Consider the following 1,089,215-nt stretch of genomic DNA (forward strand, 5'->3'; position numbering starts at 1 on the left):
AGAAGTAACTAAAGTTCCAATCACAAACCCTGAGACCTTCTGTAAACAAAACCACCTGCATGCAGAAAGCATTGCAAACTCATAGAAGTAAAATAATCCACACGAAAATCCAGCGTTGTTGCAGGATTAATTACGTAAGGTAAAACAATGGCCAATTTGTAGTATGGGATACGCTGCCGCAAATGACGTCTCACTTTAAACCCAGTGCTCTTTCTTTTTTTACTTATTGCTTCACCTTTATGGTTAACTCTTTGCACCAGTAATCATTTCCCATAAATTTGGCTTCTTTCTTGCATGTGAATTGAATATATTTTACTTGCATTTTTTTAGACAAAATGATATAACATGGTAATGTATATTTCTATGGATGATATAGATAGGAGTGTATTTGAAATTTGTTTGTAGATTTTATGTAAATTGTATCTTATGTAAATAAAATATATAATGGGCATAAACAGCCATATGCATTGCTGTAAGTCCAATAAACATGATGATGATGATGATCAAAACAAGACAGAAAGTTCGTAAATTTATTGCGGTTGGAAACTTTGACAAGCATCCTAATAACGATTTTTGTTCCGCCAAATATAGTGCACTTCGTAAAATTACTTGGTGACATGGCAAGGCAAGATAAGTGTGAACATTTTCTAGTAATATGCATTGTAACTTTCAATGAGCTTAGAGATTTGTGTACATAATGATATTTTATAACATTGGTTATTTTCTAAAAATAATCATGTGAACAGCAAGGAAGTAGTGCAACTTAGTAATATTGCCTGACTTATCCTTAGAAAAATAACATGCCGAGTTCTATGCGTGCGGGAAAGTCTCCGTGTTCTCCGAGCTTGTTTTCAAAACACCAGCAAGGACAGCCTTTGAAAAGGGGTGAGAAACAGATTCTACTCAATATTTATGTAACGTTCTGTCAGTGGTATCCTGAGAAACCAGTAAATGAAGTGGTTAAGTTGTATCCCAGTGCAGTGGTGTGTCAGTGTCTGCAGTTTTAAGGGTTCTGAAAGAGAGAATGACCGGGAGAGTAACAATGTATGCGGCTGCATATTCGTCTGATGTTTTGAGAGCGGGTTCTCACATTCAGAGGCTCTTATATAAAATGAATAGGTGCGGCGAACTATGAGTGGAACAGAAGATGATTGCGGTCATGAATCAGCTGACGCGGAGTGATACATCGAATCGGTGAGACCGTTTGTTTACAGAAGGTGATTTACACTTTATGTGAACTTGGTTTAAAGAACTACCAATTTATTGAATGCTAAAATAAACTAAACTATAACTGCTACTAGTAATATTATTATTATTAACAACATAATTTAAAATACCGATTATGCATTAATTTTAAAAATGACCCCCCCCCTTGACAAACTTCTGCATATGCCCCTGATTTGTGTCACAATATTTTTGAGGGGGGTGTCCTCGACATCTTCGATTCGATCCCCCTCCCCTAGGAAAAATTCTGACGACGCCCATGTCTTTCACTTAAGTTTTGTGGCGACTGCAAGATGCTAAGAATAAGCACGGATAATTTTTCAATATTATTTTAATGCTGGATCAACGTAAAGCGAATTTTTTAGAGAAAATATCGCGAAAAGTGGGAAAAATAGCACCAATTTTTGCAAATAATAATAATAAAACGACACTTGCTCTGTTAACAAGTTCATATTTGAAAATTAATGGAAATATTTGTAGTGATCCAGTCGTGAGAGCGTCTGGCACGCTGCTACGGATTCGATCCCCGGAGTGGGGGTTTTCAGGTGATATTTTTGTCCAGAAATACATGTAGTGACTTTGGGGTTCACCCAGCGTCTACTGTATGGATACATGAGGAGGGCTGGCTAAGGGCGGTAAGAGAGTGGTGATGATCACATCACCTCTATAGCCGATATTGTGAATGTGTGGGGGCCCTATCTCCATATCCCATCAAAGCATGTTGCAGTGTGCAGGGTAGGAAAAAAATTGCATTACAAATGTGATTATTTTTTACGGAGGAGTTTTTTTTTTTTTGTTTTTAAGTCCAGTTTATACACAGATAGGCTAACCTGGACTGGACCTACAGTTTAAAGTGGGATCGGAACCACTCTGTGCTTCAACCGGGTATGTCCTATCCCTCGTTGTTTACAAGGTGACGTCGTTGCGACTATGGCATCGGGATGGTAGGTACGTATTTTCGAAGGAAACAGGGAGGGGTAAAAATCATGCGTAATGGGGATGATTTTGATTGATTGATTGATTTGGTGTTTTAAGTCCACTTTATGCACAGTGAGGCTAATCGGGACTGGACCTACAGTTTAAAGTGGAATCCGAACTACTATGTGCCTCCACCGGGTATCGAACCTGGACCCCTTGATTAGCGATGGGGATGAAAATTCACCTCCATTGTCAGCGTTGCTTAGTTTTTTATACTTGTAAGTTGTGATCAATGAATAAATAAATATTACTGTAAATTGTTGCTGTTAGATTTATAAATTAATAAAAAGGGACTGTAAAATTATGCTAATATTAATTAATAATTTACCGAATGTATTGTTTCATATATCAACTCATTCAAATACTCGGAACGAACGAGGACCTCAGTTCCAAAATGATTTTTTTTTATTTTAATTCACTATAGTTCATAAAGACAAGCCCCTAGGTTATATCTTCCATCCTTGAATTTTACTGTGTTTATATCAATTTCATATTTCATGTAAATTATAATGCATTATCTAAGTATATCTTTATATTTTGTTTTGTTCGTGGTGGTTCAGATCTGAAACATTGAGTGTAAAGATATTATTTGTACATTGCAATATTTGAAATTTTGTGTTCATGTAGGCAATTCTTGTATTTGATAGTTACGTCTGATATTTTATGTTACTCTTTCAATCATACTTGTATTATTATATTAATATTTTTGTTTATAGTAACTATACTTTCTTTTGTGTACATTTACAATGTACTTTATCAGAACATATGGAACACTGTAATTGGACATTCGCCTGTTGTGTTCAAATAAATAAATAAGTTAACATTCCACATAATAGCTTTTAAAGAACTGATGGTAAAACATTGTAATATTGTTTACATTAACCAGTCATGTCGTATATCATCGTTATCGTGCTTATACGGCGATATGCATAGAGAGAACTCTATATTCGCAACAACTTTCTCCTGGTGGGGGAGAATGGCTTTCATTATCTGAGTTTCACTGCAAATTTATTTTTGTCTCGTCTCACCCATAAGTCACAAATGGTAAAAACTTTAATAGCGTTCAGAAAATGCCAATTCTCCATATCAAATGAAGATAGTTTGAGCCGCTTGCCCCCCCCCCCCCACCCATACCCTTAATCCGCTCGTGTCATCAGATCGTGATGGAATACCGGTATGTAGTAGATAGAAAGACAGGCAGTGTAATTAAAGTTGCAAGATAATAATGATGTACAATTGCCTCTAACTTTGAGACTAACGAAGATAATAATATGAGGGCTCTTTCTTTGTTCACTGTATCACATTTCTCAACATACATAGGCATCGGGAGGGAGGAAAGGTTAAGACCGGTCCGCCAGGGGTCCCGGGTTCGAATCCTGGCCTGGGCATTGGATGTTTGTGAGTGTCCATTCATCAATTTCATCATATCATCACTCATCCCCATCTTCGTAAATGAGCCAAAAGTGGTACAAAAGGGAAGTAAAATAAAGCAAATCTCTCAATCAATCAAAACCTGCCGGCGTTCGTAGCCCCCTGGAAATTGAAGTTGTCATTACAAGTTAGAAAAAGCAGAAAGCTTGCTATTTTTATACATCTAATAACATAAATGAAGTTCAGTTACTAGTTCGTATTTGAACCGAGTAACCCAAGTAAAGAAAATGTGTTAGATTGAAAATTTTGTGTGTAAAATATGGGAACCAGTTCAGGATTTTATATTTACCTCATAAGCCAAGGAACAAATCGTTCCACAGTTTTCCAAATTCAAAAATAAAAAAAATTATTATTATGAGATGTAACACAACATAAATTTAGACTAAATTTCCCCATAACGTTTAAGATACATGGACCACTTGCACCATTCCCCCCAAAGAGTTAATAAATATTATGAAAAGTGATGATAACATAATATTCCAACTAACAAACGAAAGTTCCGAGTGCATATTTGTTGCCTATATTCTACATTAACCGCTTGTCTTATATTGAAACTTTGATAGCATTGAGCAACAATTAAATATACTCGGATCGTTGGAACTTTTTCTTGGGGAGAAGGGGAGCTTTGTTGAAAGAGCAACAAAATTAATAACATCATGAAAGATATGTGATATGTGTGTGTGTGTGTGTATGTATGTATGTAACACATACATACATACATACATACATACATACATACATACATACATATATATATATATATATATATATATATATATATATATATATATGCATGTATGTATGTATGTATGTATATATATACATACATACATACATGCATACACCCCCACACACACATATAATGTGTTTGTGTGTGTGTGTGTGTGTGTGTATGTGTATGTGTGTTTCTTTTTGCCATCGCAGTAAATACAGTTGAGGTAGTCCCTTTTATCGAAGGGATGAGTGACAATTCACGATAATGTCCACCGGAATAAGATAGTCGTGTCAGGCAGGAGTGTAAATTGTAATTTCTACTTTCACTATGACCTTTTTTTCTCAGTTGATATTGTTATCTCATGCTGTGAAAGTAAGAGTTAATAGTGAGAGTCTACATAATCTATAAATGAGTATCCCAGTTGTAATTTTTTGATAGCCACCTATGACGTAGAACAGTTTTCTAATGTATTGGTCTGTCCACATGCAATCACACGCGCGTGCACCCCTAGTGTAAAGTATAGTCAATGACGAGCCCATTTTAATTCAAGTCCTCGGGGTAAAAGTAATAATTATAAGGTAGCACAAGTAAAAACAGTGTCAGTGAGCATAAAGACTTCAATATTATGACGTATTTTTTCGAACACCTGGTTAACGACTAACCTGCATATTACAACCTAAACTATGAAAATGATCTTGATTTTTATTTTGTTTTGACATGTATAACCAGTTGGGAGGAACCAAAAATGTAAGTAGATCTTAATTCAGTAATTTAACTATTGTGAAATTAACGCTATCTTACAATTTTTACTGTGCTTAATGTTATTAGTATTTGGTTGTATTGTTTATTTCGTATAAATGCGTTGAAACGTCTTTAAAAATTGGAAGATTAAAATGTTGTGATACCAGTATTAGTTTGGAATTTATTGCTACATTATGTGAGAGGTAACTATGTTCACAGCACAGTCGGGTGCACAGAATTTTCAAAAAGGAGGGAGGGCTATGTATACTGTTTTTAGTAGTCAGATGTCATTTTTCAATCTTTTCCTACCTTTCACGTTCTTTTTTTTAGGAATACTGGGCCAAAGAGGATGGTTATAATTCCCACCAACCCCTCTTGGGCAGGCCACTGTATGTTAATGCACGCATAAATAATAATGTAAAGAAAGGTTTTGCAGTTCCTCGCATATAAACTAAGAGAAGTAAGATTAAGGGCAGTAGTGTAAATTTCCAATTTTATTATTATTTATTATTATTATTATTATTATTATTATTATTATTATTATTAGAAGGGCTCGGGTGTAAAACATGGTACGTGACATTTCGGTCGTTTTTGAGTTACAAAGTAAAATGTGCCATCCTTAAATTTTCGAGTGAAGTTTCCATGTCATACAATTTACATTGGACTCAGTGAAGCCTTGTGAAATTGGTCAACCCAACATGAAAACAATTTATCTACAGTATAGTTCTTAATGAACTCAGAAATGAGCAAAATGTCACTTACCATGTTTTTCACCCGAACCCTTCAAAAGCTTCATAGAAGCTTTATAAATACCGTTAGGTGCGTGTCAGAGCACTGGTGTACACAGGGGAGACCTGATGGGGCTACAGCCCCTCCAAAAATTTTGAGAAAATCAACATTTCAGATGAAAACAGTAAAGAACTCGGGGAGAAACCAAAGTGGTAAATGAAAACCCACCTTAAAATGACCCCAGATTATCATTTTTGTCTTTGAATAACTTTTATAAAAAGGAGGAAAAAATGATAATTACGAAATATTTTATAGCAGGTAACGTCCATCCCCCTAGACAGTAGCGTATGATGAGTCTAAGAACTATTACACCTGGTTATGGAGGAAGGGAAAAGACTAGCCTCAATCTTGACTTCTTCAAGGAAGTCACGTTGCCATCCCAACGATAGTCAGGTTGCAAACTTGTAAACATTCAGCTTGCCAACTTCTAAGAATTCAGGTTGCCAACTCCTAAGAATTCAGGTTGCCAACTCCTAAGAATTCAGGTTGCCAACACCTAAGAATTCAGGTTGCCAACTTCAGAATCGCCATTATCTTCTTTTTTAAATCAGGTTAATTCATAGTCTCTAATCGACTTTTCTTCAGTATTTTACTTTCTAGGCTTCAGGCTTCACAGATGTGAGGTGAAAGGAGAGATTGAGGTATTAAGTAGGAAGAAATCCAGAGGGCCGGATAGAAACGAGGGATAGGGGGGCCGTACTTTCACAAGCCCCGTCCGGAAAAAAAATCATGCGTACGCTATAACTGAAAATAGCTTCATCTGTCCAACAATCTGTGTGTGGCTCGATGAGTGTCAACAACCTCATTTGCGAAGTAAAAGCTGTAGGGGTAACATGTAACATCGCTCTCGCGTTACAACGTTGCCAAGCGTACGTCTGCTTTTATTGGCTTGTTTGCACAGTGTTTGGGTGTTTCGTGTACTAATTTTTCGTGCTTTGTGTACTATTGTACAACGTTTGTCTAGTAACAGCGCTGATCAATTTTCCTGTTTTCCAGTAAGTTTGGCAGTATGCTGTGTATCCGACGCTCATTTGTTTCGTCCCGCCAACAACTTTCCTTGCCTTGTCACACGGAAATGCCCGATGTCAGTCGAAGAGAGAATTCAACTGATCGCTGATTCGTTGTTTCCCAGCCGCCACCTGGAAGTGCGAGCAGTATAGTGTAGCAGAGTGAAAATTGGTGACCGTGACAGGACATGAGGAATAAGCCTTGCTATTTCATCGAATAATAAGACGAAATTAGCAGTGTTACCAACCTGAATTGCAGAAAAAGGATCCTTCGCAGCGATAGTAAGAAACGAAAGATTCCCGTCGGTTGGAAATAATTAATCAAGTGAGCAATACATAGGCACAAAGTCCCACTCTTGTTCCAACATGGAAAAGATCATGCCTTGGACCTGCTAGGGTTTTAACGCTAGAATATTGTAAAACATACGGAAACTTCTGACAGTGTATGCCACGCGAAAATTTCCGAACAGAAAGGAAAAGTTTCAGACGGATTCACCTCTGCGCAATCCACCTTGGGACACGCTTTGCGATTGACTGTTGCAGGTTTGCTAAGTGAAAAGCAAAATATGATATTTCCCTGTTTTCTGGATAACGAATTTCACGGCAGCTTTCTGAAATATCCAAACTGTGCTTCAAGGATACTGACTGGTTCTGTCTCATCACAGCAACTGGCAGCTATGGTCGAGCAGACTGAGTAATAGACTCGCGATCTCTTCACCGTCGGTTTCGGGTTCGAGTCCTGGCAGTGTTCCTTTATTCGTTTCATAGAAACAAGATTTATGCCCATGCCAAAACATGTTTCCTATATGGGTGATATGAATCTCGAGCATTTGTGAAGGTGAAGTGATTGGCATTACGCTCCGGCACCCCCTCAGGTGCCCATTTACTAGAGTCTGGGTGAAACCCAGACCCGCTCAATGCAGGTGTCACTGTTCGAAAAATTCTTACCTGAATTCATCCACCCAGGGAATCGAACCCGTGTCTCCCTTGTAGCCTACCAAGTCCCTTCCTTGGTATTCATCCTGGGGCCTCCCCGATGGCGCAGTGGTAGCATCGTCGCCTTGTAATCAAGGGGTCCCGGGTTCGATTCCCGGTGGAGGCACATAGTGGTCCGGATCCCACTTTAAACTGTAGGTCCAGTCCCGATTAGCCTTACTGTGCATAAAGTGGACTTAAAACAACAAATCGATCCTTGTATTCATCCAATACAACTACTATTTCTAGCTTAAGATCTACAAAATTTTTCCTTCATGTCATTTCACAATGATTTACCTCAACTAGTTTGCCAAGATACCACCCAATGCTCTCGTATACTGCTTTCTGATAACAAAGTAGATTAGTAATTTAAAGCAAACATGTTTCTTATGCCTCTAACCTTAGTAGGCTACTACGTGTTACAAAGAATTATATGCGTTTCCAGAACACAGTGTAACCACCCTCTGTACATAACTTTATTCTTTTGTCCCCTTCCGTTCCATTAATTTATTCAAGCAAATATAAAAATAACGTAAATGTATTTATTTTTATTTTACGCCCTTACTTGTAATATACACTGGGTTTTAACTGGTCATAAATATAATTTTGGGTCTCTCTGATGGCCTAGTGGTAATGTTATCGCCTTGTACCCAAGGGGACCTGACTTCCATACACGGTGGAGGCACAATTGTTTCGAAACTCGCTTTAAACTGAAGGTGCCATCCCAATTAGTTTATCTATGCTTAAAGTGAGATAAAATAAACTTTGATTTTGAGACCAAAAGAATGAATTTCAATTTTGAAAACCTCTTTACGGAAAATTTGGTGGGAAATTATGAAAGTTCAGTGATACAAAGCAATGAATTATCAATAGAGTTTACAGGATATCTTTCAATTCAATACAAAACTGACTCGGTGCCGGTACGGTAAATTCCCTTGATATTGTTTCTAATTATAATTTAGTTTAATATAATCCATTTTATGTAATAAATTGTAATCAAAGTATCCCGGGTTCGATACCCGGTGGAGGCTCGGATCTCAATTTAAACTGTAAGTCCAGTCACGATTAGACTGACTATCTGTGCATAAAGTGGACTTGAAACTAAAACTTAACGATAGCGTTAAATGGACGATTTCGATCTGTCCACTGAAGTTCTGTGGTTCGATTCCCGGCATAAGCATGGGTGTTCTTTGTGAGTGTCCCTTCATCAATTTCATCATATCAACACTCACTCTCATTTTCCGCCACCGCTATCAAAACTACAAATTCAATCCAATTTAGCATGAAAAAATGAACTTTTTTCAAAAAGTAATGCCAATGGAAGAAGATTGTACATTAAAATAGCTGACAACGATCATTGAAGTCTATTAATTTCAGTGTTACATAGGATCTCTATACATTTCCACCGTGCTCATTTCACGTCAGGCTCTTTAGTGAGAAATTTCGAGAGGCTGCAACACTGCACAGGTGCAATGAGTTTCACGGAGCTGGTGCGCATCCTTGCAGTATCTTGTTTTCCTTTTCCACGCCAACAGCGTGGCTCGCGTTTTACCTTTACCTGCTGTGCGAAAACCCATTCCAGCAATTTTTTACCATCCCTCGAAGGGCCGTAAAGAAGTTTATCGTGTGTGACATACGAGGGACTCCATGCTGTTCCCTTACGCCGATTGCGAAACTGTTCGAAGTTCCTGGGGCGACACCAGCGCTCCTGCAACCGAAGTTTCGGGCTGGTTCGCTGTCGATTTAAACTGTGCGTTCGCTTGCGTTTACTTGGTGTGCGTGTGCGTGCGTCTTCTCCGGCTGGAGCGTTGAAATACGACACGGCATGAGAGTTTCGGAAGAAGGATTCTTGTTGTGATTTGACAAGCACGATGATTGGTATTTCGTCGGCATAGGGTGAGTCATTACAAGCTTGATTGTATCATCTTCATTTTTAAGTACTTAGAGTTGTTATGTTGTTCTGAAGAGACTCGGTCTGATAAAAGAAGGATGGGCGCCTTGGGTGGGCCAAAGTAGGCCACGGGCCCCACCTGTCAGTATTTATTCCCGGTCAAAAAGTAATGGGCAAATATCGTGAAAAAAGTAAAATGAAAGTATGTAATCATTGGAAACCTTTAAGGATAAGACATCAGTATCTGTTTCGCAGCCAACTCTAGTTCATGGAGTTACATATGTTAGTACTTTTCCGTATTTCTCAACACATGATCCTATTAATTAGTTCATAAGTTTAATGTTTTACCATATCATGTTGTGAAATGTTATCGAACCTAAAAATTTAACACATTTTCAATGTAACATTTCAATTTGCGTGTCTTGTTTTTCACTACAATATTTAAGCTTTCTATTACTGAATAATAAATCCTTGTTTGGATCACGTAAAACAGTGTGAATATCAAAATACATGTGGCCCAGATGTACAAGATTTATGCAAGTAGAAAAGCATTTACATATATGTGTACGTATGTGTGTTGCCCTATGGAGGGGCAACTAGGGAGACCCGAGCAAAGGAAAAATAATTGTTGTGTACTTTTTATTTCGAGTCTTGTTGTTTCCACTTAAGCAACTAATCTGTTTTTTCCCGACTTCACGGACAGTTTTGACATGCTTAAAAATATCAGAAATTACTAAAATCATATTCTATACAAAGAACTACATAAAAGTCTCGTCGCGTCCAAATATTTTTTTTAACTCAACAGGTACATACCTAATTACAGAGCCCATATGAAGGATACATAGTGAATACAATTACATATATACAAACATATATATAAAAAATATATTTAAAATTATATATACACACACACACACACACACACACTTTATCACATAATTTCATTAGGAAATCATGTGTTTAAGCTTAGGCCATTGTGTTAATAGTGGCTTTACTGAGGTCCCTTAGGTTCATAGAAAAGATGTCAATGGTCTTATTCTTAATTAGCAATTTATTGTAACTGGTGCACATTCTCCTCAATGGAGATTTATTTTTAATTGCCGATGTAATCTTCTTTATAAGAAAAACTTCATTCTTGAGGCTAGTTTTCGACGACGAGATTCGAAAATTTATCTTGCAGGGTAGATGTTCAGCATCTACTTCGTGATTTATCAACTTCCACAAGAATACTATTTTCTGTAACGTTCTTCTATGGCACTGTTTATGTATAAAATGAAATCATGGAGCGATGTGAATTCACTAGTCAAAATTCAATTGAAAGCAAACAGAAGAGAATTGAGAGAAAACTGGATATTATTAAAAATTCCCACTTTGATACGTAAAATAACAGTTGATATTGAACGTTCACATCGGAAACGAAAAGAAACAATGATTTAGTAACTTGTATTAGCCTTCCATAACTCTTGATTTTAATCGTTAAGATTTTGGTATTATGTAATAATACGAAATATATAAATTAATTGTAGTAATGTTTACTTTGTCATTATGTAGGACAGCTGTACTTCAGACTAAGGAACAAAAACTTTCTGATTGTTTTCAGTCCTTTGAATAGTTTTGGTTACAGGTCCCGCATATAATGTATGTTCTAGGCCGGGCAAGGGCCGCTTAATGCACTGAAGAAGGGTAGCATTTTGAATACCCTTTCTTTGAATTTATTTTACTCTCACACGTGGACTACCATAATTCAGTTCAGCCTTGAATGCTACTTGACACTGGAGCTACGGAAAATGTAAACATAACTAGATACGGGCATTTTTTTAATGACTTTTTACAGTAGAGTGGAATGATTCAGAACAAACTTCTTGCTCTAGAATAGAGTTTCTCAACCTTCAGGTCGCTGCCCGGTACAGGATTCTCTTATGAATTATACCGGACAACAAGAAGTTCCCCTGTTACTGTAATTTGCACAGCAATTTTCATTAACAAATATTTAGACATATTTGTCATCAAGCCTATACATAATCGAACTACATTACTATTGTACCATAATTAATGTATTAACATTTAATTTCAAAGGAACATATTAATTAAAGTATAAAGTTTTAAAAATTAGAAAGGTATTTAGGATTAAAATTGTTGGAATCGGGAAATCAACTTTTAAGAAAAGAATTTGCCGGGTCACGGTCTCGTGAAAGTTTAGAAACACTGATCTAGAAGTATATCATGGTTAATAATTTCGTGTTCCTATATGTCTGTTCTCAATAATAGCAACATCATTTGTAGGATATGTATTACCATGAGGTCAAATATCAGCGTAAGTCAATATTTTCAGATTTATTAAATGTTTTTGTTAATCTCCCCCAAAGTTAGGTCCAAAGTTACGCTGTTAAACCTGGCCTCGGCACGCCCTTGTTGCAGGCTGCAACAACAACAACAACAGTTGTAAACAAACATGTGTTGAATAAGGGAAAAACTGACATGATTTGAACGTAGTATTTGTAATGTGTTTTGTAGATAAAGAACATTAGTTGCAATGCAACGTGAAGAAAATGTGATGTTGATATCGTGTTTCGATGCATGATGACGTTGCATCTAAACAGAAAGATTCTGCACATGCATTGTTTTAAGATGGCATCGGCAAGCTGGTGTTAAGGAAAGTTGCGCTCGTTCAGATGGACGGAGAAAATGGAATGTAGCACTCCAACAAGAAGCCACTTACACTATCCCATTGGCCCGAAACCTAGTTTCCTCGGTGGTGACTCGGCAACTTCAATATTGAATTTATATCTGAGAACGGGATGGCAACATTTTAGATCGAGCTGTAATGGAATTTATCGGCAAAGACTGGCAACACTGCTCCGGAGATCGTAATTAAAGGCCTCTCCTTTCGCAGGTTCATGCACCTGGAGCCTCCAAGACAGTGTTGCCAGCGGTTTAATGCGGCAGGTGTTCACAGGCCTCCCTTTTTTCTTGCACTTGGCTGAACCAGATTGGAAATGTGGGTTAGGCTTCTCGCGACTTGTGGGTCACTGTCTGCCATTCTCTTGTTCTCTATTGCCGTTGCTTACTTTCTATTGTATTATCTCCTCTCTGTCTGCAAGAATGGAGATGATCCAAAACAGATAAACGTTGCTGGCAGCTTACGGGTTGAAGTTATAAGGGGGGAGGCAAGAAGGGGCAATCACAGCCCCCGAGACATTCAAACTAACGGCAAGCTGTCAATGAAATACGGGTATATGAATAGTGCCACCCTTTCTATTACGTTCAAAAAAGAGATAACTTGAAAAGTTAAAATTAACGAAATTGAAACAAACAGCAAAAATAAAAATATCAGAGATTTATATAAAGGTGTAAATGAATTTAAAAAGGGGTGGTTAGAGATAAAAATGGCATTTTTTGGCTGACCCAAGTGATATTTTAAATAGATGGAAGAACTACTTTAATGACCTTTTAAATGTAGGAGATAAATCAGAAGTAAATGAAGTACACACAGCAGAACCTTTAGTCCCAGAACCTAACTTGACTGAAGTTAAAGATGCTATTAAAATTCTAAAGAATAACAAAGCACCTGGCATGGATTTAATACCAGCTGAGTTAATTAAATATGGTGCGAATTCGTTAATATGTCAAATTCATAAATTAATTTGTTTAATATGGAATAAAGAAGAAATCCCTCAACAGTGGAAAGAATCCATAATTGTTCCTGTGTTTAAAAAAGGTGATAAAATGAACTGCAATAATTACCGTGGAATTTCTCTACTCTCAACAACATATAAAATATTATCTAACATTATTTTAGCAAGACTAACCCCATATGCTAATGAAATTATAAGTGATTATCAATGTGGATTTGAACGTAACAGATCAACAACAGATCACATTTTTCACTTCAAACAGACACTTGAGAAAAAGTGGGTAATCAAAATGTCCATCAGCTATTCATTCATTGATTTAAAAAAAAGCGTATGATTCAGTCAAAAGAGCTGAATTATATAATATATTAGTCGACTTTGGAATACCTAAGAAGCTTGTTAATATGATAAAAGTATGCACCAGTGAAACAGAAAGTAAAATTCGTGTGGATATTAATATGTGGGACAAATTTACAATTCATGATGGGTTAAAACAAGGAGATGCATTATCTCCATTGCTCTTTAATTTTGCCTTAGAATATGCTGTTAGGAAGGTAAAAGAAACTAATTTTGCCTTAGAATACGCTGTTAAGGAAGGTAAAAGAAACTAACGAAGGACTAAAATTAAATGGTGTGACTCAGCTGTTAGAATATGCAGATGAGGTAGACTTACTGGGGGATGATGTAAATGCAATTGAGTAAAATGCTAAAATATTTTTCAAACCAGCTAAAGAGATATGTTTGGAAGTTAGCAAAGAGAAAACTAAATATATGCTTACAGGCCGAAACCAAGTGTTAGGTAATAATCAAAATCTAATTATTGATAACAACTCGTTTGAACCAGTTTCCAAATTCAAGTACTTAGGAGTAATACTAACAAATGAAAATGATATTGAAGAGGAAATAAAAAGCATGCTTAATTCAGGAAATGCATGTTACTTTTCTCTTCATAAACTTTTGTCTTCTCGTTTAATATCTAAAAAACTAAAAGTAAAAATATACAAAACAGTAATTTTGCCTGTAATATTATGTGGATGTGAAACTTGGTCCCTTACATTGAAAGAAGAACATAAATTGAGAGTATTTGAAAATAAGATCCATAGGAAAATATTTGGACCTAAAAATGATGAGGAGACAGGTGAGTGGAGAAGGTTACATAATTTAGAACTACATAATTTGTATTCATGTCCAGATATTATTAGAATTATTAAATCGAGAAGACTTAGGTTGGCAGGCCATGTGGCACGAATGGGAGAGGAAAGAAGAGTTTACAGAATTCTTGTTGGGAAACCTGATGGTAAGAGACCAGTAGGAAGACCAAGACGAAGATGGAGGGATAATGTTGAGATGGACCTAAATGAAATTGCTAGGGATGGAAAAGAGTATATAGATCTTGCTCAGGATAGGAAGAGATGGAAGGCCTGTGTTGCTGCAGCCATGACCCTTCGGGTTTAAGAAGGCTAGAGAGTTAGTTTCTTTTACGTTCAAAAAGAGGGCCTCCTCGATGGCGCATTGGTAGCGTAGTTGCCTTGTAATCAAGGGTTCCCGGGTTCGAACCCGGTGGAGGCACATAGTTATTCGGATTCCACTTTAATCTGTAGGTCCAGTCTCGATTAGCCTTACTGTGCATAAGTGGACTTAAACACCAAATAAAAAAAACGTTCTAAAAGATTTTCGCCTCCTCATTCTCTTAACGTCTAAAAATGAAACCCATTTTATATCAAGACCCCTTAAACGAGAAAGTTCTGGCAAAGTCAGTGACAACGATACAAAAAGCACTTCCCCCACGAGAGGGGGTCTCCGTTATCGCACAACACTAAAGCAACCTTGCGTTCTGACGTCAGGCGAGGAATGCCTACGTTGTTGAGTTAGGTCTGTTAGGTTTGGTTCTGTTAGCATATATCCTAAGAGAACTAAACCCAGCTAGCCTAACCTAACAACTTAGTAATTTAGCCTAATAATAAAAGCATTCCCTTTGACCCCAGAACGCAAGGTTGCTCTAGTGTTGTCCAAAGAGTAGCCTAATAATAAAAGCATTCCCTTTGACCCCAGAACACAAGGTTGCTCTAGTGTTGTCCAAAGAGGGAGATCCAAGAGAGGGGCCCATAATTTGGGAGGTGAACCTGAAACCTAGCACACACACCAGACAAATACATAGGTACGGTGTATCCTCCCTGGCACAACACTCGTTTTTAGGGCTGACAACAGTTTTTTTCTCTGGCCGACGCTTGGTCAGTGCATCGAGTCCCACCGGCACTGTTCACTGGACCGCACCCGCTACTACCTCATTTGAATTAGCTCCCCAATTATCCTCACGAATTGATTATTACACCACTCATTACAATAGAAATACAGTAAAACCTCGTTAATCCGGACTATTGAGGGGGATAAGTTGACCGGTTTAACGAAAGTCTGGATTAACTGAAATAACCTAAAAGAACAGTAGAAAGTGAATTAGAACTCCGTTTATAGCAACAAAACACGTTTATTATGGTGTATTTAAAGGGCATAGGCCTAAATACACTATACAGTACAGTAAAATGTAAAGTAATACGGCAATGCAGTGCTTCTATCCACATTTATAACCTTGCATTCTGCTGGGTTTTTCCTTTCTTTTTTTTTGCCTTTTGCCTGTCCGGATTAAGCGAAGTCCAGCTTATCGGGGTCCGGATTAACGAGGTTTTACTGTATACATTAGCTTTTGTTGTGGAATTGCGATGAAAAAATACAAGAATGTTCCACCGCTCCTTTCCTTTCTCGCAAGTCACTTTGCGCGTCGCTTTCTCTTCACCAAAGAGAAATAAATAACATTCTGTACTTGAGTGTTATTTTCCGATAATCGATTTCAATAGCATGTGCTCTGATTGGTCGACAGTCTGCCATGGACCGTTTAGACGTTAACCTAAGCAACATGACGTGTGCTCTGACGTCACTTCCTTTAAGCGTTGAAATCAGTTTGTTGTCCATGGTTTTCATTTGATCGTGTGCGGATAACTTCAATCTCTGGAACTTCTTGAAAGGGGCCAATTATATTCCAGAAATGCAAAGACAATCCCTTCAGGTGCAAATAGCGTGAAGAATTCGAGATTTTATTTATTTATTTATTTTCACAGTGTCTGTAAATTCCGAACTGTCCAGTCCCGAAAATTACCCGACTCAATTGGGAAAATGGCGAGTTTTTGCGTCCCGAATATCGAGATTTCAAAAATTTTTTCCTACCGATCCTGTCTGTTTTCGTCCCGAAAACCCGCACTCTCTTCTTTTTATATTGCTTATTTTATTAATTTTCTCTCGGTGCGTCCATTTCTCTCTCTCTCTTTCTATCCTCCGTGGAGCCCCGGGTTCGAATCCCGCCCTGAGTGTTCTTTGTGAGTGTCCCTTCATTACTTTCATCATATCACCCATTCTCATTGTTGCTATTAGCGGAAAAAAGCGACGCCAAACAATCAAAATCAAACTTCTTTCTATGATCCATAACCTTGACGTCACGCGTTCTTCAATATGCGCCAATTCAGCGCATTTTTTAAACATTTGAACCACACTCTGAGGCCACCCATTTGGTCTTGAATTCCTAAGCCATTGTTGTTTGCAATTGGGTTGCTTTAGCTCCATCAACACCATTCATCATCGTGCTCGACCTTGAGGTGCGTTCATGCGGCGCAAATCGCCGAACAACCGATCCATGTAATATTGATCGGAATTCCAAGTATGACGATGAACTATATGAAAGAAGAAGAAAACATGGGAGGATGTGGTGAAGGAAGGCTTCCGGACGAATGATCGTCGTGATCGACAGAGCAAATCTCAGTCCGTGCCCCGCGGGTTAGGTGTGTCGGGGTCGCAGTTGCAAGGTCTTCCACACATCCAGAAGTTTGTTACGGAGGGATAACACGGCGTGACAAGAATTCAAGGTTGGAAGAACGCTCGGTCACTTTGTGCACCGCCACGCCGTGGAACGGAGATAATGGATATGCGATAATAATTCTTTTCCTTATTTCCGCCACTACCGCGCTCTGTATACAGATCATCAAAGCATGGATAATTTTAATAAATTTGTCCTTTGTGTTCACTGCTTGAGAACGCTGTATGCCTCATTATTTGTGAATCGTTAACAATGACCGACTCGTGCGAAGGCTAGGAATGTTATATTCGGAGGCTTAGGGCTAACATCACAACTCCCATCCCCCTACTCTTGCACTCTGAAAACGTAGTTGCCACCAAAAATGTTGGTAACAGGACACTCCTTTTGGTGTTAATATGTAATTGGAGTTCTTTAGAATCATCTTTGGTGTATTGGTACACCATTTGCTGTCAAACCACACCAAGTATGACCTTTGACGCTCGATTTATCGATTTGGTTTATTCTACTTCTCATTTCTGCCACTTTTGGCCAATTCGCGAAGATGAGGATGAGTGATGATATGATTCAATTGATGAAGGGACACTCACAAAGAACACCCATGCCCAGGTCGGGATTCGAATCAAGGACCTGTAGCGTCGTAGCGCGCTGTCCAAACCACTCTGCATGGAGGTCGGCTAGAGTAGGCAAAATCAAGTGACATTAATTAATTTGTGTGGAGAAAAAATAAAGATTCTTTGTCCGGGATCTTCCAAAACCAAACATTCCGCCCTCGAAACCCGCGGATGAAGCATTCCCTTCCTCTTCATCCATACTGCAATGGTAAATACGTAATAGAAGAAACATAAGTGAATGGAATATCGCAATGATGAGTTGCATTGTCATTGTGTCGAACATGTTGATGTAATCTCCTTTACGCAATTGAATGTTTAGTCATAAACGCTCTGTTCGAGCCCTATGAAGCAATAGCTATTGCGATGGAAATAATCAATGAAGCAACTCACTGTTGTTCCCTTCCCCCATCATCAGGTTTAAAATGTGGTCGGCCTAGGTCAACGTGAAGACCTTTTCCTTGGTTCTCACAATTCGTCCTGTTAAACGTTATTGGTCGATCCCCCCCGGGGTGTAAGGGGTGACCTTCGCTAGTCAACCTCGCTTCACGTAGTACACCCTAGTAACTGCCAACGAGGCGCTAGCGGCTGGACCTGCAGCCAGGATAGATCCTCTGTATAGGAATTGCGTCCACCGCGTGCCGTTCATCTCATCTTATCACTATTAATTGACACCGTCCCGATTAGCCAAAAGTAGAAGAGAAGCGACGTACAATAACCTCATTCAATCTATCAAACTTTATATACCTGTAATTACCGTCAGATCTTAGTGCAACAAAGATTTTCTCAACGTCACTTTAAGAATCAGCACATGTCTTTCTTTCTCCCTGACTTTTGCCAGTTATTTTTATACTGACTTCCACTGGATTGTGCCTGGTAACTACTTACCCTTTTCTTCTAAAAATTTAATTTTTGAAAATACATTTAATACTTCTTTCCGAACAAAATTTTCACACTTTCCTATTTAGAACTCTCTCGATATGTTCAACGCATTTCCACCTCGAGGATTAAGAAATCATTATTTTTTTATTTTTATAAAATAACATATTTCTGTATTTCTGTGTCGTAAAAAATAACTAACGCTTGCTGTAATTCTGGTACACTCCTCTTCTCATAAAGTGGCACATTTTATAAGGTTGGACAGTCTTAAAATGTGCCACTTTTTCTGAAGAGGAGTGTACCAGTAGCGTCGAGAATCACCGGATAAAGACATTGTATAATAAACAGTACACATCACCATATGTATATATAGTAATCCATTCGGTAGAACGTCTGACTGCTACGAGATGGATGTGGGTTCGATTTCCGGGGTGGATCATATCAGGTGGGAATTTGTCAACGTTCTTGTATGGAACGGCTGTGTGGTCCACCCATCCTCTAAGCAATGGGGATGGGTCAACCAATTCAAAAGACGAACGACGAACGACGAACGCGCTCTGGAGCTGTAAACGACCAATTTCACTCCGCAAAACAAGAAACCAGATCTCCGGCGAAGCTACGGTTCAGTGGCGTGCTCAAGGAGCGAGGGTTTGGTGGGGGTCATAACCCCCAAATTGGCTCAGTATTCCTAAACAAATTAAAGTCAATGGCACGAAGAGATGGCAAAATGAGGACTATAAAATAATAATACGTTCCCTTCCCTTCTTTCGAAAATCCTGCGAACGCCACTGCTACGATTCCATGGATTTTAGACCCAACATTTCTGAGACTGTAAGAAATCGTCCCTTTTTGACCCGCGAGACCTAATGGCTGTAGATTTACGTTCAGCTTTTACAAAAGAACAGTGCAACTGAAATCTGAATCTGTGGGATACGCCTGTAGCTTAAAGCGTAAAACAATAAATCCCGCTGAAGACCAAAGTTTACAGAATTGTATCTATACCCGTGTTTGATTTGAACGAAACCTCATTCCCCGTGACACAACAGAATCCATTCGAAATGTCTTCATTCTGTATGATTTGGTTTATTTTCTTTCGCTTTCCTGTCAATTTTGACTAATCTCGATGAGTGATGACATGATGAAATTGATGAAGGGACGTTCACACGGAACACCAATGTTCAGGCCGGGATTCGAACCCTGGACTCCTGGCGTCATATCGCGCTATTCTAACCACTCCGACACGAAGATCGGATCTAACATTTCATTATGAAAGCCGCCTTTAAAATCCACTCTTGGAGGCGAACGGAAAACGATGACGTCACGGTATGGTATACTTGCGTGATGCATATTTGTTTGAAACGCATCGAAGCGCTGGTCTTTCGCTGTTATGCATTTGAAGCATCGGAACGAGTCACAACTCTCGAAGCAGCCAATTAACCAAGCGAGCCGCTGACGTCAACTTAACCCAGAACCAATCGTTAAGCCCCTTGCTCAGGTTCTACACGCCCGCTAGGCTCGCGCAGTCCGCTGGAGATGTTTCGAAAGTAATTCGACTATACAATGCATGTTGAAACATCGTAATTATTTTCAGCGTTTGGGAAATGACAAAATGTCACTTGAAGAGTCGATGTTCATCCGCAACATTCATTTCCATTAAGCACGTGCTTATAAAGCACTATAACAGAGTTTCGACCTTGCTTTCGCTGCGGTAATCTAACTAACTAACTAACTCTCTAGCCTTCTTAAACCCGAAGGTTCATGGCTGCAGCAACACAGGCCTTCCATCTGTCCCTATCTTGTGCAAGATCTATATACTCTTTTCCATCCCTACCGATTTCCCTTAGGTCCATCTTGACGTTGTCCCTCCATCTTCGTCTTGGCCTTCCTACTGGTCTCTTACCATCAGGTTTCGCAACAAGAATCCTGTAAACTCCTCTTTCCTCTCCCATTCGTGCCACATGGCCTGCCCACCTAAGTCTTCTTGATTTAATTATTCTAATAATGTCTGGACATGAATATAAATTATGTAGTTCTAAATTATGTAACCTTCTCCACTCACCTGTCTCCTCATCCCTTTTAGGTCCAAATATTTTCCTAAGGATCCTATTTTCAAATACTCTCAATTTATGTTCCTCTTTCAATGTAAGGGACCAAGTTTCACACCCATATAATACTACAGGCAAAATTACTGTTTTGTATATTTTAACTTTTAGTTTCTTAGATATTAAACGAGAAGACAAAAGTTTATGAAGAGAGAAGTAACATGCATTTCCTGAATTAAGCCTACTTTTTATTTCCTCTTTAATATAATTTTCATTTGTTAATATTACTCCTAAGTATTTGAATTTGGAAACTGTTTCAAACGAGTTGTTATCAATAATTAGATTTTGATTATTATCTAACACTTGGTTTCGGCCTGTAAACATATATTTAGTTTTCTCTTTGTTAACTTCCAAACCTATCTCTTTAGCAGTTTTGAAAAATATTTTAGCATTATTCTTAATTGTATTCACATCATCCCCCAGTAAGTCTACATCATCTGCATATGCTAACAACTGAGTCACACCATTTAATTTTAGTCCTTCTTTAGTTTCGTTTACCTTCCTAACAGCATATTCTAAGGCAAAATTAAAGAGCAATGGAGATAATGCATCTCCTTGTTTTAACCCATCATGAATTGTAAATTTGTCAGACATATTAATACCCACACGAATTTTACTTTCTGTTTCACTGGTGCATATTTTTATCATACTAACAAGCTTCTTAGGTATTCCAAACTCTACTAATATATTATATAATTTATCTCTTTTGACCGAATCATATGCTTTTTTGAAATCAATGAATAGCTGATGGACATTTTGATTATATTCCCACTTTTTTTCAAGTGTCTGTCTGATGTGAAACATTTGATCTGTAGTTGATCTGTTGCGTTTAAATCCACATTGATAATCACCTATAATTTCATTAGCATATGGGGTTAGTCTTGTTAAAAGAATGTTAGATAATATTTTATATGTTGTTGAGAGTAGAGAAATTCCACGGTAATTATTGCAGTTCATTTTATCACCTTTTTTAAACACAGGAACAATTATGGATTCTTTCCACTGTTGAGGGATTTCTTCTTTATTCCATATTAAACAAATTAATTTATGAATTTGACATATTAATGAATTTCCACCATATTTAATTAACTCAGCTGGTATTAAATCAATGCCAGGTGCTTTGTTATTCTTTAGCCTTTTAATAGCATCTTTAACTTCCGTCAAGTTAGGTTCTGGAACTAAAGTTTCTGCTGTGTGGACTTCATTTACTTCTGATTTATCTCCTACATGGACATTTAAAAGGTCATTAAAGTAGTTCTTCCATCTATTTAGAATATCGCTTGGGTCAGCTAGAAAATCACCGTCTTTATCTTTTATCAAGTTTACTTTAGGTTGCCACCCCTTTCTAAACTCATTTACACCTTTATATAAATCTCTGATATTTTTATTTTTGCTGTTTGTTTCAATTTCGTTAATTTTGCTTTTCAAGTAATCTCTTTTTTTACTTCTAAATGTGCGGTTAACTTCTCGCTTTATTCTATTATAATTGTTTAGATTTGTATCATCAGAGTTATTTAACCACCTAAGTCTAGCCTGATTTCTTATTTCTATTAGATTATGACATTCATTATCAAACCATGGCTTACTTTTTCTCGGTTTATGGTATCCTATACTTTCTATAGCTGCTGATTCTATTGCATTACGTATGTGCTCCCAATTCTTATTTACGTCTGTTTCATTTATATTTTCATCATCATTTAAATCCTGCAAAACATCAAATCTATTTGACAGTTTAATTTGGTAATCTTTCTTAATTCTTTCATCAGTAAACTTTCCTGTATCAAATTTTAGAACTTTTAGATTTTGTTGCTTATGATTTATCACTGAGAGTCTTTCTCTTAATTTAGCAATTACTAAATTATGGTCACTGGCACAGTCAGCACCTCTATGTGTACGAACGTCAATTATACTAGTATGCCTTCTCTTATCAATAATAATATGATCTATCTGATTATGAGTTTTACCATCTGGAGAAGACCAGGTATATTTATGGATATCTTTATGTTTAAAAGTGGTACTTTTCACAATTAAATTCTTTGAGGTTGCAAAAGTAATCAATCTTATACCATTATCATTACTTAATTCATGAAGACTTTCTTTACCAATCGTGGGTTTAAATGTCTCTTCTTTGCCAATCTGTGCATTACAGTCACCTAACAGAATTTTCATATCATACTGAGAAAATTTATCAAAGACCTGTTCTAACTCTGTATAAAAATCATCTTTAGTATTATCATCTTTATCTTCCGTTGGTGCATGTATGTTTATTAAAATAATTTTACACCACCTACCCTGTAAAACTGCATATGATATCCTATCATTAATAAATTCTACTGTTTTAAGAGCCGAGATAATTCTATTATTTATGAAAAAGCCTGTTCCAAAATTATGATTTTCAGTACCACCATAGAAAAAAGTATAATTTTTAGTTTTACAATTTCCTTCTCCTGGCCACCTAACTTCCTGGACAGCTACTACATCTAATTTATACTTCACTATCTCATTAACTGTACACTGAAATGCCCCAGGCCGGTAAAGGCTCAGAACATTCCAGGTGCCTAATTTAATATCCTTATTCCTAACGTAGATCTTATCCTTAGTCCAGGGACCTCCCAAAGTAGTCCCCACCCGGAGATCCGAACGGGGGACTATTTTACCTCCGGAATATTTTACCTTGGGAACATCCATGGCCTTATATTGCTGATTCTTGACATGGCTTTTTACAGTGCAGAGTTGTCAGCTCTACGCCTAACCCCCAATATGAATGGAGGAACTACTACAGAAGACAAACACAAACACATTAGAGAGCACAACTACTACACAAGACATACACAAACACATCACAACTATAACACAATATAAACACAAACACACCACAACAACTACACAAGACAAACACAAACAAATTACTACTACGCAAAACAAACATACTAGACAGCACAACTACTACACAAACATACTAGACAGCACCACTGCAACACAAGACACATACATATCCACCACCGATACTACAGAAGACAAATAGAAACACATTAGACAGCATAACTACTACACAAGATAAACACAACCACACTAGACAGCGCAGCTACTACACAAGACAAACCCACATACAAGCACATCACAACTACTACACAAGATAAACACAAACACACTAGACATCACAACTACTACACAAGACAAACCCAAACACACTACAGAGCACAGCTACTGCACAATACACCCGAACACATAACAACCTCTACACAAGAAAAAGCATAAACGCACAACTACTACTACATTTTAGTGCTAGGGAATGACCATTTTCTAATATTCGAAACACATCCTATTTATGCATTGCAAACTCATAGAAGTAAAATAATCCACACGAAAATAATCCACACGAAAATCCAGCGTTGTTACAGGATACATTACGTAAGGTAAAACAATGGCAAATTTGTATAATATGGGTGAAAATTCATCCATCACAGTAACAGTGAATAATAATAATAATAATAGGATTCCGGCTTGGAACCCCGGTGGAGTCACAGTGCAATGGTTCGGATCCCACTTCAACTTTAGGTCCAGTCATTTATGTAAGGGAAAAAAGGTACCAAGGCAAATGGGAGTCCCTTTATGCTGGCTCACTACCTAGACCATTAAGAGAGATATCCCAAATGTAAAATATGCCCGCAAATCATTATCTTGAATGTTTTAGGTACGTTACATGACGATTTCATAAACCTTTATACGTCTGTCACACAAAAAAACCCTGCATGAACAACATACATTCAAATTTAAGCAAGGTTTTTTTTGTAGGAAACAACACTCTTTTGGGAGAAAATGTGTCTTGTTTGCCCCCCCTGGAAAAAATACCTGGTAATCAAGAAGGCAATTTTGCACCGTGAAAAGCAGGTTTACTTCTGTTCGTCTAGAGAGCACGGGATTAATTGACCCAGATGTTTTCATTCTCTAAGGTCAACGAGATTTCCTCTTTCTCTCTCACTGCAGCTTGTCATTGTGCGGCTGAAGGATCGTGTGTCAAAACGTGCTTCGCCATTTTGAAAGCTAGAAATAGGCCAGTGAAAGATTTGCTTCGGATAAAAGTTGTATTTTTGCTTTCGGCGAGATTCGACGCGTACTTCTCCACAGCACGTTCAACGTGGATGAGTTTAAAGAAATTGGTTATTTTTTTCCTCTCTGATGGAATATGTAAGGTGGGCCGGGCCGATTCGATTCGGGATAACGTCTTTGTTTTCCTCAATGATAATAGTTTTTAACCGTTTGATGCAATTATTTTACCATGTAGAACTTGCGATGAATTATACTTGGAATGCTTTGAAGTGAAAGAATACCAGATTTATGCAATTTCGTTAGATAGGGAATAGGATTTTTGATATTTTGCTTGATTAGATTTGATTTGATTTGTTTTGATTTAAGTTATTTAGCGCCGATTTTCCTTCATTTTTGGCTAATCGCGACTATGAGGATGAGTGACGATATGATGAAATTGATGAAGGGACACTCACAATGAAAGAACATCCATTCGCAAGCCGGAATTCGAACCCGGGACCCCTGGCGTTGTGGCGCACTTCGATAACCACTCTGTCAGGGAGGTCGGTTTTAGGCATTGTGTGCCATGCCATGCATGCGTAGTTAATGTAGTCTTAACATAGCACTCTTCGATTGTTCCGTCCCATTGCAACGAAAATGGCCGAGTAGAATTTTATGGAACAAAAAAGTTTTATTTCGGAAATATCTGGGACTAGGTAGAAACACTCAAATGAAGGAATTGTTTGAGAAATAACATAGCTAGGCACTCGTGGTTCTGTATTCGTCAAAATCAAACAATTAGTACCTGGAGTCACTTCCCCCTCCACGCAATCCCGTTCCCTCGCACGTGTTCATTGGTCGAGTCCTCTCGAGTCACTACTTGCGCAGAGACTTGCTTTCGTTCGCTCGCTCCAGAGATCCCTGTGACAGTGTATACCTGCGTTCTACAGATTCTAGTATATTCTCGAGGGGATACACTATAGAATACTGTTGTAACATTTGTTTTAAGGGTTGTTCAAAGACAAAAATGAAAATCCAGAGTCATTTACCATTTATCTTCTTCCCCAAGGCTTTTTACTGCTTTTATATGAAAATTTTCATTTTCTCAAAATTTCGGGAGGAATTGTATTCCCGTCCGCTTCCTACTGCGTGCGCAAGTGCATGTAGATATACCGGGTGTCCCAGAAGTCTTTCCCTGATTACAAACTTTATTCATATCCGTTATATGCAAGGTAGAGATGTGAAAGTGGTGCCAGAAGGTTGGAAAACTAACGAAGTTTATTTGTTGCAGGTTTCAGTAATGTGACTATAGTGTAGCAGTGTCAGTGCCAAGGAATCCGGAATTAATGCTCTTGACATCGGGTGGCATCTTTCCATACAATGTTTCTTGGACTTGACAGGATTTGGGAATGAAAATAAATTCCATTTTTTAAATACCAACTTATTGATGGCAGATAAAGAATTTTGTACAATTGAAAGTTCCTCTGCGTAGTTATTGGTGACCGGGTCTCGTGATACCAGAGGACATGCTGAGCTTTTTCCTGATTTGTGAACATTTCCGGTTTTCTGGGCACTGACACTGCTACACTGCAGCCACATTACTGAAACCTGCAACAAAAAAACTTGGTTAGTTTTCCAACATTTTGGCACCATTTTCACATCTCTACCATGCATATAGCGGATATGAATAAAGTTTGTAATCAGGGAGAGACTTCTGGGACACCCGGTATACCTATATTTAGTTACTTTAATCAAAGTATGGACTTATAATGGCAATTTTCATGAAGCCAGTGGCTCAACTAGCTAAATAAAATTAATTAGGCTCAAATGACATTTAATTGTCATGAAACATTCAAATACAAAATATACATTATATCTTGTTACCAAAACCAAGGATTACAAAATTTTCTTTTAAGGGCTGAAACGTGAATCTTGTGTTGTCCCCAAAGACAGATAGATTTATTTGGACTGAAACTTCGTTCAATATTGCACGAAATAATACGAGTATATTTGTGATAGATTTCACCAGGAAAGCTTGAGCTTTCATTCTCTATTGTAAAGAATGTTAGAATAACAAATGCATTGTCTATTGTCAAGATTCAAAATAAACAGAGAAGAAAACTAACAGAATGCAGATGAACGGAAAACGTTTGGTGTAAGGGAAAATGTAGGATGAATGTGGAATAGACATTGGAAAATGTTTGAAAATATGGAAATTACATGTAAAAATATGTGCGAAAACTGATACATGTAAAAATATGGAAAATAAAAATACAATTTTTGGACCTCATATATTCCAAAGATCCAACATTGATTTTAGGATCATACGAAGATATGTATTTAGATTTACATATAAATCCGTTCCCTGTCCATCAGCATGTTCGTTCATTCTGTTTACCGCAACGTGCAGTTCACGAATTGAAACAAACAAATTAATTGCAGGGTTGTTAAGGTATTTAAAGAAAAATTGAATTCCGGTCCAGGAGAGAAAATCAGCAAGCGTAAATGGGTTCTGGACCGTAAAGTACCTATTTATCTGAAAAGTATTTCAATTCGGTCCAGGAACAATTTTTCCGGATGGATTTAAATACGGTCCTGGAACCTTTTTCCAATGAAACAATAAGCAACTTGGACCGAATTTATGTGTTCCTGGTCCTTTAACAACCCTGATGAATTGTACTTGCGCTCCAGAACAAGTACAGTTTCATTCCCAAAAACACGTTAACAGCGATGGACTGTTATCTTTGCGTCTGAGTGTACGGAACAGGTGAAACCGATACTCGAGGTGCATTTTTGTGGTGTTGTGACCAACGATAATAAGGAAATGTGATTGAATTTGAATATTTCTTCTTCGGTGACTCTTTTCTCACACCTTTGGCTTATATGGCGACTATGAGGGTGAGTGATATTATGGAACTGATCAAGTGACACCCATTCCAACGCCGGGATTTGAACCTGGGAACTTCAGTGGGGAGTTGGAAAGTCGATCACCGAGCCGGCAAAATAGGATAGTGCTTGTGGAATCGCAACAATGCAGTTAATTTTCGACTTAAACACTCTACTGACCCCTGAATTCCCTATTGTCGAATTGGAAATGTGGCAGTTCTGGTAAATGGCACAAGGGCATTTCAGCCGGCCCTGGGACGATTCATTTTTCACCTATGTTGCTGTGCATTGAATACAATTTGTGCTGAAAAGATGGCGGCGATTTGGGAGGGCGTTGGGGGGGCAGTTGCCCCCTACTTTTTGCCACTTTTGCCCCTGCACTATGCTGAACCTTATCTACCAAGAGAAGTAAACTATCCTTGCCCCCTGCCACCAGTTTTGGAACCCAACTCCCGCCACTGCTGCTCATAATCTAATGTTGAAAACATATTTGTTACACCTCACTGCAGCCTCTTCAGTCTCCATACGCGATTCATTACCGTGGGAGAAAGCCAGATCGTCTTTTATTTCTCAGTGGCAGTGGCGCCAACTTCAAATAAATTTTAAGGGGTTTGAGGGACAAAATTTGACGTGAACATAATTTTACATATGTAAACATATATAGCTAATACTTACGCCTCTTGAGCAATTTGGAGCGAGACAGAAAGTGCCTTGCCCCCTAAAGCTTGCGCCTATAACGATTTGATTTGAAAACGATGCATTTAACATTCTTTTACTACACTCTCAGGCGAGTCTCTAGAAAAACTTCCTGATTTCACGTTCAGAAAATATGGTAGCTTCATTATTGTTATCTAATTTCTATTGTGCAGTTAATGTACGGAAGCTTCCGATAAACCCTCCGGAAAAGTGAGCTAAATAGTGATATAGTAAGCAGATATATATAAATATGTTGACAAAAATAAAACAGCTGCAAAAGAACATCAGTAGAGTTGTTGACAAATGAAAGAGTTTCGACCTGTTCACTTTCACAGAAAATCCGGAAACAAGCAGCAGCCTAACAAGGTATTGTTCATCAACCCCCCAGTGGAGTTCCGTTACACAGCGCAAACAAGTAGAGGAATGACCTCAATGTTCGATTGGATGGAGGAGAAAGGCACTTGGTATTTCCGCTGAGGAAAAAAAGTATTCTTCTACGAGTACTGGACACAATGATCGGGCGGCTAACAGAAAAGCTCTGCGTTCAGGCAAAAATCAAATATGCTCGTATTACATATATAATGTGCGAATCGAACCTTTTCTTGCGGAAAGGATGATGTCAGAGGACGTCATACAATACTATATTCATGTGTTGCCGTATTTCTAATTCGATTTTTTACGCCGCTTTTCTACCGTTTCGGTCTATCACGGCGATGTGCATGAATTATGGAACAAGCATATCTTAACCTGCCGTGTTTCTCGTGGGTCCAATACTTAAATAAGAATGCTGTTTTCAAACACGTCATCTGCTGTCTTAGAAATACAAATTGTGGCCAAAACAGTTCATCGCGCTAAACATAAGAAACACAAGAGTGCCGTTTACAATTTGCAATGCACATTCATTACAAAATGTATCCACAACTCGTTTCACGTTGATTCCTGTTTCCATTGAAGCTTAGTCACAGACCAAAAGCACAGATGGTGAAGTCGGAATACTAAACAACTCGTCAGCCACTGCATATAACCAGGGTTCGAACATGGGACCTTTTGCTTTGAAGTATGTTCTGCTCATCTCCGCAACTGAGATCGGCGAATTATTATTGCTATTATTAAAAAATAACAGTAAAACGTACAGTTTTCCTCACATAAATATATTTTCCAAGTATTTATTTGGTTGTTATTGCATTTTGCAACACATATATTAGTCATTGTACATAAAATTTAACTGTCTTATAGAACCCAGTTTTTAAAATTAAGTACCATATATATATATATATATAGGTACGAACTTCCAGAAGGAGTTAATCAGTTCCCCCTCTTTGTGCACAGGTTTTATGCAGGACTGTCGAAACGAAAGGTTCAGTTTTGTTTTTAAGCCCACTTTGTGCATAGATAGATTAATTGCGACTGGAACTAGGATTTAAATGTTGTTAGGTTAACAGGACTCATTGTTACAAGGTGACCGCATTACCACAACTCCATCGGGAGGCCGAAATGTCGAAACAAGAAGCCTTGTATTGGTGTAAAATTTCTCCGCCATATGAACTTTTTCATCTCTGGCACAAATAAATATTTACCCTTCCCTCAGGAACTCTTAGGTTTAGTGAGAGTAAATCCTTTTCACAGCCTCCCTCGTTAATTTGAACCTTGTCTACACGATATACAATTAACAATTAAAACTCATAGAATGGAATTTTTAGTAACTCTTTTACTGTATCAGTCGTTAGGGACTGGAATGCAATTCAATAGGTGTATATTTTAGAGAAGATTTAGAGAGGGTCTTATGTAGTGATGCTATATACTTTTTTTTACCTTGGTTTCGGTTTATTGTCAAATAATTAACACATGTTTAACAAATATTTGTTGCGGCCTGTTATGTATATAGACCTATGCATGAGTGTGTGTACATGTATATATGTCTTATGTATTTCTTTGAATTACAATTTTTTACTGCGGTTGGTTTGATGTGAAAGGTATATGTATGTTCGTTATTTTAAATGTTTATATATGAATCAAATTATGAATGTGTATTATATTATGAACTTTTTGTATGTGGCTGAGTTTAAGGAAAGGCATGAGCGTTAATCTCCGCCACAAAAAATAAGAGGCAAAATAAATAAATATACCCCAATGCAATTTTCAACATCCATTGCAAGGATACGCAGATGAAAATGATGTGTTTGAATTAACAAATCACGTTTGGTTAAGCTTTATTGCAACAGTAAAGAAAATAAATTGGCAGCGTCTACTAACTTTGGTAATTGTGACCAACTTTTCGGTAACCCTACACAAATATGCAAAAGGATTTAGTTTTCATGAGAAATCATCTGCTTTTCGCCAGTTGGCACTTTTTTTATTTGACCTAGAAACAGGGTTGCACAGGGGTCGTAGCATGACACCTCTCCCGAGACAGAGAGATGACTGAGTAATACTCGAATGAATTTGATCTGTCTAATATTTATATATGTATTACTATATTATTGTACTAGCTGATTAGCCGGCGTTGCCGGGTATTCATGTATCCCAATCTTCTATTAGACAGGAAAATTATGAATTCTAACTATAGTGTAAAATGTAACTAATTTTATTTACAGGTATTTAAAAGTATAAGTACAGTAAACAAATTATAAAGTATTTACAAATTCACTATAATATTAATTGAACTCAAAACTTGATTATAAACAACATTTTTAGTTTCATCTCCAGGAGCAAGAATAAATAAATTGAACGGCTTTGGGAGTGTAACTATTAATCTTAGAGACCCCGAAAGCAATGGATTCCACACTATGGAGCATATAGAGTATCTTCATAATCGTTACCTCGCCATTATTGCAAAGGGCAAAGTTCTGCCTTCTGCATTGCACAGTGCCATGAAGGCATGAGGTGAAGATGTAGCTCCACACCTTCTCGATACTGACAGCACTGCAGTTGATGTGATGTGATCAGTACCACGCTTCGGCCACCTTTTTTCTCCAGAGTTGTATCCAGAAGAAGACTTAGGTGGACAGGCCATATGGCACGAATTGGAGAGAAAAGAAGAGTTTACAGGATTCTTGTTAGGAAACCTGATGGTAAGAGACCTGTAGCAAGGCCAAGATGGAGAAGGAGGATAACGTTAAAATGGGCTTAAAGGAAATCGGTAAGAGTTGAAAAGATTGGATTGGTCTTGCCCAGGATGGGGACAGATGGAAGGCTTGTGTTGCTGCAGCCATAAACCTTCGGGTTTAAGAAGGCTAGAGAGTTAGTTATTTATAACCATGTACCCATTAATGAGAGGCCGAGTGACCCCGAGAGTCAGATACGCAGGGGCAGCCCAACTACATTGACAACTTGAAAAACGTCCTTGTACTGGTCAAAACAGTTCCATAAGCCACTCCAATCCATGGCAGCAGTCAACCGTTTCTCGAGCACAATGTATGGAGGTCCAAAACTAAAGAAGCGAAAATGCATTTTACCCTTTCATAGTGGAGTTGTTCTCTAAATTGTAACACCAATAAGATTGAAGATCCCTCTGTAAGCTGAAAAGTTAATTGCTTTGAAAATAAGGCTTACTATCCCCGGCACGTCAAAACTGTAAATTGGCATAGCTTTAATATACGAGTAGTATTCTGGTCTTACCTGACCTCATTGTAAACCACAACCCGACTTGGCAATATTTACAGAATGACGCGTTCAAGGGCAATATTTTGTAATCAAAAACTCGACAAGCTACATGCATTCAAAACATACACAGTGTACTACGTGTTTCCTAAATTATGGCATCTAAAGATACAGCAGTAGTCATATTTCATGAATGTCCATTGAGCTTCATGGCCAAGAAGTTTATGCTGCATGTAAACATGACTTTACGTAATTCAGTGAGAAAATACATTTTCGAAAAGATATAAAGATTAATATTATCTACTTAATAAATAGAAGCCTTGGATCTTGGATAGTGTACTATGATCCAGTCATGCCTAGGGTCGAGTTCAAATACAACTTTATTTATGACTTAGGCAAGCTGTGGGAAGTTCTTTCGTAGATGAAGAGTTTACAATATGTAGTCATCATCATTCATCTAAGTGCGGATTTGTGCATTTTCTCTTCCTTATCAGAAATTCCTTTCATGTTGTTTCGGGCCTGATAACGCACTTTTATAGCGCCTATAAATATATATTTTGATGTTTAGCGCGTATCTTACATAATCTTGCCTAAATTGCTTTTTCTGTATTTTTGCCTTATTAATGTCAACCTCTCTTCCACGTTGCACACCCTTAACTGCATTTTGCAGACTAATGAGGCTCTGGCGACGAGCCGCTAGCGACAGCCTTAGCAACTTGGGCTAGCAAACGAGTAGGGGGCGCACAACTGAAAGTTGCGGGGGAGGGGAGGCGCAGTGCCAGTTAGTTACGCTACTGCATACAGTACGTCAGCGGTAGGATACCCCATTCAACCGTAGGACATCGGAGTGCAATCCGTCAGCGAGAAGAAACTCTCCCATTAGACATTCACAAGCGCATAATTGAGGCCAAGCCGCTCGCCTGCGATGAATAGCCAAGTTCCTTTGTTGTGAAACAACGCCACACGCATAGTATTCAACAAGCGCCACGGTCGTAACGCACGCGGTCACGCACGTATGTATTGTTTTCAAAACACATTGCCAATATTCCCTTTGCGCGCGTGTCGTGAAAAGGTTGGTGGGAATTTTTCCCAGTGTTTTCTTCTCTTACGCTCTATTCTCGCGCTTGTATATTTTTCGCGACCTGAACACACATTTCTGGTATTTGTATTTACGTTATTTTCACCCCACTTTCCCGTTTTTCCGCGCTGAAGAAGAAGGATGAAATTAGGCGTGAGAACAAATGAAACGTCACTAATGCGTGAATTTATATTTTTTGGCCAAACAGAAAGAAATGTTACTTCACAAAATCCACAGAAATAACATTCACGGTACTCTTTGTGACAGAATAGTTTCAGCATACACGACTTCTTGTTGTACCAAACATTTGCGCGCACAGGGCGGAGATGAAGGGGCAACAGCCCCACATATAAACACGCAAGCGACATATTAACCTTGCCCACCTTCCGCTTTGCGACACTTACAGGGGCGGCCGCTACGCCACTGATGTAGCTACTAAAACGAGATTTTTGAACGTCAGCATCTTGCGTCCGTCAAATTATTTCAGGGAGTTTACAAGGGGTACAATTCGAATTAAAGGATTTAGAAGCTATTGTACCCCCTTCCAAGAATATGGAGGATGCAATGCACCCATATACACCTCTTTGTTCCATTGCTGATATGTGCTCTTGTAAAGAACATTGCAAAAATCGAGAATGTGATATTATTGGATATAAACCTTACCTAACAGAGAGTGAATGCAATTCCAAAATAGTATATATTTAAACACACAGTCTGGAACTATGAAAATTCTTCATATATATTTAAACAATAAAATTAAATACAATTAAACGTAGGAAAATGTATTTACCCCATTTTCGAGAATAATTGAAGAACACCCTGTACATACAAACATGTAATCGATCTCACGTAATTGGTTGCTTTGTAAAAGTTCGCTGACTTCTCATCTTTCGCCGTTGGACTTCGGAACGGTTGAGACAACAGAACATTCGAAATAGGACTTAAAAAGATCATCACTCACTTTGTCAGATCATGATTCATCGTCATTGTCGCGATTATCCCAAGATGTAAAAACGAAACGTGATTACGTGGGAAGCTGTTAAAGCAGCCAGTTTCTTTTTCCTATAGAGGCGGTTCCACACTCTTTTGCCCACCGTGCGTGTGTGTGTGTGTGTGTGTGTGTTACAGCATTAAATATGACATTTTTATTGGGAGAGGGATGAAACACTTCCGACAAGAATGAAATTTTATCTTTGTTGTCTTTATTGGGTCTAGAGATGGCAAATCCCCACATCATCACGTTCACCTTCGTTCTTACAACCGTAGTATTACCTTAGTTTAATTATTTGTTGGATCTATAATATTTTTAATTATTTCTCCTAATAGATACTCTTTTTGACTTGTCAGACAAATTTACAAGAAAAAGGGTACACTTTGGATGCATATAACGTACCCATCCACCTACGGTTATACAGATGAACATTACGAGACGCCAACAATAACCAGCGACGAGATAGAAGAACTCAAGAATCAAATCATGTCCACGTAGGATTGACAGTCAGAACTGAGTATTTGTCGCTCTATGAGTGATCTTGTCAAAATTGTTTTAATTTCTGTTACACTCCTTTCTTAAAAGTTTCAGGGGACACAATGTTTCCCTGTTGCCCCCTTTTCTTGTGTCACCGTGTGACTGCTTGCCAGAAATAAATTTCCTCGACATAAACTCTCTGTTGACTGCAGCGTAGTTTGTCAACAGAAGAACAAGTCTGGATTTCACAGCTGTTGCTGTATCACGAAATACCTTAAATCTTTGTGGAATGAATGAAGCCCAGCAGAAAACTGACAAAACTATTTCTGTGGAGTTTGTGTTGAAATCAAAAACCCATTGTTTCCACTCATTCACACAGTTCAACCATAACTGCTTTGGGAAACAGACGTAATTTGCACTGGATGAAATCTTCAAGACAATACTGATTGTTGCAGATAACACGGCTTGTTAGAACCACCTTTATGGGCTTTGAACGTGAGAATTTATTTTCCTTTAGAGTAATCAGGTTTGAGCTTATGTCGAGGCGTCAAATTCATTGCAACATCTTGCAAAGTTTCTAATTATCTGCTCTTAATAGATGGAGAGATAGCTTTATAGAAATTATTTATGATACACAGTACGATAAAATCTGTCTTTGTAAATTGTTTAAGTATAGTCTTTTATCAATTAAAATTTGAAACCGTAGAGCATCCCGTGAGGCTGACGACAAAATGCTTCAGAATTCCAGTTCCCTCTGAAAAGAAGAAATCCTGCGTACGCCAGTGACTTGAGGCCTCGATTCGATGCTACGAACCGTTGAAAATCGCATTTTCTATCCCATATGTATGAAACCCCATTCAATAGCTTTGTGGTTGCCACTGATATTTATTTTTAGTGTCGGATAAGATTCTGAAAGCGAAAATGCTCCATGGAAGCAATATTATGTCAGCAGAGACACTGCCAGAGTGAAATCCTTACGCGTTCCCTTCAGATAATTCATTTATAGGGTTCCCACTGACCTGAAAATCGTTCAAAATGTTTGATCCTGGTTCCTCTGGCTTCGTAAACTTACTCAATTCTAAACAGAGGGTTTGTGAAGGGGGTTGAGGGAGGGAATCAACCCTTCTGTTTTTTTTGCATCTTCCTCCCGGTTGCTAATTTTTGGTGCTGGGGTGATTCTGTATGTGTGTGTGTGTGTGTGTGTGTGTGTTTGTGTGTGTGTGTGTGTGTGTGTGTGTTTGTGTGTGTGTGTGTGTGTGTGTGTGTGTGTGTGTGTGTGTGTGTGTGTATAATGCAACGATGCTGCCGGAGTAATCAGTGGAATTGCCCCCGTCGTGGGCGAATCTCTTAATTTTTGGCTTCAGAGGTTCGGAGTTGTGCAGCCCGGGGAGTTTTGACATTATCATTATGGGGCCCTACTTACGAATTGAGTTTGACATGGCGGAACCTACCTACAGGTTTCTTGTCAACACTTTAATACGTGTAAAATGTCAGCACTATGCCACGAAAACCTAAGTGGAAAACAGCCTGATGTGAAGATGGTCAGTTGCAGATTGGTGTCCTTTAATCCACAACGCTGCATACTATTCGGCAGGGAACTATTTGATGACTGGACAATTAATGAACACGAATGATTTTTCAGTTATGTTTGTTACACAGTTAAGAAATGGTATACTATCAATGGCGCCCGCCGGAGTGGGGCACAGGGGGCACTTGCCCCCCTGAGATTTCTGGAATTAGTTAGTGTAATTCGAGTGGTGAAATTATAGCGATATTTTATAAAAAAAAGTATTGTTTTCTGTGACAGACTGCAAGTTACAGCAACTATTATTATTATTATTATTATTATTAATAATAATATTCATTGCCGGCGATTTGGAGGTGCGTGGTGGGGCAGTTGATCCCCCTCTCTTTGCCACTTTTGCCCCCGCACTATGTTAAACCTTATCTACCAATGGAAAGTAAACTGTCCTTGCCCCTCTCCAGTTTTGGAACCCAATCGCCGGCACTGTTATTAATATTTCAATAGGGTTACATTTAAACTTAATCTATTTACACTGATTACACTAGGGAACAGCCATTTTGTATCCTGTTAGCTAATATGTGTTCTTAACTAATTTCGGCACGGTGATTTCGGATTTCTCACAAATTTTTCTCCATCACGTACCATTTTCTTGATACGCGTGACGTCATATTTGGTGTAATATGGGTAATGCATGCACCGCTGAATTCCGCTTTTCTTGTAATCTGGCAACCCTGCAAACTGTTTGCGTGCCAAATCATCATGTATACCTTCAGTCAGTGGTATGTGAGGTTTATTGTTGCCCTGTTTGCTACAATAAAATATGTTATTACATAGCGTAATAAATAAACATGCAGTTTACAGAGTTTGATTTCTGCAGTGGACTGCGCTGTGATATACTAGTAGTAGTAATAAAAGTTTCAATGACTCTACCCCCCTGAGAGAAAATCCTGCTGGCGCCCTTGTATATATGCTTTCAATTTCATTTTCTCTGAGGGGGATAAAAGCCATCCTTGGCAGGAATAAAAGTAGTTTTTTTACAGGGATATTTTTTTCGGGGTGCATCCCCAACATCCCCCCTCCGTTAATTTGCAAATTGATGTATCCTTCCCGAAAGTTTTTTGTCTGGGTAGGGCAGGGGTTTATCCAGGATTTTTCCCTTGGGGGGGTGTTGGAAAATTTTTGGGGGGGTGTAAGTTTGGGGAAGTTAAGTGCATATTTTTGACCGTTTTAAAAATGTTCGCCCTAATAGAATTTGTTTGGATGTTTCTAGAGATTAACCCCCCCCCCCTCCCTTCGCTTCACGTAACATTTCAGAAGAAAAAAGATGGAAAATAGATTAATGTTAGCATTTCAGTTTAACGTTTCGAGTATTGCTTTCCTTCCGATAATGTTCAGTACTTGATTTAATCAATCGTTAGACAAAACACAAGGGATGACATTAAAAAACACAGAATTTTAACATATTATTACCAGGAATCATTACATGCAATTCTTAAGCTAGTTATAAAGAAATTAGGAACACTTGCGCAATATTTTAACTGTATTTGTATCGTTCTTGCCGTAGGTGTAACTCGGAGTTCAACTTGGGGGTGCCCAATTGAAATATCAGTGAGAATGCATTCCATGGGTGTGCGCGCACTTGCCTGTCTGAAGTAGTAGTAATAAATACAGATATAATATGACTTAAATAAATTATGACACTGCCAGCGAAGCGAGCAAGAAAATTTTTAGAACTATTTCTTTGCAAACTGATTATGCATATTATTAGTTAAACATAGCGACAGTATCCCATGATGTTTACTCTTTACAATCTTGCTTTGCTCGTTCGTTGAAGACTTCAATATGAAATTCCTTGACCGATTTCATTCAAAAGCAATATCAGGTATCTATCAAACGTGCATCGAAACTTCCCTCTATATTTTAACGTCTTCATGGCCATGCTCTAAATATATCGAGTTTCATTACTTTATTTCAGTTTGTGAATCATCGTTTAAACAAAGATTTGAAAACACCAGCAGAATTTGGAACTCACTCGCTACATAGAACTATTAAAATTATACATGCATATTTTCTAACTGTTAGAACAGGAGGGGGCATGTGGTGAGGTAAAGATGACGCCGAACGAGCAGAGCAAGATTGTAAAGATTAAACATCATGGGATACTGTCGCTATGTTTAATTAATAATATGCATGTGCACTATATCCTTACAAAACTTCGGAAAATACGCTTGGCGCTTTTGAGAGTTTATCTTTCAAATACTAAACGAGAGACTCTAGGGAATTAGGAGTCACGTGCCTCTTTGCCTTAAAAGAAAACGAAATAACATGTGCAAATAAACGCATGGCATGTTAACTGCAAAAGGAAGGCAAGGAATTTTCACTTCTAAATTGAGGCAATGCTTTCTTTTCAATCATTTAAAAATCGAATAACATTTATTTCGCTATCCAACACAAAGAGCACAATGAACCAAACAAATTTTCTCTCTCCACGTTTTCCAGCAGGCAGTGGCAAGCGCCGTCGTGCCCTCACTGGTGCGCCTATGGTCAGATATAAATTTGGGACTTAATGTAAATTAAATTTCTTTTATGTTTAATTCCTTACACTCAGGCCCATAGCCAGGAATTCTTTGTAGGGGGGTAGGGGGTAAAGTCAATCCTAGAGGGGGCAAATTTTCAATATATTGTGTCGCATTGGCAGATGTAGCAGGGTACACAGAGGCACTTGACACCTCCCCCAAAAGAGATAAGTAACAGAAAAGGAATGATATCTTGAAACTGCAACGGACAAAAAAAAACTTCGAGCAACATCAAATGGCATTTTCTCGATAATGACCTTTCCAGGTTGGCAAAGAATATAAAGTTTAACATAAATAGGCTAATAGGGACTGTATCTACTTGATATTTAAGGTTGATAATGTTAATAGACGATTAATGGGCGCCTCTGCAGATCTGATTAAGGGAGCCCTTTATAAATCATGCTTCATAATGATTCCCTCTAGTTCCCAGTATGCAAGATTTTCCCGCACAAAGGAATCTAACGAGAATCCAACAACACCATTGTGTTGTGTTATGCAAGAAAAATCGAATTAATTAAATAATAATGGTTCCATATTATCTACACTTTGATGAATTATGTAAAAATTTGTAATACATTTTTTTTTTTTTGTACTTGCTAAAATATGGGTACCTTAGTTTACCACGGACTCTATTTCCTTCATAGGGGGAAGACTCTTGCATCACTACAGACAATGTTTGCCTACTGCTAACGTTAACCATTTTGCAAAATATTGTGTAAATTGTATTGTATGTATTATAAGTTGAAATACATGTTTTGACACCTGACAAACAAATAGGAATACCTTGATTGATCAATGACTTCTTGGATTACAGTGTCTTCATTAATATTTCATATTAAGTTTCATAGAAATAAATTGTTTTAATAGGGAGTAAATAATTTTATGGGGCGCCATGGCATTCTCTTTAACATTCTTTTTCATATAGATCGTTTGGCTCCCAGGGCCGACACCCACCGCTTCATAGCTATGGCTCTGAACTTGGACTATATGAACAGAAGAAATTGCGAGCGAAGCGAGCAAGAAATTTTACGAAATGTATTTTTTATTTGTATAAAATTTGAAATCGAGAGGGGGGCAATTGCCCCTTGCAAGTGCCGCTTGGCCGTCTCGAAGAAAAATGCAAGGAACTCGTAAAAACTAATTCCATCATGAGTATCCAATTGTCCTGCTATTCTTAGATTCTCCTAGTCTTGTTTTTTTACTTCAATGTTTGCGTCCCCTAGAATGGACTACCTTCCAAGGTCGGGAGGGTGCGGGGGGACAATACCCCCTGTCGCCCTGTGGTTGCGGCACTGTTTATGAGTGTCTTCTCATCAATATAACGTCATCATTCATTGTTGCGATTAGCTAAAGTGGCAGAAAAGTAACGTTAAGTAACAAAAATCAAATATCCACTCCCTCTCTCTACCACATGAATCACTATTGCCAAAAAGGGAATCGCCCCCCCCAATCCTAATACGACATTATACTGAATCCCACACACCTTCATAAATCACAAAATCAATAAGTGTCTTTGTTATGTTGCTAGAGCAATTGTAAAGATTAGTGAGAATTCTAGGTGTTCTGTATTTTTCACAGGGGGACAGTTGCCCCTTGCCCCCCTCTAGCTACGGGCCTGCTTGCACTTCGTTTGCTTCCTCTGAAAAGTTGAATAAAATTAAACATGTCATTGTCAGGGAACCGACTAGATACAAAGAGGAAGACAATTTTTACTAAAGCTATATCTTTGCAAACTGACAATAACTTTAATTTAATAGGGTGCCAGTAATTTCACGGGGCACCACGACGTTAACGCTTTTCTATTTTTATCTATTTTGCTTGTTCGGCACCCCATTTGTACTTAGCGTCCAGGCAAGCACCCCATGTGGACCCTCACCCCTTTACAACTCTCTTTCCAATAGTATATCATTTCTTTTACAAAGGTAAGAACTCTTGGAGCCACAAAAATGGTCATCAACTATAGACGTAAATGAATCACTTAGGTTCTTCATGAAATACTTGCCATTTTATATCGAATACTCGGTCAGTAAATTTTATATTGGTACTTTATGAATATCGGTTGGAAGAAATTATACCTACATATAGTGTCACTGATTTTCTACTCACCACTTTCGGTTTCTTTCTGTCTGGTTTTTCATTTTCTCTATCTTCTTCAGACAGTTTTGCAGTAAAGTTTCAGACATTGCTATACACTAAACAGAACGACAACACACGAACGGAGATGCTACACTGAGACTGACCTAAGGCCAAAGGGATTTGACTGTTCTTTTCTCTACCACTCCAAAATCATTCATCTCGCCAAGTTACAGAAAATAGTGTTGTTAACCATAGTAACAGAATTCACTAGAAGGAGTCAAACCTGTATCTTTGAATTTCTTCCCTTACTTTTATCGTACATTTTTCACATGAAAGAATCGAAAGAAAAATGCAACAAAATGTAAATTTCATTGACTCTGGGGTTGAATAATTGAATTTACGAATCTGTAACGTATTTAAGAAATATATAAGGTATTCAAATGCTGAACTGTCAACACTGTGCGCGGAATGTGCTCCCTGGAAGGAGGGCGAGAGGTCAGTTTGACATTTTCCAGATCGCAGTTTCCCTTTCCTAGAGCTGGCCGGAGCCTTGTCAAGGGAGCTGCTGTTTCCAGGAAATGACCATGCTGCACATTCCACCCTCCTTCCCTGATACTTTGGTTTTAGTTGATCGAAAGGTCCATTGGACTACGCTTCCTCAGCTACAAATGATTCCTTTCTGTTAATGTTGAAGTATTGTCATTCTATTGTTGATATAAACATCCATATTTACACCCTCCTGTAGGGGAAGGGGGTGTTCACCAAAATTTGGGAGGGTGTTAAGGGGTGTGGATAAATCACTGATGTAGGGGTATGGAACAGGGATGGCCAGATCCGGATCCTGGCGGATCCGAAATCCGGATCCGGTTGGTTCCGGATCCTAAAATTTTTCGGATCCGGATCCGCGGATCCGAAATTTTCAGATCCGGATCCGGATCCCGGATCCAGAACTTTCGGATCCGGATCCAGAATTTTCGGATCCCGTACTTTTGAATCCGGATCCGGAATTTTCGGATCCGGATCCGTTTGCCATCCCACATGCGCTTCTTTGGAAAGTAAGAATGTGTTTATAACATATTGTTACCTGCTAATATACATATATATATATATATATATATATATATATATATATATATATATAGTGTGTGTGTGCGCGTGCGCGATTTGTAATTAATTAATACACTTACAAGGGAAGTCTAAGTCTCCCCCTCCGATTTCCATGAAACTTGGCAGGTGTATAGAGGCCCCCCTCAAATGTCAAGATGAGGAGAAACTGAAGTGGGGATCTGACCCCGAAACCACGTAAATATGGCATAGGAAGAAACAGGGGGCATAGGGCCTCTCTATACACCTGTCAAATTTCATGAGAATCGGAGGGGGACACAGGGGTCAGATGATCCTCACGTCAATTTGTCCTCATTTTGACATTTGAGGCGGGTTTTGCCCCCAAAAACAGTTTTTTAGCCGAAACAAAAAAAAACAACTTGTATTTCTTCCTTTGGGCCCCTCTATACACCTGCGAAGTTTCATGAAAATCGGAGGGGGACACAGGGGTCAGATCCTTACTTCAATTTGTGCTCATCTTGACATTTGAGTGGATTTTGCCCCTTAAAACAGTTTTTAGCTGAAACAAAAATACGCGTAATTCTTCCTTTGGGCCCCTCTATACACCTGCCACGTTCCATGGAAATCGGAGGGGAACACAGGGGTCAGATCCCCACTTCAATTTGTCCTCATCTTGACATTTGAGATGACGTTGCCCCCTAGAACAAATTTTCTGCCGAAACAAAAAAAAACACGTATTTCTTCATTTGGGCCCGTTTATACACACACCTCCCAAGTTTCATGGAAATCGGAGGGGGACACAGGGGTCAAATCCCCACTTCAATATGTCCTCATCTTGACAATTGAGTGGGTTTCGCCCTTTAAAACCGTTTTTTAGCTGAAACAAAAATTTCTTCCTTTGGGCCCCACTATACACCTGCCAAGTTTCATGGAAATCGGAGGGGGACACATAAGTCAAATACCCACTTAAATCTGTCCTCATATTGACATTTGAGGGTTGCCCCCTAAAACAGTTTTTTAGCCGAAACAAAAAAAAACACGTATTTCTTCATTTGGGCCCTTTTATACACACACCTGCCAAGTATCATGGAAATCGGAGGGGGACACAGGGGTCAGATCCTCACTTCAATTTGTCCTCATCTTGAAATTTGAGGGGGTTTTGTCCCCGCTTAAATAGTTTTTTAGCTGAAACAAAAAAAAAAAAACAACGTATTTCTTCCATTGGGCCCACTATGCACCTGCCAAGTTTTATGGAAATCGGAGGGACATAGGGGTCAGATCCTCACTTCAATTTGTCCTCATCTTGACATTTGAGGGGGTTTTGCCCCCTAAAACAGTTTTTTAGCTGAAACAAAAAAAAACACGTATTTCTTCATTTGGGCCCGTTTATACACACACCTGCCAAGTATCATGGAAATCGGAGGGGACACAGGGGTCAGATCCTTACTTCAATTTGTCCTCATCTTGACATTTGAGGAGGTTTTGCCCCCTAAAACTGTTTTTTAGCTGAAACAAAAAAACACGTATTTCTTCCATTGGGCCTCACTATACACCTGCCAAGTTTCATGAAAATCGGAAGGACACAGAGGTCAGATCCTCACTTCAATTTGTCCTCATCTTGACATTTGAGGGGGTTTTGCCCCCTAAAACAGTTTTTTTTAGCTGAAACAAAAAAAATCACGTATTTCTTCATTTGAGCTCGTTTATACACACACCTGCCAAGTATCATGGAAATCGGAGGGGGACACAGGGGTCAGATCCTCACTTCAATTTGTCCTCATCTTGACATTTGAGGGGGTTTTGCCCCCTAAAACAGTTTTTTAGCTGAAACAAAAAAACACGTATTTCTTCCATTGGGCCTCACTATACACCTGCCAAGTTTCATGAAAATCGGAAGGACACAGAGGTCAGATCCTCACTTCAATTTGTCCTCATCTTGACATTTGAGGGGGTTTTGCCCCCTAAAACAGTTTTTTTTAGCTGAAACAAAAAAAATCACGTATTTCTTCATTTGGGCCCGTTTATACACACACCTGCCAAGTATCATGGAAATCGGAGGGGGACACAGGGGTCAGATCCTCACTTCAATTTGTCCTCATCTTGACATTTGAGGGGGTTTTGCCCCCTAAAACAGTTTTTTAGCTGAAACAAAAAAACACGTATTTCTTCCATTGGGCCTCAGTATACACCTGCCAAGTTTCATGGAAATCGGAGGGACACAGGGGTCAGACCCTCACTTCAATTTGTCCTCATCTTGACATTTGAGGTTTTTTTCCTAAAACCGTTTTTTAGCTGAAAAAAAAAACACGTAATTCTTCCTTTGGGCCCCACTATACTGCCAAGTTTCATGGAAATCGGAGGGGAACACTTAGATAACCTCCCTTGTTAGTCTTACACTTTGTAATTATTTAACACTGCATATATTATAATGTTTTATTTTAATTTGTAAAACTGTAACTGTAGAACAATTGTATAATATTTGTATAACATTTCTATCTTGTTATATGTGTTAAAGGTTTCATCCTGGAATGGAATGTCTCATATTTATGTGTGTTTTCATTTCCAATACATTCGAATGAATACATATTCGTTTCAATGGCAATTACAAAATCACCTCTGACATGTGTGCACGAGTGTGTTAGCCGATGCGTAGCAAAGTATTTTTGGAACAACAGTTGAAAAATTTTCTTGTAGGACTAACGAAAAATTTCTTTGTAATCGAAGATCATAATACCTTTTAAGGTGTGGTAATATTATAATGGGATTGAGATACGAAACTCTCGGATCCGGATCCAGATCCGGAACTTTCGGATCCGGATCCAGATCCGAATCTTTCGGACCCGGATGCGAAGTTTTGAGACCCGGATCCGGAACTCTCGGATCCGGATCCAGATCCGAAACTTTCAGACCCGGATCCGGATCCGGAATTTTCGGATCCGGATCCAGATCCGTAACTTTTGGATCCGGATCCGGATCCGTTTGGCCATCCCTAGTATGGAAAAGAGGGAAAGACAAAAACGGAGATAAGGGAAATCTGACAACACACACACACACACACACACACACAGAGAGAGAGAGAGATGGAGACAGGGTAAGAAGCAGTTACATTTCCGTACTGTTCCTTGTTCATGGGCTTACACAAATGAAGAAGACCGAGGCCGTGTAGACAGAAGAATTCATCCTCTCCTCTTCACAAAACTTCCTACTCTGAGTGACGATGACGTTGCTACAATATTGTAAAAATCGCTGAGTTGTCTGAAAACGCGTGTTTACCAAGGAGAAAAGTTATCTCTGTCGGTGCAGGAGTCCCAGCGTTGCAAAGGTAGCAGCCAGCAGGGAAACAAAAGAAGAACGGTTTTATATAACGAACGAAAGGGGGAGCGTCCTAAGTTGCCAGCGACCGGTAAAAAGGGAGCAAATAAAAGGAAAGAGAAGAACTGACGTACGCAAGGACTACAACAGCATTATCGCAAGAGAATGACTTGAAAGCTATGTGGACACGTTAACCTTGGTCATATTTAAATGGCTACTGGACAAACGTTTTTTTTCCTTCGGCGTGGTAACTGCATAGTGGCGTGTCTTGTTACAGTGTTCTTGAAACTCCGTGGCTGAATCACCTTGGAGGCTTAGTGTGTGCGAATTCTTTTTCCTTTCTCTCGCGTGCAGTGTTGTAAAACTAACTACCTTACGCAGCTTGACACAGGCGCTTGCTATTTTTCAGGTGTCGGGTAAAAACTGGGATAAAAATCTGCCGCAACTGTGTCCAGTCTTGCAAGACTGCTCTGCTGTCGTCAAGGGCGTACCCTAGGAGAGAGTTTATAGGGTCGCAGCCAGAGCCGGCCTTAGGGAGGGGCACTCGCCCGAGGGTCTGGCTTCAGGGAACCATGCGACAGTAAAAATACTTTGTGTATGGTTTGTTACGAGTTTAAGGACTCTGCTGCTTCCAATTAACCAACTAATCAGATTTTTTCCTTACTTCATGAATTGTTTTGGCATACTTAAAAATATTCAAAATTACTGAAATCATATTTTACACAAAGTACCACAGTCAAAATATTTCAATCCATAATAGTTCATATGCACTATTCGTTTAATTATAGTGTGAAATCATATTATTATTATTTTTTTTATGAAACAATGTAAAATCAGTACACCGTCAAAATTCAATGAAAAGTAAACAAAAGAGAATTATGATGATAGAGAATGTTATTGGATTAAAAATTGCCACTTTCATAGTTATAATAGTAGTTTGATATCGAACGCACAGAGTTTTGTAAATGAATGTAATGAACGTCACTCCAGTGGCACATCGCAATTGAAAAGAAACACAAATTTAGAAAGTTTTGATTACCTTCCCATAAATTTTGGTTTTAACCTTCAACATGTTCTGCTTGGTGTTCTTCTATTACGAAATATATAAATTAATTCTTTATTAATTGATTGATTGATTTGTTTTATTTTACTTCGCTTCTTGTGCCACTTTTGGCTAATTTGGGAAGATGGAGATGTTTGATGATATCATGAAATTGATGAATGGACACTCGCAAACATCCATGCCCAGGCCGGGATTCGAACCCAGGACCCCTGGCGTCGTAGCGCGGTGTTATTTATTAATTGTAGTAATCTTTATATTGTAATTATACAGGACGCCTGCACTTCAGACTAAGGACCAAATTTCTCTTATTTTTTCAGACAAATTTTGATCATAGGTCCTCGTATATTATATACCCCAGGTCCAGCACCCACCTGGTCGCAGCAGACCCAAAAACAGAAATGAAAACTTAAACTGTATAAAAAAAATTGGCAACATTTACTAAATTTTGTAATTTTGACTAAATGTTTTGGTAACCCTAACAATATGCACGATTACTAAACGAATTTGGTTCTGGTGAGTATTTTTTTTTGTCGCCTATTGAAACAAATAGTTGGTTACGAGAAACTATATTTTGGTTAATCCAAACGAACTTCTGTGGCAATATTGTTCTGAGGTAAAAATATAATAACTAAGTTTTTACGGGAAAGGTTTTCATTGAAATCGTTGCACAAATTTCTGGGGAAAGGTGTATTTAGCCTTGACGCATGCGTTCTCATTGAACCTCATTTTCAGCCATAGCAGAGGGTTAGGACCTGAACCACTTCTGTACGGATATTTTTACTTACAAATTCATATCTTATTTGTGGAACATTAAAGAGCACTGGTGCATAGTGAAAGTATCACGAAAAACATATAAATGATTCCATAAATTTCACTTTATTCATTTGTAACTTATGATTTCAATTCTTGAATATTTACACACGCGCGCATTATTATAAGGTAATATAGCCATTGGAGCATATAGCATACTTGAGTTCTTCTGCATTTGGAAAATAAAATCCCAAACTTTCCGACGGCAGATACTGTTTGAAGGTCTACAAACATATAAGCTTCTGTTAACGCTCTGTAGCGACGAGTGTCTCGAAGGGCGAATTTGTGTTATTGCCAGGAGCGTATATTCTAGGCTAGCTAGGCTATTGGCGAAGCCTGAAGTCTAGAGAATAAAATACAGGAGGAAAATCGATCAGAAATTGTAAATATAATTATTCATACCAGTGAAATGATGACGGTGATTCTGGAGTTGGCAACCTGATTTCCTATGAATTGGCAACCTGATTTCCTATGAGTTGGTAACCTGATTTCCCATGAGTTGGCAACCTGATTTCCCATGAGTTGGCAACCTGATTTCTTATGAGTTGGCAACCTGATTTCTTATGAGTTGGCAACCTGATTTCTTATGAGTTGGCAACCTGATTTCTTATGAGTTGGCAACCTGATTTCTTATGAGTTGGCAACCTGATTTCCTATGAGTTGGCAACCTGATTTCTTATGAGTTGGCAACCTGATTTCTTATGATTTGGCAACCTGATTTCCCATGAGTTGGCAACCTGATTTCTTATGAGTTGGCAACCTGATTTCCCATGAGTTGGCAACCTGATTTCTTATGAGTTGGCAACCTGATTTCCTATGAGTTGGCAACCTGATTTCTTAGGAGTGGTAAACTTATTTCTATTCGTAGCCTAGGATCACGTGACATAGTGAGATAGCCCATATCTTGGACTCAGTAGACGCCACTGGTTGTTGCACTTGCATAAGAGTAACTTGGCGGAGGCAAGGAGGCACTAGCCCCCCAATATCCAAGTTTATTAAAACTTGCATGTTAGAGGTATTTTTCAAAACCTTTTAGAACCTAAAGCACGTGTTCTGCCCCAACCCTCTCAAATTTAAGCCCCACGTTACGCTGCTGTGTGGTTGGAAGGGAATTTTTCGCTTGAATTAAATAACTAAACGCACTGGGCTACCGAGACTCGCATGACATGACAATGTGGCAGAAACACAAACACCTAAATGTACAGTCACCCGCAATAAAAAATGAGACACCTACATCCTGAAAAGTTTTCTTCTCTGCAAGGTGTTATGTGTGTTGTCTAACTCTGACGATAAATGAATTTTTAAAGCAAATTTTCAATGGCAACAACTACGGCTTTTGCTGCAAATTAATGCTCGGCTGCACCTTTGGCAGCGGTAAGGACGAATGTTTTCAAATTAGCCTCTTCATTCCAAAAAACGCTGTGATGTTCCAAAAATATGAAAAATTACATACGCTTAGAATTATTCCTTCTAGAGCATTCACGTGAATTTTCGTGTAGTCTGCTTTCACTGTTATCTAGATATTCTCAATAGTTTCGCGATTACGTAAGTCTATTAAACTATTGATGATATCTAGACAACAGTGAAAGAAAACTACACGAAAATTCACGTCAATACTCTAGAAGGAATTCTAAACGTATGTAATTTTTCATATTTTGGGATAACACAGCGGTTTTTCGGACGGAGAGGAAAATTTGAAAAAAATCGCCCTTATGGCTGCCAAAGCTCCACTCGAGCGAGCCACAGCCGACGCGAGAGAGAGACTGAAGCCATGACAGGTGAAGTGGAGTGGGAAAATTTGATGTTTTGAAAGACGAAATGAATAAAAATTAATTGCATTATTTTGGTATACACCCGCGACTATGCGAACAGGTAAAACCCACTACTGCCTCAAAGTCATTGCAGAGAAGCGTGTAGAAAAAAAGCTTTCTCCCTCGGGTGTTCGACGCGGCTCCAGAAAATCTCGTCTGCGTTGAACCGTTAAAAAGGGTGCGTGTCGCGAACATACTTGGCACAGACAAGGGGGGGGGGGGGCTTAAAAAACTCTTTTTCGCACCAACTTGCGTGCACACACACACCTTCACCTGCCTCCTTATCTTAAGGAAGCAATTAGGGAGTCGACTGTATTATGTAACGGGGCCATGACATCACGGTAAATCACGAGAAAGGAAATTATGTAATGCTTCTCGTCTCTTTGCATGCTTTTTTTCCCTTTCTTAAACACTCCCTATTACTTACAATCAATGTTTGTAGTTGAGTAGGCAGATTTTCTTATTTACCGTTAGAGTGCTTGTTTTGATAACCAAAGAACATCCTGTCCTTGTCTTCTACGTCCATCTACCTAGCCGATCTTCGTGGCGGAGTGGTTAGTACACCGCACTATGACGCCAGGTGTTCCATCCCTTCATCAATTTCGTCATATCATCACTCATCCTCATCTTCGCGATCAACCAAAAATGACAGAAAGGGAAGTAAAATAAACGAAATCAACAATAACAACAAAATCATACATGTGTCAGTAGATGAGGATGCTCGTAGTAAGAAGAACTATGCCTCCTTTTTTCTAGCGTAATTTATTTTTCTCTCCTCAACGTTCATAAAAGATGGACAAAAAAAGAGATGTTATATTCCTTAACTCCTCTTGGAAACTCCATTGGATGTATGCTTCAATATTACCTTCTCAAATGTGAGAAGCGTAGTCTTAATACAGTAAAAATGTGTTCATCCCAATCGCATTTATCCGAGAATTCGGTTTTGCAGAAACTACTTTTAGTAAATTTAAAAAATACGCACTTTTTCGTCCCTATGCATTCATATGTAACTTTATAACATTGAGTACAGTGTCATATTCACTGTGTTTTTTTTTAACGTACAGTGCATGTTTAATATAAATTTTTCCGGATTGTTTATTCGAAACAGAAGGGTCTCATCAAATTCAGATAAGCGAGTTTTTAGTGCCTGTCGTAAATGTTAAATTGTGACATTTTTATGATACTGACTTTTCTCTGTATGCATTCTGTGCGAAAGAAATCAGTGGTGCCAACTTTTGAAAATTAAGTGGGCTGAACTCTGAGATTTGTATAAATTTATGCAATACATGTCATAAACACTTATCCTCCATTACTTTCGTAACAACGATATGACCAGCAATATTGTAAATAGTAGTCTATAGAACAATGGCAAGTATCAAATTCGAAAACTAATAAATAATTATGAACATTAATTAAATTGCGGGCAATCCTATAGGTGTATAATTACCAAACCGTTTGTTTTGTTATACGCGAAAACTTTATTTCTAAATTATAATTACAAGGCAAATTAGCGAGTAAACTCGAGCCCGACAGGTCCATGTAAGTTGGACCCACTGAAAGAAGCTTCCTAAACAAATGTCAACTCTTGGCAAATCTGATGTAAAACTCTCCTACAAGATTCTCTTTAATTGCTTTTTCTTGTCACGAATTCTTTGCATGTTGCAAAGTAAACATGTTGTGTTTGGGTAGTTGAAACTGGTGTATTTAAAACATTGCCTTGCAGTACCCGTTTGTTTCGTATACTGTACACACAAAGGCGAACACGCTTCCTGGCATTGGTTTGCTGTTTTAGCTTTCCACCACGTTCCTGAAAGACGCGGGAAATTCCTTTCGTGTTGCGAGGTAGGATAAAAGTGGTCTAAGCCATCATTTGCTTAAATCAATAGCCTAAGATAGCTTTTCTAGAAACAGAGGCAGAATCCATAGCAGTGGTATGTTAAAGTGGGGAGCCATCCAACTAGATCAATTCCCCGCGAAAAGTCTGTGACTCAAACAAGGAAATATATGAAGAGTTGACACGGAAAAGGATGCATGTGCCAAAAAGTAAATTTTTCAGGAGAAACATCCTTCTCCATGCCAACGACCCTGGAGTTGCATCCGATACCATCTTACGGCATCAGTGAGAACTATATGTATGTACTCGGCACTTCCATCTCTCTCCAGGCCATTGGCATTGGAACATAGATTGTTGTCCATGCAAAGTTGGATTTTTGACCAATTTGGCACTTACATCCATTTCCATGTCAAGGCTTCATATATGTTGTAAAAGTAAAGTGTTCCCCCTGTGCTTTGCACCACGCCATGAATGCGTATAGTGGGTGCGGAGTTAGGGCCCCACAACGCAGAGCCAGAACTGGAGCGCCGACACAAAACTTGGATTTTAAGTACTGATGTATATTGCAACGGTGATTTTTGTATTAACTAACAATAGGATTTGGAGTAAGCTCTATAAAAAATAGGGTTTTGTATCCATTGATATCTTGTTTGCACTTTCTTGATCACGGTTTCACAGCCGAAGGTGGGGGTGATGTGATCAGCACCACAACCCTGACCGCCTTTACCCTCCAGGTAGCCACTTTATATTTGATATTTATTGATATTGATACGAGCCCTTCGGCTGTGCGTATCTTACAATATTGTTACATAAACACCCCGACCTTAAACATGCACCCCATTTATCATACATTCAGAAACATTTATAAACAGAAACATTTGGAAAATAATTACATACTATGTACATATATAAATAACAATGTGGTCCTCTTCTTGCATTTGAGATTGTTCATTTTCACAACACTACATTACACTCTTCACCTATGCTTGAGCCCCTGCTGTTCCGTACCCTTCACTTTCACTGACTCCTTGCAGCAGTTTCCTGCGCTCCCTCCAAACTGCATGAAAATAGGAGCCCAGGGCTTTGATATTTACATTCGTTATACCACTCCTCTCCTCCCTACATATAGCCTGGATGGTCTGCTCAATGCTGTCCCTTGCACTGTCCCCCCATTTGCGTTGTCTGAGGGGTGCCGACCAAACACTCGTGTAGGATGTGAGCCCTCGTCTCCTCTCCGCCGCATAACGTGCAGATGGCACGACCGTCCGGCCCCTCGAGTTTGTGTTGCCTCCACCCCCCTAGCAGGAACCAGGCGAATCCACGTCTTTGCTGGTACGTACACGTATCAATATATCGTTTTCTCCCCCATTCCACCCACACCCCTGGCGGTTGTGCGGCGACGAGCGTTACCTTCTCCCTACATTCTGTCATGATGTCTTGCCTGCTACCGTCCACCAACCTCTCCCTTATGATTTGCAACATCCCAGTTTCGCACCTCCCGCCCCTCACCTCTTCCCACAGTTCCCCCAGACCCATTCTGTACAAGTCGTCCTTAATTCCACTTGCCCAGTGGCGTGCGAACCCTTCCTCAATCTGAACTCGCAGACACTGTTCTTTCAGTGAGTCTCCGGCCCCTTGTTCCAGCTTCATCCAGTACTTGAAACATCTCATCCTCGCTTCGACATCCTCCCTATGTTTTCCCATATCCCTCAGGACGCCACACGTGCTTGCACTCGTGCTGGTTCCCAGTATTTGTTTTAAAAACCGCGCTTGTATCTGATTTGCTACTCGCCCCCCTACCCTCCCCCATAGTTCCGCGCCGTAAAATAGGGTTGCTTTCACCGTTGCTTCATAAATTTGGTCCAGCAATCTCACACTGACTGTAGGGACTTTCCGTTGCAGTCGCATTACCTTGCCCAGCCCATAACAAGCTCTTCCCTTTCTGCCTTCGATGTGCTTTGTCCACTCCCCTGCCATACTCAGCGTGATGCCTAGATAGGTGAAACGTTTGACCCTTTCCAGCTCGGAATCCCCATAGGTCCACCGCTCCTTTGCTGCGAAAACATAACCTTTCTTGAACGCCATTATTTTAGTTTTTCGTGTATTTACCTTCAACTTCCATGTTGTGCAATATTGTTTAAGTCTGTTCAATCCCCGCTGTAACCCCTGTACTTCGTTTGATATTAAAACGAGATCATCCGCATAGAGAAGGATTGGTATCGGTGTCCCGACTATCTCCGGTGTTTCAGCTCCTTCTTCTCCCACGAAGCTAGCAACGTCATTAATAAAAAGAATGAAAAGTAAAGGTGAAAGTATGCATCCCTGCTTGACGCCTACCGTGCTCTCGTGATGCCCAGACACCACCCCCTGCCCACATTTGACACAAAATTTGACCCCTCTGTACATACTCATTAGCGTATTAATCATTCTAGCCGAAACCCCCATGTCCCATAACTTCCCCCACAGCATTTGCCTATTGATAGAGTCAAACGCCTTTTCAAAATCAACAAAACAACAATATAATTTTCCCCTTTTCTCGTTTAACTTGCTTTGGATCAATGTGTTCAGGACAAAAACATTATCTATAGTGCTATAATTGGACCTGAAACCAGCCTGCAGGGGGGTCAGTTTATCAAAAATATCGGCCCATTTTCTCAATCTGTTGTACAGAATACTACAATATACTTTCCCTAACACGGGCAGGAGAGAAATACCTCTGTAATTATTAGTGTCATTTACATCCCCTTTCCCCTTGTAAAGAGGACAAATAACGCTCGTTTTCCATATTTTTGGGAAGGTTCCACTATTGAATATGTTGTTGAGCAGAGACCTTCCCGTTTCTGCCAATCGCTCGTTACAATTCAGCACCTTCACGAGATCTGGTCCGATTCCATCGATACCCGCCGCCTTGCCGGTCTTCAGCGAGCGAACAGCCGCATCATATTCCAGCCTCGACACACTTTCGTCAAGGATTGGAACAAAAGTACCCAGGAACCTGCCCTCGTTTGGAATAGCCCCTGACCCCCCCTCCCCTTCCAGCAGCTTGAGAAAATGATCCTCCCAGCTCCGTGCAGAGATACTGCCTATTGTATACCGACTCCCTTGCAGGTTGCGAATAATCCGCCACAAGTTCCTCGTATCCCGGCCCTGGATGGCCTCCTGAAGAGCCCTCACTTTCCTCTCCCCCCACTGCTCCCTCTCCCTCTCCAAAACTTGCGCGTAACGCCGGCGTTCTTCTAAGTAATTTAATCTAGAATGCTCAGTTTTGCGAGCACGGAATTGCCTTAGAGATCGATCCAATATTCGTTTGTGCATCTTGCATACGTCATTATACCACGTGTCAGCCTTGCTGGGAACTTGTTGACGTGTGTCCCACAACATGTGCCTCGCTGCTCGCATTATGATGTGGTAGTATAAAGAGACCCCTCTTTCCACCTCGCCTTCGCCCAACGCTCTTTCCATTTCCCTCGTAAGCATAACCGCTATATCATCTTGCAACCCTTGTTGGAACCACTCTAGCCCCTCCTCTGAAATCTTATATTGCCTCAGAATCGAGGTTTCCTGTTCTTTCTGCCAAGGAATCGCCACTGCATTAAAATTAACCGTGCGACGCTGGGCGGGCGACGGAGTCGCTTGAACGGGTGGGGAAAATCCCGGTTCTCCCCCACCGGGATGCTGTATTTGATATACTTTACGTCGTTTCTCTGACACGTTTGACTAATCGCGACAATGAAGATGAATGGTGATAGGATGAAATTTATGGAAAGATGAACGAAGACACGCGTGGGCAGGAAGCAGAACACCTGCTATGGGTCTAGTTACGAGTCTCTCCTTAGCTCGCACCTGCAAGACAAGGTTATCATCACTTCTTTCCCATGTATCATGAATAATTACAAGGTACACGCAGTTCTGGTTATTAAGCAGCTCACAGTTATTTAGAATTGTCTTTAAAATCTTTCTAACTGCACTATACTAAGTATTTAAATTTCATGACGATTGGACCACAAGTTTCTTATTTATAGAATTTCAAAGAGAGCAGTTGTTTGTAAAACACGAAAAAAGCAGCGCTTTTGTTCCCACGACGATAAAATATCTGACATAATCGATAAACAAAATGGTTACCATAGCTTGACGCAGAATTCAATAAGCTAAATGTTAGTGAAACTCGATTTTATATAGGTCAACGGGTTAATTTTCAAGAAAAGTCCAAACTCGAGTATCCATAATTTTTAATCCGATAACTAAATCCGGGCATAGGCTAGCTCCCGCAGCAGAATATACGCACTGTATCTTTTGAACTGTCAACGTGACGCAATTGGACATCTGAAGCTCTTCTTCGCCTCGCTTCTGGACAGACCAATGACACATGTCTCGAAAATTAGTGTTCCAACATTCTAGCTGCAGCGGGATAATGCACGCTCTCTGAATACGATTACTCCTCCGCACACAATTAACATCCTACGTGACTCGTGACAGAGGAGGAAGAAACGAGGCGAACTGCGACGCAATAGTAACTCAAGAGTACCACTACCAACATAGCCTACAGTGTGCGACATTTTGTGCTAAGTCAAATCAGTTTCAACCTGGCTACAATAGTAATATTATAAGCGTCGGAATGTGACATTTCATATCCGGTCTAGGAACTTACTCAAACGCCTACTTCGTGCCCTTAATTTTTTAGAAATTAACAACTAAAAGTTTGTCCCCGCCCCCCTTCCTCTCCCCTTTCTCGTAACGTTATAAAATATATTCCACTACCGATGTATTTCTTGAAGTTTTTTTTAACAACGGTACACTTTATTCCTAATATATCTTCCAAAAAGTCGCAATAAATCAACACAGCAGTTTAGAAGTGTAAGGTCGGTCATGTTGATGACGTTATAAACCCAGGAGATACCCAAAATCAAAGTATCATGCCTTATGATTATACCCAACTAGTGTAGAATCCTCTGCATGATACTGGACACGCTATTTTTAGGGGCTAGGATATAAATGTAAAACTCTCATTCTATTTGCAGTTCAAGTGAAACTATACTTCCTGGAATTAATTGTTTGTGTGCTAACAATGTTTCAATCAACATAGCCGATCTGAATAAACGGCAAACTAGTTCATTTAGCGTGGTAAATACAGATTTTGCTTTAGTGGCTGTCAATTTCATATGGAATAACTTGGTCATATAGTATAAGTCAGAGTTTAGCAATGAAACCAAATATTTTTCTTGGAACTTGCTGATGTCTGGATAGGCTATATGTCTCCCAAAAAAATCAACTTAGTTATATTTACCACAAAAAATACAATACACTACAAACTTGTTATTCTAATATGCCTCAAGGCCGTCCCACACACATGTTAAGTATTATGCTTTAATTTTCCAGATTTGCTTACAGTTAATGAAATAACTTGCATTCACTTCTTCATCCATGACCTATTGTCAATGTGTCCTATTGACTTCTATTTCAACACAACCTCAAAGCTTCATTCCACAAAGTACTGGTCATGATTTTCAGGAAAATACGTGATAATTCATTCAAAAATATGATTCTAAAATACACAAATTATTGCAATTACCATAATTAACTGAAATAAATAAATATTATAAACATGGAGACTAGGATTAGAAGTACGTGTCGACAGCCTTAGAAGCGAAACATCAAAACTGAAAACATTGCACAGTTGGAAAATGACATCATGAGCAACCGCCATACAACATGTGAATTCTAACAAACTACGATATTTGACATGGATGAGAAAAGGGTTGTTTGAAAGTAGCATGCGTGCCTCTTTCCCCTAGTTGCACAGACAATAAAATACCAGCTCCTTCCCAAAATGGATTCGTTTGTATGAAAATATCAATGTATCCTTTATTTTGAGTTATACTTTTGCTATGTTGTTCACGTTCGTAAGGGATGAAGAAATTCAAGGAGCTCAGACATAACTTAACACAACTGGTTATAAATTAAAATAATGAAGTAAATATAAGGTCTTTGTCATGTACTTAATCATTATTAACGATACTGACATTAACTTAACGACTGGAGAATAATTCTCCCATTATGCCATTACAAATTCAAAGTTAGTGATTTTGAAAGTACAGACTCATCACCAGAGCAATGAAGCGAACTATAATTGCACTCGAAGCATAAGCAATCTGTAACAACTTCCAAGTTACTTATTATGCATATATACGCACACGAGGACAGGCCGGGAGCGAACGGTGGCTATTAAAAGAAACTTGATTCAACCACAGCCTATAGATATATTACCTCACACGCTCCCGTTCTGGTAAATTACCTTACGCAAAAGACTTGTATAACTTAAAATGACCGATGCGTGTTCGTACCGCAGTAGTTGCTAAGTCATTGCAATCAATCGGGTACAGTACATGCCTCACGGTGCTGCATGATGTGAACGATCCTTGCTTTTTTTATCTTTCTTCTTTTCGTCTTGTAGATTCCCAATTTCTTAAGTTTGGTGCTGGCATTACGTAATCATTCCAAGAAGTGGGTCAGGCAACCACAGAATATAGCTGGAGGTCTCGACGTGTCTGATACTGTGGTTATTCTCTCCCCACTTACAAGAAAAGGATAAAAACATGTAGTATACCGCTCCCGTTCGCGCTTTTTCTTTTTCCAGTCAACTTGTGAATGCAGGTTCATTTCTTGCTCTCTGATTGGCTGATTACGTAGCGCTGTACGTTACGTTAGGTTAGGTTAGATTAGATTAGAAAGCAGCAAATTTGCGCTGAAAATAGGAAATAAGATATTCTCACAATCAGAGCACCGTAACTTTCCAACAGCCAATCAGAGAGCAAGAAATGAACCCGCATTCACAAGTTGACTAGAAACAAAAATTCGCCTCCCGTTCTTTAGCAAAAAAGCACACTTTTATTGATTTAGAATACAACCTCCAGGGTTTTCGTGCGTACTAGAGAGCACAGCAATTATAGTACGACACCACCTTGCTTTCTCACAAGTCAGAAGCGAGTTTCACACTCAACACTGTGCCAAACCAGATTTAATGTTGCATTTTGTCATTGAATAGGGGATTAACGAGCTATAAAATGGAGCATTTTACAGTCGTTTCAATACTGCTGTATTCATCTTTTAATGAACTTGATTTCGATCCGTATCTGTAAAGTCGGTGACAAATGTTACAATAGGGAACTTGTCCAGTGCTACTGTTTTCATTGTTCTTCCTTTTATACCTGTATGTTTGTGAGAGGTCCTGTACTGTTTCCTTGTCTTTTATTTTGTTTCAATTGCAGTCTCACATTGTATAAATCAAAACGAATGAACATGGTGAATAATTTGTCTACTATTGTATTTGCAACAGGGGCGATTTCTCCGTGTAGGAAGTTCAATTGTAATTATTTCGAGTTCTCTACTTTTTAGGAGTTTAATGGGTTATATAAAATTATGAGCGCAATGTACGGTCAATTGACTAGATTAGCTACTGTCAAGAGTTGACTGCTTTCGCACGCAGCAAAGACGATGGTTATGTTACAGGCTTTCTGCCGCTCGCTGAGGAACCTCGGCTGTCATCCTACAGACAGATGGGTGAGGGGGTGGAAGGGGCAGTCAAGGGAAATTCAAAAATGAGTTGTAAAACTGAATGCCTATCCTCGATTTAAAAATAAATCTTTACACCAAATTTTCGCATCAGAAAACCAATCATTTTCTTGTTTGAAAGGCCGACCTCCTTGGCAGAGCTGTTAGCTACAACGTGAGGGGTCCCGGGTTCGAATCCCGTCCTGGATAGCAAATGACACCACTACTTTCCATACGACAGAAAATTGACTTACCTGTATATTGTCCCTTGACCCTTCAAAGCAATCATCAATTTATCTTGTTTGAAAGATATAAGCTGCGAATTCTTCTATACTCTTCCTCCAACCACAGAAAAATATTAAACCAACTTACGAATTAATTTGATGTTAGAATGGAATCGAATGTACGTACGTACCTTCATTTTAAGTAATTCACAAACATTTTGATTCTATAGTGTTCCTTCCTCTTGGTCGAAATTGATGCATATGTGTACATTGAGCGAATACTTTTCTTTCTTTGCAGTAAAGGTGATAGGAAAATGTTATCCAAACATGTGGTGCAATCGTCAATTCAGCTTTTTATTTTTCTTCCCTCTTATGACTCATAATCCAAAAACAACACAAAGCCATAACAATAGTTTGAGCCGAAACAGCCCTTCACCACAAATGTCTTGATATGACTACGTAGCAGCATCTTGGTTTCGTATTCCACGATGTGATGCCTCTTCTCCAATATCTTCGATTAGATTGAAAGTTTCAGGACGTTTGAGACCTTCTGTGGCCCTCGAGTCATTCGCTAGCGCCACCAACGACAGAGGGAGAGAAGTTGCCTTTTCTGTGATGCCAACATCCAAGCGTGAGTCTTTGGTAGGTCCTGTTACACCGCATTCTGTCTTGGTCACTTTGCTGCTTATCTCAACTGCAAGTCTTAATATTTTATACACAATATTGTACAAGACAAAATTGCTACAAAATTGGAAGGAATGTTGTGAAAATGAAATTTATAATGTAGATATTTTTCATAGACGCAAGTTTGGTTTACAAAAATGAAAGGTACAGTGAGGTGCGTAAGTTTTACCAGGCAAATTGTCCATCGCTATTCTCATTGTTTTTTTCTTCCATCTTGTGTACTTTTTAAGAAAAAGAAATGTGTAGGGGGCAGTTGCCCCCCCCCCCCACTTTTCGCCACTTTAGCACTATGCTAAATCTTATATACAAAGGGTACTGTCTTTTCCCCGCTCAGTTTTGGCACCTCCCAACGCCCCCCGGTTTTGTGACCCAATCGCTTCCACTGCCTGCAGAGACTGTCAACTGAACTTTTGGCGTTTCGTTTTAATTCTTAAAACTCGCATTGCACCAAAAAAAATGAATAAATAAACTTGGTTGACACGTTACCTGGTAATATTAATGCATTCCACTCTGCAAGGAATGTGGTGGTTATTAATAAATCACTTAAAATAAAGAATATACCAAACCATAACTGTATGAATATCAGTGTGAAAGACATTTTACGTTCAAGCGTGATAGGTCCTACAACAGGAAAGAGACAGTCTACAAAAGAATTACAAATTATTCAGTTCCTCTTTCACGGTGCTTGGAATCACCGATATATGAGCCTAACTTGAGTGTGTGTACATACATATGTTTGTGTAGAACGAGATAATAGAGCTTGTAGAACTTTTGCAGTGTAGAAGGTGTGATTGTCGTCAATATTGGGGTGTGCTTATAACGAAAATATTGAGGGAAAAGGCCTAAAAAACGGGGTGATATGGATCTGGTATAATAAAGAGTGTCATGAGAAAACTGGACGCCGCTAGGCTTTTGACCTGCGGAGCAAAGTTGTTTTAGAAAATTCATCTTTGTTTGTAGAACCGCGTTGGTCTTCCAAATTTTGAAAAATTACATCTGTTTGGAATTCTTCTTTCAGCATTCGAGTGAATCTTTGTGTGGTTTGTTTTTGCTATTGCCTAGTTATTTGTGATAGAAAGTAGGCCTCACGAAACTTACAGATATCTAGTCAATAGCGAGAGTAATTCGAATGTTCTACAAGGAAATCTAAAAAGATGGATTTGAAATGTCATGGTTATTTCTCGAAATGAAGGCCTCCCCGATGGCGTTGTGGTAGTGTCGTTGCCTTGTAATCAAGGGATCCCGGATTCGAGATCACAGGAGAGCACACAGGAGTTGTACTACGTAGAACTTTTTTCAGCGAAAAAAGTTCTACGTAATAAATTGTTACGTAAGATATCCTGTTAAATTTGCACATCTACTAAAAATCTCAATTTAAGAAAAACATAGCCCGTGTTATTTCCGCAGTGGTGTTTTATCGGTTCAATCCCGCCGTGACATATGTCAGGGTTTACTCTAGGTTTCCTGCAAGCCAGAGTGTCAAACCCGCCGTGTGCACGTGTGTTTATGACGTTGCACCTGCGTTCATCTTCGATCGAATGCGAATATGATTGGGGAACGAATGCAAGAGATCTTACTTGGACAAATGAATAGTTATGATCTTGAAAGAAGACAAGTGAGAGTAGAGTTGAGTCTTGACGAAAGATGACGAGATGGTTTATTTTGTATTTCTGGAAACGTGCGGCGGGTTTTACACTCTGGATTGAAGGTAACATTTCAGTTTCAGTCAGGAAAACCAACCAAGCAAACCCTGACATAATGGCACTGCGGGATTGACACTGCGGAATTAACATACCACAAAAGCGATTGGGTAAATATTCGAATGCAATCTACGATAAAGAGGAATTTCTAGAATCTGTTGGAAGGTAGGTGAGCAACACGGTATTAAGTTGAATTTTATTTTATTTTTGCAGATCTCGGACTGTACAGAAGCTGAGGCTCCGTTACCAGTGGCCATGACTTGGAGGAGACTTCCATCCCGTGCAAGATGAATCTACGACAGAAAGCAGCACATACCATGTAAGTGTTAACGTACAATTCCTTGCATTATTAGAGGAAAATTGGTTATGTATTAGGGTCTAAATATGCAGGATGTCAATATACAACACCGACCAACCTACACAACATGTACAGTCACCGACAATATAAATGAGACACCTAGATCCTGAAATACTGGCTTACCTGCAGTGTTGCCAAACTCTAGGGCCATGAGCCGACTTCAATAGGAACTTTTCAGTAGGACGTTCTTACTGTATATCGCCGTAGAATTAGGCAACGCGCATGCCGCATTGAACGGTATTTTTATTGCTGGCAACTGTATGTAGAAGACACAAAAGTGCGAAATATTTCCTAATAGCTTCTTGCCCGTTGGGTCCTTGGGTCGACGCTACAACTCCTCGAGGAACTGCATGACAAGTAATGTTTATAGTACTTGTTACTGTACATTGGAATGTACGTATTATAATTTTGCCTAAATCAAAATTGCTTTACTTTATGCGACATTTTCAGACCTGGGGACGACTGTTTGATTATTTAAAGATAATTGATTGAATGCCCTGTTTATTCTGCAGAGCCGACATCCGCAGAGGAGTGGTTATAAGGGACGCTATGACGTCAGGGCATCTGGGTTCGAATCCCGACCTGGGCATATGTGTTCTTTGCGCTTGTCCCTTCATCAATTTCATCATATCATCACTCATCCTCATCTTCGCGATTAGCCAAAAGTGGCAGAAAAGTGAAGTAATATAAGCCAAATCAATCAATCAATTTATTGTATAGAAATATATGTTTGTAATTTGCTTTAATAGGTTTTTTGGTCAATACTGCATTCGATAAAGCGACGAGAACGGGACGGGAATGTAGAAATAAGGACGAGACCGGGAAAGGATTCACCCTAAGAAAAATCCCTGTCGCGATTAACGTTAATTAAATCAACCAATCAACATCCACGCGACTTCCTTTCTAAGTCTAGTGTGCTAAACTCTTTTACCCTATACGTTCAACCATGTTCGCCTGATTGTTTTTTTTTGTTGTTGTTTTTTTTTTTACGTTTTTGACCGAGGAGAAGGTCAACCTATATACATCTTGACATGGAAAACAGACAGATCGATTAATTTGCCCTCGCCCCCCCCCCCTCCTCCCCTTCTCTTTCGGCTGGGAAGGTGAGCTTCACGCAATGTTATTAAACAAACCTTTTCCACCTCGGGAGGCAAACATTTTGGTTGTCCCAGTTACCAACAAACAATTACAACCCCCCCCCCCCTCTTCCATTCAATCAATATACTTCCGCCGTGTACGTGTCTGGGAAATAAGCATTTTCATAATTCATGACCCACCAAGGTGAATTTTCGGGCGGCGATGATTTCCCAACCTTCTAAACAGGCGAGAGGGCCCTCCCGACAGTGGATCGCGCCCCGCCTTTTTGGGGTTTCCGGAACAGAGGCTGCTGAATGTTATGCATTGTTCTTTGGATACGCCAGCAGACTCGTTGTTTGAAATGTAACACTTTTTCCCCCTCCATTGTTCGACACCACAACGTTTGCCTAGAGCTCTGTTCCAAATTTGAGTTTCGGCATAGGTATTTCTTTGAGTGCTTTTCATAAATTTTATCATTCATCCTCATCGTCGCGATTATCAAAAAGGCGCGGGAAAACAACGCAGAATAAGAATAATACAAATATAATATCTGAAGAACCGCGGTGGTCTAATCAATGGGGCGTCATATTGCCACGTAGGAGACCCTGGTTCGTTGACATTAGTAGGTGGAATTTGTATCAAGTAGGAATTTTTCCTACAATGTCCCCGCATGGAACAATAAATAGGCACCTGGGGGCCAACTCTGGAGGATAACGGCGGAGCGTGGTGTTCATGACATCACCTCCACACATAGCCGAGATCGTGTATGTGCGGCGCCCAACCTCCACACCCCTGTGTGTCAATGTGCGACAGCTGTATTGTACAATTTTTAGTGATCTTAACTGGACATAATCTAGATAAGAATACATACAGTTATATCTCCATTCTTATCTGTTTATCTGTTATTTTTTATTATTATCTGTGCTATACTTGATTAAGACCGCTTCTGAAATATAATTCCAGATATGTGCCTATTTATAATGTAATAGTGGGAAGTATCGTGGCGTGGACCAAACAGTACGATAGCAGAAATCCTCGTCCGCAACATGTAAAATAGAAGTAAACAGCCTGTCTAGAACTAGACTTATAGTCTCCCGTGACATGCTGGTCAAAACATCTTCATATACAGTCGAGACCTACAATGTGTGGAGCCAAGAAGGTACTAAACTTGACATCTCATCTTTCTATTGGTGAATATCCGTACCAAAGTTCGCGCACATCTTTCTTCGCCTTCCGACCTGCAGGAACTTTCTTTTCCCGAAAGAGGAAGGAAGAAACGTTTTCAATTAATAACTTTTCCCGAAAAAACAGAAACTTGTTTTGGGCACAGATCCAGGACAGTGTTCCCCGTAAACCTCCCCGACAGGGTTTCAGGTTTTTCCGTCCCATGCGTCAGGAAGAAGGTGACAGAGGAGACACAGCTCTGCTTTCTATGAAAAATAATATGAAAGAAAGCAAAACTTCCTGAAATTCTTAACACCGTTGTTCCTCTTAAGTTTTTTTATTTGAATCCGAGCCAATAGAATAGATGGCGACAAAAGGGGGCGATTTTTGAGGCGCCAAAGTCTGTCGCCTGAAGATGCGAACAGCAGTAAATCTAGTATACAGGATACTACGGTGATGAGATTAAAAAATGTGGCTTGTATCTAAAAGGTCCAATGAAAAAATAGTACTTTGTGTTTAATGTATTAACGTATAATTCTATGTATATGGTTGAGTGGAAGAAAAAATAAATTGTCATGGAAATGAGACTGCGATGAATTCAACTCCCCTGGGTGATAATTTTCTTGCCAAAAATTGTTCTAGTTGAGTTGGAAATAGTTTCCAGTCTAAACTAATTTTCATTCAGTCTGGACTTTGGGCACAAAACAGCACTGAGGGGAATTGAATTCCACTGAAGTCTCATTTTCAACAAAATATGAAGGTTTTTTTTTATCCAAGCTACAGATTATCCTTGTGGGCTCGTGTTCGTGGTCTCGTAACTTCGCCTCAGAGCCATTTTTAACTTTGATATTATTATTAGTAGTAGTAGTAGGGGTTCCTGTCTGGATACCCAGTGGGGAGACTGAGAGGTTCAGATCCCACTGTAGGTACAGTCTCTGTTAACCTATCCGTGCATAAAGTGGACTTACAACTCAAGCTCAATTGGCCAGGCTTTCGAGCCATTTATCCAAATTGGTCAGAAACTGGGAAACCGACAAATTCACAAAAATCGTAGAAGTTTCTAAGATTCATAGTATTATAGTAATACTATAAATGGATGACATTTAACTCATTTCCCTGGTGACATTTCCCTGTGATAGAAATAGGACTACGGTGCTACGAAACTGTCACAGATATCTAGACAACAGTGAAAGAAAATACGAAGATTCACTTAGAAACATTCGACATCTTTTTTTTTGCCGTGTGCTGACACAAAAAATGTAAAGACAGAAATTTAGACACAATAGGGGAAATTGTCAAGCAAAGCAGATATTTTGCAGAGATGTTCAGATCGTTTATCTAAACAAAACTAAAGTCGCACAGTGGGATTCATGAGTATTACCGTGCAAATTGTCCATCACCATGTTCGTGCAATTTATTTGACTCAATAAGAGCTTCAAGAAATAAAAGAAAACTCAAAACAAGCTGTTGACAACTTCTGCACCAGCATACATAAAAACCCATCGCTTAAAAACACACAGCATGTAAGAGAAAAATTAATGAAAATAGTCATGGACAATTTGCATGGTAATACTCATGGATCCCACTGTACCAACAAGAATCCGGTCAACGTGCAATTGCAAACTAAAATGGGCAGCTTTGGAGGGTCTCCCTTATCGCACAACGCGCTAGCAACCTTACGTTTTGACGTCACCGCAGACGTTACGCTAAATGCCTTAGTTGTTAGGTCAGGCTTGTTAGGTTTAGTTCTCTTCAGGGTGCGAAATCCTGGGGGGACGGGAGGAATTTCCCCCAACCACCAACAATCTTGGCCTCAAACATCCTCCCCATCAAAAATTTTCGGGGAGAGAGTTTTTATTCCAACAAACAAAAGATAAGCAATTACTTTTAATTTCAAGTATACTTTACTAAGAATATTATCGAAAACATACACAAATTAGTGTAGTTGTGAGTGTTCAATGCCTTTTCTGTCTCAAGAGATCATTAACAAATCTACATCAATACGCACAATATAAGTAAAACAAGAATGCAAAGCAATAATAACTATGAAATCTATTGGCATAAAGCAAAAACTAAAAGAACTTAACATAATAAAACTACTAGTATTTCATAATTTATTAACATCTTTAACCAGTTAGTAAGGGAATTAGTTTGCTACGTTATAATATATCAAAGTAACAAATTATTTTCTCTATGTGTAATTAATAATAATAATACTTATATTTTTAATTTAGTAATTAATTTTTACTTTTAATAACATTATAAATATGTATAACGTTTAATTTATATATATGTTTGTGGGGGAGGGGGTTTGTAGATGAAGATCTTTCTCCCCCCCCACCAGTCTTAAATGATTTCGCACCCTGGTTCTCTTAGCATAAATTATATATTTGCAGTTTATTTAGGCATTTCGCGTCTGACGTCAGAGCATGAAGTAGGTAGCTCGTTGTGCGATAAAAGAGATCCCCTTTTCGGAGTCCCCTTCGCTTGTGCCCGAGTGTCCATTGTGGCCATATTTATAACTCCCCTCTCTTGTTACGAAGAAGGAACACTTTCGTCAGCGAGAAGAGGAAACAAATGACTGTCCACTTTAGTTCGCGAGATGGCCGCGGTCTTTCCCTTCTTGGTACGACTGTACCAATCCTACCATTGGATTTAATTAGTAGGTATGGACATTGAAGAACATGGTATTTGTCATTCCCTTCCACAACGTCCTTGTTTGTGCAGTAATTAGCCCACATGACATCAAAGATAGAAACAAAAAGCCAGAGAAACATCAATAACAATTTTTTTACGCGTGCACCAGACGGCGCGAGCCACAAAAACGACCCAGTCCAGTGCACTTTCACAGTCGGCATTCCCTCCCTATTTTTCAATTTCCTCAGATATCTATACGTTGCATGATATCCGGCGTTCCTGTTAACAAAAATGCACATTCCGCGTCCGCTGGAGAAGTAACTGCCGTTTAATGGGTAATATTATTGGAAATGAAATCTCTATGTACGAGCTACGGCTTGTTTTATTGCGACGGCTGCTGACGTAACGGCCTTCTCCTGAAAGTTAGAGGGGGACGGGGGGAGGAGAACAGCATCACTGACGTAGGTGAAGTAAAAACGGACTTTGATTATCCAGTTGGTTGGCGGGAGGTATTGCTGGGAAGCCTAGCTTGCAGGGAATCGCAAGGAATTCCAAGGACTTTGTTGAGCTGCTTCGTTTCCTTTACCGGCGACGATGCGTAACGTGCGTGCGGCACGTGTGAACATTTATGCATTTTTTTGGTACGGGATGCTTTTGAAGACACCCAAATGTTAATGGCAATGACGTATTTAGGTGGTGGTCCATGAGGTCCGGACCCCCCCCCCCCGGAAGTACTAAAATAATGAGAATATAATTGTTGATCATTTTTTGTACAATCGATGTTTTTAATTTCCTCTGAACTTATTGGAGGGCTAGGATTGCCTGGGATCATGCGGCTTTGAAGGATAGACAGTACCAAAGACTTACACATGCACACTACTATATATAATAAGATGCATAAAATGTTAGCCAGGTGAATCTAACTCCCTTTTTTGTTATTCAATAAATATTCAATTCTTCATCTATTTGACATTCATTTCTTTGCAAATGCACTTGCTTTTATGCAAAACTACTAGATAATGGTTGATTGATTTGTTGTTTTAAGTCCACTTTATACACAGTAAGGCTAATCGAGACTGGACCTACAGTTGAAAGTGGGATCCGAACCACTTGTGTCTCCACCGCTGCGCCATCGGGGAGGCCCTACTAGATAATAAATACGTGCTCTTATATCTCATTTCTTATACCGTCTTTTTTATACCTATTCATGTAATAATATAAATTTACATATTTTAATTAGTATTAATTTATTTCAATATAATTATTTTAATTTAAACATTATTATTATAATTATTATTACTGACACATTATTTCGTACACCCACCCCCGAAATATATTTCTAGATACGTGCCTGGCTACGGGATGGCGAAAATATCCGGAATCTGGAATACGGAAATTTTAAAATCCGGATTACGAAAAATTTATTACTCGAACATCGAAGGATGTTGTCAATTATTATTAATTTGTTATTTGATATGGTTAAGGCCTACAAACTTTTCTTCCACTCAACCTTATACTAAAAATTATACCTTAAACACAGAGTACACACTACCAAATTAAGCTGATCTATACATGGCAGAGATTTCAACATAACGCGCTATACGAAGCTAGAGGTTCGAGGGTCGAACCCTGGTTCCATCATCCATTCGGTTCGTCATTCGTCCATATCGCAACGATTAACGTAAGAAGTAGAAGAGCGACGTAAAATAACGAATACAGTAATAGTAGTAACCATATACATTAGAATTTTGTTGGTGAAAATCGGTGTTTGCAAATGTCGATGTGTAAATTGTCAAAGTTTGAGGATAAAATTGTTCGTATCTTTAAAGGAGAGAAAGTACAGCGTGTCCACAAAAAAACATTCCGTGATTATAAACGACCACAAAATTTTAATTATGTATATTACGAAATTTATACCGATACCATTCGAAAGAATAGCTCAAAGAATTTTAGCGAATGTGTAATTGTTGGCGTTAACTACAACAATAGACGGCATAACAATAAAAGAATGAAAAAAGGGAGAAAATTAGCCAAAAGTAGCAGAAAAACATATTTTAGGATGTAAGAAAAAGTTAATGAGACTAGTCATGGACAATTTGCACGGTAATACTCATGGATCCCACTGTATAATGCTGTATGAATGAGTGTTGCAAAGAAACTTCAAATAATAATAATAAGAAGAAGAAGAAACGTAATGGTGGACAAGAGATAACACACCAAAAGATCTGTCAATTGTTAATGTGTTATTGTAAATGGCATTGTTGTTTAGGTTTGTACAGTGGGATCCATGAGTATTACCGTGCAAATTGTCCATTTCATTAATTTTCTCTTACATCCTAAAATGTGTTGCCAACCATAGGCGCCGACTCCATCCCCCCAATATTAACGATGTGGGGGCAGAGCCCCCCAAATAATTTGCTTAAGAGGATCTAATGTATTACTTTGCTTCTCTTGTAAAGTTTACTCTGAATTGTGCCACATGAATGTAACTTAAAATACACATTTGAAATGTTCTAGATCATCAACGCTGGGTGGCTGAGACCGCTAAACCAACAACTTTGGGGGCGGGCTATGACCAGAGACAGCAAAACACATGAGGGAGGTTAGCTAAGTATCCACCTCCGATTTCCATGAAACGTGGCAGGTGTATAGAGGAACCCAAATGAAGAAATACGTGTTTTTTGTTTCGGCTAAAAAAAACTGGTTTAGGGGGCAAAACTCCCCTCAAATGTCAACATGAGGACAAATTGAAGTGTATAGAGGGGCCCAAAGGAAGAAATATGTGCTTTTTGTTTCGGATAAAAAAAGGTTTAGGGGGCAAAAACACCCTCAAATGTCAAGATGAGGACATATTGAAGTGGGGATCTAACCCCTGTGTCCCCCTCCGATTTCCATGAAACTTGGCAGGTGTATAGAGGGGCCCAAAGAAAGAAATACGTGTTTTTTTTGTTTCTGCTAAAAAACTGTTTAGGGGGCAACCCCCCCCCAATATCAAGATGAGGACAAATTGAAGTGGGATCTGACCCCCGTGTCGTCCTCCGATTTCCATGAAACTTGGCAGGTGTATAGAGGGGACCAAAGGAAGAAATAACGTGTTTTTTTTTGTTTCGGCTAACCACGCTCTGTTACCCTGCTCTGGTCCGTCTATTGTTATGCCCATGCCTATCCGGGAACAACGGTGTCTATAAATTCGGCACAAATCTCTCTACAATTGCACTGCGTTTGGTACCGACAATCCTACAGTTCTGTTTTGTGTGTGTTCCAATTATATGTGCGTGTTCTTCCAATGCCAGATTTACGTGGTTTCGCGGTCAGATCTCCACTTCAGTTTCTTCTCATCTTGACATTTGAGGGGGGGGGGGTTGCCCCTAAAACCGTTTTTGAGCTGAAACAAAAAAAAACCACTTATTTCTTCCTTTGGGCCCCTCTATACACCTGCCAAGTTTCACGGAAATCGGAGCGGGACACTTAGATAACCTCCCTTGTAAGCATATACGAGTAATTATGAGTATTGTTAACAAACACTTTTACTAAAGAGTTTCAAAAGACGATGTGCATGAACTAGGGGAGTGGATGGGACGTTCGGGCTACAAATGGCTCTCACAACATTCAGAACGAGACCGTTGATATATTGGGGAGATCTGTTTTGCGCTCCGTGGTAGCATATAATAAAAGTCGGGAATTTGAACAATTGACATTCGGCATTGGAACTGTGAATGAAAATTTTGATATTTTTGAGGAATTCATGGTCTTTTACGAGATTAGGAACACTGAGGCCAAAACTTAAACAAAGGGAGGGAGTGAGTCATCCATTAATTTATTTCAGTGATCAGAGCGCCCCCCCCAATAATTTTGACAAGTCGGCGCCCCTGTTCCCAACTCATAAGACTGTTTTTTTTTAACAATATTTAGACCTGGGGTGTTGTCGCCACCCCACATACCCACTTAAAGGTTAAAGTTTGTCATGTGGTAACCCTAAAGTCGTTGCCGTATATTCTTTTTAAAATTCTTTGAAATACAGTCTAAATAATGCACAGGATAAGCAATACAAAAGTCTTCTGGCCACTGAAAGAAAAGCAGCAAACTGTTGCTGCGGACACACGCTCTGAGTGATTGACGCAAATCAACTCCCACGCACTTCGAAAAGCCGTAGCACTTCTGCTACCCCGAAAATCTGCAAATGAACCGGTCCTTTCCTTCACACCCGTTCCCCGTCTCCTTCGTTTGGGGGTCTTCTCGTGAGCGGTGAGCTGCACTTCTCCTATTTCTTCAACAATTGAAACTCAGGATAATTCTATTTTTTTGTCTACAATGACCATTGTCAAAAAGTCAGAGTTTGTTTCACATCCACTTTATGCTCAGATAGGTTGATTGGAACTAGTACACTCAGAACCACTGTTGAGAATACTTCTGTAGGGATCGAACCCAGGACCCCTTGATTACAAGGCAATAGCGTTACCACTACGTCGTCGGGAAGGCCCAAAATTTGCATCGCGAACGTCGTGTATGAGAAGGCAATCAATCATGTGCATTGTATGGTCAGAATCCAACTTGGAATGTGTGGTTTACGAGCGTTCTACGATGCAGTACTCGTATAGCGAAGGTCGATATAATTTCCGCCCAACGAACGTCAGATTTCACTCGGCCTCAGCCCGCTGGAAGCTGGGTATGATGTGCATCTCGCTTTCTCCTCATTACGCCCCTCATTCCCAAGTAAACAACTTTCCAGATCGTTTTACTCAGAAATATCTCTTTCCCTATAATCCATTAATTGCGCCGCTTTCTCGTAGCGTTCCAGTTACTAGTAAGCAGGATGTTTGTAGCGGGGAGTTGAAATGTTTTGGCCATTGGAGAATGCTACTACTATACAACGTGTATCATAATAAACAACTTATCAGGTTTATTGTTTAAAAGATACCTGAAACACAACAATGGGGTTTGTTGTATAACAATGAGAAAATCAAGTTTTGTTTTCATGCCAAGACTTATGGAAACACGGTCATTGTGGCGCTGGTGTAGTGTTGAAGAAAATGGCGCCTTTCTCACCAGACCTTTCTCCCAGACCTTACACCCCTAGACTTCTGCATTTGGGGCTATGCCGCAGAATGTGCAATGGCTAAAGGAGAGAATTAGAAACGCCCTTGCTTTGGTGGACGAGGAGTTCTTGGGAAAAGTGTGGCAAGAAATAGAATTTCGATGGGATGTGTGTCGAAATACTTGTGGAAGCCACATTGAACATTTGTAGACGTTTGTGTAGGTATTGGTAGTGTTACTGATTGATATACAGGGTGCGAAATCCTGGGGGGACGGGGGGATTTCCCCCAACAACAATCTTGGCCTCAAGGATTATACTGACTGTGGGTCAACGCGTCAGAGCCTCGTTAGCCTATAAATAGTGGATAAAATGTTTGCGTTTGAGTGCCGTCCAAAAAAGGGGCGATCGGTGCTTACACTCTGAATTGGGATTCGGAAGTTGATGACGTAAACATTTTAATTAATTAAATTATTTTCGATATTAAAATTTGTGCTGAATTTTTTCACAAATAACAAAACAATCACTGTATTTTAAAAGTATTCGAGAAGTTGGCGGTTTGTTTAAACCGCCGAATATAATTGACCAGAAACAAAAGCAATTTAATTTTAATTTTGACTTTGGTAGTTGTACACCTTCTTAGGTTTCTCTTTTCACTCGAGTCAAAATAATATTTTTATATTGAATTTCCGGAGACGCAAATACGACTAAAATGCACACAAAGGGGCAGTTAAGAAACCTCGGGAAGTAATAAAAATGCCATAAAAACTGCAAAAGTATTGAAAAATCACTAAGAAACCTATAAAAGACAAAAAAGACAAAATGAAAACAATGTTTTCTGATTCTAACTCAAGGGACACTGGCTACTATAATGTTCAGAATCGTTTTCAAGCAGTGACAAGCCTAGAGAAAAAAACAACATAAAATGCAGGGAAATATGGCAAAATGAAGGGAAAAATTGACAAAGCCCCTGTTACTAAAATTCTGGGTACGCCACTGTCATCGTGTTCTGCAAAAGAAAATCATCAACATGCGAGCCTTGGTTGTGTAAGATTTAGCGGAATATTTATGATACGAGTGGCAGATGGATAGACTCAAGAGAATTATGGATATATTCAAGCGAATTATGGATAGAATCAAGAGAATTATGGATATATTCAAGATAATTATGATTAGAATAAAGATAATTAAGGATATATTCAAGAGAATTATAGATAGAATCAAGATAATTATGAATTAAATCAAGAGAATTATGAATAGAATCAAGAGAATTATGGATATATTCAAGATAATTATGGATAGAATCAAGATAATTATGGATAGAACAAGAGAATTACGGACATATACAAGAGAATTATGGATAGAATCGAGAAGTATGGATATATTCAAGAGAATTATGGATATATTCAAGATAATTATGGATATATTCAAGAAGATTATGGATATATTCAAGAGGATTATGGACAGAACCAAGATAATTATGGATATATTCAAGAGAATTATGGATAGAATCAAGATAATTATGGATATATTCAAGATAATTATGGATAGAATCAAGATAATTATGGATAGAATCGAGAATTATGGATATATTCAAGATAATTATGGATATATTCAAGAGGATTATGGATATATTCAAGAGGATTATGGACAGAACCAAGAGAATTATGGATATATTCAAGAGAATTATGGATAGAATCAAGATAATTATGGATATATACAAGAGAATTATGGATAGAATCAAGAGAATTATGGATATATTCAAGATAATTATGGATAGAATCAAGATAATTATGGATAGAACAAGAGAATTACGGACATATACAAGAGAATTATGGATAGAATCAAGAGAATTATGGATAGAATCGAGAAGTATGGATATATTCAAGAGAATTATGGATATATTCAAGATAATTATGGATATATTCAAGAGGATTATGGATATATTCAAGAGGATTATGGACAGAACCAAGATAATTATGGATATATTCAAGAGAATTATGGATAGAATCAAGATAATTATGGATATATACAAGAGAATTATGGATAGAATCAAGAGAATTATGGATAGAATCGAGAATTATGGATATATTCAAGATAATTAAGGATATATTCAAGAGGATTATGGATATATTCAAGAGGATTATGGACAGAACCAAGAGAATTATGGATATATTCAAGAGAATTATGGATATATTCAAGAGGATTATGGATATATTCAAGAGGATTATGGACAGAACCAAGAGAATTATGGATATATTCAAGAGAATTATGGATATATTCCGAGAGATTTATGGATATATTCAAGAGAATTATGGATAGAATCAAGAGAATTATGGATAGAATCGAGAATTATGGATATATTCAAGAGAATTATGGATATATTCAAGAGGATTATGGACAGAATCAAGATAATTATGGATATATTCAAGAGAATTATGGATAGAATGAAGATAATTATGGATAGAACAAGAGAATTATGGATAGAATCAAGAGAATTGTGGATAGAATCAAGATAATTATGGATATATTCAAGAGAATTATGGATATATTCAAGAGAATTATGGATAGAATCGAGAATTATGGATATATTCAAGAAAATTATGGATATATTCAAGAGATTTAGGGATATATTCAAGAGAATTATGGATATATTCAAGAGAATTATGGATAGAATCAAGAGAAGTATGGATAGAATCAAGAGAGTGATGGATATATTCAAGAGAATTATGGATATATTCAAGATAATTATGGATATATTCAAGAGAATTATGGATATTATCAAGAGGATTATGACAGAATGAAGAGAATTATGGATATATTTAAGATAATTATGGATATATTCAAGAGGATTATGGATATATTCAAGAGGATTATGGACAGAACCAAGATAATTATGGATATATTCAAGAGAATTATGGATAGAATCAAGATAATTATGGATATATATACAAGAGAATTATGGATAGAATCAAGAGAATTATGGATAGAATCGAGAATTATGGATATATTCAAGATAATTATGGATATATTCAAGAGGATTATGGATATATTCAAGAGGATTATGGATATATTCAAGAGGATTATGGACAGAACCAAGAGAATTATGGATATATTCAAGAGAATTATGGATATATTCAAGAGGATTATGGATATATTCAAGAGCATTATGGACAGAACCAAGAGAATTATGGATATATTCAAGAGAATTATGGATATATTCCGAGAGATTTATGGATATATTCAAGAGAATTATGGAGAGAATCAAGAGAATTATGGATAGAATCGAGAATTATGGATATATTCAAGAGAATTATGGATATATTCAAGAGGATTATGGACAGAATCAAGAGAATTATGGATATATTCAAGAGAATTATGGATAGAATGAAGATAATTATGGATAGAACAAGAGAATTATGGATAGAATCAAGAGAATTATGGATAGAATCAAGAGAATTGTGGATAGAATCAAGATAATTATGGATATATTCAAGAGAATTATGGATATATTCAAGAGAATTATGGATAGAATCGAGAATTATGGATATATTCAAGAGAATTATGGATATATTCAAGAGATTTAGGGATATATTCAAGAGATTTAGGGATATATTCAAGAGAATTATGGATATATTCAAGAGAATTATGGATAGAATCAAGAGAAGTATGGATAGAATCAAGAGAGTAATGGATATATTCAAGAGAATTATGGATATATTCAAGATAATTATGGATATATTCAAGAGAATTATGGATATTTTCAAGAGGATTATGACAGAATGAAGAGAATTATGGATATATTTAAGATAATTATGGATATATTCAAGATAATTATGGATATATTCAAGGTGATTATGGACAGAATCAAGAGAATTATGGATATATTCAAGAGAATTATGGATAGAATCAAGGAGAACAAAGTTGTACATACGCACAAGATAAGTAACGGAGATTGAGGACCAAAAGGAAAAAAGTTTGGTTGTTCATTTTACAGAACAAGGTCCTAATGCAACTTTTACAAAAACGTTCCGATTCTGTGGACTTGCGAGCAGTTTCTGCACTTTAAATCACGCAGAATCCGATTGGAAGGAAGTGGAAAATAATCGAGAGATAGAAGATTAATCCACTTGCACTCGGGGGTAAAAAAAGGGGGAATAAGCATAATGGGGAATCATTTGTGTCTGGGTCCTTCTCGAAAAGTTATTTGTGTCGTGCGGGGGAGAAAAGGGATCCTCCGAGGAATTGAGGCGAGAGGGGGAGGGGAAAGGTCAAATAGAGTTCCACCTCTTTTGTCTAATCGACTTCTCCGCAAGGGGACGTCAAACGCTGTTACATGTGCGTGGGTACGATTCGCACAGGAAAGGAAGTGTACTGCTCCACTCTTCGCTCCCCTCTTTTCTTGGGCGCTGCCAGAATCATCTCCAGTCTTACCCTTCCAGTGTAGCCAACTGGCATTTCTGAATAGTATCCAGATTGTGGTCGCGCCCGCAAACTTTTCTCTTTTTGCCGGTGCTATGCATCTACGACACAAGGGGGCTTCCACGCCGAAGTGACAAGCGACGTTGATCCTTTCAATCTGTAAGAACAATCACTGCAGATGCGCGAACAGAGACCGAAGCAACACTATGCACGCCATTGAGAAAACAGCTGTTCGATCGACACGCAAGAATCGCTGCTTGACGTATCGCTTCTGTTCGAAAGGTTCATTTTACTTCTGAAGGTTGTTTTCCAAGAGGCACGTGTTGCGTATAGCTTCGGTATGGGAACTCTCTAAATCTACGCACAGACTGTGTGATAGACGTAGGAAATGTAATGTATATATGTAACGAACGTGGACTTAGCCATGGTCGTAATCAGTGGCGGCGATTAGAAGGGGAAAGTAATGGTAGTTGCCACCCCAATTTTTGTAACTTTTTGCCCCTGTAAAGTGAGCTCTTAATGTTAAGCCTTGTCTACTAACAAACTGTCCTTACCCTCCCCCCAGTTTTGGCACGCAATCTCGTAATCAAAGGGTTCGATGATCGGTTGAGAACAGTGGCGGCGATTAGAGGGCGATGGGGTCAATTGCCCCTCGCTATTCTAAACCTTATCTACAAAAGGAAATATACTGTTGTTGCCCCCCCCCCCCCAAGTTTTGGTACCTGCCCCTCCGGTTTTGGAACCCAATCGCTGCCACTGGTTGAGATATATTGCACAATGGTTCGAATCGCACTTGAAGCTGTAGGTTCAGCCTCGATCAGCCTGCTGCACCCAGAAGTGGACTTTAAAACACACTTCTAACGTCTTCGCCTTGTAATCAAGAGGTTCCGAGTTCGATACCCGGTGGAGGCACATTCCACAGTGGTTCGGATTCCACTTGTGCATAAAACAGAGGGGGGGAAACTTTTTGACAATGGTCGTTGTAGAAATAAAATAGAATTATCCTGCATTTGAATTGTCCAAGAAATGTGAGAAATACCTTCCGTTTTTCTTTTCAGTTATGAACAATTTTATGCAAAGAATAAAACAATATATATGAGATATTTTCTCGTTTATTAATGAGAGACTACTTTTGTCTCATGGTGGCCACGAAGGTTTCGTCTACATTTTGCCCATTGCCAACAATTGATGATAGAAAATGCGAGAATGTTTTGTTGTAAATGAGTCCACACCATTGGCAAGAAGCAAGTGCAACGCTATGACTGCTGGAGAGTGTTTACACTTGTCCAGGCTTGAGTTAATTTTGCCTACGTAAACTGTATAAGCTTTGATTGATTGATCTATTTTACTTTGCTTCTTGTGCCACTTTTGGCTAATTTGCGAAGGTGGCGATGAGTGATGATATGATGAAATTGATGAAGGGAAACTCAAAGAACACCCATGCCTCGGATTCGAACCCTGGCGTCGTAGCGCGATGTGCTAACCAGTCCGCCACGAGGGCGGCAACTGTATAGAGTAAAGACGCCTAATATGAGGATGGTCCCTAATATGAGATAGCGGCCGATCTCGCATATGTGACGCCACAGGCAATCAATGACTCATCAGAGACATAGCACTTGGCAACTCTGTTAGTCTCTGAGAAAATGTGCTGTGGTCGTTGAACAGTGTAGATGTAGGACGTGTTGGAAGCATTTTGTCAAGGCAGAATATTTTGCAGAGGTGGAAAACATTGCGGGTTTCGCAGGTAAGTAAATTGGGAGACATAAAATCATTGATGTACAGTTAAAGGTAATGAACCAAGCAGTGTGCTGTCAGATTTTGAAGATTCTTGATTGCAAATTTAAATGAAAACATGGCGGTTGTTTATTCGTGTACCTATGCTCCAAATATGAGACAGTGAGTGGTTCCCAATACGAGATATGTCTCATATTAAGGTAGCTTAGGTTTATAATGTCTCAGCACATCGAGATTAAGTGAATGTTCTGATTTAGGCAAAAGTATTTTTATGATGTGTAAAGGACCCGAGACCACCTGAACAACTAGTGTTACTCACTCACCTTAAGCAGACAACCAGTTCTTCCACCAGAAATTGAAGATGCATTGGAGTCATATTGCATAGAAATGGATAAAGATACTTTGGACACTTCATGTGCATGCAGGTGAAGTGACCAGGTGCCAAGACTAGTGTGCTTCATGTATCGTATGAATTGAAATAACCAGTGCTTACTTCAGTGATGACTTACTTGCAAGTGAATGTAGTATCTCATATTAGGACCCCATTTTCTCAAACTTCATTTTTACATAGTTTTGTATTTTGTATCACTATGTTTTTCAAGAACATTCTAGGGCAATTTTAGTTATTGAATTTCAACAACAACATGTCTGGCCATTGTATGCATTTGTCACATTCACATTGTTACATCATTGTTGGCTGTAATTGTCACATAAAAAAATGTGTCTCATATTAGGCGTCTTTACTCTAAGCCATGCAATGCAATCTACCAATAAAAGCGACGGAATTGTAGCAGTAGCCAGGTGGATATGGAAGATGCAAATCACTTAAGCCTGAATCACACGGAACTTTATTTCCAGTAGGAATGCCCTAGTTGGAGCTGGACTGGCTACCCATTTGCTAGTTTTCGCCTCACGATACTTGTTACCGAACTTGTCGATAGTCTTTTGTTCCCGTAAGACATTGCGCAGAGCAGACAATCTCTGTAAAGGTGGAGTACCAATTTGAAGAATGTTGTAGGAGAAATATTGTTTTGTGCTTTTATTAAAAAATAAAGGTATGGACTAGAAATTGGCTCGAAAAAAATATGGTAATCAATGCGTACCGAACAAGCTTTTTAATGAACTCGGGTATGAATATTCATACATGAGATATGCAGGATTCATTCGCAAAAGAAAATAAAAAAAACATTTAATACACTTCACTTGTAATTATAAGGATTTTCATTTTCGGCTAATCATATTTGTCAGGTACACATCTCATCGCTTTGCATATATACCTATATAAGTAAACATTAATGAACTGAACACGAATGCACTGCGAGTCATCTCTTTCCTTTTTTTTATCGAGAAACTAACAAAAACAACCAACACTCGGAAACCACAGACAAGAAACTCTCCTTTGCAAACTCACAGATTATCCTCACATGGCCAAACTCTGCTCTGATTGGCTGTTCCACAGAATCCAGTCGAGGAAAGCCAGTAGCAATTAGATAATGCCCTATTCGTCCAAACCAGTCAAGCAGTCAGCCGTCACATCCGGGCAGGTAGCCAGTTCAGCGCCAACTAACTGGTGATCCAGTTCCGTGTGATTCGGCCTTTAGAGACTTTCATTCTTATTACTTGCTATAATCAGTGGGCAAGCTGGGTTACCTTTAAAAAAATCAGTGAGGTTTATAAGTATATTAACGTTAAGAGGGTTCAATATTGAACATGTCATAAAGGGGAGACACAGTTATGGTGTGTAAAATAAAATGTATGTAGTGCGCACAGCCTACGGCTCGCACAAGGAAAGGGAAATGTAAATAAGTATAATAGAAATACAATATTTCCCAACAAATGGTACTAGAAGTATCACGATGCAGCCCTGTTAATTTATATAATCACAAAGCGCCCCTACTCGCAAAATAACAGTAAATATTTAGTTTTTAAAATTTGATTTAATTATTAATTTGTTATGTGTATATCAAACCAAAACCTAATGGGACACCATGACTCATTTTATTGCATAAGATAATTGTTGGGAGATACATAAGACAAAACTATACTGCCATGCTCCCTTAGTTTTTCTTAAACGTATTCTTCCTGGAATTTATGAGCTGAGATATCTATTAGTGTTATATGTTGACTGTGCGTTACTGTTATACATTGTTGTACATGACGACGACGATAATAACACTAATAAGAAGAAACATCTATTTTACTATTTATTTTACCGCTGAGTGCTAGAAGACAATTGGATTTACTATATTGAGCTGATTGCTTCAGAACTTTTACTATAATTTCTTTCGTGGTAAAGTTGTTCATTCAACATCTTTTAGTACTCAATCACCGTGTAAAAACATGTAAAAATATGCCACATATGAAATAGAAACCCAAGCTTGATATCTTTACAGACGAACAGCTAAAATCAGCTTTGGTCAGCACGTCACGTATTTATTATCTGCAGTGCAAAAAACGCCAATAGCACCAAACCTAACCTACCTAACCTATTCATATATTTATTTCTGCTATTACATGCATACGTCAGTAGGTTAGGCAGGTCAGGTAGTGAGCGCTCTTAGCATTGTTATAGCTGTCGCTAGCCTCTAGTTTTTTACAGCTTAATTTCATTGTGAATCAAAAGAGAATTAAAACAAGTCGTCTAATAAAGCATGTGTTTGTTGGTGATAATAATATGAACTAGGCTGCGAGCCGCATGTATTTTCAGGCACTTGGCAACACTGCGCCGCCTCTCTCACCCAGCCTACAAGCTGTCACGTTAGGAATCGGATACACCCGATCTCGCTTCGGCTGCGGTCGGAACTGCGGACCGGACTAGCGTAAACTCGCCCCAGCAGTCATAGCGCTTTCAGACACGTGCTTGCTGGCAATGTGGTGGGCTCGGGCTGTGTCAGCTGCAGGGGCATCGACAAATTCCTGTGGGCGACAGAATCAAACAGAAAACATTCACAGGACCGACCAGATGGAGTTCTTTCGATGCGAGCAGTGCTGCGGAATATTGTGATCGTTTTGAAATCGAGTGAGAGATAACCAAAGTGCCTTAGTGCTTGTCTTGTTTTCCCGCAGTGAAGTTAACTTTCGGGCCAAGATTTAGGCCTATTTATGAGCGTGGGATCCACTAATGTTTGGCTTCGTCTTCATTTTAATCACTGTTGCCAGTGTTCGGTAAGAGACGTCGTCTGCATAGCGTTCTTTGTGTGGAAATATGTCAGACAAGGTGACCTACAGAATGGAGTGTAGGAAAAAGTTCTCTGCCCAGGTTCTTGTTGCCGTGTTGACAATGGGGTGAGGAGGAGGAATTCAAGAGGGGAAGAGGAAAGCTGGAAGGAGGGGAAGTGCTTCAAAGAGTCCCCCTTTTGGAAGTTTTTTCGTGCCCTGAGGGATGATGTATGAGCCACTGGAAGTTCAAAGGCATAGAAGGTAAACATTTTGTCTTTATTTACTTTGTCAGCAGGACAGAAGTCGAAAGCCTTCTTGTGGGATATGTTTAGTAAGCAGTACTGTAATTTCAAAACAAACCAGTGGCGACGCTAAAAAGAAGGGAGTTAGAGTGGCAATAGCCCCTCCGTACCCCGAGTTTTTAGAAATTGTTTGAATTCATAAAACTGGTTAAACTTCTAAGAGTTTCGTGTACCCCATCTGCCAAATTGGCCCCACTTAAAATATTCCTGGCATAACTACTGAGAATAACAAAATATTGTCTAGTTGCGCCAACTTACACGGGCGGTGGGGCTCGAGCCTAGCCAATCATTTATTACGCGTTTCATAACTATACACTTAAAATTCTCAGAACTTAATTACTGTTCATAATAATTTGTTAGATCTCCAATTTGATACTTGTCAGTAAAGGACGTAATTAGACTTACCAAGTACTAAAAATTAAATAATGAAAATATACTTGTGGAGCATTTTGTTGTATGATCGAGACTATTTCCGCCGACTTGCACGAGGGCAAGGATTAAGTTGGGATTGAAGATTTATGCACATTACTACTTAGACCGATATATATAAAATATTAATCAGGAACTTTACTTTCATTAACTGGATTTAACATCCTTTTTCCTTGTTAAGTAATTTTTTTTTATCTTTGACATCAATTTCCTTGCTAGTACAGTTGTAGTTGTGTTATGGTTATTCTAATGATCTTAACTACGCATAACTAAATAATGAATACGTGCTCTTAAATCTTTCTTTATACCGTCTTTTACCTATTCATGTGATGTGATATTAACAATTAATTAATTTACCTATTTTATTAATAATAGTAGTGCATATTGAGCGTTTCAAAGTAGTACTTAGTAGGTATGGTCTTTTTTTACCAATTGAATATCACTTTTTGACATACTTTGACAATTTTTTGTCGATGTTTTAGCGTTTAGCGATGTTTTAGTACAAATTTTCACCATACTCATTTTTCCCCCACTCGTACTTGGTAGGTATATCATGATGTTACGTGATACAACTTAACCTATCCTTTTTTTACGATTATTTAATTTTTTTACGATCCTAAGTGATATAACTTAACCTATTATTTTTTTTATTTAGGTACTGTTTGAACGTCATTATTTGAGGATCATATTTTGTAGGTATCCTCTTTTTTTATCAATCGAATATCACTTTTTGACATATTTTGACAATTTTTTGTCGATGTTATAGCGTTTAGCGATGTTTTAGTACAAATTTTCATCGCACTTATTTTTTTCCCCACTCGTACTTGGTAGGTATATCACGATGTTACGTGATATAACTTAACCTATCTTTTTTTTTTACGGTTTTTTTAATTTTCTTACGATCCTAAGTGATATAACTTAACCTATCATTTTTTTTATTTACGCACCGAACTAACCTACAAGGGGGACTCCGTTTGTTTTAATATTTCAGTATTATAAGGTTTTCACAAATTTTATATAACCTAAAATGTGTTGGATGTTGATTTTTAGTATGTGGCAATTTTTTATGAATTTAAAACTGCTCCGTGACCCTCTCGTTCTTCACGTCGTAGGCGAAGGACTTCTCTGCAATCAGGATGACGCTGCATAGGGTATCTTCGGGCAGCGCGTCGTGGAACTCGCAAACACCCACTCTACAAAAATTCTACTATATGATCTTTCACTGGCTAAGCTAACCTACAAATAGGAATTGGCAGCACTGACTTATAAACCCACTGGGTCTTCTTGGCATGTTTTTTCATGATGTGTTGCCAGGCTATTGGGCATCTTGGCGTATACAATGTATATATTTTGAGGGGGAGGGGTTATAGCTTTTTATGCTGTACGAATACTAAAAACTTGACAGTGACAACCAACAGAGTAAATAAACCTACATGCAGAAACTGGCAACACTAGTTTCTGACAGTGAATTTGAAATAAAATATTAAACAAAATACATGAGTAAGCACTGTGATTACAAATAATACCAGTGTTATGCCCCCAACTCCAACTGGGCAACTGGGGGAAATAATTGTACAACAATTTGTACCTAATTGTACAATACTTGTACCTAATTGAGAGAGCCTTCTCGTAACTTACTTCATGCACAATTTATATGATTTTACAACTGTGAAAAGAAAGCATATGTGTTCTGTATGTACACATTCATTCTTATTTTTCGAAGTTGAATGGAAGCACGTGTTTTTTACGTTCTCGTAATACTGACCTTGCCCCAGTGATTTTAAATTGCTTCCATCCGGTATTTTTTCTGTGCTATTTCCGCGTGCACGCAACATTCGCTTTCAATAGACAGAAGGAGTTTTAGTATAGCAGGCTCCGAGTTTTACAATTTATTAAATTAAACAATAATTTATGTAAGAATATACTTGTACTTACCGAACACAAAATAATAAAAGCACATGTGAATCTTTGCGTGCGTTCATGTTATATGACGACTGAGTAAAAAATAATGTTGACTCCCCGAAAGATAAAAGTTCCCGGTTCGACATCAGATGCATGCAAATTTTATGTTTTGCTCTCCAAAATCTTGATTTCTATGTTTGTGCTATTTGCCATACAGCAGAGGAGAAGAGGGGAGAGGGCAGGGGAGGGGGTACTATTAGCGCCATCTATTAGCAAACAATAGAAATAAAAAAGTAGGGTCAAACTTTTTCAACACCCAAAAATTTTAAACGTCCTCGTTTAGTAATACGATCAGCAGAAGACGTTTGAAAGAGTACTCTTAGTCGAGAAAGCTAATTGCTAGGGCCCATATATTGCTAAAATGTTCTTTGATTTGCATATTTCTCATACCGCCATATGTTGTTCTAGTTGACTTCTTCCAAAAAATGCTAATTAGCGAGAGTTAATTAAGCAAGGCAAGTAAAAGAAGCAAATAGGACAATATGTGGCGGCGTGGAAATATGTAAAAATTCGACTCGATTCGAATTAAAATTGGAGGATATTTTGCATTTTTTTCCTATAATGTACAAAACATTTACCGTACATAATCTTTTCTATTTACAACAGTATAAAATAAGAGGAGTGTGTGACAATATCCATATTAATTAGGAAGGTATGTTGTATGCTAGGTTAGCTAATTGTGTCTTCACTGTATAGAGGAAAGATGGAAAAAGAGAGCTCTACAAAAACTAACGCTCTTAACAATATTGAACGCCCCGTGAAAATTATATATAAATAAGGCATAAGCGTATTATCTGCTTTCATGTCGGATTTTCCCGACCTGTGAGCTGTAGTGTTTAGGCGACAAGCGACGTGCTCTAATATGATACCGTTGACAATATTGAACGCCCCCGTGAAAATTATATATAAATAAGGCATAAGCGCATTATCTGCTTTCATGTCAGATTTTACCGACCTGTGAGCTGTAGTGTTTAGGCGACAAGCAACGCACTCAAATATTATACCGTTGACAATATTGAACGCCCCCGAGAAAATTATATATAAATAAGGCATAAGCGCATTATCTTCTTTCATGTCAGATTTTACCGACCTGTGAGCTGTAGTGTTTAGGCGACAAGCGCCGCGCTCTAATATTATACCGTTGACAATATTGAACGCCCCCGAGAAAATTATATATAAATAACGCATAAGCGCATTATCTGCTTTCATGTCAGATTTTCCCGACCTGTGAGCTGTAGTGTTTAGGCGACAAGCGACGTGCTCTAATATGATACCGTTGACAATATTGAACGCCCCCGTGAAAATTATATATAAATAAGGCATAAGCGCATTATCTGCTTTCATGTCGGATTTTACCGACCTGTGAGCTGTAGTGTTTAGGCGACAAGCAACGCACTCAAATATTATACCGTTGACAATATTGAACGCCCCCGAGAAAATTATATATAAATAAGGCATAAGCGCATTATCTGCTTTCATGTCAGATTTTACCGACCTGTGAGCTGTAGTGTTTAGGCGACAAGCGCCGCGCTCTAATATTATACCGTTGACAATATTGAACGCCCCGTGAAAATTATATATAAATAAGGCATAAACGTATTATCTGCTTTCATGTCAGATTTTCCCGACCTGTGAGCTGTAGTGTTTAGGCGACAAGCGCCGCGCTCTAATATTATACCGTTGACAATATTGAACGCCCCGTGAAAATTATATATAAATAAGGCATAAACGTATTATCTGCTTTCATGTCAGATTTTCCCGACCTGTGAGCTGTAGTGTTTAGACGACAAGCGCCGTGCTCTAATATGATACCGTTGACAATATTGAACGCCCCCGTGAAAATTATATATAAATAAGGCATAAGCGCATTATCTGCTTTCATGTCAGATTTTACCGACCTGTGAGCTGTAGTGTTTAGGCGACAAGCCACGTGCTCTAATATGATACCGTTGACAATATTGAACGCCCCCGAGAAAATTATATATAAATAAGGCATAAGCGCATTATCTTCTTTCATGTCAGATTTTACCGACCTGTGAGCTGTAGTGTTTAGGCGACAAGCGCCGCGCTCTAATATTATACCGTTGACAATATTGAACGCCCCCGAGAAAATTATATATAAATAAGGCATAAGCGCATTATCTGCTTTCATGTCAGATTTTCCCGACCTGTGAGCTGTAGTGTTTAGGCGACAAGCGACGTGCTCTAATATGATACCGTTGACAATATTGAACGCCCCCGTGAAAATTATATATAAATAAGGCATAAGCGTATTATCTGCTTTCATGTCAGATTTTACCGACCTGTGAGCTGTAGTGTTTAGGCGACAAGCGCCGCGCTCTAATATTATACCGTTGACAATATTGAACGCCCCCGAGAAAATTATATATAAAATAACATACCTGAAAATTATATTCACAGTAGATTTATTTTTTGAGTTTTGTAATTACCCCAAGAAATTCTATATAAAATAACATACCTGAAAATTGTATTTACAGTAGATTGAATTCTTGAGTTTTTGTATTCGCACACAAGAAATTCTATATAAATAACATACCTGAAATTCTATTTACAGTAGATTGAATTTTTGAGTTTTGTAATCACTCCAAGAAATTCTATATAAAATAACATACCTGAAAATTGTGTCGCTATATACTAGACTTTTTGATTTCTGTGATTTTGGAGAAAGCAATGGCATCCACCACCAGTTTCAATCGTAAAAATGATAAAACTGAATGTGTTACTTGTGGGAAGCTAATCTCAAGGAACAATTTATCGGTACACAGGGCAAGATGTAGCGAAACAGGTTCGAGAATTAATCGTTCCTTGCCTTCTAAGCCTTGTGCTCGATGCGGAAAGATGATTAGCATTACAAATTTAAGTAAACATCTTAAAATTTGCAAACCATCGACCAAACAAGGAACATCGAAAAGGAAAATCGATAATTCAGAAACGGAAGCTTCCACTTCCAAACAAGTTAAATTATCTGATGAACGCAAACCAATTAGATCTGCATTCAACCGTCATATTCAGGATTTCTTTTTTACTTCGGAACCAGGCTGCGACATTCTTAGTTTCTTGCGTGAAACAAAAACATCCTTGATAAATATTCTAAAAAATAAATTGGAAAATAATTCCATAAAAGTATACGTTGATCTATTTTCCGAATACGAAAAAGTCGATGGTACAACAAGTATTTTTTATCATCGTACAAAAAACCAGGCTCTTCATTTGGCGGACGTCGAAAATTTGGACGAATTTTATTCTGATCTTTCCAACGAGCTGGTTAACAAACATGACGATTTCGAGGCAGTAGACCCAGTGTCCGGGTACTGGGCCCTCATTTGGCGCTCGAATCATCATTTGGAGCTCAGTGTTGCCAACTCACCCCACGAAAATTTCACCAACTGATATTTTGAAGCTTTTTACGGTGTATGTTAACCTCACAAGCAGTGTTGCCAACTCGGGCGAGGCGTAGCCTTTTATGGTGTATGTTAACCTCACCAGCAGTGTTTTTAACTCGGCGTAGCTTTTCACGGTGTATAATTTTTTAGCTTTTTGTGTGAGTGTACATGTGTTCGGGCGAGGCGTAGCTTTTTACGGTGTATGTTAACTTTACTAGCCTCAGCGTACATGAGAGTTCTGAATTTTTTTTTGAGGCTCGAATCATCATGTGGAGCTAGTCGTAGCTTTTTATGATGTATATTTTGAGGGGCCTAGTGTTGGCGACACTGTGGGTTTTTTTACTGTAGCTTTTATGAGGGGGGTCTATTGCCCTCTGTTTACATCTGGCAACACTACCGTAGTTTGACAGTGTTGTTAACCTACTGGGTTTTTCACTGTAAATTTTCATCAAAGGACCTGAGGGGTCCATGTATTTTTTATGTCTGGCAATACTGTTGGGGGCCTAGTGTTGGCGACACTGTAGGTTTACTGTAGCCTTTTATGAGGGGGGTCTATTGCCTTTTTTTTTATATTTGGCAACTCTATTGGATGTTCCTTTTTTGAGGCTTGGGTTTTGCCAACCCATCCGAAGAAAATTCCACTATATGATCTTTCACTGGCTAAGCTAACCTACAAATAGGAATTGGTAACACCGACGAGTCTTGAATTATTATTTGAGGCTCGTCGGTGTTGCCTACCCACTCTACAAAAATTCTACTATATGATATTTTGAAACTTTTGAATGCAACTTATCGTAATTTTCCAACTGTGGGACCAAATGTTTATATATCGTGATTTTTGTAAACCTCTTTCGGGAACAATGTGTCGCACACACACACGTGCGCGCGCGTGCCTGTATTGTGACGCAAGCAAACAAAAAAAAACTTTGCGTGTCATTACAAAAAAAACTTGAGACCGTATTCTTAAATAACTAACAAAGACAATGAATCTTTTTGGCTTCCGCAAACAGATCAACATGGAGACTGCACCACCAAATTCCAATAACCTCTTATCTTCCGTATTATCTAAACTCAATGGTTTACTGATTGTTCATCTCAACAGCATTTGGACGAAACTGAATGACGATGTGGGCAAGATGTTTTATGTTTTTAATAACAATTTACATTTCTACGAAATTCCGATCGACGGGAAACTTCAAATCACCGTGAATCCGGAAAACGCAGGCGAAATCAAAATTTCTACCGGCAAGAATATTTTTCGAATCAAGCACGACAAGATGCTTTCTAACATTACGTACGATGTGTCTGCAGGAGATTATTTTTACATAGAACTCCTCGGAGATTACGACAAACTTATTCCTCTCTTCGTAGAATTACGAATCGTCTATCCTATTATAAATAACCGTTAACCAAAAATGCCTAACGACATTTTCGGCAACACCAAGCGTGTAGACCACGCAGAAGAGATTCTCATGTTGGACATTCGAGTTAAGAAGTTGAGGACCGATTTGATTGCTTTGCAGGAGACCTTAAACAAAAGTTTAGAGTCGGAAATCGCCACGCTCCAAACGCAATGTCTCGACCCCATTCTGAAAATCGATTCCGAACTGAAAACGCTCATAAAAAATTATGTCGACGTACCTTCTTACGACAACGTTCAAAATATACAGTTGAGCGTGGATTCGCTTCAAAATGATTTGGCCAAATTACAGCAATTTCAATCGAAAAATGAAGATTTGGAAAAATTGAAACTCGAAATCGAAGAACGAACTTCCGCAATAGAAAAGAATTTCTCTGAACTTCAAACCGTCGTGAACGATATAGACGCAGAACGCTTACATGTCGTCGTTTCCAAATTACAAGAAGAATTCACCAGCACGTTGGAAGAAATTAAATCCAAGTTGCAGACTTTGGAAGATACAATGACGAACCTACCATCGTCGGACGAACTGCAGGTCATCGGTAAAAGCGTCGCGAACATAAAAATTCAATTGGAGGCCTATCAAGATTTCGAACACATTCAAACCACCATCGCTACGCTTCAGGCGTCTCTGGAATTGATCAACGAAGAAATTAAAAATATTCACGCTGAAGCGAGAGCGTTGACGAGCATTCAAGACACGTTAAGCACGGTTCAGCATAAAATCGAATATTTAGAAAATTTGAACGTCGAAACGAATCTCGCTCATTTTCATCACGTACTGGACAACATACAGGGTGACTTGGAATCGTTACGGACGAGCGTGCCTTCGAGCGAAGATTTGGAAAAATTGAAAACGGCGGTGACGGCACTATCCGATTCGAGTGACATCAAAAGTTCGTTGAGCGAACTCGAGAGTAAAGTGGCCAATCTCCCCACCTCCAAAGAATTACACGCTTTGAAAAGGAACATATCACTTATGCTGAAACGATTGGAAACGGAAACGGCGAACGTGGAACAGATTCGAGACGAACTTGCTTCCCTGGTGTCGACGCTGCCCACTTCGCAGAGCGTCGCCGACCTTCACACGCAGTTTACAGAGATGCGAATCATCGTGAATGATCTTACCGAGAAGAGCTCGAAATTGAATCAAATCGAGAACCTTCAGAACATTGTCGTCAACATCAGAGATCAAGTTGGAGTGCTGGAATCAACGCAGGAATCGACGCTGGCCTCTTTCGGTGCCAAGTTGCAAGAACTCAACGAAAGCTACAAGCAGTTGAACGTGGAAGTGAAAATCAAACCGTCGTTTTCTACCGTAACGGATACCATAGTCGAGCATTTGCTGCCCATCGAAAATAAACTCGGACAAGTTCACAGTAATCTGCTCGGCGTCGACACTAAATTCGCCAAACTGCATTCTCTGCAAGCCATCGAAATCAACAGCGTACCCAATCAACAGAGAATCTCCACGTTCGTCGAAGGTAACAAACTGTACATGTTGCATCCTTATCATCCGTACTACAAGTTTCTCCTCGATGGCACGATTCAGATAAACGAATTTTCGTACTGGTCTCACGGTAGAAAAGCTAGCGTTCCCACCATGACTTTGATATCGAATCGTGGTGTCCAGAAAGCAGGAAACATTCCTCTGGCACGTTGGAACGAAACGCGCAACATATATGAAATACACGAAGACGAAGATCTCACCGTTTTCGACGTGAGTGCCGGCGATAAGCTGATCATTCAAAACACGAGTGAAGTGCCACCCTCTTTGAATCCCATCACGCTGGTGCTTCTCTTGAAACGTAATCTCTAAACAAAAAAAATGTCTAGGCAGGCCATCGTCGAAGAATTGCATAAACCTGCACGCCGCAACTACGAACGTTTGGCTGTGGTAACCAAGGGCATCGACGACCTCTGGCAAAGTGACCTCGTGGAGATGAGTAGCGGCAATTTGAAAAACGTGCATAAATTGAACAAGGGCAACAAGTACCTCCTCACCGTCATAGACACGTTTTCGAAATTCGCATGGGCTCTACCTTTGAAGGCGAAAACAGGAACGTGCGTCACGGAAGCATTCAAATTAATTTTTCGCGAAAGCGGTGGCAGACGACCACGGTTTCTGCAAACGGACAACGGTAAAGAATTTTACAACGCCGTATTCCAAAAATTTATTCAAAAACATGGCATTCGACATTATTCGAGCTTCAGTCACATCAAAGCCAGCATCGTGGAAAGATTTAATCGAACCTTGAAAACACACATGTGGAAACGATTCACGCTTCGGGGAAATTACAAATGGGTCGACATCCTGCCGGAACTCGTCGACACCTATAATGATACAGCACACAGAACAATAGGCATGAAGCCAGCTGACGTTACCAAATCTGACGAGCAGCGTTTAATTTCTACCGTTTACTGTCCAAAGTACACTCCCACGACAAAAAAAGCTAAATACAAAATTGGAGACCAGGTGAGGATCAGCAAATTCAAACGCACCTTCGAGAAGGGATTCACAAAAAATTGGAGCACGGAACTTTTTACGGTGGTTCGAGTTCTACCTGGAAACCAACACACGTATATAATAAAAGATAGTAGCGGCGAGATTTTGAAAGGAAGATTTTACGAAAAGGAACTCTCTAAAACAAAACACCCCGACACGTACCTCATCGAGAAAGTATTGCGTAGGAAAGGTGACAAACTGTTTGTCAAATGGCTGGGACTTCCGGAAAAGAGTTGGATCGACGCGGACGAAGTGATCTTGTGAGTACGTGGAACGTGGTGAAGCGTCTACCGGATCCGGAAAGTCAAACGAAGAAAAAGAACGGCGAGTTGCTTCCCGACAGCATCCGCTGTCTGATCGTAGGTCCTTCGGGGTGTGGGAAAACGACACTGCTCGTGGACAATTTTCTCCTCGCACCGAATTGGTTAAATTGGAAGAACAGGCACCTGTACGTGTTCTCGAAAAGTTTGGAGCAATCCAAATACCAGCAACTGATGAAACTGTACGATGGTCTGGACATTGCAACATTCGCCTCGGAAATAAAACCACTCGACGATTGTCGTGAAAATTCAGTCGTTGTGTTCGACGACGCCATCCTGGAAAATCAAAATGAAATTCGCAACTTTTTCACGCAAGGTCGTCACAAAGGAATGGATTGTTTTTACCTAGCTCAAACGTTTTCCAAAATTCCAAAACAGTTAGTGCGCGACAACGCCAATTTCATATGTTTGTTTCGTCAAGATCACACCAACCTCAAGCACGCGCACGATGACTACGTAGGCGGAGACATGAACTACAATCAATTTTCGGAAGGCTGCTCTACTTGCTGGAACGGTGACGATTTCGGATTTGTGACGATCGACATGACGAGGAAACCCAACGACGGAAAATACAAAAACAAAATCAACGATTTTCTAAACGTTGCAACGTTGTGAGAAACGACGTATATAAATAACGTCATGACGAAACGAAAAATCGAAGACGAAAATCTCAAGCTTCGCGATTACCTCGCGAAACGCTTCAAAGGTTGGAAATCCGAGAATCGCGGATTCTACGAAGAGAAGAAACGTCAGGATCAACCCGTGATCGATGCCATCAGCAGTCTAGGTAAAGAAATTAAAAGTGTCACGGAACAAAATAAAAATTTGATTAATGAACTCGTACCGCTCGCAGCTAAAAGTTACGCCGTACCCACACCCATTTCGAGCATTCCTTCGACGCCGTTCGAACTGAAGGATGCACCGGCACGACGTCGAGCTATTGGTAGTACGTCTTCGGATAAAATCGAGTTGGGGCCTTTGGCACGAGACTACCTGAGCACGGGGAAATTCGACAAGGATGAAGTGTTCGGATTGTATCCCAGCATGGAAACCAGCGAAGGCGGCGGTGTGGTGTGGAAGATTGGGAAATCGAAGGTGACCTTCGAAGGCAACGACATTAAAGTCAATTTAGGCGACAAGGATAGTTGGAACAGGTATCCGGGTACGGTGGGACTGTGGGAACTCGTCGCCAAAAAGCAGCCGAAAGATTACACCGACGAAGATTACCAAAGTTACAAGGAAATTCTGATCATGACGGATGCCTTGTACCAGAACAACGACGCCTCGCAGAATAGGGTGAAATCGAGCAGCGGCGAGAAGTACAGGAATCTCATCAAACCGATTTGGAACCAGGTCAAAACAGGCAGCGGCGTCAAATGCTACAACACGTTACCCAAAGAATTCGTTTGGGTGGACGACGTTAGGAAACTCGTGGACCGATTGTTGGTGATAGCCGGCGAAGAGAATGCAGGCAACCGTAATTTCTACAACGAGAAGGTTGGCATCGTGGACATGATCAGCACGAAACTTTCCAACTTCATCGTGAACGACGACAAGGGCATAGGTTACCTGATCAAAATCATCAACACGCTGCCTCCGAAATTTTGGAACGTGGCCGAAGGAAAGGGACTCGTGAACGACATCATCAACAAGTTACCTTTCGAGATGCATCTACCTGGCTACCAGTACTGCGGGCCGGGTACCAAACTCGAGAAAAGATTGGAGAGAGGAGACAAGGGTGTGAATCCGTTGGACGCCGCATGCAAAGATCACGACATCGCCTACAACACCACGCAGACGGATCTGGACGCACGTCACGAAGCAGACAGAAAGTTAGAGCACGCAGCTTTCGAAAGGTTCGTGAGTAGAGACGCATCGTTGGGTGAACGGGTCGCCGCACTGGGTACCACCATCGCCATGAACACGAAACAAAAATTGGGGTGGGGTATATAAATAACATACCGTAAAAAAAAACTTGATATATAAATAACACACATCGTAAAAAAATAATCTTCGGTATATATAAATAACACACATCGTGAAAAAAAAGCAATTACATTTCTCTCTAACACTCTGACAACTGAAAAAATGAGCGATCTCCAAGCATTAAAACAAATGCTAAATTTGTCAGTCGAGTATGTAAAAATTCAGGAATTGGAAGTCGACAAACCTTACACGATAACTTCCGGTTCAATCGTTTCTACCCAGTATGGTCCCAAGGTACGCCTGTTGCTCAACGCACAATACAGTCTATTTTTACCAGATCGATACGCTAACATGTTATCCGACGAGAAGCTATCTATTTTAATCGAGAACAAAACTCGAATCGTATACAAGGGGACAAAGGAACTTCTTGGCAAGAAAACGAAGCACGTAATAGAATTTGTGTAACGACTGCGAGGCCTTGAAAATATATAAATAACATACCGTAAAAAAACTACACAAGAAAAAATCTCAGAATATATATATAAATAACATACCGTGAAAATAACACATAGAGCATCAACATGAAGCCCAAGGGTGTCGTGTACCAGATACCATACTCCAATCTTAAAAATCTAGGTGCCCTTGATGGGTTACTCACCAAGAAACAACGCGAGAAGAAACGTTCTTGCTTGTCGAAAGGACACGGAATGAAATTGCTGCTCAGCACACCTCAATTGAAAAGATTGCAGCGTTCGCGGAAACAGCAAAAGGTCGGAGGTTTCATATTCAGCATCCCGGCCATTCTGGCAGCATTGGGGGCCGTTGGAAGTTTGGCCGGCGGTAGTGCCGCCATCGCGAAAACCGTCATCGACTCGAAGAAGAACAAGGCCGAGTTGGAAGAACAGAAACGTCACAACCTGGCCATGGAGAAGAAAAAGGGGAAGGGCGTGATGAGAAAGTTTAAAAAAAAGAAACAGAAGCACTCACCAACCGAGACATTGAATCTCTGATCGGACCGTTACAAATCAAACACTTCAGAGGAGTTTTCATGTCCGACTCGCTACCTTCAAGCGTTAAAAAAAAAGAATGCGGAGTAGTCAACTTGGACGGTCAAGAAAATCCAGGCACGCATTGGATATGTTACCACAAAAACGACAATGATAAAGCATTCGTTTTCGATTCTTTCGGAGGTGTTCCACCTACAAATTTAATTCATTATCTGAAAACGAGCAAAACCTCTATATACTACAACGACGAACGCATTCAAAATTTCGGAGACGTGAACTGCGGTCATCTCTGCCTCTCCGTGCTCGCGTTTCTCTCTAAAATAAATAACCCTACGATCGAGGATTTCCAGAAAGCATTGTGGAACCTCAAACAGCATCACTAGGATGGGCGTGTTCCATCTCACGAGCGAATCTTCAATCTTGAAACTCACGCTGCACGACGACATCGTCTATCCTAAATCCGTGGCTCTGCGTGCATTCTACAGCATGTACCTCATACCTAACGTCACGCAGCACAACAACAAAATTAGCGTCGGAAGCGAACACATCGGCGTCACGCCAGGACAATACAATCTTTCCACTTTGCAAGCTCAGTTACCCAAAGGCACATACCTTTCTCAAAATTCGGTCACTCACAGAGTGGAAATTCTATCCGCGACGGAGACCGTGGACCTGGGCACCATGGGAGAACTTTTAGGTTTCGAGAACGACACCAAACTCGAAGCTGGCATCAAGCACGTGGCAACCAACATTCCTAAGTTCTTGGCCATAGAGACTCTGAACGTACACTGCAACGTGGCCGAAGGTATGATCACGAAATCTTCGGACGGATTGTTAGGAAGTCACAAGCAGACGGGAATCATAGCCACGTTCAAACCAAGTTCCGAGTTCATGGAACCGATCATCTACACGCCCTCTTCGCCGATCTATTTTCCAGTATGTCGCAACCGCATAGACGACATAGAGTTGGTGGTGACGAACGAGAAAGGAGACGTGGTGGATTTCGCAGGTGCCACTACGACGGCCATCGTGGAGATCAACGTATAATAAATAACCATACATGTAAAATGGAGCAAATCGAAAGTTACGAATTGCAATCTTTCCCTCCCAACCGTCGCACGTTCGCCAATCTGAACGAAGCGAACAGGGAGATCGAATACGACGTGGACGTAGGCGACGGGTTCGTTCATCCTCACAGAGCGGACCTCTACCTTCAATTCGACGTGGTGAAGAAAGAAAGCGGAGACGCGTTTCCCGCAGCAGCAAACTTGATACTCGTGGACAACTTCGTGCCTCACCTGTTCTCGCAGGTGGAGGTGAGGAAACACAACACCGTCATCGACAGAATAGATTATCCAGGCATCACGTCGACGGCGGTGGGAACGTTGAAATTATCCAAAACGGATGCAGCGTACTACCAGGCCGGGGGATTCGAAGCCGGGACCAAAATATCGACGAGAAGTCACACGGTGCTCTTTCCCATGCGTCTGCTGCCTGGTTTCTTCTCGGACTACAAGGAGATCATGTGGAAGGGAGGACTGAGGATCACGTTTCGAAGAGCGGCCAACGACAACGACGCACTGATGCGATACGCTACTTTGGGTCCGGACGGCACCACGCCGATAGCCAACACTTTACCCGAAGCAGCCAAGTGCGTCATCCAAAGCATGGAATTGAGAATGCCGGTGGTGGAATACGAAACAAACTACGCCCTCAAGTACAAAGCGGAGATCTTGAAAAGTCCGCAGGTGCCGATTCACTTTCACGGTTACCAGTGCGTGCAGAAAATGGCGTCGGGGAGTCACATGGAATTCGACGTGACGACGCAGTTCAACAACATACAGTTCGACATGCCAGATTTCGTCGTAGTGCTTTTTCAGACCGGACGCGATAACAATCAGGAGAAAGATTCCAGCAAGTTCGACGACTGCAAAATCAAGAACGTTTATCTGAAGAATGGACGCAACGAAGTGTTCCCGCGCGAGAATTACAACCTCGACGTGATCAAAAACGATTACCTCAAACTTTACGAAGCTTACACGGCTTACAAACGCGTGACCGAGGGAAGCGTGGACATGTATTACACGCCCAGCGAATTCAAAGCACGGAGACCCATGACCGTCATCAACACATCTAAGAGGAAGAAGGTTGTGGTCAACGATCGAACCAACATCAAGGTCGTCTGCGAGTTCCACGACGCCTTGCCCGAGGATACTCTGTGCAGTGTCATTCTTATTGCAGAGAAAACATTTGTGTATGACGTCAAGAATGAAAGAGTAACTGAACAGTTTTAAATAAAAAAAAAAAAAATAGCACACAATAAGAAATGTGGAATTTTATATATATAAGTACAAATTGCAATTAGCAGTTTCCAGAAGTTTAATTTTGCTGTGCCATGCATGCATGTAATCGAGGAAGTGGAAGTAAATTAAAATTGTTTTTTTTCGCATTGCCTATTACTTTTTGTTGCACTCTGGGCAGGCCTTACTAGTTTGGAGGCGATAGTGGCCCCACGGAAGTGTATGGACCCCACATTCAAGAATACACCTCTTGTCGTCGTGTGCATCCAGAGCAACTTTCCTGACAATATTAGTTGTAAGTACATGATCGACGCTTTGGATACGATGTTCTTTTTGTAGAATGGGCGATTTTGTTCTGAGGCACTCGAGGTAATCCTCAAACTTGAGGTGCTCCCGAACCACTTGCCTGCTTACACCCTTTGCTTTTTTTGTTACTGAACCCTCAGCCCGGATCGCATAGGCTTTGGCACGAAGTCCAGCAAACTCCACAATCACATCCCCGTTTTTCTCGTCCTTGAGTTTGCCGGGTATTTTTTTGTTCCGGGGCAGAATTCCATACCGGTTTAGCTGGGGATAGCCCGATGTGTCGAAGAGCTTGACAAGAGCTGGAACTTTGGCCATATCACCATACGCATCGGCCGTGCGAACATGGTACACCAAGCTGTCTGTGTCTGTGTAGAGGAGCGAGATATTGTGGTTGTAGTGCGCACGTAGTATGCCGTAATATGTCTCGAACATGCACAACTTGCTCAGATCCAAAACTGCAGCTCCCACATAGATGGGCTTGTTGAGTAGCACCTTGCCCCGGTTCATGTGAATCAGAGACATCTGTTCGTTGTAAATTGTTCGAGACCTGAACAGCGGGCTTGCAACAAGTCGACGACACTGTGTTTTCTTCGTCACCAACCTCACATCAACGCGATTTCGCACATTCTCCATGGTCTTCCCAAATACCGCATTGTTCATTAATTTGAAAAAATCGCGATCAAGTTCCGAAGTGGCATCAGTGCGATGGTTGGTGTTCAGTTCGATGTACGGCTTCAACCATGGAGACTGCCTGAACAAGAGCACGTGGTAAACTGCTTTGACCGAGACCCCTTGCTGCATTAACCACTGGAGGTTCCGGTAGTGTAGCACATAACGCTTTTTGGGCTCCAAGTCCATGACGAGCTTCGGTTGATCCGAGCCAGGTGGGCACTTCAATTCCGGAGCAGGCGAAAGGTCACAGAATGTATCCTGCAGCTTCTCGGGGAAGTCAAGGTCCACCTCGGCAAAAAACCCAAACTCGTCGCACTCTTTTTCGATGTCGAAGTTGGAGGGGTCAGCCCACTCAAACTGTCCTGTTGGGAGTGGCTGCATCATGGAGTGCCCGTAAAGATTATTCACGTCAGTGTACATGATGTAGCTTGATGGTTGGGAGGGGTCGTAACCAGTGGCCATGTGGGGATTGTTGGCGTGTGCGAAGCGTTGCGACACTTGGACCATGCCGCCCCGGATAGCTCTCTCGATGAAAAGCATGATATCAACATCGGAGATAAGTGAAAGTTTAACTTTAGTCAGCAGGAGCATGGCCGACCATGCCAGTCCAGGAAGGCTGTAAAAATATACAGGGTCCAGGTTGTAAATATTTATCGCATTCGCCCGAAACGCCTGGAACACATCGGCAAGAAGCGTCACATCAAGCTTCAGGTATGCATCGTGGTAATCACCGAAAGTTCGGCAACCCAACTTGACCCACATAGACTGAGCATGCTTGTACTCCTCGTCGGTAATACCTGAACCTCTCAGCTGGCTGTAGAACTTATCCTGGGGAGGCAGCAACTCTTCTTCGAACTTGGAAGGGTCTGTGACGTATTCATAGGGGTAGACCCCTTTACGTCTGATGAGTGCGACATCTAAGTTCGGGAAACTTGATGTGGTAATAGCTAGTTGGTCGTCTCTGAGCTTCCCAGCAAGAGCATCGAGGCTTGCCTGGAGGAACCTCAGAGAGTCGAGGAACCGAAGCTCGATGCTGCTGCTTTTTGAGTCGGGGATCGGCACCCACTTGCTGATGCTAATATAACGCTCCTCGTTCTGTGCCAGGACATTGATTCTCGCATTGTCGTACCCTAGATGTGTGACCAAGTGATGGAAATCATATCCCGAGCCATTGTGAAAAAAGACCGGTATGAAGCGCGGGTCCCTGGCTCTCAAGTTACATCTGTTGCACCACGGGCCAATGTAGCTTCCGGTCCCATAATGGTCATGGTGGTGGACCTTTTTGTTATCGTCAGTGAAGACCGAGTTGCAAACAGGACAATTTAGAGCCATTTCGTGCTGATGCTTGTTTTTGGGAGACAGAGGCAGCATGGGCTTGGGGGCCAACAGCACCTTCCCTATCTTGATGGCTTCCTGTTGCATTCTCTCCAGGAAGTGTTTAACCGGGTCGGGACCGCGATACACATAGGGCTCGGAGGCAATATGTTGGTCTCGCCACACCACAACATAGGAGTAACTCGAGGCCTCGTGGATTTGGAAAGGAATGGTAGAGGATGTTTCGGGGTTGGGCTCGCAGTTAGACAGAGGTTGAAGAAAGGCCTCGAAGTCTGCTACAATATAGGCAGGATGCTTCACCATAGCACTGTGCATGCGAAAGCACTCTACTGCACCAGGTTCGGGCAGGATAGTTCGTGCAGGCTCGTTGGTACCACAGTAGAACATGTGGCGAGCTAGCTTCTCAGCAGCAATATTGGGTCCTCTGATGTACCGGTAATTTTGCTGTTCTCGATTATAAAATATAGCCAAGCACCTGCGACACACCTCGACGTGGGTTTTGTCTTTGCTCCGTTGGCTCGAAACAAGCCGAGAGAGGGAACGGATAAGGGTGTAATGGTGATGGGTCTCGTCCTTGATGAGCAGGAGGTTGATTTCTCGTACCTCGTTGTTGTTGCTCACGTTGCTCACCCGGATGGGATGGACCTCATTTTTGTTCTCGGTGAGACCGTAAACATTGATGGCTAATTGCAGGCCCAACAAGTCACGAGCACGAACCTCAAACTTGTGAATATGCGAGACTTCTACAGGGTAGGCAATCCCGGCCATTGCATCCTCCAGTTCCGACTCATACTGCGTGTAGTGGTTAACACGGTACGAGTGGTTTTCCCTAGGTATAGGGTGCAATGCTGCCAGCACCGACCAGAGGAAGCATTTGGTGTCTTTGTTCTGAATATTGAGAACAGCTTTCCTTGCTTCAACCTCGGGTGGCAGGGCAATATAGCTAGACCCTGCCAGTGGCAGGAACTTGCTAAGTGTCAGACAAAGTTCGTGGGGGTCGCCACACAGCGAACCGCCCGAGCCTTTAGCCTGATGCTCCTCGTGCTTTGCCACAAACTCCTCGACAAACTTGTTGTAGATGCTGTCGAGGTCAGTGATATCTGCCTGATGCAGTGTTTTTGCTTTTGTGGCATGGAAGAATTTATATATTTCATCAGACGGTTTCTTATACTTGCAGCATAGCACAGCATAGAATTTAGTGGAGTATGTAGCCAATGCATCGTTGAGGATGGATATTATCTTAGCTCGCTCGCTCTCCAGAAAACTACGCACATCGCAGAAGTTGTCTGATGTTATGTTAAAGTCTTCTAATAAATGCTCAAACGCAATTCGGTCTGCTTTCTTCGCCAGCTTGACGCGTTTGGCAGGTGGCGATGCATCGAGGGAGGTTACTTCTACCTTTCGCTTGGAAGGTTGCGGTAGAGATGTTCCAGTGCTCTTGCAAGTAAGCAGGTGTCGCTTGAAGTTGGCAATAGATTTATTTTTTCCGCACTTAGAGCACAGTTTGGTTGCACATATTCGCTTTCCCGGCACACAAGTACGACAGTGCCTTTGAAAATGTTCACTTGACATAGCAATTTGGCACGTAGGGCAATTTTTTACAGAACGCATAATGCAGAGATTTTTTGGGGGTATGTTATTTAATACCAAATGCTGTGCAATGCAAAATATAATTGCTCACTTTTTTTTAAACTATTTTCTATGATCTTATTTGGGTTTTTTTCGCCAAATTATATGCTTCTAGTCTCCTATACAATACAATATACGTACAATATTGTCAACAGTATTATATTTGAGCAGGTCGCTTGTCGCCTAAACACTACAGCTCACAGGTCGGGAAAATCTGACATGAAAGCAGATGATACGCTTATGCCTTATTTATATGTAATTTTCACGGGGCGTACAATATTGTCAACGATATTATATTTGAGCGCGTCGCTTGTCACCTAAACACTACAGCTCACAGGTCGGGAAAATCTGACATGAAAGCAGATAATACGTTTATGCCTTATTTATATGTAATTTTCACGGGGCGTTCAATATTGTCAACGGTATTATATTTGAGCGCGTCGCTTGTCACCTAAACACTACAGCTCACAGGTCGGGAAAATCTGACATGAAAGCAGATGATACGCTTATGCCTTATTTATATGTAATTTTCACGGGGCGTACAATATTGTCAACGATATTATATTTGAGCGCGTCGCTTGTCACCTAAACACTACAGCTCACAGGTCGGGAAAATCTGACATGAAAGCAGATAATACGCTTATGCCTTATTTATATGTAATTTTCACGGGGCGTTCAATATTGTCAACGGTATTATATTTGAGCGCGTCGCTTGTCACCTAAACACTACAGCTCACAGGTCGGGAAAATCTGACATGAAAGCAGATGATACGCTTATGCCTTATTTATATGTAATTTTCATGGGGCGTACAATATTGTCAACGGTATTATATTTGAGTAGGTTGCTTGTCGCCTAAACACTACAGCTCACAGGTCGGGAAAATCTGACATGAAAGCAGATAATACGCTTATGCCTTATTTATATGTAATTTTCACGGGGCGTACAATATTGTCAACGATATTATATTTGAGCGCGTCGCTTGTCACCTAAACACTACAGCTCACAGGTCGGGAAAATCTGACATGAAAGCAGATGATACGCTTATGCCTTATTTATATGTAATTTTCACGGGGCGTACAATATTGTCAACGGTATTATATTTGAGCGCGTCGCTTGTCGCCTAAACACTACAGCTCACAGGTCGGGAAAATCTGACATGAAAGCAGATAATACGCTTATGCCTTATTTATATGTAATTTTCACGGGGCGTTCAATATTGTCAACGGTATTATATTTGAGCGCGTCGCTTGTCACCTAAACACTACAGCTCACAGGTCGGGAAAATCTGACATGAAAGCAGATGATACGCTTATGCCTTATTTATATGTAATTTTCACGGGGCGTACAATATTGTTAAGAGCGTTAGTTTTTGTAGAGCTCTCTTTTTCCATCTTTCCTCTATACAGTAAAGTTGTAGAAGACACAATTAGCTAACCTAGCATACAACATACCTTCCTAATTAATATGGATATTGTCACACATTCCTCTTATTTTATACTGTTGTAAATGGAAAAGATTATGTACGGTAAATGTTTTGTACATTATAGGGAAAAAATGCAAAATATCCCCCAATTTTAATTCGATCCACCTCTGAATCGAATTTTTACATATTCTCACGCCACCACATATTGTCCTATTTGCTTCTTTTACTTGCCTTGCTTAATTAACTCTCGCTAATTAGCATTTTTTTGGAAGAAGTCAACTAGAACAACATATGGCGGTATGAGAAATATGCAAATCAAAGAACATTTTAGCAATATATGGGCCCTAGCAATTAGCTTCGTCGACTAAGAGTACTCCTTCAAACATCTTCAGCTAGATCGTATTACTACGCGAGGACGTTTAAAATTTTTGGGTGTTGAAAAAGTTTGACCCTACTTTTTATTTCTATTGTTTGCTAATAGATGGCGCTAATAGTACCCCCTCCCCTGCCCTCTCCCCTCTTCTCCTCTGCTGTATGACAAATAGCACAAACATAAAAATCAAGATTTTGGAGAGCAAAACATAAAATTTGCATGCATCTGATATCGAACCGGGAACTTTTATCTTTCGGGGAGTCAACATTATTTTTTTACTCAGTCGTCATATAACATAAACACACGCAAAAATTCACATGTGCTTTTATTATTTTGTGTTCGGTAAGTACAAGTATATTCTTACATAAATTATTGTTTAATTTAATAAATTGTAAACTCGGAGCCTGCTATACTAACACTCCTTCTGTATTTCATTAAACTATTGAAAGCGAATGTTGCGTGCATGCGGAAATAACACAGAAAAAAAAGCGGATGGAAGCAATTTAAAATCACTGGGGCAAGGTCAGTATTACGAGAGCGTAAAAACACGTGCTTCCATTCAACTTCGAAAAATAAGAATGAATGTGTGCATACAGAACACATATGCTTTCTTTTCACAGTTGTAAAAACATATAAATTGTACATGAAGTAAGTTACGGGAAGGCTCTCTCTTTTATGTCTATGTATATGTTGTACAATTAGGTACAAGTTGTTGTACAATTATTTTCCCCAGTTGTCCAGTTGGAGTTGGGGGGCATAACACTAGTACTATTTGTAATTACAGTGCTTACTCATGTATTTTGTTTAATATTTTATTTCAAATTCACTGTCAGAAACTAGTGTTACCTACTCTGTTGGTTGTCACTGTCAAGCTTCCAGTATTCGTACAGCGTAAAAAGCTATAACCCCCCTCTCAAAATATATACATTGTATACGCCAAGATGCTCAATAGCCTAGCAACACATCATGAAAAAACATGCCAAGAGGACCCAGTTGGTTTATAAGTCAGTACCGCCAATTCCTATTTGTAGGTTAGCTTAGCCAGTAAAAGATCATATCGTTACGATATAGTAGAATTTTTGTAGAGTGGGTAGGCAACACCGACGAGCATCAAATAATGATTTCAAGCCTCAAATAATAATTTCGAGCCTCAAAAAAAAAAAAAAACATCCAATAAAATTGCCAAATATAAAAAAAAGGCAATAGACCCCCCTCATAAAAGGCTACAGTAAACCTACAGTGTCGCCAACACTAGGCCCCCAACAGTATTGCCAGACATAAAAAATACATGGACCCCTCAGGTCCTTTGATGAAAATTTACAGTGAAAAACCCAGTAGGTTAACAACACTGTCAAACTACGGTAGTGTTGCCAGATGTAAACAGAGGGCAATAGACCCCCCTCATAAAAGCTACAGTAAAAAAACCCACAGTGTCGCCAACACTAGGCCCCTCAAAATATACATCATAAAAAGCTACGACTAGCTCCACATGATGATTCGAGCCTCAAAAAAAAATTCAGAACTCTCATGTACGCTGAGGCTAGTAAAGTTAACATACACCGTAAAAAGCTACGCCTCGCCCGAACACATGTACACTCACACAAAAAGCTAAAAAATTATACACCGTGAAAAGCTACGCCGAGTTAAAAACACTGCTGGTGAGGTTAACATACACCATAAAAGGCTACGCCTCGCCCGAGTTGGCAACACTGCTTGTGAGGTTAACATACACCGTAAAAAGCTTCAAAATATCAGTTGGTGAAATTTTCGTGGGGTGAGTTGGCAACACTGAGCTCCAAATGATGATTCGAGCGCCAAATGAGGGCCCAGTACCCGGACACTGGGTCTACTCGAGGCTAAAGGGTCGGGATGGTCTCTGTGTGGAAGTCCTCACACGTTAAGCGTTTACGTGAACCGATTCTTGCCTCTTCGCGCTTCCAGCTATGTTCCTCTTCCACCGAACATTCAACACAAGAGGGCTGTGTTAAATATACAGAACAGCGATAACAAGTGTTTTCTCTGGTGTGTGTTGGCGGCACTGCATCCTGTTCATTGGTCAAATAATCCAGAACAGGTTTCTCATTACAAACAATACGAGACCGACTTTCAAAGTGTAATGTCTGGCATCGAATACCCGGTGACATTGTCGGATATAACAAAGTTCGAAAATCGTACAGGAAAACGCATCGCTATTAATGTGTATTCCTTCACGTCAGATAAATATCTCGTGCACCCTGTCAGGATAAGCGATATCGACGATGACGATGCCTGTGTAATAAATCTCCTTCTAATTTCCAACGAGGATGTTCATCACTATACGCTAATTCGTTCACTATCACGTTTGGTCAGAAGTCAATCAACCAAGTATGAACATTGCATCGAAGTTTGCCCGAGATGCCTAACCACGTTCGACGATCGAAAACAACTCGATTATCGAAATTACACCGGACGTCAAATTGCTCTGGAGAAACTTGCCGAACATAAAATTTATTGCGGCGACAACAGACCGGCTAGAATGTTGATGCCCGAAACGAACGAAGTCGAAGAATTCAAAATGCACAAGGCATTGTTGGAACATCCCGCAATCATCGTCGCAGATTTCGAGGCGTTCCTCAAACCACTCTCCTACTGCGAACCGGATCCTGAAATTTCCTCCACAACGCCGTACCAGCTTCATCAACCTAATAGTTTCGGCTATGTTGTTGTGCGACGTGATAAAATAAATGAAGCATATATATACCGCGGGCCAAATGTAATCGAACACTTCCTGGAAAAAATGGTGGAGGAGGTTGAGGTAATTGGTAGCGTACTGCTTACATCAAAACCGATGGCACCTTTAACTGAAAATGAACTTCAAAATTACAATTCCACTGAGGTGTGTCCGGTATGTGATCAAAGTTTCACTGATGAGAACAAAAAAATATTCCACCACGATCATTTCAGCGGAAACTACATAGGTGGAATTTGCAACACGTGCAATCTTAAAATCCAGAAACCTAAATTCATTCCCATATTCTTTCACAACGGAAGCGGATATGATTTTCACCACCTGGTGAGACATCTTGGCTACGATCCGAAACGTATAGGTGTCTTGGCCGAGAATGAAGAACGCTACATTAGTCTCAGCAAGCAAGTGTCGATTCCGGGAACGAAAAATACAATCGAGATGCGCTTCCTGGATTCGTATAGATTTCTCTCTGCAAGTCTGGATGCTTTAGCGAACAAACTCACCGACGATCAATTTAAAATAACTAGAGCTAGTTTTCCCAACGTAGACATAGAACTCGTTAGACGTAAAGGGGTTTATCCTTACGAATATGTTAGTGATGGTTCTAAATTTAACGACGACGCTCTTCCACTTCCAAGAGAATTTTACAGCAGACTCAGAGAGAAAGAAATCGCGGACGAAGAATACCAACACGCGCAACTCATGTGGGAGAAATTAGAATGTACGACACTCGGAGACTACCACGACGCATACTTAAAACTGGACGTGACGATACTCGCGGATGTTTTTCAAGCGTTCAGGAAAACGGCAACGAATATTTATAAATTAGATCCAGCGTATTTCTACAGTCTACCGGGATTAGCGTGGTCGGCAATGTTATTCCAGACAAAGGTCAAGCTGGAACTGATATCGGACGTTGACATGTTGCTATTCATCGAAAGAGGGATACGAGGTGGAATGGTGCAATGCGTACAGAGACATGCGAAAGCTAATAACGTACACATGAAAGAAGATTACGATTCAAATCGAGCATCGAATTACATCTTCTACGCTGACGTTAATAATCTCTACGGACATGCCATGGTTCAGAAACTTCCTTACGGGGGATTCGAATGGTTAGATCCCACTTCGATAGATATTATTCATTTCGACGATAGCGAGTGTGGTTTCTTCGCAGAGGTAGATCTCCAATTCTCCGACCACCTGCACGACACGTTTTCGGATTTACCTCCGACTCCCGAAATCAAATGTCCACCCGACTCGGTTCAAGACAAGCTTTTGTTAACATTGGATCCTAAACAGAGATACGTCGTCCACTACAAGAATCTCCGGTTTTTGATTGGGAAGGGTGTTCAGATAGTGAATGTTAGACGAATACTAAAGTTTAAACATTCCACGTGGTTAAGATCTTACATAGAAACTAACACACAACATAGAACAGCTGCCACTTCCGATTTAGACAAGGACTTCTTTAAATTAATGAACAATGCGGTGTACGGAAAGACCATGGAGAATGTTAGAAAGCACGTAGACGTGAAATTAATTTCCGATAAGAATAAATGTCGGAAGTGGATAGCCGATCCTAGATTCAAGTCGAGAAAAATTTACAACGAGAATTTGGCACTTTTCAATCTACATATAAAATTGATGAAATTCAGAAAACCAATTTACGTTGGCGCAACGGTTCTCGACTTGTCGAAACTTTACATGTTCGAATTTCATTATGACGTGATGAAACCCTTCTACAATGATAAAATATCACTTTTGTACACGGACACCGACAGCTTCATTTACAGCATACAAACACCTAACCTATACGAAGACATAAAAAATCCTTCCATGCTTGAGTATTTCGATACTTCTGCATACCCTCAACCCAACAGATTTGGAATTCCATCCCTCAACAAAAAAGTCCTAGGTAAACTGAAAGATGAATGTAACGGTGATATTATTGTCGAGTTCGCGGGTTTGCGTTCGAAGATGTATGCCATAAAAACAGAGAGTAGTGTCATGAAGAAAGCAAAAGGTGTGGGCAAAAATACGGTGGAGAACAAACTCACCTTCCACGATTACATCGATTGCCTCAAGACCAGGTCGTCGGTTCTAAGAGAAGAACAAAGAATCCAGAGCGTCAACCATATCATCACAACAAACGAAGTTAGGAAGGTAGCATTAGATCCGCACGACGATAAAAGATGTATTTTGTCTTGTGGAATCCACACGTTGCCTTGGGGACACTATCGTTTAGAAAATAGTAAAAATTGTAGGCAATGCAATTGAAAAAAAATGAACTTAAATAACTATAACTAAAATAAAAAAAACTTTGACTGTCTCAAATTATCACATACACAATAAAGAACTAGCAAGGACAATGAATCTCTTTGGTTTCCGAAAGCAAACAATGGAGACTGTACACCGCAAGGCAGATCATGAATTTCTACCTTCCATGTTATCTAAACTCAACGGCCTGTTGATCAATCAATTTTCAAAACGTTGCTCTTCTTGCTGGAACAGTGACGATTTCGGATTCGCGACGATCGACGTGACGAGGAAACCCAACGACGGAAAATACAGAAACAAAATCAACGACTTTCTAAACGTTGCAACGTTGTGAGAATAAATAACCAGCATGCCTATGAATTTGTTCGGTTTCAAAAAACAGATCATTATGGAAACCATACCAGATCATGAAGTCTTACCTTCCGTGTTACCTAAACTCAACGGTCTGTTGATCATTCACCTCAACAGCATTTGGACGAAACTGAATGACGATGTGGGCAAGATGTTTTATGTTTTTAATAACAATTTAGATTTCTACGAAATTCCGATCGACGGGAAACTTCAAATCACCGTGAATCCGGAAAACGCAGGCGAAATCAAAATTTCTACCGGCAAGAACATTTTTCGAATTAAGCACGACAAGATGCTTTCTAACATTACGTACGATGTTTCCGCAGGAGATTACCTGTACGTGGAACTCCTCGGAGATTACGACAAACTTATTCCTCTCTTCGTAGAATTACGAATCGTCTATCCTATTATAAATAACCGTTAACCAAAAATGCCTAACGATATTTTCGGCAACACCAAGCGTGTGGACCACGCAGAAGAGATTCTCATGTTGGACATTCGAGTTAAGAAGTTGAGGACCGATTTGATCGCTTTGCAGGAAACCTTAAACAAAAGTTTAGAGTCGGAAATCGCTACGCTCCAAACGCAATGTCTCGACCCCATTCTGAAAATCGATTCCGAACTGAAAACGCTCATAAAAAATTATGTCGACGTACCTTCTTACGACAACGTTCAAAATATACAGTTGAGCGTGGATTCGCTTCAAAATGATTTGGCCAAATTACAGCAATTTCAATCGAAAAATGAAGATTTGGAAAAATTGAAACTCGAAATCGAAGAACGAACTTCCGCAATAGAAAAGAATTTCTCTGAACTTCAAACCGTCGTGAACGATATTGATGTAGAACGCTTGCATGTCGTTGTTTCCAAATTACAAGAAGAATTCACCAGCACGTTGGAAGAAATTAAATCCAAGTTGCAGACTTTGGAAGATACCATGACGAACCTACCATCGTCGGACGAACTGCAGGTCATCGGTAAAAGCGTCGCGAACATAAAAATTCAATTGGAGGCCTATCGAGATTTCGAACACATTCAAACCACCATCGCTACGCTTCAGGCGTCCTTGGAATTGATCAACGAAGAAATTGAAAATATTCACGCTGAAGCGAGAGCGTTGACGAGCATTCAAGACACGTTGAGCACGGTTCAGCAGAAGATCGAATATTTAGAAAATTTGAACGTCGAAACGAATCTCGCTCATTTTCATCACGTACTCGACAACATACAGGGTGACTTGGAATCGTTACGGACGAGCGTGCCTTCGAGCGAAGATTTGGAAAAATTGAAAACGGCGGTGACGGCACTATCCGATTCGGGCGACATCAAAAGTTCATTGAGCGATCTCGAGAGTAAAGTGGCCAATCTCCCCACCTCCAAAGAATTGCACGTTTTGAAAAGAAACATATCTCGAATGCTGAAACGACTGGAAACGGAAACGGCGAACGTGGAACAGATTCGAGACGAAATTAGTTCGCTGGTGTCGACGCTGCCCACTTCGCAGAGCGTAGCCGACCTTCACACGCAGCTTACAGAGATGCGAAGCATCGTGAACGATCTTACCGAGAAGAGCTCGAAATTGAATCAAGTCGAGAACCTTCAGAGCATCGTCGTCAACATCAGAGATCAAGTTGGAGTGCTGGAATCCACGCAGGAATCGACGCAGGCCTCTTTCGGTGCCAAGTTGCAAGAACTCAACGAAAACTACAAGCAGTTGAACGTGGAAGTGAAAATCAAACCGTCGTTTTCTGCCGTAACGGATACCATAGTCGAGCATTTGCTGCCCATCGAAAATAAACTCGGACAAGTTCACAGTAACCTCGTTAGCGTCGACACTAAATTCGCTAAACTGCATTCTCTGCAAGCCATCGAAATCAACAGCGTACCCAATCAACAAAGAATCTCCACGTTCGTCGAAGGTAACAAACTGTACATGTTGCATCCTTATCATCCGTACTACAAGTTTCTCCTCGATGGCACGATTCAGATAAACGAATTTTCGTACTGGTCTCACGGCAGAAAAGCTAGCGTTCCCACCATGACTTTGATATCGAATCGTGGTGTCCAGAAAGCAGGAAACATTCCTCTGGCACGTTGGAACGAAACGCGCAACATATATGAAATACACGAAGACGAAGATCTCACCGTTTTCGACGTGAGTGCCGGCGATAAGCTGATCATTCAAAACACGAGCGAAGTGCCACCTTCTTTGAATCCTATCACGCTTGTGCTTCTCTTGAAACGTAATCTCTAAACAAAAAATGTCTAGGCAAGCCATCGTCGAAGAATTGCATAAACCTGCACGCCGCAACTACGAACGTTTGGCTGTGGTAACCAAGGGCATCGACGACCTCTGGCAAAGTGACCTCGTGGAGATGAGTAGCGGCAATTTGAAAAACGTACATAAATTGAACAAGGGCAACAAGTACCTCCTCACCGTCATAGACACGTTTTCGAAATTCGCATGGGCTCTACCTTTGAAGGCGAAAACGGGAACGTGCGTCACGGAAGCATTCAAATTAATTTTTCGCAAAAGCGGTGGCAGACGACCACGGTTTCTGCAAACGGACAACGGTAAAGAATTTTACAACGCCGTATTCCAAAAGTTTATTCAAAAACATGGCATTCGACATTATTCGACCTTCAGTCACATCAAAGCCAGCATCGTGGAAAGATTCAATCGAACCTTGAAAACACACATGTGGAAACGATTCACGCTTCGGGGAAATTACAAATGGGTCGACATCCTGCCGGAACTCGTCGACACCTATAATAATACGGTACACAGAACGATAGGCATGAAGCCAGCCGACGTTACCAAGTCCGACGAGCAGCGTTTAATTTCTACAGTTTACTGTCCAAAGTACACACCCACGACAAAAAAAGCTAAATACAAAATTGGAGACCGGGTGAGGATCAGCAAATTCAAACGCACCTTCGAGAAGGGATTCACAAAAAATTGGAGCACGGAACTCTTTACGGTGGTTCGAGTTCTACCTGGAAACCAACACACGTATATAATAAAAGATAGTAGCGACGAGATTTTGAAAGGAAGATTTTACGAAGAGGAACTCTCTAAAACAAAACACCCCGACACGTACCTCATCGAGAAAGTATTGCGTAGGAAAGGTGACAAACTTTTGGTCAAATGGCTGGGACTTCCGGAAAAGAGTTGGATCGACGCGGACGAAGTGATCTTGTGAGTACGTGGAACGTGGTGAAGCGTCTACCGGATCCGGAAAGTCAAACGAGAAAGAAAAAGAACGGCGAGTTGCTTCCCGACAGCATCCGCTGTCTGATCGTAGGTCCTTCGGGGTGTGGGAAAACGACACTGCTCGTGGACAATTTTCTCCTCGCACCGAATTGGTTAGATTGGAAGAACAGGCACCTGTACGTGTTCTCGAAAAGTTTGGAGCAATCCAAATACCAGCAACTGATGAAACTGTACGATGGTCTGGACATTGCAACGTTTGCCTCGGAAATAAAACCACTCGACGATTGTCGTGAAAATTCAGTTGTTGTGTTCGACGACGCCATCCTGGAAAATCAAAATGAAATTCGCAACTTTTTCACGCAAGGTCGTCACAAAGGAATGGATTGTTTTTACCTAGCTCAAACGTTTTCCAAAATTCCAAAACAGTTAGTGCGCGACAACGCCAATTTCATATGTTTGTTTCGTCAAGATCACACCAACCTCAAGCACGCGTACGATGACTACGTAGGCGGAGACATGAACTACAATCAATTTTCGGAAGGCTGCTCTACTTGCTGGAACGGTGACGATTTCGGATTTGTGACGATCGACATGACGAGGAAACCCAACGACGGAAAATACAGAAACAAAATCAACGACTTTCTAAACGTTGCAACGTTGTGAGAAACGACGTATATAAATAACGTCATGACGAAACGAAAAATCGAAGACGAAAATCTCAAGCTTCGCGATTACCTCGCGAAACGCTTCAAAGGTTGGAAATCCGAGAATCGAGGATTCTACGAAGAGAAGAAACGTCAGGATCAACCCGTGATCGATGCCATCAGCAGTCTAGGTAAAGAAATTAAAAGTGTCACGGAACAAAATAAAAATTTGATTAATGAACTCGTACCGCTCGCAGCTAAAAGTTACGCTGTACCCACACCCATTTCGAGCATTCCTTCGACGCCGTTCGAACTGAAGGATGCACCGGCACGACGTCGAGCTATTGGTAGCACGTCCTCGTCTTCGGATAAAATCGAGTTGGGACCTTTGGCACGAGACTACCTGAGCACGGGGAAATTCGACAAGGATGAAGTGTTCGGATTGTATCCCAGCATGGAAACCAGCGAGGGTGGTGGTGTGGTGTGGAAGATTGGGAAATCGAAGGTGACCTTCGAAGGCAACGACATTAAAGTCAATTTAGGCGACAAGGATAGTTGGAACAGGTATCCGGGTACGGTGGGACTGTGGGAACTCGTCGCCAAAAAGCAGCCGAAAGATTACACCGACGAAGATTACCAAAGTTACAAGGAAATTCTGATCATGACGGATGCCTTGTACCAGAACAACGACGCCTCGCAGAATAGGGTGAAATCGAGCAGCGGCGAGAAGTACAGGAATCTCATCAAACCGATTTGGAACCAGGTCAAAACAGGCAGCGGCGTCAAACGCTACAACACGTTACCCAAAGAATTTGTTTGGGTGGACGACGTTAGGAAACTCGTGGATCGATTGTTGGTGATAGCCGGCGAAGAGAATGCAGGTAACCGTAATTTCTACAACGAGAAGGTTGGCATCGTGGACATGATCAGCACGAAACTTTCCAACTTCATCGTGAACGACGACAAGGGCATAGGTTACCTGATCAAAATCATCAACACGCTGCCTCCGAAATTTTGGAACGTGGCCGAAGGAAAGGGACTCGTGAACGACATCATCAACAAGTTACCTTTCGAGATGCATTTACCTGGCTACCAGTACTGCGGACCGGGTACCAAACTCGAGAAAAGATTGGAGAGAGGAGACAAGGGTGTGAATCCGTTGGACGCGGCATGCAAAGATCACGACATCGCCTACAACACCACGCAGACGGATCTGGACGCACGTCACGAAGCAGACAGAAAGTTAGAGCACGCAGCTTTCGAAAGATTCGTGAGTAGAGACGCATCGTTGGGTGAACGGGTCGCCGCACTAGGCACCACCATCGCCATGAACACGAAACAAAAATTGGGGTGGGGTATATAAATAACATGCAGTAAAAAAAAAACTTGATATATAAATAACACACATCGTGAAAAAAAAATAATCTTCGGTATATATAAATAACACACATTGTGAAAACAATTAAATTTCTCTCTAACACTTTGAAATTTTTCTTGATATGACGACCGAAAAAATAAGTGATCTCCAAGCATTAAAACAAATGCTAAATTTGTCAGTCGAGTATGTAAAAATTCAGGAATTGGAAGTCGACAAACCTTACACGATAACTTCCGGTTCAATTGTTTCTACCCAGTATGGTCCCAAGGTACGCCTGTTGCTCAACGCACAATACAGTCTATTTTTACCAGATCGATACGCTAACATGTTATCCGACGAGAAGCTATCTATTTTAATCGAGAATAAAACTCGAATCGTGTACAAGGGGACAAAGGAACTTCTTGGCAAGAAAACGAAGCACGTAATAGAATTTGTGTAACGACAGCGAGGCCTTGAAAATATATAAATAACATACCGTAAAAAACTACACAAGAAAAAATCTCAGAATATATATATAAATAACATACCGTGAAAATAACACATAGAGCATCAACATGAAGCCCAAGGGTGTTGTGTACCAGATACCATACTCCAATCTAAAAAATCTAGGTGCTCTCGATGGGTTACTCACCAAGAAACAACGCGAGAAGAAACGTTCTTGCTTGAGCAAAGGACACGGAATGAAATTGCTGCTCAGCACACCTCAATTGAAAAGATTGCAGCGTTCGCGGAAACAGCAAAAGGTCGGAGGTTTCATATTCAGCATCCCGGCCATCCTGGCAGCATTGGGGGCCGTTGGAAGTTTAGCCGGCGGAAGTGCCGCCATCGCAAAAACCGTCATCGACTCTAAGAAGAACAAGGCGGAATTGGAAGAACAGAAACGTCACAATCTGGCCATGGAGAAGAAGGGGAAGGGCGTGATGAAAAAGTTTAAAAAAAAGAAACAGAAGCACTCACCAACCGAGACATTGAATCTCTGATCGAACCGTTACAAATCAAACACTTCAGAGGAGTTTTCATGTCCGACTCGTTACCTTCAACCGTGAAAAAAAAAGAATGCGGAGTAGTCAACTTGGACGGTCAAGAAAATCCAGGCACGCATTGGATATGTTACCACAAAAATGATGATAAAGCATTCGTTTTCGATTCTTTCGGAGGTGTTCCACCTGCAAATTTAATTCATTATCTGAAAACGAACAAAACCTCCATATACTACAACGACGAACGCATTCAAGATTTCGGAGACGTGAACTGCGGTCATCTCTGCCTCTCCGTGCTCGCGTTTCTCTCTAAAATAAATAACCCTACGATCGAGGATTTCCAGAAAGCATTGTGGAACCTCAAACAGCATCACTAGGATGGGCGTGTTCCATCTCACGAGCAAATCTTCAATCTTGAAACTCACGCTGCACGACGACATCGTCTATCCTAAATCCGTGGCTCTGCGTGCATTCTACAGCATGTACCTCATACCTAACGTCACCCAGCACAACAACAAAATTAGCGTCGGAAGCGAACACATCGTCGTCACGCCAGGCCAATACAATCTTTCCACTTTGCAAGCTCAATTACCCAAAGGCACGTATCTTTCTCAAAATTCGGTCACGCACAGAGTGGAAATCCTATCCGCGACGGAGACCGTGGACCTGGGCACCATGGGAGAACTTTTAGGTTTCGAGAACAACACCAAACTCGAAGCTGGCATCAAGCACGTAGCAACCAACATTCCTAAATTCTTGGCCATAGAAACTCTGAACGTACACTGCAACGTGGCCGAAGGTATGATCACGAAATCCTCGGACGGTTTACTGGGAAGTCACAAGCAGACGGGAATCATAGCCACTTTCAAACCAAGTTCCGAGTTCATGGAACCGATCATCTACACGCCCTCTTCGCCGATCTATTTTCCAGTATGTCGCAACCGCATAGACGACATAGAGTTGGTGGTGACGAACGAGAAAGGAGACGTGGTGGATTTCGCAGGTGCCACTACGACGGCCATCGTGGAGATCAACGTATAATAAATAACCATACATGTAAAATGGAGCAAATCGAAAGTTACGAATTGCAATCTTTCCCTCCCAACCGTCGCACGTTCGCCAATCTGAACGAGGCGAACAGGGAGATCGAATACGACGTGGACGTAGGCGACGGGTTCGTTCATCCTCACAGAGCGGACCTCTACCTTCAATTCGACGTGGTGAAGAAGGAAAGCGGAGACGCGTTTCCCGCAGCAGCAAACTTGATACTCGTGGACAACTTCGTGCCTCACCTGTTCTCGCAGGTGGAGGTGAGGAAACACAACACCGTCATCGACAGAATAGATTATCCAGGCATCACGTCGACGGCGGTGGGAACTTTGAAATTATCCAAAACGGACGCAGCGTACTACCAGGCCGGGGGATTCGAAGCCGGGGCCAAAATATCGACGAGAAGTCACACGGTGCTCTTTCCCATGCGTCTTCTGCCTGGTTTCTTCTCGGACTACAAGGAGATCATGTGGAAGGGTGGACTGAGGGTCACGTTTCGAAGAGCGCCCAACGACAACGACGCACTGATGCGATACGCTACTTTGGGTCCGGACGGCACCACGCCGATAGCCAACACTTTACCCGAAGCAGCAAAATGCATCATCCGGAGCATGGAATTGAGAATGCCGGTGGTGGAATACGAAACAAACTACGCCCTCAAGTACAAAGCGGAGATCTTAAAAAGTCCGCAGGTGTTGATTCACTTTCACGGTTACCAGTGCGTGCAGAAGATGGCGTCGGGAAGTCACATGGAATTCGACGTGACGACGCAGTTCAACAACATACAGTTCGACATGCCAGATTTCGTCGTAGTGCTTTTTCAGACCGGGAGGGACAAGAATCAGGAAAAAGATTCCAGCAAGTTCGACGACTGCAAGATCAAGAACGTTTATCTGAAGAACGGACGCAACGAAGTGTTCCCGCGCGAGAATTACAACCTCGACGTGACCAAAAACGATTACCTCAAACTTTACGAAGCGTTCTCGGCTTACAAACGCGTGACCGAGGGAAGCGTGGACATGTACTACACGCCCAGCGAGTTCAAAGCACGGAGACCCATGACCGTCATCAACACATCTAAGAGAAAGAAAGTTGTGGTCAACGATCGAACCAACATCAAGGTCGTCTGCGAGTTCCACGACGCCTTGCCCGAGGATACCCTATGCAGCGTCATCCTGATTGCAGAGAAGTCCTTCGCCTACGACGTGAAGAACGAGAGGGTCACGGAGCAGTTTTAAATTCATAAAAAATTGCCACATACTAAAAATCAACATCCAACACATTTTAGGTTATATAAAATTTGTGAAAACCTTATAATACTGAAATATTAAAACAAACGGAGTCCCCCTTGTAGGTTAGTTCGGTGCGTAAATAAAAAAAAATGATAGGTTAAGTTATATCACTTAGGATCGTAAGAAAATTAAAAAAACCGTAAAAAAAAAAGATAGGTTAAGTTATATCACGTAACATCGTGATATACCTACCAAGTACGAGTGGGGAAAAAAATAAGTGCGATGAAAATTTGTACTAAAACATCGCTAAACGCTATAACATCGACAAAAAATTGTCAAAATATGTCAAAAAGTGATATTCGATTGATAAAAAAAGAGGATACCTACAAAATATGATCCTCAAATAATGACGTTCAAACAGTACCTAAATAAAAAAAATAATAGGTTAAGTTATATCACTTAGGATCGTAAAAAAATTAAATAATCGTAAAAAAAGGATAGGTTAAGTTGTATCACGTAACATCATGATATACCTACCAAGTACGAGTGGGGGAAAAATGAGTATGGTGAAAATTTGTACTAAAACATCGCTAAACGCTAAAACATCGACAAAAAATTGTCAAAGTATGTCAAAAAGTGATATTCAATTGGTAAAAAAAGACCATACCTACTAAGTACTACTTTGAAACGCTCAATATGCACTACTAATAATTATGAATGGATACATTAATTGTGTTACCGTATTAATTTTAAACATTATTATATTATTACTACTAGTAATAATAATTTATTATTGTTATTTGTGAGACATGTGGTTTGGATCCCTCCCGAAATATATTTCTAGATACTTGTCTGTTCGTCCATTGAAAATGCAAATGTTCTATCTCCAAATTGTAAACAAATCGAGATATTTTGGCTATGGTCTATTTAGGATGTAATTGTTTCACCTCTGCAATCGTCTGATGCCTACATACAACCAATATTGATATATTGAGTGTATTTCTGTTCCATGTGCAGAATTTGGGTCACGAGAGTGCAAACTCCAATAGCCAATGAAATCTTACGACAATTTTCTCAACCAACTACAAACGCCATCCGAGTATGAGATAAACCACTTGCATTCTAACCTCAGTCACTTCTGGGAGCTGCTTAACAATAGTAGCGGTCTTCGGTTCGTACTTTTGTGGTTAACAGACAAACATTTGGAATAGTAGTGGAATGAAAGTAGTTGATTGATTTCCCAAAATATGAATGATATATTTTACTTTGCTACCAAATGACAAATTTATAATGAAATTGTTTTATCTCCATCTCGTTTCCAGAATGCAGTATTATATCTGGAAGACACGTAGAACATTGGCACTCTCAAATCATAGCTGGTGTTGAGTGCAATTGTTCTATATGAAATTTCAATAATTAATTACAGCATAAATATCTAACCAAGCAACTACTTATTTTTAGAGAGGCTTCAATATATCAGCCTTTTCAATGGCAGAAACTTTCAGCACAATCGTGACAAATTTCCAATAAATATATCATGTCAAATTTTAAAGGGCTCTCCTGAAAAAATGAAAAATTGGACATTTGCATTCTCAGTGGACGCTGTATTAATCACATTGTCCGTGGTCATATCGTTATTGCGAAAGTAGGGCTTGTGACATGTGTTATGTGTTGTACAAATTTATTCAACAATGTGAGTGCAGGCCACCCAATGTTTTTCAAAAGTTGTCAACCACAAATTTATTTATGCAGTGGTCACACTAAGTTTCTGGCGGAGCTTGTCGAGTGAGCCACTAAAGATCTTTGCACCGGAAGTTCCGGGTTCGTATCTTAACTGATTTCTTTCAGTGTCCCTCCACCAAGTTAATCTAATCGTCGTGAGTGACACAACAGCGATACAAAATAAAATAAATGCAGATGCCAGGATAAACTTTTGGGACTTGCTTTTTGGTTTCAGGCATATTTTGATTACAAAGTTCAGTCCACAGAATATTATCTACATACATAATTTTATATGCTTTGTGCGCTCGGTGAATTCCTTCAGTTGGGCATGGGTCTTTTTTGCAGAAATCGGCGTAGTATTTTTTATCATTGTTCACGTATTCTTTCAAATGGGAGTCAGTACTGATAATATCTTCTAATACGAAGTACTATTTGATTTTTAGTGTTTATCTAGCCCATTCTACATCGTTCAGCATTTTCTATGTTGGCTCAGAAGATTCTATTGAGGTTCAGTGGATTCAAAAGCAGGGAGTCAGTACGTTCTAATTTCTTTATTTTGATCAATTCCACCAATATACTACGATTCATGCGTGTGTTCTAGTGTGCTTTCTAGCCCATCTTATATCGGTATAAATAGTTGTGGTATATAGTATGATTTGTTTATTGAGAATAGGAGGATGGTGGCGTACGCAGGATTTTATTTCGGAGGGAGCTGAAATTGTAAAGATGGAAATTACGTAGCTGATTTCTTGGGGGGGGGGGGCAGAATACACATCAAAATATTGTTCGTTTTAAAAGTTGTTCAAAGACAAGAATGGTAATCTGTTTTTTCCAGAGTTCTTTGCTGCTTTCTTTAATTTTCTCAAAATTTTGGGAGGGGCTGTAGCCCCATCACCTCCCCCTTGCATACGCCAATGGAGTCATACCGAAAAGAAATCTCAAATTATCTTTCAAGTAGCAGCTGTCGGGAAAGGATAAAATATAGAAGAATTAGTGACAGTCACGAGAAACAAAGATTAATTTAGTTCCCTATGTATCACGAGAATGATTAAAGTACACATGGTAATAATTAGCAGGAAGTTGTTTGTTGTGAAGAAGAGTACAAGGCAGTTCTCGCGTGTCTTCAACTGGAAAAGTAAGATAGTTCTTAAGCTGTCATTACGCAATTCAATTGCAGTTGAAAGAGACCGTTCAAGACCCAACACAATCGTCGAACAACGTTCTTATTAGAAAACTTGAACTGCCCGAAATCGCATTCGTATGCGATCAAAGGAAAATTTGACAACTATTTCACATTGTTCCGAATGACGACGGTTCTTGTGACAAGAAAAAGCAATAACGGAATTCCATGTATACCAGAAACTCGCTTGCCTGCCCGTTGTGTGTGTTGCCTGCGTCGATAAGTGGAATTTATTGGCGAATTTTCAATGGCAACTTTCAACATCGTTGTAGAGTTATGCAACACCCATAACACCTTGCAGGGAACTGAGTATTTCAGAATCTAGGTGTCCCATTTTTATTGTCGTTGGTTGTACATACGGAGGGTACTTTTTTCCAGTAACTGTTACGTGTGATGCACTGAAAATACATCAGTTGAAAAGATCAGACAAGATCACTTCAAAGAAACCACACACGTTTGTGTCATTTGATGCATCTTTGATGCATTTCGAGTTCTGTGTGTGCATTTCACAAGAGGAAAGAAGTTTAATATAGGATTGTTTCAAAGCAGTTCCTCTCGCCTGAATCGCTCCTCGCCAGCAGTTGTCTGGTGCGTAATTGCAGCAATGAGGCTTGCAATCGAGCGACCTTGCCCCACACTATTTACCCACATCTTTCGTGAAACATGTGTTCCGTGCTGGTACTTGGCCCTCAATTAGTGCACGCAAATGCGGTGGATGTAATTCTTGCTTCCGTTGCTGAGCTTCTCGTTAGATCGCTTGCAGCGAAGAACCTACACTTCAGAAGGTTATCCTGGTACATTTCTCGCCACTGAGTGATATGTTGCCAGATGTCACGTGAATGCTTGTACCCACTGAGAAGCGCGCTGGAGACAGCACGTGCTTTCGTCTCTTACCAGTCAGAGCTCTCCGTTCCCTTTGCGAGGGGAATTTGAACACTCGGTTGCCACATTCACAGTGAAGAGAAGGGGAGGAGGGCAACTGACACATAGAGAGCTGGTATTCAACTGACAAGCAGAAGGAATTTGCCTTCTAAGGACCTGAAGAACACATTGATATTATTTGCTTGCCTTTTCGAAGGATTCGTGCAAGAAGCTGCAGACAGGGTGACCATAAAGTCCCACCGCATGGAATGAAATGATAAAAAATTCTCCATGTGCTGTCTTCGAGTATGTTCAGGTGGACCTTGGCAAGCAGTGAATTATCATCATCATCATTGTTTTTAGTCTTTGTGACGTATCTTCACTTCCTATCGGTTTTATTTACCCTTGAAGAAGTACTCCATAGGGGACAGGTCTGGAAGATATGAAACCCACTCTACATTACCGCAGCAACCTACTCTACACTCTGGCTCGAATTTTTAGGTAAATATTTTTTTTCTGCGAGTAGATATGACCTCATAAGTGAGTTACAAATTCCGATCATGGTAACTGGAGCCTATATACCAAATTTTATTTCACATAAAAACACATTTTCTAATTTTTTTATGTAAATACATATTTCTTAATATTCGCTCATAAATGCATAAAATGCATGTTTTATCACAGAAATTCCACATAAAATTTCATATGTACTTCTTTTTTTTTAAAAGATTTCTCAGAAAGAAATCAAAAGTATTTTTTTTTTAGAGTCGCTGTACTTATTTTCGAATCTTAGAGAGGGAAAAATTTCTGTAGACTTAATGGACCAAAGGCACAATTTCTTCGCAGAAAATTCCAGTATGTCATGGCAAAAAAATTCTGGCTTTAAAATTATGTGCAACATTTCAAATGTATTGGAAGGTGAACAGGAAGAAAATAATGGATATTTAAGTGTGAGTGAAATGTCATGCCTTAAGTATGCGAGGTTGATTTCGTGTGACGTGGAACGAACATTTTCGCAGTATAAGGCACTGTTTCAGGACAATCGTCAGTCCTTTGTAATGGACAATTTGAAGATGACAGTTGTGGTGTATTGTAATTCACCATTATTCACCAAAACATGCTAATTTCATCTGGTGAGTAGAGCTGTTTTAAGCAGAAATTGTCATTTTAGCACATAAAAATGCATATTTTCCATGTTTAACTACATAGAATGTAAATATTTTCCATATTTTGAGTACATAAAATATAAATATTTTCCATATTTTGAGCACAAAAAATAAATATTTTTCTGATTTTTAGCACCTAAGAATCCGAGCCCTGCTCATCACCAAGAAAAGTTGCCATTAAGCCATTGGAATTGCAAGCAACAAAAGTTGACAGGGCTATTAAGACCTTATGGCAGTGTGCGAATTAACGGGGGGGGGGGGGGGGGATGTCCGGGATTTCCCCCTCACAGAAAATTTTATCCCTGGCAGGGATGTTTTCACCCCCCTCAAAGAAAAAGGGATTGAAACACATAGTGTACTATTTCTTAACCATGCCAAAATCACAATTGAAAAATTCTTCGTGTCCAGCCATCACAGATTTCCCTGCCAAAAAATATGCAGCCTTGTGGATTGAAAAAATAACACCATTCTGCAACTGTTCAATCTTACTCGGCCGAGACAACAGCAGGCTGTTTTCATGGCACGGTGCTTAGATTTTATTAATTCAGTAAACCCTCGTTAATTCGGACTTCGCTTAATCCGGATAGGCAAAAGGAGAAAAAATAAAAGCAGAATGCAAGGTTTTAAATGTGGCTAGAAGACAAGAGAACTTCCAAAAGAAAAGGCAGTCAACCACTGATGAAATTCTGTTTCCCGCAGACTTTGTACTGTACTGTATAGTGTATTTAGGCCTATGCCCTTTTAATACACCTTAATAAACGTGTTTTGTTGCTATAAACGGAGTTCTAATGCACTTTCTACTTTTCTTTTAGGTTATTTAAGTTAATCCGGACTTTCGTTTAACCTGTCAACTTATCCCCCCATTAATCCGGATTAACGAGGTTTTACTGTATAAGAAACTTGTAGATATGTTAGAGGGACGTTAATTTGAACTTGGCAATAGAAATTCGTCAAATTTACAGTTTTACTAGTTCGATAGCTCTTTTCGTGCATGAATTTAGGTTTTCTTGGAATCTAAATACGAGGGTTGGGGAGTAAGTCGTGGCAACCCAGTAATAATTCGACAATCGAAGGATGTATTAAAAATTTGTTATATACAACTGAAAGAGTATCCAATATGGATATTTTATTTTGTTGGTAGGAATCATGAAAGAAAACCCAAGCAACCTTGCGACATACACATGTAGTAATGTACAAGTTACAAAAGCCTGTCCGACCCTGTGACATATCCAGGGGCGCCGACTTGCCAAAATTATTGGGGGTGGGCTCTGATCACTGAAATAAATTAATGAATGACTCACTCTCTCCCTTTTTTAAGTTTTGGCCTCAGTGTTCGGAATCTCATAAAAGCCCATGAATTCCTCAAAAATATCTTTTTTTTTATTCACAGTTCGAATGCAGAATATTAATTGTCCATGGATGGATATGTCACAAGTTTCGTCAACCATAGGAAAATATTCCCGACTTTTAATATCTGCTACCATGGAGCGCAAAACAGATCTCCCTAATATATCAATGATCTCGTTCTGAATGTCATGGGAGATCCATTTGTAGCCTGAACGTCCCATCCACTACCCTAGTTCATGCACATCGTCTTTCTAAACTTTTTTAGTAAAAATTTTAACAATACTCATAATTACATACTTAGTACATAGTAATAAGTCATGTGTTTTGCTGTCTCTGGTCATAGCCCCCCCCCCCCCCAAAGTTGATGGTTTAGCGGTCTCAGCCCCCAAAGTTGGTCTAGAACATTTCAAATGTGTATTTAAAGTTAAGTTCATGTGGCACAATTCAGAGTAAACTTTACAAGAGAAGCAATATAATACATTAGATCCTCTTAAACAAAATTATTTGGGGGCTCTGCCCCCACATCGTTAACATGGGGGGGCTCGAGCCCCCCCCCCCCCCAAGTCGGCGCCTATGGACATATACATGTGCACATGTTACAAAAACTTGTCTGATTATGACAAACCTTCGAAATAATCTCCCGCATTGACCAGCACGCTGCCACTGCGTGGTACACGATATGCGACCCGCATGGACATTGAAAATGCTGTGCGACGACAGATCACCCGCTTCAGACATGGTGAAGAGGATGGTGCTGCCGATGGTATTCGACGTCCTCCACACTGTTTCTAACTTATATTTAAATGTTATCACTCGATTTAATAACCTAGGGCAGAACCAAGAAGGTACTTAGAACCGAACCGCAATGGTAAAATCTGCATACCCCCAAAATATCTATCTCCCGAAATTAAATTACAAAAAGCTTAATTCGCACAGTGCCTTAAGGTCACCCTGCATTGCTCTGGGTTTCGGAATTCGTAATTGGCTTTTTTCTTTCTATTTTGTGCTCTGGGACATGCAGAGAAGTGGCGTGATTTTTCACATGCCTCAATTTTGAAGAACTATATTGCAGTAGCTTTTTTTGTCGGAAACTTGGCTGGATTCTGTTTAAAACATGAATAATGAGTTATATAAGTAGAATTCTAATTTGAACAAAATAATCTCTTTCTTGACTCTATTGACTTATATAACGGCGAAGGTGAATGACGATCAAATTATAATCATGGAGTGACTCCCACAATAAAGCTTTCGTTCTGTGTGTGAGACACTGTAACAATGCTTAAAACCTTCTTGTTTTACATATAAATCCTTGGTAGAATCAAACGGGTAGGAGATTTCATCCTTTGAAATGATTCTACAATGCGATTATTCTTTCAAAGAACTTTAATTTTTAAATGAAGTTGTATTGCCGTACTTGGTTTGTATGGTGTTAACATGTGATTCTTTTAGAATCCGCAATGAAGGTTATTATTTTTTTTAAGTGTTCCTCTCCTATATTTCCTTGTAATCAAGAGATCCAAAGTTCGTTTCCTGGTGGAGGTACAATCACCGGCAATGAAAATTGGACACCTAGATACTCGTTTCCCTGCAAGGCGTTATGCCTAATTCTACGGCTGATGTAGAGTTAGGCAACACACATAACGCCTTGCACGGAATCTAACCTTTCAGGATCTATGTGTCCCATTTTTATTGCCGTTGACTGTACATTGCTTTGTTGTTGTTAGTACAGTAAAACCTCGTTAATCCGGACTAATGGGGGATAAGTTGACCGGTTTAACGAAAGTCTGGATTAACTGAAATAACCTAAAAGAACAGTAGAAAGTGCATTAAAACTCCGTTTATAGCAACAAAACACGTTTATTATGGTGTATTTAAATGGCATAGGCCTAAATACACTATACAGTACAGCACAAAGTCTGTGGGGAAACAGAATTTCAGCAGTGGTTTACTGTCTTTTGTTTGGGAAGTTCTCTTGTTGACTTCTAGCCAACTTTAAAACCTTGCATTCTGCTTTCTTGCCTTTTTTTAATACCTTTTGCCTGTCCGGATTAAGCGAAGTCCGGCTTATCAGGATCCGAATAAACGAGGTTTTACAGTATTCCACTTTGTCTGTAGAGCTAGTCGCATTTTTGCCTATCTGAGTTTTAAAGAAAAACACTCTCCAAGCTACAGATTTGATTGTCAATGCTCTAACTCCTCTATGTCTCTCACACACGTCATTTTCGCCCCTCTCGCCAAATCGGCCCCTCTGCAGCCAAATACTTTCGTGTGCCGCTCATTGAACATTTTTTTAGTCTTATTGTCCCTGTAGTTGGCAACTATGGCTGCTGTTTGCCCTTTCAAGCAGTAGAGCATGATTTACCACAACTCTATAACCAAACGTTGTAAATCAATCCCCTTTGTGACTTCAGGTGCTAAGTCGCGTAGCAAACATTAAATTTACATTTGACAATTCCGCTGACACTGAATTCCAGTGTGCTAAACATTAAATGCGACGCGTGATGGAAAAGTGTTTCGCTTCATTCAGTTAATGGCTCACGTGTTTCAAGCTTCAAGTTTATTTCCTTTTGTCTAGTAGGAAAGCTGATTGAAACCGAACGATTTTTTCCTCTAGTCGTAAACGAAAGTTTTAATACATGAACACATTGACTACATTGTTCAAGAATAATTTCTTGATTATAATTTTTGGAAGGTTTATCGTGCAGAACGTAGTTCTAGTATTGTGCGTACAGTGTGCGTTAGTTTTTCTATCGAAATTCCTAAATCGGTGATTGATAGGCATTGGTATCTGTTTCGGTTGGGTTTGAGATTTTATTTACCGTTACCGGCTGATACCGGCGTTTTGATCATCCGCAAACATACCGCACGACACTTGCGCAGTGCCTAATTTAGAGATTGCCACAAAATGCGGATAACGGATTTGATAAAGGATTTGTGGAAAATACGTACAGTGAACTATGATTGATTGAGTTGGTGTTTCAAGTCCACTTTATGAACAGTCAGGCTAATCGGGACTGGGCCTACAGTTTAAAGTGGGACCCGAACCACTATGTGCCTCCACCGGATATCGGACCCGGGACCCCTTGATTACAAGGCGACGACGCTACCACTACGCCAAATGGGAGGCCCACAGTATGAAAATGTCAAATAGAAGAACATGCGGATAGCCCGTAAAACGGATTAAACTATAAAACTGTCCGGATAATGCATATATTTGGATATGCAGACATTTCGGATAATCCGAATAATTCGAATTATCCGAATATAGAATATCCATATAATTTGGATAATCAGAATATAGGATATCCGGATAAATCTGATAATCAGAATATAGGATATCCGGATAATCGGAATATAGGTTATCCGGATAATTCTGATAATCAGAATATAGGATATCCGGATAATCGGAATATAGGTTATCCGGATAATTATGATAATCAGAATATAGGATATCCGGATAATTCGGATAATCAGAATATAGGAGATCCGGATAATTCGGATAATCAGAAGATGGGATATCCGGATAATTCGGATAATCAGAATGTAGGATAATTGGGATAATCAGAATCAGTGGCGTATACTAGGTTAAGAACCTGGAATATCGCACCATATCATAGTGTTCGAATGGGCAAAAATTTGCTCTTGGGGGTGTTTTTGTTTTTTTAACTCATTTGCAGTGGCGAAGCGTTGTGTCACTGGAAGGATAGGCACAGGCGTGTGCGTTTGTGTTGTTATGGGTGCGACCTTTTTAACTTTAATCTTTAAAGTTATTTTTGAAATTTTTAACAACATATTCTTGCATCTATCAACGTACCTGACTAGTTACTCTTTGTTGCAACTCGTAAATCGTATTTCTTGATTTTATTGTAAATTGGTGCTTTAGTAGGGGTGGCCAGATCCGGATCCTGGCGGATCCGAAATCCGGATCCGGTTGGTTCCGGATCCTTAGGATCCGGATCCTAAATTTTTTCGGATCTGGATCCAGAACTTTCGGATCCGGATTCAGAACTTTCGGATCCGGATCCAGAATTTTCGGATCCGGATCCAAAACTTTCGGATCCGGTACTTTCAGATCCGGATCAGGTACTTTCGGATCCGGATCCGGTACTTTTGGATCCGGATCCGGAATTTTCGGATCCGGATCCGTTTTGCCATCCCACATGCGCTTCTTTGGAAAGTAAGAATGTGCTTATAACATATTGTTACCTGCTAATATACATATATATATAATGTACATACACACACATATATATATATATAGTGTGTGTGCTCGCGTGCGCGGTTTGTAATTAATTAATACACTTACTTACTAGGGAGGTCTAAGTCTCCCCCTCCGATTTCCATGAAACTTGGCAGGTGTATAGAGCCCCCCCCTCAAATGTCAAGATGAGGAGAAATTGAAGTCCCCGAAACCACGTAAATATGGCATAGGAAGAAACAGGGGGCATACGGCCTCTCTATACACCTGTCAAATTTCATGGGAATCGGAGGGGGACACAGGGGTCAGATGATTCCCACGGCAATTTGTCCTAATCTTGACATTTGAGGCGGGTTTTGCCCCCTAAAACAGTATTTTAGCCGAAACAAAAAAACACGTATTTCTTCCTTTGGGCCCCTCTATACACCTGCGAAGTTTCATGAAAATCGGAGGGGAACACAGGGGTCAGATCCTTACTTCAATTTGTCCTAATCTTGACATTTGAGTGGATTTTGCCCCCTGAAACAGTTTTTAGCTCAAACAAAAAAACACGTAATTCTTCCTTCGGGCCCCTCTATACACCTGCCACGTTTCATGGAAATCGGAGGGGAACTCAGGGGGCAGATCCCCACTTCAATTTGTCCTCATCTTGACATTTGAGAGGAGGTTGCCCTCTAGAACAAATTTTTTTCCGAAACAAAAAAACACGTATTTCTTCTGCCAAGTTTCATGGAAATCTGAGGGGGACACAGGGGTCAGATCCCCACTTCAATTTGTCCTCATCTTGACAATTCAGTGGGTTTCGCCCTGTAAAACCGTTTTTTAGCTGAAACAAAAAAAAAACATGTATTTCTTCCTTTGGGCCCCACTATACACCTGCCAAGTTTCATGGAAATCGGAGGGGGACACACAAATCAAATGCCCACTTAAATTTGTCCTCATATTGACATTTGAGGGGGGTTGCCCCCTAAAATCGTTTTTTAGCCGAAACAAAAAAAACACGTATTTCTTCATTTGGGCCCGTTTATACACACACCTACCAAGTATCATGGAAATCGGAGGGGGACACAGGGGTCCGATCCTCACTTCAATTTGTCCTCATCTTGACATTTGAGGGGGTTGTGCCCCCTAAAACCGTTTTTTAGCTGAAACAAAAAAAGCACTTATTTCTTCCATTGGGCCCCACTATACACCTGCCAAGTTTTATGGAAATGGGAGGGACACAGGGGTCAGATCCTCACTTCAATTTGTCCTCATCTTGACATTTGAGGGGGTTTTGCCCCCTAAAACCGTTTTTTATCTGAAACAAAAAAACACGTATTTCTTCCATTGGGCCCCACTATACAGTATACACCTGCCAAGTTTCATGGAAATCGGAAAGACACAGGGGTCAGATCCTCACTTCAATTTGTCCTCATCTTGACATTTGAGGGGGTTTTGCCCCCTAAAACCGTTTTTTAGCTGAAACAAAAAAAAACACGTATTTCTTCATTTGGGCCCGTTTATACACACACCTGCCAAGTATCATGGAAATCGGAGGGGGACACAGGGTCAGATCCTCACTTCAATTTTTCCTCATCTTGACATTTGAGGGGGTTTTGCCCCCTAAAACCGTTTTTTTGTCTGAAACAAAAAAACACGTATTTCTTCCATTGGGCCCCACTATACAGTATACACCTGCCAAGTTTCATGGAAATCGGAAAGACACAGGGGTCAGATCCTCACTTCAATTTGTCCTCATCTTGACATTTGAGGGGGTTGTGCCCCCTAAAACCGTTTTTTAGCTGAAACAAAAAAAGCACTTATTTCTTCCATTGGGCCCCACTATACACCTGCCAAGTTTTATGGAAATGGGAGGGACACAGGGGTCAGATCCTCACTTCAATTTGTCCTCATCTTGACATTTGAGGGGGTTTTGCCCCCTAAAACCGTTTTTTATCTGAAACAAAAAAACACGTATTTCTTCCATTGGGCCCCACTATACAGTATACACCTGCCAAGTTTCATGGAAATCGGAAAGACACAGGGGTCAGATCCTCACTTCAATTTGTCCTCATCTTGACATTTGAGGGGGTTTTGCCCCCTAAAACCGTTTTTTAGCTGAAACAAAAAAAAACACGTATTTCTTCATTTGGGCCCGTTTATACACACACCTGCCAAGTATCATGGAAATCGGAGGGGGACACAGGGTCAGATCCTCACTTCAATTTTTCCTCATCTTGACATTTGAGGGGGTTTTGCCCCCTAAAACCGTTTTTTTGTCTGAAACAAAAAAACACGTATTTCTTCCATTGGGCCCCACTATACAGTATACACCTGCCAAGTTTCATGGAAATCGGAAAGACACAGGGGTCAGATCCTCACTTCAATTTGTCCTCATCTTGACATTTGAGGGGGTTTTGCCCCCTAAAACCGTTTTTTATCTGAAACAAAAAAACACGTATTTCTTCCATTGGGCCCCACTATACACCTGCCAAGTTTTATGGAAATGGGAGGGACACAGGGGTCAGATCCTCACTTCAATTTGTCCTCATCTTGACATTTGAGGGGGTTTTGCCCCCTAAAACCGTTTTTTAGCTGAAACAAAAAAACACGTATTTCTTCCATTGGGCCCCACTATACAGTATACACCTGCCAAGTTTCATGGAAATCGGAAAGACACAGGGGTCAGATCCTCACTTCAATTTGTCCTCATCTTGACATTTGAGGGGGTTTTGCCCCCTAAAACCGTTTTTTAGCTGAAACAAAAAAAAACACGTATTTCTTCATTTGGGCCCGTTTATACACACACCTGCCAAGTATCATGGAAATCGGAGGGGGACACAGGGTCAGATCCTCACTTCAATTTTTCCTCATCTTGACATTTGAGGGGGTTTTGCCCCCTAAAACCGTTTTTTTGTCTGAAACAAAAAAACACGTATTTCTTCCATTGGGCCCCACTATACAGTATACACCTGCCAAGTTTCATGGAAATCGGAAAGACACAGGGGTCAGATCCTCACTTCAATTTGTCCTCATCTTGACATTTGAGGGGGTTGTGCCCCCTAAAACCGTTTTTTAGCTGAAACAAAAAAAGCACTTATTTCTTCCATTGGGCCCCACTATACACCTGCCAAGTTTTATGGAAATGGGAGGGACACAGGGGTCAGATCCTCACTTCAATTTGTCCTCATCTTGACATTTGAGGGGGTTTTGCCCCCTAAAACCGTTTTTTATCTGAAACAAAAAAACACGTATTTCTTCCATTGGGCCCCACTATACACCTGCCAAGTTTTATGGAAATCGGAAAGACACAGGGGTCAGATCCTCACTTCAATTTGTCCTCATCTTGACATTTGAGGGGGTTTTGCCCCCTAAAACCGTTTTTTAGCTGAAACAAAAAAAAACACGTATTTCTTCATTTGGGCCCGTTTATACACACACCTGCCAAGTATCATGGAAATCGGAGGGGGACACAGGGTCAGATCCTCACTTCAATTTTTCCTCATCTTGACATTTGAGGGGGTTTTGCCCCCTAAAACCGTTTTTTTGTCTGAAACAAAAAAACACGTATTTCTTCCATTGGGCCCCACTATACAGTATACACCTGCCAAGTTTCATGGAAATCGGAAAGACACAGGGGTCAGATCCTCACTTCAATTTGTCCTCATCTTGACATTTGAGGGGGTTGTGCCCCCTAAAACCGTTTTTTAGCTGAAACAAAAAAAGCACTTATTTCTTCCATTGGGCCCCACTATACACCTGCCAAGTTTTATGGAAATGGGAGGGACACAGGGGTCAGATCCTCACTTCAATTTGTCCTCATCTTGACATTTGAGGGGGTTTTGCCCCCTAAAACCGTTTTTTATCTGAAACAAAAAAACACGTATTTCTTCCATTGGGCCCCACTATACAGTATACACCTGCCAAGTTTCATGGAAATCGGAAAGACACAGGGGTCAGATCCTCACTTCAATTTGTCCTCATCTTGACATTTGAGGGGGTTTTGCCCCCTAAAACCGTTTTTTAGCTGAAACAAAAAAAAACACGTATTTCTTCATTTGGGCCCGTTTATACACACACCTGCCAAGTATCATGGAAATCGGAGGGGGACACAGGGTCAGATCCTCACTTCAATTTTTCCTCATCTTGACATTTGAGGGGGTTTTGCCCCCTAAAACCGTTTTTTTGTCTGAAACAAAAAAACACGTATTTCTTCCATTGGGCCCCACTATACAGTATACACCTGCCAAGTTTCATGGAAATCGGAAAGACACAGGGGTCAGATCCTCACTTCAATTTGTCCTCATCTTGACATTTGAGGGGGTTGTGCCCCCTAAAACCGTTTTTTAGCTGAAACAAAAAAAGCACTTATTTCTTCCATTGGGCCCCACTATACACCTGCCAAGTTTTATGGAAATGGGAGGGACACAGGGGTCAGATCCTCACTTCAATTTGTCCTCATCTTGACATTTGAGGGGGTTTTGCCCCCTAAAACCGTTTTTTATCTGAAACAAAAAAACACGTATTTCTTCCATTGGGCCCCACTATACAGTATACACCTGCCAAGTTTCATGGAAATCGGAAAGACACAGGGGTCAGATCCTCACTTCAATTTGTCCTCATCTTGACATTTGAGGGGGTTTTGCCCCCTAAAACCGTTTTTTAGCTGAAACAAAAAAAAACACGTATTTCTTCATTTGGGCCCGTTTATACACACACCTGCCAAGTATCATGGAAATCGGAGGGGGACACAGGGTCAGATCCTCACTTCAATTTTTCCTCATCTTGACATTTGAGGGGGTTTTGCCCCCTAAAACCGTTTTTTTGTCTGAAACAAAAAAACACGTATTTCTTCCATTGGGCCCCACTATACAGTATACACCTGCCAAGTTTCATGGAAATCGGAAAGACACAGGGGTCAGATCCTCACTTCAATTTGTCCTCATCTTGACATTTGAGGGGGTTTTGCCCCCTAAAACAGTTTTTTAGCTGAAACAAAAAAAACACGTAATTCTTCCTTTTGGCCCCACTATACTGCCAAGTTTCATGGAAATCGGAGGGGGACCTTTAGATAACCTCCCTTGTTAGTCTTACACTTTGTAATTATTTAACACTACATATATTATAATGTTTTATTTTAATTTGTAAAACTGTAACTGTAGAACAATTGTATAATTTTTCTATAACATTTCTATCTTGTTATATGTGTTAAAGGTTTCATCCTGGAATGGAATGTCTCACATTTATGTGTGTTTTCATTTCCAATACATTCGAATGAATACATATTCGTTTCAATGGCATTTACAAAATCACTTCGGACATTTGTGCACGAGTGTGTTAGCCGATGCGTAGCAAAGTATTTTAGGAACAACACTTGAAAAAAATTCTTGTAGGACTAAGGTGTGGTAATATTATAATGGGATTGAGATACGAAACTCTTGGATCCGGATCCGGATTTTCGGATCCGGATCCAGATCCGAAACTTTCAGACCCGGATCCGGATCCGCGGATCCGGAACTCTCGGATCCGGATCCAGATCCGGAAATTTCGGATCCGGATCCGCGGATCCGGAACTCTCGGATCCGGATCCAGATCCGGAACTTTCGGATCCGGATCCAGATCCGGAATTTTCGGATCCGGATCCGTTTGGCCATCCCTACTTTAGATGCCATTCGAGTGGCTGTCCTCAATTTTCCGATGCCCCTTCTTTCTTCCTGTGCCCGAAAATAGGCTTTTATGCTTGTTTATGTAGTAACACAAGTCAATATTCCCAATGCTCACAATAATGAAAGCCGGCCCCCGTGGCGGAGTGGTTAACACATCGCGTTACGACGCCAGGGGTCCTGGGTTCGAATCTCGTCATGGGAATGGATATTTGCGAGTGTCCATTCATCAGTTTCATCATATCATCACTCATCCCAATCTTCGGAAATTAGCCAAAAGTGGCACAAAAAGCAAAGTAAAATGAACCAAATCAATCAAAGAACAATACAAAAATAAATGAATGAATAGAAGAAAACAAGATAAAATATAACAGTACAACAAAAACGTAACAAGAGTAAATCGAGAAACTAACGAAAACGCAGAACACTCTGATAGAAATATTTTTTCGCCCTCGGAACAAGTTGTCTTTGCCTTTCTACCCTCGTGCCCGACCCTGTGGCCGAGTGGTTAGCACATCGCGCTGCGACGCCAAGGGTCCCGGGTTCGAATCCCGGTCGGGCTTGGTTGTTTGTGAATGTCCATTCATCGATTTCATCATTTCATCACTCATCCCCATCTTCGCAAATTAGCCAAGAGGCACAAAACGCGAAGTAAAATAAACTAAATCAATCAATCAAACCTTTCTACCCTCGCCTTTCATATCCCCTCGTTCGACACCCCGCGGTGGGCAAAAAACAGATGTGAAGCCCAGTTTGTACCGTCTGAACAGCGTTGCCAACCTCCCAATCAGAAAAAGTGTGCTGATTAAACTCTTAAATTTTGCTAAGTGCAACTAAATTGTGCTCGGATGACTTAGGTCTTAAGTTCATTTTATGAATCTATTTTGGGGGGAGTTATGATGTGAACATGCGTGGGCTTGTTTTATCTGTGACTCCAACTTTGTACCAATTTCCTTCAATAAAATGTTCCTCGTGAGCTAAGTAAGGAAAGATAAAGAAAAGATGAAAAGAAGACTGTGGACCAGCTGTGGCTGGATCGGCATGCTACCTTTTGTTTGAAACAAATAAGATCTGCGATTTTTTTATTTTTTTAAAATATATTCTTCTGAAATTAACTTGTGTGTCTCCCAGGAACGCATGTTTATAGATGATGCTATATTTTAACACTATGCCAAACACAGGGCATGGGTCAACCAACCAACCAACCAACGGGCCTCCCCTGTGGTGCAGTGGTTACGTCGTCACAGGGGAATGGACTGTTTTTACCCTAGGTGCCAATAAAGTTCAAATTGTACTACGTTTAACACAATTATGCTAGAGTTGGCATCACTGCGTGGGGCCGGACTCACTGTGTCAATTTCGGGCGAATGCGCCCCTGAAATTATGCTTTCCCGCATGAATCACATAGAATGTTATGGGACCAGCTGAGGCCCTCGGAGAAGTGGCTCAACATGCGACGATAGAGCCCCTGGCAGTGATGGACATTTGTGGAAATTATCGTAAGGCCTAGAATTTCAGTTTTCTTGTATTAAGGTGTCGTTTAATGAAATTACATGTAATAAAATAATCCGTAATAGCCAAATATATTAGGGTAGGCCGGGCCTCCGGGCCTTTTATGACACTTCGCCACTTCTCATTTGCGGTGGTGGGTTGAAGTGTTGTGACTCTGTGATTAAAAATATATACCTCATAAATAAAACATGGAAATGTACACTGTCAGTAAGGAAAGGATTTCAAGAATTTCATTCTTATTTGCATAAATAAGAGGCCCATATTGTGAATTATTATGTAGGCCTATATACGAGAATAAAAATAAAATTTCAACCTACCTATTTTCACGATTTTAAGTTAGGGTACTCCTTGTTGACGCAGTGGTGACGTCGTTGCCTTGAAACTAAGGGGTCCCGGGTTCGATACATGGTGGTTTAGATACCACTTTAACTGTAGGTCCGATCCCCATTAGCTTATCTGTTCATAAAGTGGACATACAAGAAAAATCCACAACGATTTGGAGCTTATCGTCATTCGTAAGCCGAAAAGACAGTTTGTTTATTATGTCCCTCATTTCAGTTCACTACACAACACACAGCACATATCATTCACAAAATTACAATCCACTCACTACTGTATTCACACGCTGCCTCTAAATAAATTCCACGCACCAAGTCCACTCGACGCGATCTAGACTAGAACTGGTCCTTGTCATTTCGGTAATTTTTAGATGCACTCATAAACCATTCCCGCTCAGCCAACAATTTTCTACTCCCTACTGTATCTCTAGTTGTTTGAAGGTCAACGACCTCTTTTTCAACTCCTCTGCAAGCGATCAATGATGTTCTTGTCCCTGCCATATGATACACTATCCCCTTGCCTGCGATAATTTGGCTTCAAAATTCCCCATTCCTGGGAAGATTACATGCTGGGAAAAATTGATTTGCAACATTGACCCAGACTGTTGAGGAAGTTCAGAGGAAGTTCCCCCGCCATATGCAACCCTGTTCTCTCTCCTGTAACAGTTTGGCTCCACAATTCCCCGATCCTGGGGAAATTACATGCTGGGAAAAATTGGTTTGCATCATTGATCGGGTGATCTTTGTGGTAGCCCTGTCAAGCTTGCCCGTCACCCCCGTGGAGTTGCCCGCCGGTGCTGGGCCAGCCGTCTCGCGAATTCAAAGAAAGCGGGCTATGTTTCCAAACTCCTCACAAAATCAGGTTCATCTTCTTATTGAAATGAACAATTTTATGCACATTTTCTGATAGATATTTTTTCTGTATTTTATTCACCGAGTCTGGGCTTCGCAGATAGCCTAGATAAACCCGAATATACGCCTCTGATCAGAATATAGGATATCCGGATAGAAAATTATCCAATATCCGGGTAATTTTTTTTTCCGGATTTAGCCATTCCTAGTCTAATTACCCTGGAATTTATGAAAAATTCGAAGTTTCCATTGGTTTTGTACAAATTGTATGTGAAAAAAACTGTACATAACCGGTATTCTTATGTTCTGATGTAAGTTTTTTAATATTTTAAAGCAAAGCTCTGGTAAATTGATGCTTATCATTGGAGTGAAATACTTACACACTTATATTAATCAATATTTTAAACCAACTTTTCTTTTAATTTTTTAATCATCGGTATTGGTGGGAATCGGTATGGGTATCGTTCAAAGTGGTATCGACTCAGCCCTGCTGATTGGTTTTAAAATTTTGTTGATAAGGCTCACATGCAAAATGTTATGGTGAGGGGGTGACACAGAAAAGACAATAAGAGGCAGAGTTAAAATGACTAAAGGTACGTTCGTGCTCATGCCGACTTGACGCCAGAGCAATTCAGGTGACCATAAGGTGCAGTTCTACAGGACTTTCTTGCGTATATTAAGTTGATCACTTCTTTATGTAATAAGAGGAACACATATATTATTAAACGAATCAGTTTAATACATATTCAAACGTGTAATATATGACTATGAACTCCTATGTCAGAAGATGTGGGTCACTACTAAATTAATCATAAGTGAATATTTAGTACGGACTTTCTGTGATACGTGAGAGAGTATTTTATTGTTACAGACACCGCAGCAAGAGTCGAACGTAATACTTTGTAGAGTGAAACAGAATTAATTAACAATTTGATGGAACGTTAATTATGTTAACATAGGAAATCACGAGGAATACAAATATAAAATTTTAAGTAATCAAATCTGTATTGAATACTAATTTAGTATAAGTTATCTCTTTTCTATTTAGTTAGTTAAAAAATATAATGTATGCCAACATTATGATTTCATTAGTACTCGTTGAGCATATTGGGATTACAAAGTAAGCATAGTTCGAATGTAGTTACTGCAGTTACTTGCCGTAACGTATTTACTGGGGTGCAAGGGTGTCAATGAAAGTCTGGACTCGGCCAGTGCAATCCACTGTAGGACTTGTGTGCTGTCCATGTATGTTTGTGATTTCATATTATCATCATTCATCTTCGCGATTAGCCAAAAGTGGAAGAAAACTTAGTAAAATAATATTTACTCTTGTGTACAATATTATCTTCATTCACATCACGAGAGTAGATTCTATTCTAACTTCATATTTCGTAAAGCGAAGTGGATCCATATGATTGGACGTATCCGTGCCTCCGTAGTTCAGTGTAGAATAATGGAAGTATACAGACGATTAACTGTCCTTGACAACATACATGGCGTTTCACCCGTCATAAACTCTCGCAATTCCATTTCATTATTTTACACCATCCTGCAAACTCTCTATCCTTCCCAGAGGTTCAAGGGAAGGTTCAGAATTAATAATTCTTCCTCTGTTCACTAGGTTCTTCCTTCAAGGATAACGCTTTATAATATTTAAAGCTCTGTTGTGTCAGACTTGCAAATCGGATGAAGCAGCATTACTCTAACGCGTGAAAGAATCGTGTTAATTGACATCGTGCATTTCCGTCATCAATCGTTAGTGCTGCCCCCACGAGGCAATTGTGACAAGGCCTTACGTGATGGATGTTTTGTGCTAACAAGAACTCGTACTGTTTTGTTAGACCGTTACGTTACTTTAGCTAGTTAGAATCAATTGTAGTCTGTGAAGTGCAAACACACTTCTCGTTGTGTTGACACCTTTGGCTCCTGGCAGTCTTTGGAAGTTGCTTTTTTTCCTCGAGTAACAGTAACTAGTTACTCTTTGAAATTAGTAAAACTCTTTATCTTCAAGTAACTATTAAAGGCGTTTGTTACTTTTACAGTTACTTTTCTTGTGTTTTCTCGTGGAAGTAAACTTCATTTAGTCAGATTTTTCAATATCTTGAACCAAATTTTCGTCTCGATAGAATGGCCAAATTAGTAATTGTTTACGTTATGAGAACAATTGTACTTGTATTACCAAAATCACGACTTCATATGCCCCAGGTGTTTTTCTCTCAAAACACTAGAGGGCATAAGAGTGTAATTTATTTGCATGATAGTCCATTAAAAGTAAATATTTATTTGTAGCTAATATTGCAAATTTGCCTGTTTTTACCCAACTTCCCCCTGTTGTAACTTTGTTATCCATGAAATATCAATCTCTATTTTTTTACATGCACCTCTCATACAGTACTCTTTATGCTGAAATTTCAATTTTTTATTAGGTTCTCCACCAGAGATTGAGGCCCAAATTTTGAAAAAATGAAAAACTAGTATTTTCGAAGAGCTATAACTCAAAGACGAAACTCGTAACAGAGCTCAAATATTTTCTGCTAAAGCTTTGTATTTATACATGTACGTTTCCTCTAAAGAAATGTATAGCTCTGATATTACATTACTTCCCTACTGAAAAATTCCTAAACTTTTATTTTTCTTCAAAATTAAATATCAGGGCTAAATTTCAGCCACTAGCATTAAAGATGTTGAGCCGAGTTATCATAATTATCGATGGACGTCCGGAAGGGGGCCTGGAAAATGAATGTCCCCCTAAAAATTATATATTTCACACATTATTTCATTTCAGTCACAGTAATATATGTTAATTATTATAAATTCATGGAAGAAACGTGATAATTTCAGACTGAAATTTTATTTTTTGATAGGGCATCACTATTATGGGGAAAAACTATATCTCCTTTGCCCCCCCCCCTCAGGAAAAATATTACCTTACTTGTTCCCCTCTGGAAAAAATCCTGCGGACGTCCATGTAATTATCACGACTATCTGCAAAGGCCAAAAATGCCGCCAAGCAAAAATGACCGCCATTTTCAAAAGAAGTAAATATTTAGAAAAATAATGCCTGTTTTGATAGGAGTTAAATAAAAAATAATATTTTTTAAAAAAAAATGGTCGAGCAACCAGTGCTGCTGGACAATTTGGTATGGATTGATCCATAACTGAGTTACTTTTTCAGCAAAGTAACTGAAAATTGAGTTTCTTGTAAAAAAGTAACTTTCCAAAGTCTGATATGCAACCACTGCAAAGTTGTAAGTTGGGTGGGTTTCGTATGTCGGTCACTGAACCGTACCGCTCGCTCCTGCTGCAAGTTCGTTTTCCACACTTTCGAAAACCAGTCACGTGCAGAGGCTATACCCCTCCCTCCTTCCCCCCGCTTCCCAGTTTTTTTCTCCTTTTGCATATGCGGCGCTGAACATTCAATCCCGTGCTACCTCCTGTCTTTGCTTTAATTACCTAGTTCGGTGCATTGCAAACCAGACGACAGGGTGAAGCACTGTGAACTTGCTTTCCTATCTTCTTCTTTTCTCGCCCAACCAGACCATTTGCCCAATCTGTGATTTTGTCCGCGCGTGCTACATTTACCACGAGAAGAGAAGGTTCAAGGACAGTCCAGTATGGTGGAAATAACCGCTTGCAATGAAGAAATCATTTCGGAAGAATTCTGTTCACGGAAATTCCAGACGCAACGGGCAGAAAGTCATTTGCAGTGATAGCCTCTGCTTAGCATTGTTTTCAAGGTAATTTTCGCAGCGTTGATCTCACTTGTGGTTAACTACTGAAGCTGAAGTATATGTTTATTGAAGAAAGCACACTTTCAGCTTAGCAATGCTGAGTTGTATCCTGTACGGTGAGAAAACCAGCCTTGTATTTCCCAGAGCAATAAAAAAATAAATCATCCTTAGATCCACATAAAGCCATGACGTAAATACTCTGCACGGCAGTTGCAATCTTTTGATAAACAATGCTCTCGCTAATTTTTTTAACATAGGGCTAACAGAAAACTAGAATGAAAAACAGAAGTGAGTTGCTAAAAAATAAGGAAATGACTTCCAAATCTTAATGCTGTATGCATCTGTACTTTGAAAAACGTGGACATTTCAAATAAGCTTCATCTATTCCTAGCCTGCCTTGACACAACTAGTACAGGGTCAACGAAGTTGGTAATAAGTTGTGTTTTATACAGCGTATATTGATACACTTGTATTTTGAATTGTATCGAATTATTTCGAAGCAAATTGCCTATTGCTGATTTCATTCACATTCTAGATATCGCTGGTCATTGGCGATTTAGCGCCGGCACAGTAGCACGTGCTCCCCAGAAGCTATGACTAAGTATTATGAAAAGTTATATCCCAACGAACAAAAATAAGTTGGAAGAATATAAAATTGAATTCTTCAGTATCCTTTTCCAGCCTGCCAAACAATACAAAGAAAAAAGTTTAGTAGTATTGAATCAACTTGACATTGAAATGCCCCGGGTTATCTTACAGATAATGTTAATACTACTAATAATATGCCCCATAATTCGAGTCTCGATTATCTGATAATCCTTAAAATCCGAGGTTAAAAAATCCAAGGTTTATTTCCGATAAATGCTTAAGTATTGGATTTGAACGGAAACGGTGATATCAATATCACATATGATATCAATATCAACGGAAACTGTGATATTAATATCACATTGCAAACAGTTATTAATGGTTTCAATGTAATTTGTTGGGGAAAAAAGTTTCGTATTACTTTAGATTCGAACATGCAAACGCAAGTATCAAAGTATTGCTTTAGACAGCACTCACGATTTTGAAACATGGAAAGTTGGTGTGTGATGACAGAATGTAGCTACTGTCATATTCGCACTGACAACTAGGAAGCGCTCTCAATGATCACGTGGCTGCATGTTTTTCGCTAATAAATAACTGCGTTTTTTCAACACATACACAAATACCACGTCGCTTCGGAACATCAAATTTTCATCTTTGTTGCTTTAAGATTACCAACATACGAAGTGGCATGCAATTGAAAAGGTTTTGCAGAAGCCTCAGTTTTATAAATAAGGTTGGATGAAATCAGACAAAAAAAAATCTTCTGTTGGGCTCGAACTCGGGTTGCGCGCATGCTAGTCCGACACGATAACCAACACTCCAAACGAGACAACACGAAACTCTTTCGCAAGTAGTCGACTGAAACGCAAGTTAATTTGCAGATTGCTAATTCCCAAGGTATAACATGCCTAGGCAGATGTGTCTTACATTTTCTGTACCTTTGTTATTTCAGTCGCTTTGGTCTACCCCTAGGTTAATCACGGCAATAATGAGGAATATTTTTTTTAGACAAAGTTAATAAACAGACAAACGGGAATAATCACCCTCGCCAAAAAGCCAGAACTCGAGTCTGGAACCTTCAACGCGAGGTGTGTTTCTTGTTCTAACTAATTCTGTGTGTTTTCGTTAGATTCATGGTATTTCGTGAGTTGATATGAATAAAGTAAATAACTAAGACAAGTGGGTGGAAGGGACTGGAGAATCGTTGCTACGGAACCATTGAAAAGGTATCCATCGCCTAGATAGAGAATCTCTGTATCCCCTTGTGATAGAGAACCTATTAGAAGAATAAAAATACAGTTTAACGAACAAATATGATGTGTATCCTTTCTTCAAAATGCCTAGAAAACAATATTACATACTTCTTCACTAGTAGTAAAGAATAAAAAAATTGTCCTTGGTAGAGATCGAACCTAGACCTCACTGATGAAAGCTCTGTACGCTAACCAACACTCTATCAATAACACCACGTTTTCTTTTTTCCAGTCAGTCTGTTTCCTTCCTCAACACCTGAAGACGAAAATGCATCTTAATTTCTCTCATAATTGTTTCATTGTCTATTAATAGAAACCACGTATGTCAAAAATAGACGCATTCTTTCTGTGAAAAATCCCATGTTTCGCACATCGTGCTTCTCCATTTACTGTTACTTGGACATTCACTTGGAAGTTAAAACTTAGCTTTGTGTGTGTGTTTTCACGTGCATGTGTGTGAGAAGAGTGGTGTGCACGTGTTTTCGATGTTTTTCTGGGTATTATTTTCGTTCAAAGCATTAATATAATTGTAAAATATGGAATTTACTGTAATGCAAGGAGTGAAAATATAAACCCAGTCCGTCAGGTTCGTCCCCAAACAACATTAAATAATGGAACGTAACGTGGACCGAGTATTATTGCATGTCGAGAACACGAGACATTACGATCGACAATCTTCATCTCGTATTTCTCTTTGGCATCACTACTCAATTTACAGAGATGTATACCCGTGACTGGTATACAAGCCGCAGAATTGCAATGCTGTTTGGGTTGTCTAGTCACAAGGCGCTTGGTGGCCAGACATGGATGGCTTGCTTCACTGCTTCTTCAATAGGGTCGTTACAACCCAACTGTGTCCAAGACTGTACACAAGCAGTGATTAAAATGGGCTCGAAAAGAGCCAAAGTGGTCATGAGAAGTACTGACAGTACTTGCAGTGTGTATAAGAATTAAATGTATATAGTCCATTCGTTTACTTCGTTAACGTCGAAGAACTAAAGAATCTGCCGCCACAAATGTGGGTGAGGAGAAACAGCGGGCGAGTTGTCTTCGTCCAATCACACTCAACCTTCAGCCAATGGGCGCTGCTGTCAGTCTGCTCGTCTACTCCACGTAAAGTCCTTGACCCAATGGTTGCAGCTGTCATTCTGCTCGTCTACTCCACGTGGAGTCTCAGTCACATGACTGGGGATACGCTGTTGCTGTACTTGGCAACTTCAATATGGGGACCGTGGAAAGGTGGTTGTGCGCGGAGGGACAAGGTGGCGTAGAGTAGATGTGGAGAGTAGATGTGTGGCAACACTGTGCATTGAATGTGATTGTTGGAGCTGGTGGGCGCGCTCCGTCGACTTCAAAGCCAGACGGTCGTTAACGTAGCTAGCGCGTCGATTTTATCACAATAAATTAAATCTGTCAAATTTCTCTTCATAAAGTGAGTTTATCTGTGTTTCATTTTTTCAGCTAATGAGTCCAATAATTTTGACAATACTGTCTGTGTGTGTGTATAAAATATGCAGCATTACAGCACATGCTGTACCCCTCCAGAGAAAATTTATAGATTCGCCTATGGATTTGCCCCCCCCTCAAAAAGATTATGGGTTCAGGCCTACCCCCCTTTTTTTACACCTATACGCTTATGGCATATGCTGGGGGAAAAGCCATACCTGCTTATGTTGCTGGTGCAGTGGTTCGTTGGCCTTCCGAAACAGTTGTTGCGTCACCCTCGCTGACGAAAGGAGACAAGAAATTGTAGGCAGAAGCAGGTCGGGCTAAATTCTATAAGGTACTTTTGGGTTCACTGCCCTTAGCGGCGAGATGTGCGTAAATGTGTGTTTGCTAGTATTTTATCGAATCTATTAGGCTCGTGCGAGAAATGAAGGTATCATCTTTCGTTGTGAGGCACGATCGAATACATCGAAAGAGATTCCGTTTCGCGGTTGGGATTTTCGAGAAAGCAATATTTACAAAGCACACGTCTGGCAACTGTTCAAAATCTTTCACTGGAACAAGTGGATTAGCATCATTTATCTTCTAGAATGCCATCGGAGGTCTTGGGCTACATCATAGTGTAATCATTCATTTCCATTATTACAACTAAATTAGTTGTCCGGATTAATTTCATTTTAACACGACATATATTCTAATTCGTATAACCTCTCTTCTACTACTAGCCCCCTTCCTCTTCCCTCACTTTCCCAACCCCAACCTTTTCTGCCGTATCTCAGGAACCTTCTGTCCTCCTGATGCTGAGAAAGACTATAGCTTCCGCCACGAAAACAGTCCAGTCAAGGTCGGAGCTTCCCCTTTCCTCCGCCACACCCCTGGCCCTCCAGGGTTGCCACACTTCTTCTAAGCTGCTCGGTCGACACTTCGCGCTTTATGCGTGTGCGGTTGATTTCGTAGGTTGAAATTGTTGCTTTTTGGCAACCCTGTAGGTTGGTGGCGTGACCTTGACTGGACTGTTTTCGTGGCGAGGGCTTTAGAACCCTTCGAAATGTGGTTCTGCAGGAAATGTTGAAGATCAAATGGATAGACAAGAGTAACAAACGAAGATGTTTTGAGAGAATCAATATGAGGGATGTTAAGCCATATCGTGAGACATGAGTGTGTAATGGATATAGGAGTAACTGAAGGAAGAATAGAAGAGGAAAATCACATTAGCAGGCCCAATTCTGAACGGATGTCATTTGCAGAAGACACACAAATGGAGAAATGAAAGGAAGAAAGAAGAAAGTAGAGAAGATGAACATATGAAGTGAGCAGGGAAATTATGAGGGAGTAAAATTTTCCAGTAGCAACAACAACTCGGGATAGAAAATTTAAAAATTTCGTTTTAATAATCAAGCTAAAACTCGAAGCCTTTTAAAGCAAATTTGCCATGAAATGGCAAGTATTATGAACGTTCTACACCCGTTTGCTTTGATGCACATGTAAAACCAGAATCCAGTTAGGCGCGTGGCAACAAAGGATTGTTCCGTTTATTTTCTCAGGAATAATTCCTATGTGCATGACTTGACTGCAGATCTACAGCCCGCGATCAGGTGGCGCAGATTGTAAGTCTGCATCTGAAAGTAATGTGCGTGCTATGATGTTTTGAAAGACATTTCGAACACTGCCAGCAAGTGGAATCCCATGATGCGGTGGTGCTGCAAGCTCTTGGATGATACACTCACTCTTGGCGCCGATTCAAGATCCAGGGGAACCCTATAGGTAAACTGCGTAGCGGTGGCGTCGTCAGATAAAGGTGGACAATTTTCAGGTTTGCTCTGCATCCATGGTTATGGGGCTCTCAAAATTCTCACTAAGGCTCTTACCTTTCTTTCTCTATCTTTTTCTTCCTCTTTTTTACTTTTTCTCTCTCTTCCTTCCTTTATTCGCGCTCTTTCTTGTTTTCCTCTTTTCCTTTCTCTCTGCTTCTTTCTATCCGTTCTCCCTCTTCGTGTATTTTTCTCGTTCCATACTACTTTGTTTCTCTGTTCATTTTCCCCTCTTTCTTTGCCTGTCTCCATCCGTCTCTATCTCTTTCATTCAGTCTCACTCCTTCTCTCTCTTCTCTTTCTTACTCTTGTTTCTCCATCTGTTCTTTCTTCTCGCTCTTTGTCTTTGTTTTCCTCTTCCTATGTTTTCTCTTTATCTAATCCCATCTTCCTTTCTTTATTTACCGTTCTATGCTCTTTTTTCCTCTGTTCTCTTTCATTTCCTTTGTTCATCTGTGCCCCCTTAATTCTGTTTCTTTCTATCTCGCTTTATCATACTGCGTGTGCGCGTAATTATAGCTGTGCTACGAAATGATCTTTAAAATTACTCCTGTGGCTGAGTTTTCCCCCATGTATGGGGGTTGCTTGTTTCCAGAGAGAAATTTGAAAGGAAGAAAAACCAGTAAATATCCTACATTTTGAGCATCGCATAATTTGAAGTATGTTTGAGTATGGTATACATACGAGTAGAGGCACACCACTTCTCGCGACAACTGACAGTTCGCCTGGGATGAGTGGCTGGGAGAGATATTACTTGACACGTCACTCTCGTTGATAGGAGTGAATTCGCCACTGATTACAGTTGTTCGTAATTTGACTACCGAATAAAGCCTCCGAAAAGAATTCTCAGGCGAGGACGTTATTAAGCTGTTCTTTCCCTTCCGTTTAAGCTAACAGTTTTGTTATCCGTAACAGCTCGTTCCCTATGGCCAGCAATAAAATCCGCAGACATGCGACTATCCCTGCATGCAGTACAGTTAGCCGTCACCAAACTGTTGGGTCTGGGAGGGAGCGAAGATCTACTCGAAAGCCGAAAGGAACTTGACTTATGCGGCAACAGCTGTTTCATGCAGTGACGTGGGTAATCTTGAACTGAGCAGTACTTTGGTTCCATTAATTCAGTATTAAGATTGCTTGCTCCTCTGGGTAGACACATTCACGGACCGATTTGCTTGGCTTTTACAAGAGGAAACTGAATTAATGTTACCGAAAGTTATTGTGTAAACTTGTGTAGCTTTGACTGTAAAATAAAAATACAGCCTACAATGCGTTAGGTGCGTTAATATTATAACATTACTCTCAGATTAGGAGGTTCCTTATTTTTAAGTCTGGTGAAGGGAGGGGGTTATACTAAAATACAATTTCAGTTCTATGCTTCTTTGGGAGTATTAATAACAAGTCATCTTTCCAAGCCACTGTCATTTAACATTTTATCTAAATGGAAATATGTAGTGTAGTAAGGAACACACTCTGGACGGCAGCGGAAAGGTGGGTAGAAGTGCTTTGTGGGCGAGGTGCCTCACTGTGACATTGCCTGTTCATTGTATCTTGCAGTTTTTGTGGTCTGGCTGGTCTCCGAGTCCAGTGGCGTGCCCAGGATTTTCGAACAGAAGGGGTTACGTACACTTTTTCTGATATTCAGCCCTCATCTTTTCCTATCTTTGATGTTCTAATAGTGGGCAAAAGAGGGGGGTATAACCCCCCCGTGGGTGGGTACACCACTGTCCGAGTCTATGTGCAATGTGCCTTGCGCTTTTCTGAGTTCTTTACCCGTAGCTTTTCTGATCTGCGAACCACTTGACAAACTATCCCCTACATTGAAAATTGTATCACCTTCTCTATAAGTTTCCATTGGATCTACAGGTACACAAGGAAAAGAACCTTCGGCCAATAGTCTCCACGCATCTTCCCCTCGATCGATTCAACTCGGGCCGTAGGGAAGCATGCTCCACTCTGCCCCTCCCTTCCAAGCGCAGGGCCGATGCACAGGAGTCGTGGGTCTGCGCAGGCTCTTTTGCCTGTGGCTCCACTTATTGCGTTGTCATTGACATTGCTCGTTCGGAAGGTTGTCGCATTTATGACTGTTTCCATGGCTGTCGGCCGAACCTCTGTGGGACTGTGTCGAGCCAGAATTCCGCTTGTTGATGTTAGACAGAGCGCGGTGAATGGTATACTTACGATCTCGTCACCGAAGTTCTTGGGTTCGAGTACCGACCTGGGTATGTGTGCTCTTTCTGATTGTCCCTTCGCCAATTTCATCTAATCATCTTCATTATCGCGACAAGAACATCTCATTTTTTGATTTTAACGCTGTAGCCATAATACTTACTTTTGCAGTATTTATAGAATTCAGTGCGGTGCTGTATTTGACAAAGGATCCAGTGAACAGAAAAAAAATCATTAATCCCAAGCCTGTAATCCCCCTCCGCTTCATACACAATCACACATGATCATCCAACGTGTATGTATACGTACCATGTCTGTAATGCTTGCTAATTAAAAGAATGAACATAAATAACGGCTCCCTTTAAAATTGCATTTTTTTCCCTAAGTCCTTTTCGCGAACAGCCTGCTTATTATTTCCATTACTATTGTTTACAGAACCACTAAAAAATTGTCACGAGCTGGCACTGATTTCATTAAATGACACTCCTATGAAACTGCATGGCGCACACATTTTCTCTCGCTGGTTACACTGTAGACTATGCAAACGATATGCTCTTGTAAATAACATCTGTGTTACGTGTAAACAAAGTGAGTAGATGTAGACTTTCGGTCCACAACACAAGTGGTGTGTTCCAAGCCAGCGTGTCGTCTTGTTTGCAAGCCTCCTCTTCTCTTCTATTCGCCCGCTGTGGAATCTGTGACGTCATAGGTCAGAGGCACCAGAGCATGTGTTACTTGAACCGGTGAACACTCCAAGCGTGATGAATGAGTTCGGCAACCCACCGCAAAGCGCGGAAACAGACTAATTGGATGATAAGGTCTCATCAACGAATGAAAATTATTATTGTATGCTTCGCGATTTTGTTCGATATTAAACGAAGTTGTATTTGGGAATACGGCATTGAAGCACTTTGCCAAGCAGTGGCGTACCCAAGATTTTCCAAAAAGGAGGGGGTTACCTATATATTTTTTTAGTAGTCAGTCCTTATTTTGCCATCTTTTCCTGCCTTTGACTTTTTTTTAGGGATTCTGGACCAAAGGGTGGGGTTATGACACCCAGCAACCCCTCTTTGGGCACGCCAGTGTTGCCAAGAACTTCTGAAGCATTACTTCTTCGAAGAATGGAAATTCTCGCCTTCTAGGTTCGATTTCTGGCATCGACGGTGGCGTAATTAAGGGGGTGGTTGCAGGCTGCAACCCCCATATAAAAAAATAATTATTCGTTAAAAATTACAAAACATGTTTTTAAAAATACACTACAATTTCGAAAATTTTCTGAACTTATATGCAGACACGTTCAACATTTTACATTTGTATCTCGTTTCACAGTCGAATTATTCTTTGTTCCAGACGTTGAAGTGTATGCAGGGGTGGACAAAACTAAAAATAATTTAGACGCCAGCCCCTTTTTCTCAGGATCCAGTTTTCCCCCCCAAGTACGCGCTAAGAAAGCCAAAGCTACACATGCGAGCTTAAAACATTAATTTATTAATTGAATTGGATTAAGATTCGGAGTGGGACTTTCTAGAGAAGGCTATACCGGTAACAGCATGAATAACTATGCAATATATGGCCAACTATACTATATCGCTACAGATTTTAAAATTCACTTAGCAACAGTGCAAACATTTATAATAGTACTATGTTTGATTTTCTGATACAAAAAAAAACACATACTGTACTCGTTATTTTAGAAAAATAGGTAATGAAAACTAATTTGGAATATTTAAAATATTAAAAATTAATGTTGAAATATTTTTAAAAATATTTTTTTGATCACTGAATTTGAAAATTCAGGCGCCATGGCAACCTGGCGCCCTGCATTTTTTTTTTTACCCCTGATTATATATATATGTGTGTGGGTGTGTGAGATTTATCTGTTACCTCCGACATACTATCAAAATAAAGAAGAGGAAGACGTAAAATGAACGTTCACCTGATCCCTGAGTGAATCTAATCGAAGTTTCGACCACAGCGCTTAAAACTTTTTATACCATTTCCCATTTCGATAAAGAATGTTTGATGGCCCTGGCTGTATTGGCAGTATGCAGGCATTATCACGTGTGTAGTTCCGCCGACAGGATTTCGTAGACATGTTTATAGCCTTTAGCATGAGATGAAAGTTTGTGTGTAGGAAAGAGGACACGCGGAGCCACGGAATGTGTGTTAATATGTTCAAGGACTCCTCCTCCCCTCCTTCCTCTATCCTACGACCTTTATTTAAGATGTCGCGTCGCGTCGCATCGCACACGGAAACAAACCACTCATCTTCTTTCCACCAGAGGTCGTAGCAGTTCCGTGTGGGGAGGATTTACCGGAAGTTACCGATTTATGAGCCTCGGTGTTTTTTGTCGCTTCCGGTTTGCTCATGTTGTCGAGGTCGTGGGTTCATCCCCTACGGCGCGGCATCCTGATCAGGCCCATAGCCAGGCAGCTTCCCCTGGCAATGCCATCTGCCCGCCTGGCACTGCCATCAGACCCCACTGACATTAGGTAAAACTATTTTGTATAATTTGTTTCCAGTGAAGAGTGAAAATGTAGACAGCTCACAATTTTAAAGATAAATTCACAGAACATGAACAGCAGCTATTACATTCGCTCATCTTGTTTATGAGCGGAAGTCTAAGTAGCTGCAAATATTTAGATTATCTAGACTTGGTAAGTTCTTTCATGCGGGAGCTTCTTTATCTGTACCTTCACTGTCCCTGTTGCGATCTCCTGTTTAGACAGAAATCTGTGACTTTGATGTCGTCATGCAAATTCCCTTCTCATCTGCATCAAGGTCAACGGCTCTCAAGTTTTGGGAACGAAGGGGAGTTTCATTGCTTCGGCCGGGCGTGAAATGTACTCTAGGCAATGTGATTGAATGTGGATATTGTGCGTTCTTTTGTGTGTGATATACATATCTGTATCATCTGTAGTATTGAGTGTGCAGTGGTCCCCAAACCGTGGCTGGGTTTTAGGGTTTCAGCAAAATGTTACATTATTTTCACTGAAATGATTATATTGTTCCAAATATTTGCTTATTTAGTACTTTTTACATGTAAAATGTTTCTGAATTTGAAAACTGTGTATACATTTTTTAACTAAGGCAAGCAACCTAACCACACTAATTGGGCGTTGCAAGTGCAAGATAGGCCCACATTCTGACTAGGGCGCAGAGGAAAAATCTTGAAACACTTGGGGCGCCGTGAAACGAAAACGTTTCAGAACCTCTACTGTTTCAGTTTCAATCAATTAACACTCCAAGAGATGGTTTAAAAAATGTGTGAAAATGTATTATCTGTATGATATTTATAAATTTTATATAAGTTAATGACTCCCCCACCACACACACACACACACACACACACACACACACACACACACACACACACACATCTTCATTTAATACTTTTAACTTTTTGAAAAATAGGCTTGGTTTACAAAGCCCCCCCTGGAGATCAATTCTAGCTACGGGCCTGATCCTGATATGACTTTCCCCTGGTCTTTGCAGACTTGAGGATGTCTACGAAATGAACACTTGGTCTTCCCTTGATGTTATACTGGTCGCATTTCCAGCCTGCGGCTGGGAAACAGCGAATCGGTGATCAGTTGACTTTTCTTCGAGTGAGGCCGCGTCCGAATCGGCAGCAGATGTCGCCTAGAGCACCGTTCCATCCGGGGAATCGGCCAACTTCCGTTGTCCGAATTGGCAGCTTACGTGGAGTTGGAGGGTAGAGGTGAAAGGTGCGACGGATGCACGCTTGAACTCGCTGTGGCCCTGTGCTTGGCAGTCATATTCCAACTTTCACTTTGTACAGACAACATTTACTGAATACAAAATAAAATGATGTTTGTTTGCCATCTGCCTTCTGCATGCTTACTGTGCGCCTGCGCATCAGAGCGCAGTGAGTGACGTTCGGACTGACACATGGTGGAAAAAATGACAACCGTACTGCAAGGGGACATGTAGATTCGGACGACTTCGACGGCACACGAAAGCAACGGAGAGATCGGGACGGAGCGCTTGCCAATCCGGACACGGCCTGACATCGGCCATTTTCGTGTCCCAAGGCACCGAACGCTCGAAGCAAATGAACGCCGGATATACAGTTGCCACCAAACGAGAGAGTTCTCCGATAACGATATCGTCAGCACGAGCACCGGAAATCAACAGGGGTTAATGCCGGTACAACTGCACAAGTCAATGAATTTCCGAAACGACCACCAACTGACAAAACCAGAAGTACGCTTGGCAACGTTGCTTCGGGAGAGTGAAGTTACCCCTACAGCTTTTACTTCGCAACCGAGTTTATTGACACCCATGAAGCTACCCCCGCATGGATGACTGGGGGACAGAAAGAGCGAGAAATAGTCATGTAGGTCTATCGCCAACTGGAAATGCAACCAGTTATACAAACGTCTGCTCGATCTCGCCTCTGTACCATCTCTATTTGCGACTTAGCTTCTCCGTAATGGTTAGGGCTCATAGGTTCGATCAAGACTGTCACAACACTGATTTTAGAACATAAATACCTGAATGACATCTTGGTTTACGTTTTGTCACACGAGAGATGTACTGAGTAGAAATTTAAGTGCAAGTTTGAGTTTTGTTTTAAGCCTACTTTATACACAGGGAGGCTAATCGGGACTGGATCTACAGTTTTAAGTTACTACTACGCCATCGGAAAGGCCTTAACTTACAATGAAGGTTCGATCAGGCCTCGAATCTCGTGTGGTATAAGGGTTGATCCTTCCCGCAGGTACCCAAATGCGAGCCCCCTTCCACGTAGTACACCGTGGGTTAGATTTTGCAGACTAGCGAGGCTCTGGCGTCTGGACTCGCAGCCAGTATGATCTGTAGGGCGTGTTTTGTCGTCCCTATTTGTGTATGATTGTTTCTTCGTCCATTTCATCGTACCACCATTCTTCGCAATGCATTTATTTATTGACATTTCCAGAACAGCAGATGCCATTTTAAACCTGGAAGATACAATAGTACAACAGTAGACTAGTGTTAAAAAAGACAAAAACAGTATCAAGATTGAGCATTACTTACATATGTATATTTTTTGTAGGTTGGCGATAAGAGACGAATAAAAGCTGAAGATTTGGTTTGATATGTTGTTGAACTGATTCGGTAGCCTATATTGTATGAGTGAGAGTCTGGGAGTTGCAGTGTGGAAAGTTTCCTTGCTCCGTGTGTTATGTCCAGTCACTCTAAGGGAAAGTTCGTGAATTTTCAAAAGTTGCTGAAAAGCGAAGTAAAATAAACTAACTCAATCAATTAATTGAATCAGGTCTTCGGCACACCGCTACTGAGATAACCTGAGTTGCTATGATTTTTCAGTTCCGCTGTTTTACTTGTATGGAAATTGTCTCATCAGTGGCACGGCTTGCCCGCCCGAGTTCGAATCATGGTCGAGCTTGTGTATTCTTTCGCTTAAATTCGTACACCATATCTTGGTGCCTTGTGAGCCATAAATACAATGATTTTGAATTACCAGTCCATGTGGTAGAAAAGCAACGCAAGATAAAAAGTACGAACCAATTTGAGTGTCATCCCAGAGCCGACCTCCGTGGTGGAGTGGTTAGCACAGCGTGCTACGACGCCAGTGGTCCCGGGTTCGAATCCTGGCATGGAGTGTCCCTTTATCAATTTGATCATCTTCGCGATTGTCCAAAACAATGATGAATTGAGGGGGGGGCGGGATGATTTACTTTAATTTAACACTCAATATGCTCACCAAGGCAGAAATTTATTTTATTATAAAACATAAACTAAACGTAACGTTTCAACCTTCTAGCAAGGTCTTCTTCAGACTCTGCACCAAGTACAAATGTAACAAGGTACAAAAACAGGACGATTTATATACGCATTCTGCCCTCCAGACTATTAGAAAGTTGTTCTGGAACATTATAGCAGATGGCTTTCCCTTGTCAACTGTACTTTCACCTAAAAGGCTAAAAATATTTACTTCCATCTAGAATGTGGTTGGACTCTTTATCTCACGCTCTTTTCCCTTCATTTTTCTTCCTTCTCCTCCCCTCTTTCTCTCTTGTCCTTTCCACTCTAACATCTTCTTCCATTCTTTGTTTAACTTCAATCCCCCATTCCAGTTCATTGTGTCTTCTTCACCTTTCTTCTCTATTTCCTTGGCTTCCTTCCATTTTCTCACTAGCATTCTCTTCTCCCTTCCTATCTGCTTAGCCTCATCCCACTCTATGTCATGTCCTGTTTCTCTCGTGTGTTTAAATATCGCATTTCTCTCTCTCTTAAGTCGTACATCATCCCTATGTTGTTTCAACCTGTCTTTCAGCCTCTTTTTCGTTTCTCCTATGTACACACAGTTGACAAGGGAAAGCCACCTGCTATAATGTTTCAGAACAACTTTCTAATAGTCTGGAGGGGAGTTATTTTTGTGTATATATATCGTCCTGTTTTTGTACCTTCTTACATTTGTACTGGGTACAGAGTCTGAAGAAGACCTTGCTAGAAGGTTGAAACGTTACGTTTAGTTTATGTTTTATAATAAAATAAATTACTGCCTTGGTCAGCATATTGAATCTTTCATATCATGGAAACAAGGCTTAATAGTGTTTTAATTTAACGTAGAACATACTTTTTTTTTCGTAGTAGTAAGCATGATTTGGTCCTCTTTATAATGAAAAGTAAACTAATAAACGAATTTAAATTATCGGCCGTTTTGACACAACTGCTAAGTTAAGAAATTTGATTGACCCAGGACCAGCTTGTGTGAAGGTATCAACTGATGGGGAAGGGGAACCCACAGAAAGTTTCGTTGATGATGTCATCCACAGATATGCTGTAGAAAGCCTAGACACCTGTAAATACAGTAAATGTAAATTATTGCATAATGTAATATTTTATTGATTATCATAATACAGAGTTGTCCAAAAGTATTGAGACACCTCAATAAAAGTTGAATGACATACTGTTCCGCAAGACTAACACTGCAGGTTTGTAATGGGGGTGGGGGGAAATGGTATAGGGCATATGACGATGACGGTCGCCAACTTGAATTCAACTTCAAAATTGTAAATTGGAATGGGGTAATATGATATGTCAAATCCGGCTAGAATTTCACGACAAATGCAGTGGTGAAGGTTATTGCGATGTATCTTTAACCAGTAAAAAGTTATGAATGAAATTATTGTACCAATTTGCTCCTTTTCGGGTTGTCAGAAAAAAAGCATTAAAATGGCTCTAACGCGTCAGTAACGCATCGAGATCATACTGACGTCTAGGGAGAGAAGTTCGAATGCCATTACTCATGATTTTGATCACGGATATTCCCGAAGGGTTGAATTTTGTGACTCGTTGTTTTCAACAGAGGACGTGATTCATCCAAAATCCCGTCTCGCAGATAAGTGAGGTGTAGCTACGTGAAGCAAAGGCTGTGAAAACTGTGTAATGTGCAGAGGGAGCTCTGAAATCGGTCCACGCCCATCCATTCTTTCATGCTCTTCTCGGCAGCCCTTTACGAAACACCCCGGGGCTGCTTGTCCGTGATTTCGGGAGACAGGCCTTTACCCCATTCGTTATATTAGAATAATCGATCAGGCGGCCGTTTGGCGTGATAGGCAGTGCCTGATGGTGCCGTGCTCCAGTTAGTGCTTCGCGTGATGACGTACCATTCTGAAAACTCTGCCCCCTTCCCCCTGTTCTTTTTTTTCAGGACTCGTGGAACTGTAGTTAGGCGCTGGGATTGAATTCATAACGCCTTTTGTGGTGTGTGTGTGTGTCAAGGGCGCCCGCAAGGAGGGGGCCAGAGGGGGCACTTTCCCCCCATGACATATTTGGAAAATGGTAATACTGTAGCGTATTTTGTAACAAATAATGCGATTTACAGGCTGTAAGTTACAACAATTAACTGCCATGTCCAACAAAATAATAAGAGAATATTCTTACCAGAGACATTAGAATCATGTTAACTGCCGTGCGGGGTGGGTGGGCTTGGGAATATATCCAGATTCCTCCCGATAAAATCTCGAATTCTACACATTATTTCCCTCTGAAATGATTGTTTTGCGCTCCTGAAATAGCAATTGTTAATTTCAAGAAGTTTCAGACATGTAGAGTGCAAACAAATAGCAAGAATGAACCACTTTTAAAAACGACTCTTTGGAATTTCTCATCTGTTCGGGATGTATGACAGACAATGCACATGCCGTCATATTGAATTACTTTTTTACAGTATCTTTCGGCGCGTAAAAACATGGATCAGGGACCAGATTAAGTGGTCTCCGTTTCATGATGCATCGTTATAAAGTACAAGAAAGAAAAAAACTACGAGCGTTTATAGATGTTTATGGAATGTAAACAAGGCAAATCCAAGTTCTATTTAGAATGGAATCAAGTCTGAACTTGTCAACAATGTCAGAGAATTTTAAATTTAATTTCAATGTCATGATTTTATAAAACAATAACAAATAGCAATAAGTGGTGAAATATAAGCTTCTAAGAATGAAGGGCAAGATGTATAATCTTACTCTGCCCCCCCCCCCCGAGAAAAGAATCCTGCGGGCCCCCTTGGTGTGTGTCAGTGTTTGGAAGTAGCAATTACTCTATTGTAGGAATTCAAACTGCAACAGTGTTACTGCTAATATTTTTAGCTTTAGACTCGGTTATTTTAACATAAATATGCTTGTAAACCGGGGCTGCTCAGGAATACCGAACAGCCTTGGTACTTGATCCTGTAGAATATCTGTACAAGACACCTATAGAGTGAAGACAATTTGTAAAAATCGATCAATAAAGAAAAGAGAAAAGAAGAACAGGAGAACCGACATTCGCGAAAAAGACGTCCTAGTACAGGGTGTTCAAAAAGTTACGCAACCTTAAGAGAAAACATTTATTACATTTTTTTTACTTTAAGTGCTGGAAGTGACTGCAGTTTTGTTCTTCACACAAGTGGACACGACGAACTATGTTGTATGTTGTTGAAAACCCTTTTCAATGTTATCTGTGAGATGTTACCAACGCAGCTACGAATATTGTCTTTCAATTCCGGAATACTGTGCTAAACTGCTGTTGTGGATGTACTCTTGTCACAATGAATATACGCTGTTGCAACGTATAGCTCATTGTTGCTCAGTTATTCAGCATCTATATATGCATCTATATATGTATTTATTTATCGTTATAACGAAACGAGAACAATTCATAAGATTTCCCATAAGGTTGCGTCACTTTTTGAACACGCTGTATTTTTAGGCACCAGGACATATGCGCATACCCTCGAATGTATGCGGGTGGAGGCTGTGCACTGTTCTGGGGTCCCCCCCCCCCGTAACAGTTACTTTTTTGCAATAGAAGTAACATTATCAATAGTTACTTTTTACGGTTATTTTAAGACACTTTAGTTCTTAGCTTGATAATTGTAACGTGGGTAGAAGAGCTTAATTTCGTAACTCTTTGGTACTGTTATAGTAACGTACAATTACTTTTCACTTTTGAAAATGAGTAACTATAACTTAGTTACTTTTAGAAAGTATCTTTCCGAATACTGACACGCTGCTTTCGGGGGCAAATCCCTTATCTAGCAGCCGCCATGTAAAGGCGAAAAAGTAAGGGGTAGAAGCCCTGAAGATGTATTTCTCAGTATCATATTACAACATTTTATACAAAATGTTCAAATCTGAGAAGGAAGTAAAATTTATTACCCCTATACAAGCCGCGGTAGCTCAGTCGTTCGTGCGTCCGACTACCATGCTAGAGACCCGGGTTCAATTCCCGGCGGGGGAGATCCGGGAATTTTCCCACCTGTTCAAGCGGTTCCGGCGCCCACCCAGCGTCGTATAAAGTGTGAACCTGGAGGGTAAAATGGCCAACTGTGCTGTATCTGGAATTTTCTCAATAAATAAATAAATGGTAAAGGTGGCCAGGTCGTGGTGTTGATCTCTCTCTCTCTCTCTCTTCATCCTACCTCTCTGGATACACACATGAGTTCACCGGGCTCGTGCCCCTCTCGAAATCTCGCCAAGTTACATTGCTCTAGAATGAAATTCTTACGACCACAAGAAGTGGAATTTTTTTTATAGATTTTAGGACCCTGAATTTCAAAGTGGCATTAACTTAGTGATTGCCTCATGTTTTCATGTTATGCAAGGAGATTTAAGTGAGACCACACGCAAATGTTGCATTGCATGTCGTACCTTCTTTTCCATAATCGTGAACCACCAAAAAACGTTAATCCTTGCCTAGAAGTGGGATATGCTAAATACGTTTGCGTGTATACTAAAGTCGTGAAATGCCGACCTGCCTTGCGGAGTGGTTAACACAACAAGGCAATGGTGTATCATTGTGCTTGCCCCGTCATTCACTTTATCCGCATCGTCGCGGTTTCCCCAAGAGGTAAAAAAGCAACATAAAATAGCCTAAATGGAAAGAAAGAAGAAAAGATATGATGGCTAAATTTTTTTTTGATATTTCATAAGTCTATGACGTGGAATTTTTAAAAGAAATTAACCTTTTTTTTAATCGAATGTGTTTATTACCAAAATGGACAAGAAAATACAGAAGAAAGGGTTACTGTAGTAAAATATAATATAATATAATATAATATAAATATATATAATATAAAGTTTATAAATCTTTGTCATTCCGAAAGAAAGTCAATACTAGGAATGGACGATATCGGTAATTTAATATCGCGATGTATCGTCAAGAAAATATCGTCATAGACGATACGATATTTTTTACGTATCGTGTTATCGGTGATATATAGTCTTCACGATATACTGTATATCGCCAAATATCGTGACGATATATCGTTGACACGATATATATCGCTAAAATATCGTGACGATATATCACCAACACGATATATATCGCCAAATATCGTGACGATATATCGCCAAAATATCGTCACCATATATCGTCTAGTTGATATCGCCTGGACGATATTTTTTCAATATCCCGATATATCGCCCAACACTAAAGTCGTTTTCACGTTCAGAAGATACAATGGGCTCTTATGGGCAATGCTTTTCTTATGGGAAATACGAGCGCGCTGTTGTGAAATTTCTGGATTTACAAATTTAGCTTAAGTAAAATCGGTACCTGCAGTTTTGCAGGAAATTTTGTAGAGAATACGATGGTGAACACAAAAAACTGGTAACTTGCTTACATAATTTTAGATAAATTAAAAACGCAAATTTTCCGTGAAAACACAATTTTTACATTGTTTTCATTCCTAACGTTGAAACATGCCGTAAAATTGAAGCTTTCATTATGAAAAAAATTGACACTGTTTTTTAATTGTCATAGGTGACGGTGGTACTCAGAATTTATCAATACTTTAAAGCATATTTGCATTAAAAAATATTCAAATAAAGTATGTGGAGATTTTTTATATTCGTGCAGTAGAAAATGTCGTCGCTGGCCATTTTTTGTTCTGTAATTCCAAGTAAAAACTTCCAGCGACAAAGTTGTGGAGAAAATAATGAAATTATTTTTTTAACCACTCAAAGGTTCCCAGAAATATTACTTCCATGCATTTGGAGTTTCTTTTTAACCCGAACCGCGCGCGAAGTAAGGAGACGTTGTCTGGCCATCTTGAGCCGACTCACCGCAGCATTCCGGCTATCATCACAAAGTTTTCCAGTTGTTATTTTATTTCCATTCAGTAAAAATATGAACTTCATGCAGTTTGTTATAATAGAATTGAAATTACTTAAATTTAATAATTGACAATTATTTCCAATGCTGCTGTTGTGAGCAACATTAGTGCTGTCGCAAATACACGTTGTTTTCGTTTACATTACTGTCGACATTAATGCTGAAATGAAGATCACCTTTCAGTTTCCAACCTACACATAAATTCATAGACACCATATTAACCTTTGAAAGGCTTTCCAACACGTGACAAAATATGGGGCTTCAAGATAGAAATATGACATGCCTTGCTTGAGTCATTCGCGTCTTATCAGTTCACGTGGGCCATAACTCATTTGTTTGTTTGGGTTGCAACTTGAATCTAACCCATGTGCCAGGGTCCCCTTACTTGAGTGAGAGATCTGCTTTGGTCTGTTTAGAATTTTTCCCTCTCCCGAAAAAGTGTTTTCAGTTGTGTGAGCTCTCAGTGATTTTTACTTTTTTAAGTGATTTCTGAAGTGTCATATTCGTGCATTACACTCGCGTGTGTAGTGATCGCAATGGATCATAGTAAAAAGGGTAACTGTAACGTTCACAGTATAATATTAATGTTAATAATTACATATAATTATCATTATATATACAAAAGATGTAACACCTTCATTGTGAAGGAAGGTCATCATTTCCCGGCGACATGAGCTAGCGCTGTATTGGCAACACTGTGCGGTTTCTCCATAAGCGCCGTTGTCTCTTCTGAACGTGAAAACGACTCTAGTCGATACTGCTGATTTATTTCAATATTACAATTATCTAGAAAATGTTGCTCAAGCAGTGTTTTCTAAATGTGAAAATCATTCTCAATGCACTTGTTAAACAAATATTATCGAATATATTAATAATAATAATGATCTGGAGGTCGTTCGTTTCGACGGTTTGCCGCATCCGTTCCCATATACCAAAGGAAGAGAACTCGATTATCTTTCATTTTAGTGGGTCAATGCACGGGAGAGAGCGTGCCATCCTCTGGGCACGATGATGTCATTCACGAAGCTCAACCGTGTTCCTGTCGCACCAACGGGTTTTCCCTGCGAAAAGAAACTCTACGCTGAAAGTTTTCTGGTGTAACGTACGCACAATATAATTACTGAGGTAGCATAGTCTCATTATGTGACAGAACAACTATGAATATCTATGAAATCACTGAAGATAAGATAATTGGCAACCTGAAGACTGCTTAGAGGGTTGAATACATATAGGTGGGCCAGTCCTTTTTGTGTGTTCGGAATTTTCATGTGAGATAGGTTGGAAGCATGGGACCAGTGATGTGCCGTACACTATAAGTTTACGTTTACATGCGTTGTCTACACTTAATCTACGCGTAGATTACATTGGGTTGTAGTTTACATAGACTACGTAGACAATCTAAAGTGCATTAAAATTAATTTTCAAGGCTTTCATGAAAGGAAAGTGGCATTTTCAACTATATTGGTTCCTAACGAACTGACAAGAATCCTATTTACAACAAAATGTATCTTTTCTTCTATCATCAACTATGGAAGAAGATAAATCGTATGCAAAAAAACAACAGATGGCAGTCATGAGGAAAAATTAGTATTTTTCCCATAAAACAATAGAATATTTTATGTTTTTTTTTTCCTAGGTGAGAAATTGTTCGAATTTGAAAGGAAGAGCATGAAAAGTTCTCCTCACACATCAGCAACTGATTCGCAGTATAATTTTGTTTTCCTTTCACGGCGCCCTTTGCTAAGTTATCACCACTCGCCATGTTGTTTACATAGATTACGTCATCTACGTGTATAAAATAGTCTACGTGTAGAATGTAGACTATCGTTTTTACGCGTAGACGCACATCACTGCATGGGCGTCGCCAGGAATTTTATAGGAGGGGGCAGGTCTTTCATATGAAATGAAGTTGCAGTGACAGTATAACCAATAATATTATATCGAACCAACTCTCTAGCCTTTTTAAACCCGAAGGTTTATGGCTGCAGCAACACAAGCCTTCCATCTGTTCCTATCCTGGGCAAGATCAATCCAATCTTTTCCATCCTTACAGATTTTCTTTAGATCCATCTCAACGTTATCTTCGTCTTGGCCTCCCTACAGGTCTCATATCAGATTTCCCAACAAGAATCCTGTAAACTCTTCTTTCCTCTCCCATTCGTGCCACATGGCCTGCCCACCTAAGTCTCCTTGATTTAATTATTCTAACAATATCTGGACATTAATACAAATTGTGCAGTTCTAAATTATGTAACCTTCTCCACTCCCCTGTCTCCTCGTCCCTTTTAGTTCCCCGAGGATTTTATTATCAAATATTCTTTATTATATACTACGAACAATTGACTATTGTAAGATCCTTGAGGAAGTTTACTCCACCCACCAGATGCACGAATGTCTGGCACGTTTTTTAAAATATACTTTTCAGATTTCAAACCATTAACCAGAGGTTCATACACAATTTTCCATCAGGGGCGAGGGATGTGTAAGTTCGGTTTGGGGGACGTAATGGTCAATTTAGAGCCAAAATGACCAAAGTTGGGCCTCCTGTGAAAATTGTGTTTGGGGGGTGTTTATTGAGGATATTTTGGGTGTGTGGATAAATCATTGCCATTTTTATAGTGAAGTATACAGGTATTCATTGTAAAAAAATTGAGATGGTGTGAGACCGGTCAGTTTCCGTTGCCATCAAACGACCGGGGGGAAAAAATACGATGAGTAATGTAAATTTAATGATTCCGTTTTTAAAATATATTTGTGGTGCACGCGACTTCAATTTATAATCTTTATGCACGATAAAATGGTCGTTTTTTTTAGTTTTTTTTTTTAGTTGAATCCTGTTTTCGTAAATTAACAGACCGTTAAGTTCTAACAGTAGGATGTTCTAAATTTGATGAAATGATATGATGAAATTGATGAAGGGACACTCACAAAGAACACCCATGCTCAGGATTCGAACCCGGCACCCTTGGCGTCGTAGTGCGCTGTACTAACCATTCCACCACTCCGTAACTACTAACGTAAATTTGGCTGTTTTTGCCTCATTTGTAACTTTGTTATCCATAGAATATCAAACGGAAAAGCTTTTTTTTAATAACCACCGCTCACTGGGTTACTTTGTAAACAGGCATTTATCTAGAAATATGTTTCCGGGGTGGGGGGGGGGTCCGTACCAAGTGTCTCAAAATAATAATATTATTAATAATAATAATAATAATAAAATAATGTTTAAACTAAAATCATTATAATTATATTACATTAATAGTATTAATTAAAATATTCAAATTAATTAATATTAGACCTATATTTTTTATTGCATGAATCTGTAAAAGGACGGTATAAGAATAGTGATATTACAGCACGTATTCATTATCTAGCTCCATATCGCGCTACAACGCCAGGGGTCCCGGGTTCGAATCCTGGCCTGGGTATGGATGCTTGCGAGTGTCTATTCATCATATCATCACTCATCCCCATCTTCGCAAATTAGCCAAAAATGGCACAAGAAGCGAAGTAAAATAAAGCAAATCAAACCAAACCAAACCAAAATCATTATCTAGCTTACAAAAAAAAACTGCTGTCTTAAGGGAATTAGATAAAGAATTTAACATTTATTGAATAAAAAAAGGATGTTAGATCGAGTTGACAAGAAATTAAGTTCCTGGTAATATTTTATAAACGTTACGTTATAAGTAGTAATAAATCTTGCATAAATATTTTTTGTGGTACAGTAATTCAGTCATATGATCACAATATAATCCTTGCCTTTCAATAAGTTTGGCGAAACCTAAAACTTTGGATGTATGTGGGACATTCCATTGTCACGGGTGGACGCCCAAACTACATTTTTGACATTAATGTAATTATTCTACTGACGATTAAGCAACATTTTTCTTAGTTTCTAGGGCCTTACCGATGGCGCAGTGGTAGCGTCGTTGCCTTGTAATCAAGGTCCCCAGGGTTCGATATCCGGTGGAGGCACATAGTGGTTCGGATCCCACTTTAAACTGTAGGTCCAGTCCCGATTATCCTTACTGTGCATAAAGTAGACTTAAAACATCAAATCAACCAACCAACCAATCAAGGGCACTTTGACATGGAATGCCCCCCCATATCTTCCGTCTAAAAAAATTGCACGCCTTTGTCCTTCACCAATAGTTAAATGCCGCAACAAAGCAGAAAATCCTTATGTTCAAAGTAAAATAAATTAAAATACTGACACAAGATGACTTTCATACCGCTTCAACCTTTTTGCGCGTAGATTTTCTCTACTCTACATCAAATTGCAGTACCTCATTCTTAACTTAACACTGGTAAAGAACGTTGAATGTGTGGGTGGGGGGGCCCTTGGGATTTGAACTTTATAGCGTGTTCTCGAAATCAAGGACGGAACTCTCTCTAACAGTATGAATGGGTTCAAATAAAAGCTAACAGACTTAACGGATGCCTTGAGAACGCTCGTGACCCATTTGAGAGAAAAATACTGCGAATGTTAACATCCTTTAGCAACGTCAGCACCTCAATACGGATCACGAATCTGTGACTTATATCCGCATATTGTTGGTTGTACCGTAATGTTCTCGCAGTTACGATATTGCAGAGAAAGGTTGAATTCGTGATGAAACGAAGGATGGAAGTTTATAATCTACTTTTGCTGATTTGAGGACCGTTTGCCTCATTTCACCACCCATGGATGGTCCAACAAGGATGTCTCTCTCTCTTCTAGTCCTTCCATTATTCAGGATCTAATCTCCCCGTAAATTAATATGCAAAACATTGTCGGTGAGCTCTGTGATGCTGCTTGGGCGAATCCACCGTTCCTTGTGTTTCAAATTCAATATAGTATATCGAATCCAATGTTAGCTACCCTACCCGTGTTTCGAAAACGACTGTCGGCTACACCAGGGGTGCCCATTCTCCCCAAGGCCAATGGCGCATTACCCCAGATCATGTCATAATCTCCATAAAGTATTTAATTACGACAGCGTGTCATCCCATTACTGAAAGTCACTTTCTCCTTTACTTTACTTGATCTGCCCCTTAAATTCTTCCTTTTCTTCATCTAACGGATTAAATATGTTTCACCTAGTAGCAAAGCGACTTGGAACCAGCCAAAGTAAATAAATTACTAGGAAATATATCCTGATTCCCCTCTCCCCCATCTCAACGCACATATAGCAGCATGGTGCAAAGGTAGAAAAATATATGAATGTTCAATTTTATTGTATTTTATTTTAAGGGCCCCCAAATTTTTGATGCCGGGGTCCGCACCATTACCCCCCCTCTCCCTGTGTGCACCCCTGGGTTACGATGTTTTGAATAGACTGTCAGCCACCCGCGTCTCGAATCCAATGTTTGCTTCCCATATCCCAAATTAAATGTTGGCATATGCTAAATTACACACAACAGTAGCGATGCATTTCCATTCTTCATCTTTTGTAATTTGAATAAGGGATGGGAATCTATTAGAGACCTTCCTGATAAATTTGCGCAAGTTATTTCGTGCATCTGAGGTATTTGTGCATTTCCTTTGTTGCAGTTACCAAGTGGTAAACGTCCATGCATTCCCAGCATCTATAAACTACATTGATTGATATTAAGTAATCCCACAACTAACATAGTCTTCTCTATTTTGCAGCCGCAGGACGGAGACTATGCCCAAGAGGTTCAGCGCATACAATCTGGTGCTGGTCTTCTCCGTCGGCATTCTCGTGTTCTTCCTCAGCCAGAGGTTATCCAACTCCAATGTAGTGGAGAGGACACCTCATGTAGACATCGGGAGGTCTATTCAGGTAAGAAGCCAAATTCAGACATTATGTAATTTGCATGCTTTCGACCTTCAAGTTGTGTACCAGCAACATTGTTTTGAGCTTTTTCCCTCCCTCAAATGTTGACTTTATTTTAACTGTTATGCGCTTGAAGTGAGTGTGCGTGAATTATTTGATAAAAAGTTTATTGCTGGTAATCATGTTCAGGATCAGGATACGATAAAAGAGTATCAAATTTGCACCCTGTAATGTGCGTGAGGATGTGTGTGTGCGTGTGTATAAAAGTAAGATTGAAAAGTGAAATTGTTCTGTCAAGAAGTTGGTGCAAAGTCTAGTCCTACATTGGATAAAACATATATTGCATAAATTGTTTATTCATAGATTCAGCCAAGATTCGTGATAAGCGGTATAGACTCGTCAAGAATGAGTTAAAGGAATGGACAAAGCTAAACTTATTAATTATTTGATTAGTTAATTAATAAAAATTGAACAGTAGGGAGTGTGTTGGGTGCTTGACTCACCCAATTAATTGCTATCATAAAGGCGCAGGTAGGTATCTAGAAATATATTCAATAACAAAAAAAATATTGTTGGATCCAATTGCCGAAAAGTAAACTTCATGATTAATATTTTTTGCATATTATTATAAGTAGTAGTGTGCATAAATCTTCTTTGGTACTGTCCTATGATCCCAATATAATTCTTACCTTACAATAAGTTCGGTGGAAATAACCATAGACTAAACAACACATGCTAAACAAGTATCGCGAAAACATTCTCTCCAGCTATCGACCAGGTGAGTTGTGGAAATGATTCCAAGTAGTACCCTGAAGATGAGAGTGACGTTAGCTCTCGAGTGACAAATTCGTTATTCATCGCCAGGAAAGCTTCAAGTTCAAGTCTTACTGCTAAACAAGTATATTTTCATTATTTAATTTTAGTACTTCGTAATTCTTTTTGTGTGGGGGGTGGTGGACCCCTCCATAAATATTTCTATGTAAAGGAAATAAAGGGAGGTGGTTACCAGCTTCTAGCAGGGAAATTTCACTGTTCAGAAAAAGCATTTATGCATGCTAAATCTTGAGGAAATTATAAAATCATTGAGCTTTTTTGTAGCTTAGATGTTCTGTTGTTGTTGTATGTGTATGAAAATGCCTATATTTTGTGTAAACTTAGAGCTGGGCCAGCAACGAAGTGGAGGTGAACACCACAGCAGATATTGATGATGTTGTTAACGAGCAGAGAGAGTATATTGCTGAAGAAATGATGGGTTATCCGTACCCTAATGGCCAGTACAACATCAATGCCAGGTAACTTTTGCTAGATTGAAAGTTGATGCGTAATGCATGCATAAACCATAAGCTATGACTTTGACAATTATGTTAATATTATATATACTCAGAAAAATATATGAATAGTTGTATATTATTAATATGTATTGGCTAAAATACAATACCTTGAAGGCTGATATTTTTCCGGTTCTGTAAAAAAGATTAAATAGTATTTTTTATTTATATATTAACATCTTATTTGAAATGGCAGAGCTGTGGCCATACAGAACCTTTTCTTCCACTCAAAAAAAATAGTTTTAGTTTAGCATGTTAGATAAGTGCAATTGTTGTAGTTTTCAAAAGACTTGAAAACATTTCATAGTTCCAGGTTGATTCTTTTTACTTTTCTTCCTCTTAAATGTCAGTAGATATGTGAATATATTTACCGGTGTGGTAATGGAGAATATGAATGCCAATTCTGAGTTTGGAAATAAAAGCACTTATTGTATCTGGGGAAAATATCTCAATTGGAACATGAATGCTTTATTTCCTATAACTAAGATTACGTTTTTTAAGAGAATTTATTGGAGTTTCCCCACACTGGAAAATTTTCAAGTGCCACACTGAAAATTGGTACCTTTGTTTCTGTAAGGAAGAGAAAAATAGCAGCTAGAGAAAGCAAAAGGAGGTTTAGAACAGGAAAGAACTTGGGGTTCAAGGGGTTACTTTCCCGCCAAGATTTTCAGGTTTTATTAAAATGTACAAGTTAGAAGAGTATTTTTGTTAACCTGCTGGAACCTGAGGTAAATGTTCGGCCTCTCCAAAGTTTGGGCCCCAAGTTATGCTCCAGAAGGCTTGCCAGACGTTCTCTTTTTCCGGGACACATCCTGAATTTTAGCTTTGTCTGGCATCTGGGAGAAATTTGAAAAAATCAAAAATGTCTTACATTTTGAGCATGTTTCAATTGAACAAGGAGAAATCAAAGGAAAATATGCAAGTTAGAAGTGTTTGGACTGCGCCCCCAATCTCAGTGAAATTTATTTTGATTCAGACATTGCCAAAAAGAAATAGAAAAAGTGTGTTGTGGTGTTGTGCAAGATCAAAGACTGAATCTATTAATCATATAAGTTTTAGGAACACATTCTGTTGACACTGTTCAATGCCTGAGTGGAATTTCTCATTTTGGAGTTTATACCAATAAATCGTGAATTCTTCATGGTGTTTCTCATTCTTATTCAATATTTTGATTGTAAAACAAGTGGTATACAGATCAAAGTTATTGAAACATAAAGCACCCCAAATGAAACTTCTGGAACCATTTCAAGGTACTTTAAGGACATTATGTTTCATATTATTTCAAGTTGTGTCAATGGCTGAATATTTGTTTGCCATTCCAGGTCATAATGCAAATGTTGAGAGAGTATTTTCATTAATGTCAGTTTTGTACTGGTTTAGTATAATTTCAAACAGTTTGACTGTTCAGAGTTTCATAATGTATAATTTGATTTATCTCAAAATTATGATGAAAAATTGGCTTCTCTGAGAACTACGATTAAAAACAAGTCCAGTAAGAAGTATACTGGTAAGTATTGATTAAAAGTTTGGGAATTTTGTATTTAAGAAAACACTAAAGATCGTTATTATTTTAAAATCTGAAAATGTGTAAATTTTACATTCCTTCATGCTAATAATGTGCATTATTTACTGTGAATAATTTGTCCTACATTTTGACTTAAATACCTAAATATTTGGACGGCATGTCCTGCTTTTCCCTTGTAGTGATCTGGCAACCTTGTGCTCTGGGGAAAGAGGGAATTGAGAGAATATGGAAAAGAATTCAAAAATTCGAAAAAGTGAAAAGTAGGAGGGGGAGGGGGGGGTTAGAGGGATGAGAGCACTCATTCATACTTGTCCACCCAAGTTTATCAGTATTTATCTCCTGCTCAGCCACGGAATGTTTTCTGGCACCTTCTATAGTTTTTGTCATCGTCAAATTGATTCTTTCCTCTGTACTACATTGGTTATTACTAGGACTTGGAAGTTGAGGAAATATCCTTTTTTTCCCTAGTGTCTGAAGACAAGGCCCAACATAATATATGTTCATTTTGGGTCATTGTAGGCCAGAAAAAGCTGGGTTTTATTTGTCCTTTTTTGCCTTTTTCGGCGTTTTTTGGCTTATTGGTCCTTTTTTAGCCTTTTTTTTTAGGTCTTAACGGCTTTTTTTTGCAACTTCGCCTTCTTTCGACTACGTTTTTACTGCCCATTCTCAATTCGAATAATCATCAGATCATCACCATCACCTCTTAAACATCCTTTCTGTAGTAAATAAATAAATAAATAAATATATTTGAACCATCCCTGAAACGAGAGAGAAACATTTTTGGATGACTGAAGCAGATACGGTACAAGGTCCTTTAACCGTAACTTGTCTGGAAGGTTGCGCTGTAAGTGGCAACTTTCTCTTGTTTTGAAGCTTTCAGCACGGTGTATACAACCATATACATTAAATATGTAATTAAAACTGAAGTTATTAATTAATTTGGATCACATTTATCCGTCCTTTTTTCCGTTTTAAGGTCCTTTTTTGATATTTTTAGGTCTTTTTATAGTATTTTTTTGGCAATTTATAGGTCTTCAACTTTCGAGCCCCAGTTATCACTATCAATATTATTACATGTAGACTACTGTATTACACTTTAGTTCAAAATCAGCGACCAAAATTACAAATGATATGAGGAAAATTTCTGATATTTAGATTGAAAAGTGGCATGTATTGATGTTACAGTTGTTGATGCAATGATTCCTTCCACAGCAAACTGGAGGACCTGGTCATGGAGAAAGGAGGGCAGCCAGTGAGGAATGTTATAGTCACAACGTGGAGATCTGGTTCCACTTTTCTAGGAGATGTACTTAATAACCACCCAGGGAATTTTTACCACTACGAGCCTTTACTAGACTACGATATCATGCAGATACGAGGGGAGCCTCTTGCTACACCGTCTTTGAAGGCATTGAGGCAGCTGTTAACATGTAATTACACTGGACTTGGTAAGCATACTTTAAAAAAAGTCATGGAGATTAATAATATGGTGCATGTGAATGGGGAAAAAGAAAATGCAAACATACGAGGGTCCTCCAGAAAATAAGGATGTTTTGGTGTAAAACACAAACGGCAAATGATGCGTGCAAAAAAAATATGGTACAGAAACTACATGCCTCACTCTACTTTTCGCTCACAGTTTTGCCTTGCCCATTCAAGCACTGATGATAGTGTGATACCAGTTTGTTGGTACAGTCATTGTACTCATTTGGCACCAATGTATTCAATCGTGTAGTGACAGCATCTTTGAGAAGGTGTACTGTAATGATTTCTTGAAGAGATCGTGAAATCACAGGAAAAGATTCATGCTAAATGTCTAATATGAAACGTTGGTCATCCTGAATTGCTTCATTGATCTTTGTCTTTAAGGCCTCTGTCACAAACGTGGGTCTTACATGTCTGCACAGTCTTGCTGCTTGGCTCAAACTGAAGGGGAGCAGGTGGAGTGTGCTGTGGGCTACAGTCGAATGTTGCTTCTTTCCAGAAAGCGCTTTGCCACGGTTGATGAACTCACATTGTCCCATTCTCAGTCTCAGTTCACCTAGTGTCTGTGGTAATTGCTTAAAGACGTCTTGCTTTAAAAATTGCCAAGTGAAAATAAGCTTTGTCACTGCACCAAAGGTTTTCCAGCATATTGGATTGTTGTTTGATCAAGTTGGGAAATTCTTTCTTTCTGGCATTTTTGTTTTGCATCATTTGTCAATGCCTGATGAATCTAGATTATAGGGAAACATGTGTAAATTTTGCAAAGTAGACCACTGACAGCACAACAGCGTTGACAGTTGGTTACAGGGGATGTGACCTTGCACATAACTAGTCTCATTAAAATGATTCACATGTTGCCTAATTGATTTTCGACCTGGTGCCCATGCACATTGGTACTAATTGGACTCAATAAACCAGGTGATGGCATTCTTTTTCGTTCAACAGACAATTTACGGTCTGTCATTGTTGCCTTTTCCTGATGGCATCAGCTTGAAACATGTAACAAAAGAATCCTTGTTAAAAAAATTATGGACTATGCTCTTTTGACAACTGTAGTTTTTTTTTAATAAAATTAACTATGATTTTTTCTTATCAAAGTGTTTAATTTGTAACACCCTGTGCAAAAGTTTGCATTTGTTTCTGAAGGTTTGTCTCCAAGTGGCAAGTCTTTCTTGAGGCTTGTCATTTGTCATTTCAGTCCGCAAGCTCCCTACAAGTGAATACAGTTCAGTCGTTATTTAATCTTGCATTATACTAACAATCGACAAAAAATTTGCTTCTTGTAATGAAAAATATGAATATGCATCCAACAGAGCTTTTAACAAATAACCTTAATTCTTTGTTCTTATTAATTAAAGACTTTGCAGTTTCTAACAAGCTTATTGCTGTTGCAGATCATTATTTGAATTATGGCAAGGATCATATCTGGCTGTTCACCCACAACACTCGGTTATGGAATCAGTGCCAAGAACATCCCCACCTGTGTTGGAATCCAGAGTTTTTGACTAAGTTCTGCCGTTTATTTCCATTTCAAAGTATGAAGACTGTGCGATTGCGACTAAAGCTAGCCGAAGAGTTGCTTGATGATCCAAAGTAAGTACAAGCTTAAGCTTATGTGAAAATTATACTTTGAATGTCTTTAACTCAACCTAGTAGTATATCTATCATACCAATATCTATCTATATATCATAGTAAGCAGAAGTGAGTTTTCATGTATTTGTGATCTGGTATAAGTCAGTATGTCCTCCTCCGTGGCTGTGCAGTCTAAGACACCTTGCTTTGGATGGTGGCTGCGGGACTGCATGGGTTCGATCCCGGGTTTGATCCTGGGAATTTTCAGCCTGTGTATAGGACCGGTTGGCAACCCACCATCATGAGGAAATTGGGAAGCTCTGAGTGAGTGAGCGTAATCCGGTCGCGACATCCTACAACGGCTGGAGGTTGGTCAGGCCGAGCACCAGTCCCCCTAATCTGGCTGCAGATCTCCACATCCCCCTGATGGCCCATGTGGGAGGGAGGCCAGCATTCGGTAGGTAAGCCAGGGCCAATATTGGGCTGTAGCGCTATAGGATTACTATATAAGTCAGTATTTATAGGTAATCTTGAAGTAAAATTATTAGTATCTTAACCCATGATTGGTTGTGCTTGTTTGAGTCATGCCATTGGTCGCAGGTGAGCATTCACTCATCTTTGCTTTTAAGGCATATTTCACTTCATTTTATTTTTTTAAAAATTTATTGTTTGTACTTCTTGTGGTCTGTTTATTATTTCCCTTCTTCTTTATTACATTTTTGTTTCAAAATATTTATTTGTTTTCAAACAGAGTAATACATCATCGAACTGAACAGCCCCAGTGCTAACAAGAATTGCATGTTCCTTAAAGCTGCCCTGAAGAACTCTGGGGCAGTTCTATCTGTGTTCCACAAATTTGATATAATATAAAATCACTTAAACACTTTTTGTGTAATCTATTAACATGACAAAAACATATAACAGCATAGAATTATTGACTAAACAATGCACAAATCTAAATAAAAAAAATGTAATGTAATCAGTCGCAGGTGAGTTCTGTACTCACTCTGACAACACTCCTTACACATCAATGGTCTCTTTCATACTGCATCTCTTTAGAATGTAATCAAGTCACTCATGACTAGGGCTAGGATTTTGATGCAAATTCATCTTTTTTTGGTAAGGCAGAAACATTGCATAAGTAGATAGGAACGTGTTTTACACATAAGTGAATAAATTGGGATGCCTTTGTTAGGGCATTTTTTTGCATTTTTGTACCCTTTTTGGAGTAAATGTCATTTTGTAAACTTTTTAAACCGTTTGTCATTTTTCAGCCATTTAAAAGCCATCTTATGCATTTTTCTACATTTTGGTGAAAGAAGGGGCATTTTACATGCAAATTTATCCTTCAAATGTAGCCCTTTGATGGATAGAGGTTCCAGACTCTCGTTTCATTGCCTTCAGCGCAGTTCTGAACACCTGTATTTGAAGAAACAAAGAAATTCTGTGCAGTATTGTTGATACAAGCTGTTGTGTAACAATTCAGCTCAAATAATGAGATTTCCCCTCTATCAGTAAATACATTGTCGCCGAACGGATTATTCTTAAAAAACAAGGGGTACAAAGTTTTGTGCTCTGTATCGGACATTTTGTCAGGGAAACAATTTGCACTCCATGGAATTGAAAGTGACTTAACAACAAGTGATAGTGTTCATTTCAAGTCAAGTTCATTGGAAGTCGAGAGAAGTTTTTTCATGTACAAGGCTCTCTTGTCCGACAACCGACCATCATTCATTATTGAAAATTTGCATATGATTTTCATTGTATACTGCAACTCAGTACTTAAAGTGTAAAAGATGACAAAAAGTGACTTTCTAACATGTACTACCATATGCAATGAACATGTGATAGATACTGTAACGTTAATTTGTAATTTGAATTTCTCTTGGTAGTTTATAAATTTGTTCTACAAATCTTTCAGAATTTTTAGGTCATTTTTCTAAGTTTATAGGGCATTTTCTTGTATGTATTAGGTCATAAATGCATTTTTTATAGGTCATTTTTTGGTAATTTTAAGGTCATCAAAATCCTAGCCCTACTCATGACACACTAAAAGTCAGCTGGAGAGCACCACAACTCAATACTTTAAATACTGTTAAAATGGCACTTAATTGAAATTGAAAGTGAGTGCGGCACTCACCCATGACCAATCCTAAGTTAAATGGTAGATTGTACACCATAACTTCCCTCTCCAGTTTCATTGTACACTTAGAGAAATATAAATATTGGGGCTTCCTCGGTGGCATAGTGGTAACTCTGTTGCCTTGTAATTGAAAGGTTCTGGGTTTGATCCCTGGTGAAGACATATAGTGGTTCAGATTTCACTTCAAACTGTAGGTTCAGTTCCAATTAGCCTATCTGTACATAAAGTGGACTTCATCAATCTTTGATTTGACTTAGAAAAATATAAAAGCGAGGAAGAATGATGAAGTGAAATGAAAACCACATCTATTTGTAGTTGATGTGTTTAGTTGCAGTTGATATCCCTAGGGCCAACTCTGCTTTGAATGATCAAGAAGATGCTTGACCAATGAGAAGTGAATGATTGATTGATTTAACAGTTGGGCTGAAAAGTTCGTAGGCTGACTCATAGATGGCGTTACTAGAATTAAATCCATGTGATGTTTACTTAGTACTAACCTTCAAAAGATACGTGTATAAATTTCACAGCTGCCGGATAATTAGTTCGTGAGATATAGCATTGTGAGTGAAGCAGCTTTTGTTATTGTGAAAAAATGGATAAAAAAGAATTTCATGTGTTAATAAAGCATTGCTTTTTGGCGAAAAAAAATACTGTTGAAGCCAAGGCTTGGCTTGATAAACATTATTCGGACTCTGCACCAGGAAAGTCAACCGTTGAGAAGTGGTTTGCTAAATTTAAACGAGGTGAAATGAGCATCGAAGACGATGCACGCAGTGGACGCCCCAAAGAGGCTGTTACCGACGAAAACATCAAAAACGTCCACAAAATAATTTTAAATGATCGTAAAGTGAAGTTGATCGAGATAGCTGAGACTTTAAAAATATCAAAGGAACGTGTTGGACATATTGTGCATGAATATTTGAACATGCGAAAGCTGTGTGCAAAATGGGTGCCGCTCGTGCTCACAATCGATCAAAAGCAACAACGTTTTGATGATTCGGAGCAATGTTTAGCAATATTCAACCGTAATAAACGCGAATTTTTCCGTCGATATATTACAATGGACGAAACATGGCTCCATAACTACACTCCAGAGTCCAATCGACAGTCAGCCGAGTGGACTGCACGTGCACTCCAAAGCGTGGAAAGACGCAACAGTCGGCTGGCAAGGTTATGGCATCAGTATTCTGGGATGCGCATGGTATTATATTCATCGATTACCTCAAAAAGGGCCAGACCATCAACAGCGATTATTACATAGCGTTGTTGGAGCGTTTAAAGGATGAAATCACGAAAAAACGGCCCCATTTGAAGAAGAAAAAAGTGCTGTTTCATCAAGACAATGCACCGTGTCACAAATCAATGAAAACGATGGCAAAATTATATGAATTAGACTACGAATTGCTTCCCCATCCACCATATTCTCCAGATCTGGCCCCCAGTGACTTTTTCCTGTTTGCAGACCTTAAAAGAATGCTCGCTGGAAAGAAATTTAGCACTGATGAAGAGGTAATCGCCGAAACTGAGGCCTATTTTGAGGCTAAAGAGAAATCGTACTATAAAAATGGCATCGAAAAATTGTATGACCGCTATAATCGTTCTATTGCCCTCGAAGGCAACTATATTGAATAATAAAATCGAATTTTGTCAAAAAAATATTTTTTACTATGTTAGCCTACGAACTTTTCAGCCCAACTGTTAGTTTATTTTACTTCACGTTTTGTGCCTCTTGGCTAATATGCGAAGATGGGGATGACTGATGAAATGATGAAATTGAATTGGACATTCACAAACAACCAAGCCCGAGCTGGATTCGAACCTGGGATCCTTGGCGTCGAAGCGCGATGTGCTAACCACTCAGCCACAGAGTCCGGCGAGAAATGAATGAACAAGAAATTATGATCATAAAAGTGTATAGAGGAAGAAGGCATGACAAAGGAGTGTTATTAAAGAAGAGAACTGATAGGCGCTAAAGACTAATGACTCTTAAGTTACACAAATGACCTGAAAATATTCTGGGCTGTTTTGCAAAGATAAAAATATGTTGTAAATCTTTTTGGTAGTAATATCTATACAAATATTGAAAATAATTCAGAGATTTTCTGTGCTATACTTAAATAATCAGCTAATTTGACCCTGTGGAAGGGCTTTTTTACTATTTCTGTCTATTTACTGCAACAAGGAGATAGAGTGAGGAATTCTTCACATTTGAATGGCTGGGGGGCACAACTTGATAACCCACAATTCGTTCACATTGGATGCAGTTGTTGCACTGTCTCCAGTTACTGTACAGTAGTGAATAAAGTTCCTCCAGTAGCCGCTAATAACCAGAAATGCACAGGAACATCTGGGTAACCCATAAGCCATAAAGTAATAAACAAACTTTCACTTGTTTTTTTGGTTACATACTTTTGTGGATTGTCAAGTTTTACCCCTAAGTAAACTGCTAAAAGAAATTATATTCAAATTTAGGACTGAAATCTGCTTAGGAATCTCAGTGAGGAGGAATTTATCAATAACTGGGGGTTGAAGCTCTTCCAGAAATCCTACAAATATCTAATTTAAATAGTGTATAGTGGTAATTAATTTTCTTTTCTTAGCAGGACTAAACATCTTGTATAATTAGTAGTAATATACCAAGATATTCATCTTGAGGGCTTCTACCGATCCACTTTTTCACCTTTAGATGGCAGTTACTGATAAGGGATGAGCCCCCCCACCTTCAAAATAAAATTCTGGCTGCTGGCCTGGCTGAAATAAATCTGGTTTATTTTAGCTCTTTAGAGAACTGTGCTGTGTGATACCCCTCTCTAAGGTCAAGTATCAAATTGCTGTTTTTGTGTAACACAAAAAAAGGGTCAAATAACCAGAATAGTACAAAGTACAAGTGTAGCATGATGTTTAAAATATCAAATATAAGTTCAGACATTTATGTACAAGAATTAAGAACATTTGCTGGTCTTTGCTATATCTGACGTTTCTCTTCAATTTGTTTCAGACTAAATATCAGAGTCCTTCTTCTTGTGAGGGATCCTAGAGGTACAATGCAATCCAGAAAACACAGAGACTGGTGTCCTGGTAACCCAGATTGTTGGGACGCAGCTCGGTTGTGTGCAGATCTTGTAGCAGACTACAGAGCAGCCGTGCGGTTGAAGTCATTGTACCCCAATCGCTTCAGGTATGGTAGGAATGTATGCTTCTTTTCATTTCTGCATTGCTTTTATCCTTAATTATGCAAGATGATGGTGATTGGTTATTGGTTAATAACTTGTGGGAATGTGGAAAACCTTCTTGATTAACCTTTAAAAGCCAACCTAGCAGCAAGTGACTATGATTCACAACATTTCTCTGAAACATCTCTTGATATTTCTCATTCGTTTCCATTTTTCATCTATATATGTATGGAAGTATGACATACTTGAATTTTAATGAAATACGAGTATTGTAAGATTCTTGAAAGCTTACCTTTTTTAGAAGAAAGAGCCAATTCGAATTTGAAAGCACAGGCTTTTTGAATATGATTATATACACAAAAAAATGAAACCAAGTTTGTTGTAGAGGGTTGATGTTTGACTTATTCCAAGTGGAGTGGTAAGAAGTTTCACAGGAGGTAGAATTTTGACACCAAGTGGAGTTTTCTGCTATACCATGCAGTGCTTGAAGTGAGAGGATTATACCATTTTTATAAAGCCATTTTTTAAGATCTGCAAAATAATCTTTACTGTTCCTGGAAATTTTTTTGTCTTCCAAGCCATTACTTGGGAATAGATAGAAGTTGAAAGGAGCTAAGTCTGGTGAGTAGGCCAGATGTTGGAACAATTCCAACTTCAGATCAAGAATTTTAGTCATGGAAGCTGTTGTCCTGGTGAAGGAGAACTTCCTTTTTTTTTTTAGCAAGAAGCGGTCACTTTTTCTTAACTTTGTCGCTCAAAGTCTGCAATAAATTTGCATACTACTCGCTTGGAAGTCAATCAAAATTATACCCCAATGTGGACCAAAATACTGTGGCCATGACATTTCCTGTAGGTGGTGTTCATTTTGCTTTCTTCGGTGGAGGTTCTCTGTTGGCCAGCCACTGTCTTGACTGTTCCTTTATCTATCACCAGGTACAAATCAGTGCAAAAATTCACTGTACACTTTAAATATTCCGAACACTCTGTGCGTAGATTTTGTGTCCAATGCAGAGATGTCCAGCCTCCAAGAACCTTGTGAGGCTGAGGCCAAGATGGAGCTTGGAAGCCGAGACCATGAAATTCCAGAAGCAGAGATGGAGCTCTGAGGTGGAGGCTGTGTGAGTCTGACATGGAGTTTGAAGGCTGAAGCCATGCAAGCTTTGATCTTGGAGGCTGGACCTCGTGAGGCCGAAGTCAGATGGACATCTCTGGTCTAATGCGAACAAACTATGAGCCAATAAAACTAAACTCTGTGACACAACCACCTTTGAGGGCCAGGGCCTACCAAGTGGCTTTTTGTTGGTGATGTGTGGTCAGCACATACGTAGTTCCATCTCTACTGTTTTTCTAACTTTCGAGACCGGAGTCTGCTATTTCTTCTTTTCAAGTAGCTCCTCAGTTGTCCTCATGATGCTGGGTAAATACTAATTTCTTTGGAACTCTCACAGGAGATTGAATTTGGGACCACTCCCACCAAAGTTGAGATCAGTCACAACATGGCTTTATGGTAGCTCAAACATGGCACCCATTGAGCACAGGCCCGTAGCCAGAAATTCTTAGTAGAGGGGGCGAAGTCAATCCTAGAGGGGGCAAATTTGTAATATATTGTGTTGCATTGGCAGATATAGCAAGGTACAGAGGGGCACTTGCCCCCCTCCTCCAAAAGTGATAAGTAACAGGAAAGGAGTGATATCTTGAAACTCCAACGAACAAGAAAAGGTCGAGTAACATCAAATAACAATATTTCGATAATGACCTATCGGACTACCAAAGAATATAAAAATAAAGTTTAACATAAATAGGCTAATCGGGACTGTATCTACTTTATATTTACAGGTCAATAATATTAATAGACGATTAATATGTACCAATAGCTTTGGGTTTCTCTGCAGAACTGATTAAGGAAGTCCTTTATAAATCGTGCTTCATAATGTTTCCCTCTAGTTTCCAGTATGAAAGATTTTTACGCACAAAGGAATCTAACGAGAATCCAACAACACCATTGTGTTGTGTTATGCAAGAAGAATCGAATTAATTAAATAATAATGGTTACATATTATCTACACTTTGATGAATTGTGTAAAATTTGTAATACATATTTTGTAGGCCTACTTGCTAAAATATTAAAACATGGGTCCCTTAGTCCACCACGGATTATATTTGCTTCAAATGAAAGACTCTTGCGACAATGTTTGCCTACTGGTTACGTCAACCATTTTGCAAAATATTGTGTTGTTGAAATACATGTGCTTGATTGGATTGAGTTGGTGTTTTAAGTCCACTTTGTGCACTAAGGCTAATTGGGACTGGACCTACAGTTTGAAGTGGGATCCGAACAACTATGTGCCTCCAGCGGGTATCGAACCCGGGACCCCTTGATTACAGGGCAATGACGCTACCACTGCGCCATCGGGAAGGCCCTACATGTGTTTGACACCCGACAAACAAATAGGAATCCCTTGATTGATCAATGACTTCTTGGATTACAGTGTCATCATTAATATTTCACATCAATTTTTATAGAGGGAAATGTTGTATCCTCTTTACATTATGAAAAATGCCTTCCTTAATGACTATAATATGAAACCGAACGATACAAGGGGCCTCCTTCGCCTTACCCCTTTTCCGCGGCACAAGGTCTCTGGGCCGCTTATCACCATCACTTTTTGAGCAGAACCGTACAAACTCCAAATATCATTATTTTTTTATGCTGATACTGATTTCTTCCAGTCACAGAATGGCTTACGATATATAAATAAATTAGGAGAATCCACTCCATAGCAGAAAAGTTGACATAATTATTTGTCAAAAAATTAGGTTGTGCCTGAGGTACTTGAACAGATAACATCTGCTACAGACACAATGTAATATTATAAATATAAGAAAATAAATATAATATAATTTGAGAGATTTTCAATCGTATTTATTTCATTGGAGCTTTTTTCTACTTGTCATTTTCTTGAACCTATATTCATAGGGCGCCGCCTGATAACGCCGACAACTTTCACAGTGTGTACAGGACATCAAGACAAGCAACTTTTCTCAGTCACTATTTGCTTGTCTAATTCTTCTTTCAATGTTACAAGAAATCGAAATATGGCATCTTCTGTCCTTAATGCATACAATCCCATTGATAGCTTCGCAGTTGCAAATGTCATTTATTTCTACTGCCGTTTAAAATTCTGAGAGCAATATATAACATGCTATGGAAACGATATCATGCAAACAGTCAGGGTTAAAACTTAATTTTTTCTTTATAAAATGGATAACATAACACACAACTATGTTGCTTATCATATTTGATGCGTTTTGCATAGAGAAATGATTCATAAGATTTGAAATTGATATTTACACTCCATAAGATGCTTAGTGTAACCCGTATCAAACTACAAATTTTATCGCTTTCTAACCGAAATAATAAATGTGAAACACTATCACATTTTCATCGTGTTTGATAAAAATTTGAGCCAGTAAGCTGTCTTACATCTTTCACTAGCCGACTTCCATGGTGGGATGGTTACATAACATGCTACGAAGCCAGGGGTTCCAGGTTCGAGCCTGTGCATGAGTATTCTTTGTGAGCAGAGGCAAAACCGCAATTTTTTATCTGGAGGGGAGAGGGTCAGGTACCGGGGCAAATGTGCCAATAATAATAATAATAGTGGTGGTAGTGGTAGAAATAATAGTAGCATTACAAGACGTTATTATCGTCGTAAATCATGCAAAACGGGTTAGAAGTCGGTGCTAAAGCATTTGTGTTTGAACAAATGATTTGAAATAATTTTTCCAACATATTCAGTTTCATGTTAGCTAATAATGGAAAACATGCACCCAAACTATATTTTTGAAAGACAGAATATGCATGACGAATGTTATTCTTTTTGTACATATGACACGTATAACTTTCATGTACAACATATATTTTACACATATGCAACATGGAGCCACGTAAAATAAGAAAATACATGTGCAACATGTTAACACCAAATTGTGTACGTATTCAAAGTTTTTTTAATATATATATATTATTTATATACATTACATGATAAATGCATCCGGCAAATTGTCTCTCAAGTGTGCGTGCCCTACCTTTGCAAGCGAAGCGAGCAAGAAAATTGTACGAAATGTACTTTTATTTGTATACAATTTGAAATCGAGGGGGCAATTGCCCCTCTGTGCCTCCTGTAAGTGCCCTTAACCGTCTGGAATAAAAATGCAAGAAACACTTGAAAATTAATTTCATTTTGAGTATCCATTTGTCCTGATATCCTTAGATTCTGCTAGTCATGTTTCTTTACTTCAACGTGCCCCTGGCCCCCTGTGGTTGCAGCACTGTTTGTGAGTGTCTCTTCATCAATTTCACGTCATCACTCATTGTCACGATTAGCTAGATTTGGTAGAAAAGCAACGCTAAGTTAAAAAATTAAATATCCACTCCCCCTCTCTATCACATGAATCGCTATTACCAAAACGTAGACTGGGGAAGCAAAAAATTATGCAGTTCAAACTTCATTGCAACACATCCAAGAAAAACATCCAAACACATTAGTCACCTTTAATACAAGACTTCTCAAAATATCACAACTGTTCTAGATTCTTAAAATTGCGAGATCATTTCCCGAAATCTGAATCTGGAAGGTAATTATTCCCCCCAATACTGATACGTTATACGGAATCCCATACACCTTCTTAAATCATAAAATCAATAAATGTCTTTGTTATATTGCTAGAGTAATACGGGATATAATATTGTAAAGAGTAGTGAGAATTCCAGGTAGGAATGTGGTGTGTATTTTCACAGGGGGGGCAGAGCAGGCTCTCATGGGGGGCAGTTGCCCACCCTGCCCCCCTCTAGCTACGGGCCTGATTGAGCACAAAGTTCTTTCATATCCAAATGTTCATGTAAGATGTAAACACATTGTCAAGATCAACACTATATCTGCTATTTCTCTAACCTTCAATTTTCGATCATTTGAAAAGGATTTTCTGGATCTTTTCTGTCATTCCTGAACTTGACATTTCATTTGTGGAACCACTGCTGCATTCATTTTCAGTACTCACTCTACCACATTTAAATTCAGCAACCCAAGACTGAATATGGTTTTAAATGAAGGAAACATTTGCCAAGAACAGATCTAGTTTAGTTTCGGTCTGGGTAGCCATTTTTTCTTTAAAAAGTAAAATTTTATGACAATACAAACCTCCTCTCTGTTCATTTTGTTTGTTTGTTGGTCCTACTTTGAACAGTTAATCATAAACTACACAGTATGCAGAACTATAACTTGAGACAAGCTTGTCTGAAAGATGAAGAAAAATAGCAGTGGAATATTTTTGTATGAAGTGTTGCCATGTGTGTCATTTTCCTCACTTATCAAACAGCCATAGTTATTGCTACCATGTTCAAGTGTTGGTATCATAGGAAATGGTGGCATCATTGGCATCGGTTTAAAGAGGTATCTGCTGAGCACTAACATTAATGTTCATTTATGTGTGAAATCGTATTCAAAAACTATTGGAAAGAGTCTATATAGGGTATGAATACCTCGGAAGCGCCTAGTAATTATTCTATCTTCATCCTCATTTGAATATACAGTCCTTTATGTATTGCAAACACATGGCCATCAAAATAGGCAGCTGGGCAGATTTGCGCTAGTGCCATATATGGGAAAAGCAAAGTGAGACATAAGTCGCTGGTTCCTGCACACTGTGTGGCATTGCCTAGTTCGAGCATCAGACAGGTCTCTCTCCAGGGTATACAGTTGTCATCCCTGACTTTTCAAGCAAATACTGTCAGTTTGTATCACATGGATTACAAAGGCCAATTCTACATCTCTACAATGAGATCTTTTATTCTTTTAAACCTCTGAACTCACAGGGTTGTGCTCCGACATGGCAACAGTGCAAACTTCTGGCACCTGCCTAATTTCATGATGTGCGTTAAGTGAATTCAGTTCAGTTACTAGCTTTGTGACATTTGGCCTGAATACATTGCCAGGAAAATTAAAATCACTATGCAGTTACATAATTTTGGTACTAAATCTAGTAAGCTGTATCCTTTTTTTTTTTTTTTCACTTGAGACACCCTCATCTCTCCCTTTTTCCTAGTAAAGTCCAACAACGAAATTAGGTGGCTAGGTGGAATTGACTGGTTCACTAGGAAAGAGAAGGCATGTAAAATATCAGGATCCTCTGGTTCTCGTACACACCGTGGCAAGTTCAGGTGCAGTGGTGTCTACACGAGCATGAACCCTACAAAGAAAAATAGATTCTTGCCTTCCCTGATCTTTCCAAAAATATTGATGTATATTGCAAGGAGAGACCACGAGATGAGAACATAAAATGCCTTAAACCTCCAACCAAATTCAGTCACGAGCAAGTGGACTGGCACCAGCACAAGTTTGCCAGCTGCCCCATTTCATGTCCCTATGTAGTGGTTATGAACATTGGCAATAGGTCCATCAGTTGTGCACAAGGATAACTAGCAATGAGATATTTTCTTCCAGAAAAAAGGGCACTGCTTAAAGTTAAGTTTTATGACTTGGGCTTGGCTGAATATATTATCATCACTTCATGGAGAGTTAATACTTCTTATTTCCTCTCTGCAAGGATTTTTGTGCTTAAGACAAATATATGTGTCTCGTTACTAAAATTAGCAACCCTAGAGAAGAGTTTAAAAACATATTGAAGGTAAAATTTCAAGTATATTTGTGTCTATAGTGAAAACGCGAATTTTGGGGGAAATAATAACACCGAAAAGTGGAAAAAATAACACCAGTTTTTGAAAAAACTAATGCAATAAAATCAAGGTCCCTAGCCATAGGCAATATAAACTGCTCGCCATTAAAAATGCAACACCCAGAAGGAGTAATCGGAATCGGACGAAATGTGCACCGTGTGTAGAGGAGAGGTGCAGAAGGAAATGATTAGGTGTTCAAGGCCGTCATGCGTCATGTGCGCCTGCCACGCCATCTGGTAAGTGGTACCTGTAGCAGGTCAGAAAGGTGCAGAAGAGCAGTGAAAGTGCATGGTCGTGAGTGTAGTGTGTTAAAATCGGTCAGCAATGCCACGTCGTCGAATACGGCAGCGATTCCAGCAGGTTTCCCAGTTCGATCGCGGCCGAATTGTTGCATACCGTGAATGCGGATTATCTTACCGTGAGATCGGTGCCCGTGTAGGACGGAATGCATCCACAGTGATCCGTGAATGGAACCAGTGGGTCCAGGAAGGCACTGTAGAGCGACGTAGAAGTTCACAATGTCCGTGTCGGATGACGGAACGAGAGGACAGACGTCTGATACGCATGGCCCTTACAGACAGAACGGCCACGTCAACGAGGATTGCGCATGAAGTACGGGATGTTTTACAACGTCCAGTGTCCCCACGAACCATGCTTCGTCGTTTGGCGAACCGGGGAATTTTTTCCCGGCGCCCACTGTTGCGGATTCCTCTGACGTTAGAGCATAGGCGTTTGCGTCTGAGATGGTACCAAGACCGTCGTGCATGGATGGCGGAGTGGAATGCTGTAGTGTTCTCTGATGAATCCCGCTTCTGTATACAACATCATGATGGACATACACGCATGTGGCAGCACCGTGGCACTAGGCTTCATGATGCCTGCATCATGCATCATCACACAGGGCCTTCATTGGGTATCATGGTATTGGGTGCCATCGCCATAGGTGTTCGTTCGCGTCTCGTACGCATTCAAGGGACATTGAACAGCCAACGGTACATCACACAGGTTCTCACCCCTGTTGCTGTCCCATTAATCCATGCACTGCATAATGCCACTTTTCAACAGGATAACGCGCGCCCCCATGTTGCAAGGAATGTCCTCGCATTTATGGAAGCTAACCACGTGCCCCTGCTTCCTTGGCCAGCACGTTCGCCGGCTGGCCCAACTCAGGTTTCCGGCACGTAATGTTGAAGACCTCTGGCACCGTGTGGAAGCCGCTTGGGACGCCATACCGCAAGCAGACATCGATAGACTCATTCTGTCCATGCCTCGCCGTGTTGCAGCAGTTATTGCCGCCCGTGGAGGCTGTACACGCTACTAGCTCCTTGGGGTTATGCAAGCATGTTCTACGTGTCACATGTCACACCACCGAGCTCTAACTGTAATCATTTTCTTATCTTATTATGAACTACATATTTGCCAAGTTTCGTGTTTCTATCTCATTTCCTTCTGGGTGTTGCAATTTTAATGGCGAGCAGTGTATATTCTTTGACTTTGTAATTTGGTATACGATTCTAATGCCCACCCATAACAACACATTTTGTCCATTAATTGTCAGAATATCAAATGCAATAACTCATAAAATGTGTTGTTGTTTTTTTTTTAAAAAAAAATCTGTATGCACTTTGCCTAAATTGTATATCCTTTTGAACACTTGCATTGAGACCTCACAGAGGTCTTTTTTCAAGAGTGTACATATGTTAAAATGAGGCATGTAAGAAGTTGAAATGTTGAGCTAAGGTTAAAGCCAGAGTTAAAGCTGAGAGATCATGTCCTCTGGTGGCTACGACAGTACTGGTGTATCCAAGATGGCTGACATCTGTACTTGATAGAAGATTAAAGCTCTGCATGATGTTGCTATGTAGTATTGAGATCTTTTGGAAATAAACTGCATTTATTATAACCATGGGCGTCGCCAGAAATTTTTGCAGGGAGGTCTGGAAAATGATAAAAGTTGAATAGTAGAGAAATAATAAGTACAGAGCATTCCCTGACATTCACTACGAGACTCTGCGGCAAGCGGCCCGGCATCAGCGCTTGTCTTTCCCGGTGAACGGGTCCGCAACAGTCGCTAGAGTCAGCTATTAAAATTACAGTTTTCATATTGTGTACTAACCTTGACTAGAGAAGGTGTTGAAAATGATGTTCCTCTGCTGCAACACATTCCTGGCATCATCTCCGAAGGAAATTGGCATTTACACGTGCAAGTTCGTCTTGGATTGTCTTTGTATACTTTATTTTTTATATTTCCCCATTTTTCTTTCCACTTTTATTCAGAACTGACCCTGTTACTCTAAACTTTTTTACGAGGTTTAATATAGTGGTCCTATGTGGAACAGGAACACCAGGAAATTTCGTTGCAAAACATCGCCGCACTTCTCCACAATTCCTCTTTCCGAAGTAACACTCGACAGGATAAATCCTTTGTTGTAATGTAAACTTTTGTGGTGCCATATTAAGCCACAATCTTCAACACACGGACACGACACAACACAACTTCTGAGGGAGTATTATACTGGTGTCAGTTTGCAATGTCAAATGAAAGGGAAAGAGAGCGAAGGCAGGGAGAGCGAAAAAAACAGACTGTAGCATGCGACTGTCGCGGATCCTGTTCATCGGGAAAGACAAGAGCTGACGCCGGGCCGCTTGCTGCAGAGTCTCGTAGCGAATGTCAGGGAATGCTCTGTATCATTACCACGGTTATAAATGTTATTGTACAATAACAGATAGTATAAACTAACAAATATAAATTGTATTCAAGATAATAATAATAATAATTATTATTATTATTATATAAAAGGGGAGACTCGATCCACCAAAGGAGTGAATATTAGCACAACTATTTTCCATTATTTCTTTTGAATTTTATGCAGTTAGTATCTGAAATGCATTTTGTTGTTCAAGAAAAGGCTTTAAATGTTAGTGGGGAATTTTTTTCATAAAGTTTGTTGTGTGACCCCTCACTTACAACTGTAGTTTTTAGAGTTTTAAAAACTGTGGAACCATTTGTTCTTTGGATGAAATGGTAGAATATAACCTTGTTCATGTATTTTTCACTCAATGTTTTCCATCCAATGCATTTTTACATTGATTATTATCTTCAAATACTAACTAAATGAACTTTATTTCTGTTCTTAACAATAGAGTAACAAACTTTCGACTTTCTTATATTTTTAAATGAACAATGTTAATTTCCAGGGAGGTCCACCGACCCGTTCGATCCCCCCTCCTGACACCCATGATTATAGCCCTTTTTTCACTTATTCTTGCTGTTTTGCCCCTTTTGCATTACCTTGCATAATTTTTGTGCTTTCTTGTTGATGATCTTTAGGCTTGCTAACATATATCTTTCACAAATTGCATGTTCACTCATTCCTGTTGCTGATCTTTCTGCCTTAATATGTTCTTCTTGTCTATCCATAATATTTAAACAGCTTTCATGTTGCAATAAATGCAGTTTTAGTATTTCATATGTAAAGTTTGGTGTTTCCTCAGGCACTACATCCTCAGTTAATGAAGGCAGTTGGTGGGCCTTTGAACTTAATCGGAAAACATCAAAATCTGCAACGTGGAAATACCAAACTTTACATATGAAATAAACAGCTTTCAATCTGAAAATATGACATGTTGGGGTTTCTCTTTACTATGCTTCTGATTATTTCCTACTGCTAATTTCTACGAATTTTACACAATGAAATAAGTGTATTAATTAATATTTAATCTATTAGTTGTCAAACTTATGTGGATAATATGCCAAAGTTTTCCAAGGTATTTTCTCATCGAGAGAAGGTGGGGAGTCTGTGTGGTGGGTAATAGTGCATTCTCCCCCCCCCCACCCCCTTGAAAAAGTAGTTGTGGGAGATATGAACTTCCTTAGGGAAGTGGCAACATGAGTTCATAGGCAGCATCTTTGCTGTGTAGCTTATGTTTTTCTGTTTTGTGTTTTCATGCATGCATGAGCTAATGAGTCTTAATTTCTCATTGTATGCTCTTGTTTTAACTAGATATGAAATCTATGACCAATGAGCCATTATCACATTATAATAATTAATTATTTACACTAATCTCATACATTTTTCTTACAATTTTATTTCAAAGCTGAGCATACAGAAAGTAACAGAAATATTCCATACACTACTCAATATACACACATAACAAAAGGTGGTTTACATTTTCACATACAAGGCATAGGTGAAGATGACCACAATTTAGAAGATTGTGTCTGGTTTTCAGAGCCCCCAAAGAAATGTGGTTATTAAGTTGGAACAAAAGGTGGCCTTAAATCAGTATTTTCTTATTGTTTTCTATGCACGATTATTCATTTTTCATGTTTTATGTGTACGTGATGGGATGCAGAGTTAAATATCTAGCATTGAGACTTCTGATAAACAACTTCTGCCCTGCCTTGTTATCACACTCCATTACCTAACCATATGCATACAATTACCCTTCTATGCAGGTAACTGTGCACGCTGCAAACCTTTTTTAAAAATTAATATTTCAGGTGGACCATGGGTTCTCTGTTAGGGATATTTCACACTGAAGCAGCAAGTGACATGCGACACTTGCCGCTTGCGAGCAAGCCAAGCCAATCAGCAACATGATTGCACACTGTAGTGGCATGAGAGGCCATACAAGCCTGCATTGGATTGGAAAGCGACACATGTCACCTGTCGCTTTTTCCTTCGGTGTGAATTCTCTTTTCTATATGAGTAATTAACCTTATGTGCCCACAATTTCCCATCTTCTCCCATAATCCGTATGCACTTCAAAAACTGTATATCATTTACTTTCAATGGAATCATTACAACTCATAAGTGTCCATGACTGTACTACTTTCTTAATGTACTTTATTTTTTACTTGCATAATTGCAATGGTTTTATTGATTAATTTATTGCTGAAGCTTCTAAGCCCAGCAACAGGCTAAGTTTGTAGCAATTTTTCACATACATAGATCCAAATGTGCACGCAGAATATAGTTCCACTGCAATACTGCTGATTTTCTCACCGTCTGTGATATTAACAGCTCAGCGGACTGGCACGGGAGATGCTGAAACACCATTCTAGCGTGGATTAATATACATAAAACCTGCTGCAAACTAAACCTGTCGCGGGTTTCAGTTTAATAGAAACTTGAATCTAATTTGATTATTCATCATATATTTTAAATCTCATTGCTACTTTGTCATCTTAGCCGACTGGTTTACTTATTTTACTTATTTGTTTCATTTGGCATGATCTTCTGATGGAAGATTTTGGATTAAAAACAAATGTTTTTCCAATTTCAGAGTTATGCGATATGAGGATTTATCCGTGGAGCCACACATGGGTGTCCAAAATTTATTTAAATTCTTTGGCTTGAATTTTCATCCTTACGTAAAGACTTTTCTCGATACGCACACAAAAGTGAATGTTGGAGGGGTTTCTAGCACATATCGAAATTCCAAATCAGCACCATTCCACTGGCGCCAAGACCTCATGCACAGCGAAGTGCTGAGAATACAAAGCGTGTGTCGAAATGCCATGGACATATGGGGATACAGGAGGGCCCTCAACGCTACTCATCAAAGAGAATTTAATCCTATGGCAAGATATAAGCTAAAGTAGCTGTGATAATGTATGACATTTGGAAGACTTGTTCCTGTAACTTTTTTTTTTTCAAATTTGAAAGAGCTCAAGTTTTGTGCAGTTAATTGTGTGTGTGTGTGTGTTTGTCTGTGTGTATGTGTTAGGGTGTGAATGGTTTGTGTAATTGTTTAAGAACATATGACACTCGTTCAGTATGGATACAAATTATGGTGTGCATGCATGTTGATTCATATGCGACAACATGAAGCCCTCGTTCGTCAATTCCAGTTTGTGGGAAACAAAAGTGAAAGCATGTTGCTACTAATGTTACATGCATTTCCCACCTACCATTGCTACATGAAACATATGGACTTCGTTTTTTAATAAATATCAATTCAGTCTGAAAAAAACACTAAAGTGCCTCGATTATACCACTCCAATTATATCATACTGTGATATTTACAGACACAACTGTACTCCTATATAAGGTAAGAATCAATGATGTCAACACAGATATGTTGTGTGTGTTAGAAAATGAACAAATGTTAGCTTTAAACAAGGCAGCGAATAAAACTGGGGGGAAAGAGTAATAATTGTAAAAAATAATAATAAGAATGCAGTATTCAGTAGTTTGTAAGTCAAATGAAATGTTTTAAAAGACTGTGCTGTTTGTATATAATGTATTATCGAGTTAAGAAGCCATATCAACCATGTAGCATATCACACATGTTTTTTGTAGAGGCATTATTTCATTCTACTCAAACCATGACTTTGTTATTCTGATTATTGCTCTTATGAAACATTCTCAGCCAGTAGAGAATCTAGTGGTATTTATAGACACAGGTTGGACTTTTCATTTTACTGAGAGATTCAGGTTGTTTTTTTTCTCAGCTAACAATGTATAATTTGATTTGAAGCTTCTTACAGTAGGCACAAGTTTTGAAACTTATCAAGAAAGTTTTATTCTGAACAAAATAAAAGCAAGTGGATATGTAATCTCTAAGAAAACAAATAGAAGCCACTTTCACGAATAAGTACAACTTAAAAATTCTCTATGATCACACCTTTGTGTGGTCTAAGACAGAGTATTTATGTGAATAGAAAATAATAAATCCAATATATATGCACACACACACCTGATTATTATAGACATTGTGCCTCTAAGTAAAGACTTAATATTATTGTAGTTTCTTTGTATGAGGAATAGTTTGGTAACTGAAGTAATGCAGGAAATGCCTATTAGCTCTAGATCACGTTAAATTAACGATGACATCTCACCATCAATTGTCATCCATGCATGGATGTCCACAGGATTTTTCCCAGAGAGAGGCAAGCAAAGTATTTTTTTCTCCATAATAGTATTATCCCCTTAAACAACATTGCTTCAATTTGAAGTTATCATGTTCCTGAACTGCCCTTGCAATAATTAACATATATAACTGTGACTGAAATGCAATATGTGTGAAATATGTAATTTTTGTTCCCCCCCCCCCCCCGCCCCTTTCGGACAACCATGCATCCATGTAATTTTTACAGGTGGACAAACTACCTCTCTTCACAATATATTTTCCTAGTAAATTCCTTCCTTCCTTGCCTCTTTGTTTCACATCCTTCCTGACTTTATTTTCCGTATATTTCTTGGTCTTCCTCTTCACGTTTTTGTACATAGACTCAATCAAATCATTTAACCCTCATGATATTTAAAGTAAGTGATTGCTTCCAAAACCTCTAGAATTAATAATAAATTGTCAATTAACAAAAGTTCAACCCTCCCCTAAAGTAAGTTCAATCACCTCCAAACTTCGAAAACTAAATATGTCAATTCACCAGATTAAATAATATTACAAAAATTAAGCAGTTGCCGAAAGAGACAACTTCTAAATCCAACAACAAACCTTCAATGAATCTAGCAGACAAGAGTTAAAAAAAGGTGGTGGGGGCAGGGGGTGTCATACATCTCTACAACAGGCCCGTAGCCAGGTGGGGCTGAGCCCTCCCTGGAATTGCTGTCAACCCCCCCCCCTTTCCCTGGCACTGCCATCAGCCCCCTTGACATTAGGTAAAACTATTTTGTATAATTTGTTTGCAGTGAAGAGTGAAAATGTAGACAGCTCACAACTTAAAGGATAAATCCACAGAACACGAACAGCAGCTATTACATTCACTCATCTTGTTTATGAGCTGAAGTCTAAGTAGCTGCAAGTATTAAAAATTTTTTATACTTTGTAAGTTCTCTCATGAGGGAGCTTCTTTATCTGTACCTTCACTGCCCCTGTTCCGGCCTCCTTTTATACAGAGATCTGAGACTGTCATCATCCAAATTTCCTTCGAATCTGCATCAAAGGTCAAGAGCTCCCCAAGTTTTGGGAACGAAGGAAAGTTTTATTGCTTCGGCCGGGGGTGGAATGTACTGTAGGCACTGTGATTGAATATTGTGCATTTTTGTGAGTGATATAAATATCTGTATCATCTAAAGCAGTATGGAGTGTGTAAAGGATGATTTCAGTACCAGTCAATTAACACTTCAAGAGATGTTTTAAAAGATGTAGAAATATGTAGTATTTGTGTGATATTTATAAATTTTATGTAACGTAATGACCCCTTCCCCCCACACATAATTTACCTTAATTTAATACTGTTAAATTTTTGAAAAATGGAATTGGTTTACAAAGTCTCCCCTAATAACCTGTGAGCCCCCCCCCCCCCCTGGAGATCAATTCTAGCTACGGGCCTGCTCTACAAGAGAAAGTTGTCAAAGCCATGCTGTACCATTTGCTTGCACCAGCAAAGTTTGTTTTTGAACATTTCTTCTTTTGAATATCAGCTTATATGTTCTTCTTCCCACATAATTTCCCCATTAAACATTACTTCAAGGCATCTTTTAGCAGGTAGTTAGTTCCTTAGCCATTTCCCAAGCTAATTTATTTATCATTTCTTGATCACCTCCGGTGTCGCTCTTCTTTCACAAATTCTTTTTCATTCACTCTAAAATACACTTATGGTTCATTTTTCCATCCAGTTTTTGTTCCCATCTATTTCACCACCCATCTGGTAGCTTTGTCAGGCAGTACGTGCCCGACGAAGCTACCAGACAGGTGGCAAAATCAATCGCAAAAAAAAGCTATGCAGAAAAATAAACCAGAAGTTTATTAGAGTGATTTACTTCTCTCTGCGTAACTGCCAAACTGATATCTTTAGATATGATCAAACTGTTGCTAAAGCTGTATCTGTCCATTTCATGTGTTCCATTCTTCACCACAGACACATTTCCACAACTTCTAGCTGCTTTTCTTCACTTCTTCATAGCATCCAGGTTTCACTTCATTTTACATATATATATTGTGTATGTGTGTTTCCAAAATATTTTAATTTATACCAGATGTAAAGTATTGTTACGTTTTTGTAATGTAGATTCCAGTGTATCATAGAAATTGTGCTAGTAACATAACAGCATTACTTCATGGTACAAACGGTGTCCAAAAAATTTACACATGTTTTCTGTTTTTTTTTGTGAGTATTCATTAAAATGAAAAGTTCATATCTCCAATTCTAGGTCATTTCGACATTTCAGAAGAAAATAGGATATTATGCCTTATAGGGTGCACTGCCGTAGTCCGAGTGCCTTTTACGATAGCATGGTGTGCAAGAATAGTGCAGTTAATATCTAAGAATGGATTGTGCAAAAGTTTTTTGCTACAAATATGTTACAATAAGGGTAAATTGTTACTGCTACCTCTTGAGATGTAGTTACAACCTACACTGTTAGTATTGCCACCTTTCAGAAAGAAGACAATACATTTACAGGCAGCAATATTCTTATGCAATGTGCAGGTCTTTACCGTATAGAGTTCTTAATGCCAAGGCATTGGAATGGTTTTGATGAATTTTTGTACACTTGTTATTTACTTGTTCATTGTGGATGTTCAGTGATTGACCATTCTATTGAGTGAGGTAGGACTTTTAACCACTGATCAGTTTAGTAAGTCAGTACTGTCAATCGTAACCAACTGACGCTGCTGAAATGTTTCCACAGTCACCATCTTGCTTGTAACCTTTTGTAAAATGTGTACTGATTTGGTTTAACTTTTCTTCTCTGCCACTTTTGGCTAATCGCAAAGATGAGAATGAGTGACGATTTGGTGATATTTATAAAGGGAAACTCACAATGAACATGTATGCCCAGGCTTGGATTTGAGCTCAGGCCGCCTGTACTGTGCTAACCACTCTGCCATGGAGCTCTGCTCTTGTTTTTTTTTGTTGTTGTAAATAATACACAAACTGACAACAAAACAGTACGTGGTCATGGGGAAGAATAGCTGCTTTTCTGATGCTACTTTGTCCAAAATTTGTCAGATTGAATTTACTGGTTTAAATATATATTAGAGCAACTGTTTAATTCATAGTCTGAAAAACAAAATTCTTAACTTATGACAAGTTGTTAGTGCAGTGAACAGTTTTTTCTTCCTGGATAAAACTTAAAATTGTGATCTTTCTTTATATATTCTGTTTTCATGTTAGTTCAAATGCTGCTGCGAAAAATGCTTAACAGATGAATGTTTGAATTCAGATACTTTGGCTAATATTGGCATTTTTTGTTTGGATTCCTCTTTTTTTGTACATTTTCTACTTTTCTAGTTGTAAATTTTTTATCTGTCTCTTCATGCTAATCATGCCAAACTCAATGGCTGAGTGGTTAGAACAGCATGTTACAATGCGAGTTCATTGCTCAATGTACTCCACTGAGGCAGCAAGGATTCCTTCTCACAGTGCTCAATATATGGCAGCATTTGGCACTTTCTGCAGTTTTCAGTCTTCTGAAGCTTTATCATTTTCTTACTGTATGGCTTTGTTGAACCACTCTCCTGATTGTTGGTGTCTGCAGTTGCAATTGTCCATCTGCCTTTATCACACAGAACTGCACTGAACTGCATGAATAGGAGATAATGGCAACCTTATATTACACTCTCATATGAATTCACCTCAGTTAACTGTTTAGTATGTGATAATTAATTTTTCCACTAAAGTAAATTAACTATAGTTATGTAACCTTACCAACTCATCAAAAGTTTCAATTATTGAGACAGGGCATGACCCCTGTGAAAGCAGAAGAATTAAAATCTACACTTTTCAGTGGTTAAAAGACCATATTATTGATTGCATTCACAGCAATACCAACTGCCTTTAGTCTACAATTAATCTTAATAATTATAAGGATCAATGACAATTTTCTTACAATAATGCAGTCCCTGGTCTTTTTTAATTATGCGTATAATATATAAATAAAAACTTACAGAACATTGTGATGCTTTTCATTTTCTCCATCTTCTACTTTCTCTTTTGTAGTAATATTTAGTGGCATGTAGATTTATGGAAATATTAATTGGGAGTTCTAATATGGAAGCTGTAATATGTGAGTATGCTAGAAGAATGGTACAAAAAATAATATGATGATTGAGGCTCACTTCTAAAGTGGCAAAACTATTGGTACTAATTAAGTTTGGTAATGTACAGTCACTGGCAATAAAAATGGGACACCTAGTTCCCAACATACTCTGTTCCCTGCAAGGCGTTATGTGTGCTGCCTAACTCTACAGGAGTGGTAGAAGTTGCCATTGAAAATTTGCTATTAAAATCCACCTATCTTCTTAATACACTGCTCCACAAAACTCAAGCAACTCTGTAAAACGTGCGATAGGTGAGATGTGGTGCCCATTCAACACTTGTATGAGACATGTACAAACAGAAACAAGCACAGGCAGTGCGAGTACCCTCTATAACGCGTGAGCAGCACCTTATAAACCAAGATTAACAGCTTGTGCCTGCCAGCGCAAACCACAACCTAGTATTGTCCCGGTCCTTAAGCAGTGAAGTGGTGGTTCATGAGTGGGATATCAAGTTTAGACACCTTGAAATTAATCCTAGACACCATTTGAGTGACATTGACTGAGGTCGAATAATTGGACAACTGGAAATGGGTCGGTCCCAAGTGGAAGTGGCATGTGAATTCAATGTGAATAAAAGTGTCGTGTCAAGGTTGTGTCTTCGCTTCCAAAATGGTCCTACTGTCAGTAGACGTCATGGAGGAGGCCATCCGAGGACCACATCAGCAGCTGATGACTGGTTTCTCACAATCACTGCCAGACGTAACCACCAAGAGTCCTGCTCTCAACTGGCAAACGATTTGTTTCAAGCTACGGGATGACGTGTTAGTCGTGAAACTGTTCGTAGGCATCTGAATAAAGCAGGATTGCATGCCAGGAGGCCTGTGCTGTGTGTGCCATTGAAATGGGAGCACAAAGGTGCACGATACACATGGTGTCAGGAACATGTCGAATGGGGAGAAGACCAGTGGGCACTACTAATGTTCTCTGATGAGTCTCGATACAGCCTATCATCTGATTCTAGTCGGATATCTGTGTGTAGAGAGCCAGAAACACGATATCACCCTAACTTCATTGTTGAAAGGCCGTCCTTTGGAGGTTGTTCCATCATGGTGTGGGATGGTATCATGCTGGATAGAAAAACGGACCTCTATATTGTGGAACATGGAACTTTGACGGCACAACGTTATCGGGATGAAATTCTCCATTCACGTGTTCGCATTGAAGTGGACGCGGTGGCTCAGTCGGTAACGTGTCTGACTACCATGCTAAAGGTCCCGGGTTCGATCCCCGGCCGGTTCAAATCCGGGAACTTTTCTAACGATGGAAGCGGCCCCGGCGCCCACCCAGCGTCGAATAACATGGGTACCTGGGGGAAACCCTGGGGGGGTAAAGGCGGTCAGGGGCGTGATGCTGATCACATCACCCCCACTCACGACCGGATCAAGAAAGTGTGGGGCGTTACCCCCACACCCCCTATACGCCTTCATGGCGTGGTGCTATGCACAGGGGAGCACTTTACCTTTTTTACTTTACTTTTACGTGTTCGCAACTTCCATGGAGCATTTGGTCCGGACTTACATTGTATGGATACAATGCACGCCCACACCGTGCACATCTTGTGTCCGATTATCTGGAGACAGAAGACATTGCCCATATTGAATGGCCTGCATACTCACTAGAACTTAATCCAATTGAGTATGTTTGGGATGCTCTTGGGCGAAGAATAGCGGATTGCAATCGGCCAACACGAACAATTCCTGAACTGCAGACAGCCCTCTTAGAGGAATGGCCCCGTCTTCCTCAAGACTTGATAACCACACTGATCCACAGCATGGAGCCCAGATGTCATGCCTGTGTGTCTGTTCTAGGTGGTTACACACCCTATTGACAGCCTGTGCCCTCTCAGATTCCAGCTTTTCATGTAGGGTTATAGTGGCACTGAGCTTTCTGGCCACCCTGTACACTATATCTGCATTGTTGGTGTTCATTTGTGTTGCATTGTTCATCTGTACCTTCCTTATGTTCATTAAACTTGATGAATTAACATTTTCCTTTCATTTAGTCCTACTTCGTTCGAGTTGCTTAAGTTATGTGGAGCAGTGTAAATACATGTGTGTGCAAGCTCATACATACACACACACATGGGGGAGCAGGGAGAAAGTGCAGGATGTAGCATACATTCCCAATAGTGCATATTGGCCTTCCCGATGCCGCAGTGGTAGCGTCGTCGCCTTGTAATCAAGGGGTCCCGGGTTTGATACCCGGTGGAGGCACATAGTGGTTCGGATTCCACTTTAAACTGTAGGTCCAGTCCCGATTAGCCTTACTGTGCATAAAGTGGACTTAAAACACCAAATCAATCAAACCCAATAGTGCATAGAGGGAACCAGCCCCCCTGGCACTGCCGCCAGCCCCCTTGACATTGGGTAAAATTATTTTGTATTCTAATTTGTTTGAGGTGAAGAGTGAAAATGTAGACAGAATATGTTATTTTGTTTCGTTCATCTTGTTTATGAGCAGAAGTCTATGCAGCAGCAAATGTTTAGAAGATTCTCTAGACTTTAGAAAGTTATTTCATAGGGGGTCTTCTTTATCTATACCTTCCCTGCCCCTGTTGTAGCCTCTCGTTTGACAGAAATCTGCAACTTTGGCATCATCCACATTCCTTCCACATCTGCGTCAAATGTCAACAGCTCCCAAGTTTTGGAAATGAAAGGGAGTTTTATTGCTTCGGCCGGGGTGGAATGTACAATAATCACTATGATTGAAGTGAGGAGAAGAGATGTTTTAGAAGATATAGAAAAAAAACTAGTATATGTATGATATTTATAAATTTTATATCTTAAATTAACTTCATGACCCCCGACACACATAATTTACCTCCATTTAATACTGTTGAACTTTTGGAAAATGGACTTGGTTTACAAAGCCCCCCCTCCCATGATAACCTGTGACCTTCCCCCCTGGATATCAGTTCTAGCTACGGGCCTGGAGGCAGCATGAAGACCAGCAAGTGCACTGATGTTCTGCACTGTCACCTTATTATCAAGACGTTCCAGGTTCAATCCCTGGTGGAGGCACCTTACATAGTAGTTAAGATCCCACTTTATAAAATGTAGGTCTTGCCCTGATTAGTCTTATCTGATGCATAAAGTGAACGTAAAACAAATTTTGATAAGGATCCCATATCCACAATGTCGAGATCAGATCCATGGATATTGTGGATATCCCATAGACGTCCTATGGATATTCATTCCTGGATATTCAAAGAATCTCCCATTTTGCACATCCAGGGGATCTTCTGTCCTGGATGCTTATTGTATATGTGGTATTATGTCCACATATTACTAAAAAATTGACATTAATGTTTTGATATTCATTAAGAGTATCTAGTCTCATGTTAATTATGTTAGGACTCAAATTATATGATGCAGTAATAAATTGTAACTTAAAAATATTTCCGAAAGGAATTGCATTGTCTGTAGGGCCAGTGTCGTTTCAGTGAGTCATGCATCCGCACCAGATCAGATAAAACTTTCTTTGCTACGAGGCTTTCTTTGTGCCTCGAACACAATATGCCAGATGCGAGTTTGCATTGAGGATGTTGGTTTGCATTGATTAGCCGTGGTAGTGAAGAATAATCTCTGCATACTCTGCTTATCATTGATATGCATGTGAACACAAAGCATTTTTCGGATGTGTATGTGTGAATTTGTGCACGACAGTGCGTGTGTGTGAGAGAGTGAGTGAATGGGTGAGAGTGAGAGGTAGAGAGAGTGGAATACTTGTTATAAGCATATATGTACCTGAGGTCTTCAATTTGTGTAAATCCAGTCCAGGAATGTTATTTTCGTATCCAAAGTATGTGCAAAAAATATCAGCATAATGCCCAGATTAGGTACAATTTTACTCCAGAATATATCCTTAAGCACAATGAAATAAAAACACCCAGATACTGTCCCTATCACATGAACCCATTTCGAAACGTCCAAAAGTCATCCGTATAATATCCAAAACACATCCAAAAATGATCCACCAAATGTCCAAAACATATCCTTCCTGGATATTATATGGATGTCCCCTGGTCGGATATATGGATATCCATGGAACATCCTATGTATGTCTCCTGGACATTCCAGGACACCCTATGGATACCCAGAATTCCAGCATGAATATCCAGAAGACGTCTCCTGGATATGTGTGTGCTGTCCCAAGTTCGATACTCAGTGGAAGCACATTGCACAATGGTTGAGATTCCACTTCAGTCTATAGGCCCAGTCCTGATTAGTCTCTGACCATAAATTGGACTTTGGCAAACTTTTTTTTCCTTTTTTTTTTTTTTTTTGGCAAGCAGAATGGGTGATCTAAAGGTTGAATATTTTATTGACATCATCCTTGCATAAAGTTGCTCTTGGGTTCGTCCAGCCTCTAATAAATGGATTCCTCGTGGCAACCCTGTGTGGGAGGGAGGTAGGGAGGGGAGGGGGTAAAGTTTACATGATTATAGCACTGATCACATCACCTCCAAAAATTGTGAAGATCGTGAATATGTAGGGTCCTACCTCACATCCCCTCTGTATGCCTTCATGGTATAGTGTAATGAGCGCAGCATAACTTTACCTCTACCTAAAGAGCAATAACAGACACTAAACATTTGCCAGTATATCAAAGTAGTCCATTTATTAAATGTCCTTTCATTCTTTGTCCCTTGTATATGGTTGAAAACGTTAACTCAATAACAGATGCAAAAGTATAAAACAAAAAAGAAGTATTTTTTTCATTGTAGTGTGTCTGAGTTTTTGTGCTAGTTTGTAAGAATGTGATAAATGGTTGTCAGAGAAGAGGCAATTTCTTTGTACTTGACTGTCGTTGAAGGACAGACTCTTATTTGCTTTGCTAAGATTCCAACAAACTCTTCACCACATATTAAGGGAGCCCCATCATCCTGCTGCAAAAGAAAAAAAATGCATTATTTATAATTGCATCCTTAAACTTTTACAGAAATAGCCCTATTTCATCAAGATTTTTTTTTTTTTTGTAATTTACTACATAAACATTTTTCCACAGTTTTGTAATGAAAAGTTGACCCCCAAAAAATTTCATTTTTGATTTTGAAAGGATTTTCATTAAAATTTCTAGTATCATCATGCAACTTACTAGTTTTTCAGTACATACAAGGTTACTGATAAGATTATAAATATATGCCACAAAACATAACCAGACCTTCAGAGTGTGTGATGACAGTATTGTGGCTACAGGAAAGTAAGATAGTGCAGTTGAAAAATCAGTTCTTCAAATTGAAGAGCAATACACAACAATACCAACCAGAGTCACTATTGCCTCAAACTACTTGCCGTTTACATAATTGATAATGCTTTGGAAAATCACTCATTGCTTTACGATACAGGACTACTGAAATGGCACGAATTTCTTCCTCAATTGTTTTTTTCTCAGCATGGCGTCTTGTGTTTTCCAGGCGTAAAGCTTTTTCTTCAAATAACCCCACAGCCAGTGGTCACAGGCTATGAGAGCAGGCTGGCCATTCTGTCGTTCCTCTCCTTCCAAACCACCTTTATGGCAATTTGTGATCCAAAATGTCCCTCACTGCAATGGCATAGTGCAAGTCAGCATTAACAGTTGATGCATCGGTGCTACTACGAGTCCTTCCAGGACATTCCTGGATGTTTTCTTTTCTTTTTGGGATGTTTGCCTTTGTAAGCAGTCATTTTCTCCACTTTTCCACAGTCAGTGGCAACAATGTTACTTTAAAATCACATCTCGCCAGGCTAACGGCCTAACGAACATCATGGCATGCAATTCCCCAAGCTGCAATTTTAACTTGCTGCTGCATGTTCAGTGCCATCTTGGCTAATGACGTAAGCTCAGGCACGTGGCTCTTATCTAATATGAAAAAATGGAGTTTCAAGTTTAATATACCATTCACCATTTCCCTCTACAATATACAGTAACACTACATCATTTACTTCAAACATGTAGCCACATTTCTGACTCACCCTGTATACAATATCTAGAGATTTCTTTCCGGCATGAATTTGTGCCCCACCTTTGTTTATCCAGCTACCCTCCTTTTTTAACAATAAATAGAAATCTATTTAGCACATTAAACTTACTGGACATGGATTCTGCTTGCTAGTTGTTGCTACACATATTTCATCTGAATGGAGTATATGAAGAGGATCATACTTCTCAGCAGAGTCCATGCATTTGTCTGGGTTTACAATACTCACTGCATGCTTCATCAGGCACAGTTGTTCTTCCTCATCAAACTGTAATCATAGATATTTAAATAGAAATTCATGAATAGCAATTCGGAATAAGTTTAAAATTTGGAATGCAGTTTCCAAATTTAAGAGAAGTTTAAATATTATTCCATATTTCAATGGCAATGTGGCAATAATTCAATTTGTATACTAAGCCAGAAAGAAACTTATTCCACATGATGGGATTAGAATGTAATTATGTATACAAATGTATCTTTAACATCCATGAAATTACTTCTGGATGAGAAAAATTACATAATTATTGTTGGCATATATAAAAACATATTAATATACGATAAGTCACACTAAAAGTTTTTAGACACGCGCAAGTAAAACACTGGAGACCAAAAGTATGAATGCTATAATTTTTCAAAGTATTCTCCATGACAGTTGATACACTTGTTCATCCGCTCAAACCAAGTGTGAAAGCACTAGGACCACACATCTGCAGCCTCTTGAATGCACTGAACGAAGGCGGTGACTGCCTCCTCGGGAGTAGGAAATGAAGAACCTCGTAATGTATCCTTGATTTTAGGGAACAGGAAGAAATCACAAGGGGCGAGGTCGGGACTGTAAGGAGGATGAGTCATTTCTTCGATGTTGGAGGCTTTGAAGAATTCAATTGTTCGTACTGCTGTATGGCTGCACGCATTGTCTTGATGCACAATAATGCGACTTCGTGGGCGTTTTTCACGAACTTTCCGTACGATCTGCAGTAAACAAACCATAGTGTACCATTCAGCATTAACGGTCCGACGTCCCTGTAGCAGCACTGATGCAATATGGCCCGTCCGACTGAAGAAAGTGGCAACCATTTGTTTGCCAACACTTCGTCCCTTCCTGACTTTTGTTGGTGGGTCTTCATCCGGGAAGATCCACTGCGTCGACTGTCGTTTGCTCTCGAGTTCATAACAGTACACCCAAGTTTCGTCACCTGTTATGATGTCATACACTGCATTTGATTGTCCTTGGTTAAATTTGTCCAGCATTTTCATGCACCATGTGACCCGTGCCTGCTTTTGCTCCTGAGTAAGATGGTGTGGGATCCATCTGGCACAGAGCTTCCTGACACCAAGGCGGTCATGCAGGATTGTTTGAACCTGACTCATACCAATACCCAGTGTTGCACTAATAACTGCATATGTCACCCGGTTATCCTCCTCTATCATGCGATGCACTCTGTTGACGTTTTCTTGAGAAGTTGCTGTCACAGGACGACCATCACGTAATTCATCACTGAGTTTCTGACGTCCACGTCGAAATTCTAAAAACCAATTAAACACAGTCGCACGGCATGGGGCTTCCCCCTGAAATGCATTTCGGAGCCTTTCATAACATTGCTGCTGCGTTAAACCTGCTCAAAAATCGTAAAAAATCATTGCTCTGAACTGCTCCCGTGTTAAATCCATTTTACTGTACACACACGACAATAATTGTCTAATTTCTGGCACACAACAATTAACAACTATAAATTCTGCAGCATTATCACACTTCACAGACTACTAACTTCAACATATCCTAGAGACAATGTATTGCTGCAATCAGTGTTGCCGCATCTAAAAACTTTTAGTGTCACCCACGTATTTGTTGAAGCAATAAATCGCTTACCACCTGATCCCAGCCTAAAGTAATGCAGATATCATGGGACTTTACTTTGTAATTTTTCCTTGGAAAGTTCACTGGCGCTATATATTCATTAAACTTGAAAGGTTTTGTTACCTGTAAATAGAATAAGAAGGTTAGTATCAAACAATCTTTTTGAGAGAAACCATTTTTCATTGGAAAAATGGCAAAGGTATGTAAATGTATTAATTTACAAATGTGTTCAGTTTTATTTATTGATAATAAATAAATAAATGTATGTATTTCACACAGGCTACAATACAGTTACAATTATATATTATTAAAATTGTACCTCCAAATCATACTTTAATATCTTTTATATTAAAGTGCAAGATATCTAGACATGGTTTCATGAAGAATATATTTATAAACATGTAAGTAGGTTGAATGTAATAAGGACCAAATATATATACACACACAGAGCATTCCCTGACATTCGCTACGAGACTCGGCAGCAAGGGGCCCAGCATCAATGCTTGTCTTTGCCGGTGAAAGGGTCCGCGACAGTCGCTTATATTAAACCTTCTAAAAAAGTTTAGAGTAATAGGGTCAGTTATGAATAAAAGTGGAAAGAAAAATGGGGAAATAAAGTATACAAAGACAATCCGCACACCATCCATGAGTTAAAAGAGAGTATTGTATGAAAAACTGGGAGAATTACAGTAGACAAACTTGCACGTGTAAATGCCAATTTCCTTCGGAGATGCCAGGAATGTGTTGCAGCAGAGGGACATCATTTTCAACACCTTCTGTAGTCAAGGTTAGTACACAATATGAAAATCTAGTTTTAATAGCGGACTCTACCTACTGTCGCTGACCCGTTCACCGGGAAAGACAAGCGCTGATGCCGGGCTGCCGAGTTTCGTAGCGAATGTCAGGGAATGCTCTGTATATATTATAAAATAAGATAAGAAGTTGATATTTTGCGGTGTTCACAGTAGAAGACCAGAATAATGAAGATGGCGTTGGTACAGCAGTGTAGCCAGAAAATTGATAGATAACAGATGTTGACAAGAAACTACTTTTACCAGTGTTTACTGCATAGTTGGTGGTGGGTGAAGTTCAGGAGGGCAAAAAAGGGGCTGTTATTGTGTGGCTAGGTTGAGTCTGGGAGGGGGGTAGAATGGTGTGCATGTCAGATATGTAGGCCCTTTAAGTGGATAATGGCCACATGGGAAAAGTTGGTAATGGTGGTGGTGTGGCTGTTGGCGTGGGTGGCGACAGGGAGGTCGGAGTTTTGTGTTGAAGATCGGTGGTTGATGATTCTGAGGTTCAAGGGGGTTATGTAGAAGTTATCACAGATTTGGCAGATCAGGCCTATGTGAGGTTGGAGGAGTGGCAGGTGCCCTTCTGCTGAAGGATGAACTCGCCAACAGGGGTAAGGATCTGTAGGGTGGGGGAGGTGATGAATATGGGGCAAGTCTTGCACCTGTGTTTGTGTATTTTGGACCAAGACGTTCTTGAGGTGGGAGGATGATGGAAGACGAATATGGGTTTGTCCCGAAAGATATATCTGGGATCAGGATCACTGTGAACGATGAGAAAGAGGAAGTGGAGGGTGTGTTTGATTTTAATAAAGTGAGGGTGGTAGTGAGTGATCAATGCAGGGGGATTGGTTTTGCAAATGTATGTTTTATTTCCAAAACCAACCCCCCTGCATTGATCACTCAATACTCCTCTATTGGGTATCTCATTGTGCCATGTAACCTGCTCTGTTCAGCAGAAACACTAGTACCTGCACTGTTTTATCACCGATTGTGTAAGACTACAAGTCTTGAAGAAGTGAGTTCCCTTGCCAATTTTTCAAACATTTTTAGCAAAAGTAAAACAGCTTTCTGCTTTTTTTTATGTATTATTGTACATGTATGTTGTTGAAAAGTTTTATATCACATCTGAGCTGACCTACATTAGAGTTGTGTCTATAATGCCTAATGCCTATAAATAATAACAAAAATATCAGAGTATGTAAGTGTGTGATAAATGCAACAGTTATGCTGCTCAATATAATGTCAAATTAATTGCTATGGATCAAATTCTTTGTAATATTCTCCTCTGATCTTATTATAGTTATAAGCACGAGTCTCTCTTCAGACATACAGGGTGTTTCTAAAGGTCGTTTACAACGCTTGGGAGGTGATTCCTCACACGAAAACAAGCAAAAAGTCTAAGTTCCATTTTTACGACTGAGGCTTCGTTTCCGAGATAGGAGCCTCGCAAAAGGTGACAAAGTGATCGTCACACCTAACTGGGACGAATATTATAACAGATAGAGAGGCGGTTCCAAGGGAATCATAAAGGAATCGTATGTGCTCAGTCCGGAAGTCACTATGAAAAGTTCACTGCACGCATGCGCAATGGAGTCCTCAAAGGATTTGGGGATTTCCAGCAAGACCAATACATGGAAGGGGTATGTAACGAAGCAAGAAGGACCGTGACAATGAGAAATGAGTTCAAGACAACACATCCCGACCTCAAACATCAAAACATGAGCACCGAACACAAAATCCGAAAAGTTGAGCACGGTTGCATACCCCAGTTACACGCGAGGAATGAACGAATCATGTCATGTGGCATACGAGAGACACATTACTCCACCAGCAGTAGGGAAAGAAAAACACAATATCAGATGATTGCGACAACGTGTATTTTTACACGCGACAACTACGTAATATCCTCCCCCCCCACACACACACAACAAACAACAAATGCTACAATGTCTTACGCGTGTCACTGTACACCAACTGAAGATGTCACTTTCACCACACAAAGGGGGTGGGGAGCAATACCAAAAGTGTTCGCACGCGATCATTGTGACGTAAAAGAGACCAGTTTTGGAAGCGCTGCACACGCAAATCTGGTTCTCGTAGTCTACGTTTGACCTTTATGACTGCTGTTCCCGCGAGAGGAGCTCGAAGGGTTGGTTCTCTCCGGCAGTCGTTCCAGTCGTGTTGCAGGTGCTGGGATATGATCAGCAGTTCGGTCTAGGTTGACATACGCATTGAAGAGTACTAGTATGTTGTATTGAAAGAAGTTGACGTGGTGGAGTGGGCAAGTCAAGTATCGCAACAATTGGTCTGTGGTGTTCGTACGGTGATACGGCCAATTTGTGCAGTGTGCCAGTGTTAAACAAAAACAATACTTTGCAGTTCCAGCTCCCTATTACACAGATGGCTGCGTATACCACCCAGCAGCTAGCAGACATGCATCTCATGTATGGGGAGGCACGTGGTAATAGCCGTGAGGCAAGGCGTCTTTATGAAAACGCTTTCCACATAGACGTTTACCGTCTCACACCTTCTTTCAGGTAGTGGACAGTCGACTGCGTGAAACAGGGCCAGTGTTACCACCGCGGCAAGAAGTTGGAAGACCCCGAAGTGTACGCACACATCAGTTTGCAGAAGATGTGTTAACAGCGGTCGCAGAACATCCTGGCACCAGTACGCGAGTGCTCGCTCGGGCACGAAACACGTCTCATGTGAATGTTTGGCGAGTGTTGTCAGAGGAAGGAATGCACCCTTTTAAATTGCAGAAAGTACAAGAACTGATACCTCGTGACTTTCGCCCTCGTATGGAGTTTTGCCAATGGTTATTGCATCATATGGACACAAACCCTCACTTCGGGGCAAACGTATTGTGGACAGATGAAGCCATTTTAACCAGGATTGATGTCTTCAATAGTAGAAACAGTCATGTATGGGACTTTGACAACCCACATGCACTTTTTGTGGCCCATCACCAGCACAGGTTTTCAGTGAATGTGTGGTGCGGGATAGTACATGATCATTTAATTGGACCATACATTCTCCCTGTTCGCCTGAATGGTCGCACATATCATGCATTTCTTAGTGAGGTTCTGTCTGAACTGTTGGTGACCGTACCTTTGGCACTGCGGCAAGAAATGTGGTACCAACACGATGGTGCACGAGCTCATTTCGATTGTGATGTACGACATTTCTTGCATGACGTGTTTCGAAATAGGTTCATTGGTAGGGATGAGCCTGTGCCTTGGCCACCGAGGTCGCCAGATCTCAACCCTCTCGATTTTTTCTTCTGGGGAGAAATGAAAACCCTCGTATATGACACACCTGTCACATCAGCTGAGGACCTCGTTGCTCGCATCAACGTCGCCGCCGCGACGGTAGCAGATACACCTGGCTTGTTTGCTCGTACTCGACAATCCTTGATTCGTCGCTGTCATCTCTGCGTAGAAGTAAATGGCAGACATTTTGAAAACCGTTTGTGATTATTGCCCTCGGCAAATCTCAGTGAGAACACTCTTGGTATTGCTCCCCACCCCCTTTGTGTGGTGAAAGTGACATCTTCAGTTGGTGTACAGTGACACGGACTGTCTGTGCGTAAGATATTGTAGCATTTGTTGTTTGTTGTGTATGTGTGTGGGGGGGGGATATTACGTAGTTGTCGCGTGTAAAAATACACGTTGTCGCAATCATCTGATATTGTGTTTTTCTTTTCCTCCTCCTGGTGGAGTAATGTGTCTCTCGTATGCCACATGACATGATTCGTTCATTCCTCGCGTGTAACTGGGGTATGCAACCGTGCTCAACTTTTCGGATTTTGTGTTCGGTGCTCATGTTTTGATGTTTGAGGTCGGGATGTGTTGTCTTGAACTCATTTCTCATTGTCACGGTCCTTCTTGCTTCGTTACATACCCCTTCCATGTATTGGTCTTGCTGGAAATCCCCAATTCCTTTGAGGACTCCATTGCGCATGCGTGCAGTGAACTTTTCATAGTGACTTCCGGACTGAGCACATACGATTCCTTTATGATTCCCTTGGAACCGCCTCTCTATCTGTGATAGTATTCGTCCCAGTTAGGTGTGACGTTCACTTTGTCACCTTTTGCGAGGCTCCTATCTCGGAAACGAAGCCTCAGTCGTAAAAATGGAACTTAGACTTTTTGCTTGTTTTCGTGTGAGGAATCACCTCCCAAGCGTTGTAAACGACCTTTAGAAACACCCTGTATATTACAATACATGACAATATATTTCCCTTTTGGTACTTTTTTCAACATACCTTATAAAATGACATGCCTATCGATCTGTGCTGAAATGTTTCATCCACTTTCCTTACGATGTATCCAAGGTTTTTGTTTGGCCCCATCCTTGTTGGACCAGCTATTATGGTGATATCAAATGGCCTACATGCAGACAAAATGACATAATGAGCATTGTAGTGACACTTGATACATAAAGATATTACAAGCTTCCTTGATGAACATGAACTTCGTGGTTTCTACCTGTGGTGCAAAAGGTTCAACTCCTGGTGAATGCTCCAATCTTTATGAGGACATTTAGTGAGCTTAAAGAAATAGTAGTGGACTCTGGTCTAGAATATCGGTGAGAATTAACTCAATGCACTGACAACATGTCACTTGAAGAACTGCTACATTCCCCGCAATTGTGTTAGTGTCTCCTTAACAAAATTATAAAAGTAACTGGAATGATAACATATTACTTTGAAAGGTAACTATCCTGTCACTTTCTGTTAATTTGTGTTAGTACGAGGGTCGTCCAGAAAAAAAGAAATACAAATGACAAATGATGTGTGCAAAAAAAAAAATGGTACAGAAACTACATACCTTACTCTACTGTTCCACATATTTGCCCTACCTATTTATATCATAGCATGATACCAGTTTGTTGATACCATCAAATTGTACCAAGTCACTGCCATTGTTTTCAACCATGTAGTGACAGCATGTATGATGGAGTGGTTAGCACAGAATGTTACGACGTCAGGGGTCCAAGGTTTCATTCTTCTCTCTCTCTCATTGTTGAGATTAGGCGAAAGTGAAAAACAAGACTAAATTAAAATCAAATTGATTCGTGTATGTATGTGAATGTGTGTGGGCATATTTACCCAAGTGATAATGGTGATAATGTAGGGGCAAGCACGTTATTGTCCAAAACTAACACGTTACTTTCAAAAGTAAATAATGCATATTACTTTTAGAAGCAAAGTGGCAGTAACCATAAAGCATTGAGGGACTTACTCAAGTGTGGTCGTTGGATGGCTATGTGACACAGAGTTTAGGTAGGTGAAAATTTGCTCCATGCTCCAAACTAACGTTTTGCTATATTATCTAACATTATGTTGGTGAGTGTGAAAATGTGTACTATAAAGAATAGTTAATCATCTAGTTCAGGTCTTATACAGTACATGTATATTTTAGTTGAGTTATCATGGACTCGTTCCAGAACGTCTGTCAAAGGTGCTGATTTTATTTCTTTGCTCTGTGGTCATACAATCTAGGAGTTTGCTCTGTGTTTTTCTCTATTCTTTGATCTTACCTTCAAATTCATAACCTGAAACTTATGTCTTACATATTTATGCACACACTAGTTTTAATTCTTATCAAGGTAGCTTCGAGATGTGAAATTTGAGAAGGCTGTCTCTATTTCTAAGAAGAAATATGACAGCCATAAGATTACAAGATACAGTTGGAATAATGAATAAAAGTCTGTATTAGATTATATATTAGTAAACAAGGAAGTAAAGAAGAAAATGAACAACATTAAAGTAATACCCAGTGAGAACTTAAACAGTGACCACAGACTACTAGTAGGAGATATGAGATGGAAAATAAAAGATAGAAGGGAGGAACAAGAGAGAAGGATAAGAGTGTGGAAATTGAAGGATAAGATGATAAAAGAGAAATATCAACAAATATTGCAAACAAAAGTGCCAAGAGATGAACCCAAAGGAGTAGAAACAGAATGGATAAGATTAAAACAGAATTAGTAGAGGACAAGCAAGAAAAGAAAGAAGAAAGAAACACCACGGTGGAATGAAAGAACTAGAGAGGCAGTGAAAAACAAAAATGATGCATTTAGAAAATGGTTTTAAGTTAAATCACAAAATGCATGGAAAGAGCATGTGGAAAAGAAGAAAGAGGCAAGGACAGTAGTAAAGGAGGAAAGAAGAAAGTGGATGGAAGAATGGGTCAAAGTGCTAGAAGAATTTGTAGATGGGAACAAGAAAGTATTCTATGGATTAGTTAGAGAAAGAAGAAGATAAAAAGGAGACAGCTGTAAGCTAAGGGATGAAAGGGGAAACGTTGAAGAGGATGAAGAAATAAGGAGAATGTGGAGAAATCATTTTGAGAAATTGTTGAATGTGAAAAAAGAAAATGAACATGAAGAAGTGAAGGAGAAATGAATCTCACATGGAAAGAAGTGGAGGAAGCACTGAAGAGAGGTAGAGCACCTGGAATAGATTAGGTGCCAGTAGAAATAATACTAGGAGCAGGAATGATTGGTGTGCAGTGGCTATACAGAGTGTTGAAAACAGTGTGGCAAGAGAGAGAGAGAAGTGCCAAGAGATTGGACAAAGGGACTAATAGTTCCCATATTCAAGAAAGAGGACAGAAAAGAATGTAAAAACTACACAGGAATAACACTAAATTGCCACTCAGCAAAGGTGTATGAGAAAATATTAGAGAAAAGCATAAGGGAAGTAACAGAGTTGAAAGAGGCAGATCAACAGGAGATCTGATATTCAAAATAAGGCAATTACAGGAAATGCACTACGAGTATGGAAATGATTTGATTATGGCATTCCTAGATATAGAAAGGCATATGATAGCATGGACAGAACAAAGATTTGGAATGCTCTAAGAGAGAAAGGAGTCAAGGAAGAGATAGTGTGTAGAGTGCAGAGCACATACAAGGTCAACCAGAGCTGTGTGAAGACACCAGTGGGAAGAATGGAGTGGTTCAGTATAAGTAATGGACTAAGACAGGGAAGTGCTCTCTTCCCACTGCTCTTCATCATTACAATGGATGCAATTAACGAAGAGGTGGGAAAGGAGAGGAAGAGATGAGATGAGGGCCCTGTTGTTTGCTGATGACTTAGTAATATAGGTGAACAGGGAAGAAGAAGTACAGAGACAGCTTGATAGTTGGAATGGGGAAATCAGAAGAGCAGGAATGAAACTCAGTGCAGAAAAGAGTGAGGTGCTAATAACAACAAGCAACAGAGCCAGAAATGAACCAAGAATAGAGATGGACAAGGAAGAGTTGAGGGTAGTGGAGAGCTTCAAATATCTAGGAAGCATTATTGAGAGAAGTGGAAGAATCAATGGGAAGGTAAACAGAAGAGAACAAATGGGTGATGGACTCTATCAAAGCATTCAAAGATTAATATGGAACAGGGATGAAATGCAAGAAGGTAATATATAACACATACTATGTGCCAATAATAACGTATAGAGCAGAGACTTGTACAATGACAGAGAGAGAGAAAAAAGAGATGCAGTCAGTGGAATGGAAATTTTTAAGGAGTATATTGGGGAAGACTAGAAGGGATAGAATAAGAAATAAGGAGATCTCGCAGACAGTGGGTGTGGTGAAGCTTCAGGACAGTATAGACCAGGCACAGATGAGATAGTTTGGACATATGAAGATCATAGGCGTGCGCAGACCCTCTGATTAGGGGGGGGGGGGGCAAAGTGTGTATGTGTGATATATATAAAACATATTATTTAAATACATTACATAATCAATTCATCCACCCCATAACAAACCAAATGATATAACGTCCCTTTTCCTCCAAATCAAACTGTTATAGCAGGAACTGTCTGAAGTACTTAGTTGTTCTTTCTTGTCCCTCTGGTAATCCACAATGCATTACAAAAAATAAAGAAATTGCGAGTGAAGCGAGCAAGAAAATTTTTTGATCCAAATCTATATAAATTGAAGACAGTATTAATTTAATAGCATGCAAATAATTCCATGGGATTCCATGTTTCTCTCTTTTACATTTTTTCTCATTCAGGTCGTTCAGCGTAGAGGGATAACTATTGCAGCCCCTAGCTACTACTGCTCTGAACTTGACAAAACTGTAAGGAAAGCAGATATTACAAGAGAAAGCGAGCAAGAAAATTTTATGAAATTAATTTCTATTTCTATAAAATTTGAAGTTGAGCGAGCAATTGCCCCTCTCTGCCCACCTGCAGGTGCTCCTGGCTGTCTGGAAGAAATAATGCAAGAAAGACGTGAAAACTAATTCCATCTTCAGTATCCTTTTGTCCTGTTACTCTTAGATTCTGCTAGTCTTACATTCTTTTACTTCAATGTTTGCCCCCTCCCCAGAATTGATTTCCTTCCAAGGTTGGAAGAAGGCAATGCCCCCCCCCCCCCTGACCCCTTGTGGTTGCACAACTGAACCAACCCCCTTCCCCTGTAGTTGCTTCAAACTTTCATTGGCTTGAAAATACTTAATTTTCTTTAAGAGTATAATATCGTTTAATAACAGCAATAAGATTCCTCTACACTAAATTTCTAAGGAAAAGTATAATAATATAGGGGCATGGAACGTCTGGAAGGGGGGCCACCAGGAAAAAATGGAGAGCCTTGACTTCTATGCCGACCCAGCCAGAGGTCGGTGATGGTGGTGATATGTGTCTATGTTTCATTTTAAAAATAGTGCACACCATACTTAATATAGATTAATACATAGGCTATATCAGAATATTACAACTACAATATTTGACCAACACAAGCAAACCAAGACAATATTGAAGTAACTGCTACAGACAGTAAATAGATTTTATACCTCTCAGTCTGGGCCCCACAGATTGAGGATGAGGCAACCCATTTCTTTGTCAATATTACAGCTGCACAATAAGCATCTGATATATTCCCATCAATTAGACGATACACAATGGCCTGGAAGGAAAGAAAAATCCACTAAATATTGTAGTTTTATTTCTAGAAGATTTTTTTTAGATCTATGAGGCCACTATTCAATGTACAAAAGTAAATACAATAAGGAAAATCCACAACAAAACTGTATCTAAGTGATTTGCCCAAAGCTTTGCTTTTGAATGCTGTGTGCTGTTCCCGCACAGGTTAATATATATATTTGTGAAAAGTAATATAAGAAAAGGAAGAAAAATACAGTATTCAGAATGTAGGTAATTCAAATACATGGTAATTGAGCACTGGTTCTTCCTTTACATGAGCAATGATACTAAATTATATCTAAGAAGAAGTTAATCTACTCATACACTGGCTTTTCTTTCGTGGTTATGGATTGGCTGGACCTTTAGCTGACAGAAGCCTGGTGCGTTTAGTTTTCCAAAATCCTGAAAAAAACTTATACGTTTCCAATTCCTTCCAGATCATTCTCGTCAATTTTCATGTGGTTTGATTTCACTGTGTAATTGTTTCGTATCTATGTAAGCTTATAAAACTATTGATAGTATCTAGACAATAGTGCAAGCGAACCACACAAAGATTTATGTGCATGCTCTAGAAGCAATTCTAAGCAGATATAAAATTTCATATTTTGGAATATCGCAGGAATTTTTTGAAAGGAGAGGAATTTTCAAAAACTGCTTCCCTGACATTGGCTAAAGGTTCAGCCAAGCTTTAAGTTTGTATGTGCGGCTACGAGTAAGTTGGTAAAGGTAGATTAAAACTAATGAAGTTAACTTACCATATATGGAAAATCTGTTCTGTGTGTGTGTTCTCCATGAATGACATCCCGTAAATTTTTAGTTGTTTTGCTCTCCATTATTTCATTACCTTTTATTGGAGACACACAGATCCTGCTTGGAACTGAAAATCAATGGGAAAAGTAGCAGCAATTAAGAACTTTAATTTGGCATGTATTGTGGGGATATATTGCCTTAAATTTCTTAAGAAAAGGAGCTATGGATAGAGGAGGAAGGGTGAAGAACGTTGAATAAAATAGTAAGGATCATATTCTCTCTTATGAAATTCTCAGTTTGGGTGCTCTGCATGTAAAATGCATATTTACAGAGAGTTAAAAGTTTCAAAAAATGAACGCACATACCTGCAACAACTAAGGTTTATCAAAATATTTGCTTGATTATTGTACAAGATAACTCATCAAGTTTTACTTACGTGAAATTTTGTGTTTACAATTGGATAGTTATTTCCAATTAATTTCGAAGGCTGGCTGCCTTCATTCAATAAGGGAAACACGAAATTTCATATAGGTAATGTAATACTTAAATCACATTCACTGCAACCATCATGAATGTCATCAATCGAGGTTAATGAAGTTCACTGTAGGTGGCATCGCAAGCTCTCACCAAGGGTTTCCAGCATCTGAGCTCTTATTAGAGCAACTGAATTTTCATATTATGAATTAATTCACATTCCATTGCAGTCCGTCAAATATGAGCAACTGCCAACCCCCGTGTAAGAGTAGTTATCACAGCATGCTTTGTTGCCAGGGATCCTGGGTTCAAATCCCAGTCTGAGAATGGGTGTTATTTGTGAATGTCCCTTCTCTTCTTCTTCAATTTCATCTTACTATCACTCATCTTCATCTTCATGATTAGCCAAAAGTGGCAGAAGCAAAGTCAAACACACCAAATCAATGAATTAAATACAAATAACTGATTGAAATTCTGGTAAACAAAGCACAGACTGAAGACTGAATATTCTGTGTGGTATCCACAGCTTGACTGAGTCGATTGCCATTCTTGTGCCATTTTTTCCTATCGGCTGAACATTAGATTGAGAATATACAGAGAGTGATTCTTGCATTAGATTTTATTTTGTTTGGATACCTTTAGACCAGACACTCTGTGGAAACACTCGATAAAGTTAATTGAAATCAAATTAGTCGCAGATACAAGTGTGTAAAAAAATGTACTTACATTCATCAGCAACACTTACTCCTTCAAAAATAATGCCAATTTCTACCATCAAAATGGTAATTGATTTGATTGTTATCTGTAATCTGAAAAGACAGTTTATTCTCATTAAGTCTGTTAGAAGATTTAATTTAACTATTTAAGTAAAAAAGATGAGTTGGAAACATAAGAAGTAATCTAGAGGTAAAATAATATAAAGTTAATGTGTATGGTAACTTACAAGCTACAAGTAGTATCTAGGCATTCCTGTGATAAAACAAAGACTAGTGTGAAAAAAAATCACACACACTCTCACTTATTCTCCCCCTCTCCCCCCCCCCCCCTAGAATATTGCCATCAAAAGTTAATGAAGTCAAGAATATTTTGAGTGGATCCAGTCATATTCATTATACCCAGAGCTAGAAGTTGGGGAATGCAGGGGGATGCAACTCCCATTTAACAAAATGTTCACCCCTAGCTAAATTAATTTGCATAAGCATCCCCAGTGGCGTGCCCAGGATTTTCGAAAGGGGAAGGGGGTACGTATATTTTTTTGTTAATAGTCAGCCCTCATTTTGCATCTTTCCCTGTCTTTGACGTTCTTTCTTTTAGGAATTCTGGATCAAAGGGGGGTTATGACCCCCACCAATCCCCCCTGGACACACCACTGAGCATCCCCTTAACTATACTATATTATCTCCATATTGATCCATAAAAACATCCTCCAGATAGGAATTTTTACTTTGAATGCTGATTGCTGTCACCCCTACACACAATCCCTGGAATCAGTGGCGGCGATTGGGTTCTAAAATTGGGGGGGAAGGTGCCAAAACTGGGGGCAAAGACAGTTTACTTTCCCTCGTAGATAAAGTTTAGCATGGTGCAGGGGCAAAAGTGGCAAAAAGTGGGGGACAACTGCCCCCTCGTCCCCCTAATCGTCGCCACTGCCCCGAACCTGTAGCAAGGCCACGCATAGCGGCAGAGAAGGGGAGGAGGTGATCGCAGTAGCGTACGCAGGATTTCATCAAGGGGGGTGTTATTTAGAAAACTTTCTGCAAATTCACATTACCATTGTTTTATTATACTTTAATTATTAATAATAATAAATAAATTAATAATTATTATAATTAATTAATTAGTTTAATTACTACTAATAATTACTACTAATGCGGCTGCTATTTATGAAAGAAATAGAACAAAATTACATTTCTTTTGTTTCTTTGTTACAAAATAATTGTCTAGTCAACGGTTGTATATGATAAGTGAGACATTTTAAGTGTGAAGAAAATCCATAAAAACAAGCAAATATATTAAATTTATTGAAATAATGAAAATATGAAACTCATTCAAGGAGCCGCGCTGGTCTAGTCTGACAACTTCTTGGGATATCCGGGTTCGATTTCCGGAATTGGTTGGAATTTATCCAGCCTTGTCTCCGCACCCAGCCTCATAGCAATGGGTACCTGAGAGCAACCCTGGGGGATGAAGGCTGCCGGAGCATGGTGCTGATCACATCACCTGCAAAATAGTTCGAGATCGAGAATCTTTGGGGCCCACCACACCACTACGTGTGCCTTCATGGCAAGGTGCTATATGCACGGAGGAATTTACATTACCTTTACCTATGGATGATGATGATGATGAAGCGCGAGAATACATGTTGCCAAATTCCACTGAGTCTATGTTTTCGTTGAAAAGTAAGTTTATAGACATTCCAACACATTTATCACTTCTAGGTGATTCACAAAGCCCTTCAACATTATTTAATGATGTGGATGTAGACTCAGCATCACTTGAGAGTGCACAAGGCTATGTGAAATCAGTACCGGGAAGAACGTTTGCAATAAGGTCGGCACACTGCGACGAAGCAAGGAATTTTCACAATTCTCGCGAGAGTCACTGCGCGACTTTTTGCAAAAAAAATTTGCAAAATTGAACTTTGCGGCCGCTTAGATTGTGTTTGGAATGTTGTGTTTTTCTTCATGCTGCATGGGAATAATAATTCAAATTATTATTATTATTATTATTGTTATTATTATTATTACTGTCGCAGATCTTTGACTGTGATAAATTAGCCATGTTTAATTTTTTCTACAGCATTTTCCATAATATTTCAAAAGCTCAAGGGGGGGGTTTAAACCCGGTAACCCCCCCCTTGCGTACGCCACTGGGTGATCGAGTGGGCAGAGCGAAGCAGTATTCTCCGCTACGAAAGCTGGTAACTGCAGTTGCAATGAATTCTAACTATAGTGTAAAATTAACTTGGAGTTCAAAGGCATTGGGAGTGTCACTCACTATTCATCCTAGCGACCCCGAAAACTATGGATACCACACTAATATCTGTCGTTCTCAATTATTTTTAGATGTCACCCCTTCCCAACACCACCCCTAGAGGTGCCAAGGGTGTCTTTGAGTTCAACGGCATTGGGAGTGTCACTATTCATCTTACCGACCCCGAGAACTATAGATTCCACACTAACGAAGGTCGTTTTACATGTCACCCCTTCCCACCACCACCCCTATGGGTGTCAGAGGTGTGTTGAAGTGGGACGGCATTGGGAGTGTCACTATTCATCTTAGAGAGCCTGAAGACTATGGATTCCACACTAATATCGGTCGTTTCGATTATTTTTATATGTCACATCCTTCCCACCCCCACCCCAAATGGTGCCAGAGGAGTTAGAGTCCCACACTTTTTTGATCATGGCCGAAGGTGGGGGTGATGTGATCAACACCACGTCCCTGGCATCCTTTACACTCCCTCCAGATACCCACTTTATACGACGCTGGGTGGGCGCTGGAGCATTACCTTCTCAATCTGAAAGCCTCATGGCTTGCTCCGGTCACGTGACTAAGCGTCATCATCTGGAGGCGAGATAGCCGCCATGTTTGATTTGCTTCTTCGGAATCAATGTTGGACCTTTTTAGTGAATATGGAATTGTAATGCAAATTTAAGAACTGTAATCGAGTTTACATAACGTGTAAATATGCTTAAATGTGGAAGAGGTATGGTGTATAAGTCTTGTGAACTAAATTGCAGAGGCAATTACAATGAAAAAGGTAAGGGTAACGTTCACATTTCTTCAAGATGTTAAAAATGAGAAATTTTTAGGGCAATTCCATGTGATTCAGTCACTACGAAAAGATACAAGTTAAGTAACAAATGTTTTATACTAAAAAATAAATAAGATTAATAGTTCATGATGTAAACATTTCATGTGTCCGGAATAGGCATCAAATATATTCGTAAATGTGGACAACATGTCAACATTTTTTTAGAAATATCAAATAATTTACCCTGAATTACAAACGTTGGTTAATATTACGTCTACCAAAGCAATTTGTTAGTGTAAATTTTATGCAAGCATTCGATAAATTATTCATATTATTTACACAAATTTTCAGTTTCAAAATGTGCTTACTGAAAGAAAGCTATACAACGGGGCAAAGTTGATACAAGTGTACATTTATTCTTATTTTATCCCGCTTTATGCGTCTTTATGCTAATCGGAGGCTAATTGAAGATATGTTGTACATTCAAATACAAAGTTGCGATGTGTAACAAGAACTTCGATGAAATATTCGTGTGTAAAACTATCCAAGAATATATTACTTATGTTTCAAATACAAATGTTTTCACACAGAAAGCATTTTGTTACCTAGCTATGTTAATATGAACTACAAATGTATTAACTTTTTAAAACTGTTTCATATGAACTGCTTTTTATTGTCTTTGTGAAGCTTCAATGTTCGTAACTTTGGTTATTAAATCAGTGATAATGTTTGTTGTTTCATAATTTATTAACATTCTTCACGATTTTTTCTAACAAATGTAAAAAAAAAACAGTGTAAGGAAATATTCCAAATGTTTATTTCCCAATTGAACGTTAAAATGGAAATATTAATCTGCTTTTTTCTTCAATGAAACTCTTAAGTTATTGTCACAGATCTTACTAACGACAACGAAAAGATTCAATTTGTTTATTATCTTTCGTTCAATAAAGTCAATAGGATCGAAATTACAATGTGACAAATGATTTAGGTTTAGTCTTTATCACAGAAATGTAACATTGCCCTTGTACCAATTTCTTTCGCTTTTGCTGCAAGAATATAGAAATTAAGGATTTGTATTGAGATTGTATAGCTACACAGAATATCTGTATTAATTGGTTGATTAATTTTGGGTAAACTTAAAGACAATTTAATTGATTAGGTAACTTGGAAAGTTTACGGTCAACCTAACATGTTTTTTGTTTTATTTAATCAATTGATTTTACATACAAAAGTTCATACAAAAGCGGTTACGAGTTTTATTGTAGCTGACCAATATTCCCGATAATATTTTTCAAAGATATACAATGTTTAAATTTTTCCGCCAGGAAGTTTCTAACGGTTTTCAACTCTTTCTTTGTGCTATGGTAGGAATTTTTGTGGTGGCCATAGTGACTTCCTGAATGAAAATTTTGGTGTAAATATTCAATATTATAAATTTTACTTCTAACTATATTCGTCGGGAGGGTAAATGTCAAAATTTAACTTCATAAGAGAAATAAATATACCTTAATTATCTACGATAAAATTACGACAAGGAGTTTATAGCGTTAAGACAATCGCCTCCAGATGATGACGTCTTGACTGAGCGCTGTGGCCTGAACCTCAAGATGGTCTTGGCTGGAGCCGCTTCAACAGGTGGAAAAAAATCTCGGTTCTCCCCCACCGAGGATCAAACCCGGGGTCTCTCGCATGGTAGTCAGGCACACAAACTACTTTTTTTCTTTTTTTAAGGAATACCCCTATGCGGTAGTATCCCCGTTATTCACACATTCTCAATTTTCACGTATGCCAATTTTCTGTTTTGTGTATCTTCATTGGAACAAACTCAAACATCCATGTCCGAAACAATCTAGAATCCTGGACCCCTGACATATAGTGCGTTGTGCTAACCACAACGCCACGGAGGTTGACCTGAGCTGCTGCAACTTTAACATTTGTATTTATCATCATTGTTGTTCTTAAGGAATGTCCATTGGAGTGGGGGCGGGTCTAGAAACTATAGAAAGAATGAAAAAGAGAGATATCACTCACGTAGAATATATTCTAAGAAGGGAGGTTTGTTTCGCATAAAGTGCGTGTCAGAAATAAATAAATTTTGTTGTATAATTTCAAGTGTTTCTGAACCAGAAAATGATAAAAAATATAATGTAGTAGCCTATAATCGTGCGTTACAAATGAAGGTGAAAATGGCATTTTAAACTTACCCCTTCAGTTCTCTCTAAGAGGATTACATAAACAAGCGAAAATGATCGTTAGGGTCTTCCTGATTCGTTAGTTTGCCACTTGAGTGTTGTAAGTCACTGTTGTATCAATAATAATGGTGAGATCTGTCGTATCTGTTATTTCAAGAAAATGAGTTCTCATTTAAATCTTAAACGAATAGCACTTACAAAAATATATTACTTTTTTAAAAAAATATCCAGAAATGCTGAATAATCGTAAATAAGCGAATTCTAACTGGAAATATTTTTACTTTCATTTTTAAATCAACAGGAACTGAGATAAAAGAAATCCCATGGAAACAATTACATTGTTTTCCATTCATATGCGCATTTGCTAGCTCTCGCCTTCTTCAGTTTCGTTCATACTACCAGTATCGTTGAATTCTTTCGTAAAAACACTGAAACATTGCAGTACGTCCCTTTTCAGCTTAATTCGATATTATAGCAAAGGAATGCTGCTTACAGAAGGGGGGAGTTATTGACTGAGGAACACCGCAGAGGAACAAACTACAGAAACTAGACACACTTCACAGCACTCAACTGACAATGGCAAACTGTCAGCAATAGGAAGGAATTTTCCTCCTAGAGGCTTATCTTTCCGCTTCTGGAAAATCCACCCCTCTTCCGAGGTGTGTTGTGTATATCGCTTTGAAATTCAGGTCTACCAAATGAGAGATGAGACATTGGATAACCTTGAAATTCCTGGCACCTGGCTGGAGCCTACCGACTGTACATCGACAAGAACAACTTTCTCTTTTCCTCTTCATCTATTGTTTTCAAGAATTAATGTATCAAAGATGGGCTTCTATATCACAGCAGAAACTAAATTCCAGCTCACTTTGTATCCTAAATCGCCAATAATTTATGACACTTACATAGTGTTGTTAAGTGTTGCAAAGTAACTGTAGAAGTGACTGTTAAACGTTACTTCTATTGTAAAAAAAGTAATTCAGTTACAGTTATAGTTACTCACTTCTAAAAGTAACTAGTTACTGTTACATTTTCTCAAAAAAGGTAACTGTTACTTGTAACTAGTTACTTCCAAACACTGTAATAAACAAATAAAAAGGTAAAGACGAGAATTACGTAGCACAGAAAGATAAAATCAACATAGACGTCATCATACTCTGATGAGTCCCCTCACGCCTCTATGCAGAGGAGAAGCTTATATGTATGTATGTTATAGTTTACCATGAAATGGCAGTGGAGAGCGGCCATTCAGTGTTCTAAAAAGAATTAAAACTACACCCTCAGAAATTCAGCGTCGGATAGCAGACTTTCAAGTTTGGCATTCTTGGCTACCATAATGTCCTGCAACAATTGCTATTTTCTCAAAATGAGGAAACCTAGCCAAACTTGAGATCGATAACTTTTATCTGTAAGCTAATCGGGAGTGAATCTGTCTTTCTACGTGAGATATGCGAATCACCGAATTGTACCACCGCAAGGAATCGAACCCAAAAGCATGGGCGCCCACAGGGAGGGTAAAAGGGAGGGGTCACTTGACCCCCTCCTTGGGATAAAGAGAATTGCATACCTCTCCTCCCTCCCTTTTCTTTGTAACTCTATTGTTTATTTCTTTCCTTGTACGGTATCTTCTTTCTAGCTTTCTATATTCATTTCTCAGTTTTAGCACCTCTTCGTTCAGTATTTATTCCCTCTCTTCTTGATCGTTTCTATTTTTGTGTTTTCGCTTCCATTTTCTGTCGGTTTCTTCTTTATTCTTTCTAGTGAACTTTTGCTATTCACTTATCATCTTCTTCTTCTCTCTCTAGCTTATTTATTTCTCTTTCTCTCTCGTTTCTTTATTTCTTTCTCTCGCTTTCCTACTTCTTTCTCTGCATTTCTGTCGCGTCTTTATTCTCTTCCATCTCTCCTTGTGTTTGCCTCGCTTCTGTATTTCACTTCTATTCTCCCCCTCCCTGCCAACCCTCTCTCTCTCTCTCTCTCTCTCTCTCTCTCTCTCTCTCTCTCTGTGTGTGTGTGTGTGTGTGCGCGCGCGCGTGGCTTCTTTATTTATTTATTTATTTCTCTCTCTCTTACTTGTTTTTCTTCTCTTTTCTTCTCTCTCTCTCTCTCTCTCTCTCTCTCTCTCTCTGCCTGCTCTTTAATTCTTTGCTTTCTCCCATTCTCTACCGCTTCTTCTTTCATCTCTCTTTTTCTGTCTCCCTTAAACACTTTTTTTTCTTATGATGGCATGTATCTTAACAACTTTTTCGTTTTTGACCCCACTTGGAACATTTTCTGAGAGTGGTCAAGTACAGACAGGTGCAGATCCACGGGGAGGGCGATAGGGGCGATCGCCCCTCCCGACTACCAGATTTTTGGATGTACAGGGTTGCTCAAAAAGTCACTTAACACCCCCGGTACAAGGCTACTGCAGCATTCGACATGGAAATGGTGATGATAACCAATCGTTATCAGGCCAAGGGGGAACCACATTGACGCCACCCGCGCGGTCGGCGGCCATCTTGATGTCCGCCATCTTGAATTCAACTTCAGAATTTTAAATGGGAAGAGGGTGATATGATATATCAAATCAGGCTAGAATTTCACGAGAAATGCAATGGTGATGTATCTTTAACCAGTAAAAAGTTATGACTGAATTCTTGTACCAATTTGCTCCTTTTCCAGGTGTTAGAAAAATGCCTTAAAATTTGTTTAGCGCATCGGTAATGCATCGAGATCAAAGTGATGTCTAGGGAGAGAAGTTAGCATGCCATTGTACACGATTTTAATCGGATACATCCACAAAGAGCTGGGCATTATGAATGGTTGTCGCAAACAATTACAGTGTGACGCTTCCATTGAATTAAAAGTCCTTCACAGTGACAAGGCTAATGTTTATGTTCATAAGGAAGTTCATAAACAGAATATGCGACCCTTGTCATCTGATAACTAACTTTGGACAGAAACTGCTTCACAACGTTCCCATAGTGTTCTGTTGTTCCTCCCCATTGAAAAAAAAACTGTAAAAAGTACCTTCTTCCATAAACAAGGATGAAAGATCTGTTGTTACGTTCCTAGTAACTTTCCTCACCCTTTACTCCTATAGCCGGGAGCATTGAAGCTCTAAGGGTCTACGATGAAACCTATCTTCAGGGTAGGTGCAGAACAAATCCTACCAACGTCGTGAAGTTTTTATGAAATGTTTATTTACTGCTTAAATACTTACAGCCAGTGGTTAGGTAATTCATAACTGGAACTTGGAGATCAATTGTTAATAGATAATTTCAAACTTACTGGAAAGGTCAAACTAGGGTGGCCCAAACCTAGGTTTTACAGAAGAGCGGCATACACCTATTCACTTCTTCCTAGACTTGGAGTTATCACCCGAGATTGCCAATTTAGGTTTTACAGAAGAGCGGCTTGCACCTATTCACTTCTTCCTAGATTAGACCGTTCCTCTTTGGCCAGTCTAGGTTTTACAGAAGAGCGGCTTGCACCTATTCACTTCTTCCTAGACTGACACCAGAACAGACCCCCTTACGGACCAAACTCCTTCGTATTTATACCCAAAATTCCAGCCTCGAACACCTGTCTTTAGGTAATTTCTTATTACAATACTCTAAATTACAACAGAAAGATATTTGAAAAATACATAGTTTGGCAATTAATAATTTACAAAGAAAGTTTACATATTCATTTGAATTAACAATGATTTCTTTAACGTTGATAAAATATTACATTTTGGAAATATACAAATTTAAATGTTCCGCCATTATTTATTTACAATTAGGTTAGTTCATCAAACATGGATAATCTTTGATTGGCAAATCTATATTTACATCATAATAAATGCCCGTTGTCTTAAGCGAGCTGTCTTCATTAGATAGTTACAGAAAGGTGAATACATTAGTTCAACACCGCCTTGATTGGCGCGTTCATATTTGCGTCACAACATGTAGTATCACGGACATTAACAATGACTTGAGGTAACACTATATCAAATTTTATTTTAACACGGAATCTCAAAGTTACAAAATAAGTAAGGTCGTAACAGGTTCCCCCCTCTGTAGTTTAAAGGAAAATTTGAGAAACGAAAGTGAAACAAATTTTTCTTTGTCTAAACTCTTTGCCTTTCTTATACATTTTTTATTCTTTTTATTTATATATACCAATTGCGTTTATTATTTTAAATTAAACGATTAGTTCAGTAGAACTAATAATCATATTGTTTCCCACATAATAATGCTTTATCTACGTTTATAACACAACACTAGAAATTATATGGTTAGATTTCAATTAAGTACATTTCTTAAATACAATTTTATATCCAAATTTTAAATAGAACCATTAAATGAACATATCATACAATTCTCAAACGTTATTAGATGAAAGAGAAATATTTGATCACAACTTTTTAAACTCCTTTCTTCTTCTATTATATATATATATATATATATATATATATATATATATATATATATATATATATATGTTCAAATAAACTTTGTTAGTAACCACATCTGAAATCGTTAACACATTTGAGTTAATTAGAAAAAATTATTAAACACAACAGTTTTAGTGATTTAACACACAAAATCCAACATCACAAACCTTTCGAATTATTGAATATAACACAAAAATTATGTTATGAGAAGTTTACAGTAAACAATAAAGCTTCTTCGTTACATGTTCAACTCTTACTACAAAATTAGGACAAATATTTCCATTGAATATCTAATCTTGTTTATGTAATAAGCCTATTCAAAACAATGAGGCTTTAAATATCATACTTTTCAGTTTATCCACATAATAATTATGAATTATTCTTTTCCAAACCTTTGATCTGGTAATTATCTCAAACTTTATCTTTTACATAATAGGAAATTCTAATTCTCTCATTAGTTCTTATTCCTTTCTCAAGACTTAGGCCTCATAACATTTTTTTGACCCTTTTTTTATTTGCGTAGCACAAAAGTAACATCAAATATATACTCATTCTTACAGGCTAGACCATTCAGTATTAGTTAATGACCCTTTAATGTCACTGTACAACAGTAATTTTAGAGATTCTCACATTTCTTGAACATTAGACCATTCTTTATCAAATCTTTACCTTTCTTATAAACGTTTATAATTTAAGCCATTTTTGCTAACGCTATGAGGACTCAGCCTCTTAAATAAAAATTTCTTCCTTTAAATTGTTACAACAATTTCTCTTCTATCCTCGAAGAGTACGGGAATCAACCTTTTCCCCTGGTAGCCTTTCCTTGGCTTACCAATCCATAACGCTTACTCGGCTTATGGAAACATCCTCAGTTCCCTGGGATCTGTTTATAAGGTCTTTCTTTTCATTCAGGTTCTTCACTATTATTAAATTTCTGTTTTTCTAGGTTTCAGTCCTTCTCGGCTCGAGCTCCACTTCTCCAGCAATTCCTTTTTACGTTCGGCTGAACAATTAATTTTTTTAAGGTTGTGGAAATTCTCCTTTCCTAAAACTTCCTTCGTCCAGGGATCCCTTAGCAAGGCCACATTATTCCCGATTTCTACTAGTTCATAGGGACCTAGGAAATATTCGAAAAATTTGGCGATTTCTTTGTTTGGTGCCGAACTCAGTTTACGATTTCTTTTTAACACTAAATCTCCAGTGTTCAAAATATATCCGGTTTGCTCGCCTTTCTTTTTCTGAGTTCAGGGTTTATATGAGGCCAGGAACAATTTGGTTTCCCATTTGATCTTTCCTTCGTCTCCTTCGGGCCATTCTAAATGCTTCAATATATTAGAAGGTACCGAAAAAGGTAAAGTGTTCCCCTGTGCATAGCACCACGCCATGAAGGCGTATAGGGGGTGTGAGGGTAACGCCCCACACTTTCTTGATCCGGTCGTGAGTGGGGGTGATGTGATCAGCATCACGCCCCTGACCGCCTTTACCCCCCAGGGTTTCCCCCAGGTACCCATGTTATTCGACGCTGGGTAGGCGCCGGGGCCGCTTCCACCGTTAGAAAAGTTCCCGGATTTGAACCGGCCGGGGATCGAACCCGGGACCTTGAGCATGGTAGTCAGACGCGTTACCGACTGAGCCACACCGGCTTGTTATAAAATAGTTCAGCTGGGGCGTATCCTGTAGCTTCGGATACCGAATAATTAATCAGCCAGCATACTTTATTTACGTATTTGTGCCAAGAATCATGTTGCTTCGAGCAGAAAGTCCTCAGCAACCTTACGATTTCTTGGTTTACCCTTTCTACGGGATTACTTGCAGGATGATAGGGAGTGGTGAACCACGGAATTATCCCATGTTTCTTCAAGAAATTAGCCCACTTATGGGAAGTAAATTGAGTCCCTCTGTCTGATAAAACATATTTGGGTTTAGGATAATGAGCCATATATCCTTGTTCAAGTTTATTTTTTACTTCTTCAGTTTTAGCAGTCCTTAAAGGGTAAGCTATAGCGTATCGACTGCCTACATCCACCATGGTGAGGATAAAGTTAAAAGTCCCGGATCTAGGTAGCTTTCCCACTATGTCAATAGACAATACTTCATGGGGAAGTTTATTCATAATGCTAAATTGTTGCCTACAGATTCCTTTCCTGTCCGGTTTGTTTCGGGATGTAACCGTACATATTACCACTAATATATATTTTTACTCATTATCTTAAGTATAAGTATATGCATATTCATATTATTTATTTAAGATGCATATTGCTCATATCCCCGTTTAAGGAAACTTTACTTCTCGTGGGAACTAAGCAGATTCTTGTCTCCCAGCTCTGACCTAAATTCCACATCTTCCTTCCAAAAGGGTGAATCTTCTGCCCGCCATCTCCCACCTTTTCAGAACAATAGTAGTGGCTATTTCGGCCCAAACATTCATCACCACCTACCGTGCTTGGCGACAGCCGCTTGCTGATTTTCTGCAAAAATAGATCCCTCTTCTGAGATAACGTTCATCAGGTTGGGTATGTTGGTAGCCGACAGTTTCTGGAACCTTGGCCTGCATGACCCCGTGGTTCAAAAGGAAAGGGCCAATCAGAAACTTGCCCCTTTATGTGGAAGTTTTAGGAAGAATGGAAGCCCGCGAGAGAAGAGAACAACAGTTTGGTGGACAATAAAGAACAGGACAGTATTTGACAAGTGTTCGTAGAGGACAGCTCGTGGAGTTACACGCGCACACATACAGTTCATTGGATGTGCTTTACAAGACTTCGTGCATAACAGTTCGCAGTGCATTAGTTCAGTGCAGCAGTACTCGTACGCTAAGGGATGCTGAGTGTAATCTAAGTTTCCCGCAAGAGACAATGTGTTTGGAATATTGTTACGTCGGCTGAGTGATATTCGAGTTGCCCGGAGGGACTCAATGTGCATTTGAAGTGTTACGCAAATGACTCATCCTGCGATTAGGCCAGACGCGGAAGCAGCAGTGCTCTGAACTACAAGTTGCGACTGTGGGACAAGCCAGTGTGACGGGTTCGCGTCCCGGCTACCGTACGGAAGTGTGCGGGGAACTTTTCCGGTATACCAGGTTAGAGTCCCGCCAGCGGGCACCGCAGGTAAGCGGAGCAGAACTAAATGTGCGCCGTACCCAAAGAGGAGCAGCGAGCAGTGTAAATAAATGTAAATAAAATGTATATAGTGTATACGACGTCTCTCCATAAGAGCCCCTTGATTCTTTCACCGAGATCTGCGGGATTTTGTTGTGTTTTGGTCCCTGCAAACTGAGTCGGCCCCGTTGGTGAGAATTATTGTGTCAGCAATCTTCTCACTCGGCGTGGTCTGGCTACATTGTGGCTTCCAACGGCGAGACGGCAACAATTTGCGTGGCGTCTCGGCTTGGTCGCTTACAAATTGGCTTACCCAACCTGGGGCTCGTTATTCTTTACGCCCTGAAGATCAATATCTCATGCTCAAAAATTTCGAAATTAATTTCTATCTTTTCGAAAAATCTCATTAATGGCTGTTCAGTATACACTTCATAGGAATGGTAAAGGAGGCATTAATCTGCTCACTTCCCACAATTTTGCTCAATTCAAAACTTTTCACTTTGTTATGCTCTGTATATTCGGCTCACGGCTTTCAGGCCAAATCAGAAATTTAGGATACGTAGGTGCGTCGAAACGGTTACTGCTCCTTCAAGGGAAATGGTTATGACATGTTTATGTAATTTTCAGCAGGTTTTAAGAGGATCACATTCTCGCCCCCCCCCCCCAAGTTTCGTAGTTCATGCACTATTCGTTCGCTGTTGTGTTATGTGAGTAATTAATTCACTTTGTTTCAGGTTTCGTTTTCAGTTTTTATTATGACATATGTTATTATTAGTGTATGTTTATTGTCTTGGTTTTGCATATATGTTGTGTGTTTATTTGTGCTGACGCGTGTGAAGTGAATTTTAAATGGTTTTAACCCGTTCTCAAGCAAAGTCTTCATCGATTATTGCAACTATGAATAACGAAGGCGTGATGGAAAATGCTTTTAAGCCAGACGTGTCGAATGAAGCTGTGTCATCGCCAGAGAACGGAGTGCTACGAAGCGTGTCCACATCCACGGACAGCCAGGAGTTTTCCGCCATGTTGGAGGGGCAAGTTAATGGAAATCCGGACGGATTTCAACAGTACTTCGCACAATTAACGCAACTAATAGCAACGCAGAATAATAACATCATGGAGCAAATAGCAGCACAGTCCCAGCATGTGCAACAGCAAATAACGGAGCTTCGAACCAGCATGGAAGTCAATCGCGCCGACATGTGTGAACGGATAGACAGGTGCACTGCCGAACAACAGAAGCAGGCGGAGCGATTCGACATGCTGCTATCCAGATCAAAGGATTCAGAGAAAGATATCGCCGATCTACAGAAGAAAATGGAGGACGTAGAACAGCGTACGACTACATCCGAAGCACAATTGCAGGCCCTAACGGAGGAAGTTCGCACCATCTCGAGCACCGTTGTTGACGATATTACCCCTCGTATCCAAGGACAAATGGCAGAACAGTGTGAAGCGACAGAAAATCGCCTGAATATGAAGATGAGACGCCTGGAAACTGACATGATGTCTTGGAGAAGAGACGTAAATTCATCAATACAGCGCCTTTCGCAAGAAGCAACGACGTCAGAAAATGTAACCGCTGACCGATCGTCCGACCACGCCCCCTCCAACGAGCAAGAAAGTTCCACCGTAAACATGGCAACGCAGCCTCAAGCATGCAGGAATCTCCCAGGCTTGACGGCTCCATCATTCGACGGAAGCCAAGGTGTCCTGGCGGTACACGGCTACCTCAAAGCCCTTGACGATTACCTTCTTCTGCTAGGCGTTCCGGCGCATCTACAAGTGCAAGTGGCGCGTACTACGCTAAAAGCAAGAGCCTTGTGGTGGTTTGAAAGAATTGAGCCGAACATTCGTAATTTCAGTGACTTTAAAACTGCGCTCATGAATGAATATTCTGATAACCAGAAGATGGTGGAGCTAAAGCGGTCGATCTACACATCTCGGTACGACTCAACGACAAAGCTTTCGTACAGTGAGCATGCGCTGGACCAGATTCGGAAGAACAGCATCCTAAAGGAACCACTTTCGGATGAGGAGTTGGTTGCTGTGATATCGAAACAATACAATTCTTTTGTTCAGCGGACGTTAATAGCGGCGAAGCCAGCTTCCATCCAAGAACTGCTTTCAGTCCTGAGGAACCTCACCGAAATAGATCGCTCCAGAATATCGCAGACGGACGCAAGACAAGGCGGGAGACACGTCACGAACATGGCCACTGCGACGGAGGAGCGACCACTACGCTATCCTGCACCTTTCCGTGGACCAGCCCGAGGACGGAGAAACAGGAGAGATCATTTTTCGTCACGCCCGAATTCCCCGTCGGAGCTCGTCGAAGCTGGAGGGGCCGCTGAAAGAGGGACCCACGAGGGAAATTTTAGCAGATTGGCGAACAGATATAACAACAGCAACAGAGGCGCACGAAGTCAAGATGGCCGACGCCCCTACAATCGCCCTGTAAGAGGCGACTCGCATCAAAATGAGCCGGAAAACTAAATTCACTCAGGCTACAAGGCCCCAGTAACTTGAGTGACAACACCCATGAAGCAACATATTCAGAGAACATACCGGAAGTGACGTATAGAGGGCCACCGAAAGTGATGGACATCCCCAGTTGCACACCCGCAGAAGCGAGCGGAAATGGACGAAAGAGAATATCCTTTTCTTGTGACCGGCGTGTGGAAGATGAACGCAACACAGATGAACAGAAGGACGGCTCAAGGCTACAAGAGAACGAAGAGAACGAAGTAAGTGATAGGCAAGAACAAGAGAACGAAGTTTTGCCAGAAGAGGAGGAGAGTGCGGAGACGATCGTAAAGGAAGTGATCGAGTCCCCTCCGGAGCAAAATAACGCGATTTCTCGTCCCGAGCAGTGCGAAAAGGCACTCAGCGTTGAGGTCAATGAACCTGAAGTGGACGGCACGCCTGCAAAGAAGCAGAAGAAAATCTTGCCCGAGATTGTTGTGAGCATCCATGGTTCTCCTTATAAAGTTCTCATAGACTCGGGAAGCACCGCTAACGTTCTCAGCCAAGAATTCTTCGAATATCTCTTGCAAAGAGATCCCGAATTGCCGTTCGTGAAAGTCTCCAACGTTGTTGTACGTTCTGCTACGCCGTCGAAAGATTCAAAAGTGAAACATCAGGCACTTCTGACAATAAAGATCCAAGAAAGAACTGTTTTGTGTCCAGCTCTCGTCGTGAACGGGTTACGTCACCAACTACTTTTGGGTTGTGATTTTCTATTTCAATATCAGGCGCAATTGGATTTCTCGTCGCAAACCATGACGTGTCAAACAGAAGAAGGCGCTGTTACCGTTAACTTTCACTCCAGGGTTGAAACAGAATCGCACAGTCTGTCATTTCTGACCACGCTTGATAACTCCGACACAGAAGTCGTGAGGGTTGTGTCCCCCCAGGGGTCGAGCACCGAGAAAGAGAAAGTGAATCAGATCTTCGCTATCTCGAACAGCCCTTTGGAAAAAGTAACGGCAAATCTGGAGGGTGGATACAGTGTTGCCGATATCCGCGAATGCGTAGGGAAACAAACGCATTTGAACGCGGAGCAACGAGGAAAGTTGTTTCAGCTGTTGATGAAATATCAAATATTATTTTCGGATGCACCAGGAAACGTAAATAATTACGTACACAAAATAAAAATGAAACAGGATAAGCCTTTTGTCATCAAGAATGAATTACATTCCTTTTCAATACAGGAAGGTCGTTGATGAAGAGATCACGAGGATGCTTGAACTCGGAGTGATAAAAAGAGGATGTAGCGAATATATTAGTCCACTCCTTATTGTAAAGAAGAAAGACTTGAAATTACGCATTTGTGCGGATCTAAGAAAATTGAACCTGTTGACTAAGGAAAACATGCAAAAGAGTGCGAAGAAACGCAAAGCGCAGGCTGATAAAAGAGTGCATGAAGTGACTTTTAAGGAAGGAGATCTAGTGTTAGTGAGAGTCAAGTCTAAGAGCAGTGCGCTTGACCGCACAACAGCAAAGCTTTTCCTTATTTTCAAGGGACCCTATGAAATCGAGCGCAAGGTCGCTGAAAACGCCTATCGGCTGAAAACGGTGCCTGAGGGTCTTGAAGCAGGTACTTGGAATGTCGCGAATCAGAAAGGGTACCGTAGGCCGCTCCAGTCGCCTGACGAGGACACCCGACAGGAGAAAGTTTATAGGGACTTCCTCAAGAAATGTAAACAAACACAAGAAAGTGAATGACCTTTTGTTTATATTTATATTGCAAAGATGTTTCTCAGTTTGTGTAATGTTGTAGTTATAATTTAATTTCAGAATATACAATTGTCATTTGTATATATATTTATATTCTCCATCGTTTAGATATTTTAATAATTTAATGTTTGTGATATGTGCATTTGTGATCTTTACATGTACTCACTCGTAAGATTTGTGAATAATTATAAAATAACCACTTTTTAATATGTCCGTTTCATAATATTTTATATTTTAATGTAATATTGATTTCTTTGGGAAATTATTTCGTCGAGTAAACTCCTCATGACTTCCCAGGAGGGGCAGTGTAACCGTACATATTACCACTAATATATATTTTTACTCATTATCTTAAGTATAGGTATATGCATATTCATATTATTTATTTAAGATGCATATTGCTCATATCCCCGTTTAATGAAACTTTACTTCTCGTGGGAACTAAGCAGATTCTTGTCTCCCAGCTCTGACCTAAATTCCACATCTTCCTTCCAAAAGGGTGAATCTTCTGCCCGCCATCTCCCACCTTTTCAGAACAATAGTAGTGGCTATTTCGGCCCAAACATTCATCACCACCTACCGTGCTTGGCGACAGCCGCTTGCTGATTTTCTGCAAAAATAGATCCCTCTTCTGAGATAACGTTCATCAGGTTGGGTATGTTGGTAGCCGACAGTTTCTGGAACCTTGGCCTGCATGACCCCGTGGTTCAAAAGGAAAGGGCCAATCAGAAACTTGCCCCTTTATGTGGAAGTTTTAGGAAGAATGGAAGCCCGCGAGAGAAGAGAACAACAGTTTGGTGGACAATAAAGAACAGGACAGTATTTGACAAGTGTTCGTAGAGGACAGCTCGTGGAGTTACACGCGCACACATACAGTTCATTGGATGTGCTTTACAAGACTTCGTGCATAACAGTTCGCAGTGCATTAGTTCAGTGCAGCAGTACTCGTACGCTAAGGGATGCTGAGTGTAATCTAAGTTTCCCGCAAGAGACAATGTGTTTGGAATATTGTTACGTCGGCTGAGTGATATTCGAGTTGCCCGGAGGGACTCAATGTGCATTTGAAGTGTTACGCAAATGACTCATCCTGCGATTAGGCCAGACGCGGAAGCAGCAGTGCTCTGAACTACAAGTTGCGACTGTGGGACAAGCCAGTGTGACGGGTTCGCGTCCCGGCTACCGTACGGAAGTGTGCGGGGAACTTTTCCGGTATACCAGGTTAGAGTCCCGCCAGCGGGCACCGCAGGTAAGCGGAGCAGAACTAAATGTGCGCCGTACCCAAAGAGGAGCAGCGAGCAGTGTAAATAAATGTAAATAAAATGTATATAGTGTATACGACGTCTCTCCATAAGAGCCCCTTGATTCTTTCACCGAGATCTGCGGGATTTTGTTGTGTTTTGGTCCCTGCAAACTGAGTCGGCCCCGTTGGTGAGAATTATTGTATGTCAGCAATCTTCTCACTCGGCGTGGTCTGGCTACATTGTGGCTTCCAACGGCGAGACGGCAACAATTTGCGTGGCGTCTCGGCTTGGTCGCTTACAGGGAGCATACCAAACATTCCCGCACATATTGCGAAATCTTCTCTTTCATTTTGGGCCAAATGAAATGAAGTCTTAGCCTTTTATACGTTTTGGTGAACCCGAAATGACCAGCCTCGTCGTGCTCGGCAACCATTACCTTAGGAATCAAAACGTCTGGAACTAGTAATCGGTAAGTTCCTCGTCCTTTTTGATCCTTGTAAAACAACAAGCCTTCATGTAGCAGGTAACCGGAATTAGGTTGCAATCGAACGTCTTCAGAGATGCTACGGCACCATTCATCCTGAAGTTGGGCGTTCCGCCACTCTTGCAGTTCTTCTCCTGCTAAACTGGGTGCTCTCGTCAATCCCACTGAGTAAGTGACTTCATTTTCAGGATCGTTATCCACGAAATTTTCAGCTTGAGGATATCTACTTAGGACGTCCGCTATCCCGTTTTGCTTTCCACTAATATGAAAAATGGAGAAGTTAAATTGTTGAAGTTTTAAGGCCCAACGGGTTAACCTAGCACTCCAGTCACGGCTATTCTCTAGCCAGATCAAATTTTTATGGTCAGTATAAACGTAGAACTTGGTGCCATACAAGTAGACTTTGAAATGATCTATTCCGAAAAGTACTGCTAAACATTCTAATTCTTGTACGGTATAGTTTCGTTCATATCCCTTTAGTTTCCGACTGGCATACTGTATAATGGCGATGTTTTCTAAGTCCGGAGTTTGTTCTACTTTCCCTTGGAACAACACCGCTCCTAATCCAGTCAGAGAGGCGTCACATAGCAGGCAGAAAGGCTTGGTGAAATCAGGCTGCTCTAGGGCAGGTACTTGGACTAACTCCTTCTTCAGAATTCGAAAACTAGCTTCATTTTCGTTAGTCCATTCCCATTTGACATTTTTTGCTAATAATTTATCCAAGTTTGCTGTCTTTCGAGATAGATCCTTTACGAACCTTCTTCTCCAGTTTAATAACCCTAAGAACTGTTGAAGATCCTTCTTACTTCGAGGTCTAGGAAATTTTAAGATAGCTTCATCCTTTTTAGGGTCGACTCGAACCCAACTTCCAGATATAATATGGCCAAGGTACTTAATCTCTGCTTTCACCCATTGGCATTTTTTCAGTTTTACTGTAAATCCTTCGGCCTTTAGCTTGGATAAAACCCACTTTATGTGCTGGAAATGATTTTCCAGAGTTTCATCAAAGATCAGCAGGTCATCTATGTAGATGGTTAGGAACTCTTCAGTGTGAGGTTCAAACAAAGATTGCATGGCATGCATAAATACAGCCACTGCGTTCGATAAACCAAAATGCATTCTCGTAAAACACCAGGAACGTCCTTTATATGAGAAAGCTGTATATTCTTGATGTCTGTTGTCTATAGGGATTTGCAGATATCCGGAAGCTAAGTCTAGGCAACTAAAATACTTTTTTCCTCTGAATTTTTGTAAGGCTTCCTGCAAAACTGGTACCGTGTTTTTTGGAGTTATTATCAACTTGTTCAACTTTCGGAAATCAATACATGGTCTCACCGAACCATCAGGTTTATTGACCACCAGCAAGGGGTTTAGATATGGAGACTGACATTGCCGAATTACACCCCACTCCTTCCATCGTTCCAACTCTTCTTCCAACTTCTCTCTTTTAGCCATCGGAATGGGATACGGACTAGAATATACTGGTTCCTGGGACGTCAGAGGTATTGTACATTTAGCATTTTTTGCTAGTCCCGGTTTGCAGAAAAAAAATCTCCTGGTATTCCAATAATAACTGCAACAATTCTTCTCTCCTTTCAAAGTTGAGTATCTCAGGAGAATAGGCTTTCTGTTTTATTTCTTCTTCATTGGCCATCCAGTCATCAATGATTACTTGACTAATACAGTTTTCAAAGTCCGACGTATCTTTTCCCGTCAAAGTATTTCTTACTAATAATTCTTCTTCCACCAGCAGTTCTTCTTTCATTAAATACAGTCTTTGGTTTTTTGTATCTAAATTTGCTTGATATTTCTCCAAAAATGGGTAGCCCATCAATAAGTCAGCATCTAAATTTCGACTTACATAGACCAAATCTTCAAATACACATCCCCCAATTTCAAAGTGAATTCTTCTACATCCTACTATTCTAGAACTTTCTTTTCCAGTAAAATCTCGTAGTTTCACTCCGGGACATTTCTGAAGTTTAAGTCCGGGTAACCTGTCCCGTAACTTAAGCCAAATTTTATATTTCATTATAGTGCATTCACTCCCTGTATCTAAAGTGCACTTAATTTTTAATCCTAAAATTTGGGCGATAATTTCTGGTTTCTTGGACGACAATATTCCCCTATGTTCAGGTTCTTCTATATTTTTCCATTCTTCATTTTCGACTTCTAATTCTAAATGCAATACTTCTAAAATATCTTCGGTGAGGAAATTGTCGGTACTCTCATTTTTCTCCGATGCAGTTTTCCCTTCCGTTGTAAATGAGAGAGCTTCATTTACAACGAGGGTTGGTTTAAATTTTGATTTGGGAGCATTGGACCTTCCCAAGCTGGAGCGACAGGATTTAACTCAGTCGGGACTTCTTCAGTTTGGCAGGAGATATCCTTTGTATTAGAATTTCTATTGAAGTGGTTGTTGGGGAAACGGGATTGATTCCATGGTCGTCTATATGGTTGACTTCTATTGCCGTTGCTATAGAAATTCCGCCCTTGGTAACGCCTCTGGTTTCTATTATTGTTCCTATTAGGATTCTGAGGTGTTCTGGTCGCTCCTTCACTTTCGTTGTTAAATCTAGAAGAAACTATTTGAGTCTGCCTAACTCTGGGTTGAAACTGCCTTCGCTCTTCTATCTTGGGGTTATCTCCCCTACTAATCTCCAGTTGTTCGGAGGCTTCATATCGACTAAGATAATTTGCTAGTTGTTCCATGGTTTTTGGATCTCGAGTCAATACTAGTTGTCGAACTTTCACCGGAAGTTGGCTGATTATCAAATGCAAGACTTCACCTTGATTTACTACTTCCACCAGATTGCAGTAGTTTCCATAGACTTCCCAGCAGTATTCTTCTAACGTTAATCCAAGGGACCTCTGAAATTTCTTATTCCTCAACAGCTGCATTTCTCGTTGTTTAGCCTCTAAAGAAGCATACTGCTTTCGAAATGCATAACAGAACTGATCAAAACTCTTCCACTTCCTTTCATTTGCTATAAACCAGGATTTGGCCTTTCCTGTCATTAAGGAAGGCAAAATTTTCAACCTGTAAAATTCTGAAACTTGCATTATATCTAGATAGGTCTTTAAACTTTCGATGTATCGTTCGGCCGAGACTGAATTTATTTCTCCAGAAAACTTCTCTAAGGCTTTTATATCTGCCAGTCTAAAATTCTGACACTTGGATTTCCTAACTCTGTTGTTAGTCTCTTCTTCCGAAAGGTGATTGAAGAATTCTTGTGACTTCTTCACTTTCTTCGAGCGTCGGCTTCTATTCAACTCCGAACCTTCGTCGGACGTAGCACTAGAGGATGAGAGGTTACTTTTTTCAGTATATCTCCTCTTAGATAAACTAGCGATAGGAGTGGCCAAATTGGCCGAGTGAATCCTCTGACTTTGGTCTACTGAATTAGCACTCAAAGGTAGGCGTTCTAATTTCATGGCTAAAGAATCTATTTCACTAGAAGTTTTGTGAAATTGCCATTGTACTTCCTTTATTTCGTCTTCCATTTCCTTTCTTCTTTGCTGTTTTTCTTCCATCAAGCTCTTGGTAGTTTCAAGCCTTAAACTTTCAAATAAGCTTGTTAATTCAGTTTCTTTTGTCTTCCTCTGACTTTTTTCTTCATTTATTTCTTCCAATAAGGCTTTCTGGGTTGCTTCTATCTGATCGTTCACTTCTTGACTCGTCACATGTTTAAATTCTTCCATTTCGGCCCTCATTCCCTTTTGGCATTCTTCTACAGTTTTTTGTAACTCATTCTTATTGATCTTACACTCTAATCTTACTTCCTCTATTAATTCTCTCATCTTTTTACTATCTTCTTCTCTTTCTTTTCGTCTCTTCTCTTCATCTTCTTGTCTTTCTTTCCGTCTCTTCTCTTCATCTTCTCGTCTTTCTTTCCGTCTCTTCTCTTCATCTTCTTGTCTTTCTTTCCGTCTTTTCTCTTCATCTTCTTGTCTTTCTTTCTGTCTCTTCTCTTCATCTTCTTGTCTTTCTTTCTGTCTCTTCTCTTCATCTTCTTGTCTTTCTTTCTGTCCTTTCTCTTCATCTTCTTGTCTTTCTTTCTGTCTCTTCTCTTCATCTTTTTGTCTCCACGTTTTCAGTAAATCTATCATTTGGTTCGCAGATTCAGATTTGTTTTGACAACCTTGGCATTTAAAACTAGTTCTATCAACATCTTCATTCGTGGCATCCATATTCAAACAACTCAAGTGGAACAAACACTCGCATTCTTGACATTTGACTGTTCCTTCTTCGGACTTGGAGTCATCAGAGCAGCACTTGAAGGTCACCATGGTTAATTTTCTTTGTTCCCCCCTTAAATACCTTTTTGACATGACTAAATACAAATATTTGAGTTTTCACACTTTTAAAATGTAAGTCCTTTATCTTGAAGAATATTTTCAAACTAATGAAGTCTTTAAGTTATTGCTTCTTATAGGAATCTTCTACTCGTTGTTGGTCATATTCTTCGACTGGAGTGGTCAGGATTCTTCAGCTTCTACGGCGCAACTGCAACTTCGATTCTAACGAGGACCTCTTCCATAATAGTAGTCTGGCTGGATTCTTCAATTGTCGAGCCTCTACGTTGTATGCCCAGTATCCAACGTCGGTGGTTGAAGTTCTATACTGTCGTGGCCCTCACGATGGGCGCCAAAAAGGATCTGTTACGTTCCTAGTAACTTTCCTCACCCTTTACTCGTATAGCCGGGAGCATTGAAGCTCTAAGGGTCTACGATGAAACCTATCTTCAGGGTAGGTGCAGAACAAATCCTACCAACGTCGTGAAGTTTTAATGAAATGTTTATTTACTGCTTAAATACTTATAGCCAGTGGTTAGGTAATTCATAACTGGAACTTGGAGATCAATTGTTAATAGATAATTTCAAACTTACTGGAAAGGTCAAACTAGGGTGGCCCAAACCTAGGTTTTACAGAAGAGCGGCATACACCTATTCACTTCTTCCTAGACTTGGAGTTATCACCCGAGATTGCCAATTTAGGTTTTACAGAAGAGCGGCTTGCACCTATTCACTTCTTCCTAAATTGGAACTTATATCCCATTCGGCTAACCTAGGTTTTACAGAAGAGCGGTATACACCTATTCACTTCTTCCTAGATTAGACCGTTCCTCTTTGGCCAGTCTAGGTTTTACAGAAGAGCGGCTTGCACCTATTCACTTCTTCCTAGACTGACACCAGAACAGACCTCCTTACGGACCAAACTCCTTCGTATTTATACCCAAAATTCCAGCCTCGAACACCTGTCTTTAGGTAATTTCTTATTACAATACTCTAAATTACAACAGAAAGATATTTGAAAAATACATAGTTTGGCAATTAATAATTTACAAAGAAAGTTTACATATTCATTTGAATTAACAATGATTTCTTTAACGTTGATAAAATATTACATTTTGGAAATATACAAATTTAAATGTTCCGCCATTATTTAATTACAATTAGGTTAGTTCATCAAACATGGATAATCTTTGATTGGCAAATCTATATTTACATCATAATAAATGCCCGTTGTCTTAAGCGAGCTGTCTTCATTAGATAGTTACAGAAAGGTGAATACATTAGTTCAACAACGCCTTGATTGGCGCGTTCATGTTTGCGTCACAACATGTAGTATCACGGACATTAACAATGACTTGAGGTAACACTATATCAAATTTTCTTTTAACACGGAATCTCAAAGTTACAAAATAAGTAAGGTCGTAACACTGTTTATTTAACAAATCCAAGTAGCCCTAAGCATTTAAGGTTTCCTTTGATGGAAAATTGACTAACCAATCGTGTTCCACACAGCACGCCACACCATTAACTTACCAGCACTAACCATTCAGCTTTGATCTGTCGAAAATGGGTTATCAGATAAAAAGCATTGTGAAGGACTTTTCATTTAATGGAAGCGTCACACTGTAATTGTTCGCGACAACCATTCATAATGCCCAGCTCTTTGTGAATGTATCCGATTAAAATCGTGTGCAATGGCATGCGAACGTCTCTCCCTAGACATCACTTTGATCTCGATGCATTACCGATGCGCTAAACAAATTTTAAGGCATTTTTCTAACACCTCGAAAAGGAGGAAATTGGTACAAGAATTCAGTCATAACGTTTTACTGGTTAAAGATACGTCGAAAAAACCTTCACCATTGCATTTCTCGTGAAATTCTAGCCTGATTTGATATATCATATCACCCTCTTCCCATTTAAAATTCTGAAGTTGAATTCAAGATGGCGGACATCAAGATGGCCGCCGACCGTGCGGGTGGCATCAATGTGGTTCTCCCTTGGCCTGGCAACGATTGGTCATCACCATTTTCATGTTGCGCGCTGCAGTAGCCTTGTACCGGGGGTGTTAAGTGACTTTATGAGCCACTCTGTATTATTATATTATGCCTAATATGTTTGAAGTCTTAAATCCTCTATCCTTTATCAACAAGGTTCAGAGGCTTAACGATATATTTTAATGTTGGATTTAAACCCACTCTATGCTCATCATAGGCTAATTGAAACTGGACCTACAGTTTCAATTTGGATCCTAACAGCAGCCTCCAAAGGGGATCGAACCCGAGACCCCTTGGCAATTGTTTTCTTTGTTTATTCATTTTATTTCTCATCAGTTCGTTTAGTTTGCCGTGGCAATGGGAGGGATTATGATAATGACACAACAATAACCATATATCCCATCTCTGGAACCTTATTTTTCCAAAACAATACTCTAATCTCTAGAACATGGAAGTCAGCTTGGTTCCTGTTCGCAGTACTACGTTGTTTATGTTAAAAAGTGCAAGTGCAGGTTATAATTGATTATAATCAATTATTGATGATATACATATGTTTCTTCATTAATATTCGTCCTACAGGACTACTTCAGTTAGCCAACTTAATGTATAGGGTGTGTGTTACTGAGTTTATGTTTGCGTAGCGCAACTGTAAGTGTTGCAAACGTACCTCAAGTTCTCCAAAAATTAACTTTCCCCCCAATTTTCTAATTTTCTTCTTCTTCTTCTTCTATAAATTGGGCGTGATGGATCCCAAATGTACCTCGTTGGATTCTGTGTTCCATAAGCTTTCCAACGAGGTATCATTTGTGATTCTGGGATAATTAGTAGAGGGGCACAAAGGCCGCCAACATGAAGCTCTGCGATTTCATTCTATACTACCATATACTATACTATAACTGGCATTATTTCGAAATCTGATGGTGCAGGAGAAAACCCAAGTTCAGATTCGTCTTCAGCAGCTCGAAAACTAAAACAAACCCCTTCTTTCATGAAAAAAAAATGTTTAACTGTCGACCAGTGTTATCGGTTAGGTGAAGTTCCCCTGAAATTCGCCCCTCCCAACAACTTCTGGATCCGCACTGCGTCCAGAAGGACAACTTTTATCTTTGTTACCTACCTGAACATGGTCAAGTTTTTTTCCAAGTAATCCTTCCTCGTTTAGTAAAACTTCCGAATGCGTTACAGCGTGCACGAACAGAGAAAGTCTAGAATGCCGATCACTGCAGTCGCGCGTGTTAATAGCATCCGTTCTTTGAGAAAACAATGAACCATAACTGCATTTTAAAGCCTCGGTTAATGGAGACGCACACGTATTCAGTCCTTACATATAGCAGTTAACAAAGGAAAATATGCATTTTCTTGCCTTTATCGCGGTTCACATGAAAACTGTCAGTTTTTCGCGCCACTCTGATTTGATTTTTGTTACCCATTGTAATTTGTTCTACGCAAGATTTATTTTCTATTTCCAAGAAGAGATTGTCTTTTTACATTTATCTAGGGGTGTGCGGGATCCCGAAAAGTCGGGACCGGGAAGGAGAAAAACATTTCCCGCCCCGATCCCGACTTCGGGAAATGAATTACCGACTTTGCGGGATCCCGAACAGTCTGGAAATACCGAATGTTCATTTTTAAAAATTCGTTAATTCTCGACGATTTCTGCATTGTAAATGTCTGGAACTTATCGAAAATTGTTAGTTTTTGTACCAGAAATGCAAAAACAATCACTTAAAGTGAAAATGACGTGTAGAACTCGAGATTTCCTGAGCTTCGGGAAATTTTGAACATTTGCGAATTTTCCCCGTCCCGAATGTCAGGATTTAAAAAATGTCCCATCCCGTCCCGACCCAAAAGAGTCTGTCCCGCACACCCCTATTTATCTTCAAAGAATGAATTTCTCCCTTGTCGAAATAAAATAAACACCTGTAGAGTATCTGAATTTTTGTTATTTCTGCAACTTTTGGCTAATCGCGATGATGAGGATGGGTGATGACATTGATAAATGAAAACTTATGCCCCGGCCGGGATTCGAATCCGGTAAATTCGGTGGCGACATCGAAATTTGACCACTTAAAGCACTCTGCCGACGAGCCAAGGTGGCTGCCTGGGCACCTCCTAATATATCCTCAAAAAATCAAAATGTAGAAACTACCATTAAAATAAAGAAAATAATATTCGACTGGAGGGATAAAGATATGCCACATTTTTGCATGAATTTACTTCAAACAGTAAGGCAGCTTTCAAACTGAAGCGACAAGCGACATGTGGATTTTACATCGAAGCGACAAACGGCACTGAAGCATTCAATCTAAAGCAAACCGTTCATCACGCATGGCAAACAACAGCCAAAGGCAACACGATGGTTATGTTAGGTTAGGCACGGTATTGATAAAACAGCCCGGTCAAAGCGACACGCAAGTGACAGCGACAAGTGCAACTTGTTATGTCGTTTCGGTTCAGTATGTTTAGTTTATTTCTGACGGTTGGTTTCCAAGATACACTTGTCGCTTCAGTCTGAAAGATTCCTTTTGAACCGAATCAATGCGACAAAATGCACGTGTCACTTGGACTGAGCCGTTTTCTTTATCATGCATCGTGTCCTCTCGGCCTGTTGTCTTGCATGCAAGGTGAATGGTGTGCTTTAGGATAAAGGGGCCTGTTTTGAGGTATGAAATATCCGTGTCGTTTGAAAGCGAACCCTGAGTAATCAATGCAAACATTCGAACCTAAGCGACACGACAAGCTGCAAGTGTCACTCGGACTGGCACGTTTTCTCAATACCGTGCATGCTGTCACCTCGGTCCGTTGCTCGGTGGATGCTAGCGTGTGTCTCGTGTCACTTCGGTCTGAAATCTTCCTAAGGGATCTTTCAGTCCGAAGAAACACTGACAAGCGACACGACTGTGTTAAGCTGGGTGCCATTCCTTTCTTCGTTCCGTTAGTATCCACAGGTTTCTTCTCTCCTTGTCCTTCGGAAACCTTTGAATTGATACTTGACTCAATAAATCTGATCCCTATCGAACTATGCAACCATTATGATACACAGCTGTCACCAAGGGCGCCCGCATGGGGTGAGCCAGGGGGCACTTGCGTTCCCTCCCTGTGATATCTCGAAAAAGTTCATGTAATTCAAATATTTTATTACAAATAATATAGTTTTCTGTGAGTTACAGGCTGTAATTGCAGCAAGTAACTACCATGTCCAACAAAATTACGAGAGGACGTTTTCAAAAGACATTGGATTTCATTTGATTTGGTGTTTAAGTCCACTTTATGGACAGTAATGCTAATCGAGACTAGACCTACAGTTTAAAGTGGGATCCGAACCACTATGTGCTTCCACCGGGTATCGAACCCGGGACCCCTTGATTACAAGGCGACGACGCTACCAATTTTCAAAAGAGACACTGCTCCATTTCTTGGAGATACATTATGAACACTGGTAGCAATTTTATAATTCAGCCACTCGGTCAAGGGCGTATCCAGGGGGTGGGTTCAGGGGGTTCAGCATACTTTCCGATGAGACACTTGATGTGGTAGGTATAGAAAATTCTCTCTATGTGCAAGATTTTTGTATTCTGAAAATAACATAAACTAAAAGTTTTTTTTTTTTTTTAGTTTCACACTTGGTAGTGCTATATCAGCTGAAAATATGCCCGGTGACAGGCACGTATCCAGGAATTCTTTTAGGGGGGGATAGAACCTCACAATTGTATGTTTAAGTTAGTGGTGGCAATTGGGTTCCAAAACGAGTGGGGGGGTACAAAGAAAGTTTACTTTATCTTGGTAGACAAGGCTTAGCATTAAGAGGCCATAGTGATAACGGGGAGGCAAAAATATGGGGAGCAACTATCCCCTAAATCGTCGCCACTGTTTAAGGCTGTCATTTTAATCGGAAGGTGAAATTGGAACATTTTTTTACCAATTGACCCCTCTGTTTCCATGCACTAACATTGTGTGTCGGAACCATCTCAGTATGTGAGTATGTCCATTTCTTCTCATCAGGCATCTAAACATCTATGTACCAGAAGTGTTTTTACGAAGCTGTTACACATGCACGGGACAGCGCGAGATTCAAACTGTGGGCCGCGAACTGGGCATAGACAGTTCTCGAATATTTCTCTCTGATTCGAGCCTGAACACCACTAACGTGTCTTGTCCACCCATGTTTGCAACTCTTATAACAGCCGAAACCCACCAAATTGTTCATATTCAGGCCTAAGCACTCGCAAGTGTTCAAAAACTGTCTGTCAGAGCTTCCGCAGTCTTGTCATATTCGCGATTAAAATTATCCGATATGCCATGTGGTAAGATTTTCAGGAACCACTCCACGTAGGACACTTCACTGTGTTGAAGCCGTTCAAAGCATGGGGAACATGCGAAAAAGTAACGTCTACTGTTCAGTTTTTTGCTTTAAATCGTTTTGTGGGTCAGGACAAGTGAAAATCTTACATGTTTTTTCCATCCCGTGGAATCTAAAAATGAAATTTGTAAATAAATTAGGGAAAACAGAACTGATTGACAAGGTTGGCATAACTGAAATGCGGCAAGGAAATTACGAAGAATGTACGAGTTTGTTCACTCTATTTTCCGAAAGATGATTGATTTTATTACCATGAAAGTAAGTTTTAAATTGTTCTTTGTTCAACTTTTTTTATTCGAAAAGGATGTAGTATGTATGTAAATTGGAACAGCTGCAAGTCGATTAAGTGCGAAGATGAAAATAGTTTGAGAATTAATTAGCCTAATGTCTGTAATCGTAAAGGTAAGTCAGAAAAGGGAAATTGACATGCTAATGTTGCTGTTTCATGCAGTAAGTTAATTTTCAGTGAAGACTGAAGACTGAAGATAGCCTCAATGAAATTGTTGTTCTTATTATCCTGTGTTGTTATTAAACCAGCCTGCCTTTTTGGGGAAAAAATTGCAACGACATGTTTACATCTTTCTCCTGCCCAAGCTTTGTAATACAGGTGAATTGGTTTATTTTCAAATCATTTCTGAGAGCCCCAGTTACAACCGAGATGCAGATGAAACAGCGCTGCTTTGAAGAACCAGTGCGTATAATTACATTAGTTTCGTTTTCCGTGTTATTTTTGCCTATCATAATTAAATGCTTCGCTCTCAGCACAGCTTCGCCTTCGTTATAGTTCCTGGAGTTCACATAGCATTCGCAATATTTATAAATGTCGCGTAATTTAAACGTTTCTTCCATCCCAGCAATGACAACACGCTGTTATTACGTACTACTACTGAATGTAAACCAACATTTATTCTACATAGAGCGGCCATATTGGAGGCGACACTAGCGCTCAGGTGGTAATTTTAATCGCGAATATCGGCACGAAACAAAGGAAGTCTTCTAGAATACAGCTGGATCGCGAAACTAATGCACAGCGTAAACCCTTCCGTTCCCAACACATCTAATGTTTTGTCTCCCAATATGATCACATGCTTATTCATTTATATCCACTTATGTGCCCACTGCCCAAGGAGGGTTGGTTGGGTCATAACCCCATTTGACCCAGTATTCCTTAAAAAAGAGCGTCAAAAACAGGAAAAGATGGCAAAATGAGGACTGACCACCAAAAATAGTATGCGTAACCCCTCTCGTATTTCGGACACTTTTTTTAAAATCAACTCACCAGAAGTTTTTATCATTTCGTATTGGAGACTGAAGTAAGATGCGTTATTTCTGCAGGTTTGGATATTAAATATCCTTTAGGGTGCTGTCGCCTGCCTTCGCACCTAACCTTAGCAAATCCCTAATGTTCCATCCTTGCAACTAATCTTCAAGACTTAGGAAGATTTCAGACTGAACGGACACGCGATACTTGTTGTTTGGACTGAGCCAACCAACAGCAACGTTTCACACGGTAGCGACACAAATGGCCGCGCAAACCTACTTTTGACTTGTGAAATCCTCAGGCGACAGGTGAAATCTCCCTTAGTAGGCCACTGTCATCGTCACCTAGAAGTGGTAGCTCTTGTTGACCACAAAAGAAAAAATTCTCCTCAACCAGTGGGAATGCTCCTCAGTTTCCTTCTTTCTTCTTTATTATCTGTGCTTGTTCACTATACAGGCAACATCTTACGATCTGACATATTATACACAGGACATGTACTATGTAGATATTTTAACGAAAAATCAGTCGAAGTCAAGGGTGGCTCGGTGGCTCATAGACACTGACTGCTCACTATTTGACTGTATGAACTGAAGTCTCAATAACCGATTCTGTTAGCCGCGTATTTATATGCTCATTATATTGTAGAATGTTCCGCAGATAAAACGATTCGTAAATATTGCCAGTGGTTCGACTTCTTCTCTTATTCAAGAACGTTCCCTCTCGTGCTTTCCAGAGATTAAAAATTACAACGAATCGCCCTACGTGTGGCGCTATCTTTGTTGTGCAGCTTTCAAATGCTGACAAGTCTCTACATAGTGCTCAAGTTCGCTGCGACAACACCGAAAGCGCAAGAAAAGTGTACATGCCGTATTATCAACAACAGGGTTACAGAACATTCTCCGTTTTGCCTCGATAATTATTTTTGTCCTTAAATTATTCAAATTATTCAAGTAGCCAAAACCCTAATTTTATCTAGTGTAAACTGAAAAATTTCCTGATGGTGGGAGTGCTCGAACCACCTCATCCCCACCTTGGACACGCCTATTAACAATAACAGGGTTATAGAACATTCTCCGTCATTTCTAGATAATTATTTATCTCCTTAGATTATCGTCACATTATTCAAGAAGCCAAAATCCTAAATTTATCTAGTGTAAACAGAAAAAAATCCTGAAAAGGGGGGGCTCGAGCCCCTGATTTCAACATTGGATATGTGCTAATAACAATAAAAGGGATTTCCCATTTTGCCTCGATAATTACTTCTCTCCTTAAATTATATTGTCACATTATTCAAGAAGCAAAAAACCTAATTTCATCTAGTGTAAACTGAAAAATTTATTGGAGGGAGGGCTCGATCCCCCCGTACCCCACCTTGGATAAGTGCTATTATCAATAAGAGGGTTACAGAACATTCTTCGTCTTGCCTCGATAATTATTTATCTCTTTAAATTGAGGACTAAAAGTGGTAAACGTTTTAAGTGACAAAAGCGAAAGTTTTGGGAAATCGCATCGTTCAGCCACAGCACATCAACCCGTACGAACGTTCACACTAGTGCCTTTTTACACGCCCTTTGAACTACTTAGAGGGCTACCAGCCACATTTCACGTTTACCACATTGTAAAGCATGGCACATTTCAGAGTTTAACGTGGAAAACGGTGTTTGAATTCTTGTGGCACTTACAGCGCTTACCAATTTTAGTCTTCAATTATCGTCACATTATTTTATTTCACGCCAAAAGAAACCACAAACCTAATTTTATCTAGTGTAAACCGAAAACCTTTGGGAAGGCTCGAGCCCCCTAAGTCCTCCCTTTGGATACGTGCCTGCCCGGTGAGTTCGTCTTCTTTTTAGAAATAATACATGCAGAGGTGAAATACTAAAAACAAATCTATTGCATTATGTACCAGACAGTAAAAGCAAACTATTGTCAGTGTGTGAAACTCGATTTCTAGAAAACATGATTCACTTCATGTTTTTGTTAAATTTCTCCAACCTTGTCAGTTAAGTGGAGCTGTCCGAGTGAAGTATCCCAAGCAGTCTTGTTCATTCCCAATACATAGGTTCTGATTCTGACTGGCAAGAAATTGGGTATAATTTAACAATACAGGGAATTTCTCCAATTTGTTTGAAATTTCGGATACTTACTAATTTGGGTCTCCTAATCACGAATCTGCACTTAAAATTTGGCGCTCACGTATAGAAATTCCTGAATTATGGCTAGCCCCACGGACCATTGGCGCTAGCCCCACGAACCATTGGCGCGTGGTTAGGTTAGGAAACATAGTTAAAACATTTTAGGGTCGTAGTATAGATCCACCAACTTATTTGAAACCCTGGCCAGAAACAAGTGGCGCTAGTGTCGAATGTTTAGGAGTGGAGCTCGGGAACTCTGGGGCAAGGGAAGGGATGGCAGAAACACGTGTTTTCCCCCTGTGTTGCCAAATCTGGAAGTGGGCGTGTGCCGTGAAAGGTTTGCAAGTAAACAAATATGCAGGCCGAATATTAAGTTTCGTTTCTAGACGTGGTAATTCAAATAACATAGCATAAGAGAGAGGAGGGAGGGGGACACTAAAGTTAAAAACGCCTGCTGTCTCGCAGAAGGATATCAACAATTTAAACACACAAGATTAATATTCTAAATTATGTAAACTATAAAAAAAAATTAAAAAGCATGAATCCAAGTTTCATCAATGTAAACAACAGGCCTCCCTTCGTTGCGGAATCTGTTGATCGCACGAAGATATCTTGCTCTCCAAACCACAATGTTGCTTCGTTCAACCAGAGCTAAGCGAGAGTTTCTACATTTTTTAAATTTAAAGCCTATTTGTTTCATAATTTTCCGTAATGTTTCTCGCCCCCCCTTATAATTAATTTCTTCCTTAGCAATAGCTAAAAGTTTCAATATTGTAGGAACTTCTCTTTTCACTACGTACATTTCATGGACAATTTCTGGTCAGGGGTTTGTAAATCTTTTTTCTCTCTTTTCAGTTTTTTAAGCAATGACTCCGACCGTCCCGTTAGATATACTGCTCTCTTTAGGGGTTGATCGCGAGGATAATTCCACCCGTCTCTTTTCTCTTCTTCACACTTCTCAATGATTCATAGTAGCAAATTTCGCTCACTGCTGTGCACAACTTTCGACACTTTACACTTACTCAAAAACACGTCTACGCACATCAACAACACTCCTCGAATTCTTGAAGAGAGTAAAATTAGCAACACTGTGTCAGCGGAAGTAGGAAGGTCCTTGCCTGACCAGCGCCAGAGAAAACACCGGGGGGTGAAAGAAGGGGTGGGGGAGGACGGTTAGTTCGCATATTTTCCGAGGTTTCAGAAAGCTTGGTGGATCTATAATATCAGGAATATATATATTTCGTTCTCTAAGTATTCGAAACGGAAAATCTTGCGATAAATAATGAGCAATTGTGCATTGTCGGTTGCGATGACTGACCCTCTCATTTTGCAAGTTTGACACGTGAGCGCCAAATTTTAACTTCAGATTCGTGATTAGGAGCCCTAATTTAGTGATTACGCCAAATTTCAAACAAAATGGAAAAATTCCCGGTATTGTAAAATCGCTCCAGAAATTGTTACAAGAATGCCATTTCTAGAATTACAAATATTTTCGTCATACGTAATAAGCGCAAGGCTTGTGCTCATGGCTCTCGCCCTTACGTGACAGTTCTGACGTCATCTGAGTGACCAACAGCCACGAGGAGATCTATTTCAGAGGAATAAACTGTGCCTCCACCCGAGCAAGAAATCATAATAATCTGTGTTTGTCTGTAGTAGTCTGTGGCAAGGATAATTCACAGTCGTGTTTGAAGCATGATATCATTGATATGTATTGACGATTTAATACGTTTGCTAAATTAAATAGAAAGTAAGTAGAACATTCGTAATGAGATGTAGTAGTGAAATAATATTAGTAGCTAATAGTAATATTACATTGAAAGTGATAAGTCATGGGCTTGACTTCAGAATTTGAGACATAAACAGTGGCTGATTCCGATTTTTAGTTTTATTACATAAACAATTTGAGCATAAAAAATTATATTTCTATGTTAGTAGTAAGTGTAGCGTTTTGACATTGTACTGATTCAATATCAAACATTTTAGAGAATCTGTGGGGAAAAAAATATAGTATCTACTACATCAGGAGCATCAACTTTTCAAAAACATTGAATGGTCTCAAAAGCTTGAGTTATAAATTCACTAAAAAATCTCATACATTCTCCCCCTCCACGTATCATGATATTAAGTCATTAAAAAATTTTGATCTCCGGGAAAAGGCAGGACAGGTTTGTTCTCTTAGCATTAAAATAAAGTCCCTAACTGCTTTCTACTACGATTTACTTTACATTAATTCACTATTAGTCTACGATACTTAGTCGCTTGTCAACGGAAAATACATTGTGCAGGGGAAGCGTGCATGCTTGCGTTAGGTAATTTTTAAGTTGTTTCTTTCAACATAACTTTTTTTTTCGAAATCCAAACTGTGCTAATTTCTTTAAGGAAGGTTCAAATTCTGTGTGACATTGATTGCCAAAATTCTACAATAACTAGTCTTCCTGCTACGAGAATTTGAAAAAAATCATAAAACAATCTGAACTGTTACCGTATATGGGGCTGTTTACACCAACAAAAGTAATTACGTGAATCATACAATAACATTGTATTTTATGATATTTTATTATAATCATTGGCAGTGTTGCTGAAGTTAGTGCTAAGAAGTTAATTTAATTAAAAGTGGGTGCAACTACTACTGTCACCAGTTAGTGATATTAGCAGAAAGTGCTGAAGACCAGAAATTACATGATCAGGTGTTGGGAACTAATTGATTTTAATTTCTAACAGCCCTAAACCTGGCCCGCCTAACCTAACAACGAAAGCATTTAGGAACATAATACCCCTTTATACTCACACCATGTGACATATTAGCAGCAGCAGTCCTTTGTACTTACACCATGCGACATATTAGCAGCAGCAGTCCATATGGGAACACCTTGCAGCATATTTCCAACTCAGAAAAAAAAGTACTTGTCGCCTGCATGAAAATAAATGCATGCTAACATAAGCTCCATACACATCAACAACTAAAGAAAGCACACATCCATGTAGCATGCCAGACCAGGTTGTAGATCATGCACATGCACAGTTTAAAAACTGGTAAAAATAGCTCAAATGCTAGCTTTACCACCTGGTGAAGATAGTTACTCTGATAACAATTATAATAATACAAATTATTGGGTGGGCTCAGGCCCCAAGGAACCTTATAAGTTGGTGTCACCATGCTACAGTAACTACACCCAGTTTTTAAGAGAGTAAATTATTTCCTTCCGATTTTCACCTTCAACTGCTAATCGTATTTTATTTCAAATTGTAATGCTCAGTATATAGGACATGTCCAGGAAAGAATAGAATGTGAGGTTTTGTAGCACTAGGGGTTGGATAAATATGCACTAAAAAAAGACAAGATATAACTTGAGATGACCAGACCCCTCTCCGATTTTCTTCATATTTGACATACTAATTGAGGCCTGCTAATGACGAATCTGAAGTTAAAATTTGTCTATATTTCATTGTATGAAATCATGCCTGCCTCCATATTTCCGGTGAACAGGTCAGATCCTGTGTTGAAAACATGTCAGGTAAGAATTGTGCATATGGTCTTTCCTGAAGTAATTGAAGATATGATTATCATGATAATATGAGGAAAGTGTATGTGTAAAATATCACAAATTTTGGTACTAATCTGATATTACCCAGACAGATTTCTTCTTTTTACAGAAGAAACTACTTACGGTAATAAGTTCCTGTAGCATTGTCTAACATCTGGAAGGTGTTTTGTGTGATGTGGGAATGTTTCATAGCGGAAATTCAACCAGACACATAGCCCCATGAACCACGTTTAGGTTACAATAGTTAAAAATTGGTTTCGAAAAAAATATGTGTAGCCCCCCCCCCCACACACACACACCATTCTCATATAGCCCCACAAACCATTTGCGGAAACGTACAATAGTTAAAAATTGGTTTCGAAAAAAATATGTGTAGCCCCCCCCCACACACACACACACCATTCTCATATAGCCCCACAAACCATTTGCGGAAACGTACAATAGTTAAAAATTGGTTTCGAAAAAAATATGTGTAGCCCCCCCCCACACACACACACACCATTCTCATATAGCCCCACAAACCATTTGCGGAAACGTACAATAGTTAAAAGTTGGTTTCGAAAAAAATATGTGTAGCCCCCCCCCCCCCCCACACACACACACACCATTCTCATATAGCCCCACAAACCATTTGCGGAAACGTACGATAGTTAAAAATTGGTTTCGAAAAAAATATGTGTAGCCCCCCCCCCCCCACACACACACACCATTCTCATATAGCCCCACAAACCATTTGCAAAAACGTACGTTCTTCAGTTACAAAAACACTTTTTTTTAAAAACAAAAATTGCAATTACTTTCATCAACAAATAGTGAATGCACCTTCAAGAATGTTCCGCGAAGCAGATGGGTAAGTACGAATGTCAAAAATTCACAAAACGAAAAAGTTATAGGTGTCCGGGGACTATCAGATTTTTACCCAAATTTTTTCACTATCAATACTTCCCATAAACTTTCCTTAACATGCAAGATTATGTTTCCAGACTTCATGTGTATTTCTTCCCAAAAGTTTAGTGTATGATAACATGAAGTTGAATATCATCCATTAAATGTTATGGTCTGTATCAATCCTCTATATCCTCATCAATACCCTTGAGCAAGATGACTTGCCCTAATTACAAGAGTTGAAGGAAGTCTTGTCTATAGATTCATATTTTCTGCATGGTTGGGTAATATAATTTCACAACATAGATAGTGAAAATAATTGCATTTCCATTGTTTGTATTCTACGAATAAAGACTGTTTACAATTAGCAGAGAATGGTGTTTGGTTTGGTGGGGCTTACTTTTGGCTTGGTCTCAAATTACATGGCCATCATCCACCACAGTTCGTAACTGCTCAACATCAATAAAAATACCATCAATTTCTTGCAATAAATGCAAAAGAACTGAATAAAAATATAATACAGGGAGGTTATTTCAGTCGTTTACCGTGACAACGCCGGCCGCTTATTGGCCACTTCATGCAACAGGTCCCGGCAAATTGCGTTACAGGAAGTCCGTAACAGAAACAGCTTGTTTTGTAATGTTTGCACTTTTCACAATTACAGTTGCAGTTACAATTGAAATAAGCACGTACCTTGTCGCAAGGATGCTGCAAAAGGTGCCCTCCCAAATACAAATATTTCTAGCACCTTATTTCTGACATCTAATCTTGGATTAGACATTGCTACTTTATCCTCAGTTGTCGGCAGTGATGCCTACCGTAGGGACACGTCCCTACGCATAGGGACTTTTCACTATATTTCCCCTGCGTAGGGACAGATTTGCCAAATGAGGGAAAACATAGGGACTTTTTTCAATCTTGGAAAATAACATTTTATTGTGCAAAGGTGCAAAGCTTAGTCGCCAGTCAGTCGCACTTTCATCGTTCTCGGTTTGGAATTAGTTTATCTGGATACTTTAGCGAGGAGGAGAAAAAAGAACTAACTATCAAATCTCCATCAGAATTTTGGAACATGTTATCGGTTATCAAGAACTTTCAAGGCAAGTTCTTTTTTGAAAACATATGCACTCTCGCGCAAATAGTGCTAACATTGCCACATTCTAACGTGGAAACGTAAAGAATATTTTCAATGTTAAGTGATACAAAAACAAAAAAGAGAAATAGAATGGGACCAGAATTGTTAAAGACTGCAGGAAATACAGCATCACCAACCAACATCTATCTCTTCACAGCAGCAGCGGCATGTATGACTTCAAATAACATAATCAACAGTAAATGACTCAACGTTATTCATTAGGGGTGTGGGGATCCCAAAAAGTCGGGACCGGGATCGGGAAAAAAATTTCCCGTCCTGATCCCAATTTCGGGAAATGACTTCCTGACTTTTCAGGATCCTGAGCATTTGGGAAATACCGAATGGTCACTTTAAAAAGTCGTTACTTCTCGACATTTTCTGCATTGTATGTTTCTGGAACTTATCGGAAATTTTAAGTTTTTATTCTACAAATGCAAAAACAAACACTTAAAGTGAAAATGATGTGTAGAATTCGAGATTTCCAGGGCTTCGGAAATTTCCCATCCCAAAAGTCGGGAAATTGCAAATTTTTCCCATCCCGAATTTCGGAATTTAAAAAATTCCCAACCCGTCCGGATCCAAAAAATTCTGTCCTGCACACCCGTATTATTCATTAAGGCAAAAATTTACAATGCCGGACCATTCTGTAATTTCTATGCTACGTCTTATACTCACGAAATAGTTAGTCGTGATGATTTATCTCAAGTTAACATGTTGGGGTGAGGTGAAAAAAATGTTCATTAACGTGTAGAAGTTGTAAAATAAGCTTTTCAATTCTCGCAATTATTCTTCGTATACAAGTATGGTAGCCATATTTGTTGATATGAACAATTGACGTTTCCAATCGTTGCCACACTGTTGAATTCATACTTGGAGAGCATGGATCGCGTAAGAATGGCGGAAGAGAACAGTAAAAATGTTGTTAATGTTGTATAGATTTTTAGGTGGAGTGTGCAGGAGGATTGCCATGGGCTAATTAATAAACTTATAGATTTCGGTATATTGCCCAAAGAAAGTGACAGTGACAATTACGATGTAGAAGAATATGTGGACTGATTTGATTAAAGGCAAGTTTGGCAACAGTGCATCGATCGTAAAATTGCAGGATACGAAAATTGCATCTTCGATGATGAACGTTTGCCGTTAAGGTGCTACGAAAATAAGATTTTTTACCGGTTCGTAATCACAATTAGCGCAAAACTATTCACGGATAGCCCCACTGACCATTCTCGGTAAGGTTAGGTTATGTTAGGTTAGGCAAGGCAAACATAGTTAATATTTGGGGTCGAAAAACCCACAAACCATTGACGGATAGCCCCACGAACCATTCACGGTTAGGTTAGGTTAGGTTACGATAGGCAAACATAGTTAAAATTTGGGGCTCTTTTTTAAGTATTGGAAACATAAAATCTTCCAGTAAATGATGAGCAATCACTCAATTTAACTTATTTTACAATTTCTACACGTGACCCCCAAATTTGAACTTCAAATTCGTGATTAGGAGGCCTCAATTAGTGACTATGCGAAATATTACAAAAATCGGTGAGGGTTCCTGTATTGTAAATTCGCTCCTTCATTAATTGTGGAAGCACCGTACAGAAAGATTTGATAAGTAAATGTGTATATTTTATCTTCTGTTTTGCACGCTCATGAGGTAGTGTTTTTTTTTTTTTTTTTTTTTTTTTTTTTTTTTTTTTTTTTTTTTTTTTTTTTTTGTCGCTTTACTTGGCGTAGGGACATTTGGTCAGTTGTAGGGAGATTTTGACTACGTCTTTAGGTACATTGCTGGAAAACGGTTAGCAACACTGTTGGCTACCAGACGTACTGAGTCTACGCTATGTTCTCTTCTGTTTGCGTTTATCAGTACGCATGTTGTTTATGCTGTATTACTGAGTTTATGTGCTATTCAGTGTTAGTGCTTTATTGTGTGTTAATTGTTATTCATTCATTAGTTATGCCGCTAAACAAATACAGTCTTGAACAAAGAGTTTTTATATAAGATAATTACGTGAAAACTAACTCTTGCAGAGAAGTGGTCAGGCAATTACGAGAGACAGGATCTCTTGAACCTAAGAAACGTGTTGTATTGCTGTTGAAGGAGGTCATTTTCAACATCTCTTATAACACAGGATGTTAGTGATCATTATTATTACTTTTAAATATCATTTTATGCTTTCGGTTTGCTTTATGCGCCGGGATGCTGTCTTCTCTTTCTGTCAACTGAGGATAAAGTAGCGATGTCTAATCTAAGATTACATGTCAGAAATAAGGTGCTAGAAATATTTGTATTTGGGAGGACACCTCTTCCAGCATCCTTGCGACAAGGTACGTGCTTATTTCAAGTGCAATTGTAACTGTAATTGTGAAAAGTGGAAATGTTACAAAACAAGCAGTTTCTGTTACGGACTTCCTGTAACGCAATTTGCCGGGACCTGTTGCATGAAGGGCCACTAAGGGGCCGGCACTGTTGCGGTAAACGACTGAAATAACCTCCCGTTAGATACATACAGCAACTTGCCTTACATCACAGGATGCTGATTCAGCAACACTGGGCAAGATTAAACTCAATTCATGTGCACAGCACCACACAGCACTGTATACTTTTCCATGGTGGAGCATACAGGGTTGAGAAATCCCTGAAAACCTAGCCAAAACGTAAAATATAAATTCGTAGAGGAATGTTATTATACATAGGATATGTAAGGGCAAAACAAATGATAATCAAATAATTTAGGACACAAATAATCACAATCCCTCTTGTTTGGATACCAGCATGCAAAGTGCTCAGGTTTTTTTTTTATGCAATGCAGAAATGCAATGAATGAACTAGTACCTTCCTGTGGTAAAAACAAATTTCTGAAACATCAGAATAAAACTACAACACTAGTTAGAAGTCTGTTTAAAAAAAAAAGAATAGGAATTGTCCAGGTTTTCGGGAATATTTATGATATGGGAGAAGAGAGCTTTCATACAGATATTCGGCTCCAAATTTAGTCTATTACAAATTTTGAATGAGTATTTTATGAACATATGAATAAAGATACGTATGTCAGTGACAAAATCTGCCTTATTTCCCTGTTGAGTGTTAAAAGAGATATAAAGTCTACTCGACACACCTGCAGCAATTATGTTGTCATGTGGGTATCCTCGACATTTCTCTTCTGAGCTGATCTTTTACCCTTTCAAGTTGTTCATGTACTCCTAGAGGTATGCGTACCACAGTTTGAGAACCACTGATTTATGCTTTTGCCAACAGTATTCATGCCCTTAAGAAAATCTCCATGTGCATTATTAAGTGTTGTGGTTTAGGAAAAGAACTACATTGTATTGATTCAAATTTATTTTTATTATGCAGGTAATGACCACAGTTAGCACACTTCAAGAGACTTTCCTTTCCACCATGGATGCTAATTTGCTTTTGGATCCAGTGTTGGTTTGATATCCTGCTATCATCTCGCATGAACTTTATCCAGGACATTTGCTGTTACATTTTGTGTGAGGCAAGAAGACATTTGTGTTCAGATTTTTATTGGTCCTCAGTTCATAATGTCAGGAATGGGTGACAAGAGTGATGTTGTACAAGATGGCAGTTACGTTGTCATACAGCGCCAAAATTACATGAAACTTCATAAAGTGAATTCCAAGCATGCAGTGATGCTTGGGAAAGATCAAGTTTTGTTGGATGCTATAATAGGGAAACCCTCATGGACTGCATTCAAGATGGAACCAAAAAACAATTCTAAAAGGACTTACGTGTTGAAAGAGTGTAGTAACATCGAGTATCTGTCAGAGCAGTTGGCAAGTGAAGGTAACAGTGGTGTGGACAACAGAAACATTTTCGATGATGGAAAATCTCAGCTGCTTTCGACGGAAGAAATAGTAGGTTTTAGGGAAAGTGGGATGTCAGGACAGGAAATTGTTGGACAATTAATCGAGAACAGTATGACCTTCAAGAACAAAACAGAGTATGCCCAGCACAAGTACCTGAAGAAGAAGGAGAAGAAGTACTTCCAGTATGTGATTGTCCGCAAACCAAGTGTGAGGTTGATATCAGAAATATATTTTAAGCAGGACCCTGGTAAAGTAATGAACTTACGCATGGATTCGCTATCTCAGTTGCTGTCATTGTGTAATATTCATAGTGGAGGTAACTTCATTGTGTACGAGAGTGGATGCCACGGATTGGCTGTGGCTGCAGTATTGGATGCTGTTGGAACTCATGGAAGGGTCATCCATATTCACCCAGCGAACATTCCGCAGAAACAGGCAGTGTTGGCCATGAATTTCTCAGAACAGCAACGTGACAGGTTGTGCAGTGTTAATGTTTATGGGCTTATAAGGGTGCTTAAAGGGGAAACAGCGGATGCACCTGTTTCGGAGAATCAACAACATGATAGTGATGCTGAAGGTGCAGAGATGGAGAATGTGAACGCTTCTGAAAAGAAGGCTAGTGGCAAGGGTGTTGACTCACTCCTGAGTGAGGAATCTGAAGAAACAAACATCACCATCGGCATGAAGAGGAAGCATCCTGATAGTCCTGAAAATGAAGATGTGAAGAGACCAAGGTGGGAGAAGGAGCTGGAGGAAGCTGTTTCATGCCTATCTACGACAAAAGCTGATGGCTTGCTTATTGTTTCACGTGAGCATCCTGCAAACATCTTACTGGAATTCCTGCCTTACATAGCTCCATCTCGCCCATTTGCAGTGTATTGTAGCGTACGGGAACCTCTCCTAGATCTGTATCTTACATTAAAAGGTCAAGGGAATGTGGTGGGTATGAGAATTACAGAAACGTGGCTGCGTAACTATCAAGTCCTTCCCAGCCGGACTCATCCTGATGTAAGTATGAGTGGAGGTGGTGGGTATATTCTATCAGGTATTCTGGTAGAGAATGGAAGAGGGAAATGTATGAGGGAAGAAAATTATGACTGTAGGTAATGAATACTTCCCTGTAAATAAAGTCAGATTTTTCAGAAATATTTCATAATTTATTGGTACCCTTTTTTCATAACGTCATGTCACATAATATTAATGAATACAATTCAAAATATTATATTCATACTCGGACTATTTTGTGGTACAATTTTTTAATTTTGTTTTCTTTTTGACTTGCACTTACCCTTTTACTACATTTCTTGCAATATCTTTTTACATGCACTGATTGCTGGCTTCCACAACTAAAAAGACAGTCATAATCCTAAATGCATAACTGTTTAAAATAAATATTTAACAATTTTCGTAAACCATCAAGAATTAATAAGCCGCGGTGGTCTAGTTGGTAGGGCATGTGACTGCTAGGTGGGAAGGTTTAAATTTTTCCAGCCTTCTCCCCACAGAAAGCGGCTCCAGACCTCACTCAGTCTCAAATCAATAGGTACCTGAGGCCAACCCTTGTGGTAAAGGTGGCCAGAGTGTGGTGCTGGTCACATCACCATAAAAATGGCACTGTACTATATGCACGGGAACTTTACTTTTTACTTCTTACATCAAGAATTAATGCAAATTGTGGTGTACTTACCAATAGCAGTAAACCACAGAGTATCTAGTGAATTAAGCTGAATCTGTTGAACTTCAGCGCAGATATTTCCGTAAGTTGGTTTTACAAGGAGTAACGACACGTGCTAACAGTTAATTAACACTTTAATCAACGCGACCGACCGCGATGCGATGTACAAGACAACCTTGTTGGAGAGCATTCTCCATAGACTACTCACTACAGAGCAAAAAAGTCAATTTGACCATGTTGGGAGAGTGTGTCTTTTGTACAATGTTCAACACTTCCCCTCAAAAACAACTTTCACAAGCTTCCCTTTATAAAAAAACATTATTACACTTTAACATAGCAATAAGTACACTACTTTTCATTTCCCTCTCCCATTAATCCACATACCTAACTTTTGCTAATGGTTTCATGAGAATGTCTGCTACCTGATTTTCAGCATCAATGTGTTCCACATTTAATATTTTTTCCTGAAACTTTTCTCTTACAAAGTAATAACGCACTGCAATATGTTTTGAGCGTTTATGAAATTCAGGATTTTTTACTAACTTAATAGCACTAGCATTGTCCACCAGCAGTGTGGGCATTCCTGTCAGATGAGATGATCTCATCCAATAGTCTTGTTAGCCATATCACTTCCTTCGCTCCCTCGCTGGCTACCACAAATTCAGCCTCTGTTGTTGATCGACTTCTGCTTCCAGCTCATCCAGGATATCGCTCCGCCTGCAAACATAGAACTCCAGTTGTTGAGTGTCTTGTTGTTGGATCTCCACCATAATCTGCATCACTGAAGGCTTCCAGGATCCCAGGATTATGATTTGGATTGTAGCATATTCCATAAGCAGTGGTTCCTTGTAGATACTTGAAAATTCATTTCACTGCTTGCCAATCAGATACTCTTGGACTGTCCAATGCTTGCGACACTAATCCAACTGCATAGGAGATATCTGGCCTAGTGACTGTAGCCAGATACATCAAGCTGCCAATTGCTTCTCTGTAAGGCACACTAGTGTCTACTAACTGCTGTGTGTTTTCTTCCCCTGCATTTACACTTCCCTTTTCAGCAGGTGTTGACACAGCATTTGCTTCACTCATGCAAAATTTCTCAAGAATTTTCTTTGTATAGTTTTCTTGACATACAAAAATAGAACCATCTTCCTTTTGTGTTATTTGTATGCCCGAGAAACAATCTAATGACCCAACCACAATTTCAAATTCTTCTTTTAGAGTTCCGAGAAAACTGTTGATATCTTCAATATTATTGCCAACAACCAAACCATCATCGACATAGATGGCTACGATCATTTTCTTTCCATTTTTCTTATGAATGAACATACTGGGATCAGCTTTGCTGCATGTAAAAACCATGCTTCGACATGAAATTCACAAATCGTCTATTCCAGCAACGAGGTGCTTGCTTCAGTCCATAAAGACTCCTTTTTAGCTTACACACAGGACCAATCCTGTCATCAAACCCTCCAGGTTGACACATAGATTTCCTCATCAAGTTCACCATAAAGAAAAGCTGTTTTCACATCAAATTGAGCTAACTTCAACCCTTCACAAGCTGCAACACTCAGCACAGTTTGTACGGTATCAAATCGAGCCACTGGACTAAAGGTTTCATCCTAATCAATTCCACTCTTCTGTAGATAACCCTTTGCTACCAGTCTTGCTTTAAATCTGTAGATACTGCCATCTTCTTTGGTCTTTACTTTTAGAACCCACCGATTATCAATAACTTTCTTATTGCTTGGAGGCTCAACTAAAGGGTCTTTCAGTAAGAGTGATACTTTTTAAAATTTGACAAAAAAATAAACCACTCAACGTATCAAAGTAAATTGTGCTTAATTTTGAAGCTTAGACATTGCAGTTTTGTTCTGAACAAAATATCGTTCAAATCTCTACCACTGCTTTGAACACACTGACGCACACGATGGCTCCAATTGTTAATCACTCTGTCCAACATAAGTGGCGTTATGTCTGCGATATCCTGACGAATTTTCGCCTCCAAATGTTCCAAAGTTCATGGCTTGTCAGCATAGACCCGGGCTTTGAAAAGAAAACCCAAAGAAAAAAATCCATGGGTGTTAAATCACACGACCTTGGCGGCCAATTCACACATCCACGTCTTGAGATGATCCGGTCGCCAAACTTCTCCCTTAGCAAATCGAGCGTAGCATCAGCTGTGTGGCACGTAGCGCCATCCTGCTGGAACCACATGTTTTTAATATCTATGGTCTCAGGTTCTGGCCACAGAAATTCGCAAAACATGGATCTGTAGGGGTTGCCATTGACGGTAACGGTTCTTCTCTCATCATCTCGAAAGAAATAAGGTCCAATGATGCCGCCACGCCATAAACCGCACCACACAGTGAGTTTTTCTGAATGCAATGGCACCTCATGGACCATTTGTCGGTTCTTCTCGCTCCAATAACGACAATTTTGCGTATTGAAGAAGCCACTAAGACAAAAATGCGCTTCGTCTGAGAAGATGATTTTTCCACTGAAATCAGGATCAGCTTCCAACTGCTGTACGGCCCAATCAGCGAACTCATGATGCAATCTGTGATCGTTTGGCTTCAACTCTTGAGTCAATACAACTTTGTATGGATGCAGGTCCAAATCCTTTTGCAAGATTCGCCAAGTTGATGTCTCAGATAGCCGCAACTGTTGAGATCGTCTTGAAACTGACACATTCGGCTCTTCCTCAATACTGGCCATTACTGCTGCGATATTGTCCTCACTTCGTGCTTTACGTTGTCTTTTTGGTGGCTTCTGGTCGTGTAGAATGAAATCCCGTTCAAATGTGGCAACAGTGCGGCGTATAGCCTGGATAGAGAAACGGTGATGGCGACCCAATTCTCTGGTGAACAAACGATGAGCACCCATAACTGAGCTGCCACTTTGGTAAAAATTTACAATGCTTTCTAAACGTTCAGGAAGCGTGAGTCGCTGCAAAATGAAACTGCAAATTGTGCTGGATATTTTCACACCTGGAAGCACACAAAAAGTATATTTGAAACTGGAAATTACAATTTTAAAAAGTATCACTCTTAATGAAAGACCCTTCTTAGCCAAAGACTGCATTTCATCTTCCATTGCTAATTTCCACTGCAGCATTTCTTGATGACATGGCATCTTTATATGAGCTCGGTTCTAAGCAATCTACCTGTAACACATAACCATCTTGCCACACTGGTTTCTGCACTCTTTGACCATCTCGCAATTCATAACGTGGTTCACTTCCCCCAGTTACATCTCCTGTGATGCTTCTGTTTCCTGTATCATTGTAGTATGCAGACTCACTCCCAGGGCTATCAGGTTCTTCCACAGTAGATTCATACATTACTGATTTTTCTGGTGAAACAATTTCAAAAGACTTTTACTGGCAAAATTGTTTCTGTGCAAAAAACAACATCACGACTGAGCAGCACATCAGTTTTCTGATTCCAGATGCGGTAACTATCTTTTTCATCACAGTAACCAATCAGAAGACCCTTAATGCTCTTTTTGTCCCATTTCTGTCGCTTTTGCTTTGGTACATGAACAAAACACTCTGTTCCGAACACTAAGTCTTTTCCATACCAAAGTTCATATGGTGTCTTCTTCTCTAAAGTTGTTGGTCTAGTTCTGTTCAGAACATACGTTGCAGTATTCACTGCTTCAGCCCAAAGTTTCACTGGAAGACCTTTTGAATGCAACATCGAGCGTCCAGATTCAACCAATGTTCTGTTCTCACATTCTGCAGCTCCATTCTGTTCAGGTGTATAAGGCATGGTGGTTCTGAAATTGATCCCCTTTTCTTTCAATAAAGCCTTCACTTCTGCATTATGAAATTCCTTCCCACAGTCGGTGAGTAATTCTTTCACTACATGACCTGCAACACTGACTTCAGCTAAAAACTGTTTTAGTCTTGCAGCAACTTCCGATTTTTGTTTCAGAAAAAACGCACGTCGGAATTTCGAGAAATCATCCTTGAATCAAACAAAATACAGTGCACCACCCAATGATTTTTGTTTGCATTGGTCCACACACGTCAGCATGGATTCTTTCACTCGGTTTTTCTGCACGAGTAACCCACTGTCCAAAACTTTTACGATGTTGCTTGCCAACCACACAGCCTTCACAAAACTGATCATCAGTTTTTACATCAATTCCGTGCTGCACTAGAAACTTCCGAACATGTTGCTTACCTTGGTGTACCAACCTTTCATGCTCCAGCTGCAATGTATCGGAAGCTGACACTAAGCACACTTCAGCAGGATGTTTGGGGGGTAATGCACGCATGTGCATTTGGTACAAACCACTTAAAGTAACACTCCTTTATGCATGTACCTTACCATTCCTTTTTAGTAAACACTTTGTGGAGTCTGCACAGAATAGAAAACCTCTTTTTGTAGTGGAGTTCACAGAAAACAAATTCTTACTGATATTTGGCACATACCACAAATCACGAAGATGATTTTTCACCCACCTACCATTGACCAACATTTCCACATTCACTATACCACTGCCATGTGCTAATATGATGGCTTTATTTCCCACCTGTAATTCCTTTGGTGCTGGGAATTTTTGGTACTGTAGAAAGTAGTCCTTCCGGTTAGTCATATGTGAGGTTAGTCATATGTGCTGTGCTTTCAGTATCTGCAATCCAAACTTCCGAAACAGGACAGTTCGATTCAAAGCTCACAAAGGCTCCTCCTTCTGGAACATGCTCACTTCCACTGGTTGAAGATCTATTTAACACCAACTTGCATTGTTTGGCAAAATGGCCTACCTTGTGACATTTAAAACACTTTTTTGCTTTTTCTGGATGTTTCTTGTGTTTCTTCAGATCGTCACTTTTCACCACAAAAGCTCTTGTTGGAAAGTCTAATTTCAATTAGCCTAAGTCGTTCAGTTAGCCTGTCTACAGTACGCTCTTCCACTGGAACTGAATCCCATACACTTTTGATTTCAAAAAATTCACTAGATAAGGTAGACATGATTCGACTCATTAGAAGCAGTTCTGGAACCTGGGACTTCGTGAGACATTCCATTTCGTCATTCATTTCACGAAAATTTATCTGTTGTTTGGACACACATGTTGCAATATCTTCCGCTGAATCTTTGGATTGATTGAAGAACTGCTCTGACAATCGATCCAAACGCTGTGCTGAACTTTGATCATATACTGACATTAGTTTCCTTAGATGTATCACACGTGCTGGTAAGATCCGAATTTGCATCATTTGTGCCATAATGTCTGCCTTCTGGAACGTTTTACACTCTGCTTCGTACTTACGTTGATCTTCCGTAGTACACTCAGCACCAAGTTCCTGTGGAGAAGTACACATGCCATCCACAACTTTTAGGACATCGTGGTGTCGTAACAGCAGCTCCACTTGTAGTTTCCATCTCGGCCAGTTCTTTGCACCTTCCAGCTTGTCTACTGTTGTCTTGAACTCCATCGTCAACAGCAAACGAAACACGAAACAGTGAAAGAACAACGACATTTACTGTTGCACTCCGACAAACTACCAAATTTCACGGTCGCAGTGGGAACGTATCTGGGCCCATAACCTGTTGAACTTCAGCGCAGATATTTCCGTAAGTTGGTTTTACAAGGAGTAACAACACATGCTAACAGTTCATTAACACTTTATTAGTGTCCAATGCTACCGACCTCGATGCGATGTACATTGCTACATTCTTGGTACAAGACAACCTTCTTGGAGAGCATTCTCCACAGACTACTCACTACAGAGCAAAAACAAATGATAAGTCAATTTGACCATGTTGGGAAAGTGTGTCTTTTGTACAGTGTTCAACAGAATCACTGTTTACTATAAAGGCTGTTGTGCTGAGATATTGATCTGTGCACTTAAAGAAATGTAACTAAAAATGAAACTTCACAACATTGAACTCCCAAAGTTTTAATAAAACCTATTATTCAATTCAGCATTCAAAACTATGTCAATTACATCATTATTTTGAAGCCGCTTCCAGTGTAAAATATATTATTAGTGAAGTAAATATCATGTTACACAGTAATGTCGCCAGAACCTACTGGGACTGAACCATCAATCTTCTGCATTTTGGGCAACTATTTTTGCTCCCGTACCATTAGGCTGCATTTGAATGCTTCAATCTTATTCCATTTTTGTTATGTGCAAAGTTTTGATGTACAATTTGTTTTACTGATAATTTAATTTACACTAGAAGTAAATTTGATTCACTGACATTGTTTTAAACTCTGACTTTTGGTGTGAGTGGTCCTGGGTTTGATGCCCAGTAGGAGCCCCAAAATTTTGATGTTCATTTCATTGTCATGAGGCCAATCCATTTGAAAGCAATATCAGCTGACTCCTGTCTCTAAAGCCAGAAAGCAGCATTAACCTCTTCCCTTCGGCAACCTTGAAGAGAAGTGCATTCAAAAAGAAATCATCTGTATACAGACGCAACCGCAAATTCGCTTCATCGTAAATAATGTAAAGAAAATAACTATAAAAAAAAGACTTTCCCAAACATGAAGCTAAGAAAAACAATCTATATATAAACTCTGCCGCAAATAAACATTCCATATTAGGTAAGGTTAAAGGTAAAGTTACCCGTGCATACAACACCATACCATGAGCATATATTTAGGTGATTTGGGGGTAGGTTGCCCCAGGTACCTATTTATTTGAGGCTGTGTATGTAGGGACAAGGTCAGAACAAAGAAAGATTCCACTTTCCTCCCCCTGGCCATCTTCTCTCTCTCTCTCTCTCTCTCTCTCTCTCTCTCTCTCTCTCTCTCTCTCTCTCTCTCTCCAGGAGGGGGGAGGGGGGCAGTTGCCAATAGAGATAGAGCAGCAGCTGCCTAGCCCCACATACCCTTTTCCTGTCTGAGAAAAGAAGAAAGTGGCAGATAGATAGAGATAAAGTATCTATCTCTATCAACACACCTGGCACCCCTAGTAGAGAGAGTAAAGCATACTTCTCTCTCTGTCACCCCCTTCCCATCCATACCTCTATCTGTATCTATCTGTGTTGAAGACAAAAAGAAGCTTGACCTTTCCTTTTTATATATATATTTCGTCCTTCCCTCCTTCCAACGTTAGAACCAGGTATAAAACCCTTGTCTTCCAGACAGCTTACCTACTAGACCACCGCAGCTCTAATTACATGTTGCAAAAAAATATTTTTCAGGAACTGACAGTGTGTCAACAATGCATTGTTTGATTGCCAATAGCCCAGAGACTAATAAAAGCACAAAAGAGTGGTGTCTATAAAAATGACTTGCCACAATACAAGAACACTTAATTTTGAAAAACATCTATATACAGGGTGGTGCAAAATTCCGTTTACAATGCGGAGGAGGGGAATCGCCAAGTGAAATGAAGACGAAAATGTAAATGGAATTTTGTTGAATGACGCACCGTGTCAGAGCTAGAGGATGCCGAAATCGTGTGAAAATGGACTTCACACCTCCATATGCCGACAAATAGTACTCATAAAGAAGATGCGGCACAATGTCCCCAAAGAAAACACACCTGGGCTAGCGAATGATGCACAAATCGCGTGTCAAAAATTAATGCGGCTGGGATTCCCGGGAATACATATGTCCGACGTGGAACGCAGGTATCGAATGGGGGTACAAAGGGAAATGTCGGAGGTCACAGCGCATGAACATTTTGCCAGGAAGTGTCCGAAAAGCAGGCTGCAGAAGGGGATTCCCCAGAGAAGAAGGGGGACACAACATGTGCAAGAGGTGTACTATGATGACACACACGTACACAAGTAGTATCCAAGGCTGTACGTAGAAATGAAATACGTACGTACACGTGAGAGAATGACCAGCACATACTGATATCTGCTCCAAATACTACGACGGAAGACGTAGTAGTACATAAAGCTCCGCTAGAGGCGCTCAGCGGATGCTACCTGTCACGGCCTGCTATCGCTGGTATACGTATGTACAAACAACGCGTCACTGTACGCGACTAGCGATCTGCCTGTTAGTTACGCATGTTGTCACAAGGTGTTCATCCTGAGGCGTGTGGTGAAATTGAGCACTTTGCTAAAGTGACCGTTAGGAAGTACGTAGTGCATACCATCTGTGTTGTCTGTACGGGGTAGACACATGTGTGGAGTGTTCAGTGCTGTAGTCGTGAACGGTACATCACAAGTTAGTTTCGTACGTATTCGTGTGCTCCTTTGTGAGCCTGACAATGGCGACATACACCACCAACGAGCTTGCCGATATGCATCTCGTTTACGGTGAGACACCAAAACAGCCATCATGCAAGGCGTGTGTATCGCAAGCGATTTCCAAATCGGCACCTACCATCACATGTTCTGTTTCAACAGGTGGATGCTTATTTACGTGTAACTGGATCTGTACGACCTAGGGTGTGGGATCGTGGCAGACTGTGCAGTGTCCAATTTGAGGAGGAAGTGTTGGACAGGATACGGAGATGCCAGGTACCAGCACCCGTGCCATTGCCCATGTGCGACACACGCACCATACCAATGTGTTACGCGTGCTGCACCCATACAAAGTACAGAGGGTGCAACACCTGCAGTCGACGGACTTTTCCCTACGCCTTGATTTTTGTCATAGGTATTTGCAACAAATCCTTGCAAACCCCAATTTTCCAAATGCAGTGTTGTGGACCGACGAGGCACTATTCACCAGAGAAGGCATCTTCAGTACCCATAATAGTCACGTGTGGGATGTGCAAAACCCGCATGCAATCATTGAGCATCATTTTCAGCGACGGTTCGCAGTGAATGTGTGGTGTGGCATTGTCGGGGACAACCTGATAGGTCCGTACGTTTTGCCCAATACTTTGTCCGGTGGGAACTATTGTGTGTTCCTACGGGAAGTTCTACCTGAACTGTTGGAAAATGTACCCCTTGCAATTAGGCAAGATGTATGGGATCTACATACGGTGATAGATGGATTGGTTGGCATGAACCTGTTCTGTGTCCACCTCGGTCACCCGACCTACAATGCTAGATTTCTTCTTGTGGGGCGAAATGAAGAGGCTGGTCTACGAAACCCCGGTGGAAAGTGTGGAGGACCTCGTTGCTCGAGTTACCATCGCTGCTGGGATGATCACTGACATGCCCAACGTATTTGAGTATACCAGAGCGTCCCTGCTACGCCGATGCTGTCTGTGTATAGATGTGGCTGGCGGATATTTTCAACAACGTCTGTAATATGTATCGTATGTCATTTCCACAGCCAATAAAGAATACTACTTGTGTACGTGTGTGTCATCATACACCTCTTGCACATGTTGTCTGTGTCCCCTCTTCTCTGGGGAATCCCCTTCTGCAGCCTGCTTTTCGAACACTTCCTGGCGAAATGTTCATGTGCTGTGACCTCCGTCATTTCCCTTTGTACCCCCATTCAATACCTGCGTTCCATGTCGGACATTCATTTTCGACGTGCAATTTGTGCATCATTCGCTAGCCCAGGTGTGTGTTCTTTGGGGATATCGTGCCGTATCTTCTTTATGAGTACTATTTGTCGGCATATGGAGGTGTGAAGTCCATTTTCACACGATTTCGGCATCCTCTAGCTCTGACACGGTGCGTCATTCGACAAAATTCCATTTACATTTCCGTCTTCATTTCACTTGGCGATTCACCTCCTCCGCATTGTAAACGGAATTTTGCACCACCCTGTATAGACGCCCTGCAAGAGAGACCCATTTTTAGTGTGTCTACATATAGCTCCGCCGCAGTTAATGGGATTCGATGCACTGACCATGCATCACACAATGGGCTTTGAGATAGTTTTGGATGCTGAAGCAAATGATATTTTATTCAGAAATTAGTTTAATGCAGTTTACTTGTAAGTAATGAAGTGTGATGAAGTGGTTGTACAAAAATTAAAATACCAAAGCAAGTGCAAGGAAAAAATGTATTAGTTGTACAACTATGTTAGATACAAGTAAATACCTGATTATTCTCGGACTGATACACTGCTGGAAGCAACGTACATACAGGGTCTGTATAAAAGTAATGAGACTTTTTTTTTTTTTGCGGGACTGTATGTTGCAGTGTGCTCACTCCAGGTGGGTTTGATGGAGGGGAAGTAAGCTTCAAAATGCACCTAACGTCAGTCGCCTACGAGCTTCCGTGTGCTTCGTATCGTGGTTTAAGTGGACCCCTGTCTATAGGCTCGGTGAAAGCTTAAAAGTGAACGTGCCATCAAACAGCGCTACACCATTAAATTCTGTGTGGGACTCGGAAAATCGGCTATGGAGACGATGGCCATGATCCAGCAAGTGCTCGGGAGTGAAAGCCTATCAAAAGCTGCTGTTTTGAGATGGCACAAGTGCTTCAAAGACGGTTGATAGAGTGTGGAAGACAAACCTCGCACAGGACGCCCGTCTACAAGCAGAACCGAGGACAATGTGCAACATGTACGTGATGTGACCGGCGGTTATGTGTTCGAATGATTGCAGAACATGTAGGGATTGAAGGAAAGGGTCAACCGAGTGAGGCCAGACATTGCTGCCAATTAAAGGCTGCATCATGACAATGCACCAAGCCACACCTGTTTCGTGGTCAACGACTACCTGGCCCGGAATGGCATCACAACTCTTTCCCAGCCCCGCTACAGTCCCGATCTGGCCCCGGCGGACTTTTTCCTGTTTTCCCGAGTGAAGACAGCCCTCAAATGACACCGCCATGTGACCGTAGCAGAGGTTACAGCGGCTTCGACGCACTGCATGAAGGACATTCCGGAGGAGGCCTTTCAAGCGTGGAAAACTCTTTGGCAGAAGTGTGTCGACGCCAAGGGTCCTATTTTGAAGCATTTGAATTATTTGTAGCGATATCTCCAATACATTTTTTTTTTTTCCGGAATTTGGTCTCATTACTTTTTATACAGACCCTGTACATACAACATGAAAAAACTGAAATTGTACACTGATCTGGAAATTCAAGTTAGGATATAGGAAAGGGAGAACTTGTTAGAATGCTTCCATGTATGAGTCAACTTTTTTTAAAAATGGTTTATCATGTGGCATTTCTTCAGTTCATAATTCATCTTTATTGTCATGATTACTTAAGAGGTAGAAAAACAACAAATGGAAATTAGAAAATGACCTCGAAGTGCCAGAAGTTGAGTAAACCACTGCACTGCAAGTAGACCAATGACAACAGAAAACACTGTTAAGTAATTTACTTCTCTATATCTCATAATTACATCATGTAACTATAAGTTAGAATTCATTGTATTTGTGGGCTACAATGCCAGAGGTTCTGGGTTCAATCCCAGCCTGGGCATGGATGTTTGTGAGTGTCCCTTCATCATATCATCACTCATCCTCATCTTCACGATTAACCAAATGTGGCAGAAAGCGAAATAAACTAAACTAAATCAATCAATAGTAGTTGTGCAATTTTGCCACCACCTAAGCATAAGTTGCAACTACAGCATTTACTACCAGAAACAAAAGAAACTTAGAAGGACATGCAGACTTTTGAAAACTAATATTCTTAGACCATGTGGATTATTGTAAAAAAATTACTACATACCTCATTTTCTTAAGTGAGAGGTGACTTATTTTTCATTACAGCACATGTGTTAGCGACAGCCCATTCCAGAAATTTTATGTTCCAACATATGTACAGTCATGGACACTTAGGATTGTAATGATCCCATTTACATCCAATGAGATTGTTACAACCTAGAAGTGCCAATGATGGTACCGACATTGTCACAATCCCCATAATCCATATGAACAGATTGCAACAGCAGCAGCTGGTAGCTCTCAAGTTAGGTGAAAGGCTAGTAGGAAAAACATGGGGTAATACAGAAAATTAGATCAATAGTTTAGTTTACACATACTTGTTTTAACAATGAAACTCCTATATTTCTTGTATGGACGGTGTTAAAGGTGGAGCTACTGCGGAGCATCTTCACTCATCTGGTCCCCCTCAAACATACAGTTACGCTGACTGTGCTATAGACTTAATATGAAACGGCAAAGTGGAGAATTTTTACAAGGGACAAGGGTGCAAGCTGTGTAACATATGGTTACACAGTTCGATCGGGACCGAAGGACATGTAGAGCAGAAATCTGTGGATACAAGCAGAACGAAGAAAGAATTGGTACCCGGCTCAACAGTCATTTGTACGACTTGTAATTTCTTACAACATATGGATCGTTTATCTGTATATGTGGTTAAAAGTACATCTGTTATAGAGGTTTTAGACCGCAACATGCAACAGCGGGGTATCACACCGAAGTAGGGGTGTGCGGGATCCCCGAAAGTCGGACAGGGGTAGGGTAACAAATTTACCATCACAATCGCGACTTCGGGAAATGACTTCCCGACTTTTCAGGATCCCGAGGGTTCGTTCCTATGGGGTTCCGATCGTTGGAACTGTGTATAATTTAATTTGCTTCTACAGCACCAGTAGTGAAGCACAAGCTCGTCTCCATGTTGTTTACATAAATTGCTACGTGTACGCGGATTACACACACTACTTGCATACCATTGTTCTTCATGCGTTGAAGAAGATCAATATTGCCATGTTAATGCATAGGAAGCAACTCAAGGGCAGAGGAAATAGCAAATTTTCTGTTCTGTCTTTTCGAAAGATTACAACGTGGAGATGCAGCAGTCATTCGCCCCAAGTTCCCTACAGTGTTCCTCAAGTAGCAATGTCCCATTCCTTCCCAAATGGCCACAGCCATGAGAAATTAAGGTAGTCTCCATGGCTAGATATGTCTATGAATTGACTAACTAAAAATATTACAGGTAGAGAAACCTTACCCCCTCAAATCTCACACCCAAAGGGTGGTGTAGGTTTCTGCACAAGAATCAGTTCACCCCTAACAACTTCTAACAACAATGATGGGCAAATGCCTTGAGCAGGAAGCAAAGTGTGAAGTAAATGCCAGAGTGGTGTAGTGGTTTAGGTGAGTGACTGGTATTACGAGGGTGCAAGGATCGTCAAGCCTCCATAAGAGTAGAAATCTTTTTAAACAACTTGGAGCATTCTGTTATTATGCTTTCCAGACTGTTGTGTAGGTCAAGAATCTGTGGGTGACATGACTAATGTAAGTGGCTTAGTGGTGTGGTGGTTAGAAAAGTGGTCAGTGTTCCAAAGGTCCAAGGATCGATCCCAGCTGCGAGTGGAAGAAATTTTCAAGGGCATGGTGGAATTATTTTATTTTATTTGCCATGCCGACAATTGGAAGCGAAAAAATAGACATCGTGGTGCTGTGGTCACGCACTTGCTCCATGTTTGAGAGGTCCAAAAATCGATCCCTGTCGCCACTGAAATAAATTTTTTACACCCATTCTCGAAATTCTTATTTCAATTTCTAGATTGCTGCCTTTCTTGTTTATTTGGTTGGCTTCTGCGGGGACTTGACGATCACAGTAGTCTGATGATTGAAGCAGTTGAATCTCGATGATGATATCAGGTTACTAAAAAAGTTCTCGCCGCTTGGTGGATTCGATACTTGGACCTCTGGAATATGGAGCATGTGTGCTATCCACTGTACTACGCTTTTTTTAATTTCAAGTTGTTTCCCTTGCCACTGGAGGATCACAGTAGTCAGGCTTGTGGTAATAATAGAGTTGGACGGCTCTAGGATTACTGCAAGTCTTTGAAAAGAGGGTTCGTTCCTGCAGGGATCCGATCATTGAAACTGTGTATCATGGACCAGGTGTTGGATAATTTCATTTCGCTTCTACAGTTCCAGTTGTGAAGCACAAACTCGTCTCTATGTTGTTTACGTAGATTGCTACGTGTACGCGGATTACATAGTCTACTTGCATACTATTGTCCTTCATGCGTTAAAGCAGCTTGTTATTGCCATGTTAATGCATAGGAACCAACTCAAGGGCAGAGGAAATAGCAGATTTTCTGTTCTGTCTTTTTGAAATATTACAACGTGGAAATGCAGTTGCAAGTTGCCTACAGTGTTCCTCAAGTAGCAATGTCCCATTCCTTCCCAAATGGCCACAGCCATGAGAAATTAAGGTAGTCTCCATGGCTAGATATGTCTATGAATTGACTAACTAAAAATATTACAGGTAGAGAAACCTTCCCCCCTCAAATCTCACACCCAAAGGGTGGTGTAGGTTTCTGCACAAGAATCAGTTCACCCCTAACAACTTCTAACAACAATGATGGGCAAATGCCTTGAGCAGGAAGCAAAGTGTGAAGTAAATGCCAGAGTGGTGTAGTGGTTTAGGTGAGTGACTGGTATTACGAGGGTGCAAGGATCGTCAAGCCTCCATAAGAGTAGAAATCTTTTTAAACAACTTGGAGCATTCTGTTATTATGCTTTCCAGACTGTTGTGTAGGTCAAGAATCTGTGGGTGACATGACTAATGTAAGTGGCCTAGTGGCGTGGTGGTTAGAAAAGTGGTCAGTGTTCCAAAGGTCCAAGGATCGATCCCAGCTGCGAGTGGAAGAAATTTTCAAGGGCATGGTGGAATTATTTTATTTTATTTTCCATGCCGAATGTTGGATGCAAAAAAATAGACATCGTGGTGCAGTGGTTACGTACTTGCTCTATGTTTGAGAGGTCCAAAGATCGATCCCTGTCGCCACTGAAATAAATATTTTACACCCATTCTCGAAATTCTTATTTCAATGTCTAGATTGCTGCCTTTCTTGTTTATTTGGTTGGCTTCTACAGGGACTTGACGATCACAGTAGTCTGATGATTGAAGCAGTAGAATCTCGAAGATGATGGCAGGTTACTGAAAGAGTTCCCACCGCTTGGTGGATTCAATCCTTGGACCTCTGGAATATGGAACACATGCTCTATCTACTGTGCTACGCTATATTTTAATTTCAAGTTGTTTCCCTTGCTACCTGAGGATCACAGTAGTCAGGCTCTTCAAGTAGCAATGTCCCATTCCTTGCCAAATGACCACAGCCATGAGACATTAAGGTAGTCTTCATCGCTAGATATGTCTATGAATTGACTAACTGAAAATATTGCAGGTAGAGAAACCTTCCCCCCCCCCCCCTCAAACCTCACACACAAAGGGTGGAGAAGGTGTCTGCACAAGAATCAGTTCGCTCCTAACCACTTCTAACAACAACGATGGGCAAATCCCTCAAGCAGGAAGCAAAGCTTGAAGTAAATGCCAGAGTGGTGTGAATTTTGGGAAACAATAACACCGAAAAAGAACGATTTTGGAAAAAAATAAGACAGAAAAATCAAGGACCGTAACGGCTTACTCATCCCCGGGGCCATCACATGGTGGGGCTTTTGCAGTTTATAGATTCAGCACTGCTTAATGGTGATGTAGCATTCAAGACATTTATCCCTGAACATAACTTGATTCATGGTATGTTTCACAAAATCAAATACCATGCGAAAAATCTCTTTGTGACTTTGTCACAGCTTGGTGTTTTAATGTTTTCATAGGAATGCAATTATCACTAACTTCTCAATAAGTTTTATTTTGTATGCCCACATAAAACATATGCATATTTTTTGATGTTATATACTTAATATTTGAGGATATTTGAAAGTAATTGACAACTTTCATTTTTTTTTACTGTTTCACGATAGGTGGGAAGTACTTTATTTCCAATGTTAAATACCACAGACTATATGTAATTTCTTTCTGCCACACAGTTACTTTCCTACCCTTTCATATTTCAGAACCTACTTGATAGATTGCAAAAAAAAAGGGGGGGGGGGGGAAGAAATTCATGACAACTTCTAAAAATACTAGACAGTATTTGGTTGAACAAATTTTATATACACAATCCAAATGCACTCTGACATTCCAGTTGCTGTAAATGATAACAATCTTCTTTAATTCTCAGACACTTATGAATATCCAATGTGACATGAAAATATTATGTTTTCATACAGTTATTCAAATGGAAGCAAAAATCCAGTATGTTCATAAGTATGTCCCTGACAAAGGCTTATTTACCTCCCAAAGGGGACTGACAAATTTCAAATAATGATGATAATAATAATAATTGGAAGAAATCAAGAATTCACTTGCATATTTTTTAATTGGTGGGATTTTCTTTTAACTTGCTATCCAAAGGAATAAGAAATTACACTTTCAAGGAATGAATGTTCTAAGAAATCAAAAGGGGTATTGCTTTGTCACTTTTATCACCTAAAATTGTCATGTATAGCACTGAAGATAAACGGAACTCAATCGGGAGGAGACTATTTAACACAACAGAGTAAAATGGAAGTGAAAAAGCATGTTGTAACAAAACAGGTAAGCTGCGATAAAATTGAAGAGTGGGGAAATGAAGCAACAATAGAAAAATACCAGACAGGGATTCTCCCAGTCACCTTGAACTTGATGGAAGAAGAAGAGTTGAAGAAGAATTCAAAGAATGAAGCAGGCAAGCTGTGATAAAAGCAGCTTACAACTGAGTTTAATAGAGAACTGAACAGACAATGGCACAAGACAGATGTAGCATACAAAATGTGGAGGAACAACTTTAATGGGCAAAAAAAATAATTGAAATGGTACAGAAATAGGACAGGATTCAAAAAAAGCTCTGGCACTGTTTGGCCTCCTGATTGGGCAAGATTTCACCAGAGCTACTAAGGTGGTCACACTAAAGAACCATAGAGGAATTATGTAAATTAACTTGTCATACGCACGAAACTGGAGATATGTCTAAGGACTTAACAACATAATAGTGATGGGATGCAAAATATCAGGAGCAAGAAATATGAGGATAGTGGAACTGGCAGTCTGACATCCCATGCTGCAAAAATACTGGCAAAAAGTACAGGAAATGTTATCACAATATCAGATCAGATTTAGGAGGAGGGGTGGAACAGGATAAGCTGTGCTGGCACTGCTACTCTTCATTGAAAGAAGGATGAGGAAGGACACAGAACTTAACAAGCATTTGACAATGAAAACTGGAACATTATGTTCTCAATTTTAGGGGAGAAAAACAGCAGAAGTCAACTTTTAAGGACAGCAGAATTAGTCACCGCCTATAATGAAACCAAAAAGTTATAATCAAAGTGGGCAAATGAGAAAAGAAAGTGGCAGTAGAGAAATGTGTCAGGCAGGGATGTTCTCCGTCACCATTGATTTTGAATTTATACATCGCGGAAGCCATGAAGAAGTAAAAGAGAAATTGAATGTCCGAGTTAAAGTCCAAGGAAGTGAAATTATACTGCAGGAGGCCTTAGAAAGAGCATTTCGTGGGTTAACAGCAGACGTCGCTCACACACTATTGTCGATACTCTCGTGTTGTCTGCTCCTCAGCCGAACAAACAGGCCGAGGTAGCAAGAGGCAGAGGTCACTCACCCTTCCAGAAGGGTGCAGCGAGCTAGCTATGGCAACCCGGCTCGCTCATTTGCGGACCTGATTGGTTCTCACAGACACACCCCCATACTGTCGTCTGCTGCAAGCCCACGAAGCGATCTTTCTGAGGCCTCATGGAGTATAGTATGCTCCAATTTTGCTGATGACATAGCACTCCTAAGTGAAGATGAAGAAGGTCTTCACAAAATAATAAACAAAAGGAAAGAAGTCCTCCAGAGTGGTTATTACATTAAGAACATGAAGATAATGGTATACAGCAGAAGCTTTATGCTTCTAAGAACAAACATAATGATAAGAGTAGAATGCAATCCAAGAAGTGCAGATGCTGACTTTGAACTACAATAACTATTGATGAAAGATGCAACAAAGAGATCAAAATAGAACAGCATGCACAAACAAGTGCTCCTGCCAGAAGATGCAATTATGTTAGTAACCTTCAGGGACACAGATTTGGTTAGAAGGAAGAGATTTCTAAAGGCATTTGTCTGGAGCACAGCACTGCATGCAACAAAACATGGATGGTGGCTAAAGCTGAAAGGAAAAGGCTGGAAGCCTTCGAAATGTGGTGCTACAGGAGAAGCTTTAAGATCAAATGGTTGGACAGAGAAACAAAGGGATGTTCCTGGGCATGTAGCAAGAGATGCCTGTGGAAACTGATCACATAAAGAAGACATCCTGAGAAATGAAAGAATAATGAAAACTGTAACTGAAGGAAAAATTGATGGGAAAAGCCACACTGGCAGGTTAAAAATGGAGTATATCAAATAAATCACTCAATATGTGAATTGCAAAAGCTTGAAAGAAATGAAGACTTAGAGTAAGAACAGAACAAATTGAGAAATATGACAAATTAAGAACATAATATAAACAAGTTGCACAGCCCTCTTAGGAAATACAAAGGCATGGGAAACTATAGGCCGATCTAATTTCCTGCAGTTTTTGACAATGCGTTGTGTGTTCTGTGCAGGTCTGTTTACAACCTTGCACTTTCACAGTTTCTTTAGGAACCCTTTACACCATTCCTTTGAACTTTAAGATAATGGTTTTAGATGAGAAGATTTTGCCTTGTATACTTCGAAGGGTGATAAATGGCAATATGTACCAATGCCCCCCAAAATTTTAATTCATTCGCTCATTCATTTGGTATGTGTAGTGTGGGTACATCCCAGTGTCAGGCTTGTGCAAGAAAATTGTAGTGAACCAAGTAGTCGTCCCTGTATTCAAAATTAGTGGTGTTCAAGTTCAGGAGATTCAACAAATGCCTGCCTGCTGCTTTCTATTTCAATTAACTGGTCACCACATGAACATATACCACTCCAGAATGATGCAGACACCAAATAAACTACAGGGTGGCACACGAAATGATCCCCCATTTGGTTTTTAACTTTCATCAGATGTGAGATGAGAAATCATGTCTTATGTGTCAACAGCAGTTGCAGTAGTCACTGGAAAAATTGTGTGATGAAATGTGAAACGCAATTCATGATGCTGCCAGTAGGGGGCTAGAGAAGATAACATGGCGGACAAAGGAAGATCTACAATGCAACAGCAATCAGCAACTGTACTTTTTTTGCTAGAACAAAAAGCATTGTTGTGGCCGAGATATATTTTCCTGCACATTTCTACACTTGGTGGGCCCCCTCTAGAAAAACGAGCCACAAACTGCGTGAAAAGTTTCGAATGGAAGGAACAGTATTGGAATCGAAGTTTGATTGTCCCAAACTTGTGTGTTCAACTGAGAACATTGAAGCTGTTCGAGTTGCTATGTTCCAGTAAATCGGCTAGAAAACCAGCAATGCTACTAGCGATATCAAGATGCTCTGTTCAACGGATTCTTAAAAATGATCTCCATATGTATCCATACAAGTTTACCATGGTGTAAAAACTCACAAATGAACACAAACAGCAGAGAATGGCCTATGTTCATTGGGCTGAGGTTAAAAACACAACACTGAACAAAGTTTGGTTTTCTGATGAGGCACACTTCAATTTGGATGGTGTGGTTAATAAACAAAATGTGCACTTTTGGGTAACTGAGAATCCACAAGCGCCTCATGAAAAAGTTAGCAAAGCTTGCAGTGAAATTACGGAACTCATGCTCTATAGGGTAACATTGGTGTTCACTTGACTGAGGTTACCAATAACAACGGTGGTCATATTGAACATGAATTGCAGTAGTACATTTTTTCAAAGTGTAATATTTTATGTGATATATGTTTCACTGAAAGCTTTTTTATAATATAGTTTCTGTCCAAGAACAAAATGGAGGATCTTTTCGTGTGCCACTCTGTATGTGATGCCAAATGAACAAAGTAGATGACTCAGTGTTGCACTTTGTAATCAACTAGACACATGAGTGCTGAGAATCCAAAATTGCAGTGAACTAGATGGTGCTAATGAACAAAGTAGAAAAAAGAGAAGAAAGAAATCTGACATGAGAATTGAAATAATAGGGAGGGGAGGGGTTGAATGGCCCAAAAAAAAAAGTTGAGCAAACTAACCTAAGGGCCAAACACACAAGGGGAAAAAAAAGGGAAAACATGGCCACTTACAAAATACAATAAATAACTAAACGTGTACACATATTTATTAACTGCCTAGAACTCGCTGACCTTAGCTGTCTTTGGTGGAGTTGCTCCATCAACACATTTTTCACTCGAGATTTCATTTTTTCCTGTCTCTTTCACAAAATACTCCTTCAGTTTCTGCACTGCTCTACTCCTATGGGATATTTCATTTTTGTGTTCTTTGGGCAATTCTGCATATGTCTCATCGTAATTGAGAGGCTGGAAGCATGGATCCCAACCAAAATCCCGAGGGCCTCGTGGACTGACAATGTGGCCTTCCGTTATGCCTTGAAAGAGAAGAACTTCATCTTCCGGGTTTCCTGGTGAGTATGCAAAGGTACAGATGGCATATGCTGACTTATCTTCCCATCCTGTCAGCATGCGGTGGAGTCCTTCTGGTCCCAATTTGTCCAGGAACCATTTAATATAAGGACCTGGAAACAAAAACAAATAATTGTAGGCACAATAATTATGAGAGGGGAAGGAAGGGGGAAGTTACCAGTAGGAAGAAATGAGTATATGAGTAAATCAGGGCCAGTGCTGCACGGCAATAGCGATGTGCATTTTTTACGTAAGACAGCTGGTAGCCATGATGCAGTTCTTTTAATAACACATCTTTTACCTTTTTAACCAATTTTCATTCTGCTATTATCTTTAATGTGACTTTCTTGAACAACCCTGAAGAATCTGGCAATGGGTCTGACATGTCAGAATATGAAGACTTGTTAAACCACATGTAAGTGGTGCCATAATTATGAGGCACTGTAGAACTGTTCATATTAACTACACCTATTTCAAATGCTGCCATTATATATGACCGATTGATTTGGTTTATTTTACTTAACTTTTCTGCCACTTTTGGCTAATCGTAAAGGTGAAGATGAACAATGATATGATGCAGTTGATCAAGGAACACACACAAAGACCCCCATGCCAAAGCTGGGATTCGAACCTGTGACCTCCGGCATTGTAGCATGCTGCGCTGCTAACAACTCTGCCACGGAGGTTGGCTCATTATATATGAATCTCATACTCAGTTAGTGCTCCCACATAGCCAAGCAGTTTGGTGCGAGTGATCCTACGTTCGATTCCTGTTGGGAGCCTTCAAAATTTTGGCGTTGAACCAGCATCATGAGGACAATTGGGAAGCTACTTTAAGAAGTGGCAGGCTCCGGTCACGAAAGCCAGAAAAACAGCGGTGATGGGATCCGATGTGCTGACCATGCATCACCCAATGAAAAGCCACTCTGGTAGGCCCTGACCCTTCGAGGGATGTTGCACCACGAAGTTTAGTTTAGTTGTTTTTTTTATTATTATTATTATTTTTAGTCATACTCAGTTATCAGCGAAATTTTGTCAGGGACTTATTGAAAAACATGCTCAAGTCCAATTTGCAATCTCTCCTGAAAAATAACCTTGCACAGCATTGGTCTATTTTCCTTTAATACTAACTGGCTTGTCTAGTAAAAAGGAATATAATCATTGGAATTTTATTAGAGGATGGGGTACAGTTTCACATAGGGTGTATATTTTATTTCTATTCTGTCAAAATGCTGGCAAGCAATGGAAGAAAGGTAAAGTTCCCCATGACATGAAGGCACATTGAGGGGATGTGAGGTAGGACCCCCACACATTCTCGACTCAGCCATTTTGTAGGTGATGTGATCAGCACCATGCTCCGACTGACTTTACCCCCTCCCCCAGGTTGCCCACAGGTACCCATTGATTTGAGGCTGGGTGAGCCCCAGAGCTGCTTTATGTGGGGACAAGGCAGAAAAAATTCTGACCTTAAGTCACTCACCCAAGGAATCGAACCCAGTTCTCCTGCGTGGCAGTGAGATGTTCTATCGACTAGAAGAAAGGAATAGTTAATTCTATGTTGCGGATTTCTCCTCAAGTTGTAGATGAAAACAGATTTCTAGGTCCATTATTCTCTAATAGAGGATGAGAGCCTCTCCCACCAGTTAGCCTCTCGAGATGGAAACTTTTCAGGAGTATAATTTTCAAACATGCCATGAAGTATCAAAAAAATTTAGAAAGAACTAGAATAGAGAGATGAAATCAGTTTTTTATTTTTTTTTTGCCAAAAAGACAGGACTCATAATGGAGGTGAAATTTATACATTTTACTTCCCAATAATGAAAGTTTAAAAAAATAAGAAGAAAACACATGAAATCTTATGACCATACTACGGCCACCACAATAGACGAAAGTGAATGAAAAAGTGTAGTATGTAGCAGTGTTATATTCCTACAACCATGCAAAGTCACATTGAAAATAGGTAGATGCTTCTTGGGGACAAAAATAGCTTCTAGCATCAGTCCTATGGAAGCTATACAGAACAATTTACAGAAAATTTATGTGAATCTTTGTCTGAAGAAAACCCTGTTAGAGGGTGGAAACGTTATGTTTTAGTGTATAATTTTTTCTACCATAAATTTTCCCTTGGTCAGCATTTGATTGTTTTATTAACATGGAAACAAGGCTTAACAGTGTTAACATTTACAGGGAAGCATGGCAAAAAGCCACTCTTCGACCCATTTTGGAAAAAAAAATGGAAGATATGCAAATAATTTTAGAATGTGGTAATTCTGAAAACTCGACTCCCACTGAACTATTTGTGGCACATTGTCAACAAGTTGTTGTCTTTTCTTCTTTTTTGTCATAACTACATGTAAAAGTAAAACATTGGCAAGAAATGGTAGTTGAAGAGTAATACCCCATTCATATGTTACATCTCACAATTTTGCAGGGAAAAATTGACATTTTCAAAATGCGCTTCTTACAAATATTAACAATACATATATTATTTAGTCATTACAGTATGTCATACCTCCATATGTACATGAATAAATGCAAACAGACAGAACTGATATTATCTGTAGTTTTTCAAGAAATGACGTGTTAATTTCTGCCACATTGTGCTGGTTTTGTTTGAAACCGGCAGTTCCAAAATGCATAATTTGATAAATGCAACTCTTCATTAGGCACGTGAGGTACAGGTGTTCCCCATTGATATTCATTGCAAGTTTGCAACACAACACCGTGAACTACATTGCACACGAGTGCTTTTGTGTAGCTGAACATTCATTCTTTTTCTTTGCTCTAAGCACAGTTGTGTGGTTCTGCTGCACTACTAAGCCACGTAATATTGCAATGCCAAAGTCAGTTGCGGTTGTCTTCCATGTGCCTAAATACTTAACAAGAAAAATATCAATGAGTCAAACGACAGAACACACTGCAGATCCTGATGTTATATGGAAGTGGGTTAGTGAGGAAGAGGAGGACACGTAGCTCTATATTAGGGCCAAAAATGAACATGGTACTGCCTTGGTTGCTAAGTATTTAGGCATGTGGCAGGCAACTGTACACCAAGCATGCATATCATGTGATTTTAAAAGAGCAGCAGGAAATTGCAGCTGATTTTAAAAGAAAGACAGAGAAATAACATTTTGAATGTGTGGTCAGTATAATTCACGGTGTATTTCATTCCTTAAAGATAGTTATAGGGTTGGGGGACAGGTGTACACCACATGCCTATGTATGTTACAGAAGATAACACACCTAATGGAGGGTTAATATTTTCTCCCAATGTGCATACTACGATCTATATATTATTTAAACAAAATTTTGGTAACGGTTCTAAATGTTTAATGATTTTTAGCAGGTTTTATAGTAGAATTACAAAGTGCTTTAGAATACTGAAAACTATTGTGGAAGTAAGTTTGAAGTTTGGTGAAACTAATTAGCAGTTAAAAGCTCTACTACATATTAGTTACCGTAGAAATTATACGAGGGTCACTATTTATATTTTGAGCCTAACAATGAAAAAACAGGAATTTGGCATTGAAAACTGCTTTATTGTTTTTCGAAGTATTCTCCTTTATGGTCAATACACTTTTGCATTTGTTCGAACCATTTGTCAAAGCAGTTTTTCCAATCTTCTTGAGACACCTCCATAATATGGTTTTTGAACGCATCAACGGCATCTTCCTCCGACGAAAATCGTTGTCCACGCAATTTATTCTTGACATTCGGGAACAATAAGAAGTCATTGGGTGCCAAATCAGGACTGTATGGCAGATGACCCATCAATTCGATTTTTTGACTGTTCATAAAGTTGGTTGTTAGACGAGATGTGTGACAGCTGGCATTGTCTTGATGAAGAATGATCCTATGGCGTTTGCTTGTTTTCCGTATTTGACGGAAGACCTCTGGCAAACAAATTATTGTGTACCATTCAGAGTTGACCGTTCTACGTTCCTCTAAAGGCACAGTTGCCACATGACCAGTTTTCCCGAAAAAACAGGCGACCATTTGTTTCGATGTACTTCGAGCGCGAACAACTTTTGTTGGATTGGGTTCATCTTGAAACACCCATACAGTCGACTGCTGTTTACGTTCCGGCTCATATGCATATATCCATGATTCGTCACCTGTTACAATCTTATATACGTCTTTTGAAGCACCACGATTGTATTTATTGAGCATCTGTATGCACCAATTGACGCGAGCGTCTTTTTGAGTTTTTGTCAAATCATGTGGGATCCAACGAGAACATACCTTTCTCACAGCTAAATGATCATGTCCAATATATATAAAGCCCCAATCCCACCACTCACTGACATAAATGTTCTCCATGAAGGAAGCCCCGGAGGCGAAAAACGCCCGATTACGACCCCCCATGAAATCGTCCCAAAAGGCCGAGAAAATTCGAAAATCGCTCAATTGGCCCTTCCTTAAGGGTGAAAATGCCCTTTTTTACGTCCCTAGCAACCGTTTCCAAGGCTCTTCTTTCTTGCTCACATTCTTTCCTTCAATTCTTAATTGTCTAGCTACATTATATTTGTCACAGATCACACACAGATGAATCAACACCTGGTTCAAAAATGTGCCTTAAACAAGGGTGACATCTACGTAAGGAGTTTCAGCCCAGAATCAATTACTTACGTATATATTGGTAAACTCAATGCGAAAATGTTATCTACATCGTGGTTCTTTTAACTAAATGTTTAGAGGTATAATAACAAACAATTATTTAGAGTTTTTGCCGTGCTTGTTGTTGTCCATGGAAACGGACGTTGCTAGGGAACTTAAAGAACGTTTATTTTCACCCCCAGAACTACTGTAAGGGAATTATGTTAGACTTTTCGTATTTCAAAACATGAGCGTCGGAATTTATTACGGAGGAGAGGTAGGAATTTAATGGGAACGACGGAAAACAATTATTTTTCTATTACGTTTACAAATGTGAAAATGTCAAAAGACGTAAATATTGTTTTCTCAATTTAATGTCGCTCTTGAATTCGTTTATACAAGAAATCTAACTAACTATCTTGAAACAGTTATTGCTTACTCACTTTATTATTAAGAAAATATACAATTTTGAATATTTTGTAAATTTGTACCATATTAGAGCCCGTACACACACAGAGTTACGTTCAAAACTTTCCAAATAAACGAAACGTATATATTGGTAAACTCAAGGCGAATATATTTACATCGTGGTTGTTTTAATTAAATGTTTAGAGGTATAATAACAAACAATTATTTAGAGCGTTTGCCGTGCTTGTTCTTCACCATGGAAACGGACGTTGCTAAGGAACTTACAGAAAGTTTATTTTCACCCCAAGAACTACTGTAAGGGAATTATGCTAGACTTTTCGAATTTCAAAATACGAGAGTCAGAATTTATTACAGAGGCAAGGTAGGAATTCGAGGAGAATGCCAGAAAGATTGCATTTCCAATTTAGTGTCGCTATTGAATTCGTTTATGCAAAACATCCAACTAATTATCTTGAAACTGTTATTACTTACTCAGTTTATTATTAGGAAAATAGACAATAATATTTTGAATATTTGTACCTTTTTAGAGCCCAAACAGACATAACGTTACTTCCTAAACTTTTTAAATTAGCGAACTTATACACTTGCTTGGCTTCATCCAATAAAACATGCAGACATTTTACCCCATCTATAACATGTTTACGCCCACAACGTGGCCGAAGATCACGCATGCGAGCGTACAAGACGTGGCCAAAGGCCACGTCGAAAGTACGCGAGTAATATTTTATATATGCTGGTGGAACTAATGCCTATGGTTGCCTCAATCTCACAGTATGTCACATGACGATCTTGCAGTATTAGGTTTTGCACAGCATCAATGTTCTCTTGAACAACAACTGATTTTGGCCGACCTTCGCGAATCTCGTCGGTGAGCGAATGGCGGCCACGATTAAATTTGTTATACCAGCGTTTCACAGTGGCAAAGGATGGAGCTTCATCGCCAAATGTGGAAGTAAGTTGATCGATGCACTCTTGTCGTGATAATCCACATCGAAAATCGTAAAAATCATCGCACGAAAATGTTCACGAGTTAATTCCATTTTATTGTTGTCGCGCAATCTCCAAGGCAACATAAACAACACAAATGAAGCTTTTGACAAAACATTTGAAGTACGTTATGGTCAATAATGCCAGGCGATTCCGTGCAAACGTCAAATCGTGCCTAACTTCAATCAGTGTTGCCAAGGCTCAAAATATAAATAGTGACCCTCGTAATGTGAAATGTAGCTTGCGGAAGGAGGCATTCTTGGTTTCTGCTCGTATCAGACACAAATTTTTGTGAATTTTCATGCGAGGCTTGATGGGAAATTAATGCTCAAGACCAGATATTACGAGAATAGGTGTTTAAAACAGTCCTAATTCTGTCCAGCCTATTTTAACAACAAAAGGATTTAGCGATGAAATACCCCTTTGCACCCCATGCATATAAAGTAGATGACAGCAGTAGTCTGTATCCAAGATGGCACTAAATGAATGACTTGTTGCAAACAAGAATCATATAGGAGTATAGGGAAGATAAAAATCGTTCTCCAAAGAACATGCAGTAAGTCATAACTAACACTCTGAAGTATGTGCTAATAGATCAAACTAGAAATCAAACAATAAAAAAAAAATGCCTCTGCACCATGATAAATTGGGAATTAAACAATCGGAACTTGGGCCCAAAATTTCTGTAAGACAAACATTTACATGTAAACTCTAAACACACAAGAATTAGATACCAGGTAAGCCTTTCAAGGCATTGAAGCAAAGGCAAGTATCTTCCACTATCACAGGTCCTTTAACGAGCCGAGCAGCTTCCTTGCACTTCTTCCTGCAGATGTCATCTATTTCACCTTGGTATTCTGGCAAATCGACCTTCCTATTCACTACCTGAAAGCAAAATATTGTGTCGTAAGTTTGAAGGAACTCGTACATTGGCTTAATGTGAGAAGTGGGTTGGAGCTTTGACAAAGTAATTTTGATATGCTCAAGTTGCAAAATATTAATCCTGGAGATATTTGAACCCAAATGTGAACTTCCATTAGCCAATACTCTCGTAAATTAAAAATATTTAACACCTTTTTTTGTGTGTGTTAAATGTTTGTACAGACCAAGACAGTAGTTCATACAAATATCCCAGTGCCAGCCGCTCCTTAGGTGGCAAAGATTTGCTACCACTACATATTTCTGCACTACCATAGATTGATTAAATTTATTTGGTAGAGAATAATAGCTACATATTGCAATCATAAAGGAAATTTCTTCCCGACCATTTTCTGTTGTGTTCTTCTTCAAGATTCGCAAAACCACTTTTTATATATGCAAAAGAATCTAACACAGTTATTTTTAGTGGTTATTATTTTATTTTATCTGCGTATAGAGTGACCAGCCATGTGAGGTTGTGTTGTTGTGGAGCTTGAAAAAGTTCTGGGAAACAAGAACGAAACGGCGCAGATAAAATAAAATAATAACCACTAAAAAATAACTGTGTTAGATTATTTTGCATCACTTCTGTTGTGTCTCTATGTATGGAATGGAAATCTCTGTCTTTCCGCGCATTGGTGCACTCAGCGTCTGACACATTGGAGGTGCCCCTATCATTTTACATGCATTTTGGGTGCTATACCTGCTTTTCCCCCTATCCCAGTGTTTGGACGACCTGTGGTTGCAGGCCAGTTGCAACTACCTCCAGTTGTGAACCTTAGAACTACAGGACCATCTCAGAACGTCGAAACATGCTCGTCTTCTACACAGTACATTTGCATTAGACATTTTATACAACATGAGAGAGCTAAGTAACAACCTACTGAGGTAAAAAAAACGAACATAAAATAAAAACAATAGAAGGTGATGGAAATACCTAGATAAACAATGGGTTGGCTACTTTTGATGTCAAAAAAAGTTTCAAATTGTGCAGCATGGTATGATATGTTCTGAATGCTCTTGGTTGTTTCTTTGCGGAATTAGGTTTGTGTTTGTGTGCAGACCAACAGCTGTTTCTTATTCTTAGATACATTTCTATCACTTTAAAACCTTCTTTATAGCCTTTGAAGGAAGTTGAGTATTGACATTTTTCAAGTTGTGGATTTTCTGCTACTCATTTACAATATCATAATATAATCAAAACTTTCATATCATAGTATAAGGTATGCCCAAATGAAAAGGAGACCTTTGCTGTAGCAGCGCTGTATCTAATCGAAGAAGGTAAATATGTTTGCTGATAGGTGGCACGGTGTTTGTCCCAGTTTGCAGGTGTAGCGAACGGCTTCGCCTGCTGTTTCCTCAGTTGGCGAGAGTTGTTTTGCGTGGACGGGTGCATTATGGATTCCTCCAGATCAGCGCAGAGAGCTGTAATCCAATTTCTTCGTGCAGAAGGCGAGCATGCTTTACAAATTTATCGCAGGATGTTTACGGAGAACAGTGTCTCGCATGTTGCACCATATTCTGTTGGTGTCAGTGTTATATGACTTGCCATGACCCAGGCAAGTGCACATTGTCATCAACCCTGCCACGATTGCTGCTGTGGATTATCTCGTTCGTCAGAATCGTCGCATCACCACACGCGATATTGCTGCTGAACTGTCGATAAGCAAAGGAACTGTGCAAAACATAATCCACAAGAAGATAAGTATATGTCAGCGACGCAGAAGGTGGAGAGAATGGGTGTGTGCTTGACCAATCTTTTGTGGTACGCAGAGCAAGGTACAGATTTCATCGCCAAGGTTGTGGCATGTGATGAGAGTTGGTGTCACAATTTAGACCCTGCTTCCAAACGGATGAGCATGGAGTGGCACCATCCCGACTCCCCAAATCCAAAAAAAGCTCACTCTGTCATGAGGGCCGGAAAAGTGATGCTCAGTTTATTATTCGACGATGAAGGACCTGTACTCATCAACTGGCTGGAATGGGGTGAAACAGTGAATTCCGAACGGTACTGCAACTGTTGAGGCTTAAACAGGCCATCAAAAACAAGCGCAGAGGTAAGCTCTCGAAGAAGGTTTGGAAAGCGTTCCTTTGAAAGGTATTTGAAAACTCTGGCACCTTTTCTTGCCATTGTTTGTAACGAGGTAGTATTTTTCCCAATGTTCTTGATAGGTTCTACTTTCATTTTGAATCTTACGTTTTTTTGCAGATATTGCTCATTTCGATATTTGCACAAACTTTGACAATCAGTCACAGTACAATCCGAGTTGGAACACTGGAAATCACTTTCTTGCGTAGTAAAACAGATTCTATAGTGCCGCAGTTTGTTTCTAAACACAAAGAGTGAAGCCTTCGCATAGTGTGAAGAGAAAGTTATGTCACTTTAGATTCTGATGATCATTATTGACTGCAGAATCAATTCTACCTGTGATATTGTCTTTCTTCACAGAGCTTCCATTCCTTCAGTAAAAATAGAATGTATTTTAATAAAAATACATAAAATTAATGTATTTTGCAAACTGGCTTCGCAGGCCGCCAGTTGGAAACCCCTGGTATAGCTAATGAGTATAAAACGTCTGCAGAAGTAATTAAAATTTGAATGTCTATATTAATTGGTAATACTGTTCGATTATCTACATCTAAAAGTCGGAATGGATTTGTGGTTATCTCATTTGTTGGAGTTATACATGAATCAAACTCTGCTTTTATAAAATCGGAATATTAATAACTTCAGTATCATTGATGCCCAAATGTTTCCATTGTTAGTGAAGGTTGATTAATTTCATCTAATAAATATAATAACCGTAGTGAGGGTAGTGCAATAAAAATTAAAGTGATTGCTGGTATAATTGTTCATGTGGTTTCTCGAGTCTATTCTTCTAGTTAACATAACTCACAGAGTTCTGTTAGTGCACAACGTGCCAGAGGACGAGGGAATAGTGAGTATGGAGTGGCCACCGTGATTACTGGACTTAAATCCCATAAAGAATGTCTGGGATGCACTTGGCAGACGCATTCTAGGTAGGATGGCACCTCCCTCAACTCTTCCAGAGCTGAAATTGTCCAAAGTGAAGAGTGGTGAGGAATCCTCCAAGCTCTCATCGATCACCTCATTGAGTCCATGCCACACAGATGTGCAGTGGTGTTGGCTGTTCGAGATCACACACCATACTAGGGGTGAGTTACTTCTGTGACCATGTCCGTTTCTGAGTTGTTCTATTGGTACACACACTGCTCTATAGTGACGCACATCATGTGAGCATTGGTTCAAGCGGCTGTAGGGTCTTTCTGTTACCTGTACTAATCCATACTCTGCTGTATCTGTTCTCTGAATGTTCTTTTAGTTGCATAAACATCGGCTGTACATGGTTTTCGTCTAGTTCTCTCTGTTCCTCTCTTGATCCAAGAAGAAGGCGGTGGATAGTTATGGCAGGTCAATTATCAGACAAGACGACACTATTTGGCCGAATTATTGTGGCAGTACAGAATCGGAATCTTCAAATGGGCTTTCTCTTAGAACCATTATCATAGGCATTGGAGACATACTTGCAGAAAAATGTTATTTCGCCTGAGGAAATATCTGCAAATTCAGCCATGGCAATTGATGGTATGGCTCTTATTCAGAGAGTAAAATAAGAGGAGTCAAACTTTGGTGAGGTCTATCTACCTCGTCCATTGCTTTCCAGAAGGAAATACTAGTCCAAGAATCGATGTCAGTTTGATACATACAATGAGACATCTATACAGAGAACCAAAAGGATAATCACATGGGAAGAACTCGGGCATCAGTCACAAAATTCCTAAGTTATTTAATGAATAAAACAACTCTAATTGCATTTCTTGTTAAAGAATGTAGGAAACTAGAGCATTTTGTAAATCTTTTGCATAAAACACTTCGCGAACTGTGGAGATAAATGATGGAACATCACATCTGAAGGGAGCCCCAAAGTGCTGAATCTCAATGGTAAACATGAAGAAGAGATGGTAATGTGTTGGTGAATACTGCCGCTGCTAACGAGGGTAATGAAGCGGGAATGAGAGGCTCAGATGACACAGTCGTGTGTATTATGTGTTTGAGATTCCATGAAAGAATCATGGTTAAATTGTCTCTGAAATATAGTGGTAAGATACCCATGTGGGTTCTTGACATTAAGAAAATAGCTTCAATTCTTATTAAAAATGTTTGTCGAGATATGATAAGTTTCCATATGCATCTGCAGGAAAAGAAAAAGTAAGTGCATCCTTCCTGCGAACTGACAAACACAGGAAATAATTTCGCACCCTCGGAGATCAATGGGATCTCACTGAAATAGTAATGAGCAAACTGTAGTTCTCGTGCACACTGTATGCTCCAAAATCTTCCGTACATTGTGTGAATGACATGACATGTCTATTCTGTGCAAAGAAAGGTGAGATAGACATTTATCAACTTGCAAGAAACATGCTTAATGTGTGATTATCAATCCGCTATAAGCAAGAGATGTCTTTTGAATGATCCATATACACCTAGACCAAGTGGGAGAAGGTGAAAGAAAAAAAAAGAAAAGGGAAAAAACACCACACGGAGGAGCAGAGAAGCTGGTAATGGATTGGATAGAATGGCAGCCAGAATCTTAAACTCTGTTAGATCTACTAGCTTGCAACTCATTAGAAACTGTCTCCACAATGGTGCAGTGGTAGCGTCACCGCCTAATAATCAACGGGTCCCAGTTTCGATACTCGGTGGAGGTACATACTGGTTCGGATCCCACTTTAAACTGTAGGTCCAGTCCCAATTAGCTGTGCATAAAGTGGACTTGAAACACCAAATCAATCAACCAACCAATTCATTAGAAACTACAAACTGCGTCTTCTGTCTAAATAACATCAGGTGCACTGACAAGTGCCAACTACCCACATGTGAAAATCAATGAGTGATGACACCTATTCAGAAGATCATGATGATGAATGTAAATAAAAAAAAATGTTTGTGTTAAATTATAACATACATGCATATTTAAGATTTAGCCACTATTATTATTGAAAATTGTAAGTACGAGGGAGGCGCATGTAAAAAAAAAAGGGGCCGATATTTTTTCTGTGCGGGGCTGGCAACACTAATGAAGTTGAGCATGCGCAGGAGCATGCCCTAGTATTCTGTGCTTGCAACAGAGATAGAATCGTCAGAGTGGGGTTGCGTACGTGCGAGTAGCAGTAAGGTGAAATGGCTGCCGTAATACAAAATCCCGCCAAATGTGAAGTGACATCTGTCATACGATTTCTGAAGGCCAAAGGACAGAATGCAGCTGACATCCATCGGGAATTGTGTGCCATTTATGGACCGACAGTGATGAGTGAAGGGAAGGTCAGGCAATGGTGCAGAGAGTTTCGGGAAGGACGTTCAAATGTCCATGACGATGAGCGTAGCGGAAGGCCTAGTGTTCACATGGACGATCTGGTGGAACGCGTTAACAAGAAAGTGCGTTCCAATCGCCGGTTCACAATATCTGAACTCGCCAAAGAGTTTCCAGAAGTGTCTGAGAAAACAGTGCATCGAATTGTGACTGACACCCTGGGGTATCACAAACTGTGTACGAGGTGGGTACCAAAAATGCTGACAGATGCTCACAAAGAGCAAAGAAGGACAGCTGCACTTTTTTTTTGTCCCGCTGGGGAGAGGATGGGGATGAGCTCTTTTCGCACATAGTGACGGGGGATGAAACATGGCTATCGTACGCCACTGGGGAGTCGAAGCAGCAGTCAATGCAATGGCGGCACTCTGGTTCTCCTAAAGCGAAGAAATTCAAACAAACACCATGAGTTCACAAAATCATGGCAACCATGTTTTGGGACCAAAAGGGTGTAATTTTTGTGGAATTCTTGGAACCAGGATGAACAATTACAGCAGAGGTGTATTGTGAAACACTGAATAATCCGCGACGTGCCACCCAAAATCGGCAGAGAGGAATGCTACGCTCTGGAATTTTTCTGATCCATGACAACGTTCGCCCACACACAGCTGTTCTTACTGTTGAAACAATTGAAAGATTTCAATGGGAACTATTCAATCATCCCCCTTACAGCCCCAACCTTTCCCCCAGCAATTTCTTTCTTCTCTTCACCTGAAAAAGTGGCTTGCACCGAAGCGTTTCAACGAGTGACGTGCTCAAGACATCAGTTCTGGACAGGCTGCACTCTGAGGTGGCAAATTTTTATGCAGAGGGTATACGGAAGCTTGTGCCATGCTATCGGAAATGTCTGGAGGTTAATGGTGACTACGTCGAAAAATAGCCAAGGTATGTACTTGTTTATCAATCACAATAAATTTCTTCCCCTATCATTTTCTTGTTTTTTAAAAAATATCGGCCCTTTTTTTTTTTACATGTCCCTCGTAAAACTTATGCATTTAATCTGTCAGTATATAAGCAATATAATAAAGTTTTATTATTATTATAAGGATTATATTAATATTATTACACTTAATAGTCATAATTATTATAAAGTAATATTGAATTTAATAAGTCTGATGAAATTAAATTTATTTATTCAAATATTGTGATCAATTTATATGCTTTTTATAAAAAATATGAAAAACCATTATTTTTTGGCTATTGTTACTAATTCAATAATATTATATAAGAAGCAAAGAGTTATGAGATGCTATAACAAATTTTCCAGTTCCTGACATCCACACCTTGATAAAAAATCATGAGAACCCATCCCCCCCCCCCCCCGAGTGGTACCGATCACCTAAATTTGAGGTCCTGACTCATGGACTAAATATGAATACATTTGCTTCAGCTCATACATATATATATATATATATATATATATATATATATATATATAGTGAGTGATGAGTTCAAGATGTTTTATTCTGGAGGTGATCAACAAGGAAATCGTGGTGTGGGAATAGTGCTAGGACCACGTGTGAAACATAAAGTTATAGCAGTGCGTTATGTAGATGACAGGATTATAATGGTGAAACTTCAAGGAAAGAAGAAAGACTTAGTGTTAATCCAAGTGTATATGCCACATAGTGGGTTGTCAGAAGAAGAAGTGGAGGAAAACTATGAGAAGATAGAGGAATTGATTGAAAAAGAGAGAAAGGGATCGTGCATTATCGTAATGGGTGATTTGAATGCTGTAGTAGGAGAAAGGCAGGATGGAAGTACAGTAGGAAGATATGGATTAGGCGAGAGAAATGAGAGAGGGGAAAGCCTGGTAAATTTCTGTAAAAGAAACTCTCTAATTGTTGGAAACACACTGTTCCAGCAACATAAGAGAAGGAGGTACACCTGGATATGTCCAAGAGATTGTAAAAGATACCAGATAGATTACATACTGGTACAAGAAAGATTTCGAAATTGTTTGAAAAATGCGAAGACATTGCCAGGAGCTGACATTAATTCAGACCACATCTTGCTAATAGGAGAAATCAATCTTACATTGAAGAAGATAACCCAAAACCAGGTGAGCAAGAAACCCCACTTAGAGAAGCTAAGGGAAGAAGACGAAAGACAAAAATTTGCAGAACATTTCCAAGGAAACTATAATAAGTTTAAAGCTAGTTGTAACAATAAGGATGAGATGTGGGATGGAATAAAAAGCTGCTTACAGAAGGCAGTGGATGAAACAATAGGCTACAGGGAAAGGAAAAGTGCAAAGAAACCATGGATTACTGAAAGTATGCTGGAAAAAATGGAGGAACGGAGAAAATGGAAGAATGTAAATACAGAAGAGGGAAGACATAATTACAAGATACTGAATAACCAGCTAAGAAGAGAAACTGACAGGGCAAAAGAACAATGGATGAAACAAAAATGTGAAGAAATTGAAGAACTGGAAAAAAGAGGAAGGTATGACTTGATGTATCGTGAAGTAAACTGCTTGGGCTTCCAAAAGAAGAAATGGAAAACAATGTGGATGATAGAAGACGAGGAAGGATGTGAAATCACAGACAAAAAAGGAATATCGAATGTGTGGGGAAAGTACGTTGAAGAGCTCTACCAGAAAGAGAATCGCCCAGACAGTCTGAATGTAGAAAATGAAGACGACGTGCCTGATGATGAGAAAGGATACTATATCCTGAATGAAGAATTTGAGCAAGCACTCAAAGAAATGAGGAATGGGAAAGCAACGGGCACTGATGAAATTCCTGTTGAACTTATCAAATGCCTGGGAGATGGAAAAAGAGAAATATTGCACTTATGCAATGAAATCTATGAGAAAGGGGATTGGCCACAAGATTTCACGGAGACTGTTTTGGTACCTCTGCAGAAGAAAAGCAATGCCAGAAAATGTTCTGAGTACAGGACAATCAGCTTGATATCTCACTCGGCAAAAATTCTTCTAAGAATTCTAAACAGACGCCTATACTCGAAGGTCAGTGGCGAGTTAGAGGAAGAACAGTTTGGTTTCAGGAAAGGAAGAGGTACAAGGGATGCAATTGGTTTACTGAGGACCATTGGGGAAAGATATTTAGAGAAAGGAAAGGAGGTGTTTGTAGTATTTGTAGACCTGGAGAAAGCCTTTGATAGAGTGAATTGGGTTAAACTTTTAGAAATTCTGAAGAAAATTGGTGTAGATTGGAAAGAGAGAAGACTTCTAAGCAACTTATACATGAATCAACGAGTTAAAGTGAGAACAGGAGACGAAATGACAGAAGGCTGTGAAATTGGAAGAGGAGTACGACAAGGATGCTGCCTATCGCCTACTTTGTTTAATATCTATTTAGAAGATATAGTGAAAACTTGTTTCCGGGCACAGGAGGTGTCAAATTGGGAGGAAGAAGAATAAACTGCATAAGATTTGCTGATGACATGGCATTATTCGCTGAGGATGAAACAACCATAAATAGTATGTTAGAAGAGTTAAACAGCAGCTGTGAGCAGTATGGAATGAAGATTAATGTAAAGAAGACAAAGGCAATGGTTATAGGACGGAAACCAAGGAATATTAATGTGAGAGCAAACAGTGAAAGAATCCAGCAAGTGGATAGTTTCAAGTACCTCGGATGCACTATAAGCAGTGACATGAGCTGCAACCAAGAAGTGAAAATGAGAATCGCAATAGCAAAAGAAGCTTTCAATAGAAGAAAAAATGTTTTTGTGGACCCATGGACATAGGTCTAAGGAAGAGATTAGTGAAATGTTTTGTGTGGAGTGTAGCACTATATGGTGCAGAAACCTGGACGTTGAGAAGAAATGAAGAGAAACGACTTGAAGCTTTTGAAATGTGGACATGGCGAAAAATGGAGCGTGTAAAATGGACAGACAAGGTAAGAAACGAAGCCGTACTGAAAAGAGTTGGTGAGAAAAGATCTATACTGGAGACCATCAAGAAGAGGAAAAGAAACTGGTTAGGACACTGTCTAAGAAGAAACTGCCTGCTAAGAGATGCCTTGGAGGGAATGGTTGAAGGAAGAAAAGTCCGTGGAAGAAAGAGATATCAGCTTATGGATGATATTAAATTAACTGGGTCGTATGCTATTACGAAGCGTAAGGCAGAGAACAGGGAAAGCTGGAGATTGCAGTGAAAAACCTGCCAATTAGGCAGAAAACAATGAATGAATGAATATGTATGTATGTATGTATAACTTTTTTTTTTTACTGCAACCACACACATTCTGAACCACGAGCTGCCACTAAACTATCTCTTTTACTACTATATAGTGGTGATAAGGGAAGAGATAAATAACGCACCTTGTATGGAAATGCTTTTCCTAATATGGCCACAACTTCTTCCAGTTTCTTCACATTACCTGTGACAAATACAATCTGTTTAGCCATTTTCCTCAACGCCTGTTCATCAAGAGCTTAAGCTAATATAGGTGTTCCCTGTAAAGATAAAAGTTCAGTTTGTTGATTATCCTCGTGTTAATGTCCTTGTTATTAATGACCTGAGTGAATAAGTGGGATAATATTTCAAAAATACCAATTTCATTTTCACTTAACCCTCCATCACTAACGATTTAGATTGTTTTATGATTTTTTCAAATTCTAGCAGAAAGACTAATTAACGTAGCATTTTGGAAATTATTGCCACACGAAATTTGAACCTTCCTTGAAGTAATGAGCACTGTTTGGATTTGAAAAAAAAAGTTATTATATTGAAAAATAAAACTTAAAAAGGTACTTTAATATTATACAGACTACCTCATTTGTCTACATTAAATTACATTCCCCTCGCAAACATGTCATTAGGTTAGGTTCCATAAGTGGGAATCGTATTTGGCGGAATATGATTTGGAGGTAGTCCTTATAATACTAAAGTACCCTTAAAAATTACCTTACATGAGCATGCGTGCTCCCCATGGTCAAGGTATTCTCCATTGACAAGGGACAGTCAATATCATTCGTCGACTAGTGGAAATGAATGTAGAAGTAAATCGGAACCTTAGTAGAATGTACTTAGGGACTTTTTTTTAATGTTAAGACTTGGTGTTTTAAGTCCACTTTATGCACAGTAAGGCTAATCGGGACTGGGCCTACGGTTTAAAGTGGGATCCGAACCACTGTGCCATGTGCCTCCACCGGGTATCGAACCCGGGACCCCTTGATTACAAGGCGACGACGCTACCACTGCGCCATCGGGGAGGCCCTTTTAATGTTAAGAGAACCAAACCTGACCTGCCTAACCTAACCATGAAATCATATATTGAACAAATTCTTAAGTAATCGCTAAAACTCCACAGTATGTGTTAACAGACAAAAATCGAAATTGAACCATGTAAAAATTGGGTAAGAATTAAGAATACAGAGAATGTCTACAATTTCGTTAATTTTTGGTATATTAACTAAATTTGGCCTTCCAATAACGATGTGTGATGTGGGAATGTTTCATAGCGGAAATTCAACCATTGACGCATAGCCCCACGAACCATTTCCGGTAAGGTTAGGTTAGGTAGGGTCACAATAGTTAAAATTTGGTTTCGAAAAAAATATGTGTAAGCCCACACACCATTCTCGCATAGCCCCACGAACCATTGACACATAGCCCCACAAACCATTTGCGGAAACGTACGTTCTTTAGTTACAAAAACACTTTTTTTAAAAAAAAATTGATCAAAAAAACGTGAATACACGTTAAAAAATGATCCGCGAAGCAGATAGGTAAGTACAAATGTCAAAAATTGACGAAACTCAGAAGTTATACGTGTCCGAAGGATAGTAAACATTTACCGAAACGATTTACGGAAATGAGTTTCTGTAGCATTTTGAAACTTCATGGGGGTATTTTCTCACCGTAGAATGCTGCACAACAAGAAATAAGCACTTTTGATATTATAAACTTGCATTTTGTGCAAAAGCGACAACATTATGCCATTGTTTCCATTATGTACCTGCAGATGGCGCAAGCGTCAAAAGTCACACGGTCTCGCCAGTGTTTCCAAAAGTGCCTTTTTTTTTTACAAGAACTTTTTTAACTATGCTTACCTAACCTAACCCAACTTAACCTAACCTTGCTGGAAATGGTTCATGGGGTTATCATGAATGGTTTGTGGGGCTATCGTGAATGGTTTTTGGGGCTATCGTGAATGGTTTTTGAGGCTATCCGTCAATGGTTTGTGATGACACAATGAACACGAATGTAGGTATTTTTCAGTTAAGAAGGTTCTTCAACTCCGCTATCTCTATTTTTGCTTCCAGATAATTTTGGATAATGTGACTTCTCCACTGCTTGCGCACCACGCACCACCAAGGTTGGAAACACTGCATACCCACTCCAAATCGACAAAACACAAGCACGACATGCGATGATCCACAGCTGTGCACACCATAGTGTATGTTTCGCAACGGAAGAAAGGAACCAAAAGAATTACTCGTAATGTGAAAAATCGAAGTTATTTTCGTGTAAAGAGCATAATGGCACCATCAACTATGTTCCGCAATACACAATTGGTAAGTACGAACCATCCAAAACACAAAATATCCGATTTTAATGTGTCTCCGATATAACAGACATTTAACCCAAATTTTAACTATGTTTGCCTAACCTAACCACACGTCAAAGGTTCATGGGGCTAGTGCGAATGGTTCCTGGGGCTAGCGTCAATGGTTCGCAATTATTTTGCGGTATAATTTAACAATACAGGGAATTTCTCCTATTTGTTTGAAATTTCGGATACTTACTAATTTGGGTCTCCTAATCACGAATCTGCACTTAAAATTTGGCGCTCATGTATAGAAATTCCTGAATTATGTGGAATTAACACCGGTATGATTGTCAATACACTACTGTGGTAGCCAAGTTTGATGTTGACAAGTGAGGTTCGGTATTCGTTGCATACTTGTTGCTGCGTCTACAGCATTGCCGCATTGTTACTTTCTCATTTGGGGATCATTGATCGTAGCAGAATGGAGGCAGAAAGGTGCCTTGAATTATGAACGGATCGGACTTTGGAATTTTTTAAACTTGCTGGAATTTTGTATAATCTGATAAGCTCGGAGGAGAATGGCGATAGTGACGATGACAGTGTGGAGGGAGAAGATGTTGTGGATTGCGGCTTCGAATAGAGGTAAGTTTGGCAATGGTGCGGTTCCTAGAGTGTTGTACGAATAGTTATACCAATTGCATGTAATCTGTGAATTGCATGGAGCGTTCATTTGCATGTGAGAAAATGGTGTCTTGGTACTTGTTTACTATCCTTCGGACAGATTTCGTACATAGCCCCACGGACCATTTCCGGTAAGGTTAGGTTAGGTAGGGCCACGCATAGGTTACAATAGTTAAAACTTTGTTTCGAAAAAAATATTCGTAGCCCGACACACCATTCTCGCATAGCCCCACGCACCATTGGCACGTGGTTAGGTTAGGCTAGGTTAGGTTAGGAAACATAGTTAAATTTTGGAAGTTTGACACGTGAGCGCCAAATTTTAACTGCAGATTCGTGATTAAGGGGCCAAAAAAAAAAGTTTACTATCCTTCGGACACCTATAACTTCTTAGTTTCATCAATTTTTGACATTCGTACTTACCTATCTGCTTCGCGGAACATTCCGTGAATGGTTTTTGGGGCTATCCATCCCGGAATTGGGATTTTCGTTTGAAATTTTTGAGTCCAAATTTCCCACCGATTCCGGGCTCCGCCCCTGGGGTAATTGACCTACCGCCCCCAACCGCTAACGTGGCCCCGCCTCCGCTCCGCTTTCTCTATAGACTCCCTGTTAAAGGCATGTTAGAAATTAGCCAGAGTCACCTGCACCCAAATGAGCCCCAAACTTTTAAATTTGAAGAAATCCGTTTCCAGGATATGGAAAACTTACACACAAAACACCTTCCCGATGTTAGACAATACAACAGGAACTTATTACGGTAAGTAGTTTCTTCTGTAGAAATGAAGAAATCTGTCCGAAGAATAGTAAACTAGTACCAAAGACGGGAGTGCAGCATTTCGCATCTTGAAATACAACCAATGACTCTGGTGTACAGAATTGTTGTTTAATTACTGGTGAATAAAAAGTAATTTGTATTTTATGTTAAGCATTAACACTGCTACCATTTCAACAGTATTCTAGAAAACTTTTCTCATTTTATATTAATTTATGATAATCTAAAGACGGCATGTTATGTCAGGGTCTGTCAGACCCAGGTATACAAATCATGCAACAAAATATATGTGTGTCGACGAATATGCACTTCTGTTATGGATTTTTTTATGAATAAAAAGTAATTTGTGCTTTACGTTCAGCATTAATATTGTTGTCATATGAGCACTACTCTAGCAAGTTTTATATTGTAGCAATTAAAATACAGTATATAATGAAAGGTGCCTGACCCTGGTATACAAACCCTGAAACAAAAATATAAGTGCAAGAGACAAAGAGTGAAGTATTACACAGATGAAATAATGTTCACGTAAATTCGTTCGTGTTAGTCCGGTGAGAATAATTTCTCCATTCTTTTCTGACACGTACACTGATATTCTGTTCTCAAGTATTCATTAGTTTTCTTCCTACCTCAATCTTATTTTGTGCCTTAAAAGACAGCATTTCATTTTCAAATTCTTTTTCCTCTTTTGTTTGTTTGGCTTTCGACTTGTTACAGCGCTGTAGCCTTGTTTTGGCCAAAAACTTCTTTTTTCCATCTTCATTTAAGGATGTATCCTGGTTGTGGGTATCTTTTTTAGGGTAGTGTCTGCTGCCACGTTCTTTTTCTGCTGGAACCTCAAAAGAGATGCGCGTGGCAGCAAACTCGGTCTTTGATCGTGATTTCATCATGCTATGTATGCAATTACGTCTGTAACACATACTGTAAAGTTGTAGCGATTACTTTCACATAAATGTTACCTAAATGCTCTCGTAGTTAGGTTAGGTTCCGTTAGCATTAAAATAATGGGTGCGTTCCGAAAGTCTTAACGAAACGTTAATCGAACGAAAGTAACTGGCCTCGTGAACATGATGAAACCATTTATTTTACAGACGCTCTAGACGAAAGCGTAGGCGCAGCGTTTTGTTAAATTTTCCACATGGCGTCCAGCGGAAGGCATGTCATTCTGGCAAATAAAAAACTCTGCTTCGAACACTGTTACTAATTTAATCACATTGTAAGAAGAGTTAAGGCACATTTATCTTGTGCATGTTGCTTCATATCGCTCTCTGTTAAAAATATAATACATTTTCCGAACTAGTGCAGTTTGAAGCCATCATGCATGCGTCTTGTCTGCGAGAAGCAGACGATTCTCACCGAACAAACCAGCCTCCTGGTCCGTGCGTACAGCGCCGTACCCGTGCGTTTGGTAAATCTCGTTCTTTCACGAGACGCACGAAATGCGACTTTTGGGACAGCATAATGAACCTCACGAAACGCACGGAAGCACTTATGGGACAGCCAGTTACCATAACTCGTTTAATGCGTTAAACTCGTGCGACTTTCGGAACGGGCCCATTATCGCTAAATGCTTTCTAAAGAAAAAGGTTCTAAATTACGTGTACATTCATTCCCCCTAATCCAGGGTTGGCAAAATTTGTGTTTTTTTAAAAAAGAAGAAAACTTTTTTGTTGTTCTTTAAAACATTCTTTTGTTTTAAATATAGTTTTAAACCTGAGTTTAAAAAAAAACATGTTTTAAACAAAAGAAAGTCAACCTTTTTCCAGTAAATTATAGTTAAAGTCGTTAAAGAAAAAAATACTCATTTTTATGAGTACAGTGGCAACAAGGACAGTTTATTTCCCTTTGGAGATAAGGTTTACCATACTGCAGGGTAGGGGTGTGCGGGCCAGAATTTTTTGGGTCGGGACGGGAAATTCTTTAAATCCCGACATTCGGGACGGGGAAAATTCTTAATTTCACGACAAAGTCGGGAAATTTTCGGGACGGGATGTGTTCGAAATTTCCCAAAGCTCTTGAAATCTCGAATTCTACACGTAATTTCCATCTTAAGTGCTTGTTTTTGCACTTCTGGTACAAAAACTAACAATTTCCGATAAGTTCCAGACATTTACAATGCAGAGAACGTCGAGAATTGACGACGTTTTAAAATGGCCATTCGGTATTTCCCGACTGCTTGGGATCCCGAAAAGTCGGGAAGTCATTTCCGGAAGTCGGAATCGGGACGCGTTAAACTCGCCACTACTGAAGTAGGTTAGGATTCATATTCATCTAAATGTCAAGAAACTAAATATTACAGAATTACTATCCTCGTCCTGGAAAAATCAGGGTGAAATATTTCCTGCTGCCTGAACAGTTTGTATAGCAGAAAACAACCTGCAGTGTCATAATAGATTCTCCAGATCAATTTATCTTTCCAAGTACAAAATTATGTTACCAAAAGTAAGCATCTGGGCTTCATTCAGTTATACAAACCAATGAATCGTATCGCAAAAGAAAAAAAAATCACGTTATGATCAAAATCACGCATTGTGTATTCAGATATTAGTTTCCATTTCCAGCTTCCACCAGTCTCAAACTTACAGCATAGTAATACAGACCGAATGAAAATGGTGATGAATTCGCCTACTGTTTCCTTTGCCGTTGGGTGTACCACAGACTAACTTAGTCTGTGTTTATTCACATCCCTATTAATGAAATTATAGCCCTAAGTTTTATGAATATTTGTGATTTTAAATTTGCACAGAAAAGAATGAATCAAGGGACTACTAATCTTACCAAGGAATTAAATTCAATCTTTGTGTACCTTCTGTTTCTCCTTAGGTGAACATAAAGTCGATACCGGCATTTATTCATACACAAATCCCAAACACTCCATATTGTCTTTTTAAGGAAATATCCAATATCTAGCTGTAAGCACATGTAGATGGATGCGGAGGTAGCACCCCACACATTCTCAATCTCAGCAATTATTGAGGTGATGTAATCAGCACCACGCTCTGGCCATCTTTACTCCCAAAAAAGCAAACCCTCCTTCCCCCGACAGGTACCAATTTATTTTGATGCTGGATGAGTTAAATGAACTTTTATGCAGGGGGCTTAAAAAATGTCAACTTAGGGCCCGTTCCGAAAGTCTTAACGAAACGAACGCATTGAACGAAAATAACGGCTCGTGAATCTGGTGAAACCAGTTACTTTACAGACTGATGGGATGCTTTAGGCGAAAGCGCAGGCGCAACGTTTTGTTTAGAGAAAGTTTCCACATGGCGTCCAGTGGGAGGAATGTCCTTATGACAAAAATAAACTCTACTGCGGATACTGTTAGCTCATTTTAATCACATTCTAAGAAGAGTTAAGGTATAGTCTATGCTCTATGGTTAAGGCATGCTCATCTTGTGCTTGTTGCTTCATATCGCTATCTGTTAAAATTATAATACATTTTCCGAACTAGTGCAGTTTGAATCCATCAAGCACACGCGTTGCCTGCAAGGTGCAAGCAGCAGACGATTCTCACTGAACAAACCAGCCTCCTGGCTCGTGCGTTTGGTGAATCTCGTTCTTGCACGAAACGCACAGAATTCGACTTTTGGGACAGCATTTTGGGCCCGTTCCGAAAGTCGCACGAGTGTAACGCGTTAAACGAGTTATGGTAACTTGGATGTCCCATAAGTGCTTCCGTGCGTTTCGTGAGGTTCATTATGATGCCCCAAAAGTCGCATTCCGTACCTCTCGTGAATGAACGAGATTCGCAACATGCACAAGATGAGTATGCCTTAACTCTTTTTAGAAAGTGATGAACAGTGTCCGCAGTAGAGTTTATTTTTGTCAGAAGGACATTCCTTCCGCTGGACGCCATGTTGAAACGTTCTCTAAATCAAACGCTGCGCCTGCGCTTTCGCCTAGAGTGCATAGCCGTAGTTTTGCCCGTCTGCTTGAGGGGGGGGGGAGGAGGGGGGCTAGCTGGGGCTAACTTTATTCATGCTTTTATCTAGTACAAAAAATCATCCCGGGCATTCTCCTTGGGAGACAGGTGATCCTCACATAATTTCACTACAACTGAGAACAACTTGCGACTAGATTCGTGAAGAAAACTTTCAAGATGAACTTAGAGAGGAGAGAGGGATGAACTTAGTTCGTCTTAATAATCTTATAAATGTTTGAAAAGAGCTCCCCAGAATGCTATTTAGTAGGCTGTAATTAGTGTCCATTCATTTAAACCTCGCATGCGATATTCTTTTTGTACAATACCAATATACTATGCAATGCTTATAATTGGGCGTTAATTGCTTAATCAAGGCCCCTCTGCGGGCGACTTTGTGCTTAATATCTAATCGAACAGAAACCAATTCCATTCTCAGTTTCGTTGGTTCAGATTATAGTCCAGTACCACCTATTGGCAAATCAGAAACCAAATAAGAATGAACAGCAACATATAAGTTTTGCCAACATTTAATGAGGAGCGACGTAAAAAAACCGAAATGTGTATTTTTATATGTAGATACACATGGGACTCTGAAATTAAGTGCACTAAACTGGAACACTTACGGATCTTAAGAAATGTCTATTGAAAGTGAATTAAGGAAACGAAGAATTACGGACTATTACAAAATTGAGAACTTCGCAAGTTATTGAATTATCGCGAATGGTGCGCTATGTAGGCTTAGCCTCTTGTTTACCACCTGTCTTGCCTGTAACCCCGGAGAACCACCTATCTTTTAAAATATACCTTGCCATGTTCGTAGTTTTTACGTCATAATGTCACTATTTTTCGCTGGAATTGCGATTTTCTTCTTTTATATTATTGCTAACACATATATTGCACCGTATGGACTCTTGAACGTCTTCTTCTTCCATAAAAAGGCGGGAAAATGGCGGCTTTCTTTGTGGCGGCTTCCTCTGAAGAAGAAAAGCATTGTGCCCAACAAAGACCGGAATTTTTGTTCCACTACAACAGTACAATTGAACCTCAATTTCGAAATAGTTTGCTGCGATCATTTCCATGTGTATGTTCACAATGTCCTGTACGTTGTTGTCCAGGGGCGGAAGGGGCATTTTTCTTCAGAAATTTTGGAATTTTTCCGGTTCCTCCCCTCCCCCCGCATCCATATATACACTCAATGTGCATAAATGGACATTTCCACTCAATTTTTTTTACAACAATTTTAAAAACTACACCTTGGAAAAATGACCCCTGCAAGTTCTCGCGTTTCTCTGCGTTCAGTTTAAGGCAGAAACGAGACTTCCAAAGTTGCGAGGCTAGCGTTGCGCTGAAAACACGCCGCCGCCATGTTACTACGTCACTCCTTAGGGAGAGCTCGTTTGTCGTCTGCTTCGAGCGTCCAGTTCCGGATGGGTAGCCCACGGTGAGCGAACACGTGCAGAAGTTTTACAAATCTGTACCGATTTAAATAATGGAAGAAGGAGCGATAGGAGAAAGGAAAGCTATGCTTTGTAATGATCATTCTTCTATGAAATATCCGTGCTGCTCACGTGCGAGATAAATGAAAGGGTTCAGCTGCGTGTGTGTTCTCAGGCCATGCCAAAAATATTGCTTATAAAATTGGTTTTTGACCAGACACTCAAAAATATTTTCTAAACTTATATTTATCGATATTTACCGTAACCTATGTAGTGCAAAATAGGAATTTTCACATTCTTCACTTTATTTATAAAGCCTATTTAACTTTCTTTTCCATAAAGCAATTTCAGTTTGTGTTCCATTTTTGTTGTGCAAATTATGATCAAATATTTTTGTGCAGATAAGAGAAAATATACTGAGAAGATTACATTAGTTGCACAGTACATATCTATACTTAGTTTATGTATAATCATTACAAGGAAATAATGTGTATAACCATGGGCGTATTTAAGGGGGAATCAACGGGTCCAACCCCCCTCTTTTTTTTTTTTTTTTTTTTTTTTGGTTCACTAAAATTACCAGTTTCCTTGTTCTATCCGCTTGTTCATAAAAAAAAATTATCCATATCAATAAAAAATTCCTTCGGACTTATTTCATTCTCTTAAATTAGAGACGTATAGGACGGGATACGGATGGGAAGGAAATTTCGTAATTCCACACACCAGATGGGACTGCAGACCAATATCTGCAATTTCCTGATAGTTTCGGAATTTCTGCGATATGAAACTGCATTGAGACTGTCAAATCAGTTATTTTTCCCCCCTCGAATCATATTAAAGAAATTTGGTTCTTAAAAACGTAGTGACACAAGATGAACAGAAAAGTATCAATACTAAGTAGCGTGACTTCCTGACTACAAACACACAACTTTGTCGGGTCCAACATCCCCTCCCCCCATGCTGCCCAACAAGATTCCGGCCAGCAGTGTCCCGGATTTTCACTTACGAAATAAAGCAACCCTAATCATACCAAAAGTTGATCCATCCCCCTCCCCCCCGTGAACTATATATACGTCCATGTGTATAACAATATCCCATACTGAATGGTACGATATAATTATTTTGAATTTTGTACTGCGAAAAATGCCGCCTCATCTCGTTACACCGAACTCATTAATTGGTTGGTTCACAACTTCACCACTAAGGATCTTATCGAGACGAGACATGGCAGCCTTGGTCTCGTTCTCGTTGAGAGTTGTAAATGTCTGTCTCGTGTTTATTTGTAAATGTCTCATTGACAGTCTCGTCTCAATTTATAAACATCCGTCTCGGTTTGGGAGGGCAATTCACGTTCTCGTCTCAAGTCTAGAAAAATATAGAATTAACACGTATGCAAAGGCTTATCATTATAAATACAAAAAAAACTTTATTTTTATTATTTTTATTTTGACTCCTCGTTTCGACGGTACAGCCCTCGAAAACTAAATATTATCCTGCTTATATATGCAAACCAAACTGCAGATTCAGAATTACCAGGAATGAACTGGCGTTGTAATTATTATACACAAAATTCATGATTTATCTGAGGAAGTCGCATGTTCCAGGTTTGACTCTCGACCTGGGCATGCCTGTTTCCTTGTGAGTGACATTTCATTGAACTGGAAATTGTTACATGGGAGGATGTTTGCTCGAGACTTTGGGGACAGCTAGGGGGATGCTTCTATTGTTAATGTTAGTGTTGCTCACGAGACGAGGCATGTTCCATCTCGTCTCATAAAAGGAGATGGGACAAGTGAATGTTTTCGAAATGAGATGGGACAGAAGAAAAAGTTCGTCACTTATCATGGCAGCTTGGGTGATACTTAGATTGTGCAGTTGGTGGTAGTGTGTGTGTGTGGGGGGGGGGGGTGTACTCCTGCATCCCGACTTCGAATACTGCTTGTAGTTATTCATCTTCATTGTAGCAATTAGCCAAAAGTGGGAAGAAATGTGATGTTAGAGATGATACATAATACATTAACCATGCGTTCTCATCGTTGCGGTTAAACAAAATGAACGGAAAAGCGACGTAAAAGTAGGCTAAATACAAAAATTTGCAATATATATATATATATATATATATATATATATATATATATATATATATATATATATATATTATATGAAGAAAACTGTCATTTACTGCAGGAAATTTAAAAACTCACCGTACCTTTTTATACCGTATCACCTCTTATATTGTAGAAATTGGCGTGTAAACCAGTGTGTTCTAAAAGCATTATCTTATAATTTGTGAAGAAAATATTATGACGAAAATAATTGTAATTCCAGAAAAGGCATTCCTATAACATTAAGTTCTTGCCAGTCAGAACTAACCTATGTATTCGCAATGAACAAGGCTGTTCACGAGTTCAACCATTGACTGTTACAAGGTTTGCTTTGTCACCCTAATGGGAAAGCTCTCTACCGAGTGGCTGAATTGTGGTAAATACTACTATACTGCTAGGGCATAATTCATCTCCAAGAAATGGAGCACAGATTTTTACACTGGAAGTTGTAAGATACTTGTTTTACACAGTAACAAGTGAATTTGCTGTCGATTCCGCGACTCATGCTAAGTTGACGGGACGAGCAGAAGCCCCGCCTCCGCGCATTTCTAAGTGATGACGTCAGAAGACCTCCTGTCTGTGGAGAGGACGTTTTCAAATCCGTGACGTAGTAGGTGAATTTCAGCGGTGTTTGAAAGCGTGTTTCTCGAGAACCGAAACAAATATCGCCGAGATATTTTGCACGTCTCATGTTTGTGTCATTATCTGTAAAATGAATGGATTTAAAACGTTTTTCATGTCAAAGTGGAAATGTCCATTGTATATGGTCCGAATCTATGGTATATTCCGCGTATAACGGTACTTGATTCGTCCGTCTAGGGCAATTAGCTTCGAACCAGAGGCGTGGCGTGCATGTAGCCGCTGTTACCGCAGGTAACACCAAAATATAAAGAATTGAAGAACCCGTCTTAAAATATTATTACGTACATAAACTGGTAATATTGTCGTAAAGTAAACATTGCAGACTGACATTTTTTCTGACACCGGCAAAAGCGAAGAGGAGGACTGATCCGGTACCCTCCACAGGCAACATGAGGAAAGGGCCCTGAGCCCACGCAAGAAAGACTTCGCGTTGCGGCAAAGACTGACCGCGGGAGGAGGAGGCGGGTTTTTGGCATGCCTGTTTAGCGCAGTTGCCGGTGATCCTTACCGGAAACATACCAGTGTTGCCATATTCAATTGACAGAAAAGAGCTAAGTCGCCTAATCGGGTCTATCTTACTCTGAAGGTGTCCAGTCACACTGGGGAACGATGGCGCAGTTGTAGCGTCGCCGCCTTATAATCAAGGGATTCCGGGTTCGATACCCGGTGGAGGCACAAGTGGTTCGGATCCAACTTTAAACTGTCCCGATTAGCATTACTGTTCGCGAAGTGGACTTAAATCGCCAAATCAAAATTTTAAAAAATCAAATCACACTGGGGCAAAAGCAAACTACCAAGTGATATTTTGTATTTACACTAAATATCAGCGATTATGAAAGTCCTCTTTGTCCTTCTTCGACATCATGGGCGAGAAGTAGAGGAGAGGGATGGGTATAGTCAACGGGTCCGCTGTCCTTCTAAAAATGTCAATCTAAAATTCTATATTTCACACATATAATATTATTTCGGTTACAGGAATTTGTGATAATTGTTGATAATACTGATTGAGATTGACATACGTTGTCGCAGGAATGCCATAATTTCGGATTGAAGTAATGTTTTTGAGGTGGTAGAACTGTTTTTGGGTGAAAACAATACTTACAAGCATAATTTCCCGATTGTTATCTTAGCACGCTCTGAAGTGTCAGGTGTCGCAGGTTCGAATCCTCAGCAAGAAATGGTTATTTCAATATTCGTTATTTTACTTACATAATTATAAAAATTAATAATTACATACACAAAGAAATAATAATTTTATTTTAATAATTTACCATGCATCCTCATCGTCACGACTATCCTATAAAGCGAAAGCCTTAAAGGTAGCAAAGGACGTAAAATATACGAAATAGTAGTGGTGTCAGAAATGAGATTTCAGTGGATTTAGCGAAACATGGGAGTGGGAGTAGTTAGGAAATAGATGAAGACTACATCTACTCTACATACGTCTTATTTGAAACGAAAAGTTTCGCGATTTGGGCAAATCTGGTTTCAAAAGAACTAAGATGGCAACATTAGTAGAACTGGACTTCTTGCAGGTTCCGAAGGAAATATTGGGGAAGGGCCGATGCTGAGAGGAGAGGGGGCAAGGAGGGTGCTTCACGTGTTACAAAAGTAAACAACTGTTTGTGGGAGGGACTGTGCAGTGGGAGTTTTGTGACTGGTGTCTTTCGTCTTTATGTTGTTTTCGGGCATTGTCAATTAATTAATGAAGCTTGCTCCGAGTTCCGAGGTGGCGGGATCATCCTATCTGGACAGTGTGTGTAATTGTGCGATAGAAGATATTTTGAAGCAATCTTTCGGTTCGTTATTTTGCAGAAAAAATCGAAATTGTGGCGAAAGGGAGGCCAAAGCCTATTTTGAACGATTTAAAAACCAAGTCGTCTGCTGGATAAGACCGACATTTCAATGTTTCGTGGTATAACGACTATCCGTGGTTATGTGGATGTGTGCAGTTGTCGAAACTCTTTTGTTGGCCATGTACTCTATTTTCGGGTGAAAAAAACGTGTCGAATTCAGATGTGGATAACATGGACCATGACCATGACGCACCCAAAAATTCAAATTCAAATGAAAAACTTCTCTTTATGACAGCATCATAGAAGTTTTTTTATTTGATTTGATTGATTTTGCTTCGCTTGTGCCACTTTTGGCTAATTTGCGAAGATGGGAATGAGTGATAAATAGTTTGATAAATAGACATAGCAAACGCCCATGCCCAAGCTAGGTTTCGAACCCGGGATCCCAGCATCATATAACTATTTTCAAAGTCGGATTGATCTGCTCTATAAGTAGCCTTCGATGTTTCTGTAAGTATCAAATTACGTATTATTGTGTCAACAACCAATGTTTGCGATTTCACTTTAGTCCTTATGTCAACATTTTTTTCCCTGATTAATAACTTTACCAAAATCTAGTATTGAATTGCATACGTACCACATTAATATTATATGAACTACTTGGAAGACATTGGGGGGGGGGGGCATGAGGTGGGGAGGCGCCCAAGTCTCCCTTAAATGTCCTACTGATAACCGGTAACACTTTTAAAAATCCACGCCACGCCACTGCTTCGAACCTACAGTGGTTTCAAGGTAACTGTGCATTAGGCTGAATGACTCAGTGGCGTACAGACATATCGTTTTGGAGGTACAAGTCGTGTTATATTGTTCATATCATAATAGTGCAATTATTTTCTTCTTCCAGACATTCCAGCGATCATTTCCATGTGTATTTTGACAATGTCCTGTACTTTGTTGTCCAGGGGCGGAGGGGGAAAGGGGCATTTTTCTTCAGAAATTTTGGAATTTTCCGGTTCCTCCTCCCCCCCATTCCATATATACACTCAATGTGCATAAATTTTATATAGTCCGAATCCATGGTTCATTCCGCGTATATTAGTACTTGATTCGTCTGTCTAGGGCAATTAGCCTCCGATCTACAGTCATCTAAATGAAACTCTGCATTTTGCTAAAAAAATGGCGCGGTCCCGGAGGACCTAAATGGCAAAATGGACTTCGTAATCAAAAGGTTAATGATAAATTCATTTTTTATTAAAATAATTACCATTTGTGCCTGAAAACAAGGTCTGAATGAAACAAAATATAAAGAACATGCACTAATAAATGATGAAGGATGTAGAAATATTATTTAATATTATTAATTATTAATATTATTATTTAATTATCCTGAAAACTAGACTCTTAAATGATGATCGTCGATCAAATAACTTCTATGGCCAAGTGACCTGGCTAAAAGAAAACCGATTATGACATTCAAAGCAGGTTTTATGGGATCAATTTGCCTTTGCATTCTTCAAATTTCTTTCTGAAATTCAATAGTCTAAGCTTGTTTGCTCGACGTCTGACTTTTACTATTAATAAATTCTCTATTAAACGGAATGATCATTCTGTCATCTGTGTTTTAATTTGACAAACAGTATGAGCACATCAAAGAATGGTTTTCCGATAATTTACAATCTCCAAAAGATGATTAACATTTCTTGCTGTACTTCAACCAGCATAAGCATGTGTCCTTCCACGATAATCTTCCTGTGGGTTACTTGAAACAACAAATAAGCTTCTTCTTACCTCGAGAAGAATGAATCTATCCCGCAACTCCAAGAGATATCTGAGATTCCTAGAGCAGCATCCCTAGAAGTGATCCACAAGATTCACCAGTCACCAGCAAGAGAGTTGGACACAACTTTCAACTGCACCGCCTTCATGCAATGAAAAATTCAAATAAACTCGGCACATCTGCATAGGTGACGCGGCGCAACGCACACAAAAGACTTGGAAAAGAGTGATTTCGCCAATGAACTCGGTGATCACCATTTAATAAAACAATTACGCATGATTGAATCGCTTCTACAGGATAGCGACACATTCACGCGACATTTAGGCGTACATCTTTATATGTCCCGCTCCCGCACACAATACAAATCCACAGAAACGAAAGTCACTTCTTTGAGCTCACGCCTTTTGACTATCAAAACTGCTATTCTATTTGTCTCTACAATGACGTCTTCTCTTTTTCACGTTCGAAAAAAACACAATTGTAGGAACTCATTGTTGAAACGCTACATTTATGTAAAGACTGGATAACGATGTTACCTACGCTCCAAGTTGGAAGATCAAAAGAAATGACGGTGATATACCGTACGTTCATTTCGATCTTCAGCCGAGAGATCGGGAGAAGCGTGGCGGGCGGCGCTGGCGGAGATGCCGACATTTGCGGCCTGTAATGCCCGCTTATTTTTATGGACATATGCAGACATTTATATAAATATTGCAAAACGAGCACTAACCTGTGTCATAAGAGTACGGTTTTAATTTTAGTAGCTTAGTGCTGTATGTGCTGATGATTTTGACACGCCCATCTCCTGTGAAACATGGCGTACAGGTTTGTTTGGAGAACGTTCTAACGCTGCACCAATTTCATCGAGTTTTGCTTCGGTTAGAATCCGTCGTTTTTGCTTAGGTGTTTTCAAATTTAACGATACAGTTTCTCGTAATTTTAGGACAAGATGTCTAACCGTATCTCTATATGGAGGTGAAACGCCTGGAAATTTCTGTACAAATTGCCTACACACGTCTCGACACGAGTCTGTTTTCACGTAAGTGTCATACATAAAAATTCTTTGTTCTAACCTGAACCTTGCGGCTGTCATTCCAATCGCCTCACTGACACAACACACATACACAATGCAATAACACAAACAAGTAACGGCAAGTAACCAAGAATAACACTCCTGCTCACAGTACGAAATTAACATGCTCTTTTTTTTACATCTGCTCGCCACTATATTCACAGCTCTGTCTTCATGAAGGAACAAAAAACTCGAGCTCGGAGATTTCAGATTGCAAGGAAGCTCACGAACACCATTGACTTTTAACGGTTTCGTCTGCAGCGTAATCTTGATACAGTGTTGCACATTCGAAACCTCCAAACGATCCCCATCGACACAAAACTCTTTCAAGGATATAAACTTAAGCAGGACGTTACTGGTCAAAACTATGATTAAAATGTTTTATTATCTGTGGCTCTTAACATCGTTTCTAAAGCGTATTTATTTGTGTATATAAGGGCAGAACTTGGATAAATTACAGATGATGAATTATAACACAGGTTAGTGCTCGTTTTGCAATATTTATGTAAACGTCTGCATATGTCCATAAAAGTAAGCGGGCATTATAGGTCGCAAATGTCGGCATCTCCGTCAACGCCGCCCGCCACGCTTCTCCCGATCTCTCGGCTGAAGATCGAAATGAACGCACGGTATTTTCTTTGCAATCTTGTTCGGAACATATGGTCCCCGTAAAGGCACATCAACTTCAACTTTCATTGTATTCTACATAGCATAGCACATCATTTGACATTATTTCCTTATCTGTGACTGCCACACCGCAAGAGTAACACATGAAAGTTTCATAAGAATTATCTAATTTTGTGTGCGGTTTCTCTTTCCTTAATTATTTTATGCATATTTGGGGGGCTAATCGCTGGTTCTGGGGGGCTTAGCCCCCGTAGCCCCTACCTAACTACGCCTATACTAGAGTGTCTTATAAGTCTGTAAAATAACTGGTTTCACCAGATTCACGAGCCCAGTTATTTTCGTTGAATGTGTTAGTTTCGTTAAGACTTTCGGAACGCACCCAACGAATCTCACGAAACGCACGGAAGCACCAAGATTACTACTAACTACGGTCAACCAATCTCCGATAAGAGTGAAACAGGCGTGGGAAGCACTTATGGGACAGTCAGTTAGCGTAATTCGTTTAACGCGTTAAACTCGTGCGACTTTCGGAACGGGTCCAGGTTCACAAGCCCAGTTATAGCCCAACACATATATTTCTGCCGTGCGATGCGCGACACAACTCAAGAAGCAGTGTTGCTAATGGAGCAGATATAAAAATCGCTGCAGTGCGCCGATGCACAGCTGTTACGTACAACAGAGAATTCAGGTCTATCTAACGTTGAGTTTTAAACGTCATGCATTATACCAGGACTAGGATTAATATGTACTAACAAGTGGTTTTGCATGTAGCTACATACACATGGACTAAAAAATTCGCAAAATATGGACTAACACATACGTAAAATTACCAAAAATGCTGCAAAGTAGACTTCTACATAGTGATTCCTTATTTGAGTGATTTCAAACAAAATAAACAATTTATTATTTTCCATTGCATTAATGCACTGGTGGCGTTCTAACTGTTCACTCCAAAAACCCGTCTACACTGGTACGGAACTGGAACGACAGATTTGAGAACTACAGTCGGGACGCGATAGCAACCGGCGTGGAACCACCCACTCTGGTAGCGACGCGCTATTGCCGGATTGACCTCCTTCAGAATTTTCGCGAGCCCATAGAAACACGTGTAGGATTAAACATCTGGTTAAACAGTCAACAACGGGACACTTCCGTTGTTCTCATTCCGACTCTGGTCATATTTGAAGGAACAACGTTAATATGCGGCGAGCTTTTGGCTGAGTGAAGTGAGTTTCTCTTAATATTCAGTCCGATTTCTGTATTGAATACTTTTGTGCGTGAGCGGGCGTTCGTGTGTGTGTTTGTAAGAGTTGTTTGGAGAAATTGTACTGCAATGTCGGAAACAAGAAAGAAAGTAATTGGTACACAGGATCCCACTTCTAACTGTAGGTCCATCCCAGATTAGCCGTAGTGTGCATAAAGTGGACTTTAGAACACCAACTCAATCAATCAATCAATCCACACACAATTTATTTGTTCTTGATAAATTCTTCTCCGTAATACAGTAACTCACTTCTCTGAAATTCTGTTTCAGAGGTAAATTTTTGTAGGTTCCGCAAAATATAATTTAAAAACGTGTTAACGAAACCAAGTTGTACGTAATTTGTTTATACGTAATTTCCAAGAAATACATACGTTCTGAAGCTTCAACAATGTCACAGAAGAATAAATTCCATGTCGTTACATATCAAAGGGTGAGTTTCGAATACAAAAACAATATGCTGGCATAGCTGCGGTATCGAGTTGCGAAAAAGACGAACGTCGGGGTGTGACAAAGGCAAAGAGAGGCGGCATGAAATCAAAGGAGAATGATTTGCCACAGTTGCTCATAAAACAAGACGCATTTTCTTTTGTAGGTAATTGTGATATGATACAACACAAGTAAAAAGATGCAGGTAGCTCATGCTTGCAATGTACCATAATAAAAACACAACAAAGGTTCTTTCAGTGAAGGTTTTCTAAACCACTCCGCCACGGGGACCGACTGTAATTTTTTCTGTTGGATGTTGTGAGATGGATGAATAGGTTGTGCAATGTATTTAAATAATATATTAAAATATATTTAAATATATATATGTTGTATATAATATGTATTAAAGAAACTTTGAATACGTACACAATTTAGTGTCCACACATATCTGCATATATGTGAAACATATCGTGCATGAAAGTTAAACATGTTAATGTAAAAAGAATTAATTATATTTGGAATTCATTTATCAAGCACTTTCTGTCTTTCAAAAATAGTTTCTGACGTGTTGAAAAAATATTTCAGATCGCTTGTTCGAACACAAATGCTTTAGCACCAACTTCTTTCTACCCCTTTTTGCATAATTTACGAGGGTAATAAAGTCTTTGATACTACTACTACTACTACTAATAATAATAATAATAATGTTAGTCCCGGGTTCGAATCTCAGCTTGGGCATGTATGTTTGCGAGTGTTCATTCATTAATTTCATCATATCATCACTCATCCCTATCTTTGTAAATTAGCCAAAAGTGACACAAGAAGCGAAGTAAAATAAAGCAAATCAATAATAATAATAATAATAATGTTATAATAATAACACTATTATTATTAGCTTTATGATTAAAATAATAATAATAATAATTATTATTATTAAAATTATTGTTGGTAAATTTATCCTGGTACTTGCACCCCCAGACAAAAGTTCGCGGTTGCGCCTCTGCTCATGGAGCCACATAATTTATTTATTTGAACAATTCCAAAATTATGAAATATGAACAATTTGTGAAATAAACCTGTTGAAATATGTAAAATTAAGTATATTTTCCTTAAATAGTAAATGTAAGTTTGTATTAAAGTTAGAAATATGAAAAAATATTGACAATAAAATGTCACAGCCGCTGCTCTCTTGCCAAAATTCTTTATTGGGATGCTAACATGTTGACTGGCTTCCTCCTTCATGAACTCGTGCACGTTGTTTAGAATTTCCCGAGCTTGGCTATGCAAGTTTTTTTTATTTTACCTTTGACAGAACTGGAGGCATTATGGAATTTAACGTTCATTAACAAACAGACACTTTCACTTACACACACACAACGTCAAACCGGTCAAATACTTAGTATAAAATAAAAATATGGTGCTTCCAATCCAACAAAACTCACCGTCACTTTACCGGCCTTTCTCCTTCCGTGACAGAAATAGTGCTTTGCTTCATTATTACAGTTGGCAACACTAGTTACTAGCTAGCCAATGAACATGCACTGCATAAAAGAAGCAACCACTGGCTATATTGCCAGATTACCGTCCCTGCCGATCGGTGTGAACCGCGAGCTGGAGCGCTACTCAATTGTTTTCAATTATGTTTGCGCGAGTGTGTCCAGGAATAGAATGACATTATGGCAACAATGGCGAAGGTTGGCGAGCAGCGTAGAACACGTGATGCTAAGAGAGAGGGAGACGAAACGAAAATTGGTATGTGCGCAACGGCAAAGATATGTGTGATGCACTTTTTTTTCCTATCTTAGTTAAATTCGTTCGTTCGTTTCGTTAAGACTTTCGAAACGCAGAAAGTATAATTCATTCATTTCTGGCTTCCGAAAGTGCTTTCTGCTGTGTAAATGCATGTTTGAATATTTTAATTTGATATTTGATCTAAATCACCCTTTCTTAATGCTAGAAATCTGTTCCCTAATGTTTTTGAAGCACTTCAGTGGTTAGGAGGAAACAAACCTACGTTGTTCCAAGCGGCTTCAGATTCAGGAAAAATTTTCGCTTGGTTCATTGTGTTAGGCAAGTCATTGTTGTTATGAAGGATCGGTTGCGTTTCGTTGTTCCAAGCACTTGTGTATACAGTGGGGGAGGGGGGGGGGGGAACTGAGAAGGCTATATACTGTCCTGAATTTTTTGAGAAAATCAAAACTTTCAAATGATTACAGTAGGTGGCATTGCAGCTATTGGCTGAACCTCGCCCGCTTAATAAAGAAAATTTATTATTAGAGGAGAAGGTCTAAATATGGGCGAAGGTTTAAATATGGGTTTTGGAGTTATCAGCGCTCCGGGGTGCTGCAGCCTGGCAGAAGCTATGGGAACTGGTTATCTGTCAGGGACAAAGGTTGCGGAACCAATTCACAAGAGAAAGTGGTGGTTAGTTTCGGCTTTGAACTCATAGAATTGCGACCTCCGAAAACTTTTTGCAGGTATGTTTTAACTCAGCGTTTTCTGAATTGTCATCCGCTTTGTATAGGTTATGATTATTAGCGGTACATCATGGCGTGGTGCTAAGCACAGGGGAGCACTTTACCTTTACATAAAACAAATGTGGGCTTTTATAATGTCATGATTTGTTTGTGAAATATGTACCACAGAGAGCGAAAATAAATTGATGAAGAAAAAGAGCGTGATGGTCTAAATATGGGGTATGACATGAGGTCTAATGCCGAGATCACATCTTCAACAAATACTTGGATGTTTTTCTTAATTTCGATTTTTTCCATTCCGCGTGATTTTCAAAACAACAGATTATGCATAAATATGAATTTTATAATGTTTTAGCGATAAATGACTGTTTTTTGAAATTTTAATTGCTTTTTGTGATATTGCCACTAGTAGCCCATATTTAGACCACAATTTTAAAATACATCATTTTACCATTTTTTGGAAATTGCTTTTTTTTTAAAAAAAATGGAGACCTTCTATACTTTTAGCATGCTATTACATTTAAGTATAGATATGCATTTTAAGAGCAGGTGCTTGATATTTTAATTTTTTTCCTCCGAAAATGACAAAATAAAAAGGGGGGGCCCATATTTAGACCTTTTCCTCTATTATTAAAGAACTCGGGAAGGAGGGGGGGGGGCAAATTGGTAAATGCTAACTACCGTAAAAATGATCTCCGATTATCACTTTTGTCTTTGATTAACTTTTAAAATTCAGGTTAAAAGTGGTAATTGCAAAAAAAAAATCATTGTTATCTTTCCCCATCCAGAAATCAGCTATGTGATACCAACTTTTACAATTCCAGCCCCCTCTGAAGAAAAAATTCTGCGTGCGCTAACGGTACCAAGCGTGTGCGTGTGTGCATGAGGGCGTTCATTGTAAATGCAACAAAGAACATCACCAGCAGCATGCATCTTTGAAAAGTCACAAACTGCAGCTGCCCAGGGGTATTGGTCAGGTTCTAAATTGTTACTGTAGACCATATAGTATGATTTTTAAGGTACATTTCTAAACCTTTAGTGCATATTTTGGTATTTTTTTCTTTACTGCATGACACTCCACCCCCTAGCCCATGACACCTTTTTATTGAATACAGGACTAATATTTTTATGAGGAAAGGACAATGTTTTCATTGCTGTACTGCAAAATATATGCATTTTGTACAAAAGAAAATCAAGATTAATACACTGCAAAGAAAGTGGCTTGTTTCATATGCAAATAACTCTGTATGAAGCAGAGTGGAAAATATGGCCCTCAAACCATATTGTCAAAATATTTCAGCACCTACAAAAAGCTATAGTGGGCTACTTTGTCAGTTCAATAACAGTTATTAAAAGGTCAGGAAAAATATAGAATGTCTTACCTTTAATTAAACTGCAAAACTGGCATCTCATAAAGTTGTTGAGGATCCAAACCAAGTGTCTCGGGAATAATAATAATAATAATGTTTAAATTAAAATAATATTAATTAAAATATATAAATATTACATTATTATTACATGAATAGATAAAAAAATGGTATAAGAATAGATATATAACAGCACATATTTAATATCTAGCTTGTTTAGTTAAGATCGACATAATTTGTATATAAACAAGTGCCCTGGCAAAGAAATTAATGTCAAGTTGAATATTTATTGAATAACAGAAAAGGATGTTAGATCCAGTTGGTGAAATGTAAAGTTGCATATTATTATAAATGGTGTTGTGCAAGCATAAATATTTGCTACTGTCCTTCAAAAGCCATATGATCTCAATATAATCCTTAACTTCCAATAAGTTCGGAGGAAATTAATAACCACTGATTTTACAACAAATGCTAAACGTGTATATTTTTATTATTTAATTTTAGTACTAGGTAAGTCTTTCTGTTGCCTGTCTCCCCCTTGCCTGCTATATGGTACGAGGTGAAACAAGTAGTCAACACAGTGAGTGCCATCTTGAAAAATGAATAAGTTCACTGACAATAAGAAAAATATAATCTTTCCGCCCGAAAACATAATAATTTGATACCAATGATGATATAGTTTCTTCCTTTGTATCAAAAATATCATGCTAAGGTACCAGTCTGCCATTTTGATAATAATGAATTTGAATTTTTGGGTCTGTCAGCACTTAAAGGCTATTTTGCACATGTCATGTTATATGGGGTCCAGTCCCTTACCTTATCCACACCATATATAAGAACACAATTGTGCCATAACTAAAATAACTTAATGTCCTTAGCTAAAACATTAAAACTGACCGGTTAAAAGCAGAGGCTGTAAAGGGGCACTCAGCACTCGCAAGGACAAAATTCAGGACAACACCCTGAATTATACTGGTCATAGTACCAGTTGTCAGAGCCTCGTTAGTCTGCAAAATGCAGTCCAGGGTGTACTATGTGGAAGTGAGGTTGACTTTTGGGCGCCTTAGCAGAAGGTCGCCCCTTACACCCTTTAGTAATAATGGCTACCCAAAATTTTATGTTAATATACGACCTCAATCATGGGTGTCAAGTTTTTGTAGAAGGATATACTTTTTTTTTCTTTGGCCATTGATAAAACGTGATTAATAGAAATAACAACAATAAATAGTACCACGGTTATAATTATTTACAATGATAACTATTATAAACTAATAGAAACAAACCAATTTTATTCCAGATTTATTATTATTATTTGATTTTTGATTTGATTTAGTTTATTTTACTTCGCGTTTTGTGCCTCTTGGCTAATTTGCGAAGATGGGGATGAGTGATGAAAGGATGAAATTGATGAATGGACATTCACAAACAACCAAGCCCGAGCGGGATTCGAACCCATGACCCTTGGCATCGCAGCACAATGTGCTAACCACTCGGCCACAGGGTCTGGCTTATTATTAGTATTATAAATGGGAGACTTTCGTACTCAATACGCCAGATGAATGAATATCCTGTACAACTGTTTTTTCTTTACATTTAATGCAGTAAATGTATTGAAATTCATGATTCTTGTATTTTGTAATTAACTATTACACACTTCATTCAAGCAAAGGCTTTAAAAGTTATGGAGAAATGTTCCTCATAAAGTTTATATTGAGTAACATAAAACTATATTTTTTTTTTCAATTTTTAGAAACTATGGAACCATTTATTCTTTGGATTAGAATAAATTAATTCTTTCCCCCTCCTCCTGACGCCCATGGCCTCAATATAGCAAATCATCAGAAAATATCTGTTAGATCTGGGCCGGTGCCACTTGTCAACTTTTTCATCCCTGACGACTCAGAAAAATTGCACTGTATATATTTTAGTATTCAACTCAGTTGTGAGAGTTGTTAGTTTAGATACCGCCAATGACAAAATTACTAAATCTGTTGACCTTGAACAAGATTTGATCACTTACTCAGCCAAAGCAAATTCAACATGAAATTCAAGTCATGGTACACTACACACACTTCAAACCTCATTTCTTGTATGGGCTGAAATTTCAAGGCAGCAGGTCAATTTTGACAGAAAAAGAGTAAAGTTTTATTTTAGTGCCTATGCTGTTGGTATTGGAATTGGGTGGACAAGAAGGTAGCAATGAGGAAGAAAAAAAACAAGACAAAACTTCATCAACATCCATTATTATATTTTGAAAACTGCATATGTTACAATACATACAGATGCCAATATTAACTTACATGAAGACAAGAAAAAAGTCTGTTGCATGTTTTTTTAAATTTTTTATTCTTGTTTTTAATAAAAAGACAAATCACATTTTGTTTTCTTTAATAATTAACTTAGTTCTTTTTTCTTATGCTTTTGTCCTAGTATTGAGGAGACTCAAGAAACGATGTGACACTCCTCAGTAACATAAACAAAATATTGTTAAACAAGTTACCAGGAAGGACATTAGTTTTTGAGTCTTCCCAATGTAATAGTATGTTAAAGACACTTGTAGAATTTAACCTGGACTCACTTTTTTCAAAATGACGTATACTAGGAAATGCACGAATGCATTTAGATATTTTTAAAATTGTTTTTCTGCATAAAGTTTGGTTAAGAACCACTTCTTTTTAATCATCTTAAGAAAATAATACAATATATAGTTATTATATATAATATATATATATATATTCATTTTAAAGAACAAAATTCGCCAATGACAGTACAAAAATGTTTTTTCTTTGCCAACAGCGTGCACATCAACTTTTAAGAAAAAACAAAAATAACAATGATCTACAATGTAAATTTGACAAAAGGAAAAATACATTTTTTTCTCTTAAATGGATACAATGTGAAACCCTTGTGAGGAGAAATATGAGGTAAACACTCACTGTGGAAAAACGGGGCAATGTTCTTTACTTGATACATTTTCAGTTCTTTTTTATCAGAGCCAAGAAAAAATATATTTATATAGTCTGTTAGGCAGCAGTGCATGTATGGGAGATACAATGACTGGTGCCCTTCTTGGAACACATTGAGCATTATTTTTTTTTTTTTGCAAAAAAAAAATCAACACATTTACACATTTTTTTTTGTTTCTTCGCGTTGGCTCTTAAGCTACATACATTTCCTATGATCCTGGTTCTTGTTTTGCATCGCAAGAGAAATAAATTGACGTGACTGTTGTAGCAATGCAAGGAGAAAATGCACTATTGAATTACTTGCCTGTAAACCAATACTGAATTGGTATTAAAAGAAAAATCCACCAGCAGCTTAGAAACTGCCATATTTTTTAAAACTAAACAAACTTCATAATTTTATTTACCCAATTTATATAGAAACAATAACATTATTTTTACCATACACTGTACAATTAAAAATGATTAAAAAAAGTAATTTATGAAATATAACCATGTTGCAATCAACAAGCCATACAAATGTGAGAAGTTATGAGTAACAAGTAGGGTACTCTTGGAGCACACCTTTCTCGAGTGTCTTGAGGGGGATAGGGAAAATTCAGATTTCTTTTTCATAAAAACCCAAATGTTAAGGCAGTCACAGTCTAGCAACACTGATTCTACTGAGTTCCTTTGTTTTTTCTTATTTTTTTAAATCTACCTATGTCTACATGTACATAGTTGTTCTATTGACCTATAACAGCTTTTTTGTAGATTTTCCTTACAAAAGAAACTGGGATGGTATTTCCACTTTTATTTGTATATTTTTTAACCTCTTATCACTACACTATATAATTTTGGAGAAAACATCTTCAAAAAATTGATTACAGGAGCTTGTCCCTAAATGTTGCCTTTTTTGAAAATCATAAAATGTTTTTTGAAATGCAACAATGACATATATATATCTTATTTATATATATATATTTATATATTTGATGTTTAAAATCGTATACATCTTGGGGATTGCTATCCAGTCTCATAGTATACACTCCTGTACCGGTATATGTTATAAACACCACTTCGTACCTCTTCTTCCTAGCAAACTTTATTACATTCTGTCCCACTTCTACATTGAGAAGAGTTCTTTTGTAACTTGAAGCTTTGTTTTTGCGTAAATGTAATAAACACACACAATTATGAGAAGTTTTAACCAAAATCCCATTGTATGACCCCAACATCTTGCATGATAACTTATTCTTTGTGTATGTTCCTACGTTTTATTTTATAAAAAATAATGATCACACCCAATTACTGGATGCCAGTTTAAAAGAAAATGATCTCTGTGATTTTGTTGACACAAGTTTGCATTTTTAAATCACAAACTAGTCAAGGAAGTATACTCGTGTTATCAAACATATATATGTATTGTTAATATGAACTTGCAGAAGTGGGTCACTATAATGCATCCGTAACCACCCTTAGGTTGAATACCTTGACAACATTACTGTTCATTTTGTGATCAATGTTTCCATCCATAACATACAAAAATAGCCCAAACATCTTAACATCAGTAGATCACAGGGTGCAATACATCCTTTCGGGAAGAAAAAAAAAAATATCAAACATGATATTGATCAAATCACATACTGACAAATATTTCGAATTTGTCATGCCTTAAAAGCAAAAACCTCATCTTACAAATGCCTTGATCACTTTTGTAAAAAATGCTAGTTTGTTTTCACAGACAATAGATCACACTGAATTCATCATGAAGACATTGTGCCTTGGTATACATTTTGTTCTATAAATGTGACAGCATGTAATGTGTTTTAGAGGCTTGGTATTTACACATGTGCTTGCACCCTGCGTCTTTTTAAATTTTTTTGTACCCTGCTGAAAACCTCTTATGATGTTTGAAATGTTAGAAAATGTACTCTTAAAAAAATGCAACAACCAAGAAACAATATACAATCAAGACATACATCAACAAAGGATTTTTTAAGAAAATGATTTACTCAAGAGATGGCGTCTTACATGCTCTAGAACACACACACACACACACACACATTGTTTAAGTGCTTTTCTTTTGTCAGATAATAAACCAACATGTAATAACCTTATCGTCATCTATTAAAGCGATTCACAATTAAACAGATTTATACATATATACCTTTCTACACCCTTTCTTTTCAAGTAAATAGGGATACATCACTGATAAAAATTTCGGTATCATCTACCCTGAGATCTGTTATAAGATGTAGCATGTATATATTTATATAAACTAATGCATATGTATACTATCATGCTGAAAGGGGTTAGGAATGGCTGACCCTAGTCAAAGTCACAACAGCCATTCCAATAACCCTGTAATAGAAAAAAATTGTATACGATTTCACAGCATACGTATTTACATACATACTATATTATACATTATTGTTCTTAGAAATTCCATACAGTACATAGTTTACGCATCTTCTCTACACTGAGGTATGTACATATACACACAGACAAGCTTAGTACCAAACTGTTTTGTTGCAAATATACAGTATTTGTACTCGTATGTATGCCAATTCTGAGATCACACTGAAACTTGCAAGTTCCAAAATTTCACTATACTTTGTCTGTCTGAATACCTGAGTAATTACATTACTATAGCAAATACCACAGGACCAACACTGCAATAATTCATAAAACATTGTTTTTCTTATGAGGCACATATAGAATAAGATTTAAAAATAAATTTAAAAAATCAATGCAGCCGAACATATCACATGTTTCTTTTTGTGAAATAGACTATATATATGGTAATTTCCATCTTACAAAATTCACAGTGCATGCCTGGTTTACTTAATTACCAAACAGCTATGCAAATTAGTGGATTATGTGTGTGTGCGTGTGTGTGTGTGTGTGTTGAACAAATTCTTGAATTGATATAGCATTAACAGGCTAGGCTAAGCAATGGCCTCATTCTTCAGTAGAATTGCAACTGATTCCATGTAAAACACCAATATTTGCTGAGGGAGACCAGAAACTATGCATCACCTGTTGACTGCAAAGACAGAGGAAGCAGAATGAAATGGAAGCAGAAAAAGTGACTTGTTCGTATCCCTTTGACCTACGAGGTTCCTCTTGTTAAATAAGATTGCACACTGCATGTTAACTGCTTTTAACCAGTTGGCAATTCATTCAGAACAATTCGCTAACATGAAGTATCCTTATTTGCTTTGCTACCGTTGTTGCCAATTTAGTGAAAATGAAATTATCCATTGTTTCTTGGAAATAGGCTTTTCTTTGTTCTATTCAATGTGAGCATGAATGAACATTGCACTCCAAATCAAAAGTGGGTTCTCTTTTATTATTATTATTATTATTATTATTAGAATAGGTACAGAAGAAAAGGTAAATTGTCCTTGCTCCCTCAGTTTTGGCACCCAATCGCAGCTATTGCATAGGGGCATCCCCCTAGCTAACACCAAAGCTTAACCAAACACTAGGGTGACCATACATCCCATTCTGATTTGGACAGTCCCGGTTATCATGTCAATATTATTAAAAAAACTACTATTTGTCCCGTTTTATAAAAGTTAGCTTGAAAAACTTAGTATAAATTTGAGACATTTCTGTCATTCCTCAACTTTAGCGTAGGACCAACATCAAAGGTTGATCATCAGGGACCAGAAACACTATGTAAGTCACACCAAGATTATTATATAGGGTTTGTCAATAAGTACCGGCATTGATTTTGTCCGGCCAATGGGAAGGGTTGGAGGGCGCTCTCTGTGGCTGGGATTGGTGTTGTGGGATGTCACATGAGCTAGCAGACCCAGCTCAATTGCCTCCCATCCTTTGGTGTGTAGGTCGCGCCTGAAGTGAAAGTGTCTTTAGTGCTCGTGTCGAGAGTTAAGATGCAGTGAACCATCGAGCAGCGTTGTGCCATCAAATGTTGTGTTAAACTGAACAAATCTGCTATGGAGACTTTTGATATAATCTGTGAGGCTTCCATGAATGAAGCCATGTCCACAACGCATGTTTTTGAGTGGCATAAAAATTTCAAAGATGGCCGGGAAGACGAACAATGCGCTGGACGTCCGACATCGATCCGAAACCCTGAAAATGTGGCCAAAGTGCGAGAACTTCTGAACAGTGATCACCGGTTAAGTGTTCATCTGATAGCACAGGAGTTAAATTTACTGAAATCCACTGTGTATTCAATTGTGACCGGCCAAACATTGTGCACAATACCCTACAGTCTGAATATGGCTCTCGGATCAAAGGGAGCCTGAAAGGACATCGTTTCGGGACGATTGAGGCAGTCGAAGTGGCTTCGATGGGGTGCCTGAACAGCCTGGCGGTTGCCGACTTCCAGGGGGTGTAAAAAAGCGCTGGCAGCGGTGTATTGATGCAGGAGGGTCATATTTTGAAGATATTAACACACTGTACATATATCTTCAATAAATTTCTTTTTATGACTTCAGTCCCGATACTTATTGGACAAACCCTGTAATTAATACAGTCCCTACCAAAAGTTTAAGACCACCAACTTTTTTCATATAAATGAATCCTGACCGAAAGTTTTTGGTACAAATATGGAGTGAAATTTATGGAAGTAATATGGTGTGTGAGGCATATATTGCCGAAAAAAAATATTGGTATAAGTCTTGTAGTTCTTGATATATGAAACTAAAAAATCCAGCATTTTGAACCACAGATGAATGTGTATACACGTAACCGACGTCGTTATGACAGTACTGAATTTTTTCCAGTATTGTGGAACATGAACGAAGGTTTTGGCGCAAAAAAAAAATCCAAAAAAAAATTTCTCGTGTTATATTTTTTTTCTAAAATTCGCAAAATAAAAAAAATACAGCGAAAACTGAGAGGTTTTCAGATAACAATATCTTCCTCAGCGATTGCGCTGGAGTGAACAAATTTTATCATCATTAGTTGAAATGTGTGTCAATAGATGGCGCAGAAAGACATATCTCGAGTAGCAGCATTGTGCAAGTCCAAACCTGTTTTCGTTACCCTTGATAATAAACATGCTGTTTGATGCAATAGGTCTCATTAAAACCTGCGTGGCGAACACAATAAACAAATTCAAGCAGCAAGGTACAGTGGTTGATAAACCACGCTGCGGCCATCCCAATGGCTTGGATTCAAGCGAGGGAAATCCCATTGCTGCCTTGGCCAGCACGAAGTCCGGACCTGAATCCTAGAAAACCTATGGAATACCATTGGTCTTCGTGTAGCCAGACGCCAGCCAAGGAATGTCCAGGAACTTCGTGAACAGATCTCCGAAGTATGGAATGAGATTACGCCTCAAGAATGCCAGAAATTGTTCCGCGGCATGAGAAAACATGTGCAAATGTGCTGGAAACTTAAAGGTGGACCTATTCACTTTTAAAATTTCACACTTCATTCATTTAATTTCAGGAGAAATGTTTGTTTCCAAGTATATTTTCAAAGTTCAGATTTAATGATTTTACAAATTGTACCTTTAGTTGCATCTATTAGTTATAAGTGCATTAATATGCCGTTACACTTTCTTGATCTTGATGTACCTTTCAATAACATTACATAATAATTCCAATTTTGTATTAAAGTGTTTATTTCATGAAAAGCACTCGCATATGTACTTTTTCTGTTTGTCTGAAAAACACATGACAAGGTGGTTTTAAACTTTTGGTAGGGCTGTACCTCTTGACAAGGGAGATCGTATTTAATTTATTGTTTATGGTGTATCATTTATGTGATCCATACTTTTATAAATAATAGCCCATCTGATTTTTCAGGAGGGGATAAACTGATCTCTTTGGGATGTCCCGTTTTCGGATCAAAATATTATGGCCACCCTACCAAACTTTAATCAGAGCTTTAAGTGGAAATGTTACCAAGAAAGAGGGAACAAGTATTTCTGTGCAGTTTAATCCTTTTAAAATATATTTCTCTCGGGACTGTACTATTTAAACTTTCTGTTGTAAACCAAACGTTGAAATTCATGTTACGAAGATATTACGATCTGTCTTCCTGGGTGCGGTTTTCATGCTCTGTCGATAATCAGGTTTAAAAAAAATATCCCGAAGTAATTATGTTGCAACTTTATATTCGATGTTGTTGTCTTTTTTAAAGTAAGTAACCACCCTCGCTCTTGATTTCAAAAAAATATTTACTTCTTGACGAAAAAACATTGTTACAGTGCTGTTCGTGTCGAATGTTTTGTACTACGTCGGCTGCCTAAATAGTAGTGGGCTACATGTTTTTAAGAAACAAATTGTAGTGTAGTTGCTGCAGAGGTTGTCAAATGCTTCATTGTTTTGTTTAGTTCTGTTCAATTCTTGAATTTTGCATTGGATAAAACGAGGTGAATAGACATGGTGAAGAATGATTTGCCTGTTAGTGTTTTGTACTCGACCCCACAATTTAGAAGGAACAGAGCGCCGAAAGAACTGAAATCGATCTTCATTTGTTGCAGCAAATTGAACGCAAAATCTCGCTTATTACGTATTTCTGTTGGCGGTTGGCAAGTTAACAACTTGTAACTGCACAAGCAGATCATATGGTTCCTCGCCGTCAATAACCTGTTTCTTCACCCCCCCCCCCTTGTGCCAACCTGAAAAACCACATTTTCGTACACGGGAAATGACATATGACTTCTTGAAGAAGGGGGAAAACAAAGATTAATAGGAGAAATGCAATGTAAAATACATATTCGGATTGACTTGGAATAACATAGCCGCAATTTATGTTATAATCATTCCCATGTTTTCTTCATTTCAATAAAAACAAAAGCAGCCCTAGGTACTCAACAAAATGCAAATATTCCCCCGGCCTTCTTGAAATATTCTTTCTTATCCTCCGAGTGTTTCTAATTAATTCAAGATCTTGGGAGATTTTTTTCCGAGTAGGGCGAGGGTGGGGGTGGGGGTAGGGAAGACGAAATTCTTGTGTTCCTTCTAAGAAGTAAAGAAAAGAAAGAATGGAGTGAAGTTGAGAGAATGAAAAGGGGGAGGGGGTGAAGGAAAAGGGCGCCAAATTTAGCTTAACAATTTACAGCCATTAAAGCGTTCCGGCTTCACAGCGCTAAATGAAATACAGGGCAATATATTTCCTGGGAGAATGCGGTTCGACATATTTATGGGGGCTCGTCTAATGAAGAGGGAAAACATCGGAGCATGCAAATGTAGCTCGAGGCACTTTTGTGTAACTGAAGTAGAAGGAAGATCATTTTGTCGCGCATTTTTCTCCCCCCGCCCCCTTCACCCTTCCTCCTTGAAAAAAAATCACTTCCATGAACCCCTTCTGCTTCCTTTCATTTTCTTCTTCCCTTAAGGTGAATATTATTAAGACAATACAAAAACAGCAGAAAACTCTTAAGGTTACATGTTTTGTTTCATGAGCTCACCTGTGGTTGTTTTCAAAAGACGCCATCTCTTGTTGCGAAACTAAACTAAAACATATTGAAATAAAAAAAAGTAATTAATTAGCTGTCACTTGCTCATTCCTTGTAAGTTGCTCAACATTCCACGGGATTATCTTCTTGCACTGCGTTTTGAAATGTTTTCTTATGTACGATAGCTTTTGAAATACATGTTTTCTTCATTTTTGCCTTTAAATGTGCAAACGTGGAAAGTAAAAATGGCTGTGCGATGGGTACTAGCGACGGAATAACTACTGATGAAAAATTTGTAATGCATTTACATGAAACATTTAAGAAGGTGATGTGTACGTATACAGACTGACACCTATGTGCCAAATATTTTCTCTCCGATGTCGTAGTCTTGGAGCATAGAGCTGGCCAGAGTTGAGAACACAGAAAAAAGCTTGTGAGATAAGGTTCACGATGAAAATGTAAAATATACTTCTTATTTTCCGGGAAGGCGAAACATTAAACCGAAATCTTTTTGGCTTGTGAAAAGAGTGAAGCCAGCAGAAACAAAATTAAACGCCGTGCCTACCATGAACTCGAAGAATACGAATCGGAGAGAACTGTTAAAATTGGACCTCCGAAGTAAAACTGCACATTTCTCTACAATCACAATTGCTCTTCTGTCCAAACGACGCACTTTTTTTTCCCACTTGATTGTCTTTTTATCCTTTTTTTTTAAACAACTTCTAGAGCAAAGCTCTCTGCAGTCAGAAACCATAAACACACAATTCGCTTTATACATGTATAAAAAAGGGGGGAAAACTTATTAATGTTCGTTTTTTTCTCCCAGCATTTAGGTAAGACAAAAAAGTGTCAATCTGGTATACCAGTATACGATTAATCTTTTTCTTTTAAATTCACTTGCATCATTCCCTTTTTGTGGTAAACACTCGTTGCTTGCATTATCACTACGGAACATCGCCCCCTTTCTTGTGTGACTCAGTACTGCAGCGTCAGTGTGATGTTGATCCAGCCTAAATGAAAGAAAATACTTCCACCTTCCAGCACACCCCTACACAATACCATGCCTTCACCTGCTTCAGCTAGAAATTGAAACATCCCTGCCTGCGCCCTCCTCCTAAAGCTTTGGCCTTTTGGTTGAAGGTTCGTCTTGGCTGTCTTCATCCTGCAGCGGCTGAACAGGTGGAAAGTCGGGTATCTGCTCCCGTGGTGGGTTCCAGGATCCTGACCCCGGCCTGGAGGGGTGCGCCGGAGACGATCCGTGAGACTTAGGGGTGCCCTGGAGGGAACGAGGGATGCAAGTTTTAGCAAGGCATCAACAAGTGATCATCCGACAGGGTTCTGCGGGAAGCAAGAAAACATGAAACGGCATCATACGCCGTCAGCGGGTAAGGCCAATGCCTTCTTACAACAAGGCCCGTGCACTCTCTCTTCGTTTACATGCGACGTCATTATTGGTAGGCCATCAATCGCAACATATCAGCACCCCGGTCAGTTATTATTGGTGTTGTGATTCATAATCTATGAATGATGACGTCGTATATCGACAAAGAGACACTGCACCGACCTCGTTAAGAAAAGGCATTGGTAAGGTCCATCTTGCCCAATCAGCCGTTCGCTACAACTATATTTTTTACACTAGACCTGAAGCCCAAAGTTCAAATGCGAAAGGTTGATCGGGCAACTGGGGCATACCACAGACACCCATAAAGCACAATGATTTCTTTCAACTACACACGAACATTCAATCATTGCATGCACAAAAAATGTATTCCTTTAGCACACACACACACACACAGACACAGGATATTAATGTAAAAACATAGCGAAAAAAATGCAGGCTCGAGCAGAACTCGAAATCTGATGTGTCAGAGAGCATTTATCGCTACATTTGTACACGCCTCACTTAGTACTTGTGCAGTTTGTTTCTCTATACAGCGTATTTGCAGAAGATACAATTTAACCCATAAGTATATGAAAATACGCTGTATAAAACAAATCTTATTTATAAAATTCGTTGACCATCTGCAAACACGCTTGCCACGAGCTCGCCAATTGGCTTTTAAAAGATTGTCCGTTTCACACATAACCAACTTCTAAGGTGCCACTGGGTCTTTATAGGGGTAATATCCAGTCTCTGAATATAGTTATAGTATAAACATTATAACTTATAAGCAATATGTCCCCGCATAAACTTTCACGGCGTATACAATCATTAAGACAGCCAATTTTTCTCAACAAAGTTTATGTTGTAACGCCTCAGTTTGACGCTACGAAATCTGGGGGGGGGGGGTAATTTTATCCTGAATACATGCAACCACGCAGCACAGACTACTACAATTGTCACTAATTGATTGAGTGAGTCAGAGACTGCGCCACATCTGCACTTCGGGGCTCGGAGCTTACTAATTACTAAGAGAGATACGATGCTTGTTTAAATACAAAAAATCATATTTATTTAGGATTATGCTCAGTTACTATTATTATTCCTTCTTGCACATCTCTCTTCACGATTGATTGTACATGTTTTATAGCTATACGGAGCATAATTTTGCCGTATACGCAGTAAAACTACAATGTTAATACTTCTATAATATAATGCAATATGGTATAAGGCAAACATGTACATTGCCTTCAATTAGTTATTGTGCCGGTAGAACGCGAACCGTGTAGCGGCTGGAAGCACCCACTCGCCGGCGGTATTGGATGTACAGTCACTGGCAATAAAAATGGATCCTAGATCCTGAAATACTTGCTTCCTTGCAAGACGTTCTGTGTGTTGCCTAACTCTAAGGCGATAAGTTGATTTGAATAGCAAATTTTGAATGGCAATTTCTACCACCGCCGTCGAGTTAGGCCACACACATAACGCCTTGCATCGAAGCGAGTATTCCATTTTTATTGCCGGCGACTGTACGTATCCCCTCAACTCAAAGAGCATGGAGCATATGGTAGCTTTTCAAGCCGAGGTTTCGTCCAATATCTCCTCGGTAAATACACTGCAATAGAGCTAACTTCGATAAACAACATGTTATCGAGAACAAAACTATGCCCTACATAGTGGTTCGGATTCCACTTTAAACTGTAGGTCCAGTCCCGATTAGCCTTACTGTGCATAAAGTGGACTTCAAACACCAAATCAACCAACCAACCAACCAACCAAAACTATGCCATTGGAAAGTGGCACTGCCTGCTGTAAATGTCAGTATTTGCTTTTATACGGACGGATGTGTCGTGTTGAACAATTTACATTAGCTTCTGTGTAAGTGTACATTGCTAAAGTAATAAGTACCAAACCGATAAGTCTTGATATAATGCCACAGCATAAGTACGGTACACTTCAGAAAAAAAGTGCGATCCTTATGTGAAATCAAACTCGCGCAGAAGATCTAATGCGCGCACATGAAAATTTCTCAAAAGATATTACAAAATGTGTGGTAGTACAAGGACATTTCCAACATCTTTTGTGACAAAAGTTCGTGATCATTTTACATGCAATTCCGAACAATTTTAATTATCTAGCGGCACAGTTTACTGAAAAGGACAGTGATAGATACCGGTATATAAAAAAGAATAATTGCGTAACGAACTTATATGGACGTCTAAACTAAATGAAAGAGAAAAATTACTCGTCACTGCTAATCGATTATTTTTTTAATAAAAACAATACTTATGTTGAAGAAGGAGTGTGCTAGCACCCTCTCGCATCTGCCTGACGCCGCAGATGGAAGTCCAATTTAATATATTCGTAAATTTCATTTAAAAAAATGTGTATTTGACTAGGGGAAGGGTACATTTTTCCCATTTCATGGTATAATTCAACACAATTACAAGGCTCGTGCCACGACCATGTTGATCACTAGTTTTGGGCGATATATCGCGATATTGAAAATTTATCGTCCAGGCGATATCAACTAGACGATATCGTCACGATATTTGTGCGATAGGCCTATATAACGTGTCGGCGATCTTTCGTCACGATATTTGGCGATCTACTGTATATCGTGCCGATATCACGATACGGAAAAAATATCGTATCATCTGTGACGATATTTTCTTGGCGATATCAAATTTCCGATACCGTCAATACCTATCGATTACTCATTACGGAGAGAACAATCGATTCTTGCTTACGTGTACACGTACACGATAAAATCTAGTACAGTCGCCCTCAAATATAAGTGTACCCTACTTGTCCACTAGTCCGAGGAGCGGCGCTCAGCATGCTGGGCGGTGGGGAAGCGTCTGCCGGCATTTAGACCCGCAGTCTTACGCTGGCTTTGGCTCGAGAGGAAGCCGACAGGACGCGTACCTGGTTTCGAGCCAGCACCTGTTTTTCTTTTCTTCCCTAAAAAGAGCTGTTGTCACTTTTACCTTCAGTGTTTAGACATCCATTCATTCACTGCGACATTATGCTCCTGTCTCCACAATGGAGAAAAAAAACAACAGTAACGCAACCTAGCAAAGATAACGCAACCTCAACCTCACGTTAAGAAATCTCTAAAGAAACTGAATTGGTAACATTTCATTTACTCCACGTGGACTTGACAAGAGCTGTCAGTTCCAAAAACGGACGCTATTGGTGGGATATGTTTCAGGGGACGTGATGGGTGGTTGTTTACTACTCTAACAGAGGGAACTGATCTTTCAAAACTTTGAAGTAAATGGCGTTCGAATCACAACTTCAACTTTAACATCAGCTGCCCTGTAGCAACGATGCCAAACCTGATTCTGCCTGTGTGTGTTTGTTCTTAAACAAGTAGTTTTTTCATGACATGCTTTGCGTCCTATCCGCTTACCGTAGCTGTGACAACATTGTCGTGAATCCGATTCAGACAGGTTTCTCCGCGACTAGCATTTGCCCCCCCCCCCCTATATCCCCCTCGTGATACACAAACGATGTCTGCTGGACGCAATTGAGGCAGGCTATCGTTGATTCATTCAGTGCCAGATCTACAAAAATTGACCCCCCTGCAAAATATTACCAAAGGCCCCTCTACCTAACCCCCCTTCTCTCTCTCTCTCTCACACACACACACACACTCACTCACATGTAGAGGGTGATGTGATATATATATATATATGACACTGTTTTCTCACACCTAGAAAATACACTCCTAACTTTTTCCTGATTAAAGATAGGTTGAAGGAACCTTCACCACGGCATTTCTCGTGAAATTCTAGCCTGATTTGAATGTAGTCCGAGTGCCACGCGGGAACCCGGTGTGGGTGATCTAAGGTCGGAGTTTTTCCGGCTTTGTCCCCGTTTAAAGCTGCTCTACGGCCCACTCAGCCTCAAATCAAATAGTACCCGGGGGTAAAGGCGGTCGCAGCGTGGTCCTGATCACATCACCTCCAAGATGGCCGACATCGAAAATATGTGGGACCCTCATACACTAAATGTGCCTTCATGGCACGGTGCTATATGCATAGGGAACTTTAACTTTACATTTTCCTGTTGTATTCGTTTCTGCACCCCTGAGTAACTAAGTTTATTTTTTTACATACGCATATACGAACTCTCTACTATGTCAATGGCTGAGGGCCCCCTAAAGGCTTACTTGTCTCCGGGCACCCCCACGCTGCGGTGGGTAGATCCGGCACTGGATTCATTCCTTTCCAGTCACCAGTAACATACTCAAGCTCGTTCACTTTGTTTCACGCGATATCATGCCAACAGTACAAAACCATCCCGCGTAAAAACCACATGCGGTAAATGCACGTTTATGCCTACTTATTTGGGCAGTTTCCGTGAAGGAGTTGTAATAGTTTAAAAAAAGTAATAAACTTTCAAGGAACCTAACTTTTAAAAATCCGCCTGCAACAGGAAGGTCGTTCCATTAAGTTGAAGAATCAACACAGGGTAATGAACAAATCGCAGAACTTTTGCACGTGTCAGCATCGATATTATATCATTCTCTGGAACCATACAAGTTCAGCGCCTGTAGTTGGTACTGAGAACACCGTGCGTTGCTACTATGGCCGTTATCTCGCTCGGAAGTTGTGAATATTGCATTGAATGCTTCACACTTAGCGTGATGGAAGACTGTGAATAATACATTCGCAACAGGTCACAGAAATAACGGGGGATGTTCTATTATGCTCCTACTCAGTCCTGGCCCTAATGATAAGCTCTCCCAGAATGCTGTGGATATTGACAACTGAGCAAGAAACGCAACGTTGAGACAGTTGATCGTAAATGCTACTGCCGTCTGGTAGCCGCGTTTGAGTTTGTCTACTTTTATAGACGGCAATTTATTTAACGCCCTTCACAAGAATCTAGTTGTCATTCTCTTGTCTACTTACGCACATAAAAAGGCTAATCAGGATAGGACCTACAGTTTAAAGTAGGATCCGAACCACTACGTGCCTCCACCGGGTATCGAACCCGGGACGCCGTATTTGAAGGCGATGACGCCATCGGGGAGGCCTCCCATTTTATTGTTACTAAAATCTGCGACCCTACCACGATGAACATTCTAGCAGATGTGGACTGCGGTTGAAGCTATGTAGGCACACAGCAATGATATCAGATCTGGCACTAGGTGGTTGAAGGAGCCGGGATAAATAATTATAATATGCTCGGGGCATGTAACCACTAACTTTTAGACGAGGTTTTTGGTTCTTTGTCTGATGCATATTGAAAACAGCACTGGCAAATCCAGCCTCCTTCCGATAATTTTGCCAAATTATCTCGAAATATTAACCAGTGTTGCAAGTGGCGCCGCATGCAGGAGAAACCAAAACATAACAGTATCCTAACCACGATTCAGGTTTTCTATCAGAGATTTTCAAAATGCATGTTTTACTCCTAGGGATTTTTCATAAAACAGAACAGACCCTGCGAATACTTTTAAAACCATCACAATTCGACTGAATCTGGTTAAAAATAACAGTTTTCCCCGAAGTTGAGTCAGCCTCAACTATCTCAGTTGTTCACAATAAGAATCGACAAAAAACTGTAAATTACGTGCGTGTCATCGAGCCTGCCACGAGATGGTGCTGCGGTAGCGAACAGCTGATGCAAATGAGAGAAATAATAGCACGAATGGTCTCTTGATGAATTAGTACCAGGGGCCGGAATTAGCCTCACCAGACTGTCCCTGTTTATTCAATTCATGTGCACGTGTATACTACCAGGAAGGAAATGTTTGTTTATCCATTTTATACTCGCCTACATCCAACTGCTGTTTCGCTTTGAATGTTCTGCTGCCTAACTTTAATTCTCTCTTATATATTTAAGAACAAATCAAGAAATGGAACATTCATAACGAAAGTACAGTGTGTCCACAAAGAGTTGGGAGGCACAAGTATTGGTCCGAAAATTGTCCATGACTATTTTCCTACGTGTTTTTGAAGAATGGCTTTTTTATGTATGCTGGTGCAGAAGTTGTCCAGTTTGTTTGGCACTTTGTATAAATTCTTGCATCTCTGATTGAGTAAAATAGAACAAACATGGTGATGGGACAATTTGCTTGGTAATACTTATAGATTACACTCTACTTTCGTTATGAACACTCTATTTCTTGTCTTGTTGGTAAATATATTTAAAAAAAAGCTGGGTTTATTTATACTGTATGGTTGTATTATGTTCTATGAGAACCAAAGGGTTAGCCGTCACATTGCTCTAATCCTGAGGAAGAGATCATAAAGGGATAAACACAATCAAAACAGTTATATCCTACCGAAACTTGAACTCATAACATTCGAAGAAGATATCGTGAGGTTGAAACCTCAAAGCAGCAAAAGAAGCCTGCCCCCCTTGGTATTTTAATATGACTTAAGTAAATGTAACACAGCAGTGGTAGTGTCAAGCGGTTCATTCTCTAGTTTCACAATCAGAAATATATAAATTATATTGCATTTACATCTAGCAATGTCCTTGTGTTACTGCAATATAAACCGCAAGAAAATGAAAAACAAGAGATCCAACACATTTAAAAGATATTCCACAAATCTATGGTATCATGTTGAAAATGGTTACACATGTACCCAGTATACCATGGTAATATGAACAATAACTATATATTTTGCATTATTGTTGTTAATCAGAGGTTTTCCCAAATTTGTATACAAATCTGTCAGTCGTATGAGAAAACATTCAGTCACATACTTGGTGGGAGGCAAAGTTACCTTTTGTTAAAAAAATACTTCGTTTCTTGCCAGAAGGTGCAGGGAAGTGTAAAATAATGTACTCGTTGATACAGATAAATGAATTACTGGTAACTATATAATCATTAAGGGTATTACAGTTGAAGTGGATTATGTCTTCGATTACCCCCCCCCCCCCCTTCCCTCACACAAGGAAGTTTCAGTTTAAAAAGTTTAAAACATTTTTCATGCTATATCCACACATGTGTGTGCATTTCTACAAGTGGGTATACTTATACCTAAAGAAAAATTAAATCTTATTTCCTACTGTGCAATTTTTGAAAAATAATTGTGTTTAAGCACTCACCTGCTTCGGACTTCATTTGCATACATGAAATATTGCCTCAAATGCCTAATTCGATCTTGTGAACATATTCATAGGTTTTCAGTGCCAAAGTGTGTTTCAGGGTACTACAATCATTTTTTTTATATATAAAAGTTCTACTGTGGCTGACTTAAAAAAGTTGGTATCCTGTTGAGTTTTTCCTACAAGCAAATTAAGGGGATACTGGCTCCATTGAATTTACAATATATCTTCAACAAACAAGACATCATCCTCCCCGTTGTTGTTGTTATGTTCCATTTGGCTAGGGTTAGTCTTTAAGGTTGCAAGTTTAGAACCACTTTAGTATGCAGGGGGGGGGGGGAAGGAGCTGCTGGGGCTACATTTCTTCTCAAAATTTTAAGAAAATGAAAATTTTCAGATGAAAGCACTAACAAATTGGGGAAAAACAAAAGTGGCAAACTCAAACTCCCCTTGAAATTACCATTTTTTGTCTTGGAACAACTTTTAAAACGAAGGTTAAAATGGTAATTACAAAATATTAAGTGCATACTAGTGATCAAAATAGTTTGCTAATTGTAGTGATGTATTAATTATATTCTCTCTGAGCGATTACTTAATTTTAGAGAGCTAAAGAACATTTTGTCAAATATTTCTGTGTGTCTAGTATATTTTAATTATTATAATGTGAGGAGATTTTATTAAGTATGGGAAGGTAAGTTAAATTGCACACACACTGTTATAGTATGTTTAGGGTCCTGTTTAACCTCTGTGAATAAGCAGAGGTAAATACGTATTATTTCAAACATACAGGATACAGAATATAGGATTTCTTCAAAATCCTGCTTTGAGAAACCAACAATTAATGTACATATCCAGCATGTTCAAAAAGTGACAACCTTATGGGAAATCTCATAGGTGCTGAATAACCCTGCATTCACAGAAAATTGGCGTTTGGTGTGCCATATCACATAGTCCCATGTTCATTACATTCTTTGAACAGACAGTGACCTCTGAACGATATGTGACAATGGTTAGAGAATTTGTTAACATGTTGTCAGCTGAGAAGTTGGAACACACATGGTTTCAACAGGACAATGCCCCCAACCCCCACAGCTGGGAACACAATGTGTTACTTGGAAGTGTGTTTTCCAGGACGACTGATCTCAGTGGGGTTATGGCCACCGCGATCGAGATTTATCACCTCCAGACTACTTCTTGCGGGGTTATCTTAAGGATTCTGTCTACATTACTCATCCGCACAGTATTTTGGAATTGAAAAACAATATTCGTAGCTGTGTTGGTAGCATCTCACAGATAACAATGAAAATGGTTTTCAAGATAACCCCACAGTCTACATTACTCATCCGCACAGTATTCCGGAATTGAAAAACAATATTCGTAGCTGTGTTGGTAACATATCACAGATAACATTGAAAGGGTTTTCAACAACATGGTTCATCGTGTCCACTTGTGTGAAGAACAAAACGGCAGTCGCTCCCAACACTTAATGTAAAAAATGTAATAAGAAATATTTTCCCATAAGGTTGCATAACTTTTTGAACACCCTGTATAATACTGTTTCTATTCATGCACATATATTTTCAATATTCTGACCACATTACGAAATTAATTCCACTAATGTTTCAAAAACATTAAATTTTGGATGATAGAATTTGGGTTTTCTGTTTTTTATTATGGACAATATTAGAAGTTAATTCATATTATATGCACCTTTTTATTTTTAGTTCCTACTATCGTGTTATTTTCTAAATTTTAGTGTCATTTCTACCCACTTGGGTATTTCCTAGTGTCTTGAAATTCGGGCTTTAGTCATAAATACATCATATTTATGCAGTGTTGTATTTAAAAATATCTACAATGAGGAATGAAGAAATTCTAGTAACTTCTGTTAAGACATCAGGTTGTATCATCCACCTAGGGTTAAAAATCTGTAGACTGAAGGGTGCACACCCTGTGAATTATGTATATGTAATGCAAATGAGAAATAGTAACATTTGAGAGATGTTATATGCCGAATCTTGATATAAAGTATAGAACAGCCATAATGATAACATACAATAAATATAAATCATAACGTGCATATTGGTTACCAAAATATCTCAGATTTGCGAATTTCAACGTTCATACATTTGGTATCCATCTGAGCCTCCTATAAAATAATCTACACAATAAGCGAAGCTTTTGATAACTAAAAATAGCAATTTATTATTGTATAGCTTTCATGCTTTTCATGTACAACATAAAAAGATGCATGCTAATGTACCAGATCTGCATGACAATTTGTGTCTTTAAAACTTTGATGAAAGGTGATTGATCTCAGAGATACAAATTATCACTCCATGCTCGAATGGTTTAAACAATTTTTTATTCACAATATATTTGCTCAATTACACCTGTTTTTACCGACACGGCATCATGGCTAGCCTTCATACATTGACGATAGAGCCATCGCAGATCTGTCAAACAATCAAACAAAAAAGAGACATACACATCTGAACCAACATAACTGCATATCTTACAGCTAATAAAAACAAGTGTTCGATCACGCGTGCCTTATGCAAGTGTAACAACAGAACTATGATACATTATTTTTTTTAATAATAAAAAAAAACAATGAAGCATACAAAGTACTGAAGCAAAGTAAATCTAAGCACATATGGTAGAAAAAAATTCTTGTGCACTGTACAAGCTCCTAAAGTTCAGACAAGAAAAAAAAATGGTTAACTAAAGAGTAAGCATAATGAAAAAATAAAACACTGAGCCAATTTGACAAAGACAATTGAACATTAAAAAAACGATTTTTTAAAAAGAAAACATTGTCATTAACACATGCCACACGTCTACACTTCATTACAATAGTGGTCTAAAGAAATGAAATTACGATTAAGTAAACAACAATTGCAACAATCTTTGCAAATGCAACATACATCAACGTACACTGTGCCTTCGTGAAGTAACATTATGTAAGCCGACCCCAAATTCCTGCATTTCTTTATTATTGAAGCACACTGTCTCTTCCAGCGATAGTTCTTTTCCCGGTGAAATGAAAAGTCGCCGAACGTGAACTGGATTACAGCCGTGGCTACGTGTTGAACTAACTCACGCATGCTCTCACGCACAATGTTTTTCCTCTTTTGTAGACGATAGAAAAGCACTCTGGATGGATGGATGGATCATTATGTGGTATACTTTGTATTATTGCTTCGTAAATGTTTCTTTGCCAATGCAGATACTGCATATCCTGTTTCATTGTTTCACGAGCACTAAATTCTGAACTAACTCCTACAATCTATATATATATATTTTTGTTAAAAATGGGAAATATGAGCTCTTCATTTATATGAGGAGGGAAAGCGTCAAGAACGCAGTGCCATTGTCTATATTTCCTCATAGCACTTCACAGATTCAGGTTAGATTTGCACAGATACTGCAGCCTCGTCCATGTTTTCGAACCAAGGTGGGCATTTGAAAAAAACACTGCAACATAGTACATCAAGCGAGCCAATCATCTACTGCTCGTCTTGAACTATGTTACTATGAGGGAAAAAATGTAATGATAAACTGTGCACACAGTGTAGTAGTGTTGATAGTCACTTGAGTACTTTTCAACTAACACGATGGTCATGTAGAGCCTGATTCATGTGCGAAACCAGAATGCTATGACTGTCAAGGCATAAGTCAGTCACCAAGTACATGCTCAACAGTACAAACACATCTCACTGAAAAGTGCAGTTTTTTGCTTTCATTTTTACTTCCACTCCCCTGTACATTCTGTCTAGGTTTTTGATTTGTACAAAAAAACTGTATATATCACCACTACAGAAGAAAGATGAAGTTGATTTGAGTCCAGGCTTGCATGGCAATATAGTCCTTGGGACTTCCATCTAACGGCAAGACAACAACACTTTCTTTTGTTTCATTTTTTTTGTTCTTTTGTCCTTTTAAAAATTTTACCATACCACAACCACACAACCTAATGAAGAGATCTTCCACATCGTGGCGTTGCAGTAGATACTGGATACGTCACGTCCTTGACATCACTTCCACAAGCCATTGTGAGTTCGCTGCTATGCTTTGGCCTGCCACTCATTGATGCACCTACATAAAATGAAGCCTGGTGAGAATCTTCATCTCAAACATGATGCACGAAAGGGTTAGTACGTATGACCGCCACCCATTAAACTTCTCAACTACAACTAATCATGCAAGCTATGCAAAGGGAGTATTTAGTAAGTAAAACAAGAGAAAAAACAGTTAACAATGCTTCTTGTCAACTAAACATAGTACAGAGATTAAACCTGAGTTACTCAGACTTGTTTATCATATAAGGTTATCACTCTATTTGGTTGCTTGTCTCAGAGTTTTTGTCCGATTACTCGTGTTCTTAGTTAAAGCTTCCATTTCAAAATGGTAATATATTTATAACAAAAAGATACAGCGATGCAACTAAAGTTCATACCATATATTTCGTAAAAGAAAATATTTCATAAAATATAGTATTTCAATGTTTTAGAAGTCATATCATTTTTGTAGAAACTTCATTTCCACATAATTTTCATTAATGCTTGGCGTCACATGGTTGATAATGAATCGCTATTAATTGATATCTTCTTAGCCTTGTTCCTTTCCCTGAGGGAATTTAGAGGTAATCGATCCAATGCCATTCAATCTTTGTATGTCTATCCCAGCAATTTAACTTCTGGCAATCATAGTTAAGATGTATAATTTGACCTCACTGTTGGCTTAACATTTCCATCAAGTTCTACAAACATGCTTGTTTTACAAGTCAAATATTCTGAAATTGATGATCGTATTTCACACACATATTCAGGGCAAAACTGATTTGTACACCTAGTTTTATGTATTTGATACAAGCATGCTCGGGAAAACATTATTTTTTAATGCTATTCCATAGCTTTCATAAACTAATTAATCCTTTCTGCATAACAAGAAACGAGGACCATAGATATGGGTTCACATCCACCACAAAAGGGTTTATTTCTGCGAGTGTGGTTTCGATTCCTTACTAGATCCGTCAAACCTACTGTAAATGCATCAGTTTGAATGTTCTGCTATTTTACGATGCTGTTATCAGATGAGATCGCCAAGCAAGGTAAACTCTGTAACAATAGTTCTTATTTTCACTGATTATTTATTAGAGAGTGCACTGAGTAACAGTGCACTAGACTCTATAGATATTTATGTTTTATACACAAACTATAAATATAACAAAATACATGGACTGAAAAATACCAGGAGTTTGTTTCAGATAAAAAAAAAAATCGGTAGGTAAAAATATCCAGAATAGTGCAAAAATTGCAGCCATGGCTTGAAAATACAATTTTTTCCCCTAAATCTGAGCACTGAAATACGCAGAGCCAGGTTTGGTAAGCACTTTTTTTTTTTTACGGAGACAGAACACACGTGTGTTCGAGAGACTGAATGTATGCATAGTTTCATTTATATCCTCATTTGGAATGAGGCAGTTACGAGACAACAATGAATCACCTTGCTGTTGTATCGACCTGCCGTATGGCTCTGCCTGCATCTCGGACAAAAGAGAAAGAAAAGGAGCCCTCTTGCATCCTCACCTCCTGTGAGGAAATTTTGAGAAATCGAAAGATAACCCTCAAAACTTGACAACTGCCGTGAAAGCTATTGCAGCCGCCGGAAGCAGTATTTTCCAATTCCTCCCGGCCAAGTTCAGCGGTCTCGCAAATCGCGCCGGAGCCCGTATATTTTCCGTCGTCTTGTTTCCAGCCTGACAATCCACCAACATCCCAAGACAAACGACAAAGCAATTCCGCATCTGACGCAGCAGCTATATCGGATCGAAGAAGCACGAGGAAACAAGATACGACGAAAGTCTTCGCTGCAAGATCGTAAGAAGGAGGGGAAGGAAAGCGATCTTGCAGAGGAAGCGGGAAAGGGGAGGAAATATTTGCATGATCTCCTCTTTCTCTCTAGCGGTAATGCGTGTAGGGGGAAACTTGGTGGGCCAACATGCATCACCAGATTTTTCGCAGAGAGGAATCTTCCCTGTTATATATTTCGTCAACGATTTGTCCAGCATCAACATTTCTATTACTATTCATAATTCGAAATGTTCCTTTCCCGTGAGTTAACGTGACGACTGTTTTTGTTCTTGTGAAGTCTCCCTCGTTCTTGTCCCACGCCCACGATACCCCCTCACTTAATAAAATTCGTATCCTGCTTACGTAACCTTGCAATAATACTCCCTCATTCCCTGCCTATTTCAATTTTACAACCGCATTGGAAATCTTCATAAATTCCCTTTACATAGTTACTTTAATTTGTACGCATTATGTATACTCTAGGTTTAACAAAGTTCGAACTTCAGATATGCGGGTGTATAAGACTATGTCTGTGCCGGCCAAAAAGCTTCGTTAAGGTTTTTCCTTGATAACAGCATCGTAGACACAGACCTAACCTTCGTCCACAATGACCCCCACTGACTGTGGGAGAAGTATGGCGAGAAGAGTCAAAAGACAAGCACGCAATGGACAAAAAGTCTGTTGTACACCGCCAGATTGGGTCTCCGGAGACTATGAAATATGTCGGAACTCCATTTGAAGTTACATTCAGAGACAGTAACGGCGAGTTTCATCCATCCTAACTTGTTTTTACCGCGTGCAGGTCAAACTTCAATGCTCCGCCGGACCAGACACACACAACCATGTCATAATTCCAAGCAGGTCCCTTTCAAGATCTTCCTGACATCAGCAGGGGTCCCTCTTGCTTCACGCACACACAAGAACCTCGGTGGAGAATCCTTTCTTTCTTTTTTTGTGGCGTCCGTCAGGGGAGTGAAGTATGGGATTCCGGTCCTTAGATACGAAGGAACAGGTGAGCTGAAGTCCTTTGTGTACGGTCAGCTAGGGTCGAGACGAAGAGATCCCCACGGCACAACTAGTTAATGAGAACCATTAAGGAGGCACACAGGTGAAAGGATCTGCTGAAATGTTTCTGGCTCATTATCTTCGCCTCTTTGGAGACCCATCCAACACCGTCCTCGAATGGAAAGAGCGGGGTGGTTACATTCTCGCCCCCCTCCCTATCTGCTGTCCTTGGAGCGATTCTTCCGAGGCAGGTTCCCAGTCAAATGATTCATAATGGCTTCTGCCTGCCGAAGGTTACACGCGGCCGGCACGTCCAAAAACTAGTATATCGCAGAAGGTGGCTGGCGAGAGAGAGGTGGGTGCGTTATCTCTCCTCCTCCTCGAGCGGCCATTTCGGAAAATGCCTCCATCTTCCCGTTCGCCGCGGCCATATTGCTTGACCACATATTGCTCGACGTTCTCAAGTAATCAGCCGTTGGCCCGAGTTCGGGAAAACCGCCGGAGTCATTACAACAAGTTTCTGCCATCGTGCCGACACTTTACCCCCGGGGATAGCACTCTCGGCTCATTTGCAGCGACGATGAAATTGGTGGAGCTGCCGTGATGAAGGGAACATGGAAAAGTGGGGGGAGAAGGTGTAACGATCGACTTCTGCAACGGAAAATTTTCCTCCGCAGCCAGATAGTTTTCATTTAATTAAAATCCATACTGCACGTCCCGCGGTCTGCTTCAGCTACTGGAATCTCCATGTGTCCTGGACAGGAGGGGCAAAGTTCTGGAAATCTCCACGGGCAGCTTTATGACATCAGCTTCTAAGGCAGCCAATTTTGGGTAACAAATGAACATGAGGAACTGGAAGGAGGAATGAAATACGAACATCCGCTGCCTGGCGCCTTCAACGCTAACACTAAAATGCAACGATTCCGGCGGTCTCCCTCCAGTCGACGAGCACTTTTTACTTCAGTAATGTTTCCTCGCCGCCCTGTAGCCATGCAAAACGTCTTGAAATCAGCTTCCATGTCGGCGTAGGCACCTAGCAGTAATTCCGTCAAAGAATTAGATGTATACAACCACCTGGATTATGCGTAGTCATAGATTTTGGAAAATAAAGGGAGCAGCCCACTCTACCAAATTTTTTTTTTTTTTTTAAATAATGGGTTTAGAGAAATATATGTAAGAAAATCGCAAGTTTTGTTTCTTGGAAGTATGACGCCAAAAAACACAATAGTGATAAAGCTATCATGTATAATCAGGGTGGTATTTGTAGGGGGGTTGAGGGGGAATTCCCCCTCTGGTACTCTGCTTGATAAATTTTATCAATGGGGGAATGTTATATGGCATAAAGTCATTATCTCAGGCTGTCCCTAGACCCCCCCCCCTTGGAAATTTTTTAAATACCACACTGTGTATAACAAAGGAATAGCATACGAATGGATGCTGATATGACCTAAAGTTATACCTTTTCTGCAGTGTCGTTAAGCCACTTCTTTATGGATACTTGCTAGATAAGAACAAAAGTCGTATGTCTTGGAGGATGAACGGTTAATGTCAAAATTTATTTTCGGACAATTTGTGCGCATTCGACGCCTCATTTTCCACTCTAATAAGCATGACCAAACTCTGGAAAAGTAATATCTAGGGCTATTCACACAATCCCGATGCAAACTTCCACAATCAGCAGGGAATGTTGTTAACTTTGTAACTAGCACAAACCATTCATCCTCAGCGTTGCGATTAACCCGATGATAGAACAGGGACGCAACATTAAGGATAGAAATGATCCCATTTCTAGGCTTGATTCAAGGGATGAGCTTACGTATCCGACCGAGTGAGTCCAGCACCCAACATCCTTGGCCGTAGAGACAAAAGGAGACGTGTTACGTTAGCACCGATGGGTGACTTTTTTGGACTCTGTGGAGGCTCATGTATCTATATCTCGGGGAAGTACATAAACGTTAGTGTATATAGTCTCCCTGCGCATTTCGCTAATAAAACAAAAACAAGCAACACACTACAGTGTGGGAAGCATGCATGGGATGCAATGAACGCACAGTAGCTGAAAGAGCAATCCCCCGCTCCTCGGGGGAAGTGAAATTGAACAACCGGAGCCTGCACCGCCGCTCTCTGACGTTGCAGGGCGATGGTAAATGATAGTTTCAGGCCGACACAAAAGATAACTAATCTATCCAGCGACGTTCGCCACGGGACTCCGGCCTGTGCCGTGTCAAGACTCCGGGACCGGATAATTCGTTACCCCGACCGACAGAGTGAGTCGTCAGTTGTCGGAAACAATTAGCACCGCTGCGAGACAAGCACAAAGGACCATGGAGGAAAGAAGAAAGGGGTGGAGGAGGGGGGGGGTGCAAAAAAGAACAAATTAATCGGCACGAGGTGAAGGAAATGCCTTCCTTCACTCAGTTTTCTGAAGTCCTTTAGCTGCTGCTGCCACCTCGCGGGACCTACGACAAGACGGGGAGACTTATTTTATCAGGACGACTCTCATCACTGTCATTCGATGAATAAATTAACCCAAAACTTGGAGCAGTTCCGACTGCAAGAAGGGAATCGGGTGAATTCATTCAATGGATGAACGCGTTTACGCCAGATTCCAGCCCATTGTGCTTATCGCCGTCTCTGTAAACGAGGCATCTTTGACGGAAATACGAACATTGTAGGTGTTGTGTGCACCACTGATTGATTGAAATAAAAATTTTGGGTCCTCACACCTTGGTTGTTTGTCCCTTACCGTAACTAAAATCAACACTTGTCTGTGAGAACTAAAATCTTAGGCTGTAAAGGGGCACCCATGAACAAAACGCAGGACAACGTATGACTCTTGGGTGCCTTCTCAAATGGTCACCCCCGTGCAAGCTGAATCATTGATAAATATACAGGGTGTCTCAAAAGTAATAGCGCAAACTGATACAGGTGAAAGCACACGATAATAGAAGCAAAAAAGTCTCAGTGAACATGGGTCTGCAAACGAGCCGTTTTCGAGATAATCGCGAATGTGTAATTACAAGCCGCCAGTGACTTCAGTGTTTGTAAACGTCGTCCTAGTTGGTAAAATGCTGATAATGTGTGCGAATGTGTGGGTACAAGCCGTCACTGACTTCAGTGTTTGTAAACGTCGTCCTAGTTGGTAAAATGTACTCTTCGTTGCTGAAGGTTCCATTTTCACTATGCAGTCCAGCACAACTGACGTGACTCCACAGTAGGATTAGACTGTACTGATTGTATCCATACAACGTCACCTCCCGGAAATGCTCTGTTTGATTGCAACACCACTTCTCAGAAATGCTCTGTTTTGTAAACAAAGAGCAAACCTCGGACCGCGCAAGGAGTAAAGCACTCTGTGTTTACAAAATGCAATCAATGACGGCTTGTAACCACACATTCGCACACATTATTATCATTTTACCAACTAGGACGACGTTTACAAACAATGAAGTCAGTGGCTGCTTGTAATCACACATTCGCGATTATCTCGAAAAGGGCTCGTTTGCAGACCCATGTTTACCGAGACTTTTTTGCTTCTATTATCGTGTACTTTCACCTGTGTCAGTTTGAGCTATTACTTATGAGACACCCTGTATAGTTCCGTGAGAGCAGTGTGCCATGTTTCATAATGTAAACTTCACTGCACATCACAAAACTGATCTGTGGCAAAACAAAGTAATAGAAAAATTGCCACGATACAAGATTTGGATACATAATCATTACGAAAATGCTGACACTGTCAAAAGACATGCGCATCGCTGAAAATAGAGTTCACGGAATAAGGCTGCAGGATTTAATGAATCTTAAGTCATAGATTTCCATACTCAAACTGTCTACAAGCTCAGTCACAATCATTTAACCTCTTGACCCACCAATTAAACAGGGCGAACAACATAAAATGAAGCAATACACTCACCAAACCCGGTTCCAAACATTCTATATTGTGATGATGTATCTAGCTAGGAAAAATAGTCCACAGGAATAAGGTCTGTGCTCTGCTGTGGACTATGGCCACTTAAAATTTAATATATCACTGCAAATCATGTACGACTGAATCAGTGGCGTGCCAAAGGGGGGGGTGGGGGTCATAACTCCTCCCTTTGGTCAAATATTCCTTTAAAAAAATAACGTCAAAGGCAAGAAAAGATGGCAAAATGAGGGCTGACTACTAACAAAAAGTATACGTAACCTCCCCCCCTTTCAAAAATCCTGGGCACGCCACTGGACTGAATTGGTTAGGATAGCTTAGATTCGGTTATATTACATTCAACGTCATCTTAGTTATTTAAAATTTATCCTTAGGTTGGTTGTCCCTTTTTATCTAGACTAATGCCAAGGGTATGGTACATTATGAAGATAAGTTCAGCGATTTGATTCCATCGTTGTCTACATTTTATGGCCAATCTTGGAGTTATCCGATTTTGGCGGTTTAGCCACCAGGCAACGGAAAATAACTCAGCCAGTCACACTCTCCCCTATACAGAGGAAAGGGAAAAAAAGAGAGGTTGAAAAGACAAAAAACAGTCTGAATTTCCTCGAAATATGTCTCACAGCAATGGAAACAAAGTCTTGTACATAAATCACAACGTATTGCGAATTTCAATTAAACGAGCAGCAACACTCTGGGGAGAGGGGGGGGGGGGGGTGGAGGTTCCTTTGAAGCAAATGAAGCCAGAGCGAGAGAGAGAGGATCATGGCAAGAGAAGAGCTGTCAAGATAGACAAGCCAGTCTCGTCCCTTCCCAGAGGGTTCGAACCACAGATGAAACGAATTTCCGTCTGGTATAAACCACTCTCCCCCGCTAGACACAAATGGCGGTCGGTAATAACATGGCGGGCTCATCGCTTCCTGTTAAGTCAACCCAGGCACATACACACATACACCTTTAATCCATTTGCAACTGCAACAGAAAACATGTCCTCGGGCTACGTGCGATGGAAGATGCCGGGAATGGCTGGCTCTGTGAGAATATCTAGCAATGTGTGCGTATGAGAACATCAAGCAAGAGTCTAGTTCATGAAGCCCCAAATACATAAAGGTTTTGAGGCCGACATTACAAGCAACTGCAAACTTTTCCGATAATTTCTTACACAGTTTTTAATATTTTAAGTTCATTTCACAGCAATAAGGAATTCCATTCTAATTTCAATCTGTGCAATAGAGGAAGCTAAAATAAATGTGGAATATATCAAGTTGATATTAATCCTCTAAGTGGGTATGACGCAGAGGCGTGGCCCGTGTTACCGCAGGTAACAGCAAAATGTAAAGAATTAAAAAGTTGTTTCAATAAAATGACAAAATTGTTAAATACGGTAATGAACACCGTTGCCGTCGAGTAGATATTGCCTAGGACATTTTTTCTGCAGCCGACAGAAGCGAAGAGGGAGGCCGTTCCGCTACCCTGAAGAGGCAACAACGGAGAAGAGGGCGCCAATGCAAGGAAAGAGCGGGAAGGACTTTGGGGCATAGTGTGCTACGGGGTTATCCATATGCCTGTTAAGGACGTCTGTTGCCGTTCAGGCCTACCGGATCAGCCAGTGTTGTCACATCGGTTTGGCAGAAAATAGCTAAATCCCGCCTAAAATAGGAATACCATTTCTGTGAAGCAACTAGAGGTAGACTGCAGAGTCAAGGCTGGATTGAACTACAACTGAGACCAGTTGGGTATTAGACGAAAATATAGTTCGTGATTTGGACAAACCTTGCTCCAAAATACTATACTAAAGTGCAAGCTATCTTGACAGTGACGTCAGCTGGGACCGCACTACAGGTTGATGCGAAACCATTGTATCACTCCGCGCAAAGCATGAAAGATTCTCTCCGTCACAGTTGTGTCTCAGAGTCCGCAGAGAAAGCACACAGGAGGAAGGGAACGTTTTTGTGTACAGCTGATCGAGGGTTGGGTCGGGTGGGAGGTGGGGGGGTAGCAAGGACTGCTCGACTTCTGACACCCTTTCAATGTTGCCAAACTTACATGGACAAAAGGTCAATTGAGTTCGAGTGCGTCTGTTGTGTATGTTGTTTATACCGAAATGAAGGGCAAAACCGTACATAGTGAGAGCCGAGAGGTGATTTCGAATGTTGTTAAATTTTTTGACAACGAAGCGAGAGAAGGATGTTACACGTTTCCGGTAAATGAAACTACAAAGCGTGCGGCGGCTGCAGTTCAAATGTCGGACACTTTCATTAAGAAAATTAGAAAGGAAGGAAATTCAGGGGGGAAATTTACGACACCAGGTAAGCACAGGTCTGCCGAAAAGCGTAGAATTGTTGTAGACGACTTTGACAAGTGTTTGATTAGAAGAACTATTGGTAATTTTTATACGGTTGAACATGAAGTGCTTTCGAAATTAAAGAAAGAAATTAATTTTCGGGGTAGTCGTGAAACTCTTCGCAACATTATTTGTAATGACTTAGGATTATATAGTACTAATACTATATACTAATATATAGTATTATATATTAGTTATATCAACTAATCAAAACCAACAAAAGCCCCCGCAATATCGGGTCGACACTCGTGCAGCAGAAAACGGCCACACCGTACTTCGTCTTCCACCTTATCATTGCGATCTAAAGCCTATTGAGTATGTTTGGGGTATCATAAAGGGTCGTATTGCATCACAAAATGTGGATCGTAATTTGGGCAGAGTACTGGAAGTCGCAAGAGAAGAATTTCAGAACTTTACCAAAGAAGAATGGAAAAGGTCTTGCGAAAAGTAAAGGCGAAACAAGTTAGCGCCTCTGGCCTGGTATACCCAATCGCCGCCACTGTCTCTGAGGATATAATTATAATTATTAATTAAATTGAAGATAAAATCCGTTTCTTAGATGGTAATATTTACTATCGCATAGTAAGAATCACAACCATGACAATAGATTTTATTGTCATTAATTATTTAAATCGGGAATCGTCACGAACGTTATCCATTCTTCTTCAACCACTGACCGCGCCACACTGAACATCGCGTTTTGCGGCAGGTCCGCCAGAATTTCATCTGTCAGAGAACAGCTGTGAGGCATCGTGGCAACAGCGTGCCATTTGAGAGCAGAGGAAGAGGAGGACTTCCCCCAGATTCTGGCCTGCTGCCGTTTACCGCGACAGAAACAAGTGGGGGTGGATTTTAGTTCGCATATTTTCAGTTTTTTTTTTCTTCTTTGCTGAGCAGTATATATAATTTTAACTTTGACTTGTAACAAAATAATCGTGCCGAATACTCTACATTTCAACAAGATTTTAAGTATCTAATATTTTTAACACATTTATATGCTCTGTTTACGCTGTAACGTGTTTTCATTAAGGAACTATATTTTTGTGCTCAAGCCTCGCGAACTTTCCGTTCAAAGGTGCGTTGCCATCTCGTATTCTTTATCCGATTCCGTTCATTTTTTTGTATTTATACATCGTGCTCGTTTTAATTGCTCTTTATTTTACATGATTCCATTCTAAAAGAAACCTCGCATTGCGACATGTTGGACTTCCTTCCCTTGCATTTCAAACTATTGAAATTCTTTCCCTTGTTTGTCTTTTTTCTTAGTGCAGACAGTGAAAGTATCAACGATGGAAGTTTGCAATGCTGGTACTACGTCACTGTCAAGATAGGTTGCACCAGAGTTTAAGTTGGCAACAGTAGTACGTACAGCTGGGCTTCCCTTCCACAAAGGAGCGGAGTTCTGTAGTCTGCTCAGTGCTCACCAAACAAACGTCAAACTGATCCGAGAAAAGTGTGGTGGTTCTTATTCCCCTTCCCACCTCATTGCAAAGAAACAGACAGATGAAGAATTGACAAGAGTCTGCCACTATGCATTGGATTTTCGTGGTAACTGTCTCATGAGTGGTATTCTTTCCAGGAGTGTTTGTGGCAAAATCACTGTGCTGATTGCAAAACAAGAACGAAATGAACAAAATATCTAGCTCGAAGACATGTTTTGTTTACCGAAGGGTAGGGAGGGGGGTGATAACGTCTAGCAGGCATAATTGTCGTACTGATAGCTGGTAACACGTTTGAAAAAGTCACGCCACGCCACTGACGGATATATCCGTTTTCAACATTCTCTGGTTCAGTCCTCCTGCATATGACGAGCTACAGACCGCTTTCTTTTTATATTAAGTTAGTTAACATTTCCGTAATGATGTCACTCTTCAGAAGCTACAGAGTACTTAACTTGTCATAATCACATACAGATGAAGACAGTGATTCCACGTTGGCACTGCCGTCTTTATGGCAGTGGCCCTCTGTTGCCGCGTTTACCTACGAAAGAACTTGCTGTCAACCAGTCAATTAGACCTACCACGCCCCCCTTCTTTGGGCAACAAGCGGTAACATTCCAAACTCTCCTCCCCGAAGCAGCCAGCAGGGAAACAGGATTGGTCTGTCAAAATAACGTTCTGAGCTGTGAATGGACATCAGTTGATATGGTAATTCCACTGTAGCAGTGGCGGCGAAGGGATTCCAAAACTAAATGGAGGTGGGGCAGGTGCCAAAACTTAAGAGGGGGGGGGGAAGGACAGTTGGGGGTTCTATTGCCCCCTACGACGCCCTAATCGCCGCCACTGTTCACATATATGTATTATATAGTATAGACTGTGCTCGGAGCCGAAGTGTGTGCCAATTCAGGGAGTCGTACGAGTGTTTTTTTTTTTTTGATTGAGTGATTGAATTAGGTTCTTTAGGTCGCTCTTCTGTAACTTTTGGCTAATCGCGACTGTGAGGGTGAGTAATGATCATATAATGAACGGACACTCACAAAGAACGCCCAGGCGGAGATTGGAACCCGGTACCCACAGACTTCTTGCAATTTATAACGATGGCTCAAAGCAGCAAAAGGAGTCTTCTATATTGCGCTAGTATACAAGATGCACTTTGAAGAGTGATGAGCAATTGCAATTTTGAAAAGTATGCACTGCGGAAGAGATTTGGCATTTGAAAATTACCCACTTATGGGATTACACTACAGGCATTTAGTACCAGAACGCAAATAAATGATTGCATAGCTGAAGCCGCGTATCTTGCTTACGCATAACATGGAACGACCCAAACATGGCGGTGATGCCCATTTCGATTCAACAAAGCATTAGTTCATGTTACTCGAAGGAAAATTAATAGAACGATGCAACAGAGTCACTCCATCAATTAGTTTGTTGCATGAGAATAGCAGCTAAGATTTGTGTGTCTGAAGTTGACGAATGATGGAAACTTAGGCTTTTCCAGTATAGTTGTTTCTGAACACTAAACCAATGATCACTATTTATAGAGAGTTTGGTCATTTCCTGTAAAAGCTTCTTTATTGATCGCCACAAGTATGTCACTTTGGGCTACAATTACACCATGAATAAATTCTTTCTCGCTGTGTACCTCAATATCGAACGTTTTCTGTATTCCACCCTTGTCATTAACCGACTTGACCATCGATCATATAAATCCATGGGCAAAAACTTCATTTCCTGTGTCCAGTATTTGTGCGCAATTGTTTACCTATTAATGCCACGTGCGTAGGTGCATGTGTGAGCGCACTGAAATAATTCATTTGGCTGATTTAATTTTTAAAATGATTGTGCAAGTTATAACAACCTACAAGAATGGGATTTGAATGCACGAGTACAATGAGTGTAAGATGAAAGGCGTGACAGGATAAACAGGTGCTGGACCAGCATCGGCGGAGGATTAATAATCTAGGGGTGCTGAGGGGGTACGGAATGAAATTTAAGGGGGGGAGGACCCCTTCGCGACCCCCCTACGGACCAGAGTTTGAACCTGAGACCTGTGAATTATGTGTTACGCTGATCTCTCCGCTACTACAGGTGCAAATGACTGTTGAGCTAACGTGCTCAAATAAAAAAATAATAAAAATCAAGAATCGTAATATTTGCAAGAAAAAGTAATTTCATATAAACAGGGCCGAAACATTTAGTAAAATTTATTTGGGGGTTGGTAACATGAATTTTCTCTGTGTTAATGTTGTTTATTACGATGGTGGCCTAGGAAATGTGTTTCCCTTGAAGAATTTGCAGTAAGTGAGTAACGTAGGTAACCGATACTTCAAAGGTATTACCACAATGGCAATTTTGGCGTAACAAAGCTACCATGCAATGAGATAGTTTAGATATATCTTTGGTGGTAGCCCTGTGGATCTAGCAGCACCACTAGTTTTGATTATTGATTTAGTTTATAAGACGTCGCATTTCTTCCACTTTCAGCTAATCGCAACGACGGCGCCACTAGGAACAACACTTATCGAACAATGGGCTGACACCAGAGCAGCAGTGCGACTAATTTGTCCAAGTATAACGGAAGGATTTCCATTCTAATTCCTGCAAAACAGGAGGCTAAGATAGGTGTAATTTATCATATTTAATACTAAACCACAGGCATTTAGTATCAGAACGGAAGTAATGATTGCATACATGAAACCGCGCATCTTGCTTACGCATAACATACAGCCATGGACGTCCGGAAGGAAAATAAGGATAACTAACTAACTCTCTAGCCTTCTTAAACCCGAAGGTTCATGGCTGCAGCAACACAGGCCTTCCACCTGTTCCTATCTTGAGCAAGATCTATATACTATTTTCCATCCCTACCGATTTCCTTTAGGTCTATCTCAACGTTGTCCCTCCATCTTCGTCTTGGCCTTCCTACAGGTCTCTTACCATCAGGTTTCCCAGAATCCTGTAAACTTCTCTTTACTCTCCCATTCGTGCCACATGGCCTGCCCACCTAAGTCTTCTTGATTTAATTATTCTAATAATATCTGGACATGAATACAAATTATGTAATTCTCCACTCACCTGTCTCCTCATCTCTTTTAGGTCCAAATATTTTCCTAAGGATCTTATTTTCAAATACTCTCAATTTATGTTCCTCTTTCAATGTAAGGGACTAAGTTTCACACCCATATAATACTACAGGCAAAATTACTGTTTTGTATATTTAAGGATAAAGTTTGAAAATCGAAACTAAAATTTATTTCAAAATGATAAGTACGTAGTTTCACAAGCAAATCGTTTATAATTTGAAAATTGTGTGATTTTGCTCTCTTGCATCCTGCCACCGCTACTTAGCTACATCTAACTGACGATTGCAATTCTTACAAGAAGACCGACGAAGCAACCGTGCCCATACACAGTGTCTAAATCTTCCCACGTGGATATTTTTCCAGCTTCGCCTTTCCGCCAAGAAAATATATATACTCGGTGAGCCACCGCAATTTACTCAGACTAACGCTGGTCGCAAATCTCGACCGCAACATCTTGTTAATACGCCCTTCCATCGGGACACGGCCACGTAATAAAGGACGAGGCTTTTTCTCATTCTTTCTCGCCGGAGGTCTCTCAGCTGGAAAGACTCCCGCCCTTACGACCAATAAAATGGCAACACTGTTTCGGGATGGCGTTATATGAAGCTCAACAGAGATGAGCAGGGCACGAGATCAGAGTACATGTCAAGAACAAGGATCCTCGCCTGATGGAAGGCTTCGTGAAGGCGAAATTAAAATCCGGAGGGCCTTTTCGACTTATGGGACTCCGGGCAGCGTCAGGTGGCTTTAACGTTAAAACACACTGTGATCCATCTCCAAATGAAAAACAACGGTCATTTCCTCGCTTTATGACCACAATGGCTTTAACACGAGTATCTATTCTTGAAACAAAAACAGGGTAGTTCATCAGTAAACGTAACCTTGGCTTCAAGATTATCAACCTCAATAATATTACAGTACAAACTGCATATCCCGGAACCTCTATAGGAAGGAAACCTGTAAATACGGAAAAAAGTCCCCAGAACGGACCGATTTTATACCTGAAAATGACCTGCTTAAGGCGGAAACCTCCTTAACGCGGAAACGGAACACCAACGAGATGTTTTAATTCTCAGTAAGACGGAAATTTCTTCCATTATTGTTTTCGCTCGCAAGAAAACAATGCAATAATGTAAGTGGAACACGCCTCTGTTGCCATTCGCTTATCGGTAACATTGTCGATATGAAAGAATGCGCTACAATACTCATAGCTGTTACGATTCCGTTTCTTTCTTTCATCTCTTACCCTCTTTCTCCACCTTTCTTTGTCTTTTTCTCCTCTGTTCTTTCGTCATCTTTCTATTTTTCTTGTTATCTCTCTTTTTCTTCACTTTAATCTTCACCTCTCTTATTCCATCTTTCTCTTTCCCTCTACGCACATCGTGCTACGACGCCAGGGGTCCCGGGTTCGAAAAGATGCATAAGTACGTACTATACGTTCTTACAATACTGTAAAAAGTGTACCAACATGTTGTGTAGTTACATAATTGTAATCTCTGCTATGCTTATTGCGACTGTATCGCATTTTTATTCCTGTATGTACATGCATTAGTACTCTACATTATAAGTAATGCGAAATGTAAATCTGTCTTTCCATTATTTCCTGCAGCGCTCTATACTGTATTTAAAGTCAACCCTGTATCAGAAGGAAAACTGTCAAGACGGAAAATTTTGCTCGGAACCATCATGTTCCGGGATAGACAGGTTTTACTGTACACGATAACTCAACATTGAGGACGAACCTGGGTGTACTGGTAATGTCCACTCATTTGGTTCGGTGTAGTAATTCATTTTTATCGTTCATGCAACAAACTGATCTGCGAGTTTCATCGGTGTGTAAAAAAACTGAAACAGGTCATTTTTCCCATTCGTTTATTTGACACGAGCCGCGGTTGTCTAGTCGATAGGGCGTCTGATTGTCACGCAGGAGACTCGGGTTCGATTCCCGGACAAATTATCCCCCACAGAGCCGCTCTAGGGCTCACCCAGCCTTTAATCAGTGGGCACCGTGGAGCAAACTTGTACGGGTAAAGGAGGACGGAGCGTGGTGCTGATCAAATCACCTTCAGTGTGGCCGCGATCGCGTTCGTATCTACAGCAAAATGCGAGAATGCGTCATGCCTGAAGACAAGTAGTAGCCTCAGTTTGTTGTTTTACTGTAAAAAAAAATGTTGACTGGAAATGTTATGCGAAAGTCACGTGATCGTGACACACATCTTCAATAAATATCTTATCGTGTTATTCGACTATTCCCTGCAATAAAGCGAACTTTAATTACTTGTATCTTTACCAAGAAAATGTTTCAGGTTTATGTCTCACTTTTTTTAAAATGTAGAATGGCCCCTGGAGCATTTGGGAGGGCCTCCATCCAAAAATGTTTCTGAAAATGATCAGGGGGGAAAAACAGCAGCTACTGAAATAACTTTCAATGTATCTGTCACATGCACACATTTTTCGTCCTAATGATTTCATAAAATACTGTCCTTGAAACATAGGCGTAACTTGGCGGGGGCAAGGGGGGCACTTACCCTCCAAAATTTTCAGTATTAATGAAATTTCAAGTTAACTTGGAACATGAGGAGCAAAGTAGAAAAGAGTAATGTAATATTTATGATTTCGCAACTATAACAGTTAATTAGCAAATAATCCTGAATGTTATCTCTATGGGATGCAAAACCTTTTGAGTGTGCCCCCCCCCCATGGTAAGTCCTAAGTTTGATTCTGCCCCTTCAAAATTAGGCCCCAAGATACGCCCATGCCTTGAACAAATAATTAGCACAATTTGATTTTATGCACAGTTTTCATTGTTAGACGGGCCTCTTTCTCCGATTATACAAAGACTTGCAGCAGTTCGTAGACATTTGTCTAAAAATAGTTTGTTGCACTGAACGTGTTCTTACATCTCGTTTTCCGTTGTGAAGTTTTCCATTACTGTTTGCTTCTATTCGAACTGAAATTCAAGATAGAACGATGAAACCACGAGCTTCAAGATCTGCATTGTAGATATAACAAAGCAGAGGCGACAATTTAAGATAAATTTGGGGGGTGCAAGATCGGCATAAACAATACTTTATATGCAAATATACATAAAATGTGTCCTTCTACGTGAATTGGGGGTGCAGAAAGTGCCTTGACCCCCCTACCCCCCCTTCCCCAAGGTCGGCGCTGGTTACGTCAATGGTTGCTAAATTTTACACAATTTTGGCGTGTCAGGGAAATAAACAAAAGATGCCAACAAAGTTTTGGAAAAAATGCAAAGGAACATCAAGAGAGCTGGGACTAGCGTTCGGTTTGTGCGCTTTTGTACGGCCGACCACGAACATGACAATACGGACTTCACTTACTGCGAAAAGATGGATGCCTACAACGTCTTTATAAGAGACTGTCCACCATACGAAGACTGCCCATTCAATGCTCCAGCTATATCTTCAGGGGAGGGGGGAGGACACACAATCCCCCTCTCCACCAACCCGTTTCGCCTCACCTCTCGCCCTAAAATAGGGTTTATAAAGTCATTGGACGCCAAAGCAGTCAATAAATCGCAGACCACATAACGGACCTCAAACTCCCAGTTACATTTGGTCACCGAAAGCCCGTGGAGATGCATTGTGATGGCGCCATTTTCGACCCGCAACTCCTATTTCCACGGGTTGTATCATATTTACAGTCGCGCGGGAAAATGTTGGAAAGGGGGGTGGAGGTGGGAGAGAGACGGAAGAAACGAAGGAAGATACCCCACACACAATCCCACGACTCGCTATGCTCAAATCCTGCGGAAAACGTGAAATAAATTCTCGATATAGCTGCCGGGTCAGGCGAGAATGTCGGTCGTTTTCTGCGGATGGGCGAACTCCTATCTCGAGTTTTTCAAGCTAGTGTTGCAAAATCGTGACAGTTTTCCAACGCGTTTTCTTCCGCAACGACACTACCACTTCAAGAATACAGGGTGTCCCAAGAAATATTCACCGATTGTAGTTGTTCATAACTTTGCAGTGTTCGGTTTCTTGCAGATTGTTGAAGCGCATGGTTCAGTGATTATCAGTTCCAACTTCAGCCACTAAGAGTGCTGTTGTTGCCAGTTGTGGAAATGGTGTCCTTGTAAATCAGAAATCCGTGAGTTGAGTCGTGGTGTGGACGACACATTTGTGCTGGAGTTGGACACGTTGCGTGAAAAGACATGTCCCTACGTATCTAGCGGAAAACTAAGTTTTCGTAAGGTGGGTTTCATGTGACGTCAGGATCCGCACAGCCACCATGTTTGCTGCCAATTTTATTTGTCGTTTTCAAGGAAATATCCACCACGTAACGTTCGTTACATCTTCACCAACTGTACGTTTGTTTTAAATCACGAATGTCTGTAGCATCTCCCCGTGCGCTCGCTTGAAGTCCGTATGCTTACAAGCACTGACCTCATCATGACTGCTCGAAGACGCTATTCCAACAGTTTGTAACCTATACCTCTGTACCGAATCTGGTGTATCTCTCTTCATTCAGTAAACACCTATGAGCGGTTACAATCACGGAATTACTTTTGGGACAACTTGTATTGCAGATGCTGTAATACCATTTGTCATGAGCCGCGACTATACCTCTTTTCCAATCTTACGGCGGGCGTTCTACGTATATGCTGGCAAGGGAAGTGGGGAGCGGAAAAGCGAGCAATCCAGCGCGATAAGAAACGCAGCTGCCTGTAGAACGAGGAGCACGTAGTAGTTCCTTCCCTCGACGTCGTAACTCTCGGCGCCACCGCTGTTGTCTGGTTGGCCTGCTGCGTATTCCCCGCTTCCCACTTCCCTTGCCAGCATATAGAGCGCCCGCCGTAAGAGTAGAAAAGACATTTTATATATATATATATATATATAAAATCAAACGATTAAGACATACGCGCTTTATATCGCAATGGCATTCTGACCAGGGTGGGGGTGGGTTTTCTTTGTAAGCTTCAGACGTCGTATCTCGCGGTGACCGTTTAAAATCAATGGTAAATGCTGTTCGCTTAATTCTGGATAATCAGATATTTATTGCTCGAATAGAATGTATTAATTTTTCGACTTCTTCAGACAAAAGTCAATATTTCATTATAATGTCCATCTGTAAGTGGCAATTATAAGCTCGTGCAGTGTGGTTGCATGTATTCAGGATAAAATCCAGTATTTTTCGAGAGTTGGCAGCATCAAAACGAAACGACAAACAAAGAAACGTTATCAAGTAAAGGTGTTTCTCTCAACGTCCATGGTGAGTCGGACCATGATTGATATTTAAATTACGTACTTCAACGCGACTCGAGAACTAGACGGATGTTTATAAAATTGAGCCAAGACCGAGATGTTTACAACTCGAGACTCACAAATTTCTTAACTCGTGTTAACACAATTTATTATCAGTATTGGGATTTTTCTGGGGTTGTGATCGCCGTCTCCGCTGTCCCACCCCAATTTTTCCACGTGAAAGGTTTGAGGGGAGAATATGCTGAGTTCCACGTGACGGGTGGTTGTTTATTCTTGCAACAGAGCGAAATGATATTTCGGAACTTTTTTTTAAAAGACAAGTGGCGTTCGAATCAGGACTCCAACTATGACATAGTTCGAGCCCAGAAACTTGGGTTTCTCACCAAAATCCCTTCCAGACTCCTCCAGGGGCTACATCTCTGAAAGTGTAGTTGGTTTTGTATGGTGTGTCCTGAATCTTTAAGTCACTTTGGTAACCTCAATAAGAAGTGCCTTTTCTGAGACACTACCCCCAGAGTTCCAATTTACAAAACACGTGCAAGGCACATTTTATTCCGAACCGAAGACACGTCCGTTTGCTGTTCTTTAAGGTGCGCGTTATTTTCCCCACTACTACAGACATTCGTGGTTTCAGCCATACTTAATTTCCTGACGTAATTATGGATCGGCAAGGAAACACTTTTCTTTTTGGAGGGAGGAGGGGGGAGGCAACTTCAGCCCTTTCCGTACACCGTGCTTTTCCCTTCTCTTCCGAGAACCTTGTAGGTAGCACGGTTCAATTTGATTACTCAGCAGTGCAGAAGACAAGAATAGCAGTGTGCGTGCGGGACTCTCAACCCTCTGCGTTCTTGCCCGTATCAGTTCGTACCGTGCTGGGGGGGTTGAGGGATGGGGAGAGAGGGGGAGGAGGGGAGATCGTCGGCAAGCGGAAGCAGGAGAATCGGGACGAATACATCAAGTGGGCCAGTTCACGCCAACTTGCAGAAAGAGAAGGAAACCCCATCTGGTGTTCGGCCGACGAAACAAGAATCCAATCATTTCATTCCCCGAGCACATCGATCCGACCGGGGGAGGGGGGAGGATTCGTGAATGGGGGAAGGGGCAGGGGGGTAATCGTTGAAGGTAATCCAGGGTAATCCTTGTTATTAAGTTGGCCATTATCTCAACGGACGCCGGGCCCCTGCTGCACCATGCATTTTAGGTGCTTCATTAAAACAAACACCGTATCCTCACACGACCCCACCCACCCACGGGTACAGGTTGGGTGCTCGGAGTGAGGGAACACGTACCCCCGCCCCGCCTTCATTTGTCAGCTGCATTACTATGGCAACGCCTCCACAAATAGAAGGGGGAAAGAGGGGGGCGAACGAAAAACAATGTCCAGTCGTGGGTAATTGAACGTACAAGGGCAATTACTGAAAAGCCCTTCCTTGGACTTTTCCTTTCACCTGTTACCTTCGTTCTTTTTTCGTTTCGTCAGAAACTGGAAATTATTGTCAAATCGAGAATCACAAATGCGATTTTTTTTTCTGGCAAGTGCAGCACAAGAGGAAAAATGAAGGTTTACCTTAATAGCAATTCTGTGTGTGAAGGCAACAATCGGAGTGCACGTGTGAGAAACAGCAAAATAAATCTTGCACACCTGGGTCAATAACGGACTTCTCTAAAAAATGCAAGTTTTGTTTCGCCACAAAATTTTTCACGTTAAAGAAATCCTCACTGTCCTCAGAATGGAATCAAGAGATCAATTTCTAGAAATCTGGTGGCCTATTATACGGCATCAAAGATAAATCAACAGTCTTATGAATAATATTTTCATATGCTAAAAATAATTTTCCTGTAAATTTTTATACTGCCAAACTCACACATGACAAGTGCATCACAAATACAAATGACAAAGAATACTGTAATTCGAGCACAGAGTACTTGACTTCACAGCATCTTGGATCATAAAGTTCCTGCTTCTTTCTAAGCATATCATCTCAGATAGGAAATCTCCACTGTGAGGAGAAAAATGGACTTTCACTTCTGAGTGCACTCAAATGCAAGCTCACATGTTAAAAAAGAGATATACAACCGGGTCAACCATTGGCCCTACGGTCAACCATTGGCCCTACATGTAAAGAAAAAACAAATCACTCCAATGGACAATGATAGTACGGATTTACATCCTTGCTGTATAAATACTCAACAAAATATAGTGTACAAATCAACATCTTATGGGAAGGAGGAGGATTCATTGATTCAGAAATGTTGCAGATATTTGGTCTTAGTTGCAGGTGCTAATATGCAAAGGTGTAATGAACAACCTCATGCGGCAGGTAAGGTACAGTTCCCCTTGCACTTTGCACCATGCCATGAGACATATAGGATGGATATTCTATCGATTTTGGCTACGTTGAAAGTGATGTGATGTGATCAGCACCATGCTCTCCTTTATCCTCCAAAGGACCCATTTAGTTAATGCTGGGTGAGCTCCAGAGTCACTTTATCCGACCTTTGATCACCCACCCTGGGAATCGAACACAGGTCTCACACATGGCAGAAAGGCACCCCACTGACTACACCACAATGGCTCCGAACAATCTCAAATTAATAAAAATGTATCGAAACAACATTGCTTTCGTCACAAAGTTGATGTATTTTTTTGCACATTTTATGTTCCACCACTATAGGTGTTATACGAAAAGTAAGTGGATCTTTTAAATTCAACAATGAAGCTAGATAGTGTGTGCCAAATATTTTCCTTCCTGCAAGTACTACATTATCTTCTGTTGCATGGACATGCTGTTTAATAATAGGAATGCATACTGCATTTCTAGTATTCATAATTATTGCCAATGCATTGGCTAATGTAATTTTTAAATGTTACTTGTTTTGTTAACAGCTTTGCAAATGTGTAACTTTGCAAAACTGAAATCAAACTTTATGCTACAAATGGGTATAATACAACAATGAAATTCCCTTAACACTGGTGACACAGGCTTGTACATTTTATCACAAATGAGTCCTTTATGTTCTATAAAGAAGCACATTTAAAATGTTCCTGGTATCAATTAGATAACATATTGTATTTCAACTGGACTGCTACAACTCTCCATTCGCTTGCTTGTAATTGTTTAAGTCTCCAAGCCCAAGTCGAGCGTACTGCTCTTATAGTGGCCTGATTGACAGGTGTTGTTGCAACTCCTCAAAATCATCCTTCAGCCTGATAACTAAAACTGTCAAACTAAAGTGCCATTTGAATTTGCATTCAATGCAATTTGATCATTACATATGAACGTGGGCAATTTCACAGTATGCCTAATATCATAGTATCTCGTGAGTTTACTATACGATGGCTTTCTGGAAGCACAAAAATTACCAAAAAATGGCAACATATCTAGAGCATCCGGTTCATGAAAAAAATGCAACACATGCATGGAAAGAAACAACTTCATACATTTGTAAACAATAATTCCATGCATTATTTTATACAAACAAGACTTTTCATTCGAACTTTTGCACTTAATATGTATTTATTCATAATTTTTAATTCCACTGTGACTTTCACTTCATGTTCCATATTTGCTAGTGGTGAACACTAGCTCCGAGTGTCAACTGCTTTGTTTAACTGGCGTAACACTGCTCGGTTGTGACATCATGGAGAGAAACATATCTCAACTCAGTACACTATCTATCATTGCCACTGTAAGCTAATCACGTGAAAACCTCTGATGCAGTCCTCTAAATTCTACCATGATATTCTGCATAATACAAATGATAAGTAACTTGCTTAGCAAAAGAAAACTTGACATTGTTTCCATATTTGAACTGAAATAAATAATTCAATGCCATACACACTCTAACCCATCCCACCTGTTTGGCAAACCCAAGTTTGCATAGTCATAAAGCAAACCACTCGAAAGGAGCAGGTCAATGATGTGTGTGGTTTTATTAGAAACATACATGTAATAAAATCAACACACAGCAGCTATAGGTGTGTGAATCAAATATTTTGCTCTCGGAAGATGCAATCCCTTGAATTTGAATTTGAGTAGAAAATCCATATTCATAAAAAAAATAAAAATCTTCGATTTTTGTAGGGGAATTCAATATATAAATGTTATAGAATAATCATATTGTCTACAGGCACATTCTATAAATCATAACAAGCTGTATAACTATTTTATAGAATGAACCATTAATGGTATTATGCAGATCACCTTTCAGAGGCAATTAGATTAGTTGACAAAAATAGTTGCTTGCATGGAGCCAACATAAATTCAATGAAAATGTAAGGGAATTTTATTATAAGAACTTATGGAACTTGTTCAACAGCACTGCATGCACGCAAATATGTAATGTTTGAATAAGGAAGTGTGACACACAATGCAGTAGACTTTCCCATGGATTGATTGTACTCGTATTAACCCTATTTAACCAACAATAATGGCAAAAAAATAGGAAGCTAAGATCCACCCTGGATTCCAAAGCTCTGGAAGAAGAAAAACTGGCAAAATACTTATAAAGCTGAGTTTGAAAATAGTTAGAATAAATTTCAGTTTCATGACTTGATGATATACTGATATGCAATTGAAATGTTTGAACAACTAAAAAATCAATTCATTTATCAAGAAACTGTAGAATAATAATTCTGATGTACCGACAGAAAGTGCAGATAAGTTATGGAAAAAATGAGTTTTTCTTTTATTTTTTAGGGCTGAGCTGTTAGCACTTTGAACCAATACTGATGCTGTTACTCTCACTGATTACCACCAATACTGATGCTTGAATATTGTAGTACTCCGTTTAAGTGGCACGTGGCATTTTTGTGGAGTCTGTGGAAAACCAAAATGCCGGAAAAGTATCAGCTAGTATATGTAAATAAAATCTAACCGATACTTTCAGATATCGATACCATTAGTATCGGGCAATATAGATACATCAGCATCGGCTCAGCCCTATTTTTTTTCTATGCATTTTGTAGATATGAATGATAACTGACTATGTGTTGGTTGGTTGATTTGGTGTTTTAAGTCGCACTTTATGCACAGTAAGGCTAATCGGGACTGGACCTACAGTTTAAAGTGGAATCCGAACACTATGTGCCTCCACCAGGTATCGAACCCGGTACTCCTTGATTACAAGGCAAAGACGCTACCACCACGCCATCGGGGAGGCCTGACTATGTGTCAGTGGATACCATAGTTACACTGTAATCACTCTTTTTCCAAATATATTTTATGCAATAATACAACTGTGTACACTTGTTTGGAACTTGTAACTTGTTCTCGCGTCATATTTCATAAAGGTATCAAAGAAAAATAGTGGAATGAACAAGCAATGGGCTGACAGTCGAACAGAAGGTATGCCTTACCTGCAACAATATTTTTTTTCACAACTAAAAAGTTACTTCTCCATAGTTCCTATACGTCATATTTATTAACAGAAAGAGAAACTCAAAAACACACAACCTGGTAACCTCAAAACAAGTGTAGGCTTCAAAGTTTGGTGATGGTTCAGAAAATATGCTATCATCAAGATTTATATAACCACATAATTTCTTCTTTGTAGCTGATCAGTGGTGCTTCATTTATTCTTAGTTCTTAGTGGTTAAAAGTCCAAAACTAAGAACACATAATTTCTGAAGGAAACTTTATACAAATGTCAGATAATGATCGACAGCTACGGTATCAGCATTGACTCACATGAATATTAATATTATACTTATGAATTGCCTCATCTGAGGTGGCAAACGATTATTATTGATTATTATAAATTGTTTCTTGATGTGAGAATAATAATCCAAGCATTTGCAAACATTGTTACGATTGTCCATCCATCCAGTTGGCTTTTCAATTCTCAGTGGAACTGTTGTATGAAATACTTATACCTGAAACTACCCCACTATTATTTTAACTCCCAGACAAGAGTCACATTGTATTTCAGAACTTTAAAAAACATAATGTTAGATCACTTGAAGATATTATGAAAATAGAGGCTATATTCTTCTCTCATTCGACATATTTATATTGTAATTTATCTGCACATTGAGAAATATGCTTGAAGTACGAAATACTACAATGAGAGTATCAAAAACAAATGAATAAGGCACATTGTAAAATTTCAACTTGTTCTTCACTACATATTTTGAATAACACTTTGTCCATTTTCCTATTTTCAATACTTTCTGGTAACTAGTCAAATATCTCAATGACATAGTTTGGATACTGGACTTATGTAATTATCCACTTCTCTGTATGTATTAACTATATAAAGTTGAACTCCTTTACATATTTAAAATAATGGAAGTAACATATTTCTTCAGAGCTGAACTGTAAAATTTCCCTTATTTATGTAATGTAATACACACAATCTGCTAAATGAATTTCTAGTTAAAAAATTATGAGCAGCAACCTCAGTAAAAGCACAAGTAAAAAATACTGGGCAATGTGTAACCATATACCATTTACTCTACACTAAACTACAAACCATTCAGTACCGAATATTTTTGTTAGTGTGTGTGCATTCCAAGAAGCTTTCGATGTTAGCAACAATATAAAAGAATATTCTACTTTTAATCTCCTATTCAGCAGATAAGAGCATTCTAATCAATGACAATAGTGGAGCTAGTCAAATTGTCTTAGTAAATAGTTTATCATTACTAGTCTGAATCTAGGCACTCCACAATTATTATAATGAAAAAAGTGGCATTATATATAAATGCATGAAAAATATTATTGTCACTTTCTTTTCTTGTCTATTATAGTCAAATCCGATAAAAGGTCTTGTGCAGAATGATATGTATTGAGCCTGCAGGTGCATATCTGCTGAGTAGGAAAGCCAAAATATATAAAAATTTAATTTGACTCTCACCTGGTGCATGTTCGGATCATATCCCATTGCTGTTCCATCCGTATACGGGGCCTAAAATGCAAAAAAAGGATCATTTAAATCATCTTGCATTTCTGTTCTAGAGTTTAATCTTGTTCATTTGCAATCCAATCTCTTATAGTATCAGTCCATTTTTTCAATTTTCCTTTGAACCAAACACTCTGATATGATTGTATCAGATGTGAACCCCTTTTCTTCAGTCTGTTATCTTGTCTTTTGGTGGGGCAAGAGAGACAAAATATGTAAATTTCTCAGAAACAGATTTAACTACTGCAAACAACCGTATCACTAAAATAAATATAATAATATAAATAAAAGTATATATAGGCAACATAATTTGCAAGAAAATCAACAAGGAAAATAAAAACTACTTCTCCCAAAATTCAGGCTTATAAATGCATGCACATTTACTCTGGTTACTTGATGTAACATTGGTTACACAATAACAACAAAATATAAGTGAACTAAACTTTCTGTCCTCAGCCATATTGAGAGAAGAAAATACTACATGCAAGTGCCTTAATTACTCTCAATCCCTGTGACTATAGCATATTCTCCAGCTTAAAGAGTCTCAAGTTTTTGCTACTCCCTGAAGGCATTCTTAGCCAAGGCTTACAACAAGATCAAAAGCGAAACATGATGTCTACCATCATAGATACCTTCTCTAAAAAGATAAGGTGAGAATATTCGAAATGTAAAAGTGTGTTTGATTTGCATTTTTTTTTTGTTAGTAAAAAGGAGCTGTCTCAAAATTTTCTCAGCAATTATAGGCTACCTTGTATTTTGTAACTGCATTTTACACCTGTTCTTATTTCTTATGTGTTCGTTACCTGGTGGGGGCACATAGTGGTTCGGATCCCACTTTAAACTGTAGGTCCAGTACCGATTAGCCTTACTGTGCATAAAGTGGACTTAAAACACCAACTCAATCAATCAATTATTTCTTATGTGAAGTCTCAGTTCCCATGTTACCGCAATCTTTACATGAGAAAAAAAATTACAACAGTGGCATCCTTAGTCGCTTCAATAGTTCCGACAGTTTGGGGGATGGGGAGTGAAAACTTTACTGTGTGCATCACACACAATAAAATCTGAGACACTAAAGGACATTCCTTTGCACCAATGACGTTCTATTTTTGCTCTGGTATTTTATTCGTCTTTAAAAACCTATGGCAGATTTCTTTGACTCCCACTGCATCAGCATGATGCAAATTTAAGAACTGTTCTTAGCACACAGTAAAGTAAAACTATTTGAAGATGTATGATATTATAATCTTTTAACTGAACAGCGTGTTTTTTTAACTTCTTATATTGCAGAAACAGTTTGTTTCACTACAATGTAGGATTCCTCAAGAATATTTTTCTGATAAATATAAATATTGCCATCTGAAGGTGAAAAATGTAAAAACAAATTCAAATACTAAACTGCTCGACCTACCTGTGACTGTGGGATCGAGGAGGGATTGTAGTCCCCACCATTCATGTTCATATTGTAACCCATGCTGTCCTGGGGAGCTTGTGGTGGTGCTGGGGACATCATTGGAGCTGGCGTTCCTTGGGTTGTTGGCACCATGTTGTATGGCGATGCACCTGATCAACATAAAATGGGCTCAGTACAACCAGAACTTATTCACAAGTAAAACGTATTTGTAATTATGCAATTCTACATGTAAGCAATATACACAGTGTGGTATTTAAGAAATTTCCAGGGGAGGATGGGATTCTACTACTGACTGTCTAGGGACAGCATGATATAATGACTTTATGCCATATAACATTTCCCCCCCATGGATAAAATTTATCAAGCAGAGGGGGGACACAAGTACCCAGAGGGGGGTATCCCCTCATCCCCCCCTACAAATACCACCCTGAATATACAAGAAATGAAACAGGCAAGGAACGTTGAACATGCTACACAACTCCAAAAATGTTAAAAAGGAGCAGTCAGGATTACTGAAAAGTGGGCATGTTTGTGGGTAGTGGCAGAGATGATGAAGTAGCTCAATAAAAGTAGTACGTTACAATCTAAGCTACGTTGCTTTCCTTCTAAAAGTAGCATGTAATTGATAGTTACTTCACCTAAAAGGTAATGCATTACTTTACTTTGAAAGCAAGACAATATAGAGATCTAAAAAAAATCAACTGTAGCATACACAGATGTGTCACAAGTGCACCAAGAAAGTCTTTGATGGAGAAAATTTCAAATGTTGAAACAGTATTTTGAATGCCATAATGGGTAAGGAAATAGAACTAAATAATTATATTAACCTATTTTTCAAGAAACATAAGTTCCAAGGAGGGGTTCTGGCACCCATACCCTCCATCAGTGCACCTATGACAACATGTCATGGACTGTAACAATGCTAGTGGTTTCTAAGGTAAAATTGCAATTTTTCGTTTGCAAGCTAACACATGTAAAGAAATGTGTTACGTTCAAAGTGTAACATGTCACCATTACCATTATTATACAATTTCAGTAATGTGATACTAACAGTTACGAAGAAATTAATGTGTTACTTGGATTGCATTACTCGCAAACTCTGAGTACTGCATAGTTAAAATCAGGACCGAATTCACGGGAGATTGGGGGCTATAGATCCAGGCCTCCACATGAAAAGGGAGGGGAATGGGGAAACTGCTTTGAAAAAGACCACAAATGAAAAAGAAATGAGGTATTTTAAATGTGGTAAAAAAAAAAAACAATCATCTGACATAATTTGGCACAAAAGTTACAACCGATATTTTACATAGGAGGGAGGGAGGCTTATGATGTTGTTAGCTCTAGGCATACTGACCCATATGAAAAGGAGGCAATTCCCTCCTGGGACCCTTGTAATAGTTTGCCCCCTCTTCAACGTGATACTATTCACAACAGGGGTATAGAATCAACATCGATGCAAAATTTTGTAGATAATTGAACATATGTTAACTTTTGACCAGAAATTCGCAATCAAGATGAAAAGTAACAACATTAGAACTATAGTGGAACCAGGACCAAAACAACCTGCGCAGACCCGCGAGTCCTGTGCACCATACCCCCGCGAGTAGGGGAGGGGGAGAGTTGACCATGCTTCCTTATGGCCCGAGGTGGAGGGAAGAAGGGAAAGCTGGGCGGGGACTTCTCGTCCCAAGGTTTTTTTCCTTGTGGTCGATCTATATCAGTTACCTACGGTTTAGCAGATTTTTTTTTCTGAATGGAAGCAAAGTATCTTAATTACCAAACAGATTCAAATACTTAACAACATGCAATTGAAGTTTCCAAATGATAATACCAGGCAAGGACATCCGGAAGGGAGGGCAAGGGTCCCCCTCCTGGAAAATGAATGTCCACCAAAAAAATTATACATTTCACACATAATTTCATTTCAGTCATAGTAATTTCTTAATTATTATAAGGACGTTGAAGGAACATGATAATTTCAGACTGAAGGAGTGGTTTTCTTTTAAGGGACATCACTATTATGGGGAAAATATGCCTCTTTTACCCCTCCTGAAAAAATTTACCTTGCTTGCCCCTCCCTGAAAAAAATCCTGCGGACGTCCATGACACCAGGTGTTTCAGAAATAACTGAGGGGTTACAAAAATGTAATGCTAGTAAAAAATGGAACTTACATTAATAAAACCAGTCCAAAACGAACAAGGAGCGCAAACAGTTTGCGCGTGTATATTTTGTTAAGCCGAGAGTTCACTTTCCTGCCACTAGGGGACACTCGCAGGACTCGCTGTGTTTTGTTCAGATGCAGCTCGCAGCGCATGGTACAGTTTATAGAAGCAGGTAGTCTGTGCAAAAGAAAACCAGATAGTCATCCAACCTCCGAGGAAGACAGGCATCACATGAGGGCATGTTTTATTCACAGCCCACAGAAATCAACCGCAGATAGAGAACTGGACATGTCAAAAACAACAGCGCGGAGGGTTTTCCGAAAGCATTTGTCCTTCAAACCATGTGTGCCGTGTCATCCGTGGAGCACACATTGAACATTGGGTGGAAGAAAACAGAAAACTGTTTGCGTTCATCGTTCGTTCTGGGCTGGTTTCATTAATGCAAGTTCGATATTTTACTTCCAATACTTTTTTGTAACCCCCTCAATTATTTCTGAAACACCCTGTATATTTTGTGAGATACAAGTAAAATATATAAACATGAGGAAATATAAAGCTATGACAAGCAAGAAAATAGTTACCCCATGACCCACATTAATGTTATAAAATATGTAACAACACATCATCAAAACTTCAGATATAAATATTTTCTAAAAAAGTTATTTATACGCAGGCACGTATCCAAGGGGGCTTAGGGGGTTCGAGCCCCCGAAAGTTTTCGGTTTACACTAGATAAAATGAGGTTTCTTGTGAAATGAAATAATGTTTTGAGATGGTGTTTTAAGTCCACTTTATGCACAGTAAGGCTAATTGGGACTGGACCTACAGTTTAAAGTGAGATCCGAACCACTGTGCCATGTGCAATGAAATAATGTGATGATAATTTAAGGAGAGAAATAATTAGCGAGGCAAGACGGAGAATGTTCTATAACCCTGTTATTGTTAATAGCACGTATCCAAGGTGGAATCGGCTCAGGATTTTTTTCAGTTTACACTACATACAATTAGGTTTTGGTCTTTTTGAATAATGTGATGATAATTTGTGAGAAATAATTATCGAGAAAAGATAGGGCGTATCCAAGGTGGGGATCAGGAGGATCGAGGCGCCCCCCCTAAGGAATTTTTTCCGTGTATACTATATAACATTAGGTTTTTATCTTCTTTTAAGGAGATAAATAATTATCCAGGCAATACGGAGAATGTTCTTTAATCCTGTTATTGTTAATAGCACATATCCAAGGTGAGGATCAGGGGCTATAGCCCCCCAGGATTTTTTTCAGTATACACTACGTAAAATTAGGTTTTTGTCTTCTTGAATAATGGAACGATAAGAAATACTGATCACGGCAAGACTGACAATGTTCTATAACCCTGTTGTTGATAATACTGCAGGTAAACTTTTCGGTGTTGTCGCAGCGAACTTGAGCACTATATAGAGACATCGGCATTTGGAAGCTGCACAGCAAAGGTAGCGCCACACGTGGGGCAATTCGTTGTAATTTTTAATGTCTGGAAAGCGAGAGAGGGAACTTTCTTGAATAAGAGAAGGAGTCGATCTACTGGCAATATTTACGAATCGTTTTATCTGCGTAACGTTCTAGAATATAATGAGGATATAAATACGCGCTACAATTTCCGGGTTCCTTAGGTGCTAAGGCAGGCGACACCACCCTAAAGGATAATATCCAAACCTGCAGGAAGAACGCCAAATACGAAATGATAAAAACTTCTGGTGAGTTGATTTTAAAAAAATGTGTCCGAGATATAGAGTGGCGTTCCCAGGATTTTCGGAAAGGAGAGGGGTTACGCATACTATTTTTTGTGGTCAGTCCTCATTTTGCCATCTTTTCCTGTCTTTGACATTCTTTTTTAAAGGAATACTTGGTCAAATGGGATTATGACCCCACCAACCCTCCCCTGGGCACATCACTAGAGATAAATGAGTAAGCATTTGATCATATTGGGAGACGAAACATTAGATGAGTTGGGAACGGAAGGGTTTCCACTGTGCATTAATTGTTTCGCGATCCAGCTGTATTCTAGAAGACTTCCTTTGTTTCGTGCCGATATATGACAAGACTGCGGAAGCTGTGATAGACAATGTTAACACTTGCGACTGGTTAGGCCTGAATATGAACAATTTGGTGGGTTTCGGCTTTTATAAGAGCTGCAAACATGGAAGGACAAGACACATTAGTGGCTCGAATCAGAGAGAAATATTCGAGAACTGTCTGCATCCACTTCGCAGACAGTTTGAATCTCGCGTTGTAGAGTGAATTGTCCATCCCTTGCATGTGCAACAGCTCGTAAAAACACTCAAAGACACCATACATGTTTGATGCCTGATTAGAAGAAATGGACTAACACACATACTGAGATAGTTCCGCCACATAATGTTAATGCATGGAAAGAGAGGAGTCGAGTGGTAAAAAAATGTTCAGATTTCACATTCTGATTAAAATGACAGCCTTAAACAGTGGCGACGATTTAGGAGATAGTAGCTTCCCATTTTTTTGCCTCCACACTATCACACTATGGCCTCTTAATGCTAGCTAAGTCTTGTCTATCAAGAGAAAGTAAAACTTTCCTTGCACCCCCCCCCCCCCCGTTCTATTTTGAAACCCAATTTCCACCACTGGCCTTAAACATATAATTGTGAGGTTCTATCTATCTATACCCCTTAAAGAAATTGTGTGTTCAACCTCCCCCGAACGGAATTCCTGGATACGTGCCTGTTTATACTATGTGTGGGTGTGAAGAGAGCGGAAAATGCAACAACGACAAGCTAAATAAAATAAGGTAGGTACCTTCCCTTTCTAATGATCTCACCGAGTCATCTGTCAAGACGAAAGTTTTCTTGGAAAAACACAATAAATTCTGCGTTTATACTGCAGAAGGTTTAACCTGACAAGCGAGCAAACATGTTCAAACATATTGCAGTACAGGTGCGACCCACGGCTACAGCCTTGCACATATGTAAATCCAGGCCTGGTTTTAATTACACGAAAGCGTTTCTAGCTGTTTTGTGCAATTTTCTATTTGGATATATTCGTAACAGAACCGCAACTGCAATATGATGATCGCTTACAGCCCGACTGCGTTGGTTGGTTGGTTGGTGTCTCCTTTATCGCACAACGCGAGGACAACCTTGCGTTCTGACATCACCGGGAATACTTTCACTGTTGAGCTAAATGCCTAAGTTAGGTTAGGCTTCTTATGTTTAGTTCTCTTAGCATAAATACATTTACAGTGTAAATGTCTGGTGTCAGAACGCAAGTTTGTCTTCGCGTTGGGCGATAAAGGAGACCCGGTTGATTGCGACCATTGCCACATGTGCGCATGCGGCATCTAGACGAGTCCAGTGTGCAAAATAGGGGTGGCAGCTGCAAGTGGAAAGCAGACTGATGAGCAGATTATGTGAAAAACGTGTTTATTCAACTTCGCAAGGGTTGTAACAGCCATTGCAGAAACACGCAGAGAAGCGATCGATAATAAACAATCGGTTGCATAAAAGATATTTAGTGTGTGAACCCCGCAGTAAGGTTGCGTTCATGCTTCTACCTACTCCCCCCTTGGCGTTTAGTTTCGTCCACTTATTTTAGGGGGTCTTGAAGAGCCAAACGTCTATTGGACCTCAAATTGTCAACGCCCGAAGAAACGGACATGGTGATTGAGTTATCGAAACAAGACGTAACAAAACAACGATTCAAAGGAGAAAGACGATGGTGTTCCCAACACAAAAGAAGCGCATATTGCGATTCCTCCCCCTCCCCATTTTGCAACTCTCGTCCCAAGTACTTCCGAGTCCTCGAGCAAGGGGGGGAGGGGGGACTTTATCTTCTCGAAGATTGGAGATGAGGCGAAAAGACGAGAAGAAAACTTTCATAAGGGTTTTTGTCCCAGAAATCAGTCGGTGTATTTTTAATCTCGATAAGGGGGGGAAGAGCAAACCGAAAATACATCTATCAGACTGGTACAGCTCGGCCACCCGGCCAGGCCCCGAAATGGAGTTAATATATCACGAGAGTCTAACGTTGCTCTTGACAGTTTGAATGGCGCTCCGAGGACCAGAAAGTTGGTGCCGTTGCAAAGATGGCGACTGCGGGAAGAGGGGGGGAGGGAGGAGTGGGCGTGTTAGAGGCGTTTGTTGGTTGTTGGGGGGAGGCAGGAGAACGAGAAGAGGGGGAGGTGGAAAAAGGTCACTAGGGGTCAGTTCTCTCGAGTATCAGGATGGGGGTGTGAGGGAGGTGGGTAGATTTCTCCGCGTCCGGTTAAGTTCGCGAAAATAAAACCTCCGCGAAAAAAATCCGAGCGCACTTCTTCCCCCTGCTGAAAATCACAGTGAGCCAGCAGGCCAATTTTCCTTCGTATTTTTCTCCAATATTCGGTGCGAGTTGCATTTCTAGAGGGCTTTTTTCGCTAAAAACAAAAACCCATCCTTCCTCTTCACTTCGTCGGGTGTTGTCCCCTCCCCTACATCGCAAGTCTTCTTGCAGGAACCCCCTTGCCAAAACCCCCCGGAACTACCCTTTCTTCCTCGAAATAACAAGTCTTGCTGTTTTGATTCCGCCCCCATCCTCCTCATCCCCATCCAACTACCGAAAAAAAAAGAGCAGTACAACACGCACACACAAACTTCTCGTCCTCAGACTTTCGAAAGCGCTTTCCAAACAAAAGAACAACGAAACCTAACCTTCCCGCTTTGTTATCATTTCCATTTTTGTCCTTTTTGTTACTTTTCTTTGTTTTGCCTGCTTCAACATGGCTCTTGCAACACGCTAGATTTATGGACAAAGGTTTTAAATTGTTCTTATGCATAGAAATTTTCTCGCTTGGGCGCACGCACCAGAAATGCTCTCTACTGATGTGTAAACACTATAAGTTGACATTCGATACACTTAAGTTCGTCGTCGTAATTTTATTTATTTATTTGTCCCTAACAGAGCATACATAGCTCCAATTACAAGAGACTTATACCAATTCAATTGTTACATTATTTTATGTATAAAAACCAGAAAAAGAAAAGTAGAAAGAAAAGAGAAGAAAAAAGAGAGAATGCGATGTTGGCTCACATCGCCTATTTCTTAGCGATTTCTAGCCAACGATGCCGAGATCTATTATTATGTATGTACGTTCCAACACAATGATACCCTAATCGCCGCCACTGTCCTTCATTATCACTTATTGAACACTGTTGTCCTTTCTGCATATTAAGAGGTTTTGTTCTAGGGGTTGAGTATGCTTCATTGCAGTGCTTTGTTTTCGAGCGTAGCTATATAGTATCCACATGACCGCAGTACAAGGTTCAGAGATTATTGTTGATATGGATATGGGAAATGAGATTCCTACAATTTGAAGTTTGAAGGTTTTATACAGAGTATCGCGATGTGTTTGTCGTCATTGGCGTTGAAGAACAAACGGTACACGCAAGTTGAGGCAAAGGAAGTTTTAGAAAATTCATCTGTAACAATCAATTTGCAAACTGCGGTTAATCGGGATTTGACAATCCCCTCCGAGGCCAATGGCGACAGCGTGTCTATTACTATCCTATTACTGAAAGTCATTTCTTGCCTTTATTGAACATTTTACTTGATCTGTCCCTCCTTAAATTCTTCATTTTCTAATGGGTTGAATATGGTGCACCTAGAAGCCAAAGTGAATTGAAACCAGCGAAAGTAAATGGATTAAGAAGGAAATATTATATACAGTCCGAGGCGACTGTCGTAAAAACGGTCTAATACGAGCGACATGTGCAGATTGTAGTGTCACCTCACTTCGGTACGAAAAGTTGCATTTATCTCTGTCTGAAAACTCTGTCAAAAAAACAGATGACTTCTGGTTATCCAAATTTCAGAAGGGTCTCGACATTCTTTCCAGAATTTCTGCGAAACTTTGCACTCTGCCATTACCAGTCCACTATCCCTATCTAACGACAACCGCAACCCTTCCACCACCGCTCCAGATCTGCCGGCTGGGAAAAGGTCGGTCCTTTCAAAAGTGCCGGAACAATCACTGTTGTTGTCCACGTGGGTTGCTGTGCAAGAGTTCTATCTCAAAAGGGGGACCCATTTCCTCGAGTTTGAGCACAGATCTCATGATCACAAGGTTGAAAATATCGAGCAATCTCCTACAGCATTAGAATACAAAGCAAATCCCCACTTGGAGTGAATTCTGTGTATTCTGATTTCTGACGATAGCACGAAATGATGATTGCACTAGATTCCAAACCCCTGTTTCTCTTTTATTTGTGAGGTAACGAATTTTTTCACCAATTTTCATATTGCAAGAACAACTCGGGGAGAGTGTACTATACTGCTACAATTTGAACAGTATAGATAGGATCATCATCAAGTCGACAGCGAGGACCACATTCAAGCTGTAAAAGGAAATTATCATCTGCTAAGCTATGTTGTCATAACTCTACGAAAACAAGGGTTAATATTAACTTTCCAAATTTGTACAATTTACAGTAAGGTAAAATATTTATTTCTGGAGAATTCTTAAGTCTCCACTCAATTTCAGATGTATTTTAAAACCAGCAATTTCCCTGTGGTATTCCATCCTCAAAACATTAATAATCCTGATCTTCGCATATAACAGAAACGCGAAGTAAAATAAACTAAATCAACCAATCAATCAATTATTGGACAAAGTGTTCTTTCTTCTTCCATTTATATTTGGTTATTTTACGACCCCCATTACTTTTCTATCTCTTGGTTTAATCAGAACGATAATGATGAAGTAGATGATGGGACAGACATAACGATTATCCATGCCTTAACCAGGATCCGAACCTGGCACCTATGGCTTCGTAGAGGCCGGCACAGGGCGTTCTTGTTGTCCCTGGAGAGTCAGAAGGCGACAAAAACTTATGTCCAGAATTATTAGCATTTCTGGTTATTTCACATCGGTTTTTTCACCCCTCTAGTTCAATCGTGGCCATGAGAATGATGAATTAATGAGATACTTAACTAACGTCCATGCCTCATGATTCGAACTTGGGATCGCAAGAATGGCTTAATTTATGAAAGACACAAAATAATAAACAATGAAATGCCTTCCCAAGATTCAAATTCAAACTCTGAGACCCGAAAGTGGAGGGTGGAGGAATTTCCTTTGGTGCCACATCAGAAAATTCTTACATCACATCACCCCACTTATTTTTAAATCTTTATGTACTTTTATAGTGGATCTTGTATTACTGTGATCATATTTGACCTGAATCTGAACCTTTCCAGTATTAAAAATCAACTAACTTCTTTGAAACATTCAAAGTGAGTTATTTAAATTAAGAAAACATATTTAGTTAAGCTTCTTGGTAACCACAATAAATAAATTGGTAGCCTTTACCAATTTTGGTAATGCATACCAAAATTTACGGCAACACTAAACAAATGTGCACAATACCTAAAAAAAAAATCATTGGTTCTGGTAAACAATCATTTGTTGTCGCACATTTAAACGAATGTTTGATTGCCACAAACTTCTTTGCTTATTCCAAAGAAACGTTTTTCTCTGTGTGCACCCTCCGCCAGAAATTGCAAATGGGGAGGGGGGGTGTAGTATCGAGAAAGGAGGAATTCTCCCCTCACGACCTTACGATTACAAGAAAACAATATGTTATTTTATTTCACATTTTGGATGGATTGATTGTTTTAAGTCCATTTTATGCACAGTAAGGCTAATTGGGACTGGAGCTACAGTTTAAAGTGGGATCCGAACCACTATGTGCCTCCACCGGGTATCGAACCCGAACCCATCACCTTTTGGAGATGTAGGCAGGGTTCTTAAAGGTCCAGAAACCGATAAATTCTATTTGGTTCCGGAATAGGACCGGGACCTTTTTTCTCGCACACTTTAAATTCGGTCCAAGTTGCGTGTTGTTTCATTCCGGAAAAAAAGTTCCTGGACCGTATTTCAATTGATCAAAAAAAAGGTCCCTGGACCGAATTGAAATACTTTACAGATAAAAATATTTTCTTACGGTCCACATCCCATTTACACTTGCTGATTTTCTCCCCTGGACCGGAAGTGAATTTATTTAAAATTCTTGAACCTTGAACAACCCTGGGTGCAACTGCAGCATGAGTACCAAGGAGCATAGTCTTATAAAAAGTATGAGAATCAACGGTTGCAACATAAACTTTCATCTGTCTACTTACTGGCGACATCTTTGGGCTTCGACCGAACCGTGGTGCATTTCTTTAAAGAAGACCGAGATGCCTGGAAACGCGGGCCTAATGGACAGAGGATACAAGACGGAGAACGATCGCCGCAGCATCTTTCAGTCGACGTGGATGCTAATAAGATGCGTCGGTTATTCCCAGGCCGAGATGGGGGTCTGAAACACGCAGCATCCTTTGATGGACCTGATGGAATCGGCCACCGTGCACCTTGGCGCTCGTCACTCCTTGTTCCCGGCATTCAAAGCGATGCCTCCTGTCTCCCGCTAACTGATTTATGCAAGCCGAGAACTTGTTAAGGGGTGAGGGGGAGATCGTATGTGGAGCCGACCGAAAAAACCTCACCTGAATCTGCCAGGTAGCGTTCTCCTTTGCTACGCATCATAAGACACCCGGTATTGCTTAGTTCGCCGTCCGAAGACGAGGGTTGCAACGTAATTTATCCATTTTTCCATGCAGTGTGCGAGTTTAGTGAATTACCTTGTTCTGTAGTTGATTTTGTTCTTTATTGTAACTTCAAAAAAAGTTCCACGTAGCTCCGCATCAAATAACACTGAATTACAGTTATAGAAGTTTCTCGGCTTCTACCTTGAAGATGAGATTGACGTTAGCTCTCCAAAGCTTGGAAACTTTTCCAGAATTGACCTGGTCGATAGCTAAAGAGAATTTATTCACTAAAGTATACGTATTTCGACAATCCATACTTATTAGCAGTACACTCGTCACAAATTTGGACTTTTAGATCAATTATAGGAAAATTATCAACTTCCGTAACATCCAAAATGACCGATTGTTTGCTTTATTTTACTTCGCTTCTTGTGCCACTTTTTAGCTAATTTGCGAAGATGGGGACGAGTGATGACATGATGAAATTGATGAATGGACACTCACAAACATCCATGCCCAGGCCAGGATTCGAACCCGGGACCCCTGGCGTCGTAGCGCGGTGTTCCCAAAATGACTTCTAGCGACTAATATCGATGTGAAAGTTATTAGATATAGGTTATCGAAAACTACAAAGATGTACAACTTTATTATGACCAAAGATTCAGTTATTGACATACAAACGTCCCACATACTCAAAGATAGCACACACGTCAAGAACAGGCTTCGAGAGGAATTGTCTAAATTATAGGAGGGTCTGCACAAAGAAACAGTGGAAAAGTATGCCCAACAAGCTATATCAAGTTCTAAGAACGAATGATATGCTCACAAGGTATCACTTTTTCGTGCGACAAATGTTTATATTTTGTTAATTAATGGACTGTTAAAAATAATGTAGTCAAATGGACTAAATTGATACATATTCACATGCTATTTTTCGGAAATTTTAGGGTTTTTGGAATTTTCGAAATTAATTGTATCGTATTCCTAGTTTTATTCTAATTGCACTGTAGTATCGCATTTATATTTGTGAAACGTGAGAAATAAGCAAAACATAAACTGGTCTATGGTGTAAAACTATCGACTTGTCGTGTAATCAACAGTGAGTTGTGAGAAATACTTGTTATGGAACAACACCACAGCAATGCTGCGGTAATGATAGTGACAAGAGACAGACAGTATAACTGCCGATTACGTTAAAGATATTATTTTGTATTTAGTTCTGACTAAATCGCACTAAGAATGCGTTAAAAGCGTTTGTATTTTGTTTTTAAAAGCCTGAGACATTTTTAATTTTGCGTTTTGATGCGGATTTTGTTATTATATGAACAAAATTATTAGTTACACATCATGAAGTTCTTTGCCAGCATTATGGGGAATCCTTGACTGACGGAATCATGGGTATTCGGAAGGGGGTCACGCACCCTCATGGAAAATGAATTTAAACCTAAAAGTATATATTTTACACATATAATTTCATTTTAGTCACAGTAATTTATGTCAATTATTATAAGGGCGTTGCAGGAACATGATAACTTCAAACTGAAAGTGTGTTTTTGAGGGGGCAACTTTATTATGGTGGGAAATATACCTCGTTTGCCTCCCTAGAAAAAATGCCTTCCTTGCCCCTCCATCCTGCGGACGTCCATGGTCCGAATAATTCCTTCGGAGAAATACAATTATTTTGTTTGGACTTATGGTAACATTAGCTACGTTACCTACTTGTGATATGATAGCGAAACTACCATGTGGATTTCTATCCCCAGCACTACACATATTCTTATCCTTTCAGGGAAGCTCCAACGCACACCAGCCAACACAAGCAGGGACAACTTGGTTCTCCCCATCCGCGCCCTTCCCTCCACCCAGCTGCATGACGGCCAGCATCTGTGGCGTGGACACGTATGCATTTCTCCACATTTGCTTTGATGGTGGAAGCGTGGCAGGAAAATTATGGGACGCAGCAGGGATGCGTGTGGTTGTGGTGTGTCCATTTGACGCCGGCTGGAGCTGCGAGAGAGGCAGAGGAAAAGGGAGGAGGGGGGCAACATGTCACTGCAACCACAGCGATATGCTCCGCGCGAGTCTCCGTCAGTTAGCATCATTGCGAAGTTACCCAAGAACGCCTGACAGGGCGAACTCGTTACATCTCTCCCGCCCCTTTTTTCCCCACCTGACTCTGACACTAACTCCAGGAAAGGGAACAGAAATGAAAATCTGAACAGGTCTCCTCTGCGTTTCAGCCAGCGAAGGACGAGCAACGTGCGCCTACATACGAGTTCCACTATCCCGAATGGAACAATAGAAACATTCTAATTCTTCTTGGTTAATTGGTAACATTGTTTGCACCAAAATCCCTCAATCTTTTGTACTAACGTTTACTTTCTTCATCACGAAAATTCCGTTTCGGTACCGCTTTCTGAAAATGAACATACATTTTATCTACATGGAGGGATGTTAGATGTCAATAACGCTGCTTTGCATTCGAAGTTTACAGAAGCATTACACATTTATGTTTATCGAAAATTTTGAATGCCTTCGGCTCTGCTGATCAAGCAACAACAATGGCCCGGACACTGCTTGTCGAACAAAACCCACAGCCTCCGGCACTGCTTAACAAGCATTCTCAAATAATACCCTAACACAATACTCTGGCTCCGGTACTGTGTATGAAACATTCCAGGAATGGTTATCGACGACATACGGACACGGAGGTTATAGAGCTCGGACCTGGTTAAAACTGCAGATTTAACGACTGGGCGTAAATCTAGAAACTGAACTACTGACTGTATGTTGAACCCACAACCTATGAATACAAGGCAATGGAGATACAGATCGTTGTAATATGATAAAACTAACACCATCTGCACTAGAGGCTGTGAATGTGAAGTAATACACTTCCTGCATGACAAAACACGCGAGAAATGGAATCTGACTTTCTCAATAAATATATTTCGTCGAATGTAATTTGGGGTAACTACTGTAGTTACTGTCTTTCGTCAGGCAAATTGGTATGGTGTCGATTGTTGTTTGACATACAAGATTCTGAGGTAGCTAGACAACATATTTCATATTTGCACAGATATGTACTAATTGGAGTGAGGACAAGATATTACAATGTAACTAGAAAAAGTATTAACTCAATATTTTTGCTCAGATTCTTTCATTTAAGATTCATATGCCAATAGTGTATTTCTGGCAGTATCTGTTCAATCATATCCGTTACAATTCTCAACTCAGCACATTGAAATTGGGGATCAGTAAGATGAATCGGGGGGTTTAGTTCAAGGGCGTACTCACTTCCTATACATCTTTGCACTAATTTCTATTTCCCGAGCGAACGTAACAATTTTGGAACAGAAGAACGGAACGAATCTTCTGCTATGTCCGAGGCGAGACGGTGCGTGCTGCCATCGCGCGGCGCTCGCCGCAACCGACTGCATTGTAGCTTCGAACCGCTTGGCAGTAACTGCATTTTTTCCGGCCTAGCAAAAGGGATCAAACGATGAACAAAATTACACGTAGATAATACGTTTTCAAGACTGACAATTGAACCGGATGTACATGTGAAGCGTCTGTCGTATGAGGGAAGGTTTAGACACACACATAGGTCAAGGAACAGCAAAATAAAAATTAAGACGTGGTGGATTTAAAGAGGGAGGAGGTTAAAAAATGATTAAAACGAAGGAAGAGTAAGACTGAAAACAAACTGGGTGAACAGAAGCAAAATGACCGGATAAAATAAAGCCAAAGAGGAAAAAGGAATAAAACTGAAATGGAAAACTGAAGGAAAAAGGAATAAAACTGAAATGGAAAACTGACACGAAACCTAGAAAATAACGCAAAACTGAGGAAAAGAAACATAGTGAGGGCCGACAGTAAAAGAATAGGACAAACGAAAAAGAAATATTAACAATGTACAAATCTGAACTGAGTTGCAAATAGTTTTAAGTCTTCTGCAGAAGTATTATTTGACTATGAAAAAAAAGCAGCCACAAAGCACTAGAAGCCTTTCTTTAGTGCGGAGAAAACGTATATTAGAAAAAAAATCAAGGTGCATGAACACACATACAATATCCTGCGCACGCCATTTAAAACTCCTCGTCATATATCAGTCTTTCCTTAGCTGTTCATAAATCATTCAATCTTTTCACATTGCACGATATCCCTTCTTTCCATTCCAGAAGTAAAGAAAGAAGGGGGGAAAAAAAGGTTGAAACTTTCACGATAGCCAATTTCACCACTGGCGGATACTTCCCAGCGAGCAGTGCAAGCCTAATTTCCATGTTATCACTTTTGAAAAGTCGTCCGCTCGAGATTTATGTTACTAGTGTAGGCCCATGCGTGCGCACGCATGCGCGTACCCCAGAAAGAGTAACAGCGAGGCGATTCAGATCTTTCATCGTGATTGGAGTCGCTGAAGGACTCACGCACAGATTAAGTAAGGGGGGAAGGTAGGCACGGTTCATAAACAAGAATACACCACGTCTCGTCGGTGTTGCCAACTTCGAAAGGTTAATTAAATCTCATGATTTTCTATGTGCACGTACAGAGGTTAGGTGTAGTGGAAGAATGGGAGGGGGGAGGCAAGAACAGCCAAAACAGATGACGGGAAGATACAATGGGAAAACTATATATAACTACTTGAATTGAATTTTAGTTAGTGTTTAATACACCGCAGCTACCATCTCTCTCTAGGTAATCGCAACATTCTTTTTTAAAAAAATATATGCCACGTTTCTGCTTATTTAGGATAATCGCGACAATGAGGATGAATGTTGAAATGATGGCACAGATGGGACAAACACAATGACACATCCATGACGTCACAATACGCTAACCACTCAGTCACGGATACAAGCTAATCGCGACAATGAAAATGGACGACATGGTTAAAAATAAGTGGCAGAACTAATACACAGAAATCGAATCTACGATCTTTAGCTTAGCAAAGAGTTTTTCTTCCTCAAGGTTGTTCGGCGTGAATAGAGGGAAGCTTGATACAGAATGGACGGGAATAAGAAAAGTGAACGAACGCGAATAACGAAACCCCTCAAACTTACAAAATAATATATGAAAAAAGGGAACAAACTGATCAAACGCGAAGAACAAGTTTCTATAAATAATAACATAAAATAGATAGAATGCAACGAAAGCAGCAAAGCGAGACCAACAATAAAGAGAAGCAGGACAATGATTTGTTTGGAGTTTTCTTATTTAACGTCGCTTTTCTGCCTTCCTTTCACAATCGCGACGATGAGGATGAGTGAAGATTGATTGATTTGGTTTATTTTACTTCGATTTTTTTGCTACTTTTCGCTAATCGCGAAGATGAGGATGAGTGATGATATGATGAATTTGATAATGGAACATTTACAAAGCACACACATGCCGGGGTCGAACGGGGACACCTAACGTAGCGCATTGTGCTAACCACTCCGCCACGTAGGTAGGCTAGAAGGACAATGAGAATATATATTGAAGAGAATGGAAGAAGATCGAAAGAGGAAAGAAACAGAACAAGATAGTAACATCAAGAGGAGGGCAAAATAGCACGTAGTTAAAACATGAAAAGAGTACGTAATACGAACTGACTCAATAAAAGAGCCGCGAAAAAAAGCTACGTGGGAAAGAAAATGAGGGAAAGCAAAGGAAGTTGGAACGAGGCAAGAGGAAGAAGGTAAAAAGGAACAACGTTCAAAGAAAACGGTTAAATAAAAGGGATAAAAATTACCCAGTTCGCAACACTTGCCCAGTCTACCTCACGCGTCCGTGCCTGCATCGCCACAAGGTTGGCATGACAATCGGGGCGTAGAAAACACGAACGTGGTTAATTATTTGTCAGTTATAAATATACAACACGCACGCGATGCTGGCCGTAACGTCACACGATGCACATTGCCAACCTGCCTGTCAGCGCTGCTATCTGGATCACGTGACCGTATGCATATCCTAAACGAAGACAAGGATTCATTGCATACACACAGAGAGAGGGGGACGCCATTTAAATATCCCATTTAATCTGGAGTTCAGAGCCTAGCAATAACATTTACAAGGCAGCTTTTCGGTTGTAAACATAACCTGATTACTGTCAAACATTGTAGAGCAGGCATTTTTACAAGATTCTACAAAGTTTGTTCCTCGCACTGTTGGCACAAGGGAGAGTGAGGCAGAATGGTTTCCATTCCCAGTTTCGATTATGAAAACAACATTTTGTAAGCCAAGACTTTAAATGTTTTTGGCTTAGGAAATGAAAATAAACCACTTGCAGACAGAAAAGGCAGGGATGGACCATGACATTTCCAAGACAATATCAGAAATTTCGCAAAATCGGAACGGAGTGAAGAGCAGCGTGTGTGTGACATACTTCAGGGAAATTTCCCAATGAATTCAAAACGATGTAATTACGTAAAATACAAGGGCATCCAATACTATAACAATATGCGTCTCCTTAAGAGAATTATGGGTGTCATTTTTGTGAATGTGTTGATGTCAGTTAGGCGAATTTGCAAATAATGTGTGATTGTGATTTCAGTTTGTTTCAGACTTCTAGTCAGTTTCTAAAAAAAATAAAAAAAAATAGGCATATTATTTCACCTTTATTGAAACTGTATGTTTCATCCTTGCATTGCAAGATCGTCCATTCTGATTTGAAATCTGCAGGCAAAATACTAACTTTTACATTTAGACCACAAAAATTAGCGTAGTATTCGAAAAACTTCCAGTGAATATTGCACATTATCCCCAAAGGCTAAAATACAAAATCAGACAGGGGAAGCAGTATCCAGAGAGAGAATCCTCTTCATCCCCGCCAATTACTCCCACCAAGCTTATAATTTATATTATTATTGTTTGCAAAACCACTAATGTCTTATCACGAACCGCCACTGATAACAAGGTGCAAGGAAGCAGAGTATTTCGAGATTTGTGTGTCTCAGTTTTATTGTTTGGATCACGTCAGCACAAATTAGGATCGGGTTTTGCTAAAATAAATACCAACTGCCACGTGTCTGAAAGTTGATTTCGATACCAATACTTAATAATTGCAGAAATAAATGCTTAGGGCATGAGCTGGTGCAAATTCAATTCGAAAGCTGTTTGGGCAACTATTCGATAAGAACTTCAGTGAGTTGTGCATTGCTTACATTTGCGAAGACAGCAAATTGAGGAAACATTAGGTAGCCAAAATGCTAAATAAAACAAGAAAAAGAAAATAGAAGCGAGAAAGGATTCAAAATGGACAACAAAAGAAAGGAAACTTGTTAAAAATGAAAACTAAAATTAATCAGCATTTTAAGAAACCTCTTATTTTGATAGTAAAAACCGATGGCGCTTACAGTACTAAATAGGGATTCTTTTCTGTTAGAAATATGCAATAAAAGAAAATATAAATAGTCACACAAGCGAATTGATTATCACATCAAAGTACGTGCATCATGAGAATCATAATCCTTATACTGTGTCAAAATGTATTAAATGTTCCGGGATATTAAAAATAATTCAGTTTGAGGATATAATCTCTTATTTGTTCAAAACTCATGTGCAAGTCCACCTAGCAATTTAGGTTTACAAAATTTAAGATTCTAAGCTGTAACGAAAGTGAACAAAAATCTTATGTCGTTACATTTTTCCAACATATTTTATGACAAAACTGTCTATATTTTGTCTAAATTGGTTCTAGGATTCATTGTTTAAATGTTTGAAACAAGTTATATAATAATATTGGGGATTCGGTAACTATTAATATTAATAGAAACTGCAATTGTAGTGACTCAACTTCTTTAGTTCTCAACATTTCAACACAGTTCACATTTTTCTGCCAAAAGCTATAGTTAAATTAATTATTACTGATTATACTTCTGAAAATTCACATGTAACTATTGAAACGGATTTTTATGTATTCTAAACATGACAATCTGCAAATATATCTATGTTTTGTACAAATGACATTCTGTAATTTTGAGGAGGAGGTGTAAAAGATATCGGAATTCCACATGAGCATTGCACTTGACACTTAAAACCCGAACATAAAATTCACACACCTTTTATGACATTGAAAATTTGCAACTCCATGCTTTACCAGTTTGGTGAAGACATTGTCGTTTCCAGGAACCAAAGTTACCACTCTTCCAGAGTCAAGTTGCACTACATAATAATTACTCTAAATTACAACTCACCTTTGCAGAAAACAATAAAAATATAAACACTTTAGCATAGACAGGCACGTTTTCTTCTACAATAGAGACGGACAAGGAGAAAAATTACACAGGAAGAGACGCGATAAAAGAAATGAAGGGGGTAAACGAAACAATTTTGTAAAGAAAATATGACAGAAAGGCGAGAATACATCGACGTTTCATTTAATGAACTTCTCTCTTCTAACTTTGTTGGGAAAGAACTACAAGAAGAGCGAAACGTGTGAATTAAACAGTTGAGTGAAACGTTTACAACTTATGTGGATTCGACCCCAGATCCTCTGGTATTGGTCACCATCAGACTTAACAACATTCAGGCTCATTCGCAACTATACTTAGAACAAACTACAAACTATAAAATTCTCGTTAGAAGAGTGGTTGATGTGTAACAAGCATATTGTTGGATAGATTGTTTAAACACGTTTCAGGCTCAGTTCAAAAGGTCAAACAGAGCGACGAAATATTAGAAGACATAGTGAAGATCAGGAAACATTAGAAAGTATATCCAATCAATGTTTGAGAAATAACTGACATTTCTTGTTTTACAAATAAACTGGCAAGCACAGTGGCACATTGCAAATTTGAAAAAAGACACGAACTGTTGGATAAGATATCTCAAATTATTAGCAAAGACCATGAACCTGAAACAAGGGACGTGCCTGTCTTCTGAAAAGAGAATCACATGACATTACCCCGAGACTTTTGTAGTAAATTGGTCATACCTTGTGTACCGTTCCTACCTGCTGCTTTCTTTGCTGCGTACAAGTTAGCTTCTTCTTGGGCTTTCCCTATATTCTTCTTGTACCTTATTCTCTTGTTTCCAAACCAGTTTGACACCTGGAAAGGAAGAGGAGAACAGAATGAAAAGTGGCCTGGATAATAGATGCACTGCACAAGTACCATACACATTACATATTTAATTTCCTTTCAACGTTTACATTTGAACTATCATTAGCTCTAGTTCCAAAGACAGTCATGATTCGCGAATGCTCTTGTCCCTAACCTATCATATTCTCCCAAGATTGTACCAAACTTGTTAATTTCCCTGAATTAGTTATCTTGGCCGTAGCATAATGGATCGTTTGTTAGCTAGTCGAAATATAAATTCGAATCAAGAAAGTATTTTGTTCACCAAACAGAAAAAGGAAACTGTTCCAAGACGTTCTATACATGTATTTCACCACGATTTTTTTTTCCTCGGAGCAAAGTATACTGTCGGAACAAGAAATCGACTAATGTATTTCAGGTAAATACAATAGTGAATTATTTGACTTCACAGCAAGATTAAATGTAAAACGCCTGTAAAATTGTTTTGCCTGAAATGAAGAATACTTATAACTACTTGAACTTCAATTTTACTAAGTTTAAAATGTGTACATAAAACACATACACGAGATGTAATTGAAAAGTGCAGCACTGATGTAAGTGCTCGTGGAAATGAAACCAAACAAGATGCATTCTGGAATGTGCACGGTAACAAACGTAGCTTTAGAATACAGATAAAAAATCTGTCCATTTCGTCGATGGGTTCAGTTTTCCAGACATAGAGAAGAGTTTACATGTCTTGAGAGTGCAAAAGCACACTGGGATCTACTTCCACATCTTTCATTAAGACTGTAATTCCTATGATTTCTCAAGTGACATTCAAGGATACTGTCTAGAGATTAACGTTAGTTTAGCAACACACGATTTAATTCGCTCACTGGCACAAACAGTGAAGGGCATTGTTAGGAAGAAATGAGCAGAATTAACTACGACTCGGAAGGCGACATTGTACGTCTAACAGTCCTCGTAATGTATTTTATTCATATTACATTCAGAGTGAACATAATATAAGAACAACAATTACGAAGGCCTGATATGGTGGAACTAGACGTGGTGGAATCATGAGAAATTCGTGAAAAGAAATGCCACTAACGAGATAAAAGACAAGTGAAATACGATTCGCAACAAAACGATCATGTGCTTATTGGCCATTGACTATCATGCTTAGATGCTTACTATCTTGGTCAACAATCTGTACGTAGAACACACTGAACGTTACTTTGTGCACTTCTTGAAGCAGATTATGAACAGAGGGGGTCGATGACTATTTTCATTAATTTTTCCCTTACATCCCGTGTGTTTTTAAGCGATGAATTTTTATGTATGCTGGTGAGGAAGTTGTCAACAGCTGGTTTTGATTTTTCCTTTAATTACTGAAGCTCTTATTGGGTCAAATAAAGTGCACGAAACATGGTGATGGACAATTTGCACGGTAATACTCATGGATCCCACTCTACGTGATTAATGAAGCCCGTACAAGTTCGTAATGAAGTTCACTGGTTCCACCTTACCTAATTGCTATTTGGCCAGAATTTCAAAACAACACGGTTATACACACCTAGATGTCAAACACTTTAAGTGTTGTGACTTTCTGATACATGATTAGAAATAACATTTTTTCACAAGCATGAGGCAGTAGTTTCTTAAACGTCTAGTGATTTTTACCCTAGTATCATTCCATTAATTTATTTTCCAATTTTACTTAATGGCGCCACTGGGTTGACCTGGGGAATATCTCCGCAGTACTGCACGGTAAATTTCTGATTGTGTTATTAGATGATGAATATTATTCACGAACTCGTTAATATCTAAAATACCACCAACCCAAAACAAATTTAATGATCGAGACCTCAGAATTAAAAAACAACAACTTCATATTAAAATAATCTGTTATTCTCTCTCTATCACACACACACACACACACACACACAAACTAAATATATTATACTCACAGTTAAATCCAGTCCGCCAGAACGATATGCTTAATAAAGTAAACGCAACATGTACAGTGGGATCCATGAGTATTACCGTGCAAAGTGTCCACCATATTCGTGCTCTTTATTTCACCCAATAAGAGGTTCAAGAATTAAAAGAAAACTCAAAGCAAGCTGTTTACAACTTCTGCACCAGCATATATAAAAATCCATAGCTTAAAAACATAGGATGTAAGAAAAAGAATTAATGAAAATAGTCATGGACAATTTGTACGGTAATACTCATAGATCCCACTGTACATATGGTTTCGAACAATTGGCACAATTTGATTCACCAGTTGTAATTTTTTATACATATATATTTCTCCCCTACTTCTCCAATTACCAGAAAACACATTTCTGTAGTTACAAAGCGAAATACATTTGCCGTTAACCCCATCAGACGGCAAAAGTAGTAGTTCATTTTCTGGCCGGGTAAAATAAATAAGCACAAAAGACATTGTGCATAATATATTACTCTCAACACAATAATTGTTTTGCATCCGATGACATTGTCTTCCAACTAACGAAGAGTTGTGAAGAAAATAGAAAATTAAATTGAAGATGAAAAAGAACAACTCACGACCATTTGAACAGAAGATACTATGACAGTACAGTATTACATAAACTCAAAAGATAGAGAAAATAAAAACATTGCCAATTACAATTGACACGTATTTCCCATATGAACAGAAAAAGACACGCACCTTTCATAAGACATATCTCCGTGGTTAAGTCATTTTATAGTTCCGCAACAGAATACATTATCCCTGTTCATGGCAAGCAGAACGTCATGCAGTTAATAACAAACAACGACAATAGATAATACGGGAAGCCCGTGACATCTATTGGCACGAAATGGAACTACTACGAACTGCACAATACGTTGCACGCAGTGAATATCTTCACTTCAACAAACTTTGATGCGAACAGTAGAAGAAAGAGAGAAGAAAAACGAAGTTGGAAATACCCACAACGTCAATTTGAACAGGTTGTACTTCTGTCTGTGTATTGCAGCGTGCTCTTTACCTGTGACACCGTGATTCCACATTTTCTGGCCAATTCTTCTTTAGCTTCTTCGCTAGGGTAGGGATTACTCAAGTTTGCGTAGAAGTGCTCGTTTAGAATCTCCGTGGCCTGTTTCGTAAAGTTACGCCGTTTCCGTCTGCAAAAGAAGACAAGAAGGTGGCGTTCTTAAAACTGCCATTTCACGAACGAGGCTCTTGTTTTGTTGTGTGATGATTAAAAAGTATTAGCAGCCATGCCACCCACGATGAACCTACGGAGCACAACAACTGGCACGGTGTGATCACGAGGGCTGACACGCACGTATTCCAAAAAAGAACGAACATATCTTTGCTTCTCGGTTCAGAAATCAGTGGAGATAGCATGGGGAGAAAACTGTAATAAACATACAACGCAGGCAACAAGATAATACAGGGGTTTTGCTGGCATATCCAATTACTTGGTAGGTGAAGTCCATGCCACTGTTATTTGCTGAATGTCGTGGAGAGGAAGAAACAAATCTGACAACCAGACAGCATAACCGAAATGGTTACATTCCAAGCTAAACCCTGATAAGTGAGTTATTGAACTGAATATATCAATCGTTAACTTGAGCCCAGCCTATGTAGAATTGTTAGGATTCTGACATTTTACAACTTCAGGAAAAAACTATGTTCACTAGTATAATCGACAATTTGAAATTTAAGTAAGTGCTGAATGCCTACAGATCACATGAAAGTTAATCTACACATAAGAAATAACGAAACATTCAATTCTGCACTGAAATTATAATTGACACTGAATTCATAATCAAACAGAAGAAAATTCGACAGCATCTGAAAGCTATTTGGATTAATTTCATAGCTAGTGAAAAGAAGAATTCCGAAGGCTCAAGAATAATAATCATGGTCAGTTAACCTCATTAATTCAAAAAGAGTCAAACTTTTATCTATTCAAGAATTTGTGACTAAACAATCACACTTCATAATGTTTGTAAGTGTGAATTATTTCGAATACCAGACATGTTCTTTTCAGGAACGTATATTAAAAGTGAAAGAAATGTTGACACTGAACATGCCCAGTACTTAAAGAAGAGTAAAATTTCAGGCTAAAACAAACGGCTGTACATAAAGATAAGTAGACTTAGTTATGCATTTAACTTATTTTCGCATGTGCACCCACCCCAAAAGGGTAAACTAAAAATAGTAAGCCGTTAAGTCCATACATGCCTGTAAGTCTGGTGACCAAATCGTGCCAATTAGGAAACTAAGTGTACGTCGAACTTGGTGGTGCTGGGAACCAAATCTAGAGAAGAGAAATAGAGAGACCAAGCCATTATTCTGCCCGACTCTGTGATTACCTGGGAAACAGTGATGCCGCACTTTCTCGCCAACTCCTCTTTCGCCTCTTCCGAAGGGTATGGGTTACTTAGATGCGAATAGAAGTACTCGTTGAGGATTTCCGAAGCCTGCTTGCTGAAATTACGCCGCTTTCTCCTAGAAGGATAGAGGAAGGCTCTAGAGCTAGACATACACACACAGCGACGTCTATAAGTCGGCAAATCTTAGTTGGACGATAACCTGGACAGATCATTACAATGAACAATTACGGCGAGTCTTTTTACTTCAGATAGTGTAAAATCTTACCAAGACGTAATAGATAGCAAAGAAAATCTGCTACGTTCAGTGGCGGCCATTGGGTTCCAAAACTAGGGGGGGGGGGGTACGTTCCCTTGGTACATAAGGTTTAGCATAGTACGGAGGAAAAGTGGCAAAATGTGGGGGCAATTGCCCCCCTCACCCCTCCTAATCGCCGCCACAGGCTACGTTCAAACTGAAAAATATCTCCACTTCCTTGGTTTGCATTCGAAATAAATTCTTACCAGTTTTGAATCAATTTAAAATGTGAGTTTTTATCTCAGATTTTGAAACATAATAATTCCTGCAAGTAGACCTAATAAGCTTTACTTAAGTTTGAAACAGAAATAATGCAGTTAATATTGAACATATACCGTTTTCAGAAAATCACACGCATTTTTAACAACAATTTCTTGACTTGCGTGACATCTAATAAAAATTCAGTGAGATTTCTATTTGTAAAATATCAATGACAGAGGGGATGATGCTAAAAAAAAATGCAAAAATAACTAACTAAAATATGGAATTCCATTGTTTTTTTTTCTGGGCCTAGGTTAAGAAATCCAACTAAGATAGACCGCGCTACATATGCCGCAATTGAACTCATGCAAAATGCTGGAAAGAAGTTACAACATTCACATATTTATATTTAGAAAAAAACACTTGCATGCAAGTCCGTCATTTAATTACTCTCTCACAATGAGATGGCACATATTTTAAATCATCAAAAATGGCGCCCAGCATGGCGCTACTAATTTCATTTCTGAACATTCTAAACTGCCGCTGAACAGACCTGTGGGTTTAAAACACTGTAACAATAATACAATAGAAATAATTTGTTGAAAACTAGGTACATTAACATACCAACACACACATGTTTTCTACTTTTGTTTTTATGATCAGGAAAATAAGATAAATATATTTATAAGATCCGTCACCAGAACATCCAATCTCTTCCAAAAATTTAATTCAACTTTAACAGTGGGCATTTTACTTTGTGGTTTACTATAAAATAAATACCACTGTTAAGCCATTTGTTGCATTGCGTGACTTTGGGTGGTCACCGAAGTAGGCTACATCTAATTACAACAGCACGGTTCCGGTTTCAACGACTTAGCAAATTATAGACATAGGTGCTAACGTATATGGGTAAAAGGAAGACAAAATAATTGTTGAAGCTACGTTGAAAATACACAACGAAACTTGTATGGATAGGCACATAATTTATACCACTTTAGGCGACGTTTATCTGACAAGCGGCTCCGAGAAATATATAAACACGAAACGAGAAGTAGAACTATTTGGGTGTTTTGAAAGCACTGGTTATAGATTTCTTGTCAAAGAATTGTTATTTCATTGCGCTAGTCAAAATATAGAAATCCCGAGACAGTGAAAACTATTTCACCTCATTCTTTTACTTCGCTTCAATAACTTGCTCCTAAAGCTACTCGAAAGGGGGTTAAAATCCCCACGCTATCCTACTTGGCAGCGCCGCTGCTATTTCCCCCATCAACCACTTCATAATATGGCCGCTTCCTATTCTCCTTCATATTCCACGAATAAAAGTTTCATAAAATTCAGTTTTTATCTTCCGCGAAAAGACTTAAGGGCAAGAGAAGGCCACTGAAATAAGCATAAAACTCGCGACGGTGGAAGGTCGACATTCGAGCACCGAGTATATTAAGCAGAAACGTGGGAAAATGTATCTTTTATCGCGGCACAGAAAACTTGACATATAGATGGCACTGTAGTGCTCTTTCTTCCCTCTCTTCTTTTTTCCCCTCTAGCTCCGCGCTTCCAGAGCAGTCAAAAGCTCCGTACCCGGCAGGAGTCTGTTCCAACAATACCTACATAAAGATTACGGCCAATAAGAGCATCGCAGCGCCATTAGGAATCAATTCCCCCTCACATTGGACGAATAAGCCAGTGTGCCGTGCCGACAGTAAAACGCACATTCCGCCAGCCTGGAATTTCCTAATAAAACCGGGAAAGGATCGATCCACACACACACACGCACGCGAACACTCACACAGAGAGAGGGACGACTCGCTGCGACGGGAACGAAGCCACGCTTCGCCGGTTCTGTTGCTAGCTCGGTGGAGGAATATGGCAAAAGCTGATGTTATCCTCTTTCCAAGGCGAGCAAAGAATAATAATAAAAAAATGACTACGAATACAGAACAGGTGCTGCCATTAAACAGCTGCGGAGGGATTGAAAACTAACGCACAGTCTGGCAATTTTACGACGGCATTTCAAGGTAGATATGTAGTGTTTGGGCAGGAAAGAACGTATTAATATATCAACTTCACGCTCTTCCTCACGCACGTTTATGCAAGACATGCGTAAAATGTAAACACTTCATATTCTTACGATATTACAAAACTATCTGATACAGAAGTTTCATTTTGGGACCAAGTTGTACACCACGAAGTTTATGAAGTGGTAATGAACGTGTTATTTAGAAGAAATTCTAATTTCTTCATGAAATATGGTAATGCGAATTACGTGTGAAAACTTGAAATTCCTAGTCGGTAAGTTTTGAAGGAGAAAATTGCCCACAGTTTATCTAAAGTATTAAGAAGCGAAGTTTTTGCACGGCACTTGCTTATGCCAGAGTCACTGAGTGGAATGGAATGATATAACTTGAACTGTTCGTTATGTTTTTAAAAGATGCTACCCCTGCTTTTTATTTCAATACTTAAACATGCATTGTGTAAAAGAAACCGGGTTGAATATGGTGAAAATTTGGTAAATATATGTAAAAAGTCACAATATTTCTTTCAAAAGTTTCGTAGACGTTGAGACGTGAAAAAACTGGTACACGGTGTTTGCACGAACTGTGGTTAATATAAGCAAAGTTTTATAACTGTGGGTACTTTAACTCACTTGTTTAGGTTTCTAGATGAAGGTGAAGATTAACAAATGATGCAAAGGATAGGCAAGTGTATAACTGGCAAACAAATTACTACATTCCTCCTCGAAAACTTATAGAAATATCTAGCATTCGAAGTTGTAGGTTTGCTAAACTTACGCAATGCCACCGGTGACAAATTGAGGACTAAAAGTGGTAAACGTTGTAAATGCCAAAAGCGAAAGTGTTTGGAAATCGCATCGTTCAGCACATCAACCCGTACGAACGTTCACACTAGTGCCTTTTTACACGCCCTTTGAACTACTTAGAGGGCTACCAGCCACGTTTACCACATTATCAAGCATGGCACATTTCATAGTTTAACGTGGAAAACGGTGTTTGAATTCTTGTGGCACTTACAGCGTTTACCAATTTTAGTCTTCAATTAACAATACAACTTTTCTCGTTATTGTCAATATGTTCACTTCAAATTTAGGACATACCGGTATTTTTATCTTTCGATAAATAACTTTAGGAAGTTTTATATTTTTAAAATGTAAAGCACGCATTCATGTATTTAAAGTTAAGTACAATTTGAAGTAACACGTTGAAATATGCTAGTTTATAGATTTTATACATGTTTTTTACAAAATGTATTTATGTCTCTTTAGAAATTGACCTAGAATGCTAGGTTCTCATAAAAAAATCCATGATTTTTTACATGTGCAAACATATTTGATTTACAAAACATCATCATAAAACTTAATATTGTGTAAAATGGAATTCTTGAATTTAAGGTTTATAAAGGTGCAGATTTGCACTAAAACAAATTTAGAAACGTCGGTGGCACTGTATCATACGGTCCTTATTCCCATCCCCGGGGAGGGGGGGGGGGGAGAGAGGAACAACTGTACAGAATCCGATTATTAAATGGAATAGTATATTAGGTTGTAGAAGAGCGGCCCACAGAGACTTGATTTCATGTTACCATGTAAAATAACTGCAATACTGAGTATCTTTTGCTTTTTACGGTAAAGTTGCCTCCATTTTATCCTAAAGTAATTGTAGTTCTCGTATTTTGAAATGGTAACTTCACTGTTTGCCACGAAACCTCACGAAACTGCTAGAAAGATGAAATGCGATTCCTGGAAATCGACACGCGAGTCGATCTGTTCTTGTCCGTTCATCTGCTCGGTACGTACGAAGTACCAATCCAACTTAATGAAAAACCATGATTCGCCGCCTCCTTTAGGAGACTGGGCATGAGAGATGGGGGACAGAGCAGAAACGTTCTTCCATTGTTCCGCAGCGACTGAGTAAAGTTCCGGCAGCCTCCTCTCGCCCGTTTCCCGGAATCTAATTATTATATAAAAATTTCCATGTATTTTGATGAAAGTTTGGGGGGGTTGCGGGGCGCGGGGAAAGATCCTCCGTGTTGTTATTAATTCCTGGGCCCCGCGAAGTGAAACTGACAAAGTTCATATCTCCAGCGTTTACACGGCGTGTCACTTCTCCTTAGCCCCGTCTTCAAAACTTAATGAATGCTGTTGTTTCCGTCTTTTAAAAGAGTCGCACAGTGATGCAATTTTCCGCGACAGAAACATGCAACCTATAATGAATATGGAACGAAAAGGGAAGACAAGATGGAACTAGGGAGTTCTCTCTCTCTCTCTCTTCGTCTCAAGAGTTAAAAGAAAAAAGAAATAAGGTGGAGTTAAAACAGAGGGAAGGGTGGATAGAATAGTTTCTCCCGACTTTCATGGATGAAGAAACTCTTTGACAGTGTTGCCAAGAGTACTGTAATTATTGTCCTCAGGATCGGATAACAACCCTGAAATTTGAGACACACGTATTCAGTGATGTGCGTCTACGTGTAAACAACGATAATCTACACGTAGACTATTTTATACACGTAGATGACGTAATCTATGTAAACAACATGGCGAAAGGTGATAACTTAGCAAAGGGCGCTGTGGAAGTAAAACAAAATTATATTACGTATCAGTTGGTAACGTGTGAGAAGAACCTTTCATAGTCTTCCTTGCAAATTCGAACAATTTCTCACCTAGGAAAAAACATAAGATAGGAAATATTCCAGTGTTTTATGAGAAGAAAACTACTTTTGCCTCACGACTGCCATCTGTTGCTTTTTTTTGCATACAATTTATCTTCTTTCGTAGTTGATGATAGAAGAGAAGAGAAATTTTGTTGTAAATAGGATTCTTGTCAGTTCATTAGGAACCAATATAGTTGAAAATGTTACTTTCCTTTCATGAAAGCCTTGAAAATTAATTTTAATGCACTTTAGATTGTCTACGTAGTCTATGTAAACTACAACCCAATGTAATCTACGCGTAGATTATGTGTAGACAACGCATGTAGACGTAAACTTATAGTATACGGCACATCACTGTACGTATTTAGCTTCATGATGTCAAGGGCCAAGTACAAGTACAAACTCGATCTCGCTTAAAACGAGAGAAGGACGAGAAGCTACTACAAACTGAGCATGAAATGTAAGTAAAGAAAATTCCATTCTTATCACCCTTTAAACGGTGCAAGAGAGATTTAGTTAATACCTAGACACCAAGAGTTTGCGCATTAATTTGTACACCGGGTGTATTGTTAACGGAAATATATACAATGTATTAATAACAAATATGATACTATATTCTGTTTAGGCTATATCTGGAGCAAGCGAAAGAAAACACGAGGCGGCTCCGCCAATGAACACCTGAGAGGGAACGGGATTGCATGGAGGGGGAAAGTGACTGCAGTTACCAGCCTTCGCAACAGTGTGTACTGCTTCGCTCTGCCTCCCCTTCTCTGCCGCTATACGTGTCCTTGTTCCACAGTTTCCGAATAGGAACGTTGATTCATTCATGATCTTGAATCTAAGAAAGAACCTGAGCCATTTATATTCATCTTTATATACATTTTTTTTGCATTTTTAAAATGAGGAATAGAGTCAAGTATGGACATAAATGGCTAATAAAGTTCTTAGGTCCAAAATGTATGAATGAATGAACAAATACATGTTCCTAATGCCTTATTTATTTTAATCCTCAATAGTAATTATATAAATCGTAACTGTTTACAACAGTTAATGTGTTTCCACGGTCTTGTAAGATTGTTCCAACGTTATCTTTAACAATGCAATGCAATACTCCTTGTTTGCTGGCATAGTCTCCGTTGAGATAATGTTCTACTCATATTTTTTCCAGAAGAAAATGCACCAACTTGGACATCAGTTACAGGAACTTTTGTTTTTCAGAGATGCCGAAAACAACTTCATAAACATCCTCCACAAGTCGCTGGGCACGCCACTGCCACAAGATGCATGCAAGGCAGTGTGAGCGATGCTACAACTTTTCAGAAGCTAGAGAACCTCCAAAGATGAAACCTGGAACTCGGAGAGACAGTTCTTGGAAATCTTGAAAGATTCTCTCTGCATGCCCTTCCGTCCGTTCGACCCGCGAGGCACCTCGCAGGAATCGACTGGCAACTCTGTCCCGCGAGAAACTTTAATAAAAACCGTCTCGCAGAAGGAGGAGGTTCCTGTTAGCAAATATTACGCCCTTTCTTCTCGCAGCGTCGCGGGGGGAGGAACAGGCGGCGTGTTCGGGGAGGCGGAAGGAGTCTGATGCGAATCAGCTGGCGGGCCTTCTCCCCCCAGCCCCCTCCTCATCTTGCGGCAAACTTGGATTTGCGCATCGAAGTGTAAGAAAGCTCCCCTTTCTTCCTTGTTTGCCGCCGTCTCCTGTCCTAGCGAAATCCTGCCGCTCTGTTAGAAGCCTTCCCTCCCCCTCCCCCTTATTACATACTTTGCTAATTTGACTTTCATTATTAAACCTCCCCGCTTGAGTTTTCTTCCCGTTGGTTTCTTTGTTGCCTGGAAGAGGAGAAAATGTGTGCTCGTTACGCTGTGGTATATATCGGGCTGACGACACATCGTTTCGACATTCTCGTGTATGTAGAGGGAATTCCACAATTCTTCTCTCTCGGCGGAGTACTCGCGATCCTCTAGACCCTTCGGCGACAACAGCAATGCTCTGCACCCTTCGGCGACAACAGCAACGCTCTGCACCCTTCGGCGACAACATCAACGCTCTGCACCCTTCGGCGACAACAGAGATCTTCTAGACCCTTCGGAGACAACAGAGATCTTCTAGACCCTTCGGAGACAACATAGATCTTCTAGACCCTTCGGAGACAACATAGATCTTCTAGACCCTTCGGAGACAACAGCGATCTTCTAGACCCTTCGGAGACAACAGCGATCTTCTAGACCCTTCGGCGACAACAGCGATCTTCTAGACCCTTCGGCGACAACAGCGATCTTCTAGACCCTTCGGCGACAACAGCGATCTTCTAGACCCTTCGGCGACAACAGAGATCTTCTAGACCCTTCGGCGACAACAGAGATCTTCTAGACCCTTCGGCGACAACAGAGATCTTCTAGACCCTTCGGCAACAACAACAATCTTCTAGACCCTTTGGTGACAACAGGATTACTCTGCACTCTTCGCCGACACCAGCGATTTCCTCCACCCCTCGGCGACAATTGGCGACACTCAGCAGCTCCCTGCGGTGACTTTCTCTCAATCTTCTAGAACCCTCTGTCCCTGGGTGTCCTCCCAATTTTTCACTTCATTTTATCGTCATCACTCTTTATATGCCAACAAGATGTAATGTGTAAATGAAAAATCGCATAGAGAACAACATGTATACCGTTATGGATATCCTCATTCCTAATTCTGATACCTCCTTTGATCCACGATGTTTATTCCCGCGAGGATGTTTACGAACTGAAAACTGTTACCGTTTCCACATCAGATTTGTACGAGTTGAAAATTAATTATTTCTCTGGTTATTTTTCCAGTTCTCTATTGGGCGAATGAAAAACTTTGCCTGTAAATTCCAGTCCTTCAGTCCCTATCGCCTTCTGGTCTCCCTATCTCTGTAGAAGGTTTTTTACTTTATTTTATATATATTTTTTACGTCATCAGGACGTCTGCACAATCGAGCTCTCCCAAAGCAGCTTGATCGGACTCGTCCAGAATTTTGCTCCGAGTTATGAAGCGAAGCAGAAAACAAAGGGGGTTAAAGCCTTGAATATTTTTCTGCTCTTTTTCCATCATAGTAACTACCCACCCCTTCCTCAACCGTGCTCCCCTGACGCTGCGCTCATTAAATTGTCTTTTTTAAGAGACAGCGCATGTGGCCAGACCAAAGCTTGCTTTTTCATCCTCTCCCTCCCTCCGACATATTCACGAGACAGCATGACCGAAGGAGGGGGAAAACTGAATTCTGAAACAAGTTTCTACAAGGGACCTCTCCCCCCCTTTCCCCCCGCATACGTAGTGCATCGGATGCACTGGCTTCATTCAGCAGTTGGGTGCGTAATATCTTTTTAAGCACTGGGGCGAAGGTTATGGCAGTTTTACTGCCCCGTAAAAGTTCCTGACCGAGGTGTCGTCCCGCATAACAGCACGCGTCCCAGCAGCGGACGATGATTTAAGGCATGCGTGTTGTTCAAAAGCAAGTCTCATATGCTGCCTTGTGCTTTCTCGACCGGCTTCAGGAAACTGAGCCTGCGAGATTTGTTCGGTGTCTTTCGGAGTGGTGGACGCGCCAGTGCGTGGAAACGAAAGCATTTTCGCGCCGAGGAGGGTATGCAACACGCACGACAGGTACGTCGTGCCTAAACTTCCACCGTTTCGCAGGCGGTGGTTTGTCGGGTAAATCGGCGGCAACACGGCTTGGCAGAAGAAACTTTCCATTCGCAGCCTTGGACGTCAAGGAGAGGCAAGGGAGCATCGATGTCGAACATTTTAACTGACTTCTGACATGAACAAAGACACGACGGTGTTGTAAATGTTTGCAGGAAACCACGTTCTCTGTTGCAAATTTCAACAATGCTAAAGTAACACTAGTCGATTTAAAATCACAACCATTTTGACGTGAACTTTCAACTGGCCACTGAAACCTGCAGCAACAACGGGCCGCATCAGTCCGCCAAGGTTTTGTATGTAGCATTTACAAAACCTACAGTTTCTGAGGCATGATCTATAGTGTAAGTAAAATGCAACGTGACAAGTCGCTCAAGAAGCATATACACCCTTCACATGTATATAAAAAAAAAAACCGGCATACCTGACTTGGGCGGCGTTAGCAATGAATTGAATGCAATGTCGTTATAAACAATGGTACTTGCACATACTAAGGCAGCGAGTAGCCCATTTGTCTAAAAGGGAGGTTGGGGGAACAACCATGGAACGTTAACAGCGGAGTACCTAGCTTTTAGCAGAAACCCCGTTCCTCTCCGTGCCACCATTTAATCAGTAGAGACAGGAGTGCTAAAAGGTCACTCCCAACAGGGAAAGGTCCACGTGAGAAAAATTGACATAAACACTGGCCTGCACTTACTTCTGCCCCCGCCATTGTACAACCTGTAAAAAAAGAGGGAGGCGATGTAAAGCTAAACACGCCTGCTAATTGTGAGGGCGCCACGGTACCACTCAATTCAGGCCGAAAAAGCCACTGTCCACGGTACAATTACAACAGTCTTTCTCTCGGGCTAATGATAAACAGTAACCGAAAACACGTCCCCTTGGAGGAGAGGAAAAAGCTCTGCCACTTGTTTCCCATTTTGCACACCGGTCTTCTTTTTTACGTCCCCTTGTACCTATCACGCAGTGATTTTATCCCCGAAGCTGAAAAAAACAGAACCTTTCCGGACCGTCCGCTATAATGTACTTCAATTAGGACACCCTGTTCGCGGTGCTGATCCTATTTGCTTGCGTGTGTTCCTGCGACAAACAAGGATTCGCTGTGACGTAGTGAAGGAAGGTTTCGGTGCGCCGTGGCTTTTCCCCACAGTTTTGTCTGCAAGGGATTTTTTTCTCTCTTTTCGGTAAAACAGCAACATATGCCCACAAAGTCGTGTCATCTCAGTCCTAACACACGCATGGAATTCAGGGCGTTGACAAACTTTAAAGTTCTCGAAAACTAATTTGTTTTAATCCTACATGTATGCAATCAGGTACCACTGATTCAGTGTTGCCCCTGCATGTAGTTTTTCTTCTGGAATCACTGTGTAATGCATTTCCAACAAGCCATGCATATAACACCATACACAGATGCCTTTTTCCCTGTTCGAATTGTTTGCAGCAGCAATAGAATCCGTAATTCTTGTCCAAAGATGCATACCCTAGAGGGGGAATTACAGTATTTGTTTTTCTGTTACACAATACACTGTTCGTCCGCAGCGCACTAACAAATTAGTATATTACCCAAGAGAGCAATTGAATGTCAGCGGCAAACGTGAATCTGTACCGTGAAGTTGCATACATACAGGATGAAAATTTTGTTTTTGTTATCGCAGGAGGGAAAACGTTTCTCACAAAAGTTCTTCACTTTGATGTCTTGTTTGTGCATCCTGTAAAAATATCCTACGAACAGTTTTGCAAGATAATTTCTACAAAAATGAGTCAATAACATAACATGCTATTCCTCACTATTTCTGCATTTTTATTTTACGTCGCTTTCTTTCTTTTTTTAAGGTAACAGCGACGATGAGTATGAAAAATTTAGATGAAATTGATGTGGGGATACTCACGCCAGGACTCGAACCTGGTTTACCCATGTAGCTTACGCATTACTATTTCCAATCCACACAACAAAACACTCCATAAAATCTCTTGCCACTTTCGAACATTTTTAACTTGCTAATAAACCTTAATTTTGACGTATATTATGGATTATGCCCGTTTAAACATCTTGTTTCGCCGACATACTGAACGCAAATATTTATATCTGTGCCTTGTGTGTTACGCGCAAAAGGAAAGGAACATACAAAACGAGGAAACTTCGTACACACCCGCTCCTGCTGCCACCTAGCGACGGACAAGCTGCAACTGACATTCAACATCCGACTTGGTCCAGCGAGCGAGAAGAGCGGGCGGACAGAAGAAAAAAAGAGCTAGAATTTCGCTCGGATTTCTACATCGATGACGTCAGGGAGGAAATACGCTCAACTGACAGGTAGCTCCCCTTAATAAATCCGTACCTCCAGCACTGATGTTCCCCTGTCAGGCGTGACAGCGAGCCAGTCTGCTCTTCGGATCACTAGAGTTATCTCCAGGCGCCAACCGCTTCCCTTCTCTTGGGTCCCGTCCCAATAACATTCAGATTATCTTCCAAATCCCACTCCCCTTCGATAGGAACACGCTAACTGGCGCAGTGAGAATTCACGCTGTACGAAAATACAAATTTCAATGGCTGCGGTACCTGAGCAGACATCGACACCATCTCAAAAGTTTTGTTTTGAACTCAAATAGGCTAATCGGGACTGGATCTGCAGTTTAAAAGGGAGTCGAACCCGAGAGCCTTTAGTTCCAAGCCGACAGCGTTAGCGACCACACAACGTCTGACAGTACGTTCACCACAGCAGTTAATTAACAATATCTTACTAAAGACGCGTGTGTTGTATTGTGAGCGGTCAAAAATAGATGGCGCTCTTTTATCAAACTTTAGCTTTCGAAATAAGAACATAAATGTGTACTAGCAAAGTTCACAAGTATCACAAATAAAGTGGCTCAAATACAAAACTTTCAAAAAGGGATAGTTCTTGTTGCAAATTAACACTCGCACAAATTCCACTTGTCAAACGGTGCATGAATGCTATTAAGTAGAGATCAAATTAATTTACATTTAACAGTATCTACAATTTTTTCACAACGAAATGGCACGACATAACTCGTTCCTTTTCATGCAGAGGACGTTTATATGGAGTTATAGCAGTTGTTACAGACTCAATGTTTGCCCGCAAGTCTTAAAAAAGGGTACGTGGTAACTATTCGTTTGCCACATCGTACAGAAAAGCGTCACACACGGTGAGGTCCGGACCTCGGGCCATTTCCGTAGTTGGAAAGAGTTCCTTGAGCAACGCAGTCCAGATTGCCATTGCCGATGTGTGGAGTTGCACCGTCCTGCTGGAAGACACTCTTCTCGAAATCCAAACCATTGATCTGACATAAGACACCGTAAGTAACAGTTTTATGCAACGCCCGGTTTGCTCGTCTGTCTGTGTGTACTGCCACTAGGTAAACACCGAAGTTAGTAATAAGGTGTGCTTTATACAGCGTATATTGATAAACTTGTAGATTGAATTGTGTCATCTGCAAATATGCTGTATAAAGAAACAAACTGCCGGAGTACTAAGAGGTGAGTGTACATTTATTACTTAATTCTATTGTGTGTATGTGTACACTAAACAATGAACATAATTGTTTTGGGTCTAACGAACGAATACGTAAGAAGCAGGAAGAATTGCACAATCAAGTTAAACACAACGATGTGATTATTTAACGCCTAATCAGCACGAAATACGTTCAGAAAAATAGTTGGAGAACGATGAAAACAAACAAGCATGCCCTGCCCTGAACGCGAACCAATGACAAATGGACCTCCGCGGGGAAACAACAGGTCGGAATGAACGCGAAGCACATGGGAACGATGCTTAGCATCTTTCTTCGCAGACGTATGTTTCCCGGAGACTTCCCTGCGAAGAAGTGCCTAAGGTGCATTTAAAACCCACCCCTTCGCTCCCGCCAACCCCTCCCGCGGCACGGCACGACTCATGAAGATTTGTGTTGCAAACACTTTCATCAAATTTAATTTGAGCCGGGCCCTGACATAGTAATGCAATTACAGAAAGCTTGGCGCTAGTGGGGAGGGAGGTGCCGAGGGGTTGGCTGCGTGAAAAATCCTCGCATTTATCTGGAACGCGCCTTCGAGGGCCATCACACGTCACAGCTCGGCATCCCCGAACGCAGAGCGCAAGAGAAACAGCACGGCAAAGTTTCAACTGCTCAAAGTCGAGTGCTTTAAAAGGGTCCCAAACCGCAAGACATCCTTAATGGGCGCCGCATGTAAGCATCAAACAAAAGGAACTTCCCAAGGAAGAGACGGAGGAAAGGTAATTGAAAAATTAAAGGCAGGTACGGTGTGCTGTGCGTCTTGCTTATGTGGGGGAAACTAGACGCTATGTGGAGAAATGAATTCAGCAACGTTTTCCCGAAACGATCCAACGAAGTCAAAGAAGTATGCCTATGCTAAACCCAAAATAAGGAGACAATCAGCTACAAAGCTTTCTAATGAAATTGGATTTAGTTTACTTAACTTCGTTTTTAGCCCCTTTACTAATCGGGAAGATGAGGATGAATAGTTATAAGCAACGACGTATTTAGCCTCGTTGATTGAATGTTCTTCTAGTCCCGACATAGACCAGATTTCAGCAACACAGAAATCATAGCCAAAACTTCAAACTACTGTGACCGCATTATCAAGGAAGCAATAGCCATTCATGAGGAAAAATATAATCTTAGTCGCGACACGGGGCTCGAACTGGACCAAGCTTGGTTAGCGTTAGTTAACCAGAAGCGTGCATCCAGCAGACGCGCCACCCGATTGGTCCGTCATCTTCACCGCGACCCCCCCCCCCCCCACCAACCTATATGCACCGGGTTGACGTTCAGAACTGCACTTCTACCCTGAAGATGAGAGTGACATTAGCTCTCGAAAGCTTGGAATCTTTTCCACAACTCACCTGGTCGATAGCCCGAGAGAACCGTTTCATCATTCGTCGCCAGGAAAGATTCAAGACTTTCTTCAAACACTGAGAAGTTCATAAAACCAGTCCGGGAACTTTAAATTTCACCACATCAATCTGCCTCCGAAAGTTACTCGAGAGGAAAATTCAAGTATATACAGAGGCAGTTCATAGATGAAAAGGAATGCGAGCTCAAGAGGAGAGAGCACAAAAAAACCCACCCTAGAGTATCCGAATATCTCTTGGTTGGATCTATCTGGTTCATTCACACTGCCTGCAACCTGCTACCGTTCCGACGGCGCAAGGAGACAGGAAAGATGGGATGTTGTTTCTCTTTTCCCCGCCATCATTTATCGCTTCATCACACGACCGGGAGGAGGAGGGAAGCGAGACGAAGAGGCGAAAGAAAAATAAGTACCAGATCGCTGTCAGGCAGCTGGAAGCGTGTCAATCAACGTAGCCAAAATCTCGGGCACCCATCACTCAGCCAGGCTAATTACTCCAGAGACCTTCTTATCAACCGCAGTCAGCTTCATCTGCAGCAAAAGCCCTTTCGATCACACACACACACGCACAACGGGTCATTTCATACGCTTCAAGGCCGGCAACGCGATACAGAAGAGCATTGTGTGTTCCTTCACAACCAGTTCCGTCGAGGGAATAAAGTGTGTTCGCTTTGTGAAGGGAATAACTGTGGGACATAAAACGAAATTTGTCGCAACCACCGCGTTATTACGAGACAGGATTTATACACGTGAAAAATATGTAATCCTATTCCCATCCTGGTCCGCGCCATGGCCGTGTGTCGGGCTTTTTGCTCTGGCTTGGGGCGCGCACTGGTACGAATCTCCTGGGGGAAGCGTAGGAACTTTTCTCCGGAGATTTCGGCCAGTGTATGGGACCGGAGGCCATCCAACATCGTGAGTAAATTTGGGAGTTCCAATTAGTAGCGTAACACGGTCATAGAAAACATACAACAACAATTGGGGGGTTCGTCGTGCTGACCACACTTTACCCCGTAATTGGCACGTGGAACTGGGGTGAGGCAGTCGGTGGATAAGCCTCGACCCTAAAGGGCTGTTGCGCTACGGATTACTGTTATTCCTACCCTACATGATTGATTGAAGCAAAAGTTTCGGGTGCGTCAGCATTTAAGCTATTTGCATTCGTCACATTATACATGGTCTAGCCCCTTACCATAACTCAAATCAACATGTGCCTCCAAGGACTAAAATGTCGTTACTCAGGTTAAAAGCTGAGGGACAAACAGCCCTACAGGGGGATTATACGTATTAGCAGTAGGTCCAGCCGCCAGAGCCTCGTTGGCCTTACCAGAGTGTACTATGTGGAAGTGAGGTTGACCTTTGGATGCCTGCTGCGAAGGCCACTGTCTTATCCTACATACCTTCTAGTCTGCAAGATGTGTGATGATACCCATACGGTTGATTGCTAGGGGTTGCTTTAAAACAAAAAACAACAACTCTTCTTTGTATAAAGATACAAACCTTGCCAAAACCACCAATATATGAATGAAAATATGCTCTCATTTTCTACCACTTTTGGCAAAACGTATTGAAAAAATAATTACATTTTGAAATATGCCTTTTCAATATAACCATGCATCTGCATAGAAATCCACTGCCTAGTTATTTTGAAAGACAAAAGGTTAATACGAGAACAGGTTCAGAAGCCTCACGTTCGAAAATATTACTTACTCTACACTCTGCTGATTTTATACATAGCATCGCCGTCAAAGTTTTTCCACAATCGATGCACATTTCGGCACACGGAACCATTAAACCACATTTCAAATAATGAGTATTAGAAAAACGCGAACCGAGTCAGAGTAAAAGGCATGAACGCCATGCACCCATTCTCCCCATGCTTCAGGCCTCAAGGGTCAAACCACACTCGTTGCATGAAATGAGTTATTTGTGTAATTTTGATTGTCTTGAAACGAGCGTGTTTGACATGCGCAATTTGAGCAGGGGATGATTATCCAGAATTTTCCACTGGGGGGTGGAAGTTACTTTAAAGAGAGTTCAAAGCAAAATGATCTAAATTGAGCCTTTGTGAAAAATTTGCAGGGTTGATAGGGAGTTGATAATTCACAATCAAACAGAATAGCAGCTGAAAATTGCGACTTACACGTGGGGATGACTACAGTTATACTTGACGATGCCTGACAACGTTCTTTGTATTCAAGATAAATAAATTATACATATTGGTTTGGTTACAGACAATAATTTAGTCCAGAATGTATGTGTGGACACCATTTTCATAACAAAGATCGTGGCAAATGCATGTCGAACGGCTTCTTTCAGTTCGTTAGTTTTGTGGTAACGCGGCAACTTGCTGTTTGATATAACTCCACGATGCATTATCACACGATGAAACATCGGGACTTCTGGGGGTAATGGGACTTTTGGCTCACATTTGGCATGCATTTGCCACGATTACTCGCACAATGATGCGTAGAATTTCACACCGTACCTGGAGGCGCATAATTCTCTGTTATGAAAACGATGGTGTCCACACAGACATTCTGGACTAAACTGTTGTCTGTAACCTCCTCAGCTAACATGTCTCGTCTCTTATCATACTCTATTTACTTCAGATCCATACCCTTCCCTCGTCGCAAAATACATAGGGAGTAATGCGACTTTTGGCTCACCCTGTATGCTAAGAATTTATAATGAGACCTAACGTGGTAACGTTTCTTTGAACGCGGAATATTATGAAGGTGAATATGAAAATGAACTCAAAATTAATTCAATCAAATGTAAAACCAAAGAAGATATACCATATTTAACCCCTTTCCGAGAATAGTAGCTAGCCACTCTTAAATATATATATTCTCCGTAGTTTTCCCCTTTACAGCTTGTATGCTAGTTCTTGCATTGACTGGTTTCATCCACAGACTTCAACAAAATGCAAAACTGCCATGATTAATAATCCTGTCCTGTGTAGAGAGAGAAGATCGACGACGTCGGGCAATGTATCACACCTCTATAACGACAAAACATACCATGCTATCTAGTGTTTCCATTCTGTGACCCATTACTGAAAAGTTAGGAGAGAGTGCGTCCCACAATAAGATATGCGTCTGTTGGTAAAGGACAGCGAACAAAACCTGACATCGAATTGGTGTTAAGTGTGTACATTTACAGTTCTGATAAGAAGACCAGGGCCGACTTTCCATCCTTCTTACCCTAACTTCCCCGTCACGGTAGAAATATGCGATGTGAAAAGGCTCGAGCCAATATTTATAGTTATACAGACCATAGGGTGATTGTTGAGGATTGGGGTGCAAGAGCCAATAAGGATGGCCACGGAAACAGCGTTACCAACTGCGTAAACAGGAGCCTGAGTGAGAATCAATCTCGGTGCTTCGGGAGAGCATGTCTTCGTGTTTGCCGGCCGTCGCCTGATGGACTTCCTTGGCAAACACTCGGTGACTGATCACTGCCCTTAGGAGACGTTCTCACCTGCGGCCACGTGCGACAGCGAGTTTGAATGTAAGGTATGTGGAACATTTCGCCTGAATCAGCACTGCTTTATGCTAGACGACTCGTTCAGATATACCAAGAGGACGTCTGTGTTGTTATTTATGGACAGGTTATGCGTATTGTTTCATATGTTCTTAGCAAAGATTTCTTGATATATGCTAGTGCAGGCTCCAAAATGGATATATTTCCCTCGAGACCGAGGACGAGAAAAGCTGCCTCATTCACGAGGCGAATCAAGGCTGTGGCAAGTCTATTCTCGTACTAGTCGCTTTTCTATAACTTTGTGCTAATCGCGACGGTAATTATGAACCACGACTGCGTGAAAATGAACGGACAATCACAAACGAAAACCCATGCCCAAGAGAGGATTCGAAACCGGAATCTTCAGACAGGGAGTCGTCCACCTAGGTGGTAAGCCTTGTTGGGCCTCAGTACAGACCTTAGATAAGCGATCCTATCGCTTTTAAAGCAACAGGTTATTCAGGTAAGCACCATATTTGGAAATCCACATGATGGTTATTAGCCTCCACCCCCCACCAAAAAATGCTACTTTCTTCAGGGTGAAAATTTTAATTTCCTTCTTTCTCTGGTATTTTAAAATAACAGCTGGCGGGATTTTTATACAAATGCAAGGTTTTCTATATTCAGGTAACGTTCTAATCGTGGGTACACAAATTCTATCAATATAATACTTATACTGATTGATTCGACTTAATCGTCTCGAAAGAATTGCAAACATTCACACGTTCTCAACATTGCCCTCCCCTCCCCTGCGAAGTTATTCGAAAGTACAGAGTTTTCCAAAAAGGCAATTTACGGAAACAAGTGCATCAATATAATCCTAATATAATGTAATACAATAAACACCTAGCTATGAAAATGTACATTATGTCAAAGTAAATTGCTTAGTTTGTTTTCTTGGATTTTGCACACTGTTGTTTCCCAGTTATATTTTACTCCACGTCGTGGAATTAATATGTTCAGCAGCAAACAATAATTATTTTCCAGATACTGAAGACAATCTCCACGTTTACAATACACGGGTGAAACGGGAATTTACTTGAATAAGTCACAAATATGGCGAATTATGATTAGTGTGTTATACGTTTACAATGATCTGAAACGGCACATTTACAACAAGTTTATGCATGCATTTACATCCGTATACCGGGTGTCCCAAAAGTAACTTGACCGAGAAATACATATTTGTATTTGAAAACAATACTTGTGTGATTTAATACCACAAGTATTGTTTTCAAATACAAATATTTACTTCTCGGTCAAGCGACTTTTGGAACACCGAGTATATTAACACCAAGTAACAACCATCTACACTCCTGGCCCAAAATAATTACCCATTTCGGAGCGCGGTAATACTGTCTCCACAATGCATTGCGAACGAGGCATGCGCAGTGGTGATATGACGTCAGCAATCTATGAGCGCGGCGATTGGCCGTTGTGGATCAGACTTCGGGAGCGACTCGACTGGAATCCAACGGAAATACACGAAAAGAGATTGGCTGCGTTGAAGCGAACGTGACGGAGCGCGTGTTCAAAACCAAACCCCGACCAACAAAATACATTAGAAGAGGTGATGGCTGAGGAACTCTGTTACCTGGCATCCAGAAACCTGGACCTGAGGATCATGACTGCCTCGCACGTGCTTTGCTTCAGCTGCATCTGGATGGACGAGAACTTCTTGTGGATGATCTGCACCATTCGCTCGATCTCCTTCGGGGTGATGGGCCGCGTCCGGGACTGCTCCCGCAGGAGGTTCATTACGTGGGTCGTGAATTCGTTACACGCCTGCAACACAAGAGGAAAACTCACATGAAATACCAACAAACTATTACTAGTATTATTATTATTATTACTACTACTATTATTATTACTGACAAAATGATGGTGAATATTTGGTAAAATACACCCAAATGAAACATGGAAATGCCTCACTTCTAACGTCTTTGTACCTAGTAGCTATTTTGTTGAAGAGTACAATTTGAAATGTAATGAAAATAAATATATTGCCCTTACGAAACTCTTACGCCTTTATTTATCTGAATAATTGTATTTCTTATTTGACTTCGTGCTGTATTAGGCTGTATATTGTGCTCAGCAGTTGCAAGAAAGTAAAACTACTATGATTATAAAACTAAGCTGGCATTCCTTAACCTGAAGGCGTATTGCGCCAACAACATATCTTCCACGTATCCTTCTGGACAATATCATACTAGTCCTTACCAATTTCCTTATTATCATTACAAAACTATAATATTTGGCCAACACGTTTCTGTTCAATTTTAATAAGGAACAATACTACTTTACAAATGCATAATACTCTACTGAACCTTCTTATAATGAAGAAACGGTGTTCAAAGACCAACTTCCCCGGATGAAAGCCTATAATTTTACACCAATGCAATGCTTTCATTGTAAAATTAATCAAACCCCAAAAGTAAAAATCGAGGGGTGTCAGATCAGGTGAACGACGTGGCCATGCAATGCAATTGGCCCGCCTTGACATATCCATCGACCTGAAAATAACTTGTTGAGAATATCCTGGAACTTGGTGAAGTAGTGAGGTGGTGCGCCATCTTGTTGGAGGTGGATGCGGCCAAAACATACAAAGTGCTCGCTCTTGACCTGTGAAAGAGTCATTTTTAATGGAACTGCCGCTGGCGCTTGCGGAATTCGCTACTATTCCACAACGCTAGTCAAACTTGATGCATTTCCTCACAAAATGACACCACAGTTCGGTTACGATTCCAATAAATTTTTATGCAACGTTGTAAAGTCCTTTTTGGACCACCCTGTATCATTTCGAAACACTTATAAAAGACCTTCACATACTTGATCGTATTTCTAATCTGCAAATCTCTGCATCAATTTTAAACGGCTAAAAAGTATACACACGTAGTGACATATTTTGACAGCCATTCAGGTACAAAAGATCATACGGTGGCCTACAACGGTATGGGTTAAATCTCAAACGTGGGGAGAAGAAGGGATGCGACACGTCGTGGAGAGAAGCACAGAGACGTCCCACGTTGACTTCCCGCGAAGAAGCAGAAGGGCGCCCTCCAGGCCCGCCTTGGTGGTCGCCCGCTCCGCTCTTATTCAGAAGTTGAAGAATACGTCGCTGGAGAAGCGCCTCGGACGCTGAAAGGAGATGAGCACTCTGAGATGGAGGGAGAGAAGTGGCGTTCCCTTTTGAGGGCTTTCAGGGCTCCTGTTTTGTTGGAAAGACGGTGGGCACTCCTGATCCCCCTTCCCCTCACTCTACTACCTTCCTGGAGGCATTTCTCCATCGCAGCGATGCCAACCCTACAAAAATTATTCCACGTTCCTACAGTCAAAGAACTGCCTTAACAATAGTGAATAGTGGCCGCTTCAAGGATTAGCTGCGACGGCCCAGTGTTGCCAACTCGTGAGTAGAGAAGCCTGATTCCATATTGCCTTACTACGATTACACCAAGCTCCTTAACAACTGGTAAGAACGCATTTAGGGGACTTCTATACGCTATCGGGTACGTTTACAAATAGGTAGTGTTGAAATTTGAAGAAGTACTTGCTTTCTTTCCGAAAATGACTTACTGGGTATTGAATGGCGTCTCGCTCTTATCCTGTATACGTTGCATAGTTGTCCGCATTCCATTCCACTCTTTATTATTTTAGCTCGCTCTTCTGCAATTTCAAGCTATTTGTGACGATTTATATAAAATTGACGGATACTCATTGGAACACCAATATGTGGTGACCATATCGCAGAGCACACATTAAACTGTAGGTCCAGTCCCAATTAGCCTACTTGAGCATAAAGTAGGCATATTGTACATTGTTCGCAATGCTATGGTACCTCATCTTTCATCTATTGTATAGTTCACAGGAGTTTCCCCTAACTACCTTACACCTTATTTGGTGCGAGCGGTTCCGGGTTCGACTCCTCTAATTGTCGGTGTTGATCCAGCATTGTGAAGGCAATTGGGGAGCTACTAAAAAGTAACAGTGGCGGTCTCAAAGACAGAAAACAGGGGCGATGAGATTTCAGGCTCTGACCCAATGTTAGGCAGACCCTGACCTCAAAACCAATGCACCACGTTTAACTTGTAACTTCTTTTTCACATGTCAAGGTAGGGGAATGTCGGGACAGTGGTCGGTATCGAGCAATATCAATTCTATCTATTGGACGCACAGGGAAGCATCTGCGGTATACTGCGTTAAGCGTAGGCACGATGAATGAATGTGTTGTTTTCTTCGAGTTTTCGCTTCGTCTAATTAATTTCAAGCGTCTTGTGTTTTATCTAGCCTGTGAGAAAGAGTACTTTGATCTGTAGGATTAAAATATATATTTTCAAAACGGTTCATAGCAGAGGATCCATTCACTTACCGAGTGATTCAGACAGTACCGGGAAAATGTTCGTGTGGGATAACCAAAAAGTAGGTTCTGGTAACAATTGTGAAGAATTACTAAAAAAAAATTGGTTACAAATTACATACTTTAGCAAAGGCTACGAATGGGAGAGGAAAGAAGAGTTTATGTTTAAGAGGCCAAGACGAAGATAACGTTGAGATGGACAAAGGACAACGTTAAGGATGGAAAAGATTGGATTGATCTTGCTCAGGATATGGCTTGTGTTGCTGCACCCATAAACCTTCGGGTTTAAGAAGGCTAGAGAGTTAGTTACTAAAGGCTACCAAATTATTTCATCATGGTTACCAGAAATCTTAACCCAATGTGTTTTGTTAATTCAGACAGATCACGTATTTCAAAGTTTTCTAGGCGAAAAAGACACGCACGCAACTGGCGTTTTTTTCATTCTCCTAAGGGTGGCAACACTGCTCCATTGTGCACGTTCTAAGACGCTGAGCATCATGGCTGGAACGCGGAAGAAAAGATGCAGAAGCAGAGAACGAAACAGGGAATAAAAGAAAGAAGGCTGCAAAAGCCAGCTTTGCTAGAGAAAAGAATAGAGAGAGAGAGAGCGATAGATCGAAAGAAGAAGAAAAAGAGCGACGGAAAAGAGATGTAGTCTGTGCTTTCGTCCGAGTTTCTAAATGGCCCCACCCATAAAGGCCCGGGAGAAGATGAATGGAGTAATACTTCGTCGGGATACTTTGCTATTGATTCCAGAACCGGGGGCTCCTTCCAGCCTTAAGCCCTTAATTGTCTTTAGTGTTGGCGGTAATGCGTGGCCTAAAGGCTTTCCTCTGCGGCCATTTTTGCGGGTCCGCCGGCAAACCCAAATAGGCTTTCTCGCATTATATCTGATGGAGCGCATTAGGGTAAGGCAAAGTCGGAGAGTTTCCGATATTGCCGTAGTCAGATGAACGTCAAAGGGCGCTTCGATCTCGCAGTTAACACTTTCTCGAGTTGTGTTGCGGTTAAACTAACAAGGGGAGTTTAGCAATAGTACTGAAAAGAAGGTGAACGTCTAGCGAGCAATCACGAAGTGCTCTAGCAATGTCGCCACCAGAGAAGTAACGCGTAAAAAACGGCGATGCGAAAACTCTAGCATGTAAAATGTAAACAATAAGTTGGCAATTAATGTAAACGTGTATAAAAAATTCCCTCTAACATCTAAAATCTCAATAAGTCCATAAGTAAAACATAAATGAAAGGAGACCAACCCTGCTTGAGACATTAAAGCAAACAGTAAGTCGTCAATTTACATGACTGTAACTGGGGATAGCTTCTTTTCCAAGTTCGCAAGGCCGAACTTCATCCCTGATATATATTGTCCCAGAATCGTGTAAAAGAACAAATCTTCATTACCATAATAATGATTACCACCTCTAGTTCCGACACATCTGGAAAGTCTATCACTTTCTTGACGTCTAAAATTAAGTAATTTCATAACTCTTCCTCCCCCGAGAGTTATCGTAAACTAACACGGGGAAACTGATCATCGACCTCTAACACTGAGCGATCACCTTACAGATGACAGGTAAAACAAAGGCATCTCGGATGCTCATTCCTTGCTAGGGGCCTGCGCCGGAAAATCCCACGAGGGAACACCAGAAAAGGTATACCCGAAAGATCAGTGAGAATAATCTCCCGCAAGACCAGCGACAGATAAGATACCAACCCTTCTCAAGACCAGAGGAGACACACACCACCACCCTCCACAGGACCAGAGGAGACACACACACCACCCTCCACAGGGCCAGAGGAGAGACACACACACCACCCTCCACAGGGCCAGAGGAGAGACACACACACCACCCTCCACAGGGCCAGAGGAGACACACACACAGCACCCTCCACAGGGCCAGAGGAGAGACACACACCACCCTCCACAGGACCAGAGGAGAGACACACAGCACCCTCCACAGGACCAGAGGAGAGACACACACCACCCCCCACAGGACCAGAGGAGAGACACACACCACCCCCCACAGGACCAGAGGAGAGACACACACCACCCTCCACAGGGCCAGAGGAGATACAGACACCACCCTCCACAGGGCCAGAGGAGATACACACACCACCCTCCACAGGGCCAGAGGAGATACACACACCACCCTCCACAGGACCAGAGGAGACACACACACCACCCTCCACAGGACCAGAGGACACACACATACCACCCTCCACAGGACCAGAGGACACACACACACCACCCTCCACAGGACCAGAGGAGACACACACACCACCCCCCACAGGACCAGAGGAGACACACACCACCACCCTCCACAGGACCAGAGGAGACACACACCACCACCCTCCACAGGACCAGAGGAGAGAGACACACCACCCTCCACAGGACCAGAGGAGAGAGACACACCACCCTCCACAGGACCAGAGGAGAGAGACACACCACCCTCCACAGGACCAGAGGAGACACACACACACCACCCTCCACAGGACCAGAGGAGAGACACACACCACCCTCCACAGGGCCAGAGGAGACACACACAGCACCCTCCACAGGACCAGAGGAGAGACAGACACCACCCACCACAGGACCAGAGGAGAGACAGACACCACCACCCACAGGACCAGAGGAGAGACAGACACCACCCCCACAGGACCAGAGGAGAGACAGACACCACCCCCACAGGACCAGAGGAGAGTCAGACACCACCCCCCACAGAACCAGAGGAGAGACAGACACCACCACCCACAGGACCAGAGGAGAGACAGACACCACCCCCACAGGACCAGAGGAGAGATACACCACCCCCCACAGGACCAGAGGAGAGACAGACACCACCCCCTACAGGACCAGAGGAAAGTCACCACCGTCCACAAGACCAGAGGAAAGTCACCACCGTCCACAAGACTAGAGTCAAGATATAAACCCCACAAGACTAGAAGAAATATATCACCACGCCACAAGACTAGAGACAATATATTGGCTCTTGAAGACCAGTGATGATATCGCCCTCACAAGACCAGAAAGAGTATCGCCAGTACAAGACCAGGCACAGGATACTGCTCCTACATGACGAGAGAGAACATCACTCATACAAGACCAGGCAGAAGGTAATGCCCTTAATGAGTAGAAAGAGTATCGCCCATACCAGAGAAAGTAGCATCCCTAGAAAACCAAAACAATATCTACCACCCCTACGAGACCAGAGAAAGTATCACGAGAAATTTTAACCCTACAAGATCAGAGCAAGCACACGGTAACAACTCGAAATTAATCCTTACAAAAGCGGAGCAATGTAGCTCTGAATGCCACAAAAATTCAGTCCCACAATAGTCAACAGGACGAGTACAGGGAAATCCGAGTACACTACAGTCTGTCGCCGAATGTCGACACGGACATAGGCTCAGTAACCACAGAAAATCTGCCCGTGAGAGATACTGCTTTCCAGTCTTGTTTACGTGGCAGGCAACTAAAATAAAAAGAGAGGAGGGGAGGTAAAACAAGAGAGGGGGGCAACGGTATTGTCTAATTGATTTATTTTTCCAGCGCCTCCCTTTTTATCGGAAGTGACGTAACTGCAGTGCCGCTGCAGCATCAAGTTTCATCATTAATTAATATTCATCCCTTGCAATGAAAGCCGCGCGCAATTTGCGTACATTTCCTTTCCTGTTTGCGGTCCGTTTTCATTTTGTAATAGCCCCCCGCCATCCTCCCTCCCGTGCCATGTATCACCGGCTCAACACCGCTGTTTGTCAACAATGTATGGATGTGCAGGGACAGGCTGGTGTGCTCTCTTTTTTTCTTTCTTTTGGTGCCCCGTGTTTGGGGGCGCGTGACTAATGTGCGTAACCTTTTCTGCGCAAACTTGCATATCTCCCCACTGCAACGCTGGGAAAGGGGCAACATTTTTGCATCATTGCTGTTTACACCAGTGTTTGTCCAAGGGAAAATATTTTGCTTGCTTTTCGCCCTGTGGCGGGCTCATGTTGATCTGGTCGCAAATTATGATTGCAGCTACAGTATGACGTCATTCGCAGCGTCAGGCAACGGAAAGTTCCTACTTGTCTTACTATAGCTCTGGCTTGCTTCCGCAATATCCTGGTCATCATCTTTTTCAGAAGAATGCACAAGTATCTACGTGAGCGTCCAAACAAAATTTTCAAGGAAATGGGGGGAGAGGGGGGTCAAAATCAACAAGTTCTGTTCTGAAGTGGGAATTTAGGTATGTTGACAATCGTGTGACGTCATGTTTATGGGTCATCATGAAAATGATAACGGTTTGGAAGAGAGAGTGAGTGAAAGAAGTGATAAAAAAACAAGCGTGAAAGAAAAATAAATGTGTGAAGGGAGAGGGGAAGAGAAAATCAATGAGAAAACGAGACGAAAACAAAAGTGGTAAAAGAAATAATAAATTGATCGATTGACTGGATTTGGCTATTGTATGTCACTTTCCTGCCACTTTCGCCTAATCGCGACGAAACAAATTATAAATAGACAGGTAATCACATGGTAGAAAGCAAGAAGAAATAGCTTCTAAGGCAAAAAATGAAGGCAAAAATCTGGAAAGAAAAACAAATGCGGAAAGGAAGACACATAAAAAATAAATTCAAGACTAAACAGAAATTTCGAATTTCGAAGGGGGGTGAGATCGTAGACTTTTTTTGATTGATTGATGGATTGATTTAGTTTATTTTACTTCGCGTTTTGTGCCTCTTGGCTAATTTGCGAAGATGGGGATGAGTGATGAAATTGATGAATGGACATTCACAAACAAACAAGCCCGATCAGGATTCGAACCCGGGACCCTTGGCGTCGCAGAGCGATGTGCTAACCACTCGGCCACAGGGTCGGGCATTGAGATCGTAGACGACCACGAGACTATAGATTGGAATATAAGCAAAAATGTGCGATATGCTTGAAATTGCATAACACGAAACTGTATGTACAGTCATGGACGTTTCTGGATTGTAGCAACCCCAATGATATCATTAAGGAACTGTCGGCAATTGTATATAAATAGGCAAGAGGGATGTCCACGAAGTCGAGTGAATCTACTTGAGATACTGTGGGAAGTGGATGTGCGTGGTAAGCCAAAAATGTTGGGTGTGATGATTGGATAGTTTTCCAAAAGGTCGCTCCGGACTTGGAGGCAGTCGCACGCATTATACGAACGTAGTGAATGTGAAACTTGGCATTTTGAAAACAAAAAATTACAATTTCGTATTCAGACAAAGGACGGTCAAATCCAGATCCAGTAATATCCTGGTACCCCGATTTTCGGTTCCCGAGAATAGCCCTGCTTGTTGGAACTTTGAGCGAGTGCTTTCGGAAGCGCCTGGTGCTGTAATCATAGCTCAAATGGTATCAACCAAAAAAAAAAAGAGAAAAGTACACTTTTCCGTCATTAGGATACCAAGCCATTACTCAGACCCTTGTTCCCAGAGCGTATTCAAGCATCCCTCGAGTTAAGGCAGATCGTCACTCAAGCCGAGATGTATTGAGCCGGTACTCGACCCTGGCGGTTCAACCTTCGGGGGGAGGGGGGGGGGTTATGTGGGGGGAGGGTCTCTCGGCAGCAATCTGCCTGCATCCTGCGTTTTATGATCTCGGCGGAGTCAATTAACGGGCAGAAGTTATTTATTGGCCTCCCAAGTTCAACACCTGACGCAACCCTCTTTCCGCCACGCCGGCCGATTAAAAGGAGGCGGCACGGGGGTGTTGAGGGGGGGGGGGGACCTTAACGACACCCCCCTCCCGTTTCTAATCTCTTTTCACGTTCCACAGGTAACCGTGCAGTGTAATCCTTGTGCGGTTTGAATTCGGCGGCGTCAAGTCAGAAGTTCCAATAGAGCTGGGCAAAAAGTTCTTGCAGATTTCACTAAATTATCGATAGGGTACGTTGGCTCGAACAGATCCCTACACTGACTCGGGAATCTGTGGAGCAAGGCCGCGCATAACGGCAGAGAAGGGGAGAAATCGAGTGGGCGGAATTGGTTTATTTTAATTCGCTTTTCTGCCGCTTTTGGCTAATCGCATAGAACACCCATGTACAGGTAGGGATTCGAATCCGGGACCCCTGGCATCGTAGCTTCTGTGCTAACCACTCCGTTGTAAACGGCTGGTAGCTGAAACCAAGCTTTCCCTTCCATGCGTTCATTGGTCGAGCCATGTCGGGCCACTACATGCGCGGAGGACTTTTTTTCTCTTCGCAAGCTCCAGAGCTTCCTGGTATAGAATGTACTTAGTACCATGGTTCAGAACAGTATTTACCCTATTACATATTTTATATCGCGCCGTTCTTCTGCCGATTTTGGCTAGTCGCCACGAAGAGGATGAATGGTGATTATATGAAACTGAAGAAGGGCACTCGAGACAGGTCAGGACTCGAAACTGAATCTCCGTACACCCGACTGTTCAAAGAGCTCAATCACCGAGGGAAAAATTGGTATCGTAGATTGTTACAATGCCAAAGTTCCAGGAATGTGTGCGTTTTATTCCAGCATCACTTTGTACACAGGCAGGCTAATCGGGATTTGACATAGTTTAAACCAAGAATCGAACCCAGGATCCTCCTCGAGATTTGGAAAGCAAACATCAAATAACAATAATAATAAAAAATATGTCTTCAACCAACCAACTGCAACCCTTCGCACAGGAATGAAACGTGTCATTAGGACTGTACCGTTGTCTCAATAACGTGCTACATGTCGTCTCGGTGACTGGTGTCTTACAAATTAGATGGGAAAGTGCAGCAGTCTGTGATCATGTCACTTGACATTTCGGCTTTTCTGTTATTATGTGGAACATTAGAGTTGACGAGCTATATCTTTGCGGGTGGCCTTGGCTACTCCGCGCAGAGTGTGAGAGATACGTTTATGTATTTACAACCTAATCGCAATTTGGGTGGTCGACAGCAAGGACAGAACGCAACGTAATGACGCGCAGCCGGTAGCTCCTCCCCCTTGCTACTGCGCAGCCAGGCTTGGGCAGAGTTCACCCGCAAAGATACAGCTCGTCAACTGTAGTGACAGCGTGAGATGAAGGAACAATTGACGACACAACACAGGCCCCACAGAGGATTATACCGTTTGCGTGTGCAGACGCCAGAGCCTCGTTAGTCTGCAACAATGCAGACCAGGACGTACTACGTAGAAGAGAGATTAACATTTGGGCGTCTTGGGAAACGGCCACCTCTAACATCCCGACACTTATGTCTAAAAGCCTTCTTACAATCTACTGAATTGTATCTCCTTCTAATGCCCGAGATATCAATAACTGACGTCGACTTTCTGAAACTCCGAACTACCAAATCATTACTGAATTTCCGTCGAGAGCTGAAAGTGTCAGATAGCACAGTTATGAATCTCACCTGCCATTAAAAACGAGAAAGGAGTTATCTGGTTTCAACGCCAGGTTACACCCGAAGCAGCTTTATTGAATGGTGAACGGTGATAAGACAGGTACGGGAAGGACCCCTGTTTTACTACACATTTTCTAATTAATGGGTTGTCGCACACGAGAAGAATACCCACTAGTCTTCGGTAAGAGCATGCAATGGAGAGGCTCGATGGGGGGGGATCATGTAACGTTAAGTCTCAAACACACGCCCATCAAAATAAGATTCTGTAGAGAACAAGATACAACAGAAGCATCATTGCACAGATCTACGGGAAACTCGGCCGGATATAGCTAATAAACCAAGTTTTTATCTACTTTTTTTCTCCATTTGAAATCTGCTCCAAGGTGGTAACGACTACACTCGTAGTTTACAACTGCGCAGGAACTGCGAAATAAAAGTGATTTACTAAGATCTCTTCAGTTTAACTGATAGAGAAACTATGCATTTAACATTTAAGACTCAAACATTCTTTATAGTGTTAACTTCATTATCTCGAGTTTGGATTTGAGCCAGCACAGATAGGCTAATCGGGACTGGACCTACAGTTTAAAGTGGGATGTCCAAAGTGGCTTCACTGGGTATCGAACCACCCGGACCATTACGTTACCATTACGCCATGAGCGAGGAACCTCAAAGGTCTTGCAAACAAACAATACATCAACGTACGGCGCTGATTTTTCTGTATCTACTGAACGCTTATTCTTTTATGGCCATTTAATGCTGGGATTGTTTAAGCGGGACTGGGCCTACAGTTGAAAGTGGGATCCACTGAGCAAAGCACCTCTAGCGGGGATCGAAGGAATAGTGTTCAGCACTACGCTACCGGGAGGGCCTGTTGAATGATTACGGAACGAGTAACGGCTTGATGAATTGTTCCACCGACAAATATGGTCCGACTATTGAACGTCGTGTACAATGTAACGCGTATAATCACTCGAAGTTGTGAGCTTGGAATAGATTACGTTGCGTAGTGCAAGATATACTGCCCTTTTCTTATGATTTTTCTTCAAGTTCCAGGAAGACGATTAGACCAGGAGTATTAAGGCGCCATATTTGTGGATAAGCGCTCTCGAATGCACGCGTGGACTGCAGAGCGATCGGCGGTACTGGAGCGTTGTAAGCGGGGTAGAAGGAGGCTTCGTCGGTCGCGTTCGTGAAGTGTGGGGTTGTACTGATGGTAGAAGTAACAGGAGGCGAATCCTTGAAAAGAAGGGTGCTCTCGCCAGCAATATTGTTTATCTTTCAACCAGTTGCGTATACTGAGCGCAATATCTGGGCTATCTCACAATGTCACTGGTCCTAGGCTATGGATAGAAATAAATTTACCAACTCATAGGAAATCAGGTTGCCAACTGGTAGGAAATCAGGTTGCCAACTGGTAGGAAATCAGGTTGCCAACTGGTAGGAAATCAGGTTGCCAACTGGTAGGAAATCAGGTTGCCAACTGGTAGGAAATCAGGTTGCCAACTGGTAGGAAATCAGGTTGCCAACTGGTAGGAAATCAGGTTGCCAACTGGTAGGAAATCAGGTTGCCAACTGGTAGGAAATCAGGTTGCCAACTGGTAGGAAATCAGGTTACCAACTCAAAGCAAATCAGGTAACCAACTCCAGAATCAGCATCATTGTCTCACTGATATGAATAATAATATTTACAATTTATGATCAATTTTTCTCCTGTATTTTATTCTCTAGACTTCAGGCTTCGCCTAGCTGGCCTACAATATTACGCTCATGCTTTCAATGCAACCATTCCTGCTCTGCTGATTACTGAACTTGAGGGGCAGTGAGCAGGCGGGGAGCTCACACCACACGGAGCGCCCGCTGGCCTCGACAAGGGATTGCCACACAATCCGGATATCAATTTATTCGATATCCGTTTCGGGTGCAACGAATAATCCGGATTGGACAGATTTTATGAAGGACTTGTGGAAAATACGTACAGTGAAATATGAAAATTACGAATACAAGAATAAGTGGATAGCCCACAAAAAGGATAAGTGGTAAAACTATCTGGATAATATACACATTCGGATATCCGGATAATACGAATTATGCGGACAATTGGGATTTCAGGAAATCAGAATATCCGATATCCGGATAAAATTTTATCCGGACTTCGGCATCGCTAGCCTCGACAAGTACAAGCGAGAGGCTGAAGCTTGGATTAGACTAAATAAATAAAAGCGCAAAGTTAAAAGAAGTGCCCTAGCAAGAAGTGGGGAGACCAGGACCTTAGTAAGCCGAGCGCTTTGAGTGATCGACTGACAATACACTATTCCAGGTATTCGAGTCTCGATTCTTTTATTGAGCGCCCCTTATCAACCTCAATCAATTATTGTTCATCTCCATAATACGAAAAACAGAAATACAAAAGTACACCTCTTGCTGGTTTGGGAGGCAAGGCGTTTGGCTCCTTCACGGATATGAAGATGGTTCCACCTGCGAACGAGAATGAGTATGTAACTTTGCATCACCTGCTCAGTCCGGCTTCAAAAGTGCGTGAGGAGCAGCTCTCTGCCTCCAAAACGATGCACGCACTCGGATGCTTCTCCGGCCGCCCTTTCATCGCCCGACGACCACAGCAGGGATGCTGGAAACGACCGAGGGAGCTATCCAAAAGTCGCACCTCAAAAGGAGCCTAAATGCACGGGAAGTGGAAACCCGTGTCCTCTCCCCCCTTCCCCTCCCAAGCCAGGAAAAAACCTATTCCTCCCCGAACCGCGGCCCTTCTTCGGAACAAATCACACGTGACCTGCCGTTTTCCAATACCCCACACATACGTTCCAATTATATGTAGAATCGGACTTCGTGAAGCTCACGTTGTTGACACGGCTAGGGATGGATTTTTAGGAACAGCAGACTCAGCCGTTACTACAAAATTGCCTGAAACTGCAAGCGAAGATGGTATTCAAGTTCACTCGAGCCACATAATAACCACAGTTGAGATGGCCTGCCGAGACTAAACATTGCTAATATTAAGTCCGTTTAGTGATGCATCCATGATCTTATCACCGATGATTCCTGATTCGAATCCCGGCCTGGTCATGAGAGTTTTATTCAATGCTCTTTCATCAATTTGATCTCATCGCTAACCATCTTCATTTTGTTTGATTTGATTTGCTTTATTTTACTTCGCTTTTTGTGCCACTTTTGGCTAATTTGCGAAGATGGGAATTTTCAATTCAATTCAATTACTCCATGTAAACCATATACATTGGTATTTGGATGGTTCAGTACAGTTCATATAAAAAAATATATAATTACAAAATTTCTATAATTTACAATCTAGATATTCACTAACGCTATAATATTCCTTATTAACTAATAGTTTCTTTAATTTATTTTTGAAACTTGTCATACTTTCTGCTTTTATATAATTTGGTAAATGGTTGAATATTTAATTGCCATCTGTTGGGGTCCTTCTTGAACTAATGTTAGCCTGGTGAAGTAAGGCTTTAAGAGCTGTTTATTTCGAGTGTTATATGTGTGTTCTATTGAACTTCACAGCGCAATATTTTTTCTCGCATATAATGACATTTCATATATGTACAGAGAAGGGAGGGTTAATATTTTAAATTTCTTAAACAACGTTTTGCACGATTCCCTAGGCTTTAAACCTGCTATAATCCTAATAGCTTGCTTTTGTTTTCTAAATGCTTCTAACCTTGCCGGTGAGTTCCCCCAAAATTCTATTGCATAATTTATTAGTGAATGAAACATTGCATAATATACCTGAATTAGTGAATTTGTTTGAAGTGTTTGTTATAATAACCTCAGTGCAAATGAGGGATGATATGATGAAATTGATGAATGGACACTCGGAAACATCCATGCCCAGGCCAGGATTCGAACCCGAGCCCCTAGTGTGCTAACCACTCCGCCACAGGGGCCGGCATCTTCATTTTGTTGTACATGTAGAAAAGAGATTTAAAAAACATGAAAAATAAAGCTTCTTGAGTTTTAAGTCCACTATGCACAGATAAGCTAATTGGAACTAGACCTATATCCTAGCTTCCACCGGGTATTGAACCAGGAACGCCTTGATTACAAAGACACGTTTCCACTACGACATCGGTTCTAGTGACAGGTACGGTCTTGGGCATAAGTGGGTTGCAGCTATGACGTACGGACAAGTGGAAGTACAGAATTCTCCACTAAAGTCATCAATCAAAATTGTATCCCCTGTACTACCTATGACTTGTCTGACCTAAATTCTACATGTTAGTTAAGGTGAATATCAGCCTGCATTATCGGTAAAAGCAGAGAATTTTCACAATCCATGTACAATAAAACATTATTTTTTTTCAAAATGTTACTGGAATATTTTCAGTGCAGTAACTTTTGTGTAATAGGTTGTCAGTGCATTTCGGAATACAACAGGCATTCTGGGATGAAAAATAATACACGTACGTTTATTTGGAGACGGCAAGGTAGTACGCGTATTTGACACGAGTGAGACGCAACCTCTTCCTCTTGTTGATAATTTTGGGGTTGGGGGCTTGTACATATAACATCTCTATAATCCAAGAGTAGTGACTTGGAATATTCCCTCAATGGAAAATCTTCCAAATACAGTAAAACCTCGTTAATCCGGACTAATGGGAAGTCCGGATTAACTGAAATAACCTAAAAGAACAGTAGAAAGTGCATTAAAACTCCGTTTATTGCAACAAAACACGTTTATGGAGTGCGCGTCAAATCTCCTGCATATGGCGATAGCCAATAGCAGCGCACTGCAGCGGTGCCATGTCGAAATCTCACACGGGGACAGCGTGGTTGAGCGAAACGTCTTGTCAAGGAGAGCACGGCAACGCCGCACGTCTGTGATTCTCTGGTGCTGTTCAGCCGTTCAAGGCCATATGCAGGAGATTTGACGCGCACTTTAGCAACAAAACACGTTTATTATGGTGTATTTAAAGGGCATAGGCCTAAATACACTATACAGTACAAAATCTGCGGGAAACAGAATTTCATCAGTGGTTGAAGGCCTTTTCTTTGGGAAGTTCTCTTGTTGACTTCTAGCCACATTTAAAACCTTGCATTCTGCTCTTCCCCCCCCCCTTTTGCCTGTCCGGATTAAGCGAAGTCCGGCTAATCGGGGTCCGGATTAACGAGGTTATACTGTACCACACTGGATGAGGATGAATATCGAAAGCATTGGTTCGGAAAACTTACCGATACCCAAGCATGCCAGGCTCTGACTCACCGCTGCACTATTTTTGCTAGACACTTACTGGCATGTTTTCTCTTCCTGCAGGCAGATGTCGTTTCCGCATTTCGATTGAGTAAACGCGCTGTTGATGACCCAACAAAGAAAACCAAATTCAGAATTCAGTTGGAAAGTCGCTTGTACAGTCCACGTAGTTAATCTCAAGTACTAAGATGTATAACGAATATTTAAAAAGGGGCATTTTTCCAGTTTTAAGAAAATACAAGAACGAAGAATCAAACGGTTGTTCCTGATGCAGCATCCTTTATCAGAGGAATCTCTTTGCCGCATCTTGCTGGGATCTTGAAGCGAAGGACGAGAAGTGGGTGTTGAAGGGGGAGGGGAATGAAAGGAAATGAAAGAATGTGGCCGAGAGTGCGTGATCTTGGAAGAGGGCGACGGTGGAGGGGCAAAAAAAGAAGGAAGATAAGAGCAAAATTGAGAAGCGGGGAGGGGGAAGCTGTGACGTTGCCATGACTACGGGGGAGCACAATTAACTTCTCCTGGGTGTCGAAAACTAACGACTTTCGGGGACACTGGGAGGCAGCATCCACTGAGATATCTTCAAGAGCAGGGGGACATCTCTTGCTGTAGAGAAATGCAGAGAGAAGTTCCTCTAAGGAAGGAGAGAAGTAGGGTCCTCTGCTTCTGATTATTATTACACTTGCTGCTAATATTATATGGCACTTGGTGCATCGGTTGTCGGTTCAAGGCACCACTCAGACAGTACGGTGCATTTTTGTCATTGTACTTGGCTTTTCTGCAGCTTGACGATAATCATGACAATGAAGTGATGAAGTAAACGAAAGAAGAAAGGCAAACACGTATTCTTGCATTATCGTGGATTCGAACTCAAGGCACCTGGTTTAACAGCATTGAACCTTGTGCAAGCAAATGCTTTCTCAAAGTTTCTTTAGTTTCGAAGAATCACTAAGGTATTGGTTGGAAAATTACATGACTAGGTCTTCTGGATCATTCAAGTGAACTTTCGTATACTTTACTGGCGTTGTTGTCACAAAACTATCATTGTAGACACCAGCGAAAGCAAATAGTATTAAGATTCAATCGAATCGTCCAGAAGGAATTCGGACAGAGGAGGTGGTGAAGTGGTAGACCCCTACATAATCTCCATCTGAACCATAGTGGAAGTGATGTGATCAGCAATATACTCCGGTAGCCTTTACCCTCCACGGTTACCACCAGGTGCCTGCAGATTAGAGCTTCAGATGACTTTGTGCTAGAACAAAGAACACGATATTCTGCGCAGTCCTTTTGCCTGTGGCCCCTCACGAAAACTAACAATCTCGCCAGATGGTCAATCATACCAAATAAAACAAAAGGACGAATCGTATTAGTTTTAGTTTGTTCATAATTCCACTTTATGCACAGAGAAGCTAATCAGGAGTGGACCAACAGTTTAAAGTGGAATCCCAACCACCAATGTGTAATGTGCGGACAATCGTATCAACGAAACACATCTTCGAGCTGCACAATTTCGTCTCCAAGGTTACAGAGGGTCCCGAGATATCAATGGTGATAATGAACAGCATCTGGACGAAACATTTCTATTCTTACCATTTTAAAAAAGTGCAACTGCGCTCTGATACTAAAAACTGCTCGAAATGTTTTAGCAAAGCATCTTCCTAGGAGTATAACAAAAGCAGCTCAAGGCAAGACTGCAATGATGGCACCGAAACTCTTTTAAAATCGCCCCACTCGTCGGCCCCTCCTTAAGAATTAACAATCAGGTCTTGCGCGAAGGCAGGATTAAACGGGATGCCCGGCGACTGCGGAGTATCCCAGCGAAAACGCCGTTTTAATACCAAAAGAAGTTACGTTACTCTTCTCCCCCCCTTGAGCTTATCATCTTCGCGAGCGTTCAGAAACCAATCCACGTTCGAAGAAAGCAAACTTTTGTTTATTAATATTCCAGTTGCATTGTCGGAATGGTGGGAGGGAGACTGCGGGGGAGGAGGGGAGGTAAGGAAGAGGAGGCAGCCCACGAGCCTCTGCAACTGCCACCAGCAGTCGCGTACGATTAGCAAGACCATCCTTGCGCTTAGGCAACCCGCTACAAGAACAGAACTACGGGTCAGCATACCACTGAAGGGGCGTAAAAACTGAATAACGTGCAGATACTAAGAACGCGGGAGAAATTCACGATCTGAATCCAACTCATGGTAACTTGCATAAAGGCGCCAACTCAACATTTTGAAGGCATAGTGAATTTCAAAGAACGCAAGTAAAACAGAAAACGGTATTTTGCTCATCGTCGTTAGCGTACAGTCGAGTACAAAGGTAATAGTAGACGAAATATCCTACGCCAGATGTCCTCTGAATCGTTCGCATATTTGATTGATTGATTGAATTGGTTCTTTTACTTCGCCTTTCTGCCACTTTTGGCTAATCGCGAAGATGAGAATGGAACACCCATTCGCAGGTCGGGATTTGAACCAGAGACCCCTGGCGTCGTAACGCGCTGTGCAAACTACCCCGCAACGGAGGTCGGCCACTTTTGGCTAATGGCGGCGATGAGGATAACTGATGATATGATGACAGAGGTACATACTCCCACAGAACACGCATGGCAAAGCCGAGATTCAAACTCAGGACCCCTGCTCTCTCGAATGAGTATGCTGATGGGCAATTCGCCCCATCATATTCGCACCCCCGCACAAGTATTCACGTTTTTGTATGAATATACCTCTTAACTCTAAACCGCTGATACTTATTTCACGGTTACTTTACGGGGAGTTTACACTGATCGCGACGTTCACTCTTCCTCGCATAACACTAAACTCTGGTGCAACCTATCTTGACAGTGACGTAGTACCAGCATTGCAAACTTCCATCGTTGATACTTTCACTGTCTGCACTAAGAAAAAAGACAAACAAGGGAAATAATTTCAATAGTTTGAAATGCAAGGGAAGGAAGTCCAACATGTCGCGATGCGAGGTTTCTTTTAGAATGGAATCATGTAAAATAAAGAGCAATTAAAACGAGCACGATGTATAAATACAAAAAAATGAACGGAATCGGATAAAGAATACGAGATGGCAACGCGCCTTTGAACGGAAAGTTCGCGAGGCTTGAGCACAAAAATATAGTTCCTTAATGAAAACACGTTACAGCGTAAACAGAGCATATAAATGTGTTAAAAATATTAGATACTTAAAATCTTGTTGAAATGTAGAGTATTCGGCACGATTATTTTGTTACAAGTCAAAGTTAAAATTATATATACTGCTCAGCAAAGAAGAAAAAAAAAACTGAAAATATGCGAACTAAAATCCACCCCCACTTGTTTCTGTCGCGGTAAACGGCAGCAGGCCAGAATCTGGGGGAAGTCCTTCTCTTCCTCTGCTCCTCAAATGGCACGCTGTTGCCACGATGCCTCACAGCTGTTCTCTGACAGATGAAATTCTGGCGGACCTGCCGCAAAACGCGATGTTCAGTGTGGCGCGGTCAGTGGTTGAAGAAGAATGGATAACGTTCGTGACGATTCCCGATTTAAATAATTAATGACAATAAAATCTATTGTCATGGTTGTGATTCTTACTATGCGATAGTAAATATTACCATCTAAGAAACGGATTTTATCTTCAATTTAATTAATAATTATATTTATATCCTCAGAGACAGTGGCGGCGATTGGGTATACCAGGCCAGAGGCGCTAACTTGTTTCGCCTTTACTTTTCGCAAGACCTTTTCCATTCTTCTTTGGTAAAGTTCTGAAATTCTTCTCTTGCAACTTCCAGTACTCTGCCCAAATTACGATCCACATTTTGTGATGCAATACGACCCTTTATGATACCCCAAACATACTCAATAGGCTTTAGATCGCAATGATAAGGTGGAAGACGAAGTACGGTGTGGCCGTTTTCTGCTGCACGAGTGTCGACCCGATATTGCGGGGGCTTTTGTTGGTTTTGATTAGCTGATATAACTAATATATAATACTATATATTAGTATATAGTATTAGTACTATATAGTACTATATAATCCTAAGTCATTACAAATAATGTTGCGACTACCCCGAAAATTAATTTCTTTCTTTAATTTCGAAAGCACTTTTTTTTTTTTACTGTTGGTACTTCATGTTCAACCGTATAAAAATTACCAATAGTTCTTCTAATCAAACACTTGTCAAAGTCGTCTACAACAATTCTACGCTTTTCGGCAGACCTGTGCTTACCTGGTGTCGTAAATTTCCCCCCTGAATTTCCTTCCTTTCTAATTTTCTTAATGAAAGTGTCCGACATTTGAACTGCAGCCGCCGCACGCTTTGTAGTTTGATTGACCGGAAACGTGTAACATCCTTCTCTCGCTTCGTTGTCAAAAAATTTAACAACATTCGAAATCACCTCTCGGCTCTCACTATGTACGGTTTTGCCCTTCATTTCGGTATAAACAACATACACAACAGACGCACTCGAACTCAATTGACCTTTTGTCCATGTAAGTTTGGCAACATTGAAAGGGTGTCAGAAGTCGAGCAGTCCTTGCTACCCCCCCACCTCCCACCCGACCCAACCCTCGATCAGCTGTACACAAAAACGTTCCGTTCCGTTCCTCCTGTGTGCTTTCTCTGCGGACTCTGAGACACAACTGTGACGGAGAGAATCTTTCATGCTTTGCGCGGAGTGATACAATGGTTTCGCATCAACCTGTAGTGCGGTCCCAGCTGACGTCACTGTCAAGATAGCTTGCACTTTAGTATAATGTTCAAGTTTAAGTAAAATTTTGATCCCTACCCCGAGAGGGCACCACAAGCGAGAGAGGTTCGCTGGATCGACCACGCTAACCGGTGGCGAATTTCTGCTACTGCGAAGGGAAAAGTGTTATCAAGGAAATTCTAGGACGGATATTGCGAGGTAGAAACGTCGGAAAGGGAAGGGGTAAGTCCGGAGGGAGGGGGAAAGAGAGAAAGAGAGAGAGAGAGAGAGAAGGTCGAGAAGCTGTCGCGGACACTCGAACTCGGGAAATTAGTGGGTGTCTTGCTGTCAGTAGCACCCCTCGGCACCGCAACTCGCCCTGGGCCGTCGCCTGACAGATATTACTGCTCCCGAGCGGGGGCCAACACAGAAATCCGAGTTAAGTTTTACCTTCGGAGTCCACCTCCATGATATTGCTGCTTAGGGGAAGTTTGTCCCAGCTGCCCAACTCACCCCCTCCCCTTTCCTCTCCCGTCCCGCGCTTTGCTGCGAATTCAAATGAGGAAAAGCGGCGGAACCGTAGAATGGGAAGCGATGTACCTAAGTAGATATACTTGAGAGACGGAGGACTGAAACAAATCCATGCTTTAACATCAAAACATCATGGATAAAACATGTGTACGCGTGTAGAAGAATTCAAACTGCAGACTTAAATAAACGTTAACATCAGATTTTATAATTGGCAATTATACGTTAAAATACTAAAATAAGACTTAAAAGTGACATAAATACGATAAACTGAGAAACATAAAAAGGTTATAAATACCTACTTTAAAAATAAAATACAACAAGGGTATGGACACGTTTAAATCAGATTATAAAGCGTCAAATACGTCAAAACTAGTCTTAAAGTTGGCATGCATATACTAGCGCCAAGATATCTGAAACCTTGGAAAATATTCGAACTACAAATTTTCTCTCATCTTTCGTTCACCACCGTGACTAGCAACACTAGCCACGCTTTCCATGCCAATGTCTTCCATTTTTCAAATACGGTGAGCGTATTTACAAACCCTATAGTGCTGCAGAAGCTCCAGCGATATGTGGCTTCTGATTGGCTGTCATTCCGGAAGTTGATGCAGCGTTCCTTCAAGTTAACGCTAGATGGCAGGGTTCAAATTAACAGTGTAGATTTCAAATATCCATTCTAACAAGATAAGAAACCCATTTATACTAAGGTTGATATTTTAGCACAATTATTTAAATCAATGTTTTAGAAGACAGAAATCAGAACTCATCTTGAAGTGAATGATTTTTCTATTTAAAGTCACATCAGTGCAAACATTCTAACAACTTATGCACCTTCCTATTTATTGTATATTTTCACGTCCATGGTTGATTATAGCTACAGAAACTGAAATTATTTAGTCTGTGGACTCATATTGATTGATTTTTATAATTTGAAAAATATTTTTTAAAAATTAACAGTCTTTATTCATTGAAATATATATTTCTTAGCATAATTTCGACAATTTGAGTATAAATTTTATTCCTAAATAATCACGAGTGTCATCTTTCCACACTTATCCTGTAAAAAGTGAAACACGGACAAGGAACGTAGACACTTCCGGTGCGCACAGCCAGTAAGAGAGCGTTATATACCTCTGGTTCTGCAGCACTTTAGGATTTGTAAATACGCATACGGCGATGGTAGATCTATACCTTAGAATGGAAACTTGGATTTAAGTTGTAACAGCAAAGACTTTTCGTTCATTTCGAAAAAAAGGACGATACGATATTGTATATTCTGAAAAATAATATCCGACTAGGTAGGAGTCTGTCTACAGTCCTCAAGTTTATATTGTTTGGTTTAGCATCGCTGCTGTCAAAATGTCTGAGAAAATAGGCTTACGCTGCCACGAAACTATTACACACATCTAGATAATAGCGAAGGTACACCACATGAAGATTCACTCCAATCATCTCTAGATCAAATCTCAGCGGATATACGAGTTTATCAGAATTTTGAATATAGTGTCGGATCTTGGAAAAGTGGGAAATTTGCCGTTACGAGTTCAAGGTTAAAAAGGGCACACAATTACAATTGATAACGCATATCCTAAATTTCGACTGAAAAAAAAGTTCAAGTAACAGAATTATGGCTGATGCATACGACCACTTAAAATGAAGCAATAATCATTGGTGTTCCGTGTAGATTACACTACGAGATGCCCACAGACTTGTCCAATTGAAGTTAATGCGGTATTAACATCAGAAGCATTAAAACGTGTCCTCGAACAAGAAAACTGTTAAAGATTGCTCATTAAGTTCGCAGTATGAAGCTATGAACATTTTGCAAAAGATGCAGTAAGGTACTTGAATTTTCCATTCTGTATCATTGATTATAACATACGCTCTTAGTTGCATAGGGCATATATCAACGTTTATATACTTATGGAAATAGTATATAAACGTAAAATAACTAAGACAGTCGAGATTTTTAAAAAAATGTTATAAATATGTTACAAAGAAACTTACACATGGTACAAAAACGTTAAAAAGACTTACAAATGTCAAAATACATTCAAAAGAGACAAATGCCACAAAGACCTTAAAAAGAGACTGCATACATACGTTCAAAATAGATTTATTAACGATGCAAACACGTTAAACAGAGATTTATAAATGGTACAAATACGTTAAAAAGAGACAAATGACACAAATACGTTAAAAAGAGAGTTGAAATTACTTAAACACGTTAAAAATGAAGACTTAACTACGTTGAAATGGGCGGATCTTCCTGACGTCAAAGAAACGAAATCTTATGGTATTGGACAAGTAGTAGCGGGCTGCGGGAAGACGTCGCGAGTAGCAGAACTCGCTTTTTCCGGCGAAACAACCCCCGAAATGGGGAGAACCTTATAAGAATGGTACTGTTAGATGTAAATTCCAAAGGGGCCATGAGAAGAAATTAAAAAGAGAGAGGGAGAGAGGAGAAGAAGCGTGCGCATCGCCGGAGAAGCAAGATGAAGCAATTTTACCATTTCTTCTCTTCGGTTGACTCTTTGCCAGGTTTTTAATTAAACGCCGCGTCGGTTGTCCTGACGCCTGATGCAGAAACAGAGATGAGGCTGCGAAGAGGAAGAGAGAGAGAGAGAGAGAGAGAGAGAGAGAGAGAGAGAGAGAGAGAGAGAGAGAGAGAGAGAGAGAGAGAGAGAGAGAGAGAGAGAAGGGGTAGGATTAAGGACGGAATCCGAACACGGGAGGGATTAAGATGCTTCGTGCAGCTTCAGTTGCTATGACAACAGTCTCCATCCCCAAAAAGTGTCACATGAGAATCGCACAGCCTCCGTTACAAAGAAAAGAAAGCGGGTGGTGGAGATGGACCAGAACGGGAGGATTGTATCAAGAGGTCAAAGATATTTCCCTCCATAACAAAAGGGGCAGGAAACCAGGGTGGGGAGAATTGCCTAAGAAACAATACGCAGAAGAAATACACGGGGAGGTCGTACTGTGTAATTTCAATGTTTTAATATTGGCTTACTGCAACAGGGTAGGAGCTTCACATAGCGTTCATAACTTTGGGGGTTCCTAAATGAAAGATAATGATGTGTATGTGTGTAAAGACTCACATTATGTTCAAGGGACAAACCACAGCGTATACGTTTGACGTTGTTGAACGCAACAGTCACTGAGTTACAGCCGTGAGAAGTTTGTAAAGTAAATCTTGTCTGTCTGCAGTTGAAAGTGGAACTCAGAATCCTGAAATGTACGAAACATCACCAGGAATCCATCACAATCCATCAACTAAGACTGAATGTAGGATAGAAAACGGGGATTTGATTGATTTATTTGGTTATTTTAGGTCAATTATCTGCATCTTTTGGCTAATAGCGACGATGAGACTGCGCAATGACATGATGTCGATCAAGGGTCACTCACTAGGACCAATGACCAGGCCCGTAATCGAACCCGGGAATTCTGGAGTCATAGCGCTATGTGATAACCACTACGCCGAAGTCGGCAAAAAAACAAGGCACGAGAAGGACTAGACAAGTGGAATGCGAATCCCTGCATGCATTCTTACCGAATCGAACCCCGGACACCTTGATTACAAAAGGAAAGCTATGGTGGAATCCCTGAGAAGGAAGGATGTGAACAATATCGTTCTTCTTTTAAAAAATAAATATGAAGTTTGCGTCAGCATTAAAGACCTAGCATCACAAATTGCTAAGGTGAACGAGCTTCTTATATACACTCTGACTTGGGAGCAATGCCGCGCATAACGGTAGAGAAGGGGAGAAAGCGAATGGGCGGAACAAAGCAGTGCGCGCTGCTGCAAACAGCTGGTAGCTGCATCCGCATTTTCCCCCTCACGCGTTCATTGGTCGAGCCCTCTCGAATCACTACTTGCGGTCTTGTTTTCTTTCGCTAGCTTCAGAGATCCCAGGGACGGAGTGGAGAGCCGCGTCCAAGAAAGAGGCATTGCCGAAATGAAAGTGCAAGAGTTTATAAAAGGGACGGTTCAAACGCTGGTTCGAATAAGACGTCAGTCAGTGTCAAGACAGGAAGAATACAAAAGGGCGTTTGGGTCCACGAACATACTTACTTAGCAGCCAGAAACAACTCTTGAAACAAGAGCAACTCGATACTCAACTCTCTTGATTACCAGGCAACCACAAGAACTAAGATGTGGGACCTGGAGTATCGCTGGACAGGTGGGCACATTCGGACGAGCAAAGTACGGGAGCCTTACTTGCCAACAGTGGTCATTGCCACTCCAGGCCGTGAGAAAAAAACTCAACTTCTCCTCATTACAAGACTTTCCCTCCTCTGCCATTCGGGGCCGCTAACTGTTTTCCGTAATTACAGGGCGAGGCGAGCGGAAAGACGATTTCCATGAGATGCTCCGGTGCACCTTTATTTGACTCCGGCGCGGACAGCGTTGCAGTACATGTGCGAATGAAACTTCTCCTGGTCCAACTTCGACTGAATCTCGTAGCCAACTTTCGTATGCGATGGTCACTTGATTGGACTAGCGATTCCCAAAGTTTGCAGGTGTCCGGAAAGAGTAGCGTACTGTATCCGTATTCTCCACGATCTCCTTGACGAGGTGAATTTCATGCAGGCTCCAGATATCCAAGATGTTTCAAAATGGCCGCACAAATTGAAAAGAAAGTCGAATAAGTTAGCCCATAAATAAATTTGGTGTCCATTCCTAAGTTTTTCATTAAAAAAAACCCCGCCAACAACGATTGATTGATTGATTTAGTTTATTTTACTTCGCGTTTTGTGCCTCTTGGCTAATTTGCGAAGATGGGGATGAGTGATGAAATTGATGAATGGACATTCACAAACAACCAAGCCCGACCGGGATTCGAACCCGCCAACAACGAGAATCGGTTCGTTTGAATCATACTTATGATCGGTTCAAATGAATCGAATTTTCATGAACCATGTACCTACAAAATGTTACTCCTCCACAACAGGAGCCGCACAGAGTATTATCCTGGACGTAGGTCTAAGCGCCAGAGCCTCGTTGGCTGCCAAGAAGCTATTACAGCGGTATATTACGGGGAAATCAGTTCAAATGAATCGAAAGTCCTGGACTCAACACCCGGTGGAGGCACATAGTGGGTTGGATCCCACTGTAGGTCCAGTCCCGTTTAGCCCAACTGTTCATAAAAGTGGACAAAAACTTGTACTCAAACGAATCAAATTGTTCGCGACACACCCATACTTACATGAAGACAATAAACATTTAAAGACCTATAAGGTGCGAAATCATTGAAGACTGGTGGGGGGAAGAAGATCTTAATCTACACCCCATATATATATATATATATATATATATATATATATATATATATATATATATATATATATATATATATATATATATTACACACACATATATACATAAATTATTATGATATGAATATTTATAATGTTATTAAATATAAAAGTCAATTAATTTCTAAATATTTTTAAAAAACATTATTATTGAATACACATAAAGTAATTAATTAGTTACTTTTATATATATATCAGATATGTGTAAAGTAGCAAATTACTTCCTTTACTAAATTTATTATGTATAAGCTTTTGTTTAGTTTTTGTATTAATACAAAACTATTATAATTTATAATTATGTTTGACTTGCATTCTTCTTTTATTGCATGCATATTGTTATTGGTGTAGACAGAGTAACAATCTCTTGAAAAAGAGAGAAAGCATTCTGCACTCACTATTTTGTGTGTTTTCGATATTATCCTTAGTAAAGTACATAAGAAGTCAATACTAATTGCTTATATTTTGTTGTTACAAGGAAAACTCTGCCCCCACCCCCGGTAAATTTTTGGTGGCGGGGATTTTTAAGGTCAAGATTGTTGGTGGGGGAAATCCCCCCTGTCCCAGTAGGATTTCGCACCCTCTACGATATGAATCGCTTCCTTTTGATTCATCTTTACGATCAGTTCAAATGAATCTATATGAACGACGGAACACAAAACAACGTGGGATCTGTATGCAGCATCTCCGAAACCGAATCGTGCATAATTTACGTTTCCGCATGACGAAGAGGAGCGTTGAAAAAGAAATGAGAAATGGGAGTATGGTCTTTCCGAGAAAAAAGATGGAACCGGAGGAAAAGAAATACTTAACCGCCCGTAACCGAACACGCGCAGGCAAAGAGGGGATTTACATTCTGCCAACGTCAATAACCCAGCTTGTCTTGTGGATCAGCCCCGTGCGCGCGATGTTTGACCTGGTCAGTCCCGACACGGATCACTGTCCGGCCGTGTTTACTCGCTCCCGATCCGACCTCGGAGTACACCTTCGAGAAAGTTACACGTCCCTCCCCCCTCTCCGTGTCCCTCTCACCCACATGCTGGACAGAGAAGAGGGGGCGGGGTGTTTGTTCAGAGGCTTAGAAAAAGGAGGAGAGGCCGTTCTCTATGCAAAAGACTTGAGTGAATCGACGTCGAGAAAATCGACCGTGTCCGAGCAGGGGAAGATCAGCTTCTTCCACCATTACAGATGGCGTAGGGGTGCCAAGAAAAAACACAATACATTTATAACCGTGTGTTTCGTAGCAAAAGCATCTTATTTCAACTTTTTTCTTTGCTTCTGGTCAGTAGTCGGCACTAAGAGCTTGATCGGGTTTTTCCTGGTGTGTAGGTATGCAACCATGCATCACGTAGAATTGAGCCCATTGCCTAAACGTTAAGGCGTACAGTCAGCGTTGTAACGATGTTACAGCAAGCCAATAGATTGATTGATTTGTTGTTTTAAGTCAACTTTATGCATAGAAAGGGTAATCGGGACTGGACCTACAGTTTAAAGTGGGACCCGAACCACTACGTGCCATCAGGGTATCGGACCCGGGACCCCTTGATTTCAAGGCGATGACGCTACCACTCCGCCATCGGGAGGCAAGCCAATAGACTTTACAGCTCAAAAGTTTTGATTGACTGAATGTATTAGGTTATTCACGTCGATTCTTCTGTAGCTTTTGGCTAATAGCGAAGATAAGGATGAGTGATGATATGATGAAATTGATGAAGTGACAACCCACATGCCCATGCCGGGATTTAACACAGGATCCCCTGTGTCGTAGCGCGTTGTGCTAACAACTCTCCCACGGAGGTCGGTGGAAACTCGAGTGTCCGTAATTGTACATACAATTGTCATGACGCATACGTTCAATGAAAGAGCGTAAATATCAGGCCAGTGGGACTGCTATACAGAAAATTTTAGACGAAAATTTAAAGAAATCGTGCGAAAAACTGACAAAAATTAACAAACTGAAATAAGTGTAGCAAACTATCAACTAAACTATATTGTTATACTTCCTGCAAGCGAATCAACACACAACGAATGGACCCATATACAGGTGCTACTAACATCCTTACGTCAGATGTAGAATGCTATGTCATTACTTATTGTATTCTGAAGTATATGAATGTTCTTCTGTAGTCGATGGATATCAAGAGAGTATAATACCTGATTCAGCATTTCTATGCATTATTGGATGTCACAGAAGGCGTAAATAAGCCATTCCCTCGATAATTTGGAAAATGTACTTCCGTTTGGTCATTTTTTTGCTCAATATCTTGACTTCTCCCCCTTCTGGTCAGCATTTTCTTATGGAAATCACCACATCGGGCATTTTAGCAAGTCCCACGACAAGGCAAGCATCAGGAGGCATCAAGGTCTTCCCCCATTTCCACGATAAAATTAGTTTTTGTTTCTAAAAACAGTGAACAGGGCTTCCGGTACTCGGGACATTCGAATTCCGGCGCACAGCTGTTGGACGGGCGTCGTCAACTAATGAAGGTTTTCAGCGACCGTCGAGGGGGAGGAGGGAGGCTGTTGATTTTGGCTGGGTGTAACGCTACATCACACACGCACGGACATCCTATTTACGAAAGCAACAAGAAAGGAAGGCAAGCAAGCAAGAGAAAGGGTAAAAAAAAAAAAAGGGCTCTTATTCTAAAACGACGCACCTGCCGCCTGTCCTGTAACTTATGCCACCGTACACGACACGGCGTGTATGTTTACAAACTTTACGTTGGCAGGCGACCAGGACGACGCGAGAGAGCGGGTTATCCTAGCAACCCAACAATGAAGGAAAGGCATGCGTGACTTCTATATCCTCTGTTTGAACGAAAATAAATTATGGAAACGCGTTGCGTGTGATTGGATCTCTCCTTCCCACACTGATTCTCAAAATTGAAGCTGAAATCAGCACACTAGACAAAATGAGACTTGCCACAGTCTCGCACCGATCTCTTAAAATTGTCGTATCGTTCTCCTCGCGATATCTGAGCTCCCGTGTCATTTTCGTCTCGACATCTAAACTTCCGTGTCATTTTCGTCTCGACATCTAAGTTTCCGTGTCATTCTTGTCTGGATATCAAAGCTACAGTTTCATTCTCGTCTGTATCTACGCTCCCGTGTCATTTTCTTCTCGATATCTAAGCTCCAGACTCCTTCTCGCCTCGATATCTAAGCTACAGTTTCATTCTCGTCACGATACCTAAGTTCCCGTTTCATTCTCGTCACGATATTTAAGCTCCAGACTCATTCTCGTCTCGATATCTAAGCTCCAGATCCATTCTCGTCTCGATATTTAAGCTCCCGTGTCAAATTAGTCTAGATATCTAAGCTCCCGATTAATTTTCGTCACGATATCTAAGTCCCAGTTTCATTCTCGTCTCCATATGTAAGCTCCAGACTCAATCTCGTCTCGATATCCAAGCTCCAGACTCAATCTCGTCTCGATATCCAAGCTCCAGACTCAATCTCGTCTCGATATCCAAGCTCCAGACTCAACCTCGTCTCGATATCTAAGCTCCAGACTCAATCTCGTCTCGATATCTAAGCTCCAGACTCAATCTCGTCTCGATATCTAAGCTCCAGACTCAATCTCGTCTCGATATCTATACTTCCGTCTCCTTCTCGTCGCGAAACCTAAGCTCCCGTGTCATTCTCGTGTAGATATCGAAGCAGCGTCGCCTAATGCACACGTACAGATAAATCCGGACACAGTCCCAGAATGCGAGAAACCATTATTTATCTCAGAACCGACGGAATTTAAGGAGAGAGCGAGAAAAAATTGGAATAAATAAAGAAAAGAATGCAACACAAAGAGCAGCGCGAAGGAAATTACCTGTGAAAACGAAGACGGAAAAAATGGAGAAATAAAGGGGAAGTAAAGGCGAAAGCGAGAAGAGAGCAAGGAAGAAACGGTACGGGTAGAATAAAGTAGAAAGAAAGGTTAGAAGAATAAACATGACTGAAAGAAAACATCAAGACGACATAAACTGACCAAGGAACCAAATATGAGGAAAGGATAACGCCGAAAAATCTGAGAAAAGACAGGAGAAGCACAAACTATTGCTTCACTTCGTTCCTTTACGATGCATTTCTGGTGGGAGGGAACAAAAAAAACATTAGCTTTCTTATCCACCTCAAACAATGAGGACAACTTACAAACGTACAAAGCCATTTTTTTTTTTGTAGGACGCTTGTTAAGCCTCCTTCCAAAAATTTAGAAGTAGCAAAGGCGGCCTGAGCGCCACACACCTGTGACTTCACGCAATCGCAAAGGGAACAATGTAAACAGGGAGAGAGAGAGAGAGAAAAACCCTGCATCATCTTTCCTTTTACAACCGGCAAAGTGACACTTGTTGTGTGCACTTGGCTGTCGGGATGTTTGACGCAGCTTCGCTAATACCTCGCCGACCACTTTTATTCTCTCCTTGCGAGGCAGAAATGACCCCCTAACCAGCCAAGAGGATGTTTATAAAGTATCATCAGCAGTAAAGCCCGGTTTATAGTCGCCAGGGCTCTCCAGCCTCCCTCCACGAGAATAAAAAGCGAGGAGGCGATGCTCTCTCTCTCTCTCGGAATGTCGGACTTTCTCCGGCCTCGAGTTCGGCGTCTGGAGTGACCTCTCCGTAAACTTTATGCCCCTCTTATGACAACTCCAGGGCACCGTCTTTTCTCCTACTCATGATTTACATCCCGTCCTTTGTCTCCCTTCCCCCCTTTTTTTCCGAGGGGAGGGGGGGAGGCAGAAGAGAAGACACTCGAGGAGTGAATGTCTGCATCGTCCATTTCCAGCGACCACGATAGGTTAATTGCACAGAGACGGGGCCAACCGTTTGAGGGGACGAGTATCGACTTGATATGTTCGCAATCTGGCTACATCAGATGTTATGCGCTCGAATCCTGCTCTGTCGCTGCGTCACGTTCAATCTAGTGTTTTGAACGCAAAGTTTATCGCGACCGGAGAAGACCAAATGAATTGTAAGAAGGGTACGTGACTCCTTCTCAGGTATTTGCTTGAGTGACTGAGGAAAACCGTATAAAAGACTCGGTCAGGATGTCAGCGTCGGGGATCGAACCTGCCACACCTGGAATACGAATCAGCCACCATAACTGCTGACCTGATCGGTATATCTACACGCGAAAGTGTGCGGTAACCCTTTGTAAAGATACAAAAACCTCTCTTTGCATTTGGCAGACTAAGGAGGCTCTGACATCTGGAATCAAAGCCAGAATAATCTCTGTTGGACTTGTGTTGTGTGCTGTCCATATATTGATTGATTGATTAATTGATTTGGTGTTTTAAGTCCACTTTGTGCACAGCAAGGCTAATCGGGACTGGACCTATAGTTTAAGTTTAAATTGGGTTTCGAATAGGGTTGCCAGACGTCCCGTATATACGGCAATGTTCCCTTTTTTAAAGAAATGTCCCGGTATACCGGAAAATTTTCTCGGCATGCTCATTTGTCCCGTATTTAGCTAAAGAAATAACAAGTGAATGAGAATAAGTAATGTTCTGAATTTTATAGTATTACATTGGAAAAAAATGTCCTCTTAAAGGAAGCCGGTCAAATATTAATATATTTTGCGAAAATGTTAGAAATTAGGGATTAACAATGCTTTATACAGCAATTTATTTTAAATGTTTAAAAATGTTATAAAACATAACTATATCCATGCCTATATAATCTATATGTCCCGTTTTTTCATTTTAGAAATCTGGCAACTCTAGTTTCGAACCACTATGAGCCTCCACCGGGTATTGAACCAGGGAACCCTTGATTACAAGGCAACGACGCTACCTCTGCGCCATTGGGGAGGCCCTTGCTGTCCATATGTGTCTGTACTTGTTCCTTCATTAACTTCATCTTAAAATAATTCATCCGCATCTTTGCGATTAGCCAAATCTGACAGAAAAACTAAGTAAATTAAACCAAATCAACCCAAAAACAAAAGTAAGTATCCTTGAACATCAAACGCAACGAAGTACTATCTTCCTTGACACATTTTGCAGTATATCCCGCCAATACTGAGATTACATTCAACTAATGCTACGGTCGACAGAGTTCTCCAACAAGAGCGAAGTACGCCATCAGGAAAAGCAGACTCGTTCAGAACGTTCAACTACAATTCACCGAACCGATTCGTTTACTACTATATATATATCGCAACATCTTAGTCGTAACTCGTGCCGGTCGGTTAAAGCCGTTGAGTTACGCCAAGAGACTGAATTTGCCTGAAGCCATATGCAATCCATGCAGCAGGATGTAGTGCAACCTCCCAGGTTAGCATGCGAGTATCCTGAGAAGTTGCCTCACCCGCCTCGCACTTGGGGCGTTTGGGTTGCATAAGAAGAGCTTCTTGGGAGAAAATTGGGAAAGCTGAATTAATCCAATTTCTGTCTTCATATCGATGAAATGGAAACACAAGAACCATAAATATTTCGTTGGTTCATTTCAATTCAACACGGAAAAAACTAGCAATACAGTCAAATATCTTCTTTGCCAATGTATTCTAATGCAATACAGTTTGAAATTAAAACTCGGCTATACTAAAGTTCAGGTAGCCTACGCTAATATGTAAAGCAAACACGAGCTTGTTTGATTGATTGATTGATTTGGCGTTTTAAGTCCACTTTATGCACAGTAAGGCTAATCGGGACCGGACCTACAGTTTAAGGTGGGATCCGAACCATTATGTGCCTCCACCGGGTATCGAACCCGGGACCCCTTGATTACAAGGCGACGACGCTACCATTGCGCCATTGGGGAGGCATATGAGCTTGTTTGTTTAAATACGATGGTGATCAAGTTACTAATGTTTCCACTTCCCTCCCTCTCCCCCAGAAGATTTTGAATTTTTGTTTCAAAGTGTACAAACTATGCACAGAAAGATTAATTAGTACTGGAGCTACAGTTCAAAATGGGATCTGAACAACTTTGTGCCCCTACCGGGTATCAAACCCGTGACCCTCCTCCCTAGAAGACACTCATTTATGTTATGGATTGGATCGAATTGGTGTTTTAAGTCCATTTTATGCACAGTAAGGCTAGTCGGGACTGGGCCTACAGTTCAAAGTGGAATCCGAAGCAATGTATCGAACCCGGGACCCCTTGATTACAAGGCCAAAATGCTACCACTGCGCCATCGGGGAGGCCTATTCATGTTATGAAGTATGGTACTTTATTCTAGGTAATTGCGACCCTGAAGATCAATGGTGATTACACTAAAACGATCAAGGAGGCACAAAGAAACTCACGAACAGACAACAACTTGAACTTGCGACGATTTCAAGGCACAATTCGTAAGTTCTGTATTGTCACACCACGTGTGTCGTTTCTTGAGAAGCGCAGAGATTTATGGATTATAAGAGGGGATGGTATTTCCCACTAAATTCCCATCTACAAGTTGCATCAAAGTGGTCAATGAGGTCGGTTAACATTAATTTAAAACTACGCTGAAATTTCGTGTTGTCAAATCTCGTCAATGAGGTCGGTTAACATTCATTTAAAACTACGCTTAAATTTCGTGTTCCTCTCCAAAGCTATTCGTCCGCAAAAGGCACGCGAGAAACAGGAACTCTGATGTCGCCGCAAGAACGACATTAATTATAGAAAAGGATGGCAAATAAATAATTATCCTCCCCTTCTAATTAGGAATCGTCCAGCTACTGGAACAACAAGACGTTCGACAACTAGATCAACCATTCACCTCCAGCTGACAATTGTCCACGTCATTACGTTGAAAACCGACAGAATCGTCGCTATTATTTCTTAATTATTCGTTGCAGTTTCCTTCTCCACAGTTTACAAAGCACGGTTGATGTCGTTGCGTCCAAGGACATGCTCGCAGTGCAGGAGAAGTCGTGATTAATGTAAAAAAGACTATGTTTTCGATTCAGCATTGGACCACGAACGGAAATCCCTTGTTTTAATTGGCTATTCAACTCAGCAGACTCTACAGCTTGAACTGATTTTTTACTCCTAAATACTGGTATGCTCTGGACTTGTTTTGCATGAGTGACTTCAGTAAGCTGAATCATTATTCATAATAGCAATATTACACTTCTAGTATTATTAAAAAAAAAAAAAATAAAAAAAAAAAATAAAAAAAAAAATATTCCGGGTTTCTTGCTATTCACAATTCTCACTGCCGACCTCGTTATGTGGACGACTTTTGATAGTAGCTTAAATATCGAGATGAAAATGACACGGGAGCTTAGATATAGAGACGAAAATGAAACGAGAGCTTGGATATCGAGACGAAAATGAAACGAGAGCTTGGATATCGAGACGAAAATGAGACGGGAGCTTAGTTATAGAGACGAAAATGATACGGGAGCTTGGATATCGAGACGAAAATGACACGGGAGCTTAGATATCGAGACGAAAATTACACGGGAGCTTAGATATCGAGACGAAAATGACACGGGAGCTTAGATATTTTGACGAAAATGACACTGGAGCTTAGATATCGAGACGAAATTGAGTCTGGAGCTTAGATATCGAAGTTCCCGAGTTCGAGTTCCGGTCTGCCCGAGTGTAATTTCGTCAAATTCATCTAATTCATCTAAGATCCTTTGAACGAAGTTTATTTGTTCATCTTACATTTTTCCACTGAATTAAACTACTGGAATTCTGTGTAACTTTCAAGATAGTACAAACTCAGAAGTGTTTCCTTTTGGCAAATGAACGATAATTTCATGTTTGAGAGTTCTTTCGCATTTTCTATGCAAGTTTTGCAGAAAACTGAAAGCCATCAGACATCAGTTAAAATGAACATTACAATGGACAATCTCATATTTGGTTTTACCGCCAAAAAGCGACATTTGGATGTTTCTACTACGTATTTCCAAATATCTTCACAAATGGCTGTTCGTTGCAGGGCGTAGTGGTACCGCTGTCTACGAAATCATAAAGGGGTCCATGGTTCGGTTCCCAGTGGAAGAAAACAATGGTTCGGATCTCACTTTAAACTGAAGATTCTGGCTAATCGAAACAATGAGGATGGGTGATGGTATTGATGACGGGACACCCATGCCCAGGTGAGAATTCGAACCTTGGCGTCTTCTTGCGCTAAACACTCCGTCATGTAGGTCGCCGCGAAATTTGAAAGAAAAGGAAGAACTTCGCACGCGCAACACGGACATTTTCCTCTCTAGTTATGGCAACACTGACCCGGGAGGGCATCATTTTCCACCAATTGTACAGCGCTGACGGCATCACAGAAGACTGTACGGCGTGTAATACTCTGACCCCTCCGACTCGACGCTGCGATTGTTGTCCAACAGACGCTTTCCGGGAGGCTGGGGAGTCCTGCAAATGCAGATCTCAATCTGAGCATCCCGTCTCACATGTCCCGATGGGTAAAATAAAAAAAAAGCAATAGTTTCCCCGGTCCGCGCCGAATGCAATCAGCTTACAGAATGCGACACGCTGTCACTCAAGTCTAATTGATGAGATTGAGTGCGAGAGGAGAAACTCGAAAGCGGGGATGAAGAGAGAGAGAGAGAGAGGGGGGGGGGATAAATGCATCCACGGAGACTGCTGGATCGCTGTTGACTCCCATGCCCTCAACACTGTCGTCCTAAATGGCTTTCGTTGACCACGGTGACCTTAGTGGTGACGTCATCAAAGGTTCTCCGAGCTCTCTTTTGTTGCTCCTGCCTCTCTTTCTGCCATGCATCGACCTGTCCCCCCCTCCCCCTCCTCCCAATTCGCCTGGACGTGAAGAGGCATCGGTCTTAATCTCGCAATCGAATTCCTTCTCCCCCCGCTGCACGATTTCATCCGATTTTCGTCCGGAATCTTCCCGAGAAATATAGGTGCGTCCGACCCTGATCAACTGGAGAGAGTAAGTTCATTCGATCAGATAGATGATTTTTTTCTGTAGTTTCACGTTACCTTTCACGTGTAATCGCGAACGACGAAGAAATAAATTAACAAAGACAACAATACGTTCATGACTTGGCTAGAATTCGAACCAAGGTCCTCACTCTAATGTCCAGCTGCAGGTGGGTGGGAGACATGGGGCACTGTTATATATCATGACATTTCAAATATATTGTGTTAGGAATGGTGAACTGGCAGCTATGGCCAAGTGTAATAGTCTGTGGCCAAGTGTAATAGTCTGTGCATAGTAGAAAGTTATGCTTGACTTTATGTGTTAAAAATGTTGGAATGGGATAATCCTGTGCAGCCTCAGCTTGTAGCATAGGCATGGAAAATTTAAGATCAGATTTATGCTTTCAGTTGTTAACAAAAAGCTTTGATCGCTGTAAAAGTTGCATGAGTGGGTTTTCAGTTGTTGTTGAAGGAGATTTGATCTCTGTAGTAGTTGCATGAATATGTCTTCAGTTGTTCATAACAACAAGAGTTGATATAGATGTATGAATGTGTTTTCAGTAGTTGCTAAGGATATTTGATCTCTCTGGTAGTTGTATGAGTGTGTTTTCAGTTGTTGCTGAAGGAGATTTGATCTCTGCAGTAGTTGCATGAATATGTCTTCAGTTGTTCATAACAAGAGTTGAAATAGATGTATGAATGTGTTTTCAGTTGTTGCTAAGGATATTTGATCTCTCTGGTAGTTGTATGAGTGTGTTTTCAGTTGTTGCTGAAGGAGATTTGATCTCTGTAGTAGTTGCATGAATATGTCTTCAGTTGTTCATAACAACAAGAGTTGAAATAGATGTATGAATGTGTTTTCAGTTGTTGCTAAGGATATTTGATCTCTCTGGTAGTTGTACGAGTGTGTTTTCAGTTGTTGCTGAAGGAGATTTGATCTCTGTAGTAGTTGCATGAATGTCTTCAGTTGTTCATAACAAGAGTTGAAATAGATGTATGAATGTGTTTTCAGTTGTTGCTAAGGATATTTGATCTCTCTGGTAGTTGCATGAGTGTGTTTTCAGTTGTTGCTGAAAGAGATCTGATCTCTGTAGTAGTTGCACGAATATGTCTTCAGTTGTTCATAACAAGAGTTGATCTGTATGGCAGTTTAATCGGATGAAGTTTAAGAGTACTTTAGTGTAAGGGTCGTGCACACGACTTCGTTTGTCAAGGTGGCTTGTCTCAGTGTTGTATGGCAGCCTAAATTACCCACTGCGCTGACGTGCACACAATTTAAAATAGAATCATTACATACACACATTCTACAGACAGTTCTACCTACAATAGAGCAAATTATTATTTAAATACTTGTCTGAGAGCTGGTCCGTTGAAGTATGAGCACTCGCGAAAAATATGCTTTATTATTGTTTAGGAATGTAAGTTTGTTCATTTTTCACTCTACAATATGAGAAACAAGAACAACAAAATTGCTGTCCCTAATCACAAAAATAAAAAGCGGACACCAAATGCATGGTTTCCCAAACAATTGTCCACGGTGTGTTTCTGCAAGGTGCAGATCAACCGAGCTTGTAATCTTCGTCCACGTCAATTAATGTTACTGAAAAATTATCAAAATTGGGCGAAAGTTGCTACACTTCTGTTTCTGGACATGAATTTAATTTTGATTACAAGCAAGACATACCTCTTTTTTTAATTGTTATTTTTTTTATAAAAAAATCACGAGTAAAATTCAATAGTTATACAGGCAGAACCGATCCTCGCGCATGCTTCGAACACTGAACGTGTTTGTTTTTGGTGCCCTCTCTCTCCTCTCTGCGTGTGCACCATGATTTTCGTCGATCTCTCCCCTTCCGCCCTCCCACACGCAGTACACATCTAGATCCCCCCGCCGGGAACCGAGGAAGAGAGGGCGAGGGAGATAGAAGGGGGGAAAAAAGCTAGTTGCTAACGATTTCTCCACGCTGAGCTGGCTGTTGCCATGGCGACGGCGTTCTTCCACTAGGTTCACCGGCGCAAGTTCTATCCGGATGCACGCGCGACCATGAGGAGGAAAAAGTAGCAGAAAGAAGAAGAAGAAAGAGAGAGAGAGGGGGGGAGGGAGGAGAACAGAAGAGAAGGATAAAAACGAAAAGAAATTATATATATATATATATATATAAAGCTTGGTTGCCGCCAGGAACTGGCCAACCGCTGGTCCAGCAACATGGAAGAGCAGTAGAAGAGGGAAAGAGGAGAGGGTGCAGCGTTGGACGCTAACGACTCTGTTTGGGTGGGCGGTTGGGTGGGAAAAAAAGAACGGGGAGAATCGCCCTTCTATTTCCCTTCCAAAAAAAGAACCACCCCCTGTTCCCTTGATGCCTGCTGAAAAACAACCCCCCCCCCCTCCTTTCTCCTCTCTAGGCTCTGTCGGTATCTCTTCGCATACAAGCTCTGCTTCTTCATCCCAGCTTCCTCTGGAAACGATCTTCTACAGATCCCCCTTTCCCCCGACCGCAAACCTTGGGCAAGGATGTTTTTTTAAAATAAAATAAAAATATCACACACGAACACACATGCACACAGGGTTTTGCCGCACAACACGTACGAACTCCCACAGCATGTAAATATCAAGACCTTTTCTTGATAACGTTTTGGTAGTTGAAGTCATGCTTCGGAAGTACGAGTTGTTCAAAAACATGATGTAATATCCTTATGTATGTAACCACGCGTCACAGAATTACGGTTACACGGTGAATATGTAGATGACATCAAGACATGGTCACGTTTTGATAGCTGAAGCCACGTTTCGGACGTAATTATTATTGCAAAAATCATAACTTTATATCCTTATGTAGACAACCACGCGGCACAGACTCATCGTTGCCACTGCGACTACAAGCGATATGGAGACAGCATCTTGCCAGAAGCAAGCCGAGACGCATATAGAGTGAGGTCGGTGTGTTCAACCCAGCCCCTCCTTATATCATTCATGTATTACCATTCAGCATTACATTGCGCTTCCTATTTTAGTATACTACAATGTATCATTAAAGAAGGGTTTTACCATAATCGCTGTGTTGAAGAATCGCGAGAATAACACGGAAGTCAGTTGAAAAGATGCAGCAGCAACAACCAGGTAGAAAGTTAGGTTACAGCCTACGTCTTCATATAAACTCTAAGGACGTACTAGAGCAAATACTTGCATCTGAGGAACGAAAAACGTTGCACATAACAAAAATGTATACCGTATTCTGAAAGGCGGCCGTGTTAAGAATTCTGCTCTTCTCTCTGTACGAAGACATATCTCTCTGAACATTTCTCCTTCCTCCTCTCTCTCCATCCCTTTCGTCCTGTTTGAAACTTCGCCCTCTTGCCTCCTCCGCATTCGGCAAAATCCCACATTATGACACTCTATGAATATTTGATGCACGCGGCAGAGAGACGGCGGACGGAAAAAAAAAAAAAACTTGTGTAAGGGAATTCGTACTCGCGATAGCAGCTGTTCCGCTTAGATTGTCAATTATTTATTCTGTTTTTGTACACGTTACCTTCTCTCCCCCTTTCCTCCGGGCTTCTTCCTCCTTTCCGTGGCAAGGTACTTCTTGCCTTAATGTATTGGATTTGATGCGTAAAAGCCCTTTCCGCCGGCGTATTAATATTGGATGCGCCGCAGGGGCGGTCGGTGGGCTCGGGAGACGGGCGGGGGGGGGGAGCGATGGAAACGGCAGCCTCTCCGGTTTACAATGCACAAAAGGCCTTTTGGCGCGGTGCGTGAGGCGACGGAAAATCGTCTCTATTCGGCGGCGAAAATTAATGGGAAAGACGCGTTTTTGCCTACTTTTTTTCTTCCTCGCCGATAATAAGGAAAACATTGTTGTGCGGTCTGGTTCCTCTCCAGCTTCTATTCATGAGGTTCGAAACGAGCTCTGAATTATGGATGGTGTCCGGAAATGGAATCACGTACCGTCGGACGGACGGACGGTTGTCTCCTGTTGAATAACCCCTCCTCTGCTGCAATCTTCATTCCGTTCTCTCTACGCCCGTGCTTTTGGAGTGTAATATGGTGAAACGCGTGTATCCGGTTTCAGTCTGTCTGTCCGTCCGGCTGTGCGCCCACATTCCTAGACTGCTCGCGGGTGGGAAATAATGTATTACCGAGCATAGGCGGTCGTTAGGTGGGAACATGCCCAGCGAAAATTAAAGTATCTTCGCTGACGTCTCCTCTACGTCATTCCCTGAGCGAGGTTACACGAACAGTTTTGTTTGGTGTATAGAACCGACTGAATCTTACTTTTGACAGTTAACCCAGCTGAACGAGCGATGTTGGCTATTTCAATCTAAATTCCTGCCAAGCATTTTTACAATGCGTGAAGCGTGGTCGCCTCATCGAGTTCCATTACCACCTTCTGGGGGCCGTAGTCTGCCAAAATGTTGGGTTCCCAGGAACCCGGAACCACTCTTACTAAGACAAGAGCTTGAGACATTTGTATTCATGTTTAATCTTTCCGAAACCACTTTTCTTACGGTTTATAACACAGCAAAGAGGCGGTTTTGGACCATATCAGTCAAAATCCGCACACACGCAGCCAAAACTTACCTACACAAAGAGATACCCACGTTTTCACTGTCGATGTTAAAATTTCAAAGCTCCGAATAAATATGAATCCACCAAAAAGGTCACATGACAGCTACATTACCTCTGCTCTGGAAGGGGGGGGGGGGTTATCTTATCCCGGGAACAGAAAGAAAGTTAAACTTCAAATATGGAGGTCCTAGAAACGCTGAATATCCCTTTCTATCTCCAAATGTGAATTCGCTACCTTGCAAAATCCATCTAATATTTAGCCGCGCTGCAGGGAAAGCTTATCCTCCAAGGATGGGATTCTCCATTGTTATAAGCAAAACACGTGGCTTGGTGGGGGACTCCCCTCCTCCTTCCACTTCGCCAGGAAGAGCAACGGCTCCCCAAGGAACCCCGTTCCTGTCAGCCGCCTCCGTAATTAGGAACCGTACAATTCTAAGTTGGGAATACAGGCGCTATTCTGGAGAGGAGAGGACTTCTATACCGGAACAGGGAAGGGAGATAAGCAAGGGCTGATGATTCTGGATCTCTTTTTCCATCTCTAAATGGAAAGTCCCACAGCGGAAGATCCGCTGCTCTACAAGCCGTGTTGCTAGATACGCAGATATACTGTATGCCTTTTCTGCAACGATTTCTGGTCACCAAACCTGTTCCCACAGCGTTCCTGCTGAGAATGGACTGCACGGTATGGCAGTTCGAAAACGACAAGTTTCGTCCAGTCAGTGCGTTGGGGACAGACTCTCTCGCGTCGTGCATTTGTATCGTTGGGCAACCGCGACAATTGGGAGTTGTCTTGCAGATTCACCGGTCGTACACTCCCACGTCACACTAAAACTCGAACCCGGGAAAGCTGATGTACAAGGCGCTCGACTAACCCGTAGAGAACATAGGCCAAATAGAATCTTATCCATAGTTCAAACATTGCAGGAACGATTGACCATGCCCAGGCAGGGGTTCGATCCCGGGACCTCTGTCGTCGACACTGCTGGAACAAAACAGACGCTTCTGTCAGTCGTGCCACCTCACACACACTCTTTCCGGAGAGAGCAATCGAACGAAAACAATTCCTCTGCCCGATCAATGAACGCGTGAGAGAGGAAAACGGCAGCTGCAGCTACCAGCCGTGCACTGTTTTGCTCCACCCACTCGCTTTCTCCCCTTCTCTACCGTTATGCGCGGCATTCCTCCACAGATTCCCGAGCCAGAGTGTAGCTACATTTTGAGTAAATGTTTTCGTCTTGCACTTCAGTATGGCATGTCCTTGAAAGGAGCGTTCTTGTATTCCAACAGCTTCGCCGTGCAACTTTTCCAAAAGTATTTGATTCCTCAAAATATCCGCAAGGACCGCAAGGAAAGCGTTCTCACGTGATCGGCGGCAAACGCTACGTTAGAAAAGAGTCCCGATTGATGCTGGTTAACGGAACCGAAGGGGAGCGATATCGGCAGAGGAGAAGCTACGAAAGATAAAGAAAAGAATACCAAGGAAAATAAGAGAAAAAAAAATAGGGTGCCCGGGAAGAATAAACTGTGTCGAGATGTGAGAAAAATGAACTTCATTTTATTACAAGACTTAATGAAGTTTGGAAGGGTGCGCTCATAAATACTGTTTAATTACGGTGTGTGCCGTCTTCGCTTGAGGCATATCTTCCTTTACGCCCGGCTGACGTCTTCGAATAGAAAAGAAAAGAACAATAAAAAAAGGAGAACGGTTTGAAGGGTGAGGATCCAAGAGAAAATTCCACCTCCTTGAGAACTTGTGGGAGGAGAAGAGAGAGAAGACCAACCCCCTCCCATTTCACCGGAGCCTTGAGGCTACCAGGAGGGGGGGAGGGGAGGAGAGGCTGATAATGAAAAACTCTCATCAACGGTCGCCATAATGACTTGTGATAGCGCGCGGCGTTTTGTAGGCTGGTTAGGGTTTTGGGGGAGGGTGACGTGGGAGGGGGGAGGGAGTAAGGATGATGGCACAGAGGAAAGTTGTGAGGAAGCAAACCGATATGCATTATTACAGTTTTCTCTTTTTTCTCTCTTGCGCAGTCTGCTTTGCGTCGGGTGTGCAAATGGAAGGGATCCGGTTGACACCATGGGGAGATGCGGTCATGGCATTTTGACGATTGATCATGCACGAGCAGCAGGGTTTTCAATGATACCAGATTTGTGCAATTGAAGACAAAACATCACTGACGAAACCAAGAATAGTCCCATGCCATCGTTCAAATTATACGTTCCATGCGTTGCATACCGAAAATGGCACCAGGATGCATATTATTGAAGCCGCATGCTCTCTCCGAACCATTCAACTGACAAAGTACAGGTCCAAAGTCTTCTTGCTGTTAATTCTTGTTTTGTTCTGACATGTACTGTGTTCCTTGTAAAATAGGATATCAGGTATTTCTGGTTCTCGAATATTTGTTTTTCGACGTGAATTCTTGGAAGTCGAGATCATGATGATATCTTGACATAAAACATACTTATACATATATAGTAGAGTCTTATTAGGACTGTTGTCATCTTCGATACTTTATTAAATTAATTATATAAAATATGGAAATTACACCTATGCCATGCCATGACCAACTCGACACGAGGCTGAGGCAGACCTTGGCAACTCGACACGAGGCAGGTGCAGGCCATGGCAACTCGACACGAGGCAGGTGCAGGCCATGGCAACTCGACACGAGGCAGGTGCAGGCCATGGCAACTCGACACGAGGCAGGTGCAGGCCATGGCAACTCGACACGAGGCAGGTGCAGGCCATGGCAACTCGACACTAGGCAGGTGCAGGCCATGGCAACTCGACACGAGGCAGAGGCAGGCCTTGGCAACTCGACACGAGGCAGGTCATGGCAACTCGACACGAGGCAGAGGCAGGTCATGGCAACTAGACATGAGGCAGGCCATGGCAACTAGACACGAGACAGATACAAACCACGAGTAAATCCTCCTCATTCAGACAACAGGACCGTGTCACGACTCTTCTTGCTTCGGTACCATCCCTAGCGGAAGATGTTCTCTGAACTTTGGGATAGTTATAAATTACGAGATCCGCGGTTAAATAATCTTAATTGTACTCTGTGTTCAACATGCATAGCAGTACGGAACGGCATGGAGCTTGCACGGGTCAATTCCTCGGGAACGTTACATTTCATCCGCCACTCTTCCTTGCAGACTTTTACGACGCCGTAAAATTTCATGTTGGACATATTTAAAGGTTCACAAAAAGAGAGAGAGAGGAGCGAGGGAGAATATAAACAAAAGGAAGCCAGAAATTTCTCGGAAAAATATGAAACTTGTCCACGGTCGGAGCAACGAATCCTTTCCCTCAAGTTGATTAGAGATATGGCCGGCGGCGGGGAGGGCCGGGGCGATCACAAAGGACTGTTTTGGATGTGCATTCGAAATGAGGTGGGCGCTGGCGAGCGTCGTATATTAGCAGATATGACGGTCCGTTTCTTTCTCTTCGCGGCGACTTCCCCGGTGGTCTTGGATTTCCGTCCGAGACGGACAAATGCGTTACGAGTTCATGGCCAAGGTAAGCATTGGATTACACATGTCAACCTTCAACGACATCGAGACGGGATGTTGGTACAGGATATGAGACCTATCTCACCAGCGTTATTTTTTTCCCGAAAGGGGTCTTTTCGATTCGATTTGATTGTTAAGAATATGATGGATGCGTATGTACACTCCTGTACTTACTTCAACTGTCCAACCTTATAGAATGTGCCACTTTAGGTGAACAGGAGTGTACATTGGTAATTGGGAGTCTTCATCCAATATGAGATCATAAACACTTCTCTATTAGGGAAAAAACCTAGCTTCAGTACCGGTAACAAATATCTTGATGATAAATCGTAGGAAGATGAAACTCACCAATGTAAACTATGTCCAGAAACTTACATGATTGCATCTTTGTTAAATGCTGAGGCTGAGTGGGACACAGAGGAGGACAATAATCGGCGGATGCAGCCAAACTGTTGTGGTATAAGGTGACAAATGACCACTACTTGTTACTGGCTCAAATAGGTTTACCTGGAACAGACCTAAGAGTTTGAAGTGGATCCAAACAACCGTGCAATGTGTTTCCATCGATCATCGAATCAGCGACTCCTTGATTGCAAGGAGATAGCGCTTTCGCTACGTCAACTGGAGGCCAGAAGATATAATGGCCAATGATCTGAAGTGTTAGAAACTACATGCGTTAATGTAGTTCTTCACAAGAGCCAACGTGCGCGAGTTTTGTTCTACAGTGTGAATATAGGACAAGCTGAACGAACTGATGCTGATCATAGACCTCGACATGTTTTTATTTTTTATTTTTTTTAAGGAAGATAAAAGTGTATGATGCATTATAGTTTATTATTGAATACATAGCCAAAAATAAATATACACTGATGTGTTTATGGGTGTTTCTTTCATATCTAGTACCTGACCCACAGTACATGTAAACCCTTGGGGGTTTTGTCCTTATTTGTGCTGTGACCTCGGCTTTTAATCATGAGACACGCACATCAGTTCGTGCTCAGGACTTAATTTTAGAACTTGTTTGTTTTTGTAAAGTTCCTGTATATTTTGTGACGGAGGCAAATAGTCAATGTGTTGATGTCCGTAATTTTAAAGTAAAGCAATCAATATTCCACACCTGGGCACCCACCATACCTAGTAAACATAAACAAGCGATAAATAAAAAACCCAACTGTTTAGCACGTGTTTCGCTTACTGGGTCACCCCTACAGGATAGAAATTAACTTTGCAACATTGTAATCAAAGGGCCCGGGTTTCCATTCTCCGCGAAAGTCATTCGCAAGCTGACGCTCCAGTCCCGATTAGCCTACATGTGCATATAATGAAGGCTTAAGTTTTCCACACATTACCCCGAAGTTCCAATAAAGTTGTGTTGCGTGCATCAGCTGTTTTCTCCACTCACGATGAAATAACCTTTTGTGATTAAGGCTCGTCACCGAATGAAGTGTTTCCAACCTGGAAGCCAATTTAATTCAATTCACACGAGAACGGGAGGGATGTGATTACCAGGGTAAGACCATAATCCAACGCGCGACAAATTAGTAGCAAGAACGGGCCAAGTGAATGTTAACAAGTATTATAATTTCAAAGAGCCTTCACGCCTTCCCCTTCCAGGCGCTCGTTCCCGCACGCGATTTCGGCGTGCCTCCCACATAATGTCACCTGTCACCGGCACCTGCTCCACGTAAGGTACTGGGGCTCTCCACGGAGGCGAGGAACGAAATCAGCCGCGTTTGTTAACCGGGGGGGCTCTCTCATTGCTCGGCGAATAAAAATAGTCGCACGCCAATTGAAAACGAGGGGGGGAAAGGGGGGAACACGCCCACGACGTGTAGTCATTTCACGGGAGGACTGAAGTGCCTCTCCAAGATAGGTGGAGCACGTTTTTCTTGAGTACGAGCCAACGGATTTGCGATTCGAGCAGCCTCTTTCTCTGGTGTAAAAGCACGTTATCGCCGCGGGTGTTCAACATGTATTCAGTCGATTCAAAGAAATCAAGACACCCTTGTTACTGAGGAGTGGATTGATCCCTAGTGGAAAAATTAAGCAGTAAAATGAAGGGGATATGCATATAAATCAGGAAAACGTCAATGATACGCCAAGAGAAGCGACCAAAAATGGACGGGGAAATTAACATTGAGAAAAACACAGGGGAGAAATTGATTCATGATTTGGTTTATGTTATATCGCTTTTCTGCAACTTTTCGCTAATTGCGAAGATGAAGATGAGTGATGATATGATGAAAAGACACAAAGAATACCCAGGTCGGGATTAGAACCCTGGACCTTTGGGAGAAAAAACTGACAATAAAAATCGGGCTGACACGGACAAAGAAAGTCAAGGAGAACGGCAGACAAGATCTGGGAGAACAACAGACATGCGTCGACCTCCGTGCCGGAGTGGATATCACAGGGGTCCCGGGTTCGAATCGCGACCTGGACATGGGTGTCCCTTCATCAATTTCATCACATAAATTAATCAACAGACATGAACACCAGAAAAATAAAACCAAGAGAAAAGTAGGCAAGGCAATCAGGAAGTCAGACAAGAAAAAAATAAACAATAAACAGATTGATCACTCAAGTTTCTTAGCATAGAATACAGATTCAGTCTCTTGACACAGACTCGATGACTTGTAGAAGATAATTTCAGAAAGCAGATCGTACAGGAAGATACAACTAGAGTGTACATTAAGACCACCAGTTACAAAAGAACAGCACACACTGTTCATGGATGCACCAAAGGACCTTGCAGAAAAGTTGAAACCAGTACCTAAATAAGATGAGAAGGAACTTGAAAATCTCGTTTTTCGTTATCTAAAACGGAAAGAGTGTCAATGCTATAGTTTCATAAATTACGGACAGAAATCCATCAATATTTTGACTCAAGGAAAGGTACTGAAAATTCATTACTTACTACATAGCGGTGTTGGAAAACGTTTTATTGCCGAGCATAAAAGTACATGCAGTATGGAACATTGCGACGAGAGGGACTTCTGCACGCCGCTGGGCTTTTGTACAAACACAAAAGGTGTCTGTCTCTCTAGTTATCTTCGACACGCCATGTCGTGACGCGACTGCACGCTCCGGAAACTTGTGCACCGGCTCAATCAGGCAGCTTAGCACGAGATTTTGTTCCAACACAAACACGGACAGAAATAAAGCAGAGGATCTCCTCTCCTTCCTCTCTCCTCGCGACGACATGGCAGCCCGAAATCCTATCAACGGACAGGAAAGAGAATGAAAGAGTAGCGGCGAGTCGTACAATTAAACCCAAGCGCAAACTCCGCTTTTCCAGAGCTGCAATTTCGTTGGAATTACAGTAATTTTCTTGCGACGGACTGTTGATTGGCGCGTAATCGGTCGAGTTGCAGACCTGTTATTTTCAGACCGGTCGGAAAAAAAATTCTGAACATCTGCAGCGATTTAATAGGTAGTCCCTCCTCTCGTGCTGCGAGTGAAGCGGGACTGTTACTTCGTTTATTTATTCCGGTACGATTTAAAAATAAAATGCGCGTCACACTGCTGGTAAGGGCTACATCACGCAAGTTTGTATTTATGAGAAGCCAACACTCCATGCAAGTGAGAGTAAAGCTGGACTTTCTACGTTTAAGTATTTTCAATGACCCGTTTGTTCCTTTATGTTGAACCTTGTAACGATCAAATATGGTTACCTAAGTTTCTATGACCTGTTTGTTCCATCTAGTCTAATTCTGTAACGATCAGATTTTTTACCTGGGTTTCAATTACTCGTTTGTTCCTTTGCATCGAAATTTGAAACGAACAGATATTATAATACATTCTCTGTGACTCGTTTGCTTCATGTTGCCGAATTTTGTAACGATCACATCTGGGTTATTAACGACTAGTTTCATTGACTGATTGATTTGGTTAATTTTACTTCGCTTTTCTTCCACTTTTGGCCAATCGTGAAGATGAGGATGGGTGATGGTATGATGAAATTGATGAAGGGACATTCACAAAGAACACCCATGCCCAGACCGGGATTCGAACCCGGGACCCCTGACTCGTTTGATCCAATATGCCGAATCTTGTAACGATCAGATATTTTACTCGGGCTGTTATGGCTCATTGTTCCGCATTGCTACGTATTGTAACTACGTAACAGCAAATTTACGTAGGCTTCTACGCCTCGTTGATCCATTTCTTTTGGGGAACCTGTATAAGAGTCCAATTTCATCAAATTGCTGAATCTTCGTTCTATGTACTTCTACGTCACAACAGCACATATTCCTGAAAACGAAAATAAAGAAAAGTATGCGTTTATGTAACAATAATGACCCTGCAACTAGAACACACAAAGGGAAGCAAACTGTTTTTTAAGTACTTCGTTAGTGGTTTATCTTTCACTTCTTAGTCAGTGTCTTTAATTTTCATTCATTTTGAGTGTTACTTGTCTTAATATTGTTTCCAGCACCTTGTTCATTATTTGATTTGATTTTATATTTTTTATTTAGCGTCGCCTTTTCTGCCACTTTTGCCTAATCGCGACGATGATGATGAAACTGATGAAGGGACAATCACAAATAACACACATGTCCAGGCTGGGATTTGAAACCTGGACCCCTGGCGTCGTAGGGTTAACCACTCCGCCACGCAGGTCGGGCCTTGTTCATTACCCCAATTAAATTACGTAGTTGTAGTTGTATACGTTCTCTCAAGCAAAGTTCCAATTGCACAAACAACGCACTTTTACATCGTGAGTCAAACCCCAAAGCTCTTATCAGAGGAGTTTTGTGTAAGGAATACAAATTGCTCAAGGAAGAAGTTTTCGGTTTCTGTTTAACTCCAGCCTTTCTTCATCGAACTGCCTCTTGATGTTGGGTCATTATGATATTCCTACTTTCCTTTGGGTACACAACATGCAAGCATTGCTATTGAAACACGCGAAAATCAAACACTTTTATGGAACTACCGGCATGGTTATTTCCACCGAATCGTATTATTACGTCTGCTACGCGTCAACCTCTTCTGGCAATTTGGAAACGTGTTTTCCCAAGGCTTAATGTCAAGAGTAGCGTATATAATGAATGCCACGGTCGTCAACCAATGGAAGAAGTTCACGGGGTTTGCATATTGATTCGCGAGGCGGTGAGCACCGACAACTTGTCCTGAAGTGGGCGATATCACCATTTGCTTCAATGCATTTCCACCCACCGTAGGTCGGCAAGGAAGAACTTCAGTTAAGTAAGTAATCAGTGCACGAGCAACTACAGAAAGTGGATGAATCAGAGGATGGTCTTGTCGACAAGTGATGTAAGATGGAATGTCAGGAATGAGGTGTGCATTCCGGACTGCCGAAGCCCTGAATTGAATTGTTGTTTCTAGTCCATTTTATGCACAGAAAGGCTAATTGGGACTGGACCTACAGTCCAAACCACTGTGCAATGTGCCTCCACCGGTGGACCCCTTGATTACAAGACGACAACGTTACCACTAAGCCATCGGGGAGGCCCCTCTGGATCCTGGACTCGCAGCCAATAAAGTTTTCTGTAGAACTTGTGATTGTCCTTTCCACACTTTCATCACCAGTCATCCCCATCTTCGCGATGGCAGAATAGCGAAGTAAAGTAAACTAAATCAGTCAGTGAATCAATTATAGATCCATGGGTATTAGGGGTAAACTTTCCACGTAGTACACCCAATTGTCAATTTCACTTCCACGTAGTACACCCAATTGTCAATTTCACTTCCACGTAGTACACCCAATTGTCAATTTCACTTCCACGTAGTACACCCAATTGTCAATTTCACTTCCACGTAGTACACCCAATTGTCAATTTCACTTCCACGTAGTACACCCAATTGTCAACCTCACTTCCACGTAGTACACCCAATTGTCAACCTCACTTCCACGTAGTACAGCCTGGACTGCATTTTGCAGACTAACGAGGCTCCGACGTCTGGACCTACGGCCAGTATAATCTTCGTATGACTGGGTGTGGTGTCCTGTGTTTTGTCTTTATATGTGCTGTGTCTTTTTACAGCCTCAGCTTTTAACCAAGGTAAGAATACTTTAATCCTCAGACACCGGTTTCATTTTTGTTATGATAAAGGGCTGGACCCCGTATAGTGTGACGGGTGCAAAATAGCGTAAGTGTTACGTGTAGTTCCATATATCGTCGCTAGGTGGTGTCATAATCAAGATGGCGCTTTCTGGAGCTGAGAAGGCTTTCTGCGTGCTAGAATTTGACAAAACAAGAGTGCAACGGATGTCCAACGGAAATTTAGGATGAAGTACGGGAAAGCAGCACCAACCAGGAAGGCAATCTACAATTGACATGTAAAGTTCGTTGAAACTGGGCGTGTGTGTCAAGAAGAGAAGTGGTCGGTCAGGCGTGAGTCAAAATTACATTGAGTCCGAGAAAATCTATACGCAGAGCTTCACGTGAGTTGGAAATGTCAACAATGACTGTGTGGCGTGTTTTGCGTAAAACAAATGAAACGTGAAACCGTACAGACTACAGTTAGTGCAACAGTTATATCCTAAAGACAAAGACCAGTTCCAGAAAGCGCCATCTTGATTATGACACCACCTAGCGACGATATATGGAACTACACGTACCACCTGCAATGAGGAAAAAACTTACAACTTTACTCTTTGAAATGATGTACTTTGTCACTTTGTAATGCTACTCGTTTGGCTACATTTTTTAAAGTGTTGCCGGACTTTTGTTACGCGCTGTAGATCCACCACAGCAACTGAAACCCTGGCATGTAAGCAGTGGCGCTAGTGTCGCTAGGCTAAGATACGGGGAAGCCTGTAGTTCAGATATTTTCCGAGGTATCTGAAAGCTTAGCACTACCATAACCTGCTAGAATGCAGTCCTCTGGCCGTACTACTACTCTCGCTTCGAGACGAAGTATCGAACATGATACACGAGAAATAAAATTGCCCCTTCACGGGCATTCAAGATCCGGGTGTACAAATTGAAGTTGAACTGCGGTACGTAAGAAGCGAACCCGTGGTCATTTGATTAGCGATACGGTTTGATTTGTTCATCTATCACGCACCTCGCCGATATCCAAGCAAAAGACAGCCGTAAGCACAGCTTTGCTTTAGAAACCGAACCGCAAGTAAGGGCAGAACGAAACGCAAATCCTTGATAGAGAAACGGACCAGCAGCTATTCATAAAAGCGAAATTTTACTTCTACCCTCAACCCCCTCTCCCACCCCAACTCCCGACCCGCACTATAATGACCCGACGAAATGATAGGATTGCGTGCGGGAAGAGTCCCGCAGGACCCCGGCCATGCAAACTTCTTCCACCGCTAATGTAACAACATAAAAACACCGGATAGCACGGCGTTGGAGGAAGGGAAGCAAAGAGAGGGGGAGGGAGTCGAACTGCAAGGAATTATCGATCCGAAAATATACCGTCTTCCTCTCTAATGTGGCCAAGCGCGTATCTGCAATCGATAGCGTCGTCTGGTGGCCATTTTGGACGTTTGCTTTCCGTTTCCCCTGCCCTAAGTGGTCGGGACGGAAAACTTCTCTCTGTTTTCCCTAATCACTCAAACCAGGAAATGCCGCTGGGGAAGTATGGACTATAGGAAACGTGCCGATTGTTGCAAAATAGTGCACTGAACCTCGACCGGCACGCCACTGGCCGAGACTCACACTCTGAATTCCAGTGAATGAAAGGGAAGGTTTGCAACACTGAAAGTGCATAAAGCGACGGGAAAAAAATCAGTTTCCAGCCCCCTTCGCTTAACCACGCTAGCTCTGCTTTCGCTTCCGGATGAGCTACAGCTCTCTTATATCAGTGTTTTGTCACGCAAATAGCTCGCTAGGGAACACAGACCATGCAAATGAATACTAGAGCAGGTACTGACGCCTGCCAACAATTGGAGACAGAAAGAAGTAGTGATTTTTTGATGCAATAAGGTAAATTCAAACGACGGGCTGGGTCTAACCAAAGCACAATCGCACAGAATGTAAATAAAAACTAGTGATTGTATCAACGCTAGTTTTGGAGAATTCTGTTTCCTGAATAAGGAAACTTGTCCCGAGCTGCAAATGCTGATCTCTATCTCAGACTTCAAAGTGAGTTTCCATTTCGCGTGGAAACAATGGCTGTAAACATATGTAAACAATAATTAATAAAACCAAAACCATAAGTTTTTGCACAGTAGTAAGTTTTCTGGTGAAAGTGGAACGGATTCCGATTTAAGGCGTTATTAAGAACTCCCTAGCAGGGAAGAATGCGCAGTGCAATGCGCAGTAGCGTCTCGCGCATGCGCGTGCGCAGCGTAATGCAACGAGTGGGAGGAGCCATCGCTGCAACCCCATCTGAGCGACTCGCACCCTAGCTTCGCGGCAGCAGGCCTCAGCCCAGCGTATCCACCGAGCGGTCCTAAGCAGTTCCAAGGTGGGGCGTTCATCTTTCCACAGAGGTCTTCAAGAAAAAACACGGTCCCCCAGCATTCCCTGGGGCTCTCAACTCGGTTTCAGGTCACGGGTCAGCGTTGAGGTTCCTCTCGCATTGGGAAGCACTCGCATCACGAAGAGACTCCTTTAATTTACAGATCTCCTGGCGCAATTTCTGCGCACACGGGAGTCCGAGACGTATGAAACATGCATGCCGGGAGGCGCCGGGGATGCCCTCTATTATTCAAAAACTACACTTGTCGCTGGAGGTAACCTCCCGGTGAAGGGGGTCTTAAAAACCAACCTTTTAAGGGCGAAACGGTCGTTCTTATCCTTACAGCGGTTTTAGAAGTTTATTACGACTACGCTACGTGGCCCCGGCATCCATCTTTAAAGACAGGTGTCGCGCGAGTAATTGAAAGGGACCGCCCCGCTTCGGGGGGGAGAAGATTGGCTGCGACCGATTAAAATTTGTCTCCTGAGGACGCGGACTGTAACGTGCCGTGACTGCCATCGGATCTCGTGCCAGAGGATGGAGTTAAATTTAAGGAAAACCTTTACCGAAAAAATCCCTCCATACATTAAAAATAACCAGCGATTTCGAAGAAGAAGAAAAAAACCTGCACACACTTTTCCACCTCTAAAAAAAAAAGTTTCTAGTATTTGAATATAATAAATAAATAACAAATAAGTCATAAATGAACTGGCTTGGACTTTGCATATTCGATACTTGCAACAAGCTATGAAGTTTTGTCCACTTCGTGCACAGACTGGACCTACAGTTTAAAGTGGGATCCGAACCACTGTGTGCCTCAAAATGGTATCGAATCCGGGACCCCTTGATTACAAGGTGGCTACGTTACCACTACGCCATCGAGATGACTCTATAGAGGGGAAGGGAGAATATAAACACTGTGGAAAATGGAAAAGTTCCGCATCAAAGATAAGGAAATAGAAAGTTGCTGTAAAATTTTAAATAAGTGGAAAATAAAAGATCTTGAAATAATCCAAAATGGAAATAATCAAGAAAATCTCGATGCTGTTCAAGTTACCACGAAATTTGTAGAACAACTGATTCGGAAGGAAATTTTCTCTGAAAATATTTGTTGGTGGGAAAATATTCATAACAATCCAATTTCTACAATCACTACAAACTAGAAATAAAACATTAAACTTAATTTTGAGAAAAATATAAAAACAAGTTTCGTCTACTCCTGTACCTTAGACCGCCCAGGTAACACTACAAGTTGCCTGTCCAAAGTAATCAGGCGACAACTAGTTGTAAAATGGAGATGACACATTGACAGTTTCTGTTGAAGATTTTGAAAAGCCCGCCGATACCTTCCGCCCCTTGCAACCGCCGTCGGATTTCCCGTCCTGCGAGATGCTAAGAGCAAGAACCCGGAACGACGATAGAAAAAACTACAGAAGAAAACCGCGCGGTACCGTTACCTGTCAATCACCTTCCTCCCGCTGGGAAACACCATTAATATCGCTCGCATTGCCGCCTCCTCCCATCGTCAGCCATATCTTAATTTGGAGGCTGAGAAACAAATGAGCGTCTTGGGTGCTGATGATACGCTGTCTCGCCGAGACCCGCCGTCTCATTTGTTATATTCCCAGCATTCCATGTTGTGCGGCGGGAAAGAAATTAATCGTAGGAGCCACGTGTCCCCGACCTTGACCTGGATTACTGCTGGTACACTGACCTACACCATGATTAACAATCCATATCTTTCCACCCAGTGACAGTGCAAACATAAAATGTGCCAATTTAAAACTTAAGGCCCATACCTACCTACATCCCGAACCTTTCAATTTTACTTCCCCGAGGCTCGCCGCCTCTCAACTCTACATTTCCCCGAGGCTCGACGCCACTCAACTCTACATTTCCCCGAGGCTCGACGCCACTCAACTCTACATTTCCCCGAGGCTCGCCGCTACTCAACTCTACATTTCCCCGAGGCTCGCCGCTACTCAACTCTACATTTCCCCGAGGATCGCCGCTACTCAACTCTATTTCCCCTTGGCTCGCTCCTCCTCAACTCTATTTCCTCTAGGCTAACTCCTTCTCAACTCTATTTCCCCATAGGCTAGCTCCTTCTCAACTCTATTTCCCCATAGGCTAGCTCCTCCTCAACTCTATTTCCTCTAGGCTAACTCCTCCTCAACTCTATTTCCCCTTGGCTCGCTCCTCCTCAACTCTATTTCCTCTAGGCTAACTCCTTCTCAACTCTATTTCCCCATAGGCTAGCTCCTCCTCAACTCTATTTCCCGAAGCTCGCTCCTCCACAACTCTATTTCCTCTAGGCTAACTCCTTCTCAACTCTATTTCCCCATAGGCTAGCTCCTCCTCAACTCTATTTCCCCATAGGCTAGCTCCTCCTCAACTCTATTTCCCGAAGCTCGCTCCTCCACAACTCTATTTCCTCTAGGCTAACTCCTTCTCAACTCTATTTCCCCATAGGCTAGCTCCTCCTCAACTCTATTTCCTCTAGGCTAACTCCTCCTCAACTCTATTTCCCCTTGGCTCGCTCCTCCTCAACTCTATTTCCCCTTGGCTCGCTCCTCCTCAACTCTATTTCCTCTAGGCTAACTCCTTCTCAACTCTATTTCCCCATAGGCTAGCTCCTCCTCAACTCTATTTCCCGAAGCTCGCTCCTCCACAACTCTATTTCCTCTAGGCTAACTCCTTCTCAACTCTATTTCCCCATAGGCTAGCTCCTCCTCAACTCTATTTCCCCTTGGCTCGCTCCTCCTCAACTCTATTTCCTCTAGGCTAACTCCTTCTCAACTCTATTTCCCCATAGGCTAGCTCCTCCTCAACTCTATTTCCCGAAGCTCGCTCCTCCACAACTCTATTTCCCGAAGCTCGCTCCTCCACAACTCTATTTCCTCTAGGCTAACTCCTTCTCAACTCTATTTCCCCATAGGCTAGCTCCTCCTCAACTCTATTTCCCCATAGGCTAGCTCCTCCTCAACTCTATTTCCCGAAGCTCGCTCCTCCACAACTCTATTTCCTCTAGGCTAACTCCTTCTCAACTCTATTTCCCCATAGGCTAGCTCCTCCTCAACTCTATTTCCTCTAGGCTAACTCCTCCTCAACTCTATTTCCCCTTGGCTCGCTCCTCCTCAACTCTATTTCCTCTAGGCTAACTCCTTCTCAACTCTATTGCCCCATAGGCTAGCTCCTCCTCAACTCTATTTCCCGAAGCTCGCTCCTCCACAACTCTAATTCCTCTAGGCTAACTCCTTCTCAACTCTATTTCCCCATAGGCTAGCTCCTCCTCAACTGTATTTCCCGAAGCTCGCTCCTCCACAACTCTATTTCCTCTAGGCTAACTCCTTCTCAACTCTATTTCCCCATAGGCTAGCTCCTCCTCAACTCTATTTCCCGAAGCTCGCTCCTCCACAACTCTATTTCCTCTAGGCTAACTCCTTCTCAACTCTATTTCCCCATAGGCTAGCTCCTCCTCAACTCTATTTCCCGAAGCTCGCTCCTCCACAACTCTATTTCCCGAAGCTCGCTCCTCCACAACTCTATTTCCCGAAGCTCGCTCCTCCACAACTCTATTTCCCGAAGCTCGCTCCTCCACAACTCTATTTCCCGAAGCTCGCTCCTCCACAACTCTATTTCCCGAAGCTCGCTCCTCCACAACTCTATTCTCATTCTATCCCCACCCATCGCACCCTGTTCCTTCATTTCTTTTCATTCAGTTCTTATGGACTTTGATCATCCATTTATTTTTACCTCTTGTACCCAACAAATTTCACTTATTGAGAATTTATCTGTGATTTTATTGATTTAACACAACTGAAACCTCGACACACAGTGACATGCGAATGAAAATAATTAAAATAAAAGTTATGCGATCTTCACTTACCTGTTCGTACTTCTCGAGCTCCTGGTGGTATATTTGTCGTATTTGTGCCAACTTGGCACGGTAGTCCGAGTGTTCGATGGCATTGTCTGGCTGTCCGGGCCCGCCCGATGCTGCTGCCGACGCGTTGGCCGCCGCCCCCGCACCTCCACCCTTCTCAGGACCGGCGACGCCTTCAGCTATCAGCATGTTATCCAGGCGCATCAGCTGAGGGTCCGGGGGCTCCTCCTCCTGCGTGTTTCGAAGACTGAGAACTGCAATGAAAGGCAAATGCTGTGTCAGTTGAAAGCCTTCAAAGTTAAAACTGCTTATAATGCGGATAAATTACACAATGAATTAGAATTAAGGGATTTTGGGTTGTTGAATATCAAATGTTAGAATGTTCTACACTTCAAGTATCTGTCAACAACAAACAACATTGAGGCAGACCGTAAGCATGTTGTTCTTCCATGTAAAACAAAGTATGGAAACTGACGAAGGAAAATGGAACTTTCCTCAAGTTTCCACGTGAAAACTCCCTCTGCTGTACGGTTGGCTCTCAGGAAAGTGGCAAAAATGTACCCAGGGTAATATACGCCAATAAGCACGTAGAACACTGCATACTGTATTTACCATTACGCCAACCTTGATGACTTACATCAGAAGCCAACTCTATGTGCATTATACCATCAAACTAAATATTATCTTGGGAGAATTCCACTTCAATTCAGCATAAACTATTTACATCTAATTTACATCAAATCATGGCAGATTTACATCAAATCATGGAGAACCACATAGTGGCCCACTGATTCAGATAAGCTGCATATTTGACCATCTCATGCGGAACAAAACTCTACAAATCAGCGGTACATCATAGAAATGTGAATGCGACGTAGTGTGACATGAAGTTACATTACATTGCTAGAAATATAGTTGTTATTGTCATAAAGGAGAAAAAGCAACGTGTACCTCTGCAAGGAAAACGTTATTTACAGATACCCAAGTCTGAAACAAAATTAAGTCAAAAACTTCTAACATTAGGAAGCTATGATACACGAATTTTAAAATTCACAATACTGCGCAGCGAAGAAACGTATTTGTCGGAAACTTGTCGGACTGCGCACCGTTGTCGAACAGTGCCTGAACTTTCTGGTCGTGCCTCGTGTATATATCTCACTGCGTTCAAAGAAAAATCTTGTCTCTCGAAACCCTGCGTAGTCCATCTCTATGTGTTCTCCAGCTCTCCCAGCTAAGATTTTTTTTCTCCCTGTTTTCCTTGCCTTGAACCCTTGGATCCATTTGTTCCGGAGGCAGTCTTGTTTTCGTGCGCCACGCTCTTGCAGGCTGTTTGGATGCGGTCTGAATGTGAAGGACGCGTCCCGAAGATAAACTCCATCCTAAGACGTCCCCCAGTTTTAAATTCTCCTCCGCAGCGAAGGCCTTACATAATCCGCATTAGCTGTACATCCCGATCTTCTCCAGTCATCACAAACATTGGGAGTTACGGGTATAAGCCTTCAGGATTAGGGCAACGGGAGGTCGACAGGAGAGAACGCAGAGGAGGGTCCTTGGGGATTCGCATCCTGCTCCTCCCCCTTCTCCCCATGCACATACTGGGATCGCTGTGCGGAGGACTCTTCGCGCGTATAAATTTCCAAGAAACCCATTTTCTTAATGCCCCGAGCTTCCTGATCTGCCGTTGCGTTGTAGTCGTCGGGGGCCGGAGGGGGTGGCATCCCCCACCTATCCTCGTACGCCGAGAGCTCTCTCTGAGCCAGAGGGGATGAGGGAGGGTTGGAGAGGAGAGCCAAATTAGCGGACGAAGCTCCTGCTCGCAATATTCCCAATCCTCTAATGGCGAGCGTTTGGGTCGGCCGGGTATTGGAAAATAAGTGAATAATGGAAGGGTCCGGTGCTCCCTCTCCCTCCCCCTCGCTCCCCCTTCCCCGGGACCGTGCCACTGTTGGCATGTGGAAAAGGGAGGATGCTGGGCCTCCAGAGACAAGCTGAAAACACACGCTCTCTCGGAAAAATAAACTTCCCAGCTAGCTTGCTGGCGAATCTAGGGCCGGGAAGAAAGAAATCGCGCTGCAGGTAAACACAGGCTCAACTGCAGGATGTGTGATACGGTTCTGCGAAACTGAACCAATTCTGGACGTTATAATCTTGTATAATGGCTGTGGAAAACGTGAGACAATTTCGTATGGATTGCCATTTTGATAACATCCATAACTACTAATGTATCATCTTACTACTTCGGGGGAAAATTAATTATCAACAGAAATTTATATATATATAAAAAAATTATCGATTTTCTTTCTTTTCTGAACACAACTTTCAAAACAAAATTTGACTACTCTTAAGTTTCACCACCAAACATTAATTCAAAACGTCCTGTAAGGTTGCGTTGCCATGTAAAAATCACAATTACTGTGTACGCATTTTATTGTATTGTTATTATTTAACATCGACGTTCTGTCTCCCTTGGCTACGTTCGACAGAGACGTGGAATAGTGATTGCATGATATTCATGAAGGGACATTAAAAAAGGAGCACCCATACTAAGATTTGAACCAGAAACCAGCGAACGAACGAAATGGCGGCATTCATCGACATTCGAATGGTATTAGTTGAAGCGTTAAAGTGCATTTGGTCCTTCGAATAGGTAAAAGAGATTAATAAAACTGGTGGTTAATACTGCAAAACCACTATCGTATTTTGAATATACAAGGTGGCGCAAAAAGAATGCATGTTTTTGGAATAAGTGTAACGTCGTTGATTTTCAAGATACAAACGTTTCATTAACACCAAAATCATCGGAAAGAAATGCAGTTTGGATAGATATACAGTGATGATTGAAGTATCAGAGCTGATGTCGTGATTGTTGCTGTACACACATCCGGAGTCTCTCCTCAAAGTTCAGCATTATCCTTGCCAACATCTTTCATGTCATCTTTCAGACATCCATCTTCACCACTGTATACCAATCCAAACTGCATTTCATAACGATGGTATTGGTGTTAATAAAACCGTTTGTATCTTGAAAATCAACGACGTTATACTTATTCGAAAAACATGCGTTCTTTTTGCACCACCTTGTATAATATAGAAATTTTAAGTGATAATGAGCCATGTTCAATGAAGTTTGTACTACAACTACTGCAGAATCACCAAAAATATTTAATAAAATATTGAAATTTTAGACATTAATATATTTTTCATAGACACGTATTATAGATAAGCCATGGAAACGAAATGTAATGTAAATATCCCAACTCTCTATAGTCTCTCTGGGTGTTTATTTGATTGTACCCCATAGATGGATATTTTTTTAAAAAAAATGTGTGGTTATATTCTCAATTTGTTTTAAATCTTCAGCACATTCTATAGTGGGACCACAGGCAAAAGGAGATGAACGGATGGAGGCGAAGATGCGCGAAGGCTATTTTGTTTGTGTTTGCTCTATACAAATAATCAAGTATCCATGGCCCTTACAGGTACGATACTTAAAGAGTACTTATTATTTTTGGAGTGACAGCTCCGGTTGAGGGAGGGAGGATAGTTTGATTGAGTTGATGTTTTACCAATTTATGTACGGTTAAGGCTAATCGGGACTGGACCTACAGTCTAAAGTAAGATTTGAACCACTGTGTGCCCTTGATTGATGGAAACTAAAATTTCCACCAAGGGTGGATACATAGGACACTTCTGAGTTATAACAATTCCATTGAAGTCAAGGGATCGTTACAACCCAGAAGGGTCCGTGACAGTAGCTACACTATAACACTGGTTATTATTATTAATAATAATAATAATTTAAAAAACGTTTCTTTGTGGCCAAATGATTAGCGCTCCCACCTTTTGTGCTAGTGGGTTCGATGTCTGATCGGAGCTCCAGAAATGTCAGTGGTGACCCAGCATTGTAAGGGCAATTGGTGAAGAATGTGAAACAGAGGGGACGAACCGTGTGAAGATATTTGGCAGGCGCTAGTCTACAAGTACTGCTGCACCACAGGTTTAGTGCTTGGAGGGGAAAAATAAACCTCCACTTGTATTTCCTGGGCAGGCCCTGTCTCCAGTACCAAGAGAAGACCAACCTCGGCACACACACTAGAACGGCATTCCAGGCAAGACAAACACCGGGAGAGCATTATGATGATGCGTTCTTCGCATGACCTTTTGCTGCCCGTCTCAGCGAGTCAAGAATCCGCGTACATTTCACATAATTCCCCCATGGGATCTCGGGGCCCCGCTGTCTTGAAGGAGAGAAGGTTCCGGTGCTTGCACGTTGTCTGCGGCGCCCACAAATCCACATTACCCCTCCCTCCTCCAGCGTGAGGAGCCCACGTATGTAGAGGCTTCTCGTCGTAACGTTGTCAGTTAAGAGTACCTCCGGTCTTGGGAGAATTTTCGCTCGCAATAAACAACGCTAATGGAGGTGGCGCGCTTTCCTTCCCGGTAGCAAAAGTTGTTGGGAATTTTGCGCGGGAAGAGCATCCCGTCAAATGTTCCCCGAAGTTTGCTCAGCCGACCCCTGGGTGCGCGGATAATTGCCGTCTCTGCGAAACCCTTCCGACGGTTTCCGCAGCCGCTGGATGACACGTTCGCCTCGGAGATACGGTGGGAAACAAGTAATGGCCCCCCCTCTCCCTCGCAGTCGCTCTCTGTAATAAGAGGAAATCTTGTACGGAGCTAACGAATTCGTGGAGAAACGGAAGGCAAGATCTCCCGAGGCCGTCGTCTGATGAGCGACGTAGAACGGGAGCAAACATACACGCTCTTGCATGACGTGTTACATCCGAGAAAAGATTTTGGTTCTCAGCAACTTTTTTGTATTCGAAAAACAAGCTGGTGGTCGTTCTTCATCAGAGAAATTTTTTTTGCTCTCATGAACTTTGTAGTCAAAACAGACTGTTGCTCGTTGTGTGTTATATCCGAGATAGACTTCTTGCTCTCAGGAACATTCTGAACAGCTACTGAACAACTTGCATTGAGAAAGGTTTTTGATCATTGGGATTATTTTAGTTTCTTTCATCCACAAAAGTAAAAAAAGTAATTTGTAGTCGACGTCACTATTCTTCCTCTAAGTTATTCACGACGAATGGATGATTCATTGATGATGAAGATGAATAAAAACACAGTGAAATGTCCATGCATTGACCATGATTAGAAGCATCGTAAGCTAACACACCAGAAGCTAGCTTTACAAAAAAATAATTGTCAGTACTTCGAGCTCTTGAAAACCCAACATACTATAGATTATGAAGCTGTGTAACACAGCGTGAATTCACATATGTAAACTCTGAAAATTGCGTATGTGATGATGTGTGCCCCTTCCACAAAAGACCGAAGGTAAAACAATACAAACACTGTCCACACATGGCCCTTTTTATGCGACGTAAACCAACACAATTCTACAAAACCTCTCTAGGGCCTTTCATTCAAGAATTTATAGATGGTGGCCATGCTCTCCTTTCTCTACAAGAAACACACCACCAAATATTTCCACGGGGTTGTGCCGTAATTGCGAACAGTGCCTAAATCATCCTAATTGCGAACACATGTAACTGAAAAACCTGTTTTCAAAAACTAATAAGGGTAGTGACTCAGACACAGCTGGTTTGACTAACAAAAATAGCCAACCTGATTGACGATTTTATTTATTTATTTATTTTTTACGAAAAAGTGGCTAGGAGCACTAACAGGTATGAGGGGACTGATGGTATACTAATTTCTTAAGTACAGTGTCGTATGTTTTGAAATTTGAATTTGAAATTAATAATTATATTATTAAATGACGAAGCTCTTTTCAGTTAAGAAGTGTGCAGTATGTAGTCGTTATATAAAATAGTCCACACTTTTATTATTAAATTATTTATACTATGCAACGACTTTAATCATGTCGAATTATCTATGTTCCAACAAGGCTCTGACCAGTCTCAAAGTCCCTGACAAAAAAATCGTTAAAAACACACAGGAAGTGGAAGAGAAAGTTGTAGGTCCAAAGGCGGAAATTGTGTTCGCAATTAGGACTGTTCGCAATTACGACGACACCATTTCCACGATGAGGTCAAGAAAAAAATGAACAACATTAATAATTGTAGAGTGCCACACACGTAAATTTGCCGTTGCGTAGAAACGTATTTTCGTTTCGTCTCCCTCTCTCTTAGCATCACGTGTTCTACCCTGCTCGAAAACCTTCGCTATTGTTGCCATATTGTCATTCCATTCCTGGACACACTCGCGCAAACTTCATTGAAAACAATTGAACAGCGCTCCAGCTCGCGGTTCCCACCGGTCAGCAGGGACGGCAATGTGGCAATATAGCACGGCGTAGTCGTTGCTTCTTTTATGCAGTGCATGTTCATTGGCTAGCTAGTAACTAGTGTTGCCAACTGTAATAATGAAGCACTATTTCTGTCACGGAAGGGGAAAGCAGGTAAAGTGGCGGTGAGTTTTGTTGGATTGGAAGCACCATATTTTTATTTTATACTAAGTATTTGACCGGTTTGACGGTGTGTGCGTGTATTGCGTGTGTTTATGTAAAAGTGTGTGTTTGCTAATGAACGTTAAATTCCATAATGCCTCCAGTTCTGTCGAAGTTGAAATCAAAAACCTTGCATAGCCAAGCTCGGGAAATTCTAAGCAACGTGCACGAGTTCATGAAGGAGGAAGCCAGTCATGGTGTTAGCATCCCAATAAAGCATTTTGGCAAGAGAGCAGCGAACAGCAGCAACAAATTGTTCATATTTCATAATTTTGGAATTATTCAAAATAAATAAATTATGTGGCTCCAACATCATTTCAACTCTGGCTCCGGCACGTGTTCTTGTAGAAATTGCATAGAGGAGGCTGTCATTTTTGCTGCTTAATGCGATACATATTGTTTTCTGTGTTAAAATTGCCATGCTTTGATGGGTGACCAAGTTCATAGCAGGGCCGGCGGAAGGGGAGGGCGAACCGTCCCATCGCCCAGAGCGGCAAAATTTGAAGAGAAGAAAAAAATAAGCCTATTGAAAACTGTGATCGAGCGAGATATTCTTTTGCGCTGAATAGTATTGAAATAGCATAAGAAGTCTCATTATTTATTTTATATTTTGATGTTTTAGTTAGGAATATATTGATTTTCAATTTTCCGTTGCTGCGTAATGACCGGGGGGGTCGAAATAGAGCGGCATCTGCCGCCACCTCCCAGGGAGGCAAAATGACTAGCGCCGGCCCTGGTTCATAACAAAAGAAAAAGCCGCGCAGCTTATCGTCTAGTGGCAGTATATGTACTTGTTATTGTTGTGGAAGCCGGCATCCTTTGTAAATGTACAACAAAGGCAACCGACTGTCGCCGATCTCAGAGAGGAAATAATAATACTGCTTCAGGAGGAGTGTTATGGTGCAATTGTAGCGGTTTAACACGTTGGCATGTTATTATCTGCCGTTGCAGTTCCATACCAGTGTATACGGGTTTTGGGAGTGAAAAGTTAGAACGCCACCAGTGCATTAATGCAATGAAAAATAATATATATATTTTTTTATTTTGTTTGAAATCACTCAAATAAGGAATCGTATGAAGAAGTCTTCTTTGCAGCATTTTTGGTAATTTTACTTATGTGTTAGTTCATATTTTGCGAATTTTTAGTCCATATGTATGTAGCTACATACATAGTCACTTGTTAGTACATATTAATCCTAGTCCTGGTATAATGCATGACGTTTAAAACTCAACGTTAGATAGACCTGAATTCTCTAATTTTATTGTTGTACGTAACAGCTGTGCATCGGCGCACCGCAGCGATTTTTCTATCTGCTCCATTAGCAACACTGCTTCTTTAGTTCTGTCGCGCATTGCACGGCAGAATTATCTGCGCTGGACTTTATTTACATCTATAATCATATAATTAACACTTACAGATATGACACTGCTTGCAAACAGATCAGATACGTATTTGTGCAGGAAAAGTATGCGCTTGAATTAAAGTGCGCATGTATTAAATTATTAACAAATGCAAAATGATACTACACATACAGAGGCAGATGTAGTAATTCACAAGATATAAGGGAGTAAACGTAACATCATATTAGAGAAATGTAGATGAATCTATTAATGTACAATACACACACAATTCTCAAAATGGCTGCCTATTCTTTTAAAAAAAATAGAGAGTTATGTATTTTGAATTTCAGATTAAACGTAATTAAAATATTAATTTTTACAAGTTGTATTAATTTATTGCTCTCTGTCTGAATTAATAAAGTATGGCTTAGTTAGCGGAGGTGTAGTACCCTTGATGGAGCTAAATGCATTTCACTGAAAAATTTGTGGAATTCGACAACGTCTAGATCAAGAAAAGTGGCGATCCTGCACCGTGATGGAGTGGCATCCAAGACGGACGAGGCGGTCCATAACCCCGCATGCCTCGTGCCAGGGAGGCCTTGCTTTGTGCAGGCCGGACATCCATCTGCCGTGAGAAACAGCGGAGGGAGGCGGGGAAGGGAAGGAGAGAGCCGAGGTGCCAAGACGATGATGCAATTCTTTTTAAGTGTTACGGCAAGATGAAAGCGAAGATCAAGATTTGCTTTCGTGGAATTGGCGATCCCAACCTTGTGGGCGGAGTTGGTAAAATTGGAGTGGGGAGTAGAGGTAGTGTTTCAGCAATCCACACGTTACATACTCTCCCCCATTTTGTCGCTGTTAAAGCCCATATCTTATGCAGGGGTCCGCAAACCTATCTAACACTTGCAACACTCAGTTAAGCGTGGTTAGGTTACTTGCCTTGAGTTAAAAAATGAACATATATTTCAAATTCAGAAACATTTTACGCATAAACAGTACTAAATAAGCACATATATTAGAATACGTGTCATTTCAGTGAAAATATTAGAACATTTCGCGGCGACCATGTAAGCCATCCGCGGCGCACGCTTTGGGAACAACTGCCTTAATGGATATTTCTAGATGGTAGGTCAGAATACAGATATTAACTACTTTTGGACAATACTCTACACCGTGATTCACTGAGTGTAAAAGTGGAAAGTGGCATCTAGAGTTGACGAGCTGTATCTTTGAGGGTGACCTTGGCTACTCCGCTCAGTGTGAGAGAGAGATACGTTTATGTAGTTGCCACCTAATCGCCCTTTGGGTAGTCGACAGCACGAACAGAACGCAAGGATAATGACGCGCAGCCGGTAGCTCCTCCCCCTTGCTACTGCGCAGCCGGGTTTGGGCAGAGTTCCCCGCAAAGATACAGCTCGTCAACTCTAGTTACTAACTACTGAAATATGTACAATAGCATTGAGTGAACTTGAACTATGATGATCAAACTAGAAGGTCAAGGAGTGAGTCTTCTACACATTTTATGCAATTGGTAGTGGTCCCAAGATCACACTTCTGGTTCGGACAATGTGTTTTGTTTCTCTCCTACAGTCTGTCCCAGAAGTCTGTGCAGCAAGGCCCCGCAGGTGCTGCACAGGGGAACAAAGCAGTGCGACTGGTAGCTGCAGTCACGTTGCCCCTTCCATGCAATCCCTTTCCCTCTCACGCGTTCACTAGCCGAGCCCTCTGGAGTCACTACTTGTGCAGAGTAGTTCACCCGCACCACAGACCTGTGGAACAGAGTGTAGGTCTCGCTTCTCTAACGCAATGTTAACAACGACAGCGTGGTTGCGTCCGGATGCAACAGCTTGCTACCCGTCTTGGTGGTAACGTCATGTTTTGTAGCATAACCCTTTTCAAACCGAGTCGCTAAGCAGCAAAACAAAGCTGAATTGACAAGTATCCTTCGAGATGCCAACACACATTACATACGCAACTCTATTGCTTTACCGTTCCTGAGTTTGCGTTCTGTTTTGATTCCGCTTTATATACAGATATGATAATCAGTACTTAACCTACAGTTTAAAGTGGGATCCGGTGTGCCTCAACCGGGAATCGAACCCAGGATCCCTTGAATACAAAGAGACGACATTATCACTACGCCATCGGGGATGTTCGCTTTGCCGTACGAACTGAATGAGCACAGGGAACAGCCTATTCCCAAGCTTACGCAAGGTGTATCGGGTTCGAATCCCGGCCTAGGTATGGGTGTTCTTTGTGGGTGTTCCTTCATGAATTTCACCATATAATCAATCACTCATCCTCATATTCGTGATCAGCAAAACGTGGCAGAAAAAAGAAGTAAAATAAACAAATCTATCCTATTCCAAGACTCTGCGTGGGCCTGGAATCTCTGTCAAGTGTTGCTTAGTTCGATTAATGTGTTCTGAAATAAGAAACAGTAATGGTAATCATTTGGCAACCGAGACTTACTTTTCGAAAAGTGAGGGAAACTTTCACTTGGACTTGCCGTGAGGAGAATTTATCTCACGCTCACGCGTCGCATCCTTATTTCAGTTCTGTCCTTGCCTCATTCTCAATCTGTCGACAACGCTCTCGGAACGCTATAAATCCAGCCAGCGATGCCTCCATTCATACGGCGACATGGTACTAAGAAAGACAAACCTTGACCCACTACTCGGGCAGCCGGGGACGTCAACAGCCAGGGCGGCTATTCCATCCGGCGTTTACGACCGACAAAAGACCCTTTAGGAAACTGGAAGGGACGAGGGAGAAGAAGAAAAAAACTGAATCATTTCGTACCACACACCGCACGATGTTACGGGCAAAAGGATCGGATGAGTGGAGAGACTGGTATTGCGGAGCAGCCATAACCGAGGAAGACGATCATTGCGCTGGTGATGGGCGCTAGAGCATATTTGAATCTCCTAGGAAGGGTGGGAGAAAAAAGAGAAGGGCCAAGATTCTTCCGTTACATTTCCTCCTCCTCCCTTTTCACTCCCGTTGCTGACTGGAAGAATTATGAATAGGCCACTCAACAGCATAAAAGCTGAGCTTTATGTCACTTAACTGTTGCCAGCATTACTCATAAAATTACTGATACGAAAGGCTGCAGGAGAAACGGCCAAGTACTTATTCCCCCCTCTTCTTCTTGGACAAAATTTATGGTTGGGCATTCGAGATGAACACGAGTCGTTTTTGCCACCACTAAAAGCGGGGTTAAGTTCACTCGCTAAAGAACTTAACACTTATTATGTGCGATTTGAGAAGAGCCTTTGCCTCGTGCTTTTGAAGAATGCTGGAAAGACTAGCTGCATTGCTGACGCTTACATCACCTCCAATTACCTTCATTGTGATTTCTTTTTCAAGTCAGTACAGATACTCGAATACTCAAAGTGCACTGACTTGTGATTGTGTTGCTAAAAACATTTTACAATTTCTCTCTTATATAGAGCTTTTCATGGATTAATTTCCTTTATTTTACTTCACTTTTCTGCCACTTCTGGCTAATTACGAAGATGAGGATGAATCGTGGTAAGATTAAATGGATGAAAGGACAATCACAAACATATATAGACGACACAACATGAGCTCCACAGAGGATTATATTGGCCATGAGCCCAGACGCCAGAACCTCGTTAGTCTGCAAAATGCAGTCCAGGGTGTAGAGGAGAAGGCCTAAATATGGGCGAAGGTTTAAATATGGGTTTTGGAGTTATCAGCACTCCCGGGTGCTGCAGCCTGGCAGAGGCTATGGGAACTGGTTCAAGGACAAAGGTTGCGGCGCCAATTCGCAAGAGAAAGTGGTGATTACTTTCGGCCCTGGACGCTGTTATAGAATTGCGACCTCCGAAAAATTTTTGCAGGTATGTTTTAACTCAGCGTTTTTTGAATTCTCATCTGCTTTGTATAGGTTATGATATTAGCGGTACATAAAACAAATGTGGGCTTTTATAATGCCATGATATGTTTGTGAATTATGTACCACAGAGAGCGAAAATAAATTGAAGAAAAATAGCGTGATGGTCTAAATATGGGCTATGACATGAGGTCTAATGTTGAGATCACATTTTCAACAAATATTTGGGTGTTTTCTTAATTTCGATTTTTCCCATTCCGCGTGAGTTTCAAAACAACATATTATTCATAAATATGAATTGTATAATGTTTTAGCGATAAATGACTGCTTTTTTAAATTTTAATTCCTTGTTGTGATATTGCCACTAGTAGCCCATATTTAGACCACAATTTTGAAATACATCATTTTACCTTTTTTTGGAAATTGCTTCTTTTTTAAAAAAAATTGAGACCTTCTATACTTTAGCATGCTATTACATTTAAGTATATATTTCATAGATATGCATTTCAAAGGTAGGTAGATGCTTGATTATTTTTTCCTCCGAAAATGACAACATAAAAAGGGGTGCCCATATTTAGACCTTTTGCTCTACTTCGTGAAAGCGAGGTTCATATTTTGGTAACTAGATACATCTCACGTTCTAATTTGATAACACAGGTCAAGATTTTGTTACGCAAGAAAAATCAATTTTTCTGGCAAGGATTCCTACTTCTTGGATAGGCAAGTTCAGAGGGGATTTGTTTCCAGTTATTGCCCTTGTCTAAACGGCTCTGGACTTCACTCAGCTTCTCCATGGGTCACACATACAAGCTGATCAAATGACAAACGAAGTTAATAACGCTCTTTTGGTCCCCAGAATAGGGAGATCAATATAATAAAACTAACAATACTTGTAACATCTTTATATATTGTTTACTATGTATCATATTATATTATGTTATTTTATGTATTGTAAAATAGAATCAATAAATAAGAAATGTAAAGGCGGGGAACCGTAAAAAATTAACGCAACTGACGTCCTGGTATATTTTAAGGAACCAGGACAATAAGCGCATACCCTCGAAATATAACACCATTAAGACTTGTTTCCATGATATGAAAAACTCAATATGCTGACCAAGGCAGAAATTTATTTTATTTTAAAACAAACTAAACGTAACGTTTCAACCTTCTAGCAAGATCTTCTTCAGACTCTGCACCAAGTACAAAAAAAAAAAAAAAACAACCTCGAATGTATGGGGGAAGAGGCGGGCTTACTTCCGGGTCAACCCTTTAATTCTCTCCATGGGTACTTGATGCAACATGGTGCAAGGTTGATATGGCGTGGTGCCGATCACATCCACCAGGACAGAGATCCAGAATGAATGGAGCCCTATCTCCACACCACCTATGTTCCTTCATTGAACATTTGCATTACCTTAAAGATGGCGACGGAGCGCGTTCAGTGATATAGATTCTCACCGAAGTTTCCAGTGCGATACCTGGCTTGGGCATGGCGGGTGTCCACAAAGGGTCCCTGGTTCGATACCTGGTGGAGGCACATAGTGGTTCGGATCCCACCTTAAACTGTGGGTCCAGTCCCGATTAGCCTTACTGTGCATCAAGTGGACTTAAAACTCCAAATCGAACGATGGTGGGTGTCCCTTATGATTGGTCGATTGAAAAGTTTAGTTTAAGTTATTTTTAAGCCATTTTAGCTAATCGCGACGATGAGGATGAGTGATGAAAGTGATGAAGGGACACTCACAAAGAACACCCATGTCCAGACAAGAATTCGAACTTGGGACCGTTGGCGTAGTAGAGCGCTGTACTAACCACTCCGCCCCGGAGATTGGCGAGTGTCCCTTGAGTTGTTTTACCTATTCAACGTTCATCATTATAGTTAGAATAAGTTATAATGGTCAGAAAAGTAACAAAGTGCATTACGTTTGTGCGGATTTATACAGCGCACTACGATGGCAAGAGTCCCGGGTTCGAATCCCGGTCTGAACATGAGAATTCTTTATAACACCATTAAGCCTTGTTTCCATGATATGAAAAACTCAATATGCTGACCAAGGTAGTAATGCGATATTTAAACACACGAGAGAAACAGGACATGACAGAGTGGGATGAGGCTAAGCAGATAGGAAGGGAGAAGAGAATACTAGTGAGAAAATGGAAGGAGGCCAAGGAAATAGAGAAGAAAGGTGAAGAAGACACAATGAACTGGAATGGGGGACTGAAGTTAAACAAAGAATGGAAGAAGGTGTTAGAAAGAGTGGAAAGGACAAGAGAGAAAGAGGAGAGAAGAAGGAAGGAAAAAGAACTCTTGAGATAAAGAGTCCAACCACATTCTAGATGGAAGTAAATATGTTTAGCCTTTTACGTGAAAGTACAGTTGTCAAGGGAAAGCCACCTGCTAGAATGTTCCAGAACAACTTTCTAATAGTCTGGAGGGGAGTATTTTTGTGTATATATAACGTCCTGTTTTTGTACCTTGTTGCATTTGTACTTGGTGCAGAGTCTGAAGAAGACCTTGCTAGAAGGTTGAAACGTTACGTTTAGTTTATGTTTTTTAATAAAATAAATTACTGCCTTGGTCAGCATATTGAGAATTCTTTGTAAGTGCACACATCAAATTCATCCTCTTCGTCGCAATGTTGTAAAACTTGGAGAAGAGCAACGATATACATGAAAAATTTAATAACTTTTGGTTGCGATTAATAGGTGTTTTAACCGGGATACTTACGTGTCAGTCAGCGATTGGCCGAGTTCTAGTAATTACAGTATGTTAACAGCAATTGGACGGGATTTGAAACGTTGCTTTGCAGAAATAAAATTCATTGACGTTAAGCGCATTATACGCTCCCATAATGTTAATACGAAAATGAAACGGGACGTCAACAGAACCTGCGGCCCTCGCCAAGATGGCGCTGGCGTTTTAAATCCCCGCTCCTAGCGGGCCCTAAACAACGCTCGCCTTTAATTAGCTGCAAGACATACTGCCCACTTGCAATGCCAATGTCCCGGCGAGGAATGCGTTTAATGCATCCTGCGTGGGTGATCAATGCGCGCTCAGTGCTCCATTTGGCTCACTCCTCGCGGGCACCTGTTCGCCACGCTAGAGTTATTCCCAAGAATGGAATGGCGTGTACATCACGCTGACAGGGGGGGAGGGGGGCCCGCCGCTTTTAATGAAAATTCCTGTACCACTTCTCCGGGGAGGCATATCGCAATGCAAGCGCCTCGACGAAATTTATACATGTATGACGCTGCGTATTAAATAACATGCAACGAAGCACGGAAACGGTCGCTTGTTTATTTGGAAGGTCGCTCTGGGTGCAAGATTCGGCTTTGGCTAGTTTCGTGATACCGCAAATCGGCGAGCGTTATCCTGAGATAATGCAACACCTTCAACTGCGGTGCGGTTCTGGTTGCATACCGGTTCAGGATACACACTCGTGGCATCGAGCAAGTGAAAGAAATGCAAAGTGTTGATTAAATGGTTGTAACGAACATTTTGGATCCGCCAGAACTTGAGCTATTTGCACCCATCACATTATACGGGGCCAGGCACCGTACCATAAGTAAAATCAACACTGTTCACGAGGACTACAATCTCCTTACTTAGGTTAAAAGATGAGGCTGTAAAGGGGCACTCAGCACATATAAGGACTTAACACAGGGCAAAACCCAGCTCTACAGTGGATCACCATACTAACGGTCGGGCCAGACGGCAAAGCCCCGTTTCTCTGCAAAATTGCAGTCACCGGGGTATACTACGTGGAAGTGAGGTTAAGTTTTGGATGTCTTCTACGAAGGTCATCCCTTACACGCCTGAATACTTGCTGGCACGTGTAGTACAATGAGACCTTGAACAGTGCCAACATTGCAGCAAAACTTTTTTTTTTTGTTCAACACGAAACCATTTTCATTGTTTTTGCACCGGCCTTTCTTGGTATTCATCAATGTCGATAGAGCGGTTAACTTGAAGAATGCAGGATATTAACCACGGGTAGTTTCGTGCGGATTCAGGTAATGATTAGCGGACATTCTTACAAACTGATAAACGGGTAATTTAAGTGTGAAACAAGACGCGAACCATTGAGCTCGGATATACAGGGTGGTACAAAATTATGTGGACAGCCTTTCTTTTGTATTTTTCTTTTTGTATTATACGTTGAGTGGCCCCCACGATCCCTAGACATTAGGTCCATGGATTTCTTTTCTGGGGTGTGGTGAAAGAGAAGGTATTCCAGAGAATACTAAACCAACTTGGCATGTCAACTGTGAACTATCAACCTACTTTTGCACCACCCTGCATAAGGATATTAGTGACCTTTACTACATTCCAGATGCAAGTGAGCAGATGTATCTGTCTCGATACTTAAGGAATCCACGGGATTAGACCAAGGTTGGTCTTTGGAAGAACCGTTGGAGGCGCCGAAATATATTTTCTCGCCCTGAAATAAAGGTTGAAATCGTCTCCGTCCCTCCTGTTCATACCACACACACACACCTGAACCGACCTAGGCATGGAACCCACTTCCTACGTCACGCTGAAACCGTGAAGAGTGCATTTTCAATGAAGGCCAAATTCCCACTGGGAGAAGAACCCACGAAAAAACCACAGACGCTCACATCCTCCACGAAAGAGGAGCAACAAGGATGCTTGAGGCGAGGGAAATATTTATCCGAGAACTCTTCAAAAAATAAAGCATAATAAGAGGTTAGGCAGTGTATCGCCCGGAGAGTCCCAGAAGACTCATTCTTGGAGAGCATCGAGGGCGCGGGTCACGCCGTGCCAGTCAGGGCGGAAGGGGGAGAGGGATTAAATAAGGACGAATGCATCGGGCAGGACCGAGCACGCACATGTCGTCCGGCTGGCCTTCCGGATGTTCCCAGCAGCCTGCAAATCATCGCCCGAGACAGAGTGGGGCGGAAGGGAGATTTCGAATGCGGGACCACATACGAGAAAGGCCACCTCAATGCTACACGGAGGACCACCTAAGGCGTGTTTCGAATTTCCACCTACGGAGTTTCAGGAGAAGCAAGGTGGATATGTAATGAACTATTTCCCTATCCGCCCGTGGATTAAGGGGCTCCCTTCTCTGGAGGGAAGCGGTCCCGAGCTCTATCCCCGGAGGACACCTACATTATCGATATTGGGCCCAACGTTTTACGGACAGGACGAAGGGGATTATTTAAATAAAGAAGCAGTATTCTGGAGAAGGGAAAGAAGTGATGGGAGAAAATTGCCTCTTGAACGGAGTCACGTTGGAAAAGGATAACACGCAACTTGAGATTGCTGCTGTTTTATGTAGCCAGCTTTCACACACAAACTTACAATGCTACGTTCGACATGCTAGAATGCTGAAACAAATTGCAGTTTTTTTTTACACTGGAATAGCGGACGTTACTAAAAATAACGCCTACTGCCTATGCAACCGGACAAACAGTAGTGTATCGCTGGTTGCATGATAATCAGGATACAAATAATATTGACAAAAAAACTCGTCATTAGACAGAGTGTGGTGTTTGCAATAGCTTTATCAGGCCACCTCGATGGCGCAGTGGTAGCGTCGTTTCCTTGTAATCAAGGTGTCCCGGGTTCGATACCCGGTGGAAGCACTCTAGTGGTTCGGATTCCACTTTAAACTGTAGGTCCAGTCCCGATTAGCCTTACTGTGCAGAAAGTGGACTTACAACAATAAATCAATCAAAGCAATAGCTTTATTATTAAAATTACCAGAGATGTAAAGCTTCAACGCACCAAAAACTTTGTCAAATTTCGTTGCAAAATCGCCAGCTTTCTCTATCCTGTATGGCACACAACCCGCAAATCATTGCAGGATATATGGATTGCATATGCTTCGCAAGAGCAAACGACTTATTCTCAACGACAGACGTTGCTGATTTGATTCTTATTTATCGTCGCTTTTCTGCTACTTTTGACTAATCGCGACGACGAGAATGAGTAATGATATGATCAAGAGACACTCATAAAGAACACTCATCGTGCCCATGCCGAGATTCGAACCTGGATCCCCTGGCGTCGTGGCTCTGTGCTAACCACTTCCGGTGAGAGACGTTGCTGAAAATGCCTAATGCCTAGCGAAACCTTGGAAGGATCACACTTTACAGAACCGCAGCTACATGCAACGGAGAAGGGAGCGCCCACTCTCCCAGTGTGCATCTGCGCCTAAGAGAGGAAGATGTTTATGGCGGAAAGTGGCTCACTTAGCACTCGCTTGTTTCAAGCTTCGCTTCCAACGCACCCAAGACGCTTCTTAGCGCTGCTAATAACCCGGCAGAACTGCTGCCGCGATCTCCATAATTTGTCACAAGATGCGTTTCCATTTTCATCCGCAGCCCGCCCTCCCCTGGACCCCTTTCCCTCCGAAAACAGCATCGCATGACAAATCTACCAAACTTTGGACAGTCGAACTCCCTTCCCGGGGGAAATCATCACGTATCGCAGTGCCGTAACTCGACGAACTTATATTTTACCCGGGCACTCACTTAACGAGCCCAAGACAAGAGACTCAAAGGGGGGTTGAGGGGGGAGGGTGTCTTCAAAGTCACATGGCAGGTTGCCGCGGGGAATCCCTCTTCCCGTATTATCTGCATCTGGAGCGAGAAATGTCTACTGAAATTTGTGACGTAGGAATCAGACTTGGTTAAGTAAATGCTTCCTAAAGATACGAGAGTTTGGATGATGGGAAGGGGAGGGGAGTAACCGTAACGTACCGTTTTCTGACGTTTGGCTCTGACTTACACCCACCATGGACTTGCACATCCTCACCCTTCGTTAGAAGCTTCACCAAAAGCCCGCGAAATATTAAGGAAGGTTTTCTTGAGTTGTGTGTTTTAAGAACACTTTATGCACAGAAAGGTTAATCTGGACTAGACCTACAGTTTAAAGTGACACCCGAACCAATATGTGCCTCCACCACCGAGACCCCTTGATTACAAGGCCGTTGCCACTGCGCCATCGAGGAGACCTTAAGGTTTTTAAGAACCAAACTCTGAGGAAAAAGCTTAGAGAAACGTTTTCAAAACATTACTACGTCAAGAATTTCAATTGTCTTTCTATTTCTGCTTTTTACGTCGCTTTTCAAGCTCTTTGATTAATCGCGACGATGAGTACGATAAAATGGATGATGGGACAAGCTGAAAGTTTCATACATGCCTTGACCAGGGTCACGCTGCTTTCAAGTGTCGCCGAGCTATAATATCAATGGAGTAGAGAGTATCATATAATTTACACATCTTAACATTCGTGGTTAGAAAACTAAGTGTGTTGCCCATTTTTCGGAAGACGAGCGGGAGACTTCAATCCAACAAAGTACTAAAGAAAACCCGAATTTCGTTCTTCCTGTATATTTGGTCACGTGCACCTTGAAAATTTTCAAGGAATGTACAAAGAGAACTTCCACACACTCGCACGCTATACGAATAGTTTCTGTATAACTGAAGCCATATCCATTTCATAGCATTTTTATCTGTATTCTTTAATTGCTTGGTCGGGAATTTGTGGATAACTTTTATTCTGAGATAGAAACATATGTAGTTATCCACATAGAAGAAACTTCTGTCCCCTTGTTTAAAAAAAAATCTATGAAAACAGATTACATTTAAAATATATTATTCTTATATTCGTAAAAGTATAGTATTCTTATGTATGACACAAAAGAGTACTATTTGGCTATGGTGTCATTTTCTAAATAAGTAAATAAAACTATAAGAATTTGTTACTGCTTGTGGCGAATAAATTAAGATTAATTTTAAAAAAATTCCATTCACTCAACTTTAACAGAGTTAAAATTGTACAGTTGCAACTTCATAGTTGGTAAGTTCATATCGCATAATAATATATTCATCAAGTATCTTATTTACTGCTGCTATGGAAACACACAAGTTCGTGTGGGTCACTGTGATACATATTTCAGCATTTTAATCAAACTGGAAAAGGTTGTGTTGTAACGTGTCAACGAAGTAGAGGAAAATCGGCAAAGGCAAGTGGACGAAAGGAGTACCATTAAAAAGATATACTGTTAGAAATTCCGCTAAATACATTAAATGAATCGCAGACTTGACAGGATTGAAAATAATACAGGTCTCCCATCAGAGGTTATAAAAAATATTCCTAGAGAACATTGCATTAGTCATTCATGGAATCTGAACAAACAAAAAAGAAGAATCATAAGAGACATCTTCATCGAGACTGTGACAGGATTCAGCGAATAAATGAAATGACGGGAATATGGCGGGGATTGAGGAAGCAGTGGTTGCATGATATCACATCATCTATTGCTCTATTCGTGGTTTATATCTACGCGTGGTATGCAACCAGCCAGCACGTGAGGTCATAGGTTAGAATCCTAATTAAAGCGTGGGTGATTGTCCCAGCATTAATTTCATCGCTTCATCATTGATCCTTATGGTCGCGATGAACTCAAGACACAGAAAAGCTACTAAGATATGAAAATGGGGGGAATAATGGTGCTTCGATTTTACCGCTAATTTTGACCAAACAAATTCCCAGACTTTTCTATGCAATTTTAAAATACTTTACCAAACTATTCTGTGGTTTTAGCATGTTAAAGACAACGTTTAAATGTTAAACTGCACTTTCTATTCAAATGAATCAAGTTACTATAACACTGTTCATGTAAATGAATCAACTTCATCTGGTTCAAGAAAGTTTGAAATTTCTCATTTCGAAATACCAGCAAGTTAACAAAAATATATATTTTTTTCTTGACCTCACCAGAGTTTTTCTCTGCATTTTCAACATTCTCCAACTTTCCCATGAGTTTTCAATAATAGGGGAGACCGGGGCACTTTGTCACAATTTTCACAATCTATTTTTTTCTGGCTCTCACGTAAGGCCGAAAATTATAATTTTTTACATGCAATTACTTAGTTATCTTGTGCACAACATATGTTCTTCTGTACAATGTAACTCATTCTGAACTGGACTTATTAACTCTTCTTTATGATCACTACAGTTGTGACAATTTACCCCATATGCGGGGTAAGTCGTCACAATATGTGGGGCAAGTTGTCACATGCTATTTTAGTGGCAGTTTCATTAAATAGGTATATATTATTAATGCAACTCCTATAAAAAGACTGGAAATGTTACTAGCACTAAATACTTAGCATGTAAAAGAGACTTAAAAGATAATTAAATTAAAAGGTAAATTATGCTAGTTAAACAGGAAATAAAGTAGGTAGGCCTGTATATTTTCTTCATCCCAAAAGATTCATATATTGTTACATCAATCTTTGTAGGTAAACCAGAACTTTCATGAAAACAACATTAGCTTACAGAGTAGCTAATGAATCAAAACTACAAACTTAAAGGTTACAGAAAACTGTTTCAGTAAGAACATTTGCAACAGATAGGGCCTACACTTTCAACACACGAAATTTGCCAGTGGCATTCAACTTTCTTGTGATTTTAGAGTTAATAAATTTCAAAAATATTCCTATATATATGCCCGAAACTTGTTTTAGGCATGATACTAGTAAGTCTTCCTCATGTTCCGCAAATACTCTGTTACATGTTGAGTAACCCTATGTGAATGAGCATTGCCCGGACTGTAGTTCACTATCTGTAACACGTGCACAAAATCTTGCCAATGTTCTGTAGTGGACATGAAATTGTTTGGCAGATTTACGTATTGATACGGTGTTGTCGTTTCTTTTCACTGCTCTTGCTGCAGCCAGTAGGTCTCCCATGGGCGGGGCATTCCTCTCAGTCTTTCTTGAGTTGCTGTTTTAAGTCCACTTTATGCACAGTAAGGCTAATCGGGACTGGACCTACAGTTTAAAGTGGGATCCGAACCACTTGTGCCTCCACCGGGTATCGAACCCGGGACCCCTTGATTACAAGGCAACGACGCTACCACTGCGCCATGGGGGAGGCCCCTCTCAGTCTTTCTCTTGTATGTTCTCACCATCTGCGAAGCAACAGAACCACTTATTAAAAGAGGAGTACACCACTTGTATCCTGACTAACACACAGTGGGGCACATTGTCACAGTGACAACATGCCCCGTCTTAATTGTGACAACTTGCCCCACGCGTCGTAGTTCCTCTTTTTTAAAAATATCTGCACCAAGCAATAAGATAAAGTTCATTCAGAGTACCACATTATGAAGCTCTATTTCTAACCTACATAACACACACGAAAATACTTACCGCTCACGCTTTCACGAACACACAGCAGGAAAATTCCAGGACTCAAAAAATTTACACTGAAGCACTGAAAACAGACAAAGCTCAACTGACTCAGCCACGTGTTTCCCGCACACCTCTAAACGAGTACAGTTGGAAGTGATATCTAGTAGGTAAAAGAGAAAGCAGCACCAGCTCGCTGACGTTTAAGCTTTTCTCAGAATTGCTACTGTGACAACGTGCCCCTTGTGACAATGTGCCCCGGTCTCCCCTACGTTGGTTGCTCGTACATTTCTAGGATTTTCACATCAGTGTGAACCTTGAGTATTTGTAGTGTATTGTGTGTGGCTGTTTTTAATGCCTGAAGAAGTATTTCCTATACTCTTATATTTTCTCACCGACTCTATAAGAGGATATAAACACAAGCATCTACAAGGAAAAAAAAATGGGTGAATTTTTCTCCTGCTAAATTCAAAGTTGGAAAGGATGAGAGGTGGCAATAATGCGCTAAGTGGTAGACTTTCATTTGACGGTCCCGGGTTCGAATCCTGGCCTTGGTACGGATGCTCGTCTTCGTCATCACCGTCAAAATTGGAGGGTAAGGACAAAATAACAAAAATAGACATCATCTAATTGGACTAGGGATTCAAATTTCATGCAATAAACTTGGCAACAGAGGTTTTGGAGAAATATATAGATGCGGAGGTCTCGGAACCAAAGCATCTGGCAACACTGCAAGGTTCAGAAGAAATATCAACGTCGGCGAGAGAAGGAACAGGAATAGAGAGGGGGGGAAAGGGGGGAGAGGCCCGTTGCGAGCAAAGAGCAAAACGTGATGATAGTGGATCTGGAAGATATTGATGCCGGTTGGTCGGCCGAGTAGGATCACTGGTCCGAAGCGAAGCAGAGTTATGGCACTGGCTCTGGGGGGCTTTGCAGAGAGGAAGGAAAAAAAACAGGGGCGGAGGGACGGGGGATGTCTGCCACGAAGCGGCGGAGAAGATCCCCTGAATGTCCACCGAGCGGTGATTAACAACCGAAGGACAATCCCGGGCTCTTCTGGGACCTACCGAAACGCTCCCTGGTATCAATCCCTGAAAACTCTCCCTCGCTTCTCTGGAAAGGTATCCGCGGAGGGCCAGCGCCGGCAGACAATGGAGCAGCATCCCGCTCCTTTCACCGAGTGTGGTTATTCCTTTTTGTGGGTGCGTTCTGCACAAAAGGTGACTGGACGTGGATTGCGAAGCAATGTACGAAATTTATAATTTGAATTTCTCGCAAATGAAACGAAACTGGCTTAGGGTTTCGTTCAGTGGCGTGGGGTCAAGCACTGCAAATCAAACGTCGCATACGAAATTGCAACACAGAGGGTTGACTTCAAGAAAACAAAATCTTTCATCATGGTCATATCTTTTAGTTTCGAAAATTCTGTGCAGGCCAATGCTTCCTTAGGCGGCCATTTTTCTTTTAATTTTCTGAAAAACATTCACTCTTCCTTTCTTTCTCTGGGGACTGAAGGGGTGACTCTTTATCAAGACACTCAAAAGTCAACCTCACTTCCACGTAGTACACTCAGGACTGCATTTTGCAGACTAAAGAGGCTAAAGGTGTCTGGACCGACGGCCAGTATAATTCTCTATGAGACTTTGTTGCGTGTTTGTCCCTTCATCTCTTCCATTTTATCACCATTCATCTTAACCTTCGCGATTAGCCAAAATTGGAAGAAAAGCGACGTAAAATAAACTAAATCAATCGCTCTCTCTGTCTAGTACATTTATCTTTTCTTTCTTGAACGAAAGAGTGATATTCCAATTCTCATAATTCGTACGCGTCTTTAGCCTCGGGGAACCTTCAAGTCTACTCTACAGGGTTCGGAGTATAATGAAAAATATTTTTTTTCCGTACGTCGAAAGTGATATTGAACACAACAATGGTCCATTTAACATCCGTTAGAATCAGTTCATCTTGTCTGTATTTTGCATTTGGAGGAAGGGGAGGCATGTTTTCAGCTTTTATTGCGCTTTACCATTGCTCAGGTTTCTTAACTACATTTTGTTTACGATCGCTTCTTCCACTGTACTTGCTTTTGGTTCTACAAAATTCTACATTGGAATATTTTTCTTTCACTTCGTTTCAAGTGGAAACAAGGAGAGAGCAAGAGTTTTCTTGCAGCACACACATTAACGACAGAGAAAGAAAACAATCTAAGACCGTCACACGCAGCCTCGAATTAAAAGTACAATAGCACTTGATATATCCCTGTCTAACTTCAGTAGTTCAAGTACCTGAACATCTTATTGCGACGAATTTTTCAAGTAATTTTTTTTCGTACTTGACTCTTTTTTCATTAATGTTCAAAGTAACTTCATTGGACATAAAGAAAATCATTTCATTTTTTTACGTTAACACTCGAGTAGTTTCCTTGCACTGTAGGTCAAGAAAATGCTTTTAAAATTTTCAGTTAGTGCTTTGCAAATCAGCTGTAATTTTCAGCCAGTTTCCTGGGTCTCGAATGTGCTAGTTCTTGGATGATATGTCTGTAAAAGGCTTACGTTCGCAAGTCAACGAACTTTTCTTTTTCACCCAAAGAATGCAAGAAGTCAAATATAAAGTGCTCACGGCATTACAGCCGTGGCGAACTCAGCCGAAAAAAACAAAATAATTTGTTTCCATTTCTTATCGGTCTGGAACAGTGTTGCCACATGAAGGGAAATTTCCCTTTTGCTGGGAAATTCGGACCTAAATTTTAGCCAAAAGGGAGAAGGGAATTTCGATGAAAAATACCACAATTGCAGAGAAATTTTAAGGTCATCCGACTACTTATTACAGTTTATGTTAATTTCTAATTTCATATCCACATTTTTATGTTATTTATTTATTTTGCTATTCCTGCTTTTTTTCTGCTCCTTTAAGTTTATTGCACGTTGCTTTTATGCATCTTTGGATAAATAGTAACGATGAGGATAAAGGATTAAATGGATTCCTGACCAGGATTCAAACCTGGGACATCTGGTCAGGAAGTGATGAAACTGAAATATGAAATTTTTTAAAAATATTTTTTATTCAAACGAATAACGAATTCAACGGAATACTTAACTACTGGTTCCACCACCACCACTAATAATGCTAGTACTACTATTACTACTACTAATTATTATTATAAAATTTGCTTACGTGAAGGGAAAAATTGGTCCAAAAAGGGAAATTTTGCCCCATTGGAAAGGGAAATTGTGCCCTCATATTGTGGCAACACTGGTCTGGAAGTGTATGTGTTCTTTCTCTTCAGCACATCCGGCTAATCTCAGTCACTCCTTTCTCAACGTCATGATTAGCCAAAAAGATGAACAAAAGCGACGTAAAACGAGCCAAAAGTTTGATTTTAAACCCACGTTATGCTCAGATAAACTAATGCGAGCTGGATTGCTTAAAGTGAGATTCGAATCATTATGTAATGAGCTTCCACCATGAATAGAACCAGAGACTCCTTGATTACACGACAGCGGTAGTCACTCTAAGAAGAAAACACAATCGCTCAAATAAAAACACATATATACAGGGTGACACAGAAAAACGGGAACTTTTGAAAAGCGTAGTTGGCAGCACTGCATAACGGTATCTTGATCAACAACCTTACCATTTAGTAATCATGGATCAGTGGAACGGTCAACATCGTGCTTTCGCCATAAAAATGTTTTACAAAAACAACGATAGCTTGCAAGTTGCGCAGAGGGAATTCAGACGTTTTTTTTTCTGATTTCTTCGTGTGGGGCCACCTTAAGAGTCAGGCGTACACGTCTCGGCCAAGAACAAGGGATGAATTGAAGCAACGAATTGAAATTCGTGCCATCCCACCTGACATGTTGCAGCGATCAATGAAGGACCTCAATGGCAGATTGCAAGAATGCAGAGCTAGCCAAGGACTCCATGTCAAGGACGTAATTTTCAACAAGTAATACTGTGGATTACTATATCTTAAATGGCAAGTTGTAACAGTTCAATTTCTGTCAATATAGGTTTTTTTTATCTGATTTCTCTGGTGTCTGTTGGGATTTTCAAAAGTTCCTGTTTTTCTGTCACCCTGTATATGTCCGAAAGAAATATTTGCCTCATGTGTGTCTTGACTACCACGTGGGAGTCGCCGGTTTGATTCCAGTAGTGGGTGATATAAGGTGAGATGATATTTTCCGGCCTTGTCCCGGCATAAAGAGGCTCTAGGGCTAACCCAGCATTAAAGCATTGGCTACATGAAGGCAACCCTGGGGAGTAAAGGCGACCGGAGCGTGGTGCTGATCACATCACCTCCAAAATGGCAGCTATCGAGAATGTGCCTTCATGGTGCAGTGCTATTTGTACGGGGAACTTTACTTTTATCTTGAACGTTTAAGAGCGGAAGTTGATGACTTAAAAAATATAGGCATATGACCTATAGAATGTCCTAAAAAAATGGCAAAAAATGAAGAAAAAATGTAAAAAATGACAATTACATTTGTTAGTTTCAGATTAAAATTTGAAATGAAAAGGTAATTAAACAAAATTCAATCTTGCCTTTAAAAAAAGGGCACCAAATGATACCACATGCACATTCAATTATAATATGCAACGAAGATTTCGAATGGAAACAACCGAATAATTTTTAAACAATTTAATGAAAAAGTTATATACACTGAATGAATTGGTGTAAAATGCATTAATGCCAGGGTATTCCCCGCCTCTCCTTATCCGATCTTAAATCTGAGTTTGCCCTAGACGGACACCTGGTTGTTTCCCCCGACACAACGAAGACTGTCACCACACAGAGAAAAATGTTTGTTTGGATTAACCAAAGAAATGGTAGTGGTGAACAAATCGTTTGTTTAAATAGGCATCAACCAAACAATTGTCCACCAGTACCAAAAGATTTGGTCATGTTCTGTTTGTTTCTCGTAAACAATTTTTTGGTTACCAAAACCAAATATTATTTTGATAAATCTAACAAAATGTAGCCCATTTGTTTAGGAAAACCAAATATTAGTTAAAATTACCCAACGCCAACGATTTTATAAATTATTTATAATCTGGCTAATTTTAGGTAGGGTGGATAGTTTGTACAAAGTAACTGATCTCAAAATTTTTTGGTATTCTTAAACAAAATGCTTTAGTAATTACAAACAACATTTGGTTATCGGAAACAAAAAGTATAACCAAACAAGTCAACCAAACTTTTTTGACAATTCTAAACAAACCAGTTTTTTCTGTGCAGTTCAGCATTTCTTCTGCTCGTAAATTGCAATCCTGCGAGATATATATATAGGCCTATGTTCACCTTGGTGAAAAGCCTCAAGAATATTACCAAAATGAAAGAAGTGACAAAATGTGATGAAACAATACACCGAATATTGCAAAAAATGATGGGAAAATGCCGAAAATGACCTAAAACCTGAAAATTGGCAAAAAATGAACTTTAAATTACCTTTTGGGGTTCTAGACGAAGTGTAATATTGTGTATACTTAATGGGCATCGTGTCCGAGATGTCAGAAAAAAAGATGACATCAACTTCCGCTCCCTTATAACTAAATTCCAAATTCACCTTACCCGATTGGATATCTCGGACATGTAGGGCCATTTCAGATAATTTCCCTTCTGATAATGTACATACAAAATGTATAAACAAATTAACTAAGTTTTTATGTATGCCTTGTCGTTCCTGAGATGTCCTAACTAAAACGTTGCATGGACGTATCTTTGGTTCATTCCTTGCCCTGAAAGAAAAACTACCAGGGAAGTTGAGAAGCAGAAACGCCGCATCCAGCAACATCCTCCATTCCAGCGCCTCCAGCGAAGAGGGAAGAGAGTGGCCGGGGGAATTTGGAGGATCATTTAGCGGGGTCAGAGGGACGGAACGTGATCTCCAGAAGCGACTAATCGAGCATCAAAGGGGCTTCCAGCGCGAAAAGGGCCCTCGCGCCGTAATTAAAGATCAGCCGTGGCGCCTCCACCGGGGACCGGATTAGGAGAGAGTTGATCGGCCACCTTGCTTGACCGCCGGACCGCGGGATGCTGGGAAGGAGATGCAGGCGCCAATCTTTTAGGTGAGAGGAAGAGATGCTTTAATCAAAGATAAAAGGAAACTTGAACGTGAAATACGTCGTGCATTGAAAGTTAAGTTCACGGTACTGTGCTATCATGGTTATAGGCCTACTACTTGATTAAGTAATAGTCTTTTTTTCTCTCAGGTTCTACTGTTGTATATTCCATCTCTTGTGAATTTCGATCATTTTGTTCATAGTTTGGAGAAAACAATACCATTTCCTTCATCGTTCGGGAAGGAAAACAATATTTATTTTATCGTTAGCGAAATACAAGGAATATAACAAATTTTATGTTATTGTTTTGAGAAAGACGACTTTCATTTCTTTGATGGTTCAGTCAAATTAACAGCATTTCTTCAACGTCTGGGAAATATAAAATCATTTCCTTCATAGTTTGGGAATATAAAATCATTTCATATTTTGGAAAATATAACACAATTTCCTTCAAATTTTGGAAAATATAACACAATTTCCTTCATCGTTTGGGAAATATGACATCACTGCCTTCATGGTTTGGGAAATGTGACATCACTGCCTTCATGGTTTGGGAAATGTGACATCACTGCCTTCATGGTTTGGGAAATGTGACATCACTGCCTTCATGGTTTGGGAAATGTGACATCACTGCCTTCATGGTTTGGGAAATGTGACATCACTGCCTTCATGGTTTGGGAAATGTGACATCACTGCCTTCATGGTTTGGGAAATGTGACATCACTGCCTTCATGGTTTGGGAAATGTGACATCACTGCCTTCATGGTTTGGGAAATGTGACATCACTGCCTTCATGGTTTGGGAAATGTGACATCACTGCCTTCATGGTTTGGGAAATGTGACATCACTGCCTTCATGGTTTGGGAAATGTGACACTACTGCCTTCATAGTTTGGAAAATATGACAATTTCGTTCGTCGTTTGCGAAATACATAATCATTTCCTTCGTCGTTTTGGAAATATCAATTCAGTCATAGTTTTGAAAATATCATTTACATCATAGTTTGGGAAAAACAACAATTTCCTGCATAGTTTTAGAAAAATGATACTTTGAGTAATATCATTTCCTTCATTGTTTTGCAAATATAATACCTTTTCCTTCATCACTTTGGAAATATAACAGCAGTTCCTCTTCATCATTTAGGAAGAAATTATAATAGTTCTTTCGTTGTTTGGAAAACGTAAACTATTTTTGCAAATGTTTGCGAAACACAACAATGCTTGCAAGTTGGAAGTTGTGAATTCAATTCCGACAACAGCTACGAATTTTTAAAGTTTACTGAACAAATTTTATTGCTTTAGTTCCTTACTTTTCTTTAGCTCTACCCTATCGTGGACGAGACTAACCGAGAAAATCTGATGTAACCACTTCTAACAAATCGCCTTCCTATTTAACGTCAAATTGGGAACAAATGTAGGATGTTTTCTGCAATTTCTTCTATTTTTCGGTGCGTGCTTGCTGTTGTCCTTATTATGAAAATTTTCAATTTTGCCCAATAATGATAATGGACACCCATAAAGGATGCGAAGAAAGCCGTATAATTACTGATGCGACCATTCTTCTGCACAATCCAGGCAACACAATTGAACATTATGAAACAATACACCGAGGCAATCTTCAGCTATCGCCCATTCATCGCTTCATAAATCATCCGAAATCATCGTCATCGAAGAGGTTAAATGTATTAGCGCGGCGTTTTTACGACGCTCCAAACTCTCCCCCGCCCCCGCACTTTTGTAGCTTTTTAAGGTGCCGTTCCCGAACAATCCTTCCCATCTTCTACGGCCCCTAGCACAATGCTAAGAGTTTCAAGATGACGATCTCGGCGTTTTCCCGCGTTCTTTTTCTCTTCTCCTTTCAGTCCGGTGTTCCGCCGCTCGGAAGAATTACTTCTAAAAAAGTTTACGAGGTGTAACAGCTCGTAAACGATTTGCAGGAACAATAATTATGCGAAATGACGAGTGTGCAATGCTCATACGGGTAATTACCGTTCCTGCTACACAGCTCTTTTTGTTTTTCGTCAGGCAAATGTTCACACAATTTAAGCGCGTTAATCTGAATTGCAATTTCAACAGGAAACTTTGTTTTTCTTTCCGTCTGAAGACTACAAAGTGACTTTATGACTGTACAGAAAAGTTATTCAGCAGCTACGTTAAAACACCAAGCGTTAAACATTATATTTTACCACACTTCGAGAGCTAAATTGATAAGTAATTCGTATGTTTCAATTTATTTCATCGCTTGTGTGAAAAAAGTATTTAAAACATTTTCAAAACAAAACTTCGAATACTTTTCACAGATTTCCGGATCAAACTGCATTACCTTCATCACAATTATAAAGCGACGGAATTCCCGTCATCATCTTGAAGCAAGACGACATTCTCCCATTCACAGAATTGAAAAATCACAGCATTTCTCTTCATAACCTTGTAAAAACGAAAGCATATCTCCTCACCACATTGTAGAAACGACAGCATTCCTCCTCAGCGCATTGTAAAAATGAAAGGATATCTTACTCACCACCTTGTGAAAATGGCAGCATTCCTCCTCACCACATTGTAAAACCGACAGGCAATAATCATCTTGGAAAATTTGCAACATTCCCTTCATCTCCTTGTGGAAGTAACAGCATCCTTCCTCAAATTTGGGGAAACTATAGCGAGCATTCCCTTACAGTTTGACAGATATGAAATAACCTACTTCATAATTGGTAAGAAAAACCCATTTCGACGATTTTAAGACAGAAATCGCATAAAAGTGAGAAAAAGTGAAAAAAGAATGGAGATTTTTTTTCAAATTTTCCTCTATTCGAAAAACTTCGTCGATATTTCAAAATATGAAAAATTACATACGCTTAGAATTTCATCTAGAGCACTGACGTGAATTTTCGAGTAGTTTGCTTTCGCTGTTATCTAGTTATTATCAATAGTTTAATAGACTTACGTCTACCCAGCGTCGAATAACATGGGTACCTGGGGGAAACCCTGGGGGGTAAAGGCGGTCAGGGGCGTGATGCTGATCACATCACCCCCACTCACGACCGGATCAAGAAAGTGTGGGGCGTTACCCCCACACCCCCTATACGCCTTCATGGCGTGGTGCTATGCACAGGGGAACACTTTACCTTTTTTTACCTTTTAATCGCGAAACTTTTGAGAATATCTAGATAACAGAGAAAGCAAAGTACTCGAAAATTCACGTCAATGCTCTAGAAGGAACTCTAAGCGCATGTAATTTTCCGAATGAAGAGAAAAATTTGGAAAAAAAAGTCGCCCTTTCGGCTGCCAAAGCTCCAGTCGAGCCTTAATATAAAACATCTTCCTTCTTCTTCTTCTTTATTTTATGGCTCACACCGCGTTTGCAGTTTCTAGCCAAAGTTGCTGAGTTCAGGTTCTATTGTTAATATCTATGTTCCAAACTGTTGTTGAATATCATTCACTTTCTTCGAAACACTAATGTCTTCCTTTTCTTATTGTATAACAGTTTTGTGAGGTTATTAATTTAAATTGTAGTCATGGGCGTCAGGAAGGGGGGCAAGGGGGGGGGCATGGCCCCCCTGGAAACTGAGAGTCAACCAAAAAATATGTATTTCACACATATAACTTCATTTTAGCAACAATAATATGTGTTAATTATTGCATGAACATCCTAAATTTAAATTTAAGCAATATTTTTTTTAGGGAACAACACTTTTGTTGGAGAAAATGTGCCTTGTTTGCCCACCCTGGTAAAAAATACCTTCCTTGCCCCTCCCTGGAAAAAATCCTGCGGACGTCCATGATTGTAGTGTGAATCATCGTGGTTGTTTAAATAGTAAACATATGTTTTCTAGCGAAACTATAAAGAATACAAATAACTGCAGTGCAAGGTTCAGATATTAGTGCAGATAAGGATATCGGAAATGGTACCTGAGTCTCGGTATTGATGTCTTAAGGGATTAAATCTTTAAACCGCAAATTAAAATATTTTTTCCTTCTTTCTGGCAGATTTATCAAAATTAACTGAAAGCAAATGCGTAGTTACTTTCTTTATTCCGCTGCTCTATCTAGTAACGAGAATTTCTGCAATCACGTGATGACTCCACATTCCTTGAAGGGGAAGCATACGCCGCTCCCTCGCAAGTATAACTGAAAAGCACCAGGGCAAGGCAAGCCAGCCTCGTTTGCCTGGAAACGACCCGAGCTCGTTAGGATATCAGAGAACTCGTTAGTGACGGGGAGCTGCCACTGGATGAACCAATCAGTCAACTCGTTACAACCAAGGAAGAAGTCTCCAGTGACCTGGTCATGTTACTCCGCCAATCAGGGACATGTTTCCCACGCCGTCACCTCCGCAAGCAAGGAGGGAAAGCGGGGGGTGAAGGAGAGTGTGACGAGCGTAGAATTAAGACATCTCGAGTTGCACGATCCCCCCGAACGAATTTGATAAATGGAGTTTCCCTCGGAACACCTCACAGTGTAATCATATTTGAAACTGCGTGACTGGCAGCTGGAGAAGACGGGGGTGACCGCGAGAGAGCAGAGAGACAAAAACGAAAATCTGAGAAAGAAGAAGGCAGCAGACAAAAAAAAAAGTGGACAGGAAGAATGAAATGGTGGGAAACACACGGAAGAGTAGGGTGAAGATCCATACGGATTGTTCTCTTTCAAGAAAGAGAATGGGAAGAATATGAGAACTGAGATACCAAGTGTGCATGATGGATAAGGGCATTGCCTTGTGATCAAGACCCCTGCACAGACTTGAAAAAGAGTTATCTATATGATGTTCTGGTAAACGGGTATAGAAAAAAAACTAATGCGCAGTTTTTCACAGTTCAATAACGAAAGTAGCAGCCTTAGTTATTTTAATACGAAAAGTCCCCTTCAGCACTTAAGTGCATTTACTAGGGATGCATCCAATGCGAAGACAACAATCTCCACAAGAAAAACAAGTTCCATTCGAAACTCTGGACCTTCAAAATAGACTGTAAAACACGCAATGCGGACGAACGCCTTATCAAAAAGCCTTGTACAAACTTTACTAAAATCTGAGGACTATGATTATTACATGCTTACACAAGGTAAGTAGGTAAGTCATTTTCTTGTTCTGCACTGCACATGCAGAAATTTCGCTTGGGTAAAAATCGCTTTCCTGTTCGAGAGTCGAGTATAGATATCAAGAGCAAACCAAGAAGATGCTCTTAAATTTGGTCTCGTCTGGTTTCCATCCCTATATTTATATTATATTATTACGGCAATACCTTAATTCGCCAGAACCTGGTTATCATGCACATGTTGCAGTCATTCAGCAAAATGTTAGTTCACATTTTAAATTTACCACACCAATAAACACAATTTCAACCATGTACGTAAGGGAAAGACAGATTTCCAGAAACGGCACTGAAATTTGGGAAATGCTTCCACTGCAAGCGAACTGTCCACACAGCACATGCCTGCAATCCACTCCCGGAGAGCCCCGACGAAGGGGGACTCGATTCGCGAAAAAAAAGGGGGGGAGAGAAAACCAACAGCCAATGCTTTCCGCAGCCTCTCGCAGAAAACGGGGGCGGAAAAGAGAAAAAGGTTGAAAGGTGGAAGTTTTTACCCAACTTATCGAACCATTATCTCCGCGGGGAGAGGCGAGCGGAGGAAATGGAGTCTGCGATGGCTGTTCCTAATCGGCGGAATGCTAAGGACTCAATTTCCGTCGAGATTACTCCGCGCCTCCCTCCTCCCGGAGAAGGGGAGAATTTGATGAGACCATGAAATGACCATCAGTTCACCTCCCTCCCCGTCCGATCCTAAATCCCTCTCTCTCTCTCCCCTCCCCTTCCTCTCAAATCTTTCCCACCCTCAAACTGGCATCAATTTGGCCAAATAACCCTGCTCCAAGTTCCTTTCTCGACGGCGGAGAAAATATCAACACCTGCTGGCAGCACTGTACGGTTTATACACCCATACGACTCAAACTTCGGTCCACTGTTGGAACTGATAACTACTCCCGCCCGCCAATCTTTGAAAGACAAATGCAACGTATAGCACGATCCCCATTCGCATCAATGTCATTTTAAGCGTGGATGAGACTGGATGACTATCAATGTCATTATATAAGGTTCTGGGTAAGAGTCCTGGACTTGTCGTCTGTGTTCCTTTGTACAGTCACGGACACTTCTCGGTTGTAACAAAACCACTGACTGTCAATGGAATCGTTACAACCCAGAAGTGTCCATGACTGTACATCAGTCTTCCTTTACCAATTTCATTATCATCGTCGTCGTCGCGAGAAGCCAAAAAAGCATACAGCACGTATAAACAAAGAGAAAAAAAAGAGTACAGTACGAGTACAAAAACAATTAACGATATTTAACATCCGAAATCACCTCACCAGTTACACACATCCATTACATTAATTTATTTGCGAAAATGTTCGTTGTCGTAAGGATCAATCGTGGATCATTCTTCATAACTTATTCAATGTATGACATCCCCACGTAATTTGCCTCTATATAGGAAGCAAATTACGTGTGAACATCGTACCACGCAGTGGATATTTAGACTGGGCCCCCATTTTGCTAGTCATAGAACTACGTACCTAGTACTGAGAGCAATAGACCTTAGTAAAAAATTATAATTATATGCAAATGTATCTTTTCATTTTCATGTTTATTACAAGTAAATAGTAATTTCTAATAACAAGAATTCTAACATCACTAACGTTTATATAAATAACCAGTAAATAACCTTGACTTCTTGGCACCTAAATTGAGTGTTCAAACCCCCCCCCCTGTATATATCGTATAGTCATAGGGCGATATTAATTGAAATACTTAACTGCAGTAGAACTTTGCCCCAGTGTGTGTGTGTGTGTAGCTTCGCTACCCGAGACCAAGCGGTCGAGCGATTCTCCTGGCTCGGACACGAGGCCTCGAGATTACGTAGCGTGATGTCAGGGCATGTGATGTAGCGTTACCAAGTTTATCGTACAGCTATCAAATGAGGGGGGGGGGGGTAATATTAGTGCAATCAGCCAGTTATTGTTTTGAAGTTTGCGAATTAATTTTGGGCCTACTGAATGTTTGCGTACAGTATAAATTTAACTTATTCGCAGAAAAATTAACACAAACTAAGCAAACATCACACGAACATATGTGTTTCTAAATCAATGTGAGAAACGTATCAACTTATTACTTGCAATGGCACATACACTGCACAGCACAATTCATTCAAGAACTGAGAAACAGCATGTAATAAAAATGGAATTAAAGTTTTCAATCCATTCCTATATTATATATACACACACACACATTATATATATATATATATATATATATATATATATATGCATAGCAACTATAATATAGTTTTATCTCTCATACATTCAATTTTGTTACTTTCAATTACGGATGAACACTCCCCTGCCGTTTAAATTATTAATAACAGTAAAATTGAAACTCTGGTCAATGATGTGCAGTTTTTCTCTAGGCTCAGCATTTTGCTTTGTATTCTCAGCGACAACTTGGACACATGCTTGAATTAAAACAACGTTTGAGTGAGCGTTGTTTTTATAACCCTACACAAAACTTCATAGTAGCCTACACTCAACTTGATATTTTTTTATAAACTGTTTTGGGATTCTAAAATATTATTTAAATTCATATTGGGTAACCAGCATCCATTTCTTTACTTTTCTTTGGATTATTCCAAACGTTTATTTCTGTGCACGCTAACCGGTACAGAGACATTAAATATGAATTGGAGATACATAACGGTTCGTATATCTTTACCGGGTTCTGAGAGTAAGGGAAACTGAAGTAGCTCCTCTCGGAACAACGAAAAACAGAAAATAGGTAACCAAATTCTCCCCCTTTGCAGCACGGTGTAAACGGACGTTTCCGTCTATTTTCACAGCCGCCAAAGCCTTCAACAATGGAAGAATCACGAGCGCCATCAAAGTGACTTAAAAAGATCCAGGAGAGAAGAACGTGCGGCAACCTTCAGCGGGTTAAAAAAAAAACAGGAGAAAATCTCAACTCACGTGAGCATCCCTCCTCCCCTCAGCCTCCGGAACAGTAAGGATGAAGGGTATGGCAGCAGCGCGCTGTCCCGAGTTTACGACCGGCCGTAAAACACACCACTTTAATTAACGCTATGTAGCGGAATCAACTTCCGGGGTTACAAAACCGAGGATATTATCAATTTTGGAGCAGATCTTGAGATCCTGCTAAGTACCCTGGCGGTCTGGGGTTGTCGGATGCCTTAGGTCACCTGTTTCCCGCTTACGCGACGTGACAAAATAAAGGTAACAAACGAATATTAAAAAAGTCGTAAGGCACGCTATTCTCACTCCGTCATAATTATCCCCCGCAGTGCAATCTGGCGGTGCTGCAACGGCCCCTCGCTTCTCCGGCTAATACGACCACCACCTTGCATTTTCATGACGCCCTTAAGGCTACGGAGAAATCATTAAAGTGGGTGGCTGCAAAACGCGGGGCAATTAGCTTTACATTGTTCTTGCCGAAACGCTCCAATAAATATCCACTTCCTCTGGTTCGTAACCCTCCCTGACTATCCTATCTTGATGCGGAAATCCACGTTTTGATTTGCCCCGAGCGTCACTCACTGTTCGGATGTCTTTGGTTTGGACTCGGAGCAGGGGAAGGTGCTGTCGTAATCACATCTTTTCATTTAGTTACCATTTTTATAATTTAACTTGCTTTCCAACCTCTTTAAGCTAATCGCAACGATTAGAATGAATGATGATTTGTTTCAAATCGAATTTATGGTCGGGATTGTGTAAAGTGACATCACAGAGAATCGAACCCGGCACCATTTGGCAGTGATCGGAAAGTTACTCTTTACAGTTACTTACTGCTGGAAAGTTTTATTGCGAACAAATTATACACAATCAATGATCATTAATAGTAATGAAATACAAAACAAATAATGACGAAACAAGGAGTCTGCTTTGCATCAATTATTTCCATTCGAAAAATTGTTCGTATACAGAACACGGTACTATACATGTGGTGACATTAATTTCACTTGCACCTGTTTCTTCCTCTCCAATTCCAATCTCAACAAAGTCTACTCCATCTAGAAAGACTTCACTCTAGCTGGAATACCACGTTCCAAATGAAGACAGCAACTACTCGAAAATCCTTTCACCTTAGCATCCAGTGAAGGCATAAAGTTGGAAACAGAGTTGCTAAATTACAAATGTTCAAGTTAACAACTAAAAAAGTAAGTAAGTTACAGCTACTTTTAAAAATAGCTCTCAATCCTAAGAAATGTTACTCACGGGACCGTTGGAAAACTAAATCGTTGCATGACGGGCAAGAACGATATAATCTGTGGTAAGACTAGTCCACAGTTTATTTATTCTACTTTCCTCCCGCGGCGTTATTTCGGTAAGTCTTACAATAATTCCAGCACTATAATATTAGCTTTCTTCATTTGCATTACATTATATGCAGGGTGTTTAGGTAAACATTTATATTGAATCTTCCTCCACATTCGACTGACATGCTTTGTTTGCAAATATTTCTGGCGTTCCTACTGTTTTCTTGCCCTGGAGTAAGACCTTCAATATCTTAGATTAAGATGTTTAATTGTTTGTTCATCAGTACTATCAACGCCATCTGTTGATCCAGTGCTTATTTACAATATCTTTTGATTTTTCTTATTTCTACCTTCTGCTTGGTTTACATCGATCTTGCACTTCTTGATGAGGATGAATGATCAAATACATAACGGGGCAAACAATTACACCCCCATGCCTTACCCAGGATTCGTTCTCGTCCTGATAACCACAGGAATTGGGTCAAGGGGGCAATTTTCGCCAGCATCGCGAGATGGTTCGCCGGGTATCTCAATATGTAAAGGACATCCTTAGCACAAGCTGTGCGCCAACCCTTTGAAAAACATGGACCCTATGGATGCAACTCGCTTCTCAATTCATTACTTGTCACAGCGCCAAGTCATCGGGAACGTGGACTGTAGCAAAGGGAAGGAAGGAGGAGTCGGTTCCAGGTTAACGAGTGACGGGCAGGGAATGTGGATCGGAGCTAAGAGAAAGGGTCGTCCTGATCAGCATGCAAAGGAGCGCCTCTTCCGAGCTTCATCGCGTAATCCCCGAGAATTAATACTGCGGGGGCAGTCGAGGGACAGGGCGGGCAACCGGCGGGCGCATTATGCACGCCAGTCACAGGCGACGAGCGTGGACAATCGCCCGGGCTTCAACTGACAGCCGCGACCGAGTCGGTGCCAAACAGCGGCTTTCAGCGATACTCCGTTCCTTTTATGCTCCGGGTCTTCCTCTTCCTCCCGTCACCGTGATTCCGGTTTCACGGGTTCCCGGAATACCCGACCCAGATTACTGCTATCAAACAGGTTGTTTTTTTTTATTATTATCTGGAAATTGGTTTGAAAATTTCAAGACCCGATGTACAGTCTTGAAAATTGCAAAACCCGAATTCCAATCTTTTAAATTTCAAAACCAGATTTCCAGTCTTAAAAATTTCAAAATCTAATTTTTAAATTCAAAAGCCGGATTTTCTGTTTTCAAAGGCCGATTTTAGGTTTAAAGTTTCCCGAAACCAATATTCGAATTTGGGTCTTCGAAGCCACTTTCCTTGGTAAGAGAAAAACGGTACCGTGTAATCATTTCAACGGCAATGGTTCGTCTGTCAGACAAAAGCGGAAGAAAGGCAACATTAAATAAACTAAATCGATCTATAGTACTGGCGATCCCAATTTGTCACGGTAGTGATACTTTTAAGATGTTTCAAACCTACATAAGGTAAGATCAGAATATTAAAATAACAACCATTTAATAAATATGGTTATGCATTTTGCATAATAATGGATGATTAGATTCAGTCAAAGCGTTACGTGGAATTTTTGCCATCCCTGACAAACGGACTCTTGAAAAGGTATCGAATACAAGATTTGGAAGAAACGCTGAAAATGGCGAGTAATGGATGCTGATCACAGGTAACGTGGAATCTGGTTGTAAAGATGTTCCGCGAGGGCTATGAAAAACCTTGCGCTTTCTAATTCGAATCATCTGCGAAGAGACCTGGCGACTTATTGCATAGGAACTCTTGTCCATCTTAGAAGCTTGGCTGGTCTATTTGTTCACTACTTAAAATCTTCCTGAAAATGGCCCCATCTGAAGAAAACTCCCAAGGCTCTTGGAGAAGTATCCGCAGCTTTGCAAACAATCCAACATCTTCCACCATTACAGCAAGTCCTTTCAGTGTAATTAGGAGAAAGCATTCCCATCGCGGAGCCTGGAAATAGGCAACCTTCCTCTCTGCCAGTTTTTTTTTCCTGCACGCTCTCTCCCTTCTCCTACACCGAGTGATTGTTGGCTGCAGCGTCGCTTCATTCCACTCAAAACGCGGACATTACAGCTCTGTGGTCTGTGAAATTGCTTTCGCGTCGCGGAGGGCACTAACGGCCTCTGTTGCAGGCTTAGGAATCCGAGCAACTCACATTTAGCATCGCGTCTCCACGGCCGGTATACATAATCGAATACGGTTCGATGTATCGGATAGACATGACATTGCTTTACTGGGTATCTGAAATAATAATTCTCGGATATTGTTATTATGCAGACTGCTGCCACTAACCAAAATATTACTGCCTATAATGTCTGTGATAAAACCAACGGTGATACGGTATTTCTAAACTTGTTCCAAATGATGAACGTGGCAATATAAAAATAAGGGTCCGCTTTGGTGGTTTTTGTGATCCGTCTTGCTTTCGCATATTTTTTCGACACGATTGTTTCTGTGCTCAGCATTAGTTTCAACCTTTTTCTTTTCACGGTTTGTGCTGAGTATCCGTTTGTAGTTTTTCTCCTTCACGATTGTTTCTGTGATCGCTATTTGTTTGGAGCTTATTTTTTTTCTATTCACTATTGTTTGTGTCCAGTATTCGTTTGTATTTTTATTTTCACAATTTTTCCGTGCTCACTATTTCGAGGTTTATTTTTACATGATTGTTTATGTGCTCACTGTGTGTTTGGAGTTTCCTCTTTTCACTATTGTTTGTGTTCTTGAATCCAGTATTCGTTTGTAATTTTCCTTTTCCCAATTGCTTCTGCTTTCGGTAATTGTTTGGACATTTCTCCCTTCTCGATTGTTTGTGTCAAGTATTCGTTGGTAGTTCTTTTACGTTTGCTTCGGTGCTCACTACCAGTTATGAGCCTTTCCTTTCACGATTATTCTATACCTTTTTCTTGATTATTCTCTGTACAACTGGCTTGAGCTAAGAGTCACGCTTATTCCTATCCCTATTCTCCAATAGACAGAAGTTCCTGTTACCCTTCTGGAATCATAGTTTAAATGAGAATTTTCCAAAACTAATCCATCTAATAAATTCGTCAGTCCGATAGTCTGGGGCAATAGCCACGCTTTTGCAGAAGAGCAACGAATGCGCAATGCATACGAAAGACGTCAAAAGTGACTGATGGAGAAACGTCGAAACAATCACTTCACCGTTTTGATTTGCTATAGAACCCCTCCGTATTCGTTTCCAACGAGATCTTCCTCGCCTGCTGAGCATCGCTCGAGAGAGGGTAAGTAAGTAAGGCGTTAATGTCGGTGCTTTTTAAATGGCAATTTTCCCGAAGACCTTTTTTTTTCCTTGTTGTTTCTTGTTCATTACGGGGTTGTCGGGTAATCCGGAAGGCAGCGACTTGGAGTGGAGGAGAACGGGGTTAATGACGTAATTACCGGTCTACGTGTCTTCCGGTTGCTCTGGAAATTCTCCGGAGCCGACCTGTCACTCGACTTACGATGGGTAATTGATCACCCGTTACGGGGGAAGATGCAAATTGTTTCATGTCTTTCTTGTCAGTCAAAGCGACGCTGTCGTTCGCCTGGATGAGGGATCGCGAAAGGTTAGATACCTCTCACGCCGCTGGAAGCAGAAGGGCAAAGCGGGGGAGGCTGCGAGGGGAAAGAGGGGGGAGAGTAAAAAGGCGGCTTCATTCCCGCCAGAATTCCCCGTCGGCTTGTCCCATTGTTGTACATTGTCGGGAGGCATCGGCGGCCTGGATGACAAATGACGATCACAATGCGAAATGACAGGCGCGTATTGTTTCGGACGAGCAGGCACTACGCTCTCGCCGTCACTCGTGATCGTCTTGCATCGCGGCAGACAGCCCGGTGTTACGCCACGTCAGTGCCTGGACAGCCAATACTCAATAAAACGACTTCAGAGAGGATTTTTTTTTCTCTTTTGGCAAACGGCTCTTCAAGTTTTGATTTTATCTCTTGATCTTCTCCTCTCGCTCCATCGGCAACTGGGAATTTGCTTTTGACATCTCCCGAGGATCAAAGATATTCTTCCAAAGACATTTATTTGTTTTACCTGAAGTCGCAGCCAACTGGAACTGTTTCAGGAGGAATTGTCGCCGTTTCCTCCATCCTTTTGCAGGCGCTGCCATTGTTGCATACGAATCACTCTGCTGTCTCTCCACGTCTACAGTAGTTCCGCTTTATCCTTATTGACTATTACTCGTATTATGGGTCTTCTTTTAAATATTGGTACGCTCTTTAGTGTCAAAATTTGATTCATCGATAGACAGAAACTAATCTCTCTGTATTCAGTATGTTGTAGAAATCTTAAGTTCTCCTAAAAATGAATATAGCTCTCCGGTTTGGCCTATGGCATGTTAGTCAAACCTAGCTACACTGAACTTTGTGCTCGGTTTGCGGTTTCTTCCAAGTCATTGGCAATTAGGTAGAATGGTATTGAAAATGGAATTTGGGTGGATGATTTTGGATCAAACCCACATTCAAATGGTGATGGTCGGCGAGTTTCTAGAAATACAAAATTGATTCAAATACCTCACAAGAGAAATAATTTTGCAATTTCAAATTCCAGTTTAAAGTAGCCAAACATCAGTTCAGTAGGGAACTCATACTCCAGGAACTTCACTTTCGAGTGTCTTATTTCACTATCCGAAGCACTCAACTCTTCTCTCCCCGAATTACACATTATACCAGTGTTCCTTGTTCGGCTATTGTTCAGCCAGTACAGACACTTTTTTTTCACCTTCAGAACGTTGCACAAGGATGGTAGGTACAATTTTGTAAATTATATTCACATATACTTTTGGGTGTTGCTTATCCCATTAACGAGTTCAACGAATGTTTACACATTCCAGCGTAAAATGTCTAAGACCTGCACTTGAAAATATTGTTAAATGAACCAAGAGTACCACTACCTTGCGACACACCCCCGTATAAGGTTTGATGTTATGCATTTTCCTAGAAGCTTTAAACGATTTCTCCATCTTTTTTATGCATGGCGGGAGAAGAACGGTAACGATTCATTTCTTTGCACCGCAAAGTAGAACAAGCATCATCGTGTAGCAACCACGCTCTTCCCCATATCGCTAATTGGAGGCGAACAACCCTCTTTTTGCACTTTACTGCGTGTTTGATGCTAATGTAATTGGCTTCAGGTTGGAATAGAAGGTCGGGAAGAAACCTTTCGAATTCCTGATGGCTGCAATTTATAGCCCCCCTCATTCATGTTTAACAACCGCAAAGGACTACGTAATGTGACGGCGGTGCAGGTGAGGAAATGGCGAAATCGGGGTCTCCCTGTTCCCTAAATCTTCTTCCGCCGGAGAATTTTGCCTCGGGGCATCAACGACCCACCTGTTGTGTTACGGAAGGAAGAAGGCCTACTTTTTTCAACGGTGCAAGTGCAGAAAGTGCGCTTGGACCGGTGACGTTCCTTCTCGGCTTTTTACCCCTCTGATCTTTCAGCAGCGACCGTAATAGGATTACCCGTCCGAGGAATTAAAAGCCGCTTTCATTGCTTCGTTAAGGGCCGCTACGGTGACCGGATCTCAATCCCCGTAAGAACCATTAAGTAGAGGGCAATCGCCGCGGGTTTATAGTTGTACTTACTTGACCGCAAATCTGTTCATTGACCATTTGGGTCTTCCTCCTTTTTCTTTCTCGCTGCTTCTGGAAATCCACACACACAGGAAAAAGAGAAAGAGAGAGAGGTCTTTAATTTTGCGTACGCTTCACTTAATCCGGCCCTTGTAGTGAGCTCATGAACCTTTTTATCCCTGTTTTTTCCTCCCCGATGCGCGCAAGTCGGCCGTTGTTTTGGGTTTTACGACCCCCCATATCGTCCACAAGGAAGAGCCCGCGGGGGAAGACAGAAGAGGGGGTGGGGAACGGAGGAACGGCCCATCTGGGAGGAGATTTTCCAAGGAAGACGCCATAAAACTAACAAGCGGATGCAAAATAGAAGTTAGTAGGTACTAATTCTCCCTTCAGATGTCACTCAGCGTCTGGTCGCTGTACGCTTCGGAGATTTAGTTGCGACCGCTTGCGAGAAGCCGTTTTGTGGGGGATCTTTCTTGAAATCGACGACGTCGTTGCGGTACATGCTTGGGGAATCTTCCCGTCCGGAGCAGCGGTACGTCGGTCGGCTTCTGACCGGTGGGTGCAGATTCGATTCACAAACTTTCCCACACTTTTGTGTATATCATGGTTGACTAAAAGAGTGGGACGCATAATATGAACAGAACTGTTCCATGAACATATTCTTCCGTCGACATGTTGGCCACATTCGTGAATGATAGAAAAAGAGCTTCTGAAAGATTATTAACAGATTAATCAAACACTGTTCCATGTCGCTCTACTGATACATCAAACCCTAACCAATTGATGGCAAGGAAAGTTGAAGATGGTCGTAACAGGATGAAAGGGCAATCACAAATACAAATGGACAGTACACAACACAGGCCCCCACAGAGGAGCCGTAAATCCAGTCGCCAGAGCCTCGTTAGTCTACAACAATGCCGTTAAGGAGAGATTGACATTAAGAAGGGAAAAATGGCAATAAAATTGAGAAGTTTCGGGCATGATCGTACAGGAAATGATATTCTAACAAATATTCAAGAGAAGGGGAGAGAGAAGAGGGGAGGATAGAGGGAAATAGAAGAGCCCTCTTCTTTCTTTGGGAAGGAGGCTTATTGCAAGACTGCGTCTGGTTAGCGGTGATAAATCAGGTCTCACTTATCGCACCAAACTCAAACATATTGTTTGTCAAGCGCCATCTTCTGACGTCAGGCTAAATGCTTTAGTTGTTACTTTAGGTTTATTCTTTTAGGTTAAATACACTAAATTTAGCCTAACAAGGATAGCATTCCGCGCTTACGTCAGAAGATGAAATACGGCGTTTGAGCAAGGACGTGTTCGAGTTTGGTGCGATTAGCCATACCCTGGTAAAGCACCCTCTCTGGGAGAAATCACGTTATTATGTTTCATCTGAACAAAAAACATGAAGGAAATAAAAGGAAATTACAAGAAAATGAACTAACGAAAGTGGTTTCAATATCACACTAATGTTTAGCGACGTCTTCGAGCAGTCTTCCTGACTGATGCTAAGTGTAACTGCCAGGAAAAGAACCTACTCGCCAGAATGTGCATCAAGCATCTTCCATGGACGAAAGACGGCTACTCTAAGGATATAATGAGTGGTGGTAGTGTACCCACGTTCCATGTACAGGACAGGAACGCCAGAACTATTCGCTCACGATGATGCTAGAATCCGCCGCAATGAGACGACCGGTGCGGGGGGAGCAGCGAAACGTCACGCTGAAGAAGTGTGTGAAAAGACCAAGATCTGCTCGTCTCCATGTGATCTCATGACGAGAGGCATTATCTCGCGAGAAATCGTACACGGAGCGGGGCTCTTCGTGAAGGAATCATTTTGTTAATGACACATTCGTGCTGGAAATGGGACGGGAGGAAATTAAAAGAGGTTTGCGGAGAAATTTGCACGCCCTCGTCCAGAACGAAGATCACGACTTTTCCGCGAGAGACGATCTTCTTCTCCTCTCCGCCTCACGACCTCCTCCTCCCCCCGTGAATACGCAATTTAGACCACTCTGAAGGTCGCCAGCGTAAGTGGATGGCTACTTCGCACTCAGTGTGATCCCTCTTTCCATCGGCGTCCGAAAGTCTACGGACTAGTATTCTCACGCCGACGTCACAGCAACTGTGTAAGTGTTGCAAACCCGCCCGGAAGGATCAGAAAAGTAACAGTGTTACCAGACGGTGAAACTGTTAACACTGTTACTTTCCTGTCAGGCTTGTAAGCCCATAGTGTACGATAGCTCATTGGTGACGTATGGAAGACTCAATATACATGTGACTAAGGTAGGGTATGCCATTGGCTAAGCTTCTGCGCTGGTTGAGCGAGGAGTTTGGCGTGGCAGATCCTTGCCGACTGGGGGAGACATAGGACTAACTGGACACAGGCTGGACATAGGCTGAGTATACTGTATTTCCGTGTATCACCCTTTTGGGCAGGCATGGCCTGGTGTAATTTGCCTAACGTTAATATAGTTATTTCGACTTCTTAAAAGTGCTAGAGAAGGAATTTGTTGTTTTTTTTGTTTCTTTTTTTTTTTTTAGGGTAAATTGCTCCGGGTCATGTTGGCTGTGGGGGTTTTGGGCGGGGTTGCAGTTGACTCGGACTTGTATAGCCGTTACGTACTGACTTTTGACAATCTAATTGGACGGACTGTTATAATTTAATTGGGAGATAATACATACTTATTTTTGTTGAGTTAACTAAAATGTGTTTCTTAGGTGTTTTGATGGTTTATGAATGAACCATGTGATGCATATATAAATTTGGAAAGTATATTTAATGATATGATTTGATAATAACGATTATGGTTGAAAGAATACGTTTAAATTAAATAGTTTAATTACCTACTAAATGACAATTAACTTCCACTGCGCAGATAATATAAACCTCGTCTCACTTCTTTATTATTTATAAAGGGGAAATAAGAGACGTACAGGATTATAGGGTTCAACATTCATAGTGAAGCACGTCAACTTGGCATTTCAAAGCTTGCCACATCTATCTCTTCCCGGTCGCCTCAAATAAAACGGTCTTTCTTCAAGTATAGTCACAGCATTGGAGTTGAATGATTGACTGATTTAATTTATTTTACTTTGCTTTTATGGCACTTTGACTAATCGCGAAGATGAGAAGGAAACGTGATAAAAACGCACACAGGATTGTAATGGCTGAGAGTCTAGACGCCAGAGCATCGCTAGTCTGCAAAATGCAGTCCAGTCTGTACCAGGTGGAAAGGGTCGTCACCACATGCATCACACTGCATTGGAGTGTCCAAGGAAGTGGAGATAGATTACACACTGTGTTATAAAATAACTACTTTAATGAGCAACTAAAACTGTATGCAAAATGTACATACCACTAAATTCCCTCAGAGGTGTAAGGGACGACGGCTGAAGGCTACAAAAAATCAACCTCAACCTTACGATTGCACGTGGTACAGTCACGGACACTTTTGGCTTGTAATGATACCAATCCCAGAAGTGTCCACGACTGTACATCCCGATTGTTGATTTGGTGTTTTAAGTCCACTTTATGCACAGAAAGGCTAATCGGGACTGGACATACAGTTTAAAGTGGGATCAGAACCACTATGTAAGTCCACCGGGTGTGCATCCCGACAACTGCAATGTTGTAGGCTAACGAGGCTCTGCCACCTGGGTTCACAGCCAGTAGAATCCTCTTGTGGAGCTTGTGTTGTATCGTCCATATATATATATATATATTCATTTCATCAAGTGGTACAAATGAGAAGTCAAATCAACTGAATCAATCAACTAAATTCCCTCAGGTATGTACGATGCACGTAACACTCAACTTTCTCAGTATGAAATATGGACTGATTTTGAAAACTTAATATATTTAGCTAAAGTCTCAGTATTTGCTTGTAATACAAGATAAAACATCGAACATACAGAACATACACACTCTCCTCTTTGTTATCTGGATATGTTCTCTTTATACAAATGCATTATTATTCTGGTAAAAATTACTTAACAGTATCTTAACTGCAAAGGTTGATAATGCATGGGTATCAGAAGATCAGCAAGAAACACCCAACAAAATGGCTTGGAAGGAAATTTTAGGAAAAAAGGATCTCGCGTCCCATTCAGCAGACATTGAAGTTAACTCTTCAATCTCTTGCAAATTGCTTGTCGAACCATGTCTGCAGAACAGAACGTAGCAAGCAGAGAAGTAGGCGTGGGGAGAAGGTCCGGAATCTCCCTGGAAAAGAATTTGTGAGGAAGGTGGTTGAGTGATTGATGCAGACACCTTTAGGACGCAAGGATATTAAGAAGTCGCTACGAATGTTCATCACTGCTAAGCGGGGCTTATTTAAAAGGCATATTCGTAAAGGATGGTGTCTGCTCCCCTTTATCAACAGTTCATCAGGTGACAAACTCGTTCAGGGTGCTTCTTGGTACCTGCATTGGTTCTGCTGTTAAAGTTGAAGTAGTTTACATAATTTCACTAAATTGCATAGAATTACATGGGATGCGTTATTCAGGTCACTGGCTTTGAACGGTATACTTTAATCGGGTCCAAGCCTTTGAACGGCGTACCTTTCCACGAAACTCGCACTTGGAAGGCGTACTTTCCTCCAGTGCTCAGAGTCCCCAATTGAAACGGGGTACTTTCCTCAAGTTCCACTTGGAACGGCGTACTTTCCTCAAGTCCCACTTGGAACGGCGTACTTTCCTCAAGTCCCACTTGGAACGGGGTACTTTCCTCAAGTCCCACTTGGAACGGGGTACTTTCCTCAAGTCCCACTTGGAACGGGGTACTTTCCTCAAGTCCCACTTGGAACGGGGTACTTTCCTCAAGTCCCACTTGGAACGGGGTACTTTCCTCAAGTCCCACTTGGAACGGGGTACTTTCCTCAAGTCCCACTTGGAACGGGGTACTTTCCTCAAGTCCCACTTGGAACGGGGTACTTTCCTCAAGTCCCACTTGGAACGGGGTACTTTCCTCAAGTCCCACTTGGAACGGGGTACTTTCCTCAAGTCCCCACTTGAAACGGCGTACTTTCCTCAAAACCTCGCACTTGGAACGGGGTACTTTCCTCAAAACCTCGCACTTGGAACGGGGTACTTTCCTCAAAACCTCGCACTTGGAACGGGGTACTTTCCTTAAGCTCCCACTTGGAACGGTGTACTTCCATCAGGTTGCACGGCATACATGCTCAAGTCCTTCATTCTAAAGAGATACTTTATTAATTTGATGCGATGAGGATGAAAAATGCACTGGTTAAACGATGTCAAAATCACAATAAGAAGTATCAATATTTTATCTGTGCTGGTCAAAACAGATGTACAATATTATTCGTAGTAGGAACGTCAAATGGTCCTATGTATGCTTATTATAACTAAATATTGCTTGAAATTAACACACGCTCCAATTCCCTCGACGAAATAATTATTTTGGTATTCCAAACAAAATATCAAAAAGAGTGTGTTTCCTTGTTCTCCTTAACACCAAACTGTTTTTATTCCCCATTGCCTTTTTGGCACACGTTTCCTGCACAAGTTACCGATGCTGCTCCACGTGACACGACAGTGCGAAATCGATATAGTAGGAACATTACATTTGCCAAGTCGTACAACAACACCTGGCGACCATCGCTGAAACACGGGTCCTCTAAGTGGACAACCCTTTGCCAGCGACCAAACAGAAGAGTCCTCTCGATTCGCGCAAAGTACAACAATCGGCCCTTCCCCAACAATCTTCATTCTCCCCCCGGCCCCTACAGTGTACATTGTCCGCATGCAATTCAGAGTGCGCTGGATGGGGAGGAGGGCGGAGGAAAAGTTGGGGTGGGGGGACAAGGGGGGTAGAAGAGAAGGAGAAAGACCAGTGTCATTTTGTCGATAATCGATTCAACAACGCGGTTCTTCAGTGCGATCAATACGAGCAATATTTCAACTCCGCCTCAAACACACTCGACTCTTCTGAAGAGGAATTCCCCCTCCCCCAAGTTCATCGTGCTGGGGCAGAATGAAAATACAAGCCACAGAGAAAATATCTCTACTAATTCCAAAGGGATATTAAAACCGGACCAAAGGGCACAGAGACGTGTATAACAGTCAAAAGGGAAATGTATGAAGTAGAGTCATCATTACATATCAGTACCTGATGTTTCAAGTGCTCGCCATACCTGGAGAAACTGCTGCCGTATCGCTGCTGGAGATATTGGTTAATTCTGTCTGCCCAGGAATCGCAGTAAAATAACGTCGTAGGCTGTCAGGATTTCAACTGACATAGCATCCTAGAGAATACAGCGTTCGTACTGAAATTCCTCCAATACCTTATCGAAGTTTCCATAGACATCCGGTGTTCTTGCTAAAATTCCGACATTGTGTTTCAAATTTTGTATAACGGATATGCGGATTCAAATTATCCGATATCCGTTTCGGATGCAACAGATAATCCGGATAGAACCGATTTGATGAAGGATTTGTATAAAATCCGCACAGTAAAATACGAAAATTACGAATAAAAAAATATGTGGATAACCCGTAAGCGGGATAAACGATAACACTGTCGGATAATCCCAAAATCGTATATTCGGATAAAATTTTATATGGATTAGGCCATCCCTAGTAGAAATCTATCCTATAACTTCCATCTTCCTGGTTCTCTAAAATCCATGTTTCTGCCGGTACAGTATAATACTGACTTCCCATGGGCCAACGCACCTTCCTAATTATATACCATCTAGATTTCTAGGATCGACAACTTTCGCGCCTCAGCGTTTTCACATTCTGTCATTCTTCTTCTGTGGGACGTTCCGAAAGCCATAACGTCTCACTTTCATGAAACATCTTTCACGACACTGGACACTCCACCCACCAGGGCCTCCCTCATGACGCAGTGGTAGCGTCATTGCCTTGTAATCAAGGGGTCCCGGGTTCGAAACCCGGTGGCACAAGTGGTTCGGATTCCACTTTAAACTGTAGGTCCAGTCCCGATTAGCCTTACTGTGCATAAAGTGGACTTAAAACAGCAACTCAAACCAAACTCCACCCACCAATCACTGCATCCTTTATTCTTTCGGAGAGCATTTCCCACCTTTGGGAATAGTTAGTCATTCTATCATCTAAGGTTGTTTAGAAAGCATCAACATCACCCACTATAGATTCCTTACGTGACACGCACCTTGTCCTATTCCCAAAATGGGTAGAGACTCCTTTTCCTTTCCCCTGTCTTCTTCATCCTTTTTGGCTGTCAGTGCGCCCCGAAATGTATAAAGGCATGCACACGTGTTTGTAAGCGTCTCTACCGTACTGTATCTTCCCATCTGGTGTTCTATTTAAATTTACTCCAAGACTTGGCGAGGTGAGTCAATAAGAAAGAAGCTGGAGAGAGAGAGAGCAGTTGGGAGGGAGGACGGTGGAAAAACTAGAAGGGGAGAAAATCCCTGGCGGTGTTTCAACTTCCAAAACTCTTTCGATAGCAATATTGGCTGCAACTTCCATCTCCTCCCCTCCCTCCAATCTCTTAGAGTTCGTAGAAAGGAGGAGGTAAGAGAAAAAGGAGAGGGGTAGAATAAAGTAGCGGTGGATGTTGAGAGAAGTTTCTTCTCTCCCCCCACAATCCTCTGCGCCCACGCCAGTGTCCCTCCTTCAGTCTCGGAAGTTCAGATGTCACATGATGTTCTATATTTTCTCTTCTTTTCTCCTCAATTTCGTCTGAGTGAAGCGTGAGCAGGGAATTTGATATATGGAGTCGTATAATAACTTCACAGGTTAAGTAGGAGTTTTCAGTTGAAGAGCGGTTGCCCTCAGTCGATCCAGTTATTGGCGCAAATATCCCACGCAAATTGTCTATACAGAGTTGGTTCTCTAAAGCAAGTAGTGGTAGCACGTTGGTCTCACTATGCGCTTCAGTGTTGTGCCACCCTGCTGGTATTGAATGACTTACTTCCTGCAGTTGTGCCACCATGCTTGTTTAGAATGACTTACTTCCTGCAGTTGTGCCACCATGCTGGTATAGAATGACTTACTTCTTGCAGTTGTGCCACCATGTTGGTTTATAATGACATACTTCCTGGAGTTGTGCCACCATGCTGGCATCGAATGACTTACTTCCTTCAGTTGTGTCACCGTGTTGGTAACGAATGGCTTACTTCCTGCAGTTGTGCCACCATGCTGGTATCGAATAACTTACTTCCTGCAGTTGTGTCACCGTGCTTGTTTAGAATGACTTGCTTCCTGCAGTTGTGCCACCATGCTGGTATCGAATGACTTACTTCCTGCAGTTGTATCACCGTGTTGGTAACGAATGGCTTACTTCCTGCAGTTGTGCCACCATGCTGGCATCGAATGACTTACTTCCTTCAGTTGTGTCACCAACATGGCTTACTTCCTGCAGTTGTGTCACCGTGCTTGTTTAGAATGACTTACTTCCTGCAGTTGTGCCACCATGCTGGTATCGAATGACTTACTTCCTGCAGTTGTGTCACCGTGTTGGTAACGAATGGCTTACTTCCTGCAGTTGTGTCATCGTGTTGGTAACGAATGGCTTACTTCCTGCAGTTGTGTCACCGTGTTGGTATCGAATGACTTACTTCCTGCAGTTGTATCACCGTGCTTGTTTAGAATGACTTACTTCCCGCAGTTGTGCCACCGTGCTGCTATCGAATAACTTACTTCCTGCAGTTGTGCCACCATGCTGGTATCGAATGACTTGTTTCCTGCAGTTGCGCCACCATGCTAGTATCGAAAGACTTACTTCCTGTAGTTCTGTCGCCGTGCTGGTATCGAATGACTTTCATTCTGCAGATGTACCACCGTACTGCTTTCCAAGGAATTGTGCTCGTGGTCTGCCTCTGATATTGCCCTGAAGTTATTATTCTCCGGTGATTACGCATAAGTCCTAATAAAACTAATACGTGATTTATTGTGTTGCTGTATCATGCATTTAATTCAACTACTTAATTGAGCTACACGGTTCATCTCATGGAAGATTTGCAATGATGGAAAGTTCAGCCTCTGCCTGCATACTATAATTTTTATACATAAGAGTGTGCATGTGCACTGATGGATAAAGTGGGGAAACGAACTCTAAAACTACACACTACAGCATTCAGTAAGAGTGGCTAGATTTGCGTTATCAAGTCTATTTTCACACACGAGGAATTCCCGCTGAACGAGACCATAAAAGAAAATTAATTTTCGCGTCCCAAACCACTGAAAAAAAATCCTCCCACTCCATTGTACCTTTTTTCCCTTCAGTTTATTTAAATTCGAGCCCATCCTCATTTTTTTTTTTCCACACGACACCTAAATAAGCAACATTTCGCGCATTTTTATATCTGCCTTTGGGGACCCCCTCCCCTCTTTCGCATAAAGGGAAAGCCATGTACATTTGGCAGGGGAAATCGCAAAACGAGAGTCACGATCACATCCTCCTCTTCAGACAGATTCCACGACCATCACGGCTCCTCTCCCCCTTCCCCCCCGCGCCCTGCGCTGCTAGTCAATAAACACGAGGCAGGTTCGTAAACACATCGTAAAAAATGGAGGATCTCCTCCCAGACAGCTGAACGCGGTTTTTATAAGCCGCAGAGTCCCTACAACAGCTTACATTACTCCAGCAATAAACAGCATTGTAGCTTTTTTGTATTGGCTCCCTACCTCTTCCTCTTTTTCCCCCGGCTTCAGGAAGGAGCCTTGATTAAATATTTTACGGGTTACATTTGCCTTCCGCGTCGAACAAGGTGGTTATCGGGATGTTGCCTTTGACGACTGGACGCCGTTACGTAGGAAATTTAATCAGGACGGCTCCATTAGTGCATCGACGCGCGTTAAGGGACTGCTGGAACTGTAATCTCTGTCTATATCTGGAATTTTCTTTTCCAGCAATTTCTAAAAAAAAAAAAAAACAGTTTTCGAATCACGTTTACCCAACATCATGTGAATTCGTATGTAAAGTTTTCAATTCGATAACTGTTGGTTATGGAAGACGTCTACGAACACTCTTCGTGTTCAAAATCTTCCCTGTGCCACCATTACGGTAGTTGCGACCGTTCCCACTTAGGGCCCTTCAATTGAAATAAGCACGACCATTCACAAGAAAATTTGGTGATCCTAACAACGAGCATTTCGTTCGCATACGTAAACTAAACGTAATCCCAATAGGTGGCATTGCAGTTTTCAAGGACTAAATCGTGGAAAATTGTATAAAAGTCAACCAGACTCCTTAAGTATCATCTCCCTAAGCCAATTCCGATTTACGTTCATTTATGTCCGTGTTTACGGACATAATTCAAAACGTGTCCGTCTCGTGATGTATTTGATGCCAAAGAAGCTCATAAATTTCGCAAATTCCATCTCTCTAGCCACAATACAATTGTTGAGATCTTTCATTGATTTGCCTCTGTGTAGATATTAAGAAGGCTCGCCGATGGCGTAGTGGTAACGTCATCGCCTTGTAATCAAGAGCTCTCGGGTTCAATACCCGGTGGAGGCACATAGTACACCGGACCCCACTTTAAACTGGACGCCGTTACGTAGAAAATTTAATCAGGAAGGCTCCATTAGTGCATCGACGCGCGTTAAGGGACTGCTGGAACTGTAATCTCTGTCTATATCTGGAATTTTCTTTTCCAGCAATTTCTATGGTCCAGGGACTTTCATTTTGTGCAAGAAAATTAAGGACGCCAGGAGGGGGAAACCTGATAAGTCACACTTCAAACTTCCCTACTTTTCTCCTGTATACCATTTTTAAACTTTCACATTTCTCGGTACTTATCGAGTTTCTCGTCTGTACAGTAACACCATGCAAAACTACACTGACGGAGCCGTTTAGTACCATTGACAACAGCAAATCGATAAAATTGGACACACCAGGTTTTTCTCCTGTAATCTTCAATTACCACAGAATAATATATACTTGTTTGCAATTTCTGTTTTCGTCAATGGTATTAATAGGCACTTCAAATCTTAAGACTACTCTGCTTACCTGGTTCTTTGATTCGTCAAACATCATATCTGCATTTTTCTTGCAGTATTTGAGTCGATATTACCAAACGAAAAAGTGCATTGCCTGTTACCACGTTTCTAAAACTGAATATATTCTAACATTCCTTATTAGCTAATCTTACTGTTTATCTCCTAGGTGTTAAAAGATAATTGAATCACACCAACACTCCAATCAGAAGCAGAAGTGTTTGCTTACAGGTACCTGAAAAGAGAAGAGGAAAAGGGGCATTAGTTTATTTGTAACATGTTCTCACGAAGCAATATAAATATCACAAATTAGATTAAGGTAAAGTATGTGGCACGTGTAGAAGTACATGCAAATCTTATGGTGCTTCTCTGCCCCTTTTAGGTTTATTGCGACGATGAGGATGAGTCAATGAAATTGATGGCCACTCACCACGCCAAGATTCGAACCTGAAACCTTCAAGGGAAAAATCACGAGTCGAATACTCAACGCGCTCAGACACCGAGGCGGTAGGACACACACACATATTACACCTAGGCACATGGCACAAAAAGTTGTAATGAGATCAATTTGGTGAAAAGAACACACATGTGCATTAAATATATTTCGATTTCGGAAATTACTTCAAAGCGAAACTCCACAGGCAGTAAAAGAAATCCTGATGAAGTTTTGTTCTGACAAAGTACTACTATACCATCAAAATATTTGTTGCATAACATTTCTTTCCCTTTGCCGGCCCCAGTGGCGGAGTGGTTAGCACATCGCGCTACGACGCCAGGGATGCAGGGTTCAAATCCTGGCTTGGGCGTGGATGTTTGTGAGTGTCCATTCATCAATTTCATCACCTCATCGCTCATCTCCATCTTCGCAAATTAGCCAAAAGTGGTACAAGAAGCGAAGTAAAATAAAGCAAATCAGTAACATTTCTTTCTCTGTTTTGGACCTCGATATAGCTTCTACGAGCGTTGTACGCACTGCCCCTTTATCACTCACAGTCAAATTCAGTAACACTTGGCATTGCCTTATTTGCTTTCGTATATTTTACACGTAAAATTTAAGAAGTATATTTTTCACACTTAAAGAACCACCCACCTCGAAAAAACTGAGGTTTATGTGAAAGAAGGAGGGTACTTTCTAGGACTTCCACGCAAAAACATCCTCCCCTCGCCCCCTTGGATGAAAATGCACACCCATTCCTTTCTACCCCTTCATACTTTTAAAACAGAAAAAAGGGGGGAATGAACCAACTCCAGCAACTTCACATACTTACATTCCAGTGATGCGGTTATGCAAATAGCACTCGCCGTGGAATCCAGTGCGCACAGGGGCCAATGCTCCAACGGCAGAAGCGTTCCTCCCGTCCCGCGCTCCCCTGGGAAACCTCCCGAGAGGGATAAGGTGGTGGGTGGGAACGCACCTAACTGATACCAAGCTCTCTGCGCCTGGCTCTGTTGGCATTAACATTGTCTGTGCATATTTTTCCTTCGCCTGCACCAGGGTTGAAAATCCCCCCCCCCCCCGCCCCCAAACTATCCTTTCTTCTGCTTCTTTCATTGTATGTAATTCCCCGGCGTGTTTCGCCCCTCCCGCAATAATGAAATTTATTCCCTCCCTCCACTCCCACCACCGAAACGGGTTCGCGTTTCAGAAACAAAAGGGGAGGAAAAAGAAACAAAAAAACAAATGAAATCGCCACGTAGAATTAGCCAGTCGCTTCAAGTTCAGCTTACCACGCCATACGTACGTGTTGTTGGGTTTGCATAAAAGAGCAGGATACGATGGTGGGGAAAAACAAAAGAGAAAGCAATGTGTTTCGGAGATGAAAACAGATTCGACTAATGCAGGCGTGAGCCGGTGCATCGTCGTGACGAAGGTTATGTTGTTTTAATTAGCGAATAGAAAAGGCTGCGGTAATAATCGCATGTGCGAACCGCAGCTGCAAACGTCCGTCTGCTGGAAAAGCAATCTGGGTACGAAAAACTTTATTTCAAGTCAGTTTTATGCTCGGGCTAAAAGGGATTGGACCTACAGTTCAAAATGGGATCTGCACCACTGTGTTGTGGGGGCTTCCTGATGGCGTAGTGGTAACGTCGTCGCCTTGCAATCAATCTGTCCCGGGATCAAGATCCGGTGGAGGCACAGTGCATCGAACCCCACTTTAAACTGTAGGTTCCGTCCCGATTACCCTATTTTTGCATAAAGTGGACTTAAAACAAGAATTCTAACGAACAACTTTGTTGGGTACCTTAGCCAGGAATCCAAACCGAGACTCCTAGATATCGGTACACGACATCAAGATCAAGATCATAACCACTGATTCGTTTCTATCTCCAGTATGGAATGCATCATGTTCCAATACCAATTATTCTTACAAAAAATTAAGTTTCCGATGCAGAGACAAACGCACTCCATATTTGCAAACAAGATTTTCCACAATTTGTAAACTTCAGGAAAAAAGCAGACTTACCCGGCTAGCAGCACCGTTAGTTGGGTTGCATACCGCGCAGGGAACTTCGATGTTTCTTTTTATGACCAGATGTTTTAAGTCTGCTTGTTTCTTTGTCTCTTTCATCCTTGGGGAAACATACTACTAAATACGAATGTTAGAAGAAAAGGAGGAAGAAGGAAAAACACGAGTGAAAAGTGTAAGAAAATGGACAAACCGGAGGAGAAAAGAGAATACATGTGAAGGGAAAGGAGACCCAAATGAAGACGAAACGGGGGAAGCAGAAGCATGAGAAGAAAGGAAGGAGTCCGATAAACACCAAAGAAGAAGGGAAAATAGAACAAGCTTGAGGAAAAAAGCGGGGAAAGGACAGGTGTGGGGAAGAAAGTTGGAAAAAAGACAAGTATGAAGACGGATGGAAGTAAGACTAACATGAGGATGAGAAAAAATGAACGAACACGAGAAAGAAAGAAAGGAGCAAGAAAAAGAAATCGAACGCAAGCACGAGGCGCTGGGAAGAGAAACTACAAAAATAATATTAATGAGAAAGGAACGAAGAAGAAAACAAACGAGCGAGAAAAAAAAGACCACAACGTGGAAAGATGAATAAAAAACAAGTTTAGCAAAAACAACGAGGGAGAAAAAAATGGAAAATTTATTCGTGTACACACAACAGGCGCTCAGGTCCTTACGAAACCATCCTTATGGCCTGAAAAACTTTACCGAACACCACTTTGATTCAGTGTCGTCCGACCTTGCCCCAGTTTCCCCAAACAGACGCCTGCGTCCAGATTGTTACAGTGTTAACGTCACTTCGTAGCGTCTTTATTTGCCTTCCATCAGTTCGACTTTCGCTTCAAATTTTTTCCACCCCCTCCCTATGAAAAAAAAAAAACTTTTTATCTCCGTTGTAGAGAAGCGCTTTCGCCTCGAGATTATTGACATTAGTTCTTCCTTTGAAGTTCAGCCGCATGGAGAATTGTTCTCGCTTCCGACAGCTTGGAATCTGTCAGATTTGATCTTTGTCTTCCGCTCGGCGTCCCTGTGTACTGTTGGCCCGCCGCACGGCAGATTCAGAATTCCGGGAAAAGCAAGCATAAACTCATCTCTTCCCCCCGTCAGCATCCTCGTCGTGGTGGGGGAGTGGCGGGGCTCATCCAAAATTTCCATTGTTGCCGTCCTGTCAACTTCATTCTATTCGGTGACTGATCACTTCAAATCGAGGCGGGTAGCGTAAATCAGGCTAAATTTGATATTGCGAGGGGAGGGCCCCTTTCCACGTCCGAATCCAATGTAATATGGTGTCGAACAATAGAATCTAAGAGGAACGGCATGTTGGCTCTTCGGAGGATCGACGGGACTCCCGTCTGTTGAACTGGATGCGAAGGGAAAGGAACGTTGCGAGAATGCGAGATGCGGAGAAGAGTTGTCGCAACGAAAAACATTTTTTTCTCGACTTCCTTCCACGAAACGTTGCAAGAGAAGGTGGAAGCAACGTAATGTTATTTCTGAACGTTAATATTAATCATTCTAGTCCAAGACAAATCCGAAGTTTTCCACACTATTCTTGTCTTCAAATTTCAAAGGCGTAAACGAAATTTCCCTCTACTTTAATAAAAATTGCAGTGAAAATATATCAAGGACAATTTGCTTCCGACACGCCAGAGCAGTTACTTATTTTCATTCACTTTGGAGTTTACACTAAATACACACCTTCGTGATTAGCAGTGGCAGAATATCACAATCAAACTAACTCTCTAGCCTTCTTGAACCCGAAGGTTCATGGCTGCAGCAACACAGGCCTTCCATCTGTCCCTATCCTGAGCAAGATCTATATACTCTTTTTCATCCCTACCAATTTCCTTTAGATCCATGTCAACATTATCCTTCCATCTTCGCCTTGGTCTTCGAACTAAATACAACAAATATTTTAGCCATGACTGTTCCTACACTTCGTTGAGGGTATGGTATAGACGTTGATGTAGCTAGTACCAAAGTTACTTTTCCTAAAGACAAAATACTGTACGATAGTTTTCACTAACTACGCCAACAAACGTTCAACAACTATGATAAAGGTATCCAGGTTTCCACTATTCCGACGGGTTGTCCTTATCATAAATACTTTCCACGTTTAATGCGAGTGCCAATAATTTCCCCATAATAGGCGAATTTTGGGAAATTTCTTCTAATTTTATTTCAATAATCGTGAAACGAAAACAGAAAAGAATCGCGAGCCTGGCAGAAAGGTTTTCTATATATTTGGCAACACAATTTTTTCAGTTTCGTAACGTTTAGTAAGTTTGCTTTTACATGGCTTTGTAGTGAAACGAGACCAGGGCTGTGGGATATTTCGATTTATCGATATCAAGTAATTTTTAAATATCAAAGCGTCGATATTGTAAAAATATTAACTCCGATAAAATCGATATCAATATTATTAGATAGTCGATATATCGACTCGATATCGAAAAATTGATATAGCATGTGCCAGACGAGACCGAGAACGACAGGTTTCCTCCTTCACGAGACGAGAAGAGACACCGAGTCTCGTGTTGTTCACTTTTGCGTTCAAACAAACAAAATTCTACGTCGACGCAGCGACCGCACATCCTTCGAGATTGTTGCAGTGTGAGTACAGGTAAGATGAAGAGGATACGCTCCATTGGTCCGTTTCTCCTTCGTCATTAATTACGCTCCCAGCGCCATCTCGCCGCCACTCGAAGTAACGTCCAGGCACTCGCGGGGGCAGTTTATCCCCCCTCCCCTCCTAATTATAATGTTTCCCTAATTGCGGAAAGTTGTTAAGATCGCCTCCGAAGGAGAAGACAGGCAGAAGAGAAGGGATGAAGGGTAAGTAAAGAGCGGACGGAGAGGGGGGAAGGGGGGCTGGTTTACTTGGTTCACTTCCCGCATGAATTATTCAGAGGTGCTCCTTTCGAAGGCGGTGGCAATGAAGCGCGCCGCCGATATGCAAATGCGGCCGCCAAGAGCTGTACCAGAGACCGTGGGCAATGTTGCCAACACGTGCGGTCAACGGGATGCCATCGAAGCGGGAAGAAGCAAAGTTTCGGAGTTATCAACTCCCCCTCGTACATTTTTTTGGTCATGTTTACCATATCCCTAGAATAAGTGCAGCGGAAAGCACGGTCGCCTCGGAGACTGGGTTTGTTGGGTGCTGGACCTCGCTTTCGAGGGTCGCGGGTTCGGGTCGTAGCTTGGGCATGGATGTCCCTCTGCGAGTGTCATCAATTTAATCATCACTCATCCTCTTAACCGGCCAAAAGTGGCAGAAAAGCGATGAAAAATAATAAAAGTAACAATGAATTACTCCGTGGCGGGGTTGTTAGCACAGTGTGCTACGACGCCAGGGGTCCCCGAGTTTGAATCCCGGCCTGGGTGTTTGTGTTCTTTGTTACTGCCACTTCATCAATTCCAACATATCACTCATCTTCATAGTCGCGAGTACCGAAAATCAGCAGAAAAGCGACGATAAATAACAAACATCGAATCGAAACAATGCATTGCGCAGCATGTGAACCAGGTTCGCTGCGCTGCACGGAAAATACACCATGCGGATTTCCGTTGCGACTGCTTGCTGATCAGAGACAGAAATTATGTATTATATCTGCATATATATACCATACAATTGATATACAGGGTGTGGTCAAAAGTCTGGACCGGGCTAATGTTTTCCTCTTGAAAAGCTAATGTTTTTTGATATGTCACACGACCATGTTGCCATTTGAAATAAAGTTGAATCCAAGATGGCCGCCACCAAGATGTCGGACGACCACCATAACCACGTCATAACGTTTCCCCCTCCCACTAACATTGATACCAACTGACATCCGATCACACACAAACCCGGTTTATGAGATATTTAGCCCGGTCCAGACTTTTGACCACACCCTGTATATTAATAATCCAGAAACCATTAGAAAATGTAGCGACATAACTACAAACATTGTCCAATTTTCTTCAGCAAAATGAAGAGTTATTGGACTTTGAAAAGCTGTCTTAAGTTCCTACACGTCCAAGTTTTCAGAGGGTGGTTGTGTCTTCGCTCTCAGGTTCACTGATCAGGTACAAAGAAGAACTGAACAACACGTATGAAGCCGGGTTGAAACGAAAACTAGCTAGATACAAACACACTACCCTGAGGACAGAGACAGGAGCATTTCTGAACCGTAGCTACATAGAAACTTAGTGTTCTAAGCCCAATAACTCGACATGAATCAACTGCCACCAGTCATCAGCTACAAAGAAGACAAAAGTAATGATCTGGCCCCCATACAGCCTCCGATAAAAAAGGGGATTTGTATGGCTCTGATTTCCCAGAATTTACAACGCCACACAAACAATGAAAACGCAATATCAAGGCTCTCCAAACCAGGGATGGCCAAATCCGCACATCGGATAATTTTCTACCCGGATATAGGCCTAGGATTTTTTTCAAATCCAGATATCCGAATTATCCGCTACACCTGAAACGGATAATTTGAAATCCGGATTTTATGGCCATCTCTACTACAAACTTAATTCACGAGTTGGCAACTCTGGCCCGTAAGCAGAACATGAGCGAGAGAGATGGAAATGACGCTGGAAAAAAAAAGGAAGAAAAACCCTCCTCAGGACAAACACCGAGGCAAAAGTCTCAAGAGGTCAGAGGTTGCATGCGAGAGAGACGCAGCGGCTCTTCCCGTCCACAAAGAATGCCGGAGGAACAGGGCGTGGGATGCCGAGTATTGTTTCGCCGCTTTGTCCGAGATGCCTTGCTCCCTCCGGTCTCCAAGAATGCTGCGGAACCTGAAAATCGAGTCCCCTTCCCCATCCTCCAGTTCCAAGGAAGAGATGTAGAACCCATAACACGCTCTGCTGGACACTCATAGAGCCCGAAGAATTCGCTGGAAGCCGGTGCCATTCTGTTACGCTGTAAGTAATCGCATGTGATCATGCATGAAAATGAGCAGGAAGCCCTGCCCCCCACTTTCACCCCCTCCTTTTTTAAGTACTTCGGCGCACAAGGTGAATCGGACATCTGACAAGGAATACTCGATGTGAACTGCCTGGATGGGACGGATAACACGCCCTTGCGTAACATTCCATTTGCAGCAATTTGTTTAGTTCAGTGTATCATCCAAAAGATGGAGCTCACGTACGCGCAATATAAAGTTGTGCAAAGAGGGTAATGCTACCCTAGCTACAGTATCCCGTCTGCTGCACCTACTTGAGATTTTTTAGTAACCATAAGAAGAGTCATTGTAGTAATTCCTAATTTTGATAATTCCTAACAAATAAGCCAGATTTGGTTACAAATACTCAACAAAATGGGTCGCTTTCACTTTCTTATGCATTCCATAGTCGACCTTCGTTGCGGATTGGTTATCACAGCGAACTGCGACCTCAGGGGTTCAGGATTCAACTCCTGGTCTGAGCATGGGTGCTCTTTGTGAGTGTCCATCAATTTCATGGTAACAGTTTCATACATCAGAGACACATTTCTTCAATTTTACACAAGAAACTTCTTACGGAAATGAGTTTCTCCAAAGTTTACAACGTTCGTCGAGGTATTTTCTTTCATCGTGGAATATATTTGACCGGGAAATCATGTATTTCTCAAGAGAAATATCTCACCGACGCACAATTGCCATTGCTTTCATTTGCTTGCCCTGCGACAACTGGATGTTGCGTACGTTTGATGACGTCAGCCCCTGTCAGTGTTTCAACCCTCTTTATTTTTACTATGCTTGCCTAACGTAACCAAACCTAACCTAACCTTATCGGAAATGGTTCGTGGGGCTATCCGTGAATGGTTTGTGAGGCTATCAGTCAGCTACCCGTGCATAATGTATAATTTCCACCGGTGACGATCACGATAGTAGGTATTTTTCGGTGAAGAAGGTTGAAACACTGCATACCCACAACGTGAGTCAAGATTTGCCCGCCATATTGTGTTCCGGAAGCGAAGAAAGAAATTAAAAAAAAACACTCAGAATGTGAAAAATTGAGTTTGTTTTCGTGTAAGAAAACATAATGGCACCTTCAACTATGTTCCGCAATACACAAATTGTAAGTACGAACCATGCGAAACACAAAATATGCGATTTTAATGTGTCTCCGATCTATGAAACTGGTACCAATTTCATTATGTCATCACTCATCCTAATCATGGCGATTACCCAAATGTGGCAGAAAAGCGACGCTAAATAACAAAAATCAAATCCTGTATTACATACATGAAGAGACTACGGAAGAGGAGCAATTAGTGTTTAAGAAAACATGATTTTTTTTATCATAAATATGTGTTTTACATTCGATATTAAGGGATATATAACACTCTGCGGTCCTTGTGGAGTAGCTTAACTGTGGTGGGCGATGCGCGGTAGAAACATATCAAATAAACGACTTGCTACACGACAATGTTGGATATAATGGCAAGCTTTCGACACATGACGTTTCCTCTAAACACCTTGCAGTTAGTAATTGCATTATTATGTCATTTTTCTAACCCTGTGGATCAATAATGAGTATGAGGATCATTGATGAATATGAAATATCTAGCAAAAAACAAAAGAAATATCTGGGCGCTCGGACACACACGTCACATCAACTCTCCTCACTGTCAAACTAGTCCAGTCATGTGGACTTTCCGTGAATCACGTGTTTAGACAATCATGGGGAATACCTTTCATCAGTTTTTGGAACTCTTCCTGCACATCCACGACTTCATTCCCATGACAACAATTGCATTGGCGATAATTGCCCCAATACTTGAAGATTGTTTGGTTTGCTGACAGATAAACTTTCTCCTCCATCTCAGAAGTATCAGGACACATGATATAGCGGTATGTGTCATGGGGACTAATGACAGAAATTACTTGCATGCCTGCAATTAGGTATGATTAATGAAAATATAAAGTATTGGGTGACCTTAAAGTAAAAAGGTTTTATCTGCCAAGTCGTAATATTCTCAGGAGAGCTAGTTAAAGATTTGACTATGTGCACAGGGAAAACTAATTATTCCAACAAGTTGTGCCTCTGGCATTTGTATAGTGATCCCTCCCTCTCTAATATATACAGGAAAATTAATGAAAAAAAAGACTAATGTTTAGGTATTGCAACGACGAATTTGCAGTTAGAATATTTTTACTTCAAAAGTAACGTTTGAGATGAGAGTAAAAAGGTTATCCCTTAAATATTCAAACTTGTTGCAAAAAAAAGAAAGGTGAGAAATTAGTTATATTCTAGTTATTCTATATTCTGCATGAAGATGTTGAAGTAAATAAGATGTAAAAGGTGCTCCAGAGTACAAAATAATACAAATTGTTTCATTCAATACTATAAACCAATTACGTAAGAGTGTGAAGATTGGATTTTGAAATAATGTTTAATAGAAAGTATTGACATGTGAGTCAGTTGAAAAAAGTAACCATGTTGTAAATAGTGTTGCAGTATATAATTCCAGTGCAAACACAAAAAACTTCATTTTAACATAACATAATACTGCATATCCTTCTGATAAGAAAATGAAAAGTATTTGTACTCATTGAGAGTAGATATCGCTTATTGTCAAAAAGACTAAGCAAATGGAAAAAAAATCTTATATGATTATCTTCAGCACCGTAGCAAAGTAACGTTGGTCCACAGCCGGCATCCACTTCATCATATAAGTGAGATCTGACACTTTTTTCTTTACCTGTAATTGCTTCCTCTCTACGTTGGAGGTTCCAATAGATGGACACATAGAAGATGAACGTTGTGCCATTTGTCTGGTAGTCACAAAGACCGCAAACAAAGCAGATAAAGTTTTAAGTTGGGGTAAAAAAGTTCTATTTTATTTTTTCCCCCGTTGATTTCTTTGAAATTAATATACTTCGAAGCATGATCTTTACGGAGTACAAAGAATGTAAACCAATGGTCTGCTTAAGGTTGCAAACTCATTTTTGCACAAAAGCGTAGATATAACCTATTTACTTTTAACCCTGACTTTGGCGGTCAGGGGCGTGATGCTGATCACATCACCCCCACTCACGACCGGATCAAGAAAGTGTGGGGCGTTACCCCCACACCCCCTATACGCCTTCATGGCGTGGTGCTATGCACAAGGGAAGACTTTACCTTTTTTTTACCTTTTTACTTTAAGGTCGCGATTGATCAATTTGTTCATATACGTGAAGCACTCCTGGTAGTTTGGTTGGTAGGTTTGAAAGGAGAACTGTAAACTATTGTCTGTCCGCTCTAAGAACAAAGTCAATGTAAACAAAAACGCAGGAGTTAGAAATCCTCACGACGTAACTAAACGCACTGGAACGGAACTATTACTCAGAAGTCACGTGGTTTTGTTTACATTAATTTCGTTCCCACATGGAGAGTAGCGGTGCACTGGCTTGCATCGACTGGGCGAGAACGCATCGCGTGAACCCAACGTAACGCCATGCGATGCGACGCACGCGAGGTGCGTGCATCATGCTCCTCGCAATGACCATCAATTCCCGGGACGCCCACTCGGGGCTTTAAACGGACACGGCCCTGTTCGCTGAACACGTGTTCCGCAGGTGAGAACACAATAAAGGCGGGCGCCCGCCAGCCCCCTTGCGTAACGTAAGTAATAACAGTGTTGAGTCACGACCGAGATTTTCCGTTTGCCCTCACGTTGCGAGCGTCATTCTCACAAGTCGAAGAACGGCGTGACGGATTTCTTTGGTGGAAGCCATCCAGGACCATAGGCGTAGCAAGGGCGAAAAAATACATATGGAAAAAGCTAATTTTTGTGTGCAACCAGATAAAGGCAAATGGTGTAGTGATACTACAGTTATCAGTAATGTCGGGTACAGATCGCCATGTGGTGAAACAAATTTCCACCCGGAGCATACAAAGCAGAATAATGTTTACGTCGGTCACGGATGAAATATTTGAAAACTAATATAAGGAGAAGTATTGCAAATGGCGTTAATATACGGTACATGATTACCAAATAAGACAAAAAATTAAAATGATAATGATTTGATCTTAAGAGGAAATTACAATCAAGGTTTCTTAAATTGCTTGCAAAAGAATGAAGAGATACACCACCAACTGAAACAAACGCAAACTTTGCATACTCGTATTAAATTGCCTACACATATAATACTATTAAACCTAATATTAATACGTAACCAGTAATTTTTATTTTCATTTAAGTTCGATAATATTTGCTGACATATGCCTGGATAATTTGAATTGATTCACATTGAGATTTCAAATTTGAAGTATCGGGGGCCCCCCAATCTAATCTCGCGCAGAACCCCGCGATATGTAGCTACGTCAATGTGTAGGACAAAATATGCGGGATCCCATACTGAAAGCAACAAAAAAAACAACAAAAAAAAACCTACTAAGATTACAGTAATCGTACTTCGAATGTGATTGACCAGCCTCGAAAATGTTTCGAAGTTTGTAATATGAGGCCTGGATAACCCAAACCAGTATACCAGATTCGGCGGCATTACGACAGAACCTTCTCAAAATTGCTGCTCTTTGGTTGGAAATCTAGAGTAGACTAAAAGCGCAAGTTCTCGCAGAAGATGACCAAGCCATCTCGTCATGTAGCAACAACTAAACTACTTAGCGCAACAGTATTTTCAGAGCCTGACCTGCCACGCGGATTTTCGATGGGTGACGTGTTAGCGCACCGAGTCCCACCGCCGCCGTGTTATGGCTTTCGAGACTGGAGCCCGCTCTTTCTTCTTTTCAAGTAACGTCCCCAGTTGTCCTCACGATGCTGGGTCAACGCCGACATGTTGCTGAGCTCCCACTTGGAATCGAACCCGGGAACGCTCGCACCAAAGGTGATAGCGCTAATCATTTAACCAGGAGGACCCCGTTGTGGCAACATCAGTACCGTATTATGTCTTTCTCGACAGGAACCGACTGCCCCCCCCCCCCCAGGTCCTCCTGAGCGAAAAAAGGCAACCTTCTGAGTTTCTTCTTTGGGCACAGGACTTCAGATTGATTCATTGAATGTTGTTTTAAGTCCACTATATGCACAAAAAGGCTAATTGGGACCCGACCTACAGTTTAAAGACACATCCGCACCACTGTGACATGTTCCTCCACCGGGTATCGAATCCGGGACCGCTTCATTACAAGGCGACGACGTTACCACTACGTCATCAGGGGGGCGGACAGGACTTCAGTCTCCCTTTCTTTGTTCTGACGATGTGTCTCGTATATAATTCGGAGTAATAAAATCATCTCTATAAGTGACTGGAAAACCAACCTACAGGCAGAGCTGGTGGTTGACTTTCGATCTTGCTACTGACGTATTTGTTTCAAGTCCCGGCCTCGGTATGGTGTGGATGTCCTACCATCAATTTCAGCTCATCACAGAAAAACAACGTAAAATAATGAAATACGAACACTTCTCTCAAGAACATCGAACAGGCCACATAGAATAGAGTTGTTTCACAGAGCAGTCATTCTGAGATCTACCACACAGAGTTTCAAGAAACTGAACATCGCCGAATAACCCGAGGAAGCAGAAGAAAGGTGTTACAGAGAGGACAACCCTTGCTGTCCGTCATGGTTCGAGATACCTCGTCCCAACACCCTCCTCCATGACGCTAGCACGCCCGATCCTGTCGCCACCTATCAGGCAGGGCGGTAATTTATGAGTAGCGGTGTCAGGCGGAGCACGAACGCCGGAAATGTGAAGCTTGTCACGGGGTCCTGCCCCAAGCTGTAAGAATGAAGAGAGAGCCGGGGGGAAAGGGCAAGTGGCGGAGGGGGGGACGGGGGGCTCTAGCCCTGACATCTGAAGCGTCGAGGGAGCTTATGAGATCGCTGCACCTCCAACGGAGAGGGCGCTCCCGCTCGAATTTCCATCACGGTGCTCGATTGAATAGAGGTCAAATTATGGATTTTTTTTGTTCCTTAATGCGCAATAACTGGTATCGATGCAATTAAAGAGATCGCTCCTCGTAGACGAGCGTGGAATGCCGACCTCTGTGGCGGAGTGGTTAGCACACAGCGCTACGACGCCAGGGGTACCGGGTTCGAATCCTGGTTTGGGCATGGGTGTTATTTGAGAGTGTCACTTCATCAATTTCATCATATCATCACTCATCCTCATCTTCGCGATTAGCCAAGAGTGGCAGAAAAGCGAAGTAAAATAAACCAAATCAAATACATTGCGTATTATATCGCATCTGTTCGTTTGTTATTTTTGCAGAGTTCTTAATACGATGGGCTCTTGGATTGGTGTGCACTGAGCGGATGTACGGAGCAAGGAAAAAGTAGCCTGCAATGTGTGTGCTAAAGCTCGAAACAGGTTTGAGGAGATCAAGTAAGCTGTTTATCAGACATCTGAAATAGCGACAAGAATGCTCGTAGCAAAGATGAAACTTTTCATCTTCAATCCTTTCGCTGCTCCTCCAAAGTGTCAGCAAGGGCTCGCGAGAGGCGATTCTTGAATTCGACCCCCTCCCTCCCCTCTCTCTCGCTCCACCCAAGATCTGGAGGAATCCCGCACTTCAGAACGCGGCATGGAAAGGGAAAAAGGGGGGGGGCACTTGAGTGTCGCCGCGACAATGAATCCGAATGGGGCCCATCGATGTTCGCAAGCCAGTGCCCTGCAATTGTACTTCCCTCGTCGCGAGGAGGAAACGCTCCGTCTCCCGCCGCCGCCGACGGCAAAGGACTTTTGCATTTATGACATATTCCGCAGCAAAACTTCGAAGTGTCGCATGGTGCGTCTATCGTTGTGATATAAAAACTAGCGCTGGAGTAGGGATTGCCACAAAATACTTTAATGGATATGCGAATTTCAACGGATAATTTGGATATCCGATAGTCCGAATATCCGGATGGTCCAAATATCCGGATGGTCCAAATATCCGGATGGTCCAAATATCCGGATGGTCGAAATATCCGGATGGTCGAAATATCCGGATGGTCGAAATATCCGGATGGTCCAAATATCCGGATAGTCCAAATATCCGGATAGTCCAAATATCCGGATAGTCCAAATATCCGGATAGTCCAAATATCCGGATAGTCCAAATATCCGGATAGTCCAAATATCCGGATAATTCTGATATCGGATAGAACAGATTTTATGAAGGATTTGTAGAAAATCCGCACAGTGAAATATGAAAATGACAAAAATAAGAATATCTGGATAGCCCGTAGAACGGATAAACGATAGAACTGTCCGGATAATTCGGATAATTAAGATAATCCGAATATCAAATATCAGGATAATTATCCGATATTCGGATATTTGAAATCCAGTTAGAAATTTTTCCGATATCCATATTTGGCCGTCCCTACGCTGGAGAGATCCAGTCCAAAGTCCGGGTCCCAATTACCTCAATTTCGGTTCCGGATACCGGAATCTCATCCAGTGCTCAAAGTTGGAGCGAGGTGGAGCATGCTATCCTCCAGTTAAGAAAATTTTTCATAAAGCATCTCCTCATTTCGCATAATCTGCATAAAAGATATAATAATGCATACAAAAATGGATAAATATGGTAGTCAAATATTTGGAGGGTTAGGAGAGCAGAGACCATGAAGAAATGTGCCACAGAGAACAAGGAATGGTACAAAGAAATCCTGATGAGGCTAGGTTGTAGATTGTGCGAGGATCTCGGAGAATGTAGGAAGAAAGTTGGCAAGATTGGATGATGAGCTAAAACAATATTGACAACGATACGTACGTAAATAATACAAGAAGCGAAAGAAGATGAGACGGTCGTGGACACGGAAGAGACAGCATAGCATTTGCTGAAGAATTACGATTTCTGGGAAGAAATCAGGGTGCTATAGAATAAGCACAAAGAAGTGAATTATTGATCTAATATTTTGCCTGGGTATGATGGTGCTACAGGAGTATGTAAATTAATTGGAGTGAGCCCCAAAGACCATGGCCTTCAACCCTGAGGAATAGACGTGGTGCGCTCCTGTACACTCTTATTCACACAAAGTGGAACATTTTAAACGGGTGGACAGCTGAAGTACGTGTCACTTTTTGTGAACAGGAGTGTACACCCAATTCTTTCTCGGTTCCTCTTCCTTCAGTATTACCTAGTCTTACCATAAATACTGTCACAAAGTTTGGAACATTTGCCTTCAGCCACTGCTGTGTTGTTCGGGCCTCATATGCTGGGGCTGAATCCTGCTGGAAGCTCCAGTTCTGACCATGGAAGAGAGTGTTGTTGAGACTGTCTACTGGTACACTTTGGCTGATGTTTTGACCCCTTTTTCACAGAAATGGAGCGTGCCCTCAGCAAATGTTCCAGACTTCATTTCCACTTCAGATTGGCCTTCTGCAAGTCCGGACCTATACCCTTTGGACTACAAATTGTGGTCCAAGCTTCAGGAGATGGCTTGCAAGAAGAGACATCCCAATATTGGAAGTATAAAGCGGTCGGTCTCTTCTGAAGGCAGTTGCTGATTTTCCAGTCGATGTGTTGTGTAATTCAATTGACGCGAGACCACAAAGTCTTATGGAATGTGTGCGTGCTAAGGGTGGCCATTTTGAATATTGATTTGTGATTTTGATTTGTCATGCATCCATTTCAGTAATGTTATTAGGATATTAAAATATTTCTCAGCATTTTGTGTCAATTTACTTAAAACTTTGTGACAGTATTTATGGTAAGACTAGGTACCAAATACTGTGCGTAGAAAATAGATGTTCTTGTAAATTAAAGTATTATTCACATCCAGAATATGACGATATGCCTCTTGATCTCCAAAAGGGTGAAATCGTGCTGGTTATAAATACACAATCATCATACCACACATATGCACAAGAATGAAATATCTTAATTTCTCGCTACTTTTTTTTTCGTTCTCTAGAAACTTGGTCCACGATCATAAGTGCAGCCAGCACCTCTACATTTAATTCACAGTAACGCACCGAATATGGGCGCCGTTCTTGGGACATTTATCACAAAGCCATTTCCGGCAGGACCAAAGGTCCACTTGGCCCTACGAACGCCACTATTAAGGATGATTAACATCCCAGTAGAATTCGCATGATGCATTGCTTTTTCCTCCCTTATTGAAGAAGGAAAGGGGAAGACGGCAGTTTCCATGCTGGGAAAATAGGAAATTTCGCTCAGGAGTGAGTGGTCTGGAGAAAGCGGGGAGGGGTAGATGCCTTGCTATGTGCTGAGAAGAAAAATCCTTCAATTTTCCTCCTGATTGCTGCCGGCATTCAAAACTCGAGCTCAAGAGGCGGACAGAAAGACGGACCGATAAACCAGGATCGACGTTAAAATGGGATTCTGCCGTCGCGCTATGAAAAATCTCCACCCCCCCCCCCCCACACACACACCCGGAGAATCAATTAGGCCATCTACATCTTTAAGACGACACTTAAAAGGTTCGGGGAAAAGCTCTAAAAAAAATTACACACATGTATCTGGTTAAGAGGACGGGGCATAAAAGCGTGAAAGAAGGCCCGAAGATGCTCCCGATCTAAATCTCCTTCATCTCGCACTTCTCTTATGTACAGAGCGGCAGAGATTAGGCCAACCCTTCCTCCGCATCTTTCCTTCTTTTCTCCTTCGCGTCTTTAGCCTGACCATAAATCATAGATTAATCTCGTTTATCAGTTCCTTATGATTCATTCCGAAATTAAGCAGCTTTGCGAAGAAGCTCGGGACGAGAGAGAGAGAGAGAGCTGGAAAAGCGGCTGGGGATGAGAAATGATAGAGATTATTTAAAACTCCATTAGAGACGCTTTACTTCCTTCTCAAGGAAATCGCATGCGATTTTCCACCGCAGATAATTGAAAGAAGGATGAAGGTCTCCCCTACCCCCCCCCCCCCACTGCCCCGGTTTATTAGCGAGTGAAATATACCCAACCCCTGCATCACCGAACTTGATACGGCTTCATAAAATATGATTTAAGCGCATTTTTTTCTTCCTTCTCTCTCTCTCCTCTTCTTTCGTTGCTTCCTTTCAAGAATACTCCTGGCGCGGAATTACATTCAGAAGTATGACGACAGGACAAGGAAAAACGACGAAGGGGTGGGACGACGTGGGAGGCAACACTGGGAAGTGATTGCCAACTTAGTCGCTTTGTCACCAGATCTTGTAACTTTTCGACGTGGCACTTTGAAAATCAAGGCTGTCTCAAGACATAAATCGTAACATTTCCATCGGGTATTTTAATAAATCCACTAATACTCAAAAAAATATTTCTCCCATGTAGAATAATAACCTGCACCTCGAAAATCATTAGCACGCACTTTTAGTAAAGCAAAGCATCTAAGAACGTAATTATTGCATGTACCACCGTTAACTTAATGCAGAACTATGCTTGGAAATAATTTGATCGAATCCAAGTCATGGGTCAAATCTCAACAGAATTTTAATCATGTGTATTCTGCATTATTCATTGCGGAAACCTTATTAAATTTCATGATGTGAAATATTGGCATACTTCGGTAGATTTGTTTCGAAAAAAAACAAACATGCATGTCAAAATTACAGCAAGGTTTTTAAGAGGAAAATTACAACAAATAAAACTGTGATTTTAAACGAGCAATGGGTTCAAAACGTATTTCAAAAAGGCAATTATTGTTTGATTGATTGGGTTGGTGTTTTAAGTCCACTTTGTGCACAGTAAAGATAATCGGGACTGGGTCTACAGTTTAGAGTGGAATCCGAACCACTATGTGACTCCACCGGGTATCGAACGCGGGAGCTACCACTGCGTCATCGAGGAGGCGCCTATTATAGTATCGACACGAACTGGCAACAATGATGCGAGTTTCATATGCGCACAATTGCGTTGATTGGGTTGGTGCACGATCTTAGGTGAAAGTTAAGGGATAAGTTATCCCATGCGCATTGTAACGTGACAATAAGGTAACAGGATGTCTCGGTGATGTGATCAGCATAGCGCTCCACCCCGCAGAGTCACTTAAACCGCACATATAACTCGATAGGGTATTAAAAATTGGATCTCTGTGGCTATTAAGAATATGGCAATTTTGTAACGCGAGTAATTCGTAGATCCAGTGGATTTTTGTTTAAAGCACTGGCAACACTGTTGCCAAATACGGAAAAAAAGGGTATAGACACAATACGAAACAGCAGTGGTGGAAAAAGGGAAGAGGGCCGAAGGCAAGAATAACGCCATGAGTAGGGAAAGGGAAGCTTACTCAGGTCGAGAAGTTGTGGAAAGGCTGACACCCCCTATCTTAAAGATTAATCCCTGTTATTATCGAAGATGGTGGCCGGGATATGACACTGGAAAATGACCCCAAACGTGTCATTTGGCTGAGGATAATGAGCACCTCCACCCCCTCTCAAGGGTACAGAAGGAGGTAGAGGTTGCAGGAGGGCGAAAAAAGGTGTGTTCCCGTCTTGTGTGCTGGAAATTTATAGCACCACTTTCTTTATTCAAAAAACTCCCTTCCTAGCTTCTGTGTAGCACGAAAGGACGCCGATACTGGCGACATTATTAATTTGCTAAAAAGTACACTAGGGCCTTGGATCGTAAGGAATTCTAAGAATATATTCCCGCGATGTCCAATACGCAATTAATTTGGTGTTCAGTATATGTGTTTCAGGTACTACATGCGAGAAATGGAAAAACTGCAAAAAGGTTCAATCTGCGAGAACATACCTGCAGCAGGCGGAAAGTTCAAGAAAGCATTGCTCGATGCGAGCATTTACAGAATGCGAACATTCCTGAAGAAGGTGGAAAGCTCAAGAAGAGATTGTTCGATGCGAACAATCCTCAAGAAGGGATTGTTCTATGCGAACATTCCTGCAGCAGATGGAAAGCTCAAGAAAGGATTGTTCCATGCGAACATTTCTGCAGCAAACTGAACGCTCAAGAAAGGATTGTTCGATACGAACATTTCTAACAACCAAGTGGAAAGCTAAAGAAATCATTGTTCGATGCGAACATTTACGGAAAGCTCAAGAAAGGATTATTCGATGCGAGCATTCCTGAAGAAGGTGGAAAGCTTCCCGCGATGTCCAATACGCAATTAATTTGGTGTTCAGTATATGTGTTTCAGGTACTACATGCGAGAAATGGAAAAACTGCAAAAAGGTTCAATCTGCGAGAACATACCTGCAGCAGGCGGAAAGTTCAAGAAAGCATTGTTCGATGCGAGCATTTACGGAATGCGAACATTCCTGAAGAAGGTGGAAAGCTCAAGAAGAGATTGTTCGATGCGAACATTCCTCAAGAAGGGATTCTTCTATGCGAACATTCCTGCAGCAGATGGAAAGGTCAAGAAAGGGCTGTTCGATACGAACATTTCTACAGCCAAGTGGAAAGCTAAAGAAAGGGTTGTTCGATACGAACATTTTTACAGCCAAAGCTAAAGAAAGCATTGTTCGATGCGAACATTTACGGAAAGCTCTCGATGCGAATATTCCTGAAGAAGGTGGAAAGCTCAAGAAGGGATTGTTCGATGCGAACATTCCTGAAGAAGGTGGAAAGCTCAAGAAGGGATTGTTCGATGCGAACATTCCATCAGCAGATGGCAAGGTCAAGAAAGGAATGATCGATGCGAACATTCCTGCAGCAGATGGAAAGGTCAAGAAAGGGTTGTTCGATACGAACATTTCTACAGCCAAGTAGAAAGCTCAATAAAAGATTGTTCGATGCGAGCATTTTTGCAGCAACTGGAAAGCTCAAGAGGGTTTTGTTCTACGCTAAAGTTAAACATATGTATATTTGATGCAAATATTCGAGCATAATGCAGAAAATAGTCGACAGTGTCACGTTCACAACACCTTTCAAATAAGGGGCACCCTTCACCAATTCATTCTCAAGTTTATAAATAATTGTTTTCCTCATGGAAGTTTTATTTGTAATAGTTCTCTCTTGTAAATAACTAGACGTGGGTTAATTTGATTGATACGAAGTTTATTTTGAATGCTGTGGGAGTAATTCTAAACAGAATTTAGAATATCCAATGCCTGGCAAAGCTACAAGAGGAGTATTATCTTTCATGGACGAACAAATAAAAATTGACCAGATCCTGTCAAGTAGTTGTGAAGGATTTCTCGCAACAATGATCTCAGTGGTCTAACCTCGTGAAGGATAGCACAGATTTAAGTATGGTAAAAAGAAAACTGGACTGTGTTCGAGAGAAATGTGTTTGCTCGCCAGAACCTAGAGAAAGATGCCAGAGGGTGATACCGAGACACAAGCACCAGAGTACATTAAAAAGAAAGAAGTAAAAAACGAAACTGCCGAGCAATATCTGACGCGGATATCCTGCAATAACGTCAACATACAATACACGGGCGTCAGCGGGTCGCGAAGTTGCCAGGCGCTCGGAGGAAGGAGTCGTATCTTCCTTTCGCGTTCTTCGGGAGAAGCGCGGGAGTCAACATCTTCTGCGAGATTTACTGGCGACGGAGGGAGCTGCAGTTGCGACATGATTTAAACGGAATCTCAAGGACGGTTACTTTGCAAATGGGCGCTCAGGATTTCTTTCCCCTTTTTTTCCTTTTCATCTCTCCGCCCGTGTTCTTTTCGATGCAGCAGCACACGGATGGGGGAAAATCTCTTGAAATACGAGACATGCAGAATATCCTTTATGGAACGCGCAGGTAATACGAATGATAAAGGCTCGCTTATTCGCGGTGGTTTTCATTTAAGGGCCGGGGAGAAGGGGTGCGCTGCGGAACAAAGACAGATCTGTCTATTTCAGGGGGAGAATCCTTATATAATATTAACACGAAAGAGAGAGGCATGCGTGACGGGATCAGGGGACAAGTACATGCTGCGAACGCGTGGAGGGGGGAGGCAGGGAGAAAGAGAAAAATGTGGTGGAGGAAGGGGGAGAGAACATTCCTTTCCTGCTGAGTCAACGGTGACATCTGGTGTCACGTCACTGCTTTATTTTAGGAAGAGTGCGGTTCTATTTTACTTCCCTCCCCTTGCATTGTACCGTGCCAGGTATGGGTTGAGCTTTCCTCCCCAGCAATTGTCAAACAAGTGAATTTATGCCGAAGCCGGGACATTTTGGATCCGTTTTTTTCACATGATGCGACAATCCATGTTACAAAACGATAGACGAAAATTGTTTCCAAGATATGCGTATTTTTCGCGGACAGTCAGGCTGAGAAGCAGTTAGAAAGCATTAATACAGCACTAAATACTTAAGCAGAACCATTATAATCACTACATGACCACCATGAGTGAGACTAGTTCGATGATTTCCGGGGTGCTGATCTCAGGCTTGCAGTGTCCCCGCAGAGTGGGGGAGATTCGGAGCGTGGTGTTGATCATACCACCATTAGTACGGTCGATATAATACTGTGTGTGGTCCTAGCACAACACTCCCAATGAGACTTCCTTCATATAAAATACAAAAACACACTTTGGAAAAATGAACCACACAGTAACTCTGCGAACTCCTCACTCTCCTCCTTTCCATGACCATCAAATAGTCATCTCACACCACTTCTCAAAACCAACCGTACGTCAACCACGACTTCTTCAAGGCCAGTGCCTCGCAAACTCATGACGGAGCAAGAGGCAGACCGATTGAAGTCCTACCAACATTGTCTGTCCATCATATATATATATATATATATATATATATATATATATATATATATATATATATATATACAGGGTGTTTCTAAAGGTCGTTTACAACGCTTGGGAGGTGATTCCTCACACGAAAACAAGCAAAAAGTCTAAGTTCCATTTTTACGACTGAGGCTTCGTTTCCGAGATAGGAGCCTCGCAAAAGGTGACAAAGTGAACGTCACACCTAACTGGGACGAATACTATCACAGATAGAGAGGCGGTTCCAAGGGAATCATAAAGGAATCGTATGTGCTCAGTCCGGAAGTCACTATGAAAAGTTCACTGCACGCATGCGCAATGGAGTCCTCAAAGGAATTGGGGATTTCCAGCAACAACAATGCATGGAAAAGGTATGTAACGCAGCAAGAAGGACCGTGACAATGAGAAATGCGTTCAAGACAACACATCCCGACCTCAAACATCAAAACATGACCACCGAACACAAAATCCGAAAAGTTGAGCACGGTTGCATACCCCAGTTACACGCGAGGAATGAACGAATCATGTCATGTGGCATACGAGAGACAGGAGGAGGGAAAGAAAAACACAATATCAGATGATTGCGACAACGTGTATTTTTACACGCGACAACTACGTAATATCCCCCCCCCCACACACACACAACAAACAACAAATGCTACAATATCTTACGCACAGACAGTCCGTGTCACTGTACACCAACTGAAGATGTCACTTTCACCACACAAAGGGGGTGGGGAGCAATACCAAAAGTGTTCGCACGCGATCATTGTGACGTAAAAGAGACCAGTTTTGGAAGCGCTGCACAGGCAAGTCTGGCTCTCGTAGTCTACGTTTGACCTTCATGACTGCTGTTCCCGCGAGAGGAGCTCGAAGGGTTGGTTCTCTCCGGCAGTCGTCCCAATCGTGTTCCAGGTGCTGGGATATGATCAGCAGTTCGCTCTAGGTTGTCATACGCATTGAAGAGTACTAGTATGTTGCATTGAAAGAAGTTGACGTGGTGGAGTGGGCAAGTCAAGTATCGCAACAATTGGTCTGTGGTGTTCGTACGGTGATACGGCCAATTTGTGCAGTGTGCCAGTGTTAAACAAAAACAATACTTTGCAGTTCCAGCTCCCTATTACACAGATGGCTGCGTATACGACCCAGCAGCTAGCAGACATGCATCTCATGTATGGGGAGGCACGTGGTAATAGCCGTGAGGCAAGGCGTCTTTATGGAGAACGCTTTCCACATAGACGTTTACCGTCTCACACCTTCTTTCAGGTAGTGGACAGTCGACTGCGTGAAACAGGGTCAGTGTTACCACCGCGACAAGAAGTTGGAAGACCCCGAAGTGTACGCACACATCAGTTTGCAGAAGATGTGTTAACAGCGGTCGCAGAACATCCCTGCACCAGTACGCGAGTGCTCGCTCGGGCACGAAACACGTCTCATGTGAATGTTTGACGAGTGTTGTCAGATGAAGGAATGCACCCTTTTAAACTGCAGAAAGTACAAGAACTGTTACCTCGTGACTTTCGCCCTCGTATGGAGTTTTGCCAATGGTTGTTGCATCAGCTGGACACAAACCCTCACTTCGGGGCAAACGTATTGTGGACAGATGAAGCCATTTTCACCAGGATGGATGTCTTCAATAGTAGAAACAGTCATGTATGGGACTTTGACAACCCACATGCACTTTTTGTGGCCCATCACCAGCACAGGTTTTCAGTGAATGTGTGGTGCGGAATAGTACATGATCATTTAATTGGACCATACATTCTCCCTGTTCGCCTGAATGGTCGCACGTATCATGCATTTCTTAGTGAGGTTCTGCCTGAACTGTTGGAGACCGTACCTTTGGCACTGCGGCAAGAAATGTGGTACCAACACGATGGTGCACCAGCTCATTTCGATCGTAATGTACGACATTTCCTGCATGACGTGTTTCGCAATAGGTTCATTGGTAGGGATGAGCCTGTGCCTTGGCCACCGAGGTCGCCAGATCTCAACCCTCTCGATTTTTTCTTCTGGGGAGAAATGAAAACCCTCGTATACGACACACCTGTCACATCAGCTGAGGACCTCGTTGCTCGCATCAACGTCGCCGCCGCGACGGTAGCAGATACACCTGGCTTGTTTGCTCGTACTCGACAATCCTTGATTCGTCGCTGTCATCTCTGCGTAGAAGTAAACGGCAGACATTTTGAAAACCGTCTGTGATTATTGCCCTCGGCAAATACCAGTGAGAACACTTTTGGTATTGCTCCCCACCCCCTTTGTGTGGTGAAAGTGACATCTTCAGTTGGTGTACAGTGACACGGACTGTCTGTGCGTAAGATATTGTAGCATTTGTTGTTTGTTGTGTGTGTGTGGGGGGGGGGGGATATTACGCAGTTGTCGCGTGTAAAAATACACGTTGTCGCAATCATCTGATATTGTGTTTTTCTTTCCCTCCTCCTGTCTCTCGTATGCCACATGACATGATTCGTTCATTCCTCGCGTGTAACTGGGGTATGCAACCGTGCTCAACTTTTCGGATTTTGTGTTCGGTGGTCATGTTTTGATGTTTGAGGTCGGGATGTGTTGTCTTGAACGCATTTCTCATTGTCACGGTCCTTCTTGCTGCGTTACATACCTTTTCCATGCATTGTTGTTGCTGGAAATCCCCAATTCCTTTGAGGACTCCATTGCGCATGCGTGCAGTGAACTTTTCATAGTGACTTCCGGACTGAGCACATACGATTCCTTTATGATTCCCTTGGAACCGCCTCTCTATCTGTGATAGTATTCGTCCCAGTTAGGTGTGACGTTCACTTTGTCACCTTTTGCGAGGCTCCTATCTCGGAAACGGAAGCCTCCAGTCGTAAAAATGGAACTTAGACTTTTTGCTTGTTTTCGTGTGAGGAATCACCTCCCAAGCGTTGTAAACGACCTTTAGAAACACCCTGTAATATATATATATATATATATATATATATATATATATATATATATATATATATATATATATATTTACAACTTAAGAGATAACAATACGTTGCCGTATATGGTTACGATGGCAACTTGGATAATACATGCATATGTGTATTTATTTACCATCTATTAACTCACGTCGAAGATTTATTCAATACCCTTTCACAGCAGTTGCTTCTATCCGCGCATTAACTTAACCACGAATGTTCAATGAGAATTATGAAGGAACAGACTAAAATGTAAGACGTTAACCAAACAAAACAGTGTCTTTTGTTTCTCACGGCAAATGCCCAAATGTGAGACGTGGTCACGTTAGTTCAGTATATTACAGGAGCAAGAAAAAAGCAGACCTGCGTGGCGGAGTGGTTAGCACAGCGTGCTACGATGCCAGGAGTCCCGGGTTCGAATCGCCAAAAGTTTCAGAAGAGCGACGCTATTTAACAAATCAAATGAAATCAAATACAGGAGCAAGGAAGCAAGAAGACACGAAAGTAATTCATGAAAAGTAATCGTCCACTGGCAATGAAACAAAGAAACTCTAGAAGTTCAAATACAGAACATTATCTTCTGCCTGAATGTATGAGAGTCTCAACAATATTGGTAGTCCTCCTAGATGGTGTAGTGGTAACGTCGTCGCATTGTAATCAAGGAGTCCGAGTTCGATGGCCGGTGGAGGCACATAGTGGATCGTATCCCACTTTAAACCGCAGGACTAGTCTCAAACATTGGAAAGACAATTGCTGTTGAGAGACAAACCTCTACAAAGGAATTTGATTTCTTGCTCCGCGGTAAGGAATCACGGCCACCTCCCTTCTTCCTTCAGGTTCTGCCTCCATTACCCCGCTTGCTCCGCCGCCCCATCCTCAACCAACGGTCTGATTATATTTGCGATGGCCTGCGACGGGAGACCAATTGAAATAACTGTCCAGAAGGGATGGAGGGCCTCGTGGCCTTAACGAGGTATTAGGAGGAACGTAAACCTTTTTATGAAGCCCTCAGCGTGTCGAGGATCGAAGAGCCCCTTCTTCCCCTCACCTTATCTCCTGACCTTCTCTCCCAGGTCTCAACTTCGTTTCGTCTCGACGAACCAATTTAACGGCCCTGCTGGATCACGGTCACACATGTCATTTCGTCAGGCAGGGAGGCTTTAGGAGAGCGTTTTGTCCAGCTTCGTCCCCGTCTCTGTGAGCAACGCCTTTGACGCGGAGGACGGGCCTTGAAAAGCACATATAGGGCTGGGCTCTTCCATCGGTACTGAATTCTGAATTGTTAGTATGGTGTGAACTGGTCATTAGGCACTTAAGTCATTATGGCTAGAGCCGTTGAGCATTGCCAAGCATAAACAATGAATGAATATTCTCAAAGTTGCTGTTCTACTTAATCAAAGTTCCGTGTTCGATTGCTGGTTTATAAAAAACCAAATCTCTTGACTTTCCAGGCTTCACGAATATTTTCCAATACCATTCCAGAGCATCCGATAATGCTTTTACATGGAAATATACTGAGTTTATTTTACATTTTTGAAAGTAAATGAAATTAAAACTATTTTTTTTTTTAAGAAAGTATCAATGAATAACGTTCCTGGTGAAAATAATGCCTTCTTTCAGTTTCTCATCTTAGCAAGATTCATGGAGGGGGGTGACAAAGTGAGGGAGTATATACACAGAAATGACAGAAGGTAAGATTATCAATACTTTGCATCAACTAGCGTAGCGCAAGAGGGGAACAAATTAGAAATTATCTTATAATACGTCGCTTCAATGGTGTTGGCACATACACAACTCTGTTGTAAAAATTTACAATCTAATAGTTTAGCACCTAGCGCATTTGAGTTTGCCACTCTACATATCGCGCATGTAGAAGGACGCTAGGAGCGAGGAAACAAAACAAAACCACTGGTACAGAGCTCAGACAGCCGAGAGAGCACGCCCCTGTTTGAAATTCAAGAAATCGCAGTCCCCCGCACTCTCAAAAAACAAGCGTAAAATTAGTTCTCCAATTATGCAGACGACCTTACAGTGTGTGGTAACAAATAATCTGGAAAGTGTAAAAATGGTCTGTTCTTGCAAATAACCAGTGCGCATCCCCCGGAAAGTTTCAAAAGGAGAAAAAAGAGGAACATGCATGCATAGCAATTGTTGTTATTGTTACAACGCTGAGTGCTGCTGAGCAAGAGAAGAGGGAATCTGCGTATGTGATGACGCAAAGACCAGCGGAGCACGCTTCCTCAGTGCCAACTGTATTCTGCGTCACGCATCGAAGACCTTGGTCCCGGAACACAATGCCCAGGAGACCGACCACCTCCTGCACGCGCACACGCGCCTGTATCATCTGCATATTGTTCGACGCAGTGTTGCCGGAACACAAATTCACAGACTGTAGGTAGATATATCCATTTCAAAAATATTTATAATGCTAACGATTTTGGACTTGATGTCGATATGGTAGTCTTAACACTTTGAGAGATCTCCCCGATGACGTAGTGGTAACGTCGTCGCCTTGTAATCAAAGGGTTCCGCGTTCGATATCTGGTGGATCCCTTGCATACACTAAAAAAATATGCAACTTGTGGTGTAACACCATAATTTGAGTAGGACAACACCTAATGGAGTGTTAAAGGCCTGCATACTTGGTGTGATGTGACGTCAAATGGTGTAACAGGACACCAAGAATGGCCAATTTCACAACACCAAAAGGGGGCTTTTTAACACCACCTTTGGAGGCAACTCAGCTGCACATTTTTTTTAGATTGATACATTGAACTTAAAAATAAACTCCCAAATCTTAGCACCTAGGATGTTTGCAAAGAGAGATCCTAAGATAGTTTCATACTGAAGTGACACGTGGCATCACGCCTGCCATGGTGTTTTGTCGGCTGTTGCATCTGGATCAGTGCTACTTGTGAATTCTCTCACCCAAGGAGTCGCAGAAATGTTGGACTACCTCGCCGTGAACTCTCTTGGAAAATTGGGTCTGCTTAGGTATAACCATTTGCGCACAGCGCATGCAGGGTAGGAATCACGTGTGTGGGCTTTGTTGCAGACACTACAGTGTCCAAGATAGACTTCAGGACTGCATGAGGCTACCTGAGCTATGTACGAAGCTTGAAGCGAAAAGACTAAAATTCAAAAGAAAAATCAATATGCATGACATTGTTCATTTCAATAAGAAGACTGTGGTGATTTTAGAGTTCGCAACCTGATTTCCTAGGAATTTTGCTATCGTTGGCATGGCAACGTGGCTTCCTCGGTATACGCAACTCCTGAACGTATAAGGTCCTGTGTCAAATTAGACCTGCCATCACGGTGGCAGTTATTAATGTCACCAGATCATCAACCGTCGAAGAAACCACAAGAAAATCGCAAATCGATAAAAGGGTACAAGTATCTGAAAATATCAATTCCAAGTCTCTTGAATTCATACAGCAGCTGGCAACCATGCTATCCTGGTACAATGGCACAGCATCTGACAATCGGAAGATCAGGTTATGACGAAATGGACCTGCGAGATGCAAAGCATTGACGGTGGTTCACGCGATATGGCTGACCGGAAACGCAAGCGACTTTCTCAATGGGGAGGTAATTTAGGCGATCCACGTTCCTTCCTCGAGAGACCTCGTGTCAATCGTGGAAGGCGACAGCTGGTTTGCAAACTTGCTCATCGGTCGTGGGAAAGTTTCGATGAAATCGACTCTTGTGCGTATGGGGAGGGCAGTGCAAGCATCGAATAATCACTGAACCAAGTGTAAACACGTATGACGAATTTGGAATTAAAATCGTTTGGAAGGCTGTCATGACATAAGCAGGACACAATTTCTGATGTTCAAAGGGGGAAAAAAAATACAATTTCAATCAAATCTAGTCTGATAGCACACAATATGCTGATGATACGTCAAACTGCTTGAGAATTTATACACCGAACCACTAAGAATGAAGATTGGAGAAGGTGTTAATTATATTATCTTAATTCCATGAATCATCCTGTGTTCTTTTCGGATTCACATCGACGTATTATTGGTCTCTTCCTCTGCAAACAATTTTTCTACCAAGTTACCAAAATTCTTAGTCGACTTACTTCAAATTCCCGTTCTGAAATTTTTCTCCATTCAATTTTCCCATATTCGGCATTTCCTTTTCAAAATTTCCACGAACAAGGATTTTTTTTTTTTTTTTTTTCAGAGAACAGTACGCCTCCATCTGTTGTCCCCGATGATTTACACACTCCCTAAAACTCTGTTTCCATCCGTACCTTTACAGCTCAATGCAATGTGCAACTTACTGGTTTGTCCATCTACTACCGCGATATCTATATCGTCGATTTGCAATTCTTCTTAAGAGAAAAATATGAGATCAGTACATGCTCTCTTCAACTAGGACGGCCCAACTCTACGACTGTATAAAAACCAGAAACGAAATTCTGTGATCACTTGAGTATCAAGAACACACTAAGAATGTGACAGTGTAGCAGGAGCTCTCGATAAAACCTAACTGTTATGGTTAAAGGGAACATTATAGTTTTTTTTTTAAAAAAAACTCAGTGTTTACATTACAAACATTCTTCTCTATTCAGTTTGTCTATATTTCCCTGATAACAATTCCTTAGAAATTATATTAATTTGTTCTAATCTCTGATATCTTTCTGTGAGCATCGTACGACGATAGTCCGCCAGGTACAACTAGAACAGTGGTTGCTTTCCGGTCGCTAAGAAAACTATTATCAGGCTCTAACTCTACGATAGGGACAGAGCCTAGCTTAAGTGATTCTCAGTCAACGATCAGGCCAACAATCAATCCAAAGGCGTGTGTATAAATAGACAAGAGGAGGGGAAATAAAATCCGCAGTGCAGATTCCTTCTCCTGTACACCCTAATAATTTCTCTTTCCTGTCAGTTCGATATAATGCATGCAACATTAGAAAAACTAACTTGCAGAAGAGTCACGTCATAATTCTTTTTTAAAAATCCTTAACCTTCGCAAATTCAGAGCAAGGATGCGTTAGCGCATAAGCCAACAATGTAGCAAGGATTGCCAAGAGAGAGTGCACCTTGATGTATCCTGCAAGCACGCAATCCACCGTTACACGCCTGCATTGCTGCACCCGTCCACTTTTAGGCAAATAAGACTGAAAAATCGATTGCATTCTTTCAGTTTGCCTTCGCCCGTTTGAGTTGCTAATGGTGACAGTGGGCCTAAACAACGAGCGAAATTGAATTGCCCTGTACCTCCTGTGGAGTGTCGACTTGGCAATGTTAAACATTTCCCAGACTTACTCAAATTTTATTACCCAACAGTATAGCTTGAACATACAATTGGTTTCTGCAATGCTCCTCAAAGGTTGTGTTTACAGCCTCAGTTTAATTGTAAATTATTGCAAAGCAGCATTCCTTTTCAATATACTGGTTCCTTCCCTTCAATTTCCCGAATGTCCAAAAATAATTCCATTTCTTCCCATAGTTTACCAGGCTTTCTTCTCACTTTCTTCTGGCGTATTGACTCACAGCCAGCATAAACCTCTTGCTGTGTTCTCTGTTTGCATGTGATTGTTGCTTCATCCCTTCCCTTATCATCATTCATCCTCATCTTCACGAATACCTAAACGTGACAGTAAAGCGAAGTAAAATAAATCAATCTCTCACTTTCCTAAACTGTCATTATTTTCTTATTCATGATTCACTCTGAATCCCGTCTAACTTTACATTATTTCCTGAACATCGTTGAGTGGTTAGGCTCCCTTCTCATCAATTTCCACTAGAAAATCTTCCCCACTGCCGCACGGACACTTCTTTGAAAGATGTCTTGTAGTAGGTTGGTAGGTCTAAGCCTCAAGCAACACAAGCACACATTAATTATATATGGTCCGGAAAAGCCGCAACATTGCTAATTTTTATCAACTACAGAAGACAAACCAGCCGACACCATCTGGCGCGAGGATGGGACATAGGTGCGTGGGTGGGTGGAGAGTCCGGCCTCCTGTCTCTCTGGGGTCGGCTCGGCCATCCGTCACGTAAATCTTCCGCTGGGGGTCTCCTGACCAGTCCCGCATTGGCGAGCCCGTATTTCACCCGGGTCCACAGAGGATTTAGGAGCCATTTGGGTTTAAAACCGGACAGGAGCTGGCGGACCACTTCCACACAACTCTCGATTAACGAACGACGAAACCCCTCAGGCTTTTCTCTCGGACCCAACCATTAACCATTAATTTCAAGTGTAGCGTAATTTACTTGGCTTCGTTCTTCACAGTAATGGGGGCGTCGGTGGTGGGGGGAGGAGGGGGGTTGGAATCGATATCCTGCGAGAGGCTAAAGCCCTGGCATTAAAGGAGTAAGCTACATCGGTGTCATTATTTGGGTCTTTCGGCAAGGGGGTGGCGGGAAGGAAGAACGGAGGGGTAGAGAGAAAAGTTTAAAAAACTGGAAAAAAGGTCACCGAGTGGAGAGGAGAAACGATTCATATTCAAACTATTGTAGGGCTCCAGGTGTGCTCACGAGAGTCGCTGTCTACATAGTATCTTCCAGCCATCACCAAAGGAACGTATCGTGTGTTTAGCTAATAACGGAGCGAAGAAACTCAAAAGCTTGTAGTGGCTGATGGTAAGACCGAGGCCACAGCAATACCAAAAAAATATATATTTTGGTACAATAAAATACCTGACATTAATTTCCATTAGCTTGATCCCGTTGCCACGAGAACCTCTTATACTACACAGCGACCCAAACAAAAGAACCTTCGACCAAAAGCTTCGCGCATCTTCCCCTCCATCCTTTCAACTCTGTCCATAAGGAAACCTGCCCATCCCCCTCAACCCATGGACGCGTACAATGCACACAACACGCGCTTGCCTGGGTTTCCACTATACTCTTCCACGTAATAGATCTACCATCTTCTACTGCAATACCCCGTACTACCAAGACTGTCTTAAATATTTGGTAGTATACATAGCCCTAACCACTATAGTGTCGGGGATATTTCAGATTCATGATTTCAGCACTTGAGATCCTTCTGCATCAAAAACTTTGTTAACACTTGAACGTTCAAACTATGATAAGAAACAGTTCAACCTTGAAAGGCACTCGCCTTGCAAGGAATAAGATCTGCGAAGGTTCAAACCACCATCGAAGTCTGGCCGTTATGATCACTTTCAATGTATAGGAAAAACAGTACAGAAAACATGACTCACAACAATGGCACAGACATAATTGACCAACCCCTTCTCCTCCCGTTGTGCAAGCACAGAGGGGTGGTGGGTACGGATGGAAGGAAGGGTTTAGAATAAAGAGAGAGAGAGAGAGAGAGAGAAAGGATTGGTTAGCTGTCACTCGATGTGCCCGAGGAAAAACATTTGGGGTGACTGCCGTTCGGTCCCCACAGATCAATGAAGCCAGGCTGCCCACACCGATGGAGCCTTAACGGGAGGAGCGGAGGGGGAAGGGAGAGAGACAGAGAGAGGAAAATGCGAACGAGCTACCGAAGCGGACAGAAACCCGAGCTGCGCACGGAATGAAAATTTATCGACATCATTCGAAAAGCGAAACGATCCCACAAACCCTCCATTCGTCCCTCCCCCCCCCCCCAGGCGTTCTCTATTTTCGTTCCTCAACAGACTTGCAAAACACACGTCCGCTAAACAGTCGCAGAAGGGTTAGGGGAAACTGACACGAGAAATCCCCATAAAACCATTTTATAGCAAACCAATGGATTTCAACGTGAACTACATGAAAATATTGGTCTCGGAGAAAGGGTGTAAGGATCAGGAAATAAAACTTTGAACAGCACCTCAGAGCAAGAAAAAAAAGTTGGAGAATTACTTAATTTAGAAGCAGAAGGCGATATCCTATATGTCAACTGAAGGATGAATTAAGGTACATGTTTCTCGCAAGACTTAACAACTGATCTGGGAAGTTTTGATCAGGCCATGGTGTTAAGTTAGCCCTTTTATTATCTTCAATGGCTTTCACCCATCAGTCCTCATCTGGTCTTAAAAACCTTATGTCTTGTGGTGTCCCGCAATCGTTACTCTTTACTAACCAACCCCCAGCTGGGCTCGCGCAGTCCTCACGTGGCTTCCAATCGCCCATCCTCCCCTGACCTTGTGAACCGTATTTTGCATGGCCTCGCGCCGTCTGTAGCCACTAGTCCTTACCTGGTCTCATACAGGCTACCCACCCGTCCTTACCTGCCCCGGCCAGTCTCTACCCACCCGTCCTTATCTGGCTTCACGTGGTCACACGATTCCAATATGGCACGGATTATTCTTGACTGACTCTCAGTCTTGTGGACGCCTTATGGCTTGGCGTGGCGAACTCGCAATGTCTTTTGAAACAGATGAACGATTCATTGCTACAAAATCACAGCTTCTTTCCACCATACTGGTGATTATCACAACGTGAGAATGCAAGAAAAAACTAAGTTCTTAAACTAGTGATTGATCTTTAGATTTATCCGTAATGTCAATATGAAAAATAAGCAAGCCATTTTTACCACCAAGGGAAGCAACAAGGGAGAATGCTGAATAAACAGAAAAATAAATTCGTACAGATATTACATTCATGCAGCTAAATAAAACAATCAGCCGTTCCAGTAATAAATTATATATTATAAGTAAGGAAACATGTCAAGCAGCCTGACAGAACTGCCAATTTCAAACCTTGCCTGCTTCAAAGTGTGTGTGGAGAGCCCATTTTCGACACGCACCATCATCTTAACAGGCGTTATGGTGAGTGACACACAAAATTGCCGTCCACACTGCATAATAAAACACCGCGGACGATAAAGTGCAACTAACCTTCATAGCGGCTTCCCACAACCCACAAGGCATAAACGCTCCGCCTTTTCATCTCCAAGAGAGAGAGTGCGTGGACGTAATTGCCGCCTTTTTGCGGTACATGCGGAGAAAAGTACTACCTTAACTCCGCATATCTGCCAGTGGTGTACCAATTTCGGTCTTCATAGTAATTACAGATAAGCAAACAAGCTCCTGCTAAATACTCCACAATCTGGTTGCCTTCGAAACCCTGTTATTCCTCGCCTAACTACTACTTGTACTGGAAAAGGTCGTCCGGTTTACATGATAAATTTCTACACAGGTATAATAATAGTCAGTCCGCACACACACACACACACACACACACACACACACGTGTTTCTTCAAATTATATTGTTTTTCCAGTCAAAAAAGGGAAGAGAAAAGTTGGTAGACCAAGAAAATTGCGTGTTCGTGGAGAAAGAAAGATACAGGAATCAACAAGAAATGCGGAACAAAAGTTTCTCTATATTCTCTCGTAAACACAAAAGTTTTACTCCTATTTATTTTCGCCCACTTAAGACAACCCCTACGCCCCAATGCACTTACAAGATCAGGGTTCTTCTACTAAACCTGATATGATCTCTCCAATCCCATCTAAACAAATTGTTGTCTTAGTAAGCTTATTATTATTGTAAGAAGATTTTGTTAGTACAATGTTAGAACTATACGGTGACGCACTTCACTACAATTCAGTTTATAAATATATATAAAAGAAACTGTTCTTATTTGCTTCTAACAGTTCAGTTTCACTTGTAAATCTTTCACTTAGTTTGAATTTGGTTATGTTGTAGTCAATGTGAAGTTTAGTCAAATATAAGACTCTATAATGAAGCAAACAAATTTTTTTTAAAAAAAATTAAAGGTCTTAGTATCTTCTACAAATTGAGCTTTTACATCATGTGTCATTTTAGTACATTTGAAAAGAAGTTTATATGGTTGGAATTAATTTAAAACTATACACACACGTACATTGCGGATTGAAAAGTTGTCAAATTGGCGTTTAATAATAAAAGCCAAATGAGTGATGCTGTTGAAAAATTGAAGGAACTACTCCCGTAAATCATGATGAAAATGTTTTAGGATTCTTATCAGCCTATATCTAACTGCTTATTTATATTGTATAATTGCCCTGTAATTGGAGAAAATTTTCTCTGCAGATGGCTAGTAAATAGATAAAAGCTATTAAAAGTATAACTCAGGTACAGGGAGAAATCTGTCAGTGGTAAAAGTACACGGTCTTACAGGTTGTCAATAGAGAAAAACAGAACTCACAACTGAATTTGACATTCATGTTTCCTTCAGGAGAGTTACAGCCTTAGATGGTGTGCAATCCGGTATATCACAGTAGTTGGTGTTGAATGCTTATAAGAATGATTCAAGGTGTCGTGTCTTTATTATTATTACGACTCGTGTATTAGGTTGAAGATGTAGCACAGTTTTGCCAATATTATTATCGTTCCTACTTTCCTTAGATACGTATTTGCAGAAAACATTCCAATTTCAGTTTATCTCCATGTCACTCATTTGCTACACGTATTTAGCGAATTACAACTTCTTAAAAACACCCTCCAATTCTAACCAAAGTTCGAATTTCTAGTATTTCTGGTGGGAGTTTTACTTTATCAATTTTCAAATTATAGTACAATCTGCTGTGTGTCCTGCAGCGGTTTTCCTTTAATGGAAATGACCACAATAAGACACTTCATGAATAATAGCAAATTTACTTCAGTGTATCTTGAGCCACAATGGAGTAAATGTACTATCAGTAGGAAGGTGGCACCCTGCACAGGCAAGTTACTGATCTGCCTCCACGAGGGTAATGGATCTGATCACGTAATGCGAGGGAGTCATCTCCGTTCTGCGCGGATTATGATGGGTCGAGGGAGGACAGCTCCATCGCGAGGATTCCGGCGCCACCTGGGAGAAACAAGTGACAGGAGATAAATGACTATTTCTCCCGCGGCGAATCAAATGGACTCGGACCGCCTGTTACTCCTTCCCGAAGAGTTAAAAGTTTCATGGACGCAGGAAGTGAACCGCTATGACTCCTGCCAAGAGGAAACCTTTCCGATTGTTCCGTTCTATGTGTACGCTTTGCTTTGTTTATTAATTCCTAGCTACATCCATTAAACCCACATGGAGAAAGGGGCTGCAATTTCAGTATGCTTGCATTATCTTACTACAGTGCAGGTGCTAATACCTTGTTCAATTGAACAATAAAACATTTGGAGCTAAGGGTACGGTGCGCATTTTAATTCGATCGTGTGTGTTTTTCAGGTTTCAGCATTCTGGTCAAGTGTGTGCTGCACAAAAGAGACGATCTTTGGGAAGAGAAAAGTGCGTACGAAGGTGATGCCAAAACTCCTCATCCTGAACAAAAGGAACATCGAATGAACATTTGGCTGACGTTCTTGGGAGAGAGAAAAGAAACATGACCATAAAGCTGAGCTACAACACCTGCAGGTGTATTGCACGGATGAGCAAAATTATTGTTGTTGTTGTCTTTTGACCCGCTCACGAAGACTCTTCAAAGCTTTCCTACAGCAGATCTCGTTCACTGACTTTCAGATGCCCAATTAATGTAGATTATCAGTCTGATATCGAAAGTAACTAATATCATGGTTATATCGAAGGGTTGTGCTTTGTATGCTTCGGCACCGAGAAATCTAGACTGCGTAGCGATCCACCATGCGACTCACACACGAAAACACAATGGTCAGATCGCTTGAGAAGCGTGGAGAAGCTCCGGAGCCACACAATTTTAACGAGATTACTAAAATTATAATTTAAAAAATAATGTAGATAACTTACCTAACCTAGCAAACGTTTCACGAGATGCTACAGCTCACAATCCAATCAAATTTCGCATTACGCCTAGCAACAACAACAATCAATATTAATTTCATTGAGCATCTTTCTTTGTTCACATCTTTCGGAATAACTGACATTTTTAATCCTTCCCTATTCTCAGTACCGGGATAATTTTCGTTGCGATCGTTAGTTTCGTTCTTCAGAAATGTATGCCAGAGATCAAGTCCACCGATAGCGTAATGTCGACCACAAATATTCCTGGAGAAAAATTGGCCATTCAATTGGCATTAACGTCTACTGTTACCACTACAGTAACTTGCGTTTGTTCTGGTGAAATATCGACCAAATCTTCAATCTTGCAACCAACTAATATGCACGCGGACAAATTGCAGGTCTTTTGTAATTGGTTGTATATTTCTTCTGCTAGGTTTGTATGTTGCGTTTTCACATTTCGCTACACAGTTCTAGCCCCGTTCCATCGCCGAAAGAATAGCGAATTCCTGCTAACGAACAGTAAGGGGATAGAACCTCACCCTCCAAAAAACAGGGTTCTTTTAATAGTTGATCTTCTAATTTCCCACTAACATTACATGTATCTTCCCCTTGTTCCTCGTGCTGGCACAAACAATATAATCTTCCTTCATTCTCCCTCATCTTTCCTTCATTAATATTGCAGCCCGTTTTCATAGTATCCTCTCTCTCCCTCCTGGCGGAATTTAATAAGGGCGTATTGCAATGTTTTTGTACCCCCTTGGCCGCCACAAAGGAAAGAGAGAGATGGGGAAGGGTCGGCAGGAGGATGAAGCAGGGTGGTGGGGATTCGGGAGGAGTTGCACCACCTCTCTGATAAGAAGAGAGCGGCGGGTAATGTTGGGTGGTGGGGATTCGGGAGGAGTTGCACCACCTCTCTGATAAGAAGAGAGCGGCGGGTAATGTTCAGGATGATAAAACATTGGGCTCATTTGCGAAGGCGCTTAGCGATAACCCGACCACGCCTGCATACGCCATCTCAACTTAAAGCGATAGTTCGGCTGTGTGTGTGTGTTGAGCGTGAGGAGGGAGGGGGGGAAGCCTTATCGAACACTGGAGCGGATGGAGAGAAGGAGAGAGAGCTGCGACCACTTCCAAAAGGGTGAGGAGGATGCCGAAGAGATAATGCAGGTGGCGAGAACGCGGAACAATTTACCTCCAAAAAAAATATATACTAATTTGCATATTAGAACCTCTCAAAAATGCCAAATCTATTAGTTCACAACACAACTTAAGGTACATTGATATAACCTCTGGCAGTCATTCACACATGGAACTGTAAACTTCAAACGACAGCACTCTCTAACTGGGACCCGAGCTTTTGTTTGAAGTCCACTCTAAATAGGCTGGTCGGGACTGGACTTACAGTTTTAAAGTAAAGCATTATGTGCCTCCAAGGGTATCCAACCCGCGACAGCTGGATTGCAAGGCGACGTCACGACATCGTCAACGGGGAGGCACTGGCTGCTGCAAGAACTCGGAGCTTGTCAAATGTGTACCAGCAATCAAGACGTACAACTTTAATGCAAGCAATTCAATGAGAATGATACAAACAATACTCAAGTTGCGAAAACTTCAATTTGTTACCCTAGGGTCTTCACAAGTAAATGTAATATCACACATTGCGATTTCACCGTAGATAAGATAATACACGGCCAATTCTTCTAGTTGCTGGGGACCTTACTGCCTCTACATTGTGATTATGATTTCCAAACACGTTTTCACCGTGCTGTCACGTGCTTATCTGTACAAAGAACGCCTCCTTGCACTAAATTTTCTACATGGCGAGAGATAAAATGTAGACAATTTCATACCTTTCAATTAATAATGTAAAAATAGAAATTACCTACAAATGTACGAAGATTTCAACAATATTCACCACAAGGGGAAAATGCAGCGAAGGCTGCCATAAAGAACGGAAAAGCATGCATAACCCATATCTTAGAATTGCCGATGATCGGTATTTTATCTTGAAAGTTACGCCTTATGGAATTAAATGTTTCTCTTCATTCTTTCATTTTAATATTCGGGCAGTGGCATAGCGACTGGACTTATATTTTATTGGGATACAAACCACAGTGCAATGTGCTTGCGACAATAATCGAATCCTGGTACCCTTAATTATAGGGAAAAGAGATTTATTTATTTATTTATTTCAGAAAACATGGTACTGTAATGCCAATAGTAATATCTATTTCGGTTACTACGTTCAGGATGTACGGAAACTGATAGCGAGGCACATTGATACAGCCATGCCTTAACAAGTGTTCGCCTTGGCTTAGTAGCGCGTTACGTTGACCACTCTGCCACGAAGGACTGCAATGGCGATATCTTGCTGACGATATATCTAGCGCTGGTCCCTACGTTACACAATCTTCTCTGTATCTACAGGCAAGTAAAGTATTCGAGCTCGCAAGATTTAAACTTACAGAGCTTAACACGGGGCACATAAGAAATTAAAGTACTTGCCTTTCGGGTGGAGACAATTGAGTGAGTGATGATTTAGTTTCATTTCTGCCACTCTTGGCTAATTGCGAAGATGGAGACGATTGATGATGATGAAATGGATGAAGGTACAAACATCACACAACACAAGCCTCACAGCGGATTATACTGGCTGTGAGTCCAGAGCTCCATTAATCTGCAAAATGCTATCCAGGGAAGTTGACGTGGAAGTGAGGTTCACATTGGGTGCCTCTAGAAAGAGTATCCTCTTTCTGGGAGACTAATATTTATTTTTCAATACTTTCTTCCATCATAACCTCGCCTTCATCTTGCATTCCTGCTGTCGCGGTTATCACCACTGAAGAAGCGATAGACCTACCAGGTTGTTATGTCAGACGAGAGGAAAACTCCGCAACCCCGAGCATAAAAGGCATCGAGTTATTTAAGTAATTACCGAGGGAGAGCGCAGAAACAATATCGCAAAAAAACCCTCCTTCCGCGGGCATTATTCCGCAGACCTTGCAATTAAGAAACAAAACGCAAGTTGAGGTAATTGAAACAACGCGGGGCTAAAGACACGACCGTGCGTTCATTATGCAGGGAGGCGGCCCCCGTCCTCCGAAATTGATTCCATTAACGGGATGCGGCGGGGGGAGGAGGCGCCATTTACCACGGAAGTAACGTCGCTTTCAGTGGAGCATTTGAACCCGTGGAATCGCCGGCTGAAGTGGCCGATTTCATCAACGCGCACACACTCATTCTCATTCTATCTCTCTCTTACTCTCGCGCATATGCATACACACGTACAAAAAGGTTTGACGTGGTTTCCATCTGACGGCTGAAGTTTCAAATTGGAGGTCATCTGCTGCAAGGACGGTAGCTGTAATAGAACAGACGTAAAGAGCACTAAAAATTTCTAGTTATTCATTTCTGCAATTTACTTATTTCACACCGCGTTGTAATCAAGGGTTTCCGGATTCGATTCCACTTTAAATGATTGATTTGGTTGATTTTACTTCTGTTTTATGCCACTTTTGGCTAATCACGATGATGAGGATGAGTGATGATATGATGAAATTGATAAAGGGACACTCACGAAAAACACCCGTGCACAGATTCGAATCCGGGACGAACCCACCTTACTGTAGGTTCGGTCCGTATTACTCTAACCAAGCATAGAGTGGGCTTAAAACAAGAGATTTGTTAAAATTCTTATTCTACATCGCTCTACTTCATCTTTAGGCAAATCGCGAAAATGAGGATAAATACTGATGAGATGAAATCAGGCAGCAGTGTTGTAACGACGAAGAAGATATGTGAAAATAGGCTGTGTTAGTATGGATTGTGTTTTGTTAATCGTTTATGGAGTTTTGTAATACGGAATGTTAATAAATAATATTGGAGTTACCGTACCTGACTAATCAACGAAAGCACAACCAGAAAGGTAGTCACGACTCGAATCTGGATCCTTCAGTAGCGATACTGTTATTCGACCACTCAATACGCTCAGCCACTGGGGCGGCAAATGTGCAACTTGAGAAACAAACTAGCACAGGCAGACAAGATTCAACACATCGGCACCAAATCTGCAATACCAAAGCATTTACCTCATAGGCTTCAAGACCATTGGTCACATTTTTGTGCCCGATGATGTTGTTCTGCAAGATAGCATTCCATCAATGCAAAATACCCTCGGTCAAAATCATTGATGTTTAGAGACACGTCCTGTTTTAAAGTTTTTACTCGGGTGTAAAGAGTAATCCTTTTCGGATATTAATGTAAAACCCTCTTCATAAAAATATATTGTAATCACTTGCGATATACTGGTAAGATATCCGACGTGGAAGGTTCCAAAGTGGAGAGAAAACAGTGCGACCCTCCTTTCAACAGCCCCCAACCCGCCAAATACGTGACGTCATTCTCCATCCATCCAGAAAAGTGCAGAGGAACACTGAAAGTAGGCTTCCAAAAGTTGAAATTCGATTTGTGAACTTCATTTATGGCACAAGAGGGGGTAGAGGGAGGGTCCCCACCCTTAATCCTGGTCCAAAATCGAATATTGGAAAATCCTCTTTAATTAACGCAGGCGATCGCTTCCCCCAACTTCGCCAAATGGTCCAAGGAAATGGATTAATGGAAGAGCGGGTGATGAGATGCCGGTCGAATAGGATTTGCCTCGCCCCGCACGGAATTGCAAGACCCCAGGAAACAGTAGCTTAAATGGCGATCAGCGGAAACTCTACGAGTGATCAAGACCCTGCATAGTTCTCCATGGAAGGACGTGACCAAAGCACTATGGATTTGGCATATAAAGTGAAAATTTTCGTTCTACACCATAGCTTCCGGCACTGATCATGTCCTTGTTAAAAGCACACGGATTCGGACATTCGCAGCGTTCTATCAGTCTTAGTTTGACCATTGTATAATTTGCTCATTCTAAAATTGTGTGTGCTTGTATTTCTATTATTCTACGTGGCTTCTTCGCCGTTACGTTAATAGCCGCGATGAGAATAATGATTACATGAAATTGATGAAGTATACCCAAAGAAGCATTCGTGTCCAGGCTGGGATACCAAGCTGAAACGTTAGTTGGTTGAATGGTGAGTCGTAAACTTTAATTTAAAAAATGCAACCGAGTTGCCACCAAAGTGATCTAACATCATATTTGGTGTTACAACACTTCCTAATCGAGTGTTAAAAAGCCTCCATGTTGGGGGGGTTTGACAGAAAATGGTGTGACAGGACACCGAAGATGATGCTTTACGCCTCAAGATGTATATTTTTAGGGTGTGGCGTTATTCTAAAATTACGAAAAAGTACCGCGGGGTTGTTTGCTCGCACTAGACAATCGTTGATTCGGCGTTGTCATCTCTGCGTGGAAGTTAATGGCAGACAGTTTGAACATCGTCTGTGATGTGGTTCCCCCGACGCCTCCACTTTGCACACAGTGAACATGTCGACACATATGCAACCTAGCGCAGCACCACCACCATCTTTGTCTTTCTACGTAATGGTGATGTCCACTACGGATATTCGCTTTCTTCTTAGTCTCCACATATCACTTTCCGTGGATAAGACATCTCGCTAAACCCTTCCCTACCCCCATGACTTCAACAGACCCATTCGCTTCCTTTGGGGAATCCCTTGCGCATCAACTTCACACATCTACCATGTGCTTTTTTGAATAGAGCATGCCGCATTTCTTTGTGGAACGCCCTTCGCTGCGGTCATATGCTTGGCCGTTGTGCCACTATTTCCTTGTAAACATAATTTTCCCACTTTTTCCCACTTCAATAACTCCGAATGGGTGCCGTTTTCGTCATTTCGTCACATTAACTTTTGTGTTTATTTTCACTTGTAGAATCACCTCCTAAGCGTTGGGAACGAACTTTAGTAACACCCTGTATATTACTAATCCTGTTTGCGTAGATAATATTGTGGATTATGTTTTCTATTTCGACAACATTAACATCAGTATGCTATGTTGGAGAATCGTTAAAACTATATGCAGTTGTTGAGCGTCCTTTCGTAAAGGGTGGGATATATCCAAAAATATATCGTTCAAGAGTACGATTCTGTAGATCCTCTTTCAAAGTTATTTACCGGTAACATCTATTCAAAATGCTGATTTACCTTAAGTACCACTTACTTCCATTCAGTGACGAGTTACAAAACCTAGCACAACAAAACTGTTTTTATTGGTGATCTTTAAATGACGAAATCAACTATTTACTCATTGTTCTGGCCAATTCACGCTATCCCTATCCACCATTTTCATTCGGGCGTAAACAGCTCGCCATCTTCCGGCCGAACTCCTAAATACTAACCGTTATCCTCTCTGCATCCGGCAAAAACACTCATTAAAGGACGGAATTTATCCCGGACTGCTATCGGGGCTCTGGACCCCAGAATCATCGTTAACCTTCCTCCATTTGTCTCTCCTTCCACATCCATGATTCCGAATAAAAGGATGCGGAACAGAGAGCCTGCGCCCCTGCGATGCTCATTTGTCATGTAGCATTTTCCGAGGCTCTTCTTGCGGTTTGGGAGAATTCGAGGGGGCGCTGATCTCCTCGCGGGCCATTAGATGGAGTGAAAGGAGGCCCCCGGAAAAGAAGAAGGAAAAAAAAAGCTTTTTGCGTGGCTCGCGCAAGATGGCTTCTCTGTGCGAGGATTTTTTTTTTTCCAGTTCCACCCCATGTTTGTTTCTTGTAGGGTGGGGTTTCACGTTGCATATTCACCCTCCTTCACCCAGGTTTGTACGTACTTGAAGTATGATGAAACAGTGCCATAATCTGTACTCGAGTCCGTAGTCAGGGGTTCCAGTTAGATTTCAGGCACGACCACAGAGCAGTTCTCCCCGTCCAGATTCAACTATCCGAGTACAAAACTGCATTGAAAACTACAGGTTTCTAGTACGTATACTTAGTGGTGTATATTTATGTGGCCTGCGATTTAAAATTCGTATGTCTCTCACCAGGCTGGAACAAAGGCCAAAAATCCATGTAACATAGCACTGCCAGAGAAAAAAAATATAAAATGATGAACGATGAACAATTTGCCTGCCAATATATATGAATTCCAGTGCAACTGAAAATGTTCATACGAAATGATTAATACTCTACAAAATAAGAAGTTTTAAGTCAATAACTGACACATTACATACATATTCTGGTTCCAGGACATTTCGGGGTCCCTCTTTTCCAGGATTTTAGTGGTGTTTCTTAAAATGGAGGAAGAGCCCAAGAGAGACATTCATATTTTGTCCTGAAAACTTGGTACAGTCTATTGGTAAAGGGGTCTTGGATTTTGGGATCAGTCCCCGCCGTGACATTAGTGTACTCCCTTTTCCTGTAGGTTGTATCCACAACCAATAATTTAGCAGAACGATACTGATTTCACTGATCCTTACAAGAGACACGAACTGCAGATATTTGGCGAGCTATTATACCGCGAAAATATTTCATGAAATAAATCGAAGTTCAAAATTTTTCGAAGTTTGTTTTAACTCCACTTTAGCCCAAACAGGCTAATCGGGTTGGACCTACAGTTTTAATGCGATCTGAACCACTGTGCAATGTGCCTCTACCGGGATCGAACCCGGGACCACTTGATTACAAGGGGACAGCGTTAGTATTATGCTATTATGGAGAACTTTCTTTCGTCTCCCTCGAGCTGCCATGGCAATGCCTTACCTTACGTGTTGACAAAGTGAAGCTAATTTTACAGTTTCATTTTTATAGTGTGCCAGTATACACTTCTAAGGTTCTTGAATCACCATAAACAGTCTAATCATTTAAAATGTAACCTCTGGTCAGGATATCTTTGTTTCAAAATAACATTAATAATGAATTTTGGAGTAACGCCCCCATACCATGCTCCACACAGATTTCGCAACGTAATTGGAAAACCATGTGCACCAGAACTACCTCATCACCGATTTCCTCACCACCGAGGATTACACATTGGACACCAGCCACACTGCTTCGAAGCCAGAGCTCCAAATATATTGGTGGATCTATAGAGCAAGCAATGTCCAGGGTTTAATCTCCTACTGTCAGAACAAATTCCTACTTCTTCAGGTTTTCAGGCAATTTTAAAATAAATTTCCACAGCGTTCTGTTATGTTTAACATGACAGTAACGACGTTTAAGTGTTAAACTGTGCTTACCATTTGAGAGAACAAAGCTTATTCAACAATGTTTGGAATAAATTAACAAAAATTAAATATTAATATATGCAGTATTTGTCACCAAGTTACAAATTTTGACAAGTCAAAGGCACTATATTTTCACTGTAAAACGTTGACGGAGAAATGACGGTCTGAGACCGTCAATTTTCGCTGTCATCTAACTACCGTTAAAAATATGATTGTGACCGTATTTAAAGTAGTAAAGGTCATGATATAGTTGCCCTAATTAATGTAATTTTGAATGATTCCGTTCTAAACACTATATTTATGGCATAAACAAATGTAATTTATAATCATTATTTATCTCTATACATGATAAAATATTCAAATTGAAATTTAAAAAAACGGTTGTGTCCGTGTTTCTAAATTAACACGCAGGCTGTTAATTTATTAACGGTAGAGTATTGTACATTTTACGGTTAACTTCTTATACATTTTTCGGCGTAGTTTCAAAATTCCATGACTTTTCCAGGTCAATGAAACCTGATACGCCACGGTGGGTCGACTTTTGGTTAACAATTGAACCGTAAATGCTCTAAGAACGGTAAAGCGACTTCGACCAGCTTCCAGCATTAATATTAAAGGGAAACTCACTCCCTTTAACAGCGGGCAAAACAAGGAAGAGTTCCACAGGTCTACTACCCCTGCACCAGCAAAATTAACGAGCTATCACGGCTTGATAAAACACTTGACACCGCGGTGGGAAAAGAGATGCGATGCGATGCAATGCTACTTCGGCCGACCACCCGACGGCCCGCAGCAGCGAAGAGCATCACGGGGAGAGAGACAGAGAGAGAGAATGCGGAACGGTTGCCATGGGAACCGACCGCTTGAAGTTGGCAGATACTGAAGCTCGCCGCGGGCGCCCGTCACAACTTCCACGAGGATGCGGCATCATCAATGACTTCCCGAATTATCTCGACGGCGACGCCAGATTAGTTGCTCCAGTCCTCGCAAGCCGGCGAACGATACTGCCTGTCGTTGTTTCCGGCGACCCAACGACATTCCGGTCAATTGTGACATGCTTGCGTCGCGTGGCCGAAGGCGTCGACGCTCGCGCTGTTCCCAAAAGCGACCTTCACGTATTTACAAATAGGTCCATCGAACCCCGGACCGTCCTTGTGAAATTTGACACTTCTGTTGCGTCAGTGTGTGTATTTGCATCGTACCATCTTATTCTAACACTACATTATTTTTATTCCCTTTCACGTGTTGTATCCCGCGTTCGATAACCGCTGGAAGCGCATAGTGGTTCGGATCCTACTTTACACTGTAGGCCCTATCCTGATTAGCCGTTATATGCATAAAATTGACTTCAGGTGAACCCTATAACCATGGGCGGAGTTTAAGCTTTTGCTTTGGGGGGGCCAAACTCTTGGAGAAGCATATGATGTACCCGAGGGTTATTGAATATCCCCTAGTTTAGAAGGGGTATGGAGGCCTTCCCCCGGAAATTAAAAAAACAATTTAAAAACACTGAGTTTTAGGCCTTTTAGATTTGAAAATGTTAAATTTCCTCGCTTAAGTAAACAAATTTTAATTAGTATATTGGTTGTCAGTTTTATAAGAAGTAAAACGGTACGATTATTGCATTTTGCATTTCATTATTTTTTTATTGATACAATACTCGTATTACTTTTAAAAAGTTACGGAACAATAGTAAGCTTCAGAAATTTTAGAAAAATTAAATTGAAAAGTTCTTTTGATGCCTCAGCAGCAACTGTTGACTCAACACAAAGTCATTTTACGTTTTCCTTTCTTCAAACTGTACACATCAATCGAATCGTCTAAGACCATGCCAAACGTCAAGATTTTCGGTATGGCTTCATAACAAAAATGTAGTAACTGAACTTAATATTTTTTTTTCTTCTTTAAGTTGGGTCTGGCCCCTCCAGAACTCCGCCTATGCCTATAACTGGAAGGAGCAGGCGGGAAACTTACCCCGCACCGGAACGTAAATGTTATGCGAAAATTGTATTTCATGTTAATCATAGGGCTGAAAACTCCAATAACAAGTAGTACAGTTTCGTCGCAGGAATATCAAGAGCAGGGCCGGTTTTGGAGAGGACTATAGCTTGCCCTCCAAATCCTTCAGTCTTATTAACCTTTAGGCGATACAAATAGTGGACCTTTTTATCAATGAACCAGTGCGAACTGACTGTAGTACGGACAAGTGGATATACAGTATGACAGGAGAAACCAAAGTTATACTCGCAAAGTTCGAGAAGTCACAGCGAGTCTTTAGTTGTGACTTAGCCAGGAGATATGCAAATGTAGGTAGTCAAGTTATTCCACATTTCTAAGACATAAAGTAAAGATCGCCCTGAAATGGGTGAGGGAGGGTTAGAGAGCATGACAATAGGCAACTTGCTGTCTGCTTTTTCCATTTCTTAAAACGTCATCAAATTATCATTTCATCTGTAACATTCTTTTCCGAAAAAGTTAAAACATACTTCTTCGACATTTTCAACATCATCATTTCCAAAATGAGTGGAAAATACTTCTTGTTTCAATGCAGAAAATGAACTCAACATGAATCCCATACGACTAGGTATACAGACTTATGGATGACATTGTAAACCAAAATGTGCCAACAGTTTGCAAATTTTCAAAGAGTATATATCGGAACAACTGCTGCAAAAACAAAAATCTAGAAATCAACAACACACCAAAAAGGCAGTCAGTCATAAATATAGACACACACCCAAAATGTTATCCCCCTCGCACCCCCTCACCGATACTTCTCACGCCTTCACTGATAGAATTTTTCACATTGTTTGATTAGTGGTCATTCTTGTGCTAACGTCATCCTTGCACCACTCCAAAATCGAAAATCCTACATTAATAACCAAATAAATATACCCCATGTTGATATGACATTGGGGTCTCCCTGATGGAGTAGTGGTAACGTCGTCTTGCACTCGAGGGGTTCCGAGTTCGATCCCCGTTGTGGGCACAGTGGTTGGGATCCCACTTTAAACAGTATGCCCACTCGCAAGTAGCCTATCTGAGCGTAAAGTGGGGCTGGAACAACTTCGATATGACATGAAAATATGACCCTGCAGCATACAAATTGCATGGCAAGATGTACCCCTGTTCTAACTTCGAACGCGCTACAAATTATAGAAGTCGTACAGAACAAAAATCGCAGCTACTGAGAGAAACAAGCGACTTGCAGAACACCAACAAGCAGCACCAAAGAGCTGATAAAGAAACCTCGACATCTTCCACGTGACTGTCGAGGGGCACCAGCATTTGGACGTCGGAATCCTCAAGGAAGCAGCCTACTCCCTTTCTCTCCCCTCGGAGACATCCACAGGTGGAACACACAGTATCTCCCGTTGATTAGTGAGGCGACAGAAAACCCTTGTTCTCCGATAGCCCGGTAGCTGGCACCACTTATTTCCGAGGAGTAACACGACTCCAAACCTCATCTGGATGGACGCTAACGACGAACAATAAATAAGGACAGCGCGGAAACCAGTTAATTCCTTCTTCGGGCCTTCTTTAAGTGTCTTCGAAGCTGAGATTACAAATCTTCTCCGTCAAGGAATTCTGTCAGAGTTAAACGCTTTTTCGTGGGCGAAATGTCCTCGCAGGTATCCAAACGACCCTCTGTGATCGACAATATCTCCTCTACTCCTTTCGGTGCCGTGGGAAAAACTCACTCCTTGCATCAATTATGCCCATCTTCAAGGCAATCTCCAGCGAAGGTTCGGTCAGTCAGATGTTGTAGAGTTTGCTACGGTGTCGCACATATATCCGCACCTTTGCAAATATAATGCTTCCTTCCTCGTTCCTTGCCTCCAATTTTTTTCCTGGCACAAAGACCTTCATCTCTCCTCTTTGTATTGTTACAAATTTTACTGTCTTGCGTTAACGCAATGCGAAGAATAGTTGTATGGCATTTCAGTCAACAAAAATAGTATAGACACGACTTTAATCAAGTAGATAACTGTGTATTGCAGATATGAATCTATTACATGATATAATTACTGGATAACTAAACCACTATGGGACAGTTAAAACCTACAACATGAAAACGGTCTACACATCTTCAAGGCTTCAATTATTCAGTGATGAATCCTTTATAGATTACCATTACAGTTTAATAACATAGCAGGTCAAACAGATTAGACATTTGGATCCAACTTTCAAAGAATTGTACATAATTTATGTATGTATAACTTGTGTCGCCCCTGTCAACACATGCCTTTTAAGCACTAAACTATTCAGTCTGTGTTATAAAAATCTATGTTGTTAAGAATTAGTGTTGAATCTTTTCTCTCAAGATTGTTAGATTTCTTGCCATGAAGATGTTATTGTTAATGTTACAATAGGTAATGAATTGTTTAACTTAAATATAAAAAAAATGCTGAAACTATGGAAATGTAAAACAACTATGTAGTAACCATTGTAAATTGTAAACAAAATTATGATATAAAAGAGCTTGACTTTTGTAAGCCTACGGGGACATTCTCCTGGTTGCCGAAAGGCTGATGGTTCAGGGGACGTTGGGTAATATCTTGCTTCAATCTTCGGATTGGCAGATATTCCACAAACCCAACTCTGAATAGGCGTTCTCCTGCATCATCAAAAGGACCAGGGTTATAAACTTCGGTACAACTAATTGGTTTAGGCCTACAAGTTGGATCGGGTGAATTGTCTGTTTGAAAAGTGTTTGTATATCATCGGAAGTTTAAATAAATCTTCGAGTAAAAGATTTTAATGATCTTTCATTTCAAACCTACATAGGTAATAATTAAAAATAAATCCTGCACCACAGACCTCGCAAGGGCTTGGTCCTACTAACCCTTAGAAGCCTTTGAGAAGTTCGATAAAAGGGTTGTAACCGACTAACATAAAGCCCTAAAGGCAGAAGGTGCGTGTCAAACTTTGAGCTTTGTGATCTTGTTTTTGTTATTGTTTTGTTTGCATTACTACTGTAGTTCTATTAGAACTACATAATTTGTATTCATGTCCAGATATTATTAGAATAATTAAATCAAGAAGACTTAGGTGGGCAGGCCATGTGGCACGAATGGGAGAGGAAAGAGGAGTTTACAGGATTCTTGTTGGGAAACCTGATGGTAAGAGACCTGTAGGAAGGCCAAGACGAAGATGGAGGGACAACGTTGAGATGGACCTAAGGGAAATCGGTAGGGATGGAAAAGAGTACATAGAACTTGCTCAAGATAGGGAAAGATGGAAGGCCTGTGTTGCTGCAGCCATGAACCTTCGGGTTTAAGAAGGCTAGGGAATTAGTTCTATTAATGTATCTTTCCAGTTTAAAATAGTTCCTGCTGTACTGGAAGAATTATAAATAAAAAACAGCTCCATATCCTTCTACATAGGGATGGTACCGATCATGTATCGATTTATACACGAGGGTCATTGCAGCGTGTAGCGTTCATTCAAACAACCCTTCTTAATAATGTGTGCTTGACGCCTCGTTTCGACGCTACGGACTGCCGAAAAACATGATTTTATCCTGTACATGCCCCCCACTGGACGAGCTTACCACTGCGATTGCCTTTGCAATTGTCTGCAAAAATATATGAGTTATCCATAAATAATCAAGAAGTCGTCAATATCTTAGCAAAGTCTCGGTCTAGTCTCGATTTTACAGAGATCTATCTCGTTCATGGAACAATCGCTATTTCTACATTTGGTAACCCAAGGGGGGGGGGGATGTATTCCAGTGACTCTTTCTCGTGTTCGAAGGCCAATGAGCTATCCTCACGGCTTTTACATGTTACGTCCCTAATGGGACCAACTCATGTAAACGGTTTGCCGAGGTGGAATAGAGATGGCAGCACAAGGTGTGCGAGATTGAAGATTAACACGAGATACGCGAATGGCAGTGTAAATAAGAGCAGAGTTATTTGGAAAGATGAACAAAAATAGAATCCATTATAAGAGGATGAAGAAAATATATAAAATCAATAAATTAATGTAAATACTTAATAAATTAAACTGGTGCTCATATGTAAATACACCGGAAAACTAAAGAAGTGAAAAAAACTGATACAATTTCGTGTCTAACAGATCTCTAATCGAGGTAGGATACATTTCGTTGTACTGTCTTAATACTAATGAATAATATTAGGTAGTAACAGGACCTACATACACGAAAAGAAACGTGAACAGTGCCAATACATCTTCCTACTATGGCTTTTGGCATTGGGGAAACGAAATGCGAAGCTCCGTCCTTTGAAAGGTCTCACTTATCGGACAACGTATTGAACACCGTCGTCTACTGACGTCAGCGCGGAATGCCTTCATAGTTAGGTTAGGTCTGTTTTCTTTTAGCATAAAGACACTGCAGTTCTTTGGGAGTTTGGCCAAAAAGGCAATGCTAACAACTCTAAACCTAACATGACTAACCTAACAACGAGAACATTTATCGTGACGTCAGTAAACGACGGTGTTCAATACGGTGTCCGGTAAGTGAGATCCCCGCTGAAGAGGGTCAACCGAGCCAGGAATGAAGCCCAACCAGCAAGAAAATCAAAGTGAACGCGGGGGGGGGGGGGGGGGCGATTTACGACTCCTGCCCTCCTTTTGTTTCGTGCTTCTAGACGCGCATACCTTTGCCGGTAATCGTCAGGTGGAATCTTGGTGGAGGTAAAAAAAGCAAGAGAAAAAAACCCACAGCTGGGAAGGCAGTAAGGAGGGGGCGGCGGAGGGGGGAAGAGGGGGGCAATGACGCAGGCGGACCACTTCGGAATTCCGGAAGGGTACGCTGGCCGCGAAATTAAGGTAGCAAGGTCAAATTACAGCCACATGTAAACGGCATCTGCGGCATTCCATACACTTAAGGTATGTGTCGCGTTGGTCCTTTTTTTTCTTCTTCTTCAATTTATTGCCATCAGGAATGAAGTTTCCAAGTGACTAACAAAAAAATATATATATAATTGACCAGATGCATTTGCACGGGTCGGTGGACGCGATACAATTTCTTTGAAGTTTCCTGAACGGAGGAAAAATTCCAGTACAGCACGAACTTGAATTCCAAACTACTTTCCTGCGTGCTTTAAGTTTTCGCAACCTTTCCATCTTTCAAGCACCTAAAATGCTCAACAGTCAAGAAGTAGAAGCGACAATACTCATACTAGTTAGTAGTAATACTGGTGGTAATGATATTAGTATTCCCTATCCGCTGCAAGAACGAAGTAATTGTAAACAAATGTACGTGACTTCTGAAAAGTCCTATTAGTTCTTCCAATGGAAGCTGCGCAGGGATCCTGCGCGGAGGAATACAGAGCACATGATCAAGCAATATCACTCAATGTCGCTACTACATTGAAGTTGTGAAACCTTATACGGTGGACTATTTTTAATTCGAACTCCAAGGGGCACAAAAAAGTTCGAATTATCCAAAATTCGAACTAACAAAAATAAACTTCTGTTCGAATTACCGAGTAATTCGAATTAAAGGAAATTATGTGTACCTAGGTACAGCTACGACCAATAGATGGGACATTAACACCAGAATTATCGCATAGGGAAGGAACTATTTCTTGGAAGGGGTGTGGTTTTGTTTTCATTAACTTCGGTCTTGCGGTGGATGCAAGGCATTGATAGTAGTAACACCAATGGTTTGGTGGTGGTTGTGGTAATAGTAATACGAGAGGAATACGTGTGGTGGCATTTGTATTTTACATATTTTAAGTCGGCTTTTCCTACTCTTTAGGTTAATCGCAACGATGAGGAAACTGACGAAGAGACAGTCCCAAAACAACATCCACGCTCAAGCTGATACTCGAACCCAGAGTTTTTGGTGGCGAGTCTATTAGTAACAGCATCGTGGCGGAAAGAAATGTGGTGATGTAACAGCAATAGTTGACTGGTTGATACCATTAACGTCGCTTATTTGCATCATAAGGTTAACCACGGCAGGTAGCTGAGACGACGTAAGGGAAAAGAAAGACATGGATGAGATTATCCGTTTCCATTATCATCATCCGCAAGCTTCCATCGGCACGGTAAAGTATGGATAGGAAAGGAAAACGCAACTCGCGAATAGAAAACTCTCTCCTTTATTTAAGGAATACAGCATCAATTTTATTTAAAATAAATCCCCGAACGTCGGTAAGAGGCCGGGAAAAGTAGATGTTTTTAGTAGAATGGATACCATTAAACTGATTGATAAATGCTTATCCCGCTGGAGGAAGAATCAATGGACAAAAGAGTTTCCATTAGCTCCAACCCGGAACCTTTTTATTTTCCCCCCGCCGCCATTTTCATTAACTCACCTTTCCTGTCCCTCCATGCCCACCCGCTCCTGTTTCTCGGAGCAGTCGGAAAGGAAATTCCAACAATGAGAAGTGGGGAGGGGTTCATTTCGCTTCGTAACTAGGTAAGAACTCTGCCGAGGTAATGGTTACTTGCACGAAACGAAAATTCTGATCACAATAGAATGCTACGTTTCTGCATATCCGTCATTACTTTCGCAATTCGTAACACTTGGCCCAAGGTAGAGAATGGACAAAAATTCAGGACAATGCGACCACAAATTCTAAAAAAAAAATCAGCGGATTTGAATTTTTGAAGATTTTGTAAATTAATTCGAGATAAAGACATAAGATCCAAATCTGACTAGATATATTCTTCTAGAGTATCTGAATTTCTCCGGATGTAATGAACAGAATGAATGTTACAATGTAGTTAATTACAAAAGTCCATTCACGCTTTTAAGTAAACAAAACAAAACATACCAAACATTATTTTCGTGGATTTCTTTCACACTTCCACGTTCAACATTAAATCCTTACATCATCATCAATCCATAGATGCACTGGGGTCAGTATCAAGCATCCAACTTTGACAATCTCTTATCTTCTACACATCAACTGCACCAAACAGTGTTTCAGAAAGTCTGGCTAGTTTAAAGTCCGTTATGAGGAAAGAAGTCGCCGCCTTGTAATCAAGGGGTCCTGGGTTCGATTCCCAGTGGAGGCACATAGTGGTTCGGATCCAACGTTAAACTGTAGGTCCAGTCCCGATTAGCCTTACCGTGCATAAAGTGGACTTAAAACACCAATTCAATCAATCAATTTCACTCAAATGGATTACCGGATCATTCTCCCAAGATAAAAGTTATAAAAATTTCTGGTCCAAATCTATTAAATTTACGACAGCTATCGTACTCAATAAATTGAAATATCGTTACTTTGTGTCCCCTCCCGTACATCTTGAAATGTACACACATACAGTGTATTGGAATTTGAAAGCCCAAGTTACGCCCTATTAACTTGCCGGGAGTCTAAATCCTTAGCCCGTGTCCGAAAGGTGGAAGACCGTACTTGAAGAAAGAATAGTTTGAAAATGTGTCCCGTAGTTCAGTCTTGAAGTCTTTGACTGGAAGCGAAAATCTTAACATTTGCCCTTCCACTACAAACAGTAGATAAAACTAAGAACACATTGTTTTTCCCGCGTTATAAACATTTGTATTTCACCAGAGAAATCGCATAGCATTCACAAAAGTCCCTTTACTTACAAATTCCACACACTAGAACTACAACACACATCTGGTTGACTTTCATGATTTCAAACAAATGAACATCAAGTATTCAAGCATACAACCTCGCGTGCTCCATGCTGGAGTCTCGATTGCTCGTCCGAACTACACTAGGTGACGTCACTTCCGACAAGCCAATACTTCAAGACTCCATTTTGGACCTTTCAGAGCCTCGAGAGTCCAAAATTGCATTCTAAAACAGAGATTTGAAAACGCCAAAAAATTGGCAATATATACATATGCATCGTTACTGAGGGCATTTCTAACGAGATTCCACCATGAAGTTTCCGCCAATAAAACCAAATATAACTCAGTACTTTTCACAAACGAGCATAATTTTGGATTCCTTTTTGGCTTACTTCTGTCGGCAAATGAAGAAAACATAAGAACGTAACTTCATCGCCTCAGGTAAGTAGGATGCAAAATTCGTCCTACACCATCGTCGGAGATGCAGAGGAAGAAGAAAACTGTGGAAATTCCTCCCGGTGCGTTTTCTATTCCTTCCTTGCAATATTGCATTCCTCAGCGAATGAGGGAGTCGCAGAAGGACGCGGCACAAATAGACAAAAAAGGAAGGAAAATACTGAGAGAGAGAGAGAGAACAGTCATATTACTGTTGTCAAGGGTGAACGCGATCCGAAGAGCTCCATTCAAACGCACGGTGACAGTTATTCCGCGGGGAACAGACTTGAAAAATTGCAAAGTGATTGCATCCAATTACACAAGAGCCCCCACCTGTCAGATTTATATTACATGAGGATTACACGCGCAGGCAAAATGAAAATACGGCACGCGGTCTTTGTATGGGGCCTCCAGCACTCTTCTCTTTTTTGCCTACCTTTTCCTTGCGAAGAGATGGAGACGGGGGGAAAGGGGGGGCTTATTCTCCATCCCTCCCATCGTCGGAAGAATCCACAGCATTATGAAAATGGCAATCCAAGATACCTCGATTCTCCGGGCTGACAGGTCGGGAATGGGAACTTGGAACACGGGAAGAAAAAGCCTGGAATGAAGGATTATTATACTAAAAAAATTGGCTTCGTCCTTTTCTTTTTCTATCATTGCACGGCCTCGGTTGTTGTTCCATCTGCATTTGTTCTGCTTTGGAAGAAGTTCAGGATCCATCTTAAACATGAAGATATAATCTTTGTGCGATGTAGTATATCCCAGCCAGAGCACTCTATATACGCATAAACCTACACATATTGGCGGAACACACAAATATTCTCTCAGCCCGAGATTTCTACTTGGTGACAGTTCGGTTCACCCTGCTTCGACGCGGAGGCACTGTAGCCCCCTGCTTCCACGTGGAGTCACTGTTCCCCCTGCTTCCACGTGGAGGCACTGTCCTCCCCCTTGCTTCGACGAGAAGGCACTGTCCTCCACCTGCTTCCACGTGGAGGCACTGTCCTCCTTCCTTGCTTCGACGCGGAGGCACTGTCCTACCCCTTTGCTTCGACGAGGAGGCACTGTCCTCCTCCCTTGCTTCGACGAGGAGGCACTGTCCTCCCCCCTTGCTTCGACGAGGAGGCACTGTCCTCCCCCCTTGCTTCGACGCGGAGGCACTGTCCTCCCCCCTTGCTTCGACGCGGAGGCACTGTCCTCCCCCCTTGCTTCGACGCGGAGGCACTGTCCTCCCCCCTTGCTTCGACGAGGAGGCACTGTCCTCCCCCCTTGCTTCGACGCGGAGGCACTGTCCTCCCCCCTTGCTTCGACGAGGAGGCACTGTCCTCCCCCCTTGCTTCGACGCGGAGGCACTGTCCTCCCCCCTTGCTTCGACGAGGAGGCACTGTCCTCCCCCTTGCTTCGACGAGGAGGCACTGTCCTCCCCCTTGCTTCCACGCGGAGGAATTACTTTTACCTCGTCCAATATCGGGGAATCACGCTAACTCAATTACTTTATTTGCGAAGCTCCATCGCATTCCCTTCTCCCTATATAAGACTTACTTTTATCAGCATGTAAAAATATTTGGCGAGACTCGTAAATCGCAATAATACCATCCGATTCTGATTTGTTCTTGGCATGTAACTCCAGCTTTGACGCCATATCACAGAAACTGTGACGAAATGTCCACTTGCCGCGAAGAAAGGTATAAGAATTGTACCCAAGCAATGGCCGCAGAAGGCGTCCCTAAATCTACCTTCCCCATCCATGACACAGCACTTCCTACAGCAACACCGATCCTACGGGGGGCGGTTGAAGACAAAGATACCACGAAGCAGTAATGCAGGGAAACCCCGCATACCAAGCAGGAAAGCTGGAAAGCAAGGCATATCGATAAACCATTATCCGCTGGCAATTCCCTCTCCCCAGTTCTTGTTCGTGACTGCCGCTTATCGTGCCTGCAACACCGGCAGCGCTGCTGGGGTCCTCGGCAGAGGCGAGCTCCCCGTTTCTCAGCGACGAGATAAGCTGGGAGAAAGTGGTTGCAGCTATGAAATAATCTTGGGGTAGATAGCGAACAGCTCCCACGTACCCTTGCGATGCGTGAGCTGCAGACCCTCAAGACGTAATCAACCATCATTTCAGCTCCAAGCTTCTTGGTTAGCCCGTGGTTAATTCCGATTGGACTTTGTCAACACGTCCTTTCAAACCAGAGCCACTGCCATTCAGAACTACAAAAACCTGCATCTTCTGGGGCATGGAGTTCTGAAGCATGTAATGTGGAAAACAGCAACACTAGCCATAATCATACTACAGAGGGATTTATCATCAGCTCCAATATTTCAAGATTCTACACAAGCAAGTAATTAAAGAATTGGGGGATGATAATACGTACAATACAATCCATCAACATTTTATTCAGGATTCCATTCACACGCAATAACGAAGATTTAAATTTTTCCACAAGTCCCTTATTTCTAAGTTTATTGTACACCACACTTGTTCTCTTTCTCAACAAGGTTTTATGTTAGGAAGGAAGAGAAAGACATGTTCAAAGCTATTATTTCATGGCTGTGAGCAACTTATCACCTATCAGAACCGATTCACTGGTCACACCTTGGCATCGAAACAAATATATGCACATAGGGCCAAATTGTTATTTAGCGTTGCTTTTCTGCTACCTTTGACTAATCGAGGGGATGAGCACAAGTGACGATATTATGAAATTGATGATGGAGCAGTCAGAAAGAAGATCTATGCCCAGACCGAAATTCGAATCCGGGACCCCTGGCCTCATCTCCACGTAGGTCGGCTGGTTTATATGATTGAATTGGGTGAAAGGACACATACAAAGAACAACCATGCCGGGATTCGAACCCTGGACCCTTGGTGTTGCAACGCGCTGTCCTAACAACTCCGCTTGAATAAAAGTCTCCTTGAACATGGTTTCAGTTACAGTGAGTCACCAATTGTTGGATCATGATGCATCATAATCTTCAACAACACATCGTATCCAAATCATATTCAACCAGAACCACCTATCGGCAAAGCGGTTTTCTTGGTACTAGCACAGAACTGAGCTTTGGATTGAAAAAGGATAGCGGGAGAAAGGGAGGGGAAAAAAAGAAGCTGCAAGAAGTTACAAAGACAACATAAAGAGCTGAGCTCCCAAGCAGGTCTATTTTTCCGTATCCTTCCTCAGAGCAATCATTACCAATTCTCGTCACAGCCCATCCTTGGCCAGCGAAGTCCAACTAACTTTCTCCCCACCACGGTCTCTATTCTTCTCGTACAGGTGTGCTAGTGGCATCACGGGAAGCAACTCCCTCCCCCCTCGCTTCATCTGCAGCTTCTACGGTTCTATTCTTTGTCCAATGTTGCCAACCAACGGACATTTTTATCTCAACAATATGCATCAAGTTTGGATTCAGTTAGTGCACTTCTCTGGCCATACTTGAGCTTAGTAGCTTCCCGAGTATTTCTTTTTCCTGTTGCATCTGAGGGTTAATAAGCTGCATATAAGCCGCACCAAGCAGCTTACTAGCATAAAGTCCTTTATGAGACAATATACACTTCAGCTACCATTGACCTGTACTTCTATATAATGCTTAAATTAATCCGGTCTGGTTCTTTGAATTGTCATCACTCTGGTTCAATCTCTAACTCTTCAATTTACATGAACACTTTTTGGTGTATCACAATTCTCAGTCAGTCACAACTTCTTTGTTTTCGCTGTTCCGTTCTGTTGTTTTTTTTTTGTTGTTGTTGTTGTTTTTAATTTTATTGAAGGAACACTACATCCAAGGATTTGGCTTGACTCTACTTACAATTCCGGTTCCAGTGGCAGAGGGTGCATGTGGTGTGAGGAGGTTGGATTACAAATAGAAGGTACTACGTATTGCTGCATTAATATACAGGAGAAAATTATCGTTATTTCTTAGCAGCTAGTTCATGGACATGATGCTTGCGTTGTTTTACCATGAGGATAGATTGGTTGATTTGTATTGATTTATTTTTCTTCGCTTTTCTGCCACTTGGATAATAGCGAGGTTGAAGATGAATGGTGATGAAAAGAGATGAACAAAGGGACAAAAACAAACATATGTGAACGACACAACACGGGCCCCACAGATGATTGTGCTTGCAGCGAGTCCAGGGCGTAATACGTGGAAGTGAGGTTGACATTTGGGTGTCATCAGAAAGGGTCACTCCTGTACAGGAGACGATCACAGTGACAAGTCGAAATTGTTCACCGCTATCAGTTCCGCTCATCCCCTACATTGCAAGATCTGAGAGACTTTTTCTAAGAGACCCCCAGTCCCAGAGATAAAACTCCGCCGTTGGCTACAGTGTTCTCGGGCTCCTTCCCAGTCTGGAGGGGCCTCGCTGCATCCTCCAGACCGAATTTTGTATTCAAGAGGCGCCGGAGCCCCGGTTCCACGCGATTGCCCCCGGCGAGATGGGAGCGAGCTTGGTATTCTCTGCAACCTGGACCCGCACGCCGACTTTAAAAGGTCTGAAGTGGTTTTCCCCCCACGCTTCATTTGGCACCTATTCTCTGCTTATTCAATTGATAATCGACAGCCAAGAGGACAGCAGGGAAAAGGCTTCGGCCCAGGATCCAACGGCCGCGCCATCTTAAGAAAAGGAAAAGGGGCAGTATGGGAAATATTCTTCCCCCTCACCCTCCTACTGTGCGATAAAAAAAAATATTTTACCCTGTCCACAGACGGGACAAGAAAAAAATTTCCTCTTGTCGAGTATTTTGCTCCTCGGTATACTGAAGGACTGGACCCTACATCGGGACTTATTAACAACGTTGACTTTTTAACTGCTGAAGCATTGGTCCATATATAAGCCTGCATTAGATTGAACTGGCATCTATGTTATAAAATCACAACGCTAATATTTGCCATCTGCACAACCAATGAAATGAGTATTTGTCACCTTCCAAGACTACAGAGCCGGCAATTGGCTACATAGAAAAGTCTTATCCAACACATAGGGAATTGGTCGCCTGCAAAGTCTGGACGCGCAGGCAATTGGTCGACTGCAAAGTCTGGACGCGCAGGCAATTGGTCGGCTGCAAAGTCTGGTCACGCAGGCAATTGGTCGGCTGCAGTCTGGTCACGCAGGCAATTGGTCGGCTGCAAAGTCTGGTCACGCAGGCAATTGGTCGACTGCAAAGTCTGGACGCGCAGGCAATTGGTCGACTGCAAAGTCTGGACGCGCAGGCAATTGGTCGACTGCAAAGTCTGGACGCGCAAGCAATTGATCGCCTGCAAAGTCTGGACGCGGAAGCAATTGATCGCCTGCAAAGTCTGGACGCGGAAGCAATTGATCGCCTGCAAAGTCTGGACGCACAGGCAATTGATCGCCTGCAAAGTCTGGACGCACAGGCAATTGATCGCCTGCAAAGTCTGGACGCACAGGCAATTGATCGCCTGCAAAGTCTGGACGCACAGGCAATTGATCGCCTGCAAAGTCTGGACGCACAGGCAATTGATCGCCTGCAAAGTCTGGACGCACAGGCAATTGATCGCCTGCAAAGTCTGGACGCACAGGCAATTGATCGCCTGCAAAGTCTGCACGCACAGGCAATTGATCGCCTGCAAAGTCTGAACGCACAGGGACTGACCACCCTTAAAAGCTAAGAGACAAAGAAATTGGTCACTTGTAAAGATTATATGCACGGAAACTTATTGGCAGCAAATGGAAGAAAAATGAAGATTGATGACGTGACAAGATACGAGAATTAGCATTCATCGTTTTCTAAAACATCAAAATAAGTATTCATCATTTGAAGAAGTAAATAAATAAATGCTAACTACCTGAGGGACCACAGAAAGAACAATATGAGAGTTAGGAACCTAGTAGTCACCATTTGAGAAACGGATCTCAAACGGCCAGAAGGATCGTTATACCTCGGATAAAATTCACTTCTTATAGATTATAATTTGCGGATTAAAGAATCAAGTGTATCTAATACAACGACACCAAGCAGATTACAGAGAGAAACAGATTCTGTTAGATCGAACATTGAAATTACTCCACATCAAAGCCAGATAAGGCTAGAAATAAACTGTGGAAGTGTGAAGTAAACAAAACGGCAAACTTTTATTCGTGTGTTTTCCGGCGCATTGAGAATTACAAAGAATAACTCACGTAAACGTTCGTTAACACTCCAGTAGTTGAAATCAGCAAAGTAATCATTGGAAGAAAACGGCTAGAAATGAAGAAGAGCCACACAGTGAAGCTACACAGGCTACCACCAGCAAGTTTCCTCCTGCAGGAAAGCTCAGCCGCCTTATCAAGGAGAGTTTGTAAAGGGGCGTAATGCACCAGTGTTTACATGAACAAGCTCACCCCTCCGTTGGGAGGATGGGCCTGGAATTGCCGAAGGAAGACGCAGGGTGGGGTCTGGCCGGGAAGGAAGCTGCATTCTTCTCCGGCTCAAGATTCCAGCTAAGATGAGGAAGATGCTGGATGCCTTTGTTTCTGGATCCTCCAGGAGGGCGATTCATTTCGCGCCGAGGCGGCAAGATTACACAAAGATTCCAGGAGTGAAAGAGACAGAAAAAAGGAGCGAAAACTTCCCTCCGTCGTCTCATTTAAAACACATTTTCCAGAAACACTTCTTAATGTCGCTCATTAGATGGGGGCCCGACTTTTCAAATTCTGCGCGCGCGAAAGGAACAAGTGCTAATGACTTTGAGAACCATTAAAGGCGAGCGCCGTTATAACACAAGATAGGGGAAGGGGGGTAAAGCGGGGAGGGAGTATTTGAGAGCACAAGCCGTCTTTAATTATAACTCTCCGGAAATTAAAACCCTCGACGTCAGCACATAAATGGCTTAATAATCTCGGTAAAGCAGGGAAGCGGAATTCTTTCCCTGTCGTCTGCCCCCCCCCCCCTAGTTCCCCTGCGTCTTCCGAAGGGAGTTTTGAGGGGGGGCGATTTTCGCTCGTCCTCCCAGGACGCCTGCCGGAAACAGGAGAAGGCAATTTAATGGAAGCTGGCATTTGTAATAAATGACTGGTTTACGGTATGAAGGGGGAGGCGCATCCAGCAAGATGCTAGAGACTGCTCCACGTCGTACCAATCGAGGGATGTCTTCAGACTGTTAACAACGCCTAGTAGACCCTTCCGTGTCCTGGACTGACAGCAAGTGCCTATCGCCTGACGTGACGCTTTGTTTCGTCATTTGTCTCTTCCCTCGTTGTAGTAGACATCTGGTTCGGGACACTGATGCCACAGTCTGCTTCAGGTGGAGAGCAAGATTTTGATACCGGGGATCCTCTGTACCAACATGGAGTTAGACAAGACATATTGCTATATTTTTTTCTTCTTTCTTTGTATGTTTGTGAGTGGAAGAACTGAGACTGATTACATGTTGCTAATACTGGAGCAGAAGTTATTCTATTTCAATTCTCGAGCCTCGGATTGCATCAACAAAGCGAATAAACACGGTGTTTCAACTATTGCGTTCATCGTCGGACGTATAGTCAAGTTAGGAGACGACTGTACACAACATGACAATGTCCATATTCAATTAGTCTATTTTGGGAAAATGTGAGGTTAAAACAATTGAAAGAAATCCAAATAAACAGGAACTCTCCCAAATATAACCAGCACACCCACATATTCTCCGTTATAAGTGCATTGGATGTGAAACTCACATGAATAAAAATTGAGATGCATAATTTGCATCTTTGACCTTTGGTGTACATAATACGTGGCACATGGGAGAGCCTTAATTGGCATCAAACTGCGACGTGACCTCAAGAATGACTTCCTTGTAGACAGTGGAATATAATGCAATATGCGGAATGATGAAGCAGATACGTGAATACGTATGTGAGAAAGACAACAACAAAGGTTACTGTCCTGGTTCAGTTCAGAAGGTCGGGCAGGAGGACGGTTCAATAGTTGAACCATATTCGTGGCCAAAACGGACAATATCAGCTGTAGCAGACAACAGTGATAGACAAATTACCTGCAAGTATCTTCGTGAGTGACAACACGTTGTGCAAGAGGACATTAAAATCACGAACATGTTCCCAGCAGCTGAAGCAAAGCAAAAATGCCTATGAAATCCAACATTCACTGTACAGAATCCGAGGTCATCATGGAGATAGACGACCAGCCTCGTATAAAGCATTGCGGAGCCATTACTTGTAGGTTAGAACTTCACTTCTTCACCAGCAGAGTGGATACCATCTTCACACTGGTTTGGATCTAAAAAGTATGTCCAATTACCATTAGTCTATCGGAGCACAAAAGCGGACTTAAATGAAAGTCTGCCAACATTTTGTCAATCCAAATTCACATCGTCTTCCGGGGAAGTTAGAATTGTGACAAAACAAGAACAAGTCCTAGGCGATGAAAAAGAAAGACGCGAGAAAAGGCGAAGCCGCTCAGATAACACCTGAATAGGTCGTGCAAGAATATCCGTAGGGATTTAGGAAGGTGATTGTTTAGCAGTGGTTAAAACTGGTTTTCTCGACGAATCCATCCAAGTTGAATTTGATATGTACAGAGGACACGAATGAAGGGAATGAAAATAAGGAGCTGGACCTGAAGTGACGGATTGTTACTCTTCAATTCTGGCCGACGTTTACTATAGACGAATATGAAAAAGATCAGATGAAAGAAAATGATTTGGCAATAAATAAAAGGGTAATCAAGCATGCACGGTGCTACAAAAATTATCAAAAACACTTCGGCAACTGACAGATGAGAGCCGTGACATTGCAGTGATCTCACGATCAAGGAGTCTAGTGTTCGCACATCTAATTGACAAAATAAAGACAATAGCTCTTTTGCTTCCTGACCGCACATGATCCCTGCACCTTAAGTAGTGGTTCTCTTTCCCACATTGCGCTAAGGGACAAAGAGGGCCAAGGGGAGAGAATCTGAGGTGGAAAAAACTAACTTTATATGAGATTAGAATCTTAAGTGGACCTGAGACATGGCGGTGAGCCTGTGTGCTCACAAGACGAGACCGTGGAACCTCTTTAGTGGCCGAGTAATCCGATTTTGATCCCCGGCGTACCGCGATTATGCTAGTTAAAAGCTGAAAACCACTGGAGCGTAAAGGGACCGAGAGAAAAGGGGGGCGACCCCCCCTTTTCTCCTTTCCGAGTTGGCCTTTGCCTTCACAGGTTCCGCCTTCCTCTGCTTGCACTGTACACGCCCTCCCCCCCAAAGGAACGGAAGAAGGGGCACTTAGCCACGAGAGAAATTCAATTCTCGAGCAAAGTAAGCAATCTTTATGGGGCTATAAAGTTTCAGAACTCAAAACATCATAAAAGAGCCGTAAAGAGTGTGCTGAGGCCGTGTTTAAGTATCCTGGTTTGGGACATCCCCCATTCCCAATACTCCCTCCCGCACGCAAGCACGCACCGCGTACGTGTCCAAGCGGTTCACGTGTTACGAGCCGGCATCATCTTCTTCCAATGTTAAAAGAAATGAACTCGCGAGGCACATATAAACTCCTCTCCTTACCAAGCCCGCGATGGGAAGTTTGGGTTTCGCTTGCTGGCCGTTCGTGGCGAACAGGTTCACGAACCGTTCGTGAATGAGCCGATTCATGAACAAGCCGTTGGATAGCATAGTCTTCCTGCCTTGACAATGCCTTACCGAAAAGCATTATTTCTCTTAAGTTGAAGTCCTGATTCGAACGCCACTTTACTTCAAAGAAAGTTCCGTAAGATCAGTTTCCGTCTGACAACCACATGTCAAGTCCACGTGGAGCCCAGTAAATCCTCCCGTCAAACCTTTCCCACCAATAGCGTCCGTTTCAGGAACTGACAGCTCTTGTCAAGTCCACGTGGAGTAAACGAAATGTTGCCAATTCAGTTTCTTCAGAGATTTCATAACGTGAGGTTTCGGTTGCGTTATCTTTGCTAGCTTGTGTTATTGTGTTGTGCAATTTTTTATATACAATGTGAGATATCTTGGGAGTATAATGTCGCAGTGAATGGATGGATGCAGGTAAGTGACCACAACGCTTTTCAGAAAAACATGTACTGGCTCGAAACCGGATACGCATCCGGTTGTCTTCCTCTCAAGCTGTGTCAAAGATACCGAACGCTAGAATAAAACTGTCTCGATTCCACAAACCATACTTGTACCGCCGTAGCTTCCAGCGTGAGGTCTCCTTCCAGCTTTGGCTCTAGAATTCAAGAGTGAGATGGCAGGTTTGTTTGCGAGAGACTTCCAATCCGTCGTCAGCTTTGCCTCAAAGTGTGGTCCTCTGTCTAATTACGAAAAGCCATTGCATGGCAGGTTAGTCATGGGTATGGTAATTGTCTTACACCGAAAATGCCTCGGTAAAGATGAAGAGGAATCCCCCATATGGGACAGGTAGACTGTAGTGCCTTGATTGGTCCTCACAAGACAGTGTGTTTCGTACATATCAAAGCAGATGGATTGAACAGCCAATCGAACGAGCACATCTTTGAAACTTGCCCGCACTGTTCTGCTATTGGAGGACAGAAATAACGCTGGTCCTGTAACAAATTTTGGATAAAGAGAGAGTTACTTCGTATTTCGAATCTCTCACTCTTCCATGTCACTTCTTAGTAAAAATTAAAGGGGTTTCTTGCAGTTGCGGGAAGATGTTAGGACAAGAGTAAATGTAAGAGCCTAAATACGCCGTTTCGCTTTGTGGATAAAGAACGAAGAAATGATGAGGATAATGAAACAATGAACATACCTTATAGCTACGGCTGTTACTCTGGTATGATTGGGCACCAATCATAGTAACTCACCTAGAACGAAAGTAAGAAAACATGTTATTAGCCAAAGTGCATCTGAATATGCTAAACACACTATAACAATGTATTAAAAAGTCCAACATTCTAGGGGTGTGAGATTTTCATTATAAAAATTGGAATATTTTAGACCCCTTTTCGGATGTTTTTTTAACTTTAATAATAAAAACATGTCTTTGCCACAATTTTTATAATATAAATTTAGTCTACTATTTGTACGTATCAATGGAAGAAGTTTAAGGTTTATCGTAGCATTCGTTGCTACCACGAACTATAAAAAATTCAAATATTTAAAAAGTCAATTTTCTCAAATCTTTGTTGAGGTAAAATTATCTTTTTAAATAATCCGTACTTTCGTGATTCTGCTGCATAAATAAAAATATTTATTTTTAAAATGGCACTATCAAGAAGAAAAGTTTTTTATTTGAGTATGATGCAGTACACATTTATGGATGAGAGAAATATGACGTGATCTGAATCTCACCTAATTCGGCTGTATATTCCCGCTTAGTGCCTAGTAAATTTTCAACGGAAGAGATTGTTTGTTTTGAAGTCATATTTTACTTCTAGAGCTGTAATAATAAGTTTATTTTTCACTTCGTTGCACATATTTCTGGAAATATATGGAATTTACTTCAAAACATTTGCCAATGTTTAAAATTTTTACCAATATGTGTGAGTGTATGTTTAGCAATTTGTAGAGACATCCATGCATTGTAATCAGTTTCCTTTGAGTACAAAGGAAGTAAAGTTCATTTAAAGCACCTTTATCATTTGTAACTGATTGATTGATTTATTTAATTTACTTCGCGTTTTTGTGCCTCTTGGCTAATTTGCGAAGATGGGGATGAGTGATGAAATTGATGAATGGACATTCACAAACAACCAAGGCCGAGCGGGATTCGAACCCGGGACCCCTGTCTATTATTTAATAATAATAAACCTATACTTTAAAGTGGGATCCGAACTACTGTGCCATGTGCCTTCACCGGAGACAAACCCTGGAACCCTCTGATTACTAGGCAACAGATTTACAACAATATCATTTCGGGAAGGGCTAAGAAAGTGGCTTTCTTACTCCTGCGGATTTGTAATAAACTACAAATACTTTCAGTTTTATACTTTATGATTTTCAATCACTATTTAAATAGATATTTATTGTTCGTCTTTCACGAATTAGTATTTTTCTTTTGTAAATGAAGTTGATTTGGGAACTAAGTTCTCAGTTTAGCGACCGAGCCTACTTTTGCGACTTGATGCATTGTAAGGCGCTAAATGGCGCCTACTGTTTCGAACGCCTCCATTCATTAAACTACAGAGTTGGAAATAATACCGGCTACAGCCTGGACAAAATAGAACCAAAAGCAAAACAAGGGCACACTTGGGACACTGGCGGAAGAAAGGACGTCACTAGTATTGACGACAAGAGGAGACGACAGTCTTCCGTCGTTCTTCCATAATTCTGACCCCTCTCGCTCGAAGAGCAGGCAAAGCCTCAGATGGATGTCCACGTCACCGAGAAGACACTGTGCTAACAGCGATAAGTAAAATACAGGAATTCCGTGCCACTGTGTGTGCGATCCCCTGTCCTAGGTTAAACACAGACGATGCCTGGCGTGATCTCGCACCCTCGGAGCTGCTAATACGAGAGCCGCCATGCCGGTGCGCTGTCAGTGCAACCAACCTGAACGCTAAGTCACTAGCTTTAGGACGTTTTGCGACACGTAGGGGGAAACTGCAAACTAGAACGTAATACACTAGCACAAGAGACACGCCCAATGGATCGGAGAATACAAAAAGTCAAGAAAGCTAAAGTTTGTTTTAGGTCAACTTTATGCGCATATAGGGTAAAAAGAGGGAGGGGTAATATTTATCAAAGGCCCTTAAAGGTATGCAAAGTACTGACATTACAGCTAAATAAGGAAGAGAAATGCACTAAAGAAGTAGCCTCGTATGCGGAAAAAGATATTGACATTGCAGCATCGTAATGACTAGGAAACGGAACTTTATGTGCCCAAAAACTCAGAAATGTTTATTTAAAATAAAAGGTAAAGTTCTCCCCTGTGCTTAGCACCACGCCATGAAGGCGTATAGGGGGTGTGGGTGTGATAAAAACAGGAAAATATGTGACAAAAATAAAAAACATTTGGTAACAAAAACAAAATATTACATGCATTTTAAACACCTGAAATCAGTTTCTAAATGCTTACCTAGCGAGCTATTTTTTGGAAGAGTTGCAGTGGATCACAATAGTTTTTTTTTTTCCAATTTCTCTATTGTAAATCTGTGACGATTATCTCTAAAAAAGCATCTTATATTCTTGCATATTTGAAGCACGAAATGTCACTAATGCTAAAGTTTTCCAAAGCTTCCTCTTCCTCACCTTCCAAAACACGTGCAATTTGGCACAAAGTTTGAAAACCTTGGTTTTTCCCAAAATTGTCTGTACATTTAGACATTAGCACTTGTGCGTTAGATCCAGTGGGGGCAATATTTTACCGCAATAGGATCGTAGGCGAGGCACAGAAGTCTGCCAGCGAGCGTGTTCCAAGACAAAACAAACCTAGCATTCTCGATATGAAAGAGGTGCGGAGAATAAACATTTTTCCTTCGTGGATTTCGAGGTAGCTGAAGTCAATGAGCGATTTTAAAATGAAAATTTGCAAAATATGTATTTACATACGGAAAACTGAAAAATATGTGTTTTTATGTAAAATAAAATTTGCTGTGTTGACATATAAAGCTATGATCAGAATGTTGGCAAAAACGAGGGTCTCTATCTTATCCTAGTAATGACTATGTTCCAATTTGCAGATGACCTAGCACTCCTACGTGAAAATGAAGTACGTACTTACCAAAATAATAAACGATATGGAAAAATCTTCCTGAGTAGTTATAAAATGAAAATAAATGTGAAAAATAAGGTATACATCTCGTCCCTTAAGAACAATACAATAATGGGCAGAAAAGAATCGATAAAGTGGAGGGATTTCAATGAAGTTGCAGGAAAGATATAGTAAGTAGGATAACACAGGCAAAGAAGAGCTTTTACCAAAAGGAACCGTTACTAATATCCAGGAACATGGATTGGTTAAGGAAGAGATTCCTAAAGACATTTGTCTGGAGCACATGGACTGTGGCTGAAGATGAAAAAGGAAAAGAGTGGAAACTTTCGAAATGTGATGCTACAGGAGGATGTTGAGGACCAACTGGATACAGAGTAACAGACGAAGATGTTTCGAGACGTGTACATAGAAAACAAGCCTGTGGAAATGGATCATCCAGAGACATGAGGATATCAGTATGTATTATTTTAGATGTAGCTTACTGCTCCATATGAAGTTTATATGTCATATTACACTGACAAGGGTTAGGTGGCAGAGCAGCCCATATATAGCCTGAACCTCGACCGCTTCGGTTAATAAATAAATGTAATAGTATTATTAGGAAGGGTAAACTACATGGGCAGGACCAAGATGGAGCGTATCAAACAAATCGTTCAAGACGTGAATTGCGAAAACAAAAGCGAGAGAAGAATGGGATATAAACAAGTCCAATGCACTTCGGTAATTTACGGGGAATAAAGCACTAAATTAAATATACTAAAAGGAAATATGAGACGAATATAAGTTAGTGCCAGATCCTCTTTCCGTAAACGGGAGACAAGGAAGAAAGGAGACTGAAATATGAGGTGAGCACGTAAATAGGGAGAAGTGAGAAGAATTATTTTAAAGTTGCAAAAAAAAATAGCTTGAGAAAACTAACTTCAGTTGAACACAAGAAGAAGATGAAGACAATTAAAAACCTGAAGGGTAAAGCAAAGTATTGCCTTTAAAGGACAATTCCGTCTTTAAATACAGAGGCTGAACATTGTGAAATACTGGAAGGATACATCAGGTCAGGTACCACCGAAGTATCTATCTGGTAGAGAAGAGCACGTGGACTCGATCGGCACACTAACAGCACACCCATATTTTCTGGTTGACTGCAAGCAGGATAACACAAAAAATGCATACTGGAATTGCTGTTCTTGTATTCCACGCAGGAGATTTTTCATATGTGAAAGGTTTCGAGACGAGTCCGGAAATCGAGACCTTTTTCACCTGTAATTGAAATTTAAATATTCCTACGGTCCGGAAAACACCCAGGCTTTTCCGGGGACGTCCAGAAAAACCTATGAATTATAAACAGGGCAAGGATCCTGAAAGAACCCATCTCCAGCCGAGGTTATTGAATTCTTCGCGCTCCCACGAGATGGTAGCACTGGCGCTTTACAAACACGCAAATATGAAGAGCGGAGCTCCAACATAACAAATGGTTCGGATTATTCCGCGCAATTTTCCGGAATCTGCCCGAGGCTGGAGTACAAAAGGAGGGGGGCTAGGAGGGGGGAGGGGAGGAGGAGTTGGAAGGAGGAAGGGTTTTCCAATCGGGTTTCGCCAGGCACTCCGGTCTATTTGCTCGTCCGCCGTATCATCCCGGCCAACTTCAAATTAAGATGATTTATTGGGGCGACAGGGCAATGTGTCTCCCGAGTGGAAACACGTGCCACGCGACACACACTGCAAACACTGGGTCTTCTGTTACGTAACGGCTGTGTATGCGGTCAGTCATGACCACATATAGGAGTGGCGCGGTGTCATGCCGCAGGTCGAATGAATGGAGGCACGTTACATATCTTCTCCAGGGCCATATTTTTTAAGATGACAATCCTTTACACGGAATAAAAGAACCGAGTTTGATTCGTGAACGCTGCCGTTCGATGGATATAAAACAAACCCCATCTGCAATGTCTTTATGTTTTAAAATCGCAAATGCTGAACATCAGCAATATGGACCTCTGTTTCGTTATCGCCCATAAAAAATAAATGTGGATGGCAACCATGATTGTGACTTGCGTGGTTGCATACCTTCGGGAAAATAACCTATATTCCTTTTCCGGAATGACTGGAGTAGCGACGCACAGAGGCGAAAGCTTGTGGGCGGGGCCAGAATTCCCACAAAACTACTGGACCGCGAATGGCCAGTCAAGTCGCCCGCTCCCGCGCGACCCTTCCCCTCCGCGCGCTCATTGGACGAGGCACACACCGCAACGTACGCGCAGGACGCGTTCGCGTTCTCTTACTCCAGACATTCCGGAAAAGGAATATAGTATGAGCGTTGGAAAAGATACCTTAAAGAGGGGAAGGTTGCTAAAAGTCGTTCACCTTATTGTCCTCTACGCGCTGTACAAATTTATCAGTTTTCTACGACGATACCCTGTAGTAATTAGACGAGGGTGTATCAAAATATAACGGGACTAATAATAATGGCTCTCGTTAATGAATTACACGCTTTCAAAACAGTCTCCTTCTGGTGTAATGCACTGAATCCAACGTTCAATCCACTTTACAAAACAATAATTTGAAGCCCTTCTTTGACAATCTGCTTAGCACAGCCGAAAGAGGATTGATCAGTTCACTGCCTGATTGAAAATGACGTCCACGAAAGATCGTTTTTCCAGTGGTATCAGGGTAGTATTGTGCTGTGACTATTTTACGAACTACGTGGTCATAAAGAATTCCAATGTTGTCTAACAAAATCTGATTGCCACGCCTCTCGCCAACTGAATCGTTCCAGAAGAGCGGCGCTTATGTCAAGGTCACGCCTCTCTGTGACAACTACTGGCGGACCTTAGGGCGCGTACATTTAAACACAATAAAATCAGTCCCCTGTTCATTAGCACCCTCTGCGTCAAAGTTTATGTTTGCATACCGGAACTAGTGCAACCCTTTGCATGTAATTAAGGAACGGCACACATTACCGCACGAAGTACCAGGGATGGTTACTTTCGGAACACGAGAAAAGTAGCAAGTAAAGCATAACATTTTCCTAGAAGCCGTAAATAAGTTGTAATCACGCTCCTATTCTATGTCAGTAGTAACAATAAAGTCAATCTAAACCAATAAACGTGGGTTCGGTGAAATAATGTTGGTTGTTCGAATGGCAGCTGTGTGGGAATATGGCGTGTGATCAAGCCATACCTTTCAAAGTATCTTCTATATTAAAGTTGAGGGCCTTATACAATTACAACCAAACACTAATAGATACAGTAACACCTGAACTAATTCACAGGAAATGAACTATTTTTTCAGAAGTCACGTGGTCTTGTTTACATTAACTTCAATCTTACATTGGATGGAGAATAGTCTCGACTGAGTTTCTTTACATACTGTAGACCAGGATATCAACCTATATATGCACATCGTAGATTGTACTCTCATGTGTGAACTCGCAATCCCTTCCAAAAGCTTCAAAACCGCTGTAACACTGACGAAAAACCTCCTGCGCGTCTTCAATCCCTCCTTTCTTTCCCGTCTATTTCCCCCTTTTTTTTTCTATATATATAAACACGCAGTAAGGAAGTATTCGGCAGTCATCCTAGGGCGATGTTTACGGTGGTAAGTCTCGAGCAAAAGAGTACTTCGCAGAGCCACGAGCGCCATTCTAAACCCTGACGTTTATTGCGAGAACTATTTCGACTGAGAAATTTCTATCTTTGAACCGTTCCTGACGTCGTCGGGCAGTCATCCGGCGTTCATTGCCGGAGTCAACTTTGGCAAGGGGGGATACGGCCGCTTTTTTACGACCCGACGGCAGCATTTGTACGCCCGGAATGAAGGCATATCATAAAATACTGAGCATACATCGGAAAAATATGGGGAGGAGCTGTAAAAATGAAATACAGCTCTCTAAATGTACAGCTAAGCCAGAACAGCCCCGTGATATCAACACTTTTATTGGCCAATCCAAACGATATTGTTACGGTCCATACGGTAACCATCCCCCCGCCTCTTCTGAAGCCGGGAGAGGAGGGGGGAGAGTCCTGATCTTTTCCTTTCTCGTGACTTTACGGTGTTTTTATCGGAGCCGGGGGGAGGGGGATGCTCGGGGTGAAGATGTGACGGAGGGGGATGAAGAGTAACGTTGGTCCAGAGGATGCCGCTTCTTAATAGAATGTTTTATCGCTCAGGAGCTGAAAATTAAATCAAGATTATCAGCTTAATAAAGTGCAGTGATAACACGAGTTTATGCCATGTCGGCAAGAGGTCGTAAAAAAAATTCCTGAAGCAAGTTATTAGGATGGAAGATAAAAGCAGTGGTCTGGGTTCACTTTTTTTTCCATCTGTGCGTGCGCATGTGTGTGTGAAGGAAGGATTTCTCTTTTGAAGAGGGAAAATAGGGGAGGAAGTCGTGAAATGTGTGCTTCCCAGGGATTGTCTAGGTCAAGGGCGTCTCGACTCGGCCCCGTCCTTTCGGAAAGACGGAAGGAAGATGGTGTGATGAGCGAGGAGAGATTCGATGAAGCGCCGCGGCTTGATGGATGATGATGAACTCGGGTCCGTATTTGCCTATTTCCGACGCTCGTAGCAAATTGTAGACCTTGGAGTTGTGAAATCACAGTAAATTGTTTCGACGTCGGTGTGTCTCTTCTCCACGCTCCATCTCGTTTCATCTGAGCTCTTAAGGTGGAACATCGACATCAGAAGTTGTGCAGGATATGGTACCTACTAGGGTGCGATATGTAAAGGTGAAGAAATGTCACCTAGTGTTGAACGTGTATTCCATCTTACTGATCCCCTATTTCCTTCTATCGCTCTGTGTGTGTGACAGAGAGAGAGAGAGAGAGAGAGAGAGAGAGAGAGAGAGAGAGAGAGAGAGAGAGAGAGAGAGAGAGAGAACGGGGGGGGGTTCTTCCATCACTCCTAACTCCCTCTTGTTGTGTCTTGTGTCCCTGCGAAGACACAAAGTGGGAAAGGCAAAAATGACAGTTCTGCAACAAGATACTTTCAGATCGCGCTCGGCTTGGACCTGCATATGAAAAGTAATTTTGCATATTGGTGATAGTTTCGTGGCAGCCTATTTTCTATCATAGACATCTAGACAGCAGCAGAAGCATAGTACGTGAGTTTTCACTTGAATGCTCTAGAAAGAATTCTCAAGAGATATAATTTCTCTGAATTTGGAAAATCACAGAAGATTCTCGAAAGGAGAGGAATTCTCGAATACTGGTTTTTGGTCCAAAGACGAAATTAAACCCAAATTATAATTTTAGGTATGTCTGTTTCATAGCGGAAATCGAACGTGAGTCTTGTGCCGTGTGTGACACGACTTATATTTCAATGAAATTTCTTAGATCTCGTATTATCTTATCACCTGCCTCACCTATGATCTATACTGTACAGTGCAAAGTAAGTGAGGAATACCACGAACGTTCGATATCCAAGCTCACCACGAGACAATGTTCTACACTTCATTACGGTGATCTACCATTTGCTGTTGGGAATTCTAAGCCTCCCCATGGCGGGAACGTCTTCGCTTTGTAATGAAGTGGTTCCGAGTTCGATACCCATTGGGTCGGGTCCCACTTTCAACTGCAGCTCCAGTCAAGATTAAACTATCTGTACGACTTGAAAACTACGACAAATAACTCATATGTTGATAATTTTGCATACAGTTCATTGTTTCTGGATGAAACTGATGCAGCTGAGATCGACTGACCAGTGAGATGACTTCGAAATAAATAAGTCAGTTCCTCTATACATTATGCTTTCAAAATGTACAATTCAAATGATACAATTCTGCTGGGTTTGAGCTGTACTTTGTATTTCAAATATGCAGTCATATTTTACATTCTTCTTGTGGGTGAAAATTTCTAAATCAAGAATGGAAAGGAGTGGAAACTCGAGAACTAAATTTTTATAATTGAAGACTAAAATTGGTAAACGCTGTAAGTGCCACAATAATTCAAACACAGTCTTCCACGTTAAACTGTGAAATGTGCCATGCTTTATAATGTGGTAAACGTGAAAAGTGGCTGGTAGCCCTCTAAGTAGTTCAAAGGGCATGTAAAGAGTAGTGTGAACGTTCTTACGGGCTGATGTGCGGAACGATGCGCCCAACACTTTCGCTTTTGGCACTTTCAACGTTTACCACTTTTGGTCTTCAATTATTCAAATTGTATAACAAACGCAACCCGGTCATGGAAACATACGACGACGACTGGGGGCTCGTCGTGCTGACCACACGTCACCCTGTAACTGGTTCGAAAATCGCCCACCTTTGCTGAAGCTTGTGGGAGTGAGGCCGGCGGTTAGTAGTTTGGGAGGCCCTGGCCCTCACGGGCTATTGCCCCACGGGTATATAACAAACGTATATTATTTTAGGATATACAATTGACGAATTTGGAAAAATGAATCACTGTGCAAACGGGATGAGAGGCTTCGGGAAAGCGTCCGGACTATATACCCTGACGACAGGCGAAGTTCTGAGAGGACGACGTTCCCGTGTCGTCTGACGGACAAGAGACACGCACGAGGAGCACAGAATCCTCGGTGACCTTGGATCGATAACCAGCAGCTGCCACCGAACGATACACACACTCGAGAAGGGGGCAAATGTCTTAGAAGCACTCGAAGCACTTTACGGCGACGACCAAGAGGCCTAAACACGCAATGAACCGTCAGTTTATAACTTCCCTCAGGGCTGTAAAGCCAGCTGAGCTATATCCCCCACCCCCGGACACCCCCTTAAACCCCCTAAAAGCGATATCCTGGACTTCCGGATTCCTATTAGGGCCCCGCGAGACTTGCTATATCATTGTTGGAGAACAAATACGGCTAATATAAGTGTCCATAAAATTCCGGGAAGCACATAAAGTAAAGCAGAGTGGGCCCCCCAACCCCCAAATACATGTCAGAAACATCTGACGGTCGGACGGCGGAGGCCGCAAAATGAAACACGCGCTGATTAAACTTAATACAGAAGGGGGGAGATGTGGGGGGATCGGGGGGCTAAATGGTGCGAAATTAATACTGTATTCCATTCAAGTGCGCGTCTGTTCCGACCGGGTCCTGGTGCAATATGCTGCGGTCTTGTTCCAGAATCCATTTTTGCTTCTGGAGAGGGGGCGGTCGAAACCTACTCACCAGCGCCCTCTGTGAGTGGGGAAAAAAAGCACGAGGAAAGTTCTCTTTTTTTTTTTTCGGGCAACGGACCCACTAGAACGGCGAAAACAAGAGCATTCTGATGGCAATTCCCAGCATATGTGGGCGATTCGCTCCCCCAACCTCCACCCCATCCGATCTTGAACAAGCTCTCGGCAAGGAATTAGCAAAGCAAGCCCTCTGGCTGGCCCTCATTCTCCGATGGACCGCAAGTTTTCTATGTACTCCTGCCTTCATAAATTGTGGTCACCAGAGCTGGAGGCCATCGAGAAGAGAACCAATATGGCCCTCCTTCCGCCAAGAGCAACGAGAAGAGGAGAGAGAGGATATGTAACAACTTTTCAACCTCGTCACTGCGATTCCAACATGCTCCGCATTTTAAAAAAATCATAATTCAATGTCTCCGCGTGTTGGTGCCATTTTTAAAGACTAGTTTAGTTGTTTTTTTATGATAACTGTCAACTCCGATTATCATCTTAACGTTAATTTATGTCAATTCAACTGTTTCAGCATACTCGCAAGCATCCATTTTTTGCCCTTGTATAGCTCAACAACGATTCGTTTTCGTTATTACGAAGTAATTATGGACGAGAGAACAGGCGAGTTGGTATATTGGTGACGTCAAAAATCACTTATTCATCCTCTACAACAACCGCAGCATGTTTCCGAACTCGTGGTAGATAACTGCTGGTAAAAGGTGATGGCATTGTGAAAATATGTAAGGATAGTGTGATGGCGTGCACCATAATAGAATGGGGGGGGTCTCATTTGAAAAAGCACCAGCAAAAATTTACAATTTCAAGTTCCAACCAGGTTTACCTTGCCAGCAGAACTCTTGTAAACTTTACAGTAACGTGTAAAGGTAGAACCATCCAAACTGGGATTTTTACTCACACAAGAAGTTATTACTCTGTTTACAACTTTCCTCGATTTTGTTACATTTTTTACCTCAGTGCCATACGTCGATTACTCTTTTACAAGTGGAGATAGGCACCACACACTCTTAAAATACGATATTTGTACAATGGCAAATATACTCTGTCCTGGGTATCTCTAGAGCAAGCGAACTAAAACGAGTCTCTGCGCTAGTATTGCAGCGAGACGGCACCACCAAGAAACACGTGAGATGGAACGGGATTGCGTGGAGGGGGAAGCGACTGCAGTTACCAGCCTTCGCAACAGCGTGTACTGCTTCGCTCTGCCCACTCAATAACCCCCTTCCGGGGATAGAGTACACCTGAAACATGTCTGTAGAAAATTAATAATTTTAAAAAAATCAAAGATATGACTACTTGAACTACATCAGAATAATTGTATCCTATTGTAGGCTTCAGATATATTTGTCGTCTAGCGCAGGTCAAGAGGGTTCGTTTCACTATTGAAGCGAACAATTTCATAAAGTGTGTTCCGTATAAGACGCCGAATTTGAATCGACTGCTATTGTTTTGTTTCGAGGTTGGCAGACCTGTTCTTACCAATGTTGGTATCTGTTGTCATGCCGATTAATGTAGCCTCAATTGTTTTGACTCGTTTGTTGTGGTTAAGATATGGAACAGTTTACAATTGAGCAACGTATTCTCATTGTGAAGACATTTTACCGAAGTGGTGAATGTGCAACGAAGACAGTGCGACCAAGAATCTGATCTTACACCCTGTGATTTCTTCTTATGGGGGTTTCTGAAATCACAGGTGTACGCCAACAAACCACGAACCCTTTTCGGACTGAAGGCGGAAATCATACGGGTGACTGGAGGCATCGGGACAGACATCTGCGAGAGGGTTATCAATAATTTTGTGGAGCGCATAAACGCATGCAGACTCGGTAGGGGTGGACATATGCCTGACATTGTCTTTTATACGTAAATGGGAGATGTTACTGCTTAAATATATGTGAAACAAATATTTTCATATTTTCCCTATTTTTACTTAATTCTTTAATTCGGCTTCCTATACGGAACACCCTACATTACCATGTGAGGAGCTTTCGACTGCTCCTGCAAGTAGCCCAAGTGCTACCGCACCCGCGCAGTTTCAACAAGACATTTTAACAAACTCATCAGTTTCGAGAGCCATTTCGGGATAATGGAGACAAAGTAGAATTCCCTAATCAAAAACTGCTGATAAAGAATGCATTGTGAAATTTCCATCGCGTTGGAGATGCAGCGTGTCACTGAAAAAAAAAAATAATAATAAAAAAAAAAACTCCCCACGCCATCGTCGATAATCCCACGTTCGATCACACAATGAGAGTTCGAACAGGCAGCGAAAAGACAAGCGTAAAGCTCGTGCTACACACCGAACTCTGACATGTGACAGGCTGGACGATACAAAACACAAAAGCACACACGCATAAACTGGCTCTCTTGTCCCCCCCACCCTCCTGCTGAAACATGTGCCCCCAGCACACAAACAGGGACGGTGTTGCGCCGCCGTATATAACAAGCAGTCAACAACCGCCGTAAAATTGTCATGCTGTAATTCGCAAGTGATTACCCACGCGGCCTCCGCTTACAGCGCTTGTAGCAGCCAACGCAACACTCAAACAAACATTACGCCCGGCCATTACCACACTTTTAATGTCGATACTTTGCCGGAATTAATTCATCATTTCCGCCTTTCGCGCTATTATACCGTCCTATAACGCTCATCCATGTTTATCAACCGGCTTCTGTCCTCTCCTTCGATCGTCTTCGCCTGACCGAAGCAGGTGCAAAGAAAATGCCCGATGGTAGTAAGTCACGTTGAAATTATAGATTGTCAGGAGTACTTTCAACTCTTTTACAATTGTTCTTTCTGTAAGACATTGCTGTACAACATGTTCAATAGCTTCACTCCTCCGTCGAATCTTGGTTGTAATGTTTTATGACAAGATATGTTCACAGAAGTTTTCCTCTGGTCTTACAGTCATTTCTTGCTTTCTTCTATTTTCTTCTTTCTGTCTTTCTTTAACAGTACTTGTTCCTATTCTATATTCTGAGCCATCGTTATCAGAGTCACCAATTTCGAAAATCTAGCTGAATTGTCCCAAATAATTCTGATTTGCGTCACATCCTTCGCTCCACACAGTTCAAGGTCGTTTTTGTTTGTCATGTAATCCAATTTCGGCATTCCTCTAATATTCCCCTTTCATTACTGTTGCCTTCAATAATAAACGCAACAGTCGTATCTATGAATATCTCTCTCATACACCTCTACAATTTTCACTGTACACCTTGGCAGTACTTCGATGTCACATATTTTCTGCTTCCACTATAACTTCTGCACTTCAGTAACAGGGCAGTGGAATTTTTTTATATTTAGTTTTTCCTCTGCCTGCAATATCTATGTTTGTTTCTTCTCTTCTCTGCTCTTCCATCACTATAGTCGCGATATTCCTTTAAATTTGTCTTATTAATCTCTTCAGCTATCCTTGTTTCTAGAAACTTTCCGTTCTGTCTTCACCCTACTAGCTAATATTTTATAGATGAATTCTTTATCTCGGACCTTGAATTTTGCCGTCGGTTCTTGTTGTTAGTATCATCACCTAGTCTTTATTCCGCTGTTAAAATCTGTTCATATCATGTACCTGGGTTGATATAAACTGTTTTACAAATTTTGTTATAACTCATTGGTAGTTTATGTGTGTATACCATACAATCATCCTAATCAGTTCACAGTAGAGTTTACTTCTCTTGCACCCTAATATTCTTACAACTCCATGACTGTGCTGTTTTTTCTCCTTCAAGAACGGGTCCTTTTCCTCTCAAGCCTGTGCAAATTTTCCACCCTCAAAAATATGCAACTGAGTTGCCACCAAGAATGGTGGTAACAGGACACGCCTTTAACACCATTTTGGTGTCCTGTTACACCATTTGACGTCGTACCACACCAAGTATGGGGGCCTTTAACACTTGATTAGGTGTTGTGCTGCACCAATTTAGAGTATTTTGTTCGTGATAATCTCTGGATTGAATTAACAGAATATCTTCATATTTTACCTGAGCAATTAGAATGGGTTTTTCTCACAATTGAAATTTCCAAATTTATCGTTTACCTACCTTCCCGTAAAATAACTATTTTATTACAGTTGAAATTTCCATTTTACCATTTCCTCTGGACAGGGCAATTGTGTTGCTCCAGGAAACTCGGTGCAGGATATCGCACTGGTCCATTACTACTTCATTATTATAACATCACAAATACACACTTCTTTACACAGTGTTATACTGTTTCTTATTACCACAAATCATGCTTTCGCTACATTACAACAGCAAATGATGTTGATAAAGCATTTGTTTCGGTACGGGTCACAACTGTAAAGGATTACTCCAAAGTCTTTGAGTAAAACTTCTGCGGATTCCTTGCCATAGTAAGACGAAGAAGAAAAAAGGTTTGTTGACTGAGCGCACAATGATCCGTTGATACACAAAGAATCCGTCCTAAGGCTAGCCAGCATCGAAACATAACACGAATTTCATCCCGACACACACAGACACAAGCCAAACGCAGACCCATCCCCGACGCAACACTGGCCCATTCATCAACACCGAAGCGGGATGCCAAATGTCACGGGTCTTCTCAGGGCGCCGGATCAAGTGGGGGGCCCACTCCCATTCAACAGAATTTGATAAGTGTATCGCTTTAGATTTGTCGAGCGGCAGATCGGATACGCACCTGGGGGGGCTTCGACGGGAGAGATGGGAGGATAGGGGACCGGGACGAGGAGAAATAAAGATGCCCGTCTCTTTTCAACACCTGTCTCGGCGCTCACGCCCTCCTGGGAACGTCTGATTGTAATTGGAGCCCTGGTTCCATCATCCGAACCTCTCCATTGAGCACGTCGCCACGGGGACACAGTGGGATGTCCTGCGACGACGAGGTGAGGTTTCCCCTTTCCACCAAGACGACCGTGTTTTAAGAGGAAATATTATTAATGGCGGCTAGAAGAACGACCCCTGTCGAGTGATGACTCAATCTTCTTCGAGATGGACATCTATGGAGAAGCTTTTTTCGCCCCTTCCTTTCGGAGATGAATCTCTCTATCACTACAGATGCCGCTCGGGGGAAAAAAAGTGTGCGAGATTTTCAGGATTTTCCAGACAATTCTTCCATGTACATAAGGCTGTTCTGTTAGATAAGTACGGTTATTTGTTCCTGGGTATGACGAAACTCCATTCACATGTCACAGCTCCAGCTGCTTTTCCACTGCTCAACTACACTCTGCAACGGGAATATTTGGAGCAATCGAACGAAAACAAGTCATGCGCAAATAGTGATTTGAAAGGGCTCGACCAATGAACGGGCGAGAGAGCAAGGCAGTGTGTGGAGGGGAAAACACAGCTGCAGCTACCAGCAGCGTACTGGTTTGCTCCGCTCACTCGCTTTCTCCCCTTCTCTAGCATTATGCCGGGCCTAGCTCCACAGATTCACAAAACCTGAAAAAAGAAAGACACGCCGGCCGAGTGTGAATGTGAATCCAGTCAAATTGTAGCTGTGGGAGCCATATGTGTTTATCTATATAGCGACAAGTACTTGTCAAGATTTTGACCATATTATTTTCGTATGAATTGTGTTTCTTTGTGTTCTTGTTCTTTCTACTTTGCCCCTGAGGCAATCACAATGGTAGGAAAATGCATATAAGAAAAAAACTGCAAGAAAAATACCAAACACCTCACAAATATCTAATCCTGGGTTCTTCCGTACAAGTCTAAAAAAACTGACAGCCTACATCGTCCTGTTACGCACGCGTCGGCTTTCGAACATAAATTGCGTGCGGTAAGCATGCGTGCACGCATCAACATCAAAGTACACGGGCAAGTGCGGTTTTTACACGTTCCGTTCGGGCCGAAACGCTCAATGGGAGAGGAAAGGGGGCTGCGACAACAAGCCGAAACAGACGACAGAAACATGTTTAATTTGTTAAACGTCAATGCCGGAGTGTCACAGGTGTAAACTAGGAAAGTATTTCCTCGCTGGCCCTGTCTTCTCCCCGCCCTCAAAACCTGTCCGGCTCTAATCAACTTCGGGGCGGAACAGATTTCAATTTATTTGTTGCCTACGAAACACACTTGTTCCCGCTCCACCTCACGCCACCAACATATCCTGTCTTCCTGGAACAAGCGCCGGTTCTCGCTCCTGTCGGGAATGACAGCCGACAGGTGCCTCCAACAAAAATCCGACGGAAAAAAATAATTCAAATCGTTGATTTCCTGGAAACAACGAGAGAGAGATAGAGAGAAGCTTTTATTTTCCGAATTCAACTACGGCAGAGGGCAAAACAAGTATCCGTAATCGAACCATTAACTTGTCCGTGATATCCCATTACAGATTTCGTTTCCATGATTTCCAAGCTTACTAACACTAACTTCCATCCCACAAACTTTCCAATTTTTCTGAAAGAAAAAGTATCACGATGTTGTACATGCGCATCTACGAAGGAAAATTATAAATGTCATACCTTTGGGTTCGTTAATTTTGTGTAAGGAGAGAGGCCTTTGCAGTCTTCAAATGTCAACCTTACTTCCACGTAGTACATCCTAGGGCATTTTTGCAGGCTAACGTGGCTCTGGCTTGTGGTGTTGTGTCTGATCCTGTGTTATATCATGTGCACTGAGTCACTATTGTGGCAGCTTCAGCTTATACTGGGTGAGTCTTTTAAAAGAGGCCCCGTGGAAAATGCGCTCCTTGCATGTAGGCAAGCCTGGTTCACCGAAGAGAAGAGCGGGTTAGAGAACAGTCCAGGATATTGGTGCCAAGCATATTCGACAACATGACATGACATATCCTGGACTGTTCTCTGCCCCGCTCTTCTCTTCGGAGTATCAGGGTTGCCTACAAGCAAGGAGCACATTTTCCACGGGGCCTCTTTTAAAAGACTCACCCAGTATATTTGCGGAAACTTTAGTCCTGATGTTATTGCTTTAGTATTGGTAGAGAGTTTGTCTCCACGTAATGCGTGTAATTAACACGGTTTATTTTATTTACACCTGTCCTTCAAATGGTTATTGATAAGGAGCTTGACCCCGTATGATCATAAAGGGTGGGTCAGTCGACATTTTATTTTCAACCACTCTTTACTAATTACCGTGAATTTCCAATGTTTTCAGACTTACTCTAAGTATTGTACTTTCTATTATAATTATTGAAGTAACCTATTTTTCGGGTATTATCACACTCTGTACAAACAATATCGGAGAAATAGCGCCACATCCATTAAAAATCGTCTACTACACCGAAATTCTTGCTCAACATTAGATTAGCCGACCTCCGTGGTGGAGTGGTTAGCACAGCGTGCTACCAAGCCAAGGGTTCCGGGTTCCGGGCTCCGGACTGGGCATGGGAACTATTGTGAGTGTCTCTTCATCAATTTCATCGTATCATCCACATCTTCGCGTTTAGCCGAAAGTGGCAGAAAAGTAAAATAAACGAAATCAACATTAGATCTGTTCTTTCTGACGGGATATATTCGGATTACACAGTTCCAATTTATCTTTCCCGCTAGATTCCTCAAGTCAGGCAATATGATGAAGGAAGTTGTGTTGTAAATACCTTACTTGTTACCATCGTTATACCGGCAGATGGTGTGCTTTAGTCCCACTGCCGAGGTTCGAGAGACATGTGCCAGCGAGGTGTGGCGGAAACGCCGAAAATTGTACGTGCGAGGCAGAGCCTGGAAAGAGTAAAAGCTCCAGTGGGGGGGTGGGTGGGAGGAAAACCGCCGCTGGCCATTAGTCGGGGCACATCGACCGAGAACAAATCGCCAATTGACGTCGCATCAGCCGGATGATCCAACAGTTACGGCGCCCGGTTTCCGTGCGACTGGTCGATGGCTTCCGCAACATCGAACGATAGCAACGGAATCTATCGGTGCTTGTTTGTCGAGTCGAGGTACGCATTGCTGCTCGCTCGACCATCTGGCAGGTTTTGTTGGAGTTATCCCTTCGCTCATTCTGCCGACCCCCTCTCCGAACCCTTTCTCCGACAAACAGGGCTGCACGTCTGGACGCTCCGCTGCCCGCCGTCAGTCAAATGCCGAACGGCGACGGACGCCGCCGATGGCAACCGGCTTCCAAAAATCCTACAATGCGAAATGCTGCACTGACGAACATTCATCTCGATTTGAATGCTATGAAAGAGACGAGATGAGAGAATATGCACGGGAAAATATACAATTTTTCTCTCGGAGGTAAAGAAGGCAATACGAACACGAAAGGAATAGTAAGAGATCGAAAAATAAAAATAATACCGGCGAAAAAGAAAGCCACCACTTTAAAATGTGACTTGGAACATCGAAACGGGATCGAATAACCCAGAACACTACAAGAAACAATTCATATTCAAAAAGGATTAATACTAACTTGAAAAAGAACACTCCAATGCGAGCGAAAACAATAACACGCGGACAGGAAAAATCCATATGGAGAAAGCAGCAATACAAGCACGGAAAGCAAATCATTCACATAGAGAGAAACAATACAAGCGCGAAGAATAATAATCCACACGCAGAAAGAACCAATACACGCGCGGACAGTAACAATCCACATGGAGAAAGAGGAAATAAAAAGCGCGGGGAGAAACAATCCAGGTGGAAAAAGAGGAAATAACAATCTCAGGGAGAAACAGTCCACATGGAGAAAAAGGAAATAACAAGTGCGGGGAGAAACAATCCACATGGAGAAAGAGGAAATAAGTGCGGGGAGAAACAATCCACATGGAGAAAGAGGAAATAATACGCGCGGGAAGAAACAATCCACATGGAGAAAGAGGAAATAATACGCGCGGGAAGAAACAATCCACATGGAGAAAGAGGAAATAATACGCGCGGGAAGAAACGATCACATGGAGAAAGAGGAAATAATACGCGCGGGGAGAAACAATCCACATGGAGAAAGATGAAATAATACGCGCGGGAAGAAACGATCACATGGAGAAAGAGGAAATAATACGCGCGGGGAGAAACAATCCACATGGAGAAAGAGGAAATAACAAGCGCGGGGAGAAACAATCCACATGGAGAAAGAGGAAATAACAAGCGCGGGGAGAAACAATCCACGTGCAGAAATATTCATACAAGCGTGGAAAGGAACCCGCACACAGGAAAAAAAAATTACACCCGTGCGTTAAGGAATAATCTTACTACAGAAGCATAACTAAAATAGTTCACGATATTTGGACAGAATATTGATTACTGGCTGGATGGAACTTGCTCGGGTACTTTTCACGAATTTATTTTGGGTATGTAGGTACTTGGGCACCTGAAGCATTTCATCAGTATCATGTTACATATGCTTGCCTCATAAAAACCTAGAAAAATATTTCACTCCTCTATTTTAAAAACCAAGCAGATCTTGCTCGGGAATTTACTTTAAACTCTCCACCAGAGTCCACGCTTTATTTCGAAACGCTGAAGAAGAGGTAAAAAGTGGGCGCTGGTGCAACCGCATCCAAAGCGAATTACCAAAATGAATTGCCCCTCCTTCGCGGGCCCCTCAACAGGTACATTTCATCAAAATCCAGCGTTTTGCTCCCCGCTCACGTCGTGCATTATTTACGGGAGGACGTCCGTCGCGGCGCTGCTAAGGGACCCTGCTAATCAAATCCCCTGGACCGCTCTTTTGCCTCGGCGCACCGTGTCACCGGGAGGCCTGACCGACACGTCAGCCGACAAACAGATTCCCGGAGACGCGGGAAACCGAAGACGGCCAGGTTTTAACACGATGTAATTACCATCTGGTCTTGTTGGCGTTAACGTCATGTGGCAGCCTCTTTCTGGCTCCCTCGTTTTCTCTCTCCACGTGAGAACGGGAGACCCGCCACCCAGATTAGAGGTTGGGAACACGGGGACCGCAATACGCACTCAGAGCTATCCATGCATATTTAGGGATGCGTGCGTACAAAGCCAGGGGCTCATGTAGCAACGGCAATTCTAACTTGGATGCACCGATAAAGGTTTGAATACAAAAACGTACGCTTCGAAATTCTAGGATTAGAAAGAATTTTTAAAAACGAAGCTTATATCCCCTTTCATTCGCAACAAATCAAAATTTGGAAGCGAGTACACTTGAATTATAGGTAAATAAGCTAATTGCTATTGGTATTAACTTTGGAATTAACCACAAGCACTCACATTTTCAATTACAAATTATTTTCTTCCTGTGTTGAGTGTTTTTGTTTGAAAGATTGTAATTCAAACACAAAAACTATTCCTTACTACATCGTCGAGTGAATTCCAATGTATCCGAAAAGTTTTCTGAACTCATTAGTAAAATAGGATTTTTGTTTGTCTTCTCATGCAATTTAGTCGCATACACATGAATACGGAGGATACAATTAAACAAAATGTACGATAGTCAACCCCTGTTCAACAAATCCAATTCAATAGAAACTATTTAACACTAGGTTAGTGCATATTTTCACAGGGTTGAATGTAAGAGGAGTCAGCTTGAAAGTGGGGTCGAGCCTGGAGCCTCTTGATTACAAGGAAAATTTGATCAAGTGCACCCAATGTCCAGGTAGCTTAGCTGGGAATGGAACAACAGTTTAAAATGGGATGCGAACCAGTATGAGATGTGAGCGAACCCCTGGATGCAAGCCGAACTATCACTAGGCAATTAATCTGCCCTTCTGACGCGATACCAAGAATCAAACTAGTAAATAGGGAGAAGGAATGGGTATGAAATGGGCAGAACATGTGGTGCTGATCACACAACCCACGCCCGAGAGGATGCTTTTTAAGGAACGCTAAAGAATTTGAATTCAGTACCTGGAAACAGATGTAAAGACAAGCGCGCAATAATTCTTCGCGCTTACTCCGCCCTGTTAAATGCGAAGAGAGCAAACGGTGGGGAAATATTCATGGGGCGTTAAGAATTCCCACTGTTTCTCCTTTCTTTACAAATGCATCCAAGCCTTCCTCCTGTCAATAGGGAGAGAAACGGCGGTGCATCCGGCGGACCGTTAAAAACCTGAATCTTGCATGATGGAGAGTGTGGCATTTTCCGCCCCACTACAACTTGCAAAGTTATCCATAGAGTGCTTTGACACTCGCGGGAAAAGAAAAATTCTCTCGATATGGTGGGAAGGGGGGGGGGGAAGGAAAAGAAAAAGATATATACACGGAATTGGAGGAGCGGGATATTCCGAACCCAGTGAATTTCTTCCCGCTGAAACATTTATCATCTCCGAGTGCGGAGAGAGAGAGAGAGAGATGCTGGGAATGGAGGGTGAGGGAAAGATCGTGACAAGAGACAGCATGAGGTATTGTGATGTCATCGGCTGAAGGACCGTCATGCATGCAGAAACATACCCGAGGAGAACCGAAGCTAAACATTAAACTTCGATGAATAAGGCTGCGAGTGGCGGGATGTGACATGACTGTACACACCGCCAGAGGTCGACGGGGAAGGAAGGAAGGAAGGAGCGAGATTTGAAAAGGGCCGAGGGTGGGGGGATTGGGGGGGAGGAAGATGATTGATGGTAGAGAACGGGAGGAATTGTGCCGGATCACGCGAAACACTTACAGTTGGCTGCGGCTAAGTCTGAAACAAAAGGGTTGATTAAATGCATTTTTCATGCGCACCGTCCATCCTGACCTGGAGACAACGTACTGATTCACCCTGGAGACGCGCCGTGCAAATTTCATTATCCTAACCTGTATGCAGCCCAGCAATACGCAAGGCGGGTTGCCTGTCACTTAAGGATAATATCTTCCTTTCAGCGGAGAGCTGTGCGAGTGTAAAAACAAACTCAAAACATTAAATTATCCACTGACGGAGGTACGGAAAATTTTAGGAGAGGTAAATTTCACTTCAAATATTCATAAATCCAGTGTACATTCAGGATTTTATGTTGTATTAATAATAATAACTGTGACCCCGCATTGCACTGCACTGTGTTACTCCACACAAAACAACAGTGTGTTTGCTCTCGTAATAAATATGTGTGAACAATGATCTAATTTTCTCTATTACCCGTTTTTTTCCTACTAGCCCTTCACCTAACTCAAGAGTCACCAGCCGCCGCTGCCTTTAACTGAAAACCTATAATTTCATTCTCAAGCCTTATCTTTAGAGTAATTAAAATGTAATAGGAATGGTTCCAAGACAAAGTATGATTAGTACAGCGCCCTACGACGCCAGGGGTTAGAGGTTCGAATCACGGCCCGACCATTGGTGTCCCTTGCGAGTGTATCTTCATCAATTTCATCATATCACTCATTCTCATCTTCGCGATTAGTCAAAAGTGACTGGCAAAGTCAAAAGTTTGTGTGCATTGCCTGTACACGTACGTTTCACAAATACATGTTCCATAAGATATATACGAGGGTCGTTCAAGTCAATCGGGGACTTTTGTTTTAAAAAATAGAAGAATAAATTTCAAAGTGTGGTAACTGGATTTATTTTTCCACATAACCTCCTGCTACAGTTACACACTTATCCCAGCGTTTAACTAATGCTTGGAATGCTTCGGCATAGAAAGATTTATCATTATGGCGGAACCATTGAAGGACTGCATTCCTCACTTCATCATCAGTGTTGAAATGTTTTCCTCTAAGGAATTCCTTCAGGGTTCCAAACAGGTGAAAATCACTTGGCGCTAAGTCAGGACTATAGGGGGGGGGGTAATATCTCCCAGCCGATTTCCTGGAATGTTTGGAATGTGCGTTGAGCGGTATGCTGTCGTGCATTGTCTTGCAAAAAGAGAACACCCTTTGTGATGAAACCCGGACGTTTCTTCCATAAACTCTTATGCACATCACGCAGAACACTGCAGTAATACTCACTGTTGATAGTATAGTATTGATACTTGCAATTTCACGACAGGTTATGCGACGATTGTCCAGGAACAGCTGCTCCACGTGCTGAATGTTCCCAGGAATGACTGGCGTGGGCTGTAATCCACCACGACCGGGATCGTCAGTAATAAAGATACGGCCATCTTTGAAGCGCTTCACCATTCAAATGTCTTACTGCGACAGAGTGTCTCATCACCGTACTGAGCCTGAAGTCTTCTGTAAATTTCAGCAGGTTTCTGTCCTCGTTCACTAGAAACTTCATCACAACACGCTGTTCCATGTAGACGTTCACACTGTTATCCGCCATCTTGAATAACGTCTATGCAGAAGCGCGAGAAATAAGCACCGCCTACCAGTAACAGCACACAGTTGCCAGTTCCTACTGCATACAAAACCTCCAGCCTAGGCATCTATTTAAACCTGGAAAAAAAAAGTCCCCGATTGACTTGAACGCCCCTCGTATTATATATAGAAAAGGACTAGTCCTATTTATTGAATTGTGACAAGGCGAAAACAGTTGGTTCTTGCGAAGAAAATCTTCGAGCCTGAGAACATAACACGTGACTATATTGACTTGTTACTTTGAACTCCTACTCTTAACAGTATAGTAATTATAAAGTAATTCCATTAGTGGCAATTGTGAGCCTGTGCTAAGTGATTGCATATAATTGGAAGACAAAATTCTGTTTTCTATGGGTTTGTAGCGTCGAAATAAAAAAAAAATGTTTGCTTGCCTTAATAACCTATACGCTGTGCTTTGACACGCTGAGTACATTGTTCACAGTACATACCGTATTTCGAGACTGTATACCGATACGAATGTTTATAAATCTAGTTGACAACAAGAACGAGACAGGCATTTACAATCGAGACGAGACCGAGATTTGGCCACCAAGTCTCGCCTAGATATCGCCCCTAAAATATAGCATGGACAGCGACAAATTCCTGAAGGTTAACAATGCATGAAAAATGTTCAACCAACCATGTTGCACATGATACGAGACATTCTGTTGTTGCTATATTGGTTACCGTGGAATTTTCAGAACAGATTTACATAAAAATCTAATATAAATGTACATGTGCTAGAAAAAAAAACAGGTTTGTATTTTGGTTACTTCACTTCGCTTTTCTGCGCCCGTAAGTTGATCGCGGCGATGAAGATGAATTGACTAAATAGATGATGGAATCATAAGCCACTTCTCCATGCAGATTGGCAACGAGGGGTAGAATTAAAACATTCTGAAAAAGATACAGAATGTAACACTAGGGTAACGAACTGAAATTACCCGCAGAAAAGTCATGTATTTTTGTCCCCCACCCGTTTGAGCTTTTTTTTCCCACTGGCATCCCATCTGGCGCAGTTGCACACTGAAATTGAGGATATCCCCTTCCAACCAGAGACGCAGGGAAGGGGGGTTGAGTGCGGGAAGGGGGTGAAAAGAGACCCAGAATAAAAGGACTTTCTGCTGCAGTTTTCCGCGAGGGGAGGTTTAGCGTAACGTAACATGACACCGTTCGCTACGGGGCCCTGCACTCAATTCACATGTGCTGCCGGTGCGGCTATTGAGCCTCGTTCCACCATGTGTGTGTGTGTGTGGATTAATGGCAACCACACGTCTGCCTGGGTCACACTTCACAGGCCGACTTCCACCTCTACACGATCTACCCATTAGGGCCAACCAATGGGAGACTTCGAATAGGAAAACCGTAGCTACTCGTATTATGCTGCCGTTTTCTGTGATGTGTGTGCGAGACGGAGGGGGGGGGGGTAAGGGAGAGAGAAAGAATACGTGCGTTTGTGTGAGTGTGTGTATGCACGAGTAGTTAAAATTGGAATCTGAAATAAGGATTCGGGGCTACTCGTATGCATGAGTGCCTCTCCGACATCAGTGTGGCCACTCTAGGCACATGATAAAATTCAAGTATAATTCCAGGTTGTCAAGGCAATTTTTGAAAAAAAAATTCATGGGTACAAGCAGACGTTTGATCTATTTCAACCTTACGTACTACGTATTCAATATATTAAAAATATAAAAAGTCTGTGCGATTCCAATGTATCCGAAAATTGTAATTCAATTCAATTAAATCGTATATATCAACTTCGAGATTCTTATCTTGCAATAATCTTCCGTCTGTCAGACATTGTTCTGCAAAGGACAATAACAAAGTAAACAGACGGAGCGAATTGTTTTATTTCCACCCATATTTATTTTCTATCGTTGATAAAAATTAAAAAGAAACGGTGAAAAGCTTGCATTAGAACATTTATAGATATGTATAAATTCAATGAAGTTTGGATTATAAAAGTTGCAATTTTTCACGTCTACGGAGAAAAATTCACGCAGAATTCCCGGAGCCAATAATTCACATAGTGAGTAACGTTGTCGATGTAATCAAAGGGTCACTGGTTCGTAAAAAATACATACAATTTACCTTCTCCATATCTTTTCCTCACAAAATAAAAAAAAAAGATAAAAAGAACGGGGTCATGATATGTAGCGAGACTCCACAGAACTTAACTTATCAGCGTAGTGGAAAAAAGAAAAATAACTTAGTGGTGCATTGTCAAGCAGCATTTGACTAAGCGAGGAATGGTCAGTGAGAAGACTTTCATCAGAGTTCGCTGCTCTGGATGTCGAGGCAACATAACCGAGGTTCTCAAGAAGACCACCTGCTTGCACCACACACACAGTGTGATTTTTTCCTCTGCAAGACCATGGAAAATGCAAACAGAACCTTACAGTTTCAGATATTGAGGAAATAATGTCAGCTGAGTAACAATGTGTGGTGGTAACAAGGAGTAGCAATGTAGCGCCGTGATAATGACCTGCCACATAATTGCCAGCTACGCCCTTCCCTATGTACGGAATCGTTGGCTTCTGTGGAGCACAGGGTGCAGTGCAGTTACAGGCATCCAGGCGCAGGTCCAGGTTTGTTCTCAATTTTTGCTGAGCGTCCGAGGTTAACGCAGGGGAATGGGTTACACAGAAGTGGAGCATATGTATATGCAAATTAGCAGTGTAGAGTTAGACTCTGCTTGGACAGCTGTGGTGGACTTTTTCATTGAGATATTTGCAATTTTCAGGTCTTGTTGCGAAAGAATCACCCTACATAACAACACTGACTATAGGACACACCGAAGTTCAAAACATTATGACTCTGCCTTTGGAGGGACGTTCTCAATCAAGATGGAATAACATTTCTCAATCTAAATAAGAGACAGATGTGCATCTCTAAAGCAATATACCCCTTAAGGAAAAATTTTGTATTGTCTGGATAACAAGTCTGCTACAAAGAAGAATGCGGAAATTACAACATGGCTGAAAGCCATGCACGATAAGTACCTTTACCATCTGAGTGCACAAATTACACGTATAGAAGGATACACGACACGGAAAAAAAAAGAATAAGTACAGTAGAACGTAGTTTATCCGCATTAATTGGGACCGAAGGTTATGCGGATAACGATTTTTGCGTATAATCAAACATGTGTTTATTTAACAAAGAAAAGCATGTACAGTACAGGTGTATTTTATACATACAGTACACAGTACTACATAAGTATACAGTGCAAGAAAACAAAAGACATGAGAAAATGAGAAAACACTCGTAATATACGTACAGTACGTTCCTAAATTACAGTACTATACCTGTACTGTGTTTTTTGTGCAGAAAAATAACCGGCCCCGGCGCCAATTTTTTTTTTAATCTTGCTTTTTTGAGTGTGCGGATAACTGACTTTGCGGATAATTGACGTGCGGATAAACGACGTTCAACTGTACTTGCTTCTGATTCGTCAATGTAATTTAAAGCCATTGTGCCAAAACTATGACAGAAACTCGCATAAAAAATGGTCGTTCTCTTGTATCTCGCACATTGTCCAAACTAAAAACACGCAGTTCGCAGGAAAACAAAAATGGCCTCCCACTTTGCGGAAACACTGAATTGTTTAAGGGGGGTAACAGCGGCAATATTTGTGCTATCTTGCTTTGACCTTCCATCCTCGGCAACAAAGATCTCTTTTTAAAACCATTCTTCGGTCGGGAATACAAAGCCAGGGGGTGAGAGTCCGAGCGCGCTCCGTTAAGAGAGAAATCGTCTGAGAACTGCAATCCGATGCTATTTCCCCCTCTCCTTCTGCACAAAAGAATCGTTACAAAAACCTCTCCCTCACCCCACCCGGTTGCCCAGTCTACTGAATTTGAATGCGCCGTTTATGCATATGTAATGTTTCTATGCGATGCGTACGCAAAACGCGAGAGAGAGAGAGAAGGGATGGGGAAACGTGGAATGCGGAAACTGCATCCTAACAGCGGGGAGAGTATCAGATACGGAGGTTGAAGGGGGAGGGGCCAGAAAAGGGGTGAGAGAAACGATCGATCCGGACTCCTATTTACAGACTAGATTCGTCCCCTGTCCACGAGCACGAAATACGAGAAATATCTCCGACGGTTGAAAAGGGCTGTTCGGCAGTATAGATAGAGAAATGGGCCATTTCACTGCTGAGTAGGACGTTGTGGCTACCCATATTTCAGATCTGCGCGCTTACGTCCCTTTCGCGAACGGAGCGCCGAAATCCTTCAGTTTCCCTCTCTCGCTCTTGACGCCGGGGCACCGACGGTTTACGCCGAAACGATTCCCACAAAGGGAAATAAATTAACGCCAAGCTCCCTCACCCCTTTCACCCCCGCCTTCCCGACGGTTTCGTCCGTCCGAGGAAAAAGAAAACTGATCGCAATTAACATCGGGGATGACGTCTTTACGTGTCGCTTCTGCCTTGTGTGCGGATTATCGGCCCCCCACTGGGAACGCCTAAGTTGCAGACGTTCGCCTACTCTCGTGACGCTTTCAGAGTTCTGAAACAGTCAGATTTCCATCATTACTTACAAAAAAACGTTTTATGCCGAAAGTCTACGAAGTTGAATTTGTCTGAAGTTGTTGGATTTCCCACATACATTTTAGAGAATTTTCACTGAAAGTCAAAAATCTCGCACACATTTTTCAGAATTCGAACCCGCTAGTATTTCTCTCGCATTTTTCAGAATTCTCACACAAAGTCTAGGATTTCTCATACATTTTTTTTTCAGAACTCTCACCCAAAGTCTAGGATTTCTCATACATTTTTTTTTTCAGAACTCTCACCCAAAGTCTAGGATTTCTCATACATTTTTTTTCAGAACTCTCACCCAAAGTCTAGGATTTCTCATACATTTTTTTCAGAACTCTCACCCAAAGTCTAGGATTTCTCATATCTTTTTCAGAATTCTCACGGAAAGTCAAGGATTTCACATACATTAGGGTAGACCAGGGCATTACGGATCACAGGGCATTATGGATCACGTAAGGTTCACGTGACCTGCAAAGAAAACTGTTGCAGGTACGAACTTGAAAAATATAGCCGATCATGCTGCCATCTGCCCGCTTACTCGCTGCCTGTCTTTGTTCGCTGTGGCAGTTGGCGCGCGTCTGTGACAAGTGATTGTTGTAAGCAAGTTGGTGGAGACGGTGCAGGAAAAGTACCCATTGTAAGTTTTGTTCGACGTTTGGTAAGGTTGCATTGTAGAATGTAGGGGTTTAAGTGCTCTACAATTTAACATGTGATAAGGTAGGGTGTGTTTTTGCGATGTGCCAGTATTTGATATGACTAACCCTATTTGTTATTATTTAAATGGACATATGTCGAGAATATGCAAATCAGGGCATTACGGATCGGCCAAAACGGGGCAAAACGGATCTCCCACTTTCAGTACGTTTTACGTACTTTTACTTAACAGTATCTCTTCTAACACGACGCTTTCAATTTCCAGATGGTTCGCGATTATCAAAAGAAGTCCACCAGAAATTCGTGGTCTGTAGTAGGAATGTGTGAAGCTGTGCCTTTGGTGACATCCGGAGAAAAAACTATTTGGCAAGCTGCGGAACTTCGTGGTGTGCCATATACTTCATTGCAACGAAGAACATCTGGTGGATCAGATGACGTTGGTCGTCCTGGTGTAAAGCAAATGTTTAGTGATGAGTTTCAGCAGGCTCTTTCTTCGAGATTGTGTGATTTAGCTCGAAGAGGATTCGGGCTAACACCCAAAGCTGTGCGAAGATACGTTTTCAAGTTTGCAAAGGAAGAGATGGGAGATTGGATTCAATGTCAGTCCTGTCGTAAATGGTATCATAAGCGTTGCGTAAATGCTGTAGGAAGAAAACAATTTGTGTGCGGTATATGTCAGATCCCAAAACTGTAATACAGTATACGGTACTTGTTTTTATGTTTTTTATGTTTTTAATCTTATGTTATATACATAAAATTAAACTGATCTATATTGCCCCGTTAGTGATCCGTTTTACCCCTGCTATCAGGGCAATACGGTTCAATTGCAGTTTCTCACAAAATATTTTTTTCTGAATTGTATTTTCAACTTCTCGTTCTTTCAATGCTATGCACATGTAGTAGAAACTATAATTAATTTTTTGGTAGAGTTTTGTGTTGCTAGCCTAATTCCTTGGCCAATAAAAACTGTTGTAAAGAAAAATTGATCCGTAATGCCCTGGTCTACCATATATACAGACTCCTCACCGAAAGTCTAGGATTTCTACTTTTTTCCAGAATTCTGACCTAAAGTCTAGGATTTGTATTACATTTTTTTTTTATAATTCTCACCGAAAGTCCACGTTTTCTCATTCAATTTATTTTTCAGAATTCTCACCCAAAGTCTAGGATTTCTCACACATTTCTTTCAGAATTCTCACCCAAAGTCTAGGATTTCTCATACATTTTACAGACTTCTCACTGATAGTCAAAGATTACCCATGCCGTTTCCAGAACTCATTGAAAATCCATTTATTCATACATGCACGGCAAAAAAAAAAAATCATTTTTTTTCAGGGTTTGTATTGAAATAACATTTTTACAACTATTTAAATATAAATAACCGTGAAGACTTAACCTCTTGAAATATTTGCATGGTTTTTCAATGGAAGCCCAAGTTTTCCCCGGCGTTTATGCACATTCTATATGTTTGTGTGAGGTTTATCTGAAAACCAGATTTTGTGAGGTTTATCTGAAAACCAGATTTTCTTTAAGGTTATCGCTAAAAGGCCAAGATTTAATATTTTTTTAGCTGTGTTTCTTTTAGCAAGGATCGTCTGTAAATTTTGATTTCTACATGTCTACTCAAGGGATAAAATCAACAGAGTTTCTTACACAGGTTCTAGTAACGCTACTATAGTCCTTAAAGATCTAGATATCTGTTTATACTCTGTCCTGGTAATATCTGAAGTGGGCAAACGAAAGCAAGTCTCTGCGCAAGTAGTGACTCGAGAGGTCTCGGCCAATGAACACATGCGAAGGAACAGGATTGCGTGGAGGGGAAACCAACTGCAGCTATGGAGCGACCGCAAGGAAAAGAACAAATCTCCCCTCCACGCGGAAGGACGATGCACAGGAGTCACGGGTCTGCGCAGGTTTTTTGCCTGTGTTCTACTACACCAGCTGTTTGCACCAGCGTCTACTGCTTCGCTCCGCCCTCTCGTTTCCCCCCTCTCTGCCGTTATGCGTGGCCTTGCTCCAGAGATTCCTGGGACAGCGTACAGACTTTCGGTGTGAATTATGAAAAAAATGTATGTATCTATATGAAATTCTAGACTTTGGGTACGAGTTCTGAAAAATGTATGAGAAATCAATCTCTCTCTCTCTCTCATTCCTTCATCACATTCAGCAGCCAATCATTCCTGGAGTTTCAATTTCTCATTATTTATGGACTCCAATGGATGTTTTCCACGAACAAATTTAGATAGACAGGCTCATTTTCTGGATCCCCAAGACAGATTCAACCCTTCGGAGAGTTCTGGTGTACATATTCTCCTTTACACCGGCTGATCTCATCTCCCACAGTACGTAGGAGAGGATGCTGCTGCGTCCAAGAAAGGCACCGCGGAATAAGTCCTTCCCAACTTGCAACGTGTAGCTTCGTTATTACAAAAGCTTCCCTTGGAGGGAGACGAGACGGAGAGGGTCGGATGCCTTCACATCACGGTAATGCGAACAAGGAGAACGCGTATTGGCTGTTCCCTGCGAGCGCTTTCCGTTCACCTTCCTCCTCGTCCTTGTGGGTGTTTCACCTTGCGGAGGGCATGGAAAGGCAGAGAGAAGGAAGCTAGGAAGAAGATAGAGAGAGGGAAAGAGAGAGGCTGGCTGCTTCCAGCCCCCGTTCTACGTACGGAAACTCATTTCGTCTCTCCCGAGCCGCCCCGCCTGCAGACCCATATAAATCAAACTTTTAATCTCGGGCCGGGTTGTTCGTTGGGAAGGGAACTGTGCGGAGAGAGAGAGAGAGGGATGGAGAAGGAAGAGAGAGACGATCTGCAGATCTCAAGTCTTGGAATCGACTCGCTCAGAGTCCGGGATTTCCGGGACCAAAATTCCAAGCTTGTGAAACGGGATGGATGAAATGGCGGAAGAAACCGAGGGAAGGAGGACCGGGAAAACGGGGAGGGGGTGGAGAAGGGGAGGAAGACGGAAAGAATAAACCTTTTCCTGTCTATAGCAACGGACCAATAAGAGAGGGGAGGAGAGTTAGTTCTCTTGCTCCTTTCCTCTGAAACCAAAATCTGCTTCCCGCTGAAATGGCCGTCTGTTCTCGCGTGCTGGCCTCCAGCATGGAGTCAGATTCTTAAAACGTAAACCATAGACAGAAATTAGATCGCACGCCCCTATTCCTGTTTCATATCTGAAGAGAAATTAGGAATCAGTGATGGTAAGATACGAGTTTTTGACGTCACCATGGCGTTGCATTGTGGTTCTTGACTAGCACGTCTTAAATTTACAAAGGCTTGAAAAATAAGTAAGTCTGTCTCGACCAAAGAGTCCAAAGTACTCTCGCAGCGGTAAATGTATTTAGGCGCGGGGGGATATTTCCGTGCTGATGTACAGTCACCAGCAATAAAAATGGCACACCTTGATCCTCAAATACTCGCTTCGATGCAAGGCATCATGCGTGTTGCCTAACCCTTACGGCGGTGCTAGAAGTTACCATTGAAAATTTGCTACTAAAATCCAATTATCGCCACAGAGATAGGCAACACACATAAGGCCTTGCATGGAAGCCAGTATTTCAGGATCTAGGAGTCCTATTTCTATTGCTGGTGACTGTTCACTACACAAAATATTGAAAGGAAATATCTGCATTGCCTTGATATGTTGTATTAAAATAGGAGCCCAATATTTTATATCCGATTGTATTCCCACTGAACACGAATCAAATCATTCTTGATCATGCTACATCCTTGTGAACGAAGAGTTCCTTACGTTTCTTTCGAACTACTTCGTGAGACAGTCTCAATAGTACTGTGGTTGATATTACTCAATATATCATGATTTTGAACGGACATGTGAGAGTTGGTCTGTAATGTAAAGCAAGATGATGAAGCACTCAAGGTAATTAAATAACGTACAGGATAAATTTTGAGGCATTCTTGTTATAAGCACATACTTCCAGGGTTAATATAAAAGTCTCCGAATTACCGACTTAATGTTCCACGGTATAATAACATAGGTACATATAAGTTACTTGCCTTCTATCGTAAGTCACCTCGTGTCGTAGGGTGTAACACTTACCTGAAAAGTAAGAAAAATGAGAAGTTAGTACACATGAAATTCTGCAAATGCATACAAAAATGAGAAATGAACAACTTATGTGGAGAGAAAGAAGTTGGGAGACAGCAGAGTAATCTGAACGATTCATTTCTTCCCTAGGAAAACACGCGCTCACATATATGGGAAATGAAAGGAGCGCCGAAAAATCTACAAAAGAACTTCCAACTTTATATGAAAGGTTACTTTCATGAAAAAATGAACATATTCTTAAATTCTAAAGCATGTAAAAAATATCACTAGCCTTGTTTTAAATTTATGCACGGTGCAAGGGTCGACCTTTCAAGATCTACACAGTACATTCGACTGTACTGAGAAGGGTCTGCTGTGGCGTGTGGTCCTTCTCGAGTTTGGAGAAAGGTCATATTGCTCTCTGTGTTGCCGCTACAGACTGAGCTATCCGCATGCAAGGGGTGGGGACTGGCTGAGCATAAGCTACACAGGAGTGCATACATCACCACAAGAACTCTGCCAAAAGGGTTTCTTCCAAACTACATAAGACCAAAACATAGCAACAGCCAACGGCGGATCCAGGGCGTGGAAGGGCGATTTTCACCACGGAAGTCCATTCTAATCAATATTTATATAGTCTTTATGTAAACAATACATAGTACTGCTCCGTGGTCTATACAGATTAACGTGCACAGGATGAAAATGTGAGTCCTGGATCCGAATCCATGGTAAGTAAAGGATTTCATTATTTTGTTCTGTCATTATTATATATTTCCATTGTCACAATAAACTTAACGACATAAATTTAAGACGAAAAGTGCGGAAACGAAGAAACAAGGACGTTTTCTCTAGAACCATATCGCCCCTGATGAGCCAGAAAATGTAAAAATATACATAAAAGAGTTAGGGTCTTTATTTATTACTTTTGATTGATTGATTGATTGATTGATTTAGTTTATTTTGATTTAGTTTATTTTACTTCGCGTTTTGTGCCTCTTGGCTAATTTGCGAAGATGGGTATGAGAGATGAAATGATGAAATTGATGAATGGACATTCACAAACAACCAAGCCCGACCGGGATTCGAACCCAGGACCCTTGGCGTCGCAGCGCGATGTGCTAACCACTCGACCACAGGGTCGGGCATATTTATTACTTAACTTTGATTTGAAATTCAGATTATTACCAGAGGACCTCATTACAGAATTAGTAACAAATAATAATAATGATATTTGACAATTGGTGTTACAATATTTACAAAATATCCATAATAACGAAAATAGTTTTACACCAATGAAATAAAGGATAGCTTACATACATAATACAGGATGCAAATAAGATGTAATTTAAATATGATGTATGCAAAAACCTAGTCTAGGCATTTGGAAGGCGATCGCCTTAAAACATGCTGATGCTGTTTGGATAATTCCATATGAAGCATCCAAGGGAGCCAACAAAATTAAAAAAAAAAAAACTGGCTTATTTAAAGGGTGCTGTCCGGCTCTAACCCCTCCCCCAAAAACCTAGAACCTAAAAATTATTATAGTATTATCACTTAATAATCCTTGTTCTGTAATGCACTGCCTTTATGCAATAACTGAGTATTTTAGAAAATTTCTCAAAACAAAAAAGGAACGAATTTTGGTGCTCCAGCAATGTCTTGGGAAATACAGGTGAGAAAAGAAGCAAGGACTCACCTTGTATATGTTGGTCCTGAAAAGATTCGTTCCTCTATGAATATTTGATTTATTGAAAACCGGACAAATATTTTAAAAATACTAAGTTGCTGACCAAGGCAGTTTATTAAGATAAAAACACTTAGCAGGTAACGTTTCAACCCTGTATCAGGGTCTTCCTCAGACGTAGTTCTTGGTCTGAGGAAGACCCTGATACAGGGTTGAAACGTTACCTAAGCGTTTTCATCTTAATAAACTGCCTTGGTCAGCAACTTAGTGTTTTTAATATGGAAACAAGGCTTAATTATATTACAAATATTTTAATTTAATTATTCATTTTAAATATGACATTACAGACAAATGCCCACTTATAGTGCGTGCCCTACACATTACATTAAATTTCGCATAATGTGCGAGTAGGCTAATAAAAAATTATGGCAAATGATAATAAAAATATGCAGAAATAATGGAAGATAAGAATAATAGAAAATGACAAAACAGCATTAAATCTTTCACAGGATTAAAAACCTGGTGTGGCTCTTATTCTCGAGCAGCAACTTTGGTGCGGAATGAATCGAAAGGCCTAGGAAATGGTACAACGATTGCTAAATGCTGCTGCGGTTCCAAACACCGATTCCTGTTATTTGAAAATGAGAAATTCTCCATTATAAAACTGTAGAAAAGTGTAATTTGCTCTATAACATGATGGCCCAAGCCCCCTTCGCTCCGCCCATGTTTACGTGTCTTCCCTTTACATTTATGTATGCTTTGGAAGATATCCACCATGTTTTTCATTTCGTAATTGCCCTAAATAACTTTCATATCCCGTAATTTAAAGAGTTTCAGCTCAGTTCGCTTTCTACGAGTGGTCCCTCGAGAAACCCAGTGGTTACTTTTGATTTAGATCTCCCCATTGTCCACAAAAATGGCCGTCCGTAAAGCGAAGAAACCGGGAGAAGCTCCTTAAACGCCGGAGCGTGACAGTCGCCCGTTAAGCGGCAAATAGTCTTCAATTTCGACCTAATCGACGCTAATTCTGGTAAACGACGATGACAGAGGAACACCATCATTGACGGTGCCATTAGCTTTTGCATGACGCCGGCGAGTGTGTAATTCCCGAACGTAAACACCGGCAATTAGCCGGGAAGGTTTTGAAAATGGTTTTTGCACGCATCCGCGGCGGTTATTATTTTCATTGCTAACTTGTCTGCTCGACAGGTACGTCGGGATGCGTGCGAACTTGCTCCCGAAGACAGCACGAACCTTGCTTTTTTTTTTTCTTTCATTCGCGTTTGGAGAGTCGCTGAAGCACATCCTTGTGGGTTAAGTACAAGACTCGAACAAGCCAAGCTGTGCGATATGTTCTATGGGCTACGATATTGATCAGTAGATCCCGAATTTTTATGTAATATCAAAGTACAAAATATGTAACAATAACTGATAAAATATGTTCCAAAATGTGTATTATCAAAAGGATATGTAGCTAAATATGTAGTATCAAAGGATATGTAATATTAATAATAATCGAGTATCCAAGCAATTTCAAGAATTCTGCTAGATATTTGTTTTATTTGAACATATTCAGCATAACTTTAAGGACATACGTAAGTTGTCCAAATAAAATTTGTATCAAATTTATAAACTCAAAAAATCACATAACGTGTTCATGGTTAAGAAACCAATTTGGTCAACTTTTAATTACTTTTAACATCGCAAATTATTGTAGAACATGTAAATGTAGAGGAAGATTCAAGAATAATTAATGTATACAGGTCTTACTTGTGTTTTGTGACAGTGAACCGCTAGGTTCCATGCCTTCAGCTGTCCTACACTACCATCGATCTGAATGAACAATCGAATGAAAACACACAGCTACTTTTGTACGTTTTGTACAAGGGAACATATTGTGTCACTCGCTACGGGGGGAAGAAACTCCATAATGTTTCGATAAATAACAGTTCGTGTTTGTTTTTGGGAGGAGGGGTTCCGCTTGTCTGTCGACTTAGGTTACGGTCACCTAAAATTTACTGCTATGACGTATACATCTCATTGATTAGAAAATACGAGATGTGGCTAGAAAAAACCGGACTGTTGCTACAAAATATTTTATTGGTTATTTTGTACAATACGAACATTATCCCCTTCAAAGTACTCCACTGTACTATCGATACACCGCTCCATACGAATCTTCCATTGCTGGAAATCATTTTCTGAAACCCTGTTCATGACCTCCGTCGCTTTTCTTTTCACAGATCCTACGGTCGTAAATCTGGTTTCTTTCAGTGCTAATTTGACCTTAGGGAATAAAAAAAAGTCGCCCGGAGCGAGATCCGGCGAATAGGGTGGATGTTCTAACACTGGAATCCCATGATTGGCCAAAATGGCCATCACGTGAGCTACAACTTTTCTTCATGTTTCAGAGATCAAAAATATAGAAACAAGGACCAAGATAGGAGAAAATCACCGAAATAGGTATGTTGTTTTATGTAAAGTAAGTTAGCAAATATGTAAAATATTTTATATCCTGGCAAATATGTAAAAATATGTAACAAAAACTCATGCAACAGCATGTCAGTTATATAATTCGTTGACATTTTCCTGTTCAATGTATGTATCTAGAAAGGAGTAGAATATGTAATTTACATACAAATCCGAGCTCTATTGGTAATCCACTGTAGAGAAAGTTATGTACTATTATCATTCCTATTGTCTATGCGAGCCGCACTCGCGATGCCGTGTTCCCGTCCCCCGTTGTAATCCAACGCATTTTCTGGCTCGTGGCACATTAGTGTCCATAAGTGGTGGTTGCATTATTGGTTGATGGGATAGTAATTGGAAATGTTGCCAAATATGAATGAGGTCTGTCATCGGGTGACAGCGGAGGCCAACTGCGGTGCACGAAATTGAACACATTGACACGTGCAATACCGCACTCAATGTGTCTCTGGCGTGCACATATGCGCCTCATGCAGTATTCCTGCACCTTTGTAGATATTTCCAGAGATGGCTGAATCGAGAAAGCGAACGAAGAAAAATAAAAAAAAGCAAAGGCACGAGGAGAGAATACGAATGAGAAGAAGCCGAGCGGAAAAGAAAATGGAGCGGAAAAGAAAATGAAGCGGACCGCGAGGATGGACAGGTGAACCAGAGGGAGAGGAGAAATAAGTACACAAGAGGGAAAACGAGCGTGTATGTGTGGAGGGGGTCGGAAGCAGGATCTTGGACCGGTTCAATCGACGCGACTCGGTCTCCAGTTGGAGCTCGGAGTCTGGCTTCCCGTTATGGCTCCCAGCGGGCACGTTACGCAGGGCCGGACCCCCCCGGTCCAGCTACTCAAAACTGACACCGGCTTTTACCCGCCACAATTTACTGCCGGGCTCCCTACCAGCCTTTAAAACAACGTTACAATGCACATCGGGCACCCTACGGAGGCAACTTTATCCAACAATGCTTTGGAAGTTGGTCGGCGCAACGGATACTTTTTTATGAACATCTTCCTCGATCTTCCTCTCTCTCGTTTTTCCCTCCGCCTCCTCCTCGTCCGCAGTCTCGGACATTCCAACATTCGGGAGGTGGAAGGAGGAACTTTCGGGAAAGTTCTCCCGTTGGCGCGTCCGATAAAAATTAAGAGGGATGGAGGCATATCGGCGCGTCCTGCCGAGGCTGGGAGAGCCAGGTGCGGCCAAAGAGAATCAAAGGGTTGAATTAAGAAACTCCTCTTTTATATTATCGACTTCGCTGAAAGTTTATCGCACTGCACGGTTGCCTATATTCCACGCTCCTCGTCCACTTACTTCCAATACCTCTCTCGGCTCAACTTCTCTCAATCAATTTTGAGTTTTATGCACCGAGAGGTTATTCCGGATTGGGCCTACATTTTAAAGTGGAATCCGAAGCACTAATTTGTCCCCACCGGGTATCGAACCCAGGACCCGTTGGGCACAGGGCGACGCAGTGTACGCACGAAAACAAGACATCTACGACAGTAGGACTCGAGAGGACTCCACCAATGAACGCGCGAGAGGGGACGTGAGGGCATGGAGGGGGAAACGCGACTGCTGCTACCAACCGTTTGCAGTGCCGTGCACTCAGGGGTTTATCCAGAATTTTTCATTTTGGGGAGGTGTAAGCCAAATTAAGGGGATGTAAGGGTAAATTTCCAGCCGAACGGACTATAAGTAAGGCCTTCGTGAAAACTTTTAGGAGGGTGTTGAGGAAATTTGTGGAGTTCGGATAAGTCACTGCGCGCACTGCTTTGCTCCGCCCACTCGCATTCTCCCCATCTCTGTCGTTATGCTCCACAGATTCCCGAAACAAGATAAGGCTTCCAGTTGGCATTTTTCTGGAGGTTCCCAATTGTCACAAGGGCCAATCCTAAAAATTAAATAAATTCATGAAACTTTCAGAGATCAAAGGCGATGGTCGTGCTCCAAATTCCTCTCGCCGGGTACAACTAAGCTGGAACTTGTTACAGAAACTATGCTTGCGATGCTATGAAACTACTATTCTGAAAGCATCCTCCAAGAACTTCATCCCACCACTATTCAGACTGTACTGCAAGAAAGAGAGCCGGATTCTTCGAGACGTAGTTCTCTGAAAATATGCAGACGTGTCAAGCGTTAACGAATCTCAGCCTTGAACCGAGAGCATCTATGTCAGCTCTAGGAACCCAGTGACAGGATGCCAAGGATTAGGATTCTCGATCATTGAAGAATCGAACGCAGAGAGAGGCCCAAACCCACGTGGACAGTTCGCCGACCTTGCAGGCCAATCTCCATGTTAACTGTGTGCCCAGCTTCCTTCCCTGTCTCACCAATGTGCTCCTCCGCAAGAAAGAAAAGAGAGAGAGAAAAGCGGAAGTTCGGTTGAGGGGGGAAAGAAGCTCTTCTCTCTCTACTCCCCCTCCTTCCTCCCTCCGTCTCCCCAAAATCAATACGGCCTGAGAAGTCCACGTCTCTGCTGCCTGTACGAACAGCGGCAAAGAAAAGAGCTGCGACGGGGGAAGCCAGAGAAAACACGAGATTAATAATGGGAAAAATATCCATCAGAGAGACATCTCGTGATCAAAATTGGAATGCAAATCGTCTTGCAGGGAACGTAAACTGAGAATGCTGTACGTCCTGCTATGGCATGGTGTCGAGTAAAATCTCTGTACAGTTTGGACTTCGAACCATCCTGTCCTGTCTAGTCTATATATATCTAATACATCCTACACGATGAGAAGTAAGTAGTGAAAATTTAATAAGGACTTTATTTTTTATAAATAATATTAGAGAAATCTTAACTTCCATGCTACTCTAAACATCACGTATCCTTGTCATATATCGATGACAAAAGGTCTCAAGTCATTTTAAGGCTCGGCTGGACATTTGGCCGACGACAGCCAAGTAGTTTTCGAAATTACCTCTTTCCAAATTTTGAAAAATTTCACCTGCTGAGAATCCCTTTCCAGAGCATTCCTGTGAATCTTCGTATAGTTTGCTTTCGTTCTTGTCTAGGTAATCGGAAAGATTTCGTAACTACGCAAGCTTACGTTCCATAACAGATATCTAGACACCAACGAAAGCAAGCCACACGAAAGTAATTCAAAACTTAGAACGTCATAGTTTTTCACCAAAGGAGATTGATTGCTATTTAGCGTGCTTTCCTGCCAGTTTTGGCTAATCGCGACGACGAGGATGGTCGATGATATGATGTAATTGATGGGGGACACACTTAACACACATGCCCGGGCCGGAATTCGAACGCGAGAACCTTGGTGTCGTAACGCACTGTGCTAACCAATCACCCACGGAGGTCGGCAGGAATTCTCGGGAACAGATTGGTTGGCGTCGGCAAAATATCCAGCGGAGCCTTAAGGTCGTACGTTGGCGTTTAACCATATACATACATTTGTTTTAAAAAATAAGCTTATTTCGAAAATGACATCTTATTGAAACATCTGAGCCCTCTTTGAAAATGTTCTTCTTTTTAGAAACTATTATAAACAACAACTTTTGACAATGTATTATTTCTTTCTTAAATTCCATTTTCTTCTCTGTGCCTTTTTTTCCCAAGCCTTTATCGGAATTTGATACTCTTTTGTAATATTCTAGCTCTTTATAAAACTGATCTTCGAAAAGAACCAAAGATATTTTCAAAACTTGTTTCCTTTTTTTGTAGGTCCAGTCCCGATTAGCCTTACTGTTTATAAAGTAAACTTATAACACCAAATCAATCAATCAATCAAGATCCTTATTTGTCTTCATTCGAACGCTGCTTCAAGGTTTCGGAGCATTTTTTGTTTGGCGCTCCTCGATATATTGTTCCCTCACCGGTGCAAAAATAAATATTGGAGAAAAAAAGTGTGCCGCGTGGAAAATAGCATTTCAAAGAGCCCTGCAATATATTCTTCCCGCGGCGGCACTTAATTGCCGAGAATCCCTCTCGTGCTCCCGAGAACGCAGGAAGAAAGAATCGGCAGGTACCCCTGATTGTGACACTTCCCGCTGCGCGCCCCGCAGCGCCGCCGTCGGCGAGCTGTGACAGTCCCCGATATCCTCTCTCTCTCCTCCGCTCCTTTTCAATGAACGCGCATCATCATGATTTTGATGGCGCCATCTCACGGACGTTAGTTGCTCTCCTGAATTAACCCTTGTCGCTTAAACAAGGGCTCCACCTCGTCAATTCATCCTCGACTGTCACCCTCCCGTCTGATCGCCTCTTCAAACATCTCAGCAGTGGGTTTTATTTAACCTCTCTCTCCACCCCTCCCTGCTCGATACAGAGGACCGTCTTTGACGAAACGGTGGGGAGGCCTCGTAAAAGCACCGTGCTATTTTTTTTCTACCTCACGGAAATTCTCTTCAGTTCTCTATAGGCTATCCCAAGTTAAGAGTTTAGCAAGGGTTCCTATGGGGTTTTAGTATTGAGATCACTACCCCCAAATCAGAGGGTTGTTGTCAGAAAGGAAAATAATGAATACGTCCCGAGCATAGGGAATTCAAGGTTATAATTTTCCACCCTCTCTCTTAACAATCCAGATTAGAGCCACCAAATCCGGATTTAAAATTATCCCCCATCAGTTTCGAGCGCAATGGATAATCCGCTACGGCTAAACCGGATATCCGCTCATGTTTATTATCCCGATAGTTTGGATAAACTATCGTAAATGAAAGGTACGGATTTTTTTTAAAAAAACTGCGAATTCTTTTATACGTTCTATGATTGCCCGCATATCTCTTATCAGTGTTGCCTGTAATCCGTATCTCTTCCATATGGATTCTCAATAAACCCGTCATCCGAAATGTTTATCTGTTTTACGGATACCCTAACACATATGCTCGTATCTGTCACGTGCGGATTCTCAGCATAGCTATACGTCACGTCATGTATGTTTGACCATTTCACGGATTCTCCGCACACTCTTTATCCGTAATAATTCGAATATGCGGCTATCGGATAATCAAATCATTCGGATATCATGAGATGTGTGAAATCACACAATGTGTAAGTACTTTGTCACTAATATCCCCGGCATTAAATTTCTACTACCTTTCTTGGTCACTGCCTCTATAAGTTAATAGCAAAATATAGTAGGTGTGTATTTCAGTATATTACGCGTTTGAAATGTAAAAATAAATAAATAAACAGCTGTGCTGGATAATCACTCATGTAGTGAATCAAGCAGACGGATCTGATAAAAATATTTTTTTACTTTTACTAAGCAGTTTTATATCAACGTCCTGACCTCACCTTCTCGACAAAAATGTCTGGCGACGACCGTGTTAACGGTAGTAAAAGTAAAAAATAAATGGGTACTGTTACTAGATGAGAGACTTGCAGAAAGAAAAAAAGGGAAGTACAATAATTCCCTGGCTTGTAAAGGAGAAGCCCCCCCCCACCTTTTCTCAACTGCAGTACATAGCAAAAGAATTACACTAGGCTTCCTAGTCCAAACAGCTATTCTGATTTGATCTTCTAGGGCAGCGGAGACTGCCGATTGATGCTCATCACATCACCTCCTCTTACGGCAGATGTCAAGAATATGTAGAGCTCTACAGTGGCGTGCCCAGTATGTTCGGAAGGGGTGGTTGATTGACTTGCTTTATTTTACTTCACTTTTTGTACCACTTTTTGGCTAATTTGCAAAGATGGGGATGATGTGATGAATGGACACTTACAAACATCCATGCCCACGTTAGGATTTGAACCCGGGACACCTGGAGTTGTAGCGCGATGTGCTAACCACTGCGCCTCGGGTGCCGGTCCGAAATACTGAGGGAGAGGGGTTATGACCCCCACCAAACCCTCCTTGGGCACACCACTGGAGTTCTCTCTACCTCCATGTTTCTTGTCCGTCCACCGTGAGTTGGCAACCATGCCACACCACCCCCCGGATTCCCAGAAACCAACAATTACATCTGTAATAACACGAATGTCGCAATTGCGTACAAGTAGCTCCTTTTGCTTTCGTAAGCGGCAAAAATGAAAACCAAACTGCCTTTAAGGACCATAAAATTTGCGAGAAAGCTTTGTTCTCCCTCTCTCTCTTTGTTCTCCCTCTCTCTCTTTCTCTCCTGCCTCCCTCTCCGCGCGTTGCATTCGCCAATCCACTTCGCACAGCTGGCCTCTCTCCCAGCCCACCCAACCCACCCGCGCCCTGCACGAAATCCCCCTCCCCCCAGCAACCCGCTTCCCGAATAGAGCCGGATGGGTTTTTGTTCGTCGCCCGACCCGGCAGCACATGGGATTGTGTAGCGGCCGAGTTGACTGCCGAGTTCTCTTAATCTAATCGGATACACTTAGCGAGATTGGATTCCTGAATTATTCCCCGTGCCTTGCTCTTTCCCGCTGTCAATAATGTAAGAGCGAAGCTGCGTGGCCTAGGCGGTGTCCATACAGACGGATTGCCGCTCGGAGACCGCCGGAGGATGAGGGAGGGAGCGAAGAAACAGAACTAACCCGAAGCAATATAGGTGAGAGATGCTCAAATCGCATCTTGCGGCGAATCGCACAGACAGGTAGGAGGGAAGAAGTGCCTCAGATCTTTCCGACAACTGACAGATCACAAAATTCGAGCCTGATGAATAAATCCGACCGTACCAGCACGATGTCCTCGCGAAATGAAAAGAAGCATGCTTCCTAAAATAATTCATCGCACGGTTATCCTACCTGCCTGCATGCCCGCTTGACTTCGCTGTCGTGCTGGCCTGCATAAGACCAAGGATAATTTGAGAATTCGTTAGGTTTGAATATTTGATGGTGCTTCCAGCGCGAAGTTTGCCACGGAAAAGGATGAACGGTGTTGCAGTGGGGGAAGTGCAGCTGTATATTCCACTTTTCACGGTCAAACCAAGTAGCTTCAAGTTGATCGTAGAACTCCCTGGGAGCGTGTTACTTTAGTGTTACCTAAACAAGCAGTACCGCTCTGGAATCCTGGTGGGAGAACACTTCCAATCTCGATTAGTCTATCGGTCCATAAAGTGGACTTCAAGAGTTTCCTTTTTGGACCACCGATCCGTAGTCACCCTTTGAAGCATCTACAACCAAGACAACAATTTTATACATCGCCAGGAGCTGATCCACTGGGAGGGCGACCCTTTCCAAAAGCCTAGACTAGGTTCTATATTTAGCCGGTCCCCATGTCGGAGTGGTTAGCACATCTTGCTACAACGCCAGGGGTCCCAGGTTCGAATCCCGGCCTGGACATGGATGTTTGTGAATGTCCATTCATCAATTTTATCATATGGTCAATCATCCCCATCTTCGCAAAATTAGCCAAAAGTGGCACAAAAAAGCGAAGTAAAATAAAGAAAATCAATCAATCAAAAGGATCTATGTTTTATTTGTATTTCCGTGATGTATACGTAAGCTTTCATTTATTTAATTGGTGCAAAACATTATCGATGGTTATTATAAATAATTTGTAAATGTTGTAATACCGAATGACATTATTATTATTATTTGCTCCTCATTCTGTATGAGTTTGTTCTACTAACAATCTACAGCCAAATAAATAACGACCCTAATGTTTAATGTATATTTTTACATTTTCTTGACTCAACAGGAGCGGCATAATTCTAGAGAAACGGTCCTTGGTTCGTAGTTTCCCAACTTTTCGTGGTATCTTTATATTGTTACGTTTATTACGATAATGGAATATCTATTTTCACCCTATGCACGTTCATTCCTTTAGACCACGGAGCAGTGCTGCATGTTGCTTACTTAAAGACTACGTAATATTGGTCAGAATGGACTTTCGCGAGAAAATTGTCCCTCCAAAGTGACATTCCTGGATCCGCCACTGTACATCTCCCAACATAAACTACCTACACATTCAAATGTCTCGCGGAATTCTCAGCATCTTTTTGCATCGATTATTATTTTCCAAGTGTAAAACTTCAGGTTTATGCCTTCGAAGTATAATATTCCAGTTTCCCAAATCGAGTTGTCCAACATTTCCTGACTATCGCGACCTTCTCGAAAAGGCTCGGGCATTTTGGTCATATCCCGCTTGGCACGAGGGCATCACGGCGCTTCTCCATTTCGTCTACCGGGGGGTCGAAAATTGTTTTAAAAGAACACAAATCTGTAAAAATGTGAAGTTTACACCGGCGGCTGATCCACGAAAAAGCATCCAGTTACGTTGGCGACGGCAATTTTTGAAATGCACTCGCCGTTCCGACCGTGTTCATTTCGAAACACGGAGCCATCCACCCCGCTTACCCCAACGCACCAAGGCAGTTTCCTACAATATCATAATCCCCCTCTCTTCCCCCCGCGCGCATTCCCGCGGAGCAGGCCGGCGTGCGTCTGTTGTTTTTGGCTCGCTCTGGTAAACGGTCTGGCCTCAGGTGGTGCTGGATCACGCTGCCTAGCAACATGCTGAATAATCCACGAATCCCGTCAGGTTGCCACACCTGCTATCCACTTTCTCCAACTAACCCCGTTCTCGCAGGGCTACCAACCCTTTAACGTAATACCACATATGCTCGAAATACGGGGAGTGAGCCTCGGTTTCCAATGAACGTTACACATTTTCTCCCCTCTTTAATACAACGGTGGGGTTTCAGCATAAAGAACCTGGGCAAGGTTCTCCTTACTACCAGAAGGCCAGATACACTCGGCAGCGACTACGGTTGCATACAAGTTTAGGATAACTCTCTTTTAAAACAACTTTGAATTATTAATGTTACCTTCACAGTGAAGTGGGCATTTCCCATGACGAAAAACTGGGATCTAACGCAGAGAAAATACAGTGGAAACCCGAGTTTACGTTCCCGGATTTTACATTTTCCCGCATTATACATCCAATCTTAATGGGCCCCAATGGAGTAAAATGATATAAATTTTAAACCAAATTTTATGTTTTCCTGCATTTGAATTTTTTCACCTTGTCTCCTGAAAAACGTTAAATCGAGATTACACTGTATACATGTATCTCTGTCTTCAACAACAAAGCGAAGCACTTAATACAAAAGACAAGATAATCAAGCAAATATATTGTTGTACTTATTGCAGGATAACCGTTGCCATCCAATCCATTTAGAACATCACACAACGATCAGTGCAATCCAAGTAAAATTTGGGCGACAATTTATACATGCTCCTACCCGACTGACGGAGCTGAACGTGACACTAGGTAATCCGAGATAACTATATACACAACACTTAGGGTCAAGTCCTGTAATACGGGCAGTCTTGTAAAATGGCCAGAAATTATATTTCTAACTGCTGTGCCTCGACGACTGAAGAAACATCTGTTCGGGTACTACCAAACTGTTAGCGAGAGTTATGGCGACGTCCTGTGGCAGTGAATGTTGAGCTCCGTGCTTTGTTCAGACGTACGCCTGTTTTAATGAAACAACTGTGTCTGAAGGTGAGTAAAGAACAGCCATATTGTATTTTTGGTGATTTATATTCTTACGTAGAATTAGTGTTAGATGTGTGTTGCAAACGGGAGCGTCCTGTGTCTGTATCATTGTAGTATACAAAGGCACTGTGTGAAGGCAACAGGTGCTGCCATCTATGAGCCACAAACGAAACTGTGCATTGTTACATAGTCTTGTATAATGGCCAGGCTTCAATACACAGAAAAAGACCTACAGCAAGATGCCAAAGAGCAGCTGTCCTAACGTCACCAGACCGCATAAGGAAGATGTCAGAAAAGAAAGTGGATAAATCAAAGAAAGGTTGTATATATATTCAGGATAAAATCCAGTTTTTCGAGGGAACCTAATGTCGAAATGAGGCGTCAAATAGAAAAACCTTATGGAGGAAAGTAGTTTTCCTTAATGACTCATACATGTGTGGAAGTGTGTACGGCGACACGATGTACAGTCACCGGCAATAAAAATGGGACACCTGGATCCTGAAATACTAGTTTCCCTGCATCGTGTCATGTGTGTTGCCATTTAAGTTACCATTGGAAATTTGCTATTAAAAACCCACATATCGCCGTAGGGTTAGGCAACACACACTAACATTTCAGGATCTTTGTGTACCATTTTTATTGCCGGTGAGTGTACACGTTGTTTATACTGTAGGGGAGGGTGGGGTAAGTGTATCCATCCTAGCTAAACTGTAGACCATGATAGAAAATCACTCCACGAGAAGCTAGTTGGTGTCATGGAAGCTGAAAAGGCTGTGTGCGAAGTTGTACGAACACTTGAAAATTGACGATTTTATAGGTATATATTTAGTTTCGGTGTTATCTTTATAAGGATTATGGTGTATACAGAAGTCTACATCTCATTTTGTCAATACATTTTAACACTTGTAATATATTTATTGCATAAATATCTCTTTATGAACCTCATACTGGCATCCGGTGAATGTAGCATTATTAGACTCGCATACAGGCGTCAAGTATGTGGGTGGGGTAAGAGCGTCCACCTAGAATCTTAGACAGTCGCAACAGTCGCACTTATTCCAAGTTTGATTGATTCACTGGTAGGTTGTTTTTTGTTGAGTTACTACAGTTATAGTTTAATTTTAACAACAATGCCCCCATGCGTATTGAGCAGTGTGTATTGCTATTTTTTTCGTTCTGGGGAATGCCCACTCATTCCTTTTGCCCGTTAATTTTGCTGTCTGAAGGACTCTCCAGCACATTCCGTTAATCTGGACACATGATTTAAGTGATTTAGAACGTTTGTCTGGTGAAAGTTCTTTGCCAAGTTTTATTGCTCAATTTCTGTATCTGGCTGGTCTCATTTGCCCCACCCGGTGGGGCAAGTGCTTCCACATGCAGACTTGATTTATTTTATTCTTTTAACAGGGAAGTTAATTATTGTTTTTGTATTGAAACAAGATAAAAATGCTCGTAACTGTTCTACGTGTAGCCTGGTAAAAGTTTGTTTCTTCTCAAATAAATAATGTGCACTCTCCCCTACATTTTGATACGCGAGACGAGACAGGCTTGTCCTTCGAGACCCGAGACGAATGTTTATAAATCAAGACGGGACCGAGAACGAGATAGGCATTTACTCGTACAACTCGAGATGATACCGAGACACTGCCAGGTCTCGTCTGGTATGGATACCATCCCCAACAGCCACCCATATTAGCCAACTTGAGGAGACGCACACACTAGTCGGATTCACGTCAGGCCAAGCCAGGCTCGGGACTGGCTTCATTAGTCCACCGGAATGCAAGAGTGGCTCCGAAAAAGGGCCCGTAATTCTTCCCCGGCGAAGACCTTCCCAGCTCGGAAGCGAGGTTTTGGCACGTCCCGGCGCCTGCCGAACACTAACGACGCTAATTTATTAGAAACTCCTGTCAATCTCGTTATGCGACAAGCTCGTTAGTTGGACATCATCCTTCCTTCCAAACCAATCCCAGCGTGCCTTCGGACGCCAAATGAACCAATCACGCATCGCGAAACGTTGACAGCATGCTAACGATCTCCCAATGCAAGTAGTTTTTTCTTTCTTTCTTTTTCGATATACTGTTTACGTCCAGGAGAATCGGTAACTAAATATGATCCTGAATCGTTCACACAGAAGCTACACTTGCACGTTTTTGTGTTTTACATCCTATGTAACCCTACATTCCTTATCTGGCATCCAGCAGTGACTATTAATTCTGCCTGCAAAATAAGACAAAAGGTAACAAATATACTCGTGTAAGTTAGTGGGAAAAGTCTCGCGGTCTTGTCTCTAAATTCGGGCCTTCCTGATAGTGTAGGGGCAAACGTCTTCGCTTTGTAATTAAGGGGTTCTCTGTTTGATTCCCGGAGGAGGCCCATAGTAGTCCGGATCCCACTTTAAACTGTAGATCGAGTCCCCGATTAACCTCTCTGTGCATAAAGTGGGCTTAAAACAAACACAAACCAATTCGAGTCCCACAGAATGGACGATTGATTGATTTGGTATCGAACCTGGGACCCCTTGATTACAAGGCGGCGACACTACCACAGAGACCCCACACACAGCATTAACGAAAAAATTAGAATGCAAAATATTAATGACAATTGTCTGGATATGTTCCTTGATAATATTGGGAAGCAGTGTCGATATGTACAGTCACAGACAATAAAAATGGAGACTGTAGATACTCACTTCCCTATGTACAGTTATGTGTGTGCTCTATATATTATATTGAAGATTTTGAATTGAAATTAATTTATCGCCGTGGAGTCAGGCAACACACACAATACCATGCAGATAAGACAATTACGTCAGGATGTAGGTAGCTGCACGTAATATAAAACTACACTACAATATAATGTGTATAATCCTTTGGTCCTCCTTTCCTTCTGCTTTATTTTACCAATTCACCGGAGCTTGGTTTCCGGAAAACCCTCTTATATTTATAAGCTTGCATTCCAATATAGCTATATATACGAGATTTACAACGTGAAAATATTCAGACATACCATGTATGCTTATTTATAGATACGTTACACGGGTTTTCCAGTGTGTATATAATCATATTTTAAGATTGCTTGAGGCTCTGGCGCTTGAACAGGTAGACATCCTCTGCGAGTTCTTGTTTCCAGGTCCGTACAGTTTGCGATTATATTCGTCATTAATCATCATCACGGTTAGCTGAAAGTGACATGAAAGCGACGTAAAACAAAAAAATAAGTATGAGGCCAGACTGGGTAGAGACGCGTCGAGGGCCGTCCTCTTCGATGACGTGGAAGTTCGATTCCAGTTGCGGGGCAAGTTTAGGCGCACTTGGCAAAATTCACCTGCTGAGTTGACGTTAAGGATGACCAAGAATTTTGACCTTGTCTCAACAGTACTATCCCCGCTTCACCCACTTTCAAAATTGTGAAACATTATATCAGTTTAGACTTGATCCTGGAAGGCACTGAAGAATCGCCCTGTAGATGTATACGATTCTCTCTCTCTCTCTCTCTCTCTCTCTCTCTCTCAACATGAACAGTGGCGGCAATTAGGGACTTTTTGCCCCCCGCATTATGGCCTCATAATGTTAATCCTTATCTATCAAGGGAAAACAAACTGTCCTTGTCCCCTTTCCCCCAATTTTGGCACGCAATCGCCGCTACTGCATACTAAGGTAAGATTGAAATACAGATCTACTGTTTTGTCCTAAGTTTATTTGCTTTTGCAACAATGCGCGGAAGGGAAAAACTATAAGAATCACACGAAATTGTGTGGTATGGTGAAAGAAATCCAGAGAAAACAAGGGAAAAAACCGGTCGAAACTGAGATAAGCAAATAACATCTAAGCATGAAACTAAAAGAACAGCAGCAAAATCTAAGATGAAATCACATGAGGGTACACGAGTACGAAGAAAGAGAAAACGAATTAATCGAAGAGAGAGATGAATATTTTTTTTAAAAAAAACTGGAAAAATAAAGTGGAAATCGCCACGTTTCCGTTTGGCGTCCATGTCCGGACGCAGCACACGCAAAAACAACAAACAACAGAAACCGACGCTGGCCTAAAACAGCACACGGCTGCTATGCGATTTATGAGCCGCTTTTCCTCCTAATGAAGACATGATGAAATGAGAAGAGAAGGAAAATGCCCGAGGGAAATGCAGATTCAATTTTTCTGGCAGACGACTGTCTCATTCCCTCCCAAACCGACTTCTTTCTTTCCCTTTCCTCCAAGAAAATCGTCTTCCTTTTCCATTCGTATAACATCCCCCTTCACTTTCTTCCTGCTCCCCCCACCCACACAACCATGGCATAATTCCCGCCAAACGTTTACACGGTCGCCATGGCAACCAAACAGCGGTGATTGACAGGCGAATTCCACTTCCAATGAAATGCAGTGACAATAAAGAAAAAAACGGACGGAGAATTGAATAAAGTTAATCAGAAAAAAAGGAGAAAAGAGTATTAGATCAATCCCCTTCATTCCACGTGTATTATCTTCTCCCTGTCTCCCCAGCTTTCTGGCAGGGAAATAATATACGGAAGTGCGAACTGAGGTCACAAGTACCTACATACGTTTTCTTTCCAATGAGTACTCTAAAATTAGATAGTAATTTTCATTTGTAGGAAGACTACAATTTTAAAGTGGAACTCCAACCATCGGGCAGAAGCAACGTCCTTGTAATATCTGTCACATTCGATGCGGGTTCATTGTCGACACGCTCGAACAGCACAACTTCCATCGATAAGAAATTAATATCCATGTTTATGACTAACGGTATGGCATTCCTCAGAACAGAAGCTTATTGCCGGAATAGAAGATTCCCTTCTGTCCCTACCTTGGGCAATCTCACTAGAATCTTTACCTACCTTTCCCAATACCCTTCAGAACTATCTAAACACTGTCTTTCCACGGTCGTTTTGGGAGAAAGAGAGAGAAAGAGCGAAAAAGACGGAAGAGAGAGAGGCCAGAGAGAGAAAGAGAAGAAAGTGAAAAAAGATAGGAGGGGAGTGGGAGAATGCAGAAGAAAGAGAAAGATAGAGCCCAAACTCTCTCTCGTCTTCTCTATCTTCTCTTGAGGCTAATGCGCAAGTGAAGAAAAGCAATAAAATGAGAGCCGTGACACCAAGACAGTAACGTAATATTTTATAATATTGGGAATACAGCGGTACCTATGACAACAAAAGAAAATGCCAATTTAGTATGGCCCACGAAAGCAAGTGTGTCAACACAGGTGCCCAATGGTGCCAGGACAAGTATCAATACAATGTGCCCCATGGCACTTGGAGAACAATGATAATTTAATTTGTGGCCCATGGAACAGGAGAACAATAGCAATTTCATTTTTGGCTCATGGAACCAAGAGAACAATAGCAATTTAATTTGTGACCCACGGAACCAGGGGAACATTAAAAATTTAATTAAGGGCAAATGGAACCAGGAGAACAATAGTAATTTAATTGATGGCACATGGGACCAGGAGAACAATAACAATCTAATGCGTGGCCTAGGAGAGAACAATCGCATCATCTTATGTGGGCCATAGAACAAGTGCATCATCATATGTGGTTCATGGCACTAAGATAACAATTGCAACATCATATGTGACCCATGGAACCAGGAGAACAATAGCAATTCAAATTGTAGCCCATGTAAATAGGAGAACAATAGCAATTTGTGGCCCATGGAACCAGGAGAACAATGGCAATTTAATTTGTAACCCATGGAACCAGGGGAACATTAACAATTTAATTAAGGGCAAATGGAACCAGGAGAGCAATAGAAAATTTAATTGATGGCCCATGGGACTAGGAGAACAATGACAATTTAATGCGTGGCCTATGAGAGAACAATCGCATCATCTTATGTGGCCCATAGAACAATTGCATCATCATATGTGGTCCATCGCACTAAGAACAATTGCAACATCATATGTGGCCCATGGAACCAGGAGAACAATAGCAATTTAATTTGTAGCCCATGGAACCAGGAGAACAATAGCAATGCATGGACGTCCGCAGGATTTTTTCCAGGGAGGGGCAAGGAAGGTATTTTTTCCAGGGGGCAAACAAGGCACATTTTCTCCAAAAATAGTGTTGTTCCCTAAAAAAAAAACATAGCTTAAATTTGAATTTATGATGTTCATGCAATAATTAACACATATTATTGCAGGAAAGTGCCAACTGACATGTAGCTGCCGGTTATAACACAGGCATATAGAAAGTAGGTATACAGTACACACACCTCTAAAACTGTACCGGAAGCTCTATTACGAACCATCAATTTTAAATATTGTGGTTGAAGAATTCTCTTCCTTGCTCTGCTTCCCAAAAAAAAACATCTTTCATACTGTATTTGACCTACGCTGTCTGTTTATTTGACCCCGTGCTATTGCTGCGTAGTACGCCCACACAATCAAGTATCACGCCGCAATCTACCAATTACAGCAAACTAGACATGAAACTAAGATAATGTATCGATCGATCTGTGTGCGGAAGAAAATGTGCCACATACACAAAGACAAGTTAGGATTAATGACTCCCGTTCCTTGTGCCTACAAAATTACTCCTTGATATCAACAAACTTAATAACGACAGAGAGAGAGAGAAGGGGCAATGCAATGTTATTGTTGTGGTACATTGTTGTCCCGTTCCGAATTTGCTTAGGTAAAAGAAAACCCGAAAGCCATATTTAACCTTATAGGTTGCATTTTGTCCCAAATAACAATTGTTTTGTATCGAGATCGTTTGAAAGCGTGGTAGAAATGTGTTATCGTAAAAGGCTTAGTCATTTTAACGAGCACATTATTGAGCTATTCCGCACGACAATGCATAATTTCTAGATATAACTCGGTTGCTTTGGTTTCTTTCGTAAATGCAAGGCGAAGAAAGCGAGGTATGAATTCGAAGTAAATTCCAATTAGCTGGACCATGTGCGCAATGAAAATATGCCAAATGTATCACGTGGTAAAATAGAACAACAAAGAGAGGAATAAGAACTAGAAAAGGAGGAATGTGCGGGAAATGGGAAGTACAAAAGGAGTACTGTGCGAAAAGAAAATGATACCGCGTAGGGAACGAAATGAAACTGCGAGGGAAACGAGGTGTGGAAAATGAAACCACGCGGGAAACGATAAGTGGAAAAAGAAACCACGCGGGAAACGAGAAGTGGAAAAAGAAACCACGCGGGAAATGAGAAGTGGAAAAAGAAACCACGCGGGAAACGAGAAGTGGAAAAAGAAACCACGCGGGAAACGAGAAGTGGAAAAAGAAACCACGCGGGAAACGAGAAGTGGAAAAAGAAACCACGCGGGAAACGAGATGTGGAAAAAGAAACCACGCGGGAAACGAGAAGTGGAAAAAGAAACCACGCGGGAAACGAGAAGTGGAAAAAGAAACCGTGTAAGGAACGAAAAGTGGGAAATGAAAACCCCGCGGGAAACGAGAAGTGAAAAAAGAAACCGCGCGGGAAACGAGAAGTGGAAAATTAAACTGTTTAAACTGTGTAAGGAACGAGAAGTGGAAAATGAAACAGTGTTAGGAACAAGAAGTGGAAAATGAAACCCCGTACGAAACGAGAAGATAATCAAACTGCGTATAGGAAATTATAAGTAGAAATAGGGGTCTCAAGCAAAACGAGATACAGAAAAATCGAACGGAAAGGAAATAAGACGTAGGAAAAGGGGACACAAAATGAAATGAGAAGTAGAACAGAGAAACTGGGGAGTGAAAGGGAGGCGAAAGCTAGAAAAAATGATATCATGAGAAATGGAAGAGTTACAGAAGAAAAGGACACGGGGGAAATTAAAGAGCCAGTGCAACGGATGGTATAGGAGAGAAGAGGAAGGAATAACTCACCAGGAATGAAACAGAATTAAAAGAGTGAGCGAGCGAAGAAGAGTTATATTTTAACAGGAACGGAAAGAAAAGGAAGCAGAACGGAAGCTAGAAAACTAGATAACTAAAACTGAAAAGAAAAATCAATTACAGACTGCAAGATATTCCCTAATGACGTGGAATGTTCGTTTTATTGCCACAAGCCCCTTTCATGCGAATTTTTCAAAAATAACCTATATGATCTTAGGATTTGAACAACACATTCTTTTCAAAGCAGTTTGACTGACCCTATCAATTTTTTATTCATTGCAACTTAAGTTGTTGTGACTTGATTGTTCTACTGCTCTATTAAAGGAATTCTGGGAACAAGGTGTTCTTTGCTCGAGGATAAATTTAAGGAAATTCTATATCCTCCACGGCGTGGTTCTGTTCAAAATTCGAGTAGTCTGGAGGATTTGCCGTTCCTTTAAATATACAGCAACTACAACGGAAGTTTTCGCCAGAAATAATAGTTGAAGTGCTCTTAGCTGTGGAACCGAGATAGAAATAATTCAAGTGAAGGAGTTTGTTGAAGCCGCATCGGCAAGGAACGTGAAACCTTAAGGATGGAGGTGCCCGATTTACATCACAGCGATTTCCCCGTCAGAATTCACAACAGCAACCGCGGTTATGCCGGGGGGAAGCGAGGGGACTGGGAAAGGTGGGCAGCGGACCACAAACTAGTTGCAGCCTGACTACGGTGCTTTATGGATCTCCAGGCACCCATCCGGAGCCTAATTACAACTGGACAATTACACCGAGCTGCAGAGAATGGAGTAATGCTCCGGATCATTGTACCCTCCCGCGTTTCATCTCTCTCTCCTTCCATCCCTTATCCCTCTTCCTTCAGCCCTTCCTTCCTTCCCGTCTTCTTGTTTTCAGAAGGCCTGGGCTGTTCGAAATCTCCATCCCTCCCTCCTTCCACCTCCCTCCCCCTTAACGTGATACGCCAGCAATGTAATTACACGAGAGCGGTCCTTCCTTTCCAGCCATTTAACTTTGTCGCTCTGCACTGTAATTAAAGCGCCAGATAATGGGAAGAAAATTATTTGCAAGAGATGAAAACTCGCCATTTATCACGATATACATTGCCAACGACCATTAGAGTACAAGCATTAACATGCTTATGGTCTTTCCCCCGTGAAAAACTGTGTACGATGTATACACACGAGAGAATGGCGTGGGAGGTTTCCCTGGCGGATATGAGCAAAAGGCTGGGTGGCCTCTCCGCTTTCCACCCGACGGTTCCGTACACGCTGACATGTGTTCCTCTTGGGTTCTCGTACGTATGTGACATTACCACCTGTTACCACCAACATGTAAAAATCCTTCCGGAGCACATGTGAAAAGGGGTTTAAAAAAGATGAGCTGCTGGAAGAGACGAGGGGGATAAAAAGGGTGGCGAAGACACGCTTCCTTGAACTCTGTGCGGACCACACAATGCCAATTCAGTCATGCTAAACGTTGCTCACAAAACGCTTCACACTAGGAGTAATATTCCCCAGCACGGAAAGCTACAGTACCCGTAACTGAGGTGGCAGAGCCTTCTGTCATAAGATTGGAAGATTCTGTTGTCATCTAAACGCTTCTTTCCCTAAAACCTGCAGTGCAAACAAAAAGCGTGACTGGGATATCTATAGCGCCTTCGCCCAGTCTTAACCAAAACAACAACAACAACCTGTGGTGAAGACTGGCATAAATTCTCGCCCGATATACACTTATTTTCCCCTCGATTGCACCGACAGACAGAAAGAGAGAAAGGCAAAACTCAAAAACAGACAGAGCTTTTGAAGTCTCATACCAAGAAACAAGATTAGACGTAGCAGAAATACCATAAAGTCAACGTGAGCTGGTACACACCGACAACTATAGATTAAGAAATCAACCTAAAATAAGACGATGGATTTAAGAAATAATGGACAGAATAGAATCAGATATCGAAAGCATGTTAGCGCTATAACATCAGAAACAGGTGTACGAGACGAAAGTGTCAGTCTCCGTGGCGGAGTGGTTAGCGTAACGCATCACGAACCCTGGTCAGGCATGGATGTATGCTCCATTGCCTTTGTCCCCATCATCCATTGATCCTCATCGTTGCGAAGTAACCAAGAAGTAGAAAAGCGACGTAAAGTAGCCGAAAGAGATGTCAAGAAGCGGGGGCAAAGAATGCAAGTATATTCCCACACAGATGTAATAAAAGTCGAGAAAGAGGTGACATCCTGCAAGGGCCTGGTCTATGTTCAAGAATGATTCATACATGATAATATTAACCAACAGACTTAGTAGGATGCACTATCATGTAAGTTTAATCATGTAAGTGCTGCAAGAAATGTAATTGTATTAATTAATAGACTGAGAACGGGCCATTTGTGTACTAGGCAACATTTATCCTGAATTGGAATAACGAACAATAAGAAATGTGCATGTGGCTGGGAAAGTGCAGGTGCACAACATATAATACTGGAATGCTCAAAATATAATAGAGAAAGTTGTTAATCCAGATGTGCGGATTGGTTATACTTTGTTATTTTTAAGGAAGTGTAACATACAATTGTAAAAGACAAAGTGTACTTTAATCCACTCCGTCCTAAGTATCCACCCATTCTTATTGTCCCGGTTAACCACGTCGCAGAAATATGGTCTCGAAAATAGCAAACATGTTTTCCTTCTTGACCAGTGCAAGGAGCTTGGCTTGTCTGTGGTCGTCCAAATAAATTCGACCCGACAATTCATAGTTGGTATTGCTTTTTTTTTTTTCTATCCTGTTAAACGTGGGCATGGCGATGGATGCAGGATGAATGGACACCCAAAAAGAACCCGGACTGGGGCCTAAGAACAGAATCTTGGTGCTGAAGTAAAGGCTGAACATGCTCGGGGTCTCAACTGTGTATCATCCATATTGGAAGATGATGACTGTGTTTTAACCAATGTTTTTAGCTTTTAGAGAAGTATGTGTTGCGTGTGTTATGTACAGATCTCTTTACACCCTTGCACTTTTAAACATTCCCAAAGGCTCTTTACTTTCCTTTCTTAAATAGGTAAGGATTTAAGACAAGGGAATTCTCTCGGTATATTCTGAAGGATGCAAAATGGCCGAATGTGCCGACGCACCACAAAATTATAATTCACCAAGGACGTGACAATCGCAGGTTGAAATCCTGGCTAAAGCTGATTTCATATTCGTAATTTCTTCCTCACTCGCTACTGGCCGATGAACTTAGGCGCTCACTCTTTGCAATGGAAGAGAAAACGGACAAAATTCGACGCTGCAGGCAATTTCCGAAGGCGACGCAGTGGGTACTTGCAACGAGGCCGGCGCTTACCGCATCCTTCTCTCCAGATAGGCTTGATAGAATAAGCAATTAACTGGTCATCAGTCGCGGTCGGCACTCAATAAACTGCGGCGACTTCCACGCCATCTCTTGTCACGGCTAGGAACTTGTTTTCTTCTCCTCCTCTCTCTCTCGCCCTCAGACTCTCCGATCAGGATAACGTTTTCCGCGCCAAGAAGAGAGAGAGGAAAAAAAGGATTCGAGGATGGAAAAAGGTTCGGGGAGAGGGATTTTTTGCCCCTCTTCCCCCTTCCCCATCTTTTTTTCAAATTTCCACCCGAGGAGGGATTTCAGCAAGAACTTGATTAAAGGCTAATCATTCGTTTAATCGATAAACGTCCAGGCTATTTTTCACCGATTCTCAGCAATCAGAAGAAGCACCCCGGGTTTTATTAGACACGGATTTGACGGGACTGTTACGAGGTGCATTCTGGGAAAGACGGCAAAACAGGTTCCTGCAGTATATGGAGAATCCTAAATACTTTGTCATAAGTTTGACTTTCTTTCGCGGATGAAAATTAGAAATGTTGTTTTTAGCTTGTAGCTTTATGGGCCCAATGTCTTTCACTAGATGCATCAACCCTGGGGTAACTCAGTTCGAGACTACCCGGAAAGTCGCAGCACATTAGGCTCACTCACAATGAATGATTATATGCCAGGATTTCCCAAAATTTCCCGTTTCACGGCACACTTAGGGTTTCAAGATGTTTTCCGCGGTGCCCAAGTCAGAATATAGACCTATCTACCACTTGAAACGTTCTGGCAGTGTGGTTACGTTGATTGCCTTAAGCTAAAAAATAAACACATACATATTATAAATTTAGAAAGATTTTTTTGTAAAAAGTACTAGATAAGGACATATCTGAAATAATCATATAATTGATTGAATTTCAGTAAATATATTGGAACATTTCGCGGCGCCTCGCGGTCCACATTTTGGGAACCACTGGTCTATGCTATCAACAATATTATCATTACGTGTGGTTAAATACATGCTATCTAGAACGTGTTTTTACCGAACATATGTATTTGTGGCGCATGCGAAGTCCAAGATGCTAGCTCACATACGTGAATACTGTAGTGATGGAATTGGAAATATGTGTCTTAACGTTTTGGGATTTTGGAAATGAAGTGGCATTGTCCACACTGGAACCAGGTGAAACAGCTCACCACCCGGGAATGAAAAACGTATATATCCAGATATATCCCTCCCTTCTCGGTATTAAACAATTGGGCCCGAAAAAGAATAATCCGGCAAATCCGGAAAGAGAACAAGATATTCTGGGCACAATAAACATCAGCCTACAAGATCCCATTCCGAAGGTTCCTTATTGTTATCGTGGGCGGCTCACAACAATGCATGTACAGGCAAACAGCGCTACATCCTCACAATGCAGTCGGGCTTGAACCGAGAAAACAATGGTCCTTGCAGGCTCTCACCGGCTCCATGGTTCCGGAACAAGGGAGGGAATTGTGGGTTGGAAAAAAAAGGCAAGAGTACGGACCGTGGTAAAGGGGATTTATGCATATTTCCGCCCTACATTTTCGGAGCGTCGCTATAATGGCGTGCATAAAAGCCAACTCAAGTCCGGATCTTGCTAACCGGGCCTTGTTTTACAGAGGCAGGCGTCGCCATGGAGTCTCCAGGATCTGAGTCGTTCTATTGTTTCTAGCATCGCGAGGGAGATTCTGAAAACCCCCCATTCAGGCGTACGGAACAAAGGCCTTTGTGGCGTGCAAGAAAGGATTCCAAAGGTACTATAAGAGCACGGAAGGGCTGCGAGTGACTGTGTTTGCACCATCCTTCCTCAGCGCCTCCGATGATAACTTTACACCTGTATCGTGCACACGCCGAGAAAGGAAGATATCTAGGCGAACCGGAAGAAACGGAACTGTTTGAATGTAAATCAGTTCACCCGCCCCTAGACACAAGTAACTCAAGGGTTAAGTGGATACTTCTCTACATTTTAAAGCACCATTAACTTCCAGGATTATTTCTCCCCAGAGTTCCTCGAAAATATCCACTCTGCTCCGAACAGTCTCACCATAGGCTCTTCTCTCATCTCCTCAGAAGAGTCCCAACTTAGCCTCTTCTCTCATCTGCTCAGAAGAGTCCCAACTTAGCCTCTTCTCTCATCTGCTCAGAAGAGTCCCAACTTAGCCTCTTCTCTCATCTGCTCAGAAGAGTCCCAACTTAGCCTCTTCTCTCATCTGCTCAGAAGAGTCCCAACTTAGCCTCTTCTCTCATCTCCTCAGAAGAGTCCCAACTTAGCCTCTTCTCTCATCTCCTCAGAAGAGTCCCAACTTAGCCTCTTCTCTCATCTCCTCAGAAGAGTCCCAACTTAGCCTCTTCTCTCATCTCCTCAGAAGAGTCCCAACTTAGCCTCTTTTCTAATCTCCTCAGAAGAGTCCCAACTTAGCCTCTTCTCTCATCTCCTCAGAACAGTACTAACTTAGCCTCTTCTCTCCTCCAAACATTGTCATCATTGCTTTTTCTCTCCTCTCTTCCGAATAGCCTCAAGTTAGCCTCTTCTCTCAGAACAGTCTCACCATAGGCTCATCTCTCATCTCCGCACAGCAGTCTCACCATAAGCTCTTCTCTCATCTCATCAGAACAGTCTCATCATAGGCTCTTCTCTCCTCCGAACATTCTCACCATAACTTCTTCTCGCCTCTCCCCCGAACAGTCTCGCAGTAGTCTATCTCCTCTCCTACGAACAGTCTCACCAACTCGTCCGAACAGTTTCACAATAGCCTCTTCTCTCCTATCTTCCGAAAAGGCCGAACTCCTTACCAGTACAGAATCATAATCTCCTTTCAAAAAGTGACATGGTTTCCATCGTTGCCAGTGCGCGATTGTATCTACACAGCTCAACAATAATCTAAATTCTGCGTCACAGTGTTCTTCATTAAGTATAGATAATACCACATCGAAATTTGGATACTAAATAGCACTTTGGAAGAGATTTGAGCACGAACTGGAAATCTGAAGGTGAATTGTAACAACAACAATGAGCCACACAACATGTATTCTGCAGGGACTGTTTCTACGTGTGTATACAACCAACTGCATGACTTACTAACGCCCTCAACTCCATCTTGGCAGACGCATCGAAACAGACATGTTTTTGTTTCCTTGTTTATCCACCGCCACTTTTGTCCCCGTTGGAGCAATTTTACAATCCACACCACTTGGAGACTTCTCCCCGTCCCTCCGCAGCCATTAATAGAGAAGATTGGGGGATAAAAACGTCAGAGGCACATGAATACCCCGACGCTCTCACGCCGTAATCCGCGATCAAAATGCTGACGCTGGCGCGATAATCTCTGTTAATTGCCCGGCCATTCCTCGCTGGCGGTAAACAAGGGGAAAGCGATAGAATTATTTTTTTTATGCCTCATTAATTCCTTTCCCCTTTCCTTCACGCTTATCTTCCATTGCCGCGCTGCCTGTAGCTCCCAAAATCACTCTCACAGGGTGACTGGAAGGAAATTTGGCTAGTTTTGTCACAATTTTGACAACTTAAGCGAAGAGGCTCATTAAACCAAATTACTGTGTTTATATCCATCAACATCGCTGATGCTAAAGGATACTATACCTGTTAAAGGTATTGCTGTACTGGCCTCTAGGAGGCCAGGTACTCTGACCTACTCTTCAAGCGACAGGTCAACATGGGTCACTTTTGTAGGTGGATAAGAAAAGCAGTTGTGTTGGTCCTTGAACCAATCGCGGAAGGTTCATTACCATGGAAACGATATGATGGTTAAGCAACAAAGCAACAATCATGTACCCATTCTTGGAACCCTCCTTCATTTGAAGCGGGAATCCTGATACTGTTCTTTCATAGCGTCGACTGTCTAAGCTGCTAAGACACTGGAAGCGCCAAGACTTTATGGTCGCACGGTAACAAACGTTGTCGGCCTGTAATCAAAGGCTTCCGGGCTCGGTTCCTTATGATGGCAATGCAGTGGCCCTAGTGTTGCCCACGAGACGAGACTTTGACCTGTCTCGTCTCGTGGAGCCTCGTGGAAATGCTATCTCGTCTCGAATTTTTAAAAGCCTGTCCCGTCTCGTCCCGTGGGCAACACTAAGTGGCCCGTATTCCACTTGGAATTATAGACACTCTTGATTTGTCGATCAGAGCGTAAATGTGAATTTTGAAGCAAAGTTGTTAATGGAAGGGATTAGAAACTAAGCCCTATTTACCTTACAGAGTGCAGTGCAAGTTAAAACATTTTGGTTTTATTTTGTCCCCCTTGTTTTCGCTTACAACTAGTCTCGTTAGGCTTAATTTCAGGTTCCACTTCTATGAACTCAAATCTCTCTTCTTTTCACATAATCACATTATGTCGTTCACCTCCTATATCATTCCCTTGCTTTCGTGTTAGCTTCTTAGTTTGTCCATTTCTTTATATGAAAGCAACACTTAGTGACGCAACTGCTATTTTAGGGCCAACACGGTTTTCTGCTGGCTGGACCGTGTGCCGAGTCTGCTCACCCCCCCCCCCCCACAAGCGTCTTCACTATTTCTAACAGTGATCGTCCCGCAGCAGTCCACGACAAGGCAACTGTGAGATCAACTGAATTCCAGGAACAGTGTCGAAACAAGACGACACTTGACATTCTGTCGCACTCATTGAGGTTCTAAGTACCTGTATTGTTTATAGTCTCGTACGCAACAAATAAGCATTGATTGATTAGGTGTTATTTCAGTTTTGACACTTTTCGCTAAACGCCAAAATGAGGATAAGTGATAAACTGATGAAATATATGAAGGGATGGTCACAAAGAACATCCATGCACAAGTAGCGTTTCGAGCCCGGAACCCCTGGCGCCGTAGCGTGCTGTGATCCATGGAGGTCCGCAACGTATAGAGGTCACTAACTCAAATTACTTTTATCAATGGGATTTTTCTGTTCGATGCCTCGTAGAGACGCTATGACCCCACGAAAAAACTTAATATGCAACCACGCAGTACTGGCTTACAATAGCTACTAAAGGATTCACTTTGCAATTACTATACACAAAATATGTCTTATCTCTACATAGCAGGTAGAATCCCGCTTCGTATGTCCGAAGAAATAGCGTATCTGGTTACTGTTTAAGATACATTTTTCAGATAGCATACCAATTTGGTCTCAAGTCTCGAAGGGCGTTGTTCTTTCGATTTTACAATCCTGTCTCGGTGACATCCGAAACCTTTGAAACTCGCCATCTTACATGGTACGGTTGGCACCAAGCTTCATGACCCGTGAATATAAACGACGTTGTCCATACGAAACGAACACCGCCTCCACACACTCATTTCCAGAGGACGCTCTCCTCGCCGAACAAGATGAACATCGAGGTCAAGCTGGATGCAAATTCCCACCAGGAGACCCAACCCTCCAGACATCAGCGAATGCGAATTCCGTCGGACGCATCCCATTTTAATACCCAATCCCTCCGCCATCTCGCGACGCCATTACGACAAACCGAAAATCCCCGGTTGAGGGCCCGTGGGGGCTCGGTGGGGGGGCCACTCGAAGCGCCACCTCGTGGAAAACGGCGTGCGAAACTGCCTCGCCGACAACAGGAGGAGCGGGTCTCGGGCTCAGGAGGGCGATAAAGGCGGCGATCGACCTCCGGACTAATGCGTCACCGAAGATTTGAAGAGCAAATTGCATGAACCTCATTTGCCGTTTCTTCTCTCCTCGGGCCGCCAAGGCGCATCTTCCCTCCATTCCGGAAACGTTACGTCCTCGCCCCCTTCCCCACCAATTCTTCCCGCAGTGACGTACCGATCTTAAAAGACGCTGCCAAAGCTTTCTCCTGACAGCCCTGATGCCAGTGTTGCACATTCAGAGTAATGCATCGTGGCGGTGTTGCATTTCCAATCAAGATGAACTGTACACAAATCAAAAAGTGAACGAAACACATGTTGCCACAAATTTATTTGCACAAACGATTTGAAATACATGGCAGAAACTTCAACAAAGATATCATCTCTTATAGATCAATGTGAGATGTCCAACGACAAAAAGAAATCAATGCGCCATGTAATTCAACGCTACAGAAATACATTTAATTACGTGAATTTTCAAGAAACAAGCACCTGTAACATTTTTTTAAATTATTTTTCTTAAAATATGCTTTAACTTGTAAATTTCATCTTTGATATCTTCCAACATAAGCTCGAATTACAGAAAGTACGCCAACTTTCTTTTAGCTTATCATTATCATATTATTAAGTTACACAGACTTTCCCGCGATTAGCCATTTCCCAGAACTTACTCAAATTTCCTCACGATTACACAGCGTCTGCTCAAATTTTCTCCAAAATCCCCAGAGCTCTCACAATTGTCTCCAAAATCCCCAGAGCTCTCACAATTTTCTCCAAAATCCCCAGAGCTCTCACAATTTTCTCCAAAATCCCCAGAGCTCTCACAATTTTCTCCAAAATCCCCAGAGCTCTCACAATTTTCTCCAAAATCCCCAGAGCTCTCACAATTTTCTCCAAAATCCCCAGAGCTCTCACAATTTTCTCCAAAATCCCCAGAGCTCTCACAATTTTCTCCAAAATCCGCAGAACTTTCCAATTTTCTCCAAAATCCGCAGAACTTTCCAATTTTCTCCAAAATCCCCAGAGCTTTCCAGTTCTCTCCAAAATCCCCACGGATTTCCAGTTCTCTCCAAAATCCCCACGGATTTCCAATTTTCTCCAAAATCCCCACGAATTTCCAATTTTCTCCAAAATCCCCAGAGCTTTCCGATTTTCTCCAAAATCCCCAGAGCTTTCCAATTTTCTCCAAAATCACCAGAACTTTCCAACTTTCTCCAATATCCCCAGAACTTTCCAACTTTCTCCAATATCCCCAGAACTTTCCAACTTTCTCCAATATCCCCAGAACTTGACTGATTTTCCTCGCAACTTCACAGAACTTGACCGATTCTCCTCGCAAATTTCCAGAGCATGTCCGACTGTTTCTGTGAAGCCCAAGTGAACATTTGGGAATACCCATAATTTGACTCGTCCTCAAATAGTATCTATATCGATACCTTAAGACAATGCAATAATACAAAACTCGAGGTTTTGTTCCCAAATTAGATTTACATATAGAAAAGACCGCTGTGCCGTGACGTGTAGAGTTTGTAAAGAAAGGGTGCAGCAGAGAATCTTTTCAAACAAATTACCGCAGTATTACCTCCCAAATACTTATCGAAACGAATAACAACGCCAACGGTAAATGATGCTCCGGCGAGCAAAGGCACCACACCGCACTCTTCGGGATAGCATCGTCGAACCTCCATCTTCTCGTCACTTAGGAAACCTTGATTTACTCCGTGGCGGTGCTGGTTCTTTCGCCTCGATCGTTCTCAGTCAGGTGGACTCCGTAGTTCCATTCCTCGAATTCGGAATCCCCCTCCTGCTACATTTCACGAAACCACAAGCGGGAAGCGAGCACCCCATCCATGGCGGTCCTGTAATGGCCATTTCTTTTAGCTTAAGAGTGTTCACACGTTTGCAGTATCTTCTATACGACCCCCCCCCCAACTCCTCCTCGCTCAGAAAAGACAAGGACGTGTATTTTACGAACAGAACAGAAACAAACGTACACGAACTCGCTAGTAAACAAGAACAACAAAAAACTAGCAGCATTTATTAGATTTGCAAATTTAGACTATATCTTTACTCGAGACAGCTATATTTGGTCAGATTTCTCGGTTTTTTTTGTTATTATTATTATTTAATAATGGTGCATTTGGTTCTCGGCTATATAATGAAATGTTTGATCACGAACATCTATTTCATGATAATTCTGCACAAGATTTAACCAGTGCTATTAAAAGAGAATACCTAAATCTCAAGAGTTGCGCTTGCATTACACAGATCACAGAGTGGACGTCCTCTTTTCATCAAGAGGAAAGTCCAAAATTTTGAGAGTGCATCATTCTCTGCAATGGGAACTTATCCCATCAATTGAATGCTTCATTTTGGGATTACCACAGTGTTCACGAAGTATCAGGTGAAAAAGAAAAAAATAGAAAATTGATTAGAAGGCTTGTTTACTGGGATAACAATAACATAGAACCGATAAAATACGTCCAGTTGCCAAGGAGTTTCAATTTTTCTTTAGCAGGAAGGCTGAAATGAAAACCTCTACAGGAACAGAAGTTGTCCATTATTACTCCTACATTTTCTAGATGTATTCTTCTTATACTTATTAGACATTCTTCTTTGCTTGCGAACACAAGAAGCATCAAATTAAGGTCTACAAATATGTGAAAAATTCATATTAATTACAAGTACAAAAAAAAGTATTTAATAATCCATTTTGTATATTTTTTAGGAAATTTCTTGGATTTTCCATGTCTTTTTTTAAGGCCTCGGCTCAATTTCCATGACTTTCCTAGCCTTTCCAGGTTTTTTTCAGGTCAGTGGAACCGTTCAAACAGGTCAGACAGTTTCTCGTTTTCCAACTCTGCGCCGTGACACGCACAACGCAGAACAAAAAGAGGCATGTTTCTTGCAAAAATAAACCTCCCTCGCTCTTTAGAGGCCTCATTGCCAGCACAGGAACAGGAGGATGTTGGGTCTCCTCGTGCGGTGACCTGACATGACCCTGTGGGTCCCACGCGGGCGGTCTCCTCGGAGGAGGTAGGGAAAAAAAAAAGAACGAGGAAAAAAAAGCACGGAGAACAAGAAGACATCCTCTGGAGAACGGCTGGAGATTCCAACTATCCATTTTCATTTGCCTCGTATTCCATTTCGCCTCCAGAGTCTCACCACTCGGACACCAAATTTAGAAATCCATCCATAACCGTTGTTTTGCGGGTCTTGAGGTGAGTTTCTCCGCCGGTCCGGACGGCAAAACAAGCCACGGGGGGTGGTTGGAAGGAGGGTGGCTAAGGGGACGCTCCCCAGGGTCTGATTAGCCCTCCGCGGCGCAAGGAAAATGGATTCAGGTCTGGGGACCCGCCCCGCCCATCTCCAGGGAAGCATTTTTGCAGTTCATCAGTTGAAATTACGGCCTCATGCAGGAAACCCGGCTTTATGACTCTTCGGGGAGGTATGATTTGAAGGAGGAGCGAACCTCGCTCCAAGCTCCGCCGAGCGTGAAATAAGCTTTCGTTTCACGTGATCCCCGCGCCACGGAGACAGTCGAAAACGTTTCAATGAGCCGGGAAATTAATATGCGTTTTTATAATCCTTTCGCGCCAACCCCATATCCACCCCGTCCCACTGCATGCGAGCAATCATCTCGTATCCCCATCCGCCATTGCTCAACGGCATGTTCATTCGGTCTTCCCCGCGGTCCGCGCACGTACCTGCACCTCATTGGCAGCCCGTCCTCTCGCCCATTCACCGCGCCGCAATCAAGCGGGAGGGCATTACTCAGCCCAGATATCGAGTACAGAGAAGTGCAGATTTCTTTGTGGTAATGTTAAGATCTCCCACGGGTGGAATAAATGGTAACGTTAGAGGTAAGATAATCTTGCTACGGGGCAATAAATTTGATAATTCTTTTCTTCCCTCCCCCTCCCTTTCTCGCCGTGGCGCCGAAAACTGGAAAGTCTTGCGCGAGAGGGGGCTCTCCCCCTCTCTTTTTTTCTACTAGCTGGAAACTGAGAAAGTCCTGGAGAAAGAGAGGGGAAAGACTGAGAAGTAGAAGGGGGGAGAAAGGGATGGGGTGAAACTAACATAAAATCCATAAAAGCGTCGTTGCGCGAATCTAAAGAGACTGAAGAGCCAGGGCAGGTAATAAAAATAGGATTTTTAAAGGATCTACCGTTGAAGGTTATGTTTTCGGCCAAGAGATGGCTCTTCGGATGTTCGACAAAAGAAATTTACCTCCCCACCCCCTTCCACTCCCGTCGTGATATAGAACACGGCTCGGTTGAAAGGTCAAAATATTATTTTAACAGCTAGCGCTAAATTCTGCTAATAGGATATTTGACAACGATCGTCTTAAGCAATCCATACACTACTCCAGAAGTGTTCAACAAGTTGTTCAATACAAAAATACTAGACTCAAGTTGTTCAATAGCAGGAAATCCTGCCAGAACAGAATCCGCAATTGTATACAGGGTAAGTGCACGGGCCCAATATTCTGTTGTTTCTGAAGGTTCGGGACATCAGCACATTCTATCTGTACCTCTACCTCTTTGATAAATTGTAGTGGTTCTATGCACTCTAATTAATAATGTCCCGAGACAAATCAAGATAAACGTGAGAATTTAACAGTTATAGGTAGACCTATATTTTCTTCTACCGACTAAGCAATTTATTGGAGTATGCATGGTGAGTGTACAGGAAAACATAAGTCTGCTGAATCAGACAAGCCACAGCACCGCTTCCCTTCCATGTCGCAAACAACGAAAATAGTTTTCTTCAACTCCATCGAGATCAACATGTAGAATCCCCGATTCCCGTATCATTTATGGTAGACCCACACATCGACACACGACTTCCAAACCGTAAAAACTTTTCACTGAATGCACGGTAAAATAAATTATATTCTGATCACACCTCGTATATACGAACTCTCCCTGTTCCTTCTAGCTCCCAAACGAAGCAGAACAAACTGGTTAGGGGGTTGTTGCGCTGTCTGCGTTTCGAATCTCTTTGCCCCCTCGTCCTGTCTTAATGGACAAACTTTCTCTCCAGCACAGCAAATGGTAATGGAATTTTTGAACAACCTTCCCCAGCACAACCCAACGCCAATTCTTGCTGTAGAAAGGACGACAGCGCTAACAAACCCCTGCCCCCTTAATTAACGTGCGCGAAACTTCACTAGTTTTTAATTTTATATGACAATGACACCGTGTACAACGAGAGGGTGTATAAATAGATTCACAAGTATGGAACATTTGTTCCTCTCTTTCATATCAAAACAAATAACGGTCCTACATTTAATGAATATCCAAGAGACACAAAAATGACGCTCTAGGTGCCTGGAAGATTTTTTTAAAAAAAAATCACTAGAACTGGGCTATTATAATTCTCCCCTCGGAATGGAATATTTTGTTTGTTTCTCGGACTTCCAAGCTATTAAATTAATTCGATTAATCAAGTCAGGTGGCAAACTTGATTTATCTTTGAATATTTTTTTTTTCACTTCTGCGTACAGATTGTCCAATCCTACATCGGGCCTATTCGCAGCCTGATCAACCCTACATCGGGCCTATTCGCAGCCTGATCAACCCTACATCGGGCCTACTCGCAGCCTGATCAACCCTACATCGGGCCTACTCGCAGCCTGATCAACCCTACATCGGGCCTACTCGCAGCCTGATCAACCCTACATCGGGTCTACTCGCAGCCTGATCAACCCTACATCGGGCCTACTCCCAGCCTGATCAACCCTACATCGGGCCTACTCACAGCCTGATCAACCCTACATCGGGCCTACTCACAGCCTGATCAACCCTACATCGGGCTTATTCCCAGTCTGATCAACCCTACATCGGGCTTATTCCCAGCCTGATCAACCCTACATCGGGCTTATTCCCAGCCTGATCAACCCTACATCGGGCTTATTCCCAGCCTGATCAACTCTACATCGGGCTTATTCCCAGCCTGATCAACTCTACATCGGGCTTATTCCCAGCCTGATCAACTCTACATCGGGCTTATTCCCAGCCTGATCAACTCTACATCGGGCTTATTCCCAGCCTGATCAACCCTACATCGGGCTTATTCCCAGCCTGATCAATCCTACATCGGGCTTATTCGCAGACTAACCACGAATCATGCAGGCTTATATAAATATAGCTATAGGTCTGCCCCCAGACTGAAATTCGGCTAATACGTAGACTGCACAAAGCGCAATTTGAATTACGGACACAGTGAGTACATGTTCCACGATCTCAAATTAACTGTTATCTTCCACGCCAGTTTCGTAAATCTGCTACAATGATGCCCAACTCGCCATTATTACCACACACTAAGTTCCTTACATTAACCTGCCATTTTAGATTCTTCTACGCGCTGTACTTAGTGAAACCCTGTCACTTTCGATTTCATTATAACTTATCTAATGATTTTCTTTCGAACGTTACGTACGTAATTTTTACTTGTAACTTCAACAAGTACTTACCAACTCTAAGCAGTTGCTTTGGAAACCCCGTAATGTAAACGAAATCTCACCTATAAAGAGAAAGAAAAAAAGTTTTAGCATAAAAAAATACTCAAAACTATACAAACAGATCTTGCTTATCAATAACTTTTTTTTTCGTATGTAGTCATTATGAGGATCTTGTGGCAGAGTACATGATAATTACACAGATAATGCATACTCTAGGTAACAATATTCGATGCATGCAACAGCAATGACAGCGCATTACAATTACTTTTTATTAATCACTATAATGTTAATTCTTTTGAGGTCTGATCCCATCATTACTTCTGGCAATTAGGCTCATCAAAATTCCGCATTTTCTCCGTTTTGCGAAATTCCAATGACTTGAGTTTAACGACTGATTTTATAATTCATCCACGCGTAAATTTCATGAACTTCTTTCATTACAAACAATGGAATTTCAACGGGTTTGATTTGGCTGATTTTTTGCATTCACCGTTTCCTAATTTTTCTTGCATTCTTATCAGTCTCGCATTACTTTCATACGATTTATTTTAATGAAATATTCTACTGGCAGTAAGAAAGATAATTTTAACATTTTCTCTGCAGCCTCTTCGGACTTCAAGGAGGTTTTCTTGTTCAAAGTCCTCTTAAACTGGAGCTCTGGTTTTTTCACAGCTCCAAGTAATTCGCTCGTATTCCTCACCTACCCAAACCTGGGGCATTGTGTAGCGCCTGGTTAACACTTCGTTCCTTCCCCTCCCCGACCTTATACGCATTCTACAAAACAAAAATCGTACTAATAACTTCTAAACCTAGGTATGTAGATAAATTATATAATTCAGCAAGAAATCCGAGCACATTAAAATATAAGGTCGAGAAATAATTGATGACTACCATGTACATTAATAAATACTGAATTAATTCCATGTTTCGAAAAAAGTGCTTCATGTCTTTCCTCTTAGTTCCTTTAGCCTCCTGGATGTTACAAGTAAATTCGTATCGTAGAAGCTAATGATGAGATATATACAGGGCCGAAAGATTACACACAATGTGCATTCTTTGTAAACAAGATTATAAATTAATAAGTACGGCACATTTTGACATAGTAAATAACTTCCATTGCAGTTAATATACGAGGTATGTATCAGAAGTGGAGAGTAACGTAACACACGTGGTATAGTTGCGTTACCAAAATTAAACTAGTAATTGCAACGGTACTTCGTTACCTCACGCAACCTTGAATAACTTTCAAAACTAGCTATATTTGCCAGGATGAAACATGCTTTTGTGTTGTTCTAAACTTGTGCATATAAAGTTACACTGGGAAAATATGCAGAACAGAAAACAAGTGTGATACTTGTGTAAACAGCTAATGTTTACAGCAGCGGTTCCCAAACTGTGTGCCGCGTCGCCCCTCTCCAATATTTTCATGAAATGACACTATTTATTAGTAAATATATGCTTACTTAGTACTTTTTACACATAAAATGTTTCTAGATTTGAAATGTGTGTTTATTTTTTAAGGCAAGCAAGCTAACCACACTAACTGAGCGTTGCAAGTGTTACATAGGCCTACATTCTGACTTGGGCGCCGCGGAAAAATCATGAACCACTAAGGGCGCTGTGAAACGAAAAAGTTTGGGAAGCTCTGGTTTACAGTAAAGTTTACGAGTAACTTGCCCAATTCCTGTATTTACTTATTTTGGGTAGCCAAGCACGTTAGGTGGTCGACTCACGATCTCGCCACTAAAAATCTCAGGTTCGAATTCTTATTTATGTTTGTTTATGAATGTTCCTTTATTAGCCAAAAGCGGCAGAGGGCAGACGTATAAGTATCTGGACTGCGACAAGGAGCATCAGGATCCGGGGCTGAACTGTTCATTCGCATACAAAACGTGAACACCTCATCGCATTGTTGAATGGACGTTGGACTTATTAACAACCACTTTGATATTCTTCAGATTCTTTGTTGACTGATTAGATTCTCTACCGGGAGAGATATCGTAATTCTCAAGTTGCAAATTTTTTTACATGTGAAACGAAGTTTTAGATGAAGGTTAAAGTATTTGGTCAACCTTGGCCGCCGAGTTTGCAGAGTCCATTTTCTGGACATGGATCACAGCCAGCAAACATTTCAAGTCGTCTGCCTTAAAAATATTTTTGACAGAATTTTAAACCCACTCGGCGAGTATCTCTTTCTGCTTCTACACGCAGAACCCAAAAGGTGTCAATTGACACAAATGTGTTTACTCCAGTAATACATAAAGTGTAAAAATTGCTAATTATGCAACTTCTGGTGCACCAAAATACACACAGGAAGTCATAAAAGGGTACTTTCAACAGCTGCTGTTCTATACGTCGCACTAAAAAACATATCAATTGAACTGATGAGGCAACATTACAAGTTTAAGCAAATCAATCGATGCACAAAAAATGCATCAACAATTATTCGATGCATTCAAGTTCTCAGTTAGTTGGCGCTGAACTGGCTACCTGCCCGGACGTTTGGAGGAATAGGACATGTTCTATAGAGCGACCACAAAAACCTTCGGCTAAAGTCATTCGTGCACCTTCCACCTCGATCCGTTCAGCTCGGGTCATAAGGAAGCATGCTCCACTCTGCCCCTCTCCTCCGTGCGGGAGTACAGTTCACAGGAGTCGCGGGTCAGCGCAGCTTTTTTTGCTGGTGGTTCCAATATAATTGCTACTGGCTTTCCTCCACTGAATTTTGTGGAACAGCTAATCAGAACAAAGTTTGGTCCTGTGAAGATAATCTGTGAATTTGCAAAGGAGAGTTTTTTCTCTGTGGTTTCCGAGTGCTGGGTGTTTTTGTTAGTTTTTCGTGTTCAATGTGCAGGGATTTTTTGTTTTTATCCTGTGAATTTCATGTACCCGAGTTCGCAAAAAAGCTTGTTCAGTACGCATTGATTACCACATTTTTTTCGAGCCAATTTCTACTCCATACTTTTATTTTTTTTAATTTTTAATAAAAGCACAAAACAGTAATTCTCCTACGACATTCTTCAAATTGCTCGTCTATCTTTACAGATTGTCTGCTCTGCGCAATGTCTTATGGGAAAAAAAGTCTATGGACAAGTATGATAAGTATCGTGAGAGGCGAAAACTAGCAAAATGGGTAGGTAGCCAGTCCAGCGCCAACTAGGGCATTCCTACTGGAAATCCAGTTGCGTGTGATTCGGGCTTTAGGCATATTCTAATGGTTAATGATTGTGCTTGAACTATGACATGGCTTCCACAGGCACGCTGATTATAATTTGAGAACGGCAGGGGTTCATTAGTTCCTACACAAGATCAGTCAACCTGGTCGCAATTGTCCCCAATCCATAATGGCACTTTGCATCAGGTGATCACAAATGTTCTTTGTTTGCTTTGATCGCAATTATCCGCGGTCGCAAATGCCTTAAATTCGCTGCAAAACAAAAATACTACCACGACCACTTTCGCGACGACCTCGTACGATTTTGCACCACTAGAAATCCCACAGCTACTCAGCCTACTGGGTCATAGATCGATCCTCCATGGGAGTTCATGATTTTTTCTCATTATCACCCGACATTTTTCCCATTCTCGTGAACAGAGGCGGGCTAAAAATCGCTTCATAAGAGACGGAAATCAATTTTTTTTTCTCTCCCCCGCACATTCAACACACGAATGCTTGAATTCGACATGACAACCGCTGGTCCCAGGCTACTTCGCACTGTTCGCTCCTCGACCATCCTCACCTTATTCAACGGTTTTCACGTGGGTCGGCGCAAGGGGTTGATGTATGGCCGCGGGTAATCACACGCACTGCCAGCGTGCGGCGTGGGAGAATCGGATGCGGCTTGCTTTAACGTTTGTTTTGTGGTCTCCCCTTCCCATCCCGGCAGCCCAGGTATAATAAATGAACCCCCAGTCGCGGTCGAACGGAAATGAATGAATGAATAATGAATGAATATGCATTATAAAACGCGTCTGGGATCTGGCACGGATGGATTTTCCCCTTTTTTTCTTTTTTTTTACCTCCTCCCTGGGTAAGGGGAGGGGGACGAAAAATAAAACGGCATGCACGTTGCCCCGGTGTAATACACGACAGCGCTAATAAAACGCATGCTGACAGGTGATTGATTTCCACTGCCGGGTATCTCAGTCCGACTGGGAAGCCCCCTACAGGTATCCCTCCCTCCAGCCCCCTCCGCCGGGCTCCAGTTGCATTTTAATCAAGGCGAGGGGCACAAATTCTAATCTTTCGGATCTTCGCTTACGAGAGATAATAATCCGAAACGAGGGTTCACGAGGGGGAGTGGGGGGGGGGCTCTCTCTCTCTCTCGTTAGTTGGCCCCTGCTTTGATTTGCATTTATGGCGGACCGTCGTTCTCATGGTGTTCTCAAAATATGCAAGATCTCCAGATCTACGGGAAAACCTGCAACGGACTGCCACGTGTGTCACGAATCTCAAAACCGACTGAAATAGTGACCGCGTGCAAGGATACTTTACAACACTCTTGAGGCGGTGAATGCCACATCCAGGGAATATTTCTTCAGAGGCGGATGGCGACTTTGCCTCCAATGGCCGCTTCCTCAAATATCAAATAATCGAGGTTCCAGGGAGGGGAGAGATCTAAAATGACACCGAACGCTGCTCAGTTGGTGTGCCTGAACTGTAATGCTGCGAGTTGAAAATAAACACTCATAAACGAAACCCAGTTCTTCAACACAAGAACTGCACGAGATTTTTTTTTTTTAATCTTGAAACAAAATTAATTAATGCTATTAATTCAGTTCGTTCTTTAATACCAGTCGTGTACAGCACCTGAAATTAATAAACCCTTTACCAAATACGGATTTCATATTACAGTTTCTTTTCAAATAATTAGTAGTTTTCGCTTAATTTCTTGAGACGTTTTGAAACTACTCTTCTCGTCAAAGATGTGAGTTTTCAATTTTGGGGGTTTCACCTTATATAGCAGGGCCTGCTTATATCCGAAAAAATCTGCAAAGTTTGTGTGAAAGTATACTTTACGCGCAGAGAATCGTGGAGTGGACACGAATTGAGACCCCTTGGTTACATCCTGTACCTCAAAAATGGTTGACCGAAGATTAACACACATTAATATAGGCAGAATGACTCCCAAGTGTTTGTAAACATTTTGTCTCCATTTGCGATCTCGAAAGAAGATCAAGACTGACACAAGATTCCCACTTTCTATTGCAAAAAAAAAAATATCTTCAATAATTGGGTTTATTTTCCATAACATCACGAAGATAATGTGGAACTCAGAAGTATTATACATGCTACATTTCATAACAACCCATAGGTATAATTTGTTTCTACCGTAATTTGACGGTTCACAGACTCACCTTACGAGAGATGAACCAGGAATTCCACGGCCTCACCAAATTTGACTTGAAACTGTTGCTGAGCAACAACAACATGTATTTGTTGAGGCAGTGTGAGCAAAAAAGTATACTAGACGACCGATTGTCAGTAATTTACACAACTTTGTTACTTTAAGTAAATTCAAGTTTTGATATTCTTTCAAGTTAACAGATTGATATGAGGGGTGGAGGTACAGCAGATATGGAAGAAAAATGTTCCATGCGCCTGTTACGATTTTCAGAAAGTTAGATGATTTAGCATATTTAAGTGTCCGAAGACAGGTGTAAGGCGTCAAAACTAATGTTGAATGCGGTCAATTTTGAGGTTGGGGAGCAGAAAAATTACACGGTGGGACATCCTAATTTGTCGGCAGATCCCGTCGTTACGTATTCGAACACAAGATCCTCTCAATACAATAGTCAAACCTAGCAGCGCCAACGCTCTAGCAATTGGGGATGGGAACTCTGTCCGATATATCTTGTCTTCCGACCTTTTTGGTCCTACTCTGCGAAGAGAGAGCAGATGTTGACTGACCGAAGCGTGGTTTATGACTGAATTCGGGCATCTATGTTCCGAGCTGGAAAATCCATTCTTCATCCGCTGTAAGAATGAAGTCAATGTAAACAAATACATGTGACTTGTGAGATTTGGTTCATCCAATGGCAGCTGTGCAGAAACCTTGCGCGTAGGAATATACTGCATGTTTTGAAGCAATACTACTTAATGTAGCTGCTATATTGAAGTGGCGGGACCATATATTTGCTACTACCAATACATTCAGGGCAAAATAAAATCAGAACTAACATATAAGAAACGAACTGTTTTTCAGAAGTCACGTGGTTTTGTCTACATTAACTTCATCCTTACTGTTGATGGAGGGTAGCCGCCAGAGCCTTGCTAGCCTGAAAGCTTCGAGAGTTTCAAAGGTGCACCACGTGGGTGGGAGGTTGACGCCGTCATCGCAGAACGAAAGGAAGACAAAGAGAGCGTTCGACTGGAAATCATTGAAGGCGCCTGAAAAAGACGAGAAAGAGATCGACCCATCGAAGTCCCGGAGCTTCCTGAGGCGGCGGGAGAGGGGGGACGGGGGGCTAAGACCTCGCCTTAGCCTTGCACCTACACTAACAATTGATGCAAATCCGTTCAACTATGCACGCCGACGAAAATGGGACTTGTTCACTCCACAATGGGGTCGGCATTTTCATGCAAATTAGATCTTCATCTCGAATTAAGCCTCCCATCTCACTTGCTGCGGATAAAGGACGGGGAACGCTTCGTTTGCCTTGCCTGTAAATGCACAAAAGAAAATTCCCCCGCTCCGGCAATATTACGATCAAAAACTTCTGGACGCCTGCACAAAGTCCTCCGTGAGTTTGGTGGCCTCCCGCGTGCGGTGGTGCGCACCATCGACCTCCACTGAAGACGGTTCGCACACGCTCGGGCAGGGGCTGATTGAGACGTAGGCAAGTTATCCGGTAACCGAAGATGTAAATTTCTTCCGCTGTAAAGGAGGTTGTTTTCCCCCATTATTTTCCAAGGTGTTCGTGTAGCCCAATATTTACATTCGGTACAATATATGAACCTATGTAAAAGGTAAAGCTACACCTGCAGATTGCAAAATCCCGTTAAGGCATATGGAGGTAAGGTCCAAAACCTTCACAATCTCGGCCATTCATTGAAGCGATGTAATCAGCACCACTCTCCGGCAGCCATTACCTCCCAGGTTTGCCTACGTATCAATGTATTAGAGGCTCAATGAACCCCAGAGCCGCTTCACGTAGGGACATTGCCGAGAGAATTCCAACCTCAAATCACCCACCCCGGGAACCGAACCCGGCTCTCTTTCTTCGGCTGTTTTTGCCTCGTGTACTCCGTCCTTAAACCTACTACTAATTTACTTACTGGGTGAACAAATATAAAACGTAGTTCCATAAGGTAACAAGTATTATACTGCCCTTTATCAGGATAAAAAAAAGGCCCTTGCCTTTTGTATTTAATAAATCATTCATTAAGCAGTAGAACAAAAAACCTTCAATAATGAATTATAAGGTAATTCAACAATTCTTGCGTTTCTATTAGGAGCAATTCAATTTTTGTTGGTCCTGTTATGTCCTCTCGAGTCATGTCCCTGAGTATCGCACTCGCGCGTGGGGGGGGGGGGGGCAGAGTGGAGCAGGCTTCCGTATGACTGTGTTAAAGGAATGGAAGAGAAGATGCACGAGCGTTTTTGAAAGGTTCTTCTGTTTGTAGTGGCTTCATACATGCATAGAAACATTAACCGTTGTATACCGTAATACCAGTGGCGCATACAGAGTCCAAGGTCTTGGATATCTCACTATGTCACGTGCTCCTAGGCTATGAATAGAAATCAGGTTGCCAACTCATAGGAAGTCAGGTTGCCAACTCATAGGAAGTCAGGTTGCCAACTCATAGGAAGTCAGGTTGCCAACTCATAAGTAATCAGGTTGCCAACTCATAAGTAATCAGGTTGCCAACTCCAGAATCACCCTCATCATCTCATACGAATAATTTTGTTTACAATTTCTGATCGATTTTTCTCCTGTATTTTATTCTCGACGCTTCAGGCTTCGCAGATAGCCTAGCTAGCCCCTGCGTAATACGTATATCGGAATAATGGACAGGACTGTACCCCGTTTGTAGCATCGTTTATATAAGCGTCAAGATACAAAAACGACAACGAATACTTTCGCGATTGTCTTATTACTGCAAACCGTGGATCAAACGTGCTACAGAAACCAGAAACATCAAAGATCCTTCTGTTTTGTTTTCTTGGATATGTGGAATACGGCCCATTGGAAGATTACGGCGGCAGCTTTGAGCAACGCTCGAAGCGCTGAGCAAACCGTTACAGCTCTCGCCCCCCGCATCAGCGGCTCAATTATTCAACCCAGCGTTACGATTCCTCTGCCTACCGGATTAGCAGTCCTCGGATAGTCTATAAAGACAGAGGAGAGGAGCAGAGGGCGAAATGGAGGAGGTAGGAGGAAGATAAAGGAATGCCAAATCAATTTCGCGATGAGGAGGGACTCCCGCGAAAGCGCCCTCTTTCTCCGGGAGCGTGACCCGGCCTACCCTATAACGCCGACGCCCTCTCCCGACACTCCAGGAACTAGTAAACCGCGGCGTTTACTGCACTCGGCGGCAATAAAAGCAACTTTAGATTCTCGTAAAATTAATAGGAAAATTGTCCTCTAGATTTACGGCGAGGAGCGCCATCAAACAGCGAGCTCTGGGGCCACCAACTGTTCCGATTGTTATCGGAAATCGATCTCCTGTCTCCATCGGCGTGCGATGTTTTCTCTATCCCGCTCTCCCGGAAGAGGGAAGAAAAGGAACTTCTTCCCAGTGTTTCGAAAAAAGTTGCCCTTCCCTCCCCTGTTCGCACCCCGCCATTCGAAATGATTCCGGCCTAATCTTCCTTTCAACCGACGCCTCCATTGTCGTGCCGTAACGTCTAACGTATACTGCGAGGGCCACCTGCGTTGTGGAGATCGATTTTTCTCCATTCCATTCTCCAGGTTTTCGCTTCCTCAAGATTCTGATACGTATTCTACATATTTCTACACGACGTGCGTTTCCATCACCACCCTTCAAAGATCTGCCACGTGAAGAGCATGTCTTATAGTAGAGGGGTGTTCAAAACGTTCTGGGAATGGCAGGAAATTCAGTTTTTGTTTCAGACAATTGCAAAATCGAGACGACGTGGGCACTTATTGTCTGGTCGTTTCGTCCTGTTCGAGAAAACTGCATTCCAAGTACACACTCGTAGAGAGAGAAGTGTTTCAAGAACGGAGAGGAAGTCCAATGAAAGAGTCCTGTGTTTGAGTTTCGGTTTGAAGTCCACTTTATACACATATGAAGAGTCAGGGGAAAATCAGGCGTCAACTGTTTTGATTGACTGATTTAGTTTATTTTACTTCGCGTTTTGTGCCTCTTGGCTAATTTGAAAAAATGAGTGATGAATGGGCATTCACAAACAACCAAGCCCAAGCGGGATTCGAACCCGGGACCCTTGGCGTCGCAGCGCGATGTGCTAACCACTCTGCCACAGGGTCCGGCAGGTGTCAACTGTCTCCCGTAAGCGAAGTATTCGTGCCATTTTCTGCTATGTAGATGATGTACTACAGTATGCTTTCTTTCGTTCCATACATTTGACACTTCCATTCATCAAATCATAGAAGTCTTGTACCTTTTTATTTACAAGTTCAATAACGATTTGCAATTAAATTTCATCTTTCTGGAGTTTGACGAGATTTGACTTGATTGTTTTTTTCTTTTTCCTCTGACCCTTCATATAAGTTCCGGACTGGACTTGCAGTCCACTAATATGCACATGTAGGGTAATCGCGAATGGACTACAGCTTAAAGTGGGACCCGAACCACTATGTAATATGTCTCCATCGGGTATCGAACTCTGCTTCTCTTGAGTACAAGGCGACGACGTTACCACTGCACTATCGGAGAGATCTGGGCCTACAGATTAAAGTGGGATCACAACCACCAGGTATCGGAAACGAGACTCCCGAGTACAAGGCAACGACGTTACCACTACGCCACCGGGGAGGCACGGTCCAATAGGGAAATGAAATGAAATAAATACACCGATCTATTTTCTTATTGAAAAATCCAAAAAGGAGGGGGGGCAAACGTGGAATGACCCTATAACGCCAACGCCCTAACCCCCTTCCGGTGTGCCTATGTACAGATCCAAAATTAATTCAGTGGCGTATTCATATACCCATGCTGGATTTCGAAACAGATTAAGCTGAGACAAGAACAAGACAGGATTTCTTTTCCAAATCGAGACGAGACGAGTCTGTGCCACGTCTTGAGTTGTGTACCATTCCTAACAGCATCCTCTCCTCTCGCTCAAAGAAGCGGCGTAATGGGTTCCATCCGCTCTCGCAATGCAGATTCTGTTACAGTCCGCCAGGTGGAGTCGGAAAGATACTTAAGTAACGGCCTCTGGCGGTTGGGGGCCCCCGATCCGCCTCGCCGGCTTTTCTTCCTCCGAGTCTCATGGCCCATGACCGCCTGATTATAACTCGGGAGGAAAGAGAAAGAAAAAAAGGGGCCCCCAAATTGATCTTGTTACTCCATTTTATTCCAATTTCTATTCCATTTCTTCGCCGGGAGCTCGGGGGACGCCGAGAGCCCTCCCGAAGGTCCCCGAAGCCTAATAACTATTTGACACGGCGGATGAATATGTCAAGGTGGCGGTTGTTTACAGTCCACGCGGGAGAAGAAGTCCCACAGACGCCATAGTTCCCTATTACCCGAGCTTCATTCCGACACAAATCAAACCAGGTACTGTAGCGCGGTCGGTTGGAGGGGGGCGACCAGGATGGAGTTCGCATTATGGAGGACGGAGGCGCTGGGACGTTCCCGAGAGAGGAACCAACGCTGGAAACAAATACACAAACTTCTTCCGGGCGAAAATTTTTCGGTCGCGGTTAGAGGAAGCGCCCGTGCTCCTTGGAGGAAATCGCTGGAAGGGTACGGTGGGGAGAGGAAAGGGAGCCAATCCAAGACGGCGGGCTAAATTTCTTCCCTGGAAACAAACACGCACGCACGGGGGGAGAAGACGCACATTAAGAGTCCCCGCGAAGAACCGGGATCACGATGGAAGCTCTGGAGCGGACGTGCTCCGAGAAGTTGGGTGTCAATTTTGGAGGGAACTTTTTGGGTTGAGGGGGAGTAAGGGAGAGGGGAAGAACGTCTACATCATCTGAACCCTCCTATTGCTTCGAAGTGATGCTGGGCGCAGCGTTGCTTCGGCAGGAATTCTTTCATAAGGTTCAAATTTCCCTCTTCATAAAATTCGTCGATACACACACAAAATCTCACAAAAGGAACATTACCTCATGATCTGACACACACATAGACGTACTGTGTAGAAATTTCAGAGAAACATGAAGGCTCGACCAGGAGTCAAATCCGAGGTTCTACGAACTGAGATGCCTAGGCAACCCTCGTCTCGCCTGATATTTCGCTGAACCTGTTTTCACGTGTGTGAAATTGTCTCTCTCAGTCCTACCGTAACAGGATATCTTTGCCTTTGAAACCCCGATGACTGTGACTTTCTTCCAGCGTAGAGCTAGCTGTATATTACCTTACGATTTCGCACACACAGGAGATGTACTCTATACAAAATAACATTATTTTGTCAAAAAGATAGTGAATCATCAATATTAAAACATCAGAATTGGAAACCACAACTGAAGACTCCCGAGCATAATCATTTTTGTTATTTAGCGTCGCTTTTCGTCCATTTTTTTGGTTAATCGCGACGACGAGGATGAGTGATATGATGACATTTTTATTATGATATAATTTTTACACTATTGATGAAGGGACACCCATCCCCAGGCCGGGAATCGAATCCAAGTCTCCTGGCGTTCTACTAACCACTGCGCCACGGAGTTTGGCGCCAGGCATAATAGTTCTAACCTTTCAATTATTGGGGGGACAATTTCTTCCATGCATACAAAACTTCATGGATTATTGGGACGATGCGTCACTTTCACTAAAGACGCCAGTCCTACCATAGTCTTGACTATTTTTTCACCTGAATCCGAAATTTTAAGTTCAGTTCATTTCGAGTTAATACAAAAGTCATTTTGTCGCTCAATATGGAACCTTCAATATTGCAGTTTTTACCAGACAACATCAATTTATGGGTGTGGCTCTGCGAACTTCGAATTGAAGGTTCGGCTACAGCTGTATTTACAAATCACTATTGTGTAGCAGGTACGGTGTTCTAAATCACTGTTGTGTAGCAGGTACGGTGTTCTAAATCACTGTTGTGTAGCAGGTACGGTGTTCTAAATCACTGTTGTGTAGCAGGTACGGTGTTCTAAATCACTGTTGTGTAGCAGGTACGGTGTTCTAAATCACTGTTGTGTAGCAGGTACGGTGTTCTAAATCACTGTTGTGTAGCAGGTACGGTGTTCTAAATCACTGTTGTGTAGCAGGTACGGTGTTCTAAATCACTGTTGTGTAGCAGGTACGGTGTTCTAAATCACTGTTGTGTAGCAGGTACGGTGTTCTAAATCACTGTTGTGTAGCAGGTACGGTGTTCTAAATCACTGTTGTGTAGCAGGTACGGTGTTCTAAATCACTGTTGTGTAGCAGGTACGGTGTTCTAAATCACTGTTGTGTAGCAGGTACGGTGTTCTAAATCACTGTTGTGTAGCAGGTACGGTGTTCTAAATCACTGTTGTGTAGCAGGTACGGTGTTCTAAATCACTGTTGTGTAGCAGGTACGGTGTTCTAAATCACTGTTGTGTAGCAGGTACGGTGTTCTAAATCACTGTTGTGTAGCAGGTACGGTGTTCTAACTGTTCGTTTACGTTGGTTTTTCTACCTTTTGGGTTTACCGTGACTATATATGGATGAGTGAATTGATGAGAGTACAAGAACTTCCATCTTTGAGCTGGAAATTCTGTTCTGAACAGGTATACACAAGAAAGTGTCAGAGAGGTGCATACATTGTGCGAACCTTTACTAGAAATTTCCCTTTTCTTTTCCCCCTCAGCAAGCCAATCCTTTTGAAATTCCCTCCACCTAAGACGACCGCGGCTTAGGTCCAGGAACAACTTCATACCAGATGAGCCATCCGGATCCCAAGTCATGTCCCGACGACCAGCCGGGAGATGGACCCGGAAACCAACCCTCGCAGCCAGCAATTCTCATATTGGACACGGGAGGGGGAAGGGGGGGGGGAGCAGGAAGAATCCTGGAAGAAATGCACAATCCACGACTTTAATAAAGCATTCGATCGCGTCCCTCTCCAGAACTTCCCCAAGATTTATTCCCACCTCGCACTTTGTTCACACTTCCCCGTGACGCTAACGTCGCCGCTTCCCCGGAATAGCGCCTGTTTCTTTTTAACAGCGTCTGCTGAATTTTAACGTTCTCCTTCCCCCGAAAGAGGTCTCCTTCCTAAAACTGCCGAAGCTTACGCAGCAGAACACGAGGACGGCAGATTTACTAACTGCCTACGAAATCTAAAGCATTCAGCCTATTTCCCCGAAGCACCGCATCTGATAAGGTTCTCGCCATCCTCTACCGCGCATCCTTGGATGCATAAATTGCCCAGCCTATTTCGCAGCCTCCATGTTCGTTTCTGCGCGAGAATCAGATTAAATCTCGCCAGATTTTGCTCCATTCCTGGAACATATCTCTGCATATTGGAATATTGGTATTTCAACGGCAAGTATCGCCATGATCCCATATTACAGAAGGTTTGTGGTGGGTCACTCTCACAATTTTTTTTCTTTTAGGAAACTCGTATCTACGCACAGAACCCAAAACATGTCAATTGTCACAAATATGTTGACTCCAATGACACATTAACGTGCAAGACACTAACTCCAATGACACATTAACTGAAATAATGCACTTTTGGTGTCAAAATACACACAGAAATGCATCAATACGGAAGATCAGGCAATATAATTTCAAAGATAACAAAATTACACGTTTAACTGAGTCAATTGATTCCTTAAAAGTTAAGCAACCTTGAATACATGCATTTCGAGTTATATGTGTACATTTAGTCTTCTGTTTCAATTCATTTTCGCCTTCATTTCACCTCAACGTTCTTCCTCCATTCACAACTTTGTTCCGCCCAAGTGAAGGAAAAACAATAGGAAATATCGAAATGGAAAACGAAGAAATGCCGAACGGAAACACACATGTAAAGACAGAGATGAAGATTAGAAACATGATATGGTTGGGTGATATATCAAGGAAGGGAAGAGAAAAGGCATGCAATGGAAACAAAGTAGGGGAATTACATATGATTTGGTACACAGAGTAGCTGTGTTTCGTGTCAGTCATTAACAGAAGCAATACCACACGGCAGAAACAGTGGAAGCGAAAAATCAGGCGGTGACTTTCAATAAGGAGTTCGTTCATTTGGCAAGATCCTCATATCCTAAAGCTGCGAATTAACCTTTACTATACACATGCACTTGCCACATAACTAGAAATGCTAGAACCTTAGTTTATAACTTGAAATGTAGTCACTGCTTTATTCCCTATGGTAAAAAGGTTGAAAATATTGCTTGAGGTAGATATCTTACAGTGAAATTTTTGAACAAATATTGTTCTTTACAATTACACTTATTTCATACAAGGGCTTTAAGTTAGTTGTCACTTTACACGATAAAGAACAAAGCTCAATTCTGTGCGTTTAATCGTGTAGGGCTTTATATTAAGTCTGCCACTTTTCACGATAAAGGCCCAATCCTGTGCGTTGAATTGTGTAAAGAAGGCAAATTAAGGGATGTAGAAGTAGGGTTTAGCACACACTCGATTTCGGTCATAGTGGTGGTGTTGTGATCAACAGGTTGCAGTCCCAAGTACCCATTGCATTGATAATCTGGGCCAGGTCAGGAACAGCTTATGAAGGATTCTCATACGAGATCATCCACACTGGGAAACGAATCAGTCTCTCTCGCGTGTTAACTTTCTCCACAGGATTCTTAATTTGCGACGAAAGGGAAAAATGTCTCACAAACATAAGATGCCACCGAGGGAAGTTTATTTTGTATACGTGCTACCACTGCGTACTCTTGCCCGTGGGTCCAAATGCATGCCTACATGAGCTCTCAGAACACACCCAAGACAAAAATGGGTCATTGCAGTCAAGGTAAGGGGACAAATCAGTTACGAAGAGGAGCGCGCTCTTCGAAGACCCGCGAAAGACAAACGTTAAAGCGGGGAGCTCCGTCACCATAATATTCCTATCAGTCATCCGCATTAAGTCCTCATATCCAGCGCCGCGCTTGACAAATCGGACACGGAGAAGAGAAGGAGGAAAAGTGTGGCGCTGCACAAAAGAGCCGAGGCGGCAAAAAGCAACAGGTTCGCACGCAGGAGCCATTCGCGGCGTGGCGTCTTCAGAAAGTCATCATTTCATTACGCCCGGAGACGGAGGCTGTATCATCTCTCTATCCCTCAACGTCACCCCGACAGCCAGAACGCCTTTAATTGACAGCGATTAATGGGCTGTACGGCAGCGCCCAATGCCTTTCCCCACATGAGCGCCGCCCGGCGGGAGACTGAGAAAACCGCAGATCGCTCGGCTCCCTCCTCTCATTGCTAAGAAACGGAGAAAACCCAGGAAGCGCAATTAGAGCATCTTCCTCTCTCTCTCTCTCTACGCCAATCTGCTCCACCTTCCTTGACGCGTTTCTTACAGTGAGGAAGAGAGAGATGGAGGAAAGGGGAAAAAAAAGAACGTCTTCCAAACCGTGACAAACGATCCGAAGGCAGAGCCAATGACAGACAGGCGCTGCGTGACCTCTCCCGGTGTTACAGCTTGTACGGAGAGGGAGGCTGGAACAAGATGTTTAAGTTGCTATAAAACAGGTCAATACTGAAAAGCATGTAACGAAAGAGCACACGACGTCTCTACTGATTGCTCACTTGCATATTTATTTACTGGTTTTGTACAGCGTATAGGTTAATCGTACGACACTTATAAGTAGGGACGTTCTATTTTCCCCTAAATTTTGACGTTATTAATTTAAAATCTGTGTTATTTTCACATGCATTTTTACTGTCCCTTCTAAGCTTAAGATTTCGCATTGTTTTAGTTCTGGAAAATTGAGGCAAATTTTAGATTTAATGACAAAAAATGTATGGCTTACCTTTGTGAGATATAACCAAATTTTTTCCATTTGGAAAACTATTTTATCTCATCAGCCACCAAATATGGTATGATATGTTTATTGAATGATAACACCCAAATCTTTGAACACAATCATGTACATCACATTTCCCTAACAATGCCAAAAAATCCTCTGCGATGTCAAAATACCGTTTTATGTATACACACATGCCGTGTGTGTCATGTCTGTGACAAACTGCAATAAATGAAACGTGACAATCTCTTTTCAATCGAAAAATGACAGATCTAATAGCGCTTTTGTATAGAAAAAAGTGTTATCCCCAGTTTACGTGATTGCATATTTCGCGGCGTTTCACGCGCTAGAGTGCAAAATTCGGTGTTATTCTGAGAAATTGCATAATTCGCGTTATTTCGCGATTGCGTAACACCGATTGCCTCCTTTACCTACCCAAATACATTTTAAACACTTTACTTTGCTTTCGTCAACTTTTCGGTGTTAACGTTAAAACGAAAATTTCACGTCCTTACTTATAAGTCAACAAAACAGAAAGAGTGGCAAACATAGTTTCTCTTTTATATGCATTATATCTGTAGATACAAGCATCAGCCACGCCTGTTTTATAGTACGGGGATATTATGTTACAAATAAATTAGATCGCTACACAACCAAATCTACATAATCTGGCTGGCCGAGCGTATTCAGTGCTCCATTCACTGTCTTCAAGTCCCGCTCGAATTTCCACCATAACTATTGACCTTCAGTGGTGGAAAAATATTAAAATTACATGAATAAAAACATAGTGAGGCAGCCGGGGCGGGAACCGCCTTTATGGCAGTGACCCTCTGTTGCCGCGTTTCCCTACGAAGGAACTCGCGGTCAAACAGTAAATTAGGCCTACCGCTTGGGCAAGAAGCGACATTAAAATTCCTCCTCCCCGAAACAGCCAACAGGGAAACAGGATTTTGTCAAAATAACCGTTCTGCGCTGTGAATGGAAGCCGGTTCGTATGGCGGCACTACTATAGTAACCACATTTTAACAACAAAGTTTGAGAAGCAGAAGATCAACATTTATTAAAAATTCTCACACACACTATGGGAGAAAAAACATTGTACAAATTCAAGTGTTTTCATTAAAAATGCCTAGAAACTATTGAAGGTAGCTACCAAAAGGGACTACTCTACAAGACGTTAAACATGATCAACACCACTATTATATTATTGTGGTACTAACAACTTGACGACATAATTTATTCATGTACTAATAAGAACAAAAACGTGGTAATATAAAATACTGCCGCATTAACGAAGAACACAATAATTTGAAATCTACACATTTGTATCAACATAAAACTAGATTCCAATATTAATATTTCTTGTATTTATAACTTAGATATGGTACATAACGTTTTACAAACTGTTTACTATATTCGATAGTCATTTGTTTCATTTTGAACACGTACGTTCATAAATTCACATTACAAACTCATCATAACTCAACATAACACAACACGTACGTTCATAAATTCACATTACAAACTCATCATAACTCAACATAACACAACATTATAACTATTGTGCTCGTCACAAATTTTAATAATTCATGGCCACGGATATGGTGTGTATGCAGGGTATGCACTTGAACGTGTTACACGAGTCTTGTGCCAATTCAGATATTTAGCTTTCCTGCACCTTACCCTGAGCACAAGAACTGTGGACATAACGGGGGTGTAAGGGGTGACCTTCCACGTAGTACACCCAAATGTCAACCTCACTTCCACGTTAGTGCACCCTGGACTGAAGACTAACGAGGCTCTGGCGACTGGCCCTATGGCCAGTATAATTTTGTTTGTATTGTCCTGTTCTTTTGTCCTTGTGTGCTGAGTGTCCCTTTACAGCCTCAGCTTTTAACAAAAGTCAGAACATTTTACATTTTTTAGTTATGCAACGTTCGAGTTGCTATTTGTAATGATAAGGGGCTGGCCCCCGTATAATGTGACGGGAGCAAAATAGCCTAAGTGCTGACACTCCCAAAATTTTAAATTCAAATCAAATCAAACTGTGGACATAACGCGATTCCAATCTCTTCCTTTTCCAAATTTGCCGTTTGAATCGGCATGAACGGAACGAGGCATCCCTACACGTGCAGAGCCATGGCAGAGCCCGACGAGTCAACACCCTCCTCTTGACAGTTTCGAAGCAAAGGGGAGGAAATTAAGCGTACCTTCCCCGGGACATTCTCCTTGTTTGCTCCCGCGCTGTTAAATAAATGGCTGTCTTCCTCCATATAATCTCTCTATCGCAATCGACAAGCAATTTGCCCGTCACCTGCTGAAAGGGCAAATAATGTCTAGCCGGGATAACTGATTGATGGCAGCCTGTTTGTCACATACGAACTTCAAACACGGCTCTCCGACGGAGCAATTGTATCCTGGGGAGGCCTCTTTCTGCGTTTATTGGTCTATCGCTCCTTCGTTCGGTAGCTGCAAAGACAAACGGTCGATTTCCACGCACGAGTCACGTGTGTTTACGTTGCGTACCACGCTCCTACGAATTGAATTTCGTACTTTTTCCATTTCTTGCGTCGCTGATCTACCCATTTTGAATAATCGCGACGATGAGTGCTTCTTGCAATTGATGAAGCGAAGCTTAACAAAGGAGCACACTTTGCCGATCCAGGCCTAGAAATGGAAGATGGGTAGAAATTTCGCCTGAATCAGTATTGCCTAACACTACCCATTGTGGGGGCTGCCAGAGTGGATGGCCCGGGCAAAACTGCACTAGGGCTCGAAAGTTGAGGCAAACTCCTTTTCTTTTCCTAGTGTCCGAAGACGAGGCCCAACATATATGCTCATTTTGGGTAATAGTAGGCCAGAAAAAGGTGGGTTTTATTTGTCCTTTTTTGCCTTTTTCGGCGTTTTTTGGCTTATGGGTCCTTTTTTAGCATTTTCCTAGGTCTTAATGGCTTTTTTTTGCAACTGCACCTTCTTTCGACTACGTTTTTACTGCCCATTCTCAATTCGAATCATCATTATCACTTCATCACCTCTTAAATAGCCTTTCTGTAGTAAAGAAATATATATATATATATATATATATATATATATTTAAACCATCCCTGAAACGAGAGAAAAACATTTTTGGACGACTGAAGCAGGTACAGTACAAGGTCCTTTAACCGTAACTTGTCTGGAAGGTCGTGCTGTAAGTGGCAACTTCCTCTTGTTTTGAAGCTTTCAGCACGGTGTATACGACCAGATAGCACGCGCCTGCAAATATCTCAAGTCAGATAAGGAGGTGCCGCGCATATTCATTAAATATGTAATTAAAACTGAAGTTATTAATTAATTTGGATCATATTTATACCTCCTTTTTTCCGTTTTAGGTCCTTTTTTGACATTTTTAGGTCTTTAATAGTTTTTTTTTTTTTTGGCAATTTATACAGAAGGTTGTTTCACGTTGATGGTAACGATTTCGATCACCAGGGAGCAGCACGTAGGCATAGCACAGAGCAGCCAGAGCCAGTAGGACGAAAGTACTGTGTGTTGACTTGCAAAGACGATGGTTGGTGTGTGAGTGAGTGTTTATATGGCACCAAAAATTCCAGTCTTTTTGGAGGGGTACATCTGTGCCCTTTCCGACGTTGGTTATAGTTATAGCCAGATAATTAAACAGTGCCACATGAAAGCATTCCATGTGTCAAAGAAGGGCATCAATGCAGTGTTGAATCGCCATAAAGCTTGCACCGTACCTGTTGCTGGAACCAGTCAAAGTGGGCCTCGGACATATCGGAAGCCCAAGCGTTCCTCCAATGTTGTGCGGAAAGTGAGATCCTTGGTGCGATGTGAAAACCCTGCAACGCAAAGAGTGATTGCACAGGCAGTGCAATGTTTCCCTGCAACTGTAAATTTCATCATAGCCCAAGATTTACAACTTGTGCGGAAGCACAAGGCTCAAGTTCATAAGTTGCGTGCTTCACATGTGCAGGAGAGGAAGACCAACAATCGGAAGCTCTACGAACGCCATCTGGCAGGGGACCGCTGGAAGTATGTGGTGTCCCTGGATGAAGCATGGGTGTACCTGTCAGGATGAGGTAAAAAAAGGGCCGTCTACTATCGTCCACATGATGCAAGAGGTCGATCTGAGTGGGTACGTGAATGTGCTGAAAGTTTTCCAGGCGGGTTCATGGTTGTTGGTGGTTACTGCCATAACGGCAAACTTCCACTGCGCAGAGTGGAAAAAAAGGCTAAAATAAATGCAGCCTATTACCAGACGAATATTTTGGAGCCACTTTACAGACATGATATTCCTTCTCTCTATGGCAGCGACACATCTCGTGTTGTCATCCACCAGGACAAGGCTTCCAGTCATACGGCAAAGTCCACGCAGGCATACATGGATCGGATGGCACGTGAAACGGGCATTCATGCAATCCCATTTACAGACATCCCCGTGAAATCCCCTGATGCCTCTTCCATGGATTTTTGTGGGTTTCCGTTGTTGAAACGAGCCTTGGGAAGCAAACGGCCCCGCACAAATGAGGGTCTTTGGAAAGCTTGTCAGGAGGAATATGATCGTATGGACCAATGTGTTCTTCAACGCAGTCTCCTCCAATGGAAACTCCGCTGCAGGGCCATTGCTGCAAGACAGGGGTATCACGTGGAGCAACCCCGCTCGTGGCATCACGGTTTTTCTTAAGGTGAGGTGGGTTCTAACTTTGTTACCATGGACGTGAAACGACCTTCTGTAGGTCTTCAACTTCAAAGCCCTAATCATCACACTAAGTCGAAGGTAATATTAAAGCCAAATCTCCCATTTCTTTTCCTGTATAAGTCCACTCTATGCTCAGACAGGCCAATTGGTGCAGTTTAGAGTGGAATCCGAACCGGGGATCGAACCCGAGACCAAAGCATTACAATATTTTTGAGAAAGCTTGTACCAAGTCAATCGGAACATTACAAGATTTCCCGTAATAAATCTTCAGTACGAAAATCATTCCAGGTATTCCCTTAAAATAATTTTGGATACTATTCTCTTATGACTTACCTTAAGGCCACGAGGATCTGTTTCCGAGTCCAGCCAGATAGGAGGTTCTGGAAAGACCTTAAACCGCCCCTCCCCGACAGGCCTTTCCCCGCGACGAGCTCAAGGAGAGATCTGTGCGCTTGAAGGTTTAGGAGGGAGAAAACTTACATTACGCTCATGGGGAATAATACTTTACTTGTTCTCTTACGAATATCAAACTTCCGATTCCGTATAAAAATACATGAACGGTAAGAGGACAGGTTGAAGACTGTTTGTGGTGGGAAAAGCAGATACTTCCATTGGATTAGCCATAACTTGAATTTGTTTCTCCGTAAGAAACACATTGGATTCTGTAAATACGTATTCGTCAATTTTTTGCAGATCATACCTAGCTTAATAAAACTGCTTCCACGTGCAACGCGGGGAGAAATTCATAGTCCCTTGTATAGTGGTTGTTTTTTAGTAGCAGTGTCCATTCCGACGATATTGAAATATATGCACACCTGATGCGAAACTGACACTCTTCACCTTAATAGTAATAAATAAACCTTAAGGAAAATAGGTGCGGAGAGAAAAACAATGGAGAGCTTATGAGCACTTGTTGAAGAATTATTACTTTTTACTTACTTTAGGAGCACGTTACTTATATAACTGCACAATGCATAAAGGTAAAGAAGAAAATTAGAATAAAATTACGTCATTGAGCAAATTCCACAGGTGGCGTTAAAGGGAGTTTTCATTCTCCTTAAGAAGTACATAGTAATCTAAATACATGTGTTGATATATCTTGAATAGGTATTACGTAGCTTAATAGCTGACAACTGCTTGCATCCACCACGGACGGAGAAATACATACTCGATATTGCATCGAAGGTTTAGGTTAGTTCAATATTCAAGCTGATTACGAGAGAATGGAAATAAATATACGCCTTGCACGAAACTGCACCTAATACCCATAATCTTCATAAATGCACGTCATTGAAAAGAATTAAGATTTATTGAACGTTGTTACAAATGGAGGGAAATAAAGTACAAACATACGAGGGCGGGCTGAAAAGTAATGCCTCCTATTTTTTTGTGACTGTCTAAATACATTTTGGATTTTGAGCAACCATGCATTGTACTCTCCAGACTTTCCCCCTTCCCCGTGCCAAGTTTCAAACTTCTGTCACCAGGGGCAGCTGAACTAGAGCGAGGAAAATGGCGGCATGTAACCATACTATGTCGGTGCACCTGAAACTGGGTGTGGTGACCGAGTTTCTAACTGCAGAAAATGTGTCCCCCAATTGACATTCATCAGAGAATGAAGGCTTTTTATGGCAATGAATGTGTAACGTCATTACTGTATGATGTTGGGCTGTTCATGCTCACAATGAAAACCCCTGCTGAGGAACTCTCAAGAAGTTCTTTGTCACACACGTTGAGAGTCCCTTGGCAGGGGTTTTCATTGTGAGCATGAACAGCCCATCTTCATACAGTAATGACGTTACACATTCATTGCCATAAAAAATCTTCATTCTCTGATGAATGTCAATTGGGGGACACATTTTCTGCAGTTAGAAACTCGGTCACCACACCCAGTTTCAGGTGCACAGACATAGTATGGTTACATGCTGCCATTTTCCTCGCTCTAGTTCAGCAACCCCTGGTGATAGAAGTTTGAAACTTTGAATGGAGAACGGGAAAGTCTGAAGAGTACAATGTATGGTTGCTCAAAATTCAAAATGTATTTAGACAGTCACAAAAAAATAGGAGGCATTACTTTTCAGCCCGCCCTCGTATTATTGTAAGAAATATATTCCTGTTTTCGTATTTTTATTCCTGAAAAGTGCACAAATAATGCAATGTATTTGACCAGTTATCCGAGTCAATGGAAACAGCGCATAAAGGGATACACTTCCAGCAGAATAGTGCGCAACCACACTTATGCCTTCATTGCGACGCCGGAGCATCTCGATCCAGCCAAATTGAAAACCTCCCCCAGGTTAAATGCAACGCGCCCGGCTCGGCATCTCATCCTAATGGACCGAGAACCCCCTCACAAGACGCCCGTCAGTCCCTCAGTCGCCTCGCACAACAAAACTCCGCCACTTTCATCAAAACTTTTCCCGGCGCAAAGGCAAACTTCCCCACTTTACCCGACCCGTGAATAAATTTGAGCAAATACTCCTACGAGATAAATGCTATATTATCCCTTAATATCTCCGGCTAATGACGTCAATACATTAGCATAATCCCCCCCTTCCCTGAGGGGAATCCTCTATGCGTACCGGGCCAATTAAAATTCATTTGGAGGCACGGAACCCTTTCTTCGTTTAGCAACGGTTCTTATGAATAATTCACAAGCGCGAGCCGAGCCTACATGAAGTGGCACCCTAAGGTTAAGCCGAGTGAAGACGGAGAAGGCAGGGGTAGGTGAAAGAACATTGTCTCGGAGAAGTACTTCAACGTCGCGGCGGGCGGGCGGGCGGGGAGAAGAAAGTGGCGTTTTATGCTTCTTCCAACATATGCGGCATCCTGATGCCGGCTGGACACGGCTAAGAACACGATTTCGTGGTCGTTATTCGAACACCCACATATGCTGCATCATTTTTACGCTTGTAGATTCTTCAAACGGATTTCGAGTAGTGGAAGGTTGATCGGAAAGTAAGTTGAACGTGAACTTCGCTGCGACATCTCCTGCTTCAACTTATAGCTTGAAGCATTCCCGTACTGGCTTTTTGGAGACTTTTCTCCGCACCACATTCCAGACATTGTAGTTTATAAAAACCACAGCTGACCTTCGCTGGTGGATGCAACAGGTCTGTAGCTAGAAGTGGACTCGAGAAGGTATTGCTTAAAACAACACATTGTTTTTCAGACACTTCACAGTGAAAAATAAGTGAAGAATTACTATTCTTGTAATTATGTATATTGTAATGGAAGGTGTGTGGGTGTGTAGACAGTGTAGATAGAATTATCCTTATCTTGCACTACTTTTCATTCTATCTGCACTGTGTATATACACACACACCTTCCATTACAATACATAATTACACGAATAGTAATTCTTCACTCAGTTAATAATATGATTAGTTTCCCATTTCATCATTTCCCCCATCAACAATCTTAAGGTTCAATTTTACTCAATAATCTAGAAAAGATTAAATCGTTTTGTCACAAATGTGTTAACAATAGTCTTGAAAATTGTTTTCAATATTTTCAAAAAATCTAAGACATCTCAGGAGAAGGTGAGACTAGCCCCACCTAACCACCAGCGCCATTTGCCCTTGAAGGACCATATTTCAGTAATTTATTTCTCTGTTATCAATAAACATAATTTGAATTTGCTGACAAGATAATGAAGCAATATTACGGAAGGACATCTTGAAAGAGGGGAAACAAATTCAATTCAACGCTGATGGGGCAGGGATGGGGGCTTGTTAGGGACTAGGGGGGCTGAGTCCCTCCTCTGGATTCTACCAAGTTACGAGCCTTGTATAATCAGCAAGCCACTAATCTGTGTAGCATAATTTTAATACTCCACCGTAGGACGTATTCAGCATACTTAACTCGCTGTAGCTCCAAGAATCGTGAAGCAAGTCAACGGGCCTTTAATATCTCTAGACAGAATCACGCTCGTGTATTGTGACTTGCGCATGCGTCTGAACATCGATTTACGTTGAGTTGACGAGTTTTCTCAGCAACGTCATAATCGATATTCGCATAGCATGTGCTGAATATAGTTGAGTATAGTTTCACTGCTCAGAACGACAGTGAACAGTGCTTACATAAAATACGCGGATTCAAGTGAAGATAAGATCTGACGAGGAAGAAGACTCTTTTCCATCGTTTCTTTGACATAACCACAATATCTATGACATGATAGCTTCAAGTGGTAGTAGAACCCCAATGCCGTGAACAGTTTGATACCTGAAACACAGCTATTTGTACGTACCACGAGCCAAGGGGGGCGTAGAGGGGAAACGAAACCACGAGTCAATGGCGTATGACGCTAGAGCATTTCGGCAACGCGATCGCTTCTCCTGTCACCAGCTGCCAGTTTCCATCCTCCTGCTGTGTGAGCAGATGCAGTCTTGATCAAGCTAGGTACGCCTTGCAACCAAGCGCAGCAACTGTTGCCAACCTGTTTACCTTTCCACCAAAACTTAGCTTGTTCAGAGTTCCCTTTCAAATGTATTTCTTATTGGTAGCATAATCTAAAAAAGCTTCCCTTCCCAAAAACTGAAAATTGAGAGAGTTGTATCTATCTCTACATTCAGATCGATCGTACTCCATGCTCAAAGTCGTTAAATCTAAAAATAAAAAAAATGTGCACCACGCTAGAGAATTCACATGAGACTAACCGCGTCACCTCGCAAATGAAGATGCAATTGTCAGTTACTATAGAACGTTTTGAGTTAAGTCCACTTGATGCACAAAAATGTTAATCGGGACTGGATCTACAGTTTAAAGTGGGATCTGAACCACCATGTACTACCGCCGGGTAGCGAACCCTGCACCCCTTGATTACAAGGCGACGTGGTTACCACTACGCCATCGGGCAGGCTATAGAACATAAAGGATAACTTTCATAACATTTACAAAAATGTCTATTGAATTTCGACTTCTCAATGGCACAGAAATAAACTGGGACGACAATTATCAGACGTAGAATTTGTACAGGTTACAAACAAGGATTTCCAGTACACATGAACACCAATAGAAAGTGGTAGAGCTTTACACAAAACTGGCATAGGCCTGCCACGAAGAAGAAAGTAAGGTGCAGCTGACTCTCATATATTTGTATTTCGTATCATTATTCTGGATTCTAAATAAGGGCAGGAAATCGAGACTTTTTTATATCTTGGAGGTGGCAACTCTGATCACAGCGGGCTTCAGTTGCAAGGAGGGAGGAAAAGGTGTCAATCACAGGAATGGTTCTCGTCCACCTGGCCCCAGGCGATGCAGTCATCGAACTCGCATCGGAATAATGGAAATGACGCCAATCGTAGATGATCCAAATTCTAAATAGGAGGAAACAAAACCTCATCCACTTTTAATCCGCCATGTATTTCGAACAAGGTGCCACCAATAGACAAACCTTGAAGAAGGTAGTCTTTTGTAATTTTGTGCAACATATTGGGCTATGATGCAATGTCATTTCTTACCTTCTCATATATCTATTCTTTATTCACAGGGAAAAAAATGCAAGTAAAGCCAGTTGTAGCTGTACAGCTCATAATATAAGGGTCCACAACTTCCTCAGAAGCCACGTGTATTTGTATTGATTTCTATCTTACAATGGACAGAGTTTCTTTGCACGATTTATATGATCAAGGGTAGGAAGGTTACAGCTATGAGGGAATGCTACCCACAAAAGTTTTAATACACGCTGATGTTTCTCACTTATCTACGTTGATGTCTTAAAGACATCTGAGGCACAACCCCACTAACATCCACGGACACGCACATGTTAATGTCTGGAGCTTTGCTTTAAGGTACTGATTAGTGAAGTCCGTCACCTGCGAAAGTATAATAAGAGCGGCCCGCATGACACATCCGTGTTTTTAAGTGGATGATTTTCGGTACTTGTATTTCTCTTGTTTTCTGATGTTTTTCTACTTCTTTTTGCCAATCGCGAGCATGAGGATGGATGAGGAAGAACCTCGCCCAGCCCTGGATTCGAATCCTGAACCTTCGACAGTTAGATTATGAGTATAGGGGGCTTTCCTGGAATTGTGGAGGCGTGGCAACTTCGGCGCCTTTCTACTTCGTTCCCAGCAGAAACTTTTTGATAAAAGTTCTTTCGAGTTTCAAGAGCTCAATTCCAGAGAACGGACATATATGTAGTAAAAATGTACTAAATATATATTTAGTTATTTTCACTAAAATATGTCGTTAAATATGGACTTAGAAAATGTAAAAATTTACCTTCTTATTAATAAAAGAGACTACACGAGTTACATAAAATACAGTACACTTACATTGACATTAATTGCAAAACAACACAAAATGTGTTTTCATTCTCAGTTCCAAAACACTGAATAAAAAAAAAATTGTTGTAAGTGTTCGAATGTGAATTTCCTTCTGTTGTCTCTTAATTAATATGGATTTATATATATATATATATAATATATATATATATATATATATATATATAATATTCATATATATATTAATATCGCAAGAAGTAATGGGAGTGTAATATGAAATTAATATGTAAAAATAACTAAAATATGTAAAATGTGAGCTAAAACCTAACATATGTACAAATATGGAAAATAAAACCTGAATTTTTCGAGTCTGCATGCAATGATTCGCAAAGGTAGTACAAAATATAACTGATTTGAGCTTCGTATATAAATACAGGTATGTATTAACATATAAATGCGTTCACTGCAAATAAATAATCTGCCAGAACAAGTTGAGAAATCTACGCATCTGCACGATGGCAACACCGCACAGCTGATTGACAGGTGCCACGAGCAAGCACGACGGCTGACGGAAACGGCCGAAACTCGGTTCGAACGAAGTATGCACTATACACACAGCCGCAGTTCCAGAAGACCTGCAAATAATTCACAGAAGTAAGATACGCATCGCCACTGCATGAAAACTGACCTATACACACCGCAACGTTGGGAGGGGAGAACGGTGCCATGGGCAACCTGTCCCAACTCCACGTGCTGGTCCATTTGTCACGTGGGAAGACCACATGCCCCCGCCGGGCGATAAATAACATGGCAGGTCTGGAGTGTAAATCCGTCACTGGAGGGCCGCGCCATTCGAGGTGGAGCCAAACATTGGGTGGGAAATTGCTAAGCCCCGCCCACCGACCCTCCCCGCGAAGGAAAACAGGTGAATGGTTTATGATTCCAAGAATCCCCTCTCCCCTCTTCAATAGCTGCGAAGAACAGGGGATACACTTTCAAATATCGTTCAGTACCATTGTGCAATGTTGGCAGTAGCATTGCAATGCTTGAGAACAGCAGACAATAAACATCGTAAACATGAAAATGCGGGTCCACTTTATGCTCATACGAGGTACTCGGGATTGGATGCAGTTTTAAGTGGTCCGAACCACTGTGCAATGTTCCTTCACCGGGAATCGAACTCTAGACCTCTTAATTACAAGGCACCACTACAACGCCTTCAGGGAGGCTGAATCAGGCAATTTTGCTGATGTAACATTCAGCTACCTTTATAAGATCAGGCAATTAAACAGTACTACTTTTCAATTCCTTTTTCTTCTGGTTTTTTTAATTACAATTCTGATCCTCGCCCCTAAATTGGTCTTTGACTGAATTATACATTTCTAAATTTCAGTAAAGAAGGTAGGAAAATAGTGGGAAGGAAGAAAGTGGAGGGTAGTTTCGTGGTCTAAACACCCCAAGTTTCATGCAACGAAAAGCTTTCTTTGGCAAAAAGAGCATTTACTAAATTGTTGGGGAGGACTGGTCGCCAATGAGCCCCCCTTCACTTTAGACTTTACTGACTTCGTTCCATTCCATCTAACCGTGGACCTTAGCACCCCAGATGGTCCTACATGACCACATTCTACCTAAATGTGGTCTTTGAATGCCCAGGATGGTCCTGCCCAAGACTATTAGAAGTAGAAGGCTGGGGTCAGACACGCCCATTTCCGCGACCGGCCAGGGTGTGACGTCACGGGAGGACAAAATCCAGCTGAGCTTTTACCCCATACCGAAAGAAACGTGTTTACTGTTTTGAAAGGCTGATCTGTTTTGTTCTTTGTGCTTTAAAAGGCTATTTTTTCTCGTAATTCTTACTTGTGTGGATGTGAAGTGTTGTAGTTTATGTTGCATTTATAATGCCTTCCGAGTGCGGTGTCGCGACGTGCAAAAATAACGGGAGAAACAGTAAGAATATTAGTTTTCACAAATTCCCAAAAGATACTGTTGTTCGTGCTTCGTGGGTTGCGCGATGTAAACGAAAAGACCGGTTCAAACCTGAAAACAGTAGGGTTTGTTCAGAACATTTTTGTGAAGAAGATTTTAAAAGAGATCTGCAAAATGAATTGATGGGACTTCCTCTTAGAAAAGTACTAAAAACGGGCGTTTTACCTTCACGTAATTTACCTCGTGTTAGCTCCCCCAGGAAGTCCGCCCGGAATGATCGACAGGAGGCCAGGGAGACAAGGAAGCGTGTGAAGCAGTTGGTGGACGATGTGAATCCCAAGAAGAAGCGACGGACAGAGGAGACCTGTCACAATGATGCCCCCATCAATTTTGTACAGGAGGAGAATGAACAATTAAGAGCGCGCGTACAACACTTGGAGGAGAAACTGAAAGAAGAAAAGTTACGAAACATAACACTTACAGCACAACTTTCGACTTTGCGGAAAACACTTAATCCCATTAAACAACGAAAAATCATCTTCAATCAAGTTCGAGGAATCCTACAGAAATGTTTCTCACCAGGCCAAATCGACTGTTTGCTCAACTGCAAATCGAAAACCCACTGGAATCCAGAAGACATGACGATTGCTTTGTCGCTCTGGAGTTTAAGTAAAAAAACGTACCTTTTCCTTAGAGAGAAACTACATCACCCGCTCCCCAGTGTAAGCACTCTTCGTCGGTGGTTTCGATCGATCAAGTGCAACCCAGGACTTTTGACGCAAGTCCTCCGAATATTAAAAGCGAAAGTGGGGTCAATGAATGTCATGGAGAGGCTCTGTGTACTTGTGTTCGATGAAATGAAAGTTTTACGTAAGGCGTGCTACGATAAACAAACTGATAACATTTATGGCCCGTGTGATCAGGTGTTAGTTGTGATGGCAAGAGGACTTGTGGGAAACTGGAAGCAGCCTATTTATTATAATTTTGATGTTCGGCTCACCAAATCTTTATTTGTTAATCTTGTGCAGCAGTTGGAAAGAGCTGGTTTAATTGTGGTTGCCTCAGTATGTGATCTTTCTGGTGTAAATAGAAGATTGTGGAACGAATTTGGCATAACTATTAACAATACTTGTTGTGACCACCCGTGTGACAAGAGCAGAAATATTTACTTCTTCGCAGACATTCCTCATATGGTAAAGTTGTTAAGGAACCATTTTTTGTCGAAGGGGTTTGTGTTGGGAACGGGGTGCACGGTGACAAAACAGGCATTGGTAAATCTTGTAGAGATTGATTCCGACGAAATTCGCATGTGCCATAAGTTGCGTGAAAGCCACTTAAATGTAAGCGGAACAAACAAACAACGCGTGAGATACGCCACTGAACTTTTTTCTGAATGTGTATCGAAAGCTGTGCATTTTGTATTTCCACAAGAAAATAATGTAGCAAATTTTCTCCTGGCTGTAGACAAATTTTTCGATGTCTTGAATTCTCGTCTCCCCTTTGATTTAAAAAAGCCACTGAGAAGCGGTTTCGGAAATCGTTTAAGTGAACAGACACAGGTTCTCCAACAGATGCTGCTACTCGTATTGGGAATGAGAAAAATTAATGCAAACCATCTGCTCCCATTTCAGGAAGGTATAGTAATATCAGTAACGTCATTATTCGGCTTATTTGGCCATGTAAAAGATGTGTACGGTGTGCGATACATACTGACAAGTAGACTTAATCAAGACTGTCTGGAAAATTTGTTTTCCCACATACGTTCCATAGGCAGGCAGTATGACCATCCAACTGCGCTCGATGTAAAATACAGAATGAGAAAATTGCTGCTAAGTGCCAGTGTTCAGGCAAACCGAGACGCCAATGTTTCAGTTGCAGATGACGACATCTTCCTTTCATCTGAGCTTTCCAGTGAATTACTTCAAAATACACAGAGCCTGAGCAATGTGGACGAGTGTGAATTAATCCAGGAAGATTCTGAAGAATTTCAAATAATCAGTCAATCTGCAGACGTTGAAGGGGTCAATGATAAGCGTTTGACAAACTATTTAAACATGCCAGAGGAAGGTTTGCGTTACATAGCAGGGTATATAGCGTTCAAAGAGCATAGAAATCACCCAGAATTAACAGCGAACGCAGAAGCAGAGAGCTCGTCTGAGGAGACACACAACTGGCTGTCTTTCTTATCTAGAGGAGGACTTTCACATCCCACTGATTCATTTTTTACCGACATAAAGAAAATGAACCTCCACTTTCTTCAATTCCATGGCCTTAAAAATTTTCGTTTAAGGTCGAAAGTTGTTAAACGTGTTTGTGATATAATACACACAGAACTTCCACACATTCCACCAAGTGTTGTTCAAAGATTCGTAAGACTCAGAACTGTAATTCGAATGAGGAAAGTTAACGAAGAAGTGAATATCAATAGCAGAAGCAAAGTCAACAAATTGAAGAAGTTGAAGTGAAACAGCTCCTCCCTCACCTCTAAAACAGATGACTTCATAAGTATAACAATAGGTAAGTCCGAATCATTTATTATTTTTATTATTTTACGCATTCAACATATATTTTTCCTTCTGCCCTAACAAAACTCATTACTAGGTGTATTAACACCAATTTTACATGAAACCTAACGTTTCCCAGAGAAATGTGACGGCATATAAACTACCGATAAAATGTGTGCGTAAATGGCTGTGTAATCCAACTGTAAGGACATACGTTGTCGGATCCTAAGTAAGTCTGTGTATTCACTCCCAATTAGCTTTGGGGCATAATTACGGCTCTTTTTTGTTCAGAATTACTGCTTTGATTCGGCTGCGAAACCGGAGCGCAGACCGATCTGTCCGCCCGTTCACGTCACGCCTGACGTCAAGGACCACGTGATCAGGTATGGCCCCAGCCTCTTACTCTAGTAGTCTTGGGTCCTGCCTATCTATATTTCCCCACAAGTGTGGTCCTTAAGACCCAAGATGCTCCTCTCTAATTCCACATAAGCGTGGTCCTTCAATGATCAGGAAGGTCCCACCTAACTACATTCCACCTAAGAGTGGTTCTTCAATGCCCAGGATGGTCCCACTTGTCTAATTCCACGTAAGTGTTGTCCTCAGAACCAAAGATGGTTCCCCTCTCTAATTCCACATAAGCGTGTCCTTCAATGACCAGGAAGATCCCACCTGTCTACATTCCACATAAGCGTGGTCCTGCAATGACCAGGAAGATCCCATCTGTACAATTCCACGTAAGTGTGATCCGTAAGACTCGGGATGGTCCCACAAATCCTACTTTGTAATGGTAGCATTCACTACAAAATAATCGTCTCTGCATTATCGTGAACTTTCTTTCCAAAACAAAATTCACATTGAGTGGGTATCGCCCCCTACAGCGTCGACAAGCCAAAGATCCAACAACATGCTCCCTCACGCTGTTCGTTCCGCTTTCCACGATCAGGACCCGCCAACACTGTTTACTCAGGACCTTAGACTTCCCCTCCCCCTGGCCGACGGCAGAGGAGTAATTGCACGCGAAAGGGGCATCCATCTCCATACGAAGCCTCGCGTGGAATATCCGACTATGATTACCCCATTCACGGAATCACGAGGATGAATCATATGGGCGTGAATTATACACATGGCACGCGGGTGGAGACCGACCCTTCTCTCTTTCTAGCGCCAGAAGGAAACACGTGCTAACGAAAAGGAAAATGCGAAAAAATATTAAAGAGCTATTCATTCTAGCAATAAATAAGAGTGTAAGCAAAAGAGCTGGGATAGCGAGAAGAAAAATCAATATTACAGTAGAAACAAAAGAATAACAATTGCTTATTAAGATATGTGGGCGCATCAGTACAAGAATAACAATAGGGTTGATTTGATATGATTTATTTTACTTAGCTTTCCTGCCACTTTTGACTAATCGCGAAGATAAAGATGAGTGGTTAGAATGAAATTGATGAAGGGACACTCACTAACACACATGCCGGGATTCGAACCCAGGACCCCTGGTGTCGTAGCGCGCTGTGCTAACCACGGAGGCCGGCAAGAATAACAATAGGGAAATGAAAGGAAAAGTAATAATATAGAGGTAAATTAAAAGACTACAATGGTTCAAATAGAAGAAATAGCTATGAAAACAAAACGAAAGAAGTATCTAACGAATTAATAGTTAAACCTTGGATGTGTATGTAGTGAAGAGCAGAAACAAATAAACATACAATTGAGGATAGTTTTAGAAAATCATGTACAGTCATCGGCAATAAAAATGTTACACCTACATACTCGCTTACCTGCATCGTGTTATGTGTGTTGCCTAACTCTAGGGCCATGAGTGGCTTTAACAGTAAATTTTCAATGGGAAGTTCTGTCACTGCTGTAGTTAGGCAACCCACATAACGTCATGCTGGGAAGCTACTATTTCAGGATATAGATGTCCAATTTTTATTCCCGGTGACTGTACAGCGATGCAATTAAAAATTAGTCTTAATGAAAATATAACTAGAATACAACAATAATTTTACAACATAAAAAGCATAAGTGAAAAATAATGTAATAATAAGAACTAAAGTCATAGAATTCATTGGTAAAGATATAAAAGGTGTACATAAGTACCGAACACGTTAGGAGTAGTGGATAATTTGAAACATCATGGGTTCTGCGTATTCAGTTTTCATGTAATTTTCATGGATGATTGTGGGCAAACTGCCGAACTGTTGTTCTCATGCCATTGTTACTATATGGGGAAAAATTGAAGCAGAATGGAAATATATGGACCTGGAACCATATCCGCGAGGGCACGAGCTTGCGCTACGGCGCCCCCTTCCAGCAAGGAGTGGATGGGGGACCTTATCTCCCTCCAGTGTCTATACGCCGCCAATAAATCACATATTCCTTTCCAAGGAGCATCTTCGGAAGCTCTTTTGTTCCAAAGTCCCTGGACTTTTCCCCACACTTTCTACGGAAGGTTGTTTACGCAGCCAGAACTGGTGTGGAAGGAGGGTGAAGGCGAAGAAAAAGTACAGGAGAACGCCAAGGCAAGCAGAAGGAATCCGGCAGACTTTCGGGTCAAGCGGTTAAGATCCAAAAGCTTCTTCAGTTGTCTTGTCGGGCACTTAACGTCGTCTGCAGAAGTTGGCTAGAAAGAGGGGCAATTAACGGAAAATTATGCGAAGGGAAAGGGGGGAGGGAAAGAATGGAAAGAGAAGAAGAAACGGGAGTGTAAAGACTCCGGGGAGAAACGAGAAGCGATAATGAGAAGGTGGAAACAAAAGAATCAATGTCAAACACGGTGATTATGCGAGGCCGGACGGGGTGATTAGGGTAGGTTTTGTGTGGAGGAGCTGGGAGGGTTGCAAGAATAGGCATGCTGTCAAGTCGATCCGGGGTCGCGAGGAACACTGCACAAGGAGGAGCGGAGTTTCTTAACATGCTCTCCCCCCTTCCTAATTATTGCCTACTGTCTTCCCACCCTAACAAGGAACCAAGTCACTCTCTTCAGGCGGGATCAATGGAGAAGATTCTCAGCCGGAAGACGGATGGTACAGAAAAGATTCAACTTTCTCCGAGGTAACTGAAGAGTCGACGCGCTCAAGTTCCACCAACCACAAGAGCTTCCAAGACGCTGGAACAATCTGATGGGAAGGAAGCCAAAACTTTCTCCGGGAATGTCTGAAACTGAAAACCGAGGTAGGAGAGAGAGAGGCTGTTTCTTAAAACCACTAATTTTCTATTGGCGGATCAAATTGAAATTTCAGAACCCATATGAAAGGGGAAATGCTGATAAAGTGCCTCCCGAGAAGTTGGGAAGTTCGGGAGCAGCGTTCCTAAGTATCTCTGGGAAGTGGAGAAGGGAGCACTCCAAGATATCCGTGGAAACGAACACTATAGAAACCCGGATCCTTGTCTCGGGAGGGGAAGGAGGTTGGTGCCAATGACAAACGCCCTAGAGTCGAAGAAAGGACCGTGAACAAAGATTGTCGCTGCTAGAGGACTGCTTCCCGACTAACTTCATATTCTCTATCGAGATGAAAGTTTCGGAAAAGGTGAACATGTTATCTGCAACCAACTCTTTAAAGTTCGATTCTTCATTAGTGTTCGCTACTCAAGCTAAAATCAAGTTTGTCTTCTCGGTAGAATCCACTTGCTATAACGTACAACCAGAACAAAAATAACTGGATTAAAGCCACAACACTTTCTGAAGCAATATTTTAATACTACAGCAAATATAAATAGTAAGTACTGGTACAGTTACATGATGTTTATCAACACCTTCTGCATACTGAAGTTTCTTGCAGAAGGTGATTGTGGGGTTCTACTGTACTCCGAGCATAATATGTCGTTGATAAATCCTCCTCGTTCCTCTCGTACCTACAAAAAATAACATCTCCCTAGCCTATTTCAGAGTAAAAGCATCACCTCTCGGGAGCGAGTTACCTGTCTATCAGCGTAACAATTACAGATAATATTCTTCGATTACCAGGATGTTTGATTTAAGGATAAAATGCAACAAAGATGACCTTTCCCTCGTTTCGATAGTTTGGTCATGTAATTACTGACTTTTATGAATCTCGCCTCCTGGGTTCGACCTCAACTTCCGAACGAACATCCCCTCCTAGATTCGATGTCTACTTCCTTGAACCTCTTCTCTTCTCTTCCTGGTTTCAACCGTGACTTCCTTAATCCGCGTCCTTAGCCTAGATAATTCTGCTGTTTAGTACCTACCAATTCCGAAAGTCACCATTAGTGGTAAGTTCCTTATTTTCGTGCATATTCCACCCTCCCAGTCATTTCTCCCGTGTCTCGTAAACGCCATACACCGAAACATACCCACGGCAGAATGGAGCGAAGAGAGATTCACGGTGCTTCGACACCAAGCAATGGGGCCCCCCCATGGCAGTTGCCCACTCCATCAGCATCGCTTGAGAAACGTTGGTAGAGCAGCGCTGCATGGGAGAGCAGCCATCTTCTTACCGGTTCGCCCGTGAATATGTTTTCAGCCGGGATATGCACGCTCCACCGCCGGTGCGTGTCTGAATGATGACTCGGCATTCAGGGCGAGAGCATAAAGGCTGGCCAGCACAGCTGGCGCGGGGGAGCAGGGGCGACGTGGGTGGAAGGAGAGGAGGGATGCTAGGAGCGGAAACTGCGAAAAATGCCGTTGGGGACGGTGGCTGTAGCAACAATGAAAATCGTGCCGGGGAAAAAAAATGGAAAAGGGCAGTCGTGATCCGAGAGGAGAGATGATACAGTCGTTTCTTGAACGCAAGGCTGTAATCAAAGAGAACAAAACCATCTTTTCCGTCCGTCATGAGGAGAAGATTCCGGCGAAAATGACACCGCTCCGATTTGTAATCAACTTTCACCGCTAGATGGAGGTGGTGTGGAAGAGGAAGTCGGTGTTACATCATAAAGAGAGTATCGTAGAACCGGGAAAGCTGGTGCTTTCAATAAACTGTTCTAATTTCATTTTCAAGTATTTCATCATGAGTCATCCTTGCGAGAAAAAATCTACAAGTCAACTTCCATTCTTTATCAACAAAGGAAGATGCAATATTTTCTCTAGCAAGAGGACGAAGGCCCAGAAGTGCTGGTCGCTATAGCTAATCCTATTGACGTACACTTCCATAAACGTCTCTGTTGTACTACAAAGGCATTGGGATGCAACCAAGGCGCACGTCAATACCAATCCTCCTAGTTAGTTTTTAGAAGAGTGCAAGGCAGTTGCATTTTCTCTGGACATTGGCACGTAACAGTTCTCACAAGGATGAAAATCATGTACAACCTCTATGACCTTCACTTGGAGTTTTCCAAAACAGTTGCAGCCATTCAAGCTACATAAAGGTTCTGCCTGATTTCCACTTTATCATTCCAGACCATTTCCACGACTCCCTAGCGAGTGTTTACAACAAACAGGCTCAAGATCATACAGTCCCATATAACTTTGAATGTGTGCAGATTCTTAAGCCTATTGAAGCTTGGTGTTGTTACCTACACAATAATGTTAAGAGAAACTAACCTAAAAAGGTTCTCTCAATAGATTAAAAACTTTTGAGTACATCCCCACATGCAAGAGGCCTTCCGATTTCCCAGGTTAATAACAAGCTATGAGTTGTAAGTTCGGTAAGAATATTGTCAGATTATGAATATTTCCACCCGAGAGAAGCGAGGGGGGGGGGGGCTCGTTAAAACAAGTAAAGCATCGCGGCGGCGTCTCGGTTCACGAGAGCAACTCCCCACAAGAAATGGACCTTTACTTTGAAGACCAGCAAATACACTCTCCACTTTCCCAGGCCCAAAGAACCTGATATCGGCTGTTGGGGAAACCGGTACGGGAGTCATGAAACCTTGATGACAGAGGGATTTCTTGGTATTTGATCCGAGTGAAAGACCCGCAAGCCCTTGCGGCGAGATGGCGGCGTCTTTGTTTCGCTAAAGGGAACGGTTCCGAAGTACCATGTGCGCGAACGTTGCAAGCTGAAGTCGGAAGCTGAATGTTTTATGACCGGTGCTACGAGCTGACGTCTCGGTCCGGCCACGATTCAGTTAATAATTCAGCTTCCTCCTGCGGTAGCCCCTTTCGCTTTGAGTGACAAGGAGCGACTTTATAAGGCGGAAAGGGAGCAAGATGGTGTAATTATGTAAAAGCCCAGACGAAGGAAGTGCAGACGGAGGAGAAGAGCAGAAACCAATTCCAGATTATTACTCAACCAACAAACCCAGGATCGTACTTGTCTATGAAGTTACCCTGAGCGCTTGGCAAGAGGAAAGTTTACTCAGCTACCGGAAAAACGCTTTGCTATTACGAGTCAGATAAACGAACAATGAACTATAATTCGTTCAATAGGGACAAAAAGGTGTCCTGTACACCAACAGCAGTTAATGAATGATATTTTCCATGACCGAGATAAACAGCACATTACTATACTGTCACATAGATCTCAGTAAAGTTTTCGACACGTTGCAACATGAGTTATTATTAGCTAAACTTAAAACATTACTCCAGCAAATCGGTTTCAATCATAGACGAAAATGGTCATACTTTATAATTCGCCATCTAATGTGTTTCAGCCCTATAATGATTAATTCTTCATTCTATACTTTTATGCGGGTGATACTGTTATATGTTTCAGGTAAAAACGCGACATTGGTGCATAATCTGCAGTCCGACCTGACCATCGCCAGTATCAGTCTTAATATCAATCCGGACAAATCCACTCTAATCATTAAATCGAGCTCAAAATAAATTAGTATAACTATTGTCATGAGTAACACTGTTAAAAACCTTGATCCAGTCCTTGAAGAATATTGGATTGGGCAGAATATGTAAAGATGCAAAGCAGGGAAGGTTATGCAACTGTCTCAGAAGTCTGAATCGTTTTCGTTTCGTTTTCGTGTCCAATGGAAGGAAAGATTGTTCACGCACTAACTTACCTATTTTCGACTATTGTGACAGTGTTATGGGCCTCGATTCTCACAACAGTAAAGTAATATAAATAATGCAAAATGCGTGTATTAAATAATAAATACACTTTCCAACTAAAAAGATCCGATCATGTTTTTCCAATTTTAAGTAGTAATCATATTCATGTTATCGCAAACTAAAAAATTGCATTATTTCCTTCGTCCGCGGTAGATTGTTATTATATTTTGTGTTTGTATTTAAACTGTTTGTACGTTCACTTTATTGCGTATTTCTTGTTATTTTATGTATTAATTTATCATTTTATATAAGGGTCTGCCGAGTTGTAACATCGTAGCCCGGTGGTTTGGATGTTACCTGGTTCCTATTAGCCTATCTGTGCATACAGTGGACTTTAAACGAAAACTCAAACAAGCATTATTTTATGTGTAGCTTACTGCTCTACATGTAGCATCTATGTAATATTACATTGACAACGGTGAGGTGTGAGAGGAGTTCAAGCATTAGTGGGGTCGACAGCGTCCGAACTAATGGTTCAAAGGACAAAAGGAAGAAATTGTATAATTCCGTTCAATATCATTTTGCCAGTATGAAATGTGCAAATATTAGGAATTCCAGAATTTGATTCAATAATAAGCAACGCTTAATCTCTCCAATCTGTTGAGACGCAGGTCATGAAAATGAGGGAAATTGGTCACATACATGTTTCATCCATGATTTATCTTAATAATTTTCAGGTGTTTTGCATTTTAACTCCCGCCCGGTCCACAGTGCAGTTGATCATTCCGATATTTCTGGAGAAACAGTTTGTAGTTTGAAGAAAAAACCTGAGGCGTTTTTCTTTTCGAAAAATCTGATTTATACAGACATGCTCAGAAACCGGGAGACCCATGAAAGCCGTTGCCCTGGACCAGGCTTTGTGTCTAAACTAGGAAAACTTCCAGTACTTCGTTTTTTCATTTCAATATTTGTGTTTCGCCGGTATCAAACGTTACATTTTCCTCCCTCTATTTTAACCAAAGTTCTTCCTTGGTGAACAGACAAAAACATTTCAAGCTTTGCATCAGACTGCAAAACAACATCGGCGAAAATGTTTAAACACAAGTCAAGATAACGTGCGCCGAGTAGACGAGGGCCAACGGCTAATTCGTCTAAGCGAGCGCGTGTGCGTGATGTGGGGTGGGGGGGGGGGAAGAGGCTGTAAAGGATTGTCTGAATGTCCGACCAGACTGCTCTGCAAAAGCAATGATAGGAAAGGCGACAGGGAAGAACAAATTTATAGCGAATTAATTACGTTTCCATTTGTCCCCCGGGTGATTTAATTTCGGTGCGCTCAGAACCCCCCCCCCTGGCCCCCTTCCATTCCTCTTTCCTTTCCATATTCCAGTCGGAAAATTAAAAAAATAATAATTCCAGTTATCAGCTGCTTCCAGTGACGCCTGGAATCCCGACTCCTCCTAGCACACACTGAGGTAAGCGAACACCTGTCATCAGGATTCAGATTCCAATTTTGGGACGAATGAGGAATGGTTTGAAAGTGGGGAGGGGACGCTCCCATGGATGGTTTAAAAAAAGGAAAAAAGGGGGCGAGAATGATGCAGGGGATGGGTTGCGCTGCAGGATTCGTTAGCTGATACGAGCAGAATTCGTTTCAACATACAGGAGGCGCCGATTCAAGTCGTCCATCAAACGGATGCGAAAACAAACACTATTGGCCTTCCTTCCCCCTTTCACGAATGTCTAATTTCCAGTTGAAATTTATGGGACACCGAACACGGGATGTCTCCCGATTTAAATGTGCGCTCGTCCAGTGGCCTCGTTCAAAAGCCTGTGCTTTCCCAAAGAGGGTTAGCTTGATAAATCGTAGATGAGCAATTGAAGGTATTGCGTTCGTTATGGACACCTTTTACTGACAGGTATGAAAACACGAAAAGAGTCTGGAAGTGCATTAGGATCAATGGTTAGAAACCATAGCAACATCCTTCCACCCCTTTCCAGCAAAACTCAAGACTCGACCAAACATTCCCCTAGATAACATTTTCCACCTCAAGCGCTGCTTGCATCAGAAGGTAAACCTACCACATCTGCACAAAAAACTAACATAAACAGTAATTCAATGGTGTACAAACCTCTACGCGGCAATCGAATTCGTGTGCATGGGTGCCAGATGTATTTAAATTGTAGTTTAGCAAGCTATGGCAACTAGCCGACTCAATTTGTTTTGGTACACTACTTATAGACTCAAAACAACAACAGTATAACTATAACAGCAAATGACCATCAAATCTTCACCTGCAAAATAACCTGCACAGGTTCTTAACAACTGCTCAAATGACCTTCATAGTTTCCGAACGAACACGTAGCACTGAAGTAGCACAATTTTACATTGAAAGTTTCGCATCGAAATCGTTCTCTAAGGTAGGGTTTCAATACAATCAGAGAGCCCATAACGTGGCAACTAAATCATTCTCCGAGTCTCAAGACTGGAAACAATGCAATCATTTAAATCATCATATGAGAACAATTGAAAACAATCACGGTACGTCATCGATGGTTACTGGTCATGCAAACGCTGCAAATGAAAATACAGGACCACCTAGGGCGATTGCAAACCAGAAACTTCTCAGGCACTGACAACAGCGCCTCCTTCCCCCTTAATTGAAACTTTCCTTCGAAGCTTGTAAAGGCAACCAGTACGATCAGGTTAAAACATCTGCTTCCCCCACCGAAACTTTTCTCCGATCGCCCAACAATTACCAAGACTTCTGCAACAGGCTTTGTTTTGCACAGCCTTTAATTAGCGCAAATTTCCTTCCTGCACTTCCAGCCCCTTCCCTCGCCGCGAAGAAGGAGAAGGGGGTTGTTCCCCCAACCCCCTCCGATCGCGTTTATTAAAGCAACCGACAATAAATAATACAACTGCAGTGTTATCGCGCCGCGTAGACTCCCGATGGTCGTCGCCGGCAATGAGAAACGGGGACAAGACAGCTCCAGCCCGCAGGCATTAATAATTCCTCAACTCCTGCAAGTTCCCGACGCAGGCATCCCACGGGAACGGGGTTTGGGAAGGATGGAAACCGGAAGCCAACCATGTTCCAACACAACGTCACTTCATCCTCTGCCGGGGGAGGGAAGGAAAACCTCCGAGAGGAAAAAGACGACGGGAATCGATCGATAGTATCGCCTAAGACCTATAACCCACAACAATGATTCATTTTTGGGATGGGAGAGAGAGAGGGGGGCCTGTCCCTGTCTCCTATGACGCTCAGTCATTATTCATAAAATGCCGCTTCCCCTTGCAAGGTCATTGCCGCCCGGAAAGCAACGATTTCTTCTCGCTCAGCTACTCCTTCAGGACGTGACATTTACGGTCGTACGAAAGCTAGCGTGGAGCACAGGCACTGGGTCTTTTCTGTACACCAATCCCAAACAATATAAAGTTTTTTCTCGGAATTCGTGTATCATCTGACGACTGAAAGACGTTCGAAACTTAGGCGCCCTCAATTGTACACGATTTTCAGACAGTTTTAAACATTGTTCCTGGATTCTCTCTTAGAAAACAATGCCGGACAGCAAGAGATCAGTAACTTAGGAGTTGAGACATTCATCAGTTGGATTTTTCTGCCATGTTATTCTCAACCTTTAAAGGAGAGAGGCCTAGTATCACAGTTGGTGTTATTCCTGAGAAAACTGTGAATCCTGTTTTCATATTCAGTCTGTATTCGTAATAGTTCCACCAATACTTTCGCATATATTATTTCTTACCTCAGGATGGCCGAAAATGTCAAGCTGTGCGCATTCACTAACTCGAAATTTACGTCCTTAATAGCCCATCGTCCAATAAATCATTGAGAAAAATGTCAATATATCCGTTCATTAGTCCACATTGGAGATCCAGAACCCGTATTTTCCAGATTTTGATTATATTGATGGTCCAAGTGTTGCCAAGTCAAGACACTTCTTTTTAACTCGCGTTTCAAAAGGACTCAACCTCCCAGGCAAATAGTTAAATGGATTGGAACTAGTTGCTGCTCAACAGTCCCCTTGTATATAGCGAGATTCAGGCCAGTAATGTAATTTCCATGACATACCGTCTTCTGCAAAAGTGTCCTAGTCTACAATGTTAATTATGTAGCGCTTTTAGGACGTTTCGAGAGAGCACCTCTTCTCTCGTCTTTAGGTGAATAAAATTACTTTGTCGGTGGTGGGAATCGAATCTACGACAAATCTTTGAGTTTACTACAAATCCGGAGCGCTAACCTACTACTCCACAACACCCAGGAACTTTATACTAATTTTTGCTCCACTTATGCTACTATTTCTATTTTCTGAGGAGAGGGGACCATAAACTTTTCAATTCCACATTGGGATGACGAAGGTTCCGAATTGAAAACACTGCACTGTCCTTTCTAATCCTGAAACAACAATTGATAACAATATGGATCTCAGGGCGGCAAGTAGTATGTTTTCTATTGAATGAGCAGGCTACGCTTGAAGACTAATGTTGTCACTGGTCATGATTTTATTTTTAAAAATTTTGATGATTTTTTATTTAAATCGTTTTGTTTCTCTCTTTAAAAACCACACTTAAAATTGCTTGTACGGTTTTTGGCACCATACATACAGATATAGGCTCTTTCTAGTAAACAGCCCTGGAAAATATTTGAACAGTTTGATTAAAGTAAATAAAAAAAAAAGTACGTATATGTCATTATATACATTTTTCTATTTTTCATACTGTGTTTTGTGTGTTAGTGGAACTACAATAATTTCAGTAACTTTTCTTCCAATGAAAATAAAACATTCTGGATGTACTCTATAATTGTAACTTAAAATATTTTTTAGTCTTTGTAGCCGAATTTTAGCAATTTATTTAATGATAGTGTACAAAATATCAGCTGCCATGTTTATTTACGGTTTAATGATGATATTATTTACGGTTTAACATGATTAGTATTTTGTATTTTTATACACAAAATGTTTGCTATTTTTGTCCATAAAAAATATGAAGTTTATTTGAAGAGAAATTTTACAGTTTACATTTCATTTCGTATGAGCTTCACACCATCAGTGCATATATTTCGTTTCCTTTCTTTTTCTTTCTTAAGAGCTTAATAAACACCATTAAATGATTACGAGATTAACGTACTTCCACCAAAAGTGATTTTGGTACGTACAAAATCCTATGTACATTTTTCTATAAATTATTTATTAAAAGTTATTTTTTTCCACCTGATTTAAATAAAATCCACCTTGCTGGTCCCAGAACAGTGGTGCTCATAACAATATCAAATGTTTTAGCAAGGCAATGGATTCTTCGTAACTAATGAGCATTTACAGATCTGATGACTCACGCAGACAACTTAACTGGAAAAAAGCACGCATCGCACTATCAAAGAGGTCACCAGTTTTCTTGTGCACCTAACGCATCCCCACCATTACACCTTATCGTCCCAGGAAGCCGTAAATATGCGTGGGGCGGCGCTATCTAGCGTGGTGGTGCGCTTCGGTAAATCATTTTAATTGTGTATTAATATACGAAGCAACACTGTGGGACGCCCGCCGATCCGAGAGCGTCTACGTGAGGTTCCCATATTAGCATACGAAGCCTGTGCGAATCGGGCCGTTTCGTTCTCCGGGGGCAATCAGGTGCTCGCTATTTCCAGCGGCATGAGTTACGACCCCCACGAACCTGCATCACGCAATGCACGCAGAATGACTTGCAGTCACGGAGGCCAAGGTTCACTCGAAGGCGCAAACGGGTGCAAAAGCTAAATCTGTTATTCGTCCGGTTCTCCCCCCCCCCCCAGCAGAAAATGAACAGAAATCGTTACGAAGTCATCTTGTTACGGAATCCTGCCTATTTTCCCCACAAAGTAACGTTTCGGATCGACCCCCGCCCATTTTACCGATTTGTTGTTGTTGACTTGATTTCTTTTACTGCCTTTTCTGCCACTATTGGCTAATCGGTAAGCTGAGGATGAATGGTCGTAAGATGATATGAATGAAAGGACAATCACAAACATACTGGCCGAGAGTCCAGACGCCAGAGCCTAGCTAGTATGCAAAGTGAAGTCCAGGGTGTACTACTTGGAAGTGAAGTGAACATTTGGGTGTCTTTGAAAAGGGTCACCCCTTACACCAGTGGCGTATACCGAGTCCAAGATCTGGGCTACCTCAGTATGTCACGTGGTCCTAGGCTATGAATAGAAATAAGTTTACCAACTCATGAGAAGTCAGGTTGCCAACTCATACGAGGTCAGGTTGCCAACTCATACGAAATCAGGTTGCCAACTCATACGAAGTCAGGTTGCCAACTCACAAGAAGTCAGGTTGCCAACTCCAGAATCAGCATCATCATCATGAATAATATTATTTACAATTTCTGATCGATTTATCTCCTGTATTTTATTCTCCAGATTTCAGGCTTCGCAGATAGCCTAGCTAGCCCAGAATACACGCTCTTGCCTTACAACCAAAATTTTCCACCAAGGTACTGCAAGAGCACGGTTGCAAACTGCTAAGACACCTCGCACCTGGTGAGACAAGTGGCAAAGTTTTCCATCCGTCCATCTCCATCGTCAACTATTCTCCGGACACAGCAAGTTTCTCGCCAACGCATAACGTCCCATGGACAGCAAATTTAACGTTACTTATTCTCGAGTACGTTGATTTCGTTGCCTATGATTCCTAGTTCGAATCCTGCATTTCTGTTCCTTTCCGGGCGTCATCAATTTGAGCAAATCATCATTCCTCAATCTTGCCATCAGTGGCGAGTGGCGTGCCCAGGATTTTCGAAATGGGGGTAGGTATACTTTCTTTAGTAGTCAGCTCTCATTTTTTCTATCTTTTTCTGCCTTGACGTTCTTATTTTTTTAAGAAAAACTGGGTCAAGGGGGGGGGGGGGGTATTACTCCCACAATCCCCTATGGCACGCCACTGCTTGCGACTGGTGCAAAATAGAAATACGAAACGCTAATTAATTGTAATTTCCTTTTTTCACTAAAAAAGTCTCAGTGGACTAAGTTTATTTCCATTAAAATTATATTTAATGATGTGATACTAACTAACTCTCTAGCCTTCTTAAACTCGAAGGCTGCAGCAACACAAGCCTTCCATCTGTGCCTATCCTGAGCAAGACCAATCCAATCTCTTCCATCCTTACCGATTTCCTTTAGGTTCATGTCAACGTTCTCGTCTTGGCCTTCCTACCATCAGGTTTCCCAATAAGAATGTGATGTTTTTGTTAAATTGTATTTTGGATAATTGGAACTTTTTAAGTGCCTCCTTGGAGTTTGAACCAAAAGGAATATACTTAAAACATCTATACCTACCTCTCTTCTACCAATGTGAGTATAAAGAACGACATGTTCTTTGCAGTCATCCTTCCCGAAAAAAATAGTACTCACTTCCCTTTTCCCATAACTACCGCAAATGAAAGAAGATAAAGAGTTCCTCCTTTTATTTTTCTAATCTCTACAAGTTCCACCTTGCGCTTCCTGTGTCCACCGTAGCTCCCCTCCTCAGCTACACGCACAGTAGGGTGGGGAGAAAAAAAAAGTGGAAAAAGGCTGCCTACACCTGTCAAGACATTTCAACTCCGAGAACTGTGTGTCACGCACACACGAAAAAACATGCACGAATGCGACGATCACGCCCCCTCATTCACACCCCGGCAGGAAGCTCCCCCTCCTCCTCAATCCACTCGTCGTGACCGCCAGGTACAAGGCAACAATCTCAATTCGTCACGGGACAAATTGCACGCGGGGACATCATTGAAACGCACGCCAGTTGCAATTTGCGAGGTCGCGCAAAGTTGTAAATTTCTCCCTCTGATAAAGCCACGCGGCAATATCGGAATATGCATACTTCCTGCACCTGTATACTTTACACAACTGCAATCTTCTTGTGCTACATACTAATTATTCCGTACGTTTCTGCGGGTCCAGATTTCACGCCTTCTGTTATGCGTAACGTTTATCGCTTGTTCTACTTCTGAGCTCGTCTACCTGTACGCTTCTTTTCTCAGTAAATACATTCTGTCAACGTTTCTTCCAACTTCCTTGCGAGTGTCCTTCACCTGGTTAAGTTCAAAGTTTGATTTAAATCCACTTTGTGCACAGGTAGGCTAATTGGGACTAGGAGTGGCCACAAAATTCGGATAACATATATCCAGATTTCAAATTATCCCATATCCGTTGCGGATCCAACGAAAACACGATAAAACTGTCCGGATAATTCACACGTTCGGGTATCCGCACATTTCAAATAATCCGAATATTCGGATAATTCTGACAATTCAGATATCCAGACAATTCGTAATCCGGACATTAGAATATCCGATATACGGATAGAAAATTAACCTATACCCGAATTTGGACATCCATAATTGAGACAGGACGCACAGTTTACAGTGGTATTCCAACCACAAGAATCGAACCCGAGACCGCTTCATTACAAAGTTACTTCATTGCCACTACATCAAAAGTTGAAGCCTTCCGATTTTCTCGTAAAAAACAATGAGTGTCAGTTAAAAGGGGGTGGGTGATTGAACAAGGCAATCTGGTCGCTCTGTAAATTGACCTCACTAATTTAAACGCAAAAAAGGTTATTTATTTTTGATAGTCGACAAGAGGGAAAAAAACAACAGAATAACCTTGAAGAAGTATGAGTGTAAATTGGAGGAAGTCAGAACTTGATATTTACATATTCCCACCCCTTAATTCAAAGAATATACACAGAAATTTTTCGAAGTTCCATAAACGAGATATTTGTGGAGGAGGTTACAAATAAATTTTAATTGATGTGAGGGAAAAGTTATCAGAAAATATTGGGATAGGCATTGTGTTGGAAGTCCACTTTATGCACAGATAGGCATTGAGGCTCTGTCCGAAAGGTACACTGGCCTCACTCCCGCAGTTTGTTTCCTTATACAGCATATTTGCAGATGATACAATTTAATCTACACGTGTATCAATATACGCTGTATAAAACACACCTTATTACTAACTTCGTTGACCCTGTACAATGTAGATACTTGAAGTATGGTATTGAGGGAAGTGACGTCACTCACCTAGTACGGTTCGAAAGCGCCAAGAACAGAAGCATACAAGTACGCAGCACAGATGGTTGGTGACTAGGTTACGTGATATCCACGCTCGTTGTTCATTTGTTTAAAATCGCGGCGATAGAAAGCCAGCAACACGGGTTAAATATACGTTAAGGGTCAGCTAGTTGTTGGTTAAAGTACTTCTAATGTGTGGGAATGTATGTGTGATTAGAATGGTGAAAACGCGAGGAAAACAATGTGTCCTCAGTTTTATCTACTGGTCGTTTTTGGCGCTGCAGTCGAAGTGCAATTCGAAAGACTTTCACTTCCAGTACACGACTTCAAGACCGCACTGCCGGAGGATGCTCGCTTGAAGTATGGTCTTGCACCTTTCGGACACGGCCTAAGAACGACCATACATTTCAGTGTATCAACGGTGTGAAATATGAAAAATAGAGACAATCGTAAATATTCGCTTATCTGGTGTCCCGAGTGGATCCGTTCTTCATGAGAATATAATTCATAATAGTTAATTATTGCTATTATAATTATGCTATTGTCATATCTACTGCTAAATCAATTATACTGTGAATCAAGTACCTGACTCTTCCCGGGGACGCTCATTTTTACGCCCTCTTAGTGTCACGTAGGTTCTTACCCCATGGCTTCCTAAGGTAGAACCGATCCTGTTTTAACATTTCTCCTCCCCAGTGTCCGTGGCTGGGCTGCAGGGAAAGGGTTGGAGACGAGGAAGGAGGGAGGATCTGAAAGAGCACGGCTCACAGCTCTCTGAGGAACATTTCGGGGGCATCGAAAGGACAATCTCGAAAACAATGCGCTGTCACCTCCCATTACATGTGTCACACCCTCCGACCAATTATGCCGTGCGACATCCAGTATCAACAGCTTGGACACAGAGCTGGAGAGGGAGTGCGGGTGGGAGAGGGGGAGGAGGAAGGATCCCAGATGCACGCAGAGCGGAAAGTAATGGAATGGAGGGACCTCTTCCAGCAATATTGAAACATATATCACGCGACTCTGTCAGCAGGTTCGTTCTCCCCCCCCTCTCCCTCTCTCTCTCTCTCTCAGTTTGCTCGCTGTGGCTGTGGAAAATCGTAACGTGCGTGACGAAACTTGAGCTCGCAAAATAGTAAAAACATTACCTTGTCTCATGTGCATGAGTACACATTGATTGTCGCACTCGTTCTTCTGCGGTGGCCGAATCCTTGTTCGGGATGGTTGTAGTCTTGAGTTTCCGCTTTCATAAATTTCATCTCATCATGCCTCCCCATTGTTCGCATACCCACTGGTAAAATAGATACCTGCAAAGGCATCGAAGTTTCCGGGTTCGAGTCCTGGATGTTCCTTGTGTTTCGCCTTCCAAAATTGCATCACATCTTCATTCATCTCATAATGCTTCTCTCAACTGAATGTTGCTATTTGGCATCGCTTTTGGCTAATCGCGAAGATGAGGATAAGTGATGTTTATGACGAAATTGATGAAGCGACCCAACAAAGGACATCCATGCCCTGTTCGGGATTCGAACCCCGGGACCCCTGGTATCTTAGCGCGCTGCGTCACGGAGGTCGGTTCATAATGCTTTTAATTTTGGAGATAATTATTCGTCAAATACGATACTTGAAAATGTATGAGGTATGGAACATCCCAACTACCTCATGTTTTGGCATTCTTACGATTTCCCTTGTTAAACGTCTTACGGTGGGGGGGGGGGGGTGTCACAAACAGGTACCTTAAACCACTCTTTAAATTCAGTTCAACAGATGAATCGTCAAGTAAAATCAACAGCGGCCTGTATACAAGGTATCCCCAGCGCGATTTTCAATCTGCGACTCTGTGACTGGAACAATTCCCAGTCTGCGACTCTGTGACTGGGATCATTCACGTGAAAATAGTGGGCCTGTCACAATCAGCCACAAGATAAGCCTGAAAACTTCATTTTTATTTCGCTGCCTTACACGACTTCACATTTCAATGAGGCAGTGAGTGAAGAGTCAAATCATACGAGAAAAAAGGATTGCACGGATCTTAACCTAAGCGCCATTGGCCGGAAAACGGCCGCAGTTTCCCGAACTAAAATTTGCCATTCCTGGAACTTTTATATCAGCCCTTACAAAATCGCACAAGGTGACAAGACTGAGGCCATCATACTGAATCCGCTGGCAATCTACGTTTCACACAAACCCTTTTACAAACGCAAAGTATGTTGTTCCCGTCGAACCATAATGCCCTACGCTATGGTGCGAGAAGAGGACTCTTTCCTGGCATATGAGGGTCATAGGAGCCAGTAAATCCAGGAGCCGCAATGTCTCCACGTTCCAGAAATTACCCGTCAGCCAACGCGCGCCATTTGTAAAACCGCCACCAACAAACCCGTGCTCACATGCACACGCAGGTTAACGTGGACGCACACAGTACAAACATGGAACACGAATTTAATGCTTGCAGTATGGAACGCCATGTCCCCCCCGCACCGCAACCCAGGAAGTCCCCACGTCAGTAGATCTCCGGCGCAACGCATGCATATGCATATCGCGACAATATGTTTAACTCGGGAGAGGTGGGGAGAAAAAGTGAGTTGGCTTTTAGCGGGGGGGGGGGTGGATGGGAAAGAACGAGGGAGAGGAAGCTTAGTGTGAATATTCATGGCTAAAAACTTGGAAAATGTTGCTCCGAGATAACGTGTCCTGCTCGTAATGGTTTACAGCGGTGGGTGGGGGGGGGGGTGAGGGTTGCATATTAGCATGAGTGCTAAGAATTGACACTGGGAAAACAACGTTCTGCTTCGGAACGGTCAAGTCAGGACAGTGATCCAGTTACTTAGTTGCCTTCTGATGAAGCTGCTCTGGTAGGGGTTAGAGCGGCGAAAGACTAACGAACCGCTTACACAGGATCTTTCTGCGAACCCTGAATCCAATCCAATAAATGCTCATGGCTCATCCATGCTCCTACTACTACGCAAGAATTCCTATTCACCAATTTCCACTATTTTTCTCTTAGCGGAAGATGCCCCCGAATAACTACGTTTCATTCAACTGCATAGAAGAATCGTACGGATTCATTTAACACGCGATTGTCACGTGTTCCAATGTTCAACCAGTGACATCTACTGAGCGTCGCGAAAATTAGACAGGCGCGACGCGGTATGTTTGAAATCAGACTTTCCAAATACGTTCTATGGCACGTTTGGTGTTTACTGTTTGCATGTCATTATCGATATATGCAGCTAGACGTCGGGGCGAGTGTATGACGCAAGAAGCAAGCTTCCACAGGTATGTGTTCTCATAGTCTCCTCTTCTCCATTCGGCGAAATCCCTTCTCTCTTCGTCTCTCGTTCCTTTCGGCTCCTTTTTGGTTCCTGCTCCGGACAAAGCATTAAATCCGGGCGGAACTTTAATCGGGAAGCGGAGTAGAGATTGGACGGGTCCAGCGGCGGCGGCCAGGGACACTCGACGGCGCTGCAAGATTGATGGCGACTCCGGACAAACCCACTCCCGGCACCAGAAGAGGGAAAACGAGCCGCAAGAATGATGACGGGGGAGAAACGAAGGAGAAAGAAAGGAAAACACGCCGATAACGATGGAGACAGCCACCGACAGCACCGAAACCAGAAGTAAAGCACGGAACCGGAAAGAAAAGAATGGACGAAAGAGCCGGGGGGAAGGAGTGGGGGAAGAGGGGGAGCTCATGATAAAAAGGCGAGCACGGAGAGAAAAAAAAGCCGTTCCCCGATGGCCATGCCGGGTGAGTTAATGAAACTTCTGCAAAGAAAGGAGAACGGGAAGAGGAGAAAAAGGGCTGAAGGAAGATAGAAAGATATTCCGATAGGGAACCAAAGTCGGGATACGTCTCCAAAAGCACAAACAGTCGTAGATCGAATCCTTCGACTGAGGAATCGTATTCATTACAAGACAAAAGGACGCCTGACACAAACCTCACTTTCAAGTTCAATGCAGGCGCATTAATGTCCTCGGTACCTTATCCAGTGAGGGAGTTCTTGGACGTGCTGCAGCCATTTGGGGACTGTTGACAATACACAAGAACTGGAGGAACCACCGGAGAAGGCACAGTGGCATCGACATCCGACATGGAGGCCAAAATATGAAGCCAAGGCCCTTCTAGTTTAGTGCATCCGTTCTAATCCTTGAAGTTTCTTCACAATTCGACATCAAATCTCCACAAGTATTTGTCTGTAGGCCTCAGACTGTGAACCTGTCACGTATCTTCCCAGATATCAATGTAATGATTACACACTTGAAAACATTTCGGAATTATCAATTCACATCATCATACGCGTAACTTGACAGAACAAGAGGGTCACTTGCCCCCCCCCCCCCTTCCAAATGCATACACATTAAAATTTACAGTTAAAATGATACTGTTGCTAACCTCCTGGGATCTGGGGAACAACGGAATAAATATTAATTTTTATGCTTTCTCAAATGTAACAGTTATTTGGCAATATAGTCCTGGGAGCTACTTTTACGAGATGGACAACTATTCGATTCTGCCCACCAAAGTTAAGCACCGTGTTCGATTCTGCCCTCTCAAAAGTAGGGCCCAAGTTTCGCCCACGCACAGCCTTCTGTTCACTTTCTAGTCTCGTTGCTACCTTTTCCTGCAATACGACTTCGTGTAAAGACGGATTTGCCCTCTTCACAAATCGCCACAATCACATAATGTTAACCGAACCGACATTGAGAACTAATCAGTGGAGAAGAAACCACTCAAGACTCGTGTGTTTTGTTTACATTGCCTACGTTCCTGCAGTGGATAGAGAGTAGTCTTACCCGAAATATTCATTTTTTCCGACATAATGTCATCAATTAACACTGAGTAACATCTCGCAACGATAGATAAGTTAACAAGCTATACAATTTAGTTTTAACGCCGGCTAAATTAACGATACCAACTCTGAATTCGCATTCGGAGACAACGACCTCGAACCAACTTAACCACCAAAACATTTAAAAAATCGGACCCGGACCGCCATCTCTGATACGCGAGTTCCTCAAGACACTTTTACGCTGAATTACGCCGACAGATGGCTCCGGCTGAAGCTTTCGCCAGCGAAAGACCTCCAGGAGAAAGCAGCCTCCTTTGTTCTTCGGGGAACATTCCGTCCGGAGGCCTTCCCACGGCGAGCGCAACCACTCGCAAGCATGCTCAACTGGTAATTGCCCTGGGTACACACTTCTGCAACCCGCCTCCCGTGCCGCTGAGAGGGATCAAAGGCTGCGCTAATAAAGCAATCATCCCGACTGCCCCCCTCCTCCTCACTTCTCAATCGGGTTAGGAGCCGGTCACGGAAACTGCTTCCATACATGTGGACTCGACGATGAAATGAAGGTTGTTCGATTTAGATACATCAAGTAGCAAGTATCGACGTCGATAAATTTACGTTATCCACCGAAGCTTCGACACCTCTTACGATATCCACCGAAGCTTCGACACCTCGTACGATATCCACCGAAGCTTCGACACCTCGTACGATATCCACCGAAGCTTCGACACCTCGTACGATATCCACCGAAGCTTCGACACCTCGTACGATATCCACCGAAGCTTCGACACCTCGTACGATATCCACCGAAGCTTCGACACCTCGTACGATATCCACCGAAGCTTCGACGTCATTCAAGGTATCCATCGAAGTTTCGACGCCATTTACGATATCCGTTGAAGCTTCGACACTTTTTATGATATCCATCGACACCTCGATATTTTTACTTACGACATCTATCGCCTAACAGTGATAAATGTGCATGTAAAAATGGTAGGAGAGGAACAACGTACAGTGGTCCGAGAAAGAAATGAATCGTTTTGATTCGATATCGTACAAAGAAATATCTAAAGAAAACGAATATATACAGGACGTAAAAAAATAACGAATTCAGCCATTCGCTTGTACTGTTTTCTTAATCTCACACTGTACAATCGTAAAATAGCGGCAGTAGACTGCGAAAGGAGCATTACGACAATTGGTGGAAGTTGCAGACACTACCGGATGATGGCGAGAACGTCAGCAGATTACTTTATCGGAAGACAAGAGGAAGTTACAGAAAGTTTAGCGGTAAAAGTAACAATTATATCTGTAATATGATATGTGAAATCCTTACGTACATAAATCTATGGAGAGAAAAAAATAATCCCTATCTCTTACGGACAGATTCCACAGTTTTCTTAATTTGGGGTGAGGTTCTTCGGGCGTTACATGAGTAATAGCTCCAGAATCATTTTTGTTCACTTCTCGAAAGGTAAATAAATTCTGCATAATATTTAGTGTTACAACATCTATTTGTATTTTATTACTCACCTCCACTTAGTGATCTTAGTGTGCTACAAAAGTGTTCAAAAGTAACATGATTAAATTGGGGAGCTATGAATGAGTAGCATAACCCGGTCATGAAAACCTATGATGACGTCTGGGGATTCGTCGTGCTGACCACACGTCACCCCGTAACTGGTTGACGATCTCCAACCTCAGAGTATGATCAGGTACGAGTAGGGCCGGCAGTCAATGGTCTATTGCGGCACGGGTTGTTTTACGTTTCTAGTTTGATCATTTCAAAGGTGTGAGATCTTCATTGTCAATTCTTAACTATGTTAACAGAAAATATTAAATAGTTTTTGATTCAGTGAACTAAAACAATACAAATTGAGTGTTCCAATAAATTACTATCAGGGAAAAATATATTTCATTTTTAAAATATATATATTTAGAAACATAATCTGAAAAACCCAATAGAACCCAGTTTTGCCCGGGTTTTTCGGGTTTTATCTGGAAAAAAACGAAAAAACCACCCAGGTACCGGGCAAAATGCCAACCGTGGTACAAAATGTGGTGTGGAAATTGAGAACTCTCCCATTGGCAAAAATCCTGCATAAACACCCCAGAGTTCTTCAGAGATCAAACAAAATGCAATATTCAGGTTGTGTTTGACAAGCAACGTCACTTAGGCGACCCTAAAATATGGCCTATAATGACCGAAGGCGAGTCCAGATGATCTGAAATCCGAGCACCTGCTCCAAATTTTCATAAATCCCCCATCGCTTCTGTCCTGAGCGCGTGGACCCCGCCGTTTGAAGATCGGCCAAAAAAGTAAGCTGCAAAATGTAGCTACAGCTTGTTGGATTGTGGACGGCGTTAACGGCTCTCCTTTCCACGCAAGTCGACTCAAATCAGCATGAGCCTCCACTAGAAAGCAGTCAACACGTCCCCCGGTGAATTACGGCGCCAACCGCACCACGGCAACACATTACCGGGGCCCGCCGTAAAGGGAAGGGGGCGAGTGTTATTAAGCTCTGGAAATGTGTTTACCGAAGGCACACCGAGTAAGCAACATAAAAGCCGGATAAAATTAGTATTGACGATCGCCCCGCGCGTCTTTGGCACACATTCTTCTTCTTCCGGGGACGCGAGCGACCTCTTGGCGGGAAGGTGAGTTCGTTACCTCGAACACAGACGCCACTACCAATCTGTACTTGCACGCACTTACAAAATGTAGGCGTATTTCAATATCATTGCAGAATATGCCATAAAATCCGAAATGTTAATCATTGTGTGTTTTCTGTATGGCAAAGGTAGAGTAATTTGCAAAGGAAGGTTGAATTTGAATCCACCGCCACAACCTTGAAGTCGGGCAACCCGCAACACTCAGCAATATTGAACGTTGCACATACTGTGCAAGGATACCTCTTCACTCGCATATAAAAAGGGTCTGATCAACACTGAGATGCATACGGCCACCGGAAAAGGACGTGAAAAAAAATATGGGTAACGACAAAGCACTCTTGAGAAGCTCCAAGAAGAAGTTTCTTTTAGAAACTTCACAAAGAATAAACTTAACGACAAGGGGTTCTTGAGGAAGCTCAAGAAGAATAAAGTTAACGACAATGAGCCCTTGAGAAACTCCAAGAAGAATAAATTTGTCGACAAGGGGGCCCTTGAGAAACTCCAAGAAGAATAAAGGTAACGACAGGGGGGGGGGTGCTTGAGAAACTCCAAGAAGAATAAAGTTATCGACAAGGGGGGTCCTCGAGAAACTCAAAGGAGTATAAAGTTATCGACAAGAGGGTCCTCGAGAAACTCCAAGAAGAATATAAAGTTATCAACAAGGGGGGGGGGGGTCCTTGAGAAACTCCAAGAAGAATAAAGTTATCGACAAGGGGGGTCCCTTGAGAAACTCCAAGAAAAATAAAGGTAACGATAAACACCGCTGAAGAAACTCCAAGGAGCATAAAGCTAACAACAAAGGGCTCTTGAGAAACTCCAAGAAGAAAGGTAACAACAAAGGACGCTTGAGAAACTAACAAGAATATGGGCGACAAAATAGGGCTCCAAGTACTCTGAGTTATATTCTTCGATCCAGCAAGCCAGTTTAACAGCACTATTCTATTGCTGTCCCCTATCTTCGAAAAATCAGTTAATGTGATGTTACTTGTACTTCACAATAAAGACAAAAATGATAATATTATTTCGATATTCTGCTGTTTTCCTTCTCAATTACAACAGACTTTCGTTTGAGATTGTAGGGTGAGGAGAGGAAAATCGACGTCGTTATGAAATGATTGAAACAAGCGCCTAAGGATACTTCTTTCAGCTTATTGCCCAAATTTAGAAGTTATTAAAACAATTAATATTAAAACAATTAATGAGGCAGTAATACTCACAGATATGCCATCAAAGCTTCATGAAAAGAACCAATTCACTAACCTGAAAAGAGAAAAAATAAAAATTACAATTAAATAACAGAACGACACATACAGCACTATTCTATTCCTGTCCCCTCTCTTCGAAAAATCAGTTAATGTGATGTTACTTGTATTTCACAATACATGTATATACACATCATTTAATTAAGATAAAAAGTATTGTGGCAAGACACAGGGGATGGAAAATACATAGAAACTGGAGCAAGCAACCTGACCTGAAACATTTTTAGTTCCTTTCATCGAATTATCTTGCTTGCGTGGTCGGCTATCAGACAAAGCACCAGAAACCGACAATTTACTGGAACCGGTCGGAAGGTGATGGGAGGTAACCTTTTCTTTTCCAGGACTTTGAAGAGAATATTAAACATGAAATAGTCACTTGAACTATTCATGGAATGAGAAATTATTTATTTTATTTTTAGTTGTTTCTTTAACGCATTTTATCATTTTTTTAAGTCTACGAACTACACTTTGTCTTCCACGGTCATTTTAATCTAATTTACTTGACACGAAATTCTAGAATCTTTTACTTCGGTTCGAGTTCAGATACAAAGAGAGTGGGAGGGGAGAAGCTTATTTTTGGTAATTTATTTCCCCCTCCCAAAATGAATTTCAATTTAAATTTTTTTGGTCAGTCATCACTTAGGCTATTTTGCACCCGTCATGTTATACGGGGTCCAGTCCCCCATAACAAACTGTAACGTCGCATAACTAAAATCTTAAAACATTCTGACAGGTTAAAACCTGAGGCATTAAGGGGCACTTAGCACACATAAGGCCAAAAAACAGGACAACACACAGAATTATACTGGTCATAGGGCCAGTCGCCAGAGCCTCGTTAGTCTGCAAAAAGCAGTCCAGGGTGTACTACGTGGAAGGTCACCCCCGACACCCCCACCCAAAAATTAACAATAATTAAAATCTTTAATTTGGCAATCAATGCCTTTCCATTATCTAATTTTCAAAATTATTATTCTGACAGCTGATGTTAATTTTATGTTCTCGTGAAAATTTTCACACTACCTTTTTTTTTACAAAATATACAAATTGCTTAACATCCCTCCAATTTCTTTAATTTAATCTAATCTGATATTTTTATAATTGATGTTTTCTATGCGTCACTGAAAATAATAAACAATAAATAACTGGTTAAATTTTGTGAGCACTATATTTTTTCTGACATGAACGTAAATTGTTACGTACCCAATAGGACCAAGGAATGTAAATAGTTTGACAAAGAGGAATAGAGATGGCAGCACCAGGAGTGCAAGACTAAGAATTAGCATAATATATGTGAATAATCTTATAAATAAGAACAAAGCCAATTGGAAAGATGAAAAACAATAGAATCTACTATAAGAAGATAAAGAATAAATATAAAAGAAACAAATTAATGTATATACGCGATAAATTAAACCAGTGATCATAGGTAAATTGATCAGAAAACTAAAGAAGTCAAAGCACTGATACAAATTTGTGTCTTTGAACAGATATTGCATCTGCCTGATTGATTTGCCATTCCCATAGCGGAAATTTTGTTTACATCAGTGGCGGCGCGTTCCAGTCGACGACCCACAGCACTTTTAGTTGTGCGTTTCAGCCGTAGCACCTACTTGGATGCGCGTGTCAGTCGTTTGGCACCAAGTATACACTCTGTTGTACCCAGTTAGTGTTGGTGCGTTCTAATCGCAGCCGCAAGGGAGGAGATTAGTATATTTCCCAAAGCTTAAGGGATAATTCATTAAATAATCAAAAACATAAATAAATGGAAATCCAGATGGAAGTTCACAAAGAAGACAAGAAGGAAGTCCAGATCCAGATCTGTCCATTAAGAAGGAAGTCCAGATAGAAGAATATACAAATTGAAGAAAATAAATAATAAAAAAACATATTGAGATAAAATTGGACTGTAAATGAGAATTATAGAGAAAAGTAACTGATCATGTAAATATTCTATTTCCATGTATCCTTGTTTATATAATATATTCGTTTAAACGTCTCCATTGGAAGGCATCCTGTCTGGTTTCGTTGTCTACAAAGAACCCTACCCTGTAGATATTCTAGCTGAGGTTTAAGATTAAGATTTATGCACCTTGCACCAAATGGAGGTAGCAAAATTTTGGGACGAAAACTGGAAATTATGCATCCATAAAAGGAAATTGTTGTCGCTGGTTGTGACAATACTCTCAGTCAACGAGGACGCGCGCATTAATACAAACTGTATTAACTACTTTCGTGTACGTACTTCACACTTAACATGAACGGACAATAGATGGCCAAATAACAGAAGAAACGAGTGCTTCAAATCCGCTCCCTTATCCGCCTCTGTTGGTTTGCTCTTGTCCACGCCTGCGAGACAAAAGTGTGAGGAGAGGAGGGGGAGAGAAATAATCATCCGGATTTCTGTTTGTTTTCGCTCTCACGTCCCAACATCCAAGTTTGAAATATTTTTAGCGACACAGGAAGAGCTTAATCCAACGCTAGAGCAAGCGGACTCTCCCTCAACAACCAACTGCCTCTGCTGCAACCTTGCAAAATCAACATCAACAGTTCCTAGTTGAGAGGGAAGCAGAGTCTGGTGTACTGACACCGCAGAAGACAGATCGCCCACCGCATGCGCCTCTTTTTCAAATAAACACGCGATAAATCTCGGCAAAGTCTGTCTTTCAAACATTCTGAGTGAATTATCACCCTCGATCCCCAAACACACTTCAAGCGTAGCACTAACACTCGAGAAAGCTTTCCCAATTACATTCCACACACCTCCCTGACACAAAGAGGAGCGAGTGAATTCTGGGGTCCCCCCGTCTGCATTTCCATTTACTTCCTGGCTCGACAGAATCCAAGTTGAGGTGCACACCAAAAAAAATACAGAAATGTTGCCTGGTTTTTACCCCAAAGTTCAAATTTCCTCGTCTTTCCTGACTTGATTCCACTCGATACCTTGTATTTTCCTATCCCCTACTTTATTTCTATAATTATTGTAATTTTCCCTCATTTCTTTCTTGGTTTCTCTTACTTTTTCAACTTTCAATTCCTTTCCATAATTGGAAAATTACAACAGTGCAAAAACTACATTCCGGCATTGGTCCTACTACTCCTGATTGACAAGATGAATCAATCTGGAACTTATTGTTTTTAATTGCATTAAGGGTTAAATGGTTGTGAATGCATATTTGATAATTACAACAACAAAAATTAATAGCATCTGTAGTCCATGTGCTTCACAGACAAAAGAAGTCAAACTTGACTACACTTTTAAAGCTTCACACACGCAACACATTTTCGACAATACGTTTAATGTCATCCATTCAGATCTCATCATATCCAAGTTGTTGTTTTTTTTTTCATTTGTTCGCAGACAATTCTATGAAATCAGTTCGTTATGAACATTTTAATCCAATTGCGTATCTAGAACCTTACATTCAATGTGTGAATGTCGCACACGTAGCAATCTGAATAAGAGCAACAAATGCTTATAGATATTTTAACCTGATTCAACCAGGTGCTCTATTTTTCATGTCCTCAATTCAGACTCAATAACTGATTCAGTTACTATTACACGCCACAAGAGCAGCGAACTTAGATGGATGCCAAGAGATGGCAGCACTATCAAGAAGAGTTTTGTTGAAGTTGTTACAATGATAAATCAAGCAGAATGGAAATAAAATTTACGTACAAAAATTAGGAATGATTAGGACAATATATAGGAAAATATGGCAATGTAAGGGAAGAAGGAGGACAATGATAACAATAAAACATAACTACTCACTTCAGATGCTTCAGTTAGTACACAATTGATAAATGTTGATGCTGAAGTACTCCGTTATACTAATATTATTCGAAGAATCATTTTTCATGTGTCACACGTGACCGACCCACCGGGGATTACTAATACAAAGTTAGGCAAAAAGTGCAAAAACGATCAGGACCCGAACCTGGATCTCCAACATACTTACATTTCAAGTTCATACCAGTGACTGATGTTGCAATCCATCTCCCGGAGTGGAGCGGAATATCTTACGTTCCGGCACGAACAGTGTGAGGTAACATTCTCAATTTCATTTTTTTTATGCCCCTTTCGAATAGTTTGAATGCAAAATTTCATAGCATAATTCCAGTTTCCTTGAATATTCTCCTCTTTCAAATGTCCCACATGTCTCCGTGGTTTTCCTCACTTCTTCCTTCTGGAATATTACGTTTCTCCATTTGGACTTCTCTCATCAACTTTCCCTTTGGAATGTTCAATGTGTCACCAATCCATTAACTGATTCCCATGGTTGACAACCCCCTTTCAAATAAAATCTCCAATGAGTTCTCACTTTTAAGTCTTTTCTTGTCTTCCAAGTTGGATGTCTCAATTCGTGATTTCTACTTCTTTCCATCCATTCTAATAAAACGCGTTTCACCACATTCAGTGCATTCACAATTTCGACTTTTCTCCAGTTTACTGGCATCTTTATATCGAACTACCAGAGTCCGTTAGTTGAACATGTTATATAATATCGGGAAATTTTCTACACGTCAGTGCGAACCACAATCATCTGACACGTTTCTGAACCTCTACGCGGTAGCAATTAGCAACACTGCAGAAACTCATACCTAGCATACGGCTAATTTTCAAATCGTGAATCGCGTATTTTGTAGCATTTAAAAGGAATACAGGAACACCTGTAATTCGTTCTGATTTCAAACCAGAGAGCATTAACTTTTCTGCACCACAAGTAATTGCAAAAAACGCTACTGGCCTTTCCTTCACAAAAAAAAAAAAACCCTCGCGTCAGAATGACGTCACTCCTGATCACTGCAACTGGCATATGACCAGCGTTCCATGAAAAGGAATAATATACAAAGCATAAGCAATTTTGGAGTGAATAGACTACCATTATATTAACACGACACTTGCTTCTCATATTTCAGTGTTAGTTAGTACATTGTTTATTATTCAATTAGATCGGCGTCCCTTAGTTTTGTTTTCGCTCGCTTTCAAGCTATAGTCTTATATTTCATTATTGCTTATTTTCTCATTTTGCAGGTCATGTAGTGACTGCAACACCATGGATGCAAATTTTTAAAAGGACTCGCTTCTGCCACTCTATTTCATGTGTTAGCTAAAGCTTACTTGAGTGAAACATTATCTTTCTAGAAAAAAAACATGATTCTATTCCCTGTAGCCATGAGGGTACCCAGATTTTTTCCATGTGAGAAGTGGGAAGCATTTTCCCAGGGAGAGCAATGCTCTTATTTTGAATGACTTGGAAAGGACAACTTTTATTTTGTATCCACGTAAAAAAGTACAACGAACAGAATGACAATTTTCACCAATCGTTTTCCAGAGGACGAGAACAAGTGTCCCCTTGTCCCTCCGCTGGGCGTCATACAATTTTCTTATTGTTCTAAATAAGGTACTTATCCTGATTTTTCAATATACATATTTCCATTTCCCGACCCTTCGTGTTCGGTGCAGACCTCCGTGGTGGAATGCCTAGTAGTGTGTGCTGTGATGGCAGAGGTCCCGAGTTCGAATCCAAGCCTTGATGTTCTTTGAGTGTCCCTTCATCAACTTCATCATATCATCACTCATCCTCATCTTCGCGATTAGCCAAAAATGGCAGAAACGCGAAGTAAAATAAACCAAATCAACCAATCAATATCCTCGTATTGGATGTATGCAGTGTGGTGTTCGAACAGTTTCCAGTGGGGAGTGACTTCCAGGAATTAATTTCGAGATATGGCGTTCAAACATCCCCCTCCTCCAAGGGCTAAAAATTTGCAACTAAAGTGGAGGACACAGTATCAGAAAGTGGGAGAATTCCCCTCAAGCCCCCATACACCATATTGTGTCCATATAATGAACCATACGAGTGACGTCACTGAGGAAGAATGAGTCCAAACAAAGTTGTCACGTGGTACTTATCTATTCGAAAGCAATGGATTTTGCATCAACGTATTCTCCTAAATCTTATCTTTACATGGTTGTACGATACACATCACAATTTTGTTTCGCAACTGCTGTCACAATTTTAAAAAGTTATCCCTTAAGATGGAAAATCGAAAGGAATCCAATAGCACAAAACTACGTGATAATTTCGTTTGGACTCAAATCTTGCTCAGTTGTCTTCTGTGACGTCACCACTAATATGGTCCACTATAATGAAGCTCAATGCCAAATTTTCACTGTCGTGGCCCTTCCAAGTTACTGGAAGTTTATGATTAATCCTCAGATTTAACGTTCTGAAGAGAGAAAAAAAACGAGCGGCAATTGCAATGCAAAGTCCGACAAGCTGGCACGTGACAATAAACCAACCAAACAAATGATCCGCGAGGCACATTCCGAACACCTCTGCCCCCTTACCTCCGCATCGGTGACAACCCTGGAGGACACTATCTTATCTTGAGACTCGTAGCAAATCTCTCACCAAACACTGCAACCAGACAATCGGTTATCTCGTGTTGGCTCAACAAGACGGCCCCCTCTCAAGCCCTGATTTTAGAGTATTATTTGTCTTGTTCCTCAACATTTATTACCGCAGAGCTTAATTTTTTCCCCCTTCTTCTCTCCAGTTTCCACCCACTTTACGACTCATCTTCCGGCCTTCCAATGTAATCCTTTCCTTGCTCCGTCGAAGCCAACAGCACACGACGTCGAAAATCTCCCACCATCCGTTCTTTACCATGCTATAGAGTTATACAACGGCTATAAAATTCTCGGGGCCTTTTCTCCCACCAAGAGTTCGGTTAGAATTTTATTACCCGCCGCGTTGCGCTGATTTATGGCTTAATGTGTACTGACAATCCATAATGAGTTGTCAGCCCCTGCTCGCGACAACGCTTAATCACTTGCTTAAGGAACAAACACGGCTTCCAAGAACCTCCCCCACCCCTTCCGTCCCTCCTTCCTTCCCTCCTATAACGAAGGTCTTTTTCCAAGACAAAAATTAGGTTGACAAGAAAATCGGTTACCAAGTTTGCTCGCGCGAGCTACGGGCTGGGACGATGACAGTCTTGGACGCGAAGACGCTGGTGCGGTCTTCAGGGCTGTCTATACGATGGTTCCTCACGAAGCTCGTTCATTCTTTCTGAAGGAGCTTTCAAACTTGTTGTTCCATGCGAGGGGACAGTGAACGCCGACGTGGTTTGCAAAATATGCACTGTTGCCAACGTCGCTACTCTTTAGGAACCGCACCTGGTGCCTTTGCACACTAGCTTGGGACCCATCTAACTCTGACGAGAAAATACACGAAGAAATGGGCATGAAGTTTCCTAAAACTATTCAAGAATTGAAAATGCCCATCTTTGCTTCCTCAAAGCAAAAATATACCTCTGGAGAATCTTGAAGTTGCGCATACGAGGCAATGAATGAATATCGAATGTTAGTTTAAAACGCTACGAAGACTCAGTTTCAATCCAGTTTCCAGGTATTTCTTACTTCTTTTCTAACTTCAACTTTTTCTGTGGAGGAAATATATTTTGCTTCGTCAAAGTATTGTTTGCATCCATTGCCAACGACAAGACATCAGTGTAATAAGTTCTGCGGCGACACTGCGTGCGTTCTCGTGTGTATTTATTTAAACACTCTTGGGCACAAAATGAATGCATGCACATATTTCCTTTTTATTATTTATACAAGATTTAAATTTTAAAAACTCAGGATTTGGTTCGCAATTTGTGGGATTTCAGATGCAATATTTCAAGTCCCTAGCAATTATGTGATGAATATGGATGGCCATTAAAATACACTAAGTCTAATGGGAATGGTCTTGAATTTTTTTGAAGTTTGCAACTCAAGTTTCCTACAAAGGTGTTAATTCCATTACGGCAAGCATCCAAAATTTTATGGAGTAAGGAAATTTCTACGATTTGGTAAATCTAGCATATCTTAGCTCCAATACACATTTTGTTCATTTCTAGTTCTCAAGTTTGGCAAACCCGAGAAAATTGGTTTAACAAATCAAAATTTCCACCAAATCGGAACAGGTAGTGAAAAGAGCACTTTCACCAGCACTGCGTGCAGTCTTCCTCGTGTTGTTCCGCCGTCTTGTTTGCGTTTTTTTAAGTCACTTTATACACACACAAAGGCTAATCGGGACTGGACCTGCAGTTTAAAGTGGGATCAGAACTACAATGTGCCTCCATCGGGTATCCAACCAGTGAACCCTTGATTACAACGCGACAACGTTACCACTACGCCAGCGGGGAGGTCTCCCCATCCCCTCTTGCATTTGACCCCGGCAATAGATTAACAACATACAGAATACCACCCTGAATCAATCAGCATGAGTGAACTCGGATCGAGAACATGACAGGCATTTGCAACTCTAAGCGTGTCCAAGAACAAGGAAGTAATTTGTTTTGTGCAGTCACCGGCAATAAAGAAATGGGACACCTAGATCCTGAAATACTCTCTTCCCTGCAAGGCGCTGTGTGTGTTGCCTAACTCTACGGCGATGGTAGAGGATGCCATTGAAAATTTGCCATTAAAATCCACTAATCGCCGCAGAGTTAGGCCTTGCAGGATTTAGGTGTCCCTATTTTTGCCGGTGACTGTACCTCCAGACGTGAAGAAGAACAAAGTTTGAGTTCGGGTTTAAGTAATCTTGGTAAATTTCTTATATCCGGAAAACGGATTTCTTCAAATTTACAGGAGAAATTACTTACCGAATGCAGTTTCTTTATAGTTGTTGAAGTTCGGGGAAGTGTTTTCTAGCATCATTCATTGAATTCTGCCGGTAAATCATGTATTTTTCGATATAAACGTGTGACCGATGCACGAAAGCTGTTGCGTCCATTTCCTTCCAGCCGGATGTTGTCTGTGTGTGATGACGTAATCCCGGTCAGTGTTTCCAAACACGTGTTTTTGTAACTGAAGAATGTACGTTTCCGCAAATGGTTCGTGGGGCTATGTGTCAATGGTTCGTGAGGCTACGCATTTTTTTTCTAGACCAATTTTTAACTATTGTAACTTAAACGTGACCCAAACTAACCTAACCTTATCGGAAATGGTTCGTGGGGCTAAGCGTCAATGGTTTGTGGGGCTACGTAGGTATTTTTGGGTGGAGTGGGGTGGAAACACTGCATGCCGACTACGGTAGTGAAAGTGTGACCGCCATTTCGCGTGTTACGGAAGGTAAGAAACAACCAAGAAAACTTACTCGATATGTCGCAAATATAGCTCATTTCCGTGAAATAAGCGAAATGCCACCTTCAACAATGTTTCTTAATGCAGAATACGTAAGTACGAATATTGAAATTAAACGAACTAGCAAATTTCAGCCGTTTTCCGGATATAAGAAGTTTACCGTAATCTTTATTAACAAATAAGCTAATGGAACTTGCTTACAGTTTAAAGTAGGATAACGACCACTATGTGCCTCAACCGGGTACCGAACTCGATACCCTTCGTTTATAGGACACCAGCGTTAACACTGCGTCATCGGGGAGGCCGAGAAGGAGGATTTGTACCTAGAGACCAAGAACGATAGGGGCATCCTATTTCAAGCCAAGACTCGCGTCGACACCATCGACGTAGGAAAGTACCAACTGATAGCACTCTAGTAAATACCTCTGTCTGTATGTTACCTGCCGCCAGAGCAATGGAAACTTCTTGGAAGGCATCAAGTAATACAGAGGAATGAATCCAGCCTGAATCAAGAGCAGGAGTTGACAGTGCAGTGACCATTTCCGCTAAACATCGGAGGAACGGCTAACACCGTTTCCAGAACGTTCTTTCCGCTGTTAAGAAATGGAGCAGGAAGGAGAAGATGAAAGAAATGGAGAAAAAAGAAAGCAAACGGCAAGAAAGAAATGTGAAGTGTGCCGATGGACTTTAGATTGAGCCAGAGTCCGTAAATATCCCCCTGAAAGGCAATCACAGCTGCGGATAGGGCTATCCAGGCAGTATTCGCGGTGTTATACATGACGTAAAATTCGCCAATAATTCGCAAGCATAAGGGGAGGGAGGGAGTGAGATGGAGAAGATAAAGAGGACGGAAGAAAAAGAAAAGATTGCAGTAAAAAAGGAAAAAAGAGGGGATCCTGCAGTATGCATTCTTCCGAGCAATTGAAAGCCCGGGATGGAGGGGAGTGGGCAGGGAAACGTGGATACATAACAACAAATTTACAACTCCGTTTCGACGCCACTCCTTTACGATTCCTACCCACTCACATATCCTCCCTCTCCCCCCTCCAGCCAGCGGGGCTAATCGTAAAATCTTGGTAGAAACGCCCCTCTAATAATCACAGATCACTATGAAGCCGGAATAACAATTTTTGAGATATTCCGTCCTCAGTGGAATGGCAACATAACCATCTTAGTTTGCCCTTTTACGATCGAGCCGACTGAGCGGCAATCTCCGTTTCATGGTCTTCCAGCACGCCATCCCGTAACGCTGGAACTGCCATCCTCCGCGGAGTTACGGTCATGGAGAGAGGAGAGAGGGCGCTGGAGGGGAGGCGGCGGATCTGCCTATGAGACAGGCTGCAAGGAGGAGAGAGGAAAAAAGGATGATGGGCGTCTCAGGTTCAGTGTTGCCAAAGTTGTAAAAAGTTCGGAAGAGGTGAAAATGTACTCTGAAGGATCATAATCAATGGAGTGATTTATCTGCGTACCGTGACACGATTCTTAAGTTCTCGATTGAACGGAAGAGAAAATCAGTTCTCCAAACAGTCACAGTGGAATTCAATAGAGGCACTTGTATTCTGGAACGCAACACAAGACCATGCCGCAACCTCACGACGGAACGCATGGCAGGTGTCTCCATCCAGGAACGGGCTTCCCCGATGGCACAGTGGTAGCGTCGTCGCCTTGTAATCAAGCGTAATCACACTTTAAACTGTAGGTCCAGTCTCGATTAGCCTTACTGTGCATAAAGTGGACACCAACCCAATCAATCAATCAAATCCACGCAGGAACGGTCAAGATGAAACTCACTCAGGTTACCTCCCACCAGGAAGGTCAAGACGGAACGCATCTCGGGTTACCTCCCACCAGGAAGGTCAAGACGGAACGCATCTCGGGTTACCTCCCACAAGGAAGGTCAAGACGGAACGCATCTCGGGTTACCTCCCACAAGGAAGGTCAAGACGGAACGCATCTCAGGTTGTCTCCCACCAGGAAGGTCAAGACGGAACGCATCTCAGGTTGTCTCCCACCAGAAAGGTCAAGGCGGAACGCATCTCAGATTATCTCCCACCAGGAAGGTCAAGAAGGAACGCATGGCAGAAGGCTAGTACGGAACGCATCTCAGGTTATCTCCTACCAGGAAAGTCAAGACGGACCGCATGGCAGAAGGCTAATACGGAACGCATCTCAGGTTATCTCCCACCAGAAAGGCCAAGACGGAACGCATCTCAGATTATCTCCCACCAGGAAGGTCAAGAAGGAACGCATGGCAGAAGGCTAGTACGGAACGCATCTCAGGTTATCTCCCACCAAGAAGGTCAAGACGGAACGCATGGCAGAAGGCTAATACGGAACGCATCTCAGGTTATCTCCCACCAGGAAAGTCAAGACGGATCGCATGGCAGAAGGCTAATACGGAACGCATCTCAGGTTATCTCCCACCAGGAAGGCTAAGACTGAACGCATCTCAGGTTATCTCCCACCAGGAAGGCCAAGACGGAACGCATCTCAGGTTATCTCCCACCAGACACACAACGTCGAACCGCAACCCCGCGAATTTTACGACAGAACGCATCATATGTATGTAGCAACCCTCCGGGAACTTCTCCAAGGAATGCAAGTAACTAAACTCTACAAACGTTACAATGAAATTCACAAAAAAACTTGAAAAAATGATGTGGGAAATTAACTCCCACCCTTAGTTCGACCTTTCTGAATAGCAGGATTACATGGGACTTTATAGAATAAACACACATTATATATTTTAAAAATCATGCTGGTATTAGTGTGAAGTTTCATATTCATAGCTTCCGTGGCACAGGTGTATTGTATTAAAAAGCACACATTTTGAGATTCCACCCTGATTAACACTCTTCAAATAAGGACCTAAATCACCTTCCAAGTTATGGGGACAACGCAAAGCTATGCCGAAGGATTCTTCCAACCCAAGATATGAGCCAAGTTTGGAGGAGCTGCGAGGGAGGTGGGAGGGGGAGAAGCCTAAGATTAAATTAGGTGCCGCTTCGTTTCGAGGCTATGGCTCGTGAAACGACATTCTCTTGGTGTTCCGTCGAGATGCCTTCCCGCTCTTCCTCCGCCTCCGTTTCCCAGCTCCAGCTCGAAGCCGGAACGGAACGATAATGTTATCTCCTATGCAGTCCGGCCTTTATGAAGCGAAGGAATTTCACGAATCCGCAATTTGGGAATTATTTCAAGCAGCACCTCGCTCTTGATTTCAAAATACGACGATTCTGTTTAAGAATTGCGATTTTCCGTTGCTCTCTTAACTGCCAATAAGGAAAAGGTAATTTTAAAAGGTATTTATCCATATGCAAGCGAAATCGGCCTCGAAGTGACTGCAGCTCGCCAGCAGCTCCGAAGCTTCCTGCAGCCCGCCTTCATTGGCGAGCGCAGCTCCGAAGCTTCCTGCAGCCCGCCTTCATTGGCGAGCGCCGCTCCGAAGCTTCCTGCAGCCCGCCTTCATTGGCGAGCGCCGCTCCGAAGCTTCCTGCAGCCCGCCTTCATTGGCGAGCGCCGCTCCGAAGCTTCCTGCAGCCCGCCTTCATTGGCGAGCGCCGCTCCGAAGCTTCCTGCAGCCCGCCTTCATTGGCGAGCGCCGCTCCGAAGCTTCCTGCAGCCCGCCTTCATTGGCGAGCGCCGCTCCGAAGCTTCCTGCAGCCCGCCTTTATTGGCGAGCGCCGCTCCGAAGCTTCCTGCAGCCCGCCTTTATTGGCGAGCGCCGCTCCGAAGCTTCCTGCAGCCCGCCTCTTCTGGCGAGAACAGCACGGGAGCTTCCTGTAGCGCGCCTTTATTGGCGAGCGCCGCTCCCGATCTCCTTACTACTGTTCTGCTGATCTTAGATTGCTTCAAACGCACTACGTACTTGCTCCATTCCAGTAAAAAAGTTACAATGACTACGATACCACAACGGAAAGCAACTCTGTTCCAGGATGGAGTCTTTGGAGCAACTCTAATAAGCATAACGACAGAGAACGGAAGGACGCGAGTGGGCGGAGCAAAGCAATGTGCGCTGCTGAAAAAGCCTGGTAGGTGCAGCGTGTTGCCCCTTCCATGCAATCCCTTTCCACCTCGCGTGTTCATTGGTCGAATCCTCTCGAGTCACTAATTCGGGGTAAATGTTCGTTATATCGGAGACACATTAAAATCGGATATTTTGTGTTTCGCATGGTTCGTACTTACCAATTGTGTATTGCGAAACATAGTTCAAGGTGCCATTATGCTTTTTACACGAAAACAAACACAAATTTTAACATACAGAGAGTACTTCTTTTGATTCATTTCTTCGCTTTCGTAACCGAAAAGCACCTGCTATCGTGTTCGTAATGTGCAAATTGTACATTATGCACGGGTAGCTGACAGATAGCCCCACGAACCATTCACGAATAGACTCTGGAACCATTTCGGATAAGGTTAGGTTAGGCAAGCATAGTTAAAAAGGGGGGTGGAAACACTTACAGGGGGTTACGTCATCACATCCGCTTCACGTCGGGAAAGCAATGGCAATTGTGCGTCTTGCAAAATACATGATTTCCCGGTCAAATACGAGATTCTACGATGAAAGAAAATACCTCGACGAACGTTAGAAACCTTAGAGAAACTCATTTCCTTAAGTAGTTTCTTCTGTAAAATTGAAGAAATGTGTCTCCGATATACCGAACTTTTACCACTAATTCAAAGCGAGCATAAACGGGTGAACATGTTCGTGCTAGCTTGAACGTACGGGAGAGGCACATAGGAAGATTAAAGCGCACATGCGGTGCACATGGTATATTTACCTTTCATGAACATTACGGCTGCAGCAAACAGGATCAAATGTTTGACTCTTATCCATTAGTCAGTATTATACGCGAAATCCTCTCTCTCATACTCCCCCTTCCCTCTTATTCTGAACTCTCCTCCCATCCCCATGCAAAAAATTGTGAGGAACGGACGCTAAGGTGACGCAGATGTTCTGTATCGACGAGAAGTCGTAAACAAGGGAATTCTATCGTGGGTTTTGCTGTGAATGAACATGGGCATATTTATGAACATTTTACCAGATATAGGAAAGAACGAACGTGTCGAGTATATTATTGTTTTCTGTCAGTAGGCGGTGATCTTTTCGCAATGAGGCGGGAGGTTAAGGTACGGCTTCATTTGGAAGGCAGACACCGAATTCTAAATGTTGAAAAAAGTAGACGTTCTAAGAATTACTAGGGCATTTCAGAGAATGGACTTCTGTGAAGCCTCTTGCTGTTTAGACAGATGTAATAATTTCGTGGCACCGTTATTTAAGACACCAGCGAAAACAACACGAGAATTCTTCCAAATACACAAAGGTCCTACACAGAAAAAACTGGTTTGTTTGGAATTACCAAAAAAGTTTGGTTGATCTGTTTGGTTATGCTTTTTGTTTCCGATAACCAAATGTTGCTTGTAATTACTAAATAATTTTGTATAAGAATACAAAAAAAATTGGTCAGAAGAAATATGGTACTCGTAATCAAAATGATACATATGTAAGTAAAGAGAAACAAAACGTTTGGTTAAATTTACTATATGTGCGTGAGCGTGCTTTCGAATTTGAAATAACGATTGTCCAGTTACTCGAAGCGAGTCTTTATGTTGTTGTGTAACCTAATATTCTGAAAAAAAAGCTCAGAATATACTTACTTTATACTGAGTTTCATACAACGGCCGCTAGATGGTTCTGTCAAAATGTGTAGAAGAAACGTAAGTTTTTGTACAACAAATAATGGTACGTTTGATTGTAATCATAGTGAAAAATTGTGCTTTAACACTCTTCGAAAGATATTTGAACAGCAAAGCTACAAATTAAAGAATAAAATGTACTGCAGTGAATAAAAATGAATCTCCCATGAGCAACCTTTTTGATTCTGGACTATATAAGTAGAAGCTAAGCGTGGCGCAGAAAAACAAACACCCTCGAAAAACGGTTAGTTCATGTGAACTTTCTATGCTGAATGTGTATTTTGAGATCAGTTAGTTTCTACAAACTATCCACCCTAGCTAAAATTAGCCAAATTATAACGTAAGTGATTATGAATAAAGTATTTAACAAATAGTTTGGTAATTTTGACTAAATTATTTGGTTTTCCTACACAAATGGGCTACATTTTGTTAGAATTACCAAAATAATATTTGGTTTTGGTAACCAAAAAATTGTTTACGACAAACAAATAAAACTTAACCAAATCTTTTGGTACTGGTGAACAATTGTTTGGTTGATGCCTATTTAAACAAACGATTTGTTCACCACTACCATTTTTTTTGGTTTATCCAAACAAACATTTTTCTCTGTGTATTATCCAAAGAAGAGATTGCTTCTCGTCGCTTATGGGGAAGGGTGAAAGATTCGGTTGCTATGGACAAAGGCGTTTTGTGGTACTGATATTGTCAAAGTCTGAGGGGAACTTGTGCTTGGGCCTATTGTAGGGAAAGAGCAGCTAGTGCGAGAAGACACTTGCGGTAGCGGTAACGTGGCTTCAGTTCTCTGACCCCTTGCGCTATGACCGAGCTCCCATGTTTCAACAGTCTCTCCTCTATAAAACAGCGGTAATCAAGATGCCATTCGATCACCGGTGGGAGCATATTGTACCCAACACTTTGGATCCACTTCGAACTGTAGGTCCAGTCTCGATAACCGTATCTGAACATGAAGTGGACAAACTCTTACCATGTTTCAACCTGTATAGATCCACCAAGCTTTCTGAAACCTCGGAAAATATGCGAACTAACCGGCCTCCCCCACCCCCCTCTTTCACCCCCGGTGTTTGCTCTGGCGGTGGTCAGGCAAGGACCTTCCCACTTCCGCTGACAGTGTTGCTAATTTTACTCTCTTCAAGAATTCGAGGAGTGTTGTTGATGTGCGTAGACCTGTTGTTGAGTAAGTGTAAAGTGTCGAAAGTTGTGCACAGCAGTGAGCGAAATTTGCTACTACGAATCATCGAGAAGTGTGAAGAAGAGAAAAGAGACGGGTGGAATTATCCTCGCGATCAACTCCTAAAGAGAGCATTATATCTAACGGGACGGTCGGAGTCATTGCTTAAAAAACTGAAAAGAGAGAAAAGAGATTTACAAACCCCTGACCAGAAATTGTCCATGAAATGTACGTAGTGAAAAGAGAAGTTCCTACAATATTGAAACTTTTAGCTATTGCTAAGGAAGAAATTAATTATCAGGTGGGGGGGGGGGGGGGGAGAAACATTACGGAAAATTTTGAAACAAATAGGCTTTAAATTTAAAAAATGTAGAAACTCTCGCTTAGCTCTGGTTGAACGAAGCAACATTGTGGTTTGGATAGCAAGATATCTTCGTGCGATCAACAGATTCCGCAACGAAGGGAGGCCTGTTGTTTACATTGATGAAACTTGGATTCATGCTTTTTTCTTTTTTTTTTTTTTTACATTTTTTTTTATAGTTTACATAATTTAGAATATTAATCTTATGTGTTTAAATTGTTGATATCCTTCTGCGAGACAGCAGGCGTTTTTAACTTTAGTGTCCCCCTCCCTCCTCTCTCTTATGCTATGTTATTTGAATTACCACGTCTAGAAACGAAACTTAATATTCGGCCTGCATTTTTGTTTACTTGCAAACCTTTCACGGCACACGCCCACTTCTAGATTTGGCAACACAGGGGGGAAAACACGTGTTTCTGCCATCCCTTCCCTTGCCCCAGAGTTCCCGAGCTCCCCTCCTAAACATTCGACACTAGCGCCACTTGTTTCTGGCCAGGGTTTCAAATAAGTTGGTGGATCTATATAACAGGACGTTTCCGGAAAGCTTTGTTTCCAGCAAGTTCCAGCCCTTGTGAATGTTCTGTAGTGCCATGTCCCTTCACCTCCACAGCATAGAGAACTCTAATGTGCTGATTATACATTTTAACATAACAAAAAAACAAAAACTTAAAAAAGTATTAGAAAAACACAGCTTCCGATTTTAGACATAACACTGCCACCAAAAAGGACGCTTCCTCGGCTGGTCACGTGACGTTTCTTGCTGACGACTGAATGAGATCGATGCTGGTGACCTCTACACCCTCCCCGCTGACAAATGGCGGAAGACAAATGAAGGAACAGCAGAATCCAGCGCCATCTACGGAATGTCTCAGGAGGGACGACGAAACGAGAACAAAACATGGCCGTCTCCTTCCTCCACCCCGCGTGACCCATCAAAGGGATGATGCCTATTACGGAATATGAACTTCCTAATATTCTGTCATCACGCGACGAATGGTGGCTGGCACGAGAGTGCTGCTGTCGCAGTGGGAACTCCACCAAACTCTGAGACTAACAGCGCACCGTTATGTTTCACTTTTCAGGAGTATATGAAGGCTTCAGAAATGCTACATTGTTTCCCTAAACTGCTCTCTAAAATTACAAATGCAGAAGAGTTAAAAAATGTATGCTGGTGTCTTCTTTCATGTTGATCTGTCCCCGAAGTTCGCGGGTTTGAGACCAAGCTTGGGCATAGGTGTTATTCCCGAGTATCCCTTCATTATTTGTCATTTAATCTTCACTCATCCTGGGGTGCAAGAAATGACACTTTTCCAAAGACAACCAAAATACCAACCTCACTTCCACTCCGGTAACTGCAGCCTTGCAGGCCAACGACGATCTTGCGTCAAGCCCAACGACCAGTATAATACTCTGCAGGATTGTGTGTTGTCCTTATGTGTACTAGGTTCCTCTTTACAGCCTCAGCTTTTAACTAGATAAGGAGCGTTTCGTCCTCAGGGACATGGTTGATTTTATTAATGCTAAGGGACTGGAAGGAAAGAGAGAGAGAGAGAGAAAAGAGAGAGAGAAAAGAGATAGAGAGAAAAGAGAGAGAGAAAAGAAAGAGAAGAACGGAGGAAAGAAACAAGAAAAAGATAGATAGAAGGAAGGAAAAATAAAGAGTGAAAAAGGAAAGAATGAAAGAAAGGAGAGAAAAAGAAGAGAGAAACAGAAAGGATAGAATGAAAGAAGGATAAAAGAAACGAAAGAAGTCCCTCATTTTCTTTCACACTCTTCTATCCTTCTCTCTCTCTTTCTAGTTTTCCTTTATCTCTTTCTTTCTTTCTCTCTTCTTCTCTATCTTTTGGTCCCCGTATAATGTGACGTTTGCAATTCAATCAATCAATCATCCCTCATCTTCACCACTTCGCGATTAGCCAAAAGTGGCAGAAAAGAGACTCAAAGTAAATCAATCACCGTGGAAACTATCGCGAAATAAACAAGGTGAACCATTGTGCTTTAAAACAAACGCTTGCTCTGCCTGTCATGCGAGGCACTTTCAACTTGGCTTCCGTACACGACGCAAACAAAACGGCAACAGTGTCCAAGTGACGTCACGCTCAATGGCGGGAACAGCACAGGTTAGAGCAAATGGCATATAGCTGTCCCTCATTGGGTCTCCCCCCCGTTCTACCCTTTATTCCGTGCATTAGGATGAGGAAAAGAAAGAAAACGTGATGAAAGCCAGTGAAAAGGAATTCACAACGGCCTGGTTGAACACCTGTGAACGACTCCTCCGTACCTGGAAGAACCGTTAGGGTAAGACGATGGGCCCGCATGCGGAGGAACGCCGCGAGTGAGAAAGCCAGATAAAAGGTTCAAATGAGGACGCCAGGATGGCCGAAAGAGGCCTTTTTGAAGGACCACGATCCCGTGATTTCTTTCTCCGGGAGCCCCAACCAGTATATCGCGGGCATTAACTTGTCCAATAAAACACGGCGCTTCCAGCAATGATGTAGCCCGTAGCACTGCGGCCGGAAAGGAGTGAGGTCACCCGTCCGAGAAACATTGGTACGTCTGAGGGGAAATAAAAGAGACAGATAAGATAATCCGCGTACAGGTGTCCATCTCGTAAAAAAGTCGGGAAGGGCCTTGTGAATTTCGGCTGGGAATCCTTGTGACTCTCTTTTACGCCCCGTCATTTCCTCGGATAGTAGGACCATGGGACCAGAGTTAGAGTACTATAGACAGGCACTTCATCGCATCGTCCAGCAGCCATGAAAAAGTCAGGGTTTGCAGGGCTCGCAAAGTTATCGGAAGTGAAGGCGGGAAAAGAAAAATAATAATTTCCCTGAATTGCAAGGATTGTAGAGTTCTCATGATTCACCCACGCTTGTTGTTTTACTGTTGACTAACATTGGCGTAAAGGACAGCAATACGTGTCATCATTATTGTGAGCTTGTTACGCACTAAACTTCTGAAACAGTCGAACAGGTACTACGAAAAAAGGATTATTTTTAAAACAAAAAAAAAAAGGAGTGAGGGGAGCAAGCAGTCACCAGGGATACGGAAGGAAGGTTGTTCAATGTCGCATTTCTTCCACTTCTGGCTAATCGTGAAGATTGGAATGAATTGTGATAAGATGAAATGCATACGCCTTGTTAATATTTTCTGACTCGTGTTTCATTTGCTTACTGTTGTTGTATTGTTGTGCATTATTTTATCTTTTAAATGCAGCAAGTTCCAGAAAAATCAGACTATTAGTGAGATACAGTCATTTACAGATTTTTCAATTCAATTTCAATAAAGATATATTAATGATTTGTTTCGTAACCAATTGACTGAACACAAATAGATAAAAATATCAATCTAAACCTAATTCAATTGATATTTGTGAAAAGTCTTTGTTGTGTCGACAATGAAGTTGCCTAGATCGCAGGGCATCTGCACACAGAACATGCTAAGTTTATGAAAATACAATTTTAAGGGCATCGTTGAATGAAGATTGCGTATCGTGAATGTTAATAGTGACATTGTGTTACTGAGCATGTGAAAATATAGATGATAAGTCTTCAATAAACCTTGCGTATAAGTTTGCTTCTAATTTGTGTCATGACCTGCGAAGACGACGTGCAGCCATAATTTTGGAGTCTCATAACCCTACCGCGAAAAGAGATTAGGAACGTTACCGTGATGTAGACTCGGAAAGGAACGTGACAAAGGGACATACACAAACATACGTGGACGACACAACTAAAGCCCCACAAAGGATTTTACTGGCTGTGAGTCCATGTGTCAGAGCCTCGTCGGTCTGAAATATCGCATGTGCCGGGTACACTACGTGGAAGTGGTGGGTGCCTTCAGCGAAGTCATCCCCTTTCACCCCGATAAAGAAGGAAGGAAGCAGGAGCCTGCAAGAAGGTTGTAAAGAAGGAAGGAAGCAGGAGCCTGCAAGAAGGTGGTAAAGAAGTAAGGAAGCAGGAGCCTGCAAGAAGGTGGTAAAGAAGTAAGGAATCAGGAGCCTGCAAGAAGGTGGTAAAGAAGGAAGGAAGCAGGAGCCTGCAAAAAGGTAGTAAATAAGGAAGGAAGCAGGAGCCTGCAAAAAGGTGGTAAAGAAGGAAGGAAGCAGGAGCCTGCAAGAGGGTGGTAAAGAAGGAAGGAAGCAGGAGCCTGCAAGGTGGTGGTAAAGAAGGAAGGAAGCAGGAGCATGCAAGGTGGTGGTAAAGAAGGAAGGAAGCAGGAGCCTGCAAGAAGGTGATAAAGAAGGAAGGAAGCAGTAGCCTGCAAGAAGGTGGTAAAGAAGGAGCCTGCAAAAAGGTAGTAAATAAGGAAGGAAGCAGGAGCCTGCAAAAAGGTGGTAAAGAAGGAAGGAAGCAGGAGCCTGCAAGAGGGTGGTAAAGAAGGAAGGAAGCAGGAGCCTGCAAGGTGGTGGTAAAGAAGGAAGGAAGCAGGAGCATGCAAGGTGGTGGTAAAGAAGGAAGGAAGCAGGAGCATGCAAGGTGGTGGTAAAGAAGGAAGGAAGCAGGAGCCTGCAAGAAGGTGGTAAAGAAGGAAGGAAGCAGGAGCCTGCAAGAAGGTGGTAAAGAAGGAAGGAAGCAGGAGCCTGCAAGAGGGTTGTAAAGAAGGAGGGAAATAGGAACCTTCAAGAGGGTGGTAGAGAAGGGGGGAAGCAGGAATCTGCAAGACGTGGGAAACGTACAGAAATAAGCATTCCTAGTTACGAAAAGGCACTACTGATTCTGGAACTGCTTAAGAACAAAATATTCCTGACGTACTTCCAATCCCGCTTCTGAGCGTAGCATATATCGGGAAAGTCATTCTATAAAATGCCTAACTAAGCTGATTTTTCCCTGCTCCGCACTGGCAACCCTTCATTCCTTCGTACGCTGCCCCACTGTCTTCCGTCGCAACGCCCACCGCTCACTCGGAAACAGTCAGTCGATGCAGCACATATCAAATACTCGGGGGGGGGGGGGGCTACGCTAATGATACCATCGAGCCCCCATAAATTACCAGGTTTATTCGTGGGAAGTGACAAGCTATGACCGCAAGACTACTCGAACTCCGACCAGCTGGGGATAACGGGGTACTAAAACGGGGGCCGTAATTTCGAGAGGGGGCCGCACTCCTCGCAAATTTCCCAGCAAAGCAACAGGTTTATTCTCCCCCCTCCCTCACCCACGACCCCCGCGAAAAAAGATGTTCCTAGTTAAGTACAGAATGGGAGGTTAAAAGGAAGGGAGAATAAAAAAGACGCGCAACCACGACACAAAAGAAGAGGGGGGAGTAGCCCAAGGAATAAACCAAAAAACGAGGCACTAGGATTCTGGGATAACTGGGAAATCACACGGAAGAAAAGGGGGGAGGTGAGGACGTATATTCTTCCCATTCGATGGTGATGCGTCTCTGGGTTATGACCAATGGATGGCCCAATTTCTATTCTACGACTGGAGTCAACAGCTTCCTCGGTTCTTTCTCTTCTTGTGACAGCTCAGAAGTAAAAAAAAGCGCGAGCCTGCGCTCTTGAAACTATAAAACACCGACAAGTTACTGCGCGGCTAATGGAAGCATTATACAAGGGCTCTGTCGTGAACGGCACACTCTTGACCCCCCTCCCTCGGTCATTCTGCAGTGGATTCTCTCCTCTGCTGCGAACCTTTTTAAAAGCTCATAACGTGCTGCACTTATACATCCAACACTTCATAACACATTTTATGGAGACCAGGTTGACACTGCCCTTTCAGCCACCCCGATACGACAAAAGAAAACGCTGCCAAAGTTAACTTTCAAAAATGGGTTTTATAACCCGTTTATTTCTTGTCGCTACGGAGATGACAACAACGGTTAGACACAGTACAAAGGTAGAAAATAAAAATGCTCAAGTTAAACAACGGTTACTGCACAGAAGTTGAAATAAATTTCCCTTACAGTGTGTCTGATTATTTCATCTAACATTCTGTTATAGTTTGGTGTCTTACCCTCAAACACCCGATATGATTTGCTTAGTTTCCTACTAAATTCCCCGCAGGTTCGCCCTTCCTATCTAAAATCCTGAAAGCTGACCTTGTTTTCTTCCTTCTAAAATTCTGACAGCTCACCTTGACTGCATGCATCCTTCTAAAATGCTGACATCTCACCTTGTCTGCATGCATCCTTCTAAAATGCTGACATCTCACCTTGTCTGCATGCATCCTTCTAAAATGCTGACATCTCACCTTGTCTGCATGCATCCTTCTAAAATGCTGACATCTCACCTTGTCTGCATGCATCCTTCTAAAATTCTGACATCTCACCTTGTCTGCATGCATCCTTCTAAAATTCTGACATCTCACCTTGTCTGCATGCATCCTTCTAAAATTCTGACATCTCACCTTGTCTGCATGCATCCTTCTAAAATTCTGACATCTCACCTTGTCTGCATGCATCCTTCTAAAATTCTGACATCTCACCTTGTCTGCATGCATCCTTCTAAAATTCTGACATCTCACCTTGTCTGCATGCATTCTTCTAAAATTCTGACAGCTCACCTTGTCTGCATCCTTCTAAAATTCTGACAGCTCACCTTGTCTGCATGCATCCTTCTAAAATTCTGACAGCTCACCTTGTCTGCATCCTTCTAAAATTCTGACAGCTCACCTTGTCTGCATCCTTCTAAAATTCTGACAGCTCACCTTGTCTGCATCCTTCTAAAATTCTGACAGCTCACCTTGTCTGCATCCTTCTAAACTTCTGACAGCTCACCTTGTCTGCATCCTTCTAGGTATTATTTCGTTAATTATTTGTGTTTTGGTAGGGGTTGCCTTTTTTATAAAATCCTGGAAACTCAACTCGTCTGCTTTTCTCTAAAATCCTGGCAGCTGACCTCTTCTGCTTTCCTCTAAAATCCTGACAGCTGACCTTGTTTGCTTCCTTCTAAAATCCTGGCAGCCGATAACCCTTACTTCCCCTCTAAAATCCTGACAGCTGGCCCTGTTCTATCCCTTCTAAAATTCTGACAGCTGGCCTCCATTGTTTCCCCCTCTAAAATTCTGACAGCTGGCCTCCATTGTTTCCCCCTCTAAAATTCTGACAGCTGACCTAGTTCGTTTCTCCCCTCTAAAATCCAAGCAGTTGAACTGGTTTTGCTACCCTCTAAATTCCCGACAACTCACTTGCCACTTGACAACGCCATTTCAGTCAAGCACCTAACCAGCTGATTCCGTGTATGCATTATTCTTAATTTCCTATGATGTAACACGTTTAATTTTCCACAGCTTCTTCCCCACTTGCACCAGATTAAAACAAAATCACCGGCTTCTTGTTACCATAGTTGCATTATTTAGATGTGAATTTTTCTTACTGGATCAAGATACAACTTAGGAACTTTACAGAAAATCAGGGATGAGAGATTGCGTGAGTATACTAAACCCAGAACAGATATTGCTCTGGCTTTCCTTCAAGCATTGCTCCAAGATGAATCACAAGATACATGTGAGCGCTGGAATTTTTAGATGCGACGGGAGAGACGAGACATCCCAGAGCACGTTCACCTCAACAGCTCCAGCACATGTGCACGGAAACTCAGGCATTCCATCTTTCATGGGCTTGGCTACCGCAGTCATCCTACACCGACGCTTCATTCCGACTGCGGGAGAACGATAGACCGCCTGCCGACTTGCCTTGACGTTTACAAATTTTTCATCTCTTTCTTCTTATCCTCCCGCTCTTTCATATTCTTCTCTCCCTCGCACCTGTCTATCTCCATGTTCTCCCGTGGCATCCCGCGCAGGCAGTCACACTGGGATACGACGTCAACGCCTCATATGTCACGGGGACTTCGACATGTGGCAAACCGACAGGGGTTTCGAAGAACAAAATAAATGAAGAAATCACCCCCCAAAAAACTGTGACGGCAACACTGCGGAGACAAGGGCTTACGTTACAAGGCACTAGGAAAAGAAGGAGAGAGGGGGGCATGGTTGGCGAATGACTACGCCAAAGAATAAAATATTGTGTAAGTGAACGGCACATGCAGAGAGCAAAGCTCTCGTTGAAACACGCTGACTGACACATGTCTTCTAATGTGAGCAATCTACCGTCAGACAACTGGCAACAGTGTCTGCGTTAAGTTACTTGTACCTCATCTTTCAGGAAAAGTGCAGCTGCAGACAGCAGAGGAAATGATTGGCATTGTTACGTAAGGCGGTATATACGTAGTTGTACATATAATTTATGGAACATACTGGTTAAATATGCCACAAGTTGTGCAATTAGGTTAAACGAGTAGTGGCAACACTGGGATACTAGCAGGATCTAAAGTTGCGGACACCCTGCGAAATGAGCAAAATCTAAAGTTGCGGACACCCTGCGAGATGAGCAGGATCTAAAATCGCGGACACCCTGGGAAATGAGCAGGATCTAAAATCGCGGACACCCTGGGAAATGAGCAGGATCTAAAATCGCGGACACCCTGGGAAATGAGCAGGATCTAAAATCGCGGACACCCTGGGAAATGAGCAGGATTTCAAGTCCCCAGGGATATGAGCAGGATCTAAAGTACCGGACATCCCTCTAACTCAGCAAGGGAAATGAACGCGTTTTGGTTTGAGAAAATATTCGAAATGATACTGTACTGTGCACCTTTATTCCATTATTATTAGTTTTAGTGCAATTTGTATCATTTATTTTTTACACACACACACACACACACACATACATATATATTATATACCGTGCGTCCATTTCGATCTTCAGCCGAGAGATCGGGAGAAGCGTGGCGGGAGGCGCTGACGGAGATGCTGACATTGGCGCCCTGTAATGCCCGCTTATTTTTATGGACATATGCAGACATTTATATAAATATTGCAAAACGAGCACTAACCTGTGTTATAAGATTACGGTTTTAATTTTAGTAGCTTAGTTAGCTTAGTAGCTGTATGTGCTGATGATTTTGACAGGCCCATCTCCTGTGAAACACGGCGTAGAGGTTTGTTTGGAGAACGTTCTAACGCTGCACCAATATCATCGAGTTTTGCTTCGGTTAGAATCCGTCGTTTTTGCTTAGGTGTTTTAAAATTTAACGATCCAGTTTCTCGTAATTTAAGGACAAGGTGGCTAACCGTATCTCTATGTGGAGGTGAAACGCCTGGGAATTTCTGTACAAATTGCCTACACACTTCTCGACACGAGTCTGTTTTCACGTAAGTGTCATTCATAAAAATTCTTTGTTCTAACGTGAACCTTGCGGCTGGCATTCCAATCGTCTAACTGACACAACACACACACACACTGCAATAACACAAACAAGTAACTGCAAGTAACCAAGAATAACACTCTTGCGCACAGTACGAAATTAACATGCTCTTGGCTTACATTGCTCGCCACTATATTCACAGCTCTGTCTTCATCTAGTCGCGAAGGAACAAAAAAACTCGAGCTCGGAGATTTCGGATTGCAAGGAAGCTCACGAAAACCATTAACTTTTAACGGTTTCGTCTGCAGCGTAATCTTGATACAGTGTTGCACATTCGAAACCTCCAAACGATTCCCATCGCCACAAAACTCTTTCAAGGATATAAACTTAAGCAGGACGTTACTGGTCAAAACTATGATTAAAATGTTTTATTGTCTGTGGTTCTTAACATAGTTTCTAAAGCGTATTTATTTGTGTATATAAGGGCAGAACTTGGATGAATTACAGATGATAAATTATAACACAGGTTAGTGCTCGTTTTGCAATATTTATATAAATGTCTGCATATGTCCATAAAAATAAGCGGGTATTACAGGCCGCAAATGTCGGCATCTCCGTCAGCGCCGCCCGCCACGCTTCTCCCGATCTCTCGGCTGAAGATAGAAATGGACGCACTGTATATACGAATATGCTGAAAAGTGATTTGTACCAAAATCTTGGAAATGTGGAAACCAAAGGAAATTTACAATACTTAAATTGGGGAGATCAAGAGTATGAATAGTAGCATCAGCGCAAAAATTTGTCACATTAAAACGATGGGGATTTTAAAGAGGAAATTCCTACGAAAAGTTTATCATTCTACTCGAAACAATACCTTCGCCCGCAGGATTAGATCAATGAAAATAAATACGTATAAACAGACGTGATCTCATGCACACGTGGGGGCGACGTGTCCATAAACGCAAGAACACGCACTCTGGAACCCCTCCATGGAAACGCAGGCAGACTTGTGACGACTGTAAAGACATAGATCAAGGCAGACAGTCACGGCAGTTTCCTGTCTCGCGAGGATCCATCCCTTCAAACGTAGAAATTCCAGACGAAGGGTTGCTCCTCGCGCAAGAGAACCAGGGCATAAATTAGCCTGAATGAGAAGCGAACGCGAGAGAGAGGCAGATGCAGGAGAAAAAAAGATGCAGAGAGGGAGGCTGAGAAGGAGAGAAAGAACCTTATTAAATGGTGGGCTTGTTGCCGAGCTGCCTGTCGCGACAAGGAAAGCTCAGATTACTGATAAATGTGTAATCCCGAACTGCAACGGCTCTCTCCCCTGAACGTCACCTTCCACCAACAGCCACGATGTGTCTGGACGAAATTGATATTATAAGACTAAAAAAAACGACAAGAGGTGAAATATTTGCCAAGTGGCACCAGCGATGTGCGTTTGGACGACAATAGTGTCTGTATCTATGCCTAGGGAATGTGATTTATTATTCTATGCACAGACAACACAAACTAGTCTTCTGAGTGTCCTGAGCAGGAAGCTTAGGACAGAAGTGATGTGGAGGCACGAAATACAGTTTGATATACGGTGCACATTTATTCCTATTGTGTGGAAATATGTTTTAATGTTAAGGGGTGTCGATGTATTTCTCCTCCTGTTTGAGTTGCACGAAACTCTTAATGCGAATTATTATGATAGATAAAGGCTACTAAAAATAACAATAACAAATGTGTTGGTTCAGTAAATCTATGGAAGGTCTCAGATTAATAAACTGGCACGTAACTACTTTTCGCAAGTCACGTCGTTTTGTTTGCATTGACTTTTCTTTCAGTGGACGGACAATAGATCCTCGCTTCCCATCTATGTCGTGAAGACGCATTCTGTTTGCACCTGAGACGAATAAGATTGTTTTTTCAGGAGATGCAAACACCACAACAAATGAACGAAACCCCCTGCCCCCCAAAAAAAAATCAAAAAGGGAAAATAATCAGTTGAGTCCCCCTGCCCCTCCCAAAAAAAGATCAAAAAGGGAAAATAAAAAAATAAAATAATCAGTTGAGTCTTAGATCATCTGTTGTAATATTTGAAAGGGTTTCGTAACGCCGTTAGCGAATTTCCATTCTCACAAAGAAACGCCACGTCGTCTGAAGGACGAGAAGGGTGTGACCCCACCAATAGACCCAAGTACCCATGGCAACAAAAAGGTAAATTTTCATCCCCGACCTCCCACCCCAAGAACATAATAGCCACATTTGTAAGATATTTTTCCAAAATTAAACTTTTTCACGAAGCACGTGTTTCCGTATCGGTTGTGCAGGTTGCCAAGAAATTACGTCAAAAGACCATGACACCACAACTCCCCCAAGTAACAAGATGCTTCTCGTCAGCTCTTGTGGCAGAATGGTTAGCGTTCGTGCACCGATGCTAGGGGATTTTGGATGCGTTTAACCTACGTTATATTTCATAATCGTCGCGATTAACCGAGCTACAATAACCAGCATATAAACTATATGTTTATCTCTAAAGCTTCCTACGACGTTCTCGAGAAGAGGAAACACTGTTCGGAATTTCTCTCCCTGCTGCAAGACAACGCGCGTTCACACACTTCTCGCACTGCCTCATCTGTCTCTGGCCTGCATAATCATCGGTGCAAAAATGGAATTTAAAGCCAAAAAAAGTGCGAGAGAACAGGAAGCTCTTATTCTGCAGCGACAGTGCACATCGTCCTCACCCTCTCAGGGGTCCGGCGTTGCGAGTGAGCCTGATTTACGGCCGGGTCATGTGATGCATTGGTTTGAGTGCTAGTAAAACATATAGCGCTTGTCATAGGCGCAAGGAGAAGGAATTATGATAGCATGGCGGTTGCTGGCTGCGCCGTTCATCTTGTTGCGTAACTTGGGATGACTTGTGACTCGTGCCTGGTTCGCCTGCCCTCCCGCCTCCACGGAACCTACATCAACGCAGTCACTCACTCAGTCACACACATATGAATGGTGACAAGACCGCGACAATAGCAATCAAGGCATGTAGGTCAACGATGTGGGATGCATGCACTCTGACAGCGTTGCCAGTAGTATAAAAATTCCACCATTGTCGTTCTAGAAAAAAATGTACGCTTTAAAAGAAATTTGAGGAATAGGCGACAGGTACAGTCTTATCAGTTTTTGCTACGAGGGCCGATTCAAAATATTGTCACTATTACAGTTCTGATTAACATACTGCTATCGCCGACGTCCCTAGTGCAAGCAGTCAAAGATTCAATTCCTACAGGATTACTAATGAGATGACGTAAAGTCACCTAGCAGACTATCTTCAAAACGCTGTTATCCAGCTTGACACTATGTCCCCCTCTTATTTCAATATACGTTTCGCATGACATTGTTGCTATTAATAAGACTATTTATTTCTTTGCTACTTCAATAAATACTTGGGCATAATAATGCACTGTTTGGAGATTATTAAACTCCTATTTCATTGAACACAAAACAATGTATCAATTGGAGGAGATTAAATTTCCCTGCTTTTTCATTCAACGCATAGGCATGATAATGTAAGATTGATTGATTTGCTATATTTTACTTCGTTTTTTGTGTCACTTTTGGCTAATTTGCGAAGATGGGGATGACATGATGTTGATGAATGGACACTCACAATCCATGTCCAGGCCGGGATTCGAACCCGGGACCCTTGGCGTCGTAGATGATAATGTAAGAATTGGTGAAGATAGCTTTCCTGCTTCTTCATTCAACATATAGGCATGATAATTTAACAATTGGAGGAGATGATTTGCCTCATATTTAACCCTTAACTTGTGTGGTGGACTTGGGAGTCGCGCCAGTAGTGTTGTGCAGGTCAAAATGACCCAGGGTTTCTTTTCTTTATTTTGAGAGTATTTGATCAAATAATTATAAAATTGAATATTTATTACATTAATGTTAATTAAGTATACAAAACATATTTTTGCTTAAAATTCTTCACACTAAAATATTCAAAAAATATCAGCTATTATTTACCATTTCTTTCTTGTTTACAGAGACTGATATTTTGCTTGAAAATTCTGAACTCACTAATGTTCAAGATAATTGTTCAGTATATGGAATTAAGGAAACCAACATGAATAAAAACATTGACATTCATAAAGTGTTTATGAACTGAATAGTTCTTTTTTCTGCATCATTTAACTTCGGTCACAATATATGCCAAATCTCAGTGCATATGCCACACACAGGCCGTTTGCACTTTTTACAAGCTCAGAATCATCACTATCAATTTCCACATTATCATCTGACTCTTCATTTTCAATCAAACGACGTATAGCGTCACAATCGTTGGCCAAATTTTTGTTCACGTCTCGCGCCCTAGCACCAAACCCCACAAAAAATGATAACGTCAACGATCTGGTGTGGGTCAGATTGACCCGAACTTGCTATTATACGAAAACAATCAACTGCACATGTCAGGTGGCAACTGCTGTCAATACACACTATATTCAGCAACTGAGAACCAGAGCCCTCTACCGGAAGACTCATAAACTATAGAAATGGAAATTCACGCTCGACCGCGTTTTGACCCGTACCACACCAGTTAAGGGTTAACTGAGCGCACAGGTATGAAAATGCACCAATTGCAGGGGATTCTTTCCCTGCCTTTTCACGAATATTATGCCACGTACACAAAGTGATGGAGCTTTCCATGAACGTGTTTGCAGCTGCCCTTGCATCAAATAGAAATAATCTCCCTGCTATTTCAATGAATGTGTACCAGCGACTTTGTACTACTTGAGAGAGAATTTCCCAACTATTTCAATTAACTTATTGGCATGGAATTTTAGCAAAGGAAATTACTTTCGTGTTATTTCAATGAACATATTTTCATGACTATATCAATAGGACGAACCTTTTCCCCTTCCATTTCAATGAACGTATTCACATGAATTTATATTTTATAAAAATTGGATTAGACAGTTTCCATCATCAGAGTTATACAATTTTATGTGCACCAGTTACAATAAATTGCTAATCAAGAATAACACCATTGACATCTTTTTTATGAACCTAAGGGACCTCAGTAAAGCCACTATTAACACAATAACCTAAGCTTAAACACATAATTTCCTAATGAAATGATATGTGATCAAGTGTGTGTGTGTATATATATATATATATATATATATATATATATATAGGAAATAATTTTAAATGTATTTTATGTAGGTGTGTGTGTGTATGTATATATATATATATATATATATATATATATATATATATATATATATATATATATATATATATATATTATATATGTATATATTACAGAAATATATGTAATTGTATTCACTATGTATCCTTCACATGGGCTCTGTAATTAGGTATGTACCTGTTGAGTTCGATAAATAAATAAATAAATTACCTGGCGTTGCCCGGCTGTTTAATGAATTCTAACTATAGCGTAAAATGTAACTAATTTTATTTACAGCTATTTAAAAGCATAAGTACAGTATACAAATTATAAAGTGATATCTTTTACAAATAGTGGCCGCGGTGGCTCAGTCGGTAACGCGTCTGACTACCATGCTAAAGGTCCCGGGTTCGATCCCCGGCCGGTTCAAATCTGGGAACTTTTCTAATGTTGGAAGCTGCTCCGGCGCCCACCCAGGTAAAGGCGGTCAGGGGTGTGATGCTGATCACATCACCCTCACTCACGACCGGATCAAGGAAGTGTGGGGCGTTACCCCCACACCCCCTATACGCCGTCATGGCGTGGTGCTAAGCACAGGGGAGCACTTTTACCTTTATTTATCTTTTACAAATTCACTATAATATAAATTTAACAATAATTTATGAACAACATTTTTAGTTCCACCTCCAAGAGCAAGAATAAATAAATCAAACGGCATTGGGAGTGTCACTATTCATCTTAGCGACCCAGAAAGCTATGGATTCCACACTAATATCGGTCGTTTTGAATGTCACCCCCAACCCTAGGGTTGCCAGAGGTATCTTGGGAGTTGAACGGCATTGGGAGAGTCACTATTAATCTTAGCGACCCAGAAAACTGAATTTCACACTAATATCTGTCGTTTTCGATAATTTTTACATGTCACCCTTTTCTACCCTCAGCCCTAGGGGTACCAGGGGTGTCTTACCCCCACAGTATTTCTTTCCAGATTGTAAGTCATATGTGTACCAAGTTTAGTCGTCGTGAATGGTACCAATTAGCTTAGAGACTTCAAAAACTATGGATTCGACACTATCTTGGTCATTTTTGACATTTTAATTTTCACCCCCATCCCGATAAGTGATGAACTTGAAGTGGAACGGCATTGGGAGTGCCACTATTCATCTTAGACACCCCGAAAACTATGGATTCCAGACTAACATCGGTCGTTTTCGATTATTTATTACATGTCACCCCCCTCCCACCCCTAGGGGTGCCAGGGGTGTCTTACCCCCACAGTATTTCTTTCCAGATTGCAAGTGACTCTCGTTCCAAGTTTGGTTGAAATCGCTCCTGGCGTTCGAGAGTTATACCGGAACAAACATACATCCATTTTTATATACTAAGATTGAAAACTATTTGGTCGTAACGTATTGTAAACCAAACTGACACCATTTTAGCTTGGTATTACCTTACAGTCTACTTCACAAACACTTGATTTCGCACCGAATGACCCGTTAAATATTATCGTTTCTCGGTCATTCCCCGTGGTGCAAAATGTTCGCAGTAAACATCAGCAAACGGCAAGCACTCCCACCATCTGTTTACGCAATTTCGCAGCAGTACCTCGCAGTGTAACAGGATAAATTACTCTCTCCCGGTTTTATCAGTTAGCCGTACTCTTGGCGCGATACCACTTATCTACAGAGCAAGGCATTTCGCGTGTAAACAACAGCTAATGAACGAAGCCCTCCACTTTGCAAAGTTGGTTTGCCTTTCCTTCGCGAGTAGAATATAATCCTAAGCGCTAGTCGCGTCCACGGCAAGTTCCAATCTGTTGAGCAATATGCATGCTTGGAATTCATCGCCCGGACCACTCACTTGCCTATGTCCCCTGCTTCAATTTCTTTTTATAACTTCCACCAACTGGAGACTTATTTACCTGCTATTATCTCTAATGTATTTGCATGCACTTCAAATTGGAGACTTATCTAGTTTGAGTTTCGTATTTAAGTCTACTTTATGCACAGAAAGGCTAATCGAGATTGGACCTACAGATTAATTGATTGATATGCTTTATTTTACTTCGCTTTTTGTGCCACTTTTGGCTAATTTGCGAAGATGGGGATGAGTGATGATATGATGAAATTGATGAATGGATACTCGCAAACATCCATGCCCAGGCTGGGATTCGAACCCAAGACCCCTGGCGTCGAAGCGCGAAGTGCTAACCACTCCGCCACGGTGGCCGGCGGACCTACAGTTCAAAGTGCGATCGAAACCACTATGTGCCTTCACCGGGTATCGAACCCGGGACCCCATTGATTACAAGGCGACAACGTTACCACCTCGTCTTCGAGAGGCACTAAATAACACTTCCAAATACAGGCTGGCCCACAAAAAAAGGTAACCGAAACACAAGGTAACTTAAATTATTCGGTAACCTTTTTTTTTGGACCACCCTATATTTAATATGTCTATATTTATTAACAAATAGTGTCAGATTGTTTTCTCTGTACTTCCTAACTTACCTTCCCCGTTTGTGCCCTGTCCAATACTATTTATTGCGACATGAGGACGTTACATGATTCTAAATAGTCCTATTCAAGATGTCCCTTGCAAAAGAAATGCATCGGATTTTACTCAATTCTGCACTTTTTTTAAAAAAAAAAATTGATGAATTATTACATTAAGACTGACTCTCACTCTCTCGTCCAGCGTGACGGGCCACATCATCGAGGGGCGTGAACGACGCAATCGTAACCCACTATCTTCGCACTGGCGTACACGACACCGTTGCGTACGTGACAGTGACAAGTGTCGAAATGTGCCACGCGGAATATATGACATGGCTGATGCGCGATAAGGCCTGCTCACGTTTCTCCCCGCTGCACACGTGGGGAGTGGATGGAGGTTATCGGAAACTGCTCAACGCTTTCGGGACCAGCCACGGCACCTTCATGTGCAGATGGAAAGCGGGGAAACGTACTAGTTCAGTGAAGCGTTTCACACTTATTCCGTTGTGTCCTTTTAACGTTACCATTGTTTCTCTGCAGTAGCTTGCACGGTTCTGGAATCGCGAAATTTTTACTCTGTGCTCCGTCTGTTTCCCTCATTTTCTATTTCTTTAGTTCTCTTTTAGTCTGTGAGCTCAATGTTTCTCCAACTGACCACCTGCATCTCTTAGCTCACCATGTTGACTTCGTAGACGGTATACCATCAGAAGTTGTACGAAAAAGAGAAAGACAAAGGCCAATTCGCCAAGTAAAGTCGACATTAATTTGTTCATCCCCCTCGCAGTCACAGCAGAAAACAATGTCCATCTTCGTTTGCGCCCGAACGCCCCCGTGTTGCCATATCTATAACGTCCCTCCTTGCTTCGTTGTTTATGTTGATACAAACCCTTTGGTCACTGCACAAAGTTAATGACGATGTGTGGAAGAACGCCGATCAATTTGGCAACGCAGGGGCAGGATTACAAGGCACGCCGCTGATTGCATCGCCCACGCTTCCATCGTTCTGTTGAAAATTCAAGCACAGCGCCAGAGGGGTTATTTTCTTTTGGTAGAGCAGTACTCGCTTCGCTTTGTTGTGCTGTTTCCTGCATTTCTTTCATAGTTGTTGACTTACTTCCCTCTTCTTAAAAGTTTCACTGCCAGTTCTGGTTTATTTCCAGTTTTGGAAATTAGTTACTTCCCTATTATCGTCATATTTTCAGCCTTCTGATTTCTTATTAGTTTGTTCCAGTCTCTTGTCTATTACTGCTGGTTGTCTCCCTCTCGTAGTATCTCCTTTCTTCTCATTGAAACTTCGAAAAATCTCTTACAAGTTATCCTCCCTTTCTTTCGCTTTACTATCTATTTCTTCTCCTGTTGCATTGTGGTACTATAGGGTTCACATTCATTTTGCAAAATGGAATTCCCTGACTTTTCCAAGTATCTTTAAATAACTTTCTAGACAACTCTATAATTATTTAATACACTAATAAGCAAGTGTATTTTCTTCAACTCTGCATGTTAACCAAACTAATTATTCAACTTTATTAAAATAAAGAAAATATTTTGTACAAAATAATATCCAAAAAGATAGCAGCTCTAAGGGAAAATTATAATGAATTTTCAGTTTTCAATCATGGCAAGCTATACAAAAAATTAAATTTACCTCATTTTTGTTTCTAAGGTTTTGATACGTTCTATGAAAATTCCCTGATGCTTGCAGGTTTCTACGGTTTCCAGTCAATGGGAAAGCTGACACTGATCTTATAGGAATATCATAAATTAATCGAGTCGTCACACAAGTAAAGTTCCGCCCTTCCAAGTTCAGAATATCACGATTGAAATGTTTACCCTTTATAGCTCACAAGCTTTGACCTGAAAACTGTATCCCCTACGATTTCTGCAGAATTTTCAATTGGAAATGTACTTACCAGCAATAAATCACGAGCAGCAGAAAAGCGGTAACACAGAAGGGACACTCACCTGTAAAAAACAGAAACAACTGTCAAAAATACATCCAATGCACAAAGTAATATTTGTTAATTTGTTTAGAAAATGTTATCAAATTGCTACTACCCAACTTTAATCCATCTGCATAAAGAGAATATAAATAACGAATACTGAATTAAATTCAGGGAGGGTATTCAGGCAAATATGAGTGGTAAATACCTTGAAAATACTCAAGTAAACCATACCCTACATAGGATTTATGTGCACGCGTCTGTGTGTGTGGTAAGGAAAGGTAAAGTTCCTCCTGCACTTTGCACCATGCCATGAGACATAGGGCTACTACATATGGTTATGAGGGGGTCCACGCGTTCTTCGCTCTCTGCTACTTTGGAGGTGATGTGATCATCACAACGTTCCGACCGCCTTTACTCCCCATGGTTGCCACAGGTGTTCATTTATTTGATAATGGGTGATCTCCAGAGCCGCTTTATACGGGGACGAGGCCGAAAACATTCAGAACTTACATCACCAACCCCGGGTCTTGCGCGTAGCAGTCAGACGCCCTGACGACTGGACCAACGCGGGTCAAGAGAAAAACTGCTTTGAAGTCCACTTTATGGAAATATAGGCTAATCAGAACTGGACCTGAGGTTTAAAGTAGGATCCGAACCACTGTGCATGTGCCACCTTTAGGGACGAATCCGGGACTTCTTGATTACAAGGTGACAAGTGTTGTAAACAAATAGATAACTAAATCAGGATACTGAATATTCCAAACCCGCCTCTAGATACATATGTATTCGCATATTACCACGTCCTAGATTTCAAGACTTTATGTTGCCATATACACCTGATTTCAAAGCCGTTTCCATCACTTTGCACGGGAATAGATAAGAATTATACACTCAATTATTACCCTTGCAAATTCAGTCCGGGTTCTTTGTAAATTATATTAATACCGCAAATCTGATTTCCCTCTCGGAGCAGGTGCTTCCACCATGAGAAGACTAGCTACTACCAATCATCCTCGCGTAAGAGGGGGGTGCCTGACAGGGCAAATTTTGGAAGATATAGAGCCGTTGCGGAAAACAGCATTGCCGCCAATAATTAAAGATAGTCCCATGTCGCGAACATAACGACTTCATTAGCTCGTCCCATACACGGTACTGCACTCAACGGACTGTCATTCTACGCGCTTCGATGGAAAGGGGAGGGCGATGCACGCATCGAACAGAGGGTGATATCGCACGGTCATATGTCCTCCGCGCAAACGACACCGGCACTGCGACAGATGACAACGTTTGATGTGTGTGGAGAATGTTTGGTGGCAAGATATTAAAAGGAGAAATGGTAAATTATGGAGCAGGGCGGTGATATTTTTCCTATGTTACGCGGGAGGAAGTGCCTTATCGTTAACGGGGTGGGAAAAAAAATTGATGCTTGCGTTATTTTTTCTTTCCATCTCCATTTATCCGCCGCAGGTCCAGCGGCTGGGCATTATTCCACGGATTTATAGATCTGTAGATGGGCGGGTTGCGTTTTTTACCCTCCTCACACACACACATACAAACGCGCGCGCATGTGCATGTACTGTACGGAAAGTATACTTTTCACATGTTCCAAATCCAGATGATAGATCAGAGTGTAAGTTACAGATTCAGTGCCGTTTCACAACTTCCCAACTCAGGAACTATGGAAATTCCAAAAACAGTGCCGTTTCAGTTGGATATTTCAGTGAAATGACTTCCCAATTCAGGACATCCTACTAATTGCCTCGGGGAGGTTAAATTGCGTTTGAAATAGTTGGCGTTGTACACACCTGTGTAACTGCTATTATAACGTAACCTAACCGACAAGCAAATATCTGCAATATACTCAAGATATTAGAGGAAAGAGGAAGCTTCCCGTAAAACACAGTACTTTTCTTGCATGTACGTAATATTTCAGGGTAACATGCAGTAACGATAAGAACCTCTCAAAAAACGGTCCTTACCTATCTTTCCCCCTTTCCTCCCGAGGCAGCGGTTCCTGAGTTGGGAACATCTCTCTCCAAGCATTCCACGCGAAAATGTCAGTTTGTGAATTGGGAACTTTCGTCATAGTTCCTGAGTTGGGACATCACCACGCGTTAAATTCTCTTAGGGAGCCATACATCATTATGGATACAGTTCTTTCGAACAAGAGGTGAGCTGAATATTTGCAAATAACGTTCCTTCTATAGTTCAGAAGGTATGAGATTTGGGAAGTATTGTTTCTTCTGTACGTGACGTGTGCATTGAATGATATTTGCCGACGTAAAGCAAGCAATATACACCCCCATTTGTTACACAACAAAAAAGGTAAAGTGTTCCCCTGTGCATAGCACCACGCCATGAAGGCGTATAGGGGGTGTGGGGGTAACGCCCCACACTTTCTTGATCCGGTCGTGAGTGGGGGTGATGTGATCAGCATCACGCCCCTGACCGCCTTTACCCCCCAGGGTTTCCCCCAGGTACCCATGTTATTCGACGCTGGGTGGGCGCAAAAATAATTCCTTTCGTAAAACCCTACTTATAGTAGATTTCACATTACTCTGGGTATCTATTGGTGGGCTCGACTCGCGGGGTCGCGAACTAGAGGCGAATCGAGCTTTCTCAGCTGCATCTGATGTACAGTATGTCAAAAGATTGTACGGTGAATTTATAAACTCGCATTTTACACGGTTAGGTGTTGTATGAAGGAAACGGTATAGGATAGGGATAGCGTTAGAGAACACTTTACGATCCAATCTGGGAATTCCCATTGACTTGCTCTAGGTCGGGGTAAGTCCATATGCATCATTCCTCCATTCAAAATGGAAACCTGGCCGTAAATAAGAAATGATTTTCTATAAATTAGTATCGTGCAGCCTTGAAAACATTGAAGGAGAAGCATTGGCCTCGGGATGCCGTGCTTTATAGCGTAGATGTTCTCGACCAGTTTCGCCGGACGAGGTGTGGACTTGTTTCCGGAGCGTTGGCGGCGACGAAAGCTCAGATGGGAATCTCCAGGTATTTGTACCAGCCGTGGAGATGCAGCCACGAGGTGCCAACGGCCACAGGCTACTCCTTTTCACATCCCACTCGCCGCCTGATAACGACGAATGGTGTTTCCGTGTACGGGGCCTTTTTATCTTGGCGGCATCGTCATGTTTCCTCCCTTGTAACAAGCGGATTGGAGTGTTGGGACAAAGGCCCGAGAGGATCATCAACACATTTCCCGAACTACCTTATGCCGAGGGAGAGGGTTGACTGGTGGTCTCGTTTCAGAGGTGCAAATGTGTCGGCTCTTGTAGAACTTAAATGTATCGAGCCATTCGATCGTTCATTCGTCCTAGCCATGATGCTGAATTAAATGGAAAATTCTCGCTGAAAACAACATACTTGTCCTTGATTTTTACGTACCAAATCTGGAATTCATCATCAGTATGCTTCATATCCAGATCGAAAAAACTATCTTCAAAATGTTGGCACTTGCCCACACGGTCTGAGGTTGAGAGAAACTATAGTAAATTCGAAAGGATATCCTGTTTCTATTCTACGAAAATTAATTTCAGTGTGCTTGGGCAATTTACTAAATTTTTAATCGCAGTCATGATGTACAGCGAGCTACGACTCCAGGCATTCCCAGGTTCGAATCAGAGCCGGGGTGTTTGAGAGTGTCCCTTCATCAATGTCATCACATTATCACTCATCCTCATCGTCGCGATTATCCAAAAGTGGCAGAAAAGCGACGTGAAGTAACCAAATTCAATCAAACTAGTCATTGTCTGAGGTACGATGTTCGCAAAGCAAGGTTTTCGCCACATGCTCGATTGTCGTCGTAATGTCGTCAGAACATAGGTAAAAAATTTAGAGATTACGACTTATTACTGCAGTTTCCTCGTGCATTACTATATTTCGTGCAGCCAACAAAAAAATACAGTGGAAATACTTTCTCCCCACTAACGCCTTGACACGTGCTTCCGCACAAATAGGTGTCACACGACGACGCTATATTCTGTGGTATAATTCTTATGCGAGAACTCTTTGCACGCTAAACGCTTAGATGCTTGACGTGTCGTGGATCTGCTTTTCTTCACACACTATGTATCTCTCTCACGAACAAATCAAGCAATTCGAAAAATTTACCAGACGACAGTTGAGTCCCTTCTCAAATTTCAGACACACTTCCATTGTTTGCAAAGGAAAGTTCGCAAGAGCAATAATGAAGGTGTCTTGTTGAGAGGGAGGAGGGGTGGGGGCATTCAAAGAGATTCCTCGGGTCAATGGGTGGCATGAGCCACTGAAAGCTCAACAACAACTTTCACTTAGAATCGAAGGGCCTAGGATCGGTAAACCAGGCAGAATCAGTGTTGCCAATTATACGGTAGGGAAATTCAGGAAATTGAGAGTAATTTTATGGAAATGGCACTGCGCCTTCACCGCAAATCGAACCCGGGATCCTTTGATCACAAGGAGACATATACTACGCCATCGGAGTCTCCCTCGCAGAATCTAGTATCCAAGTTCTCAATTTATTGTAAAAACACAGAAAAATACTAGAGTCAAATGTTGCCATGGAAATACTCGCATTCCTTTATTTCTCGCAGAGCGTGCAATTTCGTATCAACAATATAATTTTCATTTCCTGTTATGTTCTCCTCTGCATATTCCTTCGGGAGTTTCAATTCAATGTTTGTGTGAGCGTTTCCAAACCCATGAAATCGGATAACAGAAAAGAGAAATTGTTTTCACATCGTGGTGACAATGGTCAGAATTTGCCACAAGTTTCAGGGAGTTTACGAATATTATGTGCAAACGAACACCCACTTTTCTTATTTACGAGGTTATCATCGATCAACATGTGGTATCTTTTAGGAATAGGTTTTTGTTTTGCTTTGCTTTCCTCTTCCTCCTTGGGATTGATTTTCGTTGGGTGTATTTTATGACTGGAACGCCTTCACTTTCCACTACTAAATCCAGCAAGGGCCCTCACCCGAACCAAAAGTAAAGCTAAGCAGCGACGCGCATGTTTAATGAAAGGAGCATTTTCCCGTTACAGGCTCCCAATACAAAACAACCCAACTAAATACCGTCAAACAAGCACCTACTTCGGAATGCTGACAAGACTCTCTTGCTTCCATTAGCATGATGGGTGAAGGGTGAAAACTGAATACACGGAGGATCGAACTCAAGCTGGAAACATTTTCCAGCAGGTATTTTCAAATACTCATGACTAGGGCAAGGATTTTTATGACAGCATATATATATATATTTTTGGTAAGGGTGATGTGTTCCCTAAATATATAGAAACTCGTATTGTGAAGAACCTAATTGAATTAAGGTGCGTTTTAAGGGAATATTTTGGCCATTTCTACGTGATAAAGCATATTTTGATGGATTTTCGGTCATATTCAGCATATTTTCGCTTTTTCAAGAAAAGTCATTTTCCAAGTGGATTCGTTCTTACTCCCATGTTCACTCGACTTTTTTTTTTTACAGCAGCAAAATCTTTTTCATTTTTAATTGAAAATTTACAGAAAGTATTCATTGTGCATTTAAACTCATCAGGGTCCATAAAGTGAACCAAAAATAGTATGTATATGAAAATATTTCAGCATAAGTTAGATATTGAGGTTTGAAACAGTCCAGTTATAAGGACATATTTTGTAAAATTTTAGGTCATATTTTGCATATTTTGGTGATTTTTACGTCGTAAAAATCCTAGCCCTACACATGACAATAAGATTTGTTCCAACGAACTGTAACATACAAAGCACTGGGCGATGCGAGAATGTAGTTATGATGATCACAGTTTATTCTTACGTATATTTTAATGTGTTGTGTTTGTCTTGTGCAGCTCCCTATACAATCTTGCACTTTTAACCCTTCTCAAGGGGCTTCTTACACCAATTGTTTTAAATTTTCACTAAGAATTTTAGGGGATATTTCCCCGCATATAATCAAACTTGACATACATGGGCGTCCGGAAGGGGGGGGCAAGGGGGGCCACGGACCCCCCCCCTGGAAACTGAAAGTGTACCTAAAAATTATATACTTCACACATAATTTCATTTCAATCACAGTAATTTATGTTAATTATTATAAATTCGTTGAAGAAACATGATAATTTCAGACTGAAACAGTGTTTTTTGAGGGGGCATCACTATTTTGGAGGGAAATATGTGTTCTTTGCACCCCCCTGGAAAAAATTGCCTTGCTTGCCCCTCCCTGGAAAAAATCCTGCGGACGTCCATGTTGACATAATTCATAAATTGGGAGCAAGAATAAAGATTAGTGGCTCACGTTGAAGATAATTCCTCCGGATTTAACCATCTCAACAGAATAGAATTTATTTTCCCAACCTTATCAGTTTCTTACGTGGACAGCGGGTATTTTTAATCAGATAAAGGGAATTTTGGGGAAATTTAATACTGCTGATACCAGAACAAAAATCTCTTTCGTGTCTGAGAGAATGTGCAACACCGGTCGTGGATATGGCAATATTCCGAATTCTTGAGAAGAAACCCGTAGACTGAAGGCACCCCGCGTGCAGGCCATTAAAGCTCTACACCGACCGCTGGGTCACGAACCCACCAGACTGGTTCAAGGCGGGGTCAACCCCCCCCCTTTTCACCTCCCCGGACGAGAACCCTCCCCTCGACTAGCGCATACACTCAGAAACCCTTGTTGAGCCAAGTTTTTAATTTTTTTTTCTTATCCCGTTTCGCCCCTTCTCTCTCTCTCTCTTTGTATACATGCTCTCATCTCGGGATATATGGCTGGACCGGGGGGGGGGGAGAAAGGAGTGGGAAGGGGATCCGTGACTTTTACATGTTCCATTTGCCAAGCCACGAGAACCCATTCATCAAGGAACAAGAACTCACACAAGACCATTTTATTCCACTTCAAAATTCTTCACTGAAACTTCCTAAAGTTCTATCTTTGTCCCTTGCTCGCTCCTCGGCTGTGCTTCTAAATCAACTTCTTGGCCGTCGAGTACAGTCTGCGCATTCCACTTTGATTCCGTCATTTCTGTATTGCAGCGGGACGTATAGCTTTTACTACTAGAATCTCTCTCTCCAAAGTTCATCTGTGGTTCAATTCATGTTTAGCTCCCGAACAGCAGCAATCAACACGACTTCCTAATCACTGTCAACGTTTTACCTTTCCTCCGACACATTATGAGTCTGAATGTTACTTCTTTATTAGCATGCAATGCTTATGACATATGATCCTGTCAGACACTTACCTAGAAAAACATTATATGAAAATAATAATTTCACTGTTTAAATTAACACGTTAGTATAATTTATATTTCTATTCATAATATGTAAATTAATTAATACTGTTTTGTTCAACATAAATAGGTAAAAAACACTGTAGAAGAATAGAGAACGTATCCTACGTGAAAATATCACCCAAATTTGCTTGAAAACAACTGCCCTGGCAAGGACATTAATATCAAATATGTGAAGAATTGAATATTTATTGAATAACAAAACAGAGATTCAGTTGACAAAAAGTAAAGTTCCTGATCATTCGAAGTCGTGTGATCCCAATATCCTTGCTTTCAAATTCGGTGAAAATAAATAATCCTCGATTACACACAACAAATGCTGAACAAGTATATTTTTATTTCATTTTCATATTCTCCTTGGCCTCCCCGATGGCGCAGTGGTAGCGTCGTCGCCTTGTATTCAAGCGGTCCCGGGTTCGATACCTGGTGGAGGCACATAGTGGTTCGGATCCCGCTTTAAACTGTAGGTCCAGTTTAGCCTTACTGTGCATAAAGTGGACTTAAAACACCAAAGCAATCCAATTTTACTCTCCTTGTATCCTGTTCACCTAATCCAACAACACGGTTCAAGAGAGCACCTCTCCTCTCACCTTCAGGTGAATAATATTATTTTTATTTGGTGTTGCTAGGAATCGAACCTACGACAGGCCTGTGCTTGGTGGAGTGAGTGGTAAGAGCACCTGATTGGTAGTAAAGAGTCCCAGGACTCAATTGTACACGAGATAAGAGGTGCTCTCTCGAAGCATAGTGTTAAAATGTTTAAATATGCAGTTGAAGTCTTAGACAATGGAAGCTGTCCACAAGCATTTTCTTCCTTTACCTCTCATCATTTCCCTCACTTCCTCTCTTTCTCCTGTCACATTGTCTTCTACCACTTTTCACTTTCCGAGTTTTCTCTCTCCCTTTCTTCTCACGTCTTCTTGTTCAAATTCTCCTTCTCTTTCCTCTCACGTTGTCCTTTTCCATTTCTCCTTACTTCTCTACATTGTCTTCCAATTTTTTCTTTACCCTTCTCCTCGCGTTGACTACTTCCGATTTATTCTTCGACTCTTATTCCAGCATAATTATTTCCTCTCCTTGAATTTTTATTTTCCTTCATTCTGATTATTCCTTTCCGTGCTCTTCTGGTACATTTCCCCCATTATAATCAGATCATTCTGACCCGTTACCTTCCTATATTCCAATCTCTCGCATAATTAATATTTCTCATGACCGTCATAGTTGCAAAGCGAACTTCTCTGAACCAGAAGGTGTAGGTTCGAAACCACCTTTTGTTCTTGACACACAGTAGGAGCAAAGTGTGGTGTCTCTTTGTTGGATACATTGGAGACGAGATTCCGTAAACAACATGTTTGTGTTAGTGAAGCCTAGCATATTCACGTACCATTCGTCCTTACCATGATAATTTTGGCTTTTCTACTTCTTTTAGTCATATGGATGATTCGAACCCAAAACTTATACCTTTGCAGGACGCCGGAAGCACATTTTCGAAGAGAGAGAGAGAGAGAGAGAGAAGCATTAGGTCTCCTCCTACTGTTGTGGCTTTCGACAACATGTTTCCAATTTTAGCACCGAAGCAATCGTCTCCATGATAACTTTTATCTTCGTAAAAATCCACGGCGGTGTGTACAAGATGAAGCATAGGGATCCTCCCATAGATATGGTATCGTGTTCTCTAAGAGGGCCACTTTTGGATGATCACCATGGATCATGAGAGTCGCTCCACTAACGTGAGAAAGGGATTAGTGCAGACGGCTGTCTCGGAGTTCAAGACGCCAAAAAAAAATCATTCCCACGCAGCCCAAGTCTGTATCCACACATGAAGAAAGAGGAGGATTGGGATTCTGGTACGAATCTATTAGGGCACCCATTATATCCTCCATCCCTCGGCATATTTACAAAAGTCAAGGTTGAGTGCGGCGGAACCGGCTCTCTTTCGTTCCCCGCCGCTATCTCGCCTTTATCAAAAACCTGCTCCTCCCGCGGGTCCCTCAGGGGCACCGCAGCATGTGTGAAAGCAGGGGAGGCTGTTTACACATGGCACAAGGGAGGCTGCCTCCATCACAAAACCGTGGCGACGAAAAGGGCGAGATTGACCACCGGGGCCCATTGTCGCTCAACATGCCTTCTTAACATTGTGCTCAATGTGGGGTTCCATGCAATCACCTTAGGGGATTGTCTTGACTGACTTTTTGGAAGACAGCTGCGTCTCGGCTGGTACAGTAGTATTACCTTCCTCCAGACTCTCTTCAACCGTCCCAAAAACAGTTCCTATTACTTATAGCATTACTACGTTTTTCTGATGAAAATAATACCAAATACAAACAATGCGGCCAACATAAATTCCTTACTCGCCAGTTGTCAATAATTGCACAGACAGGATAATCGGGACTGGACCTACAGTTTAAACTGGGACGCGAACCACTACATGCCTCCGCAAGATATCAAACTCGGGATCCCTTTATTACACGGTGACAACGTTACCACAACTGGTATATCCAGGAAATTCAAGTGTGTTTCACCTGCTACAAAAATACCTGGGTGCAGTTTCAAATGCAAAAATTCAGAGAAATAACTATGAAGCACAAAGAGGGGCGGTTCAGACCCTGATACCCCCCCTCCACAACTCTTGTAGCACTGCTATTCCCATCTTATCATCAATGATTTGATGATTCCTCTCTTCCTGGAGCACGATAGTGTAGAAGTCTGTTCCAAAACCAAATTCATGACCAGTCTTGAAAAATGCCCTGCTCCAGGTAGACTATAATACTACTTTATTCGTCGATATGGAGTTACATTTTTAGTAACTGTTCTGCGAATTTAGAAGGATTTTAGAAACAAACAAAAAGAAGACGAGCCAGAATAACCGGTAATTAAAATATTCAATGAAAAATCTTAATAAATCACAGTTGTTATGGTGTAAAGGAATATCTACACCAAGGTTCCCAACATGACCAACCGTAGTATTTATAAAACCCGAAAATTCATTTTGAGAAATGGATTCTAGTGTAAGTAAATTCTGTGGTGGTAGCTGGTAGCCAAGTGCGCAAAACGTTGAGTAGCAGACTATACTGTACCTGCGCAGAACGTGGAAGGAACGTGTTCCGTCATGGCCAAATGTGCAAGACGCGACAAGGGATGCTGTGGAAGTAAGCTAGCTATGCGAGCATTCCTAATAGTGTCTGTTGCACGAGAGCAGAGAGAGAGAGAGAGATTGAAAGAGAGCTCTTGTTGCATCCCGAAGAATCCGCGAGGTACAATTTTGGCCGAGAAGCAAAAGCACTTCACTCGGGCGAGCACGAGACGTGATCACTTCACCCGGACCGAGGATGAGAGTGGAGCCTTCTCCCATCGCAAGAGGAGCAGCAAACGCATTCATTTCGCAGCAAACGCATTCATTTCGGAGCGAAACTTGGCTGGAGTGTGCGAGAGAGAGAGAGATCTCGGCGCATTCTCGCAGCGATTCATCTTCCGCCCCGCTCCTTTTGTGTGTTTACGGCGGAACTCACCCCCTCCCCCTTCCTTTTCTGCAAACCCTCACATTTTAAGTGAAACACTCCCCTCCGCCTCCCTTCCTCCCGAGCATTATCAACCCTCCAGATACATCTTCTCGCTCACGGGCCGGGACCTGATCTCCATTAATCACTTCGATTCCTGTCCGGCACCAATATTTTCCCCATTCGTTTCCCGCGCGTTTAACTCACAACACGGCCCGGGATGTGATCGTCAACAGTCATCGAGCGGCACCCCGGCACTTACTTAGAATGAGGAATCAACATCCCTCCCCTCCCCTTTCCTCAAGCAACTACAAAGTCATTATGAACGCGTAGAAGCTCCCCGTTCCGACTGCGCTGTCCGCGACAAATGATTTAGTGCCGTGCCAAGCCGCCCTGCTGTGCTGTGCTCGACTGATTGTGATGACGCAACTCAAGATTCGAGATACCTTGCTTCGATTCCCGCCAAATAAAACGTTTGCGAAGAAACGATTCTTGGATTCATTAGACAGTTTCAAGTTACCTGTTGCTGAAGTAAATCTACTGTGATCTATTATTTAGTACAGTACACAACAAGCCTGCCAAGTGCCAGGGCTTACTCGGGCTAGATAACTTCCCAGATAAAATGCCAGTCAATGACTACTTACACATTTGTTGTGTGTGGGAAAGTTCGAGCATGTTGTTTTTCATTCACTCCCAGGGTTCCAAGGCTTCATTACAGCCAAGCTCTTCGGCAGTAGCGTACAGATCCTGACGGATGAAAGGGAAATCTAGGAAAGCCCCACCATGGGAAAGGCCTGGATGGAGTCCTTGTTGACGTTCTCCTGATTAAGTAGTATGCTATTCTTCGATTCATTACATCCTCACATTTGTTTCGAATAACCCAAAAATTGTTTGTGGAAACTAAACATTTACTTAAATACGCGACAAACAAATGATTGTTCTGCAACGGATCATTTGTTTAAATACGCGACAAACAAATATTGTTCTGCAACGAAACATTTGTTTAAAAATGCGACAAACAAATGATTGTTCTGCAACGAAACATTTGTTTAAATATGCGAAAAACAAATGATTGTTCTGCAACGAAACATTTCTTTAAATATGCGACAAACAAATGATTGTTCTGCAGCGAAACATTTGTTTAAATACGCGACAAACAAATGATTGTTCTGCAACGAAACATTTGGTTAAATACGCGACAAACAAATGATTGTTCTGCAACGAAACATTTGTTTAAATATGCGAAAAACAAATGATTGTTCTGCAACGAAACATTTCTTTAAATATGCGAAAAACAAATGATTGTTCTGCAACGAAACATTTGGTTAAATATGCGACAAACAAATGATTGTTCTGCAGCGAAACATTTGGTTAAATACGCGACAAACAAATGATTGTTCTGCAACGAAATATTTGTTTAAATACGCGACAAACAAATGATTGTTCTGCAACGAAATATTTGTTTAAATACGCGACAAACAAATTTCTAAATTCTTAGTAATCGGGCATTTTGTTTACGCAGACGGCCCTAGAGGATTGGTTATCACAGCGCGCTACGACACCAGGGGTCCTGGGTTCGAATTCCTGACTGGGAATGGATGTTCATTGCGAGTGTCCCTTCATGGGTTTCATATAACTCATCCTCATCTTCGCGATAAGCCAAAAGTGGCAGAAAAGCGAAGTAAAATAAGAAAAATCAATCATACTGTTTAGTTACCAAAGAATTTGGTCAAAATCTAATAAACGCTACTAAGCTGTTTGTTCGTAACTCCCAAAAAGCTCAAACAAACGGATTTGTCACTTCAAACAAATCAGTCCTTTTCTGTGCAAGACTGTATTATAATTTTACGTCACCTCACTTGTGATGGCTTCCTGGGACACAAAGGACACTTACAACAAATCTTGCAAACAGCTAGGTTCTGACATAAGATAAACTTCTCTGATTGGTTGATTTGGTTTATTTTACTTATCATTTCTGCCACTTATGGCTAGTCGCGACGTTGAGATAATATGATGAAGGGACTCTCGCAAAGAACACCCATGCCGGGATTCCAACCTAAGGCCCCTAGCGTCGTAGCGCACTGTGCTAACCAGTCCACCACGGAGGCCGGCCGAGACTTCGGTGAGTCTTCATGCTAAACATGATGCAAACTCTGTCTCTTTGGCACCTGAGCTGCCGATATTGAGATACCAAGTAATGGAATTACGAGTTCTAGGAAGAGCTGAGGTGAGGACCACCACCTTCGAGGTGATGGCACACGCGTAATTATGTGTGATAAATTTAGCTGAACATTCTCTAACTGAAACACCTGCACTACATTTTTGTCTAGGTCAAGTTACGCAAAAATCTAGTGTGATTCAACAATCTGCATAATAGCCGAAAGGGTACTACTATACACTGTGTGCTGAAATGGCGTTTCCAATAGAAACAACGCGCGGGACAAGTGCAGGTGACGGATACAACAAAGGGCTTGCTTGTCTACAAGGGGACTGTTGACAGTGCGGGATTACATTACAAAGCAGGCAGGCGTCAAGGCAGTGAACACCTTATTTTTACGGGTGCGCATGGGGACTGTGTCAAGACGCAAAATTTACTCACCTTGCCACGTCGCACACGCAGAATGGAAGTGTCACGTTTCGTCCGGAAGAGATGGGGCAAATCTGTTTACGTACACGGGCTTAACCACCAATGACGTTTCCGTATTTGGAAAGGCTAAAATAATTTACGGGTTTCTTCTTTTTGCTGACATTTCTTCCCCACTTGCAACTCTAAGGAAATACCACTGCGATAAACCACATTAACGCCAAATGAATAAATGTTAACGATCAGAGTACATGGCTTCAATGTATTGTGTCGGGCAAATAAACAAAAATAGTTTTCTTGTTGCAGTGAACTTTGCACCAATTCTATTTATTGTTGTTGAACGCGCAGTAACTCATATCAAGCATAAAATTGTAATTCAATATGAATCACAATATTACTTGTGAAAGAACATATTTCACTACAAATCTCAGAAATTCGATGCTTCAGACGAACACGGAAAAAGAACTTTACCACCGTTGATGAATACGTAAAAGAAAGCCCTCTTTCGTCGGCGAGTGAGAAAAAAGCCTCACTCCAGTCCGAATCTGCGCAAAAGTAACCTCACTCCAGTCCGAATCTGCGCAAAAGTAACCTCACTCCAGTCCGATTCTGCGCAAAAGTAACCTCACTCCAGTCCGATTCTGCGCAAAAGTAACCTCACTCCAGTCCGATTCTGCGCAAAAGTAACCTCACTCCAGTCCGAATCTGCGCAAAAGTAACCTCACTCCAGTCCGAATCTGCGCAAAAGTAACCTCACTCCAGTCCGAATCTGCGCAAAAGTAACCTCACTCCAGTCCGAATCTGCGCAAAAGTAACCTCACTCCAGTCCGAATCTGCGCAAAAGTAACCTCACTCCAGTCCGAATCTGCGCAAAAGTAACCTCACTCCAGTCCGAATCTGCGCAAAAGTAACCTTACTTCGGTCAGAATCTGGGCAAAAGAAATCTTATACGTCAGCGAATACTGGAACAGATTACATTTCGGTCGGTTCATTTTCACAAGTCCTCACCTTCGTTGGTGGCTGCAAAAACTTACTCCGTCGACGAATGCAGAACCCCCGATATTTGAATCTGAATCCAGAGACAGCCTCCGAATTCGAAGTTTCTTTCAGAGATTCCGGTTTGATTCATAATCGTGGCATACAGCCAGACAAAAAATAATCATTCGATGTGGTGAAGTCACACTTTATTGTTTTCTTTTTTCTAAAAGGCTAAAGAAGAGTCGCACGAGCTTGTAAGACTTGCATGACAAGCTACAGTGTTATTGGAAAACTCCAGAAAGAATTAACGTTCTACAGATTAAGCGATGCAGCTGTCAGGAATCAAAGAAGAAAAGGAGAAACCGAACGGAGAAATATTAAGATCCCCTCCCCTTCACACAATTTTGAACTCGGCCAACGACCATCTCTTAGATGCCGACGAAACTCCTCCTCGGTCCTTTCCCGGCTTCCGAAGTGTCAATACGTTAGTGTCAGATCAAGACAAGCAGCTCAGAACGCCAGTGACCACCAAATCGCTTTAGCACAGAATTACGGGTCTCGGGGTAAACAGTTTCGGCTCCTCCTTCCTCCCCCAACGTTCGTCCTCCGAGCATAAGCCGAAAGGGAACATGGCAGGAAAGAGCGTTCAAGCACCACCTTAATCTGTTCGACTTGAACCGAGTCCTGAAATCCTTCGGAAGAGGAGGTCAGAGGTGACACTTGGAGAACTCCGCGGGGAATCAGGTGTTTCGTTCCGAACCGTAAAGGAGTGGACGTCCCAAAAGTGTAGCTTCCGGCGGTGCAACTTCAGAATGGACGTATTCGACACGCAACCGTAGATCCATGATACCCTTGCACATTTCCCAGTAGAGGATCTGTTAATGTTGATTCTGACATCAGCCCCGTCTAGTTCGCTGCACTTTTTGACTATCTCTGCACCAGTGGCGTATGCTGAGTCTAAGATATGGGCTATCTCAAATGACACCTGGTCCTAGGCTATGGAGGAAGGGAGAATACTATACTCATTCTTGGCGTCTTCAAGGAAACCACGTTGCCATCACAACGGTAGTCAGGTTGCAAACTCCTAAGAATCCAGGTTGCCAGCTCCTGAGAATCCGGGTTGCCAACTCCTGAGAATCCGGGTTGCCAACTCCTGAGAATCCGGGTTGCCAACTCCTGAGAATCCGGGTTGCCAACTCCTGAGAATCCGGGTTGCCAACTCCTGAGAATCCGGGTTGCCAACTCCTGAGAATCCGGGTTGCCAACTCCTGAGAATCCAGGTTGCCAACTCCTGAGAATCCAGGTTGCCAACTCCTGAGAATCCAGGTTGCCAACTCCTGAGAATCCAGGTTGCCAACTCCTGAGAATCCAGGTTGCCAACTCCTGAGAATCCAGGTTGCCAACTCCTGAGAATTCAGGTTGCCAACTCCTGAGAATTCAGGTTGCCAACTCCTGAGAATTCAGGTTGCCAACTCCTAAGAATTCAGGTTGCCAACTCCTAAGAATTCAGGTTGCCAACTTCAGAATCGCCATTACCTTCTTTTTCAAATCAGCTTAATTCACACACTTTCTAAGAGATTGATCTTTAGTATTTTACTTTCTAGGCTTCAGGCTTCGCAGATAGCCTAGCTAGCCTGGAATATACGACCCTGCTATGCACTCGCGCGTCTAGTTGGTTACATGGTGCAATACATACTCGTCTACTTCGTTGATTTGCGTTTGCGCTACATTCTGGATTGGTGTAATTTGTGGTGAATGCTCACGTGGTGAGTGCTAACTAATCAAATGAACGTTTAAAACAGCAGACAGGCATTTGTTTAATCTTCTACACTTGAACACCTCTCGCTATTCATCTACTTGATCTACGCAATTTCCTTCCACCAGCCCGACACTGGCATGTACCTGCACTACACCCGAGTGGTGTCAAAAAGTGTAGGGAACTAGAAGGGCTATCAAGCCACTCGCTACCAAAATTATCTTGAGCAGATGTCCAATATACGAAATCGCTCAGTACTATCAAACAGGGCAATTCGGTTTAAAAAAATGCAAGTATCGAGGATTATAAAATATACAGATTATGTCGACAGTAGAGTAAGTCACTTCCTACGCTGTAACGACCCCTATATTGCGTAAGTGATCCTGAGTGTGCCTTGAAGAAATAATGCCGGAAACAATGTTACCGAGCTGGAATCCCAATAACCATGGAACGAGGAAAGCGGGTGTGTCAAACAGAAACATGGTTGCAGCCGCAATAAATGGCAGTAGCTTGTTTTTAAATCCAATTTATGCACAGGTTAATCGAGACTGGATCTATAGTGGGGTCCGAACCATACCGGGTACAGAACCCGGGACCCACTCATTACTAGGTAACGACATTAACAACGAGAAGGTCATACATGACAGTAATAAAACACTGGAAAAAATCTCCTGCCTACGTGGCGCACTGCAATGCCAGAGGTCCAAAGTTCGAATCTTGGTCGAGGCATGGCTAAATCATTGTCCTTGTCCCGTCATCGTTCGTCCTAATGGTCGCGAATAGCTCAAAAGCTACAAAAGCGACGTAAAAGTAATCAAAACAGAAATAGACTGGAAAGAGTCACAAAATTAGCACACATGGATCAGAAGTTGTTCTTCATTCACATGATGTTCCAAAGTTCTTCAATATCAGGATCTCCTTACCATTTGGTTCTGTTTCGCTGCGTAATTCTCGTGTGGCTCATTCCAGTTTCCGAACAAGAGCACTGCACAGTCCCAGATGCACATGTGACAAAGAACAAACGTAATAAAGAATCAACACGTTTGGAGTTGAAAGTAGTTTTAAAGCTCCACTGACAACTTCCACTACATAACACTACAAGTGATGACAAAGAAAATTTGCTTATATTGGTCAACCATAGCCAAGATCCTCTACGCTGCCATGACAAGTTTCCATCCATCCTTTTCCCTGACATTGATCTTCCCATCTTCTCTAACAGCATCAGGAATCCTAATTGGGTTTGATGGACAGGAGCGGCGGAATCTGGAAGCCTTCACAAGTCGCGAGGGGGTAATATACTAACCAGAAGTCCTGTCTTTATGACGAATGGTTGAGAAACTCCTCCATCCCCTCCGTTGTTCCACCCTGCTCTCTCTCAGCATGCATGCTCAGGGTCCTCAGCCGTGGAAGCTTCGTCGTTCTGCGCATTCCTCTTTCGTTCGAGGATATGTTAATGATCCGGTAGGCTTTTGGCTAATGTCATAACGTGCGAACTGAGGAATGGAAGCAATTATCTTGTCCACTGGTAGCAGAGTTCACGAGCTGTAGCTCAGCTGTTTGTTGTTTCTGCTGAGCAGCTGCGAAATGTTTGAGACGAATATATTATGTTGTTGCATATGACCCGTGCCAAGAAGTGGGAGGGGGAACAACAGAGTTCGAAGTGGGAGTGTGTATTTGTGAAAACTAAGTTCTTTTTTTCCTGTACTGCAACGCAAAACAGAGAATTGAATCAGCGTTGCTTGGAATACACGTATGCACTAACGGACAGTTCTGCTCTGTAGCAGCATAATGGAAAAGTCAACGGGTTCGTTACAACGCAGAAATGTCCGTGACTGTAGATGGTATAGGTACGGGGCTGTGTCAGCGAAAACCAACCACGTCGTCGAACCGGCCACCAACGTTGCTGCCGACAATGTCAATGTCCTCCCTCTCTGTATACGTTAGCCGTGGCGAATTGTGGGTGGCTGAAAATATAGAATACATGTGTGACATGGAATTGTAGTGTTAGTAATGGCAGTGCTTCTAAAAGGCTTTCAAAATGGAAGAGCTCTACGTTTGATTGATATTGTTTTCTGCCTCTCTTGGCTAACCGCGAAGATGAGGGATGATATGATGAAATTAATGAAAAGGACACTCGCAAAGAACACCCACACCGGAATTCGAACCCGGAACCTCTGACGTCGTAGTGCGCTGTGCTAACCACTCCGCTGCGGAGGTGGGCTAAGAGCTTTACGTGGTGGCGAATGTGCAAAAGCATCGACAATGCAGTCCACGTGACTCACTCGGGCCTTTACATCTATGCTTGCCTCTGGGCCCTACAGTACACGGCTGGCAATGTACACAGTCTGTACTCGTGAATATATTTTGATATTCCCTCGGGTTTAAATTAAGAGTTATCGGTTATTGAAATGGCCTTATCTCCTTTACCGCAAAAATAAAGCAGACCTACTGATGACAATTATTCCAATTCATCTGTGTAGTCATGTTGACACATCTTACTTCCTCCACACCGTATAAGAACCCATTTGCCTATTTTTGACTTCGGCATCACTTCACTGATACCAGAGTTTTTTCAAGGTCAATCCAATTTTTTCCCCCACATTGCATCAGAGTGGAACTGACAAAAACCTTGTTTCTTTCCTACACTCATGGAAAATTCAAGAACAACCCAACAATCGAGGCAGTGTCATGTTATCCGTAAACTGCCTTGTTCCTTTAGCTTCCCCGACAATCCCAGGACACTGGAAGAGCAGCTAATGATGTTTTCTTAATTGATGTAACCGAGCATCGTCCCGCGGAAGAGGCGACGAAAAAGAAGAAAAGACGAGCTAATTGGGGAGTCGCTTTCAAGCAGGCCAGCCCGACAAGACAAGTCCCGGCTTTCGGGAATGGCCACGTCTTACGTAAGCCGCAGCAGCGTCTGACTTCCACGGCAAAACCTGCTTTTCAGGCTCATACACGCACTGCATGTAGTAGGCTGTCCCAGTTTTTGATGCTGGTGCGTGATAACTCTCTTCTTCTCCCAGACGGAGCGCCGACCGACTCCGCTCCCCTCCTTGCGAGCGTGGATTTTCCACATGTGACGTCCACCCGTGTGCTTCAGAAGCGAGGAAAACGCGAAAGAGACAGGTGGCTCGCCAGCATTGCGAACAATAGTCGGATAATCATCTACGTATCTCTCTCTTTCTCGCAACCCGCTAAATGTTAGTACGCGCGAGCTCTAGGGGAAAAAAGCTTGCCCGATCAGCAACTCATCCTTGATATGGCAACGAAGATGCTCGGCAGTGTGGCCAACTCACGATAAAAGTACCGTAAAACTTCATTACCACAGCATCATGTTAAATATCGCCAACGTTGTACCTGCATCGCGTTTAAGCCATGCCTTTTGTCTTATTAGTAGCTGCAGTAACGTAAATTACAAGGTCCCCGAAAAAATTTTGCAACACTACCAACTGGCAAAGGTGTTAATGCTGTAACCAGAAGAGCACAGATTTCGACATATTCAGTAAATTTCCCTTACAAGTGCTGCTGGTCCGCCCGCCCCATCCATATTACACAGGTAATAGAGAAAAAAAATGATTTTTTACTTTCAGAAAATCATAGTGAATAGAGCCAAAGACATAAGACACACACTTTTCCCTGATTCGAATCTGGGACCCTGGCTTCGTAACTAGATAGACGAAAAAGATACCCAGGGTCGGGTGAGATGTATTTCAAGGATGGAAACCTTCGTGTAGTGTAGTCAATGACTTGTGCGAATAAACTAAGTTGGCTACACTGCGGGGAGAGAGAAATTTGCAAGATAACCTTTTCGAAAGCGTAATCAATGATTTTGGATTATTTTCCCGACGCAGGAACACTGCATAAATGTTCGGGTTCCACTTTCAGCTGTAGGTCCAGTCCCGAAGTGCCTATATGCGAGAAAAATGTGCTTCTTCAGAGTATCTAAACGAAGCCGGCAATCACACCCAGAACATTATGAGTTATATCTTACCGGGGAGATCATACCTAGATATTTGAAGTAAACATTTTGTACAAAGATGGTTCTTTCAAACTGGTGTCTTTCCCCCCTACCAATAGGTAGCTGAATTTTGTGACCTCCGTCCCTCTATCTACGTGTTATCCTTCATTGAAAGATGAGGTGAGATGTGCATTTATTTATTGGAAATGGGACACAGGCGTTCCACACTGGAGGGGCTAAATCTGGACTTTGATATTTGCTCCCGGAGTAGTGTTGATATGGAGTGGAGGCCACCGTTGAATATTACCGCGAGAGCGTCGGCCGCTCCGCGGCCCCTACATGCAACAGGTTCCGGCAAATTGCGTTACAGGAAGTCCGTAACATAAACCGCTTGTTTTGTAAAAACAAAAAGTGTTTAAAATGTATTTCGGTAGTAAAGGAGGCAAGTTTTCGGTGTTTCGGAATCGCGAAATAACGCGAATTATGCCATTTTCCATAATAACACCGAATTTTACACTTTCACGCGAACAATGCCGCGACATTTGCTATGTAAACTGGGGATAACACCACTTCTGTTCAAAAAGAACTACCTGAAGCGCTATTCTGTCATTTGCAGCGTAGTTCGTGATAGGTAGTTCGATTCAAAAGAGAATACCACATTTCATTTATTGCAGTTTGGCGAAGACATGACTGACAGTGTTTAACTTCGTCCTGAAATAAGAGTTCGCCAAGGGGGGATATTCCCATAAGGGAAATTTCATAGGAACAGGAAAATTTTCAGGGAGAAGCAAGCACCTGTTGCGTTTCGAAGGGGGAGGGCGTATATGTATGTGTGTACACACAACGGTATTTTGAGGTCACAGAGGGATTTTTTGGCAGTGTTGGGGAAATATGTTGTGTATGATTGTGTTCAAAGATTTGGGTGTTATCATTCAATAAACATTTCATATTTAGTGGCTGATGAGATTTTCCAAATGGAAGAAATTTGGTACTTTCTCACACAGGCAAGCCATACTTTTTTTTGTCAATAAAATTAAAATTTGTCTCAATTTTACAGAACTAAACCAATGTGAAAATCTTAAGCATAGAAGTAACAGTAAAAATGCATGTAAAAATAACACCGAATTGCAGTTGAAAATAACATCGAAAATTATGGAAAAATAAAAGTAAAACTTCACGTCCCTACTTGTAGAGATGAGTCGATATGGTTCCAGATTCTGTAAACCTAAAATATATACTATTTGAAAACGTATCTCGAGACCGAGAGCCAAAAGTGAGACGGTCCCTTATAAATCGATTAGGCACCATCAATACCTCGCATTTTTTGGAGACAGAACATATAACTTGTGGGGGGGAGCAGAATCGAACTTTGAACTTGGGGAGGGGGGCAGAATTAAAGAGATGAAGCCCATAAAAATATCATCCAGGACTATTTTCTGATATATAACTCTTGCATTTTCCAAATCATAAAAATTACTTATTGCTTTGCTCCTCAGGGTTCCAAGAGGGTAAGAAAAGTACTAGGCGTGTGCGGGATCCTGGAAAGTCACTACCAGGATCAGGGGGGAAAAAATCCCGTCCTGACCCCGAATTCGGAAATTTATTTACACTTTTCAGGATACCAGCCAATACGGAAATTACACATGATAGTATTCAAATGTGGTTAATTCTTGATGGTGTGTGCACTCTAAATGTGTGAAACTTCTTGGGAATGGCAGTTTTTATTATAGAGATGCAAAAATAGTCACTTGAAGGAAAAATAGTGAGTAGATTTTCACAGTGCCTGGAAATTTGGACCATTTAACAGCCCCCAATTTTTTTGACTTGCTCGGGAAATGGGGAATTTTTCCCATACCGAAATTAACGATTGCCATCCCGCACACTCCTAAAAAGTACCATTAACTTGTAAGTTTTCATAAACCTGAAAATTTGTGGAGGGGGGAAGTGCCCCCCTTGCCCCCGCTAAGTTACGCCTATGCGCCAGAACGTGCACACACAACAATTACTACACTGTACATAAAAAGAGGGGGCGTCAAATTTATGACCGTTCTCATGACATGCCAAGCAATGTGTCACCACCAACTTCTACTTCTGGACTGGAATAGTGGTGTATTCACGGGGCACGTATCACACTTGAGCCCCAACCGGAATTACACCGAACCCAAAAATTGTCACTTCTTTGCTTAAAATAAGACCGTTATAACGGTCTTACGGTACAACTGCAGTGGAAATGTAACTATTAGGAGTGTGCTACCCCAAGCTTAATTTACACTGCTGAAAAATCTCACCCCCCCCCCCCCCCCGCTCCGCCTCGATGAAATGGTAAATACGCCAGTGGACAGTACCATAACGCGTAGTGAGGCATAACACCCCATCTATGATTATATCGCAGTCGCAGTTTGCTTCAGGTTTTGATGGAACCTTGGGACATTCGTCATACTTCGGGTTAGCAACGACTCCCCTCTGACTGCTCAACCTCCCCCCGCCTCCAAAAGGGTCTGCTTGCCACTTCGTCTTTGTAATTCGCCTTCTCCCATGTCTCTCGTTTCCTTTTTCCTCCGTTCTTTTGCTTCTCTTTTCTTCCTCTCTCCCCAACAACTCTTCATATTGGGGAACAGAATGCGGAGGGGTTCTGGCTGAGGAATGGGGACTCAAGGTCTGGAACCCACTTTCCCTCCATCCAACCCACCCTACCCCAGACGCCGCGCCAGCGTTGCCACGTCGCTCCACCGCCTGCGGCAACGTCACGGCTTCGTCTGCATAACTGTCTTCTCCGAGCGGCCAGAAATGACATGGAGTAATTCGCTGTGAAGGCAATAAAGTTTCAAGATCGGACGCGCAATCCCGCTACAACCTAACAAACTGGCTAAACTATCCCCCCCCCCCTTTACGAAACAGTTCCACGGAAATTTAGATTTTATTCCATGGCAGCAGTTTCATATGATAAGAACTAGACACAATTTATAATCATTTAACACTTTGTATCACTTATCGATATCTTGTTTCTGATATTTCAATTATGAGTGGTACTTATATGAAACAAGACGTAAACATATATTCTTCGAGTTTATATATTTAAAAAAAACAATAGTAGAAATGAACATTCTACATTTATAATATTATTTTATGTTATAATTAGACCTCGGATACTTAGGTTCTAAAAAGTGTGCTTTCAGGTTCCTAAAATAGGCTAAAAATTCTAAAATAGGTTCAAAAAACCCTAAAATAGGCTCTAAAAATCCTAAAATAGGTCCTAAAAATCGTAAGTTAGACTCGAAAAATTTTGAAGTAGGTTCAAAATTCCTGAAAAATGCTGATTAGGTATAGTCACCGCCAATGAAAATGGGACACCTTTATCCTGAAATACGCACTATCTTGCATAACGTTATGTGTGTTGACTAACCCTACGGCGATGGCAGAACTTACCATTGGGAATTTGCTATTAAAATCCACTCTTCCCTGTATACTTAGGCAAAAATCCCTTTTCATGTTATCCACAGTCAAACTCCGCAATTTTGTCTGTGAGGATCATCTTATAAGTTGAAAATAATATTTCAACAAAAACAGTCCGTTAGTTTGCAAGGCGTGAATGCCACAAAGCACCGAAGTGACGCGAAAGTGAGCAAGACCACACAGATCAGACCACTTTGGATTGTACAGGTAACAGTGGCACCAGACATTTTGCTTTGTTTAGAGCTAGGAAAAATCACCATGGACTTGGGAGGAAGGGATATCGACAGAGTACGTTTCAAACACTTTCGTGATTGAAATTTTTCGTGAGCAAACCAAGCAAATGCCTCTGTGTGACATAAAAATCCTGTAAAACCTTCAACAATATATAAAAACCTAAAAAAAAGGCTTGATTTAGGCGCATAAACCTAAAATAGGTTCTAACAAGCAAAATAGTTTTCTTTAGGCACTTAGAACTTCATCAGTTGTTGCCTTTTTTTAACGAAACGCTAACGTAACTTATTATTTCTTACATACCTGTAAAGGAAAAAATAGGTTAAAAACCTAATGTCTTCACGAAACTCTTCTGCTAGATAAAAATCGAGATAAGAAAATATCTTATACACCTGATCATTACGTTATTTCGTACATTTCATACCTTTGATATATTAAAATGTGTTGTTATTTTATTTTGTTAACGTCTACACACTTTGTTCAAGAAAATCCTTTGAAATTCAGAGAGGATTTTTTTTATCGTCAGTTTATCTCTCACACAAAAATTCAAAAACTCGTGGAACCATTTAGTCTTTGCATTGCATCGTAGAATATGAAAAAGACAAAGTTGTGACTTGTTCCTGAATTTTAAATTCAATTTTTGCTGAGCTTGTTTTTATCTCTGTTTACACTGCTTCAATATTAATTAACTGAACTTCAATTGTATTATCGACCATCAAAATAATAAGCTTTCGCTATTTCACTAACGTCAAACCAACGACGCCAATTTCTAAGGGCAGGTAGGTCCACGCACATGAGCCTTCGAGACTTACCGAGACACACATAAAATCGAGACAAGACTAGGAATGGTCGGATCTGACACGTCCTTTCACATTGCACTAATATTTATTGTTATTAATTACCTTTCCTCTTGTACAAATATTTATTGTTCTAGTGTATAGTTATTTCATATTTAGACCTATCACTGCAAATGTCAGGATAGTGACTGTCCTGTATATACATATCTTGTAAGAGCTGTTGCCGTGAGAATTACGATTGTGTTTTGTCTTCACTTTGAGTTCGAGCTTAAGAGTTTTAAAGAGTGGTCAAGTTGAATTGTTAGAAGCTGTTATTTCTTTGAGTGAAATGCATTTTATGCACATTATTTTACTTCTTGGCAAAATATATACTATACTTCTTTTCTCTTAGTGAAAACTTGACTGATTTTTATTTGACCCACCAACGAACAGATATATTATTACCCAATACCATGGAGAGGCATCAATCACGTGAATGCTACGAGTCTTCATGTGATCATTTTCTTGTGTTTTAGTTACATAATTATGTTCTTTTGACTGAAAGAACGTGTCAGATCCGAATTTTTATCCGCTCCTAATGCCGACCCCCCTTGGCGGAGTGGTTAGCACCAATGGTTCCGGGTTGGAATCCCGACCTGGGCATGGGTGTTCTTTGTGAGTGTCCCTTCATCAATTTCATCATATCATCACTCATCCTAGACTTTGCGATTAGCCTAAAGTGGCAAAAGAGCGAAGAAAAATACCAAATCAATTATCCGTTCCTGATGAAAGATCGGAAACGAATATGGGATTCGGTATCATAATTTTTTTTTTGAAAAAAAAAACCCTTACGAAATGTTCAAGTATTTTGAATTAGCTTAAGTGTGCCTATTCCGACAATTCACGGGATTTGCTGTCTGGTTATTTTCTAGGTGCCTTTTCTTTACTAGAAGAGAAAATAAAAGGAACAGCGGATGTGTTCAAATTTCAAGTCTGCCAAGTGATGTTCGTAAGCTTTTCCAATTTGTATTTTTATTATTTTTAATTAGGGAAAATGCAATATACTGAATGTGGACCACCATACAAGGAGGGGGGGGGACACTACAACCCCTCCCGACATCCGCATGCAGGCGACAGCAGCTGTAACCTCTCTCCCAGCACGGGAAAAAAAATCTCTAATGGACGAGATTCGACTGCGAAACAGAAAACCATGCTCTTTCGTCGACCGGACAAAATTGGGGCTGAATATTGCAGTTCCCGGTTCTCGGTTTGTTGCGTGTTTACGCCGGAAATGCAGAATTTATTTCGCCGCTCCGATCAACCCAATTACACAGCCACTAATTTCCCTGCCCCCAGAATGTACAATCCCCCCCTCCTCTTTTTACCCCCTCCTAACGCACGCACACACACACATCTCGATTTCCGGACGTTTGGAAACAGGAGGGGGCGCAGGAAGGGGGTGTCGAACCCCCACTCACCCCATCCTCTCATCGCCATCTATTCATCTGCCCTGCGGTTGCCCTGAACAAATGCGTGCTGCTGACAAAAACACGGAACCAAATGTGACAACCATCCTGTACTGTTTGCTTCTTTTTTCCTCTCTCCTCCTTCCACCCCTCCAAAAAAAAAACCTTGTTCCACTCGGTCGTACTTCCAAATTGTAAATTTGTAATTGATGATTATTTTTTAAAAAATAAAAATCCGCTGGATCTAAAATGGGAATGCGTGTCGACACGAGAGCGACAAGATTTTAAGGACACGAGCGTACAGTGTACCTCGCCTGAAAAGACAAGTGCAGAGTTGACATTCATGACATGAATTTAACATTAGTTTCTGTCCTATCCATTTCGTGATATTGTGGCTTTTCATTATAGTGGGACCACAAACAAAGGAACCTTCAGCTAAAATCCTTCGCGCACCTTCCCCTCGATCCGTTCAGCTCGGGCCATAAGGAAGCATGATTCACCCAGACCCTCCCCGCTTCGCGGGAGTACGGTGCACAGGAGTCGCGGGTCTGCGCAGGTTTTTTTGCTGATGGTTCCACTATAGCTGAATCTTTTCCTGAAAATGTTCCACTCATTTCTTTTCCCGAATATCTCGGTTCTCAATATTTCCCAATTTCTATATCTGACCCTTTCCCTACACATTTCCCAATTTATATCTCAGACTCTTTCTCCCAGCACATTTCCCAATTTATATATTGAACTTTTTCCTGCACATTTCCCAATTTCTATCTTGGAATCTATCCCTGCATATTTCCCAATTTTATCTCTGACTCTTTCCCTGCACATTTCCCAATTTATATCTCCGACTCTTTCCCCCACCATATTTCCCAATGTATATATTGGACTTTTTCCTGCACATTTCCCAATTTCTATCTGACTCTTTCCCTGCACATTTCCCAATTTATATCTCCGAATCTTTCCCTCAGCACATTTCCTAATGTATATATTGGACTCTTTCCCTGCACATTTCCCAATTTCTATGTTTGTCTCCTTCCCTGCATATTTCCCAATTTCTGCCTCGGAACTCTTTCTCTGCACATCTCCCAATTTCAGCTTCCGAACTCTTCCCCTAAATATTACCCACGTCTCTTTGAATATTTCCTCTCTTTTCCTCAATATTTCCCCCATCTCATTCCAGGAGTCTTCCCCAATTTCTTTCCCACGCCTTCTCTTTACCAGGCTCCCTCTCCACCAAAATTATTTTCTCTGATATCCGTCAGTTCTCACGAAAATTATTACACAATACGGAGTCAAGTAAATTGTTCCAAAACTTCATGGATGGTGAAACTTCACATTCTCTTTCCTTTTTTTTCCGCGTATGCGCACATCGAATTTTCACTAATGTTCCTTTCCTGATTCCAATGAGGGTGTCTTCCTCAGAGGGTACGAAGGGAGGCTTTGAATCCTCCACATCTCGTCAGCCATTTTCCTCCAACGTCCCTGAGAGGGGGTGTCCAGTTGATGGATGATTCATCACAGATTGATGGGCTGCAACGCTCGTCAAGAAATCATCAAAGTCACAGGCGACCTTCATCCTGGTCGAAGTTTGTCGTTGTATGGTTTCCGAGTACACGTTCGACTATGAAAGGAATCAATCCTTTACTTCCTTTTCGGTAACTGCCATGCAGATGCAAGCACAGAGAATGCAGTAAGCAAGTGTGTAAATGTCCCTGTCTAGCATTTCTTGCTTGGAAGGTCAATTTTCCGCTTTTGCAGAGAAAAATTTCGATTTCGCTTTGTGTAGCAGCGATAAAACCGTAACCAATCTTTCAGATTGATGGTTAGCTTAGAAAAACACGATAACTATTCACAATTTCTCGAATTGTCAGTGGCAACCAAATGGCAGCTGGCAACACTAAACTGCGCTTCCTTGTTATAAATAACAGCAGCTGGCAACACTGGAATAGACTTGTTTTTACAAACAGTGGGGGCTGCTGTCAGCCTCCGTGGTGTAGCGGTTAGCGTAGAGCGCTACCAAGCTAGAGATGAAGCCAAGTTATACCTCCGGCCAAGACATTTCGGTTATTTGAACAAAATCCTGTTTCCCTGGTGGCTACTTCGGGCAGGAAGGATCCTAAGGTTGCCGCTTGTTGCACTAACAGTCAGGCAGCGGTTGGCTTAATTATCTGTTTGACTACAAGTTTATTTCTATGTAAACGCGGCAACAGCGGGTTACTGCCACAAAGGCGGTCCCCGCGCCCGGATTTAGCTTGTCGGACTCTAGTGTTGCTTTTCTGCCAATTTTGGGAAATCGCGACTAGAAGAATGAGAGATGATATACTGAAATTGATGAACGGATACTCACAAAGAACACACATGCAAGACAGAGATTCGAACACTGAACCCCGCCGCGGAGGTCAGCGTCGCCAGGTTACCATCCTGGACAACGCAAATAACTCTCACTGTGAATGTTCCTATGCGATCAACTGGTCTGCTCATCCCACATCGTCACGAGTAACCTAAAGAGGCAGAAAAGCGATGCTGCAAGCGGAACCAAAATGTGAAAAAAGCAGTTGGAAACATTGCGTCTGCTTGTTATAAACAAGAGGGAGCTGGCAACACTGAGCCTGATTGTACGCACAGCGAAATTATCTCGTCAGCTCCGGACAAACTTATTGCGAGGCACGGATCCGCTGGACTGCTCCTGAAGAATCGAGAACGAAAATTACAAGATAAACTCTGTATCGGAAATTACATGGTTTGCCCTGGTCCACCATTTCCTCCCTCCTTGATACGCTCCGGAGGTCCATTGGCCTCGGAACCGCGGGAGGGAGGGACGGAGGAATTGGAAGGGAACTGGTCAATGGAATAAAAAAGGACGCATGATTATCTTGTCATAGGAATCGTGGATGGAAGTTACTCTCTCGCTCGCTCGCTCAATAGCAAACAAATCGGAAGCGAGTACCATTTCTTGCTGATCCCTCCCCTCTCCGCGCCACCATATTTCGTAACATTGTGAAGCAATGTTCAAATCGAAAAGGTCACCTATTATGTACCAAAGGACACGCGGTTTCATTTTTTTCATGCTTATAAAAAAAAATGTAGCGTGTATAGTAGAATTTCTCTCATCCTTTCACGGAAAAAATAAATAAATTCCGCTTCTGCACGACACGTCAAGATACATTACTGTCAAGAGTAACAGCGACTACTGAAATCGCGAGCACACTCGTAGCATCCTTACCAAAATTTCAATTGCAAATTAATTCCATCATTTTCGTCTCGTTATTCTGATGAACACACATTACATCTGGCGCACGGTTTGTTTGAATCAATGCATTAAGTCCACTTTATGCACAGATAGGCTAACCGGGACTGGACCTACATTTGAAAGTGGGGTCCGAACCACTGCGCAATGTGCCTCCACCAGGTATCGAACCCGGGACTACTCGATTACAAGGCTGCAACTGCTTTTTACCTGTCTCCACAGGAAGTCGGTAACTGAATCAACTAACGAAATAACTACCATGAAACCCAAAAACGAAGGAATGAAAGCAACTGCCTCAGAAATACCTTGTTCTCAAACATGACCCGAACCGAATCACCCCATGGTCTTCCAACACTAGGGTTGGTACCGGAAAGAGACTTGGCAGAAGGTGAATCAGACCAGAACGACTAGCCTGTGAAAACTGTAAGGACTATATAGCCAGAATTATTTCTAGAAAACTACATAATCTCACCTCTTCTATTACCTTAACCTAAATCTTCAATCCTTCTTTGCTACTCTCTCCCCTTTCCATGGTTTAAATTATAAAATACGAAAACAATACCGGATTCCTGTATTTTACATTCAATTTATTCGATGTTAAGTACTTTTTACTTTGTTTATTTCTGTTCGAACACCAACCAACTGAACTATATTTCTGTCAAATACCAGCTTTCTTCTTGTAAGTTGAAAAACGATGCCAATTTCCAGCGAGGACCGACGGACCGGCTCGACGGCCCCCTCCCCCCCCCCCCCCCCGAGTGGTTATAACACCGTGCTACGACGCCAGATGTCCCGGGTTCGAATCCCGGCATGGGCGTTATTTGTTATTGTTCTTTCATCAATTTCAACATATCATCACCCAACCTCACCTTCGCGATTAGCCAAAAGTGGCAGAAAAGCGAAGCAAAATAAACCAAATCAATCAATCGACATCCATATAATCAGTTAGAGAAGTATTTTTAAAAAACACATCTAAAAAATCATAGACATTGTTTTAAACACTTAAACCCTGGTCCTCCAACAAAACCCAAAACAAACATGATAAATCAGGTCAATGGACTAGACCTCCAATTAAATTCCGTAGCTAAAGCCGAAATCTTACTCCATAAAATTCTAGCCATAACTATGCAACTATGTAGTCACCGGCAATAAAAATTGTTACGTACCCAATAGGCCTAATTGCTAAGTTGAAACAGAGATGGCAGCACAAGGCATGTAAGAAAGAAGATCGCTGTATTATAAATAAACGATAGTGTAAATAGGCGTAAAAGTAAATTAGAAATATAAACAATAATAAAATAGAGTGTAAGATAAAAAAGAAAAGATATAAAGATGAAAAATTAATAAAGATACTTGTGAAATCAGCAACGTGCTCATATGTAAGTATATACGAAATGTAAAGAAGTGGAAAGACTGATGTAAATTTGTGTGTGCGAACAGATTTCAAATCTGTGAGCGTATTACGATCACCACTGTGGAAATTTTGACACATCAGTAGCGCGTTCCACTCGCAAAGCACAGCATTTTTTGGCTGCGCGTCACATTGGCGGCACCGACTCGGCTGCGCGTTTCAACCGTTTGCATCGAGTACACACTTTTGTCGTATTTAATAGTGGCGGCGCGTTCCAGCCGACACCCCAAAGGCCGGTTAAAGCTAGATATCAAAACCTAGATACTGAAGATTGGATGTATCTAGAAGTAATGCCGTTAGTTTCGGACTTGCTTGTGAAAGCCCAGAGAGGTCACGAATAGATATCTATATAGACTACACCTTCAAATTCAAGTAAAAGAAGAAATCCAGATCCTGATCCAGAAGGCAGTCCAGAATCCGATCCAGAAGGAAGTCCAGAATCCGATCCAGAAGGAAGTCCAGAATCCGATCGAGAAGGAAGTCCGGAATCCGATCGAGAAGGAAGTCCGGAATCCGATCGAGAAGGAAGTCCGATCACCTTTATATAAATGTATATTGTCATGTGTTCTCAAGTATAGATACCTTTCCAATGTAAAAAGGAAGAAACAATATAATATATTAACTGTCTCCATTGGAAGGCTCACTGTCTGGTTTACTACCCAAAAAAGAACCCAACCCTGTAGATTTAGCCGTGGTATAAAGAATAGGCACCCTAAGGAGGTAGCAAAATGGGACACCCACATCCTGAAGTACTCGCTTGCCTGCAAGACGATATGTGTGTTGCCTAACTCTACGGCAATAGTGGATTTTAATAGCATATTTCCAATGGCAACTGCTATCACCGCCGTACAGTTAGGCAACAGACATAACGCCTTGCAGGGAAGGGAATATTTCAGGATCAAAGTGTCCCATTTTTATTACCGGTGACTGTACGTCGCTCCATGTAGTACCTGCCATTAACATACAACACAAAACCAAAAGCCAATGACACGCGACATGAAGTGGGAGAAGATCCGTGAGCCACTGCTATTATCACTGTTATTGTTGCCTCGGAAGGTAAACAATGCCGCCATTACCAAATGGCGTCTGTTGCACCTATGTCAACAGCTTCCATAGAAACGACGCGGAGAGAGGGGGGAGACCGAGTCACAAAGTACCGTGATGCGATTTTCTGCGGTAACAAGTGTCGCGGAGAGAGAGCCGGGCAGCCGCGATGCGATCCGAGCAGGTCACGACATTTCTATCCAATCAGGAGAATCTCTAAAGTGCGTCCCTAAGTGGATCTCCTCTCCAGCGGCGGTCGCACTTCATGTAAGGCAATCTCCTCCGGCGGGCGGCGAGCACAAAGGGCCTCCGATCGGGAATCATAAGATGTGGGAAAACAAGCGAGATTTCTCCAGTGTGTATCCAGTCCTCTTAAACTGCTGTCTTTTTCGCCCTTCTCCCCTTTTTAGTCTCCCACAACCCCCACCCAGAATTTCGATTTTTAGGCATCCAGCAACACTACACACATCCAGTAATTTGTGAACATCAAGCTGTTTTCAGTTAAATTTGTGCAACTGGGTTTGACTTTAATAGTCGAAACATTTCTCCAAGTTATTTTTATAATCGCATAGGCTACACGGAACTAGCAATTGGTCGACAGCCCTCGCTCAAGTCATATTTAAACACATATAGGCTGCATGGGACAGGCTCTACAGTCGACAGCATTTACTCAGCCATATTTATGCACGCATAGGCACTACAGTCGACAGCCTTCACTCAAATCATATTTAGGCTACATGGAACTGGCTCTACAGTAAACAGTAGAGTACTGCATTGGACCACTTTCGCTCGCTCAAACTCGATCGAATCTCCCACGCTCGAGCGTGATTCGCTCGAACATCAAATATCATTTCAATGTGACAATAATTGTTCAAATATCTGTAAAATTCGTGTTGGTAGTTTCAGCCCATGATCATCTATTCATTTTCATATATTGCTATGTATTGGTAGGATAGACTAAATTACACTAACTTGGAGATTATGACTATGTTCACTTTAGTTTCAATTTCACCGAGTCTTTCACTTCACGAAGCATACTTGAGGGCCCACTACCACAGACAAATTACGGTCGTACGTGAACTACTGGACTTCGAGCGTATATCGATCGTTTGCCTGTTCGAGCGATATTCGCTCGAGCGAAGAAACCGTCGATTCCGTAAGCCATCTAGCGTCATCCGTGCGAACTATTAGACTTAAAGCCTCGATGCAGCACTACTAGACAGCCTTCACTCGTCATATTTAAGCACGTATAGGGTACATGGAACTCGCTCTATAGTCGACAGTCTTCTCTCAGTCATACACATACAGACTACATGGAACTGCCTCTACAGATGACACCTTTCTCGAAGTCATATGCATGCACGTATAGGCTACATGAGATCGACATCCTTCTCTAAGTCACATTTATGCACGTACATTCCTTAGTTCTAGCTCTTCTCTACTAGTCAAAAATCTCCATAAAATTCTCATCACTCGATTCGGCCTCCCAAACTATGTATGACATGAATAATTTTAACCCCCTTCACAAGTATAACAGAAATTATGAGCGACACAAATATTATAAAAAGGTTCTGTCCAGTCCATACAAAAGATTGGTGAGAAATTTGACAGAATGGTAGCGGGTTCGTGCATAGGAGGGTAGTGGTAGTGGGTACCACACTGTAGTATTTGACTCTCATCATCGGGGAAAAAAGGGCCAATTACGATTGCATGCTAAAGAGAAATTGTAGCGAGAGTGTGATGCTGACTCCACTCGCTACTTTTGACGACTGTAAGAGTAGTGAGTTGACAAGACATTCGGCACATAAAAACACTAGCGAAGCACTCTTCCACAGAGCACACGGAGCAGCAGAAACACATCCATGGCTGCAAAATTAAGTCCTTCCTTTTCAGTTTCTGTATTTACTCCTAGAGGCTTTTAAAAAATAATCAGTGTCGAATCTTCCTCGTCCCCCTTCAGCAAATCCATGAGTTATTGCCTATAAAATCACGCGCTAACTGCTCTTTCGGAAGCCTGTCAACGGCTCGGCTCACCGACGAGTGTCGATGGGAACCGTTCGCTGGACGGGCGAATGCCCCAATAGAAAGGAAAAGCAATTCATTCACAGCCACTGGACTAGTTGCAGGAAAGCAAATATAACTTATCTTGCATTTATATTATTTCATTTCCCGGCATTTTTCCGTTAATTTGCTAGGTTTTTTTTTTATCTCATTTGCTAGCTTGATCCGGTTTCGTACGTCGAATCTTCGAAACACAATCTTACGACAGAACAAAAGCAAGAGGTTGGATGGTGCGTGCGTGAGATTATAACAAAAGACGGTACTTTATGACCAAAATAGAATTAAGTCCAGCGTTTCAAGGCGAATTATTAAATGTAATTAGAAGCGAAAAACAGAAACAATTGTTTTAAAAATGCATTTGTACAGTAGTTATGATTATTTCCTTCTATTTCGGTTCTTTCACGTCACTTTTCTCGCTCTTATATTATTCGCCACGATGGGAACAAATGATGTACTGATGGATAGTGGGCACACATATACATCTATGCTTCAACCAGGGTTCGAACCATAGCGCGTTGCAAACTTTTCGCCATGGAGACCTACACATGAGGCCAGTTAGTTATATCGGAGACACATTTCTTCATTTTTACAGAAGAAACTACTTACGGAAATGAGTTTCTCTAAGGTTTCCAACGTTCGTCGACGTATTTTCTTTCATCGTGAAATCTATTTCACCGGGAAATCATGTATTTTTCAAGAGAAATATCTCACCGACGCACAAGTGCCATTGCTTTCGCTACGTGAACCGGACGCTGCATACATGCATCAGTGTTTCAACCCCCCTTTTTTTAAACTATGCTTGCCTTGCCTAACCTAACCTAACCTTATCGGAAATAGTTCGTGGGGTTATCCGTGAATGGTTCGTGGGGCTATCCGTCATCTACCCGTGCATAATATACAATTTGCACACGTGACGAACACGATAGTAGATATTTTTCGGTGAAGAAGGTTGGAAACACTGCATACCTAGAACGCTAGTCAACCTGTGCCCGCCATATGGTGTTACGGAAGCGAAAAAAGGAATAACAAAAACTACTCTCTATGTGAAAAATTGTGTTTGTTTTCGTTAAAAACATAATGGCACCTTGAACTATGTTCCGCAATACACAATTGGTAAGTACGAACCATGCAAAACACACCGAACCTCTGTGCAACTGCCTCCATCGGGAATCCAACCACTTTATTGCAAAGCAACAGCCTTAGCAGCAACGTCATGGGGCGATTAACGTCCAGAGGTGGAAATAAGTAGTAAAACAACGAAATTAGAGCACCATCGATAGATAATATGATTGGTCTACATTAGAAAAAACATGAAGATGATTAGCGTCTCGTCCGAGCCGCAAGAAAGAAACAGATTACCCACAATGCATTCCGGAGCGATCCAAGGGATCACAGCGTCTTGAAATGTGAAAGCGCGAGGCGGTTTGCGGCGTAGTCCCATTACATAAGGCATTACGGCATAATTCAGATTTACGTGTTTTGCGATCGGCTGCCAGACTAAAAGGCTCGCTTTGCGTCCCGCTGCGAGTTACAAGCGACGGAGACTGTTCTTCTTGCGCCGTTAAAGATTCTTAATACGTTCGAATTTGCGATCGCCAGGGAGAGGAGTCGACAAGCGAACCAGTTCCAAAGGATATACTGCGACGATAGGGCAATGCATATCGGGAACGAATTCCTCCACACTCTTTCCACTGAATATATCAACTGAAAATGCTGTTCGGCTTATTTTTATTTTATTTTCGTTATTCAGTCCACCACTCAGCGGTGAAACATGAAAAGATTTACGGCAGGAAGGAATAGAAGATGCAAAAACTCGAAACTTTGGGCAAGGATAAATGAGTGACAGGACGGAAGTTGATACAAAAAGTGTGAGAGAGAGAGAGAGAGAGAGAGAGAGAGAGAAAGAGAGAGAGAGAGAGAGAGAAAGAGAGAGAGAAAGAGAGAGAGAAAGAGAGAGAGAAAGAGAGAGAAAGAGAGAGAGAGAAAGAGAGAGAGAGAAAGAGAGAGAGAGAAAGAGAGAGAGAGAAAGAGAGAGAAAGAGAGAGAGAGAAAGAGAGAGAGAAAGAGAAAGAGAGAAAGAGAGAGAGAAAGAGAGAGAGAAAGAGAAAGAGAGAAAGAGAGATAGAGAAAAAGAGAGAGAGAAAGAGAGAGAGAGAGAGAAATATGATAAGGCATTAACTTGTGCCAAATATCAACATCTTTTCCACATGGTACAACCTGAACTGCATTTTGCAGACTATTGAGGCTCTGGCGCCCTTCCTCACGGTCAGTATAACCCTCTGTAGGGCTCGGGTTATTTTGTTTGTATATGTTTGCGGTTGTTCCTTCACCCGTCTCATCTTATCACCTTCACGATTAGCCAAAAGTGGCTGAAAAGCGAAGTGAAATAAATCAAATCAATCGATAAACTTGCGACAGAAACACTATGGGGGGAAAAGCAACGCAAAAGCAAAATCGAGATAAACAAGGAAAGGTATATAAGCACAGAAAACTATAAGCAAAACAGAACAGACTAGAACTGTGATTGGCTAATCGTGAAGATGGGAATGAGTAATATGATGAAATTAATGAAAGGGCATTCACAAAAAGTAATATATGCCTAGGTCGAGATTCGAACCCGGGACAAGACGTGACAAGCAAAATATAAAAGTCTAGAAACGGAACGTGATAAGAAAGATCTAGAAACGGAACAGGATAAACAAAGAAAGAACGGCCGAAAATCAGGACGATAAGCAAAACGAAGGATGTGGAAAGGAATCGGTGAAAGAAAAACGAATCGCGCAGAAACGGAAAGAAAATGAATGAGACAGAAACAGAACTGACGGAAAAAAATATGTCGTACAAACGAAACAGGACAAGGGAGAAAGACGAGGAACCACCTACAAAGAGAAGTTGAGAAGGAAAATTATCTGGAAATAGAACTAGAACCATATAGAAAATATCTATAGAAACGAAATGAGAGATGAATACGATCTCACGATCACGTCGCTGAAGATTACGGGTTCTAATCCTGAACTGAGCATGGATCTTTGTGAGCTTCCGTCATCCATTCTATCTCACCTTCGCATATTGGTGACCACAGTGGCGGAAAAAGTGATACGAAACAAGAAAAATACAAACACAAACGCGAAAGTCACAGAAATGGGAAAATAAAATAAATTATTTGGAAACTGAATCAGGCAAGGAAAACAAACAAAAACGAAAGTGAACGTTGCCTATAATAGAGCATTGCTTACTGTATGAATTGGCACTCGTGTATATCCACGTACACAATCGTTATGCGTGTTTTGTTTTAGAGTGCCGGAAAAAAAAATGGCACTCGGAATGCCTGGGATAGCCTAGTGAAGCACATTGTAATTACGTGTGTCTTTCAGCGTCCATAAATCAGGTCCCGTGCGAAGGCCATAAACAACGAGCGCTGCACGTGCACAAAAACCGCGCGCAATACTCAGCGGTCACGTGCCGCGTCAAACAACCAGGCACGTAGCAGCGCGTTTCAGGAGACCCGAAGGACCGCAGCATGTGCGAGTTTGTGGATGCGCTTCTTACCTGGCCAATGCACCTTCAGGAAGCCTGGATGAAGGATGTACGGATTCGGTCATGCATAGTCTTGACCGATATATATAGTCCACCGCTACTTTCGACATCGACTGACCATCCGATCTCTATTTTGGAAATTTTAGTCCTTTCTACTTATCCTAAGCATTGATAAATCCTTATCGTCTGAAAAAATAAATAGTAAACATGTTGTAGACATGAAATTAAGACAGGGCCAATGAGATGATTGGGACATGTATGGAGAATGGAAGAGGAAAGAGAATCTAGAAAGTTACCAACCGAAAGACCAGGAGGAAAATGAAAATGAGAAGACCAAGAGGAAAAGGAAATTGAGAAGACCAAGTGGAAAATGAAAATAAAAATGAGAAGACCAAGTGGAAAAGGAAAATAAAAATGAGAAGACCAAGTGGAAAAGGAAAATGAAAAAGAGAAGACCAAGTGGAAAAGGAAAAAGAAAGATGGGAAGACATGGGGGGAAAGGAAGATGGGAAGACATAGGGAAAAACGAAAATAAGAAGACCTAGGGAAAAACGAAGATTGGAATATCAAGGTGGAAAAGGAAGAAGGAAGGACCAAGACCAAGAAGAAAAGGAAGTAAATAACACCAAGAGGAAAGGGTAGACCAAGAGAGAAAGGAAGGGAAAAAGAAAAGGAAGAAAGTAAGGCCATGGGTAAAGGAAGACCGTTAGACCAAGGAGGAAAGGAAGAAATATAGACTAAAGAGTAAAAGAAGAAGGGAAGCCGAAATAACGAAAGAGTTTGTTCCTACTTCTTCGGAATAATTTTACCGATGTAAACGAACGCTTTTTTCTCTCAATTATTATTTCGCACTGTTCGTGCAACGAAGTACCCCAGATATTTCCAACAAATATTATAATTTTTATATTGCAAATCAGAACAACATATGCAATATGGGCTGGGTGGGGATGACGTAGCAGGTGAGCAAAAACCGATATAGCAACAGACTTGAAGGGGCAAGGTCAGGGTACTAAAACGCCTTCATCAGACACTGGGGTTATGCACACCACAAACACCACCCTGGGCACATCGGTGCCACTTGTGGTGCATACGGCAATCGAACCAAGGACACCTTCTTTGGAGCCCAATAGCAAGTGCGTTGTCTCCAACTCAATGGTTATGCCGCTTCAGTGGGTGTTGTCACTGAGGCAGGAGTGAAAATATCCGAGACACCTTTTTTTTCCTACAACGGAGGCACCTGCGCACGTCTGTCAACAGAAGTACCTGTTATGCTCCTCACCTGTACACACAAAAGCAGCGCCTGGCATTGGAGATGCTGTGTTTGATCAGTCTGCTTAGTCCTTCGTGTTCTACAACAGAGCACGCTTGTTAATGCGGACGTCTTTGCACCTATACGATGTTCGGCTGCTGCCTTACACAGAGATCATTGGCAGGAATTCGTTAACAAGTCAGCTTTATGCAGAAATAGCCAAATCGTTGCGTGATCTACAATTTGAAAGTGTCTCTTCTGTCTGAAAGTTGAATAATCGATACAAGATACATGTACGAGGGGCGATCAGGTTGCTCCGACCCTAACATAGAAGGAATTATGTTATGATTGATTTTTTAATTTGTCATTATTTAATGATCCTTTATATGCTTTCATTCTCAATTGCAAGTCTGAGTAATGTACAGTTTTCATTTTACAGGGGTTTAACTAATTGAAGTTGAGTCAATGTGCCAGAATGGAGAAAACTGAGGTGAGAGCGGTGATCAAATCTTTTGTGAAGAAGTAGTGGACGGTATCCAAAATTCATGAGGACTTGGTGGATACACTAGGGGACACTTCTCCTTCATACAGTATGGTTAAGAGATGGTGTCGTGAGTTTAATTGTGGGAGAGAGTCGTGTGAGGATGAACATGCAGGTGGAGCACCAAAAACTGTCATGACGATCGAAAACATTAACAAAGTCCACATATCGTGCTGAAGGATCGTCGAGTCGCTATCAGTCATGTTGCTGAGATGTGTGGCCTGTCATATGGCACTGTGCAAAACATAATTACCCAGGAATTGCAAATGTAAAAAATTGCTGCACGATGGGTCCCTCGAAACCTCACCCCAGATCAGAAGGGCACCAGAGTGCTCATCAGTCAAGAACTTCTTGACAAGTCTCGTGCTGATATAGACGATTTCCTTGCCCGATTTGTAACTATCGATGAAACATGGGAACATCACTTCGACCCAGGAACAAAATCAAAAAGCATGGAGTGGAAACACCCACATTCTCCACCAACGAAGTTCAAGATGCAAACGTCAGCCAAGATGGTGATGGCCTCAATTTTCTGGGACTGCAAGGGTGTCCTTCTTGTGGACTATCTGCAAAGAGGCCAAACCATCACTGGCACATACTACAGTGATCTAATCAAGAAATTACGTGATTCCATCAAGAAAAAGAGGCGTGGGATGTTGACCCGTGGTGTGATCCTTCACCAGGACAATGCACCTGTCCACACCTCACGCATTGCGAGGGCTGCTATCGCAGATGCATCGTACGAATTGCTGCCCCACCCACCCTATTCCCCTGATTTGGCCCCCAGTGATTTCCATTTGTTCAAACATTTGAAGAATGACATTCGTGGGTAAAAATTTTCTGATGATTCTGAGGTGATAAGAGCTGTGGACTCATGCTTGGAGGACCAGTCGGAAGATTTTTTTTGCAAGGTATCCAGGCGTTGGAGCACCGATGGGAGAAGTGCATTGGAGTTGCAGGGGAGTATGTTAAAAAATAAAATAAAAATGAAACCCTATTGCCGCTCTTTCTATGTTAGGGTCAGAGCAACCTGATCACCCCTCGTACTATGGCCGGGAACTTCTATTTTAATTTATATTATTATTATTAAAATAACACCCAGGGTATACTATAGCGTCCCAAATATATCTACAGCTTTTGTTCGTCTTTACTTAAGACATTTCGTTTCCCCATGCCAGATGTTACATAGAAAATACAGTGATGGATCGGAGACTACAAAGAGTGAGCCAGCCAGAGATTGGAAAGGAGAGATATATAGAGAGAAAGAAAGAGGGGGGATTGGAGAGGGCAACGAGAGAGAGGGGGGATTGGAGAGGGCAACGAGAGAGAGAGGGAGGGATTGGAGAGGGCAACGAGAGAGAGAGAGAGAGAGGGGGATTGGAGAGGGCAACGAGAGAGAGCCAGGGATTGGAGAAGACAAAGAAAGAGACGCATTGGAGAAGACGAAGAGAGAGAGACAGGGATTGGGGAGGACAAAGAGAGAGAGACAGGGATTGGGGAGGACAAAGAGAGAGAGAGAGAGAGAGAAAGAGAGAGAGAGAGAGAGAGAGAGAAGACACACACACAAAGAACGATCTAGCCAGAGATTGGAGAAGACCAAGAGAGAAGGACAAAGCTTGGTGAGGACAAGAACGAGCTAGCCAGAGATTAAAGAGGGCAAAGAGAGCGAGAATGGAGAAAACATGGCAGTGAGAGACTGAAGAACAAAGAGAGAGAGAGAAAGTACTCGAAAGCAAGAGAACTGAATGAGTACTGATTGCATAATGTGGTGGTGGCTGCGATTCGAGAGGCGCACTAAACAAATCACGACAGGGAAGTTGCTGAAATGGCACGTGGCACTTTATTACAACACTTGAAGCAGAGAGACGGAGCGAGAGGTCTGGCCGGGCGTAATGGATGGAACCAGATACTCAAGCATCATCTGCGGAGATAATTGCTGAGCCGGAAGTGCATTTCGGAGCAACAGACAGCTTCACCAGTGCAGGGGAATGAAAAAAAAAAAACTTTCGTCGCCGATAACTGCAGAAGAAAACCAGGAGGAGAGAGAGAGGCAGAAATTTTGTTCCTTCTTTTGCAGCATGGGCAATACTATATTCAATACTGTGTTCATAACAGGTATCAAATTTCTGGGCTTGTTGCGAGCATCCATTGGAACATCCAGTCTTGGTTTCTATCAAAAATAAACGTTACCCTCCCGCCTTTTATTTCCATATGAGAAGGTGACATTCAGAGGAGTATGAACAAATTTATTTCGAGATTGTGTGTCCATGTTAACAATTTTCTCACCATCAACAAGATGATCAAATTAATTACTAATGTACTTGTGCAGGGGCCCAAGGGTAAGGTGACATTTGCCAATGGGGCCCACCTGTGACATTTTGAAGGCTTTGAAGTCGAAGCCCATGAAAATAAAATAATGCAAAATGAAAAGATGTCCTTAAATATTGTTAGGAAATTCAGTAGAAATTGCAACACGTAATTACTGTAGTGACCAAAAATTTTGTCCCCCCCCCCTCAAAAAAAGTTACCTTAACATTAGTAGCACAACATGCTTTGGAGGAAAAGTTTTCGAATATTATTGAGAAAAGAATCGTAACTGTAAAGTAACATATTCTCAATATGCAATTAGAAATGTCAAAAAATAACATATTCAGATAAATAAATTACAAGTTAAAAAAATAATGATCTACGGCCCCCCCATCAGGCTACTGAAACTGTACATCAGACAAAGAGTTGGACCTCATATGCCATTCTGACCAGGTCCTATTGACTACGCCAGTGTGTTCCTATATGTGTGCATAACTTTCTCGCAAAGAAAAGACAAAAAAAAGCTCCCCCCCTTTCCCAGAAAGAGTCATAGTGGTCCAATCGGTAGGACAGTCGGGTGGGAATTTTTTCAACAATGTCCCTGCATGTAGTGGCTCTGGGTTTCATCCAGTCTCTTACCTGGAGGCAACCATGGCAGGTAATGACAGCCGGAGCGTGGTCTTGATCACATCACCTCAACAAATGACCGAGATGGTGAATGTGTGAAGCCCTATCTCCACTCCGCCTGCCTTCGCGGCATATATTATAAATGCATTACGACTATGACCGCCCCTTGAAAACATTATTCTCTTCTTCGCCCGCCCCTACACGCACCAATCAACAACTGGGCGTTCTGTTCTACTGGTGGCGATTCATAGCGAAAATAATAAAACAGAATTAAAACCACAATAGCTGCTCGTTCCGCCAAACAAATCTATGGGACGGGAGTCCCCATCAACCGTAAGGGTGCACCTTTTAAGGCTATTATTGGGGGCTCCACGTCGATAAATTATGACTTCTGAAAGGAATGGAGCGGGCGCCCTCCGTTGATACAATGGTTAAAAAGGAATAAGAGGGACATAGTTCGAAAAGAGGGCAAATGGAAAAGTAATTGCGTGTTTATCTTGTTCCCGATTTCTACGTTAAGAGTGCGAGGAAAATTGATCGGCGATGGTTATTTGTTTAATCTTGGTTGTTGCTCCTTTTCCCCTTCCCTTGGCCAGATGCGACGCCAGAGAATTTTTTGATCTGGCTGGGCTCGACTGTCTCCCTCTCTCTTTCCTTCTCAATTTGTCTTCTTTGCTTGGTTTCTCTTACTTCCCACTCTTCTTACTCTGTTTCTCTATATCCTTTCTTTGTCTTATTTGTGTTCCTTTTCCTGTTTCTCCACCTGTCACTTCCTTTATATTATTTCACTTTCATCCTCCCTCTGTTACTCCGTATCTTCTTCCTTTCTTCCTTCGTTTCTCTATCCCTTTCTCTCAATTTCACATAATCTCCATCCCTGCCTACCCCTCCCCTATCTCTAATTATTGTCTTTCTTCATTACTTGGCTTCTCTATCTTCTCTTCTCGTCTCCCTTTATTTTTCTATCTGCTTCATTCTTCTCTCTTTTCTTTTCCGGTTTTCTATCACTTCCTTTTATCTACTTTAGTCTCTTCCTTTCTTTCTTCATATCTTGTCTTCTTCCTTCTTCTTGCATTCTCTCAATTTGCCTCACAATCTAATCTCCCTCCCCCTCCCCCCCCTCTCTCCCCCCTTCATTTATGAACCCTCTTCTCTACTACACAGAAAAAAGTTATTTGTATGAATTGAATAACACACATTTCGTGATTTTAACCAAATTTTTGGTAACACTAAACATGTGTATCATTTTCACGATTACTGAAGAGCATTTAGTACAAGTGAACAACCATTTGTTTGTCGACCATGTTTGGTTGCCACAAACTTTTTTTGTCTTTTTCCAAACAAACTTTTTCTGTGTATATAGTCCAAAATAGGAGACAATCTAGAGATTACGGGAAAATCTTAAGCATCAGTGATTTATCAACACACCCCAAGAACATCTCGCAAAATATCTTCAACGGCCCAATTTTTTATTCACAAATGCCTAAATCATGGTACCCTTACACCTCCTTACAATACGAAGTCATTCCGACGGAAAATAATTTGCTGCTCTACACGTTTTGTCCATGTTTTCATGGAATTACCTGGTTACAGTTCAAGTTTCATAAGAAGTTGTTACTGTTAGGGAACAACTTTTAGAATAATTGCATGCCTTCAGTTAAATAAGTCCGAAAAAACTAAGGTCTAGCCATTTATGTTTATGTGAAAGTCATTTTCCTATTACCGTGACTCCATAATAGTCAGTGTTCCTATGTAAGCACTGTGAAGAATGGCTATATTTGCGATTGATCTGGCGTGTTATAGTTTCAAGAACCTGGCGACATGATGTCAACCACAAGGCTTCCGATCCGCGGCAATTGCAAAAGATTTTAAGGAAGAAACCAAGTTTGTCTCTATGTACAAAATGACAAAATGGCAAGAGGCATTCTCTCCCGAATGGCTCATACGTGCCAGGCATTTCTTGATTAGGTCTCGGCATGAAACGATCCGCTAGCCAGCTCTATTCCATCCTCATTCCGCCACCAGGAAATGGCACAAGACGCTGCACTGGAAGGATCCGACTCGAAGCGAGAAAGAGACCATCCATTGGAATGCGCCACTTAAACGTTCCTGATTTCTTAGAATAAGAAAAAATTCCTTCCGAGTCAACCTAATGCAAAAAGCCTTCCCGCCGACAACACTTCGTCTGATGTACACCGCGATTTGAGATTCCTCATTTCCCCACCGCTGCGATAGCCGGGGGGAGAGAGAGTTCGAAATGAGGGTCCCATTAGATTCCCATGATCGGGCGTCCTATCGGGACATTACATCGACGCCTGACGCTCGGAATGGATGTTCCGGCGAATGTATGCGTCGCGCGAAAATCCGCAAGTTCTTTAGGTGTCGCTTTTCCCCCCCGACGTTGCGACTTTTCTTCAATGTGTGTTGACGACCTCTTGTTTTACTGCGAGGGTCGCGTCCCTCAAAGAAGTGTCGGCGCTGTTACGCGAGCACGAGCTGGGAATCGGAAACGCAAAGTTGGAGCTCAGACTTCTTTCTTTCGTTCCTGGAAACTGCCACTTTCGAATCCCTCCTCGTACCAAGAAGTTTTCGGGGAGGAACAATTCCAAGCTCGCTCTACGGCTGATTCAGCCTATGTCAGAAAATTGGGCATAGTTCTAATCAAAGCTGTGCTTATATAATATACATCCATTCCACAGACATCTATAGCCAGACCGGCAACAAACGGGCGAATCTTTCTCGCGCAAAAACAAGGGGTGCTCCGAATCTAAATCGAGTCTAAGTGAACACCTTCATATCAACTTATACAGTACCCAATCCCCTGTTCTTTCAAGCTATATAAATGAACTAGGAAACGCCGTTGACTATCATTGAACGGAATTTTAGAGCACACTAATTTTCCAGATATGTGAAAAGATTACGAAGAGAGTCTAATTAAATTTCACTTCCAGATCATACTTGAAGCACGGTTCAAGATTATACCTACTGTGTATAACAAGACTTCTATTACTTAATTTCAGTACATGCCACCACTAATGCACCAGTTTCCACGAACGGATAAGTCAATGAAAATAAATACTGAAACATTCTATTTCATTTGTCCTTTCGAAGCTGCTTATGCTGATTGGAGGTGGAAACAAGTTCCCTTACCTTTTAGCCAATTATGAAATCACGTCCATGAAAGAAATCTTGACTTACCTACAAAGAAAGAGAAATGCATTATAATAAAGACTCATTTAAAAAATTCACTAACTATTAAAGCTAGCCTTAAACATTTACAAGAACAAAATTTTACCCGACTCTGCGTGAGCAAAAATAAAAAAACTTTCCCGATTCTGCGTGCGCAAAAATCAAAATTTTCCCCAACTCTACATGTGGAAGGGGGGGATTCAAAGTTTCCCCAACCCTGAACGAGCAAAAATATGCCTGACAATACCAATTTTCGTCTCAATTTCCAGAGAGTTAACACTTTCCCGCACGGTTCCACAACAAAGTATAGTCTGTTGTGATGCTTCTCGATAAAGTACTAGAGAAACAGATTCTGGCCACAACATAAGCAGTCGCAGCACATACCTTACGCCATAACCACGTATACGAGGATATAATCGTTTGGATGTTGTTTAAAGCTCAATTCGGCGGTGCTCGGATACTCAGCGTTATGACGTAGAGTGCGGCCTTCTGACAAGTGCGTGTGTGCAAGCGCTCATCGCACGCAATTTAGCATGTGTGTGTGGTCCATCAAGAGGACACGTACCTGAGAGTGTAAAACGTTCGGACGTGCGGCGACAACTAAAAATGCTGATATGACCGCACTCGTGTATGTGCATGAGCGTATAGTCATAATGAAAGTGGATGTGTTGCATGAAATCGACCTCGAGATTAAGATACTTGTTTTACGCCACACGCATTAGTTCGACAATAAGGAACGCACTCTTTCTTTTTACTGCCAAATTATTAAATCTAATATAGTCTACCTCTGTGGTTGAGAGTTTGGCACAGAGCGCGCTACGACACCCGGGATCCCGGGTTCGAAACCAGGTATGGGAATTCTTTGTGATTAGAAAAACTGGCAGAAAAGCGAAGTAAAATTAACCAAATCAGTAATTAAATCCTAGGCTAAGTGTATTGAGTTTCCAATGTGACAAGTATTTTTGTGTGTACTAATTTATTTCTAGAGAAAAATACATTTGTCACTATATTATAATTATACATATGATTATTACGTATTAACCACGATCCATTGTTAATTTGGTTTAATGTTTGAAACCCTGGAAAATAAACGGACGAATATCAAATTAATACTATCGTACAGATTCAGGAAACACTGTTTCTTATCTCCATGACCTATGTGCAAATTTCTTCGAGATGTCTATTCATTAAAATTCACAGCCTATGTAGATAATCAGTACACATATAATGAATATGCACGGTAGGAAAATTACGTACACAAACATATCCGTCTACGGTTTCTGAAATTGAAACTTTTATAATAAGCTTTGATACTAGCGCCATCTCTTATTCAAAACACATACTTTCAATTTGAAATGATTTACGAAATCTATATATTGTGAATATTTTCCGTAAAAATTTCCGCAACTTTACGGTGATTACACCGTAAAAACTGTTGATGCTTCGCTACGAGTTTCTTCTACAATATTTTCACCGTATGAGAAATTTAAAACCACTGAGTACAACGTCTTAATTACAAATACCGTACATGATACTAATAATTTAAATGTAATATCAAACTGTTGTAAAACGTTTATTGTTATCGCGAACGGTGCAGATAGATATTGAAATGCAAAATATGTAAAAGTTTACAAAACTGCCACTGGAGGACGCCGCATGATAACAAATGAAATACTAAAAGCGTTGAGGCGTTGCTTTGCTGTGCTTACAGTATTTCGTTTGTTTTCAGTCACGTTATGGTGAATTGTCACAGTACACTCACGAACACTTCTGAGTTGTAACGATGTCATTGAAAGTCAACGGAATTGTCAAATCCCAGATGTGTCCGTGACTGTAGTACGATGCTAGTCAGCCATGAATTGTCTTTTCTTCCGACTAATTAAATATTGCACGAGGAAATATTGCGCCAAAATATCAAACTGGAATCTAGCATCTAGATACAAAGTATTCCTAATTTGTAAATGAATCCAAGTGTCCGTAGCGCATCCTCCGTTTTCGTACCATATTTGCCTAAATACAATGGAGAAGAGAAAAGACAGTTTTTTCTCCTTCCACTCAACCATTTTTACATAGTGTAGAGAGTGGCGTAAGCTGAGTCTAAGACCAGGGCTATCTCAAATGACACCTGGTCCTAGGCTATTGAGGAAGGGAGAATACTAGACCCATTCTTGGCGTCTTCAAGGAAGCCACGTTGCCATCCCAACGGTAGTCAGGTTGCAAACTTATACAAATTCAGGTTGCAAACTTATACAAATTCAGGTTGCCAACTCCCAAGAACTCAGGTTGCCAACTCCCAAGAACTCAGGTTGCCAACTCCCAAGAACTCAGGTTGCCAACTCCCAAGAACTCAGGTTGCCAACTCCCAAGAACTCAGGTTGCCAACTCCCAAGAACTCAGGTTGCCAACTCCCAAGAACTCAGGTTGCCAACTCCCAAGAACTCAGGTTGCCAACTCCCAAGAACTCAGGTTGCCAACTCCCAAGAACTCAGGTTGCCAACTCCCAAGAATTCAGGTTGCCAACTTCAGAATGGCCATTATCTTCATTTTCAAATCAGCTTAATTCACACAGTTTCTAAGAGATTTCTCTTCAGTATTTTACTTTTTAGGCTTCGCAGATAGCCTAGCTAGCCTGGAATATACGCCCCTGATGTAGACAATGCCTTAAGGATACCTAAACTCAAAACCTAAAACAAAACTGCGAACTTAAATAGGTGTGTTTACCTACGTCAAAAACTGTTGAAATGTGGCTTCGAGCAGCCATGATTGAGGCCAGTTCTTGTAAACATTCGGAATTCAACAGATACTCGAACGCTACGTAGTGGATATTTCCTTGCAAACGACAAATAAAAATTGTCCGCAAACATGGAGGCTGTGCGCGTCCTGACGTCACATAAAACCCACCTATACCTGGGAGATGATCGCGGGTTAGAGCAGTCACAGGGACAATTACTGCCGGTTTCACTGGATGTAGGAAAACGTGTATACATTCAGCAACACTGACCCGTACAAAAACTTCAGTCGGTGGCCAATGATTTCGACGGGGCTGGGCGAAGAAGAGTTGTTGCCTCAACGACAGAAGGACAACGGGATTAAATGCCACGTCCTCCGATCTTATAATATGACGTCATCATTATTTCCACGGCAGCTGACGTCCAAATTTCACGCCGGAAATTGAGAAAGCGACCAGGATGTCAATGTGGGCCTCTTTGTGGTGCATAAAGGTTACTTGGTAGTACATCATGGGCGATCTGCCTAAATTGTCCCGAGAAAGGGCCAAGGGGCCCCCCATGCTCGCGCAGTATCTCTGGGAACTATTATCATTTGAATCACTGCAACGAATATGGCTGCTTCCTGCTCCACGTATTAATCCTTGTCGAAGGCTGTGGCAAAAGTGACTTATCGATAATCGTTAAGCCGCTTCATTTGACCGACTGAGACTTCAGTAATCATAAGATAGGCTCTTATAAGCACCATAATGTATACACAGTGCGTGTTTACCATTGCTATCACTGCAGCCAGCCTAGTCCCGACAATTGTGGCTAGTGCGCATGCGCCAACTGGTTGAGTCCATTGACAAAATAGGGGTGGAACGAATAAGGGAAAATTTTCCCTGAAAATAGTCTGTTGCTGAAACTACATTGAAATTTCACAAGCCGCCGGCAAGTGCGTTAAAAGGGGTTGTAACAGCTAGCAAAGTAACAAACAACAAATAAAAGTAATGAGAAACGAATCAACCGAGAACATGCAAAGACACACTGATCTGAAACATACTTCGTTCTCGTCCATACTTCGACCTGCCTCCCCCTTTCGCGTGTATATTAATAGATTCGTCCAAGTACAGATCCACCACCGTATCTGAAACCCTGGTATGGGAAAGTCATGGGGAAGCCTGTAGTTTGCACACATTATGTGTGTATGTATGTATGTATGTATGTATGCATGCATGCATCACAAACCCTTCTGAAATAGTAACGCTGTCGCCTTGCATTCAGAGAGTCCGGGTTCGATGCCCGGTAGACACACACTGCGCAGTGGTTCGGATTCACTTTAAACTGTACTTCCAGTCCCGATTGGCCTATTTGAACATAAAAAGGGGGCATAACACACAATAATAGTCCGTCAAACGCCTGTCACTGACCTACAAGGATGGAGGGGGGAGAGGATGAACTCCAAAATCAGCGATTTCTGCAGAAGAGATTTTCAGAAGTGACCAGAACCCGTGTAATTAAACGGTTTACTTCTCCCTCCCTCCAGCAAGACCACGTGACAGCCTCCGCCCGTTACACTTATGCAGATGACAAAAGGGCTTCTTGACGGGAAGGCCAAACAGGCGAAAGATGGATGGACGGAAATACTCCAAGAATCGACAGGAGACGGGTGACGAAGCACTTTTCCTCAACACTTGTTACCTCCCTCTCCCTCCGTCGAGTACAAAAAAGGGGGGGGGGTGCTCCCATTCACAGAAAAATACCCATCGTCATCCGCCTCGACTCAAACAAGACGAGGAATTTAAAGGCGGTTTATATGGAGAAGATGGGAGCAATTAATCACCCGAAAGAAAAGGTGAGGTGAGACTGGCCAAGCAGTTTGGTGTTGCGCAGGTCATGGGGGAATCGGGGGGTAGGGGTTGCACGCTGCATCCTGCTGTCCTGAAATCTGAAGTTGCGGCGACAGGCAAGACAGGCCGCGTCACAAGAGGAGCTACTCAGACGAGAAGGCAAATATTAACCTACAGATCAGCACAATCGTACCGCCATAGACGGATCTTATGTAGTATATGGAAACATCTTCAACATTATTTATGACTAGGGAGCGGAAGTTGATGAAATGTCCTCATCTTTTTTCTGACATCTCGAACACGATGCCATTAAATATACACAATATTACACTTCGTCTAGAACCCAAAAAAGGTAATTTTAAAGTGTTGCCGATTTTCAGGTTGTGTCTTTTTCCCCGATTTTCGGCATTTTTCCGTCATTTTTCGCAATATTCAGTGTATTGTTTAGTCATATTTTGTCACTTTTTTTTTCATTTTGGTAATATTCTTGAGTCTTTTCACCAAGGTGAACATAGGCCTACATATATCTCCCAGGATTGTAATTTACGAGCAAAAGAAATACTGAACTGGTGACAGTCTTTGTTGTGTTGGGGGAAACCACCAGGCTGGTGCTTTTTTAAAAAATAAAAAACAAGATTGAATTTTGTTTAATTTTCTATTAATTTCAATTTATAACCTGAAACTAACAAATTTAATGGTCATTTTTTCCCATTCTTTAGGACATTTTATAGGTCATATACCTATTTTTTTTTTTTTTTAGGTCATCAACTTCCGCTCCCTATTTATAACGAGGTTGATTCATTCTGCGCTTTCATATCCACGTCCATCATCAGCGTCTCGAAATCAATGCCGTCCCCGATATTCGAACCGAGGCTCAGCAAGATAGCGTATCGCCTAAAGTCATGTTCGAATCGTGAATACGGTGAATATGCTGTAGAATTAACTTAGGGTGAACCACTAGTAAATTTAGGATGTCATCACCGTGAAATTACCATAATTATTTACAGTGCGTAGCATCCTGAGTTAAAAGGCAATAATAGAAACCGGAGACTATAAATAGAAACACGCTATTTTCTTGTTTTGGGAGTTTTTTAAGTCCAAGACAAGATAAGCGGGGCTGGACCTAGAGTTTAAAGTGAGATCCGAACCACCATGTGCCTCCACCGGGTATCGGACCCGGGACCCCTTGATTACAAGACGACGACGTTAGCACTACGGCATCGGAGATGTCGCAAATATTCATGTATTTTTCTTAACTTTTACTACTGATGACTTCGGTGTAGATTGGTCACAGTGTACTATTTGGTATTATTTCAACAGATAAAATAAAATAAATCACAAAAACAGAAAAGTATTTTCATAGTACGTTTAAACTATCATATATTCCCAACTCCGGCAGGAATTATTTTTCATCAATGTTCCTGTATAAACAGCTCTGACGCGACGCTCATCCAGCAACTCACTGATGTGTATGGCGAGGGGATGTCGGAACATGACACGGTGGAATGAACAAGAATATCTTATAATATATGTATGTATGTATGTATGTATCGGGTGGGCCTCCCGATGGCGCAGTGGTAGCGTCTTCGCCTTGTAATCAAGGGGTCCCGGCTTCGATACCCGGTGGAGGCACAAGTGGTTCGGATCCCACTTTAAACTGTAGGTCCAGTCCCGATTAGCCTTACTGTGCATAAAGTGGACTTAACAAATCAACCAACCAACCATATCGTGAGAAATACACATCGAATCGGAAAACGAAAATATACGTGATTAATAAGTGAAAGAAAGCTATTCAATATCATCACACTTGATTCCCCATCCCCGCCTCCTGGTGGTCGGGCGGGAAATTTTAAATGGAAACCCCCACTTTGTATTGTAGAATCGGAAAGAGGACTTCATTCCGAGTCCAATGAGCTATCAACCATCGTCCTAGCTCAATTAGGAACGGAGATATGGCGATTTTGAATTTTCGCCCCCCCCCCCCAAAAAATCACAAAACCCCAAAAAAATTCAAAAGGACGCTCTGCTCCTAATTGAGCTACAGTGATAGCGATTGCAGATTCGGAATCTGCACGTCAAGACCTTTCAATAGAGTATATGGTAGACCCCCCTTCCATACATTCGGGAATTGTCTTTCTCTGTATGGTATAGCAACCAACCCTCCCTCATTTGTCGAAGAGAAAACAGTTGTATCATCAGGTCATACACGCCCGCATTCTACGTGCCATGTATGGTATGAAGCTTTCAAAAACAGATGCTACGTATTACACTGTGCAGTCAAGAGAAAGGCAAGGCTCTTTTGAATTCATTAGAACACATGATACAAATGACTTAAGGAATTCCCTTTACAAGGAGAAAACAAAACACAGTAAATACCCCAAGGGACAAAATACTATGCAAGCTGTCGCCTTGTAATCAACGGTCATTGGTTGTTCGGATTTCCTTTGAAAATTGCATGTCCGATCTCATTTAACCTATTTGTCCATAAAGTGCACTTCAAAAATTGTCAATTGCTTCAATAATTCCACAATACTATTTTTTTTTCTCGAAATAGGAAGGGTTATTCGAAAACATCACTAAGCCTCGAAGTTATTTAGATTTCTAAATAACGTTACAACAATCCTATTTGGAATTTTATAAATAGCCGATTTTGCAACCATCTCTTAAAAGCTCGTAGCCACGCAAGTAAAATTTCAAGGCGAGACAAAACTTTCAATTCACTTGTCTAAACAAAAGAAAGACATGCCCAGGAAAAAAATCGGGGGGAGGAGGGGGGGGGGTTAACAAGGATCGCACTACTCATCCCTGTTTGTGAGTGGGTCTTTCTTAAATTTATACTGTCTGGACTCTGTGGAACAACGCCGCGCGTAACGGAAGAGAAGGGGAGAAGGCAAGTTGGCGGGTGCGCGCTGCTGCAAATGTCTGGTAGCTGCACTCATGAGTTCATTGGTCGAGGGGTATCGCTTATCGCGCAACACTTGAGCAACCTTGTGTTCTGATGTCACGGGAGAAAGCTTTTTAATTTTAGGATAAATGCCTACGTTGTTAGGTTAGGCTAGGCTAGCTAGAGTTGACGAGCTGTATCTTTGCGGGTGGCCTTGGCTACTCCGCGCATTGTGAGAGAGAAGTTTATGTAATGCCACCTAATCGCCCTTTGGGTGGTCGACAGCAAGGACACAACGCAAGGTAATGACGCGCAGCCGGTAGCTCCTCCCCCTTGCTACTGCGCAGCCGGGCTTGGGCAGGGTTCACCCGCAAAGATACAGCTCGTCAACTCTAGTAATTTTTCATTGTATTTATCTTAATGGAACCTAACCTAACCTCGTAGGCATTCCTCGTCTGACGTCAGAACACAAGGTTGCAGAAGTGAAGTGAAACAAGGCCCATTGGTCGAGCCCTCTCGTTACTACTTGCCCAGAGACTTGATTCTAGTTCGCTCGCTCCAAGCATTCCCAGGACAGAAAGCATAATCACCCTTCATCCTAAGCCAAGAATGGGAAGATAAGCGTCATAAAAAACAAATATTCAAGAAATTCGTGGACACATTCACGATTTACATATGTTTCATTTCCATATTTTGTTTTCAATATTACTATTTCGAGAGGAAGCAAAGCACCCTTGGGTATACGCCCTTTCCAGAGAAAGTAACATTGAAACTATCTGATTGGAGAGACGAAAGCATTACTTGCCAATGTAAGTGCAGCAAATTTACCTTCTACGAAACTAATACCTTAAGAATGTTTCACTATTTTTTCCAAACCTCTTCTGTCACTGTTTGCATATTTTTTTTAGTTTGAGGTAAAAATATAATAATTTTCCTTGGAAGCATGTTTTTTTTCTGAATGACCAAGAAAGTATTTAAATTTAAGAAACGTTCTTTACGTTAAGAACTGTTTTCTAACATATTTTTCCAGGTTTAATTATTATTATTGAAAATTGAAATTGTTGCTTATTAGTAGGCCTCTGACTTTAACCTATTTTTCCTTTGCAGGTAAATAAGAAATAATAAGTTATGTCCGCGTTTCATTAAAAAACGCAAAAAGTGACAAAGTTATATAGTGCCTAAAATAATATATTTTGCTTGTTAGAACCTATGTTAGGTTTATGTACCTAAACTAAACCTTTTTTCAGGTTTCTAGATAGTTTTTTAGGTTTTACATGATTTGTATGTCTCTCAAAGGTACTTATTTACTCTGTTTGGTGACGAAACAATTCAATGACTGGCGTATTTGAAACATGTTTTCTGTTGATTTTCCTCCCTCCGTAATGTTTTTCAAGGCTCTAAAAAAAACAAAATGTCTGACGCCACGTTACCCTGCACACAGTGGTGGCGATTAGAGAAGCAGTTTCCTCGTACTTTTTGCTCTGCTTGTACCTTTTATATCATGTTTTACCAAAATTCACGCATTGATGTAAAGAAATTAAAATTTGGTAAGAAAATTAATATTTGGTTGTTGTATATACCTATTAAAAATTCTTACGGTTCTTGTAAAATTTTGTCTTTGACGATTGTACATCATCTGACTTTTGTACCATTTTAAGGTTTTTAAAACCCGCTTCATGATCTTTAGAACGTATTTTAGAACTTTTAGAACCTATTTTAGCATTTTTGGTGCCTAAAAGCACACTTTCTAGAACCGAAAAATACGAGGTCTACTTATTAGCAACAATGTAATTGGAGGCGTGACCTTGACTGGACTACTTCAATGTCATTCGCTATAGTTCGTCCGAGGCACACGACAGGCCAAGATTTGCACATAATTTCAACGAAGTGTCTGCGAGTGATGTGCTCGCTGCTCCTCGCGTCATCATCTTGCATTTACCACTCTGCAATCGCCCAAACTTCAACCAAAGGAAGACAACGATGCAGGACGCGCAACTAATAAGCACGAACTGGTCCTAAGGCATTGCACAGGCCATAAAAATAAGATTACACATACAAAACATTTAGACTAACATATTCCATGTGCCTCTTAAACTAGCAAGGCGTAACGAACGGCTACAAGAAGAGGGCGAGTTGAGTTTTTATCCGAGCACTAATTTGCGAAATATTCATGACGTTTGTTTGCTACACTTGAGCCGGAAACGTTGTGGGGGGAAAAAGCGACATATCATGACTGTGATATGCACATATACTTCTTTACGAGAATATTTTTTTACGATAAGAAGCTCATATTAAATACTGCATGTTGATGACTGCTTAACATGTTATTTACAACATTAGACTGACACCTTTTTCTACGAAGCTAACAGCATTCCGTTCGGAGCAAAACATTTCTTCTGCGATAAGACGAATTAGCATATGCTTAAAAGTACTCAGGCAGACAATGCGATATTAAAGCAATGCGAGACATTCGAGAAATGCTGAGTTCTCTACTCGAACTGCCTTTTCTGCCAGTAAAGAATGTGACGTATTGTAGATTTCTTTTTATCTATGTTTCCTAATATAGTACAGTGCTAATGCTTTCAAGTATTTTCATTTGTAGCCATCAAGCAGAACGGTTGGTGAAAGGTGTTTTGTTTTCCAAGTCCTCTTCGCACATAAAGGCGACAGTTTCAGGTTAATCCCAAACACGAAATGTGAGTTTTCAATGAGCAGCAGCGTAGACTACCTTTGAACATGAACCACAGGTTCCACAAATATAAAAAGTAAATTTTAATAAACATAACATTTTGGGGAGGGCTAGTGTCCCCTACCCCCCGCTAAATTATGTCTATGTCAATGAGAATTGAACTGCAGAACAGTTGCAAAACCTTTAAAATTGTTTTAAAAATAAAAAAAGTTTCTGTAGACATCAAAATGTAAAATTGAATTGTTCATAAATGAGAAAAAGATCACGGTACTGGTGAAAAGTACTTGCGAAAGTTTATTTCAAGTCGGGATTGGACCTACAGTTTTAAGTGGAGTCCGAACCACTGTGCGATGTGCCTCGACCCGGTTTCGAACCAGAGATCCTTTCAGAACAAGGGTACAACGTTACCAGTACACCACCGGGGAAATTCCTGAAAAGTACTTGAGCAATATTACACAATCGGATACTTTCTGATTTCAATTCTTGAAGTTAAAGGAGGAAACAATAGCTACACTACTAGTTTACTGTAATCGTCGAGAAACTACTGCTTCATCAAGACTCGTACTATACAGTGACGTGCCAGGATTTTCCTGCGGGAGATATGCCCGCTATTACATTACATACATGTAGTAAGTCCAATATTTTCCCATCTTTTCTTGATGTTATATATATTATAGGAATGCTGGGCTAAAAAGGTAGAGGTACACCGACTAATCCCTTGGACACACCACTGGTGCTCTTGGGCGACGTTATGAAAAATCTGTGAACTCTGTTCTTTAGAATTTGGGGGAACAAAATTACTAGACATAACTACGTGGTTCACGTAATATAAATAAACTAAACAAAATCATAATTTACACTGTCTGCACAACAGTAAATTTCGCAAGAATTACCAAATTCATACCGAGTCATGTGACCTCTGTTACATTTATTGCTCCTTTAATTAAGATTTAATATTCTCTTTTATTTATATAATGAAGGAGAGGGACACTAAAGAAAACTTATTTTACGAGACTAAAAACGTTGTTATCCTTGTAGCCAGCCAGCCACAGAGGATGTTGAGTATACTGCAGCAGCGTTTTACGAACTCTGAAGCCAAGAATCGTAGGTTCATTTACCCGGTGTGTTTGTGAAAGTGTTTTATCAAATTCCTTCAAGAACCATAACAAAATACAGTACAGAAGGAGCGGTATGATAAAGGTTAGATTTTGATTTTTGAATTAGTAAAGATTCCTATTCACCATGTCTAATTTCAAGAAACATGGCCGACTTCATTCTCAAAGCTTCTTCGGAACATACATACTAACCAGTTCATTACAGAGCCTAGCGCTCTGGTTCTGAAAAAAATGCCACATGCAATTAAATAGGCTTACTTGCGAGTCTCAGGATTTCACAAACAAGCTCATTATTTCCTCATTTGAATATTTCAATTAAACCTACACGTCGTTATCGCTACACCTAATTTCCTGCGCATACGTGTCTGGGGGGAGGGAGGCAAATTCAAGCCAGTAGAATGGGTCAAGAAAAAGAGGATTAAAAAACACACGCGTGTACAGGAAACGTGTAATTAAGACAATGTGCTCGCTGTCTACTGTTTCCGAGTCTCATTTGCAGTCTATATCAATCTATGCATCCACTTCTCGCTAACCACCACCAGCCATATCAAACACTATAAGGATCTAGAAATGCGTTCACGCCGATATTTCGTGATCGCCATGGGCGAAAACGTCCGTAGTACAGAATCGTCGTTGATACTAAACTTTCCAGACCTTGTGTGATTGAAGCTGCTTTGATATTCTAAGTTCAATTCAACCACTTAGTTATACCTAAAGAACCTTGGTATCAAGATATAAATCTTTAACAAGCCTTCTTAGATGTCGACTAAATTACACCCTAGCCCCTAAAGACTTGTACACTAGGAAGATTGTTCAATCCCCAATCTGTCAGTGTGGTGCAACTGAAGGAACACCTCATCATATTATATTTGAATGTCGCCTTAATGTAACTACGCGTCAGTATTTCTTAAGAGATCTAAAAGAAGCAGGATATAATGGCGCATACGCCTTGTCAACACTTTTGAGGAACCCGACTAAGAAAATAATATATGTACTTAACAACTATATTGTAAGAGGAAATATTGTATTATAAAATTATGAAATTTAAAACAAAAGTAACTGGTGCATAGCTGAAAAGCTACAACCAAATATACATTTATATATATTCTAATACTGAAACAGAATTTGCTTCAAGGTTCTTGGTTTTACGATTTCACCATTAACGTAACGAACCCAATGATACATCGACGACATTCTCATGATTCGAACCTGGTACCCCTGGAAATGACAAACTGTAAAGTTATTTATATTCCGTCCAGTGTAAAGTCGTGGTCAAGATAAATAAATAACGGTGACATGTGGGAAAATCGCTGCTCGCCCTTTGGTTAATTTCTGCAGCAGCTGTTAGGTATGCGTATAGCAACTTCTAGCGTGCGAATCTAAGCCAAGTAACTTAAATATTTTAGGGTGACGTTTTGGGGCTTTAATTTATTAACTTTATATCTACGAACAGTATCCAAGGAGGATATGACGTCAGAATTACACTATGGAGAACCAAACACTACAACTAGCGATGTCATTGTTTACATTTAGATGTGTCTTGACATTACAGACGAGATCCAGATCGAAATCACCGTTCAGAAATAGACACGAAGACCGAGAGTTACTGTCCTCATAGCGTCGTCTCGTTCGTTCGATCGATCGATTCATTGATTGAGTTGATGTTTTAAGTCCACTTTATGCACAGTAAGGCTAATCGGGACTGGACCTACAGTTTCTAGTGGGATCAGAACCACTATGTGCCTCCACCGGGTATTTAACCCGGGACACTTCTCGTTCGAGATTGTAGCAAACTAGAATTAAAAACCATACGAAATTCTCGTCTGCATCAAAATTGCTACACTATACAACCTACTGAACGCATACTAAGGGGCTGCATTCCTTTGTGTATCGGTTAGTGTGCAATCACTAAGGTTTTCGGTTTGTTGCGTTAAGTATTTCGAGACTCCAGACGAGATCGAAACTGGGATTTTCAACTCGAGAAGGGACCGAAATAATAGACTGGGTTCCTTATCCACGACTAAGATTGTGCAGTGCATGGAGGGATTATGGAGAAACGTGAAAGCAGAGTCCATATTTTACTTTCAAAAACAACCTATCAAATCTCGATTGTGACCAACTGATATTACACTAGCCCTATCCAGAATGCGAATGCCCACGTCTTCTTTGTATTTCTGGAAGAAACTTCTTCGGAACGAAACTGAAACTCTTCGGGACGCTCCTGAAAGTCTTAGAACATAATTTAAACTACAATTGCATAATTTATAGAGCTAAAGCTGATATTTTTCGTTTATGTGTTCATACTGGAAAGAACTTCTAAAATCGGGTCGTGACAGTACGTGACTGTCAGAAATGTGGATGCTATTTCAGACAGTAAATAATATCCATACTGGAATATGCACCGTAAACTTGCCTCTGGATGACAGAACATAGAAGACTCGCACACAAATAAGAAGAAACTGACCGTAAAAACGAATTCCAATAGCTAGCAGCGTTTCTATCGTCCCACGCTAATACTCTGCACATCATCAGCACATGATACATTTGAAATAAAGTGAAGGAAGTCACCTCGCACAGACAGAGGGAGACACCGATTTTGATAGCAAACAGCTGGTTTGGTGGGCCACGTTCCCGGCATCCTTCCTCCCCCTCCTCTAATCCCCGCAATGTAAACTGCGGTTTGGGAAGGAAGGAATACACCGAAGATGAAGAAATGGCTGCATTTACGTTGGCACGGCGCACCGACCCGACAAGAGTTTTGTGGCTGATATACGAGATAAATTGAGGTTTCCGGACGATGTTCCCCAAACAAACTTAGCATAGGGAAACCACAAACCACCAAGATTCTGTCAAATCGCCTCCTCTGACGCCCCAAGAAATAAAGCCGTGCACTCGAGTTATTGTTCGTATCTTATCGGCCAATGCAGATTGCAACGAATGCTTTTGTACTCTGGAAACTGTTTTCATTCCACGTTCGATGACAATAGAGCACATTTGCTACAAAAGATGAGTTTCAGGAAAGCAAATAGCAACGGAAAGTTGGTCTGTAGTCATTTTCATGGAAGCAACGGAAAGACAGTTCGCGACTATCTTGTCAAATCAACGGAAAGCGAATACAGTTCGTGGCCATCTTTATGGAAGCAATGGAATGAAAGCCAGTTTCTGGCCATCTTTGTGAATGCAACGGAGAGAAAGTTTGTCAGTCATTATGGAAGGAAAGAAAAGAAAATTCGTGGCCACTTGTATGAATCATCGGGGGGGGGGGGTTACTTTTATGTAAACAAGGGGGGAAGAGCGTTCGTGGTTATTTTTATGGAAACAACTACAAACAGTGGTTCGTGTCTATAATTGCAAAAAAGAAAGGAGATTACGAGAACTGAACAAGACAGTAGTGTCCTTCACTTAAACTACCACGTGTTGGCTAAGTTCCTTCCATCATCCACAGGAACAAGAACAGAAATGCTGGATCACTTGGAAGGATTTTTTTTCAGTTTCCTCGATGTCTGCTTTTTCCAGATCTGTCGCCATCCCGCTAATTCAAAACAACAACGCCCAAGTCAGTTTTCCATTCAACTGCATCCGCGAGCAAAACCCCATGCGGACACAAATTGCTCAATGGAATCCCCTTTTGTAACCTCCCCAATTTACAGACCGAAGCTGGGATCTCCATGCATTTCGAAGACAAAAGAGTCACCGCAAATACATAGAAAGAGGGGAGGGGAGGTAACGCGTTTGAGAGAAAGACACGCCACTTCTCTTCCCGCGTATTTCACTCACTTGCCACAAGCGGCATTCGCGTCGTCCGCATTTGCCCGACGTTACTGCCTACATAGATTCACTAAGAATGTGACAGTACCGCTAGGTGACACTAAAACCCTTCCACAAAGGCAGCCATGGGACCCTGGTGTGACAAAATAACCTCTGCCACATTATTGTCAGATGCCTCTCCAGGTTTTTGTTGTCCAAAGTGAGCCCACCCGCCTCCTTTTTTTCCCTCCACAACCCCGTTCTTTCAGTGTCGTCATTTGTTTCCTGCAAGCCGTCAACATCCACTAGGGGGAAAGACTGGGAGTACCCAAACACATGATCAGTTTGAAACTAATCCGAAGATTTCACTCTCACTCGCAACGACAACCAAGATTCTATCTCACCAAGGCTCCTATGGGCTGAAACTGCCACAATATGCTTTCCCCACTTCAAATTAATCAGTTACTCAGATTTAGAATGACAGTGGCACTAAAGAAACCGAAGTGTGAGTTTCAGTGTTGACTAACAGCTTTGTGCGTCACTTGAAGGTGTATTTTGTTTAACAGCAACAAACTATAAAATGTCAAGAAGCAATCAACACTAAAAAAATCACTAATTTAAATTCTACATCTTGTAGGTGACATTCACGAAGTGTGTGGGCTACGAAACTTACTAATTACTTACCAGATTCAAATGTGATGAAGTGTTAGTAACTACTCTATGCCTTAACATAAAACATAAATCATTTTATACGCTTATTTAAAAGAAAAGAAAAAGTAAATACAGTACTTCCTTTATTCCTCGACTGTGTGATATTATTCAGGGCTGTACAAACAATGCAATATTTCAAATATTTAAACCACAGACTGACAATATCAATATAAAGGAGGTTATCACAATTTCACAAGTTGAGCAATTTGCTTGTTGTATTCAGATACATAATGCCTGTTAACAAGTGACGTTATCCACGAAATGTGATACGGTATGCTGTCCGGCAGTGTTGCACTTTGCAGGTATAAAAAATTCAACATACTTGAGCACAGAAAATCGATTATCTCTAGTTGTTAAAATTTCAATAATTTTATTCAATGTTTAACAACAAAGAATGTTGATTTTCCGTGTGTGGGTGTTATTTAATGTCTGTGTTCGATGTATTTAGGTTTTTTAACCAATGAAGTAGAAGTCCTAGAGTGACTGAAGTGGTTTCCCGCTTGAAGAAATTTGAATGCGAAATTTTGACTTACTCTCGGTCCTAAAGTAACCTCATGATCTGTAAGTGGTTGTATGATATCCCATCTCTGCTGAGGTATGTGGTAGTGACGCCGGTAGCCAGTATGTATGTAGTATTTGACCCTATTATTACTACAGTATATAACACTGCTGTTTCAAACACATTTTGTTGTCATGTTCACTGGCCGGCATTGTGTCATGAGCAGAACATAAGAAAAATTCACTTCTGCTCATTAGTTACCGGCTGATGCAAAAACATTGAAAACGGCTGTCATAGAAATTCGATTAATACGCTTCATTTCCATCGTAAGTATAATTACAATTAACATGGAGATAAAACAATATATATCCCAAAAAATTTAAGGATTAGCTGTTTAGAGCAAACACGAGAACTTGACGTAAACCTACTCACTGTTTTTCCATTTATGTTCCGTTGTCGTTTAGCATACAAACAACGTTGCCGAGGAGACGTGAATTCAGGTTCGATCATTTGTTTTTTTGTTTTTATTTTTTGGTGCGTGAGTGAGAGTTTGATTTCTGTTTGTCTGGCACCACTGACGGAATCAACAGGACGAAGTCTTCCTTGAGAACGAGCCAAATCGAAGCGAAGCTCAGTCTCTAATCACCTCAGGGTTTTAAAACCAACACCTTCCGCAGCTGTGTAAACATGCACGTAAAACGATTGAGAAGAAGCATGCGAAGGTATAAAAGAGCGTTACAAAAAAGTAGAGGAAATGTAGATAGAAATTTAAAGGCGGAGAAACGCATCACTGAGTTCGATCGTCTGGTACAACAAAGTAATTTTTGCAGCATACTAAATCAGACAGTATACCGTGCATTCTGCTCCAAAAAAAAAAAATGGACACATTTTATATTTAAACTGGTGTACCAATTACATCACTCCCACTGTAGCAGAGTTCGACAATAGCTATGTGGAGGCCTACCAACACAGTGCCTTCGCGGTAGAGTGCACAGTACACATGACTTTACATTTAGGAACAAACTCTCATATTTCAAGAATGTCTGTAAAAAGTTGACGCTTCTATGGCCAAGCACTCTGAGCGGTCGACTCATGATATCGCCGGCCTAGGTTTCGGGGTCCGAGTCCTGGGCCTGGCCTGGATACTTTATGTAATCATTGCCATGAGCTAGATAAGCGCGATGCAAAATGAGGGAAATACCAAAATTCCAAAACACACAACGTTTATAACACAACCTTCCCATGATATCCAAACCCTGCTAAAATATGCTGTTGTGAGTAACACATATTGTATATAAAGGTAAACTTCAATAATTGAAATTTCATCAATATCGCCACGTCAACCAAGCAGTTTTCAAGAATTCCACTCCTTTCGAGAAATCGCTATGACATTCAAAATTCTACAAAAACTTTTAAGCTACCATTTCCCATATATGAGATTCTGTTCACGAAATTCCTTTACCCAGAAGTCTTGTATGGCGACGCTTGCGTAGGCTTCAGTTTCCAAGAGCGAGGGAGGAGGAAGAAGAAGAAAAAAGTTCAGCATAATTAAAGGACAAGGTCAACTTGAATATTGGGTAGACCGCGCTGGAAATGTTTTCCTCGTCTTTTACACAACATTCGCCTTCAGCTCTCGGGTAAGAACATGGGAATATATTCCGCGCAACCATGTCCACCTACCTTCTACCTGAGTTCTCGTCTTTTGTTCGACGTCGCGGAAGGTGATTTATACATCGGACATTTTTTCCCAACACGGCCCAAGAAATCTTGTGAACCAGCATGTTTGTTGCACACGAGTGGATAAGGACGACTCTTGGTTATTGTGCCGTATTGGGAGAGAGAGTGAAGGCAGTTTTCGTCGTGCACTGTTGCCAGGTTTCAAGCTACTCGAAAACACCAACACGGTTGCGGGGGGGAGAGGGGGAGAGTCTGCAAAAACCGGTCTGTGAATCTTGTAAACCCATCAAAAGAGAAACGCACCCACAGACAGCCGTCGATTTTACTCCAAGTGATTCCTGACAAAAGTTACAAGAAACATTTTTGTCCCGATGGTCGGGCTCCTGCACAACAACGGCCGCTGCCTTATCACGAAACGACAATAAATTCACCAGAATCGACAGCAAGAAGACAGAAGCTCAAGGTAAAGCAGATAATCAGGAACTACCGCCAAGGAAATTATTGCGTGGCTGCAGCACGCTACTCAACAAACAATAAATAAAACCAGCCGAAGGCAACATTGGAGGGAGGGTGGGCATTTTAAATTTAAATAAATTTGTGTCGTTAAACAAGAAACTCCACATAAAACAGAAAAGGCACAACTTTTTTTACCCCCTCAGAATTTTAAAACAAACAAAAAAAACTATGTACGCATGAGTGAACGTGTTCGGAACAAATTTCTTTCGTGTTCCGGGGCATTCGCAGATAATTAAATTCCGTGATGTTCAAAATGCAAATTGCTCATTCATTAAGCTCGCACAATGTATAATTAATTTACGTTTCCGTAGTGTGGCAAATACTAAAAAGCAATCGCACAGAACACGTTTTCGCTTACGTACTAATGTGCACCTGCTGTTCCATAGAAATAAATTAGCAGGTATGGCTTTTGTTATGCAATTTAACACATATTTTACCCCTGTAGCCAAACTGGCGTGTATTAATTACATGTTGCTCCATATGTATCGAATTAAAGAACTAATGCAACAATCCTGGAATTAAAATCTTTCATGTGTATGACATATAAAGATGGGCACACTGAATAACTGTCGTTTGATTTTCTGCAGTGGTTGGGGAACGCAGTATTGCATTGAACGGAAACGTAAAAAGTACAGTATAAACAATAACAGCACTTCCACCGAATGATAAACAAAAATCGCAGGCAAGGACGTATTTATGGAAGTCCCGGTATGTCAGCCCATCCCTCAGAAAAAAATTACCAAGTACTGAAATTAAATAACTAAAATATATATATTTAGCATTTCTTGTATAATCAAAGGTTATTATATCCACCGAGCTTACATTAAGGCAAGAATTATATTTGGATCACACGGCTTTGAATTGACATAACCTAAGTAATAGTTGCGGATAAAATATTAATAATGAACTAACATTACCTATCTTCAAGTGGGTCTAACATGCTTTTTGTGTTATTCAACAAATATTCAATTCTCTGTCGTTTCGACATTAATTTCCTTTCCAGGACAGTTGTTTTTATATAAATTTTGACGATCATAACTACACGTAAGCTAGATAATGAATACGTGCTGATATATTCTTGTGCAGTCTATCCAAGTAATAACAATATAATATTAGTTAATTTACATATTATAATGAAGAGACCTATAAATTATATTAACGTATTAGTTTAAACATATTATTATTATTATTTCTGGAGACGTTTGGTAATTTCTATATACGTGCGTAGATGCATGCATGGCAATGTAAATCGCTTGGAGTTAATATAAAAACATTCGTTCAACTAAAAGGATGAAGAAGAGATGACTCCACCTATCGTTGCTAAAAAAATTTGCTAAAATAATTTTCTTCAATTCTCCTTCATCAACGTTTTATTTGAACTATACCTAAGTCACATATTCACTCTCTCTCTCTCTCTCGCTGAATGCTATCCAACAATATCTGACTAAAATGCGGGGGTTCACCACCCGCCTCCCGTAACGCTGCATAATAGAAAACGTTCCGTGAAACTAGAGTCACGACTGAGATGATGTCACTGCTGACAACGAGGCAAACTTCATGCTTTGATTACCGATGTGCTTTTTATTTCTTCCTCTACGTGGATCCAAAAGCAGACCTACAACGAGTTTGCACTCGGTTGTGTATATCAGAAGTTGCAACTAGTTCTCGGTAATCTTCCATTCGCACAGCAACCTTGCCAGCAGTAATAAATTAAACCACCAACATTTGACAATGAAAAGGACAACTCTGAAATCACTTTAAAACCTGCCCATACTTCGGACTGATCACAATTAAGTGATAACAATCCGTACACAAGAGCCTGAACAGAACGAGATTCAGTATCGTATAATAGCTTTACGTACTTAAAATTCCACAAATCTCCAAACCCGCCATTTTGGGTCCATTTCAAAGAACATGAAGTAGCACACTACTCAACATTACTTTACTTTTTGTTAACTGGATCTAACATCCTTTTTTTTATTATTCGATAAATATTAAATTCTTTATCTATTTGACATTAACTATCCTTGCTTTTTATACAAAATTTGGCGATCTTAAGTACACGCAAGCAAGATAATAAATATATTATACCATCTTTTTTATACGTATTCATGTAATAATAAAAACTCAATATTAATACGTGTACATATTTTAATTAATATTTAATTTAATTAGAACTTAATTACTTTAATATAAACATTTATATTATTATTAATATTGAGACACTTTGTTCGGACCCCACCCGAAATATATTTCTAGATACGTGCCTGATTCTCACGTGTAGAAAAGACCTATCCAGACAACGAAGTCTTACTTTCAGGCGATTATCATGCGTCCGACTGAAGAAATACGGACTAAGCCGATGTCTGCAACTGATCGTCTAGGCTTTGTCGCCAGACAGTGAAGGCGATATATTACTGTCAAGACGTAAACCAGCGAGTGTAGAGTGACTGGTTAAAATATAGGTCCACCACTGCGCACGTAATTGTTAATTAGATGTCTTGGGCTGGGAAATACGAGAAAAGAATCCGAGTTGTTGAAGAAAAGGTGGGGGGGAGGGGAGGTTCCCAACCGAAAGTGACAATGTGTTGTGTAAAACTTGAATCAAGACACTGCCAAAGGGTGAGCCAATACCGGAGCTCAAAAGGCCCGACCGACTTTTCGCCTCGCAAGATGTCCGCAATAAATTCGTCAAACTGGTGCAACCAGGAGCATAAAGAAAGGAAAAGGGGACTGGTGGCTCCAAGCACTGATGATTTAGATCCATCAGGTGTTGGGAGGCTGGAACTATCTGTAAATAACATTTCTCTACACACGCTAGCAAGGCGGACTGGAGATGCAAAAAAACAGTAATTGTAACGCTAACATTAGGTGATCGAGTGAAACCAGGAGAAAATAGTCCCATTATTATGAGCATTCGAACGGAAAATTCATTCATTACCTTTGCTTATTTATCATTTCCTGTCGTATTCCGTCGATACTATTTTACAAATTGCTACATATCTTCTGTGCTATCTTAAACTTTCCACAACATCCAAAGCTGTTTTGCCACATCTAAAATGTTGGCACTTGTGTTATTCATGGAAACAAAGGTGTATATATATATATTCAACAAATGTGTCGATTTTGAAGATGAACCTGAACAAAACTGGTAAGGATGCTTACAATAGTGGAATTAAGTAAATTTTTGGGGGTGAAATATCACCTCATATAAAATCCTTACCTAAGGGATAAAAAAGTGGTCGTGATAAATGTCAAAAGTGCAAAGTTGTTAAGAGACCTACACAGGCAAAACCCAACACATTAAAAAGGCAAGAATGAACTAAAAACTTTCTAAGAGACAGTGGAAAAGAGGATTTATATTATTCAGAAAGAGCTCGAGTCGGATGCTGTAGGTTTGGATTAATTTGGTTCATTTCACTTCGCTTTTCTGCCACTCTTGGCTAATCGTGAAGATGGGTATAAGTGATGAAATTGATTAATAAACACTCACAAAGAACACCTAAGCCCAGACCGAACCCTTAGTGTAGTAGCGCGCCTGTGCTAACCACTCCGCTACGGAGATCGGCTATGGTGTATAAGTTGGGGAGTTAGCTTCGGTTATCCAGAATTTTCCTCCAGGAGAGGGTGTAAGTTCGTGTTTAGGGAGTGTAAGGGTAAATTTATAGCCAAAATTAACATAAATTGGGCGGGTGCAGTCCACTAGCGCACAAAAATGTGAAAATGTGCGCACAACATCCAATGCTGCGTTGTGTAATGGCTGGCCTGTGCAGAGGATAATTTAATTGCATAGAAAGTCAAATATCAACAGTATTACACATGTTTATTATAACAAAACTTTCATGAATACAATGAATGACTTTGTAAGTACTTAAGTACTCGTAAAAACGATGAAAATACTGGGATGTGGTGAATAAAACTGGTTAGGTTAGGCAAAAACAGTTGACACAACGTGGCAACATCGCCATGGATTTTGTGCGCTCGTGGTATACATTTTTAACCACAAGCGCACGGAGGCTTTTGTTTGTGCGCTCCCGGCCTGTGAAAAACGTTAAGAGGATGTTGAGGACATTTGGGGGGTGGATATATCACTGAGTGGCTCTCTCTAAAACTAATCGATAAGAAATTACTATTATGTACAAGTTAGGCAGTTTGGTTCAGTGGCTCTAAATAGAACAATATTATATCCCTTAGCCCCTGCTTTAAGACATCGTACAAGTGAATTAAATTGAAAGTGCATTAGTGCAAAAAAAAAAAAGTAACGATTTTAATTATAAGATCCGTATATTCATAAATATCAGTTTCCGCATCCTGATCCTCAGTTTTTCAAGATTTCAAACAAAATATAGCAGTACCAAGTAGGACGTTTGTGCCCCTAAAGAGCAGGTATCGGACTATACTTGATTGCGCCGTGGCATGGTCTAGTATTTGGCAACACTGATCTCTTCTCCGGTCTGTGAATGAACTCTACGCAGAATCTTGAACACCATCACTTGCCTTCTTAACGTGGAAATTTACAGCGCGAAGTGGTCATAACTCTTGAACGCATCATTACGAGACTTGGTGCATACTCAAAAATTTCCACCTCACAATAAAAGAGGAGTTTCTTGGCGAACTTCAACCAACGCACGCGTGAAGATCCCTCACTTACCGTTTGGCACTCGCCGTGAAATTTGGTCTTCGACGGGGGGGAGTATTTCCAAGATCTGGGAAGAATTAGAGCCGCGGAATGTCGAGATGTAGTCCGGAGTTAGCATTTGTGTCACGGCTCAGGTGAAACGAGATGCGCGACGCGTGTACATCACGCGTTGGGGGCTACCCAAACATAGCAGTACCAGGTCCTGACAGGCAGACCAGACATATGCACGCGTGTATGTGCAAATTACGCCGCTGCTATGAGAACTTCCAACAATGCAAAGGCTCTTCTTTGTCACGGCTCCTTCCCCCCCCCCCAAAAAAAAGTATCGCTGCCAAATTACGACGGCTGCAGAGAGAAATGGTAGGGGGAGTCAAATATTTGGGAAACAAGGCAGTTTTGTCGATAACACCTAGCCTGTCCTGTATTTTTCACCCTGACTCAAATCCCCCCCCCCCTTTTTCGCTCTCGAAAACTCCCTAACCTGCCGTGTCGACTTTGCATACAAATTCCGAGCTTATTCCTAGGCAGGCACACCGTCCCCCTTCCACTTACTATGCATGGTACGCCGGTCCTGTTATTCGAGGACGGAAATTTACGGGGACCCTGAGCGCAGGCACGCCACATGTGCTTACACTGTGCTTAGACCAGAAATGGAATCTGTCTTCCTGGCGCTAGATACATTAATCTAATTTAGACTCTGCTGCGGAGCCAACCACCCCCACTCCCCCCTCCCGCTGCCGTTACCCATTCCTGGGGACACGTAAGGGTGTTGAAACGGGGAAGGGGTGGGACCTTGCAGGAAATTTCGAAGCTGAGGTGTGAGGCCCCGTCCTAGCACGGGGAAAGTGAAATTCGGTCGGGAGAAAAATGGGGAGGGGAAAGGGTGGGGGGGACTTGCTTTCGATACCTTGTATCATGGTTGCGAATTCATGTAAACACCGGAAGAAAAGTCTGGAAGTTTCCGGATATATATGGCTTGGTTCTCAAAAGGAGGCGGCAGGGGGGCAATGTTACGTGATGTAAGTGAGAGTCAGGTGTACTTCGGTGTACTTCCAGAGTCTGGTGTACTTCAAGTCCAGATGGCGTTGACAAACTACTGTTGTAAAGTTCACTTCATGCTCAGAGAAGCTAATCGGGACTGAACCATGAACCACAGTTGAAATTGGGATACCAACCAAATATTAATCTGCCTCTACCGGATATCGAACTCTGGAGACCTTGAAGAAACCGTATGTCTATAACCTTCGCTATCCCAAATACGTGTAAAGCCGAAATATGCATTTTCGGAAACGAAAACTCTTATAAATTACAAAATCATGAGTTGCAAATATTCCTGATTAACACCCATATGTGGGTTTGAATCTGCATAATGAATACTCAGAAATTACCGCAGATACAGCTACACCCAAAATTTCATATACCGACAGCCTTATCATATGATTTATTCGTTCAGGAATATGAAAGGAATGAAACGCAGATTTCATTAGTAGGCCTAAACGCAGCACCAACAGCAGGTGAGCTCGTACCAGAAACTGGCGAAACTTTGGGTAAAATGCGACGAAGCATGTAGGGTGCACATGCGCAGTGGACTCTTACGCCTGCGTAGGAAAACTGAAAGACGACAGTGGGAGGGACATTCTTCACTATTATCACATGCGTCTATGACATCCGCATGTTCCGTGCAAAACTGAAGATACGCCAGTACTCCTATCCAACACCAAAAATTCAATACATTTTGACTCGCATAAATCGTATTTGTTCCATTTGAGAATCAGACATTCTACAGATCGATGATAAAGTTAGAAAAAAGGGACGTGACTCAAGCTGCTCGTAATGGCAACCGCTCTTGACTTGCAAATCACCAACAACAAAAAAATGAAAACAAGGGAGAGGGTATGTAACGTTAACAATGTGTCGGGCAACGAGCCAATTCAATCAATATTACAGATGTGTTACGAGGTTTCAATAAGATTTCCTGTCTGGTCAATAAGCAAAGCGAATGCTCATTGGCCGATTTGAGGATAATTATACGCAGGGCTAAAACAAAAAAAAAAAAATCGAATGTTGCGACTGGGGAAGGATACAATTAGGCCCGCAAACAAATTGCTCTTGTGGTGTTGCAAAAGATTGAATATTTTGCCACTCTGCAAAAACAACGGTATGGGTTTGCGTATTAGCCATGGTGAATGCGTTTTGTTGTCTGGCAGTCATTATAGCTATGGGATTTCTGGACGCCATACTGTCACGAAAAGGTTGCTATGGAAAGGACTCCCTGGGAATTGTTTCAACTGGAATTTTATCATTGGAACTTCCCTCTTCTGTGCGATAGGCCGAGAGTCACGCAGAAACATTAGGAAAATAAACGGTTTTCGTGGAGAGAGAAAAATAAGAGCGTTTGATTCCCTGTGCAACCGCGATCTCGCAGCTCCGAGCACCGCGAAGTCTTCCACGGACGTCCAGCACGATCTCGCAACGGTTGCGTGGGGAATCAAACGCGCTGTGTTTCCAATACCAAGAAATTGATATTTTGTGGGTACTAATTGTGGCCATATGGAATTGTTGGTTGCTTGCGGATACCCAGGGAACACACTGTAAGGAAATTCACTCGTAAGTAGGAAGAGACTAAAACTGTCGCCTGGCTTTGCGTCTTTAAGAAGCTACTTCCAACAGGCGATTCCAGTCTGGAAGCCTGCGATGTGGAAATCGACAACCATGCCATGATGGGAACACCGAAAACATACCAGTGGCAGAGCGCCATGAAGCTGGTTAAAAACAAACAATGTGCCAACCTGAGTATCCATAAAAAGGAAAACAAAGTCGAAACAGGACGACCAATACACTCAAAAAAGAAAAGCGACACTCGAGTTACCACCAAAAGTGGTGTAACTAAAATACCTTATCGTTAGGGACATTGAATTTTCGCGATGCGCGAAATCGCGAAATGTGAAAAAAGATGCAATTTTGAACATTCTGCACATAACTACACCCCCAATGATGAAATATGCATGAGTTTCATTCGCGAAGTAATGCGAAATGTGTGCTTTTCCACGAAATGAACGCTTTTTCGTGAAATAACCGTGAAATATCATCAAATTAAGTAGAAAACACGCAAAAACCGGCAATCGAGGTTGTGCGCGCAAACTGTCGATTTGTAACGAAACGTTTGCTTAAAGTTTCCTACCACTGCAGCTGAAGAACGTTTTATCTTCGACCACATCAGGAAGACGCTGCAAATTGGGATTTCCCTTGCACATAATCTCAGTTCGAAAACTTCGCTCCCTGTCAAGCTGCATTCCTTTATTCCTTTCTTCCCCCGAATGTCTACTCAACTTACAGTTTCATTGAACTTGCTAGCTGTAGCAGCGATAAGATTAGTCTGTTCCCGCACATCAAGGGAAACAATGCTGTCATTTGTGTTCAGTCATGAATGAATTTTGTTTATCATCATGTGATTTTCAACATGTGTTTGTGTATGTGCAGTAGTGATTATTTTATTTGTTGGACAGCAAGGATATCCTTTAAATACATATAATGAATAAATCACTTTAGATATGCAATTTAGAAATGAAGTGATTTTGTGTCTATGTTTTCTTTTTGGTTGGACAGCTAAGTACTTGTGTATGTGTACAGTATATAAAAATTAAGTAGTTTATCAATTTATAGCTCTTTTGTATGTTGTTTCCTCTCATAATGAAAAAGCTTGTGCCAATTTTTTTTTCACCGCTGATCTAACATTTTATTTACCGCTCTCCTCAGTTTTTATTTACCATAAATTTGTCTCCCTACTTATCGTGTATACTTGGTACGTTCTGGTGGAAGAAGACACCAAAGATGGTGCTCAACCACGACAATTCCTCATCAGCACTAAACGAGTTTACTTACACCCAAACAGACAATTTGGTAAGTATGTTCTCGGTGCCATGAAACATGCAACCAAATAATATCAAAGCCCACATTTTATGTTTTAAGGTGCGCCACATAGTAAATAAACAGGATAAAATCTGCTCGGCGTTTAGCTGCAAATTCAAAATCTGTTTCTAAAGAATCACATCTGTTCAAATATCAACGAACACAAAATCTAGCCTGACTAGGGGGGTTTCTCCAGAATTTTCCATCTCAGAGAAGAGTGCATGTGTAAATTTAGAGTGAAAATGACAGTGTGCCTTTGTGAAAAATTATTAGGGATATTGGGAGGAGTGGAAAAATCAATGGGCCTAACTAATATTACAATGGGCTTTCAAGCCTTGAATAATCACTAATAACTCTAAAAACTGTTACGCCAAAGTTCGAACGGTTAATATTGATAGTTCACAGATTCTGCAAAACTTTATGAATGAGGTTCATTTTTGTGCTCCTCTTGACGCTGAATGACAATCACTCGCACATATGCGGAGTGGTTGGTACAGGGTCAACGAAGTTAGTAATATGGTGTGTTTTACACAGCGTATATTGACACACATGTAGAATGTACATTGAATTGTATCTTCTGCAAATACGCTGTATAAAGAAAAAAACCGCCGGAGTACTAATTGAGGTGAGTGTACAACGTGCTACGACGCCAGAGGGTTCCGGGTTCGAAAGCTAGCTGGACACGGGTGTTCTTAGTGAGTGTCACCTTCATCAATTTCATATCATCTTCACGATTAGCCAAAACTGGCAGAAAATGGCGAAGTAAAATGAACCAATCAACACACACATATAACTCTGCCACTGCACTTTCTGTCTTGCACTCACAAACCAAAGAGAACGCCGGAAGGCACCGAGGACCAATTACGAAGCGTAAATCTCAAAAGATCGAAAAAAAGAGGGGGGCGCGAACAGTAACATTCTTTTTTTCTTCCCTCCTCGCAAGAAAAGCACCAAACAACAAAATGACTGTGTTCCCGAGTCCGGGATAATTGGCGCCACGGTCGCAACCCTGCCATTACGATACGGAAGAATGTAATTTTCGTACATGCAACTCCCGCCCTTCGGAACCTCACCTACGCATTAATTACCATAATAACAAACTAAAGTACTCCATTTCCCCCTCTGTCTTTATGTGCTGTTTATAGCTTGCTAAATCATGGTTAAGGAAAAAAAAAGAATACGGAGGGAGGGAGATGGTGTATTGATAACGTTTGTCATTTTGTCTCTAATTCCTGTTGTAGCTCTGGTAGCTGGTTGTTGAAGACAATCTAAGATCGAAAAGCAAGTAAGCGACGTGAATGATAGATGGTTGGGGTAATAACTACAATGTGGCTTCAAGAATGCCACAGTTCCCGATAGAGAATTTGTTTCATGTGTCCCACCTGGACCCGCTAAATTACTCATTTTTTCGCACTATTCCGTCTATCATTCGATTCATTTTGTTTGTTATTTAGCGTCGGTTTTCTGTCACTTTTGACTGATCGCGGCGGTGAGAATGAGTTATATGATGAAACTGATGAAGAGACAGGCACGAAGGACACCTATGCCCTGGCCGGGATGATTCGAACCTGGGATCCCTTCATCGTAGCAAGCTGTGCTAACCACGTTGCCACAGAGATCTGCTATATAATGTTTTTAACGAGTCCTTGTTGTACACTACTATTCAGTTAAAGTGGCACATACTTTACTGTCCAACCTTATAAAATATGCCACTTTATGTGACAAGAGTGTATACGTTGTCTCTGAATTTTGTATTTACTTATTCAACGTCGCCCTTCTGCGACGATGAAGATGTTTGTTTGATGTTTGTTTAAATCAATTTTAGGATAAGATACACTGGACCTACAGCTTAGTGGTAACTGAACCAATGTAACATGACTGAGGATAGAACCAGAGACCCCTTGATTACAAGCGTTACCACTACACCATGGGAGAAGCGAAACCACGATGGGGATGAATGTCAACAATACTCTTGAAGCTTGGTCCACACGTATGTCTTGCATGATCATGCTAGACGGATGATGGAACAAAACAGCAAGCATGAACTGAATGAGGTTTGACCACCGCTCGAACTACTGATGGGCTGAAGTTTCGTTTTCAAACAAAACGATCAAACTCGTTGATGTTGGACGAGTAATGTCTTGTTTTTAAATTTCTGTGGTTATTAGCGTTAATAACTTCCAGTAGGTGTCCACATTCACAGAAAAGACAGGCAGAAAGCATTTATAGTGAGTGTAGCCCCGTGTTTTGCGTGTCAAACTGACCTTATCATGCAAGACTGACTACAAAACATTACGTGTAGACCAGGCTTAACTTTCAGAAGTGCGTCCTGTCGCTGTTACCCACTTATAACGACATCATTACGAGAACGGAAGCAGATTGTCACAGTAATTTTTTAACTCTGTTTACCTGGACGAACCCCATGCATGTACGCCTTATCCGAGGCTCGAACCCAGCGCCCCCTTTGGTTTCGCAACACTATGTCAATCGGTACGTAACCAAGTATTAGAGCAACTGATGAGAGCGTGGTGGCACTGAGTGAACCCCAGAGCTGATTCTTGACTACAAAGTTCACAAAGAGGAGGAACTGGTTTTTGCCAATCAGAAATATGGGTACTAAAAGAGTCTTTCAGGCGAACAATAAGTCAGCTCCAACTTTTTTCTTCATTTCCGGTCCATATATTTTTATTTTTATTTTTTATACAACACACGAATGCTAGTAAGGCGATGCTGTGCGAGTATATTATTTTACTATTTCTATTTGGGATGTTTACATCACTTTTTTTACCTCCCCACACTGTAAAAAAATTACGTAAATTTACAAAAGCTACTGATGGTTCACCGTAAGTTAATTCTACAGTATAAAATGTATTACAGAACTGATGTAAAACGTTATTGTGAAGGATGCAGATTGATACTAAAAAGTAAAATAATTTTAGTGAAAATACATATGAAGTTGATGTTCAAGTAGAAAATGGGTTTACACTCCTATCACTGGAAGGCACCACTTGCAAACAAATGAAAGACGAAGAGCGCTGAGCTGTTGCTTTCCCTGTGCTTACCATGTCGTTTCTTGTTCCTCTATAGAGCGAGTGTTTTCTTTATGGTGCCATCCTAGGCATATCAATTACATTAAGTTATGAGACCTTATTTCATGAGCGGTAGATCTACGAGTGCCAATATATTCATAGGCAATATAACACCAGAACTAACACACAGGAAAGGAAGTTCTTAGAAATCACATAATTTTGTTTACATTAACTTCTTCCTTGCGGTAGATGAAGAATAGTGCCATATTCACAGAATGTATTGGCAATAATTCATGACATACATATACAAAAGTATAATAAGATCATCTCAAGACTGTACAGGTCAACAGCAAAACCAGTGTCAGTCAAAATAATCTCGAGTGTATGAAGAAGAAATCCTTCCATTTAGAATCGTGAAACATGAAGTCAATAATCCGCAGTATTCGTGACGTTTGATACAGTAATCCTTGCGCATGGGAATGAAAAACGCAGAGACAAATTTACGAGAGAAATTACCTGAATTTATTTGTTACTTTTTTTGTCCTCGTCGCTGCATATTTGCCCCACGGCCACTAGAGGCAAAAAAGGACGATGAAGTCCGCATCCTGTTGAACTGGTCGCTGTGAAGCAGGGACAAGCTATGTTTTTGACGTAATCCCCGGCAAAATTTCTGCTGATCAAAAACGCGGTACCTGTGGAATTTGTACGGTCGGTATTCGAGGTCATAATCGAGAAAGTCTATTTTTTAAAAAATGTCACAGAATACTGACCGCTGGTGGGCTGTTAGACAATCCATGCGACGTAACTGAGCTCAACTTCTTTGAAGTGACTGGAAGGAAGGAATGACATTCGCAAATATTGATCTCTCGTCTCACGGCACCTGGGTTGAGGTTGTTACAAACCACATGTGTCTGCGAGTGTACAGAATAGGAAGTATATGTATTTTTCTTCTTTAGCGCCGCGTTTCTGCCACTCTTGACTGATGACGACGATGAGGATGAATGGTGAATAAATGAACTGATGAAATGGTATCATGCCCACGCCAAGTCTCGGACCTGGGAGAGTCTGTGTCGACAACCAAAGCCTAGCACTCACCGAGATTCAGAAGACAATGATGGAATTAGTGACGTCACATTTCGCCCTTTGACCATTTGCTTTTTCATAGTGGCCAGTCAGCAGGTCACCTCATAACGAGGAAACGCATTAAAACCAAACTGATTTCCAATTGTTGCTGTTGCGGTTCTACTCGGCACCCTACGTGTGCATGTCCATAATTCCTTTTAAATCACTAATTATATGTACATAACCATATACTAATTAATTGCACCCGGGCATTTACATATTAGAGGCTGGGTGAACCTCAGAGCCATTCCATGAAGTGATGTTGCTTGAAAAATTTCCACCTGAAATCACCCAACTCGTAAATCGAACCCGGGTCTCCCGCGTGGTAATCAGACGCTCTACATGTAACCAGTACCGATGTCAACATAGGAAAGGAAACAAATTTTGGAGAAATGTTTTCTGACAGATTCACTTGCTATTGGGTGCAGTTCAATGATCGAATAAATGCGGGTTCGTGTATATCTGGTGCATATCTTTTATGGGTAATTTTTGCTCGCAACATTATTTTAAGTTCATTTAAACCATTTAATCTGGACCCACAATGGGATGGCACCTGTTATTCTTCTATTATAGAAATGCAAGACATTGTTACGCTCTAATCAGCCCATTTGTGTAATTGTTTCTATATAGCTTTCTAAGAAAATATTCGGCCAACACAGATACTGCATTATTTAACTAAGTTCTCTTTCGGCAGTGTTTTGTTACAAGGCATCATATTTTATTAACGGCCACGTTGCCTGCAAAACTTAAATTACCGGCCGAAAATAATGACAGAATGACTTGGTAGGTAAAATGAAGCCACGTTAACCTACCCAGGGAAGATTTGCTGGTTCCCCAGCAGCTGGCGTCCTTGAAACTCTTTGGCGTCCAGAAAGAATAGCCCTGGGAAGAGTTTGCAATAAATCTGCTCCAGCAGTCAAAAGTGAAGGAAGAAAAAGAAGGACCCAGAATTATACTCAACTCCTGTTCGAAGGAATACTCTTCCATTTTGGTGGTCGAAAACAAAAAAAATGTATGAATTTTTACATCAGTGTTACTTGGATTTGTTTTCAAAATCAAGCCGATTTCTCAAATCCACCTTTCTCGATGTGAGTTAATTTAGCCACGAGAAGAAGCTGTCCCCGACGGTTCATTAGTGTGTGGTTATGTTCAAAGATACATGAACGCAAATCGTCGGTCATGATATTCGTTGGCTGTTATTTTAGTTCAAACGAGTATATAAAAAAGGGACAGTATTGTACGTGGTTCAAAAAAGGGTAATATATCTCCTAGTTTGAGTCCATGCAAGTAAACAAAATACTTTACTGTGGTCATGGACAATTTTGGTTCACGTGTAGTTGAAGTTGATTGTAGATCCTATACAAGGGTATAAAATTTCACGTTTCAGACAACTTTTACGTGGAAAGAGAAATGATAAATTGGATAGAAGTATTGAAAAGTACAGAGAAACGTATAGAGAGCGAACTCATATTAGATTCAAGTTCTTTTGAAGTGAGAAAGACACTTTTCTTATCTTTGTCATGTTATTTATTCTCCAAAAATTTGATATAATTAAAACTTCTAATTTGGCTTGGGAACAATTAATAACTTTCCACTAAATTCTAAAATTATTGTACAACATAACTAGCCAATCGTTAATTTCTGTAATTTTCGTATATTTTTTGTCTATACAATTTGATATTATTTACTCCCTCTTTTCAATCTTTCACTGAGTCTTAAGAATTTTTGTAAATTGACATTTCTGAAATAGAAACAATAATTTTTTTATCGATACTTCAATTTTTAATTTTTTTACAGATGAAAGGGAACTGTGTGAAAAGGGGATTTTTTGAATCTAGGAAAGGGAAATTATTCTCACCGACTGTGGCCATACACCGAAAAATCGAAGGTAAAAATCTACAAGAGTAAGATGTGTTAATACTAGAAATTCATTCTAACGTCAACATTCTACGCATTTTTAATTAATTGAATGGTACTTATGCTAAAAGAGGGATTGTCATGTGACGCTACTGTGCCATTTCTTGGAACCTCATACTGCAAGGTGAATGGTTATGGCAACTGACAATTTGATAAAACATCTGCATTCCAGTGTAGAAATTCTGAAATACACTCACACAGAAGGTAAAACCAAAAAGATTTTATCTTTTATGTTCTCAAATTGTTCAAATTATATCCCATTTGCTGTAAAAACGCAATTGATGTAAACAAACATACGTGGCTTCTAGAGAAATAACAAACAAATAATAGTTGTTAGCGTGGCATCTGTGCAGGAATCTTAGGAATAGGAATATAGTGCATGTCAGGGATGTATATTCTGGGTTAGCTTAGGCTATCTGCGAAGCCCGAGGTCCGAAAACTAAAATACAGAAGGAAAATTGATTAGCAATGTGCATATTTTTTTTTCGATAAGAAATGGGTCAAAATAAATTCTTTGATTTGGTTTCTTATTTAGCGTCGCTTTTCTGCCATTTTTAAAATATAATCTCGACGGTGAGGATGAATGATGAAATTGATGAAGTGACACTCACAAAGAACACCCATTTTCAGGCCGGGATTTGAATCCGGGACCCCTGTCGTCGTAGCGCACTGTGCTAACCACTCCGCCGCGGAGATTAATCCCAAAGCTTGATTGAGAAAGCTCCCCTTCGTTGTTCAGATTTTTTTAAAAATTCGCATACTACATGATGGTGAGATAGCTCTCATGTTGAACTCAACATACGCTACTGGTGCATGTGATGAAGCCATGCCCCTCAACGTGGCTGCAATAGGAATTCACATGGTTTTGTGTGCATTAAGTTAGTTCTTACACTGGATGTGCCGATATAACAATCTGTACATCTAAATGAAGATTTATTGACTACTTTATTTATTTATTTCAAAGTGTTTTTAAACTGTCGAGACAGCTTTTCAGCCTAAATACAGCAGTATTACATGTTACAAGGTTACAAAGCACTATATCCCAAACAAAGAATCAGTTTCTACTGAGAACTTGAACTGGCTTGGATGCTCAACAGCATAAAACCTTGCCTTCCGGCTCGGGTGGCTAGAGACTCTCTCTCTCAACGTAAACCAACAACACGACCGGTCTGAGCAAAATGTCACTCATCAGAAGGAATATTTACAGCTCTCGTTTTCAATTAGAACTTGGCTGAAGCTAATTGTATCGCGTTCTACTCCTGATTCTTATCGTCCAAAACCGCCACGATAATTTCCTTGAACATCTTAATTTTTTTGTTGTTGTTTCGAGCAACTACCCGTAGCGTGAGATTCGTGAGGAAAATACAAAATAATAAGCTCCGGTTCTTTTGTGCACGCTGTGAAATGTAACATAATGACAAATAGTTTCGTCTGCAGTTCGCATTTACAGCCAATTAGGTGGGATTTATTTTTATGGTCTTATTACTGTTCTGAAAAAAGTAATAACTAAATGGGGAAATAGTTTATTTCCACTCGCAGTCTGCGAGTTGGTGGTGGTTCTTTTACTTTTCCAAGTTTCTGTCATTAGGCTAATCGCGACGGAAGGAAAACAGAATGGTAAAAACTGTGACGTAAAGTGAAATGTTTCGGTCCTTCGTTAACGGTATAAACCATTTTTAGAGTGGGCATTCACAAGGTTACCCACACGACTAACTAAGGTTTTTGTTGAGAAAACCAAGCTTCTTCACTTATATCCTTCCACACAGAGATAGAAGTTATCATAAAATGGATAATATTCTACGTTAAAATTGAACAGTTTGTCTGTTAATTTACAAAAAACTATATTTCGAATTTAAATTTTAATATTGTCAGGCATAAAGCTGGACAATGGTTATAAATTGCGAATGTACCAGTTTTTAAAACCAATTGCAGTTAATTAAATAACATCCGTTAACACGTTTAAAAACGGTATCAGTAGTGGGAGTTGGGTGGTAAACGCGGGGTGGGGGAGTTTACTTTTCTTGTTATACAATGCATAGTTCGAGGGCAAAAAGTGGCGGGCAACTGGCCCCCAACTCGCCGCAACTGGTACTTGAATGGCAGCAAAAATTGAGTCTTGAACCACCATTTCATGCCCATACGAATTTTGTAATCACTTATATTTATGTACATTATTTAACTGCACGAGACCGTGACAACAAAACAGGGTGTGAAGAGGGCAACTCAGTTTCCGTGTCAGTTGATTATGATATATGCTGGACACAAAAAGATAAACATATACACACAGGAAGGACCCTGCGTGGCTAAATGGTTAGCGCTCTCGGCTTTGTTGCGTGCGGTACCGGGTTCGATTCCCGGTGAGAGCAACCAATATTTCGGTGTTTGGGAAATTACTTTGAAAGAAGTAGCTAGTCTCGAAAGTCAGGAAACAGCGGCGATGGGAGTAGTTGTGCTGACCATCCTGATAAAGCTCTATGGCAGCCTCAGATGGCATGACATTTTAGTTAAACATTTACAAAGTGCGTTGCTTTAGAATACGAAAATGGTCTTCGAAATACTAAAAATATACTAGTGTATAAACAAAATAATACGAGAGAAGAAAGCAGTTATATTTCGCTCGCTATGCACACATACACTGTATGCCACCTGCCACAGTCCAAATGAACCAGTTTTAAAAATGAAAGTTTTTCAATTTCTTTTAGCAAAACGGTTACTTTCCGTACGGCACAAATCGAGTTTTAAAAATAAGGCTCAAATCTAGATTCTGTTTACAGTACGCTTGACACATCAATAACTTTCTCTATTACGTAAACATCGTATCTATGGAGTACGGTTTGACGCGACGCGTAGGAAGAAGAAAAAGTCAAGCGATCTGAGAGCTATAGGGTTCTCGGCAAGCCTGCTGCCTGTTCACCGATAACAACCACGCGTCCCCGCCCAGCACAGAATACTCACCGGCGGGGTAGTCGCATTCGACCGTCGGGAGCGTAGCCTGCCAGCCGACTTTCCGCTCAGTCAGAAACACAGTATCGATCTTCAATTGTCATTTGGAAGCTTCGGAATTTTTCCCTTCCTTTCCTTCATTCTTTTCCCTGCTTTTTCCCTCGGTTTCCTTTCCTTTAGTTCCTCTCTTTTTAAAAGCTACCTATCAAAAAATGTGATGAAAAATCGTGAGAGAAGAGAGAATTTTCGAACGGGTCTGCAACGAGAACGTCTGGCGGGAAGAGTGCTGACATCTGCCGGGCGGAAGGCGAAGCAAGCGCCGTACGCTACGGAATAAAAATAACCGTGCGTTTATGGAATCGTAATTCTGTCCCCCTCCATACATCAAATGAAACAACTGTTATGCACGGACTTTTAAAAATCCCTTCAGCTAATTCTGAGAATGACAGAAAATTTCTACGGGAGAGAAATACATTAAATAACATAAAATTCACATCACAATTCGATATAGGTACAAGGATGGGATTTTTAGGACTAAAAATTACCAAAATTAAATTTTGTAAATAAAAACTAAGAGAAACCTGTAAAATGTGTTATTTTCTTCCGAATATCAAAACCATATTCTCGGATACTTTCACTTTTACTTTCAAAGACCCGAGTTACAATGTACAACAACTCTGTGCATATTTTTAAATGTAAATGATAGCCTATTGTCATCAAAGCCGTGTACCCACAAATGCTTGCTTCTTTATACTTTGAGTGGCACAAGAGAAACTAATTTAATTTGGAAATAACTATGTGTAAGTTTTTACATCTTGAAAAAAACGGCCTGAATATAAATAAACTTCTGTTAAAACATATGCTATCAAGATTAAAATGGTCAAATATGCATACATTTGTCTTAACGAAACATTTTTTTTCTTAACATGAATTTATATACATTAAAAAAACATGTTAGCCTTACTATATGTATGAATCTTTATGAATTCATGTTAAGTAGAGAAACAGAACTGAAAAATAATAGCCTGCACTTATAATAAAAAAAACTGGAAATCTTAAAAGTTATACACATTAAAAAGTACGCAGCATTTTATGATTACACAGCATAATATTTTGTATCGGTTATTAAAATGTTTTACATTTTTCTATCTCTAATTCACTGCAGTTATCAATGTGTGGGGAGAATGTTTTTGTCGAAACCTCCACATAGAAGTAAGCTAAATAAGTGACGACTTCAATTTCAATAAATTACACTAAGTAATAAAGTGTCAGATAAATTACATTAAGTAATTAAGTGTCGATTGATGGAATCAAAACAAATTTACTAAAAAAACTCTTGATATGTTTCTTCAGTAAAGTAAATGTCAACACCTGTCTACATAAAAGCAGAAAAATGTTTACACTGGGGAACTGTAATAAACAAAATGTGTACGCACACTTTCAAATTAGTTACTGATGCTATTCTAGTTCTAAAAATTCAGTTAACAGGTAATAAAATGTTACATTACATTTTAAAAGTAAAAACTCATATCACGTTTTGAAATAAAACACTTCGTCATTCCTACGTACATTCGAGATTTGTGCGACATCATACCAGAACAATAGAAAAGTCACGCAAAGTATCACGAAATAAATTATTTCGCCAGACAAATCCGAAAATTAAAAATCATCATAGTATTACAAAAGGATAGCCATAAGATTTTCAGATCTACCTTGTTCAGAACGATGCGAAGTAATCGAGAAAGAATCAGAAATGATCGCGGCTGATGTTTTAAAATATCATCGTCATAAATCAATTATTAATAACGTAATCATGGTAAAATCACTAACATTAAGCAGAATTATTTTGAAAGTACCAGTATCCACTCAGCTTATCATTAAGAATTATCTAACAATACTTACATGTTTCTTAATTATTGGATAAAATGGAGTACAGGTTAGGAATGAAATTGAATGTATCTAGTTTCATTTTTTACACTTTCACACATTTGACCACAAAAAGAGTTAATGATTTATTTATATACAGAGCTCGAGTTATTCGAGAAACATCAGTTCCATTTGATAAGAGTTTTAAAGTTGTTTTTTTTAATAAAATAATAATGCATGAAAAATCTGTAGTGGAAGAGCGAATCCTCGAGGTAAAGATTAATGTGATAAAATTAATGGCTTTCATTAATTGTCATGATTTCCTAATCATCGTTAATAATAGCAAAAATAATATCTAAGTTTATCTGCTCCAAGAAGAAAGCTGATTTTCTAGCCCTCCCCAGCTAGCAAAAGGTTTGTTGTTGTATTGGTGTTATTTCGATTGATTGAGTTGGTGTTTTAAGCCCACTTTATGCACAGTAAGGCTAATCGTGACTGGACCTACAGCTTAAAGCGGGATCTGAACCATTATGTGCCTCCACCGGGTATTGAACCCGGGACTCCGTGATTACAAGGCAACGACGCTATCACTACGCCATCGGGGAGGCCCCAGGTGTTATTTAAAGTTGCTTTTCTGCCATTTTGGCTAATCGCGATAATGAGGTTGTACGATAAATTGATAATTAGATAAAACTAATGAAGAGACGCTTACAAACAATATCCATGCCCAGGCCGGGACTCGAACCAGTGAACTTCGGTGGCGAAATTAAAGTGGGCTAAATAACGCCACGTGGTCATGTGGTGGAGGATGGTTGGTTACATACAACCTGGAGGGTCAAAGTGATCCGTTAGAAATACAATGTTTCTGCGAGGCATGGACTTCATACGTTTGGTTAATGGATTCAAGGCTCGTTAAATACTATAAAAATCCACCACCCCACCCGGGTAGTAAAAACTCCACCCCTCCTAGCAGTTTGCACGTTCAGAGTTTAAAAGGTCCTGGGCCGAGGAATAATCTTCTTGGTCCCGCAAGTCTAATATGGCTGAGACGGTGGGTTTGTAACGAAGTGGTTGTTCGTCTTCCAAGTTCCAAGACTCGAATTCCAGTCGAGGTACAAGGGTGAATCTCCCAAAAGTGGACAAAGGAAATACCACACTTCATCTTGGGGTATATCCAACGTAAAATACACTACAGGCAAAGCGGCCAATGCAATATGGATGGACCAGTGAACTAAAATTCGTAGTAAGAACTGCTACACTGAAAAAGAACCCTCCGATTTGTACCAAAATAACAAAGCCAAAATTATTGACTTTTCTTTCCTATTTCTTGACCTTTCCCATCCTTTTTCTTGACATTTATTTAATAACCCCCTACTTTCGTATAGTTGCAAAATTATATTTTTATTCAATGAAAAACCCCTACCACAAGGATGGTTAAGATTAAAACTGAAGCTGTACTTTAACAAGAGATTTAGACTTGCTTTAATTATTAATGCATGTAAAAAGTAATGCTTCAGACTTCATCCTGGATATTTTTACAAAACTAATGCAATTCTTAAGAAACGAAGTGAACAAATCTAAACCTCAACTCAATACAATTTTAGGTTTACAAATATTCAATGTTATCAAATCCCAGCACAGGCATATAACAATGTAAGTTGACTGTACTGTAAAAAAAAATAGCAAAACTTCTTGACCAAAAGCAAATTTCTTGACATTCTTGACTGGTCGACACCCTGCGATTGGTTGAACTTTTGAACAAAAAAAAATTGTAACTTTTACTAAATTTGGTAATTTTGACTAAATTCTTTGGTAACACTAATGTGCCCGATTACTAAGAGAATCTGGTTCTGGTGAATGATCCTTTGTTTGTCACAATTTAAACAAATGTTTGAGTAGCACAAACTATTTTGTGGTTATTCCTAACAAACTTTTATCTTAGTCCAAAATAGGAACAAAAAATACAATCACAAAATTAAAAAAACACAATCTAAAGATTCCGGAAAAAATATAAGAATCAGTAATTTATCTACACTCACTCAAACTTGCAAAATTTCAACACCACCTAATTTTTTTCACCAAGGTCTAAATTATGGTAATCCTTACTCTAAAAGAAACACTTACACCTCCTTAAATCCTAAGTTACTCCCCCGGTTGGGAAATTCAAGGATGAAAAGTAAGAAATTAGCCTCAACAATGATAAAAGTAGCTTCGAAATCATGACAATAAGAAGTGTGAAGTGGTCTAAACACGAAAAATAATACTTCGAATTCATTTTTGTTAGAAAGCCCGACAAAATAAAGAATGTGAGCAAACACGTTATCTTTGCTTTTAAATGTGTTTCCTCCATAAAAGAGCTCAACTGTATCCTGGAATGATTGGAATGAATCAATTATAATATATATGTGCAACCTCGCGTCATTCACTGGCTAATGCTCTGAGGAAACACAAAAGTAACCGAACAAAACACTATTTGGAAAACGCGCAGAAGCAATGTCACTTTGTCAAAACCCAGTCCAGACATAAAACGAAAAACCCACCGGAAAACATAACACCGACCGGTCGCTCGCAAGTCGATAGAAATGCATTCCATCACCAACTAGTCAACAGGCCACAGTGCGGGCACAGGAAGAAAGGGGACCAACAAATTCATACATCACTCGCTCTTACGTTACATATCGTCCTGTCAGCAGCACTAAAAGGCTAGGTCCAATGCAATTTTTCTCGTGGGAGACAACAAAGTAATGTACTCAAATAATCAGACTGTGTAAACAAATAAGGCTCCTCTATTACTCACAGTGGTTGAATAACAAAACCTTGTGTTACGGTGATAACAGATGTTGAGGGGACAAAAGCACAGACTGATGGACAATATGCTTTGGAGATCTAAGAATAATTTCTTTCTGGTGTGGGGTCTGCCTCTGAATGCACTATTTCTATGGCTCCAAAGTTAAAAGTAGAAGAATATAAATAACTTTGAACTTACTTTTTTTACAAAATGATACAGAAGCATTCGGAGTCTGAAGCTTGCTTTCAAATTCGATCCTGAAACATTCTTTTCCATGGTAATCGGCAGTGTTCTCAAAATATTATCCTCTAAGCGAAGGAACTTAATTGTTGCGAATATTTTATATTAAGGTATTGTTGTCTTTTCCATCTTACAATATATCAATTCAAGATTAAATCTCAACGTTTAATGAAAATCAAATTCACAATTCGAGGATTTTTTCTAAGGTAGCAGCAGAGAGATATGTGCTTTGCTGCTTGAAATAACTGCAGTTCGTTTATTTCTATTTTTTTGTTTTCTGTTTACATTGTTTTTCTACCTCTTCGATAATCGCGACGATGGGGATGAATGATGAACTACTGGAACGTGTGGAGGGTCGGGCATGATGATATTTCATCCATGGCTTAGCCAGGGTTCGAACCTGGAATCTCTGGGCTAGTAGCGAGTTACTATGACCACTTCGCCACTCAAGCCGGCTGAAGTTTGTTTATGCCCAAATCGAAGCTTATCTAACTTTACGTGGGCTGCTCCTATTGCCTGATATTTATAGTATTTAACTGCAGGTGCAGTAGCTTGAGACTCACTTAAAAACAGGGGAGTTTTGTGTTGGACATCCTGTATATTTATATATTCGGTTGTTCCGAAGGGCGTGTGCTAGGAAGGGGCAGATGGAGCTACAGCCTTCTTGCAAATGCACTAACAAAAATTCAAAAACAAAGAAAAAAATAGTTCAATTATAAAACTACCCTAGAGGTATGTTTTATTGTGAACAATGGTGTCAATATTGTAATGAAAACTATTATTTCTGAACATATATCAGCTCACTGGGAGACACACATTCCGCCATTCACTTATACGCCGACCTCCATCACGGATTGGTCAGTATCATGTGACACGAAGCCAAAGGTCACAGGTTCAAACCGTGGTCAGGCAGCAGGGGCATATGAAGAATTATCGATCTGTGGGCGTAAGTTCGTATTTATGGCGGTGTAAAGGTAAATTTAGTGAAAAACTTGCAACATTTAGGCCTTTGTGAAACATTTTAGGCGGAGTTAGAGGGTGAATGGATTAAATAACTAAGACAGAATAACTCTGTGAAGCCTGAAGCCTAGAAGGTAAAATACTGAAGAGAACTCTCTTAGAAACTGTGAATTAAGCTGGTTTGGAAAATAAGATAATGGCGATTCTGAAGTTGGCAACATGAATTCTTAGGAGTTGGCAACCTGGATTCTTAGGAGATGGCAACCTGGATTCTTAGAAGTGAGATAGCCCAGGTCCTAGACTCAGCATACGCCACTGGAATGTCCATTTCATAAGTTCATAATCCTCAATTTCTCGACCAACCCAAAGCAGAACAGCTATGTAGAGTAACAGCTTGTTCTTGAAAACTTCTCCTATATGGCACATATGGCCTGTCAGGTTGATCAACTCTCCTCCCGAAAAAAAATCAACTTATTCTACTGGTTGCTCTAAGAATAAATGTATTACACCAGGAAGACAAGTTAAAATCTTTTTGTGCCTCGCCGATGGCGTAGTGGTAACATTGTAATCAAGGAGTCCCGGGTTCAATACCCTGTGGAGGCAGATTGCACAGTGGTTCGGATACCACTTTAAACTGTAGGTCCAGTCCCGATTAGCCTATCAGTGGATAAAGTAGGCTTAAAACAACGACTCAACTCTTGACGTACAATATGTACAGTGGCAACTCTGCAATATTGTACACTGCTCTTTCTCAATATTTATAAACTCTTATGTTGGCCGTCCGATAGCTGAAAGAGCTACAATGAGATAAAGCCCTTTACTCTCTGATGCAGACACAGGCACTGGACAGAAAAGTAAAATAATCATGATTTCAAGCTTGGGGAAGCTCGTTTCGCTATTATCCGCCCTTATCGCTCTCCTGGCCATCGATACGAGTCTCTCTCAGTGCCATCCGTTCCATAAAAGTCAGGATAACAGCGCATTCTTGCGACAGAACTTGTCAATGGATCCTGACGATGTTTCACAGAACGTTGAAAGTGTACCTTGGAATTATCCCCACCTAAAAAAAAGGGGGGGAGAAGAATAAAGGTAGCCTGCAGGTGCTACTTTTGAAATTCAGATGTAATTCCAACCGATCTTTTAAAATCCGTCTTCCCCCCACCGCCCACATGGCCGCCCTATTCATCCTTCGCATACCTTTCGCTTCCTGCCCCGGTTTTTTTTCCTTTCTTTCTTCTGTTCCCTTCAGCTCGGGCTTATCGAACTGAGGGAGGAGGGAATATTCCAGATTTTAAACGTCTGCTCTATGGCAGGGCACCCCCCACCCTACCCCCCCCCTCACGTGACTGTCACGTCCACTCAAAAATGGCTGTCAACTCGGTCCTTTGACGGGAGCTAGACTTTTATCTGGCTTGGTTATCTTGATTCCATGCTCTTCCGAAGGTTCAAGTCGGATTCCAAAGTCTCTCTCGGTGCCAAAATAGGACCGCCCCGTGCCTTTCAGCAGGTTAACAACTGATTGGCAGATTTGTTACTTCGGGAATTCTAACCAGCGTCCCCAAAATTGGATAAAAACTAGCGTCAAAAATGTTGAAAGCAGGAATCCATCTGTCAGATTTTCACATTTGCAGATTTATTGAACTTACCTCACGAATTTAGCAAGCTGCTTATAAAATTAAACCTTTCATTGATTCTATACTGTTCAGAACTTCTTAAATCTACTTTAGCTCAATCTCCACATTCTTGTTGCAAACCATTTGACACGACACTTGTGTATAAATTTATAAATTGTAAAATCTGACGAGCAACTCTTAATTTGCAAGTCTTTCACACTGTTGCAAGAAGATCTTGAAAGCATTCTACCGGTCTTCGAAGGTTTAGATTATATCGAGTCATGACCGTGTACACTCCTGTTCACATAAAGTTGCAATTTTTTAAGGTGGGACAGTTGAAGCCTGTACCACTTTATCTGAACAGAAGTGTACATTTTCCTGTACGGGTCAAGAATATGTACAGTTTCCTGTACAGTGGGATGCATAAGTATTACCAATCAAATTGTCCATCACCACGCTAATTTTCCTTTTTTATGCCAGGGAAGTTTCAAGAATTGAAACAACTACTGACAACTTCTGCAGTAGCGTAAGTATTTGTCGAGCAATAGTTGTGCAACATACTGTACCATCTTATTTGTTTGTTACGCTTCTTGCAGTATTGATGTATAGTTGTCAAAAAATGTACATAAATGGTACAATTTTTTTTATATATGGCAATACAGCTAAAGATCGACAAGATCTTGCAAACGCAGATAAATAACTACTAATTACCTGTGAAATGGTTTAGATTCATTCGACTTAACCACAAACTCGCTGCACCTAATGTTATACAAACCTACAATTCAGTTACATTAATCACAATGCGAAAAACCCGACGTCACTAAATATAGAAAGCAAAACCATTTGTCTATTTAAAATAAACTACAGCTCATGTAGTAAGCCGATAATTCGTTAGAAATTTTTTATACAATATGAAGGAAAAAAAATTATACGCTGTCAACATGGAAAACACGTTTCTAACAACACTGTTAGCTGTCGCACGATCGTTCAAGCACACTATGGGATTCGTGATATGGTCAGAGAGAGCGTGTAACATGCATTTCTTTGCTACGTGATCAGTTTACACTTTTACGTGTGAAAACTATCTACAGGCTTTGACAACTCTCTCACTTACGTGCCGATAATTGTGGCTTTTTGCTAATTGTAAAGAATGCCGTGCCTCTGACACCAATTTAGTTCTATTAACCCGATGTCACGAATTCTTTCGTGTTGTCGGGAAAGCGTCGAAATGACAGTTCTGGGATGAAACTCGGAACCTTCTGACGTCTTATTTTAACTCAAGACAGAATGCTCCCGAAACTCAACAAGCCATAAATTCCCTTATCAGAGATAAAATTCGCACCGAGAAGCCAACTAATGAACATGACGTGCGAATACTTGGATTTACATTGTACGTACTTGCAATGCGCGTACTGATTAGATATGGTAGTAGTAATCTTTGCTAATATCGCCAAGTTTTCTCATGCTTATCTTGCCAGTTCAGTTTGGAACTGACCCTCATATCGTCTATAACCGCCCGACTTTGACTGATTTGTCCTGGCATTTGCTAATTGAAAAAAAAAATGTTCCTTTCGGACTGCTTAAAAGTAAAAAATCAAATTCCAATAATAGAAAATGCACCTACACATCGCAACATGCCATGAAGGGATATGGATATGGTGGTGACTGGTGACATGATCAACACCACGCTCCGGACGCCTTTACCAGTCAAGACGTTGGCCACAGGTACCTATTTGGTAAAGGCTGGCCCAATGGGGGATTTGTGGGGTCATACCCCACCACCTCTTTGGCGCAGCATTCCTAAAAAAATGAAAGGCCAAGGCAAGAAAAGATTGCAAATATAGAGCTGACTACTAACAAAAGTATACGTACCCCCCCTTGAAAATCCTGGGCACCCACTCGCTAGGTGAACTCCAGAGTGTGGACGCACTTGGTCCCCTTGAAATTTCTGGATAGAGTTAAAGTATTTCGAATGGTGAAATTGTAGATATTTTAAAACAAAACATTGTTCTGTGACTTACAGGCCATAAATTACAGCAACTATTATTATTATTATTATTTGAAGTAGGGTTACATTTAAGTTTACAGTCTAGTTTACACTGATTATTATCCAACTATAAAAATCAGCTTTTTGTCCTGCATGAATTAATGTTAAATATACAGTTATGCAAATTGTACATAGATATACAGAATATGGAAGTTACAAATGTATGTCATTTTTTTAAAAAAACAAGTAGTAGTAGTAGTAATAGTAATAACAAAAATAAAAATAATAATAATAGCAGTAATATTAATAATAATAAGTTTCAGACCCTGTGCCCCCCTGAGAAAAAATCCTGTGGTCGCCCTTGCTCCAGAGCCCATCCAGTAGCATTGCTGGAAAAATTCCCACCCTAAATCATGAAAGCTGCATTTGTTTTGTCTTCCATAAGCCTCAGATTACATTTCTTATGAATAAACAATAAGTCCTCCAAGTAAAATATGAAAACTAAGGATATAGCCTACCGCCCCATCACCAAATGGTCCCTCCATTGATCACTGATTTCTTATCCTGAAGGGGACTTTAAAACGAACTTTTGCCATTTAACTCCTCGTAATAAGCATTAATATATTCGCAGTAACATTTAACAATTGCTCCGAGACTAAGAAAAAAACTTTTACGATCTACGCATTGGCTAGGATTTTCGTAAAATGATATGTCCGTAAGTTGGTTGGTTGATTTGGTGTTTTAAGTTCGCTTTATGCACAGTATGGCTAATCGGGACTGGACCTACAGTTTAAAGTGGGATCCGAACCACTATGTGCCTCCAAATATGTCCATAAGGAGAGCATGTATTTTTTTTTTTCATTTGTTTAGAAAATTGACCACATATCTTGCCATGTTTTCCTGTATTTGGTGCTTTTTTTAAATACTGGACCAAAAGCTGTAGTATGACCCTACCAATTTCAACCCCTTTGGGAACGCCATGTAAACTGAGTGGGGGTGAACTCAATTTTAAACGTGTATCGGGTTGTGAAAAAAGGGTATATTCCAGATTCATTGTAGCTGTGAAATCCAGTATGTCAAGATTCAACACAAAAACCAGACGTCTACCAAATAAGTTATATTTTATACTCTAGTGTTCCAAGCAAGTGCTTCGGTGCTGCGATTCGATGACCTTCCACGAGGTCCCCAAAACAGTGGAAGACAGGCTCTCAGAAATACACGCTTGCAGTTCAAGGAAAAGTTCTTTTCGAATGCCTGAGCTTACAAAGACTCCCATCAACTATAGAGGAAGGTTCTCATGATATAGATGCCCTTCACCACGACGCACGTGTGTGAACAATTGTATTGTACTCTCTCGCCTTAAAAACAAGCATAAAAAAAGGTTTGGTGAATCTAGTCAAAACACAGAATAAAAGTTTCAAATAATAAGCGTGATATAAAACGCAGAACGAGTCTCGCCCAAGTAATATTCAATATTATTGTTATTATCACTACAATAAAATACCAGTACTGTACAAAAATTGTGTATTTGTAATAAAACCCTAGATTACAACCTGAAATAAATATTCTGTTTACTTTAGGATACATAGAGAAACCAAAGAAATGATTGTTCAACAGAATCTAATTACAATTGTATTTTAGTAATGGTGTACACTGGCTTGGACTTAAAAAAGTTAGTGAAACTACCAAAATTTAGTACAGGCTACCAAATTTTTGTTTGTGGTTACCAAAAAAGTTAAACCAAATTTGCTTTGTTAATTCAGTTTTGTTCTGTGTAGAGATAGGTCTTGGGGGTATGCAATTTATAAAAGATAGTTAGAAGGGGGCATGGTAGTAAATTAAATATTAAAAACGGCTGCTGTACAGGACTGAAGTTGACAGATTTAAGGCAGTAATGCACAATCTTAATTATTACAATTACAATTCCGGCGAAGGAAATGTATAATAGTACATTATATGTTGCCATCCCTGTCTCGTGTTCTTGACGAGTCAACGAAAAGGGTTGATATTATCAGCTGACGCCCTCTCCCGTCTTCCCGCACAGGAGTTCACTGCCCTTTAACCCCTCTCGCCTTGATCCACCCGCAATCGAACAAAACGTGATAACCATCAACAGAAGCAGGTGTAAAACAAATTCCCAACAAATTGCATGCAAGGAAGCTATCAGCTCACAAACAATATCCACACAAAAAAAAAATCACTGGAAATGCAAATTTTTTTAAAAAAAACTTTAACACTCGCGCATTAATTATCGGCTGAGGCACGAAATGTAGGCTCGCGATTTTCCCCCTCGGTTAATTAGCATGCAATGCTAATTAGGCTCTATTTAATAATTTCGCCGCTCATGGCAACCTTCAGCCGTTGCGAGACGGGACCTTGGCGCTCAAGTTCCCAAGACTCCGGGCGAAACGTAGCTTATACTAATCAAACTTTGTGTCTTTGCAAAAGTTAGTACATGATAAATACTTTCAGTAACTTTATATACAAAAAAGAAGGGGGGTTTAATTACAATTCTATTTGAGGTTTGTTTCGATACCACCTTATGCACAGACGGGCTAGTAGGGATCAGGACTAGAACAGTTCAAAGTGGGATGCGGGGGTTACTAAAGCGTACCGTTAACCCCCGCTCACGTATGTATATATATATATATATATATATATATATATATATATAAAGTATTGTGAAGTATTGGGTAGACCTGAAAAAATTATAGAGACGGGTATGTTTGTTTTATATGTGTTTGGTTTTAAGTCCACCTTATATTCAGATAGGCTAATCGGGACTGGACCTACAGTTTGAAGTGGGGTCCAAACCACTATGTGCCTCCACCGGGTATCGAACCCGGACACCCACGACGAGAGACTGGTATGTAGGCTTCTGCTACTTTTGGCTAATGGCGAAGATGAGGATGAGTGATGACACGAACTTTATAAAGGAACACTCACAAAGAACATTTTTATATATTATATTTCAATTCTTGAATATTGGCTTCATGGAAAGCAGAGTGTATGAGCACGGTGATTGACAATTTGCCTACTCTTCTCTTTGCCGTCAGCTGTAACTGCCCTTATTCTGACACCCTAACAAAAACAAATCGTACATGTGCCATGCATAAGGAGAATTAGGGGAAATTGGCATTAACGGAGTGAATAGAGTAAAATAAAATCGAATATTGATAAACAAGAAGCATAGGAAGTTATCGACATTGTGCTTCAAATGCATGCAAATAGACAAGCAGGAAGGGACCATTTTTTTTTCTTTCCGAAAAGAAAAGAGGAACAGCAAGGCAGGCAAAAGCATCCGACCGACGCTTGTTACACACCGATACACAAATATAATCCAACATGGCTGCACAATGGATAACTCTGAACAAAACACAACTGTGGCAGTCTCCGTGTGGGTACGACCACGCAAAGCTGGGCCCCATTCAAGCAACCACAACACACTGATGCTTGCCTGCACGAACGTCTAAAGGGGAGGGGGGAAGGACTATGGTGTTCCAAATGTAATACTCGAGAGCAATCACCACTCCTATCAGCACAATGTAGCAACTCCGACCACTTCACAATAACCCGCCATCAATTCTTTGGAATGTGCTTGGCTCACGAATACAGCTATGAAGATGAGCAACAAAACATAATATTAATTAATTAGAATGAAGTGACGCCATACGACAAACTAGGGGCAAGATGGACAAACTTATTATCGGATAGTTTTGAATCCACGATGATGTTTTCTAAAAGTGTTTTCTGAAAGACAATAAAAATCATGAAAACTTTGCCAAGGGTTCAAAATGAACAAAAAAACTGTTTTATAACGTTGTATATAAAAAAAAGTATTCTGAATAAAAAATGTTCTTTGCTTATATTCTTGCGTGCACACAGTATGTAGGGACATTCTAACTCATCCATGGGAGTCCGAGATAAGTAGGTGGACCTCCCCCTCCCACAGTTCGTTTGATTATAAAAAAAGCAAAACATTATGTTTGTGATGATAAATAAAAATTATATTTCTGTTCGGCTCTAACAGGAGAGTGTGAAATATACAGAAAACACGTCAACATACCATATTGTCCACCAATACATATTTCCACAAGATTTCTATACGACAGGTTAAACAACGAAGTTAGTGACTTAAAATGTCTCCCCTCTTTCATTGAGGTGAGTAAAAATTACAAGATATGAGAATGAGTATCAATTTCTCTTTTTTTAAAAAAACATTACATTAGCTCTTTGGTGTTTCGAGTAAAAGTTTCCACTACAATAAAGTAATAATTTTAGGCAAGGTAAAAAAAAGGTAAAGTTACTCCGTGGTGGAGGTAGAATCCCATACATTCTGTGGCTAGCTTCAGGGTCCATAGCATAGTTCCTTATGACTAGAGCCCGGAAGTTTGGCAAAATGCCTCTTTTCATCTACTGCATATATCGATAAAATTTTTCCGGATATACGTTTCTTATGTTGTTTCGAATGTTTTGGAAGCCTTTTCATTTTGCCTATTTTGCCTATTTGGGACCCCACTGCCTATTTTTAATTATGCCTTTTTTTGCCTTTTCAATGAAATTTGACATTTTTTTTAAAAAAAATGTGTATATAAATTATTTTTCTCCCAAAAAACGTTGTTGGCATTTATTTTTCTTCCGTTTATTATGTGAATAATTTTCGCCTTATTTAAGTAATATTGAACTCACGCATGTTTCAACATTGCTGAAGGAGAAAAGTGTGAGAAAAAAGTATTTCATGCTGAGTCAGGATATTGCCTTTCGGTTAACATTTCTTGTGCATGATTGACTGCTGAAGTGGACAGGTTGATTTCGAACACAAAGAAGATATTTCTGAAATCTCCCTCTCGAACCCGAAAATTTCAGTAGTTGCGATTGAGCTTAGTTTACCTCAGCAACCAGTCTTGACGAGATAGGGAACCTGGATATCAGCAGCTATATACAAAAACCTTCAAAAAATCAGTGAGGTGATCGATGCTCTTCCAGAAAATGAAGCGGCTTCAATTCGTGAAGTGAAAAAACTCCTGTGCTATTCAAGTTTACTTTTGCACATTATGGTGCATTGCCAGAGACAATTACAATTATAGCATCCATGAAAATCTTCGAGGAATCTATGCAGCATATGATGGAAGTGCCAGGAGAAAAGGGGTGAGCTGTTGCGGAAAAGTGCTAACGGGTAGTGAGTGCAAATGAGGACTTGAAACAATTGAAAACAATTTGTGATATTTTAAAAGGTGAAAATGCTGTTACCAAAATGAGTCCAGCTACATTAGCTTGTTATATGTATGCTCCAATAACTTCTGTCGAAGTAGAGAGATCATTTTCTATTATGAAAAACATTCTCTCTGACAGACGACTATCAATGAATGTTTAGAACTTAAAAAGCACCTTGTAGTTATGTGCAATCAAGACGGAGAAAATTGAAATGCTCTTCCCAATTTAGATTTTAACATTTTGCCAGAAATTATAGATAAAAGTAAGAGACTTCTAAATGTGCCTTTTTTCGGGTTATTTTGCCTTTTTTTTTCATTTCTAGTGCCTATTTACCACATTATAAACGCCTTTTTGCCTGCCTATTTTAACGAAAATAAATGCCTGAACTTCCGGGCTCTACTTATGACTCATCACACAACTGGTAAAAGGCTTAGTTCACGATTTCGCTCATTGTGAATGTGACGTGAACAGCACCACGCTCCAGTCGACTGACGCCCACCAGGTCCCCATTTATTAGTTAGGGGGAACCCCAGAGCCGCTTTATGCATATTGAGACTAATTAGTTATGTAATTGTATTAATATTATTATTATTACGTAACCTATTCTGTTTCAGCTACCTAAGCCCCTTACAAAAAATTTTAGCAACGCCCGTGGAGGAAATACTTCATGCAGCACAGCCCGGCAACAGCGGGCAACAGATTTATGGATATAGCATCAACGAACAAAATTGCAGTAGACGTTAGGAGCTTGTCAGTTGTTCGGTTTTCCAAACAAATTCGATATCTGGAAAACAGTCTCTTTCCAAAAATTCGTTTCAACAGTGACTGAAATAACCACCAATGTGCTGATCCAGGCAACAAACCGGTCGAAGAACAGTTTACAGGGAGAAAATGCAGCTGGCATTGTTTTGCGATTCTCACATCGTCATTATTACTAATTGTCATAGTTTCAGCTTTTGATCAGGACTAAGGCGTTCCAGTTTCATTCCCATAAGAACATGGATCAGCACGCACAACCGTGACGTGACAGTAAGAATCCCTTCTTACGATTTAGCCCGGAGTTGCTACCGCACGAATTATGATCCTACGATGTCTGGAATCTCACACATTGCACAGTCAAGAATAATTGCACTGTGAAAAGAATCTTTGAAAGATTCTACAAAACAGATTGAAGGATATTTGCTACTATTATACATGGAAAAATTTTAAACCATCCAAGCTGACTGCAATTCAATCAATTCCTATAATTATACTGTTCAACAAGAAAATTTGACTTAACTCAATATTTCTCTTTTCAATGCATCGCAAATGCTTGAAAAGCTGTTAGTAATCCTAACAGCTTCCATGGAACACAACATTGTTCACCTTTTTAAAAAGGCTTCTTACTGTTGTTCTTATCTCACGTTTGTTCTTGCTTACATGTTAATTTGAGTCTTACAACTAAATCTGAATATATTACTCTTAATTTTTTAATTCAACGTCAACGTTGAATGCCAAAACTTGTATTAAAAATTTCCAAAATATGCCTCAAAATGTATGTGTACCAAAATAAATAATACACAAAATTAACAGGTATCTCCTGAAATAATAAAAAGACAAATGAACCTTTGCAGGGCACTCACACACACTTCGAAGTGGGTTTGGGGGGAGGGGGTGAGGTGTTGCAAAAAATAATTTACGGGGGAAAAGGACTCTTGTTGCAGCGAAGCACAGAAACACCAAAATGTCACTTGTAACGCTTGTAAACATTCGTATCATTTAAATTGTGAACCAATTTATGCTGGAAAATGCGGTATAAATTTTCTTAGTATTCAAATATGCGTAAATAATATGAATTTTCGTGAAGGAAAACGTACGTCAATGACTGCATATTGCTCCCTTGCTGTCAGATGAACAACTAACTTCTAGCTGCTCTGCTGAATAAATCAATATTTCCAGATACCAAAATGTCAATAATATGATACTTTTGGAAACTGTAAGAATTAAAACACTTGTATCCAAAATCAATAATTAGTAGTTCTAATCTTGACCTGCAACAGACGTAAAAAATAAACACTCCAGGCTGACCTACGAAGCTCTCGAACTTCTCAACCACAAAGTTCTCTCAGTCCCAAATTGTATATAAGACTGACATGCTCGGTCTTGCCAATCACTGGCATATTTGGAGAAGGCTATCGGATTTCTATGACAAAACTATCCTCTGACAGGAAAAAAATAAATAATGCCATATTTGTTCACTTAAAAATTATAATTACTGCCCACATATTGGGACTGTCCTGAAGTTTATGAACAAATGAGAACGGTATTCTCTATTCACGAACTTCTAACATGTCTAAAATGTTTTAACCATAAATCAAGAGGTTTTTTAAAAATAAAATATGAAGAAATATATTTTATTTTTGTTGCTTTTCAAGCAGTTTTGGCTAATCCCGGCGATGAGGATATGTGATTAAATTGCTGAAGGGACACTCACGAACACTCATGCCCAGGCCGGGATTCGAACCCGGGACCCCTGGAAAATATACTTCAACCCAAAGGAAATGAAACAACAGCTGTGTGAAGACAGTTACAAAATATCCTCGGATATTATTAGAATCATTAAATCAATAGGACTTCGATTACCAGGTCATATATCACGCATCAGGATAGAAAAGTATGCACGATCGTTGTTGGTAAACCTGATGGTAAGAGACCTATAGCAACAAAGACAATTTGTGTTGCCGCGGCATGGGCGTTGCCAGAAATTTTTGTAGGAGAGGGGAGGTCAGGCTACTAATAGAACTTGAATAGTAGAAATAATAAGTATTGTTATTATCATTATGTTTATGATTATGTCACAATAACTATTAGAAACCGAAGAAAACAAACCAAATTTATTATATCCTTGGGGAGACTTCCATTACCTCCACCAAATGAGTAAACATCCAGCACAACTATTCTCTTTCTTTATTTTCTTCTTAACATTTCATAATATAGTTAAGAGTACTGAAATGTATACTAATTCCGTTTTGTTATTAACTTTTTACACTTCTCGTTCAAAAGAAAGCTTTGAAAGTTAGGAGGAAATTAGCCATAGTGCTTATGTTGTGTGACCTATCAAATAAAACTTAATTTCTGGAATTCTGAAAGCTGTGAAACCACCTATTATTTCACTTAAATAGAATGCAGAATATGAAAACAAAACTGGTTTCTGTATTTTATACTAAATATTTTCGATTTGACGCATTTTTTATTTTGTTATTCTGTTCGAATGATAACTGACTGAACCTTATTTCCCTTATTGACTATAAAAATAACTATGTTTCTAATTTTTTTGGGACTTGAAATTAAGATTGGCAATTTCCATGGAGGGGGAGCCGACCCCCATGTGCTGCGGCAATAAATCTTCGGGTTTTGGAATGTCACGGAGCTGGTGAATTATAATTGCAACAAGGTGCCCCTGAAGTGAAATCGTAAATACGCCACTGCAGCCCATTGAGAACAATGTTAGAAAGTAAATCGTCTCCTGACGACACACAAATGCACCCTTGAAGGGCTGTAAATCCTGCAACTGCTAAATGCTCAAGTGCCTTCTCTGTCCATGTCCGATTGGATTTCAAGAGTACCCCCCAAAAGGTACAGAGTCACAACAGTAATACCGCCCCGCCATTGTCCAAGGTGCAAAAGAACCCCGTTTTGAAACACACTGCCACGGTCTTACGAGCCAGCATCGACGTCCTCCCAGCCATAGAAATGGAAAACCAAGGCGCCTCGACCATTCTTCGACCCTTCCACATTCTTCTCCTCGTGGCCTCCACAACAAAGAAGCCTATTTTGGATACGAGATTCGCCGTATTTCGAGGCAGCAGTAATGCTTTGGCACCCCGGGCTACAGCAACCTGTTTCTGTAGATCGTGAACAAGCCAGCATGCCCCGCGGCGGCCAAGCCAAGGCGAAGCGACTGGCTTCACAGAAGAAAGAGAAGTGGGACAGCGTGGGCTAAACAAGAGGGACTTCTTCCTCGACGGACAGGAATACGAGACGAGGAACCGCGGTTTACTTCAAAAACCGAGCAACCTCGTTACTCAATCTTGCTCAATACAATTACGCCAACCTCTAATTTCGAGACAATCATGCGCACTCAGGGCTGCTTAAACTAGTGCAATTGAGCTTGCCCAAATTACATCAATTAATTACCTCGGCCATATTCCAATCATGCCGATTTATACACCAGGCGCAAAGTACTGTCGCAGCAAAAGACTGTGCAAGCAAAGCTTAGGGACATGATTGATGAGATGTCTACGTTCAGGTATTTCAAGAACTCGCTGCTGCAACGGCTGTAACTGAAATGTTTCGGAAACATGACTGTGCAATGTAAGAATTGACGTGAACTGAGGGGTGAAAGGAAACCATTTGCATTCGTTAGGCCGCGACAAAATTAACGTCTTATTTAGGTCCAACTGCATTATAATGATGATATTTCTTTGTTTTTCCAGAAGCGGTCAGGTAATCTGCACATTTTCTCTTCATACAATTAAATATGTTTCATTGGCTTTAAACATAAGCTTTTAATTATACCCTAAACACACACAAACACATTAACTATAAAATAAGCGATTATCACCTCCAGCAAAGGCACGCTGGATAATGAGAAGAGTCGAGTCATGTATTTGGAAACTTTTATTATATTTGTTTCCTAGCATAAACCTCGTGCAAGTTTGCTTTCTGGTTCCTTGCTAGATTTTTATTTTGACTTCAACGTCAAGTAATGGAACCGCACACGCTTGTCAAAATTGTACCAGTCTTGTACGAGTATATTAACAAGATGATAATAAGGGATTTGGATTCATTTATGAACGAGAAAAATTTCAATCAGAAATATCCTTCAAGACTCTATACACAAAGTGTCGGTTTGCATTGATTGTCCACGAAAATGCCAATCTTTTTAAGTAGGTTGAATTCATTCTTTGAATGTATACATGGAACACCTAAGTGTGGGATATGTAAACAAAGAATCGAATCAAACACTATTTTGTTTTGGGCAATAGTCTAGTAGTGTTTACTTTCAGAAAGCACTTCTATATTCATATTTTCAGCGACCTACGATGTTTTACGGTAGTCGCTATGTGCCTCGAGTAAGCGAGGTAAATAAAATATAAAAAGTTTCGGCTCCATGAATACTTTTGTACCCGAAAACTTAGAAGTAAAACAAACATTAACTTAATGAAACTGCACGTTTTTCTTAGTTGTTCCTATAAGCATATCGTTACCAGTAGTAACATTGTGAGGGGACTTTCATCTTTACATGAACATCCTAGACGTGCTGCCTGTCATAAAAATAACTTTGGCATATAGCGTGAGCAATTACATAATAGCGAACATAAAAGCCAGGAAAATATGGGAAACTGTCAATATCTCCCAGAGAAATAGTTTATTTACCCTGATAAACAGTTCCTTGTAATTTCGAAATACATGCATGTAATCTGATGTCAATTTGCATGAAGAAGCGGCTCGCCTAGCTAAATAAAATGCATTAGGCTTGCATGGCATTAATTGTAGTTCATAAATTTAAATTTAAAATAAGCTTTCTTTTTCAGCTACCAAACAATGATTATCAAAATTTCTGAAATGTGAATTTCCTGTTTACCCTAGACATTTATATTGACTGAAGTTGCGTTCAGAATTACATGAAGTAATTGGAGTATAGTTTAAATAAAAAATGGATTACACAGAGAAAGATTGAGCTTGCATTCTCTAGAATAACAGATGCATTGTCCATTGTCAGGATTTAAAATAAACAGAGTACAAAACTGACAAAATACCGACAAACAGAAAACCTTTGGTATTTAACACATGAAGGGAATATGTAGTAATGGCATGAATATGGCATACATGTTGAAAAATGTTTGAAATTATGGAAAGTATATGTAAAAATAACTAAAATATGTGATAAATCAGTTCCCTAGTAATTACCCTTTAAAATGTTGACAATAACGCACTCCCCCAGAAATCTACTTAGATCTGTTGCTCCCAGAGAACATCCAATCATACATCTCGCACAGAGACTAAATGTACCCACGCGTATCATAATAATAAATATAATTTCAAGTTCTCATTAAGATTATGATTGTGCAATCTCTTTCAGGTCTGCTATTATTTTTATCCTCCGAGCCATTCATGTTAGACAACATTCCTTTTATGTGTGCATAAAGTACACATTTTGCAGCCGAACTTCACAATAGATCAACCCCAGTAAATCAAATTATTTTGAAAAAAATAGAGCGATTCCCAAATTTAGCACATGGTTATAATTTCTTTAATGTTGCTTCCATTCCGTCAAATTGACCCTGTGTGTTTGAATTGATTTCTCAAACTTCAGTGTCTGCTATTTTACGAACATAGTACAATCACAAGAATGTCGGTGTTATGGAATAATTAGAACACATCCTAAAATCCATAATTCATATTCCCTTTGGCAGACAAGTCTGGAATGGAATCATCAAGAGGCAATACATGACTCCAGGTTGCTTCTCAAAGATACGATGCGAGTTGTAGGAATTTATCAACAAGTCAGTAAGAACGGCATTTTCTTTTCACGACTGTATATTTAACTATCATATTGTATGAACATATAAGGAGGAAATTTGGCTACTTTATAATTCGTGCCGACCTCCGCGGCTAGCACAGCGCGCTTCGAGTCCCAGATTCGAATCCCGGACATGGGTGTTCTTTGCGAGTGTACCTTCATCAGTTTCATCATCTTCGCGATTAGCCAAAGTTGCAGAAATCAATCCATATAATTGGTGCTAGACAATTAAAAGAAAATCATGGCGGCTGCTAACTTCGAAAAATGACTCCACTTTATACTCCAATAAGCTAATTCGAACCGCTGGGCAATATGCCTCCAACGAGGTTCGAACCCAGGATCCCTTGATTACTCGGCTAAACTATGTTGACAAGTTTTAAATGCCGAAGAGCCATTTTCCTCAACATTTTATAACATGTATTTTACAGAAGGTGGCGTAGAAGACTGGACAGCAAAATCGAAACTACCCAGACACACACACACAAAAAGTTGAATGATGAAAAGGTGCAGTAGTCACTCTCCCAGCGACGGAGGTAATCTATGACACAGCAGCCAAGACACTGCCAACAATCTTGAACACCAGTTAAAAATAGAGGCGTTTGTTATTCCCCCTCCCCGCTAATGTCTAGTTAAGCCAGTATATTGACGGGGCAGTAAACTTGCGAAGAGGCTCAAAATAGTTGCAACTTGTTACGAACTGTCTCCTCTTGAGAGAGTCTGGATGGTTTTCCTACTGCACAATGAATGAGGACGCATAAAAAGATTAAAAACAAAATAAAACTTGTAAACAGCCACGGAAAAAATCTAATGATTGAATTTCTTTTTAAAAAAATAGGTGACAACCTCACCGCAGGGAGGAAAAACCACAATTGGGTGCAGTATTAATAATAAACCACCCCCTTTCCACCTTGTGGCCAATTTCACTACGATCTCCTGCAGGGGGAGGGGGGCGCGTGTTTGTTGACGCAAAACGAGAGCGTCGTAAAAAAAAGCAATGTTTTGTTAAAATGAAAATACGTAAAATAACCTCATTACCATTAATGTCCCCTCTCTCTCTCAGCAATTGTTTCCAGCATAAAAAGGGATATAAAAGGTTCTCTAATTGGTTATTGGAGACGCAACGGTAAAAATCCCCCATCCCCTGAGGGCGACTAGATCGATTTGAAACATGCTAAAATAACGCATATAAAAAAAACTGAAACAAAAACAATTGTTTGGCCGTCATTGTCTGGGCATGCAACACAAAACAACTAATCTACTATCTGCCCAAACAATATGTTGCAAATGTACCGTATCGTTAATTTTATTGTATGTAATTGCACATTATATGCAATTTCGCAAGAAAATGGTCCCAAAAATGTAGCGAAACTGTGAAATTAAACAGAAACTGTATGAAGATAGTATGACAATATTGAACCTCCTAGTTTAAGAGTTTTCCTCGCTCAATTATACTATGGTTGTGTAATACGGCACTTAGAAACCATGCGACGAGCAAAGTATATTATTTACGTACAAAGCGAAAAATTTAAGTTCCATTAATTTCCCTAACTAGCACACAAGCCACATGCGCACGCAACCACAAAAACAGTGTATCATACCACCACAAAACAAAAGGGGATAGAAATAATGGAATCCGAATTTAAAAGGTTTCCCTCACATTGGCGTTAAAACTGTGATGACAAATCACATGAAAATGTTTGACTGTAATGAATACATAGCTTGAGGGCGACGATCCAACGTGAAATATACAATGTAATACAAAATGAATTGCCCAAAGAAGCGTAAATTAAAAATACTCATCATCCAATTATAAAATTTAATATCCCATACACCTGCATTTAGAAAGGTGCAAAAATTAAATGTAAATTTTCTGTCATGTTTACAAGTAGAACCATGTAGTTGTCAAAAGTACAAAATACATATAATATCACGTTTTGAAATCTCTTTGTAGTTTACAATACTAAAAAATATAAAATGCTGTACTAACATATCAGCAGTAAAAATGCGATGCGAGGGAAAAAGTTAATGTGGAATAGCATTAAAATGTGAAATACATAAAAATTTAATGATAAATAAATATGGGATGAAAAAATAAGCATGAATGTGAGAAGCAGTGTTGAAAAACTACGAAAACCTATAGGAAACTAGCGATTATACAACTGTACTATAGATAATCGAATAGAAAACGTTTATAGTAAAGATTAAAATCAAAATGAATATACAAATGTAAGAGCGAAAATAAATCAATGCACACACAAAAATACTAATTTCAATTAAATAACCAAAAGCATTGGGTTGAGCTTCCTCGAAAAGAAATAAAAATGCATTATTGATAACAGTTGCTAAATGATAATTTTGGGTACATTGTTCGGTAATTCCAAACAAAGGGTCGTTTCGTGAGAATTTATTTTAAAAATTATGGTGGTGGACAATCAGTTTGTTGTCTATTTAAACAAGCGTTTGTCCAGCAGCATCTACATTTACTTATCTCAAACAATAATTTATTTCCCTGCACGATATTTAGATGGGAAACAAATTTAAAATTGTGAACACAACATCTAGAAGCGTCGCCAGAAATATTTAAAGAAGGGGGGGGGTTCAGGCCGTTGATATAATTTTGTTTATTAGAAATAGTAAAATTATTATCACACTAATAAATTATTTTATTAACATTCACAGCAGTTTTTCCTCGGTTTCTTTTAACATTTCATACTATTAATATATTGAAATGCAGTTACTCAATTTTGTTATTACATTTTACACAGCTCATTCAAGAAAAATTGTGGGGCCTTAAGGGCGGAAGTTTAGTCTCAAATTTTATGTGGTGCGACATCTCTCATAACTATCATATTTTTTGGAATTCTGAAAGCTCTTAAACTATTTATATTTACTCTTTGACTTCAGTTTCAATATATGAAAACAACAAGTTCTGATCTGGTTTGTGCATTATATTTTCAATTGTATAAGCTCATTTCTTTCATTATTACACTGAAATACAACTGAACTAAAGTAAAATGGCCCCTGTTTTTGTAACACTGGAAATGAAAAACTAATTCAGAGGAAGTCGACAGACCGATTCGATTTTGTTCTCGCGTCGTCCATGATAACATTACATCTTTCTCTATAACTACAAGTACTGTTTACATAAGATGGACTCTCCGCAATGGAGGAATGCTGAGTTGCATAAAATTATTATGTAAAAAAAATATAACCTCAGCAGCAATTGGCTCTGCAGTTATGGTTGTGAAATGATGTCGTGAACACATCGCGAATTATTCCCTCCACAACTACAGGAAGTTGAGGAAACTAAAAAAGAAAATTGCCACAAATGTTAGGTTATTCCATGTAAGGACAATCATCCTTGTGCTTTGAAGTAAGCTGTGTACAAAGCATATCCTCGAGGTCCTTCGAGTTCACATAAAGTATGGAACAAGCGCATAATGTACACTATAATTCTTCTTTCTCGAAATTTCCACGCTTGTCATGTTCTTTTTATTAATTTCATTTTTCTGAAATGTGCCTCGGCTTGTTGGCGCACGGGAAAGACATCCTCTTGTGCTCAGGCGGCGTGAAGGCCTGTGGAGCGGAGGTTTGCTATTTGTTTTAAAAAACGAACCAAGTATCAAAATGCTAATTAAAAAAATGTTAAGATCGCAGTCCTCTGATAATTATTTTTATTTCAAATCTTTTCTTTTCAGCACAAGACATTATAGTCATTGTTAATGTTTTCAAACTTGAAACCTAAATAATTCCTCCCACAATAAACAAACAGAACACTCAGCTACATGTGTAAAGAATTATTTTCCTTTACAAGCTCCCGCCCTCCCCAAAATATTCTACACTTCTTTCAACTTGATCAAACGAACATGCATGCACTGCAATAATGCGAAAAGCACGGGGAAATATTGAAACCTGCATCAAAATTAAAAACTATTAAAATAGATTTGAAACCAGTGATCCTATAAACGGTGGCTGTATCTAACTATTAATAGTTATATGCAATTAAATAGAACTGTTAGAAGCAAATGAGAATCTTGTAGGATTTTACTGTATAAATTTCCCACCAAATTTCCTTAACCTCAATTTTTTTTTCTTTAAACTACTTAAAAAATATTTTAACGTGGTATCATTAATCCATAACAGAAATGTAAGAATGCTTTAAAACAAAATGTGTTGCAGAACCTTATAAGTTACAGTGACAAAAACACCAATGCTAGGATAAAATTGTAATATTGTACAACTTTCAGTATAAATCCCTCCCCCCTTCCTGCTAAAAATAGTAATAATTGCCTCCCTTACAAGAAAGTAATTCTAATTCATGCAGCACCTACTAAAAAAACATTCCTGTTTAAAAACTCAAACCCTGTACACTGAAATAAATGCTCAAAAATAACATAACAAAAACGAGAATAGGAACAGCTAAATTCTTACAAGTCCAAAGGTTATAAAAACGTTATTTTGGTATTTCTTGATAGCATGATCTGACCATAATACTATTCACTTTCTTTTTTGCATAATTTGTAAGCAGTGGAATTTACACAACCTGCACAAGGTCTTTGTAATGTGGAATGGACTAGTTCATGAACATTTGCATACAACAATTACTGCATTAAATAGAAAGCAAAAAATCAAGGGAAAATTTCAGACTGTGATGATGCCACAGGTTCCTCAACTATCCTACAATTTGAACTAGGGTGTTAAATTACGGACCCATACATAACACATGCCACGTTTGTTTTATCAACATCATATACTCTCGACACCAGTGAAAATGGCGCAGTTAGAACCGACTGTATGGACATGCTCAAGAAGATACTGCAACTTTTTTTTTACATAACAGAATTGACGTTTTCTAGACTAAAATCCGCAAACCTAAAATAACCTGTCTGGAGATAAGCGAGTGGTATTCCGAAAATAACGAAATTTTAACACTACCTTGAAACTTTTGGAACTATTTCCAACAACTCAAAAAACAAACTTAGAGCATGAAGAAAGTAGGAATAGTTTGAGAGACTTCAGCACCACAAAAAATTATTGGCCATCAATTTTTCAGAACAAAAGAAAAAAAATTACATAACATTGTCGGTCAATTTGCGATATTCTTCTTAATCATGGAAGAATAACAATAAAAATATATACGAACTGTACTGAACACAAAAATTGTCCATTACATTAGAATAAGCAACAAAAATTTTCTAACTTCTGGTTTCTTATGTATATATTTATATACACTGTTGGTAACTGAGGGAGGCATACCCCTAGGCTCTTACCAGGAGAGCTGCGGTTTTACCTGATTCAGAATCGCGTTGTGCCGTTGTTCTGTGGTCGTTAGCTTGCGCGTCAAGTTTCCGTACCTTGAGTTTCTCTAGTGAGGTCCCAGATAATGTTTTCCTCTAGTAATTTAATTTCCCTTTCCCTTCAAAATGGTTGTGATATCCTAAAGGTCAAATTACCCTACAAGCCCTTGGCAAGCAACTTATAAAATGAAAGTGTGATTCTTTTGTTAATTTTTTCTATGCCGACAAAATGTTCCACTAATTTGGGCAAGTCATTACATTACCACCACGGCTATCAAAATTATGTCACTAATTTATTATTTTATATATCAAATAAAAAATCCGAGTATGTAAATCATTGCAGTCCATAACAATCAAATTCTTCTGATAGTCATTCAACTAAAAAAATGTACAGTGTATATCTGACATGTTAATATTTTCCTGGTACTACAGTGATAATGATACACTAATTTCTAAGCATTTTAGATATGGGTTAATTGTCAAACATTCAATGCATGAATGAAAGCTGTAAAAATTGTTCTTTATAAAATATTGTTTTCTTAATTCTCTCATTTCGCCTCACACTTCATAGTTGACTGTAAATAACAGGAATCTATTAATTATAAATAAGAAAATGAAGCTACACAAATATCCATGAAGGATTGAACCCTGGTCTACATCTGGTCTTTTTGTTCACTAGAATAATGAACAGGTAAGGAATAACAGCCATTTGTAACAGCGAATCGGATGGAAGACCTGCAAAGCTGGAATGTGAAAGGGCAAATAAAGCACAGCACCAAGCTTCATTAGAATTGAGATAGAGGCTAGTAAATATAGATAACAAAGAAATCCCGACTTTACCGCTTTTTTCCTCGCAACTCTAAGTACTGTTCTAAACTAATGCTGTTGTTACAGAGCACCTACGCAAGACAAAAAACCAACGTGGAACAGACAAAAATACCGAGAAAGCGATATAAATGAGAAATGAAGAACTTTTGCATAACCAATAAATGGACACTTTACACATCTATTCTTCTCCATCTAAGAGTAAGAATTCATAACCATTGTCTCGAATATACAAGTACAATACAGAAAAGCACGTGAAGGAAACACGTATTCATTTAATAAGAGCAGAAACCTTGAAAACCACGCGGTATGCTATCCTATCTCTAATTAACGCATTACTCTTACGTAATCAATGTGTAGATTAATTCCCAAGGTAGGTTTCCACACTTACTTACAGGGCAGTGATTAAAAAATATGCTGATGCAAGAACGCAAAAATCAGCTAGAAATTCGCATCATCAACGTTCGAATATTTGGAAATTTTCATGGCACAATGGCCCCTCTGTGATGAACGCCATTACAGCTTTTATATTGCGGCAGTGCGTTGTGGTGTTTTGCGAAGGAACTTAATGTGGAAAATATCCAACCACACAAATAGACGATGTGGCTATTTTTAAGCCACTTGGCACTCTCTTTAACTTTTCGCGCGCTCTAAGATATGTGGCCAAGAGAACTTTAAAGACAGGAAGAAAACTGCCTATAAATAATCCTGCGTCTTGACTGTAATCTCGGTGAAAAGTGCTCCTTTTCCCGTTGCTCATTTTATCTTCAATGGCTGGCAACTATGATAAATTGCGCATCACACTTCACTTCTGAAAGCTGCTATTATTTATCCCCTCCTATAGGGCATGACGTTTGGCAGCTCAACCGCGAAAACGTTATAGCTTCACTTACAAGAAAATAATCTTTATCAGCTGTTGCGAATTAATGGGAATTGTACAAAATATCTTAGGTCCGACACCGAGAATAAAAATGTACCATTACTAAACCGTCCAAAACGTTATCTTCCTGTGAGATTGGATCTCTTTCTCACAAGTTTTGGGGACACATAACGTACAGATTTTATTTGAAAGTACACAGTTCTAGCTATGGACTAATCTGACACAGAAAGCAAATTGTTTAAATTGCACTGAATAAGCATGCCCTCCCTATTGTCAGGAATTAAAGTACGAATTCACTTTCAAAATTGATTCAGCATGATCACACAAAATGTAATACATGATCAACACGCTCAGAATCATTTATCAGGTTGCAAGAAAACATCACAGAGTTGATGATTCAGTGTTAAACAAATAAAACCGGCAATTGCCAGCTTTTCAATACAATAGTGTCCCGTGCATAAACAGATTTATTCACCAAAGACAACGGACAAATTAAGCACGATAATGGTTGTGTATTGCCTCCATATTACACAAAAAATATGTGTTTCACTTTAAACACACAGGCTGATAAATATCGTATTTACTAATTCTTCCTCAATTAGTGTAAAATATTTGTAAAACGGATGTGTGCATATGTGGGCACGTGAACAAAAACACATCTAATCAACAGATTTGTTTTATACACGCAAGTAAATAAAATGTCGATTAACGTTTTATAACTTTACAATAAATTTACTTGTGCATTGAGAAATCCAAGCAACAAAATTTGAGAACACTTCACGGCTTATGGCTTATAGGTTTGATGCACAGCAATATATGCATGCACCAAGAAATAATATTGCAGGAGAGCTGATTTACTGTCCAAAATATTATGAAATGGAAGAGTTATTTTTCTCAACAACAGCTGGACACAACTGAATATTTATTATGACATGATTTATTATTTTTTACGAACGGCGTGTGACAATATTTAATCATGAATTACTATTTTGCACAATTCGATTACTTTACTTTTTAAATGTGGCACAGCAGAATTGTTTCTATATATAGACAACACGAATAAATGTCGGCATTATCAACACTTCAGATGCATGTCTTATCTAAATACACGATCCATCTTCACAATGTCAACGGGAAGTTAACTCGCAACGTCACTACTTCATGCTAATCGATTTATATTCGAAGATAGAGATTCGCCGGGCAAAAGGAGAGAAGAAAACGCTCGATCAACAGTCAGCTGTTTCCAGCTTCGACCACAAGCCGAAAATGTTCCGTTGCAGCGTGCGGTCGTCAAGATGTCATCCGTCACTTCCAGCTTGCCCCCTCCCCTCCCAGGGTTTTGTACTCGCCTGTCATGCAGACTGGCAGCAGATTCTGAGTGATTAGGGTGCATCCTTCAACGAACGTGACGGCACGATCGTGAAGGGCTACCTGTACGCATGAACCGTCTTTTCCCCAAGCACTAACCTTCACATCCAACATGGCGGCGCCCATGTTCTCGACAAAACAGAATCACATTGAAAGCTTACTAACCTGTTTTTTCCTTGATTTCGCACAATACGCTGAACAGAGCTGGCTTCATCCGATGGCAATTGAGCGTGTGTTTCCTGCAAATAATACAGGAATAATCACTTCAATGTTCTATGAACTGGGAACAGTATTATTATAAATAATATTACAGGCTAACAACAACACCCATGCCATCACAAAACAGTTGAAGTTTGCTTGTAAAAGGCGATGACGTGCATGTGTAATTTTTAAAATACTATTTAGACCTTTATCGCTTTCGTACACCGTGTATATTTTACACTGAACGCATTGCTTACGAGAAAAAACTGTGGATGCACAAAAATGAATACTTGCCTCGCTTGAGCCTCGTCCAACGATTGGTCCGTGATGTTCATGATTTGTTGTAAAATTTCTCCAATATCTTGTTTTCTTGTTTCATCTGGTGTCGTGGGCCCTTGGCTAGGATCCACAGGTTGCAAGCCGTAAGGTTGGGGCATCATTCCGACCTGAGAACTAACGGGATGCATCATACGACTTTGTTCGTCCATAATTCAACACAACAAGACAAGCACTTTTGCCTCGGCAAAAACCCGCCCGAGCAAAACGTATCGCTCCACTTATGCACTGCTAATAATCACCACTTCACCACGAGCCACACAGCAGCTTGCCGACGGCATGTGTCCCCCAACTCACTCTGTTTAGAACACTAGTAAAATATGGAGTTCGGGTACAATAGTTTTGACAGACAGGGGGAATGATATGGGGAGGGTTCTAGCGTTATGCCACTCAAAGTCTGAACGCCATAAAACCTTCAGTCCAAGTGCCATTTAGGGAAGTGAGGCTTTGAAAAGCAGCCAATGAGGTTGCGAGTTTGCGCGTCTATTTTCTCTACGAACGCTGCCAATCATGAGGGGCTTCGAGACCAAGTTCCGGTCGGGAAGACGCCGCGCACTGTTTTACGCTCGCTGCACGCCGTATTGATTACCCCAGGGCCACGCCGCTTGCATGAAAAGATTCAGAATATATCCCCTTGTAATTTCTTACAAAAACTTTACTTTCTCGTGCAGGAATATTCGCAAAACTGATTCTCAAAGAAAGCCCTCGCTCGCTCGCCAAGCTGCGAGGTTCTTTGTGTCAGTCTGGCGGGTTGGTCCCGCCCACATGAGCAGCTCGGCTCAAGGTCATATCCACAAGAAAACAGAAAATAAGCAATTTCTAATAAAAGATAAAAAACGGGAACAATTCTAAAATTACTAAAAGCTTGGAAAATCTTTTATTAGTTATTAATACTAGTCTCGTTACTGCTCGGGGAAATTTCAAGCGAAAACACGCGATGGCGCCTCACGAATATTTACGTCATCGTAAACTAAGACAAATGACAGCAACATGGCTGCCAGGGTTGGGCTACTCGAAATCAAAACAAACCACACGTTAGCCTGCGCCGTGCGGGAAGTCGTCTCGAGCGTGTTCCTCGAAGGGAAATTGATCTGTAAGTGCATGTATGTGTGCGTTGTCAGTGAGAGGGAAGGTTTGTAGGACGTTACATGTTGTATTGTTGCTTATTTTCCATTCTCGGCTAGCTAGAGGCAGCTTCTCTAGCTTGCCTTGGTGCAGTAGTATGAGGTGCTCGGACTTTGTATATCATGCACCCTGACAACGGGAGGAGGAGCATGCACCAGATAAATCAATCAAACGGCCCTAACTTCCCTCCTCTTTTCGATGCTCAAAAACTTCCACGGGGGGTCTACGAGTTACTTCAGACACAGCACCCGAGTCGGTCGGTGTCACACGGCTATCCCCACTCCTTGAATCGGCGTGTAAGCGAGAGTAAGGACGATTTAACAAACTCTGGCAATGGCCTTAAGTTAACCATGACTAACGTAGTTTGTTTACATCATCCCTTGGTCTTGTTTGTTGTTGTTCACTTTGTGCACATGAACTAATCGAGACATGTACGCTCTGGCAAGGGTGACTTTACGAGGGGGTATACTTTGTACCGTGCTGAACATACATGAGTAGGGTCCCCCCACACACATTCTCGTTGTAGACCAAAGCGGAGATGGTGTGATCAGAACCGAGCTCCTGCAGCCTATGCCCCTCGGACAAATTCCTGAGATCACCTATTGAGGGAATCGAACCTGAGCATATTACAAATTACTGTACTGCTACTTCCTGTTAAGGAAGTAAAATTAATTATACACTGTTTAGAATTAGATATTTGTAGGATTTGGGGATGGGCTTCAGTCCCCGGAGCCCTCCCCCTGGCTGAAACAGCGCGCTACGACACCAGGGGTCCCGTGTTCGAATCTAGGCCTGGGCACGGGTGTTCTTTTGAGAGTATCCCTTCATCACTCATCCTCATTTTCGCAAATAGCCAATAGTGCCAGAAAAGCGAAGTAAAATAAACCAATCAATCAATCCAGCCCGGGTCACTCTCGTGCAAGTCAAGACTCTCCGTTGATTGGATCAACAAGGTTGCTTCTTTCTCTTTACTATTGTTCATGAATATACTTTTTTCTTTTAAAGATACGAGTCCCCGATATCGAACTGGTAGCGTCGTCGTCTTGTAATCAAGGGGTCCCGGGTTCGATACCCGGTGGAGTTACATAGTGGTTCGGATCCCACTTTTAACTGTGGGTCCAGTCCCGATTAACCTTACTGTGCATAAAGTGGACTTAAAACACCAAATCAATCAATCTTTTAAAGATATCTGAGGCTTAGAGACCTGCAGTTATATCACCACCACCCATAGGCATTCCATAGAGAGCCATTTGGGAAACAAGCAGAACCAGAAAAGTGTTAAAGGGGCCGAGACACGGGGGGGGGAGGAATGTGACTCTTCCTCCCCCTTTAACGTCACCACTGTTTCCGCCGAGATGCCTATGAAATGAAATCAAAACACTAATAATAATACATTCTTAGTCCACTTGCTTTATATTAAGCCCGAATCACACGGAACTGGATACCGAGTTAGTTGACTGCTGAACTGGATACCTGCCCGGATGTAATGGCTGTCTGGCTTCTTGACTGGTTTCGAGGAATAGGACATGTTCTAATTGCTATTGGCTTTCCTCAACTGGATTCTATGGAACAGCCAATCAGAGCAAAGTTTGGCCATGTGAACATAATCTGTGAGTTTGCAAAGGGGAGTTTTTTGTCTGTGGTTTCCGAGTGTTGTCTGTTTTTCTTAGATTCTCGATAAAAAAAATGGAAGGAGATCACGTGCAGTGCATTCGTGTTCAGTTCATTACAATTTAGGTATTTATGCAAAGCGATGAGATGTTTGGTTTGGTTTGACTTGGTGTTTTAAGTCCACTTTATGCACAGTAAGACTTATTGGGACTGGTATCGGACCCGGGACCCCTTGATTACAAGGCGACGTCGCTGCTACTGCGCCAAATGGGAGGCCCCATTGATGAGATGTGTACGTGACAAATGTGATTAGCCGAAAATGAAAATCCTTATTATTACATGTGTATTAAATTAAATGTTTATTTTTTTTTAAAAAAAAAATGTGAATGAATCCTGCAAATCTCATCCTATGAATATGCATACCCGAGTTAATTCAAAAGCTTGTTCGGTACGCATTAATTACCATATTTTCTCGAGCCAATCTCTAGTCAAGAGGTTTTTTTTTTTAAAAAATTTTCAATAGAAGCACAAAGCAGTAATTCTCCTACAACATTCTTCAAATTGCTCGTCCATCTTTACAGATTGTCTGCTCTGCGCAATGTCTTATGGGGGGAAAAAGTATATCGACAAGTACGGTAACACAAGTATCGTGTCAGGACCCTGTGGCTGAGTGGTTAGCACATCGCGCTGCGACGCAAGGGGTTCCGGGTTCGAATCCCGCTCGTGCATGGTTGTTTGTGAATGTCCATTCATCAATTTCATCACTCATCCCCATCCTCGCAAATTAGCCAAGAGGCACAAAACGCCAAGTAAAATAAAATCAATGAATCCTACTGGAAATCCAGTTCCGTGTAATTCAGGCTTTAGTTTTAAATCGCAAAGCTGTCCCTCTCGTGCCCATCACACGGAACATAGAGCTCTGGTTCCACTGTATGGTAATGAACCCTTTCTTGATAATAATAGACTCCCATAGTTCTTATTTATCATTTGCAGCAGCCCACCATTAATTTTCCAATCATGAAACCGATTTACAAAAGTGGAGAAATTTTCAAATGCCAGGTGGTATTTAATTGGAAAGGATTTTAAGGTGCAATATTATAGTCGGGAACGGGAAAAAAAGAAGTTCTGAATTATTTTTTTCAAAATGGTGCAAGAAAAAGTGCTTCATTCAGATCTAAACCAGGTACATTAACATTCTTTATTCAACACAGTAGCAAATATCATAATTTATGGCAAACATGTTGTAATTTATACTATTTATAGCGTTCTGCTCTACAAAATGAGACGTAGCTGATCAAGAAGAGTGAAAATTATTTATTTTTCTGACCAATTTTTCAACAAAACATGAAGGAAAATGGTGCTGAAACATCAAAGAACGGGTAAAAAGGGATAAATGCCATAATCTGAACAAAGTGTGTTCATTTTACTTAATTTAATGTCCTAAACGATCTGCATGAAAACAGCTATATTTTTGCAAAGGTGCTACACCTTAAAATCCGTTCCCTCAGTAATTGTGTTAAATCAACTGGAAATGTGTTCATAATTGTTCCTCATAGCTCATCCCTTTATTTACAGTTAAATAAATAAAATCTATATACCTCCAAACACTATCGATAAAATTATCGTGCCTCCCCGATGGCGCCGTGGGAACGTCGTCGCCTTGTGAACAAGGGGTTCCGGTTTCGATACCTGGTTGAGGCACAGAGTGGTTCGGATCCGACTTTAAACTGTAGGTCCGGTCCTGATTAAGCCTATCTGTGCACAAAGTGCACTTAAAAAAACAGAATTCAAACTATCGGAAAAATTACTTTATTTATTTATTTTTATCATCAAAACATGAATCTCAGATCCAAAGAGGTTAACAAAAATATTCTTAACTTGCAAATTTAAATAAACTGGAAATTTGGTGACGAGTCCCTCTTGCTTCCCAAGCTACACATAGGTGGACCTGGTTCTCCGAGATGTAATTGTTACAAATAAAGTGTTAGACTCCCTTCTAGCTTATTATTAGCAAACGATTAGCCCTAGATTTTTTGGGGGAAAAATTCGGATTATTTCAGACGAATAGGTGAATCTGGGAGCATTTTGAATGCTGATCACGGAAATGACATCCATTTTTTCCCATGGCGTCAGGATTTTTCACAATTTCACAATCAAAATTCTCATATTCGCCCTAGCATTACTACACCTATTACAGAACGCAATAAAATACATTTTGAAACAAGGGAACTTTCAGTTGTTTACAAACCAATAGGTGATTCTGGAAGTATGTTGAAGGCTGATAACGGACATGACATAATTGTCTCTCCACGTCAGGATTTTTCCCTAGATCAGGATTTTTCTCCATTGCATTTTGGACATTTTGTCAAGAAAATTTTTATGAGGGATTTTTATGAACTTACGTAATCAAAGTTTACAATTTTCATGCCAATGTGTCTTGTGATGATAGAAGGTGGATTAATAAATCCTTACTATTCTATGTGCATTTATAGTTCAAAATAGGAGGATTTGTATTGTAGAAAACCAATATTTTACTACCATCTAAACAGAGCCATCTACTGAGAAAATGATGGAACTACACATTTTATTGTGAAATTATGGCAGTTAATATATTGCTATTTTAAAAAAAATCTACATGTGATGGGTGAATATGGATTTCAGTTTTGGAATCAGCATACTGAAATTTTCCAGAGATACAAGTCATCTGCGAGTCATCCAAAACCATGCAGGCCGATGCAATAGAATGGAAAGGCAGTTAGTGAGAAAAGAGAGATTAAATCGCCGCTGAAACTTGCTGCTAGAAAAACGATTCGAATAAACGAATAGAAAGTCTGTTACTAGGAAACGAAAGATGTTATGTAATGTTCATCAAAACTCATTGCTGGGAAACGATTTAAATAAAATGGTCTGTTGCTAGAAAATGAAAGATGTTAGTAATGGTCATCAAAGTTCATTGCTAGGCAACAATTCAATTAAACATATTGGGAGTCGGTTACTGGGAAAGAAGAGGTCTTAAACAACTATCTTCACGGTTCATTCCTAGGAAACGTTTCGAATAAATAAGTGGGAAGTCTGTTGCTAGGAAATTAAATGTGTTAAGTAATGGTCAAAGCTGATTGCCAGGAATCAATTCAAATAAACGAATTGGGAGTTTGTTGCAAGGAAACGATTCATTAGAAAGATATGTTCACAGTTCAATGCTAGGAAACGATTCAAATAGAGTGAAAAGTATATTGCTACGAAACGAATGGTGTTAGGTAATGGTCATCATAAGAGTAGAATTTGGAAATATTCTGTTTTGAAATGTGTCACTGTTTTATTTAATCAGAATTAGTGAAGATGCCTGTGTTGTCACCTGACTGGAACTTGGCTGTAAGTTTCAGTAGACTACGAAAAATACGTGTATATATGTCTGTCTGTGTGTGTGAGAGAGAGAGAGAGAGAGAGAGAGAATGTGTAAGATATTAAATTCCAATAAAGGATTGATAAGTATTCAAAGAATACTTATCAATATAACATTTCCCGGAGTCACAGTGGATTCCGTTCTAGCTTTCCAGAGCGGTTCTGATATCTATAGCAGCTGTTCTTTACAAATTATTTTCATCATTAACTCACAGAACCCAGTCTGGCATCCCGAGCATGGTGCTGCTCCCAAAACACCGCATCTTACGCCCAAACTGATTGCTATTGCCCCCCCCAAAAAAATATCGGAAGAAATCGGTGCTTATTATTAATCCTCTAGTCGCCCATTTTCAATGCCGTAAAATCACTGCTAAAGCCATTTGATTTATTTACTACTCAGACTTAATTTTCTAAGAACGTCTTCTGCCCAAATTAGCACAGAACCGGCCCAGTTCTGCACGTTACAGGACAGGGCCTTGTGGCATTTGCTGACACATGTCTCGTTTCGACTCGACTCGGTACCATTCTTACGCAAGATTGAAATAACTTAGGTTTCCAGGCTATATTGTCCATTTTAAGAAAAAGTGCCGCAGCGTATTTGCATTTGTTGAATCGGGACTGACGGGCGACTCGACCACGTAACGTAGTTTTAATACTGCGTCGGGATCGAACCAGAGACCCTAAGTTGTCTCTTGGGTGACGTAGCTATTCATCAGTCATCTCCTGAAAGTTATTACTCGCTTGGCTAGAAATGGGTTTTATACTCTCCACGACTGAATCGATATGGACATTGTTAGGAAAAGGATCTTACTTGCCTCCCGTTTGGATGACGATTATTCCCACAGATTGTCATTTCAATAATCGCAATTGTCACATATCTGATCTCCCTGTCACTCCGCTCACCCCTCACTTGTTCAAAAACTGTCCCTCAGCTCCCACGTTGTCCTCACCATCCACACTCCTCGACTCCCGTCTTTCACCATCAACATTTATCGACTGCCGTCTAACGTTTGCATAATTTCTTATTAAGCATTCCTTTGTCTGCTTCCTGTTAGGTTAAGAATAATAGCAGACTTGTCAATTTTACCCAACGCCTTGGGTACGATACGGAATGGCGAACTCACGGTCTCGCTATTCGCGATTAAGATTACCACCTGAGCGCTAGTGTCGCTTCCAATATGGCCGCTCTACGTAGGATAGATCTTTGTTTACATTCAGTAGTAGTATGTAATAGCAGCGTGTTGTCATTGCTGGTATGGAAGAAACGTTTAAATTACGCGTTATATTTAAATATTGCAAATGAGATGTGAATTCCAGGAACTATAACGAAGGTGAAAGTAATGTATACGCACTGGTTTTTCAAAGCGGTGCTGTTTCATCTGCACTGCACCTCGGTTGTAATTGCCTAACTTGGGCTTTCAGAAATGATTTGAAAATAAAGCAATTTACCTGTATTGCAAAGTTTGGGAGGAAATAAATGAAAACATGCTGTTGCAGTTTTTTTTCCCCAAAGAGGCAGGCTGGTTTAATAACAACACCGGATAATTATAATAATAATAATAACAATAACAACAATTTCATTGAGGCTATTTTCAGTCTTCACTGAAAATTGACATATTGAATGAAACAGCAACATTAGCATGTCAATTATGTTTTTCTGACTTACCTTTATGATTACGGACATTAATTAATTCTCAAACTATTTTCATCTTTGCACTTAATCGACTTGAACCTGTTCCAAATTACATACATAATACATTGTTTTAGAAAAAAATGTTATATTCATAAAGAATAATTTAAAACTTACTTTCATGGCAATAAAATCATCTTTCCGAAAGATTATTTCGGAAAATAGAGTGAACAGACTCGTACATTCTTCGTAATTTCCTTTCCGCATTTCAGTTATGCCAATCTTGTCAATCAGTTCTGTTTTCCCTGATTTATTTAAACATTTCAATTTGTTGATTCCACGGGGTGGAAAACACATGTAAGCTTTTCACTTGTCCTGAACCACAAAACGATTTAGAGCAAAAAACTGAACAGTATACGCTACTTTTTCGCATGTTCCCCATGCTTTGAATGGCTTCAACACGGTGAAGCGCAGCGAGGTGTCCTACGTGGAGTGGTTCCTGAAGATCTTACCAGATGGCATATCGGATAAATTTAATCGCGAATACCGAGATTTAGAAGTTCTAGTTGTGGTTTGGGTTCTGGAATCCCGTTGAGAGTGCCCCTTCATTCATTTACTCTAATCATCACTCATATTCATCGTCACAATGAGTCAAAAGTAGAAGAAAAGAGACATTGAATGAATGAATGAATGAATGAATGAATAATTTGATTTATTTCACTTCACATTCTTTGCCACTTTTGGTTAATTGCAAAGATGAGGATGAATGGTGATTACAAGAAATAGATGAAGGGACAATCACAAAACAAACAAGTAGCAGAGAGGATTATGCTGGCTGTTTGTCCAGACGCCAAAGCCTCGTTAGTCAGCAAAATATAGTCCAGTGAGTACTAAGTGGCATTTAGGTGTCTTTAGATAGGGTCACCCCTCATACCCCAGAAGACGGGCATAAATTCAGAAAAACACAAGTTAATATTAAGATGGTAACAGTGTAATATAATGTACATTAAAATTCTTCTATAAATTAACTAACTTTCCAAACACGGTGAAAAACAGAAAAATCTGGATCCCTACATTCCCGGTTGTTTCTTCGAGCAGCCTTCTGCAACCCTATCCTCCCTATTTTTCGGCTTGGCCCGTCTGCAGCTATCCCGCTCCCAGCCCCGCAGCTCCTCCCTCCCAACTCAAACGCCCCATGAATGCTAGTAATTGTATGTTCCCTGGGAACCGGAATTCCATTCCTCCGGAGTGACGTCCAATACTAATTAAAGCTAGGATATGAAACTTTGGCGCTGTGATTGTTCCCGGCGCTGCAAGGAAGAGGCAATTATTTCTGGAGGCGAAGCATCATTCTCAGCATCATGTCCCGTTGTAATTTTGCCGGGCGTTATTTCGTTATTGCAACCCAAGTGCCGGGGAATGAGGAACGTTCCGTGCAGGGAGAGTGGGGTTAAACGGGACGCTCGGAGTAATACGACTCGGTCCCCAGAAACGTTACGCGTTCTCCCCTTCCTGTCTCATTTCTTGGTAAATTGTTTCCAACTGGTCAGCGGATGATTATTTACCCCGAAAATGGAAGATGTAAATAGCATCTCCTTGCGAGCGTTGCGTAAATATGTGCGTGGCATTTCTTCAGAACTTGCTCAGCAGGAAACAAGATCTAGGGTAGAATCAAGTTCATCTTGACTAGTACTGACTACTGACTGACAGAGAGGCTATTTAACCCTGTAACGGACGCGTCTTTTAGAACAATATTAGAGCCGTATCATTCACGGAGAAAAATGTTTATTTCAATTAACCAAAAAATTGGTACTGGTGATCAATTCGTTTGTTTAAATAGGCATCAACCAAATATTTGTTCACCAGTCAAGTTCTATTTTTTCGTTGTAAACACTTTTTTGTTTACCGATACCAAACATTATTTTGGTAAATCTAACCAAATCTGGTCCACTTGTTTGGAAAAACAAAATACTTTAGTCAAAATTAACAATTATAATTATAATCATATTGGTTTTTTTCTATTAGTGAGTGTCAGTCCTTTTATTAGGACTGTGATCGGTGATGAGCGTCTACGCGTAAACAACGATAGTCTACATTCTACACGTAGACTATTTTATACATGTAGATTACGTAATCTATGTAAACAACATAGCGAAAGGTGATAACTTAGCAAAGGGCGTCGTGAAATAAAAAGAAAATTATACTGCGTATCAGTTGCTGATGTGCGAGGAGAACTTTTTATACTCTTTCTTCCAAATTCGAACAATTTCTCACCTAGGAAAAAAACCTAATATAGGAAATATTCTAGTGATTTATGGGGAAAAGACCACTCTTGCCTCACGACTGCCATCTGTTGTTGTTTTATGCATACTATTTATCTTCTTCCATAGTTGATAATAGAAGAGAAGAGACATTTTGTTGTAAATAGGATTCTTTTCATTTCGTTAGGAACCAATATAGTTGAAAATGTCACTATCCTTTCATGAAACCCTTGAAAATTAATTTTAATGCACTTTAGATTGTCTACGTAGACTATATAAACTACAACCCAATATAATCTACGCGTAGATTACGTGTAGACAACGCATGTAGACGTAAACTTATAGTCTACGGCACATCACTGACTGTGACTCAGAATGTCTAATATTTTAAAATGGCATGTTGGGTTAAATTATTCGCATAGATGTCCTTCCCACATCTGTCGCAGTGATGGAATATTTTGCTTATCGTTCTTGGCTGGAATCGCTAGCTTCACATTTGAAGATCCAGACTATCTTGATTGTTACGATGTTCGTTCTTTCCGGTGGATTCATTCCTTTCTTTCACAAGGAAGGACGACGTTGACGGCGATGATTTCGACGACGACGGTGACTGCAATGATGACGACTACAGCAACATACAGTGGCGAAATAAGGTCATCCTACAAGCGAGGAAGCTTGAATACGTGACGTCTGGGGTTGGCTTGTCCAATCATGTTGACGTTGGGTCAGATTGTACAGGAAAGTGAAACGTTGTTCAGTTTAGCAAGCGGACTATGAAAATGGGAAATAGCAGTCAAACACTGGAAATACATGGTTGCTCTTTTGATCAAGCTATTAGAGGTATGTATACTATAACTACGAGGGATAGTGGGGGCGGGGGGGGATCCCTAGTCTGCCATATGCAGAGAGTTTTATTCTGGCGAAAGAACATGACATGAGCAGCAGTGACGTATATTGAGTCCAAGATCTGGGCTATCTCACTATGTGACGTGGTCCTAGGCTATAAATAGAAATACATTTACCAACTCCTAAGAAATCAGGTTGCCAACTCATAAGAAATCAGGTTGCCAACCCATATGAAATCAGGTTGCCAACCCATATGAAATCAGGTTGCCAACCCATATGAAATCAGGTTGCCAACTCATAAGAATCAGGTTTCCAACTACAGAATCAGCATCGTCATCTCACTGATATGAATAATAATATTTACAATTTCTGATCGATTTTTCTCCTGAATTTTATTTTCTAGACTTCAGGCTTCGCAAATAGCCTAGCTAGCCTAGAATATACGCTCCTGATGAGCAGAAAGAGGCATCATTACACTATTTTCCCCATAGTCCCCAGCAACAATCAGGCACTTGTCATACAGCTTCACAAGTTTCAAAAAACCCTGTTCGTTGAACTGAAGAGACTTTGGTTAAATGTTGAGAAAAATCAAAAGTTTCATTTTCACTTTATTTATTTGTTCATCACATGACGTACCAGAAGTCCCACCCATTCGTAGCGAACAACAGCTCGCACTTCGTTCATCCTTTGTCTACGATTGCAACACACCTCTGTTCTCCGTGCCGTCCGGGCACACACATCTCAACTATTCTTCTTCTTCACCGTTTGTCCCTATCGCCATTGAAGACTGCGATTTTGGACATGTGTACTGAAGAAATGTATCAGACAAAATCCGATAACATCCTACGTGAAAATCATCTCTTCCTCCTATTTACATATATAGGGTAGATCGGGGCAAGTTGAGACGGAGGCAAGTTGATACATTGCCATTTACGAGGGAACGCGCATGCGCTGGGAAATGTCCGTTAAACAGAAGACGCCGTTCACCAGTCCCTATTGTCTGAGCGTGTGCATGGCTAACGAACAATTTTGTGGGCGAAGCAGTGATGTGCGTCTACGCGTAAACAAAGATAGTCTACATTCTACACGTAGACTACTTTATACACGTAGATTACGTAATCTATGTAAACAACATGGCGAAAGGATATAACTTAGCTAAGGACGCCTTGGAATTAAAATAAAATTATACTGCATATAAGTTGCTGATGTTTGAGGAGAACATTTCATACTCTTCCTTCCAAATTCGAACAATTTCTCACCTAGGAAAAAACCTAATATAGGAAATATTCTAGTTTTTATGGGAAAAAGACCACTCTTGCCTCACGACTGCCATCTGTTGTTGTTTTTTGCATACTATTTATCTTCTTCCATAGTTGATAATAGAAGAGAAAAGAAATTTTGTTGTAAATAGGATTCTTTTCATTTCGTTAGGAACCAGTATAGTTGAAAATGTCACTTTCCTTTCATGAAACCCTCGAAAATTAATTTTAATGCACTTTAGATTGTCTACTTAGTCTATGTAAACTACAACCCAATGTAATCTACACGTAGATTACGTGTAGATAACGCGTGTAGATGTAAACTTATAGTCTACGGCACATCACTGGGGCGAAGTTATCCGACCAAGTGTATTTTTCAGGGTGTAAAGTAACTTCTTTGGATGTTGTTTGAAGTCTCCTGGTTGGCTTACGTGGACTGTGAATTATTTTGTCTTGGTGGATGTGTGTTGTGCCACTAAAAGGTAAGAAAACTCGGTTATTGTTGTTGTTTTTCTGTTGTCTCTATTACGTTATAGTTCGTTAATCGAAATGGCGCCTGTTGGGGAAAGTTGATACGACTGAATTGGGGCGGGTGGATACGGTGTATCAACTTATCCCAGCTGCTTCTAATTTTTTGTTTGTTTGTTTGTTTACAGAAAATGGTCCGGCATTCGAGGAGAAATACCAGTTGAAACATTTAAGAAAGCTTACGCCGATGTCAAGAATGGTACCTTGTCACTGAAAGAAGTCGCAAAGACATATGGGACCGACAAAATGACTCTTATGAGGTAAACCAAAGTGAGGATACCAAAATACGAATGGGTTACTCCAAACATCGTCAGGTCTTCATTGAAGATTTAGAACTTCAACTAAAGAAATACATTGTCCACTGTTCAAGGATCTACTATGGTTTGACGCCTAAAAACATCAGAGAGTTCGCATGTGAATTAGCAGTAGCTAACAAGGTGAAAATTCCTGATGCTTGGATAAATAATAAAATTGCCTCGAAAGAATGGTTTACTGCATACATGAAAAGGCATCCTAGACTGTCTCTTAGAGAGCCTGAAGGCACGACTCTAAGCTGTGGTACTAGCTTTAACCGACACAACGTAGCATATTTTTCAATAACTTAAAAGCTGTTCTGCAGAAGTACAAATTCGAGAGCAAAGATATTTGGAACACCGATGAAACAGGTATTCACACTGTTCAGCGCCCTGGGAAAATCGTTGCAGAAAAGGGTGCACGTCAAGCAGCCAAGGCAACGTCAGCAGAGAGGGGCACAATTGTAACACAATTCCGTAACTGATCGACCAATGACCGAAGAACATGAGCAAGATCGTTTACCTGATGGAAGTAGAATCTCTGAAACCAACGTCTTGGGATTGAAAGACACCCCTTCTACCAGCAGTGACAATCAATAATTGCATCGTGTTGTTGATTTGTTGTTTTAAGTCCACTTGATGCACAGTAAGTCTAATCGGGACTGGACCTACAGTTTAAAGTGGGATCCGAACCACTTGTGCCTCCACCGGGTATCGAACCCGGGACCCCTTGATTACAAGGCAACAACGCTACTACTGCGCCATCAAGGAGGCCGAATTGCATCGTGTGTCAGTAAGCCCAGAAGAGTTACGTTTGTACTATAAGGCTGGAGAACGAAAAGCAAATGGAAAAGGGAAACAACGAATGATATCGTCAATTCTTACAGACACACCAGTGAAGAACAGATTAGAGAATGAAGTTCGAACAAGAGTTAACAATAAATTATTGAGATCAGAAAGAGTTGAAAAAAGATTGTGCCATTCTTTGAAGAAAGGAAAAAGGGAGAAACCAAATAATAGTAAGAAAGTAAATAATGGACCGACCGAAAGAGAAACTCAAGGTAAAAAGAAGAAAATACCAAACAGGAAACATCTGAAGAAGAAGAATTCAGTCAGAGTCAGAAGATGGCTTGTGTCTAATGTGCCTCGAACCATTTTCAGCTTCTAAGCCTGGTCAAAAATGGATACAATGCATTTTCTGCAGTAGATGGGCTAACTTAAAACGCGGATACGTATGTACACCTGTGTTCACTGTAAATCAGATGTGTGCATAACAGAAAGTGATAGTGACTGACTGCATGTAGGCTTTCCATCATGATACTATATTTTGTTTATGTTTGTATGCTTTTCCTGAATACTAAACTTTCATTCAAAATTACTTTCTTGTACTCGTATTTTGTCTAATTTAATCAAACTATGTCACATTGTTATCAATCTGATTCAAATTAGTATCAACTTGCCCCATACCAGTATCAACTTGCCCCACGACGGGGCAAATTGAGACGTTGCGTCCTGCGTTACTACTTAGGTTCTCGACAGCTTACAAATTATATCTGTGAAATTTTTATGTGCTTTTTATAAACGTAAAGAGTTAAGCTATTGAGTAGTAACATGTTTTATTTTCTTGCTAGCAACATAAAAAAAGAGAAAAAAATCAAACTCTCAAATTGTATCAACTTGCCCCGCTCTCCCCTATATATATATATATATATATATATATATATATATATATATATATATATATATATATATACGAGGTTTGGCTAGAAAAAAACCGGACTGATGCTATGAAATCTTTTATTCGGCATTTTGTACAACAGGAACTTTATCTCCTTCAAAGTACTCCCCTGCACGATCTGTACACCGCTCCATACGAATTTTCCATTGCTGGAAGCAGTGTTGCCAGTCATTTTCGGAGATCATGTTCATTACATCCGTCGCTTTTCTTTGCACAGCTTCTACTGTCTCAAATCTGGTTCCTTTTAGGGCGGACTTCACTCTGGGGAATAAAAAGAAGTCACAGGGAGCAAGGTCCGGCGAATACGGCGGATGTTCTAACACTGGGATGCCATATTTAGCCAAAAATGTCTTCACTGACAGGGCCGTATGGACAGGAGCATTGTCTTGGTGCAGAATCCATGACTTCCGTTGCCACAAATCAGGTCGTCGTCTTCTTACTTGCTCACGAAGGGTTTTCAGCACATTAATGTAATGATGTTGGTTTACAGTTTGACCCTCGGGTACCCAATGAACATACACAATGCCTCGAATGTCGAAAAAGACAATCATCATGGCTTTGAATTTGGACTTGCTCATGCGAGCTTTCTTGTGACGTGGCGAACTCGGGGTCTTCCAATGCATTGATTGACGCTTTGTGGCAGGGTCGTACGTGAAAAACCACGATTCATCACAGGTTATCACTATCTCTAAGAATGTAGGGTCTGTTTCAATGTTCTTCAAAGTGTCCGTACAAATGTTCACTCGAGCTTCCTTCTGTTCCAATGTCAGGTTCCTTGGCACGAGTTTTGAACACACTTTACTCATGTTCAAATTCTCGTGTAAATTTGTCGAACTCTTTCTTTGTCTATTCCTGTGATTTCAGCAACTGCTCTAATGGTCAATCGACGATTTTTTCGAATCACATCACTCACTTTTTGAATGTTTGTTTCCGTTTTCGACGTGCATGGTTGTCCTGAACGTGGGTTGTCTTGGATCATTTCCTGTCCTCCTGTAAAACGTTTAAACCACTCAAACACTTATGTGCGTGATAAACACTCATCCCCGTACACAGATTTTAACATGTCGTTCGCTTCTGTTGCGGATTTCCCCAGTTTGTAAAGGAACTTCATATTGACACGCTGTTCCATTTTAATACTCAGCATTTTTCCGACGGAGCACAGACGCACGTTCCACTTTGGCCAAGTGCCACAGCGAAACTGAGAGGCCTGCACCAGGGCAATTAGTCATTCTGTAGGCAGGGTATGGTAGTATAGAATCATGCATTGCTCAACCTTCGCGCATTCGTTGTTTGCCAATAGCAACATCAATCCGGGTTTTTTCTAGCCAAACCTCGTATATATATATATATATATATATATATATATATATATATATATATAGGTCCTTAGCAAATATTAACACAAAAGACAACACAAAACTCCTATTCACGAGGGTAAATAGGTCCTTCCTAATAATTTGGGCAAACACAACACACACGTCCGCCCCACACCGAAGCACAAGGCGAACTCTCACTTCTCAACTATTCCTGTCTTCAACACAGCAGTACTCTGACGCCCTCTGCGTCAGACAACAAAAGAAAAATGATTCCCGTATAACCACAACATATTACCAACGCAAAATTTCTACACGTTCCGGAAATACACATGCAGGAAACATTCTTTCCGACCATCCCTCATAGTATGAATACAACGAGACAAAACTATTCTCAGTATTGGTTAATAATATCAGGTATGAAATATTGACCATCTCCAATATTCGCCTTCCATATTTAATGTATTTAATAATACACACCCACACACATAGACGAAACTTGGTACCTAACTTTGGGGGAGGGGGGGCAGAAGCGAAATTGGAACTTGACTTTGGGGGGGGGAGGCAAAATCAAAAAGTTTTTAAGCCCTTAAACGTATCACCTAGGACTATTTTAATGAATATTACATTTCCAAAATCACAAAAAAATACTCGTTACTATGCTCTTCAGGTTCAAAGAGGTTAACAAAAGTGCCATCAACTTGTAAATTTTCATGAACCTGAAAAATAAGGCGCTATCGAATCGCTCTTAACATTCTCTGTTTTCCCCCGCGATAAGCCACTCGAGAAACCTTTTACTCAACGCCTTAACTTTACGCCAACGTAAAAAAAAAAAAAAAATGGAAGCGGCCCCGGCGCCCACGCAGTGTCGAATAACATGGGTACCTGGGGGAAACCCTGGGGGGTAAAGGCGGTCAGGGGCGTGGTGCTGATCACATCACCCCCACTCACGACCGGATCAAGAAAGTGTGGGGCGTTACCCCCACACCCCCTATACGCCTCCATGGCGTAGTGCTAAGCACAGGGGAACACTTTACCTTTTTTTACCTTTACCTGAAAATTTTAGGGAACCTTGCCCCCAGCCAAGTTACTACTATTTTATATGCACACACACACGAACACACGCACAAGGGCAAACATACTTTAAATATGAAGGGGTGGGTGTTTTGTAGCTTCAGCTACCCATCTTTCGAAGAGAGTGTTCACCACAGTGAATAGCCAAAGAGGAGCCTGGGAATTGCCTCCCAACTTGAATCCGTAGCCATATTTGTTAAGACAGCTAACTGGAAAACTCTTACGCAGTACATAGGAGATCTCACATTCTTTACGAACTTTGATTCTATTAGTAAACCATTAAAGAGGAAACAAGATAAATAACCCAATGTTCAGTAGATAAGTAAAGTACCCTTGCAACAGCATTTTTGAAACCAACGTGTAAAAAAAGGAAAAGAAAGAAGATCCTCTCAGAGAACTGTTCTTAACATTCATGTTAACAGAGCAAACATGATAAAGGAGAAGCAACTTCCACTCCTGACACGTACACACTGCTTACATAAAAACCGTTATCGGATTGTTCGTGTTTCAAAGTTGATGTGAGTCAATACAAGTATTGTTCGGTAGCGAATTTAGATAAGTCCGACAGATCGATCATAAATCCGTCACAATTCTGCGACAGTTTTGGCCTACCTGTCGCCTCTAATCCATGCGCTCGAGAGGTCAAGCCTGCTTATTGTTTTCGTGAGGAATGTCTAAGGTCGGGAAACAATCCTTTAGCTCGCAACTTCTGAGTTCTGACTGACTTTGTGCAGGGTCATAGGCGTGCGCACGGGGAAAGGGGGGGGGGGGCAAATTACCAAAATGTCACTTACCATGTTTTACACCCGAGCCATTCAATTAATGTAAATTACTGTGACTTATATCACATTATACGTGCGAACTGTATATACTTTTAAGTTGACATCCCTTTTCTAAGTGTAGCCATCTTTACCTCCAGACGTTCATGCCCCTATATTATTACACAGCGTGTCCACCGTGAGACTCCAACATTTTGAAAGTCTATTTCCTTTTCATTTCAGGTGATACTGTTGTGATTCCAATAGGAGCAGAAGCATAAACTCAAAAAACTTTACGTGGTAATGTTGTAGTTCGCGCCAGAACCACAGTGGCGCTAAAACAATACATTGTTTCTAAAAATGGCGATTCCAAACGAGCGTGCACAGCTTGTGTGGTGGTATGCAGAAACAAAATCCATTACTCAAGTGCAACGAAACTTTTGTCGTCTGTACAATAAGGACCCTCCGACATTCAAGACTATAAAGAAGTGGTGTGATCAGTTTTTGGCGACCGGCATTGTTGTGAAGGAATACGATGGCGGAAAGTATCATTTTGTGGAGTCCGCGAAAGACCAAAATGCCACCAACGGGGCCCATGTGCAATTGCATTGAACTGAATTTTGTGAGTTACATTGAAAGCTTTGTGAGTTACATTGAGAGCTTTGTGAGTTACATTGAAAGCTTTGTGAGTTACATTATAATTTTCATGTATAACAATGATGGTATACAAATTTTCCTCTCCACTATATTTTAACACCATTAAGCCTTGTTTCCATGATATGAAAAACTTAATATGCTGACCAAGGCAGAAATTTATTTTATTATAAAATATAAACTAAACGTAATGTTTCAACCTTCTAGCAAGGTCTTCTTCAGACTCTGCACCAAGTACAAATGTAACAAGGTACAAAAACAGAACGATATATATACACAAAAATACTCCCCCTCCAGACTATTAGAAAGTTCTTCTGGACCAATCTAGCAGGTGACTTTCCCTTGTCAACTGTACTTTCACCTGAAAGTGAATGTGGTTGGACTCTTTATCTCACGCTCTATTTCCGTCATTCTTCTTCTCTCCTCTTTCTCTCTTGTTCTTTCCACTCTTTCTAACACCTTCTTCCATTCTTTGTTTAACTTCAGTCCCCCATTCCAGTTCATTGTGTCTTCACCTTTCTTCTCTATTTCCTTAGCCTCCTTCCATTTTCTCACTAGTATTCTCTTCTCCCTTCTTGGGATGAGGCTAAGCAGATAGGAAGAGAGAAGAGAATACTCACAAAGAATACCCATGAACAGGCCGGAATTGCAGCGATTATGGGGGGGGGCAGTAACTCTCCCACTTCTTGCCACTTTTGCCCCGGCACTATGCTAAATCCTATACAGGAAAGTAAACTGCCCTTGCCCCCCAGTTTTAGAACCCAAACACCGCTACTGCCGAGACTCCTTGCGTCGTAGCGCGCCACGCTAACCACTCCACAAGGGAGATCGGCTTATACGTATGAATAGTATTTACATTTAATGTAATGGCAGACATCAGGGGCAGGAAAAATACAGGGCGTCCGGTCGCCATGGCGCCTGAATTTTCAAAATCAGTTCTAAAACTGAAATATACAGAGTAATTCAAAATGAATGGTACAACTTTACACAGTTATTATGACGTTACTATTTATGATAGAAAATCAGACAAGGCATCAACATGAAGAAAAGCTGTGGAAGTTTTACTCCCATGACTCACATTACAAAGATTCAACCTGGGAACCACGTGTAATGCGGTAAACGTCCAAACGATAGTCAAGTACTTGCTATGCACGAGACAGCAAGTCATTGTCCATGGTTTTGAAGACACTAACACAGTTGTAACTTTGGCAAATGTTTCGAAAGGGTGAAACATGTGCATTACTACCAAAACGCACGTGGAAACGTCTTTGCACCATTGTGAGTGAATCAGTTCTTGATAGCTCCAACACACAAGAAAACTTCCAGAGTCTTTCTTTATATTGAGGCATTGTTTGATTTTCTATCGCAAATAGTTACGTCATAATAACGTGTAAAGTTGCATCATTCATTTTGAATTAACCTGTATTACATATATATGGAGTTCACAATTAATATTCTTTAAAAATAACAAGCACAGTATGCGTTTTTTAATGTTTGTTTATTATCAATCTATTTATTGATAACAACTCGTTTGAACCAGTTTCCAAATTCAAATACTTAGGAGTAATATTAACAAGTGAAAATTATGTTAAAGAGGAAATAAAAAGTAGGCTTAATTCAGGAAATGCATGTTACTTTTCTCTTCATAAACTTTTGTCTTCTCGTTTAATATCTAAGAAACTAAAAGTTAAAATATACAAAACAGTAATTTTGCCTGTGGTATTATATGGGTGTGAAACTTGGTCCCTTACATTAAAAGAGGAACATAAATTGAGAGTATTTGAAAATAAGATCCTTATTAAAATATTTGGACCTAAAAGGGATGAGGAGACAGGTGAGTGGAGAAGGTTACAGAATTTAGAACTACATAATTTGTATTCATGTCCAGATATTATTAGAATAATTAAATCAAAAAGACTTAAGTGGGCAGGCCATGTGGCACGAATGGGAGAGGAAATAGGAGTTTACAGGATTCTTGTTGGGAAACCTGATGGTAAGAGACCTGTAGGAAGGCCAAGACGAAGATGGAGGGACAACGTTGAGATACACCTAAAGGAAATCGTTTTTTTTTTATTTTGGTTTGATTTTAAAAGTTTGGGTGCGTCAGTACTTAGGCTATTTTGCACCCGTCACATTATACGGGGCCCAGCCCCTTATCTTTACAAAGAACAACTCTAACGTTGCATAAGTAAAATCTTAAAAGCTTAAAATGTTCTGACTTCTGTTAAAAGCTGAGGCTGTAAACGGGCACTCAGCACACAAAAGGACAAAAAACAGGACAACACACACAAAATTATACTGGCCATAGTGCCAGTCGCCAGAGCCTCGTTCGTCTGCAAAACGCAGTCCAAGGTGTACTAACATGGAAGTGAGGTTGACAGTTGGGTGTACTACGTGAAAAATCACCCCTTACACAACTCAAGGAAATCGGTAGGGATGGGAAAGAGTATATGGATCTTGCTCAAGATAGGGACAGATGGAAGGCCTGTGTTGCTGCAGCCGTAAACCTTCGGGTTTAAGAAGGCTAGAGAGTTAGTTAGTTAGTTAGTTAGTTTATTATCTGTATCATTAAATCAGAATAATTAACATGCCATTATAAATTGTAGCATATTGTTAGCCGAATTTTAAAATCTGTAGCGATATGGTAGAGTCGACCATATATTAGGATGCATTGCATACTGTTACCAGTTGATCCCTCTTTAGAAAGACCACTCTGGTGGAAGTCATAATTACTTTTAATCCAATCTTGCATTAATTAATAAATTTAATGTTTTAAAATCACATTCCAAAATGTGTCTTAGTTCGATTAATGGCTCTCTTAGCACGTATTTGAAAAAAAAAAAAAAGCTGGCTTCTGAGGAAAAGGGAATCTCGCCTGAATTAAGGCCGAATCACACGGAACTGTATATCGAGTTAGTTGGTGCTGATGTGATGGCTGCCTGGCTGGCTGCTTGACTGGTTTCGAGGAATAGGACATGTTCTAATTGCTACTGGCTTTCCTTGACTGAATTCTGTGGAACAGCCAATCAGAGCAAAGTTTCGCCATGTGAAGATAATCTGTGAGTTTGCAAAGGAAAATTTTTTGTCTGTGGTTTCCGAGTGTTGGCTGTTTTTGTTAGTTTCTCGATAAAGAAAAAGCAAGGAGATGACGTGCAGTGCATTCGTGTTCAGTTCATTATTGATATTTTTTTAAAATTTGTGAATGAATCCTGCGAATCTCATGCATACCCGAGTTAGCTTGTTCGGTACGCATTGATTACTATATTTCTTTGGAGCCAATCTCTAGTCCATACTTTTCTTCTTTAATTTTCAATAAAAGCACAAAGCAGTAATTCTCCTACAACATCTGTACAGTACAGATTGTCTGCTCTGCGCAATCAATGTCTTATGGGAACAAAAGTCTATCGACAAGTATACGCGGTAACAAACATCGTGTGAAGAGAAAACTAGTAAATGGGTAGCCAGCAGTGGCGAAGTTTGGTCTTAAGGGGAAGGCAAGCAATGCAGTACTCCGAAAGATTGGGAGAGGGTGTTGTTGTCCCAGTTTTTCTAGGAGAGAAAGGGCATTTTAAATAATAATAATCCCCAACTCCTCTCTCAACAGCCATGCTTGTTAGTTCAAATTCTTGGTCACGTTATTGATATATCTATATCTTGCTATTACTTACAGTTTCCCGTACACAATTTGAAATATCCATGTTTGTTTTGGTAAATTCTCAGCACACCAAACAAAAGAGAACTCTTACTTGAACCACTCGTTCTTCCCACACAAATGGAAAATCTTCCGAAAAGCTCCGAAACTAACAGAAAAGTGATACCAACTTCGTTGTAAAAATTATTGTTCACGGTAGAATAAAATAACTGACTTGAAGCTTAAAATTATATGAAGCATTGGAATAATAAGTCATTAGAACAGTAATAAAATACGCCGGTTCTTTTTTTTGACTATGTATCATATTAATAAAAATAGTATTTTGAGTTTGATAGCATTTAGGACTTAACGTTTTTGCTATTTGCAGGTCTCAGAAGAGTGTTTCATTGCTTTCTTGACATAAGTGTTATCGAAAAAACACCAGTTTATTGAATTTGTTTGTATGGAAACTCACGAAAAATATCGTGTAAATTATTTGGTAGTAGTTGTCAACACTGGCGTGGCGTTGCAATTTGAGATGAGAGAGTGTGAGGCGGACAATAGCCAGCTGTTCTGCAGATTCCAGTGCTCTCCAGCGCCGGGGACAACATGTTTATCTGCACGTTTTACAAATCGTGAAAGTTAAAGTAATGCTTTAAAGTATGTTTACGTGGAATTGGAACAGTTATAATGATTTATTTCAATAATTCTGTGTTTATAATAAAGCAAATATCCATCTTCGATATCGTGTTAACACTTATATGCTTTCTGCTAGTAGTGTCTGCTTGGCTCGGCTGTTTTCGAGAAGCCGAAAAGCTCCGAAAAGCAGAGCTTTTCTTAGTGGTTTGGGGACCGTACCTCCACCAGCATCTACCCTTCGCCATATGATACTTCAGAAGCGTTGGTTTCCCGCGCAGTGGCTGCAAGCAGAGAGTTTGGTGCTTGCCAACGGGCTGCTGAGAGAGTTTGCGGCCGTAAAATTTCGCGAAATCGAGTGCGATAGAAACTAAATAAGGCACTCAACATTAAATACATTAAATACTATTTTAATAGTGCAAGCAGTGCTTGCATAGCTTGTACTATATCTTCGCCACTGGTAGCCAGTCCAGCGTCAACTAGGGCATTCCTTCAGGAAATCCAGTTCCGTGTGATTCAGGCTTTATTGTTAGTTTTTCGACTGGCAAGACATCAATTGGTGCCCTTTCACAAAGAATATGCACGACATCGGTTGAGCAATGCCGTATACGACCCAGTTCCGGTCGGCTGGAGTATCAGCGCGATTGCAAGCCACTGCTACATGCCCTTATCGCCTTTTATCTGCCACTTTGTAACCTGTATTTGCACACATGTAGCTAGATAAGGCGCTATCGAATCGCTCTTAACATTCTCTGTTTTCCCCCGCGATAAGCCACTCGAGAAACCTTTTACTCAACGCCTTATCTCACCTCCTCACCTGTTGCCGAGACAATTACAAGCGCTTTTTTCTCCTTTTTTAAAAGTTAAGTTTGAAGGACGGTTCGCGTTTACTATTTTACTAGTTTTCCTGGTCAGGATTTTTTTTTTAACATATAAATATATCATTAGCACCAGTGGTGGCAATTGGGTGCGAAAACTGACAGTTTACATCTCTTGGTAGACATGGTTCAGCATTAAGATACCATAGTGCGAGGCTAAATATGGCAAAAAGTGGGGTAGGTTGGATTGCTGCCTCTAATCGCCGCCAATGATTAGCGCAGTCTAACTCGCTGCACTATTTTACCCTATTTGTCTCCTTGCAATCCTAGCAAAATTGTCGCAAAGTACCCCCTCTGCTGTCTCACTGTCACCATGATAGACCATAAGAGAAAACCCCCTCCCCCAAGCTAGCCCCAAGGCTCAGCTAAACATCCCCTCAGTTAACAATTTCCACTTCAGACTGACTCTACGTGTTACATAGCGTATTTAGGGTCTGCACCATTTGCACTATGTTCTGGAGCGGTGTACAGTATGGTATATGGTCACGTGCACACAGAACCCAAAACGTGTTCATTGACACATATATTTTGATTTCAATAACACGTTAACGTGCATAAACTGCAAATGATGCACTTTTTAGTGTGTCAAAATACACATAGGAATGCATTAAAGGGTATTTTTATGAGATGAAGATCCGTGTGATGATGCACTAAAATGCATGAATTTGGAAGATCAGACAAGATCATTTCGAAGATAACAAACTTTCACTTTTAATGCATCAATTGACACAGCTAAATGTGTAATTTCGTTATCTTCGAAATGATCTTGTCTGATCTTCCAAATTCATGCATTTTAGTGCATCACACGGAACTCCATCTCATAAAAATACCCTTTAATACATTCCTATGTGTATTTTGACACACTAAAAGGTGCATCATTTGCAGTTTATGTACGTTAACGTGTTACTGAAATCAAAATATACGTATGTGTCAATTGACACGTTTTGGGTTCTGTGTGTGGTACAAAACGGAAACGAAACTAGCTGGAAAGTCCGATTCCAAACGCGAGAGGGGAAGCAGGTAGAACATCACGAAACCGCCCTGTGGCATTTTGCTTGTATGGGTTCGCTTGTTGTGTTTATTACTGCTTGCTGTGTTGTGTTGTGTTTGTGATGTATCTTACAATAATTCGTAACAAACCGTTTCAAAGTGGAACAAAGAAAAGTGTGACGTTTTGGTCCCTGCTGCACATTCTACAAAACGCCCTCGATATAATACACAATGCCACAAACCATGCAGTTACTACATTTTCTTTATTATATTTATAATACTATGTATAATAAAACTATTATTAGTGAATACTATCCTAATTACTGCTGTGTACATCTGTGCTAATTATAAGATTTACTAAGGAGATCATTTTAATTGAATGGTCCAAAATAAAGTTACTGGTTTACAAATAGTAAGTTTATCTACTAACGTGAAGTAATGAATACTTTCCTGTTTGCGTATATAGTATATGGATGGCTATTTTTTTTTTCATTCTGTACCCTTACATAATTCGTAAACATCTCTACGTATTTTGGCGGCGATGATACTACGTTTGAAACTTCATTGTTGTTTCCCCAGCAGATCAACATTCACGGAACCCGCTTCGTGGCCAAAGTGCAGTCACCCCTATTTTGCCAATGAACACGTCCAGTTGGCGCATGCGCACTTCCGTCGATGGTCTCAGCTAAGGCAGCCAGACATTAGGTGCTGAGCAATCAAATGAGCGTTCAAAGCAGCAGGCAGACATTTGCTGTACAGAATCTTTTGCACGTGAACACCGCTACTCTTGTCTACAGTGTATACTTGGTTGGACATAATTTCGTTGCACCAGCCTGACAGAGGCTAACCGTGATTTTCCTCATCAGCTTGAATGATAGCCTAGTACCTTGATTACATTTTATTTTACAAAGGAGAATGTATTCAGGAGAATATATTTTTGTTAAAGAAATCAGATTGGGTAAAAGTTTGATCATATTACATAATTTTACAGTGAATTTAAAAGGAAAGCCAGTTGTTTATTATGATAGCTCTAACTGTTGAACATGTCTAATCCAATTTTTACAAGAAACGAAAACACTTGATATTACAGTAGGAAGATACATGTTAAATAGGGAGATCCTTGGAGTGCACTTTTTATTTATTTATTTTCGTTACTTCTGGGCATAGACATACTACTACAAGATGTTACAGCTGCGGGTTAAAAATGGTTGACAGTATGGCGGCACTGGAAGGTCGTTTCCTCGCGACCACCGACGGCAGCACCGTCGGGGAAAAAACAGAAGACGAACGCTATGCGCAAGGACTCGCGGATTGCTCGAAACGACAAAACACTATCGTGTTCCGTACCATTAGCGTTCCGATACTTTCTAACCGCGTTCAGCCGATTTGCGCGTATAATAAATTATACGCGCAAATTGACTAAACGTAGTTAGAAGTGGCGGAAATTAATTATATGCAATGTTTTCGTTTAAGTACAAACTTTTCGCATTAAAATTGATTTCTATCACAAAAATAAAAGTATACGAAAATTATATGGAAAACGTACTATTACCAAAACTTCCTGAAATTGCACTCTTACTTTAAGCGGAAATATATAATTTCCTCTAAAGGCATTTTTAAAAACATTCTTCATCATACGGAAATGACAGTCTTAAAATAGGTGACTTTTTTTTCTTGGGTGGAGAAATGGAATGAAATAAGTATAAAATAATTCAGAACGATTTATGTCATGCTAATCCATATTTGCAAAAAAAAAAAAATCCTGACTGATCCTTCCGCTATACAGGATTGTATTGCAAGATATTACACCGATCAATAAAACATTTTGTTTACCACATATTAAAACGAAAAAAATAACTGCCTACAGCAACTACGCTCCATTCGATAATAAAAATTTCAATACTGTCAGGGATCAGTTCACATACCTTATGGCCATGGACGTCCGAAAGGGGGGCGGGGCACGCCCTTCCCCCTGGATAATGAATGTCTGACAAAAGGTATATATTTCACACATAATTTTATTTCAGTCAGTAATTTATGTTAATTATTATAAGGGCGTTGAAGAACATGATAATTTCAGACTGAAGCAGTGTTTTTTGAAGGGACATCACTATTATGGGGGAAAATATGACTCCTTTGCCCCCTGGAAAAAAAAAATGCCTTACTTGCCCCTCCCTGGAAAAAATCCTGTGGATGCCCATGCTTATGGCACTGATTAGAAATAGGTTAGTCTGCACAGAAACAATATAATAATTACCAAGAGAATGCTCGGAAGTTTTCTCAAAAATCAAATCAATAAAAAGTACTAGGTTGAATGCTACGAAAAGGTTCAGCCTCTTAACACAAATTTACTGTCATGACACTGACCATTAAGTTGAAGTGAAATTTCATACCTTATTGTAGCAAGTGCAGCAGCACCTACTATACATATATGATTTTTACACTGAAAGAAAAGTATGAAAATATACTTTGGAAAATTAATAGTTGTTCCTTCTTTCAGCATTTAAAGCAATTGAAAGAATGAAAACCCCTAATATTGAAAATTAATATTTCTACTTTAAAAAAACAGAAAATATTAACAAAAATAATATCTACACACACACAAATATATATATATAAAATGATATCTACAATATCTCTTACATAAAACAGCTTATTTAAAAACCAAATACTCATAATTTACTAAATAGCTGAACATGAATGAAGAAATGTTGATTTATTTCCCTCCACGATGAACTTTGTGCCAGCTGATACGAGACTTAAACAGAGAAGTGCCATATTTATTACACTTCCCACGTCCAAGTCCCATACCGGACTTTGCATTTGTATCTCTTCTATCTTGATGTGTGCATAAAACACGCACACAGGTGGATAATTCCTAGAAATTAAATAAATGCTCTACAGTGCCGTACAGTAGGATTCATTTTCTTGCATTTTCATCTTCAAATACTATGTACTGGGAATTGCCAAATGGGTAACATAGTTTCCCTGGTGACACTAACATTTCAGTAGCCAACATGCTAAGAAATAGAATGCTCACCACATAAATGAGAGTACACTTTGAAAAAATAAAGTTGACCGACGCTATGGCAAACAAACAAAAATAATGTACTTAATGTACTCACTTTAAGAAATGCATGACTTCATTATCAACTTTGGCTGCTTTTTCCTAAGGACATACGAGCACCATTACAAAAATGAAAAATTCATATTGGACCTTGCTACTCCATACCTCCTTTCTGTAGTTATTACGCATAGTTTTATAACATGAGCAACTAGTATTTAATGAAGTACAACATAAACAGTGTGCAGCAGAGACTAATTACTTTCATACATCTCACTGGACTTGATTAATCTGTTATATCAGTAACTACTGTACTGCGTGTATCATGATACATGCATGTTACTGAACACAAAAATGTTCATCAAAATAGATAAATTGTGGAAATGATCACAGTCTGAAGTGTTGTTTTTTCCCACAGAAAGGTTTCTCCGAACTGCAAAGTTATTCCCACAGTTTGCAGTACTGAAAGCACCTTTTCATTCTCTTGTTATGGTAACAGTTTCATACATCGGAGACACATTTCTTCATTTTTACAGAAGAAACTACTTATGGAAATGAGTTTCTCTAAGGTTTCCAACGTTAGTAGAGGTATTTTCTTTCATCATGGTATCTATTTGACCGGGAAATCATGTCAGTGTTTCCAACCCACCCTTTTTTAAACTATTCTTGCCTAACCTTACCAAACCTAACCTTATCGGAATGGTTCGTGGGACTGTCCGTCAGCTACCAGTGCATAATGTACAATTTGCACACCTGACGAACACAATAGTAGGTATTTTTCGGTGAAGGTTGGAAAACACTGATATTCGAAAACAAAAAAAAACGATATCATTCATAAAGTAAACGATATAGCACCGTTACGTGCGTTCAGTAGCACTTAGATAAATTAGTAGAAAAAGTGTTTGTTTTCGTGTAAAAAGCATATTGGCACCTTGAACTATGTTCCACAATACACAATTGGTAAGTACGAACCATGCAAAACACAAAATATCTGATTTTAATGTGTCTCGGATCTATGAAACTGGTACCTTTATTATTAAGTACAGATGCTATTATATTTCACACATTGTCAATTTTTGCAAGTTAAATCACTCAACTAACCACAGAGCTTAACACAAATTAAAAATGATGATTATTGATTATTATTACCACTTTTTAGAGAGAGCAGTGATATCACATGGTATAGATGATTATTTTTTGAGACATAGAACCTAACAAGCAATGCAAAACAAAATCTTACAAGAGAACGTGACTGTTTTATAAAATAATTCCCACATTGTGAGGAATCATGAGTTTAGGTGAAAATTGCACAAAAACGAGGTTGACCACTTGGTGAAAATAGTAACTGAAAATATGTTGCTTTCAATACAAAGTTGCATTTACCTCAAATGATCCTTAAGCATTAGCTACATACAAATAGAAAAGGCTGCGACTATTTTCAAATAATTACCAGAATCATAACATAAATAGGATAGGATCATTAGGTTTAATTATCTGATTATTTCCGCGCGTGTGTATAATTATAAAAGTAAGAGAACCAAACCTGGTCCACCTAAACCATTCAAGCAAGAAAATACGAGAGGAATTAAAAAATAAGTTATTGTAGAAGCATAACATCACAGAATAAGTTATACACGTGGAACTTGGCCCTTACAGAACAGTATATAATATTATTACCATTTCATTAAAATTCCTGAGTTTTTATTTTAAACAACAAATGATACACAATTACAATCAGAAAGTTCGATTTCGATACTGAATGCAAGCCTGTACCACAGAGATGAAATGAACGGAATTTGTTTCGCGTTTGGCGATACTTCTTTATCACTTTTTGAAAAAAGCTTTGATACGTATTACGCAGTGATTTCATACAATGTTAAATTATGATTTCATTAACTACATTAGGCAACACTTATCGCATCCCCAAAATAATATTCTAATGACAAGAATCAGACGACACAATTTCAAAATGTAAACAGACTGGTCGGCCGGATGAAGCTACTTATCCAAATTAGAAACTAAATATTGTGTAAATGAAAGAGTTGTAGAATACGTACATTCCTGGTACTATTTGTAAATATTACACGTATTCTACTCTCATTCTCGCAATAAAATTTAGTAGAAGAAAAGTTTCGTGAATATGGACACGAATTTGACTTCAGCCGGTTCGCGAGGAACAGTAGAAACACAGAATACTAACTACGGTCAACCAATCTCCCATAAGACTGAAACAGCCCTGCTTCTGGGGTTCTTGAAATTTCTGATTGAACCTCCTTTATTATCTGGCTTTAATTTCTTTATTTCTTCTCGTTCTTCTTCTTTTTTTTATTATTACTGGTCAGGCATTTTTCATAGTATTTAGTAATTCATTATATTTAAACTCCTGCACAGCTCTTTCACCTAAAGCGTTAGAAATGTTTGTTACTTTTCATTGTCCTTTGCTTGGCTCCATCTATTAGTGTTTTTAGTAACTATTTTCTTATTGTGGTTATGTGTGTGTGTGTTTGTGCGTCATTGAAAATGTCTAATATGGTGGCCGCGGTAGCTCAGACAGTCCAGTCCGTGCTTGGCCACGGGAGAGGCAGGTGGAAGCTAAGCAGTCGTGCGGGCTTGGATAACGCGTGACGCGGAAAACCGAGGGCGAGTGTTGAGCCAAGTGGAAAATAGGACTCTGATCGGTAATAGTATTTGACAATAGTTAATAAGAACAAAAAGGATAGAAATGGAACGTGAAAATACCATTTTGATAAATTTCGCATATGGAGCAGCAAAACCCAGTGCAATGGACGTGCATGAGTTCATTTACAGTAAGTTTAAACTCAGTATTGATGAAATTTTAGCAATACAAATACCGACAACTGCGCGAGGTGTTTATTTGAAATTAGTGCGACAACGTACTATGTTAAAATTGCTAGAACAGTACCCAGGTGAATTAGAATTTAAGTATGATAATGGGAACGTAGTGAAAGTGAAAATTAGCGACGCAAGTCGAACAGTGAAATACGTACGTGTATTTAATTTACCTATGGAAGTTGAATTAAGACAAGTGCACGGGAAATTCAGTGAATATGGAACAGTGGATGAAGTGACAGAAGAAATGTGGAGTGAAAAGTTTCGTTACCCCGTGCCCAGTGGCGTACGTACGGTAAAAATGTCATTAAAGAAGCCAATACCATCATTTGTAACTATTGGCAAATATAAGGCACACGTGATATATACGGGACAAACTCCAACGTGTGAGTTCTGTGGTTCGGATGAACATTTAAGATACAGTTGTAACCAGCGGCAAATGACTACCCTACGGGTCCCACCGAAAGTCAAGGCAACCTACAGTAAGGCAGCTTTGCCCAGTGAGACCGACATAGTAAGCTCAGAGGGTTTAGCTAGTGCATCAAATCAGAAGAAAAATGAGGTTACCTCACAAATAAAGCCAACCAGTAATAATGAGATGGGAAAACAAATAGGAAGAACACAAGAGGAGGGAGCAAATAAAAAAACATCAGAACCTCAAGATAAAAAACACTCGAAGGAAGAACAAGAATCAAGAGAATCAATGAAGAGTGAGAAGAAAAAGGAAGAATTCATGGACACATCCCTCCCCCCCACTACCTTATCACCAGAGGAAACTGCATCCGCCACTAAATCACTGAGTGACAAACAAGAATCAGAAGAAGACAGTGATCTCATTTCCACTTGTGGGAGTGAGAATAGTAATCAAATGAAGGTAAGTGAAACTAAGCTTAAACGAAAAACAAAAACAAAAACTCTATAGCAAAACGGCGTTCTACCAGACGATTAGGAAATAACTTTTCAAATAGTGCTCCAATTATTGGATTAAATTCTCCAGTAGTGAAGATGGGGACTGGTAATCGAAGTAAAGAAAGCGAAAAGGCAGCTCAAGAACATAGTACTTAGAGTAATTTATTTATATGGAAAATATGTATTATACAAAGGTGTGGATTATTTTAATACTATTAATAGTATTATATAGGAATATGGAAACATCAGTAATACGAGTTGCAAATATAAATATAAATAATATACAAAATGAAACAAAGTTAAAATCACTACGTAGTTTCTTGCATCAAAAAAGTATAGATGTTGCGATGTTGCAAGAAGTAGGCAGAAATTCGCTAGAATGTAATCAAAATTACATAGAATATAATAATTATAATTCAAGTGGTACAGGAACTGCAATTTTAGTTCGTAAAGGACTATCATTTATCCAAGTACAAAAAGAATCCAGTGGAAGACTAATCATGGGGAAATTGGGAACCTTGACATTAATTAACGTTTATGCCCCGTCGGGATCCAGATACCGGAACGAAAGAAGTAATTTTTATACATATACAGTACCACAATACATTGCAGGTAGTGCAGGTTCAATGTATTTAGCAGGAGATTTTAATTGCGTATTATGTAATGTGGACCAAACACCGGGTTATAATTTTTCAAATGCTTTGCAAAAATTGGTGCACAACTTGCAGTTAAAGGACGTGTGGCAAGAAAAAAGAGGCAATGAACTCGGATACACATACGTCACTGCAACTAGTGCCTCGAGAATAGATAGGGGATATGTTTCAAGTGAACTAAAATCAAACATTACCTCTGTTCATATGGAACCGGTGATTTTTAGTGATCACCATGCTGTAATTACAACAATGAAATCACCGGTAAGGTTAACTAGAATAGGGAGGGGAACTTGGAAAATGAATACATCACATTTAATTGAAGAAGATTTTAGATTAGGCTTTGACAAACAGTGGGAAAAATGGACTAAGAGATCGTTATATGAACAAAATATTAATAGATGGTGGACAGAAATTTTTAAGCCAAATTTCCAAAGATATTGTAAACAATACTCCTGGGAAAAACAACACGAATGGTATAATAAATTTAATTTCCATTATGCAGTATTACACGACCTATATAAGAAAAAGAATAATGACCGTGACACGCAAACGAAAATTAAAAAAGTAAAAGCACAACTACTGCGCCTACAGGCAACAAAAGTAGAAGGAATACGTATACACAGTGCGCTTCCCAACATAGATATTGAAGAAGAAATAAATTTAGTTCACGTAACAAATATATATCAGCGACAAAAACAGAGTCTGATAACAGAAATGCAGGATAATCATGGAGTAGGCCATAATGAGGGGAACCAAATACAACAAATAGTGTATAAATATTTGGAAAATAAATATTCAAACGCATATCAAAATAATGAGAAGGCTAGTCCATTTTTAGACAAATACATACCAATCCTGAAATCAGAAGAAATGGTTGGATTAAACCAACCATACACAAATGAAGAAGTGTATAAAGCAATAGTACAGGGGGTACGGGGAACAGCACCTGGGGAAGATGGAATAGCGACTAATGCATATAAAGTTTTATGGCCAACAATGGGTAATACTTTAACAAAATGGGTTAATACAGTATTAAACAAAAATAATTTAGTAAATTATGAGACAACAGGAATAATAATTTTAATACCCAAAAATAGTCAACCCAAGGAGATGAAAGATTACAGACCAATAACTTTATTTAACACAGACTATAAAATACTGACTAGATGTGTAGCAAATCGATTAAAGTTGATTTTGACAAAACTGGCTACACCATATCAATACGGAGTAGTTGGAGAAAAAAAAATATACCATTTATTGACACTATTACGAGACGAAATAATAAAATCTCAAGACTCCCAACAAAATAAATACCTCGTAGCGATTGATTATTCACAGGCATTTGATAGAGTGGGACATAGTTTTTTGTTAAAAACAATACAAAAGATGGGTATTCATGGACAAATGTATGAAAATATTAAAACATTAGTGACAAATATAAGCTTAAAGGCAAAAATCAATGGGTTTTTAACTAATAAATGCATAGTCAAAAGAGGACTTCCGCAAGGAAGCCCATTAAGCTTACCCCTTTTTGTAATGGCCTTGGCACCTTTCCTTCAACATTGTCGCACGACCGTAAATAATAACATTACAGGAACAGAATTTACGATTGGAGCTTATATCGACGATGTCACAGTCATATGTCAAAATCAGGCAGCGATTAAGAACTTAAGGGAATGTATACGACAATATGAAATAGAATCTGGTGCCTTAGTGAATAAGACTAAAACGTGTTACTTAACATTAGGAAAACAACACGAACAGCCGCCTGACGTGACGTTTAAAAAAGTGGATCAAGTTAAAATCCTAGGAGTGTTTTTTACAAATGACACTATAAAAAGCATAAAACTTAGTTATGATAATATATATCAGAATATTAATTATACCATACACAAATTTATACAACGACCCTTCACTTTATGTACGCGAGTCAAAATAGCAAATGTATATATCTTATCAAAACTGTGGTATGGAGCCCAAATTTGGCCATGTGATAATCGTAACTTAGCACGAATAAAGAAAAGTTTAAACCGGTTCCTTTGGGCAGGAAAAGTTTTCCGAGTGAATCAGCAGACACTTAGCTTACAAAAACAGCAAGGAGGAATGAGTTTGGTGGACGTTGGTAAAAAAACAAAAGCTTTGTTTAATCATCGATATTTTTCAATGATTCAATCTAAAGAAAATGTCGAGGATATTCCAGGGTATACATATATAAGAGATATTCCATTAGAAGCACCAGTGAATGAGATCAAAATTCCCACTTCCCAAAAAGTATATCGAGAAGCTATAATGGAATATTTATATGGACTTATAAAGAAAATAGACTATAATCAGCTAACAGTGAAAGATTTGTATAATCAATACCTTACTCAAAATATGGATACGCCGCACATAGTGAAGAAACACCCACAATATAATTGGAACAGAATTTTTACCAATATCTCGGCAAAACACTTATCCAATAGACAATGCAGTCAATGGTACCAAGTTGTTCACGAACTAATTGATAATAAAGCAAAACGACATCGGTTGGGGTTTAGTTCAGACCCTAATTGTGAGCAGTGTTTATTAGAAGATACAATAGCACACAGGATGACGCACTGTGGAAAGGCAAAACAAGACTGGCCGGTACTCCAAAAAATGATAGCACATATAAGTCGATCATCAGTTCAGTGTATTACTCCGAAAGTAATAATTTTTCCGGAATTTAATTTTTTCCCTGCTACAAAGCATCGAGCGATACAGTGGATTATAGGTACGTACATGATATATATTTTTTTCAATGGACAAACCGGAAACAATATGAGGGACTATTACCGAAGTGAATATGGGAAAATTTTACCTAGTAAAAAAAAAATGTTATATGCAAACTATATTCAACACACACTGTATGACTCAACAATAATGTAACATTTGTGAATGTAACCACAAATGAAGTATGGTTAAACCTTGTTAAAAAGTAGTAGAATGTAATAGTTATATTGTAAATAAAAAAAAAAAAAAAAAAAAAGTGGTTAGCAGAGAAAAAAAAAAAAAAAAAAAAAAAAAAAGTCGGTAACGCGTCTGACTACCATGCTCAAGGTCCCGGGTTCGATCCCCGGCCGGTTCAAATCCGGAAATTTTCTAACGGTGAAAGCGACCCCGGCGCCCACCCAGCGTCGAATAACATGGGTACCTGGGGGAAACCCTGGGGGGTAAAGGCGGTTAGGGGCGTGATGCTGATCACATCACCCCCACTCACGACCGGATCAAGAAAGTGTGGGGCGTTACCCCCACACCCCCTATACGCCTTCATGGCGTGGTGCTATGCACAGGGGAACACTTTACCTTTTTTTTTTTTAATATAGTAGTATGCTCATCAATATTAAAGGCAGTCTTTCTATTGTCATTTTAATACTTGCATTACTGCAATATTCACAATTAGCCTTACACGAATTTCAAAGTAATTACATGAAAATCTTATGTCATTATGATTCGAATTTTACATGATGGAATCACATCACTCATTTAAGGTTAAGAAATAACCAAAATTATGATACAAATTCCTTTCTCTGGAGTGTGCTTGTATTGTGCAAATAAAATTTACTTAGGATAGCGCTGTGGTACACGGTTATCATGGCGTAAATGAATTTACAAGGAATTTCTTGCTATTTTTTTTAATTACAGCTGTTTCAGGCTGACAATAATTTAAAAAACAAAGGTTCTTCTAAGAATAAATAGAAATGTTTACGCTCTACAATTCTTGCCTTTTGATATTTATATTAGGGATGCATGGGACAAATAACGACATAATTTCCATCAGATTAAACGAACCAGGGCCCAAGCAGATTCACTTGATCAGATCAGTTGATTGATTAGTTTGGTTTATTTTACTTCACATTTTTGCCACTTTTGGCTAATCGCGAAGATGAGGATGAGTGATGATATGATGAAATTGATAAAGGGACACTCACAAAAATACCAATGACCGGGCAGGGATTCGAACCGTCGACCTCTGGCGTCGTAGCGCGGTGTGCTAACCGCTCCGCCTCAGAGGCCGGCCTGATCAGCTTTGGAATGGGAACTTTTAGGTCTTATCACTTCATTCTTCACTCAAATGAATCAATTTGTCCCGTGTGGAGCTCAATTGCTCAAAGTATGAAAATATTGAACAGGAATTAATGGAGAATATGTATGCCCTCTAGGAGAGGTCATTGATTTTTTCTTGCCCTCTCGAAGTACTCGTGCAACAGTGCGATCAGTTGCACCAAACATACGTTTGGCAACAACAGCTCACGGACGACAGACTACTCAGTGGCGGGAACTGTACAATGATAAAATTTTGAGCCCCTATAGGCATGGATGTACTTTGCCTAGGCTTAAATCTGACCCCGTATCGAATGTAAAATAAGCCGGAAATATCCCTTAAGCAAGCAAGAGAGCTTCGCGGATGAATATAATCACGCATTTAATCCAAGATTATGGAGAATTCGAGATAAATATGTCACAATCCAGCTACCGAATTAGCACGATAAGATTAGATAACATGAAAATACAAGAATAACATATTTTAATCGTATTTGACAATGTGTAAACAGCGTCACTAAAATTGAAAGTACTCATGAAATGAACTAGATTAGTTCTCAGTTTCGCCTCGAGTTATGTGTCACGTTCTCATCTCGGTCTCTTATCACGTCTTCTAATGTAAATTCTACAAACATTGTAAAGAAAAGTACTAATTATAACAAAGTAAAAACATAAGTTTGTGCACAACACAAGATAATCTTGGTATGTCGGAAATAAGCAACACAGTAAAGCAATTTTTTTTATTTAGCCACTCTAAGTTATTAAAATCTCGAACCAGAGGAAACTCTCGGACACGTATCGATTCTCGAGTATCGTCTCGACAAGGACGTATTTAGAAGAGAGTCCCGGGAGTCCGCCCCCCCCCGAAAAACCAAGTACTAAAATAAAATAATCAAACACACTTGTTCAGCATTTCTTGTATAATCGAGGATTATTTACAGGAAGGTAAGGATTATATTGGGATCATAAGGCTTTGAACTGGCAGTGCTTAAGAAATTTTATGCACACTACTACTTGTAATAATAATACATAAAATATTAATCAGGAACATTACTTTTCCTCATCTGGAGCTAACATCCTTTTCTGGCATTCAATAAATATTCTTCATCGTTTTGACATTAATTTCCTTTCCAGGACAGTTGAAAGGGGGGGGGGGAGACAGGTAAGTCAACTTTCATCTTTCGTCAAACTCCAGAAAATGAACTTTTAATTGCAAAGCGTTACTGAACATGTAAATGAAAAGTTACAAAAACATATGCTTTGATGAACGGAATTGTCAAATGTATGGAACGAAAGAAAGCATGTTTCAAAGTCCAGCAGCAGGAAATGGTACCACTTTTCGTATATCGACTGAAGATCTACGACAGACCTGATCTTTGTCATCAGTGTGCGCCAGACCTTGGTATTATATGTTGTCTAACGTTAGTCTATTGTCTTGTTTCCATCTTGTATGCTGTTAATCCGCATCGTCCTTCGCGATGAAGATAGGACGTGTAGTGTCTGTATTATAATGTAAGTTGTTTATACATATCGTGTCAATGAGTTTGAGAATTATACACTTTTGCTTGTGACTTTTAATCTGGTCGTATTCTTTCCTCCACACTCCGGAATACCGAAGAACCTGCACTTAACACCACTACTTCGCTTACTACAGAAAATTGACTAAGCTGTTTTTCCCTTGACCCTTCAGTTGTTTTTATACACATTTTGGCGATCATAACTACACGTAAGCTAGATAATGAATACGTGCTGTTATGTCTACAGGGTGAGTCAAAAGTCCATGGCCACCCATTATTAAATGAAAGGGAGTGTAGATTGCAAGTAGTATGATTTGTGGTATTATAAACTCACTTATAGCGTAGAAATGAAGAGGTTATTTGATTGAACAATCCGATTTGGCTATACTTAAAACAATGCCAAGAGGGGCTTATACCCCAATTCTTCAAGTGTGATATGCTCTTAATTTAAGAATTTTGAATCCTAGTGTAGAAAAGAAGAAGCCTCAACAGACAGATTTGCCTACACTTAAAACTATGCCAAGTTCCCATATGATCTTATTGTTTACAGTGTGTTTTTCTGTCAAAATCCCAGGAATCTTGAATTCTAGTGTAGAAATGATGAGCCCCTCCTCAGATTGATTCTAGAGGGCCGACTCAAACACAGAAGCTTCTTGATTACTAAACCAAAAATATTTATATTCTCATGCTTTTCAACTTAGAGATCAATACATTAGGACAAGGGGCAGGCGTGCAAATTGCTTGCATGTTCTTTCTAATCTTTGAACAATTCCATGTCCCGGCCAGCAATAAATTATGCACGCCTGGGAGATTATATCTGCTGGCATGCAAGAAATATAATCTACACTGTGCCCTTTCAGGGAAAATTGCATGCCATCCATCATGTCATTAACTCAAAGGGAAATTCTTAGTAAAGAGAATATTGGCCTTTTGCATGACAACAAGGCAAGCCTGAATTGGCCTTGTTGTGATAATATAAACCCGAGAGAGACTTACAGAATATTCTTTGCATATTTCTGTGTTTGAGCTTTCCTGCAAAAAGCAGAAGTGCTGTATTTGAGCTTTCCTGCAAAAAGCAGAAGTGCTGTATTTGAGCTTTCCTGCAAAAAGCAGAAGTGCTGTAGACATAGTTCCATGGCTTATATGTTTTATAATCAAGAGCCCCCCCCCAGGTTTGAAACCTGGTAGAGTGTGTAACTTACAGAATATTCATTGCATATTTCTGTGTTTGAGCTTTCCTGCAAAAAGCAGAAGTGCTGTATTTGAGCTTTCCTGCAAAAAGCAGAAGTGCTGTGTGTTTGAGTCGGCCCTCTAGAATTGCTCTGTGACTCTCTCATTTCTTACATCATAAACATATGATTTTTCCCCTATAAGAATAACACTACATATGGTGTCATCAGGGAGTGTATCGTGGAATTCACAGATAATTTTAATGTTTGTCCTGTCATTAACCACAACTTGTTTTCTTTTTGAAGTGTTGATTACAAACATGGGTCTCTGTGCTTTGAATTCATCTGGTGTGTAATACATGTCAGTATTGCCAGTAGTGACCCTTTTGTATGCTGTAAATGCTTCATATAATTTAAGGAAATCATCCTTGGACATGTCTAAATTATAATTTTCTCTAGGGAATACCTCATTTCTGCCATTTTTAAGATATATGTTCTTGATGTTGCAGTTATCAAATCTACTTGAATTTTTTTTCCTGATTATTGTGTCTTCCAGTCTGAAACAGTACCACCACAAAATCCGGCATGTCATATTGTATACTGGAGAATGAATTTGTAGCATCAAACTCATAATAAGTACCAGCGGCAGGCTTCTGTACACATTGATATGTATAAAATTGTAAAGGTACTTGTGGATTTTTTATTATATCTGCTTTGTATTTAAGAGCATAACTGGCTTCATATTCAACAACTGGGATTCTTAGCTCCATAGTCTGAATAATGCATTTGCCTTCATCAGGTAGGGTATTAGGCAAAGCTTCCCCTGTAGAGTTTAATGTGCTGTACCTCATCAAAGCATTATTATCATTGACAGCTCTTCTAAATGTGATTCTTAAACCACCCTTCCACATAATATCTTTGTAATCTGAGAAGAATCCTGGCAACAGGCGCATTGGAAACAGCACTGTGTGGCTTTTGGATAATATTTTATCACCAGCCTCAAATCCACCTATTTTGTAGTAAGAAGCCTTGGTTTTGGATAATTTTAGTGTGGCCAAAGCTGTGGAGGTAATGCCGGGATAATCCACTCTGTTTATAACAACACCATGCTTTCTGATCTCAATTTCAGAGAACAGATGCGGCACAAAATTGTCTACCAATCTTATATTTGAATTTGCCGGATAATCTGTTCCATCGAGCTTTACAACATCAAATTTCATGTATAGATCTGCTCTGTGGGGGTGTATAAAGCCATCCCCTACATCAAGATCAACCTCAATTTCTGTGTTGGCTTGATTTAAATTTGCAAATGTCCTCCTGTTTGGGGGGAATGATTGTAGCTCATAACTCTCAATATTTTCCATTTTTTTGTATGTATTTTTATTTAAATATTAATCTCTATGATTGCAGTTGTTGTGGCTCCAGCAAAATCAACTAATTCTTCTTTTTCATTAGTGACCATCAATTCAATGTTATCTATTCTATTATGGCACACAGGAAAATATAATGTTGGGGATGGAGTGTAGATGATTGGCTCCATAAATTCAGAATTAGGTTTGAATGTTGCAATGATGCCAGTTTGTTTGTGAGTGCCTATGCCATTTGATTTGGTGATCATACCCTCGGCCACATTACAGTGAATATTCAGAGTCTCTATGGCTAAGAATTTAGGTATATTAATAGCAGTGTGTTTGATGGCTGGTTCAAGTTTTGTGTTGTTCTCAAAGCCTAACAGCTCTCCTATAGTACCCAGATCCACTGTTTCTGTAGCAGATACAATCTCTACTCTGTGAGTGACAGAATTTTGAGTTAATACTATACCTCTGGGTAATTGAGCATTTAGAGTGGACAGATTATACTGCCCTGGAGTGATGACAATATTTTGATCCCCTACTGCAATTTTGTTGTTGTGGTGTGTAATATTAGGGATCAAGTACATGCCATAAAATGCTCTGAGAGCTATTGTTTTGGGATACACTATATCATCATGTAATCTGAGTTTCAATATTGAATTTTGGCTGGTGAGATGGAATACTCCCATGATGTTTTAAATACCACAAGGCTTTTTGAAAATCTTCAATTGATGGTTTATTTATTTGAGACATATATCTAAGAACAGATAAACACAAATGTCCACAATTAACATCTTTGAAATTTTGAACACGGGCATTATTGTAATAAAGACTAGCTGATTTTAGATATTTTATTAAATTTTCAGGTGGAACGCCTCCAAATGAATCAAACACAAATGCCTCATCTTTTAAATATTTAAGATAACAAATCCAGTGAGTGCCCTGATTTTTGTACTTATCCAAATTAACAATGCCACACTCTTTGTTGAGTGGTTGTTCTGGTAAAGAATCAGACATGTACACACCTCTAAAATTTTTGATGCCCAGTGGTTTGATTAAAGCTTCAATATCTTGGTTTGTAAGCGGCTCTTGTTTTTTTAAAACTTATTCATGGCTCTCTTAACACCTTTGCCTTGTTTCTCCATGGCCAGGTTATGGCGCTTCAATTCATCTAATTCTGCCCTATTTTTCTTGGCATCTATTACTGTTTTTGCTATGGCAGCTGATCCCCCAGCCAAGCTCCCAACAGCCCCAAGTGCTGCTAAGATGGCCGGGATAGTAAATATGAAACCCCCCACATGTGATTTTTTTCTAGATTATTGTAATTTTTTTAATTGAGGGGTACTAAGCAACAATTTCATACCATGGCCCTTTGCAAGACAAGAATTTTTTCTTCCCCTGCTTTTTGGTTAAAAGACTATCAATAGTTTTAAGAGATTTAAGACCTGCATAAGGTATTTGAAACATAACACCCTTGGCCTTCATTGTAGGTTTATTATATACATATTCACAGCCCCCACCCCAGTTTTTGTTTGGTGTTCATAGCTATGGTGGTCCCCAATGCTGCTATTTTTTCACTTAAAGAAGCATCTTTGCTTACAAATCTACCATATGCAGACTCTTCTAATTTTTTGTCTGCAACATGTCTCTTGTCAAGATCAATATGTGTGTTGTATGCTATGTCATGGTCTCTGCAAGCAGCATCTAGGGGATTAACACCAGGATCACCTCTGTTTAATCTATGGTCCAATTTTGTACCTGACCACAATACTGATAGCCTGGAATATGTAGTTCAAATGGCAGCTTGTTTATAATGTTATTAACCAAACCCCGACCCTCAGAAATATTCCAAAATTTAGGTGGTAGAGTATTAATAATTTTTATAAGATATCCAATCCCCTTAGTGTCATTCACTATAAAATTAGACAAGTTTGTGCTTATCATGTCCATAATTCCAACCTTTTCATTGTAAAAATTGTGGTTGCCAGCATTTTCCTCCCCAGCTATCACCAATAACCTATCTACAAGTTTCCTGACATCATCAACCCAGACAAATTCTTTAGGCAGGGTGTTGTATTGTTTGATTCCACTGCCTGTCTTAATTTGTGACCATATGGGCTTGATTAAATTGTTGTATTTTGCTCCACTGCTAGACTTGACTCTTTTTTGTGTGGGATCATTGTTCTGGTATAGAGCATCTGATTTTATTAATATTTCTTTGTAGTGCTCATAGTCTTGATCTCTATAGCTGCCAGGTCTTTTCCTAGTCATCAGTTCCCACAATCCAGGTGTGCCGGGATATTTAACAAAACCACCTTTTTCTCCAAGATGAGATTCTGAATATACAATTAGATCATCTCCCATAAATGTTACTCTGAAATTGCCAATTCTATGTATGATGCTACCATCACGCTCTGTGTCAGCATATAAGCCAAAGACCTCATATTTGTTGTCTTTAGGTGTGCTTAAATATTTTTGAGCAAGAAGATCCTGAGTAGCTTCAATTCTTCGAGGAGCAACAGGACTAGGTGTATGAATACTAGAAAGTGGGGTGATTGGATAATCTAATATGTTCCTTGCAGCTACAGGTACAAGCTCTGTGATCAAATTTTGATTTTGCTCTGTAACAGTTTTGATATTTTTACCTAATTCACTAATAGCATCAATAATAGGCTGTTCTGTTTGTTTGTGTTGTTCATAAATTCCTCGGTTCTGTGATTTCCATCCCTTAAATCTTTTTACAAGATAATCTCTTAATTTAAGATCATCAATGATTGGCCTTTTCATGGTTATTTATATATGTTTCAATGTCTAGAAAATTGTTGATTTTATTTCTGTATTTGCCACTATTGGGTTTTCTTGTCATATCAATTGTGACAAACCCATAACTGTCCTGGTTCCAGCACCTACTGCAAAACTTGGAAAAATCATTGTAGCTCAAGTCCCCACCTACATATTCATCATGTATGTGTTTGAGGTTGGTATGATCTTGATGAAACACACATATAAAATTGCTGTTGTCTCGGATCAGCTGCTTCGGTATTTTAGAAAAAGTCTGTGCCAGGTAGAAGCAATCAATGTTTTTGTGTCGGCCCTGTGTAAAGAAATTTCTAACCTTGTTTTGATTATCCAGTATAATGTCATCAAACACAACAACAGAATTATCGAGACATTCATGGAGTGGCTTAACATCTGGTTCAAAAGTGGCTATATCCAATCCATCATATAGCTTCATCAGCTACTGATATTTTAATTGTTCCAAGCTCTTAGAGAAAACATACAAGTGCCTGTTTTTCCAGTCTAACCAGTTGGGTGCCAATAAAAAATTATCAATCATTAGTGTAGTTTTACCACAAGCTGATGGCCCAACAATAAGACATCTAATATTATCAGGCAGCAACTTGCCATTTCTCTTAATCTGCTGTTCAGGTTCTGGCAGCCTCTTTATAACATCCCAGGTGTTCATATTATCACTTTGTCTGCATCGATCCAGCTGTGTTCTGGAAGTCCTAGCCATTTGACAAATAACTTGTTGCCTTTTCTGCGGATGATTTTTTCTATGAGATATGTGTCAGGCTGTTTAGTTTTGTTGAGTTCTTCTTCATAGAACCGGCCTTTGAGAATTTCTCCTCGGTGGTCTTTTATTATATATGTGTTAAGGGTCCCAGGTTTAATTTGAACCACTGTAAATAATTCAGTGCTCCAGTTTCTTGTAAAGCCTCTTTTGAATAAGTGCTTATATTTGCTGATTCTTACTTGATCACCCAACTTGTATTTGGCCTTTCTTGTTGTTGGCTGGTATCTAGGATAATAAACAGTCCTGATCAATTTTTGCTCATCAGATGAAGTTACTTCAGAGGGTTTCATGTTGATTGTGGAATGAACCGAGTTGTTATATTTATGTAGAAGTTCTGGAAGAATATTAAGCCATTTATAATTACCTTGAAGTGTAAATTGTTTATACATAAGATTTTTTAGGGTTTTGTTGAATCTCTCTACAATTGAGGCCTTGAGATCACTGTAACTCGAATAATGTTGTATTGACTGGCTTTTAATAAATTGTTGGAACACAGAATTATAAAATTCTTTGCCATTATCTGTTTGCAAATAGCGCGGTGATCTTCCACTCTGATTGATGATTGTCCTGATGGCTTCTGTAACATATTTTCCAATCTTGGATTTGAGTGGCACAGCCCAGGCAAATTTTGAAAATGTGTCTATTACAGTGAGTAGATACTTGTAGCCCTTGTTGATTTTGTCTAAGTTTTCAGCTGTCCACTTGCCATCTCAATCAAGTCGCTCTGCCATAAATCATCTATGCCTTTTGTGACTACTGGCAGTCTCTTATAATTATGTCTGGCTTGTCTGTGTAATTCATCAACAATAATTTGTCTAGACATAATATGAAAACAAGAATATTGCAACTATGGGGTGTTCAGCAGCTGATACTACAGGATTTTCTAAATATAATTTGTCTCCTATTTGTATATGAAATTCCAGAGAGCCATCATCTTCAGCATAAGATGTTTCTAATGTATCGGGATCTGTAAAATCTTCTAACTCTACACTGGTGATTTTTGGTTTGTTGTCAGCATTTGTTATTGATAAGGTGGGGTAGTGGTGTGCCTGTGGTTGTAGCCAATATTTGATCTTGATTGGTCTCAGTGTGCCCCCAACAAAAAATTGGTAATAAAATTGTGCAGGGGACAGCATATATATTTTGCCACCTGGTGTAAATGGTGAATCATATTCTTTGTTGGGGATACTGTACAATTCAAGAATTACTGTATGTTTTGGATTCTCGATTATGCCTGTTATTTCTTTTTCTGCTGTAAGCAATCTGCTTGTTACAGATTCAAGGTGCTCATTGATGGTCCTAACAACATCATCATGGCCTGGCTTGATTTTTATGTCCACAATAAGTTTCTTGTATTGTTGCACAATCTCTTGAAGCTGGGTGGCAAAAACAGACAGGGCATTTGATTGATTGGATTCCATGGTCCCTAGCTGTTGCTTGATATTAGCTACAATTTGCTGCAAATTTTCAATAACTGCCAATTTTGAATTTTGAGCAGTAAGATCATGGATTTGTCTTCTGATATCCTCAAACAGGGCATGCAGTTCATTAATATGTTGATTAGTTGTTAGAGTGGCCACTGTCTGAGTAAGTTGTTTGATCTCTGTCTGGATATTCTTGATATCTTCTGATTTCAATATGCGATTCACAGCTCTCTTAATATTTTTAAGTTCCTGTGATGTAGGCAGATTTGTTACAGTATTTTGCAAAATTCAAGTGCCAATTTCACATTATTTAATTCAGAAGCATCAGCCACATTTTGCATAGCATTTTGGAGCAGGGCTATATCTGCCTGAGTGGGTGTTGATTGTTGTAAAATTTCAAGTTTTGTTTGGATATCATCGATCAAGTGATGAAAATGAGATAGCTCAGATTCAGTGTTGAGGTTTTCAAGCTTTGTGATTTGTTGCTGGACACTGACAAGTGTGTCTACAATACCAGGCAGGCGGGATTCTAGAGATTCTTGTACATTTGTCAAATCTCTTTGCACTGCTGCTATTGTACCCTCAAGATGGGTTATGGTACTTTGAATTTTTCCAAAATCTTCATATGTTTCAAGTTGCAGCTTAATGTTGGCAACACTCCGAGTTATTGCACTCAAAGCATCAGAAGATGGCAAGTTGTTCATAAAATTTTCAAGTGTCTCAATTTTTTCTTTAACCTCGGCTATGGCATTGTTCAGAGGGTCCAGATTAGGTATCTGGAGTGATTGAATCTGTTCTTTTAGAGTGGAAATCACTAGATCAAAATCTTCTTGTGATTTTATGCTTTTGACAATTGTTTGGAGCTGTGTCTGGACATTATTTATCTGCTCTTCCAATTGCTGTTTCAATTGCTCAGAGTTGGTGGCCTGGGTCTTAAATTTGGCTTGAAGAGCTGCTACAGCTTCTTCTAAACTTTGAAAATTATCCAATGTGGCCAAATCAGTATATTTCTGAAGCAATAATTTGAGTTCTGAGTCAATTTTAAGAAGAGGGTCCATGCATTGTGATTGCAAATTTGTAATTTCTAGTTGAAGACTGGCATTGAGTGTGGTTTGTAAAGCTTGCAAATCACTTCTTAATTTCTTGACTCTGACATCAAGCATCAGAATCTCATCACTGTGATCTTCATGCCTTGTATGGCCAAATATATCATTAGGCATTTTTGTTTTAGTGGTTATTTATTATTGAATATCTAATTCTTAATTCTATAAAAAAAGGTATAAGCTTGTCATAGGATCCAGGGACCTCAATATATAAGCAGTCACCAGCAGAAACAGTATATACAGTGCCAGAAATCATGTTTGAGTGCTTAATTCTATAAGTATTTCTCCCTACTGAAATCTTGACATTACCCTCAGGGGTTGTAATAAATTGCAATTGACCACCTACAGGTAATTGGTAATGATTTAAATTATTGTTAAATATGTACAATGTTTTACCTGTTTCATCATCAACATCTGTAAGTATGCTGTTCAGATGAATAATTAACAAAGCACTTAGTTTAGATATTATATCAGAAGAGGGTTGTGGTGTTGGCAGGTCCATAATAACCTGTTTTTTGAACCCAAATAAGTTCATAGGCATGTATATTTATTTCAAATCATGCTCTGTAATTGGGCATTGATTGCCATTTTTCAAATCACAATGACCCCATGGTAAAGTATGTATGCCACAAGACAAAATGCATCTCTTATCATCATGTGGGTCCAGAGCCACTTTTCTTACAATATTTGTAGTCAACAAGTGATCCACACTCTGAATTCTATTTTCTGATGTTCTGATTGTGCTACATGATTTGAGGCAATTTTTGTAATCTTCAAATTCAAGCTCTTTGTCTACAGTCACTTTGCCAATGTCCTTGGCCTTTTTGGCAACAGCGCCACTACATGTTTCAAAACTGTACATCTTGGCCCTTAACCCAGCAAATGCCACAATAACATCACCAAGTGTCTCATCTTTTAACTTGCCAGGCACCTTTTTGTTGTGGGGTTTAATTTTTGAATGTTCAGTGGTATCAAAATATTTAAACAATTCAGGCTGTGCTATATCTTGATAAACATCTTCTGTTTGAATATCAAGAACAAAACTATCTGTGTCCATGTACATCAGTTTTACACGATTCTTATAAAAAGGCTTCAACACATCATAAAACAATTTTAACATGTGTAATTTGGCCAATTCCAATATCACAGCCCCTACATAAATAGGCTTATCAAACTTAATCTTTGTTTTTTTCATGTTGAAAAGTGCCATATTCTCATCATAAATTCTTCTGTAATTGAAGTTGGGCTTTGCAATCAATTTTTTGCTCCGGCTGGGGTCAGTAATTATTTTAACATCAATATGTTTTCTGACATTTTCAATTGTTTTGCCATACACTGAATTGACCATCAATTTAAACAAGGTCTTATCAAATTGGCTCATTGCAGATGTTCGAAGCTCTGTGTTTGTATCAATATATGGCTTCAACCATCTTGAGTGCCTGAACCTCAAAACTTTTCCAACTTTGGTCACTTGAACACCATGATTCATCAGGAACTAGAGGTTTTTGTAATAAATGACATAATCCTGTTTCGGCTCTAGAGTCATCATCAATTTCTTCTGTTTAGAGCCAGGTGAACACTTAACCTCGGGAATTGGGGGCAGATCAGAAAATGTGTTGTGTAAATCATCAGGAATTGTCAGATCAACCTCTAAGAACAGGCCATAGTTACTGTCATCAAAATCCTTAAGATCTTCAATATTGAAATCTTCAACCCACTCAAGCCCTGCATATGGCAGTTTTTTCATCATAGCATAACCATAGAGGCTGTTGGCATCTACATACAGTATATAATTTGATGGCAGTGCTGGATCATAATCAGGAATATATTTGTTATTTGCTCTGGCATATCTCTGAGAACATTGCACCATGCCTCCTCTTATACATTGTTCCATAAACAGATACATATCTTGATCCTGGATCAGATCCAATTGCATTTTAGTGTTTAAAAACATTGCAGACCATGCTAGGCCCGGAGCACTGTAAAAATACATTGGATCCAGCTTATAATTTTCCATGGAAGATTTTCTGAATGCCTGCAGTATATCAGCTAAGAGGGTCACATCAAGTTTTAAATATGCATTGTGATAATCACCAAATGTCTGGCATTTTAAATTGTTCCACATCAACTGGGCATGGTGATAATCTTCATCAGTGATTCCAGATCCTCTTAATTTGCTGTAAAACTCTTGTTGTGGTGGCAGAGAACACTCATCAAATTTAGAAAAATCTGTAACATAATCATATGGATATACACCCTTCCGCCTAATTAATTTCAGGTCCTGATTTGGAAACATGGTACATGTGATTTTGAATTGATCATCAGATAATTGAGTGGCCAGTGTAGCCAGGCTAGCAGACAGAATTCTGTATGAATCAAGAAATCTTAAGTGAATAGGAACACCATTAACTTTAATTATTTTGCTAATAGCAATATATTTCTCATTATTTTCAGCTAAAATATTTAAATTCTGCTTGTCAAACCCCTCGTACTTGATCAAATGATGAAAATCATAATTGGATGCACCATGGCAAAATATGGGGACAAATTTTGGTCTCTGGATCTTAATATTACAGCTATTATACAGGGCCATTAAGAATTTACCATCTGTATGAGAATGGTGATGAACCTTGATATTTGTATCTGAAAATTCAGAATGACATACCGGGCATTTTTCTGCATTGTTGAAATCTTCAATCTGATCCTCTGTTAAAGGCAACATGGGTTTTGATTTTAATAAGATATTAGATGCTATGTTATGGCATTCATTTTCTATTCTATGTGCAAATTCTTTGATAGCATTTGGTCCCATGTATAAGTGTGGTTCACTAGCTACACCATCCCGTACAACAACATAACAAAAGCTAGAAGGTTCATGTAGCTGGTATGATGTACTTGAAGATTCATCAGGATCTGGGCTACAGAATGCAAGAGGTTTGAGATTTGATTCAAAATCACAGACTATATATGCTGGGTGTTCCAACAGGGCTTCAATTTTTTTTTTAATTTGGCATTTTCACTTGGATTAGGCATCACCATATGAACAGGTTTATGGTTGCCACAGTATTTCAGATGCTCAATTAACTTGTTTTTAGCAATTTCTGCATTCTCTTCACAAACACCATTCACCATTTTTCTACCATCAAATACAGACAAACATCTTCTGCACAACTTGAATATTGTATTGGATTTGTCTAGTTGTGTTCTGACTAAAGCTTCAAGATTATGTATCAGAGTATAATGGCGTGTATCATCCCCTTCAATTAAGAGCAGATCAATCGGAACAGCAGAATCATCATCAAATGTACTGATTCTGAGAGGTGCTATCAAGCAATTGCCACGACCAGTGGAACAAATAAATACATTAATAGATAATTGTTTGCCATTAATATCCCTGGCCTTTTTTTCAAATTTATCAATATTCTGAACAGACATTGGGTATTCTAAACCCTCCATTGCCTCATCAAAATCATTTTCATGTTGTTTATAAAAAGTTATTCTCTCAGGATTCCTTGAAACTGGAAACAAAGCAGCTAAAATACACCACAAAAAGCATTTCAGGTCGGTATTTTCTATATTAACCACGGCTCTTTTGTTTTTAATATTGGAAGGTAATGGCAGATATGTAGAACCTTGTAATGGGCTGAATTCAGAAATATTAATATATAACTTGTGTGGAGAACCGCATAGGCTCCATCCAGACTCTTTTGCTGCAAATTCAGAGTGTTTAATATTCAATTGATCTATCAAACTGCTTATTATTTTGTCTGAATTTGTATTTGAATATACAGGTACAGTTTCTGTTATGTGGGGCTGTGTAAATTTTGTGCCATTTGGCTTCTTATATTGTGTAAACAATTTGAGGGACAGCTTATAAGAGCCATTTTGTGCATTTAGAATTGCCTGCACATCAGGATTTATACTGTTCAAAAAATTCTTAATGTCACATTTTGGCTCTGATACAAACCGGTGATCCCTTAATTGGCCATTAAAACTGCTATGGATAGGTGGTGCATAGCGTGGCTGCTTTGCTGGTCCAGCATTAACAGGTGTTTCATGCTTCCTTTTCAGACCAGATGTAGATGGTTGAGGGGGCAATATTGATGACTGTACATAAGAATTACACTTATGCCATTTGTAATAAGCCTTGCTTAATATTTTATGGCATCTTGGACACATTTTTGTGGCCTTTCTGCATTTCTTAGGGTCACAAATATGCCGGTGTCTAGACCAATTAGAACTAGATATATTTTTATTACACTGATTGCAATATTTTTGATTTGGCATTTTTGTTGTTTGTTTATATAAAATTTATTGGTCCAAAAAAACAGAACTATGCCAAAACAATTATAACAGCAGTTAGTGGCTGAGCTGGTGCTTTTATACCAAAACAACAGCAATAACTAGGCTCTGGTGATCCCCAATATAAAATAGTTTTGCTCTTTTATGCTGTTGTACAACACACTTTACCAGGTTTCAGATCTGGGAGCTATCAGTTGTATATCAACTAGCAGTAATTATTCTCAATATCTCACATGTGGAGATATTATTTTGCCACATGTATTTCAATCTTACATATTTTATCAGAACTCAAACCCAGAGCTCTTGTTTACAAGTCAACAATATTAACACTTTGCAATCAGGGGAGGCTTCACATTTTATCAGGACTCAAACCCAGAAGCCTCTTGATTACAAGGCAATAAAAACCATGGAGCTATGCACCACACTCTACTGGGTCTCAGAACCCAGGAGCTATGAGCTTTATATCAATATATACATGGCAGAATCAATCTGAGGAGGGGCTCATCATTTCTACACTAGAATTCAAGATTCCTGGGATTTTGACAGAAAAACACACTGTAAACAATAAGATCATATGGGAACTTGGCATAGTTTTAAGTGTAGGCAAATCTGTCTGTTGAGGCTTCTTCTTTTCTACACTAGGATTCAAAATTCTTAAATTAAGAGCATATCACACTTGAAGAATTGGGATATAAGCCCCTCTTGGCATTGTTTTAAGTATAGCCAAATCGGATTGTTCAATCAAATAACCTCTTCATTTCTACGCTATAAGTGAGTTTATAATACCACAAATCATACTACTATTGCAGCAATTGGTCATGGTAGTAATATGTTAGGCCTAGGGAGAAACTTTTTAGTCCATGTCATGTCATGACAACGTCCGCCATCTTGGATCCAACTTCATTTCTTTAAATGGGAAGGGGGCATGTAAGGTATGGTTTTGGGCTAGAATTTCACCAGGAATTAATGAAAACTTGAACTATATTCTTATACCTTCCTTTTACCCATTCATGTAGCAATAACAATACAAATTAAACAATTTGCATATTGTGTATTATTATTTCTGAAAGATTTGGTTCGGACCACCCACTCCCACCCGGAGATACATTTCTAGATAGGCGCCTGCGTCTCGACAAGTCTCGAACCTGTGCTCTCGTCCTCGTCTCGATACGAGACCATCCGTACTGGGGCCTCCTCGATGGAGTAGTGGTAACGCTTTCGCCTTGTAATCAGGAGATCCCTGGTTCGATACCAGGTAAAGGCACATTCCAAGTGGTTTGGATCCCGCTTTAAACTGTGATTAGCCTATCTGAGGATAAGGTGGAGTCAGAACAAAGTCTGACAAACTTTTGACTATCCGTACTAGTTTTCTTGCTCATAGATATTATACATCTCATAGAACCAAGTCCTTCGCCCTCTGTTAAAACTGGAGAGAGACAAGGTAATCTCTGCTTATCAATCCGAGTTGGCGACTCCATTTCACAGAATCAACCTTGGTTCTGGTCGCCGAGTTCTACGTAGAAATGCACAAAGGACGAGGACCTCAAGGATAGGAATTGAAACTCCAAGACTCATTGTCGCTTCTTGCTCTTCAATTGTCTGTTCACGACGTTATCTCTCGCTCCCTTAAAGTCCTTCCACTCAACCAAAGGGTAGTTCTGTTCTCAGGTTTTGGATATGGGTTTTATCTGCAATGGCGGGGGGGAGGGTTTGCAACGTTTGGTGCGAGACGCGAAGGGACAGTTGAATGTCTTCGACTAGGGAGGCACACAGAGCGCTAGGTGTTTACAGTGGTCAGGTTACGCGCTCAGAAACTTTCTTTGTCAGCCTGAATAAGATTTCAAGGTATCAATATCGGGAAATCCAAATGGAATTGTCCTGTAATCAGTGGCGTGCGCTGAAGGGTGGGCGAGCAATTCTATTGTATTGTATTGCGTGAACACACAAACGCACATGCGCGTCTATGTTCTCACGTCACCAGTATACTTCTGCACGTTTACTTTGCAACTCCAACCGCTCCTCCAGGAAACACACTCTCAAAGACGATTGGCGGAAAGTCATTGCCATGAAGGTCAGTTGAAATGGCGGTCAGTAAATTGATGACAGTAGAGTGACCAGCGTTGATGTTACTTATTATTTTCACTGATCACAAGTAACAACCCGTCACCTTATTCGGTGCAACCATAGGACTCCAAATGGACTACGATACATCCTATTTGAAACTATGATGAAATATTTCTTGCACTCTTCTAAACTCCTACATACACACACACACACATATTTCTGGTGACTCCACTAGCTCTATTCGACTTCAATTGAACTTAGAGCTTTGTAAGTTCACTTCATGGATAGAAATCCTAAAGTGACTGGGCCTACAGTTTAAATTGGGATCGGAACCACTACGTGCCTCCACAGGGCTTCGAACCCGGAAGCCCTTGACGGCAAGGCGACGACATTACCACTACGCCACCAGGCTTCAGTTGATTTGATTTGATTTTTGTTATTTAGTGACACTTTTCAAACACTTTTGGCTAATCGGTACGATGAGGATGATAAGATGAAATTGATGAAGGGAGAATCACAAAGAACACCATGCACAGGTCATGTTTCGAACCCGGAATCCATTGTGTCGTAGTGCGCCGCGATAACCACTCCGCCATCTGCGGCTTCAGTTGAAAACAGTGCGCACCGAGAAAGGAGAATTTTGTTTTCCGTTCCGTACTCACGCAAGATCATCACCGGAAGGAAGCCTGGACGAGAGACATACTTGGAAGACGTCGGAGTGCGCACATTGCCAGATCATACATCACGCACTTGCACGGAGGGATAAGCAGGCACGCACCGACGCTCGTTGGTGAATAGACACAGGAACCATACGACTTTAACCAGGCAGGGTGAGGACCTTGGCTGATTGTTTGCGATCGCACGAGCAGAAACAAACCCCACTTCTTTCTTTCTCTTCTTTTAAAACGGAAGAAACGTTAGACAATATGGAGGCTGTTCTACAACAAAAAGTAGTTCCCATTATGTTCTTGTGCGTCGTACGTAACTGTTCTTTAAAAATCTGTTTCTGTCGCTGCCTGTTTATTATTGAAAGTAGACAGTGAAATGTTTGATTCGTATCTCTCCCCTTCGTATTAACCAGTGGTATACGAACAATGTTCTCAAGGTACGCCTACGATTTAACGGATGAGTTGAGTTGTCTTGAGTCCATTTTTATGCACAGATAGGCTAATCGGGACTGGATCAACACAGATTAAAGTGGGACCAGAACCGCTACGGACCTCCACCGGGTATAGAACCCGGGACGGATGGATGAGGGAGGCAGGGATTCCCTCCTTCATCTTAGTATCCCTGATCCCTGGCAGTAAAGATAAAATTTCATTTGTTATTTTTCTCTTTTTAGACAACTTAAACAAATATTTAACATATTGCAAATTGTTTATTGAGAATAAATTGCACAATGGCATTTGAAATCACAGAACGACATCTTATGGTATTGGTCACACTGAAGAGTATAATGGAAATATTGGAATATTAAATATAATATTCCAACTATATATTATGTACTTAAACAATACGTACATCAATATGTAACAAAATGGGATGGAATATGTAACATGACGCAATACGTAACCCAAAAAGTGTGTTAGCTGCTTTTCCCAACAATCACGCTCTAAATTGTTCATAAAACTATCTAGGCCCTGTGTGTTTAACGAATACCGAATGAATGCAATGAAATAGCGATTAAAAGGTTTTATATTTGACAATCATCTACGCATTGTAAACAAAGAAATTACATCTCATTGCTTATCTGCATGGTTGATTGATTGGTTTGGTTGATTTTACTTCTCTTTTCTGCCATTTTTGGCTAATCGCGAAGATGGGGATGAGTGACGATATTGATGAAGAAACAAACACTCACAAAGAAAACCCATGTCGAGATTCGAATCCGGGAATTTATGTTATAACATATTTATTATTTGGCATCGGATCGTGTACTGGGGCGAGATCTTTACATATCTGATGAAAATCAGCCGAAATAGACCAACTTGATAAAGCATATTTTGACATATTTTGCCAATTTCGCGTTTTTACAACATATTTCTTCAATTTTCTTGTAATAAGACATATTTCTGTGTAATTTCGTAATTGTCCTGCATATACTCTGTTATTTTATAATTTTTCTTCTTATATTTAACGCAACTGATAGTTCATATTATCGATGCTAAGGAAATTACGAACGAAGAATTTAAAATCAGATGCAGTTTTTTCTTACCAACTAAAAATAGAACAATAATACCCCCATATTTTTATCTCGCCGACAATTAATAGTCATGCAAACATTATTGAGGGAAAATGTTATCTCATTATTTTGCAGGATTCTGACTTCATTTAATACTCCACCCCCATCCTAGTCCATCTTCCCTGGAAGATACTGAATCCCGTATTATGAGAAATTCCAAAGTACTGTTATGCATATTTTTGGATTTATTGGGAATATTTTCACCTTTTTCTGACATATTTTTCAATTTTTATGATATAATTACATACATATTTTACAGTTTTATAGGATATAAAGTTCCGGACCCTAGTGATTCCGCGACGCAAGTCTTTATGGACAGCTTTCGTGAAGCTAGTTTGCCATATGTTAGGTTCGAATCGTCGGTAGAATGTAAATGCTTCATTATTTTTATCCTCCTCGATTAAGCATTGTCATTCTATTTGAATGGCTTATTGCAGAAAGGGACCTGGGTTTCTTTTGCACAATTCTGAGAAAAACAAGAAAAATCGTATAATATTGATAGTGTAAGAAAGAAATGTACCGTTTTTGGATCAAATATTCAGCATAATGAATAGTTAATTTTGCAACCCTCAATGCGCCCCCCTGCAGTATGCTGCTAGAGACAGTGGAAATGAAAAAAGTTGTGTCTCCGGTACCTTTCTGCAATAAAAGTGGAAACTGAGAAATAAGACGAGAAATATACTACAAACGACCGTTTGTCGTTGCCACATAAGCTAGGTAAGGTTAGGTTAGGTTAGGTTATGTTATATATGCCACAGAAAATTATAGATTCATCAATAAATGACAGTGTACTGCACTTTCTGGACTTTATTGTCGGTGTTTGAAGTACAATAATGTTGAGCTCATACATGCATGTGTTACTCTACATTTGAGTTTGTTTCATTGGCGAGTGTAGTGGGCCACTGAGGAATATCATCATAAAATCCTTTGACGTCGTCTGGTACACACGACAAGGCAGTTCGTATGTCCTTCAATTTAGGAAGCTTGATCGGGATATATGCAACTGGGAACGTACGTGGTGTAGGAATTACAATTCTTGCACCTTTGGACAGATAGAAGGTGTGAGACATCAAACCTTTGATGAATTCGGAAACTTTGACAGTACCCTTATGTTCAACACAATATTCAAAGTAATGATACTTGGAAATCTGAAAATACTGCCTGTTCTTGTAGGAACATATGCTAGTTTCAACAGATGCCACATTGTTTTTGTAGACATGAGGCCACCACGTTGCGAAACCAATGATGTTACTGCTGTCAATAAGTTTGGCAGTATTTTTACTGCCCCGAGCTGCATTACAGATTAGCGTACACAGTTCGTACAACGTATAAATATGGCTAAGTTTATTGCAGGAAAGGACCCGAGTCAGTGACTTAGGTACCTTTCTGCATTAAAGTACACTTTTCATTGTGCATTTTCTTGGCTATAGCCTCGTGTGACTGACGTCCTTTCTGCAATAAGCCATTCATTTATTTATTGGAATCATTGTTGGAAGTCAGGACATATTTGCAAAATATTTGTAAAATTCACGTAATATTTCCATAGATTAGTGACAACACTCTCCAAACCCTCCAAAAAGAGGTGTCCACTCGACCCAACGTTACACATCTTCCCCCACTTCAAGATCGCCACGCCAAAGAGTACCATTTGACCTGTAGGAGAAACGTAGCTCTTCAATCTTCCACGCGGGACATTCATCACAAGAACTCGCGGACGAAAAGAAGGTGGATAATACTCTCACTCTCATTTCGGATTGGCCACCAGCACCGCCCCCTACAATCGTCGCGTGTTGCTAAGAACTGTTATCAACCGACACGCGAGGCCTTGGCTTCAACACGAAACGTCATGCACCAATATGATCTCCTGAACTTGGAACATGGCTTTTTTCCCCTCCTCGAGTTCACAGGTAAAGGAAATTAATAGCCGATTGAGACGTTGGTTCTCAAGTGCCTTTTCAACGTCACCGACTCTGACGGGTGCCTGTCGTCACTGCTTCCAACTGCGCTGACAGTTCTTGCCACATAAGACATTTTTATAGGTGATGTTTATGGTGCGTTGCAGTGGACCGATTATTACCTGCAGAACAATAGCTTAGTTATATATCATTCTTCAGGGAGCAGGAGGGGAGGGTGTGTAGCGTTACATCAGTCATTTGTAAGCTTCGAACTTGAGTAGGAATAGACACTGGCCTCGAAGTGTGGTCAAGGGAGACAAAAAAAGTACAACTTCGTGGATAGTTCACGTGACAGTTCTTCCCAACAATAATGCACCCACATTTTCGAGAAGGATAACTTAGAGGTAGGGGGAATGAATGTGTATACTCTGTCCCGGAAATCTCTGGAGTGAGGGAACGAAAGCAAGTCTCAAGTAGTGACTCGTGAGCACTCGACCAATGAACATGTGAGAGGGGAAGTGAGTGCATGGAGGGAAAAATCAACTACAACTACCAGTCCTTTGCAGGAGAGTGTACTGCTTCCACATTCTCCCCTTCTCTATCGTTATGTGCGACCTTGCTCCACAGATTCCTTGGATAGAGTATAGTTTTTAAATTTTTATTAAAGATATACGGTAGAGTCTCGATAATCCGATGTCCATGTAATCCGAGGCAAGAAAAAAATCCGTGTTCTCTTCTGATAAGGTCTCAGGCAAGTGGGTTTGTGAACGGAAATGATGCAAGGTTCTGAAGACACTTTACTCTACCATAGATAAGGGTATATACCCCTATCTGTGACTCTACTGTATCTTGTCAAAATATCTGCGAAACATATCGACATAGGTAGGGTTATTTAAGGGTGAACGTGTGCTTTTTAAAAACATATTCGTACAGGATGTTGATATAAATTAACTGTCATTTTATGTGTAAATAAAACCTACTATCTCTTTTTTTCCACATTTCTCTTTTCGAATACCTTTCCCTTTCCCTCCTCTCTCCCTATCTCTCCCTTCTTCCCCCTTCATCAAAATTTCTATCATTTAAACTAAACTAATTTTCTTTCTTGAGGGGGAGATGGCGCGTGAATGTTAGAGAAAGAACTGGATGTCATTTGAGTGAAGCAAGGTGCATGATATCTTTATAGTGTCAAAAATGGAAAAAAATACACGATACCGTCAGAAAGAAAAAAAAAATAGTTTTATCTGCCTATGTGTGTGTGTCGAGTGTGCGGGAATGGGGGACAATGCAGCACAATTACTTACGCACAAAAATAACCTTTCTGCATAAGTTGAAAACACTATACCAGTGCTTAAGATAGGCTGCAATGTTAAAGCTGCAAACCTATTTATAAAGAGTAGTTCTATATCTTTCAGTGTGTTCCAAAGTAGCGCGTGTGTTGGGCGGGGGATGAGCTAGCTGCCCCAACTTCCTATTCAACGAGCGTCACTTGTTTTTAAACCGTTGGGTTAATCTTGACGGGAGAAGAAAGTGACAATGAAATGAGCGGAAGTGTACGCAGCAAAGGTAATATGAGACATTGCCCGATGGCGTAGTGGCAATGTCATCGCCTTGTAATTAAGGGATTCCGAGTTCAATATGCGGTGGAGGCACATAATAGTTCGTACTCCACTTTAAACAGTACGTCCAGTCCCGATTAGCCTCTCTGTGCATAAAGTGGACTTAAAAACGAACTGAAACAAACAAACGTTACATAGTTATGTGGAAATTACTAATGGTAACAACCAATGGAAGAGCTTTAATTAAATGGTGATACACGCTCCATGGAGGAAGATGCATGTTGAAACAAGTGAGTATCATAACCTTTCCTTCTGGTTTACGTATAAGGCGTGAAAAAAATCTTAACAGCATCAAACCTGACTTACCTAACCTAACAAAACGTACATTGAAGACTAAAATTGGAAAAAGATGTAAGTGCCACAATAATTCAAACACCGTTTTCCACGTTAAACTGTGAAATGTGCCATTCTTTATAATGTGGTAAACGTGAAATGTGGCTGGTAGTCCTCTAAGTAGTTCAAAGGGCGTGTAAAGAGGTCACTAGTGTGCACGTTCTTACGGGCTGATGTGCGGAACGATGCGATTTCCCAACACTTTCGCTTTTGGCACTTACAACGTTTACCACTTTTAGTCCTCACTTACTATCAACAATTCTCACAAAAACGTTGGGGGGGGGGAGGTGACACGAGGTCAGAACATCGAGTCCCATCGCTGCTGTTTACTGGCTTTCGAGACTGCAGTCCGCTACATCTCCTTATCAAGTAGCTTCCCAATTGTCCTCACGATGCTGGGTCAACACCAACATTGTGGAGGCTCCCACAAGGGACCGCTTGCACCAAAGGCGAGAGCACAACAGGGAAGTAATTAAGAGGTCCCGGATCCAATTACCCGGTGGAGGCACATTGCATAGTGGCTCGGATTCCACTTTAAACTGTAGGTCCAGTCCCGATTAGCCTATTTGTGCACAAAATGGACTTAAAAAACTCATTTGTAACTCATTTATTATAATTGAGATGATGGTAACTTTACGTTTTATTAGTAAACTGATGATGGTATAAATTTTACTTTTTCTTTTTTGGAGCCCATGGAAGTAATTTTACTTTTTGTTAGAATCCATGGTGATATTATTAAGTTACTATCTTCAGTTCCGTCAAAAAGAAAATTACTATCATCATCAATTATTAACAAAACGTAAAATTGAAAACATAGAATTTCTAACATTATCGGTTGTAACTAAATCATAAAGTGAATAAGTAACTGCAGCAAATCTAACAAATGTAACTTCTAACAACAACTGATTAATTAGTGTCAAAATATTACAAAGAAGCGACCAGGATTTGATCTGTTGGCGTTCTGCTTTGATATTTAGAAGGTCGTGTCGGTCTTGGTACAATTCTTTATAAACATTCTGATGGACAATATGAATTCTATCAGCTGGCGTAGCAAACACTACGAGATAAATTTACATTTCTTCTCTTCTTTCCTTCGCTTCGACACGAAATTAAACCCCGAGGAGGAACAGGGAATAAGCGATCGACACGTTTCGTGCCATTTGGTATCTTTAGCACGAAAAAAAAGAGACAAGAGGAAACGAAGACGGAAAAGGAGGGGGAGAAAGAAAGAAAAAAGTTGACAACAAACGAAACGTGAAAAAGAAGACCCCGAAGCAACTCGCTGTCGAGAAGTTCATAATTTTGCCGGAAGAGGTCTCAGGTGGCGCTGATAGGGGGAAAGATTGTTCCAGTCTCTACCATTCTCTGCCATTCCCTATTTATATATATATACTTTTGAAAGAAGCTGACGGCGCGGTGATATGCAATCACGCAATCTCGTCTCTTTAATTTCCTAATCGACTGGAGTCGACTTAAATGACGGCAGAACAGGAAGGAAAGGGGAGGGGGGGGGGGGGAGCGATTAAGTTGGAAGACATGAAATGTTCCGAATAAGAAATTTCAAGTCGATGGTTTTCCCAAAAGGCGAGTGTCGTAATGAAAAAGTTAGTAAACGTAAACGATCATGTCTCTGTTGTAACATGGGTGGATCGCGTGGGGATCGGCGAAGGGGTAAGGTCTCTCATTCTAAGAATCCTAAGCCCCACGACTGGTTAAGTTTGCAGAAACTTTTCGCATGTATAGACAGAAATGTGCGCGCAGAATATAGTTCCGCTGCAATACTGTCGATTTTCTCGCTGTGTACGATATGAACATCTCTGCTGTTGAGGCAAGACTGGTACGAAAGATTCTTAGCACCGTTCTAGTGTGGATTAATACATTAAACCTGCTGCAAACCTAACCTGTCGCGGGGCTTAAGGTTTACAACGTCCTCCAGTTTGTACACCAGTCGTCACAAAGTTAGTTCGCTGCTACTTTTGTCGGGAACATGAGACGCTTTTATCACTCATCAGGGCTTGCTGGATAGAAAAGAAAACACAACATTCTTTTCAAAGTTAAACACAGTTTTATAATCGCTTATATTTCCTACTCACTTACCAATAAAAACACTAGAACATTCAATACTAACGTTGGGCAATTCCCTCACATATAGCGAAAGTCAAAGTACACAATTAATTGCTCACTTTCAACTTATCGGCAAGAAGAAAACTCGAAAACCCAAAATCAATACTTGAATTCTCTCCGTTTCCCAGTTCTTATTATTCTTCATCTTCACCTGTTTTTCAAACTCAGTCTGTCGTCAGGTGAGGAACATTCAGGTGGGTTCACTTCCTCGGCTGAGATGAGAAAGTGACGTCAACACGAACAGATTTTGACGTATTTATAAACATATATAAAAGTTCCAACCACAACTGTATCAATCTAACTTGTCTGTTGCAACTTGCACATTATTTGAAGTAATAAACATTTTAAAAATCTTAACTTCTTACATAAAAGCTTAAACTCTCAGGTTCGTTACAGGTTTATGTATGTGGAGGACCGGGGCTAACAATATCGTGAGGCGCTCAACTCTTATATAGGCACGTATTTATAAATTTATTTCGGGGAGACGGGGGGGTCCGACCCAAGTGTCTCAGAAATAATAATAATGCAACTAATAATATAAACATTTAAATAATTTCATTATAATTATATTGAATTAATATTATATTGCTATTAAGAGACGGTATAAGAATAGAGATATAAAACAATTTATATTATATATTTATTATCTAGCGTATAGTTAAGATCGCTAAACTTTGTACGAAAGCAACTGCTCTGGCAAGAGAATCAGTGCCAAATAGATAAAGAATTTAATAACAAGAAAGAATGTTAGTTCCAGTTGACGAAAATTTAAGTTAACCCTCGATTATACAGCAAATGCTAAACAAGTATATTTTCATTGTTTAGCTAATGTTAGTACTTGATAAGTCTTTCAGAGGGGGGAGGGGGTCCGGACCCATGGGTCTCGCATCTAAATACGTCCCGACAGTGCGGTAGGATATTTTAGCCTCAAGCGTCTCCAAATAAAATAAATATGTTGTTGTTATGCAACAAAGGAGTCATTGTACTACGTTAGCTTTTATTTAGACACACATACACATCAAATGAATGTTAAAGCAATTATAGAAACTAAATATTTACTGCCTTCAAATAAGTTGAAATAAATAACCTTCGATTATACAAAAAAAATATTTGCATTATTTAATTTTTGTACTTGGCAAGTCCTTCGGGGGGGGGGCGGAACCCCTGGACCCCCTTAAATACGTCCTTGGTCTTACACCCCTCCACACAGTGACGGTGATTAGGAGTGGGGACAGTTCCCCCCACTTTTTGCCCCCGCACAAATCTCGAAGGGATATCCATAGATCAAATTCATGATATTGTGGATATCCATTAGACATCCATAGCATATCCCGTCCTGGATATCCAGAGATTGTCCCGACATGGATATTCAGGGAATGTTCCGACCAGCATATCCAGAGGGCGTCTCGTCTTGGATATCCATGAGATCTCCAGTGCTGGATATTCATGGGATATGCGACTGGTACTAGTTGATAAGGTATTCCGTGGATTACGGAGTACTGATTCGCTCCGCCCACTCGCCATCTCCCCTTCTCTACCTTTATGCGTGGCTTTGCTCCACAGATTCTCGGGACAGAGTATAGCAAACAGCGCAGGAAAAAGCCAGGCCATATCCGTCGCGTTCTTTCCCGTCGCTTTCCTGTGCCGTGAAAGTCCGAATCCAAAGGTTACCAAATTGCACAGTTGCTGCTTTTCCCGCTAGATGTCAGTTCGAACGTCACCCACAGCGCTCTGGAACCCAGACGTACAATATGGATATGGAAGGGAGATCTATTTACAGCTTAAATTGAAAAAGTAATTTATTATTTTACAGATTTTCTAAATACAGCGTTATCAATAAAATTTCTGAGTAGAACTGAGTTTATTTCATAAATGTTTCAACTGCAAAGCGGAAGTTGCAATATGACTGTCGAGCTTAGCTCTACAGCAAGTGGAAGCAAGTGCATAGTTAGACATAGGTTACTTCATCGAACTATCCAGCCTAACTATTGCCTATTTTGGGGATAGCAGGTTTATAGTATCCTTGCCTTGACTCATCTCACCCAACAGGTCGTTAGGCGCCGGGGCTTGCCCCGAGTTGATAGATTCCTGGAGATGAGGCCTGCTCGAAAAGATTTATAATATACAGTGAGGGTGCACCTCTTGCGACTTCCTACTCAATGTATGTAGCGGATTCGGATAGTAACGGAACGATGTTCTACGCGGCAACAGCTCCGATTCAGACACTGCCAAATTGTTTGAAGGCGGAACCAGTTTTTCATGCAACTGGCGGTGAGTTGGTGGCTGGGCCTTCTCTTGTGGAGTATCTATAGCGTAATCAATAAATACTGGATCACTCTCTTTGGTGCAAAGCTACGAAATCGTTTTAACAGTCCAGCACGTCTGGTTGTAAGCTTGGTGCTTTACGGCTTGTAAGTGTTCAAGATTGTCAATATGCATGCGAATCGCCCAGAACACGAAAAAGACCTTCGTCGTTCCCATAGCGTGTTGCGAGCGTATTTGTAAAGTCAGAGACGAGCCATCTCACTCTGGCACGCAACGGCGTCTCGTGCACGGCTCCACTTAACGCAATGCAACGATTACGGGTATCGCGCATTGTCGCTGGCCTTTCGCTGATCCACGTCATGCACATTTTAAAAGGCAAATCGCAACGAAAGGGTGAATGTTTGCTCATGCCTTCAATTTTTTAACACGAAGGATTATAGGTAGGGAGGAAGTAGAGTGGCACAGAGACAAGTCACCGTGTCAACTTCAGATTCGTTTTAATATTTCACATTAAGGCCACGAGGAACAGTTTCAGTGTCCAGTCTTTCTGGAAAGACGCTGCCTCTCCCTCACCGTCATTTCCCCTATACACTCAGAGAACTAAATGCATCATGTAGATTGATGCACTAAAGTGTGTTTTATGGATTCTTCAAAGAATCAGCTTCACATATGATGCATTTGGGTGCATTTTTGTATGTCGTGAAAGAAACACCAAAGTGCATCATTTGATTCAAGTGAGGATTTGTTTCAGTCGACATGCACTTGAATGCATCAGTTGGTGCGTTTTGATGCACCTTGATGAGTTTTGATGCACCAGAATGCATCTTCTTTGACGATGCACATAAACTCTGTAGCTCAGACCAAACGTTTAAGTGCATCATCCGGAAAGATGCAGGAAGGTGCATCAAGGAACTTCAACTGATGCATTGAAGTGCATCTCGACGGAAAGAAATCCTCATTTGAATCAAATGATGCACTTTGGTATTTCTTTCACGACATACAAAAATGCACCCAAATGCATCAAATGTGAATGTGATTCTTTGAAGAAGCCATAAAACACACTTTAGTGCGTCAATCGATGCATTCTGGTGCATCAATCTATATGATGCATTTAGTTTTCTGTGTGACGGCGAGCTGGAGAACGAGAGGTGTGTGCGATGGATGGTTGTAGGAGGGGAAGAAACTTAACATTACGCTTATGGGAGCATAATTTTCTTGTTCTCTTGGGAATATCAAACTTCCGATGGCGTGGAAAAACACATGAAAGGAAAGAGGACACGTTGAAGACACGCGAAACTGTCACCTTCACCTTAGTTCGTAATCCCGCTTATATAACAGATTAGGTGCTCCTTCTGTTACCCAACAATGTAAGTGACCTCACCACCGAAGGTTACATGTTCGAGGTTCAGCCTGGTCTTCGGTGAGTGCCTCTTTATCAATTTTATCCATTTATTCATCTCCATCCATGACAATAACCTGAAGACGCAGAAAGACGACGTAAAATAAGGAATCTAGGACAATTGCAATGATTTTGACGGTGAAGGTAATTTAACAAATTAATGGTAGGACATTTACGACGATCAGGACCAAACCTAATCAAAGGCGCCACAGAACTAATAATGCTGTGGAAGGTTGAAACAACGAAACAAATAGGTGGCTTGGAAGATCGCATCCAAAAATTCATGATGTTCTGGCCTGCCTCAAGAGCTAAGCAGAAGACACCAACATCAAGTACATGTGAGTGGAACTTAATCTAGAAAGTCAGGAACGGAAGAAGCGTGACATTAAAATCGACGAGGGAGTTGGGAAGCGTATTCACTTCAAACGGGTCACTTCAAAAGGTGTATGTTGGCTCTAGCCCATGTTCAAAAACTTGACTGAAACAAATTCCCAGCCGAAAATATCAATATTTCCCATAATTCTCTTGTAAGAGGTATTATACAGGATGTTAAGTCACCCTTCAATATGACAGAAGATTTTAAAATGTCATCCCAATTGTCCACCCACCCTTTCACTTCTGTGTTCATCGCAATTGTCCGGCTACCAAAATAAGAAAGGTGCACACAATGCGAGGGTAAGAATACTTGTTCAAAGCCTGTTAATGTCGAATACATAGTTTATGGCCATCGTCGATATCAAGGGCGCACGCAGGATTTTTTTCTCACGGTGCAGAGCAAGATTTCATATCCTTCTATCATAGAAACTTTCATTATTGTTGTTGCTGTTTTATTATTATTATTATTACTTTACAAATCATAAAATTCAAATTGAATTTAAAATACTTTGACGTTATACACAAGTTCCGAGTCAGACTTGAGTCTACTATTTAAATAGAAATTGTAATCGATTGCCTCGCTTCCTTTCCAAAGCAACTATTACTTTGATGAACAGTTCTATGTCTTTTTGTACCTTTACACAATCCACAGATATCCAAGAGAGACCTCTTACTCTACTGTCCTTCATGATACCTTCATGGTACTTTCCTGTCCCGAAAATTTCCCGACCTGATCGGAAAATTGATTTTTTTTCAGTGCATAACGTCAGAATTGTTAATATTTTAATACTTTGTTATTTTGTTGGACATGGCAGTTAATTTCTGTAACTGACAGACTGTAAATCGCAGAAAACAATAATCTTAGTAATAAAAATATCGCTCCAAATTTCACCATTTGAATTACATTAACTTTTTTACAGATATTTCATAGGGGGCAAGTGCCCCCTTTGGGTAATATATTAGGGCTGATTACCGAAATTAAGAACTCATATACCCCATCCAGCCCCTTTATTGTCGTAAAGATTGTTTTGTTGTTTTAAGTCTATTTTATGTATAAGAAGGATAATCGGGACTGCCTTCACTGGGCATCGAACCCGGGACCTTTTTGTTCCTTTGACCCGGGGCTGCTTGGCTCTTGAGGAAGGCCAGAAAATCGTGAATTTTTGGATGCGGTCTTCCAAGCCACCTATTTATTTTGTTGTTCCAATCTTCTACAGCATTATTAGTTCTGTGGCGCCTTTGGTTAGGTTAGGTTAGGTCCTGATCGTCGTAATTGTCCTTTCATTAGTTGATCGTAAAGACCAACTAACTCTCTGGTACTCCTAAACCCGAAGGTCCATTGCAGTGCTGTCCCAAGTTTCATTTGGATTCAAAACTGCTAATTTTTCCACTGAATGAAGGAGAATCTCAATTTGCGTGACAACATAAGTTTTCCATGTCTCCTTATTATTCGAAAGATCAATCCACTCGCTACGACCCTCACCAATTTCCTTCTTAATATTGTCGCCTTGGCCTTTCTACAGGTCCCTTACCATCAGGTTTCCCCAAAAGAACTCTGTAAACATTTCTATCGTCTCCCATAGAAGTCTTCTTCATGTAATTATTCTAATAATATCAGTGCAATATAGATTAGACTTTCAGTATAATGTAATCTTCTCCACTCCCCCTTTTGTTTCATCTCTTATAGGTACAAATATATTTCTTGAAAAATATATCTGAAACACCGCATTGGAAAATTCCCGAGCACGAAAAACTGACCACATTTCCGACCTAGATAAGATGTTCATTCATTTGCCTTTTTTTCATCACACTGAACCTGGAAGCGAAGTTTGTTCACTGCTTCGCTGACAGTTTTCGCTCGAACTTCGCTTTACATAAAACATGAGGACTCTCTGTCATGGTCAGTCAAGATTTCGAACATAAAAGACGGAATGGACGGACGTGCCAATTGAAGGTATAGCTGAAAATTACAGCTTTCACTCACGATGACGTATTGATTTCATTCAGCTTTCTTTTTACTTTAGTGTTATTTCAGTTCACACTCGCTGGATTGTTTTAATCCCATCTCGATTGTACGTATTTTACGACACCTTTGGGGTAAATGATTTTTGAGATCTGCCTACTGAAAATTCCTGGTTCGAGTCCCCGTCTGGACATGGTTACTCCTTTGCGTTTATCCCTCCATTGAGCTCCGGCGTGGTGGTCAGCACAGCACGCTATCATTGCAGAGGTCCCGGTTCTAATCCTGGCCAAGGAATGGTAGTTTGCGTTTGTCTGACCCGATGAAAATCGAAGAATACATTGACTAACTGTATGAAAACGAGATGTCAAGTTAGATTTTTACTCCTCTGGCGTGAGCTCTCCTGGGTTCGAAGATAAATGGGGGTCCCAAACGAATTTAGAGTTGACCGAATATTATGAGGGCAACTTTAGGGGTACTTGAAAGCAATAACATTGGATTTCGTTATCGAAAGCCACAATACAGTAAGGATGGGACACGATATGATGACCATGCGCCCAGCCAACGGAAGTTCCCTGGCAGGTCTTGGCCCTTCAAGGGCTATTGAGCCACGGTAAAAGGTAAAGGTAAATGCTCCCCTGTAACGCCCCACACTTTCTTGATCTGGTCGTGAGTTGGGGTGATGTGATCAGCATCGCGCCCCTGACCCCCTTTACCCCCCCCCCCAGGGTTTTCCTCCATATACCCCATGTCATTTTTTTTTTTGCCATTTGCCTGTCCGTATTAAGCGAAGTCCGGCTTATCGGGCTTCGGATTAACAAGGTTTTACTGTGTATGTGTGTGTGTGTGTGTGTGTGTGTGTGTGTGTGTGTGTGTGTATATATATATATATATATATATATATATATATATATATATATATATATATATACGGAGTTTAGTTTCGTTTATACCTTCATTACTTTCATGTACACCGATGGCGTAGTGGTAACGTCATCGCCTTGTAATCAAAGGGTTCCGGGATCGATACCAGGGGGATACACGTAAATGTTGAGAGCCCACTTTAAATTGTAGAACCAGTCCCCGATTAGCTTATTTGTTCGTAAAGTGGACTTGAGACCAAAACTAAGAAATGAAACTCAAAGCGAATTAGTGACGCAAAATAATAATAATACAAAGTACAAAATGAGAATTTACAAGGCATCAAGCAATGACAGTTCGTTGGTTGGAGAACATTTCTAAGGAATCTAAACCCGTCGCCGCTGACCACTCAAGCAGCAGCAGCAACACTTCCAGCCATCACGAGTGTTATCCAAGAATCGGAAGCCTAGTAACAATCGATAGAACACTCGCACAGCTGCAAGAACACCATCTGACGTCCACCCACCCCACCTCTTCTTTTTTCGTATCTTTCGGGGGCTGCTAATTATAATTGTGAACTGATTAATGAGGCCCCGAAAAAAAAAAACGTGGTCATCCGCAATCGAGTAATTATAGACTCGCATCCCGGCCATCCTCATTGGAAAATGGGTTCTTTTTCTTCCCCCGAGGACAACATAGGACGCAGAGACATCGGTTATGATTTAAGGCTTTGCAGTCAACTTGCAAATAACAGCCTTGCGTCGACGTTGTTTCCTCCTGTGTTAGTCCCTCTCTTGGACACCAGGGCGTCCCGAAGTTATGAGAAATTTATTTATTTATTATTTTATTTTGATTGTCATCTAGAGAGAAAGGATACCTCCAATTGCAGAGGCATTAATATAAATAATATAAATATTTAATATAAGTGAAATTAAAGAGCATGCATACATATTACATAGAAATAAGATAAATATATTTATATAATGTAGAGTAATGACTTGTTCGTATAATGTATATATAAATTACCCATAATTCCACAACAAACATTATTATTATAGAATATTGTCTAAAATCACATATCTCATGAATACATACCGTACATATTATGTAGATTAGGTTCCCCAGAACAAATATAACCATAATAGTATAGAAACAGTAATGAAATAATGGGCACATACTCATAAGCTCATCCACATAGGCCTACATATATTTACATATACACATACATATATTACATATATATATATATCAGTGGCGTATGCTGAGTTCAAGACCTGGACTACCTCACTATGACACGTGGTCCTAGGCTATGCCTCGTTGCCTTCCCAACAGCAGCCAGGTTGCAAACTTCTAAGAGTTAAGGTTGCCAACTCCTAAGAGTTCAAGTTGCCAACGTCTCAGGGTTCAGATTGCCAACGTCTAAGAGTTCAAGTTGCCAACGTCTAAGAGTTCAGGTTGTCAATGTCTAAGAGTTCAGGTAGCCAACTCCTACGAGTTTAGGTTGCAAACTCCTACGAGTTTAGGTTGCCAACTCCTAAGAGTTCAGGTTGGCATCTCCTAAAAATGCATGTTCCCAACTTCAAAATTGCCATTATCCTCTTATGGAAATGACTAAGTTTTATTCACAATTGCTAATCGATATTTTCTTCTGTATTTTACACTCTAGGCTTCAGGCTTCGCAGATAGCCTAACTAGCCTAGAATATACGCTCCTAATATATACACACACATACATACACAAATGCTCGATCATAAGTTGGTAAAGCTTCGTTGAAGGTACACTCTTCGTTCAACGCCGTGAAAGTAAAGTTTGAGTGAATTCTATGCACCGAGTGGCCAATCGAGGCCGAACGTGTAATCCGAACCAATGGTTAAAGGTAGACCTTGACGCTTAGGGTTATTTCAGACCGAAGCAACAAGCGCCACGAGGCTCGTGTCGTTTTCAAACCAACCATGAGAAATAAATGCAACCTTCCAAAGGTGTCGCTCGTCGCTTGCGTGTCGCTTTGACTAGGCCGTTTTCTCAAAACATGGTGTCGAATCGAGACAAGGTCCGTTAACTTGTTTGCCGCCTGCTTTGGAAGGTCCGTTCATAACGCCCCTTTTGAGCAAGCCGAGGTGGTTGTAAAACTGTGACGTCATAGGGATGAAAGATAGCTGGGGAAAGTTTGGTATCCGCTAGTTTTAACAAGGGAAACGTGTTTTGCGCTTTTGACTGAAGAAGCCCGCCCATGTCGCTTGTCGGCTATTGCCTGCCCCTTGTCGCTTCGGTCTGAAAGCTTCCTAATGCGCCATTTCGCTCCTAATGCATAAAACCTAGTCGCCTAAATTATACCTTGTTCCATGCCAAGAGAAATATCAATGTATGAAACACATAAACATTATATTTTCACTTATCTTGACATGAAACATTATAAAATCAATAGAGTTTGCATTTTATTGCAAACCCCTGTCAGTTACTCAACCACTTGGTCACAAAAGTTGTCTCAATTCTTTTCTTTTCTTGATGTTCATAAAATTGAGGAATTGACAATTGTCATTTCGTTGTCAAAAAAATGGTGGATATTTGTGAAATATAAAATACTCTTTCGGTATTTAATCGCATTCAATCGGAGTTTTGCAAGTGCAATTTGTCGCATAAAATTAAATAGAACGCGAGTGCGAGTTTGGAACGCACTCTTATTGGAAATTACATATTCCAGCCATTTTACACATTTTAGTGCATGCCCGATGGTGTAGTGGTATCGTCGTCGCCTTGTATAATCAAGGGCCCCGGGTTCGATACCCAGTGATGGAGGAAGGTAGAAAGTAGAAGGAAATATGGGGGCGGGTGGGAGGGTTCAGGGTGAAAAATACAGGGGCGCCAAATATCCACCTCGGCTGGTGTTTTTTTCTTCTTTATTATTATTATTATTTATTTATTTGTTCAGCACAGGATACATTTCTCAATTATGTTGAACATAATACACTGTGAATAAATAACAAGGTAGAAGAGAGAGAAAAAATGAAAGTATGAACTTCTATGTACACAATATTTACATCAATTATTGAACTTATTGTTGTGATTATCTTTTTTATCAGCACACTACGTGAGTCTGTGAACATATCGAAGTCTACAGTTATTAACAGTTAATTCACCGTGTCCTGCATGCGCACTGCAGGTGAAAACCTATGCGTGTTGACCCTTGACCTCTCCGTGTAGAATAATTTTCGATCTCTTGCACTGTGTCGGCCTACATTAAAGTTTATACTTTCTAACAGTGCAGAACACTCACAGCCGTGATTAATCAGTTTCTGTAAAAAAATGACATCACTGACGACTCTTCTGTAGAACAAAGTTTCCAGACCGAAATGCTTGCATTATAGAGATGTATAGTTCTTTTTGTGATATTCAATGTTCACCTTGAAGCACAGCCATTTCACAAACTGCCTTTGGACGCTCTCCACTTCCTCTTGCCATGTTTTGTACTGTGGATTCCATATGGGACTGCAGTATTCCAGTACTGGACGAACGAGTGTGACGTATATTTTTACAACCGTAGGCACAGAAAAATTAAACAGAAAATTTCTTCTAATGAAACCAACTAGCTTTATACACCTTTTCACCAAGGCTTGATAATGGGTGTTGAACGACAGGTCAGATGTGAAGTGGACACCGAGGTCAACGACAACTCTCTTAAGCCACCCCTGCTTTTCGGCGCAGTTATTTCCACTCATTCTTTTAGGGAAGGCGTTAATATAGGTAACAAGTTACCATCCCAAGTTCGCTGTATACCATTCTTCCTCCGTAACTCCTCAGACGCTACAAATTCGACCATTCTGTCTTCCGTTTAGGCTCATGGAAAGAGACGAAAGACGCCGTTTATAGTAAGGGAGACGAATTAGGCCATTTCTGCAAGGAAGACAGACGACACGGCTTTCAGCAGTGGCAACCCTCAAATGCTCGCTCTCAACAATTTATACAAGTTGGTTCAAGGGGGGAAAATAGAAGTCTTAAACTTAATTCAATGTCACCCCTCGTCCAAACACAAGATAATGCATTCAGTGGTTTTCTAGATAGGGTGAGCCGACATCCGTTGCGTGGTTAGCACAGCGCTCTACGACACGAACATGGGCATAGGTGTTCTTTGTTATCTAGCGCCTCTCTATCAATTTCAACATATACTCATCCTCATCTTCGCGATTAGCCAACAAACGAATCCAAGTTGTCTAGCTTCAGAACTCAGAACTCAGAAGTCGTCAGGCTTCGGGATCGGGCGTTGGTTCAAGTCTCCTGGAGGGAAGCATAACAACTATTCTCCTGAGATTTCGGCTTGTGTATCGGACCGGTGACCACCCACCATCGCGAGGAATCTGGGGAGCTACGAGTGAGTGACGTAACCTGGTCACGGAAACCTACAACGACTGGGGGTTCGTCGTGCTGACCACACGTCACCCCGTAACCGGTTAGATGATCTCCCACCTGTTGGAATGAGGCAGGTCCTGGTCCTCACGGGCTGTTGCAAAGCGGGTTATTATATAGTAACGATAGTACATACACAGTATCTTGGGGTCGTCTTGTAAGTCGTAGATGCAATAATAGATTTTAATTTTAATTTTTTATCGCTAAATTATGGATTAATTTTCGTAGACAGCTGTCAATACGAAGCTCATTCACAACAAACGGTAAACAAGTAGTTACTTGTTATTTACATTTACTACGTGGCAAGTTTTTAGGGGGACGGACCCCTTGGACTGCCCCCCCCCCCTGAATACGTCATTGCTAATGACTAGGGAGTGGAAGTTGATGAAATGTCATCTTTTTCTGACATCTCTGACACGATGCACATTTAAAGTACACAATATTGCACTTAGTGTGGAACTCAAAAAAGGTAATTTTAAAGTGAATTTTTTTGTATTTTTTGCCAATTTTCAGGTTTTAGGTCATTTTATTCGGCATTTTTCCGTCATTTTTCGCAATATTAGGAGTATTGTTTCGTCATATTTTGTCACTTCTTTCATTTTGGTGATATTCTTGAGTCTTTTCACTAAGGTGAACGAACATAGGCCTATATATACGTATAGCTTTTCATTAAATTGCTTTAAAATTATTCTGTTGTTTCCATTGGAAATCCTCATTGCATATTTTAATTGAATGTGCAAGTGCTTTCATTTGGTGCCTTTTTTAAAAGCAAGATTGCATTTTGTTTAATTTCCTTTTCATTTCAATTTTTACTAATTTGAAACTAACAAATTTAATGGTCATTTTTTGCATTTTTTACGTCATTTTTTCCCATTTTTTAGGACATTCTATAGGTCATATACTTATATTTTTTAGGTCATCAACTTCCGCTCCCTACTAATGACACACCCACACAAGAAAGCCTAACGCCGACATTGAGCGCGATGCCAATTCGAGGCCTTCTCTCGCTGGTAACCAGCCTGTTAAAAGTACTAGCTTTATCACCAGAGATTTCACCAAAGGTTCCTTAACTTTTTCGTTTCACGGCGCCCTTAGTGTTTCAGGATTCTTCCGCGGCGCCCCAGTCAGAAAATGTAGATCTATCTAAAGACCCTATCACACGGAACTGGAATTCTAGTAGGAATGCCCTAGTTGGCGCTGAACTGACTCTCTAGGTAGAAATCATGGCCGTCTGGTTCACTGCTTGAGTGGTTTGGAGAAATAGGACATGTTCTAATTGCCACTTGCTTTTCTCGACTGGATTCTGTGGAGCAGCCAATCAGAGCAAAGTTTGGCCATGTGAAGATAATTTGTGAGTTTGCAAAGGAGCGTTTTTTGTCTGTGGTTTCCGAGTGCTGACTGTTTATGTTACAGTTTCTCCGTTTCTCGATGAAAAAAAAGTAAAGAGATGGCGTGCAGTGCATTCGTGTTCAGTTCATTAATATTTAGGTATTTAAGCAAAGCGATGATATGTGTACGTGACAAATATGATTAGCTGAAAATGAAAATCCTTATTATTACAATACAAGTGTATTAATAAATGTTTGACTTTTTTTGTGTGAATGAATCCTGCGAATCTCATGTATGAATAATGCAAACCCGAGTTAAAAAGCTTTTTCGGTACGCATTGATTACCATAATTTTTTGGAGCCAATCTCTTTTCCTTTTTTAATAGAAGCACAAAGCAGTAATTCTCCTACAACATTCTTCAAATTGCATGTCCACCTTTAAGCTGGCTTTAGACGAAAGCATTTCCATTAACATTTTTGCTAGCATAAATGCCACGTAAATGCTTCCAAAAACCTTATAACAGATCGTACTTTACAGTTTTACACCAAAGCATTTTATTGAACATTTCGGTTAGCTGTTCCAATTACAATGTATAATACATAAAGCACGAAAGGCACGTCGAGTTACATCGTCTAGGGTGAGTGCACGGTGTTTACAATTGAAAAAGCTAAAATATTCTTCCATACGTGTACAGTAAACGTTATAAAGCATGTATTTTATCAGCGCCATTCTTCTCTACCTAAAACCATTTAATACGAAGCGATATTCCTCTCGGTTGAATAGTTATCGTATTTTAAAAGTGTGAAGTGATACGTTGCTTACATTTCACGCGGCCGCCATTATGGGAACAAAAGACTATCGACAAGTACGGTGTAACAAGTTTCGTGTGAGGCGAGAACTAGCAAATGGGTAGCCAGTCCAGCGTCAACTAGAGCTGGTATTTTAATTCCGTGTGATTCAGGCTTAACACTTGCAACGCTCAAATAGTGTGGTTAGGTTGCTTGCCTCGAGTTAAAAAAATAAACAGATATTTCATTTGTAAAAAAAGTACTAAATAAGCACATATTTGAAACAATCATATCTAAAACCATGTGTAGACTAACAAATAACTGTCATTTCAGTGAAAATATTGGAACATTTCGCTGTGCACACTTTGGGAACCACTGGATTACTCAACTTTAGTGTCAGACAATTTTTCCTTATTCCTACACCATTATTTTCTTCCAGTTGAATGTGGAGCGGCGTTTAGTGGTCGATCTCGCCACCAAACTTACTGGGACCGTCTCTCTACCCTTTGTGTTTGCCTCTTCATCAATTCCTCTAACCATCCTCATCGTTGCGATTACCTTAGGAAGCCATCCAAGTGATGAGGTAGTGAAATAAGCAAGACACAAAATATATAGCGCTGAATACTTTTAAATAAAAGTCTTCTGAAGCCTAATTAACTCCGTGTCGGTTACAAGACCTTGATACTCCAGGCAGAGGCGCAACCACGATTTTTTGTCTGTGAGTGCAAGTAGCAGGATAAACGCACCACCACCAACAATAATAATAATAATGGCATTATTATTATTATTATTATTATTATTATTATTAGTAGTAGTAGTAGTAGTAGTAATAGTAGTAGTATCAAAGACGATAGTATCCTCATAAATTACGCAAAGAGAGGGTAGAAGTCGGTGCTAAAGCATTTGTTTTGAACAAACGATTTGAAATATTTTTTCAACACAGTCAATTTCACATTAGCTAATAATGGAAAAAAAGGACACAAACTGTATTTTTGAATGGCAGAAAATGAATGATAAATGCATTCCGAAGATAAATCTTTTTGTACATATAACATGTATAACTTTCATTTACAATACATGTTTTACACATATGCAACATGGAGCGACATAAAATAAGAAAATACATATGCAACATGGTAACATTAATTGTTAATTCAAAGTTTATTGAATACATATATACAACGCATATTATTTAAATACGTTACACTAGAGAAAACAAACAGATTGCGAGCGAAGCGAGCAAGAAAATTTTTAGATCCAATCTTTGCAATTGAAAATAATATTGATTTAATTGGGCACAAATAATTTCACTGGATGCCATGGCAATCTCTCTTTTTAAACTATTTTTATTAAGATCGCTCGGCATCCATGGCCGACTCCCGCCGCCCCGTAGCTAAGGCTCTGAACCTGACGATACCGACATAAGCAGGCATTACGAACGAAGCGAGCAAGAAAATTTGGCGAAATGTATTTTGATATGCATAATATTTGAAATCGAAGGGGGCAATTGCTCCTCTGTGCACCCCCTGCAGGTACTTTTGACCGTTAATGTTTGCCCCCTTGCCCCCCTAGAATTGACTTCCGTCGAAGGTTGGGGGGGGGGGCAATGCCCCCTGCCCCACTGTGGTTGCGCCACTGACTCCAGGACGAACTTAGTGGTCCGCAAAGTCTCCAGCCGAAACATGACGTCACAGGCTTCAAATCGTCGACGTTGCATTGTGATCGACCTCTTCTCCCTTCCCCCTTCCAAACGGGTGATTGATCGCTCGGCTACTGGTTCATTCATCACCAACGCGCTCAGTCCTGCACTTCCATAATGAGGCCGTTAAATGCCTCGTTCGAATCTTGGCATGTCTGCCGAACGTCTTATTGTACATCATCCTGCCTCCTCTTCACTTGTTTTTTTTTTCTCCATCTTGCCACCCCCTCCTTTTTTTTCTCGATTTACTTCTCGGCAGTATGGTCCTACGGGTCAATTAGTGGAGGGGAACCAAATATTCTCTCGCCCCGATTGTTTACTGCTTTGTTTCAAGTGAGCATACTACAGAAAAGAGAAGAAAGTACTGAACAATCGTGGCAAAAAAAAAGAGATTAATTACCGTTTAAGACGTGTCAATTAGACGGAGAAGTGCTAATTGATGAATTAAAGTAATGGGCTTTGCTTTTCACGGATAGGTGTCACAGCTCGATCATTCGACGAGTGGCTAGCGACAACTATACAAACTTCGAGACAGCCTATATGCGCCACCAAAGGAACAAATCCTGTGGATATCCATGGTGTAACAGACTGACACTAATTACTGTGTAAAACACAACTTGCAGTGCAAAAACGAACTATCCATTTTCCACTACAGTGATTAAGCAATAGTACCAAATGTATCCATCATGTTCACGACAAAAATCATCAGTGATTTTTGTTCAAAATACTGTCTTCACATCAGTCTATTAAAAATGAAACATTTATTCTCAAGAAAAATGTGTAGCTACGTAAATATAAATAATCCTACCAAATTTTATTTGTGTATAGTTGTAATCATTAATTTGGGTAATACCCTAATTGCAATGCTCATATATCAAATTTGAATTAATATATCACTTACATAGGTACGTTATTCTCAAACACTATAGTAAAAATAAGTAACTGAAGTAACACTGCTAACAAAATTATCGAATGAAGGGAATCGTGATAATAAATAACGGAATGTATTTTCCAGTAAGTACAACTATCATACTAGGGCCTTCTTTTGAATATCCATATGATTGTTTTACGTTTTGTTGTGCAGAAGTAGCGAGTAGCGAACAGGAGTAGCGTGGCGAGCTACTTTTTGGTAAATGTAGCTGTAGCGAAGCTCCTTTCAAAATGTAGCGTTCTGATAACTGACATTGTATTATAGTGGACCAATAAACGTTGGGCGTAAGGTAAGACATTACGATTTAATTTTTGTCTTCACCAATCCAGCCATGATTTAAGAAGAGCCTCATAAGCCTACCAGGTAAGGAGATTGGGCAGGTTACAGTGACGTAGTAATCTGGACTCGGAAAGAAGCAATGAGTGGTTTAAAGCACCAAATATTCGGCTGTGTTGAATAATTCACGTACTTTTACAAGCACGTCAGTGGCGGTGGCAAAGGTGCGTCATAGTGGGCCATGGCACACCCTGTCGAAATGTAATACGAAAATGTCTTCATAAAAATAAAATAAAAGTGTTGAAGAATATGATGGAGAACCATAGAAGACTCGCTCTCACGATCTCTGGTTTCGAAGACAGTGTAATACCTCCTGGTTCGTGCAAGACTGAAGCTACAACTTAACCTATTTTTAATGCAACTTTTGAATTTGTTTTACAACAATATTTAAACTTTATTTTATTTGATGATAAATTCTTGTTTTGATCATTTAATAACAACAGGAATATCAAGGTACACTTCGCAACATCTTATTTGACCGCCCTGAAAAATTTCAAAGTCCGGAATTCGTAAATTTGGCAGCATAGCGCTTCAGAGCCAACTAAGAGTAGCCAACTTTGCGACATTTCTTCTTCCTGAATGAAAACGCTCTTGTGATTTTTTTTTTCATTCTTTCACATTCCATAAAGTACATATACCCTAAAGCAGTAATAAAATATATGAGTAGACAAAAAAAATGTGAAGTAGAAATACGAATGTTGAAAATATTTCAAGATTCTTCGTTCTGAATTTGAAAATAGGGAAATTTATGTGCATTGTGAAACACTGAACAGGTTCCCATCCACCTGGAAAGAATTGCGGTCACATTTGAATGCAAGAAGGCAAATTTATGATGATTTTATGCGAAATGTTTAGTAAAGATAGCTTGCACAACACCAAACGATTCTGCAAAGTGTGTCTTTTCCTTGGTTCTTGGCGAAAAATGGTTCGAAACTCCGGCACAATGTTGCTTCAACTGAGATTAACGTGCTTTACTGAGCTTTCTGTTAGCATTAGCAATCTCCTGGAGTAGTTGGTTAGATGACAGCACTTTCGTTTTTTTACTGTTTTCGTCAAGATCGAAACATCGTAGGTTCAAATCCCACCCTTTCCTTATTATTTTTTCCTTTTTATTTGCCGAGTACGAAGTGTTCTAATAACGTAATATAATATTATACTGTAAATATTTATGCGATGCATGCTCAGTGGCGGCGATTGGGTTTCAAAACTGATGGGGCAAGGTGAGGAAGGGGGGGGGGATTACAGTTTCTTTCCCTTGGTAGATAATGTTTAGGATAGTGCGGGGTCATCTGCCCCTCCACACTCCATAATCGTCGCCACTGTTATAAGTTAACACATATTCAGAACTTACATGTCAACTTTCTGCATCCGGAAATGCTGGACATAAATCACATAAATATCAACGGAAATATCCAAGAAACGTAGATAAGCATTCTCGTCCAAAGCCGTTTCCTTCTCGAAAAAGATTTTGCATTCCATAAGCAAACTATACCCCTACACCACACGGTTCACGTTATTTTATGCACTCGGTTCGGATCCCACTTTAAACTGTAGGTCCAGTCCTGATTAGCCTCACTATGCATAAAGTTGACTTAAAACACAAAATCAACCAATTCATCTCCTTTCAGAGTGGGCCTTCTATGATACTGTAGTCGGCCAGCATCCGAAAATACAGTTCTGCTTCGCGTATACCAGAGTGTAAATGCATTTCATATTGTGACTAATTTTACTTTAAAACTACAGATTAAAGCGATAATAGTGTCCAGAAAAAGAACCTCAAAGTAGATCGTCACACAAAGTAGTTTAATCCATTGCCAAACATTTCAGTTAAGAATAATATTATGCTTTTCCATTGACCGTATTTTCGATTCATAGTGAATTTGCTAAAAGGACCATGTCAAGAAATCTAAATGTGTAGGTTTTACTAGTAAATGCATTTAAAATGCACAAAACAACAGGAGAGGAGAAAAATAAACCTCAAAAATAAGTAAAAATGCAACAAAAACTTCTAAAAATACTGACAAATAAACTAAAAGCCAAAAAAGGCCGAAAAATGCAAAAAAATAAAATAAAATAGAAAGTGTTTTCCGGCTCTAACTGAAGGGAAACGGACATGATATCAGGTTTGGCATTGTTTTTAAGGGTCAGAAAAATAATTGATTTTTCATCAATTTCCGGATCCTAATTAGTAATTATGACCATTGAAAAAGTTGGAGGTAGCTTACTTAAAATTTTCTTGCTGAGGGATCGTATCGTTCCATACCTCCACTTTATAATACAGAAAAAAATCAAGTTCATATTTCGAAAATGACTTGGAGTTTTCTACCACGAAAATATGTTTTTCATAGTTTGAAGTTAGTTAGTATTATCTTTCAAGGTTTCCATTGTTTTAATTTCAAACATATTTTATATTTCATACGTTGAATATCCCTTTCCTCTCTCATTTCATACAGTCTTTGGAAAAAAGCTGAAGTTTCTTGTCAAACGGGGTCTGGTTCAAATGACTCCTTTTCGCTCTCCTGTTCCTACTTTAAACAAACAACAAAATACTTCGTAACTAAACGATTGCTTGTTCAAAACACGGAATTTTTACACAATTTACAAAATATGACAAAACGCCGATAGACATGTTCATCATTTTTCCCTTACAGCGTTTCTCGATTTTTATCTGAATTCGTTTCCTCATGAAAATTGCCATGAGAAAATTATAGATATGACATTATGTGTGAATTGGTTTCTTCAAACAGGTAGGAAATTTTAACATGAGCTATCTGGAGAAGAGGTAGCGTTCTTGATTTTCACGAGGAAGGTCGTAGGTTCGATTCTCCACCTAGGCAGGATTTTTTCAGGAGTTTATCGTTGGATGTAAAGTTTATCCACCGTGCTAAGAAGTTAACATTGGTCTCTGTATTTCACGAGAGGAAAGAAAATAGTTGGAGGAAGTTATTTCGATGATAGGAAGAAGCCACATGCCACGTGGAATGCGCAGAAGCTAAGTCTGTAATGGTGGTTTCGAATATTGCAAAGTTAGTGGGGAAAGTTTGTTATATCTGATACTCGTACTTTCTGTTCAAATAAGACAAACATTTTAGATACAAAGCAGTGAGGAATTAACGATCATTATGAGGTTTTGAATTTTTTGTTTGTCACTCACTATGTAAATACTTATTAGTAGTTTCTTATCGAATCGGCCTTCGTCGTAATAACCATTTACTTATGTTAATTGGCGATTTACTATTATTTTTAGACGCATGGTAAGATGGTGGTGAGGTGATTGAAAACAGTCATTACGAAGGAACGGACATAAAATCACCAATCTTAGCAATTTGAACTCATTATACGCTCTCCTTCGTTACAGTACTGCACCACATCACTACATAACATTGCTGTGTATATTTTTTTTAGTATATCGAAATCAAATAATCAATATTTTAGGTGTCAGTGAAGAACAAACCATACATAACTTAAATAACATTACATTTTGCATCCTGAATACATATATGTGATTTGTGAATTAATCATGATGTGTGTGTTAACACAACATATGAACAATAACTAAAAAGAAAAGTTTTAACTTTAAATCCTGGAAATCTCCAACTTCTAAGGGGAAATATGCGCAGAAGGGACGTCCCTCAAGTGTGCATCGGATTCATTTTTAAAATATTCTAATATCAACGGTATCTGTTCAGCAAACAAAAAAAAGAAAAAAGAGAGAGGATTGGGTGGGATTTGAACCCGCGACCTTTCACGCTTGACGAAAAATAAGGATAGCAGCACCTAACCAACTGCTCTACGTTAACTTAATGACGTTATACCCTTAAAAACATGTTGACGTTTATGAAGACTCCCACCTTCCTGTGTTTCAAGCACATTTTCTCGACAAGTCGTGTAAAATATATGTTTTTGAGAACTGTTCGATATTATGCAAGGTATTGTAAATAAAATGTCGCATAAACCACTCACAATTTTGCTTCTTTCTGCACAAACTTGATGGCAATTTCCTCCAGGTGGAGAAATACTCTATTCAGTGTTTCAAACCCCCAAATTTCAAGTCGAGCACGCAGAATCGTAAATATCCCTCAAGGTTCTTTTTCCAATTTATTATTTCTGTTTGATTGCGCATTATAATAGCGGTTTATAGTTTCTAAGTTCATGGAAAGTGTTTAATTGAAAACCTCTCACCGCAGCGTTTATCGTCTAGTGGATGAACCTACTCAAAGTTGGCTACTCTCACCTGGAGCCGAAGTGCAATGTTGCTAAGTTTACGATTTCGGGACTTAGAATTCTTTCGGGGCGGTCAAATAAGATGTTGCGAAGTGTACATTTTTCTTTGAAGATGTGCCCCACCCAAATCCTTAAAACCCGTTTATAGGCCAACCACACCATGAAGTTTGGCGCCACCACTAAAGTGCGTTACTCTTTTGTCATTTATGAAAAACTGAAGTTTATACTTTTAATATTTCAAGTAATTTTAGAATATATTTCTTTATATAACTTTCATGTCATCTCCTCCGAGCCCTATTCACCACATGTTTAGCTGCAAAATTTCTACTTCCAGAGACCGACTCACAACCTATTCATTATAAGGTCGGGGGAATTAAGTATTCGCTCCCGTAGCAAGAACTCAGTCCCCCAAAAACAATTCAAAGAAAGATGATGACTCGAACCGTCTGACAGAAGCTGAATCGGCAATGGTTAACAATGGTTGCAGTTTGTTTGTTGGAATCCATTGTCAGGTAGATTGTTCTGGCCGAGACATTGTTGGGTTTGAGGCACCTTTGTTGTCCGTTGGCAGGCGCGGACTGTTCCCATTCGAAATGATGAACTTAAAGTCGCTGATATCAGTGGCCAATGGTTGCCTGATAAGACGTCGCTCAGTGTTGTCAGGTCTTGAGTCAAAGGGGACCAAACCACTTCTTATAACCCTGCTATCTCGTCCCTTTGCCTCCATTATCGCCTGGCCATTTCCTTCCTTCTGCGAGTTGCAACTTCTGCACAAACTCTCTGGAAGTTGTTTGCGGGTGGAAGCTATGTCCCCCGAAAGCTATCTGAGTCGGAGGCTTAGATTCTCAACGGAAACTAAGACAAAACAAACTTTTGTAGAAGGACTTACGAGTGAAGAAAAGGAAGGCGCGTTTGAAAGTTGTCCAAGCAGGAGAAATGTATGTGTGGTGAACTTAGGAACAGCAGGAATCAGAGGTGAATAAAATTATGTCCAGCATGCGATTCTTCAGTTGACAGAAACAGATCTTGCTACCAGAATGCAAAACAAAGGCTCATTTTGTGTTCAACCATAATGTCACTAATGGACTAACTTTGCATTTATAATACACAAAATATATGACTACAGAGAGCCGAATTATAGGAGTGAAAATTACTCAGATAGCAATTTGTAGAAAGGACACAATAATCGGCACACAAAAATAAGCATGCAATAGGAATTAACTTGTAATACTGCCAATATTAAAAAAAGACCAAAAATCGAAACTCTCACCCCCAAAATTTAAAACACCCCTATATTTCGCAACATAGGCAGAAGATTTTGTGATTTTTACGGCATAAAGAAATTGGTATTCAAAACAGATTTTTTAAAAAGAAATTTCTGTTCCAAAAGTTGTAGTATTAGCAATAGCTCCAAGCCACTCTGTAGCCATGAACTCCTTTCTTTAGCTCAGCAAAATATTGATACATTATTCCCTGTGTCTCTTTTTTAAGTATTTTAGACACTGTAATGTTCGAAATAGGTACTAACAGTCAAAATTGGCAGTGCAATAGAATTTACACTCAATGGCGGCGATTGGGTTCCAAAATCGGGGAGGGGGGGCAAGGTAGCCAAAACTTAGGGGGCAAAGACAGTATATTTCCCTTTGTAGATAAGTTTTAGCATAATGCGGGGGCAAAAGTAGCGAAAAGTCCTCTAATTCTGCCCCCGAATCGCCGCCACCAACTCTAGTGATTGTTGCACTCCGAAAGAAACTCCTGGCCTGAAAACAACCTACGAATCTGTTCATCGGAACAAAAAAGGCCACTGTCTCATTTTCTCCTACTTTCTTCATTTCCAATTCTCTCTTCCCCTCTCTCTGTATGCCTCACTTCAATGTTTCTCGTCCTTCTTCTCCTTCTTTTCTCATTCTCATTCTCTTCACTCCTTTCTTTCTCTCCATTTGCTTCTCTTTAACTTCTCTCCTCTTTCCCTTTCTTATTTATCTCTCTTCTCTTTTTCGCTCGCTTCCCCTCTCTCTCTCTCTGTCTGTCTGTCTTTTATTCTCTCCCTTTCATTTTCTGCAACTTCTTTTCCTGATGAATCTTTTGCCTCGCACAAGTCCATTCCCTCCCCATTCTCGGTCCGGGTCTCACTTACAGCACACATCTAAACCACCACCTTGTTTAAGCCTCGCCCTTCGACTTGTGACGTCACAAAAATTGCAGTGTATTAATGCCAAGAGGCCTAAACCTAACATGCCTAACCTAACACAGCAGCGAAAGCATTTAGCGTGACGTCAGAAGACGAAGGGCGGAGCTTGACCAAGAAAGGTGGTTGAGAAGCGTGCCGTCAGTGATACCCTTCTTAATTATTATCCACTATTATTTTGATGTTAAAGGTAACTTAGCGACAAGTTTCCTCCAATGCGTGTTCGTCATTCGTGTCACATATCATCTTACGAGTAAAACCCTCTCTTTGGACGAAATGTGGTTCAAGAATTCGCTCGCGGCAAGCACAATTACATCATCACGTTGGTCGAGATTAATAAAGGCATCAGAGTCGAGATATTCCTTTAATCTCGGCGCTGAGAGCAAGAAGGGGCCATCCAAAAACATAACCACGGGTACGAATTACTTTCTCAAACCGTCCGGTTAGCACTGAGCGAGTGATAAAATTTCCCTAACTTTTCCTCCTCCTTGAAAAAACAACAACTAATTGCTAAAATTTCCATCGCCGAGGAAAACCATTATTTCCATGCCTCATTTACAAACGGAACTTCTCAATTAAGTCCATTTTTTTCTTCTTTCACTCTGATGAGCGGAGAGACCACCAAGATTTCAACCTGGCGTATCTGCTTGTGCTTTTAAAAACTTTACAAGTGTAATTAAATAGACCTTTCGCACCGAGTTAAAAACTTCACAACTTATTAATATAAGATGCAAATTAGAAGCAGGGAAAGAATAACGTGAAGGCAAAGCTCACTCACTCTTTTTTTAAAAACTTGTCTTCCTTCCCTTCTTATTTTAAATGTAAAGTTTGCGTAGAGGAAGAGACGAGGGCCTTCTGGGAGTTTTGTGACGTCAAAACTAATGACACGCAAGTCGAGGACGCTCGGCCTTTTCTGCTACAGTTAGATTAAAACGTGCAAATATTTGTCCGGCTTGACAGGAATGCTTAACATGGAAATGAGGAGGAAACTCAAATTAAACTCCGCAAGGTGGCAGCCTCGGCGGTGACACGTGACTTCCAGCGCGATATGTAATTGGAGAAGACGCGAGGCAGGCGCCGATATTTGCAGAGTTAATGAACAAGGATTATCTGCAGGCACCACTGCTTTAGCTGGGCTGGATTTTGTGGACCGAACAGAAACAATGACGAACCGAGGAAGGAAAAGAGCAAGGAGAGAGGGGGAAGGGGGGGGGGAATCAGAACAAGAATCTCTCGGTCGATTTCTTGAGCATCAATTAAAAATATTTGCACAGGCTGGGTCGGATTTATTTCAATTTCCTCGACTTCCTTTCTTTTTTTCTCTTTCAACCACGTGACCTTGTCTTTTCTCTAATCAGTGAAATTAATAACGGCAGATCAAATGTCTCAGAGATTTTTAATGCTCTGGCAAGGGCCTGACTGTCTGTTATTTTTCATACAAATATATAATTAAGTTAGAAAATTCGACATGGAAAGAGCGAAGTTCATCGTTGGTTTGAGTATATTATATTTCACAGTAAATTAGTACATAGATGATGAAATGAAGACAGTAATTATAATATAAATAATGGCCACAAGATAAGGTATTCGTTTCAAACTTTCACTTCCTTTCTAGGGAGTGAATTTCTGCCTATTTTATCCCTATGCAGTAAAACAGGCTGTAATGTTCCAAATTCGTTTCATGCTGTTTGGAACCTAATAACGGATTTTATGAGTCCCTATAAATGCTTATTTTGAGGGTTAGTGCCTATGTTAATATAATATTGCCTCAAAATAGTTAATGAGGTTTGTGGGTTGTAATGACCCCATTGGCCATCATTAGTGTCATTGACTGCTTAGAAGACCGTACTGTCCTTCAAGCAGGGCCTCCAGGATGGCTGCATGACGCTGATCTTTCGGGGAAGAAACGAATCGAACAATACTTTGCTTGTATTTGTAGTTTTTGTTATTGTTATTTAGCGCCATTATCTTCCACTTTTGACTAATCGCGACGATGAGGATGAATGATGATTTGGTGAAATTGTTGAAGGATAATCACAAAGAACACCTGTACCCAGGCCAAGATTAGAACTCGGCAACGTCGGTGGTGAGTGAGATCAAAACTCAACGCACTCGATCACCATGTCGGCAATACTTTGCTCGTGATTCAAAAAGAAATACCAGTACATACCGTTGTACATAAAATAATGCCTTTAGAATATAATATAATGCAAATGAACAAAAATATGTTTAGACTGCTGGAATATTCTACGTGTAGAAAGTAAACACTAAAAAAATATACAACCAAGTTGCAACCAAAAGTGGTGTAGCACAATACTTAATCGAGTGTAAAAGGCCTCCATACTTGGCGTGGTTTGGCAGCAAATGGTGTAACATGGCACTAAAGATAGTGATAAACAACGCCATAGACTGCAATTTTGAGGACCCTACCGTTGAATGTTTAATTGTTAAAGTTAAAATGGATGACGAATGTAGTATATGACCCGCCTGATTCCCCATCTAAAACATACGATACACTGTTTGATCACATAACCTCGCAATGTCCGACTGGGTGTCGATACTTCTGACAGGCGACTTTAATATTCCAGAAATCGTAGGCTCACATTCAGATTTATTAAATTCAGGAAACACGTGTCTACATTTGCAAAATTTCCTCGAATTCCATTCATTAAAAAACTGTAACGATGTGTTCAACACTTACGGCAAAACGTTAGACTTAATCATAATCAATTTGAACTACGTGTCTGTTAAAATGCATGAGCTTCCGATAGTACCCGAAGATAAGCACCATCCTGCACTAATTCTGTGTGCTTCTCACCCACAACCACGCAAAATCAAACCCGAGGCAAGACAAAAACGATATAATTTTCAAAAGGCTGATTTTTTAAAACTATTCAAAGAATTTCAAGTTGTAAACTGGGATGTATTAAGAAATTATAAAGATATAAATGATGCGGTCCGTACATTCTATGCCATTTTAAACTCGGTATTTGATAAATGCGTCCCCTACACGAACCTCAAGTCGCAACTATATCCATGCTGGTTCACCTGGGAAATAAAAAAGGATATAGCTCTTAAAGTTATGCATCATCGGAAATGGAAAAGACTGATCGGGGATGCCGCCTTTCATGAAGCTAAATTTAAAGAATTGAGGAAGAACGTTAAAAAACGCATCTCCAAGACGTACGATGAATATCTGCTAAACTGTGAATTAGGTATACAATACGATCCCAAAAGATTTTGGTCCTTTGTAAAAAACAAAAGAAAGAAAACACCTACCCACCCCACCACCTACCAAAATAAATCTCTAAGAAGCGGAAAAGAGATTGCGGATGCATTTGCTCGTCATTTCAAATCAATCTATAGCGATGACAAATCAAGCTACGAAACAACATTCCCCCTGGATAACACTAACGAACTATTGGACATGCTCCATATTGGTGACATTTCCCTAAATGACGTGGAAGATGCAATAAAATCTCTAAAACCGAAAAGATCTGTTGGTCCCGATATGGTCCCCCCGTACGTGATAAAGGGATGCTCGGAAAGCCTTAAGTACCCGCTACACATCTTATTCAACCTTTCACTCTCCACCTGCGTTTTCCCGGAAATATGGAAGCTTTCTGAGGTGTGTCCCGTACCAAAGACCTCCGACAAAGCTGATATCAACAACTATAGGCCAGTCGCTCTTATTTCAACTCCTGCAAAACTCTTCGAACAAATCTTATGTAAATACATTTCCAGACACCTTCATCCGATACTGTCCCCTCACCAGCATGGATTCATACCTAAACGGTCCATTGTAACAAATTTATTGGAAATCTCCGACTTTATAACCTTGATGCTGGACGGGAAAGGGCAAGTTGATGTAATTTATACTGATTTTTCAAAGGCGTTCGATCTTGTTGACCATGATACACTTCTCCAAAAGCTTCACCATCTTAACCTCTCAGCCCGTGTTTTAAAACTTATCTCCTCCTACCTGAAAGACCGAAAACAGTATGTTAGATATGATAATAGCATGTCTACTGTATTTCAGACCTCCTCGGGTGTCCCGCAAGGATCGAACCTTGGACCACTGCTATTTCTTGTGATTGTTAACGATCTCCCAGAATGCCTACTACATTCCAAGAAACTCTTGTACGCGGATGACCTGAAAATATTTAAGTCTATAACGAACGATAATGATACCTTGGAACTGCAAAACGACATTGAAAATCTTGTAGAATGGTGCGCTAAAAACAAACTAAAACTCAATTTTAAGAAATGCAAAATTATGACTTTCACTCGAAAGAAACAACCCTACACGCACACTTATACAATCAGTGGCCACACGTTAGACAGAGTGTCAAGTTATGAAGATCTTGGTGTTCAGTTTGAAGAAAATAACAGTTTCCAAAAACACATCGACCGCATTGTAGCAGAAGGGTACCGAAACCTAGGGTTTATAATGAGAATGGGAAACGACTGTTAGAAATTAGAAACATTCCAAACGCTATACAATACCTACGTAAGGTCGAAATTGGAATACGCGTCTATCGTCTGGTCCCCACAAAACCTAAATGAAACCAGCAGAATAGAGAATGTACAAAGCAAGTTCCTTCGATTCCCAGGACTGAAAAGAGACGGCGTTTACCCCAAATATACTCCTTATCATACCCTAAAAAAATACTTCAATGTACAATCCCTAGGCGATAGAAGAAACATACATCAGTTACTATTCTTACATAAACTTTTAAACAACTCATTAGACTCCTCTCAGCTGCTCTCAGAAATCCCTTTTTATGTACCATATAATTAGGTAAGACCACGGAAAGAGCTGTTTCAAGTACCGAGAGCTCAAAGTCAGCCAATGCGGCACCCACTCGGAGAATGTGTAGGTTATATAACGAAATTGCAAAGACATATGATAAGATAGACATCTTCCAAAGTTTTCGAAAATTCAAAAGGGAAACAGAAACTTATTTCCAAAGCCAGACTTAACTTTGTTTATTAGTTCAGTCTCTTTATGTACAGGCGTAGAGTCCATCCTATTTTTCTTTTGTGTTATTTACTAATTACTGTCATTACATCTATATATCATCGTTTTTAAATGTAAGGTGAAGTACATATGTTTTTCCTTGGTTATTTTCTTGGTTATCATGTGTAAGTTCTAACCCAAACTGTCAGGTTAATACTTTATACTTCTCTTTCATATCTAATCTTATATTAATTTTTATATTACTGTAACACTTATTATCATATTATTGTACTTTTTGAATTCTTCTTATTGCATATTTTGTGTACCAAACAGTGTTATAATACAAGACACTGTAAATGGGCATTTGCCTGTAGTGTCATGTCTTTAAATAAATAAATCCTGTCAACCACTTTTTGGTGGCAACAGTTGCATATTTTTAATTATCTGCATTATATTAAAGATAAAAATACCAACAGAAATGAAAGCAGAAAATGGAAACGGATGCATTATTTGCGACGAAACATTACAATGGAAACACCAAGGAGAAAGAAAAAGATCAATGTGCAGAAGCAGCAAAAAACAGGGAAAGAATGCGCTAGTCAAAATCAGTTCCTATTGACGAGTTTCTTGGAGACTCAAATATCAAACTCATTACATTATATACAAGAGTGTTCGGTAACCAAATGTGTTCAATTGTCGTGCTTACTCAAGTGACTATATATTTATTTTCTGAACACGAACAAAGTATTGTTCGAATTCTTCATCGCCCTTTTATCGTAAAATCTATCATCCGAGCCCGTTCTGAGAGCATTCAGTCGATAAGGACAATCAGTGCCATCTGTTGATCTGGCGTTTATTTACAAGATCCTTGAGTCGTCTTATCTTGCTTCTGCTGAACGTTGATTCAAAGATGGCAGTAGTGATTGAGCATTCCGTATCAACTGAAGGCTTACATGAAAAGTGACGTATATCTGCTAGAAGCAATAGGGCATTGTGCTTTCCGCAATGTTATGTTACCAAGCATAATTCTTTTGATTCAAGCTGATACACGGCGAACGTTCCTCCATTTCCAATCTGGTAAATCGAGGCCTATGGCATATAAATTGCGTTGTTCAACTGGTCACTAATGATTGACATCTGCAAGCGATGACATCGTGTTCGACTGACACAAGTAAGTGATGTGAAGCAGTCTCAATTCTGTATTTACTCCTCGAATGGTTAGAACATCAGGTTCAATTCTGTGGTAGTGGTAACATTCCAAAATAAGTGTAGAATTTAATCGGTGGTAAGATACTTTTCGTATTTTGAAATTGTTAGTATGATGTAGGCTATGGTTTGTCTTACATTTCGTCATACTTGGACTACGTTCATATACTGTTCATATCGCACCTCTGTATTATGTTTCCATATTGTGGTTGCCATATGTACATTGTAGTTTAGGTAATTCTGTCGAGTTAACCCATGATTGAGAAAAACCGGTAGAATTATAATAGCCAATTACTATTCTTCATAAAATCAAAGACCTATTCATGGCGCCATTAGATGATTATCCAAGACTGTCTCACCTGTTCAAATCCCCCCTTGCTTATTTGCTTCGTTACTTTGCCATTTCTCCCCGAGGATTGGTTTGGGGCGGTGCAGTCCACTGGGAATGGCAGCTCTACACCTTGGAGACCGAAGTCTTCAACTTGATTTGCTAAGTGTCACGGGGTTCATACGATTTAGCGACACGAAGTTAGTTAAATCATTGCAATCAATCTCAAGGACGTCGCCATTGTTGTGCGAGGGTGTGTTACATCATGAAATAACCTCTGTCCACCCAAAATAGGCTGAGAAATTTTCGTAACTGTTCATAGTAGAGGAAGACAGACGTGCACATACAAATAGGAATATTGCTAGGGAAAGAGAGAAATAAAGCTGCGAAAGTGGTAGAAAGATATAGATGAAGATGAAAGATAGGAAGAGATAAGAGGGACAGAGGCAGAAAGAAAAAAGAACGATATGATGGATCAAGAGATAGAAAGTAGGACAGAAATGAATCAAGTGATAAATAAGCAGGGAAAGACTGAAAGAAAGATAAATAGAGAGAAAGAGTGATATAAGGAAGGAAAGAAATAGAGAAAGGAAGAAAAAAGAAGGGAAGAAGATAAAAATGGATAGAAAACAGAGAAATAAATAGAAATAAAGAAAGGGATAGGGAAAGAGAAAAATAGAGAAAAAATAATGGTAGAAATAAATATATAGAGGAAAAGAAAAGATAATAATAGATTAACAGAGAAAGAAAGAGGAAGAAGGGAGAAAATGGGGTAGAGCGAGAAGGAGAGAAAGCGATATAAAAAGTCGTAGAATAAGAAGATGAACAGAAAGAAAGAAAGAAAGAGGCAGAGAAGATATAAAGGGACAGTAAACAGTGCTAGAAAGGAAAATGGTAGAGAAAGAGATAGGCAATCAGTGGTAGAAAGAAAGAAAGATATAGGGGTCAGATAGAAAGAAGAATAGGATATACAGAGAAAACTGATTTGTTTGAATCAACAAAACACGTTTAGGTAAAAGCAAACAAAAATTTGGCAGCTTTTACTGAACTTGGTAATTCTGACTTATACGAGGAACCATTTTTTGGTTATTCCAAAACAAACTTTCTTCTCTGTTGAGGAAAAGGGGGAAATAGAAAGGGAGAGAATTACAGTCAAAAGGAAAAAGAGAATCTTAGGAAACATGACGTCAGGAGAGTTCACCTGAACCTGATGACCTTTTGCGATCCCACTGATCACTCGACTGTCTGTGAACCATTGGTGCAGCTGAAAATACGGCTCCATAATTTACCGATGTAACAACACCACGTCATGAACCCCAACGTTCCCATAAACCTTTTACAACTTTATTAAAGGAGGCGAAACACAGACTATTTATTCATCATGCTAACTTTCACAGTTTATCTCCCATGATATTACAAAACGGACTCAACTACATCGAGAGACAGTTAATATATTCCCTTTTTCTTCCTGAACAGAAACTCTTTAGTCTCCCTTGCTTTAATCAAGGATGGAGACTTCTTCATTGCAAGGAAAATCTCAAAGTCTTTGAATAAGTAATCCAGATAGCCCCGCAAGTCTACTGCCAGGAGAGGGAGAAGAAGTAGACGGGAGGGAAACAGAGAAAAAGAAGAAGAAACATCGTATCTGGCTCCACCTACTCGTGAGAAAAGGAAGCAGCAATTCGAAGCCATGGCGCAAGATAAACAGAGGCAGCGCACACAGACTGTGCCTCCATAACTCATGGTAACTACCCGGCGAGTTAATTTATGTGGCAACAGCTTGTGAATGAACATGTGGGGTGGTCTCCCCGATAAGAAAGGATTTAATCTCCTCTACCAAACAATCCCTTTTCCTTCTCCTCCTCTTCTCTTCGCTTCCATCTTTTTCCATCCGTGGCTTCACCACCACCACCCCTCTCATCCCTCCTTCGGAATGTCGTCACCACCAAACACAATTATATGATACGGTGGCACTTCTTTTTTTTTTTTTTGGAAAGTAGTGCGCTGGTGCATTATCTTGCTGTGAATTCTGTGGAGGCATGCGGAACCAATGGTGCCATTCCGACGCGTGCGGGATGGTTCGGAATCGACACCGGCGTAGTTTGTGGCTATCCTGTGACAAAGCAAAGCTGGAGAAACTAGGCCTTGAAAACTTAATATTCTATTTATAAATTTCGCCAGGGCACTTTCGAGAACATTAGTATAATGCAGTAGTATGTACTCAGTAATATTAGAAAAACTAATGAATAAATAAAATAATAAATCATGAGCAGACGACTCACCATCTCGCCACCAAAGTTCTGCGTCCGAGTGCCGGCACGAGCGAGGTGCTTCTTTGTGGTTGTCGAGTAATTTCATGCCATCATCGTTTATCTAAAAGATGATAGAAAGCAAGGTAAAATAAGGAACACACACATCAGTAGCGTATGCTGAGTGTAAGACCAGGGCTATCTCACTATGACACCTGGTCCTAGGCTATGGAGGAAGGGAGAAGACTAGACTCATTCTTGACGTCTTCAAGGAAGCCACGATGCCATCCCAACAGTAGTCAGGTTGCAAACTTATAAAAAATCAGCTTGCCAACCCCTAAAGAATTCAGGTTGGTTGCCAACTCTTAAGAATCGAGGTGTCAACTCCTTATAATCCAGGTTGCCAACTCCTAAGAATTCAGGTTGCCAATTCGTAAGACTTCTGGTTGCCAACTCCTAAGAATCCAGGTTGCCAACTTCTAAGAATTCAGTTTGCCAACTCCTAAGAATCCAGGTAGCCAACTCCTAAAAATCAAGGTTGTCAACTCCTAAGAATCCAGGTTGCCAACTCCTAAGAATTCAGGTTGCCAACCACTAAGAGTTCAGTTTGCCAACTCCTAAGAATTCAGGTTGCCAACTTCTAAGAATCAAGGTTGCCAACTCCTAAGAATTCAGGTTGCCAACTTCTAAGAATCAAGGTTGCCAACTCCTAAGAAACCAGGTTGCCAACCTCTCAGAATTTAGGTTGCCAACTCCTAAGAATTCAGGTTGCCAACTCATAAGAATCCAGGTTGCCAACTCCTAAGAATCCAGGTTGCCAACCCCTAAGAATTCAGGTTGCCAACTCCCAAGAATTCAGGTTGCCAACTCCTAAGAATCCAGGTTGCCAACTCCTAAGAATTCAGGTTGCCAACTTCTAAGAATGCAGGTTGCCAACTCCTAAGAATCCAGGTTGCCAACTTCTAAGAATGCAGGTTGCCAACTCCTAAGAATCCAGGTTGCCAACTCCTAAGAATTCAGGTTGCCAACTTCAGAATCGCCATTATCTTTTCCAAATCAGCTTAATTCACACAGTTTCTAAGAGATTTCTCTTCAGTATTTTACTTTCTAGGCTTCGAAGATAGCCTAGCTAGCTTGGAATATACACTCCTGGCACACACACATATACAGGGGTAAAAAATACAGGAAGTCCGGTCGCCATAGTGCCTGAAAATTTCTACTTGGCGTCTGAAGTTTCAGATTCAGGGCTAAAAAAAAAAATTATTTAATATTCCGAGTTCGGTTATGGAAATTTCCATTTCCTTTTCTTTAAAAAAAATAACGAGTACAATATGTGTTTTTGAAGTGTCTTTTCTGTATCACGTGTTTCAATATATCAGAATAATAAGCATGCCATTATAAATTTTTGCACTGTAAAGTATGGTAAAGTTTCCCGTGCATATAGCACCATGCCACGAAGGCACATTTAGGGGATATGGTGGTAGGAACTGTTGCTAGAATTTGCGGCGATATGGTAGAGCCGGTGTCACAGTGTAGAACGTCCCCCATGGCAAATGTTCCCCCGGAAAAAGTAAAATGTTTCCCCGGAAAGAATACAATCGATTAAGTCCATTGTAAACTTCCCCCCTCATGGTAGAATTTCCCCCTCAATAAACACAAGGGGGACCAAATAAAATGGGTCATAATCTTCCCCCCGGAAATTCTACCATAGCCGACTTATGGTATTTCATACCCTCTTCAAATTCATAGATACCCTTGTTAGAATTTCCGGGGGGATAAAGTACACTGATGTAAAACGTACCTTACAATGGACTTAATCTATTGTATTTTTCCGGGGGAACATTTGCCATGGAGGACGTTCTACACTGTGACACCGGCCATATATTAAAAAGTATTGTTTAATAGTTATTCATGCTGTTCCCGGTTGAGCCTTCTTTAAACCCACTCCGGCACAATAATTATTTTTAATGAAACCTTCTATTAATTAATAAACTATAGGTTTCAAGATCATATTTCAAAACGTGTAGCTTTATCTTAGTTGGATACAAGGATCTCTTAGGCCTCCCCGATGGCGCAGTGGTTGCGTCGTCGCCTTGTAATCAAGGGGTGCCGAGTTCGATACCCGGTGGAGGCTCATACGTGTTCGGATCCCACTTTAAACTGTAGGTCCAGTGCCAATTAGCCTTACTGTGCATAAAGTGGCCTTAAAGCACCAACTTAATCAATCAATAAATAAATGGATCTCTTACACCATATTTGAAAGAAAAACTGGCTCCTGAGAAAAATGTGCTGGTGTGTGAATTAGTTTTTGTTTCTTCTTGTGTGTGTGTGTATGCATGTCTATAATGAAAATATCTAACAGGTTAACCGGGGTTAGACCTATATATAGTTTAAACTGGAATCGGAGCTATCATCCAATGTCTCTCTCCTGCCAATCGAACTCAAGAGCTCTGATTACAAGGGTGCAGTGGCGTACGCAAGGGGGGTTACCGGGTTTAACCCCCCCCCCCTTGAGCTTTTAAAATATTATGGAAAATGCTGTAGAAAAAATTAAAAATGGCTAATTTATCACACTCAAAGATCTGCGACAGTAATAATAATAATAATAATAATAATAATTTGAATTATTATTCCCATGCAGCATGAAGAAAAACACAACAGTCCAAACACAATCTAAGCGACCGCAAAATTCAATTTTGCAATTTTCTTGCAAAAAGCCGCGCAGTGACTCTCGCGAGAATTGTGAAAAATCCTTGCTTCATCGCAGTGTGTCGACCTTATTGCAATCGTTCTTCCTGGTACTGAATTCGCATCCCCTTGTGAACTCTCAAGTGATGCTGAGTCTACATCCACATCATTACAGAATGTTGGAATGTCTATAAACTTACTTTTCAACGAAAACATAGACTCAATGGAATTTAGCAACATGTATTCTCGCGCTTCATCATCATCCTGGGCGAGTTCCATAGGTAAAGGTATAATGTAAATTCCCCCGTGCATATAGCACCGCGCCATGAAGGCACACATAGTGGTGTGGTGGGCCCCAAAGATTCTCGATCTCGAACTATTTTGTAGGTGATGTGATCAGCACCATGCTCCGGCAGCCTTCATCCGCCAAGGTTGCTCTCAGGTACCCATTGCTATGAGGCTGGGTGCGGAGACAAGGCTGGATAAATTCCAACCAATTCCGGGAATCGAACCCGGATATCCCACGAAGTTGTCAGACTAGACCAGCGCGGCTCCTTGAATGAGTTTCATATTTCGATTATTTAAATAAATTTAATATATTTGCTTGTTTTTATGGATTTTCTTCACACTTAAAATGTCTCACTTATCATATACAAATAACCGTTGACTAGACAATTATTTTGAAACAAAAGAAATGTAATTTTGTTCTATTTCTTTCATAAATAGCAGCTGCATTAGTAGTAATTATTAGTAGTAATTAAACTAATTAATTATAAGAATTATTAATTAATTTATTATTATTATTATTAATTAAAGTATAATAAAACAATGGTAATGTGATTTGTAGAAAGTTTTCGAAATAACACCCCCCTTGATGAAATCCTGCGTACGCTACTGCAAGGGTGCATAGATAGCCACTATGCTATCGATCAGGTACTTGTGGATAGTGAAACCGTTGGTAAATCTCCCCTCCCCTCCTATCAATTTTCTTCTTGGGTACGCCCCTGGCTCAGCAACTCATTGTCAAGCGATACCATGCCGTTAGACTTGACTATGTTGTAACCAGTGTGCGAATTAACGGGGGATTTCCCCCTGACAGAAAAACTTCATCCCCGGCAAAAGAAAATTATTTATCCCTGCCAGGTATGCTTTTATCCCCCTCAAAGAAAAGGCTATTGAAAGATTACAATGTACCCTTTCTTAATTATGGAACAAACACAAATGCAAAATCATTCCTTTCCATTAATGCCCGTCATCAAAGATTTTCCTGGCGAAAAGTACCCACAGAAAACTAAATGCATCATATCGATTGATGCACCAGAATGCATTGATTGATGCACTAAAGTGTGTTTTGGCTTCTTCAAAGAATCAGATTCACATTTGATGCATTTGGGTGCATTTTTGTATGTCGTGAAAGGAACACCAAAGTGCATCATTTGATTCAAGTGAGGATTCCTTTCAGTCGAGATGCACTTCAATGCATCAGATGATGTTCCTTGATGCATATCCCTGCATCATCAAAGAAGATGCATTCTGGTGCATCAAAACGCATCAACTGATACATTGTGAAGACAATTTTCGTGAGAGTTTTCATAAATAAAACTTACGTAATAAAAAGTAAACACTTTTTTAAACTAGTGTGTCAAGTGGAAGGTGGGTTAGATGTTTACAATTCTATATTCATTTATAGTTCAAAATTGAAAGATCTGTAATGTAGAAAATAAATATTCTACCACCATCTAAACAGAGCCATCTATTAGAAAGCAACAGAATTACACATTTTATTGTCAAATTAAGGTAATTAATGTATTGCTCTTTTCTGAAATAACTCTGCATGAGGGGTAAAAATGGATTTAATTCTGGGAACTAGCATGTTGAAATTATTCAGAGACAACATCTGCGAGGCAACCGAACGCATATCGAGCGGTTACTACTATCTCGCTATCGAAGGTTACCGGTTCAAGTCCTGGGCTCATCATGGGTGTTATTTTCATTTAAATCCTCGTCGTCCCGAATAGCTAAAAACTGGCATAAAAACGACGCTTTATAAGGATAATAAATTATAAATGCATCAAAAAGTTATGTAGTTGCAATGCAATTATCTCTAACTGTAATTATTGAATTATTATTATTATTGCGCTTGGCAACCTCTAAAATTGATTGATTGAGTTGTTGTTTAAGTCCACTTTATGCATAGTAAGGCTAATCGGGACTGGACCTACAGTTTAAAGTGGGATCCGAACCACTATGTTCATCCACCGGGAATCGAACCCGGGACCCCTTGATTACACGGCTACGACGCTACCACTGCGCCATGTGAAACGTTTTGTACCGTCCCTAATTTTACATGATAATGAAGTAAAGGTGAAATAATAATTCTCACCCGTTCAAAAAAAAAAAAAGCGCTCTGTGGATTTTCTCCCATTGTTTCAAGAGTCAGAATTCAACAGATTTTTTGAAAACACTTTTGCAGTGCCATTTTCTTTTTGCAACAGTTCAAAAAAAAATCCAATTGATATTTGTTCTAAGAATCCAATCTACCCCATCTCAGAAAGTAGGGTTTTGTGAACGTAATTTAACAACTATATCTCCTCGGAAAAGACAAAAAAAAACCTCTGAACAAGAGAAAACCCTGTCTCGGTTTTCTAATGCGGCAGGATTAGCATGTAGTGAGCCCGTTGCCGACGTCAAGAAGACAATGGTCAATCTAAAAACAAGAGGAGGGCGCTTCTTTCGTACAGTTAATTGCTCCTCTGTTTGGAAAAACGTGCAATGACCATTTGTCCCTGAATTACAGCAGCATCTGTTGCCTCTGTTGTCTCGGCCCGGCAACGAGAAATCCAGCCATTGTCAGTGTCTCATTAGCACAAAGCAATAATTCACCGTATCAGCTCATAAACAGAAGGTCCCTGCAATACGTTACAAAATCTCCTCCTTTTCTTCTTCTTTTTTGTTGCTGCTCTTGTTTTTTTTTTTTTAATCCATCCGCGGCTTCCTCCGTCCAGCTATAACTGGTGATTTTCACTTCTTTTTCTGGCGCCTCTATACCAGCACATACACCGAATTTCAATTTTGGAGGAACATATGTCTGGTGGAGGAACATAAGTCTGGTAGAGAAACATATGTCTGGTGAAGAAACATAAGTTGGTGCGGGCACGTCCACCTTGTAACAAACGCCAAAACTAAATGCTGAGCAATAAACCTGGCTTTCCTAAACTAACATTTCTGCAATGTGTCTACAGACGTAGTCAAAATGTCCCTACGCCAAGTAAAACGACTAAAAATAACAACACCTCATGAGCATGCAAAACAGAAGATAAAATATACATATTTACTTAACAAATCTTTCTGCTCGATGCACAATTTATGAATAACGTTGAGTCGTATACTGTTGATTATGTTATTTGAAGTCATACATGCTGCTGCTGTTAAGAGATAGATGTTGGTTGGTGATGCTGTATTTCCTGCAGTCTTCTTCACGTGCCTTAAGGGAAGAATTTATCACTAGCAAATAATTTAACAATTCTGGTACCATTTTATTTCTCTTTTTTGTTTTTGTATCACTAAACATTGAAAATATTCTTTCCGTTCCCGCGTTAGAATGTGGCAATGTTAGCACTATTTTCGCGAGAGTGGAAATGTTTTCAAAAAAGAACTTGCCTTCAAAGTTCTTGGTAACCGATAACATGTTCCAAAATTCTGATGGAGATTTGTTAGTTAGTTCCTTTTTTCTCCTCCTCGCTAAAGTATCCAGGTAAACTAATCCATTCATTTTCAGGTTCAGAAGGATACAAGTGGGTCATGTCAGCAAATGATTCCGGTTTCATAAAATTCCGGCACAGCATTCTCATTAATCTCTGACTTTCTGACTCTAATTGTCCTATTAAATTATGTTTGCACTGGAACAATGCATTTGTATAGTTATTTTCCAACATTGAAAAAAGTCCCTACGTTTTCCCTCATTTGGCAAAATCTGTCCCTATGCGGGCAAAATATAGCGAAAAGTCCCTGTGCGTAGGGACATGTCCCTACGGTTGGCATCACTGATGAGAACCAGGTTTAAACATATTTTCATTTAGTTCTGGCGTTCTGCCACTTTTGGCTAATCGCGAAGATGAGGATGAATGATGATAGAATGAATTCGATGGAGGGACAACCAGGCCGGGATTCGAACCCGGGACCTCACGTCTCTAGTTGATGATGCTTTCTCGTTCTCGGTCCGAATTTACAAATGTCCGTCTCAAGTCTCCAACATGGGGGAGGGGTGTCTCACTTATCTCACAAGATTCTAGCAACCTTCGTGTTCTGACGTCAGCGCGGAATGTCTTCGTTGTTAGGTTATGTGTGTTACTTTTAGTTCTAGGATAAATACATTCCAAATGTATTATTTACTCTCAGAGAACTGCCTAACAAGCCTAACCTAACCACGGAAGTAGATAGTAAATGTACCTTTGACTGCAATTCTGATTTCTTGACCAAACGACCGCCAAAACCTCAAAAACTCACTTTCTCTCCACGTTCCGCGCCTCATTTATTGCGCTGACGATGTTTCACGGCGCAAAAAAGCCGTGATGAGTGAAAGATGAGCTCTCATCCTCTCATCCTCTCATCCTCTCATCCTTGAAGGACCAAATGTTTGTAGATCGTGACTTTTGTAAACCTCTTTCTCGGGAACGATGTGGCACACACATACACACGCGCGCGCGTGTATCATTTTCTCTCCACGTTCCGCACCTCATTTATTGCGCTGACGATGTTTCACGGGCGCAGAAAAGCCGTGATGAGTGAAAGATGAACTCTCATCCTCTCACCCTTGAAGGATGAATGCACCTTATTGTAATTTTCCAAATCCCGGTCAAATGTTTGTATATCGTGACCTTTGTAAACCTCTCTCTCAGGAACGATGTGCCACACACACACACACACACACACACACACACACACACACACACACACACACACATACACACGCGCGCGCGTGTATTGTGACGCAAACAAACAAACAAAATAATAATTGTTGTTTTTTAGGATACCTGGCCCCTATAACCTCGCCAGGGTGCGTGGTGCCCAGCCAAAAAAGTAAAAGTTTTCTAATGGCTGCGGTTATCTACAACCGCACCTCTGTAGAGTTTCACGTGTTTTTTTTTTTTTCTCAAACTTCCATGAAACTCTACAGAGGACCTCCGTAATGCATGCAACGTGTACTAACGACTCTAGTGTTATTTGATGTTGTGATATTTTTGGATATAGAGTTTTATTGTGAGATATAGATAAAAATAATTATGTTTATTATAATATTTTCTTGGTGAAGATGGAGAATATGTGTGTGTTACAAATAAAGTTGCATGCTTTTTTTTTCTAGTGTGTGTATGTGTTTTTGATGTTTCGACAGCATCTGAAACGATAAAAAAAGAAAGAATTTTATTGTTAATTTTCACGTGTAAAAACAACAACAAATTTTGTGCAAATTCTGATTGTCTCGTGCTATAGTGCAAAAAAAAGATATTGTAACTGATAACTAATAAAATTGACATTTGTAACTGATCTGAACTAGTGAAATTCGTATTGTGCCATTGTAACTGATTGTGCTAGTACAAAAAATTTCTTATTGTGCAAGAAAAGATGTTAAAAACTTGTTAAAACTGCTCTGTGACCCTCTCGTTCTTCACGTCGTAGGCGAAGGACTTCTCTGCAATCAGGATGACACTGCATAGGGTATCCTCGGGCAAGGCATCGTGGAACTCGCAGACGACCTTGATGTTGGTTCGATCGTTGACCACAACCTTCTTTCTCTTAGATGTGTTGATGACGGTCATGGGTCTCCGTGCTTTGAATTCGCTGGGCGTGTAGTACATGTCCACGCTTCCCTCGGTCACGCGTTTGTAAGCCGAGAACGCTTCGTAAAGTTTGAGGTAATCGTTTTTTGTCATGTCGAGGTTGTAATTCTCGCGCGGGAACACTTCGTTGCGTCCATTCTTGAGATAAATGTTCTTGATCTTGCAGTCGTCGAACTTGCTGGAATCTTTTTCCTGATTCTTGTCCCTCCCGGTCTGAAAGAGCACTACGACGAAATCTGGCATATCGAACTGTATGTTGTTGAACTGCGTCGTCACGTCGAATTCCATGTGACTTCCCGATGCCACCTTCTGTACGCACTGGTAACCGTGAAAGTGAATCGGCACCTGCGGACTTTTCAAGATCTCCGCTTTGTACTTGAGGGCGTAATTCGTTTCGTATTCCACCACCGGCATTCTCAATTCCATGCTCCGGATGACGCATTTTGCTGCTTCGGGTAAAGTGTTGGCTATCGGCGTGGTGCCGTCCGGACCCAAAGTAGCGTATCGCATCAGTGCGTTGTTGTCGTTGGCCGCTCTTCGAAACGTGATCCTCAGTCCTCCCTTCCACATGATCTCCTTGTAGTCCGAGAAGAAACCAGGCAGCAGACGCATGGGAAAGAGCACCGTGTGACTTCTCGTCGATATTTTGGTCCCGGCTTCGAATCCCCCGGCCTGGTAGTACGCTGCGTCCGTTTTGGATAATTTCAACGTTCCCACTGCCGTCGACGTGATGCCTGGATAATCTATTCTGTCGATGACGGTGTTGTGTTTCCTCACCTCCACCTGCGAGAACAGGTGAGGCACGAAGTTGTCCACGAGTATCAAGTTTGCTGCTGCGGGAAACGCGTCTCCGCTTTCCTTCTTCACCACGTCGAATTGAAGATAGAGGTCCGCTCTGTGAGGATGAATGAACCCGTCGCCTACGTCCACGTCGTATTCGATCTCCCTGTTCGCTTCGTTCAGATTGGCGAACGTGCGACGGTTGGGAGGGAAAGATTGCAATTCGTAACTTTCGATTTGCTCCATTTTACATGTATGGTTATTTATTATATGTTGATCTCCACGATGGCCGTCGTAGTGGCACCTGCGAAATCCACCACCTCTCCTTTCTCGTTCGTCACCACCAACTCTATGTCGTCTATGCGGTTGCGACATACTGGAAAATAGATCGGCGAAGAGGGCGTGTAGATGATCGGTTCCATGAACTCGGAACTTGGTTTGAAAGTGGCTATGATTCCCGTCTGCTTGTGACTTCCTAACAATCCGTCCGAAGATTTCGTGATCATACCTTCGGCCACGTTACAGTGTACGTTCAGAGTCTCTATGGCCAAGAATTTAGGAATGTTGGTTGCTACGTGCTTGATGCCAGCTTCGAGTTTGGTGTCGTTCTCGAAACCTAAAAGTTCTCCCATGGTGCCAAGGTCCACGGTCTCCGTCGCGGATAGGATTTCCACTCTGTGAGTGACCGAATTTTGAGAAAGGTACGTGCCTTTGGGTAACTGAGCTTGCAAAGTGGAAAAATTGTATTGGCCTGGCGTGACGACGATGTGTTCGCTTCCGACGCTAATTTTGTTGTTGTGATGCGTAACATTAGGTATGAGGTACATGCTGTAGAATGCACGCAGAGCCACGGATTTAGGATAGACGATGTCGTCGTGCAGCGTGAGTTTCAAGATCGATGATTCGCTCGTGAGATGGAACACGCCCATCCTAGTGATGCTGTTTGAGGTTCCACAATGCTTTCTGGAAATCCTCGATCGTAGGGTTATTTATTTTAGAGAGAAACGCGAGCACGGAGAGGCAGAGATGACCACAGTTCACGTCTCCGAAATTTTGAATGCGTTCGTCGTTGTAGTATATAGAGGTTTTGCTCGTTTTCAGATAATGAATTAAATTTGTAGGTGGAACACCTCCGAAAGAATCGAAAACGAATGCTTTATCATCATTTTTGTGGTAACATATCCAATGCGTGCCTGGATTTTCTTGACCGTCCAAGTTGACTACTCCGCATTCTCTTCTTTTAACGCTTGAAGGTAACGAGTCGGACATGAAAACTCCTCTGAAGTGTTTGATTTGTAACGGTCCGATCAGAGATTCAATGTCTCGGTTGGTAAGTGCTGTTGTTTCTTTTTTTGAAACTTTTTCATCATGCCCTTGCCCCCTTTCTTCTCCATGGCCAGGTTGTGACGTTTCTGTTCTTCCAATTCCGCTTTGTTCTTCTTCGAGTCGATGACGGTTTTCGCGATGGCGGCACTTCCGCCGGCCAAACTTCCAACGGCCCCCAATGCTGCTAGGATGGCCGGGATGCTGAATATGAAACCTCCGATCTTTTGCTGTTTCCGCGAACGCTGCAATCTTTTCAATTGAGGTGTGCTGAGCAGCAATTTCATTCCGTGTCCTTTGCTCAAGCAAGAACGTTTCTTCTCGCGTTGTTTCTTGGTAAGTAACCCATCGAGGGCACCTAGATTTTTAAGATTGGAGTATGGTATCTGGTACACGACACCCTTGGGTTTCATGTTGATGCTCTATGTGTTATTTTTTCACGGTATGTTATTTATATATAAATGTTCTGAGATTTTTTTTCAATAGATGTTATTTTATATATACTCCGCGTAGCCCCGTTACACAAATTCTATTACATGCTTTGTTTTCTTACCAAGAAGTTCCTTTGTCCTCTTGTACACGATTCGAGTTTTGTTCTCGATTAAGATAGCTAGCTTCTCGTCGGATAACATGATAGCATATCGATCTGGTAAAAATAGACTGTATTGTCCGTTGAGCAACAGACACACCTTGGGACCATACTGGGTAGAAACGATTGAACCGGAAGTTATCGTGTAAGGTTTGTCGACTTCCAATTCCTGAATTTTTACATACTCGACTGACAAATTTAGCATTTGTTTTAATGCTTGGAGGTCACTTATTTTTTCAGTTGTCATATCGAAGAAGAGAAATTTTCAGTGTGTGTGTTAGAGAAATTTAATTTTTTTTCACGATGTGTGTTATTTATATATATTTTTTTTTCACGATTTGTATCGAAGATTTTTTTAACAGAGGAAGAAAGTTCGTGCTTCGGAGAACGCGATGATGTGCGTGATGATTTCTTCAGTTTCCTGTTTGGACTTACGCCAATCATCAGTATATCGTCTTCTTCCCTGCCTCGCCTCGTGCAATTCATCTAACCTATCGTTTAATTTTTCCCCTGCAGCCAAAAGCAGAATGTTGAGATCACCGCACCTCAGGCCGCTGATCTCCCGAAGATGGTCCTTGAGAACTATTTCGCATCCCATGCGAAATGCCGGCGTCGTTCTAGCTATGATCACAAGTTTATTAACATCTCCGTTAACTACCTTTTTTGAATATTTTAGATAGTAGTTCATGCGGCAAATCAGTTATGCAAGCCATGTTGTTTTTTTTACTGTATGTTATTTATATACCCCACCCCAATTTTTGTTTTGTGTTCATGGCGATGGTGGTACCCAGTGCGGCGACCCGTTCACCCAACGATGCGTCTCTGCTCACGAACCTTTCGAAAGCCGCATGTTCCAATTTCTTGTCTGCTTCGTGACGTGCATCCAGATCCGTCTGCGTGGTGTTGTAGGCAATGTCGTGATCTTTGCATGCCGCGTCCAACGGATTCACACCCTTGTCTCCTCTCTCCAATCTTTTCTCGAGTTTGGTACCCGGTCCGCAGTACTGGTAGCCAGGTAAATGCATCTCAAAAGGTAACTTGTTGATGATGTCGTTCACGAGTCCCTTTCCTTCGGCCACGTTCCAAAATTTCGGAGGCAGCGTGTTGATGATTTTGATCAGGTAACCTATGCCCTTGTCGTCGTTCACGATGAAGTTGGAAAGTTTCGTGCTGATCATGTCCACGATGCCAACCTTCTCGTTGTAGAAATTACGGTTGCCTGCATTCTCTTCGCCGGCTATCACCAACAATCGGTCCACGAGCTTCCTCACGTCGTCCACCCAAACGAATTCTTTGGGTAACGTGTTGTAGCGTTTGACGCCGCTGCCTGTTTTGACCTGGTTCCAAATCGGTTTGATGAGATTCCTGTACTTCTCGCCGCTGCTCGATTTCACCCTATTCTGCGAGGCGTCGTTGTTCTGGTACAAGGCATCCGTCATGATCAGAATTTCCTTGTAACTTTGGTAATCTTCGTCGGTGTAATCTTTCGGCTGCTTTTTGGCAACGAGTTCCCACAGTCCCACCGTACCCGGATACCTGTTCCAACTATCCTTGTCGCCTAAATTGACTTTAATGTCGTTGCCTTCGAAGGTCACCTTCGATTTCCCAATCTTCCACACCACACCACCGCCTTCGTTGGTTTCCATGCTAGGATACAATCCGAACACTTCATCCTTGTCGAATTTCCCCGTACTCAGGTAGTCTCGTGCCAAAGGCCCCAACTCGATTTTATCCGAAGATGTGCTACCAATGGCTCGACGTCGTGCCGGTGCATCCTTCAGTTCGAACGGCGTCGAAGGAATGCTCGAAATGGGCGTGGGTACAGCGTAACTTTTAGCTGCGAGCGGTACGAGTTCGTTGATCAAATTTTTATTTTGTTCCGTGACACTTTTAATTTCTTTACCTAGACCGCTGATGGCATCGATCACGGGTTGATCCTGACGTTTCTTCTCTTCGTAGAATCCACGATTCTCGGATTTCCAACCTTTGAAGCGTTTCGCGAGGTAATCGCGAAGCTTGAGATTTTCGTCTTCGATTTTTCGTTTCGTCATAACGTTTATTTATATACGTCGTTTCTCACAACGTTGCAACGTTTAGAAAGTCGTTGATTTTGTTTCTGTATTTTCCGTCGTTGGGTTTCCTCGTCATGTCGATCGTCGCGAATCCGAAATCGTCACCGTTCCAGCAAGTAGAGCAGCAGCCTTCCGAAAATTGATTGTAGTTCATGTCTCCGCCTACGTAGTCATCGTACGCGTGCTTGAGGTTGGTGTGATCTTGACGAAACAAACATATGAAATTAGCGTTGTCGCGCACTAACTGTTTTGGAATTTTGGAAAACGTTTGAGCTAGGTAAAAACAATCCATTCCTTTGTGACGACCTTGCGTGAAAAAGTTGCGAATTTCATTTTGATTTTCCAGGATGGCGTCGTCGAACACAACAACTGAATTTTCACGACAATCGTCGAGTGGTTTTATTTCCGAGGCGAACGTTGCAATGTCCAGACCATCGTACAGTTTCATCAGTTGCTGGTATTTGGATTGCTCCAAACTTTTCGAGAACACGTACAGTTGCCTGTTCTTCCAATCTAACCAATTCGGTGCGAGGAGAAAATTGTCCACGAGCAGTGTCGTTTTCCCACACCCCGAAGGACCTACGATCAGACAGCGGATGCTGTCGGGAAGCAACTCACCGTTCTTTTTTTTTCTTGTTTGACTTTCCGGATCCGGTAGACGCTTCACCACGTTCCACGTACTCACAAGATCACTTCGTCCGCGTCGATCCAACTCTTTTCCGGAAGTCTCAGCCATTTGACAAACAGTTTGTCACCTTTCCTACGCAATACTTTCTCGATGAGGTACGTGTCGGGGTGTTTCGTGCGTGTCGGGGTTATCAGCGTCTTCAGTTCGGAATCGATTTTCAGAATGGGGTCGAGACATTGCGTTTGGAGCGTAGCGATTTCCGACTCTAAACTTTTGTTTAAGGTTTCCTGCAAAGCGATCAAATCGGTCCTCAACTTCTTAACTCGAATGTCCAACATGAGAATCTCTTCTGCGTGGTCTACACGCTTGGTGTTGCCGAAAATGTCGTTAGGCATTTTTGGTTAACGGTTATTTATAATAGGATAGACGATTCGTAATTCTACGAAGAGAGGAATAAGTTTGTCGTAATCTCCGAGGAGTTCCATGTAAAGATAATCTCCTGCAGACACATCGTACGTAATGTTAGAAAGCATCTTGTCGTGCTTAATTCGAAAAATGTTCTTGCCGGTAGAAATTTTGATTTCGCCTGCGTTTTCCGGATTCACGGTGATTTGAAGTTTTCCGTCGATCGGAATTTCGTAGAAATGTAAATTGTTATTAAAAACATAAAACATCTTGCCCACATCGTCATTCAGTTTCGTCCAAATGCTGTTGAGGTGAATGATCAACAGACCGTTGAGTTTAGGTAACACGGAAGGTAAGAGGTTATTGGAATTTGGTGGTGCACTTTCCATGTTGATCTGTTTCCGGAAACCAAAGAGATTCATTGTCCTTGTTAGTTATTTAAATTTTCTATATGCTGTGCCCCTTTGTAGATCGAATAAAGAGAAGAGAAGATTTTATCTGCGGCAATGCAATTCAAAGACTCGAACATGAAATTATGTCATTAGATCAGGATGAAGAAGAAAAAAAGTAAGAGTTGAATTTAATAAGCCTCGTTTAGAGCGAGCTTAACGACATAATAACAACTTCCAACTTTTCATCGCCCGAGGGCCCCTCTTTTCCTCCGTATGTTTTTGAAGAATGGCAAAAACACAGCGGACTTCATGGCTATGGGGTTACGGTTAACACACGTCACATTTATCGCTTCCATTGCAGTGGCCCCACTCTCTCGTGTGGATTTGACAATCGAGAACACGTAACTTGTTGTCTCTGGCATCCAATGCACCCTTGGTTACGCGCGTCGTGTACAATTCGTGTAATTTATTCGCAATGCGATGATCGGTGCTGAGTTGTCTTTTACCTTGAAACAGGCATTCTTTGTAGTCTTTCATGCTAAATTTGCTGGTACTTATTTTTCCTACCCCTTTCGCTTTCTTGATCTCTTTTTCTTCTGCAATCTTGACGCAGTACATTTTGGCACGAAGCCCCGCAAATTCGCTGATGTAATTACCAGCCGCTTCATCTTTGAACTTTCCTATGGTTATTTTATTTTCTGTCGAATGCAAGTGATGGCCTGATGGTAAGTTGCTAAAATCAAAAAGATGCTTCATCGAACTCAGATCATGTTCGAGGCTTGGTGTTTGGATTAGAAAAATGAAGCTATCCGTGTCAATGTAACATATTTGGATGTTATCTCCATAAAAGGGTTGAAACTGATCGTAGTACGATTGGTACATGTGCAATTTTGATAGTTCAAGGACGGTGGCACCTATGGCAATCGGCTTGTTGAGCATCAGTTGCTTCTTGTTCTTCTCGACGAATACTAGATTCTCGTCGAAAATGGTGAAGTTTTTGAAATAGGGGGACGCGACAATTTTCTCAAATTTCTTTTCGTCCGTGACCAACGTTGCGTCGATGTAATTACGCACGTTCTCCATCGTCTTGCCGTAGATGGCGTTATTGAATAGTTTGTACAGATCCTTGTCTGCAGGCGATGTCGATTGCGCTCTGCGTTGCGTGTTCTCGGCTATGTAGGGTTCGAGCCACCTACTCTGTCGGAACTTCAATCCTCTATGTACTTTCTTCAGCTGCAAGCCGTGACTCACATAGAATTGGAGGAGTCGGTAGTGCAGAACGTAATTCCGCTTGTTCTCCATGCTTAGTATGAGTTTTGGCTCCGATCCTCCAGGTGGCTTCTCTTTGGAGGGGGCCAGGGCCAATCCATGATGTTTCTTGTGAAGTGTTTCGGGATAATCGAGATCCACTTCCAAGAAACAGCCCCATTCGTTATCTTCGCTCCAGTTGAGAAAATCCTCGCAGGAGAGTTCCTCTTCGGTCATCCACGCGTAGTCGCTGATGGGAAGACACTGGGACATGGAGTGGCCATACAGGTTGTTGACATCCCAGTAGACGATGTAGGTGTTGGGCTTCGATGCATCGTAACCAGGCGTATGAGGATTGTTTGCCTGAGCATGGCGTCGAGGACATTGGACGATGCCACCACGTATCGCACTCTCCATGAAGGCATACTGTTCCTTCTCTGCGATGAGACCCAGTTCCACGTTGGTGTATTTCATCATCGATTCCCAAGTCAATCCCGGCGTCGTGAAGAAATACGCAGGATCCAACTTGTAGATCGAGATGCATCTCTTGCGAAACGATTCGAAAATGTCCATCAGAAGTGTCACGTCCAATTTAAGATAGAGATCGTGATAATCACGAAAAGTTTGGCAATTGAAGGCCGTCCACACACTACGAGCGTGTTCGTAGTCCTCTTCGGAACAGACGTCCTCCGTGAGATGGGAATAAAATGCCTCCCGGGGTGGAAGTTCCGACTCGTCAAATTTGTCGAAATCGTTGACGTACTCGTAGGGGTAGACACCCTTGCGACGCAACAGATTCAAATTCTCATCTCTCCCCGAAAAACACATTTGCTTGGTGGCCACAAGATCTTCGTCGCCAAGTTGAGATGCAAGGGTGGCCAGGCTGGAGGACAGGAAATTGTAAGAGTCCAGGATTCGCACTTCCACGCTTCCTCCTTCTTCGAGAGGGATCCACACTCTCACCACAATATACTTCTCGCTCGTTCTCGGGATGATGCTGATTCGAGTCGTGATGTTGTACAACTCCTTGACGAACAGATGCGTATCGTATTTTTCCGTGTAATGCAGAAACACGGCAACGAAATGCGACTCCTTAATTTTAAGATTGCACGAATTACAGATCGTGTTCAGGAATAATCCATTCTGGTGGTCATGGTGTACGACCTTGTGATTTTCGGGGGTGAAAGCCTGGTTACACTCCGCGCATTTCGTTGCCGTGTCATGTCTCCGCTGTTGTTCCGTCGTGACAGCAGGTGGAGAAACGTAAGAGCCTTTCAGGCTGGGTGCAAGTTCTCCCGCGCATTCCGCTATCTTCTTAACAAAATGTTTTGCCGCATCAGGTCCGCAATACAAGATGACATCATTTAATTTTTCTCCGTAGATGGAGAAACTGCAAGGCTCGTGGTGAAAAATTTGGATCGTGCTTGAGGTAGAGGGATCAGGGTCGCAAGACGTCATGGGAACTTGGAAGCTTTCAAAATCGGCATAAAGGACGACAGGATGGTGGAGAAGAGCCTGGTGTTTCTGAAATGTCATCTTGGTTCCGGGTTCCGCCATGACATCTTCGGGTTCTGCATTCACAGAGCCAAAACACTTGTGCTGTTCTTTCATCTTCTTTCCCACGCGAAAAATTCTCAAACACCGATCGCAAATTTCGATCTTATCGTGATGCTTGCTCATCTGTCTTCCTACTAATCGTGAGAAATTCCGTATCAAACTGTAACGACCATCTACAAGCAAGAGTCGAATTACATTATTCTGGCTTCTCGCAGGTCTTAACACACGAATGTTGTCGCAATCGTCAACCCCAAACACAGAAATATCGATATCTTCTCCTTTTTCCTCTCTATAGTTTTTTTTCAAATTGATTGATCTCATTCAGAGGCACAGGATAGGAAATTCCTCGCATGACATTCTTGTATTTCCTCTCGTATCGTCTGTAATTGGACAGGCGTTCGGGGTTAACATTATTAGCTGGGTGTAATGCGGCGATGACAGACCATAAGAAACTCTTCTGATCATTACTTTGTATGTTTAACACTGCATTTTGCTTTTTTTTTTTTTTTTTGTTTTTGTTTTTTTGAGCACTGCGTAAGGGTTTGAAATTGCACACTCGAAGCTCTAACATGTGGCTGCGACCGCAAAGACTCCATCCACTTCCTCGACCTTCAAACGCTTCTTGTTTTTGTGTCAGATGCTCAAAAAGCCGTGTCACTATCTCGTCAAGATCCTCGTGATTGCCCTCATGTAAGCCTTCACACCCTACGTAAAAGCTGAAAGTGCTTGACTCGGACGAGACAACTTTCTCATACAGCAGGGTCAAGACGAGATGAATTTTAATTGCAACATTAACGAGGCAATCCCCTAGTTGATCAACTACCCGCGATTTCACATTGTCGAGGAAGGTACTCGAGTCACATTTTTCGTCACTTCCAGATTTATACGTCATGATGCGTGCGCTTTTATTCAAAGCACCCCATTCTTCTGCATCAGTGCGAGATTTCTTTGCCGGGGGGGCGTCATCATGTTCCGGTAGACGACATTTTTTCAAATGCCTAGCAATATTAGGTTTCGAAATTAATTTTCCACAGTTACGACATGCCACTTTCCCGCAAAGACCGGAGGGACCTGCTTGCGGTTCCATTTTTTTTCTCTGTTATTTATATATACAGAGAAATTTTTTGGGGTTGGTGGTGGTAGGGGAAAGCGCACTGAAACAGAAGGAAAAAAATAGATCAAAAATGCTAGACAGTTTTTTTCTTTCCACAAGTGCATATATATATATATTAGACGCGATCAGTGTGTGCACTGTTGTAGGAGGTGTGTGTCAATTTTTATGACTCCTCTGAATATGTGTGTGTGTGTCAGACGCAAAACAAAATAAATATATGATGAAAAAAAACACTTGAAAAACAACTTACCTTTCAAGAGAGATAGAGAGAGTTCAAAAAAACTTGTAGCTCACTAAAACTTCCACGATGATATATATGTATACTGCCAGACAAACAAATTAAAGAATACTGAACTGCCACAATTGACGTTCACCTTTCAAGAAAGATAGAGAGACTTCAAAATAAAACTTGTAGCTCACTAAAACTTCCACGATGATATATATGTATACTATCAGACAAACAATTAAGAATACTGAACTGCCACGATTGAGGTTCACTATGATAATGATGTACAAAAAGAGAAACTGGTGCGTTATATAGGAACCCCCCATCCCACGCGACCCCCTTGGTGAAAACACAATGAGCGCTATAGTCAATGTCCTAGCAATAAACCCCGTTGACAGTTCCACCTCATGCGTGTTTATCATGGTATTCGATCATTTTTTCCTCGCATCCTCTTACAGATTCGCTTCGGGCGGAAGCGGATGCGAGATAATTAGGTTCGGGGAGTTTGTTGCCGTTTGTGGTTGCCGAGGGTGGAGTCGTCCACTGCGGAAGCGGATGGCAATGAACCCCGTTGACAGTTCCACCTCATGCGTGTTTATCATGGTATTCGATCATTTTTTCCTCGCATCCTCTTACAGATTCGCTTCGGGCGGAAGCGGATGCGAGATAATTAGGTTCGGGGAGTTTGTTGCCGTTTGTGGTTGCCGAGGGTGGAGTCGTCCACTGCGGAAGCGGATGGCAATGAACGTGGAGAGAAAGTGATACACGCGCGCGCGCGCGCGCGTGTGTGTGTGTGTGTGTGTGGCACATCGTTCCTGAGAGAGAGGTTTACAAAGGTCACGATATACAAACATTTGACCGGGATTTGGAAAATTACAATAAGGTGCATTCATCCTTCAAGGGTGAGAGGATGAGAGTTCATCTTTCACTCATCACGGCTTTTCTGCGCCCGTGAAACATCGTCAGCGCAATAAATGAGGCGCGGAACGTGGAGAGAAAATGATACACGCGCGCGCGTGTGTATGTGTGTGCCACATCGTTCCCGAGAAAGAGGTTTACAAAAGTCACGATCTACAAACATTTGGTCCTTCAAGGATGAGAGGATGAGAGGATGAGAGGATGAGAGCTCATCTTTCACTCATCACGGCTTTTTTGCGCCGTGAAACATCGTCAGCGCAATAAATGAGGCGCGGAACGTGGAGAGAAAGTGAGTTTTTGAGGTTTTGGCGGTCGTTTGGTCAAGAAATCAGAATTGCAGTCAAAGGTACATTTACTATCTACTCACGGAGCTACTTAGCCTAACAATCATAGCATTCCACACTTACGTCACAACACGAAATGCATAGTCGCCCATTCTAGTTTGCTGCACTTTTTGACACTAGGTGTAGTGCAGGTGCGTACCAGTGTTAAGTTTGTGCAAGGAAATTGTGTTTATCCAAGAAGTATAGACGCTGAATGCAAGAACAGTGTTGTTCAAATTCGGAAGATTTATCAGGCCGTGTCCGAAAGGTGCAAAATTATGGTCTTGCAGTGCTGTCTCCAAGTCGTGGACTGGAAGTGAATGTATTTCGAATTGAACTTCGACTGCAGCGCCAAATGCGATCAGTAAATAAAACTGAGGACACGTTGTTTTCCTCGCGTTTAAAACTTCCCTTTCACCATAGAAATCGCATAACATTTCCAAATGTTCTTGCACATACATTTCCACACATTAGAACTTCAACCAACAACTTGCTGTCCCATAACATATATTTAACCTGCGTTGCTGGCTTTCTACCTCCGTGATTAAACAAATGAACAACGAGTGATGAAATCGCGTGATCTAGTCAGCAACGATGCGTGCTGCGAGCTGTGCAATTGTGTACTTTTGTTGACGTCACTTCCGTCAAGACCATACTTCAAGTCTGTACCTTGTACCTTTCGGACACAGCCTGTCTGCTGAGTTCAACTTTCATTCGATTGGAATATTGAAGTCACAGGGTTTTTGACTTAAGTCATTCATACATTACTAACACTAATCTTTGTTTCATATCCTTTGTTACGCTAATATATTAAGAAGGGAGGGGTTCAAGGACTCGCGCAGGACTTTTTCTCAGTGGGCAGCAGGGCTTAATGTGGGGGAAAAGTGGGGGTGATGCTTGCCCCCAGTTAAGAGAATTCTCAAAATGTATCCCCAGCACTAGGATAATTAACATAGGCACTTAATCTGCTGTCTTTCAGGGCACCGTGTTTTCACGCTACAATTTAATTTGAAATATATGAAGTCTTTTCAGGAATCTCGGGGGCGGGGCAAGTGCCCCCTCCCCGGGCGACCTTGGAAGGGCTTCAAAGTTTTGTTCAGAAGTTTTCACACTCCAGAGACGTTGAGTTACATTGTTCTGTCCATAGTGACCGAACATTCTCTCGCTTTCCTATAGGAAAGAAAAGAAGCCATGGCAACAGCGAGTTTGTACCGCGTGGTTGTATACTTTAAGAAAAGTTGTACTCCCCTCGCTTTGGCACTTATCATTAGGATTTTGTGAAGAGTATCTTAAGCTCTGTTGGCATTGCTTACAACACTGAAAATCCAACTTACTGGAAACATGTATAGCCCATGCTTGGTTAAAATGTCCACGGGTTACAAATTAACGCACTAATTTTACAAATCAAATACTAAACTAATAAATTACCAGTGCTCAAAATCAGAATTAAAACCGAGAAACGAGTGTTTAGGGTCATGACTAGAGCCCGGAAGTTTGGCAAAATGCCTCTTTTTATCTACTGCATATATTGATAAAAATTTTCCGGATATACGTTTCTCATGTTGTTTCGAATGTTTTAGAAGCCTTTACATTTTTCCTATTTTGCCTATTTGGGACCCCACTGCCTATTTTTAATTATAATGCCTTTCTTTGCCTTTTTCAATTAAATTTGACCATTTTTTTTTAAAAAAAAATGTGTATATAAATTATTTTTCTCCCAAAAAACGTTGTTGGCATTTATTTTTCTTCCGTTTATTATGTGAATAATTTTCGCCTTATTTAAGTAATATTGAACTCATGCATGTTTCAACATTGCTGAAGGAGAAAAGTGTGAGAAAAATGTATTTCATGCTCAGTTAGGATATTGCCTTTAGGTTAACATTTCCTTGTGCATGATTGACTGCTGAAGTGGACAGGTTGATTTCGAACACAAAGAAGATATTTCTGAAATCTCCCTCTCGAACCCGAAAATTTAAGGAAGTTGCATCTGAGCTTAGTTTACCTCCGCAACCAGTCTTGACCAGATGGGGAACCTGGATATCAGCAGCTATATATTATGCTAACAACCTTGAAAAAATCAGTGAGGTGATAGATGCTCTTCCAGAAAATGAAGCGGCTTCAATTCGTGAAGTGAAAAAACTCCTGTGCTATTCAAGTTTATTCATTCATTCATTATGGTGCATTCCCAGAGACAATTACAATTACAGAACTTAAAAAAACACCTTGTAGCATCCATGAAAATGTACGAGGAATCTATGCAGCAGATGATGGAAGTGCCAGGAGAAAAGGGGTCAGCTGTTGCGGAAAAGTGCAAGCGGGTAGTGAGTGCAAATGAGGACTTGAAACAATTGAAAACAATTTGTGATATTCTAAAAGGTGAAAATGCTGTTACCGAAATGCGTCCAGCTACATTAGCTTGTTTTATGTATGCTCCAATAACTTCTGTCGAAGTAGAAATATCATTTTCTATTATGAAAAACATTCTCTCTGACAGACTACTATCAATGAATGTTGAGTAATTAAAAAAAAACCTTGTAGTTATGTGCAATCAAGACGGAGAAAATTGAAATGCTCTTCCCAATGTAGATTTTAACATGTTGCCAGAAATTATAGATAAAAGTAAGCGACTTCCAAATTTGCCTTTTTTCGGTTTATGTTGCCTTTTTTTTCATTTTAGTGCCTATTTTCCACATTATAAATGCCTTTTTGCCTGCCTATTTTAACGAAAATAAATGCCTGAACTTCCGGGCTCTAGTCATGACAATTTGTATCCAGTTCGCAGAAAGAGACAACCAGATTCTTTCCAAACAGTAAAATAGTTCGGCAAATAAAATTAAGGAGGTGCTTCTATCGTTAGAAAATATGTACTGGTATCCAAAAATTCAGTATTGCTTTGCAAAGAACTGGTAAATTATTTCATTTGCTTTCGTTTGTGTTTAGAACAATGTGATTTAGTATAATTACAAAGAAGAAGCTTGTTCAAAGAAATGCCTATTGTTTGTTTACCAAAACATTTTGAAGTACATTTTATGGAAGGGAAAAAGCAATTAACAATTCCAGAAAAAATATCCCTTATGTCTTTTTGGTTGGTTGTACAAGGTAGCAAAACACAGGTATGTCATGAATTCGAAGAACTTGGGAGAGAAAGGTGTTCTCACAAGGTACGCCCTTTTTATTTTAACATGAGAGTTACATGCGGTAATGGCTCCTTGTTCTTGCTTAATATTTTTCTCTCTTTTTTCGACTAGGCATCGTCAGATGAAATGCACTCGTCTTTGTTTTCTGCTCTCGAGACTGATTTATGTCCAGGTTCATTCTAGTTTGCTGTTACACTTTGCTCATTCCATGTCGGAGCAAAATATAAGAAGAGAGGGAAAAAAGTTGAAGAAAAAGACGGCTGGCTAAAAGACCATGCTGGCCAGAGACTTAATTGCCGGCTCGCCTGTCGAACGAGAAAAAAGAATCAGGACCTGGCAATAATGATGGTTTCGAAAGATTCCTCGGCTACCGGAAAGTATTTCGGCAACAGTCGTAGACGGGTCATTACAATGCCATGAAGCAAAGGGCGGGAAGAAATATTGCAATCCATTGTTAACTCTTCTTCTTCCTCTGCGCGAGGGCTTTGGTTGTTTTCTTAGCGAGGAGTGCTAAATACAAGAGAGCGAGTTTAGCGCTACCAACAGAGGAAAGGGGAGAAAAGGTAACAGCTCCAATTACGCTCTTGTACTTGAAAACACAAGACAGTCGAAGCTTCTGGTTTTTACCGGAGTAAGCCTTGTCAGCAAGACGATTGGAATTTTACTCTTGCATCTCCCCCCCACTCTCCTACGTCACGCCCCTCCTCACCTTATATGAAAGAGAACTTGTCAGACTCCCAAACCCAAAAGTTTTCGAATTAATTACCGCTGTGTTTCTAGAGATTAGTCCAAACCACCTTCCTCCTTCATTTTTACCCTTCAAACCACCACGACGTAAAAAAAATGTGGGGAGATGGTTGATAGCCAGAAGGTTACAGCCACGCTGTCTGCCCCATGTTATTTATGACACACGCACACATATCCTGGCATGGGGGAGCACTCGCCTCCCCCCCCCCGTACAGATCCGGAAATTCTTAGAAAACACTCCGTTGCAGAGGCAAGAGGACGAACGGGATTGTTAAATTCATGAAATCCCCGATAGGGGAAATTGTTGTGGCATGGGCCTAACTGACAACCAGGTGGAACAAGTTTAATTCATTCCCAGTCCCGAAATGCTTTTCGTTATTCGCATGCCCATTGCTGCATTCTCGGCGAGCCGTTAGTTGCGTGAGATGCCGCGCAAGGCGCCACTGTCAATGTGTGAATGTTGCCTGCACAGTATGTTCGTAAAGAACCCTAAAGCGACTAATATTATGGGCAGGACAAAGAGAATATATTGTTTTTCAACACAACCCATTCTCTTTAAATGTAGCCTTCATCACAAAAAACCCTCTTTTTTGCTCAATAACTCCTGGCGTGGTGACCAATACAAGAATCAACGTGGCTTGCAAAGACTTCGAGGTAAATTGTTTGTGTATCAAGAGATGGCAGTACTGGCTTTTCCTAGGCAAAATCAGTCCGGGAAATTACAGAAACAATCTGTGCCTTACTCTTTACAATAAATAATGTTATTACTAATTGTCTGTATTAGTAGACATTTATGTACAATCTGTGCTTTCTTATTTTAGTTGACTGACAACCTGAAGACATTTCTCGTTAGCAGAGTTTAGACGTTATGAAATAAATTAGGGAATCGCAAAGTTGTATCAAGAATTCGTTTAATTTATTTTCGTATGTGAACGTTTCGTGCATTTGAGAGGTGGAATAAGCACAAAAAAGAGAACCACGGAAAGAACGGGGACAAAGAAGCCCGAAACAGAATACAGCCCGTCTGCACAGTTGCGATCAACTATACAAGTGCGCATGCGCGAAGTGGACGAGTCCAGTGGCAAAACAGGTGTGCTGGGTGCAGGGAAGCAGATGATGTGAGAATGGGCTTTGTTCCACATTGAAAGGAGGTTGTTACGAGTTGTAACGACCACCAGAAGACAAAAACGTAAGAGAGCCATAATAAATAAACAAAAAAAAAAAAAATCGAATACATATAAGTGAAATACTGATCACTGATCAGAAACCGACAGTGTAGTTTCGCCCATGATTCTACCTGCTTCACCTTTCGCGAATGAATTCGCCCACCCGAAATATAAGTGCGTATTTTACGGTCATTAGCCACATCTGATTTTCACAATCAAAATTTTGAATAACTGCAGGGGATATTTTTCGTACATATCTTTGCAACAATGCAATAGTATTAATATTAAATACTAAAAGGTTTGCCAAGGTTCAAGGTTCAGTATTTATGTTACTCTCCACCGTGTGCGAATTAATGAGAGGTGCCCTTCTCGGAACATCTGAAAATTAACTCTTAACTGCTGTGGTAAGGGTCAAAACGCTGTCGAGCGTGAATTTTCGTTTCTATAGTTTATGAGTTTTCCGGTAGAGGGCTCTGTTTATCAGTAGCTGAATATAGTTGCAGTGTGTAATGACAGCAGTTGCCACCTGACATGTGCAGTCGATTTTTTTCGTATAATAGCAAGTTCGGGTCAATCTGACCCACACCACATCGTTTACATTATCATTTTTTGTGGGGTTTGGTGCTATGGCGCGAGACATGAACAAAAATTTGTCCAACGAATGTGACACTAAACGTCGTTTGATTGAAAATGAAGAGTCAGATGATAATGTGGAAATTGATAGTGATGATTCTGAGCTTGTAAAAAGTGCAAACGGCCTGTCTGGGGCATATGCACTGTGAGATTTTGCATATATTGTGACCGAAGTTAAGTGATGCAGAAAAAAACTTTTCAATTCATAAACAATTTATGAATGTCAGTGTTTTTATTCATGCTTGTTTTCTTAATTCCATATACTGAACAATTATCTTGAACATTAGTGAGTTCAGAATTTTCAAGAAAAATATCAGTCTCTGTAAACAAGAAAAAAAAATGGTAAATAATAGTTGATAATTTTTTGAATATTTTAGTGTGAAGATTTTTAAGCAAAACTGTTTTGTATACTTAATTAACATTAATATAATAAATAAAAATTCAATTTTATAATTATTTGCCTGCTCTCAAAATAAAGAAAAGAAACCTTGGATCATTTTTACCCGCACGACACTACTAGAGCGACTCAAGTCCACCACACCAGTTAAGTGTTAAGAAAAGCGATAGGTCCACATTGTTCTAACGAGTGAGCAGATGACAGCCACAAGAAAAGTTCATCCACTTTTCATGAGAGTATTAATACGCCACTCCTCTCTAAATCAAGGAAATATGAACAGATTAAATGAGAGGTTAAATTCCCTACAGCTAAATGCCAGAAGAAAACTAGATCGTGTGTATTACATTCTCATATTTACGGTACAATGTTGTAGTAATTATAGGTGTTATGTACTTTCTAAGCTTGATGCTCAACTGTCAGAAGAAATAAAAAGAACAAAGGAAATATCCGTGCTGCCATCTATATCTGGAACTCACACTCCAGGACCTATTGTTAGTTAACAGTTAATTTTAGGTTGCCCTTTCCGCAACTATATATTTAAATGACACCGTGATATATTTTTTTCAATAGGTATAATTCTTTGCCTTTTGATTCTGTGTGCAACCTATTCCTTAAATTAAAGTTGGTTTTAACTGTTGACACGGTTAAATGAACAACACAAAAGCCTTTATATCTCTGTTTCCGTGTTTTAATTTTCCTGCCAGAGGCACGCAAGACCTTCGCATCCCCACACACGGCAAACACAAAATACACAATAAAATTTCAAGGATTAGCAGGTCCATGCTGGCGAAGAGGAAACGTTACATTCTCGCCCCCCGGCTACTCACTTTTGTATTAATATTTAACCCCTGCTAAATTAACGGATGGAAAAAGAACGGGGGTGGGGGGACAATACCACATTCCGTTCTTCCGACTCACACTGCAAGACGGAACGAGAGGAAAGAAAAACACGGCTTCAGCACCTCCGCCCCATTTCAACGCTGACGGCTAGTTCATTAGGTATGAAAAATTCACAGTTCAAGATCATACATCTCTGGGAGTGTAAATCATGGGATGATAAGCATCGGCCATGTATCTGTTGCGCGCCATGTGAGCCAGAATCACGTCTCTCGCTTTTTTTTTTCTCCCCCTTTCTATCTCTTTCTCCCACCACCCCCTTCCTCAGTCCTCTTCGCGCTTAATCGTATCCTGTTACAGATACAAAAGAGGAAAATATAATCGGGAGGAAATCTTCTCGCTGCTGGATGTATCAGATTAGAGCCTTCGTGGCGCTAATAGGTATGTCATTCTGTAGGTTGCGCTTTGGTTCTGTTCTAACGTTCAGCACCCAGGAAAATGTGGAAACAATAATGAGAACTTGATAATCCCCACCATCTGGACTAATTTTAAAACAATATTCTTCCTGTCACAAAGAGATAAGGGGGAGCTGATCGCATGTCTGTCTTGTACACTACAGAGCAGAATTGAGGTTGGGATTGAGATACGAAGCAGAAAGCGAAAGTGCAGTTGGGCAATTTGAATCGCACAAGATCTACTACAGAGTCTTGTCTGGAAATTTCGAAACAGGTCTTGTTTTGAACGGTAATGTTTTTGTAAAGCTTTAAACAAAGCATAATGTCTGGCGCCACTGTTACCTTCACGCACTTCTGATCCGTGTGGTCTCGTTCACTTTCGCGTCACTTCGGTGCTTTGTGACATTCACGAATTCACTGATTGCGGAGTAACGTATCAGCATGCAAATTTGCACCACTGACTATGTTTCTGTTGAAAGATAATTTTCAGTATATAAGATGGTTCTCGCACATAAAATGCGAAGTTTGACTGGACAACATGAAACAGATTGTTATGTATTCAGGATGACCACTCTAGGACCATCATAGAATTCAAGCATAATTCCTGGTTTTCAAAGCGAACTTTCCAAAACTTCAAGGGTACAAGCAGGTGTGTCCCTATTACAACCTTATGTATTAGCGCTTCTCACCAGCTACACACAAACACACACAAATATATTAACAGCATAAAGGGTCTGTGTGCTTCCAGGAATTTCCAATGTATCAAAAAATTCTAATTGAATTCAATCAAACGACATATACATTTAAAATATTTCATTCAAGGTGGGGAGTTTACATTTACCGATATCGATCAGGTTTTGGAATATTGATATTTTCAGCAATCCTATGATGTATACAAAGCTAGCCGACCTTCATGGTGGAGATGTTAGCACAGTCCGCTACAACGCCAAGGGTTCGAATCACGGCCTGGATATTGGTGTTCTTTGTGAGTGTCCCTTCATCAATCTCATCCTGTCATCATTCATCCTCATCGTCGTGATTAGCCGAAAGTGGCAGAAAAGAGACTAAATAACAAAAATCAAATAAAAAAAATATAGAAAGTTTGGCTTGCATTAAAATTTACTTTGCGATTTCTTCAGATGTATCAAACGAAACTTGTCTTTCTGATTTATTTATTTTAACGTGAAAAATGTGTTTCAAGTCCCCCATTTTTTATATACAGGGAGGTTATTTCAGTCGTTCACCGCCAGAGTGACGGCCGTTCGTCGGACTCTTCATGCAACAGGTCCCGGCAAATTGCGTTCAGGAAGTCCGTAACAGAAACAGCTTGTTTTGTAATGTTTCCACTTTTCACAATTACAGTTACAATTACAATTGAAATAAGCACGTACCTTGTCGCAAGGATGCTGTGTGTGTGTGGAAAAGGTGTCCTCCCAAATACAAATATTTCTGGCACCTTATTTCTGACAGAAAATCTTAGATTAGACATCGTTACTTTATCGTCAGTTGTCAGAAAGGGAAGACAGCATCCCGGCGCATAAAGCAAACCGAAAGCGTAAAATTATATTTAAAAGTAATAATAATGATGATCACTAACCTCCTGTGTTATAAGAGATGTTGAAAATGATCTCCTTTAACAGCAATACAACACGTTTCTTAGGTTCAAGAGATCCTGTCTATCGTAATTCCCTGACCACTTTTCTGCAAGAATTCGTTTTTACGTAATTATCGTACATAAAAACTCTCTGTTCAAGACTATATTTGTTTAACGACATAACTAATGAATGAATAACAATTAACACACAATAAAGCACTGGCCATGAGTAGCACATTACGATAACACAGTATAAGCAACACGTGTACTGATAAACGCAAACAGAAGTGAACATGAACGTACACTGACGTCTGGTAGCCGACAGTGTTGCTAACCATTTTTCGGCAATGTCCCTACAGACGTAGTCAAAATGTCCCTACAACTGACCAAATGTCCCTACGCCAAGTAAAGCGACTAAAAAAATTATCACCTCATGAGCATGCAAAACAGAAGATAAAATATACACATTTACTTACCAAATCTCTCTGCTCGGTGCTTCCACAATTAATGAAGGAGCGAATTTACATTTGCCTATCCTAACTTAACCTAACCGTACCTGGAAGCGGCCCCGGCGCCTAACCAGCGTCGAATAACATGGGTACCTGGGGGAAACCCTGGGGGGTAAAGGCGGTCAGGGGCGTGATGCTGATCACATCACCCCTACTCACGACCGGATCAAGAAAGTGTGGGGCGTTACCCTCACACCCCCTATACGCCTTCATGGCGTGGTGCTATGCACAGGGGAACACTTTACCTTTTTTGTACCTGAATGGTTCGTGGGGCTATCCGTCAATGGTTTGTTGGGCTACCCGTTTTTCGAGCCCAAATTTTAACTATGTTTGCCTTGCCTAACCTAACTTAACCTAACCTTACCGAGAATGCTCAGTGGGGCTATTCCTGAATGGTTTTGCGGTAATTGTGATTACGAACCGATAAAAAATATTTTTTTCGTAGCACTTTAACATCATCGAAGACGCCATTTTAGTATCCTGCAATTTTATGATTGATGTAATGTTTCCAAATTTACCTGTAATCAAATCAGTTCTTCTACATCGTGATTGTCGCTGTCACATGTAAGCACGTTCTTTGGGCAATATACTGAAATGAATAAGTTTATTAATTAGCCCTCCTGCACACTCCACCTAACAATCTGTATAACATTAACAACTTTTTTACTGTTCTCTTCCGCTATTCTTACACAATCCATGCTCTCCAAGTATGAAATCAACAGTGTGGCAACGCTGTAGACAGCGTAACTAATTGTAATTTGTTCATATCAACAAATATGGCTACCATACTTGTATACGGAGAATCATTGCGAGAATTGAAATGCTTATTTTACAACTTCTACACGTTAATTAACATTTTTTTCCCCTCATCCCAACATGTTAACTTGAGATAAATCATCACGAATAATTATTTCGTGGGAACTTTTCTAACGATGGAAGCGGCCCCGGCGCCCACCCAGCGTCGAATAACATGGGTACCTGGGGGAAACCCTGGGGGGTAAAGGCGGTCAGGGGCGTCATGCTGATCACATCACCCCCAATCACGACCGGATCAAGAAAGTGTGGGGCGTTACCCCCACACCCCCTATACGCCTTCATGGCGTGGTGCTAAGCACAGGGGAGCACTTTACCTTTTTTGAGTATAAGACGTAGCATAGAAATTAAAGAAGGGTCCGGTATTGTAAATTCTTGCCTTAATGAATAATAGGGGTGTGCGGGACAGAATTTTTTGGGTCGGGACAAGATCGGGACGGTAATTTTTTTAAATCCCGACATTCGGGACTGAAAAATTTGCAATTTCCCGACCAAGTCGGAAAATTTTCGGGACGGGAAATGTTCGAAATTTCCCGAAGCACTGGAAATCTCGAATTTTACAAGTCATTTTCACTTTAAGTGATTGTTTTTGCATTTCTAGAATAAAAACTTACAATTTTCGATAAGTTCCAGAAACTTACAAGGCAGAAAACGTAGAGAATTAACGACTTTTTAAAGTAAAGGATCCCGCACACCCCTAATGAATAACGTTGAGTCGTTTACTGTTGATTATGTTATTTGAAGTCATACATACTGCTGCTGTGCAGAGATAGATGTTGGTTGGTGATGCTGTATTTCCTGCAGTCTTTAACGATTCTGGTCCCATTTTATTTCCCTTTTTTGTTTTTGTATCACTTAACATTGAAAATATTCTTTCCGTTTCCGCTTTAGAATGTGGCAATGTTAGCACTATTTTCGCGAGAGTGGAAATGTTTTCAAAAAGGAACTTGCCTTGAAAGTTTTTGGTAACCGATAACATGTTCCAAAATTCTGATGGAGATTTGTTAGTTAGTTCTTTTTTCTCCTCTTCGCTAAAGTATCCAGATAAACTAATTCATAAAATGTCATTTACCGAGATTGAAAAAAGTACCTACGTTTTCCCTGATTTGGCAAAATCTGTCCCTACGTTCCTACGCGGGCGAAATTTAGTGAAAAGTCCCTATGCTTAGGGACATGTCCCTACGGTTGGCATCACTGCCGACACGTGCAGTATGAAGCGCCCTCTCGCGGCTGACAACTCACCCAACCCCCGATAAGCTGCCGGCGCTGTCGCGACAACTGAGGATAAAGTAGCGATGACTAATCTAAGATTAGATGTCAGAAATATGGTGCCAGAAATATTTGTATTTGGGAGGGCACCTTTTCCAGCATACTTGCGACAAGGTACGTGCTTATTTCAATTGTAATTGTAACTGTAATTGTGAAAAGTGGAAACATTACAAAACAAGCTGTTTCTGTTACGGACTTCCTGAACGCAATTTGCCGGGACCTGTTGCATGAAGAGTCCGACGAACGGCCGTCACTCTGGCGGTGAACGACTGAAATAACCTCCCTGTATGTAGTACATTAAAAAATGGAAATCCTGCCGACGCGTGAAGTTGGAGAAGTGCCGCGATGTCTAGACAGGTTGGGAAGGATTGGTCTTGTTTCTTCAACTTTTGATCATGGTGTGGACGAACCCGCAAGTTATATCTTTAATACTGTGGTCGTCATCTGTAATGAGACTGTAGATTGCAGGACTATAAAAATCGGAACAGTTTTGAAAATATGTGTTTCGAAATCTTAAATGTCATAAGCGGATGGTAAGAATCTCCTGTTGCAAGGAACCGCAAAGTTAAAGCAAGACGTTCGCCGGCTGGAATAGATGATCTGAATTTGATATATTTCTTGTTGATTTTGGTTTCAATCTTTGTCAGCAGAAATTCAAAGTCATGACTTGTCATACGGAACAAATTTCTGAACCCAGAGTCACATACTTACTCGAGGCTTAAAGTGTCTATAATATCGTCTAATGCCAAGTTAATATCAAGTCCTTGATTAAAATCACTGCTATACTAAATCAGACTTTTTAGACTCGGAAAAATCCCCCCGTGGACGTTTGCTAGCATTAGCAATAACAATTACAGCAGCCGCTGCTAAAAACCTCATTTTCGTCGCTATACATTTTCACTGAGTATGCTGTCAACTAAACATGGAACTCGACTGATACACGTCTATTGAGTTCGACGGCCTTGCCGACCGGCATAGTAGAGATGCGCCTTTATGCAGAAAGATCCTAATTGATACAGGATAACTCGTAAAATCAAAACGGGCAATCTTTATCTATTTTGTTTGTTTGTTACACTTTCCTGGGATTACAAACATAGTTAAGTCACCATAATCCGATGTTTCGTAATCCGTCCTAGGTATAAAAAAAAGCAAAAATAAAAAAGGCCATTCGTTGTGTTGGAGGTGGTAATGAGCTACGTATTTTTCCTAACATTATTGTTAATACTGAACTGAACAATGTAAGTAGGGGAGACCGGGGGGAGTTGCCCATAGGGGCGAGTTGACAAAGTCCATTTTATTCCCACCAGCCAAGAGTTGGCAACATTGGAGGTTACTGTGAATATGTGTCGTCTCTAGAACCAACTCACAACTAAGAAGTTGAATGTCTTGTTCACAAAGTTTCTAGTGCATGACAAATAACATCAATTCTTACTTGCGAAGTAAATTTTCTCAACTCTATATTCTTTCTTCTACGTTTTCGAAGTAAGCACATAGTTTACGCTAAGTCTATCCAGAAGACTATGGTAAATTTAACCGATACTACATTCGGATACTTTGTTAAACTGCAATGTTTAGCAGCGTCATGACCAAAAATCCAATATGGCGATCGGGGTGAGTTGACAAGAGGAAGGGTGGAGGCACATGGTGGTTCGGATCCCACTTTAAAACTGTAGGTCCAGTCCCGATTAGCCTTACTGAGCATAAAGTGGACTTAAAAACACCAAATCAACAACAACAAGAGGAAGGAAGGAGCTAGTTGACAATACTGTAGGCCTATTGAAAAAAATATTCTTCAATTAATTGTTTCAAAAGAAACATCTTAGCATATAGACATATTGTTTGTAATAATATATATTAGATTAGGATTATAGGACAGTGTATTGAATTTGTATTTGTGATATAACAATAAACACTGGGTAAAAAATTCAGTAAACACTTTTGTAAACTTCTATTTTAAAGTTTGGAACATTTATCTCTCATGTTATACTGTTCATTTGAAAACATTTCTGTAATCCATAATTTTTAAGGCAGTATATTGTTTGAAAAAAAATATTCCAAACCATGTATGGGATAGAATTACATATATTGTCAACTGACCCCGCACATATAGTCAACTCACCCCATATACGGAGTGAATTGACAATACTGACACGCTTCGAAAAAAACAAGCAATAACTTTACAAGTTTTAGCATCATGGTGTAATAAAAATTCACACTGGTCAAGGAAACTACAGGTATTGATCGTAGCATTTCATCAATAGTAGATAGTAATTTTTAAGAGCTGCAAAAATTTAAACATAAAAACATGCTCAACTCACCTACTATATTCATAAAAGAACTGTATCTCGTAGTTTTTTATTATATTGTTGTTTATTTAGCCTCTTCCTATTTTCCCTGCTTATTCCGTTCAGCCCGAGTTTTTGTAATTCGAAGTAGGCTGGGATCCGTCCACCTCGATTTGATCTAATATGATTTTTGTCATTTAGTCTCTTTTCTGTCACTTTTGCTTAATCGCGACGATGAGATTGAGTGACTATATGATGAAATTGATGAAGGTCAATTCACAAAGAGAACACATGCCCAGATCGGGATTCGAACCCGGGACCCACCGTCAACCATGCCTCTTCTGTAATAAAAATCTTACTTATGGTTTACCTGTTCTAGTTTTAAATATCTAGAAGTAAACACTTATCAATTACTTTTGTTTTACTTCATGATAATTGTCCTTTTGGCCTGTACACAACTAGGTTGTTACACAAAATGTAGACATCCAAATAACGAGATCCTTGTCGTAAACGAGTTGCAGACTCAGAACAATGACCTGAACTGATTGCGCGTGCACGCACAGTACGCGTTCAATTGGTTCCACTTCCTGCGACAGCAACCCCAGGGAAATCTACCCCCGCCCTAACCCCCCCTTCAAGTCTACCTACCCCTTCACTCTCCTGCAGGGGGCGGCGGAGATCAAGTGAATGATTCATGGACTAAGCTAGCAGGGGATTGTGCACAGTGCAAGGCGTGGTTCGTATGTCGTGCAAGGCAGAAAAAAACAAAAACATGCTGGAGTAAGTGACAAGGGTTGCTTCGTCTGGGATATGGACGTCTAATGTGGCATTGAGCATCGATAGTTCTTTTCCGTGATGCCGGTTTCAAATTATATGAACCCAATGGCTGTCTGCCCTCGATCGAAAGACACGAGTGAGAGACACTGCCTAAAAACTAAAACGTTTCGTGGAGTGAGCCTAGCAGATGCAGCAACTGACAGAACATACAATGGGCCCGTTCCGAAAGTCGCACGAATTTAACGCGTTAAACGAGTTATGGTAACTAGCTGTCCCATAAGTGCTTCCGTGCGGTTCGTGAGTTTCATTATGCTGTCCCAAAAGTCTCATTCCGTGCGTTTCGTGCAAGAACAAGATTCACCAAACGCACGGGCCAGGAGGCTGGTTTGTTAGGTGAAAATCGTCTGCTGCTTTCAGACAACGCGCGTGCTGATGGATTCAAACTGCACTAGTTCGGAAAATGTATTATAATTTTAACAGATAGCGACATGAACCAACATGCACAAGATGAATATTACTTTACCGTTCTTAGAATGTGATTAAAATTAGTAACAGTGTCCACAGTAGAGTTTATTTTTGCAATAAGGACATTCTTTGCGCTGGACGCCATGTGGAAATTTTCTCTAAACAATACGCTGCGTCTGCGCTTCCGCCTAGTGTGTCCAATAAGTCTGTAAAATAACTGATTTCACCAGATTCACGAGCCCAGTTATTTTCGTTGAATGCATTCGTTTCGTTAAGACTTTCGGAACGCACCCAATGTGAGGCAAGAGCAGTGTTTGAATCAAAGGTGGGGGGGGGGGAGGCAGGAAATTCCCTCCTTCTCTTGGACAATAATTGCGATCACATAAAGCTAGGAACCTACATTACAACTATGTACGTACCTTCCAGTTATAATAATAATAATAACCTGTGGCTCTACAGCCCTGGAAGGGCCTTGGCCTATCTCCCGACTGCCAGTCTCCCTCCCACAATCCTACCTAGAGGTGTGGAGATCTTCAACTGATAATGGGGTGACGTGGGGTTAGCCGTTGTAGAAGATTTCCGAGAACGGGTCACGCTACTCGCTCGTAGCTCCCCATTTTTCTCACGATGGTGGGTTGCCACCGGTCCTGTATACAGGCCGAGAACCCGGAAACTGAACCCAGGCGGACTCCAACCGCAGTCGGAGCCCAAAGCACAGCGCCTCAGACCGCACGGCCACGGAGAAGGACACGTACACCAAACGGCGAAAGAAACAGTAGGCGAATTGTCCACCACCATTTTCCTTCGGTCGCTATTACACAATGTGATGATAGTGAATTGAAATAATGACGTCAATAAGCAGAGAGCAATGCCTGCTTCGAACCAACATAGTTTCATTCCTTAAAATAACACAGGATGTAGAATAAAAAAAGTAATGAAATTAGCGGTGGACAATTTGCCTACCGTTATCTTTGCCGTTGACTGTGATAAATGTAAACTCAGATTTTAGAACTCGGGAAGTGCTATTTTGTCCCCCACTGCAGGTGTCGGGTAAGCAGTGGACAGTGCGAGTAGATGCAATTTGTAATGTTACAGTGAAAATATGCATTTTGAAACGTAGTGTGCAATGTGCTTCTATTGGAATGTATTTTAATCAATGTACACGTTGTAAAGAGAGAGAATTTTTGTCTTGGAGGAAAATTCTACGAAAGCGGATTACAATCAATGATTGCAGTTTCTTCTAATTTCTAACAAATCGCAAATAATAATGATGATAAAGATCCATCACTTGGCCTAGTCTCACAGTCTTGTCTTTGGCACTTCTGGGTATTAATGCTGTCGGCAACAATGCGAAAGACCATCTTCTGCATAGAAACTCCAAAAATATCTTTTTTTCGCAGGCAAGGAAATGCTCTGGAGTACATTTCTTTATTTCTCAGCCTGAACTGTAATAACACCAACACCATTTTTAATTTGGATAATGCCTGCACAGAACCACACCCAACGGGAGAGAGAGAGAGGAAACCCCTTTTCTCCTAATGTTTCGAATTTCCCTTCCGTTCATGTTTACGAACACGCCCAAGTTATCTCGTATTTTGGGAGCTATAATTGTTCTTGCTAATCGTACAAAAAATCTAGACCTAGACGTATGATTAAGACCTTTTCTGTAACGTCGTTTGTATTTAAATTTACCGCGAAAAACACATTTTTGTGTCTTTCAATACATTTCTGTTCCGATACAAATCTCTTGAAGTCTCGTCTCCTGTCGAAGATAAGGAAGCCCTATTGGTCTCAAGAATATTTAGAAGAGAACCGAACCAGGCACTTTGAGACTTGTCCAGATATACCGACATTCTTGTTATTGTTCAAGAATTGAGTATGCTATATGAAAAAATTCCCTTAACTGAATTTACTTTATTGTGCGACATTATAAAAGACACACCAAGGCGATACCTGCCTGATTATTTACGGATAAATCATATATTTTGTTTTATAGTAATTGCAGAGTGAATCCGTTAGTGCTAATTGTGAGTGTGTGCCAAGAGGTTGCATATTATTTCTGATAAAGGAGGCATCCACCAGGAAAACTTTTCCAATGAACTTGACCTTAATGACATCCATAGGCTCCAAAAGTTTGTGCTGTCACACACTCCAAATGTTGTTTATACAAGGGATGATCAAATAAAAGCCTTAATTTGTTTTTGTTTCTTATCTATAATAGTAGATTTCTGTATGTAGGGTTGCACAAGCTTGTTGTATTTTAGCACAGATCTATTGCTGATCTGCATATATTTTCAAGTTTGAGTTAGTGCCTGTATGGTTTAAGAAGAATAAGTCTTTGGGGTCCACGTGCAGTCACTTATGAGCCACTGCGAAGGTCTTTCCACCCATCTGCCTGCGAATTGAGGCCATTGTCGAACTTTCTTCCCCATTAGTAAACTTGCTGGTGTGGTAAGCATGCACAGAGATATTGAATTTTCATTTACTGAGAAATTTCTGTAAGTTGTAGGCTGTCAAAGGGCAAGAAACCACTCCTCTTCACTGGTGCAAGTGTGTATAAGAGGCGCCATCTTTAAAATAACAAAAATGGTGTTTTGAAGCTCACTTGATTACTGTTGCAGCCTTGAGGTCGTTTTGTAAATAACAGTTCACATGTATGAGCTGTATACAGTCTGCCCTACAATTCTTATTGGACTTTAATGTTTTCATTTGACCCTTGTAATACTATACAATCCGAGATTGAAAACGAGAACGAGACAGATGTTTGCAAATCGAGACGAGATCGAGAACACAACTCGACGCGGGGCTTAGATGTAGGGAGAGTATCTTAAGATGGGACGGCTCATAAGATGGGACAGTGGCAACCCTGCCTTCAAAACTGTATCGGTTCGCGATTGTGTGATTTCAGTAAGAAGAGTTCCAGAGAAGCGTGCAGACAACGTTAGAAACGATAGAAACGTTAGAAAGGTAGATAAAGCATTGTGACGCCATGTCAGCTTTGGGTATTTGTAAAAGGTGAGAACAAGTGTAACGGAAGACGGATTCTTAAGACGGGACACGCACAAAGCTCCTAAGATGGGACGTCAAATCAATGATACTAACCTCGTACTACAAAGACTGCAAAAGCAAGCCGCAATAATGTCAAAAGGACGATTGATTTTAACCAACCCTCAACTTCTGGAGTAGGTACGCAGCAGAAAGTAGGCAGGCGTTGTTCCAACAGAAGAAAGGAATGGCATTGTTTGGTGTGCGGAGGTCCTTATAGTACTTCGACTGAAGAATGGGTCCAATGCTTTGGATGTACCAGGTGGAGTCATGTGTCCTGTTCAGGTGCAACTGAAGATGTGTACTTCTGTGCTCAGTGTGATGATTCGGAATGAGCACGATGTCCCATCTTTGGACATGTCTTGTCCCAACTTAAGCAACCTACTTCCTAAGATGGGACACTGGTAAAGGTTTTCATAAACACTAATATATTTTTTGTTATTATCGTAAGTTACTGGGACTTCATATTAGTGGAGAAGAATGTCCAAAGATTTCAGTGTATGCACTACTTTTATTATTAAAACGCTTGTATTTTGTAAATAAATTGGTATCTGGAAAGTGTCCCGACTTTGGCAACTCTCCCCTATCCTCCTCGGTTTCCTTGTCGATATCTAAACTCTGGGCTGTACTTGTCTCACTCTCGAACGGAAAGTCTAGATCTAGTGTTGGTTCCTTGTGTCGAGTCTGAAAATAATGTAACAAAATACTTATCAAAAAATAATAAAGTAAGTTTCTGCACATTAAAAATTACAAAATAATCCTTTGATTTGATTTGATTTATTTTACTTCGCTTTTTGTGCCACTTTTGGCTAATTTGCGAAGATGGGGATGAGTGATGATATGATGAAATTGATGAATAGACACTCACAAACATCCATGCCCAGGCCAGGATTCGAAACCGGGACCCCTGGCGTATAGACAAAATAATCAAATGGCCACTCCTTCTGAACGTCTCAATAAATAGTATACAGCGAAGTTATTTTGATTGAGGTACAAATGTCTCCTCAACGCAAGATTTCATCACGGCATTTTTCCGGGAATACTTCGACTTAGGCCCAAGTGATATTCACGTTTCCACATCTGAAATCCTTGCTCGCAGAGTGGCGGTTCCACGGCAAGAAGCCGTTACCACGTGATTTGCATAACAGGCGGTATCATTCTTTGATGAAGTGAAATATGCCCTGCGAGAAGTGCCTCAATAATGGTGGTAAAGTAATGTATGGTGTATGCAACAAATGGCAATATACCGTAAATAGTTTGTAGATATGTTATGTTACCGAAACTTACTTTTTGGAATAACCTTCTTTCTCCATATTCTATAAGCCTACTAGAAGTTTAAAAGAGAGAGCAAGATTACGTTCTTGTGTCGATGTTTAACCAGTTGTCTCGTTCTTGGTTTCTATTGGTTCCCCGATGAATGACGAATTCAAGGACGAAATAAAATATGAACGACTTTAATTTTCAAAGCATCACTAATGTCAGGCCTAAACCAACCAAGGACCTTTTCTTGAGTTTCCCTTGTTTCCAATATTTACACTGAAATTCATTCTAATATCAGGAAATTGTGATCTGTTTAGAATTTATTCTGGAATATTCAAGAGAATATTTTGTGTAAACTCAAGGTCTCCAAACTAGCAGCTCAACGGATATTATTATGTAACACCAGGGCGATCTTTCCCCTTATCGTATTGCTCCACGGTGAAAGGGTCATAAATAATACATATAGGTCTTGGAATGAGCATGGTCGATAAAATCAGAACGAGAACGGTGCTTCTAAAGTCAATCGTGGTGGGATAAGCACACAATGATAATTTGGCATATGTTCATTTCTGGTCATAGATTGTATTTTATAATATTGATAATCTTGAAAATTTGAAGTGTAATGCAATATTAGATTGGTCAAACTGCCATATCAACACGTAAAGGAAAGTACTTACCATAGGTCATGGGTCTTTATCCAAGCCCATTCTACCTCAACTCTTCTACACTTCCTTACTTTTGGTGACACTTTTGTTGTTTCATCCTTTCACTACAAGACTTCATATATTATTCAGAAATAAAGAAAATGGTAACACTGTTAAGCCTTATTTCCATGTTAATAAAATATTCAAATGCTGACCAAAGCATGTTTTAATAAAAATATACAAAAAAATCTGCAAGAATTCAAAAGCTCAAAATAAAATACATGCTTATAGTATCATCCTAAAGGTAGGTGCCAAACAGGGCATGGAATTATAGATCTTGAACCTTGGCATTACTTCACACAGGCTACTGAGTGACACAACTCAGTGGAGTTCTGAATCGTTTGTGTAGCGTCTGTGGAGCGTTTCGTGGGTATGTTATAGGTTCTATGGTAAGACATGTGCTTTACGAGTCCATATGTGAAAGGACACGCTCAACTGATGTGTGTTCCAGGAACATACATGCATGTGTGGGGAGAGAGAGATAAAGAGAGAGAAATAAGTCGAAGGAGACTGAAACGTGGGAGGGAGAAAAAGAGAGAGAGAGAGAGAGAGAGAGAGAGAGAGACAGACAGAGAAATATAGATGAGGAGGGAGTGTTGACGCAAATTATACAAATATACAGAAGTGAAGGACAGGGGAGGCAGAAATAAAGAGACAAAACGACAATGAAATGAAGAGAGGCTCATAAGCAAGCGGGAAAGAGAAATAGGGACGTAAAATCCTTCAGAGAGAGAGAGAGAGAGAGAGAGACCGAAATATAGAGATAGTAGGAAAAGGAGAGACGAGGAAGATGACAAATTAAGATATAGAAATTACACACAGAGAGAGAGAGAGAGAGTTAAATAGGCATGTCCGTTATCACACCGTAACGTTATTACAGAACTAAATTATGGAAAAGTTAAAGCTATCCAACGGCAGTTTAAAATAATTCCGAAAGAAAAGTGGGCAGAGTTTTCTCGATGCCCGCGAAAATCAACTAAGCTGCTCGTCAAGTCAACCTTGCAGCAGGTTTTATGTATCAATCCGCGCGAGAACTGAGCTCAGAATCTTCCGTGCCAGTCTTTCCTCAACCGCCGAGCTGCTTACATCGCAGACACTGAGAAAATCCACAGTATTGCCAACCGCACAACACATCAAAACCCGCATGCATGTCAAGTGGAATGTATTTTTGCTTCTCTTTGTCTCCTGAAACATAAAATTTTAAAAGTACTTTCTGCGCATAGATTATTTAATAAATGTGTCATTACTTAATATAAATGCGAAATATCTTCGAAACATGAGAGCGTGTGTATATATTTCGAGCACGCAAAAATAAAAATGAACAAAGATAAAAGTAAACAACGATAGGCCCTCTTGAATTTAATGACAATTTTTTTTTTTTTGGTTTAGAAAGAAATACATTTATGAAAAACGTGGTTGCTTCGTCCGCAATACATCCGTTCCTGTAAGACACACGCAATTCAAGTTATACCACCAAAAAAACATGATTTGTTATTGGTGATATATACAATCAGGTGCATTGTCTGTCGCTATTACTCTGGTTTCAATTTATGAATCACTTCACTAAACCAGGATTCAAATCTTGGTCTGTCCATTTCTTGCGGATAATCACCCTTCCCTTTCTTTGCGCGGAACAGTAAATATGCACCTTCAACAAAGCTTTCATTGCCGCCAGTGGGTGAAACAATAAGCCTCCCCCTTCCCCTCATCGTTGGTTTCTTCAGCCCTGGCGTGGTTTTGCATGCTGGTATCCTTCCATGTTTTATTCCCCCTTCCCCCACCCACCGAGTTGAAGGACGTCTCGTCCAAATAATAAACATGTTTCTTCTCACTGCGATATATTTTAATACCGCGGAGATTCTTTTGTCGTCAAAAAACAAACAATCGTTTCCTCTTGCTAAACTCAAACAGCAAATCATTCAACACCCGTGATACAATTCGTGCGCACATTGACGGCAAATCACCTCACGCCCTGTTTTACTTTGATCTTGTTGCCGCAAGGAGGATTATGCATTCAAAACAACTTGCTTGTCTTTGAAGAAAATTTCCCTTCGGACGAAGTCCAAAATAACATTAGGGTAAAACCGCGCGCTGAACAGAAGATTCAGCCATTCTCGCCGCTCTACAATAAACATAGGGTTAAAAGAGTGGGATGTGCAACACTGGTATCGCCGATTGCACGCGTTCTGCAACGCATTCAGTCTCGCTCGACTCGCTTTAAAGTTTCAGTGTCTCTTCAACGCACTACACATTGCAGTTGGCGAATCTACGGTTCTAAGTTCGTCTGCACAGTGATTGCAACCAATTAAGTCCATACCTGCTAATGGATGTACTATTTTGTCTGTATATTACAAATTAAATAACTGTTTTCTTGCAAGTATGCAGTTGTGTCGGAATAGAACCCGTCTCAGAGGAACTATGTTCTTGCGCGCACGTTTGGAACTACATATGCGAAAACCTGCTGCAAGGTTGACTTGACGAGCAGCTTAGACGATCTTGTATGCGATTTATAATTCTCGAACTTCTTGCGTTACCCTTTCATATTCTGGTTCTTCTAGCTTGAGACCATGGAAACCACGACAACAATGTTTATCGCGTCGTAGGCTGGAGGACGTCGCAATTTCACGCCAGGGGCCTGAAAAAAAAAAAAACACTGTCCATAGTAACCTGAAACAGATTCCCAAGAAAACCGAAAACAGTGAGCTTTCGTGCAGACAAGGCCTGCAAAACAATGGGTCAGAGAAAGAGCGAGCCGTCGCATTGACCCGTGAACAGGGGTTTGAGCGGGAGGGGAGGGGGAGGGGCAAGAGCTCTGTTTTCCGTGAAGCTTGATTCCTCCGCAAATCGCAGACGATGCGTCAGAAACTCAGCGTCGTGGAGTAATCGGATTCTCGGCTGATTTATTCTCGATCCCCTGCCATATTGCAATTATTTCACGCGGTTAATTCGCTCGGGCACGCTGCCTCCCCCTCCCCTTCGAGGGTCTCGCCCCGTCCCCCTTTCCGACTACGTGTGGGGTTTGCGTGGGAGAGATAACACTGCAAGATAGATAGGAAGGAGGGGGAAGGTTCTGCAGAAGCACAACGCCTCCTCACCTTGACAACATGTAAGGTACATAACAGCACCTGAGAATAATGTACTAATACCATACCGTCACATGCTACAGGGAAATTATAGCCCCGTCAAGTTGGCTGCACTTTTTGACACTAGGTGTAGTGCAGTGCAGGTGTATCCCGGTGGCAGCTGGTGCAAGGAAATGACATTCAACCAAGTAGACGGATAGTCGTGTTCAAGTGTAGAAGATTCAACAAATGCCTGTCTGCTGCTTTAAACGGTCATTTGATTAGTTAGCACGCACCACGTGACCATACACCACACATTACACCGGTCCGAAAGGTAGTGCAAACGGCGCAAACACCAAGTACACTACTTGACACCAAATCAACGAAATAGACGAGTTAATGTAACCGTGTAACCAACTATAGCTCTCGCCACGAAAACAGTCCAGTCAAGGCTGCAGCTTCCCCTTGCCTCCTCCACACCCCTTGTCCTCCAGGGTTGCCACACTTCTAAATTGCTCAGTCGACATTTCGCGCGTTGTACACCCAACGGCGAAAGAAACAGTAGGCGAATTGTCCGCGACCATTTTCAGTCGGTCTGTATTTCACAATGTGATGACAATGAATTGAAATAATGACCTCCATAAGCAGAGAACAATGCTTGCTTCGAACGAACATAGTTTCATTCCTTAAAACAACACAGGATGTAGAATAAAAAGTAATGAAAATAGAGGTGGACAATTTGCTTTTACCATTATCTTTGCGGTTGACTGTACGTATGCAGTTGATTTCGTCGGTTAAAATTGTTGCTTATTGGCAACACTGTAGGTGTGTGGCGTGACCTTGACTGGACTGTTCTCGTGGCGAGAGCTCTAGACGCTCAAGTGCAGAGAGAATCAAAAAGTGCCCTCATACTTACATTTCCACACAATAGAAAAGCTACAATCCAAACCTGGCTGACTTCCACGATTTCAAACAAGCGAACAAGCATAGTAAACAAGTGCGCTACGAAGTTCACCGCATGCTGTGGGCTCGATCGCTCCTAATTGGCGCTTTCGAACTACACTAGGTGACGTCACTTCCGACAAGATCATACTTTAAGCCTGTTCTTTGGATCTTTCGGACACAGCCTATGGTATCCGCATCCCATCAATAGGACCTGCACACACGTAGCTTTCGAGATAGTATTTCAATGATTTATAGGTGTGTAAAGTTTGTTTTGAGCTCCCCACTTTATGCTCAGACATGCTAATAGGAACGGTAATCTACAGCTTAAACTAGGATCCGAACCACTGTGCAATGCCTACACCGAGGATCGAACGAAGGACCCCTTGAATTACAAGACGATAGGCTCAGTTTTTAGGTGTGGGTATACAGATACATTTAACATCAAAATGACAATAAATTAGGCCTTTTATACAAGATATTAGTAGGGGTGCTGGAAGGATGCGAATAAATATCTGGCCTTGATTCCGATAACAGTCTAATGTATTCGGGACTCCTTCCTGGTGTTATTAATCCCACACACACACACACACACACGTAATACTGAAAGTATTAATTATTTTCCCACAATTGACAGATGCGTCACTTCAGATCCAAGAAATGTAATATAATCTTAGTTGAGCGCTATCGTGTAAAATAAATACTTCTCCTATATGAAGAAATATGAATGTAGAAATGCTCATTGATGTCGTCGCAGCGCAAGCTGTCCTTTTCCCCACAATTGACGCATGCGCAGCATGCACCGAAATTACCAGAGCAGATGTGCTCTCTTTTTTTAACAACAAACATATTGGTTCTAACCAGTACAACAGGCAGTTTCGGAAGCAAAAGGAAAGGATAATAAAAGTAAAGAGAGAAGAAACATACGAAGCAAGCAGGAAAACAACTCCGAGAAGGGGAGAAAAACATAGATTTTCGTAAGGGACGAAAAGAGATTGAGCAAACCACCTAAATGAGTGTGTCGGCTCTACATATACTGTATTCTCCACTATTGAAATGATCTACAATATATTCGTCATTATATATAATTTAATCAAGTAGTATATTTTATGATGTGTTTGAAAGACTATCTGTGATGATCACAAGAGTAAACATGTAATCATAATATTGTACGTTATTGTGTTTTATGCTGTTATTTTCCAATTCAAAGTGTACGAATACTTTTTACACCTACGGCATGTATAAGCCTCACTTGGTCGACCTTTAACTGTTCATTCTTCAACTCCATTTTGTTTCCGTTTTTCCTTTGGTCTTGATCTCAATCTCCAGAAAGCACTGCGTGGATTTAGTCTTCTTTTTTTATTATCTTTCTCATCTTCTTTCTTCGGAAGGAATATAAGACAAGACTAGAAGATTCTAAAGAGTTTTCTGTGAAACCCCCTCCTCCATATCTTTCTCAGATTCAAGCTTTACGCTATTTTTTTTATCTTCGTCTTCTTTCTTGCGAGAAACATAAGACAAAACCTGGATTCTAAAGAGTAGTCTGTGACCCTTCCCTCCAACTCCGAAATCTTCACCCAAGAACCCGGCAGACGCCTAAGTAATGAGTTTAAGCTGATTGTCAAGGCCCTTGTTAAAAAGCAGTCCCTATTTTCGACTAAATTAAAGTACCGTCTGATCTATCAATGGAGTACATTAACATACAAAATTCAATTTTAACGCCCGTCTTCGTCGTAAATGAGATAAGCATGGCCGACAGGGGAACTTGGCTCCGGAGGCAAGGGGGAAGAAAACGTTTGCCATTTTCTGTGCATGATAATTTGCATGAAATTTGCATTAAGTGGTAGCGAAATTGTGATTTAATGCAGATATCAAAAAGAGATATGTCAACCGGGAGACGCTGTACGTAGGAGAGGGCAGGGAAGGAGAGATAGGGACGTAATTCAACAGTCACGTAGAGACAAAACTTCGGAGGGACTTTAGCCCTTGGCGCGGGGGGGTTGGGGGAGGGAGCGGGTTGAAGAAAGACGCTCGCTGAGGATGCTGGGATAATCTGTAGGCCAAGAAAGGGAAGGGGCGACGTTCAGTCTTGGTTTTAAGCTTGGTACAAGGCGTATTTCAGATAATCAATTGAGATTCTCGGAAAGGGGGTGATAAAAATTCGAATTTACCTCAGTTAAGTGATTTTTTTTTCCAGAAAAATGAGAATTCTGTTTCTTTTTTTCCCCCCCACTATCAGTGAAGACAAAAATGTATATCTTCAGGGTGAAATTGGAATTTACAGCAGAGCAGAAACGGTGCCAAAAATTGATTGGTGTGGGCAAATGCGCACCTAAAAAATTCTCTGGCCACCCGCGCACCCACTCAGACAAATTCAATAAATAAATATTACGATATCCGCAATGTATTCTTAATTTCCTTGTGCAAAATGTCGATGATGTGAACATCCACAAATTCTCATATCTTGAACTTTGCTGTTCCTTGACATTAATACTGAGTATAATTATGAAAGTCGTAAACGAAATCAGTTTTAGTTCTTCATTCGCCTTTCGGTCGTTCTTGTAAAATTGGAGAGAGAAGAGGAAAATGGAGGCGAGATATAGAGGAGGATTAGAACATAAATAAACAGGGAAGAAAAGGAGTGATAGAGAATTCGAGGAGACTGCGGACGAGAAATTAGTGAAGAGAAGATTTAGAAAGAGTGTGGAACGGGAGTGAACGAGCGAGAGAAAGAGAAAGATAGAAGAGAAGAAGGAAAAGAGATGAAAACAGAAAGTGTAGGAGAAATAAATAAATTGCAAGGCAAGGAAAGTTAGATAGAGAAAGATGAAGATTAGAATAGATAGATATAGGGAAGAAGCTATCTCCGAAGCCTGAAGCCTAGAGAGTAAAATACTGAAAACCTGATTTAAAAAGAAGATAATGATGCTTCTGAAGTTGGCAACCTGGTTTCTTAGGAGTTGGCAACCTGAATTTTTAGCAGTTGGCAACCTGAATTCTTAGGAGTTGGCAACCTGAATTATTAGCCTAGAAACAGGTGTCATAGTGAGCTAGTCCAGGTCTTAGACTCAGCATACGCCACTGTAATTAGTGTATACGAATCCGATCTTCGATAAGATTGCTACGTAGGCATAATATCGCCATAGATTGGGGCATATCATTTTAGTCAAAAATTATCTGGCGAATTTTTCTAGAAGAATCGGATTTTTTTTTCTCAGTCTGAGACTAATTAATAAGCGATCTTTATATCTGGCGCACCAAATAAACTTTCTTCTTCTATTTACTCAAAACGAATACATTGAATTGCAGTTCTTTATGTATTGTGCTTGTTGTAGTCAAAAACTAGCCCACTAGTTCTTTATTTTAGAATCACATATTTCCAGACTTTATATATGGGGATCCGGGACTAATACCATCGTGAGCCCCTCCTACGTACAATTACGGTTATAACTTTTAGGCAAAATTATATCAAATTCGTAGTAATATTTTTAATATTCTTACCAGAATTCAAATATCTCATTTTCCTCTATTTTGTGGTTCTTTTCAAAACAATTTGTCCTCAGTGGATGCAGTAACCCCCTTCCCCCCATTCTCCTCCCTCAAACCCAGCACTAAGTCCCGGTCTGATCGAGCTGCATTATTTCATGAACATGCTCCTTTTGTCGAAACCGAGCCATAATGTGTTGCACTAACTGGTCTTGGTAACGGTTGCCCAAAGAACAAATCATGACTGAACAGGACATCTCATTACCCACTGAATTCTTCATGGCTTGCTTGCAAATACATGATTCACACCGCCCTTGCAACCATTATAAAGTCTTGTTATCCGCCTTTATCAAAACGCCTTTGCGCAAAATGGCGCCAGCTCAACTATATTCCTGGCTAAACAGCCAACGACAAAGTAAGAGAGAGCCCTGCTATTGTGTGTTCTTTATCTTCTCGTGTATCACTTCTTACTCGGCCAGAGTAAACTGTAGCAAGGCATCGAAAAATCTATAAAGAGCTATCTGCAACCCTCATACAAGCAGGGGGAGGTGGTCAGCATAAAAAGTGCATAAAGGTTGCCAACTAATGAACTTCAGTCATTAATTATCATAATCGATTGGTGGGGAATCGATAGAAGAAAGAAGAACGTCAACGGACGTGTATAATTCATTGCTTCGCAGCACGCACGCTCAGGGTATATTCTATAACGTGATCGTCTAGTTCACTTTCCTGTTTCCTTGTAGTTTCAAAGCGCCTATTAGAACTGCCTCCAGGCTTTCGATTAAGAAATAATAACCAACGCTCATTGTTCACACTCTCTCAATAGTACAATTTAAAAAATAAACTCCATTAAACAATTCTCTAATTTCTAGCTAATCAATGTATAACTAATTTTATTTTTGAACACGGTATAAAACATTTGTCGAAGTGGAACAACGTGTAATCATGTGATGTAAGGGTATTGTTGCAATCCATCTCTTTTTCGATTCATATTGTCGCGGATATATGTTCATATGTTTGTAGTAAACTAGTTAAAATGAATAAGCAACAATCAAACAAGAGTTATACAATAAATAAACAGTCATTTTAATGAAGAATTCAATATAGAATCTAAAGGCAAACAAGGAAATTCTTTATCTGCAACGATGTTTAGTAAGGCGATAGTAATCTATATATATAAATATATATAAATGGATGTGTGTATATATTCGTTTGTTCCGGCATAACTTTCGAACGCCTCGAGCAATTTCAATCAAACTTGGTACACGTATCACTTGTAATCTGGGAATAATATTTTGGGGTAAGACACCCCTGGCACCCCTAGGGGTAGGATGGGAAGGGTAATCGAGCGAGAACCACGGATATTAAATTCCGCACAGACAGACATCCGTGACTCTATGCAATCCGCACAACGATAGTGTTTCTCTGGTTGTCTAACATTCAGGCTGTGTTGCGAATGGAATCCATAGTTTTCGTGACACTCCCAATGCGGTTCAACTCCAAGTTCATCACCTGTCGGCATGGGGGATGAGAGGGGGTGAAAAATAAAATGCCACAAATGACCTAGATTAGTGTCGAATCCATTGTTTTCGGAGTCGCTAAGCTAATTGGTGACATTCACGATCACATTTAAAATTAGTTACATTTTACACTATAGTTAGAATTCATTACCCCCACACCCCCTATACGCCCTCATGGCGTGGTGCTATGCACAGGGGAACACTTTACCTTTTTTTAGAATTCATTATTTTCCTGTCTAATACAAGATTGGGCAACGCCGGGTAATCAGCCAGTATACTATAATGAAACAGATGGAACTAATAGGAAACAAACAATGGGAAGATGAAATAATTAAGATTTGAAATACATGAAAGTAAATAACTGGACGAGGAGCATCCAGGACTGGAAGAAATAGACCAAGACATTTAATATATGAATCTGTAGTGCCTCAGTAAAGGCTCCCTAACGTTGGTACACTTTTGCCTCTTTACTTTGATGTGTGTTCCATTATTAAGTTACAAAGAAATCAATGTGGCTGAAATACCAAAATCCAGTGAGGACCATCCTCTCGTTTGATATATGCCGGAAAATAACAGTTCAACTGATGAATTAAGATATGTACAGGTACAAGGTAAAGTAAATGCATGCGAATATTTCCCTATTTACCTGAAAGGATATCCATGATCCATCACAATTTTTTAACGCAATGTCCATCCATACAACAAACTAAACATTCTCTTCAACTCATCAGAACAGGCACGGACTTGTTCTATGTCGTTCGCAAAAGAAATGGAGAAAGCTAGACCGCATAATAATTGCAACCTGTCTCTTCAGTTCATTCTCTCCAAAGATGGCGCTAGTGAACGGCGAACAGCAAATCTCTCTCTTTTATAATAAATAAGTAACGAGAAAAATATATGATGCACAATTTTCTTTACAACAAAAGTTAAAAGCACAGAGTTGTTTGTAACAAGAGCTTCATTGCACTGCACACAGTACCAAAGTCGTTAGGCTTAAAAGCGATGATGTATGACGTCATTAGTAGTTGATCGCAGAACGGCAGTAAAATTACTTGAAGCGGGAGCGAGGTAATAATGTCCACAGGCTACCAACGGCTAATGAAGATTCAGAAATAGTCTGCGAAGGGGAAGATAGAAGAGAAAGAAGTGCAAAGAGCTCAGTAAACGAGGTAGCTCATAAGGGGGCGTGGTACCCCCATGTTGCATTTGGTGATTATGTCACGAAAGATTCAGTTTTAAGCACTGCTGATAATGCGAAAGGAACCCGCTCTATCATCTGGAAATTAACATTGATAGTCGGCTATGAATTCTTTTCGGATTCTTTCCCTCTCGTTAGTAGAATGGCATTGCGGGACGACGGTGCATAACATCTATCAAGCGAGAAACCTTTGAATAAAAATCTCCGGTAATGATGTCCACTCTCGTTAGGTGGCTCTGCTGATGAGAAGGCTGAACTCAGCTGTTCTAAATGTATATTTTCCCCCTAGTGGATTCAGGGTGTCATTAAAACTTCCAACTCATACATCGCCTTAGCCGATCTTCTCATTAAAGAAATATTTTTAAACTATGCACACGTAGACTTGTTCTTACACTGACATGTCGTTGACGCTGAAAACATAATTTACATCGTTCGAGGGTCACTACACCATCCACAGTAAGTATCTATCAACTAAAGATGGAACGAAACTTCCTGTGACGTATCTAGATATCCTAACTGACCTGTAATACGAACGTATAATTACTTACAAAATAAAATTATCTTCGCAAATTATATACTTAGATGTTGCTGTTCCAAGCCAATTTTTCAAAAACCGATAATCTGTGTGATATTTCGTGAAACTGGTTTCGAAAATATTTTTTTAAAATTTTCGAATCTGTTTTTTGTTTCGGTTTTCAAAGCTGTGTTAAGTTTGAAAAACTGTTTTCATGGAGGAAACAAAGTCAGGAGTGTCAATAATGACGTCCCAGCTCTATCTACAAATTGATCCATTGACAAGATGACATGGTGACATCAAGGAAAAAATTACCACGGAAACAAATGATTATTACAATTATAATCAATGTTATTAGAAATATAGAGGTTGGATAGAGGAATTGTTTTCCTTGTGATCTCATAATGACGGTGGAAGGTGAATTTATTCATGAATAAATACGAAATATATGAGCTAGTGTCGAACTATAGGTATTTTCAGTTCTTACGTCGGGCGCTCTAGAGGCTGGCAAGGGAAGTGGGGAACGGGGAAGCGACCAATCCAGCGCGATAAGCCTGTAGCCTGTAGAACGAGGTTCACGTAGTACTTATTTCCGCCACGTCGTATCTCTCGGCGCCACTGCTGTTGTTTGGTTGGTCTGCGGCGAATTCCCCGCTCCACTTCTCTCGCCAGCTTCTAGAGCGCCCGCCGTAAGAACTGAAAAGACCTATAACAGGCAGAAAAAATGCCAGACACTTAATCGAGTGCACAAATGTGCATTTTCTGATGTCTGCTTTCTTATTCGTAAGCAATAAACTCATTTACAGTTTCCGGTTTCAGATAAATTGAAGGGTCAGGGGAAGAAACAGGCGAGTCAAGTTTCGTCAAAGTCCAGAAAAATGAACTTTTAATTGTAAAAGTTACTGAACATGTAAATGAAAAGGACTTCCATATTCGCTTTTCCATAGGCTGTGGTAAACTGCTTTTGTTCAGGTGTTTAAAATCTACATCTTGCGACAGTGACGTTTTACTGTTTCACATTCTAGTGATACATTAACCTAGACGCCAGTACGCCATTAAACACAACAAACTTAAAGTGTCTCCTTTGAAGACAGGCCGGGGTTCCATATAACCTCAAGTTAGTTGTTTTGCAACACGCTGGAGCTCGAATCAGATTTTTAGTGCCTTGCATTCAATTATCATCACTAATATCTGTCTACAATACCGTGATAGTTCGGTCTTCGCAGTTGTTTTTGAACTTCAAACCTGCTTCGTCAGCAGAAAATAAGTTTGCATTGCTACAGATTTTAACGACGGCGGGCTTTACATCAGTCCAGTTTGCATTTCATATTGAGCTTGGTGATCAAAGACTTGTGCGTGGCAGTTTATCCGGCGAAATTCCGAGTTTTAATCTCCCGTGTGGTGAACAGGAATCGTGCAATCGTCCTTCCAGAAGCATTACAGGGCCGAAGATTCTTTTCGTGTAACGTGTATCAATCATATACTCATTCCTTCATGTTCAGTTTTGCATAGCATCCAGTTCGCGAGCTTGCTACTGTCGTTCGTGCAAGTTTCACTTTACAATGACGTCATCTACAATTCACCTGATTGTTTGTACGAAATAATTATAATGGTAAATTAGTATGAGTATACACCCATCAGCTACACGCATGTTTGTGCGTTTGTTTCTATGTTATACAAAACTCAGTTACGTGCTACGGCAAAAAAAGGTATTCACTATTCAGCCAACACGAAGTACATTTAAGAATTTGTGAACCTGATTTACTCCCGTTTCCGAATCCCGATTCGCGTTTAGAGTCCGTTGTGTTAAAAGTTGTACATGAACGAAACCGGGCCAGTCCTGTGCTGTTATGGAAGGTGGTGTGAGGCGTGTTGGGTCTGGAAGGGTCTACGGTAAATTACAAATTCTCAGAATCAGTTTAGAATTATACGCACAGACAACGGAGTGAAGAGAAAGAGCGAAGTAGAAATAAAGGGGGAGAAATAAATAAGAAGAAAGGACGAAAAAAGAGAGACAAACCAAAATAGAAGGAAAGAGGGAGGCAGTAAAGGAAGAATAGAAGCGAAAAGAGAACGAGAAAGGACATAGATAAACAGAAGAAGAAAGGAAGAGATAGAGAAACAGGAAGGAAGCGGTATAAAGACAGAAAAAGAAAAAGAGTAGCATCATCGAAGCAGAGTCCATCTAAAATTTTCATGCATCCTCGACACAACTCCAAGTGAACTTTGATTGAGGCCAATGAATGAACGACTCGCCTTGGAAATTATGGAATTTGTGCTTAATCTATACTCTGTTCCAGGAGTCTGTGAAGCAAGCGAAGGAAGACAACCCTTCTGAGCAAGCGATGACTCGAGAGGGCTCGACCAATGAACGCGTGAGAGGGAAAGGGATTGCATGGAGGGGTGAACGCGACTGCAAATTATCAGACTGCTTTGCTTCGTGCACTCGCTTTCCTCCCTTCTCTACCTTTATGCGAGGTCTTGCTCCACAGACTCCTGGTAAACCCAACGGCGAAAGAAACAGTAGGCGAATTGTCCACCACCATTTTATTACACATTGTGATGACAATGAATTGAAATAATGACTTCAATAAGCAGAGAACAATGCCTGCTTCGAACCAACATAGTTTCATTTCTTAAAACAACACAGGATGTAGAATAAAAAAGTAATTAAAATAGCGGTGGACAATTTGCCGACCATTATCTTTGCCGTTGACTGTACGTACTATATATTTTCTACACTCTAAAATGCAACTGAATTGTCATGAGAACTGGTGTAACATGCTTGTTGTAGCAGAACACCTAAACGAGTGTTAAGGCAAAGTAGCACCTTGGTGCTAGCCTCCAATTTCACGTATACACGAAGTGGAGTGTCCTCTTGCCACCATATTTGTGCATATTTATTAAAGTGTACCTACCCATCATTCATTCTCGCCATCGCGATTAACCTAACGAGATACAAGAGCAACACTAAACAGTAAAAAGTGCACAAAAAATACAAAGTAATAACGTCACGTTGCAAACTTTTACGCAGGACCTTCGGCCTAAAAAATACAAATTAATGTCCCAATATGCATCTATGATTTCTGGAAAAACAGACAATGTTTTTATGTGCAGTAACTAGTCGGCAGCCAGCGCCATCCCTCCGCACCGATATTAATTAACAAAAGCAAATTGCATGAAGAACTTGTACGCGGGGCGAGAGATAGGCAATGCAATTTAATTCCTGTAAAGCTCGAAGCTTGGTATTAGTGGAGGAGGGGTGGGGGGAATGAAGGGATTAGGGAGTTTGTGGTACGATCTGGACTCTAACTTACAAAAAATGGAGGGGAAACAAAAAAAAATAGAGAAAAGTAATTAAAACGGGTATCGCATCACCCAGAAATGGTCATGCAAAGTTTTGGCGCTCCAGTCGAGGTTTCTGTTAGGAATATCAGGAGTGGGCACCTGTGCCTCCCTCGCAGGGAACATAAATCGTGCAATTTTTATCTGCTTTCGAAATCTACCATTAGGGAAGACACAATTTGTATGGTGCGGTGCGAGAGGGGGCGAGGGGGGGAGTGAGGAAGGAGTTAGCAAGAGAGGAAACAGGGGGGGTTAAAATGGAGGATTTCGCGGAATTATCTCGGGCGATTTTGCCAGTTCGATCGTGTTTTTTCACGAATTCCGTTACACATCCTCCCCCCTTCAATTTGTTTTTCCCCGCATTGGTTCGTCATTTCGCAGGTCAGCTCGCAGATAAAGCATAGTTGAAGAAACTTTTGACGTGTTCTCGCCAAAATTTCCCTTCCCTCCAAAACGCCAAGCATCTGCAACGCCAGCTAAGACATCGCCCCAACACATTATTAATCAATACTTAGTGCGCGCTATTTAAGTAATCTTGCTACAGGAAGGTCTAATTAGCGATTTAGTTAATGAATGCAACGCCGAATGCGTTAAAAAGATAGAAACGATAAAATAATGGAAGCCGGGAAATGAAATGTGAATTTTTAATAAGGCCGGGAAGGGAAAAGGCAGCCTGCCGACCTGGAGGAAGAAGACTCCAATACACTCCTTTCCCGGTGCATTATGGTTAGGGAGCCGTGCCGCAAAATCGCTTATTATCTCGCCTAAGGAAGAAGCGTGCAGTAACTTGTCTTCGTTGGTGGGTCTTGAACCAAAGCAACACGCCAAAGAGATTATCTAAGCTAGGTTAGTTTGTGCGGCGGTTCAGAGCAACGAAGTGAACCATCATTAGTCATTCGATAAGCTGCTTCTTCACGAATAGTGTGACTTGGCTGCATTGCAAACACTTAAAATTTTATAGTCGTGCGCCCTGTTATTCACGAGACATATTGTTTTTCTGGTTAAAAAAAATAAAACATTTTCCCAGACGCTTTGTTAATGACTGAAAACGAGGTATACGGTTCCTTTATAATTTTCTGATTGTGGCATTCTCATCTTTACACGTATTCAATGGTTTAATTTTTTTGGAGATAATGGTAGTTAAGTCACTCCCGTTTCTGTATGAGACTTTCCGTGGGGATGACGTAAGGATACACGGTCTGGAAATAACCGAGTTCTACAACACGGCAATGCTCTTCCTCACAGCGCTTTCATTCTACAAGGTGGGCCAAAAGTCACAATAGGATATTGATGTAATATTGTTATTGTGAAAGAAAATCCGGTAATCAATTCAGAAACTGTATTGAACTTAACAACAAACATTAAAGAGTGAGACATGACGAGAATGCCTGCAAGATCTATGCCAGTGCAGCTCTCAGTGGTCGAACATCACGGTATGTTGACTATCATTCTCGGTGCGGAATTGGTTTCGCCGCCATGTGCGCTGGGTTGCCCGTCTCAGCATTTCTGGAGAGATCATTTTGAAGACTTTTGTCGTACAGATATTTGACACACAAAGAAAAGTTTCCAGGTAATTAAGAAGTCCCGAGTTCAATTCCAGGCGGATGTTATTGTAAACTGTAGGTCCAGTTTCAATTGGCCTATCTGAGCACAACGTGGTGAGGAAAACAAAAAATGGAGATTGTATCTATCCAACGTCACTCTCTATAGCCCCCTGCGACTTATTTCTCTCACCAAGATGAAAATCATGCAGAAGGTCCTCCCAAAAAGAAAACGGCTAAATGTTATGGACAAGGACGTATTTATGGGGGAGGTCCAGGGAGTCCGGACCCCCTCCCCCCGAAAGATTTACCAAGTAATTAAGTAAAATAATGAAAATGTACTTTTTAAGCATTTTTTATGCTATAATTGATAGTTATTTATTTCCTATGAACTTGGAAGACAAGGATTATTACATTGGCACCATACTGCTTTGAATGACAGTACTAAACAAGATTTATGCACACTACTTATGAAAATATGCATAAAATATTAAACATCCTTTATTATTATTCAATAAATATTCAACTCTTTATCTATTTGACATTAATGTATTTGTCTTTATAGAAATTTGGCGATATTAAGTACGTACACGCAAACAAGTAATACATATATGCTGTTATATTTATATTCTTATACCATCTGTTATTCATGTAATAAAAATGCAATATTAATAAATTTACATATTTTAATTAAATTATCATTTCAATGTTTTAATTTAAACATTATTATTATTATTCCTGGGGCACTTGGTTCGGACCCTCCCCCCCGAAATATATTTCTAGATACGCGCCTGGTTATGGATAGTAATGATATTGGATATCCCAACAAAAAAAGAAACACTTAAGATCGAACCCTTCAATATCTCCTTCGGTTATAATATTTTCCAGACAACCAAAAATAAAACGAAGTTTGGCACAAATAAGCTAAAGGAAACTAGATTTGCTGGACACTCAAATATGCATCGCTGAAAATCGAATCTACGACGTCTTCATTACATAATAATCACGCTAATACAGCGCCAGTTTGGAGGCCCCCAAAGATTAATGTATGGAGATAGGTTATATATAAAGCAGAAGTATCTGAGGTTTAATATTAGTTGTAAGTTTGAATTAGAGATTATTTGAGACTGTTTTCTGAATTCATTAATAATATCAGTTGTGAAATAATTTTTAGTTGGAGATTCTATTCTACATAAAGCTGATTCGTCATTTCTATGATAACTTGGTGGGTGACACGCTGCATCTATATGAGGCTTATACTATTTAATCTATTCCGAGACTCGATACACGAGCGCCTAGGGAGGGACAGCATTAGAACCATGGGAAATACGTGCTAACAGCACCAAACCTGGTCTGCCTAACCTATCTACGTATGCATATAATAGCTTAAAATAAACAAAATATAACTTGCCAAACCTATTTACATTATTTACTCTATTATATGCCTACGTGGATAGGTTAGGCAGACCAGGTTTGGTGCTGTTAGCACGTATTTCCCATGGTTCTAATGCTGTCCCTCCCTAGGCGCTCGTGTATCGAGTCTCGGAATAGATTAAATAGCATAAGCCTCATATAGATGCAGCGTGTCACCCACCAAGTTATCATAGAAATGATGAATCAGCTTTATGTAGAATAGAATCTCCAACTAAAAATTATTTCATAACTGATATTATTAATGAATTCAGAGAACAGTCTCAAATAATCTCATAATCTCTAATTCAAACTTACAACTAATATTAAACCTCAGATACTTCTGTTTTATGTATAACCTATCTCCATACATTAATCTTTGGGGGCCTCCAAAATGGCGCTGTATTAGCGTGATTTTTATGTATACACTGAAAAGTTTACAAAGCAATATTCAAGTAAATATGTGCTGTATAACTCGGTGTAGTGTGCATGGAGATTGATACTAGGGCATTTTCCTGTCCCTTTGTTGGCCCAGCTTTTCGAATGAGAGAACTTCGAATACAGGAAAACATATGAAACTCAGTTTCCGAACAAAGAGATTTACCTAGAAAATCCTCAGTATTCCATGGCGATTGTGCAGTTATTGTTGTCAACACAAGAGTTCCATAAAGACTAGATTTTTGGGGAATGTAATTAATGATAATTCTGCTGTAGCGATACCCACCTCTGTAACTCTGATGTTTCTTCAGTCACCATACCGTTCCCATGACTTGTTTTGCCAGGATTCAAACCAGGGTTCGTGCCCCTCCCTAATCACGCGTCCCAATTAAACGGCCTAGCATCACGTGATGCAGCGAGACGGACGTCAGCTTAAGTGGACGAATATCCGACAACTTGTGGGAAAAGTCCACCTTGCACGCGAGTGTTACAAAATGTCGGCACTTCCGGTCAGCGTTTGATGGCGTCACGCACGCCTTGGTTGCCAATTGCGCCCCCCTTCCACTTCGCTTCGAAACAAGGAGGAAAGGATACAAAAAGGCAAGAAAACTGGAAATTAAATGTCCGCGTCCGAACGAGCGGACAGGATAAGCTTTCTCTCATTGTTGTACGCCATCTGTGATGTGAATCATGCGATGTTCCATTGTTTTTGAGGGTCATCCTTCCGCCGCCCTTTTTGCTCGGCCTGTGCTCTTTAGCTTCGTGAGGTTCATGTCGAGATGTGGGGAAAGGCTTGTACCTTGACTGTCTGACAATAAGTGAACCAGGCTGATGTTACAAATATAACCATGATTAGGGTCTATCCAAACATAGATGGGTTGAGGATGGGGGTTGCTCATAAATAGGGGTAGGATTTTTATGGCCTAAAAATCACAAAAATATGCTCTTATGGCCTAAAATTTTACAAAATATGCCCTATAATTTGAAAAATATGCCCTTTTAACTGGACTGTTTCAAACATCAACATCTAAATGCTGAGATATAATAGTACATACGTACTATTTTTGGTTCACTTTATGGGCCCTGAGTTGAAAAGCACAATGAATAAAGGTAAAGGTAAAGTGCTCCCCTGTGCTTAGCACCACGCCAGGAAGGCGTATAGGGGATGTGGGGTAACGCCCCTTTCTCTAAATTTTCAAATAAAAATGAGAAAGATTTTGCTACAGTCCAAAGAAACAAAACTCGATTAAACATGGGAGTAAGAACGAATCCACTTGGAAAATGACTGTATATTTCTTGAAAATGCAAAAATATGCTGAATATGACCGAAGATCCATCCAAATATGCCATATCACGCAAAAATGGCCAAATATGCCCTTAAAAAGCGTCTTAACTTAATTAGTTTCTTCATAATATGAATTTCTATATGTTTGGGAAACACATCACACTTACCAAAAACAATATGCTAAGTCATGAAAATCCTAGCGCTACTCAAAAACATAGGCGGATCCAGAATTATTTATTTCAAAGGGCACAGAATACGCATAAGCCCAGAATAAGCATATCGTATGTAAGATGTAACTTTGGAAGTACTATGTGCAGCATTTTCTACACATTAAATGTATAACGATAAAATCTTGCTAATTAGCAGGTAAATCAATTAATCATCGTAATAAGCAATAATATGCATTGGATTGTTGCTGTTCACCGGGACTTGGACGGCAGAGTGCGAAGGACTAGCCTGTTTCCCGAGAGAAGAGGCCGAGCCTCGGGTAAAGAAATATAAAAATACAACTTTGTTACCAATGGTCAGATTCAACTGAAATTAAATACAGCCCAGCAGCAGATTATCATCGACGAAATCCCCAAAGCAGAATTTGATAGGAGATAAATTAAGCCCGATATTAAAGGTTAAACAGCTAGACTGGATAACAATAGCTACAGACTCCCTGGCACTGTCTTCGGAACGAACGTGCAGGTTACAATAGGCCCGAGCTTTGGCTAACCTCTACTCGAGGTGCTGCTCGAGAAGGGTCAAAGAACTCCAAATATACGGGCGAAGATAGCAGGACAAGAGCCTACGATTTGATGACAATTTAGCAACGCTTGGACAGAGAGGGTACCGTAACAGACCTTTTGAATAGCAAATAAATAGACGCGCAGAGAAGGGAAACCACCAGTTTTACTCAGATTTTCTTCGACGTGTTATCATCGTCAATCTCTCGAGAACCACCCGCGAAAGTATCCGCTTTGTGTCGCACCGTTCCGTGTTGTGTTATTTCGCACGTGTCAGTGTACTATCAATATGGAGTAGAGACAGAGAAAGGCCCTGCTGGGGGGCGTCCGACCCAGTTGCCACCTTGAAGATGCGGAGATCCTATCTTATCGCCCGGAAGCCATCTATTGACCACGCCGCAAACATCCACGACTTCACCACGAGGACTTCAGTCAGAGCCGACAAAGGTAAGCCGGAATGGACGTAAAAATGGATAAGCTTCGTTCGCCCCGTCGTGACATCCAATGAACTCGCTAATTACGTAAACATTACCAAGACATTGCTTATTACGGTGATTAAATTGCATCAACTATAATTTTAACATGTAAAACCGTACAGCGTTCAATTATCCATTCATCCAAAGTATTTAATATTCAGATTGTACGACGCTATAAATTGTCAACATAATTATATATCAGTGATCCTCGTTAACCTCAAAATTAACAATATATAGATTAACATTCATTCAACAACAACATGTCAAATTAAGAACTGTTTAAATTAATGTAGCTAACTGTAAACATGCCGCCGAACTATTATTGTATTAATTACTAATGTATTTTGGATTGCCGAGAAATGAATGCGAGAGTGAAAGTATGAGTGAAAGGGGCAATGATGTAATGTTTATGCATGTGCTCTTTTATAGAAATTACAGTATATATATAGAACTAACCCTGTAGTGTGATTCGTTCTACCCTATGTAATCTCTTGGGCTCCAACTGATGGCACTTACCCTGAGACAAAAGGTAAATAGGTTCTTAATGATTGCCTTTTGTTTATTTGTTTAATTGTTTTTGTGGGTTTGACATTACCGTTGTAATGTAGATCCAGACTGACGTCAGGCACGTTAAATAAGTAGCCGTAGCCGAGGCGTACAGTTAAAAGATGGCGCCCGAACATGGGACATGTAGGTTCGACGAGTAAGCCCGAACATGCGACAAGTAGGCTAGTATATTCGACGAGTAATCCCGAACATGGTGACATGTAGGTAAAAGTAATCCCGAACAATGTGACATGTAGGTTCGATGTGTAATTCCGAACAAGTGACATGTATATTCGACGAGTAATTCCGAACATTCGACGTGTAGGTCCGAGTAGGCCCGAATATGCGATAATTAGGCCCGAGTAGGCCCGAAGTTTAAATAAGTGTCGATAGTTGGAAGGAAGTTATTAATAGTCGCAAAAATGAGTTTATTGTGCCATAATTATTCAGTTATAGAGCTATGTGCCTACATGCCTTCGACAGGAACCAAGAGATTGATAGAGGTAGAAAATCAAATATTAATCACTTATTGCAGTTAAAAAAAATACCACGCAGGACACCTAGAGTATGAAGCGTTTAGTTCTTTGTGTTGCTATAATCAGTAATTTTCTAGTTTAGAGTATTTAAGTGTATTTACGCATAGCTAGCATGTGAATTGAGTATTTAATTGTTTGTGCAATATATATAGTGGGCGTGAAGTAACAATGGTTAAAGTAATTTACATAGCGAGAGATTTTGTATTGTTATGCGGCGATAAGGATAAAGCATCGATCGAGGATGGTAAGGGGGGAGACGCAAAACCCCGTAGGGTCTATTTATGAAAAGGAAAAGAGAAATTTATATCTCGCTGCGAGAACGCATCGAATCCAAGGAAGAAGAGAGAGAGAATAACGACCGAGGAGAAGGGTGATGGAGAGAATAACTCGACAAAGGAAGAAGATTGAAGAAATGGACAATCCAAAGGAAGGAGAGGAAGTGACGTTACTGGAAGGCGACCAGGGAGGAGAAAGCAACCGTGCTCCGGAGAATACCGTTATCCCTGAAAGTGAGCAGCCAACGGCAGTGTTACCAACCCAAGGCACCATGGATGTTCAAGCGATAATGGCGCTCTTCACTACGATGATGAAGCAACAAGAAGAAGAGAAAGAGGAGAAGAGAAAATTGGAAGAACAAGAGAAAGAACGTCGAAAAGAGGAGAAAGAAAGGAAGAGAAAATTGGAAGAAGAAGAGAAAGAGGAGAAGAGAAAATTGGAAGAACAAGAGAAAGAACGTCGAAAAGAGGAGAAAGAAAGGAAGAGGAAATTGGAAGAAGAAGAGAAAGAGGAGAAGAGAAAATTGGAAGAACAAGAGAAAGAACGTCGAAAAGAGGAGAAAGAAAGGAAGAGAAAATTGGAAGAAGAAGAGAAAGAGGAGAAGAGAAAATTGGAAGAACAAGAGAAAGAACGTCGAAAAGAGGAGAAAGAAAGGAAGAGGAAATTGGAAGAAGAAGAGAAAGAAAAGCAAAAAGAATTGCGAAGAAGAGAGAAAGAACAACAACACCGAGAGATGATGGATCAGTTTCTACAAGCATTAAAAAAGAATGATGAGAAAATAGAAAAAGCCCAAGAAGAGTGTGTTGAAAGACATCGTGATAACTCGAAAGACATTGAGAACCTGGAAAAAACGGTGGAAACTGAAGTCAGGCAGATCCATGAACACCTGGCACACCTGGGAGAGAAGATAGAAGAAAAGAAGAATGACGTAGAAAAGAGAATAGAAGAGGAATTCCGAATGGTTGATCGTCGACTTGCAGCGGATTCCAGAATGGTGGAAGAAAGATTTGGACAAATCGAAACAAAGATGACCTCGGAAGAACAGCAATGGAGGAAGATAAAAAACATGACGCAAGACTTACGCCAAGACGTCACACGAATCAAAGAAACGATGCAGAGAGAGACTTCTTCAATCGTTATTACGTCACCACGAACGAGGAACGAGGAAGACCAGCGAGAAACAACGCCCCTGGCGACATTAGCGCAGCAGCCATCTCGATCGGGGAGTCAAGCCACAGGCGATGACGTCATGGAGCAGGATAGCAGTTGCTCGCGAGTCCACTCCGTAGTACAGACCAGTGTAGCCACCTCGGAAATAGGCAGGCGTGCCATCTTCTCGAAGTTTTCACTGGACAACTTTATGATTTTCGACCAAGAGAAGACAGAAACTTTCCCATCCACGTTTCTTCAAGAATTCAAAAGAGATTGCATTTTATATGGGATTCACGAAGAGGATCACCTGAAGCTCATCCAGAAACTTCTTCGCGGTTCCGCACGCATTTGGTTAGACCACCAGGTACCAGCGTTCAAGACCTTTAGCACCTTCGAAAAAGCTTTCATTGAACAATTTCAGTGCAGATCATTGGTAGAGAGGAAGGTTACCCAGTTAAGAAACAAGCGGTACGACGTCAACGGAAAGCTCACATACAAACAGTTTTTCTGGCAGAGGGTGAATGAATTCCGTTCGCTTAAGCCCGGAACCGAAGTGATAGAAATCCTCACGGCCATCAGAGCTATGTACCCGAGCTACGTACAGAGACAGCTTACAGGAGATGTGTTAGAAAATTTTGACCGAATGTCGCTTATCCTTGAAGACATGGATTTGCTGAAGGAGAACGAAAAACATCGATGGGAAGATCAATCAAGCAGAAGAGGGAATAATAATTTTGATAGGAAGAGAGTAGAAAATTTTCCACGAGTGCAAATGGCGACTACACGTAATACATACAATGGACGTCGACAACAATTCAATCGACAAGAACAATCGCAGTACAGTCCTCCAAGACAGCGAGACAGGGATACCAAACGCTCGAATCAAGGAAACTACCGTGGAGGCAGACAGAACACAAACGCAGGTTACCGAGGGCGTGGCGACATGCGATTTTCACGCGAGGAGGAAGACAATCGTATGGAAGAAGGCAGAACACAAGCTATTCATTTAGTAAGAACAGCCTACAACAATGAGAAGCAAGAAACTGAAGAACAATGGCCTCAACCATCAACGAGTAGGGGACGCAATCCCAACGCGCCAGATTACCAGTCAGGTACTCGTCGGGATAACAGCCACGGCGCAAGAGCGGAAAACTAACACCCTCCGACGACAGCTCGGCTCGTGTCGGCGGAGAGAGTATTGAACATCTAAAGAGCCTTTAAACTTGTAAATTATTCCTCATACTAGTGTAAATAATTTAACACAATTATGATATTATTATTATTATTAATATTCTGAGAACTTATATATATATATATATATATATATATATATATATATATATATATATCTATATACATATCAAGATCTGAGTATATATCATGTTATGTTAATGCCAACATTAATAACGTATTATTTATATTCTTATTACCCAGAATAGATATTATTTAGTAAAGAAACATGTATTTTAAATGGTTTGAATTGATGATAAGAAATATTTTATGTAATAACTCAATAATTCTGAACTATCTCTCAAAGAGTGAATTTCCATCATAACTTAGAGTGTGAATGTAGTAAGTTTACATATGTATATGCATACATAATAGTATAATTCTCATAAGTGTTAGCAAGGTGTTTGTTTAAATAATCAATGTTACAGAGTCAAGAACTGCAAATGAATGTTGAGTAATCCTGCAATTTTATGTTTGGTTAATATTAAAGGTAATGATGTAAAATTAATTGAAAAGTGCAATTTAGTCTATAGAGAAAGACAACTATATATTCCAGGGTTCGAGTCCCTATTCGAGCGCCTATGTGTAATAATTAGGCAAGATTTAACGTTAATTATTAATTGTGTTTTGATGAATTTCTCCTTCGCGTATAGTCTTAAGCTCAGAAAAAATTCATGTGTAAGGAGAGGGGAATGTTATAACGATAAAATCTTGCTAATTAGCAGGTAAATCAATTAATCATCGTAATAAGCAATAATATGCATTGGATTGTTGCTGTTCACCGGGACTTGGACGGCAGAGTGCGAAGGACTAGCCTGTTTCCCGAGAGAAGAGGCCGAGCCTCGGGTAAAGAAATATAAAAATACAACTTTGTTACCAATGGTCAGATTCAACTGAAATTAAATACAGCCCAGCAGCAGATTATCATCGACGAAATCCCCAAAGCAGAATTTGATAGGAGATAAATTAAGCCCGATATTAAAGGTTAAACAGCTAGACTGGATAACAATAGCTACAGACTCCCTGGCACTGTCTTCGGAACGAACGTGCAGGTTACAATAGGCCCGAGCTTTGGCTAACCTCTACTCGAGGTGCTGCTCGAGAAGGGTCAAAGAACTCCAAATATACGGGCGAAGATAGCAGGACAAGAGCCTACGATTTGATGACAATTTAGCAACGCTTGGACAGAGAGGGTACCGTAACAGACCTTTTGAATAGCAAATAAATAGACGCGCAGAGAAGGGAAACCACCAGTTTTACTCAGATTTTCTTCGACGTGTTATCATCGTCAATCTCTCGAGAACCACCCGCGAAAGTATCCGCTTTGTGTCGCACCGTTCCGTGTTGTGTTATTTCGCACGTGTCAGTGTACTATCAATATGGAGTAGAGACAGAGAAAGGCCCTGCTGGGGGGCGTCCGACCCAGTTGCCACCTTGAAGATGCGGAGATCCTATCTTATCGCCCGGAAGCCATCTATTGACCACGCCGCAAACATCCACGACTTCACCACGAGGACTTCAGTCAGAGCCGACAAAGGTAAGCCGGAATGGACGTAAAAATGGATAAGCTTCGTTCGCCCCGTCGTGACATCCAATGAACTCGCTAATTACGTAAACATTACCAAGACATTGCTTATTACGGTGATTAAATTGCATCAACTATAATTTTAACATGTAAAACCGTACAGCGTTCAATTATCCATTCATCCAAAGTATTTAATATTCAGATTGTACGACGCTATAAATTGTCAACATAATTATATATCAGTGATCCTCGTTAACCTCAAAATTAACAATATATAGATTAACATTCATTCAACAACAACATGTCAAATTAAGAACTGTTTAAATTAATGTAGCTAACTGTAAACATGCCGCCGAACTATTATTGTATTAATTACTAATGTATTTTGGATTGCCGAGAAATGAATGCGAGAGTGAAAGTATGAGTGAAAGGGGCAATGATGTAATGTTTATGCATGTGCTCTTTTATAGAAATTACAGTATATATATAGAACTAACCCTGTAGTGTGATTCGTTCTACCCTATGTAATCTCTTGGGCTCCAACTGATGGCACTTACCCTGAGACAAAAGGTAAATAGGTTCTTAATGATTGCCTTTTGTTTATTTGTTTAATTGTTTTTGTGGGTTTGACATTACCGTTGTAATGTAGATCCAGACTGACGTCAGGCACGTTAAATAAGTAGCCGTAGCCGAGGCGTACAGTTAAAAATGCATACTATGCAATATCATGAAAAAAGTTTCACAAAGATTGTTAATTCAGGTACATTTTCCGTTCAGATAAGCTAAGCAAGATTAGACTCACAGTTTAAAGTGGGATCCAATCCACTGTGCCTTGTACCTTCACTGGAAATCAAACCTGGTACCTGTTGTGAAGTAATTCTACAGTACTTGTTTTAACGATGATTTTAAAAAGAAAGAATGAAGGATGAGAATCCACTTAGCAGGGCAAAAGTGTCACAAGACTTGTGTGTGTGTGTGTGGGGGGGGGGGGGTGTTAGATTGCGAAGATGAAGATGAATTGTGATAAGATGATGGGACAATCACAAAGACATGGACAGGACATAACACCAAGTCCCATAGAGGATCATACTGACCATAAGTCAAGACGCCAGAGCCTTACTATTTGCAAAATGCAGTTCGTGGTGCATGAGCGTATTTAAGGGGGGTCAAAGGGTCCAACCCCCGCCCCCTCTTGGTTCAGTAAAATTACCCAATTACCTGTTCTATCCGCTTCTTCGTAAAAAAATCTTCCAACTTATTTTAATTTCCTAAATTGACGTATAGGACGGTATACGCATGAGAAGGAAATGTATTTCCACACACCAGATGGGACTGCAGACCAAATGTCTGAAATTTCCTGATAGTTTCGCCATTTCTGCGATAAGAAACTGCATTGGGACTGTCAGAACAGTTATAATTTTTTTCCCTCGAGTTTTCTTAAAGGAATTTGGTTTTTAAAATTGCAGTGCCATAAAACCAGGGAAACATCGTAACATTCCCAAGTTGTTTGATACAAGATGAACAGAAAAGTATCAATACTAAGTAGCGTGACTTGTGCAATTGTATTCACTAATTGTAGAAACTTTACAGACTACAATTTACTAGTAGAAGAGAAATATTTCATCAAGCTCTTCAGTTTCTTCACTGTGTAAACCTGTAGGGAGTTTGAAATATCTGCACTTGTTCTAACCAAATTGTATTCATACAATGCAAGATTATGTTAAGCCCCGTGACAAGTTAAGTTTGCAGCAGGTTTTATGTATTAATCCAGGCAAGAACAGCGCTCAGCGTCTCCCGTGCCAGTCTTACCTCAACCGCCGCGCTGTTCATATCACAGACAGTGAGAAAATCGGCAGTATTGCAGCGGAACTATATTCTCCGCGCACGTTTGGGTCTATTTATGCGAAAAGTTGCTGCAAACTTAACCTGTCGTGGGGTTTAGGCACCTCAAAAGGTGCACTGTTCAGTACTGTGAAAATGTCAGTATTCTAATAAAGATATTAAAAAAACAAAACTAGGAGAGTTCTGAGAACTTCAATGAAATTTATTCCAAAGCAGAGAAAGTACAAAGAGACTATGATGAAGAAATGAAGAGACCTAGAACACCTAGCCGTCAAATAGAAGGAACAATGAACCAGCTGAGAGCAAATAAGAATATTACAAAGTAAACCATTACGTTCCATTTCTTTAACCATTTTGTAGTAGAATTGAACTCACGTTTCTCTGAACACAGTCAACACATTGCAAAATTGCAACAACTTATTCCAAAAATGTGAAATGGCTATCCCTCATTCATTGGAACAAAATGTTGGATGGCCTGGTTGATAGATTAGATTTTGAGAGCCTGATCATGCCTATAGTTCAAATCACAAACCCTGACACCTTCTGTAAACAAAACCACCTGCATGCAGAAAGCATTGCAAACTCATAGAAGTAAAATAATCCACACGAAAATCCAGCGTTGTTACAGGATTCATTACGTAAGGTAAAACAATGTCAAATTTGTAGTATGGGATACGCTGTCGCAAATGACGTCTCACTTTAAACCCAATGCTCTTTCTTTTTTTACTTATTGCTTCACCTTTATGGTTAACTCTTTGCACCAGTAATCATTTCCCATAAATTTGGCTTCTTTCTTTGAATATATTTTACTTGCATTTTTTAGACAAAATGATATAACATGGTAATGTATATTTCTAAGGTTTGATATAGATAGGAGTGTATTTGAAATTTGTTTGTAGATTTTATGTAAATTGTATCTTATGTAAATAAAATATATAATGGGCATAAACAGCCATATGCATTGCTGTAAGTCCAATAAATATATTGATGATGATCAAAACAAGACAAAAAGTTCGTAAATTTATTGCGGTTGGAAACTTTGACAAGCATCCTAATAACGATTTTTGTTCCGCCAAATATAGTGCACTTCGTAAAATAACTTGGTGACATGGCAAGGCAAGATAAGTGTGAACATTTTGTAGTAATATGCATTGTAACTTTCAATGAGCTAAGAGATTTGTGTACATAATGATATTTTACAACATTGGTTATTTTCTAAAAATAATCATGTGAACAGCAAGGAAGTAGTGCAACTTAGTAATATTGCCTGACTTAGCCTTAGAAAAATAACATGCCGAGTTCTATGCTTGCGGGAAAGTTTCCGTGTTCTCCGAGCTTGTTTTCAAAACACCATCAAGGACAGCCTTTGAAAAGGGGTGAGAAACAGATTCTACTCAATATTTATGTAACGTTCTGTCAGTAGTATCCTGAGAAACCAGTAAATGAAGTGGTTAAGTTGGTATCCCAGTGCAGTGGTGTGTCAGTGTCTGCAGTTTTAAGGGTTATGAAAGAGAGAATGACCGGGAGAGTAACAATGTATGCGGCTGCATATTCGTCTGATGTTTTGAGAACAGGTTCTCACATTCAGAGGCTCTTATATAAAATGAATAGGTGCGGCGAACTATGAGTGTAATAGCAGATGATTGCGGTCATGGATCAGCTGACGCGGAGTGATACATCGAATCGGTGAGACCGTTTGTTTACAGAAGGTGTCAGGGATGGTGATTTAGACCTTAGTCCTGTTATAAGTCCCGGATTGTCCGGGACAATCCCGGAATGATATCATTTGCACTGGTGTCCCGAATTGTTTCTTCTGGATGCACAAATGTCCTGGAATCGGGTGGGAAAGAAGAAAGGATTAAAGCTACACTTTCCTGAACTATATTTATATTTAAATGCGTAATATTAAAATGCTTCTTTTACTAAACAATCTAAGTGTACATTGAACAGCTCCCTCTCAATAATACAAGAGTTATCGAGTTACAAGAAGATGCTGCAAAGATATTTGACTTCACGATAATGCCGCCGTCTGCTAGCAGCACTGAATATAAGTTTCAAATCTCTTCCATTGCACGTTAGGTTGTTTGCTGTAAACAGTCAGTGCTTGGGTGCTCGCACTGTTCAGTGCGCAGTTCTCAAATAAAGTTTCGACATTGTGAGATAGCAGCTTAGTTCATTATGGCACCGAAAAGGAATTGCAAGATTAATGATATACTTCGAAGTGGATTTCTGTTTTTTTAAAGTGTAAAGAATATGATAATGGATATGTACATACACACAACTTTGTCGGGTCCAGCACCCCTTTCCCTCCCAACAAGCTTCTGGTCAGCAGTGTCCCGTATTTTCACTTATAAAATATAGCAACCCTAATCATACCAAAAGTTGAACCCCCTCCATGCCGTGTGTACTACGCGAAAGTGCAAGTGAGACTGACATTTGGTTGTCTTGATAAAGGGTCACCCCTTAATAATACGTAGCACATGAGTAACTAGACCCGTTCTGGATCCCAGAATAGGCTGAGAACAAAGTCATATTTGTAAATCCATTGTATTCACTTACATATAAGCTCAAATAAAGTTTATGAATACAAAAACAGGTAACTGAGGCCTTGGTTTTTATTTAAAGGCATCAGGGCAAAAAGTGCATCATACCCCTGAATCAGTGGCGGCGATTAGGGGGAGCGAGAGGGGGCTGTTGTCCCCCCCGACTTTTCGCCACTTTTGTCCCCCCCAGTTTTGGCACCTTGCCCCCTGGTTTTGGAACGCAATCGCCCTGAATGTATGCGGGTTGATACGGGCTCGTCAGAGCGTTCCCCTGTTTTGTCTTGTTTTTGTATCAACTTATTAAGCATAAAATATAATGTAATTTGTTTTATTATTGTAAATTGGGTCGAAAACGACATCGTGGGCATAAATGAGCATGAGTTATCTGGTTCTAACGATAAGATATCTATTTTTTTTCTCAATACACTCATGCATATTGGTACCAAATACATTTCTAATTTTGAGTGGGTCACAACTATAGACCTCTCCGGTATCAGAGATTACCGTTATTCGATTCCTTAGAAAACACATTTAAGTAGTTCAGATTTAAAGTTTAAACAATATACCCAGCCCTCATTAGCTATAAAGTGGACTTTACAGAAGCATTGACATTTGTCAACACAAATGGAGGGCAGAGGAGAGAGATATGTTTTTACGTAGACTCGGTGTCCTCAATTTGAACCCAGAACCCTTGATTTCGCAGCACGCTAAGATAGCTAATCACTTTCTCACCGATGGCGTTGAACAACTGAAGGCTGTAAAATAGGGTTAGGAAATTTTCCGTACTTTTAAAAAAATCAAATGCATAACAATTAGAAGATTGAAAAAAAAAGGAAAATTTTCGTAAATCATGGCAAGGATATGTACAGGTATTAATACAGTTTTCGTGTGTAACATTACTTCGCACCAATTTGAGTTTGAAATGCCTCATATAAATCTTCACTTAACGAGCTCATGTTCCGTGCAGAAAAAAGAAAGAACAACATTCATTAATATTAAAGGACAAATTATCATAGAAACTACTGGGAATACGTGTCGATTTTTGTAGCAAAATTGGCAGTACATGAGCAATTTCGTGCACGACATCAAGGCATTTACGGAAACTAAGTACGATTTACGTGTTTATTGCCAGAGCAGAACTTTACAGAATTACACACCTCGATTAAGACGGCTGTTATTGTTCGTTCCCTAATTGAACGCTAGTTAGCGCCACGCAACGACTACTAGCATACGAGGGAACGTGGCAGCGTTCCGAAAAGAAGAAAGGGGAGAAAAAAATCAAGTACCTGGCAACACAAGTGTACTAGGTTGGCTGTGTGTTATGTTGCCCGTCTCTGCACCATTTTAGCCGGTCCTTGGAGATAGATTTTTCAAGTTGCTTTCATTTTATCGCACAGCGTTATTAAGCCGACCGATCGATTGCTGCTGCGTGCGAACATTAGCGTAGCAATTAAGCAGGCAATACAAAACGGCCCACTCCATTTCCATCACTCGTCCACCCTCCCCCCCTTCCACATGTTCACCCACCCCCACCCACGCTCCACTCTCCCACTAATACCTTGCGTCCTCTTCCCCCTTTTTCTTTTTGTAATTTATTTTTGAAGTCTTTTTCCCCCTTCGTTCTCCCCCCATCGAACAGGCAATTTTATCGAAATCGAAGTGGACTGGCCTAGCCGAACGTGTGGACGGTAACCAGTTCCATCTAGCGACGAGGAGTGTAGCTTATGCCAAGTACGTGTAATTAATGCTTGCAACATTAATGTGGTCATTTTCGATCGGACTCGTGCATAGGATATTCCTAGCTTCTCCCCTCGAGAAAGCCAACAAATGACTGTCGCGATAATGTAGGCAGTCGAGATTCTGGTGATGGGGAATTTACTTAAATATTCTCCCCTTGTTTGTCTCTCGTGTTTGGTACCATTGAAGTCCCTCTTTACCATCTCCGTTCGCTTCGTTTGCATTTATGTTTGTGACAGAACTTCAAGAACCACTGTTTTAGCAGAAAGCACACATTTATCCATCAGATTTTACATTCAATGCACACAATATTGTTGCCATTTAAATAGTACAATCTCTTCCTTATTCTTTAAACCAGTTAGTTGTGCTCAATCACACATATGTTTTCAAGTAATTTACAGAAATGAAATTAACAAACAATCCAGGAATATAGCCGTGCCATTTGAAAGACAAAAATCACTTAACACATGAGTAATATTAATATATTCATTCATTCATTCATTCATACTTTATTGGTTTTAGCTGTTATACCAGCTCTACACCAAGTGTCCTAAAAATATGTCATGCATGACACTGTTACACAAATTACAAATTTTGAATATATACAGTTTTCTTATACATAATTTATCTACATCATTATCATACAAATTTAAAATTGATAATAAATACAATTGTTATATCTGGTGACTGTATCAAGTTACACATTTTGAATATTTACAATTTTCATATGTCTATATTAATATCATGAAAAAATCTACAAATGATAAATACAATTGTTACATCTGGTGACGATATTAAACAGGATAAAGAAGTTGGAAGAGGTATTCCTTTCTTTATTAGATTCTTGAATAACATCTCCCTTTGAGTGGTATAAAGTGGACATTGAAATATAACATGATGAGCATCTTCCTGATCTAGATTGCACTTGCACATAGGTGAATTTACTAAATTAATTTTATATAAATGGTGATTTAAACGTATGTGACCTGATCTCAATCTTAGTATTAAAACTAAAAACTTTCTGGGTATATTAAATGTATAAAACCACGGAGTCTTATTGTTTAAATTTAGTACATTTTTATATGAATGACCCATATATGTAAATTTTTGTTTGACCCATATCTCCCAATCTTGTTGAATTTTGTTTTTAACTCTTGGTAACATATCTGTATATGATAATAATATATTCGTTCTGTGATCCATAAGTCTTGCTTCTTTAGCATTTTTATCTGCCAGTTCATTATAATGAAACCCTGAATGTGCTGGTATATATGCAAAATGAATTGTCCTTCCCTCTGTAGTTAACTTAACATACAATCTTATTATGTAAAGTACCAATGCTGATGCCTTATATAACTTTTTATATGAAGATTGCACACTGTACAAAACACTTTTAGCATCTGTTAATATTAATATCCTTTTATCTGGAATATTATTAATGTACATCAATGCACGATATATTCCATATGCTTCTGCCGAGAAAATAGAACACTCTCCAGGTAGTCTAAACTTTTTAATATTTCCATTTGAAGAGTCAATAAAAGCACATCCTACTTCTTCTTTATTTTTTGATGCATCTGTGTATATGAATCTATAATTCTCCCAATTTTGTAAATATAATTGAATATTTGCATAACTTGTTAATGAAACATTCCTTACCGGTATTTGATCATATGAAATTTCATAAATTGGATGTTTGCTATGCGTTATTATTGTAGAAAATAAATCTTGAAATTCTATTTTACATTGTAGGAAAGTTGAATATTGTCCCTTTATTTTGTTCTCTTGATATAAAATCCATTGGTCTTGCATAAGTTTATTTACTGGATGTTCTTGTGTTTCCCAGCACTTGAAAACGAATTTATTTGTAATCCATTTGCATCTATACTTAAAAGGTTTTTCTATGGATTCTAAATAAACTCCTACATTGGGAGCTGAATTCATGAGACCCAATGATCTCCTCAAGACTTTTCTTTCTAAACTATCTATCTTAGATAGAATTATTTCTGTAGCATTTCCATATATGCTGCATCCGTATTCTAGCTTAGGCCTAAAAAAGTTTTTGTAAAATATAAGCATTATTCTTGGGTGAGCACCCCAATTAGTATTTCCTAAAATTTTAAGCATGTTGAAAATTTTTTCAACTTTAGCTTGTAAATACCTTATATGATCCTAATATTAATATATTAAGTTACCTCGATATTAACCATTTAACTACATTCATTCATTCATACTTTATTGGTTTTAGCTGTTATACCAGCTCTACACCAAGTGTCCTAAAAATATGTCATGCATGACACTGTTACACAAATTACAAATTTTGAATATATACAGTTTTCTTATACATAATTTATCTACATCATTATCATACAAATTTAAAATTGATAATAAATACAATTGTTATATCTGGTGACTGTATCAAGTTACACATTTTGAATATTTACAATTTTCATATGTCTATATTAATATCATGAAAAAATCTACAAATGATAAATACAATTGTTACATCTGGTGACGATATTAAACAGGATAAAGAAGTTGGAAGAGGTATTCCTTTCTTTATTAGATTCTTGAATAACATCTCCCTTTGAGTGGTATAAAGTGGACATTGAAATATAACATGATGAGCATCTTCCTGATCTAGATTGCACTTGCACATAGGTGAATTTACTAAATTAATTTTATATAAATGGTGATTTAAACGTATGTGACCTGATCTCAATCTTAGTATTAAAACTAAAAACTTTCTGGGTATATTAAATGTATAAAACCACGGAGTCTTATTGTTTAAATTTAGTACATTTTTATATGAATGACCCATATATGTAAATTTTTGTTTGACCCATATCTCCCAATCTTGTTGAATTTTGTTTTTAACTCTTGGTAACATATCTGTATATGATAATAATATATTCGTTCTGTGATCCATAAGTCTTGCTTCTTTAGCATTTTTATCTGCCAGTTCATTATAATGAAACCCTGAATGTGCTGGTATATATGCAAAATGAATTGTCCTTCCCTCTGTAGTTAACTTAACATACAATCTTATTATGTAAAGTACCAATGCTGATGCCTTATATAACTTTTTATATGAAGATTGCACACTGTACAAAACACTTTTAGCATCTGTTAATATTAATATCCTTTTATCTGGAATATTATTAATGTACATCAATGCACGATATATTCCATATGCTTCTGCCGAGAAAATAGAACACTCTCCAGGTAGTCTAAACTTTTTAATATTTCCATTTGAAGAGTCAATAAAAGCACATCCTACTTCTTCTTTATTTTTTGATGCATCTGTGTATATGAATCTATAATTCTCCCAATTTTGTAAATATAATTGAATATTTTCATAACTTGTTAATGAAATATTCCTTACCGGTATTTGATCATATGAAATTTCATAAATTGGATGTTTGCTATGCGTTATTATTGTAGAAAATAAATCTTGAAATTCTATTTTACATTGTAGGAAAGTTGAATATTGTCCCTTTATTTTGTTCTCTTGATATAAAATCCATTGGTCTTGCATAAGTTTATTTACTGGATGTTCTTGTGTTTCCCAGCACTTGAAAACGAATTTATTTGTAATCCATTTGCATCTATACTTAAAAGGTTTTTCTATGGATTCTAAATAAACTCCTATATTGGGAGCTGAATTCATGAGACCCAATGATCTCCTCAAGACTTTTCTTTCTAAACTATCTATCTTAGATAGAATTCTTTCTGTAGCATTTCCATATATACTGCATCCGTATTCGAGCTTAGGCCTAAAAAAGTTTTTGTAAAATAAAAGCATTATTCTTGGGTGAGCACCCCAATTAGTATTTCCTAAAATTTTAAGCATGTTGAAAATTTTTTCACCTTTAGCTTGTAAATACCTTATATGATCCATCCACATTAATTTTCTATCAAAATTAATTCCTAAATATTTTATTTTATTTTGAAATGGAATACCAGCAATTTGTGTCAACGTATTTGGATATTTATGTTCACTTTTGTTATTAAAACATACAGCTGCTGACTTGTTCTGTGATATGATAAAGTTCATTCTCTCCAGCCAACATTTCACTTTATAAAAATTATTTTCTATTTTCTGAATACCTTCATATGGATTACAAAATGATCCTAATATACACAAGTCGTCTGCATACTGAATTATTTTTATTGTAGAATTATGAAATTGAAATATTCCTCTCATATATAAATTAAATAATAAAGGACTCAGTGGACTTCCCTGAGGTAATCCTTGTGAAGTGGTACGGGGCCCACTAAGTGTGTCCTGAAACCAAAATAATATTTTCCTATTTATCATCAAGTTCCATATTATCTTCATAATTATTTTCGGAGTATTTGTCTGATTTAACATATCAATTAATATATGAGGATCAACGCTATCATATGCACCTTGTATATCTATAAAGTGAGCAAATGTATATTGTTTCTTATACATTGCATTTTGAACATGCAATGTTAATGTTGATAATGCATCAATACAACCCTTGTTTAGCCTAAAACCGAACTGATAGGGATAAAAATATTGTTCTTTCTCAAAATACCACTCTAATCTTTTTAATAATAATCTTTCAAATATCTTCTCAATTGTAGGAGCCAACGTAATAGGTCGATATGATTCAGCTTCTTTCGGATCTTTAGTTGATTTAAGTATAGGTAGTATCAGATGTGTTTTCCAGTTTTGTGGCACATTTCCACTTCTCAGAATATTATTATAAATATTTACAAGTACTTTTAATGCATTGTCCGATTGATGTCCTATCATTTCATACGTTATTCCGTCGTATCCTGGAGCAGTTGATTTTATATTACTTAGAGTTTCTCTTAATTCTTGCAATGTTATTTTTGAATAAATTTCATCACTGATACTTATATTACTTATAATCTCGGGTATTTTATTTCTTACATAACTAGGTGTAAACTTTTTTTCAAAATGTTCTTGCCAAATTGTTGTTATAGGTGAAACTCTAATTTTATGTCCTTTTTTAAGAAAATTTATTTTTTTCCAAATTGTGTTTGTTTTAACAGATGGTGATAATGATTCACAGAATTCTTCCCATGCTTGCCTTTTTGCTTTATTAAAGATACGTTTTGCTTTAGCAATTACTTGTTTTAAATTTATCCAATTATTTGGCAAAGGTTGTTCAGCAAATATTTCAGACAATCTTATTCTTTCTTCTTTTGCATCTTGACACTCATCATTCCACCAACTTATAGTAGGAAAGTTGTTTTTATTATTAATTTTCTTCCGTTTAGCTACAATATCCATTGCATATGTTATTAATTGTAAATAACGTTGACACGTTATGTTTTGTTCCTGTTTAATATCTTCCATTGAGATATAAGAGTCCAAAATTATAGAATATAATTCCCAATCGATGTTTTTAACCTGCCACCTTCTAATTGGTAATGAATATATTTTAGGTACTGAGTGTGCATCATTTAACAGTGTAATGAAAATTGGCAAATGATCACTACCCCTATTCACAAAATCTACTTCCCAAAACAATTTATTTATTATATTATTTGACACAATAGTTAAATCTATGGCTGTTGGTGATTTACCATTCCATGGATAATGAGTAGCTGACCCATCGTTCATGAAATGTAATGATCGATCACTAATCCAGTCCAAAATACTACATCCTAATGCATCTCTATAATTACAACCCCATGCTTCATGATGAGCATTCATATCACCTGTGATAATGACATTGTCATGGACATAATATAATAATTCATTAAAGTGTGTGACTTTAATATGTTGAGATTTATAACTCGATGGAATATAAATTGAAACTATTGTACACTCTAATGTGTTCATCTTAATTTTCACTGCTATTAATTCTACATTAAATAATTTTATCAACCCTAATGATTCTGGTAATGTTACTCTTTTAAATTTTATACTTTCATGTATATATAAACCTACACCTCTTGTATCTTTAGTATGTAAATTAGATATTAACTCGTAATGAGGTATTTGATAATATTGATGCTGTCTACCACGAAATTCGGACAAACTCAATATACCTGGATGATGCTCATCTATAATTTGTAATACTTCTAATCTTCTAGCTGTAAATGAATTTATATTCCATTGCACTATAAAAGACATACCTATTGATCCTCTTCTACAAGTTTAACTTTCTGATAATATTGCAATTATCTTTCCTATAATTTGTTGCATTGAAATTAAAATCTTCTGTTTCTTCCTGGAATCATTTAAATCACGAACTGATTCAATCATGTCTGGTAAAAGGTCCAACAATGACTGATATATTTCCTTTTGTCTACAAGAAACTGATTTACGATCCGAATATCTTCTGCAATTTATATTGTCCATATCTTGTTCTTGCTTACTATAAGGGGATTCTCTCAAATATACTGGATATTTGTATTTTATTTGTTCTTTTTCTGTGTCTGATGAGGATGAAGAATCCACGTTCACATCCTTTTTGTTTTCCCGTGGGAGTTGTACAATACGTCTTGTAGCCGTTTTCATAATCTTCTTTGGAGGTGATGTAACAACTTTGCTGTATTGTACTCTCATTTTTTGACCACTATTCTCTTTTGCTATTTTCTTTTGTTCCGCCATTTGAGTTACAAAACTCGCACAATAACTCTCTCTGCCCTCCTTGCAACTATCACTTGTTGGTGCATTCTTCTCATTCACATAACTCTTTTTGATGGGAGGGAATTCCAATACGCTTCTTCGAACAGTTTCATGCTGAAATTGATCCCTAAATAATTTAATTTTTTGTTCACATGATATATTTTTTGAATTATTTCCCGTCACAATGCCTTTTGCTTCATAGTATGAGATGTTTTTCTCGGCCATAATAATTTGAATTTGCTTTTCATCCTGATATTTTGAGCACATTTTGTTGCAAGCATTATGATCTCCTTTGCAATTTATACATGTTTCAATCATTTCGCAGTTTCCTTCGTGATAATCTTGGCCACATTTATAACACAATTTTTTACCCTTGCACTGTTGACCTGTGTGAGCAAATCTGAAACATCTATTACATTGCAACACTGGTTTCACACGTGGCACTACCTCAACTATTTGTTTTCCAACTGCTATGTATTGTGGTAAAACTGTCCCCTTAAAAGTTACACATAAGACTTGAGTAGGTTCAAGCTTAAATGACCCATCATTCCGCCATATTTTCTTCTTCATCCTTTCCATCTTAGTCACTAGCACTGGGCTTTCTATACTGCTTTCCAAATACTGCATTTCAAATTCTGTGGGTATTCCAAACACAAGGCCTTCCTTCTCCACTAAAGATTTAGGAATTGTGGCATTTACTCCTAACTTGTCTAATAACACTTTATTTTCACAAAGTTATTAGCTTCTTGTGACGTGTTGAATAATGCTCGAACTCTATTTCGTCCACTTTGATCTACATACTTTACTTTCACATTATTATCCATCAACATATATCCAACTTTAACTGGATGCAAATTTCCTAACTGTTGGTTTCTACTTTCTATTATCACTAAATAGGGTTCGTTGGCACCTATGTCATACTGGTATATTTTTTCTTCATGATTGGTAGTGTGTTCCATCCTAGAACTTTTGTTACCCATTTCATTTTGTATTGTATTGTTCTTTCTTTTATTCGGCCCATTTACTTTGTGTGAAATGTCCATGACATCATTTACATCATTTTCTTCATGTTTTGAATCAGATGATATTATATCAATATTATCACTGGTTATAGTATTATTGCATATAGCACTATGTCCGTCCTCAACAATATTGCTTCCCTTTTGATCCATTATGATAAATAAACGAGACAGTTAAAGCACATCTCTAATACAATCCAAAGGGATATTGAACGTCTTAAATTGTAATAGATTTGATTATTATCAATCAACTTTTGTCCTTTTCTATCACAATAGATAATAATCTAAACACTACTTAATCTTACTACACAAGTCCTTCAATTAAATCCACATAACATTCGATTCAATCTAGCGAATAATCTTGCTTATTGAACCAATACGCCATTTTTTCACTCAATCAACATCAATTTTTCCCATTTAACTACAATCAGCATAGTAACCAATAACAAGACAAAAGAACATCACCATCAAAAAGCTTGCACAACAGAATTTTCTTCGTTCTTTTCAGAAAATGCACAGCAGAAAATAACAAGATATAATTGCAAAAATGTCTTTGAAGAACTGTTGCACATTGCTGACTTGATTATTTCTTTAATTCCATTTTCCTCCGACAAAGGTGTCAAAAAAATAAGAAATTTTCCAAAAGGTGTATACATATGAACTATGCTGGCGTACAGTGTGTAAAGTAAAAAATGAATTCAGCTTAGTTCACAGTTTCACCTCCAGAGTGAAGCACATATAAGGTACGAAACAGAAATATCCATCCATTCGTGACTATCATACGTATTATTCTGTTAAGTTTTCGACAGATGTTTACAGCTCCACCAATACGATATATTGAGATACGCAACACAGCCATCTTTGAATCACCCTTTACATGTGCAAGATCCAGTCAGACACTACAGTGCCACCGGACCAGGAATCGTCGCGGAGACCGCCTATATGGCAGTAACCCTCTGTTGCCGCGTTTACCTGCGAAGGAACTCGCGTTCAAACAGCCAATTACGCCCACCGCTCGGACAAGAAGTGACAACGTTAAAATTGTCCCCAAAGTAGCCATTAGGGAAGAAGGATTTTATCAAAATAACTGTTCTGCGCTGTGATAGCACACCGCTGGTTAATACGGCGACTCCACTGTAGGTGCACTCACTTCACTTAGTACTCCGACAATTTGTTTCTTTATACAGCATATTTGCAGAAGATACAATTCAACTTACAATTGTATCATATACGCTGTATAAAACACACCTAAGTATTAACTTCGTTGACTGTACATGAAAATTGAGCTCTAAATTGAGCCTACTTCATTGCAACGGCATATTTTGAGAGAAAAACAACAAAACTTATTTGTAGAGATTAACTTACTTCAGCTTCCCTCACAACATTTAAGCTTCTTGGAAAATTGAGTGTTCCGGAAGCAATACAATGTTCAAACAATTGCCGCATTTCATATTTAGAGAAACTCGTCACGTTGCTTTGATAATCCAATAGGGAAAATTCTAAATAACATAAACAATGCTATTTTGAAACCGTCTCATTACTAATTTGCTACGCAGTAAATTAGCATTTCACGTGTCATCATGATTTTGCGTTTAATACACGTGGGGGCTGCTCAAATATTTCATAAAACCGTTGCCATCACTGCAAACTCCCCTCCCAAAGCGCAACGCACCCTATCGACCCCTATCCCCAAGTAATACTGCAACCCTTTCCCCCCGGCCAACCTCGAACGCATGACTAAAAGAAACCAGCATTAAATATGGATGCTTCTTTCCCTGCCTCTCATATATGAAACATTGGCCCTTTTTTCGCTGGACGCTCTCATCAATCAAGCGGGGAGCGAATTGCAATTTTTAAGATAGCTTAAGGGGTGTTGAGCAAACTAGTGAACCGTGACGAATATGCTGTTTATTATTCACTTCCAAATTAAACTTAATAAATCATAATATTAGTGCGCTTTGAAGTCCCATTTCTTCTATTTTGTTCATAATCACGTGTAATTCAGAAAAACAAAAGCATTGATGCCTGTGACACCGCCTTCAAATATTTGGAGCGAGGCTAGTTTGCCTAAACTCTTTTTTCTCTCTCTCTCATAAACACACACACACGCACAAATAGATTAATTGATTTTGTGTATTTTACTTTGCTTTTCTGCCACCTTTGGCTAATCACAAATATGAGGATGAGTGAATAATATGATGAAATTGATGAAAGGACAGTCACAAAGAACACCCTTGCCCAACCTGATATACGAATCCGGGACCCGTGGCGTCGTAGCTTGCTGCGCTAACCACTCCGCCACGCCACACATATTTTCTATAGGGCCTCCCCGATGGCGCAGTGATAGCGTCGTTCCCTTGTTATCAAGGGGTCCCGGGTTGGAAACACGGTGGAGGCACATAGTGGTTCGGATCCCACTTTAAACTGTAGGTTCAGTCCCGATTAGCCTAACTGTGCATAATGCCGGCCTCCGTGGCGGAGTTGTTAGCACATCGCGCTACGACGCCAGGGGTCCCGGGTTCGAATCCCGATCTGGGCATGGATGTTTGTGAGTGTCCATTCATCATATCATCACCCATACCCATCTTCGCAGTTATCCAAAATGAGGCACAAAAGCTAAGTAAAACAAATCAAATCAATAACTGTGTATAAATTGGACTTAAAACACCAAATCAACCAACCAACCATATTTTCTATAGCCTAGTCTATATTCCTTTTTGATGCCAAGCAAGGTAATGGTAAAAGCCAGGAAGCAGTGTACGATACAATTTTTTTTTGTAGAAGGTTTTTTTTTTCGTGTAGGATGTAAGTTGTAGAAATCTCAGGGCGTTTTTTCAAGATGTTCCTATTAACGGCAATTGTCTTCAGTCTCGTACAGCCAGCAGCAAAATAAATAGTACACGAATTTGTCCACCAGCATTTCCATTCAATCTGTTTTCCACAATATGTGATGACTGATGATACATGAACTGAAACGAAAATGTCAATAATTAAGGACAATATTTGCTTCGTATCAATTGAATTAGAATGACATTCCTTAAAACAACACAGGATGTAGAATAAAAAAGATGGACAATTTGCCTACTATTATCTTTGCCGTTGGCTTACGCTCGCCAGATTTAATACATTGGCAGTTGGTTTCTTTATACGGGGTATTTGTAAGATATACTATTAAACGTACATGATTGTATAGAACCATAATTTCTATACCTTCATGTAATATAATTTTCATTCTAATTAATGAAGATGAAAAGCTCCTAACCATGTGTACAAAGAGTGAAAAATAAGTGTATCAATGTACTATACTGTATTACTAAATTCGTTGACAGTGTACCAAGCTTAGCAAGGCAGCAAGTAACTTGGCCCGAAAAATCGGCTGCTATATAATACAGGCACTATGATGAATAAAATCAGATTTTGTATATTCTATTTCCAGCTAAACAGTGTATTCTCACTTGGACCAAGATTCGAATACAAGAAAAAAATGACAACTACCAAAGTTTGCTATTTGCTAATGTTTAACGACGTGTTGCCAAGATTTGTAAGTACAGGTTGGGTCGCAATCCAAGATATTTTCGCTAGAAGCGGCTACGTAATCAGAAACGGTGGACAAATTGCTCTACCCGTTGGCTTCTTTTTATCTCGTTTAAGTTGCTGTAATTGCCTCGATGGCAACTGTAGAATGCTATAAAGGTGATTCTCGGAGGTAACAACAGCTCAACCTGGTGGTGTTACGTTGAACTAAACGGCTCTGCTCTGGGATGTGCAGGGTTGAAAGAAGAAGAGGAACAAGCATGATAATTAACGGGGACCGAAGCACAGCAACCTCGTGCAAGTTTTCCGTAGCAAGCAAACCAGCCTCCACTAAAAGCTCTTCTTCAACAAACGAATAAACCCCTTCTTTATCGTCTAATTCGGCTAACGAAAGCGTTTCTCTCGGGAAGGACCGAACTACACGCAACAGATATATCGAGCAAATCGCCTCTTGATGCATTCTACCTACGAGAGATTGTCCCCGTCGAGAGCATTTGATGCCGTATTTACTTTATAACGGCCAACTGTGAGTAACCGCTTGAGCCTGTGTGAGTGCGAGAGCATATCTGTATGTGTGTGCGGGAATTCTCTGGCAGCGCTAGCATTTACTAAGTCAAATTGTTCCCTCTTTCAGCCCTAGAACAGTTACCAACCCCCACCCCCTAAACCCTCCGTTCTCCACCTCTGAGACTAATGATATCCCCATTACAGGGCCGGCGGGAGCTCGTGCAATTAGGCATGATGAGACACACACACACACACAGCCAAGAGAGCTGGGATCCTGGAAAAGCGATGGTCGCAAGCATTGCTAACTTTCTCAACGCTATCGCTGTTAATTTGGCACACCTGCTGTTATCAAGAGCTGTGCCTTGGTATTGTGCAGTAACGGTGGTCCGAGGGGAAGGAAATATTGCCTCTCCAGGTAGGAACACGGAGTTAAAAGACTTGCGATATTTCTTCCCTCTCGCCGTATGCTTTTACCTTAAAACAAAGTTATAAACATCTGGACGTAGCGTATTTATTTAACTTGTCTCTACAGTTTCTCCCCCCTTTTTCGCGTAAACTTTCCTCTTCATTGGCATTTCAGGTATGTTAAATTGCTGAAACTTTCGGGCAAGATATTAAAATATTAGTCTCACTTACAGCACTTGTCGCCATCTTGAACGAACAACTTTGCAGTGAAATTTCATATCGCTTCGTAAATGTTTAAAGTTATGCCAGCCGAACTCACGCAGTAAACTGTGTTTTCTTCCTCTTCTTCTTCATTCTTATATATTGATAGACTTGGTAATTTGATTTTCAGTGCTAGGCATGGTGCATAATATATAGAAACTGCGATGCAGGAACAAAGACAATCACTTTAGAAGAACCATGGCTAATTAGGAAATTGTCGCTGCCAAGAATCTTTTAGACGAATCCAAAATCGTGAAAACAGCATCATGCAACATTTAAACGCTGTCTGTTAGTCAGATAATGTCCGCCTTGGTTTAAAGTTTCGTACACAAGAAATTATGCATTTTATGTGGAAATGGACTGACCTCATGTGGAACCTGATCTGAAATATTCTCTGTAATTTCTGTCAGATCGGTAGTAGTTAGTGGTTAGACTCTTGAAGCACTTCCAATTTATTTATTTACAATTAATTAAAATGCAGATTTTATAACATTTAAGTGAAGTTCTTTTTTTTAAAAAATTTCATTTAGAATGCATTGCCATAGACATGCACATACAGTAGAGTCTCGATAATTCGAAACGACGAGATCGAGACTACAAAATACTAGGAGCATAGAACCTAACAAACACAATATAACAAAATCTACTGTATGTGAAAAATGGGATGTACAGTATTATTGGTACAGTTCTAACAATGACATTAGGAAAAAATATAGTTAAACAATATTGAACTTAAACTTTAAAGAAGTGGTCTCAAGTGTCTTCTGATTCAGGACGTTGCATCGTTTCCGTTCACAAACCCACTTATCAGAAGAAAACTGATATTTTTTTGGCCCCAGCTTTATGAAACAACGGATTATCGAAACTCTACTGTATTGTAATATGTGCCTATTTCATGTCTGTATAATAATAATAAAATAATAATAAAATTCTTGTATTTACCTTTTAGAGGAGGGGATGTGTTCCAGTTGACAAAAACATTCTTGAGAAATCATCGGTCGGTAATCGCATAATGGACGGATGAAAACTACAAGGACTACAACTTAAATGATAAAATTATACTGTAATGCATGTTGAAACTCTCCAATAGAAGGACTTGCGTCTCAATAATGTGGGAAAGATCTCTCTTAACTCCATTACATAAATTATACCTCTGTGATTATACTTTGTTCCTTTCGAGATTTGAAATGCATTCTACTGCAATTGTACTTTCGTTGTTGCTCATTAGATTTTTATCGTATATAGAAAGAGCCATCTGCATTAGGGACCGGATTTACAGTTTTATATGTTGAACCGAACCACTTAATTTGTGCCCATACTGGTGATCTGTAAACGACATGCAATATCAACAAAACCCTACCACCAAAGACGCAAATCTTAATTCAGTAAATTAGCAAGTAAATCGACCTTTATAAAGCATTCGCCTGATTTAACACAGTTTACTAAACGTGCTCTTGTCTCATAAGGTATGTACCATTAGGGTTCCTTACACATCAATCTTACATGGAAGTGATGAGGACAGTACCATGCTTGAGGCAAGCGTTGCTGCAAAGTCTGTCAAATATACTGTATATACAGGAAGACTGGGCATTCCATGTGAAATCAACAAGTGAAGAGGCAATTTTCAACCTAACATATTTTGATTAATTTGAAATTTGGCATACTCGAAGGACCACTTGAGGTAGGATAATATGCAACTGGACCAAGCATGTGGCATTTTTGGTTATCAATTAGAGTCGTACCAGTGTACATCCTGAACGGTGCATGCTACGTTGAAAATTCAAGCACTTTAGATTGAAACTCGCATACGTCCACCAACTTCCCCCTCTTTTCATTTTTCTCTATGTGCACTAATAACCGAGTTGCCTATGGAACCGGACTTTTGAGTCACCTTGTATTTATAATAAAAGAAAATTTAAACATCATATTCATGTACGTAAATTCAAACAATATTCTATTTGATTTTTGTTAGACTTTTACTTTTGAATATTAGGAATTTGTCTATCAAAATCTGTTATCATCCATCACCTAATCTACCATACCATACCCAAACCTAACCTAAATCTAACATAACTCCAACCAGATCCCATTGGTGTCCAATTTTTTTAAAGAAAATTTATACTTATTGAGTAATGGTGTAGGTATGACATGTAACTTTTTTGCAAAAAAAATAAAATACCCATTTTGGAGAAAATGGCTACCAAAGTTTTCTTTACACCACCTTTATTTTTTTTACCCTGGCATAGACATGCTATATCTCGTGTGAAAGAGCCCTTCAAGACCTTTCCAACGCTGTCTGAATCACTTCTGTAGGTGCCCTGGTTGCCGAAATATAGCAATTTAAAGTTAACAAGATGTTGGAAAAAATTGTCAAAATCGCACAGTTAGCAACACTGTAATTTCGGAAATACAAAAGATATGGATCTGCAAAGTTTCAGAATGTCAGTCAGTATGTCAAATTTCAAATGAATCAAAAAAATGTAAGGTTGAGTACCTTGTTGATTTGACATGGAATGTTCCTATTTGGAGTTAAGAGTTATATTTGAATAACTGCAAGTGATCCCATGTTAGAATCGAACCGGAACACCTCGATTGCTACATGTTTGAGACACACATTACTAGGGGTCGGATAATTACGCATTTTGCATATTGCATATGTAAATGAATATTTAAGGATTTTTAACTAAAAATGCATATTTGTATGAAAATAAGTTGATGTTGTGCATATTTTTGTATCCACAAACAACAGCGAGCATATACTGTATTTACTTCTTCTCCTCGCTTCTCTTCTCTTTGTCTTTCTTCTTTCAACAACTTCAAACAAACATCAAAATTATAGAAGACGTTAAAGAGGTCCTCACCCAGTTTGAAGATCCTGTGTATGTACAGAAATTGGGTGCAGTATTGAAAAAGAACAGTGGGTTTGCAACAATGGTGAAAGTTCGCAAAATTCTGCATATAAATGGACAACGTGTGGATGATCTGGAACTTAATGTGTCTGACTTTGTTGCCCTAAAATACAGCCCACTTGTATCTCGCGAAGTGGAACGTGTGTTTTCTGAATATAAGATTATTCTAGCTGAAAACAGAAGGAGTTTCAAGTTCGAACATTTGAGACATCATGTTGATATCAAATGCAATCATGATCTTGATCTGTAATGTATTGTGTTTCATTTAACGCAGAACCATATTAATTGAAAAAAATCTGTGTAGGGAATGAGCATTCAGAATAATGCAAATTCATTGCTGGCATGTAATCTTTCATAGTTTGAAATATACAGCATTTATAAATTAAACGGGTTTTTAAAGTACATATTTTACACTTTTTTTAGTGCATATTTGCATGCATATTTTGCGTCTTTTTAGTGCGTAACTATCCGAACCCTACACATTACTCTAGGGAACAAATCCCAGATTGCCAACACGGAAGTCAGACATGCACGGCTTGTTTTTTTAGTTTATGTACCCTACTATATCTCAAAAAGTTTGATGTAAATCAAATAACATCTTCAATATACATTTTTTAAACATTAAATCCAATTACATTAAAAATATCAGGAATTCATATACTTAAAAGATTGATTTTTTTGGAATTTTTTTGAGTGCAGAAAGTGCCTGCCCTTCCAAAGTCATCTACTTGTAGGTGACTACCTCATTTCCTTGTTAATGGATTCTATAAATTTATTATTCTAAACTTTTGCTGCTGGCAGATAGCGCTATGCGCCTGTTGCCGTTACCACAGATCCAACTTATTCAGCGTAGCAGCTCTCGCATAAATACTTTCCGCATCATGTCGTTTCTCTCCGCCCCCTCTGTTTATCAAGAAAATTCCTCCTTTCCTTAAAACCCGCTTCTGCAAATCCATTTTTCTCTTTATCCCCCCAACTTTTCCCACTTTATGAAGAAACTCGTTAGGAATAATCACTGGACTCCCAGTTACGAGGGCGCTTAAACCTACCGCCATATTGAGTCCATGCCACAAAACGCTAATGCCATTTGATAAACGCTAATGTTCCGCTCTTGGCCAAGTTTTCAGCACAAATTACAGAAAAGCGAAAATAAGTTATCCCCCACTAATTAACGGAGGACTTGTTTGAATACCGCTGGAAGAAAGAAAGGGCTGATATTGCCATTTCTACTAATTTTGCTTTAAGTGGATAAGGAAGCGACCTCTAGCATTAAAAAGCCACTGCAGTTAAATACCCTTTTCGCAGAAGCAAGACCTGAATGCAATATAAAGACGCTTTAGTTGTATTGTTTCATATGTGATAATATAGCGTCTGTGACAGTATACTTTACATTTAAATTCATTTCTGTAGGTGGGTTTCACGTGACGTCACGATGGGCACAGACGCCATGTTTGCGGCCAATTTTATTTTTTTCTTTTCAAAGAAATATCCACCACGTAGCGTTCGTTACATCTGCATCAACTCCACGTTTGTTTTAAATTACGAATGTCTACGCTTGTATCTTCCGCCCGCTTGCTTGAATTCCGTATGCTTACAAGAACTGGCCTCAATCATCGCGCTTGAAACCACGATGTAACAGTTTGAGACGTAGGTGAAACACACCTACAGACTTTATTGTTGATATAGTTTCAGCAGATGCTAGTCAACCATCTAAACCAAAGCACAAAATTAACATTAATAATATTTAAAAATATAAAGAACCTCAAGAACTAACAACATTAAACTAAATTACAAGGAATGGCAGTTAACCAAATGTGGAGTTGCTTTTAAAATATTCACTTCTATGAAATCAGTTAGAATAAATTTTTCATTTGTTTTACGATACTTTTTCGGGGGTTGAGCCAATTGATTACTTAGGCTAACTGTATGAGACTAGGGTACTCTAGAAGGAACGATGAAAGCTGAAACAATAACAAAAATGCTGGTAATTTGTAATACGATGGATTCGTAACAACTATAAAGAGTGTGATCTGTGAGAGTAAATAGAAAATGAAATAGAACAAGAACTTGCTTCGATTAATGGTTACTTAAAGCAATTTGAAACTTTGTTTCCGAATTTTAGAAGTCAAAATTCTTCAGTGCAATTTGAGACAACTACGTGTATAATACATCAATTGCAGACTGAAAACACAATTGCTTGGAATATAATTATCTCGGATCTTCAATTCCAAAACATTTACCTTCGCTCGTTGTTTTGAGCTTAATCGTATACCTTGGATCAGGTTTGGTAAGCAACCTAATCACGGCTGTATACAGACGCGCTATGTGGTAGCAGTGTAACGTCACAGAATCTGTCCACGAACAATGAATTACAGTCACGGCTTCTGAGATACGGGCGCCAGAACGGCAGAGAGATCTGGCTAAAGATCCTGGTGGGCGTAACCGCACACAAAATTCTCACGATGAATTCCGACCGCTAGAGTGCAGTGTTGGCGCAACTGGAAACACTGTCTCCCCTCGTCGAAATCTGATGCGATAGTTACGCCAGTACATAATTCTTGAGAGGAGCAACACTTACACTTCTGTGTTTCATGACTGTAATGCATTGTCCCTAATCAAAGGTAAGGATCTGTATTTCAACCATCACTTCTCGTGTGCATGGGTGTTGTTGATACTATCAAACTTCAGATTACATGTTGTTATTTTGTAAGTGGGATCAGGTAATGATATAATAGCTGTAATTTTCGAACCTTTGTGCAACGAGATATCATCGACGTACGAAATTGATCTCCAAAAACGTATGAAAGTTCTGACGGATTTTTCATGCTTTTTTTCTTTTACTTGATCTTGGAATGCTGAGATTTTCGGTCTTTCGAACACCTGCTCTGTCATCGTAAATGTAAAAATCATTGTAAAAATATACTGACTGTTTTAAATAAAGCAATAATTCACTGAACCAGTATTTTAAGAAAACTACAGAAAATAGTAAACGATACCAATTCGATTGCTTTACTCAATGCTCAATGTTCAATAATTAAAATTATAAATAAAAACCTCTAGTAACATATTTTCATATCGTACTTATTTTACAATCAAAGGGTGTGTGCGGGCTAACAAAGAAATTCACAAGTGATGCGCAAAGTCATGTGTTTCAGTTGCCGCTCAGGCGCCGAGAGCTGTCAGGAAACGAAACTGCTCTTTTAGCGTGTCTTGTTACCAAAGCTCCGTGAAATTTCCTAAAAACATCCCAGAAATGTGTGGATACACGAGGATGTTTCCAACATCCCCTGTGACAATTAACGTGCTTATTTTGATTTTAATTGTAACTGTTATTCTGAGACCTTGAAGTCATTTCGAACCTAGCTGTTTCCATAGCGGAGATATTACACGCGATTTGCCGGGAGTTGCGGTCTGGCCGGCCGCCAAGCGGTTCGCCGACAGGCGCACAAGAGACGGCGAAACGCACTGTACATGTAGCAATGGAAGAACTATTTCCAAAACATCTCTGAAAGCATAGGCGCCGACTTTAGAGGGCAAGACACTTTCTAGCCCACCACAAAATTTTCTCAAGTATACATTATAGATAAAAAAAGGTTGTTGTCAATCTTGCCCCCCCCCCTCCTCCAACAATCTACATATCTGTCTGCGACTTGCAAATATCCTCAAACATCAAACTGAAACGTGCTCTTGGATAAACGTGCTTCAAAACGAGTTAATCTAGAATTCATATCAGAGGTAATAAATAAGATAAATAAAAAAGGAGAATCAATACTGGAAAATATTATATCAAACCGTTTAAGTATTAGACGTTAAAACTAAATGTACATCAACGTAATTTTACCCCAATTTTTGTAAATGGTCGTCAGAGACTTTATGTTCCGTGTATTTATGTTTATGAGAGAGATATACTATGTATATATGTATTGTGAATATGTATGTATGTATTATGTATATGCATGGGCGTATATATAGTTCACGTAAGGGGGTGTCAACTTTTGGTATGATTAGGGTTGCTTTATTTCATAAGTGAAAATCCGGGAGCTTGTTGGGGAGTGGGGGTGGGTGCTGGATCCGACAAAGTTGTGTGTATGTAGTCACGAAGTCACGCTACTTAGTATTGATACTTTTCTGTTCATCTTGTGTCAAACAACTTTAGAATGTTACGATGTTTACCTGGTTTTCCTGCACTGCGTTTATGAAAACCAAATTTCTTTAAGAAGACTCAAGGGGGGAAAAATATAACTGATTTGACATTCCAAATGCAGTTTCTTATCGCAGAAATTTGAAAACTATCTGGAAATTGCAAACATTTGGTTTGCAGTCCCATCTGGTGTGTGGAATTACGTAATTTCCTTCCCATGTATCCCGTCCTATACGTCCCGAATTTAGGAGAATAAAATAAGTGTTGAAGATTGTAAATAGTATTGCTTTCCGCTCCTCATTTGTTTTTATTTTACTCGGAATGCTGGGAGCGTGGTATTCGAACACAGCGGCATGGTGCATGTCGGCTCGCGGCAGCGGGAGAACATTTCAGCTAGCCTATCGGATGTGGGCCTTTTTGTATTTCTTCAGTGTGCAAACGTATTTAATTATTATATAATACCAAGTGAATTAAAGGACTTGTATCATATGCGAATTTGTTGCTATATCCGTTGTTCCAGCCCTATGGTAAGATATTCAATATGGCGTCATACCCAGAGATGCTAGTTTTCTTTCATGTTGATACGTGGAAGGTATCTTCAGACATTTATGGTCCTCCGCATTCCGGATATAGTGACAGTTTGTTTCGTGCAGGTCAGTGATCATCAGTTGTGACAGTGCTAATTGTGACAGTGTTACAGAACAAACAGTGTTTTTGGTTTGCACAGATACATGTTTTCCGCGCTTTCGTAACGAACATCGTTACAACGAATTTTGCAGTGACCTTGAACTCGGTTGCGATTAAGTAGCATTAATCGTCATGGTACGGTGGAATCAGCTGTTTCAGGAACTCTCGTTCGCGAACGCATGAAGCAATAGCTGACCTTGAACTTTTCTTCCGTTCTACGATTTTCGTCGGAATCAACAATGAAGCTCTGCTGAGAAAAACAATCAACAATCAACTCCCCGTGAAGTGTGTTAGCTTCGACAGCGGTGAGTACAAAAGTCTGGTTTCCTATAACATATCTTTTCCTTCATTGTTTCATAGCCCTTTGTATTCTTGTGTTTATTTCTGCATTCAGTTTCGTTTCTCAGCAAGCATGGCAAACGTAAGAGCATTGATCAAAGAAAGAAGCTCCCACAAAGGGAAACTTATACGCATTCAATCGTATGTCAGTACTTACGACGAATCCTCAGCTAAAATACAACAAATAAAAACCCGCATGGAACATGTAAATGCTATCTGGAGTAAATTGAAAGGCGTTCTAGACACAATAGAATCAGAAACAACCGAGGGTGAGCACGACGCGGAAAGGAATGAAATCGAAGAAATGTATTTCGATTTAAAGTCACAGATGCAAACATTAATTGACATCCATGATAAAGCAACATGTGTAGAAAACAAATGTGTATCTAAAACTTCAAATACGCAAGTGAAACTGCCGGCAATTGCATTACCACATTTTAGCGGTAATTACACGCAGTGGGTGTCTTTCAAGGACACGTTCGTATCGCTGATACACAACAATGTAGATATTTCAAATGTTCAGAAGTTTCAGTTTTTGCGCGTATCGTTGAAAGGCGAGGCCTTACATCTAATTCAAAATTTGCCAATGACAGAAGCAAATTACGCTATTGCTTGGGAGCAACTCAATGAGCGATACGACAATAAAAGGTTGATTGCAGTCTCACATGTAAATGATATTTTACATATCAATCCAGTTGTAAAGGAGAATTGTCAGGAACTTCGTGCATTTACAAACACTGCAGTTAGCTCTATTTCAGCGCTCAAAATGATAGCTGACAACATGTCGTTAACTGATATAATTTTAGTTCAGCATCTTGTTTCAAATCTTGACCCTGCAACGAGAAGAGCATTTGAACTAGAAAGTAATGATACTGAATTTAGCACATTAGATCAGCTCTTTAGTTTTCTAGAGCACAGATGCCAGGCTCTTGAAAAGATTAATCCAGTTACGAGTGAAGGTAACAAGGTAGCAACAAAATCATCTACAAATATGCACAAACAGTACAGTGCTAAATGTCAACAATCTTCGAAGTCATATGTTACAACAGATTCTTCATTGTGCATGTTTTGTAAAGCAAACAAACATCGCTTATTTTCGTGTGAAGCCTTTAAGAAAGCTTCTATTTCACAAAAGTATAAATTTTTACGTGAGAATCGCGTATGCTTTAACTGTCTTAGCAGCAACAATCACGTTTCGGCACAGTGTAAATATGGAGTGTGCAAGCGATGTAAACAGAAGCATAGTACTTTACTTCATGTAGATGAAGGTACATCCAATGTAAACCAGCGGCGTGAAATGTCATCTGGGGGTCACGTGAACACATCGATGGTAAACAATACAAGCGATTCTTCACAGCATTCAGATCAAGCACCTCAGGTTTCTTATTGTTCAATTAAGCAGAAAAACGCGTCACAGGTGTTACTTGCTACGGCAATTGTTCAAGTACAAGATATAGAGGGCAATTGGGTCAATTGTCGTGCTCTCTTGGACGCGGCGAGTCAGAATAATTTCATTGTTGAAGATTTTGTTCAAAGTCATCGTCTTAGAAAGGTAAAGCATCGAGTTCCCATTCAGGGAATCAACAATTCGTCAGCTGAATCGAGTCATTCGGTAGAGATCCGTCTGAGATCTAATAATAGCAATTTTACGACAAGTATTTCGTGCTCAGTGTTGCCAACCATTACAGGATTAATGCCTTCAGAAAAGTTTGATGCATCTGAATGGAACATTCCAACAGATATTCGTTTAGCAGACCCAGGCTTTTGTTCGCCTGGCAAAATACAGATTCTGCTTGGTGCAGAGGTTTTCTTTACCGTTATGAAGCCTGAAAAGAGAACAAAACCAGGAAATTTCCCCATTCTTCAAGACAGAGTTTGGATGGATTATTGCAGGGAAGATTCCAGCAACATCTTCTAGCAACAGTATTACTAGGTCATTTTTCACGAGAAAGGAAAATTCTCTCAGCTCGCAACTCCAACAGTTCTGGATCATAGAGGAGATCCACACGAAACTGCAATCACCAGAAGAAATTGCTTGCGAGCAACATTTTCAGCGAAATGTGACACGAGATGAAAGTGGCCGTTATACGGTCAGGCTGCCATTATGTAAGGATCGTTCAGTGTTAGGTGACTCCTCACACTCTGCATTAACTCTATTTCACCAATTAGAAACGAGGCTTCAACGTCAACCACAATTAAAGGCTGATTATACAGAATTTATGCAAGAATATTACCAGTTGGGGCACATGGAACCCATAGGGAATTTAAATGATGTACAAACAAATCACTGCACAAAATTTTTCATTCCGCATCATTGTGTTTTCAAGGATTCCAGTACAACGAAAATACGTGTTGTTTTTGATGGGAGTTCGCCATCAACAAGCGGTGAATCAATAAATAGCATACAAATGGTTGGACCTACCATACAGGAAGATTTGTTTTCCATTGTTCTAAGATTTCGAACTCACAAGGTGGCATTGGTTTCTGATGTAACAAAGATGTATAGAATGATACACATACATCCAGATGACAGGCCACTGCAATGCATTCTGTGGAGAAACTCTCCTCAGGAACTCATAACAGTATTTCAATTGAATACGGTCTCGTATGGGCTTACATCAAGTGCCTTTTTAGCAACCAGATGTCTGAAGCAGTTAGCCGAAGATGAAGCAGTTAACTTCCCACACGCATGTCAAGTGTTGCAGCGTGATTTCTATGTTGATGATTACGTTGGAGGAAGCAGTAGCGTGCAAGGTGCGTTACAACTTTATCAAGATCTTTCAGAACTTCTGAAAAGAGGAGGATTCATCTTACGAAAGTGGTGCTCCAACAGCACTGAAGTACTCAACGCTATTCCAGAATCACTGAGAGAGACTCAAAATCTAATTCATTTTCATACCGAAGGTGTTAAAACTCTAGGAGTTTCATGGAATCCCTCGGCAGACACTTTCATGATTAATATTGGAGCCAAGTCTGTTAACATGATGTCACACAAACCAACCAAACGTCAAGTAGCCAGTGTTATTGCCCAGATATTTGATCCAATTGGACTACTTTCACCAGTAACTGTAATGTATAAGTATTTTTTACAACAGTTGTGGCTTCACAACATAAATGGGGATGATCCACTTCCAGAAAGCCTGCAAGTTGAATGGGTTCATCTTCATTCTCAGCTACCAGTCATCAGTGAAATGCAAATACCACGTTTCATCCTAACACCTGGTTGTGTCAAGAATATACAAATCCATGGCTTTTCCGATGCATCGGAGAAAAATTATGGCAGTTGCTTGTACGTTCGTTCAGCAAACGAAGAAGGTTACACCGAAGTTCACTTACTGTGCTCAAAATCACGGGTCGCCCCGATCAAGAAAACCACTCTTCCTAGATTGGAACTGTGCGCTTCAGTCTTATTGGCCAAATTACTCAACAAGACTCTCCCAATTTTGAGACTTAATATTGACAATGTTTATTTGTGGACAGATTCACAAATAGTTCTGGCATGGCTCAGATCGTCAGCAAGCAGATGGAAGCCTTTTGTATCCAACAGAGTAGCGCAAATTCAAGAATTTACTCAAACTTATCAATGGAGACATGTTTCGTCCAAGGATAATCCAGCGGATTTAATCTCCCGTGGAGTTAAACCTCAAGATATTCATCATCATTCGCTATGGTTTCATGGTCCAGCTTGGTTGCAAGAAGATGAAACGTGCTGGCCATCATCATCATCTGACACAAGTCTTAAGAACAAAGATGTTCCTGAACAACGAAAGCTTCCTGTAACTACACTGGTGTCTCATCTGCAATCAGAGGCAACAATAAGCGATTTTTCTACATTTTTCAAATTGTTAAGGATTGTAGCGCTCTGTAAAAGCTTCATTCGCAATTGTAAAAATGCAAGTAACAAACAATCCGATCCACTTACTTCAATTGACATTGAAGATGCCACTCAAACGTGCGTCGTTATGACACAAACTTCGTTCTTTCATCGAGAGATAAATGATCTCACTGCCAAAGGGCAAGTATCCAACAAAAGTATCCTTAAGGACTTACACCCCTTTCTGGATAATCAGGGAATTCTTCGTGTCGGAGGTAGGCTAGAAAATAGCAACTTGGAATTCAGCAGCAAGCATCAAATCATTTTGCATCCAAAAAGTCGCTTCGCCCGTCTACTAATTGCATCAGAGCATGAACGATTGATGCACGCAGCACCTCAATTGTTAATCTCATCCATTCGAGAAAGGTACTGGATTCCTAGAATACGACAAGTTATTAAGCAAATCATTCATCGGTGTTTAACTTGTTATCGTTTGAAGGCATCTGCATCACAACAGCTAATGGGACAGCTCCCATCCATCAGAGTTACACCTAGCAAGGCATTTAATCATGTGGGCATAGACTATGCCGGACCATACGTCATCAAAGTAGGGTCAATCAGGAGTAAAATCACAAAGAAATGCTACATAGCTCTTTTTACGTGCCTAGCCACGAGAGCAATACATCTTGAGCTAGTAACAGACCTTACTTCTGAAGCTTTCATAGCAGCATTGCGACGCTTTACAGCAAGGCGAGGCAAGTGTTCCACCATTATCAGCGATAATTCCATAACATTTCAAGGAGCGAAGAACGAACTTCAGAAACTTCAATTGCTATTTCAATCGCAAGGATTCAGTGAAGACATTCAAAGGTATGCAGCACAAGAAAACTTTCAGTGGAAAAATTCACCTCCACGTAGCCCAACATTCGGTGGTGTCTGGGAAAGCGCCATAAAATCCATGAAGTACCATCTTCGTAGAGTCGCCAAGAATGCTGTACTGACATACGAAGAGCTGTCAACTCTTTTGTGCCAAATCGAAGCTTGCTTAAACTCTCGACCTCTTACATCCTTACCTGATTCTCATGAAGAATTTAATTACCTCACTCCAGGCCACTTTCTTATTGGTGGTCCACTAACTTCCTTTCCTCAACCAGACTTAAGTGATCTCAAGGAAAATAGACTTTCCAGGTGGCAACGAGTTCAACAGTTTCAACAAAGGATTTGGAGAAACTGGTCCCGAGATTATCTTCATGGTATGCAACAGCGTCAGAAGTGGACAACCACGCAGCCCAACCTGCAACCAGGACTACTTGTGCTTCTGAAAGAAGACAACCTACCCCCATTATCTTGGAAAATGGGCATTATAGAAGAAGTGTTACCAGGGAAAGACAATTTAGTTCGTGTAGCCGTGGTTCGCACCAAGGATGGAGTGTACCGAAGGGCTCTCAGTAAGATTGTACCTCTTCCAGATGGGAAGATCAATTGAACTTTCATGATTTAGTTTGGATGCTGTGCATTCCAACGGGGGGGGGGGGAGAATGTTGAAGATTGTAAATAGTATTGCTTTCCGCTCCTCATTTGTTTTTATTTTACTCGGAATGCTGGGAGCGTGGTATTCGAACACAGCGGCATGGTGCATGTCGGCTCGCGGCAGCGGGAGAACATTTCAGCTAGCCTATCGGATGTGGGCCTTTTTGTATTTCTTCAGTGTGCAAACGTATTTAATTATTATATAATACCAAGTGAATTAAAGGACTTGTATCATATGCGAATTTGTTGCTATATCCGTTGTTCCAGCCCTATGGTAAGATATTCAATATGGCGTCATACCCAGAGATGCTAGTTTTCTTTCATGTTGATACGTGGAAGGTATCTTCAGACAATAAGTCCGAAGAAATTTTTATATTTATTTCTGAAATGCGAGCCCTCAGGCTGTGCGCATACATACCAAATGTTAGTTTACAATTATGTAAAGAAATAATGTTGCATGAATAACTCTATATCCATACACACATATACAGAGTAGAGTTCGTGTTCACTCTATAGCAGAGGAACGTCACCGTAGTACAGTCTTAGAAAAAAATACCTGGGCCACGGGACGTAGAATTTCGTAACGTCTTAAGCCTGTTGTTTATGCAACCCAAATAACAAAATATTCGCTTAAGTTTGCCTGGTGATTCTGAGTTCTGGGGAAGGATTGAGCTTTGATAGCATGAGTCACATGACTCGTGCCCCAGCCACAACAAACAGCTGGGTGCTACGATGCCTCCAGAAGAAAATTTCAGGAACTGGTTTCTTGACGAAGCTACTCGTAAGGAAATACTATTCTTTCAAGTGATATTAGAGTCATTGTCAAGAAGGTTCGCTGAAATGATGGTTCTCATCACAGACCAGATGCCACACGTTAATTGTTTAAGTCCAGTTCATGCACTGGACCTACAGATTAAAATGGGATCCGAACCAAATCCTCTCTATTTGGTATTGAATTCGGAAGCCTTTCATTACATGGCAAAGACGTTACCACTACGACATCAGAGAGGCAATGGAACCCCTTGAGAAAGAGATAAGCGAAAATTGCTACGTGACAAACCATATTTGCCCGTAAATTTTAAAAATAAGACAATATTTTGTACTGACAGTTTCGAACCGTGGGAGAGGCATATATTTTTTTTGTACCATCGTCCATTTCACGAGTTTATAATTCTTCCTCACCGAAACAAGTAACGCGAGTGGTAGAAGAAAAGCGAAGTAAAATAACTGAAATAGAAATAAAAGGAAAAAGCGAAATAAATTTTATTCATAATATTCTGCAGTCACTTGAGTTGTATTCACGGGATGCTATCTTTAAAGAAAGCCGTGGTCTCTTCCTTGTCTTTTTCGCTTCCTTTGTGCTCTTGCTTCCCCCGTCACGATTGGTCAAAAACTAATTAATGCGACGTTAATTAAACAATCCAAACAACGAAACAATGCACAATCAACTGCACAAAACAACATTCCAAATGTTTTCGAATCGGAAAACAATTGAGATGCTGTAAAATGACTTAAGATGCAGTAATAAAGTGGAAATTCGGTACCGTATAGAATTAAATCGGTAGAGATGTTCGATTTGATTGGATGTTTGTTATTTAGATTTGCTATTCTTTCACTTTTGGCAAATAGCGACGATGAAGATGAGTGATGCTGTGATGAAATTGATGAAGGGACACTTACCAAGGACACCCACGCCCAAGTCGAAAAAATTTTTACCAGGGACCCATGGCATCGTAGCGCGCTGTGCTAACCACTCCTCCATGGAGTGGACATTATAGCATATTTTGTGTGCTCAATTGGGATCAATCAATGGAATGAATAGGCATATTATATGATTAATAAATTCATATCATAATACCACGTCATATTATTCGGCACGAAGTAACATCAGAGACATTCAATCTTGCATTTTTGCCTTTCAACTAATTCTTTGAATTCAGGTTAATCACAACAATAAGATAAATTATGAAGCAAATGATAGTTATTACGAATTACCTGACAGAAACAACATTAAGCAGGCTCGGTGGTCAAGCTCATTAAGTGATTGACATTCGATATCGTCGCCAAAGTTCCCGGGTTTGAGTACCGTCCTTGTCGGGGGTGTTTGACTATTTCGTTATCAATTTCATGTAATGGTCACTCGTCCTTATCGTCGCGATCATCGAACAGGGAATAAAAATTATAAAAATAAATACGATGGAAGAGTACTTATTTCATCTCTCACGAAATCTCCTACAAAACCGGAATATATAAAATACATGTATATTCATTCACATACATTTTCGATTTCTATATTTAACTAATCGAGACCGAGAACGGGAGAGCAATTTTCAATTCGACAAACCGAGAGACGGAGAAACTGTCAAGTCTCGTTTCTTCTTGGCACCTCCGTAATCGAGTTGTTCTGTTTCTCATTGGCTTTGTATTGGCAATTATTGTCATTATTCTTTGCCTGCAGGTAAACCATAACGATGAATTATGATGAAATGAAGCAGATAAAAGGGCAAGAACAAGAAAGTCATGCCTGTTCGGGACTCCAACCCAGAACCTTACGTAACGAGATTTGAAATTCTGGAGAAGGCGTCCGTGTTTCGCTTGGTTTTCTCTTTCCTCTACTTCCCTTATATTATCATACATGTATAATAAAAATGGATCTGATACGATATGTTGCGAATCATAATTGTGCTGATTAGATGCTACAGATGTGAACTCCAACCTGCAATATATTATTCCCTTTTGTTTCGTATCTGGTTGAACATGAAATTTTCTTACACTGTGACAATTTCTTTCTTAGTTTTGGTTTGGTGCACAGATATGCTAATCTGGACTCGACCTTCAGTTTAAAGTGGGATACTAACCACTATGTGCATCCACCGTGTATCAAACCCGGGATCCACTGATTACAAGGCGACGACGTTATCACTACGCCATCGAGGAGGCCCCATGACAAAATGTTATTCACTCGATCTCTACCATAATTTATTTCAGCATTTACATTTTCGTTTTCTTCTTCTTTTTTTCTTTTGTTAACTACTCTTATACAACTCTTTTTGCGTCTTCGAATTTCTTCTTGTTTCAGGAAAAAATAATACATGCAGGCTGTATAAAAATCCCCCGTTCAAATAGATAAAACGTTCACTCTCTAGAACTAATTTACATGTTTATCACTAACGTAACCTTTAGGAAACTATTGAAATGTTAACTGATATAACTGCAGATGAAACAATACTTACAGCCACTAACGAAATATCTATTCTTGTGTAGCCTCACAGACAACAAGTATCTGGTGAGTCATTCACTCTTGCTGACTACGGGCGAAGGTCACTGAACTAAAGGGTGGTGGCAAGCAAGCAGGCTTCTGCTCTACCAAAGACGAGGTCACGTGTTCCAGTTATCAATGGCGTACGAAATAAGGAGGAACACAGCTATCTGACGTATGATTTGGTCCCGTCATTGCACGTAGAACACTTTATCGTCGTGGCCTTGAAGTTCCCTCAGGGCACTCCTACGTAAAGGCTTCTCAGCTAGAAGGATATCTTCCCCATTGAGTGGAGGAAAAGTGGGTGCGTATAGAGGTTCTTCAACTTTCGTATTCTTTTTCATTTCAGAACCCGTGCTGTATCGTCGACTTAATCCAATCTATCCGATGTGGGTTTTAGGTTCTGTTTCTGTTCGGTTATTTCACGTTGTCTTCCTGCTTATGTTATTCGCGACGAAGGTTCTGGATTCGATAATCTGGACAATAACGGGATTGTGTTGGTTGCTTGATTTGGTGTCTTAAGTCCACTTTATGTCCTGTTAGGCTAATCGTGAATGGACCTACAGTTTAAAGGGGGATCCGAACCACTATGTTCCTCCACCGAGTATCGAACCCGGGATCCCTTAATTACAAGGCGCCCACGATCCCACTGCGCCATCGGGGATTGTGTTCGCAACGAATGAATCAAATTTGAGTGATATGATATGCAACCATTGGAAGACTATTGAAAGAAACGCAATGGGAACCTGCCAGTTTTTCTACTGCAGACAGGAAACCATAAACATGGAAGAGAAGCTTATATTCTATGAAACCTGACGCTATGTGCTCGAATACTGGCTAAATATAATCTATAGAGGCATAGCAACGTTAAACAACCTCTTATATGATACATATAGGTTTAAAAAGGTCGAAATACAAAGATTGTGTGCGCCTCACTGATGGCGTAGTGGTAAGGCCTTGTAATCAAGGGGTCTCGGGTACGATACCAGGTGATCGCACATAGTGGTTCGGATCCCACTTTAAACTGTATGCATTTCAGATTAGTCTATCTGTGCCGGTGACTCAGTCGGTAACGCGTCTGACTACCATGCTATAGGCCCCGGGTTCGATCCCCGGCCGGTTCAAGCCCGGGAACTTTTCTAACGTTGGAAGCGACCCCGGCGCCCACCCAGCGTCGAATGACATGGGTACCTGGGGGAAACCCTGGGGGTAAAGGCGGTCAGGGGCGTGATGCTGATCACATCACCCACACTCACGAACGAATCAAGAAAGTGTGGGGCGGCGTGATGCTGATCACATCACCCCCACTCACGAACGAATCAAGAAAGTGTGGGGCGTTACCCTCACACCCCCTATACGACTTAATGGCGTAGCGCTAAGCACAGGTGAGAACTTTACTTTTTTTTTTTTTTTTTTTTTTGCATAAAGTGGACTTACAACAAAATTTAAACTTGCGATAAAGATTATGATAAGGTATTAAAGAATTGGGTCTAACACATTTTTTTATTGTTTACCAATGACATTGTTAACTAATATTCTTAATTTCAGTTTCAAGATGAAATCGGCTACGAAATAAAAGGAGTGGGTTCATATTTCTGTTACGAAATTCCACTTTTGTAGTAGACCTGTGCCACACTAAGATGTGACATAATAAACAAATCTGAGACACTTTCAAAGTATTAAATTGCTATCTACGTATTTGGGAACAATCTTTCAATATAATAATTTTTTTGGACGCGTCAAATCATAGTATAGCAGCTTTAAGAAACCTGATTTGGGGGGGGGGTTACAAATGCCCTTTCTGCTCCCGTCAAGTTACGCCTATGACAAACAGGAATTCAAAGTAAAAGACTGTCCCGACTAAATCGGGAGACACGTCTGATAGATTTACAATTGGGAAAATCATAATTAAGCGTGTAGTTGAAAACAACTTATTTTCATATATTGCATGCAGCTCTACTTTTTCTGCAATGTGGATCAAGAACTGGGGACGTGGAGAAGCACAACACTCCACGTAACCAATAGTCACGTGACTCTCTTTGCTTTCCTGCCATGTTGACCTTCGCGTGGAACACATTTCTCGGTGTTAAGACAGGCAAAATCACCCGATCATCGAAGGGTGCAATATGTGTTGCCTACCCTCCTGCATTACTTGCTCCTATTAAAGCCTTATGGGAAGAACTTTTTTCCATGACTGTACACACCTATACAGGATGGAAATCACAGAAGTCACTCCTGTCTCGGATGCTGCCCCCTTATCCCTCCTATGTCATGTCATACCCTTCACTTTCCCTTAAGGCTTGCAAAGTTTTCCTTCGTTCCTTCCAGATAGTGTCCAAATAGTGTAGATACCTGGGGCTCTGATGTCACGCTGCACGTTCTCCGTCGGCCAGCTTTCCTGAATTATCGTATGCAGAGTTCTTTGTATCCTGTAACCTCGTCTCCCATCTGCGCTGTCTGTTTCGGAGCTGACCATGAACACTGGACGAGAATAGGTAATCCGGTAATTTCACTGAACCAAGGGGGGGGGGGGGTGGACCCATTGAACCCGCCTTAAATACGCAAATGTGTATATGTATATATGAACGTCAGGCACGTATCGGGGCGGTTCCGAACCAAGTATCTCAGGAATAATAATAATAATAACAATAATAATAATGTTTAAATTAAAATAATTATATTAAATCATATTAATAGACCAATACATAAATTAATATTATATTATTATTACACGAATAGGTAAAAGGACTGTATAAAAATAGAGATATAACAGCGCATATTCATTACGTAGCTTACCTGTAGTTAAGATCGGAATAATTTACATAAAAACAAGTGCCCTGGCAATGAATTAATGTCAAATAGACGAATTATTGAATATTTATCGAATAACAGTAAGTTTCTGATTAAAATTTTATGCATATTATTTTGAGTAGTAGTGTACATAAATCCCATATGATCCCAATATAATCATTGCCTTCTAAAAAATTCAGAGCAAATTAATAACCATCGATTATGCAACAAATGCTAATATTTCCATTACTTAATTTCAGTACTTGGTAAGTCTTTCGGGGAGATCCGGACCCCTTAGACCCCTATAAATACGTCCTTGATGGAGGTTGACATTTGAACACCCAAAGGCAAAAGTTATATTAGGGGAATTGTCCATCACCATTTAAATTCAATCTATTTTCGACAATGTGACGATCATGAATTAAAATAAAAACGTCAATAAGCAGAGGGCGACATCAACTTCGTATTAACAGAATTCAATTCTTTAAAACAAAACAAGATATACAAAACAATTTGCCTACTATTTGGTTGGTTGGTTGATTTGGTGTTTTAAGTGCACTTTATGCACAGTAAGGCCAATCGGGACAGGACCTACAGTTTAAAGTGGGATCCGAACCACTATGACCCTCCACCGGATATCGATCCCGGGACCCCTTGATTACAAGGCGACGACGCTACCACTGCGCCATCGGGGAGGCCCAGGCTACTATTTCTTTCCCGTCTGCAAATTAGACATTCCTCAGAACATAGTGACGGACAGCAGCAAATTTCTTCGTACATGCAGAACAAACGAAGTATTTCAAGCAGAAATTGTAGTAGCAAAAAATTACTACCGAAAGGGGGGAAAAAGAGAGTCGAAAACGACACACTTCCACCACACCACAGAAAAGAAAATCTTGAGAAAGGCAAGGATTTTAATGGCTCTGCCATCTGGTGGCGTAGAGAAGAAACTCATGCGTTCTCAGTCCGCAACACAGTGGGTTGTTACAAGCTATTCCATAGAGGAGAGATTGTTTTAAGAGTAGATTCTCCTATTTAGTCAGCAGTCAAGTGTGTTTGAGTGTCGTTAAGATTTTATGGCCGCCATTAAAACCCGGTCCGTAGGGGGCGCTCTGCTGTTTTCACGCACGTAACTCCAACCCGCCGTTACGACAACATGGCTACTACTATGTCGTTGGGGAAAAACAATTTAAAATACGCGATTTTCTCGCCGTAAACTCGGATTATTGGTCGATTAAAGCGAGCAAGATCCGACTTGATGTTGCGTTGCTCGTAATATTTTTTTAAATGGCCTCTGGCTAAAGACAAGGAAACTTATTCGTCTGGGAGGAAATTCTTAGAAGAGGCAATGTTGCTGAAAATAGGCCTAAATTGTTATTGGCACAGCGATGCAATGAAATCGAGGCCAAAGTCAAAAGTAAGGAACTGTATATCGGAAGGAGAGAGAGATTACAATAAAAGAACAACTTTTGTTTGCGTATTGATATGCGAGAGAATTTTAAAACTTACTCTGTAAACTGTTGCATCATTGCAACTCTAAACTAAACATATTAATAAGAATAGAATTTACTGTTGCGTAATATCTTCCTATTTTTTTCCGTTCGTTTCTTCCATGGGCACTATATATCAAATCACAAACCCTGACACCTTCTGTAAACAAAACCACCTGCATGCAAAAAGCATTGCAAACTCATAGAAGTAAAATAATCCACACGAAAATCCAGCGTTGTTACAGGATTCATTACGTAAGGTAAAACAATGGCAAATTTGTAGTATGGGATACGCTGCCGTAAATGACGTCTCACTTTAAACCCAATGCTCTTTCTTTTTTTACTTATTGCTTCACCTTTATGGTTAACTCTTTGCACCAGTAATCATTTCCCATAAATTTGGCTTCTTTCTTGCATGCGAATTGAATATATTTTACTTGCATTTTTTAGACAAAATGATATAACATGGTAATGTATATTTCTAAGGTTTGATATAGATAGGAGTGTATTTGAAATTTGTTTGTAGATTTTATGTAAATTGTATCTTATGTAAATAAAATATATAATGGGCATAAACAGCCATATGCATTGCTGTAAGTCCAATAAATATATTGATGATGATGACAAAGAAAGTTCGTAAATTTATTGCGGTTGGAAACTTTGACAAGCATCCTCATAACGATTTTTGTTCCGCCAAATATAGTGCACTTCGTAAAATAACTTGGTGACATGGCAAGGCAAGATAAGTGTGAACATTTTGTAGTAATATGCATTGTAACTTTCAATGAGCTAAGAGATTTGTGTACATAATGATATTTTATAACATTGGTTATTTTCTAAAAATAATCATGTGAACATCAAGGAAGTATTGCAACTTAGTAATATTGCCTGACTTAGCCTTAGAAAAATAACATGCCGAGTTCTATGCGTGAGGGAAAGTCTCCGTGTTCTCAGAGCTTGTTTTCAAAACACCAGCAAGGGCAGCCTTTGGAAAGGGGTGAGAAACAGATTCTACTCAATATTTATGTAACGTTCTGTCAGTAGTATCCTGAGAAACCAGTAAATGAAGTGGTTAAGTTGGTATCCCAGTGCAGTGGTGTGTCAGTGTCTGCAGTTTTAAGGGTTATGGAAGAGAGAATGACCAGGAGAGTAACAATGTATGCGGCTGCATATTCGTCTGATGTTTTGAGAACGGGTTCTCACATTCAGAGGCTCTTATATAAAATGAATAGGTGCGGCGAACTATGAGTGTAACAGCAGATGATTGCGGTCATGGATCAGCTGACGCGGAGTTATACATCGAATCGGTGAGACCATTTGTTTACAGAAGGTCTCAGGGATGGTGATTTAGACCTTAGTTATTTTTGTGTTGAATCCAAGAGACATACATACAGGTTAGTTGATTAGTGTATTCGTAAATTTTGGAATGTGTTAATTTGTGACGTACGAATTAGTGAAAATCGAGAATTATGAAGTGCGTTAATTATTAGATTTCAAGGTAGGCTATTATTGAAATTATATTTCACATATAGATAAGACTTTGTTGCAAACAAGAAGTTAGAATTATATGATCGATTACTCGTTTGTACGGTTAGGAAGAACTATAACATCATTATTTTGTTCAGCAATAAATTACTAAAACACGCTTATTTATGACCTAAAAACTTTAAAAAAATCAACTTTAAAATATTTTTATCTATTTATTTCATATGTTAGAATTAGAAATAAATAACATTATTATTAAGTCATTTAGGATTATTATCGTAGTCTGTTGAGGAATGCCAGAGAGTTAGATAATTAGTTTACAGATTATAACTTATAATAGTCACTGTAATTAGATTCATAAATAAAATTTTCAGTGTTGTCATTACTAACTATTAAATCCATCCAAAGATCTGAAGGTGATTAAAGAAGAAATACGACAAATAATACACAAGGAAAACATGAAAATCTCATTAATTGATACTTATCGAAATGATACAAACATAAGACACGTCTGCAAAATGTAAAATGTGAAAGAAGCGGTATCAAAACATGAACATGTACAAAGCTAATAGAAAATATATTTTCTAGAATCAAATTTCCCCCACTAAGATATATAAATCGGAAAAGATTGCTCTACTTGAGTAAATTTTATGCAAAATATTCATGCTGCCATCTGCTGACTAAAACTGAAACTAAGCTTCTGCCAAACTACACACCGCTATTATCGTAACGGGCTGTGGGTAAGCATCCTTAACTATACTCTGTCTCTGGACTCTATGGAGCAAGGCCGCACATAACGGCAAACAAGGAGAGAAAGCGAGCAGGCGGAGCAAAACAGTGCGCGCTGCTGCAAACCGTTGCAGCCTCTTTTTGCCCTCCCCCTCTCACGCGTTCATTGATCGAGCCCTCTCAATTGATTGATTTGGTGTTTTAAGTCCACTTTATGCACAGTAAGGCTAATCGGGACTGGGCCTACAGTTTAAAGTGGGATCCGAACCACTATGTGCCTCCACCGGGTATCGAACCCGGGACCCCTTGATTATAAGGCGACAACGCTACCACTGCGCCATCGGGGAGTCCACGGAGCCCTCTCGAGTCACTACTTGTGCAGACAGAGACTGGTTTTCGTCCGCTCGCTCCAAACATTTCCGGGACAGAATGTAGGAATTGTTCAACTGCTTTATAGCTGCATATTGCGATAGACCGGGGTTGCTAGTCACAGAACTGGTTTATTTGTGTCCCTGCAATTCACTTCGTTTCTTTTACATCAAATTTGTTGAGATTTAATTCATCTCATATTTCCGATTAAAATTACGAAGTATATTCGGGGCTTCTGAAGTCAATCACAGAATAAGTATTTCATGATCACTGAGAGTCAATGTGAAATAAATGGGACCTCCATGTAGAAATTTACCGCTTGTATTTATATAGTTAGTATTACGAAATAAATTTTATATGGGTCCAATTTGCTTTCTTAAACCGTACGTGGAGAGAAAATATTAGCATTACATATTTATTCGGCCTACGTATAGGGCCGGTGGCAACCCACCATCGTGAGGAAATTGGGGAGCTCCGAGTGAGTGAGCGTAATCCGGTCGAGACGACCTACTATAACGGCTGGGGATACGTCGGGCCGACCCCCCGACTATTCCAATACTGGTTGAAGATCTCCTCGCTTAGAGGTGACGAAGGAAAGTGTGGGAGGGAGACCGGCAGTCGGTAGGTAAGCCAAGGCCCTTCATGGGCTGTCGCGCTAAGGATTATTATTATTATTATTATTTATTACAAAAACAAGTCATAATTATAATGGCCGTAATACTTCTTTGATAATTCAAATGTCACACACCAGAGTGGCCGTGGAATGGTAATTAACCTGATATAAAATTTGTACAGTATATACAGGGTGTACCAAAAGTCCCATTACCCCCCCCCCCCCACTTTGAATTGTAGACAAACCTGCAAAATGTTATTTTAACAGCATGCGTATGATGTGAGGATGGTATACCATTAAATCAGACCAATGACCACCATTTACTCCAGAGGATCTGTGTGCACACCGCCATTTTCATGGCACACTATTATTCGCCTCCAGGTGCGATGTGAAATCCTCCGTAACATAAGATGTCAGATCTGGATTTCAGGTGGCCACTTTAAGAGAATACCTCAATGATGTGTTCAGAGACAAGTGGATTGGGCGAGGATCGCCAAATTTACCAGCACCTCTAAAATGGCCACACCAGAGTCCAAATCTGACATCTTGTGATAATGCGCTATGGGGACACATCAAACAAAAAGTCGCCTATAATCGTTATCAGACAACTAGGGAACTTGAAGAAGCTGTTCGCAGTGCCTTTGCTTCCCTCACGCCAGCCATGTTACGGAGGATTTCACATCGCACCTGGAGGCGAATAATACTGGGCCATGAAAATGGCGGTGTGCACACAGATCCTCTGGAGTAAATGGTGGTCATTGGTCTGATTTAATGGTATACCATCCTCTCATCATACGCATGCTGTTAAAATAACATGTTGCAGGTTTGTCTACAATTCAAAGGGCGGGGGGTAATGGGACTTTTGGTATACCCTGTACATAAAATGCTACAATTTTTCAAATGCCAATGGTATTCTTATTTTCCTTATTCGTTCTAAACTTCTTTTCCCGGGGCCCTTGGCGTCATAGCGCGCTGTGCTAACCTTTCCGCCACGAAGATCGGCGATGAAACAATATTCTAGGAGCATCGTTTCTCAACCTATGGAGCGCGACCCACTGCTGGGTCCCGAAGGGGCGTTTGGTGGCTCGCGAAGTCAGGCTCGAAAATTGATTTACTGTGACTTAAAAACATTTAAGTTACTACGATATATTGTTTTAACAATTTAAATTCAACCCGTGTTGTACAGTCAACGGCAAATTGTCCACCACTATTTTCATTGCTTTTTAATTCTATATCCTGTGTTGTTCTAAGGAATGAAACTATGTTGGTTCGAAGCAGGCATTGTTCTCTACTTATTGACGTCATTATTTCAATTCATTGTCATCACATTGTGTAATACAGACCGAATGAAAATGGTGGTGGACAATTCGTCTACTGTTTCTTTCGCCGTTAGGTGTACGTATCCTATTGTCTAAACTCCACATTTCTGTTATTCACGCGCTACCATTGCTTTTTACCGGCATCTCTCAATTTCAGCTTGAGAATCACCGTTCTAGAGTGTAACCTAGGTTGTTCTTCTCATTATTTGTATTTTATTTTTGGTTATTTAACATCGTTTTTCTACCTATTTATGTTACTTCCAGGACCGGATATATTAAAACATATTTCGGTATTTCCTTGCCCTAAAATATTGAACATTTTCACGCTCATAGCGGGGAGGATATAATGTAAAAGTATATCTGTGTTTAATATATTCAATCAACAAGTTATAGTATTCGTACGTTCTAAAGCAGATTACATGACGGTATGAAAGCGTTCAACTTCTATTTAGTTTCATTCAGAACTGTTTTAACTGCATATTACATTCGGCTCGGCACATATCGCTGGGAAGTATAAAACCAAGAATGGTGAGATTTGTTTTAACTTATTACAGTACATTGCACGTCGCTTTTCTTCCACTTCTGGCAAATCTGACTAAATTGATGAAAGGACGCAGGACACAGGACACAGGTTCTACAGCTTGACCAAGATAGTCGCAGGGCTCAGAGGCACGAGAGAAGGGGAAGCGATGAGAGAAAACAAATGACTGTGCACATTAGTTCGAGAGTTTGCCCAGGAGTTTCTTGTGCAGAGGATTATTGGCTGTGTGCAGGCACCAGAGCCTCGTTAGCCTGGCATAATGAAGTTTTCGTATTGTACGTACTACAAGAGCTTGTTGACATTCATGCTTTATACTTACATGTCCAGAATAGTGAAGTGAGAATCAAGGCCGCCTGCATGATTTTTCTCAGGGGGTGGGGCAGCAGTGCTTAAAATAGACTAAACGTGGACTGATGCTTTCCCCCAGTTAAGAGAATCCTCATGAAACATCCTCAAGACTAGGATAATTTGAATGGGCACTTAATCTGCAGTCTTTCGCGGCACCATTCGTCCATGTTTTGACGCTACAATTCCACCATTTGAATTATATGTTGTCTTTACAGATATATCAGGGAAGTCAAGCGCCCCCCTTGATGAAAATGAAAGAATCAAGAGATAGCATGATGATGAGCAAATTTTACTGCCCCTAATTCATACGCCCCTAAACTGGGGTATTAATTTTCTAGGTGTAAGCTACATCTGATTCTGTTAATCGCGACGAAGGGGTTAAAGTAAATGATCAGATGAAACAGACGAAAGGACAAACACATTGATTTACTAAATTCGAGTGTATGAGTAGAGTTGTACACTACTGTTCAGATAAAGTGGCACAAATTTCAACTATCCAACCTTATAAAGTGTGCCACTTTATGTGAACAGGAGTGTACTTCGAAATGATGGCAGTTAAGCTACAAAAGCAGTAGATACAAAATGCAACCAACACGTTATGTCCTTTTTATACCACTGCAGGTTAGTGTTGCTCACGGGACGGGACAAACCTTTTGAAATTCGAGACGGGACGAGACGGAATGCCTTTCTCGTCTCGTTTTCGAGACGAGACACGAGACGGCTTTTGAAAAGTCTCGTCTCGTCTCGAATGTCTCGAAAAAAATAAAAGCAAAATATTTAATCAGTTGCAAATACTTGTTGCTTGGAATGAAATATTTCAATTAGAAACGTTGATAAGCGTGTATTAAGTCAAAAGAAGACTATTCTAGAGAGAGTAATGAATGAATTGGATACCTAAACTTATTTTCAATACTCTTTCGAAACACAGCGTTACTCCCCATTTTTTCCCAATTTATTCCAGGTTAATAACTTTATGTTACGATAGTACTCCAGATACTAATACAATTCTGGATAACATCAAGTAAAAGGGCAGGTAGAGAAGGTGGAAGGAGGGGCCAAAAGATCGTGGAATGTCTGAGTCATAGATTTATCTTGTAAAAATAGTCTCAGCTCTATAGGTTGGAAAGATAAACGGACCGATGGATATGGTTTATTATTATTATTTAATTTTTACATCAAAGGGTGTACAGAAGTGAATGTTATTAGGATGTAGGAAAAATATTGTAGGAAACATGGCAGTACAAATTGATAAGGAGTTGTTGGGAAAGTTATTTAGGGAGTTCAAGATATTAGCAAGACTAAGAGAAGGAGATAATTAGGTACAAATAATCTTGCATTATCCCACTCCGAACAGCTGAGAGCTAAAGAGGAGGAGAAAATACGGGAAATATGGAAATAACTAATTTGGTGATTTTAGTGTTTACAGGGAACCATGACAAGATTTTACCACATGATTATTTGTACGGGTTGCGAAATTATTAGAATGTTATGGAAATTTCGGAAATGTCTTTGTTCAGAAAATTCTTGTTGTTTCCCTCAGGCAATCTACAGGTGGTTGGACTCGATTTCTTTACGTCCGTTTGAAGATTATTTCCAATGCTTTTTTTATTTATTTATTTCTTATTTAAGGAGAATACTATTCCTTGCATTGTAATAACGAAATACCAAGGCTGATATAGAATAGATTTCAAATGAAGAAGGGCACAAAGTTTTGTATAATCGTTGTAGAAGGAAACGTTGTTGTACGAGGGGACTCCCCGATGGTATAGTGCTAGCGTCGTCGCCTTGTAATCAAGGGGTTCCGAGTTTGATACCCGGTGAAGGCACATAGTGATTTGAATCCCACTTTAAACTGTGGGTCCAGTCCCGATTAGCCTTTCTGTAAATCAGATGAAGGAATGTTGTAGCTGTTATTTTTATTCTATGAATTTAGCCTTCAAAACAAATTTCACAAAGTAGTTTTATCAAATGTCAGAGGGAAGCTGACAGCAATGTCAGGGTGGCGGGAGCTTGTTTGTGGCCATTGTGTATTCCGAGACTATTTTTCGCCGTTCCCCACTGACAGAGGTTTTACTTTGAACAATGGACACCGTTGCTTCAGGGGGCAAACACCAAACATAGGGGCGAGGTTGACTTGCAGTAGCGGATAAGTGCCATAAATCCAGGCCTGAAGTAGGAATGAAGGTTGATGCAAGGAAGAGGCAATAAAAATTCTGTAATTTGGTTTGTTTGCAGGAAAAACTGAAAAGGAAAACGGCAGACTTTGAATGAAAGAGGGACAGTGAACACAAGTTCTTTGTATTATTCGTCGTTACAAAAGCTTCCATTTCCAAGGTGAGGCTATCAGCAGCGAAGTTATTAGAGGGTTGGAAGCAGTGACGACGCCAGAGGGGGCAGGGGGACGCCCCATGTCAGACACTTCTCCCCCCCCCCCCTGAGGGCCCCCAACTGAAGTTAATTAAATATCGAATAGTAAGAGAGTTCATTTATAAGAGTATGACAATTTTCACCTTTTCAAAGTGGTGTATTCTGCATGATATCACTTTCCTGCTTATAATACCAACTTGATTAACAAATATTAATTTGTTTAGTATATATATAGCTGTGTGTGACTGTGTGTATATCTGTGTGTGACTTTCGTCCAAGATTCGAGCGCCGACCTGGGCATAGGTGATTTCTCATTCATTTATGTCCTGTAATAGCCGAGATTAACCTAAGTTTTAGCCAGTCTTAAGAACTGGGAAAAAATGTTGAATGTGGATGGTTTTAAAACATCACGAATATTTTGAGGACCGCAAGACATCATCTGTAGTACGGGCAAATTATTCTAATCGTGGTCATTAGTGACAACGCTAATTAGTAAAAGACGTTCAAAGTTGATTCGAGATTTGGTTAGTTGGTTGATTTGATGTTTTAAGTCCACTTCATGCACAGTAAGGCTAATCGGGACTGGACTTATAGTTTAAAGTGCCTCCACTGGGTATCGAACCCAGGATCAAAGGTGATCGAAGAAAACCAGACACTACATGTCAGTTGTTGTGGATTCATCGCTGTTTCTTACTATTCAGGGACTTGAATTTCGAGATGATGAGTCTGAGGAAACCTTAACAAAGGGAATTTCTTCGATACTCTTGAAGTTAATGAGGAGATATTATTTGGAAATGTATTGAACTTGAACCTTAATATGCAAATTACACTTAAAATTAGATTCAAAACATATCGCGGGCAGGTAAAAGAACGCTTATTATGATTTGCCATTCTTCAATCATTAGATGCAGGTTCACTCTTTCTCGTACATATCAAAATCGAAGAACTTCTTCCCATGAATCCCATAGGTTCCTGTAATTGTGTAGCACAGACATACGTTGGAATGGTAGAGTATGAGTAAGTAATGCCAGGGTCAGAATATTTCTTGAATTATGAGATAACTGAAACCTTTGTCTGATTTTTTATCCTGTGATAACATTTCACTGAAAGGTGAAACACAAATTTTGCCCAAAACTCTTCAGCGTTACGAAGATGGTTGTCCTTAAAATCGTGCTTGAGCTTGCTCGAAACAGGATGCTGGATGCAGACTGCCTCATTTGGCTGTTCTTGCCATTGAGCAGAAATGTCAAGTCCTGGACGTACCAAAGGTGGGCAATGTCTTCTCCAAAGCACATAGAGCAGAATTCTCGTGCAGGAGAATTGCACTTCACTAAGTGCCTCACATTGTTTCTAATACTTAAGAAGACTAATTTCTTCGAACGTAACGTTTATTTTCCAAGAAAATTAAACTCTTCGAAGCATTTTTTCGTCATTTATATTATTATCTTATAACTTAAATATTTATATCAGTAGTTTCATCTCAAGAAAGACGATGAATTATAAAATTATGAATGTCTTCCAATACTGAAATAGGCCACTAGAGACAACGCAACTTTACAATAAAAAAGAATTAATGTCTTTATTAAAACGAATCATGTGGAGATAAACTCGTAATCAAGAAGTAAATTTAAGTAGTAAACGTCCACTCTAAATAAAAGACAAACACAAAACACCATACATGAATATAATAATAATAATAATAATAATAATTATTATTATTATTATTGTATTATTATATATGTGTAGTGTTTTCGGGCGTGTTAATGTGACTGCCCCCTTACAATATTTTGTTGCCAGCCTTCCGCCCCCCCCCCCCAGTCACATTTCCCTGGCGCCGTCACTGGTTGGAAGTAAATTGATTAGGACGAGGAAAGTAACATTAGCTGTTGACAGTGTTGCACCAAAGGACTTGATATGTGCTACTGTTTGTATAAATGATAGGAAATTTAAGCAAAAAATTATCAGTGTTGAGACTTGATAGTTGTTTCCTTCATTTCATCGTGGGAAGAGGTTTTCTGAGACAGAGTGGGATTATTTTACAGATACATAAGAAAGGGTGGTTGTTTAAAGATGAAAAGAAATAACGCAGTACAGGGAAAGAATAACGCTGCACATTTCTCGCACCTGGTAGGATGCAACACACATTCACAAGGTATTACAGGAAGTCTATGAACGAGGATGAAGAGGGATATGTGAAATTTGACTTACCTGCGGGTGAATAAGTGGATTCTAATATTCTTAAGGTTGATATTGGGTTTTAAGTCCACTTGATTCACAAATAGGCTAAATCACGAACCGACCTACAGTTTAATGTGCGATCCGATCTACTTTTTTACTCCATTGGGTATTGAACGCAAGGACCGTTCATTACAAGACCTCGACTTTATTACTACGCCATCGGGGAGGCACCAAATTTACACAAATATGTTGATTCCAATAACACGTTATATGCATAATCTGATAATGATGCACTTTTGGTGCATCTAAACATATTTTTTTCAACTATAGCATGTCTAAAAGAATCATTCAAGTTGGAATTTTTATAACTTCAGGAGGCACGGCTCTGTAAATATGCGATATGAACTAAATGCAGGTTTGCCTTCCATACGTGGTGGTTTTGTCACGTTTCTTCGCTTCGTAAAACATACACTTTTGCAGGAAAGGCTTCTTGCATCCTCCTGGGGCCTTGCTGTAGTTAAACAAGAAAATATATTTGTTTAGCATAATCGAGGGTTACTTATTCCTGCCGAACTTACTAGAAAACAAGGATTATATTGGGATCATACTGCTTTGAATGACAGTATCAATGAAGATTTATGATGTACACTACTACTTATAATAATGAGAATAAAATATTAATCAGGAACTTTATTTTTCGTCAACTGGAAGTAACATCCTTTTTTGTTATTCAGCAAATATTGAATTTATCACCTTTTTTGACATTAATTTTCTTGCCAGGACAGCTGTTTTATGCACATTTTGGCGATCTTAACTGCACGTAAGCTAGATATTAGCTAATATTCGTGCTGTTATATTACTATTCTTGTACCGTCTTTGTAACATTTCATGTAATAATAATAATAGAATTAATTAATTTACATATTCAAGTGAATAGGCATATGAATTATATTAATGTATTAATTTAAACATTTGCTTAATTGTTGTCGTTAATTATTATTATTTTTTCTGAAACACTTGGCTTGGACACCTTCCCCGACATATATTTCTAGATGCGTGCCTACCGAAGGATAAATTAGATCAAGCGGTGGTGGTACCGGACTTAGAAGCTAAACGGAAAACAAAGAAGTATGTGCGTCATAAGCTGAGCATAAGAAACAGCACAATATCACAAAGAAACACTTTTTGAAACTTATGTCATAGAAGATGTTTAACAATATTAAGAACAATAAATGCTTTCTATTTGTAATATACTAAGTATTGAAATTTTTAATAGTCTTTTGTGTTCGTACTACACATTTAAAAACTTTTTTGTTGCTCCCAGCGCCAAGCTTAGAATTTAAAGAAAAAAATGTACATTTTCATAGTGCATGGAAGTTCGACATTCAGAAAGAAAGAAGGTCTAGTGGAAAACATTTGAAGACTTCCAAAAGGTATAGCAGTAATGAAAAAGAGCACTCACTTATGTACGATGGATAGACAGTTGTATGGAAGCGAGAAAAAACACAAGGTAGATTTCATAAGATACCTAGATATCAGTAACCAAGAAACTGCATTTTTAACATTAATGTCCTCATGATTAACGAACCTTATTTATTCTCACCACGCAATGGGTAAAATATTTGGAGGTTTATCCCACTTTCCGGAAAAATATTGTGTTTCTGCTACTTTTGACTTTTGTTGGCATGATATCGCGGATCACTTTTACGAGACGAGACGAGACAAAACGAGACGGGACGAGACGAGACGGGACAGAACCCTTCGAGACGGGACAAACGAATATTTTCGAGACGAGACAACATTTTCACGAGACGGGACGGGACAGACCGAAGTCTCGTCTCGTCTCGTCTCGTGGGCAACACTACTGCAGGTTAATCACGAAAAATGAAGATGGTGAATTTATGAAACAGATGAAGGAACAAACATATCTTCGCAGCATGCTACGTTAACAGTTCGGCTATGATGGCTGAAGCAAATCAGATAGACAGAGTAAAGAAAATAATAATAGAAGCCAAGAACAGACGAAGTTATATGCAATATTTTTTTAATGGGAAGACCAAGTGATATGAAGGAGAAACAATAAAATTAGTAGGTGCACTGAAAGCGACAGAGAGAAGGTTACCCGAAAACGAGAATGAAACCGTAAGAATTTGATAGAGATAGTTCATACAATTGAAAGATGAAAGTGAGAAATATTGTGTGTAAAAACTAATACACCATCTACGTACTATACAATTTAAAGTTTTACAAGAACGTGAAGGATTCGGGCATCGGAATTCAAAGGCATATGCATTAATACTGTGAGAATTGCTACTTATGATCTATAAGCATTTGTGTAATAAATCTAATGAGAAAAAATAGTTGAATAGACAATCGAGTGAGGAATTATTATAAGGTAGTTGTAAAAGTTAAGTATTCAAAGAGGAAATACAGTAATTTCATTCAATATGTTGAACTCTGTTGGAGCAAGGGGGACGTCTGGGTTGTGAGGTTTCGGTACCCATGTCTGAAGTCTACCTTTTTTCGTTACAATTAGAATCGTTTGAGACACACTGGAAACAAGTAGTATTCGGAACATTCCAATTTAAAAGTAACTTGAGTTACAGTTACAGGAACTTAAAAATTAACCGTAAGTTACTTTTGCAATTACTTTCTGCTGGAAGCAGAAATATATTACATTAAGGTAAGTATGTGAAGATTTATTTTATGTGTTTTATTTATGCCTCTGGCACATGATATAAGTCTTCATATATTAATATAATTACAACAACAACAAAGGATGGAGCAAAACACTGAACTCTTCAAGGGGAAATAGAAATGACGAATTCCAATAAAGCATGGATGTTCTAATTTTAGCATGCAACGAAGCCTAGCTTCCTTGCCATAGGGGATTCCACGAAAATTATTTCACCTTAGGATCCAGAGAAGACACATACTTGGAAACAGGGCCGTCAAATTAACTCTTCCCCCCAAGTTCAACTTTTCAAGTTAGGAATTTAAATGTAATTGTTGATAACGTTACTTCTACTGCAAAAATAACTCTGTTACAGTTATTTACTTTTAAAAGTAACTAGTTACAGTTAGGATTTCTGAAAGAAGTAACTGTTACTTGTAAATGCATTACAAATACCTTACTTCCATGGGCGTCCGGAAGGGGGAGCAGGGGGGCCGTGGCCCTCCCTGGAAAATGAAAGTCAACCAAAAATTAAATATTTTTGACATATAATTTCATTTCAGCCACAACAATATGTATTAATTATTGTATGAATATGATAAATTCAAATTTAAGCAATGTTTTTTGAGGGAACAATACTATTATTGGGGAAAATGTGCCTTGTTTGAACCCCTGGAAAAAAATACCTTCCTTGCCCCTCCCTGGAAAAAATCCTGCGGACGTCCAGCTTACTTCCAAACACTGGAATTTAGTCACTATTTACTCACAGCAATAAACTCTCTCGTATGTCCTTTTCATGTGTACTGGTTGCATGAACTTTGCATTAAGACATTATAACAGCAATAAATCTGTAACTCTCGTAATTACAATTACTCCAACGTTTGAAAATTTTCGAATAACGTTGCAAATCGTCCTCCGTGCGAATTACTCCCAAGATATAAAAAAAACATTTAAAAAAAGAACACGGTGCTCTGTGTACAAGAGATAGCCACAACGCATTCAAAACACACATAACTTAAACCAACATAATGCAGACGGAGTCATTAAGTACATAAAGTTAGCGGGGCGGAATAAAAGAATTGCGGGATCTAGCTCACGATATCGTCCCTCTACCGGCAGCTTCCGCAAACACCCATCCTGTGCAAAAGCGTCTTTATTTATTACCTCTGTCTTCTACAGTATTTCACGGTGGCTTCGCCATTCGTAAAGATATACACCTCACCCTGCAAGCTGGGAGTGTGATATCAACGGTGACTTTTATTGAAAAAACGCTTTAGGGGGGAAACAAAGGTTAGAGTCAGATAGAGCCGGTTTTGTTTGGTGCTGCGACCGGCTTTTGTCAGGAATTCTCTCGTCTGGGGAAAGAGGGAGTTAGAGTCACGTAAAGCTCCCAAGCTGTCCCAGTAATCTCACGCACATGGTGAATTTAATTTTGTTTCCCATGGTCCCCTGTCAGATTCTTCGAATGCTCTCTCCCCCGGCAAGCGGGTATGCGATGCGCTCAAATTTCGCATGCCACATGAGATGTTTATTGAGGCTAAATATTTTTACAGATCCAGTCGCGCAGTTTCAGAGGTGGCAGCGGAAGACTGGGAGCTTTATCCACTGCGCTTCTGGCATTCCTGAAACTGGGGGCAAACGAGTGACAAAGCACACTTTTCATGTCGATATACTGCAGAAGAACGAGCCAGTTCGCAATGACAAAGGGTTCTCTAAAGACAGAATATCATCTGAGAAAGTTTGCTTCATGCTGGCTGGACTGCTATGATATAGAGGCATACAACTCACGCACTGGCGTTCGTTATTTCACCGGTGCACATTAAACTATTCAGTGTTGCATCGTGAAGTCACTGTCATTTAGGAATTGTACCTAGACGTCCTTGTAAAAATCTAGAGAAGAATAAGAGAGACCTAGACTAGGGATGGCCAAACGGATCATGATCCGAAAATTTCGGATCCGGATCCGAAAGTTCCAGATCGGGATCCGAAAATTCCGGATCCGGGTCCGAAAGTTTCGGATCCGAAAGATACGGATCCAAAATTCCGGATCCGAGAGTTTGGTATCTCAATCCCATTATAATATTACCACACCTTAAAAGGTATTATCATCTTCGATTACAAAGAAATTTCTCATTAGTTAGTCCTACAAGCTTTTTTTTTCAAGTGTTTTTCCTAAAATACTTTGCTACGCACTCGTGCACAAAAATAATCTCTCTTCTTTAACACAAAAAGCCAGAGGTGATTTTGAAAATGCCATTGAAATGAATATGTATTCATTCGAATGTATTGGAAATGGAAACACACATAAATTTGAGACTTTCCATTCCAGGATGAAACCTTTAACACATTTAACGAGATAGAAATGTTACAAAACTTATACAATTGTTCTACAGTTACAGTTTTAAAAATTAAAATAAAACATTATAATATATGCAGTGTTATATAATTACAAAGTGTAAGAATAACGTAAGTGTATTAATTACATATCGCGCGCACACACACACACTATATATATACAGGGTGCTCGGAAATTCCCCTTACAAACTCCTAGGGCTAGTAGAGGGAACTGAGTAGACAATATTTAGAATAGGAACCCATGTCCGGAAACGTTGCGTTTCCGTGCTACAACCATGACAATGTGTTGGATGTGCCTGTGTTGGTATGCAACCGGGTAGGCAGTACATGACTTCCGAAGATCACCTGGTGACCTAAAGTGTAATCATTTATTACAACATGTCAAATGAGGTGTTACGTAAGGTACAGAATTGAATGATGTATGACAGTACATAATACAAACAAATTCATTTGGTAACAATGCCAAGGGAACAACAAATAAAAGTACTATTCATTGATCACAATAACACTTGTGTCGACAGTGGAACGCTACAATTTGTTTCTGTCTTATGCACTGAATGTGTCGCATACGGCACTGCTCAACTACAACAGTGGCTCGATATGACGACCACCAACGTCGTTGCACACATTATACCGACGAATCATTTTCCGGTACACTCGCTCCATCACACCGATGTCCCGTTAGTTTCTTGTGCAGCGACCAGAACTCTTGCCAGCAGTTCTTCCTCTATCTCTACATGAGTCTCGTACACCATACTCTTCATACGAGCCCACAAGAAATAGTCCAATGGCGTTAAATCCGGCGATCGTGGAGGCCACGCGGTTGGATCACCTCGGCCTATCCATCTTTGCCCGAATCTTCGGTTAAGATGTCTCCGAACGTCACGTGTAAAATGAGGCGGTGCGCCATCGTGCTGAAACCACAGTTCCTGACGGACGTTCAATGGCACAACATCCAAGAACAGGGCCAATACTTCCTGTAGGAAGATCAAATACACGGCACCCGTTAGCCTGGTTCGATACGGCGGCAGGGCAGACGTCACGTGCCATCAGGTGATCTTCTGACGTCATGCACTGCCTAACCGGTTGCATACCAACACAGGCACATCCGACACATTGTCATGGTTGTAGCACGGAAACGGAACGTTTCCGGACATGGGTTTGGAATATTGTCTACTCAGTCCCCTCTACCAGCCCTAGGAGTCTGTAAGGGGAATTTCCGAGCACCCTGTATATATATTAGCAGGTACCAATATGTTATAAACACATTCTTACTTTCCAAAGAAGCGCTCATGTGGGATGGCCAAACGGATCCGGATCCGAAAAATTTTAGGATCCGGAACCAACCGGATCAGGATTTCGGATCCGCCAGCATCCGGATCTGGCCATCCCTAACCCTAGACCAGAGGGCGGCTCAGATAAAATTTTCAGCCGAGCGAGGTACATTTTTGGTGCTCCCCTAATTTCCACCCTGTCGCCACTCCCATCTTTCTACCCTGGTGTTCCAACTTCTCCAATAAAAAACACGACCCTGTTATATATTTACGGTATTAATGACGAAAAATAATAGCCTTATTTTTAAAATACTCTGATAGTGTTAAAGAACACATTCATAGTAGGTGGGTGTTTGTTAATACCTACTAAATGATCAAAAGAACAGTAATCTCATCTCAAATTGCTGCATGATTTTTGCAATATGCTTATTTGTTATGTAGCAGTAACTTAAATTAATTATTGTCAACAATAAATCCAAACAAGTAGCCACGCACCTGGTGGAGGCACATAGTAGTTCGGACTCCACTGTAAACTGTACGTCCAGTCCTGATTAGCCTTTCTGTGCATAAAGTGGACTTCAAATTAAACTCAAACAAACACATAAATAGCCACGCTTATGTAATTGGCGATAATCTAGGATGTTTGGCGAACCTTGACCTAGACGATGCCGAGAATGAGACAAATATCTGTAAAATCGAGATAAGCCGAGATTTTGCGTCAAGGATTCTCTGTCTCGTTCGAAAGACTTTGTAAGATATTAAGTGGAATCCATGAGTATTGCCGTGGAAATTGTCCATCACCAAGTTCGTGCACTTTATTTCACCCAAAAAGAGCTTCAAGAATTAAAAGAAAACTCAAAACAAGTTGTTGACAACTTCTGCACTAGCATACATAAAAATCCATCGCTTAAAAACACATAGGATGTAAGAGAAAAAAATAATGAAAATAGTCATGGACAATTTGCCGAGCAATACTAGTGGATCCCAATGTTCTATTCGACATCTACCTGACTATTTTGTGCATAGTAATTGCAAAGTCAATCCATTATACCGCGTTTGATACAACCTGTCATGTTTTTCCGCGCTGGTTATCGCTTGACAGTTTCTGCGCCCCCAACTCCCCTGTGGTTGCGCCACTGCTGCTAGACAGCGAGGAGCGAATGGATGCCAGTATAAAGGCGCTTACGCAAACGCTGTTGCCGCGTTTTGCGTCTGGAAAAACCTTGTTTTGTAAGTGGTTCTGATTAGCGTGGTGTTGAATTTGCATATTCCCGCGTATTTTATGCGCAGTCTGGCTTGGGCTTCACAATGAGAGGTTAACAGCGGCAACGCCGCGTAGTTTCTGCTAAAAATTAACAACGATCAGCAAGCGCGGGAAACGTGACAGGATGTGCCAAACGCAGTTTAGCGGCAGTTCTAAACAGCACTACGTGGTTTTATAGGATAATATCTCATTTTCGAGGGTTTGTAGCATCGAAACATGACTACAAGAGTCTGACACTACCAACAATGGTGCGATGAAGCCTTAATGATTGTCATAGAAATGTTGCATACTGTACTGTATTAACTGAGGCTTGGATTGGGTAGATAACTAACTATCCATATAAACAGCTCACACCACCCCTTCAGGGAGATTTCACACCGAAGTGACAAGGGACACATGTCACTTGGGAAAGAACTAATCAACAGAAACATGACTGATTGAGTTGATTTAGTTTACTTCGCATTTCTGCCACTTTTGGCTAATTCTCGAAGATGAGGATGAGTGACGATATAATGAAATTGATGAAGGGACACTCAAAGAACACCCATGCCCAGGCCTGGATTCGAACCCAGGACCCCTGGCATCGTAGTGCGCTGTGATAACTACTGAATTAACAGAAACATTTCCCCAGTCACACTGGTTACGGCCATAAGCTGACTGCCGCGGCGTTATTGTGACAGTCAGTCGCCAACGGAGTTCAATGCCTAGAAGTAATATGTACTGCACAGCGCGCGCACACACAGAGAGAGAGAGAGAGAGAGAGAAAGAGAGAGAGATGGTATATCAACAAGTATAAATTTTAGGATAGACGCTTAACCTCACTCTATTAACGCCATGCTATTGGTTCCAAGTTCGATTGTCGATGTACTAGGCGCATTGCACTGTGCACAATTTCATTTCGGTCACAGTAATTTATGTTAATTATTATAAGGGCGTTGAAGGAACATGATAATTTCAGACTGAAGCCATGTTTTTTGAGGAGGCATCACTATTATGGAGAAAAATATGCCTCCTTTGCCCCACTCCGTGGTGAAAAATCACTTTGCTTGCCCCGCCCTGGACAAAATCCTATGGACATCCATGTGTAGGTCCAGTTCCGATCAGGCGATCTGTGCATGAAGTGGACTTAAAATAACAACAATAATTGAAGTATATGGACCAATTCTACCTCTTTAAGCTAATCGTGAAGATGAGGATGAATGACGGTGACAACATTTATGAAGGCACTTTAGAAAGGAATGTACATGTCAGGGCCGAACGTGAGACAGTCTGTGGCTAGATCGAGAATCCAGCACTACACACGCACAGCCACAGAGGTGATGTTTGTGTCCGATAAGTGTGAACATACGATCATATCGTAACATATTGCACCAGTGATTTATCTACACTCCGTAAACTTTTAACAAATGCCCTAATTTTTGTCATTTCAGCTCTAAATTTAGTCTTACACCTCACGAACTTACACCGACATAGACGGAAAATTGTGGATGAAGTCCTGTAGTGTACAGTAGTTTTCGGTAGTCCCTATTCGCGATTAAAATAACCACCTGAGCGCTAGTGTCGCTTCCAGGGACGTAGCTAGGTTGATCAGTTTGGGGGTGCCCAAACGTAAGATTTTTTCTATCAAACTATTATAAATTAACAAACTATTTATACACCATATAGGCCTATGCTGTATACATACATTATATATGTATGTGTGTGTATATATATATATATAGTCTTGAAAAGAAAAGGATCAAGGGCCTCCTCGGTGGCGCATGGTAGCATCGTCGCCTTGTAATTAAGGGGTTCCGGGTTCGATACCCGGTGGATGCTCATAGTGGTTCGGATTCCACTTTACACTGTAGAACATGGCCGTATTTAGAGGGGGGGTTTCTAGGGTTCAAACCCCCCCCGAAACTTCTGACATGTTGGATTAATGGAAGTTCAGAAACCAAAATCTGTAACAAATTTTCAATTTTTTTTTCCGAAGCATCACAAAAATACATGGAGACAATGTTGAAACGATCGAGCTAGAATTTTCATACATTTGGAATTCTGAAATTTGAGTGAAACAGGATTTATTCTCAGAATCGTAGCCCACCCGCGACCCCTTCATTATCACTTCTGCTGTCATCTTTCCAGTGTTGCTCCTGAGTCACAAGGAATATAGACTGAAGATTCCCTTATGATTGTCCCAAAATTCCCTTTAGAGCTTTTAAATTCCCCGTCCGATAAAGTCGAAAATAAATCCCCCTTGATAGGAGTTCAAACCTAGGATCTCCAGTTTTGTAGCGCATTACGTTCGCGATTGAGGTTACAATCCATGCACCAGGCTAAGTTTTTAAAAAGAATAACTGGTTCCACACTTTTCAAAATTCCAAAAAAATAATTTTAAAGTCAAACAACAAAAACTTTATGACTAAAATTTTCATCTAACTTTTAAAGCTTTTCTCTTGAAGGTATCTAAAGTTTAATGACGAAGTATAATAATTGTGCATTTCAGTAGATACACACTGTATGAAACGTAAAAAAAAAAAAAAAAAGAAACTTGTGCTGGATATTCACTCATCTGCTGGATTGAGTAACCCACCTCAAGGATATAACAATAGTATAATAATTATTATTATTAGTATTAATATGGAATAAAATTGTTTTATTATTATGAAATTTTAATTATTATTGTACAATTATTGTTATTATTTCTATTATTCAAATTTCTGGCGACGCCCATGGGAACAATTATGAATGAACCCCCCCCGAAATTTTTTCCTGCCTACGGCCATGCTGTAGAACGAGTCCCGATTAGCCTTACTGTGTATAAAGTGGACTTAAAACACCAACTCAATCAATCAATAAATTGGAAAGGAACATCATTTTCTTCTGTAGCCCCCAACAGTCTACGGATATACTCTTGCGAAATACACAGCCATTATTCGGGAAACTAAATGCAGAATGAACTCATTAGCTTAATGGCTTATACACCAAGAACAATGTTCTTAGTCTTTAGATTTGTAAATTTGCTGGAAAAAAAAATTGAGAAGTAGATAAAACCCTTTTCCGTGGTTTCAGATATAAAGTGCTGGAACCAGATTTACAAGTATTGGCAACAGTTCAAATATGAAATGTGTACGTAATGAGTTCAAGCTAGGCATCTCATGTATAGGGGCTATCCACGAGTAAACAAAAACATATCGAACGGCACAATCGATTGTCGAACTGTAGCACAACAACTTCCGGTTCACGGCAGCCGGGTAATTCAAGCGCGTACTTGTGGCCATTCTTCTCGTTTTGTATACCGGATGAAATGGATCATATAAAAGCACTTGACAACGAGGAGAATAAAAGATATCAGGGCTAAGTAGAGGCCTTTGCATATCAATTGGATGAGCAACTAGGAAGTCATACGGCATTATTCCAAGGTAAGATCCATTTGCTGATCGTCGTTTCAAAGTAATTTTTCCTACAGAGCGAGAGCGCTTAAATGCATACATTTATATTTTTAGTGAAAAAGTGCGAGATGTACGGGCATATAAAAAACGGGAAAAGGAGTTTCTTTTCTTCCTTCTTCAGTCAGGACGAGTCAGAGGGATGCGATAATGCACACTTGCTGGTTTCGTTCTCGTTTGAACGCAGAAATACAAAACGCTCATTGTTATTTTAAGTCAATTTTCTGCTATTTGTGTTAAACATGACGATGAAGATGAATAATAAACTGGAAAAATTAATGATGGGACAAACACAATGACACACCATTGCCTCACTATGGTGTTCAAACCTAGGACCTCTTCTCCATCAATGTTGATTTGATTGATTGAGTTGGTGTTTAAGTCCACTTTGTGCACAGTAAGGCTAATCGGGACTGGACCTACAGTTTAAATTGGGATCCGAACAACTATATGCCTCCACCGGGAACCCCTTGATTACAAGGCGACGAGGCTACCACTGCGCCATCGGGGAGGCACTCTATCTATCAATGTTGAAAAGATTTCCATTGCAAAAGACGAAAATTAATAATAGTACCCGCACTTAATTTTCTGGCTACACAAAAAAATATTTCCTCTGGTTGCACAAAAATTTATTTTCTCTGGTTACACAAAAATTTAATACAGTTCGTGTGTACTTCAAGAACTTAACGTGTAACCTATCTGGCCATGACCGAGCATCTTTTGAAAGGAAAAGTAATATTTTTGCTCATATCACTAAAACAGAGTGAAAATCGAGATTTGAATGATTTCTCTTCTATTTTTAATGAAGTGCAAGTGGTGCGGGACGCAAAATTTTTGGTTGGGAAGGAAACAGGACGGGGTATTTTTAAAGTCCTGACGTTCAAAACGGGAAAAATAATGTTATTGTCCGACTAAATTGGGAGATTATAGGAGCGGAAAATATTCAACATTACCCGATACTAAAAAAAAAAAAATAATTATACACACAATTTCAACCTCGGGTGATGATTTATTTTGCATTTCTGGAATAAAAACTGCTAATTTCATTAAATTTCGGACATTTAGTACAAAGAAAATGTAGGGAATAAACTACTTTTAAACTATCATTTTTTCCGAAGTCTGGATGGGATTTTATTATTATTATTATTATTTTTAGGTCCCGACTTTTTGGGTTTTTGCACATCCGTTGTCATTACTGCGCAGTCTACTCCTGCTAATGGTCTTCCAATTTTCACGCCTGACAGCTTGAATGCAATAATTTGGCGCCTAGATCTCGAGAAAATGGATGAAGAGAGATCCATGAAAGATTATTTAGCCCTGATCGTAGTTTACATCCTTCTTGTACACACTCATTCGTTCCTTTCATACATGACACAATCTCAGCTCCCTTTAGCGGCATGTTGTGAGCCTACGAACCGGAAGTTGTTGTGCTACAAGTATGGCGTCCGCGCGAAGGCACTTCCTTCCGGTGGATAGCCCCTATACAGTTAATACCGGAATCGAATCCGATATCTCTTAGTTCAAGGGCGGGCCCGAGTGTTCTATGGCATCTGATTGTTCACTTGGGAAATGATGACGATAAGAAATTATATGCACACGTCTATTTTCTTAAAATTAATCTTATTTGTGTGTGGAAAACTGAATATATGATGTCACTGGATAAAACAAAGTTCCCATACGCTCAAATAATTACGCTCTCGTCTTTGGTTCGGCAGGTTCAACAACCTGCCCGGGTTCGATTCCCGATGGAGGCACATAGTTGTTCGGATCTCACTTTAAAATGTAGGCCAAGTCGCGATTAGCCTTACTGTGCATAAAGTGGACTTAAAACACCAGTTTAATTAATCACTCAATCGAAAGGTTCAAGGTTCGATCGCTGGTGATCAGGCCGGTAGCCAGAATTTGATTTCGGAAGGGCAGCCGCTAGCTAAAGACGAAAAGGTTGGGGGGAGTAGTAAATGCGCTGAAGATGAATTTCTTGGTATATTGCAACTTACCATATACAAGATGTTTAATCCTATTGATGAAGTAAATTTAATTACTACTACACATTATTAAAATCAGATATTTGTAGGATTTCGGGAAAGGACTGCAGCCCCGAGCCTTTTCCCTGGGTATGTGCCTGCTTGTATTAGTTCCAAAATTTCTGTGCTGTTCCAACATCGCGAGGACAATTTGGGAAGTACTTGAAAGCGATATGGAAGCAAATTCTACTCTCGAAACTATGGGACTCCATTTGTTGACCACGCGCAACCGAATGAAAGAACTCTTCGCAGGCCTTGTCCCTCAATATTAATTCTACTGACTAATTGTAAGTTTTTCTCGGCCTCCTCGATGACGCAGTGGTAGCGTCGCCGCCTTGCAATCAAGGCATCCCGGGTTCGATACCCGGTTGAGGCACGTAGTGGTTCGGATCCCCGATTAGCCTTACTGTGCATACAGTGGACTTAAAACACGAACTCGATAATTGGAAGGTTTTAGAATAACTAAACATGGCTTTTTATGCATCGTACAACTTTGCTTCTTTTCACCCTACTTTTACAGTTTTTCTTCCTAAGAATTCCACTGAGTATAACACGCTACGAAACCATAGGTCCAAGGTTCGGACATTGGACAGGTATGGTTGTATCATGTCTGTCCCATCATTTAACCCAAGAGATATAAAAGCGGCGTAATATAGAAATGATTGATTTGGTTTATTTTACTTCGCTTTTCTGACACTTTCTGGCTAATCGTGAAGATGAAGATGACAATGAGTGATGTGAAATTGATGAGAGGACCATCATAAAGAACACACACGTCCAGTCCGGGATTCGAACCCAGGACCCCTGGCATCGTAATGCACCTTGTTAACCACTGCACACACAACAAATAGAAACAGAAAATGCTTGATAAGTTATTTGCTTCTCCATAACTCATTATTATATTATAAGTATTATTATGTATGACTAGGGATTAATTATATTTGTATGTCTAGCCAACCGAGCCACCTAAGCAGCAGCAGCTTCCGCATTTGCAGGTGGAAGCTAAATGAAGAAAAATCACAGAAAGTCAGAAATATATACAAATTTTGTAACATAATACTTATAAAGCATGCAGACGGCTGTAAAAACAATTGCTACATACATAGTTTCCTTCCTTAATTGAAACGTGGTTTATTCTTCATTATACACGAGATCAACCACCATGAGAGTCGAACCCAGGATCTTGTGTGGTAGTCAGAGTCTCTTTTAGAATGCCAATATGTTGGATATTTGGTCGTTCAGTCGATCCTGATCCATTGTGTCCAGAGGAAGATAATCTGGCAGCATCTCTTTCGACATTTTACTCGCGATGTAGGAAAACGAGATCACAAACATTTCGTGATGCTATCTTCTCGCGTTTACAGAAGTTTACCACCGCTCGGACAACCAATCCTACTTCAAACTGACAGATATCAACTGTCCACCAAATCAACAGATGAACCGACCGCTTCGATGTTTCTCCGAATTTTCAGAAAGTGGCCTTTCCCTCCTTGCAGGGCAGGTCATTAACAGGAGGGTTATGTGTATGTGAGAAGAACCGCTAAGTCATTCATTCCCGCGTCGAAAAAGGGACAAGCAATAGAATTCTGTTCTTGGAATTTGAAACGCATGGGGATATCTTTTCTTTTCTGAACCATAAAATAATTAACGCAGAAAGTTCTAGCCACCCTTAGCTAAATCTTCCTGTTTGTGTCGTTCTTTCGGCGCCCATTGAGCCAGTGCAGGGCGAGATGAGGAGAAAGTGCGGGTTTTGGGGGGAATCCTGGATCTGGTGCGCAGCAGGGAGGAAAAGTGCATTTTCAATAGGTCTCAGACTTCCCTGACCGGGGCGGATCACAAAACTATTAACTGCATCCCCTCCCAATACATCTGTTTGTGTTCAACAAGAAAGAAACAGGGAAATATGAAAGAAATGCCTTGCTTGGGTTCGTGCTACTGGAAATTGAAGAAGTGTTTCAAACTGCAAGGAAAATTTACTGAATAATTATTTTGCAATATTTGACATCAAAGTAAAATTTCCAGCAAATACAGAACAGTTTCCCGGGGCCAGTGCCCACCCTCTAACGACGTCCCTGGTCGCTTCCAATATGGCCGCTCTTCGTAGGATAGATCTTTGTTTACATTCAGTAGTAGTATGTAATAGGAGCGTGTTGTCATTGCTGGTATGGAAGAAACGTTTAAATTACGCATTACATTCAAATATTGCGAATGCGATGTGAATTCCAGGAACTATTTTATAACGAAGGTGAAGCTGTGCTGAGAGCGAAGCATTTAATTATAATAAAAATAACACGGACCATGCAGACGAAACTAATGTATACACACTGTTTCTTCAAAGCAGTGCTGTTTCATCTGCACTGCACCTCGGTTGTACGTAACTGCCTAACTCGGGCTCTCAGAAATGATTTGAAAATAAAGCAATTCACCTGTATTGCAAAGCTTGGGCAGGAAATAAATGTAAACATGCCGTTGCAGTTTTTTTCCCCAAAGAGGCAGGCTAGTTTAATAACAACACCGGATAATAATAATAATAACAATAAATTCATTGAGGCTATCTTCAGTCTTCACTGAAAATTGACTGACTGAATGAAACAGCAACATTAGCATGTCAATTATGATTTTCTGACTTACCTTCATGATTTCGGACATTAATTAATTATCATACTATTTTCATCTTCGCACTTAATCGACTTGCATCTGTTCCAAATTGCATGCATAATATATTGTTTTCGAAAAAAATGTTATATTCATAAAGAACAATTTAAAATTTACTCTGATGGCAATAAAATCATATTTCCGAAAGATTATTTCGGAAAATAAAGTGAACAGACTCGTGCATTCTTCGTAATTTCCTTGCCGCAATTCAGTTATTACAATCTTGTCAATCAGTTCTGTTTTCCTTGATTTGTTTAAACATTTCTTTTGTTGATTCCACGGGGTAGAAAACACATGTAATCTTGTCACTTGTCTTGAACTACAAAATGATTTAGAGCAAAAAACTGAACAGTAGATGCTACTTTTTCGCATGTTCCCCATGCTTTGAACGGCTTCAACACGGTGAAGTGTCCTACGTGGAGTGGTTCCTGAAAATCTCACCAGATGGCATATCGGATAATTTTAATCGCGAATTGTTCTCCCCAATGGAATAGTGGTTACGTCGTCGTCTTGTAATCAAGGGACCATGGGTTAATACCTGCTTAAGGCAAATAGTGGTTCGGATTGCATTTTAAACATTAGGTCCAGCTCCGATTACCTATTCTGGGCATAAAATGGACTTTTAATGAATCAAATACACAGTAGTCACTGCTATCAACTTTTCATTAATATAGTTTGTGCACTACTGAGTTAACTAATGAAATGTACTGGTACTAGAAAAAAATAAAAACACAGTGTGTGTAATACCCTATATAAATAACTCACTACAACTAAGGTAATTTTTGCACCGAATTGACAAGTATGAACAGGGCAGTGCTTAAGGTACTACTTAGCAAAATCTGATAAAATTGTCCTTATGCGAAGTTTGTGTCCGTCCTAAAGTGTCCACTACTGAATCTCAAAAACTACTACCGCTATAGACCAGTGGCATGTCCGAGGGAGGTTTGTGAGGGTCATAAATCCCCTTTGGCCCAGTATTCCTTTAAAAAAGGACGTCAAAGGCAGGAAAAGATGGCACAATCAGAACTGACAAAAAAAAAAATATACATAACCAGGTTTCAAAAATCCTGGGCATGCCACTGAGCTCAACGCTACATAAATTGACATCTATAACTAAAATTGAAGACCTAGAGATGCTACTTTAGCGACATAAATTATTTAGATTGGTACATCAGTCTGTAGAGGTTCAACAACCGAAAATCAGCAATTGATACATTTTTAATATTCCAATAACTTGACAATTACTCCAGTTACAAACATGAAATTTGGTAATTGAAAGACTTGTGAAATACTTCATGCACCATATTCTTTTTTGGCTTAACATTAAAATGATTTAGTTAACAACCGAAACCAATAAACTTCTTAAAAACTACTAAAGTTTGAAATAAAAAATTCAGTGGATATGGATTAACCTATGACAAAGAGATTCTCTCAGCATATCAACCAGAACTTGCCTTGTTGATATCCTGAGATATCTCATCATTCGTCGCCAGGAAATCTTCAAATTTTACTTGATATACTAACCTAATGTAGTGTAGTACAAAGGATCATGATCCAAATGGCTGACAATATATGGCAACTTGACCAATTAATATGTCTCTCACTACAGATATTTCAGAATCAGTTACAAATAGAGGCCAGCATAGTCTGCCTTTTACCTACCCACTGCCCGCTTGCCCGCGATAACAGGTTTACCTGCTCGCCTGCCCACGGCAACGAGTCGACTTGCGTCTCTACCCGGGTTCTTGGTCTTCAAGGCGCTCTGCGCTTACAAGGTACCTGGGCATTCAACAAGACCCGGGCCTCTGCACAACCTGCTGGAAGGAAACAGCCCTCCGGCAGCGTGTCGCTCCAGGTGTTTCATCACCACGTGGACGGCTGCAGCCAGTGTTGCCTACTTACGTAGCTACTAAATCCTACGAAGTCCTAGGAGGAGCTTCTTCTCCAAGGAGAATTTATATACTTAGCAATTTCAGTTCAGCGTAAGCAGTTTTTATCTTATTGCCAGGAAATGCACGCAATATTACAGTTTCATTTATCTAAATGAATGATCGAGCAAACAAAAATCTCCTCACTGAAAACTAATTGTTTTTCATTGCATGGTGCCTTAACCAGGCACGCAGTGGCGCAACCAGAGGGGGCAGGGTGCATTGCTCACAACCTTGCACGGAAATTGTCTAGCGGAGGGGTCAGGGTGGGGGTCAAACATTAAAGTACAAGTCTCATCAAGTTCAATGCCGTAGCAAAGGGGTAGCGGGAGTCGGCCCTGAGCGCCGAACGATCTAAGTGAGAAAAGTTTTAAAACAGAGAATGCTATGGCGGCCCGTGATATTATTTGCTATTAATGTTGGTTTGTTACGAGTTGGATGAATTAATTATGTAATACGTCGCTCCATGTGAAAAGAAAATATTGTAGATGGAAATTTTACATGCCATATGTATGTACATTCGGAATGCATTTATCATGCACTTTCTTTCTTTCAAAAATAGTTTGTGTGCTTGTTTTCCATTATTAGCTAATGTGAAATTGACGTGTTGAAAAAAATATTTCTAATCGTCTGTTTCAACACAAATGCGTGAGAACCGACTTCTACCCCCTTTTTGCGTGATTTATGATGATAATAATGCCTTTCATGCTACTTTATTACTATTTTTGTGATTGTTGTTGTTGTTACGTTTATCCAAGTACTTGCCCCCCCCCCAAACGAGGGTAACGGCAATGCCCCTGGTGTTCGCAGTAGAACAGTGTGTTGTTTGACTCGCGACCTCAGCGTCGAACGTGACATGTTTCAGTCCTGCCCTATATCACTATATATACGTATATTGGTTATTTACGACATATACTTATGGATCCTGTGCCACGGAAAACTAATTTCAATGTGTGTGTGTGTGTGGGGGGGGGGGGGGTTAGCAACATTCGTAAATCTCATTTAATTGGTGCTGTGGCTTACGAAGCTTTGAGTTCCCTTTTTTAAGTAGTGAAAATCTATTGCAGTTGGCAACACTGCTGAACGTGTTGGGCCCGGTGCAGTTTCTACTCGAAGCAACTACGTCATGCAGAGGGAGGGGTCTGCAGTTGATGGAAAGAACGAACCGAGACCTACTAGGTATCGTAAGACTGCGGGTACCCGGCGGGTCTACAATGCCTGCCAGGAACGATCTGGGCAGGTGGGCATACAAGCTGCTCAAGCGAGGATGTTGCACAGGTTGCATGGCATTTCAGGAGCGATGTCTCGCGAACGGGTCTGCTCCAGGTCTTGTGCAGGCCTCTGGTTACAAACATGTAATTTGATATACTGAAATATAGGAATTGTAGGTTTTCTGCTGATGTGATTCCCTGATGATGAGAGCTATGTATGCACTTGAAACGTTGGAAGCCAACATCGACTTAACCTGGCTGGTAATCCGAGAACACTTCTTCAAATACTGAAATATATATATTAAAAATCAACTTCATTCTACAAATGTTTTCGAGGTGTGTCCATTTCTCCGTTCATTTGATACTGCTTATTGGGTGGGAACTACAATAAATAAAAAATAAAATTTTCTATACTGAAAGAGATAGTTTCTTGTATAATGGGATATTTAATCTCTCAATCGATGCCTGTCAATGGAATAAGATTGACAACACAATCTCCATTACACTGACCTAATGCTAACAAAGTAGAAATAGGCAGGCTTTGAGTGTAAAAGACATGTTCATTATCTCGATTGGCTATTTTGGAAACTACAAAAGTTACAATGATAAAATTATATGGAATAACATTAATTAAAATGCTAATTAATTATGATATAAATTATCATCATTAGCAGTTTATTAAAAAAAATACAACCACCTGACTGGAGATAGGCCAATGTACTGATTGGTACCCATGGAGCATAAACACTGCTCCATCTTTTCAATATTGAGCACGGTGCATCTTCGGTGTTATCGTGCATGTGGTAAAGTCTCCCTTGACACTCTGATGTGAAATCTAGTTTCCATTTGCTGACCTTGTATTAATAAATTTGTTAGCTGCATTCCACAACCTTATAAGCTGTTAAAATGTCAACAAAATAACAACCTTCAAATGTCTGTTGCACCATGGAGTTTCTTGACAATTTTCTCATGTTTTCCTTCATTTTCAACTGTCCTTAGCATACTGATAATTAGGGAGCGGAAGTTGATGACCTAAAAAATATAGGTATATGACCTATAGAATGTCCTAAAAAATGGGAAAAATGACCATTAAATTTGTTAGTTTTGGGTTAAAAATCTAAATGAAAAGGAAATTGAACAAAACACAATCTTCTTATCTGATCTTAAATTTGAGTTTGCCCCAGACGGACACCTGGTGGTTTCACCCGTCACAACAAAGACTGTCACCAGTTCAGCATTTCTTTTGTACGTAAATTGCAATCCTGCGAGATATATGTTTCACCTTGGTGAATAGACTCAAGAATATTACCAAAATGAAAGAAGTGACAAAATATGACGAAACAATACACCAAATATTGCGAAAAATGATGGAAAAATGGCGAAAAGCGGGGAAAATTACCTAAAACCTGAAAATTGGCAAAAAATGCACTTCAAAATTACCTTTTCTGGGTTCTAGACGAAGTGTAATATTGTGGAGTTGGCAACCCTGTCGGAATGCAGGTGCACAGGAAGTCTCCCATGCTTAGGCAGATGGAAGTCTGGCAGTCAGCTTGCCATGGTATGTTCACTTGCTCAGACACGAATCATGGTAGTGAACGTGTTCATCTGAAGAGGTTGCTTTCCGTGAACATTATGCCAAGAGGACAGAGAAAGAGCAAAAGTAGAGCTCCACACATTCCATCTCGGCACCGTGCATTCAATCCCCTTCCCCATGTATCCCTTGATGAGACACTGGGTGACCTCCACAACCACTTATGCAGAACAGCAACCATGCCACAATCAAAGCAGGATTTCCACATAGGGAAATTCCACAATGGGACCGGAAGCTCAATATTATAAAGGTAAAGTGCTCCCCTGTGCTTTGCACCACGCCATGAAGGCATATAGGGGGTGTGGATTTAGGGCCCCACACTTTCTTGATCATGGCCGAAGGTGGAGGTGATGTGATCAGCACCATGCCCCTGGCTGCCTTTACCCCCCAGTTTTCTCCAGGTACCCACTTAATACAATGCTGGGTGGGTGCTGGAGCCATTTGAACATGTGGAAAAAATCCCGGTTCTCCCTACCGGGGATAGAACCCCGTTCTCTCACATGGTAGTCAGATGCCTTAATGACTGAGCTACCGCGAAGCTCAATATTATATGCAGTATATATGATAAAGCTTTGAAATGAAAGTGTCATATGAGCATCAAATAGTCATTGCGCTTATCTATTTATTGCCAGATTATAAATCATAAAAGAAAAACAAGATATACACAATCTTCTAGTTACTTTTTCCTATTTTTCCACATAATCACCACAGCTGTTGAGGCACTTGTCCCACCGTACCACAAGTTTCGCAATGCCCGTTGCATAGAAGGAACCAACGAGGAACAACGTTCTGCACTTCGGTGTCATTTGTGAACCTCTGTCCTGCCAGGAACTCCTTCAATGGACCAAAAGTATGGTAATCACTGGGGGCTAGGTCTGTGCTGTATGGGGGATGCTCCATAATCTCCCCCACCATGACTGAAGTTTGGTGATTGTTTTTTTCGCCACGTGTGGTTTCGCGTTGTCATGAAGGAAGACCACATTGCTCTCTTCACGAATACCCTGACGCTGACGCTTTTTCATAATGGCTGCTCGCAGATGGGAGTGTGTGCTACAGTAGCATTCTGTGTTGATGGTTTCACCTCTTGGCAGGAAATTCGGTAGGAGCGGTCCTCGACTGTCGCAAAACACTGTGAGCATCAGTTTATCGGTCGATGGTGTTGTTCGGAATTTCTTCTTTACTGGCGAGCCGGGATGTTTCCACACCATGCTCTGCTGTTTTGACTCGGGAGTGTAATGCAGTATCCACGTTTCATCGCCAGTGACAATGAGGTCCAGGAAACTGTCACCCTTGTCAACATAACACTGCAAATGGTTCAGTGACATGACCATTCGCTTGCCCTTGTGGACATCATCAAGAAGCTTAGGAACCTACCGACACGACACCTTGCGGTATCCCAATGAATCGTGAATAATGTCGTAAACATTACCATTGGAAATGCCTAGTTCAGTGGCAATGTCCTTCAGATGAACACGTTGATCAGCTTTCACCATTTCATCAACACGGGTAATGTTGTCCAGTGTCAGCGAGGAACGTGGTTGGCCCGATCACTCATTGTCCTCCACATTTTCCAGTCCATTTTCAAACTCCTTGCACCACCACTGCACACTTTGCACTGATAAACACTTGTCCCCATACACTGGCTCCATTTCCCTGTGGATATCTGTAACTGTAACATTTGGCTGCTCATATGGCGTAGACTTCCTGAGCACTCCGGCCATCTTTGCCAACTGATAACAGCACCATGCCATGGAAGAAATCAGAAGTTACAATAGGGCCATTCCAAAAAAAGCCTACTGCATCACTCGTATATCACGCTTTTGTAATAACACTTATAACAAGCTAGAAAAAATTAGGCGCAAAGACTTTTCGATTTGCCCTCGTACTTGGTATGATTACTGCAATAAATACAAAGAAATGAATTTATTTGACCATGTTGCATTCCTTCAAATGCATTACTATACTTTCAACTTAAACATTTGTTGCAATTCAGCAAAATCAAATAGAGCTGTCATACCTTTCTCATCACTATTTCCTCTATACAAAAATTACATCGTAAGATGGATAGTACAGTTGATGTACCATCACGGACACTTCCGAGTTGTAACACTCCCTTTAACATTCAGTGAAATCATTACAATGAAGAAGTGCCTGTGACCGTACTTGCAGAGTAATTTTTGCAATGATTGTAGTTATGAACACTTTTGAGTTGACTTTCAATGGGTTTGTTAAAACCCAGAAATGTCCATAACTGAACATGCAATATACAGTGGAACCTCCGAACGCTCCACCTCTTGTGCAGTGTTTCCAGCGAGTGTAAACCTCGGCGAGTCTCTAAAGGTCCCCCTTGGCCTTATTAAATTGCAGGAAAATGTAAAATTGAGGAAAATATAACATTTTCTATGTTGGGACAATCAAGATTGAATGTAGGAAAGTACAAATTCCGGGAACGTAAAATCAGGGTTCTACTGCGTACACGTGGTAAATACCCATTACCAGGTGTAGAAGTATGAAACCGGAATTGGCCGATAGATGGTGCTAGCCGGCAGTGAAGGGTGCGGAAGATCGCGTAAGCAGTGCCAGCTGCTGCCCGTCACTCCCGAGGACGTTATATCGGAACACAGTAACCCGAGTGCCAGACAGAGGAAGGTGTTGCACACCCGGAACATGTCGAGTTTTGTGCCTACGAACTACGATTTGCGGACAGCATTGGTGTTCTCTTATCATTTGAAGAAAACCGCCGCAGAATCGCATCGAATGCTCGTCGAAGCTTACGGCGAACATGCTCTCGGGAAAACACAGTGTTTCGAGTGGTTCAAGAAATTCAAAAGTGGTGATTTTGACTTGCGAAACGAGGAACGTGGGAAACCTCCAAAAAAGTTCGAAGACAACGAATTGCAAGCCTTATTGGATGAAGATGATACCCAAACGCAGCAGGAGCTCGCAGAACAATTGAATGTGATGCAGAAAGCCGTTTCTCTTCGGTTGAAAGCTATGGGAAAGGTGCAGAAAGCGGGCAAATGGATTCCGCATGAACTGAATAAAAGACAGCAAGGACCCCGCAAGACCACTTGTCAAATGCTGCTCGCCAGACACAAAAGTAAGTCGTTTCTCCATCGCATAGTGACCAGCGATGAGAAATTGATATATTTGGAGAATCCTAAGCATCGTAAATCGTGGGTGAATCCAGGCGAACCATCGACATCCACTGCAAGACCAAATCGCTTTGGAAAAAAGACACTGCTCTGAGTTTGGTGGGATCAGCGGGGCGTCATCTATTATGATCTGCTAAAACCTGGTGAAACCGTTAACGCAGATCGCTACCAACAGCAAATGATCAATTTACATCGAGCATTACGTGACAAACGGCCGGAATATGAATCAAGGCAACACAAGGTCATCCTGCTCCATGACAACGCCTCACAACACACAGCAAAACGGGTCCGGGAAACGATCGAGGCATTCAAATGGGAGATACTAGGGCATGCGGCGTATTCTCCCGACATGGCTCCTTCAGATTATCATCTATTTGCCTCACTGGGACACGCTCTTGCATCTTCGTATGAAGATGTACGAACATGGCTCGCGGACTGGTTCGCTTCAAAAGAAGAACGTTTTTTTTTTGGCGTGGCATTCATAACCTGCCGGAAAGGTGGGAGAAATGTGTAACTAGCAATGGAGCTTACTTTGAATAAAATATTGTTTCTCAGTTGCAAACACCAGCCGTTTACTTCTTGCAAACAAATTCCGGTTTCATACTTCTACACCTGGTAGGACTGTTCAAAGGTTGAATACAACTGGAGTGTGTTATTTTATAAGGTAAAAGAGATCTTAATTACAGATTCCTTAACATTAATTTTGATTACAAGGAATAAAAAAATATAATGTTCTATGATATTTATGATTATTTTACATTTTCGGTCATTTGTACATAAATCAACCTTTACAACATAATTACAATAAAAAAAATGATTTATTTTCATTAAATGGGCATGACAATAGAATGTGATACATCAAGAAAGGATAATTTTGTACTTTTTAGACTTTTTAACACCAGAACATGATTACAGTTTACAATTGCACATCATATTCGTGAAACAATTTGTTTTGCATTATTAAAAGAAGTGCTTGTAGTGAGGGTGTTTGCTGGAGCCCAGTGGTGGATCTAGAAATGATGCTTGGGGGGAAAGAGGAGGGTGGTGAAGAACCTGGCTCTCCATGGGCTAGAAGTCAGTGTAACACACTGTAAAAATAAAATTCTTATCTTGCAACTTTGGGTAACGTATGGTTGTTAATAGTATTATTTCACTACAATAATGCATTCAAATACAATAAACGTAATGTTATAAATGTGTGATCTAAAAAATTCTCCAGAATTACATTGTCCTGGTGAGACCTGGACAATGCAAAACACACACATGAATAACTTAAATCATCAATATCATTATGAGTATACTGTAAACAAAACCTGATATGTCAGTAAGGAGGAGAGATCACTAGAATCCTGGGGATAACTAGGAGATGCATTATGAGTTCTTTTCCAATTGGTTCTGATAGCCAATATGAGTTTCTAGACACACTATCGGAACCGATTGGTCAATTGTAATGAATTGGTTTCTATTGGAAAATATTTTGTTGCTTTCAATATATTGCTTATGGAAAATTCTTATCTATATATCTGTAAATGCAATGGAGAAATCAAATAAAACAACTAAAATAAATCTATGGTAAAGCATGTGGAATTTGTAACTTACAAAAACTTTCACATACAAAAATTTTTCAAATATATGAACACGTTTTCAACTCTGTAGCTTCATTGTGTTTAACAAACATGCTACTTCAGTCATGAATTGGCATGTTGTTCTTCCTTTATACTTGCGAAAACAGTAACAAATTAGGTTAAAAAAAGAATCTGACCCACAAGACTTGAAAAAGTGATAAACAAAACACTGTCGAGATAGACTTAGTTGATCAAAAGATCACTAATTTTTCCAATTGCAATACTTACACATAACAACAACCATGAAAATTCCATATTGCAAAAAAAAAAAAAAAAAATCACTAATATGAACATTTATTCCAACTACGTGATGCTTTTTTAAAGTTGAGTTGGTTAGAGTTCTATAGGTATATATTGAGATAAATCTGACTTCAGTAGTATGCATTAGAATTCAGAAGAAATTTAGTTCAAGAGTGTTGTTTTTCCAATGAACTTCTATATCAGAGGAAATGTGGTGTCAAGAATTAACAAATGAATTTATAGCATATTGATTCTACAATATATACAAACTTACAATTGAATACTCCCTCTGTCCCATAATTATTGTCTGGTACACCTTTGTTTGTTGTCTCATAATAATTGCCCGATATTCAAACTGTGACATTGGTGTATACAGAAGAACAACATGAAACAAGGGAATGAGTCATACAACTTTACTACTCAAGGATCAGTACAAATTGTGTTTTCCATCTGCCTCTTCGTCTGTCATTCCTGTACTACCATTTTGGCATACCGGACTATAATTATGGGACAGAGGAGTACAATTCACCAATTGGATATTGCCTTGATTTTCCTATTGGTTTCAGTTGAGATTCCGGTTGAAACCAATACATTCCGATAGCAATATTAGGCATCCAATAGAATCCGATTCATTCCAATTGGAACCAATAGAAAATTCCATATCCACCCCCTCTTTCAGCACTGCTTAGAACCACATTTAATGTAACAACACTTTTCATTGCCATTTGCCAGTAATTTTGAAAATATTGCGCAAGTCTAATTGCCTTTTGAAGAAGTACAGAAATATCACAAACAATATCACATTCTATTGTTACACTCCAATGAAACAAAAGTAATCACGATTCATTGTTTAAAAATGTCATCATTAGAACCTGGATGTTCAGGCACTGAAGAGTATTAAAAATGGCAGGCAAATAGGCAACGAAAAATTGAAAAAAAGGCAGTGAAAATTGAAGAAGAGGCATTAAAAATTGAAGAGAAGGACTTAAATTCTTCTTAAATCTTTAAAAATGTATTTACAAATAATAATTTGAATAACATGGGTTATTGAAAAATGAAAATAAATAGAAGAGAAATATAATTTTCAAAAATGCCTTGTCGGAATGACAAAAGAGGCAAAAAAAGGCAAAAATGTTTGAAAAAGGCAGTGTAAGGTGAAATAGGCAAAAATGTTTGAAAGAGGCAGCATAAGGTGAAATAGGCCAAAAAAAAAAAGGGCAACATAAAGTATTGTTCAGAATGTTAAGAACCTTCGGATCGGTGTACTTTTGTGTTCAATTTTTGTCTACCAGCGTTGGAAACGAATAGGCATTTTGCCTAAAATCCAGGCTCTAGTCATCATTATTATTATTATTTGACAATATTGAGCACATGCTGAGGCTTAAAACAAGAAATGCAACATGAACATGAGAAATCAAAAGCGATACATGAAAAGCAGTTTTACTCAATATATTTGTATAACAATTTAATAATAATTATTATAAAAATCTCCACTATGCTTATTTCCAAGTTGAAGCTCTTCTTTGACATTATGCAGAACAAAGTTCAGAGCCACATTTATTTGCAAATTAATTCACAAATTCATTCACAATAATCATACTAAACATAAGTTACATACCTGTAATGGGAGTATACTTTATCAGGACAAGATTAAAGAAGACATACGTAGCAGGTACAGAGACAGTGGTTTAACCACCACCTTAGGTGGTGCAAGTACGCTTCAAGTGGGACAACTTTAGTCCCAGATTTGCCATAAATTAGATCATACTGAAATTTTTTAGAGGTATCGATAAATTTTGGATTTTTTCAGGGCTGTCTGAAAACTCAACGGGTACAAAAGTTGATAAAAACTGGTTCCTGTCACAATGAGCACCAAATACCTGTGCAATACAAATTTTATTACAGATTCATAATTTTCCTGATATATTTACTGCAAGGAAACTTCATCACTTCCAGTTCTAATTACATCATCTTGGCACCTCTTGAGGACAGCCAGTGTAAGGATCTTGGATTGACTGGGTCATATATTGTTCCACTCATAGGACTATAACATTCTTATCATATTGCCGAAGCACCCTTTTAACATCTGTTTCTTTCTTCATTTATATGCATATAAAAGTAGGCCATATTTGAATTACAAGACAATATGAGTGTATTGTATATGGTTCAAACAATTGTACTTTTTAATAAAAACGAATATGCACCCTTTTCAAACATGCAAATTTCTACAAATAAATTGCAGCAAAAGAACTATTTATCACACAAACTTATCTCTCAAGAAGAAAAATTTTGAACTCTCCCTCAACAAGTACAGTTA

General features: G+C 40.6%; 7 protein-coding genes across 17 annotated transcripts; 3 read left to right on the forward strand and 4 right to left on the reverse strand.

Moving 5' to 3' along the window:
* The first annotated feature begins 5,066 nt into the window (after positions 1 to 5,066).
* Positions 5,067 to 191,631, forward strand: LOC145998913 (carbohydrate sulfotransferase 4-like). Of its 4 annotated transcripts, none has more exons than XM_083135670.1 (8): positions 5,067 to 5,095; positions 61,033 to 61,138; positions 162,655 to 162,808; positions 163,961 to 164,094; positions 166,868 to 167,103; positions 168,535 to 168,733; positions 173,855 to 174,034; positions 186,055 to 191,631. In XM_083135670.1, the coding sequence occupies exons 2-8, from the start codon at positions 61,107 to 61,109 to the stop codon at positions 186,371 to 186,373; spliced, it is 1,254 nt and encodes a 417-aa protein (XP_082991796.1). In that variant the 5' UTR covers positions 5,067 to 5,095; positions 61,033 to 61,106; the 3' UTR covers positions 186,374 to 191,631. The 4 variants fall into 4 exon arrangements, with proteins under 4 accessions (XP_082991796.1, XP_082991795.1, XP_082991798.1 ...); XM_083135669.1 differs by lacking the exon at positions 5,067 to 5,095 and adding an exon at positions 9,375 to 9,756; XM_083135672.1 differs by lacking the exons at positions 5,067 to 5,095; positions 61,033 to 61,138 and adding an exon at positions 80,073 to 80,663 and having other exon boundaries at positions 173,855 to 174,039; positions 186,055 to 186,254.
* Positions 191,632 to 196,275: 4,644 nt separating this feature from the next.
* On the reverse strand, positions 196,276 to 237,496 carry LOC145998545 (thrombin-like enzyme elegaxobin-1). The gene is made up of 8 exons (XM_083134968.1): positions 237,394 to 237,496; positions 211,279 to 211,361; positions 210,084 to 210,205; positions 209,199 to 209,311; positions 204,657 to 204,780; positions 199,608 to 199,718; positions 197,850 to 198,005; positions 196,276 to 196,666 (listed from the first exon to the last, which is right to left on the reverse strand). The coding sequence occupies exons 1-8, from the start codon at positions 237,399 to 237,401 to the stop codon at positions 196,523 to 196,525; spliced, it is 861 nt and encodes a 286-aa protein (XP_082991094.1). The 5' UTR covers positions 237,402 to 237,496; the 3' UTR covers positions 196,276 to 196,522.
* An 8,229-nt stretch (positions 237,497 to 245,725) lies between these two features.
* Positions 245,726 to 254,560, forward strand: Trmt6 (tRNA methyltransferase 6 non-catalytic subunit). The gene is made up of 2 exons (XM_083134969.1): positions 245,726 to 245,782; positions 252,956 to 254,560. Exon 2 carries the CDS (start codon positions 253,147 to 253,149, stop codon positions 254,536 to 254,538), a length of 1,392 nt encoding a protein of 463 aa, XP_082991095.1. The 5' UTR covers positions 245,726 to 245,782; positions 252,956 to 253,146; the 3' UTR covers positions 254,539 to 254,560.
* A 5,381-nt stretch (positions 254,561 to 259,941) lies between these two features.
* Positions 259,942 to 260,553, reverse strand: LOC145998367 (uncharacterized). Its single transcript, XM_083134776.1, has one exon. The coding sequence runs from the start codon at positions 260,551 to 260,553 to the stop codon at positions 259,942 to 259,944; it is 612 nt and encodes a 203-aa protein (XP_082990902.1).
* A 10,267-nt stretch (positions 260,554 to 270,820) lies between these two features.
* On the reverse strand, positions 270,821 to 296,293 carry LOC145998914 (inosine triphosphate pyrophosphatase). Of its 3 annotated transcripts, none has more exons than XM_083135673.1 (4): positions 296,151 to 296,293; positions 291,895 to 292,029; positions 282,028 to 282,178; positions 270,821 to 275,394 (listed from the first exon to the last, which is right to left on the reverse strand). In XM_083135673.1, the coding sequence occupies exons 2-4, from the start codon at positions 291,979 to 291,981 to the stop codon at positions 274,991 to 274,993; spliced, it is 642 nt and encodes a 213-aa protein (XP_082991799.1). In that variant the 5' UTR covers positions 291,982 to 292,029; positions 296,151 to 296,293; the 3' UTR covers positions 270,821 to 274,990. The 3 variants fall into 3 exon arrangements, with proteins under 3 accessions (XP_082991799.1, XP_082991801.1, XP_082991800.1); XM_083135675.1 differs by lacking the exon at positions 296,151 to 296,293 and adding an exon at positions 296,030 to 296,100; XM_083135674.1 differs by lacking the exon at positions 296,151 to 296,293 and adding an exon at positions 295,984 to 296,064.
* A 26,135-nt stretch (positions 296,294 to 322,428) lies between these two features.
* exd (PBX homeobox extradenticle) lies at positions 322,429 to 854,817 on the reverse strand. Of its 6 annotated transcripts, none has more exons than XM_083135677.1 (9): positions 854,246 to 854,817; positions 853,916 to 853,989; positions 463,448 to 463,698; positions 407,378 to 407,568; positions 388,510 to 388,642; positions 384,069 to 384,183; positions 364,419 to 364,570; positions 362,963 to 363,013; positions 322,429 to 326,040 (listed from the first exon to the last, which is right to left on the reverse strand). In XM_083135677.1, the coding sequence occupies exons 1-9, from the start codon at positions 854,437 to 854,439 to the stop codon at positions 325,879 to 325,881; spliced, it is 1,323 nt and encodes a 440-aa protein (XP_082991803.1). In that variant the 5' UTR covers positions 854,440 to 854,817; the 3' UTR covers positions 322,429 to 325,878. The 6 variants fall into 6 exon arrangements, with proteins under 6 accessions (XP_082991803.1, XP_082991804.1, XP_082991802.1 ...); XM_083135678.1 differs by having other exon boundaries at positions 384,087 to 384,183; positions 388,510 to 388,645; positions 854,246 to 854,807; XM_083135676.1 differs by having other exon boundaries at positions 388,510 to 388,645; positions 854,246 to 854,804.
* Positions 854,818 to 1,043,411: 188,594 nt separating this feature from the next.
* On the forward strand, positions 1,043,412 to 1,043,939 carry LOC145998368 (uncharacterized). Its single transcript, XM_083134777.1, has one exon. It carries the CDS (start codon positions 1,043,412 to 1,043,414, stop codon positions 1,043,937 to 1,043,939), a length of 528 nt encoding a protein of 175 aa, XP_082990903.1.
* The last annotated feature ends 45,276 nt before the right edge of the window (positions 1,043,940 to 1,089,215 follow it).

This window comes from Lepisma saccharinum, chromosome 14, assembly GCF_977018435.1.
Source record: "Lepisma saccharinum chromosome 14, izLepSacc3.1, whole genome shotgun sequence".
NCBI classification, from domain to species: domain Eukaryota; kingdom Metazoa; phylum Arthropoda; class Insecta; order Zygentoma; family Lepismatidae; genus Lepisma; species Lepisma saccharinum.

Coding starts and splice junctions, on each gene's coding strand:
- LOC145998913 (XM_083135668.1), top strand. CDS start 80,626: ATGATGTATGAGCCACTGGAAGTTCAAAGGCATAGAAG. Junction 168,734..173,854: donor GAGTTGCTTGATGATCCAAA/GTAAGTACAAGC, acceptor AATTTGTTTCAG/ACTAAATATCAGAGTCCTTC. Junction 174,035..186,054: donor TTGTACCCCAATCGCTTCAG/GTATGGTAGGAA, acceptor TTCCAATTTCAG/AGTTATGCGATATGAGGATT.
- LOC145998545 (XM_083134968.1), bottom strand. Junction 209,312..210,083: donor GAACAGATTTTCCATATATG/GTAAGTTAACTT, acceptor CTTTCCTTCCAG/GCCATTGTGTATCGTCTAAT. Junction 204,781..209,198: donor TGTGGGGCCCAGACTGAGAG/GTATAAAATCTA, acceptor GTCTGCATGTAG/GCCATTTGATATCACCATAA.
- Trmt6 (XM_083134969.1), top strand. CDS start 253,147: ATGTCAGGAATGGGTGACAAGAGTGATGTTGTACAAGATGGCAGTTAC.
- LOC145998367 (XM_083134776.1), bottom strand. CDS start 260,553: ATGGAGTTCAAGACAACAGTAGACAAGCTGGAAGGTGCAAAGAACTGG.
- LOC145998914 (XM_083135673.1), bottom strand. CDS start 291,981: ATGGCTAAACAGATTGTATTTGTCACAGGTAATGTGAAGAAACTGGAA. Junction 282,179..291,894: donor GAAAAGCATTTCCATACAAG/GTGCGTTATTTA, acceptor TTTTGCTTTCAG/GTAGTGAATAGGAAGGTCGA. Junction 275,395..282,027: donor TGCCTTGAAAGGCTTACCTG/GTATCTAATTCT, acceptor TTTTGTTTCCAG/GTCCTTATATTAAATGGTTC.
- exd (XM_083135676.1), bottom strand. CDS start 854,439: ATGGACGAACAAAGTCGTATGATGCATCCCGTTAGTTCTCAGGTCGGA. Junction 384,184..388,509: donor GCGGCATCACTGTTTCCCAG/GTAATCACAGAG, acceptor CTTCCTTTCCAG/GTGTCAAACTGGTTTGGAAA. Junction 364,571..384,068: donor AGGTAGGAACGGTACACAAG/GTATGACCAATT, acceptor TATGTTGATCAG/GTGCATCGCCATACAACATG.
- LOC145998368 (XM_083134777.1), top strand. CDS start 1,043,412: ATGAAGTACCATCTTCGTAGAGTCGCCAAGAATGCTGTACTGACATAC.